General features: G+C 50.0%; 115 protein-coding genes, 8 long non-coding RNA genes and 1 other non-coding gene across 243 annotated transcripts in view; 55 read left to right on the top strand and 69 right to left on the bottom strand.

Annotated features, from left to right (window-relative positions):
• Positions 1 to 146, bottom strand: part of LOC127592019 (uncharacterized) — a 659-nt gene extending 513 nt beyond the window's left edge. The window contains exon 1 of the long non-coding RNA XR_007960044.1: positions 83 to 146. This is a non-coding gene — a long non-coding RNA (uncharacterized LOC127592019). The remainder of the gene's footprint in view (positions 1 to 82) is intronic.
• The window catches only part of tdrd6 (tudor domain containing 6), an 8415-nt gene extending 7 nt beyond the window's left edge, over positions 1 to 8408 (bottom strand). Inside the window, exons 1-8 of the mRNA XM_052053595.1 lie at positions 8084 to 8408; positions 2192 to 7597; positions 1396 to 1469; positions 1263 to 1308; positions 965 to 1038; positions 297 to 348; positions 83 to 153; positions 1 to 14 (exon numbers count right to left, since the gene is read on the bottom strand). The exon at positions 1 to 14 is cut by the window's left edge and continues 7 nt beyond it. Of these exons, the coding sequence (XP_051909555.1) occupies positions 1 to 14; positions 83 to 153; positions 297 to 348; positions 965 to 1038; positions 1263 to 1308; positions 1396 to 1469; positions 2192 to 7532 (5672 nt within the window). The 5' untranslated portion in view covers positions 7533 to 7597; positions 8084 to 8408. The remainder of the gene's footprint in view (positions 15 to 82; positions 154 to 296; positions 349 to 964; positions 1039 to 1262; positions 1309 to 1395; positions 1470 to 2191; positions 7598 to 8083) is intronic.
• Positions 8409 to 8702: 294 nt separating this feature from the next.
• On the top strand, positions 8703 to 11747 carry sf3b6 (splicing factor 3b, subunit 6). Its single transcript, XM_052052390.1, has 4 exons — positions 8703 to 8870; positions 9381 to 9499; positions 9696 to 9834; positions 9945 to 11747. The coding sequence occupies exons 1-4, from the start codon at positions 8841 to 8843 to the stop codon at positions 10032 to 10034; spliced, it is 378 nt and encodes a 125-aa protein (XP_051908350.1). The 5' UTR covers positions 8703 to 8840; the 3' UTR covers positions 10035 to 11747.
• Positions 11748 to 12228: 481 nt separating this feature from the next.
• Positions 12229 to 22788, bottom strand: vsnl1a (visinin-like 1a). Its single transcript, XM_052052387.1, has 4 exons — positions 22611 to 22788; positions 19781 to 19947; positions 14534 to 14749; positions 12229 to 12786 (listed from the first exon to the last, which is right to left on the bottom strand). The coding sequence occupies exons 2-4, from the start codon at positions 19940 to 19942 to the stop codon at positions 12589 to 12591; spliced, it is 576 nt and encodes a 191-aa protein (XP_051908347.1). The 5' UTR covers positions 19943 to 19947; positions 22611 to 22788; the 3' UTR covers positions 12229 to 12588.
• Positions 22789 to 22899: 111 nt separating this feature from the next.
• Positions 22900 to 26729, top strand: LOC127592655 (uncharacterized). Its single transcript, XM_052053594.1, has 4 exons — positions 22900 to 23213; positions 23833 to 25010; positions 25743 to 26048; positions 26670 to 26729. The coding sequence occupies exons 2-4, from the start codon at positions 23850 to 23852 to the stop codon at positions 26727 to 26729; spliced, it is 1527 nt and encodes a 508-aa protein (XP_051909554.1). The 5' UTR covers positions 22900 to 23213; positions 23833 to 23849.
• Positions 26670 to 57341, top strand: fam49a (family with sequence similarity 49 member A). 8 transcript variants are annotated; one of them, XM_052052348.1, is made up of 14 exons: positions 26670 to 26813; positions 27149 to 27229; positions 27577 to 27770; positions 43308 to 43430; positions 50032 to 50085; positions 53022 to 53143; positions 53228 to 53333; positions 53411 to 53547; positions 53627 to 53704; positions 53835 to 53951; positions 54118 to 54197; positions 54903 to 55029; positions 55113 to 55183; positions 55409 to 57341. In XM_052052348.1, the coding sequence occupies exons 3-14, from the start codon at positions 27584 to 27586 to the stop codon at positions 55470 to 55472; spliced, it is 1266 nt and encodes a 421-aa protein (XP_051908308.1). In that variant the 5' UTR covers positions 26670 to 26813; positions 27149 to 27229; positions 27577 to 27583; the 3' UTR covers positions 55473 to 57341. The 8 variants fall into 8 exon arrangements, with proteins under 8 accessions (XP_051908308.1, XP_051908310.1, XP_051908309.1 ...); XM_052052350.1 differs by lacking the exon at positions 43308 to 43430; XM_052052349.1 differs by lacking the exon at positions 26670 to 26813 and having other exon boundaries at positions 27095 to 27229.
• A 234-nt stretch (positions 57342 to 57575) lies between these two features.
• Positions 57576 to 60628, bottom strand: fbxo16 (F-box protein 16). The gene is made up of 9 exons (XM_052052359.1): positions 60316 to 60628; positions 60036 to 60143; positions 59907 to 59942; positions 59609 to 59815; positions 59341 to 59511; positions 58894 to 59150; positions 58716 to 58827; positions 58351 to 58600; positions 57576 to 57711 (listed from the first exon to the last, which is right to left on the bottom strand). The coding sequence occupies exons 1-9, from the start codon at positions 60346 to 60348 to the stop codon at positions 57647 to 57649; spliced, it is 1239 nt and encodes a 412-aa protein (XP_051908319.1). The 5' UTR covers positions 60349 to 60628; the 3' UTR covers positions 57576 to 57646.
• Positions 60629 to 61267: 639 nt separating this feature from the next.
• hnrnpub (heterogeneous nuclear ribonucleoprotein Ub) lies at positions 61268 to 70626 on the top strand. Its single transcript, XM_052052309.1, has 14 exons — positions 61268 to 61949; positions 63032 to 63146; positions 65353 to 65432; positions 66136 to 66275; positions 66357 to 66456; positions 66812 to 66924; positions 67052 to 67315; positions 67407 to 67526; positions 67730 to 67858; positions 67958 to 68126; positions 68295 to 68582; positions 68665 to 68942; positions 69013 to 69141; positions 69220 to 70626. The coding sequence occupies exons 1-14, from the start codon at positions 61424 to 61426 to the stop codon at positions 69268 to 69270; spliced, it is 2502 nt and encodes an 833-aa protein (XP_051908269.1). The 5' UTR covers positions 61268 to 61423; the 3' UTR covers positions 69271 to 70626.
• A 1636-nt stretch (positions 70627 to 72262) lies between these two features.
• Positions 72263 to 75182, bottom strand: lft1 (lefty1). Its single transcript, XM_052052367.1, has 4 exons — positions 74559 to 75182; positions 73747 to 73993; positions 73388 to 73630; positions 72263 to 72828 (listed from the first exon to the last, which is right to left on the bottom strand). Exons 1-4 carry the CDS (start codon positions 74821 to 74823, stop codon positions 72504 to 72506), a joined length of 1080 nt encoding a protein of 359 aa, XP_051908327.1. The 5' UTR covers positions 74824 to 75182; the 3' UTR covers positions 72263 to 72503.
• Positions 75183 to 80379: 5197 nt separating this feature from the next.
• On the top strand, positions 80380 to 123663 carry cdc42bpab (CDC42 binding protein kinase alpha (DMPK-like) b). 3 transcript variants are annotated; one of them, XM_052053473.1, is made up of 43 exons: positions 80380 to 81742; positions 95499 to 95590; positions 97944 to 98027; positions 98570 to 98665; positions 99136 to 99284; positions 103274 to 103367; positions 103761 to 103961; positions 104091 to 104232; positions 104307 to 104416; positions 104641 to 104720; positions 105417 to 105595; positions 106331 to 106453; positions 106576 to 106709; positions 106833 to 106954; positions 107184 to 107304; positions 107524 to 107634; positions 108099 to 108343; positions 109504 to 109609; positions 110625 to 110749; positions 112148 to 112253; positions 112330 to 112478; positions 112575 to 112666; positions 113088 to 113164; positions 113998 to 114030; positions 114535 to 114654; positions 115258 to 115341; positions 115442 to 115547; positions 115823 to 115959; positions 116040 to 116179; positions 116321 to 116402; positions 116649 to 116868; positions 117019 to 117081; positions 117183 to 117436; positions 117527 to 117651; positions 117743 to 117957; positions 118041 to 118138; positions 118836 to 118920; positions 119184 to 119307; positions 119483 to 119600; positions 120341 to 120458; positions 120529 to 120686; positions 121301 to 121375; positions 121614 to 123663. In XM_052053473.1, exons 1-43 carry the CDS (start codon positions 81565 to 81567, stop codon positions 121743 to 121745), a joined length of 5403 nt encoding a protein of 1800 aa, XP_051909433.1. In that variant the 5' UTR covers positions 80380 to 81564; the 3' UTR covers positions 121746 to 123663. The 3 variants fall into 3 exon arrangements, with proteins under 3 accessions (XP_051909433.1, XP_051909435.1, XP_051909434.1); XM_052053475.1 differs by lacking the exon at positions 121301 to 121375 and having other exon boundaries at positions 80384 to 81742; XM_052053474.1 differs by lacking the exons at positions 113998 to 114030; positions 121301 to 121375 and having other exon boundaries at positions 80386 to 81742.
• On the bottom strand, positions 123432 to 133895 carry fzd3a (frizzled class receptor 3a). The gene is made up of 9 exons (XM_052053476.1): positions 133732 to 133895; positions 132548 to 133027; positions 128328 to 128524; positions 127609 to 128071; positions 127229 to 127528; positions 126887 to 127138; positions 125585 to 125733; positions 124978 to 125232; positions 123432 to 124849 (listed from the first exon to the last, which is right to left on the bottom strand). Exons 2-9 carry the CDS (start codon positions 132746 to 132748, stop codon positions 124597 to 124599), a joined length of 2070 nt encoding a protein of 689 aa, XP_051909436.1. The 5' UTR covers positions 132749 to 133027; positions 133732 to 133895; the 3' UTR covers positions 123432 to 124596.
• A 960-nt stretch (positions 133896 to 134855) lies between these two features.
• Positions 134856 to 148310, top strand: kif26bb (kinesin family member 26Bb). The gene is given in 16 exon segments (XM_052053472.1): positions 134856 to 135281; positions 135494 to 135508; positions 135510 to 135848; positions 136588 to 136983; positions 138219 to 138334; positions 138436 to 138607; positions 139770 to 139964; positions 140214 to 140307; positions 141222 to 141493; positions 141600 to 141780; positions 142299 to 142446; positions 142573 to 142732; positions 142799 to 145736; positions 146685 to 146837; positions 147751 to 147901; positions 147977 to 148310. Coding segments are annotated over 16 exon segments (5445 nt in total). The 5' UTR covers positions 134856 to 135221; the 3' UTR covers positions 148032 to 148310.
• Positions 148311 to 148815: 505 nt separating this feature from the next.
• Positions 148816 to 157202, top strand: cnstb (consortin, connexin sorting protein b). 3 transcript variants are annotated; one of them, XM_052053479.1, is made up of 12 exons: positions 148816 to 149067; positions 150956 to 151055; positions 151209 to 151418; positions 152822 to 152931; positions 153668 to 153698; positions 154211 to 154297; positions 154369 to 154477; positions 154685 to 154761; positions 154992 to 155030; positions 155309 to 155529; positions 156240 to 156384; positions 156549 to 157202. In XM_052053479.1, the coding sequence occupies exons 3-12, from the start codon at positions 151349 to 151351 to the stop codon at positions 156755 to 156757; spliced, it is 1098 nt and encodes a 365-aa protein (XP_051909439.1). In that variant the 5' UTR covers positions 148816 to 149067; positions 150956 to 151055; positions 151209 to 151348; the 3' UTR covers positions 156758 to 157202. The 3 variants fall into 3 exon arrangements, with proteins under 3 accessions (XP_051909439.1, XP_051909438.1, XP_051909440.1); XM_052053478.1 differs by lacking the exon at positions 150956 to 151055; XM_052053480.1 differs by lacking the exons at positions 150956 to 151055; positions 154992 to 155030 and having other exon boundaries at positions 148817 to 149067.
• Positions 157203 to 157763: 561 nt separating this feature from the next.
• Positions 157764 to 162139, top strand: sccpdhb (saccharopine dehydrogenase b). Its single transcript, XM_052053477.1, has 12 exons — positions 157764 to 158044; positions 158178 to 158290; positions 158361 to 158441; positions 158529 to 158658; positions 158912 to 158961; positions 159270 to 159400; positions 159504 to 159621; positions 160566 to 160685; positions 160776 to 160832; positions 161055 to 161166; positions 161441 to 161522; positions 161601 to 162139. The coding sequence occupies exons 1-12, from the start codon at positions 157816 to 157818 to the stop codon at positions 161713 to 161715; spliced, it is 1338 nt and encodes a 445-aa protein (XP_051909437.1). The 5' UTR covers positions 157764 to 157815; the 3' UTR covers positions 161716 to 162139.
• Positions 162140 to 163290: 1151 nt separating this feature from the next.
• On the bottom strand, positions 163291 to 179101 carry snap25a (synaptosome associated protein 25a). 2 transcript variants are annotated; one of them, XM_052053482.1, is made up of 8 exons: positions 178926 to 179101; positions 172851 to 173001; positions 171512 to 171553; positions 170660 to 170708; positions 168773 to 168890; positions 166326 to 166445; positions 166012 to 166156; positions 163291 to 164910 (listed from the first exon to the last, which is right to left on the bottom strand). In XM_052053482.1, the coding sequence occupies exons 2-8, from the start codon at positions 172920 to 172922 to the stop codon at positions 164842 to 164844; spliced, it is 615 nt and encodes a 204-aa protein (XP_051909442.1). In that variant the 5' UTR covers positions 172923 to 173001; positions 178926 to 179101; the 3' UTR covers positions 163291 to 164841. The 2 variants fall into 2 exon arrangements, with proteins under 2 accessions (XP_051909442.1, XP_051909441.1); XM_052053481.1 differs by lacking the exon at positions 168773 to 168890 and adding an exon at positions 168421 to 168538 and having other exon boundaries at positions 178926 to 179099.
• Positions 179102 to 186181: 7080 nt separating this feature from the next.
• Positions 186182 to 194556, bottom strand: ankef1a (ankyrin repeat and EF-hand domain containing 1a). 2 transcript variants are annotated; one of them, XM_052053070.1, is made up of 10 exons: positions 193402 to 194556; positions 191834 to 192084; positions 191568 to 191729; positions 190641 to 190840; positions 189869 to 190018; positions 189654 to 189777; positions 187785 to 188592; positions 187486 to 187712; positions 186424 to 186539; positions 186182 to 186324 (listed from the first exon to the last, which is right to left on the bottom strand). In XM_052053070.1, exons 2-10 carry the CDS (start codon positions 192021 to 192023, stop codon positions 186319 to 186321), a joined length of 1983 nt encoding a protein of 660 aa, XP_051909030.1. In that variant the 5' UTR covers positions 192024 to 192084; positions 193402 to 194556; the 3' UTR covers positions 186182 to 186318. The 2 variants fall into 2 exon arrangements, with proteins under 2 accessions (XP_051909030.1, XP_051909029.1); XM_052053069.1 differs by having other exon boundaries at positions 186182 to 186539.
• Positions 194557 to 194901: 345 nt separating this feature from the next.
• Positions 194902 to 207375, bottom strand: emilin1a (elastin microfibril interfacer 1a). Of its 2 annotated transcripts, XM_052053066.1 has the most exons (12): positions 207009 to 207375; positions 203408 to 203524; positions 201184 to 201359; positions 200375 to 200474; positions 200191 to 200299; positions 199912 to 200073; positions 197991 to 199268; positions 196859 to 197273; positions 196123 to 196248; positions 196001 to 196018; positions 195783 to 195917; positions 194902 to 195565 (listed from the first exon to the last, which is right to left on the bottom strand). In XM_052053066.1, exons 1-12 carry the CDS (start codon positions 207116 to 207118, stop codon positions 195246 to 195248), a joined length of 3066 nt encoding a protein of 1021 aa, XP_051909026.1. In that variant the 5' UTR covers positions 207119 to 207375; the 3' UTR covers positions 194902 to 195245. The 2 variants fall into 2 exon arrangements, with proteins under 2 accessions (XP_051909026.1, XP_051909027.1); XM_052053067.1 differs by lacking the exons at positions 203408 to 203524; positions 207009 to 207375 and adding an exon at positions 202373 to 202504.
• Positions 207376 to 216943: 9568 nt separating this feature from the next.
• Positions 216944 to 221305, top strand: stmn4 (stathmin-like 4). The gene is made up of 6 exons (XM_052053081.1): positions 216944 to 217097; positions 218826 to 218882; positions 218971 to 219066; positions 219155 to 219360; positions 219754 to 219945; positions 220072 to 221305. Exons 2-6 carry the CDS (start codon positions 218870 to 218872, stop codon positions 220129 to 220131), a joined length of 567 nt encoding a protein of 188 aa, XP_051909041.1. The 5' UTR covers positions 216944 to 217097; positions 218826 to 218869; the 3' UTR covers positions 220132 to 221305.
• An 876-nt stretch (positions 221306 to 222181) lies between these two features.
• On the bottom strand, positions 222182 to 227403 carry mcm3 (minichromosome maintenance complex component 3). Its single transcript, XM_052053068.1, has 17 exons — positions 226993 to 227403; positions 226391 to 226503; positions 226032 to 226240; positions 225821 to 225951; positions 225496 to 225734; positions 225256 to 225364; positions 224988 to 225141; positions 224638 to 224769; positions 224354 to 224562; positions 224104 to 224278; positions 223893 to 224019; positions 223582 to 223732; positions 223313 to 223453; positions 223123 to 223235; positions 222982 to 223055; positions 222745 to 222838; positions 222182 to 222651 (listed from the first exon to the last, which is right to left on the bottom strand). The coding sequence occupies exons 1-17, from the start codon at positions 227065 to 227067 to the stop codon at positions 222453 to 222455; spliced, it is 2445 nt and encodes an 814-aa protein (XP_051909028.1). The 5' UTR covers positions 227068 to 227403; the 3' UTR covers positions 222182 to 222452.
• paqr8 (progestin and adipoQ receptor family member VIII) lies at positions 226189 to 237247 on the top strand. Of its 3 annotated transcripts, none has more exons than XM_052053078.1 (6): positions 226200 to 226339; positions 227786 to 227937; positions 228831 to 232206; positions 232320 to 232459; positions 234495 to 234537; positions 235990 to 237247. In XM_052053078.1, exon 3 carries the CDS (start codon positions 228859 to 228861, stop codon positions 229933 to 229935), a length of 1077 nt encoding a protein of 358 aa, XP_051909038.1. In that variant the 5' UTR covers positions 226200 to 226339; positions 227786 to 227937; positions 228831 to 228858; the 3' UTR covers positions 229936 to 232206; positions 232320 to 232459; positions 234495 to 234537; positions 235990 to 237247. The 3 variants fall into 3 exon arrangements, with proteins under 3 accessions (XP_051909039.1, XP_051909038.1, XP_051909036.1); XM_052053076.1 differs by having other exon boundaries at positions 227786 to 228275; XM_052053079.1 differs by lacking the exon at positions 227786 to 227937 and having other exon boundaries at positions 226189 to 226339.
• Positions 232347 to 232962, bottom strand: LOC127592377 (uncharacterized). Its single transcript, XR_007960119.1, has 2 exons — positions 232583 to 232962; positions 232347 to 232450 (listed from the first exon to the last, which is right to left on the bottom strand). It is a non-coding gene; the product is annotated as an uncharacterized LOC127592377 (long non-coding RNA).
• Positions 237248 to 244182: 6935 nt separating the features above from the next.
• On the top strand, positions 244183 to 249317 carry znf395b (zinc finger protein 395b). The gene is made up of 9 exons (XM_052053072.1): positions 244183 to 244380; positions 244931 to 245106; positions 245196 to 245308; positions 246335 to 246519; positions 246675 to 246775; positions 246956 to 247242; positions 247353 to 247450; positions 247654 to 247760; positions 248306 to 249317. Exons 1-9 carry the CDS (start codon positions 244264 to 244266, stop codon positions 248415 to 248417), a joined length of 1296 nt encoding a protein of 431 aa, XP_051909032.1. The 5' UTR covers positions 244183 to 244263; the 3' UTR covers positions 248418 to 249317.
• A 37-nt stretch (positions 249318 to 249354) lies between these two features.
• On the bottom strand, positions 249355 to 254716 carry pnocb (prepronociceptin b). Its single transcript, XM_052053080.1, has 2 exons — positions 254573 to 254716; positions 249355 to 251515 (listed from the first exon to the last, which is right to left on the bottom strand). The coding sequence occupies exons 1-2, from the start codon at positions 254708 to 254710 to the stop codon at positions 250880 to 250882; spliced, it is 774 nt and encodes a 257-aa protein (XP_051909040.1). The 5' UTR covers positions 254711 to 254716; the 3' UTR covers positions 249355 to 250879.
• A 3608-nt stretch (positions 254717 to 258324) lies between these two features.
• Positions 258325 to 273088, top strand: si:ch211-63o20.7 (Serine/threonine-protein kinase pdik1l-B-like). 3 transcript variants are annotated; one of them, XM_052053073.1, is made up of 4 exons: positions 258325 to 258467; positions 271409 to 272112; positions 272227 to 272452; positions 272522 to 273077. In XM_052053073.1, the coding sequence occupies exons 2-4, from the start codon at positions 271420 to 271422 to the stop codon at positions 272758 to 272760; spliced, it is 1158 nt and encodes a 385-aa protein (XP_051909033.1). In that variant the 5' UTR covers positions 258325 to 258467; positions 271409 to 271419; the 3' UTR covers positions 272761 to 273077. The 3 variants fall into 3 exon arrangements, with proteins under 3 accessions (XP_051909033.1, XP_051909034.1, XP_051909035.1); XM_052053074.1 differs by lacking the exon at positions 258325 to 258467 and adding an exon at positions 270799 to 270908 and having other exon boundaries at positions 272522 to 273088; XM_052053075.1 differs by lacking the exon at positions 258325 to 258467 and adding an exon at positions 270915 to 271063 and having other exon boundaries at positions 272522 to 273088.
• Positions 273089 to 276549: 3461 nt separating this feature from the next.
• Positions 276550 to 287483, bottom strand: elp3 (elongator acetyltransferase complex subunit 3). The gene is made up of 15 exons (XM_052053071.1): positions 287325 to 287483; positions 287098 to 287197; positions 286463 to 286601; positions 286259 to 286329; positions 285950 to 286013; positions 285605 to 285673; positions 285227 to 285381; positions 282373 to 282534; positions 282163 to 282289; positions 278931 to 279124; positions 278629 to 278719; positions 277948 to 278013; positions 277655 to 277882; positions 277489 to 277570; positions 276550 to 277182 (listed from the first exon to the last, which is right to left on the bottom strand). The coding sequence occupies exons 1-15, from the start codon at positions 287344 to 287346 to the stop codon at positions 277091 to 277093; spliced, it is 1662 nt and encodes a 553-aa protein (XP_051909031.1). The 5' UTR covers positions 287347 to 287483; the 3' UTR covers positions 276550 to 277090.
• LOC127592378 (uncharacterized) lies at positions 283790 to 287428 on the top strand. The gene is made up of 2 exons (XR_007960120.1): positions 283790 to 285106; positions 285151 to 287428. It is a non-coding gene; the product is annotated as an uncharacterized LOC127592378 (long non-coding RNA).
• Positions 287484 to 288189: 706 nt separating the features above from the next.
• LOC127592364 (kinesin-like protein KIF13B) lies at positions 288190 to 317986 on the top strand. 2 transcript variants are annotated; one of them, XM_052053059.1, is made up of 42 exons: positions 288190 to 288452; positions 288556 to 288627; positions 288838 to 288915; positions 289449 to 289542; positions 292434 to 292446; positions 292600 to 292660; positions 293044 to 293136; positions 294141 to 294321; positions 295235 to 295322; positions 295404 to 295538; positions 295606 to 295718; positions 295876 to 295987; positions 296629 to 296841; positions 297126 to 297236; positions 297365 to 297499; positions 297608 to 297738; positions 298467 to 298553; positions 298689 to 298879; positions 299118 to 299352; positions 299464 to 299626; positions 299712 to 299858; positions 300076 to 300225; positions 300478 to 300591; positions 300675 to 300848; positions 300920 to 301077; positions 301336 to 301468; positions 301610 to 301732; positions 301893 to 301922; positions 302042 to 302141; positions 302224 to 302350; positions 302458 to 302513; positions 302598 to 302716; positions 303333 to 303509; positions 303763 to 303855; positions 304342 to 304494; positions 304567 to 304647; positions 304779 to 304835; positions 305658 to 305751; positions 305822 to 305904; positions 315652 to 315717; positions 315873 to 317043; positions 317279 to 317986. In XM_052053059.1, exons 3-42 carry the CDS (start codon positions 288846 to 288848, stop codon positions 317548 to 317550), a joined length of 5904 nt encoding a protein of 1967 aa, XP_051909019.1. In that variant the 5' UTR covers positions 288190 to 288452; positions 288556 to 288627; positions 288838 to 288845; the 3' UTR covers positions 317551 to 317986. The 2 variants fall into 2 exon arrangements, with proteins under 2 accessions (XP_051909019.1, XP_051909018.1); XM_052053058.1 differs by lacking the exons at positions 288190 to 288452; positions 288556 to 288627; positions 288838 to 288915; ... (1 more) ...; positions 292434 to 292446; positions 304779 to 304835.
• A 572-nt stretch (positions 317987 to 318558) lies between these two features.
• On the bottom strand, positions 318559 to 330291 carry hmbox1b (homeobox containing 1 b). Of its 5 annotated transcripts, none has more exons than XM_052053060.1 (11): positions 330041 to 330291; positions 329413 to 329544; positions 327072 to 327724; positions 325237 to 325322; positions 324561 to 324671; positions 323485 to 323638; positions 323170 to 323252; positions 322832 to 322927; positions 322369 to 322463; positions 322088 to 322171; positions 318559 to 320830 (listed from the first exon to the last, which is right to left on the bottom strand). In XM_052053060.1, exons 2-11 carry the CDS (start codon positions 329542 to 329544, stop codon positions 320582 to 320584), a joined length of 1743 nt encoding a protein of 580 aa, XP_051909020.1. In that variant the 5' UTR covers positions 330041 to 330291; the 3' UTR covers positions 318559 to 320581. The 5 variants fall into 5 exon arrangements, with proteins under 5 accessions (XP_051909020.1, XP_051909021.1, XP_051909023.1 ...); XM_052053061.1 differs by having other exon boundaries at positions 322369 to 322460; positions 330041 to 330290; XM_052053062.1 differs by having other exon boundaries at positions 320677 to 321629; positions 330041 to 330284.
• A 2804-nt stretch (positions 330292 to 333095) lies between these two features.
• On the top strand, positions 333096 to 334816 carry LOC127591846 (uncharacterized). Its single transcript, XR_007960005.1, has 4 exons — positions 333096 to 333246; positions 334010 to 334119; positions 334491 to 334542; positions 334658 to 334816. It is a non-coding gene; the product is annotated as an uncharacterized LOC127591846 (long non-coding RNA).
• An 8607-nt stretch (positions 334817 to 343423) lies between these two features.
• LOC127592522 (adhesion G-protein coupled receptor F1-like) lies at positions 343424 to 390865 on the top strand. 14 transcript variants are annotated; one of them, XM_052053338.1, is made up of 17 exons: positions 343424 to 343567; positions 382693 to 382860; positions 383224 to 383502; positions 383727 to 383756; positions 383836 to 383924; positions 384031 to 384092; positions 384314 to 384438; positions 384611 to 384826; positions 385577 to 385777; positions 386444 to 386578; positions 386664 to 386848; positions 387335 to 387514; positions 387608 to 388978; positions 389711 to 389752; positions 390136 to 390192; positions 390278 to 390338; positions 390633 to 390865. In XM_052053338.1, exons 1-17 carry the CDS (start codon positions 343459 to 343461, stop codon positions 390686 to 390688), a joined length of 3366 nt encoding a protein of 1121 aa, XP_051909298.1. In that variant the 5' UTR covers positions 343424 to 343458; the 3' UTR covers positions 390689 to 390865. The 14 variants fall into 14 exon arrangements, with proteins under 14 accessions (XP_051909298.1, XP_051909302.1, XP_051909304.1 ...); XM_052053342.1 differs by lacking the exon at positions 343424 to 343567 and adding an exon at positions 344072 to 344215; XM_052053344.1 differs by lacking the exon at positions 343424 to 343567 and adding an exon at positions 345420 to 345563.
• Positions 390866 to 393106: 2241 nt separating this feature from the next.
• LOC127592521 (adhesion G protein-coupled receptor F5-like) lies at positions 393107 to 403723 on the top strand. Its single transcript, XM_052053330.1, has 24 exons — positions 393107 to 393228; positions 393459 to 393563; positions 394039 to 394090; positions 394944 to 394973; positions 395219 to 395353; positions 395461 to 395637; positions 395995 to 396048; positions 396826 to 396966; positions 397049 to 397210; positions 397315 to 397341; positions 397731 to 397760; positions 397841 to 397929; positions 398027 to 398088; positions 398336 to 398460; positions 398592 to 398813; positions 398922 to 399122; positions 399793 to 399927; positions 400003 to 400187; positions 400415 to 400591; positions 400669 to 402045; positions 402220 to 402261; positions 402846 to 402911; positions 403006 to 403066; positions 403306 to 403723. Exons 2-24 carry the CDS (start codon positions 393465 to 393467, stop codon positions 403362 to 403364), a joined length of 3708 nt encoding a protein of 1235 aa, XP_051909290.1. The 5' UTR covers positions 393107 to 393228; positions 393459 to 393464; the 3' UTR covers positions 403365 to 403723.
• Positions 403724 to 406893: 3170 nt separating this feature from the next.
• LOC127592654 (adhesion G protein-coupled receptor F4-like) lies at positions 406894 to 414203 on the top strand. Its single transcript, XM_052053593.1, has 13 exons — positions 406894 to 406947; positions 407613 to 407808; positions 408234 to 408415; positions 408494 to 408779; positions 408877 to 409107; positions 409526 to 409666; positions 409778 to 410026; positions 410137 to 410159; positions 411368 to 411547; positions 411639 to 412949; positions 413844 to 413885; positions 413966 to 413995; positions 414076 to 414203. The coding sequence occupies exons 1-13, from the start codon at positions 406894 to 406896 to the stop codon at positions 414136 to 414138; spliced, it is 2988 nt and encodes a 995-aa protein (XP_051909553.1). The 3' UTR covers positions 414139 to 414203.
• Positions 414204 to 415660: 1457 nt separating this feature from the next.
• Positions 415661 to 415742, top strand: trnas-gcu (transfer RNA serine (anticodon GCU)). Its single transcript has one exon. It is a non-coding gene; the product is annotated as a tRNA-Ser (tRNA).
• A 331-nt stretch (positions 415743 to 416073) lies between these two features.
• brox (BRO1 domain and CAAX motif containing) lies at positions 416074 to 421037 on the bottom strand. The gene is made up of 13 exons (XM_052053351.1): positions 420882 to 421037; positions 420341 to 420469; positions 420018 to 420124; positions 419789 to 419885; positions 419597 to 419692; positions 419434 to 419506; positions 419242 to 419347; positions 418982 to 419071; positions 418747 to 418832; positions 418573 to 418654; positions 418049 to 418199; positions 417784 to 417943; positions 416074 to 417677 (listed from the first exon to the last, which is right to left on the bottom strand). Exons 2-13 carry the CDS (start codon positions 420439 to 420441, stop codon positions 417594 to 417596), a joined length of 1233 nt encoding a protein of 410 aa, XP_051909311.1. The 5' UTR covers positions 420442 to 420469; positions 420882 to 421037; the 3' UTR covers positions 416074 to 417593.
• Positions 421038 to 421494: 457 nt separating this feature from the next.
• On the bottom strand, positions 421495 to 424234 carry LOC127592528 (alpha-1,6-mannosyl-glycoprotein 2-beta-N-acetylglucosaminyltransferase). Its single transcript, XM_052053350.1, has 2 exons — positions 424135 to 424234; positions 421495 to 424055 (listed from the first exon to the last, which is right to left on the bottom strand). The coding sequence occupies exon 2, from the start codon at positions 423908 to 423910 to the stop codon at positions 422654 to 422656; it is 1257 nt and encodes a 418-aa protein (XP_051909310.1). The 5' UTR covers positions 423911 to 424055; positions 424135 to 424234; the 3' UTR covers positions 421495 to 422653.
• Positions 424235 to 432786: 8552 nt separating this feature from the next.
• LOC127592527 (thrombomodulin-like) lies at positions 432787 to 435566 on the top strand. The gene has a single exon (XM_052053349.1). It carries the CDS (start codon positions 433056 to 433058, stop codon positions 434610 to 434612), a length of 1557 nt encoding a protein of 518 aa, XP_051909309.1. The 5' UTR covers positions 432787 to 433055; the 3' UTR covers positions 434613 to 435566.
• A 699-nt stretch (positions 435567 to 436265) lies between these two features.
• Positions 436266 to 438601, top strand: thbd (thrombomodulin). Its single transcript, XM_052053348.1, has one exon. The coding sequence runs from the start codon at positions 436474 to 436476 to the stop codon at positions 438139 to 438141; it is 1668 nt and encodes a 555-aa protein (XP_051909308.1). The 5' UTR covers positions 436266 to 436473; the 3' UTR covers positions 438142 to 438601.
• A 610-nt stretch (positions 438602 to 439211) lies between these two features.
• LOC127592525 (toll-like receptor 5) lies at positions 439212 to 442881 on the top strand. The gene is made up of 4 exons (XM_052053346.1): positions 439212 to 439516; positions 439596 to 441882; positions 441971 to 442059; positions 442397 to 442881. Exons 1-4 carry the CDS (start codon positions 439469 to 439471, stop codon positions 442622 to 442624), a joined length of 2652 nt encoding a protein of 883 aa, XP_051909306.1. The 5' UTR covers positions 439212 to 439468; the 3' UTR covers positions 442625 to 442881.
• Positions 442882 to 444812: 1931 nt separating this feature from the next.
• On the bottom strand, positions 444813 to 463846 carry disp1 (dispatched homolog 1 (Drosophila)). The gene is made up of 11 exons (XM_052053329.1): positions 463682 to 463846; positions 462549 to 462618; positions 453144 to 453858; positions 449964 to 449993; positions 449534 to 449657; positions 449218 to 449345; positions 449036 to 449130; positions 448834 to 448931; positions 447177 to 448766; positions 446840 to 447103; positions 444813 to 446737 (listed from the first exon to the last, which is right to left on the bottom strand). Exons 3-11 carry the CDS (start codon positions 453812 to 453814, stop codon positions 445082 to 445084), a joined length of 4656 nt encoding a protein of 1551 aa, XP_051909289.1. The 5' UTR covers positions 453815 to 453858; positions 462549 to 462618; positions 463682 to 463846; the 3' UTR covers positions 444813 to 445081.
• Positions 463847 to 464187: 341 nt separating this feature from the next.
• Positions 464188 to 476052, bottom strand: LOC127592519 (adhesion G protein-coupled receptor F5-like). Its single transcript, XM_052053328.1, has 27 exons — positions 475917 to 476052; positions 474306 to 474400; positions 474060 to 474108; positions 473782 to 473934; positions 472648 to 472812; positions 472478 to 472540; positions 472365 to 472409; positions 472225 to 472287; positions 472075 to 472140; positions 471881 to 471949; positions 471581 to 471739; positions 471318 to 471488; positions 471180 to 471224; positions 470250 to 470960; positions 469906 to 470012; positions 469747 to 469805; positions 469533 to 469672; positions 469246 to 469461; positions 468951 to 469154; positions 468725 to 468877; positions 467956 to 468134; positions 467545 to 467709; positions 466068 to 467468; positions 465789 to 465830; positions 465283 to 465348; positions 465098 to 465164; positions 464188 to 465007 (listed from the first exon to the last, which is right to left on the bottom strand). Exons 2-27 carry the CDS (start codon positions 474396 to 474398, stop codon positions 464937 to 464939), a joined length of 4722 nt encoding a protein of 1573 aa, XP_051909288.1. The 5' UTR covers positions 474399 to 474400; positions 475917 to 476052; the 3' UTR covers positions 464188 to 464936.
• A 2055-nt stretch (positions 476053 to 478107) lies between these two features.
• tnfrsf21 (tumor necrosis factor receptor superfamily, member 21) lies at positions 478108 to 486627 on the bottom strand. Its single transcript, XM_052052991.1, has 6 exons — positions 486216 to 486627; positions 483513 to 484161; positions 482764 to 483333; positions 480106 to 480371; positions 479653 to 479887; positions 478108 to 479175 (listed from the first exon to the last, which is right to left on the bottom strand). The coding sequence occupies exons 1-6, from the start codon at positions 486240 to 486242 to the stop codon at positions 478946 to 478948; spliced, it is 1977 nt and encodes a 658-aa protein (XP_051908951.1). The 5' UTR covers positions 486243 to 486627; the 3' UTR covers positions 478108 to 478945.
• Positions 486628 to 488186: 1559 nt separating this feature from the next.
• cd2ap (CD2-associated protein) lies at positions 488187 to 645753 on the top strand. Its single transcript, XM_052052992.1, has 20 exons — positions 488187 to 488614; positions 492188 to 492345; positions 493667 to 493835; positions 494729 to 494829; positions 495147 to 495273; positions 495365 to 495546; positions 496462 to 496549; positions 496652 to 496746; positions 497383 to 497481; positions 497631 to 497684; positions 497832 to 497868; positions 498015 to 498077; positions 498260 to 498407; positions 498515 to 498624; positions 499245 to 499360; positions 499787 to 499870; positions 500532 to 500722; positions 500836 to 500899; positions 501101 to 501187; positions 645744 to 645753. The coding sequence occupies exons 1-19, from the start codon at positions 488611 to 488613 to the stop codon at positions 501140 to 501142; spliced, it is 1932 nt and encodes a 643-aa protein (XP_051908952.1). The 5' UTR covers positions 488187 to 488610; the 3' UTR covers positions 501143 to 501187; positions 645744 to 645753.
• LOC127592341 (uncharacterized) lies at positions 497315 to 515307 on the bottom strand. 2 transcript variants are annotated; one of them, XR_007960113.1, is made up of 3 exons: positions 515107 to 515276; positions 513475 to 513540; positions 497315 to 497460 (listed from the first exon to the last, which is right to left on the bottom strand). It is a non-coding gene; the product is annotated as an uncharacterized LOC127592341 (long non-coding RNA). The 2 variants fall into 2 exon arrangements; XR_007960112.1 differs by lacking the exon at positions 497315 to 497460 and adding an exon at positions 509462 to 509864 and having other exon boundaries at positions 515107 to 515307.
• opn5 (opsin 5) lies at positions 508380 to 514617 on the top strand. 3 transcript variants are annotated; one of them, XM_052053003.1, is made up of 7 exons: positions 508380 to 508649; positions 510965 to 511111; positions 511497 to 511616; positions 512359 to 512529; positions 512640 to 512974; positions 513079 to 513320; positions 513695 to 514617. In XM_052053003.1, the coding sequence occupies exons 2-7, from the start codon at positions 510979 to 510981 to the stop codon at positions 513762 to 513764; spliced, it is 1071 nt and encodes a 356-aa protein (XP_051908963.1). In that variant the 5' UTR covers positions 508380 to 508649; positions 510965 to 510978; the 3' UTR covers positions 513765 to 514617. The 3 variants fall into 3 exon arrangements, with proteins under 3 accessions (XP_051908963.1, XP_051908965.1, XP_051908964.1); XM_052053005.1 differs by lacking the exon at positions 513695 to 514617 and having other exon boundaries at positions 513079 to 513369; XM_052053004.1 differs by lacking the exon at positions 508380 to 508649 and having other exon boundaries at positions 510832 to 511111.
• Positions 517536 to 523743, bottom strand: ptchd4 (patched domain containing 4). The gene is made up of 3 exons (XM_052052972.1): positions 522707 to 523743; positions 521265 to 521760; positions 517536 to 519519 (listed from the first exon to the last, which is right to left on the bottom strand). Exons 1-3 carry the CDS (start codon positions 523253 to 523255, stop codon positions 517850 to 517852), a joined length of 2715 nt encoding a protein of 904 aa, XP_051908932.1. The 5' UTR covers positions 523256 to 523743; the 3' UTR covers positions 517536 to 517849.
• LOC127592337 (intraflagellar transport protein 20 homolog) lies at positions 524220 to 524838 on the bottom strand. The gene has a single exon (XM_052053013.1). It carries the CDS (start codon positions 524658 to 524660, stop codon positions 524262 to 524264), a length of 399 nt encoding a protein of 132 aa, XP_051908973.1. The 5' UTR covers positions 524661 to 524838; the 3' UTR covers positions 524220 to 524261.
• Positions 528785 to 539109, top strand: cnih3 (cornichon family AMPA receptor auxiliary protein 3). 3 transcript variants are annotated; one of them, XM_052053007.1, is made up of 7 exons: positions 528785 to 529072; positions 532317 to 532385; positions 533464 to 533511; positions 535602 to 535714; positions 536727 to 536873; positions 537164 to 537208; positions 537967 to 539109. In XM_052053007.1, exons 1-6 carry the CDS (start codon positions 528995 to 528997, stop codon positions 537192 to 537194), a joined length of 486 nt encoding a protein of 161 aa, XP_051908967.1. In that variant the 5' UTR covers positions 528785 to 528994; the 3' UTR covers positions 537195 to 537208; positions 537967 to 539109. The 3 variants fall into 3 exon arrangements, with proteins under 3 accessions (XP_051908967.1, XP_051908969.1, XP_051908968.1); XM_052053009.1 differs by lacking the exon at positions 537164 to 537208; XM_052053008.1 differs by lacking the exon at positions 537967 to 539109 and having other exon boundaries at positions 537164 to 537334.
• myb (v-myb avian myeloblastosis viral oncogene homolog) lies at positions 531975 to 591299 on the top strand. 3 transcript variants are annotated; one of them, XM_052052994.1, is made up of 16 exons: positions 531975 to 531984; positions 582372 to 582447; positions 583994 to 584105; positions 584194 to 584265; positions 585050 to 585142; positions 585872 to 586092; positions 586214 to 586445; positions 587142 to 587210; positions 587284 to 587388; positions 588394 to 588594; positions 588675 to 588769; positions 588844 to 588970; positions 589076 to 589171; positions 589328 to 589426; positions 589531 to 589614; positions 590123 to 591299. In XM_052052994.1, exons 2-16 carry the CDS (start codon positions 582425 to 582427, stop codon positions 590240 to 590242), a joined length of 1749 nt encoding a protein of 582 aa, XP_051908954.1. In that variant the 5' UTR covers positions 531975 to 531984; positions 582372 to 582424; the 3' UTR covers positions 590243 to 591299. The 3 variants fall into 3 exon arrangements, with proteins under 3 accessions (XP_051908954.1, XP_051908955.1, XP_051908953.1); XM_052052995.1 differs by lacking the exon at positions 531975 to 531984 and adding an exon at positions 558928 to 558938 and having other exon boundaries at positions 582354 to 582447; positions 588844 to 588961; XM_052052993.1 differs by lacking the exon at positions 531975 to 531984 and adding an exon at positions 558928 to 558938 and having other exon boundaries at positions 582354 to 582447.
• Positions 544813 to 551304, bottom strand: sgk1 (serum/glucocorticoid regulated kinase 1). Of its 3 annotated transcripts, none has more exons than XM_052052999.1 (10): positions 549906 to 551304; positions 548470 to 548549; positions 548200 to 548275; positions 547856 to 548044; positions 547606 to 547737; positions 547083 to 547319; positions 546582 to 546677; positions 546337 to 546492; positions 546159 to 546248; positions 544813 to 546053 (listed from the first exon to the last, which is right to left on the bottom strand). In XM_052052999.1, the coding sequence occupies exons 3-10, from the start codon at positions 548221 to 548223 to the stop codon at positions 545886 to 545888; spliced, it is 1092 nt and encodes a 363-aa protein (XP_051908959.1). In that variant the 5' UTR covers positions 548224 to 548275; positions 548470 to 548549; positions 549906 to 551304; the 3' UTR covers positions 544813 to 545885. The 3 variants fall into 3 exon arrangements, with proteins under 3 accessions (XP_051908959.1, XP_051908958.1, XP_051908957.1); XM_052052998.1 differs by having other exon boundaries at positions 548474 to 548549; positions 549906 to 550682; XM_052052997.1 differs by lacking the exon at positions 549906 to 551304 and adding an exon at positions 548643 to 549878 and having other exon boundaries at positions 548474 to 548549.
• Positions 553350 to 555482, bottom strand: LOC127592342 (uncharacterized). The gene is made up of 3 exons (XR_007960114.1): positions 555317 to 555482; positions 554792 to 554984; positions 553350 to 553671 (listed from the first exon to the last, which is right to left on the bottom strand). It is a non-coding gene; the product is annotated as an uncharacterized LOC127592342 (long non-coding RNA).
• Positions 562533 to 567208, bottom strand: aldh8a1 (aldehyde dehydrogenase 8 family, member A1). Its single transcript, XM_052052996.1, has 7 exons — positions 565825 to 567208; positions 565092 to 565239; positions 564668 to 564823; positions 564046 to 564195; positions 563713 to 563969; positions 563384 to 563545; positions 562533 to 563268 (listed from the first exon to the last, which is right to left on the bottom strand). The coding sequence occupies exons 1-7, from the start codon at positions 565969 to 565971 to the stop codon at positions 562816 to 562818; spliced, it is 1473 nt and encodes a 490-aa protein (XP_051908956.1). The 5' UTR covers positions 565972 to 567208; the 3' UTR covers positions 562533 to 562815.
• Positions 567317 to 593739, bottom strand: hbs1l (HBS1-like translational GTPase). Of its 6 annotated transcripts, none has more exons than XM_052052987.1 (18): positions 593660 to 593739; positions 578355 to 578420; positions 578041 to 578172; positions 577677 to 577904; positions 571485 to 571593; positions 571135 to 571391; positions 570488 to 570653; positions 570307 to 570424; positions 569934 to 570080; positions 569749 to 569823; positions 569556 to 569673; positions 569167 to 569235; positions 568927 to 569031; positions 568724 to 568814; positions 568531 to 568639; positions 568264 to 568364; positions 568011 to 568155; positions 567317 to 567881 (listed from the first exon to the last, which is right to left on the bottom strand). In XM_052052987.1, the coding sequence occupies exons 2-18, from the start codon at positions 578401 to 578403 to the stop codon at positions 567870 to 567872; spliced, it is 2031 nt and encodes a 676-aa protein (XP_051908947.1). In that variant the 5' UTR covers positions 578404 to 578420; positions 593660 to 593739; the 3' UTR covers positions 567317 to 567869. The 6 variants fall into 6 exon arrangements, with proteins under 6 accessions (XP_051908947.1, XP_051908946.1, XP_051908944.1 ...); XM_052052986.1 differs by lacking the exon at positions 593660 to 593739 and adding an exon at positions 593363 to 593445; XM_052052984.1 differs by lacking the exon at positions 593660 to 593739 and adding an exon at positions 578905 to 579100.
• On the bottom strand, positions 598751 to 600382 carry LOC127592343 (uncharacterized). Its single transcript, XR_007960115.1, has 2 exons — positions 599020 to 600382; positions 598751 to 598893 (listed from the first exon to the last, which is right to left on the bottom strand). It is a non-coding gene; the product is annotated as an uncharacterized LOC127592343 (long non-coding RNA).
• On the bottom strand, positions 606470 to 608852 carry mtfr2 (mitochondrial fission regulator 2). The gene is made up of 8 exons (XM_052053015.1): positions 608694 to 608852; positions 608314 to 608448; positions 608110 to 608214; positions 607879 to 607994; positions 607689 to 607819; positions 607302 to 607587; positions 607018 to 607201; positions 606470 to 606930 (listed from the first exon to the last, which is right to left on the bottom strand). Exons 2-8 carry the CDS (start codon positions 608383 to 608385, stop codon positions 606865 to 606867), a joined length of 960 nt encoding a protein of 319 aa, XP_051908975.1. The 5' UTR covers positions 608386 to 608448; positions 608694 to 608852; the 3' UTR covers positions 606470 to 606864.
• Positions 608947 to 611517, top strand: armc1l (armadillo repeat containing 1, like). Its single transcript, XM_052053006.1, has 7 exons — positions 608947 to 609106; positions 609259 to 609421; positions 609507 to 609598; positions 609702 to 609885; positions 610230 to 610346; positions 610442 to 610516; positions 610679 to 611517. Exons 2-7 carry the CDS (start codon positions 609272 to 609274, stop codon positions 610871 to 610873), a joined length of 813 nt encoding a protein of 270 aa, XP_051908966.1. The 5' UTR covers positions 608947 to 609106; positions 609259 to 609271; the 3' UTR covers positions 610874 to 611517.
• Positions 611171 to 623703, bottom strand: map7b (microtubule-associated protein 7b). 9 transcript variants are annotated; one of them, XM_052052977.1, is made up of 20 exons: positions 623437 to 623703; positions 619405 to 619545; positions 619033 to 619110; positions 618333 to 618496; positions 617994 to 618111; positions 617656 to 617757; positions 616839 to 616949; positions 616500 to 616595; positions 615567 to 615686; positions 614727 to 614893; positions 614208 to 614353; positions 613834 to 614054; positions 613617 to 613752; positions 613354 to 613522; positions 613177 to 613281; positions 613042 to 613092; positions 612857 to 612890; positions 612644 to 612758; positions 612266 to 612435; positions 611171 to 612122 (listed from the first exon to the last, which is right to left on the bottom strand). In XM_052052977.1, the coding sequence occupies exons 1-20, from the start codon at positions 623480 to 623482 to the stop codon at positions 612112 to 612114; spliced, it is 2301 nt and encodes a 766-aa protein (XP_051908937.1). In that variant the 5' UTR covers positions 623483 to 623703; the 3' UTR covers positions 611171 to 612111. The 9 variants fall into 9 exon arrangements, with proteins under 9 accessions (XP_051908937.1, XP_051908933.1, XP_051908934.1 ...); XM_052052973.1 differs by lacking the exon at positions 623437 to 623703 and adding an exon at positions 621343 to 621707; XM_052052974.1 differs by lacking the exon at positions 623437 to 623703 and adding an exon at positions 621343 to 621705 and having other exon boundaries at positions 614727 to 614869.
• On the bottom strand, positions 627313 to 633639 carry ppp1r14c (protein phosphatase 1, regulatory (inhibitor) subunit 14C). Its single transcript, XM_052053012.1, has 4 exons — positions 633056 to 633639; positions 629389 to 629472; positions 628617 to 628649; positions 627313 to 628180 (listed from the first exon to the last, which is right to left on the bottom strand). Exons 1-4 carry the CDS (start codon positions 633326 to 633328, stop codon positions 628106 to 628108), a joined length of 465 nt encoding a protein of 154 aa, XP_051908972.1. The 5' UTR covers positions 633329 to 633639; the 3' UTR covers positions 627313 to 628105.
• Positions 633997 to 636264, top strand: iyd (iodotyrosine deiodinase). The gene is made up of 5 exons (XM_052053016.1): positions 633997 to 634244; positions 634336 to 634533; positions 634808 to 634967; positions 635040 to 635196; positions 636040 to 636264. The coding sequence occupies exons 1-5, from the start codon at positions 634067 to 634069 to the stop codon at positions 636220 to 636222; spliced, it is 876 nt and encodes a 291-aa protein (XP_051908976.1). The 5' UTR covers positions 633997 to 634066; the 3' UTR covers positions 636223 to 636264.
• On the bottom strand, positions 636458 to 643393 carry sec63 (SEC63 homolog, protein translocation regulator). The gene is made up of 19 exons (XM_052052983.1): positions 643084 to 643393; positions 642045 to 642144; positions 641274 to 641388; positions 641008 to 641120; positions 640873 to 640934; positions 640690 to 640748; positions 640482 to 640532; positions 640293 to 640401; positions 640040 to 640134; positions 639763 to 639895; positions 639583 to 639675; positions 639208 to 639498; positions 639056 to 639138; positions 638672 to 638740; positions 638385 to 638540; positions 638141 to 638305; positions 637854 to 638054; positions 637670 to 637774; positions 636458 to 637355 (listed from the first exon to the last, which is right to left on the bottom strand). Exons 1-19 carry the CDS (start codon positions 643205 to 643207, stop codon positions 637215 to 637217), a joined length of 2265 nt encoding a protein of 754 aa, XP_051908943.1. The 5' UTR covers positions 643208 to 643393; the 3' UTR covers positions 636458 to 637214.
• On the bottom strand, positions 645262 to 648216 carry LOC127592332 (putative E3 ubiquitin-protein ligase UBR7). Of its 2 annotated transcripts, none has more exons than XM_052053000.1 (11): positions 648065 to 648216; positions 647585 to 647716; positions 647093 to 647226; positions 646950 to 647010; positions 646774 to 646869; positions 646650 to 646703; positions 646415 to 646520; positions 646052 to 646329; positions 645821 to 645986; positions 645686 to 645747; positions 645262 to 645466 (listed from the first exon to the last, which is right to left on the bottom strand). In XM_052053000.1, exons 2-11 carry the CDS (start codon positions 647699 to 647701, stop codon positions 645377 to 645379), a joined length of 1164 nt encoding a protein of 387 aa, XP_051908960.1. In that variant the 5' UTR covers positions 647702 to 647716; positions 648065 to 648216; the 3' UTR covers positions 645262 to 645376. The 2 variants fall into 2 exon arrangements, with proteins under 2 accessions (XP_051908960.1, XP_051908962.1); XM_052053002.1 differs by having other exon boundaries at positions 647585 to 647722; positions 648065 to 648211.
• A 144-nt stretch (positions 648217 to 648360) lies between these two features.
• On the top strand, positions 648361 to 649305 carry si:dkeyp-55f12.3 (uncharacterized protein LOC568418 homolog). Its single transcript, XM_052053014.1, has 3 exons — positions 648361 to 648491; positions 648593 to 648813; positions 649104 to 649305. Exons 2-3 carry the CDS (start codon positions 648615 to 648617, stop codon positions 649202 to 649204), a joined length of 300 nt encoding a protein of 99 aa, XP_051908974.1. The 5' UTR covers positions 648361 to 648491; positions 648593 to 648614; the 3' UTR covers positions 649205 to 649305.
• A 1191-nt stretch (positions 649306 to 650496) lies between these two features.
• Positions 650497 to 652127, top strand: LOC127592695 (claudin-20-like). The gene is made up of 2 exons (XM_052053647.1): positions 650497 to 650785; positions 650966 to 652127. The coding sequence occupies exon 2, from the start codon at positions 651001 to 651003 to the stop codon at positions 651769 to 651771; it is 771 nt and encodes a 256-aa protein (XP_051909607.1). The 5' UTR covers positions 650497 to 650785; positions 650966 to 651000; the 3' UTR covers positions 651772 to 652127.
• Positions 652128 to 652707: 580 nt separating this feature from the next.
• LOC127592691 (ribonucleoside-diphosphate reductase subunit M2-like) lies at positions 652708 to 655344 on the top strand. Its single transcript, XM_052053644.1, has 10 exons — positions 652708 to 652860; positions 652937 to 653005; positions 653199 to 653345; positions 653405 to 653521; positions 653607 to 653740; positions 653805 to 653899; positions 653983 to 654116; positions 654194 to 654298; positions 654372 to 654485; positions 654712 to 655344. The coding sequence occupies exons 1-10, from the start codon at positions 652771 to 652773 to the stop codon at positions 654862 to 654864; spliced, it is 1158 nt and encodes a 385-aa protein (XP_051909604.1). The 5' UTR covers positions 652708 to 652770; the 3' UTR covers positions 654865 to 655344.
• Positions 655111 to 657566, bottom strand: LOC127592693 (galectin-8-like). The gene is made up of 8 exons (XM_052053646.1): positions 657392 to 657566; positions 656715 to 656803; positions 656227 to 656434; positions 655998 to 656117; positions 655837 to 655929; positions 655589 to 655677; positions 655344 to 655509; positions 655111 to 655266 (listed from the first exon to the last, which is right to left on the bottom strand). The coding sequence occupies exons 1-8, from the start codon at positions 657428 to 657430 to the stop codon at positions 655117 to 655119; spliced, it is 954 nt and encodes a 317-aa protein (XP_051909606.1). The 5' UTR covers positions 657431 to 657566; the 3' UTR covers positions 655111 to 655116.
• A 35-nt stretch (positions 657567 to 657601) lies between these two features.
• On the bottom strand, positions 657602 to 660076 carry LOC127592692 (ribonucleoside-diphosphate reductase subunit M2). The gene is made up of 10 exons (XM_052053645.1): positions 659841 to 660076; positions 659696 to 659764; positions 659357 to 659503; positions 659181 to 659297; positions 658960 to 659093; positions 658801 to 658895; positions 658592 to 658725; positions 658395 to 658499; positions 658208 to 658321; positions 657602 to 657957 (listed from the first exon to the last, which is right to left on the bottom strand). Exons 1-10 carry the CDS (start codon positions 659928 to 659930, stop codon positions 657805 to 657807), a joined length of 1158 nt encoding a protein of 385 aa, XP_051909605.1. The 5' UTR covers positions 659931 to 660076; the 3' UTR covers positions 657602 to 657804.
• An 801-nt stretch (positions 660077 to 660877) lies between these two features.
• Positions 660878 to 663620, bottom strand: LOC127592690 (Krueppel-like factor 13). Its single transcript, XM_052053643.1, has 4 exons — positions 663055 to 663620; positions 662265 to 662426; positions 661521 to 662091; positions 660878 to 661427 (listed from the first exon to the last, which is right to left on the bottom strand). Exons 1-4 carry the CDS (start codon positions 663334 to 663336, stop codon positions 661162 to 661164), a joined length of 1281 nt encoding a protein of 426 aa, XP_051909603.1. The 5' UTR covers positions 663337 to 663620; the 3' UTR covers positions 660878 to 661161.
• A 380-nt stretch (positions 663621 to 664000) lies between these two features.
• taf1b (TATA box binding protein (Tbp)-associated factor, RNA polymerase I, B) lies at positions 664001 to 668223 on the bottom strand. Of its 2 annotated transcripts, XM_052053641.1 has the most exons (14): positions 668089 to 668223; positions 667572 to 667670; positions 667248 to 667335; positions 666914 to 667011; positions 666743 to 666835; positions 666395 to 666500; positions 666135 to 666297; positions 665941 to 666040; positions 665715 to 665862; positions 665433 to 665607; positions 665222 to 665371; positions 665081 to 665148; positions 664757 to 664988; positions 664001 to 664487 (listed from the first exon to the last, which is right to left on the bottom strand). In XM_052053641.1, the coding sequence occupies exons 1-14, from the start codon at positions 668104 to 668106 to the stop codon at positions 664298 to 664300; spliced, it is 1728 nt and encodes a 575-aa protein (XP_051909601.1). In that variant the 5' UTR covers positions 668107 to 668223; the 3' UTR covers positions 664001 to 664297. The 2 variants fall into 2 exon arrangements, with proteins under 2 accessions (XP_051909601.1, XP_051909602.1); XM_052053642.1 differs by lacking the exon at positions 668089 to 668223 and having other exon boundaries at positions 666914 to 667129; positions 667572 to 667628.
• Positions 668224 to 668664: 441 nt separating this feature from the next.
• On the top strand, positions 668665 to 673663 carry LOC127592238 (disintegrin and metalloproteinase domain-containing protein 17-like). Of its 3 annotated transcripts, none has more exons than XM_052052803.1 (17): positions 668665 to 668943; positions 669847 to 669976; positions 670063 to 670193; positions 670260 to 670348; positions 670440 to 670620; positions 670744 to 670874; positions 670958 to 671044; positions 671117 to 671227; positions 671388 to 671567; positions 671657 to 671809; positions 671882 to 672081; positions 672277 to 672380; positions 672460 to 672594; positions 672653 to 672783; positions 672859 to 673026; positions 673104 to 673160; positions 673229 to 673663. In XM_052052803.1, the coding sequence occupies exons 1-17, from the start codon at positions 668871 to 668873 to the stop codon at positions 673517 to 673519; spliced, it is 2352 nt and encodes a 783-aa protein (XP_051908763.1). In that variant the 5' UTR covers positions 668665 to 668870; the 3' UTR covers positions 673520 to 673663. The 3 variants fall into 3 exon arrangements, with proteins under 3 accessions (XP_051908763.1, XP_051908762.1, XP_051908761.1); XM_052052802.1 differs by having other exon boundaries at positions 671325 to 671567; XM_052052801.1 differs by having other exon boundaries at positions 671322 to 671567.
• Positions 673653 to 678005, bottom strand: LOC127592239 (cleavage and polyadenylation specificity factor subunit 3-like). The gene is made up of 18 exons (XM_052052804.1): positions 677800 to 678005; positions 677169 to 677232; positions 676988 to 677085; positions 676752 to 676880; positions 676433 to 676610; positions 676251 to 676340; positions 676007 to 676157; positions 675753 to 675928; positions 675465 to 675623; positions 675221 to 675367; positions 674998 to 675150; positions 674814 to 674922; positions 674634 to 674732; positions 674454 to 674548; positions 674297 to 674384; positions 674154 to 674220; positions 673889 to 673985; positions 673653 to 673811 (listed from the first exon to the last, which is right to left on the bottom strand). Exons 1-18 carry the CDS (start codon positions 677868 to 677870, stop codon positions 673722 to 673724), a joined length of 2061 nt encoding a protein of 686 aa, XP_051908764.1. The 5' UTR covers positions 677871 to 678005; the 3' UTR covers positions 673653 to 673721.
• Positions 678006 to 678163: 158 nt separating this feature from the next.
• On the bottom strand, positions 678164 to 685773 carry asap2b (ArfGAP with SH3 domain, ankyrin repeat and PH domain 2b). Of its 2 annotated transcripts, XM_052052798.1 has the most exons (28): positions 685383 to 685773; positions 684953 to 685025; positions 684467 to 684612; positions 684310 to 684384; positions 684108 to 684157; positions 683905 to 684034; positions 683754 to 683839; positions 683571 to 683646; positions 683377 to 683463; positions 683197 to 683300; positions 683064 to 683133; positions 682845 to 682958; positions 682559 to 682646; positions 682169 to 682217; positions 681928 to 682091; positions 681699 to 681832; positions 681530 to 681624; positions 681239 to 681428; positions 681050 to 681135; positions 680873 to 680988; positions 680682 to 680749; positions 680395 to 680502; positions 680017 to 680302; positions 679739 to 679940; positions 679457 to 679515; positions 679331 to 679395; positions 678899 to 679018; positions 678164 to 678817 (listed from the first exon to the last, which is right to left on the bottom strand). In XM_052052798.1, exons 1-28 carry the CDS (start codon positions 685506 to 685508, stop codon positions 678743 to 678745), a joined length of 3042 nt encoding a protein of 1013 aa, XP_051908758.1. In that variant the 5' UTR covers positions 685509 to 685773; the 3' UTR covers positions 678164 to 678742. The 2 variants fall into 2 exon arrangements, with proteins under 2 accessions (XP_051908758.1, XP_051908759.1); XM_052052799.1 differs by lacking the exon at positions 682845 to 682958 and having other exon boundaries at positions 685383 to 685772.
• Positions 685774 to 687105: 1332 nt separating this feature from the next.
• sox11b (SRY-box transcription factor 11b) lies at positions 687106 to 688531 on the top strand. Its single transcript, XM_052052835.1, has one exon. The coding sequence runs from the start codon at positions 687603 to 687605 to the stop codon at positions 688293 to 688295; it is 693 nt and encodes a 230-aa protein (XP_051908795.1). The 5' UTR covers positions 687106 to 687602; the 3' UTR covers positions 688296 to 688531.
• A 761-nt stretch (positions 688532 to 689292) lies between these two features.
• On the bottom strand, positions 689293 to 698285 carry kidins220b (kinase D-interacting substrate 220b). 5 transcript variants are annotated; one of them, XM_052052792.1, is made up of 28 exons: positions 698081 to 698285; positions 697251 to 697415; positions 697015 to 697113; positions 696811 to 696909; positions 696626 to 696724; positions 696431 to 696532; positions 696249 to 696347; positions 695963 to 696160; positions 695750 to 695848; positions 695529 to 695627; positions 695365 to 695463; positions 695105 to 695282; positions 694865 to 695029; positions 694608 to 694787; positions 694378 to 694543; positions 694082 to 694233; positions 693725 to 694014; positions 693482 to 693622; positions 692927 to 693274; positions 692710 to 692854; positions 692478 to 692640; positions 692236 to 692414; positions 691904 to 692142; positions 691473 to 691604; positions 691066 to 691203; positions 690882 to 690980; positions 690568 to 690792; positions 689293 to 690460 (listed from the first exon to the last, which is right to left on the bottom strand). In XM_052052792.1, the coding sequence occupies exons 2-28, from the start codon at positions 697380 to 697382 to the stop codon at positions 689381 to 689383; spliced, it is 5145 nt and encodes a 1714-aa protein (XP_051908752.1). In that variant the 5' UTR covers positions 697383 to 697415; positions 698081 to 698285; the 3' UTR covers positions 689293 to 689380. The 5 variants fall into 5 exon arrangements, with proteins under 5 accessions (XP_051908752.1, XP_051908751.1, XP_051908753.1 ...); XM_052052791.1 differs by having other exon boundaries at positions 697251 to 697412; XM_052052793.1 differs by having other exon boundaries at positions 696431 to 696529; positions 697251 to 697412.
• A 1345-nt stretch (positions 698286 to 699630) lies between these two features.
• cep43 (centrosomal protein 43) lies at positions 699631 to 704936 on the top strand. Of its 4 annotated transcripts, XR_007960094.1 has the most exons (14): positions 699631 to 699797; positions 700221 to 700274; positions 700362 to 700416; positions 700490 to 700578; positions 700784 to 700924; positions 701021 to 701056; positions 701140 to 701300; positions 701676 to 701782; positions 701949 to 702056; positions 702230 to 702266; positions 702374 to 702461; positions 702576 to 702699; positions 704460 to 704525; positions 704647 to 704936. XR_007960094.1 is itself a non-coding variant. In XM_052052820.1 (13 exons), exons 1-12 carry the CDS (start codon positions 699714 to 699716, stop codon positions 702651 to 702653), a joined length of 1032 nt encoding a protein of 343 aa, XP_051908780.1. In that variant the 5' UTR covers positions 699631 to 699713; the 3' UTR covers positions 702654 to 702699; positions 704460 to 704936. The 4 variants fall into 4 exon arrangements, 3 of the variants coding, with proteins under 3 accessions (XP_051908780.1, XP_051908778.1, XP_051908779.1); XM_052052820.1 differs by having other exon boundaries at positions 700790 to 700924; positions 704460 to 704936; XM_052052818.1 differs by having other exon boundaries at positions 704460 to 704936.
• A 472-nt stretch (positions 704937 to 705408) lies between these two features.
• Positions 705409 to 707914, top strand: LOC127592249 (C-1-tetrahydrofolate synthase, cytoplasmic-like). The gene is made up of 10 exons (XM_052052821.1): positions 705409 to 705502; positions 705581 to 705659; positions 705742 to 705801; positions 706083 to 706136; positions 706299 to 706435; positions 706516 to 706616; positions 706758 to 706894; positions 707176 to 707287; positions 707538 to 707665; positions 707750 to 707914. The coding sequence occupies exons 1-10, from the start codon at positions 705411 to 705413 to the stop codon at positions 707804 to 707806; spliced, it is 957 nt and encodes a 318-aa protein (XP_051908781.1). The 5' UTR covers positions 705409 to 705410; the 3' UTR covers positions 707807 to 707914.
• Positions 707915 to 707927: 13 nt separating this feature from the next.
• zbtb25 (zinc finger and BTB domain containing 25) lies at positions 707928 to 710407 on the bottom strand. The gene is made up of 3 exons (XM_052052817.1): positions 710140 to 710407; positions 709846 to 710061; positions 707928 to 709108 (listed from the first exon to the last, which is right to left on the bottom strand). Exons 2-3 carry the CDS (start codon positions 710052 to 710054, stop codon positions 708028 to 708030), a joined length of 1290 nt encoding a protein of 429 aa, XP_051908777.1. The 5' UTR covers positions 710055 to 710061; positions 710140 to 710407; the 3' UTR covers positions 707928 to 708027.
• A 286-nt stretch (positions 710408 to 710693) lies between these two features.
• On the top strand, positions 710694 to 714146 carry zbtb1 (zinc finger and BTB domain containing 1). Its single transcript, XM_052052805.1, has 3 exons — positions 710694 to 710898; positions 711732 to 712259; positions 712390 to 714146. Exons 2-3 carry the CDS (start codon positions 711736 to 711738, stop codon positions 713765 to 713767), a joined length of 1902 nt encoding a protein of 633 aa, XP_051908765.1. The 5' UTR covers positions 710694 to 710898; positions 711732 to 711735; the 3' UTR covers positions 713768 to 714146.
• A 436-nt stretch (positions 714147 to 714582) lies between these two features.
• Positions 714583 to 715412, top strand: LOC127592255 (complement C1q tumor necrosis factor-related protein 3-like). Its single transcript, XM_052052838.1, has 3 exons — positions 714583 to 714797; positions 714877 to 715014; positions 715114 to 715412. The coding sequence occupies exons 1-3, from the start codon at positions 714629 to 714631 to the stop codon at positions 715383 to 715385; spliced, it is 579 nt and encodes a 192-aa protein (XP_051908798.1). The 5' UTR covers positions 714583 to 714628; the 3' UTR covers positions 715386 to 715412.
• A 393-nt stretch (positions 715413 to 715805) lies between these two features.
• myh6 (myosin, heavy chain 6, cardiac muscle, alpha) lies at positions 715806 to 722020 on the bottom strand. The gene is made up of 2 exons (XM_052052790.1): positions 716201 to 722020; positions 715806 to 716031 (listed from the first exon to the last, which is right to left on the bottom strand). The coding sequence occupies exon 1, from the start codon at positions 722010 to 722012 to the stop codon at positions 716208 to 716210; it is 5805 nt and encodes a 1934-aa protein (XP_051908750.1). The 5' UTR covers positions 722013 to 722020; the 3' UTR covers positions 715806 to 716031; positions 716201 to 716207.
• Positions 722021 to 722635: 615 nt separating this feature from the next.
• On the top strand, positions 722636 to 725241 carry LOC127592256 (cytochrome c oxidase subunit 7A2, mitochondrial-like). The gene is made up of 4 exons (XM_052052839.1): positions 722636 to 722750; positions 723589 to 723678; positions 724842 to 724926; positions 725065 to 725241. Exons 1-4 carry the CDS (start codon positions 722733 to 722735, stop codon positions 725121 to 725123), a joined length of 252 nt encoding a protein of 83 aa, XP_051908799.1. The 5' UTR covers positions 722636 to 722732; the 3' UTR covers positions 725124 to 725241.
• A 616-nt stretch (positions 725242 to 725857) lies between these two features.
• LOC127592232 (collagen alpha-1(XII) chain-like) lies at positions 725858 to 772405 on the top strand. Of its 4 annotated transcripts, none has more exons than XM_052052787.1 (75): positions 725858 to 726012; positions 726843 to 726959; positions 729966 to 730082; positions 730949 to 731092; positions 731211 to 731258; positions 731626 to 731889; positions 732842 to 733009; positions 733994 to 734167; positions 734255 to 734545; positions 734918 to 735520; positions 736375 to 736653; positions 736728 to 737003; positions 740479 to 740745; positions 741443 to 741709; positions 742844 to 743036; positions 743627 to 743751; positions 745796 to 745945; positions 746021 to 746140; positions 746476 to 746640; positions 746720 to 746866; positions 747564 to 747709; positions 749025 to 749154; positions 749778 to 749923; positions 750001 to 750130; positions 751135 to 751271; positions 751558 to 751687; positions 751777 to 751916; positions 752172 to 752304; positions 753865 to 754004; positions 754088 to 754217; positions 754299 to 754438; positions 754721 to 754850; positions 754937 to 755076; positions 755152 to 755281; positions 755363 to 755502; positions 755577 to 755706; positions 755799 to 755938; positions 756063 to 756192; positions 756284 to 756423; positions 756500 to 756629; positions 756898 to 757037; positions 757152 to 757281; positions 757431 to 757570; positions 757692 to 757821; positions 759949 to 760091; positions 760216 to 760345; positions 760486 to 760628; positions 761157 to 761286; positions 761373 to 761492; positions 761579 to 761725; positions 762129 to 762245; positions 762324 to 762476; positions 762570 to 762644; positions 763224 to 763363; positions 763456 to 763579; positions 763645 to 763788; positions 763865 to 764029; positions 764119 to 764157; positions 764329 to 764467; positions 764953 to 765095; positions 765170 to 765279; positions 766642 to 766800; positions 766947 to 767024; positions 767117 to 767203; positions 768103 to 768156; positions 768245 to 768340; positions 768845 to 768898; positions 769084 to 769137; positions 769213 to 769266; positions 769356 to 769427; positions 769512 to 769547; positions 769616 to 769682; positions 769748 to 770002; positions 770111 to 770281; positions 771907 to 772405. In XM_052052787.1, exons 2-75 carry the CDS (start codon positions 726887 to 726889, stop codon positions 772017 to 772019), a joined length of 10635 nt encoding a protein of 3544 aa, XP_051908747.1. In that variant the 5' UTR covers positions 725858 to 726012; positions 726843 to 726886; the 3' UTR covers positions 772020 to 772405. The 4 variants fall into 4 exon arrangements, with proteins under 4 accessions (XP_051908747.1, XP_051908745.1, XP_051908748.1 ...); XM_052052785.1 differs by having other exon boundaries at positions 740476 to 740745; XM_052052788.1 differs by having other exon boundaries at positions 740476 to 740745; positions 770770 to 772405.
• Positions 772406 to 772886: 481 nt separating this feature from the next.
• On the top strand, positions 772887 to 776422 carry baalcb (BAALC binder of MAP3K1 and KLF4 b). Of its 7 annotated transcripts, none has more exons than XM_052052827.1 (6): positions 772887 to 773447; positions 773563 to 773643; positions 774466 to 774576; positions 774742 to 774940; positions 775242 to 775438; positions 775576 to 776422. In XM_052052827.1, the coding sequence occupies exons 2-6, from the start codon at positions 773638 to 773640 to the stop codon at positions 775756 to 775758; spliced, it is 696 nt and encodes a 231-aa protein (XP_051908787.1). In that variant the 5' UTR covers positions 772887 to 773447; positions 773563 to 773637; the 3' UTR covers positions 775759 to 776422. The 7 variants fall into 7 exon arrangements, with proteins under 7 accessions (XP_051908787.1, XP_051908792.1, XP_051908790.1 ...); XM_052052832.1 differs by having other exon boundaries at positions 772894 to 773447; positions 773563 to 773874; XM_052052830.1 differs by having other exon boundaries at positions 772894 to 773447; positions 773563 to 773874; positions 773976 to 774576.
• nme6 (NME/NM23 nucleoside diphosphate kinase 6) lies at positions 776317 to 778132 on the bottom strand. 2 transcript variants are annotated; one of them, XM_052052837.1, is made up of 6 exons: positions 778021 to 778132; positions 777464 to 777561; positions 777203 to 777305; positions 777055 to 777094; positions 776736 to 776896; positions 776317 to 776608 (listed from the first exon to the last, which is right to left on the bottom strand). In XM_052052837.1, exons 2-6 carry the CDS (start codon positions 777554 to 777556, stop codon positions 776457 to 776459), a joined length of 549 nt encoding a protein of 182 aa, XP_051908797.1. In that variant the 5' UTR covers positions 777557 to 777561; positions 778021 to 778132; the 3' UTR covers positions 776317 to 776456. The 2 variants fall into 2 exon arrangements, with proteins under 2 accessions (XP_051908797.1, XP_051908796.1); XM_052052836.1 differs by lacking the exon at positions 778021 to 778132 and adding an exon at positions 777711 to 777932.
• A 2871-nt stretch (positions 778133 to 781003) lies between these two features.
• Positions 781004 to 787048, top strand: eif2b4 (eukaryotic translation initiation factor 2B, subunit 4 delta). 2 transcript variants are annotated; one of them, XM_052052815.1, is made up of 15 exons: positions 781004 to 781319; positions 781631 to 781632; positions 783175 to 783264; positions 783880 to 783917; positions 784003 to 784135; positions 784205 to 784408; positions 784477 to 784559; positions 784707 to 784798; positions 784973 to 785087; positions 785174 to 785250; positions 785318 to 785420; positions 785667 to 785794; positions 785884 to 786061; positions 786330 to 786510; positions 786714 to 787048. In XM_052052815.1, exons 1-15 carry the CDS (start codon positions 781255 to 781257, stop codon positions 786911 to 786913), a joined length of 1689 nt encoding a protein of 562 aa, XP_051908775.1. In that variant the 5' UTR covers positions 781004 to 781254; the 3' UTR covers positions 786914 to 787048. The 2 variants fall into 2 exon arrangements, with proteins under 2 accessions (XP_051908775.1, XP_051908774.1); XM_052052814.1 differs by lacking the exons at positions 781004 to 781319; positions 781631 to 781632 and having other exon boundaries at positions 783172 to 783264.
• A 54-nt stretch (positions 787049 to 787102) lies between these two features.
• atraid (all-trans retinoic acid-induced differentiation factor) lies at positions 787103 to 789408 on the bottom strand. Its single transcript, XM_052052826.1, has 7 exons — positions 789255 to 789408; positions 788927 to 789057; positions 788301 to 788369; positions 788124 to 788195; positions 787882 to 788003; positions 787711 to 787811; positions 787103 to 787621 (listed from the first exon to the last, which is right to left on the bottom strand). Exons 1-7 carry the CDS (start codon positions 789363 to 789365, stop codon positions 787517 to 787519), a joined length of 711 nt encoding a protein of 236 aa, XP_051908786.1. The 5' UTR covers positions 789366 to 789408; the 3' UTR covers positions 787103 to 787516.
• Positions 789409 to 789956: 548 nt separating this feature from the next.
• snx17 (sorting nexin 17) lies at positions 789957 to 799433 on the top strand. Its single transcript, XM_052052816.1, has 15 exons — positions 789957 to 790521; positions 792512 to 792586; positions 792938 to 793055; positions 794144 to 794208; positions 794473 to 794583; positions 794691 to 794781; positions 795072 to 795159; positions 795406 to 795475; positions 795558 to 795650; positions 795751 to 795954; positions 796502 to 796630; positions 796716 to 796793; positions 797092 to 797166; positions 797279 to 797320; positions 797715 to 799433. The coding sequence occupies exons 1-15, from the start codon at positions 790462 to 790464 to the stop codon at positions 797832 to 797834; spliced, it is 1419 nt and encodes a 472-aa protein (XP_051908776.1). The 5' UTR covers positions 789957 to 790461; the 3' UTR covers positions 797835 to 799433.
• A 933-nt stretch (positions 799434 to 800366) lies between these two features.
• On the bottom strand, positions 800367 to 806363 carry znf513a (zinc finger protein 513a). 3 transcript variants are annotated; one of them, XM_052052806.1, is made up of 5 exons: positions 806083 to 806363; positions 804994 to 805127; positions 804769 to 804903; positions 802439 to 803146; positions 800367 to 802304 (listed from the first exon to the last, which is right to left on the bottom strand). In XM_052052806.1, exons 2-5 carry the CDS (start codon positions 805031 to 805033, stop codon positions 801376 to 801378), a joined length of 1812 nt encoding a protein of 603 aa, XP_051908766.1. In that variant the 5' UTR covers positions 805034 to 805127; positions 806083 to 806363; the 3' UTR covers positions 800367 to 801375. The 3 variants fall into 3 exon arrangements, with proteins under 3 accessions (XP_051908766.1, XP_051908768.1, XP_051908767.1); XM_052052808.1 differs by lacking the exons at positions 804769 to 804903; positions 804994 to 805127; positions 806083 to 806363 and adding exons at positions 803267 to 803375; positions 803494 to 803626; XM_052052807.1 differs by lacking the exons at positions 804769 to 804903; positions 804994 to 805127; positions 806083 to 806363 and adding an exon at positions 803267 to 803627.
• si:ch211-278j3.3 (E3 ubiquitin-protein ligase RNF19B) lies at positions 804814 to 813544 on the top strand. Of its 3 annotated transcripts, none has more exons than XM_052052811.1 (12): positions 804814 to 804944; positions 807237 to 807564; positions 808912 to 809051; positions 809135 to 809314; positions 809789 to 810246; positions 810393 to 810598; positions 810789 to 810936; positions 810999 to 811161; positions 811285 to 811399; positions 811487 to 811606; positions 811684 to 811888; positions 812033 to 813544. In XM_052052811.1, the coding sequence occupies exons 4-12, from the start codon at positions 809156 to 809158 to the stop codon at positions 812190 to 812192; spliced, it is 1734 nt and encodes a 577-aa protein (XP_051908771.1). In that variant the 5' UTR covers positions 804814 to 804944; positions 807237 to 807564; positions 808912 to 809051; positions 809135 to 809155; the 3' UTR covers positions 812193 to 813544. The 3 variants fall into 3 exon arrangements, with proteins under 3 accessions (XP_051908771.1, XP_051908769.1, XP_051908770.1); XM_052052809.1 differs by having other exon boundaries at positions 811684 to 811906; XM_052052810.1 differs by lacking the exon at positions 804814 to 804944 and adding an exon at positions 806590 to 806742 and having other exon boundaries at positions 811684 to 811906.
• Positions 813545 to 813666: 122 nt separating this feature from the next.
• Positions 813667 to 819490, top strand: si:dkey-71h2.2 (low density lipoprotein receptor adapter protein 1). 3 transcript variants are annotated; one of them, XM_052052824.1, is made up of 10 exons: positions 813667 to 814401; positions 816272 to 816414; positions 816601 to 816713; positions 817188 to 817302; positions 817516 to 817588; positions 817682 to 817750; positions 817942 to 818072; positions 818390 to 818424; positions 818588 to 818616; positions 818863 to 819490. In XM_052052824.1, exons 1-10 carry the CDS (start codon positions 814317 to 814319, stop codon positions 818907 to 818909), a joined length of 840 nt encoding a protein of 279 aa, XP_051908784.1. In that variant the 5' UTR covers positions 813667 to 814316; the 3' UTR covers positions 818910 to 819490. The 3 variants fall into 3 exon arrangements, with proteins under 3 accessions (XP_051908784.1, XP_051908783.1, XP_051908785.1); XM_052052823.1 differs by having other exon boundaries at positions 818585 to 818616; XM_052052825.1 differs by lacking the exon at positions 818588 to 818616.
• Positions 819491 to 820877: 1387 nt separating this feature from the next.
• Positions 820878 to 826586, bottom strand: hsf2 (heat shock transcription factor 2). Its single transcript, XM_052052812.1, has 12 exons — positions 826304 to 826586; positions 825831 to 825939; positions 825440 to 825567; positions 824292 to 824416; positions 824114 to 824189; positions 823969 to 824030; positions 823754 to 823832; positions 823520 to 823653; positions 823108 to 823383; positions 822789 to 822888; positions 822075 to 822141; positions 820878 to 821989 (listed from the first exon to the last, which is right to left on the bottom strand). Exons 1-12 carry the CDS (start codon positions 826424 to 826426, stop codon positions 821688 to 821690), a joined length of 1581 nt encoding a protein of 526 aa, XP_051908772.1. The 5' UTR covers positions 826427 to 826586; the 3' UTR covers positions 820878 to 821687.
• Positions 826587 to 826589: 3 nt separating this feature from the next.
• Positions 826590 to 832585, top strand: mcm9 (minichromosome maintenance 9 homologous recombination repair factor). The gene is made up of 14 exons (XM_052052797.1): positions 826590 to 827548; positions 827833 to 827998; positions 828106 to 828212; positions 828370 to 828576; positions 828649 to 828730; positions 828825 to 829025; positions 829106 to 829231; positions 829313 to 829432; positions 829556 to 829730; positions 830018 to 830220; positions 830310 to 830513; positions 830612 to 830694; positions 830823 to 830968; positions 831212 to 832585. Exons 1-14 carry the CDS (start codon positions 827312 to 827314, stop codon positions 832560 to 832562), a joined length of 3408 nt encoding a protein of 1135 aa, XP_051908757.1. The 5' UTR covers positions 826590 to 827311; the 3' UTR covers positions 832563 to 832585.
• Positions 832586 to 855065: 22480 nt separating this feature from the next.
• gja1b (gap junction protein alpha 1b) lies at positions 855066 to 858526 on the bottom strand. Its single transcript, XM_052052092.1, has 2 exons — positions 858358 to 858526; positions 855066 to 856758 (listed from the first exon to the last, which is right to left on the bottom strand). Exon 2 carries the CDS (start codon positions 856740 to 856742, stop codon positions 855537 to 855539), a length of 1206 nt encoding a protein of 401 aa, XP_051908052.1. The 5' UTR covers positions 856743 to 856758; positions 858358 to 858526; the 3' UTR covers positions 855066 to 855536.
• Positions 858527 to 859274: 748 nt separating this feature from the next.
• LOC127591870 (gap junction Cx32.2 protein-like) lies at positions 859275 to 860498 on the bottom strand. The gene has a single exon (XM_052052108.1). The coding sequence runs from the start codon at positions 860465 to 860467 to the stop codon at positions 859616 to 859618; it is 852 nt and encodes a 283-aa protein (XP_051908068.1). The 5' UTR covers positions 860468 to 860498; the 3' UTR covers positions 859275 to 859615.
• Positions 860499 to 862635: 2137 nt separating this feature from the next.
• Positions 862636 to 863816, top strand: LOC127591871 (gap junction Cx32.2 protein-like). Its single transcript, XM_052052109.1, has one exon. It carries the CDS (start codon positions 862749 to 862751, stop codon positions 863457 to 863459), a length of 711 nt encoding a protein of 236 aa, XP_051908069.1. The 5' UTR covers positions 862636 to 862748; the 3' UTR covers positions 863460 to 863816.
• Positions 863817 to 864107: 291 nt separating this feature from the next.
• cep85l (centrosomal protein 85, like) lies at positions 864108 to 869531 on the top strand. The gene is made up of 13 exons (XM_052052097.1): positions 864108 to 864413; positions 865108 to 865269; positions 865376 to 866208; positions 866380 to 866465; positions 866573 to 866687; positions 866793 to 866948; positions 867041 to 867193; positions 867390 to 867544; positions 867736 to 867844; positions 867938 to 867988; positions 868067 to 868168; positions 868237 to 868408; positions 868640 to 869531. The coding sequence occupies exons 1-13, from the start codon at positions 864365 to 864367 to the stop codon at positions 868786 to 868788; spliced, it is 2292 nt and encodes a 763-aa protein (XP_051908057.1). The 5' UTR covers positions 864108 to 864364; the 3' UTR covers positions 868789 to 869531.
• A 438-nt stretch (positions 869532 to 869969) lies between these two features.
• On the bottom strand, positions 869970 to 872068 carry LOC127592701 (insulinoma-associated protein 1a-like). Its single transcript, XM_052053654.1, has one exon. It carries the CDS (start codon positions 872041 to 872043, stop codon positions 871138 to 871140), a length of 906 nt encoding a protein of 301 aa, XP_051909614.1. The 5' UTR covers positions 872044 to 872068; the 3' UTR covers positions 869970 to 871137.
• Positions 872069 to 872355: 287 nt separating this feature from the next.
• On the bottom strand, positions 872356 to 881645 carry cfap61 (cilia and flagella associated protein 61). The gene is made up of 22 exons (XM_052053254.1): positions 881284 to 881645; positions 881072 to 881222; positions 880905 to 880981; positions 880565 to 880632; positions 880243 to 880411; positions 879902 to 880034; positions 879589 to 879831; positions 879407 to 879510; positions 879149 to 879188; positions 878915 to 879051; positions 878579 to 878831; positions 878143 to 878349; positions 877934 to 878062; positions 876902 to 877029; positions 876229 to 876321; positions 875895 to 876063; positions 875647 to 875824; positions 874317 to 875479; positions 873753 to 874163; positions 873467 to 873672; positions 872757 to 872841; positions 872356 to 872677 (listed from the first exon to the last, which is right to left on the bottom strand). Exons 1-22 carry the CDS (start codon positions 881427 to 881429, stop codon positions 872531 to 872533), a joined length of 4437 nt encoding a protein of 1478 aa, XP_051909214.1. The 5' UTR covers positions 881430 to 881645; the 3' UTR covers positions 872356 to 872530.
• A 260-nt stretch (positions 881646 to 881905) lies between these two features.
• crnkl1 (crooked neck pre-mRNA splicing factor 1) lies at positions 881906 to 886399 on the top strand. The gene is made up of 14 exons (XM_052053242.1): positions 881906 to 882095; positions 882209 to 882361; positions 882445 to 882536; positions 882850 to 883008; positions 883099 to 883265; positions 883528 to 883706; positions 883999 to 884169; positions 884241 to 884432; positions 884539 to 884598; positions 884668 to 884748; positions 884866 to 885105; positions 885259 to 885360; positions 885439 to 885687; positions 885940 to 886399. Exons 1-14 carry the CDS (start codon positions 882048 to 882050, stop codon positions 886291 to 886293), a joined length of 2247 nt encoding a protein of 748 aa, XP_051909202.1. The 5' UTR covers positions 881906 to 882047; the 3' UTR covers positions 886294 to 886399.
• A 188-nt stretch (positions 886400 to 886587) lies between these two features.
• On the bottom strand, positions 886588 to 888508 carry naa20 (N-alpha-acetyltransferase 20, NatB catalytic subunit). The gene is made up of 6 exons (XM_052053252.1): positions 888421 to 888508; positions 887882 to 887906; positions 887357 to 887447; positions 887048 to 887183; positions 886828 to 886973; positions 886588 to 886745 (listed from the first exon to the last, which is right to left on the bottom strand). Exons 1-6 carry the CDS (start codon positions 888471 to 888473, stop codon positions 886660 to 886662), a joined length of 537 nt encoding a protein of 178 aa, XP_051909212.1. The 5' UTR covers positions 888474 to 888508; the 3' UTR covers positions 886588 to 886659.
• Positions 888509 to 891136: 2628 nt separating this feature from the next.
• On the bottom strand, positions 891137 to 895503 carry serinc1 (serine incorporator 1). The gene is made up of 10 exons (XM_052053247.1): positions 895334 to 895503; positions 894538 to 894699; positions 894177 to 894370; positions 893930 to 894009; positions 893676 to 893813; positions 893427 to 893596; positions 893246 to 893336; positions 892403 to 892544; positions 892052 to 892276; positions 891137 to 891884 (listed from the first exon to the last, which is right to left on the bottom strand). Exons 1-10 carry the CDS (start codon positions 895370 to 895372, stop codon positions 891746 to 891748), a joined length of 1380 nt encoding a protein of 459 aa, XP_051909207.1. The 5' UTR covers positions 895373 to 895503; the 3' UTR covers positions 891137 to 891745.
• A 415-nt stretch (positions 895504 to 895918) lies between these two features.
• On the bottom strand, positions 895919 to 900955 carry gopc (golgi-associated PDZ and coiled-coil motif containing). 3 transcript variants are annotated; one of them, XR_007960137.1, is made up of 10 exons: positions 900314 to 900955; positions 899913 to 900077; positions 899442 to 899465; positions 899014 to 899189; positions 898484 to 898649; positions 898318 to 898413; positions 898068 to 898232; positions 897835 to 898003; positions 897149 to 897452; positions 895919 to 896926 (listed from the first exon to the last, which is right to left on the bottom strand). XR_007960137.1 is itself a non-coding variant. In XM_052053248.1 (9 exons), the coding sequence occupies exons 1-9, from the start codon at positions 900572 to 900574 to the stop codon at positions 897334 to 897336; spliced, it is 1341 nt and encodes a 446-aa protein (XP_051909208.1). In that variant the 5' UTR covers positions 900575 to 900955; the 3' UTR covers positions 895919 to 897333. The 3 variants fall into 3 exon arrangements, 2 of the variants coding, with proteins under 2 accessions (XP_051909208.1, XP_051909209.1); XM_052053248.1 differs by having other exon boundaries at positions 895919 to 897452; XM_052053249.1 differs by lacking the exon at positions 899442 to 899465 and having other exon boundaries at positions 895919 to 897452; positions 900314 to 900953.
• A 149-nt stretch (positions 900956 to 901104) lies between these two features.
• Positions 901105 to 903359, bottom strand: alkbh1 (alkB homolog 1, histone H2A dioxygenase). Its single transcript, XM_052053250.1, has 6 exons — positions 903191 to 903359; positions 902784 to 902892; positions 902505 to 902667; positions 902122 to 902212; positions 901803 to 901996; positions 901105 to 901690 (listed from the first exon to the last, which is right to left on the bottom strand). Exons 1-6 carry the CDS (start codon positions 903326 to 903328, stop codon positions 901276 to 901278), a joined length of 1110 nt encoding a protein of 369 aa, XP_051909210.1. The 5' UTR covers positions 903329 to 903359; the 3' UTR covers positions 901105 to 901275.
• A 134-nt stretch (positions 903360 to 903493) lies between these two features.
• slirp (SRA stem-loop interacting RNA binding protein) lies at positions 903494 to 904629 on the top strand. Its single transcript, XM_052053253.1, has 4 exons — positions 903494 to 903648; positions 903824 to 903882; positions 903979 to 904086; positions 904389 to 904629. The coding sequence occupies exons 1-4, from the start codon at positions 903582 to 903584 to the stop codon at positions 904452 to 904454; spliced, it is 300 nt and encodes a 99-aa protein (XP_051909213.1). The 5' UTR covers positions 903494 to 903581; the 3' UTR covers positions 904455 to 904629.
• A 287-nt stretch (positions 904630 to 904916) lies between these two features.
• lbr (lamin B receptor) lies at positions 904917 to 913195 on the bottom strand. Of its 2 annotated transcripts, none has more exons than XM_052053243.1 (14): positions 913038 to 913195; positions 910306 to 910476; positions 909734 to 909949; positions 909483 to 909569; positions 909017 to 909176; positions 908397 to 908593; positions 908215 to 908269; positions 907831 to 908025; positions 907647 to 907750; positions 907177 to 907302; positions 906886 to 907054; positions 906713 to 906793; positions 906519 to 906641; positions 904917 to 906090 (listed from the first exon to the last, which is right to left on the bottom strand). In XM_052053243.1, exons 2-14 carry the CDS (start codon positions 910468 to 910470, stop codon positions 905930 to 905932), a joined length of 1839 nt encoding a protein of 612 aa, XP_051909203.1. In that variant the 5' UTR covers positions 910471 to 910476; positions 913038 to 913195; the 3' UTR covers positions 904917 to 905929. The 2 variants fall into 2 exon arrangements, with proteins under 2 accessions (XP_051909203.1, XP_051909204.1); XM_052053244.1 differs by having other exon boundaries at positions 909483 to 909566.
• Positions 913196 to 913689: 494 nt separating this feature from the next.
• Positions 913690 to 935746, bottom strand: enah (ENAH actin regulator). Of its 7 annotated transcripts, none has more exons than XM_052053240.1 (15): positions 935362 to 935746; positions 927308 to 927473; positions 926386 to 926563; positions 925426 to 925498; positions 921397 to 921725; positions 919433 to 920185; positions 918877 to 919238; positions 918595 to 918737; positions 918399 to 918447; positions 918230 to 918281; positions 918063 to 918135; positions 917451 to 917498; positions 916516 to 916600; positions 916347 to 916404; positions 913690 to 916229 (listed from the first exon to the last, which is right to left on the bottom strand). In XM_052053240.1, the coding sequence occupies exons 1-15, from the start codon at positions 935364 to 935366 to the stop codon at positions 916192 to 916194; spliced, it is 2412 nt and encodes an 803-aa protein (XP_051909200.1). In that variant the 5' UTR covers positions 935367 to 935746; the 3' UTR covers positions 913690 to 916191. The 7 variants fall into 7 exon arrangements, with proteins under 7 accessions (XP_051909200.1, XP_051909198.1, XP_051909197.1 ...); XM_052053238.1 differs by lacking the exon at positions 935362 to 935746 and adding an exon at positions 930313 to 930373; XM_052053237.1 differs by lacking the exon at positions 935362 to 935746 and adding an exon at positions 929231 to 929465.
• A 1575-nt stretch (positions 935747 to 937321) lies between these two features.
• On the bottom strand, positions 937322 to 944885 carry LOC127592466 (centrosomal protein of 170 kDa protein B-like). 2 transcript variants are annotated; one of them, XM_052053231.1, is made up of 18 exons: positions 944365 to 944885; positions 944036 to 944160; positions 943868 to 943957; positions 943718 to 943796; positions 943101 to 943159; positions 942849 to 942948; positions 942607 to 942738; positions 942036 to 942521; positions 941068 to 941852; positions 940850 to 940999; positions 940700 to 940775; positions 939017 to 940438; positions 938689 to 938896; positions 938461 to 938605; positions 938216 to 938295; positions 937996 to 938110; positions 937877 to 937928; positions 937322 to 937775 (listed from the first exon to the last, which is right to left on the bottom strand). In XM_052053231.1, exons 2-18 carry the CDS (start codon positions 944138 to 944140, stop codon positions 937654 to 937656), a joined length of 4206 nt encoding a protein of 1401 aa, XP_051909191.1. In that variant the 5' UTR covers positions 944141 to 944160; positions 944365 to 944885; the 3' UTR covers positions 937322 to 937653. The 2 variants fall into 2 exon arrangements, with proteins under 2 accessions (XP_051909191.1, XP_051909192.1); XM_052053232.1 differs by having other exon boundaries at positions 937996 to 938089.
• Positions 944886 to 945032: 147 nt separating this feature from the next.
• LOC127592467 (pleckstrin homology domain-containing family G member 3-like) lies at positions 945033 to 951977 on the bottom strand. Its single transcript, XM_052053233.1, has 19 exons — positions 951644 to 951977; positions 951080 to 951147; positions 950875 to 951024; positions 950318 to 950502; positions 950149 to 950249; positions 950013 to 950082; positions 949899 to 949945; positions 949682 to 949832; positions 949271 to 949402; positions 948910 to 949092; positions 948698 to 948790; positions 948526 to 948612; positions 948417 to 948444; positions 948255 to 948335; positions 948146 to 948178; positions 948049 to 948071; positions 947578 to 947667; positions 946317 to 947433; positions 945033 to 946205 (listed from the first exon to the last, which is right to left on the bottom strand). The coding sequence occupies exons 4-19, from the start codon at positions 950465 to 950467 to the stop codon at positions 945463 to 945465; spliced, it is 3129 nt and encodes a 1042-aa protein (XP_051909193.1). The 5' UTR covers positions 950468 to 950502; positions 950875 to 951024; positions 951080 to 951147; positions 951644 to 951977; the 3' UTR covers positions 945033 to 945462.
• Positions 951978 to 952283: 306 nt separating this feature from the next.
• LOC127592472 (kunitz-type protease inhibitor 1-like) lies at positions 952284 to 955370 on the bottom strand. Of its 2 annotated transcripts, none has more exons than XM_052053246.1 (10): positions 954947 to 955370; positions 954293 to 954453; positions 953951 to 954089; positions 953706 to 953876; positions 953588 to 953629; positions 953396 to 953524; positions 953271 to 953321; positions 953022 to 953192; positions 952879 to 952947; positions 952284 to 952806 (listed from the first exon to the last, which is right to left on the bottom strand). In XM_052053246.1, exons 1-10 carry the CDS (start codon positions 955329 to 955331, stop codon positions 952586 to 952588), a joined length of 1539 nt encoding a protein of 512 aa, XP_051909206.1. In that variant the 5' UTR covers positions 955332 to 955370; the 3' UTR covers positions 952284 to 952585. The 2 variants fall into 2 exon arrangements, with proteins under 2 accessions (XP_051909206.1, XP_051909205.1); XM_052053245.1 differs by having other exon boundaries at positions 953951 to 954092; positions 954947 to 955369.
• Positions 955371 to 956478: 1108 nt separating this feature from the next.
• On the top strand, positions 956479 to 968270 carry LOC127591828 (disheveled-associated activator of morphogenesis 1-like). 3 transcript variants are annotated; one of them, XM_052052053.1, is made up of 26 exons: positions 956479 to 956648; positions 960479 to 960711; positions 961653 to 961742; positions 962160 to 962231; positions 962360 to 962454; positions 962528 to 962861; positions 962932 to 963042; positions 963120 to 963223; positions 963392 to 963458; positions 963533 to 963650; positions 963733 to 963871; positions 963952 to 964010; positions 964074 to 964261; positions 964384 to 964662; positions 964726 to 964833; positions 965079 to 965108; positions 965350 to 965447; positions 965541 to 965625; positions 965697 to 965803; positions 965908 to 965996; positions 966073 to 966241; positions 966498 to 966605; positions 966681 to 966741; positions 966820 to 966951; positions 967201 to 967371; positions 967530 to 968270. In XM_052052053.1, exons 2-26 carry the CDS (start codon positions 960523 to 960525, stop codon positions 967746 to 967748), a joined length of 3222 nt encoding a protein of 1073 aa, XP_051908013.1. In that variant the 5' UTR covers positions 956479 to 956648; positions 960479 to 960522; the 3' UTR covers positions 967749 to 968270. The 3 variants fall into 3 exon arrangements, with proteins under 3 accessions (XP_051908013.1, XP_051908012.1, XP_051908014.1); XM_052052052.1 differs by lacking the exon at positions 956479 to 956648 and adding an exon at positions 958895 to 959132; XM_052052054.1 differs by lacking the exons at positions 956479 to 956648; positions 965079 to 965108 and adding an exon at positions 958895 to 959132.
• LOC127591830 (trans-L-3-hydroxyproline dehydratase) lies at positions 968183 to 970929 on the bottom strand. Of its 3 annotated transcripts, none has more exons than XM_052052060.1 (6): positions 970787 to 970929; positions 969475 to 969959; positions 969220 to 969389; positions 968948 to 969073; positions 968725 to 968851; positions 968183 to 968562 (listed from the first exon to the last, which is right to left on the bottom strand). In XM_052052060.1, the coding sequence occupies exons 1-6, from the start codon at positions 970912 to 970914 to the stop codon at positions 968399 to 968401; spliced, it is 1200 nt and encodes a 399-aa protein (XP_051908020.1). In that variant the 5' UTR covers positions 970915 to 970929; the 3' UTR covers positions 968183 to 968398. The 3 variants fall into 3 exon arrangements, with proteins under 3 accessions (XP_051908020.1, XP_051908022.1, XP_051908021.1); XM_052052062.1 differs by having other exon boundaries at positions 970781 to 970804; XM_052052061.1 differs by having other exon boundaries at positions 968410 to 968562; positions 968725 to 968862.
• A 635-nt stretch (positions 970930 to 971564) lies between these two features.
• LOC127591829 (potassium voltage-gated channel subfamily H member 5-like) lies at positions 971565 to 978128 on the bottom strand. 4 transcript variants are annotated; one of them, XM_052052056.1, is made up of 12 exons: positions 977928 to 978127; positions 977068 to 977191; positions 976652 to 976758; positions 976437 to 976565; positions 976243 to 976358; positions 975685 to 976077; positions 975544 to 975627; positions 975027 to 975456; positions 973881 to 974080; positions 973551 to 973803; positions 973261 to 973457; positions 971565 to 972880 (listed from the first exon to the last, which is right to left on the bottom strand). In XM_052052056.1, exons 1-12 carry the CDS (start codon positions 977998 to 978000, stop codon positions 972047 to 972049), a joined length of 2940 nt encoding a protein of 979 aa, XP_051908016.1. In that variant the 5' UTR covers positions 978001 to 978127; the 3' UTR covers positions 971565 to 972046. The 4 variants fall into 4 exon arrangements, with proteins under 4 accessions (XP_051908016.1, XP_051908015.1, XP_051908019.1 ...); XM_052052055.1 differs by having other exon boundaries at positions 975685 to 976358; positions 977928 to 978128; XM_052052059.1 differs by lacking the exons at positions 977068 to 977191; positions 977928 to 978127 and having other exon boundaries at positions 975685 to 976358; positions 976437 to 976539; positions 976652 to 976868.
• Positions 978129 to 978590: 462 nt separating this feature from the next.
• LOC127592353 (sphingosine-1-phosphate phosphatase 1-like) lies at positions 978591 to 981596 on the top strand. The gene is made up of 3 exons (XM_052053046.1): positions 978591 to 979738; positions 980283 to 980372; positions 980634 to 981596. The coding sequence occupies exons 1-3, from the start codon at positions 979103 to 979105 to the stop codon at positions 981183 to 981185; spliced, it is 1278 nt and encodes a 425-aa protein (XP_051909006.1). The 5' UTR covers positions 978591 to 979102; the 3' UTR covers positions 981186 to 981596.
• Positions 981597 to 982231: 635 nt separating this feature from the next.
• Positions 982232 to 987112, top strand: abcd4 (ATP-binding cassette, sub-family D (ALD), member 4). 3 transcript variants are annotated; one of them, XM_052053033.1, is made up of 19 exons: positions 982232 to 982567; positions 982649 to 982760; positions 983030 to 983157; positions 983385 to 983524; positions 983590 to 983706; positions 983790 to 983915; positions 984016 to 984066; positions 984137 to 984231; positions 984301 to 984422; positions 984644 to 984735; positions 984807 to 984896; positions 985105 to 985310; positions 985380 to 985471; positions 985545 to 985581; positions 985651 to 985700; positions 985971 to 986023; positions 986122 to 986198; positions 986278 to 986393; positions 986682 to 987112. In XM_052053033.1, exons 1-19 carry the CDS (start codon positions 982517 to 982519, stop codon positions 986766 to 986768), a joined length of 1842 nt encoding a protein of 613 aa, XP_051908993.1. In that variant the 5' UTR covers positions 982232 to 982516; the 3' UTR covers positions 986769 to 987112. The 3 variants fall into 3 exon arrangements, with proteins under 3 accessions (XP_051908993.1, XP_051908992.1, XP_051908994.1); XM_052053034.1 differs by lacking the exon at positions 982232 to 982567 and having other exon boundaries at positions 982576 to 982760; XM_052053032.1 differs by lacking the exon at positions 982232 to 982567 and having other exon boundaries at positions 982575 to 982760; positions 985545 to 985700.
• acss1 (acyl-CoA synthetase short chain family member 1) lies at positions 986772 to 992567 on the bottom strand. 2 transcript variants are annotated; one of them, XM_052053029.1, is made up of 15 exons: positions 992185 to 992564; positions 991810 to 991906; positions 991486 to 991685; positions 990185 to 990360; positions 989964 to 990116; positions 989488 to 989635; positions 989162 to 989299; positions 988919 to 989011; positions 988558 to 988670; positions 987993 to 988119; positions 987803 to 987930; positions 987474 to 987537; positions 987288 to 987403; positions 987023 to 987199; positions 986772 to 986927 (listed from the first exon to the last, which is right to left on the bottom strand). In XM_052053029.1, exons 1-14 carry the CDS (start codon positions 992462 to 992464, stop codon positions 987038 to 987040), a joined length of 1995 nt encoding a protein of 664 aa, XP_051908989.1. In that variant the 5' UTR covers positions 992465 to 992564; the 3' UTR covers positions 986772 to 986927; positions 987023 to 987037. The 2 variants fall into 2 exon arrangements, with proteins under 2 accessions (XP_051908989.1, XP_051908990.1); XM_052053030.1 differs by lacking the exon at positions 986772 to 986927 and having other exon boundaries at positions 987043 to 987199; positions 987288 to 987374; positions 992185 to 992567.
• A 4898-nt stretch (positions 992568 to 997465) lies between these two features.
• LOC127592358 (adenosine 5'-monophosphoramidase HINT3-like) lies at positions 997466 to 999176 on the bottom strand. 2 transcript variants are annotated; one of them, XR_007960117.1, is made up of 4 exons: positions 998865 to 999174; positions 998681 to 998798; positions 997949 to 998220; positions 997721 to 997866 (listed from the first exon to the last, which is right to left on the bottom strand). XR_007960117.1 is itself a non-coding variant. In XM_052053050.1 (3 exons), exons 1-3 carry the CDS (start codon positions 998937 to 998939, stop codon positions 997721 to 997723), a joined length of 684 nt encoding a protein of 227 aa, XP_051909010.1. In that variant the 5' UTR covers positions 998940 to 999176; the 3' UTR covers positions 997466 to 997720. The 2 variants fall into 2 exon arrangements, 1 of the variants encoding a protein (XP_051909010.1); XM_052053050.1 differs by having other exon boundaries at positions 997466 to 998075; positions 998151 to 998220; positions 998681 to 999176.
• Positions 999177 to 999905: 729 nt separating this feature from the next.
• Positions 999906 to 1001894, top strand: psmb6 (proteasome 20S subunit beta 6). Its single transcript, XM_052053049.1, has 7 exons — positions 999906 to 1000070; positions 1000523 to 1000590; positions 1000681 to 1000746; positions 1000836 to 1000901; positions 1001071 to 1001200; positions 1001493 to 1001637; positions 1001728 to 1001894. The coding sequence occupies exons 1-7, from the start codon at positions 999972 to 999974 to the stop codon at positions 1001853 to 1001855; spliced, it is 702 nt and encodes a 233-aa protein (XP_051909009.1). The 5' UTR covers positions 999906 to 999971; the 3' UTR covers positions 1001856 to 1001894.
• A 4836-nt stretch (positions 1001895 to 1006730) lies between these two features.
• On the bottom strand, positions 1006731 to 1015235 carry ppp1r13bb (protein phosphatase 1, regulatory subunit 13Bb). Of its 3 annotated transcripts, none has more exons than XM_052053026.1 (18): positions 1014632 to 1015235; positions 1014340 to 1014436; positions 1013300 to 1013447; positions 1012582 to 1012701; positions 1012185 to 1012261; positions 1011763 to 1011864; positions 1011487 to 1011661; positions 1011190 to 1011392; positions 1010865 to 1011029; positions 1010556 to 1010751; positions 1010333 to 1010442; positions 1009815 to 1010256; positions 1008852 to 1009600; positions 1008515 to 1008646; positions 1008320 to 1008453; positions 1008075 to 1008241; positions 1007730 to 1007929; positions 1006731 to 1007553 (listed from the first exon to the last, which is right to left on the bottom strand). In XM_052053026.1, the coding sequence occupies exons 2-18, from the start codon at positions 1014346 to 1014348 to the stop codon at positions 1007512 to 1007514; spliced, it is 3171 nt and encodes a 1056-aa protein (XP_051908986.1). In that variant the 5' UTR covers positions 1014349 to 1014436; positions 1014632 to 1015235; the 3' UTR covers positions 1006731 to 1007511. The 3 variants fall into 3 exon arrangements, with proteins under 3 accessions (XP_051908986.1, XP_051908987.1, XP_051908988.1); XM_052053027.1 differs by having other exon boundaries at positions 1011487 to 1011655; XM_052053028.1 differs by lacking the exon at positions 1014340 to 1014436.
• Positions 1015236 to 1015754: 519 nt separating this feature from the next.
• eif2b2 (eukaryotic translation initiation factor 2B, subunit 2 beta) lies at positions 1015755 to 1018068 on the bottom strand. Its single transcript, XM_052053047.1, has 8 exons — positions 1017510 to 1018068; positions 1017163 to 1017283; positions 1016909 to 1017060; positions 1016639 to 1016802; positions 1016408 to 1016503; positions 1016191 to 1016328; positions 1016053 to 1016119; positions 1015755 to 1015935 (listed from the first exon to the last, which is right to left on the bottom strand). Exons 1-8 carry the CDS (start codon positions 1017679 to 1017681, stop codon positions 1015778 to 1015780), a joined length of 1068 nt encoding a protein of 355 aa, XP_051909007.1. The 5' UTR covers positions 1017682 to 1018068; the 3' UTR covers positions 1015755 to 1015777.
• A 144-nt stretch (positions 1018069 to 1018212) lies between these two features.
• On the bottom strand, positions 1018213 to 1021561 carry tmed10 (transmembrane p24 trafficking protein 10). Its single transcript, XM_052053051.1, has 5 exons — positions 1021316 to 1021561; positions 1020480 to 1020600; positions 1020326 to 1020399; positions 1019588 to 1019714; positions 1018213 to 1019316 (listed from the first exon to the last, which is right to left on the bottom strand). Exons 1-5 carry the CDS (start codon positions 1021490 to 1021492, stop codon positions 1019195 to 1019197), a joined length of 621 nt encoding a protein of 206 aa, XP_051909011.1. The 5' UTR covers positions 1021493 to 1021561; the 3' UTR covers positions 1018213 to 1019194.
• Positions 1021562 to 1024802: 3241 nt separating this feature from the next.
• On the bottom strand, positions 1024803 to 1028197 carry fosab (v-fos FBJ murine osteosarcoma viral oncogene homolog Ab). The gene is made up of 4 exons (XM_052053048.1): positions 1027212 to 1028197; positions 1026387 to 1026605; positions 1026186 to 1026293; positions 1024803 to 1025890 (listed from the first exon to the last, which is right to left on the bottom strand). The coding sequence occupies exons 1-4, from the start codon at positions 1027356 to 1027358 to the stop codon at positions 1025321 to 1025323; spliced, it is 1044 nt and encodes a 347-aa protein (XP_051909008.1). The 5' UTR covers positions 1027359 to 1028197; the 3' UTR covers positions 1024803 to 1025320.
• Positions 1028198 to 1034152: 5955 nt separating this feature from the next.
• LOC127592363 (uncharacterized) lies at positions 1034153 to 1041994 on the bottom strand. Its single transcript, XR_007960118.1, has 3 exons — positions 1041870 to 1041994; positions 1040655 to 1040811; positions 1034153 to 1034507 (listed from the first exon to the last, which is right to left on the bottom strand). It is a non-coding gene; the product is annotated as an uncharacterized LOC127592363 (long non-coding RNA).
• On the top strand, positions 1035425 to 1040054 carry jdp2b (Jun dimerization protein 2b). The gene is made up of 5 exons (XM_052053055.1): positions 1035425 to 1035650; positions 1036349 to 1036393; positions 1039136 to 1039364; positions 1039617 to 1039721; positions 1039807 to 1040054. The coding sequence occupies exons 3-5, from the start codon at positions 1039170 to 1039172 to the stop codon at positions 1039996 to 1039998; spliced, it is 492 nt and encodes a 163-aa protein (XP_051909015.1). The 5' UTR covers positions 1035425 to 1035650; positions 1036349 to 1036393; positions 1039136 to 1039169; the 3' UTR covers positions 1039999 to 1040054.
• Positions 1041995 to 1042529: 535 nt separating the features above from the next.
• Positions 1042530 to 1046123, top strand: LOC127592352 (prospero homeobox protein 2-like). Its single transcript, XM_052053045.1, has 5 exons — positions 1042530 to 1043050; positions 1043240 to 1043710; positions 1044408 to 1044509; positions 1044636 to 1044830; positions 1045381 to 1046123. Exons 1-5 carry the CDS (start codon positions 1042619 to 1042621, stop codon positions 1045609 to 1045611), a joined length of 1431 nt encoding a protein of 476 aa, XP_051909005.1. The 5' UTR covers positions 1042530 to 1042618; the 3' UTR covers positions 1045612 to 1046123.
• A 982-nt stretch (positions 1046124 to 1047105) lies between these two features.
• ylpm1 (YLP motif containing 1) lies at positions 1047106 to 1058482 on the bottom strand. 8 transcript variants are annotated; one of them, XM_052053018.1, is made up of 24 exons: positions 1057613 to 1058481; positions 1056911 to 1057111; positions 1056647 to 1056835; positions 1055801 to 1056432; positions 1054402 to 1055690; positions 1054276 to 1054359; positions 1053099 to 1054212; positions 1052883 to 1053003; positions 1052703 to 1052802; positions 1052423 to 1052503; positions 1052065 to 1052239; positions 1051946 to 1051969; positions 1051687 to 1051865; positions 1051435 to 1051586; positions 1051298 to 1051360; positions 1051105 to 1051224; positions 1050854 to 1051030; positions 1050702 to 1050785; positions 1050545 to 1050628; positions 1050399 to 1050473; positions 1048723 to 1048774; positions 1047984 to 1048111; positions 1047600 to 1047781; positions 1047106 to 1047327 (listed from the first exon to the last, which is right to left on the bottom strand). In XM_052053018.1, the coding sequence occupies exons 1-23, from the start codon at positions 1058141 to 1058143 to the stop codon at positions 1047635 to 1047637; spliced, it is 5802 nt and encodes a 1933-aa protein (XP_051908978.1). In that variant the 5' UTR covers positions 1058144 to 1058481; the 3' UTR covers positions 1047106 to 1047327; positions 1047600 to 1047634. The 8 variants fall into 8 exon arrangements, with proteins under 8 accessions (XP_051908978.1, XP_051908980.1, XP_051908982.1 ...); XM_052053020.1 differs by having other exon boundaries at positions 1053099 to 1054191; positions 1054318 to 1054359; XM_052053022.1 differs by having other exon boundaries at positions 1053099 to 1054170; positions 1054318 to 1054359.
• Positions 1058483 to 1061516: 3034 nt separating this feature from the next.
• Positions 1061517 to 1069082, bottom strand: LOC127592351 (steroid hormone receptor ERR2-like). 2 transcript variants are annotated; one of them, XM_052053044.1, is made up of 7 exons: positions 1068648 to 1069082; positions 1066203 to 1066630; positions 1065415 to 1065531; positions 1064811 to 1064921; positions 1064544 to 1064705; positions 1063066 to 1063335; positions 1061517 to 1061917 (listed from the first exon to the last, which is right to left on the bottom strand). In XM_052053044.1, exons 1-7 carry the CDS (start codon positions 1068695 to 1068697, stop codon positions 1061673 to 1061675), a joined length of 1383 nt encoding a protein of 460 aa, XP_051909004.1. In that variant the 5' UTR covers positions 1068698 to 1069082; the 3' UTR covers positions 1061517 to 1061672. The 2 variants fall into 2 exon arrangements, with proteins under 2 accessions (XP_051909004.1, XP_051909003.1); XM_052053043.1 differs by having other exon boundaries at positions 1064544 to 1064921.
• Positions 1069083 to 1070774: the final 1692 nt, after the last annotated feature.

Raw genomic sequence — 1070774 nt, 5'->3', positions numbered from 1 at the left:
GCCATCGGGTTACTCTGCAAGCACAACGCATCCTTGACCGTTTGGAAACTGCTCAACTAGGTTACGGTGGATTCCGTGTTACCTCGTCCTGTGTTGATCTCTCTTTCTCTTCTGGAATTGGCAATGACTCTTCTGATGATGATGATGATGATTCTGATGATGATGATGATGATAAAATACATAAAACCTCTCCATCAAACATTGATATTAATTTATAACTGTTCATAAAGAGCTGTCAGGTCATGTCCAGACAACATTTATAATATGTTGTGCCAATAACATCGCGCGTAACTTACCAATTACTTGCCATACAGGAGGCTCAAAAGGATGCAGTAGTTTAGTCAAGACCTATAATAAATAGGACTTAGATATGCATCTGCTTATGTACAGAACGCGCCAAGAAAAAGCATGCAAAAGTACTGCAACATTGAACAGTTGATCGCGTGCATTCAAAAGTTGAGAGTAATTGACACACGATGTATCAATATTTAATCAACATTTAAAAAAGAAGAAGAAAAATGTCGACCACGTGCATTTATTTTGACAACTTTAATGGATTCTCACATTATCAGCAGCAAATGCTAACTCATATTATCCCTCCATATTTGGGACACGCAAATCGTTATCGGGCCAAATGTTTCACTTCCTTCCCCTAATGTCCCCAAGAGGTGCACATACACAAACACACGATGCAACACTCTGGTTAGTCCCTGAAGCATCGCGTTCTAAACAAAAGCACCGTGCTAATTTAACATTTTATTCTGACGCCAAAAAAAAAATCCTACAAAGACCATGGACTGTGAATGGAGAAGATGTGGTGACCCCACAGGCCATATCATGCTCAGGTCAGCCCATGGGTGCAGCACATGTTACAATAACAACTTATCCAGACGCATTCGGTCAAGTCTGGGCAAAGTACAGCCTGCCCACAGCCTCTGTGGAAATTTTGTGTGATGCAAATTACCATTTCCTCTCCCGACACGCTGATGTGACATTGGTTTCTTGCGGCCATTGCGACATCACTCTGCTCATTTGGATCTGTAAGCAGCAGAAACGTTATTCACATATTTATCGATTTTGAAGCGTTTCCGGTTTGCGTTTTGAAGAAGTTTGTCAAGAGTCGTAGCAGTGGTGGAAATACTGCTCTCTACTGGATGACAATCTCAGGGCATGTCGACCAGCGTCATGAAGAGTTCCATGGACAACAAACAAAGTCAATAAGTCATCAGTGTATTCCTGCATTGAAGACCTGATGGTGATACCTGTCAGCGACTTAACAGAATGGATCACCTCCTCAGCCACGGCACCCTAAAAAGCAAAAATACCTTAATTTCACTTCTGGAACAAGCAAAACAACAGATGTGATTGCTCAAAGTCAGATAAAAGCATATTTACCACTTTCACACTTGTCCAATTCGTAACTGGATTTGAATTGGCAACGTTGCCGTCATCAGGGAAACCATTTGGTTCTGCAAATAAAAAACGCACAATTACATCAGACACTTTTTTATAGTCATGACATCCAGCCAGGGCTTGACATCAACTTTGCAGGCACTGTGGCTCAAAGTTTCCCAGAGTCACGAGCCAATCGGCAGTTTCACCGGTAACCATTTTGTGACCATTTTGTGACTATTGATATTGTGGGTCTGAATATAGAACACAACCCAACAAAGTGGCCAGCAAGTGTGACTTCATCACCCGCCGCAGGTTAAATTGACACGCGTTTGGCGGGTTGGTGGATGTTGATATCAAGCCCTGTACAAGCGGACAGTTAGGACGGCGTTGGCACCGCCCTACCCACTATTGAGGACTTGCACACTGCAAGAATAAAGACAAGGGCACGGAAAATCCTCCTGGATCCCCCGCACCCTGCCCACCACCTTTTTCAGCCACTCCCCTCAGACAGACGCTACAGATCCATGCGCACCAAATCCAGTAGACACTTAAACAGCTTCTTCCCTCGAGCCATTAACTCCTTAAACAGTCACTGACATAGTCACTCTTCTTGCACCACAAAATGGTACTACAAAACTACCGGTTACTCTAAAATGGTTCAATGATTTTGTTGTTTACGATGATACTAGTGCAGCGTGTTATACCGGAGACAAATTCCTTGTGTGTTCTACATACTTGGCCAATAAAGATGATTCTGATTCTATACACATTAGACAAAATCACAAAATGGACTCACCATCAGAATTGGTCCTGGCATTCGAGCGGTCGCTCGTGTTGTGGCGATCCACCATTTCAAATGGAGACAAGGACTCAACCGTGGCCTCCCGAATGTTCTTGGTTGGTGGAGAATCCATCTCATCTGACAAAGGTGCGTCAATCGCAGAGGCAGCTTCCTCATCAAAATCTTGGCCACTCCCCACGGCGCTCTTTGACATATTTTGCAGGGACGCCACATTGTGTTCTATTCCACTATCAATCTGTGAAATGGGTTCAAGGTGAGGAATCGTCATTCCCCATTGACTTGTTTCATTAAGGCTCCGGCTTTCAGACAAACAGTTCTCTTCTGGCGGGCGCTCGGTGGAAAGGACTGAAGTGTGAGGGCCCCGAATGTCCTTTGGAGTACTTGTTACTGCACAGTGCAAGTCAGCATCATGATGATCTGTCCCATTGTGAGCAAGCCTTGTGTTTTCACCCTCAAGGGCTTCGTTTTCCGTTTTCTTCACAGACGCATCACTTGGGCCCAGCTTTTCATCCTGCACGTGCTGCGCGAGGTGCGGTTTATTTTCCAGCATGGAAGTCATCCACCAGCGTTTCATAGTCTCATTCAACCTCTGACCTTCACACTCCAACTGCACGAGGTACACGCTCGTTCCGTCTTCTCTCGAAGGCTTGGTGACGGTCATTTGCAACAATTTGTTTTCTGCAATTGAAGCCAGTTCGTCGAAAGCCCCATCACGCCAAGAGCCGCGAGACTCGTCAAAACCGTCAAGCTGACACAAAAATGCCTGCAAATGAGTTTGCAACAGCTCAGGGGGAATTTCCATCACATCTGCGCCGGTAACTTTAGCTGCGTTTCCGTAGTCCACAAACAAAACTGACAGCTCATCTCCATCCTTACTCAGTACTTCGGCGCGACACCAAACTTGATCCTCGGCGAAAAATGCGATGCACGGTGTGCCGGGTGACAGCGCGCTCACGCCGACACTTGTATTATAAGCTGCATTTCCGATTTGCGAGAGACTTTCAGTTATCCTATCAAGTGCCACCGAGTTCGCAGGCTGACACCAAAATGTATGAGCATCGCGGAAAGCTGAGATGTAAACATCCAGCTGTTGTCCCTCTGCAAATTCTAAATGGCGGTAGCAGAGGGAATAGAAATTCAGTGATGTTTCCGAGCCCCGCGCACATTCTCCCGTTTGATGTTCCATGGCAGGTGGGGTTTCAGGACATGCTTTACACGTGACCTGCACGCCATTATCCTCAAGAGTGACTTGCCACATTATCCCCGACCGCCGCACAAATCGACACTTGAGCATTTTCTCCGCATTTGAGCCAATCTCTCTTTTCAGAGTGGACGCCACTTCCGAATCGAGCGCCGCCAGAGATCCCGCTTCACTGAGCATGCAGTGGGTGCTGTACCTTGGCAACTGCGCAAAAGCCTGATTGAGTTGGGCTAGTTTGGAAAATGGTAACCGCGCTGTGTTACCAAAATCGACAAACTCTACAAGAGCCAACGAGCCAGAGAGCACTTCCGTGACACCTGCCCGGTACCATAAGGAATCATCGGGAAACTCCGCTTCAACAAGGTCGCCTGGATCTACCCGAGTGATGGTGCGCTTGGGAGTGGACAGTGGCTCATTAAGCTTGTCAACAAGGGAGAAGATTTCATCCTCTTCTCTGACAAGCTGCACATAGAAACTCGATGGGCTGTTGTAATGCGAAACATAAACGTCCGCTTCCATATCCGCCGTGATCACATTTTTGGGTAAGTCTTGAAGTTTAGCGACTTTTGGATATTTGGCTTGGGGGAGCACAATGCCAAATTCTTGAACGGGTGATTCGGGATCCAATTTTTCTTTTCTTTCGGTCCGACTACTTTGATTGCTGGGATGATGCCGTTGATGTGGCGGATGATACAGTTCTTGCGAGGAGGTTTTACCTTTCTGCTCATTCCGCAAATTCCATCTTGGAGGTCGTGTCGCTTGATGTGCTGGTTTTATGTAATGGCCTGTGTTTTTTTGGCGGACCTGAGCAGACACAAACATTGCTTCTTTTTCCCCGTTGGCATCCTCAAGAGCTTTCCGATGCTGGGATATAACTTGACGTTCAGTCGGCACCTGTAGCTGAAATTTTTTATTCAGCTTTGAATTGATTTGAGTGTTTTTGTCGTATAGTTCAACCAGGAGACTCCCACTGGGTTCCTTGGCTACAACTATTGCTCGGAACTTACATTCTGTCGCAGACGTTTGAAACCAGTTATTCACCTCAGCGGGAACATCGATCGGGACATCAGAGAGACGGCACAGCACCGCCTGCATTGGGACAGACATGATGTCATTGGCCTCTTTGGGCACTGGAAGCACGTCTGAATGGGCCACTTCAGCCGTATCGCCATAATCAACAAAGTAGACCAGAATCGATGGCCGCGTGACCTTAATTTGTGCCCTGTACCACAGCCCATCGGTGTACTTTGCAAAGCACAGTTTTTGAAATAATGTCGGTGGATTCACATGGCCAAGCTGATGGCAGAGATGGTTAACCTTCTTATTGAGGTCCTTAAGCACATCAGCATTCCTTTCAAGTTGGCAGTAGAAGTGACCGACACTGTTTACGCACGTGACTGTGACTTGCTCTTCAGTTCCAATTTTGATGCTGTGTGTCGAGTAGTTGTACGTGTCCAGGCGGTAAGATGGTTCGGGTACTGCCTTGCCAGGGGTAAGTTTGGCCATACTGGTGCAGATGCTCTCAAAGGGAGTTTCCAGATCGACAATGTTGAGAACTAGTTTCTCTTCATTGTACGTGACCGCGTATACGGTGCACTTTAACGTAATACGGTTGGAGGCAGCGGTTTTCACAAAGTGGAGAAATGCGTCTTTTCCCTTTTCGTTCCACTCATTTGCAACGGATATGACCTTGAGAGGGTTGTACAGACTGCACCGGAACGCTTGACCGTGCAGCTCAAGAAATTCGCGGCTGATCTTCCTCAAGTCGTGGAGAGAGACCGTCTTTGTGTGACCGTAGTCAATAAAAAGAACGGCCACACGAGTTGATTCGTGTTTGCGAATTACGAGTCCTCTGTACCACAATCCATTGTCAGGGTGTCGAACGACACATGCCGCTTCTGTAAGAGGCTCGTAAACGCTGCCGGCATAGTGCGCCTGGATGGCGTGCATTAGCATTTTCAGCTTCTCCGAGCTTGGAGCGAGCTGACACCAAAAATTATTTGGGCTCTCAATGTAACTTACAGTGACATCGAGGATACTGCCAACGGGAAACATATTTTCCCGGAACGTTCCAATTTGTAACGCTTTGCTTGAGAGATCAACACTATTCTGGGTCCGAGAAGAACCCTTGCTCTTTCCGTGAACACCCAAAGCTTCTGAATTTTGAGATCGGGATTTCTTTTCCATCTCACTGCAGTTCCCGTGGCCGGAAGAACATAGCATCTTGCCAATGTGGCTTTCTCCTTGTGACTGGGGATCGACCAGTGTTATGGCAGAGGTATCATTGCGGTTTTCCATCACATGTACATTCAGCAGTTTGTCGGTGATCATTTTAATGAAAAACTCAACGGCAGAGCGACTCCAGCTGAGATCCTTTGGCCCAAGGTCTGCCAACGAACATTTCACTGCAAGCTGTGGCGCTTTTTGTAACCCACAAAGAAGAGTTCTGATGTGACTCTCATCCACCTCCTTTGTGCCTCCGTAATCCACCAAGAACACCTTGATTTTTGTTCCTCCAACTTCTGACACAATAGCTCTGTTGAAATCACCATCAGCTGCTTTGGATGCACAGCAGGCATCTACGGCAGGCGTTTCCATCAAATGTTTACTGTCTGAGAATTTGTACAAATGGAAAACGGGACCCACCAATTCATCAAGCTCGCTTGCACGTTTTTGTCTTGGGATCCGAAACTCGGCGGGGTTGGACACGTGAGACACGCATGCCACATGTGAGACGTTATCCGCCAAAAACGCGTTATTTCTCTCCACCTTTGCTTCAGCCACCATGGTAGGTGACATTATTCCTTCATTAATTGGAAACCGGGGTGGATCATGAGTGCCTTTTGCTGTGTTTTCGGTTGCGTAGTCACAAAGTGTCTCTTCATTCTCTAAGAGAATTTTGGAAAAATATACTTGGTTGAGGTCTGTATTCTCATCGCCATAAAGCGTCACATAGTAAACACCCTCGGAGATACTGTGGTAATGGAATTTGGCGATGAAAGTGTTGTACAAGAGTAGGGACTTGAGATAGTTGATCTGTGTGCTTGTCCATCCAACCCCCTTGTCAAAAAGTCCATGGAGTGAGCATACATAGGTCACGACAGGCATTTTGAAGAACTCTGGAGCCAGTGGTCGTACATTTTCCATTTGAACCAATCGTTTGACGCCATAGTCAACATTCAAGACTTCCACCAGTTGGCTGACTGGGAATACCTGTTGCAGAACGGAGCGGTACCAATTGCCATCGTTTCCTCTTGCGGCACAAGGAAATCCGATCATTTCAGGCTTGACACTACAACTGACCGTTCTGCCCCTGCACCGCCGTCTGATTTCCTCTGAGAGCTCCTTCAACTCTTGAGTAAAAACCTTCAGCTGACAGAAAATACGCTGCGGATTGGTCACCTCTGTGACTACAACAGTCTCCACGGCTCCGGTGGACAGCTTTGGAACCGTGTACAGATCCTTCTGGTGTAGTTGCTCGACTTCGCCCATGGAGGTTTGATGAAAGTGTTCAGCTTTAATTTTGGACTCTGGTGAGAGAACAAAATCCAAGAACATGTTCGGTTCCACTTTCTTTGCGAACCCCATTTCAAACATTTGCCTGGTTATGCATGGGATGTCCAGAAGAAGCTTCCTTTGATTTACCAGTGCATCTTGCACATGTGCTTTTACCATCTTTCCTCGAAAAGTCTGCAGGAATTCAAGTGCAAATGGGGACCATCTATTTTCTAGAGAGTGCGGCCATACATTGGCAAGTACACAAAGCTCCACTTGAGGTGGTAGGTGGAAGTGCTCTCTCTTACCCCAAGCCAATAACTTTGTGGTAGTGCTACATGTGATCCCTTTGTCAATGAGCAAGACTTGGCAGTTGGATCCATTTCTCGTGACTATGCGGGATCTGTACCATGTACCATCGATTTGAACTAAACACAAGTCCCCGGAATTTCCTTCAAACTCCTGAAATAAATTTACAGGGGACTGAATATTTTTGACAAGGGATTGATAATCTCTGGCCTGAGCCAGCCCAAAGTTGCCCCAGAATTCTATGAGCGCACAAAGGGTATTCGAGTCAACTTTGGTAATCAGGACTGTTACGTTAGAGCCTTGTGTCGGAAGTCCGGGGATGTCTGACATTGCAGCAGTTTCACTCACTCATACTCTCAGTTTGTCACTTTCAATGGCTGTGAGCAATGGATGATCTGGAAAATAGAAATGAACACTGTAAAATATTACATCCGACTTTTAGGTGAGGCAGCATGACATGACTTTAAAATAAAACCTCAGCTTTGTTTTCACAAAAAGCTGATTTTCGATTCCAAATCCGTTTCCCCCACGCAATAGAAAGACAAGGCAACTGACAATCAAATAATGTTTTGCTTTTTGAAGTTTTATGAGGCTATATGACAATAAATAGTGTTTCACCCTTGCAGCGTGCCAGAAGATGACCCCCCTCCTCCCCCACCCCACCCCACGGTTCACCTCAGCCGTTTTGGGCGCCATTGCTCAGTCGGCTTGGTGCTAGCAAAAATACTTTAGCATCCCCTCTGTCACAAAACAAGAACAAACGTGACAATTTAAGTCTGGAAGCGTACTTAGACATTTCAAAAATGTCTAAATGCGCTCAAAAATGTCTTCAAAGTTTCGAAAATGTTATATTGATGTACGCACATTGCAGAATATCTCACCTTTTGTTGGTCTTTTAGCGATGTGACGGATTTTTGTGCAGACAATGGCGTCGGGTGTTTCAACCAATTAGCTTCGGACCAATTCCAGCCAAATGGTAATTCGCTGCTTAATGAGCAGCCTGCCAAATGTCGCGGAATATAACCCGTTAAATGTTATTCTAACAAATGTTTTGTACTGCACTGCACTGCACTGCTGCGGTAAAGTAAGTCCAAATCAACTTTAGCAAATCTAAAACTAGCAAATGTCGCTGACTCCCATAGTTTACCCGAGTAGCCTATAGATTTAAAAGACCCGCCTACTTTTTTTTTCCAGTACCGGAAATTACTTTTTCCTTCCTTAATTCGTTCGTTCGTTCGTTCATTCATTCATCCAGTCGAATCGTCACAGATCTTATTCCCTATAAATTGCCATAAACAAATTAAATTACAGGTACTTTAGCAAGAATTCAAAGTACAACAGAAGTGTCTGAAGTCCTAGTACCTAGTATGTCTAAATGTCGGTTTTATCTGTTTTATTTATATATACATATAAAAGAAAACTGAGCAATGCCCAAGATTGTTTTAAGAAGTAAAATAATAATTCGTAAGTGACGATGGAGAAACGCTTCGAGAAAGGGCGGGCAAACCCAAATCCAATACCGGATGTGCATCATCGACGAGCGACGGGGCCATCTTGACGCAGTCGACACGCTAGTGTTGTTAGCTTGTGCATGTCGCTTTTGAGTTTCACCCAGTAATACAACAATAATTATTCATCATGGCTATGCAAGCAGCGAAACGCGCGAACGTAAGTGTTTCCTTACTTAATGCTGTTTTCGTTGAGTTCATTATGGGAATACATTTAACCCGCTGTGTTGTACAGCAGTGTAGTACATAGTCCATCGACGCAATTTAACCGTAGTGGGGCCTATGAAGCGGTAGTTTTATTTTACAATACGTATCACAACATTCAAAATACTCTTGTTTCCTGTTCACAGAATTATCTTATAAATAATGCGAGGTTAAGACTGGCATCTTCGTATTGGTATTGGCTAACAATATGTACTGAGTCGATAGCTATCAGTGGTTTAACCCCGAGTTTTCCGGGATATCTTTGGATCATGTACGTTAACTTAATGGCACTACTGTGACCCAGTGGTTCGTTAGCCTGTAAAAATTTGCCCGTGACTGGCGACCAGTGGAGGGTGCATCACACCCAAAGTCAGCTGGGACACCGATGAGGACCAGCGCAGGAGAAAGGGGTTTGGATCTTCTTCCTAATGTTGTTATTTTGTGAATGTCTTGGCAATCTATGCAGATACGACTTCCTCCAGAGGTCAACAGAATTCTTTACATCAGGAACCTTCCCTATAAGATCACAGCGGAGGAAATGTACGATATCTTTGGAAAATATGGGCCGATACGTCAAATCAGAACGTAAGTGGTGAACATTAGCCTGATTTCCTGGGGTTCAAATCTCAGTAACCACACTTTGTTTCAAGTAACTGCGTGATTCGGCATCCACTAAGCGTTAACAATGCATCATGTGTATTGTATTTTACAATTATACTGAGGGAAAAAAACTGAAGCACTATAGATCACCTTTAATTCATTGAGGATTTATTCTTTACAGCGGTAACACACCAGAAACAAGAGGAACAGCCTATGTTGTTTATGAAGACATTTTTGATGCCAAGAATGCTTGCGATCACCTGTCAGGCTTCAACGTCTGCAACCGCTACCTCGTGGTTCTCTATTACAACGCAAACAGGGTATGTGCACGGCTTTGACTTTTTCCATTTTGTAAAGCAGCATCATTTTTCTTATTGAATTTTAAAATTCTGACGTCACTGTTTTTGTTCTGACTTGTGTGTTTTTACAGGCATTCCAGAAAATGGACACAAAAAAGAAAGAGGAACAGTTGAAGCTCTTAAAAGAGAAATATGGCATCAACACAGATCCCCCAAAGTAGAATTATGAAAACATCTCTTCCTCTTTTTTTGTTCTGTTGTCTTCACGAGCAATGTTTTGTTTTTTTTGGGGGGGGGGGTGGTAAGTACTTCTACGTCCTTGCAAATGGACATCTATTTTAAAAACATATATTCTGTTAATTTGATTTCACTTACAATTAAACATGCAAGTGTCAAGGTTGGAGTTGTTGGAATGGAAATAATGTGTGGGCATGATATTTTGCTTCATGTGACTTGTTTTTATTTGTATTTAGATTTTCTTTTTTGCAGCATTACAACCTGAATGTTTCCTCTCTTTTTTTCAGCAATATTTGACTTTAAATTAGATTTCCTAAAAATAATGTTGCGCTGTTTGTAAAATAAATGTTTTTTTTTTCAGTCTTAATGCTGTTGTTTACTTCCCCATGTACACATTCTAGGTACTAAAGACCGACTTTTTTATGAACCACCCACATCGGTGTTTGATTTGATGCCAAGTCTAACGACCATGCATCCGTTTTCCCAATTGATACTAGAATAGAACAGTGGGTGGAATTATTTTCTGAAATGTCATAGCTGTAAATTACAACATATTTTTTTCAAGCTTCTGAAGGTCAAACTACATCACAAAAGAATGACAATATATATTTTAAACGATGTTCTCGAACAAAATTAAACCATTTTTAAAATCGGCATCCATACATTTGGAGGCACTCTGATGAGAATTCTTCCCGGCATGTCAATGAGTCTGCCCCGTTGTCTGTCGTCGTGTTGAAGCAAAGAGAGGCGAAAGAGCCCATCAAGTTCCTTTTTATTAGATTAAATCACAACACAGGGTGTAGTGCAGCCATGTCGTCAGGAACACAATACATGCTACAAAAGAATCCTTGTACACACACTTGCCCGTTGCTTATATTTGGCATCTTGATGAACAGACATGGAGTTAGAAACATTCTTCCACCCCAACAACAAAAAAACTTGGGGGGAGGGGGGGAAGAAGACTGCTGCTGAGAAACACTGCTGTGCGGGACACGTTTTGCTGATGAAACCCTCGGCTGCGTGAAGTTAAAGCGGGCGGTGAAGTGGGCAGGGTGGACTTATTCACTGAGAGGTCACTGACCTTTGCGACACGGGTTACTTTGCATTCACAAAATGAAAGCGGCATAGGGGTATTAAAAAAGTACAAAACGGTTGACTTTTGACAGTGTCTAAATTGTTTAACGCGGCTCTACTTTAAGGGCTGACCTTTTCCGACTGTTTCAATGAAACTCACTTGTTAGCACTCCGACTCAGGGGGGGGGGAAAACTAGGAGTGGAAATGCAGACCTAATTCTCTTCTACTTATTTGTAGTGATATGCAACCTGCAAGGTCTTGATGCTAATGAAGTTGGAACTAATGCTTGGAACGACTGATGGGCAAAATAAGCAATTAATGGATTATTAAAATGGGGAAGAACACAGTGATGCGGGATTGAATGTTAGTTTTGGCCATCTTGTGATGTTAATATTGAAAATTGAATCAATTAACTGATTGATCCTTGATTAAGGAAGTTTTGGGGTGAACTCACACTTGGCCGTGTCATTCATTTCTCCCTTCAAGTCTCCTCAAATCAATGGCATGCAATTTTCTAATGGTTTGTTTTGATGCTCAAGGTCAGGTTCTTGGCGACATCTACTCCAGCTACCCTACAAGGACGCATGCACCCATGGTTGAAAGTAGTCGGGGGGGCTGGGGGGGATCAAACACAAAAGGACATCCCACAATAATGCGGTTGCCCACACTTTGGGGTAAAAAATGCTTTCCTCACCGGTATCAACTTTTATAAGGCTTTCTTGTCTCCGATCCCAGGACGCAAAATGACGATAATTTTAAGGCAGAACCTAAAGGCATGCAAATGAACTACAGTTACTTTTTTCCCTTTTTTTTTTTTGTTTTGTTTTGTAGTCGTATATTTCTTTTTCACGGACAGTACAAGCATGTCTGAGAAGGAAACGCCGAAGAAAACGGCCTCTCTTGTTTTATTATCTAGAGCTAATATTTGAAGGATAGAGGCAGATGCATTACCAGAAAGAATTTGGTTTGGTTGACTTGAGCAAACACGCACAGCTAGCATCAGTTGAACAACAAAGAGAGTATAAGCGGCAAATCCAGTGCAGCACATCATTGACGCTCCAATATAATGAAACTGGAGAGAATAAAACATTGCACACTTCACATTTTGGCATCTGATCTTTAAATAATTTAAATATATATTTATATATCTTTATTACTTGTGCGTGGTATTCATATACAGTGGCATATTGTGTGTTGCGTGTGTGTGTGTCATTGCATTGTGTGTGTGTGTGTGATTGCATTGTGTGTTTATTTTTTGTTGAAGCAAATGACATTCTCATGCACACGAGTGTTTCAAACACAAGAAGCGAGATCCATTGAAAGATAGTCCAAGCAAATTTTTTTTTCTGTTGTTGTTCAGTGGAAATAGCTGCAAACTGAATGGAACATGAAATTCTTTCTGTGCAGTCCGTGGCGGCGGTGGCGTCGTGTCGGGGGTTGGTTTGCTCCGCTCGCCGTTCACCTTATTTCTGGAGGTCGCACTGCAGGAGTAATACGATGGACGGGTCGCTCTTGGCCGCCTCTTTGAACTCCTCCAGCGAGATCTGGTCGTCGTTGTTCTTATCCATCTTGGAAAAGATCCTATCCACCCGCTGCTGGGGCGTCAGCCCGTCCTCGTTCATTTTCATCATGATCACCGTGCCCACCATCTTGTAGATTGCCTGCAAGGAGGGAGATGTAAGGAGGCCGACTCCACGTTCAGTGCTGCTCTCTGTAATTAATAATTCAGTTAATGGAGACATGATGGAAACTGTTCTTTATGAATTGCTCGTCTACAAATAGGCCTACTTGCGTTTCTGCACAGTTGTGTAGCAAGTGTTGAATAGCGAATACTTTGTTTGTACTTACTTTGTCTTTCAGGTATAAGTAATTCAAATGGTGTTCGGACTTTGATTGATTGAGATCTTGAAAGGCGGGCAAAAAAAAAAAGGCACCTCAGCGAAACGGAGGGCGTGACTGATGATGTCATCAAATTCGGAGAGGTAAGATATTCCACATTTGTGGAGAATTGTTTGATGTGAAGCTACAAGAATGTGTTGAGAAGAATATGTTCCAATCGAAAAAGTGCCATCTTTTGGCATTCAAAATACCCCTGATGAAAACCGTGTCTGCCCCTCCATTGCTTCAATTGCCCAACCTTGGTGAAGGTTGTCCCTCTGATGCCATTTTTTGATGAACACCAGCTGTTACGCCTCCATTCTCTAGGGGGCGGTACAGGCCAATGAAAACTCCCAGTGAACGGTTCACACCTTCCCTTATTTTGCTCTTGCTTGTTTTTGGAGCTCACAGACACAAAAAAAAAAAAAAAAAAAAGCCTCAGGCTGGAAGGAAATGTGTGAATTGGCCAGCAAGATCCAAGATACCCAACGGGCGAATATGATGACTCATACCGACGGGCTCCCTTTGTTTAAGCATTCGCGTCTCATTGTCCGTGACTCCGTCGTTGCACACAATGTCTCCATGGCAAAGAACAAAACTGAGGGAAGATGAGGTGATTTCAGTATTTTAGTGGAGGCAAGCACACTCGGTAACTGAGCGTGTCTTCTCGTGCCACTGCACAATTTAGTTTATTATGCTCCGCTTGTAACCTTGCTGTACGGTGCCCAACCAGTCGATTGCGCGGGGTGTCGAGGTCAATGAGGGAAAAAAAAAGGTTTGTGTATCTGTGTGCGTGTGTTATTGATTTATATATATTGTGCTAGTACACACTGCACCCTAAGCATCCGATTAGGTTCATTTTCACACACACACAAAAAAAAAAAAAGAATACGTTTAACCTACGGCGGCGCATGATCTGCACCACCGGAAGTTGTTAGCAGTCTGCGTTTGCTGCTTGCGATCAGAGCTGTTGCCATATATTGTCTTTTTTTTAAAAATTATTATTACTTATTATTTATATTGGGCGGCCCGGTAGTCCAGTGGTTAGCAGGTTGGCTTCACAGTGCAGAGGTACCGGGTTCGATTCCAGCTCCGGCCTCCCTGTGTGGAGTTTGCATGTTCTCCCCGGGCCTGCGTGGCTTTTCTTCGGGTGCTCCGGTTTCCTCCCACATTCCAAAAACATTGCGTGGCAGGCTGATTGAACACTCTAAATTGTCCCTGGGTGTGAGTGTGAGTGCGAATGGTTGTTTGTTTCTGTGTGCCCTGCGATTGGCTGGCAACCGATTCAGGGTGTCCCCCGCCTACTGCCCGAAGACAGCTGGGATAGGCTCCAGCACCCCCCGCGACCCTAGTGAGGATCAAGCGGCTCGGAAGATGAATGAATGAATTATTTATATTATTTATATACTTATTATTATTACATTATTCTCATTCCAAGTTTGTTTCATGCACAATTCATCGATGACACAGTCAAAGAATGGGAGTACAAAGATAGCTTCTGCACGCAAAAGTGTGAAGGAGACTTTCTACCTCGATGATCTCCAGCATCTCCACCCGTGTTATCTTGCCATCTCCATCCAGGTCATACATGTTGAAGGCCCAGTTAAGCTTCTGCTCAAAACTGCCCCGCGATGTAATGGACAACGCGCAGATGAACTCTCTGAAGTCGATGGTGCCATCGCCGTTCTTGTCGAAGGTCCGAAAGGCGTGCTGGGCAAACTTGGATGCGTCGCCGTAAGGGAAGAACTAGAAGGCAAAAAAGAGGCGGAGGTGTGTATTACTGTTACGATCGAAGAAGGCCATGTATCGTTGGTGTGGATAAATAAATGTCGGGCTTACAAGTCAAATGCCAGAGTTTGTGAGGACACGGCTGTCTTCGATGAGAGCTAACAGCAGTGGAGAGTACGAGCCTGGCGCGGGGCCGCTCTTGACAACACATACGCGCGCTGTTGTTAAGCAGAACATTAAAGCCTCTCTAATCAGGCCGCAAGCTGGCACTGGTGCTCATCCAAACACTCTGATTGGCAGAGGGAGGCAAAGGAGGCGACACTTGACGAGTGGCGCTTCACCGAAAGCCATTTCTCACAGACCGGATGCGACGTCGAGAAAAAAAAAACAAAACGGATGCATGATTCAATCCGCGATGAGCTCATCGGGAAGTGAGAAAAGGATTTAAGCAAGTTTGGGTTGAAAATAACACCCCCTCAGCAGCCACCACCCCCCCCCCCCCCCGATCTACATTTCTGTTTGCTTGCCGCTTCTCAGATAACAGCTAAGCTGGACAGACATCTTGCAGCTTAAAAGCTTCCAGTGATGAGCTCGCAAGGGTCAGGATTTCAAAGGGGGGGCGATTTAGTTATTCTATGCGCATTCTGTTGCAGTTTGGGGAGTTGCAGATTGCATGTAACTGGATTATATTCCACGGCGGTTATCTGGGAACTAAAAAGGATCGAATGGAGCCAGATTGTCAAATAAATAAATAGATTTTTTTTGGTTTAAATCCCCTCACAAATGAAAACTATCTCCAATTTCAGCGTGCTCGTCTTGCAGAAATGAATGCATTGTCTTTGATCTTCCCCCGCTTGCTTGAATGTGGTCATTAAATTAAGGACGCTTTTGAAATCCGTTATTAAAAGTGGAAAGGAACATGTGACGACCTTGGTTCTTGAACCCGCTTTACATGGATGATGATTGAAACAAAATTGAATTTCAGGTGCGGCAGCAAGGCTACCCCCCCCCCCCATCCTCTTCACAAATAGTTGGGCAAATTTACCGATGAAACGCCCTCCATGAGATGATGGAGAAAACGGGGCGAATATCCAGAGCCCCTTTCAAGTAACTGTCCAGAAATACTACCTGCTATCCTGTCAAAGCCGAAAGGTAAGCAACAAAAGTTAAACGTCAGAGGTATGTACTTTGGGCGGCCCGGTAGTCCAGTGGTTAGCACGTGGGCTTCACAGTGCAGAGGTACCGGGTTCGATTCCAGCTCCGGCCTCCCTGTCCCTGTGTGGAGTTTGCATGTTCTCCCCGGGCCTGCGTGGGTTTTCTCCGGGTGCTCCGGTTTCCTCCCACATTCCAAAAACACACCACAGATGCAAGTAAACATTTAGCGATCTTTTTTTTGGGTGCCGTTTCCAAATCTGATAATAATAATAATACTGTAATAATCATAATGGGCGGCCCGGTAGTCCAGTGGTTAGCACGTCGGCTTCACAGTGCAGAGGTACCGGGTTCGATTCCAGCTCCGGCCTCCCTGTGTGGAGTTTGCATGTTCTCCCCGGGCCCGCGTGGGTTTTCTCCGGGTGCTCCGGTTTCCTCCCACATTCCAAAAACATGCATGGCAGGGTGATTGAACACTCTAAATTGTCCCTAGGTGTGAGTCTGAGTGCAAATGGTTGTTTGTTTCTGTGTGCCCTGCGATTGGCTGGCAACCGATTCAGGGTGTCCCCCGCCTACTGCCCGAAGACAGCTAGGATAGGCTCCAGCACCCCCCGCGACCCTAGTGAGGATCAAGCGGCTCGGAAGATGAATGAATGAATGAAAAGGTATGTACTTTGTCTTTGTTGCTCTGCAATATAAACCACAGTCCAACTCTCGGTTGTTTCCTCTGCTCCTTGTCAGTCTTGTGTTTGGCCAGAGGGCTGCGTAACAAAAAAAAAAAAAATCCCTTTGTCTCATGCCTCCTTTTGCTAAGATTGTCGGGTGCAGTGAAGCCCGCGTTTGGTGTATAGCCAGCAGCACCGCAGGCCGACCGCGCTCACGGTTGAGATCGCTTTATTTTCTTTTCGCGCGGGAGGGACAGAGCACGGGAAGGAAGACAGAATATGCATCATCCACGGCGGGGGATATTTACACTGTGTGATTGTGTGTGTGTTCGAGTGAGTCCGCGTGAGAGGGAACGGAGCCTGCGTTGCCTCTTACGTAAAACCCTCGGTGACATGCAAGGCTGAGGCTAAAAAATGCTATTGTTGCCACCGCTTCCAAGGCTCCGTACGCCAACGTCGACACAAACCGACGCTGGTGCAAACGCACAATTCCACTCCGGTGCGCTCGGATTCTGCAGACACGACACGCCCGACGTTTTTTTTTTTGCATTTATTAAGATAACAACCAGACAAAGGTGCGCAATATTGACACCGTCACAGTTTCCTGCCTCCGAATGTGATGACTGCGTTCTATAAACGAGCAGAGCGTGACTCACGGCTCGGCTGCCAGCTTTGGCAGGTGAACCCGGGGGGTTTTACTCTCCGTTCGTTGTGACGCAGTCTGCTCGGCAGCATACGCGACCGCGAGGGAGGTGAGACCGCCTTTTTTCCCATCAGCCCGCAACCTTCTCGCGCATATTCCGGCACAAAAGGCGGCAACGCCAAGAGAGGAGAGAAAAGCGAGAGAGGGGCCGACTGAGAATTCATGCGTAAGCGTGTGATGTGATGCAACAGTGACACGCAACCTCGTATCCTGCTTTTGCTGGATGGCCATGATGTGGCTGCATTATTTACTCACTGGAAGTGAGTTGCAGCTAGATTGTAACGATAAAAACATTCATTACAGTTTGAGGTTGAGCTAAGCTACCGTATGCGAGGTTAATTGGAGAACTTGAGTCTTCTGTTGGACATCCAAAAAGGAGCCGCACACCAGCTCGGGCCATAGAGGTGACAAAGGTCACGAGCCACACAAACGCCTCCGCCATGATGTGACATGTGAGTGAGTGAGGAGAGAAAAAAATGGAGGAGGATATCAATGGAAAGTACATTTGGGCAATCTGAGGTTCTCGGTTGGGCATGTCATCGAAACAAAATGTGTGTCTGGGATGTGAAATTTCACACGCTGACGTGGAAGCGCCTCAGTTGAATTAATTGCCACCCCAAGCCGCCCATCCATTTTTGGCTGCGCCGGTGCCACTGCGTAAGTCCTTCAAAGTTTTTCCATTCTGTGCCATCGACCGGCACGTTATCACATCATTTCATGCGCAAATCATTTTGTGGCATGCAGCCATTCAACCGTTTGTAAGAACACTTCTCCTTCCTCATCGCAGAGAACCTATGCTAATTTCCGCGCTACGGAATTAGAACATTACTAATATCATTGACTCTTTCCTTTCAGTTGTTCAGAACTGCCTTTATCGAAACAAAATGTGTGTCTGGGATGTGAAATTTCACACATTTATTCATTCATTCATCTTCCGAGCCGCTTGATCCTCACTAGGGTCGCGGGGGGTGCTGGAGCCTATCCCAGCAGTCTTCGGGCAGTAGGCGGGGGACACCCTGAATCGGTTGCCAGCCAATCGCAGGGCACACAGAAACGAACAACCATTCGCACTCACACTCACACCAAGGGACAATTTATAGTGTTCAATCAGCCTGCCACGCATGTTTTTGGAATGTGGGAGGAAACCGGAGCACCCGGAGAAAACCCACGCAGGCCCGGGGAGAACATGTAAACTCCACACAGGGAGGCCGGAGCTGGAATCGAACCCGGTACCTCTGCACTGTGAAGCCGACGTGCTAACCACTGTACTACTGGGCCGCCCACTGCCTTTATTATTATATTAATAGTTTAAACCCCTAATGATGATCCCGAACCACTTCATCCCCCCGCCCCCCTAACCACACACACACACACATGCAGTCACTCTTCACAGGAACAATGAGTCCTGTTTATGTGAGGTCAATGCAGACCGTTTTTCCACTTATCGACTTGCTGGATTGAAATAAAGTCCTATCGAGGATTCACTGTTGCCTAGAAACACAATAGAGTGCGTCAATTATGGGATTTTCCCTCTAACGTACAGGACCGCTCAAGTCCGCGTCAGAGTTTTCGTGGGGATGTCGCCAATCGTTTCTTCTATTTAGTATCGATTTTGGGTGTTTTTTTTTTTTTTTAGATCGATGGAGCAAAGTGGAAATTTCAGGTGGTGTCTGATACTGTGCTGGGACTTTTTCAATTGAAAGCTCGAAGGCCTTGCAGCAAAAGTTGTCTCTTTCTTTTCTGGTTGGGAGCTGATGCGTGAGCTCTATTGGCATTTAAAGGAAGCGCACTTGTGACCTCAGTGCCCCCGTGCAGGAGGCTCTTATGTAACTGCAGCACCCTCTGGCATTTCCTGGCACCGGCTATAAAAGATTAATGCTTATTCTTGCTCTCCACACAATGCAGGCTGACATCTGAACTCCGAAGAATTGTACATCATGCGATTCAAGGCAAACGTCATCTCACTCTGCATTTGCACGCCATTCTTTTTCTCGTGCTTGAATTCACTTGTGAAAATTGTAACTTGACATTTCTTACTCCATACAAATGAGTTTCCTCAGCAAAGCCCCCCCGCTAGTGAACAAATAGCATTCGTTTTTTTTCTCGAAGGAACTTGTGAGTTGTTATTTTCTCATGTTGCCAAAAGGAAATTAAGTCATTGAATAATTCACACCCGCTGCTTGATGAGATACGGTAGGCTCCATATTAACGTGAGCGGAAGCCTATGTGATGTCTGCCTCATCACTGGTTGGTTTTCTGCCCGGATACAGCGGCGGCGAATGGGACCAGGCTTATCTAATATCCCCAATTTATAATTAACAGAATGATCATTCTTCCCGTATTGTGTCCTTTGTGCTGAGCAGGAGTGGTGGCGAAATGAGCGTAAGGATAAATGGCATGCATTTTTGGACGGGGGATGTCCCAAACCGATCATGTGATCAGTCAGGGTCAATGACGTGATTTTTAGTTGATCACGTGATGACGGTGGAAACCTGGATGAGCAATATGACCTCGATCTGTGTGAGTCACCTTGACATAGAGCTGCTGGAATTCCTCGAGGTTAAGACGGCCGGTGGGGCAGTCCTTCAGGAAACCCTTGTACCACTGCTTCAGCTCATGTTCATTGAATTCCGTGTTCTTCACCAGATCTTCCATCACCTCGGGGGTCAGCTTGCTGTTCTGTTTCCCCATTTTGCCTGCGCGTGCACACGCACACACAAAACATCATCTCTGATCACCAAAATAGAAAGAGTGACTCATCCGTTGTGAAAAATGATTTCTGGAAAACTCTGTTCGTGTCACCAAAGTTAAAAAAAAAAAAACTGTGTTTGTTCTCAGAGGAGGCAGAAACACGTTTGAATATAGTCCCCGGCTGAGTTTGTGTTTATTAATAGTGAGGTCAGCGGTGAGACGTCCAGCTTTTCTCGCTTTTCTTTGATCGTTTTATTTGATAGTTTGTTTCATTTTTAGAAGACGGCACTCAGAAATCCGTTCAGTCAGAAGTGCAATTTCAACTCGGATTTTCGGTCCAATCCTTGACAGCTTGGTTTTCAAGTTAGGATAATTAAATTAAAAAAAAAAAAAGAAATACAACAAATGATGGCAAGACATGATCTGAAGACACTAATATGAAGAAATATGGTTTGAGGACTTTAATGTCAATGTAATTTATCAGCAGCAGTAATCCGAATCATCAACGTCATGGTGTACCTCAGTGATGGACCCAATTCCAGTTGCATAAAATTGCAGCCCAGTAGTAACTTCTTGAATATTGTCAATGTTGTGTGCACAAAGCGGAACCATTTCACATAAATTTCACAAATAGTCTGTATGGATTTGTGTTCTTTTGTGTCTCGTTGCGACTGAATCCACGTCGCCTGTGTTGGCCGTGCGATCGATTGTGCCACAGTAGTTGCAAGACTATCAACAATCAATTCCATGCAAGTGATATAATATCATTCTAAATTGATCGATGAAAGAGGGAGCCGCGGGTGCACACAACGTCGGGGCACCAAACGTTGCCTCGTGCTGACCTCTTATGACCCGAGAAAAGCCCCTGATTTGGAAACTGTCGCACTAAATGCTATCTGTTGAAAGTTTTATTTTCCCAGGAGGCCTCTGGGTTGTGGCTGCGGGCGAACAACAAATGACTGACACCTCGTAAGCCACGATTGTTTTTCTCCAATTAGCGACTGCAGATTCCCCCCCCCCCCCACAGATCATATTCATCTTGTACTACCGTCAAGTCATATTAATGTTTTTGATTTTGCAACAGATCATTCCAAACAAGGTCCTGAGAGGTTCTACTGTTTACTGGGGGGGGGGGGGGTGTCAGTCATCTCGGTTCATTGTTTCGATGCCTCTAACACATGATTCCTCGTCTTGTCGGTGTTCATATTAAAACAACCCTCGGCAAGATGTGACGAACTGCGCCAGCAAATACACTTTTTTTTTTTCAGGCGCCGCGCAAACGCATACGCACACTTATACGCGCACACTCACTTTCCTCTTCATTCACAACGCAGGCGTCAGAGCTGAATCACGGCTGCTGTTTGCCGTTTAACCGGATAAGTTCTTAATTGGTTTGTACGTCGTGTGGGAAACAAAAAGCAGACAATTGAAATGCCTCCTAACGAGTGATGAGCTGCTCACTGCTAGTGCGTTCGGATTATGGAGGTATTCAAGCAACGTCTTGAATGCACAATAGGGATTAAGGTTGCAAACGAGGAACATTTCTCGTGAATTTCCAGACACTTTCCTCATTTCATTTCGATGATGAATTTTACATTTTAAAAATCTAAAACTCGTTCATGACCAAGACTACAAGACTAATCATCCCATACTGGAGTTGAGTCATGTGGTGTCCATTTTAACTCGTCAAAGTGACCAAAAATGATTCCTGAGAGGCGTATTCGGTCATTTACGACTGTCCATAATGTTCACAATTCTCTATTTATTTGAGCTATGAAAATGGGCTTTTGAGTCCAAGTCAATGAGAAATGCAGAAGAGCCGACGACAATGACTCAGGACTAAATAACCTTTTGTGTTCCTAACCCTTGAGAATAGACAAAAAGACGATGACGTACTGTCGTCAGCATGTATGCGGATACGAAGACATAAGGTTGCTCTAACATCCCTCGTGAACAACGTGCAGCAGACCGGCCCCACAGTCGGGCGGTGGGATGGCTATTACATAACACCGTCTCCCTTACCATCATTCGCTTCCAGGGGATGACCTTGAGAAGGAGCCCCGGCAGGAGAGGAAACTCAGCTTGGACAATGTGGGCTGACGGTGCATTTGAAACATATGTTTCATGCACTTGTGCGTGGGCGTGAGTGCTGTGCGGATCTTTATGTCTTGTCAGCATGCAGGCTGAGCAAGAGTGCCATCATTATGAAAGAAGATGAGGAGGTGTGGTCAACAAAAAAAAAAGTGGCAGATGGAGTGATGTAGGTTCTGGAAAACAATTGGTCTCCATCTTCATCCCAGTGTCGCACGCGCACGAACGTAACCACACAGAGTTGCAACTTGCAGATTATGGCTATCATGACGGGATACGATTTCTAATCCTTTAGAGCGCTAGTCGAGCATTCTCGTCACTTTTGTGGTTGAATCCAGAACACCGCGGGACGTGTGAAAAGAATTGCTGGCAATTTTTGTGAGCAAAACTCCTGCATTAACTAAACATGGTCAGGGGACGCGTTCTGTTATTTTGATGTCAATGTGGGGCAATCATCATCCAACCGTTACTCCGATGGAAAGAGGGGATGACGCATTCGGTCGCATCGTGCAGGTGAACATGAAATAATAGCATGTCAATAATTAATTGTGCAAATAAAGAATGAATGACATCCTACCTGAAAAGTCGCTGAGGGAAGTCCGAGCTCACGTCTGGAGAGGTTCAAAACTGCGAGGGCGATTTATTAAAAAAAAAAAAAGAACAAGAAGAAGCGTCCTTCGTCGAGCCAAAAGCTTGTCTTTTCTTGGTTTCTATCGTTCTTTTTCTCCGTCTTTTCTTTTGTGTGTGTTGTATTGTACTCGAGCCTAATCGGGAGCGGTGCAGGTGCTTAGGATGATGCTGCTAAACGCACACTGCCGTGATGCACTGAGCAAGAGACACGCAGAGAGAGAGAGGGAGAGATGCGCCTATCTCCTCGATGTGTGTGCGTGTGTGTACGCCGTTAATGTTTCGTGATGCTGCGCCTGACATGAAATGGCACGAAGCAGCCTTTTCGCCAACAAATCTTCGTAAATAATTGCCAATTGGACACCAGATATCGACTATGACACCAGCTTCCTTTAAAAAACTGCTTTTACACTGACATCACGTTTCCTCAGCACCAGTTTGGCGCCACTCAATTGGTTCTCGACCGAGAAGCGATTTCAAGCTAGCTGCTAACTCGTCGTAAAGTAGCCTTCTTCTTGTGGGCTTCTAATAAAACTATCAGGTTGGTTTAAGGGTGAGTTACGATTATTAGATATATATTATTATGTATATTTTTGGGATACTGTAAATGTCAATGAATAAAGAAATACAGTATTACTATTTTGAATGGAACAATGTGCATACACAAGTATCTTGGGCTCGCTAGCGATACTCTTTTTTTAATGCAGTAGAAGCATTCTCTTATGAGCTCATTTTCATATCATTTCGCCGAACTCTATGTAGCACGTAAGAAATGATTCAATGAGCTAAACAGAAACCCAATTTTGAACAAATGTTAAGGTCAACACTTTCCAAAATTAGGGAAGAGGATTAGGGTCAGAATTCTGAGATTAAAGTCAGAATTCTCACTTTAAATTAGAATTCTGAGATAAAAGTGAGAATCTTGCCAACCTTTTTTTCTTCATTGGCCCTAATCCTCTTCCGTACATTTGAAATGTTGACACCTGTGAAAAGAAAATGCAGTTTGGTTGCTAACACCTTTTTACTCTAAGGATTGTTTGAATGTAAAACTTAAACTATTTGTTCTTTCAACAGCATTGTTGCTGCTAACCATCAGTGGATGCCAGATTGTTGTCTCTTGACTTTGTCTTGGGTATGCAACACATATTCTGTATTATAATTTTTTCAAACAGGTTTCCTTACAGACAAAATGGATTCCATCGTGCATGGAAGCACGAGCCTTGAAACAGAGACTAAATGCTTCCACCTCTCCCCCAAAAGAGCGAAAAGAGACGATACAAGCACGTGTGACCTCCCAGATTTTTTGACATTACAAACCCTTGGAGCCACACCTTTGGCCTCAAGCCGGGATTCAGACCGTACACGCTTAGAACAAAATGGACATATTCTGGACAAAAAACCTTGTGCACAAATTCAAAACACTCGAGTATCTGTCGGGCCTCAGGCTGAAGGCACAATCTCAAACGCACCTGAAATCGGTGTCATCTGTGAAGAGAGGCCCTTTCTTCATCTAAAAATTTATGATCAGATCGACAAGCTCAGCCCAAGCCCATTATCGGGGTCATGCAATTTGAAAGACGCCACTGTTGACATGTCCACGCATCCCCAGCATCAACTCCTGGATAAATCACTTGAAGACAAGCCTACTGATTGTACCTTACCTTGTGAAAATGAATCGTCCAATGATGGGGAAGTCAGAGATCAGTCTTATTTCTCATCCCACTCCAATCGACATGACACTGTTCCAAGGACATGTAGCCAATCTGTTGCATTTGATGAGAGTAATCAAAAGGAGGAGGGTTTCACCGATACTATCTTCCAACAGGGGGTGAGACGAGATGAGGGAGAGAAATCTCCCAGTCTTATTAAGAAGTTTCAATTATTTGTCCCTCCACCTGATAACGGTATTCCCATAATGTTGGAACAGGATAAAAGCAAAGTGGAGATGTGTGACAGTCATGCTGTGTGCGGCAGGGAAACAAATGACCAAGCTAACGATAATGGAACAAGCAACACCGTCTCTCCGGTTGAATGTACTGAGGTATTACTTATCTCTTACCACGCTCCACAGGCCATGTACATTTCAGCTGAAACAGAAAGCATTGATAACTTCGGACGGGCAAATGGAGAGCATGATGAGATGGCGGCCGAAAAACAGAGGGAAAGAGTTCATCACACGCCAGAGACTCACATGTCTGCGGGAATCAGCATAGAGCCTGCTGAAGAAGAAGATAATAATGCAGACCTTCGCCGAGTAATGGAGCCTGCACTCTGGAGCAAAACTGTCAAGGCGGCTGAAGAGAATAGCTTTAACTCTGAGAGCGTCGCAGGTGAAGAATTACCTCCATCAGTAATAGACTGTGAGCTGGAAATATCTCTTGCTCCCGCATCTGATGCCAGACCATCGCAGCCCACTTTGGATGGGTCCGTTCCATCTCCTAACCGGAGCAGAGCACAACAGCATGAAGACAAAAAAGAGAAATTGAGTGAGTCATTTTCCGTTCCCTCCTTTGGAATGCACAACACATCTGGCTTCGAAGGCAGCTGTCACCTGACATCAAGTCCCAGGATTAGTCCACAAAGGACCGCAAAACCTCCCGCAGCTGGGGATGGAAGACAGCAAAGCGGTGTTATTGGGGGCCATCATTTGGAAGAGCGCTCCAGCTGTTTGCCTGTCAGCCGTGACGACCTGAAGGCCCGCCATGTTCAACATTCACTGCCTGGAGCCGGCACACGGGACGAGCCAAAGGAAATCAAAATAATGACAGGTGAAATAAAATCAGATGAGCTGGCTCTGCAACAAGATAGCCCAAGCATTGTGGACATAAGCGAGCAAACACTCGAGGGGGGCTTCACAGAGGGCAGCCAATTGACACCAGGAGAGGCCGCGCTACATGACATCACACAATGTCAACAAACAGTGAAGATGCTGGAGCGCGGAGTTGAGCTTTTGACTTCATCCAGCGATGCCATTAAATCAGAGCCTCGTGAATTAAGCCACAGACTCCTCCCACAAAACACAGATCGCGTTATGGCTCAAAAGTGGCAGGACAGATTCTCCGCTTTCGCGATGTGCACCCAGGTGCCAGCGGGCTTTGACAACTTCCACAAGGTCCGACTGTCAACAGATGATGATGATGATGATGCTGTCCAAGGGAACGGCTGTCCGCACGCCAGCTTGGCCCTGCGGCTCATGAAATCCCCAGTTAAGTGTCACGTTGAGGACTTCGCCAATGGAGATTTCAACACGGATACCAACTGTACTCAAGGTTTATCAGGGGAGGACATGATTGCTTCAGAGTTTTCTACTGATGCCGGGAACAAGAGGCCGCCAACCAACGACCCGATCCAGTGCCTGGAGTTCAAGATGAAAAATGAATTTGACTTGGTCTTAAAGGAACTCAACGTGTATTTTGATATCTGTAAACGTGAAATCGCATGTGACAACGGGACGTCTCCTGAGCAGTGCGGGGACATTCTGTGCAGTGAAGTCTCCGAGAGCAAATGTCACAAATGTCACAATTGTTCAGAACTGGCTCTCCGCAGAGATTCAACTTTAGGTAACTACATCTCATTTCAATTGAGCTTTTCTGTCTCAGTGGCCCGAGACTATTAAGAGCATTCCCTTTGAGTCAGTTGCTCAAGGACCATTGTTGATATAAGAACTGTTTTTAGTGTTCCAATTAACCGGCCACACATTTCTCATTCAAAGTTATTTTGTATGTTGGCCGAAGTCACAAACGTCATCAACCTCACTTCACATAAAAAAATAAAATAAAATTTAAAAAATGCAAGTTGGAAGGATTTGTCTTAATTGGGACCCTAGTTTTAGTTCTTTGGGTGAAATTTGAAGTTAAAATGTTCATCTTTATTCAATGCCATGGTATACTGTATACACAAACAGTAACTTTGGATCGTCCTTGTCACATTGTGACATTGTGTCACCTTTACAAAAGATACATTGAGACCATTTTTTAAAATTGTGTTTTCATGGACTGTATTTTTTTAGATCCGGATGAAGGCCACAGCATCGAAATACGTGTTCGAGATCCAGAGGCTTGTTGTATAACCCGCCGTGGAGGTGAACAGGAAGTGCCAGTTGCATACCACGTGTCCAAAGAAGCATCAAGTCAAGCCACAGAGAATCACAAAGGTTAATTTTTCCTTTGTCTTGTAGAGAAACACAAAAACAGATTTTCATTACTTTTTTTTTTTTTTTAATCCTACTCCCAAAAAATCCAAAATGAACTCAGTCTCACTTGTTTCAAAGATAAATCTTTTTAAAAGGTTTATTCAGGGTGGCAAAAAAAAAAAATCGGAACCCCTTGTCAGCATTCAGAGGTTCATTCCCCTTCCTCGATTACCTGCAGGGAAACGATAACGCCGGTGTGAATGGAGGCGCATTGTATGAGGAGGAAGAGATAACAAATAAAATAGGATTAGCCACTCATCCCTGGCTGTGTCTCACTTTCAATACGTGGCTTCCAGAGACTCATCAGACAGAACTGAAAAGGACAGCGTGGACCCCGTCCTTCATGGGTCTGCCTCTCACGCAGCAACAAAGCCACGGTGAGTCGGTGATCACAATCTTTCGTTCAAAGGTGCTGATAGTTGTTCCCCATCACAATGATGGTTTTCCCCTTTTGAAAGTTGGCTCCGTTCACTCACTGCTTTGGCAAAACAATTTGGAAAAATTGAATAAGTGCACGTGTTCAATTCCTATATGGTGTATTGCCGGGGAAGCTGGAATATACACGATACAAAGCTTTGCTCCGCAATATTTGTTCCATTCGGCAGGAGAGCCTTGGAAGAATGTGAAAATATCCTCAAGCGACCCTTACAATACACACCATCCAACAAATGCAAACCTTGAAGAGCCGAGTCGTCCGTCTACATTATGCTTTTTTTTTGCGCAGCACGATCATGGGAGGCCAAGAGACCGGAGCCCCTGAGGACGTGCACCCGCCCAATCCGACTCGGACTGTCCAAGAGAGCCAAGCCCAAATCCCTGCACCGTTTCCACCCGTGCAAATGAGCCCAAAAAAATGTTCACAGGGAGCATTTCTCAGCCGCAGTCCGTTCCATGTTGTGTCATTGTGTGAGTGTTGCGGTAAGTTTGTTTTTTCACACAATTGCATTTACACTGATCGAGAATTATGATCCGGCTCCTACTGCCTGTTTTTAATATCGTTGCAGATATTTATTCTTCTTTAGTAGTCCTGTTGAACCACCGTTGTAGTTTCAAAACTCTCTCTTGTTGACCTCCTGAATATTCATGTTGTTCATTAAATAAGTCCATATTTAAAAAAAAAAAAATTCATTTGTAGTTCATGAAATCCAAAAGATGCAACAACTGCATTTGGCTATGATGATTTTTTTCCCGTAGGTGTTTTTTAAACAATCTGCAATTTGCTGCACTTGTGTGTGGGCGTACAGTCAAGCTAAGTGCGATATTCTCTGTCCTCGTGTGTTTTTTTTTTTTTTTCCATTATAAGAGTCCTGCAATATAGCCTTGAGGAATTCTTTAGCTGGAGTTGAGTTTTGGTCTCGGGGAATTAGATATTTGCATAGATGGCATCTTAGAGGAGCACCAGCCAGTTGTCACAACAGGAAAACAGTATTAAGCTAATTCAAAACTTTCTGTCTCATTCGTGTTTTTTTAAACAAAATTACACTTCCTAGTTTGAACAGCATAATGGCAATGTTTCTTCTATTTCAGGTGAAAATTAATGAGCAAAAAAAAATGTCTCTGGAGCAAGAAATGGATTTGCTCGCACCTTTGAAGAGAAAACATGCTATGCGTGTTTCTGCTCGGTGCTCCTTTTGTTGTCGCGGTGTGTATACATTGCCGGCAGTTCTCCGCACATCCAGTGTGTACAAAGTATCAAAGTTGCCGCATCAAGCTGCCAGACTGCAGCATCTTTGCACAGCTAACCTAGCGGGGCTGAAGCACGCATGACAGCACTGTACCGTATGTGCACCCAACCAGTCATGTATTTGTTGACCCCCCATGCTGATCAATAGTAATCACAGGACCGCAGAAGCAGTGATATGACCCACTTGGAGACTAAAAATACAACCCGGAATATCCGTGGCTGTTGCCGGGTGGAGCATGAACTCAAATTAACATAGAAATAGGACACTATATGTGAGCGCTTTGATACGTAGCGCATTGATTGGAAGCCTCGGACATAAAAGAGCACTTCATTTTTATCGCAGTCATGTAGAACTCAAGTGAGTTTTTAAATGAGCAATTTCTGAACAAAGTGGCCTAGAAAATGGGATACTTCAGAACACTAGAAAAATACCACAGCGGAACCTTTATTAACTGTTCAAACTGAAAAAAATCTCCCAACGCAACCCGTAAATTGGGAGCATAAAATATGATGCCAGCCGGTCAGTAAGAAACAAAATGGCGCTCGTTGAATTGGCAGTGTCCCGATGAAGAGAGGCAGCCTGCGAATGGTCGCCACATGGTCAGCAACACCAGCATGAGAACGTGATTGCTGGTCTATTACCGTATCTAAAAAAAAAAAAAAAAAAAATGCCACACGGTAAATCATTCTTAAAGGCCCATAATATCGGGAGCCTCTGCGAGATGAGCGACGAGGTGCATGAGGACGAGTTTCGTGAGGTGATGCTCAGATGAGCGAATGCGTGGGGCCGGAGCCTATCAGGCAAAACAAAGTAGGTGGGCGCCCGTTATGGCTTGAATTGACACGTGCCAAAATCTCTCATCCTGCCATGATGGTACTTGATTATATACTCTGCGCGCTACAACACCCTTTTAATCCACCCACGCATTGAGCACTGCTCGTTTCCAAGATCACATTTGAAGCAGCGGCCAATTATGGTTCAAATCATTAAAATTGTACATAATCCTGCGGAGATGCAGTCGAATTTATGAAGTACCAAAGACGAAATCAAGGCTTGCGATGTGTTCACACGGTTGATTAAGCAAAATGGTTTTCAAAGTGCCTGCCAGCGAGCTGATGTGAAAATGACGGGCTGTCATCAATTCGCCGCAACCAATGCGTAATCGGCAACCGCCTTTCCGCCAACCCCACGGCAACGATAGAGGGTTTTGATTTGCATCGGACAAGCCGGGGAATTTATTCCCTGGCTTTCCGACCAGTTGCCTCGTTTGCAGGAGGCAAAGAAGAAGAAGAACGATTTTTAATTGAGTGGATAATTTAACAAGCGCTTGCATTTCTGCTTTTATGTGACACACGCAGCAGAAACCAACAGAGTGGAGATGATGAGAATGTCATAAAAATCCCTCAGGTCGAGCCGCTCTCATGTAGTTTTTGCTCATCTCTCTCTTGAGTGAGTCGAATCACCATGACACACAAATAGTGTTCTGGGTGCAGGTTGTTATACTCCAGACTGTATGTCATCAATTTTGCACCTTGCTTCGGGTTTAATTGCCAACACACGTTCCACCAGAACGCCGCCAGATCCGGAACCCGCACCTCGTATCATGATCGCCAACACAAAAGGCTCGGCGGGGCGAGCGGCGGCTTATTTGCATGCGAGGAGAGAGGCGGCTTCAACAAATGTCTCATCTCAATATTGTCTCGGTGGTAGACTAGAGCAAACTGCAGCTTCTTGAAATATTATGCCACGGAAGCAAAGTTTGGGGATGACAAAGTTGAGGAGGTAAAGAGCCAATGGAGCGGAATGTTTATGTGCAGCCATGAAAAAAAAAAAATCAAAATCATTTATCTTCTGCGGGTGGATTGCCATGGCAACAGGGCACACCGCCTCCCCTCCTGCCCCTGTTTATCCTGCTCCCTCTTTCTTTTTACAACCATCGCTCGTATGAAACGGCCGAGCGTGGGTTAAGGGGACCCAAATGGTCAGGGGCTGGGGGGGGGGGGGGGGGGTGTTGTTTGTTTGTAAATCAGAAAATTACAAAATTATCCGCCGGATAATGACGCGCTGTCTCAAGAGCTGTGCAGAGAGCAAGTGGCTGGAGCATGTCTGCAGGTAGATTCTGCAACTTTTCAACGACCTGCTGCATAAGTTACACCACTTTTTTTTTTTTTTTTTTTTTTTTCTGGGCCGGCCAGAACCTGAGGAGAGATGTCATTGTCAGATTTGTGCCCTTTCTGGTTCAAGTGATGGGCTTGTCAGTTCTCGCCTGGATGAATAATTTAGTAAGGGAAGAAAGAGAAGGGCAGTTGTTGACCTCTGCATGCTACAGAGCACCTGCAGCGAGTGAGCTGCACGCTTCGCCATAAACAAGATACGTAGAAGAACAAGAAGGGAAGAAAACTGAGCAGACTTGTTTTTTTTTAAGTTACGGTACATGTTCTCCAATAAGTCTTAGCATTCTTGGTCTTTGAGGGAACCGCTCAGTTATAGCTGTGCTTTTATTTCGCGTGTGTGTGTTTCATTGAATTGTTTTGGATTCGTGGCCTAGGAGTGCTTTTCATCTCAATATTTACATAAGGCGGCCCGGTAGTCCAGTGGTTAGCACGTCGGCTTCACAGTGCAGAGGTGCCGGGTTCGATTCCAGCTCCGGCCTCCCTGTGTGGAGTTTGCATGTTCTCCCCGGGCCTGCGTGGGTTTTCTCCGGGTGCTCCGGTTTCCTCCCACATTCCAAAAACATGCGTGGCAGGCTGATTGAACACTCTAAATTGTCCCTAGGTGTGAGTGTGAGTGCGGATGGTTGTTCGTTTCTGTGTGCCCTGCGATTGGCTGGCAACCGATTCAGGGTGTCCCCCGCCTACTGCCCGAAGACGGCTGGGATAGGCTCCAGCACCCCCCGCGACCCTAGTGAGGATCAAGCGGCTCGGAAGATGAATGAATGAATATTTACATAATTAGGACATAGGTTAGTGCCAGATGTTGGGCTCCGCCTCCAGCTGAGGATGATGATAACTGCAATTAGTCCAACGAGATGCTTAGCGAGACGCGGTCTTGATAAGCGCCGACTGCCGCAGGTGTTGCCGATGACGGTGGCAGGTGGCCACCGCCGGTCCGATTTCCCGTTGCTGTTCGCGTCCGTTTTCTTGGAAGCTGTTGGTTCTGGTCATCTCAAATGTCAGGGCTCTTTGATCATTCAGCCGTAAAATCAAGTCAGATTTATTTCGATAGCCATTCATCACAAAGAGTCTCTGCTTGACGACACACCTTGCCACCCCGTGATCTTTTGTCCCCAGATTATGATGATTATTATTAGCCAAGTCTTCAACCCTTTTCCAATTTCTTTGTTCAAAGAGCGGAAATTTTTGAACAAATCTCTCCCCCAGATCATAGCCAAGACGTTAAAGTGATTCGAAGCGGTCGGGTTAAACTCGAGCAGCGCCACGAAAATTACCGTCACCACGTGTGAAGATCGTTCGTTTTTATTTGATTTTATGGTTGTATTTCATCCCATTAAGTTTTCGTTCTGCCGTCGCTGTGTGGCATACCCGTTTCCATTCCCCGTATTTGACATCCTAGTAAATCAGGTCCTAAAATTCCTATTAAAGGTCCCACTGGTGCATTTTAAAATCTTTTAGCAGCAGCCGCAACTGAGCAGCATTTGATCACAATAAATCAATGCGGTTGCGCCGTAGGTGGGAGGCTGCAGACTTAACAAGGCCCCTCATTTACAGTCCAGAAAACATCACTCTTTTTATCTTTGTCCCTCAACATCTATCAAGTCAGCCGTACATTTCTCCCTTCTACTTCTCCCCGCCATTACCATGTGGCAGCCCGAAAGACAGATTGGCGTTCTCGCGTCCAAACGACTCGGAATCATTTCTCCCGACGCAAAGCACAGTAAGCAAAGCCTGGGATGCCTTGATGCATGTTCCCTGGGAGTGTTAGAAATAAATGTGAGCTCAGCTCGCAAAACAAGCCCTGATTCTTTATCACATCTGTAAATTACGGCAGTACTATCTCCTGGGATCATTAAAAAAAAAGCACTAATGGTAGTCGATGGAGATCTGTGTGAAAATCGATTCATCATCCAAGCAGCCACAAAGTACTATTTCCAACAATGGCTAAAACATGCATTCGATGTTAAGTCTGAACTCATTGGCCACACGCATTAGCTGTTAGCTCCCCGCACACATGACAAATTCTGATGAGCTTTTGGAATGATCAGTAATTGCACTGGAAATTGGCTCCGCCGCAGCATGATCATTACGAAAACTCACACCAATGCTTCCTCAGAACAAAACACTTGTGAGTATCGTTAGAATCGTGTACGTGCTTATTGGCAACATTTCATGTTTTCATTTTTAAGATCAATTGTAGCCGCCAAATCTTACCACTAATTCCCACAGTATGCCTATTCTGGCCGTCAATGGGGCAATAGGTGGGGCGCGCCCTGAACCGGTTGCCAGCCAAGTCCGCACAGGAAAACCTGAGCCGAGCTCTAAACCCCATCCGACCGCGAGGCAGCTATGCGCTACGCTGTCCAACCGTGTACAAGCAACAAATAGGACTCGGTCACCGTGGGCACACTTTTATTGTATTTTCTGGGCAGACAGACAGGAGACAATAAATATTTTAACTCGAGCATTATTGTTTGCTCAATAAGGTATTATCGTTTCTTTTTCCCGTGAGCAAAATGACATTTTTTTTCTCTCTCTCTCAAAGATGAATATGGGCTTTCGCAGCTAGATGCGTCCGCAGTGGGCTCAGCAGGCGGCGACTTGCAGTGGGCCGGCATTAGAATTCAACCGGCGTGACCTATTGGTCGCCCACTGTTTTTAACTCATCCACTTTTTCATTCACTTCTGTTTTGAAACACTTCTGATACTCAATTTGAATGAATATCAAGTTTTATAAAGGATCGTCGGAGATAGGCACTCAGAAATAACGACATGACACTTCTGGCTACCAACAATAGGCACTTTATTGGTCCCACAAAGAAATGATAACTCAGTTCAAACAAGTTGTATGAAGCTAAAGAACTCTTACCGTATGCCATTAGGGTGGAGAGCCAACACCCTCAGCAGAGTGAGCTTCAATACGAGCTGGGCGTTCGTACGTTAACCCGCAGCGGACTCTGCTGAGGAGCATCGCTCCCCTCCTTTTATCCTCTAAAGCAGTCATGTCCAAAGTCCGGCCCGCGGGCCAAATCCGGCCCGCGGTCGAATTTCATCCGGCCCTCGGCCCCTGTCATAAAATCAGTGCCGCCTGGCCCGCAGGTTGGGCGCAATGGAACACGTGTTGCATTGACTGAGGTCTCGTAGACTGGGGAGTGATGTTTCATAGATTACTGCTTCCCTCTAGTGGCTAAATGAGTAATAGCATTCACTAAATGAGTAATAGCATTTAGACACTAGAGGGCATCACTCACGAGTTAACAAGACATCACTCCGTGTTTAGATTGACTGATATGTCATATTTCAAATTCCTGTTTCAAATGAACCAAAAGAAATTCTTAAGATTGTTGAAATTAAAATAAAAATGGAAATGTGAAACAGACTGGCTTACTAAAATTTGTTGAACAATATTGTTGTTCAATGTAAAGAATGTCAGCCAAGGTCGGCCCCCCGACATTTTACCACATCAAATCTGGCCCCCTTGGCAAAAAGTTTGGACACCCCTGCTCTAAAGTGTGTGCATCGGGAGGGGTGAGTGGCCATTCTCATCCCTCCCTACGCCACACTGTTTGTTGTGTAATCAAGTGGCATTGATCACAATCAAGTTTTTACAATTCAAGCAAAGCAGACTATGAAGTCGTCAAAGCAGGCTAAATAGTTTATCTCTGAAGTCGTCAAAGCAGGCTCCAGAGTCCATCTCTGAAATTGCTTAGGCAAGCAAGTCACCAAGTCATGCAATCATCTCAAAGCAGTTTTTCACTGAGAAGATAAACATTGATTAAAGAAAACATCACAAAATATCTTAATATACCAACTTCCTGCACCGTTCCATTCTGAATGCCTCCCGATCCATTTGTCTGCCTTTACTTTCCCGGAACATCATGATCATGCACTACACTTAATTAGTTCCTAACCGTCTCCTCATTCATTTTTCTAATTGCTTCTTCACAGTCTTCATTCAAATGGAATTAGAGCAGAAGTAAGTCACATTTTTAGCGCAAATGAACAGCTTCGACGTTGTTTGGATGGTCCACTGGCTTGTAATGAGTTGAAGAGGGCGGCTGTTATCGTCATGGCGACCCCAATTAGCTGCTATAGAGGTCCATCTGTCCTTCCATCCATTTTCGATGCCACTTCTCCTTATGTGATGGCCCACAAACTTTGACGCGACCAGTCAGTGGTACATAGTGGAATGGTCGCCAGCCAATCGCGCAGAGCAGTGGCGATACAGGAAATGGATGGATGGTCGTGGTAGAAAAGGTGCAACAAAGTAGCAGCAGAAAAAAACTGAGCATTTATTCACTCCCCTAGATCTGAAGGTCCAGCATCGTAGTAACTATTCCTTTTTATTCCAGTGGAAAATTTCCAGCTTCCTCTTATGTTGACGTGCAACTTCTTGATTCGATTTGTGACAGCGCGATGACAAACTGCCGCACCAACAAACATATTTGCAAGGATAAATAGGACATGTGTAACGAGATCTAGCGGGGAGATCAATACCGGTTCTATTTTAGTATTCACCAAACTCGGCTATGACTTGAAAGCAGGCCACTGTAGCTGAGGCTAGCGGGATTACAAATAAAAAAAAAAAACAAACAAACAGAATACTAATCATAGCTCTAAATGTGTGTGATTTATGAAGCGTTGGTTAATTTTCTCGGTGCATGTCTTCGACAATGTTGGCACAGCCTGCTCTTATCGTTTTCTGTAGCCCAGCCAGCAGCTCTCATCTGGGGGGGACTGAGTGGCCTCGTGCAGGCCTTGTTAGCCCGGGAAGTGGGGCCCTGAGCCAGCTGTGCTGGAAGAAATAGAGCTGCAAATTCACCAGAACATGTTGTCCTGGAGGATTAAGATTTTGCCTGTGTGAGTGCGCGTGTCTCTTTTTTTTTTTTTTTTTTTATAAATGGAGAATGTCTCCTTAGTCCTCCAGGCTTGCATTTGTGTTGTGTCTTGCACAGCAGCATTCCCTTGACGCATATTTTCACCATGGCAACGCAGACCTTTTTTTGGGGCGGGGCGGTGGGGGGGTATGTGCATCGGCGATAATTCTCTGTCATGTCAGGAGTGAGCGATCACTTGGAATGCAGATCAGGCTATTTGGAACGGATGTCTGCTGCCTGTGTGTTCTGTTGCGATAAATTACCTTAAAAGGTTGAAGCAATCACATTGGGAAAGAGATTATTCACCGACGACACCTGCATTGCTTTGCGCTTAAAGTGCACATTGTGGATCAAGCTCCCAAAACAAGCAGATCATTGTGATGAACGATGAGGACAATAACACACGCGGCGCTCATTTTGAGAGCTTCTGCATTGCTCTTGATTTAACATGAATCCAAACAAATGTGAATGACGACACATGTTTCGGAGTATTCATCATTATTATTTTTTTTTTTTTTTCGCCCCACAAGCAGTTACATGGGGTGTGGATTTAGTTGTGGCGCAAAATATCCTCTTTACCCCACTCAGCAGAGTAACTTTGATGCTTGCGTTGGAATGGAGAGGCTTGGAGCACACTGCAGATCCTCTATTGAAGAAAATCCCCCCCCCCCCTTGTGTGTAACGAACTCCATTAATTCCGAGTGGGCGGCGATGCCATTTGGAGTTCTCTCACAACAGAGGCCGGCCGGGATGGAGATCCACTTTACCGCAGTTGGCTTTGAGTGCCGCGGCAACTGCGTGTCTTATATAAATGCAGCCTTTGCCGATGGATGGATGACAGAACGGGAGAAAGAGGAGGATGCAGGAGGGATCACTTTGTTGTACAATTAAGTGATTGAATTCATCTCATCATAACCATGAAACGAGATGTGCGGTGCATATAGAAAGTCTGCGCACTCCAGGTTTTTGTCATACAAAAATAGGAGACCAAAATCTAATTTTGTGGCCGATGAGAGCATAACCGTCCTATGGAGGATCGCAAAATCTGCCTCTGGGTCGTCATCATTCTCTTTGATTAGGCCGTAAGAGCAGCAGTGAGTCAGACTGTGACTCATTTTAAGACCGTCCCAACGGCTATATGACTAAATGTCATAAAACACAATGTGCCGACTCTCTGGTGTGTTTGTCGGGCGGCCGCGGGAGAGCCGAAGCTCTACCCGTGTTCTTCTGTGTGATTCCAGCGCACCGTTCCCGGTCTCTGCGGAGAAGATCCCCAATGAGGGACACCGTCAGATAAGCTAAGATAGGATCACATAATTTTAGTTTCTTTTGTATCCTGCTGTAGCATACAGATGCGGATGACATGAAGATTGTACATTTGTATTCTTTCTTTATTCAACTCTTGTGATCTCCTTAAAAATGACCCGATTGCTGTTTAAAACAAAACTAAGGTACTTCCAAGTCAAAGCGTTTCCTTTCAGTGAACCCCAGACTGTGTCGTCAACGGAACGAATGAAATCACATTTTGTTATGGTGGCTTTGGGAAGTTCTCTGTGGTTCCAATCCAACCCTGTTCTTGTCTTGACTTGAGTGGAGAGCAGATTAAGGACAGCCAGGTCACTTTGAGAACGCGGTTTGTTTGATCGTGGGCCAACCGAGATGGTTGCCTTATCGGGCTTTATTATTCAGAAACAGAGCTTTTCATGAGCAGGCTCCGGCAAAATAAAAGGCTGCTTCCCTTCAAGTCGTTCTTCACATCTCAGCTTGAAAACATTCACATCTCACAAATGAGAGCAGGTTCGCGTCCCTATAGAGTGGCATTTCATGATTCATCTCCGAGCGCGGTTTATGCATGTGCCCAGAACACGGATAGGGATGAAAAGAAACTCGCTCACTTTTCTAATGGATGCCCATCGTGTTGATGGGCACGTCAGGAAAATAGACAAAAATGCAGACAAACGCCGGCGCAGGCCCACCGTGAGGCAAATTTGCACCAACGCTACAATGACACACACACGCGGACAGCCCAGCAGAGGAGAAAAAAAGGCAACGCGGGCTTTGAATCATTGAGCCAGTTGTTAAAAATAGGCAACAGAGACTTAATTAAATTTTAAAAGCCACATCCAAAAGAGTCTGCGGTTGAAGGTTGAGAGTTGCTAGATGCCATTTTCAGACCCGCGGGAGGAATCTCATTCGCATTAGAAGGATGTTTATGTTCGGCGCGTTTCACAGGTGCGGGCTGACCATTCTGAAGCAAACGAATGGCGTCCACGTTCATGCAGTTTTGAAAGAATTTTCACTCTGGACTTCAAGAATTTTTCTTTTTCAGAATATATAATACACGCTAATGGTTATAAAGCGAGACATATCATGCGCAATCATGATTAAGGAAACAAACAAGGAAGGGAAAGCTCTGTGGGCGTGTTGGAGTGGAAAAGGAGTGTCGAAGCCCTCCAGATCTTATCTAGAGGGGAAATTGCATTGCTAAGGATTTATTGCTTCAAGTGTAATTGGGCTCAAGCAGCGCCGGGAGAGAAAATCCACTGAGGTCTCCGCACCGGTGCAGTGAAAAGCTTGGCCGCTTTCGCTTTCCAACGTTACTGTCCAGAGGAAGCAAACCTGGCTGTCATCTTCCACCTTAATACCAGCAGCATGCTAATCGAGACGTTAAGTGTCTTCCGCGATGCTTAGCCACCGCGTTTTGCTTGATTTACAGCTTATGAGTCCTCTAAAGTGGATTATGGGCTGTAATATTAAACTCTGATGCCCTGTAGCCTATTGTACGTAGAAATAGATTGCATGACAGCGTCACTCTGTAGCAAACAACACGAGGAAACCAACCCTTTTATTATCTCATTTATACTTACTATACATATCTTAATGAGGTGGTTCTCCGGGTTTTCTCCGGGTAATCCGGTTTCCTGCCGCGTCACAATAACCTGCGTGGCACATTCATGGAACACTCGAAATTGTCCCTTGGTGTGATCGGCAGCGTGAATGGGTCCGTGTGTGCCCTGCGATTGGCTGGCAACCAGTTCAGGGTGTCCTCCGCCTACTGCCCGAGTCAAAGTATTACACCTCAAAAAAAAAAAAAGAGCAGAATGTTAATAAAATCACTCTCTGAGGCTGTAAATCTAAAACAAGGAAGCATTTGTATTGAATCAGATTAGACCGTGCGAGTGGTTTGTATGCCATACTACAGTATATTGCTCCTCGGATGATTATTCCAAAACGGCTTTCCTGGCGCATGGGAGAAGGAGGTTTCTCTTCTGTAGGTGCGCAAGCATGTTGGCGAGCCCCACCCGCCACTGCAGTACGATTCCCCTCTCTCGCTGACACGCAGCGGCAGATCCACACTGCAGAACAGAGCGGGCCTGGCCCTGCATACCAATCAGTGAGTGAGGGCGACACTCCATGACTGAGCAAGAGAGGATGCATGCAGTGCAGAATCGGAGAAGCGAGAAGGAGGAGGAGGAGGGAAGATGGGGAGAAGGGGAAAATCTCCTCCACTTCTCGTGTTTTCCTTTGGAGTCAGCTTGTCATCCCGGGATTCTCCCTGGCAGGCTTTCCCTGTGTTGGGGGGGGCGCAAGAGGAAGTGGGGGAGGAGGGTGGCGAGAGTGAGCTCCTGGCTGCACACGCCTGCCTGGTAGTCAGGCGTCGGCTGCTTTGTCTCGATAACGGGGGTGGCTGCTTCTAAAAATGAAAGAGCCATTGATTGAAGTCTTGCGAGTGTGTCTGATGTGAGGAGCTCGGGGAACGAACGGCAAGGCTCATCAGGAGCCGAGCAGGAATAACAATTTGCCTAATTCGTTTTTCTTGGCTATTTGCGGACAGAAAAATGGAGAGAGCAGTGTGAGTGGAGAGAAAGATGTCTAGTCATAAATGAGACAATGTATACTGTGTATACTGTTTAAGAGTGGTCCCCGACCTTTTTTGAGTCATGCACTAGTTGAGACAAGTACATGCGGTTCACGGACCGGCAACCATTTTTTTCCCCTTGTTTTTAATTTCCCAGTTTGAAAGTGCTGCTACTGACAACAAAGAGTCATTAAGCATTTGATCAATTCATTCATTCATCTTCCGAGCCGCTTGATCCTCACTAGGGTCGCGGGGGGGTGCTGGAGCCTATCGCAGCTGACTTCGGGCAGTAGGCGGGGGGGACACCCTGAATCGGTTGGCAGCCAATCGCAGGGCACACAGAGACGAACAACCATTCACACTCACACCTAGGGACAATTTAGAGTGTTCAATCAGCCTGCCACGCATGTTTTTGGAATGTGGGAGGAAACCGGAGCACCCGGAGAAAACCCACGCAGGCCCGGGGAGAACATGCAAACTCCACACAGGGACAGGGAGGCCGGAGCTGGAATCGAACCCGGTACCTCTGCACTGTGAAGCCCACGTGCTAACCACTGGACTACCAGGCTGCCATTGATCAATTTAGATTTTTTTTTTTTTTTAATCTCCAACAGTGTTATTCTACTGCATGACAAATGTATGATAGACGCATACTGACATTTGATCGCCGGCAGTTTTTCATGCTCGGAAAGCCAAGCAGAGGAATCAGTCATGGGGAACCTGTCTGGATGGCAGCAGATATTCATCTTCATCAGCTGTGAGGAGGAAAAAAGTGGACTCGCCTCCGTCATGCTTAGCCAGAAGCCCGTTTCCACCATTTATGTATGGATAGTAGGAAGAAGCATCGTAAGTCAAAATCATTGAAAAGCTTTTTTTTTTTTTTTTCATCACCAGCAATTCACAGCTGCCTCTTTTCACAAGACCTTGATTTACTTTCATCTCCTGCCTCATTTTTATTCATGCCTCGCAGCGCCTCAGCATGGCCATTTTTCTGCTTTTAACCTTGAGAGCAAGTGGAGACATTTCAAAACACAGGCTTTTTTTTTTTTTTTTCGCAGTGGAAAACATACAGAAGATCAGCCACTGACGCTGCCCTGCGTTTTGTCGACTTTCACTTGATGGAATGTGGGGGCGTTTTGCTTGAGGCCATTGTCAAATGAAAATGCCATTAGTGGACCTGTTGAATGTAATCCATTGTTGATAGGATTCTAAAAAAAAAAATGTGAACAAACAACAATTGCCTGATGTTCTGATCGACTGATAGGCTGCAGTTTATTCAGGAAATTTATTTTGCATATGACTCGGATGCAAGGGGCTAAATCTAACACGGAATCTTCATCATTGTGTGTGTTTTTTTGTTGCTGTTTTTTTTTGAGCGAGTGTCAGAGTGCCCATTTCTGAACTCTCCGCAATTTACAAATGCAGACAAAGAAAATCCAACAGCGTCAGCTTTGTTTATTTTAATGAGCGTTTTGCACACACAGAAGACTCCTTATTTTATCTGCCACAGTAGTTTGCTGTCCCCGGTCACATAATGGCCAAGCAGAAATTAATTTTTGCCCACTTATGTTTTTCTTCTGTTTTTCAGTATTATGCAAGAAAACTTGATTCTCTGGTGTGATGGGGGGACGCTTCATCCAGCAGGGGCTGCATTACGTAATTCAAGCGCGGAGTGAAATAGTTCATGTAGATTTCAGGGCTAATACATTATTCACTCGACGCAGGGTGCCGTTTCTTTCTCCCTTTCTATCACTTTGTCTTTTTAGAGTTAAATTCAGCGGTCTACGAAGAACAGGCGGAAACAGACTCGCTGGAGTCCATGCAGAATATGTGCAAAGCTCTTTTATTAGGACCTTTCCTTCCACCCCCGTCTGTGTGTGTTCCACCCAACCACACAACTCTGATTCCACTGTAATCAGTTTCTCAGAATTGCAACACTTCCAAACCTAGCAATGGCGCCACGAATAAATAGCCACATTTAATCAGGGTTTGTGTGACCCAAATAATGATTTTCCATCACTTCATCGACTCGTTCAATCTTCCCTTCGTTGTACTTCCAGATGGATGGACGAATCTCGATTCTTTTGATGTAACAGTGTGACGCAGTGCAGTTCTCATATGCAAAACGATTCACTCGGGGGTTGCATGACATTAGCGAAGGAAGCTCTCTCTCGTTCATGCAATGCAGTCTTGCCATAGGTTTAAGCATCATCTAATTCACAAAGACCGTTGATGTAGTTTTATCTTTTTAAAGCCGTATGACAGATGCTCTTCTTTCAAAACCTCCACCAAGGAAGGATGGAGCAGGGGTTGTGACCAAGATAATCAGATGAGACTGTCAACCAACATCCAACAACTGCTGCAAAGTCTGCAGGGCCTGGTAGATCTGAGAAAGGCTGTTTACTGTCAAGATGCGGGCGCGCCAGTGTGTGTGCGCGTGTGTGTGTGTGTGAGCAAGAGAAAGGAAAAAAGCGAGAGGTGACCACTTTGAGACAGCACGAAAACAATGCTGGCGCTTAATTGCGGTCACACTTCAACTGGCTGTTTACTTCAACGCCCCAAATCGCTCCAATTTCATATAATTGGGCATGTGTTGTGACATTTTTAGCACTTTTCTTCAACATTTCAGCAGCCTGCAGTGGGGTCTGAGTTGGTCTGTGAACCAACGTACCGAACGCACGACAACAGATGAAATCAATTCAAATGCATCTGGTCCAACGGAATAAAAAGTGTTTTAATTGCAGATTAGTTGGGACCTCCGCATGCAAACCCAGCGAACCAGGTCGTGAGTAAACACTGAAATGCGCTACTGCCACCTAAAGGCTCAAATATATTAATTCAACACTATCGCTTAGTTCAGTTTAATCCACTTTAATTTTTTCCAATGAATGCAGACCCATGAGGATTATATGGATGAATTTATACCGTTTTTTTAAATCACACAATTTAAAAGATGCATGCACATGGTCTCTCTGTAATGTGTTTTCCTCATTATTTTAACAAGGTTAATATTTTATATACCGGTATATAATATATTAATAGTGGGGCTTTTGCACCCCTTTTGGCAACAATACAAAATTACGCCACTAGATGTCAGTATTGGATTAAAAATACCGGTACTTTTTTTTCAGCCCCCATATTACTTGGACTTAGAAACGTCTGTTATCATCATAATGAAACAAAATATCAGTGAAACGGCATGCATAAAATTACATACATGCATACACACATATCATACATATACAGTACTGCGTAAATGTGGTGCGTGGACATGTCAGCAAAGGCAATTACCCCGATCGTCAGTGTGGGGGGTTATTGTGTTAATCAGCCCCGCTGTTTTGTAAAAAAAAAAAAGGGATGTACAGAACGGCATGCTCTCAGACAGGCTTTCAGAAAAGATTTATGTTGCTGTTTGCTTTCACACATGATGAGTGGGCAGGCACGCCACAAGCTATTTGTAAACAAGCCATTAAAAAGTATTTTTTGCCCGGCATGTTGCTGTCAATAGGAATCTTTATGCATTGCGTCTCTCAGGGCAAAGTATGCGCACAATGTCCAAACATGTTCACAACTGTAAGTGGGGGGGGGGGGGGGTTGTCCATATATATATATATATATATATATATATATATATATATATAGTATATATATATATATATATATATATATATATATATATATATATATATATATGTATGTATGTACTGTGTGTGTGTATAAAAACACAAACACTTGTACAGAGGCGACTGAGTGAAATTTAATTGGCTAATTTTGCACTGTCCCTAATATGGACCAATCACAGCTTGAATGGGTGGGATTTATCTGCTGGACCGTTTTTTTCTGTGTTTTTCTGAGACCAGAGGGCGTGGTCAGCGCTGTGACTGAAAGCTGGACGGACCGAGTTACCAAGGTCGCCGAAAAGGGCTACTCACGTACTTTTTCATTTATTACCTGCTTCAACAACTCCGTAAAGACACAAAAGGGTGAGTTTGCTCCCAACTTTTATGTCACTTTTTTCCCCGCTTAGATTGCTGTGCTTTAACGCGCTGGTTACTTTGCCAAATGGCGTGCATCCCCCTCGCTGTCAAATGAGCTCACATGGGAAACGATGCCGGCGAGGCTAACCCGCTAGCTGCCATTAGCCTCCCCAAGCTCTGCAAACATCCAATCGCTCTGTTGAATCATAAAAGATTTTTCCCAGTGCTTCTAATGCCCTTTGGCCACTTGTGTTTCAACACGCTTGGTTGACGAGGTATCCTGAGATTTAGCTCATATATTTAATTATTTTATTTATTTATTTTTACTCCCCTATTTTGTTTAATTCTTAATGCTTCGAATTGCTACTAGCAAGTTGTCAACATTTGATCTGCAACCACTGCTCCTGCCAGCTATGTTGAGGACGTCCCAAGAGGATTGGCTGGAACGCGCAGATGACTTGTTGCTGTGCGGTGAAAGGGGCTCAAAGTCGTCCAAAACTAGTGAAAAGCCTCCAGTGTGCTTGTCGGTGGCGATATATGACTGCAACAGCTGTCTCTCTTGGCGTAGGCTGGTTCTCAAATCTGACCCGTGGGATATTAGTCAAAGAAGCGCGCTTGTACTACATTCACGATTCATCATTTTCAATCCATCTCTGCTCTAATTAAAAAAAGGCGTTGTGCATTTTCACAATAGCGTCAAAATACCCCAATAATAATAATAATAATGCTTGTAAACTCGACCCGCCCAATTTGTGGTATTGCTGAAATCAACCGGTTTGCCTGGTGCAAGTGCACCAGCCCTCATCTCGCCTCCCATACTGCAGGGCCAATGTTGAGTACAGATTTCTTTACCATGATGACTCAGCGGAAGCAATACATCGAGACAGCGTGGATTCCGTTTGCTTCATGGAGCCAGCAAGGGCCGCCGAATTACACGTGTCAATTTGAATCTTCTCCCCATGTACTCTGAGTCCTCTGGCTTCTCTCCACAGTCCAAAAGCACGCCTGTGGGGTAAATTGAGGCTAAGTTGTCCAGGCGTGCATGTGAGTGTAACATGTTTGTCTATATGTGCCACGCGATTGACTGCCTGTCAAATAAACTCAAACAATCCAATCTCTGCCCCAAATCTTCACGCCGATTTTTCTACGCTGGCCAATGTAACTGCAGACTGGCGCATCACGCCGTTTAGAAATAAGTGGCCGCCATGCCAGCGAGCCAGGAAGAAATATTGCGTAACGGACCTGTGAACTTCCTAAATTTGGAATCGTTTCACATGTAAAAATGAAGATAAAGTGTAAAGCAGAACTAGCACAACAGCACATCCCTGACTGCAGACTCGCGGTATCATTGTTTGCTAATTTAATATAGCCCCCTACGCACTACAATGTATTGTCACGACTACATTAGTGACCCTAGAATACACGTAGCCGCCGGGTGCGCTTTCTTAAACAAACGATAACATAACGAATGTGGAATTTTAATAATAATAATTTTTTTTAAAGTTATTTCAAGCCTTGCCTGTGATGTCTATTTTATGTCACGATTCGACCGTTGCAAAGTACTGAAATGTGCCAACAAATCAAATGTGGCTTCTTTTGTGTACATTCTCGACTGAAATGCTGCGCTCTATAAATCATGCTTTTCATGGTTCTCCATTTACCAGAATGGCAGCCTTCGGTTGGTGGGAGAGCAACAGCTGCGGTTAGCAAGCAAGCGTGTGTGCGCGCAAGATCGCTTTCTTTCACCAATTTCACTTTGTCTCCAATTGCAGCATTTACGCAACGCTGATCAAATGTGACTGGACAGAAGCTCCGTCTTTCTTGGATATGTTGGAGCCACTTTTTGCCACACGCGCACATTTTGAGACCAAACGCGAAAGCGATGACGTTCAATTTTGTCACCGGGATGGAAAGGTGATCAACTTGTTTCAAAACACGTTTTGGGGTAGAGCTAGACGAAGATAATCGTCTTGGTTTGATGTGAGGTCGGCAAATAGCTCAGGTGTCGTTGCCTTTTTATCATAGCAAACCAGTTGCAATTTGGGCAAAGAGTGTGCGTACAATTGTCAGCCTGGCGGATGTTTTTGTTGTCGTTTTTCTTTTCGATTCATTGTGAATTCTCGTTCAGTTTCCTCACAGCCTAATGTGAGACTTTGACCGAAACAAAAAAAAACAGGATATAGCATTTTCACACCTCCACACAGAAGTGACAGTTTTGCCGTTTTGTTGCTGCGTCAAAGATTGCCTGAGGAAGGCACAAGGGGGGGGGGGGGTACCTTTTGTACAGCAGGCTTTGTGACATGAAGGCTTTTTTTCTTCAATATTTAAAAACTGTTCCATCAAATTCGTGCCGAGACATTTCGTCTATCGAATTTGCAATTACAATATGAAGCTGGGCTGGTTGTTATTTTTTTTCAAGAGTTTCTTGATGTTACTTAATAGATGAAATTCATCAATGCCTAGCTGAGAGTTAGTTTGGATTAGCATCTCATTGCCCATGCTAACGAGGATGCGAAGCACTTTCTTAGTTATTTTTATTCCCGTACTTTTATTTTATCGGCAATCACCTCCTGTTTCCGTTACCCTCTGAGGAAATGACTCGTGTACCTGTACTCTATAGTAAACCGTAAATGTGTCTCAGTGTGACCGTGACAACCAAAACCGGCTGTGGCAAGTTCCCCCCCCAGCGTAGTTGCACTCTGTGTGCAACTACGCTGCCTCCTGACCCTGCACACTTCCTGCTCATGTTTCACTTTTATGCACCTTCTTGTCAAGCGAGACAACAGCTCTCTGTGAGTTTTTTTCAGCCTTCTTTATGCTCTCGTTGCCCACCCGTGTACAGGTGAAGTGCATGTAGTGTGCTGGATTTATGTAGCTTTTTTTAGGGGGGGTTGTTTTTTATTTTGTTCCAGTGACTGGAATATGAAAGTGCATATTTGGTGCAGGACCGTTTGGCAAGCCACGTTTTGGGAGCGCGTCAATATTTACAGTGGTGATCTGTTTGGACCAGGTGCCTTGAAGATGCTGGAATTTTGGCGTGTTTGTTTTTCTCAACCAGAATTAGTCGGCTGCATTTCGTTTAATGTTGCTGTAGCGTAAGAGTTTCTCAACCGGGTCGTGAGCATATTGAGTAGCCTGAACCTTTTCAGCTACATGGCAGGCGAAGCACTCTGTGGTCTCTTAAGTCCCGATGTCATCTCAGTCCATTTTCAAGTGATTAGCACTGAGGCTCTTACATCATGACCACCGTTTACCAGAAGCTATAAACAAGTTTGTTTTGGTAGGCAACACCCTTGAGTCTGCCCTGGCATTGCCTGCCTTGTTTTTATTGAAAAGTTCCCAAAAGTTCTTTGTACGTGTATGTGTGTGTGAACAACAATAATAATGGGAGCTGTGTGATAACGTTTGTTTGGTCTGTGATAGGAATTCCAATGGGAACGCAAAGGCAGCATTTATTTCTTGGCGCCCATCACTAAGCACCACCCATCAGAGGATTCTTTCACACTTGCTTCATGTTCTCATATTCACGCGAGCATACGTCGGCATGGTTCCCTTTGAATCTGCGGTCCTGTGCGCGGCTTGGGAGAACAGAAGTGGCATTGAGCAGAGGAGTCGGAGGAATTTTTACGCTGCGATGGTTGCTCGTGGTCAGACGGCCACTCTGCCTCCTCCTCTTCAAATACCAAACGGCCTCCTTTACTTTCCCTCTTGCCCCGGCTTGTTTCCCCTCTCCCTATTGTTCATTGTAACGCATCTCGCCAGGGTCTCCACACTCACTTTCTCCTCGTGACACAGTCCGGTGTTCACAAAAGCCTTACCGAGATGTTTAAAATGTAGTAGGAAGTAGAATGCAGTGTACGAACCCAGGGCATGGGTGTACAAAAACTATTTGTTAACTGAGTGGTGGCAGTGTGATGGTCTGGGGCTGCTTTGCTAGCTCAGGACAACTCGCTGTGATTGATGGGACAATTCATTCTGCTGTCTATCAGAAAATCCTTAAGGAAAAATTCTGAACACAGCAGCAGGTCCACCATAAGCTTTTGGAGTGGCCGAGTCAATGTCTGGATCTGAATCCAATCCAGCTACTGTTGTGTGACCTTAAATATGCAGTTCATGCTAGAAAGCCCCCCTGAGAGGAGGAAAGTAGTGAGTTTGTAATGAGTCAGTTGAAGATTAGGCATCCTGTTGTCACTGACTCAAGTGTGTGGTTATATAATGGCTGGGCTGTGCTTTATACGGACAAAACGAAGTACATGTATTCAGGAAAAAGCTTTGCTGGGTGTATTTGAGAGACACCCCCCCCCCCCCCCGCCCCCAACTCCCTCTGTAAAGGGACCTCCCTAAAGTGTGTGGCTATTAGAGCAAAACAGTTGAATCCCGTTCCGGTGTTTGAAATGGATTATAGGAGGAAATGATAACGTGTGAGCGATACGGCGCAGAGAAGTAAAGCTGCCATTGTGATGTTGCAAGGCAGGTCCCCCCCCCCCTCCCCCCCCCCCCTTGTTGCTCTTTCACTACAACGCAGCTTCCACCAACCCACCCAACCCGTGCCCATATTAGGGCAAAATGTAAGCAACCTCCTGGCAAACGTGCTCAACCCCCAACACGCTACGCTGTCACATTTGCTCCAGTGAAGAGAACCCATGAGAGGCCACTGCTCCCCTAACCCAATTTGAAGGCCCATTTCTGCTGCCACTAAAAAAAAAAAAAAAACAGATTGAAAAAAATAATTGCTAATGTTTTTGGTTAGTGTGTTTGTTTATTTAAATAAGATGAACTTAAGCAGCGCTCAATCAAATCCTGCTTGAGGGTTTTAATAAAAAGCTGGTCTTGTAATTTGTGTTGTTTTATGAGCCGGAGTTCCCACGAAGGCAGCCAACAATGGTCACGGCGGCCCCTAAATAACGATGCCGCCCAGTCACTAGTTTTACACCATATTATGCGATATATGTTCATTTCCTGCATCGGTTTTGTGGTCATTTTGGCGGGTCATCACCTTGTCATGCAGCATTTTCACGTTTGAACGTGAATGCTTTTTGAAGTCGCTAGCTAGTTTTCTCTCAGCCCCCCTGAGCTGTAACCAATCCGTCAGCCAATCGTAAACTGTCGTCATGCAGAATTGCAGACGTGACTCGTTCCAGTTGCAACAGCCTTCCAGCCTATTGAACTTGAACTCAACCGACCCTTTTGTGACCGCTCGCGTTTGACGACTACAACTCCTAATGAGCCACATGGGTCCCCTTCTCGAATCGACTCGCATCTCCTATATGGCTACTGTACGTCTTGCTGCAGAAAGAAGGCGGTGGGCCGGGGGGGGGGGGGGGGGGGGGGTTGTTATCCCACATAGTAGGACTGGCACTGACCGTGTTATTTGTGCACAAACGATCCCCTTGCGTGACCTGGAGCTGACCTGATGTTCTTCTGCTGGATTTGATGCTCAATCATGTAAATAATTGATTTCCGTGTTCAAAGCTGAACATCTGCAAACTGAACAGCTGTCACGCTATGTGTCAGCAGGAGCAAAGTATGGACGATCAAGGCAGCCGCTTAAAAAAAATATACATATACCGGTAAATATTATAAATGCTATGGCCCAGTAGTCCAGTGGTTAGCACGTCGGCTTCACAGTGCAGATGTACCGGGTTCGATTCCAGCTCCGGCCTCCCTGTGTGGAGTTTGCATGTTCTCCCCGGGCCTGCGTGGGTTTTCTCCGGGTGCTCCGGTTTCCTCCCACATTCCAAAAAAAAAACATGCATGGCAGGCTTATTGGACGCTCTAAATTGTCCCTAGGTGTGAATGAGAGCGTGGATGGTTGTTCGTCTCTGTGTGCCTTGCGATTGGCTGGCAACTGATCCAGGGTGTCCCCCCGCCTACTGCCCGAAGACGGCTGGGATAGGCTCCAGCACCCCCCGCGACCCTAGTGAGTGGCGGGTTAAGGAGGCAAATGTTTGACGATGCAGCATCTGTTCCCTTCGATGCCCCCCGAGCCAGGCTCTCCACTTGGCATTTTGGCAATGCTGCAATTGTAAGAAGTTATGCTTGAATGTGTGCGTGCCTAGCGTGGCGTGCGGGTGACGTGTGTGAGACGCTAAAAAGCAGCAACACACTATCGTCGCCTTGAAAGGAGAGATGGCTTCATGCGATCGGGGCTTTTGGGGTCGATCGGCGATCCTCGGCCTGATCCACTCGATCGGTTCGGTGTCAAGTCTAAAAGAGAGCATCCCCCGTGTGCACCACCGATTTATCTTGCACACGTTAGCTTACAATTCGTCTGGTTTCTCTTCCCACCCCTGAGGAGTTGCATTGCATCGCAGTGACCATTACTAGCCCGGCCATTGATATTTGATACTTCAGTGGACAAGAAGCAGACGGAGGCTTAATCAGCTCTATTTTGGATACAATGGAGTCAATTTCAGTTTTGAATAATTCAGTGAGCGCTCTGTCTGAATGCGTGCATGAGTCAGGAGCAAAAAAAAAAAAAAAGTTGATAGCGGGCGGCAGATGCACATACTTGTTAAACGGCCCTGTGTGATTTGTTTTGCTTTCCAGTGTCGTTTGCCCTCGGACCGTGTCGTTTCAAGCCGATTGTTTTTCTCTCTTGTTTCAGAGAAGGACAACACGGATGATATTGACGGCAACCTGAGGTCCTGCACCAGAGAAGGTAAAACACACCGACGAGTCATGCGGCCCAATGACGGTACAGTTAACTTCAAGTCAGTTGATGAACAACCCACAGGAAATGTGGAAGGGCTGTAATCAACCGCGCAGTAAATCACGCTGACCTGTAATCACATCATTTGATTAAGCAAGATGGCACAATAAGCGAGGGTGACCTGGCACTCCTTTATTCCAGACACAGAGACAAACAGACAGACGGTGGGAGGGGAGGGGGGGGACTTTCGTTTTCATCCTCATCATTAACTTTCCTCGAGACATTTTCAACATTAAATCCTTATTGCGATTGGTTGGAAGTTTTTTTTTGTTTGTTTTGTTGCGCTGAGGTGTCATGAGCATGAGTTGAAAGTGACTCGTAACGGAACTGCAGTTTTCATCAGGTGTCGAACTTGAACCTAACGTTTCACTTTCCTTTTAGTCGTGACATGTTGCAACCACGTCAAGACTGCCTCAACTGAAAGCACTGGAACGCCCCCCGCCCCCTCGCCCCCTACATTAATGCACAAACATGCAGTGACATTCTTTTTGTTCCCCAAGGGGTTCACTTTAATTCTGATGTTTAGGAAGTGACACAATTGCATTCCAACAGACTGGAAAGACTTGCACTCCTTTTGAGATCTTTCTGAAGATGAATTTGGTTTAGTTTGGGTTTTCTTGGGGGGGGGGGGGCTTCAGATCTGGTATTAAAATAATGAAACTAATAATATGTTAATTGTTATAATATGTTCATAACACTAATAATATGTTATGAAACTATAATATGTTTGTTTGACTACCGGCTCAGCCAGAAGTGGGCCAAGACCAGTTGGTACCCGAGGTTAGTTAAAATCCTGCCGGACTCAAAAAGAAGTGAAGTGAAGCAGTGGGAGGAGCATGTTTGAAGCCGCAGGTGGTAGACCACATCCACGCCATTTCATCCCCCCCAAGAACCTCCAAATTGAATCGAATCAGCACTGCCCCCTTCTGGTGTGATCACGCATTTAATCAGCTGTTTTTGTTTTTTTAAAGCGTGTCTTGAATTTGCATCGTAATCCAATCCAAGACTCGCCGGGAATCAAAGCTATATCTGTGGCAGTCTGTGATGATGATTTGTCTGCGGGAATGTATGGAGAGCTCAGCGTGAGGAATGAATAGCAGGACTGAATTTAGTCGTGGCTTGCTGAGGGGGGGGGGGGGGGGGGGGGGGTCACAGAGAAATGCAGTGTGATCATCATGTGCACCCTTGGAAGCACACTGTGACTTTTGTTGTGACTTCACACTGTCATTTGATTCTGGCAAGTTGCATCTTTGTGGAGGCGAAGAAAGACTCTGTCTCTCTCTCTCGAAAGCTGCTCCATGTGCCGTTTCATCGACCTCCCCCGCTTTATTCCCTTCTCGTTTCTCAGTTGACATTTTGATGACGACTCAAGCCGCTCGCCACGGATTGCCGTTCAAACTCAATGACGCCGTTCCCATTTTTAGCCACGTGACGTCCGACGTGACGCGTCCTCTTTTCCATGGCCTGAGCTAGTGCCGGTGACAGTCCAATGAAATTGCTCCCCTGCTTCGCGGACCTTTGCTTCCAATAAAATATTTATAGAGAAAGTGCCATTTAGGTCTCCGCCTCGCGGCTTTGTTTAAAAAGACCCTCATCCAGAAGGGGATCCGTGCAATTTAGTCGAGAAGCGCTACACGGTAGACTGTCAAAATAGTTTGGGTGTGAAACCTATTTTCAGCAATTAAAAAAAGTCAGTATGTATAAATTTTTTAAAAGGCTTTTTAAGGTTTTTTTTTTTTTTTTTTGTGGTCACAAAATCCGATTGCTTATCTTGGTAAATCCACCATGAAAAGTTTTCATGTACTGCCTGCATTCATTGGTTTTGTGTGTTTTACGACTATTTTGCCCATCAGGTTTGCTGGGATGGGTAACCTGCTAAAAGTCCTTACAAGGGAAATAGAGAACTATCCCCACTTTTTCCTGGACTTTGAAAGTAAGTCTGGCAGAGGAGTGGTGGAAAAACGGGTGGAAAGAGGAGAAGATTGTTTCCTTTCTGCTTTGCAGGTTTCCTTCGTGCTTTTGTCCTCAGCACAGACGCGAAAGTCGACTCTCAACTCCAATCCGCCGTTTCTGTTTCTGTTTAGAAAAACCTTTTAACATCACTTCCGCTTGTCTTCCTTTTTCCTCCTCTCCCTGTGTGTCTGTTCTCTCTATCTTGTACTTTCTCTCTCTCTCTCGCAGAAGCCAAATGGGGAATCTGTTAAAAGTGCTCACTTGCACCGAGCTTGAACAGGGGCCAAACTTTTTCCTTGACTTTGAAAGTGAGCATAGCCTGTCTTTCTGTGAGGCCAAAGTCATTTCCCCCCCCCCCCCCCCCCCCCCCCCCCGCTCGCAAGAGCTCAAGGGTCAACTTATTCCCCTTATCAACTTTTTTTTTTTTTTTTTTAGTCCGAAGCAGATTAAAATCCAGCCTTTGTTGTCATAATTGATTTTGGTATGCTTTCCAAATTATTTTCCCTCCATCCTAAATTGACTGAAAATTAAATTTGACCCTTGACCTCAGCAGTCTGCTTTCGCTCTCTTGTGCATGTGTGCTCGACTAGTTTGGGAAACAAGCATTGGTCCAATCCGGTGATCTGTTATTAATTATTATTATTGCAATTGGGTTTTTTTAAGGTATTTTTATATTTTAGCTTTTTTTTTTTCTTTTTTTTCCTGTTCTGCAGTATGTTTTCACACGTCATTGGACAGTTCGCCAAATTATTTAATACTTTCCCCTTTCGCCCTTTCGTGATCATATCGTTGTCTTTTAAATCTGTCTCAATACTCAGTTCTCAACTTGAGTATAAATGTGTACAGATTCCCACTGAACTGCGATGCTAATCGCCTGTCAGCGTCGGTTCATATATATCCGCGTGTTTGCTCTGTGTATGTCTCCACTTTAGATGCGCAGCCCACAGAAGGAGAGTGTGAAGTTTGGAACCAGGTGAACGCCGTCCTTCAGGACTCCGAAAGCATCCTGTCGGGTCTGCAGGCGTACAAAGGAGCCGGACAGGAGATCAGAGATGTGAGGAGACCTGCGACCATCTTCGTGGTTATGAACATTACAATGTATAGCAATGAAGACCCCCATGCTCATATGGTTCTTTAGGCAATCCAAAACCCAAGTGACTTCATGCTTCAGGAACGAGCCTGGAACTCGGTGTGCCCTCTGGTCATCAAACTCAAGAAGTTCTACAGTTTCTCTCTGCGACTAGGTGTGTGGCAGGCAGCACCGGGACCGTTTTCACTTTTCGGCAGAGCCCAACAGTCGTGATTTTATGTTTGAGTGCAGAGGAGGCTCTAGGGAGTTTGTTGGAGTCCCTGACATGTCCACCCTGCACCCCCACCCAGCACCTCGAAAAGGAACAGGCGCTGGCCAAACAGTTTGCAGAAATCCTCCACTTCACGCTGCGCTTCGATGAGCTCAAGGTGCGAAACGATGCGCTCTCACATCGTGATGCGCCATTTTGTCCTCGGCCGCTTGACTCGTTGCTTGTTTTGACCTCAGATGAGGATTCCCGCCATCCAGAATGACTTCAGCTACTACAGAAGAACCATCAGTCGAAACCGGATCAACAACATGAATGTAAGCCGTTCCCACACACGAGCTGCATGACCTCGCTCGGTGGTTTCTCGATAGTCTCCCCGATCCAAAAAACAAAGATGAGTTTGCGTTTTGTTTTTTGAAGCATTTTTCTTCCATTGTGATTGTGCAGCTGGATATTGAAAACGAAGTGAATAACGAGATGGCCAATAGGATGTCTCTGTTTTACGCCGAGGCCACGCCGATGCTAAAAACGCTCAGCAATGCAACCACAAACTTTGTGACCGAGGTAAGCTAGCTTCATTTCAGTCGTTCCCGCGTTGCAAGCCAGGTCGAAAATCTTCACCGATGCATTCATAGTTTGCATTCTTCATCACCGGCATCACACTTTTTTGGTTGTTTTGCAAAGTAGACGTCAAGTGATCATATTTTCTATGATCGGTTTTGATTTGCAGAACAAAACTCTTCCGTTGGAGAACACGACGGACTGCCTGAGCACCATGGCCAGCGTCTGTAAAGTCATGTTGGAGACACCGTGAGTTCATATATGGATGGCCCCATTTGAGTCCATCCATCCATCCATCCATCATCTACCGCTTATCCAGGGCCGGGTCGCGGGGGCAACAGCTTTAGCAGGGAAGCCCAGACTTCCCTCTCCCTAGCTACTTCTTCCAGCTCTCCCCGGGGGATCCCGAGTCGTTCCCAGGCAAGCTGGGTGACATAGTCTCTCCAGCGTGTCCTGGGTCTTCCTCTGGGTCTCCTCCCAGTGGGACATGCCCGGAACACCTCACCAGGGAGGTGGCTCAGGAGGCATCCGAATCAGATGCCCAAGCCACCTCATCTGGCTCCTCTCGATGTGGAGGAGAAGCGGCTCGACTCTGAGCCCCTCCCGGATGACCGAGCTTCTCACTAAGGGATAGCCCGGACACCCTGCGGAGAAAACTCATTTCGGCCGCTTGTATCCGGGATCTCGTTCTTTCGGTCACGACCCATATAGATGGCCCATTTGAGTCATTTGGCCCAAAGCAAAAACATTTCGGAAAAAAAATGAAATCAAGGTTAAAGGTTGATATATTTTGAGGAAATACAGAAAATAGGAACAAAGTAGCATATTTCCATAGCACTACAAACGGGTGAGAAATAAAGGAGAGAGCGTGTGTATTTTAGAGGCCATTGGCGCCATCCGACACGCTTGAAAGACATTTTAACGGAAACGTACACGTCGCCTTCTGTCGCACAGGGAATATTCAAGTCGTTTCAGCAGCGAGGACACTCTCCTATTCTGCATGAGGGTCATGGTCGGCGTGATCATTCTCTATGACCACGTCCACCCCAACGGTGCCTTCAACAAGTCCTCCAAGATCGACGTAAGTCCAACCCGCGGGACCGCGCGCGCTCCACGCGTCGCCGCGCCGCGACTCAGCCCTCACGTGTTGATTTGTCTCACCAGATGAAAGGCTGCATAAAAGTGCTGAAGGACCAGCCCGCAGACAACGTCGAAGGCCTGCTCAATGCCCTCAAGTAGGCCGCTGCCTTTTTGCACACACACTTTGGCATGTTCAATTCAGGGGTGGAGGTAGAAACGTAGTTGAATTGAATACTCACTCATTCATGCACGTTAAAATGCTCAAGAATAACAATTAAAACCACAAAACAATTTGTTTAGGCTGCGGCACGCCCGCGACCATCCTGAGGATTAAATAACGCACGTGTGTTTCTTCTCTTTTTTTTTTTTTTCCTCTCCAGATTCACCACAAAACACCTGAACGACGAGTCCACTCCCAAAAACATCCGGTCGATGCTCCAGTAATTTGAAAATGTTTCAAAATGAAGAGGATGGATGCTCTGACCTCAAATAAGATGTACTGTACATGTTTACATTATTTAAAAACACTTTGCATATGGTCCTTCTCTCCGGGTTAAAGGTGCACACTCGACGACAGGAACATTTCCCGCTTCGATCATTAACAGCTGAGAAAGCTTTTCTCACTCCTGTCAGCCTCACGTAATCGGGGTTTCGTCTTAAAATCTCCCACTTTTTTTTCCACGCGCTTCCTTAAACGCGCACAAAACGGTCAAATATTTGACTTGCCATCCAATCAATTTGTGGACGGAATGAGATCAATCAAAGACTTGGCGAGCTGCGGAGGGAGGTGAGGGGACCGGCGGCTTGTATGAATCGGCACAAGGATTCTCACGTTCACGTTTTTTTTTTTTCTTTTTTTTTTGCCCCATTCTGGAGTACATGTTGATGATATTTGAGAGGATACGATAGCGTGTACTCCACACAATCAATAATGCGTGGCGCTTTACCCGATTTGCTTCTTTTGTTTGCGTAAAAAAGAAAGTCAGGCCAAAAATGTGTTTAAATTATGCTCGATGTATTTTTTTACCGAAACACCCCCTCCCCCCCTGCCCCCCTTCCCCCAAGATTTGTGTTCTTATTTCACTCTGGTTAATATATTGATCACTTTAGAAAGATTTTTTTATGCCTTGTCTGTGTGTGAGGGAAAGGAATTAATGTATTTGTAAATTATTACCAAGATTTTTTTTTTTTTTTTTTTTACGTTTTTAATTTTTATTCCGCTCCCGTCCCCCAACTGTCTTTTTATTGCCTTAAAAAAAAACATTTCGAGCTACTGTAACTGTCTTAAAACGGATCTGCTGCGTCCAACGTCGTGTTGATGGCAACTGTCATTGATCATGGGGTCATGACACCAACGCGTTCTTGGCATTATTTGCTGATGGAGTGACTCGGAATCAGCTCGGTTATCAAGCCTTCTTTTATCGCCCATCCCAGCTGGTTCCGCTAACATTGCATCAGGGTGCTTCCTCAAACGAGACTGGACAATCACGTCATTGGTGATTCATTTAAATTCTGTGATTTTTGTAACGATCTGACTCGATTGCCATTTCAAAAGCCGAAGTCAATTGAATCGCGGTGTTTGTAATAATATGTTCTGTGCGAGCGTCATGCCGCCGAAGCCAGAAAACGGGTGAGCCGCGACGTTCGCAATCTGAGCCCGTGGGCACTGTGACTTCAATTTCGGTCGACAGCAGGGGGCAGTAGGGAGACAAATAGCAGCCCTAAAGGTGGATGGAAACGGCTGCATTTCTCTGCTTAGTTTCTCCAAACGGATGCCATGTTTGAACTGGTGGCGGCATGTCGAACATATTATTGCAAAGATTTCTTTTTTTTTTTTTTTTTACTTCCGCCTTCAGCCTTAAAGAGCAAGCATCACGAAACACCCAAAAATGGGAATTACATTTGACTGAAGCTACACTGTACCCGTTTATGATTCAATTCTAAGTCACTGAACATTCGGATGTCTCGTTCATTTTGGACGCCGTCTTGCGCGATGTCATTTGGATGCGGACATATGAGCCATACTTTTTGGATTTGATGTATCGTGTTCATCTGCGTCGTGACAAAGGTGTAGCTTTTGTCGTCACGATCGCGAGACTTACCAAAATATCTCCTGTGGGCCCTTGATGTGCTGCTGTGTTGAATGCAGGACTGGGTCAAAACATGTTTGTTGGGTTTTTTTTTTCCTTTGGGCGGGAGGGGGGGGGGGGGTAAAGCGTTTGTGGATTTGTTTATGAAGTCAATTGAGTCGGCTTTGTATTGTTTTGCTGAATGGGTTGTGTGAATTGGATAATAAAGGTGGTACATTTCATACTCCCCTCGCTTTATTCAAAGATATGAACATAGCTTGCATCTTCATCTTTTGGCACAGCTTATCCAGAGGTGGCAACATCCACATCCTGAAAGGCCACATTTTTGGCTCAGTTGCTTCTTGCTCAAGTGCTGGTTGACCTGCCGGTTGAGGAGGAAGCAGCCAAACTGTGGCCGGGTTGCCTATCTGTGCAAGGATCCAAATCAGCTCGGCCGTTCGGTCTTCCAAAATGAGCTCTGGCAGCAATCCTTATGCCTCTACGTTTAACGGTGCTTTCCATTAGTCTCCCTGCAGGTCGCCAGGCGTGTCAGTCCACGAAGTGCGTGAGCGACAGAGGGAGAGTCCAGGGCTGGAACTCAAACAGCGGTGCACCTGCAAGAAGGAAGTCATGTTGGACAGAGTGAGTTTTCTCAATCTTATATATTGGAAGTTGTCACGTCCCGTGTCTACCTGCAGGGGGCGGGCTTTCTCCCCGCCGACTGCACACCTGTACGCCGTGCCATATTGCTCTCGTGCTCTATTTCGCTATTTGTTATTTGACTCGTTGCCTTTTTGCCTTACGGCCGATACTCTTGTGATTCGCGTTTTGCCTCTAAGATTTTGTATTTATCGTATTTCCGCCAATTCAGGCCCTCCTCGCGTTTTTTTTGTTTTCCGCGAGCGTTTTCTGTTGTTACCTTATTTTTCCCCTGGTCCTTATTTGACCAGCGCTTTTTGTTATTCTTCCTGTCGGGTATTTTGTGTTTCGTATTAAAGACTCTTTTTGTTCTTTGACAAGATCTCGTTTTCTGTCTGCTATCTCGGGGATCCACTTCCTTATTTTTGTTGTGCACGAAGCGATCTGTCTATCGCTTCGGGCACAACGTGACAGAAGTAACACAAATGAAGGTCAAACGCGGGATGTAGTAGAAAGTAACACAAACGCGCACTACTTTTGAACATGTTGCTGCCTCTTTGTTTATTTGGGCCATTTATTCCTTGCTCGGCGTTGACACGACGACGACGACTTACTGGGAAGACTCCTGTTGGAGCGCTGGGAAGCCCTGAGCGCTTCCACGCTCAGCCTGGGTACCGTCGTCCTCACTGGACCCGGACGCTTTCCGGCGTTGCACCGGGCCTGGCGCAGCAGGATCTCTCCTGCCTCCTCGGTGACGGGGTAGTTGTGAGTGTGAGATGCCCACTGGGGCCGAGACTCGGTCTGAAGAGGAGGAGGAGGGGGAGGAAAAGGAGGCTGGGGTCTGCTGCTTGAAGTGAGGAACATCTATGGGGAACAAAGGAGACAATATGTTTTTGGCCGCTTCTTATCTTCGCCATGTCGGAGTCACGGTCACATGGGGGGCGGTTATTGTCGTAGTGCCAAATGAAGCGTGCTTTACCAGTGATTTGACTTTCCGCAGTTTGTAAGAGGTCTCCGACAGCATTTTCCGTCTCCCGTCGTCTGGCTCCTCCGTTTTAAGGCCACGTGTGTTTGCTCTGCTTTTTGTCTTCCTGGAGACACACAAGAGTCTTGATCGACATACGTCCAAGTCCCAGAAAGCTGCCTTGCTGCCTTACGCTGCGCTAGTTTGTCCGACAGGGTCCGAGTTGTCCAGGTAGTTGAAGCGGACGATGTCTTTGGGACATCTGTCCGAGTCTCTCCAAGGTGGAAGCACGGTTTCAGGCTTGTCCTTTTTTAATCTGCTCCTGGACGTCATTCCGACGTCCTGGTTGGTGGATCCCTGAAGCCCCTCACTCAGGGAAACCCCTTGTGACACGTCGTCGGGCCTCCCGCTGACTCTAGCTGCATCTTCAAGTGCCCAGGCGGCCTGCAGCTGGGTGACATGTTTTCGACCGCAATGTTCGTGCTCAAGGGCGACCATTGATGGACACGTGAGCCGGGCATTTGAATAATAAAATCAAGTATCCTAGGTTATCATCCATCGATAATTGATTTGTTATTATTTGGTGAAGCAAATACACAATTTTTTTTCCTAAGAAAATAATCCTGATTTCTTGGGAGACCTTGTTGGTCGGCGCAGTGAGCAGAATCTCTTGCACACTGTTGATGTAGTGCCTCTTCCACACACCCTGCTCAAACACCGTAGGGGAGAAGCTGATGAACCAGCCGAGTCTCAGACACTTGGGCATCCACAGCTGGTCCAGTTCCACGATGCTTTTCCAGTGCCAGCTCACCTGTACTCACGGGAACAAACCCTACGTCAAGCATTGCATTGGGGCATGTTTGTCACTTCCCTTTTTTGTGTGTGTGTGTGTTTTGCTTCCTCCCTACCCGCGCACAGCGACAGAGGCTACGTGGGTCCAAGAAGGAGAAGACGTAGAGGCAGATGGCTCTCGGCAGCATGCACGTGAAGTCAGCGGCCAGCAGGGGGAGCTCTCGACTCACGCAGCGCTCGACAAAGCGGAGCTGCTCTTTGGAGCAGCCCTCGACGAAGTCACGCAGTACCAACCTCCTCTGCCTGTCAGACCACCTGGCAAACTGACGAGCCACGTGAAAGGTCATCAAATCGAGACGCTCCACCGGAGTCTGAGCACAAACGCACAAGCTTGACGCTTTTGGATTCACGTACCCACTTTGCTAGAAGGCTTCGCCTCTCCTCAAAAACCTTAAAGAGAGAAAGTTATTTGCCATCTTTTTCCTGCGCTTCATCCACCCAAAATGCCATCTTCTAGTAACGATTCTTTCTTCGTTTTATGACCTTGCTGTTGGACAGAGAGTGGTTCAGAGGTGTCCAGGCGCTCATCTTGGTCTGCATTCTAGCAGGACTTGCAGAGGGCCTTGCCGTATGCAGCATCTTCTTGCTCATCTGGAGACTCGGCAGTGATAACGTGTTCAAACAAACACATTTTTCAAATGGAAAATTCAAATTCCTTGCACACGCACACACACATGCCCATGTGTTGGGTGGATTTTGTTGCGACGGACTCTCTCACATACACATAACTACCTACGCATACACGCTCTGTAATTAAACTCACCAACATTTCAGGCAGTATGAATAAATCCAACATCCAAACACATTGTTACGTCTCTTAACTTCGCTCCATGGCTTGAGGATCCATCTAACAATAACCCGACTTCCCAATTCTCCTGTGCATGGTTTACATGTTCCCATAGTAACCGTGACTGTGCTTTCCGTACACAGGCTGGCTGCCAGAGCATGTCACGCACGCTCCCAGGGGGTGCTGGGGTGTGTGCACCATAAGGGCGTCAGTGGCTCAAATGTTGTCCAAGAAGCTCTGATGCTGCAGCTGCACACGGCTGGCAAGATTCTCACTTTATTCTCAGAATTCTGACCTAACCCTAACGCCTAACCTAACCGTAAAGCCCAACCCTAATCCTAGCCCTCACCATAAACCGAAACCTTAATCCTAACCTCAATAGCCCTAACCCAGGCAATTGTTTTCCCTGGGGGCCAAATGAGAAGCAGAAATATTGTGGAGGGATAGGGCAAAAGTTTGAAATTGCAAAGTTGAGGGGCAGGGGGGTTGGTTTGGTTTCGTTGTTGCAAGGGTAATTTTTTTTAATGCGCTTTATCTACTTCCGGGTCATTTTCAGGGTAACTGACACCAACACGAGTTTGATGGAATTTTACTATGAAATTGGACTGCAATACAAAGCCATTAAATCTGCTCTTGATCTGACATACAATGTCCAAGTCCTCCCCCATGATTCTCTCCTTCCCCGAAGTAGTATCATCGCTCAATATGCTGCGCATGAGTTGACATGAACCAAGCTAACCCAGAAGTACATAAATGCACTTAAAAAAAAGAACGCCTTCTTGCAAAAAAAAAAGCGTTGTCTCGCAAACTTTGCGAGGGAATGTAAAGTTGTTTTTTCTTCCATCTCCCCTTAGGGGCTCCGTAGTGGGGTATTACGTGAAGGCGACAAAAATAAAGCTGAGCCTCGCTTTTGCCAATACGGTAATGACGTAACACCACCCCGCCCCCTCATCTCAACCGCTAGGCGCTACTTGTTGGCCAGCATTTTGGCGCAGTTTCGCTTCAAGCTAAACAAAGGGCATCCGGTTATTTATTTCAAATTTATTTTAATTGCGATATATTTTCGTCGTCTAAAGCGTTCACGATGAGTTCGATCAACGTCAAAAAGCTGAAAGTAAACGAACTGAAGGACGAGCTAAAAAGGCGTCGTCTCTCCGACAGGGGACTGAAGGCCGAGCTGATGGACCGCCTACAGGCCGCCTTGGACGAGGAGGCCGCGGAGGCCGCGGCCTGCGAAGAAGCGGCTGCCGAGGAGGAGGAGAATGAGGAGTTGGAACAGGCCGCCGAACCGGAGTGCATGGGGGAAGAAGAAGAGGGAGATGGAGAGGGTCCGGTCGTTGAAAGTATGGAGGCTAACGAGCAGGAACCCGAAGTAGAACAGAACGGGGCAAACGCCGACGGCAACGTCGCTGATGCTGTTGCAACTACTACTACTACTACTACTACTGCTGCTGCTGCCGTTGTTCCTGCTGCTCCTGCTTCTGGCGAGGACGAGGAGATGGGAGACGGGGAAGATGACGACGAGATGGATCCCATGCTCAAGCCCGACGTGGACGATATGGAGAAAATAGACGAAGACGACGGTGAGCCAGAGGAGCAGGTAGCTGAGGGTGAGTCGCCTGAATTGATCTCGTGGAGAGGGTTTTTGCCCCCCCCCCCCTGCTGTAACCCACCGCGGCGGAGAGCTGATTCGGATAGAACGCTCCGAGCGCCCATGTTGAGCACGACGGCGTGACCTTAAATACGCTAAGCGTTAGCTTCAAAGTGACGCAGTTTTTTTGCTAATACAGACGTTAGCACAATGGGGTAAACAATAACATTTCAAACTGTTAAATTCTCGTTTTGAGTATAACGTACAGTCGAGCTGCGTAAAACATAAACACGAAATCGATGAAGAGGTGACCTGGTACGTGACTTGGCGTGTTTGCTCGCTAGCGTCATTTTCTTTGTCTGGGAGCGCTGATTAAACTGCGGGTGGCATAATTGGTTTCTGCTTTGGGAGTTGCGAATTTGACCCCATGCTCTACATTTCTCAGTGACAATTTTACGCTATTTTAGGCAGTAGCGTGTTAGCATTCGCACCTTGATATTTGCCGTCGTGATCGCAATATATTTGCGCAAAAGTCTTGAGCCGTTAAGACTTCGTGTGTAAATTGTATGAAAGACGAAAACGCGCTGTAAAATGTCTTTATTTGGCGCGTGTTTACGTTATCCGTGGTTCGACGAATTAGGACGTTAAAATTGGCACTTTACAACTCTAAGCCGCCATTTTAATTCTGCCTAAGCTATGGAAGGACCGGGGGGTGTCAGGGCAGTTAGCAGGCTCACATTTCCTTGCATGATGCATTACCTTCAAAGTACAGTGTACTTGTCCCACACTAGCTTTAATTTATACCATCTGTAGGGACATTGTTCTCATTTTAATACACGAAATTGTTTTCCCAGCCCCACCACCTCTGCTCTTAAATGTGCATTTTCGGACCAGCTTGCATTGTAACTAGACTCTGGTCATCACAGTTGTATATTATCATGATTGTACTCTTGTGTCATAACATGAGGTGTTTCCACATCTTTATCTTATGATGGTCGACTATGTAACTGACTGAACGGGCTTTGTGGGCCAGAACCCCACTGCCAGTCCGACCTCTCTCAAAGGAGCACCTCATTATATATCTTTGTTCTATTTTCAAAGGGGATGCGGACAAAGACACGAATGCTGATCAGAAGAATAAGAAGGGTGTTAAGAGACGCCGGGAGGAACATGGAAGGGGCTACTTTGAATTTATTGAAGAGAACAAATACAGCTGGTAAGGATGGGACAGAGCAAAATGGCCTTCAGCATCCCTGAAGTGCCATCCTAGCTTTGTTTTGTATTGGCTTTAAGTGCCGATGCACATATATTTTAGCTAGCCTTTCAAGAACATTTTATCAAGAAAATAACCACTTTCTCACCTGTTTTGGGGACTACCCCTGACTGCTCAGAGAACCTTACCATTTATTAATATTTGATTACACTGTTTTAAAATGCTCTGCAATTCTGTAGCAGGAGTGACTCTCTAAAGTCAGCTTTAAATCTGCTCCTCTGAACACTTAATGTTTTGCCAAGCCAGTTGTGTCCCCAAGGTGATTCAAGGCTGCTCACCAAGAACCCAGAGGAATGTAGCAGATGTACACAGTTCACTCAATGGAGGGGGGGGGGGGGTCTGGCTGGGTGGGGTAGCTGAGAAATGTGGGAGGAGGGCAGGCACACTGTAAAAGTCTATAAACGTCCACGAAGGAACTCGCTCATGATCGTCCAATCGATTGCCTCGCAATTGTAAATAATTTTCATTGTCCCCCCACTCTTTGTATGATGTCGAGATGATATTTCTGTGTTTTTCTCTCATTGATCACGTTGCGCGTGTATGTGTGTGCGCGCGCTTGAGATTTCATGGTGTGTTACAAGGTTTACTTTTTTAATCCCCCCCCCCCTGTGCTGATGACATCATGCATGGTCTGTACACATATACTTTCTTCTTGATCACTGTTCTCATTGTGTCAACCTTTTAGCGGCACAAAATCAATCTTGAGTTCGAAATCGAATCATCGCACCATTGGCCTTCGACAGACCGAAACATTTTAGAGCCGTCGTTTTTTTTTTTTCACCCGAATGACCGATATCCACCGCCGCGCCAGTATGATGATCGGATCTGAGATTATCGAGTGGCTGTTATTGTTTGACATTAATGATGAGCTCAAAAAATATTTCCCTGGCTCAAATGAAGTTTTCGCAGGATAGCGTCGTCTTTTAAGGGGCAATACTTGAGTCCACATGACCATGCTTCTTAGAACCCTCCTGTGATTTAGGGTGGGCTCATCTTGTTACAGATTTGGTAAGTTACTGTAGCTCGTATTACTTTACATACTTTATTCAGTTAGAGTGGAACCTCCAAATGATTATTTTGAGGTAGCTTAAGCATTCAAAGTTTGTAGTGGATCTCATGTATGTTACACATACAGCACATTGGACAATAAAGAAAAGTCAGATGGTATAACCGTCTCCACTGTCCAGATGTTCCAAGCAAGCGACGCGTCGGCTTACTGGAAAAAAAAAGAACCAGCTTGTGATTAAATATGTGATAACCTGGAGCTCTGTTAGTTCGACTCAATTGTTCGCTTTTAGCGCTTTTCAAGGTCCAAACGATATTGCAAGTTTTTACCTGCGGCCATGACTGCGGTTTTCCCATGTTGTCACTCACGCGTTTACATGCCGACTGGGAGATCACATGCCGCTCGCTTGACACCAGAGTGCCGTGAGCATGGAGTCCATTCGATAAACGCTACCAAGTATGAAGGAGTGAAAACTACCCATTTGCCCTTGGTGATGGCGTGTTTAACACTGCACGCTAGGTAAAGATGTTTATGAATTGATTAATTGAAGCTCTCGTATTTTACAATGGCCAACCCTATTCCTATATCAGATGCTCACGTCTGATATTTTCACTTCTGTTTATCGTCAATGCTTTTCTTTTTGTCGTCAACCAAAACAGCTGCGGACATAATCCCTACAGATACTCGCTGAGTGACAGTCTCATGTGTTGACACGCTCCGTGTGACTGATGGTTGACGCAGAAGACTTTGGTCAAATAAGGGCTAGTTCTGCGTCATTCGGCATTGGAGGTTCCACTGTGCCAACGGGTAATTCGGATTACCGAGCCACGTCCTACAGAATGCAACAAAGCGGGAAATAGACGCCATTCAAGTCCTTGCGTCGCTCCGTGATAGCAGCCATTTTCTTGTGAGGCTTATGGTGGTGCTGTTGTCTTTCTTACATTTAGATTTCACTGGATGCTATAAGGTAAGTAGACGTCTGTCCAGGATCACAATATGCACCACTGCCCATGATGGGTTTGGAGGCTTGCTCATGTCAAATATTCCCCCGCCCGCACTTCTTTTCAGCAAGTGGTGCCCGTGCATTTCAAATGACCTTCATCATCCGACTGAATGTGTTTGGTCTTTTTCTCCCCCTTCCAGGGCCTCATTTAAGTCACCCGTGCCCCCCTTGGAGGAGGAGGATGAAGAGCTTGATGACACCAAAGTCTGCCTGGACAACTGTGAGTCATGGAATAGCAAAAATAACCGCAACTCTGGAATTAGTCTTTGTAGAGGGGTGTCCAAACTTTTTGCCAAGGGGGCCAGATTTTATGTGGTAAAATGTCGGGGGGCCGACCTTGGCTGACATTCTTTACATTGAACAACAATATTGTTCAAGAAATTTTAGTAAGCCAGGCTGTTTCACATTTCCATTTTTATTTTAATTTCAACAATCTTAAGAATTTCTTTTGGTTCATTTGAAACCGGTATATCACATGCAACTGCTTATTATGTATCACCATGACTTTTCAATAGTCACAAAACCTTTGACTCGAACTACAGGGAAATGAACAAGCAATACACATATCCACAACTACAAGGATCATTTGAAATATGACATATCAGTCAATATAAACACGGAGTGATGTCTTGTTAACTCGTGAGTGATGCCCTCTAGTGTCTAAATGCTATTACTCATTTAGTGAATGCTATTACTCATTTAGCCACTAGAGGGAAGCAGTACTCTATGAAACATCACTCACCAGTCTACGAGACCTCAGTCAATGCAACACATGTTCCATTGCGCCCAACCTGCGGGCCAGACGGCACTGATTTTATGACAGGGGCCGAGGGCCGGATGAAATTCGACCGCGGGCCGGATTTGGCCCCCGGGCCGGACTTTGGACATGCCAGCCCTTAATGTGTTTTGTCTTTTTCCTTTAGACAACTGCGACCTGCATTTTAAGGTGTCGCGCGACCGCTTTAGTGCCTCGTCGCTCACAATGGAGAGTTTTGCTTACCTGTGGTCTGGGGGCAAGGCCACCTATGGCGTGAACCAAGGCAAAGTCTGCTTTGAAGTGAAGGTGCCGTGAGGAGGAGAATAACAACTTTGCCGCGACCGCTGAGAAATATTCACAAATGTAATCGACTTGTTTGTCTGGCAGATCACGGAAAAGATTCCAGTCAAGCACATTTCCAGTAAGAACATGGAAATCCATGACGTGCAGGTCGGCTGGTCGTCGTCCGCATCGTCACTGCTGCTCGGTGGGTTTCCTTGTCCGGGCTTAGCCGACGCTGTTGTGTCAGACTTGTACCGCGGGCCGGCCATTTTGTAATCCGCCGAGGCTAACGGGCCTCTTTCTGACCGGGTTGTGATGAACGCTGGGTGACCTGTAAAATCGGTTTCGATCAGCGCACGCTTGCTGACATCATTCCGAGAAGATCCTTTTAACAATAGCTTTTCGTTCTAATGGAATGGCCGAGCTATTCTGAAAACGCTCAAGTGCGAAATACATTTTTTTCGCAGTTAGGTATCGACAGCCCTAGCTGCATAAAATCGCAACTTCCACTGACTTGATCTTTGACCTTTTGAGGTGTGCGCTCTCCTGTGACGATTTAGGTGAAGGCATCCACTCGTATGCTTACTCGGGCAAGGGGAAGAAGACGACAAACTCTGTGATGGAGGACTTTGGTGAAACCTTCGATGAGAATGACGTCATCTGCTGTCTCGCTGTAAAACATTTTTTCCCCCCCCTTACATTTTGTATTTGTGTAGTTAAATGGTCATATTTGATCAGAGTGCCTTTAAAATGGTCGAGCCGTTCATAACACGCGTTTTTTTTTTTTTTTTTTTTTGCAGGATTTTGACGCCGACGAGGTAGTTCTGTCCTTCTCCAAGAATGGCGGGGAGCCAGCCGAAGCTTTCCGGGTGACCAAAGAGGAGCTGAGCGGCCAGCATCTTTACCCTCACGTCATGTGTCACAACTGCGCCGTGGAGTTCAACTTTGGTCAGATGGAGACCCCGTACTTCCCCGCGCCCCCCGAGTACACCTTCATGCAGCAGGTTCCCGTCGAGGACCGCGTCCGCGGGCCCCGCGCGCCAGAGACGAAGGCCGACTGTGAGGTAGGCTGCCGAACGTGCGTACGGGCGGGGGGGGGGGGGCTTGACGTTGCCGTTTGTGCTCACCTCTGCTCTCCACCGTTGCGTGCTGTAGATCATAGTGATGGTTGGCCTGCCAGGTGCCGGCAAGACCACGTGGGTGAAGAACCACGTCCAGGAGAATCCTGGGAAATACTACATCCTGGGAAGTGACACGATCGTGGAAAAGATGATGGTCAGTTGTGGCGCGCGTATCCTCTTTCATAATTGTGAAATTATCCAAAAGATGCGTCATATCTTTGCACCCGTGACATCTGCCAGCTGCAACGCTGACCTTGCCTCAAAAGTGCATGTCTCCCAAACCATCACAAGAATAACATTTTTAAAAGTTTTCAGTCGACTTATTTTTTTTTCTTCTTCTTGAATCTTGTCAAGCAGATCAACACCCCGAATCGGCAACCAAAAGAATACAACAAACTCCTCGCCATTTCCCAGCGTGCACCTCTCTTTTTGGGAAAGTTCATTGAAATAGCCGCCCGCAAGAAAAGGAACTACATCCTGGATCACGTACGTCGCCTTCACGTCGCCGCGCGTGCTGTGCGGAACGCAAACGTCAACTCTTGGCTTGCCCCCCCCCCCCCCCCCCCCCCCCCCACTCCACTCCAGACGAACCTGTCTGCCCCAGGCCAGAAGAGAAAGATGTGCTTGTTTGCCGGGTTCCAGCGCAAAGCTGTGGTGGTCTTCCCCTCCGAGGAGGATTACAAGGAGAGGGTTCAGAAGAAGGTCATGAGTGACGGCAAAGAAGTCCCCGAACACGCGCTTCTCAAAATGAAAGGTGAAAGAAGCCGCGAGGAATTGGGTCGGGGGGGGGGGGGCTAGTTTCTGTACTTGGACTTGAGTATAGCGTGTGAATACTTGACCCCCCTCCCCCTCCCCTCTGGAATTGTGGCTGAGTTAATTGCTGCGCTATCGCTAAGCATGTCGCTGGGTTCCTCTGTCACAGGCTTCTATTCTCTCCCCGTGGAGGGCGAGAGCTTCAGCGAGGTGCTCTTTGCCGAGCTGCCGAGGGACGACGCCGCCAAAGTTTTAGAAACGTACAAGGAAGAAAGCAAGAGCGCCCTGCCCGCGGAGAAGAAGCCCAACCAGGGCGGCGGCACACCCAAGCGCGGCGGTGGGTCCCGCGGCGGCGGTCGCGGAGGCAAGAACCAGTTTGGCCGCAGCGGCGGGCCCGCGCAGAGGGGGGGCGGCGGCAATCGTGTGGCCTACCAGAACCGAGGCAACTTCCGAGGAGGTGGGAGGAGGCGTGTTTTTGACGCCCGAGGTTGTTGACGGTGTCACGCGTGCCTCCGGCTGACCCTTTTCTCTCCGGGCAGCCCCCAACCCCCGCGGTGGCTTCGCCCGTCCCCCTCGCGGCTACATGCCACCCCCGGCTTACAGAGGCGGCTACCCCAGCCGGGGCAACTACAACCGCAGCGGCGGTCATATTCCCAGCATGGGCGGATCCCCCAGAGGCGGACCCATGAGGGACAACCTGGGCGCCAGAGGCGGGCACATGAGTCGAGGCGGTCCAATGAGCAGAGGGAACATGAGCAGAGGAGGCGGCGGCGGCGGCGGCATGAGTCGTGGCGGAAATCGAGGACATCACAACCAGGTGGGTGGCTGCCCGTCGGCGAGCCTTTTGAACGTCAACGCTTGTTGACGTGGCACGCGGCGCTTTGCAGTTTCAGCAGAGAGGCGGCGGCCGAGGCAACTATGGCAACAAGAACGGCAACTTCAGGAATAGTGGCGGCTTTGGAAACAGGAACGGCATGGACAAGGCCCAGGCCTTCAACCAGAGCTGGCAACAAGGGGTCAGTGTTTCTTGGCTTACTCCTCAGCCGTTGAAGCGTCGCTGGCGCTCGCGTCTAAACGAGTCTCTCTTTGTGCAGTTCTGGAATCAGAAGCCGTGGAATCAACAGTATCAGCCCAGCTATTACTAAGACACTTGTTCTAATGGACTGGTGGCCACACTGAAAACCACTCTAGCCACAGAATCATCATCCCGTCCTCCATCGAGAAGGCCGGAATCTGCGGGCTACAGACAAGCAAACGTGGTCAACATTCCACTCCAGAGAGAGACCAGCCGCCGTGAAATAAATGATGTTCTCTGAAGATTGAGAGACACGTGTACAACATTTTGTTTTCCTATCTTTTGTTGTATATTTCTTTTGCTTTCCACCACTTTTAAGATATGCTTTTTAAAATGGAAAAAAAAGTTTGTAATATCAGGAACCAGAAACTTTTTTCCCCAGTGATGTGCATTCCCCCCCTCCATTTCTTTTGTTTTATTCTGAACTGTAAATATTTTTGAGTAGTTGAGAAATTCATTCTCATTGTGGCTTCTGAAAAATATTCGTGTCCACTGTGCAGTTAACTCAAAGCCTGAGATGATGAATCCCTGTTTCAGTCTCTTGTTCCCACTTCCAAAACTGTAAACCATCTTGGTAGAGCTCCAATAAACACAATTTTGCTTGTTTTCTCCTGGCTTATAATTGATGTTCAAAGGTGTAAACGGACCTTTGACCGGCCCATTTTGGAGAGATTTACTCCGACCCTCGTTGCCGTTCTATGATTTCGCCCGTTGAAATATGCACTGAATGGTGAAGCTATTTGAATCTCTCGGAATGAACAATGTTGTTTTTTGCTGTGCCTTTTACGACCCCGCCCCCCCCCCCCCTGTACATTTCTTTGATTATTTAAGACTCTCACTGCAGGCCGCTGTTTTCTGCGTTCCTGAGCAAATGTGACCGCCCGAGAAGGACGCTTGTGATTTGGCAAACAGGCTGATTGAACTGCAACGGAAACGTAGCCGACACTTTCAAATTAAAAGTAGTACTTCACCCCAATAATTTTGCTTGCGCTGGTATTTGCACGTTGGCAGGGTCGCTGCGGTGAGTGCAGATCCGCGAGCACATTTTTCACCAGCAAATAAGGGCTACGCAGTGTGTGCATTTCAAATTTTACACGAGCAAGTCATTTTGGTCGCAGATCTCATTTCGGCCTTTCTCCATGGCTTGACAATAACAGCCTGCTTCCCTCCTCGTAATTTCAGATTTCCTGACTAAATCTCATTTTGTTTGATCCCAAGGGATCTTAGCCCTCCTGTTTTGTGATGTATTCGTGTTAGTTTGCCCAAGTACTGCCGTGCTTTTTTTAAAACATTTCTTTTGTTGTCAGTTGTAAATCAGGTCCTGTATTAAACCAACCATGCTGCAGCTTGTCTTTTGTATCCTAACAGATTTTTCTTTTTTTTTAATGTCTCAACTCTATTAAAGTCAAATATGGTTGTGAAATTTGATGTTTGTCACTGCCTAATTCATAATCCTTTGATGGTCATTATTCCAATTTGAAACATTATCACAAAAAGCCGCAACTTCACCCAGCAATCAACCTGTTCATCCACTAGATATCAATACAGCTTCGCTTCCCTTTTGGCTTTGACATAATAGCGGGTTCATCACACCTGTTGGGGACGCGTTAGATTTCATATTTGAACCGAATGATATTAGAATTACCAGTACTCTATTTCCTACTGGACAAAGGGAAAGGCGGTGATGTCATCGTTTTCGTCACACACGAAGCGCCTACCTTTCATAGCCACAAGAGGGCGTACTCAGTAGAGAAAACCAATCTGTAAATCTGAACAGATTTCATAATGCTTGACGGTCTCGTTGTTGACAGATACATTTGTTAGACGTTGCGCATTTTAAAAAAGAAAATGGCTGTAATAATTCATTTTGAGTGCTGCCCTTTACTGATGCGATGGACTTACTCCCAGGGGTAGGGAACGATCAGCTGATCAGCAAACGCTGTAGAAGCCTGACACGAACATCATCAATTGAATCAGGTGTGTTGGAGTAAGAAGGGATCTAAAACAGGCAGGATACGGCTCTCGAGGTACCGGAGTTCCCTAACCCTGGACAACTCCCTCTTCACACTCCTGCACGCAATGATTTGAGTGAGTAAGAGGGCCACAAAACAAACTTGTCGAATTGTCATCATGCATTTTAAATACACTGATGGCTTTGCACTTATATTTTGGTCGAGGAAAAATACCCCCCCCCCCCCTCCCCAGCAGACTGAAAAATAGCTAAAAGGAATTAGAAACGATGCAGAAGTAGCAACACTCCTGCTAGCTAGCTATTTTGATCTCGCCTTTTGGATTTTTCCCCCCTTTTTTCATTAATTGTGCGTTCCCAAAAATGAAACTTGAAACGAATAAATACAAAACTCATGTTAGCATAGTGTACGTGAGTAGCGTTGGTATTTTGTAGAAGCTCACATGTCTGGGTTTGCCCTGGGCCTTCAACTAACTAAATAGACCACCGAATCCTGTTCTACACCCCCCGCGAACTTCAACCACACTCTGAAAGGGGAAACAGATGGAGCTTTTTTTTTTTCATGGGGTCTCATTATGAGATCCCGTTGAGTATATTCATATTTATGAAATGTTCCAGTGACTTTCATAGCACCAGCTGCTTTCCTCCTTTTGACCTCCCGCCGTTGCGGGAGGGGAGAATCCACTTCCCTTGCAGACAGACAGTTCCTCCTCATTGGTAGGTGGCCTCTTGGCTTCGTTTACCTCCGCCGGCAGCATATTAGGGAATGACAACCCCCCCCCCCCTACTCAGACAGAAAACAAATGTTTTCGGTATGTTTGACCCTGACATCAACTCATGACTCCCTATGTGGCCAGGTCGCTCGTCCCCACTGCAAATAAGGCGTGACAAGAAATGTTGTCCAGGCGACTGTCTGGAATTGCCCGTGAATGTGAATGCTTAAGCTAAGTAGCGGAGTGCACGAGTGCTCCGTTGCGCTCCCCCACCCACCGGGAAAAAAAAAAATTCTTAGGTCCATGAATTGAAGACTCAAGACATTTTAGTGAAAGAAAATAGTTTATTTTACCAAACATAAATTCATTCATATTTTATGTACAACACGTGGGCCAGAATTTGAATGGCTGCATGCAAATTCAAAATAAAAAAATGATTTCAACCTGTACAAAATATATATATCCAAAAAAAAGTGCTCTCTAAAGGAGTGTGTGGTGACTCCGGGGTGATTGTCCGTTTTAAATAGGAAGTACTTGTTCGAACCCTTTAAATATGTGATGAGACAGCGTTCCATTAGACCCACATGTGAGACTAGTATCGCTGCTTCCGTTTGGTTGACTTTACACGATGGAGACATGGTCCATGGTGCACGCGCACCTCTCCACGATCATGTTGGGAAACTCTGCCACTTCGATCTCGGTGTAGTCGCCCTTCTTGACCAGGTACATGATGGGCAAGGGGGCGCTCTCCGACACCGTGCACCTCCTCTCGCCGTAGCCGTAGTTCCGCTTGGGCTGCCTGCAGCCTCCGGTGCACCTGAAGGCCTGGTACCCCGCCGGCTCGATGATCCAGTATTGCGTCCACGTGAGGGCGCGGAAGTCAACAAAGTGCTGCTCCCTGCAACAGGTGCCCTTACTCTGGTTCGCATCGCAGTCGCCGCGAGAGCTGCAATGCAAAGATGAGAGGGCAGGTTAGATGACCGCTGTTCGTCTTGATTGACGTGTTTTTGAATTTTGATCGTCGGGCGCCTCAAATGAGTCACGTGGGTTGCTCGCTACGCCATGTTGGGTTGGGTTTTTTGTTGGGGTGCTCCCCCCCCAAAAAAACAAACAGGTCTAAGTGATTGGGGGAGCGGGGGGGGGGGGGGGCGGTGGTTGCTGGATTTAATTTCCTTTCCTATGTCAGTCACGTGACCGCAAATTGTCTCTAACTGCTACTGATGCTAAAACAGGTAGCAAACGTGTGTTCAAAATATTTCAAATCCATGAATTAAGCGATTACCACAGGGGGAAAAAAAATATTAGAATAGCAAATATTAAGTATCGTGCTGATTTATTCAAATTGACACCTTGAGTTCCCATGCAAGGGGCGCAAAAGGTGACAGGTAAACACCCCTCCCAATACCAAAAAAAAAAAAAAAAGTTGGGGGGCGGGGGGGGGGTTGTCCGTGGGCTAATTGTCACATCGCCACAATATCCTGTATATCAAAAGCCGGCGCCCTTACCCGTACTCTTCGAGGTTGAGTGTGTAGAGGGCGAGCTCGGGTTTGCCCAAGGTGTTGTCCGTCTGCTCCTGGGTGGTAAAGCGCACACTTTTGGCCACCTCCGCCGCGTAGCTGCCAGGTCTCTCGCCCTCGATCCACACCTCCAGGTGCATGGGCGTCTTCTGCTCTTGAGTCTTCGACCAATAATGCACGGCCTGGGTCACATCAAAGCTCTTCCAGCCCGTTTCGTGAATGGGGATCAACCTGTGAACGCCGAGCGATGTGCTTAATTCGATTTCCTGATCCCATTCGACATGTAATTAGGGCTGTGGAGATAAGCAACAAAAAAAAGGGGGATCGATTTGGATTGAACGTCTCACCGCGAGTCGACGAGCGAGCTGCGGTTGGATCCGTTGGGCAGCTCCTCGACCCAGTAGATGCTGACTCGGGCGTTGCTGACGGGTCGGTGGTTTCTCCTGTCCGCCGCCAGTCGCTTGGCGTGCGACGCCCTCTGGTAGAGTTTCAGCTCGGCCATGGTCACCTCGCTGTTATCCGGGATCATTGACTCCAAATCGAAAACCATTCGATGCCGAGTGGTGTCGGAGTAGACATATTCGCCAGAAATGTCTACCGGGGTGAAAAAAAACCCATCAAGAATCGAGGAATCGCCGCATTTGAGATCCGTGCGTAAATTACGCACCCAAAATGAACTCATTTTTTTTTTAGGGGTCTAAAGTCTTTTTATTCTAAACGTGTCGAATTATGAATTTGCAACTTTCTTACATCGAGTGGTGTCGGAGTAGACATATTCGCCAGAAATGTCTACCGGCGTGAAAAAAAAAACAAAAAAAACATCAAGAATCGAGGAATCGCCGCATTTGAGATCCGTGCGTAAATTACGCACCCAAAATGAACGGATGTTTTTTTTAGGGGTCTAAAGTCTTTTTATTCTAAACGTGTCGAATTATGAATTTGCAAATTTCTTACATCGAGTGGTGTCGGAGTAGACATATTCGCCAGAAATGTCTACCGGTGTGAAAAAAAACAAAAAAAAAACATCAAGAATCGAGGAATCGCCGCATTTGAGATCCGTGCGTAAATTACGCACCCAAAATGAACGGATTTTTTTTTTTAGGGGTCTAAAGTCTTTTTATTCTAAACGTGTCGAATTATGAATTTGCAAATGTCTTACCAGCATTGCCGGGAATTCCTCTCAAAATGCCGGCCAGGCTCGGCGCAGATCGGCGTCTCCTGCTGTGGTGCATCTTCAGCATCGACAAGTATTTGTTTCTGACGTGAGCTGGGACCACCAAATTCTGCAAATCCCTCTTGTGGATCTTTGGAACCTCGTCCAGGCCCAGTTTGCGCAAAAGCGCCTCTTTCATATCCTGCTGCGTAAAAGCCTTGGTCAAGCCGAGGAAGACGCTGCACAGCACACACGCGCGGAGGAAATCCATGAGGAAGGTCTTCGGGGGTGGTAGGGGGGGAGGAAAAAAAAAGGGGGGGTGATAAGCAGCCGCACAGTAGCACGGAGTCAAGCCAGAGATGGACAGTGGCCCCTTTTTATATGTAGCGGCCCTCCCAGTTGTTCACACTATGGGGGCAGGGAGCCTTATCAGAACAAAGGTGCGACAATGCAATGCCCCCCCCCCCCCCCCCCCCGTCATCCGAAACAGGATAGCTAAGTGGCCGTACTTCAAACAGCAACAATTAGACTCCAGTGCCATCATGAGTGAGTGTAATTTCTCTCCTCCGTTGCATTTGATGTCTACAAGGAATTTCGGATTCACCTCAAAATCAGCGACATTCATATCTATAGATGTCGATTGTTGAAACGTATCTCACAGCATGAAGTTTTTTTAAAAATAGAAAGCAGAACTTACTGGTGTGATAGCACGGGCGCAAGCATAGTGCCTTTTAAACATGGATTCGGCCACGCTTGTGTTTGTTTGCTTTTATTTTCGTCGTTTTTGCACGGTGATGCTTTGGCGGCTAACTCACTTCAACTGTATGTTGCGGGCGACACGAGTTAAATTCCGACTCGATTACAGCGTGAACATGAATGCGGTACGTGCCCTGTAATTGACTGGCGTCGCTGTCGCCCAAGCCTTTCGCCCAAACTCGACTAGAATCTCGACTTAGCGCCGCTAAACGGATGGATGGATTCTTCTTATTACGTCTCTTCCAGCTGTGTCCCAGACAGACATGTCTTGACCCCGTGAACCCGGCGTGCCCCCTCTTCACCATAGCACCCTTGTCTGTACACCCCCCCCCCCCCACCCCCACCCCCAAACTCCGATGTGTACATTCCACCAGACGATGTCAGGCTCGGGACAGTCTGGCAACAGTCTGTTACGCGGCGGTTTTTATTTCTGGCTGTCTAAGGAGCTGTTGTTTTGTCCAACGTGAGCGAAAAGCGGGTCATCCGGTCCGTGGCCCGGCACGCGGCATTCAAAATGAGGTTTTCCCCAGAGGAGGAAATGCAAGGCAGCGCGGGAGGGAAGAGCTTTAGGATTCGATGTATATTCCGAACCCCGTCACCCATTCTTGGTCCTCTCCCTGGCAGATTAAAATTATTAGCCAAACAGACAGTTAATCCAAGAGCCGAGGGGGGGCGGCGAGGGCGAGGGATGTGGATTGGGGCAGGCTCTTCACAGGTTGGTGATTATCTGATTCCATTGCGAGGATTTGCCTTGCCTTTTTTGTCACACAAACATTACAAGAGGGCCGCTCTCACTGGCTGCCCGCAAGGAGCTGCCCGCGATTGTGTATTGGCCTCTGTTTGCTTAGAGATGTCAGACAGACTGAAGAAGCACACACAGGAAGAGCAAATGACAGATGACCGCCAGGCCTGCGGCTTCCGAGCGGGTGCGTGTCGGGTCCACTGAGCACAGGGCATTAAATATTTGGCAGTAGGGCTTGGAGAAAACATGAAAACTAGCGTAGTGGCGTTCAGTCTTTGTAAATACTGCACAGGAATATCTGGAGACACAGTAGCGTTCAATTGCGCAATGGATACTACTGAATAGGTTAGGGGTGCCCATTCGGTAGATCCTGATCTACCGGTAGATCTAAGACAGGTCCCAAGTAGATCCGAGGAGTGTCGAGAAGAAAAAAAACAAACAACCATTTGTGTGTCTTTATACATTCATTCATTCATTCATCTTCCGAGCCGCTTCATCCTCACTAGGGTCGTGGGGGGTGCTGGAGCCTATCCCAGCTGTCTTCGGGCAGGACCTGAATCGGTTGCCAGCCAATTGCAGGGCACACAGAAACGAACAACCATTCGCACTCACACTCACACCTAGGGACAATTTAGAGTGTTCAATCAGCCTGCCATGCATATTTTTTTGGAATGTGGGAGGAAACCGGAGCACCCGGAGAAAACCCACGCAGGCCCGGGGAGAACATGCAAACTCCACACAGGGAGGCCGGAGCTGGAATCGAACTCCGTACCACTGCACTGTGAAGCCGACGTGCTAACCACTTGACTACCGGGCCGCCGTCTTTATACATGTTAGTAATATATTTTTTGTGTTAATATACACTGCACAAAAAAATATATTTAAAACAATCAAATAAAGCAGGTAAATCTTAAATTTGCGTGTGTGTGTGCGTGCGCGCGCCGGTAAGGGTAGATCCCGTGAGGTTAGTTGATCAAAAAGTAGATCCAAAAAGTTTGGGCACCCCTGGAATTGGTATTCCTAACTGATTTGAGACGGCTCATTATTGACCTATTGTAAGCCATGTATAAATACAATGTAAATACTTCAAAAAAAAAATCTTGATGTTTGCGCAGGCACCTGTTTGGCAAGTTGGCATACTGCTGTGCAGCACACTGGGTGTTCTGGCATCCAGTCTGCATTTTAGATCGAATGTGAATGAATGGGGGCCATTCATCGCAGTGTACGAAAATGCGAATGCGTGAGAGAGAAATAAAATTCTAAGCAAAGCAAAGATTTCATCGTGAGGGTAGCAAATACAAACTGTATCCGCTCTTCACTCCCTTCTCTGGGCCAAAATGCTTAATGGGGTTGTCTGTGACGTTCCATTGTTGAGTGCAGTCAAGAGGCAGTCTAAGTGCCTATACACTAAAATACATTTGTCCTCTCTTATCATTACAAGCCCTAATTCGACAAATGAAGACGTCCTTCCTTTTTTTTCCACCCCCCCCCCCTCTTCCTTCCTTCCCATGTCAATCAGAGACAAGTTGCTTTTAGTTCAAAGCCACATCTCAATGCTGCTAGGTGCCATTTCTTTTCAATCAAAGGCCACTGAACTCCCACAATCAACATTGGAGGTGTTAATTAACATGCAACATTTGCATTCAAAAGACATCCAATTTATAGGTCGTTCCCTTCCATTTGTGCCATCCCAGAAAGAAGATCCCTTTTGCAGGCCCCGCAAAAAAATGCCGACTACGGAAGAATGGAGTTTTTTTTTTAATTGGGAGAACTATCGGAGAGAAGGGGCTTGACTTTTGCAAATGATATGTAAGGACTCTCATTGAAAAACATGCCCCTCGGAGCGAAGGCGGAGCAGCACCGCAGAGTCAATATTGAACTTGTTGGTGGTCAGTGCAAATTCGTCATTATTATTCACGTGTTCCTTGCGCCATCTGAACGTCAAATATTGGACGAATCGCTCCTTTGCACCATAATAGGCCCCCGAGGGACAGCAGACGCCCAACCAAGACGATCGACCGGCGCAGTCTGCTATCCAACTAATTGCTCAATAATCATCGATCAGTCTATCACAGGTGGAAAGCGCCAGACCAGACTTGACTCATGAACAATTATTGCTCAACGACCCAGTCAAGTACACGAGCGTCTAATTGCATTTCGGCATGGCTCGACTCGAACTAATCCTACGCGGCGCAGTAGATTTAGACAAATAGGATCAGACATGATTAGATAGGACTGAGCATTAATATTTGCATTAACTTTTAATTTAATTGAACGCCTCGGTCGGCAAGATTTTAAAAATACTGCGAGAAAATTACCGATAAAATACACACTGGATTTAAAAGTACGTTTTCAGTAATGTGCGCCAGGGGGCACTGTTGTCGCACAACTCGTATTCTAATCTATCTATCTATCTATCTATCTATCTATCTATCTATCTATCTATCTATCTATCTATCTATCTATCTATCTATCTATCTATCTATCTATCTATCTATCTATCTATCTATCTATCTATCCATCTATCTATCGCATCTATTACAGTATAAACACGTCAATTGCGTGTACTGTATAAAGTAAAGTATGAAGAAAAAAATATTTATTAGACACAAAACAAGCTAGCGTTTCTACTCTCTCACTCTAGAGAGAAAGAGAGTAATGTGCGTTTTTCTTTGGCGTGGTCTTTGATCATCCAAATGCATTTTAAGTATATGGTATATTGTCTACTGTGACTTAGCGATATCGTATGTCATGATAGAGGTACTTAGAGCCATCTAGTGGCATCAATTGTTATTGTTTTTCTAAGGTGAAACTACGTCGGCGCTTTGTTTTCTTTATTTGTAGGGCCCTATTTTTTTCAGACAGGCGCACACAGACGTGCAATCGCAGCGGCCAACTTTCTATATTCCACAAATGGAGATCTTCTTGCAGGACCTGTTTAAACGTCCCATGGCATGTGTTCTGTTTTGTTTTTGTGATTTCAGGTTAAATGTTCTGCAAAGCGTTTTGCGGCTGTTTTGAAAGGACCGTTAGCTGTGAATGTGAATTGGTTAATTTTGAACACAGCCATATTAGCATTTGTCAGAGTCAATGTTGGGATGTGATAACTGACAACACATGTGTTTATTCCTACTTCCCCCTGGACAAAAGTTTTTTTTTCCCCAATTGATTTTTACAGATGATATGTCACGTTAATGGAAGGAAAAGTTTTCAAATGATTTACCTTTTGTCTAATTTTTTGTGTGATAAAAACGAAGTATAGATTTTGTCACTGTACTGTTCCTCCATATTGCAACCACGCTGAAATAGAATGCTTCCAACTACACCTGATCGCTATGTACTGTGGATCTACCCTACAAATCTTGCGTGCTAAATTGACTCGTGTAATGTGTCTTGAGATTGCATAACAACTTTCCTCTTTGTGCCCCTTATGCTCGTCCAAAGTAGGGAAAGCCAGAATGTGTGGAATATGAGTGCATTTTGGACCTGTGCACACTGACAAACACAAGGCCTCATTCTTGATCTCACTGCACCGCCGGCCCCCATCATTGAGCACGCTCTGGTGACAATCTTGTCTGTTAAACATTAATCGATGTACTTTGAGCTGTGATAAGTGCCTGACTTCAAAAGCATGCGCTGTGATAAATCAGAGTAATGAAGAATAAAATGTCACATGTTGAACTCCATTTGTGTTCAAAATGATGAGCAAATATTCCCTTTGGCTTCCCTCTGCTCATAAAGATTGTGACCCTAGGTTTTGTGAATAAACAATTACGTTTATCCGGGGTCATAGAAAGGGTGCACATGCATTGTGCCAATCTCTTGAAGATAGGCATGGGATTAATCCACAGTACTGATGATCATGCACCTAAAAATATATTTACTACGTGTGACTGCAATGCAACAGAATCAGAAAAAAATGTAATCTCCCATATTGTTGTATAGTATTGCAGTTTTATAAAGAGCCACTTGTAAAAACAAACGAAAAAAAAAACAATGTATCCTTTGCTATGCACCACGCCACCAGCAGCCTGACAGACAGCCCGCAGTTTCCATTCACATTTTTTGACAGCCCTCAGCATCCTCCCCCCTCATTCCCTCCCCCTTTTCCGCACAGCAGATGCTGCGATGGGCGCCATGACAGTGATCTGAGATTTTGCCTGCAGAAGGAACGAAAGATGCTTTAAGACGAGGAAAGAGTGGCTCTAAACCAACGCCAAGATGGCGGGGCCCACCCGTTCTACGCATGCGCGGAAGCTTCAACGGTTTTGTTCATAAACGCCTCCTCTTGCCATGGTTGTTTTTGTAGCGCTTTAAATTGAAATCTGTAACGCCCTTGTATTTATTATTTGGGGTAGAAACGTTTTTGTTTTCATCCCTTGTTCATATTTTACGGAGAAAGCGTTGGTTCCCATAATGCAACGCGAGGCTACGACCAGGTCGGTTTAGATATTCATCTCCACGGTTGAATGTCTCTGGTAGCGGGTCGCTCCGCTGTGTGAAGGCAGCTAAGAGGCGACGGAGCAGCGGGGGAGGTAGCAGGCGAACCAAAGGCGAAGAGGACAAGAGGGACTTTCGGCTGCGCCCCGTGTTTGGAGGCAGCGACACTAGACCTCTGGGTTTCACTTGACGGCAGACGGGCTCTTCTCCCCCCCAAAAAGAGGACGCGAGAGACGAGGCCATCCGCATAATTTGACGACCAACTTACTTCTTTCGAACTCTTCAAAAACAACCGTCGTGTCGAATTGGGTTGGAACTAAGGAGACGTTTTCGTTTGAGGACGGACACTGGGATTTAAAGAACATATCTGATAGCATCGCGCTGCGACAACAAGAGGATATTTTTTGGGGTGTAAATTACGAATACGATTTGAAAGGCCCCGATTTGGCTTACGTTTGACAGGCACGGTGAGCACATGACAAGGGGATCCTTTGAAGAAAATTGTAATGATGACATTTGGCAGTAAAGCGAAGTAACGTTCACAACGCTAGCTTGCAAGCTACTCGGCTAAGGTAGCAGACTGCTAACTAAGCCTGTGTCGCCCTTTGCATTCCCGGAGTAGAGGAGGGGCAGCGGGGCTTTGTAGCATTGCGGCTGGAATGGAGAATCCCAAATGTGTGCCACATCGACTCGGGGGAAAGCGTTAAACCGCGGCGAGAGGACCCTTTTCCATTTTTGTTCAATCAAAGAGCAGCGTCCAAACCAACCGGCTTGGGGCAGCTAGGCCATGTTATTGGGACGACTACACTTTTCTCTTGTGCCCTGCGGCGATCGGGAATGTTAACATGGGGAGCTGCTGCACCCCATATACGCCCCAAATGTGGATCTGGAAGCAAAGATTATGAGTAAATCGGCAATACAGCGACTTCCCCGCAGCTGAAAGTTTGTGATTCCTCATTTTTTCAAACCTATTCAAGGTGAGATAACTTTTTTTTTTGACTGGCTTGTTCGAGCCCAGCCTTTTTCGTCGTATTTTCACTCACTCATCATTAAACCCAACTGGACTGCATAACCATGTCGGGAGAGGTGCGTTTGAAGAAGCTGGAAAAGCTGATTTTGGACGGGCCTGCTGATTCCAATGGCCAGTGTCTTAGCGTGGAAGCCCTTCTGGACGTCCTGGTGTGTCTCTACGATGAGTGCAACAATTCTCCACTCCGAAGAGAGAAGAATATTCTGGAGTTTTTGGATTGGGGTAAGGCAGTCGGTACCATCTTTTACTACTATAATATTTATTCTCCATTTCCCCCCTGTTTGGGGCCCTGTGCAGACAGCCTCTCATTGTTGTTCTTTTTTGGTAAGACGATAGGCTAAGAACGTTGGTTGTGCACCGGCCCTCCCTTCCACATCACATTCCTTTTATAGTAGTGGCTGGGCTCACTCTGCCTGCTCTTTTCCTCAACACTAACACTTCCTCAATAACAAAAAAAAAAAACAAACTACACACAAACATACTCTGAATTTCAGCTCGTCATCAATTAATATTTTCAGATTTGTGTTGAATCAAGTGAAGACCATTTGTGCCGCAACTGACGGCGAGTCATTTAACCTGCAAACTGCCTACTGGGTCAGCCAACTCGACGCTCTTTATTATTCAGCCATGCGTATGGTATTCACTATCCAAGCTCTCCCTTTTAAAGCCATACACACTCACCGTCATAGATACCCCAGTAGAATGTGAGGGTGCTGACCCCAAGAAGACCGTAACTGCCTCCTTACGCATAACTTGCCTCACATGTAACTTTGACTCCCTTTTTCTGACCATAGGAGTAAACTTGTTAGTCATTCCAAGCTGTTTTGTTTCCATGGTTTCACACTAATCACAGTTGCGTGGCCTCTCCTTTCCACGTTCTTGCGAGTTTATAACCAGCGAAGGTGTTTTCACTTGTACAGCTTACACATATTTAACTTTTCCACTCCTCTTGTACGAAGATTGGGGGAGGAGGGGACATCACATGAAGCTTGGGGGATGCACACACACACACATGCGCGCATGCACGCTCATTGGGTAGTGTAGAGGATCTAAATGTGCGTGCGCACCAGTATGACATGGGGAGTTTGGTTTGTGCATGAAGCAGGAATGTGAACAACTCACCTTTTTTAGCTTGCTGCCGCAGCATGCCTGCCCTGCCCTGCATGTCTGGGAAAGCCCTGGAAGCAGCAGCAACAACTATGTGCCCTCACAGGAGGGAATGTGGATTCATGATACGCCCGACAGTGGAAGTAAAAAAATCTAATGCAAGAAAAACGGTTCATTTAGGTGACAACCATTGTGCCCCAATTCATTAGCAACCCGCTCTTAAAAGACAGACACTAGTTGCGATAATTACCCTCGACAGGATGCTAGTTAAGCGGTCAGATGGCAGTTTGTTGTGGTTGTTCACTTTTGACTACCCCACCCATCGGCATCCGTACAACCTGTTGTCGACCTGTTCCAAAAACTGATTTCTGTGGGCTTGTAAAACACCGGTCGCGGTTGCTCGCTTAGCAGTGAGAATGCAACGGTTGTTTGCTGTCTTTATCATATCAATGATTATTAGCCGCATCGCCTGAAGCCGAGTGGTGCGAAGCGGGTCGCTTGGCTGGTAAAAGCGTTGAAATCGCTGTTGTTATCCACACCTCGAGTGTCTCCACATGGCTGTGTCTCTACCCAGATGACGGGCTGGTAAAGGGGTCTCACCGTCATAGTATTGGAGCATGTTTAATATCGTCGAGATGTACCAAATAATTGATTTTCCATAGATTTCTATATTATATTTGATATTGTGAACAAAATCTATAATGATTAATGTTTTTTTTCTCCTCGAGTGTCTTGCTCGATCACCCGGTCAGAAGAGCGGCACACCTGTAATAAAAATTACGCGCACTCTATTAGTTTGACAGCCTCCAATTTCTGCTTTCCCACTACAAAAGAAACGTCCCAGTGGCGGCCTATTAAAAGCAGGCTCCATCTGATAGATGGCATAAACACAGTTCAATCCTACATGCTGTAAAACGGTTCAAGATGCTCTGCGTGAAACCCAATCACACTTCCAGCTTTAGTCCGAGCCGCCTTTTTCAGCAGACTTAAAAAAACGTACAGCCCAAGTCGGGCTCCGGCCTTAAAGGTCCCACGTTCGAACCACGGTCATCGGGGCAGTGTGCCTTTTTGTGAGACGTCAATAAGGCGCTGAATCGGGCACAGAAGAAGGCCAGCATTTCGATTGGGAGGTGCTTTTCTTCTTGTTTGGTGACCTCCTTGCACCTGAAACGGAGACCCCTGCATGACCCAGATCCACAGGGGAAACCCACATGGGAAAAGTACGCCGCGTCCCCATTCCGTGTGTTCACATCTGCCGTTAGTGTGCAGAGCAGACTTCTCTCGTTTGGGCTCGTGCTGCTTCTCCTTCAAGCTAAGTGCGGTTTGTGAACTCCCAACGTCATCTTTTATCACAATGCGATGATAACCGACAAATTATCGACAGCCATAACCCCTAAACGGGTTGACGTAGCACCTCCTCGAAGCACCCAAGAACGTAGCGTTGCCTCCTGCGACATTCACAGGAGGGAAATGGCAGCATTAGTCACATCGACGAAACAACATCAGAACCTGCCGGGGCATGCTTATGTTGTGAAGAGGGGTGTAGAGTTTTTAATTTTTATTTTAATTGCGATAAATCTGCAACATAATGCATGCCAGCACAACGTGCGAAAGGCAATAATGAGTCAGGCTGTACCTGTGTGCAAATTGAGCGCCGCCCTACAAAAAGAAACTTGTTTTCTGCGCCGAGGAACCTACTACCCCTTTAAAAAAAAAAATTGTAATAAACCAGCAATTCTAACTCGGCCTTTGAGTCTATGAGTCAATTGGACTTGTTTACTACTGTGCTCTGCTCCTGCTGAGTTAGTGTGAGAGCCGTCCTATTTATGCGGAGGAAAAACATCTCTTGATGTCATCTTTTTTTTTTTCTTCTCGTTGTTATTTGCAGTTTCTATTTGTTAAGGTTCACATGATTCATTTACGACCTGACCTTTTCCCAATCCGGCATCTGTGATCCCCGCAATGGCCAGCTGTTCAACTAATATATGTGTGTGTTCCGCTTTGCAGGGCTCTTATTGGCAGCATCCCCCAGACACACACACACATACACACACCTTAGTGTGTATGTGCACTCACTTATACAGAGACACACTTGTTGTTTTGACTCGTTGCTCCGAGTGTCCTCGCTAGAGCTCTTCGAATGACATTGTGATTCCAGGGAGTAGGTGTCGCTCTACACGCTTTAAATTCGACGTCAAGCCCCTTTGGTTCCACCTCATCCAGAACAAAAAGCCTTGTATCCCAGCCCCCTTGGCATCTTGTACTTTTCTGCCTATTGCTCTTCCAGCAGCTAACATGTGATTCGACCACTTTGAAGCGAATTCAGTCGTCGCGGATGGAAAAGAGGGTTCATCACATATTCAGGGGCTCGATGAATAGTTTTTTCGCCGCTGAACTGAAGGATGAAGAGTACTGGGTCCCCGCATTACAATGATCTCGCCCCCCGGGCCCGACCATTTTATAGAAGCCGTCTCCGAACAGGACATCCTCACGCCCCTCTCGGGCTGTTCTGACGTTTCCTGTCTGTCTGTCCGGTGGTGACGGTGGGCGCAGTGAACAGGAAGAAAAGCACAAGAGCTCCAATGAGCTCGTTGGGACTAAACGTCGACATGATGTCATTGAAGGAAGTGAGGCAGCTGCACCGCATTGTATCATTGCGCGCTCGCTTGTGTCCAGCATTGTGGTGGTGTTGACAAGCGCTTCAAGTCATTAACGCGGGTCATTTCCTCGCCGCCGAATCCCGCTTGCAGAGAAGCTCATGTCTCATTTGTGTTGCCCGGGTCTAAGTAGGACACAAAATGGCCGATGAGTCCCAGTCTGCGTCGATGTTCCGTTGCCATTTTAGCAATATGGCGTGCGCAATCGCCAAGAACAGGGTAGAAGCGCCGATGGAAATTGAACGGCCGCCCGCATCGTGTTCAAATTTAGATTTTAAAATAAAATACCCCCCCCAACCCCCCGTTACATTTTATTTAGTACTTGCCCTGGACTGATACGGACATAACCGTTACTCGCAAATCAATGACGGCTCAGCTTGCAAATTTCACATGGCCCAACTCAAGTAACGGGATGAACAAGATTTGGAATTTTATGAAGGCAGCCATGAGCGATTATTTTGTTGACAATATCAATATTTTGTTGGGCCAAGACGGGCGTACTGATATGGAGCGACGGCTCATTAAAAGGCGGCTTCTGCCGTTTTGACTTCTTTTGCGCGACTCTCAAAGGATACACCGCGGCACACGGGTCATTAGGCAGGCCCACAGGACCCCCAGGACCTGACCGCTAATGACGTCGACCCCTCCGCGCTTCCCCTTTCCTCTTCCCCTGTCCTTCCGCTCCCCCCCCCTTCCACCCCTATCTTGCTTTTCATCTTCCTCTCCTTTTCAACCTCATTCTCTTCCTTGTGGATTTGGCTGACCCCCGCTCAACAGGCCACCAACACTGTCATGAAGCTTCTTTTGTGGGTTATTTCAGTCTTTGTTTTTCTCAGGGGAGGTTAGGTTGGCGCATTCACACCCGCTGTCAACACAGCCCAGTTGGAAAAAAACTAGTCTTGTGTGTTAAACCCAACACCACTGTTGCGGCATCGGGACATTCCCTTCACCGCGGAGCCATCCAGCCCCGACCGAGGTTATCCTCGTTAAAATCAGCGGGGCAGAGGAGTCAATCCAGGCCAACCAGACTTGCGTTTAATTGCTTCTATTGTTTGCTTGTGTTTTGTTGCTGCTCAGCGTTGACGCTCGCTTACGGTTCGGCGTGCCGTTGCATGCGTACGGCGCCGGCAGACACGGTGCTATTGGATCACTTGAAAAGAACATGCGAGCTGACATTTCGGCATTTCATTGACATGGAACGCTGTGAGCGGGCAATGAAACTCCAGCCTTGAATTTCTTTCTCTTTCCTCCCGCAGCCTTTTCAAAACACATTTGAAGTGGACTTCCGCAGTAGAACATAAAACACACGCCTCATACCTCCGTAACCACAAGTTTGGTTCTGATGACTGGATTTGCAGGTTTTAGCTTGAGTTTAGTTGTCGTAGCACCACGCTCCCAAAGTGTCGACGTTAACGTCACGAGGCGGTGTTTCTGCAGGACAGGAAAGGATTGAATCCTGGGAAATTACGCCAAACTTTAATTGTGCTTTCAATGCCATGCAAACACTGAGGAAAAGTGTCTGCTCAAAATGACTTGACACCAATTAGCAAGTCCTTTTTTTGGTCGGGGGGGAGGAAGAGCTTTTGCCTATAGCTGACTCTTCAAATAAGGGGTGTTGGGAACGTCACTTTAAACTATTACAAACGTTTCAATCTAGAATTACAGTCCATTCGTACAACAGACTACACTCGGTACGTTTGTATTCTATGTTGAGACAGCGCCCTGGGGCGAGGTCGCAGTTTGTTAGCACCGCGCTGTGCTTTTCAGTTCATTCAATTTGGTTGACATTTTCTGAACACATTCATCATGTCGCATTACACTCGCACACGTCCACCGCTCAGCGCTTGGCGATGAGGCACAGGCAGCACTTTTGTGCTAAGCTAGGTTAGCTGGAGAGGCTTTAACAGCCGCTAGGCGGTCATGAGAAATCAGTGATGTGCTTTTAAAATTCTTACTTATTTTTGCATCGACCCATTTTTGTGGTCGACTTAAGCGAGTGAGGAGACCTCCCCCCCCCCGCCCGATTTCAGTAGTATGCTAATGTCGGTAGCCTTCCTGCCCTGAAGTGAAAAAACTGCGGTAAACTGAAATGTGTGGTTGGTTAGTTGGCAATGTGGCTTTCAACTCAGTTGACTCTAAACAATGTGCGCCCCCTTTTGCAAAAAAAAAATAAAATTAAAAATTGTCATAGTTTTTCAGTTCTTTCAATTCCGGGGGAGTGGACTTGTCCGCCCAGTGTACTTAGCAATTGCACTAAAAGCGTATGCCCATGGTCAAATTGATCCAGAAAGAGGATGAAAATAATGTACTACATTCCAAAGTTTTAGCGCAAGCTTCCTCCAGCCGTTGTTAAATGTCAGGATGAGAGAATCCCCGACTTCTTGGGATTCAGCCACAGAGGCAATTTGGCTTCCACAGTAGATCCATTTGAAACCATGTGTGCACATTATTGTATCTCCAAACTAATCTTTTTTTTTTTTTCAAGTCATGATAATCCTTTAATATAGGAGATGGCTTTCGAGAGATGCCATAAAAATTTAAATTGCAATACGTTCTCTGTGTTTTTGCGGCTATAAAACGATCAGTATGGGAGTTTGACTGCTGGCCGACCCTCCGCCGTCTCGACCCCAGGACGAAGCCTATTTGAGGCTCTTAAAACCAGAGCCCTCCGCAGCTTTGTCACAGAACAGGTTCATAAATAATGTGATTTTCTCTGGCCTTTGCTTTCTCCTCCTCCAGCTTGGCTTCTCTTTCCTGTTGCAGGATGTTTATCTGTCAGCAGAGAATCAGGCACAAAAGCCCAGCTATGGTTGGATGGGGGGCGGGGGGGGGGGGGGGGGTGGATGCCAAGGAATCCAATCAAGATCGTCTTGCCTCTGTTTCGCAGCTGTGAGCATGTACTTACTTGTGGAGAAATACTTTTTTTTTTTTTTTACACTTTAGAAGCCTTCTGACTTGCAGTTGTTGTGGTTATTTACAATCTTATGTCCGCTTTCGAATCACAGTTCAAAGTTTAACTGGTCGCCCTGTGAAATTGCGTAGATGGTATATTTTGCTAAGTTTGGGCAAAAAGTGTATTTGTGAGATGGGTCTTGCGCTGACATTTTTCGGGAAACCCTTTTCAGGATGAACATTTGCACACGTAGCATCATATATGTAAATTTCCCCAGTGTGGGACGAATAAAGGATATCTTATATGCTTGGACCACCTACATTTTTGGAGTCTTCAGTTGTAGATTGAACTACCTTTGGGAAAATAATCATCACGCATTCAAGTGGGTTTGCTTCAGTCCTGAGCTACTGCTTATGCTGCCAGACAACTCCCAACTGTGTCGACAACAGATTCCCTATCGTGATGTGCAGGACAGGAATTGAACTGAGACCCCGACACTGCGAGGCAAAAGTCCTCGCAAACGCTAGCTGCAAGTGTGAGTTGGCATCAGTCTGTGACGGCAACTCGGCCCCGCGGCATTGCTGCGATCAGCTCGCTCAGACAATGCCTTCTTGAGGATGACCGCTTTGAAGAGTTCTTTCTGCAAGAGGAAATGGCCCCAAACCGCTGTATCGGGCTGTTTCGTTTCTTTCTACGTTTGCTGCACAGCTCCCGGTTGCTTTGAGCATTGGACTCGGTTGTGTGTGTGTAAAAAGCGCTGACTCAGTCTCAGTCCCGCAGCCCCCATTGCTGGGCTGCTTGTGGAATTTGGAGCTGAGGTGCAATGTACGGGAGCACAGCAGCTGTTTGGAAGGGGCCAGATCGACCTCTTTGTCCAGCAGTTCCCCACGCGCCCCTCCCTTTGCATTTCTGCGTGTCCTTTTCTGTCTGCCTGCTTCTGGCCTCATTGTGCATTTCTTTGTGATGGTCAGTGACGGTCTGTCGGCTTCCGTTCTTTAACTCATTCAGCACCAGCCGATTCTGGACCAAGTCTGAAAAGACGTTTAAAAACGTCTTTGGGAGTGAATGAGTTAAATGCTGCTCCCCCAGCGATTCCTGATTTGTGATAATCGAGCATCTCCGCTCGCCCTCCTGTTTTTCGATGCATTCTCTTGTCTATTTCCTGTTTGTCATCTCCTCGCGGCGGCGCCTCCTCCTCCTCCCCCCACTTGGCCGGTGCTCCCACCCCTCCCTCCCGCACCGCCGTATCAACTTTGCCTAGTGACTGACAAGCGCGTCGCCGGGTCTGTCTGCGTGCCATGCGCCGGTTGGACAGCACATGCTCTCAATTAGCATGCGAAAGACTTGTGCGTGAGTTCTACTCAATTTAGCCCGCAGTGTCCTATAAGTGCAGAAATGATCTGCAGGATTCATAGAGGCCTATTTCTAAATATTTTCTTCCAGAGACGTAACAGCAGCCTGCTTGTTTCATCTCTTCACGAGAGGCACGCAGTCGCATGATAAAATGAGAAGACGCGGGGTGTGGCAGTCGAGCCTGTTGGGTGAAAGTTGGCGTGCTTTCTTGGTATGTCGTCGCCGGCTCTGAGGGAGTCCAGTGAGTAGTTTATGAGTCTGTTGAGCGAGGCCATGGCGACTCATTCACCTCGACGGCGACAGCGGTCACACCCTTGTCCTCTCCCGCAAACCCAATCTACTTATCTATGAGCTCACTTTTCTAACTACCCGTTATCGAGACTGTCCCAGAGGCTTGTTTGTTGTCACCGTTTTTACAGTCGTGAATCCAATCCTAAATGGATCAGGCTTGTTTTGCTCACGCTGGTCAGTCAGCCCTCGAATGTCTGAGCGACTCGTCCTCGGAATTTGGCGGAGGTGGTCGCATCCCAATTTTATGCACAGGAGAAACTGAGGTTTGGTGCATCAAGATCCTTTCTTCTCCGTCTCCCCCCTTTTTTTAATGAATGACTACCTGGTAATCTTATCCCAGCAACTCCTTCCGTCTTACTCAAAGGTCATAACAAAAGCCTGGTGGATGCTCCAACACAAATGGGTGAATCCATTTATAGTAACGGGTGGACCCGATGGGACTCAAACCCTTAAATGGTGCACAGTCCTCGCTGGGCTGCACCACTTGAGGCACAGAGTACCCCCCCCCCCCCCCCACCTCCCAACACACACACACCACTACCATCAGCTGGGGAATAACGGTGATGTGCCCAGAAAAGGCTTTTGGAAACTTGTGACGCAATATCTTATCAGGATGTTGTTACATGTTGCCGTTAGATCATGGATGAGATGTATACTGCTGATTGGTGCCTTGAACTTGCGCGGTGTTCTCGTGTATTAAGTGCTTCTTTCTGGAAGTTAACAAGGTGCCACAGTATTTTGACATTCTTGTACGCCTAATGGAACATCTTATTTATTTTTCTTAAACCACAGGGCTTTGGAAAATGCTGTCCCAGTTACAGAACATCGGTCCTGCGTGGTATTCGGGGGCTCTCAGGTTTAGATGCTGCCATAAACTCACTAGTTCCCCGGAATGCAGGAGAAAATGTTTCGACTGCAGACAGACCAGTCATCCAGCTGTCGGTTTCTGTTTCGCCAGAGTCACGGGCAAAAAAGATAATTCTCCAAGTTCCCTTTGTGTCCAAAAAAAAAAAAAGGTTCACTTGAGGAGAATCATTTTTGAATGCTGCGGGCTATGACATTTTGAGTTGCACTTCAGGAAAAAAAAGAGGCTGTGAACATTTGCCATGCTTCCAGCCACACAGAAGATGCCTTTTGTGGGGACGGAACACACACAATAGTGGGAATCAAAGTGGCGCATTCTTGGTTTCAATTCAAAATGATCATTTGTACTATTGTCCGGAGTACAAGTATTGATTTAAAGAAAAAAATCCCAACACATCGTCACCATCACCACCTTTGCAGGTATTTTGTGTTATTAACCATCAGACTACAGTATACAGAAAAGCAAGCGTAGCTTGGTAACATATCCTGAAACGCTGCTGCCGTTCTCACCTTATCTCCACATATTGGGAGGGGGCAGGTTGACACAGAATTGCATAAATCCACTTGTTTGCACTGCGGGTCAAACGCGTTGATTTGAAAGCTCGCACTCTGTGTTCCAAGAATACTCGCGTGCGCTCGCACATTGGATTGTATTTCCCCGCTGCAGAGCAGAATTGTGTGCCGTTGGAGCGCCTTCCCATTTTGCCCTTCACTTATTTCCGGCGGTTCTCTGTGATTTAGTCACAAATATTTTGCATTGCAAACTGGGAGTTGGGCTGCTGTCAGCACGCCTGTGGCGATCTCGCAGCTATCATTTACGAGAAAGCCAGACACCTTTCATTTTGGGTCGGTGGTGCCCCGTACACACACACCTGTTGGGAGAGCCCCGGGCGTTGACAAAGTGGCCTGTTTCTATTTTCGGCTATATTTGGGGCAATTTACTGAATGCGTTTGTTCGGGCTCCTTGCATTTGTGTGACTAAAGAGAGCGGGTGGGGTACGGAATCACTTCTTCCCCCTTGAAGAAAGGCATGATGTTTTGATCCCGGTGACGTTGAAATGCGGCATTCAGCTATCTGTCACTCAAGAACTCACTTCCGAAACAGCTGGGATTTCTCTCTCCGAATTTTCAGCGGGGGGGTAGGAGACTGGTTCAATTGTGATTTCCATATGCATTCTTGGAAATGAAGAGGAGGATAATGAGGTGAGCAAGTGAGTGAAATCCATCCCCGCAGACATTTGAGGATTGCATTTGCTCATTTTTCTGATTGATTCATAGCTCTTTCTCAACAAGGTTACACGACGGACGATGAAAAGTAGCTTACGAGCTCTCTTCCTTCCAGCAAAAGGGAAGGCCATCAACAGGTTTCTTCCTCTGCTCGTCTAATCCTGAAAAGTCACCCTCTCTTTCCACCCCCCCCCCCCCCCCAACTCTCTTGAAAACAGCATTTTTGTGTCGTTACCTCACTCTGGTTGTAAATAATATCTGTGATGGCTTCCAGATGTGCCTCCATCCCATTGTGGAAGTGGGAATAGGGTTGGAGTGTGGCGCGGTTGTAAGGCTTGGACACTTACTGTAACCGGCCGGCTCAACTGCTGACTGCTCTCACTGGCTCGTTCGTCACTCTGCACCGTCCGGTTTGGCTTTCTGTTCCCGAGTTGAACCGGACTGATTTTCCAGTCCTACGCTCTTCTTAGGCTCTCCTTCTGCTGGATGTTGTTATCCCGCAATCATGTTCGGTTGTAGTTTGAGAGTTCCTTAACCGCAGACGAAGAGCAGACATCATCATCATGTTAGTTCTTCCAGTGGACTTCGTGAGGCCACTAATTCCTACCATCTTCTGAGTGAGACAAACCTGAAATTTTTAGGGTACGCGAAGAACATTTTGAGGCACACACTGTAATTCAACTTGTAACTATTCACTCCACTCATGTTCACAATTACTTACACTGAAGTGTGGGGTAGAAATTGGTTCTCAAAAAAATAAAATAAAATTATAGAATCCATCAGCAACTTGACTGACCGCACAGGCCTTTCATTTAATTGAACTTAATTTAATTTCAATTTACTTCCATTGACTGAAATGCAAAGTACCTTTGACTCGTGGCTATAGAAGTTTTGTGCATGTTTGCTTTCTTAAATATTGACCGAAATGGCGTGTGACTTGCCTTACAACACAAAGTCCACGAAGCACAAGGTTTGCACTCATGCCACGGTGCAGCTTAAGGCGGCGCTGTGAGTATTTACATCTAAAACATACAGCGTTGCCCCGAGGGTTCATTTCAGATCCCCATTGAGCTCCGGTTTGTTTGGATAGATTTGCTCCAGGGTCAACTCCCACGTCCGCATTAGCCGTCAACCCATCATTAACCAGTCAAATGAGAAATACCCGAAACAATTTCTCATTTGATGTTGTGAAAGCGCTCTATAAATACAGCTGTATTGTATCATGAGGCGGGACAACAAATGCTTATATGGCTCACGAGTATAAATTGACATCAACTATGACTGTCATCTTTGTGTCACATTTGACACGCATCACCGCCTATTGATCACAATTGCCAAGCATATGGCATCAGGCCAGTTAGCACCTAGCTAGGAGCTGAATGATGGTGTACTTACTTGCTGTACATTTGTCTTTTCATATTCCTCTTTTCTTACAACAAGTGTTTTTCTCCCAGAAAATGTGTCCGTCAAGCTATGTATTGGCATTCTAATAGTTCCATGTTCAGCATACGCATGAGACTTCGAGGCGTATTTTCCCTAAAACGTAGCATGTACGTAAAGCACTACGCAGTGGAGGTACTTTGATGCCAGCACAAACCCAGCAATTACACGAAAAGCATGTATCAACCGAATGGAGTACTTTCAGCATGAAAAATGTGCTGGGATATGTCTATACATGCAATCATTTTGACTGCGCCGCTCTGAGCTGCCTGCTGAGCGAATGAAACATCAGTCACGCTTACATGCCTACTCCAACGAAATCCAAGCCCGCAAAATGTACTGAAATGTTTCGTAAGTGTGCCATTTGCGCTAAATAAACACACTGGCCTGAAACTGCACCAAAATGGCCCTTGCTGTGATACGGATCGATGGTCTAGACCAGCGGTGCCCAAACTTTTTTGGCCAAAGGTCTACTTTTTGATCAACCAAGGTTAAAGGTGACCTGCTTTTAATGCTTTTTGTGAAAGTAAGACTGATAGGAGGCTAATGGTGCAGTGTGCGCTAATACAAAAATATCATATTAATAACACACACACACAGTCACACAAATGCCCCCCCGAACCCCCTCAATTTTCCTTGCGATGGACTTGGGACCAGTCCGCGGGGTACCGGTCAATCTCGATCGACGATGCGCTAGACAAATGGTCGCTATTTTTAGTGTACAGCACTCCTAGTCGGCTACATGGAGAAGTTTGGCGTCACTCATGTTTTTCCTGTTTCACTGGCTCCTGAGGCCCAACATGCCTGTGTCTTTTTCACGGTGTGGATTGTAAATAGCCCCGCACATGCGGCGCGCTCATTACATGGAGCTGTCTCTCCCATGTCGACTGAAAAGCATGAAACTACTTGTGACTGACATGTCATCTTTTTCCAATCTTGACTCACCAGCTGTGTCGTCATTGCTAAAGCTCTCGCAAACAAAGAGCTTCAGTCCCGCTCAGAGCGAGCTTTGGATTGACACCTTCCCAATCATTGCGAGCGTTGCTTGCCACACCTTGTCTGAGCAACCGTTGCTATGTTTGGGACTACCTGTGTATTTTGCCAGCGAGTTAAGATGGATGACAAAACTGGATGGTATTTGCTTCTCTTGTGGTTTAAAAAAAAAAAAAAAAAAGAGCACCGCATATTCAATTCAGTGGTTGGAAAGCAGACGCATTGATTGGCACGCAAATGTGGGTTAGTTCATTGCTTATTGAATGCAGGCAGCGAGTGTGTATGACCTTACCGACTCGCTCACACCCATAAGACGAATTCCAATAATAAACTGCACGCCGGTAAAACAGGTTGTTTTTGGCCCGCGCGTTACCATCAACCACTCTCTGTTCAAATGATGTATTTATTTTTACTTTTAAGTCTCAAGCAATTTGAAATTGGTCTGGCTATGAAAATCGGAGCAACAACACCTCGGCTCTCCATTGGTTTTCCTGCGAGAAAGGAGATCGACGTCCTTTGGTGGATGTGCACGTTTATGCATACGTGCTTTGTTGTGGTCTCGACCTGCTGTGGGCTCAGAGATGAAAGCTCTCTCTTATGGTGGGAGAACCTGACGCAGCAGGCGGCGACTAATCACGTCTTCCTCTGTGCCCCAACGTGCATTTGTCTTCATGACCTTCCCGATGATGGGAATGAGGCAATAAACATGAATAACCTGCGTGCTCGGTGCTGAATAATTGATGTGGTCTTTTAGCATTTATTGATACGGCTGTCTGTCCCCAATGACCCCTGCCAATATAGGTTACCTCGAGGGCCCGAAAATGGTGTGCTTTATTTCCACTTTGCAAGGGTCGTATTACGTTTGCTACTGGAATGAATAAAATGACACAGGTTGGAGAAATGAAGAGAAATAATTCTGCAAAGTCATCCAGGAATTATTCGAAATGCAGTCGCATGAAATGCTGACTCCGATGTCAGACATGTAATTGCTGGATGACTTTCTGCTGTATAAACGCAAATACAATATCCACCAAGCCAATGAATGGCGCATCTTCTGTTACAACTCTGAACTTGCGATTTTTGCTGCACGTGAGAGTCAAAAGAACTAAAATGACATGAAGTTTTGACCTCTGTTCTCTTTCCTCCCTTAAAGCAAAACCCTTCACATCCAAAGTGAAGCAGATGCGGCTGCACAAAGAAGACTTTGAAATCCTCAAAGTGATTGGCCGAGGAGCATTTGGAGAGGTAACGTTCCTTCTGTTTTGCTGCACTCAATGCTAGCTCGCAACAGTCTCCCACCCGACACTTTCACACCCTGCAACCCCCCCCCCTTCCCTTTTGTTGAAGAAACAGGTGTCACGGGTGAGTTCGAAGCAGCTCTTTCCTTTTAGCGCACGCCAGCCGATAAATAGCAATGTTAGATAAGTCAAGAGGAATCCCACATTCTATGGTTATGCTTATGTAGGCCATTCAGCCAAATTGTTAACATTCGCTTCCCCGGTTAATTACCAGAAATAATATTTTTATAAAGCGCTCTGCACGTTGATTGATATTGTGTTTGAACGTAACATTCAATTAGCATAAATGTAATGCTTATAGTATTATAGTATTTGCTAACCGTATCCTAAAAAGTACAAAAAAACCCCACCCCAAACATGATAAAACATGTCTGAGATGGGCCAATGCATATGGAAATGTGCATCATCAAATTTAGAACATCCTGAGAAATGTCACATTCGCCACTTGTCAAGATTAAAGTACCAGTGAAACTAAGCGCTAAATACCGCTTGGTTCGTTTTGTTCTGCCCTGCGCGTCTGCATATCAGGAGGTTGGAAGATACTTGATAATGGGTTTCAGGTGACTGTCAAAGCAGGGGAATGCTGAAAGGACAGGTAGCGCAGCCCTCAGCCAAATAATAAATACTCTAGCAGCAAAACAATTTTCAGCCAAAGACGGCTCCAAACTGATTGACACTTACGCACATTGAGAATTTATTTTATTGATGCATAAAATAAAATGCATTTTTTATTGACCTGGTATTTCAGTTCAATAAAAAAAGATTGACCTGGTATTTCCCTCCATTTTATCCTCGGAATGATTTCTTTCAACACATCTGCGCAGCCAAGTCAGCGAGTTCCTTCCAAGCACAGTTTCCAACATCTTTTCAGCCCAAGACAATTAGGAATTTGTTCAGTACCGCAAACTGTAAATAACAGATGATAAGGCGGAACAGCAGAGGGCATTCAGTCAGTCTGACAAACAAGTAAGTGTGCCAATGAATTGTGAGCCGGCGTGAAAAACCAGCTTACAGCATTTGAGTGTTGACCATTGCCCGGTCACCCATATTCTTAAGCGAGCCTGCTTGGAAAATAAACAAATAGCTTTACATAAAAAATAGCAAATAAAGCTTTGGATTGATGGATGGCGACACATCGATCAGTTCGTAGCTACAATTCCAATGCCATTCACTAATGTCTTTGCTTAAGCCTCTGCAGCCAGTGCTGGAATGTGCACGCATGAGTCATGTGTTTCCCGTGTGTGTATTTTTCAGCATTGTGTTGAGGTTTAGAATGGGACTTGTGACAAGGTGCGACCTTGTGATAACATCCTTGTCAGCAGTGCTAGGGCCGACTTACTTTTAAGAAACCATGCGATTATGCCAACCATTGCACCATTTAATCATCCGATCGAAAACTTTTTTCCCCCCCTCCATGACAACCCAAAGGAGTACACCACCGACAGACCCCCGAGGACATTTTCATTCATGTACAGTACATCAACCCAAACACGCATTTGATTACATTTGCCCGACTCCCTGCGTATCACTCGGCTCGTTCAGTCAACAAACCGCTCTCAAGTTTAAGGAATGATTACGGAAAAGGCTCGGCCCGGATAATGGGTGCCAGGGGGGTGGAGAACAAGAAGCAAGTAAAGTGACAAGAGAAGACAAAAACACCAAGGCGTTGCCAAGAACAGTGCGCTCTCCCCCTGGCCCGCTCTCTTCTTCCTCCCTTCCTCTGCGGGGGGATCCAAACACTGCAGGAATGTTATCGTCGTATTGCATTAGCAACATTCCCCGGCTCATTTAATAGACTGCAGACCCTGTTGCATGGGCTACTGTTTGTGTCTGTGTGAGTGTATGTCACAAATTCTTCTCTGCTTACTCTTGGGTTCCTTTCTGCCATACACGGTGAGAGGCGCTTATGTATATATAAATATATATAATATTTCTACCCCCCAGTTATTTTTTTTCCCCATTGTGTGCATGTCAACTGTGGTTAGTCCAAATATTGCATCTGTGCAAAATGTTCCCATTCCCAAAACTTGGTTTGCAGTTTCACGTCCATAGACGAGGCTTTCCTTGGAATTATGAATCACATTTAAAGTATCCAGCTGTGTTTCCCGCCCACAATTCTCGAGCTTTGCCAGCCTTTCCCCACGATGTTGCGTCGACTCTCATTTCTCCCACTTTGTCCAATTTCGGACTATTACATCGAGTTTGTGGAAAAAAGAGACGTACTTCCTTATCGGTTGTCTGTCTGAATTTCCAGTTCTGAGAAACTTTGTATTCACCATCACTTTTCCTCCCATGTACAGGTCGCAGTCGTGAAGGTGAGAAATACAGACAAAGTATTCGCCATGAAGATTCTGAACAAATGGGAGATGCTGAAGCGAGCTGAGGTAAAGTGTCAAGTCGCCAGTTGCCACAGGAGCAACAGCGGGTTTGTTCATAATGAGGGAACACGGATTCTTTCCCCCCTACGATGAGATCAGGCACTCGCGCATGAGACGCTGGCACGTTTCCGCGACACTACAACCTGCGTGGTTTTCTCATTAACTTCTCCCATACATCTAGCTTTCATCCGTGTCCTGTTAAGTCATCACGGCTCACGCGTCACATACTACAAACGGAAATATGTTACCAGTGCGCGAACAATGACACGCGGGAGTCGTATAATGCTAATGTACAAAAGTTCGTCCACAGCACTCACGGTGCCGTTGTACCGCGGTATATAAATCACAAGGCTATGGTGGTGATATTTAATTGTGGTCAACTTGTTTTATACCTACACCCATTGTGAGGCGTAACGGTCAAATCACCTTTTCAGGTTAAGTTAAGACTGTTTTATTGTTAGACTAGTTGACCGGCAAATGGTGTTTAACGTTTTGGTATTTTGTGTGACACTTTTATAAATGGCCAAATCTATTTCGTGTTTCTTCAGACGGCATGCTTTCGAGAGGAGCGAGACGTGTTGGTCAACGGGGACTCCCAGTGGATTACCACGCTCCACTACGCCTTCCAGGATGATAACAATTTGGTAGGCCACATCAGAGCTTCTATCCTGACACGTTTCAAGCTCCAACTCATCCTTACAGTCTTCACTCTTTTTCTTCTGACCGTCTGTCTTCTCTCTTTGACCCAGAATTCAAATGCCGGGACTGCTTGTCATTCCTTTTCCCACACTCTCGCAACAAATACTTTACCCGAGATACTCCACAGATTCTTAAGACTAGACATTACTGTGCTTCCAGTGATCTAATTATAGGGAGGAAAAAATGGGATGCCTATTTTACAGCCCTCACATCCTCTGGTCAGTAATAGGTGAGAAGGGAGGGAGTTTTCTCACTTGAGTGGCTTTATGCTTGGGCTTCTGCAAAAAATACTGTCCCCCATAATGTTTGGATTTTATGCTTTTCCCCCCACCACCACACTGCACACGCCTTTTTTTTCCCCCCATCCAATCCCGCTGTCACTGCAATTAAGACAAACCTCTAATTGTTGTTTTAGTACCTGGTCATGGACTACTACGTGGGAGGTGACCTGCTTACATTGCTCAGTAAATTCGAGGACCGACTGCCCGAGGATATGGCTAGATTCTACCTGGCTGAAATGGTGCTTGCTATCGACTCAATTCACCAGCTTCACTACGTTCACAGGTGAGGAGCCAAGTGCATTGCGTCTCACTCGGATGAAACCCTGTGTGCCTCCAATTAATATACAAGTTGGCAAGTTTGGTGCCCTGTCAGCAAGCAATGAGAAATTAGACCCGGCAACATGGAAGGTTTTTCATGCCTACACTGAAAAGAACATGACGCAATTATCTTGTCTTTAAAAATACTCAGGAAAATCTCTTATTACTGAGTCGAGACTTGACGTGGGGGATCACGAGCCTCGTTTGGGCCTCTTCTGCCCTTTAGTGAGTGACAGCTGCATGGGACATTTGATAGGAGACAACTTCAAGTGTTTCACCGAGCTATTCACGCAATGCTTGTTCCCCAGGAACAGCAAGTGGAATGCTCCAGTCCAAACACCCGCTTCCAAATCTGTGCCCACACGTCAGGAATTTGACACGCTTCTCATCTGACAGATTTGAAACCTACGTGAGAAGCTGATTGTATTATCCTGTTGTTTGGGTTGCCATCATTTGTTATTCCGGAAAATGGCACAGACATGTCATTTTACAAAAATTCTAAAACACTCCATTTCGGAGGCAAATTGGGTATGTTCTGTTCTACATTTTTTTACTGGTCTTTCTGAAAGCTTCACTTGTCACGTCCGCTCCCTTTACTGGATAAAAGTTAGTTAAATTTGTTTCACCACACTCGTAACTTATATTGCTACTATCTCAAATTCTTTTTCATAATTGAAATGAATGGCAATGCCATTCATTAGCTCCAGTACCCTTAAAAAAAAGCTAATTATCTGGAAAAAAAACTCAATTGAGAAACAAGTGTAGTTCCACAGTACTGTTAAATGGGTGTCAAGAAAATCAACTGCGGATGTAAGTTCAAGGTTGATGTCATCATGTTTCGGCTCGGGCTGAACCAGACATTTCATGGAAAGATGCCAACATTAAAATGTAGACGCAAATGTGAGGATAAAGAAAGTGAACGGGGAGCCGCTAATTGTATGTTGTAATCTCTCGGCTGCTGTGGTAGCTGTTAGGAGTGGCAGACACGGAAAGGGGGCATGAAGGGGGTGGGGGGGGGGGGGGGGGTGGGATGACACCGTTTCCATTGAAGTCCCCTTGTGGACTGCTTGGGACGGTAATCATGGGGAATGAGAGGTGTGTGGGTGCGGCGTTGATACGGCGCCCTATGGACTCGCCCTCAGCCCCTCCCCTCCTCTTTGTATTTTATGTATATGCGTTCATGCGAGAAAGACACCGTTTTTAAGTTTCTTTCTTTTTTGCCGAGTGTGGAGTCAGCAAAAACATCTCTTGCGGAGGGTGTGTTTTGCTGGCTGATCCCTTTTGAGAAAGTGTGTACATGTGTGCGTGGGTGCATGCATGGGAGCTAGCCTGTGTGTGTGTGTGGGGGGGGGGGCTGGGTGTGTTTGGCAGCACGAATGTGAGGGTGTGTCTACATCTGAATGTTTCTGAAGCGCATGACTAGAAGAAAAGGACAACCCACTTACCCTATAAATTAGAAGCCCTCGATCGTCATTAATTAGTAAACCATTCCTTCTCTTCATCCACCAAACAGACTTGACTAAGTTTCTATTTGCACATGTGAAGGTTGTGTTACCGTGGTCGATCAATGATATTCTGACGGTGTTCCCCTGGGTAATCACAAATGAAGTGGATGATTTCACAGTCTCCTGGGGGCCATTAATGGTCCCGTTCTTTGGTTTGCAGGGAACCGTCTTGAAGCCTTATTTAAGACCTAAAATACTTTTCGTGTGGGCTTAAAATGATTCATAGATAGAAGGAAGGTCAATAATGCAATGACACGTCGTGATAATATATGTACACCAAATGAGTTTTTTGTTTTTAGCATAAAAACATTAGAGAGACAAAATAAAGCTCGGATGGAAGAACACCACACCGCCATTTGGGCGCGTGTGTGTATTCAGTGATCAGTGACCCGCTTGGCCTCACGAAGGGGCCTGACAAATGTCGCAATAGCTGAACTCAGCGTGGCTTAGTGCCTCCTAGCACCACATCTGTCTCGTGTGGTTTTGTGCGGCCTATTCTGCCAGAGTGAGAAGAGATGTGGGGGGGGGGGGGCGCTGCTACTGAGGAGGGGCTTCCTTGTGTGGATAGATAGAGGGCGGTCTGTGCCGATGACAATGATGGCTACCTTTCCAGTCCGTCACTCGCGAAATGCGCCATGTCCTGGGTCATTGTAATCCTTTGTCAGTGGAATCTGACCACTGTGGAGGTTTGCATGCGTGTGTAAAATGATAGATTGTTTTATTATTGATCGGGACCATGTGTCCCTTCGTGGCTCGCTGAAGTACAAGAGAATGACTTTATTTCTCTCTGATTGGTCTTGTTAATATTTTAAAGGCACTATTTTATTTTAATTTTTTTTGCCATTGATCCTAATTGATTCCCTGCTTTTTTTCTCTCTCTTAGGAAAAAGCAAACAGTCTTATTAAAATGATGCACAACCACTAACAACTCGACTCCAAAGCAGGATTGCATTTGCTCTCAATTTCACGGTTCTGCTTTTTAATATTTTATTACTATTTGAAAATAATATTTGGGGCATCTGAATGTGCGTAGCAACCTGAATATGTTAACCAGCCTTTGGGTAACATGCATTTGCCTCCGAGCGTTATGTTCGATAGAACACTAACTGTTTAAAATAAATATTCAGAATCATTGTCAACACGATGCTACAGAAAGATTGGGTCCTGTCAAATGAAATGCTGGTTTCAGTGTTCCTCTCTTTGTGTCAAGCGGTACCAGAGGTCACACAGTCAGAACAATTGCTTGTCTAGATCCATGTGAACATCCTTGTCTGTGCAGCTTCCTGTGTGTGTGTGTGTGTGTGTGTGTGTGGAGGGGGTGGGGTGGGGGGGATGTGTGTGCTCACGCGCAGGCGCGCATGTTTATTGTCAGGCTGCAACCAGACGGCCCTCCCAGATGGATGGTGTGTATTAGAAGAGCTTACCTCCCTCTATTCTAGTCTCAATGCTGCTCTTTAAGACCACGGGAGTCTTGTGACACACTTGCCCAATTAACTGGACTAACTAGCCTCGCATTAGCTTCGCCTCCTCCGCTGCGGGCCTTACAATGTGTCGAAGCGAGGGTGCGCTGTGTGCATCTGCATGTGCGTGCATGCATCGCTGGCGGCGTTTGTGCTGGTGAGCTCCTAACAGCAGACAGGTTAAGTCTGATGAAGAAAAGATGAAGCGGAGGAGTAAAAAATGACAATGAGCATTTGAACCACTGTAGTGCTCAGCACCTCCAATCACATGATGATGACAGAAGTGGACAAAAGAGCATTTTTTTTGTTGACTTGTGACTTAGGCAACATGTTAATTAATGCTTGTCAAAAAACATTTATATTTGTGCAGAACCTCTCGCTTTTCCTCCAGACCATGTGTATTGGGCTTGGTCACAGTTCAGCATATTAATAGGGGGGCGCGCACGCACAAACACGCCCACACACAAGACTGCCACAACCCTCTGAGGAAATCTGTGGAATGGTCAGACATTGACGAGGCCTATATTTAACTAGGCACTATTCAAAGCAGTGCGTTCCGGGAGCTGGATAATATAGATTTTTGCGGCACAGTATAATACGGAGCTTGACTGGAGGGCGCCCCATCATGGAAAAGGGCTAAATGACTAATTGTACCCGGACCCTCCTAAGTAACACTCGCTGCGAGTCATGCGTTGTAGTTGTCGGCACTGGACTAAAATTGAACCAGCTGTGCATCCGGATGGATGACTCCTTGATTTGTCATGTGCATAGAAACAATGACTAAAGTAGTACAATCTTGCAAACCTGTCATTGGTTGTCGGTTTGCAAAAAAGGTGCATGTTGTTAAAACTGAGCGACTGGTGTGGAACTTTTTTACAACAGAATTCTTGGAGCTTGCGTTATTCTATCAAAGTTCAATTTTGAAAAAGCCATTTCCCACTCTTAATTTCCTCATTATTTGACCGTTTGCTCTCCCAATCTTCCTTCAGGGATATAAAGCCCGACAACATCCTGTTGGATAGGAACGGCCATATCCGTTTGGCTGACTTCGGCTCCTGCCTCAAACTCATGGAGGATGGCACGGTATGCATTTAGCCTGCTTGCTGCAGCTGTTGTTCTTATTGAAATCATGGAATGTCCTCCAAACGTTTCCAACTGGAAGACCAGCTCGCACGCACACACACACACACACACACACACACAGCTCTAATCAACTGTGGACGGACAAGTAAATATTACGGTAATTCCGTTTCATGGGAAAGCAAAATATTCACGCCTTTTTAAAAAAGTTTTTGTCATCAATGTTTGGCTTTTTAGGCGAAACGCTGACAATGAAATCAATCACTGTCGTGGAAGTAATGGAAATGAATCATTTTTAACTTTTTGTCATCTTTTTCAAGAGACAAACTGCTGTTGTTGTGATTAGTGTTAACAGTGTGTGAAGCTTCTGGTTCCTATTTGTGTTGCTCATTCCAGGTCCAGTCCTCCGTGGCCGTGGGAACACCGGACTATATCTCTCCAGAAATCCTCCAAGCCATGGAGGATGGGAAGGGCAAGTATGGACCCGAGTGCGATTGGTGGTCCCTGGGCGTCTGTATGTATGAAATGCTTTATGGAGAGACCCCCTTCTATGCCGAGTCCCTCGTGGAAACGTACGGCAAAATCATGAACCACAAGGTGAGCTGTCTTAACAAAACGCCACTTTGTGATTTGAATGTGAACATAAAGCCTTCAATTCATCTCGACTGTGCTGCTTTTGCCACAAACTCTCCACGTATGTATTTGTTGTTGTTTTTTCTCCCCCAGGAGCGATTCCAATTCCCACAACAGATAACAGATTTAGTTTCAGAGGAGGCAAAGGATCTCATACGTCGGCTCATTTGCTGTCGAGGGTACCGAATAGGACAGAATGGGATTGAGGATTTCAAGCAGCATCCATTTTTCACCGGTACAATCCAGTTGCCACATGTCTCTCCACGCTGCCCAAGTTTCTTGCTTACCTGTCATCTCCTTAATATGCAGGCATTGACTGGGACAATATCCGCTTGTGTGAGGCCCCTTACATCCCTGAGGTCAGCAGTCCCACCGATACCTCCAACTTTGATGTGGATGACGACTCTCTCAAGAACTCCGTAAGTGTGCGCGTGTGGTCAAAAGGCAAAGAAATTGTCAATTGACGACCCCAGGAGCCTTCTCGAATGCATTGTAGAGCTGATGAAGATGAACCGACGAGTCCCGATTAAAATGGCTAGATATCAGTTCTTAAATTTAACCATGATCTATTTTTTTTGACTCGTCAACTATCTTTTGTGGCAGCCCGATGAAGTCATTGTTTTGTTTTGTTTTTTTAACACAGGAGACCATGCCTCCTCCCTCTCACACTGCCTTTTCTGGTCACCACTTGCCCTTTGTTGGATTCACCTACACCAGTAAATGGTAAGTCAACTAATAAAATTGTTTTATTGAAAACGCAAAAAGTGTCAGAAGTGGCGGAAGAATACTTTCTACTCTCACAAAGTGATGTCCACAGTCTCTACTTTCAATTCTCCCGTCACTCTTTTAATTGCTCTTTCCATGCTAACAGTTTTGCATAATGTCACTTTTACCAGCTCGCCATTCCACTTTCATCTCGTCACATAACTCTGACTTTACTCGAAAGGATGAAGGCGTCTGTCTTAATCTCCCCCATGCAAAAAATCCAGTTGACCATTTATCGTTTCACCAACTCAAGGCAGAGACTATTTGTCATTCTCACCGAAGGTGGAAGGGCGCCAACCAAAGTGCTTTAATCCCACATCTTAAAAAAATAACCACACCCTCTGACTATCTTGAGAAAGTCAGACTGGTGAGTCACAGAGAATTCTTTTAGTGCCTGCGATTTCCTTGTTCCCGATAACTTGGATGGCTGTACACAACTTTACTGTGAAACGAGATTTGTATTTTCGGTAGCCAGTATTTGAAGAGTCTTATGTTAAAGTGATGGCCAAAGATCTGCCACTTTTCACACATAGTCAGAAAAAAAAAGAAATATTTAAAAGGCATCACACACATACATTCTGTTGTGTGTTTGACCGTGCTGCACCAAAAAAAACGCTTATTTGTCCCATTCTTCACCATTTTCCTCCTCTTTAGCACAATCTCTGATCGGGGTTGCCTGCGGCAGCTGTCGGGTGCAGCAGGCAATGCGGGTCCGGACAAACTTGACACGGATGTCCAGCGCAGCTTGGAGGACAGCCTAGCCGTAGAGGCCTACGAAAGGAGGATCCACCGCCTAGAACAGGAGAAACTGGAGCTGAACCGCAAAGTTCAAGGTGAGGGTGGAGGTCATACTACGACTAAAACATGTTAAAAAAAAGGAGCTGAGTGTTAATTAGTGTTCACTTGTTACAGACATGAGCAAAAGGATCCAGGCTTGGCGCTGGGTCATGAAAACCTTCAGCCCATGTAGCTAAAAAGGTGTAGCCGTATTTGAGCGCAACGCCATATCTCAGCAATTCAGTCCTAAATTGATCTTTCTTCGCACATTTTCAACACTTACCTTACCACTAACGTTGATGATGCTGCCTTGGTGGAGGTACTTGTAGAATGATGCCTCATTGTTTCAAATCCAGGGAACTTCCCAACATTTGTGTTTTCATCCACTCAAGGATCGCGACAGAAGTGCGAACTCGCTAAGGCTTGCGTGCTCGCCGCCGCTAGTCGATGTGAAAAATGCGTCATTGGCTTGGAGCGATGTTGCGATTATACTGTCGCCAATTATGTGCATCACTGACCGCGTGGAGGATTGTGGATGACTGTTTGCAATTTGCCAACGGACATGTTTTTAAATTTTTTTATTTTATTTTTTGCACACGGGTATTTAGGATTCGTAGACACGCTCCCCCGTTCCAAATTTGACAGGCAAATCGGCCATTCGCCACAGCGGCGTGTGGGTGGAAATATCGAAGTCGCCCACTCTCCATTTCACCTCGTCGGTGGTGAGGCGGTGGAGTGGGAAGCACGCACCCCAAGAACTTCTCTGTTGAAGGATGACATTGACATTGCAGATCTGACCCAGACGGTTCAAGCACATCAGCGCCCAACTGGTGAAGGCCTTTTGAGTGCCAACAAGGAGGTGGAGATCAGGAGTCTAAAGACCGAGATTGACATTCTCAAGAAACAAATCGCTGGTAGGACTTAACGATTTAAATCTTGCCAATGTCAATTGTACAGAAAGTTAATCCTCCAATACAGCCAGTCGGGTGTTGAATGAGTTTCCAGTATTAGCTTCACGACTCTGCGTTTATGACAGACTCGGGCCAACTTGAAAAACAGCTTGAAGATGTGACAATGGCTCGTCGAGAACTGGAGGACTCATCCAAACATGTGAAGATGTTAGAGAAACAAATAAAAAGTCTCACAAGGGACAACGATGACCTAATGAAGGTATTACGCGAGTTGAATGGTGCTTTTCCATGATACGTAAGCCTTATTGTTCAAACAAACCGCACGATACTTTCTTGCCATAAATTGCATGATATATTGTTGACCTTTCTTGTTTGTGGCTAGGACCTTGTGGAAGCCAGCGAGAAGGTCAAGTCACAGTCAAAGGATCTGAAAGAAGCTTACGGTCAGAGAAAACTGGCCATGCACGAATTTTCGGAACTCAACAAGGACCTCTCAGACCTCAGGTATAGCCTCAGGTTACTTTGACGTGACACCATTTTTAATTCAAACCACCGAATGGAAAATGACACAACTCTTGAAGTGGAAATTACGCTACTGCCGTCCATATTGTCAAGTGTCAACATACAGCAGGGCCGTGTGAAAATAGAAAATGGAAAAATCTGTTTCAGTTCTTCTGTACATGGCATGCTACCTAGGTATGTTACTGACTACATAATCTGACCAAACCCACAGATCGGAAAAGCAGCAACTGTCTCGACAGCTGCGTGACAAGGTGGAGGAAATGGAGAGTCAAAATCAGAAATTTGAGGCTCTGCGCCTTGAGCTGCGAAAGACGGAGAAGGCCAGGAAAGAGGTAGAGGAGACTTTGTGTGCTTGATGGCACCTCCACATCTTCCCTTTACCCTGATTGGTGCACAATTCCCTCATAATTCATTTGAGTCAATTTAAGAATCGTTGTAAATTCCGAAAAGATAGAAGTAGATTTTGTGTCCTAATATTTGTGTAGATTGTGTCAGAAATATCGTACTTTTTAAAACCATTGACAGAAATTCATGTTGAACCATATCAACAGATGGAGACTCAGATGGACGAGCGCATAGCCGAGGCGCTGAAAGAGAGGAAGCTGAAAGAACGTAATGAGCAGTACACCCGGCAGCTGGAGGGGGAGCTGGAAAGGCTGAAGGTAATGGCGATAAAAATCATCTATCACACATCTGCGCGTCCATATGCTCACAAGACCATCATTGTGCATTGTGTTCCATCATTCCTTAAAATCCCAGCCCCCTTCCGGTCATGTTTTCTATTTTCCATTGCATGATACAAGCGGTAAGCAGCCTGTCCTCACAAGTTTATTTGGCTATTATTTGCAAAGTAAGGCATAATGCATCATGATGTAGGCGACATTGAAAAAAGCTTGATTCCTTTGAAAACAATAACCCACCCAATCGCTGAAATCTTTCGTATGGAATGCAAATGGGTAAAGCTCACAATAGCGCTTTGAAAGCTTGAAGTCGTTCCGAGAATGCTTCACCACACGTGAACATGTCATTGACGAGTTAGTTAGCTGCCGTGTCACGGTCACAGTTTCCCAACTCATCTCAGATTGTTTGTACTCCATTGTCTTATTCGTTGCTCCGTCTTTTCCAGGTAAAACAAGTTGGGTCGTTTGCTCTCGCCACCCCGTCCGACCAATCCCAGGAGATGGGGCGTCTGCGGGGTGACCTGCAGAAGACCCACCTCCACGAGGAGGAACTGTCACGTCGAGACGAACAACACGGCACAGAGTTGAAGACTTTGCGCAAGGACCTGCGTGACGCCGAAAGCCAGCATCTCAGCCTGCAAAAGGAGATCCTCGTGCTCAAAGACAAGCTCGAGAAGACTCGCAGAGAGAGGTGTTTCATCTTTTTATTTTTCGTAGTTACTCTCTTTGCCTTCGTTCATTACCTCTCGATTTAAGTGACATTGTAACATGTTATGGCCGCATTTTGAATGCTGTGAAGGTGTATTGGTTTTTCAGCGCTGTATATGTTGTCTCTCGGTGATCTTTCCAAATACTTACTTACATCCTGTGTCTAGTAAATGCATTGATTTAATTTCAATGTGTTATACTTTTCGAATCACAGAGTCATGGAGTACATCACACAAACGACTCGCACACATGCAAGGGAGAGTGAAATCTGTGGAGATTGATTTGAAATGTCCAGCGATTACGTCATGTGTCTTATAATAGACGTTCTCATTTGGTTTGTTGCGAACCATTTGTCAGGATGAGGATCATACCAAGTTGTAGGGGTCTCATTCTTCACCTCTATGAACATGTTGCATGCTTGTGAACTTTGCACTGATAAGTCCAAGTGGTCCTTTGAATCCAGAGGACACGACATCCATCCTTCGTCGTGGGTTCATTATGTCAGTGAAAGTGGGTCAAAAACTGTCCTCCATGAATGTAAAATGTTCGACTTCACCTGCCATGTTTAATTTAACATGTCAATGTCCGGATGTGGCAGTTGCTCAATTATTTCTAGGCTTTTCATCACTAGTTTTGCCACTTTTAGCCCCTCAAAAAGGCTTCCCAATATTTTAAGAATCAGGTTACGGTCACTGGAAAAAAAGTCATCCTTAAATTAGAGACACAAAAGAGAAAGTTTATTATGATGCCAAAGGCTTTCTTCGACAGGATGGGGGATATAGCTATTCTCACCACTTTAAATTGGTTAATATTGCGTGCCAAGTAAATGACGCACACAGTTTTAGTGTTCTACAGTGAAGAAATGTTTGGACCACTACAGAGGATCTTTCAAGCCTTCCCACGGGTCAAAATGTGTAACACATGCTCATTTAAATGTTTTAATTGAAATTGTGAAAAACATTTTAATATCGCTACACTCGAGTATAAGAGAGATCTCCGCCTTTGCGCATTTTCAATTATTATCTTGAAATCTTCAAAGAATGTGCTTCGAAGCAAATTTCTGAATTCCCTTCACACGATCAGGATATTCTTCAAGGTTTGTCCAGTTGTCACGAGTTGATCACTGTTTATTCTGCTCAACAGTCAATGTGAGCGGGAGGAGTTTGAGACGGATTACAAGCAAAAGTGTGAAAGGGAAAGAGTTCTGCTTACTGAAGAAAATAAAAAGCTGTCCAGCGAATTGGATAAGGTAAGGTCTATTTCAGAAATGCAACCGATTGCGGGGGGGGGGTCTTGTATAATAATAATAATAAATTGAAGTCTATCTTGCGCTTTAGCCATTTCCTCTCAGTGTCTGGCACAAATAAATTAGTCCCTAACCTCAGGTGACCTTTCTGTTTTCATCACATTCTTTCACCTCACTCCCTATGCCAAAGACATCTCTGGTCAGTAGCCCACATAAAAGCATCCCTTCGCCTCCCACGCTGTGCAGTGGAATGGCACTCTGGATTCTGCCGATTTCGAAAAAGGTTCTCCAGAGTTCAAAAATGCTCCACTTTCAACACCTTCCATGCGGGAGGATTTTTGACATCTGGACGGAAATCTGATGAGACTGGCTAAGGTTACAATTGGCAATAAAAATGATGACTGTAGTTCAAAACAAAGTTGAAATTTATAAGCGTCAAAATACCAGATAGTCAGGACAACCTGGTCTTCGCAACCATTTTTGCACACTTTTATCTTCATGGGGATGTTGCAGCCAAGCTGTAAAATCACATTTACTGCGCAAAACCGGAAATGTGTTCACCTTTATGGCTGAGAGCTCTTTCCAAACCTTGACATGGCTTCGTTACCTCGACTGTCCTCAGACGGTGCCGCTCCCTAGCCTGGAAAGCCTCTGCCAAACTGTATGACATTAAACTGTATTAGATTGAACATTACCTCACAGACTTTGACGGCAATAAAACGTGCTCTTAGGTGAGGCATTGGATGAAACAATAGAAGAGTTTGCGATTTGTTGTGTCTCTATGGTTACATCCTCTTGCACAAGACACATGAAAGGAAGCGGGATCGTTCTTCAACAATATACCACGGTGTTAAATCACTTGTGTTTTGTGCATTGTTTGAAGTTTGATTTGTCATATGTGAATATGATCTTCAAGTAGGCTTGGTCGTCCTTTGTGCCTGTTGGGATTTTCTTGCTTTGAAACAAATTGGGAGGTTGGAAATGATGCATCTGACTTCACGTGCTTTTATGTCCTCAGCTAACAAGCATGTTTGAAAAGGTGAGCGTCTCCAATCGGCAGCTTGAGGAAGAGTTGAGAGAGCTGGCTGACAAAAAGGAGAGCGTTGCTCACTGGGAGGCCCAGATCACGGAAATCATCCAGTGGTGAGAGAAACACACTTTGTTGTACCTAGGAAATGATTCTTGTTCTCAGCTAACAGGTTCAGCGGACCCCCAAAAAACTTCCTAAGCTTTGTCAAGTCTCCATTTCAACACGTTATAGTTCTAATTGGCTACCTCTTACACACAATAGTTTCCTTAAAACAACACAAGACAAGTGACTTGGTGCCATTTGTTCCAGTGAGGGACAACTTTCATTGAGCACCAAAGGCCCCTTTTTTTGGACCACGTCACTCACAATAAAAGCAAACAGAAAATAGTTTGTGGACTCATTTGTGGGTGCCGTCGTCCCCCACACCCCAGCCAAAGTTGAGCGGGAATTCACTTTTCCGATTGCTCAACACCTGGCAGTAGTATCTGTGGTTGTCTGAGATCGCCAAACCAAAGAGACCAGTCAGCTCCGCTCTACTCAACTCAATTCATGGCGCACTCTAAAACGACCACCGCTGGAGACATGGAGCAAAAAGACAGTAGAAAGCACAAAAACAGTCAAACTAAAAATCAAGTCCCATGCTGAGTTAAAAGCCAAAGAATAAAAATCAGTTTTAAGATGAGCTTTAAAGATGGGCTGGGGGTGGGGAGCTTGCCAAACAGTCGGTACATTTCGTGAAGAACAACAATTGGTGAGATAAAGCGATATTTGAATTTGTTTTAAATTAAAAATATCTCAAATCCTCATGTGCTAGGGAAAAAATGACTTATTTTTCCCATCATCTACAAAAATGCGTTCGGGAAACACAAAACCGTCTCTAATTTGCTGTTGACCAATATGATCCTTAAATTGCCAGAGTGGGGAAATTTCCCAAAGCACTTTTGAACTTTGTACTGATGAAGTGCACGGTGCCTCGCAGCGTATCGTTTTCCACCTCACTGTGTTAATGCAGCATTTTTTGCATACCTCTGAGGATCCTGAGCTGTTTGACCCTCCCTCCTGCTCAGATCGCTTCCCTTTGCAGCTGACACCTCGCCAGCTGCTTGGCCTCCCCCTGTTGGACGAGCCTCAAGTCCTAGCATAGTGCTCACACACACACACACACACGCATGCACACGCTCGCACATTTGAAGGGCAAGTTTGGAATTTACATTGCAAATCCGGTAGTTTTTATGGCCCTCCGGTGGATGTATTGTCATTGTTATGCTTTCTTGGTGTTCCCAGTGAGTTTTAGTCGACATGCCTAACTGAAAAATGGACAAAAATATGACTTGAACAAAAGAGCTGTGCAATAACAAAGAACGGGGCTGCCGCCTGTGTTTTTACAAGCCCGAACGGCAACTTGAGTGAAGTCATTTTGCAGTGAAGTCGGACTATTTTCAAGCTAAATTATGAAAAATGTCTCTCTTTATTTTGCTTATCGCTTGGCTAATGAAACATGGTTTCCGCAGGGTGAGCGATGAGAAAGATGCACGCGGCTATCTGCAGGCTTTGGCCACAAAGATGACGGAAGAGCTGGAGGGCCTGAGAAATACCAGTCTGGGAGCGAGAGCGACGGTAAAGCACTCGCACTCAGTTGTCACATTGTCATATCACGTCCAAAGGTTTTTACCCCCCTTCTCTGGTGCGGCAGGACATGCCTTGGAAGATGCGTCGCTTTGCCAAGTTGGACATGTCGGCCCGCTTAGAGTTGCAGTCCGCCTTAGACGCTGAGATCCGGGCCAAACAGAGCATTCAGGATGAGCTGAATAAGGTCAAGGCGAACAACATCTCCACAGAATGGTATAGCCTTTTTTTGTTTTTTGTTTCCGTGAAGTATTTATCATTAGAAATACACAACTTGTGAAATTATGCCCTGTCTTTCCACACTCTCACCAGTAAACTGCAGGACGTCGAGAGCAGAAATCAGGAGCTCCTGGCCGAGATCGACAGGCTGAAGAAAGAGACCGAGGAGCTGCGCTTACGTCGAGGTGCCCGTAGACGTCGTCACGCATTTGCTTCTTCAATGGCTTACTAGGGCTACGAAAAAGAGCAACCTGACTTTGATGTCATGATGACAAAGGCATTTATCAATATGATGCAGATGATGATGATGTTTTCAGCTAAACAAGTCAATAAAACCCAAAAATAGATACTGTATGTTGCTATGAAGTGCAGTTAAAGCTTATCCGCCCCAAGGGAGAAAAAAACACACTTTTTGCAGTGTCCCTTTAGTTTTTGTGCCAGGAATTAAAGGCACACAACATTGATCAAATTGTATTGTTGGATCAGATTCAAGCAGTCCTGTGCCTCAACAGAACTCTGCTAGTTTCCGAACCAACATGGCATTATTTGCTCTGTGTCTTTATTAGTTTCCCAACCAACATTGTATTCTTTGCTGTGTGTCCCTAGGTGTCAAGCACCAGGATTCCCAGAATTCTTTCTTAGCTTTTCTCAATGCCCCCACCTCAACACTTGACCAGTTCGATGTGAGTGTTTGTCGCCTCACACGTGGAACATAATTACAGCTTGCGACAATGTCTGTGACCGTTACTCAATGTTTGTTGAAGATTTCATTTTAAAATATCCAGTAGCGAGTCAACAACGGCCACCATTTCGTTCTTAATTTGCTTCATTTAGTTTTTTAACAGTCTTGCCTTTTTCTTTTTTTTCCATCTCTTTGTATTGTTACATCGTTTGTCCTTGCTTTTGTTTTTACATACATCAGGACTCTTATTCCTCTTCTTCATCTTCTTTAATTGAGTTTTGGGAAGACGTAAGTTTCCTTAATTAGATGGAAGTTGTTTTTGTTTGTGTCATCAGTGCAACCCTAACGAGTGAAAAGGGCGGTGTAGATGTGTATATAAATCCATGCTTGTTTGAAAGTGTATCTCGCAGTAGAAGACATGCAACTCCACCCAGAAATCCTCGTAGTCATTGATGACATTTGCAGTACGAGTCAGTTCTCTATGTGAATGAGCTCTGTGAGTGGCCCCACTCTGACTTTCTGATTGCGATTGGTTTGAACTGTACCACCGAGAGTTCACTGCAATTTTTGACAAATGTCAACCGCCTCATTTTCCCGTCATAGATATTTTTAGTCATTATTCGCTGTGGTGCAAACTGACTTTCCCCGCTTTTCCCTTCACCGGTCTGTGTATGTTCTCTTTCTGAACTGTTCCTCAGTTCCAACCCCAGTGCACGAAACAAAACGTTTAGATGTGTTTGCTTCTCACCTAGATGACCTTAAGTTTCTGACATTCACTCACTTCTCTGTCTCTGCCACACACGCCGCGCCGCGCCTCCCCTTCTGCCGCTGAAGCGCTCGCCATCCGTTGGCCCAGCTAGCAGACGTGTAAGCACCATCACCACACTGTGTGAACCGCTCTCGTTAATTCGCCTGCGTAATTCATTCCAATTGTTGTGCCGTCTGTGTATGTTTGCTATCACCGTTGCATGGCAAAGGCGGGGGATGGGATGCTTTTTTTGGGGGGGTGGTGTCAAAAGGCATGTTGGAGTTGTTGGATTTTCATGATATGGGCCTTTGTTTGCTTTGGCAATTGCAATGCAGTTAACGGGTGTATGGTGGCAATCAGCATGGGCTTTCATTTTTTTCTCCTCTTGATAGATCATTGCAATATACATTGAAGGCGGCGTTTATCACGTTTTTAACAAAATCTTACTCATCGGTGACTGGAGTGGCATTTTTGTTGTTGTTTTTCTTTTCCTTTAAATGATCTGACACCTTGACTTTTTACCCCAGAAATGTAGAGGGCACATTTTGGTGAACTTCCAGTGATCTGCAAGTTTTATATTTCTGTCGTTCTACTTCATCATTTCGTTGAATCCCTCTCAACAGGTGGACTCAATGGATAATTTCACAACGTCCAACACTCCATCCCGGGAAGATGACCAGAAGTCCCACCTCAAGTCCCGCTCGCGTTCACCCTCAATGGCCAGCGATATGGAGCCCATCGAGGTGAGACGGCTCCTTATCCCACTCGGCGTGAGCCATCGTGACTCTTTGTGCTCGTATCAGCGGACACATATTCACATGGACATATTTCATGATTACTTGCAAGCGTGACTGGTTCGTTCTGTCACGTTGTGCCTCGAATTCGAATGCGTCGACATTCTTGTCATACCATCTCAGTGTGGGAAAGTGTTCCGCTCACGCTGGCGACACTGTCTGACAGGTTTGCCCATGCCAGTTGTCACAAACACAATTATTGAGAAATGTAAGATACAACGCTCACCCAAAAAAACGTCATTTGGCACAGTCGCAAAAATGCTCCCGTGTGGCTTTTGAAGACATATACCAGTAGTTTGGATGTGTACGGATGAGCATTTGTTCATACCGCAGACACATCGGATGCATATTCAATTTATATCCACATACAAAAGAGGCCCGGGCTAGATTTGGAGAGAATCTGAATCATACGGTTCACTTTGCAGTGACAAAATTCTCATCCATATTGCATATGGACAAAAAAAATAAAATGAATTTGCCTGCATCTTGAACTTAGTCTTCAATAACATCTCTCTGACTTTTCACATTGCTTTCTTTTGGTGCCCCCCTCAGTTGATAGATCATTCTCCTCGAGCAGTCCAGACCTCCACGATGCGCTCAGGAGGATATGGCAGCATCGGTCGCTCCTCCCCAAAGGTTAGCAAGTTTTCTCGATGTTGGTTGCAGATTATATGATCAAGTTCAAGACTAGATTTCGTCTCATCTTTCTCTACACCCCCCTCCCACCTCCCTTCAGCCAAAAGCACATCAATTTGTAGTCAAGTCATTCAGCACACCCACGAAATGTAACCAGTGCACTTCCCTCATGGTGGGACTCATACGCCAAGGTTGCACCTGTGAAGGTAAGAGCTTTGCAAATTCAAGTTGCTAACTCAGCCAAAACCTCACCCACCACAATCGAGCGACATCTTATGAGATCCAACACAGGATCAGTGTTCTACTGCTGCATAGAGGAATCATTATATAGGGGGCAATACGAAGGCTCCGTTTTTAAGCCGTCGTGTAACAGTCGCATGATTGCGTTTGTCGTTTAGTCGAACTGCACTGCATCGTGCTCAGATGTGGATTTGGAAAGTCTCCAAATCTCTAACCCGATTCCTGCTCTCTCCTCATCTAGTTTGCAACTTCTCCTGCCACGTAACATGTGCGGACAAGGCTCCGGCAGTATGTCCCGTCCCGCAGGATCAGACCAAAGGACCGCTCGGCATCGATCCTCAGAGGGGTATTGGTACGGCGTATGAAGGCCACGTGAGGGTAAGCGAGCTGGAAAATGACGATTTCTAGTCCAAGTTACCTGACGCCAAGATGACAATAAGATGCTTTGTGGGTAATAGGTGCCCAAACCAACCGGGGTGAAGAAGGGCTGGCAGAGGGCCATGGCAGTGGTGTGCGACTTCAAACTTTTTCTCTACGAGTTAGGCGAAGGAAAGACAACACAGCCGAGTGTCATTGTGAGCCAAGTCATTGACATGAGGTAAGAAAGTGCACCGCTGGCCGGGTACTACGACGCAGCAGAAGCCGACGACTTGCAAACGATTCTGCCACAGTCGTAGGATTGGCATTGCATGTGCTCCCGCAGGTTTGACCTCGTCTATCCTTGTTTTGTTTCATCCAGGGACGAAGAGTTTTCCGTCAGCCCTGTTCTGGCCTCTGACGTCATTCACGCCAGCCGCAAAGACATCCCCTGCATATTCCGAGTGGGTTTTTCTCACCTGTCGTCATCTGTTCACTGCTTATATTGCAACAAATCTACACTCATCCACATTAGGTTCAATGATCATTTCTTTGGATGTCTAAGGAGACCGGAGCCAACCTCAATGATGATTGATAGAATTTGTCGTTTGCCTTTTTCACCGTGGGGATTTTTGGCCGCGACGGTAAAAGAACCAGAGACGCCTTACTTATTTGCCCATGTTCACCAGACGTCACTGTCCTCTCGACAGGTAACGGCGTCCCAGCTCTCCCCCTCCAGCAACCACAAGCCATCCATCTTGATTCTAGCTGACAGTGACCAGGAGAGGAACAAGTGGGTGGGTCTTCTCAATGAGCTCCACCGCATCCTCAAGAAGAACAAGCTCAAGGAACGCTTCGTCTACGTCCCCAAGGAGGCCTACGACAGCACACTGCCGCTCATCAAGACCACACAGTCTGCTGCTATCATAGGTGAGAATTCGATACACAAATTAATTTGCCTCAGTGGCGTCGCACCGCACACGGATCAACTCTGGCCCCACGCTGGATTCATAGGCAAGACCAATGCTACAATTCCCAACAATGTGCTCTCAAAAAGCCATTTTTCTGCTTTTCCCTCAGATCACGAGCGCGTCGCCCTGGGCAACGAAGAAGGCCTCTTTGTCATCCACGTCACCAAAGATGGTGAGAGCCACTCCTTGTCAAACTATTTGACAAAATAGAATGTCAAAGAGCTTCCCGCGTCATTCTCGGTGACCCATCTCACACTGCATCCTTCCTTTCAGAAATCATTCGGGTGGGCGACAATAAGAAGGTGCACCACATCGACCTGATCCCCCAAGAGCAGCTGCTGGCCGTCATCTCTGGAAGGAACCGCCACGTCCGACTCTTCCCCTCGCAGGCCCTGGATGGCCGCGAGATCGAGTCCTACAAGCTCGGCGAGACAAAGGGCTGTCAGACCATTGTCTCCGGGCCCGTCCGAAACGGCTCCCTCACGTGTCTCTGTGTGGCCATGAAGAGGCAAATCATGTGTTACGAGGTTTGTGCCGGCCTCACGCGACCCCTCCTCGCTTTTTGGCGTCAGCTCATGCCAATTTAGTTTTTCCAATCTGTGCTCCTTCCACTTCAGGTGAACAAGAGCAAAGCCCGCCACCGTCGGCTGCGGGAGCTGCAGGCTCCAGGGCTTGTCCAATGGATGGGTCTGCTCAATGAGCGGCTATATGTGGGCTACCAGTCCGGCTTCACTCGCTACAGGTACTCGATCAGCTGACCGTGCGAGCGTTTGGCCTCCTCATTTTTATGGATTGTGACTGAAAAAAAAACCCTCCTCTGATCGCCTCCACAGTGTCCACGGTGACGTGAATCCAGTTAGCCTGCTTCATTCCGAGGATCACACCCTGGCATTTATCCCTCAGCAGAACCTGGATGCCCTTTGTGCCGTGGAGATCTCGAGCAAGGAATTGTTGCTGTGCTTCAGTGCCATCGGCGTGTACGTGGACTCTCAAGGTCGCAGGTCACGCCAGCAGGAGCTCATGTGGCCCGCTGTGCCAAACAGCGCCTGTAAGCTTTCTTAGCGTGAAACTGGACATCAATGTGGCCTTAATAGAAGTGTGTAACCAATACCCTCTCCCTCCCCCCTTCAGGCTACAATGCCCCTTACCTGTCGGTGTACAGTGAGAATGCAGTTGATGTGTTTGATGTCAACACCATGGAGTGGATTCAGACCATCCCGCTGAAGAAGGTCTGTGGCTAACTCTTTAACTGTGTCAAGACCTGAAGCGACTGTGTTGGATTTGTGCCACATGGTTCAAGTACATAAGTCAGTTTATTCTGCTCCTGTAACACAATTCGCATGTGCATCTTGGCAGAGTAAAGATGGAGAAAATATCATCTGATGAGCATCAGGCCTCTTCCGAATGTGAATGTGGATCAGATATCTGTGAATGCAAATTGAAGCGCAAATGGACAAATTGGGCACAAACCACATTTTTAAAAAAAAATAGTCGTTGTACATTTAAACGACAGTAACAGCACAGACCATTTGATGTGGTCTAAATATGTTACATTCGAGGAGTGCCGGTTCATGAATTGGAAAAATACAGCAATTGCGGGCCGCACTCACTGCAGTAACCTTTGAAACAATGGCGTCAATTCAGGCCACCTGTGTCGTAAAAACGTTGTTGCTGCTCGATGTTGACATCCTTTTAGTTGTGCACCTACGGATGGTTTTATACGTTTAATGTCCATGTAAATCAACTGATCACGGAATACGATTGTCCGGTAAATTGGAAGCGGTACACTTGGACCTGCAGTGAAAGTCTAGCCTCTGTCTCCCTCTTGTGGACAACATTTGAAGTTGTAGGGGGAATCGCTTGCCTGGGCTTGATCCAATGATTGAATGATGGCCCATCAACGGTTGTACACGTGTCTGAATACAGGTGCGACCTTTGAATGTCGATGGCTCCCTGAACCTGCTGGGCTTGGAAACAGTGCGGCTCATCTACTTTAGAAACAAAACAGCCGGTGAGTTGTCCTCCACACAATGTGGCGATAAACGACCAACTACAATCCCCCAAAACGACTTCTCTCCATAGCATTCGTCTCACACATTGAACGCTAACTGTTGACCGGGTGTCGTAACAGCCTTGTAAAAGCCCGCGTGCTCTTCTGCCACCAGATGCGTCTGTGGCAACGTTGATCACGTTTGTTAGCTAACTTGCGTGTGTGAGAAGTGCTTTGTAGTCACCGATGTAAACATGCCCGTGGCTTTTGTTGTGATCTTTCAGAAGGCGACGAGCTGGTCGTCCCGGAGACGTCAGACAACAGCAGGAAGCAGATGGTACGCAGCATGAACAATAAGAGACGCTTCTCCTTCAGGGTGCCGGAGGAAGAGCGACTTCAGCAGAGGAGGTACTTAAACAGGCATGCCGAGGAGGAGGATTCTGTGCCCAGAGTTATTTCATTGACCACCATATGGATTTAGAGGATGTGAATCACAAGTCTGCCTTATTGATTTGAAATTAGTTTGATGCTACCAACTAAACATTGAACTGCGCATGAGGTAAAAACGTTTTTGTGACTGCAGAGAGATGCTGCGGGATCCAGAGATGAGGAACAAGCTGATCTCCAACCCCACAAACTTCAACCACGTTGCCCACATGGGACCGGGGGACGGGATCCAGATTCTCAAAGACCTGCCCATGGTATTCAAACACACCGCTGCAAAACGCCCAATTGACATGCACAGACACCGTCCACAATATCAAAGAATCATTCTTGCGATCGACCACTACACAGATCAGATTCGTGCAAGGTGGGAAAGCCTTTAAAAAGCATATTTAAGACTCCTACGCATTGGTAGGTATGTTGCTTGAGCTTATATTTGGGACGCATCAGCACTTTATCAGGAGAAGCTCCAAACTATCAGATGATGGGGACAAAAAGTTGGGATGTCGTGGCACAACCGCCTTTGTCCACAGTTTAACTCAAAGAGTTGTGATGGCAGAAACTGGATTGAACAAGGAAAAAGGCCCGCGCTTCCAAAATGACACCTTCCGGCCTGACAGGAATTTGCGACTGCCCACCTGGACAAGCCAAATGCCTTCTGGACAAAAGTATTTCTCATCAGACGAGCCAAAGATGGAGCTTTTTAGCCATGTGGAGTATGATGAGGACTCAAGGGGAGACTTTCAACCGTCAAGCATGGTGGTGAAGGACGACCACGTATGCAATTTCGTCCTTCGGCAAACATCCGAGCTCCTTTTGGAATGGATAAAGCAAGCCTCTGGAACGGCCTTCCCAAAGCCCCGCCCTCGACGCTTTCCAAAACAAATCTGTTCACGCATTCAAACGTCACACGACCTTCAGTGTCTTGGACATTTGTCGAGTTTCCCGGGCTTTTGCCGGTGCCTCACCGCTTTTTCTGTGCGTGTGCTCAATTTAGAATGTCCGCCTCCAAGAGAGCCGCGCGGGCTTCAGCGGTTCGGTCAGCATCCCTTCCATCACCAAGAACAAGGCCGAGCCGGGCCGCTCCATGAGTGCCAGCAGTGGACTGGGCATACGTGAGTGGGCCACGCCGCCGCCGCCGCCGCCTGGTGGGCCCGAATTCCTTCTGACTTGATGTCGCCACAGGCTCGTCTTCCCAGAACGGCAGCGCCCTGCGCCGGGAACTGTCGGGCGGGAGCTACAGCTCCAAGCGGCAAGCCATGACGTCGCCCTCGGAAAGCTCTCTGTCCTCGGGCGGAGGCGTGGACTGCGGGGAAGCTCCCCTCTCTCAGTTTGACCGAGAGGTCAGTGCCTAGCCCTTCATGTGGAGCAAAGGTCAAGGGGGAAATAGTCCCGGATAGTCGAGCCAACAACACCATTGTGTCTTTGCATGTGATCATAGTTGTTGCACACCCCCACCCCCTCCTTCTCCCATCCGCCACAAACATCCTCATCCTCCTCTTCCGACTTGCTGACTGGTGGGCACCCCGCAATGTCACATTTCTGCAGCAGCCCCCACCTGAGCGGCTCTTTCCGATCTTGACTGTTGCTGTTTCATCGGCTGGGTTTCATGATTACTTCCTGTTCTGTGAAAGGAAAGTCTTGTCATGTCACGTCGCATGACCGCATAGCATTGAACAGGAAGCGCTGTCGTTGTTTGGTTACGGGTGACGTGTGCCACCCGACTAAACAAGCCCACCCCATTCCTCCGCCCCCCCCCCCCCCCCCCCCCCCCCCCGCCCGCCTCGATCAAACGCCGCGTCACCACCCTCATGGCCACTGAGCGCCGGAAGCCGCCCGATCCCATTTTGCCCCATTTCTCTCCTTTCGCGCACCTTCAACCCCAACCGCCCCCCACCCACCCCACCCCAGCATGCTGTCTGTGGGTGCGGCCCTGAGTCTCAACTCTCCTCTGCAGTGGCAGGCGGTTTCGCCGTCGGAGAAGACCCCCGATCTGAAAAGGGCTTTAAGGACCTTGCTTAGTAAGATGAAGGTAATGTCAACGACTTGTGTGTTCTCGTTGCCAAACGTTACCCGCGCGCCACATTTGGACATTCTGGGGGAAATTGTCGCAGTGTTCACCGAAGCGTTTCAGCTCGACACCTGGGTCACTCGGGTCTCCTCCATGTCCTGCCATCACGCGTCATTGTGATGACCAATCCTCGGTTACCACGGCAACAGAAGGAATCGCAAAGTAAATCGAAACGCTTTCTTTCTCTTTTCTTTTGCAGGACTCGGATTCCCCACGTCACTCGACGGCCTCCAACAGTTCCACCTTCAGCAGCCCCCCCAGTCCGGCCTCGCCTCACAAGACCAAGTCGCTGTCCTTGGAGAGCACTGACCGAATGGGCTGGGACACATGAGCCGGCCCGGCCCGGCCCGGCCCGGCCCGCACCCCCACCAGCCCGCCAGTCCAGTGACAGCACACGACTCCCCCCGCCCTACCAATGCCAACACAACTTTACCTCCCTCGCGACCCCCCCACCCAACCCACCCAACCCACCCGCCCCCTTTAACGGTTGTTTATTGGGGTTGAAGTGGCGTCTGAGTCAAATGCTGACACCCCCTTCCCTGCCTCATTCAGATGCAAAGACAGGAAAGAAAAAAAAGATTTGTATTTGTACATAGGAGCTTTTTGGGTAATAGGGGACAATATTTTAATTTATTTATCAATATTAGACTAGAAGCCTTTGTTTTGCCGGCGGCCCCCAAAAAGCCCCCCCCCCTTGCGCCCTCCTCCCCAACCAAGCTGCCGACTTTGCTAACACTAAACTTCCCACTAAGTGCAGTCACTTTATAATCCGTTTTCCTTCCAAAATACAGCCGGCGACCTCATCGCTCATCCTCAAAGGGGGGTCCACTTGCCCCCCTCCCCCCGGCCCAACCACTACAATAATGTACATAGGTTCCAAGTAGAGAGTAATATATGATAAGGAAATACTATAGAGAACTACATGGGGAAATAATCCTATTATTTTTCCCATTTTATTCTCGAGTGATTTGGGCTTTTATTCATACGGAATCCATTTTAAAACTTTTGTTTTATCGATTTGCGTTTAGATTTTCTTATTTTATGACGTCTTGTCCCCCCCCCCTCCCATAAATATGGATTGGAATTTGAGCGAAAATCAGAATGAACACGCGTAGGCACCGAAGGGAAGTGTGCACGTGATCTTTTATTTGGTTACCCCAAAAAAATGGGGGAGGAAAAAAAAAAAGAGGGCAACATCCAGACTTTCAGTCGAGCCATCGCTCGCGTTTGTTGGGATCAGCCGCTCATTCCCGATGAGAAAAGGAAAAAGAAAAAAAAAAGCAAAGAATGTCGACACTGTTGGGAGCTTTATGTTGAAAAGTTCGCAGCTCCTTTTTGGCCTCCCACTCACAAGCCAATCTGCTTCCCATAGCGCCGACTGTTATTTTATTTTCGTTTGCTTCTTCTACTGGCGGATGCGAGGTGTCCTCACTCATGACACCACCTTGTGGCGATTCACTACACGACGCTGCGCTTCTAATGTGCTAATCTGTCACTTTGTAAGTGTGGTTGTCAGGGAAGCAAAAATACATGACGTGGTCATTCCTCTCCATTTTTTTTTTTTTTTTTGGGGAAACACTATTCCACTGTGTGCGTTTTTCTTTTGGTTGACTTACTAACCAAGCCGATTTGATTCTGATTGAAAGCACCTCCTGAGCGCCCGGCACGTGGAATGTATTATCTCAGAAGCGAGGAGGACCTTTTTTATTGGCCGTTGTTGTACACTGTGCAGGTGAAATAAAACGATCCAGACGACAAGAAAGACTAACTCAGGAAAAGGTTAGAAGCAATATGATTTTTATGGCAGGAGTGGATTCAAAAGAAAAATGTTTTCGGGCTGCTGTGGAGAGAAAAACGTAAGGAAAAAAAAATCTATTGCCTTTGCATTTCAGTGAGGTCTTATCTAAAATACCTTCTATATTTTGCTTTCATATCATAATACACTTTGGTTGTTTTTTTTTTTTTTAGGATTGCTTTGTAATAATTTGTACAGTTTTGCATGTTATAGATGTAATCATTTGTTTTTTGGTTTTGTTTTCTTTTGGATTTTCTTTTGTTTTTTTTTTAACGGTTTGGGCGTTTTACTGAGGATAACCCACTACAGGTGATGTAGATTCTTTTTGCACAAAAATATTTAAGGTGTAAGGTCAAAACAAAATGTATGGAACTGGCTGCCACACTTCTGTGGACAACTCATATTAACCTGACTCCGATGTATTTCAATAAAGCGGAGGGCTGTTACAAATGCACCGCGTGTGTGTGTGTGTGTGTGTGTGTGTGTGCGTGGGTGTTTTTTAGCAAAACATGTTCTTTCTTTTCCATTTATTGGAAAAAAAAATCAAAAACGAGAATTTTGTACATTTATGCAGTTTTGAACCACCAGGACAAATAATGCTCTGGTCAACAAGGGTGGGGAAACTTTAGTGCTCAGGGGCCTATTTAGTCTTTTATTTGTAGATGGGTAAATGTGTGTGTGTGTGGGGGGGGGGGTCGTAAAATATGTGGTAGTTTTCAATAGTTTTATTTTCATAATTCAAATTCTTTTAATGTAATCAATTCCATAAAGGTAAGTGACATGTCTAGTTTTCAGTATTGTTTATTTTGTTTTATTTTTTATTCATCAAACTTGAAAAAAGATCTCTTGCTACCGACTACTTTTTTGATAAGGGTCATTCCACAAGTGGAACTAATTTGATGTCCCACCCATCCAATTATAAATGATGCACAAAATACTAACATACAGCAGTTTCTGTGTTATACTTGTACCTGAAACATCTTTTTTCCCCCCCTATTTTGGAAGATACACATGGTTGAAGAATTCTTTCCCAAGCACATTCACCGAGCATGAAAACATTCTGAACGGAGGGATTTCAGCAAGCCAACGTACCAGAATGTGCAGCCGGCGAGCAAATAGCTTTCAGTCCATCCTGCTGATAAACACACCCAAAAAAAAGGCCAACGAGTGGACAAGGGCGAGCTAAAAGACCGTCAGGACCTTAAAAAGGTGCAATAAAAGCATCCAAAAAGTAGCCAGTGAGCCATTGGACATTGTGTTGAGACCAAAAATCCTTTTCTAGTCCGTTCTTAATTTTGGCTAATAGGTCTGGCACCTGGAAGGCGTTGCTCCGCCCCCAAGCATTAAAAAAAAAAAAAAGGATTGAGCACATTGTAAGTAAAATGTCTCATGCTGCGTCTTCCTCCAGCACCCTGTGAATGCCGTTTGCGGGGAACACCAGCGAAGCTTGGGGGACGCAGCTGAGGTCCCTGACGCTGCCGTGCCGCGAGTGGATGTCCAGCAAGTGAGCGGAACCGTGTCGTGACAGGCCGTCCAGCTGATCCGCGCTCAAGTGTCTCGTTCGGGAAGGATCGTCCAGCTGGGGCATGCTGCCGTAAGGGGCGCGGTCGTCGGACGCTCGGAAGCCGGAGGCCGAGTATCTGAAGGACGCCGCGACGATGGCAGATGACGGAAGACATGAAGAAGAAGAGTACGGAAAGCCGTTAGAGTGCCGGCTGACAAGGTGGAATCAACACTCGGGCGAAGACCGGGTGGGCGAGGAGCTCACCCGCCATCTCGGGAGCGGCGCAGGCTGCCGTGGTAGCTGCTCAACTTGGAGCGGCCGCTGCGCAGCGAGCCCGCCCGGCTGGTGCTACCGCTGGGGGGCTCGTCCAGCATGGCTAAGTGGGTGGAGGAGGCGTGCGTGGACGTGCCCTGCGTGGACGTGCCGCGTGACTTCCTGGCCACGGGCTCCTGGGGGTCCCTCAGGAGCAATCGGGCGAAGTCGGGCTCCCGGGGGACCTGCCGACTGTCAACCATGGCGCTGAGGAGAGACGAGGGGCCCGGGGAGGGGAAGAGGGGGGAGATGGGCAGGGACAGCGGGAAGGTGGACGGGTGGGGGGCGAGGTGGGAGAGGAAAGACGGGTGAGTGGATGAGTCGCTGGGAGACGGGCTGAACACTCTTGAGTTGGGGGGGTGCGGGGGGGCAAGTGAGGACAAAGACCCGCTTTGACAATCAAGCTGCCTCAAAAACACGTCAATTCAGAAGACCGACACGTCACAATCAAAGGTTCCCATTGAAATGAACTACAATTCCATTCATCGTTTGCCCCCCCCCCCCTCCCCTTAAATGTCGGTGCGCGTGTGCCACGTGTCTCATTGCAGTGTCGTCGTACTCTTTGCGTCGCTTGCCGTGGAAGAAGCTGGCCCACTCGAAGCAGGTCTTCTTGCTGCCCACCCAGAACACAGACGGGATCCCCACGATCAGCATCATCACGTACTTGATCAGGAAGAGGGACAGGTCAGGACGACTGCTCTGCTCCACCTGCACACGACACACACACACATGGGGAAAAAAAGGGGGTGGGGTGGGGGTGAGGCATTGATCCAAAGTTGGATTATTTCACGTAACAATACATTCAGATTGATTTCAGTGTATGACAATTCAATTTATGCTTTTAATTGAATCATTCATTCATTCATTCATCTCCCTAACCGCTTGATCCTCACTAGGGTCGCGGGGGGTGCTGGAGCCTATCCCAGCTGTCTCCGGGCAGTAGGCGGGGGACACCCTGAATCGGTTGCCGGCCAATCGCAGGGCACACAGAGACGAACAACCATTCGCACTCACACTCACACCTAGGGACAATTTAGAGCGTCCAATCAGCCTGCCATGCATATTTTTGGAATGTGGGAGGAAACCGGAGCACCCGGAGAAAACCCACGCACTCCACACAGGGAGGCCGGAGCTGGAATCGAACCCGGTACCTCTGCACTGTGAAGCCGACGTGCTAACCACTGCCCTTAATTGAATCATTCAAACCAATATCATTCTAATGATTCAATTTGAATTGTCATTTTGTCCCTCGAACCCAAATTAGGAGCAAACGAGGCCCGAGAGGCCAAAGTTTCGCCAGGTGCCGCCAGGTGCCGCATTGAGCCGAAAGCACCTTCAACTGCTTCATACATCGTATTTCAAAATGTGTGTGCGTGCGTGTGTATGCGTGTTTGTGTGTGTGTGTGTGTGTGTGTGTGTGTGTGTGCCATCACGCAGGCCAACTGATGTCATAGCCCCGGAGCAAGTTTAGATAAAAGATAAATATAGAAAGGCGCTGAGAGTCCGAGACGTCAACCGTGCACATGTGCGTCATTTCATAAAGACGACAAAGTGGGGGTTGGGTGTGCAACTGCAACGATGAGAGCTGACTTGAACCCAACAACCCCCACCCCACCCCGCCCCACCCCCACCCACTAGACAAACAAACACTCTGGATTACAGTGCTGCTCTTTTGAACAAAATTCCCAGATTACACATCAGATTACAGTCGAGTCCACCATGTCGCCGCATGGACCTTGTGAGCGACAGTTCTCAACATTTTATGTTCCAGCTTCATTCCAAAATCACAATACATTTCTTATTGTCATTTAGCCCCCCAGCCCCTTCCCAACAGAAAGTGTTGACGGTGTTGCGGCGTTACCTGGTAGGGGCAGGGAATATGGTAGTCGCGACACTTCTCCCGGACCCACGTCGTCTCCCAGGCGGTCCTGTGGCTGTTCTCGTAGAGGTAGCAGGCCAGAACGCTCAGCAGAGGCACCAGGTAGAGCACGGAGAACACGCCGATGCGAATCATGAACTTGACCAGTTTCTCCCGGTTCTCCTTCTCCAGGGGGATCTCCACGCGGACGCGGTTGAGAGCCGCGATCCCGGCGAGCAGGAGCGCCACGCCCACCTTGCCAGAATAGGGACGAGGCGGGCGAGATTCGTCAGTCCTCGTCAGTCGGCCGCCGGCGCGGGCCACGTCGGCTCGTCGTTTGCTCACCACCACGTCCAGCCCCAGCGGAGCCAGCAAGAACCAGCGCAGCGCCGGCAGGTCGTAGAGGCCCACGAAGCAAACGCCGCCAACGCCGTCTCCCTCGATCTTGTTCATGGCGAGCAGGCTGACGGTGAGCGCGCCGGGGACGCCCCAGGCGCAGGCGTGGAAGAGGAGGGCCTTCTTCTCGATGGCCTCGCTGCCCCACTTGGGAACGGCGGCCAGGAACCACGTGACGGTGAGGATGACCCACCAGACGCTGCCCGCCAGCGTGAAGAAATACAGCACCATGAAGAGGAGCGTGCAGGCCTGAAACGGAGCGACAACAACGTCGGTGGAAAGACGACCGGAAAGTTTGCCGGAGACGCGGCGGGTGCGGCCTCCCTCACCTTATTGTGGGAGCCTTGAGTCACCGTGGAGGCCCGAAACCTCCCGGGAACGGCGGCGTTACACGCCACCCGGTCCTCCAACAGGAAACCGAGGAAGAACACCAGCGACACCATCATGTAACACACCGCGTAGAAGATGATGGGTCGCTCCGGGTAGCGGAAGCGCGACACGTCGATGAGGAAAGTCAGGAAGGTGAAGACGGTGGCGGAGAGGCACACGATGGACACCACGCCGATGAAGTAGCGTGCGAAGGTCAGTTCCTCGCGAGTGAAGTACATGTTGGGACAAGGGGGCGAGCAGTCGCGCACCCCCATGAAGGAGTAGCCCAGCTCCGGGTCGATTTTCAGCTCTCGGGGGCACCAGAATCCGTAGTCTCGCTGAACGGGAACGGTGGGCTCGGTCGTGCCTTCGCCAAAGAGGAGGTCGACGGGGCGGGGGTAGGGCTCGTCGCAGTCCGGAAACCTGACGGGTGACAGGATGGACGTAGCCAATGAAATGTCTTGCCGCTCAAACGCGCTGTTGCATCCTTTGGAGCAGAGGTGGGCAAACTACGGCCCGCGGGCCAAATTCGGCCCGTTGGTCTATTTAATCCGGCCCGCCAAAGGTTGATACACAATTATGGTTCGATGTCAACGACTGCATTCGTTTCATTTGGACTTGTAATGACAGGCATTTCAACGCCAGGTGGCGCAGTTACTTGAAGTGGTCGGGCACCAACCTGTTGCAGTCCATCTCCTCGGGCCAGCCGACGCCAAACATGTCCATGAGTTTGTAGCAGTCGCTTTTGGCCCGCAAACACAGCCGGCGGCAGGGCTGGGTCACGCGGCCGTACTCGCTGCAGACGGGCGCGTACAGAGCGCACAGAAACATCCTGAGCTCGGGGGAGCACTGCAAGTTGACCATGGGGTGGAAGGGCTGCAGGAGGATGGAGGGGGGAGGGGGGAGGGTACAAAAGATACAGGAAGTGTGTTGTTAAGTGTTGATGCTGTTCTGAAATGTGGGCCAAAGAGGCACAAAGGAAGCAACGGAGCATGTCGGCTGACGGTTGAACTTGATGAGTGTGTAAAAAACAACACTGGCCCTGTCTCAATAATCCGCTATTACCCCCCCACCGCACCCCCGATGGCGATGCTGGCCCCACGACTGGGCAAAAAAAAAATGCATGTTGATCTTTGGGATGGTTTTGTTGACCATCCCAAATATCGGAATTGAAATCCTCCGCAGCGCTCGAACGCACAAAAGGCGCCATGACGCGCGTGCATCCAAAGAGCTTGCGTTGTATTCTTTTTCCTATTCACCTTCTTTGTCTATTTTTAAGCCCCCATCGCCCCCCCCCCCACCCCCCCCACATCTTCACGACGCCGACGGCCATTTTATGAAAAGAATCAACAGCAGCCACCATGCGGGGCTGGTTGGGAGGCGGCCCGCGTCGTGGATGAGACATCTGGCCTATAGGGCTCCAAGGGAGGTGGGGGTGCGGGGGGGTTGCCGTGGGGATTGAATGTTAATGGCTACACGGGTAACAGCTGTCCAACCGCTGGTCCAATTATCAAAGCACTTAAGGAGCAATGGCCGTGTCAACTTGCACAGGTGATGGCCATTTTTTTTAATCCTCATTTATAATAATTAGAAATGTAGAGGAAAAAAAAAAATCCCCAAAACGTTTTTACCATCGAGCTTAGACTTGTGCGGACTGAAAAGAAACGTCTTTGACCTTCCATTCACCCCCCCGAGCACTCGACTGATGACGCAGCGTATTTGAATATGATTAAGATCAATTATTAATACTGCCTAATCCCATAAAGTGCATTCAAATGCGGGTAGCGTATGTCTTTGTGAATGCTCAAGCAATTTGGTTTTTAACGAAGACTGATGGTCGTGGCGGCTTGGCCTGATTTGAGCTTTTACCAAAGGCGGGGGGGGGGGGGGGGGGGGGGGCGGAATGGCAGTCATTTCTCTTCCCGTCAATGCTGCCCCCCCATCACCCCATTGTCCCTCCTTTGCTGCCATTCCATTCTTGAAATTTCAAACTTTGGCGTCATGGTAACGATTGATGCATCACTAAGGCAGGTGGGGGGGGGTGGGGGTAAAGCAAGGTTCGAGGAGGTCAGGGTGTGGGCCCGGAGGGGACCGCCTCCCGGGAGGCAAGAAAAGCCTCCGCTCCCTTTGTTAATAAGCACAATCGGGACCGTTTCCCGGGCAACGGGTGAGCCCTGCGTAGGGGGAGGGGACAGACAAAAGAGATCGACGTGGGGTGGGGGTGGGGGGGGGCAAATGCGGGTTGAGAGAGCACAGCGATGGGTCCACAGAGTCGTTCTTGTCATTCACCGCCAAGAAAGTGTTTCCAAACGTGGCCTCGCCGTGTAAAGCGGCGCCTCGCTCGCTCGATGAGCTTCTCATTCAGTCGGCAGCCAATAAAGAGCCTGTTGGACATTAAATAAAACAAGGGGGTCTTTTTAAGCCGAGGTCACGCCGGGTTGGATTTACCAGACGGCGTTGTGTCCTTTTTCAGATCGGGGGGGGATACGTCTTTACTAGCCAGGCGCTGCACGGGCGGAGCATCTGTTCAAAGCGATCCCTTCCCGGCAACACTTGTAACATGACGCGGGTCCGACCGAGTGTGCTGGAAACACGAGCGGGGGCGGCTTCGCTCGAGCCTCGGCAAGAACAAGAAGCAGTTGAAAAACGGCGACGCGAATCGGCCCCCTTCGCAGACCCTGCACTTGATTTCAAAGGGGCCGCTTCCTGTCTTGGTGCGGGCAAATGCTACATCAAGCTAGCAAGCGGCCGTCCTTCCGTCTATCACGTGAAATGATGAGGAAGACCCCCACAAACTCCCCGTAGTTGCGCCGATGTTCACGCGTGAAAAAGTGCAAACACTCATTTCAACCGCGCAGGGTGCGTAGAGCCCCCCCGAAGAGGGCCGAGTCCAAGCAGGAAGAGGAACGGAGCGTAGCGGCCAAAATAAAGACAAAATATGCTCACGGAGCAAACCGGGAAGGCATTGTTACAGTAAGAGCATCTGTTCTGCATGTCCAGGACGCTCGAGTGTGACGAAGCCACGCCGGTCCTCATGCATCCTTCTCCCCCCCCAAAAAAAGAGATTTGACCCCCTTTTCTTTTCTCTTTTTTCCAACATGCCAGTCAAATCCGCCACGCCGCCGCTTATCTTGGGAGACGGCATCATTGTGGCCCAGAAATAACCCTTTCCCAGCCCCGGGGGCCGCTGGCCCACTTTGGCTGCGAGGTCATTCGCCGGTCAACGGTGACGGGCTCCGGCGAAAAGGAATCCCCCCCAAAAAATGGAAAACGGAGACAGATAGAGGAACCAGTACGGTGCCGTCCCCGAACCAATTCAAAAATCTAATTCTTCATCTGAGGAAGTGCATGATTGTAACCTGGAATGTATTCAATTGACAGTCAGAAAGGGATTTTAAAAATCAAGATCATCAACAATTCCGAAGAAAATACACCAGCGCCACAACAGTTTCAGGGGTTGACAGAAAAGCCGCAAGAACGCCAGGCGTTGGTTGGTTCCGGTCCAACTGCCGCTTTCTTTGCGGCGCGCGGCATTCATGGCCATTGTCTCGGCTATCCGAGGAACTTCCCTCCCATTGCAAATCATCCGTCAATTCTCATTTGCCTGCCCCGAACATCTTAAAGGCTTTGAATTCTCCCAGGAACTGGATCTGGAGCCAAACAGTCCTCACGATTTGGAACCCGTTTGGTCTCCGTGTAATCCCCCCCCCCCCCATGCCCCCCTCCAAACGCATTTCTGGCTTCTAACAGAGACTTAATTGTGGATCCGTGACCAATCAAAGTGAACGCCGTCAAAGCCCACATGCAATCGGTACTGAAACAACAAACATTTGTTAAAAAAAATATCATAGGCCGCAAAAATAAAAAAAACATAGGGTATACGTTGGGGCGGGGGTGGGGGGGGTGGGGTTGCCGTGCATTTCAATGATGCGCGAGCATGCCGGGGTTCTCCTCGTTTCCAGTGGCGAACGCAAATATGAGCATGCGGGTTACATAACGCTGGATTTGACTTCCCGAAGCGGCCAAAGCGAGCACAGATGGCCGGCGGAGCGCTACGCTTCAACGCCGCGGCCGCGGTGCTCCGGGGGGAGGCGGGGTCAAGGCCCGACGTTGGGGAAAGGGAGGCCGAGAAGGGGTCGCGATGCGCCCGAGTGATCAACCGAAATAAACGCTTACGTCGTCGTTCGGGGCTCACGAGTTGCTCAAAAAATATCGGAGCAGCGATCTTGAAATATGGGATTTAGTTCATGAGGGAATGCATCTGCTCCTTGATTGCGCTATGGCTGTGAAATGGAGGGATTATCCCGAGGAGAGAGAAAACAACAAATTGTGGATTATCATCTTTAATCCATTGATGGAAACAAATTGAAAGCCAGCGCGCACGCCGGCGCCGTTCGCGCCGCAGTCAAACGGAGCGAACGGCTTCAAACGTGGAGTTCAAAAATGTCGCCGGAGCACCTTTTCGGATGGCGAAAAACAACGCCGACGACTATTTTAGGACTAACGCGGCCGTGTGATTCACTGCCGTTTAATAATGCACTCTTCTCGCTTTCCCGGGGCGCGAATTCGTTTTCTTCTTCATGTTTTTGGGAATGCACTCCAGGCTCCGGAAGAAAGTAGGCGAGCACTTTGAGAGCGGCTTGCCTACTATCGGCAAGATACTAGTCATTAAAAAAAAACCAAACAAACCCTAATTTCGCAGTGAAAATTATGAATTTCAGACATATGAAAGTTATCTATTTTTATCAATTACAATCGGAGGGCTGCACGCTTGAATTTTGTCCTTAATAGCGATTAGCATTCAAACAAATTGTTCCACAATGTCATTTTCAAACGCTAATTATTTTTCCCCCCTTCCTTGTTCCGCCCTTTTCGTGAAAACGACTTTCTTTGGCGTACCTCCATGGCCAGGGCGGCCGTTTGCTGATCGTAGTGGTTGAACGCGTTGGGCATGAAGGTGGCGTTGTAGGGCAGCTCCTGGCACATCCGCAGCGTGATGGGCTCGCAGGTAAACAGGCTGTGGCTCCCCGCCGCCGCGTCCATGGGAATGGCGACGCACGCCGTCAACATGGACACCCACGGCACCCATAGGAGACCCATGACCGCTCGGGCCGCAGGGGTCGCCGAGAAGCTCGGACCACACACGAGGAAGAGGCGGCGATCTCGGGACCGTCCGTTGAAACAATCCCCTTTTCGCTCCGGATCAGCAGAAGTCGGCGAGGCTCCGGCGGCGCGCTCGGCCGTGATTCAAGCCCTCCGCGTCCATTGCGGGTGAGTCACAGCGACGGCGTCGGCTCGGAGATGCCGCCGTCCTTTAAGATGCTGCGCTTTGACCGAATGACTCGTGTGACTCTGCGTCCTCCAGCTGGCATGGACGCTCTGGAAAAAGATGAATGATGACTGAAGCTTATCTGCAATAAGCGACATTGTGATTTTATTTTAGACTCAAAATACATCGTAACAGCCAGAAGGGCGGTTAAAACGGAATGTTCATCGTATTTCAATCTCGTACATTGTTGGTTTCATTCCGTGCGGTTTTCGACATCTGTAACGAATGACCATCGGATTCTATTATGACCTGACGATTGAATACATTTTTCGTATGATGTCATTTATTGCATGTTAGCTACGTGACTGTACTCACACACAGATCGCATATTTACAGCTTTACGTTTATGCGCCTAAATACTCCTTTTGTACAAAAAAAAAAAACATGCAACGTGGATTGTTACCCACTAAAAACCACATGACCTGCCTGGGCAACAATAAGGTTATCGGATTTTAAAATGATGACGTGAGGGCGTTTACGAACAAGTTCGTCGTCACGCTTCTCGTCCACAATTCGCGTCATCTAACAGATAACTCAAGACAAATTTATCAATCCAATCCGTGATGCAAATGATGCCAGATTTTTTTTTCTGTAATCCGAGTAATCCACGGTGAACCTTTTGCAGCCACCTCCATACCGGTGGTGTGTATTAATTGAATGTAATTTGGCCGCAATAAACCATCGCGGGCCACGAGCAGGAGCGGACGCGAGAAACCGCGCAGATGCACGCAACATTGAAATGGTTCAATCTTACCGGGCAACTGGAATGAAAATTCACGTGGAACGATCTCGTCGCTCCTCGATTCGGCAACAATGTGCCGAGGCCCCCTAACCCGCACCCTCCTGTCCTCCTGTCCTCCCCCCACCCCGCGACTGTCCTCACCCACACTGCCGTCTTCCCCCTCCTCCTCCTCCTCCTTTGTGGTCCCTGCCTAGCATCAAGCGACGATGAATACCAACATAACTTCCGGTTATTACTGAGAAATTAAAAGCATTGGCGGAATACCGGAATGCATTTTGAAGCTTCGGGAGCAATTTACTGTCAACTTTCAGATTTGATAAAGGATATATGAAATCAAGCAAAATATAATATAAATGAAAAAAAGAACGTGAAAAATACTTTCAAAATCACACATAGCCTATATTATTTTGATAGAAGGTGGGCAGAGTTTCCGCTTAGCTACAGTGTCTCTGCTGACTTGACACAGCCGCGTCCTTCTTCCCAGCAGGTTGGATGTCTTTTTGGCGTGCGCCCACTCAATCGTACGGGCCCCCTAAGGTGACATGGGGGGGACCTTTTGCATCCCATTGCAAAGATTGTGAGATAAAACTTTTTTTTAGCCAGGGGTCTCTCTAACTGAAAACAAGAAACATGGAGCATTTTCACCCGTTGGCGAGTTTAATGTCATTTTACTTTGAAATTGCCTTGAAATACAAAGACATTAAATCTGTTTGAATTTAGATACAGTTTCCAAGTCCTCCTTCGTGATTCTCTCCTTCCCACAAGTGTTGTCGTCTTCTTCTTTCTTCTGTCACATTCGGCGCTCCGTAGCAGGATGTAACAGAGAATCCGGTATTTTTTCAAAATAAAACATCTTTCAGATTCCGAAATAAATTCCTTTGAAATATTGACCATCCATCCCCCCAAAATAGATGGATGGATTCTGTAGTATACACTTTGACCACACGGGGCACTACAATACAAACACAAAATTATACATGAGTTAACCCTTTAACTGCCACGCCCCCCAGATACTATGGTTTGTTTTATTATATTGATTGTCTTAATTTATTATTTCTGTACATCAATTATGTATCTCGTTCAATACTCTCAAACAATACTAACCAGTCATCAACGATTACGCTTACCCCCCCCCCCCCCCCCCCCCAGATGTTAGCCATGCAAATGAGTTACTCGTGATGCAAAGTCATCAGCGCTGTTGCTTGGCCTTGGAGGGCTTAAAACGTGGCTCTTTGGCGCCGTCTTGAGGACTTATTCAATAGTGACACGTCAAGGAAATCCACGAGTGTTTCGCGGGGCGCTCTTTCCATCTCCGACACCGTCCCCGTCACCTATCCGACTCCGACAGTGTCCTCCTCACTTTTTCTCCGTCCGTCTTCATTCCCTTTCAAAACCACCATGGGAGCAAGATTGTCGCGTTTCACCAAACGAGCTGTGGAGAAATCACGCGAAAGTGCATCCAGTCTTTGTTCGGATCTCTTTTTAAATATTAACAAGTTGACATGTCATTTCTGACAGCAGGGAGAGAACGATTTACCGGCTCCACGAGAGGAACGCGTTTGGTAAGTCCAATTTTCTGACGAAACAAATTATTTGATGCCTTTCCCTCCGCTTCAATAATATATCTCGGTTTGTAGTTGAAACACGCGGCCGCAATTGTTCCGCTGTTAGAAAACATTTGGGTGTGGTTGCAGTTGTCCACATCAATTGCTGTCTAATTTGCCGCCCGCTCGAGCCCACGTACATCCTTCTCATAATTGTTTTTATTTCTCAGGACCTTAAAGTGCATGCAGCATCACTGCGAGTCCTCCCGAGTTTGCGCAACTATTAAAGGAGACCATTGCGTCTCTCGTACGGACGAGCGCCCCGCTCCAGAGTGCACGAAGGGATTCGGGAGCGACCCGCATCGGAACATGTACCACCCGAGAGCAGAGGCGGTCCCGTCCTATAGGACTCTCCCTGGTTCCGTGGGAGAGCGCATCGTGTCCTTGAGCGACACCTTGCGCAAAAATCGCGGTCTCGGGAGGTCCGAGAGCAAAGATGCGTGCTGTGAAAGATGCTCGGCCACCCTTGTCGCTCTCAAGAAACAAGCGCTCAGTCTTTCTGTGCACCATCACTTCTCCTGTCAGGTCAGTATGATTGTCCGGACTTCGGTCTGCAGTCAGTCAAGTACGCTTGAAGTAATCACAGTATGATAGATTGGAGATGTCTTTGCATACTGGCAAAACAACTACAGTCCACATTGATTCAGGGGCAAGTGGGGCCAAGAAAAATGCCGTACTACAGATGGCGCTGTGTTTTGTATTCAGTGGCGGCCGCAGCATTCTCGGCTCCCTCAATTTTTCAAATATATTTCGAACAAAATGGAATGAATCAGTTCAAGGATAAACTGCATGAACATGATAAAGCCTTTCATAACAATGCAGGCCCTCTTTATTATTATTTTTATATAATTTTATATATATTTATATTATTATTATTATTTGAGTATATTTTTTTTTATCATTCTTAGCTTGTATGCGCCACCGATGGTGTAAATACGGTATTGTGATTCATGTTGCTTTGAGGAAATATGAATTTTTATCCATCTCAGTGCCACTTGCCGTCCACCGAAAATGACATCATAGTGCCTAAGGGTTCAAGAAGCGACCAATCACGGTCGACCTATTTTTTTTTGGGGGGGGGGGGGGAGTTGGAGACCTTCAGCAACGTGATGTCATTTTCAGTCGCCGGCAGGCGGCAAAATAGCCAGCTTCCGAAATGGTTATAAAGGGGACAGACTTTGCTCCTGAATTCATATTCCGCCAACTACTGCGAAAACTAAGACCGTGAAGGAATAACGGTTTCCCGTTTTGTCAAACTCCAAAGGACACGAGTGACCTGTGCGCATTCCTCCAAGACAACCTCCGTGTCCACAGCCGGTCCAGCCCAGAGTCCAGAGACCGGGGCAGGGAGCTGGGTAAATGCGCCACCTGTGGCACAATGCTGAGCCAGCTCAAACGCGAGGCAGCGCACTTGGCTCTCAACGGAGGTCATGAGTTACCCGGCGCCAGGACTGCCGCGCCGCTCGGCGACCGATCCGCCTCCCAACCGCATGGCCTGAATCAAAGTCCCAGGACACCTCGGAGCCCCAGAACGCCTCAGAGAACCCCGCAGACCCTCAGGCGGAGGCTCGCCAAGCCCCCCAATCAGGATACGGAGCGTGCGGTCGAGGAGCAGCGCCGCGCGTCTCCTGATGGGGTTGCTTTTTATCCCCATCATCAGGTGAGCATAAAAGCCTTTTTCTTGAACACTTAATCAGTATCCAGCCTCTCGCGTGAGCCCCCTTTTAATGAGCTCGGGGGGATAAATGTACATCTGGATGAGCGAAAGTCGGCAAAGCAACGATTTATTGGTCCTGCTCGCGTCCTTTATAGATGGAGACGTTATCATAAGTACTTCTGCTAATGGAATGGAATTGGGTCATGATTTAACCTGCTCATAAAATGCAGCCGGTCAAAAAGCTCTCGTGATCAGTAGCGGAGGCGCTCCTATTAAAAGGGTCAACACGTGTGCATTAGCTTGATAGAAGTCACGCTTGACGCAAGGCCCCCGACGGTCCCGTCAAAGAAATTCGGCAGCGACACGCTAACGGTGTGCGCATTTCCTGAAAAAATAAAAGAGAGTCCAAAAAGCTGTTGAGTAGAAGGAAGAGATCAATAGAATATATTATGAAGCGATGTGATGGAATAATGTGAAAGGAGAGAACGCTCCGGAGTGTCGAGATGAGATGGCAGCGAGGAAATGGCACTGCGGAGAGGAAATAAGAATGGAAAATATAGCAATCAAGGGCGGCCCGGTAGTCCAGTGGTTAGCACGTCGGCTTCACAGTGCAGAGGTACCGGGTTCGATTCCAGCTCCGGCCTCCCTGTGTGGAGTTTGCATGTTCTCCCCGGGCCTGCGTGGGTTTTCTCCGGGTGCTCCGGTTTCCTCCCACATTCCAAAAACATGCGTGGCAGGCTGATTGAACACTCTAAATTGTCCCTAGGTGTGAGTGTGAGTGCGAATGGTTGTTCGTTTCTGTGTGCCCTGCGATTGGCTGGCAATCGATTCAGGGTGTCCCCCGCCTACTGCCCGAAGACAGCTGGGATAGGCTCCAGCACCCCTCGCCACCCTAGTGAGGATCAAGCGGTTAGTAAGATGAATGAATATAGCAATCAAGAGACCACGTGAGAGCTAACCCTGATGAAAAACCAAAAAAAAAGTGAAACGAATGGATTTGTTTGACCTATTGACCTATTGACCGACGCGCTTTGCTCAATGTACGGCGTCATTTTATCTGGCGAGCTCCGCTTTCAGTCCGACGGCGCACATTTGTAGCCGTTACAAATGATTCGTCGCACACTCGGCAGCCGTCATGTGACTAATGGCGTCCGTTGAACCCGCCGCGCCCCACTCGGACGCGATTAGTGGGGGGGGGGGGGGCGCTTGAGTGCAATGATGCTCTCTCTCTCCGGCAGGCCTCAGACAATGCCGTGTTAAGATGTAGCGACGTGGTCCACGCCGCCTCCAAGCTTCCTCACCTCTCCAAAGTGGTGAGCATCGCAAACTCCGCCGCCATGTCCTTCTTGGCCAGGTAAACGTCCCCCCCCCCGAAGCACCCTCATTGCAAACAGTGCTCTCCGGAGCGTCGCCGCCGGCCGCCGCCGCCATGACACTTCCGACTTTTCCCTACAGGGCGGCGGAGAAGCTCAACCTGACGTCGAGGAGAAAAGGCCAGCTTTCCCACGCCGCTTCCGCTCGTCTCTCCGACAGCTACAGGGACCTGATCCAGAAAACCCCTCCTGCCGTCCCCCCCTGCCTGCTCCAAGCTGCTATCAGAACCAAAGACTCGCCCAACGTTGGCAAGGTAATAATAATAATAATAAGCACACGGACCGGCAGATGGATGGATCGCTTGCCGTGTTTTGGCGGTTGACAGTCACTTTTTATCGTATTTTTTGGCAGCGTGAACGGTTGTCGGTCTTTCTATGTGGCAACCGGGTTCGGGATGGAGTCCGCGTTTACGTTCGCGGCCGTTGCCGTGGTTTCCAAGCGCAACGACTGGCGCGTGAAGACGAATGGCAATGTCGGTGCATTTGCTCCGGCGCCGTTCCGAATCACCAAGGGCATATCGTGTTCGCGGGTTATCAGCGACCGGATTGGATTTTTAAAGACATTGCGGTCAATTTGGAGGGGGTCCTGTATCACGCCGCCTCTTCGTCATGATGCCTCCATCTTACTTTTCTCCTTCACCATCCTTCATGCGGGCGAGATCAATAAGAACGGCCCGCTCGCCCTTGACTCTCGGGGCCCCGGGTCTAGAATTACACAGATTTGCTCGCATCGAGCCTGATGAGCACTCAGCTCAGATGTGGTTCTTTCTGCGTGCGTGCGAGAGCGAAAAACATATCTGAGTTGTTAAAGTGTCTCTTGAATAATTGAACTCTACATAAATTTGCAGATTCAATACGCTCCGCTGGACACTTAACTGCATACATTATCGAAATTACGAGGAAGAAAGAAATATCATGCGGCAAAATAGTCAATGATTGATGATGTCATCCGGGCACGATGCCGAGCGGCGCGCTCGACTGAATGCGCCCCCCGCCCCCCCCCGCCCCCCCCCCCCCCCCGCCCCTCATCAGTTGAGCATCCCTCAACCTTCGTTCTCCGTATTGTCCTTTGTGTGCGACGCCTTCTGTTGCCTGATCTTGCGAATCATCGTAAATGGCCGCCGCTCAGGATCAGACCCAATTTAAGACCCGCCTGCACGATTAAAGTGATTAAAGTCGGGACGTGCGGAGAAACTTGCGCCGCCACGTTAGAGATGAGTGATTGAACGCTTCGATCCTCAGTCTGCGCGAACGAAATCACACGCTCGCTTTTTATTTGTCACTCTTTGGTTGACGTACGACCGAAAAGTGACACATTAGCCAAAAATTGGCTTTGTAAGTTAAAACGGCACAACGACTGTCATCTCCAAAAAATGTTTGTTCTCCTTCCTATCGGCCGTCTCTCTTTGTTTCCAGGTCAAAGTGGTGTTGCGAGTGAACCCGGCGACGAGCGAAGGTCAACCTCAGGTTCTGCACATCGACCCGACCAAGAAAAGAGCCATTTTATTAGAACCCATGCGCCAAAGTCCACCGCGCGCTAAGAAGACCTCCAGCAGGGACCTTCTCAAGGCCTTCCATTATGACGCCGTCTATCCTCAAGACTCCAGTCAGGTTTGGAGCTTCTTCCTCATCACCAAATATCACTTCAAGTGTCATTTGGACTATTTCCGCCAAAGCGTCATATTTTTCCCCCGCACGAAACTCTCGATTTTCTGTCCATCTGGCGACTCGGACAATGATAGCGTCAAGGTTGTCTGAGCTCTGCTTCCCCCGATTCGACCCCGAGGGAGAATCGACGGAGCAGCCGGCGTGCGCCGCCAGAGTCCTAAAATGCCGCTTGTCTTCTGTCCGCGCGAGCAGACCGAGGTGTGCGCAGGCGTTTTGACGGACGCCATCCGCTGCGTGCTGAGCGGCAGCGACGGATGCGTGCTGGGTATGGGCTGCGCCGATGTGGGTGAGTCATCACGGGTTCAAATTTTAAACAGGAGTCGGGATGCTTTTATCCGCGCTCGAGGACCATTCCCACCACTCCCCTTGTCATCCATCCCTTCCTTTATCACTCCATTTTTGCCTGCGCCCTCTTTGCAAATCCACAAAAAACAATTTTTTGTGGATTTGTCTTTTTTCCACTATAACGACAGCCGAGCGTTGCTGCTTAACGCCCCTCTTCAACAAAACCATTCATCTTTCAGGAATGACGTTGCGCCGAAAAATCCACCGGTCGATCGCATGGATGTTTTTTTTTTTTTTTTTTTTTTTAAAATCCCCATTCAAGCGTGCAGCCCCCATAAACGCACCCTTTTAGTGTATTTTGGGGATTGTAAAGAAAACGGTCTGTAAAATGTTGCTATTAAAGATATGGACCCCCTTGCACTTAGCCTCACTGAGTGCGTGCATTAGATATTGTTGAACACACACACACACACACACACACACACACACACACACACACACACACACACACACACAGGGTAAGGGCAGGGTCTCCTTGGAGCTGCTTTTTCACATGAAGCCACTCTCCATAAATGAATTAGTTGGCCGGCGCAGACTACACGCGGCCCGCAGCCGGCGGTTATCAATCTCCTCCACGGAATAGCAGGCAAAAAAAAAAAAAAAAAACAACACAATTGTCTTCTACTCATTCAATTAATGTCTGGATGAGAGGAACGAGCCAAACGAGCCGGATGCCGGGCAAAAGTGCACGCTGAGGTACAGTAGGGGACGAGTCCAGGGGAAAAAAAATGGCAAATGGTTCCTCACGTACTGTCCGTTACTTTGAGACAACAAGTACTCCCATCATGCATTGCCCTCATAGTAGCATGTTGTAAAGGTGTTGTGATGCCTGCGCGATCCCGTCGTCCGCCGCAGGCTCCTGGTCCAGCATGCTCGGCAATGCCGAGAGCGTCCATAAGCTCGGGCTGATTCCGTGCGCCATCTCCTGGCTGTACGGCGCCATCGAGAAGCGGCGGGAGAAGACCTGGACGGATCTGACCGTGTCCGTATCTGCGGTGGAACTCTGCTGCGGGGAGGAGGACACGCTGAGAGATCTCCTGGGGGAGGTCGTCCCTCCTTTAGGCGGCGTGCAGGACAGCCCGAGGGCTCACATTCGGCTGCAGGAGGACCCCGTCCACGGCATACAGGTAGAAAGAGACGACGTTGGACAACTCTTCTTTTCACAAATGAAGCGTTGGATCGAGAACTTGTCATCATTTCTGGTGCTTTTCTTTGCCCCGACTTGCTTTCCAGCTGCGGAACCACAATCGGGTGAAAGCTCCGAGCGCCGAGCGCGCCGCCTCCCTCCTGGATGTGGCCATAGCGGCGCGCCGGCACAATGACTTCACCACCTTCTTGTCGCACAGCTCCATCATGTTCTTCACTCTGCACGTGCAACCCCCTCGCACGCAAGAAAGCGGCGCCGTTGGGAAAGGTTCGGAATCAAATATTCATCCTCATCGCGGCAACGTGTGGCGGGCAAACGAAATATGCTCCGTTTGCATTATTATTTATTTCACTTGAACATTTAATATAGCGCGGCGGCCCGGTAGTCCAGTGGTTAGCACGTCGGCTTCACAGTGCAGAGGTACCGGGTTCGATTCCAGCTCCGGCCTCCCTGTGTGGAGTTTGCATGTTCTCCCTGGGCCTGCGTGGGTTTTCTCCGGGTGCTCCGGTTTCCTCCCGCATTCCAAAAACATGCGTGGCAGGCTGATTGAACACTCTAAATTGTCCCTAAGTGTGAGTGTGAGTGCGGATGGTTGTTCGTCTCTGTGTGCCCTGCGATTGGCTGGCAACCGATTCAGGGTGTCCCCCGCCTACTGCCCGGAGACAGCTGGGATAGGCTCCAGCACCCCCCGCCACCCTAGTGAGGATCAAGCGGCTCGGAAGATGAATGAAGGAATTTAATATAGCGCTCGTGTTTTCCAAGTTGACGTCGGGTTTCTGTTTTAGGTGCACGGGGCCCAACCAAGTTGACCCTGATTGACGTCTGCGGCGGCATGAGGGGCGGGGTCGGATACATCCGAAATAAACTTCCGCATTCAGACCTGGGCCCCGTTGTTTTGTCGCTACTGAGCGGACATAAAACCATCCCCAAAAAGTAAGCAAGTGAAACAGTTTTTGTTACAGTCGAGATGATCCACTGCGTTACAGATCCACGTGGGCAAGGAATCGCTGAGGAAATGCGTCCGACGTGATATTTTGTTGCGCGTGTGTGTCTGCGCAGGGGCAGTAAATTAACCATGCTCCTCCGCGAGTCCTTGAGTCACGCCAACTGCCACACCGCAGTGGTTGCTCAGGTTGCCAATTCGCTGGCGCAGCTCCACGAAACCACCTCCGTCATCCAGCTGGCCTCTCGCATCCGCAGGACGCAGAAGAGGACCAAGGTAGCGCACGGAAACGATTAACGAGTCATTCCTCAGCTGCCGTACAAATGTATCTTTATTCCGCAGCAATCCGGCTCTTGCTCACCCGGTGGCAGGAGTTTGACTCGACAAAAAAGAGGCCCCCCGTCTTTTTCCCTGCGAGCGTTCCACTCCACGGACGAGGTCGACGTCGACGTGCAACGTTTTCGGCTCCGCGGGGAGCTGGATGAAGGCTCCGGTAGCGAGCGGTCCTGCGATACCGTCATCCAGATAGACTCCGATGGATCCATCCGGCCGAGAGCTCCCCCCAAATTAGCAAAACCGGAGTTCGTGCCCATCATACCCTCCTTACATCCGTACAAGGCCGACACGGACGACCCGGAGTTCACCGCTTTACTCCAAGAGCTGCTGAAAATTCCCAAACTCCGCGGGGAGAACGAGAAAGACGAGGCTCAAGGGCAGACCGAAATGCCGAAAGCTGAAATGAAGAAGCCGGAGAGGGACTGTCTGAAATGCGACACGTTTGCCGAGCTTCAGGAGCGCTTGGGCTGCATCGACGGAGAGGAAACGACGGATTTGTTGAAGGCGTTCTCCCGAGGCCCTCCCGCGAACAACGCCGCGCAAAAGTCACCTTCCAACAAAGAGACGGGCAAGCAGGCTACCGCAGAAACGCCGCCGCCGCAGACGTTGAAGCCAGGGCTCGGCTTCGGTCAGACGTCGGGTCGGGAAAAACAAACGGATGGTGCCTTTGGCGCGGAGCATTTCCAGAGAGAGGACTCTGGTCTTTACGATTGCGAGGAGTGCAGCGCAACCAGTTCCAGCGAGGAACCGCCCAATCAAACTCTCAATCGGACCGCGGCTCGTCGCTATCAGTTCCCCAAAACCGGAGCGATTCAGTCCGCCGACACGCTCCGTGGTGCTACCGACGCTTGCATTCAGCCCACGGGGAGGCGGGACAGTCAAGAAGCCGCAGACTGGTTCAAAGCGGACAATAGGACTTCGCCGGTCGGAAAGAGTTTACCCGCATCTCCGCCTTCTCCTCCCCGCAGCCCTTCAAAACATTTACAGAGCGGTTCCCCGTTTACGGACGTGGCGGCGAAGGACCTCCAAAAGGATGCGAAGGAAATGACGGCGACCATCACCGTTACCGTACAACAGCCGCTGGATTTCAGAGGTCAGGATGAACTCGTCTTCTCGATGGTGGAGGAGGTGACCATCGGCGCGCTCGACGGCGGCAGGACGGGAGGCAACGTCATTTGTATCAAAGACACCACCCGGTCAACAGCGCGCCCGCAAGGTTCTGCCGGAGCGCAACCCATCCGGATCATCGGCAATATAACGGAGGAGGACCCTGCGGCAGCAAGTCACGCCGATGCCGCCCACGGCGCTTTTGTTCGACCGGGAGGTGCGGCGACTGGAAAAGGAACCTATCCTTCAAGAAGGGAAAGATCGCTTCCTTCGTTTATAAACCCCATGCCGGTAAATGCGGATGAACGGTGCCGTTCGGATGACACGGAAGAAAGACGAACAACGGGGACGGCAGCCAAATGCCCGCCGTCCGCCTCAGGCAAGATCTGTAACCCGAGCGGCGGTCGCATTTCCCGGGACGCGGCAGTCTTGGAACGTGGATCTTTCCGTCAAGACAGTGCAGAAAGCAAAACGTCTGACGAGGGGATCCGAAATATAGACAAAAGCCACCACGGAGACTGGGAGCGAGTTTACTCCGCCGACCCTCCAAAGGCCCTGCTGGGGGATGACTCGGCTCGCCCGCGTGTTGGGAAGAGTCGGGTCGCCGGCGCTACTTTGGGTTGCCTGGAAACAAGCGCCGAGTCCTTGAATACGGGTAGTCTACCTCGAAGCTGGCTAAACGCCAACCGTCACGTGGCAGCCGACGGATGGAGGGACCCGAGGGGGTTGACATCATCCACTCCGTGCAGCCCCGGGGCAACCCTAGAGAGGAGGCGGGGCGAGCCGTCTTCCCCGGCGGGCCGCAACCTCCGCTATAGCCCTCCGCTGAAATATGAAACGGACTACAAGCGGGAGGCCGGGAGACCGCTGGGAAGGGGTGTCGGATTATCGTTTGAGAGCTCAAAGGTCGGGATGAAACACGATCACACCGCCGGGAGGGTGATGTCACCCTTGGAGGAGAGCGGCAGTCTTTTTCCAGCCGAAAGGGATCCGTTGACCGGCAAATCCCTCGGGAGGAACGCGTGCAACTTGCCATCTTTTGACAGGGGGGGGAGCTACAAGAAAGGTTCCGACTGCTCCGGCAAAGGTGCTCGCAAAGGCGATTGTACAATACCGAGAGCCAGCAAAACCTCCAGGAAGACTCGCCAGGCGAGCCACGGTCACAGTCGCGTCCCTTCCGAAACGGAAACTCACCCCAGGCCCGCGCATTCAAAGCTGTCTGCTGTAGGGAAACTCAAGCTAGCCTGTCCCAAAGTGCGGCGCCTGTCCGCCCCCAGCATCAAGAACCTGAGTCTCCCCCGTAAAGGCCCGCAGCAGGCCATCAACCGCAGCGCCAGCCTTTCCCCGGACGGCAAAACCGTCAACTTTGAGAGGACTTCCTCATGGGTCTCCTCTTCCCCTCCGGCCTCCTTCCGCTCCATCAGCCGGACGCCCAGTCAAAGCTCGGCGCGCTCATCCGCAAAATCCGCCATTCAGGGATTCGCCAACGGCCGCGTTTCAGACTTCCTGAAAGAAAGACCCGAGCGGGCGGACCCGACGGGGTGCTTCCCTTCTCCCTACAGCCAAGTCACCTCGCCGCGGACGCCGCCTCACATGAGCGGACACGCGAGCGACACCACCAGTGTGCTCAGTGGCGATTTGCCGCCGGCCATGGGGAAAACGTCGCTGTATTTCTCAAACAGGCGCAGTACGATGAGCAGCGGCTACGATAGCTTGGTGAGGGACGGCGAAGCCGCAGCCAGCTGCGCATCCAACGGAGATTCCGTAAGCGACGGGAGCGGCTCCCTTCTCAGAGAGGCTCACGGGGGCAGATCATCTCAGCGGAGAGGCCACGCAGGTAGGACACGGGACGAACAACCGATTGAGTCTTCCGTTAGCCCGCCGAGTTAACTACCCGGAGCAAACCCACTCGTGCCAGAGCCGGAATAGAACAACCGATTGAGTCTTCCGTTAACCCGCCGAGTTAACTACCCGGAGCAAACCCACTCGTGCCAGAGCCGGAATCGAACAACCGATTGAGTCTTCCATTAGCCCGCCAAGTTAACTACCCGGAGCAAACCCACTCGTGCCAGAGCCGGAATCAAACAACCGATTGAGTCTTCCGTTAGCCCGCCGAGTTAACTACCCGGAGCAAACCCACTCGTGCCAGAGCCGGAATCGAACAACCGATTGAGTCTTCCGTTAGCCCGCCAAGTTAACTACCCGGAGCAAACCCACTCGTGCCAGAGCCGGAATCGAACAACTGATTGAGTCTTCCGTTAGCCCGCCAAGTTAACTACTCGGAGCAAACCCACTCGTGCCAGAGCCGGAATCCAACGGCGCACCTTCGCACTGCCAGGCCGACGTGCTAACCGTTTTGCTAACCGCCCGCGTTTGATACGAATTCAAAGAAAAGCCTTTCCGCCCTTCCGTGCGGTGACATGAATCGGAGATGACATGTCTGCGGAATGCGGTCACATGATGTACACTTAGCGGCACGGGAAGCGCCGCCGTGCCAGGAGGCGTATCATTAATACATGACCTGAACGCTTCACTCGGCAACGGAAGTTCAAATGCAAAATCGGGGTCGGACTTGGTTGAGAGAGAAGAAACAGTGCGAAGATCGCTTAAAAAAGTGATTCGTGAAAAATCAAAGAGAAAACAAAAGCTTCTGGACATTGCATTGGGTTATGGGTGAGGGCGGGGTTCCAAAATGATTTTGTGCATTGACAGGTTTCAAAAATTGGCAGAGAAGAATGAAAAGAGTGCAGCGTATTTCTGACACGGGATGACTTTCTGTTTTCAGGCGCTCACCCGCGTCATGTTTCCAGCGACGCCCCCCTGGCCGCAAGACAATCGTCTAGCGGTCTGCAATCTGGCCGGGCGGATCAAGGGATCCCAGAGGACTACGACGTCAAAGTATACCGCATTGACAACGCGCAAGCGGTGCAGAAAAAAGGTAACCAGGAATCGCCTCGCACAACAAATCGATGAATATTTTTGAATCGCCCCCACTCCCCACCGATATTTTGTAGCCGAGTCTTATTTTGGACACAAAGGCCAACCAAAACATTCGTATTAAAGCCCCCACCCGGGGAAACAAACTACTTCGAAAGGAAACACGGAATAGGCGGTATTTTGACAGATCATTTCAACATCACAAAATCCCATTTTGCAGTGCCCCCCCCCCAAAAAATAAATCCAAGTGGGACTTGCATGCGTAAATATTCAATAAAAGATGGCCACCTTGCATTGAGAGTCAACATGTGCTCCGAAGCACAATCTGCTGCAAAGGGTGACGTTATGTCCCCATGACGAGCCGTCTGCCCCCCCTTGAGAACCGTTCCCTGCCTCCACCGCACAAACGTTGCTTCTTGATGCAATTTTAATGAGCACATGTGGGATGGGGAGGAGGCTGGGGTGGGGCAGCAAAGGACAAAGAATTGAACTAGCTCAACACGTTGTGGGCAAAGGAGTGAGATGTCATTGTGGACATTATGTGAAAAAATAAGAGCCACCTTGGACAAGAATCAGCTTGATTAGTTTAGTTGAGTGACTCAGAGACATTAGAGAGATGGTTTCAGTCCCCAGTGGGCCACGTCTGCTGTCTTTATTGGAGAGGGAGAGTGTAAAGGGGCGGGAGGGGGGGCGGGGGTGCTGTTCTCAAGTGTAAAGTGTGTGTGTGTGTTGGAGTGGGTCAGACTTCCTGACCTACTTACATACTCAAACACACACACATGGTTCTTAAGTGCCAATGATGGAGTCAAAGAGGGGGGGGGGGCAATAATTGTTTTCATAAAGCTACCAGAAAAGATGAAAATGAAAGCCGTCTTCAAAGAGTTGATGTGTGCAACTGGAAATTGTATCTTCAGCGACTCGCCCGCTTCAGCGGCAGCAAGCGACGCTGTTTGGAGCTCAGGCGGGCGATCAGAGACGTCACAGTCCAGTCCCGCAAATTGAGCAAAGATCTGGAGCAGGTCGGATAGAATCTCGCGCAGGTGCACAACGCGCAGAGTTCAAACGGTGAGTTGAGAGCATTTTCTCCAGGGAGGTCACAATTGAGATTTGCCGTTGTCACTCGCTTACGCCGTCCCGCAGGCAAGCTTTGGCGGAGTTTCGCGGCGAGTTCTCTGGAGCTCCTGGGGGACCTTGAGGAGAGGTGATCGGAAGATTGCGTGGCGATGAGAAGCCAGCGGCTCCTTTGGTGGATGCCCCCCCACCCCCTCACAGGAAAGTCTCACAATGGAACTGCGCTTCATTTAACACCCAGAGAACACGGTGGTTAAACTCGTGTACACACTACATGTAAGTTAACTACACAAATCACCAATGGATGAAATACATGCCACCTTAATGTTTGTTTTTATTGTCAGATACTATCATGTCGAATTTGCCTGTAAAAAAAAAAAAAAAAAAAAAACCCAAAAGGATCTTTTAATGCACTTACTTCTAATTTCAGCACATTTGGGAATTAGTTGTTGTTTTTTTTAATGATATAACTTATTATCGTCAGTGGAGGCCTTATTTAGAGAGAGAAAAAAACACTTCAACACACTCGCTTGAGCCGAAATGAATTTCTGTCCCTATGTGATGGGGAGGGGGGTGGGGGGGGGGGATGGATGAGCTTGATACAACGTTTTTCATTGAATGGACAACAGTGTCAAGGAAAATCCTTCATGACTACGTACTGTATTTGCATTTTGGTGCTGAACCACATCGAAATAAAATTGTTACTCTTTTGAATCTTATGCCTAGAAAAGTACTCCATCGTCAACGTTTGATGCCGAGCTCTTGGATTTAGAGAATTTTCAGATTCCTGCTTGCAATAAATGATTTTTTTTTATTTACGTAACCTCTGACACGCGCTGCGAGTCCGCGTCTCTTCCAGCAGATGGCAGCATCGGACACACGTGCGACTAAAAATAAAACGAATAAATAAATTAATAAAGCAAAAAAAAAACCAATGGCGTGAAGGGAAGACCGGCGCGTGGTCATGAGACGAGGGAGCAGAGTCCCCGGATGGAGGAATAAACAAGACGAGCGTGTCAGGAGACTCGGAGGCGCGTGACGACAAGCCTGATGTGCACCTGCATCCAAAAAAAAAAAAAAACAAGCGAAGACGCCCGTGTCGTCGTGTGCTTCCTTTCCCGGAGAATATGCGCACGCGCTCCTTCCCACTTCTTGCAGCGGTGAGTAGTCTTCATCTTGCCCAGATGTGTCATTAAGTTATATAAGATAGAACGCGTTTTGGGATTCAGTGGAGGGATGTCACGCTACAGAAGGGGAACGATGGAGAACAGAAGAGTCTTATCTTTGCAGCGATTTGACTGCAGTCGGCTGAATGATCTCCTTTTAACCACAATTAAAAACGATTTCGACTTGAAAGTTGCACAATTTATATGTGTAGTGCAAACTTTGGATGCATCAAAATTGCAAAAATGATGTCAATAGGCATATTTAGACCTTTACAACTTGAAGGCAGCGGTGCGTAAAGTGTGGCCCGCGGGCTGCACGGGGCCCTCACAGTTCTTTAATCCGGCCCGTGCTGCCTTGATTCCCTCAAATCTGATATCTTTGGAATCTTTTCCTCTTAAATTGGTTAATTTAGGTTATTCATTCATTCATTCATTTTCCGTACCGCTTGATCCTCACGAGGGTCGCGGGGGGTGCTGGAGCCTATCCCAGCTGTCTCCGGGCAGTAGGCGGGGGACATCCGCGCTCACACTCACACCGAGGGACAATTTAGTGTGTTCAATCAGCCTGCCATGCATATTTTTGGAATGTGGGAGGAAACCGGAGCACCCGGAGAAAACCCACGCAGGCCCGGGGAGAACATGCAAATTCCACACAGGGAGGCCGGAGCTGGAATCGAACCCGGTACCTCTGCACTGTGAAGCCGACGTGCTAACCACTGGTCTACCGGGCCGCCCTTAATTTAGGTTATTATATTCCTATTTTTTCAAATTTGACTAATAAGGCAACGTGGAAGGAATGCGCACAGGATTTTTGTCTCGCTCCTGAATTTGTCGTTCGTCGCTCCCGGCGTTCCCTTTTGCAACATTCCCTTTTGCAACATTTACAGTGCTCCAATGTCAACTAAATCCTGTTCCAGCGCAGGCTGGAAACGTCACAATATCATTCATCTGCTCCACGTCAGCTCCGACCCATCCGTTGTCCGCTAATGCTAAGAGACAGGAAGTGGAAACGGTGGTGTTGACAAGCTTTTAGCGTGCAAGGTGGCAGCAGGCCTTGCGATTTGCTTCCCATGGGGCGGAGGCCCCGACAGATGGGCGCAGGTGATTAGGCAACGGACGCTCCCTGGTTGTTAAGGCAAGGGGGGGTTGAAAAGATGCCCTCTTGGAAAATGACGGTTTAAATTTCAAAATAACTGCTCGCCACCATCATTATCCCGATCATCTTAGTGAATGTTAATCTTTGTAACGTCAAAAAAAGGCCTTTAATATGAAAGGCAAGGAATCCCCTTTCCTTTTCTGGTCTATTGGATCAAACATTTAAATTGGAAACGTGCATCTTCCCGAAAATATTATTTTGCTATTACGTACATGCAGATACTGTATGAATGTCACCTGAGGCGAGATGTTTCCATGAGCATTTCGAGCTATAAAGCAATTCAGCTCGTCGCTCGAGAGTTAATTTCAGGTGCACGAAACCAGCCCCCCCCCCAAAAAAAACCGAAGCAGAAGAAGTGGGTGTGAAGTGTTACGCAAGCAGTTATCCTTTGTGTATTTTGATGTAATGATGTCAGAGACCTTTAACACTATGACTTTGGAGAAACTTTTATAACGTCTCCTTTCAAGGTCCTATGACTGCTTTACGCGTATCAGAGGTCAAAATAAATCGCTGACATCTCGACCCATCTACGGCTTCGATTTGACATCGACGTGGTGTGTTGATTATATGCGATTGTAAAATCTCGCAGATTATGACTGGAAAGCAGCTGATGGAAAGATAAATCGCCGTCCATGTTTTCCAAGTTAAAAAAAAAAAAAAGTGACGACATATTGTCATTACGAAAGCCTTCGTCATTCCTATTCACGGTGTCGTTCTTTAATCCAGGTCAGAGAAAGTCGGCGAGTGATTCATGTGTAGCATCGAACGCGCGCTCGACAATTTAATTCCCGGGAGCCATTCAAGAAAGGGGACTCTCTCCGCCTCAGTGAGCAGCCCCGCTTTGGTTTTGGGACACAAAATTTGAGTCTGTGCCGTCGGTGGCATTTCACAATGTCAATTGCAAAGATGCAATCTTCAATTTCTCGATGTGCCAAAGGCAAACGTTCTTCATTTGAGTTTTTTTAATGTCTCTCGACAGCTGGCTGGGAACAACGGCTTCTTCCTCCAAGCTCTTGAGTAAAGCCTAGAAGAAAGGACCAACGCCGATAGCTTCTCACACGTCACTCGGAACCGACGACGACGACGAGCGAAGAAAAGCTGGCCGGAGCGACCGAGGCCATGGGTAACAAGAACACCGGGCCGCCGAAAGGTCCCGACGATACCGCAACTCACCAGGAGGATGACATAGGTAACAATACGCACATACAAATAGTCCCACGCGCAGGGCGCCGAGAAAGACTTTCTCATTCACGCACGACTCAAACGAAGCATCGGATAGACGCGATGCAAAGACCTTCCCGCGAGAAGCGTCGTCATCATCACGCTGCCCTCGTTGAGGGCGCAGCGGGCAACCGAAGCATTAAGTTGAGCGGGATGAGCCGCGGAAAAAGACTCTTTGGGCGTCTGCCTATAATGTACCAAACAGCTGGAGGTGCTAAGCTACGGTGTGTTACGTAAGCGCTGTGTCATACAATTTGGCTTTCAAAGTCATTGCTCTCTCTCTAAATATGTATATATGTCGTCAATATATCTATCTATCTATATCTATATATATATATAGATCTATATGTAGATATCGCGGCCCGGTAGGCCAGTGGTTAGCACGTTGGCTTCACAGTGCAGAGGTACCGGGTTCGATTCCAGCTCCGGCCTCCCTGTGTGGAGTTTGCATGTTCTCCCCGGCCCTGCGTGGGTTTTCTCCGGGTGCTCCGGTTTCCTCCCACATTCCAAAAACATGCGTGGCAGGCTGATTGGATGCTCTAAATTGTCCCTAGGTGTGAGTGTGAGTGCGAATGGTTGTTCATTTCTGTGTGCCCTGCGATTGGCTGGCAACCGATTCAGGGTGTCCCCCGCCTACTGCCCGAAGTCAGCTGGGATAGGCTCCAGCACCCCCCGCGACCCTAGTGAGGATCAAGCGGCTCGGAAGATCTTCGGAAGATGAATATGTAGATATCATTCATTCATTCATTCATTCATCTTCCTAACCGCTTGATCTCACCCATGCTCACACTCACACCTCGGAACAATTTAGAGTTTTCAATCAGCCTGCCATGCATATTTTTGGAATGTGGGAGGAAACCGGAGCACCCGGAGAAAACCCACGCAGGCCAGGGGAGAACATGCAAACTCCACACAGGGAGGCCGGAGCTGGAATCGAACCCGGTACCTCTGCACTGTGAAGCCGACGTGCTAACCACTGGACTACCGGGCCGCCCTTATGTAGATATCGATACGTCTATATGTACTAGACATGCTAATCTGGCCTCACAACTCAAGTTCAGCATTCATCATTGTGCCTCATTGCGCATCGTCACTTTGTGACACTTTTCACGAGGGGCGCGTTTGGCTCAGACACAACCGTCGTGCGCGGCCGCGCACTCTCTGACATCACGGATGACGTCGCCGCGTCATCGCCGCAGTTTCTTTTCCCGGCAGTTGCCAAAAGCTTCCGAAGGGAAAAAACATGCAAGGATTCGCGTAATTAATCGGACATGAGTAAGAACAGGTGAGTCTCATAGGTGTTTTTGTTTCTTTTTTTTTTGTTTGTTTCTTTTTTTTTTTTTTTTTTCCCCCCCTCTGGCATGTTTCCAGGAAGTATCTCCAGATATGGAGCGTCGAGCCTCAGCCCAGAGCTACTGGCCTCTCTACGGTCTCTTGGAGAAAACACTGACTACACACTACTGCCACACTCGCTCCACCAGGTGGGTGTTTGTGTGGAAAGAGGCCAAGTTTCCCCCCCGCCCCCCTTCTCTAATCATTTGGGAGCAAATGCTTTTACAAAGAGAGACCAAACAAGCTGCTGGTGACATGGCGTACAGTACACTGGTGTTTCAGGTGGAGTTGAATGGCGAAATGTGTTTTTGTTGAGCAAAACAATCGCGACCTGGCAGTAAATCAGCCAATAGATCAGATATGGAAAATAACTGTTTACAAAAAAAATGCTTTGCTTAATTTGCTAAATGTACTTCAATCCCTATCAGAATGAATTCCCCATCTGTGACAGCCCAATACAAAAATCCAAGAAGAGGACCATCATAAAACTCTAAAAAAAACAAGACGACAGTAATCGCAGCTTGGAGTGAAAATGGCCGTTTTAATTGAGGTTTGCTGTCAGGGGGGGCTGCTTTTTGAAAGGTTACACCTCGTTAAACATATCATCGCTTTTGAGCAACACTTGTGGTATTCAAATATTTGAATATCTGTCGATGCCACTTTCACATGTCAGCGTGTCAGCGTCATCTCTTTGAAGGACTGCCGTGCATTTCATATCCAATCGTCTTGCGGCCGGGCAGCTTAATTTGACAAGATCCGCTGTGCTCAGTCATGAAGGCTAAATGTCGTCGTTGTTGTTTTTTTTAGAATATCTCAAGGGTAAAACGTCATTTTAAAAAAAAAAATGGTTGTCTTGCTGCACGTTCAACATGTTTTTCTTTGCAGATCGCAGAAGCCTGCTCACTCCAAGAGGACTGTATCCTTTCTAGAGAATACACAGCAGTGTGCAACGACTTTGAAAGGCGGGGAAAAAATTTACATTCTTGGTTATAGTTAGGCCACGCCTCTGGTTTCTTGCAACCATATGAGAAGGTCCTTTTTTTTTTTGTTTCTGTTCTTTAAACGGATTTTAAGTTCATGCTTGATCGAGTCTCAGCCCTGCAAAGCAAAGTCAGTAAAGTCACGCTCGGATTAGTACATTCCACATCCAAGCTATTCCAGCTCGGCTCATCTGTCCGGGCGAGTGGGCGTTTCCCCATATCTTGTCTCATACCTCACACCAGGGGTGTCCAAATGTTTTCGTTTGAGGGGCCGCATACAGAAAAAAAAAAAAAACTTTTTGAAATGCGCTTAAAAGCCAGTCAAGCAAGCCGTCTCTCTCCCCACAATAGATCCGGCTCTGCATTTAACAGCAGCCCAATCCCATCTCCACATCCGGAGTCAAAACAAGAAGAAAAAAAAACAAACTTTAACCGCTGATGTCACCAGACCAGTTAGCCATCCAGCTTCTCCAGCTAGAGAAGCTCTACCATGAACGTGTGCTCTTCAACCTCACTGTCCTGCAGGAGAACTGGGGTACTGCAAGCACTCGCTTTCCCACTGGCGACTTTGTGCGAAAGGGTACAAATGTTTGTCTGTGCTGGCAGAGAGCCGCTCCAAGGAGAAGGACGCCGAGAAGGGCTTGCCTGCTGAAACCGACAACATCGGTCGGAAACACATCGAGACGCTGAGGCACATCTGCGGGACACACCTCAAGTGAGTCATTGCACGGCCTGTATTGCGGCACCACCTAAACGCAGCACCGGCTCGGATTTTGTTTCAATATCAAATCTCCCCGATGCCATTTACGTATCTTTCAAGTGCCGAGTCACAATGCCATTGCTACAATTCACATTTCTGGGACGTCAGCCCGCGTTGATTCACCTTTTCTGTTTCTGGGTTTTCCCCTCTTTGGACCGAAAGGCCATCCCTTGGTGAGAATATAACACGAATAGACGTAGGAAGACAAAGCAAGAAAGAGACGCCCCATCGGGGAAAAGGTAAATCCAAATCTGTCGCCGTTGGCAAAAGAACTACGTCACTGTCATGAAAATGCCATCAGCTATCTACGATTGGAAAGCATTACAGAGCAAATAACACGTCAGACCTTCGACAATTTTTGAAAAACGATTGCAAAGTATTATTATGATCCACGTGAGAAATTTGAGAATTTCTTCACGATCGATACGTTTCCTTTGAGGCCGAGTGAACGTTTGTCGATTCACGGCAGATCATGAAGAGATGGAATTGGGCTATCGTGCGTCTAAAGGTGAGATATGAAAAGCACAAACAATCACTATTTGTCGGAATAGCCATTTTCCTTGTCAGAATGGCCTCGTTCTTATGCGTGCCACCGACTCAAGTTTTGTTTACGTCTTACTCCGAATCTGCAATTTTTCTTTGTAAATAATGATACACATACCTTTGACATGCTTTCTTTGTTTATTATTGGTTTGCTTGCAAATGGATCCCTAACGTGCATTCAACAATAGGCCCGGTTGTCGCTCTAATGTTGATTTTTTTGTTTGTTATTTTCTGCATTGGCAGCATGCAACCCTGAACCAGCAAAGGAAGATGTAGAAGAAGCGGGAAGAATGAAGTCCAAGTCGGGTCCTCCTAAGCAGCCTGAACATGCGACCGGATGCGACGAGGCCAACGAGGAAGTGAAGCAGGAAGAGGAGGAAGAGGATGAGGTGAAGGTGGAGTGGCCAGCAGGAGTCCCGCAGGCGTCAGACACGGACCTGGCCAAACTTTGCCATGTCGACGGGGTAGGGAAACCAGCTCACCTTCCTGTTCTCCTCACTGTTCCTTGACTCGCGCGTGCAATTAGATGTCATTTTGGCAAACCACGTGGCACTTGTTGCGACACTCCCAGCGTTTGCTCCCTGAATGACATCATCCTCAATTTCTTTTCACGAGACGCATGCATGGGGAGTGTGCCGTGTTCCTGAGCTGGGGCCAAGACATCATGTCTTGTCTGCAGGGCAGGGAGGAAATCGACTGTTTCTAATGAGCCCTTCGGGCTGAACGCGGTGTTGTTATGCGGTGGAGATTTTTGGCCGGGCGGGGCCGGGGGAAGAACACAAGGTCCTCATACAAAGAGCAACCTTTCAAAACGGGAGTATGCTGCAGGCTGCATCAGCAACGGGGTTTTTGTTGTTGTTGATGTTGATTGTCAAAGGCCTGCTAAAAGTCACCGCTACTGCCCTCTGCTGGCTAAAAGTTTGTAAGTCACTGTTACTGCCCTCTGCTGGCTAAAAGTTTGTAAGTCACTGTTACTGCCCTCTGCTGGCTAAAAGTTTGTAACCACACGTAATACACAATTTGGGGATGACGAATGAATCAAATGTTAACAGTAACAATTATTTAGACAATTGCCCTTTTCCAACTGCCGTGAGTTTGTCTGCTGGCGGGCAAACGCGTCCGGTTATGTTGCAATGCAAGATCCATTATTTTGCTTGTGCTTCCAAATTTATAGAGTCTGTCCCCTGATGGTCTGGTCTCCATTCTGAAGAGGAGGAGAGCATCCCTGGATGGACTGCCGCCCCCGAGCAACACAGACAACAAGATGAACGCCAAACGCAAAGTCCGCTTCAGTGAACCGGAAGACGGCATCGATCCAGGTTGGATTCTGAACCGTTTCATTCCAAGAGCTGTGTTTTGAGTGATTGAATTGCAGCGGAACGTAACCAAGCCGTTTTTCCATACTCAATCAATACTGGACTTGATATCACAAATAAAAGCAGAGGAAAAAGCAAAACAAACTTGTCACGTGTCTCCAATGCAGACGAGGTGGGCGGAGACTCCTGCTTGATCCTGGTCCTGCTGTGTCTGATTACCGTGGTGATCAGCATAGGCGGGACCGCGCTCTACTGCTCCTTGGTGGACACGTCGTCCAACATTTGCACCGACTTCACTCGCAACGTCGACTTCTACGTGACGAACGTGCAGAGTTTCTTCCGAGGTTTTGGACATTGGCTGCCTCAGGGGACATAAGAGCCATCATGTGAAGTCCGAAGCAGTTTGGCTTTCAAGTCACAGGCAGAGGAACATTTTGAGCTTGTAACGACTGGGAATATTGAGTTTCAATCTTCAGAGAAATGGCAAGTTGGGAAATGTTTCGAGAGTAGTCTTTTGCTTGTGTGGATCGTGTATCCTAGACCAAATCTTTACCTCAGAAGGGTTCTTGCAACTTTCACTTGAACGTCATTATTTCCCTCATTTGTATCAGTTTAGTCCTTTGTTCCAGTCACTCGTGTCTGTGTTTGTTCCATGATTGCAGCTATATTTTTTGGATTGATGTTTTGTGTTTTTTAAGAAATTGCTCATGCTTATTTTAAATCCATTTTATTGTTCTGTTTTTATTCTTGAACACAGGGCTGCATATCTGCATCAGGCATATTAGACAAACTTTCTCAGGAAGAAAGTGTTGTGAAAAATACATCGCAATGTATGGAACTTTTAATGTGATAATTTTTTAGGTGTTTTTTCTTGAGAAAAGAAGGTTTCTATAATAATATGTTTAGTAATCTGCCCGGTGGTCGAGTCGTAAGAGCGTCAACCTCACAGTGCAGAGGTACTGAGGTTCGATTGCAGCTCCGGCCTCCCTGTGGAGTTTGCATGTTCTCCCTGTGCCTGCGTGGGTTTTCTCCGGGTACTCCGGCTTCCTCTCACATTCCAAAAACGTGCATATAAATGATCCCAAAGTGATAGTGTTTCCCAGGTTAATCAGCGTTTAACAGCTGACAACACTAACTGTCCACTTATTAGGTTGCTGCTTGATGAAATTTAGTCCATTGACTTGCATTACTTATATGGACGATCTGACACATCCAACATGGCGCAGTGTTCAGACGTGCTCACGTATTCAAGTCGTCTGCACCTCGAAGGTGCGGTCCTTAAAGCGTCACGAATATGTTTAAATGGCAGCGCAAATTCGTCAGTGACGAAAACAACAGATAAAGACAACCACTACCCTCTGTGGTTCAAAACAAAACAAAAAAATGATTTTTAAATTGTAAGTAAAGAGCCGACCGGAGTGAGAACCGGAAGTAATGGTACCCGGAGAGACTTTGCACGAGCACACAATGGAGGCAGTGACATCCAGCAGACCTTACCACATCGTAGTTTTTGGTGCTTCGGGCTTTACCGGCAAGTTCGTTGTTGAAGAAGTAGCCCGTTACGCCGCAGAAAGTACTCGAGACAACCGTCTAACATGGGCCGTGGCCGGGAGAAGCGGACAGCGTCTGAAGGGGATGCTAAAGCAAGCCGCAGACAGGCTAGGTGGGTATGCATTTAGTCAGAGGTGTTTCGCCAAAATACTGTTACTTTAGTGTCATCCATCCATTCATTTTCCGATCCGTTGTTTTGTCATGGGTGTTCACGCCACGCTAATGAAATTGTCTTTATTTTTCAGCAATGCCCGAGTTGAGCACAGACATTGACATCATTGCAGCAGATGTATCCAGCAAAGAATCTCTGGCCAAAATGTGCCAACAGGCTGTAGTTATCCTCAACTGTGTTGGTCCAGTAAGTATTGAATGCTGCTGTCATTCATGATTGAATCAAAACGAACCATGTTGTCTACTCATTGTTCCAGTACAGGTTTTATGGCGAGCCGGTGGTCGCCGCATGCGTGGAAAATGGAGCTCACTACATTGACATCTGCGGAGAGCCACAGGTCTAGTTTTGTCTCATTATGTGAATGCTGAGAAGCAAACCACAAAATGCTACTGTGCCTTAAAAAAAACGTTTTTTGTCTCGGCAGTTCCTGGAGCACATCCAGCTTGAGTACCACACAAAGGCCATGGACAGAGGAGTGTACGTAATTGGCAGCTGCGGTTTTGACTCCATACCTGCAGACCTGGGAATTCTCTATACTCAGAGCCACTTTAAAGGTTAGACTTGTTTTAATGACCAGATTGGTACAGTGGATCCTTGGAAGTCTTGTGAGTGCAAAAAGAAGTAAGGCAAACAACTTGGGAAGAATATACAAGTCGCAGGACCAGCCAAACCGTGAAAACAAGCGTGACTTATAGTCGGAAAAATACAGCAGTTGGGATCATGGATGCAAATGTATTAATCCGATGATATGAAACAGACCCTTATAGTCAATATAATATAAATCATTGTGTCCTCTCATGATTTTAGGGACGCTGACCGCAGTGGAGAGCTTCCTAACCATAAGCAGTGGGCCTGAGGTAACCGACGTCACATTCTTGCTCGTTTTCAAGCATTTATTTTATCATTGTTTTCAGTGCCATATGTGATTACAAAGCCAAGTTTGGTTTACACGCTTGTCTAATAATACATCCGACCGCACAACAAGATACGACCATTTTGGGGAGCTAAAAGCGCTAATAGACATAGATGCAGGACTATGTGCGTTAAAGGGGTTTCAACAATTTTGAATTTTGCCGTCCGCGCTGGTGGAAGGGGCGCTCCTACCAAGGCTGCGATGTAACGCGCGAAAGCTGAATAGCTCTGATGAGCGTCGTAACCCTTGCAGGGGTCCTGCGGACACGACGCCACATGGCGCTCGGCCGTGCACGGCTTCGCCGACAGTGGCGCCCTTCGCCAGCTGAGGAGAAAGTTTGGCCACAAGCCGCTACCTGTGGTAGGAACTAAAGTTCGCCCGAGGTAAGGTAATAAAGGACCACTGGATTTAGAGCTTAAGACACGATAGCGCCATGTTGATGTAAATGAGTGGTCTGATCTGGCGCGCGTGTGTGTGCGCGTCCAGAGGTTTTGTGTTTTTTAGCAGAGAGATCATGCAGTACGCCATTCCTTTTATGGGTTCGGACCCCTCGGTGGTCAAGAGAACGCAGCGTTTCCTTTACCAGGAGGAATCTCGCTCACCCGTAAGTATTGGCGTCAATTCTAATCCGACCATTTGGGGGCTGTAACGTGCAGCCATTTTGAATGCTATTTATGTTTATATGATGGAGTTTTGTCTGTGTTGGTGTATATCGAACTGTGTGTGTGTGGGGGGGGGGGGGGTGAATCTTTCCCGTCATTTTGTTCTTGATGCCTGCTGTTTTGAAACACTTCTGATCCTCAATTTGAATGAATATCAAGTTTTATAAAGGATCGTCGGAGATAGGCACTCAGAAATAACGACAAGACACTTCTGGCTACCAACAATAGGCACTTTATTGGTCCCACACAGAAATGATAACACAGTTCAAACAAGTTGTATGAAGCTAAAGAACTCTTACCGTATGCCATTAGGGTGGAGAGCCAACACCCTCAGCAGAGTGAGCTTCAATACGAGCTGGGCGTTCGTACGTTAACCCGCAGCGGACTCTGCTGAGGCGCATCGCTCCCCTCCTTTTATCCTCTAAAGTGTGTGCATCGGGAGGGGTGAGTGGCCATTCTCATCCCTCCCTACGCCACACTGTTTGTTTTGTAACCAGGTGGCATTGATCACAATCAAGTTTTGACAATTCAAACAAAGCAGACTATGAAGTCGTCAAAGCAGGCTCAATAGTTTATCTCTGAAGTCGTCAAGGCAGGCTCCAGAGTCCATCTCTGAAATTGCTTAGGCAAGCAAGTCACCAAGTCATGCAATCATCTCAAAGCAGTTTTTCACAGAGAAGATATACACTGATTAAAGAAAACATCACAAAATATCTTAATATACCACCTGCTGAGCCAGAAGGACGGAAACTACAAAATTTCCTTCTTATCAATAATTTGGCGCAAATAAGGAGCACATATTGATAAATGGAAACGTTTTAGAGGACACTATCTGTCCAGCATCAGCCTATTTGACTTTCTTCCAATCCCCCCCCCACCCCCCCAGATCCAGTATTATGCATACGTTGGGGTCGGAGGTCTCTGCTCAGTTGCCAAGCTCTTTTGTGGTGGACTGCTCTTCGGGATCATGGTCAGATTCAGCCTGGGCAGAAAACTTCTCACCATGGTACACGCACATCATTCCTTCAAGGCCTTTCCACTCAACATTTGCGAACGTTACTTTATGTTGACGTTTGCTGTCTTGTCTTTTCCAAAGTTCCCAAGGTTTTTTTCCTTTGGCTTGTTCAGTAAAGCTGGTCCAACAATTAAACAGGTAAGAATTGAATATATCCATATGTCGATTATATCAAAGTTTATCGGAGTGGCGATACTGATCTGTGTGCTTCCACCATCGAGGTCTGTTAAAAAAAATGAAAGCTAGCAAAGAAAAATCGGTCGCTATTCAGAAAAAGCCCAAAGTTTGAAGGCGGCTTCTAAAACCGATCGAGTTGAGTTGCTTTGAGTCCATCTCTCATGCTGAGCTCTCACTGACCAGATTGAAGACACGTGCTTCAACATGACATTTTTCGGCGAGGGCTACGCCGAGGCTGCAGACCCCTCCAAGGGGCCGCCCAATGCCAAGATCTGCACCGAGGTCATGGGAGCAGGTAAGGCGTTTGGTACTCTACTCTTGTGGCCTTCCGTTGCCGCCGCTTGTCAACGATAGAAACGATTTTTTAACGAAAAAGAGTGAGAGAAATGAATGTGTCTTGAGTTGACTTGACTAAAATAGCGCATAACCCACCCAGTATGCCTACATTGAATTTTGACTTTGTAGCTATTTCAAACTCAAACTAAAGCTGATTGGATACACGTCTGATTTTTCAACAGTCACTGTTGTTTTAATAATATATATATATTTTTTAAATTCTTTTAAATTAGAGCCTGGTTACGTGGCCACGGTGATTGCAATGGTACAGGCAGCAGTAACATTGCTGAAAGAAAAGCACTCCCTACCCAGGAGGTCAGTAATGTCTCCGTCACATAAAAAAACGAAAAAAAAAATGTTCTTTCCAATCTTTGGCACCTCTCCACTCAACAGGGGAGGAGTGTACACACCAGGAAGCGCCTTCTACAATACCAGTCTCATTGACCGCCTTCATAATCGCGGCTTCAAGTTCTCGGTGAGAACCTACCAAGAAGCAACTAAAGCCTAAGCCCTCGATTGTTTCATCCACTGTGCCGCCTCTTGATTTTTTTTTAAATTAAAAAACAAAAAACAAACACAAAAAAAAAACAATCCTCATTGTCTGTTATTGTACTTCACCTTTTTGCCACGAGGTGTCAGTATTTCCCAATGTTCCCCCTTGATGAACAATGACCCTCCGCATCCTGGCTTGACAGTAGAGGTGATTTCATGCCCCTGAGGATGCGCAGGCCGTATGCGGAGTGACAGCGGGTCACCGTGGAAGCTCTCTGGAGCTTTTCGCTTTTTTTTTTATTTTATTTTTTTACAAGCGCTCGACTGAAGCCGCAGTCATAAGAAGGAATTATTTGGCAGCCCCCGCCTCCTCCTCCGTTCTCTTTCTCAGGTTGTGAGTCATCATGTGAGCCATCGCACTTCACATCTGCTTCCCCCCACACCCCCCGCCCCCCCCTCCCAGGCTGTCATCACCACACCAATGAACAACTGTCCAAACAGTGGTTGTGAGAACGTAACGTGTCAGTAGTGTAGTTCCTGCGTCACGGCGCTCGTGTGATTAGGAGCTGCTGTGTTGGTGCGAGGCTGAGAGAGAGAGAGTGCGCGCCGGTTCCCCAGGGTGGAGCAGTGAGCAGCCCCCGCCTCTCACCGCCTGCCCACGGTCCGCCATTGAGCCCCCATGCTACTATTCTTGCAATTTTCCTCCTCTCTCTTTAGATTAGCTCGCTATCCTCCCTCATCAGCCAGCGCTCTCGCAGTCGCATCTCACTTATTGCCCTCAATCCCATTAAGTGCAGTGTGTTGCAGAATATGAAACCCCGACACCCCCTGATAAGGAACTTAGCGGAATGGCAAGGAGGTCATCACTTGATAATCAAGTTGCCTCCCCCATCCTGTAAAATACGGAATGGACTTTTTAAATGGGAATTAAATGTCGCATCCCGTATCTGGGGCGGCCCGGTAGTCCAGTAGTAAGCACGTCGGCTTCACAGTGCAGAGGTACCGGGTTCGATTCCAGCTCCGGCCTCCCTGTCCCTGTGTGGAGTTTGCATGTTCTCCCCGGGCCTGCGTGGGTTTTCTCCGGGTGCTCCGGTTTCCTCCCACATTCCAAAAACATGCGTGGCAGGCTGATTGAACACTCTAAATTGTCCCTTGGTGTGAGTGTGAGTGCGAATGGTTGTTCGTCTCTGTGTGCCCTGCGATTGGCTGGCAAGAGATTCAGGGTGTCCCCCGCCTACTGCCCGGAGACGGCTGGGATGGGCTCCAGCACCCCCCGCGACCCTAGCGAGTATCAAGCGGTCTACATATTCATCTTCCGAGCCGCTAGGGACAATTTAGAGTTTTCAATCAGCCTGCCACGCATGTTTTTGGAATGTGGGAGGATACCGGAGCACCCGGAGAAAACCCACGCAAGCCCGGGGAGTGGTACGGAAGATGAATGAATGAATGAATGAATCCCGTATCTGTTCAATACGATATCCATTCTCCACAATGAGCACAGCGTACTCGTTCCCAATGTCGATTTTGGGATAGCGCCGTTTGTCCATCGAGGGTACGGATGAGAGCAATCAAGACAAAGGCAGGCGCAAACCAGGGTTTGATTTACTTTTAATCAATTCAGCTAGCTACAAAATGTCCACCACTTTTACACACTGACAAGATACAGAGGAGGGGAGCCTTTGAATAGAACATGCGTTGAGGACATCAATCTCACAGTTGACTCTTATTGTGTCATTCAGGTTTTGGGTGGTTCATCACCTTACTCTAACGAAAGGGACTTTTTGGAGATTTGGTATGCATAGCTCTAAAGTACAGAAGCAACAAAAACCCTCGATGTTATTGTAATTTTTTTTTCAGTGTATAGTTATCGTCAACATAGTGTTTTAGTTATTTTTTTTTGGTACCAATAACAAACCACACGGGGGAGAATAAACTTACAGATACAGTCGTCTTATAAAAGTAAGGTCTCTCAGAAAGATGCGCCTTTGCTTTACATTGCAAACGTTTATTTATTTACTCAGAGCATCCAAAACCTATGTTACAGTACACAACCAGTCCTCCTCGTTCGGCACGGAATCAACATCCTCATCACGGAACTGCATAATCGTTTAGAAAACGGGTCATTTTTTTTTTTTTTTTTTTTTTTGCAATACGACCACAGATCTTTGTTTCATCATCTCCATCTCACTTTTTTGTTGTTGTTGTAATTCCTTTTGCATTATTTTACAACAAGATGGTCACAGTCAGTAAATATATCAAGACGGAAAGAGTGGCACTATTGCAAACTCGCAGGGGAAGAATGGAACCATCAACTGTGTCCTAATAATACTTGAGCATGCGTTTTGTCAAGTCGCTACTGCTGTGTTTTTTTTCTTGTTTTTTTTTTCATTTTATTTTATTTTTTTTTTATACATACTTTTTCAGACAGCTTTTATTTTGAAGTCTAAACCCTACCATTGGTCATGCAGAGAACGCACAATTCACATCACTCGGAATGCAAATGCCGAATACAGTTACAGAGAATCGAGTTGCACATTGTCGAAACAGGCAAAACTCAGTATGATCGCAACGGTGGAAAACGGGACTCGCTTTTCGGATTTGGAAGTGCTTGTTTGCGATTTTTCTTCAACTCGGCGGATCGTGACTTGCTATCCGTCCGTCTTCCCCATTTTTTTTTTTTTGCTGTGGCAAAACAGTAAAACGAGTGTGACGGGAGCGTTTTACCAAAGCCAATGCCGAGATACTGAAAAAGAAGGAAGAATCAAAACAAACGGCTCGTATCGCAATCCGGGTATACGCTTTCCGTCCATAGCCGTGTCTACTTATATCCGCTTGGGTGGGGGTGTGCGTCTTGAACAAGAGAATAAAAAAAACGGCGCGCCGTCGCCATGAACTCTGCGATTTCTAGAACCTTTGGAGAGAAAGATGCACGGCGTATCAGAAATCATTTTTTTACGAGGACCATCATCTTGAAAAAGCTCGACAGACGACACGCAGAACGACATATACAATGGGGGGGGGGGGGTGATATGTGCATGTGTGCAAACCTAAGAAGGTCAAGATCATGATGAAAGCACGTCGGCGACTGACGACGTGCGGCGCCGCGCACCGGCCGGGCGGGTTGGGTGGCCGGGGGGGCTGTTTAGCCACTGCCCAGCATCTTTGTGGCCCTCTGGTTGGCCTCATCGATCCTGGTCTTGTTGGAATCGGCCTGCGAATCACAAAAACCAGGTCAAATTCAGTATCGGGCCAGTTGTTGGATGTCTTTTGAAGATGATCCTGTTCCGGGGCAAGAATGATTGCTCCGCGTGTGGTCAGAGGTAAGCAGTTGTTCCGATTGTTTACCGATGCATATCCTGAGAATAATTTCTCTTGACGAGAATTTGCAGCCACAATCAAGCTAGCAGAGCAGCTAACGCCGTAGCTTCTGCTCTTTCTTTTCCCCCTCAAGGTGAGATGTTCCAGATGGGGATGCGTCTGTGCCCTCCGCTGCCTTCCTGACCTTCACCTTCCAAAGGTATTTTGAAGCATTTGAGGATTGCAACTCTTTGTCGGAAGGTGTTTTTTTTTTCCCAACGTGACCGTGGCACCCAGTGCACAAATCCAAATCCGTAAAGGGAGCTTCCTTTGGGTCAAGCTAAATCCAACGCCTTCAGGTAAGACACGTTCACTTCATCTCGGTGTACTTTTGTCCGTGGTAGGGAATTTTTAGTGTTTATTGAATCTAAGGTAGCTTTAAAAAAAATTGTTTGTTTATGTCCATATAGTCTGATAGTGGGCGGCCCGGTAACCAAGTGGTTAGCACGTGGGCTTCACAGTGCAGAGGTACCGGGTTCGATTCCAGCTCCGGCCTCCCTGTGTGGAGTTTGCATGTTCTCCCCGGGCCTGCGTGGGTTTTCTCCGGGTGCTCCGGTTTCCTCCCACATTCCAAAAACTTGCATGGCAGGCTGATTGAACACTCTAAATTGTCCCTAGGTGTGAGTGTGAGTGCGAATGGTTGTTCGTTTCTGTGTGCCCTGCGATTGGCTGGCAACCGATTCAGGGTGTCCCCCCGCCTACTGCCCGAAGACAGCTGGGATAGGCTCCAGCACCCCCCCCCCCCCCCCCCCGCGACCCTAGTGAGGATCAAGCGGCTCGGAAGATGAATGAATGAATGAATGAATGAATGAAAGCGTTTGTTTATGTCCATATAATCTGATAGCGTTTTGAAAGAAATCTTTCCAGGGCAAAGCGTGCCCCCCCCCCCCCCCCATTTTCATTTGCCGAGATTATTCTGGCTAACCCTGATGACGTACTCAAACGTCTTCTTTACCTTGTCCATGATCCTGTCGATCTGGCGATTCTGAGTGTCGATCTCGTTGCCCATGTCCACGGCCATGTGGCGCAGGTTTCCGATAATCCCTCCCACCTGCTCCAGGTTCTCGTCCATCTCGTTTTCCCGGGCGTCGTCCGTTACCCTGAGCACAAAAAAAAAAGGCCAAGTTCCCAAATCGCACACCCGCGTGAATATCCTTATGCTGCGACGAGCTTCGTCGGCCAGTCCCCCCCCCCCCTTGTGATCTAGAACAGTGTTTAACGTAACGGGGAAAAAGTCTGGATCCCCCCTTTTGGACGACTTGCCCTCACCTGCGAATGAAGCCTCCACTGATGGCCATCTGTTCACGCTCGTCCACAACGCGGGCCGGCTGACTGGCGACCACCCCGTCCTGGTTGTTCCCCCAAGCCTTGCTGGCCCCGCTCTTCATCCTGGTCGGCGAAGGCGACGGAGAAGAAACACTTAAGGCGACGTTCCAAGGTTAGCGGCGCCATCATTTCCCCCCTCAGCCAAGGCCGGCTCGCGGGTCAAAATGGATCGACGCGTGGATGTAAATCGAAATTGTTTCATGCATGTAGCGCGTTACACGGGGGGGGGGGGAGGGGGGTCGTAGTGGACGACTCGACTAAGTCAAGCAAAGCATAGCAAGACGTGGGACCCACTCGGGTTTGGAAGGTGAACGTTTTCCCGCTTGCAGCGACGGCAATGTGAGTGGACGCTATGGCTTCCGAGTGCTTCACGCGTCGCGCTACGTGGCGTGCGTTTTAACGGCAATGTAACCCGTCGCCGCTCCCCCCCCCCCGCTGGCATCCGCCATGTTCGTGCAAATAAAAAAAACAATCACACTCCCACAAGTCCCCACAGTTGATTGTCCAAATGTGACAGTTAACAGAGAGAAGACGAGCTCCTGGGAGACAAACGACAGAGAGACTGTCACATCATTAGAGGGGGGGGGGGGTGGCGGGGCTCGGGGGGGGTTATACGACAGCAATGTGGAGGACAAGCTTGGAAAAACGACAAAATGGAAGAAAAAAAATAAATGAAGGAGGGTGACAGAGTATCACACGACGTCCTATTCCTGGAGCTCACATCCCAATACCCCCCCCCCGCCCCCCCTCGGCTCAGTCACCTCCATCCCGGATGACCAGCGAGGCGTGATAACGATATCAACGCTCAGCCCAGCGTCTGTCTGAACAGGAAGGGCGGCCTGACAAATAGAAGCTGTGCTAACAAGATGCGCCATGCGAGTGTTTTGGCCGCACCGCATTTGAAAAATCGCACTCCCGATTTTGGACGCCTCTGCGTGTAGCGCATCACTTCTGCATATTCATTGTTTTGTTTGGGGGGGGGGGTTGCAAAAGTCTCGTTTCAGTACGCGCGACGATGGCAAACGCTATTTGCGTTTTATTAATAGAACTGGGCGGCCCGGTAGTCCAGTGGTTGGCACGTCGGCTTCACAGTGCAGAGGTACCGGGTTCGATTCCAGCTCCGGCCTCCCTGTGTGGAGTTTGCATGTTCTCCCCGGGCCTGCGTGGGTTTTCTCCGGGTACTCTGATTTTCTCCCGCATTGCAAAAACAAATGCGTGGCAGGTTCATGGCTCACTCTAAATTTGTCCCTAGGTGCCATCGTGAGCACTGATGGTCGTCCGTCTACATGTGCCCCGCGATTGGCCGGCGACCAGTCCAGGGTGTGCCCGAAGACGGCTGGGATAGGCTCCGGCATGCCTGTGACCTTTGTGAGGATGTTTCGGTAAGTGTAATAATCAGGTATGACGATCTTTTTTTTTTTTTTTTTTTGCCGTGTCCCTTTTCAAAGCAATTACTTCCCATAAATGTCCATCATCATCATCATCGTCATCATCATCATACTGTACACGAATGTCATGATGGGCATCATAACCTTCGCATGGTCACGTGCAGCAACGCACGTATGAGTTGCATTGCCATGCATGCATGAGCATTCCAAGGATCGTGCTCGCAAGTCATTCCATGTTGTTGCAGTCGCGGGGGGGCGGGGGGGGGGGTGTCACCTGCAAAAAGGTGATCAGCTCGTGAATGCTGGAGTGCTGTGGCAGTGGTAAATAATCATGCACCCCACCGCCCCCGATGATGACGGCGCTTCTTATAAGATTGCACTTTGGTGGCGCTTCAGGTGTCCAAAATGTATTGGCCGATACGGACGCATTCATACGAGCGTGTCTGGGACGTTTTTTTTTAGAAAGCGCGTCACGGCCTCCCTGCGGCGTGGGCACGGAGGGCGTTTTGCAGCCGGAGCGCAGCAGACTATTCGCCGAAGGCCGTAATCATGCCAGTGTTTCCTACTGGAGCGATTGAAATTTTGGTGCAGGCAGGCGGGCGGGCGGGCGTGCGGGCGGGCGGGCGAGCAGGCAGGCAAGCGGCACCTACTTGTTACATGGACAGGAGCAAAGACCACAGAATTTGCCTAGATCGTTCAAATTCTTTTCTGCATCCTTCATGTCCTTATTGATTTGGTCCATTCCCTCCTCGATGCGCTCCAGTTGTTCTGATTAAACGCAAGTCATTTATCCCCCACAGAACGTAGCACGAGAGAAAGAGAGAGAAAGAGGACAAAGGAGAGAAGACAATCACTTCAGACACTCACTGTGACGAAAGAAAGTAGGAACGAAATAAATTAAGGAACAAATAAAAATTTTAAAAAAAGAGAGAAAAAAAAAAAGGAAAAAACTGGACGCCACCACATATGTGACAACCTTTGAGGCACGTTGTCAGTACCTACTTGTTACATGGACATATGAAAAGCCCACAGCATTTCCCTAAATCTTTTAAATTTTTCTCGGCTTCCTTCATGTCTTGGTTGATATGGTTCATGCCATCTTCGACGCGATCGAGTTGCTCTGGTCAGGACAAAAGGGATGACAGTGGTGGGAATGAATGTCATTGGCTGATTTGAGAACAAATAGGATTTATGATGAGCAGCAACCGAGACGGCCGAGTTGATGTGTGCGGACGCTGTGAGCGACTTTCAAAAAAAAAAAGTGGACGAATTTTAAAGTGGCCCTTTTTTTTGTCTGCAGAACCTCCAACGAAAAAATTTGGACACCCCTGGTCGAGATAGAGGTTTTGTCGGAGTAGCGCCTAAGCTAACCGTCAAGGCTAAGTAATCGAGGATAAAAATCCTTGGTGTGGATTAACTAACCCATCCGGAGCAAAATGCTGGCGTGGACGGGACCGTGCAGAGAAGGAAAAACATTTCATCGGAGCAATCGATCCAAGCAAAATGCGCAGATCCGCAACAAAAAAAAACTCATCCTTATGGTGAGTCCACGTCGTTAGTTTGGAATGCGTTTTACTTCATGTTGCTGTTAGCTCGCGGTCACGGAAGGGAGAACCTTCACGAAAAACGTTGATGTTGTCAATGGCGACCTTGCAGAGAGCCTTTCTGGATTTCAAGGCCTCGCCCACGCTGATGCGGATGACGCTTTGGCGACTGCGTCGTAGCAAAGACCTTTTCGGAGCACGCTCGTCGATTAATTGTTAACTTACAGTTAATTAACTTAATTAACTTACAAATCTCAAGATTTGTAAAAATCCCCGGTGCAGCGCGATCGTTTTCTTTCCTGCTTGTCCTCGATCGGGTCACGGGTGTGCCGGAGCCTCCCCTCCCCGTTGACGTTTGATGATTCGGCGTTTTGATGCCACGTTGCGCTCGTCAAGGAATGTTAACGGCCGGCGTCAATGAAAGCCGTCCATTTCGGCTGCCGTAAAAGCTTTTGGTGTCTTGTGGGTGCATGCTGACACTAAAGGACCAATCGGAGCATTTAAACGCTCCGTCGCCGGACGCACAAAATGTTTGACGAGCCTTTCAGGGTAGCGCCGGAGCTCCTTTGACTTGCTACCAAAGGGAATCGGCAGAGGTTGCTTTCTAAAACGACGCTCCGTGCCCCGAAGCAAGCGGCATATATTGTGACCAGGGGCATTTGACCAATCGGTGAATGGATTGACAGAAAAGTGGCGGAACATTTTGTCATTACCAGCTAAATCGATCGTTTCGCTTTGACCGGCCCTTCTTCAATTTCGGAATGTCAATTGATCCAAAAAGCACACAGAATTTTGTATTTGTGTTGGATTGGAAAGCAAATTTATCGGCGATCCTGTTTAAAGTCATCCTTCCACCAAATCATTTCATTTTAGCCAAGAAAGGGGTCATATCGGGTTGTTGTTGTTGTTGTTTTTTTTGTCACTGTGGTGGTTGGCTCAAATGAACGTGTTTAAGATGTCCAGCTGCTGTCTACGTCGGCTAATGGAAAGAAATAAAAAGCTCCCGGCAAATAGCAAAAACAAAAACAAAACAAAACAAAAAAACACGAAAAGAAAATTGCTCAAAAGAAAAGAAGCCGGTTATTACAATTCCCTCGTGCAAACAAAGGTCAAAGAAACTTATCAAAAACAAACAAGCTCCTTTGCAAAAAATAACAAAGAGAAATTGGATTAGTTTCAATTTACATTTCAAGACATCAGGCAAGTATTTATGAAACAAGAGTTAACTGCCGAGGAATAACAATTTCATTTGTATGTATCGTACGTGACGACGGCGACACAATTTTTGGCCGTTTTTATTTCTAACGTAACATTTCATCGCCATCAGCCCGTTTTGCGCACTTACCTCCTTGTTCATCCAACATGACCAAAGTCCGAATGCCGGCATCTTTGCTCTACTCCCCAAGGGCAAGCAGGTGACAAGGTAGTGTAAGAAAAAAAACAAAAAAACAAAAGAAAGAAGTCAGTAATGAGGCGATATCGCCCCCCAGGAGAGTGAGTAGCACCTGAAAGATATTTGCTGCCATAAGCTCCTCCCACATTCCATTTTCACCTCGCTGCTTCTCGCCATTTTTCTTTGCTAGCTTTTCGCCCGCGCCAAACACAACTGTCCGTTTTTGTCGTTATTTTGAATTTTTACGGGTGTACGCCTTTCAGACATCCCGTGAACGCAAAAATCTAAAAAGCGAGATTGTGAGTTCAAATCTTGCTCATTTAAAGATCCAGCGCTGAAATCACTGCGTGTTGATATTGCATTTCACTAAATTCGAATGGTGTTGCACCGCAACATAATGACCCCGAATGCGACTAATTGTAATAATCGCGCGAACGATGGTTCCGAAATTATTTTCAGGGTTCATAGGTCAGAGGCCGGGAAGAAATAAACAATCTCGATGCCTCCCGTTTAATCCTTTCACTAGATTCATCCTCCCTGAGTTGTAACTCGCCGTCCTCATTTGTCACAGTGTCACTGACAGGCCATGAATGCTGCATGAGCAAATAAATGTATGCGCATCTGCTTATTTTTCCATAATGAGCAAACAATTAAAAGACAATTTGAGGATTTGCCGCCCCGAGCTTGCCGGGACGGCTCGCTCAAGCGTAGACGCTTTTTGTTGTGGGGAAAAAAAAAATAATCAACCTGCTGCGTACGACTGTGGAATCCAAACAAAACAAAATTCAATGAAGCGAGTTTTACCTCTTCCACCAGCTGCAGCATGCGACGGGTGCTCTCCAGCGACTGTGGGAGGGGGGGGGGGGGGGGGGGAAATCACATGACGGTTAGTGTCAAATGGGAGAATGCGGGACATGTGACGCGTCGTAGAGGCGGATCCTGATTTCGCAAGACTGTTTGGGAATATTTAATGAGGGTGCAACTTCCGTTATCGCTTGCTATACCGGCAAAGAGCGACGACAATCCTCTGCTCACGCACGAATCACTTCTAGCGCCACCTCACAGAGATGTCTCCATGCCGGATGGAGGTGCCCCACAACGGCGCAAACTTCCCTTTTTTTTTAAAAATACACTGGCTTGTGTGTTTGCGAAATTCCCAGCCCCGGCACCCGGTCTAGCAAACCTCCGCGCGGATTTAAAAGTGCCAAATCATGCCGGAATCGCACCGGTCGTGAAAATTCAACCATCTGTACAGTAATTAAGATTTTGGTTACTTCTTTATCTCTGGAAGTGAAGCAAAATATGAATTCATCTTTCGCTATGATGACAATACAGTCCAGCGAGTACAAACGCACACAATAACCCGATTGGTGTTTTTGATCTTATTTTTGAAGCGCAGCTAATCTACGGGACGCCACGTGCTCGAGTTCCCAAGACGCGTGTGAAGCAGCGCGGCCTCTCAGCGGGGAGCCTCGGTGACATCTTACAAAGACGCAGCGTCAACCCCGCCGTGCTCACGGTTCATCCTGTCGATCTCGGCAGTGGCAACGTCAAGAAATAAAGGGAATGACAAAGTAAGTTCCCCCCCCCCCCCCCCCCCCCGAAATGTGAACTTGCCGTTTCCTCTATTGTGCGCGAAAGCAACTGAAGCCGAAAGCGGTCATGGTAACGATCGCACCGTTTTGCGCGCGCCCTGTTCTTGGGAATGTTCGGCGTTGTGCCCATGTTTGTCAGCGTGCGTCATATGTGAAAGTGGGGTGGGGGGGGGGAGTGGTGACCTGCCCACCGGGCCTTCACTGAGGCTTTTCTTGCCGTGATGAAACAAACACCCACATTTAGACACCGGCAAGGTCAAGCGCATATGTGGGGAGGATCGGATTCACGGACAGGAAAACGATCCGTCGTCTCGGTCTTGCATGGCAAAAAGGAACGATACGTTTTGTGTTCCGTTTTGATGCTACGCCGTTTTTTGGTGAGGAAGATATGACATGGCATCGCCATGGCAATGCCGGATGACCTACTTTCAAGGTTAGCGACTTTGGAGGACCCTCGCTTGTGTTTTGATCTTTATTACGGCGACCAATCCCAACCCAACGCCCCCGTTTTTGTTTCGAACGGTAAAATGCCAGCGCCTCGGTCTCACCTCATCGGCCAGTTGGTCGGCACGTTGCTGCATGTCCGACAGCTCGTTGCGCATGTCCGCATCATCTGCCATGGCTGTTGGGTGCGGGGTGGGGGGGTGGAGAGCGTCTCCAACGGGGAAGAAAAGATCCTAAAGGGGAATCCGAGAAGAGCTGAAAGACAGACAAAATGACATGGCGAGCGAGTGACAGATTACGCCTTTTTTCCCAAAAATGTACGTCTCATGGGGGGGCGAGGGGGGGGACTCTGCCCAGATCTGTCCAATCGTGCATTTTGATGGCACCGATCCCAGCTGACTGGGTGTAAAGCGGACGACAGCCGAGACAGACATCCAACTTTTCCTATACAGCGCAGAGCCATTCCGAAAGCCGGCGGATGGCTTGCACGTTGGAGGTAAAACAATTGAAAATGTAATTTCAGCCCCCCCCCTCCCACCCCCCCACCCAGTGCCCTCATTTCTTTGCCTCGCTCTCGCTTTTTTCCTCTCGCACTGCTGCATCGCTCGCCAACAGCAGCCATGTTGGCTTACATAAACCTCAAAAAGTGGACGGCCGCGCCGCGGCGCTCGGCATCGAAATCAAGGACGATTTACAGCAGACTTTTGCAGCCACTTGCCGAGGGGGGGGCAGACGGATTATCGCCTCCCTTCCTGCTTTATGTAACCACATTCGAGCAATTAATTTTTTGACGGGCCGCGTTGACCTTTTTACTTTATGGCTCAGCTAATAGCGTCGCATTTTTGCACCCTCGACTTCCCTTTCCTGGCACTGGAACTTCTCTGGGGGAGGGGGGGGGGGGTGTTCACGTATTTATTGGCGTTATTTGTACCTTTTGAATTTTAAAAATGAGAATCATACTCTCCATTTGTTGCAGCAGCACCACCCTTTTGTTTTTATGAGGCTCGTTTGTTCATCATTCACAGACATGATGGGACAAGAGGAGGGAGCCATCTAAAAAAAGTCTGGTCAGTGGGGGGGGGGGGGGGTGCGCGGTGTGCTCAAACAAAAGGTGACGCACAGTTCTTCTGTTTGAGTCATCGCCCTCCTTCACGCGCTACAAATTACGCAAATCTAATGGCAGTGAATGGTAACCAAGGTGACTCCGAATCAACAGCGAGGCAATAAAGTGCGAGACACTTAAAAAAAAGGAAAGAACCAGGCTCATTTTTATTAAAATACATAACCGAGCTGTAAACACACATAACGTGTCTGTTGACGCACGCGCATCACTGTCGCCTCAAGGAGGATGTCATGGTGTGGTTTGCAAATTAGCGACGGGATTGAATCTGAATCTACGGCAGCGAAGAAGGGCCAATAAAAGTGATTTATGGCATGTGCGGTGGAGACCTCTCGCTTTAAGGCAATTATTGGATTAAGGCTGAGCACTCCGCCTGTCCCAACGTAGAGTTTGAAATAATGATTTAAGAAACACGGGAATCCCTCAACATGGTTCTTCTTTCACGGTTTCTCTGTTTGACTGATTTTATTTTTCGTGCCAAGACTCATCTTTTCCAGTTTGACACATTTTTCAATATTAAAACCCACAATGTTGACGAAATGTTCTCGTCGTTGTTTGAAAAGGCTTATGTTTATATTTTTTAATGATTGGGCCTGAAAAAATGTCATCTTTGGTTTCTTTCAATACAAGATTGTCAGAAAACCCACATTGTTTTACTTCTAGGAGTTGTTGGTGTTGTGACTGATGGAGGCTTTTTTTTCCGAATGTTTTTCAGATGTCCGACACTGAGCGGGCCGTGAATGCACCTCGAGTCTGCAGAGTGCAGTTTGGTTAGCGGTGCGAGTCTGCAGATTGACGGATTGCCTGCATTCCCACACGTTTGTTGTCGTTCGCAAAGGCCAAGGGGTGAGTTGAATCGTTTCTAATGTTCGTGTCAAGTGATTACCGTGAACGTATGCTCGTGTAGAATGTCGCGTCTATCAACGCTAGTTAGCACATTCGGGTAGTATGCCAACGAACGCGATAAAACGTGCGAATGTAAATTGTTTGATTACTTCATGTAGCGGAATGCAAGGTCTACACTGTCAACTAATGCCTGTATGCTAGATGCTGTTTGCGATATTATTCTTTATCTGTGTTGATCGCAATAAATCAACATGTCAAATGAAATATTAGCCTGTGTTCTCTAACCGGAACGCCCACATCCGTACCGTGCCACTCTAAAATAGAATCAGCTGGAGACCTCGTACTTACTCCCTGGACAACCCTCTCCGTTGTAAGTATTGTATGCGTAACAATTGTAAAAAAATAAAAAATAAAAATACAATAAAGATGACTACTTCACGGATTTCACTTAGAACGGGTTCTTTTTGGAGCGTAACCCCCACGATTAACGAGGGGTTACTTCTACTACCTACAACCATCAAAAAGGGGCTTGGGGGGGGAGAGTAGGACAAAATAATATCTATCAGGATTATAAAAACATTTATTTTTCTAATCCGGTGTTGCAAGCCTAATTGATAGCCCCCCCACCCCCCCCAGTTTGATTCAGTTTTGCATCAAGATTAAATTATATACTTTATATAATTATATACTTTATATATTCATATATAAATTCATACTTTATATATATATATATATATCTGTTGAAAGCATTTGTTACTGCAAATGATGTCAACTGTGAATATTGAGCCAACGCTATATTTACAAGTCAGACTCATAACGGCGCCGTAACATGACACGATATACCTCAGTGTCACTTCAGGTAGCGCTCTCTCTCTCCAGAGACATGACGTTAAGTGCTGCAAGCGGCATCCCGGCGGGCCGCTCGACAGACACTGCCATGCATAATTGACCCGGGAACCCCCTGAACCCCATCCCTTAGTCATCTCTCTCTCACAAACACACACACACACACGCTAACATGCACAGTTTACGACTGCGACATGAAGGTAAGGTGATGTATTTTGCAAAAAATGTTAAATTACAACTCGACTGCCTTTTTTAATGCCTCCGTGCAAGTGAATACTGTAAATACTGTGAATTCGATCAAGCATTGATTTTTTTGGGGGGGGTTGGGTTGTCCGTGCTTGACATTGGCAGGTAAACTGCACGATCTACCCTCGCCGGCTTCTTTCTAAGAATCCGAGACAAGTTAGAATGTTGTCTGCTGAGTGTTTCCTTTCTTCACACGACTGCAACTCCAGCGCCTCGGGAGCAGCCATTTTGTTTCTCTGTTTTTTTGTTTACATGCTGAGCGTGTCTGCAAGAGAGTGAGAGGCTGTCCTCGGAGGGCTGACTGGACATGGGGGGGGGAAAAATAGCTCAAACTGACTTTCATCCCGACAACGTTTTTGCGGCAACTCAGCGTTTCGGCTCACAGAAACTTTACAGAGAAATGGAAAAGATTGTCACAAAAGTAAGAAAAATGATTGATGCCACGTTACCGTGTACTGTACAGTACCACTGATAAAGGAAAAATAAAATACAAGTTCCCAATATATTATTATTGCCGGCTGCTCGACTTATTTTCTTTTGATAGCTGACGATGCGGAAACAAAAATAGACTGGCTGGGGTCTGTGCTTGACATTGGCAGGTGCAAGATCTACCCTTGCGGATGATAGTTAGTAGTTAGTAGGAATTCATTAGCCTGATCATGTCTGCCATGCATCCAAAAATGGAACTGCTGCAGTTAGTAGCTGCCAAGCTCAACTGCAGCACTTTAAAAAAGTGGCCAGTGGTCAAGTTCTTTGCACAAGGGCACTTAAAACGCCCTTGTTTGCTCTTCACCTCAAGCATCAATAATGCCAGACACCCAAATGCTGCGCTCCATGCGGCAAGAGTTACAAAAAAAAATAAAAAAGACGCTCATTCTTGAATAGTGTATCCATTATGTAAAAAGAAAAACACAATCTTGGTGCTGCCTGTGGGATGCAACAAAAGAATCAATGACGAGTCACATTTATTATTCATAATTTACTTATATTGCACATCTAAAGCAATATAATAGCAGAATCAAAACTGCTTTTTCAGCAATAAATTGGACTGGCCGCCGATGAAATGCAGACGTCTGCTAAGATATGAAAGCCGTCAAATTGGAGAATATCATTTCCTATGTGTCTGCACCTTCATTCGGACTGTCATAAAAAAAAACTTGATGGGTTCTTTCTTACACCAGCCACCCAACTTTCATAAAAAAAAGCCGCAGAATAGTTTGAAGTAAATCAACTAACACCCAAACCAGCGATCGAAAAACAACTGACCCGGGAGGAGGTAGCAGTAAACATCCATCCGAAGCCTTTGTATTGCATTTCGTTCTTTTGTATCTAATGTTGTGGAACAAACATTCTCGCATCGGCGCTAACTGTTAGCATTTTGAAGGGTAATATCTTGTTTTTACGATTTTTAAAAAAAGATCGATTATTCCTTTTTTAAGGCGCATAATTCTTGCAAAAATACTTTTTTTTGTGGGGGGGGGGGGGCAATCCATCCACCTACCCATCCATCCACCCACAACAGGAAACAATATTGTATTGCATGTCATAAAATATTCACCAGCCTGCACCAAAAAGGCAATGCGGCTACACAGTCGGCTCCTATTGACCGGCATCCATCACACGGCTGATACAGGCTGCATTACAGTAAAGCGTGTCACAGTCGCAGGGTGTTTCGGAGTCGTGAACCCGCAATGATCATATCAGTGAGTCACCATTCATCCGGCGAGCAGCCCCCTTTTTCAATGTGCTCAATAGGCCCACACTCGTCCCATCATCCCTCCCACCGTCCTCTCTCTCTCTTTTGCTCTCCCTGCAGTTCAAACGGTGCAAGCTGCATATAGCGGTCATGACAACCACAGCGTCCTACGCCCTAACACCCCCCCCCCCCCTCTCCGGAGGGTTAGGGCGTCCTCTCCGCAGCTTTAATCTGTATTTGGCGTGAATATGGAGCCATACGAACACGTTTCAAGGCGATAGGCTGCTTTGCAAGTGCGACATAAACGTGCTGTTTTTACACTAGAGCCCCAGACCACATGAACCACTACAGTGTCAAGCACTCAATTAGCCGGTGACGACGTCTGCTCGCGCTCAGTGGACAACGCAACCTGTCAGTTACAATCAATACAGTACAGGAGCTGGACTGTAAAGGCTCTGGCTGCAAAGGCAATATAATGAACTTTTTTTAAAAAATGGCCTAACCAATTTCTATTTGTTTTTATGTCAAATGTTTATCTATCTATCCATCCAACCTGCAAGGGCGCACCCCGATCACCACCTAATGTGGCCCAGCGGTGACCCATAACTTAGAGATGTGACGCACATGCAGCTAGTTCTTTTTTTCCTTCGTGCCGGACGCACCCCAAACCGCGGAGCGTTAATTGGCCCAACGTGTGCTGATTGACGGAAGACGCGTGGCGGGCGGCGGTCTCACCGAAGCGTCGAGGGGGGGGGGGGGGGGGTGTCACGGCGGCACACGCAGTCGGAGCTCGTCCACCCAACCTTGCCCCTCCTTTCTGTTTATACGGGCTCTCCCCCCCACCCCGCTCCCCATCAACTTCCCCATGGCGCACTTTGCTATTGCACATCCGCCGCCAATCACCTTGTCGGAAAACAAAAAACCTCAACGTTGAAATGATTGCGACGGGTAGCTCGCAATTCACAATTTTTTTTGATGCGGCGTCAGTCTACCCTGCTGCGGGGGTACCCGTGTCGGCAACCGGCGGAATGATGCGTAGCCCACTGACAACATATGCACTCCTGAAATCATTTTTTCGCATGTTTTGACAACCTTGCGGCTTTTTCTCCCCCCCCCCCCCCCCCCCCCCACCCTTCCTCGCGTTTCAACGTTGCGTCGCTATCCGAGGTGCTGAAAGAGCGAAAACGCCCACATGGCATCGACGCATTATTGCGCACCGCATCCATCGAACAACCCCGCGCGTTGGCGCTCGGGAAGTCACGCACCGTTCCTTCCTCACGTGCTAAAATAAGACGAATTAGCCATAAATTGGTTTGAGAACCGCCGTCGATCGCTGCCGTTCGTTCACGGGCGGATAAGAACCAACCGCTGTTCAATGCGCAAATTGTGGTGAGAAGACGAGAGGAAAAGGGGGAGCGGACTTACCCGAGCTTGTCGTCGGCCCGCAGTCAGCGCAGGAGGAAACGCGTCCGCTTTTTTTTTTTTTTTTGGACCAGCAGCCTCCCTCCGTGCGTGTGTGCGTGTGCGTGCGTGTGTGCGTTCACGCTGTGACGGCGATGCTGCAAAGGCACTGCGCCGAGTCTTCCTCACTTCTTCAATGAGAGGAAGCGGTGCGGTTGGCGTCAAAGATGGCGGAGCCTCTGACGTCAGTAGAAGCAGCGTTTAATAGGAAAAAAAAAGAAGAGGCGTTTTTGTTGTTGTTGTTGTTTTCTTCAAATATACTTTTAGGGAATAATGATGTAGTGGTAAGAAGGGAATGAAAATATTTGGTTGATGTTCAGCTTTTCTAATCAAGTTTCCGATCCAATACCGAAGGATTCATTGTAAAAGTTGACTGGAAATAAAATGAGATCTTCAGTCCATATTAAGTAGAGATGTTTTGGTACAGGGCGGCCCAGTGGTTAGCACGTCGGCTTCAATGTGCAGAGGTACCGGGTTCGATTCCAGCTCCGGCCTCCCTGTGTGGAGTTTGCATGTTCTCCTCGGGCCTGCGTGGGTTTTCTCCGGGTGTGAGTGTGAGTGCGAATGGTTGTTTGTTTTTGTGTGCCCTGTGATTGGCTGGCAACCGATTCAGGTCCCGCCCGAAGACAGCTGGGATAGGATCCAGCACCCCCCGCGACCCTAGTGAGGATCAAGCGGCTCGGAAGATGAATGAATGAATGTTTTGGTACAATATTCCTGCTAGCAATTTAGACTCTTCTGTGTATCATTTCTGGGGCTTCTTTACACCTTGGGGGGGTCTTGTTTGATGATCTTGTGTTAAGGGGGGGGCGCGGGGGGGTCGAATCCACGCTGTCTTCCAGTCCAGCTTTCAATCCCCCCCGGTGTGTTTTCTCAATGCTAACCACTTCAATGTGTTGCCGGTAGATGCCATGCAGGGTCTTGACTTTCCACGACGGGTCCATCTGGCTCCTTCTCCTAACTGGCCTTCACTTACCTGAGGCATTACCAAAGCAAATCAAATCTTCGTGATACATTCTTGGCCGCCTGTCATTTCCTTCTGGATAAGTGCCCATGATGCTCAGTTGTCCACCCCCCTCCCCCACCACCCCCTTCTTTCAGCTTTGTGTACAGCCTCAGGATGCTTGTCTTGAGGTGGAAAACCTCCATGCATTACAAGGAGCCTTCTTGTCTAAATATCAGTGCCTTACGTATCTTTGCGCTAGCTAGTTAAGAAAAACAACATCCGAGAATGAATAATAAAAGCGGGCCGAACTTGCACCGGCGGATTTTTGCCCGGTTCATCAGCATGATATTGATCTTTAAATGCGGACTCGGCAGCGAGACGCTGTCCCCGCTCTCCTCTTCTTTTCTCCGGCGGCTGTCGCTGCTTGGCACCGTAACAAACGTGTCTTCAATTGCGCCGAGGTGAGGCCGTCTTCTTAAATGAATGCTTATGATAACACGGCATGTAAAATCAATTGGAACTGGGGTAGGAGGGACGGGTTGGGCTCTGTGTGAGCAGCATGTCTGAGTGTATATGTGCACCGAGGTGTGCGTGAGAGAGAGAGTGAGAGAGTGAGGTGTCAGGGGGAAGTGTGAGGATGGGCCTGAGCGGCGCTCGGGCTCGTGCTCAAAGAGCCAAACGCGAGCAAGCGGCGGAGAAGCTTAGCGGCGGCATTATCAGGCCTGCAGCAAATGCGGTTCTCTCTCTCTCTTTTGCTGACTTACTGTATTTCACTCTTAATTAGACTTCACGGGGAAGGTGGGACGCCGCAGGAGAACGCAAAATAGGGCTGCGCTGTGAACGAGTGACTGAGCAAAATTAAAGAGCCGTCACAATAAGTATGGCCGTCACTGCCATTTTTTAAAAATTGTCTGATAAGGTCGTACTCGATACTATTTATTACAGTATTGAGAATGATCAGTGGAGTTTAGTTGGGGGTCTTTTCTGCCTCTTCTTCTTAATGGAGCCTGGCGCTGGCCCACATGTTGCTGCACAATGTGCTAGCGCACTCACGCCCGTGCACCTCTAAAATTGGACTTGCTTGCATGCTGTTAAAATCCCATTAAAAAAAAAAAGAAAAAAAAGTCGCTTCCAAATCTGAGCTACGCGCAGGGGCCCGAACAATGAACCGCAATGCACTTTTACATGTTGCTATTTAAGAGTAATGACCACTTAGAACTAACAAAGCGGTTAAGTGGCGGGGGGGATAAATCCATGCTCGTTATTCACCAAAGAGTCGGACACTCTCGAAAAATGTGTTTAGCGGGATTTACGGTAGAAGGTGTGTACAATAGCAGTCAAAATTCATTCTTAAAGCGACCATCCACCCACCCACAAAAAAAAAAAAGCACGCGTCGAGGCTTAAGAATGCGCACATGGATGTAAAAATAGAAAAAAAAATGGAGAGATGGAGCCAAGCCGCATGAGTTCATGTGCTGCAGAAGTGCTGTGACTCAGCACTAAAATCTGCCCCCCCCCCTCTCTAAATAGTAATTTTTTTGAATGGGCGGCCCGGTGGTCCAGTGGTTAGCACGTCGGCTTCACAGCGCAGAGGTACCGGGTTCGATTCCAGCTCCGGCCTCCCTGTGTGGAGTTTGCATGTTCTCCCCGGGCCTGCGTGGGTTTTCTCCGGGTGCTCCGGTTTCCTCCCACATTACAAAAAACATGGGTGGCAGGCTGGACCTCACAGTGCTGAGGTGCCAGGTTCAATTCCAGCTCCAGACTTCCTGTGTGGAGTTTGCATGTTCTCCCCGGGCCTGCGTGGGTTTTCTCCGGGTGCTCCGGTTTCCTCCCATGTTCCAAAAACATGCGTGGCAGGCTGATTGAACACTCTAAATTGTCCCTAGGTGTGAGTGTGAGCGTGGATGGTTGTTCGTCTATTTGTGCCCTGTGATTGGCTGGCAACCGATTCAGGGTGTCCCCCGCCTACTGCCCGAAGACAGCTGGGATAGGCTCCAGCACCCCCCCCGCGCCCCCGCGACCCTAGTGAGGATCAAGCGGCGAGTTACCTTGTGTAGCTTCCCTAGCCAAAAATGAGAGCGACGTAACTCCGGTAACGCGCAGGTAACGCCGAATGTAGTTCGTAACGGCGAGTGGGGGTGGGGGGGGGGGGGGGCACGGGGCAAACTGACGAGAAGTTGCGGCGGCGGCGGTGGTGCACTGGCCCAGAATCTAACATCCCTCCCGGCCGCCGCGCATTACTGCTGACTGAACTCCAAATGTGCATACTCTCCAGCTCCCACAAGTGCACGCACGCGTGGATAAAATTGTCCGTAAACATGTGTCCGTTTCAGGCTTTGAGCAGCTGAGAGTTGCCTCTCCCGCGTGGCTAGGATAAAAAAAAAAAAGCGTCCTCCTAATTTGTAAACCCGAAGAAATTGAGTGGAGGTTATTTTCATGCCCAGGAGCAAGGCAGTAGAAGTCGCCGGGCAAACTCGTTGACCAGTTTGATTCTGAACCGTTGTCGAAATGTTAAGAACAGCCTTGGTCAGAGCCGTCAATATTCGGTGTACTCGGTTACCCGAAAAACGGCTCCGGTGAAGGTTGAAGGTCATTTTTTTATATATATATATATTTTTTATCTCCCCCCCCCCCCCAAAAAGAGCGTTGTCTGGCTGGGGGGGGGGAAAAAAGAAACCTTCAACCGAATGTAGACGAGAGGAACGTCGTCGTGCAAAGAAACCTTTAGTTTCCATTTTTTCTTGTCCACCCCCCCGCCCCCCCCCCCCCCCCCCGTCTCCTCCTCTCTGACCCTTTCATCTCCTCCATCATGGATCACGCGCCCCAGGTTATGGATCAACGCTCCTGTCCTCCGACTCCCCTTCCCCACTGCTGCTCCCATTTTCACGTCTCCTGCCCCCCCCCTTTTGATACCCCTTTTGCCCACTCCCTTGAATCAGCAGCCTTTTTCTCTTCCCACCATCCCTTGGTTTCATCAGCTTTCCGGCCTTCCCGCCCTTTGCGTACGCGAGCGCAGCTGCGCGACGCGCATGTCAATGTTTCACCTCGGCAGATGGAAAAAGCTCCGAGCGAGTCCCCGATGTCTTCCCACCTGCCTGTTGCTATGGAAACTGGGGATCCTCCGCGCGTCACCTGTGCCCATGTTTGGTATGGTTTCCGTCTGTGTCCGCCTCACGCCTACCCGTGCTCCCCCAGCTCGCCGCGCACGCAGCCACTTTGTCTAATCCCAGCCCCCCCCACCCCTCCCGGCGACGAATGGTGAGTTAATGAGCGCTTCCAATATGTGAACAGTCAAACGGCATCACACCCGCGCATTTTCAGGAACATGAATCATCAGACCGACCTCATTCTGAACAAACCCCGATTTGTCATGACGGCATTTTACATGAGCTCATTCATTCATTCATTCATCTTCCGAGCCGCTTGATCCTCACTAGGGTCGCGGGGGGCGCTGGAGCCTATCCCAGCTGTCTTCGGGCAGTAGGCGGGGGACACCCTGAATCGGTTGCCAGCCAATCACAGGGCACACAGAGACGAACAACCATTCGCACTCACACTCACACCTAGGGACAATTTAGAGCGTCCAATCAGCCTGCCATGAATGTTTTTGGAATGTGGGAGGAAACCGGAGCACCCGGAGAAAACCCACGCAGGCCCGGGGAGAACATGCAAACTCCACACAGGGAGGCCGGAGCTGGAATCGAACCCGGTACCTCTGCACTGTGAAGCCGACGTGCTAACCACTGGACTACCGGGCCGCCCTACATGAGCTCATGTAAAACGCAAATCATGATACTGCTTGAATCACCCCCCCCTCCCCCTCCCCCGCCCCCATTCCCAGTTTTGCCCGTTCAGTGTCACGTGATAGAACCCCTGACGAGATTCTGATTCGGGGTTTTCTGCGAGACAACTTTCAAGGTTGCCAGGATCGCTTTGGTGCCAAGCAGCTGGACCGCCCGGGGGGGAGGGGGGAGGGGGGGCAGCGCGAGAGAGACATTTGGTGGACATCTGCGATCATATCAGTGAACAAAGCCCTGGCTCCAAAGACATCTCGTATATTAAAAAGCAGGAAGCAATGCATTCTTAATTGCGTTTGCGACGATGATTCGTCAAACGTTACCGACGTAAATATGAGATGTGAATACACGGAGACGAAATGCATTCGACCCGAAAATGTCTCAAATCCAGTATTTACGAAGCGAGCGCTGGCAGCTGGCGGCTGTAACGTATCCCGTGAAATATTTATTGCATCCCCGTTTTCGGACGCAGGAATCGGTACTGCTCATCCCGAGCCAAGAAGCCGTCCGGCCGCCCGCGTTTGCCAACCGGCGTTATTGGTCTCGCGATGAAATTCCAAATCGATATCCCCTCATCGTAAAAGTCTCGGACCCGCGGCAAATTGCAATCTCGGGCATGGAAAGCTAAAGAAATGTATGGAGGTGACAAGGCCGCTCGAATAAATAAACACACACACACACACACACGCACAGAGTGTAATTGCGCACAAGATCCAGTGAGTGGTTTTAGGGATGGAGTGCTGAGTAAGCGGCGCAGGGGCGAGTGCTGGGAGACTGCGGTGCTTTTTAGCAGCAACACACACACACACACACACACACCGTGTTGGGCGCTCACACTGACACTCGGCACAGGGAGGGGAGGTGAAGACGAGAAGAGAGGAAGATGCGCTCTCGTTTTATAACACAACATGAGTGCCCACTCGTCCAGATAAACTTCACAGTCACGTCGTCTTAGGATAGACGGACATTCCTCCATTGTGAGACTAATAAAGGTTTTCTTATCTTATCTTATGTAGACGTGCCTCGACACACACACACGCACGCACACACACTCTTATGATCACAGTGGTCCTCACAAGAATAGTCATACAAACACACATACACACACACACACAGCATGACTGTGTTAGTCCAAGGCCGCGCCCTGACAGACACACTGCGTCACAGGCGGCCACGGGTCCGGGGGTCTCAACGCTGACCTGCGCGCTACAAAAGCCGTCACGCTCTCCATCCACCCACTTTCTCCATCCCCACCATTTCCTCTGAGTCACCCTCCGCTGCTTCGTCATCGCCACTCCCCCTCTCGCCCCCCCACATCCATCTCCTCTGGTGCCCTCTCCACTTCTTGTCGTTTCTCACCCACCAAATCTCCGTACCTATCATTAATGATATTGTGAGGTTGCCCTTTTTTTTTTTTTTTTTAGAAAAAGCCAAGGGCCTTGTATCACCAACCCCCCCCCCCCCCCCATTCTCGATTCGATTATGTAACTGCGTCCCCGTGGACCTCGAGGACACTGCGATCTAATTTTATCTGCCGATAGTGATGACGGGAGCGTGCGTGTGGATGCTGCGTTTAACAAAAGAAACATCGCAGATTAGCTCCGATGTTTTCCGAGACATAAATCAAGTAACAAAGCAATATTCACAATGAAGATCATTTCATGGCTTCTTTTGACATGCAAGCTCAAAGCTCTCAGCTGTGTTATTATTATTAATATTATTATTATAATATAATTAATTAATTATTAATTATAATTAAGATTATAATATTAATTATAATTAATATTATAATATTAATTATAATTATTTTTAATTAATTATAATTATTATTAATTATATTATATTATATATTATATTATAATTATATTATAATATTAAGACACGCTGAACCGGTTCCCGGCCAATCGCCTTTTTTTTTTTTTTTTGGAATGTGGAGAAAACCAGAGTACCCGGTGAAAACCCACGCAGGCACGGGGGAGAAGGTGCAAACTCCATACAGGAATCGAACCCTGCTTATGTACTGTGAGGCGGACGTGCTAACCACTGACCCACCATGCCGCCCCATTACATGTCAAGTGCGTGTACGGTAATTTGATTAAAGGCTGAAAGGTAAGATTATTTATACTCGCATACCTTTGCTGTCTCGATTGATAACGCACTTTTGTTTTTCCCACGTCACGTGAGCATGACGAATCATATTTTTCACTTCCCAGAAATGTATTCGGAGAATATTTGTGCTCAGACACCGTCACCCGCAGATGGCCAATTCGGGAGTGCTGTCTTGACTAAGTGCCTACAGTGCCCCCTACCGGCAACGCTCGAGAGGAATCAACTGATGAGAACACACACAATCGGGATGACCTCCGAGCAAAACTTCAAAGGTCATCGAACGAGAACTCTACCATATCGATTTGCAAACTATTTTACGCAATATGGATTTTGTGCTTATTCCGGATAACTTTGCTGATAAAAGTCTCGTTTATTTTGTTCACTGACACATTTTGCTGAAGTGAAGAACACGGTATTGTGTAACACACAGTTGGCACTGGACCAAGATGAAGAAAGAGATCAGTCAGGGGGGGCGGGATGAGTTCCAAGAGTGGCAGATGGACACTTATTTCTGTCACACAAATGGAGAAAAGAAAAACATTTCACGTTTTGAACGCTGCGGCTCCAGACGTAAGGTCAAGGGGTGGGGGGGGGGCGGTTATTTGCGTACCTTTCCTTTCCCCTTTCCTTTGTTTTTGGGCTTGGGCATGGATTCAAACTTGTCTTTGACTAACTGATAGATCGCGGCGTCACCAAATGCAGTGGCGATGTCAAGGCAGGTTTGTTCTAAAAGGGGAAAAAGAAAAAAAAAGTAAACTTTTTTGGTGAACAGACATATTTCGCCCATTAAAGGTTGTCAAATTCTATTTTTGGGCCATATGTACCTTCAACCAGGAAAAAAAAAAATCATTAATTATGACAAGAATTCTTGACCTTTGACCTCTTGGCATATATTAGTCATTCATTCATTCATTCATCTTCCGAGCCGCTTGATCCTCACTAGGGTCGCGGGGGGGTGCTGGAGCCTATTCCAGCCGTCTCCGGGCAGTAGGCGGGGGACACCCTGAATCGGTTGCCAGCCAATCGCAGGGCACACAGAAACGAACAACCATTTGCACTCACACTCACACCTAGGGACAATTTCGAGTGTTCAATCAGCCTGCCACGCATGTTTTTGGAATGTGGGAGGAAACCGGAGCACCCGGAGAAAACCCACGCAGGCCCGGGGAGAACATGCAAACTCCATTTAGAGTGTTCAATCAGCCTGCCACGCATGTTTTTGGAATGTGGGAGGAAACCGGAGCACCCGGAGAAAACCCACGCAAGCCCGGGGAGAACATGCAAACTCCACACAGGGAGGCCGCAGCTGGAATCGAACCCGGTACCTCTGCACTGTGAAGCCGACGTGCTAACCACTGGACTACCGGGCTGCCCGCATATATTAGTTTAATGCTTAAATGTGAATTTTTTTTTTTTTTTTTTGCTGTATTGAACTGAAATGGCACGTTCAACATTTCACGCACAATAATTAATGAGCGGAACAGATTAATTATATTTCTGTTGTATCTCAGTGGACAAACGAGTTAAAAAATATGAACGCGGAAGCGATCGGTTTGACTTGCGAGCGTCCGTCGCTGTTGAATTTGTTCAATTTGTAAAAATCATCAAAATGAACACAAAACTTTTCTCACTCCGTCGACGATCACTCGATTTGCGCCCGCGCGAGTCGTACCTTTTTTATTCTCCATCAAGACATTGGCGCCGGCCGTGAAGAAGAATTCAACGCAGGAGAGGTGAAGGCTCTGGATGGCCACCATGGCGGGCGTGGTCCCCGTGATGGTCTGAGCGTCCACCTCGGCTCCGGCCTCCAGCAGAAGTTCCAATATTTCCACTTTGCCGGCTTGGGCGGCGTGGTGAAGCGGCGTCCAGCAGAATTGGTCACAGATATCCACCATGGCCCTGTTGGGAAGACGCGGCAGGATTTTGGTGAGCTTTTCCGAGTTTAAAGCTTAGAGTTTTTCTTCTCCTCACCTCTTTTCGAGCAGGTACTTGGCCACCTCGTAGTTTCCGATGGAGCAGGCCACCATCAGCGGAGTCTTGTAATACGGATCTTGAATGTCCACGGGAATCCTTTGACTGAAAGCCTGTTCCAGAGCCTGGATGTCGCCGTTCTTCACCAGGTAGTTGATGTTGAGGTAGATCTTGTCCGGTTTCTCCGTGTACCAGGCAGCGTCGTCGACGACGGGGTGTTCTGACGGAGGTTCTTTCTCCAGTTGTCGGATGTCCGCCGTATTGTAGGTTTCCATCATGTATTCCGGCGGGCCTCCGTCCTCTCGCCGCGGCTTGAACTCCGGCGGCAGGGTACAAATAGGCATAGGGAGGACAAATTTGGGCTTTTTCTTCTTCCCCTTCCCCCCTTTGCCCCCCTTTTTCTTCTTGGGGGCGTAGGAGAGGAGAAGGTACGGTTTCTTGATGTAGCTGGCCCCTTTGATGAAGTCATTAATGTTGACGGTCGGATCTCTTCCGATCCCGTGGAAGGAGATGACCAACTCCAGCTGTTCTTGGGTGACCGGAGCACCCAAAGCCGTTAAAACGGAGGCAAATTTTTCCGAGGGGGCTTTTTCGCTATCGAAGGCTTGCAGCAGATCGCTCTCGTATTCGTTGGACCAGTCGTGGAGGGTCAGAGCCCACAAGTCTGTCAGGGCCGTCTCGTCGGTGTTCTCTTTGCCCCTCTGCTGCTCCGCTTTCCTCAGCTCCTTCATGGCCGCTTTGTGACCGGCATCTTTGGCAATCTGACGTGGAAGAAAACCGTCCGAGTTCTTCACTTTGGCGTTGCTACCTGAGCGGAAAGCAAAGCATGATGGGACCTTTTCCTGGAAGTCATTCATTCATTCATCTTCCGAGCCGCTTGATCCTCACTAGGGTCGCGGGGGGTGGTGGAGCCTATCCCAGCTGTCTCCGGGCAGTAGGCGGGGGACACCCTGAATCGGTTGCCAGCCAATCGCAGGGCACACAGAAACGAACGACCATTCGCACTCACACTCACACCTAGGGACAATTTAGAGTGTTCAATCAGCCTGCCACGCATGTTTTTGGAATGTGGGAGGAAACCGGAGCACCCGGAGAAAACCCACGCAAGCCTGGGGAGAACATGCAAACTCCACACAGGGAGGCCGGAGCTGGAATCGAACCCGGTACCTCTGCACTGTGAAGCCGACGTGCTAACCACTGGACGACCGGGCCACCCTCATATCGATATGTTATTTTAAAAAAAAATGGTTGGACGGTAGACTGTGTCTTGTGTATACTGTGTGTGTGCAATACACACATCTATCTCTCTAAAATATGTGTATTGTGACGTGTTGTCTCCGAGCCACTTCCTTCTGTCAATTTATTATCGCTCGCCGTCTTATTTTGGTGAGTCCACTTCCGGGGACCTTCCTGTTTGTCTCTTACTTTGAATTATCAGGCTGGGCGGGGTGTCCCCCACACCTGCATTTGATTAGTAATCACTTCCTGTGTCTTAAGACTTGTGCTGAGGCGCAAGCGGGTGCCAGATGATTTCTGCATTAGGAGTGATTTTCCGGCCGTTACTAGTGCGGACTTGGCTGCGGAACATTTTGATTGTATCTCTGCCAGTGCTGCCGGACCCCGGCCTTCCTGTTTGCGAGCCGCCATCGTGTCCCGAGCCGCCTCATCAAATGCTCAATGTAATTCAACTCTCCCTTTAACCTCTGCCAATTGCCTCTCATTCGCTTTTGGATCCACCGCTGCCTTTACTTTGGTTATCTATCTCGCTCGAAGGTGGCATCTCGGCCTTGACGGCGCAGGTTAGCTTCCGGCTCCAGAAAACAAAAACAAAAAAAAAAAGTATCAAACACGTGACAGATGTCTCGATACCTCTCTGAGCCAGGAACTTGCAGCAGTTGATGTCTCCCGTTGCGGCGGCAAAGTGGAGGGCCGTGCACTCGTCCACATTAATGACGCTCATATCTGCTGAGAAGGCAGACAGCAGCACGATCACCTGGTGGATGACGCAAAACGCCATATAGAGCAAAAAAAGTTAGCAAAAAAAAAAAAAAATTCTTCAGTGTTAAACCAAAATGGAATGTCACCTCAAAAAAGCCTCCCATGGCAGCATAGTGCACCACTGACATGCGCTTCTGGTCCAGGGCGTTGGGGTCTCCCCCTCTTTTTAGAATGTCTCGGACAAGATCCACGGAACCTGCTTTGGCGGCCTCCATCAACGCCGTCACGCCCGTTTTCTACAGACGGGGAGACCAATTAATGGCAATGTCGTCGGTCCCGTCGGTCAAGCTTATGGCGCCGATTGTCTTTTTGGGTGTTTTGTGCGGTACGCGCGGCCGCGTCTGAATTGAGTTTCGACACCTTCTGTGATGAAAGAAATGTTCCGATTTCACGCCATGAAACGGGTGCCTTGGCTCAATAAAGGTTGGCAAAAACTGGTTTCAAAGTTGACATTTTTTTTTTAACTCTGCGATGTTGTTTTTCATGATATTAGCATTAAGCTCGATTAGCATTTAGCTCGCAGACTTTTTGTTATATGACATTAGATGCTTTGTTTGAACAGACTGTTTGATTTCACTTTTTCTTGCATGTCCATTATATCATAAATGGAAGTGACAAACAGGTGCTGATGAGGATGAGGGGGTGGGGGGTGGGGGGGGGGGTTACTGTCATACTTTAAAGTGTATTTTAACTGAGTGCGTTGAAAGCAAGTGGAAATGGGGAAAACGATTACAATTTGTTTTGATGTTTTTCAGGTCTCACGGGATGGACGCGTATTATCCGCCAACAGGAGTACAAGGAACCAACAACGATTAAAAGGTGAGCGCACGAAACGCGCGGCAAATTGTAAACGTCCACCTGGTCTGTTGCGTTGGGGTCGGCCCCTTTGGCTAGCATCATGTGACACATGGGAGCGCAGTCTTTGGCGTGTTGACACATCAGCTGAAAGACGTGAGTCCCGTGCGAGGACACATTGTTGACATCCGCCCGGTACTCCAGCGCCGTCTGCAGGCAACGCGTGTGCCGCCTCGTCGGGTAGATGCAGTAGAACAGAACTCCTAAAGCGTTGGGAGAAACGGCAATTGCATTTTTTTTTGCTAAACAGAATAGAATAACTGGAGCGCCGGAAATGCTAAGCCTCTAGCAACTGCGCTGTGATACAAATTATTGATTGATTGATTGATTGATTGATTAGAGTAAAAATTAGGGCTGGCGAGTTCCAATACCGGGCGGCCCGGTAGTCCAGTGGTTAGCATGTCGGCTTCACAGTGCAGAGGTACCGGGTTCGATTCCAGCTCCGGCCTCCCTGTGTGGAGTTTGCATGTTCTCCCCGGGCCTGCGTGGGTTTTCTCCGGGTGCTCCGGTTTCCTCCCACATTCCAAAAACATGCGTGGCAGGCTGATTGAACACTCTAAATTGTCCCTAGTTGTGAGTGTGAGTGCGGATGGTTGTTCGTTTCTGTGCGCCCTGCGATTGGCTGGCAACCGATTCAGGGTGTCCCCCGCCTACTGCCCGAAGACACCTGGGATTGTCTCCAGCACCCCCCGCGACCCTAGTGAGGATCAAGCGGTTAGGAAGATGAATGAATGAATGAGTTCCAATACCAGGTATGGTACTGGGCCAATACCGGTCTCATTTGAAGTATCGCGTACTGGCGGAGTGTGTCGATAGCAGTTTTGCTAGCCAACTCTTAAGCTAACAGACATTGAAAGCGACAATACAAAGCAGTGGACTAGACTATTTATTTGCCCGTTAAATCGAGGTTCCGCCATTGACGCGACTCACCTTGGCCTTCGTTGTCTTGGATGCTCATGTCTGCGTCGTGGTCTGCCAACATTTTCACAATGCCGTCATTACCCAGTTCGGTCGCCAACATGACCGGCGTGTGGCCCCTCTTATTCTGGATGTCAGGGTGGGCTCTCAGTGAGAGAAGAAACCTGGTCAGGTCTAGAGGAGATGTTTGAGATACAAGTCATTGATTGATTACAATGAGCGGCGGGGGGTAAAAATCAATTTGCATTGCTCTCAAATGGGATGGTGGAAGTCGTCACCTTGATTGTTGGCCGCAACCGCCATGTGAAGTGCCCCCTTTCCATTCTGTGGCTCTGTGAGATTAATGAGGTTCTCCACCCCGAGGTTGACCATTTCCTCAATCTGCGCCTCATTGTTTTCATGGATGTACTGCAGCAAACGGTAGATCTGCAGCACCTGCAGGCGGTTGTCCACCTCCCTTCCGGTCATGCTTGCGATGAACACAGGCGACCGGAAATGACGAGAGGTTCAAAACCTGTCGGCGAGGTGCCTGTTTGAAAAAACAATGAGATGTTACCAAGCCATCATCTTCAAACTAGGTAGACAAAAGGTATTGTGCCGCGTTGTTGGGTTTCTATAGGTTCCGCTTTGTGTGTATTAAGCAGGACACACACTACTTCTACAATGACTAGTATTTCTTTGTACAGTCCAGCAGTTTGGATGCCCTGTAGCACAATGGTGCCTCTAACAGGGCAGTCGTGGTACTACAACAGACATCTGCTTTGGGGAAGATTAGTGATTACCTTTTTTTTTTTTCCTTCAAAATTTGGGTATTAGTACCACTAAGGCACCTGTAGTGCTACACAAAATAATAAAATGTTCAACCTGGGCATAGTTATAGTGGCATAAACCTTTTTTTTTTTAAATCTGGTAGTTTACTCTTAAGTACACATTTAATATTTGATTACTGTTGGTTTTTAAACCTTTACCCAGGCACAATTTTGCGGGATTATAATAGAAAATATACTTTTAAGAATGGCTATTGTATATGTTAGCCATTACAGTTGTTGTTTCTTTATTTTTATTTATTTTGGGTGTTACTTGGTTTTAAAAAAGTTTGAGAACTACTGCAATAGGCTCTGTGTGTTCACAAAATTCATCTTTGTGTGGGGTGTCTCTCATTTTAATAATCATTTATGCTCATACCCCGCTTTTGTGTGATGTGATCGTGTCTCGGTAAAACAGCTGTGCAAATGTTGTTTTGCACCATCATATAGTCAACATGAAAAAGTATGCCTGACTTCTCCGCTGCTGTTAAGTATGCACAATAGAGGCTCAGTTCACATCAACGCATTCCACACATCTACTTTAATAGAGCAGAACTTAACCTCGACCAGCTGAAGTGGCACTGATCCACTTGTATAGAAGTGAAAAGGTCATTTCATCTTATTTTGCTGCGTAATGTGTATTTTCATTGTGTTGGTTACGGGGATCAACTGATGGACGGATGGATTGAACGCTTGAATGCAAATGTTTGCTGGCTGAGCAGACATTTCTGCACGGCTGTTGTACGGGAGACTAAGGCCCAAGGCCATGATACATTAGAAGGTGAGGTCAGTATTCGGAACCTCTATGACGCAAATGTATTGAGCTGTAATTAACAGCGACGTGACGTCACCACCACCGCGAGACGAAGAAAATCCGGAGCGGTACTTTCCCCGTAAATACTAATTAACCACCCATACCAAATGCGTGTCTGCTTGAGGCACAAGCATGTCTTCAAATCAACAAATAAACAAATAAATATATTCCAGGCGTGCAATTTTAACGATAACAAAAGGTAAGCTCCAGTCACGACTCCACTGACCTGCACTACGAACGCGCTCGTCCACTGAGAACAACTGCCCGCTGTCGGCATTCAGACATTTGCTCCAAAACCTCCGCTTGTATAGCCATCGTGAAAATGTCGTCTTCCATAATTACAGGCAGGCGGCGATCCTTACAATTCAAACCGTCGTCTCTTTGGTTTCCACGGGTGGGGAGGCGTAACTCGGCTCCATGGCAACGGAACGCGCTCAATCCCAGCAGTGCAATGTGGGACATACTTTCGGGTGGTGGTCAAGTGGCCATTTTACTTTAGAGGGGGGGAAACACTCATTTTATGTATTTAGGCACTTGTGTAAAAAAAAAAACATTGGTAAAACGAAAAGTTTTGGTTCAACTCTTGTATTGAAGTCAAAAGTAAATATGGCCATGATCAATTTTACCTGATCAATTTACCTGCTCAAGCTGTGACGGAGCTGCCATTAATTATTGAAAGCGTCAAGCAAAGTAGCCGTTTACCTCATTGCAACACATTGATCCGAAAGGGCCTCAACCGATCACTATTCAGTACATACCGAGTATGTAGATTGATTCACTTTAGCCAAGATTTAGCTGTACTTCCGCCGCCGGCCAAAAGAGGGCAGTGTAGTGCAGAACATAAAACCCTCGTTGTAACTCGCTGCAGCGACACCTCGGGAAGACAAACCTAAAGTCACTACAATTTACTTACTTTAGTGCCCCTCCTGGGCCATAATAAACAGGAAACGAGAAAGTGCAAATGACTCGAGTAATTATACAAAAAAAAAGTGACAGTCCAAATAAACGGACTCTGCCAGAGCCCCTGGTTGAAGTGTGTACAGTATGTTGTATTTGGCACACATGATAAAACATACAAAAACACGGGACCTTCCAAGGTGAATTGGTAGCGTGTAAAAAATATTACATGATTTTAAAATATTTACAATCCTTCAAGAGTGTACAATTGTTTAAAAAAATAAACTGGAAACCTCATTCTCAACAATGAGTGACAAGGAGATTTTCTATTTAGGAATTGGTAATAGAATAATACATGGATTGAAATGAATGTTCTGCTCATACAATAGCTTACCCGGAATGGCAACTTATTCATGCAAAAAAACCCCCAAAAAATAAGTGATGTGATGTTACACCAACTCGAGACGGTCCTCAGTGAAAACGAATCCCATCTTCCCCCCCCCCCTCCTGTCTGCCCCGTTCTTTCCTCTGCGGTCTCCAGCACATGAACTGTGGACGACTTCACTTTTGCCCTTCCGGCAAAGAATCGTGATTCAAACTGTGTCACACTCCCACTTATTTCCCTCTGCATATTTCTCGGACATTTGGCTTCCCGCACCGTGCTTCTCGGAATCGACTTGTGGTTATATCGAAGTTGGCAGCACTAAACAATTGCCATCATGAGAGAAAAATGTCTGTGAACATGGCAAGAACCCGCATCTTTTATTCCTGGGTGCGGGATGCTAAACACAAACTCAGAACCTCCATGAGCTTTATCTTTTAACCCCCCCACTCTCCCCACCCCCTTTTATTTCATTGAAACGGCAGCTGAAGTCCACTATATCATAAACTAATATTCAAGTTTTGGCAAGGAATATGTACTTTTGTACTTGATATCAAGTCCTTAAAGCGGTGGAGCGCAAATGATTGCTTTCAAAGCGTAAGCGTGTTTTATTTACATATGATGACTAAAGTTCAGAATATGCAAGTCCCTGATAGAACGCTCTCAAAAGAGACCCTCTTGGATCATTTCAGTCTCCGTGACCGCCCGGTTGCTTCATCTTCAAACAAACAACCCCCCCCCCCCAAAAAAAAAGAGTCCACGCTCTGAAAATGTCACCAGTGTCCAGCCAATCAGATGGTCTCATAGAGTAACATCCCACTGAAGATGGTCAAGGGTTCCGAGGAGTACGCCAGCTTGCCGCTGACCAGGTCGATACAGATGGTCTCCCCCGCCTCCATGGGCAGGATGATGTTAAAGACCGCCAGAGCTCCGGGGATGTGTTTGGCTTCCGCCATGGGCTTTTCCAAGCCTTCGGGCTGATATCCCGCCGAGTCAACTCGAGCAACACCGGTGTTGGATTTGGACAGCACCGCTTCGATCTTGACATTCTTATGGCCGGTCAGGATTCCACTGAAAAAGTAGTTCCCTCTCACTGGAGCTGTGAAGTAACCTGCGGGACAAAGCACCAAATCCATAAACCATAACGCGTCATTGCTGCAACTTTCCTGACCCGGTGACTTATTTCGAGTTGTTGGACCGTTTGAACAAATCCCAGTGCGCGTATGTAAATGCACCATGACGACTACTGGTTCACTGGTAGTATTGATAGGTGCGTGTCGGGAGCTCAGGAACCCCCCCCCCCCCCCAAAAAAGATGGAAATTCAAACCTGTTCCGGGGTTGTAGACATTTTTCTCATTGACAAAAACTTTGTTGAATGCAATGGTCCCGACGCCCCTCATTGGCCTGGTGAGCGCGGCCGAGAAGGAAAGTCGTGGCACGTGGGCGTCGGACCCCGCGAGACCTGATGGCAGGGACACAGAGAGCTTAAACGTGAAACGGGGAACGCTCAAGCCGTCATGTGATGTTTCGTTAGTCGGCACGAACCCTGTTCGCCTCGGAGACCTGCAAAATGAGAGGTGAAAGATAAAAACGGTGAGTCGCCATGTCGGATTCCTCTTGGGACAAACGATTGAACTTGCTGATCGGCTGATCATTGAGTTCTCTACCTGGGGGTCCGGCTGGACCTTGTTTGCCCGGTTCACCCTGAGGTCCCTCCTTTCCTTGGGGTCCCGTAACTCCCTGTGGTCCAGAGTGCCCTCGCTCACCTTTGGGGCCAGGTAGACCCGGTGGACCTACAGCAGAGGAACAAATTGGGCTGGATTCACGCAACCCGGTTCAAGTGACACATTTCAGTTTAGCCCGACCGATATCCTGTTACAGTTGTAGATGCTAGCTTAGTATTCCTAGCGCTGATATTTATGATTTTTTTTTTTTAAAGCTGGATGTGTTGGCCAGGCCCTTATCACAAATATGCGCTTTTACAATCGCATAACTTTTATGAATAGCCTGTTAGTGACAGGCGCCCCCCTTTGGTGAGAGACTCGAGTGGGGTCGCATTCAAATCCTGCTCAAAGTTGTCAGAATACAAACTCCCCCTCCCTCAAAGTGAAAGAAGACAAACCCTCTTCGGAGCTTCTTTACTGATAAGCGAAGTGTCAAGGGAGATTCCTGAAACTTCTGCCGTTGGTGAGCTTTAACCTGATGTGTATTTCGCCCACATGTTACTCCTTTTTCCACACACTGCAGACTTTATAGGCTCTTAAGTAAAACGCTTGACAGGCCGGATTCTTTCTTTGGTCTATTTTTTTTACCCTCTCCGACTGCCTCCCATTAAGCAGGCTTTATATCTTGTCCAAAAGTCAGATCCCATGGCCTGCCTGCCTCGTCGGACGGAAGTCTTACCCATGAAATCCTGTCGTATGAAATCATGGAACTCCTTCGCCAAGTCGAGCAGAGTTGAATTCAGTCGGTGTATTCCAGAGTGGACTTTCTCAAGCTGGACGTTGTGAATATTATCGATGAGCTGCCCTTGAGATGCGACCGTTTCGTTGAGTCCGTTGACACAAGTCCACAGACCAGTCACATGCTTGTCCAGGCCCTCCTTGATCCTCCGCAAACTGTCAGAAAAAGAGTCGAAACGTCCACACAGTCCTTCCACCTTGTCGAGACGACGTCGGAGGCCGTCGCTCGCCCGCCGACACTCGCCGACTTCCGTCACGTGGTTACTCCTGATCACTTCCACGTCTTTGCCGAGGCTGGCGAATCGAGCGGCTGAGTCATCGACGTGCTCGGCCAGATCGTCCTTCAAATTGTCCACCTTTAACAGAGACCAGATGCGCTAAGTGTGTGGGTTCTGGATAATGCATCGGCTCTTATTCTACGGTTCCAGTGAGACGCATCTAGCCGGAGCAACTGTTACATTCCAAAAAGATTTGAGTCTATCACTCGAATGAAACGACACATAAAACATCCTTGCGGCAATGACACCGTTGCCATAAATGGTCGTCGAGTGTTCCGTTCTCAATGGCCGTTTGTACAAGTGCTGCGCGCAGCTTGAAATAGCAGCTATGCTAGTGCTAACAAAACAAGCTTTTCGGTTCCAACTTTCACGGCTGGAAAGTTCCCTTCCGAGACTAAAGCATTCGAGTAAACATGAACTTAGACCAACACGATTGTACAGTTCTAAGGTTGCAATGGCACCGGATCGATTAAGTCCTGGACTACCGATAGTCCTGCTAGGCGCTAACTGCAACATATGGCATCTATCTGTCAGAGAGTCGCCAGTGTGCTACCCGATTCCTGTCATGGCGCCCGGACGCTTACGGGTTTGTTTCCGCTCCGACTCCTTTCCTGGCATATCTGCGCGTTTACGACCTGGTTCTCTGTGCGGCGTGCAATACAAATATACGGAGCAGTTTCATTTCCTTTGGGAGGATTATGATGAGTATCATCAATTCGGGATAACAATTAGGGTAATAATGTACCGCTGGTTGATCTCGGGGGACGCAGCAAAATAATTTCCGATTCCTTTTACCTCCGAACGGATCCTGTCCTCGGAGTCGGTCAGATCGTCCAGCGTGTAGCCGTGTGTCCGTATCCTTGTATCCACGCTCTTCAGAGTGTCATTAATGGAGCGGAATGTGAGCATGACCTGAGATAGCTCTCCTCGGATGGACTTCAGATCCCCTCCTAATCTTCCGTTGTGGTCACCGTGACCGTCTAAGCGATCGCTCAAATCCCGGATGTTGATTTCGCACCGTTGGCCCCTCTTCTCCGTCTCCTCTCGGAGTCGTCCCACCTCTTCTCGGAGGTCTGAACACACCCGAGAGCACGCCGTTTCTCCCGAGTCCACCTTTCTGCGGACGTCGGCGAGCTCCGTCCGACACTTTTCCAAGCCCGTGGCGGTGGTGTTGGCGAGCGAACGCAAGTCTTCCTCCACGCTGCCGCAAACGGAGCAGTCTTCCCGCTCCCGGTTTAGCGTTTCGACTTGCTCCGCAATCCGATTGAAGTTCTCGCCGCCCTCGCCCGTCACGGCGATGATCTTTTTGACGTCGTCCGTCAGGTTAATGATCCTGTCGGCCAGCGAGTCACCTGACACAGACAAATCATTTAAGCGCGTGTTGAATTTCTGGATTTCCCCTCGGTTAGCCACAACCCTCCATTCCAAGGTTTTTACTGTGTCTGCGGCTTGATGGTCTTTTCCGATGCGGGCGCAAGTGTTGTTGCACATTCCGGTGGTGGCTGTTAAAGTTCTGTCCAGGAAAGTCGTGACGTTCTCCAGCTGGCCTAAACGTCGACTGTGGTCCGTTACGGTGTCTCCGAGGACGGCGACGTCGAGCTCCAGCTTTCCGATTTTGAAGCGATGATCATCCAGCTGACTCAGGAGCGTGTTTCGTAGCTGCGTGACGTCTCTTTGGACGCCGTCCTTCAGATTGTTGCCCGTGTTGGTGCACCTTTGCTCCGTTTTTCTCACCGTGTTGTTCACTCTCTTCTCCAAGTCTCTCAGTTTGACGTTCATCCGGTCCTCCGTCACCCGTCCCTTTCCTCCCCCGCTTCCGGCCAGCTCCTTATCCAGTCGCCCTTTTATGGTGTCGCACTTGCCGGAAGTGGCGGTGACTCGGACATCCAGATCCGACAATCTCTTCTCCAGCTCGGCGACCGTGTTGCAGCAGGCGCGGGACTGTTCGGTCTCACCGCGAATGATTTGCAGGCTGCGCCTAAAATGTTGGTCCATGGAGCTGATCAACTTCTCCAGGGACCTCACCCGTTCTCTGTCCTCCTCTTGCTGCCGCCTCAGATTCTCGACACCGGCCTGAATGCAAGAAAACGGACACTCCGTTAATAAACGATAACCCCCCCCGTCGAGAAGCTTTTGTCACTTTTAGAATATAGCCGGGGGTTAGAGCTGAGTTATGGTGATGCTAACGTTAAGACATTGCGGTTTCCTTGGAATTCTGTAGGCGTGATCGGGGCAATACGCTCATACTGAGTCGTACCGCGCAAAGATGAACCCGGTGCACTGCACCGGCATGATGGATTGACTCCATTTTTTTTTAAATTGAGGGTCAAAATGATTTTATCCCCTCTAATAGTCAAACTGATGCAACGCTGCTTGTGAGGGGCACTCGAGGGGGAAAAACCAGGCACGGGCTTTTCTGTGAGGAACCATGAAAGGTGAATGAGGTCAGAAGTGACTCAATGTTTACGGAGAGTAAAGTTATGGCTTTAAATGGCTTTGTGCAGTCATCCTCACCCTCGGGGGGTGAAAATGATAGCAGATCTTAGCTCCACCTCTCTTATTACTTGGCACTACCTGATACCAGAACCAGTATTGAGATTGCAGCGGAGAGGCACCTGGGTCAATAAGCAGCTTTTTTTAAACAAAAAAGACAAAAAAAACCCGATGTGAATCTAATCCTGGGATGTATTTATGTATTTAGTAGATCAGGCTTGACCTGGCAGGCAGAGCACGACAGAGTGACCCTTCTCTCCAGCTCCGTCAGTATTTGCTCTTTGAGCGCGTTCGGCTGGTGTCCTGCGACGGCCGCTCCATCCAGGTCGTTCCCCGCTCCGTTCTCTAAATGGTTATTAATGTGGAGCAGGGTCTGATCGTGGACCTGAAGAAAAATACCAAATCGCAAAGTTTTCGCTCCGTTCCCCCACCGAATTGCAGGATGAAGACAATCAAGTAGTGTCTGGAAAATTGAACTTCAATACAGTTTTGTTTTTTTTACCTGTGTCCTATTATACAGATGGTCCAGCTTTGTGTGGATGTCGTTGATCGTTTCCTTCATGTGCGGTTGGGCTGAATCAGCTGGTACAATCGCTCCGTTTAGTACCGAACTGTACGCGACAAGAGTGGACGTTACTTTCCTGAGCAGAGGCACCGAGTGAGTGACTTATAAGACGTTGGCATACAACTTCTGGTTTAGATCGCGAACGGAGGTCTGAATGTTGCGGAGGTCTTTGGCGAGGCCGTTGATGGTTTCCTCCAGTTTTCGGACCTTTTCACTGTCGCCTGCGTACAAAGAAAAAGGAAAACGGGAATTCGTACATGATCGACTGCAAACGGTAGACGACGAGTGCGTTCGGAGGCGGCAATGCGCGAGGCCCAAAAGTGTCTGGACCCGAAGAAGGGTCATCCGATGGCAAAGTGATTTGGGCAGACAATTGACAAACTTATTTTGGTTATGGATAAGAAACACTTCGAAAGACTTCCTCCTGAATTTTGTGCGTCTGACTTTTCAACCAGCTGAACCCTGATTTGTATATCCCAGATTTGTTTGGTTCAGTCTTGTTCTAAAGAAAAAAAATGATGTGTCACATTGTTTGGAAGCAAGATCACGATAGACCACAAAATTTAGTTTGGACCTTAGTGGAGAGTCTGCGGTTTCGTGTACAAATGCCGTCTGGCTCCGTGAGACTGTTTCCACTGGTTTTGCTCCGCGGCCGCAGATAATGGAAATCGTGGCGTCACAAAAGGGCGACGTCATAAACCGCAGAATTTACAATTCCACTGTTTGATGACGGAGTCTTCTCTGAAAGGCCACTGGACTCTTGATATGCAACATATGCCGGAGGAAAGACGATTTCCCTTTCAGGTGGAACTTGAGTAACTAAAAACCATGTACCAGTAGTATTTTTTTGTGTGTGGCTTGTATTATTTTAAAAATTATTAACATACATGCTTAGATGACCGATTCTTTCGCCAGCACGCAGCTCCTTACCATTTCCACTCAGTCCGCCGTCTTGCGTGTGTCCCGTCTGTGTGACGAGCGGTCGCCCGCTGTTGACCGGCCCCTGGAGACAGTCCTCCCCGGAGTATCCGTGGCAACATTTCCACTCCATTTCTGTCACCATCTTATAAGCCACCTTGTACCTCGGCCTCCTGTACGTCCGGTATCTGAGAAGTCAGGGTAACGTGGTCGATGATGAACAAGAAAAATATTTTTTGCACGTGGAAGCTTGCAAATATCGTCTCCGATTGTGCTTCAAACTCAAGGAAAAAAAAAATCAAATCTTTGCAATACTGTAATATACTCGGTGACCAATACCTAAAAACAGTACCGCACGGGACCGATATTGCGTTTCATTAAATTGAGAGACGACTGCCGTTACGCATCATTAAAACGGTCTGGATCATAAAAAATGGGCGAGGTTTTTTGGTTTTTTTGGGGGGCGTGGAACAGCACAAGTGTCTTGTGTTCTCTGGATATAAACGTTTGATGGCAGGTGGAACCGTTCAGAGTTGAGAGTTGTAGACATCGCCTGCTATTTCTGCTCCATTCTCCAAAACATCAGCTATATTTAGCCACGACTAAAAGTCCATGTTTTACTGGCAGGCTTATCTTGGCCAGTTCTTATCCCCCCCCCCCGTCATTAATGTGCCGTTCCGATTTAAGATCGAGGGCCGCGCTCGTCCGAATAATGAGCGCGCAATTGGACGGAAGTCACAATGAATGAGGCTTTTATGGCAGCAAGTCCAGGCACATTAACGAGCCTCGACTGTAATTATCTTTATTTTTGGGGGGGGGGGGTCGGTTACTCCCTTCGTACGCGACCCTCCAAAAGTATCGCTTGCGCAGCCTTTGCTACGCCCATGGAAAAGACCTTCTTCTTCCAGCTCTCTGCACTGAGAGCGTGAGAAAAAGCAATACAAAGTGCTCTCGGAGGGAATATTAAAAAAAAAAGAGCTAGAAAGAGATGGTGGATGGAAGAACAATTATTAAAAAAATAAAATAAAATGGAACAAGAGCTCAAGCGCCTGTCTGCTCCATTCTTGTCGGGTTTAGGCAGATGATTGAGGCGGGCGCAAGTATGGAGGAGTGAAGCTCAAGCCGGCGTCCACATGGACATACTTCTAACTTTGAGAGAACAAAAAAAAACATCAGGAGAGTTTGCTGAATCTTTTCTCACCGCCTAACATCCGTATTTGGAGAGTCTCATCAAATCCATCCCATCTCGAGTCCATTTGTTCCCCGAACCGAGGACACCGGATATTCCCCGCTCGACACAGCGATACACGTATTGGGTTTGAACACAGCCCCTCATCGCTGAAATCAAACCCTTGCGGTACGAGCGTGCGCGGGGCGACATTCGGGCGGCGCGCCAGCAGAACCGCTAGCGATCACCTCGCTGACCGGACTCTCTTGAAAGACGGCTTGAAAATAAAACGGCGCCGAGTGAAATGAGTATCCGCAGACAGGAAGAGGAGGCGAGATGGAGCCCCTGGACGGAATACAAGGCGGCGCAATAAAAGCCAGGAAGTTAATGAGGAGACAGATATTTGTTTTCAGTGTTTCAGAGAACCTGAGCTCGTACGAGTTGGAATTTTCAGGGAAAAATGAAACTCTCCAACATACGCGGCCTTCACGTCAGTCGTCTCATATTCACAATGTCTCTGATTTGATTGCCTTCTCTACCGCCGCGGTGCAAATTGCTTTCTATATTCTATATCCTAAATACCAACGAGGGTCGCCCGGTAGTCCAGTGGTTAGCACGTCGGCTTCACAGTACAGAGGTACCGGGTTCGATTCCAGCTCCGACCTCCCTATGTGGAGTTTGCATGTTCTCCCCGGGCCTGCGTGGGTTTTCTCCGGGTGCTCCGGTTTCCTCCCACATTCCAAAAACATGCATGGCAGGCTGATTGGACGCTCTAAATTGTCCCTAGGTGTGAATGTGAGCGTGGATGCTTGTTCGTCTCTGTGTGCCCTGCGATTGGCTGGCAACTGATCCAGGGTGTCCCCCGCCTAATGCCCGAAGACGGCTGGGATAGGCTCCAGCACCCCCCGCGACCCTAGTGAGGATTAAGCGGTTCAGAAAATGGATGGATGGATGGTTGGAAATACCAACGAGGAGAAGAAGAAAAAAAAATACTCGCGTAAGGAACGGCTTGTTTGACCTCCGAGGTTCCACTTTTTGTGTGCGTGTCGATGAGTGATAGGTACTCACGCCACTCGAGGACACTGGCCCCAGGTACAGCGCTGGTAGTCCGGTTTGATATACGTCTCCACGCCGTCCTCCATCACGCAGCTAACGGTGCGCGTCACCACGTAAGCGCACCAGTTCCTATGATTTCAAAAAAAAAAAGGAAAGACAAACCACACATAGGCTAAAGGAAATGACCAACGATGAGAGGCCGTATTAATCGTAAACAGTCGGGCCTGACGACAAGAATTTTTAGAAGAAAAGAAAAATGGAGATCAAATCTCAACCCATACTTATTTTGGGAAAATGTCAGATCGTATCAAGAAAACGACAAATTCAACAGCATTGTAAGCTTTCGCCAACACACACACACACACAGTGAGAGGGTCACAATATGGCTCCCCCGCCGTACTGTTGAATCAACACGTCCCACATTTAACCCTTCCGCTTGATAAGATTCGTTCCCGTCAGGAGTTGAAATGGAACACAGACGAACGGAATCGGCAGGATCGAAAAAAGGAGACGGCTTGCTTGGAGTTTTTTGGGTCTCGTTGATTCGGTCAGCTGCCTCCGCGACGTATTATCCCGTTTTCGGCGCACCCCTGCGTGCGTGCGTGCGTGTTTGCTGTTTAGCAGGCGGCACCTTTGACCTTTGACCTTATTCTCACTCTCGGCACAGTGAGGTCAAGCATTCCGTACCGTAAATCCGGTAAAGCAACATTCGTGCCAAAAGCTGGCAAGAAGAAGTGTTTTGTGATAACAGATCCGGAGAGGGCAAGCGGGAGCGTCAACCAAATGGGGGTGGGAGGGGGGATGCGGCTTGATACTTGAAGAAAGAAATGGCTAAGCGCTCCCTTTTGTTTGCGAGTCCTTTCATTTGCCCTCAAGGGACGCCTTTGACGGCGTACTTCAATGAGCTCATTGGGACCCTTTGCGAGGAGGTGCGCCTCTATGTTTGAACTCTGACCCCCGGCTCAAGCGGCCCTCCGGTGTCGCGCTTGAGCAATTGCACGCGGGCAAACATAATGGCACAGCGCACATTCTTCTGAATGTGCGTGCGCCGTTCTCTGTTTGGACACGTTTCAAAATGTGGGGACAGCAGCACTGTGTAAACTTCTCTTTGATTGTTTAGCCTGGCAGTCAGTAAGATATACAGAGACGAGGCATTTGTTTTAGCACAGGCGACACGCGCGTTGGGACATCTCTGGGTGGGGGGTGGGGGGGTTGGGTGGTGGGGCTTCAACTTTTGGCCATTTATGGAAAAACTTGTTGATAAATTCTAACCTGGGTTGGGCCTTAACATAAATATCGGCGATTGTATCACTCGCGCAGTTGAAAAGTGACGCGTTTCCATGCAGAGACCGTGGGGGGTGGGGGGGGACTCGAGTCACATGACTTGGACTCCGGTCAACTCGCTGAATTAATGACTTGCGACTTGCTTGGCAAGAACTTCTGAAGGGCCGAAATGGACTTGGCCTTCATGAGACTTGGACTGGACAAGACCTTCTGTGTACATTTACAAAAATATTTCGATATTCATTATATTAATACACTGATCTTGAGTGTGTGTGTGTGTGTGTGTGTGTGTGTGTGTGTGTGTGTGTGTGTGTGTGTGTGTCTCTTGCACACCGCGCACCGGGCAACCTCGACCACTGGTCGGTTCCACTCCAAGGTTTGCAAATCCACATCTATGATGTTTACCTTCATCTATCGCAGTGGTGTCCAAACTATGGCCAAGGGGGCCATATGCGGCCCGCCACCTACGTTTCAGCGGCCCGCCACACGACAAGAAAAAGAAAGAAATAAATAATGCCATTTGTCACGTGCCGGAAGGTTAGTTAAGAGAACCCGAGTAGAAGCCCCTATTGCGGGAGCTCAACCTCCAGGCGATTTGCTTGTACAGACGCACACCCGCGTATACGCACGCTAAAGTGCAAACATATGGTAAGCATGACCGCAGCTGTGGAGCACGTGTAATTCTGTAAACTGTCAGTCATTTTCCCGTGGCGCGTGCAAGTTTTATGATCAACAACGCACACGTGCATGTACTTAAGAGTACAGCATCATCCTTGGCTGCCTCAACTAAAAACCCGATGAAGCCATTAACTCATATTTACCGGTGCAAAGAGACACACAACATCCACACGTCAGTTCTAAAACTGCTCAACCTCACACAGAGCCTTGGTGAAATAAGATCCTAAACTCGTTATTAACTTACTACTGGTTGGCAACGGCAGCACAAAAAGCAGACGTGTGAGCTTAATGACATTGCAGCGAATGAAGTAGCCATGACGAAATTGTAATTGCGCCGCCATGAATCAGGCGCGATATATGACCCCCCAAAAAATAATAATCTGAAGTGCTGTGTCAGAGCGAGTGTTGTTCATTCGTCGGGATGCGTCAGTCGTATTAAAAAAAAGGGGCGATTTGCGCCGCCGTGGGTGTGAACACGCCGACTCCATTCACCTGCACATGTGGCACACCCGCATTTCATTCATTAAATTAGCCGGTGATAACCGCTGTTGATTGAAATATGTCCCGGGGACCTCATATATCCATCCATACCCGCGATTTGTTTTTGTCGGCCTGGGAATGAGCGACATTATGGTCTGTTCCGCTTTTCACCTTAAGTCAGCAGGGTTAGACTCCAGCTTGCCCATCGTCCTGAACAGGATAAGCAGTATTCACAACGGACGGATAATACGTCCTGACAAACGAAGGATTGAGGCCATAATTCGTTCTACGCGACCCACTCTGGTGGCTTTTTAAGACTACGAACGTATTTCATCCCATCAACTCAACTTTATTTCTAGATCATTTAAACAACCAATGCTGTAGCCAACGACAAAATGTATGGAAAAAAAAAATTAATGAAAATAATGACAATCGGTGTGGCTGACTGGTTAGCACGGAGTGTACCGAGTTGTCATCCTCGTCTTCCTGCTTCCGAACCTTGATGTGTTTTGCTTGCTGTTGTTGTTACGGCACGTGAATGTGCTATGTGTGAGCCTCGGATTATTTTTTTTTTCCTTGACTCCACATTATGTCTTTTTGTTCAAATATCTATGGGGGTGACGTATAGTGACAGGCAGAATAATTCAATGCTCTTCCACAAGATGGCAGAAGAAGGTGCGATTAGTCTGCGTAATCCACCTGTTGCCATTCATACAACATAAGAGCTACGCGACGGGCTCCGAATTTGGGAGTAAATTCAAATGGGATCAATCAGCATTACTTTCGTGGATCTGTTCATAATTTTTTTTATTTTTATTTTTTTTTGTGGTGACATTTTCGTTTGGTACTGTGGTGTGAGATTCAGCCTTATGTGAGGGACAATAAATCTAAATAGTGTGATGAAGAGATAAGGAACACATCTAAAATCAGTACATTTGCGCCAAGACATAATTACGTGAACATATTGTTGAATTCATATTTTTTTCTGACAATGTCCCTGATGATGATGATGATGATGGCGATGATACGTGAACTAACCGTTTCCGCACCATGTTACAGGTTGCAAAACCGCTCTTAAAATTTCACACGCATCTTCATTCATTCCAAAGTACAACGCGTTTTTTTTTGGGGGGGGGGGGGAGATACGAACACAGCACGAGCACAATCCTACCGGTGTCTGCTCGCCGCCCTCTGCCCACTTAGGACCGCGGGCTCCGCGTATCCGAGCCCCCAAGACAGCCGGGCCGAAGCGAGGACGAGCAGATAAAACAGCGTCTCCATCCTCGGCTCCGGTGAAACAAACCTGACAGTCTAAAATTAATCCAAGAAAGAAAGAAAGAAAAAAAAAACCTCTCCGTCGTTATCGACAGCTGAAAAACGGTGGCGTCATATGATGAGAAGCTCCTCGGAGGACAGTCACGTGCATTTTTCTTTTTTTTTTTTTTAAACTTCGAACCGGCGCTCAACAGATGGAACTGTGTTCGTGTGGCAACTACTCATTCAGACGCCGAGAAAGAACCAAGTGGAAACTTTCATGCGTCACCTCTCTCTCTCCCTCTCTCTCTCTCCCCCCCCCCTCTCTCTCTCTCTCGCTCGCCCTCTCTCCGTCATCACTTTTTTCTTAAATGTGACTCAAAGTACAGCTGAGTCTAAAATAAAGTTCCCCACCATAAACAGAAAAATAATGCATTGATGTTCAACACTGTGTGCCAAGTGATTTATTCTTTTTTTATTTTTATTTTTATTTTTTAAACTGTGGAAAAAATTACCTGTAGTTCATGGCCGACTTGTCCGTACATTTCAGATTTTGCATGCTAGCTATATTCACTATAGTGACTAATAAAACGAAAATAAGCCAGGGAATGATAAGAAAGATACTGTATATATTTTTATTATTGCAATAAAATTCATGGCAGATTATTTCACCCAAACAATAAATTCAAACAAATTTTTTTCCTAAAAACGCGCTCCCATTTCTGCTACTCACGCCACTCGGTAGTTTAAAAACAATTTTGCACATTAAGTTGTGCAGTGTGTTGGATGCTGGTGGCGCCAACAAAATCTATTTGAACTCACGAAAAAAAAAAGAACTTGGATAAGGGCAGACATAACACCCCCCCCCCCCCCAAAAAAAGAAACTGAGACTCAGAAGGTGTCAGGCATGTTTGAAGATGAAGAGAACGAAAATAGATGATCCAAGACGATGTTCCTCTTGATACACACACGGGCGGCTTTTACTTAAGACAAATGATACCCCCCCCACCCCCCCACACCACCCCCCACCCAAAAAAACGGCACAAGGGTGCTTTTGGAACCCAACTGTCAACCACATAGCATTCGCTGGCTGTGTTCCTGGACCCTTGACCAAAGGCCCTTGGGAAGATTAACATTCCTCTGGGAGGGGGGGGGGCGCTGTATCTGCGCGCTTATAAATAGGTGGATGATGCCATGCACAACAAAACAAACGGAAGTGTTGCAAGTCAGGATTGTCTTCTTTTTTTTTTTCTTCTTAGGATTTGTATTTTATCTTAAGACTATTGTTCCCATTGTGCCCCCCCCCGTTCCTCCCCCCCCCCCCCCATCTACTCCCACTGCTTTCCGCTCGCCAGCCTTTATCTCGACCTTTTGTGTGCGAGCGTCGTTGTTTGACCGGCGCGCGTTTCCGATGCTTTGCATCTGCCATGTTGACATTCTTTTAAGGCCCGGCCCGCATTTCACATTCGCGCAGGTCAGGCTGTTTTGTTTGCGTTAACTATTATGGGACACCCCCCCCCCCCCCACCCAGTTGTTATTTCACACTTTGGAGGAACTTTCAAAATGCTGATGCTGGTGTGGCGGTATGCTCTGTTGGTCCCCCCCCCCCCCCCCCAAAAAGTTTAAAAAACTGGAGGCTCAAGGGAGGTATCATTGGAGTGTAGTTAAGCCAAGCTTCTGTCAAGCTTTTGGACTCATTTGGTGGGTTCTTCTGAAGCTCTGCATACTTAGAAGACAAACGTGAATTCATTAGTCTGAGCACAATGTGCGTCTGGTAAACACACAGTAGTGTTAAAAAAAAAACCAAAACCCGCACCTCTCATGTTTTCCGAGACTTAACACGCGCAGGAGGAGTCACTCACTGTGAAATGTATCTTGACTCAAGAAACCAAAAAAAAGAAATCTGACATGGAAGGAGCAAAAAGTCAAATTGCAAGCATCTTATCCCAGCCAGTGTTGTTCACAGCAAGCAGGGCTCATAAAATGCTCGCATTATCAAATGGGGGGGGGGTCGGGGGGGACTCAACATTCCCGAAAGGGTCGTGTAAAAACATTCAATCTTGCCGTGAACCTCCTCCCACCTCTTCAATATCTTGTTAAGGGGGAGGGCGGGTGGGGGGTGGGGGGGGGGGGGGGTCATCCGATGTGTATGTAAACCGAGACAGATTTAGACATTTCGCTGCTTCTAAATCATTTTAGGGGAGGCTCCGCACACTCCCGTTTTGGAGCCACTTTTCTGTTCAAAAAAAACAAAGTCCGTGGCTTCATGTGTCAAAGTAAGCAGTGGCGGCGTTAACAACTTTTTGTGTCTCCCGAGTCGCCTGGTAGGTTAGCACAACATGATGAGCAGCCCTTCGGGTTGCAAAAGTTCCGACGCGAACATGCTATTGTCACTCCCTCGTGGTTCTCGTCATGCAATCGGGGTTTTCTTTTTATGCACCATTGGAAAATGGACTCGTTGAATGTGAACGCTCCGCAAGCAACGGCTACTCCGAGCTAAACTTCCATTGCTGTGTTTTTTTTTTTTTTGAAAGCATCCCTGACCCGACGGCCTCCAACTTGTGTTTATTCCCCCAAGATAATGCGCCCTCCCTATCACACGTGGAAATAAATAGACAGACTCTTTCTATCTCTTCTGCTGCGTTGAAGCCGATGTGGCGGCGATGCCGGGTGCGGCACCGGGGAAACAATTTCTCTCTCATTATCCTCATTATCCTTATCACCGTACATTTTTTCCCCAAGAAATCCTCCATGAGTGCGCTCCATTTTGCCTGGTTGGATTCTTTTTGTGCGGCCCGGTAGTCCAGTGGTTAGCACGTCGGCTTCACAGTGCAGAGGTACCGGGTTCGATTCCAGCTCCGGCCTTACTGTCAGCATTTTTTTTTCCTTTATTGTTGCGCTTGGTGGCACGTCGCTTACAGTGAATGATGCAAAAACTGCCATCGTTAGATGACCCGCCGCTTGTGTGGCCTTTGTTTTAAAGAGACCGCGGCCATAAAGAAACCACGCGGGCCTTGCGGCAAGTTTATGGGGCAAGCCCACACCGTTGTGCGGTTCAAGCGAAACCATGCCATGCCAATCAAGACCGGCGGCACCGCTCATACGCCGACCAAAACACTTTGATTTTACTGCCCGCTATGTTATGACCTTGCTTGAGGAAGATGGAAAGAGTGTGCCACCAGTTGCTGTTGGTTACTCCCCCCCACCACCCCCACCCTGCGAGATTTGTACGATATGAAGCAGAATGTACAGTTACAGTACCCAGTAAGCGAAAGCGGTACAGAAAATGGAAGGATGAACAACATTTCGAAAGTTGCTTATCCCAGCTGTCAGTGGGCAGTAGGAGGGGTACACCCAAACGTGTTGTGTAGTATTAGTATTATTATTCATTCATTCATTCATCTTCCGAGCCGCTTGATCCTCACTAGGGTCGCGGGGGGTGCTGGAGCCCATCCCAGCTGTCTTCGGGCAGTAGGCGGGGGACACCCTGAATCGGTTGCCAGCCAATCGCAGGGCACACAGAAACGAACAACCATTCACACTCACACTCACACCTAGGGACAATTTAGAGCGTCCAATCAGCCTGCCATGCATGTTTTTGGAATGTGGGAGGAAACCGGAGCACCCGGAGAAAACCCACGCAGGCCCGGGGAGAACATGCAAACTCCACACAGGGAGGCCGGAGCTGGAATCGAACCCGGTACCTCTGCACTGTGAAGCCGACGTGCTAACCACTGGACTACCGGGCCGCCCAGTATTAATAATAATAATAATAATAATATTATCTGGAACTGACTTTGGACGAGAGGCGAGGCAACAGATTTGCTCAATTCTGCCTTTTGTAAGCGCCACCCTGCAAGTTAATGTTTACCCCGTGTCTGCCGCAAACCACACACATATTGCAGCGGCTGCTTTGCCACTTTGGTGCTCTCTCGTGGGGCTGGCTGGGGCAGGGAAAGGGGGGGGGGGGTGTTTGGACCCAAATGGCCTTTATCGCGATCTCTGCTTTTTGTCAGTTTTTTTGCCGCAAGGTCATTTGCACTCTTCTGGGTATGTTTCGCTCTGACACGAGATGACGCAATATTGTGTTTTCCACGCATTGCTGACATTTTTCTAGATTCTGGTGGTGGTGGTTCGGACTCTTGTTTTAACTCTGATCAATAACTTAATAAAAAGCGACACTGTTTTGATTCTTTTCTGCTGCTCGGGTGTGCCGTTGCCTGATAATACACATCCGCGATTCCGCCGCTATCCATTTTAGAACAACATTGACACAGTTGTTATCCAAACGTAGTATCAGGTGGGTCCATCTCCGCACAAATCCCCGCAGGAAGTCAGATGGTTCGCGTTTCCAGCAGCAACAGCAGCAGTAGCCCGGACCGGATTACTGATTTTATTATGGCTACCGCCGCCGACCAAAGTTACAAAAAAAAGAGAGAAAGAAAAGAAGAAATGAAAAGATTGCAAATCATTGTCCCCAAAATAAATTTCAAATCTTCTCGCGCTTGAGTGCAATCGGCTCCACCTTGCCAATCGCTCGCCTCCCTCATGCTGCCGTATAATCCCGGCAGGAGGGGAGCGGCTTTAATGAGAGTTTAAAAAAAAAAGCAACAGGCTCAAGGGAAGAAAGACCTCCTTTGTGCGGGTGTTCTGCTTCTAATAAAAAATAAAAAATAAAAATAAAAAAAACGGGGAAAGACACTGAAGTATATTTGAATGCGCTGGGCTGAACAGCGTTTACAGGGAGGAGCCGCCCGGCTCAGCTCAACAGTCGCGCCATAATAGTGTGAAGGTGCTTCCAGAGCTAACGGCGCATTACCCGCGTTTCCCTTTACATTTTTGGCTCCTCGGAATTTTCCTTTTCCAAAAGAGCCTCTCTTTGTGCTTTGCAGATGTGCGTGCTTCTCGCAGGGCGCGCCCCCCCCCCCCCTCCCTGCTTCAGAGCGGCTCACCTTTTGCACATTTCCATCAAAAAGAAGCTAGCGTACATCCAGCGCGTCATATGCCGTGTTGACATTTCCAAATTCCTCCAGATTTTTTGGATGCCAGCGCGACCAAACTTTTTTTTTCAGTCTCAACGACAAAGTTCGCAATTCCTCGTGTTTTTTTTTTTTTTTTTGCAGCACGTTTCCTTTCCTTCTGCCGCTAAGACCCGAAGTGATGGCGCCCCCGCAAACGCTAGCGCACAAAGCCCGGCATTCATCCTTCAACGGCCGCCGCGTGGCGAGCAAGCGGCCAACATGACGGAGCGCGACATACGACTGATATTTCGTGGAAAGGAAACGCAAGTCCTGAATGAACAGTGCTCCCAACACACCTGGATTGCCCCCCCCCCCCACCAACCCACCCCCCCAGCATATGAAATGTTGGTATTTGCAGACAGCATGCAAGTGTTCTCAACTTGCCCCTGCTGAATGGATCCAAAGAAGTGCAAACTAGACCCATTGGGCACCCCTGCTGCACATTTTTTTTTGGGGGGGCGGGGGGGGTTTCTTGTTTTGCTCCTCATGATATTTTGCCGGCGGTCTGTCATTGTGTTGTGCGCGCTCAAATACCTCCAAGACGAGCCAGACATCACTTTGATCACCACGTGCTCGTTCTCCACGACCCCCCCCCCCCTCTACCCCCCCCCCCCCCCCCCCGCTTTCTCGCTCCACTGTTTTGTCTTCGCCTTGCCTTCTAATAAATGCAGCCGCAAAGATCTTCCGATTCCGCCTTGCCTTTCCTTGGTATCAATCTTCATTGCGTTCATCCGTGCCTTTTCTTTTCAGATTGCGTTTGATAACGCCCGCTTTGTTGCATCGTCTGCGTGGCGCCGTTGTGACTCCAACGTTATGCTCCTAAAATTCCTTTCAATTGGTGGCATCGCTTGAAATTTTTGAAAAACCGATCGATACATTTAAATGCGTTGAGAATGGCGCGAGAGCAAAGTCGAGTTTTTGTTGACACTTCATGTCACATCTCCAAGTTCTCTTTGACTTCTGAAGCACATTTTATTCTTTTTTTTTGTTGTTTTGTTTTTCTCCACTTGGATCTGAGGGGCCCTCGTTCGGCACTGCAATGACCTTTTGGTTATCCCATTAAAAAAAAAAAAAAAAACCGACACTCACCCCAAAAACAATTTAAATGCCTCCATCTGTTGATGGATTTTTTTTTTTAATGTGTGGACCATTTGGCATGAATTGATAGAAAAAAAAAATGTTGATGGCCGTAGATGTCGTAATCGCATACACGAAATGGACTCATTGGACTCTTCGTTGTTATCTCATCCGCGATGTGACCTTTTTGCCCGCAAAAACAGCAGACAGACGTCTGGAAAATATATTTGGTGGAACACGTTTGGAAAGTGTGCAGGCCTCACTTTTGCCCCCCCCCCCTCTATCCCCCCCGCACGTGAGAGAGTCCATGGAAGTAGACGTCGTGCATCAATCAATTTGTCCGTGCGCATCTGTCACTGCCGCAATATTTCATCTCCCGTGCTGCCCCCCCCCCCCCGCAGATCCGGCCGCTCTGATGTAGAGCCAGAGGAGGAGCCAGGACCAAGGCCTCGGTGTCCTTCCTGCCTTCAAATGGGCACCGCTGGGAAACCGCCAGGGAGCTGGAGAGGTAAGACACAAAAAGGGAAAAAACACATAGGACTTTTTTTTTCTTCTTTTTTTTGGGGGGGGGGGGCTTTCACCGTTCATGGTCAAGGTTCTTCCTTAAATCATTTCGTTTATTCATACATAGGACTTTTTTTTCTTCTTTTTTTTTTTTTGGCTTTCACCGTTCATGGTCAAGGTTCTTCCTTAAATCATTTCGTTTATTCATATGAGCATCTTTGAAGGTGCACTGGAGTGACTATTTCGATATCAACAGTGGGGGGGGGGGGGGGCGGTGCGCTGGGTCAATTTGAAGTGGCCGACTGACAAAAGTGATCCCCAAAAGTCGTCATTCTTGCTGCTGGAGGCTGTAAATTTCCCCAGTGTGGGACGAATAAAGGATATCTTATCTTATCTTATCTTAGTCGTTCTCAGCTCAGTGGCGCGTTTCGCGGCGTTTTAACACCTTGTTTCGGTTTTGGCCTCTTTGTCGTTCTACCGTCTGTGTTTAGAGATGTTGCGGGTGGCTGTTTTAGCTCAAAGCCATAAAAAAACAACGACGACGCATCACCTGCTGAGCTTCAAACTGCAGAAGGACAAATTTAGCAATTTGTTGAACAAAGCGTGGAGAATTTTTGTGGTCGCGGGACTGAATAGATTGGCCTTTTGCCGTTCCGCAACTGAACATATTTCAAGTTTTCTGTCACCTTCACAATTTGATCCTGTGAGGTGGTTTTTAGTCCATTTGGGAAAAAATCCAGACTGGGATTAAAAACCATTAGCATCAGTAAGCGCTGAGCAAATCATTCTCGCAATTGTCCAACTTTGATCCAAGCGTTCCACTCTTGATGTGTCCCCGCTTGATGTTGCGCGTCGCTCCGTCGCCGAGTCTCTTCAAAGCGGTGATTCACGGGAAGCACTTTTTCAAGGTGCAAGCTGGATCAAAGGTGTGCTCGAGGTCTGGTTTCACTTTATGAGTGTGTGCGTGCGTGTGCGCGTGGTGGAATACGATTTTCCACCAGCCCACATCTGTGTTTGTTCAGGGCCCAAACTCATGCAAAATCGTCTCTTCGCAATGTTTTACCCATTAAATGTGCAGCAGAGCGAATAATAGCGGTATCGGTGACACGAGTCATTCAATGCCATAAATAGTCCCAAAATATTAAATGTACCCGGCGCTTTGCCCGGGGCGGGAAGTAGATTCTTATTTTAGAAGCTCGGCTACGCGACAGTTGAACTTGGAAAGCTTCCGTTTGGCATTTTTCCATTTTTTTTTTCTTAAATAAAAGCGCATGTTTCGGGATTAAAGGATGTGAAGACAACCCAAAATGTTCATGGGTTACCCATAGGGGTCATGACCGGGGTGGGGGGGTCCCATTATGTCAGGGGGGTGTCCAACAAATCATCCCCTTCGAACTTTGTTCATTGGCTTCAATTTTCAAGTCGGGAGTTACGCTGTAAAAGTCGCTTTAAATTGATTTTTTTTTTTCTCTAAAATTTAGACCACTGGAGCAGAGGTCACTGGAAGCCTGAATAGCGAAAGATACGTTTGGTTAAATGGAGCGTGACGCTTCCGCCAAACAAATGTTGAACCGGGAACAAATAAATAAATAAATAAATGGGAAGCTCTTATCCGCCCCCCCGGGGAAAATATTCCCCTTTTTTCAGTTGGCTGTTACCTCGGCTCCTGTTTGTTGAGTGGGTCACCACCTGGATCCGTTTTGAATGCTGAAGGGCTTTTGAATGCGTTTGGCTTCTCAAGGCTTCAAATTTCATTTTCTTGCATTTACTGTCAAGTGTGTGATTTCTTTCTTTCTTTTTTTTTCATTCTGCAACTCCTGCCCCCCCCCCCCCCCCCTTCTAGCATCTTTTGTCTCCTGGGTGTTCCCTAACTGGCTTTCGTGCTCCACCGGATTTCTCCTCCTTTCTCTTTCATCTCAGCTCACCGGGAATCTCAGAGACAATCGTGATCTTCTTTCCTCCCTCCCTCCCTCCCTCCCTCCCTCCCTCCTCTCACTCAGTCTTCCCTCTCATCGGTAAGTGAGCTCATTTCCAGGACTTGCACACTGGCCAATGTCACACATTGGCTTCCCATCAGTGACGGCGACTCGCGAGGGGAGGGGAGGGGGGGGGGGCGCGGGGGGCAGGACACACCCTAATGTGACCCGCCGCCTCTCTCGGCGCTCTCTTCCGGCTTCTTTCTCTCTGGCTCTCTTGCATGCAGCGCGTGTGTTTCCGTGCGCGCCGAGGTGACATCATGTAGCTTGTGAGCTGAATGCAGCATCAAAGGGCGTGACAGCCCCCCCCCACCTCCCTGCTTTCCTTCCCTACCCCCGCAGTAGTGATTTTATTTGTTTGCATTTATTTATTTCCCCCCCCCCCCCCCACGAATGCCGTCCTGATGCCTTTTCGCCAATCATTCATTTTCGACTTGTTCTCTATCGATTAGTCTATCTATCTATATCTTCTATCTTCTATCTTTATCTATATATATTGCGCGTCGTCCCGCACGCGGTCTGTCCTTCCGTCTGTCCCTTTTCAAAACGTACCTACTTCACCGCGCCGCCGCGCGCCGCCACTGCGCCGCCACTGCGCCGCTCAGGTAGTGGCTCACAGTTGAACAGCTCAAAAAGTTGAACCAAGCAACAACACTTTTGTGGGCCAAAGGCCCACCTTACCAGCCTTCCGCAGGAACTAGCTGATGAGCCGCACGGAGGGCGGCGAACCAGCTAGTATTGTTCTAAAGTACATTGCTTGTCCGGTACAGTATCATATTTTTCCGTCAATAATCTCTCATCATTTAAAGCAGATTTTTAAAAAAATGTTATATTCTTTTTAGAAGTGGAGGCAGGCCAGCAAAGAATGTCATTGCTCAGTGCTCATGTTGCGTTTTTACAGTGCATATAGCAAATGCTTCTCTGCATCGTTTCAAAACTGTAACTTGAAAGCTGGACTCGTCTATAATTGATGCTTGAGTAAGGAAGTAAGTTGTCGATTGTTGCAACTTGCTTCTGTGTTTATGAGTTCATTCCTTGAGCATCCTTTGCTGTGCTCCTCACCGACGCACATCCACGCTTCCACATTTTCCGACAGGCCGCCACCCGACCCCAGCATCCACTTGGCCTAAAAGCGCACACACCCCTGCGCGAGGCGATAAATCACCCATTGTGCCACCCACCCTGCATGACGACACAAAGAGCGGAGGGCCCTCCCCCACGCCTTCTTGTTCTCTGCTCCTATTGGCCGCGAGCCCTGGATGCTGGCAGAGCCTCCGACCAATGAGACGTCTCCAAAGTGATGTCATGGAGGCAGCGGTGATGCTGTTGCCGATGCTGTTGCCCGGTGCCTGGATCTGCACTGCCAGACCGTGGGGGGGAAACCAAAGTCGCCAGTCGAGCGTTGGCAAGACGTGTCGGCCAGAGGGGGTGAGTCTCTTATCATGAATGATCGCATCCCTATTTTCATTGAGGTCGTTGATGAAGAGTTTTGATATATTGACTCCAATATGTGATTTCATCAGGGGGGGATTGAATCGGGGGTGTAGGTGGGGAGAACTCGGCGTACCCACAACGTGGGTGTCATTCCATATGAATAATCCATATGTGGAAATGTGGCTTTGTGTCTGATTTGGGGGAGTAAAGGAAGTGTGAGGCTGCATGTCATGCAAGTGTATGCAGCAAAAAGGCTGTGGGGGGGCGGGGGGGGGGTTCTGTGCTCATGGTGGTTAAAAGATAAAAAATGGAATCGTCGCTGGTGGGTGTATATTTAATTAGCAAGGGATGTTTTGTACAATTTTTAAAAAATGGCTGCACTGACTTGAAATTGTCCCGCTTTATGAGTGTTATGGGCTGTATTTCAATAAGTGTTCATAATGATTGGACGACGCGCACTTGAGAAAGTCGGTATGTTGTCTTGAAAACATTGGGAGAATTATTGTTTACAATAAGAAACTCTTAAACTTTTTTTGGAAAAGATAGACGAGATCCTTACAAGGGTCGCGGGGCGTGCCGGCGCGCCTTCTTGGGGCTGTAGGCGGGGGACACCCTGAACTGGTTGCCAACCAATCGCACGGCACGAACAACCATTTGTGCTCACGCTCACACCTTGGGACAGGTTAGAGTGTTCCATCAACCTGCCATGCATGTTTTTGGAATGTGGGACGAAAGCGGAGTACCCGGAGAAAACCCACGCAGGCACAGGCAGAAAATGCAAACTCAACACAGGGAGGCCCAAGCCAGAGTCCAACTCTTGTTACCCGTGCACACTGTGAGGCGGACGTGGACACTCCTTCCACATTCGAAGACTAAAACTGCTCCCTATCTAACCTTTCTACACCTCTTGTCCTCACAAGAGAGGCCAGTAAGCTGGAGCCTATCCCGGCTGACTTTTGGGTGCTAAGCAGGGTACATCCTGGCGTGGTTGCGAGTTGATCGCCAGCCACTTGTAAGGAAACAACCATGCTCACGGTCATTGACATCTGTGGACAAGTAACATGCATGAGTTTTTTTTTTTTCGTTTTTTCACATGGGAAGTCAAAATCTGGGGTGGGTGACACACACACACACACACACACACACACACACACACACATGCACACACAGGTACAGGAAAACAGACACAGGAAGCCTAACACTTTCCTTCCACTTTTATCGCAGTTGCTGATTGCATAAAAGTTTAAATCACTTCTCAAGATTTAAAGTCGACTTCCCTGCAAAAAAAAAAAAAGAAGAAAAAAGCATCGAGCAGTTACGGTACTAAAACACAACAAAACCCTGTTGAATTTTTAGCAGTTTTTAGCATGTGGTGGGTTGCTTTATTTTGGGGGGGGAATGGCCAAATGATGATTATTCAACATTTCCCCTAAAAAAAAAACACACCAATATTTAGGAGCTAGCGCACATGTGTGCGTGTAATTCATTATTCATTGTCACTTCCTCGGTTGGCTTCTCTCCGTCTTTAATTAAAACGTCAGGAGCTCCCTGGCCGGAGAACTGATTTATCTCCCTGGGGTTTTATCTTTCGCTTTCTCCCATTGTTCAGATGAAACCTGGATGCATTTGCATCTTTTTTTCTTTTTTTTTTTTAATTGAGTTATTTAATCTGGTTCATCGTGTGACCTTTGACCTGCTTCATTGATGCCCGTTTCCCTGCAGACTGAAAAGGAACATCTTTGAAAAGCAACGTAAGCACCGAGAAGATGACTCTCGCAGGTAAGACTGTCATTTTGATGATGCGAACGAACTCGTCCGGTTGGTCTGACTGTAAAAAAAAAAAAAGAACTTGTTTCTCTGTATCCAGCCTACAAAGAGAAGGTGAAAGAGCTCCCCCTGGTGTCTCTGTTCTGCGCCTGCTTCAGGCCACAGAATGTGGAGAAGGCCACGTACAAGGCCGAGGGTAAAAAAAAAATAAAATAAAATAAAATACCGCTTCAACTTACATGAACGATAGCATAAAGTGACAATCATGAATCGCGACCTTTCAGACGCAGTGGATCTGGGATGGAGCGCCATCAAGGACGTGGAGGTCAAAGAGTTAAACAAGAGGGCGTCGGGTCAGGCTTTCGAGGTCATCCTGAAGCCGCCCTCGTTTGACGGCTTACCGGAGCTCAACGCGACCATGCCTCAGCGCAGGGACCCGTCCCTGGAGGAGATCCAGAAGAAGCTGGAGGCCGCCGAGGAAAGACGAAAGGTGGCCAAAGGGAAAATCGTGCTTGATTAATTTCTAAATAGGTACAGGACAACTCCGAAAAGATTTTCTTAAGGATTGTCAAATATAAGTTAGCGTTAATAAATTGCAAAAGAAATCTCCAGCTATATGGCGTGTCGGTGACAAAGCCAGATGGGCAAACCCAAAGACTAAAGTGTAACCTTGGCATTCATCTGGCCTTTGTGTGTCGGCTGATTTATAAAGGGAAGCGGTCGCTTTGCTGATAAGAGCATTGAGGGGGGGGGCGTGATGGGACGGGGGGGAATAAAGGGAGGAAATGGGAGACGGGAACGATGAAAAGACGGGCATAAAAAGACCAATCGCACGCACACACAGGCGCACATCGTCACTCATTCATTGTTCCTGTGCCGGCAGTGTCAGGAGGCGGAGCTACTGAAGCACCTGGCCGAGAAGAGGGAGCACGAGCGAGGGGTGATCCAGAAGGCCTTTGAGGAGAACAACAATTTCATCAAGAATGCCAAGGAGAAGCTGGAGCAGAAGATGGAGGCAAACAAGGAGAACAGGGAGGCCTTGTTGGCCGCCATGTTGGAGAGGCTGCAGGAGAAGGTACCCGATGACACCTTTCCAGCTCGCTAGTTCTCGGAGGCTTTTGCTGCGGAACTGGCTTCTCCCTCATTGACGTGAAGGTTTTCAGTCAATTGAGCCGCCGTTGTCGCTCCGTTTTCTCGGCAGGACAAACATGCGGAGGAGGTGAGGAAGAACAAGGAGCTGAAGGAGGAGGCCTGCCGATAGATGCCCGTAGAGAGAGTCCCATTGAGAGCAGACTAGAGATGGTTTGTGTTGGATTTTTTTTTTTTCTAATTCAGGAATACGAAAGAGATCCAGGAGAAAAGAAAGGAAGAACTCATAAAGCAATTCAAAAGATGGGAGAACTTTCATATTGATGCGTGTCAGAACCAGCTGTACAAAAAAAGCTTTACAAAAAAAAAAAACGCTTGGTGTGGAACAAATTTCATGTATCGAATAGAGAGGATGGATGTGTTTGCAATTTTTTTTTTTTTCCCAGAAGCCTTAGTGATACTTCCTCATGATTGTGTCACTGCGTGTGACTCATTTCAGGCATTCAAGCTTTTTTGTAACGGAGTCAAAAAAAAGGAAAAGGAAAAACAACAAATGAGTAGAGGAAGGTGCAGTTGGAGTCGTTTTCCGCGGAAACTTCCAGAACCTAAAAATATCGAGCAAATAATTGAATAAGAGTAAAAGGATCAAAATTAAGTTTTTTTTAAGATCTAAATTGCTCCGCTTGGTTCTTTTTTTTTATAGCTTGATGCTAGCTGCCTATTTAGTGAGTAGCAGGGTCAACGAAATTAGCGAGCACACACATTCAGCTTTTGCGCTTTCTGTATATAAATTTGAAGGCATTCTTACCAGGGAGTCAAATATGAAAATGATGAATTTCATGTTAGATTTTGTCACCATTTGGGATTTATCACACTGTTTAGGGATATCGAGAGAAGAAATTGGGTCGGGGGAGTTCAAACTGCTGTATGTTGCAATTTTCAGGGTCTTTTAGGTCATTCCATGTTGTGTAGTTGTTAATCCGTCGATGACATTTATAGCACGAATTGCACTCTTACTTTATCAAGCACAACTCGGAAGCACACGTTCATACACGACAGCCAAAATAAGCATGCGGTGTATAACGATTTGTCAGCCAAGTTTTGGGGTTCCACTGACAGGTTTGTTGGAATTCATCTTTGGCATGTGTCACTGTGCTCTGTCAGTTTGTGAAAGATACAAAGAAAAAGATCAGAAAAGATCAATGTTATTTGCTTGAGTTGTTGAGTCATACGGCTTTTTTTTAAACGCTGAAAATGTTTGCACAGTAATTTGGAAACGTGTGACGATTTGAGTGTATCCATTTGGCATGGTCATTGGTCAGTATAAAAAAAACTGCTTGAATGAACGCTCATGTGACTGTGGTTGTCATTATTTCTATTGATGTATTATCTGTATTCATATTCAAAGTCGTGAAATGGTGAACGGGTAAGAAAGAAAACGAACTTAAAAGAGGAAAGTCCTTAAATGTGAAGAGAATAAAGTCATATATGCACAAGAAAAGAAAAACGGTCACAGGAATAACCCTGTGGGGTGGGATCCAAGAATTAAGTTCGATTTTTACAACATTCATTCATTACAAGAATATTGTCTGTGATATAAACTGGTCCCACGATCTCTGGGTGTGCGAAAACAACTCTTGCCAAAATGCCTTTGCGATCTCCTGTACAGTAGGTGGCGATATACACCAAGGAGACGTAATACGCCAAAACGTGGAACAAGACAAGAAGAAGCCACACATCCGTTCAATGGGCGGGACTTCCGGCGACTACCGGCTGTGTTTTCAGTGAGTAAATTCAATATTTGTAAACTTGGTTTGCCATTTATATATAAATGTATTTAGCCGGTTAGCCGCACGATTATATGACACGGTTGTCCATTGTTGCGTGCTTAGTCACTCGCTCTGTTCAAACAATATCGAAGGTGGCTCGTGAGATTGTTCGCCCACAAGGTACACTCGGCTGTCAATCAAAAGTCAAGCAAGGAAAGCCTTTGACTGAAATATGCTACACATATTTCATAGATATAAATAATAATACATTTTATTTATAAGCGCCTATACTACATCAAAGTTTGTTGGGGTTGAAAAGCTGTGTCTATCTCCGTTGAAGCGAGGTTTGACTTTTTAAACCTACACACAACGCCTTATGTAAAAGAAATGAAAACACTGTTGACAAGTTGAAATGGCATTTCACTGAAAAAAAAGAATAGTGTACCATTTTATTGTTCACGTTTTTTTTATTGCTTCCACTCTATTTACAAAATATGAAGGGGGAAAATGGTATATTGAATGGCAGATGAAATATGACAGTTTACTCAAAGTAATCATAAACCAAACAGCTGAGCAGATGCACTCCAATGTAGAAACACTGTCACAATTTCAAACGGCTGCGCTGTTATGAAAAGTATGAATAGAAAAGGCCGGAGAAACCACAGAAACGCATCTCCTTTCGAAGTCCATTGAACACAACCGACTGGCAGTCTTTCGCCTGCTCTCAGATGAGGAAGATGATGTCATCAGCCACCATGACCTGATTGTCGTCCTGCATGCGAGTCAAAGCGGCGCGGACCTCCGCTTCCGTGAAGCGCACCTGACGTTCTTTGTTGACACCCTCCATCAGCGCTTGCATCTTTACCGACTGAGCGTGAGCTGACTGGAACACGGCAAACAGGGAGGACTTGAACTCCTTCAGCCTAGCGGGAGAAAGCCAAAAGTCATATCATGTCCTCTTCACCTGGAGTTCATCTTTTTTTTTTTTTTTTGACATGTCGAAAAGAAGCGCTCACTTTTCAGAAGAGAGCTCAGAGCCATCAGCCGTTAAGGAGGTATCCATTTGTTCCTCTTCCACCTGCTTGGCCTTTTTCACGGCGGCGACCTGAACTGAACGGCGCAATTGACAACGTGAGACTTCCAAGGAAAAAAAAAAATCATAAAACGCTGAGATTTAAAAAAAAAAAAAAAAAAAACAGCCAATGTGCCTGAGGTGGGGGATCAAAAGCATCCAAGTGTGAAGAAAGTCTTACTGTCAGGAACATCCTGCTCTTCAGTGAAGTCGTATGGACTGTACGGCTCGCTGCCCTGTGACCCGCGGCGCACCCTTCAGGACGCATAAGTAATTGTTAGACCGTCTAAGCTGTGTGCGAAGATACTCGAATTTGATCTACCTCTTTCTCTGAGATCTCTGCGACTGCTGAGTAGATGCGACCTCTTCGTCTTCCTCCTCGTCCGAGCCAGAAGCATGCTCCTTTCTGGAGCGCTTCTTTTCTTTCTCGAGAACCTGCATCAAAGCACACGTTTGCCGCTCAAACGTCCCCGACTTGCGCTAGGCGACGCGCTCGCTTGATCAGCACGCACCTTCTTGAAGTAGGCGAACTGGACGAGCTCAACCGCAACCTCGGAGTCCTCCATCTCCACGACTTTGCTCATGCGGGCCTTGGCGTGAGCCGTGGACAGGCGGATCAGAGTCTCCAGTGTTCGGGCCGTCACCGGGGATGTCTGAGGCAGAGACGTACGGGACACTGAACGCGGCGGACGAGCTCCGCACCAAAAAGACAATTCACTCGGCAAGCCCCCCTCCCCCACACATCTTTAAAAGATGATTATTTTTCAGCTGGACTGCTCACCCTGGCAATATCGGCGCCCAGCTGCTCCTGGCTCCTCAGCCTCGAGTACTCTTCCGCGATGTGATTGGCCGCCTCTTCCGTCAGCACCGGCGTCACCCCTTTGGCGATGTGGATGTACTTCCTCATGAATTCCTTGCTCACAATCCTCTCTCTGAAACGGAGAGAAGGAGAAAACAACTTCACGACTTATTGCTGCGCCTGTCAACGCAACGCTGGGGTTCAAATAAGGTCAACTGAAAGGTCACGGCTTATTAAATAATCAAGGTCATGCTGAATTTGTTTGGTGTCAAGCTCATAGCGGATGAGGCCACCTCTTTTTTTTGTTTCCATGCAGCAGGTTGTTGTGCTTCTCGTAGACCTGCAGCTCTTCATGCTCCTGCGCCGCAGCATCAGGATCCTCGGTGGCCAGGACGTCGACTGAGCCGCCCAGAGCCATCGCTAAAAAATCAGCAGGTATAAATAAAAAGGAAGCGGCACGTCGCAATGTTTTTCACGACTGGCAGAAGCTGAGCCCCGCGGTACCTGCACCCTCCTGCTCACGAGGGTCACGATAGCGGTGCATCCTCAGGACGTGGTCCGAGATTTCACGGTCCTGTTCCGGGTCCATCTGATCCAGTACGATGAAGAGAAGGTCGAAACGTGACAGTAAAGAGTCCTGCAGTCCGATGTTCTCCATGGGGGTTTTATACTGGTCGTACTGGGAGGACCCGAGAGGCGTACGGTGAGCGGGATCCCGATCAGGAGGCATCACGAGGTTCTTCCTGCAACTCACCCTGCCGTAGACGGGGTTGGCGGCCGCCAGAACGGAGCAGCGGGCGTTCAGGCGGGCGTGGATGCCGGCTTTGGCGATGGTGACTCGACCCTGCTCCATGACCTCATGGATGGCGGTGCGGTCCATGTCGGACATCTTGTCGAACTCGTCGATGCACACCACGCCGCGGTCGGCCAGCACCATGGCGCCGGCCTCCAGGCGCCGCTCCCCTTGAGGCGGACGGAAAGATCAATCAATCAATCTGATCGGATGGAAAGGAAATTGGCGGGTGTGCCATTTCCTACCGGTTTCCTGGTCAGTGGTGACGGCGGCGGTCAAGCCCACCCCTGAGGAACCCCGTCCAGTGGTTGGGATGGCTCTTGGTGCGGTGTGGAGAACGTAACGCAGAAGCTGAGACTTGGCAACGGAAGGGTCGCCTGAAAGAGATCAATGCATTACTTTAAGGTAAGGGGGAGTTCAAGTTGGGAGGGGGGGCATTTTGTCCGGTACCCGCCCCTGATCTTGACCTCAAAGTTCCCCTGGGCTTGCATTGCCCAAAGGCATTTGGATGGCAATTTCCAGGCAGCGATGGATAAAATGACCACCCCCCCCCCCCCGCACCCCTGGAAAAAGCTTGCTTTATTTTTCTTTGTACCGATGAGCAGGATATTGATGTCTCCTCTGATTCGCGAGCCGTTTTCCAGGACCTTCTCCACACCACCGAGCAGCATGCAGAGAATGGCCTTCTTGATGTACTCGTGACCGTGGATGCTGGGGGCCAGCGAGCGAGACAGCTGATCAAAAACGTTCTAGGTAAGCACAAAGAACGAGCGTGTTAATCAAAGGATCTAGATCGGACAACTCTAAACGAGTTAGAAATGGTTTGGCTTCCCCACGCCGGGAAACGTATGGGAATGACTTACCACAGACCGACTGCAACAGAAGTTTCGAATTTTGCTGATGTCGTCGGCTTTGAAGGACGGGGACGCTTCCTTGCTCATCTGTTTGATATGACAGGCGATCATGATGGTCCTGGGAGGAACCAAAGAGTCCATGAATACAAATTCGGGAATTTACATAAATGCCATGGTTTCGCAAATGTATCAAAACAAGAAAATGGGTTTTCGTGAGTGATAGCAAAAGAACATGAGAACGTGGTTCACCTGAACGTCCCGGAAGTGAAGCCTCCCTTCTTTCCGGGCAGGCAGCGGTACGTCCCGATGACCTGCACCCTGTCTCCCGGTTTGACCACATCCACGAGGTCGTTGTCCAGAATGATGTCCACAGAGCGAGGCAACTGGCCCGCTGGGGCTTTCTCTGGCATCTCCTGCACCGTGATGGTCTGGTGGTCCTTGTAGACGGACAGACCGAACTCCGTTTCGAGAGGGTTGTTCTCCTCGTCCTGTCAGAGGGAACCTCGATGATCGATACGTGTGTGCGCGCCCCCTACTGAGAGATGAGAGCAACAGCGAGCGTGCGTTTCGATACCTTTGTGGGGTAGATGGAACTAGAAGGGAAAGCATCCAAGGAGGTCAAATCGGTGTACTTCCGCTCCATGGTCTTGTTGGTGGCAGGGCAGTAGTGGACACTGCGCACCACTTTGGGGCGCACAAGAGAACCTGAGGAAAATCAAAGCACAATTATAATTGAAAGAAATTTGCACAATGTGCGTCAAACATGATATCCGAAAGAAACTCACACTTGGTGATGATGCCCTCCACACAGACCATACTGCCCAGCAGCCTCGACGTCAACGTCCTGGGGGTGACGTGCTTGGAGCCGAAGCTTCCCTCCAGGCCGATGTTGAACTCCTCGTACTGTTTGGCGTAGGTGGCATCCACCGAGGCCACCAAGTCCTTCAGGGCCAGCTGGAAGGCCATAAGCTCTTCAAAAGCATTGTTCATCAACCTGGAAAGACGGAGCGAGACATCTGAGCAAGCTGTCGTTTTGAGCTTCAACACAAGTCGATGAGGAAAAAGGACCGGGACAAAGTCAAATCCTTTGAAGGTAGGTGAAGAATTGTTGTTCATTGTATTCTAATAACACTTTTTTGCTCACTTGGCAGCCCGCACGTCGTTGCGTCTCCTCAGGTCGTTAATGTTGACGATGAGACGCGACTTGTTCTCGCTGATCATGTCACGGACTTTGCTCTGGTAAATGCCCTGGTCTTGCTGAAATATGAAGAACGTTCACATTTAGTTTCATCATAAATTACAGCCCCCCCCACCCCGAAAAAAAACAATCAAGAAAAATATGGAAAATCAAACCTCACCAAAATTCTTGCGCCCACTTCAACCTCTGAAAAGATCAACGATTGCCTGGACTTTTATGGACGTTAGACGCTCTTGCTACATGAGTGTATTGCCACAGAATGAGAAGATCGCTTCACGTCCAATCATCCATTAGCGGACGATCGTTCTGATATTTGCAGTGGTTGAAGCGGGTAAAAATGTGCAAGTAAATGTTGATGACGATAGATCGCGGTTTTCTGACACTAAGCAACATTATACGTTTTCACGCTCACGCAAAGCGTTGTAGATTGTTCCGCACCATTTGTGGTGTGATAATGGGAGATGTGCGAAAAGAGAGTCACTTCTTTTGGTTGGCACCGCATGCTTTCATTTGTGCAGACAATAACTTCATAATATAATGAAACTTACATCATCGTCCAGGAAGTCCAGATAATCCCTCTGCGCCTCCCTCATCACTCGATCATCTCCACCATCTGTAGCCATAACGAAAGAGTTTGTTTAAATTTGGGTGGAAAAACGACGTAATAAACGCTAAACAACTCGAATGCAGCCTTCTGTCCGTCGGTCCGCACAATGAAGCCTTTTCGCGCCAAGGCGTCCTGACGTAATGACAACGTACAACGCGATTGGTATTTCAGGTTCCGGGTTCAACGCGTGTTAAAACAGATATCCAATGAGAGTCCTATGTGTGTCCACGTGACCCAGCCCCACGAAGAACTCCCGCGAAAATATTGCAGGCAGATCCTCCCTACGAGCAAAGTTGAAGGAAAATGCAAACAACTTCAATGTTGTCCAGTAGATGGCGACATTAAATATTTCCATTTTCATCCAATGACGTTGTGGTGGAAGTGTTGGTGTACACTGGTCACCGCAGTTTAAGAACTGCGAAGATAATAATGCTCGCACTTTTGCGTCATAAATCCCTTTTCCATAACAGCGTGAGAGATTGTTTAATTAAATGTCACACCATCGTAATTAGGGGTGACATTTTTTTAATGGGCAGTTGCCGGTTATTTATTTTTTGTTTGATTAAGAGAAAAGTGGAAAATCCGAAAAGTGGGCTGTGTCTCACTGGAGGTCGCCATCGAGTGACGTCAGATCGAAGCAACTCGGTGAAATCGGTTTCCTTTTTTTTTCTCCCCGAATTGCGACTTGAACCGCCCAGTTGGAGTGGCGTTCCGGCGCACTTTTCTTGTCCCAGTTTCATGGAATGCATAAAACCATCCACACGGCGTGACATTCTCGAGCTGTGGAACTTCTGTGGGGGGGGGGCGACTCTACATGAAACGTGTTTCTCCTCTTCTTGCAAAGACGGACAACTGCCGGGAGGACGGTTGCCATCCACATATTCAGGTGCGCTGAGCTCATCTGATTTGGTTTATCGTAGCAAAATCGACTGTTTTGAACAGCTTCCTATTTACTACCGGTACATGTTGCGCATAGTTTTTTAGTCACTTAACCTGTGCATGTCAAATGTTTGAATAGCCATCAAGTGTAGAAAGCAGGAATTAGACTTGCCCCCTGATATGGCTGTGGCTCCTTTCTTTCTACGCTGTATATTTACCCTACTGACGCAGTAGATGACATTGTTTTGTGCATATCTGTTCGTGATAGTTACTGGTTTAACTGCATATTTCCTTTCCCGAAGAGACTTGGGAAGGAATGTCACTGCAATCGTCGTCACCTTCAATGTGTCTCTATTCGTTGTTAATTGGTGGATTGAGAAAACATGTTTTTGTTCATCTGCGTTAGGAATTATTATGTGCTGTGGATTTGCTGACCATTTTTTCTTTGCTCTTTAATCCCATGAATACATTCTTTGTGAATCCAAAAAAAACAGGATCTTAGTTCATTTGTTTTGGGCGTAACTGAAAGCAAATGCGAGAGTCATTTTAACCTTATGAATATGAAAATTGCCATCATTTATTATCCTTGTTCCACTTCCCGTCCCAAGCTAGTGAGCTCTGTTGTCACTATTGTCATTTTAGCTTTTTAGCTGTGTATCCTCAATACGGACACAACGACTAATCTGCTTGACCACTGGGCATTTATGTCGTACTTCCGAATCCAACAGGCCAGGTACTAGATACTAGGTACTTTCTAGTACTTTTGCTTTAGAAAATCATCAATAGCTAGTAAAGCTAGGCTGATTTGAACAGGTCTTGCGCAGTGGGAATGTAGCATTCAGGAAGTGATCACCATTCATTCACAATTGATTTCTTCCGATTGTTTTTTTTTCCTTCCAGTGTTGTCTTTCATCTGCAAGATCCAGCGATGTCGGGAGAGTTTCTTCAGCGAATCGGCACCTTCATCTCAAGCGCAAAGCAGATCGGCCGGCTCCCCCGACTTTGTGACCTCGTATCTTCCTCCTTGCCGGTGCCGAGCCCCACTGTCCTTTCCGGTCAAGTCCCCAGCTTGTTTCGGGAACCTTACATCTTGTCGGGATACCGCCCGGTCCATCAGAAGTGGCACTGTTACCTCTTCAGCCTCTTCCAGAGACACAACGAATCCCTTAATGTTTGGACCCACTTGCTGGCGGCTGTTGTGCTCCTGCAACGCTGGTGGGCTAAAATCGGAGCCATGGGGTACACCTTTACGGCAGCCTCTCTGCCTTTAGGCCTCTTTGTTGTGTCTTCCCTGACCTATTTGTTCTTCAGTGCAGCAGCTCATCTCTTTCAGTCTCACTCTGAGCATGCGCACTATTTTTTGTTCTTCATGGACTACGTGGGTGTGGCTGTTTATCAGTACGGATGTTCCCTCGGACATTATTTTTATGTATCTGAGCCGGCATGGAGAGACAGCTGCTTTGGCTCCCTGTTCCTGCCCGGCGCTGCTTTCTTGGGCTGGCTTTCCTGCGCCGGCTGCTGTTTCGCCAAGTCCAGATATCGGCGGCCGTATCCTATCGGTCGTAAAATTTGTCAGCTGATCCCCGCCACCCTGGCCTATCTACTGGACATCAGTCCTGTGGTTCACCGGCTTTCAACGGCGTCCTGGCTGGAGGAGCCCTCACTGCCCTTCCACGCCCTCCAGATCGCGTTTTTACTTTTGAGCGTTGTCTTCTTCTCCTGCCCCATACCCGAACGCTTCTTCCCAGGCCGCTGTGATTTTCTCGGCCAAGGTCACCAAATCTTTCATCTGCTTCTGTCCCTGTGCACCCTGTTTCAGCTGGAGGCTCTCTTCTGGGACTATGTCGGGCGGAGGGATACGTTGGTGGAGACATTTGGAGAAAGCCAGCTGTGGTGTGCAAGTATATCCTTCCCCGCCCTGTTCCTGTTTTGCATTTTGACAGCACTTGTAACAATGAGGCACAAACAGAAACAACTACGGGGTCAAAAACGGAGAGAGAATTAAGAGAACGGTGTGTATAAATAGTCATATAATCTTAAAAAACAGCAATGAAATGTAAAATAAATGTGATTTATTACAAAAGACGAGTCAAGGTTATTTTTTCAATATGCAAAAAAGGTGACATCTTATTCAAGCAAGAAATATTTGGCACAGTTGCGGAACACTCGCCAAAATTTTCCTCAATGAATCATTGCTGTCACTGCTGCTGCTGAAGGAATCTGAGCTGAGCGAGTTGCTGAGTGACTTTGCTGCTCTATAAAAGGCATACATTTTTTTGACATTTAAAAGAATTCATCAGCTTATCCTGTTTACATTTTTTTTGCTTGTTCGCGTGCGGAAAAAATAGCGTAATTTTATTGCGACTTGTATGTTGACTTGATATTATTTCGGAAATTGATGAAAGGCATCATGTTCAACACAATGGGAAAGTAAAGGGGGAGTGCGCTGCAGTGGGTGTGAGATGATACCTTGTGGATGGTGTGTGAGGAAAAGTATGAAACTGAGGATTCAGCGGGAGTCTTATGTGAACTCCTTCAGCTTCTGCTTGAAGACAGTCTGCGAGCTAACGGCTGTAGGTTTGAAATGGAAAGCACTGCGCTATTTTGACATGCTTTCATAACAACCTCCCCGAGGCTTATCGGAGACTGTGGACCGGCCGAATGAGGCTCGTCAGCCAAAATGCCGCAGGTCTGTTTTTGACCCAGCCTCTCTATTAAGCGGTGCGGACAAGCTGGCTTCTCTGTCTCCTTATTAGAGTCATTCACAGAACAATACTGCTATACGTTAGAAAAAAAACGACAACAACATGACTAAAGCAAAAATTTTTCAATGCCTTACTTCTCGTATTGGGTTTGTTTCTTTCAATGAAAGTCAAATTGTGTCAAAGTCAAAGTGTTTGATTTGCACACGCAATGTTCTTAGCTATGGCAAAATGTCAACTCTCGGTGGGATTTTGTAAATAGCCGACGTTATAACCCCCCAGTGAGAGTACAATGCAGTTCACTGTTGACTTAAGTCTTCTTGCTTTAGCTTGGCGCACCTCAAACACGCAAGGGCGTGTCTGTCTGTACCAGCAAGAGGCTCATTATCCTATCCTATGACTCCACCAATGAACAATGCTGAAGGTTCTGCTTCGGAGTCAAATCATACTTCACTCAAGGAAGGGTATGCCTTCCTGATGGAAGTATCCCTCGGTTGTTTTGAGTGAGCGCGAGGCCTGAGTGTGACATTGATCTAGCAGGGGCTCCACCGAGCAGCATAGGTGTCCATTTCGAGGCCAGATCTGACCCATGACATCATGGTCCTATATGCCAAAGCATATTATGAGGGTAACCATAGCAACAATGTGGCCCGTGACAAAAAATGAGCGAGGTCCAGCACGCTATGCGCCCCAAGAATGTGCCCAATTATCACTACATAGCTGAGCAGGTGTTGGGAGTGATGATAAGATTCATTCATTCATTCATTCGTTTCCGAGCCGCCTGATCCTCACTAGGGTCGCGGGGGGTGCTGGAGCCTATCCCAGCTGTCTTCGGGCAACCTGAACTGGTTGCCAGCCAATCGCAGGGCACACAGAAACGAACAACCATCCACGCTCAGAATCACACCTAGGGACAATTTAGAGTGTTCAATCAGCCTGCCACGCATGTTTTTGGAATGTGGGAGGAAACCGGAGCACCCGGAGAAAACCCACGCCGGCCCGAGGAGAACATGCAAACTCCACACAGGGAGGCCGGAGCTGGAATCGAACCCGGTACCTCTGCACTGTGAAGCCGACGTGCTAACCACTGGACTACCGGGCCGCCCTGATAATAAGATAAGATAAGATAAGATATCTTTTATTCGTCCCACAATGGGGAAATTTAATTATGCTGCCTGTAATCAACCAACGATTTCCTGGGTTGCTGGGAATTTAATTGCAATTGTGTACAAAAGTAACATAGAGTGTCGTACAGTCCCATATGGATTGAATAATTCTGTATCATATATTTAATGATATGCAATATCGCACCATTTAAATGCCAGGGTGAACCGCAGTGCTTGGAATGCGCGCGCAAGCTGGTATGTTGCAGGTGCAGAGGCGTTGCTCTCCGCTGGCGTACGAGCACAATGGGCTGGTTATCAGCTCCCCGAGCACCTCCTTGAAGACAGGCAGGACACCAATGAAAAGGAATCCCTCCTCCAAGGACCTGCCCGTCGCGGCGCGCAAGATTGTGACAAGAGCTGAATGACTTAGCAGCAGTTGGTGACACGCAAGTCAAGCAGCACACACAGGTGAGTGACATTTCTTCTCCAGGCGGGACACTTGATCGATGTGACAAAAAAATGATCTTGTCGGATCGTTTTTCTCAACGGCAGTCGATTATTTGTGCGTGGCTTCCTCGCAGAGCGCCTCCTCCGCCATGGCTCCGATCGCATTGGTCGATATGATGTCTTCTTTTTCGTCTGCCGAAGTGGGCATCATCGGCCTCGTCATCTTCCTCATCCTCAGCATTAGTTTGGTCGCCCTCTGCAATGACTGCCAGAAGTAAGTCAAATCATCAATGCTGATCCGCTCATACACTGATACGCATTTGAAGGCGTGCCGATTGCTTCGTGGATGAACAATCTCGACCCCCCCCAGCCCCCCCAAAATTATAAAAACTACTACCTTTGACCAGATTCATTCTTTCCATTCGAAAATGTGAGGCCTGCAATGCGAGTCAACTCCTTCCAACGACAAAACTGAGACTTGTCAGACTTGATCGGTGAATTTTGAGGGTAGGTGTCGCCCGTCCAAAAAGGAGGAAGCACGTGCGATTGGGGCTTTAAACGTATTTCAAGTATTAAAAAAAAATAATAATAATAAAAAAGCCAAATGACATAACGTGGATCACGATAGTAACGTGTTTGCCAGTGGAGAAATGGCCCGAATTGTATGCACATATTTTGGAACACACCTATCTCTTTCCACACCTACCACTGCCAAACATACCAGTGACGGAGGCTCGGTCGGACTGAGGCGATGTAAAATGCGCTCTTATCTGCCTCTTAGTGCATTCCTCGAGTTGTTTGTCATTCAAACGAAGGAAATTGCTTTGGGACTTAGAGAGATGGCGATCGTTTTGAGTTGCATTCAGCGAAACGACTGATCGCAAATATTTCACAACACCGAAGGAAGAGTCATTAGGATCTATTTTGAAGAATGAGCGATTCAGCAAACTGGTTACAAAGACGATTGACATTGGTGAGGATATACTCGGCAGTCATTCACAGGACAAAGATTTAAACAAATGCCGTACTACATTTGGTCGCGAATTCTTTTGTGGCCATTTGCTCCAAAGCTCACACTAAATAGTACAGCCAGGCGGTTTCAAACAGCCGTTTAGCAAAGAAAGGTATCGAAGAAAACCATTCAGTCACCAAAACAAACCAAAAAAATTTTTTTGTTGATCCATTAACATGGATTCGTTAAAGAGAGCAAGCCATTTCCAACATTTTTAGACTACCCGACTAATAGTATTGATTTGTGAAAAAAATATGAAATTGACCAAATTTGGGTTTCTACCCGGGCGGCCCGGTAGTCCAGTGGTTAGCACGTCGGCTTCACAGTGCAGAGGTACCGGGTTCGATTCCAGCTCCGGCCTCCCTGTGTGGAGTTTGCATGTTCTCCCCGGGCCTGCGTGGGTTTTCTCCGGGTGCTCCGGTTTCCTCCCACATTCCAAAAACATGCGTGGCAGGCTGATTGGACACTCTAAATTGTCCCTAGGTGTGAGTGTGAGTGCGAATGATTGTTCGTTTCGGTGTGCCCTGCGATTGGCTGGCAACCGATTCAGGGTGTCCCCCGCCTACTGCCCGAAGACGGCTGGGATAGGCTCCAGCACCCCCCGCGACCCTAGTAAGGATTAAGCGGTTAAGAAAATGGATGGATGGAAGGTTTCTACCCCACAAAGAGCAGATATTTCTCCTCGTTATATTTTTGCCGCTTCATTTAAAAAAAAAACATTTGCAATCTATGTTTTGGTTAATTATGGCGATTCAGCGTGCACAAATTCTACGGCACTGGCCAAGTTACGGTAATTATTGCAGGGGCCGGGGGGCCGGATCATTTTATGTGGCCCGCAAAAGTGAATCATGTGTTTTACCAACTTTGATAATTCTTGCTAAAATCTGTCACATAATGTCCCATTTTCATATGGAATAAATAACGTTGAGATTTGGCACTTTTGTTCCCCTGCTTATACTCATTTGAACAATAATTGCACGAGTGATTTCAAAATTAATAATCCATCAATTTGTTGTGTACCAGTAATAATCCTGATGAGTACCGGTAAATATTTATTCGATTTCACAGTTTGACACCCCTGCAGTAGTAGTAGCAAAAAATGAATGGTCGAGTAAAAGAACACATCAGGTATTTTTTTCACAGATTCCGTGTAAGTCTAATGCAGTACAGTCAGCATTTCCCGTTTAAATTTTTTTTTTTTTTAAAGTGGCCCTGTGACACGCATACACTCAAATGACACACACTGTCACCCCCCTCGGAACAACAAGCCCCTAACTTTGTTTGTTGTCATCTTCAGGGGCTCCGGCAACGCGTACAACGTGAACAACGGAGCCACGACGGTACGAACCCACTCGCTCTTCCTCCTCCTCTCACGTGTCACTCCGAATTCCATTCATAAATCGGCACCCGTTCGACGAGCAAGATACACTCGGGATTCGCTACACATGCTACGATAAACTGGACAATAAATCGGAACTGGATGTGGTATTCTACAGATGGAAACCTCTTTTTTTTTAAGTTTGATTCAGTATCTCAAACCTGGTGCTCGGAAAAAAAATATTTCCACACAGCGGTAGATAAAGAGTTGTTTTTGAAACTTGATTTGCTCTTACTTCCCGCTTCGTCACGTTCTATGGACAGTTATGGTCGCCAATGATTTTTAGGTGGCATTGTTGATGAAAAAAATAGACAACATGAAGTAGGAACGCTAAAATCATTTTTGTCTTCATACCGTGTCCCCGTAATGAACATCTTTACACTGTATTACGTGTTTTCACATCTCTAAACGTTCATACCGCATTATACGTCGTAGCTGGCGGCCATTTTATTGGAAACGGTTACAGCGAACTAACCGTTATTAACATACGGATTGGCAACGTCCCTCGAGGTACGTCGTCAAGAGGTTCGACGCTAGCCAAGAGGAAATGCTGAAGGCCGAGGCGCCACACAATATTTGCTCCACGTAGCACCCTCGTGAGCACAAGGGGACTTTCCACGGTGAAATGAAAAGACAGCACGCGGGGTCGGCATTCTTTGTTCTGATTCGTTTAAAAAAATTTTTTTTAAAAAGCATCTGATAGACTTCATGCTCAGCGAACACACACAGGGTGATATGCATTCCATTTGAACTTAGTGTGTGTTAGATCCGATCACTACCAGACCAGCCAGTTTCAAATCGGAAGTTGCTTCAGAAATCGACGTGAAAAAAAAAGTCACAATACAGTTTTGGTACACTGGCACCAAATATGGATATTGTTGCTGTGCGATAATGGGGGGGAAAAAAAAATAGGCAAACCTATGTGATCTCCCCCATGCGTGCCATGTCGACACCGATCAATGCAAAACAGGTTTGGGTGGTCTTTGTCCCCCCCCACCCCCCCCTACCCCGCCCCTTGCTCCTGAGAAAAGAAAAAAATGTGTGTTATTCTGACAGCACTTTTATTGTCAAATTCCGAGAGAACAATGTTGACAATGAGATCTTTTATTTTACGACGTTTTGGTTGCTTGATATCCAAGACCGACCCGCTTTCCTTCAGTCGCGTACTTGCGGCGATTGTGATCGTTGAGATCATGACAAAAGTTTGAATTCCGCGTTCCACTTTGGAGCCGTATTTGTGAGGAGGTAGAATCCGGTTCGGATTCCAGGCGGTACAACTTGATATGTGTTTGACTTTTGAGGTAGGACTGCAATTAAAAGTGGACAAACAAAGCTGTCGCCAGTCAGGACAAGGTGGGGTCTCACGTGCGTGTTAACCTTCAATAATTTCATTTGTTCTTTATCTTTATGACAGGATGGCAGAGGTAAGTTATCTCATGCAATCCAACTTTTTCCTCAATGAGATCAACTTTTTAACTTGCTCACATTCTCTTGCCAATTTCCAGACTCAAACTATCCAACATGGAGGAACCATAAAAACATGCCTAAAAGTACTCTGGAACGATCGGCCAACGCAGCCCACTAAAGCCCCCGCTTTTGCGATGCTCCGCCATGTTGTTGAAAGCGGCACCGGTTTTTAAGGGACAGAAATGAGGACAAATTAACCGTGAATGTTCCTTCGAAATGAAATCCAGTTTTCCCACTGTTGGCTCGGTCCCAAATGGACAAATGGAGACGGGGAAGGGGGTGGGAGGCAGGTCACGGGGCGGCTTCAACTTACTGTCAGGCCTTTCATTTTATGGCACAAAACACTCTCAAATCGAATGTCGCATCAAATAATATCCAAATTGTGGACAGATTTAGATCGTAACCTGACCCAAAGTAGGTCAATGTTCCTGTTGTTGACTACTCAGTTGGTTATGAGTTAAAATAATAATAATAATAATAAAAGCGCAAATTGAAACAACACTTTTGGATGTGTGCTGCATTGTGAATTAGGAAACGAAAAATGCATCACAGAAAGACATTTGAGTTAAGTGCAGTCACGCTTCATCAGTTTGCCAGGTGGCACACCATTTTTAATTGAGACGCTCACCTGAGGGTGAAATGGATTTTACAGTGACCTACCAAAAGAAATATTTTTTAAACAAGATTAAAATTAACATTTATAGCAGTGGTTAATCCACGAGATAATCTCCCAGGAAACTCATTTGTCGCCATTTTTTTTTTTTTTTGTCAGGAAGCTTTTTTGTTGTTTTTTTTTGTTTCACATTTTCTGTACCTTTTATTATTTTTTTTATTTTTGTGTGTATGTGTGTGTGGAAAAACAACAACCAATTACTTGTAATGTGAGGAAACAAATCAAATAGCGTTTCTAAAACGGTGCCTCAAAATTGATGACTAAAAAGATTTGCGCTATAGGGGATCTGGTCGTGCATTTAAAACAATCCTGCAAAAAAAAATTTTGTTTGTTATTGTTCTGCTAACCATAGAGTAAGTTGTTTTTGGATATGTTATACATGTGTTCCTTTGTCTTCAGAGGGAGGTCGTTTAAATCTTCGGTGCTGCTTTGCTTTCTTTTGATGGATATACAGCCGTTTGCATTTGTAATCTTTTTTTTTTTTTTTAATCTTTTCTCAAATATTATAATAAATCCTAATTTGATATTCCTACGTGTCTGTTGATGAATATGACCAAATAATGGTGCTTACTTGATGCGTGTCTTTCCAGGCTCTGAGAAGACGAGCACTCGAGAAAGTGTTGTCGATGGCCTCGTTTTAATTGGAAAAAACTTGGGAGTGGCGACTTGCCTTGATGAGAATTCACGGCGAGGGTGGGGTTGCTATTCTTGCAATGCCACTTTTCATACCGTGTGGGGTAGAACTACTACTCGGCTCGAGTGTTGAAATACAACACACCCAAGTGACAACAATCCTCCAGGCCATTGGTATGCGGAGCAATGCGGCAATATTGTTTTCGGCCACAGGGGGCAGCAGAAACACGTATCACAAAAAGTGGCTAGACCGACACACAGGGCGTTTTTCTGGTGGGCCCCCACCGGTTTGTAGTGGAGCGCATACTATGCGTCCCACTTGGGAACATGCCAGCGCCCTCAAGTTACTGTGTCATACGCAATTGTTATCATGAATGAACAACGAGGTGGAACAACTGGACGCCATGATTAGTACCCCTTGGCTTCTGAAAACAAGTACCTACTCCAATGTAAGTAGCCACTCACTCCATTACAACCACTTTTTCTTTTTATTATTATTGTTTTTATGGCATGGGAACAAAAATGATGTATGGGTTGGAAAGTGTGGAGTCACACCTCATCCTTGTGGCATTTTTTTATATCAATTGAATACCGCGGAAATATTCGGGTCAAATGATTTTTTTGGGGGGTCAGGGGGTGCACTGGTGGATCTCAGAGATTTCAAAACAATACCACAGGAATTAATAGAAATAGGAATAACATGCCACTGTTTTGCATGACTTTTACGATCTCTTTTTTTTTTTTTTTCCTGTTGCCGGTTGTTATGAAGTGCCGAATGGGTTGGGTTGTATCTGAGCCGTAACAGGCGGAGCGGCGTCTGCCACGCGTAAAAGGGAATGACAGAAAGGCGGAACTTGGGTGTCATTTTTTTTTTTTTTTTTTGGCACTTGAGACGGTGTGTTTATAGCAATTGTCACGGTCCAACAAATATTCTCGACATTACTCTTGACACTGACGTACGCCCATATCCAATGATCTCATTGCGAGATCAAAAACAGTACCGTATATCCTGCTCTTTCTGGTCGGTAAACACACAGTTAGTGGAACAATCCGGGAGCAGTCTTGGCGCCTGGGTTTAAGTTATCAGACTTAAACCCAGACCAAAAAAAAAAAAGTTGCCTCTGGGTTTGAGGCAAAGCAAAACCTTCGTAAATCTGCTGGAGCTAGCGATAAATTGATCCTACTAGAGTCTTCTGATCCGTAGTTGGGTGTTATCCATTGCACCACTCACCTTACAAATTTTTCAATTAGTAAGTTTTCTGGAGTGCTGGAGTGTAATTTTGAACTCATGTTTAGTCCCTCATACTGTAAGACGCCCGGCAAACTGAGTTTTTCCTTCCTTGAAATCGCAGCAAGGCTGAGGGAAGGTCATCATGTGAACGCTAACAGGAGAGCAGATTAGCATTAGCAATAGGGCCTTCCAATCCTGATTTCCAAGTCTGGGCCCACAAATATGCAAGTGCACAGAGGACCAACTCAATGTAGTTGAGCCCATCCAGACTTGGGGTCAGCTGGCCGCACCTCTTGACCCCAAGCCTTGACCTCTGGCTCCATCCAAGAGACAACTTGGGTCCCCACTTTGCATAAACCCACCACCTATAGCAAGGGCCAAAAAGGTGGTTATGCATGATGAGGTGGGGGGCGGGGGGGGGGGGGCGACCCGAGGCGGTGACCTCGTAGGTCAATCCCAGCTACAGAAGCCGGCTCTCGGTACATGAAAACTCACGCTCACACAAGTTGAGAGCTTATGACACGATGCCGTCGAGCTGAACTTGCCACGCGGCGTGCATGCTGGTTCCCATTCTGTTGAGAGGCGTTGGACTCCGCCTCGAATAACCAGCAACGTAGCCAGTGTGCGGGTGAGGGAGAAACTTGACTAAATGTCACTCTCGATTTGTTTACTGCGAAACGATGACGTGCGCTGTATTACTCAGTGAATGACCACAAACCACTCCCTCCGCGCTGAGTGATTAGCACGCTGCAAAGAATGACATGTCGCACAGAAAATGAGTCTGCTTCGAGTGATTCATGGGCTGCAAAAATGGGACGTGTCATTCTGTCACCGAATTTGCCCTGAGTGATTCGAGGCGGTTCGTACTTGTTTGGAATCTGCTTTCGTCTGCATCTGTTCTCTGAGCTAAGGGCTAACGTTGAGTCGAGCCAGAAGAAAATAAACTCCGGTGTGGCCGTCGCCATTGGGTTGTGCGCCCCCCCATTATTTTGACAGACTGCATATACGGTTGGAACGAGAGGAGATGTGGATGAGAATAAATGGGAGTTTATAGGCGGAACACAAGTGTGTGAGGCTCTGTTTCTATCCATCCATCCATTATCTGGACCGCTTATCCTCACGAGGGCCGTGGGCATGCCGGAGTCTATCCCGGGCTGTCTTCGGGCAGCAGGCGGGGTACACCCCGAACTGGGTGGCTGTTTTCAGTGGATTTAAAATAATAATTGCAAATGTTGAAGTATATTTGGATGAATAAATATTGTCTCTGCCCCCCCCCACTACCCTACCCTTACTCTGTGCCTCCATTGCAGGGTCCTCAAACTCATTTTTGCTGCGGAACAGATCCTTGACTTCTTATAAAAGGAACTCGGACTGCAATGACTGCGATTTGCTTCGTATCATAACTAAGGTATATTTTTTGAAAAATAATTTCTTGTTGAATCCATGTATAGCAACTTTTATTTGCATATACTGTACGTCGCCGTGTTTTTTGCATTGTATTCGGGATGATGAGGTTCCTGAGCATATGTTTCAGCTCACACTCCCCAGTCTCTCTGGTGAAGTTCTGGAGAGAGACTTCCAGAGTCCGTGAGCTGAAATCCAGAGAACCTTGCCTTCATCACGTTTTTTTGTGGTGTTGAGGCCTTGATGGGATCAGGGTTGGTGGCCTCTGTATTATTACTCTGCTCTGTTGGTTTTGTTGGTTTAGTCAAGTCGCAATCTTCACCTCTCGCTGAAACTGGTTTGCACCCGAATTAGAAAGCGGTTTAAAATGAAAACGATGGCCTCCTAACAAAACCTTGATAACAACATTGTCAAAGAATTCCAATGTTAGCGGGTGTCATTATGGTGTCACTGAACCAACGAAACTGTGTCTGGTTCAGGGATGAGATTGGGACTAGGATTGGTTTCCTCTCCTTCTTTGTGGGTGCAGTGCTCAGACCAGAAAATCCCTGCTGACTGCATGTCTGGCAGAGAGGTGCAGACAGTCGACACTAATCTGCCGGCTCGCTCCCCCCCCCCCACACCCCCCCCCCCCTCTCTCACTCACACACTCAGGTCAGTCGCATTTGATCTCCCTGTGGGCAACTCATCCCGCTTTATGGGGGTGAATAATAAAATAGACAAAATCCTCTATGCTCATTGACAGTATATGTAATTGTATCCACATATTTGGCCATCCAATCTGAAATATTTTTCGATGAGCATTGATCTTCAGAACACAAATAATCAATCAGAGTATAGCTTGGCTCTCTCGGCCAAAGTCAGCCGCCCCCTGAGTTGGCTAAAAAAACCCTCTGGATTTTGCCGCTTAACACATATTCCACAAAGGCAGTTAATCAAATTGCTGTGTTAAGTGGCGGGTGCGTAGAAGATATTACTGTCAAGACAATTTTGGGGGTTGACCTCCCGTTGAACTCTGTAGAACCTTTTCATTTCACTTTTTTTTCCCAATTCAAGAAATGTAAAAAGTGTGATTACTTGTAGCATTCAACTTTTCTTATATTTTTTTAATTAAATGTATTTGATGGATAAAATATGCAAGGACAAAAACGAAAAAAAAAACAAACGTGCGTCTGACTGCAAATGGCCTCCTGGCCACACTGTGGAATCATCACACTTACTACTACGACTTCGACTATTAATAACAATAATAATAATAATCGGTACTCTTTGAATGGTTCGCGGGTCGTGAATCCAAAGCATGTCGGATCAGCAATGATTCCGAGCTAAGCCTTCCCGGCCGCACTTCGTATGTTGCTATGAGGTCTGCGTGGCCAGCTGTCAGCCCGGCATTGCTCCAGCAAACAGACACACGTAGACTCACGTAGCACAGACCAACCCCCCCCCCCCCCCCTTCTTCCTTTCCTTCCCCCGGCACTCTTCTCTGACGGCCGGTGAGCGGCGGGATAGGCAACGGCCGCCGCACACAGCAACAAAGGGGGACGATTCGACCGTCTCGAATTGACGAGTAAGTGCAAGAATGTTCGTTTTTTTCCGCCGTCCGAGGAACACAGTGCATGCAAATAAACAGTATTGTTTTGCTCGAGCTGCGTGGTTGAAGGGGAGGGGGGGTGGGGTTGCGTGGCCGGCTCGAGACCAGTGATGTCGGTGCAACTTTGCCCACTCAAATGCGAAATATTGTATTTAGTCATCCATTAGGCGTCGACTCATGAAAACAACCGGTGTAGTAAACAAGGGGTTGGGGAGGGGTGCATGTTTTCAACTTGTGTTCGACATTAAGATTCCAATTTTCTCGCAACTGCGTCGAATTTGCCGCAGAATGTCAACAAACGCGCGCGCTGTATGATAAGAACGTTAGTGCATTCGTTTTCAATTCTTCCATTTTTAATTCCAGTCGCATTTCATCAGCCTAACGGGGCTTTGGGGTGATGACGTTATTGTTTTTTCACCCCGTTCTAGTCACAATATTGACACGCGCGCGCTTGCTTCGCTGTTTTTATCGACGTGTGATTTGCCACGCTGGTGATCTGATGTATATTTTATGCGAATGAGCGTGAAAAGACGGTTATTTTCGGCACTATCCCAACGTCCAGGACAGCGCCTCCCGGCGAAACTCGTGTCGAAACACGTTGTCAAAAAGGGGGTGTGTGCCTTGAAATGAAGAACTAGCCAATCGGCGGAGGCGTCCGCCCATGTTTATAGCGCTTGTTTATTTCGCATACTCGAATGTGATTGGTCGAACGCCCTGGCACTCTCGGCCATTACGCTGCATTCAGAGGCACACAAGCAGGTGGGAAATTTGTATAAAAGCCAAATGGCTTCATAGTTGAGCAAACGAAGAAGGAGAATAGTGTCTCCCAAATGCTATTGCGCCGAGTTCGAATCGAAATTCAGCACTCTACTGTGACCGAATTAAACATTTTCTCATAGGATTCCTTTGAGACGAGTTGCTTGCGATGCAAAATGTAACCGACCGGCGGATTCCAGCCACTTTATCGAATCTCACGTTGAGTTTAGCTCAATAAGAACACCCGAAGAAAATAGCTGAAACTTGGTCAGAAATCAATTAAAAATAATGTTGTTTATTCTTGAGCACCGCAACAGCAAATCTGTGTAGGGATGAAGCTGGAGAAAGATGTACTATACTTTGTAAATACAACCAGACCTTTGAATAGTTGCGCTAACTCTTGGGTTGCCGAATGTGTAGTAGTTTGCACTTCCATTTCACCCTTGCTTCTGACAGGTCATAATGAATCATAAAATGACATCTAGCCAACCTGTTGTCTGTCACGTATTTGGAGAGAACAACTCAAAGCTGTTGCATTTGGCCATGATATCTGAATATCGGTTGTCTTCAGATTCCTGCAACAAAGTTCAAATTGTGATTGAATGACTGCTTTGGGGAATCCCGCAAGACCCGAAGCAGCCAATCGTTTAGGTCAATAAACCTTCCGCAGACCAAACTTAATAGAGTATTTATTAGCTCATTCCAATAAAATCCGATTCATCACAGAGGTTTTTTTTTTGTGGGAGAGGGAGGGCCTGTGTTTCCACTCATGTTCTATTACAGAATGTTACATAAACTCAGTGAAAAGGAGCGCACCATAAATCTTAAAGCGTTGAACTTTAGAACTTAATCACAAATATCGTCGTTTGCAACCGAAGATCAATTAAAAGTCAAGGGAGAACGTAGAATGACTTTGGTGAAGCAGAAACAAATTTTAATATGACTCGGGGAGTTGCATTGTGGGGAATTTAAGCGTGCCCACACCCCCGCTCATACCCAAAAACCTCTGAGGTTCAACAAGATCCGTTCCCGGATGCTGGACACCTACTGAATCGTGAAATATTTCACAACATAAAGCGCATTTTCCCGCAGCAATAATATAAAGTTACTGAAGCCGTTTCAAGTTCAGCTGTGACCCATGATAAAAATCTTTAATAAGTAACCAAGACAATGTTTTGGACAAAATAGTGATCTGCTCCGAATCAAAAAGCGCACCGGTGCGGGGGTTGGCCATGCGTGCGGCTTTGTTGAATGATTTACGCGTCTCACTTTGTAGTGTACATTCCGTTCTTCTTTTAATATTGATGTGCGGTTATTGTTGCATCAGCCGTTTTGTCGTAATCGGCAACCCCCCCCCCCCCCGAAAGAGAATCATTTTTGCTCCGTTGATTCATGAAGGTACTTTCCATGCCTTGTATTGCACGTTTGTAAATATTTTGAGGCGGCCCGGTGAGCCAGTGGTTAGCGCGTTGACCTCACAGTGCAGAGGTACCGGGTTCGATTCCGGCTCCGGCCTCCCTGTGTGGAGTTTGCATGTTCTCCCCGGACCTGAGTGGGTTTTCTCCGGGTGCTCCGGTTTCCTCCCACATTCCAAAAACATGCATGGCAGGCTGTTTGAACACTCTAAATTGTCCCGAGGTGTGAGTGTGAGCGCGAATGGTTGTTCGTCTCTGTGTGCCCTGCGATTGGCTGGCAACCAGTTCAGGGTGTCCCCCGCCTACTGCCCGGAGACAGCTGGGATAGGCTCCAGCACCCCCCGCGATCCCAGTGAGGATAAAAGCGGTTCGGAAAATGAATGAATGAATAAATATTTTGCTCGCTTCATATGTCATCCGCTTTCTGCGGCGTGTCCACCCTGCAGGGGCGTTTGGACACTGCGCTTGACTGCTGAGTCCCCACACCGCACGGCAGCAGCAGCAGCAGCAGCAGCACCATGGCAGCTACGAGATCCGAAAACGGAGTCGAGTCCGAGCCAGGCGGACTGGCGGCGGGACTGCGGGCGCGCGTCTCGTACGTCGACGATCCTGACACGCGGCACGACGACAATGCGGTGAGGAGACAGATTGAGATGAGTTTGCCATGATTAGAATGAACATTTGGGGCTCAATCGGAGTTCTGTTTTTTTTTTTTTGGAGCTCTTTTGTTGTATTGGGGGAGCGTTTCACTGCACTTTTGAGAAGCAGGAGAGAAAAAAAAAACGGGTCTTGCGTCGGATTAAATTAGACGGCGCAGGTGCTTATACTTATCGTTTTCTCCATTTATTGCCTTCACGTCCCGCCGCTAGTTAGTAGAGAACGGAAGCGACGCCATGCTAATGGAATCATCCTTTCTTGGGGTCCCTCTGTTACTGCCTCGTCAGAGGTTGGCACTCGCCGCCTTTTCGTACCGCCTCCATCGTAAGCCATATTGTCCGCAGGCAGGACACCGCAGATGGGCAGGAAATATCTTCTCGGCGGCGTTCTTTGGGGCCCGTAGCGCAAAAGTCCCGATTCGGAGGTTTACGTCATCGGCTTAACTGAAATGACCGGCGAAAAGACACATATAAGTGTCGACACTGAAAAAAAACGACTCATTTGCAATCTTTGAACCTTCCCGTGAAGATCTACCCGCAGAACTGCATCCGAGATCCGTTTATGGACAGAAACGTTCATAAGGACAACACGGTCTACCCGCAAAGTGAGCTGGAACCAGGCTGGAGCATCGGGCCCGCTCGCCTGCAAACGAGGGCCCCTGCAACGGATCCACTCGTGGTATCCGCCGGAGAGCCGGCATACAGGTGAGAGATCGATCTGTGGCGCTGTGAGAATTAGTGAGAGTGGGCCCCGAAGAGTCCCACCGCAACCTTATAAGCTCCGTTGTCTCCAGTTTCCGTAGCCCGGAGTCGGTGGAGATGGATGAGATCATGGCGGCGATGGTGCTCACCAGTCTGTCCTGTAACCCCGTGGTCCAGAGTCCCCCGCAGACAGAAACCGGAACAGGTCTGCCTGCCTTCAATTTGGGAGTTGAACGATTCCATCCGTCCATTTTTCGATAGCTCTTGTTCTCAGGGGGGGCTGGAGTCAATCGCGACAATTAGTTTCCCACGCAAGCAAGCGTACAGGACGCGCAAAGTGGAAATGGTCATGACGTTACCTTCAATAGCCGACGTTAAAAATTCTGGAGTGGAACAATAGCTCGTTTGCGTAGCTCGATAAAGGTCAAGGGTCGAAGGAGCTCACTCTGCGCGGGGTTTATTACCCGATTTGAATGAAATTGCTCTGATCTGATCCTCCCTTTTCCAATATTTAAGCAAAGTAAAAATATTCATTCATTCATTCATTCATCTTCCGAGCCGCTTGATCCTCGCTAGGGTGGCGGGGGGTGCTGGAGCCTATCCCAGGTGTCTTCGGGCAGTAGGCGGGGGACACCCTGAATCGGTTGCCAGCCAATCGCAGGGCACACAGAAACAAACAACCATTCGCACTCACACCTAGGGACAATTTAGAGTGTTCAATCAGCCTGCCACGCATGTTTTTGGAATGTGGGTCGGAAACCGGAGCACCCGGAGAAACCCCACGCAGGAGAACACGCAAACTCCACACAGGGAGGCCGGAGCTGGAATCGGACCCGGTACCTCTGCACTGTGAAGCCGACGCGCTAACCACTGGACTACCGGGCCGCCCGCAAAGTAAAAATAGATGTTGGCAAATCAAAATTAAATAATGAAGGTTTGGAACAAAGGGAGGGAAATAGGATAGCAAATCTGTTTGGAGAAAGAGAAGAACATCACAACCTTGGCACCCGTTGCGGGACACCTGCTGTTCTCTGTAGGATGGGCAGAGTAGAAAGCAAGAGAGCATTTCCACAAGCGCGCTCTCTAAATTTAACGGTGAATTTCAATAACCCCCCCACCCCCGTTTCTTCTGGATTCCAATTCGGACTTGCCCCGTATATTTTACGAACCCATAACTTGCGTTCGGCGCGGTGCGGGAAGCTAAACGGCGATTCTTTCCCCTCATCATCAGCCGACATGGAGTGCGGCGGCGGCGAGCTCTCCGACAGCGGCAGCAGCGGCTACTGGAGCTGGGATCACGGCAACGTCAGCCCGGCCCCCTCGCCGTCCGTCCCGGAGATGGACGGCAGCCCCGATGAAGGCCTGAACATGGAGCTGGAGCAGGGCGACGGCGGCCTTCATGCCAAAAAGCCAAAGGTAACCACTTGTGGGCCACGTGTGGGCCACTTGCGCGTAGGTGTCCCCCCCCCCCAGCGCCTACCGTAGCTGTTTGGTATCACAATTGCGCCCGAGACGGCACAGGACCGCCATCTTGTGCCTTCGCTTAGCATTTTCCACGCTGTCTGTCACAGAGCTCTTTCAAAGGCTTGTACAAGTGTCTTTGGCCCAGTTGCGGCAAGGTGCTCACATCCTCCGTCGGAATCAAAAGACACATCCGAGTGCTGCATTTGGGGTGAGTTTAATGTCTCTTTTCCAGTTCAAAGCCTTTTGTATCCAAATCGGTGACAACCGTTGTTTCAAAATGGCATTTAAAAAAAATCCAGAGGGGATGGTGGAGGATTTAGGAATTGAGATTTGACATTTGGGCCACAACGTCTTTTGTTTGTTTTTGTTTTTCTCTTCCACCCGACAGCAGTGGTTCAGATCAGTCACAGAGAGAAGAGGACTTTTATTTCACAAAGATATCCTGCGAGGCCGCGGACACCGGCGTCACACTCGTTCCCGCCCAGCAGGCTTTGGGCCAAGCGTCGGCTCTCGGCTGGGCCACGTGCAGCTCGCCGACCGCTTTGGCTGTTCAGATCCCGCCCGCGCACAGGCCGAGGTCCAACTCCAGCTCCGGCCTGGGCGCGAGCAGGCCCACTCCGCTCAGTCAGTCAGCCCCCAGCAGTTTCTGGCAGATCCACACCGAGCATCTCTATCCAGGTCAGTTTGGAGGACCAACGTTGAGCTTTCAGCCATGAACGGTCTGTAAACCACAACCGTGATGCGGCCATTCCATCTCAACGACTTGAATGCGGCGTCTTCTTTACAGGCCTGTAACCCCGCCCAGGCACCTTCGGTCCCCCGAAGTCCAGCGTGCCACACTTTGACCACGCCCGCCGCCGCCCATGGCCACAGTAACCCTCAGGTGGGTCTCGGCAGCCCGGATCTGCGGTGCGCTCGTGGAGCCAAAAACGCTTTGCCGGTTGAAAGTTGCTTGATGGAGTTGATGTTGTCCGGGCTGTGCTCCGTTTGTGACCAACAGGTGTCATGGGGGGAGGGCTTCTCCCCCGGCGTCGTTTCTCATGTTGGTTTCTTGTTACACAGTTTCTTGTCCTCGGTCCCCTCTAGATGGTGAAACCTCGCTGCCGCTCCGTCAGCGTCGGGGAGCAATGGCTGCAACAGAACAGGCTCCAGACGATGAGCGCGTCACCCTCGCGCACTCACTGCTCCTTCAGGTGAGACCCCCCCGCAAATGTCCGCCCGGCGTCTGCCGCCGCTCCATCGACGCATCCTGCCCCCGTCGTTAAAATTTTCCACGGCGCCGAAGCGCGCCGGTGTCCAAACGCGTCTCGCGCCGGATGACAATGTAAGCCGTACGGAAAAACCGTAAAAGTTGAAGCCACGCCACTTAAATTGATAGTCGGTGTCCAAGTCGTGAAGGACAAAAAGTGAAAAAGCTACATTTACATTCAAAAACGCTTCCCGTGCTCTGTTGCCGGGTAAATAAATCTGCTTATATGTATATGTACATATAAAAATATGCTCATCCTGATTGGAGCCGAGACTGCTTGCAAATAATTACGGTACTTTAGTCAGCACCCCCCGCCCCCGAATCGATTCCTCTGAAATGGTTTGAACTTAATCCGATCAACTGCGCAATAGCAACCACGTCTTGCTTTCCGATTGGATCTTTCATTTTCAAACTACTTCTCATTCTTCATTAGACGCGCGCGAAAATCGATAACACATATATATATGAGGGTCCCCGTTTCATTGACAGGAAAGGTCGCGGGGAGGCCAAGAAATGTCGCAAGGTCTACGGAGTGGAGCGAAAGGACCAGTGGTGCACTGCCTGCCGCTGGAAAAAAGCCTGCCAGCGCTTCCCCGACTAAACAGCACAATGGATGGTTGCACGGATGGATGGATGGATGGATGATAAAACTCACATTTTATCATAAAAGACGTTATAGTGTATAGAACGGCCATTGCGAAAATGTTTTTTTTTTTTTTAAATACATATAATGTCTTTCATAAGCCGCCTCCAGACGATTTGTGATAAGAATTTCAGAAATCACTACGAGGAAAATCCAGGATAGGAGCTGCTTGCAAACAAAAAGCGCTTTGACGATGGCTGCATCCGTTCTTCATCTCTTTGGGGGTCGCGTTTCGCGATTCCGATTCGTCCGGCCATTTATGAACCGTCTGTTTATTGTTCCCGTGGGTAATGAAGGTTTGTGTATGTTTGCCCCCCCCCTCGTCGGTCTGCCACGGTGCTAACTGTTGACTGACGTTGATCACGTGACGTACTCGACCTACAATACTCTCCAAAGGTCATCGAACTACAGCCCTTTGTGACCCCGTCGTACAGTATTAGACGGCTTAGATTGCTTCTTTGTTTGTTTAATCCAATCCTCTTCCAGTGGTTTCCGGTATCTTGTGCGCTTTGAGCTACGGTACGTGCGAGTGTTTTGTACCTTTTTTAATGTCTCGTTAAGCCTACATTTGTTGCGATTCTTTTTTTTTTTTCCCTCCCATGTTTACGGCACTTTGGTGGAATATAAAAAATCACAGGAATAAGCTACGGTTAATTTGGTTTCATTTAACCAGATTGATTCCAATAAAAACGGATTCTCTTCCTGCCCATGTTGGCAAACAACCAATGTTGGTGGTTGTTTGGAGTGTTTACGGCAATAAGAGTTTGCAAAAGCAATAACAAAACAAAAAAAAAGGAAATGCAGTATATTGTCACACACACAAAAAAAAAAAAATCAATAAAAGCACTCATAATTTGAGACATCGTTTTCTCTTCTGCATGACAGTCCACAAAAGAAATAGCAAACTATTTTATTCTTGATTTTCTTTTTTTTTTCTATACACATTTGATGACGTCTTACAACAATGATTTAATGTTAAAAATTCTTTAAATTTTTACATTGTTATCCACAAATGTCATTTTTGAGATGCGGGTGTTAGAGAAGCATGCACACATGCAGGTGCAACATTTCTCAAACACACTCCACGCGCGCACGCAAATACACACACTGTACAGACATCATTACATCGCAAAATACACTATTAAGATGTTAAACGGTGGCTGTGAAGGAAAATAAATGTTAGTTTTTTTTTTTTGGTACAATGATGACCGTGGCTGACATGCACTGTTAATTCCTCCCCTCTGCTCTTTAACAATACATTAGAATGGCGTCATTTTGCACGGTGTGCCACCCACCCAATGATTTCCAGCTCCATTGACTTCAGTACAAACGAGGCTCTCCTTTCTTCTTTCATTCCACACAACAAACTTGCTTTTGTGTGTGTGTGTGTGAAAGAGAGCAGTGTGGGTGTTTTGCAATTACGACAGTCGGGCCAAATCTGCAAACTTTGTTAAAATATATATATATTATTTTCTTACCGAGCGAATTCAATAGCTGAAAACCCTAGCAGGTCATTTGGTAAAACTTTCTGAGGCGGAAGAAAAAGTTCCAGGAGATAACTATGTAATTTGCGCCTAATTACACAGACAAGAGAGTTCCGAGCCAATGGGTTGTTGTTCTTTGTAATCTCGTCGTGATTGCAGCGCCAAAGAAAAACATCCACATGATTGCATGCGGTTCATAGCGTGCGCATCCTTTTCGGCCACTAGAGGGCAGTGTTATTTCACCCGTAAATCATGTCTTGGACCATAAAGCGGCATATTTTTTTTTTGTGGGGGCGGGTGGGGGGGGGGGGGTCTGAATTTGAAATGAGATGCAGTGGATGCTTTAAAAACAAACAACCCTATTTGATTCGTTGCCTTTTAACTGAAAGCGACGATTCAATATTGTGGTTTCATTGATCCAAACTGGCGCACTGAGGGCAATTTTAACTACAACTAAAAAAAAAAAAAAGGTTTGGAGACTCTGAATTGCAGACCGCACCACTTGTCTGAGTTTGGCAATCGCGAGACGTACACCAGAATGTTAAAGTTCCAAGTCTAGACATTTCAATCAATTCAACACAACTAATGAGAGCTCGCCGGGCTGTCGGGTTTCCCAAAATGGAGCGCAAATGACTTTTAAGTACCATTCATGAGAGTGCAGTCAAACGTCACACCTTGTTTTTCCGTTTTTCCAATCTCATTTGGCCCGTCTTGCTGGTTGCACCGACACACACAAATCTATTCAATTGCACTTCTCTAAATTCTTTTATTTCACAGGACGGCATGATAAATACTGATCACGGTCAAAGCATTCCTCGTGAGTTTTACTGGTTGGACACAAAGAGCCGACGACGACGGTGGAAGTCACAGTTCAGACTGTTGAAAAGATGAGTGGTTGAGGTACAAGTATGCGTAGCGGGTTTGTGGGCAAGGTGTTTACAGTTTGTTTTGCCTCCAGGCTCTTGTTACCGGGGAGAAGTTGAAGCGGCCGCTACGGCTGCTCCTCATGCCGAGGTACTGCCGGAGCAGCTGGTTGACCCGTTTCTGACTGTTCCATTTTCGGGCAGATTTGCGAACGCCGATGAAGCCTCCGTAGCGCTTCTGGAGGTGTCTCGCCGGGGAGCCAATCAACTTCCTGTAACCGTGGCGCCCCCGCTGAAAGCCGCCGAAGCGTTTGGATAAGCTAACGGCCTCCGAGCTTTCATCCCGCTCGCTGACATTCCCACCTTCCCTCTGCTCGCCGTCTCCATCGTCCAGATGGAGAGCCAGGCTCTGCACGTCCTCCCCCGCCTCCGAGGATTCCAGCAGCGATGAATCGTAATGGACGCGGCGCTGCTCAAAGGGGTCCTCGACCAGGTCCCCATCCTCCTCTTGGTAAGGCTGCGCGGCCGCTGATTGCAGTTCGCCATCAGCGTTCAGATCCAGGGAGGTCATCCGCAGCTCTCCCGCCGTGCTTTTCAGAAGGCCGCCTTCCTCGGCAAGCGGAGGATAGATGGCGAGCTTCAGGGCGCGCTCGCACGACTCCCAGGTGCGCGAGGAGGAGATCTGACCTTTGCACTCTAAAATGCACATCTGGAGGCAGAAGGAAGCCGGCATGTAAATGCACGTACTTGACATGTAGGTGGGTAAAAAGGTGCACATCATCCATTAATCCGTCACTTTGCTTTAGCTAGCATCTCACTCGGGTCACGCGCACCAATGCAACACTTGCAAAATGCTAGACAATTACAAGAAATTATCTTCGTTTCGCTTTCGTTTGCTGTCTGAATGGCAACGGTACCATAGCAACAGCCGCTAAGCAGATCTTTTTGGGGTTAGCATTAGCATCCGCGCTAACATAACCCGTCGGGTGGATGATTGGGCGAAGTTCCGCATTGTTTGCACAGCGCTTTTCATTCATTCTTTCATTTATTCATTCATTCATTCATCTTCTGTACCGCTTGATCCTCACTAGGGTCGCGGGGGGTGCTGGAGCCCATTCCAGCCGTCTCTGGGCAGTAGGCGGGGGACACCTTGAATCGGTTGCCAGCCAATCGCAGGGCACACATAGACGAACAACCATCCACGCTCACACTCACACCTAGGGACAATTTAGAGCGTTCAATCAGCCTGCCATGCATGTTTTTTTTTTGGAATGTGGAAGGAAACCGGAGCACCCGGAGAAAACCCACGCAGGCCCGGGGAGAACATGCAAACTCCACACAGGGAGGCCGGAGCTGGAATCGAACCCGGTACCTCTGCACTGTGAAGCCGACGTGCTAACCACTGGACTATCGGGCCGCCCGCTTTTATTTATTGTCGGTTTAAGAGAGGAAGTGCATCCGGAAATTCAGCGCCATTAGTAAAGCGATTCATCACTCATGTTGTAAAACTTCACCGAGTGAATGCTTCCCTGTATCCCGAGCTGAGAGAGACTCGGGTCTGGGTGGCCGACTTGTCAGGAAATTAATGGGGCTTCTCCCTCAAGCGGCGTTCACAGCGCGGGAAAAGTCACGGACTAATGGAAGACGTCCATCATGCCGTAAATGCGACATCTACATCGGCATAATGATTGACAGAAGAAAATTAGCAAAAATAGCAATTATTTTGACGTCATGTTTTTTTTTTTTCAGACGGGGCTCTTCAACCTGAAGAAATATTTGAGGAATGATATATGATCAAAAAGTTTCGGAGAGACCTTTTGTGCACTTTTAATGGCCTCTGCGACAGGATCGTAATCTGCATGCCTCAAATCTCTCCATTGATTTAAAAGACGAGGACGGGCCCTATACGGACAAAGTCGAGAGTGAGGCCGTTACCCGTTCTTTTCACGTCGGTACGATAGTGCCCCCGTACATCTTCCTGAAATGTGTGCAGCGCATCTACCCCCCCCCCCACCCCCCTTGACTTGAAATGCTCAGTTTGACGCGAGCAGCAAAGCCCATTTACTTATCACATCTCGCTTAAATGAGATGAATTGTTCTCGGAAACCCGCCGACATCAAAGGGGATGGGCGCGGAGGGAGTTCTGCTGTGACTCTATCAACAGAAATTAATTATCCGTCCTAAATGAAATGAGCGCGCCAGGGGAGTCTTCCGCGTCAGATCAACGAAACAATCGAAAAGGAGTTTATGACTGAGAGGCCGCGTGTGTACGTGTCACGTTTTCATCACCTTGTGGGGACCGGAGGACACAAAACGGCAGAAACAAGAAGAGGTTCAAAGAACGCCTCACTCATTTGATTTTAAAAGTGTGCTTTGCTCTCTATCGGTGACCATTTTCATTTTCTGCACTCCTGGTATGATCCTGGCTGGCATTGCTTAACTTACTCTCTGTATTTACGTTACGCCCCCCCCAAAAAAAAAACCCTCAAAGGGATTTTTCACTCCGCTCTAGTCTGCATGTTGGCCACATCACAAATCACAGATGCTCCCTATCAGCCGCGAAACACGTTCGCCGTGCAAGTCGGTATGTCCGCCATATTGGAACCCGATGGTGTTAGCTAGCGCTACATTTTCGGCGCGTTTGTAGGTGCAGAAGCGTGGATCTGCCCATGCGGAGTCCACATTTTTCACCGGCGAATACGTTGAAACGTCCTGACGGTTTACTCCGTTTTGGCACTCCTTGCGGCAGCTGCAAAGGGTGTCTGTGGAAAGATCATCAAAGCGCGTCCCGGTGAGCGCGCGCAGCCTCTTAAGAGGCTTTCCAACGACGTGCCATTAGAGCGTCATTACGTTTCGTTATTATCGTCGTGCGCGGCTGATTGAGAGGATCACATCACCGCGGCCTCACGTGGTGACGTGCTGGGCGCATTTTCAACATCCACCGAGGCCATCGAATACGCTGCAATGAAAGCTTAAAAATACATAACCCCACTAGATGGGGGGCGGAGGGGGGGAAGAAATACGTAATGGTCTCATGAAATCGCTGTGAGACTTCACGCATGCTAATAATCCAGACTTTTTAATAGCAAAGCAATTTTTGTTGCATTATCACAAATCCTTTCTGGAGTCCAGAGTCGACGCCGAGAGCGTCTTTGGGGCACAGCTGCGCCTCACGCAGACTGAATGCAATTCCACCCTGAACTCACCCAGGAGTAGCCCTGCCCGCGATCTCATTTCCAAAGAGCCGAGAGAGGGAGGGAGAAACGCCACTGAGTGAAAAACAGCCGGCGGGCAACCTTGAATTGTGGTTGGATGGCTAATTTAGCCAATAATGATGTCGAGGAAGACAGCTGGGACCTTTATGGAAGATGTAATAGAACAATGTAATTGACTGCTGCTTAGACTCATCGGGTGGGGCTTTTCACCGCTGACTGACACATTTGATCAGCTCTGTATTGTGTTGGTCGCCTTCGCGTCGAGCCAAAGATGGAAATCCCCCCCGAGCCTTTCATTGTTCCCCGCTCCAGACGCGAGCGAGGCCGGCGGCAACCTTTGCGATATCGGCATACGCAGATTCACCGGAGCATACGCTCCATTAACTAATCGTCCAGCCGTATCAGTGCGGAGCGATCGCCGTCCACGGCAAATCCGTATCCGCTCTAGCAGTCGAGCGGAATTGCAAATTGCAACGTGTAAAAGTCCTAAAGACGAATGTGACGAAGCTGAAACACAAACGCACACCCACTCACACGGAGCGCCCACATACCATCGTGTCAAAGGCTTGATGCAGTTGCTGCTTCTGTAGGACGAGGCCGCAGGCCAGGCACTCCCCCTGGCAGTCGCTGCGTCCAGGGGTGACGAAACACGAAAGCAGAACCAGCAGGCACCACAGAGGGATCTTCATGGCTCCGCACACCCGCACAGGCAGGAAAAAAAAACAAAAAAAAAAACGGGAGCCCGATGAGCAGGGGTGCCAAGAGAAGACGCAGCTGGGTAAGGGTCAAGTTCGGGAAGTCCAGCCTGGGGGAGAGGGGGTGAAGAAAGCGGTTACACAGGATTGCATCAGGGCCAGTTTCAAGGAATTATTTGCTTATTTTGATGTATTTCTTTATTTGTTAAGGGCCGAGCGTCGCTGGCGGGAGATTGTCCAGCCACCACCACCAGGAATTGGATCGTGTTGGTGTGATGAATGGTGAGCGCAACCGGATGCAATGATTGAAACAAAATTGCAACATGATTCAAAGTCGGGCAAGAATTCTTAAAGTGGGTTTGTGCAGCAAAAAAAAAACAGCAACTCAACAAACTGGCAACTCCGTAGTCAAGGTGTCGTTGTTTTTCGAGAACTTTTGTGATATCGTAAAGAAATTGGAGGACAACGTATAGCCGGGGCCGTGTCTAAAATGGTCCTGATGAACTGTCATTTAGCGCCGACGGCAAGCCAGGTTAAATTCAAGCTCGTGGACGATGCCGATGGATGAGGACGTGATTGTATGTCTCCATTTTCATGTTTTTCTCCACAGACGGGAGAAATCACATGGGTTCGTCGCGCCTCGGAGCGAGGTAGGCGGCGTCCGTTCGGAAACGTGAACTCCCACGCGAGGAAACCAAAATGGGTCCTTGATGACTTCCTAAAAAGGTGCGCTGCTGAAAAATTTGAAAGGATGCTAACACAAGCGCTGTCGATGCCATGCCAGCTCCATCCATCATGTGCCCCCCCATATTCCCAAAGTTACAAAGGGCGGTGGAGGGGGGGGGGGGGTGAACAGCCACTCAGATCATTGTAAATTGCTTTCGCTCATACACAGCTGCCTGGCCTGGCTTGTTGGTTTATGGATCACAAACGAGATAAACCGCATGCGCTCGCTATGCTCGGTTAATGTTGAGCTTTTGGGTGCTTTTGTGTGTAAAAAGGGCCGTACTTTGTCACTTGATGATGCCTACCGGCACCTTTTAAGCAAAACAGATGCTAAATGTGAGCAAAAGTGACATGTTTAGCTGCGTAGCTCTTAACTATGTTTTGCCTTTTCACAATGTTTTTGTCGGCTGTTCCCAGCGGGTGCGTGAAATGACGCTTGTAGGGAATTCATAATTGCCTGTCTTCTGCGTCAATCGCTGATTTTTTTTTTTTTTGTGTGTGCAAAAAAGACAGCTACCAGTATTTATTTGAATTTCATTGCTTTGTATGAGGGCGGCCCGGTAGTCCAGTGGTTAGCACGTGAGCTTCACAGTGCAGAGGTACCGGGTTCGATTCCAGCTCCGGCCTCCCTGTGTGGAGTTTGCATGTTCTCCCCGGGCCTGCGTGGGTTTTCTCCGGGTACTCCGGTTTCCTCCCACATTCCAAAAATATGCATGGCAGGCTGATTGAACACTCTAAATTGTCCCTAGGTGTGAGTGTGAGTGCGAATGGTTGTTCGTCTATGTGTGCCCTGCGATTGGCTGGCAACCGATTCAGGGTGTCCCCCGCCTACTGCCCGGAGACAGCTGTGGTAGGCTCCAGCACCCCCCGCGACCCTAGTGAGGATCAAGCGGTTAGGAAGATGAATGAATGAATGCTTTGTATGAAATCTCATTCTGTATCGCTTTCTTTCATTTTTATGAACTTGTCTCAATTCCCTTTAAAAAAAAAAACAATAACAATACAATAATTCATTTGTATTGTCATCAATCAGTCAACTTTGAACGGTCGCGTTTCTGGAAGAAACCTAATTTACAACACGGGCCGCAGTGTACTCAAGTTCCCACTTGTCAATGTCGTCTTGTCACGACAGAGATGTGAGCTCCTGATGACTCAATAATATCGCTTTGGGGGGGACATATTGAGAGTGAGGGAAAATCTTTGACCAGCAACTGAGTGGGTGGAATATTTACGGGTTCAGTGGCGGGCGCATATTGAAAGAAAAAAAAAAGAAGCGGAGAATAGCTCACCGTGACCATTCCCGTGTAGGAACATAACACATCGTCAATAGCATGTGAAAGGGGCTGTGCGCCGTGCTCTCCCCTGAAGTGCCCCCCCCCCCCTCTCCGATCGAGTTAATGAACAAATTGGTGACCCAACGGAGCGTTCGCATGCCGGTGCCGACGCTTCGACGCGTTTGAGCGATACAAAGAACGGCTTCAATGCAACCAGGCCGCATTGTCAAGAAACAAAGCCGCGCGCCGCGTTTTTTTACCTCGGTTCTGCCTCACAATCGAAAGTTCTGGATTTCAATCTCGGCTCCGCCGCGGACTTTACGGCATCATCTCGTCTCGCGTTGGCTTTCTGCCGTCGAGGATACATGGTTCCCCGTTTTCCACGCAAATCGAGACCGTTGATTACATGTTTTGGTAGCATCGTTCTTGTTTTTTTTTTCCTGCGGGATTGTGTCTTGTGCGCAATTACAACCAATTTGACCCCTTGACCCCGCTTAGGTTACCAAATGTAATTATTTTCACCTCACAAGACAAGAAAAATGATCATGCTCTGTCATTTCCAGGACACAACTTTAGACAAGCCCAATTACACGAACGGCAACGAATAGATCATAATAAATGTTCTGACAAGTTTGCACATTTTCTAAAAAGCAGATATGACAGCAAAAAACAGCATTCCTCTCGATGTAACCTTGGGTCTTGGTGCTTATCAGCAAACTCTTTTCCATTTTTATTGTGCTGAGGGCTCTGTGACAACTGTGACAGCTTTGCCATATCTTGGAACATTTCCTATGGCTGAACAGTATTTCAAATTGATTTCTTTGCCCATTCTTTGGCTGACACCGTGGGCCATCAACCCACAACAATTTTCTGCTCTATCGCCAGGGTGTGTGTGTGCGCGTGTGCGTATTCATTAAATTCTCCTTTGGCGTTGAAGTGAGTGTGAGCGGTTGTTGGTCGATATGTGCACGCTCGTGGCGAGCTGGCGACCACTCCGGGGTGTGCATCGACTCTCATGAATGTACTGCTTGTCACTATGCATCGCTGGCATAGATAGATGAACAAAGCGCTCACACGCACGCCGAGGAACAATTCCGAGTGTTCCATTAACCCGCCGTGCATGTTTTTAGAATGTGGGAGGAAATCGACGCAGGCACGGGGAGAACGCGCAAAACTTCACATCGGGAGGCCGGATCGGGAATTGAACCCTGCGCCACTGCACTGTGAGCCTAATGTGCTAACCAGTCAACATGTGGGTACGTTCATCAATCTATTTTCAACTGCACTTATCCTGAACAGGGTCGCAGGAACTTGCTGGAGCCTGTTCCAGCTGACATTGGGCGGAAGGTAGACAACACCCTGAACTGGTCGCGAATCCGTTGCTGGGCACATAAAGAGACAAACAACCGCTCACATCCACACCGTCACGGGGGAGGCACGGGGAGAACGCGCAAAACTTCACATCGGGAGGCCGGATCGGGAATTGAACCCTGCGCCACTGCACCGTGAGGCTGATGTGCTAACCAGTCAACATGTATGTATGTTCATCAATCTATTTTCAACAGCGCTTATCCTGAACAGGGTCGCAGGAACTTGCTGGAGCCTGTTCCAGCTGACTTTGGGCGGAAGGCAGACAACAGCCCTGAACTGGTCGCGAATCAGTTGCTGGGCACATAAAGAGACGAACAACCGCTCACATCCACACCGTCACCGAGTGGGAACCCATCACACACTGCTTGCACACAAGTCAGGTGAGTGTACCACTACACACACACACACACACACACACACACACATACACACACACATATATAGATATATAGATAGATCGGGTTTTTTTTAGGTCTTTGGACCCTCACTGGCTACCAGCGGATAGTGTCCACTTTCCTCTCTAGGCACTAAGACCTCCTGCCAAGAGTCTAGGAGCTCATTACGGGCATAGTTACATTTTGGAGAGGGGAAAAAAAAAAAAAAGAAAGATCAATAGTCAGTCATAAAGCAAGCTTTTCCCTCTAAATGAAGCAAAGCACAAAAATGAAAATGAACCGGAGCAAAGAGGCGCACGTCCTTCTGCTCTTCAAAATAGTCCTTCCCATCATCCCCTTCATGCTTTTACCCAGACTCAAAACTGCACACGACAACAACCACGCTTGTTTTGCGCTTCCATTAGTGTTAACGAAGACCCTGAATTTTTTTTTTTTTTTTGTACCTTTGAAAACAGGAATCAATCAGAGCATTCATACAAGAGCCACTAGTGCGGTGCTTTTACGCTGATTTCCCCCCCCCGAGTACATCCCTGATGGGGGGCCTAAAAATATACAAGAACAAAGTCTGTTGTGACCACTTCTTCAAAAGGGACTCTAATTTTCAAATGTCACGTCTGAGACGAGTTATTAATAAAGCAACTAGTGATTGAAATTTGCATCGGCAGGTGTGAGGAAGGGCGCGAATGGTTGGAGGGTGACATGAATTGGGGGGAGGGGGGGCAGAGAAGAAAAAGCTCGGCGCTGTGACTCACTCTATCTCGTCCATTAGTTGGCGACATGCGACTGAAAGGCACAAAGCAAGCCCGCTAATGCACGGATAACCCGGAGGTCCGTCTGCGTGGCTTTCTTTGTTACCTTCTCGCTCTCTCGTTTGCATCCACTCCGACGCTGCGCCTTGCACCATTTCGACCTGCTCCTTTCTCCCCCTCCATGCCTGCGCGCCCATCAATCCGTGGCCAGAATCGCTCATCCCTATTGACATATTTGCCAAGGTTGCCCGGCCATTTCGAGACACGAGGTGGTTACTTTTTAGGCTGGGAAATGATTAAAATTTCCCCGTCTGCATATAAGATCCCACGGGTCATAAACGGTACTCGATTAATTCCTTATAACCCGAGGGAGATTCATTAGTGTTTTTATCACCGTACGTTCTGTTGGCCGCTTGATCAAAATGTGTTGATCTAAGCTAGCATGGCCGTAAAGATTGATTTGATGTGTGAAAGGAGAGAAAGTGGGACCCCCTTTACCCCCCTTTTCTGTTTCAGTTCCGTTTAATATGACAAGTTAATTTCTGAAGCCTGTTTAGTTTAGAAACATTCATTCATTCATTCATCTTCCGTACCGCTTGATCCTCACTAGGGTCGCGGGGGGTGCTGGAGCCCATCCCAGCTGTCTTCGGGCCGTAGGCGGGGGACACCCTGAATCGGTTGCCAGCCAATCACAGGGCACACAGAAACGAACAACCATTCGCACCCACACTCACACCTAGGGACAATTTAGAGTGTTCAATCAGCCTGCCACGCATGTTTTTTGGAATGTGGGAGGAAAGTGGAGCACCCGGAGAAAACCCACGCAGGCCTGGGGAGAACATGCAAACTTCAAACAGGGAGGCCGGAGCTGGAATCGAACCCGGTACCTCTGCACTGTGAAGCCCACGTGCTAACCACTGGACTTACCGGGCCGCCAGTTTAGAAACAAAGTTTTTACATAATGTAAATAACAGATTAGGGCTTCCTCCCAAATATTTTCAAATAGCATGCCTGTCAGTGCTCATTGAAGAGTCGGAATTATCCAAAAAGGGAGTGGAAATTTGTTGGCAAAGCACACGAGAGCTGTCCCGCGGTGCCAAATGGCTCCATTATCTCTGCGGGGTACAAAACAGAATGTCCTCAAAGGAAAAATAGTTCTCACCAGTTTACCATCGTATCACTCCTTATCCATTTGAGCAGCTGTAACATTTTCTGTAAAACATCCAGAGACGGTTTTGACACCTTTAGTTCGATGAGATTCGAGTGTTCGTGACAGGGGCCATGGTGGACTCTCAAAATCCCTTTTCCCCAAAAATGTGTTTGTGAGCGAGCCGTTCTGCCCTTCACTGTATGCGACCGTGGGAAACTTTGAAACAGTCGTTCGCGCCTTCGTCACATCTCGGCTGGATTGACCGTAATGCACTTGACTTTGGAATCGGACGGTCCTCCATTACGCGTCTCCAGTTGGTCCAGAATGCTGCTGCTCGCCTCTTGACTGGTACTCGTAAGAGGGAGCACATCACTCTGGCATCCCTTCACTGATCCCGCCCCTTGGAATGACCTCCCCTTGCTGATCGTCTTTAAAACTCATTTTTAGTCTTTGGCTTTTGACTCGGACGGTCCTCCATTACGCGTCTCCAGTTGGTCCACAATGCTGCTGCTCGCCTCTTGACTGGTACTCGTAAGAGGGAGCACATCACGACTATTCTGGCATCCCTTCCCTGATCCCGCCCCTTGGAATGACCTCCCCTTGCGGATCATCTTTAAAACTCATTTTTAGTCTTTGGCTTTTGACTCGGCATGAGACTGGATTTTTAGTTTGAAGACGCTGGACATACAGTAGAGTTGATTAGAGTTTCCGTTCAGGAAAACTCGAACTCTTGAATTATTCACTTCAAAAACAAATGTGAGGCAATTTTTTTGGGAGCTCTGCTAAATTATTCGGGTTTAACAACATATCACGAGCTGTACAAGTATTGCCGTTTTGACTTTCACCGAGTTCCTAAACCAAAAGGTAGAATTGTCAAATAAATTGCCGCGGTGCTTTGTGACCTTCAAAGTCCTCAATGCACCTGTGAAAGTAGCGATAGCGCTTAATGCCGCATTGACAGACGCCCGAACCGAAAAAGCGACATTTTTTTGTCAAAGGCATATTTCTTATTAAAATGATTCTGTTGTTTCAGACGTATAACAACGAGCATCATGCAGTAAACACACCGTGTGGTCCTGTAAAAACGCAGATAAAAAGACACACACACACACACCAAATCACAGGATGACCTCGCAGGACGGCGTAATCCAGCCTGTGCAACCGCAGATAAACGGCACGCCGTAGCGGGAAAGGTGAATTTGTAACTGACCTTCCTCTCGGGAAGGATGCTTAATCTGAGAGAATGCCCTTAATCCAATTTGGATGAGCCCGGCACAATTATTTGCACTTATTACCTGGCCCGTTGCGGTGCTCGAGTCAGTTTTCTCGTCACTCAGCGGCAGAACCGACAAATGATGAGGACCATGACGTCGAGTAAATGAAGACTTAAGGCGCTGGCGTTCAGGATCAAACTATTAATAGCCACCCATTAAGTAATGTGTGATAATGTGCAACGCGATGCAATGGAGACGCTATCTTCTCACTTCCCTTTTGTCGTATTTTAATTTATGTGACTCCATATCGGCAGGAAGGATCACAGTACTGGTTGCCACGGCGCTGCTTTGTCTTGCACCATCTTTCGGTCTTATCTGTCTTATCTTCTGTTTTAATCACGGGTGCAACAAATTGAGCTGGAATACAATCAACCGCAGGTTTTCACTCTCCTCCCATCCCAAGTAGGCTAAAGCAACCGTCCCACAACCATCGGTCCCCAACCAGTGGTCCCCAACCTGCGGTCCGCGAACCAGAACTGGGCTGCACAGGGACAGAGCTGTGAGCAAATTTAGTCCATCCGATGTGGCGGAAAAGTGCGCGACTCTGGACCCCTTCTAACATTAGTTTGCGAGTAAAAATAAACAGAATCTGACAAATTGACTAGAGGTATGTGCATCCATGACTTTCGAAAATGAAGCTATTTGCAACGCGGAGGAGGAAGCTGTTGTGCGTGCTATGTCGTCAAAAGCCCAGGCAACGCAAGAAACCTGTTGAATGAATCATTTGAACAACCGACACCGAAAATATATGAAAGCATGAAAAGTGCAAGCAGAGTTCGCACAGCCTGCCCATGTAAACATGAGCGGATTAGTTGCGAATAACGACTCGGCAACCACCGGATGTCACGTTTGAAAGTAGCAATGATGCTAACGGCGCGTGTAACTTCAAAATGATGATGTTGACATTATAAGGCGTGTTTATTATTCCTAATCGTTCGTAGTTCATTCATTCATTCATTCATTCATCTTCCGTACCGCTTGATCCTCACTAGGGTCGCGGGGGGGTGCTGGAGCCCATCCCAGCCGTCTCCGGGCAGTAGGCGGGGGACACCCTGAATCGGTTGCCAGCCAATCGCAGGGCACACAGAGACGAACAACCATCCGCGCTCACATTCACACCTAGGGGCAATTTAGAGCGTTCAATCAGCCTGCCATGCATGTTTTTGGAATGTGGGAGGAAACCGGAGCACCCGGAGAAAACCCACGTAGGCCCGGGGAGAACATGCAAACTCCACACAGGGAGGCCGGAGCTGGAATCGAACCCGGTACCTCTGCACTGTGAAGCCGACGCGCTAACCACTGGACTACCGGGCCGCCTCGTTCGTAGTTCACTATGTTAATTTATTGTATACCACATTTATTATACAGTAGAATAACACACAATTGGGGGGTTGGGGGGGTTGCCGGTCCGCAAACAGCATGTCAAGGAAAGGCCATTCCTGACTTCACGCATGGCGCTCCCATTAGATCAAGTGAGCCTATCATTAGTAGCGTTTCCCTCAGTTGTACTCCGAAATTAGAATATAGCTTCATCGCACCCATTAACTGGTTGATATCTCGATCGCAGCAGCAGCAGATGTGCCCTTTCTAGTTGGGGACACACTGGAAGTCACACACACACACACACACGAAGATCACACTTCTCCTTTTAGCCCCCCGCGGCGCCGCGTTAATGGCCTCAAAATAAGATGCTACGACCAGGAGAGAACAAAGAGCAGACGCGGTGATGTCGTATTGCCGCTCGACGTGTGGTGGAAGATGCTGCAAGCTTGCGCGTGATGGGGGGGGGGGTGCGAGTTGGAGGATGTCGTGCGGTCAAAATTCCATTTCGCTTCTCAGTGGCATTCCGCCGGCAGTAAGCTACGATCGACCCGTTCCCGTTGAAATTTCATGTCCGACTCGCGAAGCTATGACACGAGGCAAAAGCGGCTTTTCAGATATGCCACGACGCGCGCTGACGTTGCTCCGATGTCTCCGGCGCGACTTTCCAGCAGAGACCGTATTGGCCGCAGACACGGTTTCGCCATTGATTCGTTTGCCGTTAAGCTGCCTTGACACTTGCACAAAATCCATCGGACACGCAGCCAGAGGAAAGCAATCGACCACTTCCGATTTTTACATTGGTGAGGCTGAAAAAGATGGACTGCCAAATGGTCCGGCAAACGCGTAGGAATGAGGGAGGCACACTGAAATTAAAAAAAAAAAACATCTTTCCAAGAGGCTAATGGACCTTGGATTTGTTTGAAATTTCAAGTTACCCATCACTAAAGCATCAAAAGATGTTTAAATGATCTGTTTTGCGGAGTCTCCATCATAATTTCAAGCCAAAGCGAGTGAAAATTCGCGCGTCTAAAAAAAAAAATAGGTCACCGTTGTTGTAAAGACTTGGAAAAAAAAAAAAATTATAATACCTGACGATGTAGTGACAAATGTGCAAGTGGGCGATTGTAGCATGTGCTCCAGGAAGTGAGTCTTAAAATATGACTACTACGATCCGGTATGCATCATTATTTTCACAGCACGAGCTCGCCGACGGCACTCCATGCAACACGGCGACATCTCGCATTGTCCAAAAGGCGGCTTCGTATAAATCATGTCCTGTAAACATGCTTCTTCATCCCTCATGCAACAATTCCTCGCTACGGAGTCATTTATCCGTCAATGGCACATGAAGCGGCCATTTTATCACTCGCCCTCTGCGCGACAAACGTCTTCGCCGATAATGGCCCAAGATTATGCACATTCATTACCATTATCATTAAAATCATCATTGCCCTGCGCTTAGCATAATAACAGCATTTGACTGATTTCCCCTCCTCGTGCGCCTTGCCTATATGTTGGACGCAGATAAGTCGCCTGCATCGTTCTTTCAAGGTTCCCTTTGTCTTATGATGTCTAATATTGCGACGCCTCGCCGCCAGTCAAAAAAAAAGCAAAGCCGCTTAAAAAGCGCCAGTGTTCGCTATTGATCTTCTCTAGCCCCCCCCCCAAAAAAAAAATGCATTGTGGAGAAATGTTTCCAAATGTAGTTGAGGATGTTGATCATAATTGCAATTTCTCCATGACTTTCAGTGTGCCACCACTCAAGTTTGTTATGAAAAAAGTGAAGGATTGTTGCTAGTGTGGGACGAATAAAGGATATCTTATCTTATCTTAAGCTATACAGCACAAAAGGACCCAAACTGGGAAATCTGCATTAATCCCGATGTTCCATTTCATATACCTCTCGGTGGATTTAATAAGGAAGACGCAGCTTTCTGGAATGTGTTTTTATTTCGCGGTCATTAGCAATTCTTTATGACAGTTGCATATTGCAAACGCGGTGCTCTCCAGATGAAATAATTCCAAAGTGTAATTTTAAATGACCAAGCAAGTCATCATTCTTTTGTTTTTTTATCACACATACTCCTTATTTGGGATGAGCAAAATAATCAATGTGTGGATTAATTGCTCGTTAAGAATACTGTTGATATTGCGCGCTATCTCACTGTGAATCCAGGAGGCAGTATAGAGTGCAGTATTCGTCTGTAACCAGCAGAGGCGCTGTTGATTTTCTCAATGGAAAAATACTGTACTTGCCTTGGGTGCAATCTTAAATGTCCAATTTTTTTTTCCTACAATTGCTCAAGCAAATTTTCTTGACCCCTGCCCTGACCGCATGCAGATTTTAGAAAACGTCATCTTTAATTTCTTTGTCTAGCAGCCACTACAGTCGGATTTAAGTCCGCTCCGGCTCAACCCTTTACAAAGTGCTGCTAAGTGCCATCTCAGCACAGCGTGGGGCTATCTTGTTAATTAAGTAGTAATCATTTGTCGTGTGGGCGCTGCAGAGGGTGAAGATGGTAACCCATCGGAGCAACAGGGAGACAAATAAAGTCGTGGGGGGGAATACATCACTCCCCAGCAAAGAATGATATGATTCCAGCTGCGGGTGGATGTTTTACAAATTCACAAAAGCTTTACACGGGAGGAGCAGAAAGCAAGAAAAAAAAACGTGCAAGCGCAGGAGAAAATGTTAAAGCTGATGATCCGGTGGCAACATTATCCCTCTTGGATCGATTATCCACAACAATTACATCCAGAAGAAACCAATCTTGTAAAAGTTTTTTTTTGCCTTCATCTCCAAGTGCATTTTCTCCCCCTTTTTGACAAACACCATCTTGACACACAATTGGGTCGCCATGATAGAAATTCAACCCCCCCTCCTCCAAAAAACTTCCCTACCTTTATCTGTGACGTAGCGATTTTCTTCAAGAGCTTCTTCTTCTGTGGCTTTGAGGGAGTTTGTAATCTCCGCTTGTATCCTTAGGCTAAGGATTTCGACAACTGAACACATACCTCCTCTGAGGCTTCTTATAAAGGCACACCCCTTCCCTCCTGGCTCAGCACCAAACCTCCTCCCCCTCAAACATCATCATAGTGAGAGTGGGGTGATTCCCCCAATCTGTTATGTATGAACCGGGTGGATACAGACACACCCACGCACACACACACACACCCACACACCCACACACACACATACGGCATGGCCCGCGCTGACGTAGTGAACAGTGCCTACGCCATCGGTTTCGTCTTCATTGAGCAACTAATGGAACTCTAAAAATACGCAAAGGTGTCCATAAAACTCACAACCTTAGACACCAGCCCCCGTTGTATCAAGGTTGAGGCTAAACAATGCCACCTCGTAGTCACAACATTATGACAAAAAGATGTAAACTATTACGAGATGGGACAGGACATAGAAACCAATGTATCGGCGGTAGCGATTGTGTGTCTGGTTTATGAATGGCGGTTAATAGAGCGCAATCAATTGGTAGGGCAGATGCAGCTTGCTTGGTTTTGGAGATGGCAGCTGACTCATGAAGGGCATTTATAGGAAGCAGTGCCCGTAGAACTTTTGGCGGAGGCTATTAAGAATCATTACATGAGTACATGAGTTACGGCCCGGTAAGTCCAGTGGTTAGCACGTGGGCTTCACAGTGCAGAGGTACCGGGTTCGATTCCAGCTCCGGGCTCCCTGTGTGGAGTTTGCATGTTCTCCCCGGGCTTGCGTGGGTTTTCTCCGGGTGCTCCGGTTTCCTCCCACATTCCAAAAACATGCATGGCAGGCTGATTGAACACTCTAAATAGTCCCTAGGTGTGAGTGTGAGCGTGGATGGTTGTTCGTCTCTGTGTGCCCTGCGATTGGCTGGCAGACGATTCAGGGTGTCCCCCGCCTACTGCCCGGAGACAGCTGGGATAGGCTCCAGCACCCCCCCCCCCCCCCCCCCCCCGCGACCCTAGTGAGGATCAAGCGGTTAGGAAGATGAATGAATGAATGAATGACGAGGAAGAGGAGCGAAACCTTTCCACTGCCACCTGCTGGCGACAAAACAAAACAGAACCATGACAATTGGCCTGCACAAAATTAATGGCGTCTTCAAATCGACATTTTGTTCACCGCATTCAAATGATTTCGGTAACGCTCATTGACACTTTTTCACTAGTCAAGAAGTATTATGGCTGACCGGGATTTTAAAGGGTTGCCTCTACCGACTGCTGTCAGGCTGATGAATAAAAAATAACAATCATAATAATAATAATAATAATTAAATGATGTGAAGGAAAATTGTAAATAGTACTGCGATTTATCCATTTTGTGTTCATATTGCATTTAATTGAAAGATGTTTGTTGTTTTTTTCTCTTTCTTCTTTCTACATACATTCTTGCTGCTGGAGGCTGTAAATTTCCCCAGTGTGGGATGAATAAAGGATATCTTATCTTATCTTATCCAAAAGTTCAATGGGATTTTAGGCGAGGTTATGTTTTTAATACTCCAGGAGGTGAGAGGTGACCTGCATTGGAGAACAAGCTTTTTGATAGTCTTAAGATTGCATTGTACGGATTGCACAGATTCAAGACACATGTGTAGCGCATATGGCAAAATAGCTCCAGATCAGAACCGCGCATTGTCGCTGTTTTAAAAATAGATGCCTCCAATTTGCCGTACAGTAAAGGAAAGGGAAATGGTTACCGCATTCCCATCTTCATCAAACCATCCCAGCAGAAACAACAATTATGACTTCAGTTGTGTCACCAGAGCACCAAACGTCAAGTCCATTTTTAACTTGAGCTGACGTTAGTGTCCTGTAAGCGCGTGAATGCTCCTTGTGTACCTGCTGGAGGTTGATAGTGATGGCCGAATCGCTTATAGACAAGAGCCCCTCACTGCAGCTCAGATAAGGCGCACAGAGGAGCCAGCGGCCGTTTGTAGGTCTGCCTGTCATTGATACGGCCGCTGTCCGCGGCCCGGCCACTCAATGCTTCCTTTGGTGGCCGAGACGGTGATGAGCTTGACAATGGTGAGAGTGAAGCCGCACTTGGCCGCGTGCCGCACTAAGACCCTCTCGGTCTCGCCTCGTGGCGATATCACAAGCGCGGCGGCAGGAATGATCTTGTAAAATGTTGGCTTTTTTTTTTTTTTTTCCTCGACGCATAAATGTGCGGGAGGTTTCATAACAGATGGCTGTTTCGTTGCCACTGTTGAGGGCTTGTTGTTTGTCTCAACTCCACCATGGTAACTAATGCGTTTTTTTTTTTTTTTTGGAGAGGATCATATTATTTACATCATCAGAATGATTAATAAAGAGATATCTATTTGCGCTTGCAGCCCGACCAGTTCCCAAACAAGTTGCTTACAACCCAGAGCTGCCATGCTATGGTAATTAGCTACGCGGATTACAAATATTAACATCCTTGAATAGAAATGTGTAATTGCTTTACAGCCTGGCATGTATGTGCGTACGTAGCCCGAGTTGTAAGCGTGGGCTGCCACGGTTCTTTATTCTTAGAAATTGTCTATCTTTATCGGAATTGGTGGTCTGTCTCGATGTGTCACCCCCCCTCCGTAATGGACCGGTGATCAATTTCCCTGTAGCCCAGAGGGGGTTAAGCCATAGACAAAACAGATTGTATGGATAAAAGTATTTGAATACTGGATACTTTTCTGATTACTATTACTCACCCAGGGCGGCCCGGTAGTCCAGTGGTTAGCGCGTTGGCTTCACAGTGCAGAGGTACCGGGTTCGATTCCAGCTCCGGCCTCCCTGTGTGGAGTTTGCATGTTCTCCCCGGGCCTGCGTGGGTTTTCTCCGGGTGCTCCGGTTTCCTCCCACATTCCAAAAATATGCATGGCAGGCTGATTGAACACTCTAAATTGTCCCTAGGTGTGAGTGTGAGTGCGGATGGTTGTTCGTCTATGTGTGCCCTGCGATTGGCTGGCAACCGCCTACTGCCCGGAGACAGCTGGGATAGGCTCCAGCACCCCCCGCGACCCTAGTGAGGATCAAGCGGTACGGAAGATGAATGAATGAATTAATTAATTACTCACCCATACTGTATGTTTACCTTTTTGCTGTTTAAACTGGATGAGGATGCGACAATTGTGTCCCACCAGAAGAGCGATGGTTGATGCGCCCAGATAGCATGCGATCTTCGGCTCTCTATTCATATGCATGGAAGCACACGGCAGTGTTTGGTATGTTTGCATTCAAGATCATTTCTTTTCATCGCCAGCTCATACTGGCCAAGGGGCATCTGAACCAGGAGGAACGTTTTACTTGTTGCTATTTGGAAATATTCAAAGTGGGAATTCATCGCAGCAGCGAAACACATCAGGATTGTAATAGCAAGAAACGAGGATGCCAATTGACACAGGCAACCCCGGGTCCTATTGAGGGCAATTTTCATGTTAATATGGTGACTGTTGTGAAATGTATGACAGCATAGTAGGAGGTTGTTTATTGATGTTCACTCTGTGTTGGAGGGGGCTCAGGATAGACCTTTGTGGGATTAAACGGGAGGGCGTTGACCTCAATCAAGGAAATAATTACTGCTGCCCCTCTTATTGCCAGACACTTTAATTAGCCAACAAAGCTCCCATAGAAACGCAGCGAGTCAGAAACCGATTGCAGCTTAAATTCCGATTGAATCCATCAGGATCTTTTCAGAAAGCTTCCAATGTCATATTGAGTATTTTAATGGAAAGTCAATTCCTGCATCGTGGTTTGTTTCCCCCAAAACTAGCTCCCCGCTAAATTCCCCAAGTGGAAGGTGCGATCTGTATCCAGCCACCGTCTGCGTCTTGTCAGTAGGTGACATATGATAATAGAATAAAGGGCATTTGCTTCAAGATAAAAACTAGTCGAGTGTGACGGACTTCACCCTGAACCAAGTAATGAGAACTAGCCAAGATTAGCATCGCTGATAGAGGCAATGGATCACAAATGCACACACGCATGCACTTTTGTCTATCAGAGCTTCAGTTTCCTAATATATTCTCTCAGAATTACAAACACGCACAAACATACGATATCCACCAACCCACCCAATCTGTGGTCAGTGTTCTGCTCGTTCACCGACAATCTTCAAAAATAATGCGGTGCCCACATTGTGTCTGATTAACTGTGACTGTGGGAATGAAAGTAACGTTACACCGTGCATATTTTTGTTAAATTGCTTGAAGGAAACCGTTGTGGCACTCATGTTGATCCATGTCCTAAATATAGCTATTATTAATGAATTCTTCATTGTGTTTGTGCTGTCTCCGGCTACTCAGGCTTCCTCCCCCATTCTAAAACATGCATTTTCGAATCATTACATTGTCCTTAGGTGTTGAAGCGAGTCTGATTGGTTGTTGGTCTAAATGTGCATGCAAGTGGCTGGCTGGTGACCAATCCAGGGTGTATTGACTCTCGTCAATATAGTGCTTGTCAGTATACATCGCTGGTACAGATACAGAAACAAAGCTATATTTCCATCCATCCATTTTTTGACCCGCTTATCCATATGACGGTTACGGGCATCTTGGGGCAGTAGGCAGAGTAGCGCCAACCGCATGGCACACGTAGACTAACAACCATTTGCACCTCTGTACTACTACTTAATATTTTTTAAAACAATTTCCAAGTTCGAGTCACACGAACTTGAGACTTTAGCCATTGTGATTGGACGAATGCAATTCAAATTTCACACGCCCATCACACGAACCACAGACTTTAGCCATTGTGATTGGACGAATGCAATTCAAATTTTAATACGCCCACCTCTCCGAAATGGCCAATCAAAACAAAGTGCTGAACGTCGGCGGCCATTCACAATTCTCGCACAGTCAGAGCGGGACGGCCTGAATACGGAAGTACACATACGTCGTTTTGTTTGTTGGCGTTTTTTCCTTTTAGAACTTTATCGATTTAAATTGCAGCACTTTTGAGGGTAAGTTTGTGAATAATGAAGGTGTATTGACGAATAGTGCAGTGTCTTTGTCTTCACTTGAGTGTCGTGTATTAAAAGACGACGTCATACATTGTGTCGAGTTGAACTTGTACGCGTTCGGAGACCCCATTTAGCTGCATAATAACCATGCTTGTGTAAGTGCTGAGATGCTTTACCGTTCATTTAATGTTGTCAAAGTGAAACCGTATTTCATTTTGCTACTGCGTTTGCGGACGTTTAGTCATAGACTAAGGAGTCACCTGATTTATGTACAAGTTTGGCTTTGTCGCTGTACACATACGCTGACATATCCCCATAATAGTGTCTGGGAATTTCTATAATGTTATCGATAAACCATCCTTTCAGCTTTAGCGTCCCTCAGCATTCTCTTTGAATTTATGAAGCGCAATTTGTACATAGAGCCCCTTAAAAAGAACGCATAAAAAATCTCTCATTATAATGTTTACATGGTATGTATTTGCGCTGTCCTTGTACAACAGGCCCGTGAAACATGGAGGACCTGTACACTTTAGAGAAGGAGGTCGGACGAGGCAGCTATGGCGTGGTCTTTGAGGGTCTCATATCCAAAACGGGACAAAAGGTGGCTATCAAGCATCTACCCTGCAAGGACCCAGAAAGCATTGAACTCTACTTGCAAGAACTGTGGGCCATGAGAACCACAGCCAAGAACCACATCAACGTTATTGCACTGCACAGTTGCCTCCTGCAGACAGGACGAAGGAGTTTGAAGCCCCTCAGGAAGGGGAAACTGCCTTTACATCTTGTCGAAAGTGTGCTAAAAGGAAGTGTTGGTCATTATAGAGGTTCACAGTCCAACACTCGGAGGAGGACGAACTCTGTGTCCAGACTTCAAGACAGGACCAACATTTTCCCATCAAACGCTTCTTACCCTCCAACTCCAAAAAGGCCCTCAAATAGATCCAGGAAGCGGTTACCCGAGAGAGAGGATGAGCAGGCGAGATCTCTGTGCTGCTCTGCCCTATGGCTCGTGATGGAGTACTGCGATGGGGGGGACTTGAATCATTACCTGCTCTCCAGGCCACCGGACACCCAGAGGAACCATAGTGTGGTGCAGCAGCTGAGCAGTGCCGTGGCCTTTCTGCATCATCTTGGGATAATCCATCGAGACCTAAAGCCTGACAACGTGCTCGTCAGTGTTACACGCAACGGTCCTATTTTTAAGGTGGGTCCGACTACTTTCCTGTAATTGGATAAATATCTACCCATCTCCTCCCTAATTTTCACTTTTATGTTCAGCTTGTTCATGCTTGAATTGGCCATTGATGTCTACCTCCAGGTGGCTGACTTTGGTCTGAGCAAGATAAGTGAGGGTCTGGTGCGTGGAAACCTGAGCAGGAAGTACTTTTCTTCCACCTGTGGCTCAGACTTTTACATGGCTCCAGAGGTTTGGGGTGGCCTCGCCTACACCGCTCAGGCAGACATCTTCTCGCTCGGCGTGATGTTTTGGGCTGTCCTGGAAAGAATCACCTTCCTGGAGGAAGGAAGCACACACGAACAACTTGGTGAGTCAACAAGGAAAAATGAATGAGTTGATCTCGCGATGACATCTTTTCTTCTGTTTGCCCTTTGAGGTGCTTACGTGTGTAAGGGTCGCTGGTTGACCCCACTGGGCGAAGCTTTGTGGGAGAACGCTGACCTCCAGCTGTGTATTCCCACAAAGTGGAAAAGAGCAGCCCCGCCGCCCAGCCCTCCCGGCCCGGCCATGTGTGTCCTGCTTCTCGACATGCTCGCCTCAAACCCGGATTCTCGGCCCGTAGCGGACCAGCTGGAGTCCAGAGTGCGCGGCGCTCTGAAAGAGGACTCCCACTGAGACAAAGCGCTCCCTAATGGCCGCACAGCCACCGTGGAAAACGTTGCCTGGGTAGCCAAGTGACTGCAGCGTTTACTCTGTGAGTAAATAATAGCGGAGATGAGCGCGGAAAGCAAGGCCGCCTCAAACGATTCAAGGTGATTGTGGCTGCCGAGCATTCCGCTAAGAGTGCTGCAGCTGTTGTTCAGCTTGGGGGGAGTTGTCAACCGCCGCTTGTCATGTGAGTCCGTCTCTCCTTTGTCACCACAAGGGTTGAAAAAGAGGGAAAATGTTTGCATTCAATTTCCGGAGGGATTTCAACTGGGCAACGTAAATACAAATATTTTTTGTCTTTTTAATTATTTATTGTTTATCATCCGGGCGGCCCGGTAGTCTAGTGGTTAGCACGTGGGCTTCACAGTGCAGAGGTACCAGGTTCGATTCCAGCTCCGGCCTCCCTGTGTGGAGTTTGCATGTTCTCCCCGGGTCTGCGTGGGTTTTCTCCGGGTGCTCCGGTTTCCTCCCACATTCCAAAAACATGCGTGGCAGGCTGATTGAACACTCTAAATTGTCCCTAGGTGTGAGTGTGGGCGTGGATGGTTGTTCGTCTCTGTGTGCCCTGCGATTGGCTGGCAACCGATTCAGGGTGTCCCCCGCCTACTGCCCGGAGACAGCTGGGATGGGCTCCAGCACCCCCCGCGACACTAATGAGGATCAAGCGGTTAGGAAGATGAATGAATGAATGAATGAATGAATGTTTATCATCCCCTTTTTTCACTTGAGCAGCCAGTGAAATCGGGTTTCGGCTAAGCTAGCCATATCTAACTTCACCAATAAGAGCCCCCAACCTTCAGTTTTGTAAAAGCGTCATTTTTTTTTCTCCCATTAAAGCCTTTCAAAAGTTTCCAATTTGACTACTTAGTTTTTGACTACCTAGTCAGCACCTGTCGGTTGTCATCCAAATGCACAAATGTGATGATGACTCGATTATCCATCACGCCGGTTGCATCATGCACCTTTCCAAAGATAATTCGGCTCCGTTTGGAATGACCGTCATTGGACAGGACAGTTGATTAAAAAATACAGTGTGTCATTCTGACCCATCGATTGGCTGTTCATATGATTTTAATCTCCATTACCGTGCCTACTGCTTGTTCTCAATAGGAGAGCGGCTGAGACACCCTCACACTTCGGGCCAATTTAGAGTCTTCAGTTAACCTAATGTGCATGTTTTGAGGATTTGGAAGGACGCTTGTAGTCCCCGGAGAAAACAAACAAGCGAGCGGTGGGCAAACAGGCAAACTGAGAAAACCAGACCCCAGCGATCTGAACCTTAAACCTCAGAGCCGTGTGGAACACATTGTAGCCGATGTATCATCTTCTAAAAGCGGCTATAAAGCGACAAATAAAAATCATGAATGGAAGGTTGTATCAAAATTGGCGAATCAAATTAGGCTGGACTTTGACATTTTAAATGGAACTCGTACCCCGACTGAGCTGTTGCCCGTACTTCCATGTCCTTATACATTTATGCAGCATACAAGTACGCACTGAGCTCTTCTGGGATTTACTCAAGTTGTGTTCGATGAAAGCGTCATGCTATTCGTTAAAAGGAGGTATGTTGGAGCTGAAAGTGGTTTCGCATTGGAAATGACTAATAATGTAACCCGAGAGATTACCGCTGTTGCTTCATGTAAATAGATTCCGATGTTGATTGCATTTAAAAAAAAAATCAATCAGATTAAATTTGTCTTTATTTTAATTGCCCCCAATGTGATTGTTGTGTTTAGTACACATTCAGAGAAAAGAAGTTTGTGTTTCATCCCCTACATACATTTCCCAGCTTTCATTAAAGCCAAGTCAAATATTTGACATTTGAAGTAACTCATGGCACACCACCAAAGAAAAATATCACAAAAAGCGTACGCTTGCCGTTTGTTGGGGATATGGAGCAAGCCCTGTTAGTACAGTGGGTGAATTTTGCGCAAACACTTTACCAAAATGCCAATCTCAAATTTCCTCACAAACCAAAACCGTGGTCCCAAACCCGATAGAACAAAGCATCGAAATTCATCGACGTGGTGGTGGGTGTTTGCGTTTGGTCCGTGCGCTGCATTCTACACAATGAACTGCTGCCTGCGCAACTGCAAATGCAGGATTTTATATAGGGCACCGATTCAGTTGCAAAATTAATAGGTATAAATAAACGCGTCACAATCCCTCCCAGTAAATTCCTTAATGTGCGTCTGAGTCAGCCCATTGTTTGCCTTTCTAACAGCGGCGTGGGTGCGACTGACTCTGTGAATGTCACCCGTTTCATTGGGCAAAAAAAATAGTTTTGTCCGCTTGCTCTATGGCTGATTTATGAAGACGCGTCGCCTTAATGACCTTTGAGTAAATGAAAATGATCACCTTACTGCAGTTTATTCCTTTTTGGTGCTGAATGTGAAGATTAGCGGTAGGCTGATGTTAAGTGCAGAGCCGGATCTATTTTGTGGGATAGAGGGCTGGTTTCAAGGGGCCTTAATCGATTTCTTTTTGGGGGGGTGGGGCATAAATATCGTAAAAGCTCCATATAACAAAGGCAGATTGATTATTGTTTTTATTTAGTATTTCTTTATTTAGGCGGCCCGGTAGTCCAGTGGTTAGCACGTCGGCTTCACAGTGCAGAGGTACCGGGTTCGATTCCAGCTCCGGCCTCCCTGTGTGGAGTTTGCATGTTCTCCCCGGGCCTGCGTGGGTTTTCTCCGGGTGCTCCGGTTTCCTCCCACATTCCAAAAAAAACATGCGTGGCAGGCTGATTGAACACTCTAAATTGTCCCGAGGTGTGAGTGTGAGTGCGAATGGTTGTTCGTTTCTGTGTGCCCTGAGATTGGCTGGCAAGCGATTCAGGGTGTCCCCCGCCTACTGCCCAAAGACAGCTGGGATAGGCTCCAGCACCCCCCGCGACCCTAGTGAGGATCAAGCGGCTCGGAAGATGAATGAATGAATGAATTTCTTTATTTAATACTTAATTTACTTTCAAGACAATGCTTATTTTAAAGAAAAAAAAGAAGATTAAGGAGATGAACTAACTCCCTACTCATGGAGAACCCTCAGCTCGTAGAAGTGAGATGCAATGATAAAAAAAAAGGTTCGGGGTTACGGCACATAAATAAGGTTGGGTAGCACCGGAATTGGCAGTACCTGCTCACTGTCTGTGAGTGTTGCAGAGAAGATTAAAACAAAGTGGCTCCTGTACAAGAAAAAAAAAAAAACACTCAGCGAGACTGAGACGGGTGGGAGGGAAAGTCCTTTGCCATTTCACAGTTGATAAGCACTGAGCGAGGGCAGAGAGAAAGTGTGAATGTGGCCCAAAGCTCAATGCGTCAGGACTGCAACGCCAGTCACGACGTGAGCACCGCATGCAGGAAATTACGCAGGGCTGTTCCAACCCCCCCCCCCCCCCCCCGCCTTCAATCGGGTCCTATATGAGACATATACTGTAGGTCGACGCGTGAGGAATTAGTGCTTTATTGCTCATATGACAAAGGCCTTCCAAGAAATGTGGCTCCACACAGCCAATCGCTCAATTTTCGACAGACAGAAAACGGATGGAGTTGTAATTGCGGAGGGCTTGTGTCAAATGAGCCACTAAAACACTCTTATGGCGCAATCATTGACAATGTCCTGAAGGGGGGTTGGCATCGTCGTCGTCGTCGTCATTGGGGGGAGGAAATCACCTCGGAGGTTGAATGACCTTTTTAGGGGCCAGTGTGGGTGTTTTGACATTCACAACTAATAACGTCTGCAAACTCACAATTCATGACGTCGGTGATATTTTGTACTTTATTCTTAAAAAAACAAAAAAAAACCAACAACAACAAAGGTTTACATTTCCGTTTTGCAAAACCATTTGGGATAGATCCATGAAAAGAGATTAAAGAGACGACAGGAATCAATTGATGTTGCCTAAACGATAGCATATAAATCAAAATGGCATAATTACACAACAGCCAGCGGGTCAGGACCTTCTTTGCATCTAATATTAATAGCCACTTGGCTCATAATGGGCTCTCTACAGTGTGATGTTTAACCGCGCTGCCCGTACTGGCCAAATGAATTCTAATTACGTGCCTGCCTTATTGACTGAAACATAATCGAGGCGGCTATCCGATAAGGAAGAATGCCACTTGAGCCGTGTCGTGTGAATGCAACCATAATGTCATTCAAGATAAACCAACTCAGTCCTGGCATTAACCTGGACATACCTTGATGAAATAAAATTAAAAAGTGGGGAAGGCGATCATCGATGGCACAAACGTGATGCAACGGGGGCTGTCTTATGCCGATTTAAAAACAACGTCCAAATTCAGTTCAATCTGGGTTGGGAGAGAAGCTTAACCATATAAGGTCCTTCCAGCTCGTAGCCCATCTTCCTGTAGTAGTTCCTTGTTCCTACACCTGGAAAGGAAAAGACAAACAACTCTGTTGAAGAGGCGTGCGCTGCGACGAGTGAAACTTTGCGAGTAACTTACGCCAACTAAAAGGATTTCGATAATTGCTACAAGATTGCAGCGAATGATTAAGCAAATACAATTGTCTCTTTTGGCAATTTAATACAATGCTATATATATAGCATTGTATGCTATATGCTATAGCTTTAGCCAGCGCCCTATAGGTGAGGTTTTTGAACGCAGAGCCACAAATATCCCCGAAATATCAAGTGACGGCATATTAAAGAAGTCATCCGATATTTCTAAATCGAACCTGAGATGACTGCTAATTTGTAGGAGCCGTGTTCATCCGTCGCAATTCTCTCCGCTTCTTCCATCAACATCATCCCGAATCCCTAATGAACCAAAGTAAACAAGGGTCAGCTTACACTCCATCTAAACCACAAGAGCGCGTGCCATCAGTTTTTTGACTTGCGCACCTGATGTTGGAACTTGCCGGGGTCCCGGCTACTTATGGGGACCACGCTGCCGTACACGTGCAGCTCGCGGACGATGGACACGCCCCCTTTCAGTTCCGCTCGGAACGACTGCGGGGAGCAGCGGCGTAGACGCAGCAGTCCTATCAGAATGTCCTGCTCGGGATCCTCATAGGAGAGGAAGGTCTCCCAGCTACCGTTGGCCACATAGTCCCTCCGCACGAGCTCCACCTGAACACAGCGGCTAGCGCTGTCGCAATCTTTCTTGGACCATCTCCGGGGATGCTTTCGCCTACCTGGTACGGTCGAACTTTGTGGTGAATCTCCTGAATGCCGACTTCTCTGGTTCTAACATCTCGACACTGCACAGGAGGAAGGGGAAAAAAATAACCCACCACGTACCGTTAGTTGGCTTGAGTATGAGCATTTGAGGGTGTGTGCACTTTTGCAACCTGCATACTGGACATTGTAGTCTCACTTTAATAACAACGCACCCTTTTGGGAAAAAAAAAAAAGGATATGTTGTCTCTTGAGATGCACTGTATATCTTTCCTTTGGTAGCGGTAGTAACTAATGATGCACCCGCATTCTTGCTTACTGCATTCCGGTGAGACTCCCTCACAAGGAAAGGAGTCATTTTCATGGATCATGCTCTGTCGTGCGGAAGGGAATTAAAGGTAAAGTTGGCCGATGAATGTTGGAGGTTGCCAGCAGGTCCTAAAGGGGGAGTCTGATGGTTGCAGGCGTTATCAATTGCCAATGAACTCGGGGAAGGTACTTGGCTTCCATTCTTTGCTCCATTGGTTCTGATCTATTCTCGGCGGGTTTATAAATCTGTCCTCTTCTCCTACCACGGGAGCTCAGGCAAATTCCGCAGTTAGCATCAATTTGATCTATGCTCTGTGAGGTCTTTGGGTGATCCCTGATGAGTGTTTGCACTCCTTTTTTGTCTTTTAAGTTTAATAAGGGCGTCTCACCTCAGTGCCCATATCCTTCATCCTGGCTATTGCCAATTCTCGCAGGTTTCCGTGCTCCACTCCGGAGCTCACCAATGGCATTGGGATGTCCCTAATGGGTGGAGACGGGGAAAAAATGATTTCAGGAAGGTAAGACCCTGACCAGATGCTATAGAAGAAATGCAATATAAAATCAAGCTAATTAATGTAACTAAACTGAACGAATGCCGATGTTCAACTAGATATGTTGCTCCATCTTCTGATCAAACCAGTGCTCGAGTCCCCGCCCCTTTTTTTTCCCTTCCAATCCCGTCAACACTTACCTCTGCACACGATAAACCCTCGTCCAGGGCGGCACCAGCGCCAGGATTCGCGCCACCAGGTCGACCAGAGTGCTAGGCGTGTAGCTCTTATAGCGGCCCGTCTTCCACAGCTCATACAGGCCCGTACCCCGAATCACCAAAGTCGGGTACAGCTTTAAACCATCGGGCCTGAATGCCGGATTCTCAAAAAACTCCTGTGACAACACACAAGAATGTTGTTGGTTGGTGTTCCCGGCCTAAAATCGTACCGCGACGAACCAGAATCTTTTTTTCAATCAATCCCGTAGGTAGACACTCGGAAATTTGTGTGGCGATATTGATGGCTGCCCGCGTCACATCGTCGATACAATCAAATAATTGACTGTTACAAACTGGATATACAGTGAAACCCCGCTATGCGACCACCTCATTTAAACGACCACCTTAAAAATACGACCGGTTTTGTACAGTCCCAAATAGAACGTCTATGTATTGTATTGTATTGAAACCCTAGAAATGAGACCACCCCGGAATTCAGAATTGCTACCGCGATATCCGGTCCCAGGAAGCTATCGCCTCATAATTGCGACCAGGTGTGAAAATGGGAGCAAGCAAGAAGAGAATTGATTTGACCCTACAACAGAAAATTGAAGTTATTCGAGCCAGTGAGCAGCTAGGATCGAGCCAGCGAACATTGGCTGAGCGGTTTGGAGTTGGAAAAACTCAAATCCAAACCATTTTGAAGAAGAAACGGGAGCTCCTAGACGCATACCAAGCAAACGCTAGCTCTTCTAGAAAACGCCTGTGCTACCGAAGTGACTACGACGACGTGGACGAGCTAACTTGGCGATGGTTTCAGAAAGCGCGCAGCCAGAATATCCCTATCAGCGGACAGATGATCCAGGAACAGGCACGAGAATACGCGAAGGAGCTTAAAAAGGACAAAGTCTTTAAAGCGTCCAACGGTTGGCTGGATCGTTTCAAAACAAGGCACAACATTGGAGGCGCTAAGCTGTCAGGAGAGCGAGCCAGCGGTGATATGTAGTTTTTTTTCTCTTGCCTTATACATACATAGACTATTCAAATGCTTAAATTTCTTTTGTGTACAATACAGTTGCATGTACAATCCATCATTTATTACTCATTGTGTGTACATGACGCTACAGTATATTGTTGCATGTGAGCCACATTACTTCTGCATTATCATTACTGCATGCCACTTCAGAAATCAGACCACCCCGAAAATAAGACCACCTTGAGCAGTAACATAGGTGGTCTTATTTCTGAGGTTACACTGTATAAAATTAAACCTAAACTGTTTTTGTGTATAAATCTGTCCGTGCTCTTGCTCAAAACAGTTTCTTACGCGTCTCTCTGCTGACTGAAAGTTTGAAAAGTGTCTCGAAACTAGGTTGTTGTCACTCAACTACTCTTCCACGTTGCTGGGCACTAAACCTAATCCGGAGTAGGAATGAAACCAGACCGCAATAATATTATAGTCCTACCTATAAAAATGTCTGACGATTATTTTGGGTGTGTTTTAACTCGATACATTATTATTTAGTACTCATATCACAGCTCTGGCTGCGTAAAGGAGAGGAACGCTGTTAAGGACGTCTGTGTCTGGACAGAGAGCATCTGTAAACGAGAGATAAGTGAGAGAGTTTCGCAGGCTAGAGGGGAATTGTAATCGAATTTCACTATCAGGACAACCACGGGAGAGGCAAGGACCATGCAGAGTTTTGCGACAGACGCTCTCTGCCTGCAGTGACTGTCATCCGGTCTGACGGCTGCCTCTCCGAGATCCCGTTCAAAACAAATAGAATACATTTGATTATTATTATGAGACAAAAATCTTATCCGGGCTTCGTCTGGCTCATCACGACTGGAGCCTGCGCCAATGAGGCTAGAATTCAATTTTCAAGGAGGCTCTATTGATCCAAAATCTTTCCGCAGAAATCTCATCTGATGCTTGCGTCATTAACACAAAACATTTGATTTGCTCTCGCCAACGAGATGATAAAAATAAATACGAGATTTCAAGACGACAGCAGCACCGCGGCATGTTGTTAAGCATTAATCTTCTGCTTTGCGTTGATGGTCTGGCGTTTGGTTTCGCGGAAGATGGTAACATGTGACATTCACTACGCCGTCATCAATGCCCTGCCTCGTCGAGCTTATAAACCGAATCATTACAGGCCACTCTCTAACTAAAATTCTGGGCTGTGTGTTAACTAGTGTTAGTTATAGACTGTTTCTATTTCTTGACGACAAACCCGGACAAATAAACTGTTCTTTGTCTAATTGAACTAAATTGTGGATTCAAAACCCGGCGCGTCATGTCGTTCGACACAATTTACAGGTCATCCCAGTACTATAAGTAAATACTTCTAAAAACCTGTTTGGCGTCCCCCGGGATCCAAAATTTGTTCACTTACAGCAGGGGTGTTCAAGGGTTTTTCCTTTGGGGGGGGGGGGGGCGCATACAGAAAAATGGAAGGGGGAAAGGGCTTTGAACTCCAAATCGCAAACTATAAATAAATATTTTTTTTTTTTTAAAGTTCACTTCTTCTCAGGTTCTCAAAATATTCCGTTAGGTTCGCCCATTGTACCTGCGTTTTTATTATCTGTAGAGGAAATCCAGGCTTTGAACTTTTTCACAATGCAGTGAGTCACACCTTTGCAGGTATAACACGTTAGACAGAGATAAAAAAAAAATTTAAAGTTCAAGAGACACTAAAAACTGAGAAAGTGTTGCAAGCGCCCGGCGCTGAGACACCGACTGACACATTTTCATAAGAGCCGCAAGGGGCGTGTCATAATCTCACTCAGCGATTAGTTACACGTCTCTGTTTTGCATCATTGCGTTTTTTAATGACTTAATTTTTTTTTTTGTTCAAGAGAGCAAAAACCAACCAAATAAGCAGAAATTGTTCAAAGTATCAAACCGAGTTGCAGATCTCCTACAGTCACGCTCTGTTTGGATTCGTCACGTTCGCATTAAGGCTGCATTTCCAATCAGAGCAGCAGAGCGAGCCTGCCGCTGAGAGACATCTGACAGCCTCTTCTTTTGAGTCACCTCACAGTCGCGACTGACAGCGGTTGCTATTTTGGATTCGCACATGAAGGACTTCTTTGACACCGCACCACTGTGCGCGAAGTAGTAATGACGCATGGTGAGCACAGAGAGCCAAACGAGACGTGACGATGGCGTGAACAACAAAGCTAATGAGTTAGCAATATAGACACTTACAATAAACTGCTCCACATCTCTCTCAATGCCAACATTGGGCAGGTCCGGCATCATGTGGGCCACCACCTTGAAGCCGGCATCTTTTGCAAGGTGGAAAGACTCGCACACGGCTCGAACTGTGTGGCCCCTGTAGGAACATGTCCACACACACAACAAAAACCCCACAGAAGTCAGGCCAGTCTTTTAGACTCTTGCAGCCAGCCCACTGACCTGTTGGTATCTCTGGCCACATCTTCGTACACACTCTGGACGCCGATCTCCAGTCTTGTGCAGCCGTATCCCAGCATGTCACTCAAGTGTCGCTTGAGGCAGTAGTCGGGCCGCGTCTCGATAGTGATTCCAACACACTTGGTGTTACTGCGCTCAGAGTACCTGTGGTGTTGTGTATATGTGTGTGTGTGTGTGTGTGTATATACATATTTAAATCAACATGACTTACCATAGTTTGACAGAGACAACATTATTGGGGTAATTTAGCAACATCAATTTACATGGTGGCAAGGCTCATTACTCGCAGTTGACATTAACCTCGCATTAAGGACATGCAGATGCAATAACATTTATATGATATGAAAAAAATGCGATTGCAAAGCAAATATTTAACGAGATATTAATGAGTATTTGCGTTTTGTCAAATGCACTCTAAATACACGATTTAGAAAGTTTTGATTGTAAACGGATGCATGCTATCAGTATCGCTACTTTGATTTGGCTCGTATGGATGACGGTATATGTACTGTGAAAGGTGCCCCTCGTAGTTAAAACATGAAGCCAAGAAAAAAGCATCATCAGCTAACTCAACATTTTTCAGCACATTGTTTTGGTTTAACTGCCCTTGACTTGAGCGGTTATGATGGTTGTAATTGCTCTCATTCCAGGCCACAGTAGGAGGGAGAGGAAAAAAAAGCTTGAATAAAGCCAATAATGCTGTTTAAGTCACTTGTATTGAATTCATTATTAACAAATACTGAAGATAAATTCTCCTTGTATGTGGTTGCTATCCAGCCCTTGCGTCATTTAAAATGAGAACAGGATTGAACTAATATTTTTGCTGGACACTTCATAAATATGGACATTTTTAATATTTTTTTTTTTGTAATCCTACAAAGCTCTTGTAAAAGGGGGAGGTTGTGGTGGCTCGTCAATTCACAGCACCGAAACCCAAAGTTCCAATTGTAGTTCTTTGCTGCCTCTCATCCCATAATTTGCTGAAATTTAAAGTTACACAAACTGTTCTGACCTTTTTTTTTCCGAATCAAAGTTGACAGTAGGCAAGTTGTCAGGTCGACAAATGCCTGCTAGTTTTTTAGCAGTTGTGCAACTTCAGCTTCCTTTCAAGTAAGTGAACCGAAATATCTCGTTGCTTTCATTTTGCAATGACCCTACGCCCCCTTCATGCCAGCTCACATTTCTTCTGATTCTGCAGGCGCCAGTCGTAAACACTCATCTTTTACAGTCTGCTGGTTGATCTACACCAATTATGGGAGTTTGTGCTGGCGAGAGGACAATCGGACTGTGCGAAATGAATCAATAAAAAAAAAAAAGTCTATTATCTTGGGTGATGATCTCAACGCATCTCACTGATGTGAAAAGATTTGGAACAGCATGGCCGTGGTGAGAGGTGAGTGTCGCATGGGCACACACACTAAAAACACAAACATACAGCACGCCACCACCTTGCCATTGAAACGCCATAGCAATTACTGCAATCAAAGCATCTTAACAAGTCCTGTTGATAGCTGATAAGCGTTTTTGTTTTTTTTTTTAAACACACACACACTGCAGACACATACTTATTCTGGGAAAATGACGCACAACCAAACTGCTCTCCTTGGTCTTATCAGTCTTTAGGGAAGTAAACAAACATAGTCCTGTGAAAAAGCTATTATTTGGTCCAAATCATCTGATGTCGTCAGCTCCCGAACAAATTGGTAATTCGACTTTTGACTTTGAATCTTCTCCAAGTCATCTGAAAAGTTGCTCCTCATCCATTCTGAGCAGGCGTGGGCACAATTTCATTCATAGCTCAGCACCTCAGTAAGCGAGAAATCAATGGAAGCGGACCCGAAACATTCCCAGAGATGGCCCTTTTTCTCTTGGATTTGGGATCAGACGTCTCGTGGACACTGCTGGCACGGGTGTGCATTAAAGCTTCATCGAATGGAATGGGTTCTGTTATGGTGAGTTAGTGTCAAAGACCAAGGGGTCAGTTTGTTCAAGAACAACAATAGCTAACAAGCTAGTCCTCAAAAGCCCCATTTGCATCGATAGACTTTGCCCCATCCCGCCACCCCAGCAGAGGTCGTGGGTTAGATCCCAGCTCCGGCCTTCCTGTGTGGAGTTTGAATGTTCTCCTCGGGCCTGCGTGGGTTTTCTCCGGGTGCTTCAGTTTCCTCCCACATTCGAAAAAACATACATGGCAGGCTGATTGAACGCTCACAATTGTCCCTAGGTGTGAGTGTGAGCGCGGATGGTTGTTTGTCTCTATGTGCCCTGCGATTGGCTGGCAACCGTTTCAGGGTGTCCCCCGCCTATTGCCCGACGACGACTGGGATAGGCTCCAGCACCCCCCCCCCCCCCCCCGAATATGGATGGATGGATGGATGGACATTTCGCCCCCTTCTTTGGATTATATTTTTGCCTCTGCTATGTGAAGAAGTGATCAGATAGTGAAACAGCTCCCTCTAGTGTACATTCACTCGCTGCTGTATTATTCTTAACTTTTGTGAAAGAGTTTAGGGGGTAACTATCACATTGCTCAGAAGAAATAAAATCACTACATTGTCTAATCGTGAGATTGATAAGCCACCAGTCCAGGGAGTAGTAGACACAAGTCAGTGACAAGCAGAAAATGTATGTATGTATGGATGGGATTGTTGATTTACCAATGGTGATGTGGTGAATATGCATCGGGAAAATTATTGCACCTGTCTGGTAACATTCAGTGTTAAAGAGACTCACTACGTCTCTAACACTGAATGCTGAAAGCTTTACGATTTACATTCTTATCTCTTACAAAGTCAATTTATTGTCACGTCAGTTCAATTGATAATCTTTTGGATACCTTACAGCCTCGGCCACATCGTTTGAAGTGTGTCCAGACAAAGCGTCGTGCAGATTCCGAATGAAGTAATCCCTGTACTCTTCAGACAGAGCCATGAAGGTCCCGCCCATCACAATGAACTCCACCTTATCCACACTGTGGCCCAGCTGCTTGAGCTGCAGATCACACCAAATACACAGATGTTGATGCCAATGGTTGTGTTTGGTGAATTGGAAACGGATCAATAAGCTTAATTAGAAGGAAAATTGCCAGGCATGTTGATGTAGTTGTGTGCTGATGCTGTGCATAGTGCGAAAATAAAGTTATGGCACGCGTGTTTATTGACATGCTCTCATTGGCCAGTGGTATCAACCGCCATGCTGAAAGGATTCGACTGACCTGCTCCACGCGATGTCTGGTCTGTAGGTAGGGATCATATCGCGCTCGAATGGCTCTCATTGAGGTGGGCTATGACAAAAAAAAAAACAACAACAGGTGGAAGGGCTTTTAATGACTTTTTTCCCCATTTATTATTATTTTTAATCCCTTCCCTTTCAGAAAGAGCAAATGGCAAAGTGACACCCCCCCCAGAATCCTGCCGACTGCTGTCAGGCACTTCTGTGCATACGCACAAATGATAAATGAGTCACATGGTCTTCAGCAGTTTACGTACCGATACATAAAATATAAATGGTTGAGGCCATTGCTGTAGAAGAGGAAATATGCGAGTCTGAAAAACGTTACCTCATAACCGGTGTAAGACTGTGTGGAGTATTCAAAGTCTGAGTCCGGCCCACCAGGGCAGTATCTACAAACATGAGCATGACAGAACATGATGTACCTACGCCTGTGTTCTTAGAAAAACATCATGGGTATTTTGAAGTAAATACAACCGATTCTGTACACAATAGTATCATTGACAGCAAAAAAAGTGATTGGCCCTTTTCTGCTTATTTTTCTTGATATTTGTGTTAAGACACAAAAAATTGCACAGACAATTCAACTTGTTTGTGGACGTAAGAATAATTACATTTGAGGGCAGCTGTCACTTACACACAAATATTGCCTGTGAAGCTGATGTGTGGACATCTATGTGGTTTACACATCACAGCGACAACTGCAATCTGTAACAAGAGACGGGGGGGGGGGGGGGCACCACTTTTCTACATATCATGAGGAATCAAATTTTACACATGATATAATAGTAATGTGAGGGCACTGTCAACAATGTTTGTTACATTTCAGAGAGCTACTTACCCCACTGGCAGTGCGGATTGGTTTGGCCTTTAGTTTGGGTACCAAAGCACGGCGGTATTGTGGAGGAACAGCGGCTATAATATCCACCAAGCGAGGCTGAGCCTCCAGGCCATATTTAGCGGAGGTCTTTGTTTTCAGTCTATTAGAAAATAATTGAGAAGTGTGAATACAGTAGCTGCAATAGGGAACAACTGGGGTTATTTGTTGGAAGTGTATTTTAACATTATATTAGTTGAGAATTCATGATCATGGGCTACCTGGCATTTTTCCAATACTAATGTCCACTGACATGGAGACTTGCTCTACTTGGCCATTTTAATTCAGTCGTTACAAAGGTAATAAAGCTTTGATTAACTCTCTCAGAGAAGTATCAATCTAACAAAGGGTTTGTTATTGTCGTTGTAGTTTGCAGTGGCATAGAACCATCCTATATTTCTCTGAAGAGCCTTTTCTCATGCTTTGATGACCTGATTTTTTCCAATAGAAAACACAATCGGAACTCTTCTCTGCACTGTGTGAGCCGTACTTCCATTTGTTATTACAGCGTAAGGATTGTTTAATATAGTTTACTGCTTAACCTCTTTGCCCAGACATCAAAATACAATATGTGAAGTGTCTCAGTGCTTGTTCCATACTTGTTGAGGTTGATGTCTTTTCCCTCTTCGTGTGCTTCAACCAGCTGTTTGATGACATCGGCGATTGTCATCATCATCAGTTCAGCTCGACTGAGGTCACCTGTCATAAAGAAATATGAAAATGTACAAACTACTTACAAATTGAGAGGAACAACTACACAAGAGAAATGACTTTCGTTAGCATTAGCAATGAGCTCCGGGAGCCTGTCACTTTGACGAAAACTTACTCTTTTTCTTTGGCTTCCCCATTCCTCTGTATCTGTTATCCGCCTAAATTCAACTGTGATAAAGAACTTTACAGACGCACAGTGACCAAACTTGTCGGCAAAAATAGTAAACAACGTCACGTTGTATCAGAACACGTCTTATCGTTAAACAGTTAGGTGTGTCGTAAAACGGCGTAAAAGGAATTGGCGCATTAAAACCAATATGCGCATTTTGCACAACAAGCTAAACAGGTTTACTACATGTGATTACGATTAAAAAAATGCCTCTGATGGCAGTGTGAGTTGTTTTTCATAGTGTATTTATGGGAAAATTAAAAAAAAGGTTCTTTTAGAAAAGCTGCGTGTGAGTCATTTTTCATCGTATTCCTGCAAAAAGTAAAATAAAAACATTTTGTGGATCATCTTTAAGCTGCAAAAGCTATCCACGCATTCATTTCTGCTGTACATTCACACAAGCGCGCACACTGAGGAGCAAATTATGGCAAATTAAAAGCAAATGCAAATATATGCAGATGTACAATGTGGTATGATTACATATTTGCATACAGATAAATACAGTATGTCATGTGTATGTCATTTAAAGTAGAGTAAATCTAAAAGTAAATTTCACAAACATGCACGCAATGAAACACTCATATTTTGGAAAATACTTTATTGAATGGTCGAAGAAATAAAACCACGGGGTGGCCACATTCAATTACAATCTTTAAAAAGGAAGACCAGAACAGGACGCGGATACAGTACATATCAATCATTGCACTTGAATAGTGGGAATATAAATGACATAACATTTCCCGACATGGTGACGACGAATATCTTTTTCTTTTCTTTTTCTTTTTACGACGACGAGTGTCTTTTTCTCACAGTCTGTGAGTCAACGTCGTTGAGAAGGTAAATAAAAGACTTGTATAGCATATGGAGCCACCTAGCTGCGGTGAAGTCGTCCACGCGCGACTGAACAGGTGGCTTACAGATCAGATGCCGACTGGCAACTTGTTCGTGGGCGAAATCTCACCCTAGTAAATCCTTGAGCAGTGAGGTGACATGGCTTGACGGATCTCTACGGCAACTTTCAGGAAATACAACAAAACAGGTGGATGAACCCACGCAATGCCCCCCGGACCACCTGTAAGTAACTCTTGTAAAACCTGCAAGTATAAACCGAGGATTGATTGAATAAGTCAGTTTCTTTCAACTGAACTATGTTTAAAAATAGTTTCCTTTCTGTCAGTCAGCTCTCGTTAGCGTCATTGGCTAACTGAAAGGGGACGTCGGTGACTGTTGAACCTCGCACTTTCACACGGTAAGTCTTTAGTTGTACATTGAATTTTAATGTCTTCAGCTTTTATTTGATTACTTTGTCTGTCGTGGGGTGTGATTTGTCGTTTTTTTAAAACTGCGTATCTGTTGCCTTCCAAGTCTTCAAAAAATTCCATTGTGGTTCCGATGGTGTTTTATAATTTGTCCTGTACGGAATAATCAAATTAACTTTTTTTTTTGTCCCATTCGTCAGACAGCACAATGGATGACAACAAGCTCAATGACTCCAACGTTAAGGTCGCAGTTCGTGTGCGGCCAATGAGCAGAAGAGGTGAGAGAAAAGGTCACACAGCTAGTCACCATGTATTCATGGTTTTAGGTTGCCCATTAGGCACAGGCTTTTAATAATTCTGTCCAGCTCCGGTGGGCATTCCAGACTATTATCCTTGTTCGTTTATATAGAGAGATTTGCTTTTGGGGGAAAAAAAAGGTGTGTCAGGGTGACTGAATGGAGAAGGCGTGATACACTACATCCTGTGTAATAATAATAATAATAATAATAATACATGTTATTTATAAGCGCCTTTCAAGACACCCAAGGACACTTTACAAGAACAAAAACACAAAACAATATATAAGGTGGTCTGGAGAAAGATATCTTGAAGGCACACTTTTAAGAATAAATTTGATTCTTGTTGTTGTTTACTCTTGTTGTTGAAATCTCAGTTGTGCTCATGACAGCTGTGGAAATTTATGATGACCTTTGACCTCATGCAAAACGGGCAGCTGATGTAAGCAGCGTTATTGTCCATAGACGATCATATTTTGTCCCCGTTTTAAAATGTTCAATATTCATCTCTCCAGAAAAAGACCTCACGGCAAAATGTGTGGTAGAAATGGAAGGAAACCAGACAATATTGAATCCTGCCATTGGAACTTTGAGCAAAGGAGACCCCCGGTAAGTGAAACCCAATTTAATTTAAAATAATTTGTTTTAATGCAAGATTTAATATTGACCAAGTGGACACGGAACAATAATTTGTAATTGTTTCATCGCCAAAGATTTTTTTTGAAATGTGAACCTGCGTCACATTTTTATTTGGATCAAATATCTCTTCAATTTTGTGACTTTTTTTTTTGAGGATTTGTTTTCTTAGTGTATTCCATTCATTACTTTCCTTTTGAGTACAAACCTCGCTATTCAAACACTTATTTGCCATATTTGTATGGTCTACTTTACATGTTTGTATTATGAACAATTTGATTCGACTTGGCGCCATACATTTGTACTTTTTGACTTTTGACTAGACATTTTATTTTGACAAGAAGCCCACAGGAAGTGTCTTTTTTTTTATGAATAGCACCAAGCAATGTGCAACATTTCTTGAAGGTGTTTCTATGACATCAGAGAACTATTTGTTTAGTTGTTCCTTATACTCAACAGAGGTTTTAATGCAAGATTGTAACTTGTCACCTAAATTTGGAGGCAACCACATAGGCTTCATTTTGGCATGGATAATGTCACATAATTTGAATTGATAAGCTTCTTATCTTGTTCAACTGCCATTCTTAAAAAAAAAGGGCTGGGGTGCGGTAAATGAATGCAAGTTATGTATATTGTTTTCATTTTAAGTTATGCAGCTGTTGGTTAGTTGTGTGCACATATTATTAATACCAAAGGAATTCATCTTGTTCTCTGTACTGGTAGCAGTGCATATACTGGACAGGCTGTAACGAGCTTGTCTGGTTAGCAGCCAATGTTTGGTAGAGGAGACACCTATCCCCCCCACCTACACATCCTTCCTAAATCATGCATCTCTTTACAAAGGGTGTGTCACTTACTGCCCAGTCTTGTTTGAAAAGAAAGCCCTTTTTTTTTTTGAGATGCTCCGTGCGTACCTAGCCATGCTAAACATTTTTTTTGTGTGTCAGTGTGTCGCTTCTGCCCTGACATGCTTCAGCCACGTGTATTCCCCTTTAGGCATAATCCGAACAGGTTTTACCAGCTCTCTTCAACGCAGGCACAGACTTCCACAAAGGATAAGATAAGATAAGATAAGATAAGATAAGATACGGAAAGAGAAAAGCGAGATTTTCATCAAAACATTGAATTGAGCTAATTAGCATATCATTTTTTGTCATTGTGAGCAAAATGTATGTCCAGCAGATGGCTTGGTTGTAAGGCAAGTCACTGACTCGCCGCATTTCCAAGGTTTGTGCTTTGTCAGCTTGTCGCCTGACAGCTTGAGCCGAGTTGCTGCGTAAGCCTCGGGGGATGGATGTTAATATATCGCAGCACCCGAAGGTATCCACGGCAAGGCACCAATATAGCAAGTTCCGTCAGACCCTCGAGACGGGAGAGATTAGTGAACCCTTGTTACTGCTTTCATAACTTGGGAGACCACCTACTGTAATGCAGGTGACCATACATTTGCATTCTTTCACAGATGGATTTTTTTTTGGCGGGGGGGGGGGGGGGGGAATGAGTGTGCCGGATTCTGAAAGCTCCCCTTGAAGTTTGGTTATGTTCATCATCCCCTGAGGACAAGTGTACTCGAAATGGAAGTGTAATTATTCTCTCTTATCTCTGTTTGCTTTTGATAATAACTCCTTGGCTGTTGATTTTATCACATTTTTTTTTATCATTTCCCAACTTGAAAGTTGTTGTGCGTCGTATGTATGCTGTCATCCTACAGAGAGCGTGCCTACGCTTGGGTTTAGTCAGCCTTACCTTCCTCCTCCCCTCCATTTTAGTGACTCCTTGGAGCTGGGATTCGCTGCCAGTTATCTTAGGAATGTCCTTGCCAGGCCGGGAGAGGACAGGACTTAATGTTGCTCTTTCACGGGCCAGCAAATCTCCCACAGTGAGGCCTTGTTTCAGCCCATGTGTGGCCATGACTACTTCAGCGGTCTTTTTTTTTTTTTTTTTTTTCAAAAGCCTAATTGATATGTCTGCTTGCTTGAAGACACTCCCCCCCCCAACCCCTGTCGTGCATACAATGTATCTAATGTACACCACTCCCTGCCCAATTTATCAGGTGCTCTTGCAAAGTCAAATGGAATCTGCTGTTGGAGATCGTGCTTTTAAGTTTTAAATAGTAATGTTATAAAAATAGGGCGGCCCGGTAGTCCAGTGGTTAGCACGTCGGCTTCACAGTGCAGAGGTACCGGGTTCGATTCCAGCTCCGGCCTCCCTGTGTGGAGTTGGCATGTTCTCCCCAGGCCTGCGTGGGTTTTCTCCGGGTGCTCCGGTTTCCTCCCACATTCCAAAAACATGCGTGGCAGGCTGATTGGACACTCTAAATTGTCCCTAGGTGTGAGTGTGAGTGCGTATGGTTGTTCGTTTCTGTGTGCCCTGCGATTGGCTGGCAACCGATTCAGGGTGTCCCCCGCCTACTGCCCGGAGACGGCTGGGATGGGCTCCAGCACCCCCCGCGACCCTAGGGAGGATCAAGCGGCTTGGAAGATGAATGAATGAATGAATGTTATAAAAATAATTGATGCAATCTTCTTCCAACAGAACTGCTAATGTCAAACAAACATGTCCCAAACAGTATCACATGTACAAGACGATATTTTGAAATTTCTTGACAAGTTTGTACAACATACAAACTTTAAAAAGAGCACACAGCACTATGTTCACTAGTCATAATAATAATAATAATAATGAAAATACATGCAAATGTAACTAACATCGTAATAGCATCTGCCTGGATAACAATCATGTTTGTACCGTAATTTAAACGTGATCTTGCTCTCACCTAGGCACTGTACATTTTATGACATTTTGTTTGATAGTTAATTTAAATAAATATGAGTGCTAATTTTTTCCAATCTCTTTTCCCTTAGGAATCAGGCGAAGGTTAGTCTTGAATTAAAATATGTCGCATCATCTTTTGTTTTCAAATACACTAAGTCGGGGGTGTCCAAACTTGGCCCCGGGGCCATAGCTTGGACACCCCTGCATTAAGTAGCTCTGGAAATAATAATCCCTTCTTCCTCTGTTCTTCCTCAGGTGTTTGCTTATGATCACTGTTTCTGGTCCATGGATGAATCCCAGAAAGACAAGTTCGCAGGTTTGCTTTTTTTGTCCGACTCGGTGCCGTTTTTAGCCGTGCTTGATGACTCGGTTCGAATACCGACCTCATCACAGAATGTTGGCTGAGCTCTGAACTATTTATGGAGCGAGGGAAATAAATGGACTCTCTTACTGCTAGGATGTAGTCACGCGTGAACGCCAAAAACAATCAAGAATAAAAGTTAGAAAAATAGAACATGACTATTTTCACCCATCTTTGCATCATTAGATAACAAATTAAGAATTCAGCCACATTCCCCGCGAAAAATAATTGCTCAACATTAATTGTAGTGAGTCCCCCGTTGCCTTTGAGATTAACTTGAAGGTGAAGGACAATTTGCATCAATTTTCCACTTTATTTGTTCTTTTATGTGTTTACAGGTCAAGAAGTAGTGTTCCAGTGCCTTGGGGAGAGTTTACTAGACAACGCCTTCATGGGTTACAATGCCTGCATCTTTGCTTACGGGCAAACGGGTAAGTAAAGGTACTTTATGACCCATGAGCGAACGTTATGAGTCCTATTATTTTTCTTCTTGCAAAATTAGAAGAGAAAAATGCAATTAAAGTGTTTACATTTCTTCCAAAATGTAAAGGAGAGTCTATAAAATGTGGCCATTTTACAAAATCACCTCACACATTCATTCATTCATTCATCTTCCGTACCGCTTGATCCTCACTAGGGTTGCGGGGGGTGCTGGAGCCTATCCCAGCCGTCTCCGGGCAGTAGGCGGGGGACACCCTGAATCGGTGTGCCAGCCAATCGCAGGGCACACATAGACGAACAACCATTCCCACTCACACTCACACCTAGGGACAATTTAGAGTGTCCAATCAGCCTGCCACGCATGTTTTTGGAATGTGGGAGGAAACCGGAGCACCCGGAGAAAACCCACGCAGGAGAACATGCAAACTCCACACAGGGAGGCCGGAGCTGGAATCGAACCCGGTACCTCTGCACTGTGAAGCCGACGCGCTAACCACTGGACTACCGGGACTAACTCACCTCACACAGTCGATTTCTATTAGAATTGATTCAGGGACGATTATTATGTGAGGAAAAGCAATGACTCACGTCCAGTATGGCTTTCCTGGAGTATAAAATGTCTCCTGTAGTTATTTTAGGAGCACTTCTGGACTTTAATGCATGATGTGGAAAGGGTGCAGTCAGACTGGACCGGTTGTTTCGTGCCTCAGGCCCCCGATAGCTAAATTCCGCGTTTACTCCAACGATTGCACGTGTACTCCTGACAAGTGGTGGTGGCAATTTAAAATTGTGCTTTAGTGCCGGTGCTTTTCACAATATAACATTTCGGAGACCATTGCGCGAAATAAACAAAATACCCGTCGCGGGCACGAGGTAAATTTTCACAAACATCAAAACAAAATGTCACAAAATACCGTTTGACACGGAGGTTGATTGGTGGTGTGCCTCGTGCCTCAAATGTGAACTGTGACACTCACCACCCGCCCATTTTCAGGCTCCGGGAAGTCTTACACCATGATGGGCTCGGCAGAGCAGCCTGGTTTGATCCCTCGCCTCTGCAGCTCCTTGTTCTCCAGGACCACGCGGGAAGCTGGGGAGGGAGAGAGCTTCACTGTGGAAGTCTCCTATATGGAGATTTACAATGAGAAAGTCCGAGACCTGCTGGACCCTAAAGGGTGAGGAAAACCAATGACCGGTGTCCAGTACGCGCGCACCAAATCTTTTCAGATGGACTATTCATTCATTCATTCATCTTCCGAGCCGCTTGATCCTCACTAGGGTCGCGGGGGGGTGCTGGAGCCTATCCCAGCCGTCTCCGGGCAGTAGGCGGGGGACACCCTGAATCGGTTGCCAGCCAATCACAGGGCACACAGAGACGAACAACCATCCACGCTCACACTCACACCTAGGGACAATTTAGAGCGTCCAATCAGCCTGCCACGCATGTTTTTGGAATGTGGGAGGAAACCAGAGCACCCGGAGAAAACCCACGCAGGCCCGGGGAGAACATGCAAACTCCACACAGGGAGGCCGGAGCTGGAATCGAACCCGGTACCTCTGCACTGTGAAGCCCACGTGCTAACCACTGGACTGGACAATGGACTTTTGATTGAACATTGCGCATAGTGCAGAAGTGCAAGGTTCAATTCCGGCTCCGGCCTTTCTGTGTGGAGTTTGCATGATGCCTGCATAGGTTTTCTCCGGGTACTCCGGTTTCCTGCCGCGTTTCAAAAACTTACATGGCAGGTTTCGTGGAGCACTCTAAATTGTCGCTAGGTGTGATTGGCAGCGTGAATGGTCGATTGTCTGTGTGGGCCTTGTGATCGACTGGCAACCAGTCCAGGGTGTATCCCGCCTACTGCCCCAAGACATTTTAGGATAGGCTCTGGCACACCCGCGTCCCTTCCTGAGGATAACCGGATTAGAAAATGGATGGATGTATATTTTTTTGCATTAGTGTGTGTGCGTGTGACACACGGACCAAGCCAATCAAGGCGATGTTGCTTCTATATATTTATGTATGTGATTTCGATGGTTTGCATTTGGAAAGCAGGAGCTCTTAATGATACCATCCGTTTGTATTTGCAGAAGCCGTCAAACGCTGAGAGTAAGGGAGCACAACGTTTTGGGACCTTACGTTGACGGCCTATCACGTCTGGCTGTGGCTAGCTACAAGGTATAGCGGCGGTTAGCATGGTTGGTTTTCCGAAGACACGCAAACAAAAAAAGTGACCATTGTTCCTTCCGGTTCTGGCAGGACGTTGAATCTCTGATGTCGGAGGGAAATAAATCTCGTACGGTGGCCTCCACAAACATGAATGAAGAGAGCAGCCGATCTCACGCCGTGTTTAACATCATCCTCACCCACACTCTCGTGGACCTGCAGTCGGGGGTGAGACTGTAAGTTAGCTTGCTAGCACTTCCTCCATCTCGCTTTGCTGTTGTTGTCTTCACTTTAGACAAGTGGAGAGAAGGTAAGCAAGCTTAGTCTGGTGGACCTGGCGGGCAGCGAGCGCGCAGCCAAGACCGGGGCAGCTGGCGAAAGACTGAAAGAAGGCAGCAACATCAACAAGTGAGAGAACCGATATAACAGTGCCGCGCATAATCGCAGCGTGGATGATCTCGTCCGCATTGAGTTCAAACTCTGTAGTATTCGGAAGTTTCGTTCCTCAAGGTCAGTTTAACTCGGTTGGAAAATTGTTCACGTGGTACTTCTCTTCTCACTCCAGATCTCTCAGCACATTGGGTTTGGTGATCTCAGCCTTGGCGGATCAGGGGGCAGGGAAGAACAGGAGCAAATTTGTTCCCTACAGGGACTCGGTGCTCACATGGCTGCTCAAGGTACTCGTTTACTTCCTTTCAAAGTCTGATGTTTAGAATTTCCTTCAAAATGTTTATCCCATTTTCAGTTGATGCATTTTATGCGAGGGCGGCCCGGTAGTCCAGTGGTTAGCACGTCGGCTTCACAGTGCAGAGGTTACCGGGTTCAATTCCAGCTCCGGCCTCCCTGTGTGGAGTTTGCATGTTCTCCCCGGGCCTGCGTGGGTTTTCTCCGGGTGCTCCGGTTTCCTCCCGCATTCCAAAAACATGCGTGGCAGGCTGATTGAACACTCTAAATTGTCCCTAGGTGTGAGCGTGAGTGCGAATGGTTGTTCGTTTCTGTGTGCCCTGCGATTGGCTGGCAACCGATTCTTGGGTGTCCCCCGCCTACTGCCCGAAGTCAGCTGGGATAGGCTCCAGCACCACCCCCCCTCCCCCCGCGACCCTAGTGAGGATCAAGCGGCTTGGAAGATGAACAGCATTTTATGCGTTGATTTAAGTATTTAAGTGTCACTGCTTGGTTTAATTGTTGTTGTGTGTGTGTTTTTTTTTTTTGCTATCAGTTTGAAAAATTAGTTCTTTGCTGTTTAAGATATTAATTTGACATATTTGATTCATAAATGTTGCCAGCGATGTTGCTGACGTGACGTCTGTAACCGCAGGACAGTTTGGGAGGGAACAGCCGCACAGCCATGGTGGCCACCATCAGCCCAGCGGCGGACAATTACGACGAGACTCTGTCCACCCTGCGTTACGCCGACCGGGCCAAAAGCATCGTCAACCACGCTGTGGTCAACGAAGACCCCAACGCCAGAATTATCAGAGAACTGCGAGAGGAAGTCGAGAAACTGAGGGAGCAGCTCACGGAGGCTGAGGTCTTCGAAGTTGTAGTGAAAAACATTTTTGCAACTCAAATGTTTTGATATTGACACGGCGATATTCAAAATTCGTGGCAAATTACAGAATTAGTGTTAACGCCCTCAAATGTTATGCAACAAAATGAGGCAGACATGTTGATGCCTTTCAGATTTTTTAAAATGTATTTTCCGTGTCATTAATTTTGTCCATGCGCAGTATATATCCAGCATCATGATTTCCCCCTGACGGCTTATAATCCATAAAAATATCTCCAAGTGAAATCAAATGGTCTTGCTTTCAGTCTATGAAGGCCCCGGAACTGAAGGAGCGACTGGAAGAGTCCGAGAAACTAATCCAAGAGATGACCGTGACTTGGGAGGAGAAACTCCGGAAAACCGAGTCTATTGCGCAAGTAATCAACCCTCGGCCACTAATTGGCCAGAAATGTTCACCCCGATAAAACCCTCATCCAATTGAAATGCATTTCAGTCAGCATCATTTGTCTGGATAATAATTCTTCAGAATTCTTTTCTTCCGCAGGAGCGTCAGAGGCAGCTGGAGAGTTTGGGCATTTCCCTGCAGTCGTCTGGCATCAGGGTAGTGGATGACAAGTGCTTCCTGGTGAACTTGAATGCTGACCCCGCCCTCAACGAGCTGCTCGTCTACTACCTAAAGGTGCCGGGGGTGAGGGGGGGCATGCAGGCACAGCCAAACTATAACCATGAATCATAACCTGTGTTTCCTGATGTCGCTCCCCCCACCCCCCGTTTGCTTCATATGCAGGAGCACACGCGCGTGGGCTCGTCCAAATCACAGGACATCCAGCTGTGCGGGATGGCCATCCAAGCCGAGCACTGCATCATTGACGTCACGCAAAACGACGGCGTGGTGCTCACCCCTCACCGCAATGCTCGGTACGTTATTCTGCGCCGGGTGTTATCGATTGAAATTTCAAGTGCCGGTTTCTGCCAGCGCGATCTCCTTTGAGCAGGGGTGCCCATTAGGTAGATCCTGATCTACCGGTAGATCTAAGACAGGTCCCAAGGAGATCCGAGGAGTGTCGAGAAGAAAAAAAAACAAACAACCATTTGTGTGTCTTTGTACATGTTAGTAATATATTTTTTGTGTTAATATACACTGCACACTAATCATCTTATCAGTCTCATTTTCACTAAAAAAAATATTTAAAAAATAAAATAAAGCAGATAAATCTCAAATTTGTGTGTGTGTGTGTATGATTTCAGTTTCAAGTCTACTTTTTATTGCTCTGTTTTTTAAAGAAGTTGAAGTGGGGAAAGTAGTTGGGGTGACATCTAGTGTACAAATCTAAGACTAGTTCCTCTCTAAACCTATCAGAAAGGGTGGTCCTCACTCCTTATCTGGAGTTGCCCGGACCTCACAAATACAGTCTTACAGGAATGTGTGTGTGTGTGTTTGTGTGTGTGCGCGCGCGCCGGTAAGGGTAGATCCCGGGATGTTAGTTGATCGAAAAGTAGATCTTCAATCCAAAAAGTTTGGGCACCCCTGCCTTTGAGGATGCAGCAATTGACTCCCAGATTTTGTTTGGAGGCGTACCCGCGGTCCACCCTCGAGATGCTTCCTTTTTTAACTAACGTGTTAGTCGGTCATGTTCTCAATGAAGGACGTGGGTGAATGGCACCGCGGTCGCCGGACCTGTGCACCTTCATCATGGAGATCGAATCTTGTGGGGAAACAACCATTTCTTCAGGTTTGACTGACCTACTATTGTGTGTGTGTGTATAGTTAAAAGCATGTTTAAATGTAATTTATATCCTGCGCACTAAGCATTAGCATGACATTTTCTGCTTTATCTTTTTTTTTTTTGAACTTTGCGTTCCAACAGGATCAATTTGCCCAAGCATCTGGTCCATACGGTGGGTGAGGAGGAGCCGGAGGAGAGCAGAGCTCATTTGAAGCCCCGCTTCGATACGCAGCAGCTGGAGATGGACGCCGATGCATCCAGTGACGCTTCCAGTGAAGTGGGCTTCGAGTTTGCTCAGGCTGAAGTCATGATGAAAGGAATGGCCAGCAATGGTGAGTGGTGACACTGCCGGGCTTGTTCATCCAATATGACCTTTTTATTTGTTTGATTTAAAAAAAAAAAATCGTTTCCGTTTCACTTAACATGGACAGCCAATGGTAACTTATTCAATTCGAGATGCTTAAAGCCTTTGAGGTAGCGCAACGCGCTGTGGTCCAAGTTAAGCAATTGTCGGACCATGACATGGTCCATGAAGTGATTGGTCATCTCCCCGTCTTTGCGCCTCTTCAGACCCCTTGCAGTCGGTGTTACAGACCCTCGAGAGGCAGCATGAGGAGGAGAAACGCTGCGCCCTGGAGCGCCAGAGGCAAATGTACGAGCAGGAGCTGCAGCAGCTCCGTCAGCGGCTCAACCCCGAGAGAGCTGCTCCGCATCTCCTCGACGTGACGGGTTTGCCGAATAGTGCCGCTGTCATTGGAACGTCTCCGGTCTCCCACAAACGTATGCGGCGCTGGAGTGAGGATAGGTGAAGACCTCCTTTTTTTTTACGCATGCCGTGTTCAGTTTATCAATGGATTTGCGATTTTTATTGTTTTTGAAATCAAATCCATGTGCGTGCTATGCGCTTGTCATCAAGAGAGGCGATGATCACGCGAAGCCTTCGACGTCTGAAAGAACAGATCGTTCGCGCCAACCTTTTGGCTCAGGAGGCCTCCTTCATTGCGGAGGAACTCGGCAAAAGGACCGAGTACCTGGTCACTCTGCAGATACCGGCTGCCAATCTGGATGCCAACAGGAAGGTATGATAATGATTGTTGAAATAAATGCCTCAGAGGAGCAATGTCATGTCTCCCCCCCCCGTCCCCGTCCCCCCCTCTTAAATAGCGTGACGTGGTGCTGAGCGAGCCGGCCATTCAGGTTCGCCGTAAAGGGAGAGGCAAGCAGATTTGGGCAATGGAGAAGATGGAGAACAGGCTGGTGGACATGAGGGATCTCTACCAAGAATGGAAAGACTTTGATGAAGACAACCCTGTGAGTCGGAGCAGTGAATCGCCTTTGCAAAACCTCCGGAGGGGACCCCGTGTCATTTGGAATTCAAAATTGAAAGTGACCACAACCGTGGCGTTCTGTAAATTCTTAGCAAGCTAGCTAACAGCACGCTGTCGTGGTTCTCGGTCTTCAAACTGAATTCACTTGACGTGCCCAGTTTGAGTCACGTCGTTTTGTTCTTCGGTCTTTTTTAACACAGGTGATGCGCTCATATTTCAAACGGGCCGACCCCTTTTTTGATGAGCAGGAGAACCACAGTCTGATTGGGGTGGCCAATGTTTTCCTGGCATGTCTGTTCTATGACATAAAACTACAATACGCAGTTCCCATAATCAACCAGAAGGGGGAGGTAGGACATTGCTTCCTGTCTGTGTGTGTGTGTGTGTGTGCCTGTGTGTGCGATGAACTAAAAAGTGGTCCCCACAAAACACATAAACCGGTCTGTGTGTGTGTGCGTGTGTGATGAACTAAAAAGTGGTCCCCGCAAAACACATAAACCGGTCTGTGTGTGTGTGTGTTCTTCAAAGTCTTAGTTTCCAGGCAGACATATTAAAACAGGTTGCCGTAACAAAAGCTACCGTACGTCACGTTTGTTTTTCAGGTGGCGGGCCGGCTTCATGTGGAGGTCTGGCGAGGGACGGAAAGCTCAGAGGAATCGGGCTCACTCCAAAGTCATTCCGATGGAGACGCGCCGGAGCGTCAACTGAACTGCGTGGTGAGAACTTGAGAGCTTGTCTTGATGCGTTGGTTGGAAAGGACCAAAAAATGGAAAACGGGCTCTTTTGCTGTCCGCCTCAGGTGAAAATCCTCCAGGCTACCGGACTTCCTCGTCACTTGTCGAACTTCGTCTTCTGCCAGTATCACTTTTGTGGCCAGACGGAGTCTGTGTTCATCCCTCCAGAAATGGCGCGGGCCCCTTCGCCATCTGCTTCCAAAGATCCTCAGTGCACTGTTATTTTTGACAGCTCCGAGGTGGTTTCTTCGGTGCTTCACAATGACGAATGTAATTGGAGCTTCTTGATGACATTTTTTTTTTTTTGAAGGTGCTGTCAGTGCCCATGTCGGAGGACTTTTTGGAATATTTATCTGAGGGCGCGGTGGCTATCGAAGTGTACGGCCACAAACAGCACAATCATCGGCGGAACCTGGCACTGTGGGACCTCGGAGTCATTCAAGCCAAAACACGTTCACTCAGAGAAAGGTTTACACTCACACAAATATGACGTTTATAAAGAAATTGTTTTGAGAGGCCCCCCAGTATTACACCGGAGGGTCGTTCCCGTATTCTAAAAAACATGCATGTCAGGTTAATTGAAGGATACAAATCTAGATTGTACGGGCCCCCCCTAGCCCTCACATTACCCCCGTTAGGTCAGACAGTAGAAAATGACTGTGTAGAGGATTACCTTTGTTGAGAGTGCCGCATATTCTTTTACTCCCCACCCCCCAATCTTGGCAGGTGGAGCGAGGTGACTCGACGGGTGGAGCTGTGGGTTCAGCTAATGGAGCTAAATGATGCAGGGCAATTCACACCTGTAGAAATTCTTCCTGCGAAGGACGTACGCACTGGAGGGATCTTTCAGCTCAGACAGGTGTGGGGTTTTTTTTTTTGTTGTTTTGTTTTGTTTTTGCAGGTTTGCCTGCAAGAACTTGATGTCCAAAAACTCAAGTCAGACATGTTTTTCCATGCTCATTATCCAAAGACAACCGTTTTGGAAACGTTCCTTTCACAGGGTCAGTCTCGTCGAGTCCAGGTGGAGTTGCACCCCGTGCCAGACTCTGGCACAATGCCGCTGATCTGCATGTCGATCCTCTCCGTGTCCTTTGGAGATGTCAAGGTCCAAAATACACCAAAAGTAAGGCGAGATGACAATATTCATAGTGTAGTATTAACATTTTTTTTTCTCCGAGTGTGTTTATCTTGAGTTAAGATGCCAACAGATTTCCCTTTCATCTGCCCTTCCACCATTGATTATTTATTATTATCAAATTATTGATCTAAAAATGTTTTTCCAGGCTCGAGATGAAGATATGGACAGCTACCAGGTAAGTGCTCAATGTTTGCGCTCACAGATTAGCTCAAGTATTTGGCCAACATCTGAAAGTATTTTTTTTCTTGGTGGAGCAGCCCATCCAAAGGTGACTTTTGGTGTGTTTATGCAAAGGAATTGGATTTGGAGAGAATGAGGGAACAGTGGCTGGCCACGCTCACTCAGCGCCAGGAGTACCTGGACCAGCAGTTACAGAAAATAGTCTCCAAACCAGGTACACGTGTATCAAAACTGTCCACCATTTCACCATGAGCAAACGGTGATTTCATCTGTTACACCTGAGCATGTGAACACAGATAAGTCGGAGGACGATTTGGAGCGGGAGTCACAGCTGCTTGAATGCCGCCTGACGCTCACCGAAGAACGCAACGCCGTTTTGGTGCCGTCAGCTGGCAGTGGCATTCCTGGAGCACCGGTTGAAAAGTGCGTGTGCCACTGCGGGTTTGTGTCCAGTCCCACTGAATCATCTGGTGGGGGTTTTTTTTTTGTTTTTCAAGTCAACCAAACAATGAGGCTTTTTTTTCTTCCAGAGTTCCTGTGCCTGGAATGGAAACGCACATTCCTGTCCTGTTTCTGGATCTCAGTGGTATTTGGTCTGCAATTCTTGTAACGCTTCTCATGGCTCACTCGATGGTGAATTCTCGTCCTTGATGTTTCCGTCCGTCTGTAGCTGATGATTTCCAGTCGACCCTCTCAGCGCCTCTCGCCGGGGGGATCGATGCGTATCTCGCTGGGGAAGATGAGGATGACTTCTTTGACCTTCACATTGTCAAACATGACGATTCTCAAGTAAGGCCACGTGCACCGGGTGTCTGTTGTGCAAAACGATGAAACTTTTTCTCCGATATGTTTGAAGAGTAGGAGTAAGGGGCAAAGTCAGGGGTGTCCAAACATTTTGCCAAGGGGGCCAGATTTTATGTGGTAAAATGTCGGGGGGCCGACCTTGGCTGACATTCTTTACATTGAACAACAATATTGTTCAACAAATTTTAGTAAGCCAGTCTGTTTCACATTTCCATTTTTATTTTAATTTCAACAATCTTAAGAATTTCTTTTGGTTCATTTGAAACAGGAATTTGAAATATGATATATCAGTCAATATAAACTCGTGAGTGATGCCATCTAGTGTCTAAATGCTATTACTCATTTAGTGAATGCTATTACTCATTTAGCCACTAGAGGGAAGCAGTACTCTATGAAACATCACTCACCAGTCTACACGTGTTCCATTGCGCCCAACCTGCGGGCCAGACGGCACTGATTTTATGACAGGGGCCGAGGGCCGGATGAAATTCGACCGCGGGCCCGATTTGGCCCCCGCGCCGGACTTTGGACATGCCCGGGCTAAGTTGATATTTGAATGAAAAGATTTCATGTGCTGTAAATGTTCTCTTTTGTGGTGTAGGTCAAAGTGGAGGCGTCCTGGGACTCAACAGTACACGAGTGTCCTGAGCTCAGCCGCGTGGCATCGGGTGAGCAGAGGGTCTACCTGACTATCCGTGTCGTGGTCCAGTTGAGCCACCCCGCCCACATGCAGCTGGTCCTGAGGAAACGCATCTGTGTTAATGTCACTGGGAAAAAGGTGATCTTTGTTCTGTGTTCACATCAATCCCAAATGGGGCTTGGATGTAACGGGAACTGTGCTCTGAAATGAATGTCTCTCGAGTCGAACGGAAGGAGCGTACCACCATCTAGTGGATGCATTGTAGATTGCGGTTCATAATCCAGTGCGTCCAATATATGAAAATAAATGACAAAATAGGCCATTTGTTGAAAGTGCGCCTCATAGTCCGCCTTTTAGTGCGGAAAATACAGTATTTGTGTTTCTGATGTAGGGTTTTGCCCAGAGTCTTCTGAAGAGGATGTCCCAGCGCAGCACCGTCCCACGATGTGGCGTCACCTTTGAAATCGTCTCAAACATACCAGGAGTAAGTGTCTGGATTATACCATTTTATATATATCGACACAGAATATCCGTCACCGCAAATCTACAAACGACTACAGTGCTGTCGTGGAAACACCATTTTTACTTTGCCGACCCAAGTGGCATCTATTTTATTTTAATTTTATTTTTTTTGCTGCTCTGAATAACAAAACTGAGCAAATCAAAATGCATATTGCTCGTTCCTAAAATGTGCGCCAGGTGAGGGAGGGCTGCCAAACAACTTGAGCTATTTTTTTTTTCCCAGTCAGCACACTCATCGATAAGTTAAGATTGATGGTACCGTGATTATGCAATCGGCACGGTTTTAGTGGAAATCAATGCAGTATGTCGTTTGTTCCGAAACATTGACACCGTATTCAATAATGACGGCCGATCTTTTTTTTTTACTGTCACAAATCAAAACGAAAGTGGTGATAATTCACTTAAATATTAGTTTTCATTGAACTGATTGGCATCCTTGCTCCCTCAGGATTTTCACGGGCCAGAAGACCGAGAGATGCTGGCCCGATTGGCCGCCAGCGCGGACGATGACCAGTCGGGCAACAGTGAGGCAGCTATCGAGAAATACCTGCGCAGTGTCCTGGCTGTGGAGAACATCCTCACCCTTGACAGACTACGACAGGTTGGTCCATTCATTGAATAGACGCCATAGAAATGTGCTGTCCTTCGCCCCCAACTTAAGATCTATGTCTAGGAGGTAACAGTGAGGGAGCAACTAGCGGTCCGAGGTAAAGCAGCTCCCAGACGCTGCCTCAGCTCCCCAAACGTACACCGGGTAAGTGAACGATAGTCTTCCCCCGGGTGACAAACATCTTAGCGGCCCCCCATGTTGTTCTCTCCACCTTTTGCCCTCACTGCTCTCGCTAACACTCTAACACATGCTGCTTCTGATCATTCTCCGCCCAGCTCTCAGCCGGCAATCTGGATGTGTTCTCTTCAACTCATAAACTGGGTGACTTCAAGGTGGGAGGCAAACTACGTGTGCTTCATCATGTACAGTGCAGTGAAAAAAAAGGCTCCCAATCCCTCTGCCGAACCCCCCCCCCCCCCCCCCCCCCCCCCCCCCCCCGCCCTCACCTATGGATCACACAGGTTTCCAACCATCAAACCAATATTACCACTCGGACAACCCAAGGCAATACGAACTGCTGTTTTCCAATGACAATTCAAGGCACAAAAAAAAATAAAAATAAAATCCAAACCTTTCTGATGAGTTGAAACCTGTGTGTGTCTGATAGAGATGCAAAAAATATCAAACGCAAATCAAGAAGAGGGCAAATACTTTTTTACAGCGTTGTATCTTTGTTGTGAATTTGTGCATGATCATAAACATTTATTCATTCATTCATCTTCCGAGCCGCTTGATCCTCACTCGGGTCGCGGGGGGTGCTGGAGCCTATCCCAGCTGTCTTCGGGCAGTAGGCGGGGGACACCCTGAATCGGTTGCCAGCCAATCGCAGGGCACACAGAGACGAACAACCATTCGCACTCACACCTAGGGACAATTCAGAGTGTTCAATCAGCCTGCCACGCATGTTTTTGGAATGTGGGAGGAAACCGGAGCACCCGGAGAAAACCCACGCAGGCCCGGGGAGAACATGCAAACTCCACACAGGGAGGCCGGAGCTGGAATCGAACCCCGTACCTCTGCACTGTGAAGCCGACGTGCTAACCACTGGACTACCGGGCCGCCATAAACATTTAATACATGTAAAATGGGGTGGTAGTGTCATGGGAATTTTGACATTTTTAACAGCGCTAAATGGAATGCGTATAACTGTGCAGGGTTGGGAGAGTCACCAGAACCTCTCGGCTGCTTCTCCTGAGTCCAGGCGCACGATGCCCAGCGCCGTATCGCACAGTCTGAATGCAGAAACGGGTGCGACCAAAATTGTACTTCATTGTTTCTTCTTGTTTTGAAGGCTAAGCTCTGCTTTCTCTTCCTTCAGGGAAATCTGTGCCTGATTTCATGAAGTCATTACTTTCTGGTGGGAACAATGACAGTGGAGAGGAGATGACTGTCCATCAGCAGGTCTATCCATCCTGGGATTTATTTGATTTATTTCAAGTTTGTTATCAGATTCTAGATTTAAAAGGGGCAAATGAAAGATGGAAAAAAGAAAGAAAGATGTACAATAAGTGATCCTTGTTCTTTAGACAAAAAGACATCCCAGATACAGATGAAAGGCAGTCACGTCAAACTTTGGTTTTGTAATGTGGGACGAGCTGTTTAGAAATACAAAGTCGCACCACTTAAAGTGTAACCGATTCAGTTGCATTACGTGTTTTACAATGTGCCGACTGCGACGAAAGCTCCCGCTGAGATGGGAACATGCTGTGTAAAAGGAGAGGTAATTAGGAGCAAGCGAACCGTGTCATGCTTGCGTCGTCGAGACGCGTGAGATGGAGTGCTTCATTGCTGTAAAAATAGGACAGCGCTCCTGTTATTTGATGAGCAGCTAAAGCCACAGTTTGTGGCTTCCCTCAGTGGGCCACCCAGGGGGAATCTAATCAAGGAAATCAGGCAGTGGAAACTCCCCGGGCTGCTGACGAGTTGCAACAGTTGGAAGGAAACCACAGTACCAGGAGAAACCCTATGTTGTTGTTATGTTATGTAGTAAGGCGTTTTTAAGCCCAAAAAAACGACCATGTATAGTAAGGCGTTTTTAGCCCGAAAAAACCGACATAGTATAGTAAGGCGTTTTTAAGCTGGAAAAAAAAAACGACATAGTATAGTAAGGCGTTTCTAGCCCGAAAAAAAGGACATAGTATAGTAAGGTATTTTTAAGCTGAAAAAAACGACATAGTATAGTAAGGCGTTTTTAGCCCGAAAAAAACGACCATGTATAGTAAGGCATTTCTAGCCCGAACAAAACGACCATGTATAGTAAGGCGTTTTTAGGCCGAAAAAAACGACATAGTATAGTAAGGCGTTTCTAGCCCGAACAAAACGACCATGTATAGTAAGGCGTTTTTGGCCCGAAAAAAAACGACATAGTATACTATGTCGTTTCTAGCCCGAAAAAAACGACATAGTATAGTAAGGCGTTTTTAAGCTGAAAAAAACGACATAGTATAGTAAGGCGTTTCTAGCCCGAACAAAACGACCATGTACAGTAAGGCGTTTTTAGGCCGAAAAAAACGACATAGTATAGTAAGGCGTTTTTAGGCCGAAAAAAAAAAACGACATAGTATAGTAAGGCGTTTCTAGCCCGAACAAAACGACCATGTATAGTAAGGCGTTTTTAGGCCGAAAAAAACGACATAGTATAGTAAGGCGTTTCTAGCCCGAACAAAACGACCATGTATAGTAAGGCGTTTTTAGGCCGAAAAAAACGACCATGTATAGTAAGGCGTTTTTAGCCCGAAAAAAACGACCATGTATAGTAAGGCGTTTTTGGCCCGGAAAAAACGACATACAATAGTAAGGCGTTTTTAGGCCGAAAAAAACGACAGTATAGTAAGGCGTTTTTAAGCTGAAAAAAACGACATAGTATAGTAAGGCGTTTCTAGCCCGAAAAAAACGACATAGCATACTAAGGCATTTTTGGCCCGAAAAAAAGGACATAGTAGATATAGTAAGGCGTTTTTAGGCCGAAAAAAACGACCGTGTATAGTAAGGCGTTTTTGGCCCGAAAAAAAGGACATAGTATAGTATGTTGCTTCTCGCCCGAAAAAAACGACATAGTATAGTAAGGCGTTTTTAAGCTGAAAAAAACGACATAGTATAGTAAGGCGTTTTTAGGCCGAAAAAAACAACATAGTATAGTAAGGCATTTTTAATAATAAATAAAATACACCAAACGCTTTGCTTTTTTTTAACTGTAAACCATCCCTAGTGCATGCCAAATACGCCTATAGTGCAGTGCCAGTCACAGTCATTTGTGGCGTAGGGGTACAGATGCAGGTCTTTGGTCCAGGCAACCCCGGTTCGAACCCTGCTCAGTGGTGTATGAAAATACAACACCAAACACAAGGTTACTTTTTCCTGCAAACTTTCCAGAGTGCATGTCAAATACGCCTTTAGTGCAGTGCAAATCATAGTGACTGGTGGTGTAGGGGTACAGATGCACGTGTTCTGTCCAGGCAACCCCGGTTCGAACCCCGCTCGGTGGTGTCTGAAAATACAACACCAAACACGAGGTTACTCTACGAGTATAGTAACGCATTTTTAGGCCGAAAAAAAACGACATAGTATATTATGCCGTTTTAAGCCGAAAAAAACGACATAGTATAGTAAGCCGTTTTTAAGCCAAAAAAACGACCATGTATAGTAAGGCGTTTTTGGCATGAAAAAAACGACATAGTATAGTAAGGCATTTTTGGCCCAAAAAAACGACCATGTATAGTAAGGCGTTTTTGGCCCGAAAAAAACAACCATGGATAGTAAGGCGTTTTTGGCCCGAAAAAAACGCCCATGTATAGTAAGGCGTTTTTAAGCCGAAAAAACGACCATGTATAGTAAGGCGTTTTTAGGCCGAAAAAAACGACCATGTATAGTACGGCGTTTTTGGCCCGAAAAAAACGACTATACTAAGGCGTTTTTAAGCCGAAAAAACGACCATGTATAGTAAGGCGTTTTTTAGGCCGAAAAAAAGACATAGTATAGTAAGGCGTTTTTAAGCCGAAAAAACGACCATGTATAGTAAGGCGTTTTTAGGCCGAAAAAAACGACCATGTATAGTAAGGCGTTTTTAGGCCGAAAAAAACGACATAGTATAGTAAGGCGTTTCTAGGCCGAAAAAAACGACATAGTATAGTATGCCGTTTTTAAGCCGAAAAAACGACCATGTATAGTAAGGCGTTTTTAGGCCGAAAAAAACGACCATGTATAGTAAGGCGTTTTTGGCCCGAAAAAAACGACCATGTATAGTAAGGCGTTTTTGAGCCGAAAAAAACGACATAGTATAGTAAGGCGTTTTTAAGCCGAAAAAACGACCATGTATAGTAAGGCGTTTTTAGGCCGAAAAAAACGACATAGTATAGTAAGGCGTTTCTAGCCCGAAAAAAACGACATAGTATAGTATGGCGTTTTTAAGCCGAAAAAACGACCATGTATAGTAAGGCGTTTTTAGGCCGAAAAAAACGACCATGTATAGTAAGGCGTTTTTGGCATGAAAAAAACGACATAGTATAGTAAGGCATTTTTGGCCCAAAAAAACGACCATGTATAGTAAGGCGTTTTTGGCCCGAAAAAAACAACCATGGATAGTAAGGCGTTTTTGGCCCGAAAAAAACAACCATGGATAGTAAGGCGTTTTTGAGCCGAAAAAACGACATAGTATAGTAAGGCGTTTTTAAGCCGAAAAAACGACCATGTATAGTAAGGCGTTTTTAGGCCGAAAAAAACGACCATGTATAGTAAGGCGTTTTTGGCCCGAAAAAAACGACATAGTATCGTAAGGCGTTTCTAGGCCGAAAAAAACGACATAGTATAGTATGCCGTTTTTAAGCCGAAAAAACGACCATGTATAGTAAGGCGTTTTTAGGCCGAAAAAAACGACCATGTATAGTAAGGCGTTTTTGGCCCGAAAAAAACGACCATGTATAGTAAGGCGTTTTTGAGCCGAAAAAAACGACATAGTATAGTAAGGCGTTTTTAAGCCGAAAAAACGACCATGTATAGTAAGGCGTTTTTAGGCCGAAAAAAACGACATAGTATAGTAAGGCCATTTTTAATAATAAATAAAATACACCAAACGCTTTGCTTTTTTTTAACTGTAAACCATCCCTAGTGCATGCCAAATACGCCTATAGTGCAGTGCCAGTCACAGTCATTGGTGGCGTAGGGGTACAGATGCAGGTCTTTGGTCCAGGCAACCCCGGTTCGAACCCTGCTCAGTGGTGTATGAAAATACAACACCAAACACAAGGTTACTTTTTCCTGCAAACTTTCCAGAGTGCATGTCAAATACGCCTTTAGTGCAGTGCAAATCATAGTGACTGGTGGTGTAGGGGTACAGATGCACGTGTTCTGTCCAGGCAACCCCGGTTCGAACCCCGCTCGGTGGTGTCTGAAAATACAACACCAAACACGAGGTTACTCTACGAGTATAGTAACGCATTTTTAGGCCGAAAAAAAACGACATAGTATATTATGCCGTTTTAAGCCGAAAAAAACGACATAGTATAGTAAGCCGTTTTTAAGCCAAAAAAACGACCATGTATAGTAAGGCGTTTTTGGCATGAAAAAAACGACATAGTATAGTAAGGCATTTTTGGCCCAAAAAAACGACCATGTATAGTAAGGCGTTTTTGGCCCGAAAAAAACAACCATGGATAGTAAGGCGTTTTTGGCCCGAAAAAAACGCCCATGTATAGTAAGGCGTTTTTAAGCCGAAAAAACGACCATGTATAGTAAGGCGTTTTTGGCCCGAAAAAAACAACCATGGATAGTAAGGCGTTTTTGGCCCGAAAAAAACGCCCATGTATAGTAAGGCGTTTTTAAGCCGAAAAAACGACCATGTATAGTAAGGCGTTTTTAGGCCGAAAAAAACGACCATGTATAGTACGGCGTTTTTGGCCCGAAAAAAACGACTATACTAAGGCGTTTTTAAGCCGAAAAAACGACCATGTATAGTAAGGCGTTTTTTAGGCCGAAAAAAAGACATAGTATAGTAAGGCGTTTTTAAGCCGAAAAAACGACCATGTATAGTAAGGCGTTTTTAGGCCGAAAAAAACGACCATGTATAGTAAGGCGTTTTTAGGCCGAAAAAAACGACATAGTATAGTAAGGCGTTTCTAGGCCGAAAAAAACGACATAGTATAGTATGCCGTTTTTAAGCCAGAAAAAACGACCATGTATAGTAAGGCGTTTTTAGGCCGAAAAAAACGACCATGTATAGTAAGGCGTTTTTGGCCCGAAAAAAACGACCATGTATAGTAAGGCGTTTTTGAGCCGAAAAAAACGACATAGTATAGTAAGGCGTTTTTAAGCCGAAAAAACGACCATGTATAGTAAGGCGTTTTTAGGCCGAAAAAAACGACATAGTATAGTAAGGCGTTTCTAGCCCGAAAAAAACGACATAGTATAGTATGGCGTTTTTAAGCCGAAAAAACGACCATGTATAGTAAGGCGTTTTTAGGCCGAAAAAAACGACCATGTATAGTAAGGCGTTTTTGGCATGAAAAAAACGACATAGTATAGTAAGGCATTTTTGGCCCAAAAAAACGACCATGTATAGTAAGGCGTTTTTGGCCCGAAAAAAACAACCATGGATAGTAAGGCGTTTTTGGCCCGAAAAAAACAACCATGGATAGTAAGGCGTTTTTGAGCCGAAAAAACGACATAGTATAGTAAGGCGTTTTTAAGCCGAAAAAACGACCATGTATAGTAAGGCGTTTTTAGGCCGAAAAAAACGACCATGTATAGTAAGGCGTTTTTGGCCCGAAAAAAACGACATAGTATAGTAAGGCGTTTCTAGGCCGAAAAAAACGACATAGTATAGTATGCCGTTTTTAAGCCGAAAAAACGACCATGTATAGTAAGGCGTTTTTAGGCCGAAAAAAACGACCATGTATAGTAAGGCGTTTTTGGCCCGAAAAAAACGACCATGTATAGTAAGGCGTTTTTGAGCCGAAAAAAACGACATAGTATAGTAAGGCGTTTTTAAGCCGAAAAAACGACCATGTATAGTAAGGCGTTTTTAGGCCGAAAAAAACGACATAGTATAGTAAGGCGTTTCTAGCCCGAAAAAAACGACATAGTATAGTATGGCGTTTTTAAGCCGAAAAAACGACCATGTATAGTAAGGCGTTTTTAGGCCGAAAAAAACGACCATGTATAGTAAGGCGTTTTTGGCATGAAAAAAACGACATAGTATAGTAAGGCATTTTTGGCCCAAAAAAACGACCATGTATAGTAAGGCGTTTTTGGCCCGAAAAAAACAACCATGGATAGTAAGGCGTTTTTGGCCCGAAAAAAACAACCATGGATAGTAAGGCGTTTTTGAGCCGAAAAAAACGACATAGTATAGTAAGGCGTTTTTAAGCCGAAAAAACGACCATGTATAGTAAGGCGTTTTTAGGCCGAAAAAAACGACCATGTATAGTAAGGCGTTTTTGGCCCGAAAAAAACGACCATGTATAGTAAGGCGTTTTTGAGCCGAAAAAAACGACATAGTATAGTAAGGCGTTTTTAGGCCGAAAAAAACGACCATGTATAGTAAGGCGTTTTTGGCCCGAAAAAAACGACCATGTATAGTAAGGCGTTTTTGAGCCGAAAAAAACGACATAGTATAGTAAGGCGTTTTTAGGCCGAAAAAAACGACCATGTATAGTAAGGCGTTTTTGGCCCGAAAAAAACGACCATGTATAGTAAGGCGTTTTTGAGCCGAAAAAAACGACATAGTATAGTAAGGCGTTTTTAGGCCGAAAAAAACGACATAGTATAGTAAGGCGTTTCTAGCCCGAAAAAAACGACATAGTATAGTATGGCGTTTTTAAGCCGAAAAAAAGACCATGTATAGTAAGGCGTTTTTGGCATGAAAAAACGACATAGTATAGTAAGGCATTTTTGGCCAAAAAAACGACCATGTATAGTAAGGCGTTTTTAGGCCGAAAAAAAAACGACCATGTATAGTAAGGCGTTTTTTGGCCCGAAAAAAACAACCATGGATAGTAAGGCGTTTTTGGCCCGAAAAAAAACGACCATGTATAGTAAGGCGTTTTTGAGCCGAAAAAAATGACATAGTATAGTAAGGAGGCGTTTTTAGGCCGAAAAAAACGACATAGTATAGTAAGGCGTTTCTAGCCCGAAAAAACGACATAGTATAGTAAGGCGTTTTTAAGCCGAAAAAAACGACCATGTATAGTAAGGCGTTTTTAAGCCGAAAAACGACCATGTATAGTAAGCATTTTTAAGCCGAAAAAAACGACATATATAGTAAGGCGTTTCTAGCCCGAAAAAAAACGACATAGTATAGTAAGGCGTTTTTAAGCCGAAAAAAAACGACCATGTATAGTAAGGGCGTTTTTGGCCTGAAAAAAACAACCATGGATAGTAAGGCGTTTTTGAGCCGAAAAAAACGACATAGTATAGTAAGGCGTTTTTAAGCCGAAAAAAACGACCATGGTATAGTAAGTCGTTTTTGGCCCGAAAAAAACAACCATGGATAGTAAGGCGTTTTTGAGCCGAAAAAAACGACATAGTATAGTAAGGCGTTTTTGGCCCGAAAAAAACGACAGTATAGTAAGGCGTTTCTAGCCCGAAAAAAACGACATAGTATAGTATGGCGTTTTTAAGCCGAAAAAAACGACCATGTATAGTAAGGCTTTTTCAGGCCGGAAAAAAAACGACCATGTATAGTAAGGCGTTTGTAGCCCGAAAAAAACGACCATGTATAGTAAGTGTTTGTAGGCCGAAAAAAACGACCAATGTATAGTAAGGCGTTTTTAGGCCGAAAAAAATGACCATGTATATATAGTAGAGCGTTTTTGGCCCGAAAAAAACATACAATAGTAAGACGTTTTTAGGTCGAAAAAAAACGACCAGTATAGTAAGGCGTTTTTGGCCCGAAAAAAAAACGACATACAATAGTAAGGCGTTTTTAGGCCGAAAAAACGACCATGTATAGTAAGGCGTTTTTGGCCCTGAAAAAAAACGACATACAATAGTAAGGCGTTTTTAAGCTGAAAAAAACGACATAGTATAGTAAAATGCGTTACTATATTCGTAGAGTAACCTCGTGTTTGGTGTTGTATTTTCAGACACCACCGAGCGGGGTTCGAACCGGGGTTGCCTGGACAGAACACGTGCATCTGTACCCCTACACCACCAGTCACTATGATTTGCACTGCACTAAAGGCGTATTTGACATGCACTCTGGAAAGTTTGCAGGAAAAAGTAACCATGTGTTTGGTGTTGTATTTTCATACACCACTGAGCAGGGTTCGAACCAGGGTTGCCTGGACCAAACACCTGCATCTGTACCCCTACGCCACCAATGACTGTGAATGGCACTGCACTATAGGCGTATTTGGCATGCACTAGGGAGGGTTTACAGTTAAAAAAAAAGCAAAGCGTTTGGTGTATTTTATTTATTATAAAAATGCCTTACTATACTATGTCGTTTTTTTCGGCCTAAAAACGCCTTACTATACTATGTCGTTTTTTTTCAGCTTAAAAACGCCTTACTATACATGGTCGTTTTTTTCAGCCTGAAAACGCCTTCCTATACATGGTCGTTTTTTTCGGCTTAAAAACGCCATACTATACATGGTCGTTTTTTTCGGCTCAAAAACGCCTTACTATACATGGTCGTTTTTTTCGGCTTAAAAACGCCATACTATACATGGTCGTTTTTTTCGGCTTAAAAACGCCTTACTATATACTATGTCGTTTTTTTCGGGCCAAAAACGCCTTACTATTACATGGTCGTTTTTTTCGGCCAAAAATGCCTTACTATACTATGTCGTTTTTTTCATGCCAAAAACGCCTTAATTCTATGTCGTTTTTTTCGGCTCAAAAACGCCTTACTATACATGGTCGTTTTTTTCGGCTTAAAAACGCCTTACTATATACTATGTCGTTTTTTTCGGGCCAAAAACGCCTTACTATACATGGTCGTTTTTTTCGGCCTAAAAACGCCTTACTATTACATGGTCGTTTTTTTCGGCCAAAAATGCCTTACTATACTATGTCGTTTTTTTCATGCCAAAAACGCCTTAATTCTATGTCGTTTTTTTCGGCTCAAAAACGCCTTACTATACATGGTCGTTTTTTTCGGGCCAAAAACGCCTTACTATCCATGGTTGTTTTTTTCGGCCTAAAAACGCCTTACTATACATGGTCGTTTTTTTTCGGCTTAAAACGCCATACTATACCATGTCGTTTTTTTCTGCCTAAAAAACGCCTTACTATACATGGTCGATTTTTTGGGGCCAAAAACGCCTTACTATACATGGTCGTTTTTTTCGGCCTAAAAACGCCTTACTATACATGGTCGTTATTTTCGGCTTAAAAACGCCTTACTATACTATGTCGTTTTTTCCGGCCTAAAAACGCCTTACTATACATGGTCGTTTTTTTCGGCCTACAAACACCTTACTATACATGGTCGTTTTTTTTCGGCCTAAAAACGCCTTACTATACATGGTGGTTGTTTTCGGCCTAAAAACGCCTTACTATTGTATGTCTTTTTTTCGGGCCAAAAACGCCTTACTATACATGGTCGTTTTTTCGGCTTAAAAACGCCTTACTATACTATGTTGTTTTTTTCGGGCCAAAAACGCCTTACTATACTATGTCGTTTTTTTCGGCCTAAAAACGCCTTACTATACATGGTCGTTTTTTTTCGGCCTAAAAACGCCTTACTATACATGGTGGTTTTTTTCGGCCTAAAAACACCTTACTATTGTATGTCGTTTTTTTCGGGCCAAAAACGCCTTACTATACATGGTCGTTTTTTCGGCTTAAAAACGCCTTACTATACTATGTCGTTCTTTTCGGCTTAAAACGGCATAATATACTATGTTGTTTTTTTATGGCTAAAAACGCCTTACTATACATGGTCGTTTTTTTCGGGTTAGAAATGCCTACTATACTGTCGTTTTTTTTCGGCCTAAAAACGCCATACTATACTGTCGTTTTTTTCGGCCTAAAAACGCCTTACTATACTATGTCATTTTTTTCGGCCAAAAACGCCTTTTTAGCCGAAAGAAAATGACCATGATTAGTAAGGCGTTTTTTGCCGAAAAAAACCCGACCATGTCAAGTAAGGCGTTTTTAGCCCAAAAACAATATATGTTCCAGAAAAATAAAATAAAAATTCTGTTCCAGAACATACCTCGTATCCTGGTGCAGTCCGCCAGTATGGAAGAGGGAATGAATGACACACGCCTGCAAGTAAGTTTGAGGATACAGACTTCCTCCTTTGCTGCAGGGCTAAAGCAATTCAACTCACACTCTGCCACGCACGCGGACCAAACTGTTAACAAGTCAACCATTAACTTACGAAAACCCCAAAGTAATCACACAAGTCGTCGTGGTTGTGCCTTCAGGTTGCGACTGAGCAAAGCAGCCCCGCTCTCATGTCCCAGGAGAGCCCCAGATCGGTGCCTCTCCCTACGCCAATCAGCCCAGAGACACAAGACTCCACCCAGAATTTGCTGAGCGAAGCGTCCGGCGGTTACATGTCGACGATACCGCTTTCAGACGTCTTCACGCTGAGCTGGGACCTTCCTCCGTCGTCAGGTCAACGGGCTGCCAGTTTTGCGGCCGTGACAAACGAAGAAGACGAGGAAGTGATGCAGAGACTCTCCTTTGGCTCCGGGTCTGAACCTCAGGAGGCTTTCCAAGCAGCTGCGGAGAACACCGACCTGTCGCAGTCCAAAGCAAAGGATAGTTCATTAGTTCATTTAAATCGGAGTCTCCGGGACCCAAATGCATCTCATGCAGCGCAGGAAGTCAAAGCCTCTTCTGCATGCGCAGTGTCCGATCGCCCGACAACACCGGTGCATTTAGAACGTGACCCGATGACACCAAAGCAAGTCGACAGTGTGCCGACACCGTCAAATTCATTTATTGTAGAAGAGCAACAACCAAAGACTTTTTCGACTGAAAGTGTTCAAACGAATGTGAAAGAAGCAAGTAAAGCAATTCAAAAAGTGTGTGAGAAGAACCAACCATCCAACCCAGACCAGACTGAGACTGGTCCTGAAGCTCCTCCGTCTGTCTTCACCCACACGTTATCCCAACCGCCTCCGGTTCCACCGAAGAATTGCGATCCACCATCTTGTTCCCGGGAAAAATCCCCTTTCAAGGACTCCAGCGGTTCTGCCATCCTAGTTCCCTCCAGCGAGGACGTCCACCTGGCCGCAACATCCGCCGCCTCGGCAAAATCCTCCAAATCGCCTGCTGCAGCAGTCAAACCTTTCAAGATACAGAAAGTCCAGTCATCAGATCTCAAGTCCTTCCGGCGTATACTCGGGGAGCCCGTTCAAACCGAGACCGGCAGCTCTTCACCATTGCACAGCAATCTCGCCGAGTCCCTGGAGCTCATCTTAGACTGCGGGGAAGGAGGGGGAACTGCTGCCGTCTCTCTGCCCGACTGGCTGAAAGAAGGCGAATTCGTCACTGTCGGGACCAATAAAAGCGGCGTCGTGCGCTACGTGGGACCCACAGACTTTGCCCAAGGCGTGTGGGTGGGCGTGGAACTGGAGGTACCTGCAGGTGAGTGGAAAAGATCCTTTTTGTTTTAAAACCTTGGCAAAGTCAAATAATAAAAATGCCCAACAGAATACTGTGATCCACTGGATCAGTTCTAGCCAATAAAACCAGACATACACGGTCTAAAAATACATTGCAATCCCCAAAAAGATGTTCATTTGAGGGCAGGGTGTGGGGGTTCGGGGTGTGACAAGAGCACAAATCATTACTTTGGAGCATCACATCTGTCATTTACCAGGAAAGAATGACGGCTCTGTGGGTGGGAAGCACTACTTCCACTGCAATCCAGGTTACGGAGTCCTGGTCCGGCCGGACAGGGTGAGCCGCAGTGGCGCCAAACGCCGTCGACAGCAGCAGAAGCGTCGCAGTGCCAACCTGTCGGGATCCACTCCGAACCTGGAGGCGCTCACGGCGCTGGCCAAAGGTGATGCCGCCTTTGCATCATCATCCTCATCGTCGTCCTCGTCATTACCTTCTCGCGATGGTGCAGAGGACCTGAAAAATTCTTGAGAGAGGAGGCTCAGCCGTGCAAATGTTGGGTTGAGGCTGTACATACTTGATGCCGTAAACATGATTCAATATGTTTGCACATCTAACCCATTTCTCCCTGAGGTTTCCATTCAATGCTGCGTGTGTGTCGCTCACTTCCACACTTCCACGCCAAGAAGTGTAGGTTTTGTTTTACTTTTGCATGAACAACGATCATATCGTATTTAGAAGATGAGGATGCTTTCACAAAAGCGTTTTACTGCTTGAGGATTATGTTTCGATAAAATGATTCGAGTTTTGTGTGCCTTATTGATTGTTGAGAATATGTCATGAATTGTGCAAAGAGCTTTTTTTTTCCTTTCATGAATTAAATGCAGCAAAACATTTGGGGGTCTTATTTTTTTTAACAATGTTTTGTGACTTTACGTGAATAAATCAAGTCATTTTTGGACACAAACATGTTTTTTGTTTTGTTTTAAACATGTGCTCAGTGAGGCTTTAGCATATCAGGGCTAGCTGGTGCTAGCTGGTCCACCCCTTCATTCACAGAACTTGAAACAGCAAATCTGTTTGCAGTCTCAAAGAGAGTACCAATTTCATGAGGATATTTCTCAGGAATTGGATTCCAAGTACCAAAGATTTGTCTCCATTGAGTGGTTTAGCACTTAACGTTGGCGTCAATTATTTGCTTTTGAAAATATGACGGCGAGGTTCTCCGGAAAGTTTCGAAATGTCGATATTTGGGCATTTGAACTGACTCATGTCCCGCCCGGAACAGCTCACCAGGAGGCATCCTAATCCGGTTCCTCTCGACATGGAGAAGCGGCTCGACTCTTGAGCCCTTCCAGGATGACGGGAGGAGCCCGGTCACCCCGTGCAGGAAAGTGATTTCGGCCTCTTGTAACCGGGATCTTGTTGTTTCGGTCAAGGTCATCTTTATTGTCAAATATGCTTTACGTATAACATAAACATGACCTTGACAAAACACGTGACAAGGCAACACATAAGTAGTAAACGCAAATATCAAAGTACTTTTCAGTGATATAGCTTTATTCTCGTGTACATTATTTTTATATATATATATATACATATCATACTAAAATAAACACAAGTTTAAAAAAAAATGAACAAAGAAACTGTACAAAAATGCATATATATACTACATCTTAATTACAGAACAGTCTACTGTCCAAAAAAGGCACTAAATTTCAAATTGAACATAAGATAGCTTTTGAAATCGACACAACAGTATTCAGTCCTCTTTTTCTGAGCTATATTCGGATGAGGTGTTTTACGTGCAGGGGGGACACGGAGGAGGGACTCATAACATGGAAACCCTGACGTACCACCACAGGGACATCCCTGGACTGCAACTGGAGCACGTGTTACCGCTGGGGAGGGGAAGCTTTGGACCGGTGTCGGGCTTGCGGCCTCCCGTTTCAACGGAGTCACCTTACTGGATATTTAAAAATATCCCATTCACTACAGGAGCACCCAAAGGCGTAACGGCCTCTGCCGAGCTTCAACATTGCCCGATAAGAAATTTGGACTGCGGTTTCATCTCTGAAACAATACGGACAATTCTTTTGAAAGCAGCTTCAAGTGAGAATCTCCAAGTGCACTCTTGTGTGCGCGGCAAAGACAAAGTGAACTTTTCCACACTATTCGTGATGTGCGGCAAGATCCTCACACACGTTTTCCAAAATTTTGTACCAACTAAAATTCAGTACGATATAGTTCTCCACTAGTGCTCGTTTTCAGAACATCAGATTCACTTTACAGGGTCTTTAAGTCTAGACTTCAATCGCATCTTTTATTTTATTTTTCAAATCCATTGTGGTCTATCAAGGCAAAATGGGGGGGGGGGGGGAGTCCATTCTGGACCTCACTACATCTAATTGATTTTCTTTTTCTGCGCCAAAATAGGAAACACCAAAGCGCTCCCATTTGCAAGGAGTCTGGGACAAAATGGCATCGGGTCCAAGTCGTGTTCGGCTTTGTAAGGTGCATCGTCATTTGTCTTTTCACAAAAATACCTCCAACACAAACAGGAAGACTGCCGTTCAGTCGAAAAATGAATGACAAAATACATGTTTTAAAAAATAAAAAAAAAATCTGGTGAACATTAAAAAAAAAAAAGCTTGATTCATTTAACAATAGGCATGTTTCTTTTCAAAACACTTTGTACATTATTAGCCTTAAAAATGAGTATAAATACTTTATTTTATAACCTAAAATCCTTTTTTTAAATCCTTTTTGAAATGCATGAAAATGTTACGTTGCAGGAGAGCTTTGATACACATGACATATTCTTTTCCAAAATCATCACATAAGGGCCTCTTCAAAAGATTCGGGTTACACTTTGGAAAGCCGGAAATAAAAGCCATTCGTCAATTATTTGTTTCTCGGAGGCTAGTCGCATACATACTATTTTTTTTTTCTGGGGGGGGGTTCATTGTGGTAATGGTTCACCTTCGACAGTGGCTCAAAGAGCATTAAAAGCAAATACATTTCACTTTTTTAAATTGATTTGGGGGGGGGGGGGGTGAAAATGGCTTTTTTCCAAAGTGTCGAAAACTATTGGATTTTTTTTCTCCTTTTCTCCAGTTTTGAAATCGGTCAAGATTTTCAAACGGTTTAATGCTTGGCAAAGCGCTTAAGTTTGGGTGCACGTGATCACGATACAAATCTGCTCCGGTGACATTCTTTTGGCCATTATAGAGGCGGATCGGCCACGATTATACTTCCCGCCTCTGTATGCGAGCGTTACGGCTTGCGCCCTCGTCAGGGTCAAACTGGCCCAAGAGGAAAAACTACATCACTTTTGCCAAATCTTTTCCAAGAAGTGGCGAAGACCGCGGCGAGACCGGTCCGCGAGGCCGAGGGGCCGACTTTGAGCCGGCATTTTTTTCCTTTGGCATGGATGGCGTTCAAAACAAAAAACGCAGATTCCTACTCGTGGCTAGCTTAACTTTGTTTTGATTATCACATGAACCCATAAATTGATTCTTCATACACTCAAGCACTTAAGTCATCCACGAGCTAAGCGTCGCTATCGGCGTGAAGACTTTCTGCTGTTGAATGTCGACTCGTTCTTTTCTACACTGAAACCATCATCATCATCATCACATACTTGGCATGCTGTGGCGAGAGTCGACGTGAGGTTATTCATCTCCAGGTTTGCATTCGACAACAGAAAACCCGAATGATTCCGTCGGGAGGCTAAGAAGAGTCCGAGCGTCGGACTTTCCGTTCGTTGCCCCCCCCCCCCCCCCCAAAAGACATGGTCCAGAGGCTTCTCCTGCCGTTAATTGCGCAATAGCAAGGGTGAGTCGCCAGAGTAGGTAGGTAGCGCGCCGTTACGTTCGGGTGACTGAGAACTAGAAGAACCATATATCTTATGTACAGTACACATTTGTGGAGTTTGTCTCTGAGGTTGAGTGAGACCGAGTGAGGATTGGCTCAGACGTCCAGGCTGCAGAGGTAAGCGGGGAATGGGGGGGGGGTCAGGGGGGAACAGAGGTTTTGGTTGTGGAGGGGCGGGGGAAAAAAAGCCATCACTTCGAGTTCATCTTTTTTTTATGCCATAGATCGTTTTTAGGGATGGTAGGCTGTATCCTTTGTCTTGAGTTGTACGATTAGTTAATACATCAGAAAGTCGAGACGATCAGTCATGATGGCTCGCTCTGGGAAGGGAGGGAATAAAGTCTCAGAAGAAAATGAGGAAGGACCCGGCGTTATGAACTCTGGGACTCAACACGGTGCGCTTGGACCCAATAGTTCCTGCAAAGTGCATTGCGAGAACCGGACACGGGTAACTTGCAACACAGAACTGAATTTGGAGATACTTCTTGGGGTTCAAACACACAATGGTCCTCCCAAAGTTGCCGCGCTTGAAAGGGAGGACCCTTTCCCTTTGGCCTCTTGCCGCTTACCCCCCCCCCCCCTTTGGCCCTTCAGTCGTCTTCCAGGACCTCCGTCTTGATGTCGCCGGGGACCCCTCCACTTCTCGACAGGGCCAGGATGGTGTGATTCACGGCGGCCATCTCCACAGCCAGGGAGATGGGATCCTGGTGCTCGCTGTGAGCGGCGCCGTCATCCTGAGATAAGGAGGGAGCGTGAGGGGGGCGGTGGGGGAGGGGGAGGGGGGTATCCGAGGAGCTTTGTGAACATGCAATTTCGAGAGCGTTTGCTGAGGGGTCAAGTGCAATTTGGGGGGTGGGGGGGGGGGGGGGTTCTCTTGGAACCTGATGCGCAACGGCTTTGACTACACAGCAGCTCCATTATTTACATTTCATCACCCAGGAAGTGACAATCACGTCTAATCAGGTTGTGGCTTGATGTAAAATGCTTTTTTTTGTTTGTTTTTAACAGCGCGACTGTTTGGCCGATAGTCATAAAACAGATTGTTTATTTTAATACTCCCAGACACAAGAGTGGATCCCACTGCGAAAGATGAGCAAGGTGCTGCTGTATGCGGCGTGGGGACCTCACAAATAATATGGCCCGAACTGAGGGAACCTGGTCACGACTAAGATGACTAAAAGTGAAGACTTACCTGTATCGGGGAACTGGGCTCCAAGCGGTAAAGGCCAAATGGTCGGCTGAGAGGTCTCTTGTCAAAATATGGCAAATCACACGCCTGCAGAGAGGAAAGACTGAGCTATCATTTCCGCCCCAAATTTGTGGCCGCGGAGCAGTTAAGAATCAGGAACGAATGCTACTTTATCATCCGGTTGGCCAGACATAAAAGTGAAAAGACGAGCGATTCGATGACTAATATCAAGAATATGTCCTCAATTGTGAGGCGTATTGATTCCCGCGCTTGTTGGCGGTTACCTGGTCTGTGAAATCATTCCCATCAATGTCGTCACTGTTGGAGTGTCCTCCTGGACTCTGCACGTCTATCCCGTGACTCTCCAGGATTGTGGCTTCTTGGAGGAAAAGGAACACAGTGTGACACTGATCGTATTTTCCGCACTAAAAGGCGCACTGGATTATGAGGCGCACCTTCAATGAAGACTGAAAACTATTCATAAAGTGTGCGTTTAAAACAACCAACAACACCACAGCTGCCTTCCTATTCCCGTCACAAAAAAAATAAAAAAGCCACATGGATAAAAGAGACATTTGTGTTGATACAGCTCAAAGTTGAGAGAGTCATGAAACAACCTGCCCAGCCCATTTTGGCAGAACCGGCGGCAATGTGCGTCGCAAGCCACTCTTCGGCTCAACAAAGGTCAGAGGAGTTACGAACAACAAACATACGGAGCGCTTGAAACCAACTTTGTTGATACATTACCAATGTTAGCTCGTCTCTTGATCTCCTTGCGGCGGTTGGCAAACCAGTTGTAAACTTTGAGGGAAGTGACCCTCTCCAAATCAGACAGCTTCTTCCCTGGAAAAAGACGACCGCGGTGTCATTCCACCCACGTATCTCGTCTACCTCGCCTTTGCTTTCATCATCGTTTTAAAGGAGATAGCATTGTTAGCTCTCTTAGCTTGGCTGGATTCTACTCGCTCACCGATTGTTTTTTTTTTTTTTTTTAATTTTAGAATTTTTGTTTCATTGTGCAACCAAATCAAACCGTACCATCAATGTGATGCACAGGCGACATTTACCCGAGGCTTTGGTTTTACCTGGTTTCTGAATAACAGCATTGCAGGCGTTGGCGATTTCCTCCCTTTTGGCCTCATCGGGGTACTGGTTGTCGTTGAAGTAACTGTCAATCACACAGGAACCAGGACAAATGAATTATGTTACACCAAGGCAGCCAGGTAGACCGTTTTGCACTTTCTACGACCAAGCCGCTGTTGTTTGGGGGTCGGGGGGAGATCAGTGGGACAGTGCCATACAGCCTCTGCTCTTAACTCCTTCACTCCCAAAGATGTTTTTAAATGTCTTTTCAGACTTGGTCCAGAATGAGTTAAAAGTCGCAACTCTCGTCTTCTCACCTCTCCATCACAGCCAGACACTCCTTCCTCCAGGTGAAGCGGCTTCCCCGCCGAAGTCGGAAAGTACCCGGGGCGGTGGCCAGCGGAGGAGGGGTTTGCCTCCACTCCATCTCCTCCAAAGCCAACGGAGCCGGCCGCATGTTCAGCGTGGCACCTGGGTGGGGAGAAAGATTGATGCTGGTCTCGTTCCCGTCTGCATAAACTGGGTACTGTATGTAGAATTATTGATCAATGTTTAAGTTAGCACATAGACGAGCCCTATCATCTTCTATCGGGTGAATATTTTGTAAGGAACATTTGGACTTTGTCTGCAAAAATTGGGTCTCGTCCTCGCCACCAGGCACACGAAACTGAAAATGACTATTTTTAACATGAATGATGAACTGAAATGATATTTGCATGACAATCAAACTTCCAGCGCCATTTTAGTCATGCCCATTTTAGGGCCTCCTTTTCCCTCTGCAGCAGTGATGGAAATGTGCGCGGCGCTCAACCGGGCTCTCACTGTGACCATAAATATCACAAGGAAAGAGCAGTTTGCAGCGCTGATGGCGTTTGGCAGACCTCCACCAAAAAGGAACATGCCGCAGAGGACAAGGCGTGGGATGTCTGCCGCCCGTCTATACGTCGAGACAGCACATTTACAGCGGAGATGCAAAGTCAGCATGCGGCTCCTTTAAAGCATCCACATTCAAGAGTGTCCTAAAAAGGGTGCGCGGAACACACTTTTAGCATTGACTGCATTGTCCCATCCCATGCGACAATATTTTCAGATTACAATGCGGGCAGTTGACTTGTGACGACAACGTGAGCCGGGCGCGGTTGGGTGTGGACTGATGTACAGCCGGCCATTGCCGCATGCATGTGGGCCCTCCTCGCATTTTGTCATCCCTTCACAATAATGTCACAAATGTGGATGCATCTGCTGTCCGAGTGCATCTCAATTTCTTGAATACTTTGGAGTATCTCATTGCTTTTCTTTTTTTCCCCCTGATAAGTCTTGCGCTTCACGTGAAAGCTAGAAATTCACCAGATTGCCAGGATTTGCTTAAGAAGAGTCAAACGTAGAGCTGTACCTGGAGTGGTTTTCTCCAGCGTGTACCAGCGGTAGAAGGCCCTCTTCTTCTGCTCACTCAGGTCGGAGCCATGCTGCAGCAGCCAATGGGAGATTCTGCTCTGGCTGATGCCTGGAAGGCAGCCAGACATCAAATGAGTCAATGTTTTACATCAAGCCCTGGCACAGTTAGCGGAGAAAATGCTCTGAAATAACTTCAGCGACAAAAAAGGCAGATGAGAGAAGAATGCAGCGATCCATGTAAATGAGCTCCGTGCATCATTAGTGTGCCGTTACGTGATTTGAAAGAACCCGTCTGCACTTCAAAGTGGTTCAAGGAGCGAGTGTTGGTTGGTTTTGTCACACCCTTTTACTCCTAAGAGACACACACCTAAATGCACTGATTTTGAATTTTTGTTCAACAGCCAAGTTGGCAGTTAAAAAATAAAATAAAAATAAAATGACTTTTAACTGGGATGGCATCGTGTATTTCTAAATCCAGTATTGCAGAGCAGAGGAATTGTCAATAGCCATTTTGGGAGGGAGAGTCCCTTCTGTTTATCAGCCATTTTGTTGCACCATATACAATATATTCCGGCCTGCTGCATTTTCACGTACGCGTGTCTGGAGAGAACATCAAGGAGTAACAATGGCGTCGTCTGTTCAAAATGGGCTTTGTATGTGTGATCGCTACTTACCGGTGACTTGTGCCACCACCGCTTGAGAGATCCGACGGTTCCCGAGGAACGCTTTAATCTCCTCTTTCACCATGCTGCTATCCCTCCTGCAGAAACATAAACAGCATTAATAACTGCACAAATACATCGTTTAGAAAACAGTCAGCACCATTCGGCCGGTTAGATTTTCTTTAACCAACAGCAGCAATGCATTGTAAAAAAAAAAAAAAAAAAGATCCAATTGCAGTTTATAGTGTTCAGTTGAGGTATGCAGGAGAGGCGGCGTAGGTACAAGCAAACCATGGCATGATGTGCTCCATGCACCAGTTTTTCGCCTACCACGGGATATTCTGGCTCAGGTTCTTCCAGTTTGTTTATATACATGCAAACCGCATTCTTCACAAGGTCACTCAAGACATATCATATCTTTAAGGAAAGCAAACTACATCAGCACACTCCCCCCCCCCCCCCCCTTTCGTGGAGACTTTAAGGCGTATCCCTAAGCGAGGGCCGATTGGCCAAGCCGTTCCAAATGTTGTCTTCTCTTACCAGTAATTTCCTGAGCTTTTCTCCATCATGCGGGATTGGCCTAACTCGCATTTAATTGGCCTGTTCATTTCCGTACTACCGTAAAGCTGCGCCGCTTAAGAGTCTAAAGGAAACCTGGCACTCAATCGAAAGAAAACAAACAGTTGAAAGATGCCAGAATGTACACATTCACAAGGCTACACATTCTTCTTGGAAAAAAAAAAAAAAACATGAAACACAGGCTCAGTCCAATTCTGGGCTGCATTATCAGCATCAGTGCGTGTTTTTATTATGGGTCATACACCAGCACTGAAGCTCTATCACTCCTTACAATACCATAGACGGCATAGAAAGACACCACAAATAATGGCGGCATTTACACTTTAGGCACCATCAACATGAAAGGCACACCGAAGCCCAAAGCACTTTTTTTAAATAGTATTTTTGCACAATATTCTTCTAAAAAAAAAAAAAAAAAGAAACGTCTGGGCTCTAGACCTCCAGTTTCAATATGCTTCACGCTGTGGTCTTGCAGCACAGCTAAAATTAGATTTGTAAACAAGAAGAAAAAAAAAGAGCTACTTATATTCACACCAGTGAATCGATGTAGCACAAGCATCTGCACAAGATGAAGGAAGCGTGGAAAGACGGAGGTGATGTGATTGACTCAAAAAAATAAATAAAAATAAAAAATTCACAAGGGCAACGTGGGATCATTGAAGAGCTTCACCCCCCTCCCCCTCCCCCGCAGCCCCGTGGAACAAAACGCTGGAAGACCCTTGCACGTGGAATGGAGCTCGAACGCCACTTAACTTCCTCAGGCTTTCCATGGCGCACATAGAAGACGTCGGGGGAGCGGTTAATGCGCTGAGAAAACGTCCAGACTGCTCATATGGGGCAATAGGACAACATCAGAGGTTTAGAGTAGTGGGACGGGGCTGATGCGCCAAAGTGCTTCGAGGGCGAGGCAAAAGGTGGCTAACGGGAGAATACTAATGGATTCTAATGGCTCCAAGTAACTACCGCGGCTGCTATTTTGAGCATGTGACTTTGAGCCCTAATGTGATTTGACATTTGGCAAATTCAATCCAATAAAATTGCCCGAGGTGGAACAGAAAAGCTTTTCTGCTCCCCAAACACAAATCCTGTGTTTGTCTTGGGAACAAATTATTCCGACTGCGGGTACATTCAAAATAATTTAGTTTCTAATCCACGCTCTTTTGAAGAATCGCGGAATTTGTAGCGCTGCAAGACGACTGGTTTTCAGGAAAATGTAACGCATTATTTTGATTACAAATGAGAAAGTCTCAAGTCTGAATACGACTGACCTCATCATCTCCTCCACTTTATCGTCAACGTCGAGGTCCTCTTCGATAGCCTCGAAGCCAAAGGTTCTAGCCGCCGCCGCGCTGTTCACGGGATAGCGAGGAGGAGACAGCTTTCCGTTGGGCGTGGCGGCGAGACTGTCGCGCCCATTCTGGGACAGCGCCACCAGTGAGACGGGCGAGGGCAGGATGGCGGAGGAGGGCGGCGGGGGCGCCGGAGGCGGCGAGGTGTCGTAGTTGTTACTAAGCGAGGGCGAGAGCCCCCCGTTGCTGCCAAACTGCGTCTGCGTGGCCGTTGATATCTTGGAGGTGGTCGAGGAGGCAGTGGTTGCGGAGTGCTCGCCGTCGTCGCCATTGTTGATGGCGCCGTTGCACGTCACGGCAGAGGTGGTGGTTGCGGAGGCAGTGTTGTTGGAGGCAGAGTTGTTGGTGCAGCTGTTTGTCCCGCCTACCGTGTAGGTGGAAGAGGAAGAGGAGGAGGATGAGGTGCGGCGACCGAACTTGTCGCCGTGCTCCCGGTCCAGCCGGTCCAGAGTTTCGAGCGCGTGGAGGATCTCCCGCTTGGACATGCCGGAGCGACGCAGTCGCTGCAGCAGATCTATCTGCTCGATAGTGAAGCGAGGCTCCTCGCTGAAGTCAGACATCCTGATGCTGAACTGGAGACAAATCAGAACGGCGATGAGACGGAGGACGACGGGGGAAGTCAAGGGACATACAAAGGGATATCTGAGGCAAAGAATGGCAAGAAGACCGAAATAGACGGCATGAAGGGCTTGTCAAGAGGGAAATGAGAGGATTACGAAGGAAAGGCTGAAAAGGAACACTGCTGCAGATGGGCAGAGAAAATGAGAAGGGTAAGGCAGGGAGAGGAAGCGGCGTGGCGAGACGGAAAGGAAAGTCGAGAGAAAACTGTTGGGAAAGTGAGAGAACAAAAACTGCCGAGATGAAAATAAAGCAGCAGCAGATAAGAAAATGAAGAGTGAGAGATAGATGTGTGAAAAGAAAAAGGAAGGGAGGGGCGAGGCATTTATTAAAAAAAAAAAAAAAATCTGCTATTTTTGGGACCCAGCAAGCAACACACACGGAGTGCCAGAGTCACCTTGACAGCTGATTCGATCTTAACATTCTTTAACGGCTCCCGTATATGCGCACCACCCACACGCAATGCTTTTTATAAGCAATTTGCTACGCCAAAAATCAATGCGTCTAGAATAAGACCGCAGTACATTTTGTGCCAGCATCACCTCGAACGACGGGGATGAGAACGTGGTCAGGTTTAGGTTGGCTCGATAACAATTATTCATCCGCTCAGAAATTTTAGAGGAAACGCAATAGGAAACTTTACATTGTGCTGGACAGAGGGTGGAAAGAGTTGACTTTTACGGAATGCGGGAATTGTGATTACCAACTTGTCAGCACAAGACCCTCTCAAACGGCGAACGACAATTAGCATCGGTATTGTAGAGTCACTTCCTCGGCCTCTAATCCAATAAATTGGTTTTATGATATTATAGCTGAACATTGAACACACATTTGCGACATTACCGTTATGATTTCACAAAATGCAGTAAACCTGTCAATGATTATCAACCAAAGTTAAAGACGAAAGCTGGCACACTGCTATGATATCAGCGAAATCTAAATGGAAGCATTAAACATACACATCAACACCGGATAACCGATTGGATTTCCTGCAGACACTTTCTTACTCTCGAAACAGACAAGCAGTGATCATTAGCCATCCTGTTCAAGCATTTACAGTTAACTATTCACAGACTGCAACTCATTTCAATAATTTCATTGAAAACATGCAAGGCAACACCAATAACTATCCTGCACACAAAACACAAAGTTAGGCCGCGCAACAAGTGGTTAGAAAAAGTCTACACACCCCCGTTCAAAAGACAGGTTTTTGTGTTACAGTGTTTAAAAACAGCACTGTCGGAAAAAAAAGTAAATAACTGCGAATGTGGTTGTTGAAAGTGTGCAGAATTATTCTGTACACAGCCACAAAAGGCTGGTTCTGTCAGAATGAACCAATCACAATCAAACTAAATGAGTAGAACAAGACAAAGACTGCAGAGAGCTTCAGAGGGATCTCATTGTTCAGAGGCGATGAAAGTAAGGTTGACAAGGTGGCCCGGAGCCAATGCGCTGCTGTTTCGGTTACCTACCGCCAGACCCAGGCCCAACCGGGCCACTGAGGGCTAATCTCAGTTGTACTCCTTAATAAATCACTGTCATGTCCTGCGAGAGCTGTACTGTTAAATGCCTGCCCGTGTTCTGAGAGGTAGATTTAATTAGGTGACACCTGCAGTTCTACATTCATGCAGCCATCGTGTACCTCCAGTTTCTTGCCATTGGCTCTCGTTGTTTGTGACTTGGAAAAGCATTGCTTTTTTTCTTTCAAAATACAATTCTCAAGAGAATGACAATCATTCCAACTTCTGACTTTCTTTTGCAGCTTGTTCGCCATCTGTTGATTTATGTAAAGACACAAACACACACTTAAGAACCAGCACGGGTTTTAGTTGTAATGTCGTAGAGTTATGACCGCAAATTTGTCTTGGATTTTAATAATTAAGGGCAAAAGCAGAGCAAGGGGTGATGCATGCCAGTTTTCACGCCCTTTGCCTAAACAGCTAATGTTAGCAAATGTTGCCGTGGTAGACGGATACTACCTGATATAACGTTGAATAAGGCAGCGTTTAACCACCCAACACTAAACGAAACAATTCCAACCACAATTTTGATAACCGCATCGGCCCACGGTCACCATAAACAAGTAAAAACTGCATATTGACGGTTTCGGAAACAACTATACGGTGTGTGCTAGTTAGCATGAGATGCTAGCACTGCCGACGAGATGACTAGCTAGATGACATTAGACGCGCGGGCGGCCGCAGCTGCGATGGTTTGATATTAATATAACAACCTTTTCAGTGTATTGTGCGCCAAACTACAACTCCTACCTCGGTTTAATATGTCCACTTCACCATCTAACTTGAACAAACGACCAAAAGCCCACCGGGATTGAAACTGAGGCCCAGTATTAACGCAGCTTGATGTCAGTGCCCCGTTCGCCTCTTTTTTCCAAGGATTTCTAATCAGAGGCGAAATTATTTGCCTCTCCGCTTTGTCTGTCTGACAACAGCCATATTGACAAGTAGCACTTTCGAGGAGCTCGCCGGGAATTGTAGTTTTGTCTTTGAAAAGTTCTCCAACATTCGACGGAGTGCTTGAGAATACAAACTACAAATCCCGAAAAGGAGCCGGAGGGAGTGTGCTGTGGCTCAATTCTACAGTTGGCACTGAAAGCGGTGCAATTACGTTCCCTCTCAGTTTATTTAATGAATTATATTTTGTAATAGATTACAAACCTAGTTTTGAACTGTAAACAAAGAAGAATGATTTGCTGATTCACATTTGCTTTTCAATAATAATTATTAATTCCCTAAGTACTCGGGTGATCAATTTCTAAATTGTGAGTAAAAACAGACACTAATTGCAACTTTTTTTTATGTGACGAACACGTTGGATGTGATGTCAACTCCCCCCCAGAAAATAGTGGAATTGCGGTGGACTCTTCTGTCAAGTTTTGTCTTTTCAACTCATCACTGTTATTTTTGTGTGCACTGTATTTCGAGTGTTGCATTTTGTGTGGCCCTGCAACCAATTCCGTTTTACCTCCGCACTCTAAATAAAAATAGACGTTGCACGACATTCTCAGTCTCAAACAGCTTTTCGTGCATACCGTTTTGTTATTGTAAAGTGTCCTTGGGTGTCTTGAAAGGCGCTTATAAATAAAATGTATTATTATTATTATTACAGTACACGTATTTGCATGTTGTCGCGAAAAACGTAGGCTGTTGGGTTGCCAACAGAGGGCAGCAGCATCTAGCATACTTGCAAATGCATACACAAGCATTACTAGCATACACAAATGACATGAACGAACACACTTAGCATTTCCCACTGACCTGCATCATGCATGACAAGGATGTCCAGCATTTGTCCCCTACTTCTGGTTCAATAGTTTCAATAAAAATGTCTTGGTCAACTCCCCTTAAATACTGAACTATGTTTAAACTAAAATGATGCCTAAGGTAAAAACTGGGGAAAGTCCAAAATGTACGATGGACTCGGCCATGGTTGCAAACACACTGCCAACATGACGATGACGGCTAAGCTGCAAAAAAAGACTCGAAGAATCACTCTTAATTACATGGGTGACGCGCAGGTAAAATATAGGGTAGGTTAAGAAGTCACTAAAAGGGGCGGGTAGTGGCGATGACAACAGCAAACAGACACAAGGAAGACGCGGTGTAACAGGTTTGACTTGGAGAGACACCAGAGGAATTGGCGGCAGACAGCAAGCAGCTATAGGAACGCGCTTCAAAAAATAAAAAAAACAAAAGCAATCAAAAGGCACATGCCCTTCACTCGCTTGGTACATTTTGACAAAGATTGGAGTTATAAATCAGCATAATAGATGTTGGAAAAAGGCATGGCACGTCTGCATAGCATGTAGGTTTTGTGGTGAGTTGACCTCCACTGAACCCGAGATGGGAAAAAAATTCAAAGATGGCGGGACATTTATGTTTTTGTTTGTTTCTCAGTAGACAACTTGCTTGGTGGAGAGAGGCTGATAAAAACATGGGGGGTGTTGTTATGAATTTGGAACCAGATAGTTCCATGGCTCGGGACTATTCTTAAATAGCTACGTTGATTTACATCCTGAATAGATGTGAATGTGCCCCCCTTAATGGAAATCTTGGAATGATGTACTACCCCAAGTAACAATTAGTTCCCTGGAAGTATTTAAAAACAAAGTCAGGGAGGGCTGATCTATGGCGGCTCACCTGGATGTGATTCAGCAAAGGCAAAAAAAAAAAAAAAAAAACCACCCCAAATTAATTACTTGAGCTAAATTTAAACACCGCATTGGCTTTATGGCATTAAACCGCATGCAGTGAAGCGTGTTTTTGCGATTTCTCCGGGTTTGTTCTGTTTATCAGCATGATTTATTATTGTGCTTTAAATCAAAGCAATCTCAATTGTCATTTTTCACTAAACATCAAATTCAATTGTCGTGAATGCCAATATACTCATGTCTCCTGTTTGGTGTGAAAAAAAAAACCCAACTTCCAATTAAAAGTGTGAATCGTGTGTGTGTGTGGTGTGCAGTTTTTCCCTCGGCTGGCTTTGTTATGAAAACATGAACATACACACACTTGCACATGCGCTAGCTTGAACAGATAATCACTTCCTCATCCAGGCATCTTACATCTTCAACTAGGGGCATCATTGTATTTTTTTTTTGGGGGGGGAGGGGTGTTCAACAGAACTAATACAGCGGAATATGAACACAATTTAATGATCCAAACACCGCCTCACACTTCAGTAAATTTGTAACAAATATCTGTGATCTGTAAGGAGCGCTGTGAACCAGCAGGGACGTATGTACCGTTTAGTATCAGGGTCGGTCACCTGCAAAGTAAAGTCTCGAAACAAAACAAGTGACTGAAAAGTATAGCGATGCGAATTCTCATCCGTACGGACTTGACGTGCAACTGGCAGAAAAAGCTGCAGCTATGGGTTCACTCAGAAGAGCGTATTGACCGCAGAGCCACACAAAAATGTCTCATTGGCGTACGACATACAGGTACACACAACAAATTGGCGAACGGCTCGTTTTCGTTTCACAAGTCAAGGAAAATAGTTGTCTAAGTAACTGGAAAAAAAAACGGTTGGGTAACAAATAAAATGAGGACATTTCTGAAGATGTATATTCTCTCTCACTCTCTGCGTCACAACTATAATTATTCATAATGAGGCTATTCGGAAATTCTTAATGAGGCATTGGAACTAGGAGTTATCTTTGCGACTTTGTAGCCTGTGTGAGTTTACACCATCAATAAACTAGAAAGCCCCTGAGTTGAATTCAAATGATTATGACACGAACTCGTAATGATTCTAATTGTTCTATCTCTGTGAAGCCACTGAACCCGTCAGACTGGTGTGTGACTTAAACTCTCATTCCAGGAAACAAAGTGGATTGATGGCCACCTCACACACACGAACACACACACACACAAATGCACGCATACACACACACAGCCGTTCCTCTTGTTTTTGGTTAATTAGGTGGGATTTATCAATGAAAAGAAGACACAAGGTAAATTAAGACTTTTTTTCCTCTTTTGTTGTAAATCGTACGTTATTCTTGAGACCTGTAGAAAAGAAACAGCATATTTTAGTTATTTAAAGTTCTATTATGAAGAACAATGCTTGAAAAAAAAAGACACTAAACGGTACAAGATGTAAACAAATACACTGACGGCCTTGACTTAATTTTTGTGTGTATCGAGTATTGAGACATGATATAATATCACCTCATTTATTCAAGTGAAAAGATTTGAAAATACACTGCCACTCAAGAAGCGTGAACAAAGTAACGAAATGTTATCTCTGCGAATCTCATGCTAAGATTACAAATTAACAAGCAAATTCTCAGAGAGTAGTGTCGTGAAATGAGCTTGTCTGCGCTTCTCCTGTGGCATTTGCATGTTGCCCCGATGCTGCGTGGGCTTTGTCTGATGACTCAGGTTTCTTCCCCCGCAGTAAAAAAAAAAAAAAGAAAAAATCCACGCATATTAGAGGAACCTTAGAGTGTAGATCCTGAATTGTCCATGGGTGTGCATGTGGATATTTTAATGTAAACTCTAAATGTTTTAAAGCATTACACAGCACTTTGAGTTGCATTTTTATGTATGAAAAGTGTGAATAAATTAAAGTTTGATTGACTGACTGATTGATTGTGTGGGCGAAATTTACTAAAGGTTTGCAGGTGCAAAAATGGGAGCAAATTTGAATCCACACGCGAAGTTGATTGACGAATACAGCCAAACCACGATCTTGATTTGAAATTTTGTCGACAGCTGAGATGATCCTACCAAAGGCAGCCAGATTCATCATTCTCCTCCTTCTGGCTGCAAACATCTATTGGGAGACTAAGGGTGACGCTCAACCTCCGGAATTGTTTACACAAGTAAGAATTTACAGCAATAGAGCCATTTAGAAATGATTCATCAATGATAAAAGGCTACATTGATAGAATGAGGGTTTCCAAGTGACAGAGAGAACCCCTGAATTATTATTATTATTATTATTTTTTTTTTAACTTCGGTGAATAGCAAGGCAGTAGCCATGAATGCGTTGGAACGGTAATTGCTGTGCCTGTATTATTGGAAGTCAGATTACAGTATTTTATGAGGAGTGTTTTTTTTTTAAACAGTTCAGATGCGATCGAGCAGTGCCGTGAAAATTTAAATGACCTGGATGAATGGCATTCTTTTTCAACATCTATATGGCGACTAATTCACGCTTTATGTGAGTCAACTGTGTTTTCATGTTTTCCAGGATGGAAATTACAGACATCAATCCCAGAAACATGTCAGGGAGAAAAGAATTGGTGAGACAGGTTTTATAGGCATTAGGAGGCACCTAATGTGGTTAATTAAGCATGCACTGAAATAATCTGATGTCTTATCGTAACTGGACGTATAATAATTGGATGTCTGTTCCAGCCACGAGTGAAACAATATCACTGGACATTGTCCTCACGGTGGACACACCAACCAACATGGAGCCATCAGAGATCATTAATCGGTTGAGGGACGCCGTGGCTAACGTCTCATCGGCTTTAGAGATAACTGATGATTTAACACTGTCAAGCTGGACCTTGTCCACAGGTGAGGCTTTCTTTCGGGTGGTTGGGCTCCTCAACAAACTTCAGGAGTCATTCTAAATTTGTTTTGAAATGGGTCACCAATAAATACTGTGGCGCAAATATCTTTTTCAGCCTGCCCCCTAAACTCTGCCGGAGGAACCGAGTGTCAATGTGAAGATTCCTTCACTTGGTCATGTGACATCTGCGACACGTATGGTGCATGCAGCAATGCCAGTCCATTCACCTGTGACTGCATCAACGGAATCCCTCCATTTGGGACGTTCTGTAAGCCAATCTCAAGTAAGTGCAGCTCTTATGACCGTGACGATCAGGACATTGGTTTTTCCCGTCACAGAGTAATATATTTTTTACAACATTTGCTCCACAGCCATCGGCCCATGTCCACCACAGACCGAAGGTACTGTACAAAGATACGGGATAATTCAGCCTAAGAGATGTCTGGAACTGTTTTGAAGTATTGAGGGAATAGGTTTGGATGACTGCATTTGGAGTAACATTTTCTCCTGTCTCCTGCGACGCTACTCTGCTTCAGTGGACATTGTCCTCACGGTGGACACACCAACCAACATGGAGCCATCAGAGATCATTAATCGGTTGAGGGACGCCGTGGCTAACGTCTCATCGGCTTTAGAGATAACTGATGATTTAACACTGTCAAGCTGGAACTTGTCCACAGGTGAGGCTTTCGGCCGGGTGATTGGGCTCCTCGACAAATGTCAAGAGTTGTTCTAATTTTGTTTTGAAATGGGTCACCAATAAATACTGTGGCACAAATATCTTTTTCAGCCTGCCCCCTAAACTCTGCCGGAGGAACCGAGTGTCAATGTGAAGATTCCTTCACTTGGTCATGTGACATCTGCGACACGTATGGTGCATGCAGCAATGCCAGTCCATTCACCTGTGACTGCATCAATGGAATCCCTCCATTTGGGACGTTCTGTAAGCCAATCTCAAGTAAGTGCAGGTCTTATGACCGTGACGATCAGGACATTGGTTTTTCCCGTCACAGAGTAATATATTTTTTACATTTGCTCCACAGCCATCGGCCCATGTCCACCACAGACTGAAGGTACTGTACAAAGATACGGGATAACTCAGCATAAGAGATGTCTGGAACTGTTTTGAAGTATTGAGGGAATAGGTTTGGATGACTGCATTTGGAGTAACATTTTCTCCTGTCTCCTGCGACGCTACTCTGCTTCAGTGGACATTGTCCTCACGGTGGACACTCCTACCAACATGGAGCCATCAGAGATCATTAATCGGTTGAGGGACGCCGTGGCTAACGTCTCATCGGCTTTAGAGATAACTGATGATTTAACACTGTCAAGCTGGACCTTGTCCACAGGTGAGGCTTTCTGTCGGGTGGTTGGGCTCCTCGACAAACTTCAGGAGTCATTCTAAATTTGTTTTGAAATGGGTCACCAAGAAATACTGTGGCGCAAATATCTTTTTCAGCCTGCCCCCTAAACTCTGCCGGAGGAACCGAGTGTCAATGTGAAGATTCCTTCACTTGGTCATGTGACATCTGCGACACGTATGGTGCATGCAGCAATGCCAGTCCATTCACCTGTGACTGCATCAACGGAATCCCTCCATTTGGGACGTTCTGTAAGCCAATCTCAAGTAAGTGCAGGTCTTATGACCGTGACGATCAGGACATTGGTTTTTCCCGTCACAGAGTAATATATTTTTTACAACATTTGCTCCACAGCCATCGGCCCATGTCCACCACAGACCGAAGGTACTGTACAAAGATACGGGATAATTCAGCCTAAGAGATGTCTGGAACTGTTTTGAAGTATTGAGGGAATAGGTTTGGATGACTGCATTTGGAGTAACATTTTCTCCTGTCTCCTGCGACGCTACTCTGCTTCAGTGGACATTGTCCTCACGGTGGACACACCAACCAACATGGAGCCATCAGAGATCATTAATCGGTTGAGGGACGCCGTGGCTAACGTCTCATCGGCTTTAGAGATAACTGATGATTTAACACTGTCAAGCTGGAACTTGTCCACAGGTGAGGCTTTCGGCCGGGTGATTGGGCTCCTCGACAAATGTCAAGAGTTGTTCTAATTTTGTTTTGAAATGGGTCACCAATAAATACTGTGGCACAAATATCTTTTTCAGCCTGCCCCCTAAACTCTGCCGGAGGAACCGAGTGTCAATGTGAAGATTCCTTCACTTGGTCATGTGACATCTGCGACACGTATGGTGCATGCAGCAATGCCAGTCCATTCACCTGTGACTGCATCAACGGAATCCCTCCATTTGGGACGTTCTGTAAGCCAATCTCAAGTAAGTGCAGGTCTTATGACCGTGACGATCAGGACATTGGTTTTTCCCTTTACAGAGTAATATATTTTTTACAACATTTGCTCCACAGCCATCGGCCCATGTCCACCACAGACCGAAGGTACTGTACAAAGATACGGGATAATTCAGCATAAGAGATGTCTGGAACTGTTTTGAAGTATTGAGGGAATAGGTTTGGATGACTGCATTTGGAGTAACATTTTCTCCTGTCTCCTGCGACGCTACTCTGCTTCAGTGGACATTGTCCTCACGGTGGACACTCCTACCAACATGGAGCCATCAGAGATCATTAATCGGTTGAGGGACGCCGTGGCTAACGTCTCATCGGCTTTAGAGATAACTGATGATTTAACACTGTCAAGCTGGACCTTGTCCACAGGTGAGGCTTTCTGTCGGGTGGTTGGGCTCCTCGACAAACTTTAGGAGTCATTCTAAATTTGTTTTGAAATGGGTCACCAATAAATACTGTGGCGCAAATATCTTTTTAGCCTGCCCCCTAAACTCTGCCGGAGGAACCGAGTGTCAATGTGAAGATTCCTTCACTTGGTCATGTGACATCTGCGACACGTATGGTGCATGCAGCAATGCCAGTCCATTCACCTGTGACTGCATCAACGGAATCCCTCCATTTGGGACGTTCTGTAAGCCAATCTCAAGTAAGTGCAGGTCTTATGACCGTGACGATCAGGACATTGGTTTTTCCCGTCACAGAGTAATATATTTTTTACATTTGCTCCACAGCCATCGGCCCATGTCCACCACAGACCGAAGGTACTGTACAAAGATACGGGATAATTCAGCCTAAGAGATGTCTGGAACTGTTTTGAAGTATTGAGGGAATAGGTTTGGATGACTGCATTTGGAGTAACATTTTCTCCTGTCTCCTGCGACGCTACTCTGCTTCAGTGGACATTGTCCTCACGGTGGACACTCCTACCAACATGGAGCCATCAGAGATCATTAATCAGTTGAGGGACGCCGTGGCTAACGTCTCATCGGCTTTAGAGATAACTGATGATTTAACACTGTCAAGCTGGACCTTGTCCACAGGTGAGTCGGTCGGGTGATTGGGCTCCTCTACAAATGTCAGGAATTGTTCTAATTTTGTTTTGAAATGGGTCACCAATAAATACTGTGGCGCAAATATCTTTTTCAGCCTGCCCCCTAAACTCTGCCGGAGGAACCGAGTGTCAATGTGAAGATTCCTTCACTTGGTCATGTGACATCTGCGACACGTATGGTGCATGCAGCAATGCCAGTCCATTCACCTGTGACTGCATCAACGGAATCCCTCCATTTGGGACGTTCTGTAAGCCAATCTCAAGTAAGTGCAGGTCTTATGACCATGACGATCAGGACATTGGTTTTTCCCGTCACAGAGTAATATATTTTTTACATTTGCTCCACAGCCATCGGCCCATGTCCACCACAGACCGAAGGTACTGTACAAAGATACGGGATAATTCAGCCTAAGAGATGTCTGGAACTGTTTTGAAGTATTGAGGGAATAGGTTTGGATGACTGCATTTGGAGTAACATTTTCTCCTGTCTCCTGCGACGCTACTCTGCTTCAGTGGACATTGTCCTCACGGTGGACACTCCTACCAACATGGAGCCATCAGAGATCATTAATCGGTTGAGGGACGCCGTGGCTAACGTCTCATCGGCTTTAGAGATAACTGATGATTTAACACTGTCAAGCTGGACCTTGTCCACAGGTGAGGCTTTCTGTCGGGTGATTGGGCTCCTCTACAAATGTCAGGAATCGTTCTAATTTTGTTTTGAAATGGGTTACCAATAAATACTGTGGCACAAATATCTTTTTCAGCCTGCCCCCTAAACTCTGCCGGAGGAACCGAGTGTCAATGTGAAGATTCCTTCACTTGGTCATGTGACATCTGTGACACGTATGGTGCATGCAGCAATGCCAGTCCATTCACCTGTGACTGCATCAATGGAATCCCTCCATTTGGGACGTTCTGTAAGCCAATCTCAAGTAAGTGCAGGTCTTATGACCGTGACGATCAGGACATTGGTTTTTCCCGTCACAGAGTAATATATTTTTTACATTTGCTCCACAGCCATCGGCCCATGTCCACCACAGACTGAAGGTACTGTACAAAGATACGGGATAATTCAGCATAAGAGATGTCTGGAACTGTTTTGAAGTATTGAGGGAATAGGTTTGGATGACTGCATTTGGAGTAACATTTTCTCCTGTCTCCTGCGACGCTACTCTGCTTCAGTGGACATTGTCCTCACGGTGGACACACCAACCAACATGGAGCCATCAGAGATCATTAATCGGTTGAGGGACGCCGTGGCTAACGTCTCATCGGCTCTAGAGATAACTGATGATTTAACACTGTCAAGCTGGACCTTGTCCACAGGTGAGGCTTTCTTTCGGGTGGTTGGGCTCCTCGACAAACTTCAGGAGTCATTCTAAATTTGTTTTGAAATGGGTCACCAATAAATACTGTGGCGCAAATATCTTTTTAGCCTGCCCCCTAAACTCTGCCGGAGGAACCGAGTGTCAATGTGAAGATTCCTTCACTTGGTCATGTGACATCTGTGACACGTATGGTGCATGCAGCAATGCCAGTCCATTCACCTGTGACTGCATCAATGGAATCCCTCCATTTGGGACGTTCTGTAAGCCAATCTCAAGTAAGTGCAGGTCTTATGACCGTGACGATCAGGACATTGGTTTTTCCCGTCACAGAGTAATATATTTTTTACAACATTTGCTCCACAGCCATCGGCCCATGTCCACCACAGACCGAAGGTACTGTACAAAGATACGGGATAATTCAGCCTAAGAGATGTCTGGAACTGTTTTGAAGTATTGAGGGAATAGGTTTGGATGACTGCATTTGGAGTAACATTCTCTCCTGTCTCCTGCGATGCTACTCTGCTTCAGTGGACATTGTCCTCACGGTGGACACTCCTACCAACATGGAGCCATCAGAGATCATTAATCGGTTGAGGGACGCCGTGGCTAACGTCTCATCGGCTCTAGAGATAACTGATGATTTAACACTGTCAAGCTGGACCTTGTCCACAGGTGAGGCTTTCTGTCGGGTGGTTGGGCTCCTCGACAAACTTCAGGAGTCATTCTAAATTTGTTTTGAAATGGGTCACCAATAAATACTGTGGCGCAAATATCTTTTTCAGCCTGCCCCCTAAACTCTGCCGGAGGAACCGAGTGTCAATGTGAAGATTCCTTCACTTGGTCATGTGACATCTGCGACACGTATGGTGCATGCAGCAATGCCAGTCCATTCACCTGTGACTGCATCAATGGAATCCCTCCATTTGGGACGTTCTGTAAGCCAATCTCAAGTAAGTGCAGGTCTTATGACCGTGACGATCAGGACATTGGTTTTTCCCGTCACAGAGTAATATATTTTTTACATTTGCTCCACAGCCATCGGCCCATGTCCACCACAGACCGAAGGTACTGTACAAAGATACGGGATAATTCAGCATAAGAGATGTCTGGAACTGTTTTGAAGTATTGAGGGAATAGGTTTGGATGACTGCATTTGGAGTAACATTCTCTCCTGTCTCCTGCGATGCTACTCTGCTTCAGTGGACATTGTCCTCACGGTGGACACTCCTACCAACATGGAGCCATCAGAGATCATTAATCGGTTGAGGGACGCCGTGGCTAACGTCTCATCGGCTCTAGAGATAACTGATGATTTAACACTGTCAAGCTGGACCTTGTCCACAGGTGAGGCTTTCTGTCGGGTGGTTGGGCTCCTCGACAAACTTCAGGAGTCATTCTAAATTTGTTTTGAAATGGGTCACCAATAAATACTGTGGCGCAAATATCTTTTTAGCCTGCCCCCTAAACTCTGCCGGAGGAACCGAGTGTCAATGTGAAGATTCCTTCACTTGGTCATGTGACATCTGTGACACGTATGGTGCATGCAGCAATGCCAGTCCATTCACCTGTGACTGCATCAATGGAATCCCTCCATTTGGGACGTTCTGTAAGCCAATCTCAAGTAAGTGCAGGTCTTATGACCGTGCCGATCAGGACATTGGTTTTTCCCGTCACAGAGTAATATATTTTTTACATTTGCTCCACAGCCATCGGCCCATGTCCACCACAGACTGAAGGTACTGTACAAAGATACGGGATAATTCAGCATAAGAGATGTCTGGAACTGTTTTGAAGTATTGAGGGAATAGGTTTGGATGACTGCATTTGGAGTAACATTTTCTCCTGTCTCCTGCGACGCTACTCTGCTTCAGTGGACATTGTCCTCACGGTGGACACACCAACCAACATGGAGCCATCAGAGATCATTAATCGGTTGAGGGACGCCGTGGCTAACGTCTCATCGGCTCTAGAGATAACTGATGATTTAACACTGTCAAGCTGGACCTTGTCCACAGGTGAGGCTTTCTTTCGGGTGGTTGGGCTCCTCGACAAACTTCAGGAGTCATTCTAAATTTGTTTTGAAATGGGTCACCAATAAATACTGTGGCGCAAATATCTTTTTAGCCTGCCCCCTAAACTCTGCCGGAGGAACCGAGTGTCAATGTGAAGATTCCTTCACTTGGTCATGTGACATCTGTGACACGTATGGTGCATGCAGCAATGCCAGTCCATTCACCTGTGACTGCATCAATGGAATCCCTCCATTTGGGACGTTCTGTAAGCCAATCTCAAGTAAGTGCAGGTCTTATGACCGTGACGATCAGGACATTGGTTTTTCCCGTCACAGAGTAATATATTTTTTACAACATTTGCTCCACAGCCATCGGCCCATGTCCACCACAGACCGAAGGTACTGTACAAAGATACGGGATAATTCAGCCTAAGAGATGTCTGGAACTGTTTTGAAGTATTGAGGGAATAGGTTTGGATGACTGCATTTGGAGTAACATTCTCTCCTGTCTCCTGCGATGCTACTCTGCTTCAGTGGACATTGTCCTCACGGTGGACACTCCTACCAACATGGAGCCATCAGAGATCATTAATCGGTTGAGGGACGCCGTGGCTAACGTCTCATCGGCTCTAGAGATAACTGATGATTTAACACTGTCAAGCTGGACCTTGTCCACAGGTGAGGCTTTCTGTCGGGTGGTTGGGCTCCTCGACAAACTTCAGGAGTCATTCTAAATTTGTTTTGAAATGGGTCACCAATAAATACTGTGGCGCAAATATCTTTTTCAGCCTGCCCCCTAAACTCTGCCGGAGGAACCGAGTGTCAATGTGAAGATTCCTTCACTTGGTCATGTGACATCTGCGACACGTATGGTGCATGCAGCAATGCCAGTCCATTCACCTGTGACTGCATCAATGGAATCCCTCCATTTGGGACGTTCTGTAAGCCAATCTCAAGTAAGTGCAGGTCTTATGACCGTGACGATCAGGACATTGGTTTTTCCCGTCACAGAGTAATATATTTTTTACATTTGCTCCACAGCCATAGGCCCATGTCCACCACAGACCGAAGGTACTGTACAAAGATACGGGATAATTCAGCATAAGAGATGTCTGGAACTGTTTTGAAGTATTGAGGGAATAGGTTTGGATGACTGCATTTGGAGTAACATTCTCTCCTGTCTCCTGCGATGCTACTCTGCTTCAGTGGACATTGTCCTCACGGTGGACACTCCTACCAACATGGAGCCATCAGAGATCATTAATCGGTTGAGGGACGCCGTGGCTAACGTCTCATCGGCTCTAGAGATAACTGATGATTTAACACTGTCAAGCTGGACCTTGTCCACAGGTGAGGCTTTCTGTCGGGTGGTTGGGCTCCTCGACAAACTTCAGGAGTCATTCTAAATTTGTTTTGAAATGGGTCACCAATAAATACTGTGGCGCAAATATCTTTTTAGCCTGCCCCCTAAACTCTGCCGGAGGAACCGAGTGTCAATGTGAAGATTCCTTCACTTGGTCATGTGACATCTGTGACACGTATGGTGCATGCAGCAATGCCAGTCCATTCACCTGTGACTGCATCAATGGAATCCCTCCATTTGGGACGTTCTGTAAGCCAATCTCAAGTAAGTGCAGGTCTTATGACCGTGACGATCAGGACATTGGTTTTTCCCGTCACAGAGTAATATATTTTTTACAACATTTGCTCCACAGCCATCGGCCCATGTCCACCACAGACCGAAGGTACTGTACAAAGATACGGGATAATTCAGCCTAAGAGATGTCTGGAACTGTTTTGAAGTATTGAGGGAATAGGTTTGGATGACTGCATTTGGAGTAACATTTTCTCCTGTCTCCTGCGACGCTACTCTGCTTCAGTGGACATTGTCCTCACGGTGGACACACCAACCAACATGGAGCCATCAGAGATCATTAATCGGTTGAGGGACGCCGTGGCTAACGTCTCATCGGCTTTAGAGATAACTGATGATTTAACACTGTCAAGCTGGACCTTGTCCACAGGTGAGGCTTTCTGTCGGGTGGTTGTTCTAATTTTGTTTTGAAATGGGTCACCAATAAATACTGTGGCACAAATATCTTTTTCAGCCTGCCCCCTAAACTCTGCCGGAGGAACCGAGTGTCAATGTGAAGATTCCTTCACTTGGTCATGTGACATCTGCGACACGTATGGTGCATGCAGCAATGCCAGTCCATTCACCTGTGACTGCATCAACGGAATCCCTCCATTTGGGACGTTCTGTAAGCCAATCTCAAGTAAGTGCAGGTCTTATGACCGTGACGATCAGGACATTGGTTTTTCCCGTCACAGAGTAATATATTTTTCCAACATTTAATCCACAGCCATCGGGCCATGTCCACCACAGACCGAAGGTACTTTACAAAGATACGGGATAATTCAGCATAAGAGATGTCTGGAACTGTTTTGAAGTATTGAGGGAATAGGTTTGGATGACTGCATTTGGAGTAACATTTTCTCCTGTCTCCTGCGACGCTACTCTGCTTCAGTGGACATTGTCCTCACGGTGGACACACCAACCAACATGGAGCCATCAGAGATCATTAATCGGTTGAGGGACGCCGTGGCTAACGTCTCATCGGCTTTAGAGATAACTGATGATTTAACACTGTCAAGCTGGACCTTGTCCACAGGTGAGGCTTTCTTTCGGGTGGTTGGGCTCCTCGACAAACTTCAGGAGTCATTCTAAATTTGTTTTGAAATGGGTCACCAATAAATACTGTGGCGCAAATATCTTTTTCAGCCTGCCCCCTAAACTCTGCCGGAGGAACCGAGTGTCAATGTGAAGATTCCTTCACTTGGTCATGTGACATCTGCGACACGTATGGTGCATGCAGCAATGCCAGTCCATTCACCTGTGACTGCATCAACGGAATCCCTCCATTTGGGACGTTCTGTAAGCCAATCTCAAGTAAGTGCAGGTCTTATGACCGTGACGATCAGGACATTGGTTTTTCCCGTCACAGAGTAATATATTTTTCCAACATTTAATCCACAGCCATCGGCCCATGTCCACCACAGACCGAAGGTACAGTACAAAGATACGGGATAATTCAGCATAAGAGATGTCTGGAACTGTTTTGAAGTATTGAGGGAATAGGTTTGGATGACTGCATTTGGAGTAACATTTTCTCCTGACTCCTGCGATGCTACTCTGCTTCAGTGGACATTGTCCTCACGGTGGACACTCCTACCAACATGGAGCCATCAGAGATCATTAATCGGTTGAGGGACGCCGTGGCTAACGTCTCATCGGCTTTAGAGATAACTGATGATTTAACACTGTCAAGCTGGACCTTGTCCACAGGTGAGGCTTTCTGTCGGGTGGTTGGGCTCCTCGACAAACTTCAGGAGTCATTCTAAATTTGTTTTGAAATGGGTCACCAATAAATACTGTGGCGCAAATATCTTTTTAGCCTGCCCCCTAAACTCTGCCGGAGGAACCGAGTGTCAATGTGAAGATTCCTTCACTTGGTCATGTGACATCTGTGACACGTATGGTGCATGCAGCAATGCCAGTCCATTCACCTGTGACTGCATCAACGGAATCCCTCCATTTGGGACGTTCTGTAAGCCAATCTCAAGTAAGTGCAGGTCTTATGACCGTGACGATCAGGACATTGGTTTTTCCCGTCACAGAGTAATATATTTTTTACAACATTTGCTCCACAGCCATCGGCCCATGTCCACCACAGACCGAAGGTACTGTACAAAGATACGGGATAATTCAGCCTAAGAGATGTCTGGAACTGTTTTGAAGTATTGAGGGAATAGGTTTGGATGACTGCATTTGGAGTAACATTTTCTCCTGTCTCCTGCGACGCTACTCTGCTTCAGTGGACATTGTCCTCACGGTGGACACACCAACCAACATGGAGCCATCAGAGATCATTAATCGGTTGAGGGACGCCGTGGCTAACGTCTCATCGGCTTTAGAGATAACTGATGATTTAACACTGTCAAGCTGGACCTTGTCCACAGGTGAGGCTTTCTGTCGGGTGGTTGGGCTCCTCGACAAACTTCAGGAGTCATTCTAAATTTGTTTTGAAATGGGTCACCAATAAATACTGTGGCGCAAATATCTTTTTAGCCTGCCCCCTAAACTCTGCCGGAGGAACCGAGTGTCAATGTGAAGATTCCTTCACTTGGTCATGTGACATCTGTGACACGTATGGTGCATGCAGCAATGCCAGTCCATTCACCTGTGACTGCATCAACGGAATCCCTCCATTTGGGACGTTCTGTAAGCCAATCTCAAGTAAGTGCAGGTCTTATGACCGTGACGATCAGGACATTGGTTTTTCCCGTCACAGAGTAATATATTTTTTACAACATTTGCTCCACAGCCATCGGCCCATGTCCACCACAGACCGAAGGTACTGTACAAAGATACGGGATAATTCAGCCTAAGAGATGTCTGGAACTGTTTTGAAGTATTGAGGGAATAGGTTTGGATGACTGCATTTGGAGTAACATTTTCTCCTGTCTCCTGCGACGCTACTCTGCTTCAGTGGACATTGTCCTCACGGTGGACACACCAACCAACATGGAGCCATCAGAGATCATTAATCGGTTGAGGGACGCCGTGGCTAACGTCTCATCGGCTTTAGAGATAACTGATGATTTAACACTGTCAAGCTGGACCTTGTCCACAGGTGAGGCTTTCTGTCGGGTGGTTGGGCTCCTCGACAAACTTCAGGAGTCATTCTAAATTTGTTTTGAAATGGGTCACCAATAAATACTGTGGCGCAAATATCTTTTTAGCCTGCCCCCTAAACTCTGCCGGAGGAACCGAGTGTCAATGTGAAGATTCCTTCACTTGGTCATGTGACATCTGTGACACGTATGGTGCATGCAGCAATGCCAGTCCATTCACCTGTGACTGCATCAATGGAATCCCTCCATTTGGGACGTTCTGTAAGCCAATCTCAAGTAAGTGCAGGTCTTATGACCGTGACGATCAGGACATTGGTTTTTCCCGTCACAGAGTAATATATTTTTTACATTTGCTCCACAGCCATCGGCCCATGTCCACCACAGACTGAAGGTACTGTACAAAGATACGGGATAATTCAGCCTCAGAGATGTCTGGAACTGTTTTGAAGTATTGAGGGAATAGGTTTGGATGACTGCATTTGGAGTAACATTTTCTCCTGTCTCCTGCGACGCTACTCTGCTTCAGTGGACATTGTCCTCACGGTGGACACACCAACCAACATGGAGCCATCAGAGATCATTAATCGGTTGAGGGACGCCGTGGCTAACGTCTCATCGGCTTTAGAGATAACTGATGATTTAACACTGTCAAGCTGGACCTTGTCCACAGGTGAGTCTTTCGGTCGGGTGATTGGGCTCCTCTACAAAAGTCAGGAATTGTTCTAATTTTGTTTTGAAATGGGTCACCAATAAATACTGTGGCGCAAATATCTTTTTCAGCCTGCCCCCTAAACTCTGCCGGAGGAACCGAGTGTCAATGTGAAGATTCCTTCACTTGGTCATGTGACATCTGCGACACGTATGGTGCATGCAGCAATGCCAGTCCATTCACCTGTGACTGCATCAACGGAATCCCTCCATTTGGGACGTTCTGTAAGCCAATCTCAAGTAAGTGCAGGTCTTATGACCGTGACGATCAGGACATTGGTTTTTCCCGTCACAGAGTAATATATTTTTTACAACATTTGCTCCACAGCCATCGGCCCATGTCCACCACAGACCGAAGGTACTGTACAAAGATACGGGATAATTCAGCCTAAGAGATGTCTGGAACTGTTTTGAAGTATTGAGGGAATAGGTTTGGATGACTGCATTTGGAGTAACATTTTCTCCTGTCTCCTGCGACGCTACTCTGCTTCAGTGGACATTGTCCTCACGGTGGACACACCAACCAACATGGAGCCATCAGAGATCATTAATCGGTTGAGGGACGCCGTGGCTAACGTCTCATCGGCTTTAGAGATAACTGATGATTTAACACTGTCAAGCTGGACCTTGTCCACAGGTGAGGCTTTCTTTCGGGTGGTTGGGCTCCTCGACAAACTTCAGGAGTCATTCTAAATTTGTTTTGAAATGGGTCACCAATAAATACTGTGGCGCAAATATCTTTTTAGCCTGCCCCCTAAACTCTGCCGGAGGAACCGAGTGTCAATGTGAAGATTCCTTCACTTGGTCATGTGACATCTGCGACACGTATGGTGCATGCAGCAATGCCAGTCCATTCACCTGTGACTGCATCAACGGAATCCCTCCATTTGGGACGTTCTGTAAGCCAATCTCAAGTAAGTGCAGGTCTTATTACCGTGACGATCAGGACATTGGTTTTTCCCGTCACAGAGTAATATATTTTTCCAACATTTAATCCACAGCCATCGGCCCATGTCCACCACAGACCGAAGGTACAGTACAAAGATACGGGATAATTCAGCATAAGAGATGTCTGGAACTGTTTTGAAGTATTGAGGGAATAGGTTTGGATGACTGCATTTGGAGTAACATTTTCTCCTGTCTCCTGCGATGCTACTCTGCTTCAGTGGACATTGTCCTCACGGTGGACACTCCTACCAACATGGAGCCATCAGAGATCATTAATCGGTTGAGGGACGCCGTGGCTAACGTCTCATCGGCTTTAGAGATAACTGATGATTTAACACTGTCAAGCTGGACCTTGTCCACAGGTGAGGCTTTCTTTCGGGTGGTTGGGCTCCTCGACAAACTTCAGGAGTCATTCTAAATTTGTTTTGAAATGGGTCACCAAGAAATACTGTGGCGCAAATATCTTTTTCAGCCTGCCCCCTAAACTCTGCCGGAGGAACCGAGTGTCAATGTGAAGATTCCTTCACTTGGTCATGTGACATCTGCGACACGTATGGTGCATGCAGCAATGCCAGTCCATTCACCTGTGACTGCATCAACGGAATCCCTCCATTTGGGACGTTCTGTAAGCCAATCTCAAGTAAGTGCAGGTCTTATGACCGTGACGATCAGGACATTGGTTTTTCCCGTCACAGAGTAATATATTTTTTACAACATTTGCTCCACAGCCATCGGCCCATGTCCACCACAGACCGAAGGTACTGTACAAAGATACGGGATGATTCAGCCTAAGAGATGTCTGGAACTGTTTTGAAGTATTGAGGGAATAGGTTTGGATGACTGCATTTGGAGTAACATTTTCTCCTGTCTCCTGCGACGCTACTCTGCTTCAGTGGACATTGTCCTCACGGTGGACACTCCTACCAACATGGAGCCATCAGAGATCATTAATCGGTTGAGGGACGCCGTGGCTAACGTCTCATCGGCTCTAGAGATAACTGATGATTTAACACTGTCAAGCTGGACCTTGTCCACAGGTGAGGCTTTCGGTCGGGTGATTGGGCTCCTCTACAAATGTCAGGAATTGTTCTAAATTTGTTTTGAAATGGGTCACCAATAAATACTGTGGCGCAAATATCTTTTTCAGCCTGCCCCCTAAACTCTGCCGGAGGAACCGAGTGTCAATGTGAAGATTCCTTCACTTGGTCATGTGACATCTGCGACACGTATGGTGCATGCAGCAATGCCAGTCCATTCACCTGTGACTGCATCAACGGAATCCCTCCATTTGGGACGTTCTGTAAGCCAATCTCAAGTAAGTGCAGGTCTTATGACCGTGACGATCAGGACATTGGTTTTTCCCTTTACAGAGTAATATATTTTTCCAACATTTAATCCACAGCCATCGGCCCATGTCCACCACAGACCGAAGGTACTGTACAAAGATACGGGATAATTCAGCCTAAGAGATGTCTGGAACTGTTTTGAAGTATTGAGGGAATAGGTTTGGATGACTGCATTTGGAGTAACATTTTCTCCTGTCTCCTGCGACGCTACTCTGCTTCAGTGGACATTGTCCTCACGGTGGACACACCAACCAACATGGAGCCATCAGAGATCATTAATCGGTTGAGGGACGCCGTGGCTAACGTCTCATCGGCTTTAGAGATAACTGATGATTTAACACTGTCAAGCTGGACCTTGTCCACAGGTGAGTCGGTCGGGTGATTGGGCTCCTCTACAAATGTCAGGAATTGTTCTAATTTTGTTTTGAAATGGGTCACCAATAAATACTGTGGCGCAAATATCTTTTTCAGCCTGCCCCCTAAACTCTGCCGGAGGAACCGAGTGTCAATGTGAAGATTCCTTCACTTGGTCATGTGACATCTGCGACACGTATGGTGCATGCAGCAATGCCAGTCCATTCACCTGTGACTGCATCAACGGAATCCCTCCATTTGGGACGTTCTGTAAGCCAATCTCAAGTAAGTGCAGGTCTTATGACCGTGACGATCAGGACATTGGTTTTTCCCGTCACAGAGTAATATATTTTTCACATTTGCTCCACAGCCATCGGCCCATGTCCACCACAGACTGAAGGTACTGTACAAAGATACGGGATAATTCAGCATAAGAGATGTCTGGAACTGTTTTGAAGTATTGAGGGAATAGGTTTGGATGACTGCATTTGGAGTAACATTTTCTCCTGTCTCCTGCGACGCTACTCTGCTTCAGTGGACATTGTCCTCACGGTGGACACTCCTACCAACATGGAGCCATCAGAGATCATTAATCGGTTGAGGGACGCCGTGGCTAACGTCTCATCGGCTTTAGAGATAACTGATGATTTAACACTGTCAAGCTGGATCTTGTCCACAGGTGAGGCTTTCTGTCGGGTGATTGGGCTCCTCTACAAATGTCAGGAATCGTTCTAATTTTGTTTTGAAATGGGTTACCAATAAATACTGTGGCACAAATATCTTTTTCAGCCTGCCCCCTAAACTCTGCCGGAGGAACCGAGTGTCAATGTGAAGATTCCTTCACTTGGTCATGTGACATCTGCGACACGTATGGTGCATGCAGCAATGCCAGTCCATTCACCTGTGACTGCATCAACGGAATCCCTCCATTTGGGACGTTCTGTAAGCCAATCTCAAGTAAGTCCAGGTCTTATGACCGTGACGATCAGGACATTGGTTTTTCCCTTTGCAGAGTAATATATTTTTCCAACATTTAATCCACAGCCATCGGCCCATGTCCACCACAGACCGAAGGTACTTTACAAAGATACGGGATAATTCAGCATAAGAGATGTCTGGAACTGTTTTGAAGTATTGAGGGAATAGGTTTGGATGACTGCATTTGGAGTAACATTTTCTCCTGTCTCCTGCGACGCTACTCTGCTTCAGTGGACATTGTCCTCACGGTGGACACTCCTACCAACATGGAGCCATCAGAGATCATTAATCGGTTGAGGGACGCCGTGGCTAACGTCTCATCGGCTTTAGAGATAACTGATGATTTAACACTGTCAAGCTGGATCTTGTCCACAGGTGAGGCTTTCTGTCGGGTGATTGGGCTCCTCTACAAATGTCAGGAATCGTTCTAATTTTGTTTTGAAATGGGTTACCAATAAATACTGTGGCACAAATATCTTTTTCAGCCTGCCCCCTAAACTCTGCCGGAGGAACCGAGTGTCAATGTGAAGATTCCTTCACTTGGTCATGTGACATCTGCGACACGTATGGTGCATGCAGCAATGCCAGTCCATTCACCTGTGACTGCATCAACGGAATCCCTCCATTTGGGACGTTCTGTAAGCCAATCTCAAGTAAGTCCAGGTCTTATGACCGTGACGATCAGGACATTGGTTTTTCCCTTTGCAGAGTAATATATTTTTCCAACATTTAATCCACAGCCATCGGCCCATGTCCACCACAGACCGAAGGTACAGTACAAAGATACGGGATAATTCAGCATAAGAGATGTCTGGAACTGTTTTGAAGTATTGAGGGAATAGGTTTGGATGACTGCATTTGGAGTAACATTTTCTCCTGTCTCCTGCGACGCTACTCTGCTTCAGTGGACATTGTCCTCACGGTGGACACACCAACCAACATGGAGCCATCAGAGATCATTAATCGGTTGAGGGACGCCGTGGCTAACGTCTCATCGGCTTTAGAGATAACTGATGATTTAACACTGTCAAGCTGGACCTTGTCCACAGGTGAGTCGGTCGGGTGATTGGGCTCCTCGACAAACTTCATGAGTCATTCTAAATTTGTTTTGAAATGGGTCACCAATAAATACTGTGGCGCAAATATCTTTTTCAGCCTGCCCCCTAAACTCTGCCGGAGGAACCGAGTGTCAATGTGAAGATTCCTTCACTTGGTCATGTGACATCTGCGACACGTATGGTGCATGCAGCAATGCCAGTCCATTCACCTGTGACTGCATCAATGGAATCCCTCCATTTGGGACGTTCTGTAAGCCAATCTCAAGTAAGTGCAGGTCTTATGACCGTGACGATCAGGACATTGTTTTTTCCCTTTACAGAGTAATATATTTTTTACAACATTTGCTCCACAGCCATCGGCCCATGTCCACCACAGACCGAAGGTACTGTACAAAGATACGGGATAATTCAGCCTAAGAGATGTCTGGAACTGTTTTGAAGTATTGAGGGAATAGGTTTGGATGACTGCATTTGGAGTAACATTTTCTCCTGTCTCCTGCGACGCTACTCTGCTTCAGTGGACATTGTCCTCACGGTGGACACTCCGACCAACATGGAGCCATCAGAGATCATTAATCGGTTGAGGGACGCCGTGGCTAACGTCTCATCGGCTCTAAAGATAACTGATGATTTAACACTGTCAAGCTGGACCTTGTCCACAGGTGAGGCTTTCTGTCGGGTGGTTGGGCTCCTCGACAAACTTCAGGAGTCATTCTAAATTTGTTTTGAAATGGGTCACCAATAAATACTGTGGCGCAAATATCTTTTTAGCCTGCCCCCTAAACTCTGCCGGAGGAACCGAGTGTCAATGTGAAGATTCCTTCACTTGGTCATGTGACATCTGCGACACGTATGGTGCATGCAGCAATGCCAGTCCATTCACCTGTGACTGCATCAACGGAATCCCTCCATTTGGGACGTTCTGTAAGCCAATCTCAAGTAAGTGCAGGTCTTATGACCGTGACGATCAGGACATTGGTTTTTCCCGTCACAGAGTAATATATTTTTCCAACATTTAATCCACAGCCATCGGCCCATGTCCACCACAGACCGAAGGTACTTTACAAAGATACGGGATAATTCAGCATAAGAGATGTCTGGAACTGTTTTGAAGTATTGAGGGAATAGGTTTGGATGACTGCATTTGGAGTAACATTTTCTCCTGTCTCCTGCGACGCTACTCTGCTTCAGTGGACATTGTCCTCACGGTGGACACTCCTACCAACATGGAGCCATCAGAGATCATTAATCGGTTGAGGGACGCCGTGGCTAACGTCTCATCGGCTTTAGAGATAACTGATGATTTAACACTGTCAAGCTGGACCTTGTCCACAGGTGAGGCTTTCTTTCGGGTGGTTGGGCTCCTCGACAAACTTCAGGAGTCATTCTAAATTTGTTTTGAAATGGGTCACCAATAAATACTGTGGCGCAAATATCTTTTTCAGCCTGCCCCCTAAACTCTGCCGGAGGAACCGAGTGTCAATGTGAAGATTCCTTCACTTGGTCATGTGACATCTGCGACACGTATGGTGCATGCAGCAATGCCAGTCCATTCACCTGTGACTGCATCAACGGAATCCCTCCATTTGGGACGTTCTGTAAGCCAATCTCAAGTAAGTGCAGGTCTTATGACCGTGACGATCAGGACATTGGTTTTTCCCGTCACAGAGTAATATATTTTTCCAACATTTAATCCACAGCCATCGGCCCATGTCCACCACAGACCGAAGGTACAGTACAAAGATACGGGATAATTCAGCATAAGAGATGTCTGGAACTGTTTTGAAGTATTGAGGGAATAGGTTTGGATGACTGCATTTGGAGTAACATTTTCTCCTGACTCCTGCGATGCTACTCTGCTTCAGTGGACATTGTCCTCACGGTGGACACTCCTACCAACATGGAGCCATCAGAGATCATTAATCGGTTGAGGGACGCCGTGGCTAACGTCTCGTCGGCTTTAGAGATAACTGATGATTTAACACTGTCAAGCTGGACCTTGTCCACAGGTGAGGCTTTCTGTCGGGTGGTTGGGCTCCTCGACAAACTTCAGGAGTCATTCTAAATTTGTTTTGAAATGGGTCACCAAGAAATACTGTGGCGCAAATATCTTTTTCAGCCTGCCCCCTAAACTCTGCCGGAGGAACCGAGTGTCAATGTGAAGATTCCTTCACTTGGTCATGTGACATCTGCGACACGTATGGTGCATGCAGCAATGCCAGTCCATTCACCTGTGACTGCATCAACGGAATCCCTCCATTTGGGACGTTCTGTAAGCCAATCTCAAGTAAGTGCAGGTCTTATGACCGTGACGATCAGGACATTGGTTTTTCCCGTCACAGAGTAATATATTTTTTACAACATTTGCTCCACAGCCATCGGCCCATGTCCACCACAGACCGAAGGTACTGTACAAAGATACGGGATGATTCAGCCTAAGAGATGTCTGGAACTGTTTTGAAGTATTGAGGGAATAGGTTTGGATGACTGCATTTGGAGTAACATTTTCTCCTGTCTCCTGCGACGCTACTCTGCTTCAGTGGACATTGTCCTCACGGTGGACACTCCTACCAACATGGAGCCATCAGAGATCATTAATCGGTTGAGGGACGCCGTGGCTAACGTCTCATCGGCTTTAGAGATAACTGATGATTTAACACTGTCAAGCTGGACCTTGTCCACAGGTGAGGCTTTCTGTCGGGTGATTGGGCTCCTCTACAAATGTCAGGAATCGTTCTAATTTTGTTTTGAAATGGGTTACCAATAAATACTGTGGCACAAATATCTTTTTCAGCCTGCCCCCTAAACTCTGCCGGAGGAACCGAGTGTCAATGTGAAGATTCCTTCACTTGGTCATGTGAAATCTGCGACACGTATGGTGCATGCAGCAATGCCAGTCCATTCACCTGTGACTGCATCAACGGAATCCCTCCATTTGGGACGTTCTGTAAGCCAATCTCAAGTAAGTGCAGGTCTTATGACCGTGACGATCAGGACATTGGTTTTTCCCTTTACAGAGTAATATATTTTTCCAACATTTAATCCACAGCCATCGGCCCATGTCCACCACAGACCGAAGGTACTTTACAAAGATACGGGATAATTCAGCATAAGAGATGTCTGGAACTGTTTTGAAGTATTGAGGGAATAGGTTTGGATGACTGCATTTGGAGTAACATTTTCTCCTGTCTCCTGCGATGCTACTCTGCTTCAGTGGACATTGTCCTCACGGTGGACACTCCTACCAACATGGAGCCATCAGAGATCATTAATCGGTTGAGGGACGCCGTGGCTAACGTCTCATCGGCTTTAGAGATAACTGATGATTTAACACTGTCAAGCTGGACCTTGTCCACAGGTGAGGCTTTCTGTCGGGTGATTGGGCTCCTCTACAAATGTCAGGAATTGTTCTAAATTTGTTTTGAAATGGGTCACCAATAAATACTGTGGCGCAAATATCTTTTTAGCCTGCCCCCTAAACTCTGCCGGAGGAACCGAGTGTCAATGTGAAGATTCCTTCACTTGGTCATGTGACATCTGCGACACGTATGGTGCATGCAGCAATGCCAGTCCATTCACCTGTGACTGCATCAATGGAATCCCTCCATTTGGGACGTTCTGTAAGCCAATCTCAAGTAAGTCCAGGTCTTATGACCGTGACGATCAGGACATTGGTTTTTCCCTTTGCAGAGTAATATATTTTTCCAACATTTAATCCACAGCCATCGGCCCATGTCCACCACAGACGGAAGGTACTTTACAAAGATACGGGATAATTCAGCATAAGAGATGTCTGGAACTGTTTTGAAGTATTGACGGAATAGGTTTGGATGACTGCATTTGGAGTAACATTTTCTCCTGTCTCCTGCGACGCTACTCTGCTTCAGTGGACATTGTCCTCACGGTGGACACACCAACCAACATGGAGCCATCAGAGATCATTAATCGGTTGAGGGACGCCGTGGCTAACGTCTCATCGGCTTTAGAGATAACTGATGATTTAACACTGTCAAGCTGGACCTTGTCCACAGGTGAGTCTTTCGGTCGGGTGATTGGGCTCCTCTACAAAAGTCAGGAATTGTTCTAATTTTGTTTTGAAATGGGTCACCAATAAATACTGTGGCGCAAATATCTTTTTCAGCCTGCCCCCTAAACTCTGCCGGAGGAACCGAGTGTCAATGTGAAGATTCCTTCACTTGGTCATGTGACATCTGCGACACGTATGGTGCATGCAGCAATGCCAGCCCATTCACCTGTGACTGCATCAATGGAATCCCTCCATTTGGGACGTTCTGTAAGCCAATCTCAAGTAAGTGCAGGTCTTATGACCATGACGATCAGGACATTGGTTTTTCCCTTTACAGAGTAATATATTTTTTCCAACATTTGCTCCACAGCCATCGGCCCATGTCCACCACAGACCGAAGGTACTGTACAAAGATACGGGATAATTCAGCATAAGAGATGTCTGGAACTGTTTTGAAGTATTGAGGGAATAGGTTTGGATGACTGCATTTGGAGTAACATTTTCTCCTGTCTCATGCGATGCTACTCTGCTTCAGTGGACATTGTCCTCACGGTGGACACACCAACCAAGATGGAGCCATCAGAGATCATTAATCGGTTGAGGGACGCCGTGGCTAACGTCTCATCGGCTTTAGAGATAACTGATGATTTAACACTGTCAAGCTGGACCTTGTCCACAGGTGAGGCTTTCTTTCGGGTGGTTGGGCTCCTCAACAAACTTCAGGAGTCATTCTAAATTTGTTTTGAAATGGGTCACCAATAAATACTGTGGCGCAAATATCTTTTTCAGCCTGCCCCCTAAACTCTGCCGGAGGAACCGAGTGTCAATGTGAAGATTCCTTCACTTGGTCATGTGACATCTGCGACACGTATGGTGCATGCAGCAATGCCAGTCCATTCACCTGTGACTGCATCAACGGAATCCCTCCATTTGGGACGTTCTGTAAGCCAATCTCAAGTAAGTGCAGGTCTTATGACCGTGACGATCAGGACATTGGTTTTTCCCGTCACAGAGTAATATATTTTTTACAACATTTGCTCCACAGCCATCGGCCCATGTCCACCACAGACCGAAGGTACTGTACAAAGATACGGGATAATTCAGCCTAAGAGATGTCTGGAACTGTTTTGAAGTATTGAGGGAATAGGTTTGGATGACTGCATTTGGAGTAACATTTTCTCCTGTCTCCTGCGACGCTACTCTGCTTCAGTGGACATTGTCCTCACGGTGGACACTCCTACCAACATGGAGCCATCAGAGATCATTAATCGGTTGAGGGACGCCGTGGCTAACGTCTCATCGGCTCTAGAGATAACTGATGATTTAACACTGTCAAGCTGGACCTTGTCCACAGGTGAGGCTTTCTGTCGGGTGGTTGGGCTCCTCGACAAACTTCAGGAGTCATTCTAAATTTGTTTTGAAATGGGTCACCAATAAATACTGTGGCGCAAATATCTTTTTAGCCTGCCCCCTAAACTCTGCCGGAGGAACCGAGTGTCAATGTGAAGATTCCTTCACTTGGTCATGTGACACCTGCGACACGTATGGTGCATGCAGCAATGCCAGTCCATTCACCTGTGACTGCATCAATGGAATCCCTCCATTTGGGACGTTCTGTAAGCCAATCTCAAGTAAGTGCAGGTCTTATGACCGTGACGATCAGGACATTGTTTTTTCCCTTTACAGAGTAATATATTTTTTACAACATTTGCTCCACAGCCATCGGCCCATGTCCACCACAGACCGAAGGTACTGTACAAAGATACGGGATAATTCAGCCTAAGAGATGTCTGGAACTGTTTTGAAGTATTGAGGGAATAGGTTTGGATGACTGCATTTGGAGTAACATTTTCTCCTGTCTCCTGCGACGCTACTCTGCTTCAGTGGACATTGTCCTCACGGTGGACACACCAACCAACATGGAGCCATCAGAGATCATTAATCGGTTGAGGGACGCCGTGGCTAACGTCTCATCGGCTTTAGAGATAACTGATGATTTAACACTGTCAAGCTGGACCTTGTCCACAGGTGAGTCGGTCGGGTGATTGGGCTCCTCTACAAATGTCAGGAATTGTTCTAAATTTGTTTTGAAATGGGTCACCAATAAATACTGTGGCGCAAATATCTTTTTCAGCCTGCCCCCTAAACTCTGCCGGAGGAACCGAGTGTCAATGTGAAGATTCCTTCACTTGGTCATGTGACATCTGCGACACGTATGGTGCATGCAGCAATGCCAGTCCATTCACCTGTGACTGCATCAACGGAATCCCTCCATTTGGGACGTTCTGTAAGCCAATCTCAAGTAAGTGCAGGTCTTATGACCGTGACGATCAGGACATTGGTTTTTCCCTTTACAGAGTAATATATTTTTTACAACATTTGCTCCACAGCCATCGGCCCATGTCCACCACAGACCGAAGGTACTGTACAAAGATATGGGATAATTCAGCATAAGAGATGTCTGGAACTGTTTTGAAGTATTGGGGGAAGAGGTTTGGATGACTGCATTTGGAGTAACATTTTCTCCTGTCTCCTGCGACGCTACTCTGCTTCAGTGGACATTGTCCTCACGGTGGACACTCCTACCAACATGGAGCCATCAGAGATCATTAATCGGTTGAGGGACGCCGTGGCTAACGTCTCATCGGCTTTAGAGATAACTGATGATTTAACACTGTCAAGCTGGACCTTGTCCACAGGTGAGTCGGTCGGGTGATTTGGCTCCTCTACAAATGTCAGGAATTGTTCTAATTTTGTTTTGAAATGGGTCACCAATAAATTCTGTGGCACAAATACCTTTTTCAGCCTGCCCCCTAAACTCTGCCGGAGGAACCGAGTGTCAATGTGAAGATTCCTTCACTTGGTCATGTGACATCTGCGACACGTATGGTGCATGCAGCAATGCCAGTCCATTCACCTGTGACTGCATCAACGGAATCCCTCCATTTGGGACGTTCTGTAAGCCAATCTCAAGTAAGTGCAGGTCTTATGACCGTGACGATCAGGACATTGGTTTTTCCCGTCACAGAGTAATATATTTTTCACATTTGCTCCACAGCCATCGGCCCATGTCCACCACAGACCGAAGGTACTGTACAAAGATACGGGATAATTCAGCCTAAGAGATGTCTGGAACTGTTTTGAAGTATTGAGGGAATAGGTTTGGATGACTGCATTTGGAGTAACATTTTCTCCTGTCTCCTGCGACGCTACTCTGCTTCAGTGGACATTGTCCTCACGGTGGACACTCCTACCAACATGGAGCCATCAGAGATCATTAATCGGTTGAGGGACGCCGTGGCTAACGTCTCATCGGCTTTAGAGATAACTGATGATTTAACACTGTCAAGCTGGACCTTGTCCACAGGTGAGGCTTTCGGCCGGGTGATTGGGCTCCTCGACAAATGTCAAGAGTTGTTCTAATTTTGTTTTGAAATGGGTCACCAATAAATTCTGTGGCACAAATATCTTTTTCAGCCTGCCCCCTAAACTCTGCCGGAGGAACCGAGTGTCAATGTGAAGATTCCTTCACTTGGTCATGTGACATCTGTGACACGTATGGTGCATGCAGCAATGCCAGTCCATTCACCTGTGACTGCATCAACGGAATCCCTCCATTTGGGACGTTCTGTAAGCCAATCTCAAGTAAGTGCAGGTCTTATGACCGTGACGATCAGGACATTGGTTTTTCCCGTCACAGAGTAATATATTTTTCACATTTGCTCCACAGCCATCGGCCCATGTCCACCACAGACCGAAGGTACTGTACAAAGATACGGGATAATTCAGCCTAAGAGATGTCTGGAACTGTTTTGAAGTATTGAGGGAATAGGTTTGGATGACTGCATTTGGAGTAACATTTTCTCCTGTCTCCTGCGACGCTACTCTGCTTCAGTGGACATTGTCCTCACGGTGGACACTCCTACCAACATGGAGCCATCAGAGATCATTAATCGGTTGAGGGACGCCGTGGCTAACGTCTCATCGGCTTTAGAGATAACTGATGATTTAACACTGTCAAGCTGGACCTTGTCCACAGGTGAGGCTTTCTGTCGGGTGGTTGGGCTCCTCGACAAACTTCAGGAGTCATTCTAAATTTGTTTTGAAATGGGTCACCAAGAAATACTGTGGCGCAAATATCTTTTTAGCCTGCCCCCTAAACTCTGCCGGAGGAACCGAGTGTCAATGTGAAGATTCCTTCACTTGGTCATGTGACATCTGTGACACGTATGGTGCATGCAGCAATGCCAGTCCATTCACCTGTGACTGCATCAACGGAATCCCTCCATTTGGGACGTTCTGTAAGCCAATCTCAAGTAAGTGCAGGTCTTATGACCGTGACGATCAGGACATTGGTTTTTCCCGTCACAGAGTAATATATTTTTCACATTTGCTCCACAGCCATCGGCCCATGTCCACCACAGACCGAAGGTACTGTACAAAGATACGGGATAATTCAGCCTAAGAGATGTCTGGAACTGTTTTGAAGTATTGAGGGAATAGGTTTGGATGACTGCATTTGGAGTAACATTTTCTCCTGTCTCCTGCGACGCTACTCTGCTTCAGTGGACATTGTCCTCACGGTGGACACTCCTACCAACATGGAGCCATCAGAGATCATTAATCGGTTGAGGGACGCCGTGGCTAACGTCTCATCGGCTTTAGAGATAACTGATGATTTAACACTGTCAAGCTGGAACTTGTCCACAGGTGAGGCTTTCGGCCGGGTGATTGGGCTCCTCGACAAATGTCAAGAGTTGTTCTAATTTTGTTTTGAAATGGGTCACCAATAAATTCTGTGGCACAAATATCTTTTTCAGCCTGCCCCCTAAACTCTGCCGGAGGAACCGAGTGTCAATGTGAAGATTCCTTCACTTGGTCATGTGACATCTGCGACACGTATGGTGCATGCAGCAATGCCAGTCCATTCACCTGTGACTGCATCAACGGAATCCCTCCATTTGGGACGTTCTGTAAGCCAATCTCAAGTAAGTGCAGGTCTTATGACCGTGACGATCAGGACTTTGGTTTTTCCCGTCACAGAGTAATATATTTTTTACAACATTTGCTCCACAGCCATCGGCCCATGTCCACCACAGACTGAAGGTACTGTACAAAGATACGGGATAATTCAGCCTAAGAGATGTCTGGAACTGTTTTGAAGTATTGAGGGAATAGGTTTGGATGACTGCATTTGGAGTAACATTTTCTCCTGTCTCCTGCGACGCTACTCTGCTTCAGTGGACATTGTCCTCACGGTGGACACTCCTACCAACATGGAGCCATCAGAGATCATTAATCGGTTGAGGGACGCCGTGGCTAACGTCTCATCGGCTTTAGAGATAACTGATGATTTAACACTGTCAAGCTGGACCTTGTCCATAGGTGAGGCTTTCTGTCGGGTGGTTGGGCTCCTCGACAAACTTCAGGAGTCATTCTAAATTTGTTTTGAAATGGGTCACCAATAAATACTGTGGCGCAAATATCTTTTTAGCCTGCCCCCTAAACTCTGCCGGAGGAACCGAGTGTCAATGTGAAGATTCCTTCACTTGGTCATGTGACATCTGCGACACGTATGGTGCATGCAGCAATGCCAGTCCATTCACCTGTGACTGCATCAACGGAATCCCTCCATTTGGGACGTTCTGTAAGCCAATCTCAAGTAAGTGCAGGTCTTATGACCGTGACGATCAGGACATTGGTTTTTCCCTTCACAGAGTAATATATATTTTACAACATTTGCTCCACAGCCATCGGCCCATGTCCACCACAGACCGAAGGTACTGTACAAAGATACGGGATAATTCAGCCTAAGAGATGTCTGGAACTGTTTTGAAGTATTGAGGGAATAGGTTTGGATGACTGCATTTGGAGTAACATTTTCTCCTGTCTCCTGCGACGCTACTCTGCTTCAGTGGACATTGTCCTCACGGTGGACACACCAACCAACATGGAGCCATCAGAGATCATTAATCGGTTGAGGGACGCCGTGGCTAACGTCTCATCGGCTTTAGAGATAACTGATGATTTAACACTGTCAAGCTGGACCTTGTCCACAGGTGAGGCTTTCTGTCGGGTGGTTGGGCTCCTCGACAAACTTCAGGAGTCATTCTAAATTTGTTTTGAAATGGGTCACCAATAAATACTGTGGCGCAAATATCTTTTTAGCCTGCCCCCTAAACTCTGCCGGAGGAACCGAGTGTCAATGTGAAGATTCCTTCACTTGGTCATGTGACATCTGCGACACGTATGGTGCATGCAGCAATGCCAGTCCATTCACCTGTGACTGCATCAACGGAATCCCTCCATTTGGGACGTTCTGTAAGCCAATCTCAAGTAAGTGCAGGTCTTATGACCGTGACGATCAGGACATTGGTTTTTCCCTTCACAGAGTAATATATATTTTACAACATTTGCTCCACAGCCATCGGCCCATGTCCACCACAGACCGAAGGTACTGTACAAAGATACGGGATAATTCAGACTAAGAGATGTCTGGAACTGTTTTGAAGTATTGAGGGAATAGGTTTGGATGACTGCATTTGGAGTAACATTTTCTCCTGTCTCCTGCGACGCTACTCTGCTTCAGTGGATATTGTCCTCACGGTGGACACACCAACCAACATGGAGCCATCAGAGATCATTAATCGGTTGAGGGACGCCGTGGCTAACGTCTCATCGGCTTTAGAGATAACTGATGATTTAACACTGTCAAGCTGGACCTTGTCCACAGGTGAGTCTTTCGGTCGGGTGATTGGGCTCCTCTACAAATGTCAGGAATTGTTCTAATTTTGTTTTGAAATGGGTCACTAATAAATACTGTGGCACAAATATCTTTTTCAGCCTGCCCCCTAAACTCTGCCGGAGGAACCGAGTGTCAATGTGAAGATTCCTTCACTTGGTCATGTGACATCTGCGACACGTATGGTGCATGCAGCAATGCCAGTCCATTCACCTGTGACTGCATCAACGGAATCCCTCCATTTGGGACGTTCTGTAAGCCAATCTCAAGTAAGTGCAGGTCTTATGACCGTGACGATCAGGACATTGGTTTTTCCCTTTGCAGAGTAATATATTTTTCCAACATTTAATCCACAGCCATCGGCCCATGTCCACCACAGACCGAAGGTACAGTACAAAGATACGGGATAATTCAGCATAAGAGATGTCTGGAACTGTTTTGAAGTATTGAGGGAATAGGTTTGGATGACTGCATTTGGAGTAACATTTTCTCCTGTCTCCTGCGATGCTACTCTGCTTCAGTGGACATTGTCCTCACGGTGGACACACCAAACACCATGGAGCCATCAGAGATCATTAATCGGTTGAGGGACGCCGTGGCTAACGTCTCATCGGCTTTAGAGATAACTGATGATTTAACACTGTCAAGCTGGACCTTGTCCACAGGTGAGTCGGTCGGGTGATTGGGCTCCTCTACAAATGTCAGGAATTGTTCTAATTTTGTTTTGAAATGGGTCACCAATAAATACTGTGGCGCAAATATCTTTTTCAGCCTGCCCCCTAAACTCTGCCGGAGGAACCGAGTGTCAATGTGAAGATTCCTTCACTTGGTCATGTGACATCTGCGACACGTATGGTGCATGCAGCAATGCCAGTCCATTCACCTGTGACTGCATCAACGGAATCCCTCCATTTGGGACGTTCTGTAAGCCAATCTCAAGTAAGTGCAGGTCTTATGACCGTGACGATCAGGACATTGGTTTTTCCCGTCACAGAGTAATATATTTTTTACAACATTTGCTCCACAGCCATCGGCCCATGTCCACCACAGACCGAAGGTACTGTACAAAGATACGGGATAATTCAGCCTAAGAGATGTCTGGAACTGTTTTGAAGTATTGAGGGAATAGGTTTGGATGACTGCATTTGGAGTAACATTTTCTCCTGTCTCCTGCGACGCTACTCTGCTTCAGTGGACATTGTCCTCACGGTGGACACACCAACCAACATGGAGCCATCAGAGATCATTAATCGGTTGAGGGACGCCGTGGCTAACGTCTCATCGGCTTTAGAGATAACTGATGATTTAACACTGTCAAGCTGGACCTTGTCCACAGGTGAGCCTTTCTGTAGGGTGATTGGGCTCCTCTACAAATGTCAGGAATCGTTCTAATTTTGTTTTGAAATGGGTTACCAATAAATACTGTGGCACAAATATCTTTTTCAGCCTGCCCCCTAAACTCTGCCGGAGGAACCGAGTGTCAATGTGAAGATTCCTTCACTTGGTCATGTGACATCTGTGACACGTATGGTGCATGCAGCAATGCCAGTCCATTCACCTGTGACTGCATCAACGGAATCCCTCCATTTGGGACGTTCTGTAAGCCAATCTCAAGTAAGTGCAGGTCTTATGACCGTGACGATCAGGACATTGGTTTTTCCCGTCACAGAGTAATATATTTTTTACAACATTTGCTCCACAGCCATCGGCCCATGTCCACCACAGACCGAAGGTACTGTACAAAGATACGGGATAATTCAGCCTAAGAGATGTCTGGAACTGTTTTGAAGTATTGAGGTAATAGGTTTGGATGACTGCATTTGGAGTAACATTTTCTCCTGTCTCCTGCGACGCTACTCTGCTTCAGTGGACATTGTCCTCACGGTGGACACTCCTACCAACATGGAGCCATCAGAGATCATTAATCGGTTGAGGGACGCCGTGGCTAACGTCTCATCGGCTTTAGAGATAACTGATGATTTAACACTGTCAAGCTGGACCTTGTCCACAGGTGAGGCTTTCTGTCGGGTGATTGGGCTCCTCTACAAATGTCAGGAATCGTTCTAATTTTGTTTTGAAATGGGTTACCAATAAATACTGTGGCGCAAATATCTTTTTAGCCTGCCCCCTAAACTCTGCCGGAGGAACCGAGTGTCAATGTGAAGATTCCTTCACTTGGTCATGTGACATCTGTGACACGTATGGTGCATGCAGCAATGCCAGTCCATTCACCTGTGACTGCATCAACGGAATCCCTCCATTTGGGACGTTCTGTAAGCCAATCTCAAGTAAGTGCAGGTCTTATGACCGTGACGATCAGGACATTGGTTTTTCCCGTCACAGAGTAATATATTTTTCACATTTGCTCCACAGCCATCGGCCCATGTCCACCACAGACCGAAGGTACTGTACAAAGATACGGGATAATTCAGCCTAAGAGATGTCTGGAACTGTTTTGAAGTATTGAGGGAATAGGTTTGGATGACTGCATTTGGAGTAACATTTTCTCCTGTCTCCTGCGACGCTACTCTGCTTCAGTGGACATTGTCCTCACGGTGGACACTCCTACCAACATGGAGCCATCAGAGATCATTAATCGGTTGAGGGACGCCGTGGCTAACGTCTCATCGGCTTTAGAGATAACTGATGATTTAACACTGTCAAGCTGGACCTTGTCCACAGGTGAGTCGGTCGGGTGATTGGGCTCCTCTACAAATGTCAGGAATTGTTCTAATTTTGTTTTGAAATGGGTCACCAATAAATACTGTGGCGCAAATATCTTTTTCAGCCTGCCCCCTAAACTCTGCCGGAGGAACCGAGTGTCAATGTGAAGATTCCTTCACTTGGTCATGTGACATCTGCGACACGTATGGTGCATGCAGCAATGCCAGTCCATTCACCTGTGACTGCATCAACGGAATCCCTCCATTTGGGACGTTCTGTAAGCCAATCTCAAGTAAGTGCAGGTCTTATGACCGTGACGATCAGGACATTGGTTTTTCCCGTCACAGAGTAATATATTTTTTACAACATTTGCTCCACAGCCATCGGCCCATGTCCACCACAGACCGAAGGTACTGTACAAAGATACGGGATAATTCAGCCTAAGAGATGTCTGGAACTGTTTTGAAGTATTGAGGGAATAGGTTTGGATGACTGCATTTGGAGTAACATTTTCTCCTGTCTCCTGCGACGCTACTCTGCTTCAGTGGACATTGTCCTCACGGTGGACACTCCTACCAACATGGAGCCATCAGAGATCATTAATGGGTTGAGGGACGCCGTGGCTAACGTCTCATCGGCTTTAGAGATAACTGATGATTTAACACTGTCAAGCTGGACCTTGTCCACAGGTGAGGCTTTCTGTCGGGTGGTTGGGCTCCTCGACAAACTTCAGGAGTCATTCTAAATTTGTTTTGAAATGGGTCACCAAGAAATACTGTGGCGCAAATATCTTTTTAGCCTGCCCCCTAAACTCTGCCGGAGGAACCGAGTGTCAATGTGAAGATTCCTTCACTTGGTCATGTGACATCTGCGACACGTATGGTGCATGCAGCAATGCCAGTCCATTCACCTGTGACTGCATCAACGGAATCCCTCCATTTGGGACGTTCTGTAAGCCAATCTCAAGTAAGTGCAGGTCTTATGACCGTGACGATCAGGACATTGGTTTTTCCCTTCACAGAGTAATATATATTTTACAACATTTGCTCCACAGCCATCGGCCCATGTCCACCACAGACCGAAGGTACTGTACAAAGATACGGGATAATTCAGCCTAAGAGATGTCTGGAACTGTTTTGAAGTATTGAGGGAATAGGTTTGGATGACTGCATTTGGAGTAACATTTTCTCCTGTCTCCTGCGACGCTACTCTGCTTCAGTGGACATGGTCCTCACGGTGGACACACCAAACACCATGGAGCCATCAGAGATCATTAATCGGTTGAGGGACGCCGTGGCTAACGTCTCATCGGCGTTAGAGATAACTGATGATTTAACACTGTCAAGCTGGACCTTGTCCACAGGTGAGGCTTTCTGTTGGGTGGTTGGGCTCCTCGACAAACTTCAGGAGTCATTCTAAATTTGTTTTGAAATGGGTCACCAATAAATACTGTGGCGCAAATATCTTTTTCAGCCTGCCCCCTAAACTCTGCCGGAGGAACCGAGTGTCAATGTGAAGATTCCTTCACTTGGTCATGTGACATCTGCGACACGTATGGTGCATGCAGCAATGCCAGTCCATTCACCTGTGACTGCATCAACGGAATCCCTCCATTTGGGACGTTCTGTAAGCCAATCTCAAGTAAGTGCAGGTCTTATGACCGTGACGATCAGGACATTGGTTTTTCCCTTTGCAGAGTAATATATTTTTCCAACATTTAATCCACAGCCATCGGCCCATGTCCACCACAGACCGAAGGTACTGTACAAAGATATGGGATAATTCAGCCTAAGAGATGTCTGGAACTGTTTTGAAGTATTGAGGGAATAGGTTTGGATGACTGCATTTGGAGTAACATTTTCTCCTGTCTCCTGCGACGCTACTCTGCTTCAGTGGACATTGTCCTCACGGTGGACACACCAAACACCATGGAGCCATCAGAGATCATTAATCGGTTGAGGGACGCCGTGGCTAACGTCTCATCGGCGTTAGAGATAACTGATGATTTAACACTGTCAAGCTGGACCTTGTCCACAGGTGAGGCTTTCTGTTGGGTGGTTGGGCTCCTCGACAAACTTCAGGAGTCATTCTAAATTTGTTTTGAAATGGGTCACCAATAAATACTGTGGCGCAAATATCTTTTTCAGCCTGCCCCCTAAACTCTGCCGGAGGAACCGAGTGTCAATGTGAAGATTCCTTCACTTGGTCATGTGACATCTGCGACACGTATGGTGCATGTAGCAATGCCAGTCCATTCACCTGTGACTGCATCAATGGAATCCCTCCATTTGGGACGTTCTGTAAGCCAATCTCAAGTAAGTGCAGGTCTTATGACCGTGACGATCAGGACATTGGTTTTTCCCTTCACAGAGTAATATATATTTTACAACATTTGCTCCACAGCCATCGGCCCATGTCCAACACAGACTGAAGGTACTGTACAAAGATACGGGATAATTCAGCATAAGAGATGTCTGGAACTGTTTTGAAGTATTGAGGGAATAGGTTTGGATGACTGCATTTGGAGTAACATTTTCTCCTGTCTCCTGCGACGCTACTCTGCTTCAGTGGACATTGTCCTCACGGTGGACACTACAGCCAACATGGAGCCATCAGAGATCATTAATCGGTTGAGGGACGCCGTGGCTAACGTCTCATCGGCTTTAGAGATAACTGATGATTTAACACTGTCAAGCTGGACCTTGTCCACAGGTGAGGCTTTCTGTCGGGTGGTTGGGCTCCTCGACAAACTTCAGGAGTCATTCTAAATTTGTTTTGAAATGGGTCACCAAGAAATACTGTGGCGCAAATATCTTTTTCAGCCTGCCCCCTAAACTCTGCCGGAGGAACCGAGTGTCAATGTGAAGATTCCTTCACTTGGTCATGTGACATCTGCGACACGTATGGTGCATGCAGCAATGCCAGTCCATTCACCTGTGACTGCATCAATGGAATCCCTCCATTTGGGACGTTCTGTAAGCCAATCTCAAGTAAGTGCAGGTCTTATGACCGTGACGATCAGGACATTGGTTTTTCCCGTCACAGAGTAATATATATTTTTCCAACATTTGCTCCACAGCCATCGGCCCATGTCCACCACAGACCGAAGGTACTTTACAAAGATACGGGATAATTCAGCATAAGAGATGTCTGGAACTGTTTTGAAGTATTGAGGGAATAGGTTTGGATGACTGCATTTGGAGTAACATTTTCTCCTGTCTCCTGCGACGCTACTCTGCTTCAGTGGACATTGTCCTCACGGTGGACACACCAACCAACATGGAGCCATCAGAGATCATTAATCGGTTGAGGGACGCCGTGGCTAACGTCTCATCGGCTGTAGAGATAACTGATGATTTAACACTGTCAAGCTGGACCTTGTCCACAGGTGAGTCTTTCGGTTGAGTGATTGGGCTCCTCTACAAATGTCAGGAATTGTTCTAATTTTGTTTTGAAATGGGTCACTAATAAATACTGTGGCACAAATATCTTTTTCAGCCTGCCCCCTAAACTCTGCCGGAGGAACCGAGTGTCAATGTGAAGATTCCTTCACTTGGTCATGTGACATCTGCGACACGTATGGTGCATGCAGCAATGCCAGTCCATTCACCTGTGACTGCATCAATGGAATCCCTCCATTTGGGACGTTCTGTAAGCCAATCTCAAGTAAGTGCAGCTCTTGTGAATGTGACGATCAGGACATTGGTTTTTCCCGTCACAGAGTAATATATTTTTTACAACATTTGCTCCACAGCCATCGGCCCATGTCCACCACAGACCGAAGGTACTGTACAAAGATACGGGATAATTCAACATAAGAGATGTCTGGAACTGTTTTGAAGTATTGAGGGAATAGGTTTGGATGACTGCATTTGGAGTAACATTTTCTTCTGTCTCCTGCGACGCTACTCTGCTTCAGTGGACATTGTCCTCACGGTGGACACTCCTACCAACATGGAGCCATCAGAGATCATTAATCGGTTGAGGGACGCCGTGGCTAACGTCTCATCGGCTTTAGAGATAACTGATGATTTAACACTGTCAAGCTGGACCTTGTCCACAGGTGAGGCTTTCTTTCGGGTGGTTGGGCTCCTCGACAAACTTCAGGAGTCATTCTAAATTTGTTTTGAAATGGGTCACCAATAAATACTGTGGCGCAAATATCTTTTTAGCCTGCCCCCTAAACTCTGCCGGAGGAACCGAGTGTCAATGTGAAGATTCCTTCACTTGGTCATGTGACATCTGCGACACGTATGGTGCATGCAGCAATGCCAGTCCATTCACCTGTGACTGCATCAACGGAATCCCTCCATTTGGGACGTTCTGTAAGCCAATCTCAAGTAAGTGCAGGTCTTATGACCGTGACGATCAGGACATTGGTTTTTCCCGTCACAGAGTAATATATTTTTCCAACATTTAATCCACAGCCATCGGCCCATGTCCACCACAGACCGAAGGTACTGTACAAAGATACGGGATAATTCAGCATAAGAGATGTCTGGAACTGTTTTGAAGTATTGAGGGAATAGGTTTGGATGACTGCATTTGGAGTAACATTTTCTCCTGTCTCCTGCGACGCTACTCTGCTTCAGTGGACATTGTCCTCACGGTGGACACACCAACCAACATGGAGCCATCAGAGATCATTAATCGGTTGAGGGACGCCGTGGCTAACGTCTCATCGGCTTTAGAGATAACTGATGATTTAACACTGTCAAGCTGGACCTTGTCCACAGGTGAGGCTTTCTGTCGGGTGGTTGGGCTCCTCGACAAACTTCAGGAGTCATTCTAAATTTGTTTTGAAATGGGTCACCAATAAATACTGTGGCGCAAATATCTTTTTCAGCCTGCCCCCTAAAGTCTGCCGGAGGAACCGAGTGTCAATGTGAAGATTCCTTCACTTGGTCATGTGACATCTGCGACACGTATGGTGCATGCAGCAATGCCAGTCCATTCACCTGTGACTGCATCAATGGAATCCCTCCATTTGGGACGTTCTGTCAGCCAATCTCAAGTAAGTGCAGGTCTTATGACCGTGACGATCAGGACATTGGTTTTTCCCTTTGCAGAGTAATATATTTTTCCAACATTTAATCCACAGCCATCGGCCCATGTCCACCACAGACCGAAGGTACAGTACAAAGATACGGGATAATTCAGCATAAGAGATGTCTGGAACTGTTTTGAAGTATTGAGGGAATAGGTTTGGATGACTGCATTTGGAGTAACATTTTCTCCTGTCTCCTGCGATGCTACTCTGCTTCAGTGGACATTGTCCTCACGGTGGACACTCCTACCAACATGGAGCCATCAGAGATCATTAATCGGTTGAGGGACGCCGTGGCTAACGTCTCATCGGCTTTAGAGATAACTGATGATTTAACACTGTCAAGCTGGACCTTGTCCACAGGTGAGTCTTTCGGTCGGGTGATTGGGCTCCTCTACAAATGTCAGGAATTGTTCTAATTTTGTTTTGAAATGGGTCACCAATAAATACTGTGGCGCAAATATCTTTTTCAGCCTGCCCCCTAAACTCTGCCGGAGGAACCGAGTGTCAATGTGAAGATTCCTTCACTTGGTCATGTGACATCTGCGACACGTATGGTGCATGCAGCAATGCCAGTCCATTCACCTGTGACTGCATCAACGGAATCCCTCCATTTGGGACGTTCTGTAAGCCAATCTCAAGTAAGTGCAGGTCTTATGACCGTGACGATCAGGACATTGGTTTTTCCCGTCACAGAGTAATATATTTTTTACAACATTTAATCCACAGCCATCGGCCCATGTCCACCACAGACCGAAGGTACTGTACAAAGATTCGGGATAATTCAGCATCGGACATGTCTGGAACTGTTTTGAAGTATTGAGGGAATAGGTTTGGATGACTGCATTTGGAGTAACATTTTCTCCTGTCTCCTGCGATGCTACTCTGCTTCAGTGGACATTGTCCTCACGGTGGACACTCCTACCAACATGGAGCCATCAGAGATCATTAATCGGTTGAGGGACGCCGTGGCTAACGTCTCATCGGCTTTAGAGATAACTGATGATTTAACACTGTCAAGCTGGACCTTGTCCACAGGTGAGGCTTTCTGTCGGGTGGTTGGGCTCCTCGACAAACTTCAGGAGTCATTCTAAATTTGTTTTGAAATGGGTCACCAATAAATACTGTGGCGCAAATATCTTTTTCAGCCTGCCCCCTAAACTCTGCCGGAGGAACCGAGTGTCAATGTGAAGATTCCTTCACTTGGTCATGTGACATCTGCGACACATATGGTGCATGCAGCAATGCCAGTCCATTCACCTGTGACTGCATCAATGGAATCCCTCCATTTGGGACGTTCTGTAAGCCAATCTCAAGTAAGTGCAGGTCTTATTACCGTGACGATCAGGACATTGGTTTTTCCCTTTACAGAATAATATATTTTTCCAACATTTAATCCACAGCCATCGGCCCATGTCCACCACAGACCGAAGGTACTGTACAAAGATACGGGATAATTCAGCATAAGAGATGTCTGGAACGGTTTTGAACTATTGAGGGAATAGGTTTGGATGACTGCATTTGGAGTAACATTTTCTCCTGTCTCCTGCGACGCTACTCTGCTTCAGTGGACATTGTCCTCACGGTGGACACTCCTACCAACATGGAGCCATCAGAGATCATTAATCGGTTGAGGGACGCCGTGGCTAACGTCTCATCGGCTTTAGAGATAACTGATGATTTAACACTGTCAAGCTGGACCTTGTCCACAGGTGAGTCTTTCGGTCGGGTGATTGGGCTCCTCTACAAATGTCAGGAATTGTTCTAATTTTGTTTTGAAATGGGTCACCAAGAAATACTGTGGCGCAAATATCTTTTTCAGCCTGCCCCCTAAACTCTGCCGGAGGAACCGAGTGTCAATGTGAAGATTCCTTCACTTGGTCATGTGACATCTGCGACACGTATGGTGCATGCAGCAATGCCAGTCCATTCACCTGTGACTGCATCAACGGAATCCCTCCATTTGGGACGTTCTGTCAGCCAATCTCAAGTAAGTGCAGCTCTTGTGAATGTGACGATCAGGACATTGGTTTTTCCCGTCACAGAGTAATATATTTTTTTCCAACATTTAATCCACAGCCATCGGCCCATGTCCACCACAGACCGAAGGTACTTTAGAAAGATACGGGATAATTCAGCATAAGAGATGTCTGGAACTGTTTTGAGGGAATAGGTTTGGATGACTGCATTTGGAGTAACATTTTCTCCTGTCTCCTGCGACGCTACTCTGCTTCAGTGGATATTGTCCTCACGGTGGACACACCAACCAACATGGAGCCATCAGAGATCATTAATCGGTTGAGGGACGCCGTGGCTAACGTCTCATCGGCTTTAGAGATAACTGATGATTTAACACTGTCAAGCTGGACCTTGTCCACAGGTGAGGCTTTCTTTCGGGTGGTTGGGCTCCTCGACAAACTTCAGGAGTCATTCTAAATTTGTTTTGAAATGGGTCACCAATAAATACTGTGGCGCAAATATCTTTTTAGCCTGCCCCCTAAACTCTGCCGGAGGAACCGAGTGTCAATGTGAAGATTCCTTCACTTGGTCATGTGACATCTGCGACACGTATGGTGCATGCAGCAATGCCAGTCCATTCACCTGTGACTGCATCAACGGAATCCCTCCATTTGGGACGTTCTGTAAGCCAATCTCAAGTAAGTGCAGGTCTTATGACCGTGACGATCAGGACATTGGTTTTTCCCTTTGCAGAGTAATATATTTTTCCAACATTTAATCCACAGCCATCGGCCCATGTCCACCACAGACCGAAGGTACTTTACAAAGATACGGGATAATTCAGCATAAGAGATGTCTGGAACTGTTTTGAAGTATTGAGGGAATAGGTTTGGATGACTGCATTTGGAGTAACATTTTCTCCTGTCTCCTGCGACGCTACTCTGCTTCAGTGGACATTGTCCTCACGGTGGACACTCCTACCAACATGGAGCCATCAGAGATCATTAATCGGTTGAGGGACGCCGTGGCTAACGTCTCATCGGCTTTAGAGATAACTGATGATTTAACACTGTCAAGCTGGACCTTGTCCACAGGTGAGGCTTTCTGTCGGGTGGTTGGGCTCCTCGACAAACTTCAGGAGTCATTCTAAATTTGTTTTGAAATGGGTCACCAAGAAATACTGTGGCGCAAATATCTTTTTAGCCTGCCCCCTAAACTCTGCCGGAGGAACCGAGTGTCAATGTGAAGATTCCTTCACTTGGTCATGTGACATCTGCGACACGTATGGTGCATGCAGCAATGCCAGTCCATTCACCTGTGACTGCATCAACGGAATCCCTCCATTTGGGACGTTCTGTAAGCCAATCTCAAGTAAGTGCAGGTCTTATGACCGTGACGATCAGGACATTGGTTTTTCCCTTTGCAGAGTAATATATTTTTCCAACATTTAATCCACAGCCATCGGCCCATGTCCACCACAGACCGAAGGTACTTTACAAAGATACGGGATAATTCAGCATAAGAGATGTCTGGAACTGTTTTGAAGTATTGAGGGAATAGGTTTGGATGACTGCATTTGGAGTAACATTTTCTCCTGTCTCCTGCGACGCTACTCTGCTTCAGTGGACATTGTCCTCACGGTGGACACTCCTACCAACATGGAGCCATCAGAGATCATTAATCGGTTGAGGGACGCCGTGGCTAACGTCTCATCGGCTTTAGAGATAACTGATGATTTAACACTGTCAAGCTGGACCTTGTCCACAGGTGAGGCTTTCTTTCGGGTGGTTGGGCTCCTCGACAAACTTCAGGAGTCATTCTAAATTTGTTTTGAAATGGGTCACCAATAAATACTGTGGCGCAAATATCTTTTTAGCCTGCCCCCTAAACTCTGCCGGAGGAACCAAGTGTCAATGTGAAGATTCCTTCACTTGGTCATGTGACATCTGCGACACGTATGGTGCATGCAGCAATGCCAGTCCATTCACCTGTGACTGCATCAACGGAATCCCTCCATTTGGGACGTTCTGTAAGCCAATCTCAAGTAAGTGCAGGTCTTATGACCGTGACGATCAGGACATTGGTTTTTCCCGTCACAGAGTAATATATTTTTTACAACATTTGCTCCACAGCCATCGGCCCATGTCCACCACAGACCGAAGGTACTGTACAAAGATACGGGATAATTCAGCCTAAGAGATGTCTGGAACTGTTTTGAAGTATTGAGGGAATAGGTTTGGATGACTGCATTTGGAGTAACATTTTCTCCTGTCTCCTGCGACGCTACTCTGCTTCAGTGGACATTGTCCTCACGGTGGACACACCAACCAACATGGAGCCATCAGAGATCATTAATCGGTTGAGGGACGCCGTGGCTAACGTCTCATCGGCTTTAGAGATAACTGATGATTTAACACTGTCAAGCTGGAACTTGTCCACAGGTGAGGCTTTCGGCCGGGTGATTGGGCTCCTCGACAAATGTCAAGAGTTGTTCTAATTTTGTTTTGAAATGGGTCACCAATAAATACTGTGGCACAAATATCTTTTTCAGCCTGCCCCCTAAACTCTGCCGGAGGAACCGAGTGTCAATGTGAAGATTCCTTCACTTGGTCATGTGACATCTGCGACACGTATGGTGCATGCAGCAATGCCAGTCCATTCACCTGTGACTGCATCAATGGAATCCCTCCATTTGGGACGTTCTGTAAGCCAATCTCAAGTAAGTGCAGGTCTTATGACCGTGACGATCAGGACATTGGTTTTTCCCTTTGCAGAGTAATATATTTTTCCAACATTTAATCCACAGCCATCGGCCCATGTCCACCACAGACCGAAGGTACAGTACAAAGATACGGGATAATTCAGCATAAGAGATGTCTGGAACTGTTTTGAAGTATTGAGGGAATAGGTTTGGATGACTGCATTTGGAGTAACATTTTCTCCTGTCTCCTGCGATGCTACTCTGCTTCAGTGGACATTGTCCTCACGGTGGACACTCCTACCAACATGGAGCCATCAGAGATCATTAATCGGTTGAGGGACGCCGTGGCTAACGTCTCATCGGCTTTAGAGATAACTGATGATTTAACACTGTCAAGCTGGACCTTGTCCACAGGTGAGGCTTTCTGTCGGGTGGTTGGGCTCCTCGACAAACTTCAGGAGTCAACTTAAATTTGTTTTGAAATGGGTCACCAATAAATACTGTGGCGCAAATATCTTTTTCAGCCTGCCCCCTAAACTCTGCCGGAGGAACCGAGTGTCAATGTGAAGATTCCTTCACTTGGTCATGTGACATCTGCGACACGTATGGTGCATGCAGCAATGCCAGTCCATTCACCTGTGACTGCATCAACGGAATCCCTCCATTTGGGACGTTCTGTAAGCCAATCTCAAGTAAGTGCAGGTCTTATGACCGTGACGATCAGGACATTGGTTTTTCCCTTTGCAGAGTAATATATTTTTCCAACATTTAATCCACAGCCATCGGCCCATGTCCACCACAGACCGAAGGTACAGTACAAAGATACGGGATAATTCAGCATAAGAGATGTCTGGAACTGTTTTGAAGTATTGAGGGAATAGGTTTGGATGACTGCATTTGGAGTAACATTTTCTCCTGTCTCCTGCGACGCTACTCTGCTTCAGTGGACATTGTCCTCACGGTGGACACTCCTACCAACATGGAGCCATCAGAGATCATTAATCGGTTGAGGGACGCCGTGGCTAACGTCTCATCGGCTTTAGAGATAACTGATGATTTAACACTGTCAAGCTGGACCTTGTCCACAGGTGAGGCTTTCTGTCGGGTGATTGGGCTCCTCTACAAATGTCAGGAATCGTTCTAATTTTGTTTTGAAATGGGTTACCAATAAATACTGTGGCACAAATATCTTTTTCAGCCTGCCCCCTAAACTCTGCCGGAGGAACCGAGTGTCAATGTGAAGATTCCTTCACTTGGTCATGTGACATCTGCGACACGTATGGTTCATGCAGCAATGCCAGTCCATTCACCTGTGACTGCATCAACGGAATCCCTCCATTTGGGACGTTCTGTAAGCCAATCTCAAGTAAGTGCAGGTCTTATGACCGTGACGATCAGGACATTGGTTTTTCCCTTTGCAGAGTAATATATTTTTCCAACATTTAATCCACAGCCATCGGCCCATGTCCACCACAGACCGAAGGTACAGTACAAAGATACGGGATAATTCAGCATAAGAGATGTCTGGAACTGTTTTGAAGTATTGAGGGAATAGGTTTGGATGACTGCATTTGGAGTAACATTTTCTCCTGTCTCCTGCGACGCTACTCTGCTTCAGTGGACATTGTCCTCACGGTGGACACTCCTACCAGCATGGAGCCATCAGAGATCATTAATCGGTTGAGGGACGCCGTGGCTAACGTCTCATCGGCTTTAGAGATAACTGATGATTTAACACTGTCAAGCTGGACCTTGTCCACAGGTGAGGCTTTCTGTCGGGTGATTGGGCTCCTCTACAAATGTCAGGAATCGTTCTAATTTTGTTTTGAAATGGGTTACCAATAAATACTGTGGCACAAATATCTTTTTCAGCCTGCCCCCTAAACTCTGCCGGAGGAACCGAGTGTCAATGTGAAGATTCCTTCACTTGGTCATGTGACATCTGCGACACGTATGGTTCATGCAGCAATGCCAGTCCATTCACCTGTGACTGCATCAACGGAATCCCTCCATTTGGGACGTTCTGTAAGCCAATCTCAAGTAAGTGCAGGTCTTATGACCGTGACGATCAGGACATTGGTTTTTCCCTTTGCAGAGTAATATATTTTTCCAACATTTAATCCACAGCCATCGGCCCATGTCCACCACAGACCGAAGGTACAATACAAAGATACGGGATAATTCAGCATAAGAGATGTCTGGAACTGTTTTGAAGTATTGAGGGAATAGGTTTGGATGACTGCATTTGGAGTAACATTTTCTCCTGTCTCCTGCGATGCTACTCTGCTTCAGTGGACATTGTCCTCACGGTGGACACTCCTACCAACATGGAGCCATCAGAGATCATTAATCGGTTGAGGGACGCCGTGGCTAACGTCTCATCGGCTTTAGAGATAACTGATGATTTAACACTGTCAAGCTGGACCTTGTCCACAGGTGAGTCTTTCGGTCGGGTGATTGGGCTCCTCTACAAATGTCAGGAATTGTTCTAATTTTGTTTTGAAATGGGTCACCAATAAATACTGTGGCGCAAATATCTTTTTCAGCCTGCCCCCTAAACTCTGCCGGAGGAACCGAGTGTCAATGTGAAGATTCCTTCACTTGGTCATGTGACATCTGCGACACGTATGGTGCATGCAGCAATGCCAGTCCATTCACCTGTGACTGCATCAACGGAATCCCTCCATTTGGGACGTTCTGTAAGCCAATCTCAAGTAAGTGCAGGTCTTATGACCGTGACGATCAGGACATTGGTTTTTCCCGTCAGAGAGTAATATATTTTTCCAACATTTAATCCACAGCCATCGGCCCATGTCCACCACAGACCGAAGGTACTGTACAAAGATACGGGATAATTCAGCATAAGAGATGTCTGGAACTGTTTTGAAGTATTGAGGGAATAGGTTTGGATGACTGCATTTGGAGTAACATTCTCTCGTGTCTCCTGCGATGCTACTCTGCTTCAGTGGACATTGTCCTCACGGTGGACACTCCTACCAACATTGAGCCATCAGAGATCATTAATCGGTTGAGGGACGCCGTGGCTAACGTCTCATCGGCTCTAGAGATAACTGATGATTTAACACTGTCAAGCTGGACCTTGTCCACAGGTGAGTCGGTCGGGTGATTGGGCTCCTCGACAAATGTCAGGAATTGTTCTAATTTTGTTTTGAAATGGGTCACCAATAAATACTGTGGCGCAAATATCTTTTTCAGCCTGCCCCCTAAACTCTGCCGGAGGAACCGAGTGTCAATGTGAAGATTCCTTCACTTGGTCATGTGACATCTGCGACACATATGGTGCATGCAGCAATGCCAGTCCATTCACCTGTGACTGCATCAATGGAATCCCTCCATTTGGGACGTTCTGTAAGCCAATCTCAAGTAAGTGCAGGTCTTATTACCGTGACGATCAGGACATTGGTTTTTCCCTTTACAGAATAATATATTTTTCCAACATTTAATCCACAGCCATCGGCCCATGTCCACCACAGACCGAAGGTACTGTACAAAGATACGGGATAATTCAGCATAAGAGATGTCTGGAACGGTTTTGAACTATTGAGGGAATAGGTTTGGATGACTGCATTTGGAGTAACATTTTCTCCTGTCTCCTGCGACGCTACTCTGCTTCAGTGGACATTGTCCTCACGGTGGACACTCCTACCAACATGGAGCCATCAGAGATCATTAATCGGTTGAGGGACGCCGTGGCTAACGTCTCATCGGCTTTAGAGATAACTGATGATTTAACACTGTCAAGCTGGACCTTGTCCACAGGTGAGTCTTTCGGTCGGGTGATTGGGCTCCTCTACAAATGTCAGGAATTGTTCTAATTTTGTTTTGAAATGGGTCACCAAGAAATACTGTGGCGCAAATATCTTTTTCAGCCTGCCCCCTAAACTCTGCCGGAGGAACCGAGTGTCAATGTGAAGATTCCTTCACTTGGTCATGTGACATCTGCGACACGTATGGTGCATGCAGCAATGCCAGTCCATTCACCTGTGACTGCATCAACGGAATCCCTCCATTTGGGACGTTCTGTCAGCCAATCTCAAGTAAGTGCAGCTCTTGTGAATGTGACGATCAGGACATTGGTTTTTCCCGTCACAGAGTAATATATTTTTTTCCAACATTTAATCCACAGCCATCGGCCCATGTCCACCACAGACCGAAGGTACTTTAGAAAGATACGGGATAATTCAGCATAAGAGATGTCTGGAACTGTTTTGAGGGAATAGGTTTGGATGACTGCATTTGGAGTAACATTTTCTCCTGTCTCCTGCGACGCTACTCTGCTTCAGTGGACATTGTCCTCACGGTGGACACTCCTACCAACATGGAGCCATCAGAGATCATTAATCGGTTGAGGGACGCCGTGGCTAACGTCTCATCGGCTTTAGAGATAACTGATGATTTAACACTGTCAAGCTGGACCTTGTCCACAGGTGAGGCTTTCTGTCGGGTGGTTGGGCTCCTCGACAAAATTCAGGAGTCATTCTAAATTTGTTTTGAAATGGGTCACCAAGAAATACTGTGGCGCAAATATCTTTTTCAGCCTGCCCCCTAAACTCTGCCGGAGGAACCGAGTGTCAATGTGAAGATTCCTTCACTTGGTCATGTGACATCTGTGACACGTATGGTGCATGCAGCAATGCCAGTCCATTCACCTGTGACTGCATCAACGGAATCCCTCCATTTGGGACGTTCTGTAAGCCAATCTCAAGTAAGTGCAGGTCTTATGACCGTGACGATCAGGACATTGGTTTTTCCCGTCACAGAGTAATATATTTTTCCAACATTTAATCCACAGCCATCGGCCCATGTCCACCACAGACCGAAGGTACTTTACAAAGATACGGGATAATTCAGCATAAGAGATGTCTGGAACTGTTTTGAAGTATTGAGGGAATAGGTTTGGATGACTGCATTTGGAGTAACATTTTCTCCTGTCTCCTGCGATGCTACTCTGCTTCAGTGGACATTGTCCTCACGGTGGACACTCCTACCAACATGGAGCCATCAGAGATCATTAATCGGTTGAGGGACGCCGTGGCTAACGTCTCATCGGCTTTAGAGATAACTGATGATTTAACACTGTCAAGCTGGACCTTGTCCACAGGTGAGTCTTTCGGTCGGGTGATTGGGCTCCTCTACAAATGTCAGGAATTGTTCTAATTTTGTTTTGAAATGGGTCACCAATAAATACTGTGGCACAAATATCTTTTTCAGCCTGCCCCCTAAACTCTGCCGGAGGAACCGAGTGTCAATGTGAAGATTCCTTCACTTGGTCATGTGACATCTGCGACACGTATGGTGCATGCAGCAATGCCAGTCCATTCACCTGTGACTGCATCAATGGAATCCCTCCATTTGGGACGTTCTGTAAGCCAATCTCAAGTAAGTGCAGGTCTTATGACCGTGACGATCAGGAAATTGGTTTTTCCCGTCACAGAGTAATATACTTTTCCAACATTTAATCCACAGCCATCGGCCCATGTCCACCACAGACCGAAGGTACTGTACAAAGATACGGGATAATTTAGCATAAGAGATGTCTGGAACTGTTTTGAAGTATTGAGGGAATAGGTTTGGATGACTGCATTTGGAGTAACATTTTCTCCTGTCTCCTGCGACGCTACTCTGCTTCAGTGGACATTGTCCTCACGGTGGACACACCAACCAACATGGAGCCATCAGAGATCATTAATCGGTTGAGGGACGCCGTGGCTAACGTCTCATCGGCTTTAGAGATAACTGATGATTTAACACTGTCAAGCTGGAACTTGTCCACAGGTGAGGCTTTCTGTCGGGTGGTTGGAGATCCTCGACAAACTTCAGGAGTCATTCTAAATTTGTTTTGAAATGGGTCACCAATAAATACTGTGGGGCAAATATCTTTTTCAGCCTGCCCCCTAAACTCTGCCGGAGGAACCGAGTGTCAATGTGAAGATTCCTTCACTTGGTCATGTGACATCTGCGACACGTATGGTGCATGCAGCAATGCCAGTCCATTCACCTGTGACTGCATCAATGGAATCCCTCCATTTGGGACGTTCTGTAAGCCAATCTCAAGTAAGTGCAGGTCTTATGACCGTGACGATCAGGACATTGGTTTTTCCCGTCACAGAGTAATATATTTTTCCAACATTTAATCCACAGCCATCGGCCCATGTCCACCACAGACCGAAGGTACTTTAGAAAGATACGGGATAATTCAGCATAAGAGATGTCTGGAACTGTTTTGAGGGAATAGGTTTGGATGACTGCATTTGGAGTAACATTTTCTCCTGTCTCCTGCGACGCTACTCTGCTTCAGTGGACATTGTCCTCACGGTGGATACACCAACCAACATGGAGCCATCAGAGATCATTAATCGGTTGAGGGACGCCGTGGCTAACGTCTCATCGGCTTTAGAGATAACTGATGATTTAACACTGTCAAGCTGGACCTTGTCCACAGGTGAGGCTTTATGTCGGGTGGTTGGGCTCCTCGACAAACTTCAGGAGTCATTCTAAATTTGTTCTGAAATGGGTCACCAAGAAATACTGTGGCACAAACATCTTTTTCAGCCTGCCCCCTAAACTCTGCCGGAGGAACCGAGTGTCAATGTGAAGATTCCTTCACTTGGTCATGTGACATCTGCGACACGTATGGTGCATGCAGCAATGCCAGTCCATTCACCTGTGACTGCATCAATGGAATCCCTCCATTTGGGACGTTCTGTAAGCCAATCTCAAGTAAGTGCAGCTCTTATGACCGTAACGATCAGGACATTGGTTTTTCCCGTCACAGAGTAATATATTTTTTCCAACATTTAATCCACAGCCATCGGCCCATGTCCACCAGAGACCGAAGGTACTTTAGAAAGATACGGGATAATTCAGCATAAGAGATGTCTGGAACTGTTTTGAAGTATTGAGGGAATAGGTTTGGATGACTGCATTTGGAGTAACATTTTCTCCTGTCTCCTGCGACGCGACTCTGCTTCAGTGGACATTGTCCTCACGGTGGACACTCCTACCAACATGGAGCCATCAGAGATCATTAATCGGTTGAGGGACGCCGTGGCTAACGTCTCATCGGCTTTAGAGATAACTGATGATTTAACACTGTCAAGCTGGACCTTGTCCACAGGTGAGGCTTTCGGTCGGGTGGTTGGGCTCCTCGACAAACTTCAGGAGTCATTCTAAATTTGTTTTGAAATGGGTCACCAATAAATACTGTGGCGCAAATATCTTTTCAGCCTGCCCCCTAAACTCTGCCGGAGGAACCGAGTGTCAATGTGAAGATTCCTTCACTTGGTCATGTGACATCTGCGACACGTATGGTGCATGCAGCAATGCCAGTCCATTCACCTGTGACTGCATCAACGGAATCCCTCCATTTGGGACGTTCTGTAAGCCAATCTCAAGTAAGTGCAGGTCTTATGACCGTGACGATCAGGAAATTGGTTTTTCCCGTCACAGAGTAATATACTTTTCCAACATTTAATCCACAGCCATCGGCCCATGTCCACCACAGACCGAAGGTACTGTACAAAGATACGGGATAATTTAGCATAAGAGATGTCTGGAACTGTTTTGAAGTATTGAGGGAATAGGTTTGGATGACTGCATTTGGAGTAACATTTTCTCCTGTCTCCTGCGACGCTACTCTGCTTCAGTGGACATTGTCCTCACGGTGGACACACCAACCAACATGGAGCCATCAGAGATCATTAATCGGTTGAGGGACGCCGTGGCTAACGTCTCATCGGCTTTAGAGATAACTGATGATTTAACACTGTCAAGCTGGAACTTGTCCACAGGTGAGGCTTTCTGTCGGGTGGTTGGAGATCCTCGACAAACTTCAGGAGTCATTCTAAATTTGTTTTGAAATGGGTCACCAATAAATACTGTGGGGCAAATATCTTTTTCAGCCTGCCCCCTAAACTCTGCCGGAGGAACCGAGTGTCAATGTGAAGATTCCTTCACTTGGTCATGTGACATCTGCGACACGTATGGTGCATGCAGCAATGCCAGTACATTCATCTGTGACTGCATCAACGGAATCCCTCCATTTGGGAAGTTCTGTCAGCCAATCACAAGTAAGTGCAGCTCTTGTGAACGTCATGAAACGTCATTCAAAGACGGAAAGCATTGCTGGTCTCCATCCATCCATTTTCTCAAGCTCATGCGTGTAGATGTATTTCCGTCTCTTGATTGTGAAATGCTCATCCATCAATACTTGACCCAGTTAGGGATGAAAACCCATTTTCCATTCTTACCTTGTACCTTTTGAAAGAGACTTTTAAGCCCCCAACCCCAAATATCCGTCCCTCCGAACTGTTCCATACCAGGAACGGAATGCCTACCAATGACTCTTAATTACATTTGCAAGCAAACATGTAATGATCATTTCAGTCATTTTTACTTGTGAATAAGAAACATATTCCAACTGTGCCCCACAGATCTCACCACCGCTTGTCCATCAAAAACACCAACACCAACTCCAACTCCAACCACAACACCGACGACAGCAGCAACAACAACAACAATAGCGACAACAGGGACAACAGCGACCAACGCAACGACAACAACAATAGGGACAACAGGGACAACAGCGACCAACGCAACGACAACAACAATAGCGACAACAGGGACAACAGCGACCAACGCAACGACAACAACAATAGCGACAACAGGGACAACAGCGACCAACGCAACAACCACCTCACCATCAACAGAAAGTAAAGTATCTGAGACATACACTCCAGTACAGTTTCCAACACTTCCATTCATTCGCCTCAAATCTTAACTCACAAGTACAAATACATGAACTCCATCAAAGGTAAAGTAAAACGACACATTTCAGAATCGCCCTGGTTTCACAATCTTAAAACAAATTCACGTGAGAGAACTTTCCTTGGACTGTTTGAGAACTTCTTCTCATTCAACTTTCCTCTCCAATTAGGTTTGTCTACGCCGGCCAGGACAATAGACGGTACTTAAGTTTTACATAAGGACTCTTCAAAATGAAGTCCTTAAATAATTTGTACTGACCAGCTACTTCTGCATTTTAGAGAGGTCATTATCGGTCACTTTGGAGATTGACTTTGATGAATCATACAATGATGAAAGTAACAGTGTTCACCAGAGATGTTCACAAGCTGTGAGTTCTTTTTTTTTCTTGTGGTCATTTCAAAGATCGCTTGCAATTGTTGTCACTGGTATCATTGTCGAACTCACACATTGGATGTTCTCATACTTGCAAATAGATTGAAACGAATTCTCAGATCCATATCCCCGGTCTACTTTCAGCGGACCTCTTGGCCTTCAGGTAGATTGAATTATTATAATTTTTTAAAAACAATGATTTACCTTACCTTGCCGTTACGACAGTTCAATGCAAGACTTTTGGCTTTTGTTTCATAATTCAGGACAAAGCTACCTTTTCGGTTCATGAGTGATCAAATAAGAAAGAAATCTCCCTCATTTTTCAAGTTGCTCTGATGAAGTTCACGCACTGTAATCGAATCTGATTTTAAATGTTTTCTACAGGACTGGTAGCACCATTTTTGACTTTGAAATTACTGCAAATACGGCAATTCAAGACGCGGCTGTTGATGCACTTCTGGTGGCACTATTCAATGATCTGAGGAATAGCTTCCCGGTGAGGTTTGAGAGTAAGTAACTCATAATTTTGGAGACATTTGTCATGGCATCGCATCATTTGGGGCTTATCCATTTTCTCATCTGCTTGTCCTCACAAGGGTCGTGGGGCATTTGGCTGATTTGTCTGGAAAATCTTCCGCTGAATAATAATTGTAACACCCTCTGTGTTGTTTTTCATCTCAGGCAGCAGAAACTTAACGTTTCAACCAACTGCCGTATTCTTCAACGACAGATTAAATGTGACATGTGGCCCACCACCACAGACGCTCCAGTTTCGTATCACCTCGAGCGAATGGACAGTTGATGGTGCTTTAATAATCGAAGATGACCTGCACAGGTTTTCACGGGCTAATCGAATGGAAACGCTTGTGATCACCAATTTCTTTTTTACTGACAACGGTAAGAAACACTTGAAGCACCATCTATCAACTTAAAATCAACAAAATGTATCCATTCGAACCTCGTTCCAGAAAATATCTTTCAATCTGCCATGATTTTGTGACCTGGGAGACTCCCTTTTGAAAGTGCGGGACAATTTCCGCCTTGTCAAACAGAAAGATTTGCTTCCCTTTACCGGACGTGTTTTCAGACCATGTGCTTTTCATGGTCCTGCTCTTGTGTTTCTCCAGCAGGTGGCAGAAGAGGGCTCTATTTTGCACATCTGCTGCCCAAATAATCAGTCGACTATTTAAGGACGCGAGTGTCATTTTTTTTTTGGATTGTACGTGTTTGGGTTTCTTCTTCTCCATTTATTGACAAGCAATTTTCATTCGTTTTTTTTAATCTTTCACCCTTTTTGCAAGTGTTTTACCGGGGTCGTACCAGTGTTCTTTGTCGAGCTTTGTTTTTGTTCATTAAGCTTTTTTGTCAATTTTTTCCGAGGTTACTGTACGTTTCGTTGTCAGCAAAATCGGTAGATGGAGAATGAATGACGTGAAATCGGGACTTTGAAATGAACGTTATAGGGGGTGAAAAGGGGTTCCAGTGTACTCAACTATTGCACACTTGTCATCTTTTCTGGGGGAGATTGTGGAAAAGCAACTCAATCTTAACCCTTACACCAGTTGGAATCATTTTCCTTTTACTGTTATCTCCCCACCTTGGTAATTCGCAGTCAAGTCTTACGTAATTGGCATGATATTATTTCAGGGCGCTATCAATGTCGGCTGTTTGATGGGAATTCAAGTTTCCTGCAAGACTCCAATGAAAGATTCAGTCTTTTGGAAACACCCACCATTCGGATTGTTCCGCTGAAAAACAGGATTGTGTGCCAGGTTGGGCAGGAATTGTCACTCCAGTGCTCTGTCCAGGAACCTTACAGTGTCAAGTTTAAAGACTTCCCAAATACAGGTAAGACTTGAAACGGAAAGGCATCTACATTTGGTATTTTGCAGTTTATTCCCAAATGATTGCTCGAACCGTCAAAAGTGTGAGTTAGCTGTAATTAAAACTGAGAACAGCGGCCTGGTAGTCCAGTGGTTAGCACGTCGGCTTCACAGTGCAGAGGTACCGGGTTCGATTCCAGCTCCGGCCTCCCTGTGTGGAGTTTGCATGTTCTCCCCGGGCCTGCGTGGGTTTTCTCCGGGTGCTCCGGTTTCCTCCCACATTCCAAAAACATGCGTGGCAGGCTGATTGAACACTCTAAATTGTCCCTAGGTGTGAGTGTGAGTACGAATGGTTGTTCGTCTCTGTGTGCCCTGCGATTGGCTGGCAACCGATTCAGGGTGTCCCCCGCCTACTGCCCGAAGACAGCTGGGATAGGCTCCAGCACCCCCTGCGACCCTAGTGAGGATGAATGAATGAATGAATGAATGAATACTGAGAACAATGGAAAAAACTACATGACCTAATCGACACAACATTTAACTGGGGGGTTCATGTGTGGATTTTTACTGAATGTGGGATTTTCAAAATTTTACATTCAGTTTACAGAATTTTCTTTTACTTTTGTTTTTATTTTTACTTTTTGTGAAGACTGTCACAGTGTTGGTTTTTTTTTTTCTTGCACTTGTTTAGAAACGGGCAATCCAATCCAACTTCTGAAAACAATCTCACAGGAAGACTGCGATAACCAAGAAATAAGCATTGTTTGCCAAGTGATTGAATTTCCTCAATTCACACGGAATATCACGTTGCTGTTTGTCAGCGAAGGTAACCATCGAGCCGGCAACGGCCACACATTTCAGACCATTTCCCCCTTGGCCTAACATAAAGGTAAACATGCACATCTTTCCAGATGGATTCACGTGTGTAGGTGACCCAGAATATGGAAATGGATTTTTAAACGAAGAGGGTCGAGCTTCATGTGCAACAAATTATGTCGGAAACAGGACTGCCATTTGCAGGGAAAGCGGAGAATGGGAAGATCGCGAAGACAACTGCAACATCCAGAAATTTGTGCAATTATTGATCGAATCTGAGGTGAGATGGTTGACTTTGGTTCGGCACACCATCCATCCATCCATTATCTACCGCTTATCCGGGGCCGGGTCGCGGGGGCAACAGCTTTAGCAGGGAAGCCCAGACTTCCCTCTCCCTAGCTACTTCTTCCAGCTCTCCCCGGGGGATCCCGAGTCGTTCCCAGGCAAGCTGGGTGACATAGTCTCTCCAGCGTGTCCTGGGTCTTCCTCGGGGTCTCCTCCCGGTGGGACATGACCGGAACACCTCACCGGGGAGGCGTTCAGGAGGCATCCGAATCAGATGCCCAAGCCACCTCATCTGGCTCCTCTCGATGTGGAGGAGAAGCGGCTCGACTTGGAGCCCACACACAATTAATGTCATTGGCCAACTCACGGGAGCGATTTCTCGAGCAGGGGTTGTCCGGACATTGCACTTGGTATTCTAATTTTCTGCGCGGAAACCTCGAGGCGCCGATTGATGTTAACACCGTTTTTCCCGTTTTTCCAGTTTTTGAATGAACGGATAGTGCCGGATTTCCTGGAGGAACTCAGCAATGCTACTTTTATTCTAAGCGAGGAAGTGACTCAATCTCCCAACGACATTGAGTTAATTGTGAGAATTCTCAACAATGTAGCCTCCTTGGTCACAGCATCTCCAACTATCCGGATCAGTCGGGACTCGATTGAGGTGTGTTTGTGTTGTCACGTCAAACAATACACCAACGGTGGATGTTAAGATATGGACTGACTCGAATTATTTTCCCCCTTTTTTTAACTTCAGGATGTCCTTATCGTGACGGACGTCCTTAGTCGAGATCAGGCAAGGGAATCGTGGGACAATCTTAACCTTCAAGCTCTCCGTGAGGACACGAGACCGATCACTCCCAGAAATGAGAGTTTCAGCTCATTATTGTTGTTTTCCCTTGAGGGTATCACGAGCAGGCTCGTCAACGGCTCTTTCAGCATTGAAACGCCGTTGATAGTCTTGAACAAAACGACTTTTACCGACAGCTTCAACGGGGATTTCAATTCCACCGTGGAGATCGACGTCCCGCAGTCTAACGGAGAGACCGACCTCACCGTGATCACCTTTGAATCTTTCGATAACATACTCCCCCCGAGAGATGAAAACAACGCCTCGGGCAGGGTCATCAACGGGAGAGTCGTCCTGGTTCAGTCCGACACGACCGTCGACGACATCACGTTCACCTTTGACATCGTAAACGACGGCCTGGGGAACCCTCAGTGCGTGTTCTGGAACTTTTCCCTCTTCGACGGACTCGGAGGATGGGACGGCGAAGGTTGCGCGTTGGTTCGACGAAGGGACGACACGGTCGTGTGTCGGTGTGACCACCTGACCTCCTTTTCGATACTCATGTCGCCCGGCGTTCCCAACAGCCGCGTGCTGGATTTCATAACCTACATTGGCGTCGGTATTTCCATGGCGTGCTTGGTGATATGCCTGATTATCGAGGCGCTCATATGGAAAAAAGTTCGAAAGAGCAACACGTCACACTTGCGCCACGTTTCCATCATCAACATCGCAATGTCTCTTCTGATCGCAGACATTTGGTTCATCATTGGCGCAAGTATCTCCGAGGGAGATAAGAAGAATCCAGATGCCTGCACCGCCGCGACCTTTTTCATCCATTTCTTTTACTTAGCCCTCTTTTTCTGGATGCTGGCATCTGCCCTACTGCTGTTCTACCGCTCGGTCAGAGTCTTTGATGGAGGACTTTCCAAAAACACAATGCTAGCTATTGGATTCTCGCTTGGCTACGGGGCCCCGCTAATTATCACGGTCATTACCATCGCCGTGACTGCACCCAACGACGCATACATTCGAGAAAATGTCATCTGCTGGCTCAATTGGGACAAGTCGAGAGCACTGCTGGCGTTTGTGGTCCCGGCACTGCTCATCGTGTTTGTCAACATTATCATCCTAATTGTGGTGATAGTTAAAATATTGCAGAGTCGGGGGATGACGCGCGGTGCCCATGAAGATGAGAAGTACGTCCTGGTCGTCATTATTCGGAGCTTGGCCATCCTCACGCCCTTTTTTGGAATAACGTGGGGTCTTGGAGTTGGAATCTTAGTCGACCCAACGAATCTCGGAATCCACATCACCTTTGCCTTCTTCAATTCTCTGCAGGTGAGCTTCGGATGTTGTTCTGTACGTTTTGCGTTGATATTTCATTCAGATATTTGGAAGTGGGCAGCCTGGTAGTCCAGTGGTTAGCACGTCGGCTTCACAGTGCAGAGGTACCGGGTTCGATTCCAGCTCCGGCCTCCCTGTGTGGAGTTTGCAAGTTCTCCCCGGGCCTGCGTGGGTTTTCTCCGGGTGCTCCGGTTTCCTCCCACGTTCCAAAAACATGCGTGGCAGGCTGATTGAACACTCTAAATTGTCCCTAGGTGTGAGTGTGAGCGTGGATGGTTGTTCGTCTCTGTGTGCCCTGTGATTGGCTGGCAACCGATTCAGGGTGTCCCCCGCCTACTGCCCGGAGACGGCTGGGATGGGCTCCAGCACCCCCCGCGACCCTAGTGAGGATCAAGCGGTACAGAAGATGAATATTTGGAAGTGATCTTTCAATCTCGTGATGATTTAGTCAACCGAATCACGCTACGCTGAACATTCTCGCCCAAATTTTCAACTTTAACCCCATTTTCGGGAGCCGTAAGTGACTGAAAGCCTCGTTGATCCAAAAGGAACGAGCATTACGACAGTCATCACTGTTTAGTCCTAATTCAGAACTGCCATAACCATGTCATATTCATGTTGAGTCATCATACGCTGATGTGGCTCTGGTTCGATGTTTCGCAAGCCGCTGCATTTCGTCTTGAAACGGCACTGTTGTCTCAAGCTTCTCTTCCTGTCTTTATGTAGGGATTCTTCATATTAGTTTTTGGAACGCTCTTGGACAAAAAGGTATGTAACGTAATTGTTTTTAAAAAAAACGATGTTTGGCTTCGCACGTGTGGGTTTTCTCCGGGTACTCCGGTTTCCTCCCACATTCCAAAAACATGCATGGCAGGCTGCTTGAACGTTCTTAAATTTTCCCGAGTGTGAACGGTTTTCTGTCATCCTCCACAGTTAATTTGAGCCTCGTAATCGCAATCATTACATCCGAGCAGCCCCATAATTGTTCACAGACGTTTTGATGTTAGCCTTGCTTCGCTTTCCTTTAATGTGCTATTGGTAACACTCTTTGAAAAAAAATTATGATCGAAATCAGAAATCTTGTCATAACTCCTGGCAAGATTTATTAGAGTTGGACAGTCGAATGCTGATTTGTCTCCATTTTTTTTCAGGTTCGGTCAGAAATATCGATGTTCACACAGTCTCAGGCTTCGGGAAGTGGGACAAAGGTTAGAACGCGATTCATTCACACTTTGTTGGCAGATCATCAATCATGTACTGATTTGTGTGGGTTTTTTTCTTCAATTCTTTTAGAGCTCGAGTGCTGAAAATTCATCAAGCGGATGGCATATCTGGAGGAACTTTGGAAGAAGAGGTATGGTGTCATTTGAAAAGTGGACTATTTTAGCCGGCGCGAGCTTTGCGTTTTGGAATCTAGCAGACGACCTTGCGCCATTACGGGCGCTCCCTTGGGCCACCCCAAGGGTGTTTTCTCTGACAGGGCCCTGCTGTACCTGACAATTTGATGGGCTGTACTATGCAGTGTGGCCACATCATGCAACAGCAATTCAGATTTTGAACCGCGGCAAAAAAAGTGGCGGAAACTCCCGTAGATAAATTGGATTTATTTATTTGTTGAATTAAGTGTGTTTTTTTGGGTTTTTTTCAGGTGTTAGTAACCCATCATCGGAGGCCTCCTCATCATCCCGGGCGATCAACACTTGATACCCACTGCAAAATTCGCAGCTCAGCCGATTTTTCCGAACTTTTTGTGCATAAGCTATGTATTCTAATCACAGAAGTGGTTACTGGAGATGCTGACAGCATTAGATCAAGGCATCCGTCGCATAGTTGTAAATGTCTCCAGTGTGAGAAAAATAAAGGTTTTCTTATCTTATAACACTTCCTTGTATGTTTGTGTATTATATTGCGTTATTTAACATTCCGATACTTGCGTTCTAGCACTATGTTCCATGGTTAAGAGCTTCATTACTTCAAGACATTATGAACAGTATAGATAATTAAGTATTATTAGTAATATTTGACTAGTGGGGAGGCAGAATTCAGTCTGCCTCACTTTATGATCTATCTGCAGTTTTATGCAATCAATTGAATATGCAACTCAGAAATATTAAACACATCAGCCTCACTGGAAAAATCTGAAAATGACAAATGTTTGAAAACTTTCAATTGGCAAGCATGCACTTAGGTAGGATTCTGAAGAAGAAAAAAAATAGGTCAAGTCACAACTTTCAAAGTGCAAATTAAAGTCATCTGTAGACGGACATTCCTTACACACACGCACACACACCCAATGGGCACACCCTGACACATACTTCCTCAAAGCATCGCATTTTTATCCAACCAGCGGCCTTTTGTCTGCAATAATTTTCTTTCATTTCAAGCAATTATTAAACCAGGGGAAAACTGTACAACACAATTTATGATCAAAACAATGACGACGCTGGCTTCAGTAAACTTAGAACAAACGATACATCTGCGAGGAGCCAAATGGACATCCCGAGGAATACAGCATATACTCCAGTCGCTTAGTATCAGGGTGGGGAACTGTTACTATCAAGACATGAAAAACCCGATTTAGGTATTCATCCATCCATCCATTTTCCGATCCTCACGGGCATGCTGGAGCCTATCCCAGCTGTCTTCAGGCAGTAGGCGGGGGACACCCTGAACCGATTGTCAAGTCAAGTCAAGAGTATTTCTCGAGCGCTTTCAAACAGCCATCGCTGCATACAAAGTGCTGTACATGGAGCGATTTAACATGCACGATAAACAGTAAGACAAATCGGTAATAAAGGCGGTAGAAAGCACCAAACAGTAAAATCAAGAACAAATCCCAAGTCAGCCAAATTAGCCATTTAAAATGGTAATTCGTGGAAGGGACCATGAAAAGCTATTGCAATACTCAACCGCTTCAGTATTAGGGGGGTAATCGGGTCAAAAAGCAATGCGTGTAACTTGCATAAAAAGCAGCTGAAAGTCAAGTGAAAGTGAAAGTCAGTCAACTGCTGTCAACACGCCAGTAAAGTTGTGTGAGAAAAGACAGACATTTTTCTTCCTGCTGGCACGAGAGAATAACAAAGAACGCCACCCGAGAGAGTGACAAGAAGGCGTATAATGATGTGCTTCGTGTGGTATGCAGTCCTGGCACTGGTTTCCCAGCGATGTGCAGGGTTAGATTCCGTCGGTGGCCTTCCCGTGTGATGTCTGCATGTTCTCCCCCCAGTGCTTGTGTGGCTTTTCTCCGGGTACTCCGGTTTCCTCCCACATTCCATGGAAGACTCTAAAATTCAGAGTCTAAATTGAGCTTCCAAATGTAGCCGGGGGAGACGGAAGGCCGGGCTGATGCACCGGCGACTCCCCCAGTGCTTGTGTGGCTTTTCTCCGGGTACTCCGGTTTCCTCCCACATTCCAAAGGCAGCTGAATGGAAGACTCTAAAATTCAGAGTCTAAATTGAGCTTCCAAATGCAGCTGGGGGAGACGGAAGGCCGGGCTGATGCACCGGCGACTCCCCCAGTGCTTGTGTGGGTTTTCTCCGGGTACTCTGGTTTCCTCCCACATTTCAAAGGCAACTGAATGGAAGACTCTAAAATTCAGAGTCTAAATTGAGCTTCCAAATGTAGCTGGGGGAGACGGAAGGCCGGGCTGATGCACCGGCGACTCCCCCAGTGCTTGTGTGGGTTTTCTCCGGGTACTCCGGTTTCCTCCCACATTCCAAAGGCAGCTGAATGGAAGATTCTAAAATTCAGAGTCTAAATTGAGCTTCCAAATGCAGCTGGGGGAGACGGAAGGCCGGGCTGATGCACCGGCGACTCCCCCAGTGCTTGTGTGGGTTTTCTCCGGGTACTCTGGTTTCCTCCCACATTTCAAAGGCAGCTGAATGGAAGACTCTAAAATTCAGAGTCTAAATTGAGCTTCCAAATGTAGCTGGGGGAGACGGAAGGCTGGGCTGATGCACCGGCGGACTCCAACCCAGAGAAGCGCAAGAAGACACAGCCAAACAGCAGCGGCGTTCGAGCAGCAGCCCGAACATCAAGGAAGAAGGAACCTAATTCCTTAATTCGAATGCTCAAAAGGGCTTAATGAATGTGTTTGTTGCATCTCCGCGTAGCAACTGAACCTGTCAGACTGGTGCGTAAACGCGGACACGAGCCCTATAAAGTAGATGGTTGGCAACTGACACAGACTTTTCAGAAGCCGTTCGGCAAAATAGCTGCGTTCAGCAATAACAGGAAGACCAAAGGTAAACACAAACTTTGGAAAAAACTTTGGAAAACGACTTAGGAAAACGACTTTGGAAACGACTTCTTTCGTACATTCTTTGACTTGATATGTCTAGGCAGGCGCAATAACGTGTTTGGCATGATTATTATCATTATTTTTTTCAAGGACTCTCGAAAACGTGGTGGACGGCTTTCTGTCTTAAGAGAATTTGAATTTCTTGTGATTGCGATTCCGTTTGCTCCCTTACAGGTCGGGATGACATTACAGAAGGTACTAAAATTCATCGTTGTTCTCCTTCTGGGCGCCTACGTCTGGAATAAGGACCCCGCAAAGACTTCAAACATGTTTTTCAAAGTAAGCCTTTAATGCAATTTGGAAACGCATTGCTAATGATTCTTCAACTACAAATATTTGGTGTTTTGTTCTTTTTGTTTCCACTGCCGTCGATGCTTTTTTTTTTTTTTTTTAGCTATCGTGCGGCGAACGGAAAATCCATGCGATTATAATTGCGGTGACGTGCAGGGTGATTGAAAGACAAATGAACACCTTGGATTTATTTGACAATCTCTTGAACGCGTGTAGCCAATTATTTTCGCCATGTTTACCTTATGCACATATTATTCAGCTATTGCAAGAGCGAAAGAAATCGAGACGTGGATGCCGGCGGGCAGATTGAGACAGACACGCGGAAACATTTGTCAAAAAAAAGTGTTTGTGAGGTGAACAAAATGGAACAAACTGAACATTTATTGACAACAACAAAATAGCTGCCCAAAAATCCAATTTGGTATTTTCTTGTGACTCAAGTGTGCTTTCGATATGTTTCCAGGAGAAAAGAGACATAAAAGTAACCCACAGGCATGGCAGAGAAAAAAGGAATGGTGAGTAACGTTTGAGAGGACTCGATTAGGGTGGAGCGTTAATCAATCAATGCACGGCTGCAATTCAAAGTTTGATAAGATAAGATATCCTTTATTCGTCCCACACTGGGGAAATTTACAGCCTCCAGCAGCAAGAATGTAGGTAGAAAGAAGAAAGAAAGAGAAAAAAACAGCAAACATCTTTCAATTAAATCCAATTCATTCATTCATTCATCTTCCGAGCTGCTTGATCCTCACTAGGGTCGTGGGGGGGGTGCTGGAGCCTATCCCAGCTGTCTTCGGGCAGTAGGCGGGGGACACCCTGAATCAGTTGCCAGCCAATCGCAGGGCACACAGAAACGAACACCCATTCGCACTCACACTCACACCTAGGGACAATTTAGAGTGTTCAATCAGCCTGCCACGCATGTTTTTGGAATGTGGGAGGAAACCGGAGCACCCGGAGAAAACCCATGCAGGCCCGGGGAGAACATGCAAACTCCACACAGGGAGGCCGGAGCTGGAATCGAACCCGGTACCTCTGCACTGTGAAGCCCACGTGCTAACCACTGGACTACCGGGTCGCCTATTAAATGCAATATGAACACAAAATGGATAAATCGTAGTACTATTTACAATTTTCCTTCACATCATTTAACTATTATTATTATTATGATTGTTATTTTTTATTCATTTAAATTAAATCATTATTTTGCAATCGACTTTTTTTGTCGCGGTTGTGATTGACGTTATGACAATCATGATATGTATTATTCCAGCGATAAGAAATGTGCCCGAATTGTCACGCCGTGCTTAGTTTAGCAGGAAGTTGACTGTGTGTGTGTGGGTGTGTGTGTGTGTGTGTGATTGGCAGGTATCGCACCTCCGACCCAACTAATCACAGGTAGCGTTTCTTTTTACTTCCAAAGACTTATTTAATTTAAATATAGTTCCATGTCTAAATATTTTAGCCGTGTGACGTTAAGCACGCGCGGGCTTGACTATTTTGTCAAGTTCTTGTTTGGATGAAAACTAAGTTTGCATCATCACTCATCGTACGAGTTAAGGCCGGCAGGCCACGCAGAAAACTCGCCGCAAAATGCAAAATGTCAACTCATTCCTGTCGTCACGTCTCCTGTGCCCCATCAGTGGACTTGGTCCTCACCGTGAACACGTCAAAGCCATTTGCGTTCATCGATTCGCTGAGGGTTGCCGTGGAGGATGCTCCCTCCATCTTGGAGTCTGGGAGAAATGATTTAAGACTGGACTGGAATCTTACCACGGGTAAGAATTTTGCTTCATTTTTTTGTCTCCTCAATAAATGTGACTGACTGGCTCATCCAATTCAGAAATTTAACCATTCCGGCATCTGTTTTTTTTTTTTTTCTTAGTTTGCTCGTCAAATTCAAGCTCCGCTACTGAATATGAATGTCAGTGCGAGGAGTCGTTCGGATGGCCGTGTGACATCTGCGAAACTCATCCTACGTGCAACAACGCCAGTACAATACCGACGTGTGACTGCATACGTGGCGTCCCTCCATTCGGGGGGTTCTGTGAATCAATTTCAAGTACGTGGATAGCTTCTATTACATCTTTTGAAATCACAGTCGGCTCGTAAAAAGTCAAGCACGACCAATTTCCGCGCTTCCATTTCCTTATCCTCACCCGGGTTGCGGCAGGAACAGTCGTGAGTCGGACTGCCTCTGGAAACTTCGAGCTTGTGAGACGTAGCTTCTCTAGCATGACCGAGATGTGATTTCAGGAGGATAGTTTTTGAAATATTCCGACCCAAGGGTGGAAAAGATCTACACTGAATGTCGAATGTGAAGTTCTTATTCAAAGCTGCTTATTGATTATTAGAATTTGATGAGGTTCGACACCGACCGGTTGCCCCTTTCTATTAAACGATGATTTTTGCTCCACAGTTATCCCACCATGTCCAACACCGATCCCACCAGTCATGCAGCCAACGATACGAGGTACACTTTTCAACGTAACCCGTTTAATGTTTCCAACCCGATAAAATGCATATTTCAAAGTCCCGATTTTGCGTCTTTCATTTTCCATCGAGGGCGGCCCGGTAGTCCAGTGGTTAGCACGTCGGCTTCACAGTGCAGAGGTACCGGGTTCGATTCCAGCTCCGGCCTCCCTGTGTGGAGTTTGCATGTTCTCCCCGGGCCTGCGTGGGTTTTCTCCGGGTGCTCCGGTTTCCTCCCACATTCCAAAAACATGCGTGGCAGGCTGATTGGATGCTCTAAATTGTCCCTAGGTGTGAGTGTGAGCGCGGATGGTTGTTCGTCTATGTGTGCCCTGCGATTGGCTGGCAACCGATTCAGGGTGTCCCCCGCCTACTGCCCGAAGACGGCTGGGATAGGCTCCAGCACCCCCCCGCGACCCTAGTGAGGATCAAGCGGCTCGGAAGATGAATGAAAGGATGAATGAATTTTCCATCGAACGATTTTGCGTCGCAATCGACGTTATCGGGCGCGCCTGCTTTAAGTGATGAGAAAATTCAATGCAAAGGGATGTGCCTAATCAAGAAGTTGGTGCAGTCCATAGTCCTTAGTCTGACCCTTGGCTTGACATTTGTAAGACTCTTCTCATTTAGATTCATTTTTCCATCACATTTGTCTGGAAGGGATTCAGCGTTCCCAACACATATTTTCCGCTGTCGATTGTTTTATTGAGGCGGCTACATCATACCGCATGCGTTTTAAAATGCTGTCCTGTTCCTGTTCCTGTACCTCTCTGGTCAGCTTCAATAGACACCGTTCTCGACATCAGGACACTCAGGACGGAGCCAACAGACGTTATTCAACGACTCCGAGAAGCAGTGGAGAGTTTACCGTTACACGTCACCGTCGATTTCATCATGACAGAATTTAATCTGACCACGGGTGAGAATGTGTTTCGTGCTTCTTGGTCTTTTGTTTCTCAAAATGTTTTGACTCAACGCTGCGGCGTCCATTTTTTTTTCAGTCTGCCAGTCAAATTTCAATCTGGAAGAGAAGTGCGAGTGCGGGGAAGGGTACCTATGGCCTTGCGGGGTCTGTGAAACTTTTGGTGCCTGCAACAATGACAGCGTGGAAAATTGCGACTGCATCAATACGATTCCCCCAAACGGAATATTCTGCCTGCCAAGTAAGCGCGACCGCACTCAAGATGTTTCGGAACGTATTTATTTATTCGTCATAACGCGAGTGACAGCGTGATGTTTACGAGGAACATTTTTTTTTTCTCCGCAGGCGACTCCTCTACATGTCCAACAGAAAGTAATGTATCTGGAATGCATATAACGCCAACATTAATTAACCTAAAATGCCGCAAATAAATTCAAAAGATATATTTATGAATGAACTCTGTGCTGATAGACTTTGAATGAAGCTAGTCTGCAACATTTCAGAATCGCAAACTTAAAACGATCATTCCGTTCTTAAGTCTCAAGTCGGATTTCGCCCAACTACAATCAGATGAGTTTCGGTTAATAAGATGTTTTTTTTTTGGTTTGGTTGAGTTTTTTTTATCTCTATGGTTGATCTCGTCAAAACCAGAGTATCCTGAAAGTTGTTTTGGGAACATGAGTTCGATTTGTGAAAAAATAGTGGGATGTTTGAGAACTGTTTTTCGTTTTTTTAACTCAACTTTACTATTAACTCCTCAGGTCCACCGACAACGACCCCGGCGATAGACGGTAAACGAGTTACTCGCAATGACTATTTTTCTCGATTTAAAAAAAAAAAATTGCACTGACAAGCTCCGTTTGTATTTTAGAGAGGTTCTTATCATTCACCTTAGACCTGGACTTTGACGACTCATTCAACGACGAAAATAATAACGTTTTCCTGACATGTTCAAATTCCGTAAGTTATCATTTGTCATCATCTCTTCAATGAGTGCCTTGTGTTGATATCGACATGTTTCAATTCACCCGTTGGTCACGCTCAATGTCTCAAACAGATTGAAACGCAATCACCGATCCACATTCCAGGTCTGCAATCGGCGGATCTTTTACTCATCAGGTACATTTAATCCTTTCATCGGATATTCTGCGAGCTTTCCGCGAGTGGTGTGCCGATCGATCAAAATATCGGGAATATTGCTAAGCGTCATTGATGCTAGCGATCCGAGAGCCAAACAGTACTTTCAGTTTCACTCTCGGAAGGAGTTTTGTCACACAGGCCACAGCAATGTCGTCGGACTTGCTGCATCTGTCTCGGCGCCAAGCAGTCACTTTTGTTTTTCCCCCCTACGCCTGTTTTCACAAAGGTCTGGTAGCACCATTATCGACTTTGCCATTTCGGCAAATACTCCAATTCAAGACTCGGCTGTTGAAGCACTTCTAGTAGGAATATTCAATGACGTGAGGAACTCGTTTCCTGTGGTGTTTGAGAGTAAGTAACTCCGGTTCTCATTGGAATACATTTCGAGACCTGCTCATGTCGTCTCTCTTCATTGTCCGGGGGGGGGGGAATGTATCTGCAGTCGAATAATTGTCCACTCTTTGCATCGTTTCCCGTCAAAGGCCGCAGGAGCTTAGAAGCTGTACCATCCGAGGTATTTTTCGGAGAAACCGTGACTCTGGCATGTGGCCCACCACCGCAGAACCTCGACTTCCGCATCACTTCGACGGAGTGGACGCGTGATGGAATTGTAATCAATGAAGATATAGATGATCGCCACAACTTTTCACGAGATGAAAGATCGGAAACGCTTACGATCACAAATTTCCTCGTCACCGACGATGGTAAGAAATCTCTGGAGGATTTGAAATTGTTTTTCCTCTATTGTCAGCACCCGCTTGCTAGATTAGTTCAAGGTGGAGTCTTTCATTCCCAATACGATTTAATTTCAGGACAATATCAATGTCGGCTGTTCGATGGGGAGTCAAGTTTCCTACAAGAGTCGAATCAAAGAGTCAGGCTTGGGATCACACCCGCAATCCGGGTTGTCCCGCGCCGAAACACAATCGTGTGCGAGGTTGGACAGGAAGTGACACTCCAGTGCTCTGTCCAGGAACCCTATCGGGTGGTGTTTAGCGACATCTCGGATTCAGGTACTACAACAACAACAGAAAAGCAGCAAAACAAGATTTTGCAGTCGCAAAACTCCGCAAGTTCGGAAGTATTCTAAAAATATTTTGGAAAGGGAGCACAGAAAAATGAGGAAAAGTGACCGGTCCATCACGCTGTAACTGACCAACGAAATGTCAAAATTTCAGAATCAGAATCAGAATCAGAATCATCTTTATTGGCCAAGTATGTACAACACACAAGGAATTTGTCTCCGGTATAACATGCTGCACTAGTATCATCGTAAACAACAAAATCATTGAACCATTTTAGAGTAACCAGTATTTCGACCTCGATGTGACAAGACGAAGCGAAGCGAAACTCCTGAATTGGCTCGTTGTTATTGCACTGCGAGACACCCAATTTATCTGGCTCAGTAAAGTTCAGGGGTGCCCAAAACATTTTCATTTGAGGACTTGCATGCAGAAAAACGGAAGGGCCACTTGAAAATTCTGCAAACACGCTAAAGTCAGTCAAGAAAGTTCTCGATTGTCCGTCTTGCGTAGATCAGTTCATTAGCTTTTTATTGAAGATGCGAAGGCACGCAGTCGAGCTTTTCTCCCTAGTTTAGAAAGACTTGGCGTTCGAATCTAAACGGGTGTCAATAATCTGTCTCACTTTACACACGTCTTGTCTATTTTTGCGCACATTTAGATACTGGAACCGATATCCAAGAAGTCATTATAATCACACAGGAAGACTGCGACAACCGAGAAATCAACATCCCTTGTCAAGAGATTCAATTTACTCAGTTCAGACAGAACATCTCATTGGTGTTGGTCGGCGAAGGTAACCATCGAGCCGGGAAATGACGACGCGCGGAATACGATGGGGCCCTTTTGCGGAAATGTCTCGTATCTCCAGGTGAACTCATATGCGTCGGTGATCCGGACTTTGGAAATGGAGTTTTAAACGAAATGGCCAGTGTCCCTTGTGATATTGGCGAGGTGGGAGAGATGACCGCCGTTTGCAGGGAAAGTGGCGAATGGGAAGATCGAGAAGATACCTGCGTCTTGGAGAGGATTGCGCAACTACTCTTTGAATCTCGGGTGAGTGGCTTGACTTGTTTATTTTAAAATCAAATAACATTCTAACAACGGGGATTTGCGTTATCTGGGACCCGCTTTTGTCCCACGTTAAGGCGGTACAATGACAAATGACCTAAAAGGGCCTTTTAGTCCTGTTTAAGGACTAGAAATCTGCAAAGACTAGATGGGTTTGCTTGAGTCCAGCCAAGGCACTGAGGGCAACGGGCATTTTTCTTCTGACATTTCAGTTTTTGACTGAAACGACTTTGCCAGAGTTCTTGGACGAACTCAGCAATGCCACGGTCGAACTGAGCGAGCCAGTGACTGAAAATCCGAACAACATCGAGGCCATCGTGACCATTCTGAACAATGTGGCGTCCTTTGTGACGGCGGTTTTGTTCCAGATAAGTCAGGAGTCTATGGAGGTATCGGCGCCCGTCTCATCTCGCAGCAAATGACGTGAAAACAACAGTTGACCCCGCCCGCTTTTTGTTTCTTTTAGGATGTCCTGTTAACTACCGGCGTCCTTACCCAAGATCAGGCAATTGACGCGTGGGACACTCTTAACACCGAAGCTGTCATCGAGGTTCTAGGAAGGAGAACCGTCACTCCCAGAAATGAGAGCACCAGCTCCCTACTGTTGTTTTCTCTCGAGGGCATCACGAGCCGACTCGTCAACGATTCCTTCGGCATCGAAACCCCTTTGATTCTCCTGAACAAAACGGCATTCAACGGCAGCTTCAACGGGGACTTTAATTCCACCGTGGAGATCGACATCCCGCAGTCTAACGGAGAGACCAACCTCACCGTGATCACCTTTGAGTCCCTGGATAACGTACTCGTCCCGAGAGACGAGAACAACGCCTCGGGCAGGGTCATCAACGGGAGAGTCGTCCTGGTTCAATCCGACACGACCGTCAGCAACATCACGTTCACCTTTGACATCGTAAACGACGGCCTGGGGAACCCTCAGTGCGTGTTCTGGAACTTTTCCCTCTTCGACGGTCTCGGGGGATGGGACGGCGACGGCTGCGAGCTCGTCGAACAAGCGGACGACACGGTCACGTGCCTGTGCGACCACCTGACCTCTTTTTCGATGCTCATGTCGCCCAACTTTCCCAACAGCCGCATCTTGAGTTACATCACCTTCATCGGCGTGGGCATCTCCATGGGGTCTTTAGTTTTATGCCTCATTATCGAGGCCTTTATATGGACCAGAGTTCGAAAGGACGAGCTATCCCACTTGCGCAACATCGCCATTGTCAACATCGCTCTCTCTCTCCTGATCGCAAACATTTGGTTCATTATCGGCGCCAGCATCTCCGAGGGAGACAAAACAAATACGCCCGCCTGCACCGCCGCCACCTTTTTCATCCATTTCTTCTACTTGGCCCTCTTTTTCTGGATGTTGAATTTTGCCCTGTTCCTGTTCTATCACACGGTCAACATTTTGGGCAGAGGACCCTCGAAAACGGCCATGTTGATCATGGGATTCACATTCGGCTACGGGATACCGCTGCTGATCGCGACCCTGACGATAGCGATCACCGCTTCGAAGAGGACTTACGTTCAAGAAAATCAGGTCTGCTGGCTCAATTGGAATCAGTCGAAAGCACTGCTGGCCTTTGTCATCCCGGCACTCCTCATTGTGTTTATAAACATCCTCATCTTAATCGTGGTGTTGGTGAAAGTACTGCAGAGTCGACGAAAACAAAGCAGCGTGAAAGAGAGCGATAAGCACGTATTGGAGGCCGTTTGTCGGACCTTAGCTATCCTCACGCCGTTTTTCGGAATAACTTGGAGTCTTGGAGTGGGAACCCTAGTCGCCCCGAGAAATTTGGGAATCCACATTGCCTTTGCCTTCTTCAACTCCCTGCAGGTGAGTTTCCGTTGACCATTTCTCGATGTTTCTCGAGAAATGGATTTCTTCCGTGTCGCAGATTGTGTTGTGCTACACTCGCCTGACTTGCGCGAATGTGGTCGTCCGTCTCTATATGTACCCTGCACCTGACTGCCGACCAGTTTTCCGATTCTTTTCTCTGTCTTGACATAGGGCTTCTTCGTATTGGTTTTTGGAACGCTCTTGGTCAAAAGGGTAGGTACCTCCAACACGAGAATTACTTTTTAGTTACTTTTAATCTACTGAAAAGGCATGTAGCACTGCAACCATGTTGGGGAAACAAAATACTTTGCTAAACCAAGGGAGCATGAGACCGTGAGCCAAAAAAAGTACTACATCAGCACCGGGTGAGTGCGGAAAAAAAAGTAAACAAGTGGACGGGAGAAGCACAAATGGAAGCCGGGACGGCAAAATAAGAAAGACAAAATACGAACAAGACGAATTGCGCAATAAACGGCTCACAAAAGAAATGGCAGGACGACAACAATCAGCCATCAAGACATGACAGAAAGTGATGACAAAAGTCTGATAATTGTTTGTGCTCTAATGGTGCACGATTGTAGTCACTGAAAAACGGGGGGTGGGGGTGTAGCATGTCCGTAACAATCACAATTTAGCAGTCCCGCAACTTAACTAGCTTCTAAGGTGGGTGTTCATCTTCACGGCACTATTTGCAAGAATCATTTGCAATGTGCCATGAAAAGTCATATTTCCAGCTCAAGTCATCTGACCGAGGTTGCACAATCAATCGCTCATATTTTGTACCCCAACCTTTTCAGGTGCGGACAGAAATCGCAAGGCCATTTATCAGATTCTCCCAAGCTACTTCTGGAAGTGGGACAAAGGTAATAACGCCATTCACGCAAATGATTTGGCTAAGCAGCTCACATATCCTTTCTCCAATAAAGTACTCATGTGGGGTTCTGTCAATACTTTTAGATCACCAGTACTGGAAATTCATCAAGTATCTTGCAAGCTTTTAAGAACATTGGACGAGGAGGTATAACTACTATTTTTTTATTTTTTTAAATAACTGTGCAATACTTCCCCGAGTCCAAAACTGGACTTAAAAACGACAACATGAACATCTTGCCACTACTGAAAACGGAAGCCAAAGTCAAAGTGCATTCGATACCAGCAAGTCACGGCACACTTCACAAAGTCAAAACACCAACGACTGGTTACCTTTTTTTGTCTGGTCTACTTTGTTGACGCGTTTTTGTTTTTTTTTCTTTACAGGCGGTAACAACGTGTCTTCTGATGTCAGTGCATCATCTCACGCCGGTTGGTCTCGATGACCGCTGCACCTGCATCTCTGCTCCAGTTGACCTAGCGACAAACGGTCGCCAAATCTTGTTTGCAAGATTGTTATTCTACTTCTCAAGTACTTTCATACTGCTGTCCTATTGTCCTCTTTCAAATTTGCCTTCCGATAATACGTTCTACGCGGCCCACACGAGTCACGATATTCTGCTACAGTGTGCCGGCGGATCTAGTCTCCATATTTGCTCCTTTCAAGACACCCAAGGACACTTTACAATAACCAAAAACACAAAACAATAGCATTACTTACTCATGATGGAGTATTGCCAGATATGAAAAGCTACCAGTTTGATGTTTGTTTGGAATACACAATTCAGTAAAACATAAAAGAGGTCATCGACTTACCCGATGGTCCGATGCGAACGGTGACAGAGCGCCGGACGTCGCGCGACTGTTCCACGCAGGACAGTTGGCGAAAGATGGAGCGCTGTAATCAAATGAAGGTTTCCAAGTCAACATTCCGTCAGGACAGATCAATGTCTGTCAACATTCTGCAAGCTCCAAAAGTTGGACATGACAGATCGCCGTCAGGCACCGCGAGTGCTTTTTACGACGATGGCCACGGCAGATGCGAAGAACTACAACGGTGACTCCATCCGATCGTACAAAAAGGCTTGGGAGATTTTTATGTTTAGATGACGTGCTGTGAAAAAGGGCGGCGCTGGGCCGGAAGGCCCCGTCGCAATTCCTCCTTTGCTTAACCTCTCTCGCTCGCCATGGTTAAATACTGTAAGCGGCCAAGAAACTGTAATTGTCTCCTTTGCAACAGCGAGCCTCCGTGAGCAGCTGTGCAATGCGAGCAAAAGACTGAAGCAAATCTTGGTGACGCCTTTTGTCTCTCGAGTCGTCCGATTGGCTAGTTTTGACCAGGTACGAATTAATACTTTGAAATAAAATCAGAGGCATTCAGATGGGGACAGAGAGGAAGATTTTCGATTTTTCGTTGAATAATACTGTCGACAGAGTCTCGAGACTCCTGAATGTTGATGATCGTGTTGTATGATGTTTTCTAATGTCAATGAATGTGTACGATTGAGTGATCATTTATACGGCCTTATTGATACGAAATGTCTTTTATTGCGTGCCACACTCTGTCATTGTGTTCTCATAAATGTCAATGAACAAAGACCAAATGATGCGGTCATCCATTTCTTTTGCTGCGTATGTGGCTAAAAAAGCGGAAGTCTCGAGAGTGAGAAAAACAAAAACTATGTTTTTGAGCATTTTTTGGCCACGACATTCATCAAGGGGGAGACGCTGTGCTTGGTGGTTGCACCTTCTCGGCATCAAGGCTATACCAGCACTGTTTTTGACTGTCGTTGTTGGACAGTCCCAGGGCGCTTGTGTCTTGCGCCTGTAATGGGCAGCATTTTTCACAGCCCCGCTTTGTTCAGCGGAGAGATCGGTGCTGTTGAACGGTCTGCGGCTGGATGGATGTAAGGCTTGAGGAGCCGACGATGAGAAGAAAGGAGCGTTAGCGCGGAGCGCCGATGCGGATTTGGAGCTGGGAGTCGCGACTTGGAGTTTGAAGCGGATTACGTGGGACAGGAAAAGTGAACTAATCTCTTTTCGTCAATGGATGCTACAGCTTCGTGTTTGCTTTCAAAACTTAGCTTGTAGCAGACGTGTGCACATTTTCACCTCTGATCCACTGGTGAAAGGACACTTTGATCCTCTCCTCTTTCATCCATAACTGCTTCAGACAACAAAGTGTATGCAGAAAATTGGTGAAGATCGCACGACTGTCTGTGTCCTATGTGTTGTGTTGTGTTTTTTTGGGTTATTTTGACTTCAAAATGGCGCCGCGAGAGTGGCTGCCTTTCCAGCAGCTCCTATATTTTGTTGTTCTACTTCTTCCTTTCATAACTTTGCTGCTGTGAATTGGGAATTTCTCCATTGCGAGACTAATAAAGGGTTTCTTATCTTATCTTATCTTATCTTATATTTGGCAGCTTCTGTGTGAGATCCCGAAGGTGAAAATTGGATTTTGGTAGTCAAATATTAAGCCCGTTGTAAATAATGAAAAGACCGTACGAGCGATTCTGTCATGAAACATGCAAATTGTGACGGGTGATTCGGTACAAAGGCCACAAGAGCATCTCCACCGCCGTCATGAATTTGGATCAAAACTTGGACGGACGGCGCATTCGAGGTATGCTTCTCGACACCAGTTGCTGCTGAAAGGTGAGCATCGTTTCTTTCCGTGGATAACGTTCATGCAACTTAGCTTGCCCTGAAAGTTAAAGAAGTTCTATTCATCTGTAGCAACGATGCTGTGGCGGAAATTTGCAGGGGAAGGGACGATCTGCGCAAAGCGATCCCTCGGGTATGACTTGATAGACGTTCACGGAGGAAATTAGGATTTGACTTAACACCGGCACCAATTTGCCGGTTCAATTTTAAATTGCTGTCCAAGTTTAAGAGCCAAATTCGAGACACGTGGCTTCAATTACGAGGGCCAGGGAGCCCGAGTCAGCACGATGGGATGTACCAATACACGCAAATCAATAGTTTATTAGTATACCCGTCTACTCAAGTATCCCGTTTTTGTCGCTAATATCTATCCATAATTATTTAGTGGTCCTGCACATGATTGTATTTCTCCGTAGGTGAGATTTTGTCCGCGTCCCACAGTGCGGTTATAAACTGACGTAAATGCACAGAATAGGATGCGTGTCTATTTGAATAAAAGTACTGTCACACACAAAACACGTAACCATGTTGTGAGGCAACAAGCTATGAGGTGAGTGTGGCCTGCTCAATTCAAACTTTGTGGCATCGCAGCTGGGGAGAAGAGTGAATGCAGCACTGTTTCGAGAAGCAGGAAAACAAATTCAGCCTCACCCTTCTGTTTAATGATTAGACCAGATCGACATTATACTTGGAGTGCACTTTTGGGGTAAAGTAGGACTGTCTTCGTTTTAAGTCGGTAAAATGATTCGTCTTAGGGTACAAAAGGTTCCTAAAGCATGATGGGGTAGATACATTCATCTTCCGAGCCGCTTGATCCTCACTAGGGTGCTGGATCCTATCCCAGCTGTCTTCGGGCAGTAGGCTGGGGACACCCTGAATCGGTTGCCAGCCAATCGCAGGGCACACAGAAACGAACAACCATTTTGCACTCACACTCACACCTAGGGACAATTTAGAGTGTTCAATCAGCCTGCCATGCATGTTTTTGGAATGTGGGAGGAAACCGGAGCACCCGGAGAAAACCCACGCAGGCCCGGGGAGAACATGCAAACTCCACACAGGGAGGCCGGAGCTGGAATCGAACCCGGTACCTCTGCACTGTGAAGCCGACGTGGTAACCACTGGACTACCGGGTAGATACAATAAATTCAATTGTTGTCGGCTGCGCTCGGTGTCGGTTCAACAATGGACAATTGCGCCCTCTGGCGGTGAAGATGCTTGCAGCGTGACAACAAGCCTCAGTGTGCAGCCTTCTCCTCTAATTGTGATGCGTTGCTGATTGAATTGTGATATTTCTCCATTAGGAACACAATGTCGTCAACCGTGTTAGTGTATCTGCTGGGATTTTTAGCCACGTGCTATCAGGTAATGATGCTTCTTCACATTGATTGTTTCTATCCTTTATTTGTCCCACACTGGGGAAATTTTCCACCGGAAGAGAGCCAAGTAGGAGCGACGTCATGACGTCATCGTCAAGCGTCAAAATAAGAATTTTAATCATGCACTGGAAGCAACTGCTAGGCAACTTAGCATAGCAGTCAGGGACTTGCACGATTACAAGTGCAGTGGAAAAGGGCCAACAACAGAGTCACCTTTTAAAAAAGTCCCAATTTTTTGTTTATTTTCTTGTTTTAAACAAATAGTGGAATAGTGGATATGTAGTAAGTCATTTCTAAATATATTGTTTGTTTGATTTGCAGGCTTGTGCCGATGGTATGTATTACAAACACTTCAGTTTTCATGTCCTTCATATGAACTGCTCATACGTTCCACCAATATTTTTTTTTAGAAAAGCGGATTCACATTTCCGGTCCAACGGCCAAGTTTCACTTCAAAAGATTTTCCAACCCCCAGCTGACCGATGCCAGTGGAAGACGGACGCTTGTTGGCAGTAAAATAGTTGCAGGTACATCCTCCAAATTACAGATGAACTTGTTTTGTCCTACGGCAAGGGACGACGGAGAGTCGAAATCTACTGCCACTAGGATGGAAAATATTTTTGGGTTGGGTTTTGGGGGGTTTTTTTTCAGTTCAGTACCGTATGTCAAAAAACAACCCGTGTTCCTGTTCCAGAGTGCGTAGCTGTGGAAGGTGAGCACACTTGCAACTGTGCCAATGGCTACATTTGGAGCAGCGAGGTGTGCGACAAGCTCAACTGCTGCAGTGACGCTCCGTGCAAACGCAACGTCTTGGCAATCGCATCGGTTTGCATTGCCAAGGTCCAAGGTATAACGGAGGACCGCTGAGCCAACCTCCGGACGGACTTTACGGGAATCCTCTCGGATGATGAGGATGGCGAGGTTTGAACTGAACAAAATCTCCCTTTGTCATCTCGACAGTACAACTCACTGGAACAGGAACACTGACAGGAACCACGTGGGATTCAAACAAAACTCAACAGGTACACAATATGATATATACTTGATATATATATAAACTTAAAATGCAATTCTTCCTGATTTTCTTTTGAAAGCTTCATACGGCCTTTCAAGAACTTCACGGTTTTCAGCGCCTGAACATTATCGGCCTGAGGTACGGTACTTGAACAACATCGATCATATTTCATGACATATCACTGGTGTGACATATCGAAACGCAACACAGTATCGGTGGACTAGTATCAAGTCTTTTTTATTGATCTTTGCTGTTGGGGTTTTTGAGCATTTCTCCATCTTCAAGGCTGTCCAACTGTTCCGTGGACTTTGAGGTGGATCTTAGCGTCAAATGTGACCTGGCGAAACTCCGAGGCGTCGTGTCGACTTTGGAAGGCAACCTCGGGGCCGTTTTCAGGATCAAATCTGTAGGCAAGTCAAAGTTCTTCTGGGGCGCGGGGGTATCCGCTCTTTCGGGCGCAGCGGACTTTTTCTTGGTCTTAATCGTGTCAACCGAGGTTTGAAGTGCGCCGGAAAAGGCTTTGCTTCGAGGAGACGCCCGTCAACTCCACTTTCGGGACTTTCCTTCTCTCGTAGGGTTGGTGACCATCGAGCCGAAGGAAGCTTTCCTACCACACCGGTCTGAGTCGACACTGAAATGCACTTTTGAGGAGGCGTCGAACAGCTCGGGTTGGAGAATCAAGCGCAACGAGCCCTTTGAGCTTCACAACGGCAGCGTGGTCAAGCTGCATTCAAACTGCGCCACGGAAGAACACAAGTCTTGCACTGCCGTCACACTTCGAAGCGTAACAAGTCTCTGGGCAGGTCAATGTTCTGCGACGCACATCCATACAACTGTTGAAGGAAAAGCTGTTTTTTTTTTGTATGACGAGTGACCATTTGTGTCTGCTCATCACCGCAGGCGTGTATGAATGCGAATTCACCAGCGGGACGTTCAGTCACACGGCGACGACAGTACTAAGAGTGGCACCTCTGCCCGAAGAGATCTACATGACAGCCAAACCGGTGACTGTGGACTGCTCGAAAAGACCAAGCAGTGAAAATGTGACGGTGGATCTCACGGCCACCGTCCGCGACGACAACGAGACCTATCAAGTCTCCTGGAGCTACAGAGGCGGAGATGAAATGCAATGTAAGATCCACATCAAACATCTGGACGGCTGATTTATTGCAGTCCTTTTGGGTGTCATAGTCGAGGACTGTACTGAACTGAATCCATGAACAAAAACACTTAGAGGAAAACTGGGAAAAGTACATCGAGAACAGTCCTGAAAACCGCAACAAGAAACTAAAAGCCACGACGCTCCTTTTCACAGAAAAGCGAATGACGCCATGACCAACAGGTGCGACTCTGGAGGAGGAGGAGGAGCCCTCCAATGCCAACTGCTGGTCACAAACTGAGCAGAAGCGTGACATTTTAGCTGTAACCCCAAAATATCGCAAATGATCACAATACCAATGACTTCTGGACTGTCTTGTCGTTGCAAATTTCAGGGTCTGAAGCGCACACCCTTTCCACGATCCTGAAACTGACGTGTTTTTTTTTACAGCCACTGCCGATTCTTTGGGCTACCATTTCAAAGTTGCAATCAGCTGCCAAGAAGAGAGGGACGCCCATTCCGTGAATGTCACGTTTAAAAACGTCATGGATCAACCCAAAAGCGCAAGACTGGAAATTCCGGTCATTTATGGTACACGACATTTAGCTTGACAGCGTTTCTATCTTTTGTTTTTTTCCAAATCGTCACAATATCCGAACGTTACTTTGTCATCAAGAATTATTCTTTATCTTTCCTCGCCAGGGGGTGACACATTTTGCGAAGAAGAGGGGGATTTGTGGCCAAAGACCCCCGACGGAGAAACGGTGATTAAGCGCACATGTCCGGAAGGCAGAGTCGGCTACGAGTCGCGCACGTGTCAAGGAAAAGATTGGCAGCCGGTGTTCTCCAACTGTGTCAGCCACCATTTGGTCAACCTTACGAAAGCCGCCGAGGTAACGCACGCGTCGCACTTTGACAAGAAGTACTTGCATCCAGATGATCCAATACGCCGTGCGACCACTTGAGCCGAGAAAATTCAGTCAATTCCATTTCGAGTGAACTCCAGCCGTAGTCACAGTCCGCAAATGACGACTGAATTTTTTTTTTAATCCCCTCCTTAGGCCGCAATCGTGGCATTTTGCATGTACAATACAATACAATACATACATGCTGATTTATGTAGCGCTTTCACAACAGCGGCAGCTGTAACAAAGCGCTATAATAAACACAACACAAAACATAAAACACAGACAGTCGTGCAGTCCTAACCACTTTTCCGTCACACGCTCTGTTGTTTGAAGCGGTTTGAGATGAAAGAGGAGAGAATCAAAGTGTCCTTTAACTAGTGGATCAGAGACGTCATGCTCAAAATGTGCACACGTCGGCTACAAGCTAAGTTTCAAAGTCAACAAGAAGCTGTAGCATCCACTTCTCCTGTCCCATGTAAAATCCATTTCAATTCCAAGCTGCGACTCACGGTTCCAAATACGCATCGGCGCTCTGCGCCAACGCTCCTCTCTCCTCATCCTCAACTTCAGCGGCCATCCATCCAGCCGCACCAACGCCAACTGTCCAACAGCGCCGACATCTCCGCTGAACAAAACGGGGTTGTGAAAAATGCTGCCCATTACAGGCGCAAAAAACACAAGCGCCCCGGGTCTGTCCAGCACCGACAGTCAATGGCGCCGACATTCCTCCCAATCAAAATCTGTGCTGGTACAGGCGTGCTGCCGAGAAGGCGCAACCACCAAGCACAGATATGAAGAGCACTTGCCGAAGGCTGCCTACTCGGGCGCCATCTTGGAAAAAAAAACCAGCTTCCATTTTTCCTGTTTCCAGTTCGAGCGGCGAGAGCCGGCGAGTGCTCTGGCACTCCTATTTTGTGGTGCTCTGAATAACCGAGCGGTACATTCCGGCGACACTCCCGAGTTTCCAAATGGTTAGCGTAGCATGTAGCGCTCTGGGAGTCTATTTCGGGAAAAATTGCGGAGCTGAACAACTGTTCTAGACACGCGAGCCAAGCGCTTAATCGGGTATCCAGAATTCAACGATCAGGCACACAGGAACACGACAAGAGCCGGCGAGTGCTCTGGTACTCCTATTTTGTGGCACTCTGAATAACCGAGCGGTACATTCCGGCGACACTCCCGAGTTTCCAAATGGTTAGCGTAGCATGTAGCGCTCTGGGAGTCTATTTCGGGAAAAATTGCGGAGCTGAACAACTGTTCTAGACACGGGCGAGCCAAGCGCATCATCGGGTATCCAGAATTCAACGATCAGGCACACAGGAACACGACAAACATCTCCGATAGCTGACTGACATTTTTTTTGGGGGGGGGGGCACGTTTCTAGAGGTTCGTGGAAGGACAGGGGGCAACTGCGGAGGCGTCGATTGCTATTTTTGCCGGACTTCTGAACAGTTCCGAGTCAAATTCAAACGGCAACAGCGCCGACCTGACGGCGTCGGTCCGCATTCTTGAGTTGATGGCCGAGGCATCGGAGCGCGTTCCCCTGAAGAACGCAGTCTTGCACGTACGTTTTTGGTCACTCGCCGACGGGACAAAAGCCTCCGTCCGTCCCAAGACCGCTTTCAAAGCCGACCGCGTTTTGTTTTGCATTTCAGGACTTTACGCACGCAGCAAGTAATCTGTTGGCCCCAACCTGGGAGGGAGTCAACGACTCCGTCGTTCACAAGCTGTCCTCGAGTTACCTCGGGGCGGTGGAACGCTTAGTGAAAAACATCCAAATCGACAGAGACGAAAACAATTTGACCACTTGCAATTTAGTCCTCAACTTCTGCCCCGCCCGCAACTGCAGCGTGACTTTGTTCGGCAGCGCGGTGGTCGTGACAAGAAACGGGTCCTCGGGATTGGTAAAACTACTCGGCGTGAGGAACCTGACGGATAAATTACAAAACCACTTCGGCCACACGGAGCCGTCGCCGCTCTTAGTCGCCGCCACGCTGGAAGACGAGGACGAGCCGTCGCTAACCATCACTTTGGACTTCTTCGGCGAGCGAGCCCAGCCCAGAAACACTTTCTGCGTGTACTGGGAGCCCGCGGGGAGATGGTCCGAAGAAGGCTGCGCGGTGGCGAACGGCGCCGGGAATCGCACCCGCTGCGTGTGCAACCACTTGTCCGCGTTCTCCGCCCTGTGGGGCTTCGGCGAGCGGGCGCCGCGAAACCTCGTGGTCCTCACCACGGTCGGTTTGATGGTGTCCATTTTCTCCCTGGTTCTCTTTCTCCTCAGTCAGTTCCTGGTGTGGTCGGCGGTGGTCAAAACGGACCTTTCGCATTTCTATCACACCGTCATGGTGAACGTGGCCCTTTTTCTCTTGCTGGCCCACTGCGCCTTCTTGGTTTCCTCCTTCACGGATCTTTCCCAGCGTCCCGCCTGGTGCAGATTCGCGGCCGTTTGCAAGCATTTCTTTTTCTTGGCGGCGTTCTGTTGGATGCTCTGCATGAGCGTGACGCTGGTCCACCATTTGGTTTTTGTGTTCAAGCCGCTGAGCAAGCGGGTTTTCATGTTCCTCTCCGGCACTTTGGGCTACGTCTGCCCCATGCTCATGGTGGGCTCCACCTACATATACTGTCAAAACAGCGACACGCCTTACCACGACGAAAGTTGTTGGCTGGTTCCCGGGAAAGCCTTCCAGAGCTCCTTGTCCTCTTTTCTCTTCCCGGTGGGAAGCATTATTGTGACAAATCTGGGTTGCGTGGCGGTGGTCATCGCCAGGCTGACCAAGACGCCGCCCCTCGATGGCGTCGAGACAGACCGCCGGGAAACTGCCAAACGCATCGTCAAAGCCGTGGTCTTTTTGACGCCCGTCTTGGGACTGACGTGGATTGTCGGATACTTTTTGTACATCACGGACCGCAAAGATCCCTTTTATACTGTCGTGAACTACAGTTTTTGCATCCTCAATTCCTTTCAGGTACTTTCAACACACACACACACACACACACAAAATGTTCAATCAATACACCGTGACTGTGATCAAAATTCCTGAGGAAATAAATTGGCCTCGTGCTATTCCTGTTCTCATTTTCAATTTAATAAGATAAGATAAGATAAGATAAGATAAGATAAGATAAGATAAGATAAGATAAGATAATATAAGGGGCGGCCCGGTAGGCCAATGGTTAGCACGTGGGCTTCACAGTGCAGAGGTACCGGGTTCGATTCCAGCTCCGGCCTCCCTGTGTGGAGTTTGCATGTTCTCCCCGGGCCTGCGTGGGTTTTCTCCGGGTGCTCCGGTTTCCTCCCACATTCCAAAAACATGCATGGCAAGGCTGATTGAACACTCTAAATTGTCCCTAGGTGTGAATGTGAGCGTGGATGGTTGTTTGTCTCTGTGTGCCCTGCGATTGGCTGGCAACCAGTTCAGGGTGTCCCCCGCCTACTGCCCGAAGACAGCTGGGATGGGCTCCAGCACCCCCCGCCACCCTAGTGAGGATCGAGCGGCTCGGAAGATGAATGAATGAATGAAAAAGATAAGATAAGATAAGATATCCTTTATTTGTCCCACACTGGGGAAATTTACAGCCTCCAGTAAAGACTAAATTGTCTCCCTACAGGTGACAAAAAAAAATGAATAACGGTATTTGGGATCTCAAATGGGCCCAAAATGCTCTCTCCGGGATCACTTTGTATTCGATTCGCGTCAAAGGGGAAGCGCAACATCGACATCTCATAAGCCGTTCTCCATATTTTCCAAAAAAACTCAAGAAACCGCTTGAACGCAACTCAAAGCAACATGAAAAGAAACGTGAAAATCATCTCTCTGCCATTGTGGTGATTTCACGTTTATTTTGCGCTCGTCCTGCAGGGACTTTCGATTTTGCTGTCGGGCTGTTTGGCAGAGCAGAAGGTTGGTGTGCTTCATTAAAACGGCAAGTCAACCTGTGGAATGTGTACGGCGAGTCGAGTTATGTGTGTGACTCATTGCAGGTTCGAGATGAACTACTGAAGCTCATCAAGGTAGGCTTGCGACAACTCTGCCAAATGATGCGATGGGATTTGAATGTCGACGGTTGATCTTTTCTGCTTACCTTTCTCAGGGGGATTCGACAAAACAAAATGAGGAACAGAAAACATCAACCATATGCATGAAAGGCAAATGAATCTTGACACCGGCCACCTCCTGCTCTTTGCTTTTTTTTTTTTTAAAGAATCTGGAATATTTTGACAGTCATGCAAATGCCTGCTTTCTGCTCCTTATTCTTCAACATGTCGTGGATTTTAAAAAAAATGCATGTCTCAGGGAAGGCGCTGTGATTTTCTTTAATTGGCATTCTGTCATTCCTTTCATCGGCAAACGGGGTACTGCGATTTCAGGCTATGTGCCGAATGTGCCACAGGTTTCTGATAAACTCATAATAAATTCTATATGTCGCTTCGACATAACATCAGTATCGTTTTCCTTCATTATCTCTGCATCACACCAAGGCTACCCAAACCTTTCTTAACCGAAGATCTACTTTTCAAGCAAACAACCTCCCGCGATCAAACACGTTACTGCAATTGCACGCATACGCACGCACTCACGGCATGCCACGATGAGCAAAAAGCCATAAACAGATTATAAAAATGAATAAGACTGAAAAGTAGAGATAATGGTTTGTGAGTTTGCGAAAAGGAAATCGCTGCCTACCTGAGTTGGAGTCCTGACGCGGCGGCACGGGACGCCCTCCTGCAGCGTCTTCGGGTGCAACAACGTCATTATCGTCGCTCACGCGTATCGTTTGAACATTTTTCTTCTGGCACTTCAGATTCCCATTGCCGGTGCCAGCGGTCAATTGCAGGTTAAACAAACTTTGCATGAGGACAAACAAACAAAACAAACAAACAAAAGTGAGACGCCGACGCTTGTAATCCCATGATTCAAGTGCAGACTGCCGATTGCTTACGACTTCCGGTGATGCGGGTCACCTGTTTTTTTTTTCATTTTAATTTTATTTTTAGAAACTTTTTTTTGTAAAAGTGGGACTGATAGGATGATTAGGGTGCAGTGTGCATTAACATAAAAATGTAGAATATTAATAACACGCACGCTGATATAAAAATATTTTTCCCATGACCCTCCAAATACCTCGCGATCGATTTAGGACCACTCTCCATAATGGTGCTGAACAAAATTATTTTTATGATCCTATCCACATGTTTCCAACACAGATCAATAACGTGTCTTTATTTCAAGAGAGCATCAATGAATGAATGAATGTCAAATTCAGTTGTCATCTGGCCCATCAGATGTATTGTACTTTGACACTTAAAAGTTGTAGTGTTCTTGTGGTACCACGAGAGGACGCGCGAGAGTCTTAACGTTTGCAAAACTGGAAGATGGTATAATATCGGGCTATGATGATGTTATTGTCGATTTGTCTCTGTGTCTTTTAACAATAATTGGTGATAAGACGCAAATGTAATCGATTGCTTATGCATCTACGGTTTTTTTGTGGAACTGAACTTAAATGCGTTCAATGTAAACGTCACAGTAAATGCTCTGAAAAATATGTTAGCACTGACGTGTTGTCATATTTTGAATTGTTTTTCGTTAAAAAATGGCAGAAGTTGGTTCGATATCGAAACGCTTTGTATGAGGCTATCTATAGTTACAAATAAATGTTTAGAGGTGTCTCACAAGACGAGGTGGCCGAGTGGTTAAGGCGATGGACTGCTAATCCATTGTGCTCTGCACGCGTGGGTTCGAATCCCATCCTCGTCGGAATTTTTTTTTAAGAGTCAGCCTCGTCGGATAATTTTGGAATTTTTAACCTCTTGTAATTTTTATCACCATTTATAAGCCATTTTGCATGGATCACAAATGTTTAGGGAATAGCTAATATATTTAACACTGCTACAGTGATAAATATTGAGATAGTACAAAATGTTTGCTAAGTAACTAGCAAACTAGCAAGAAACAGTAATTCCTCTGGGGCACGTCTGTTACATAAATTAAATTAATTAATTAGCTTTTACATCTTGCAACAAAAAAAAACTTGTGTGTACAGGATGCTATAATACAATGAAATAAATCCCAAAACACATACAAGGAATTAGTTATAATTGTGATTTAATATTGATTGTGATACAGTTTACATAAATTACAACAGGTAGTTTACAATGATTTTCAATTGTGAGCGCGAACCACGTGATGTCTACCTTTACTGATGAACAAAGTGTCTTGATGAAAATACAAAACAACCATCGATCGGTTCCAAAGAGAAGAAAATTGTTTCTCGCATCGCATTCATGTTTTGTAGAATTTTGCCAGCATTCCCATTTTTTCCCATGTGACCGTCGCCATCGAGCCTGGAGACAAAAATGTTGTGAGTAGCATACAACACAATGATAGCATACAACAATGTACACAATTTGACTGGCTGTGCTTCAGCTCACTTCGATTGAAATCCAACTGGGGAGTCTGGGAGGATATGATAATTGTCTGTCAAGCGGAGCCCTTCCTTTAATCGTCTTTTTGCATTTGCACTCAAGTCTCGGGGGAACGCCATCAAATAGCATACAGTGAGTAAAAATATAAATCAGCAGTTTATACAAGGCAATTGTTACATATAAAGAATATTACCAAAAAAAAATAAGTTGGACAATATTTTTAGAATCACACTGAATTTGATACTGTTGGTTTTAAGTTCATTCATTCATTCATTCATTCATTCATTCATCTTCCAAGCCGCTCGATCCTCACTAGGGTGGCGGGGGGTGCTGGAGCCCATCCCAGCCGTCTCCGGGCAGTAGGCGGGGGACACCCTGAATCGGTTGCCAGCCAATCGCAGGGCACACAGAAACGAACAAGCATCCACGCTCACACTCACACCTAAGGACAATTTAGAGTGTTCAATCAGCCTGCCACGCATGTTTTTGGAATGTGGGAGGAAACCGGAGCACCCGGAGAAAACCCACACAGGCCCGGGGAGAACATGCAAACTCCACACAGGGAGGCCGGAGCTGGAATCGAACCCGGTACCTCTGCACTGTGAAGCCGATGTGCTAACCACTGGACTGCCGGGCCGCCTGGTTTTAAGTTGTACCCTAAAATATCCAGAAAATGAAGAAATAAAGAACTCTGATGATGAAATCCCAAGAATAAGCTATCTTGTTTTTTTGTTTTATTCTTGATTAGTAAACTGACAGATCCATGGTAGGTCCAACAAAAAAAATGCCTACGCTTGTGAACTAACATTATTGGCAACCGCTTCACCTACAATACGCTAAATTAGGTCATCAGTCTGATTTATTTTGTTTATCCATTATGGATTTATATTCATGTAAAATGATATGACTTTTAGTCATAAGAGTGAATTTGAAGAAGAATAAACCCAGCCAAGCTACGTCAAGCTGAATGACAAAGTCTGAGCCGAGTACACGTTACAGGTTTACATGATGGGGGTTACAGTTTCAATCAAATGCCACAAATAATACGAGCTCTAAAAAAAACCATAACTGCCAATGGTGGTTACATCGGAATACGCAAAACATTCCAGCATACGTGTAAGAGGATATAACTTGTGTGGATACTGGATGCTACTGCATCATGAGAGGAATGACTCAAATGAATTTAGGAAATGGCGCAGCCTGTGTCCTTCTGGGGCTTTAAATCGGGTTCCTTCATTGGTTTCACATCTTCCTCTTTAAGCTTTGCCTGGAGGGGGGGGGAAAAAAGGCACAATAAACATGATTACTAGGAATAATTTGAATTGTGGTTCTGAAAACAAACAAACAAAATAATTGAAGGCGAGTTTTCTGACCTTGTCATTTTTGGCTCCCTTGGTCAGGTCAAAGGTGGCATAAACTTCGGGGGTGCACTGCTCACTGGGGGACGGCAGTTCAAAGGGGACTGGCTCGACCAGGCCATAGTTTGCCTTCAACTCTAACTGGGGAGGTTCAGCTGGGACCTTGTGGAAGTATCTGGGAGGAAAATAATGCGCACAAATAAATGCACAAGAACCAAAACGTTTTTTTTTTTGGGGGGGGGCAGTTGCTCTGTCGCACGTCACCGCTTATGTTACTCACATGAAGCCGTTCTCTCTCTGGCACTTTTCCAGCGTGTTCTTAATGAAGCCGCCCAGTTTGAGGAAGAAAAGCTGCTCAGATGGTTTGGCCGTGGTGCCCGGACCTTTGGTGTGACGATAGTCTTTGCACAGTTCTTCAGCACGGGAATACGCTAACCCCAAAAAAATAATAATAATAATTTTAAAAGTCCTTTATTTCAATGAGGAAGGCAGCCAGTCAAGCGTGCAAAAGTGAGAATTTGGGCCTGTACAGACCAATCTTAGAACATCCAGGCCTGTGTGCTGATGCACTGTTCTCAAGGTTCAACAGCAAATATCGTTTTGCAGCCACGTTTCAATTTTCAACTTGTACAGTGCATCATTTCTGGGCTTTTTTTTCATTTTTTTTTTGAGGCTCAACAGGGGTGACGACTCGAGACGACACGAGTTGCACAACCTGCTTGACTTGACGTCAAAGACTGAGCTACCGTTCCAAAAATTCCAAGCTTATTTTAGCCGAGACGTCATTCAAACGGAGACAAATACCCTTTTCGGCTTCTTGGAGAGATCGGATCGCCTCGCCGCATTTATCATTCGCCAGCAGCGTCTGTCCGTGATAGCAATACGCCTGCAAACGCAAAGTGTTGCCCACCACCACGCTGCTGAGAACATGACATCACATAGTACACATCGAACCCTCAGGCGAGCAAACAGACTTACATAAGCCATGTAGAAGAAGAACTTCAGCTGGAGATACTTCCTCCACTTGCCGCTGTACTCGGGCTCCAAAGTGTTCAGAGTGTGGTCTGGAGACAAAATCGGCAGGTTTTCATCGTAACTAAGCGTCGCTTCAGAAGCTAACTGCCCCCGCGACAAGAATCGTTATGTCCCCGGCGGACTTGAAACAACTTGACAAATGACGCTAATGAAACGAATGCGGTCCGGAAACGCTCACCAGCTTTCTGATAAAAGTTTGCCGTCTCCGATGCCAACGCGGCGACAATTGAGGCGTTGTGCTTCAGTTCAATGGCTCTGGCGATGGTCACTGCGGAGGAACAACAATGTTTGCATACTCAAATATACTCGTCGAGACTGGGAGCAAATTCTCTTTATGAGTTTGTTGCCTCAAGAACTTCGGAGGAGACGATAATCCGACGAGGAACGATGACACGGTGCCAAATTTGAGGCAAGCGCCCGTTTTCCGGCAGAACAAACCTTCTTGAGCTTCTGCCTGCGATTGGATCATGTAGGCGTCAATCACTCTGGGATCCAGGTCCCTCCCTTTTTCGGCAGGGGTGATGAGACGAGGGATGTGGGCCTCCTGTCGGAAAATCACAGCCATTTTGTTTTCGTATCAAGTCATCATTGCGGCACGTGAAAGACATTTTGTGACGACGTCTCCGTTACCCGAAGATTTTTGAATATTCCGGCAGCGACTTTCAGGCTGCGGTGAACAACTTTTGCTTCGTCCTCTGACACACTGTCAAAAACGAAAAATGTTTTTTTTAAAAAAACAGTTTAAAGCAGGTCACCTGTAGTAATGTTTCAAGACAATGAAACAAACACATACTTTTCTTTTCCGGCAAGTCTGGAGGCGAACTTGGTGTACCAGAGCGCGACGTTGAAGGCCATGGAGACCAGCTCGAAAACCGCATCCTGTTGGGCACTACGACCGCAGCGCGGAACAAGGGCAACGTTAAAACAAAAGTCATCAACCGTTGCTAGATTGGGAGCGGAAAGGCTTCCGACAATTGACGCGTACCTTGGTGCGTTCCCTTGCAAAGTATCAGTCCATTTGAAGTTCTGAATGTATCTCATCTTGTTGTCCTGTGTAGTTCCATCCAAGGAGACAATGAAGCCTGTTGGGGCAGGAAGCACACTTTAACAAGGTTTGGTTTGTCCCCAAATGATTCATTTAGCAAGACAACTGACTTCTGTGGCACACACTATACTTGACAAATTCTTTTGGGGGATTTTTTGTGACAACTAACATTGCAGGAGGGAGAAGTATGCATCTGTGGCACTTTTCATCATCTCTGCGTTGCAGGTGACATCCGTGAACATTTCCAGCAGCCTCGCCCTGGTTGTCCTTAGGTCACTGCATTTGTGAACGACATGTCAATCGTTAGGTGGCGTTTCTCGATCGGACAGGAAAGTATGTTATGCAGAGCATTGGGCTGGCTGAAAGATCTTAATCAGGAGACCGCACATGTTTAAGATCAACATAGCAACCAATGTTTCATCACCATCATAAATACCCAAGTGCAAGTGTGATGACACTATCATTATTATATCAACACATCATCAGACATACTTGCAGATTTTATTGGCTGCGGGGCTCCCTGCTACACCATAAAAATTAAAGGAGACGGGCGCTGTCGCCTTCAGAGGGTTTCGGTGAAACCAGTGTGCCATCTCCTGGGTGAGGGCACGCCAATAATGGCTGCAACAGTCAACAGGAAAAAGGTTAATACTTGAGTCATGCATTGACATTCGATTGAGAAATGTTTGACATGCATGAGTTTCGACGACTTCATCCCAGGGAAGATAGCTTGCGCTAGCTAATAGCTAACTCGCCGTTCCTCTACTAAGACGACACAAAAACAACACAACACAACACGCGAATCCCTTTACTATTCCAAATGTTTCACTGGGCCTCAATTAATTATTTGCACATAGTGTCGTTGTCTCAAAAAGAAACGATTACGTTCGGATTATATAAATGACGGAGATTGGAGAACAGCTATCGGCTAACATTAACGCTGGTTTTATCTAAAACGATAATAATACATCGACCTATTCTTTATATCACCAACATGTAATACAACGTGTAAAATATTGTGTTAAATACTTACCAATCTTCGTGACTTTTGTTTTTGGTAAAGTGGCGAAAAGTGACAAGTTACTTCCGGAAATAAACTGGGACAGAAGTCGTCATGGTACCTCCGCTTGCAACTCGATAGCCGACCAATAGCGAAGCAGTGGGCGGGACCTTGCTTCAGTGACGTCACCAATGACGTTACAACCACTTCCTACTTCACTGAGCAATCGACTGTATATTTCTTATCAGAAGCTAAATGTGTGAATGCTAATCTGAATGTAACTCAATTCGTCATTTTGGCATTGAGGAGTGTTACAATGTCATAGGGGCCATGGCTTGTGGGTGTCTGGATCTTTGCCCAGCATGGCTACAAATTTTTAGCCGGAGAAATTCAGTGTGCCGCACTGTCCGCAGCGGGGCAAAGCTCAGAATAGCGAGCTTGACTTGGTGTTTGCCAGTTGGTCTGTGGGCAGGCTTTGAGGAGAACCATCGATTTGTGAAGAGGAACAAGCAACAGAAAGCCAATTCCCTGTGAATTGTCCCCTTTTCACACTTTTTAAAAATCTAACAAAGACTCAACTAACACTCCAATCAGTACTGTACTTGTTAAATCCCCGGAAGCAGGAAGTACTTTTACCACAGATGAATAGGGAAAATATATATTTATTTATTTTTTTCCACTGTGAAAAAAAAAGATTGATCATCAATAAAGAGGTATTACAATTTTCCCGAAATTAGTCAAGACAAGAATTTATATCTGTGCCACGTCACCGACTTGAGAATCATGAACTCTGTCTGCACATTAATTAATATCAGAGGCTGTTATTTATAGGATAACGCATGTTCAGTATATTCTGCACCGAGAATGACTAAATAGAGTCGAGTTGTCTAACAAACAAAATGTCACTGTTCATTTCAAATAATACACATCTGCAAAATAATTACATTAATCCGCGACTCCTTTGATAAAATTTCAAACAAATCCTAAATGTTTTCTTGACACTCAGCTGAGGTATGAAGGAACAATCAAAAGGCACTACTGGTCAGATGAAGCAAAATTACATCATGAATAAAGACCGTGTTAAACTTCAGCTTTACACTGCCAAAACAATTCACATTAAGGCATTTTTCACTTTTGTTTGCATCGCAAATGCAGTTTGGGATCCGTTGGGACAAAGTTCCTAAAGGACACTTTTCTGCCGCTTCAAGAGCAAACACGAAGGTGGGGGGGGGTCAATAAATCAAGCCGTCACTGTTGACTTTGCAGTATTCAGTAACTTGCATTATGTGCAACATTTTCATCCCTTCCATGTTTTAACTGCACTTGAAATTGTACCATTGAAACTATAAACAAAGCAAGTGAATTTCACAGATGCAGTGCAAGACATGACACACTTGTGTCAAACATACTGTCAAATCATGGAAAAACGAAATGGAATAAAATGCTCAAAAAATGGATTTGGAATCCATTTTATACCGCTTATCCTAATAAGGATTCCCGGGGTAAGTGGTAGAGCTAACTTTGGACAAAAGGCGGGTTTCACCCTGGTCTAGATGCGCGCCATTCACAGACCATTAGCATGATAGACTAACATTATTAACAAAGAATATTCACATTATGAACAGTCTTTGGCAATGACACATCTGCTGAATGCCCAACACGCTTGGACTTGATTTGCTTGTCAAGACCCGTCAAGCGTTAAAAACACACAGTAAAGACTCTTGAACCCTCACTCGGAAATGTGTTGGAAAAATGTGCAGAATGGACTTTTTTTTTTTTAAATACACATCACAGTAAGGCAGACTTTAAAGTCGTTTGGCATAGTTATTGCATAGAATATGGTCTCGGACATCTCCCCACCCTCCGTTCTTCACGTGGTCCTTGTGCTGAGCTGCTTCAGAAGACGTAAGGACAAGAGAAGGAGGGAAAAGGGCACCTTGAGCCATCTTCAGCGTCTCCTCAACCTTTTGCGAGGCCCACTCTGGCTTGCAGTTCTGCTTCTGGTGCAGCCCACAATCTCCGGTGTGAAGAACCCGAGAGCCCTGCGCCACCAGCACTTTTATAGGCTTTGCGATGCAGGTACCCGAAAGGTGCTGCAGCGTCCAGTCCCAGTTGTAATCGTCGTAGGTGCAGAATTGGTCGCTACAGCCCATCAGCTTGTAGTACATCTCTCTGGAGACGGCCATGCCGATGTTGTGTTTCGTGGACAACCACCCGGCGGTCAAGACCTTGTTCGACAGCGCGGGGAAGCCGGTGAAGTCATTATGGTTTCCCAAAGCCAGCAAATCACAATCCCGGCAACTGCTCTTCCCGAACTCGAGCATTAATTTATAGAAGTGGAAAAAGTCTGGTAAAATGTAGTTGTCCTCTTCCAGAAATACGACCGGTCCGCCGTAGCCCCGCATCGCTCGCACTCGCTCCCACACAAAATGCAACTTCCACCACCAGTGATGTTTGGTTTGAGTGACGGAGGCTTCTCTGTAGTGGCCGTAAGAGTCCGGGTGCTCCGCGTTGAGGCATCCCGTTTTGATGGCATCGTCTTTGGATAAGTTCCGCTGGCAGTCCCGTGGATCCTGCCCAGGAAATTCAGTGGGATACAGCTGAGCGCTGAACGGGAAATAAATTTGCAGGACCTTGCAGAATGTGATCCCTTTCACAATGGCGTTGATTTCCGCTGAAAAATAGTCATGGCTGAAGATGAGGAGGAAGCTGCGGACCTCTGCGGCTTTCTCCAGGGAGTTGATGAGAAGCTGCAGGTATTCCGGTCGGTTGTGGACCTGGACGACCAGCACCAGTTGGGGCTCCCCTGGAAACCGCTCGGCGTTTAAAATATGTTGTTTGTGATTTGCGCTGTAGACGGATCGCGTCAGGTCTGACGGTGACCCGGAAAAGTCGAACTTAATGGTGTTACTTGAGCGTGAGCCTCGACGAGCTGGATTAATCTCGCCACTGGCGTCGTTCTCTGAAATTGACAGCACACGCGTGGAAACCAAAAGGGTCCCGACGAAAAAGGAAACGACCAAAAACACCAGCAGATTCTTTTTAGCCGGTCGCAACCTCATTTTGGAAAGCTCAGTAAAACAAGCTTTGATCACCGGGGGCACACATTATCGGGAAAGTTGCCCTTTGGCGTCGCGTGTGTTGAAATATTCAACTAACTTTTCACAGCGTGCCAGCGGCCACGCGCTTCCTGCTTTCTTTGAACGCCTGTGAGGAGAAAGGAGCCGAATTAAGGCTTCACACGAGTACAAATGTCGTGTGAAAAGTTAGCTTGTCTCAAACTTACCCCGGCTGCGATGTAGCTTGACAGCGAGCGCTGCTCGGAACGGGAAGTCTGACGGGTGTGTTGCATCTTCACCAACTCCACACCTCATTCAATGCTGACGTGTACAAAGTGACAAGGCGTACGGGAGTTGACGCCCCTAAGACAAGCCACGCCCCTAAGACAAGCTCCGCCCCTGCCTCGCAGGCCGCAAGAAGGGGAGGAGCTCCAAAATGAGTCGTTTTTTGTGCTGGTTACCTATTTTTGAAGCACCTGCGGCATTCATCTGCCGAAAAAATGTGATTGTGTCTGACAATAAATACTTTAAACATCCATAAGGGGGAGATTCGAAAAATCTCCCAAGGGGAAAGAGCTTTGACTGTTGTGTTCGTGTAAGGAAAGAAAAAGAAGCACGCTTTGAAACAACATGGCGTCAGATGAGCCTAAAAAAAATAATGTTACCTGCCGCTTGGTGGCAGCAGAGCGCAATTGTGCAAAGCCACCACCATCGTTCAGTCAATGTCTTGAAATATTTCCCGTCATTTTTCACTGTACGACTGAGAAATCTTCGGGCAATTCATGTACATATACATACATAATATATTTATCTAAAAACATTGGACTCGACACAAGCAAAATTTGTTGCGATAGCTTTCTGTTTCAAAGCATGCCGAATTAAAAAAAAATGTCACCTTTGACATTTTTCTCAATTTTTTTTTCCCCCCAGCCAGCAAGACCCCAAAAGTAGAAATTCATGACAAAGAAACGCATTGGTAATAGGGTGAAACAGTGGCCAACTGGTGAGCACATCCGCCTCACAGTGCAAGGGTGCAAGGGTTCGATTCCAGCTGGGGCCTTCCGGTGTGTTTTCTCACCCTGGTGGGGGTTTTCCAGGCACTCCGGTTTCCTCCCACATTCCATTAACATGCATGGCAAGTTAATGGAACACTCGAAACTGTCCCGAGATGTGATTGTGAGCGCGAATGGTTGTTCGTCTCTATGTGCCCTGCGATTGGCTGGCAACCGATTCAAAATGTCCCCCAACTACTGCCCGAAGACTGCTAGGATCAATTCCAACCAGTCAAAACAAGACAGTGGTTCGATGTGTTGTTTAAAAGGGGCAACTAAGGCAGAATTGGATGCAAAGGCTCTTTCCAAATGAACCCCGCGTGGACCTCAAACACGTGACATGAGATAAGTAACCAAATTAACATTGCTGAGGCGCACAAGGAGGTCATCGTACTGCCGGTAAAAACATGACGCGAAGGACTCAAGCTCAGTTTTCTCCCTGTGCCGTGCACCCGCACGGCCGTCAATCATCACCCACATGAACACGAAGTCATCGGAAACTCATTGGAATAAGCCAACCGTGTGCGTCATTGTCGTGACATTTTTCTGGGGAAAAGTCTTACGCCGAAGGAACTGCTCGTCATCCCAAACATCCACGTCAAAATGTTTGCCTAATCTCGAAAATCGATGTCTTTTCTTTCTGAGCCACAGCGGAGCAGTTCAGCCCTTCTCTGATCAACAACAGCTGGGTGTTCAACTATGAGCTAAGCCCCGGGGGCCATTTGTGGCCTGCCCATGACATGAGCAAAAAAAAAAAAAAAAACCTAACAACAAAAACATATGTTCATTCATTCATCTTCCGAGCCGTTTGATCCTCACTAGGGTCGCGGGGGGGCCGGGGGGGGGGGTGCTGGAGCCTATCCCAGCCGTCTCCGGGCAGTATGCGGGGGACACCCTGAATCGGTTGCCAGCCAATCGCAGGGCACACAGAAACGAACAACCATTCGCACTCACACTCACACCAAGGGACAATTTAGAGTGTTCAATCAGCCTTGCCATGCATGTTTTTGGAATGTGGGAGGAAACCGGAGCACCCGGAGAAAACCCACGCGGGCCCGGGGAGAACATGCAAACTCCACACAGGGAGGCCGGAGCTGGAATCGAACCCGGTACCTCTGCACTGTGAAGCCCACGTGCTAACCACTGGACTACCGGGCCGCCCGCCAGCAAAATATACAATAACAAAAATAAAACATACCTGTGTGCGTTAAAAATGACATACGAGGGCCGATGTCCAACTCGGATGGTCTCGCGGGCTCTCCTGGAGATCACAAAAAAAATTTCTTAAATAAGACAATTGTTTTGCACCCTTTTTTTTTCTTTTTTACCCAAAACATTTTTTAAAAACGGACGTTCTGTTCTCTCGCCCGTGAATGTTGCCAATAAAAGATCATTTTCCATGCTTGTCTGTGTTGAAAAGACTCGGCGGTTTAAATCATTTTTAGGCGCAGGCAAAAATGTTTTGTGCGGGTCTTTGCAGAATTTCCAAAGGGCAAATCTGTTCATCATAGAGGTCACGCATCTCTATGACGTAACGAAATCATGATGGCGAGCTTTGCAGTGGGAAATGGTCTTCAATTATCCTTTCATTTGTGAAGCGGCGCGGATGCAAAACACCCCAAGGTGGATCTGCTTAGCTTCAGATCACGCGGCCTCGTTTTTATTCACTGCCAGAAAGGCCTTCGCGTGCAGGAGACGCTTTCAAATTTGGTTAAGCAGAGGAAGCCTGCAGTAAACAAAGTCTTAGGGCGGGTTTTTGGCGTTTGTCTGATCCCAAGATTTTGTAACGCAAGCTCGCCTCCGCTTTCTCACCACCGGGGACGCTGACGCGGCCATTAATGGACCCACACAGCTGGCGGGCGGGGTTGTTGAACTGTATTCGGGTTCTCTTTAGCCGCAGAGGAAAGGAATGTTTGAAACAAAATGGAGTGTGATTGATGACGGCGGTGGAGGATAGTCCAGGAAGCGCGCAAGGCGGGGGGTGTGGGGGCGGGGTGGGGGGTTGTAGGAGAAACCCAATAAAAGAGTTGCTGTTGTTTTGTTTGTAGTCACGGTTACCATGGCGTTTAAGAACACATGACGCACGCCGTCGTGAGGAATAACCGGTCTTCATTTGAGTTCTGGTTTTGAAGCTACGACCGTCGTTCCGTAATTGGAACACGGCGGCATGAAAACATTGAACAGTCGGAAGATAATCGTGCTTTGGAGCAGAACCCGTGAGGGCGAACTGCTGAATGTTTGTGTCGGGTGCGCGGGAAATTTGCACGTAGCAATGATGCTAACGGCGTCGGTATTCTCTTTTCATTTACCACCCGTTGAATAACAAGGTTTGAATTCAGGACCTGCGTGGGCGTATTGAATCTAACGACAGAATGAATTGCGGCTTACGCACGTCAGAGTGAACTCAACTCGGCCGAACGCTCCGCCAACGATGCCGCGCAGTCGCGGTCAGAAATGTCAACCGCGTTCGCTTTGTTATTTCACAATGTCCTATTGTAGACGATACGCTAAGCTAAATTTGTTGAGACTGCTTGAACAATTGGTTAGAATAGAACCTCATAAGAAACTTCCAAATAATAATAATAATAATAACCATGACCTCCAGCAGAAATTAGGTCGGTTGAAGACAAACTCGACTTTCATGTAAAAGGCATCTTGACCCGTCTTACGTGGCTTTCAATTGCACCTGGTTGTCAGCAGACCAAGGAAATTAAAAATCGGCCCTTCAGGGGCAACGTGTATTTGTCAGCGCCGGTGTTCTTTTGAATAGGAGCGCCTGCTTTTCTTCGTAAGACCTCATTTGCCGGCGCAGTTGGGATTTGTGGACAAAAGGTGCGTATCCCTTTCAAATCATCAGCTAATAAAGACAGAAATAAATACCTCAATCGAGTCTGGCGCGATTTAATGCGGCGCAGCCAGGAAATGGCACTTTTCCCAAGACGGCCCCATTTGTTGGCGACGGGCGGTAAAAAAAAAAAAATATGAGCGTCGCTTTTTGTTTCAAAGTTGGCACGAGAAAAGTGATAAAAGGTCAAGGCTTCTTGGGGGGGTCGGGGGGCGGGGGGCTTTCCACACAAGCGAGTTACAGGAAGTGTACTGTTGGTTTTGAGAGGCCCTTTGGGGTCCAAAATTGATTTTCTTTCCACAGGGCTCCAAATTCCCAGAGCTGCCCCGACTTACAGAGCTCAACTTGAATTTGTATTTTTAGCGAGGGGGGGACGATTGGATGGGGAATCCATTTTTCTTCCCAGCCAATAGTAAAATCCTTTTTTGTTTTTTTCCTTTGATTCGCTGACAGAGTTCAATATTTTTGCATTCTCATGCTCTACTAAAAAAAAAAAGTTTGCTTTTTTTTTTTGATGGCCACATGCATAAAAACGGAAGGATGAAAGGGCCCCCGGGCCGTAGTTTGGACACCACCACCGGTGCGAATGTATTGCCACGCAAATATTGCGCACGCAAGGAATAATTAAAAACAGCGCAGGCGTAATGACAGAAATCAACCCAAAAAAAAAACGTCAAAGGAACGCAAATGTTGACGTAATTGACTTGCAGTCATCATGAGCGCGTTATTTGTCTGCCCCGTGGCCTTTGTTGCCGCGGTAACATGAGGGATTTATTTCCAGTGTTTGGCTTTTGTAGAAAACAGTCGTGCGATCGTACAGGTTTCCTCGCTGACCCCGGTGTTCAAGTGTGCAGAACAAAAGTTGCGTAAAGAGCCGGGGGGGGGGGGGGGTGTATGTGTGTATGTGTGTGTGTGTGTGTGTGTGTGCATGAGAATCAAGGCAGGTTTTTCCATGGCTGCACGTTATGGAAAAAGCAAAACCCGGAAACCTGAAACAATCAAGACGATGGATTTGAGGCGGGTATTTATAAGCATCTTACCGAAAGGTCCGAGGGGTTTATTCGAGGGCCTCACTGGAAGTTGTAATATTGCTGTCAGCACGCCAAGACATTTTCCTCGAGGGATGAACTCTGTTTACCGCAGAAGCAGGAAGAACAGAAAGGGGTAGTTCCCGTCCACGGCGCCATCCGTCAGTCAGCCGTCGACCTGCGTGCGGGACGGGAAAGTCAAAAAGGAAAATAATATTGCCCGTTCTCGGGATTTGCGAGGCACGCTAAAGGAAAGCTGCTTTTTATGGTACGGCTGACACAATGAAATGGGCGGATTTGCACCGACCCGGCTGGACGAGACCACTCTGAGCCGCTTCATTGACCAACTGGGGCAAGGAATGGGGGGATGGGGGGTTGGGGGGGGGTGACCCACCTCTCCGAAGACGTCTCCCTGCAGCGCTTCCATCTTGTCAAGGCTGCCGGAGTGCTCCTCCCGTCGTGCGACCAATCTTCAGGCTGCTTCCTGATGGGCCCCCGCGCTCCGCGTTACAATCCCGGTTTCCGGGCCTCAATCACCTTTGTGATGTTTCCTAAAACTGTGTCTCAAAAGTTCATTATTATTATTATTATTTTTTTTTCAACGCCACACAGTTCATTACCTGCTTACTTTTCCGCTTTCGGACACAAAACACAATTGCAGGAAACGGAGTGATTGTTGGCATGTGCCAAGGAATGGCGATCGTATTCTTTTTGTCTGCCCAACCGCTTCACCCTTTTACCAACGGTGAATAGGAGGAACGCAGCGTAAACGCTCCGGTCTCGCTCTTGTTTCTTATCCTAAGGGGCTTGAAGAGAGATGAGTTGGAGGAAAACATCATCCATGCACCCCCCCCCCCCACACCCCCTCTTTGACTCGCAGAGCCAAAACACACAATCTGAATAAGCTGCTTTTATGGGGAGACATGCACGCTTCAATCCGGCAGATTCCTGCAATTAGTCGAGGCATGAAGAGAGCATTTGTAAAATTCCAGCAGAGGATATTCAAGTTTCGAAAATCCCACGGCAGCTAAACGTTAACCGTGACCGCCCAAATTCAGAGATTCGTCCAAAGCGTCAATCCGCGAGGTGTTACGGCTTTACAACTTGATGCGTTTTCTCCTCAATGTGTCCTGAGCCCCCGGCGTACTTGGCAGGAGGATATTTGCCTTCAACATCTGGGAGCCTCAGATAAATATTCACAGTGTAAATCATGTCCTGTTCTGTTTTGTTTTGAGGCGCAGGGGCGAGAAAGGTAGATACGGGTAACGGTATGCGGCGCTCAATGGCAGGAAGTGGCCCTTCGCGACTGCCGAGTGGTATCACGAGGCGTCAGGTTAAACAAGCGCAACATCCCAATCCTCTCATTTTGGGACAAAATAACGATTTTTCTTAAAGACGGGCCAAATGACAGGTCGTCGGACATCTTTGCCGTCTATTTGGACATTTCGATTGGCGCACTCGGTTGTGGTGGCTGGACCAGTTACGGTGCGACCGGGTAGCCCGTCACATGTAAAGTGCGTACAAACTGTGTGTCATGCCTATTTGGACATGTTTCTCGAGGTGTGTGTGTGAGGGGGGGGGTTACATGCACCCTTTGATCCTCAATCAGGACAGGGACAACGCCTTCCGTTTCCTCTCTTGTAACATGTCAAACGCACGTTGCAACGCCTCCACCGCTTTGGGAGTGACCACAGACAATGACGGCGGTTGAAGGTTAAGGCAACATTGCGTTCGTGCCACGTGCGTCAGATAGGCCCACTTTTGTTTTTGTTGGATGCCGTCTGGTAGAAGGAACCCGAAGCCTGCAACCTTTGAATTGTCAAATAATAAGGACATGGCTGAAAGTGTTCAATTTGAAGGTATTCTATGTCTCATGAACATGATTAGCATTTTTTTTTTTTGAAACACGATCAGAGGTGCAATTGGCCATGTCACATGCACGACCAATGACATCATCCGCAAGGGGAGATCTTGCGGTTTACCTGCCAATCTCGTGCAAATGAGTCTCTTTCTGTTACCGCAACGTGGAGCGAGTTCTACCGATTTTGATAGCAATGCGGGTTCAGATTAGCATTAGCCTAGCGCGTAATCAGTGCTCGCCCGACATAACGAGTTGCCATGATAGTGACCAGATCAGCGGTCATTCCTCAGAACAGTGTTTCATTCTCTTTCAACGTGTAACTTAATACCTTATTGGATCTATCTTTCCTTTTTTGAACCTACACTGTCTGCACAGAGCTTAGACGAGCCAACGGTCCGTTCAAATCGTTGCCACGGAAACGGCTCACACCAAACTCAACCAAAAGGGCACACGAATCACTGCAAAACAAAGTTAAAGTGACCATTTTTGGTGCGGGCGAAACAATCTCCAGACACGCCTGGAACTGGCTTAACTCAGCGCGGGCATCGCCCATCAAAATATTTACGAAGAACGAGCCGGCCTGGCTTTCGTGTCGCCAGGCTGGGTTCCGACAGAGATTACCCGGCAGCCGTCGGGCCACCTAGCAACGCTCTCTATCTGGCGCTCCCAGTTCAAATGAAAACATTCAAGTGGGTATTTTGCTCGCGCCCATTGAACAAAGAAATCTCTTCCCTCGCATGGCTGGCTCACATCCCCTCCACCCTATTGCATGCCACCACACCCACTTGAATTAGAATCGAAGGCCAGTTGGTGAATACGTCCGTGTGTCATATCCAGATGAGAGTCATTATTCAGTGACAAGGGGTGGAGGGGCGCTCGCTCGCATTCCAAGCCTCTAAACTGACCACACATCACATCAACGAAAAAGGAACAAACGCAAAACCGGTTGACATAATTCGCTTCTCATCCGCATTGTCCCTCTATAACCTCTTAAGTGGAGGAAGTGAGTCTATTTGGCGTGCCGTACTTCCCACTTCTGGTTCCACTCACGTGAGAAAGGCGACACCGAGAGATATCGGAAGACCCCCGAAGAGGTGAAAACAATGTTGACAAATTTAGACCGACAATGCAAAAAAAAAAAATGAGTGCCCACTTCCCCGTAACTATTACTGTTACCGAAAGGGATATGAGTGTACAATTTTCCATCGTATTCCTGCAGGATACCAAACTTTGGATCCCAAGTGCCACCTAGAGAAATACTTTTGGCATCCATCACAACGTCAAACAAAGTCGCATACCAGACCCGAGTGCCAATACCCAATATTCATTCATTCATTCATTCATTCATTCATTCATTCATTCATTCATTCATTCATCTTCCGAGCCGCTTGATCCTCACTAGGGTCGCGGGGGGTGCTGGAGCCTATCCCAGCTGTCCTCGGGCAGTAGGCGGGGGACACCCTGAATCGGTTGCCAGCCAATCGCAGGGCACACAGAAACGAACAACCATTCGCACTCACACTCACACCGAGGGACAATTTCGAGTGTTCAATCAGCCTGCCACGCATGTTTTTGGAATGTGGGAGGAAACCGGAGCACCCGGAGAAAACCCACGCAGGCCCGGGGAGAACATGCAAACTCCACACAGGGAGGCCGGAGCTGGCATCGAACCCGGTACCTCTGCACTGTGAAGCCGACGTGCTAACCACTGGACTACCGGGCCGCCCCAATACCCAATAAATACCCAAAAAGTGCAAAATACCCAATATTTCAGCATGTGCAGCATTAGGAACAATTTGAACCATTAACACTGTACTAAAAGATGGGGGGTGGGGCGGGGGGGGGTGCACCAATCAAATGTATTGCAGATCAAATTTGAATATTGATTGACGGAATCCCATCTTTCAAAAGGTGATGTGAAAACTAGTTGCGACGACACTTTGAGAATGGCTGAGAAGAGACAATTGTGTGTGTGCGTGCGTGCGTGTGCGCGCGCGCGCGTGCACAGTGTGTTATGCCACCTCTGAGTAAATAGGAGATGCGACCAGACAAGTCGCTGTCCTCTCATGAAACGATCATCACTCATGGTGAAAGTATGCGTGTGTGTGTGTGTTAATGAGCCAGTATGTTCGTGATAAGGCAGGGGGAGAGAAGGGGGGGGGGGGTTGAGCAAGCGGACCCACCAGAACTGAACTTCCTTCCTGTGCTGCTGGAACCGGAGAGCGACGAGCTTTTATAAATGGACGCTGCACAATGAGGGGCTTCCAGTCTCGGGGGGAACTTCGCATCGTCCAACGCGGCCGGCCGTCGTCGTCGTCGTCGTCTCCGTAATCTCCTTCCGGCATCGGGGCACAACAGCGTGATGGCTTTCGTGACGCCGCGCGCGTTGCTTCTTCTCCTCTGCGGGCTCCGGGCAACGGTGGTGTCTCTGCGCGGACATTGCACAGAAACGCAGTGTTACGCCATTTTCGTGGAGCAAAAAGACTTTCTGGGAGCGCAGAAAAGCTGCCGAGATTCCGGTGGTGATTTGTTGTTATTCATCTACGCGCAAGCGCAGAGAGGCTTGCTCGCCGCCGGCTTCAGCGGGAGTTTTTGGTTCGGGACGGCCAGAGACGCCCCGAACTGCACTTCGTGCGCGGTGAGGACGGGAGGCCAGCTGACGATCGAGACGAGGTCGTGCGACGACGAACTCGGCGGTTACATCTGCCAGTACCCCAACGCGGACCCCTGCGGCGCCATCCATCCCGTCTCGGGAGACGCCGAGGTGACGTACTCGGCGCCGATGAACTTCGAGGTGGACGCCGCTTCCCTTCGCTTCCCTCGCGGAACGGTGGCGGAGGAGGCCGAGCCGGGCACCTTCTACCCGCTCGCCAAGTATTTGTGCTTCGAGTCGAGTTGGCTACAAGCTCCGTGGAACTGCGAGGTGATGGCAGGCGGCTGCGAGGAGCGCTGCAACGCCACCACCGGCTCCTGCGAGTGTTCGGAGAGAGCCGTCCTCCGCGCCAACCTCATCACCTGCAGCGAGAACCCGTGCGACCGTTGCGCGCACAGATGCGACGCCGCCACCCGGAAGTGCGCGTGCCGCGCCGGCTACGCGCTGGAGCCGGACGGGAAAACCTGCGCGGACGTGGACGAGTGCGTCCGGCCGGACGTTTGTACATCGGAGGGAAAGGAATGCGTGAACACGCTCGGGGGCTACGAGTGCAGGTGCAAAGACGGTTTCGAGGAGGAGGACGGGGACGGGGGCGATGGCGCGTGCGTGGACGTGAGTATCTGTGACAAATGTGAGCACATGAAGTGCGTCAAGTCCGACGGCGCGTACGCGTGCGCGTGTCGCGAAGGCTTCAGAGTGTCCCCGCTCGACCCCGCCAAGTGCGAGATGTCCTGCGATCGGCGGGACTGTCTGGCCAACTGCATCCCGAATCCCGATCTAGAGAAGAAAGACATGCATCAGTGCTTCTGCCCCGACGGTTACGTCCAAGACATCCGCAACAACACCGCCTACTGCACCGACATCGACGAGTGCAAGAATCGGAAGCTGTGCGAACACAAGTGCGAAAACCTCTTTGGCAGTTTTGCGTGTTCTTGCGACGAGGGCTACGACTTGTTCGACGACTACATGTGCGTGATCCCGGACGATGAGGGATGGCGCCCGGCGGAGGCTCCCACGCCGGCCCCGCCGCGTCCGGCCTCGATGCCGACTTACGTGAAAGCGGGCAGCGCGCTCGGCATCGCCGTGTTCGTCTCGCTTTGCCTGCTGCTGCTCTACTTGCTGGTGAGGAACTTGGCCAAACGTTGCGGCAGTCTTGAGCTCTCCTCTCTCAAAGGGCCCGACGTGGATATCTTCTACCTGCAGCAAGTCACCACGGAGACGTACAAGCGGTTATCTTTTGACAAATGGGACTCGCAGAGACTTTAACCGCGATGGCGAAGACCGGGCAATGCACGGAGAGACGAATAACGAACGGCGCTTGGGCAGCCGCCATTTTGCCCCCCGGCCACCGAGCGAATCCGCTCGTATGCTGACATCAGCTTCAGTCATCGACATTTCAAAACCAAACACTGTATTCGTCATTCTCTGTCATCGATCGACCACAAAAGTGTTTTGATATGACGACGACGATATTTATGAAATCGCTTTATCGGCTATGTTGATCGATCGTGTTAACGAAATTACTACTCAGTTGAATACTTCTGATAATCCCTCAAGTTTTATTTTTATTTTTTTAATTTTGTGACCAATTTTAGCAGCGGTGTATTTTTAATTTTTTTTCTTTTTTTTTGCTTGAGCACCGTCGCCTGTTACGTCCGCGCGCATGCCTGCGACAACGGGAACATGCTACCATAGCAACAGATGACGTAACAGATGTAAACAGCCATTGGCGCTCACGAAACGAAAACACTATTTTGTTGTTCTTTTAAATGGAAAACGGGAGTTTTGTTTGCCGTGTGGTTGACTGAGTTTCCCTTGAATGGTCTCGTCTTGGAGTGAGAAAGTCTCTCGATTGTATCTTTTAATCCTGAATAGTTCAAATTGATCAAATATTAAAGGTACTAAAATCGATCTACACTCGGCACAACGGCAGTCAGTCGAGTTAAGTTCTCCACCGAGGCATCCGAACCGGTCAAGAATTTGCCGTCGCTTGTCCAACTCAAAATTTGGAGATCCAATGCGAGCTTGTCATTAGACAATGTTTGGGCTGCATTGAGAAATTCAGGAAGAAATCTTACATTCAATCCGCAGCACAATATCAAGGTCATAGAAATGAAACAACTTCCTCTTTAAAAAAATAAATTATCATCTCATGCAACCCAATTCGACATCTTTGTTGTCGGCTAAGGCACAAATTTTGAAGAAGCTATTTTTGGATGATTGAGTTGGTGAAAAGGTTGTTGTTGTTTTTTTGCGGTTTCAAAGCAGGAACTCGAGTATGATCAACAACAATACAATAGTCTGTTTTCAAAAACACTAAGCAATTTTTTTTCATGCTGTTCTCTGTGTAAACTACGACTTACCGGCTACTTAACAACACTGAAACCGACACTTGTAATAACAAAGTGTGAAAAGAATGATTACCTCTTTGAAAATGTCATTTGGATTCTGAAAGTGTAACCCCATCGATGGAGCAGCTGATGAGTGTTGCAATTTGATAGACGTTCCACTTTTGTATTCTCGGTGGAACTCTGCATTTTATTCAGACACATGGCTGTCCAAAAGACTTTGAATGTAGAAACTGTGCTGCTATGAGCTACATAAAGGCTGATGTAAAACAAACAACGGCACCTCATCGTTATTTGCCCGCAGTCATTACAAGGAAGGCGATTTTCCTGAAAAAGAACAGGGGGTCGGGGGGTCACATGGATGTGAACATGAACATGAAAACGCAGAACTTTTCTGATACTTTTTTTGTCGCTTTTTACTAGTGAGGAGAAAGCCACGATATGCCTCAGTCTGAAAATGAAGGCTCTCGAATAAATAGCTCACATGACGGCTCCTCATATTACGGCTTTCCATATAACGGTGCAGACTCCGCTCACTGGGCGGGGCAACTCCGACAAAAAAAGGGGGTGGAGGGGGAGTGTGTAATTTACGGCCGTGGTCTTCGAGGGCGTTTGAGAGGAGAAAGTTTCTTGGGAAGAGCAGAGAGCGTGCTCGAAAGCCTCTTAAGAGCCACTTCCTTCCTCTGCTCGGTCGCCAACATGGAACGGGGAGATTATAAAGGCGAGCCGAGCGCTTTTTCCAACAAACGGGCGTCGTGGCTGCAGGGACGCGCGGCCCAATGAACGCGAGGTCGTGTTCGAATATGAAGGATGCCGCGGGATTGTTCGTTGCCGCGCTGGCCGTCCTGGTGGGGATACTCGGCGGGACGGAGCCGGACGGCGGGCTCTGCGTTGACGGAAGCTGTTTCGCCGTCTTCCGTCACCCGGGCGACTTTGCGAGCGCGCAGAGGCATTGCGAAGAACGAAACGGGCACTTAATGGCCGCGGGTTCGTCCGGATCACGCGATGTACTCGCTCAACTTTTGAGGAACTCTTCGGGTCGTTTCTGGATCGGTTTGCATCGTTCGACCGGCTGCCCGAACGCGACGTCTCCCCTTAAGGGCTACGAGTGGACGGCCGAAGACGCACAAGGCGATTCGGCCGACTGGGCTCCCTCGTTCGACGGCAGCTGCTCCTCACCGCGCTGCGTCGCCGTTTCCGAAGCGGACCGGCTCCGGTGGGTTCAGGAGCCGTGCGACGCGCCGGTCACCGGCTTCTTGTGCGAGTACCACTTCGCGTACTCGTGCGAGAGCATCGCGATCGACGGGGAAGCCCCGACGTACGACACCCCCTTAGGCTTCGGGGGAGGGGGTCTGCACTCCCTGCCGCCCGGAAGCATCGCCGCGCTGACGCCGAGCAAGCGCAAGTTCGTGTGCTCCGAGTCGTGGGTGGAGGCGCCGTGGAGCTGCGAGATCCTCGAGGGGGGCTGCGAGCACCAATGCGCCACGAATGACGAGCACGAGCCGTCGTGCTCGTGCCCGCCCGGCCTCTCCGTCAACCCCGCGAACGGAATCACGTGCGAGGTGGACGCGCTGGACCCGTGCGCGCGTTTACGGTGCGAGTTCGCCTGCTTGGAAGGGGACGACGGCGCGCACGCCTGCGCGTGCGACCGCGGCTTCACTCTGGCACCCGACGGTCGCTCTTGCGTGGACTTCGACGACTGCTCGGACGAGCGGCAGTGTCCCGGGGACAACAGCCGCTGCGTCAACACCGTGGGCGGCTTCCGATGCGAATGCCAGGGCGGGTTCAAACTGACGGACGGATCGTGCGTGGATCGCGACGAGTGCGCGTCCGCCCCGTGCGAGCACATGTGCGACAACACGCCCGGCAGTTACAAATGTTCCTGCTCCGGCGGATATCGTGTGGACCCGTTGGACGCCAACAAGTGCGAGCTGCACTGTGGCAAGAAGGAGTGCGTCGCGGAATGCGACCCCAACGACAGGCGCCAGTGCTACTGCCCCGACGGCTACATCTCGGATGAGAGAAAGGACCACACCTGGTGCGTCGACCTGGACGAGTGCGGCGACTCGTACTGCGAACACGGCTGTCGGAACACTTACGGCGGCTACGTTTGCTCTTGTCGGAAAGGATTCACCTTGGTCAATGAGGTGTTTTGCGTCAGAAACGAAGACGAGGATGAAGAGCGGGAGGGTTCCGGGGAGGCTGCGACCATTCCGAACGCTCCCGCGGTGACGCCGCACGAGGTCGCTCCAACTCGGCAGCCGTCGGCGGTGACGGTCGGCGGGCTGGTGGCCATCATCGTGTGCTGCGTCCTCGTGGTGGTGGTGGTGGTCTTTTTGTCTCAGCACATCCTGAACAAAAAGGGCAAAGTGGAGCGAGGGGCCGCGTCGAAAGCCGCGGACGGAGGGGAGACGCACAGTTTACACGGGATGGGGAGCGAAGCGTAATTAAAAAGAAGGACATTGAAGAACGCATGACATGTGAATGTAGAACCAAGGACCACCCCCCCTCGCCCAAATCTTCAAGAAAACCCACTTTAGGACTCTTAATTTTGGCAACGACCGGCCGCAAGCACTGATGGGACTAAAATGCCACGGCCAAGAAAACAAAGAGGAACAGTATTTACCCACAAGACGTGCACAGAGACGCATTTTTTTTGAACATGAAGTTTGTCTTCATCCGCAGCGGAAGCAATGCAACAGAAAAAATATACACTTGAACTGTTTTCGTGCTGAAACACTAATAAAATACACATCGTCAATTACGTTTGCCGTCCCGCTAAAAACGTCCTCGGGCTGATTGTGCCGCCACCTGGTGAAAAGAGTGTACTGCAACTGAAACGCAAACTGCGGGTGTGGCGTTTCCAAACTGTATGTTCGAGAAGAAGGACAATAAAAACGCACGGAAGGCCTTCAAACAAAACATATGACAATGATGACCTCACATTAAAATACTTATGATACCCACACGATCCAGTGGAATAATGTTGCTTTTTTTTTTTAAAGCCTGAAATGAAAAGTCTTAAACAAACAGCTGTATGCAGGAAGTTAGACAAAAAAATGAAAAGACTCAAGAAGAAAAACCTTTTCTCCGGGATCTTGTCGGTGCATGTACAGCAGCATTGTGGCGCGAGAGGCAGCTGGAGTGTCTAGATGGGGGGGGGCGGGGGGGGGGGGGGGCAAATGGATAGCATGCAATGGCACCGCGAGTGTACTCTTTTTTTTGTTGCTTTTAACAATGTGGACAGTTGGAAAATTGCAAAATGCGTCTTTTGACAGAGTGACACAATGAACAGAAGCTCCTTCCGGTTTTTCAAACTAAAGTGCAAGTTCAACACTTTTACTGACACGAGTGACACACACACACATGACAGAAATCCATTCACAAATCCCATTGAACGGGCTCGTTTAATTTCGTTAAATTCACCGTTTTAGGAGAAAATAGAAACGTGATCGCCGTGACCTTTTTGGGGGGAACGGGATTAATTACGCCGAGGCCTTTTGTTTCTTATCAGACAAATACAGGAACCGTTTCTACAAAGCTTTACGAGAGTGTGGCAAGCTGCGCCGGCGAGCTAGGAACCAATCAAAGTAAAGCAAACAGTCTTACACAATTTCCTCCCGTCTAACGCGGGTCAGCTCGGGCGCTGCGCTCGACGGGAGGCACTTCAGCGTCCAGGCCCAACCCCCGCCCCACCCCCCGTGACCACATCATCTTGAAAAGCTCGCTTGCAACCCGTGCGCCAGCGGGAGATTGAAGAGCGGAAAGCGCAACATGTGGACGCCGGCCCTTCAGCTGCTCATCATTGGCGTGACTACGCGGGTACGTGTCGCCCCCACTTCGCTCCGTGAAGCGTAATACGGATGGATGAATGATTTGATTGCTCGTTTTCTTCCGCCAGGTCGTAACGTGTGACCCGGCTTGTAAAATCTACGGCCTGCGAGCCGCTTGTCACGGACAGAACCGCCGATGGGTGCCCGCCCTGCCGCCAAACATCACCGGCCTCTACTTGGAGATGAACAGAATCCCCGAGATCAACAGCACGTCGCTCCGAAATCTGGAGCAGCTGCTGGAGTTGGATCTGGGCAAGCAGTACGTGACGCTGGTGATTCGGAACGACGCCTTCCTCGGACAGAGGCGCTTGCTCCGCTTGGTCCTGGGCGACAACGCCGGCCTCCGACTGGAGCCGCGAGCGTTTACGGGGCTGGTGGCTTTGAGGTACCTCTTAATGGACCACTGCGCTTTGACGGAGGCCGTACTGGCGCGCGACTACCTGGAGCCGCTCGTCTCCTTGGAAGGCCTTAATCTCTTTGGGAACAGACTACGAAAACTCAAACCGGGCCTTTTCTTTGGAAACCTCTCCAAGTTGACGGAGATCAACCTCAAGTTGAATGGCATCGAGCGACTGTGCGAGGAAGATCTCGTGGCTTTCCGAGGCAAGTACTTCACATACTTCAATTTGGACTCCAATCACCTGTACAAAATGGCCGCCCCGGATTTCGACTGGGAAAGATGCGGAAACCCGTTCCGAGGACTGGCCTTCGAGATCCTCGACTTAACGAGCAACGGCTTCAACGCCAGCGCGACGGAGCGATTTCTCAAAGCCATCCGGGGGACTCCCATCGCTCATCTCATCTACTCCGGACACTTGGGCAAAGGTTTCTCGCACGACAACCTCCCGGATCCCGACGGGCACACGTTCGAAGGCCTCGCCGACAGCGCGCTAAGAATTTTTGACGCGTCGAGAAACCGAATATTCGCCTTGGCGCGAGACGTCTTCGGACCTCTGAGCGGAGCGATCATCATCGACGTCTCGCGGAACAAAATCAATCAAATCGACGAGCGGGCCTTCGGTGGCGCGCAGCTCAATCTCAGATTGCTCAACCTGTCGTTCAATATTCTGGGCGAAATCTATTCACGGACGTTTAGCAATCTGACTGAGCTTCGGGTTTTGGATTTGTCTTTCAATAACATCGGAGCGCTGGGATACGGAGCGTTCCGAGGTCTTCCCAAATTGCGAGCGTTATATATGACGGGCAACTCCCTGCGCAGGCTGGGCTTTCCCGCGCCGCTGCCTAACCTGCAATTTCTCCTGCTGGGTGACAATCGCCTGACGGACGTCTACAACATCGGCCGGCTGGCCGTGGACCCGCTTCATGTGGACGTGACGAATAACCGATTGAGCAACCTGGAGGACGTTTACATGATTTTAGCGCGGTTCAAGCGGCTGCAAAATTTCTTCTTTGGCGGTAATTTCATCAAGTGGTGCGCACTCGGCCGCGACGTCTCGATTCCCGTCAACCACAGCGTGCAAGTGCTGGATCTCCACGATAGCTCTCTGGGGTTGATTTGGGCCGAGGGGACGTGCCTGGATGTGTTTAATCATCTGGAAAATCTGCTGGCTCTCAATTTGAGCTTCAACGCCCTCAAGAGTCTCCCGCGGGGCATTTTCGACGCTCTCGGCTCCGTCGTGGAGATCGACCTGTCATCCAACGCCCTGACCCATCTGCGGCCCGATGTGTTTCCCGACAGTGTTCGGAACCTGCGCCTTTCCAACAACTTCTTGGCCAACCCGGATCCGAGCGCCTTTGATTCCCTCTTCTTCCTCAGCCTTGTGGGAAATCGCTTTTACTGCGACTGTCATCTGGAGAGCTTCCTGACGTGGATGAACGCGACCAACGTGACCTTAACGGGCCCCGAGGATTACCGATGCGAGCTTCCGCTCGTTCGATACGACCTTCCTCTCCTCAACTACTCCCGGATCGTCGAACCGTGTCAGGTCGACGATGAGCTGGCGGTCCGAGAGCTTCAATTCGCGTTGTTCGTCTGCTCCGCCCTCCTCGTCGTCACCGTCACACTTTGCGGGATCGCTTACGCTCGTCTCCGCGGACGCATTTATATTCTTTACAAAAAAGTTGTCGGTCGAGTTCTGGAGGGTGCCGGAGCCCCGCCCCCTTTGCGGGAGGCGCGATATGACGTCTACCTGTGCTTCAGCAACACCGACTACGTGTGGGTGGAAGGGGCTTTACTGAAAAAACTGGACAACGAGTTCTCGGAGGAGAACATCCTGCGCTGTTGTTTCGAAGCCAGAGACTTCCTGCCCGGTCAGGACCACCTCTCCAACATTCGAGACGCCATCTGGAGCAGCAGGAAGACGCTGTGCGTGGTCTCCAAGGAGTTTCTTCGAGGTACAATTTCGCGTCTGGGGTTGAAATGCAAAACGCTTTCCACATCTAACTGCCTTGTCCCCCCGCCCCCCCCCACCCACGTCTTCAGATGGTTGGTGCTTAGAGGCGTTCGCCTTGGCTCAGGGCCGCATGCTGAACGAGCTCCGGAATGTTCTGATCATGTTGGTGGTCGGCAAGGTCAGTGCTTCTCCACCGACATTCTCCGCTGCCGTTTTGTCCTGTGCGCCTCTGCTGCCACCTGGTGGCCATTTGGAGGGCGTCAAAGCGCTACGCTTGGTGAAATACTTTTCGTGGTTCACGTAAAGTTTTGTGCGGCCCATTTTTTTTTCAACTAAACGCTGTCCAGGTTACAGCAAGCAGATGGATGTTTGATATTTCATCAAATTGAAGGGCCATCGGCCACGCGGAATTGACTGCGCTTCACCTCATCTATCTCGCCATTTGCCGTCTATGCAAAACTTTCCCGGCGTCATCCGAAAACGTGATTCGATATCCTGATGTCACCCAACTCAAGGTGGCTCACTACCAGCTGATGAAGTACAACGCAATCCGAGCGTTCGTGCAGAGGAGAGAGTACCTTAGCTGGCCGGAGGATCCTCAGGACCTGGAGTGGTTTTATGAGCGTCTGGTCTCGAAGATACTCAAAGACGGCGAGGCGAAGACGTTGGACAAGGGCGCGCCAAAGCCGGACGTTCCACCTGGAAAGGACATTCGGCTTGAGAACATCGAAGCGCAGCGGTGACCTGTTAACAAGAGCATCGGAATGGAAAAGCGCGACCAATCAATACTACAATGATTTATTTTTTTCTCCAGATAAATCAAAGATGCCGTTATTGAGTTTGGTCAGGCCATGTGATCATTTTGTAAAATTCAGAAACCATTTTTGGAGCCAACCGATCCTCCATTAAGCGTCTCCAGTTGGTCCCGAACACTGCCGCTCGCTTCTTGACTGGTACTCACTCGTAAGAGGCCCATCTTTAAAATTGCTCTTCAAACATATTTTTATTCTTTGGCTTTTGAGACTTGACATTTAGTTTGACTGTTTTTGTGCTTTCCACTCTTGCCGATATTTAATGTTTTATTGTATGAATTATTGTTACTTTAGTGTAGTACTTCCGGATGGGGGTCATCTGGGCTGAAAGGGAGGTGTATAGTTTTAAAATTTCCCCACCAGATGGGGGCAGCAAACTTGTTTTTACTTTATTTGAGCACTCTAATATCTTGACTACTCACGAGTGATTTTTGACCATCCCCGTACTTCCGTCTGATTTGCACTCCAACTACATTCCTTTTGAATCGCGTTTCGCCCAGCGCGCAAATTGGTTGAAGAGCAGTACTGTCATGCTGGGGTCATTTGGGCTTCGTTGAATGGCCGAGTTAGTGAAAACAGGAAGCTACTGGAAAGGGGAACGCTTCCGTCCCGTTTCCACCGCTGCCTGCATCCTGTGGGCCTTTATCAGCCGGCTTTCGAAAACATGACACGGCAAATTGGTCCGGCGCGCCATTTCAAAAAGGGCCTTCATGTGAAAACATATGGAATCCGATTTGTGCCCCAAAAGAATCGAGGGAAAAGGAAAAAAAACAAGAAATAAGTCCAAACAAACTATTTTTGGCATCTTAAAGTGACAAATGCAAATATTTAAAGAAAAAAAAAAAGCTCAATGACAAAGCCAAATGCATCCCAATGATTTCTTTGAGATTTTGTTTGATTTTGATTTGGTATCAAAGGCCAAAAGATGACGTTGAAAAAGGACATCTGCCCCCCCGACTGAACAAGCATCTCGTTTCATCTCGTCTCCACCGAGATCTAATTTGAAAAGGTGAAGCAAATGTTTGCCGTGTCAACAAACACGCAATCGCCGAGACCTCTTCGCAGTTATTTCAAGCTTGCTGGAGTATACAACATGCTTGAATAACCCCCCCCCCCCAAATCCCGCATATCACAGGGAAAATGTAATAAACGGCGCCCCTCCCCTCTGCACAGCTAATATTTGACCTCTGTTTAAATCAATATCACTACAGAGAAATGCAGTCACGGCCGAGATGGAGGTCAACGAAACACGTGATCCTCCAACGTGGGGCGGGGGGGGGGGGGTGTTCAAGCCGAGACCGGGTCGAATTCAGCCCGTTTGCTGCAGTCTGTGTACATATGGCCGGGGGGGGGGGGGGGGGGGGGCGACCCGAGGAAAAGAAATTTCCATAGCAAGCGGTGACTAGGCCACTCGTCTCAGGTTCACTCGTTCACAACGTTCATTTTTGTCTACTTGGGAGTGAAATAAGGTGCAAGTTTTCATTTTTTTTGGGGGGGGTGAAGAGGAAAACTCTTACCTGGCTGAGGGTTTCGGCTGTTGCTTGAACCTTCGTCAATACTTCCTGGTGACTGAAGTCTTGAAAACAGCTGAGCGGGGGTTGAGAAGCCTTCCAAATCGGGCCCCCCCTCCCCAACTTGGGCGAAGCTGAGAGAAAGAACATTAAACGGAATGCAAAGAACAAACAACATCGAACACAAAAACAAAAAAGCAGAACAAGAAAATGACAAATCAGCCATGAACGGATCACTGACGAAGAAACAATCGCATCATACGAACGGGACAACGGTAAATATACAATTGCCTCCGCGTGCTTTTTTTGGGCGGGGGGCATTTATGAGATAAATGAAAAAGTGGGGCCTGTAAAGTGAAATGGCTTTGAGTCAACGGAAGCTATTTGCCGGACTGGATTGACTTTATGAGCCGTAATAATGTTGGGATAATCTTGCGAGTGGCCGTGATAAAAATCCGATCTTGCGTAAATCAAAATGAAACTCAATCGGGACGACAGCGATTAAGGGAGACGTTTTAATTGGACGGACCACGATCGACTGGAGACGTTCATTGCACACACACAAAAAAAAGTTGAAAAGCAATGTGTGCGAGTTCCTTTTTTTAAAAAAATGTGACATGACACGTATGTCACGGGTCATGTGATCAGCAAATCTGTGCGTTTTAATCTGCCTGTGCAAATGCCTGCGGTATATTGGCACATTGTTAAAAATAAAATAAAATGAAAGAAGTGATAAGACCGTTTTAAAAAGAACAACGTTTAGCCAATTGGCAGAAATTGAAACAATCGAGTGGGTCAGCGCGAGTGGATAGAATCACAACGAGGCGCTTCGCATTACAAGACGACGAGTATTCGGTTGCCGCTGTGGATTTTTGTCCTAACATAAGCTTTCAGAGGAGCGGCTGCCGTTGATGATGACGGCCGGCACGCTCGTGTCACTTTTTGGAACGTCGAACTCGGAGGCCGAGTTGCGCTTCGCCTTCGAGGCCCTGTTAAAACAATAGCGTTTCGTCGGCGAGGCAGAAGTCCGCTCCAGTTTTTTCTGGGGGAGGGCGGCGCTCTCCTGCCGCTCAGGGATCTTACGCCAAACATCGTCCGGCGTTGCGGTTTCCGCGGTGGCGCCGCACGGAGGGTGACGCGTCCCGTCTCGCGGATTCGGTCCTTCATGTCTGCCCGTTGGGCTCGAGTCCCGCGTGGCGGGAGAAGGCGGAGTTTGTGTCGCGGCCGGCGTGCCGAGAATTAGGCTCGGCGCTTGCGGCTCGGCGCCTTGAAAGGAGCCGTCGTTTTGGGCCGCGCGCCGGCCGGGGGCCGTCTGGTCTGAAATGGCCTGCGGGGTGGCGGCGTGGATGCAATGCTTGTGAAGATGGCAGCAGGGCGCGGGCGCCTGTCGGGGGTACACCACCCTTCCCGGGCTGCAGCGGTGCAAGTGGGGAGGCGGACAGGGGACGCAGCGCTTGCAGCGATTCCCGCGTGCGCACGCCGGGTCCGGTTTACTCCGCCGGTTTCCCGCGAGAGGGACGAGATGGGGCGGGGGGTGCGAGTCCTGGGGAGGCTGAGGACAGCAAAGGGGCGTCCACAGCGGAGGCGGTTCCCCGCACGAGCAGTCCGTGTTCTGCGCGTACTGGCAGCGAGTGGGCGTGTCCAGCGCATCGACCAGGCCGTTTTTAGGACTGCGTTTGCCGGCCTCCGCGTGAGCGTCGTAGCGAGTGTGCGGATACTGGGAAGCGCGGTGGTGCGCGCGGACGCCGTTGGGACGCTGCGGGCAAAGCTCTCGATCCTCTTGCGGTTTGTCTTCAGCTTTGCGACCCGAAGCCAGCGGCTCCAATTCGTAACGTTCCGCCTCCGCGTCCCTGGAGTCCAGCTGGTACTTGCCCGAACTGGAGCTCCGCCCTTTGGACGGGTCCCGAGACAAATCCCGACACAGCAGATTTTTAGGCGGCGGGATCTGGCCGCAGGTGCCCTGAGGGCCCAGACAGCGGCACATGCACTGAAAAAAGAAGGTGGCGAAGGCCCAGCTGATGCACATGATCAGCATCATGAAGGTGCCCAGCTGGGTGTAGGCCAACACCGTCGAGGGCATCATCATGGCCCCCGCGACAAAGGTGGTCAAGGCGGCCATGGCGATGGCGGACCCCATGCGGCCCAGGGAGAAAATCACCTTCCCCTCGCGGTCCGGCTCCGGCGCCAGCCTGTACGCCACGCCGTAGTGAACGGCAAAGTCCACGGACAGCCCGACCGCCACGGAAATGGTGACCGACTCCAAGATGTTCAGCTCCCAACCGAGGAGCACCAGGGAGCCCACGGTGACGGAAATGGTCCCGGCGATGGACAGGATGGCGTAGAGGCTGATGATGATGTTCCACGTGGTGAGCAGCATGACGCCGAAGGCCACGGCCACCGACAGCGCCATGGCGACCAGAGTGCCGTCCGACAGGCTGTCCTGAAGATCGAAGAACTCCAGGTTGCTGACCAGCCAGCCGTGGCTGAGGCCTGCGGGGGCGTGGCGCAGCTCCTCCGTTATCCAGGCGTCCACCTGGATGACCGACAGACAACCGTGACATTCATGTCAATTTTGACGGAGGTGGCCCTCAAATAAAGTTTGGACCCCCCCCCACCCGCGTTCGCATGCTCTGACCTCACAATAGAACTGGTGCATCTTCTCATAGGCCAGCGTGAAAAGGAAGGTGCTCTTAAACTCCAAAACGATGGCCTTGATGGTGTCGTTGATGTCGAATCGAGGTCCGGGGGTCTTGCTGTCCAGGTGGTAGTTGGTACTGCGATCCAGCTCCATGATGGCCCTCTTGATGCACAGCTCAAAGACTTCCTGCTTGTAAGGGAAGGTGGATTGACTGCAGCACGGGTAGACGGACGCCTCCTCGCAGTCTTGGTTCTCCATCCACTGTTCAAAAGAAGGTACACGTTTAAAAAAAAAAATGGAGATAGACATTGTCATTTACGGGAGTCCAACTGACCTGCTTGAAGGTCTCGATGAAGCAGCTGGTGAAGTCCTGCTCGTCCGACTGAAAGACAAAACTCTGGTTTCGAAGCTTCTGGCAGAAGTTGAGGATCCACAGCTGAGAGGCCGGACTGGCGATGTTGAAGCTGCCGTCCAGCATCAGCTTCCCCTTGTTTTTGGGGTTGAGGGGGTCACCGTTATCCACCGGCGTGACACCCCAGATGATGGTGATGGGCATGTGGAGGTCCTCTCCGTGATGCGCTCTCTCAAACATGAAGAGCTTCTTGTACTCGGCGTCGTAGCGCTCGAAAGGGTGAGAGGAACGGAAGACCTGAAACTCGGCCAGCTCCAGCGAGGGAAGCTTCATCTTCGGGTTGACGCAAACCACGTAGGCCCCGCCCACCGTCAGCGCCAGGAACCAGAAGAGCCAGAGGTAGCGTAGCTTGATGACCACGCAGGGCAGGACCTTCTCAAAGAAGATCCTGGAGGCTTCGGAGACGCCAAACAGGCATTTGTGAGCCTTGCGGCAGAGAGCCGCCGCCATCGCCCGCGGGCCGCGGGCGCTTTGTTGTCGCCGGGGCTTGGAACAGGGCAAGGCGCTCGGGAGGTAGCGCTCGTGCAACACCACCACCGCCGGCAGCCACGTCACCATGAGGACGTAGTTGACCAAGATGGCCGTCCCGGCGTAGACGCCGAAGCAGCGTATGGCCGTGATGTTGCTGACGTAGTTGGCGTAGAACGCGGCGGCGGTGGTGAAGCTGGTGACGAACATGGACAAGGCGGCGTGCCGCAGCGTCACGCCGACCGCTTCCGCCAGCTCGGCGCGGGGCTTGTCAAACTTGGTGTAGTTCCAGACGTCGCAAAGCACAAAGGCGTCGTCGGCGCCGATTCCCACCAGGATGATGAGGGCCGTCAGGTTCATGAAGGGGAAAAACTCAAAGTTGAAGACCAGGCGGTAGAGAAAATACGAGACGATGAGCGAGCTGATGATGGCGATGATGGTCATGAGGGTGATGAAAACGGAGCGCGTGTACACGCACATGACCAGCAGGACGATGGCGATGGCGATGGCCGGGTACACCGTGTCCGTCAGGAGGTAGTCCTGAAAGAGGTCGTGCTTGATGCCAAACTCGATCCCGGTGACGGTGGTCACGCCGTCCGAGGAGTTCCACTTCTCAAAATTATCCAAGTAGATGTTCATCATGGACTCTCCCTTTTCCGTGGGCGAGAAGAGCATGCTGTGCATGAGCACGGGCGGCGGGAACTCCAGGCTCTTGGGGCTGAGGAAGTCCTTGTCAACCAGGAAGTGCATCATCTGGTAGACGGCGTTGTACTTGGTGCACTTGCGGGGCACGTTGCCGCACTTGAGCTGATCCTTGCGCTTGAGGGCCACGTCCCAGCAATCGGGCCCCAGCGTGCCGTTGTGGTAATACTTGGCGCACGAGCGCAAAATCTTCAGCGTGTGCGCCACGTCGCGCTCGGTGATCGTTTGGCAGGACGACCTGTTGGTGAGCGCCGCCACGTAGTTCCCCAGCGTCCAGCTGGGGCAACACGAGGCGTCGTTGGTGCGCTGGCACAGGCTCCAGTAGTCGCGGTGAGAGCGCACCTGCGGACAGAGCCATTCGAAATTTGAAGCTCGGCGAAAGGGGTCTGGTGCCGCTCCTCGTTCCTACCCGAGTGTTGTCCAGATTGCACATGGATTTGATGGCCTGAATACTCCACAAATTCTTCCCCTCGGCAGATGAGAAAACCAGCCTGGAATAGCTGGAGCCTGCACCACGTATCAAGGAGGAGGACATCGCATTCATCAAAGTGAGGCGTAACAGAACCTTTTTTTTTTGCATCTCCGGATGAGAATTGCTCCGGCACATTTACCCGGCACATCGCAGAAGAACTCCTTCCTGAAGTCCCACTCTGCGCGCCGTTTTTCTCGATCAAAGTGGTCTTCGGGCCGCTTGGGTTCCTGGTGACTTGAGAGCCAACAGAAAATCCAGACGATGAGATCGTTACATCGCGAATAGATCGGATCAGGACCCAGCCAGAAAGTTCTCGCTTACTTTTTAGCCTGCTCGTCAGCGTATTTGAAGGGATAGTTGGCCAGCGTTGCTTTGTAGCCCGTGTTCTTCACCATGTTGTTCCAGGTGACCAGGCGTTGACCAATGGCAGTTCCTCGAGGCTCGAAACCCTTTGACGGACATGCAAAACGACCGATTTTGGGCGGCGACTGCTAACCTGCTAACTGCTAACCGGCGACTGTAGTAACCATTTGCACAAAATGACAACTTTGGATAAAACGGTCGCCGTATTATTTGCCAGCGGATAGCGTCCACGTCTCGTATTTACCTAAACATGTTAAAAAAATGAATTACTCACCAAAAGTGGGTCAGAGAAATCGGGGAGGTCAGGAACCAGAACGCCCACCAGGGCGCACACGACGATGAGCACCGTGCACACCCCAAGCACCACCACCGGCCAATCCGCTATCAGCTCAGAATAGCTGAAAACGCAAGAAGGAGACTCGAAATGGCTACGAGGTTCGTCGCCGTCCAACCCCCTCCGACAAAAAAAAAAAAAAAACATGGACGCGTACTGTATTGAATTAGCGCTAGCATGCAACCGAGAAATGATGAGATGCAGTCTGCTGGTTTACTCAGGCCAGGTACACACAAACGTTTTGCAACTCCCACAAGATCACTCATGACTCACTGCTGAGGTATGACAGCGGTGACGGATGGAGGATGGGAATAATGAGAGGGGGGTGGGGGGCGGGGGGGGTGTAAGGCTTGGTTTTGGCAGTCCTTACCTTTTGGGGAATCGAAAGGCCCATGCGGGGCTGAAAAAGAAAATGAGACAGATAAATAACGTTTACATTTTGATGTCAAAGCAGCGGCCAATCCCCAAATATATTTTGCAAGGCTTTGGAGGAGAACGATTAATTTACGACGCCACGAGAGACCTTTGGCTCCCAGTGTGAGCAACAGCACGTACGGCGCGGCGGTACGCAGTGTGCGGCGCAAAACCATAAAAAACGATCGGTTCTGACAGCAGAGTTTGAAAATCCCTTTGAAATGTTAAAAAAAAAAAAAAAAAACGCTTTCTCCTCCACATGAAGCTCTATAGAAACACTGTTTGCATTTATTTTCAGGAGCCATAATGTTGCTTCACTTTTGGAATGTTCCCATGGCTACTCGTCGGGAACTTCACAAAGCAAAAAAGGAACTCATTTGCGTCAATGTTTGGGAAAAAAAAAAAAACACACACACACACACGATCCACATTTTAAATGTCAAATGCATTAGTGGCTATGTTAAGATGATAACGGCAAGCCTGAGGGGCTTCGATTTTAAGCTTTGTGCAAATGTCAGGCGGGCCAGCAGCCAAAAACTGGCATTTCGAGGCCATTCACTGCAGATACATTCCTTTTTTGAAAGGGGGGCGGGGGGGGAGATTTACTCTTGCGTCTGTCTTTTTTTTTCTTCTTCTTTTGTCTGTGTAACATTCCCTGTTTTTCTATTTACCTGTGGGAGTCTTTCTGGATCACGGGGCTAATTAATAAGGTAAACACAGACCACTGGCCACTCAGTCAACGCTGTGCTGACAGAGCAAAGGAAAAAAAGAAAAAAATGCCGGGGGGGTGGGGGGGGGGTTGTCAAGCATGTGTGAGAGGATGGCGATGTGTGTTCGCCTTCCTGCATCACATGTGGGTTTCAATTAGTGTCAGCAGTAAGGCTTCCCGTAGCCCTGATGTGCGTCTTGCTGGAACGCGTCACATGATTAGCTTTTGAGCAAGCCAGCAAATGGGCGACGTGCGGCCGTTTCAAAATGTCGTTACAAGAGCAGGCGGAAAAAACATGGCCCACTGCCGCCGGGCAAGTAATACGACCGTGCCAACGGTTTGAAAGCCGGTCGAGAAATTATTTCCTGACTCAACGGCGACAATTTCATATTTGTCCATCCATCCATCCATCTTCTACCGCTTATCCGGGGCCGGGTCGCGGGGGCAACAGCTTTAGCAGGGAAGCCCAGACTTCCCTCTCCCTAGCTACTTCGTCCAGCTCTTCCCGGGGGATCCCGAGTCGTTCCCAGGCAAGCTGGGTGACAGTCTCTCCAGCGTGTCCTGGGTCTTCCTCGGGGTCTCCTCCCGGTGGGACATGCCCGGAACACCTCACCAGGGAGGCGTTCAGGAGGCATCCGAATCAGATGCCCAAGCCACCTCATCTGGCTCCTCTCGATGTGGAGGAGAAGCGGCTCATATTTCATTTTCATTCATTCATTCATTTCATTCATATTTGTTTTTGCAGCAAAATGTTTTGGAGAGCACTTTTTGGGGGGGTTTCGGAGGCACCTTAAGCGGGGGGGAGTGACACAATTGCACGAGCCCGCGGCTGCTAGAGGGGCCCCATGAAAATATTGTTGACAATTTGCGGCTCTGTCATGTTCGGCGTTATCGTGCTCACCCCTATCACTTACGTTGCTGCACCTTTTCCTTCAAGCCCCCCCCCTGACAGACAGCAGATGGGACAAAACGCGTAAAGATAGTCATCGCGGAGTAAACACCTGTCCATGAAGGCAGGATCAAAGAGGGACGTACTGTCAACATTCTTGAGAAATGACAATACTTTGATTAGATTTAAGATAAAATATTTGAATGTTTACTATGAGACATTTTTTTAGACACTTTTTTTTTTTTACTTGTACCTGTACGAAAAAAAAAATGCAGGAGACTGAAGGAAAAGAAAGACACCTGTTTAGGTAAGTAAGCAATCCGTTCGATATGAAAGAGTCCAAAGACCACATCTGCTCCCCATTTACAAGAGGAATGAGAAATGGGGCTGGGGGGTGGGAGGGGGGGGGGGGGGTAGCGGTGCGTTTAAGGAGGTCAAAGGAGTATATGAAAGGGGAGAAAAAAAAAAAGAGGAAAACATGGAATAAAATCTATGGAGGGATGAGCCACGGATGCCTTCAAGTTGAATGCGTGCGCTAGCGACGACGCGCATCCCATCGTTCGACAGTACCGAAAAAAGTTGTTGTTTTCCAGAGTTGTACGTAGGTGGAGGACATCCTATTAAACTCGAGTGAAGAAAATTCCATGTTAAGAAGTGGGAGGGGGGCAGGGGGAGGGAATCATGATAAATAAATAAAAGCTACGATTAAAAACAAGCACACATGTCAATAATTACTTGTACAAAATTTCCTCAAACCCCCCCCCCCCCCCCATGTTTGCAGCATCGGTAAATATACTGTAGGATGATGCAAATAATGATGCACGCCATTAAATGGGCCCCCAGTTCCAGATGCGGTGATGGGCTGCGGTTTTAGAGGGGAAAGTCAACTCCCTTCTCACTAAATATGGATCACTCGGAAAAAGCAGAAGGCTTTGCCAACAAATGGCTTTCATACTAGCGGGGGCCGCTTTGACAGGCAAACGCTCTGTCGCGAGGGACCTCGGGAGCGTTCAAATGGTTCCGAGTTAAAAGTTGTTGGGTGCTCGACTCGGCTGTGCAGGGGGCCCGGTAGTCCAGTGGTTAGCACGTCGGCTTCACAGTGCAGAGGTACCGGGTTCGATTCCAGCTCCGGCCTCCCTGTGTGGAGTTTGCATGTTCTCCCTGGGCCTGCGTGGGTTTTCTCCGGGTGCTCCGGTTTCCTCCCACATTCCAAAAAACATGCGTGGCAGGCTGATTGAACACTCTAAATTGTCCCTAGGTGTGAGTGTGAGTGCGAATGGTTGTTCGTCTCTGTGTGCCCTGCGATTGGCTGGCAACCGATTCAGGGTGTGCCCCGCCTACTGCCCGAAGACAGCTGGGATAGGCTCCAGTACCCCCCGCGACCCTAGGGAGGATCAAGCGGCTCGGAAGATAAATGAATGAATGAATGATAGAATTGTTGCAAGCGACGGCGTTTCCTGTCATGTCCAGTTAAAAGACTGCTATATTAACCCCCCCGGCCCCCACACACACAAACACAGACACACCACGACACATACCTAAGCCCAGTCGGACGCGTTGAACTCTGGAGGTGCTCCTGCCAGGGCTGGTGGTGACCGTGTAGACGAAGCGGGGCGGTCGGGTGCGTAAGATGGGGCCGTGGGTGGGAGTACGAGCAGGTCAGAGGGCTCCTGGAATGAGGAGCCGAGTTGAGCCCGTGGCCCGTGCCAGCAATCTGGAGGGGGGGGCACTCCCGCTGAGCACACGGGCAGCAAAAGGAGTGGAAGTGACACTGCTGGCAGCAGGGCGCCCCCGGCTGCAGACAAGGGGAGGGCGGCGATGGAGCGGATGAAAGCTGGCGTTTGGCTAGCGTTTGCGAGTCCGTGACGGCGGGGGAAGGTGGTGCGGTAGTGGCGGTGGGGGTGGTCGGTTGGGGGAGCGTCCGAAAGCTTCCGTTCTGTTTGACAACTCCGCCGTTTTGGCTCGGTCTGTTTGTCCTCTGGACGTGCGATCTCGGCTTCTTTTGCGGCTGTCTGCGTGCCGCATTCCTAAGTGAGGTTTCTTCCCGTGCCTCTGCCGAAAGGTCAGCGCCGTTCGAGGCGGCCGCGCGAGGCTCCGGGAAACTGCCGTCCTGCGCGTCGCTGTTTGAAGGCGCGTTCCCGCCGGCGTCAAGGGGATGGCCTTCACCGCCGGCCGCCGGATGGTTATCGAACGCGTCGCTTAGGGCCATCGTCCTCTCCGCAGTGGCCTGGTGGCCGCTATCCTGTCGCTCCTCTGGGGTGAATTAAAAAAAAACAAACAGAAGACATCATAAATTGGGTTGCCAAATATGAACATGTTTTAACCTTCTCTAATCCATAAAATAATGAATGGCAATGTGTAAACTCTCCACTGGTTTTTAACGGTGAGTCATTTTCCAGGACACAAGGCGCGCGTTCGCCGAGTCTTCCTTCGGAATGACAACATGGCCAACAAATGAGCTCATTTTCAGGACTGTACAATTTAGCAGGGCCGGAAGAAAAGAAATCTTGGCGGCAATTTTAGCATGTGGGCTAGCCGGTGCCTGGAGGGGGGAGACGGGCATGCCTGTGGTTTTTTGGGGCGGTATGGCCGATACAGTTCAAAGAGGGTTGCATTTAAAAAGTGGCCCAGGCTAGCGGAACTAAGCGCAACATACAAACTAAAACTACGAGCGCAACGTGACACATCTTGCCTTTGACCACAATGTTCTCCACAAATGTTTTCATGCGAGGGCCAAATAACCAAATTCTCGGACGTCATTTGAGATATTTGTAACGCCTTCAGTATCACCTACAGCGATGGGGATGAGGCAAAGATGTGTTCTTTCTTTCCCCCCCGCCCCCCTCCCCCCGACGCAAGAGAAAGGCAGGCCAAGACACATGGCCCGATTCCCATAAGTAAGCGGTTAGGAATGACGCAGCAGATGACGAAGAATCTTTTGGACAACGTCTCATGAGAGGGGTTCTGAGGAGTGTGTGTGGGGGGGGGGGGGGGGGGGGAGTGATTGAGACACCTCGGGCGACAGCGAGCTGCAGTTGAGGCACCTGGCATCCCTTTCATTTAGCCTAATGTGCCGTAATTACGAGGCCTCAGTCAGGAGACGGTTAACCCCCCCACGCCCCCCCCTCGCCCAGTTACCTACAGCTTGACTTACTATTCCTTGACATGTTTCTAGTTGTCAGGACAGACTCGGCGTATACTTGACCCCGCAAGGGTCGGTTTTTTTTGTGTGTGTGTTTTTTTTTTACAAGCTGGGCTGTTTAAAATCTGGGCAACAGCACTGACAGTTTTGGCTGGTCCCATCAGAGGGAAAAGAGGCAAACACACCCTGGCAAAATGCTCTTGATTTTCCAACACAAGTCGGCTACTGCCAAAAAAAAAAAGACTCAAATTGCTGCCCTGCCACAAAGACGGACACACAAACACCACGTATCAACTTTTTTGTTGTTGTTGTAATGAACAAGGTTAAATCACTAGGTTGCTCCCCAAAAACTAGTACTTGCACAAAAAGCCGAGTGCGCACTTCTGGATTTGTGACGTCTGGGTGACAATTATTTTGAATGTCTCCAGAAAAGAAAGTTTCGCGACCACTTAATCGCTACAAATTAATCAAATGAAAGCTTCCAAGCGACTTTCTAAAAAAAAAACACTTGAAGCGGTCGGCCTGGCTCACGCTTACTTCCGGTTTCCACAATGCAAAACAGATCCTTCACTGGAAAGCCACACGTTGTACGCGCTTCTTTTTATGGAGGAAAAGAGACAACACTTGAGCAACCTCGCGATGAAGCAACGCTGCAATCCGCAAAGTGCCACTCACACACACACACACGCGCGCGAGACCGCAACAGCGAAGGGCATCATCGACGTCATCGTGCCTGCGCAGCTTCGGCGCACGTTCGCGGTTCCTTTGGGAAATCGCTTCGGCGCAAGACGCGCAAATGAAACGCAAGCCACTGAAGCTTCACAACCTACCGTGTGCGGGTGTGGGGGGGGGGGGGGGGGTTGTCTCAAACGCTTCGTCCTCGCAACACGCGGCGCCTAATTGGAGACGCCCCCCCCCTCACCCCACAAAAACAACAAAAAGTCTTCCCGTGCAGCGCAAGAGCGAAGAAACAACGAAGGCCGGGGAAGACAGAAGCATGTCAGAGCAGCGAAGGGCGGCGTGTCCGCACACAGCACCTTTTTTTTCCTTTTCTCGGGAGAAGAGTGAGGCAGGCTGGCAGGAGGCGGTGGGCTGGGACTGCCTGGAGCGCAACTCACTGATAGGACCACCGCCGTCTCGCCTTTTAACCCGCTCACTGCCACGCAAGTCATTCCCGAATAATCGGGGGGGTCATCTTTTGCACACCGACAGCCAGAAAAAGATAAATCCATCATCTTCTTAGATCAGGGGTGGGCAATTCATTTTGCAAAGGGGCCACATGAGAAACTGGGACCGCTTGCCGAGAGCCAAGCTAAGATGCCATCTTCCAACTTTGTTCGATATTATTTTTCATGTACTCCAAACAAACGCATCGTCTTGGTTTCAACAAATCGCTACGCGTGTAGACACGGCATGGAGTGTTACAATACAAAATTGAAATGTCATTCAAAAGGCTGATGAATAAAAAATAACAATCATAATAATAATAATAATAATTAAATGATGTGAAGGAAAATCGTAAATAGTACTGCGATTTATCCATTTGTGTTCATATTGTATTTAATTGAAAGATGTTTGTTGTTTTTTTTCTCTTTCTCCTTCTTTCTACATACATTCTTGCTGCTGGAGGCTGTAAATTTCCCCAGTGTGGGACGAATAAAAGATATCTTATCTCATCTTAAAAGGGGCCATTAAAATTTTCATCTGTAAAAAAAATAAAAATAAAATTACATCGATTTATCTGGGGGGGGGCATGCATAACTTCAGACATCAAATAAAACAAAATCCTTATATTTCACCTGCACCAGTCATGCACTTATCTTATCTTAGTATCTTATCTTATCTTAGCTAAAAGAAACCTCATAGACCACGTCAAGAAATGTTGTTGGCAAAAATATCTCCTCGGCAGGGGACGAGTTTTATCACCGAGTATGCTCAGTACCTGGCTTGGATTGCAGCCGTCCGCCAGGATTAACGCACCGTTCATATAGCGAAGCGTAATCATCCGCGGTCTTGCGGCACGCTTACGCATCTGGCCCGCAGGCCAGTCAAAGCCCAACAAGTCATTTTGTGCTTTGTGATCATCTCTAATCATCACACTGATACCGAATGCACTGATGCATGCTGACTGACGCCTTTACCTTTTCCCCTTGCCTTGAGTGTTGCATGTGGCTGGGGGGGGTGGGGTGGGATGGGGGGTTGGCCTGCATGGAGCCAAAAACTGCAAACCACATCAAAGTGCTTGGGGAAGGACAGAGGCCCCAACAGGAAAAGCCACAAGCCCTTGAGACGACAACAACTGCGCACAACTCGTCTAAGCGACGGTTGGCGTCATGCATGGAGGCAGAAAAGCGCCGCGGCACTTGGAGTCAACATTCTTCTCTGATGTGTTGACTGGCACCTCAAAGGTGACGATGACGTCGCACGTACGCGTTCACTCATCATGGGCGAGATGAACCCCCCCCCCACCCCATTTGCAATGATTTCAAGAGCGACGGCATTGCAAATCAAAGCGACACGAACTTAATACCGACATGAAGCGACTTGTACAGTGGGTATAAAAAGTCTACACACCCCCCGTTCAAAAATCCATGGATTTCTTATTCTATAAAATTATACTTACAATAGTACAGAGCGGCCATTCTATGTCATTGTCATTTCTCAAAAATCAATACTCCTGAAGCGCTCGCTCGTCTGGGAAAGGACACGGTTCAATCAGAAATCCTCCGTTGTCTTCGAGAGGCAGACGACTGTGGGCGGGACCGAGCCAAAAGCAGACGGGCGAAAGAGAAGAGAGGCGGTATGCAAACAGACGGTCCTTATCAAGTGGAAGAAAGGAAGCAGCATTGCAAATGAGGGGGGGGGCAGGGGGGGGGTGTCCACGCAAATCAAAGAGCAAAGCATGGAACGGCTGACCGGCAACTCGGCATTCTGGCCGGAGATTTATTTTCATTTTCCATCATATTTTGGTTCCACTTCTACTCATAGCGATAATGGAAATGTTTTATCGTACATACAAAACTTCATGACCAAGATCGAATCAAGCCAAAATAAAAAAAAAACACAAACTGAAGCACAAACGCATCCGTTTGAGAGTAAATAAGGCATTCAAAAACCGTCAAGTGTTTCATTTCCAAAGCGCATGATGTCCCCCCCCAAAAAAAAAACATTTCAAAGTCGATTTTGACTCCCTTTCCTCTGCAGGCAAAACGGTGCGAAAACCTGAAAGATCACATCCGCGTGTCAAATTTCTCCGAAGGCCTCTGAGGGCGGGTGACTGGGATGGGACAATTTTTGGGTGGTTGAAAACCTTGGGGAGGTATGAGATCACATCCTGCTGTCATAAAACGGTCAGATGTCTGACACACTCCAGCATACGTGGAAATACGGAGGAAAGAAATGAGCGCAAAGTGAGTATCCTTCGTACTCACATTGTGCTCATTTTCTTAGATATCTTTAAAATCATAATGCGCGAAAACAAAGTGGAAAACTCGCACAGAAGAGAGAGCAAGGCAATGTAAGAAAGGTAAGACTTTTCTTTCTGGGCGCACTTGTTCAAAACACAAGAGTGACCAAGCGCAAAACGGCGGCAGGTTAGCAGACAAGATTGGAAACATGACACCGAATGAATTCGAATCACACAAAGCGGCCAAGAAAAAGAGCTCAACAGAAAAGGCTTGACGATACGCAGTCGCGGATTGTGTGGAAAAAAAAGAGTCCGACGGGTCTGCTGCTCCTCGGAATGTAAATGCACGCTCACTGATTTACCGTTTGTGTGTGTGTGTGTGGGGGGGGGGGGAGGCGGCCCGGTAGTCCAGTGGTTAGCACGTGGGCTTCACAGTGCAGAGGTACCGGGTTCGATTCCAGCTCCGGCCTCCCTGTGTGGAGTTTGCATGTTCTCCCCGGGCCTGCGTGGCTTTTCTCCGGGTGCTCCGGTTTCCTCCCACATTCCAAAAACATGCGTGGCAGGCTGATTGAACACTCTAAATTGTCCCTAGGTGTGAGTGTGAGTGCGAATGGTTGTTCGTCTATGTGTGCCCTGCGATTGTCTGGCACCCCCCCGCGACCCTAGTGAGGATCAAGCGGTACGGAAGATGAATGAATGAATAAAATTGGTGACGTCATTTCAATGTGGATCGTAAAAGAAGTTGAGGTTGTGTGGGGGGGGGGGTGTCTGTACAAATAAGAGGGAAATTCATCGTGACAGCCTTACGGAATGACATCATGATTTGGGTCTTCGAACTTCCCGTGAAAGGAATAATAACGGGAAGGAGCGGCGCTTGCACAGCAAGATCTGCCGTTTTGAGCTTGGTGCTGTTCCAATTTGGAATTGAAAAGCTGGCAGTCGAGCGCAGCTGAGGTGCTAACACAACGCAGCATTGTGTGCGGCTGCTTTCAATTTGCGGGTTTTTGGTTGTTTTTTTAAAAATCACAAGACGTTGTGGTTTTGAAATCAAAGATTTGTTGGACATCTCAAGGGCACCTGAGCTGCTGTCATGGCCGCCGTTATTAAGTCAGCGCCAAGAAAGTTTCGCCTTGATGGATTTCGTGGTGCAAATGTTTCTCGACGCCGCTACCTCCTCATGCAAAAAAAAAAATGCAAAGTTTTAGGGGGGGGGCACGATGGAGATGAAGAGCCCGGCCCGTCTTTCGGCCCCCCCCCGACCCGACAGCAGCTTTTGCAAGTGCTCTGGTCAAACCCTCCGAGATGGTCATTGTTGTGGGGACCGATAAATATTTACTCTTCCCAGCTTGGCAGGGAAATGAGAAGGGAGGGGCAAGGCAGCTATTGTGCCAAAAAGGGGGTCAGAGATGCCGACGAGCCGGCGGGGTCTTTCCTTCCCCGCTGGCATTTAAAAGTCCAATACGCTCCTGGTCCAATACAAGAACATACGGCAACGTCCTCCCGCGCCACTTTGCGCTATGAGGGAGGAACGAGCAGACGGACCAGAAAAAAGAGGGGGGAAATTGTGGGTGTGGAGGGGGTGCGGGGGGGGGGGGGGGGGCAAGCCTTGCAAAAGGAGAAAAGAGACTGTTCCCTTTTGAGAGTTGTTTGCTCGACAGACCACCAGCGGAAATCAGAAGACAATAGCTCAAAAGGACTCCCCCCCAAACGAGACAATGCAGACTAAAATGAAAAAAAAAAGGACAAGTCTTCTGATTATGACTGAACTTCGAGGAGAAGCGACAAGTGAAGAAGAGTGTTTGGAGGGGGGGCGGGGGGGGGAGCACAATGCGGCCTTTCAGTGTCTTGAGCTTCGGGACGCAAGCGAGATAACATCAAGCAGCGCATTGAAGACGAAAATGCTTCCTGCTCCCAAAGCGTCACCGCAAGAAGCAGAACGTCAACGGCAGATCGACTTAAAAGTCGCCGACGTCGTCATCGAGCCACGGCGGCCGCAAATGTTTCATGAAGCAAACGCGGGAGATTGTCAACGTTGCCGGCGGCAATTCCGGACAGAAAAAAAAAAAGAGTTGCGTAAACATCCCTCGACACATTCATTAGGCGAATAAAGCCTGGTGGAGACCCTCGAGGCCTGATAAATCAACGTCCTAAAATGTATCCGATTTTTTTTTTTTTTTTAAATTCTGCCATAGTTTGCTCTTCATTGTCAAAACAGGTGCAAACGCTTTGAACCTTCAAAGCCATTGCGGAGAGCCCGGATACAATTCTTTGGCTCTCCTCCCAAACTTCAGTCGCTTCGTTTAACGATACTTGCCAAATTCCTCGCTTTCCACAATTTGCATCGAGCTTCTGGAGACGCAAACAATCTGTTGATTCAGTGGCGGAATTCTGTCCCCTTAAGCCCGTTATTTGCTTGAGCACTAATGACACAAGGAGAGGAATTTGAGAAATGTCTCCACCGGGGTAGCGCACTCATTTCCTTCAGACAGACGAGATGGCAACAAAGTCGACTTCTGAATGGCGCATTTCCCCAGCGAATAGATCGACGTAACACTCGACGTGTCGAGTTCTAAAATAAGGCAATCTGACTTTTGAATTTCCCAAAGGAGGGAGGGAGCTTTTCCTGACAAAATGGAAGAGGCACAGTGGAAGAAAACAAACGAATGCGCGTCGGGCGGACCGACTTCCCAAGACGGAGCAGAATCATCGGAATGTCTTTGAAAGCTGACCTTTCACATCCTTGCTGTCTCTTCTGGCGATTGCTTTGAGTTTGTTCTCGCAAAGTTGGCTTTGACATTTAGGTTTTATTGGTGTGTTTTTTTTTGTTTTTTTTTTGGGGGGGTGGTCAGGGATGGATATCATTCCAAACTCTGCGCTTGCCTTTGAACCGAATACAGTCGAAACTCGTTACAACGTACCTCGAGGGGGCATAAGGAATCCGGACGCCATTACGGCAATTCGTCGTAACCATTTCCAATTAAAATGGCCGACGTAGAATACGATATGAACGTTTGTCAATGTAAAAAAATGAACAATTTGGGACAATTGTTAGCCCTCAACTCATCATTAGTATTTGTCATGAATTTCATATGAACATTCAGATCAGTCCTTCTACTTCCTCGAGCAAAGTCTACTTTTTAGAACAACGCAGTGTGTTCTCACCTTTGAGCCCTTGCGGTGGCTTGCCTCGCCTCGCCTGGCCTCGTCAGTTGTGATTTCCGTTTGTGAGAGCGAAGGAGAGTGGAAGTGAGCAGGTTGATTCACTTAATCTTTCTTTGCTTGTTTAGCTCTTCAGATAAATCCCCAAAGACATGGCCCGTTACACCCCCCCCCCCACCACCTACGCCCCCCCCCCCCCCCCCCCCCCCCACAGAGAGCAGCCTCATTAGGATGTGTTGTACAAACACAGGAATGTTGACTGGCTGAGGGTGCAATAAGGGCCTTTCCACATGTTTCTGGCTGCGGACTGACCCTGACGTTCTGGACCTTTGTCAAATTGCATTTGGCTCATTTGCCGCCACACTCGATCGTTCTGCACTCCGGAATCAAACCAAATGTACTCCGTCTGTGGCATGTTTGACTAAACTTTGAATTGTTTTCAAGGCATGTTGGCTTCTCGAAAAGTTGATCTTCGGTCAAAAAAGGTTGGGCATCCCCCTGCCTAAGAGGATCGCCAAGGCGATTACGCAACGCTAAAATGTTGAAATCTGAGTTCTGGATAAGTTTCATCACTGCGGAAAGTAAAATGTTTATCTCGGACACATCTAAAACAACATCCCCGACAACCTGACAACCTGCCCGCACCGAAACAGTCATACGGCGTCCAAGTTTCAAGTCTCAATGGAAATTAGGCGCGCTGGTGTCACGCGGCCCTCGCCTCAGTTTTTCTTTTTTTTTTTTAGGATAACATCAAAGCACAGTACAGTTTGAATTCTAGAAAGCAGCTGGGAGGATCAGTTTCACCATCGCGCCATAATGAGCAGGACAAGGCCAAAGTAGTGCGAGATTCACAAAGAAAACAAATACAGCCACTTTTTGCTGAATTTTGATTACCAGACAGTGCACGATAATTATGGTGGACGAAAAAAAAAAAAGTTTGTAGCGTCACTGAATTGGAGGTACTCACAATATTACTTGACCATTGCAGTTGCACGAAATGATCAGCGAGTATTACTCATCCAAGTTTTCAAACTGGTTTGATGATGATATAAATAAACAGTACCGCTATTGTGGCACAACACCGCCCCCAAGTGGCTATCTTGTCAAATATTGTCAGCATCTGGTTAAATGCGTTCACATCAAAAATACGAACATAGTGCGATGCCGGCTGCGGCTAGACGAGTTGTACATGTGTGACACCGTAGAAGGGAGAATAATTATTTTGGATATACTTACAGCGGGCACACTGGATGAACTTTCCGTCCCAGTCTTTTCTTCTTGACCGCAAGCTCATGGACACCGGTCGCTTTCAAAAGATGGAGCGAAAAGAAAAATCAGATCGTTAAATGCAGGTTGACACTTCTTCCGGTCGTTACCGGGGTCTGTCATATTTAATTCGGGAAAAAAAAATCGAATGAAAACTGACAAGCGAGCGTTAATGCGGTGTTTTCAAAGCTGGACATGATTCCCAAGCCAACTGCGACCCGTTCAAACTGAGCTTTGCATTTTGCAATTGTGTTTCTTAAAAGATTATCGGAGGTTCAGAAGGCGCTGGTCACGTTCATATGATGTTGAGAAGCTCGAAGAAGAGGATTAGCACGCTAATGCTTGTGAGAAAACAACCGAACAATATGACGCCCGTCACGGATTTCAATCGTCAATCGAATTATCGATCGGTTGACGATGATTTTAATATCGAACTCAATTAATTGTATCCGTTCAAAATGAACAACATTTGCCTCCCAGTTTTGATATCTTCCCTCTCTCATATGAGTGGTAAGAAGTTATTTAAAACAGTCAGTGTGAATCGGTGTTATTCGGCACCGCTGTAAACAACACTCTGGGACAGGGTCGATTAAAACATAGTTCTCATGTCCGAATTCGATTATGGATAAAAGTTCGAATATCGCGTTTGCTCTAGTTTGTTGGGTTACCTAATGCTCTAGCAACTTATTAAACAATGCTCATCACTCACACAATCGCCGATGTTTGCCAAAAAAGAACTTCTACTCATGTCACATTTTTAGGACGACGCTGTTATGTACATACAGAGGCTAATATACACTTTTGGGGACTGTTGCAGGACGGTGGCCACGGATGACGTCTCGATTTCACGTTACGGGCTTGATTCTTAAATCACAGCTTGTTCCAATGCTGCGTTTAAAACGCTGGTTCTTCGGGCTAATCGGGACCACCGTGCGATCCACTTCATTCGTCATTAAATGGTCCGAAGCAGTCGTGAAAGCTTTCGCTCATTATGCTAGCTTTTGAGCAGCATTAGCTTCGTGAAGCGAACAGCGTTGACCGAACAGCTGGCTGAACCGTCCGGTCATATGTGCTTTAACAGCCAAGGGGTGTACTGTACTCACATTCATGAAGGCAAATCACGCCGGGCTCCTGAGAGTGATGGGCAAACAGGACCCCGTCCTCCAGGAAAGTTGTTGCCGGATGGAACCACGGAGGTACAGCGTTCCAGTCTCCAGGCATCACACCACGCTGGGGTGGGCTGGCAGCTGCGGACTCTTTGATTGCACCATAGATGTTTTTTTACAATAGAAAACACGTTGAGTGTCTTATCGTACGTCATCGGCGCTGCCATATTGGATGAGGCAAAATGCCTCATTCAGATGCATTTTCGCAGCAAAGCCTGATTTCCTGGCATTCTCTTTCATATGACTTTTGGTCATTGTAACATCCTTTTCTTCCAAACAAAGTCTTCACAATACCTTTGTGTACATTTCCCCCGGTGAAGGTTCAGAATGGGAGAATTAACAATTTTTCCCCTGTGTACAGTGTGTACTGTTGCATACACACGGTTCGGCAACCACCGATTCGCTGACATGACGAGTACTGTATTATTGTTTAGTAAGCGTTATTTATTTTTACATACATTTTGTTCTTCAAAGTAACTCCACATAACCCTACGTGATTTGTACTGAAAACGTGAAGAGATGCCATTATTTCCCCCGCATGAGGTTAGGAATTAAATGAATGTAATGCAATCAAGATGTTTTCACTTGTCAGTCATGCAGAAAGTTGATGCTTGGTCAAGTATGAAACATTCCAAAACTGTCACTCAAGATGCATCAGTATCATGTTTGTGGAATGCGATGCAAGGTAGCCCAAGGTTAAAGTGGATTACAAAAGGCAGGCATTTTTTGTGTTGACACCCATTAATAACCACAAAACCTCAGAATGACCAATCTTTGCTGAAGTCAGGGTGCTTAATTGTGCATGAATTAAGTACTTTTTTTGGGCTACATTTTAGAAAATAAGACAATTAATTCGTTTTTCCATTTGTTTTATTTTTTTACAACAAAGTAGGATGTTTAGAGTGTGCAGGTGAGCATCAGCATCACCAAATGCATTGTCACTAGTGGTCAAGCTTAAGGCGATTTAACAGACCCGTAACCGCGCGTAACTTCAAAATCGTGCATTCCACACAGTGCTGGCACAAATCAGTCCAAGAATACATGCCGGGTATATATGCCACTGCAGTGTTTTGAAACGACGATTGTTGATGACTCGGCGCAGTTAAAATATAACATTGTACTAAATCGTACAGAGCGACAGATTTCTTAAATCTGAAGTAAAGCCCATTTTATGAGTGATTATTCATCTGATTCAGATATTGGAGAATGGCTCAGAGCCACTGGCGCTGTTTGAATTTGTAGCCTCCCACACATGGTAGACATCTGGAGGACAGACAACAAAGTCTTGATTAGAAATTTGAATATGCGGGTCTGGCGGGATGGAGGGGGGTGAGGGGGGGGTCAATAACTCACATTTTTTCCCACGTAGTTTTCGCAACCATTTGAGACCACTTGAAGAAGAAACACCAGCACTTGTACTCTGATAGAAATAAAGTCAAGAACACGATGACACATCAAACTAGCCAAAAGAGACAACATGACAAGTTTGTAAGGATACATTTTATGTCATATGCATAAATGATCGGCAAATCACTTACTGCAGTTTGATTGGAGCCGGAGCCTGACCTCGATACAGGTAGTTTTTTGGAGAGAACGGCTCGGATCTATCATTGGAATCAAATTGAAAATCAATCATTTCACTTGATGGCTGTGCTTTGGAAACAATGTAGTAATTTGTAGTCCATTTGTAGTAATGGACTCCGGCGCCGCGGGTGCGCCGGAGTCCATCCTAGCTGGCTTTGGGCACACCCCGGGTACACCCCGGACTGCTCGCCAGCCGATTGCAGGGCACACATTGAAAAACAACCAATCACACGAGGGACAATTTAGCGTCTTCCATTAGCCTGGCATGCATGGCTTGGGAATGTGGGAGGAAACCAAGTACCCGGAGAAAACCCACGCAGGCACGCGGAGAATATACAAACGCTAGACGGGAAGGCCCGAGCCGGAATCGAACCCCGCGCCACTCTGCGCTGTGAGGACGATGTGCTAACCGGTGCCGCCCACATTCAATTCCTATCAACTTTTTTTCACCAGAAATTACCTTTGAATCCAGCAGTGTCCCAAACACTAAAATAAAGAAACCCTAAAAAAAAAAAGGAAAAAGAGAGAAATTAAAAACAACAAAGTTACAGCATACTAATTGTTAAAAAAAAACCATATGGCAGCGGTGTCAAACTCCAGGCCCGTGGCCCTCTTGTGGTCCTCGGAAAGAAAATCAACGAGCGTCAACTTGCACGATGCGTGCGAAAATGTCCATTTGTCATGTCACGTGCGAGTTTGACACCCCTGCCATTTTGGCGACGGCGTGAAGCAAACTTACCTGCAGTGAATTGAAGAAGGCAAACGCAATGTGGATCCCCTCATTGGTGGACGAAACCATGGTCCCCACTCCCAAAGCCCACGTTAGTCCAAACAAAGGCGTCAAAATGATCACGCATCTGGCGATGACCACCAGCGTGTGCTTTTCGTCAGGAGGAGCCGCCTCCCCGACGCCTCTTCTTAGCATTTTGAACACGACCGCGATGACGATCAAGATGTTGATAAAAACCACAACCAAGGCCGGTATCACCAAGGCCAGCAGGGCTTTGGTCTTGCTCCAGTTCAGCCAGCAGGCGTCGTTTTCCCTGATGTAGCCTTTGCCCGGGGCCGTGGCGGCGACGGTGACGACGGCGATGATGAGGGGGCAAACGTAGCCGAAAAGAAAGCCCATGGCCATCATGGCCGCCTTGGACATCTGCGAGAAAACCATGACGGTTCGGTAGAACAGAAGAAGACCCGACGCCAGCATCCAGAAGAAGAGGGCCAGGTAGAACAAGTGCATGAAAAATGTAGCGGCGGTACACGGTGCCAGAGGAACCGCGTGGTCCTCTCCCGGGTTCTCGAGGGGGTTCTTGGCGTAAGAGGCGGCGATGATGAAACAGATGTCGGCGATCAGCAGAGACAGGGCCGTGTTGACGATGCACACGTGGCGCATGAACGCCGTGCCGTTCCTCGTCAAGGCTTTCCACACGAGCGCCTCGATGAGGAGACAAACGAGCAGGCTCGCCATGGAAACGCCCACGCCGATATACGTGATGAGATCTAAAGCCACTCGAATCGACTCGGGGATGCCCGTCGCCATCAGAATGGAGAAGGAGGTGAGGTGGTCGCAGCTGCAGGTCACGATGTCATTCGTGTCGGAAACGAACTCGCAACCCTGGTCGTCCCAAGCGCCCAAGCCGTCAAAAAGGCTGAAGTTCCAAAAGACGCACTGCGGATTCCGAGTCAGCGAGTCGTTGCGCTTCTTGAAACTCAGAGTGACGTTGCGGATGTCCCTTTTGACTTTGACCAGCGCCACCGCCGCATTCAGGCTGTCGTTAAAGGAAGCCGCCGTGCCGTTGGCGTTTGCCGACGGGCCGTCGTAGCTGGCGTTGCGAGGCGCCAGGACGTTGTCCAGGGTGGAGAAAACCATGACGGTGATATCGACATCGTCGCCGTCCACGTTTGGAAGATCGATGGCGACGCTGGAGTTGAATTCCGCCGCGAAGGAGTCGTTGAACTTGGTCCTGTTGAGCTGAACGAACGCGGTTCGGATGGCGAACTCCCCGACGAGCTCGTCGGCCAGCGTCTCCATCGAGCTGAGCAATTTGGAGCTGTCGTTGCGAGTGACGTTCTCTCTCAGAACCTGCCAGGATTCTCTGGCGTCGTCGCCGATGAGGACATCCACCGTCGCCAGCACGTTCTGTAACGAAAGACGTCTTGGGGATTGGCCGGCGGCGCCGCGCGGGGGGGCGCCGCTCGCCAACGGCCGATCGTACCTCCATGACGGTTTCGTTCACTCGGGTGGAAACGTTGGCAATGACGCTCAGGATGCTGACGATCGCCGAGATGGTGGCGGAGGAAGCTGCGATTTCTTGTTTTTGCTCCTGGACCACTTCGCTAAGATTTGCGGCTAATTGCGGAGCTTCCTCTTCGACCAAATCCTACAAATCCAAGGTCAAGATACATTTTTTGGAATGAAGTACATTTCTTCATTGATCGCTCAACAGGTCATTCGCTGGAGAGCTGAAAAACGAAATATTTTTTCACCCAAGATCGACTTTTCAAGCCACGGACGGCCTCCCGCGACCCGTTACCGCGCGTTAAAAAGGCTTTTGCTAACTGTGACTATCCTAAACGGGCATCGCCGATCGATCGTTTTCACCTATCCGAAAAATGTGATCACTGACCTCAGAAACGACCAGCAAGTCCTTGATTGCGGTCACGATGCAAGTATCTTCCAAAAGGATCCATTCTCCCGTCTCCCTGCATACGGCGGTCCTGCTGCCCTCTTGACCCGGATCGCACGCCACGGTCGACACGTCGTTTGGTCGTCCGCTCCCGTACAGCGGATCATTACACGCGACGTCTTTTGCGAGGAAAACAAAAAAAATGCCGACGTCATCGTGAGACTAATCCAGGCATGTCCAAAGTCCGGCCCGGGGGCCAAATCCGGCCCGCGGTCGAATTTCATCCGGCCCTCGGCCCCTGTCATAAAATCAGTGCCGTCTGGCCCGCAGGTTGGGCGCAATGGAACACGTGTTGCATGGACTGAGGTCTCGTAGACTGGTGAGTGATGTTTCATAGAGTACTGCTTCCCTCTAGTGGCTAAATGAGTAATAGCATTCACTAAATGAGTAATAGCATTTAGACACTAGAGGGCAGTAGCACTCTACGAGACATCACTTCGTGTTTATATTGACTGATATGTCATATTTCAAATTCCTGTTTCAAATGAACCAAAAGAAATTCTTAAGATTGTTGAAATTAAAATAAAAATGGAAATGTGAAACAGACTGGCTTACTAAAATTTCTTGAACAATATTGTTGTTCAATGTAAAGAATGTCAGCCAAGGTCGGCCCCCCCCCGACATTTTACCACATAAAATCTGGCCCCCTTGGCAAAAAGTTTGGACACCCCTGGACTCATCAATCAAAAAAAAAAAAAGGTGCTCTTACTTTCGTTAAAAAGGCTCATTGTTGTCGTCTCTTCAAAGCCTTGCGGATCGTCGACTCTGCACGTAAAACGGAATTCTCGGGTCGGCGAATCTCTGCAGTCGCTCAGACTGTATCGGTGCAGAATGCAGTAGCTTTTCTCGTCCGTCTTTTCCTCTGCGAAAATGTGAAAATGTCGCTCGGACAAAACGGCGGGGGGGGCAGGGTGAACTTTTCACGGCTGGCTTACCGGAGTCTAAAACGCCGGCGTCCAGAAACCACCTGACGACGTAGTCGGACTGCACGCAACATTGAAGCGGCTGCGTGGCCCCGTCTGAACACTTCACGTTGACTTTGCCCGGCACTCGGACGTTGGGCGCTTGTCTGATTTTCGTCGCGTGTCCCACTTGCACAAAAGTCACGGCGTCGCCTATTAGGTGACATTCATAAAGCCCTGGCAAAAAAAGACAAACGAGTTGCAGAAGAAGAATTCAGATGACATGATTGTAAATTTTGCATCAAAGTGCGAGTGTCGGTCGACTTACCGGCATCTGCCAGAATCACGTTGCTAACCGTTAGCTCGGACGCGCCGGCGGATGAAGCGACTCGGATGCGTCCGCCCGCTTTGATTTCCTTTCCATTTAATTTCCATCGAGCTCGAGGGGCGGGTCCTAACTGAATGCTTTCGGGAGCGGGGCCGCACCCCAAGGTCATTGACCTTCCGGTATAGGTCACAGGCGGAAATGTGATTTGAGTGGGACCTGAGGAAAAGGTCAAAGGAGCGGTTAGCGGTGGGGGGTAAAGTTCCCCCCTGCGGGATGGTGAAACTTACTATTATAAAGCGCAGTAACAGAACCGATGACGCTAGCGATCGGCTGCACTGCGACAGAGAATCCCCGATTCGCCCCGGCGAGTTCCTGAGCGTCCACTCGCGACGTTTCAACGGTAAAGTCCGTAATCACGCTTCCCGGCCTGGAAGAAGAAACGGAAGCAAACCAACGGGGGCGGAGGGGGGACTTTCAAGACCAAGTTCCGAACGTGTTTACCTGAAAGCCGTCACAGAGGCGCTGACGAATCCTGTAAGCTTTCCGTACTGGTCGAATAACTGCAAGTCAAAGTCACCGTTAGGCTTGAACGAGTCGAAATATTTAATTTAAAAAAAAGAAATCAAATCAAATAAAAAGGGATTCTCAATCGGCACCTACCACAGGCCTGATCTGAGACTCAAAGTCCTTGTAAACAGAGCTGCTTTTATCGCTTAGTTCCGGAGTGTACTCTTTGTCCAATCGGATGGACATCTCTAATTGGAAGACTTTTGAGAGAGAAAACGCAAAGCACAAAAACAAAAAAAAGTAGCTGAGTGGACATCGAGATGAGCACAGCTTCATTTGTGGCAAAAAACGAGTTGAGTCAGGCGATCTTTCAGGCAGCACCGTTTGCCGGAAAGCGTAGCGACGACGAAGACGTTTTGACTGTAGCTCTTTTCATAACATTCCTTTGTCTGTGATGAACATCGCTTCACAACATCATGAGAAAAATGGATTCTTACTTGTCGGTGCTTGAGTTGATGGCGTATTTGTGGCAGCAGTTGGCGCTTGAGTAGTCGTGGACTTTGTGGCAGACGTTAGCGCTTGCGTTGTCGTGTTTACGACGGTTGTCGGTGCTTGCGTTGTCGTATTTGTGACAGTTGTCGGTGCTTGAGGGGTCGTAATTGTTATTGTCGTATTTGCGACGGTTGTCTGCGCTTGAGTTGTCGTATTTGTGACGGTTGTCTGCGCTTGAGTTGTCGTATTTGTGACGGTTGTCTGCGCTTGAGTTGTCGTATTTGTGACAGTTGTTGGTGCTTGAGTTGTCGTATTTGCGACGGTTGTCTGCGCTTGAGTTGTCGTATTAGCGACGGTTGTCTGCGCTTGCGTTGTCGTATTTGTGACAGTTGTCTGCGCTTGAGTTGTTGTATTTGCGACAGTTGTCGGCGCTTGAGTTGTCGTATTTGTTATTGTCGTATTTGCGACGGTTGTCTGCGCTTGAGTTGTCGTATTTGCGACGGTTGTCTGCGCTTGAGTTGTCGTATTTGCTATTGTCGTATTTGCGACAGTTGTCGGCGCTTGAGTTGTCGTATTTGTTATTGTCGTATTTGCGACAGTTGTTGGTGCTTGAGTTGTCATATTTGTTATTGTCGTATTTGCGACGGTTGTCGGCGCTTGAAATGTCGTAGCATCCGTTCCAGGAGTTGTTGCAGTTGTCGACTCCAATGTTGTAACTGAAAAAAAAAAGATGAAACATTTTTTTAAATCATAATTTGAGCGAAGAAACCTTTGAAGTTATGTGGGTTACGTATGAGCAATAAGTCAATCAAATCTAAATCAAAAACCCAAAACGTCGCCTTGTCTCATGCTGGAGGATTTTGTGTGTGTGTGTACAGAAAGATTTGGTGAACATTGATGTGGTTTAATCAATCAAAAAAACAAATCTCACTTACATGATGTTGTCGGAAAGACGCTCGTGGTGGGACAGACGGAAGTGACTTCAAAGAAACAAAAAAAGGGGAAGCGTCGTCGATACGTCCTCGTCATCAAAAGACATTTTGGCATCTATGAAACGATTCTTTCTGGCTTACCGTTTTCATCGATAGATTGGCAATAGAGTCCATCCAGAGGAATCCCCTCGATGCATCCGCACGTGTCGTCTGTGACCTTGTCACATGATCCATGCAGGAAACACTGGTCACATGACCAACGATAGCGATCCTCGCATCTGCACTGGACACCGTTACTGCTTGGACTGCAAACTAGAAATAAGAACACCAAAATCCTCCATGTCCTCTGTCCCGATCATTTCTTTTCAAATGATGCAAATGACTTTAAAAAAATTTTTTTTTACCTGTAGTCATGTTGATTTCAGAGACTGCGGGGTGGCCGCCGACGTCTAAGGCGATGGGATAAGTCCCGTTTCTCAGAATGCTCCTCAGTCGATCTATCGTGCTTTCGTTCGTGGTGCTCAGCTCAATGGAGATGACGTATTCAAAAACAAACGGAGGTGCTGCCGGAGGGGATAGAGATTCGATGGGAACACGGCACGAGACAAGACCGATTCATCCTCATATGTGCTGTCAACCAATCTCGTCTGTTGAACGATGGCAGCAAACATGATCCGGTTTTAACAAAGAGATTTTGGACACACTTGCTGCCGACGTCGTCGAGACCGCGGTGGGAGTGCTTGAAACCGTTGTCGTCGAAAGCGGCGTCGTGCCTGTTAAGAGATGTCAGGATAATAAGCACGTGAATTCCAATTGGACGACGGATCTCTCAAATTCTCTTTTGAGACTCCTTCTGAAGACGCTGCAACGTGTCGTACGTGGGAGGTCGTGCGCTTACTCGTCACTGTTGTGGCTACTCCGCTTGTTTTGGTTTTGAAGGTGCTTGTAGAACTTGGTGCTGTGTCTGCAAAAAAATTTTAAAAAAGGGAACAAGTTGAACTTTATAATGTCCAATTTCACAATGGGCGGAATTGAGATGAGCTCTTACTCGTTGGTGTTGTTGGTTCAAGAGTCGCCGCCCTGGTGGTGACTGTTGTCGTTAATGTTGTGGCTGCAAAACACATCCATCATGCAGCGACGCATTTGAACAAAGAGTCTGTTTTCATCACAAAATTCAGAAACTCTTACCTATTGGTGTCGTTGGCACTCCAGTCGTCGTGTCCAATAATGTGTCTGTAGGAAAAAAAAGAGTTAAACAACTCTACAATGTCACAATGGGTGGAATTGAGATGAGCTCTTACTCGTCGGTGTTGTTGCTTCAAGAGTCGCCGCCGTGTTTCTGACCGTTGTGGCGAACCGTGGGCCTGCAAAAGAAATCCAGAATTTCGAGAAAAAAGCGTTCATATATTCCTTTCACATTCCTCGAAAAAGCGAATTTCTATCAAACAAGCCAGCTAGAGTGATGTTTCACCTGTCTTTGGTTGGCAGTGGTGCCCATCGGGGGGGATACGGCGGATACATGTGCAGGCGTCATTAACAATCTCATCACAGGCTTGGTACGTCACGCAGGTGTCACTTGGCCAGAAAAAATCTTCCTGGCATCGGCACTGGAAGTTGCTCCCATTGAGATAGCAAACTAGAAATAACAAGGATGATGAAATGATTGACGACTACGGGTTATTTGCACATGCCACATGCTGCACTCGATTTGATATGTGGGTCTGCGGAAGCGCTTGGGAACGCCGGCCTTCCTCTAATACCGCTCAATCATTGACAAGCCTGCCGTGTCAAAGTGGAGAAAGAATATCAAATGTCCACACTTCCTTGTTGAAGTGAAATCCCTTTCAGCAGCCCCCCCCCCCCCCAAGCTGCCAGAACAGCCGCCTTGTACAATAGAAATGACCGGAAAAACTTGAATCCAGACAAATGAGCTGCATTAATCTGTTCATCTGACACCATTGTCTCGGGCATTCCAAAGAACAAAGTGAACAGATTTCAAGGGGGGGGCGGGGGGGGGGGGCGCAGATTCATTGCTCGTGCCAAAGGTGGCATCGAATTTCTTGAATTCCAATGAAAAGAAGACTAGAGTGAGGCCTTTGGTCCCGGTGGCCCCTTGTTCGTCCCATTCTGCGATTTTAAAATTGGACCGACAAATTGGTGTTGTTGTCAAATCCACCGTCGTTCATCTCAGGCAGCTGGCTAAAGTCAAAGCTCTCCTTTCTCAAAGGCATTTTCAAACAGTCAATGACGCCGTTGTCACATCTCGGCCGGTTTACACCTTCATGCAAAGGAATCCTCTATGAAGCGTCTCCAGTTGCTCCAAAATGCTGCCGCTCGCCTCCTTGAAAGGTACTCGTAAGAGGGAGCGGAACATTTTCAAACAGTCATTGACGCCTTTGTCACATCTCGGCGGGTTTACACCGTCATGCAAAAGAATCCTCCATGAAGCGTCTCCAGTTGCTCCAAAATGCTGCTGCTCGCCTCCTTGAAAGGTACTCGTAAGAGGGAGCGGAGAACTCAGACTCTGGCATGACCCCTTGCTTTTTTTTGTTTCCAAGATACAAAAACATTGCTAAACATGACGCGGTGCCATCGGAGAGCCTACCTTGGGTGATGTTAATGTGTGTCAAATTTGCACTGGGACCCAGAGGGAGGGAAGAGCTGCTATTGCGCAGCAGGCCACGAAGGTAATCCACCGTCTCAACACTCGTCACATTTAGCTCAACGGACACTTCATATTGATACCGGCCGAGCGGCTCTGTGGGAGGGGGTGGGGGGGGTGGGGGGGAAACACACACGATCTCAACTAGCGCTTTCCACAAATCACACGTAGTCAGAGAAGTTCTGTCCGGATATGGATAGGTTGAAATTATTCTCACTCACCTTGCCTTTTCTCCCTAATGATGTGTTGTTCTCCAAAGCGGAGCTGTTCCTTAAAAAGTGGAGAGAAAAAAAAAAAAAACAAGACATTTTAATTGGATTGTCCATGTCAGTGGACAAACCTTTAACACCAAGTATCACCTAAAATACATTTTTGGCTCTTCATGTGCCGGCATAATGTTGGTCGTACAACATTCAATACGATAGCGTGGTAGGAAATGCGAAAAGGCTTTGACGCGGAGAGCCTACCGGACTTGACGACTTGAAGATGTTTCCGGTTTCCAAAATGCAGAGCGTGACGATGAGGAGCACAACGATCAAGCCATTCTTACTTATTGCCATTCCTAAATAGAGAACAAACAAACAAACAAACAAGAATTCAATGAATTCCTTTTTAAAAAAATAATAATAATAAAACACCTGGCAAGGCATATGAGCACTTTGTAAAACTACTAATTATCGTGATTCATTGTTCAGACGTGTAGTACTTACGAGGAACATGATATGATCTCCTGGAATTCATGTTCAATCCGCACTAACGAGCGCTAACAAAGCGTCAACAAAACAAAACAAGTGAAACCCGAGTACTTGTTGAATACCCGTTGAAGTGGAATACTTTGAATACTTTGATTTCTTATAGCTGCTAAAAAAAAACTAAAGCTAAAGTGCTCAAAGGAAGGCGGCCGTCGCCTTCTTGGAGAACGGCCAAATTTGACGGCGCCTGCCGCGATTCACCTCAAATTGAGTGTGGTGCCATCACGATCAACAACCTCTCACGCCGTGCGCCCGCCAGACCGGAGCCGATCTCACGTAGGCGGCATGTCGTGCGTGATTCAGCATTGGAGCTCAGTACGCTTTGGCTCCATTTTGTTCCTTCTTCGGAGACTTTTGGAATACAACACGTCGGAGGGATTAGTGCGGCGCGCTAACTTGTCATTAGGGCGACGCGATGGTCAGGTTTTCAAAGTGAACAAAGAACAGTAAAACGTCGAATCGGGCTCACTTATACAACTTGAGGCCATATCAGTCCAGCAAGGAAAATTCCTCGCGGCAATGCCGAGAAGCAGGTACTCACACAAACGCTTGTTGTTCAAATACACAGTAAAAAACAAAAACAATAAAATGTGCCTGCCAAGTATTTCGCTTGACACACCGCGTGGACAATTTACCCACGCTGCCAAAACAGCAGAAACGTTTGTCACTGGGCAAAGCGCTTCTAGCGTCCGAGTCGGGGACCAGCTCGCGATGTGAACACGCGGCCGCTGACCCTGCAGGCCAACCTTTGACCCGGGCCCGGCAAGGTCACCGAGCTATCACCGGCTCCTCGAAATAAAATGGGGTGTGTGGGCGATGACGTGAAGAGCGGCAATCTATAGAATGCGGATGGATGGGTGAAGATCTGTCAATCTATAGAATCAAAGGGTGACGGATGGACGGATGAAGATCTGGAGAGTAAATAAATCCTTTTTTTTGGTTTCTTGCTTTTAACTAAGCCAAGCTATATATCAATAACACCCCAAGTTGCGTGAGAAAATCGGTCATTCATTTCATCTATTCAACAAATTACTGGACCAAAAAAACAACAAAAAAAAAACTTTGGATACTTTGGCGTTCGACTCAGCATGACTTAGATTTGTTCTTGATTTTACTGCTTGGTGCTTTCTACCGCCTTTATTACCGATTCGTCTTACTGTTTATGTGTATGTTAAATCGCTCCATGTACAGCACTTTGTATGCAGCGATGGCTGTTTGAAAGTGCTCCAGAAATACTCTTGACAAAAAAAAAAAAAAAGATGAAACAAAACCAAAAACAAAACAACCCACATGGACATAAGAGGTAGCGGTAATGCGTTTTCTTACCTCAGTTCACATTTCCTTCCGTCTCCTGCTGAGATTGGCGCTTGTGTGAGCGCAGTTCATGACACAAGCTTCCACCTTGTCAAAGCCTGCCCAACCCGTATACTCAACTATGGGAAAAACGCCGCTTCAAATACTTCCTGAAATTTGGTAAGACACACACACACACACACGCGCACACACACACATATGCAGAAATCCAACACAGTATTTTTCACTCTTTGGTTTCCTTGTGCATCTTTTGTGCTGACAGAGAACGTTTGCGCAATTCTGCACTGATAATCCCTGACGGGGAAGAAAAGATAAAATGAAATCCAAACGATGACACCCCAAACAACGGTTCTTAAATGACCTCTCGGGAATGAATAACCTGCGGCAAAATAGTGATGCTGAGGAAGCGTTAAAATGCCCCGGAGGGCAAATATTTGATATGTAAACATATAATCGCGGTATTATAATGAGTATGGCGGCAATACGGGACCGGCTCTTCTTGTTGAACAATGAAGAATGTCACATTTGTTGCTCCTTCGTGGTGCGAGAAGCCCTTTTATGGATAGGCCGATTTCATTTGGATTGATTTGATGATTCCGAGACTGCCCAGACAGGCTTGGCGGGTCTGCGTTGGAATTTGCGATGGAGATAACAGGATGTCTGTTGCCATTTGATGTGGCTAGAAAAATGTCGATGCGACTGGGAGGAGCGCAAATATGACTCTGAATATTAAAATCAATTCCCTATTTTGGGTCAATTGAGAGGAGCCAGATGAGGTGGCTTGGGCATCTGATTCGGATGCCTGCTGAGCGCCTCCCCGGTGAGGTGTTCCGGTCATGCCCCACCGGGAGGATACCCCGAGGAAGACCCAGGACACGCTGGAGAGACTGTCACCCAGCTTGCCTGGGAACGACTCGGGATCCCCCGGGAAGAGCTGGACGAAGTAGCTAGGGAGAGGGAAGTCTGGGCTTCCCTGCTAAAGCTGTTGCCCCCGCGACCCGGCCCCGGATAAGCGGTAGATGATGGATGGATGGATGGGTCAATTGATGAATATGAAGTCCAGAAAAAATGTCTGTCTATGCAGCATTTGGTCGAGGGTGTCCTCCCCTTGGCCAAAGCCAACCGGGAGGGGGCTTCAAGCTCAACAATGAGCTGAATGACGACGAGCACCCATCGCAAACATCGATTTTTTGCTTTTTGTTAAGCACTTTCATAGGTTGCGGCGCGCCTGTGAGAATATGCGCATTCGAAATTATGAATGGGTGAAATTAGACTATCGGTAATAAGACTTAATTTCGCCATTGGGATGGCGTAAGTGTTTATCTTCCGGCACGAGTGAGCTTGCAAGCACCGGAAATCCCAATTGTTGAAATAAAGTCAATAAATTCAAGGACGGAAATTCTGCGCCACTACCACCCCCTTATGCAAGCTTAACGCAGACGCATTTTATTTTTCCAACATGGCCGCCACGTCACGGCTTACGAAAGGCCGCTCCCTCCTCTCAATACTTTTCTGTTCTGCGGCTTTAGAAATGTCTTTTGTGTGGAGGTGGGGGATCGCAGATACCTTTGTGGCGGCGATGGTGTGCGTGTCCTTATTGTTGGGTTGTTCACGAGTGAAACCGGAGCTTTTCTGTTCACCGGGGGGGGGGGGGGGCCTTTGAGACGAGAAGAAAAACAAGTTGGCATCATGCAGGGCAAGGACAGAACAAGCTTGAAGATTGTGCGTCAAACGTCGATGGCGAGACGGAAATTGGATAAAAAAAGATTTGTGTGTGTTAAAAAAAAAAAAAGAAAAAGCAGGTCACCTTTCAGATGCGGTTCTTCTCATTCAAAGGTTTGTTTCATCTGCAATTCACCATCGTGGTCGCTTGAAAACCGTCGTTATCGATGAATTTGGGTCTTCAAAGTCTTCTGGCTTCGTTACAACACGCGCAAAGTGGAAGAAAAAAATCAGCATTTCCTTCAGGACTGCCACATGAGTAACCACCACTCCCGACGTTGTGACAAATATTGAGCTTTTATTGTTTGGGGGCGGGGGGCACGCACCACGAAGTCTGAGTCAAGGCATCCTCACTCTCCTCTTTGTCCCTCGGTCAAGTTCACAGCAACAGATCTTGAAATCTTTGCTACCGGGAAGGGGGCGGGGGGGTCACGCCGAGGACCAACGTTGCTGCTGCTGTCGCTGTTTACCCCCCCCCCCCCCACCGTTTACTTTTCAGTTCATTTTAGAGTACATGGAACAAAAACCAGAGTCCGTTCTGTCTTTCTTTGGAATCAAAAGTCCTACGTAGACATATTTCAAGTAGACTGTGGCGTATGCATATCTTGTATTGCAGCATGTAATTGCGTCATGCCGAGCAAGGGGGGGGACACACACAGTGGGTGGGGGGAAAAAAAAAAAACAATGAAGATGGAGATCAGCGCAAGTTCAGGCACATATGCTGAGGCCTAAAGCCACATCTTGGATAATATGTCGATTAATGGATGTAATATTTGTTTCATGATTGAAGAGTCTCTAAAAAAAAAAAAAAAAAAAAAAAAAAAAAAAGAACAATATCGGTGTACTGACTTGTTTAAAGTTCAAGCAAATGTCGTTTTTTTTTTTCCAGTTTATGGCATTTTGTCGTCAGACCAGTAGCCAGGGAATCCGGTCTGATCCACGACGTGTGCACATTTTAAATTGCCCCCGTTACAGTGAAAAACATGGCGCCCCAAATGACAAAACCGATATGGAATCAATCACCGAAGCATACATTTGAAACAAAACTTTTCAAGTTTCATTTCGTGATAAAACTCAGACCTTATCAAATGCATTTGCTTGGGAGACACCAAGGAGGGACTTTGAGCGCCCCCCCCCCCCCCCCCCGCCCTCCCGTGTCAGGGTGAATGAAGGAATGAGAGAAAAGACGCAATAGAGAATAGGAGCAAGAGGAAAAGTGAAAACGACCGAGTGCATAAAGTCAACCATTTTGAACGGTACCGGATTTTCTCGGGCGACACGTCTCGTCTTCTCGTCTCCTCCCCGGGCGTCTTCTTTTCCTACAAAAGGTCGGGGAGGTGGCCGTAGACCGAGTCCAACAGCGTCTGGCTGGCCTCCTGACTTTTGACTCCGGCGATCTCAAAAATCCGGTCCAACTTGTCCTCGGCGGCGGGGATCTCCTCGATGACGCGCAGCTCCTCGGGGTTCAGGATGTGCAGCATGTCGTCAAAGATGGGCTGCAGGTCACACGGGTCCAGGCGGACTTGCCGCAGCACCGTGTCCTTCTTCTCTGCGGGGATGACGGCCAAGGGGGAAACAAAATGGAAAACGGGGACTTCTCACTGGATGCTCCTCGCAACCGCAAAATAAAGCGAGAAGCCATCACAACACGGAGAAAACGCGGGGGCGAGCAACACCCGAGTGTTTACCAGCGAGCAGTTGGCAAAGTGCAAAACTAATGGCGACCACAAGAGGGCGTCATCATCCACCTTGTTGAGGGCCACAGCCAGGAAAACAGGAGCCATTTCAAGCACTCATTTCTAGATAACCAGAAATGTCGTCAAAGCGCTTTTCGTATGGATGCAAATATTTTACATTACTGATTTTTTTTCATTTATAATTGTCAATAAATGGATCCACCAACGATTTAAAAAGTTAAAATGCAGAACAAATGAACAACGTTGGATGGAAGAACTGTAAAAAAAATGGAAGAACTATCCCCCGCTCGGTGGAGCATGGTTGAAGACGAGAGCCGCTGCCCACTCACCTTTCGTGATGAACGAGCCGTTTCTACTCAGAGCCGAGTCTTTGCTGGAGGTGGAGTCGCAACGGAGCAGCGGTTCCGACTCATCGTGGAAGAAGCTCTTGGTCCGGTCCACCGGTGACCGCTCGGCACCCGCAGCGCTGCCGCCGCCGTTGCTGCCGGGAGACTCCGGAGGCTTGTAAATGGGACTGAGGCTTTGGCTTACATTCACCGACGTCATCAGCTGGTTGATGTCAAACTGGGGGAAGGCACATCGTTTGGAGTCAAAAGCCAAAGAATCAAAAGGCGTTCGAAGGGGTCTTGCCCAACGTTCTTTGCAAAGAGAGGGAGCGGCCTTCGGGAAAGGCTCCATCCTCTCCTTCTTACGAATAGCAGCATTTTGGACCAACTGGAGACGCTGAATGGAGGATTGTCTGACTCCAAACTCCAGGAAGTTTGCGGCCTTTTTCTCCTTACCTGCGGGTCGTCCTCCATGACCAGTCTGATGTTCTCCACCACGTCGATGCGGCGCCGACGGTGCAAGGCGTTGATCAGCTTGGCCAGATTGGCGTCGCGGTCCCGAATGGTCCAGTGCTGCAGCGCGGCGTACGCCCGCTCGCGATCCGACGAGTAGCCGCTGCAGAAGGCCGCCACTTCCCGCTCGGTGGCGTTGGCCAGCGACTGATAAAGCTCAACCCATTGGGGGCCCACCTGAGCCGCAACCGCTTTGAGAATGTCCACTCCTAAGACAAAGGGAAAGGCGTTGATTTGCCGTCTGGCAAAGACGTTGGCGTAGATCCACTCCAACATCGTTTTCCCATCAATCGATGAAATGAAGACTTCAAAGACTTCACGCGTGAAATTGCTCATCCACTTCGATAAGCTGCGGGTTGATCCCTAATTGACGTCCGCGGTGGCAAACACGCAAAATGCGCAAATCCGGGATGACTGCGAGAGATTAAATGGATAAACTGTCGTCGGGGGGGATATATGTCACACGCACACGCGGACACAAAAAACGGAGTTGGAATCCATCAACGTTGCAGAGGGCAAGACGATGAGACATGTGAGGCGAGCACACGCGTGTCCCCGCGGCGACATGTTGCGTGTGGCTTCTAACATGAACATTGCTGCTGTTACAGTCGTTTTACCCTCAAATGCTCACCAGCCAAAACTTTTTGACCTTGTTTTGGATCCGGCCAGACACGCGCATCCAAACACGCAAATGTTCGGGGGGGGGGGGGGGGTGAATAAACTGGAGCGTAGCCACGGGCCTTGTGGGTCAAATGCCTGCCGCCCGTTTGGCGATAAGCGACAGTGACAGCAGAGAAATCCCCTGGCTCCGAATGCCGCGCTGTCCCCGTTGGCCTAGAAAAGTCTCGTGATGATTCGGCGCGCCGGCCGGCAGATGTGCCCTCCATCAATTTGCAGATGGCGAACGGCGCATTTTCTTAGCATTTTTCGCCATGACGAGCAATTCTGGCGGCCAACGGGCGAGCCGACAAACTCATTGTGAGTCGGCTCGCGTTCCCGCTTTCAGCCATTATTTCCGGTTTGCGCTGTCGAGTTCGTCAGCTTTCCGAGCCCGACTCGAGCATGAGAGCCGAGAAACGCCAATTTGTCGTCTGATTATACGACGCGCTGCGTGATGTCCGGCGGGGAGCCGCGCACGTCAGGAGCATTCCCTCGAAATAACGCCCGCCCTCGACGATCAAACGCGGGGCCGATCTGAGAACAGGCTCCCTAAGCCCGCCGAGCCAGAATGTGCAACTTGGCCTGATATTTAACAAGGGAGGACGCCGGGCGGGTCTCATCTTGTTTTCCTTCATATTTTTTTCCACAACATTCTCCCAACTTGCTTTGGAAATAGATCTGGCAAATTAAATGACTTCCCACGGAGCGCGGACCCCCACTTGTGAGGTTCTTTCCTAGCATCGCAATGTTTTTTTTGTTTGTTTGTTTTTAATGGCCCTCGTTTTTTTCCGACGCGCATTGATGACATCACGGGCATGAATTATTGAACGGCGACAACGTACCAGAGCGCATTCTGAGAATACTCGACCTCGTGACTCACGTTTCCGGTTGCCTCTCAACAAAATGGCAAACTGAGTTCATGGGAGGGAGCTCTCGCACCTTTCCTTTTCATTCTCTAGTTTATTGTCTCACCGTTTTAAAGACTCTCGTTAAATACATACATAACACATGGGCTGCAGATGAGTCACGGCATCACAAACGACTAGCGTGCGCGCAACGGACCACCGCGGGAAAAAAAAAAAATCACCCCCCCCCCCCCCAAAGCATTTGGCTCTTAATTGGGAGGCGCGTTGAACAATGCTTCAACAGTTCTCGGTGAGTTTACCAGCGAACGTCATCGCCGGATGAGTTCCAGGAGCGCCCTTTTGCCTTCCTGGAAGAATCTTTCCAGGAAGGCATGACGGGAGGGCCGAGAATGTTGGCAGAGTGCTTTTCGACTCCTGGGGGGAGAGGACTGCAAAGTGTCAAACGGTTGATTTTCCCCTCAACTCTTTTGAATCAAGCAAACACCAAATGAGGAGGTGACCCCACCCCCAACCCCCCACACCCCCTGAGTCTTAACGTTTGTCTTTTTATCTTACTCCTATCAAGGCTGCGCATGGCTTTGTCTCTCCGTCGAAGGAACGCTCTGACCTGCGCGCGTACAAAAAAAAAACAGCCAAACTCGATGCAGCTGAAACCAGATTTTTCCAGTCGGTTGCTGAGCACAGCCAAGGGAGGGTGGCGGCTCTTTCCTCATCGAGTGCGCGCAACCCTTTTTTTAAAAAAAAAGTTGGGTGTCTCTTTCCTTCTCTCCGCGTGAAACGGCGCTCTCCACCTGTTGCGGCCTGCCGTCGTGTCAACAGATAATGCGCCGCGGAGACGGAGAAAAAAAAATAGAAGCCTAGAGTGCGAGTCATCGGGCACGGCGGCAAATGCAAAGCGCGATACGGATGTCATGCTGAGAAGAAAACCTTTCGACAGTACAACGGGAAGATTGTTCGCTTCCAGACTATCGGGTGTTCGGTGTGGAAAAAAACAAGGGGGGGGGGGGATAATGGTATTCATCCTTCGGGCGGGAGTCATGAAAGACAATTGGAGTCATGGTAGCGGCGGTCTCACCTTGTCCGTTGGAGTAATAGATCCACTTCTCTTTGACGTGGGCAGGGGGGGGCGGCGGCGCTTTCTTCTGAATGGCCCTTTCCACGATACTGCTCGGGTCCCGCGCGGGGCCTTTCTTCAGTACGCGGGAACTGCGTTTCACGCTGCACATCACGATCACCACCAGCGCGAGCAGCAGCAGCAGGACGATCATCCAGGGGAGGTGCTCGTTGATATCGAAGTGATCGGCGGCGCTGGGCCGCGGGGATCCTCTTCGGGTGCCGCGGTTGGGATCGGGAACTCGGTCTCGGTTCGGCTGCGCGGGGATCTTCCCCATTCCCGTCCCGACGTTGACCTCCGACCCCTCGAGTGCCTCCGTCGTCCGCTTATTAGGGACACGCGGAGGGTAAGAATTGGGTTCATCAAACGATTGCTGGCGGCGTGGCAGCTGTCGGGTGAGCGGGGGCGCCGAGGCCCGAGCGCGCTCACGGACGGCCGCGTTGGCGCTTGGCGCACCGCTGCGAATTTCAGGCCCGAGTTTCCCGTCTTGAGTTTCTCTCAGTCGAATCGCACCCGAACGTACGTCGATGCCTGGGTGGAGACGATTCGGGGGGGGTGAGTGAGAACAAATGGCACAAGTCAAGAAAAAAACAAGATCGGCAATGCAGTTGACATTGACCTCCTCAACGGCTCTTGCGCACCCCAAAAAAATCCGCAATTTTGGTTGAATGGGGCTTTGTAAACGCCGCCGACGATCGACGAGCTCTCACCTTGACGATCTAACGGCGATGAGGAAGATTCCGACGTCGCCGAGTCGCGTCTTCGCGAGGGGCCCGTCGGCGGCGCTCCGCACAGATTATCGGTCTCCCTGGTCCCCGCCGCGAGCAGCGTCAACCCCCGAGCTCGGCAGTCGGCGTGGGCTCGGCACTTGAGCGCGTTGGACTCGGCGTCGGAGAAAGTTCCTTTGGTGCACGGCTTGCAAATCACATCTTCCGTTTCGCCACCCCGCTTTTTCACCCTGGTCCCGGGGGGGCACAGAGAATGGGGCCGACACTCGGCGCCGCCTTCCGCCGACAGGAAGCTGTCGGGAGGGCAGGCGCAGACGCGGTCCCGGGAGCTGGCGCAGGCGACTTTCTCCAGCAGGCCGGCGGGACACGGCGCTCGGCAGCGATGGCATTGCGCCACGCCGTTTTCGCCTCGCGTGAAAGTACCTTCGGGGCAGGGGCTGCACTCCCGAACGGCGGTTAAGGTACAGTGGGCCGACACGTAGGTGCCGGCCGGGCACTTGTCGCAGACCAACCGGGTGCCGGAATGGGGGTCTTTGTATTGATAATGGCGGGGGGAGAGGAAGGGCGGCTCGGCCGGGTGAGTGGCGTTCAAAACCCGCGCCGAGATTTCCACCGCCAACGTCCACAGGACCTGAGGAAGACACGGCAAGATTGTTGAAAACAAAAAAAAAAGTTTGGCGGCCCGGTAGCCAAGTGGTTAGCACGTCGGCTTCACAGTGCAGAGGTACCGGGTTCGATTCCAGCTCCGGCCTCCCTGTGTGGAGTTTGCATGTTCTCCCTGGGCCTGCGTGGGTTTTCTCCGGGTGCTCCGGTTTCCTCCCACATTCCAAAAATATGCATGGCAGGCTGATTGAACACTCTTTTTGTTCAGATTATTATCGAAACAGCATTCCTAGCCTGCCTTTAACGTTCCTATGCGGCCGGAGAACAGAAGATTATGCGGGTATCTAACGGGAAATCTCTTTCAGCCACACCGCAGACACGCCGGTTGCTTTACAGGAATGGAGCACAGCATGCATGAATCCACTCAGGGCGCGCTCCCCCCTCTCGGGCTCGTCCGACATGGTCGCCGGCCAGAAGGCACACGCGCCAGCTCGGCCCACCCACCCAGAAAGCCACATATTAGTCCGCCATCCAAGTCGCTTCTCCTCGGCCAAAACCAAACGCTTTCGCTTGACGCAAACATGTTTGCGTGCGAGTGTCACAACAACATTGGGCGCCGATCGCTATCTAATTAAGGGAAGGGCTTAATGTGCACACATGTTCAGGATAGGGCCATGCACGTGCCCCCCCCCCCCCACCCCCTTCGCTGACTAAACCCCTTCCCCCTCATGTTCACCCTAAGAAGCACCTGTTGTTTTGTGGCGCCGCATGCCTTCCTCGCACCGTGGTCGCGAAGGGAACTGTTTGGATTGGCTCGCTGTGAATTTATCGCTGACAAAGGCTAAAAGAAGATTTATTTGAATTTTTTTCTTTTTTTTGGGGGGGGGGGGGTTGCGTCACACTACTAAGTGCTCATCCATCGTGACAATGACTTGACACAAGCTTGTGGTTTGAACACATCCTCTTTGCCGCGCATCGCTAGGCTGACTGTTTTCGAACTTGTGGGAGGACGCAGTCGGGATAAAGAAAAGCGACTTATGTTTACAATTTACAAGAAATGCTAATTACTTTATTTCCCAACACCTTGACAATCTCTGGTGCTGGCCTCTGCATTAGCATCTCTAGTGGGTACGATAGGATTTATTTAAAATTTCTATGTTGATAAATATTAGTCGTCAACTGCTATTTTGTAGGAGCCCGTAAAGATAAATGTAGCCGTTATTTGCTTTACCAATAATGGTATTCATCCGATTTTTGCTCGTGGTTGTGAAGCGCTTTGAATCAGTGAGTAAAAATAGAATATCTTGATACTTACGAACTTAACTTTACTTACTGACCGAGCGAACGACCTACTCACTGACTGACTCGGTATCGCCCCCCGGTGTCCAAGGCCGGCGTAACAGAAGGATCAACGCACTGAATTGAATTACAGCATTAATTCATGACGCGCAACCTGTTTCGGGCTTTACATTCTATTTTATGGCAATTGGCTGTTTTGATCAAGTACGGGATTATTGAATGTTATTTTTCCTTATTAAAAAACAACAACATTCATGTTTTTTTGCGGGGAGATTCAAGTCAATTCAATTCATTTCAATGGGGGTCAACCAACAGTGGTGCAAAAAACAAAACAAAAACAAGTTGCGGGTCTTAAGTGACTTTAGGCTCTACAAAAAGTACTCGGCCCATGTCTTTGTGGTGACAAGCGATGAGTTGAGAAAGACTTGACTGATATTTCCAGTAATTTGGTCAACACAAGCGCAATGTGGCAAACAAGCGCAGCACTGTTACAGCCTTTGTATGGCTTCGCCCACAGGGGAATAACTGGATACTGATGAGATGTTAATAATGTGTGTGTGTGGGGGGGGGGGGGGTACGGGGAGGGAGGGGCCGTCGGATAAATGGTCATTGTGATTGAAAATGGTGAACATGTAGGAACAGTGCCCCTGAAGCTCGGTCTGGAATCGACTGGAAACGGATGTGGGAAGAGAAAATAGGCACTGGCCCTTTAAAATGAGAATCTGTTGAAGGAATCCTGAGAATATGCAACGAGACGGTAAAGATTCGAATGAAAGCACTCACCACTGCAGAAATGTACATGGCGGACATGGTGTCGATGTGCGGGACTCAGATGAGGCTCACGCAAACGTCCGTGCCTAAGCTGACAAGATCAACACTTCTCATCTCTGGGTGTCTCCGCTCGTCATCCTTCTCCTCAAGTGGAGGAGTAGAGCCGCTCAACTGCGGTGTTTTCTAGTCCGGGTCCCCAGATGGAGCGGCTGAAGGGAGTCGGGGGTGAGGGCTCGTCTCACGAAGAACGCGGTGCTCGGTCCCATCGCGGTGACGACGGATGAGGGCCACACGGTCATCGCCGCCTCGCCCCGTCGCGCGCTCGTTGAGTGAGCAAGTGCGGCGCGGTCCTCTCGCCGCAGAGCACCGCGGAGACTCGGGAGCCGTGACGTCACCGGCGGGGCGTGGTTAAGGACGCACGTGCGCTCGGGTTCTCTTTCAGTTTCCTGTCGGGGAGAAGAGATCATAATAATAATAAAACATTTTATTTATAAGCGCCTTTCAAGACAGCCAAGGACACTTTACAATAACAAAAAAACACAAAACAATACGGGTTGAGCAGCGGCAGCCAAACGCGCCAGCGTTCACTCAACCCGGAAGTCAGAACGACTGCTTCTCATTCGTGCTATTTACTGTGCATTTCAATATACTGGACGTAAACATCTTTTTTTTTTGTTTCACGGTTGCATCAGCCGGAAAATTGTACGCTCTCGGGACCAAATACCACTCGGGTTAATTTGACCCAACGTTTCTGGATTACTAAATTTTCAAAGAGCATTTTACATTCAATCAACAAAGGCGTTCTTTTGCATTCAAGCAGGTGCTAATTATCAGAAAGTGCCGAACCCCTGCGCTCGTCTGATATGTGTCAGTGGGGCAAAACATGGTTGTTTGAGCAAGCCACTCGGTCATCTGTTCTGTGCAGTCTGCCATCCAGTTAGCATCCTTCTGCCCAGACATGACGTGTTCACTGTTTTGGCCCATCTAGCGGCGGTCAGCATTACACACAAGCTGTCACGCTTACAGCCTCGGGCATGGCCGCAAATAGCAGCAGCTGAGAAGCAAGTCCAGCGCCATCTGCCTCGCACGTGCAACGAAGAGGAGTGGACGTGAAAGCACAGGATGGATGGAGATGAAGGGATGACGTGTAATTGTTTGCCATTGCACAAGACGGAAAATCCGGATGAGAAGTAGGTCAAATTCAGCAGATGTAGGGAATCCGAGCGATGCAATGCCACTTGAAATCGGGGAGGCAGCCGGCGCCAAGAGAAATCAAGAATGTTCTGACAGTGCGTGACAGGGGGAGATAAGGATCGAGTCACATCCTGACCGGCACACTTCTGCTTCCTCATCCTGCAGAGAGGAGCGGTGACATTCAAGCTGGACAAACTACTGGAATGGTCGCGGGGCAACCACATTTTCTCAGGCTGTAGTTACCAGGCGATGTAGAATGTGGCTTTGCAGAGCACGATTGGGGGGCGTGGGGGGGGGGGGGTGGTGTTGGGGTTAGACCAAGTTGGACCACTCGGTCTCAATCTTTCGAGGGACATGCGTTCCAAAGTGCATGGGCGGCCTCTGCCGCAGATGCTGCCATTCTCCTTTTCGCCACAGCGTGGCGCCCCAACATCATTCTTGAATGGTCCGCCATTCTCGCGTCAGTTATTGACACGGTTACTACACTTCTGGTTCGGTCCGCCTGCCTGAGGACCATCGGATCAATCAATAAATAATCATTTATATACCATAACAGGCATGGCCCATAAGTCATTGTTTCTCATACCATCCAGTCATAGTTTCATGAAATAAAATGCACACATACACTCGCCCGCCCCCCACACCCCCGCTCAATGATGAGTGCGATGGCCATTTTTTTGTGGATATGTTGGGACTGATTGTGGATGGTATGATAAAGAATGACAGACGAACAACCCCCCCCCCCCCATACCCGGAAGCGTTGTGCCATCCAGTTGTAAACGATCTGGCTACGCCCCTGGTGGAGCACTTGTGTAGCAGGGATCAAAATTCCACCATTCATCTGGCCGAACTTTTCCCCCCGGCTTTGAAAGGTCGCGAAGTTACGCGCAGTTTTGTCGTATTTTTTATTTTTTTGGTGGCAGTCGCTCCGCTGCGATGGAGGCATGTCCAAGGAAGGTGGAGACTCCTGCTCAACTTCCTGCACAATACTCTTGAAGCACCGCCAGGAGACAAGAAGGGAGTCTTCTGCTTCAGGCAAAGGGCGAATGGATCTACGGGCTCTCTTGTTTTTCCCCCTAATTACAACCGCATCGTAGCTGTTAACCGTTTATACGCCCCCATCTTCTCGGCGTGTAGCTCTCGAGTTAGCCGCAAACCTGCCGAATAATCGATTGGCAACGTTTGGTAGCCGAGGCGGCGCAAAAGGAAAGGAATGGGTGAGTTTTCCATGATGTGGCGCTTGTGTGTCGTTTGCGTGTGCTTTCAAAAAAAAAAATAAAAAAAATTGCCAAACGTTGCTTTTGGCCTCATCGTGCACAAGTCAAGCCCCCGCGAAGCATTCGAGCCTCACGTCGATGCCCTTAAGTCACTCCGTGAGCGTTTGAAGAACGGTGGTTTAATAAAGTAAGCAATCCACTTAGGTTAGCTTAGCCTGTGGAGGAATAGCGAGCTAGCAAACTCAAGCGAATAAACGCCTCCTCTTTTGCCTGCATTAACTCGCTATGTGGACGTAAACAATCTTAAAAAAAACAACAACAATAACTGCTGCTGTCTAAATCGCGATCTACAGTTAAACCACCGATCAACAAAACATATTTTTTAATGTCTGAACTAAATTGTGTGAAGTTGGCTGCGGACGTGAGTTTCCACCCACTTTTATGATCAGACGAGGCAAGCAACTCTGCTTCTCAAACTGATTTCTTGGGTCGTTTTGTGTGAATGGCAGCGTTTCATCTTGAAATTAGGCTTCGCGTGTAGTTGTGTGGTTACGGTATTACAACGTAGTCGTAAACGATCAGTGTTGTCACTCCGAGAGTTGGGACAACAGAAAATATGGACTGATCATATCTATGGATCACCATTGTATCGAAATCTACACCAAACTATTTTGCTTCCAGTTCAGACTCTTGCCGTTTTGTCCTGATGTTTTAGTCAGTAACGCGTTTTCTTAGTTTGTTCAATTGGTTTGGTGGCAGGTTGGGGTTTTCTGAGCTGCTTCACACCTAACGCGACCCCCCCCCCCCCCCTTCTGCCCCGAATTATGCAACCTTCCTACCGCATCTCTTGAGGCGGGGAAGTGTGCGTTTGGAAAGACGCGCATGTGGTTGTGCGCAGTTCAGCTTTGCTATGTTGCAAAACAGGTTTGAAACCTGACGTGCTTGGCAAAGGGTATTTTCGAAAGATTTACTGGTCTTCGTGTGTATTCTTGTCCGACTGGTATAAAAATAATAATACACATTTCTTTCCTCAAAAGTGAAAGAAAATTTAAAAAATGGCTGACTTTGGCTTTCTTCAGGAGACCATTTTGCTTCTCTTTCTAAAATGATTTGCAATAACTTGTAAACTAACCACAAAAATGTCGATATTTCACAGTAGCATGTTTGTTACTCGTGTAGTAAGCAGAACAGTGCGACCATTTTCCATTTCAAGCTGTCAGAAACAGATTTTGCTGGATTCACACACCTCTAATTCACACCAAAAGTCTGGAGTAGCTCATTTGTTTTGTTTTCAGGAGACATGTCCCGTCTGACTTGAGCTCATGTTTACATTTGAAACAACGCACATGCAAACCACCAAAACAAAAGTGACAACATGGCTCAACAACAACACAGAGGCAAACGGATGTTGAATGTCTGGCGCGAATGTGGATCGTTTTGACAGTCGTGTTTGACGACGCGCACAAAAACGTCACCGTACTTTGGAATAATGGTGTTCATTTACGCTCTAGTTTTTCCCAATTGGATTGGAGAAATTGGACTTGTCACTCAGGTATGCTTTTTCTCAGTTGGCAACTGGCTGAGGGGGATTTTGGGCTGTGTTTGAACATGTCCGTGTGTGACTCTATTAGCCTCGCTCGCTCTCTCTCTAGCTTTGATAGCCGCACACTAATGACTAATAAACTAAATATATAAAATTGCGGTTGGAGGATGAAAATACAATCGGCGTAAACAATGTTAGCGGTTCAATTCTTTTTTTTTTTTGTTTCCTTATCACAGACGTTGTTGTCGCCGCTCGTGTTTGATTGGCTCTCCAAACAAATTGATTGTGGATTCAAGTCAAGAAAAGTCACCTTGAGTCGGTCTTAAATTTAAGCCGCGAGGTTTGTGAAACGTCCACATCCTGACAGACGGCGACACGAATGCGAGGCGGGGAGACTTCCGGCAGAGAAGCAGCTGCGCGTGTTCTTGCGGCCTGCGATCTCGCCCCCGCGCATCGACGACGACGACTTGACAAGATCGCAAATGATTTCCGTGGTGTGTGGCTTTGATATCCGCGCTTGCGCCATCTCGCGTATATTCACTGCTCGTCTTTTGATGGCACAATAATGCGTGCTGCTAGCCGTCTGCATTACACTGACAGGAAGGCTTCCGATTCATTTTTTTTTGTGTCCGTATTTTGAAAGGCGTTTCCTCTGAGGAACAAACCAAGATGCTGACACTTTGTGGATTTGAAGGTCAACCGTGAGGGTCAATTTGGCATCCGCTAGCGATCATACGACGTTGTTGGTTTTGATTTGTCATGAACCAATCAAATTTGTTTGTTTTAAACCAACGCGCGCAGAGATCTTATCGCGGTTCGTGAAACCCACAGCTAGTTTGAAATGACTGCGTACCGATTGGGCTCAAACACGGTGCAGCCGAGATAATTTGACAATGGCTTTTTGCTACAGGCGCTAGGACTAGTTTTTCAGGTAGCTACAAGAACATTTCCATCGCCAGGAATGTTGTGTTTTCACCGACATTTTTTTGTTATTATTATGATGATAATAGACAAAGTGGAACATAGAGTGCGGTGAATATACAAAGTAGAAAAATGGATGCCATGATACTTCGGCGTCAATCAAAGCGTGACATTAAAGCGGCGGTGCTACTTGATCGCGCCGTTAACTTACTTGGCTTTAGCCGCCGTTGCCGCAACCGCGCCGCCGCGCCGGCTCCTGCGCCGCAGCCTCTCGATGTGAGCACGGCCGGCTTGGCTGGAGTCAAGAAGGCCGGAGCGGAGCGGGCAGCAAGGCTTGCGGACACGACCAGCTGCTAAAAAAATAAAAAGGCAGACGGGATTCATCGGTTGGACCCATGTCATGATATTGTCTTCAGTTCCAAAAAAAAAGACATCATTCTCCATCTCTGCCTTCATAATGTTGAATATTCATTCATTCAATTATCTTCCGAGCCGCTTCATCCTCACTAGGGTGGCGGGGGGTGCTGGAGCCTATCCCAGCTGTCTCCAGGCAGTAGGCGGGGGACACCCTGAACCGGTTGCCAGCCAATCGCAGGGCACACAGAAACGAACAACCATTCGCACTCACACTCACACCTAGGGACAATTTAGAGTGTTCAATCAGGCTGCCACGCATGTTTTTGCAATGTGGGAGGAAACCGGAGCACCCGGAGAAAACCCACGCAGGCCCGGGGAGAACATGCAAACTCCACACAGGGAGGCCGGGGCTGGAATCGAACCCGGTACCTCTGCACTGTGAAGCCGACGTGCTAACCACTGGACTACCGGGCCGCCCAATGTTGAATATTTCCTGGAAATATTACATTTATTCGAGTTATTCGATTAGTACTTCATCAATCTTCGTTCATTACTAATGTCTATTTTATATTGTGTGACGTTTTTATTTTTGTGTGTGTGTGTGTGTGTGTGTGTGTGTGTGTGTGTGTGTGAACCCTCCATGTCGCACGAGTTAACTTCCTCCGTTTTCACTTGGACCCCCCCCCCCCCCCCTTTTTTTTTTAAAATTGTTTTCCTCTCTCTGACCTCCTTCCTGTTGTTCTCCGGAGCAGAGGTGGTGGTGGAGTTTGACTACGAGGCGCTCCATGAGGATGAGCTGACCTTGCGAAAGGGGGACCTCATCAAGAACGTGCGCTGCATCCAAGAGGACGGCTGGATGGAGGGAGACCTCAACGGCAAAAGGGGACTCTTTCCCGACAACTTTGTGAAGGTAAGAGCGGGGCGAAAAGACGGTTTGCCTCGACATCTAGTTGACGGGGGTGGTATTTGAGTTCAAAGTTCAAGTAGCGACCGATCCCTTCCCTGCAACATTTCTAACGTGTCCAATTGATTTACTGTAGGCAGGGACATTTTATGACTTTACTGTTTTATGACTTGTCCGTCACCGCGCTTGGATAGATAATCCGCTAAGACCTGGGGGGGGGGGGGGGGGGGGGGGTTTGGAACTTTTCTTGAGGCTAGCGCTATCCACAGAAGCCGTTTGTCACGCCCCCCCGACTCCCTTTTTCATTGCTATGACTGCCGAACGGCACGGGGGCAGGAGACTTGTGCCTCAGGGACAAAATTGGCAAGAGATTAAACGTCGCTCTGCCAGGACACGCGGGATTAGTTGCCAGCCATCTTCTTAAAGTCTCCTCGGGTCACGTGAGCGCGGTTCTTTTTGCCAGGATCTCGGTCTTGCTTTGTCACTTTGGACAGCTGAGAAGGCCGGTCAACTGAGGAACCCCGATTATTCACGCGCGCACATAGAATCTGTGGCCGAATCATCTCTCGGGTTATGTTTGCATAGCGGGAGCGACATTGGGACACACACACCTGCAGCTGCACGCACACACACACACTTCCTATTTCGTGGAAGTGCCGAGTCAGCGTGAGCCAGGAAGCGGCCATTGTTTAGCGAAATGCAACGTTCCCGCACCGACGCCGCGGTTGTCTCGGTCTGTCACTCACCTCAAATTCAAACCACGTCAGCCGGTTCAATATTTGATTTTTAGCAATGACCGTTGACGAGGCTCATTTTGTTTTCCTGACAAAATGGACTTTTGAAGGAAAAGCCGTTCAGAGAACGCGTGGATGGAGGAAGAGAACTTTTAAGGAATACGGGGCAGGGGCCCGGGAAAAGGCCTCGACATCGCTTTTCATCATCGATGAATCGCCGTTGTCGTTGTCTGTTGTGTCGAATGATGTCACTGACATGCTTTAAAGAGTGACCGCAAGGACAAAACAACCCGGTAACAGAGGCAAGAAAAAAAAACTCACCAACCGTAAAAAAAAAAACACTGGGGGGCGGGGGGCATCTGCCTCGGCTAGTCGGGTTGAGTTCAACAGGTCACTTAGCGGGGCAGAGGGTAGCTAGAGAGAGAGAGAGAGAAAAAAAAAACAGGATAAAGGGGTCAGCGGTGGGATGATTCCTAAACCCGACGTGTATTTTGGTGTCGTTTTAGCTCCGCCCTTTGGGGAAACGGGGATATACCTCGATGACAGCAATTTCTCCAAACGTTCAATGTTCAATCATGTTCGTGTTCCCCAAGGAAATCAAACAGGAGGCCAAGGAAGTGAAAGCGGAATCCAAAGAGCAATCGGCTCAGCCTCTGAAGAGAGAGAAGTCCATCGGCAACGTCGCCAACTTGGTGCAGAGGATGAGCACCATCGGGATCCCCACCGGGGGGTTCCAGCCGCGGCCGGCGGCTGCCACGAAGAGTAAGGAATACCTTCGCAGATGAAAAAAACAAAACAAAATACAGATCAATTTTGATGTTTTTTTTTTTACTTTTATGTTGCCTAACATGGCTTAAGATAAGATAAGATAAGATAAGATATCCTTTATTCGTCCCACACTGGGGAAACTTACAAGGGTCGAGCAAAAAAAAAAAAAAAAATCCATCAAATTTGTTTATAGATTTTTTTTCTTTTTTAATAAATGTAAAGTTTCCAACAATTCTGTCATTTTAAGGTCAGTGTTGAATTATGGAATTGATAAAACACAAGTTTAAAATCATTTTAGCCCAAGGCTGAGAGAGAAAAACAAAAATCTAATTTTGCAAGACCTAAAAAATGCTCTTCCAGAATTCTGTCGTGATGACACCGCAAGAAAATTCGAATGCATCTCATTTGATTCGCATACAAAATAATTTTGTTTTCTAAATTTGGGAGCTGCGAGTCATTTAGGCTGAAAGTGAAAAGTCATTTGCGATTGGACAAAATCGATCCGCTTGGCGGCGCAGTTTCGGACCACTTGGATCGCTTTGGCGGTTTAACACATTCACTGCAACGAAATGCCAAATATGCAGCGGAACTGGGGGTGTGGGGGGGGGCAAGTGATTAAACAAAGTCCTCACTTTTTTTTGTCAACCATTTCCTTGGCTGCTGTGCTTGAACATCTCCAAATAGTTATCTCCCATTTTCTTCATGGTGCTGCCACCGCCGACATTTTACATGTTGACACTGCTCATACCGCCCCCCCCCCCCTTTTTTCTAATCCTCGAGGCCCTGCACGTATGAACATGTTCAAAAAAAAAAAAAAAGGGCGCAGAGCTGAAGTCACATAGCCGGTTTTGGTTTGACGTCCGTCCCTGCCTCCCTTCTTTTCACAGAGTTGAAGAAGAGGCAGTGCAAAGTGTTGTTTGAGTATCAGCCGCAGAACGAAGACGAACTGGAATTAAAAGTGGGGGAGATTTTAGACATCACCGAAGAGGTATTGTCTCCATCGTTTGTTTTTTTTTTTTTTTAAGATGCCAGCGGGTTGCATCAAATGGACTTCTTTATCGTCTGCTTTATCCGACAATGCCGGAAGACGTTTTGTTTGACGTTTTGTTTGTCATGTAACAGGTTCCGAAAGCTAATTGCTAAGCTAACCTTCCGGCGTGACGGCGAAAACAATGCAGAGCGCAAAAAGTAGTGTCGTGTTTCACTTACCGAAAAGCAGCTTTTGGCACAGTTTGTAATTCCAGCAATATTGAGGACTTGATACCAGCTTAGCCGTGGCCCCCAATGGGCTCTTCTTGCGCGCAGGTGGAAGAGGGTTGGTGGAGCGGCGTCAACAACGGCAAGTCAGGACTCTTCCCTTCCAACTTTGTCAAAGAAGTGGACGTCGCCAAAGAAGACGGAGACTCCAACGGCACCATCCCAGAAGAGGCCGGTATGAGGCCGAGAGCCAGCCGAGAGACCTTTTTTTGCCCGCTCGTCCCCCCCCCCCCCCCCCTTGCCCTCACACCGCATCTCCTCCGCAGATGGACACGGTGCAGAAAACATAATGACGACCCCGTCGTCGCCCCCGCCGGCTTCGGGCAACGGAGCCATCGTCCAGCCCAAAAAAATCCAGGGGATCGGTTTTGGAGACATTTTCAAAGAAGGCTCGGTCAAATCAAAGGTCCGAATTCCCCACCTGGATACGGAAGACAAAAAGGAAAATGTGAGTTTTTGACGACGGTCGCGACGCACGTCACGTTTGGAAAGTATAGGACGGCCGTTTTTGACTTGCAACACAGCTAGCTTGCAATTTTGGAGGTGCTCAACTATCTACATCTCCAAATAATAACCCCCCCCCCCCCCCCTTCTTCTCTCCTTATCTCTTCACAACAGTCATTGCACATATGGCTTGGTCTTGAACCTCTCGCTCCCTTTTTTTTTTTAAACTGAGTTTGCTATTTCCATTTGACATTGAATAGACGACATGGCACATGTATGAGCGCTGATGCTCACCTGGCTTTTCACACGCACCGGCAGTTGCAATCGGAGGTTTCCTTTTGGTGATGCGGAAAGGAAACTTTGCATCGGTTGTCAACTTGGTGTCAGCCATCCATTTTCTCAAACGCTCTCTTGGGTGATTGACGCCTCTTACCAGCGCGCGGAGGTTGGTTAGCTACAAGCCGGACAGTTCACGACTGTTCCTCTGACCAGTTCTCGATAATCATGGCCACCTTACGTATTGTAGGCGAACTCAAAATAACCAGCATGAAAGTGACTCCATATTTTTTTTTTTGGGGGGGGGCTTATTCAACAATTTACTGCACGTCTGAACCGATATGAATCATTAGCATTTTTTTACCCCCCCTCATCTTGCTGTCAACGTTGATGAGATGATGTCATAAACTCCGACCTTTTTCCGGGTGCTCCCCGTCACACCGACGTATCATTGATATCACCCGAATCCTCAAGAACTTAAGCACCCCGCAACGGTGCCCCCCCATTTCTGAAAACCACGTTTCCATTTTCCTTTGAGTACTTTCTTGCAATTAACGCCGTAACGAGCTTTTCCATATGAAGTCCCTTTGTCCATTTACGTGCCATCAATCATTTCCATCTTTCACGTTTGCTGCATTTTCAGCCACCGCCTTCATTACCATCAGCCGCAAAGCCCCCCTTTGCCAATGTGACAGAAATGCAGAGGGGCGACGGAGAGAGCAACTCCAAAGGTAAAATACCTGCCGGCCTTTTGTGCGTGTCGTGTTTTTTATTTCTATTTTTTCCGATCCTACACTTCCTCTTCTGAATCTCCACATTCCCGACATCCAAAGCTAAAGACTTCTGTCGGGTCACCTTCGCTTTGGAAGCCACAAATCAGGATGAGCTGACTTTGCGCGAGGATGACATCATCTCGATCATCAGCAAGGTAAGATGTTGCTCGGTGTCTGAATGTACAAGAATACCAATGACTTTAGGAAGTTTATCATTTCAACCAGCGTCGCCTGCGCGTTTTCAGACCCTCAAAACCACAAAATGGTCTAACCACCATCGGTGAACTCAAAAGATAAGTTTTTTAAAAAAAAACAACAATATAGACATGTACAGTACCCGCAGTTGCCAAGAGAATACGACAGGAGGGAATTCTGCCCTCTGGTGGTGAACGGTGGGATTACAATTTACACTTGGTTAGATCACCTCGGTCGATTCTGACTTTTTAGTTGTTTTTTTTTTCTTCTGTGCAGATTTGGTTGTGTTCTTGGCCTAAAGGCAAAAGCTAAGAGTTAGCGTGGGACGTTGCTGCCACCAAGTGGAGTTATTTGGACATACACTCTGACCTTGTTATTTATTTTTTATCATTGCATCATTAATATGGGGGAAGTGTCTTCTGGCTTCAAATATTCTTCAGACATATATTTTGACTTTGCACCTTTTAATTGACTTTTTTTTATTCACACACATGATTGCGTGTTTGTGCGTTTACCTTCTTAACTGGAACCGTACGAGTTTCCCGTCATGGAATCCATGGGCGCCTTTTAACATTTCCATCCCTTCTCCGCGACAGGACACAGGAGAGCCCGGCTGGTGGCGAGGAGAAGTGGGAGGCAAGGAAGGCGTCTTTCCGGACAACTTTGTCGTCATGCTTTCAGAGAGCGAAAAAGAGGTCAGAGGTCACACAACAAGCAAGTTAGTTCAATCAAAATCTTTCTTTAAAGGCCTTCCGAAAAAAAAAGATTCCATGAAACCAGGGCAACTCCCAAAAGTATGTTTGTTGCAAACCAATAAAGAGATCAATGCCCAATCTGTTTTCAGGCTTATTTATCTCGAGGGTCGCGCAAGTCCTCACTGAAGCAAGACCTCGAAGAGGTAGGACGTCCGCCGCGTCTGTCACCCAAAAAAAAAAAAAAAAAAAAAAAACGTGCTCTTGAAGGGATGCGCAGGGGACTCCGATTGAGTCGCCGGAGACTTGACTTCCTGCCGCCGACTTTTCATTGCTTCCATTTCTTCTTTCAGAAACCAAAGAAGCCCCCGCCGCCGTCAAAGCACATTGGTAAGCACCTCCGACACATCGTCCATTCCGAAGGAACTTGATCAAGAGTTGAACAAGCTATTAGCCCGGATTCCACAACTGGTTGGTTGCGGTACCTTCCGACATTTTTTTTTTTTTTTTGGGGGGGGGTCCATGCTCCTCAACAGCTCTCAAACCAGATGTTCCCAGCGCTGACAAGAAGCCTCACGCCCTCAGGCCAGAGGACAAAGGTACCACCACAAAAATGTCCGCCATGCAATCAGAACGATAACGTCTCGAATGTTACACATTTGGCGTTTTTGTTTTCCTTTACCGTCGAGTATTTTGAGGAAACGCCGATGCCGTCACAAAAAAGCGTGTTGCTATCATTGACATAAAACACATTTTTCTGTTTTTTTGCTCCATTTTTCAGTTGACAAGCCGTTGCCAGACCCAAAACCACACAAGCCGGCGGCCCCGCTCCCACCCAAAAAGCCCGTCCCGCCTCCTGGCAAAGGCAAAGCGGGTATCCTGCCACCCAAGCGGCCAGACAAGCCTCTTACTCCGTCACCAAATCTGAGGTGGGTGCGATGTCTTCTTTTCTCCCAGGATTGTGCTATTTCAAACGATCTCTGGAGTGATTTGCTTTCTTGTTTTTTTTTTTTGGTCTCACCCGCACCTCCCCCAGACATAATGGGGAAGTGCCAACATCTCGTCCAAAGCCAGACTTGGACCTATTGCTTCCCCCCAAGCCCAAAACACCCACAATGGACACGGGGGACAAATCCTTGGAATTATGTACGTGTTTGATTTGATTTTTCTTTTCGCAATTGCCATTTTCACATTTTGGGCCACGTGTGGGGGACTTGAGCCATGCGTGGCCCACAAGCGGCAAAGGTTTAATTTTAAGGATTTAAGTGGAGATGGATGAAAGAATCTGAAATCCGCCGTTCGCACTCTACTGCGGAGTTTAGCGTTGGTGACAGATGGTGGAAAAACAAAACAAAACAAAAAAAAACTTCTCCGCTCATCACCAGCGCGTCTGACAAGTTGTCATGATACAAGAAAATGCAATCTTTTCCTCAGTCGTCGTCCCCGTTTTCTTGCGCGAGCAGCCGAGTGTGACGCAGGTGCAAAGACCCGCTCAACAAAGTGGCTCGATTTTACTCGGGTTGTCATTTGGATTCGAGACTACGCCGCTCAAACTCGCCGATCGACCGTCATGTCATTTTCAGCCATGACCGCCATTGATCGGATGCGCAAAAATGTGCATTTTTTGCGCTCCTTTTTACATCCAATCGTGCGACACCGTCAAAATATTCCCGCGCCGACTCGACTTCTCCTCCAACTGTCCAATGTTAGCGTCTAATAATCCTCGATCAATATTTCATCTCTGACCTTCTTTACTTTCTCAACAGCTCTGATGAGTTTCGATGAGGTTTCCCCAAACTCTGACAAGCTGTCTCATCCCACCGCTAACAGACCAAAGATCACCGGCCGCAGGTTGCCCGCTCAATTCGGCAGAGGGCATTCGGTGAGCGCTCACCCGAACAATTTGCTTAATCATGTGCTCAAAAAAAAATGTCCCAACGGCATCGATGTACCGAACTTTTGTTTGTTTCGGCGGCTCCCGTTGCAAATGAGCGCATCTTCTCAAGGACACGAGTCCCCAATCACCGCATTGATTTTCAATCGTGCCCACGCGTGGTGAAACGCACATTTAACGGTCGGCCATCTTTCATGCTGAGGTGGCCCGCTGCTTCGCTCGCCTCCAGTAATTGTTCCGACGGCTTGCGTCACGACATTTGAAGTATCTGACGAAATCCGCATGTCATTCATACGTGTTGAAATATGGATCATTTCACATTATTTATTTTGTTTTTTTTAGCAGTACTAGGAGTAGTCGTATTGTTGTTGTCCTTCCTAAATGGTAAAAAAAAGAACAACCTCCCCCTTGTAGCCCAGCAAGGAGGACGCCGTGGAGAAATCCCTCAAGTTCGACGAAGAGGATGCCGGCAAACTAAAGCTTCTGGAACCCAGAAAGGTCGTTTGGATTTCTTATTTACCCGCGTTTTTTTGTTATTGTTTTTTTTAATCATACTGATTGATATGTGCAGATGGTCGCTAGCTAACACGCTACTTTTCTTATCAGAGACCTCATTGAATTGGCTGCTTTCACAGACATTAATTGTGACCGCTCTGCGCTTGGGGGGGGGCACCGCGCGGCTTTGCAATTATTATTCGGGATTGATTTTCACCCTCTGATTTGCAAAGGAGCAATTTTCCTGACATCGCTGATGACACAGTGTTAGGAGCAACTCGGGGATTTGGAACTCGCTCAGGAGTTTTTGACTTCATTCATCCTAATTTCGATGTCTAATCTCTTTTTTTTTATCTAATCGTCCACAAACGGCAAAATACAAACTCTAATGCGAACGCGAAAATCTCCCGTTGGGGTCATGAGAGCTTCTGGGAGAATGAACTTCACTTTTTGCATCGGTGACGGATGAGCATTGAACGCATATCATTTTTAGAATGAATGATTTTTTAAAAAATGTTTTTTTTTACTTCAAAAGAGTTCATTTCTCCCTCTCATGTCGTTTTAGCTCGAGTTCTCCATTTTCACATCTCTCATAGTCAATTCCAAAGTACTAAAATTAAATATCATCCACCCCCCACCCCCCACCCCAATCCTCCCTCCGCAGCTTTCCGCACACAACCTGTCGCCGTCGTCGCATAAACACGGCGTGGAGGCCAAACCCGGCCCGGCGGCCGCAGCCCCCGGCTCAGAAAGCGTTTTCCAGGGAAGGGAGGATCCCAAATCGCAGATGGAAGCGCTCAGAAGTCAGATGAAGGATCTTCTGCTGTCAGTGGAGCTGTTCAAGGCCCAGCAAATGTAATTCTTTTGATAGCGTCTGGACACCGCAAACAAAGGACGATCAAATCCACAAACGACATCTTTTGGGTGCACTCGTTTGCTCATTAAAATATGTTTGTGTCTATTTCCAGGAAAGAAATAACAGAGCTTCGTGGAGAGCTGGATGAGGAAAGGCAAAAGCGTGTCGCTCTGCAGGTACTAATCGATCCCCCCCCTGAACCACATTGGCCGCCTTCTCCGCATGGAGCGCGCCTCTTAAGATCAAGCCGCGTATCGACGGCCTCGCCGACAGACACAAACAACATTCGCAATCCGAAATCCCGAAGCGAGACGACGGCTCGGAGCGTCGGTCTCAACCTCGCTTCTGAGCGCTTTGCATTCCGTGTCTCCTCTCAGATGGAGCTCGATAAGCTAAAGATGGCCGTCCACTCAACGTGAAGCTGAGCTCGGGGGGGGGCGCGGGGAGCTCAAGGTCCAGCTTTCGGAGCCTGACGACCGACGAGAGAGATTTGCGGGGGGTGGGGGACGACGACGACCAAGAGACGGTTGAATGGGCGGAGAGACGGTGCAATCATGTTCACATCTACAAATTCACCTCCCCGTATTTGTAAGATTTTAAGAATTTTTTGCACATATTTTGTTTTTCAAGCTCGATGTAATTAAATTACAAATGTATATGATTTTTTTTTTTGCCAACACACACAAAAAAAAAACGAGGCCTTACTTTAAACTACTGTGTCTTTTCCACCCCCCCCCCCCCCGCGCTTGTCAAACGGCCTCACGACGGAGGGTCGCTCTCAGTACTACTGACTGGATACAAAGCAGAGCATCCTAATTTTCAAAGCGTTCTTTTTTTCATTTGGTCCTCAGGACAGATCATTTCCCCCCCCCTCTCCTCTTAACATGGCGCCCGCTGTTGCTGGAATTGAATTTTGCAGCGTCCCAGAGGAAGCCGACTTCTCTTCTATATTTATCCGCTCTTTTTGGATGCATTTTCTAGCATTCCTAACCAGGGAAACACTACTGTGCCTGTCCAAAAAAAAAAAAAAACCAAAAAAAAATGGACGTGTCGTTCTGGAGCTTAAACGGAGTTTGAAAATATCCCATCTCGATATTGTGTATGTATACATTTTTTTTAAAGTCGACCGACATGCTCTCGTCTTCTCGAGTTAAGTTTCACAGGATTGTTCTCTTGAAATTTAGCTGCAACCAGCATGAAAAACCGAAGAAGGAAGAAAGGAGTTTTTTCTGGCTTGTGCCTACGGATGTTTATACACAAAAGCCAGAGTCTCGTTTTCATCATCATCTCTGCGGCTTGCTTACTTGTGCTACTCAGGCCACCGTCCATCAACTCCCAGGTGGTCCGGTCTACCTCTTCCTCTCGTCTGTCCCCCCCCCCCTTTTTTTTTTTCAAAGTGAACAAAATAACTTGTCTCACTGTTTTTGTGGCGATTTGTCAAAAGCCTGTTCATTGCTCATCAGTTGTGTTTTTGTAAAAGAGCTATTGGGGCCACATGGGGGCGGGCGGGGTGCTATGATTTTCACGAGCTTATGAGAAAATGCCAAAATGTTAACAGCGGCCACCGTCTTTTGCCCAAAAATGTTGCTTCAAAGCCCTCCCGGTGAAAAATGATTTTGGTCTTGTTTTTCATGGTGGCATTGAGGTACCAAAACAAGAACTATTTTGTTGTATTTGGGGAAACTTGAACTAAAATTGAACTTGACAATATCCTGACAGCCACAAGAGGTATGACGACACATAATATTTCATTTTTATTTTCTTACGCTTAAGACTCCACCAAATGTGACTTCCCATTTCTTTAGTGTTGATAAATTCTTGTTTTCAGGCTGGCTCGAATATTTCTCTGTATTTTGGGTCAGGCTTCACATTCCAAATAGTGAAAAGAAAACTGGAAGAATACGGACAAAAATCTTACTTTTGTTGTAAAAAAAAGAAATTTCTCTTATGCCCGTTGTACTACTTTGTTCAAGACAATCTTCCCAAACCATCTCTAGAAATTTATTTTTGGTTGTTTGCTGTTGAAATGGGTGTCAAAAATGATTCCGTTGATACACGTGGCATATCCAGGTTCTGACCCCCCCCCCCTCCCCCAAAAAAGCTAACAAAATCGCTTTGTACAGTTCCCCAAATTTAAATTATGAACACTTGGTGGCGATGTCCGTCTCAGACCGCTCTGCGCAATATTTTCTTCAGCTAAAGCAATTTGCGAACACGTTAGCAGGCTGCCTTTTAAGCAATAAGATCATCTAGCATTAGCTAGATGCTAATGATGCCGGGCACAAAGACGAGAGAAAAAAAAAAAGCTCTTGAAACACCCCTTTGGGCCTCCTGCTCATGTGTGCCACACGACCAAGTTTGAATTATCATCATTGTTGTTGTGAACAGTTTTGAAAAAAATATATATATAAACATCACCATTGTCTTAAGGGCGCGACTTCCAAATGGCCCGAGAGCTTTTTTTTGTTTTTGTCTTGCGCATCAACTTGCACAACTTTAAAAGGGCGTCAGTGGTCTTTCAATTGTGTTTTCATACGAATGCTTGTCGCCTCCGTGCCTGACATGTCGGATGCTGTCTCCCTTTTCGCCTTTTTGACGACACGGCTGCTCGATTTGATAATCAACATTGTGGGCAAGGAGGGATCGGGGGGAGTCGTTGGATGTCGCCCGCCTATGTACTGCGCTTTACTTTTCTATCCTGTACATTCCGGAGATTGACACCAAGAAAACACCGAAATCTGCACATTTACGAGTTGAATTTCGAAATAATTTTGTTTACATGAATTGTATCCTTGCATGAGCTGATACCCCCCCCTCCCCAAGAAATATAAATAAATATCTATTTACTATCAAAATTGACATGCATATTGCCTCTATTTCTACACCATGAAACTTGACGGAGTGTTTGTTTTGTGCGCTTGCTTGGTGCTTTTTCCGGATTCTCCGCATCGTTTTTTTGGGGGGGGCTTCTTCCCGCATTGCAGAGATTTGAAAGTCATCTCGATGACTAATTTTACATGCAGTCAATAACACTTTCAAAACTCAAATAATTGGAATAAAGTTCCGGTTTTGAAAGGCCACCTAAAAGTGTCAAAACATGAAGATGCTCATATTTGTTGTTTTTTTTTTAATAAGTTCAGAGAAAAATCAAGTCGGAAGACCTAAGTCATGTGGTCTGTGATCCGATTGCCCACGATGATGACAGTGTCCCCTGAGCAACAAGAAAAAAAATTGCAGGCCCCACTTCAAGATATGAATGACTTCCATTGTGGTGATTCTTGAAGGAAAAAAAAAGATATCTCATCACAATTTTCTTCATCTTGTACCGAGAACCTCAAATCGCAATCATGTCAGCGCGGCCAAATGACTTGTTTGTGTTATTGCTATGGGGGGGGCCGGGGGGGGGCATCATTATGGCCCGCAGAAATGCAGCAAAACTGAAAATAATTGGACTTTAAGAGTAGTCGTCGTCATAACAAAGTCAGAACTCATTTGCATCTCGATTCGCATGCTTGATCCATTGCAATTGTTGACAAAAATATTTGGCACATTTTGTTCCCATCAGTGCGAGTTTGATCTCGGTATCGACCGGCGTTTGTTATCTTTTTCCAGACTTGAGTTCCGACCTCTTTAACGGTGAACATTCCTGGCACCTACTTTTCCATCCCTCTGGCCTTTAATAACATGGCATCCCTTCTCATAATGAACAACAACATGTCACAAGATAGCGAGCGCTAAATTGCCCTTTCCAGCTGCACCAAGTCACAAGAATGCGGCATTCCAAGTTACCTTTGTGCAGTGAAACGGCTCTTTCTATTCATCCGACTCGCGCTTCCGCCCGTTTCCTGACCGAAGGGGTCAAATGAGATGTTTGTTGACGCTCATTTTCAGAACACAAGGCAAGCCGCGAGAACGCGTCTCAGGTGTCGGCAACAAAGAGCGGCACCTTCGCAGACGCGAATCCCAGCAACCGTCGCTAGCGAGAACTCGGGAATGATTCATTTCCTTCCCCGAGTGACAATTTCAAGAGTCCTCATAAGCAGAAGATTCACTTCTCTTCAAAGATGAGAACCGTCTGGCACATTTCTTGACACCACTAAGATTTCGTCACACTTTTGCCACTGGCCTCCGTGAGCCAAGACTCCAGGGATGGAGTGTAAATGGCTTTTTCGGATCTTCAATCTTTTAGTTGATTGACACGACGTCCCCCTTCAGTCAATGTCATCCTTTGATGGCAAGAACTTCGGTTCAACTGGGTAAAAAGTCAGCGGGAAGGACGTCACACTGACACAAATCCCGAAATCAACAAAAGGTATCGGGCCAGTCCTCCCAAAAAAAAAAAAAAAAAAAAAAAATGGCCGTCATGCTCACAACTACATCTCTGTGACATCACCTGTTGATGTCGAAAGCGCCGTGCCCCCGGACACATGTTCGATATTCGGGGTCGGAAACCCGAAGTACTCCAAGAGCCGTATTGAGCGTCTCCACAAAAAAAAAAAAAAAAAACTTTTGACCTGTCAAGTGAGGCTAACGGCGCATATAAATTGCTTCGTTATGTGGATGGACAGATAAACAACAAAAAAAAAAGCAACGCTGTGCAATTTCCGAGAACGGAGAGGTGAATTGCCGCAGACAATGATTTGATTGTATGACCGCTAAGAAGTTACGTTTAATTTTTTTTTTTTTTTTTAAAGTGCATCACGCCTTTTTTCAAGTTCTGCCCTTTAAGTTTTCAAGTCACAGATGTCGTGGTTAGTCAGCTGCAAGCAACACTTCGGAGGTGTCACCATAAGCGGCTCTCGCTTTCGTCATTGAAGTGTCGGAAGCTGCCTTTTTTTTTTTTTTTTTTTTAAATAATGAACATGAACACCATTTCACATCTATGCGCAATTTCAATTGGTACTCACTGACTCTGACGGATACGGCTGATTAATCGCGGCTGATTAATCGCGCGGACGTGATTTTACTCCATAGATGGAGACCTTGTCAACATCCAGGAAGCCCCTCCCCCTTAGCTGCCGCAACATGTATTTTGCCACCAGATGATGACCTAGACTGGTACAAAACAACAGCACACAAGCCAGTCGCGGAAAATTGAATTCGGGGAACATAATAGAAGCGCAACGAGTACAATGCAAGAAGAAGAAAATGCACTTTCGATTTTTGATGACCTTCCTCCCGTCAAGTTATTTGCTGTCGTGCGGCTGGAAGGCTGAAATTGTCAACGCTACGTTGAGAGGGAAAGGAAATGAAGGCCGCGCGATTGAAAAAGGGTCCGCGCGCTGTAAATCTCGATTGCCAAGCGCGGCTAAAACACGCTTAAGAGTCAATATGAGTGGAATCTGCTCGTCTTTGAGGGCAAGAAGGGGAAAAATTCAACCGGGACGCTCCCTTAAATTGCAAATGGAAAATAATCTGCTCCACTGGTCAACATCATAAAATCTCGGGTCAAATATTTGGAAACAAACTGCAGCTGGGAATGACAATTCATAGTTTGTTTTGGTTTTTTTTTTTTACCTTGCAGTTTTTGTGCAATTGCCAAAGCATCCAATCAGGACTAAAATTTGTCTCACAAGATCTTCAAACAAGCACTGTTCATTTATAGTCCCGGATGTGGAGGGGGGGTGGGGGGGGGGGGACATCTGCTGCTCTTGAGGCGACCTTAAGAGAGACTTCAGAAGTTTCCATTCATCACAAACACACACACACACACAAAAAAAAAGTAGTGGTTGCTTTTTAATTTATTTTTTAATAACGGCCGCTAAAAGGGTCTGACGGGTTGTCATGGCGAGAGACGAGACAGAACGAGTCCCTGAAAACCAACACTATGAATCACAATCAATAATAATTTGTCGTTCTTCATTGAACGTGTCACGGCTAAAAGGAAGACGTTGACATGTGGCGTCGATATCGTGTTGTTTTATGCGAGTGAGGATTTGACTTTCATCACACCGCATCAAATTCATCCATTTTCTTCGCGTCGAAATTTTACGGTCAAGGTGACGGCCAAAGACGAGCCGTATTCAAATTGGAAATGAGCAGCGCCTTCGCAGAGGAGCGAATTAATCGTTCGAATCATTCGATCACAAGGACGGATTAATAAAATAAAAGCGCACGCTCTCGGGTCATCTGGCAGGATTTTGGCCTTTTTTCCGTCAAATTGTGACCGAAGAGGTTCTCGGGTGGCCCTTGACTGAACCTTTTGCAGATTTCCATTTAAGGTGCGAAAGGGAGTCGGAGCAGAAAAAAAGGGGGAGCTTGACAGTCCAACGCCTCCATCCGCAAAGTGTCAGAGGAGAAGTGTGGGGGGGGGGGCAAGAAATGTCAAGCGCGGTGTTCAGGAAACGCTTTAGTGATGTAACACCTTGGAGGCATCACACTTCACTTGGGCCAGTGTGAGCAGCCGCCAACACTTAGCGCTGCGGGGGCCATCATCGGTTGAAGGCTCTTGAACATTCGTTGGGAGTCCTCAAGCACCTCCCAACGCAATCAGTTTCATTTTTTCCTTTAGAATTTGCATGTTCATTTTCGTTGGGTTAAGGGGGGGCTGAAGAGAAAAAAACGCTCACCAGGCTAAGAGGTTCGGCCGTGGCTTCAGCCTTAATTGGAAATTGCACTATTTCCAATTAAGGTGACCTTTAAACGGACTTGAGCTTGGCTTAATTGGCAATTATGCTGATTAGGAGTCGATTTATATTAATAATCATACAAAAAAATCGTGTTAAACGTGTGAACGTGCACTTCAAGTAATTGTACAGGACCATTGATTATTTTTCATTGACGGGGAAAAAGATGAAAAACAACAACCGTGTCATCGGTTAGCCTAAAAATGTCCTCATTTCAGCCCGCAAAAACATCCCTGGGGATCAGAGTTGGTCTGCGTTTTACAAAATGGAATGGAATAAATCAAGCGGGTCAAGCACAGCATGTGAATGATAATTGCAGATTTCACATTCAAACAGGGAGGGGGGGGGGGGGGGAAGCATTCACAATGCCTGCACAGTACTGATAAAGATTAAATTGGCAGAGCTCAAATTGTTTTTGAGTAACGAAACATGTCGGCGTTGCTAATAAACGTAGGTGAAGTCACCAGTCCTTTTTTTAAAAATCAAGTTCTTTTAATTTAACACTTATCATCCGTCTGTTGAGCCCGTGTGTAAATAATCATCCAACAATCCATTTCATGTACGCCTTTTCCAGAAATTACGCTCGCACCGAATTGTATGTCTATGAAGAAGATTAAGGGGGACCATGGATGTGAAAAAAATGTGAAGATCTTTTTTGTCGGCTATTGTTTACTGAAATTAAATCCGCACCGAACTTACTCAAAATAAAATATGTTTCAAACAATTCAAGAATGTCATTGCTCATACAAAAGATCATTATACTGAACTTGCTAATGTACAGTAGATAGATAGATAATGACTAATAAAAGAAAGTAAACCACAACATGCATTGGGGGGTGGCCTATTAATTCCAGGGTGAGCTATTAAGCCCCCCCCCCCAGCCCCTCCCACACACACAAACCTCCCCCCCCGAAGTGCCATTCGACAGGACTGGGGTGGATGAATTGGAAGTGACGTGCATCTCCACATTTCCGCCCTCACTTTTACATTGGAAGCGTTAACCGGAAGTAGCTTAGTTTCCACACAGTAACTTGGCGGCTGCTATGCCAAAGCGCCCCGAGATTCCGCGAAGAGTTGATGCTGCGGGCGCGACTGAGAAGACGGAACATTTCGGAGAAGAGCAGTAGCCGCATCACAGGACTATTTGACTATTTTCTTTTTTTGCTCAAGACGATTGTCACTTTTTAATCCAAGCATTTTGCCCAGTGATAAACACTTTGATTTCGCTATCCAGCTTTGTTTTTTTTTCTTTTAGAGATTTAACTCCCGCCCGGATTGACTGATGACCGATCACCAAAAGGTGAGTATATGGCAGTGGAAACTCGAATCTTCATTTGCCAACGTCTCAATTTATTTATTCTATCTGGGGTCTACACAACGTGTTGCCAACAGTACTTTTTTTTTTGGTCTGTTAACGTGCAATTCAGATTTTTAAACTACAAAATTCCCCCCTTGCCTTTTTTTATCGTCAAGTGTGTATTTATACATACATTTACATATTTCCACGCAAATCTCATCATCCACTCGGTAGAATTAAGATTTTTACCCAGATGCAAAAGGTTATGATCATGTAAACATGCCTATTTATTCTTGATCACCCTTTCTGGAATTCAAAATCAATAACAAATAACACAACATACCGTCACGGGCTACAAAGCACTTTTGCACGCTAATTACATCCGCGAATGACATGCAAACTTAGTAGACAAAAATAACGTGCTTGGTCTAGGCCAGGGGTGGGCAATTGTTTTTTTTTTTCCCACCGGTGGCCAAATGAGAAGCAGCAAATATTGTGAAGGGCTGGGTGGCAAAGGGTCAAAATCTACTCCGGTTATGCATTTTATTTCTATGTTGAAACAAGTCAATGACATTCCGTGTTTCCAACAATGTCTTTGTAATGCCGGTAATAATATAACAACTTGCAACATTTCCGTCCCAACTACCAAATAATGCAGAATTTTTTTAAAACCCGTTACAGTATGTTGTCTTTTCTTGTTCAGTGAGTTCAAGCTGGCAGGTTGGATGTTGGAGGTAGTGGGAAGCAAACATGACAGATGCTCGTCAGTAAGAAGGGAGAGTGTCTGTACCTGGATTTGTTGAACTTGTTTTGTTGTTTGTCGAGGTCCCCCCCCCCCTCCGAAAATGACTCGGCGTTCTTCGCGATATCACACAGCCGGTCCTGGTTGCTGCTTGGTGAAAAATAGCCATGTTGTTTTTCGAGCTGCGCCCTCCCAGCCTCAGTCAATTGTCTGCATTTTCCCGCACGCTGCGTCTCGTCACGTCCACTCGCGTTATCGTCCTTCGAGACGGCGGACGACTCGCCGCAAACTAAACACGCCGGTTTGACTCCAGTCAATCAATATTGAACAGTCCGTATTTTTCTTGAAGCAACGGTCTTCGGCGTTGTTTTGGGGGTGGCATTGGCGACCATTTGGAAGGGGTTTGCCATTAGCGTCACTTGCTGCTAATCACGCGGGTTCGGCCGGACCACCTGGACGTAAACGACGCACGCACACTGTAAACAGGTTTCAAAGTAAAAGTTCTGCTCTTGAGTCCACGCACTTTACAAAAAAAAAAACTTCAGCAAATTTTATTTTCTTGATTCTAAGAAACTTTTCACAGGTCAAGAATAGCCGGACCGAGGCCCAGCACGCATTATCCCAAAATTTGAAAGTATCGTAGTTTTTATTTTCTTGATTCCAAGCAACTCATCCGCACGATTCCATCAGTAATGTTGCTAAGCAACCTCAGGGAATAATAATAATACATTTGATTTATAAGCGCCTTTCAAGACACCCAAGGACACTTCCGGCACTGTGTTGGATAAAAACTGAGTGTGATTGACTTGTCATTCACAATTAATCTGTAAGTTAGCATTTAGGCTAGTCGTTTTGGAGATTCACAAAACGTACAAACAGATTCAGTGAGCCATTTACCGGTACCGTCAAGTGTGAACTGAAAAAGAAGTCATGCAAGTGAACCACTACATTGTCCGTGACATGAAAATCCACATTTGACATCTTTTTTAAATGGTTTTATTACACTTGCTTTGTTTGAGGGAATGTTTTCACTGAGCCGACTCATCCCCCATTCAGTCCACGCGCATTTTTTCCATTTCTTTTCCTCCTATTGTAATTTCCTGTTGAATTATGTGAATTTTGAAGCCATCATTTTGTTCCGAGCAAGGCATAAGTGTCTTCGGAGGTGATTTTTATTCAAATGAGGCTGTTTTTGCATGTAAGGTTTGCAGAAACGTCCGATATTTACATAGCGTTAATGCATAAATAATTTGTCAAATAAATGTCATTGCAGTTGATATGTTATTATATCGAATGCATTACGGGATAACCCTCATTAGCATTTGAAGGATTACTGGAATATTATGTCAATGGAAATGTCCTTGTTAATATTCACCAAAACACTAAAACTACTGTTGCAGACATTTTATTTTTGCTTAATGCTCACTGTTGATTCATGGGGGGGGGGGGGGGGGGGGGCTGTTATTAAAGTGAAATGAAAATTATTATAATTGATTGAGGAGCTGCAACTTGACATGTCAACCTTGTGTACACGATGTTTTTTTTTAGAATTTCATCCTTTTCCTCCTCTTTCCAGAAATTCCCCCACTGATGGCAGGGATGACGAATGAGACGTGGACACACTCGTCATACGTGCCCCATTATCTCCTGCGTGGCGATCCTTTCGCCTCAAGACTCTCCAAAGAGGCAGACATCGTGGCCGCTTTTTATATCTGCATTATAGGTCCGTTTTCTTCAATTGGAATAGTGAATCAATACGTTGAAAATCAGGAAAGACTGAGATTGTTGAATTGTATTTTGATATAGAGTCTTTTGTTTTTTAACCTTCTCGGTGATCCAGATTTTTTGGGGGGGGGCATGACAGGGGGATGAGCTGAAGTCAGTCCCACATGACTTAATCATGGGTGACATATTGACAAACAGCCATTGTGACATTTCACATTCTGCAGTTGACCCGAGATGATTTTTTTCAGAATGTGTGAAGAAGAAATGCTATGAAAGCACCACAAAGCGAGGCCAGATTGGACAATGAAATGTGAACGGCTGCATGAAGAGCGCCCGAAATCATCCGTTCATCATCCGCTGAACACGTTTCCTTTCTCTTGCAGGTATTATGTCCGCAACGGGGAACGGATACGTCTTGTACATGACTATCAAACGCAAAACAAAGTTGAAGCCACCGGAGCTGATGACGTTGAATTTGGCCATCTTCGACTTTGGCATATCAGGTATTTTCCATCTTTGTTGGAGCGTCAGAAAAGCGACAACACCGTTTAAGAATCAACCAAATAAATTTGGGGCGGGGCTTAATGGTGCCCGGCGATGTATTTGACGAACCCCACGCACAGAAGTGAACACAAATTGCGAGGCGCTGACTCCACGAGGAAAAATGTGGGCCGTATGACCAGGGAGGGGTGCGCGCCCCAGTGCTCATGAGCACCGTGAATCGAATATTGCGTTCCGGTTCAAGTCGAGTGCCACGTGGTTCATGGGGGGGGGGGGAAATCAACAGGCAAGTCATTGAGTTGGCAGATTCGATTCGCAAATCGAGGCTTGCGCTCGTCTTTTGGGGTCTTTGAAGACATTTTTCTGAAATTCAAATGCCGTCGCGTGGACGGCATCTCGACCAATTCCGCGTATGGCCCAATGGAATTTCTGTTTTGCGGCTGTCGGGGGGGAAGCTCAACCAATTGCTAATGATTCCGCTAGCATCGCGTCAATCCAAATGTATTGCGTAAATCCGACTCGTTAAAAACCAAAGCCAAACTAATCTTGTTTTCCATACTTTTTACTCTTTACCCTTCTTCTGCTTCTTTTTTTCATCCTGCCACCATCGTCCTTTGTCCACACGTTCTCACGCCTCTCTCCGTTGGCGATCCTCATGACTCCTTGACGTTTGTGTGTCGCCCCCCCCCCCCCTCTGGTTTTCCTTTGACATTTCCTTATATTCCACTACCCCTGTCCTTTTAGTGACAGGAAAGCCCTTTTTTATTGTTTCTAGTTTCTCCCACCGTTGGTTGTTCGGTTGGGACGGCTGTCAGTTCTACGGCTGGGCGGGCTTTTTCTTTGGCTGCGGGAGCCTCACCACCATGACCATGGTCAGCTTGGACCGATACTTCAAGATCTGCCATCTGCGATACGGTACGGTGAAAGCCGAGGTTTTTTTTTTGTTTGCTTTCACCGACGGGGTGGCTTCAAGCGGGGGAAAGCGCTCACTCGCCGCCGGGCCTTCCCATTTCTTTGCCGCGCAGGGACGTGGTTGAAACGGCATCACGCTTTCCTCTGCTTGGTCTTCGTGTGGCTGTACGCCGGTTTTTGGGCCACCATGCCCCTGATCGGCTGGGGAAGCTACGCCCCGGAGCCATTCGGGACCTCCTGCACGCTCAACTGGTGGCTGGCGCAATCCTCCGTGTCGGGCCAAAGCTTCGTCATGTCCATCCTCTTCTTCTGTCTCGTCCTTCCGACCGGCATCATGGTCTTCTCCTACGTGAGGATCATCTGTAAAGTCAAGTCTTCCGCAAAGGAAATCTCACACTTTGACGCCCGGATCAATCACAGTCCAAACCTGGAGATCAAACTGACAAAGGTAAGCCAAAAGAAGCGGATTTTTTTTTACCCCCCCCCCCCCCCCCCCCCCCAAAAAGGTGAGTTACGAGAGGTGGAAATAACTTGGATGCCTTTCCAACCGAGGTGGCCATGCTGATCTGCGCGGGATTCCTGATCGCTTGGATCCCATACGCGGTCGTGTCCGTGGTGTCGGCGTTCGGGGAGCCGGACTCGGTGCCGATACCCGTGTCTGTCATTCCCACTCTCCTCGCCAAGTCCTCCGCTATGTACAATCCAATCATCTACCAGTTGGTGGACCTGAAGAACTCCTGCTCGCCCTCCTGTTTCAAGGTCCTTGGGAAACGCCGACATTTTCCAAAGTCCAGGTAAGGGAGTGTATGAGTGATAAGACTACAACAGGCTGAGGTTTTTAAATTGGATCATTCTCCCGTTCGCCTTGTTTTCTTATTAGTTTAAAGGGGTTGAAGGTTTTCTTTCTTTCTTTTTGCTTTTTTTTTTGCGAAGAAAAAAAACTCTTACCGAGCTAACAGTTTCGACGGTCACTTCAGCCTTCGTCTGAGCTGTCGCTACTTCCTTGTGACGTGCCTAAAAAAGAAAAAAACAGAAGACGGGGTCAGGAAACCTTCAAAAAAAAGTCTCTGTCACTCTTCTTGGAATATTTTATGTGTGATTCGAGCATGGGATGTTTTTTGGCGGGTTTTCCGTAAAGATTATGGACACCTGCTTCTTGTCCTTGCAGGCTCTACACAATTTCCGGCTCACTGAAGGATACACCGGCTTCCCCGAAAGAAGCTCAGGTTGAAATGTGAGTCGGACGGAACGTGTGGCCAGCTTTGGGACGCTTTGCCTCCTTCCCCGCCGTCTTCTGCGCCCTTCACCTTGCCCCATTGAAATGCTGCCCATTATCTCCAGTGACAAGTGCAAGCTCTTTGCATTCTCCCTAAAATCGGGATCACGCCAGGCTGGTTCACACCTACACTGAACTTTGGCATCCTTCCGGCAGCTGGCCGCCACCTCCTCCCCCTTCCTCCTTCAAAAAGCACTTTCCAGAGAGGGCGCGGTCATGTCTTGCCGTGTCATGAAATGTCTTGACTCACCAATTCAATTCAATTAAGTGCAATATAAATACAAAATGGATGAATCGCAGTGCTATTCACAATTGTCCTTCACATCATTTAAGTATTATTATTATTTTGGGAGGTGTTGTGTATATACTCACTCTCGACATGATTCATGTTCAATTTCAGCATAGATCACTGATGTTTTTTTTGTGGTATCTATGGCAGAGTGACGTTGCGCCCTTCCGTGGCGTGGCATCGTGTCACGATGGAAGATGAATTACAAAACAGTCGTAGTATTTACTAGCCGTCAAAATGTGGTTCGTTTCGTCGTGCTGTGTTGAAGTTTCAGTTGACACCGTCTGAATCTTTCACCAAGTATGCAAAATCTCCTTTTCTAAAATGGTTTTAGTGTCATATTGAACCGGCATGAACTGATGGCTATAATCTCGCTCTAACAAACAAAGCAGCCTCTGACTATTCTGATGTCACCGTAGCTCATCAACGTCCTGTAACTCGTTTTGAATTTTCAACGTTTCTGCTGCAAAATATGTTGTCCAAATGTTCTATGTTTCTACTGAAGAAAGAAATTATTTACCAACTACTTGAGTTGTCTCCGTTATTTCTCAAAGGTGGGAAACCATGCGCGAGAGAATCCAAATCTTTGAGCAAAAACAGAAATCACCCACAAATGCTCACATTCCTAAAAAAATAAATGACATCATTTCACACGTGAAACTCTATTCATTTTTCAGAAAAAAGTAAAGAACACCCCCGCCCCCATAACAAATCTAATCTGGCGGCAGTCAATCTGTTCTGAATCATCGCATGCAGTGCCCCACCTGATCCAGTAGATGTCGTTGCTTATCTTTGATTCAGCAAGTAACTTTCGACTCAACTCAACTATATTTCTTGAGCACTTTAAAACAACCACCGCGGTGTACAAAATGCTGCGCATGGAGCAAAGATCATATATTCAACAACAAAACAATAAAACAACGGCTTTACAATAGTGTTTGCAGTGGTGTAAAACTGAACGGCATCGTCGAAGTGTGTCTGATGTGGTTGTTTTTCGGTGATGAGCAAGGCTTACCTTTGGGAAATATGGCCTCGGTGTTATCCGCTGTTGTTCTCTCTCTCTCTCGCTCTCACTCAATAAATTAGGCGTTTAAATGTCAGCTCTTCTCCTTGTCTTCAGCACCCAGGCCGGCTCTCTGGAGTTTGAATTCTCGTGAAGACTTTCAGGTTTCAACTTCCGCGTCGTGTCTGCTTCCGGGTCATACCTTTGCTCCTCACGTGACAATTTTTTAAATAAAAAAAAATTAAAAAATCTCGTAGGGGCTCAGCGTCAACACGTTCAAGTGAATTCTCGGTTGAACTATTGAATGGAGTATTTTCAACCAGACGTGTATTCAACTAATAGATGTGCCAAGAAACCCAGTGTGGGGCTTGTTCTGACATGAATCTGCCCGACTGTTTTGTAAAAGTGGGACACGTCTCACAGTTCAGTTTCAGAAATACAAAACCATATTTACAGCCTCTCAGCTAATGATAATCTTCCTAATGCCTGTCTTGGCCGGATAATCGATCAGGGCATCGCCGATCAATAGACCTCTCTTGGTCATTGGAGCCGGAACATTTCATCTTCATGATGTTATTTTGCGACTAACGGTGTGCCCATGCTGCTTGGACATGTCAGTAAAATAAAAACATTTCTGCACTATTAAAAGGGGTATGGGTGAATAAAATTTTATTTGCGGATAAAATAATACAAAAGGAACATTGTAACGTCAGCTATGAAGATAACGGAATTTGAAGACTCTCTGCTTCAACGTGAAGTTCATTTGAATAAATTTCAAGAAGAGAAGAAAAGCCTTCACGGCGAAAGTGCGAGAAGAGAGGAAACGCATCCGAGTGTGATGAAGTCCGCCGAGACCGCCATCTTGCTCGGATGCGTTCAATGTCGCCTGCTCATTTTGAAATAAGAAAAAGGGGAGCTCTGATTAGGGCTATATACTCACGCTGGGATCACGTCTCGGTTGCAGACGTCATCAATGTGAAACCGCGGTCAAAAGGAACAATAGTGAGAAAGGGGAAGAGGAAGTAGGTGGCAGAAGAGTTTGAGAAAAGGAAGCAGGAATAATCCATTGCGGAGACGTGACATGATTAGCATCAGGAGACCAAAATATCCCAGGCCGAGGCATCTCGGCTCAATAACAGCGTGACAGCGGCACTACTCCTGCTGTCACTCTTGTCCGCGAAGAAGTGCAATGTGGGAGGCAGATAATAAAAAAAAAAACAGATACAGCACAGAACTTGATTTTTTTTTAAAAACAAACAAAATTGATGACAGGTTTCCTTATTAGTTACTGACGCTGACTCTTAACATACATTTCTCAGAAAAACAACAACTATCGGTGCCAATACTTTATTGGAAGTGCATTTTTCACAGTCATGTCAGGATAATGTTTTGATATATAATTGTGTGTGTGTGTGTGTGTTTCGAGAGAGAAAGGCGGGGCATGATGGTTGACTGGTTAGCTGGTCTGTCTCACAGTGCAGAGGTCCAGGGTTTGGAGAAGGCTGCTCCGGCCTTCCTGCATAGACTTTGCATGTTCTCCCCGTGTCACTTGAGTGGGTTTTCTCCGGGTACTCGGGTTTCCTCCCACGTTCCAAAAACATGCGCGGTAGGAACACTCTATGAGGGGGGTGTCATACTCATGTTTGTCACGGGCCACATCATAATTAGGCTTTTCTTTTTGTCGGGCCGTTAGGACATGAAATCCAACATGAAACTCGATGGGCCATGAAAACTGTTGAAATAGGATTCAATTCATATCGAAAGGGGGGTAACAAAACAACGTCTGCGATATCTCAATGATTTTAAACGTGAAGACAATTTGGACTTTTTTTCTGTTTAAAAAGAGATATGAAGCCATGAGTGTGTATGCCCCCCACCCCACCCACGTCCCGCAATCCACTTAGCTGTGAAAATGAGGCAAGATAGAAGACAAACGGAGTCAAGACACAAAAACAAAATGGCGGCCGGCATGTCCCACTTCAGCGTGAATGCATAACATTGAGCGTGCACTGTGCAAGGAATGACATCTAGTATACTGGTAACATTCCACTGTTTATTACTGGTCTACTGTGTTCCATCCGCCCCCCCACCCCACCCCCACCACCCATTTTCATTCTTTTTTTTTTCTTTTTTACGAAAATCATGTCAAAAATCTTTCTGTAGGATATATTTTCTTAGAAAACATACAAAACGGTATAATACATTTATTTTACATTTGGAATATCCTCTGGCTTTTGTTTAGGATCAGACGAGACTCATTTTTCTTATTTCCGCATCTTAACCGTTTTCCGCAAAAAAATGCATCGAAAGAGCAAACATACGCCCGGAGGAGATTTTTGCAAAGAATATCAAACAAGTTTCCATACATGCAAACGTACAATGCGGTGCCATGCAGACGCAGTCCATTTTGTCACCTCCCCCCCCTTGATCCCTCATGAGCAGTGCAATTGTTCTCCAAGACACACACACACGCACATACACACTGAGGAAAATAGAACATTTAATGATGCCTGGGCAGATTCATTTGAAGCTACTTTCCACGATGGCTAATTTGAGGTGAAAAACTGGCCAAAGGTCAAATGTGGAAAGACATTTCCAAAATAGGGACCAAAAAAAAAATTTTTTTAAGCTGTTTTGGAGGAAAAATCAATTGAAGCGGGTCAAGCCTGCAAATTCAACCACCTATGCGGCGGCGTCGTTTCCGCGGAAACCGTGTCGAATGGCGTCGTCGGGCTAGCCGAGAGGAGCGACGGGCTCAGACGTTGGTCACGTGATCGGGATTCTCCCGGACGTCGATGCACTCGATCTCCTCGCGTTCCCTTTCCCTCTCACGTTCGCGCTCGCGTTCTTTGCGCTTGGCCCGCTTCTTTTTCTTGCGTCTCTTCTTGGAGGGCGGGAAGAAGGTGAGGAAGACGGGCAGGATGACGAAGCAGTGGAGCACGGTGCAGCCGGCGGTGAGGAGCGAGCACTTGAACAGCGTGTAGGTCAGGTTGGAAGGCACGAAGACCAACGGGACGATGGCGATGACGAAGCAGGACGCGTTCTGCAAGATGGCCGCCCCGTGCTCCTCCAGCGCCGACTTGATGCACTGCGTGCGCGTGTGCTCGCTGGCCAGCACAAACGTGTAGAGGTGCGGCGCGCAGTGATCCACGGCGAAGTTCAGCGTGTAAATAAGGCACAGGATGGAGACGCTGTCCATGGCCACGCTCCACAGAGTCATCAGACCCAAGACGCCCAGCTCCACCGACGTGACGGTGAGGATGAGCCAGAAGTTGCCCAAGGGCTTGACCACCAGGAAGAAGGTCAGGATCAGGACGGCCAGGACGCTGAAGCCCGAGGTCAGGACGGGCGAGACCACGGAGGAGCCGTAGCGGTCCATGAAGACAAAGGTGGGATTGAAGGCGATGAATTTGATGCTCTCGATCAGCATGAGCGGCCGCAGCTTCTCCAGCAGCTCCACCACCTCCCAGCGCTTCTTCTCGGTGGTGCGCGCCACCAGGTACAGGCGCGAGGCGATGATGTCGTACTCCTTGCCGTCGCGGTTCCTGGAGAAGATGATGTCCTCCGTGAAATGCCGGTACTCGGGGCTGCGCAGAAAGGAGCCCCGGAGCAGGCGCACAAAGTCGCTCTTGCCCGAGGCGCTCACGTTGAGCGCGCGCAGGTAGCCGAAAAAGTTGTCCATCCAGGAGATCTTGTTGAAGCCGTGGCCCAGGGTCTTCAGGTGCTCCTGCACCGTGGCGTTCCAATACTCCACCGGCTCGTAGATGTAGAAGCCGATGACGGGGCTGTAGTTGCTGAAGTATTTCTGCTGAGTCAGCGCGTAGGAAACGCTGGGCGAGTCGCTGGCCAGGAGGTTGACGATGTTGGAGCCGTCGCTGATTTGGAGGCATCCCATGAACGAGAAGGAGGCGTAGATGAGATAGAGGATCACCACGAAGGGCTTGACGTAGGTGTTGGTGATCCACTCCGTGTAGTGCTCGCGCAGGAAGTGCTGGATGAAGTGGTTCTGGTAGGGGACGCTGTCGTGGTGCGCCGACGGTTCCTGGCCGTCGCTCATCATGCTTTTGAACCAAGTGGGCTGGCGCTCCAAATAATCCGCCGAGGGAATCTTGCAGCAGAAGACGCTGTGGTAGCGGTTCTGCTCCAGCTGCCCGGCGAACACCAAGCAGGAGCCGTAGAAGGAGAAAACGTACAAGTAGTTGACCAGGATGGCCACGCACATGCTCTGGCAGAAGATCTTCACCGACTCGATGTTGGTGAAGGGGCTGGCCCCCATGCCGAAGGTGATGATGTACAGCGAGCTGGTCATGGTGTAGCACACCATCACGTCGGCAAAAGCGTCCGCCACGCGCTCCTTGAAGGGAAGGTTCTCCCTCGTTCTCCTCCAGCCCGCCAGCAGCTCGAACACCCCTTTGGTCCCGTGACCTACGGGAGGTTTGGGGGGGGGCACACGGAAAACCAGAGACACACTTTTCAAACCTCTCCCGGCTGGCACGGCCGGATGAGCGCCATGCACGTTCTTTTGGAGCCGCTCGCCCCCCCCCCCCAACTCCCCTCCCTCGAGCGTCCTCAAATGAGCTTGCTGGGAACCGTCGGTCGGTTTAAAAAAAAAAAGTCTGAAGTCAGTGCGAAATGACCCCCCCACCCCCCCAAAGAAGCCGAAGCAAAACGAGGGAAGGAATATGTGCGCCACTCGATGCTAATCCGCTTTGGAGCTGGCTGTCAGAAAAGAAACCAGATTGCAAAGGGGCGTGTCCGACTGCGGACGAGATCGAAACTCAATCGAAATACGTGAGGGAGGTGAACAAAATCAACCCAAGATATCAATTCGCATTTTCGATTTCAAAATCATCTTGGGGCCGTTTCTAAATCCAGAGTGTCGCAAAGCCTTTGAGCGTTATTTATGCCCCGTGCGTTTGATTGCGTGTGAATATTCTATATCGGGAATGAACGCTGCAGCACGATCACCCATGGGAGTCGACACAAAAAAAAAAAAAAAAAAAATAGGTGTGGCGGCGGATCATCTCTTTTTCATGGGAGGTGCTGCAGGAAGCGCGCTCTCAAAAGAATTGAAGACGGGCTAAAAATAGCAGCTCCGAGCGACAAAGTCTTGCATTTTTCAAGGGCTTGTTGCCAATCAAACTCGGTAGAAAGAAGTCGTCAGTTGCGCTATTTGGAGATTCGGGCTATTTGGAGATGATTTTTGACGGGATTTTCTTGTGAAGTCAGATGAAGAGGAGAACAGGACGGGCGATATTTGCCGTTTTCCATCGCGGTCAGCGTCGCGCCGCCGCGGGCTAACTCGTTAGCAGAAACGGCTTTTCAGGGGGGGCCAGATTCAAGACGGGTCTGCGTAGCTGGGCCCTTGTAACCATTCATTCATTCATCTTCCAAGCCGCTTGATCCTGACTAGGGTCGCGGGGGGTGCTGGAGCCTATCCCAGCTGTCTCCGGGCAGTAGGCGGGGGACACCCTGAATCGGTTGCCAGCCAATCGCAGGGCACACAGAGACGAACAACCATCCACGCTCACACTCACACCTAGGGACAATTTAGAGCGTCCAATCAGCCTGCCACGCATATTTTTGGAATGTGGGAGGAAACCGGAGCACCCGGAGAAAACCCACGCAGGCCCCGGGGAGAACATGCAAACTCCACACAGGGAGGCCGGAGCTGGAATCGAACCCGGTACCTCTGCACTGTGAAGCCGACGTGCTAACCACTGGACTACCGGGCCGCCCTGGCCCTTGTAACCAACAAAAAAAAAAGAAACGTACGTGTCGTGAATTCTCAACAGGAGGTGCCACAGGAGGAGATTGGGGGAGGGGGGGGGGCGGCTGGGGGGGGGGGGGGGTGTCAGTATCCATTTCAGACGGCAACCCCGATGCGACGTTGATGCAGTGCTAGGAGGCGTACGCGTCAGTCGGGGCCTCAAGGGGGGGGGGGGGGTGGACATCTGCTGTCTCTAAGGTCCTGTCGCATCAAATTATAGACTCCATCAAGTCGTCTCCATCTTGCTGCAACGCCTCCTCTCTCCTTTTCTGGCGCTCAACTTCCTTTTCATCCCGCCTCCCGTACGTCACGCATCTCTTAATTAACGGGATCGTTTTATATTTGTAGGTCAAGAAAAAAAAGAAAAAAAACCCAGAAAGACAATCGAAACCGTACTCACCCATGGCGAAGAAGGGAATCCCCAGGAGGGTGGAATTGAATTTCCCATCGGATATGAAAAAGATCCCGGCGGCCGTCACGTTGGCGATGCAGATGGTCAAGACCCCCAGCAGGCCCAGGAAGGGCTTCCCCCTCAAACAGTCCCGCATGGAGCTGGAGATGGTGGCGGCCAGGAGCACCAGCACCAGGCTCACCAACACCTCCCCCTTGGCCAGCACCCCCGTCTGGTGGAAGTCTCGCCACAAGCTGAAGGAGGTGAGCGAGTGCACGTGCAGCCGCTCGGCTCCGCGCGGAGCTTCGCCGCTCGACAGCCGACTGACCAGGGCGCAGAATTCATTCTCCCAGCGTTCCGAGATGGCGTCCTGCACCACGGGGCCGTTGTCGCGCAGGTAGTAGGTGATCTGGACGGCGCGGGCGAACTTCACTTGTTGGTCGCGGCTGTTGGGGGAGAAGGACACGCCTCCTAGCTGATGACCGATGAAGGACACTCGGCCGTCCTGCAAAGGGGTTGAGAGGACGTAGCCGTTAGCGTTAGCCCGTGGCGATGTTCTATTTCGCATGGCGCGTGCTCGGTAGCGCCGCAAGTTGTTAGCGGGCCGCGATGCTAGCTTGCGATCGGAGCAGCCGCGGTATTTCTGCGGTATTTTTTCAAAATTTGAATTAGAAAGATCGTTGAGCGTATGAAATCGGGTCCCGATGTCATGAAAAACGGAGCGCTCCTCATGACACCGGCCACTTTGATTGGAAGTCATCTTTGTTCACGCCCACAACGGCGCAAACAGCCCTTTCGAACATGTGCCATGATACGCTGGCTCGCGCAGATTTTACACCGCGCCTCACGCCGTGCACAAAAATAAGACATTGCGCACGTATTCCGCCCTTCTCTCGGAACGCATCGCATGTGGAAATAAATCACTTTCCGAAAATGCAGCTGCATTACAAAGGGGAGTGGGGGGGGGGGGGAGGCTTTTGATCGGTCATGAGCAATTGTTGCAAATGGTGTATTCCGGAGACTGCGAGAAGAAGGTTGAGGTGACGAGAGAAGGTGGAAAATGAATTCCGATGGAGTCTATTCGTGTCATGCCGCATGTGGTGGCAAGAGGGAACCACTGCATTAAAAAAAAAAAAAAAAAAAAAAAAAGAGGGCATCCCCGCGCGTGTGCGGAGAGCCGAACACGCAACGTAGCCCATCGATTCACCTTTTCGGGAGGGTGAAACGTCGGAAAGCTATTGCAGATGTCTGCCTTACGGAGAGGGTGCCCCCCCCTCCCCCGTCGGCCGTCACATGTTCCGTGATGTGCCGCGCACGGCGCTAACGCGCGAATGCAACATCCATTCAGAAATCGCGACACGTCAATTTGCATCCTGCGCCATCGCTTTCCGTTTCAGGGGGGGGGGGGGCAAAGAAGCGAAGAACGGGGCCCGCGTCGAAGGCTGGCTCACCTTTAAGGTGGTGTTGGGGTAGCCGACGGGCACCTTGTGGAAAGTGCTGTTGGCAAGCACGGCCCGTCGGATGTCTTCGAAGACGCCGATGATATCATCCAGCAAGCAGCGCTCGTCTCGGTGGCTGAGCACGCAGAGGTGCGCGAAGGTGTAGTTGAATCCTTTGTACTGGACTCGCAAATCCAGCACCCGCTCGTGAACCCGCAGCACCTGGTCGGCCAGTTCCAGGATGTTGCCGCCCGACTTGGCCAGCAGGATCAGCCTGCCGTACCTGCCCGGGGTGTGTAAATCCGAGTAGAGTTTGTGCTTGGAGCGGTCGATGTGAAACAAGCTGTTGGCCAGACTTCGCTCGATCTTGGCCAGGCTGTGCGTCGGGGCCACCAGCGACTCCAGATCCGTCTCCGGCTTGAAGCGGCTCAGCACCGTCGACCCGAAAATGATGGTGAGGACGGCGGGCACGGTGAGGAAGAAAACCGGGTGTCTGCTGACGAACAAGCCGAGCCAGTAGAAGGAAGCCTTGAGCCCTCTGTGTATCGCTTGCCGCAGCATCCTCCACAAAAAATCCAGCCGGCGGACGCCCCGTCTCCTCCGATCGAGCCGACGTGTGACATCAGACCCTCGTTTCCCGGCTCGGTGCGATTCGGAAGACGAACGGCGCCGGCGCTGCCGCGCGCGCGCACGCGCGCACCTGCAAACGCAGCATTGCAGCAATTCGACGCAAAGACGCGCGGGAGACTCGCGGCGACGCTCGGACGGTCACTTTGTCGTCGAGCCCCTCCGAAAGAATCCGTCTCGTCTTCCTTTCAAGCCATTCCGCCCGTGCGTGTGCTGGGGGCGGGGGGCTGGGGGGCGGGGGCTGGGGGGCGGGGGCTGGGCAGCCGCGCGAGTGAGCGTGCGTGGCTCCCGTCTGCCTCCGCGCACGATTCGCCAGCGGTGGCGGCGGATGCTTAATTGTTGCCGTGTGACAAAAGGGCGACGCTGGTGGCGGCAACAGGCAAGGCGGCGACCCCCCCACCCGACCCCCCACCCCCCTCCTCCGCCCCTATTGTGTGGAGATTCGTGCCGGGTGGGTTGCACTAACACAGGCCGTGTGACATGAGCGGGAAAATTTCTTTTCGCATTTCTTTTTTGTATGAATTGACTTAACTATTCTGTGGCCTGAGAAATTGAATGTACGTAGCCCCCCCCCCCACCCCCCCAAAACAATAGACAGCATCCATTTATCTTTTGCTCTCCCCAGAGGCCACCGATTGACGCTCCCCTTTATAGATCGTAATGGAGCAACCTGATTGGCTAGAGGCTTGTGACATCATCGGCTTTCACAATCAATTCTTTTGACAAAAAAATGTTGTCAAAAGAATTGATTTTTTTGAAAAAAATTGTCATAACCAATGCGATCCAAACGAGCGTCACCTAATTCAGATGTTTTGGGGATGCTATGAAAATCCTCCGCGCGGACTAGGCGGCCCATCCCAACAGTTTTAATGTATTGCGTAATCAAGCATCAAAAATCTCCATCCGAACGACCGTCCCAATTTTTAATCCGATCTGACGGTCACTTGTGCAAAATGTACTGGTTAATAAACTCATTTTGTTCGGCTTCAACTTTGGACAGGGTCTCGTATTCGATACGATAGCGCTTCAGTTGCATCATCTTCTCGGCGATCAGGGCGGAAAGTTGCTGCCGTTGGGCCTCCCGCTGCTTGGCCACAAACTTGAGCAGGTTTCTCGTCCCGAGCGCCTTCAACTTTTCTCTCTCCGTCTCGTCGGCCAAGGCGTCCACCAGGTCCATCAGACCTCCGATGATCTTCAGAAACTGCACGATTTTGTCCAAAAAATCTTTGCAGTCTTCTTTCAGCTCCGCCGTCTTTTGGCTGACGTCGGGCTCGAGCGCTCGGAGCTTGTTGAGTTCGTCGAAATAGCAGCCCGCCTCTGCCAACGCGTCTTTGGCCATAGTTCTGGCGCGCACCTGTGGCGAAACCTCATCCTCAGGGACCAAAATTCTACGCCTTTTAACAATCACCACTCAAAGACATGCGAGCATTCTCGACGGAAGGGAGAACGAGAGTATTTCTGGAGCACTTTCAAACAGCCATCGCTGCATACAAAGTGCTGTACATGGAGCGATTTAACATACACAATAAAGAGTAAGACGAAATGGTAATCAAGGCGGTAGAAAGCACCAAGCAGTAAAATCAAGAACAAAAGAGCTCACCCTGCTGTACAAGATGGATGCCGGTCAGTATAATGGAAACATACGTTCATGTACCGTTTGAGGTCTGGTTTATCTTGGCGGTGGGGGGGGGGGGTTCCAAACATTCTTTTTGTCCCACTTGAGGGAGACGCGTTTGTGACGCAAAAGGATCAAAGCTTCAACATGACATCGTAACGTTGATGTCGAAAGGGCCCGCTGACTTGACGCTTTCATCGGCAAACATCATTCGGCGACAAACGACTTCAAAAGGCTTTTCCGTACGCTTGCTTGAGATATCAGCAACTGATTGCCAACACTCAAGACTGCCTTAAACTAACGAGTCAGCCCCCCCACCCGCCCGCCCCCACAAAAAAGGGGAATACCATCGTTCTTTGTTTGTGGGTGTAACGTTTAACTTTCAATTGTTGCTAGTCGTCTCAGTCTCGAGGAGGGGACGAATTGGCTGACCCCATGCCACGGTCAGTCTTGTGTAACGGGACAATGAAGGATGACCCCCCCCCCCCCCCCCGCCCTCCGCCACCCCGCCCATCCCCATCCCTCCTTCAGACAGACAAAAGCCTCAAAGTGACACAGCGCCGCTACTTCAACTCTAATGTATTTCATCTGTGCGCCGAGGACAGACCAGACCCAAGGGAGGGGGGCGGGGGGGGAAAGAGGATCCGCCGCCTCCTCAAAATAGCTTCATCGATATACGTCTAATGAGGAGCGGTCATGCGGAGGCATGACGAGCATATTACAAAGCGGCGGCAAGGATGACCTTTTCTCCTTCAGATGGCCCGGCCATTATTTTGAAAAGGTCCTTGGCGAGGATGTCCTTGGCCTCGGCGCCGCCCACTTGACACGCTCGCCGTCTTCCAGTGACACGCTTCAAATGTGACACTTAAGTAAATGAGTGAAGTGATTGTTTCCACTTTGGGGCTGAACAAGAAGCGCTTGTACCCGAGAGCCACTGAGAGGTGGGGGGGGGGGGGGCTTCATGAAGTGAAGCTTCGAGTGTTTCTGTTTCCATGGGGAAGCGTCAGCGAGTGAGGCGTTGCATCAAATCGGAGCGGAAGGCCGTCCGGGCCGAATTGGAGGGAATTTTCTTTCCCGCAACAGACGCGGCTTGGAAAAGAACATTGTTCTCCTCGGGGGGGGGGGGGGGGGGGGTCATTCATTTTAAATCCTCACCACTTCACTCTCCGCCCCCAACTCCCCTTCAGAAAAAGCACAGGGAGAGACCCAAATAAATAAATAAAATACATACATAAATAAAACAAGAGGGGTGGAGTGGCGGTGGGGGGGGGGGGGCGACAGCTGGAGGCAGCCATCTTGGACTTGGTTAAAAGCATCATTCCGGTCACGCTGCATCAGCAGCAAAAAGAGAGAACGGGAAACCCCTGTCGCAGAGGGTGCGCGCGCGTGCGTGCTCACTGCAGATATGGTTGAGGCGTGGGGGGGGGGGGGGTCATGGCGAGAGAATCTGTGCACTCCGGTTCGAAGGAAGGAAGGAAAGGCTTCAATGTACATAATCTATCTGCACATAAGCAGCAAAGCGGATTTGCTTTGGGATGCGGCATCTGCCGCCCTCGCTTCGCCATGACAACTGCCCCCCCCCCCTGTAAGAGCTTGGAGAAATCAGAGCAAAGGGTACAGCAAACAAGCGAAGGCCGCTTGACGGAATTGCGAGTCGCCTCGAAACCGCAGGCAAAGATGTGACAAGGAGCCTCTCTGATCGTTCCCTCTTTGCTCTCTTTCTATTCCGGGGATTTGAGACGCGTCTCTCGTCATCCATTTTTATCCATCTAACTGTCATCTTCCCACAGCTATTTTTACGTCCTCTCACCGTTGTGCAAGTCTGCAAGCACAGTTTGACAGGAAAACGATAACTCGTTTTAAAATCAGAAGTCAAGAATAATGACTGTTATTGTGCTTATTATTGCTTATAGATGACAATTTGAAATTTTGGGTCAGACTTTAGCAAGCATCATGGAACTTGACATCCCTGATTTGCTTTCACTGGGCCACATAAAAAAAAATAAACAACAATGCCTCCATGTGCTCCATCTCTGTGGTGGAGAAGGACACTGTGACTTTGCAAAAAAACGATTTCTCAGCAGGCAGCTCACAGTTGTCTCTCTCTCCCAGGAAGCTAATGGAGTTCTCTATCGTCTGTCACCTTGCGTACAACGCCAGTGCGGCGGGGAACCGCACAGAGGTTACAAAGATGCACTGGTGCAACTGCATTTTTTTTTTGTCTAATGGTACCCAAATGCAGCATAAATTCGGTGGGATATTATAGCTTTATTTTTAATTATTTCTTTGCGTTGTTATGATTGTCAGATAGCAAACAATGAACAGGAAAGTAGCATCGTTTCACTTTTTGAGGCGGGGAGTCGCCGTACATAAAGGCTTCAAGGCATAATGCGTCGGAGTGCGTCGAGAATGACATCTGCCGGTACTTTCTTGATATTGTCGTGTCGTCAGTTTCTCGTGTTACGTGACGCGTCGTGAACGTGCGCATGCGTAGTTCAGTCCGGAAAAGGGCATGTTCGCGACTACATATACTGTATTCATTACTCCCTCAGCGTTATTACCTCTTAATTTATCATAAATTGGCTGCATGAGCAAGTTTTACACAAATCACAGAGGTTGGCAAAATTTGTCCGCGCTTCAGGGAACGCTTCAGAAAACGGAGGTGGGCGATTTTGGACCGCGAGAGGAAATCCCAGAGAAAACCCACGCAAGCGCGAGGAAAGCATGCGAAAAGCATACGGGAGCCAAAATTCAAACCCTGAAGAGCACGACTGCGGTGCACACATCCCGACGACTCGTCCACCCGTGTACATGCAATGTGCAGTACAAGTTTATTTGTTGAGACTCATTCATTTCAGGTCCAAGAGCAGAGTGAGGAAATGAAGATTGCGACGTATTACAGCAAACAAATGCCGCCATCTAGTGGCCAGAGAATTAAAATACATCAGGCCGTCGCCTCTATTACGGCGAGAAGCGAATACAACAAACCCCTGTAAATAAAAATAACGAAAGAACAAACTCACCCTGGCTCGGCGCAGTAAAATATTCATTTTACGAAGGACCATTTTAGGATAAAGATCGAATGCGATTCCCAATTTTGTTGTTCTGCAACGTGGTAAACACCGACGGTGCTGAAACTTGATGATTTAAAACCACTGGAATGGATCGAGCCATGTTCTATGCACAAAAATGACCAGGAGAGGTCGCTAGTCGCCCAGACAAATATCTCGTGTCGACACAAGCTTGGTCACGTTGGGCAGCATTTCAACAGTATTGAACTGAACGTGTCATTTTCGTCTTAACCAAATGACATCATCATGCAACGAATATTTTGCAATGCGTGATCCTGTTTCCCTTCGTAATCATTGATGTTGTTGAATCGAAAACATAAATCACGATCAATAAAATCAGGCCGTCTGTCAAATCTGAATGGAAATCAATCACGTCCTCCAATCAATCTGCGATAGAAATGCTGCTGCGAGAGAAAAAAAGGCGAACCACCCAGCAAAATCAAAACAAAACGGTGAAATGAAATCGATTTGCTCCGCGCGTGCACCAGACGCGTGCGCGCGCCCCGGCTTGCGGGCTGTTATCAATCCACCTGTTCGCGCGCTTGCATATCACGTGCTCGCGTCCCTCTCCTCTCGAACGAATGGAGCATCCGTCGGCTCACCTCCCCCATCACGCGTCTGCATTTTTATTTGGATTGTTTTCTCGCAGCCAAGACGGCGACCGCTGCCTCTCGCCGAGCGTGCCGATCGGAGCCATCTCCAAGCGGTTTGGAATTCCGAGTCACAACAACCCCGCCGCGTGAGAAACGCAGCGAACGCGCCACCGCGAGCTTTTTTCTTTTCTTTTCTTTTTTTTCCTGTGTTGTGTTCTTTGACATGGGCGAAGAAGTCACGGTACCGGCAACACCTCGCCTTCTCGTGGCAGAGTGACAACTTTATTGATCACCACAGCCCCCGTTTTTTTTTTTTTTTTTTTTTTTTTGGCGCCCTCTCAATGGGAGCGCGCTTTTTTTCTGGGGAATTACCCGTCGTTTTGCTTCGCCAATTATGTTCACTTTTGCTGCCTTCTGCTATATGCTGTCTCTGGTTCTCTGCGTGTCGCTCATCTTCTTCGCAATATGGCACGTAAGTACTTTGGATGCGGTTTTATTTTTTTCGATGTCATTGGTATCGGCGGACCATTTATCCTAATTTGTGTGGAATCCATTTCCGTCAATGAGCGGCGCGCACCTGTGTCATTGATCTCCCTGTCGCATGAACCCCCCCTCTACCCCCACCCCCTTTTGTCACAATTGCTGCAATCTCGATCCGGCTTCATCAAACCCGCAACAATCTCCCTAAATCAATAAATCGAATTTCTTCCCCTGGTCTGCTCGCGAGTCCTGCAGCTGTCCACATCCACGCGTCATCAGATCCATCCTCAGCGCTCTGTGTAGGAATGACTGACTGCCTCATTTGAATATGATGAGATGGAACTTTTAGGACCTACGGTTGAGGTGGCCGATGCAGCTTTGCAAAAAAAAAACAAAAAAAAATCATCACCATCACAATTATTGGCGCCGTGATGAATCGAAGCCGATCATCAGCGACGTTTTCATTCCAAATGTGAGCTCCGCTGCATCTCTTATCAAGCTTCTTCTTAACCAGTCGTCGCCCACCATAAGGTAGCGTGTGAGGTTCCATTGAGCAAGACGAAATACTGAGCAAAGGCGGCCCCACGGCGGAAGCTTCAAGGCAGTGAACTGATGACACAAGAAAGTCCACCAAAAAATTGGAGATGCCGAGCATGGTGAGGAGCCAGCGCATCACAAGGCCTCCAACAACACAGCACAATCGGCATTGATTGCCAGATAAGCAAAAGTTACGATTTTGTTGGCTACAGTTGCAGAATATGTTGTGACTTATAAATGATATATTTACAGTCAATTCGAGAAACATTATGCATAATGTTATTGTTGAAGAAAATTATGCTCGCTCGTACGAGTACCCGTCAAGAGGCAAGCGGCGGCATTCTGGACCAACTGGAGACGCTGAATGGAGGAGCGGCTGACTCCAAAGTCAAGTGCATTCCAGCCATTCGGCTGAAATGCGATCAAGGCGTGAATTATTGATTACATTCTAATTGGGGGCACGGGTCCTCCAAAATGATGCCGCTAATTTCACATTTCTTTGAAAAATAAGGGACAGAAAACGCACGTGCTAGCTATTTTCTTTCCTAGCTAATTTTATGATTTGGACGCTCCAACAATGGTCTGCGTTGCGAGGCGCTCGATTGTGTTTTTTTTTTTGCTTAAGACAGCAGAAAGAGTGGCGCCGCCTTCTCACACCGACATGTCGACACGCAGCAGAATAAGATCAGGCCGCACGCGGAGAGGAAACAAAATTAGGGGAGCGTCTGCGTGTTGGGAATACGACGGCGGGGCTGTGGAAGCGCGTTGCTGAGCCGAGCACCTGCCGAAAGCCTCATTTACGCACTCATCATGATAACTCAGTTTTTTTTGGGGGGGGGGGGTGCTTTTAACGCAGAGTCTGAAATGGTGTTTACGCGGCGAGCGACGTCGGCCATTTTGCGGCCCGCCGTCCATTTTTCAGCGGCCCGCGACAACATTACTCTCATTTGACTTTCAAAGTCATTCCAACGCGCACCTTTGAGATTTTAAACACTGATATGGCTGAAACTGAGCCGAACAATCTTGTGCCATCTGCCTTGTCCTGTTTTTGGGGGGTTTTTGCGTTGTTTCTATTTTATTTTATTTTTTGTAGACAGAGGAGTACGGCTAGCATGACAACACGATCGGGAACGGTGACGGATGGCAAGTTTCACCCCAAGTAGATCTGCTATCATACTGCTAAAAGAGTCCTAGCCCGAGAAGAGAAGATCATTCTTCATTGAACCCCCCCCCCAGATCGTTCCCAAAAAAATCAAAATCAAAAATAGGATCCAAGACAGAACACTGTAATTGGAAGACGGCGTGTTCGTTGCGCGCGAAACAAAAGCACTTGCCCAAAAGGCGAGTTCACCGAAGCGATGATGTAGCCGTTGTAATTAACATAGCGGGTGACCCCCCCCCCCCCCCCCCGCAAGCTCCCTCGAGCCGGAACACACGCTCAACGCTTTTCACCAGGCCGACGGCGCTCGAGTCATTCCCTTCCCCGTGTAACGGGAGCCCTCCAACGTCCTCCGTGTGTCATTCAAGTTGCAAGTGACCCCCCCCCCCCCCCGCCCAACCCCCCGGTGTACCTCTGAGAGACGGGGGAAGTCTCTCAAAAGAGATCGAGGAGCAAAAACCGGAATTCAAGGTGCTTTGTCATTGTCATGAGATCCTGCGATTTCCAAAGTCACGCAGTTAACGTCTCGAATACGGAAATGGGGAAGAAATTCCACGGCTGAGCCGATTGATTGGAATCTCAATGAAGCACAAGAGGCGAGAGAGTTTTTGGCAGCGGCAAAGGCGTGTAGGGGGGTGGGGGGGTTGGGGGGGTTAATGGAGGTGGCGCTCGCTCCCCAACTGGCTCGGCTCAGCGTTGATCCACGTGTTCATTAACCCCCGCCGGCTCCTCATCCATCATCCCGACTGCGCGCGCTCGATTGTTTCATTGCACATTGCGCATGCTGGGGGGGGGGGGATTACGGGGGTGATCTTCATCCTTCCTTCGTCATTCATGTCATCTCGATACTACTCTGGTCTGCTCTGGATTTCTTTTTTTGGCCAAAAGCTCTTCATTAAATCCAACGCGCGTCGTATCGATCCGTCCTTCGTGCCTCCCAACGTTTGGTCGGCCAGGAAACGGATGAGCTTCATTTGATTTCCTGCGAGTTAAGTAAAAAAAAAAGGGTTAACGGCGCCAAGATGATTTATCAACATCGGGGAAACTGCCTTTTTCGGCTGTCTGCCTCCGCCAAGGTGTTGCGCACAGATACGACCCCCCCCCCCTTCCAGCGATTAAAGCGGAAGCCGACTGCCGGCTTACGGGCTGCCGTTGACCTCTGCGAAGCCTGCGGCACCGATTTCAAGACCTCTTGCTAAGCCAAAGGAAGGGATTCGCTCGATCTTGTCAAATGCACCTCAACAAAAACGGCAAAAAAACAAAATGTTTTGGTTCGTCTTTTCGAGCCGTTTTGCCAACACTCACCACAAGCGGCACGGCAAGCTTTGTCGGCCCACAAACTGGCTCAGAAGTAAGGCGATAAACCCCGAGCACGCTCGCCATCCGCTGGGTAATAACATGGAAACAAGATGGCCGCCGGTTACGCAGTCGAGGGAAATCATTTTTGCGGTCACGTCAAAATAAAAAAAAAAACTCACGTAAAAAATGTTTTTATAATTCAGCGGTCCGCTTGATTCCAAATTTCTGTTCCCATTTGCAGATCACAGCGTTTGATGAGCTCCAGGCTGACTTCAAGGTGCCAATCGATCAAGGCAATCCACTCCATGCGGTTGGTGCTTTTTGTCCCCCCCCCCCAAAAATATTTTGTTCTTCTTCATGTAACCGACTTGCAGAATAGTCATCAATGTTTGGGGTGGGCGAGGTCATCCTCAGGACAGAGGAAGTCATACTAAAAGGAGCCCCCCCCATCCCTTTTTTTTTTTTAATTCTTAGCCCAAAGTTGTGCCAGCACTGCATTAGACACCAGAGGCAAACTTTCTTCCCTTGAAATGACTTCTCCTTGTCCTTTGAAACGCTTAAAATAATGAAAAAGTGGCAAGAGGCCTTTTAGGCTCTTTTTTTTTCCTCACTCACGTTTTTTTATTTTTTATTTTACGAACTCTGAAATGAGGTCGATTCCCAGATGCGACGTTTGGGATGAATCGGAGACGGAAGCGCTTGACGACGCGATTGCCTTGTCGGCGTTAAACGATCTCCGGTTGATTTCTTTAAACGAGGTCAGCCCGAAAATTCGGCAATCGGAAAATGTGCCCCAACGCGGCCAGGAATGCGCCGCCGTCATTAAACTCCATTTCCGGGTCGCTCGCGAGAAGCGCAAGAACGATTCTTGACGCTCGACTTGAACCGCACAACTTCCACACGCTCCGATCTTACGAAGCGGCACCGCTGCCGGGGAAAACCCGGAACGCGGGGCCGCGGGAATTGCCTTGAATCTTTGATGAGGACGTTAAAAGCTAAAGTGAAGCGGCGGGCCGCTCCAGTCAGCACTTTGCCGAGTGCTGATTTGCGCCCGGGAAGCTTTCGACGCCTTATTGTACAAGCGCGAAATGGCGACGCATTATTCATACGCTGGCGGAACTATTTGGGAGCTTGTTGATGTCGCGACGTCAACTTCGTGCCAAGCGATGAGCTCTCCCGCCGCTCCACGGACAGTAAAGCCCCCCCCCCCCCCCCCCGACATTCAACCTCCTAAAATCAAAACCACCTCGAGCAGAAAAGCCGACACAAAACACCGCTCGAAAAGTCGATGGCCTCATCGCAGATCGTACGAGACGGACACCGACCGGGTGCCGTGAACGCACCTCGCCGACTTGCTTTGCTTTTGCTTTTGCTTTGTCGTCTCGCAGAGGGAGAGACTGCGAAACATCGAGAGGATCTGCAACCTTCTGAGGAAGGTGAGCCCGCCTCGTCGCTTTCGAGCCGCTTGTCTTGTTTTTCTTCTCATGACGATTTATTAGTTGGCGGTTTTGAGTCCAGCGCTTTGATTTTACAGATGGGAGTAGCAGCGAGAGTTTGGAGATTTTCAAAATAAAAGAGATGAGTGACGAGCCCCGAAGTGACTATTTCCCCTCTTTGAAATGCAGCGTTCAAAGAGAAGCTTCTCGTTGGGTTTTGTGGTCGCCTGAGGTTGTGAAACGGGAGGATCTGCGCCATGATGACTGTCTCCCCCCCCCACCCCCCCCCCGGCGCCCCCATTGAACTAGTCTTATTAATTTGGGTGAAAAACTCGGCTAATGTTTTGGAGTTTTTTTAGTTTTTTAATGCTGGCAAAGCCACAGTTGCGTTTCAAAACGAGCAGAAAAGACAGGGCGCCATTTTGGGGCCTCGCGGTGATGAGTTGAGTTGGCTTCAATTTTTATTTTTTGTTGTTTTTTTGAAAAAAAAAATCGGATTTTTGCTCTACTTGCTTTTCTGCACTTTTGTGTACTCTCTGAAACCGGCGACTTTCATCACTAAGAGATGGACGCCGGCTTATCCCGATTAAACCGTCCTCGATGTTTTGAGTTTGTTTGTTTATTTGGGGGTACTTTTCTGTGGCCTTCCCCCTAATTTTGTCAATCTCCCGCTTTCCTCGCTTCGGATTGTGGCTGGCGTCTTTCGAGGGCACGGCGATGAGCGCTTTTTCAAGGGCGGTTTTAAATGTCGGAAGAGGGATAACTGCCAGTTTCTGAACAACGCCGAGCCAAGCGATTGAAGAGATTTGACTCGAGCGGCAGCAGCCGCGGTGTCAGAAAAGCCAAAAGCAAAGAAAAGCTTTGCTTCGGAATTGAGCCGCAAGATCACCGCAACCTTCATTCGCAGTCTTGGGCGAGCTCATATCAAACGCGCGTCAGCCGACTACCTCCGAAATCGGTCGGGGTGGCCAAGATGAGCGACGTCATCGGCTTGGAACAAAAGACAAGTGGGCCGGGGACGGATCCGGAGAGGTGCGCCGCGGGAGATGCGCTAGCGAGCGTGCGCGCGGCATGGCGGGTGGGCCTCGCTAATTGGAGTTGGAGGCTGAGGATGAGGCGACCACCGCCAGCATCCATTGGCAACAATTTGCGAACTTTATATTTAGACTTTGATGATACGAAAAAGCATTTGGACTCGTAACGTCGGAGCGTTTTGGATTACACCGTCTGACGTACGACATCGACCGTTTCTGACCTTTGACACCGCATCTTAGCTTCAGAAGGCGCGGGTGGCTAATGCTGCGTTTTAGAAGTCGATATCGTTTGCGGACAATGTTAATATTTGAGCAGAAAGACGCTGGCAAAGTTAACGGGCCGGCGCCATCTACTGCCGAGAATGTTTGATGACGCTAGAAATGTTCATCTTGCCACCCGAACTCTCAGGATGGCGCGTCATTTATGGGTGACGGCTGCGCTAACGTTGCAAAGTCCAGCGAGGCGTCCCAGGAGTCAAATGACATTTCAGTGGTGGATCAGATGGACGTGAGGACGCCCCCCCCCCCCCCCACACACACACCCCCGGGGGACGCGGCGCTCCGTTCCCAGATGGCCGCCTCTGTCAACACGCGCATGAGTCGCCGAGCAATTCCATGACATCGTTGAGTGTTAGCTTGGCGCGAGGGGCTGTCCTAACTTTTCCATTGGGGGGGGGGGGCGTGCAGAAAAACGGAAGGATGAAAGAGCCGCTTTAAAAGGCGTCAACTTTTCAGAGCGCGGCGTGCTTGTTTTTCAGACGGGGATGGGCCGAGAGTTTTTGCCCCCCCCCCCCCCCCCCCGCATATGGAGGGGCTTTTCTGAGGGTGTCGGCGCGCTTTTAGAAAGGTGTGCGGCCGTTTGAATTATGCACGCGCAACACAAGCACTTTGTGTCAAACTGTATTTTTAGAAAGACTTCAGAAATAAATCCATAATGCATCAATGGCCATAAAACATGTTTGCGCCTCTGACGCTTTTTGCAAAGCCTCAACCGGCTGACTCATTCTCTCTTTTTCTGCCCCCCCCCCCCCGCCCCCAACCCCCCCGATCTTCCAGTTGGTGCTCCCGGAGTACTCGATCCACGTGCTCTTCTGCATCATGTTCCTCTGTGCCCAAGAATGGCTGACGGTGGGCCTCAACATCCCCCTGCTCTTCTACAACACGTGGAGGTGAACGCCGCGCTCGCAAATCCCGAGTCGCCGATTTTTTACATCGCGGACTACACGATCGCGGGAGAAAGGGGGGGGGGGGGGACACGTAGGACGTATTTTACGCCGCGTCGTGGTTCCCGTGGAGGCGTAGGAAATATAGACGTGACAAGATAGGGAAACGCGGAGCAGGAAAGGACTGTGGAGAAGACTACAAGGCTGTCGAGATACGCTCCACCGGCGGCCATCTTGCTCGCAGTATTCTTTCTGTATCAGTATGTGAAATATACATACAAATACTGCATCGATCCAAATATGACATCGGCGGAGGCCCCTGAAGGCATCGAGTGGAAATTAGGCCAGCATTAATTCTTCTCTCTCCGTCTCTTGCCGTCGGTGGCAACCCGACGGCTTCCAGTTCGCCCCCCCCCACCCCCCTTCTCCTTTCAAAGGAGACGAGAGGCAGGGAGAGAAAAAGGCGTCTTGCCGTTTTCATGAATCGGAGACTGCGCCTGATGCCTTCTGGCTACAGATGCCGCTTACCCCCCCCCCCCGCAGCCGAGAGATGAAAACGGGGGGGCGTGGAAGAGAAAGCAAATGCAAGCGATAGCTCATCCGCAGAGTCAAAGTCACATGCGCGTCTCCCCGCGAGAGCGTCTTCTCGTGACAGCCGTGCCCCCCCCACCCCCCCGGGGTGACGGCCGGCGTCATCTAACCTGACGGCCATTTCATTGGAGCTCCTCAAATGCCACCCGTCACATCAGCACATTCTTCCAGAGCGGGCGCGCCTGATGAGGGAACGTGTCAGTGAGGTACACCGAGCTCTTCTGACACACATGCCCCCCCCACCCCCTGCCCCCCCACCACCAAAACAATTCTTCCCTATCACTTCAAATCCAAACCGACACTCCGACTCTGCACTCACCATGACCCGAACGGCGCCTTATTCCTTTTTGCCGGCAAAGTGATTCGACACAATCAATGCCCCCCCCCCCACCCCCCACCCCCGCGTTGTGTTCTTTGCCCTCCGCAGTCGGTACTTCCATTCCCCAACGGATAGCAAGGAGTTGAGCTACGACCCGGCTTCGGTCATGAACGGCGACACGCTCAAGTTCTGCCTGAAGGAGGCCTGGTGCAAGCTGTCCTTCTTCGTGCTCTCCTTCTTCTATTATCTCTACTGGTGAGTACAACCGGGGGGGGGGACAGGGGGGGGGGGGCGTCAGACCGACCAACCAACCTCGCCGTGGCTAATGCATGTCAAGCGGAGCCTGTCGCATTCTTTGCTTCATTGACGAGCGCCTGAAGAATTTCCACGCGAGCGTCGCCGTCGTCGTTTGTGATGACCAAAGAGGAAAAAAAAATAAAATGTCTTGCTCTTGTCAATTTGTCGTTCCTGTCCTGCGCCGCCGCGGCTGATCGTCATCCCTACGGATCTTGTTCCATGCGTCACGCTGGGGGGGGGGGCCGCAGTGTGTGGAACCTGGAGATATCCCTCTCATAGCTCGTACAAAAAAGGTACCATCCTTCCATTTTCAACTTTCTTGGCTTGGTGTGCTTCTTGATTCTTTTCGTCCATGCCCCCCCCCCCCCCCCCACACGTGCTTCTTTGGCCAACCGCCAATTCCAACATCCACAGCATGAAGGTACACCGGCCATCTGATGAGAACGACTCCAAAATGCAAATTGAAAAACATTTTGCGTGTTCAGTCAGTCGCCAAATTGGCCGGAAACGATTCTTCCATGAACAATTTTCGATGCTACGCATGCCATTTGTTTGTTTGCCTTTTTTTAATGTGAACATTTATAGAATGAATGAATGATTTATTTTTTTTACACATTTGTTTCTTCCCCCCTCCACCCTCCAAAAAAATCTCGTGGCAGGCGCTCAAATCAACCGGGGCTCATTTGCTTGGCAGCTGCGTAAAAGCTAACGGGACATGAAATTGAGCGACATCTGTCGCTTGATCCCGCAGCGGCCAGAAAATCAGCTCACGTGACACACTTGCACCTTGATCAACTTTATTATCGACGATTGAGGAGATCGATCTCGAACGGCGTGCGACATAAAAACATCATACGAATGCCATCTGGAACCAATCCTCCATTTTGGACGGAGCAGTTTAACTCGCCCGAAAAAGTTAGCGGACATTTTGTTTTTCTTTTTGGAAATTCATTTTTGGCATGAAAAAAAAAAACAAAAACACGATACCCCGTAACCACCCCCCAAAAAAAGTGTCTCCTCACCCCCCCCCCTTCTTTTTCTTGTGTTTCAGTCTGGTCTACTCGCTGGTTACCTCATAAGCGACACATCGACACCCAAAGAGCCTCTGGACACGCCAACTGCCCTATTTTACGAATGCTTTTTGCCAGACATGTAAACGGACGCTTCCTTTGCCGCTTCCCTTTCCGCCCCAAGGCGAAGGGACGTATCCGTGCTCGACGACCCCCCGCCCCCGACCCCCCCTCGCGGTTTGACCGATCACCTCCAGTTGACGGCAACTCGTTCTCACGTCTTGTAGCAGCGACGGTGGCGCGCGGGACGACAAGCACAGTAGCATTTGCACAGTTTGTCTCAGGCACAGCAGTACTGCCCCCCCCCCACACCCCACACCCCCAATCCGGCACAGCTCGGACGCCGTCGGAAACGGGGAACGTGCGCACGAACCGGATCACGTTTCTAAAAGGAAAATTTTCAAAACTTTTTTTTTTGGGGGGGGGGGCGGCACGGACGTACATTAGGACTTTTTGGACGCACTCTTTGTCCCACGGACACGTATGTATGCGGCGAATGCCTTGTTCACGTGGTTTTAGTGTGGCTCCATGAGAATTTTTTGCGCACGCAAAAAATTTGCGCACGCGCACAATTGCACAAGTCGTGAATTTATTAATCTTGCACAGCGTTTGCGATATTTAGCCGAGTGTCGGCGATGGCGTCTGGCGCGCCGCCGAAGGTCTTCCAGTCCGTCCAATTGAAAACTTTTCGACTTTGATTTCACCGAGGGACCAAAACGCTCTTTTGGTTAATCGTGTCAGTCAAGTGTGAGATTTGAATTGCATCCCAGTTGAGTTGAATGATTTTTTTTTTTTCTGTCGTTAAAAAAAAAAAAAAAAAAAGAAGAAGCGCACGTGGACTTTGGCCAATATTGGCGCTCGCACGAAATACAGCGCCTATGCTTGCGCCGACATTACGTGGCAAATTCGTCAACGCAAGAGTCGGCATTTCCCAAACCTCGTCCGCATCCTTTTTGTGTCCGAGTCCAAATCGTCTCCCGTGGCCGACATCGACGTGCAGTAGATTGGAAGCCCCGCCTTTATTTCCCCGCCCCCCCCCCTTCTGTATTTTTGTCATTTTCTATCCTGACCGTGGATGTGAATTGAGATATTGTTTATGAAATAAACTTCTTTTAAAATCAAAAGCGCACCTTGTTTCGATATCAAAACGGCGCCGGATGGTTTCGACATTTCCACGTGAACGGTTCGCATCAAGCGTCAAGCTTTCATCTTCAAGCCGCCGAGTCACACTGAGCCCTTGGCTCAGCTTTCCCCCCCAACCTGGGGGGGTCTTTCTGTACAACTCGTCTCTTTCCTGAGCTTTTCGCAGCACGGGAGCCAATTTTAATCCCCGCCCGCATAGAACTGAAGATGCAGAATCCAATAAAATGCAATTAAATACAAGAGCCCGTCCGTCTCAGAAATGGTGAGAGATGATTCCGTTTTGGTCAACGCTGGCAGACAACCACAGTACAAAAAATGAATAAATGGAGAAAATGAGACATGAATCTTGAAATCAACGACGCCGGCTGTTGATATTCCGTTCAACTTATGAACCTCAACCGTACTTGGAGAAACTAAAGAAATCTGTCGCATTTCACGCTCCGTCACTGTATCCATTTCCAATAAAATGGCCGCCAACTGCGATGTTTCGTACACTCTGAACATTTCCAGATGTAAAAACATGTTTTGTCGCCGTTACGGACGATCGTCAAAATGGTCGATCGTCAAATGGCCATTTCGCAGTCTCGGTCGGCCGAGCTTCGCCCGGGAGACTCGCTTTCGGAAGCAAGACGCCATTTCAGCGAGATTCGCTTCCGTTGACCGGACGTGTTTTTCAAAGCACGTGCTCAGGAAGTCCGACGACAGAAGGGGGGGCGATCGCCAGTGTTGCTAGGCAACGCAAAGGAATCCCCCCCCTCTCTCTCTCTCTCTGCGGGAGAGCTAATTAGCCGAGCCACATTGGTCTCCTCAGCGCCGAGCTGACCTTCAACACTGCTCTCTTAAACAAGCCCCCCCCCCCCCCCCCCATGCTGCACAAAACAACCACACAGCTTTTGCTCCAGGCTGAAAGCTGACGAGCGCGGCGCAATCGCCATTTTTCGGTCGGGCTGCGCAGCTCACCAAGCCAAATAATACTTGAGTAGAGGAAGAGCAATTCGTCGACCTGGTGTAGGAGCTTTGTCGTCTTGCACACACACCAACACACACACGCGGATTGGTGGGATGATGCTAAAGCGGAATTCCCGCAGTGTCTAAAAATAGAATGTCTCTCAACAACAACAACAATAAAAACTCCTACTCTGGCATCCCTTCACTGTCTCGTTTTAGAGTTATTCGGAAGACGCTTTGAAATCTTGAAACGGCTCCTTACCTCGGAGCCGGGTCTTCGGGTCCTCGGGTCTCCGGACGGGACACGATGAGTGGTTCGGTGGCGTAAGCGGAGGCCGAGCGGGGACTGAGTCTTCTGCCAAGGCCGCTCGCTGGTCCAGCTTTCAATCTCAATTTCCTTCTTTGGCTTTGGACTCGGCACGAGACTTGATTTGGAGTTGGGACTCTTTTTGTGCTTTCGACTGTCGTCGCGATTCCTTTCGTGTTGTTAGTCACCATCGTCCGTCCCTTTTCCTTTTTGTGGTGTTCCGTGGCCTTTTGTGCGGGCTTTGCGGCTCCCCCATCAGCGCACCTGCCGCGGCGTCACAGCTGCCGGTCTTCACCGGTCAGTCGAGCCACCCGATGCCAGGTCGGGCGGCTTTCTTGCCGGCCCGCCAAGCCGCTGACGTTTGAGGCTTCCTGTGCAACTCGTTTCGGTTGCTCGGACTGCTTTTGCTTTCTGTCCCTCTTGATGAAAATAAACCAGATCTGAGTTCTGTGGTCCTTTTGCGCATCTCAAGCGAGCCCAACAACAGTTTGCTGTTGTGTGGACGATTTTGGCTCCCGTGTACATACAGCGATGGCCGAGTCGCTCCTAAAAGTTCACCACTACGCGGAATGTGTTTTGTTTTAATCGTGCCTTTGTAAATGGATGGCTCTACGTTAGGAATGGGCAAAAAAAAGGAGAGCTTGGCTTCGTTTATTTTTCTTTGCAACTCCCGAACGAACGCAGTCAATTCACGGAAGCAAAAAACACTTCCGGCTTTTCTTAGCCAATCAGATGCAAGCACCAGAAGAACGTTTCGGCAATTATTCAACTGAGTATCATTTAGGTAACTGTAACATAAAATAATATAATTCTCAAATGATAATAATGAACAATTTAACAAAAGCTTTCACTATATTCATTTTTTTTCAACATTTCTCCGGGATCGACTTTGTGTCCATTCTGCTACTCGACGCTGCCCGGCCTTCCTGCAATCTCTCGCTTCCTCTTTCCTCCATCGACGCCACTGACACGTTCAATTAAACAGGACGTATTGACAGATGGACTGTTTTTTTCAGCTTTCTTTTAACACCAGACGCGACGTAGCGCGTGAGCACCTTTGCTTTGTTCGTTGGAGTGTGCTCTTTGTGTTCCAGCTCAGCGTGGTCTCCATTTCGCTCCCAGCGCGCACATCCTGGGTTCTGTTTTTTTTTTTCCCCCCAACCCGCGCCGCGTGGATCCGGGCCATCGATATTAACAGCTGGCGGGAGCATATGAATACGCTTACAATCAAAGTCAAAAGAAAATGAATTTACCATCAGAAAATGTGAACCTCGTAACACCCAAGAGCAATTGCCTTTCATAAATTGAACGGCGACAGGCCATCCGTCTCTCCACTTTCTCCGTCTATGCTCATCAGCGTTCCGGCCAGAAAAAAGTAGAAAGGAGAAGCAGGGTCATCAAAAAACACAAAGAAAGTCTTGAAACCCCCTCTTGATGAAAGCGTGAAGTGACAGTCCTTTGAACTGAAAAGAAACGATGACCAACAGGTGCGACGCTGGAGGAGTAGCCCTCTGATGCCACCTGTTGGTCACCAACAGAAACGTCTCAAGCCTTCAGTGCACCTCACGAACAGTTTGGGAAGTGCAAGAAGAAGCCATTCAAGTTCAAAGGCGCTCTTTGCACTTGTCATAGCAACAGACTAGCAAGAAACGGAACGTCTAGATTTATTGAGGTGAATTAAAAACAACAACAACTCATGAAGATAAAAGCGCCTTTTCCTTCCTTCGGCACACGAATACAAATGCAGATGGCTCGGAACGCGAACCCCAGCTGGTAACGGGAACACAGAGGGACGACAAACGAGCCGCAAACGATTTTCATCACGCGTGACGCATCCATTAGACGGATCACTGAGAAAGGGGGGGGGGGGAGTGTCGAAGGCATTCGCACAGGAAACCGCTCGATCAGTTCGTGCTATCGTGGGCGTGCAAATTCTTCTGCTGGACGCGGTTCAAGTTTGAAGGGGGATGTGTGCGCTTTTCTCCGGGTAATGCCCTTTTCTCCCACGCTCCAAAAACCTTCCCGCAAGGTTCACGGAACACTCGAAATCGTCCCGAAGAGAGACAGTGTGAGCGCCCACGGTCGTGTGGGGGGGGGGGGGGGTGACCTTAAGCAGATAAAAGGGAAAAGCAGCATGTTTTTTTTTCCCCAAGCGTGACCTGAATGAGTGGTGGTTGCAACATCCCAAAATAACATGACCCACCACACTTTCAAGGACGAAACTGATTTTGAGAAAAATACCCGCACGGGGCAAAATGGCCTTTTAGCAACAACACTATCAAAGATTAATTAGCGCCGACCGAGTAGCCGCTTCGTTAGGGCCGCTAATGACTCGTCGAGGCGGTCGTCCGACCAACGGCTGCAATTTCACAAACATGCGCTTTGATCCGCCGTTTCTGGCCAAAATAAAAACAACATCCTATAGATTTTTTTTTTTTTTTTTTACTGCTAGGGAAGGAATGTGCTCCCAGAATAACAAGCTGCGCCTGTACGTGACGGGTCAGTATGTAGGGAGCCATATCGGGAAGCGGGAGCGGGCGCTTGCGCATAAACAGCGAGAACAAGAAGAGGCAGTCCCGGGCATCCCTTTGATGCGTTTGATGTTGGGTGCGCTCAAAGGAAGCGCCGTGGGGGCTGAGCCAGACATGCGGCAGGAAGAAAAGCACCGAGCGATGGAGACTGAAGGAACGCACGGCAAATGAGAAGAAGAACAATTCGATTCGGGCGGCCCGGTAGTCCAGTGGTTAGCACGTGGGCTTCACAGTGCAGAGGTACCGGGTTCGATTCCAGCTCCGGCCTCCCTGTGTGGAGTTTGCATGTTCTCCCCGGGCCTACGTGGGTTTTCTCCGGGTGCTCCGGTTTCCTCCCACATTCCAAAAACATGCGTGGCAGGCTGATTGAACACTCTAAATTATCCCTAGGTGTGAGTGTGAGCGTGGATGGTTGTTCGTCTATGTGTGCCCTGCGATTGGCTGGCAACCGATTCAGGGTGTCCCCCGCCTTCTGCCCGGAGACGGCTGGGATGGGCTCCAGCACCCCCCGCGACCCTAGTGAGGATCAAGCGGTACGGAAGATGAATGAATGAATGAATGAACAATTTGATTCATTTTTTTTTTTTTAACGTGGGGGGGAGGGGGTGCTTAATTGTGTTTGAATGCCATAAGAGAAAATATCATCGTGGTATTGGGACAGACCACCTCAAGATGGACCAATGATCCGCCAAAAACGAGGGATGACTGCACTGCGGGCTTCGTCAAAGGCCCGAATGATGACAAGCAGCACAGAAAACGGACGGACAGACGGATGGATGGCGACAATGACACCCCCCCGAAGGTTGTTTTGCTGGCTTTCCTGCTCTGCGCCATCCGCCTTCTCTCTTGATCCCTTCTTGGCCGCCGACGCGATATCAATGACTTCAGCGAATCCTCGTTCCATCCTGATCATTCGTTTCCAATTTTGAACCGGCGTCCCGACATTTGTCCCTTTTGTCCATTTTGCCTGTTGGATTTGATTTTGGTCTTTGTGTCGATACGAACGTAGATCGGTTCTTACCCCCCCTTTTTTTTTCCCAGTGTTATTTAAAACGATTACAGCCAGCGCTCTTCTTGAAATTGGATTAATGTAATCCCTTCCGCAACTAATCTGTCATATTCCAAAACGGCGGCGCTACCGTATGTGACAAGCAACGTAAGATTAGAATAATAATCAAGAGTATAACCTGAACGAGAAACATCTTCGTCACCTCGGAAAAGAATACGCCGACTTCTTGAAATACCCGAAAGAAGCCGCGTTTCAAAATGACTGACGCGAATTTGACTCAAAAGGAATCGAGGCCGCATGGAGCGATGGTTGAACCATAAGGTTCACATTCCAACGTTCCCCTCTCGACAGACTAGAGCCCCCCCACCACATCCCCCCTCCAATCAAATTGATCCATGCGCCCCAATGGTTAAGATTCCGGCAGACGTAAAGTTAAGGAAACACATTGTCGTCGAGAACTCTGGGGAAAGATGTCAAACCTCGAGAGCAAGCGTTTTCAGTCAGGTCCGGCTCCTCCGGCAGGTTCTTCATTCCGACAAACATTCGGCTCGAGTGTGCCAATCCGGTTGGTCCCAACATGAGGAAGCGAAGGTTTAAGAGATCCTAAAAAAAAAAAAAAAAAAACTAATGTTAAAATCATCATAATACTGCTTGCCCCGCCCCCCCGACCACCCAAGAAATTGGTAAAAATGTCAAATTGTACCTTGAATCCCAGTTTGCTGTCCAGATTTTTGCAGCGCCAGAAAGCGCCACGCTTTCCATTTCCGCTCTTCTGGCGAGCGGGCGAGACTCCAAGCGCACGCGACAACAATCTCAATTGCAACGATCAACAACGGAATCCCTTTTTAATGTCAGTTAGGCGTTGTCAAAGGAAATCTTGGAGAACACGACATAGACGCATTTACCTTTATTGGGGTCACGTCATTTGATCATTTTCTGTTCTATATCCAGTACAACTCACTCACAACCCCCCCCCCCCCCAAAAAAAAAAAAACTTAAATAGTGTTCAACAACATGACAACGGAATGTCGGCTGACACGACGTGGAAGGCAACAACGACGCGGGGGAGAAAATGACACATTCAATAAGGACAAAGTGTGTGTACTACTGTAGTACAGTTCCATGTACGAGTACACTTCATCGTCACAATTGCAATGACCGTCTTACGAGTCACTTTTGTGACCGGATTATATTCCTGCACACGTTATACTAGTGAGGCAAAACCACAAGTGGGCATTTTGGTGCTACTCGAATGCCCGCCAGGCTACACATGGCGGACGCACTGCGACCGGTGAGCGCGCACCTTCACGGCTAACGTTTACTGGCGTTATGAGGAGGTCACCGCTTGCATAGAAGGGTTACTTGGAAGACGAGACATTCTACTAGTGCTTGGCAACTTAATGCACATCCGTCATATCCAGCAAAAAAACAAAAAAAATTCACACATAAAATGGAATTTGATTCCTTGTGAGGACAAATTGGACTAAAACAATCAGGGGGATGTTAAATAATTGCAGCGTAAGGGTTTGTTCACCCCCCACCCCTTCAAAAAATAAAAAAGCCGACAGAAAATAACACGTAGGGGGCGCTGTGCTCACACCATTTCAATGATCAGTTGCCAGACGGCCATTTTGAAGGTGCCACAGCGCCCTCTAGTGTTCCGTGCAACGCGGGCATGGGAGCAGAGCCCCGCCCACCACCCCAAAAAGGCACCTTTGACGACGAACGGCCGCTCTTGTAACATTCAACTAGCTCCCAGTTTCATCCCGTGACGAACACGAAACAAATTAAAATAAAATAAAATAAGGAATGTGGAGAAACGGCGCAGGAGGGAGACGGCGATGTCCACGTGGACGAACAAATGTGTGCCTGGCGACTCAGTCGCAAACCATTTGCGGGTCCGTTGGTGCGATATTTACATACAGCAGTTTTGTTGCAAGGTGACAACGAGCGGTTTGCTTGCTAAAGGTACGAGTCCATGGAGGGGGCGTAGGAGAAGCCCACGAAGGCCTCGGACGCCTCCTTGATGCTGGCCGTCACCAGCGCGCTGTCGGGCGAGCAGCCGATGGAGTTGGGCACCGGTTCGTCCGTGAACTCGGGGTCAAAGTGCCGCAGGTCGTTGGGCCCCGTCTGGATTTTTAAAAAATTACAATCAAACTAGTACAAACGCACGTAACAAACTTGCTCCAAAAAAAAAAAAAAAAAAAGCACGGACGACGACGACCTTTTTCTTACCACGTTGGGGTTGAAGGGCGGCGTAATCTTCTTGCCGTTGAGCTCGTCCCAGTTGATGGGCGAGAAGAACACGTGGTTCTTAATTTCTATCTGTATAGACAAAAATGGACCACCAATCAGCAAACAAAAGCAAAAAAAAAATCAATAATTAAATGGTGCGGGGCCGAGCAGAACACACAAAGTCGTCGGCGCAGCCCAGCCGCTTGGTCCTGTCCTTCTGCAGGAGGCCCTCCAGGAGGTGGCGGGCGGCGTTGGAGATGTTGGGCTTGAGCTGCACGGGCTTGTTCAGGATGTTGTCGTACATCTCGGCCGTGTTGCGGCTGTAGAAGGGAGGCTGCAAAGGACACGCGGAACAGAGGCGCTTAGTGTCCCCGCCGCATGCTAACGCGCGAGAGCAACGGCGAGCGCAACGGCGAGCCTCACCAGGCCGTAGAGCATCTCGTACAAGACGGCCCCTAAGCACCACCAGTCCACCGTGCGGTCGTACGGTTCTTTGTGGAGAACCTCGGGAGCCAAATACTGCCAAAGACAAAACAAACGACGCGGTTTAGCTAGGACTGAGAAACAAAAACAAGGGATGTTGCGGGCTGGGGCCATCTTGTGGCTCGAATTTCAGATACAAGTTATTATCCCCTTTGTCCTTTTCCAAAGCACCGATTTCATAATTGGACATGCAGGTTTTGTTTTGAGGCCATTTAAAAAACGTATTCCAAATGGCGCCACTGTGGGGCGCTGTCGCGCCAAATAAGCAAAAGAAAACTGGTCAACCTTGCACTGCGGCTGGGTTAGCTCTTTTTTTTAGATGCTCACTGGATTTGAACTCCAACTTCAGTTTGGCTTGAGCAAGTTTTTGGTTGAACCATTTTTGTGGTATTACAGCGACACCCAAAAAAGCCAAAGAATTTCAGATTTTGCGGTTGTTACCTCGGGCGTGCCGCAGAAGGTGGAGGTGGTGCCGTTGGGCTCGATGTTCTCCTTGCAGAGTCCGAAGTCGGTGAGGACGACGTGGCCCTGCGAGTCCAGCAGGATGTTCTCGGGCTTGAGGTCGCGATAGACGATGTTGAGCGAGTGCAGGTAACCCAGCGCGCTGGCGATTTCGGCGGCGTAGAAGCGCGCCCGCGGCTCCAGGAAGCAGCGCTCGCGCTGCAGGTGGTAGAAGAGCTGCGCACAAACGCCAAGCTTTTTTTTAGATTCACGGCTGTGTCGTGCATTTGCTTGTTTTCAATTTTTTTTTCACGCCATTTTCTATGTAGCTTTTTAAACGAATACAATTTGAAACGCATAACATTTCATCGACTCCGATTATCCGACAATCGCGGGAAATTAACTCCGTTTGGCACGTGCGGCTAGCAGACGTGCTAATTCCTTCCACACTTCCCCTTTTGAGATGCTAGGCGAGGCGGCGTCTGGCGGGCGGGCGCTCCTTTTGGGGCGGCACGCGACTCACCTCTCCCCCGTTGATGTAGTCGAGGACGAAGTAGAGCTTGCCGGCCGTCTGGAAGGAGTAATGCAGGCCCACCAGGAAAGGATGTTTGACGTTCTTCAGCAGCACGTTCCTCTCCGACATGATGTGCTTCTCCTGAGGGGCCAAACGTGAGACGACTCAACGCTTTGTTGACGTTCGCCGTGCGTGCGCCGTCTTGCGCTTAAACGGAGATCACTTAGGATGATGATGATGATTATATTTGTCTTCTTACCTCCTTCTTCTTGAGGATGGCCTTCTTCTGTAGCACCTTGACGGCGTAGAAGCGGTCGTCGTGGCGGTGGCGGGCTAGCAGCACCTTGCCAAAGCTGCCTTTGCCGATCACCTTGAGGAAGTGGAAGTCATCGGGCTTGGCCGACGGGTTGGACGACGGGCCCAAGTTGATCTGCTGCGTCGGGCTGGGCTGTGTCAAAAAACGCGCGCCACGTTAGCTTTGCGAGACATCGCCATGGTGCTTCAACCATGCTGATGAGTGGAAATACCATCATCTGTTCTAGCCCTTGGCCAGTGTTAAGGTCAATCAGTGTAGAGAATTTTTGATGACTAAAAGAGACTCACAGGAGGGGAGGGGTTGGCATTCATCAGCTCAGCATCTTGCGGAGGACTCAGGTTCAGGATGGACTGCACCTCCACACTAAAACAAAAGCAGTTACTAAATATGTAGCCCCGCCCCCAAGAAATAAATATATATACATTTGTACTTTATATCATCCAAACTAAGCATTTATTTTAAAACATTATTTTCGTCAAATTAAAAAGATTCAAATCAAACCAAACAATGCATGAAATCAAACTGGGGAGGGAATCAAAGTGAGCCGAGAGGCGTACTGACTGCTTGCAGGTGTAGGCGTTGGTGGCGAGCCTCTGAATGAAGTCGTTCAGTCCCATCCTCCGCTGTTTCATGAAAGCTGAAAGAAAATTCAAAAGTCACGCTTGCGTTCATCCGTCGGGGGACACAAAAAAAACAACAACGATGCAGCCATCACGACGTAGCTCCGTACCGCACACAGAGGCCACAAGGCCTTTAAATCTGGAATAAGTCAAGTCGGGCTGTCCTGTCGCGCTTTTGATCGTCATGTCGGGGGGGAGCCCAAGGCACGAAGGAACTCAACAAGGACAGGTACGGAAGACGTAACTACTCCAGCTTTCAAGTTTGCCTCTGTTTATATGACGAAGCGAGAGGGAGGCGTTTCCGGGTGGGAGTGACTGAAAGCGGCGATGTCCTGGCTCCTATTGGACGAGCCTATGCCGGCATGAGCCAATCAGAGGCCTCAAAGTATGACGAGGGCGGTCACTTGGCCGCGCGCCCGCTCCGCCGTGTGATTGCGTCAAACAAAAAGAAAGCATCCCGAACGATCTATTTACACACGTTTCCCCGCAAATAATCACGTCGGAATTTCAAGAACAACGACCTCATGTGACGTAAAGAGTCTGACTGGCTGTGAAATGACCATCGAGACGACCCTAAAATGCTACAAAATGCTGACAGGTTATTGCGCCCCCGATGTGTCCGCAAATAACACGGAGCTCCCCTCGACCAATTACTGCTCAATTATAAGGGTACCGAGTGACGCAGGTTCACCCAAAATAAGAAAGAAAAGTGAGAAAGTGAGAGAGAGCGAGAGAGGGGAGGGAGGGGGTTAGAAGCAAAAAAAAAAAAAAGCGGCCGGTAGTGGAAAAGTACAGAGCCGGGGGATACACACTCGAGGGGTCTGAACTTACATGTGTTTAATGCAAAAACAACAACACACGAGTTTCATGCACCCCGCCCCCCCCCCTCAAACTGCAGCGATCATTAGGTAAGACAACTTTAGCTCTCTCTCGAGTGGATGGACCCACCGGCAGATATTGTGCGAAAGGCCACGTCGACTTTTCCTAACAATAAAAGTGAGAATTGGTGAAAATTAAGGAAAAGCAAACAAAAGAGTAATATACAGAATATAATGTCTACAGTACAGTAGAATGTCTGCACTAAAGTGCCTGTAGTTGAGAAAGTTGACATGAAGCAAAACACATTTTGCACTTAAATCGCTCCAAGATTTGGGGGCACGTTTTAAACGCTTTACTTTGTATTTAAAGCCTGCTTGGGGGGGTTCTTTACCCAAAGTAGGTTATAGCTGTACGCTTACGTAATGCCCCCCCAACCCACGTCACATTTGTACGTCTATACATCCTCCCCAAAGTTAATGATTGCTTTTTTTCCTTCGTTTTTTTGAAGCGAGACGTCGTCACGGATGTTGCGTTCAAAGGCCGTTCGTACTCACACGTCCAAGCGGTCGTTGTGTCTTTCATCGAGTCGCGGCGGTGTCGCGGGTTGCCAGTCAAGGTGGGCTCCGAGAGGTAAGCACACTAGGGGCGCATTCCTCAGCCGGGAGGATTTTCATCTGGACGCGTTTCGGTTTTTTCCCCTCCTCCCCCCTCCTCGCTTCTTTCACGTCTCGAAGGCGGAGACGGTCCGCCTTCTCTGAGACGTGCTGCGTTCAGACGCTCAGCGAAATAGTCGTAATTTGGACATGTGACGTCGCTCGGCGCAAAAGCAGGGGCTCTCCCACGCAACTTTGGGGCCAAACTTAACGGAAAGCGGTACCTTGTAGTCGCGTACAAACCGAAAATGGCCACGGTAACCGATGGGGTGGGGGGAAGTAATTTGAATAACTAATTTGAAGCCGTAGTCCTAATTGTAAAGCCCTTGTTTGAAACCCTAACCCCAGTTTTACAACTCTCATTTCAACTCCTCATTTTGTACCTTGATACTGGTTTAAAACCTTACTTTGAAACCCTAATCATAGTTAAAACCCACATTTTAAAACTCTGATTGAAACCCTAACTCTGGTTTCAAACCATTCTTGAACCCCTAATCCCTAATTGAAACCCCTACCTTGAACCCTTAACCCTAGTTTACACATTCATTGACAAAACGGGACCATGGAAAATGTGGTCGACTGGAGTTGGGGGGGGCGTGCAGCGGAAGTGTCCACATTTTAGTTGTAAATGTAGGTCAGCGCGTGTGGTGCTGTTTCAGGCTAGATATAAAAATATCTGTTTTCAAACTGTGCCAGTTTCTCATTGTGAAATTTCGAGCCTCCTCACTAGCTACAGCGTCGGCCACGCCTCCTTGCTCAAACAGCACACTGGCACGCTGAAGAGCGAGCGAGCGAGCAAAGGCTCCTGCCGGCCGGCTGACCGGGAATGAAACAACGAGCTGGTTTGAAAAAGAACAGAGCCAGTGTTTGTTAAACTGAGTGTCCAGTGGAACAACTTGTGTCATTGTGACAACGCTAACTGAGCCCCTTGTTGTCTCACAAAGACAGCGACTTAGCGAGCGAGCCACTGGAAGAGGCCCTAGCTCATCGACGCGCCACCCAAAGCAAAAACAAGAAGCCGATTGCGATTTAATGCGGTCCCCCATGAGACATGGCCCAAGGTCAAAGGTTGAATAAGCGCAGTGTCACAAGTTGGGAATTTTTTTTTTCCCTTTTGACATTTTTTTCTATGCTGCAGCAGAACATTGTCCACCTGTGTGGACGTGCCCTGACTGCCAAATCAAACACGCACACCCACGCCACACAATCAACGACATCAACAACGGGCGTTCCCATTTGCATGTCTCAACATGTTTTTTGCCCAATGCACGCACGTCCATACAAACACACACACAAACACACAATGGAATATGGACCTCCGCTTGGTGCAAATAAAAGTCACAATTAAGCTTCAATACAAAACAAGACCACTTGCGCCCAGATGTTCACACAGCCAGATAGAATCCAGCTTGTCATGTGGCTCCAAAGGCCACGCCCCTTAAAGCCATCCAAACAATTTCATGTCTGATGGCCAGTCTAAAGGGACCAATTTGGCGAGAGTCACAGATGGCGTCCAAGCTACTTTTTATTTTCTCACTCACTCTCTTTCTTTCTCTCCCTCTCTCTCTCTCACACACACACAAGGCTTTTATGTGTGTGTGTGTGTGTGTGTATTGAGCTGTCTAACTATTCCATCCTCATTCACATTCATCGCCCGACAGTTGCCATTAAACGCCGCCCCCTCCAGTCCCCGCTGGGCCAAATGACACAACAGCCACCAAAGAAATGGATGAAAATGTTCATATGAAAAGCAGTTGGGGCTGGGGGCCGACGATGATGTTTACACTGCAGTGCTAATATCCGCCGATTGGCATCGCCTCGCCGCCCTTCCTGCGCGCTCACAAACGGACCTCCCAACGTGTGTGTGAGTCACACAGGCCTGGCATCCCGAAAATTGCCGCGAGTGCTTACATAATTCGCACGCACACAAACATAGTCGCCAAGCAGAGACTGAGGAAAACATGGGAGTGGAGCTTTTGTACACTCGAAGCCTTTAAGGCGTTGGGCTGGATTGCATCATATGTGAGTGAAGAGTTCGCCATTTTTTAAAAAAATCATTCCACTGGGGAGCACAGCTCTTGGGAGGCGGGCACGCACACACATGACCATGCGTGTCAAGACTAGCAGGCCACATTGAAATGAAATGAAAGAGCTTGTTTTGATTGTTAGCTTGATTGTTGTATCTTGCTGAATCATTTGCAAACCAAACAAGCGGGAGAGGTCAACATGCTCAGATGAAACAGCCAACACTCATACTACTACAAGCACTGTCTGATTACGTTGCGGATCAAACGGAGTCTTTTTTTGGGGGGGGGGGGCGCGGGTATGAAACGTTTGCTTGTGTGAAGACCTGAACTGCAAACTCCAAAGATGACACAGCAGCAGGAATGGTGAAAGGAGACAACAGCCGTCTTATTAGCAGTGGACTTACGTTGTCGCCGGGGCAACAGTAGCTGTCTGGCTCCGACTCGTTGTGGTAGTAAAGGTCCACGGCCTGCTGGGAAACATTTGGTTTCAACTCAATGCAAGACACATGACAGAGAACCTCTGCTGCCTTTGCTCCTCTTGCAGTATCTCCAAACTATTTAGCTAACTAGCTAGCTAGCTAACATATATATAAATATATATATATACATATACACACACACATATAAATGTGTGAAGGCCCTTTTATCGAAATCGGCAACCATGTCCAAGACTTTTAGGGGCGGGGTTAAAATTGCCCCCAGATGTAAGGATTCCTGAGAGGGTGGCTTGCTTTTGTATCACCCCCAAACTTTGCAAATCAAAAAAACAGCACGCCTCAAGAAAGATGGACTTCTTTCTTGTGCTTGCGGTATGAGGTTATTAAAAATCAAGTCGTCCAGTGGCTTTCTCACGGGTTGAGGGTGACAACTTCTTGGCTCCTCACCAACGTGAAGCCCCCCCCCTTTGCAAACGACGCCGCACCCTAAACCGGCACTTGGCAAAAGACCCCCCCAGACGCCTCACTGCCCCACTTTTTCCCCCCGTTACCGATGTGCTTTAATTAAGCTGCGTTGCCAGGACGATACCGCCAGCAGCGACCCCACGACGCCCCCCCCGGACCCCATGCCGGTGCCATGTAATCTGATGAGCACAACATCTGTTTCTGTGAGCGTTTCTCTGGCGCTGCACTTGATCCGGATTTATTTGGAGAAGGTGAGTCATCGCAACCACAAAACGGACACCTTTTCATGTGAAATGGTGTCAGGAACGAAGGTGACTTGATTCAGATTAAGATGTCCTTTATTTTGTCCCGCAATGGCGAAATCAGAATTCAGAAAGGAAACGCTGGGTAGGGAGAGGGGAAAAAAATCCCACGCTCGAACTATCCTCTCCATGAAGAGAATCATTTCATATTAAGTTGAAATCCAATCAAGCGAAAATATTTGAATTATTGTGACTCTTCCTCTCATATGCTGACTTTCCAAACGGTAACAAAGTGGAACAACTCCTGCGTGCGTTGTCGCAGATGCCAGCATCGTCCAGCACGTAGCCGATGTAGGGCCCGCTGCACGCGGCGCACTCCAGCATGATAGGGCTGGCCACAAAGGGGGGCGTGGCCTGGACGCCGGCCCCCCAAGACCCGTCGCCGCCGTCCTTCGACTTGCCGTGGCGGGCCCGAGAGCGTCTTCCACTTCCTCACCTGCAAAACGACATCCGTGTTGGTGCGTTGACACGTGAATACGGACGGACTCATTTTCCACATTGAAATGAATAATGAAAATACGTTGCATCATCACCGCTCTCGCTTCAAGGTGAAAAGAAAAAGAGAGTTTCCGATGTTTGAAATCGCGCTCGACGCCGTTTGCGTGTCCGTCGCGCTCCTTTTCAGCTGGTTTTCGGTTCCGCGGAACCTCGCAACGCGCCGTCGTCTCCTCCCGTTGCGCAAAAGTGCATAAACAGAGAGAAGGATCGACATGACACAGATCCTATTTATCCTCTGCGGGGAGGCCGAGCGGGACGTCTCGCTTGGCCCGGCGTCGCCACGGCAACCCGCTTGCGCGCTCTGTACATCATGGGAAGATTTGGGGGTGACTCAAATATGAGGACATCTTTGTTTCGATGAGCTCTTTCCCCGAGCCGAGCGAGCATAAAACGCCACATCAGGCTATTGTTCATTCATTCATCTTCCGAGCCGCTTGATCCTCACTAGGGTCGCGGGGGTGCGGGAGCCTATCCCAGCTGTCTTCGGGCAGTAGGCGGGGACACCCTGAATCGGTTGCCAGCCAATCACAGGGCACCAACCATTCGCACTCACACTCACACCTAGGGACAATTTAGAGTGTTCAATCAGCCTGCCACGCATGTTTTTGGAATGTGGGAGGAAACCGGAGCACCCGGAGAAAACCCACGCAGGCCGGGGAGAACATGCAAACTCCACACAGGGAGGCCGGAGCTGGAATCGAACCTGGTACCTCTGCACTGTGAAGCCCACGTGCTAACCACTGGACTACCGGGCCGCCTGGCTATTGTTTAGGGCGGAAATAAAGTGCGCGCGTGCGCTTGGGTGTTATTGCCTACTTGAGTGTGTGTTGGCACAGAATGTCTCGTTCTGACATAACGCGGCCACGAAATATGTTGGGTAAGACTGCGCAGGTCCACACAAGTACAATTTTAGTCGACTAAAATAAAGACGCACGCGACCCACATTCAGACAGCTTTCTCATCGTATGAAACAACAAGAGGGAACGTCCGCCGTTGTTGCCGTGCCCACGCCAACTCATTCCGAGACGCGTTGTACTCACGGTGCCGAGGCGGCTCACCTTGCAGCTTTGGCTCTTACGGCAACTTTCCGCGTAAGGCGTGCCGCCGTCGCCGTACAGCGAGCGGCACGAAGGCCGAGCGGGGGTAGCGCGCCCCCCCCTCGGCCGGCGGGCACCTGGCGCATGGGTACGGCGGACATTTGCCCTGCGCCTTCTCCGCGCTCACTTTGGGGTTACGCATCCATCGACGCACCTTGGTGGTGGACGGAAGGGATGCAAATGTGTTGGCAAGTCAAGCGCCCCAGAGCCCAAATTGACCTACTTTTTGTGTTTTATGCAATATGTGGACCACTTCAAATTGTTTTTTTTTTTGGGGGGGGGGCTTATGTCTTTGTCTCACGCTGCAGCGCAAAAGAGCCATCCTTCCAAAAACCGATGATGTCATTGGCGGTTGATTTATTCAGCCAACAGACACTTGTGGTGCGCAGTAAAACACAGACGGGGAGGGCGGGGGGCGGGGGGGGGGGCACTCTTCTAAGGCAGCGACATCATCTTTGTGGCGCGTGTGCGTCATTCCAACCTCACCTTCCTCTTGACAAACTGAAAGGCTGAGCACTTCTTGAAGGAGAACGCCGCCTTCTCTCCCCCTCCCGCTCCTCGTCGTCCGCCGTTCACCAGCTTCATGGCCGACACCGGCACCCCGCTTGCCTCCGTAGAGCCCAGTGTGACGGATGGGGGGTGCGGGGGGGGGGGGGGGGGTGTCAAGGGCAGCGGGGGGGGGTGGGCTGCTGCTGGCAAGCAAAAGAAAAGGCGCAGGCTTGTTAGACTTGGGGATGTCGACAGGGCAGGATGCGAAGGAGCGAGGAGGATGAGGAGATGAAAAGCGAGAGAGAGTGCGCGAGGAGCGAGGGAGGCGGGACGCGTGTGTACCTCCAAAAATATTTCACAAGACCACGTTTGCAAGCTTTCTCCTCGACTGGAAGACGTTTGACATTTGCGATGCGCGAACTCAGAAACGTTCACTTCTTGCTTTTTCCGTTTTTGTTGTTGTGGTTTTTTTTGTCCCGATCAGCATAGTTTTTTAGTAGAAGATAAAGATTGGGCTCATCGCCATGGAAAGAAAAGATTTCCGGGAGTGAATGGCAAACGACACAAAATAAAGATGTTCAACCCCGGCCACGTTTCTTAGTTGCACATTTGAAATAATTTTGCTGCCCAAAGGATTTTCTCAGTCTAGTTTTTGTTGTCTTTGAGTTTGAGGCATCACAAAAGCAAAAAAAAAAGCCCCCGTGTCAGAATCACGGTTCTTCTTTTGCACAGAAACCAAACAAACCAACCAAACTAAACTTGAACTGTTCACCAACTCTGCTTGGACAAAAAACAAAAACAAAACAAAAAAAATGGCGGACAGGAACATGAGCTTCGCAATCACCCCAACACCCGTCGTAATGACAACGCTAGCGATGCGAGATTTCGTAATGTAGCGCCTCCGTCTGGGTTGCCTTTCTTACCCTTGACGGCAAACGGGGCTGTGGCCGAGATGCGTTTACATCCGAGGGCTTGCCTCCGGGTCACGGGTGGCGTTCCCCAAATGCGTCCAACCGAGCTGAGGCCGTTCGGTTTTGGCCGCGGGGTTTCGAGTGGACACAAACGAAGCGCGAGCGCATGACGACGCCGAGTGCGCGTCCTGCCGCGGCCGCGCCACTTTATCAATGGATGCGCTCCGCAGTGACGCCCGTTTTCTTCCTCGCTCTCTCTCCCTCTCATCAGCATCTTGCGAGGCCCCCCTCCCGCACCCCTTCCATTATCACCACGCCCCCCACCCCCACCCACCCCCCCTCTGTCCTTCCTTGTCTCAGTCCCCATTTCTGTCAATGGAGGCTCCGGTGCGGTGGGAAATCACCTTCCTTGGCCACTATGCAAATCCTGGATTTTGGCCTCTTTTAGTGTCGCTTCTCCTACCGTCTTCTTGGGCCAAACAAACAAAATAAAGAAATACAAATAAAAAAGAGAGGCCAATTTAGCCGTTAGCATTCACATTAGCCCCAATGATGGAGTGCTTTGAGAGGAGCGACATCATCCTCTTCTCGCTGGAGCTGAAAGCACATCTCAATCTAACCGAGAGCATCAATTATTCTGTGATCTGGAGCTAAAAGACGCTCCGCTGCGCCTCGGAATTCCAAATGAAGGGGGGCCATAAATAATTTATGGCATTGTTTCTTAAAGGCTTCGCGGCGCCCGCTGATAAATCTCTTCCTATACAGACGCAGTCAAAGTTTCACGGGCGCCCAGTCCCTTTCTAAACAAACCTCGAAGCACGCAAAAGGGGGGGGGGGTGGATGCATCGCAAGCGTTTTAAGAAATTTTAATGAGGAAAGCCAAGAGGGGCTTCCTTTCTGGCAGCGGTGTGATGGTCCACGAGTGATTTACGCCGTACTCTTATTTTTATGCGTGTTGGAAATAACGTCTTGGGTTTTCGTGCCAGGGCTGGCTGGCTAGCTCGCTAAAGTCGCGCAATTTGAGTCAAATGTTGCAGAAAACTGAAATGTGTGGAAAACTGTCAGTTGTCCGTTTTTGCAGTTTCCGTCAGCAGTATTCTGGATGGATCTACTGCAAATGAATCTGTGAATTCGCTTTGGAGGCTTTTTAGTTCACGATTGCCATCGATTGGCGATCCCAATCAGCAACACAGAGCGGCAGCTGCCATTTTTTGGTGTTTGTTTTGTTTTTTTAACCAACGCACCCAATGACGTAACACCCTGGCGCCTTGTTAATCAGCAAGTCGCACTTACATAACGCGACTTGCTTGGCATTTCCACCAGGGCTCAACGCTCCCCCCCCCCCCCCCCCCCCCCCCCCCCCCCCCCCCCCCCCCCCCCCCCCCCCCACTTCGCGTGACTCCCTCATGTCTTGGGCGGCAGTACGGGCCCTTTCCTGTCAATCACCTGACCAGCGCGTGGCGTTCGTTCCGGCACATAGCTGCTCTCTCGCGATTGCGCAATATTTGCTCCAAATCTTTCAACATCTTTTAAAATGGCGTCACGCCGTCACGTACGGAACTTTCGGTCATTTTTTCATTCCGTCTTGCTTGAGCGAGTTCGGCGCAGTTCCTTGTCAGCGGCTCGGCCGCTTGCCCTTCTCGGTCAATCTGATTTGGAAATGAACCGCTGTACAAAACGGAGCCGTTGCGTTCGCCGCCACCGTATCTCGTCCTATCAGCGACGATGACCGTAAAGACGTCTCGGGCGACTGGACTCTCACCGCCTTGTGACTTGTCGGTTTGTTTGTTTAACGGATGGGGCAACGCAATGGGCCATACGAAGGAAGCGGGCCGACTCGTGACATACCTGGCCGGGCTCGGAATGCGGTGACGCCAAGTTCTCATTGTCAAGACACGCATTCCGCAAGCCAAGAATGCGGGGTGGTGACTTCATCGCGCGGGAGAAGGAAGACGGAAGACCCCCCACCGCCCTCCCGCACCCCCCTCCACTTTGGGTTGACCTTTTCAGGAATACACTCTTTCTTGAACAGCTGACTGACGGGGACCGGCTTGGGACTTTACCTCACACAAAAGAAGAAGAGAATGCGGATGTGGCGTGAAGGCCATTCGGTCTTATCGTCTCGTCATCTCGTCAGGGAGCTCAGGCGAATTCTCGTAGAGGGGCACTGCCATTGGATGCGTCTCCCTTTCATTAAAAACCAAACAAAAGGTTCAAACGGCGGTCATGGAGGCAAAAAACGTGAACATTGAGATTTGCTCTGCCATTGAATTCAACTTCAATTGATAATGGCATTTCATTGTTTGATGCAATGAAATCGCCATCCCCACTCGGGAGTTGCCTTTGTTGTCGAGGCTTGCGAGTTTGCTAGCGCGATCCCGTGCGGACACGGATCATCTTCAAATCTCGATTGTTGCAAACGGACATTTTGCCATCCAAAAATGCACAAATGTGTTTGCTTGGTCCACAAGTATCAGAGGGAATCGCTCATCCCCCCCCCACCCCCCCCGCCCGGACCCCTCCCGCGGCATGCGCTCCAAGTGGAAAATCCACCCGAGCTGTCGCCCCCCCCCCATTGGAGCAGCTCGGCGAATCTCCGCTGCGCGCGGGAACAATGGGAAGCGGAGACTTCTGAGAAGCCAGTGTTGGCGATGCCGCGCCGATAAGAAAGTCTGCGGGAGCCGCACTATTTACAGACGAGCCGGCACGGGCGCTTTGTCCCCCCCCCCCAACCGCCCCGCGGATGTCAATCGTTTCCCTTTTCTTTGTGGCACAAAACTCTTTGTTTGGTTGGACCCTTACGGCTCTGCTGGGACACTAAACGTGCCGCGATGACATCTACACAGTGGTACAGTCCAGTCGAGAATTCTTCCAAAAGAAGGCCCCTTGACCTTTGCTGTCAAACCTAACATCAAACAAAAAGCAATTACATGTTGCTTATTTCAAGCAACCTAACAAATGTGCCTTAGAAATGCCCCCCCGCTAGCTTCACGCGAGCACATAGCGGAACGCGCCATTGACAGGTCAACGTATAGCATCGCTTTGGCTAACACATTTTTGAAGTTCGGGGATATTTGAACACCAACGGTGCCCCCCCCCCCCCCCCCCCCCCCCGCATTATGTACATTTTGAAGAGTCACCGTCAACAAACGTAGCGTGGCAACTTAGATGCGGAGCACCACTTTTGTGGCTAGCCAGCTACACAGGGACAAGCTAAAGAGCGGCAAGATAATAATAATAATAATAATAATAATACATTTTATTTATAAGCGCTCGTGACACATTGTGGGCACCGACCTGCCAGATGTTCATTGTCTGGTGGTGGACACCCAAAGCCTACTTGTGTCCTTTCTTGTCCACTTCCTGCACAGGGAGGGCAGCTGCTTCCTGGCGCCACGGCGATGAACAGACCGTCGCCTGCCCGGGGGGGGGGGGGGGGGGGGGGTGCTGACGCCGCAACTAAGAGGAGACACAACAGATGAACTTGGAATAAGAATTGGAGTCCCCCAAAAAAATCCAAAAAATAGAAAAAACAGAGATCATATGGTTGCGGAAGTGTGCACACCCTCTCACAAGTAGGGATCTCCGCGATCGGAATGAACCAAACACTTTCGACGTCATACCGAAGGACACAACAGTGCTCTCTAACCTGCCATGTGATTTGTGCGTTTTTAAGAGCATGTAACACCACCATCGACTTTCTTTTTTTTTCTCCTCCACTCGCGGCAAGAATTGTGATGACCTCACGGATGCAGGAGGAAAGCCGGCAGAGAGCGCAAGAGGAAGCACATCAAAGACTCTGGGAGAAAAGAGGAGAAAAAAAAAAGATGAAGCGAGATGGAAGATGAAGGGAGTAAGCGTGTCTCCAAAAGAGCATTGCTGATGAGCTCGACTGGGGCGCCGCGGGGAGCTTGGCCTGCTTTCGCTTATAATCCACACACACACACACATTCGGAAGGTCTGCTGTGTGCTTCCATCCTCCATGACTATCAAATGACTAAAATCTGAGCATGTGGATACTTTGACTCCGTATTTCCACGAAACAAACAAATAAAAAAAGGACATTTCTGAAACTTTGATATCTAAAGAACATGCAAGAGAGATTTCATGAAAAGTTTTGTCACGTGATCCACAAGGTCAAATGGGAGGTCAAAAGGTGCAGTGACTAAAAAATTCACCAATCTTGGAAAGGATCACCGATTTGGAAATCCTTGTGGAATTCCCTTTGCGATAAGAGCGTTTTCGAGGAAACTGACCGAGTAGTTCCTGAGATATTGAGGGTACAAAAAAAATGGAAGACAGCCACGGGCCTTTTTGCCGAGCTTATTAAAATTTGGTGGGTCATAGCAAAAGCAAAAGTGCACCGCCGTCAAGTCGCCAAAAAGAGCAAAGGGAAGAAGATGGCTGCTGCGGCAAACTGGACACTGTGGACTGAGTTTTGCATTTTTATTTCCACTTCAAATTTTCGATACAACGCAAGGGAAACATTGTGTTAAAAAAAGGGGGGGGGCTGCGAATGTTGCGCTGCCGGGTCCCCTCCTTTCATGCCGTATTGTACAAGGAGAACAATGGGCGAGATGGTCGCGATCCACTCGCGCGCTTCCCGTGCGGTGCCTCGTTGTCTGCGGCCACGACTGTCCAGCGAGTGCCGCTGCGGCGGGGCGGGGCGGGACGGGGCGGGACGCACGGGATCAGGAAGGAAAGGCCGCGGCGTGCACGCACACGCTTACATTTTGCTATTTGCAGAAGCTCCCTGCACCTTTGGCCTGAGGCCAAATGTGGCACACAGCGCCCGAGTCATTAGCGGGAGGATGAACTTAGGCTGGACATCCCCGACGTCTTCCCGGATGCTAACTCGGCATCCCTGACATCCGGCCGGCGCCAAATTTATAATAAGCGGAATCATTCTGAGACGTTTGATGGAGTTCTCCTGAATTGTGAGCAATTGTGGGCCGCATTCCAAGTATGACGGGTAGTCGTAACACGAAACACACTAAACACGTTTCAATTGATCCACGAAAACGGCCAAATACCACAAAAACGCTAACAGGCTAACGATGAAGGTTTTTGTTTGTTTCCCCCCCACCCTTGCCGTCACATGATGTGGCAGGCAGGTCAGTGACTTTCGTGCGTAGAGAGCCACGTTGTTTGCAGGGGGGGCTCGCAAGAAACCGGCCAATAGGATGTGGAGGCGTGGTGGCCTAGCTGACATCAATGGATGGTGGTCGTCATACATTTTTCTTGAAAGAGCAAGAATTTTCCTTTCAAAAAAATGTTATTTTCAAATGCTAAATTTTGTCACCACAGATTTCACTACGTAGTGGTCCTAAAATGTTCATAAAATGATACATTTGGACTCAAACTTACTTCTGTTTTAAATGTTGCCCTAAAAAACGCCATTGTGGGCATTTTGCCCTGCAGGTGAAGGGGCTCAGTGAACATATGCTGTTATTAGGACACGTGTGAATTCCTTGTTGGACCTCAGAAAAGGTTTCAAGAGAACAATCTCAACAAGTCTGCACCCGAGTGGGGGGGGGGGGGGGGAAGTCACGTGTTGTGTATTTTTCCTTTTTTTTTGTTGCACGTGTGTTTCATTCAGTGTTCAGACTTGTTGAGCTTCTTGTCAACAAAACGTTCAGTATGTGGGCCACAGCAAAAGCGGGTAACTCCAGGTTACTTCCCTTCATGCGCACGCAGTTACGATTTTCTGGGATGACCTCGGGGAAACGCTGCCGTCATATTTGAGCAAATTGCTCTCATTTGGGTCAAACGTGAGGTTGGGTCAACCCCGGCTGACTTTGGGCTGGAGGTGGCTGCCAGTGGCTTCATGCTCACATATAATGGAAAAAAATGATTGACAGGCAAGGGAATCCACGGAGCAGCGTTGGAACACTTTGCGATATAGATATTCACTTGACTGTACGCAAAAAGCAGAAGGGGAACACGGTGACGTGGGAAAAGGGAGCAAAGTCTTCCTGCCCGCTCGCCTGTAATTATCATAAATTCGTTACCTGGCAGCCAACAGGCCTTTTTTTTTTTTTGGCTCCCAGCAGTAGAATTAATCTCATTCATGTTGACATCACGTCTGATTACAGAATGACATAACCTCCCAATCAGATATGGTTTATTGAATGAATTGACCGGCCCTAATATTAGGTACAGCTAGACAAACACATGGTCATCGTGCCACCTAGTGGTGTACAAGTGTACAGCGCATTGACAAATCTTTTTCAAGTGGGCTTACTTGGATAATACGATGGCCATTCTAATACCGTGACAGAAAATAATTCTCATATTTGGACTTTGTTTTCATCAAAAGTCTTTATTTTGTTTACTATCATTTGACTTCCTTCCTGTAAAATTGTGTGCTTTGTTTTTCTCAAATTTTAGCTTTGTGTCAAACTGGAATGCTTGCTCTCATCGTAGAATGAGCCTAATGCTTCATGGTAATTTGTTGGGATCTGGGGGGTGGGGGGGCAAACATTGGAAGCAAAACCTCACGAACTCTCTGGGAATACGGAAAGGAGCTGAACAAAGACAAAGAAAAATGCGGTCGCCACACCTGATCTCCTTCCGCAAGGCCTTTCAGTATTGGACGGCGACGGTCTTGACCTCTGTGAAGAAGTGGTAGGAATCCTTTCCACCTTCCCTGCCCACGCCCGAGCTCTTCATGCCTCCGAACGGCAGCTTGAGATCGCGGACCAGCCAGCAGTTGGCCCACACCAAGCCCGCCTGAAGCCCGGCCGCCACACGGTGCACCTTGGCCACGTCGCGGGACCACACGGTGGCCGCCAGGCCGTAGCGCACGCCGTTGGCCAGGGCCAGCGCCTGGTCCTCGCCGTCAAAGGGGAGGACGCAGGTGACCGGCCCGAAGAGCTCCTCCTGCATGACGCGGGAGTCCTGCGGGACGCCTGAGATGACGGTGGGGCCCATGAAGTAGCCGCCGACGTTGCTCTCCGGAAGCTCCAGCGTGTCCACGCCTTCGCCGCAGTGCACCGTGGCGCCCTGCGACTTGGCCAGCGCCACAAAGCCACGCACCTGAATGAGGAAGACACGTAGGCGGACATGCAAGGGCCCAAAATCCTGATCGGTTACTAATTTGATAGGAAAAACAAAAAAATGTTTTTTAATATCCTCAGAGTGTATTTTGCACCTTTTCCAAGTGCTCCTTGCTGATAAGTGCGCCATTGCTGTTGGCAGGGTCCAAAGGTACCCCCGTCTTCCACTTCCTGGCGGCGGCCACAAACCTCTCCAAGAACGTCTCATAAACACCACTTTCCACATAAATCCGACTGGTGCACAAGCAGATCTCCCCCTAGACATACAATTGATTTGATAAACGGGTCACTTGATTCCTCACACAAGTAAAATGACAGCAGATCATTATTTAGGTTTTTTTTTTGTATGTGACCTTGCTCTAAATACAGTTGAGTTAAGACTTGTGATGTGATTTTTGCCAGTTCCAAAATGTATTTTCCTCACCTGGTTGGAGAAGCTGGAGCGGACGGTGGTCTCGATGCAGCGCTCCAGATCGGCGTCGGCGAATATCACAGCGGGGTTCTTGCCGCCGAGCTCCAACGACAGCTTCTTACAGTAAGGGGCGCTGCGCTCGGTGATAACGCGGGCTGTGGCCGTAGAGCCCGTGAAGGAGATCAGGGGGACGTCGGGGTGGCCCACCAGGGCGTCTCCCGCCCGGGCGCCCGTGCCGAATACGATGTTGACCACGCCTGGGGGAACGCCTGGATGACCAAGCGGAATGTTCAAATTCACATCAAGTAACAAGCCCCCCCTCTCTCCATCGCGATGCGGCCCTACCAGCCTGCTGCATGAGCTTGCACATCATCCAGGCTGTCACTGAGGTCATCTCGCTAGGTTTGGCGACCACCGTGTTGCCCGTGGCGATGGCGGGTGCGATCTTCCACGTCAGCAGATACAACGGAAGATTCCAGGGGCTGATCAGACCGGCTACAGAAACAATCACCACAATGGGGTGCTCAAACAACAAGCTTTTGTGTTATTTTTAAAAAATAGCACTTTATGAGTCATGTGGTAAACGACATAAAATGTATGCAGACAAAAATGAAGACCAGCTTCCAACTTCTCAGTAAGCTGCTGTTCGTTGTGGTGGCAGCAAAGTACCACTTTCCTGACGAAAGAAAAATCCTGCCTCGTATATTTACTTGGCACCAAGCTGCCACAAGATGGCGACAAAGCGATGCTTTAATATACATAATTTTTTTAATGACAGAATATGCAGAAAATGCAATAAAAAAAGGAAATAAATCAGTTAATAGGTCGATTTGCAGGAAACACTGCACTGTAAATGTTCCAAAATTTTGGCTCAAACCCCCCCCCCCCGCCATCCCAAAAATCAGCTTATCCAACACAAACATCCTGAAAGTTCCGAGCCCAGCGAGTCCCCTCAGGTGTATCTTACCAACCCCCACGGGGCAGCGCACGGTGTAGTTGAGGCAGCCCATGTGGTCCATCTGGCTGCAGTCGGTGGTGTGGTGGAGCACCGACGAGGCGAAGAAGCGGAAGTTGTACGCAGATCGGGGAATGTCCACGGTCCGCGCAAACGTCAGCGTCTTACCTGGGAAATGTTGCAGCAGGACAGGACAAAATGGAGAGCACAAGGAAAAATGGATTCAAATGTACTCCAATCTCACTCCACATCAACCGAGGCGTACTACAAGATTGCGTGCTTGGCAACTTCCTCGTCTGTCGTCATTTGAAGTCACATTTTTTTTTTCTTTGACATTGTTTGGCGACATTCTTGTTCTAACTCATTCTAGTTTGGCATATCAAGAAAACAATGTACCTTTCAGAACCACCCTCAAATCTGCCGGCGCTCCCCTCACCTTGGTCTTTGGACTCAGCCAGCGCCAAGTCCTCCAGATGGGTATCGATCAGGTCGGCCATCTTGTTGAGGACTTGAGCCCTCTGCTCTGGACTTCGAGCGGCCCAGCCTGGGAAGGCCTCCTTGGCCGCAGCCACCGCCGCCTCCACCTGCAGAACATCATAAAACGACACAATTTTGGTTTTAATTCATGAATGAAGACCTTTGGGAATGGGCCACTAATCTGTATCTTCTACTCTAAACCTGTGCTTATCTCAAATTCAAAGTGATGCAATGCCACCATGTTGGGATGATTTCAAGTCATCAATGAACCTGGCATGTACGTTTTGGGGAATTTAGGAGGAAGTCGGTGCACCTAATCTTGCAAATTTGGTTTCGGGGCATTCTACTTTGACATCTCCATTGAAATTTTTGAGCCCGTGCTGCTGAATTGAGGGCAGGCGAGTACGTCCGATAGAGTGGCGATTTTAAGCTCGAAATATGAAGCCAAGAGTCTTTTAAGTCTTGCGCGTGGATGCTTTTAATGATTTACTCGCCGCTGGACTCTGCAAAGAGCAAAGGTTCTTGTCGATTTGGTGTCAGTCCCATATGAGATTATTCGATGAATGTGATTCATCAGACTTTGGCAGTTCTGTTCAAGTCGGCATCAAGGCCGAACTCCAATGCGCCAATTTGAAAAGCAGAAAATGATGCAGACTGTAATCGGTTCAAAGGATAACGGATCAACATTGTACCTCTCGCTCGCCGCTGTCGGGCACTTTGCAGTACACTTGCCCCGTGGACGGGTCATACGAGTCAATGTAACTCTGGCACGTGACAAACTTCCCTCCGATGAAGTTCTCCAGGACCAAAAAGGTGCTTGCCTCCATGCTGCTTTGCATTCCTGACGGGAAGTACAAAGAGAAGCTGAAATTGAGAATTAAACCTGCCAGCGTGCAAACCGATGCTAGTCGGGACGACACGGCACTCCCCACTGCTCAACTTCGGCTCTCACACACACACGACAGGAAAACACAGATGTGCACAGGAAGCGTGCGCATGTTTGGGGGGGGGGGGGTGCCCACGCGCATGGCCTTTTTATACTTTTGGTACCAAAATAAAGAAAACGCTGAGAATGATGTAAGGTACACCCCCCCACACACCACCACAATAATTATTGTGGCAAAGACAGACATTTTAAATAAGCATTAGGATTATGGGACACTTCACAATGAAATTGAATGTGGAAAAAAAGACGAGGACAAACCAGGAAGTTGGAAAACTAAAGAAATTTCTTTCAGAAGATTAGGAAGTTGAAATGAGACAAAAAAGGCATGACATTGAAAGACATGTTTTGTAAGAGACCTATTTTCAAATTTTATAAATATTTTCCAGTCTCTCTCTCTCTATATATATATAAATCAGCATGTATTGTATTGTATATATATATAAATACATTATTTTTTCCTCTTCTTTTCTCAGTGTCTGCCCCCTCCATGGGTATAAACGGGTGGATGGGAATGCCGCGTTTCGACTCGTTGGGCCACCGAGAAGATATTATTCTAAACAAACATTTGAAGTTGACTTAACACATCTCAATGTTAACAGCATGACTTCTGAACCTTTGTCTTATCTTTTGATCGGAAAGACAAATGTCTCCAATATACAGTTAAAAAAAAAAAAGGGGTGGGGGGGGGGGGATTAATGAACTATTGGGTCATCCAAACCCCTCCGCTATGCTAAGGCGGGAGTTTGCAAAGTCTATTTTCTTTTGCTCTCAAGGGAACACACCATGACTAATCTCGACACACACACACACACACACAGGCAGGCATAATTAAGAGGCCAGATCATCGCTGGCGGTATTTGTGTCGCCCGGCTCTCTCCAAATGAGGCCCCGAGCTACAAGTGTCGCAAAGCAAAATATTTGCTGACGGATTCGTAAGACAACACAGTAGTATCAACATTAACATTCAAAGGAACAACTCTGGCACGACCTGAAAGATATTATGAATCCATTGGATTGAGACTGTTGTACATGTTGGCGCATTATCAGTGCACCGTAGTAAATTTGACTCACTGTTTTGTTGACTTGCTTGCTCCCGTGTTCACTTTTCCAACAAATTAGTTACCTTTTCCTAGCAAAGTTCCAAAAAGTATTTGACATTTCTACTTATTGCTATCAATTTAACAATGACCGTCTATAGAACCAATGTTCAAGATTTTTTTTGGGGGGGGTTGGGGGGGGGGGGGGTTGAATATGATGCAAAACCCTTTTTCAAACAAAACAAGTAAAAGCGATTTGGTGAGCATTTTTGTTTTTATCTTCATCCCATCAAACTTCTTGAAAAGTAGTCTGTGGATCCAACTGAAGACGCGCGTGCTGGACAACACGACCAAACATTTCCTCCAAAATCCAATTATTTCAATCCCGCTGACTCAAATTAAAGCTTGCCAATTCAGCTCAAGAAACAAACAAACAAAACGATATAAATAATCAGCCGCGACATTGGTTTGTTGCGTTGCGGCTCCGCCAGCGTACGTTGTTCCATTATCAACATTTGAACAAAGCACCAATCAGAGGAGAACGCAGTGCCATTAACCACCGCGCATCTGACGGCAGTCTTTTGGGTGTGAGGTCGGACGTCGCGGGGCGCCCGCCGACTTGTTTAGGCCCGCAACCGTGCGATTGATTGACGAGATTTGATCGGGCCGGTACGGATGAGGCCGGAGGGATGGAGGGAGGGGCCGCCACACCCGCACGTGGTCTCTCCAAGGATGAGGCCGATGGAAGCGGCCTTCACTCCTTTATCTGGAGAGAAAAAGAAAAGAGTGATAAGCATAGACAGCATAGAAATGGTTCCGTAGCAAGAAAATACATTGAGTCACGCAACGGTTAAAAACAAACACACACAAAAATATCTAAACGAACTGCGTCTACCTCGGTGACCACGCCCGCAGCGATGGTGGAGCCCACGTAGCGCAGCATGAAGCGACCCAGCTCTTTGAAGTCTTTGTAGAGCTCCAACGCCACCGGCCTCTGCGTCTGGATCTCCACGATGGCGTTCATGCCTTTCCCCAAGCACCTCCGCGGGGGGCCAGCCACACGCACTCAAGTTAAACACCAGCGAGCCTCCGCGTTCGTTCGTTAGCCTTATGAGGCCTCGGTTGGGTTGGCGCTCACAAACACTCACTTTGGTTTCTTCTTGAGGACCTCGCCGCTGCTCTTGTGCAAAACACTTACGAGTTTCGTAATGGTGGCCGGCTCACTCACGGTCCCGTAATGCAACAAGACCTGCGGGCACGCAAGTACAAATGCAATCACGTAACACGCCGATGACAAAGCCGGAAATCTGGTTTGGGGCTGCTGACACGGACGAGCGAGCTTCTGAGGTCTGTGAACACCCCGAAGTGATCGCCAGCCTAGTTTTAGAACCCCCGTATGAAAATGGCGTGCTTACCGGGAAGCCTTTTGTGATGGGAACCTCAAAAGTGAAGAGTAATAGTCGCGCCCTGAATCTGGTGCAAACTCGGATGGGCTCTTTGGGATCACAGAACACGCAGCCCACACTGAAAGGAGGCAAAGACGTGATCAATCGCGACGTCTAACTGATTTAAAAAAAAAAAAAAAAAAGAAAATGGCAGTCCGTTTACTTGATCTTAATGATGTCCATGCCAGTTACCGTCAGGCTGACATGATCCCCGGCTGCGGCCCAGTCCAAAGGGGCGTCGTGCAGAGTGATTCCTGGCAGATGTTAGTCAGGCAGGCGGTGAGCCCCCAAACGACCAGAGTCATTCATTGCACTTGGAGCAACAAAAACTTTTTTTTTTTTCCGCTCAGCAAATGGACCAAATACCTTTGACGAGACACGTCTCATTGGGGGGCATGGCCAGCAGTTTCTCCCCAGTCTGAATATAACCGGACTCGATCTTGCCTGTGATGCAGAAGCCCGAGCCCTGGTCTGGGACCCAGAATATGAACAGTGACGTGTCATCAGAAAAGGCTTGGAGGGAGCGAGGGAGCGCGCAATCCCGCGTTCATATACACACACAGCCCCCCCCACACACACACACACACACAGTACGAGTAACTTTACCTTTAAAAACATCAGAGACGCACATTCGGAAAGGTTTGTCCACAGAGCGTTGAGGAGGCCTGAGGGCATCTTTGGTTAGGAAAGGGAGACAAATTAGCTTGGCGGCTTGTAAAAAGTTACAATTTGATACGTGTCGCAATTTCAGATCCACGTCTCCATGAGCATCTTACACCATTTTTTTAAAAATAAAGGTCATACATGAGATTTTTTTTATTTTTTATCATGGGATGGTAACCCCCCCCCAAAAAAAAGTTTAGCTAGTCTGGCAGGACGCCAGATTTGCATATGTACTCGTCTAGCTGAAAGTGAAAGAGCACGACCGCCGCTGGGGGGGGGGGGACACTTTACAGGCTTTCACTTGGACTTTCATTCCTGTTCTGGTGCATTACCGATCTGCTCGAGCAGGCTGAGACCGGAATACCAAGCGGTGAGCTCAGGCACCAAACTCCGAGTGCTGAGGTTCTCTCCCGACAGGCCGCTGGTGGGGATGTAGAAAACGTCAGAGTCCTGGGGGGGGGGTGACGCAAATTCAATGAAACCCCTCTCATACGCTTATTTCTTCAAACGCGCCGTTCGACCGACCTTGAAGCCCGCCTGCTTGAGGAAGTGGCCCAGTTTGGAGGTGATTTCCTGGAAGCGCTCCGGTTGCCAATTAACCTGCCAACATGCGACATTGTGAGCGCTCAGCCGGGTGCCGTTAAGAGTCGTCGTCTCATGAAAGCGCATCGACTTCTTTCATTCGCGGCGTTTGGCGACGGCACTCTCACCTGGTCCATCTTGTTGACCGCCACCACCAGCTGAGTGACGCCCAGCGAACGCACCAGCAGGCCGTGTTCCCTGGTCTGGCCGCCCGCCTCGAAGCCCGCCTCGAAGCCCCCTCGACTGGCGTCCACCACCAGCACGGCCACGTCCGCCTGAGGAGAGGCGGCGCACGCGCGCAGGAAGAGGCGCGCGGGGGAGAGTGAGCCGACTTTTTGAGGCTTGTGCAGAAAGGACAGTCATACGGTAACAAGAGAAATGACATCAGGTGCCGTCGAGCGCAACACCCAAAACCACAGCGTCAGGCTCGCCAGTACGCGGGTAGAAAGGCGCGTGAAGGCGAGGGAGATATTTGAGTCGTACGCCGCGAGTTTCGGTTACCTGCGCCGCTCCGGTGATCATGTTGGGGATGAAGTCTTTGTGCCCGGGCGCGTCCATCAGCGTCACCACCTTTGACTCGGTCTCAAATTTGGTCATGCCGACATCCATCGTCACACCCCTGCCGTCAAAGAGACGTCAATTCAAACCCAATTCAAGGGGGGGAAAAAAAATTGGAGCGTACCTGTCGCGCTCCTCGCCAGTTTCATCCAGCACCCAGGCGTAGGCGAACGAAGCCTTGCCCGCCTTCTTGGACTCGGTTTCGTACTTGTGCATGGTGCGCTTGTTGACGTTGCCCAGCAGATAGAGCAGGTGGCCCATCAGCGTGCTCTTCCCTGCATCGACGTGACCTGAATACGCGGGATAAGAAAGACATGAGTCTCTGTGTGTGTGTGTGTGTGTGTGTGTGTTGGGGGGGGGGGGGGGAACACTGAAGCGAAACTTGACAAAAGATGGGAGAGGAAGACTGCGACGAGAGTGATAAAGCAGGTAGGGTGCCGCAAGGGGGTGATAAGGGATGGGCGAAAAGGAAGCTGGAGATACTAAGATGCTTGCAGGCTTCACACTGCGGGAAACTCAACTTGTGATAGAAAGCCTCGGGGGTGGGGGGGGGGGGTTTCCTTTTGTTTATAAATTGCATTTTCATCATTTGGCGAGCACGTTTGTTTAAGCATTTGTGTCTCCGTCAACTACAATGCCCAAATGGCTGCTGTTTAAATCGACCCCCGCGCATGATATGAACTGACAAAGATGACAACGGGGGGGGGGCGAGTCCCAAAATCGGGCCATGTCCCATGACACTCAAAAGAAAAATCCCCAATTTGCGCTCACCGATCACCACTAAATTCAGCAGAGATTTGCCCCCTTGTCTCTTCTCCAGTTCAGCCTTCACGTCCACGGCCTGCCGGGCCTTTCCGGCAGAGCGCCCGGGAGTGGCGACGCCGGCCGGCTCGTCCTCGTTCAAACCTCGGGAAGGTGTCTCGGGTCGTTTGGGCGCGGCCTCGCCGGCGGCGGGTGTCGCCGTGGTGATTTCGGGGCTGTTGCCCCGCCGCCCAGCAGCGGCGGCGATGACGCCGTTGTCGCCGCTGCTGAGGAGAGGGAAAAACAAGTCGCGGTGAAGCGAGCGGCAAACCCAGCAGCTGTGCGCCGATTGTTGACGCGAGTGTGCGCGTTTGGCCCACCTGGGAACGTCAAAGCCCATGGTCTGCTTCTTGCCCGAGACGGTCATGCGGGCCACTTTGGGTACGACTTCACAGTCCAGTTTATTGTTTGAGACGTCTCTGCTTTTAGCTAGGAGGAAGACAACAAGGGTTCAAACGTCGACACTCGTGCGAGTTTTCTCATGTCTAAAATAGGATCCATTTGCACCGAAATGCAAAAGAAATGTTGGCCTCAGTGATCATCTGTGTACTCTGTTGTGAGAAAAAAAACGTGACTAGTTCATTGACTTGAAGTTTTGTTGCGCCCCCCCCCCCCAAAAAAAACGCTTTGTCATCCCAGCCCCGAAAGGCAACCGGCGCTAGTCATACTGAGCCGCTACTGATTCATTTAAGAGCGTCAGGCTGCACGCTGTCAGTGTTACTTCCTGGCTCAGCAGGGGTTAATGTCGGAAGAGGCTCGTGTCCTGTTTCGAGCACAAGCGCCACGAGACAATCGGCAGATTCCAATCTTAACAACCTCGCCGCATTGTTGACACGTTGGAGAATTTTATTTTACACATAGGGAGAAAAAAAAGCACATTTTGAAGACGAACTTCGCTGACAGTTTGTCAGCGCCAGGGCAGTCGTGTACGCGATTCACGCAGTGGACCGTTAGTGCTACTTTTAATGCTTGAAGAAACAAACATTTCCTTAAGCAAACGGACATTTTGTGCTTTGCCACTAAAATAAAAGGAGACTTGCCAGGTAGTTGTAGGCTCCAACAAACCAACCAAAGGATGAGGTTATGTTTACATGACGATTTTTATTTTATTAGTTTGAGTGAGAATTTCTTGGTTTGTTGAAGTTTCGGATTACGCTACAACTGCCGAACGTATTTTGACCCCCCCCTGCCCCCAAAAAATGGCAGAGTGTGGCATGGCCCAGGGAACAGACCATTAAAAGCTGGTATGCGTCCACTTGTATTTCGTAAACGCCCATCCAACAAAAATGGTATCACTTATTTCTCCAGTTGGTATCGCTTTATTTAAAAACTGTTTTAGTCACAACATTTTGGTACCGGTTAACAATTCGCAGTTGAAAGAGTGCATTTCTTTTGCTGGAAAATGACGAGCATGCATTTGGGGACTAACCTAATCTAAGTCACGAGAGGTGTCGTATTTTGCCCCGAAACATATTGATCCCATAAAAATGTAGCGCCAAAATGAGACTCTTTTGGTTGTAGCAAAATAATTATTTATAGCTTAACAATGTGGCCGACCTTTTCCAAACTGTTTACACTTGTGTGTGTGTGTGTGGGGGGGGGGGTTATCATTTTGGTGTCAGGACTGCAGTGTGGTCTTGTTCTGGGTCTCGCCCAGCTTGTCGACAAAATTCAGCTTTGTCGACCACTGTATTGACAAACAGATCCCTGTAGATGGCGATATTGCACTGCTTTGGATTAGATCTCAGCACAGCTTCTGAGTCGAAAATAAAGATTCAATGTCAATTCAATTATGTGAGAAACGGCAACGCCTTGCAAGTCGGAAAGTTTAGGCACCCGACACTCGAACGGGGTATATGCATGGTACACAAAGAGAGCAGCAGAGAATGCGTCACGGTAGGTCACAGAAAGTGCATGTCGCCATCGTGGGAAATGATGACGTAATTCATTGAGCCAATGGCCAAGACTATGTAAATCAGTAACATTTCATAGTTGAAAAGATGCAAAAAAAAGCCAACCCTCCAGGAGAGGGATGCCAGGTTTTACGCTCGGTTGCGTTGCAAATATTTGTTGTTCTACGTTTTACAACATGGAATCACAAATGCCAGGAATTCATGTGGGCTTTTTTTTTTTTGTTGAGCTCATCTGCAGCTGATTTTCAAAAACATCCTTGCCGATTGATTTTTTTTTTCTCCCCTTTTCTTCCATCCGGTAAGTAGTATACATCAGCCACTACTACCTTGAATTGTTGTTTGGTCTTGGTGTAGGTCTGGCGCTCTCGGGCTAGTCTTGTTTCTTCTGTGTGTGGGCCCAAGGGCAGCCCCGACATCAGGGCGGCCTGAGCTTAACTACAAACAACAAATCGGGTTCCGAGGCCTCGGAGCAGGATCTCGCAGTGAGAGCCAGTCATCCTCACAACTTGGGGCCCCCGGGGCCTAACTGAGCACAGGATACGAGGAGCGCGCCCAGGATATGCAAATATCACCCCCGCCCCGCACCCCCCAGTCAGAACACACAGGGCTCAAGCTAAAAAAGAAGCGCTGGCAATGGCCGACGGGAGTGATTGACAGCCGCGTGGATGGAAAGGGCTTACGCAAGTCAGCCGTGTCAAGAGATGGAAAATTTAATGACCCACATCAATCCTGAACACACACGAAAAGCTAACTCGCGTCAACTGCTTTTATTCTAATCGCTACGTCGTAGCCAAAGAAATGAACGTCGGCGTCAATGAAGCTCATGACTATTCAACTGCGTTCACAACCGCATTCAAATGTCATATCTCACTGAACTCCGAAGGTTTGCAAGTGTGTGTTGTTTTTGTCGGGGATCAAGGTCGCAAAAGGTCACAAAGGCAACAATTTGAACGGTCTTTGGGACGCGTTATTCAAGGACTGAACATTTGCGCAAAGTGCAAATTGATCGGAGCCGTTCAAAGTGGCTGCCGGAGGCCGCGAACCCCGAGTGACATGACGAGATTTTCCGACGTAGGTGGTGAAGTCGCAGAGACGCGGCGGGGCGAGATGGTCGGGCAGCTGTGCGCAGCGAGCCCATGTGCGCCCCTGCGGTGACATTTTCTCCTGAAGCGTGGCATGCTGCTGAAAAAAACCCACACAGTCAGCCGCCCGTCTACGGACAAGAGTGTTCGCTAAGCATCTGCGAATACGAGCGACCTGATCAGTCACTACATTTGGATTCTATTTTGAAAACTGCGAACTCCGTCATTTGAAAAAATAATAACTGCAACGCCGTGCAACTGCAATCATTTTATGTCGAGGCATTTGCAAACTCCTCCAAAAGGTTAAGAGGGAGAAACCAGTCAGACGGGTCCTTGTCACAATCTGCCCTAATCATCAATCCTTTTCCCGGGGGAGTCTGGTCCATGTTTGATGGCCCTGGGGGTCCTGCACACCTGCGTGGGAGGTTGACACCCATCAATCCAAACACTGGCCCATCGTCACGTTAGAGGATCTCAACCGCATTTAAACAAGACAACGAAAATGACTCAACTGCTATCTTGAACCTCAGCCCGTATTTTCTCAAAAGTGGAGTACAACAGTCCATTGTCGTCATGCCGTCGGAGTTGATTCAAAGCAAAACCTCATCATGACTCATGCTACAAACGAGGGGGGGGGGGTGGCTTCCAATAGTCGATGCATACATGATTAGAACAATGTGAACCGCTCTGCTTTTTCCAAACTGTGACCTGAGAATGTCATCGGTATGGCAACCAACATTTGTTTTGTCATGACTTTGGCAAAAGTTTTTTTTTTTTACCTTTCACCCAAATGGGCAGAGAAGCTCACACGTTACACATATTGAAATTCATCTTTATTTCAAATTTCGCAGGTCAACCTCAGGCAGCATGTGCTGACGCACCAATTTTAAGATTATTTTTTATTATTATCATTACTTTGGATCAATTCTACAACTGCATTTCGAATTCTGTTTTTGTGTATTATTCGTAGTTAAAAAGTGTATGCGGAAAAACTCCAGGTGTCACTTTAACGGGAGTGCGCACGCGCGCGCACACACACACAAAAAGGCTGCCTCTCGCTCCCATGATGTCAAAGCCATGGTTAGCTGATCCAGATCCAATAGCTGCACCTGCGCCCAACATCAACCTCTTTCTTTTTGGTTTCTGGGCGGGGTTTGCCAAACTCAAAACAAGAAAATAGGGCAGTCTTTTCAAGACTGCAAATTCACTTTCTCTAAAGTCGAACGACATTCCTGCCGAGCACGGTTAAAAATGCCAAAGGCGTAGCAAGTGCAGTGAAATCAACACACTGTTCTTTAAAAAGTCCAGAAAACATCATTGTTGAGAAAATTAAGAAAATGAAATTCCATTAAAACTTGGTAAGACTTTCTTTGAGCTGCCCGAAAAAGGAAGCAACTCATAATGACAACGAGAAGCTGCATCAAGTAGCATCAGACAAAATAAAACCTCTCGAAACGCTACGGTCCAAATCTGTCACCCCGTGAGAGATCGGTTGGTCCAAAAAGGTGCCGTGACTCCAGGCCAAGTTTCCGTCAGTCTTGCGTGAGGAGACCTTTGGTCTACCTGGTGAAGGCTTTTCTCTGATTGGCCCTCACAATGTCATCCGGCGAAGGCGTGTCAAACGCAAAAGGGACGATGGGCTCAAGTCGCCCACCACAAGGCTCTCTGGCTGCGCGGCCGCCTGCCTTCGGCCCGACTTCACCGAGCATTTTGTCTCTTCTGTGACGCCGGCAGCCGCGGCAGGTCAATGTGACGGCAAAGACGGACGGTCGCGCAAAGACCGAAGAGTTCACACCCAAGGCAAGCGGCCCGGGAGAGGGCGGTGAGGGGAAATCCTCAATGATGGCCATTAGCGTGCTCAAATTCACGCTCAAAAGATTCGACCTCGGGATGTCGACCTTGCGGCCGTGCGGGTTTTCGGCCTCGCCTTTCCGAGCGCTTTCCGTCAGCGCGGGTGAGCTGAGGAAGTAGTGCGACCCGTTTGAGGCCGCTGAGGTCAAAGGTGTGGCAGCGAGCAGTTCCGGGAGGCCCGGCGGTCGCTCGGGCACACCTGCAGCCCGAGGGGCCTCCGCCACAGGGCTGGTGGCGCGGTGCAGCAGCGCTAGCTCGGAGAGCGACACGATCCCGCCCACCTTTAAGTCGGCGTTTTGCCAAACCTGGTGGACTCTGCTTTGGTGCTGCGAGGCGAGCTCGGACAACGTGAGAGTCGGCGTTGGCCCACGTAATCCCCCCGACGCGTTGGCACAAGAGTCCCCGAAAATCGGGCTTCGCTGGGAATGCTCCTGGATTAAATCGGCCAACGACGGGCTGCCCTGAGGATGGCAAATTGAGAGCTCGCTTCCCCCTGATTGTCGATTGTGCACGACAGGAGCCAAGCACCCGAATCCAGGAGGAGGAGTTGGAGTTTTTACGCCGGGTGGCGTTATGGAGAGGCAACTTAGAGAAGCCGACAAAGATGCTAACGTGCCCAAAGATGTGGGATTACAAATAACAGACGTAGCATTCAGGGACGGAGCGGCCAAACCAGATCCGTGGTCGCCCACTGCCATCCGTTCACTTTTGCACTCATGCTCAGAAATGAGCTGCGCCAGGCTCGCGTCGCTAGCGCCAAGCCCGCTAGCGCCAAGCCCGCTAGCGCCAAGCCCGCTAGCATTCGTTTTTTGGCGACCGCCAAGCGTCGTAAGCGGGGACGAAATGTCGAGCGGCCGAGGGAGCGCGAGCGCGTCAGGCTTGGCCGGCGCGGCCGCAACGTCTGATAGTGAAGCAAACGAGTCGGCTCCTTACCTTACAGAAGCCGATTGCAGTTGGCGAGGAGGAGGGAGATGCGCACAGACCAGCGAGGAATCACACCAGCAATCCAGGAGAAGGCAAGGAGGGAGAAAACAAGAGGCACTCTGTTAAAAATGTGCCTTAAATGTGTACATCCTTATTTTAAACGCACATTTTTTTTTCCTCAACAAAGTTGTTGTTACAGTTAGAACCTTGAAAGAACGCCCATGTGTATTTCCTGATTTTTGGCCGATTCTTTCACTGCAAGCAATCATCGTCTTCATCTCACCGACAGACATCATTGCAAATATGATATTCATGGAAATTGAGTTTAATTCAGTCAAGTTTCCAAGGTCCAGGGCTGTCTAGATCTCTACATTTCACAGTGGTTAAGCCGTTTGTTAAAATCGATGAATCTTCATTATCATATAGAAATAAAAACAAATAAACAACTACACGCCGGTGCAGTTCATGAAGGTTTTTAAATTATGTCGTGTAGTAAGTTCATTAAAAATAAGACGGGTATTTTTTCCCCCCCTAAAAAGGCACATATAATTTTATTATAAGCCGCTCATGATGCAGTTTGAACATGAACGCTGCACTTAAATATATGAGGAAAACAAAAACTGTACATTCACACGTCGACAAAAAAAAAAAAAAAAACGGGCAAAAGCAAATTCATTGCCCTGCAAAAATGAGTCTTTTGATCACAATTTCCCAGTGTTCAAATTGAAAACAACTACAATACCTTTCTCAATCACGGCTGCCTGCCTGCTCCTTTGCGGCAACGGCGCTTTCTCGACGTCGGCAACGGTTCTGTTGGGGACGGGGACCCTTTTGGGGTCTTCGGACAGGACCGCATCCAGCGCCTTTTGTGGATCAAAGCCGCATCTTATGGCTGCCTGGTTCAAAAGGGAGTCGGGCATCGAGTCGCCCAGCACAGCCCTCATGTAGTCCAGGCAGGAGTAGAGCTTGGCTGTGGGGGCATAACACACACACGTGAGATGCCAAGTAGTGTGCGCACAAAACACACACCCGGCATGCACAGTCAACAACAATCAAAAATAATGTCGGATCACAGCGAACCAATTCAGTGAGTTAAGGATGTCAACCTTGATCCAGCGGGTCAAGGTTGTGGCTGATGGTGGGGGACATGGGTACATCCTCTTTTTCGTATTCTTCCTCCTCAAGGGGCTCCTCCTTCGGCACTTGCTTCTCTCGTCGAGAGTAGATGAACTGATTAGCTGTGCAAAGACACAAAAAAAACAATAAAAACAAAACATGGCTATAACAGCTTGCAATCTGTGATGATTAAAAGCCACGAAAACGAGGTGTAGGTGCCACTGCGGCAGGAGGCGTTTGGGGGTCTGCCAGCAGAAAATTACGTTACATTTTTCTGGTACAAACGCTCCTATAGGCAACCTACCTGTTGCTGGTGATATACAGTAGTCGTCCTCCACAGACTGTCCGTACATGTCATCATCTTCAAAATCTTGAGGGGGGGGGGAAAAAGCACCAGTTAAGGAGGCATTCTACCTGCCACCAGTCTCGTTCTCAGTTATTTTTACGAAGTGAATGACACAATAAACGGGACAGTTAAGTTACTCCGTGGAAATCTGACAGATTATTTCCATCATTTGAATGTCATGTCACGAAAGGGAATCGGAAGATACATTCGTTTGTCCAAAAACACAGAGTTTGCAAACTTGTTTCGCAGGCTTTCATTAAACGTGAGGCCGTTGTTACATTTTTTAGCTTGTAACACATTGTGTCACGTCCAAACGTAACAGCGTATGGACACAGTTAATGAACCAAATGATGCAGCATTGGACACGACAGCAAAACAACCTCGCGAGACAACGTTAGGCACATGCGCTCCATTGAACAACCCGGCTTAGCTTAGCTTCGCGTCTAACTAGCTTAGCATATTGCGGCCTAGCCATGAGGTTTCGCACTCGCCCTCCGAGTTAAGGTACCTTCGTCGTAGTTGTAGCCGCGGACGTTTCTATGTCGAGACATTTTGGCTCGTGTGTGCTTGGCCGTACCAGCTGGGGGCGAGGGGGGAAAGCGTTGTTGGCTTTTGTTTCTGTTTGTTGTCCAATTTTGTGACGTGTGTCAGAGTGCCGGAGCCATTGCGTCGCTTCTGCGCATGCGCAAAAGTCAACACAACAGGCCAGCGCAGAGCACGCGGGATACAAGTCACTCAAACGCAAAACGTATTGCATTTTATTCATTCACTATATTTTGATGGTTCGCTGTCATTTTTTTTAAAAGATGAGCAGATTCAAAGGGTGAAAGAAGTTTAATTGCTGCGATAAACATAAATAAAGCCAGCTGACGTCATACTACATGGTTGTCAATTTTCCATCATTGAATTGAATTGAGTACAACTTTGTCATGGAATCCAATTACACACGCACGCACGCACACACAACGCACGCACACACACAGTGCTGTGTTTTCGTTTTTTTTCCATCCCAAAAGGTTTCTCTACCATTGGAACAGCTCAGTGAGGCTACATGGCCTTATTTTGGTGTTTGATCTCATTAGTCTGCAATGAGAATTTTGGTGAGGGTAGTTCTCTGCGTGCGTTTTACCTCTTCTTCTTGCGAATGAGGCGTTAGCATGTACTCGTGTAAGCTCTGTACTTTTTCAAGTTCATGACTTTCACTCCTGACCGCTGCAGGTTGTTGCTCTTTGAAGCTTTTTCATTGCACAGTTGAAAACGCTTCATATTGTGCGTGGGCATCGGCAGTGGCCTGCCTAGATGAAAAAGGAGGAGGATGGAAACGTCAAAGAATCTGATAAAGACAGGTGCAAAACGCACACTTCTCGCGTGCATTATCTCAATGCTGGAATGGGCAATGAGGTTTGTGGGGAAACTGGAGCAAAAAAAAAAAACTGAAAAAAAAAGACATCTGCTGAGGTTTCTCAGAATGTGTCGGGCAGGAATAATACGAGGATGCTAAAATAAAACGTAGGCTGCGTTGATCATCAAGCGCATCGCACTCTAAATGTTTCTAGGACGTCTCCAAGCCAAAGCAGCTGAAACGCAACACCAAAGCCACACAATGGAGATGGAAACTATCGCAAGAAGTTGTGATTGTATCGCGCAAAGCAAACCTTCCGCAAGCCACCAAACATTCTAAAAATCTATTTCTGCCTGTGTGCGGGCTTCCCTGATCCCAACAGAATTGTTTGTGAAAAACCGCAATGTTGTTTCCTGCCTGCCGAAAAGGCTTTTGGAGGAAAAAGTAACGGATTGCGTGGATTCAACAGATGGGGGAGGACAGATTGCGACACGAACGGGCGGATTATCACATTTGGGCTTTGCTTAATTTGTGCACCAAAAAAAAAAAAAATTCAATTGAATACAATTCGTGGCACTCACAGTTAGTTAATTTCTATATGGTGGGATGACACTTGCCGGTAGCTTTGCTTTTTAAACTAAAGCGTTCATTTTTTTGCCCATTATGGCAAAGTAGTCCATTTCCCAGCTCAAACGGGCATCGGGGGTGTCACCGGTTCGGAGAATCTGGCGAGGACGCGATCTGGGAGCCCAGCGGCCATCATGAAAAACAACAGTCAAATGAGTTAACCTGTGCACACAATGCTTTGCAAAGTGGTGGGGGGGGGGGGGGGGGGGGGGCGCAAGTCGGAATGGCCGCGCTCAACATGCCCAATCGCGCCCATGCAAATGTTTGGGTGGCTGTCACGCAGGCTTCCTGCTCCCTTCCCGACTTCTACGACTCAGCTGGTTTGCATAACCCGGTTCAGGCTCACCCCCCCCCCCCGCCCCCCCCCCCACCACCACCTCGATTTGGTTTCGGATAACAAGATGCAGTTTTTTAATAATACCCTGGAGGCGCAGGCGACAGTCAGAGGAGTGCTCGAGTCGGCTCTTTCACAAGTAACAAATCGAGGCGGCGGCGGCGGCTTCATTTGCAAAGGCGCAAATCCAATTGAAATCGACAATGAACATGTCATATTTGACATTCTTGACCAAAGAGCTCAATATCAATTAAGTTTGAGCGGAATAGATGACAAGAGCCACAATGCGTGGGTGCACAGGTGTGGGGATTGGAAACCTGCGGCGCTTTTGGCAAATAACCCCCCGAGCTTAATAAATTGCGACAGCGGAAACGTGCACGGATCTTTTCGGTCATTACCGGTGGAAGCAGAGTCCGGGTGAATGTTTCTTGACAGCGCGGCCCACCGCCGCCAGTGTAGAGAGCCACTTTCGCAGGCCGCTAATTTTGATGACCGCTCGGGGACAAAAGGCTCATCAGGCCTGATCGTAATTACAAGTGACCAGGACAATATGGTCGTGTATGGAGGAACTCACACAATGCGAAGACACATTTGTACAAATAAAGCATTGACCCCCCCCCCCCCCCCCCATGCACACCCATCCTTTCTCGCCCAGTGAAAAGAGCCCATACAGCGACATGTTGGTTTGGGGGGGTACCAAAACAAATGGCTAATCAGAATACACACACCGCACCCGAGCAGAGAGCCCTGCTGCGCATAGATATAATTTTTTTTTTTTAAAAAGAAGAGACTATAAATCATCTTTTAAAAAAAAAAAGTTGCTAAACTTGATGAACTGGATCATCATAAGTACTTTGGATGGCATAAACACAAGACTGCACGTTGAGATAACTGTTCAAACACAGAGGCGATGCATAGCATAATTGCACTTGCTGCGTTCTTTGTTCTCGAGGCTCTTAACGAAAGTGCCGGCAAACATCTTGAAGCTCGTGTCGCGCGCGCGTGCACGCGCGCACCAAAAAAAACTTCACTTTCCTTGCTCGCATGCCAAAAAGTTCATTCCGCAATTGTTTACTTGGGCTCCCTCGCTACGCTAACTTCCTTCTGCCTTGCACAAGCCAAGAACGAGAAGTAACGCTTGAAATGAGTTGCAGTAGAAAAAATAAAAAAGAGAGAAAATCGAGCGCGCGCAGCAGCCGGCGAAAGGCGGCTCTCTGTGTGCTGCTGCTTCGCAACTTGTGGCTTCATTTTTTTCATTTCATTACGAATAAGCGCGTCTTTGGACTTGACTCCATCAAGCGCGCGAGCTTTTTCGCCCCTCTTAAGTTCTTGTTGGGAACATATTACGCGTTGGGATCGAAGTCGAAGCAAAGTCGTACGCGCGATAAGTTACACCCGCGCCAAAAGACAAACGCAGCCACACCGGCCGCTCGGTTCCGAGTTCGCATCCGAGTGCAAAGTTCCCCGCGCGGTCGCTGCCACTTGCGCATAGCGAAAATGCGCCAATCGCAGAAACGGAGCGCGACTTGAAGAAGATTAAGAAAAAAAAAAAGCGGGGGGGGGGGGGGGGTCAGGAGGAGGAGCCGTCGGCGAAGCTAGCGCAGTTTAAATGAATGTCAACCTGTGAGCTCGCCGGGAGAAGCGAGCCGGCCGCCGAGAGCCAAAGGACGCACGCAGCGCGAGTAAGCAGCCCCAGCTTGTGATCCGCACACCCGGACGACTGACATGACTCGGCGCCCGAGAAACAGGTTCAAACTTTACTCGCATCTACTTCTTGAAAAACAAACACCCGAGCACGCGTTTCCTACCCTTTCAAATCATGTTCGACCCCCCCCCCCCCTAAAAAAAAAGAAGCATGTTTCGTTTTACTTGCGCGGGGTGCTTCGGTCGCGCGCGCGTAACAGGTGGCGGTCATCTGGCGCTGCTGTCATCGTACATGTGTGCGTAACCCCCCCCCCCCCCCGCCCCCGTCCCCCCATTACGGCGCTGGCCACGCTTTGACCGAACAGGACTCACGTGGGAATTTAGTTTTTTTTGGAACGACTTCACCTATAAAAAGGCAATTTGCATGGCTTTCGTTTCCTTAGGTGTGCCGGCATTTTATGGCACATCAAAGCCGAGCCGAGCCCGTTTTCACTTTCACGCAGCAATTGTTTGAATGAGCGGGAAAGATAAGTCATTCCCACGCAAAACCGAAAGAAAATTTGATTGATCCCGGATGCCGATTTCCATCCCGCTGTGAAAGAAGCAGGACCTCATTTCAAATTGCAGAGAATGCGCAAAAATATATTGAATTGAGAATGAGTCTGTGTTGTTGGGAAAACTCGGCAAAATCTTGGTCGTTCTCCTCCAAAGTAAGAGTGCTTGTTTTCAAACATCTCGTTTGGATGAAACGCATGGCAGAATGTTTCCAAGTTTGAGAGGATTTGGGTGCTTTTAAGTTCACGTCTCCATCTGTGATCAAAATCAATTTGTTCAAAAATCCATTATAGTCGTCGATTGTTTGCTTGGTTGTTGCACCTCTGCAATTAACTCACAATGTGCCTGGTCAGTGTGAAAAGTTGGACTCGGAGCTGATATTGTGAATTTTTCCATTGCGAGACTAATAGAGGTTTTCTTATCTTATCTTATCTTATCTCCTTGCAAGAGTGAGAGGTCATGTTTGTCTCACGAAAAGTGAAATTGGACCACTTTGAGGATCAGTGGCTGGGCCTTGAAGCAGGCGCACGGGGTGCCCCCCCGGATGCTTTTTCCTTGGCCATTGACGGACAAGCATCGTCAGTCAACTTTACGCATCGGATCCATTTCATGATCTTACTGAGAATTTGTGAGCTCGAGTGGTCCAAGTTCCTCTAAGTTGCGTAGCCGCCGGTTCTCCAATTGACGGCAGTGAACGGGGAAGTTGCGGAACGCATTATCCTGCACCTGAGAGCAGTTCCTGTTCACCTGTCGCTGTCGAACAGCGCCTTGCCCCCCCCCCCCCCCCGCGCTGACGTTCCGATTGGCTACAGGCCGCGCGAGTGCGCGTGTTAAGTGGGCGACAATGCGGCCGCAGGTCTGAACACGCCGGCCTCGTCAAATTACCCGCGCGTGTGCCGATCCCAGTATCTGTAGAAACTAAAAACATAAGAACCTGTTCATCCATAAAGTGCCCCCCCCACACATCTCCTCTCCCTCCCATCTTCACTCGAGCATCTTTTGGGTGTCTTGGCAAAACGCCCGCACCCAAACCTTCAAGAATGACCGGTTCTTTACGATGAAGATGAATCAAGTTTCCACATCCTCCATCCGCAGTGTTTACAGCAGCGAGGAGGACGAGGAGGAGACCTACGACCACGATTACGACGGCTCCTTGGCCAAGCCCGGGAAGCGGCACCTCGGGAAAACCCGCTGGACGCGAGAGGAGGTACACGCGTGCGCACCCTTTGCGAAGAAGCCGTCTCGACAAAACTCCGGAACCTTCTCCAACCTTGACTCCATGTTTTGTTCACCAGGATGAGAAGTTAAAGAAACTCGTCGAGCTTCACGGATCCGATGACTGGAAAGTCATCGCGAGTTTACTATCCGTAAGTCCGTGCGAGGCCATAAACGGGACCGTGCAACATGAACAATAGAACAAATGGCAGCGCTCATCGATATCGTAGCCCTTTCCAAAAATCGCAATTGGACAGTTTTTTGCAGGTTGTGGACACAGTCTTAATTTGTCATTGAAACAGTCGAGGCTGCGCAGAATTAAGTCATTGTGCCATCTGCCCACTAGATGGAGCTCTGACTCCAATCAATCGTCAAACACCACCAACATTTACACCGACAACAAGAACGGCCGATTACCGCCCTACAATTGTAGCGTCGAAGCTTCACAGCGTGATCTTGCTCTTTCGGCAAAATGTTCTGCTCGTCAACGTTAGCAACCGGCGCAGAAAGAGAACAGGATTTTCTCACACGCGCTTAACAATCACAAGGGCAAGGCAGAGAAAGTTGACTTTCAATGTTTTCGTGTTTTGTACTTGAAAGTTGATCCCTCGTCGAGAGTTAAAACAAACAAAAAAAGGACAAAATCCGGACACCGGAAACTTGTTCTGCCTGTATTGCATCTCTTAAACATGAAGGGATCAAAGAAGATTCCGGAATATGTTTTTAATTTTTTTTAAACAAGCTACCAATTAATCAGCTATGGGATTACGGTTTTGGCATGTACAACCATTCTGTCTGCTAATCTCAGTTAGCCAATAAGGGATGGATATTTCACAATAGTTTCAGCAAAGCTCCTGCAGTCCGTGGTAAACGATCAGCGCGATGCTGTCTGAGCAGTTGTGAGGAAAATGTCTTCTCTGTTTCTTGATGCACCAGAACCGTACAGATGTGCAGTGCCAGCACAGGTGGCAGAAGGTTCTCAACCCAGAACTCATTAAAGGACCTTGGACCAAAGAGGAAGACCAGCGGGTAAGATTAAATTTTTTTTATTTTTTTTTAAAGCCGAACCAAAGCACCTTGACACTGAAGAGGTTGTCTCCACAATTAGAAATCTGGATTTGCACGCCTTCATTCACATGAAAGGGGATTTTTTTTCTTCTTCAATTTCAAAGGCGACAGTTTTCGTAAATCTACTTTTGTAAAATTTGGTTTGACATGTTTTTTTTTTTTAAACCTAATTGCTAGCCTAATTTTTGTACATCTGCTCCCACCCTCCCCTGACACACACAAAAACGACTAAGCAGGGGGTCTGGTTAAAAAAAAAAAAAAAATTAAATGTGGCAAAAGTGCTTGACAAAGTTTCTTTTTCAAAGCTTCTGCGGCTTGAGAGAAATAACTACACTTTTTTTAAAGCTGCTTTCAGTCATGAAAGCAAAATACAATCGGCTCCTTTGAAAGCAAAAATGGTGCATGACTTTTCTGAACGCCCCCCCCCCCAACTCACAGGGGAAAAAAAAAGTTACACAACACCCCACGTGCATCATCCCCACTGCCCTCCGAGGGCGTTTATTGGACGCGTCCGAGGGGTTTCCGGCCAGGTGTGGCTGTAATGATTAGCGGGGCGGCTAACGTTCCACTGGAAACTCCCTGGGCGCTCGGCAGGTGTTGGCAGACACCGACGGCAAGATAACGATAGGAAGGGGGGGGGAAGAAATCCTGACGGAAGCCCCTTTTCTTTCATTGGCCTCCGCCCGGCAGGTGATCGAGCTGGTGCAGAAGTACGGCGCCAAGCGCTGGTCGGTCATCGCCAAGCACCTGAAGGGCCGCATCGGCAAGCAGTGCCGCGAGCGCTGGCACAACCACCTCAACCCGGAGGTGAAGAAGACCTCGTGGACCGAGGAGGAGGACCGCATCATCTACCAGGCGCACGAGAAGCTGGGCAACCGCTGGGCCGAGATCGCCAAGCAGCTCCCCGGCAGGTGAGAATCGCCATTCGAGATTGCTCCGCTAATTATTTCGGAGGGTGGGGGGGGGTTGAAATCACATCAAGAGAGACACACGACTTTGTCCCCGAATCTGAAAGTCCTTTGACGCCGGCAGGACGGACAACGCCATCAAGAACCACTGGAACTCCACCATGCGGCGCAGGGTGGAGCAGGAGGGCTACCTGCAGAGCGCCGGCGCCAAGGGCGCGGCCGGCTCGCCGCTGGGTCACGGCTACGTCAAGCCGGCCGCCGCTCACGTTTTAGCCTTCCCGCACCACTCGCCCGGTCACGCGCAGCTAGCCCCCGTCTCGCAGCTCAACTACGCGTACATGGCCGATCCGCAACGGGTGAGTTTGCCTCGCCCGGATTGTCAGATCGGGAAGCCTTCTTCCGCCCAATTGTTTCCGAATAAATTGTGAGCTCTGCCATGTTGCTCGAGAGGCAACGATAAATTGATCATCGCTGGCGGTCTGCCGTTTTAATGAATGTCTCTCACAAATTATTATTATTATTTTTTTTTAGCTTAGATTAATTTTGATTGGGGCGGCCCGGTAAGCCAGTGGTTAGCACGTCGGCTTCACAGTGCAGAGGTACCGGGTTCGATTCCAGCTCCGGCCTCCCTGTGTGGAGTTTGCATGTTCTCCCCGGGCCCGCGTGGGTTTTCTCCGGGTGCTCCGGTTTCCTCCCACATTCCAAAAACATGCGTGGCAGGCTGATTGAACACTCTAAATTGTCCCTAGGTGTGAGTGGGAGTGCGAATGGTTCGTTTCTGTGTGCCCTGCGATTGGCTGGCAACCGATTCAGGGTGTCCCCCCCGCCTACTGCCCGAAGACAGCTGGGATAGGCTCCAGCACCCCCCGCGACCCGAGTGAGGATCAAGCGGCTCGGAGGATGAATGAATAATGAATGAATAATTTTGATTGGTTTTTTTTCTGCTTAAAAAAAAACACGCTTATGTTTTTGCATTTTGGCTTAGCTACCAGTCAAACTTTTTGGCACGCCCCAAATGATTCAATTTTTCTTCCTTGTGACGTGTTCACCAGGTGCCCTTCCCCATGGCCTTGCATCTCAACATCCTGAGCATCCCCCAGCACGGAACGGCCGCAATACAGGTACAAAAAAAAGCTTGAATGCGTTTTGATTAAAAATATCAACAGCCAATCATTTTTCCTCGTCATGCGGCAGAGACACTGTAGCGAGGAGGACCCCGAGAAGGAGCAGAGGGTGAAAGAGATCGAACTGCTGCTCATGTCGACCGAGAACGAGCTGCGAGGCCAGCCGTCGCTACCGGTGAGTCCTCGTGAACCAGCCCGACTGTGGCATGGCTACGCGCTTTTGTGAACGCCCTTTTTTTCTTCCCGGTCGCCGGCGGTTTGCCACGCCTCAGCTCACGAGCAAGGCGCTCGGCTGGAACCGTTTGCATATGAAGCATAGAGGAGAATTCCGAGCGTTTACGTGTTCGTTTTTGGTAGGCCGAGCGAGGACGAGGGGAAGGCGGGATAGGCAAACAACAATTTGAGTACAAATTAGCCGCGGCAACCTGAATACTTGTAAAACTTGACCTACGAGTTGATTTAGGATTGCGGGCATTTTCATCAAGGCAAGAAAGTCGACGCAATCTGTTATGCCAGCGGGACGACGTTAGCCGCAAGCGCCCGGCTAGCGACAAAATCCGTGTAGCCTTCCATTTCTATTCTTGAGGTGAAAGAATGGCCGCAGACGCTACCGGCGGCAGTATTTGTGGGTCGGCCATCTTATGTGCCGAGATCGATTCGGAGGCTTGCTGTTCGATTGGTCGAGATCGGCCAAGATTGGAAAGCGCATCTGTATTAGCGATCATGCAATTTAAACGAGTTTTTAAATTTTTTTTTGTTCATTTGAAAACGACCCAAAGTCCCGAGTTTGCCCGTGTTGAACGAAGGCGCGTGTGCGCATGTGCGCAAAGAGACAACAGGATTTATGTGCACATAGGCTGACCCGGGGGCATTCGCCGACAGCGGTTAGCGTTGTGCGAATACGATGGAGGAAACATCTGGGGGGCTGTTGCTGCAAAGAAGTGATGAAACAGGACCTCGTCTTGCTCCGTGTGTGTGTGTGTGTGTGTGTTTTTGTGTGTGTGTCCACGACCCCTTGTGCAACACAATACTACCGTCACCCTCCTGCCAACTTCAGTTCCCTTTCTGGTGTTCTTCCATTCCGACTCCCCCTTCACTTATTGTCACCCTTGCACTGTGAGCTTCTTGCTACCATCTTAACACTTTTGATTTTCTGCCCCCCCCCTCCCCCCCCGCTCAGATCAACTTGCCTTATCCGAGCTGGGCCGGCCAGAGCCCGTTCGGCCACACCGTGGAGGGCGTGGCCATGTCATTACCTCAACACCAGGCGGCCGCGCCCGCCCTGCCGCTGGATCAGAGCTGCCTGCCCGAGGAGAGCGTCTCGGCATCGCGGGCGCACGGCGCCACCCTGCCCGAGTTCATGGAGTCCGTCATTGATTCAGTAAGCGCCTACGTCTCCATCGCCAAATGCGCCGGACGCCGGCCTAACCCGACTACACCGCCACTCGTTTTGTCTGGCAGTTGCTCAACCAATCAATGAGTCCCGAGCGCTCGGACGGCGAGCGTCTTGCGTTGAGCTCGCCCGCGGCCGCCAAGGCCCGCGAGGAGAACGACATGTGAGTGAGCGTCCGCCTCGTGCTTCCAACCAGACATTTCTGCCCACTGACGCGCGGGTGGCTCTCCACGGCAGGTTCAATACTCCCAACATACGTCGCTCCGTCCTGGAATCGTCTCCCTGCGCGCCCGCGACTTTCAGATCCACCTTGGCCCTGCAGGAGGCCGCCAAGTATGGGCCGCTCAAGCTGCCGGTGAGCAAGGCATGCTACCTTTTTTTTTGAACTGAAAAGAAATTGAATGATCCCAAATGAATGTTGTCTCTTCCTTCTGGGGTTAACCCCGAGTTTTGTTTGTGTCGTCTCCAGCCCGCTCCTTTGGATCAGCAGATGGTGGAATCCATCAAGCAGGAGCCTATCGAGTGCGCCATTGAGCACCCGCCTCTGAAGAAGATCAAACAAGAGGTGAGCAAACGCCTGTGGACAACCAATGCCATGCAGTGGGAAATCCCAACAGATTAAAAAAAATAAATAAAAATCGGCATTTGGTGGCCGGCGATATAGCAGGAAAACACTACCCCCCACCCCCCCCAACCGTGTCTGCTGTGTTTTGGCCCCAAGGTGGAGTCTCCGTGTGAAAGGAGTCCATACATGCAGTGGGACGGCCAAGAACTGAACACACAGCTCTTCTCACCAAATGGCCCTGCGCAGGAAGTACCGGTAAGTCCAACCCTCAAGGTCATCAATGAACGCAATCACAAATTGGAAGGCTTATCTCCCCCCCACACCCCCCCACTCCCGCTTTTCACCCCGCAATCAATCAGGACTTGGTCACAAGTTCGTTGCTAAGCGAAGACGGACACAAAGCCTACCATCTTCCTCACAGGACCTCACACAGCCAACTGCCGGTATGTCAGCAATATTTCAATGGTGAAAAAATAATTTTTTTGGTGTAACACATCATTTTACAGAATGCATTTAAAATTTTTAATTTGATGAAATGAAGCAGTGGTTGATTCATTTTTTTCTCTATTTTCCCCTATTTTATTATTATTTATAATAATAAATAATACCAGAAATAAGTGTTTTCAATTTTGTGAATTAGTAAATGATCAAATTAGAAATATTCAAATAAAAAAGTGGTAGAAAGTTAGTTGTTGTCTTCTCATTTGATAATTTATAGCTTAATTCTTAATCAAACAATTTCACATTACATCTTTTGTGATTAAAATAAGCAATTTGCCATGCATTCTTCAACGTCATCTACAGAGCTGACGATTTTAAACATCAAATGTGCCCCCCCCCCCCCCCCCCGAGTTGCATAAGTTTGCTCACCCCTTGGTCAAAATGTAAATGCCGGCGCCCATTAAAATGAAGCGTGACGCAGGCTACGCTAATCATTTGTTCTGCCGACAGCCGCTGAGCTTGTGGGAGCAAACGACGTGCGGCAAAAGCGAGGAGAGCGCAATGGCGGCCGAGGCCAGCCACATCAAGTACGTCAACGCGGCATTCCCAACGCGGACGCTGGTGGCGTAGACGCCAGCGCCAAGTCGATTGGCTGTTTTCGGGATTTGTATTTGTTGTGGTACTTTGGTATTTTTTTTATATATATATAGACAATTGCTTTGGGGTTTTTTTTTGTTGTTTTTTTTTTGGTTGTCTCTTTTGGTCATATGTTTCTTTTTTTTTTATTATCACTGTATTGAAAATGCGGGGATGTATCACGAGCATTGGGTTGTATTTTTAATTCTGAATTTTGATATTAATATAAAGAACAAGTTGGTTAATTTATTTTCTCTGTTTAGATGATTTGTTTTGGTTTCTATTCTTACACAATTGGCCAAAAGAGCAGTGTTGGACGAATTTAGTATTTAAGCCCTTTTCGCATTATTGCATATCCAGTGGCATCTTAATGGATTGAAAACTGACCTATTTGTTGAGTTTTATGATTTCATCTTTTTTTTTTCTTTTTTTTTTTTTACGGCTAGAATGGGTCTACTGATAATTTCAAGTGTTTGGTGCGCGCGTCACCTCTTGTTAAACACAAACCTACTGAACAAGCTGTATTAATGTCAGTCGTGTTTTATGCCGCGGAAAGGGACAACCCGACAAGTATTAAGCGTTTACCACATTGTCACCTTTTAATTTCATTCATATTTTCTTTTTTTTGAGGGGGGGAAGCATTCAATGAACAAACATTTTATGTGGAAAAAAAGGATTTATGTCTACAGTATATTGAGACACGCATGGGTGTGTGAAACCACAAGTTTCACGCAGCAGGAGTGACATCAAGATGCACTTGGGGGGGTATTAACTACTTCTATGAAAATTCAGACTGTGCTTGTTTTTTTTTATTTTAAAGACATGTATTTGAATAGTTTGGGGAGGGGGGGTGAGTTGTAACTCAATCAGCGTCATGAGGGAGCCCATTTCAAACACTTTCTTGCCTTTTTGATACCTTTTTTTTATATTCCTTGTTTAATATTAGCTGTGCAGAAATCATTTTATTGAAATGTTTATACAAGCCAAGTTTTCACATTTTTGATACTTTTCTATACTGCTGAGTCAATAAAGAGTGCTGTTTTTACTACAATCTTGTGTTCGGAATTGTTTGTATAGGTGAAGCAGGACTCCAAAGTGTGACTCACAAATGCTCCCGTCGTTTCAGTATGTGCTCGTAAAAATATAGAGGGCAATCACGCCACAATGTCCCATCACTGGTGATCGACTTCAAGTTTGGGCCGTAGGCTTCTCATGTGGTCCTTGATCAACACAATACTTGCTGTCACAATCGAAAAACTGGACACAAGGTTCACTATTCAGTCCACAGAATTGCCCGGCAGTACAGCGGAACACTGGTGTTCCACAAGGCTCGATACTACGACCACTCAACAAACGGGACATTGCTTGGCATCCATGTAGGGATGAGACGGATGGTGTTCCACAAGGCTCAATACAATGTCGACAGATGTTTACAAAATGAATGCTAAAATGGCGGCGGGTTAGCTCCTCCGCGTGAAACAATTGACATTCCACACAAAGTCTTCAAAACGACTCAATGCCCATGCAGTTAAGTGAGGTTTACGGATTCATACGGACACAGGCCTTCAACTGCCGTGATTATTTCTGCCTAGTGTCCAAGTGAAGATCACCTGAAAGCAAAATATTCATCTTGCCACTTTGAACTTCATGTTTCCATGTTGCTCCTGAACGCTCCCCCCAAAATTCAAACGAAAGGCTTCGGATTCAGTCTTTGGAGGGTTCTTGTTGTGCCACGGGGGCCCCCCCAGAATGAGAAGCAGAGCTATATTTACAACCGAGCCCCCTATTTGGGCTTCCGTCCAACGGCCCAACAACCACCATCAAATGCAAACCACCCCCCCCCCCCCCCCGCAAAGTCTCAGAGGGAATACAGTCACAGGAACCTGATGATATTAATGCAGTGTTTTTTGCAATGGGTTTCTATATGGATGAGCGCAATGGGGAAGGGGGCAGGTGGGTGACAGAGGCTATGATATTGCATAGGGAGGCCCAAGTGACAAGCAGTCTTTCACATTTGGAATTTTAGCGCAGCAAAAGCCCCCCCCCCCCTTCCTCCACAAAACCCTAAAGCCCACGAGACACACAGACACCTGCTTTCACTGAGCAAGAAGGCAGCTGTGTGTGTGTGTGTGTGTGTGTGTGTGCGTGGTGGTTGACAAAAACACCACTCAGATGGATACTGAGAGAAAACAACGTACTGTTGTCTCGTACCAGCCTGGAGATTAAAAAGATGGCTGGTGCGCGTCTCGAGGGCGTACCCCCCTTCTCGGCCAAAGTCAGCCGGGATAGGCTTTGGCCCATCTGCGATGCTAGTGACCATAAGCGCTACTGAAAATTGATGGCTGGACAGAGGGGTTCACATGAGAAGGAATTCCAAGCCTTGTTGTATACAAACCACCCAAACGCTGCTTGGCATCCCACATGGTTCAACAGTAGGTCCCCAAAATTTTTCAGCAGAGCTGCAAATAAGTGCATGAACTACTTTTCTGATGCATGCCGTCAAGAAATGGTACATATGAGACCACAAAGCCTGAAATTCAACTAAATCATTCCTTGTTCTTTTTTTTTTTTAATCGCCACACATTTATTTTTGTAAAAATCCTCGAAAAACAGGCCAAACCACTTTGAGTACTTTATGCCCGACTGTCAAACGCAAACCGCAACAACAAAACGAGCCCTCGCCAAGCTGGCCGTCCTTTTATCACAATTTCGCAGCACACGGGGAATGTTATCATTCACAGTGCAGCACATTCATCTTGAAGTGGGAGAGGAGCATGCGATATTCTGATAATGTCAACTTTTGTCCACACGATGCGATATAAATGATACAGCCTTGCACACACACAAACTATATTTTAAATGATAAAAGCAGAAGTTGGAATACTTCAACTTTTTTTTTTTATCCATCCTCCTTTCCCTTTTCAAATCAAACATGTCTGTCGTAAGCAGGTTGGCTCATAAATTCAGTTTAACATGTCGCAATGGATTTATAGCCGGATGTTGCAGACGTGGCGGGCTCCCGAGACTTTACAGTACACACACACACACACACCCGCGCGCGCTCACACACACGCGGACACACACACACACACACACACACCTCGTGCAACTTACAGTACAACGCTGTCTGGTGGCCCGCATAGATTAGTCAGGCCTGATTTCCTCATTCCCTGACCACTATTGTGGTTGGAGATACGTCGACGTGGAGGCCGCTCCCTCCTGCCATCCATGAATGGTACCAAGATGAGAAGACAACGAGGTGACGAAACGAGACATGAAAAAGAAAATTGTGATAATTGTCTTGAAGTATTTCTATTATGGCAAATATTTTGGGGAAATACTCAAGTCTGGTTAAGGTATTGTTTTGGTGTCATAAGCGGAAAGGTAGAGTATCGACCAATCACAGCTTACCTCTTTGGTCATGCGAGTTCGCACGATGAGCTCGCCCGGTGCCCTGATGTCATTTTCGGTCATCAACAAGTGGCAAATCGTCCGGCCTAAAATGACAACAACAAAAAAATTTAAAATTTTGCTGCTTAATTCATATTTCACATGTTCATCAGAACGCCATGTTTAGACTTGTGTGCATGCATAAAACATCCCCTTTAAGTACAGATACCTTTGAAATATACTTAAAGGCAAGTATTTTTACTTTGTTGGGTACCAAGTTACCCAACTGTTTTTTGTTTTTACTTTTGAGCTGAAGGGATTCGCCAACTGTTGGCGCCGTTTAGTTTCCTTCGGAAAAAGGACTTGAATCACGACTTTTGCCAGTCACTTTTTTTGTTTCGGTACTTCTGCTTCAATTCAAAGCATGAGTACTTTTGCCACACGTGGCACCTATTGTACTCGGCCGTGACTTACAAACACACACACACACACACACGAGGAATACACAGATTGAGCAGATAGAGGCGGCGAGATGGCGACTGTTGGCGAGGTGATTAGGCTCCTCGCTAACAGTTCGCGAGCGCCAGGCCCAGATTTGGCCGACATTCGTTGGCGGACCGTTTGTTTGTTGTTTTACCAAGGGGGCCACAGAGAAAAAAAACAAGAAAAAAAACACAGTAGAGTGGACATGTGCCTGCTGAAGATAGGCCACAAACAATAACTGTACTTTTTTGTGGGGCCGACATGCTGCCAACCAGGTGAAAGTGCAAAACAGGATCGACAACAAAAAAGAAAGCGTTGCTGATTTTTGAGGTGCAGGTTGCTCATGCATGTGTTAGCCTAGCAACCATTAGCACCTCATATTTCTCGTGCTATCGTTCCAGACCAACGGGTAATGGTGTAAAAACTACTTTTGTGCTTTTTGGATTGAGGTTGCTTTCCTATCATATGTCAGCATAGTAATTGTTAGCATGCTAGCGTTTGGGCAGCTGCCGTTAGAAAGCGTCAGCGACCATAGGACATTGTGTCAAATTTCCTGCGGACCCGTCGTCATGCTTTCTGCACTCGGGTTGCTAACTTGTCACATGCTAACAGAGCAACTCTTTGCATTCTGTTCATCGTGTGTGTGTGTGTGTGTGTGTGTTCCGACATCTCAGACATTTAGATGAAGAACTCATGCGGTTTTCTTCCACGGTGTAAGCTTGCTTCATTAGAGGCACAGCAACACGGAGACGGTGATGCGGGGGTCAATCATCATGACACTGGGGGGAGTGATGCACGCGCGCGCACGCACATACACACAGCAAATAACACGCTTTCCCGCGCAGGCTTGGTCCAACTTTTCTATTCACCTGGGTAAATAGAGCAGAAGGAAGGGCTTTTCAATGGAGACCACCAAGCACACGCGCACACATTAATCTAAGTTGATGCCCAGCCACACGACCCTGAAAAACAATTAAGTCACAAAGTAACGAAAAATTGTTCAACTCGTCATGATGTTATTTTAAGTTCTGTCCACACAGCTGAGTCGAGCGGCTCATTTTGGGGAATTCTTTTATTTCCTGCTGGGACCTTTTTGTTTGTTCATTTTTCCCCAAATATATGAAAGTACGCTCCCATTTGGGGCTAGAAAGCTAGGATGAGTGCCAAATCAGTATTCTTGTACTGTAATGCGCAAACTAAAATAGACACCGCCTCCTCCTCTTGGTCGCCCTGGTGGTGGTGGTGTGCTTGCGCTCCATTGTTGCCCTTTAAGTGATGCTGACAAGCGGATTCACATGGCCGCATCATGCTCCACTTGACTGATGCACAACACTTCAGCCTGCACACGCGGGGCTCCCCTCATCGTCAAAAGGGCCACCCCCCCTTCCCCCTCCGAGCTTGAACTCCTCGCGTTTGTGTGAGTGTGTGTGTGTCTGAGCGAGCAGGATGGATCATCACTGCAGCAATGAGACAACAATGCGCTCCCACCTGAGGGAGGGCTCTTGTTTTGTGGTCCCAAAACATCATTGAGCAGGATGGATCATCACTGCAGCAATGAGACAACAATGCGCTCCCACCTGAGGGAGGGCTCTTGTTTTGTGGTCCCAAAACATCATTTCAAATGGAAAGGCGCACATTCACATGCGCGCAGACGCTTTGTGTACGCATGACACCTGCTACGAAAAACAAACTGGCTAAGGCGTGTGTGACGACTGTTGTGACATTGTCGCTTCCAAGATGGACAGCTGATGCGTGCGTGTGCGCATCGCAAGTGTTGATGAAGGGCCATATGGAGGGAAAGGGGTTGATGAGGAACAAAAAAAAAGAAATTAAATAACCACGACCGCTTAATCAACCTCATTATTATTCCTGTTAGTTCCAAAAATAAAAATTGTAATTCTTAAAAAAAAAAAAAAAAACACCACCAAATGTTTAATTATTTTGAAGTGTTTTTATTGCTTTTAACATTTTCGTTTTGGCTGCAAAAAATATAATCGGGGTGTCAGTCGATTAAAAGCATGATTTCCAAAGTTAACTCGCAATTAATCGCACGTTCCTAAAAGTACACTAAAGATTCCTGTCAACATATGAGTGGGCAAACACAAATACATTTCTTATTTCCACATTTCACATTCAAGCCCAACAAGTGATGGGCACGTACTGTACAACTGTACTGTACTTTGCACTTGACCGTCACAGTCAACAAAAACAATGACACAATACAATACATATGACCTGCTACAAAATTTGTCATATCTTATCCTTAGCCTAATACCTCAACACCAAGAATAACTTCAAAATTCCTCTTCAGAATCGCCTTTATTGTCATTGTATAGAATACAACGAAATTTGGGTGCCACTCCTTCGCCTTGCAAACCTCTTTTGCTTTCCCTAGCTTAGCATCGCGAGTTGTGATTTTTGGTTCTTGAGCAACCTTTTCCTTCGGAGTAGCAACACAGCTCGGCTTCCTTACCTGCCAATTCCTTCATAGCTTGACTTGGTGTCTCATCTTTCACTGCTTTTTTTAACGTGTTGCTTTATTTGTGTGTTTTAACATTCGTCCACAATGCCGGTAACTCTTTCCAAGGTCGCCATCTTGCCAGCCATCCTAATTGCACTCCGACTGGCACAGGTTCGGCTCTTTCTTCTTCGTTGGTGTCTCAGACCGCGACTTTCTTCTCCTTGTCTTTGGCTGTGTTATCTGCCATTTATGCACTACACTGCCCCCATCAGGGCAATATATGCAATCCAGGCAAGCAACCGTAAACAAAGCACACGCAACAATGGGCAATACAAAGCTAATGAAGAAAACAATTCGTGGTGAGGAGACGTTGACGCATTTATTAAATTCATACGATGTTGGATCGATTTTTAAATTCCTGTTAATATTGATAAAAGATTAAACACCTGTGCAGTATTAATATCTGTAATATCTTTTGTATTTTTGCTGACTAAATAAATAAATACCTGTCGAACGCTGTTTCGCGTACATCAACTTTCGAAACATTCTTCGTGTCTGCGTGTGCGTGCGCGAATCCGTCGTCCGTGCGTGCGAGCGCGTGTGCGTGAGCGTGCGCGCACGCGCACGCTTAAGTGTTTCCTGCTAATAGTGGGCTCCTGCTAGCAAAATGCACAAAAGCCCGTGGGCTCAACAGTCGGCATGTCAGAAAAAAGAGCAAATGCAAATATGAAGGAGGAGGTTAAAGGAGGGAAAGAAAAAGAGAGGGAATGTTCTCAGACAAACAAACACGTTCTCCTCCTTGAAGAAATAAGAAATATAATACAAATATATACAAGCGGATCAAAGCACTTGTGGTGTGACGAGCAGTCAGACGGCAACTTTTTTTTTCCCATTTGAGTGCATGTCCTTAATCTTTTGTCCCTCCCCGTTTTGATGGATGAACAAAATATGAGGCGTTCGGCATTTATTGCAGGGCAATTGTACTGCTGGAGGAGGGGAGAATTTTCTGGTGGGAAATCCTAAGCAAACATGTTGTGTTTGAATTTGTGTGCGTGGGCGCACCTATTTCACCCGAAGATGCCGTGGGCGAGTTTTCAGGCACCTGTCCGGTCCAGAGATGAGGGCGGCAGATACCACAGGATATGATCCATTATCATTTGGGGAACTTTTACCGCAGCTGCCTCGGCAACTTTTGTTGATACCAACCAATCTGAGGACACAAAATGTTTAAAATCCGTCCCGTTGCTTGTGAGGGCCCGTAAAGTTGAAGCAACATGGTGTCATGTCGACCCAGGGCAAACCTGGGGGGGTGAAGGGGCTCCTGCATTTGGACTTAAGAGTACAAAACAAGAATGTTGTCACCCCCCCCCCCCCCCCCACCACCATTTCACCCCCAACATGAGCATAAACACAAAACCACAGACTTCACAGTCAACTTATCAGAGTTCAACACTCGGCCTGTGTGATGCTTTGGCTCGTCTGCAGAGTGGTTGGGGGGGGGGGGGGGTTGCGGGTGCGCGTGCACGAGCGAGCGGGTTTACGAGGAGGTGGCAGGGACAGGCCTGTTTGTGGTGTGTGTGTGCGCGCGCGTGTGTGTGTGTGTGTAAGGTGCGCAGCCGTGCTGAAGCGAGATAAGAAGTTGCAGGATTGTAAAAGAAGACAGAAAAACAGATGGATGCCAACAGACCGCAAGTCGAGTGCAGCCGGGCCATTGTTTGGTCGCGCGTTGTTTTTTTTCTTATTTATGAGGCATCACGTGAACGAAACGCTGTTGCTTTCCGAAACAGCGTCGCTGTGTTGACAGTCAACAGGTGGAAATTGTTGCGTAAACTCGGCGGGCCGTTAGCGCCGACTCGGCTCAGTCTCGCAGGCCGCCAAACAATTGGGGTGAAAAAGAGGGCCAGTGACGTTGACAACCGGAAATATCCAAAAGGTGGCCCTTCAAATGGAAAACATTCAGTGTCTTTTCCGGCATGTTTTTTTTTTCTTTTTTGTGGGTCTACTCATGATTGGCACAGCAAGCAAATGTCATGCTTTGCTTGCTTGAAATATCCACAATGACCCTAAAACGGGTGAAAGTGGCTTTGGGGGTCGGAATTTTCTTTGCGGGGCCCCTGGAAATGCGCCCAAGTGACCCGAAAAAGGTCGCAAAGGTCAACTTCAATGTGTTGGGTTTTTTTTTTTTTTTTTTTTTTTTTTTTTTTGTTAGTGGACTCATGATAGGCACGTCCACCAAATGCGATGTTGCTACGTGAAACTGGTTTCGGCAGGTGAATTCTCTTTGAAGGACCCCGAAATGTTCGGAGCGTGCCTGCAATCAAAGCAAACGTGTGAAACAAAGTTGAGGCTTTTATGTTCGGGGGAATCCCTACAAATGGCGACTCATTTGGTCCGGGTCTTAAACGTATCTCGGCTGGTCGCGTACCATCTGCCATACCTGCGCCTTTATCAGGGAGTCCGTTAGCCGCGGAATTCCCACTTCCTCACACCTTCGATTGGAAGTGGTGAGCCGCTGAAAAGAAGTCTGAGGAGAAAAAAAAAACAAGACAAGAAATCTGTTCCGGAAAGCAAGCGAGTCATCGTTTTATTTTTGTCTGGCAGACACACGACTCACCCTTGGCCTCTTCGCTAGCCTCAAAGGTTGTCGAAGGCTTTTCGGACGTTTCCCTCCATTCAGACGCACGGGTGTCCGTCGGCGTTGTTCGGCGGCGGACGAGAGCGCGCGGCGGAAAAGAGAAGCGGCTGTTATGCAAAAATCATCACGTGACGCGAATTGACATCACGGAGACGGCTTCAGAACGAGGCGGGCGGGCGGGCGGGCGGGCGGGCGAGAGAGCCGACGCGCCGCCATGTCAACTTGTTGGCTGTTTTCAGGATGCGCATCACCAGCTTGGAAGGCCCACATCACATGACCACTGCAAACACACGCGCACTCTACACGATACACACACACACACACACGCCCTAGCGGTTCTGCGGTAGGAAGTGAAAATGCCTCCATCATCGCAATAACAACAAAAGCAAAAACAATCTCAGCTGCTAACAGAGCTTCAAGTCGAAAAGAAGCGTTTTCAAATTCAACACTCGACAACCCTCCGCATGCTTTTTCCGCGCCGCAACAACGAGGCGCTCTAAAGCAACCGTGCCAGCCACACGCTTGCTGTCAAGTCGCCGGTGAAATTTTCTCTCTCCCGTTCACGTATTTTCGCCTGTCACGTGCGGGGTGGGGAACGCCGTTTTGCCTCGGAGGAGATTTTTATAAAACGGCATCGGAGGAATGTCTTTGACTCGGCGCTATTGTCGCCGGGACGGCAGACAGACGGACAGACAGACACTATTGTTCTGCTGCTTTGACCCACATCTCTTTAATTTCTCGCTAAATGGGCCACATTCTTCAGAAGAAAACTCCACCCATCCTGGGCACAAACCACACACACACACACACCCGAGTGGCATCCTTTGACCGCAATTGCCTCAATCAGAGCACAACAAAAGGTCACGCCTAAGAAGGCTCGCTCCCGGATTGACATATCGTCCGTGGCCGCATCGGTTCTTATACGGTGGCTTTTCTCAGCGATGGATAAAGGGAGGAAACCCCGCCGGCGGTCGACGCGCACCCGCCACATTCGTCGTGACGCGAATGCGAACGCGCGCGCGTATATAAACAGAGAAAGGTCAAAGTTGAAGAGCCGCCAAGTGGTGCGAACGCGGCGCTACACGTCAATCATGTGGAGACACCGCATTAAAAATTGCTTTTGTCTTCTCGAAACAGTAAACATCGACGTGTATATACACACACACACACACACACGCACACACATACACAGCCACACCCCCTCCCACACCCAGCGCACCGCCACCTTTTCAAAACAACTGCTCCTGAATCATCTTGTGGCAGATGTTTCTGGGAGGGCAGATTTGGGATTGCAAAACAGGAAACGCAGGTCTTGATAACACACGCGCACGCGCTCACTCATACACACACACACACACACACACACGCAAATGCATGTGCGCATACATAAAAAAGAGCGTAGGCACACTTGTCACATTTAGAGTGAAAAGTGTGCTTTCGTCAGACCAGTCAGGCCTCTTTGAAATACAGTGTGTGCGCGTGAGTGTGTGTGTCCTAGTCACTCCTCCAGACAAACAGGTACCAGAGGCAAAACAGAAGAAAGGTGAGCGATGGTGCGAAGCGGCGTGTCCGACGAACTAGTACAGGTGGCAAAAGTACTCACACTCACTACTTGAGTACAAAGTACGAAATCCGCGGAGCGACGCCCTGAGATACAAGCTTCCATCGTCGCGTCGTTTGCTCCAAAGTCAAAACACTCGGTCCAATCTTACAGCCTCAAAAACCGAATACGGTGTGTGCGTCGTGTGCGCTCAAATAAGCCAAGAGGCACTCTGCAAGGTTGTACTTTGTAAAAAAAAACAAACAGTCACAACAACGAGAAGTAGAATGGATAGAACCAAACGATCGCTCCACCGTGCTGATTATTTGGGTTTCGGCTCCTTCTGGTGTTCCGCGCGCCATGGCCACCGGGGGCAGTAGAAAACAGCTCACCGGACACAAACAAAGAAGACTTTCGCAGCACCTGCAAGTGACTCAGTAGAATGAAAAAAATATATTTTCACGGGAGGATAAAGAATATATGACAGGAGACAATTGTTACATTGTACATCTTTTTGTTCAAATATGCCACAAAAGTTTACAACGCCACCTATTCGTTAGCCCGTCAATAGCTGGTTGCTCGAGCGGCACTCTGTTGATAAATGGACCAGGTAAAAGTCGGAGGCCGTTGGACAAATAAATGCTTGGGTAGAAATGTACTTTACAGGAAAAAAAGCGTACTTACTTCTCACTACTCCATCTTATACACACACACGCGCACGCACGAACATTGTTCCACGAGCTGCAGGCAAGTGTGAACACGCATGGCGTCCTGCGAGCCACGCGCGCACGCGCACAAACTGGTCAGGCAGGAACAAAGTCGTAGTCGCGTCAAGTGTTTGTGTTGTTTTTTTTGTTGTCGTGCAGCAACAAAAGGGCCGACCATCAAGTTCAAGCGGAATCGTTTGCGTCTGCCCAAAAATCTTGACAAAATGGCGTCTAATGAAGACCGGTGGATGGCAAGGATCGTTGGGCGCCGCCAACAATGTCATGTCGTGTCTGCGGACGTGCACCCCCGTGGCTTGAAGAGGGGGGGCGGCATTTGGCTTTGGCGAGTCTGCCAGTGGGGGGGGGGGGGGGGGGGGAAGAAAAAAAAAGCATTTCGTGATATTAGGCAAGTGTGAATTGGGCCTTTTTTCTTTCGGATATTTGTGGGTGCGATTTGCAGAGGTGTGAAGCTGTGGGGTGGGGGGGGGGCGCTTTGGAGAGCCTTAAAAGACTCAATCAAGGTGTGTGTGTGTGTGTTTGTGTGTGTGTGTGTGGAAGCGGATGTATCCGCCGCGCAAACAATCATGCTTCTATAGTGTATGTTTGCTCAAGAGATGAAGCAACAAAGGGGAGGGGGGGGGGGGGAATTGGAGGCGAAAGTCACATCTGATAAACATCTCAACACTTGGCTGCAGCTTGGGGCAGGTTTTCTTCTTTGACAACTTTTTTTTTTAACAAATAGAAAGATAAATGGCCACGTCAAATGCAAAACTACGCAAATCAGATGCAAAGTGTGAGTCAGCGTTTTGGCAAAAAAAAAAAAAAAAATTCCCACCCGGCTCGGGGGCAGATTTCAGTCGAGTCGCGAAAAGATGACGTGGCGGCGGCGGACCCGCTCTTCACGCACGTGCGGCGGACCGGCACGTCCATCGTGACCCCAAAAGCCGATCTATCGTGGACCAAAACGATCATCAGGCCGTAGAATGAAGTGAGACCCCCTGCGGAGTTCGGAACATAACAGGTCAAAGCATGTTAACGAGTGGACCCGAGGAGCGTTCACAATGCCCCCCCCCCCAACCCACGGGCCCGAAGAACTGTACGCTCGGCTCACACCAAACGCTAGTTTATGATGAAAACAAGAATCAGACGGCTATACGCCGGAGCCGATCATCTCGTGTTTGTTTTCAAGCCTTAATCCCACGCGCGGGCCCTCATCGGGTTCTCGCGCGCCATCCGTCAAAAGAAAAGAAGAATCAAAACACGAATGCTCCTCCGTTTTTTTTTTTCTCGTGGGAACCTCTCATCGGCAGGTATGCGGCCCCGTGAGCCGAGACCATCGGAATCCCGTTTTTCCGGGTCTGGACGCGCTCGCCTGGATGGGCGCAACAAACAGCGAGGACGGCGCGGAGGCGCCCGTCGTGTCAGGACTTGCGCCCGCCTTGGGAGAGTCTTCCTGCTCAGCCGGATCTTTTTGGGCTTTGGCCCACATCGGTCGCTTTCCAAATTGCGTGCGGCGGATCGGCACTGTGGAAGGATTGATTCGCCGCCGTCTTTCAAGGGCCGCGTTTTGAGTTGAAAGCACGCAAACGCGGGGCCGCAAGTGTGAAACGTTCAAGGAAAAGTCCCGCTCGAGTGGGAGAGAGCGCCGGCGGCACATTTTTTTTTTTTTTTTTACACTTGATGCAAAGGTGACGGGAATGGACATCGAATTTATTTGCACTTCGAAACGTGAGGGGAAGTCTTTTAGTTCCCCATCGCCGTTTCATGCACCAGGAAGACGGCCGGACCCGTTTTGACATCGCACGCACATTTTCACGTTTAAAAAAAAAAAAAGGGATATTCCCTTTCAATGAGGTTTACTATTCTTTTTTCTTTTTTTTTTACTCCACACTTCCCCTCCGGGCGACGACGCCCTCGGTGTTTTTATTTGCGGCTACTACGAGCGCGAGAGTTGTTTTGCAATCCGAAAGAGGAAGGGAAATGTGTCATTCATTCTGTTGTGATGCAACGACAAGGGGTGCAGGCGCGCACGCGCACGCGCCGATAAGATTTCTACTTCCCGACTGGGCTTTGGATTTGACTTTGTAGTCACGAGTAACAAAAGGCAATTGGGGGTTCTTGGACCCAAAACCGTTTGCATTTTCAACAGCGCTTATCCCGAAGAGGGTCCAACAGGAGTTGCCGTGACCTCTCCCAGCTGACTTTGGGAAGACAAACGACACCCTGAACTGGTCGCCAGCCGGTCGCGGGGCACAAACGACCCTTCACGAGTGGGAAGCCATCCCCTGCTGTGCACCGCTACACCGTCAAAGTGCAGATCTGGGTTCAAGTCAAAGGTGCAAAACCGCAAAACTTGACCTTGAAGTCTCAACAGACCCTTCACACACACACACACACCATAAAATGTCATTCGTCTTCAATTCATTTCAAGCATGAGCTTTAGCAGTTTCTTTGAAATGTCTTTTGTTTCATCTTTCACTCCACATAGACAAACAAAACGTCATCTCCTCAAACTAAGACTAAAGCGAATCAAACCGAGCACCGACGACAAATACGGAAGTGTCGTCTACAACAAGGCCGCTCTCCAAACAAAGGCAAAATAGGTGACATGAAAAATGGGAAGGCTGGCCCCCCTTTTTGGGGCCCAATCCAAATGGCGGACGGTTCGGGGGTCCCGGGTAACAGGAGCCGGCCGGCACTTTGGAGGAGGGCCGTGCGGCGCCTGGCTGCAATTTGCATAGGGAACATTTGCCAGTCAAAGTTCCCGTGGGCCGTGCCAGAGGAGAGAAAAGAAAAGAAGCTCAATCGCGTCTGCACAAAAATACTCGAAGACGCCAAAGCATTTTTTTGGTGACTGGAAAAGCCAACGGCACTCATTGATTTTCTTCCCGGTTTTATTTTTGAACGTAGCATGTGCCCAGAAAAAAAAAAATAAAAGTTGAATTTATGGAAACAAAAATGTTATTTTGTTCCGAGCTAATTCATTGAATCATTTGACGTAAAAATCGGAAGACTTTGTTTTTTCTTGCCAAAATGTCCCATTTGCGGAATGACGACAAAGAAAACAAAGCTTTCGGTTGTCTAATGAAATGTGTGACGATGTGACGAATAAACTTCCTTCTCCTTAATCTGGCCGATGCGCCGATGATAAAATTCCGCACATGCATCGTGATTTCTCACACCGCTTAGCATTGATGTCACGCTGATGCATCGCTCATTTTTGTGTCACCTGCTGGCATCGCATTTTGATAAGACAACATGCACATCTTTGCTGTTCAGTGAAAAAAAACAAAAAAACGCGGACAACAAAATCAAGCCGCAATGAGCCCAAACGCTCGTGACCGCCAGAGGGTCAGCGAGCGGAAGCAACACGTCGTCAACATTTTGCTGCCGAAATATATATACAGCGTCAAATTCTCTGTACTTTTGTGTGCGAGGTTCACGGTGAACTAACTTGGGAGTGACAAATAGCTTGAAGCAAGCACGCTTGACTTCTTTTTTGGAGAAGTGCGGAGTGTTCAGTATGAAAGAAATCAAGCTCTTTGATGATTTTGAGATTTTACGGATTGTCAGCATATTTTTCTTCCACTGGTAGCCCCATCTTGTCTTTTTTATTGGGATTTTTTTTTTTGGCAGGGGGGTGGGGGTGGCAGGGTGTTTGCGGGTAGGTAGTAAATGCAAGTGCAGCACTTTTCAGGTTCATGCGGGAGATAATTATCAGTCCGCTTTGTTGTTCCAGAGGGAGTGGTGCTTTCGCTGTCATTTTGGGGGCTGCAAAGCCAGAAAGGGGTGGGGGGGGGGGTCTGTTTGGAGTGTCAATATTTACAGTGTGCGCGAGTGTGTGCGTGTAATGATGAGCATGAATGCAAGACAAACGTCACACTTGATGAGCACAACTTGAATGCTGGAAAAATAACGTGTTAGCTTCAGCTAGCAGCGCCGGATTGTCTTTGGCCCAGCTGAGAAGTAAACTTAGAAATTATTTCATCGCTTTCCGAGTCTATAATGGATACATTATTTTGACCAACAGCATAACATGCTAAAAATGGGTATCATGTGGAAATGAGCCACCTCTTCTATCCGGGGGGCAAACTGACCCACTGGCTTGAAATGGTAATCAAAAATAAAATTTAAAAAGGAGGTCAATCCGACAAAATAAGTTTTTTATTCTACACGCCAACTCAACTACCCAATGGAAGTTTGGTCCATTTCAGTTGGTGGAAAGAAAAACAACTTTCGACTTTTCTTGGGATCGATTTGAGGCACAAGAAGAAGAGTGCGAGGTCAAGAGTTCGCGTTGAACCCCTTTTATTGCTTTCAGATTTTAATTGGCTTCTTTTTGCGGAGCACGACACAGGCGGCTTTTCCGCGCTACTCTGCTGCCGCCTAACGGCCACTCGCTCTAAGACACAATCGTTTAAAAAAAAGGGGTGGGGGGATTTTTAAATCGTTGACAAATATTTATGGAGACCAGTAAATTTGAGGCCCCCACCTTAATGAAGTCCGTGCCTGGGACCCTCTGCTGTCAATAAAAAAATAATCGCAAACATTTTAAGACCATTTTTAAGGCACAGCGAAAACTATTTCACACAACATAGTGTAATGATGCTTTTCAACTCGTAGAAAATAGTATAAAAATAAATGAGATATTTAGAACTAAAAAAAAGGGTCGTTTTTCAACTGGATTGTTTTATAGGCCCCAGAAACAAACAATCTATCCAGTTTACCTTTATTATAATTTTCTTAAAACCTTCGTCGTGCCAAGTTGCAAGAGAAATGGACGGCAGTGTACCGCTAGAGGGAGCCCTCACACTCGACTCCTTTCAACTAGCGCATTGACCCAATTGAGTTTCTTGAAATGGCGCATTCATGAAGTCGTCGTCAACGTTCCAACAACTAAAAGGAGCTTGACTTTTTGGAACGGAATTGGCGTCGCCGGTGACATTTGGTGACAAAAAAAAAAGGCAAACATATTTCCCTCCCTCCTACACACAAACACAAACAAATCCAAGACAACAGCTGCACAGAACATCCCATAAATACGTGCTTTGGGCCCCCAGGCGTGAACAAGAGTGAAAATACTTTATCCAGGCCGGTCAATAAACACACAACATGGCGGTTGAGCACAAAAAGAAACAAAGCATCGACTTGAACAGAAAGCGAAGCAATCTTTGGAGACTTTTCGTCATTCGTAGCAACCGTCAAAGGAAATATTTCATGCGTTTCATCCCCCGTGCAGCCACATTCACCGTCCCGTACAACAAATTGCACAAGTCTTGACATACGATGTAAGATGAAGTTCCCCGTGAAGCCACCGCTCTTATGAGCGGCATCCAAAGTGATAAAATAAAACGATAAAAACAAAAACCTGAACCAGTGGGAGGCTGCCAGGCAAGATTTTCAAGGCTTCGGCGGACCCGATGACAAATGCAGAAGCGCCCGGCTGCGTCCGGCGTGGCGGAACATCTGCAAGGTCAAATGTCAAAGGTCAAACGTTTCATTTCATGCAGTCGCCACTGTCGACCAAGGAGTATCGTCGCAAGACAAAAAAACCTTGGGTGCGTCGGGACTTCCGAACGGTGAGCTTTCCAGGGAATTCTCTTTGTCCGAGGAATTGTTGTGGCGATGCTGCGCGAACTTCCTCTTGAGAGCCTCGGCGATCAGAGCCGCCGGGTCCTTTGCGATTGCCCCGCCTCCTATACTAGGCCTCTTCTGGACTGGCGTGCCACCCGGCGATCTACAACGAGGAGGGAAATGTCTGACAGTGAAGAATTCTGAATTCTGAAATGAATTCTGTGGGTATGCGGGTGTGTGTGTGTGTGTGTGTGTCGTCTAACCTCTCAACAGAACGCAACTTGACTTGATTCAAGTCTTTCAGCACATCCAACATGGACGGCAAACTTTGAACATCTCGGAGCCGTTTCTTGTCCGCGTCCTTCCTGTGACACTTGCGCCGTCGGAACAGTTCGGTGCCGCACGACGGGCTGGAATGGGACGACGGAGGAGGAGGAGGCGGCGGGGGAAGAAGAGGTGGTGGCGGCGACGCACAGCGAGGTGTGGACGTGAGCGCTGCCGCCGGCATGGGTGACGCCAGTGGTGTTCCGGCAGCATTGCGAGGGACATCTAAACGACGGGTGAAAAGAATCTTCCAGATTCAGTGTAGCTCATCTTGCCCCGATGTGATGGGTGACGGAGGTCCCACGCGTGCAGTCGATTTGGCGTACCAGCGGCGGTAACGATGGCGGCGATCTGAGCCCGCAGCCTGACCAGCTCTCTCTCCAGGGCCGAGATCTTCTGCAGGGCTTCGGGCTGCGGCGCCGGGGGTCGGACGGGCGTCTTCGCGGGTAGGTGGTGCCTAACAACACGCAAGAGGTCAAAGGATAGCAAGTGTCCGCTGATTGTCTGCGGTCATACCTGGTCTTGGCAAAAGTATCCCCTTCATCCTCAAGTACCCGCAGGACATCAGCGAACGATGGGATGGCGGGATATTCTGTGGAGTATGCGCACTGCCTAGAGGTGTGGAGCGGGATCTGATGCGGAAGGATATGCGAGGCAACGCGTACAAAAGTCAGAGAAGGTAACGGGTACAAGACTTTAGACAAGTGGATGGATGAGCTCCCAGACACGTACCTGACAGGAACGTACCTGAAAGTAGACCCGTGGTGTGGGGGGCAGAGGCAGGTAGGAGCCGATCATTCTCACTACGCTGCGATACTGCCCACACAGCCGACTGTCCCACACTGGGACCAGCTACATGAAACGCACGCCACGAGATCATTGAAAGAACAAGAAAACCAAAAAAAAAAAACAGACAGCATCCATTTGAAAGCAAGAACAACCGAAGCTCACCATTTCTGGAGGCACTCCAAAATAGTCCAGCACTAAGTACAGCACGTCCAGCGCATCCTCAAGCAAAGACATTGCCGTTCCCCTTTTCTGTTGACTGACACGGTGCGAGAACGTCCCAAGTCACAGTCGTCACACCTGATCTCACACACACACACATACAAAATACTGTCAACTTGTGCCTCGAGGTACAAGCGATCCAAATCAAAACATTTATAACGGATGAATATTCAAATTCCATGCTTAAATTTAAGCGGCTTTACAACGGTTGTTATTTGAAATGACATCCGTTGAATATCCGGAAACTTTTGGACGTAATAGAAAGCCGCATTTCGCAAACCCACGCAAAGAACAGGATAAATAGACGAAAATGTAAAACTCACCGTGCGTTCTTTCTCTCGAGACAACGCTCCCCGTTAACCGTCGTTCGAGAGCTTCATGTTGATCAAATTTATACGCATTAAATGTAACTAAAAATCGAATCGAACTTTGGGTCACGCTCACTCGATTCAATACGGAAGTCTTCCTCAAGTCAAATTAAACGCTCGTCCCGTCAAAGTGTCTGATTGGTCAAAAGTGTGGCAGCCAATAGAAGGAGCTGATGTTGCGGCACGTTACCTCGGTGGACCAATCGCCTTTCACAACTGTGATCGTCCCTCCTACCCCGTTTTTTTTGTGTGTGTGTGTTTGCGGACACGAGTCTCGTTTTGACCTATGCAAGAAAACAGGACAAAAGCCAACTTGAAGTGTTCTTTCGGTACTCATTACACCACTAGTATTCGCTTTAAGGTTTGGCGTAAGTATCACGAAGATCTCAAACCCGCCTTTGTAATTGTTGAAAGGAATTAGCTCGTTCTGTTAGCCGCACCGCTCGCGCTTCGCTTTTGGATTGCGGTTCATCGACAAACGTGCCCACGATTATGACGTATGATTGACGTGTCCCGAAAGGTGTTTCAAGGGGATGGACGCGTTGTCGGTGGTGAGTCAGCTGCGGGATTTGGCCTCGGAACCCCAGAACCGAGAGGCCATTGTGCAGGACCAAGGATGCCTACCCGGGCTGGTCCTCTTTCTGGACCACCAGAGCCCCGATGTTCTGCTTGCCACTCTCCAGGTGGGCGACCTTGGGAAATACGACTTCCCCAACAGCCGATGTTCGTTCAAAGTAATGACACTCGCTCCGACTTGGGTCCTTGCAGACCCTCCGCTACTTGGCAGAGTTGTCCCCAAACATTCCTACCATGAAGAACGAGCTGGGGATGATGGTGAGCCTGGAGAACCTTGTGACGAGGTGACGACCTGTATTGATTTTCCTTATTTTTATCATCGAGACGCATGTGTGGTACTAGTTGGGAATTTTTAACATGCGAAATAAAGATTCGTTCCTCACGTAGGGACGAGCTGTGTGTGGACATCACGAATTTGGCGAAGGAGGTCTATGGAATTCTCGTGGCGCCTCCTCTTCCTGTCCATCGCACACCTGAGAGGCAGAGGACAAAAAAGTCACAGTTCTTCCTCAACTCATCAAACAAGAAGGCCAAGTGTGTCACCTTGCATATCCAGGGCCTGGACAGCGTTGTGAGTCCACATCGTCTGACCCTCGACGGGGCCCTTCGCGTGCAGATTTTTTTTTTTTTTTAGGGGTACCGTTTCAACAATGCAAAATAAAGTTTCAATCGATGAGTCAAATAATTGATGGCTTAACTGATAGAAGAACCATTCTATCAAGTATTCAAGAGCTAGCCACAAGTCCCATGCAGACAAACATGTTACTCACAAGGCCACGCCCCTTAGTCACACATTCAACACAGGAATGCATATAGTCAATACACTGGATCAGCAGTTTTAAAAATAATATTTATACATTCTACAAAACTGCTATTTTTCTTCATAAAAAAACGTGTGTTGCGTTTGTGCTGTAGGACCAGCGGGGCTTGTGCGAGGAGGCTCTGCTCAAAGTGCGAGGAGTGATCAGCTTCACTTTCCAAATGGCTTCCAAAAGATGCACCGTCCGCATTCGCTCCGATTTGCCCACCGAGGTGACGCTTCGGGACTTTGCCTTTGACGGGTTCGCTCGGGGTGCTTTCAGTGGAAGTCTTACTCATGTCTTTTTTTTTTTTTTGTACGTCGGCAGAGTCTGGCCTCAGCCATCGCCGCAACCAAAGTGCTGTCTGCCCAACAGGTGGTGAAGAACGAGGCAGGAGATGAGGTCACTCACATTTTTTTTTCATTGCCAATCAGGCAAAAGCGCTCAGTTATTGTACTGTGGGTTACTGAGCACAAGTTTCTGAATCGACTCAGCGGGGAGAAAAAAAATAATAAATAATCGGCTCACCCAAGCTCCAATGGGTTCTCACTCCTCCTCCTTCAGGTCTTCATCCCACTGAGCGCCTCGGGAGCGGTGGCGCCGCGCGACTCGGCTCTCCCGGACTACCTCCCCGAGGATGAGAAGCCGGAGGAGGCGGCGGCGGACCGTGCCGTATCGCGCACCGCCGCCAAGGACGACGCCAGCGGCAGCTGGCTCAACGCCGCCGCCGGTTTCCTCACCCGGACCTTCTACTGGTGACGGGGGGGGGGGGGGGGACTCGACCTCGCCCATTCCCTGTGAACAGCTCCAAACGTGTGCGCACGTTAGTTGACATTTTCATTTTTTCCAAGGGTGTGAAAACCGTGCACTTGGTTCATGTAAATATTTTGTTTTCATATTTGACATTTTTTAATCATTCAAGCTTCTCGGTGGGTGTATCAATCCACTTGAGTCATAGATGCCGGATTTACTGCAGTTGAGTAAATGCGCCTTTTGCTAATGTGTGAAGAAATGAGGTAACAAAAAAGTTATAAAACAAGCAGCAACCAGATAAGGTAACATGTCAAGGAAATTTATTTTCAAACAACAATACAGCTCTTTTCTTTACTCAGGTAATTCGTAGGAAAATATAGTGACTGTTCTGTATACAATGGCTATTCTGCAATAATTTAGTCTGTGCGGGTTTCTGTTAAAGACATTTGTGAGCTCCAATCATCATCGGCGTCCTCGTTAGCAGTCCTGCATGAGACGCAAGTCTGAGTGCAAAGGTTATTTCCCGACCATCTTCTTACTTTTAAACACGGTAAGGCGTCCGAAAACAACGATCAGCACGTATTCCAAAAGATTCCCTCCGGATCAAAGGAATGAGATTTACTGCAAAATTAAACATCCCGCGAGCTCGGCGGAAGTTGAACTACAACAGATGTACAGCAATTAAACTTCAAAATAAATCAGTAGTTGTTGTAACCCAGCGCCTCACCCCACAATAATCTCTATTAAATAGGAGAGCCTCTTAAATATGGTACCTGACACAAACCTCTTCAGACGCCTTTAGCTCCAACCAAACAAGTTGTGCTTTCGCCCCGCGTTGCTGACGCTACCTGTCAAACAAGCGGGGGAAAACAAAACAAAACAAACAAAAAAAACACACCTCAAGTTTCACAATTAAAGATTTTACAACTCATCTCAGTTTGCCGTTGTTGTTGGAGTGAATCTCATATTTCCCCTTTGGTGGTTGATTCTGAGAGGGCTGTGTCCACCCGCCCCCCACCCCAGCCCGCCAAAAAAACACTGCCTCAATAAGAGCACCCCATTTTGAAGGGTGCTCTTTGGAGTTACCGTCGTAGGGGAAACATGGATGTTGTCGTCTCTTTGCAGGCAGTTCAAGAGGACGGCTACGATGCTTTAAGAGCCTTTTGTTGGGTTTCGCGTAATCTTCTGCATCCAAGCGTCTTCTTTCCTGGTTCTTTGTGGGCGTGCGTATCATCCTGTCCCAATCAGGCGACGTCTAAACCAAGGAAAAGAAGAAAATGAGACCAAAGTCAGAGCCTGAACCTTCCATCCATTTTCTAGATGACATTATTTTCTTTCACGGTGATCGCATTTACGCTTTTCCACAGCCAAAACGGCTTTGCGCAAACATTGAATGACCTGCTCCCTGCTGGACTGTTATATCGTCCACTCCAGCGCTGAGGGGCTTTGGGAAGCCGTTCTCCCTGAAGACCATGACATCAACTCTCTCGTCCTCCTGCCGCTGCTCGTCTTCCTTCAACCTGGAATGCGAAGGTGGCTCAAGCGCCTCCTCGAACGCTCCGTTCTCCCTGGAAAACAAAGAAGGAAATAAGCACAAATGCATGTATTGGTGGAAATCCATCCGTTAGCACCTGTTTTCCCCCCCCAAATGGAGTGAGTTTGAGGTCAGGTGGTCATTTGTGTCAAGTGAGACCGAGTATCTTTATTTGAAGAAATACGGTCTAGCTAAGGATGTTACGTTGAAGGTCTGGAGTAGAAGGTTGCATCTCAGTCTACCTCTGAATCAGAGGGTTGTGCGTCGAAGTGTCGGCGTTCAAGTTGCTGTCTGCCTGGCAACCGTTGCTATGCGGGGCGGGATTCCCACGGGATGGGCCTGGAGAGGCGGCGTCCACTGGCGGATACCAAACAAGCAAATATGCTGGTGTTTGCGGTCTTGCGATTCGGGTGGATTTCAGCGCGAATGCATTAACCAAACCGGGTTGAAGTTACCTGGGCCGTCCGTGTTCTTGCTGGGGGATTCTTTCTAGGAATGGAAAAGAACATGTGAGCAGACAGAGTTGCATCTCGGTGGAGAGCCAGTAGTTAGAAAAGTCCGCGTTTCAATTCATCAAGCGAGTTTGAGCGACATGTTTGGGACTTTTGGTCCGCTGTGGCCCGTTTTGTCATTGGCTTGCCTTGTCTGCGGTGTCAGACCGCCTGGTCCTCTTCATGATCTCCTCCAGCCGCTTAGGAAAAGAACAAGAAGCCATCTTTGAGGTGCACATCAGGATCCCGTTTGAAAGATGTTTGAAGGCGCGCACGCGCTTCACCTTCTTGCGTTCCAACCGCTCTGCCTCCTCTTTCTGGAAGTGCTTCTCCCTCTCCTGCCTCAGTCTCTCCGTCTCCTCCTTCTGCCGAGATTCTTCCTCCTCCCGCTGATGACGGACGGAGAGGACGGCTTTTAGGTCCCGAGCGCTTTCTTCATTGTCACGGCTCGTATGTCTGACCTGTTTCTGGACTCTCTCCGCCTCCTCTCTCTCTTGCTGGAGTCGCTCCTCCGCCATCCTGGTCTCCTCCTCTTCCTTCAGCCTCCTCTCGTCCGCTTGCCGCTGGGCCTCCTCCTCTCGCCTCGCTCGCTCCTCGGCCTTGCGACGGGCCATCTCCTCCTTGGCTAACCTGAAGAGAGATAGGTCCAGTGGAAAGAAAAAGTATGTCAACCCTTGGGGAAAAGAGAAGAAACAGAGTCTCCTTAAACGGAGATCATGGTTACCTGGCCTGCTCCTCCTGCTGCCTTTGCTCCTCTTCCTCCCGTTCTCTCTGTTCGCGGACCAGCCGCCGGTTCTCAGCTAGGATGCGGCTGGCCTCCTCTCGATCCGTGGTCCCGGCAGAAGGCTTCGGGGCTGCGTCTAAAGTAAAGTAAACCCCGGCTTCAAAAAAAATCACCTCGTGTCAGTCAAATCAACCTTTCCTTGTCACCAAGAACTCACCGCTGGGTGCCGTCCTTGTCGTTTGTGCCGTCTTGCTTTGTTCCGCTGGCGGCGGAGGACTGAGAACCGGCTCGTCCTCCGCTTCTTGGGTCTTGCCGGGCGCCGGCGGCTGCGGAATCTCGGGCGAGACTTGGATAGGGCGCAGGTTTCCGGGGTCCTCTGCCGCAGGAGACTTAAGCATCTTGGGGGTCGGAGGGCGTCCTGTGACCCTCTGAGGGGGCCTGTTTGCAGAATACAACCATTTTTTGTGAAAGAGTTGGGGTGTGCAAGGCTTCCTCCACTGGCCTACCACCTGTATATTCGTTCCTTGAAACTGTGGACAATTTTCTCCCTTTAAACCGCATTGACCCCCAAAAACCTCATGTCTGTACTACCTTCCAGGAGAGAGCACCGCAACTTTTGCGTTCCTTTTGACCGGCGATGAGGATCGCAATTTAAGGGGCAAGGTAAGCGAGGGACCCAGAGGCAGCGACAAGTTGCTCCAGGACTTCCTGACTGAGTCGCGGTTCTTCTGCGGCGTCTGCATAGGAATATCAAACATTGTCAAGAGTCGCGGTGTGCGAGACCCATCGCAGATGACTACTCAGCAGTAAAATACTTGAAGACCCCCTGATGACGTCGCCATAAGGGTGAAAGGTTTCCCCAAACGCACACCAGTCAAGACATTTTTACCAAAAGGTTTTAATCGGAAATGCAAGTAAACTTTGCCTGATGATCTTTTTTTTTTCCAACATTCTGAAATTGTATCTCAAGGAACTGGTGAGTCATGTCAATGGTATCTCAAGATCACGGACAAGTGTGGGTGTTGCCGAATGTCACACCATCGCTTCTTTTGTGCCGAAGTGAGAGAGTCCAGAGAAGAATGACAAATATGGCGACGGTGTCCCACCCACCGTTAACGTCCCGGTGGTCCTCCTGCGAGCGGCCACGGACGAGGCCGTCTCCCTGGAGAGGCTGCGGTCGTGGCTGCGGCTGTGAGAGAGCGGGCGGGCCTGAAGGGTCTTGAATGACATGGAGCCCATGGGGTGGCACGACACTGAGCGAGGACACACAGGCATGGCTAAGGTGACGGACCGGGTGGCGGAGCAGGGGAGGGGGGGGTTACACGGTGGTATGAACAAACGGGAGCAGGGAGAAATGAATGGAAACATTTGAAGGAAGTGGCCAAAGGAGCGGGAATGAGTAAAGGAGGCAGAAAAGTTTGAAGGAAATGAAAAGTGTAAGTGCCACAGTCAGTTCAAGATGCAGTCACGGTAAACAAAAGAAACACTGTGATCTGAATACGGACATGAAAGCTCGCTAAGTCATTAATGGACAAGGAAACCCCCCCCCCCAAAAGAAAAAATATGACTCATCACAGCTCATGTTGTATAGTTCAACTCAACTAGAAGTTCCGGTGAGTTGTTTAATCAACTGAACGGTAAGGTCCAAGAGTGAACTTTTCACTTGAAATTCATGCTTTACGGGGAAAGGAGGAAATCGAACAGTCGGGAACAACTTACGGATTAAGTGTGTGTGGGTGTGTATGCGCTTTGTGTGCCTGATACAGGCTGGTGAAGGAAGTTTCAGACAGTGTTAATGCTTTAAATCACACCTAATCTGATTAACACAGAAAAGCGTGCGGGTCAAAAGAGCAAACATGTCAACAATAATGACGGCGCTTGCTGCGGTCGATGAGGATCGGACGGCTCCCATTGGCCGGTGACGGGAGGGGCGTGGCTTTCGTGGCTTACCTGCGTGCTCTCCAGAGAGACTCATGGCACTGCGACTTCGTGCCAGGTAGGAGTGCGTGGGCTGCTGCAGCCGGTTCACCATGTTGCTCTCCCACAGCGTCAGGGGAAGGCGGCGAGGACCTGCGTCCGCACAAGCAGAGTTGTTGTTTTGATCACGAGTGGCCGCCACACACAAATTTAGTTTTGCATCCAGGCAAAGCAGATCAAATATAGTCGAGGCCCAGTTCAGCCAGAGTGCTCCTGATTGTCATGTGCCAGCTATACCTGCGCCCGCCAGCAGAGGGCCCGGACAAAGTCAAGCGCAAACCCAAAAGCAAACAAAGGAAGTGCATTCAGAAAAGGGAGGGCAGAAACACCAAATGCAAATCGACAAAGAGTGTGGAGATGACTTCAAGGCAGGAAGGACCAATTGTGAGGCTCATTCCGGAAACGTGCACGCAATTAGCTCGATAAGCCGCATGCGTTGGACATCAGCTTGCATTTGTAATGAAGGCTGCAGACTTGAAGCGTGGAGGCAAAGATTAAATTGGGCTGGAAACTGCAGAAATTGGTGACAAATTTTACCGGTGCAAAAATGTCGTCCGTCCGGATAAAACAAACGGTGTCGAGTGTTTCCACAAAAACAAAAAGATTATCCTACAGAGGATTAGAGAAAGGGGTCAGGCGGCGGGTGGGTGGACGCTTTGATGCATACTGTACATACAGTGCATTTGAAACGTGAGCCCATCTGTAGTTCTGTACACAATTCAAAATGTACTCCAGAAATACATGACGGTTAAAGATATTCTGCAAAGCTTCCAATAACTGCTCAGCTCAGATATCCAAACAAATCGTACCACCCTCAATTAGGAATCTCCCTTTCTTTTAATAGGTATGATTTCAACAGTTTCCAGCCCGTGTTCTTTTTTTTTTTCCCCAATGGCCATTAAACACCTGTGTTTCTGTGGTAGGAAGTGGTCCCCTGGTACAGACGGGTTTTGGACTGAGCTTTGTTTATGACAGGGGTGGAGGTTGTTCTTGCCCGTAACCCTGTATCAGTTGCATATGGACGTTCAAAAAAGGAAAGAAAAAAAAAAAAGGACAAAATGGCGTCAAATCAGTCTCAGGTGATTGCAAACAAAATATCTCAGGCCCACCATAGAAACAAAAGGGCTAAATGTGGATGATTTTTTGAAGACAAAAAAAAGGAGATTGTCACCTGTCCCAGGGGGTAAAAATACATCACCGAGTTAATAGTGTCACTGAAAATCCCCTTTTTACCATTGGATTTACCTCGGTCGGGCGAGTGGAGGAGTGTGGCGGAGGACGAGGACAGCCGCTTGCTAATGACGGCGTCGTGCTGTTTGGATAAATTCACTGTGGACACCGACCTTCTGTCAGCATCTGGAAGCAGCCAAAATAGTCAAGACTCTTCAAAGACAAAAAGAAGGCGAAAGAGATGCTTTTCCTTGGGGAACTAGACTAAAATTCAAGCAAGGAATGTTTGGAAAAGGCAAAAAAGTAGAGTGAACGTGACTGCCGCATCACCTAACGGATAAGGGATCATCTCTGGATGCAAAGTCACAAACACCAATTGCGCCATTAAAACTGGCCAACATGTACGCTAATGCCTGGCTGCTAAAACGAGGTACACACACACCGACGATCATTTTCACTTCCTTGAGATGAGAGAAATGAGTACAGAATATAAGAAAGCATAAATACATGTTCGTTAACCAATTTCAGGAAAAATACGGGCTACATTAAAATCCACAACTTTAAAAAAATAAATTAATATAAAAGTTTGCAACCGTAATCTCGTTAGCCAGCAGCTAGCCTGGCTTCTTCCATTTTTTTCACTGCATTTTACAGCATTGTAGATACCGTGCAGCATCATGTTGCCTTCCGCAGGTCAGTGTTGGTATTACAAATGTCATCTGGTTTGTGGGAGGAGACTGGCAATGACGATTTTTCTTTTTTTCTTTTTTTAAGAAGTCACGTGCGCGTCGCTCACATTTAAAAATCGATATGCGTGTACCCCACTTATGCACGCCAGTGATGAAAGTCCATGCACCCGGGCCACTAGCTGATGTGACACTAGAATATTCACATTGGGATCTCATACGGTGTCCACTGTGGACACTGAAAGCACTCGGCACGTGCTCCAGTCCAGCAAGGTCGAACGGAAAGAGGCGAGCGGACTCGACAAAACCTGGACCAGGAGAGCGGAGGACAACGCATTGCAGAAGAACAAGGAAAGAGAGAGACAGACGGGTGGGGAGACAGAAAGACAGCGGAAATGTCAAGTTCAAATGTAAACATGGTAGGAAAATACTGGCACAAAGGGGATATTGTGCTTTCAAACTAAAACGCCCTGAACGCAGGAAAAGTGGAGGAACATCCCGATCGCTGAAATGATTTGTGAACGCGTGACGCCAAGTAGCGTACCGGTCGGCGTGATGGGGCTGGTGGGATGCAGCGGGCCACCCCAGGACCAGCGGTTGTGCTTGGGTCTGCTCGCCTGAGCACGCTCCATCGTCCGCCGCATCACCGCCTCATGACGAACCTTCACAAGCGCAATGGAGATTTATTTCGCAACCTTTTAATGCAGTCTCACACATCGAGCCATTTGCAATTCAACAAAACCTTTTGCTTGACGATAACGGTAAAAATATATGTCGAAATGGCGTAGTCCAATGCAGTCAATATAAAGTGCACGATGAGCTCAGAGGTCACCATTTGAGGAAATGTAGCAATTAGTGGCAACGTCTTGGTGCTCATGACCACCTTGTCTTCCTCCAGCTTCTGCCGTCGCTTCTCCTCCACAGCCAAGCGTCTCTGCTCCTCCTTTATCCGCTGCTCCTCCAGTTTCCTCCTCCTCTCCTCCAGGTGCTTCTCGTAGTGCTGCCTGGCGCGCTCCTCTCGCGCCTGCCACTGAGCCTCCTTGGCGGCTAGCATGTGGCGCAACAACAACAACAACAAAAGATAAAAATCACGCGAGGGCACGAAAAGCAGACATGCATTCCGCACGGGCTTTAAAGCGGCCGTGTCATGGGTCAGCTGCCGATCATGTGACTTGGCTTTAGCGCGCAGCAAATCCCTTCGGCCCCCTCGGCGAGCGCACCCGCCGTCCAATATTTACGGCAACCAAACAAGTGACTTCAACACGGTCATGCCACACGCGTGTCACATTATGTCCTGTGTCCGCGAGCATGAAACGTGTTAAAGCATCGCAGCAGGCATGCTAGTGTCCAACACGTGATGTCATGTGGCTGCCATGGCAATGGGGCGCCTGGCTGCATTTTCATACTACAATCCGAAAACTGTCAGTTCCCTCTGTAATTGTCTTGTGAGCTCTGACTCAGTCCACATTGTTTTCAACTCCATAAATAATAATGTTCACTTGTACAAATATACCTCCGCTGGCCGCTGCAGTCGAATAATACAAAATAATAATAATAATTTAACACCAAAGAACAATACACACCATTCTGCTTTTCACGTTCCTCTCGACGTTCTCGGGCCAGCCTCAGCCTCTCATCGGTTTTGTTGAAGAGAGAAGAGTCTGGAACGCAAACAAGAATGCACTGAAAAATATTCTGGTTCAATTTGAATGGACGACTCACAGACTTGAGTGCTTTAACTGGGGGGGGGAGTAAGCATCATGCAATGGATACTTTTCTGTTCCATAAAATGGTGGACGGCCACTTTACACCGGACTGATTCGCTGTATGGTGGCAAAATTAGAATCTACGCTTTTCCTCAAGACCCAAACGTGGGTATGGCGTTTGCCTCATTTTAATCTCACCAACCTATTTGTGAGTCATGTCTGTGTATGCATTGGATGTTAGCATCTTACCTATTCTGGGTGCTACTCTGTTGTTATTGATGCTGCTGCCGGTGGCCGACGGGGTGGGAGAGTAGACCTGTCCGGAGAGCGACGAGCTCGGCCGGGTGGGGGAAGAAGACACTCTGCCGTCGTCCGCTTTATAGAAGGAGGCTGCAACAAGAGACGCAGACCGGCAACAAACAGTCAACAAATATCTGGGAAAGCAGAACAAAGTGTGAGGGGGGAATTCGTCATTCATTCAAATCACAGAATTAAAAAAAAAAAAAAAACAAGCGACATGGTAAAAATAAAAGTCCTGCGTGTTTGTATCAAAGCGGGAGGGAGGCAGGCTGCCAGAGAAAAATAAATCTGACCTACAAAGTTCAAGTACAAAGTGCATTCTAACCTTTTTTCCCCCCTAAAGGACGTGGTGAACAAAAAATGCAAAGGCATATCGAATGCCGGCATCTGCGGAACTCGCAGCGAGGTGAGTAGTAACACGTCGACACCGCCTCGGGTGCTTGTTCCAACACTGGAACCGGTTTCGTGTTGGCTTTTGGTAAAACAGGAAAGGTTGGGCTGGGCCCAGTTACAAGGATGATGTCTCGTCGTCCTATTCTTTCCGGCGACATCGTTTTCTTCAAACAAAAGATTCGCTCGTCGGGTCAGGAGGACAATGTGTGCCGGGGGGGGGGGGGGGGGCAGACGCCTCAGCGGACACAAATGAGTGAATGGCAAAGTGTTGAATGTCGACAAATTGCCACAACGCAGCACAATGACAGTGAGGCGACATGAGAAACGTTAGCCATTGCATGGCTAACAATGCTCCGTTTTGATGGACATGCAAAACAATCCACAGTGAAGCTTAAGAAGTCGGAGAAGGATTGTCTCAAAACGCAAGAATATTGACGACATCTTAAAGCAACATATAAGGCGCTGCCCCACCTTGCGACATTTGGCCCCAGGATCTTGGCTGACACCAACCCCCAGTCCAACGCACATCCTCACTGAACCCAAATATGTCTTTACCTGGATTCTGCATCCCGATTCCAAAAGGTACGATGTTTGATTAGACCCGATGAAGCTGGTACGAGTCAAAGTGGGCGGGGTTAATGTCAACATCCGCGCGTGTGGCAGGCATCCTCAACAGGACAAGATAATCGTGCGGCCAGAAATCATGGCGCGACGAGGGCCACGTTGGCCAAGAGGCAGAAATCCCAAGAAGGGGTGGACGGGCGGGCGGGGTGGGAGGGGGGGGCAGGAGCCACCGGAGCGCCAAGAGAAAAGAAGTCGGCTGGGATCACTGTCGCTGTCCTTGGGAGTTGAGAGGTTGCGGCAACTCTCCGAAGCCCTTGTCCACCGCTGTGCCTTTTCTACCAATGACACACAGAGTGAATCACATCGGGAGAGTTTAATCTGGCTCTCCCTCCCCTCATCATGTGTGAGTGCATCTCCCCCCCTCGCCCCCTTCATATCTCATCATTCACCGGCAGTCAGATTAAACGGTAAGAGCGAGCGATTAACGCCGCGCCGCGCAGGCCGGTGGCTGGCGAGCAAAGGCGCCGCGTGGCTCCTGCCGTCCCCCGTAGCCTGAAGGGATTAGCCCGAGCTAATGCTAAGGTAAGTCTTCCACCAGCAGGAAGACGGGGAATGAGAGAGTCTTCCGCTCCAGACCCAAGACTGCCATCCAGAGTGACACAGATTTGTTCTTCCGTTTCTTTCCGCGTTTCTCATGCGGTCAGTTTTTAAATGATTAGCAGCTTTCGCTTCCGTCTCAGGGGTACTGAATCAATTGCAGCTGGACTGTCAGTATATATCTGTCAGAACAAAAAGTACACGCAAAAAGATTGATGTAATAAAATAGTTGGACTGAGCCTCCTTTCCAATGGTGGGCCTCCCTCGACTGACCCTGACCCAGATATCGGTGCCTTCTCTCCGTCACGTAGGAATCTTCATTTCCAGTCATACCTTTGGCCTTGCTCCCGGTACCATTTCTCCATCTCTGACCCTCATCATCTTCTTCGGCGATGGTGAAGAGTGCGGGGGCAGCCGAGCGGCTTCCTCCCTTCCTCGGCCTCGGTTTGGAGCCCTCGCCTCTTCCCGCTCTTCTCCCTTTACGCCGTGGCATCTCAGTCTTCAAGCCACGTCAGGCCAGCGGTGCGCCGGTGGGTGCCGGACGACGACGACGACGACGCCGCCACGGGCCCTTTCTCCGGGCGGAACGTTGCTGCACTTTGGCCGAGGCAGCAGGAAGCGCGAGAAACGCCATCCCGAATAAACACATTGAGAGGACGGACAAAGGAGCAAAGTACAGCGTGTGACGAGAGACAAACTACTGTGCTGTGTCCTCGCTCGGGCAAGAAGAGAGCGAGAGAGAGAGAGAGCCTGGCCTGGCCCAGTCTCGTCCAAGGATGAGCTCTCTCAGGCTTAGAAAGAACAAGTTAATCCACAAGCCAAAGAAAAGTGTTTCTTGTTTGGTTCTTCACTTCTCGCGTGATGTCCCACCAGTCCCGTTTGCCTCCATGACTCTCTGTCCCAAATACACGCACCCTTAAAAGTGCATCCAGACAGAAAATGTCAAAAAGGAAGATAAAATTTCCCGGGCAATGTGCTTCACACAACATCTACGAGCATTGACAAACAGGACAGCCCGAGACATTCTCAATGTAGCTTACAAAAATCACTAAAAGCACGTTTACTGTATTGACAACATTTACAAGAAAAATCTCAGCGCATTACATCCACAATAACCATTTGGAATAAATAAATAAGTCGGCATACGTGCCCTCAAGCTCAACGCTGCTCATTTCCAACGGGCGGTCCACCAATCAAGCTAACCGTTTGACGGCAACTGAAAAGCAGTGTGGTGCACGTCCGTCCGCATTCAATATTTATCAACGAGGAGCAGCAAGGTTGTTGCGGTAGCTCAACCTGTGTGCGCTATTTGCACGTTATGTCACGCACACTCTGTGTGCACACTTCACCGGAGTGGAGGGAGGTGAGCACAAGGGAGCTTCTAAAGCCGAACGTGGCAAATGCAACAGGATCGGAACCAAAAGGTCGCCAAGCTATCGCCACATGTGTATTATTAGCGGCCTGACCGACGATGCCGCAAACATTGGGACTATTTGTACCGGCGTGTGCATGCGAGAGGAGAAAAGAAAACAAACATTAAGATTCATCAGCCAGCGCTGCATCTTCATAGAAGAAGGGGTAGAAGGGGTGATTATGTTCAAACACATATGGCGCCGTGGACGTTTCTAGTCGTCAACTGCAATCCAAACATTTACTGCCACCGGCAAATATATTTTATCAGGTATATTTTCCAATTGGGTAAGCAAGGAAGAAGGTCTCGCGCAGCAAGAGGTGGTCATAGCCAATGGAAGGCAGCTGGTTGCCAATTTAAGTCAAATAGTTAAAAAAAAAAAACGAAACGAAACAAAACAAACTGTAAAACACACTTGAAAAGCCAAGTGTCTCGACGTTGATAAAAATACTCAACCTTGACAGACGCGCCTGTGGATAAAAAATATATATAATTTCCCTCAGACATAAACTCACTCACATAGAGTATCGGGGTTTAAAGGACATTCTGCAATTTAAAACAGCCACAAAATGGCGACTAGCAAGTTTTAAAGCAGTTTTCGCGGGTTGAATAAATGAAAACTGCTTGCGACTCCACCTGTCACTTTAAGCCGAGTGCAGTCGAACTGTCAGCGGCAGGTGTGCGCCAGCACCTCCGGGTTAGCTTAAAATATCAACAACGGCGGTCACAAAGCAAAGCGAACACATTTATAACGTTTAAAACCACAATTGTTCTTTTTTCAACATAAAGGCAGGATTGTGTTTGGTTTTTTTCCTTCTTCTTCTTAATCCTTCTCTCGTGACCGGCCACACAGTGGTGGACTCTTCCTGTACTTTGGATCTTCAAATTAGTTCCGTCCGCGTTCAAACGCAACAAAACAACCCGATATACATATTTCATCAATTTATATTCATTTTGAAGACGACCGTCGATGCTCTTTCGGGGAGTTTGTCAAGTTTAAGGCGCGCGAGACTCACCTTGGGACGCCGGAGGGGATGCGTCGCTGCCATCCTGGTCCGCCATTTCTCCTGACGTCACTCGGCCCGGGACTCTGCCCGGAACACCGCAAGGATTCCCCGCCTCCCTCACCTTCTCATAGGCGCAGGTAGAAGGGGATACACTGCGTGTTGAAAGATTTTGAGACACCCTGGAACACTTGTCGCACCTAACCTCTCATTAAAAATGGTCGTTTTGTTCGCTTGACATTCGGGAAAGGTGTTGAGGCCAAACTACCTGTTGTGTTTGCTATTGTGATGCTGCCATCTACAGGCATACAGCTGGTAATGCAGCTCTGGGCTCGCTGTTTTGCTGGCGTTGAAGGGGCGTGATAAATGCAGGCTGTGCTGTGATTGGCTGTTTTGTTGTTGCCTTAAATTACATTTCGTTCAGCGTCAACTTATTATATTTATATACATCAGTAACGCTGGATGTAATGAGGCCATCAAAGGGTGGGGTAAAAATGTTTTGTCATTCTTATTACTATGTCTTTCAGAATTGATTTAAACTTAAAAAATAGGAAGAAACAACATGTGCAACAAGCGCATCCAACTGTGTCCACTTCAAATAAACTGTCAACAAATATAAACTGTCACGTCTTAACTCGTTTATTTGCTCCTTTGTTGTCGATTTAGTGTTACACTGTGCAGCGAACATCAAATTGCCGACGTGGCGATGGCGGGTGTCGGTGTTTGGCAATACCATGCACCACACCTCTACGTTAATTGATAAGTGTAATTAGGTGGCTTGCAGATGAAATGCTGCCTCCAGGATGCAGTCAAATCTTTACGAGCACTACCTTTATGCGGTTGTGGGGGTTGGTAGACTGGGTTGTTAAACGAGCCAGTGGTGGCTTTGCGCAAAGGCCAATCATTTGCATTCTGGGCGTGGAAGATAAAAAAAAAACACATCAAAGCCAAAAAGGTAAGCAGACCTGTATTGAGTTGTGTTGGATGCACAGAATAGTGTTGACCAAACACTGTTAGATTCTGATATGCAGCCCTTCATTTTTACAAACTGGAGCTGTGTTCGGCAACGCGTCTGCTGCCGAAAACACGCTAAGTAGTCAATACAGAATATAAAGTGCTGAGGTTACTACAGTAGACAGCGTACCAGGTTATCAGCTTACAAGGTGCATGAAAGGGTTAAATTGGATATATTTTGTCACCTTTAGCTACAATGACTAGCAACGATTGTTGAAATCTCATTGGAGTCATTTTTCTTTCCAGCAAGGGGCGCTCTAAACTTTGGTTTGAACTCAGTTCTCCTGCTCATCAGTTGATGAACTATTGCACCCCAAATTACACGATGTTAATTCATTCGAGTCGCGTTTACGTGCATAGTTATGAAAATTAAAACCTCTTTTAGAAGGGTACATTTCGACTAAACTATGTTTCCTATTTTGCCACAATATAGCTGGCACCAATACACCAACCTCTCTCTGTCAATCAGGGGGGGGGGGGAACATCCAATTTCAATCGTAATTCCTTCTGCGGTGTCGGAATTTAAATTGAGTTCATTAAAAGCGAGTAGCCGAGCATAACCGAGTAAGGCTTAAGCGTTCCTGCCTGCCTGGCTGAATGCTAATCTCTCATATCGATGCTCGACTGTGTCGGTTTAGCCTCCTGTGAACCCGCCTGTGAGACAGCCACCGATTGGCCGCGGACAGACGGAAACCATGGCAACCAGCTGTTTGGACAATTCCAGCCGTCGAGCGAGAGGCGGACGCGTGGAAGAGAAATTGGCCCCCAGGTCCCGATGTGCGGGCCTTGCGTAGCCCAGAGAATGAACAACGGGGTCAGATGAACAGAAATGCCATTAAATCCGTTTACCACTCAGCTGACAACAAGCGGCACTTTGGCAGATGGTAATAAAGCCCCCTCCAACCCCCAAAGTGGCGCCTCAAATTGTTTATCGTGGCTGCCGCGTGAAGTTTACTGTCACACTAAACAGGAAAGACAAAGACTGATATGTTTTGTATCGAAGAAAGCCACGTAACTTTGTCTGAAAAATTAGCTTAATGCTAGCATACAATGCAAACCACCTATACACGAGCTGACTTCTATTTGTACACAAACGGTGCAGCAACCCACATAGACAGACAATCCGCTTACCCTGACAGGCACATGTTCTTTGTCCTCTACGAAAATGGACTCATCTTATAAAATCCCTAATGATAGTTGGGGAAAACATTTTTCCTCGTCGACGTGACTGGATTTTACTTTGTTTTGTTTTTTTGACAAGTCACGCACACCAGAAGGAGTCACAATGAATTCCGATGCGCAGACTGTTTAACATTTTACGTTGGCATGATGCAGCTCATGTTTTTCGTCGGCACACGCGGTCTCGCCTTCCTCCCTGCGAGGGGTGATGGATCGCTGAATCCAGCAGGAGGAATGGGTTGGTATGGAGGGGGGTGGGGGGGGGGGCGAGAGACAGAAGATTTCCCAGGAAATGACTGGAGGACTCTGCTAGTGTCGAGCCAGCTGACTGGAAAAAACATGCTGAAGCAAGTGCTAGGGGGGTGGTGGGGGGGGTCTCCCATCCTTAGCTATTCTGCTCACATTCACCTTGCAGTCGCAATTATTCAAGGCCAGCCAGCCCCAGCTGTGAAAAGTGGGTCACAGAATTTAAAGGCGCACGCTCGGCTTCCGGCGTCCCCCCGCTGCAGCCCCCCCTCTTAACTCGCAGCATCCGCATGTCTGTTTGGGAACGTGTGTCTCAATCCGAAGACATTCACTGCGGCGTCCGGTTCTTTCGCGTGACTTGGGGCACAAATTCTACCCAGCAACAGCGTACAGTAGGCCACTAGGCGAGTCATATGGGGGGGGGGGGGGGGGGGGGGGGGAAGACCGGCAGCAGAGAAAGGTTACTCATGCGCGCAGTGAGCAATGAAATCATCCTCTGCTGAACTCGACACACAATCAGACGGGGGGGCTGGCCTACTAAACTTCCACGGCGCATCACCGAGCACCCTCGACAGCACCTTCTGAACCACAAAACACAACATACGGTTTGTTAAAACAGCACAGAGTTGAGCATTTTTATTATCCGCAAGAAAAAAAAAACAGCACACGCCTCTTACACATTTTTTTTTTTTTAAACAACATTGCTTATCGTGGATGTACCGAAGAACAGCAACTGGGGTAAAAAAAAAAGCAAACCAAAAAAAAAAAATCAATTGTAGTCTTCATAAAAAGTATCAAAAAGGAAGGCGTTTTATGAAAGAAAAACCTCTGGGCCAACAGACGCCCCCCCTGTAGGCCTCCCCCCGCCCCCTCCCACACGCTACTGTACTTAAAAAAGATTCCTATATGGACACTTTTAAAATACTTTCTCATAAATTATCAAATATTAGCCTAATTTAGCTAAAACGTTTTTTTTTTGTACAACCACGACCTGGAAAGGACATTAAAAACAGCACCTTTTTTTTTCTCCACAAGTTCTCCTGGATTCTTCCCGACGTACGAAGTCAATTCTAAATAAAAGTCCTATCAAGTTAAGCTAAGTTCAAAGTTTCTTGATTATAAGTTGCTTGTCTCGTTTACGCGCTCAGCCTTTATTTACCGTAGTAAGCATGCAAGACGGTTTACTTTTGTGTTCGGAAGAAAGAAAAAATAAATAAATAAATACATACATTTACCCTCACCCTGCTTGTGTCTTTGGGCAGCCAAAGGGGGGGGAGATTTTGTCACATTTTGTCCATTGCCATTCATTCATGGCTCAATGCGCGAGTGGGTCTCGTTTGGAACAAACGCAGGTGCAAGTCAAGAATCGGCAAGCCGCCACAATTGATGCAACATGTCATCTTTCATACTTTTTCTAAAAGTACCGCGCCCGCCTGATGGCGCTTGACCTTTGACATTTCTTATTTCCATTTGGCGAGTGTCAAGCTTTCGACAGACTTACAGTCGTCGCCTCTCGGTCGTCCGTATGGTGAAGGTTCGACGCTGAGTCAATTGACATCAGCTGAGATGTGTTGGGGGAAAAACACCCCCCTCCCCTTCCCCCCCCCCCCCACCATCAAAATGGCTGCGACGTGAGCGAAAGGCCACCAATCATCAGGCTTGTCGTCAGGAACTACAATGCCCATCATGCCTCGCTGCAGTTGAAGAGCACATCCTCACATATATTAAAACGCCCCCCCACCCCCACAAAAAAAATCCCCTCATGCGAAATATGTAATGAATTTAAAAACTCCTTTGCATGATGCAAGCAAGAAAAGTGAGAGTGGAAGGATTATGAGCAAAAAAATGACACCTTCACATGAACAATAATGGCGGTAACAGCAGAAAATACCTCCGTTAAAAAAAAAAAAACATTAAAATGGTGAAGCACTGTCGTGCCACAACGAATTTCACAGCAGTTGCAAGTGCACACTTTGCTCCTCCCTTTTTTTGTTGTTTTTGAGATTTCCCATCTCATTGGCTGTCGGGGGGGGGGCTTGAAAACGAGCAAATGTGAAAAAGTCATCGATGCGCCGTTTGCTACGTAGCCCCTTTTCACAGTCCGGTAATGTACAGACTAGATTTGACATTGCGTGCGGAGCGAGTTGGTTGCGGAAGTGACGCGGGCATATGTACGGGATGAGTGTCGCGGCGGGGCAGGCAGAAGGCGCGCGTCGATGAGGCCACGTCGAGGCGCCCGACATTATAGAGCCTTCTTCGTTGGAGCGCTGAGCTTCCTCATTCCTCTTATCCTGCCCAGCAACTCGCGGACAAAATCCTATGAGGGCAGAATCGAAAAAGACCGGCAGTGAAAATTCTGTCAACAAGGCAGCGCGGGCGACGGGCGACCTCGTGACGGTTACCGGCCGACCTCAGCCACATGCTTTCAAAAAAAAAATGTTTTTTTAATTCCACTTATGAGCAGGTTGCAGATGGGAATTCCCGGCTGATATGATTGGCCGGCTGGCCCTGTTAATTGCTCTCGTGGATTAACCCAACTTTACGTACACACCTTCACATTCAAGTAGTCAATTTGCACACATTAAGTCATCAGTGCGCGCGTGTGTGCGTGCATGCGGCTTGGCACAGACTTCCTGTTGCACACGTGGGTCACGCGAGGGTGAATAACGTCACGCCAACACCATTTGCAGTCGCTCACTGAGAATCATCGTTCTCCCGTACGTACGTACGTACGAAAGGGCAGACTCACTCACCTCTGTCGGTTTGTAACAGCCTGTTAGCGACTCCTGTGTGTGGGAAAAGAAGAACGTTGTTAAGGGATGGACTCAGAACACATAAAAGACACCTTGAAGGGGAGGTCGGGGGTGGGGGGGGGGTCTTGGTATTTTCAATGCGGAGGCTTCAACAATGATATTCGGTTAACTCTGATGGGTGGGGAAGGCCCGACCTCTGCAAGATGGCCATTCATTCATTTCATTCATTCATCTTCCGAGCCGCTTGATCCTCACTAGGGTGGCGGGGGGTGCTGGAGCCTATCCCAGCCGTCTTCGGGCAGTAGGCGGGGGACACCCTGAATCGGTTGCCAGCCAATCGCAGGGCACACACAGACGAACAACCATTCACGCCACACTCACACCTAGCGACAATTTAGAGCGTCCAATCAGCCTGCCACGCATGTTTTTTTGGAATGTGGGAGGAAACCGGAGCACCCGGAGAAAACCCACACAGGCCCGGGGAGAACATGCAAACTCCACACAGGGAGGCCGGAGCTGGAATCGAACCCGGGACCTCTGCACTGTGAAGCCCACGTGCTAACCACTGGACTACTGGGCCGCCTAAGATGGCCATTGTTTCAAAATAAATTGCAAACAAAAGCTTCCCCCAACTTTGCACACACACACACACACACACACATCGGGCCTGTGTCATATACGGCGGGGGGAAAAATGTGTCCGTAGCAAAGAAAGAGAGCTTGAATTTTTTTAGCACGAATTGAAGGGCTTTTACAACGGTCCTGCAGCGTACCTGCAGCTTGACGGCTCGCTCGTCATCGCCGTTGACCTCCAAAAGGTCGTCGATGTCTATTTCCACCTCAGGCATCTCTTCCTCCTGCGGCAAGCGGTCACAAAATAGTGCAAATCAGACCAATTTCTTGCAGGCGGCAAGCGTCAAGATGAAGGCGAGAAGCAGAAACGGGGTTGTAAACAAAAAGAATGGGGTTCAAGGGGGGGTTGCTGTTGAAAGAAAGGCTTGATTGCAGCCACCTTTGGCTAATCCCTCCCCCACTTTAAGTCAGCCAACCAAAGCCGCGACCCCCGCTGACATGCAATTCGTGGCCGCCTGTAACGGAGCGGAGAAACGGACGAGTGTCAGAAGGTAACTCAGACGTAGGGGTGCCTTGACTCCATTTTTTTTCTCCTCTCATGGTGCTAAGAGCCAAAATGGCCTCAACTGGATTTAAATTGAAAAAAAAAAATCTACATGATTCAAATATGTTAAACTAAGGCATCTCATTTGCCTATTTTAAGTCAATTCAGAGAGTGATTTTTCATTTTATTTCATTTTTTTAATCGAATGATTTTTTTTTTTCAGTGTAGGCGCTTTGACGCCCTGGCTTGTGGGCAAGGAGAGCCACGATCGCCGTCGCACTTTGAGCCAAACGGCTCAAGTAGTCCAAAACACACAAAAGGCAAAATGAGAAACGGCGGCCGGCGCTCGCTTCACATCCAGTCGAACCGGATAACCTTTCTCCAGCTCCGGCTGTCACTCATTGGCCACGCCCCCTGACGGGCACACATCCGACAGTCCTTACAATCATCACGCAACACGGGAAGTCGTTTCAGACAACACGGCGCTATTTTGCTCGATCAAAACCCATCACAATGGAAGCGCTCGCTTGCCGATCAAAACCACAAAAGGAGAATGAGGAGGAACAAAAAACATGGAGGTCGACTCGTGTTTCGCGCTCCGACAACTTCTCCTCCTCCGTAGACAAATCCGATGCCACCTTCACCCGCGACTCTGCTTTAGCCGTTCATATTTGAGGCTTCGGTGACGTGCTTGGAACGGTTTCAATAGCCGTCGGCTCTCGTCTCCTCGCCAGCGCCTCTTGAATTTGTTTCAAGCACGCGTCGGCAGGCGCCGCGTCGACACGCGCCGACACGCGTGCTTTCCAATGCGATGGCACGCCGGCAATTCCAACGACAGGCCAAGAGAGAGATTTACCCGGGCGGTCACAAACGCTAACCTTTCCCCCCCCCCCCGTGTCCGATCCATAAACGGATCGAGGTCGTCGTCTGTCGGCCTCGCTCGGCCATTTGAAGTTTGGCTCCGGCGATGGCCGAAAGCGGATCTCAAGGCGGCCATTTTCTCGAGACTCCAAAAAGGAATTTAATTAATCAAAGTGCCCTCGGGCTGGCATCCTAAATGTCAGCGCTCACCTGTTTTGTGGCTTCGCCCACGTGATGCGAGCCGGAGGGCACTCTGACGTCATTTTCAGTCAACAGCAGAGGGCGGTGCGGGACAAAATGCCAGCGCCCGCCCTGCTGGAATAAAAAAGATCCATGGGGGGGCACCTACAATAAATGATCGCAAAGACAAAAACAAAAAAAATTGGGATCCTCTTCCACACGGATGAAGCACGTGTCTCTAGGCGCTACTCTCGCACCCCCCCCCACCATGTATTTTTCCACTCTCGATATCATGATCCATCTCCTGTAGCAGCCCCGCCCCCCCTCCCACCCTCATCCCCCGCTTCTCTTGTGACCTTGTCGATAGTTCCCCGTGGTCGCCCTTCCCGGTTTTTCTTTCCTTCACCCGAGGAAACCACCGACAACGCCGTGTTATGTGAACCCGATGTGGCGGCAGCGAGAAGACGCTGCAATTGAAGCCAATTCGTTACTAAACGCTCGATAACTCAAGGGGGGGCGATACCTCCCGAGGTGGTTCTGGATCCATTTTGACACGACATCCAATCTGCTCGCCATCTCCCCAAAAAGAAGCACAGATTTTTGTTAACGTCTCTTTTGTTTTTGTCAAATCCATTCAAGAGCCGCCGGGCTGCTCCTCGTGGTGTGCCCACCTTGGCCACCTGGGGGCAGCACAGGGCAGACCGACGGGTAACCAATTCTTTGAGGCGTCTACACTCCTCTCGGCTCATCGGTACGGCACATATATTCGTCATTCTTCGCAGAGGATCAAGAATAAGGGCTGCTAATTTTCTGACATTCCCACAACACTCGCATGAATCCGATCACCTGATTGGAATCAGTCCCAAATGCCATGGCTGATTTTTTTTTTTGGTCATTAAGAGTCATGAGTTAATCAGCAAGAAACGAGGGAAAACGTCAGCGAGGAGGCACCAAAGTCTACGCGGGAAGTCGAGCAAAGCGAGGCCACTTTCATCCCACGCTTAATCAGCCATCGTGAAATCAAAGACTGGAGAGGCTAAAGATAGACGCGAGGAATTCATATCCCAGGTGAAATCCAAGCCGCCACGGCAGACGGATGCCGCGTGACCGCCAAACGCCCGTCCGACGGCAACACTTTTTGCCCCGGCAAACTTCGGATGCTGAAACGCCGGCGAGAGTCACGCTCGGCCGGCGGCTCGGCCGGGCTTTGAAACGGGAGGCCGGTCAAACGCTCACATGACCCCATCGTAGCCAACAAGCGATGCGGCTCCGTTTGGCATCCCTCAAAGCTTCACAGTTGGCCATCTGAACTCACAACAGCCAAGTCCCCCTCCCCTCGTTTCCCCCAAACACACACACACTTAAAACAGTCCAAGTAAATCATCTGCGTGACTCGCCCGCTGCATCGACCCAGCTTTGTGTGTGTGCGCATATGCGTGTCAGCGTGTTGAGTGGCAGCAGTGGCCATTGGCTGGCGAGGAGACGAGTCACAGCATCAGCGCATCCTTAACCCACTGCCCTTCTTTTCCGAGTCTCAAGCAGCACCCACCCCCCTCCACCCGCCCCCCCGTGTTTACCCCCTCCCCCTACCATCTCCCTCTTTGCTCAGCTCTGGTGGCAGGTGTCATCTCACACACACACATCCATAAAGGATGAGCTACTCGGTCCCTATCCTCTGCTAAAGCCCCCTCGTGGCCAAGGTTCCCACACTTGAAGGAGCAGCACAATGTCCATGGAACTGAAGCAACACAAATGTTGCAAACGCCGTCTTTATCTTCTCCACTGGGAGAAAAAAAAATGGTGGCTTGAATGGAGTCCATTCGAGGTCACCAAGTGATTGCACGAAATAAAAAGCATCCCGTTCCAAAAAGGTAGAGCGGCAACCTCTACTCAAATGGATCTGGATCCAGAGTACCCCGTGCAAGCATTTGACGAAATCCAATTGACGTACACTCAATACACTATTTTTGTTTTCAGTGGATTGAACGATGTATCTTAGTGTACAGATGTATTCTTCATATTATGTATTTTCTCCAACGTAATATTTTGGGCGACTCCAGACATTTAAATCACCGCCGTCTGAATAATATATACACATGTATTATTTTTTTCTACCATGTCGGCGTGACTCCTGGGGGACTTTATCCAACTCAAAACAGACAAGTTGTCTACAATTAAATGATGGCACGAATGAGTCAAATGCAGGAAGGAAGCTCTCGGAATTCCGATTTTACACGTAAAACAAAGAGAGAGAGAAACAAAAGGGTTGTCGGTATGCTGACCTCGCAGTCGTACAGTTCGCTGAGCTGCTCGATGATCCACTCCTCGAGCACGAGCCGCTTCCTGAGCTCCTTGCGGTCGTACTTGACGGTCACTTTGCCCTGCCGCTTCTGCACCGGGTCGTCCGAGGAGCCGCCGCCGCCGCCGCCGACGCCCAGCGGGGCCGAGCCGGCGCAGCCCACGCCGGGCGCGGCTTGGAAGAAGACCCGGCCGGCGGCGGCGGCGGCGGCGACGGGCAGCGCCGCGGCGCTGGTCTCGGTGCTGGCGGCCGACATGGCTCCGTTTCGTTTCGTCTCGACTTGGCAGCTTATCGCGGGGTGGGCGACGTGTCGAGCGGAGACGAGGCAGACTGTGGAGTGCTTGGAAGTGGGCTCTTCGAACAGCTGCTATTTCCAGCGCAGACGGTCCGAAGGGGGCGGGGCTTATGCCGCCTCCAATTGAGATTCAAATCAAATGCAGGCAAGCCGCACCTCAGTTGCTGCCCATGACAACTTGCCGTCTTTGCGTTTGTCATCGGAATTGTCCGTTTGACGATTGCAGTTGGTTTTTATTGGCCATTTGCAGTTTGGATTGTTCTTGGCAGATTTTTGGAGGGGATCCATCATTCACGCACGACTATTGAACTCCTGTCCTACTGTACATGGATCCATGCGGTGAATCGGTGACGCCCCCTTGTGGCCGATTCTAAGAATGCAATAAAAAGATAGGTGTTTGCCGAGGTGAGCTCCGCGATTGGTCGGCAACCAGTTCAGGGTTCAGCCTCAAGAATTACAGCTTGATCAAATGTGGTTCACAACAACACAACGATAAACTGCCATACGGCTTGGTTAAAGAATAACTTGCGCGATCTTTAGACTGGATGGTCGATCATTTTCCGGCGAGGAGCCAAATGACTTTTTGCTGACATTCCCGAGCGTGGGTGCGAGCTGACCGGACGTTTTTGACGTTCAGGTGACGTCAATTGCGGAGAAGCGTCTTTGTGAGCAGCCCGGCCTCCTCTCCTCTGTCCAGTCATGCTCGACATACCCGTGCTCACGGCGGCCCTGGCGCTGGTGCTGTGCCTGGCGATGGGCTTCCTGGTAGCGAGGGGCCATCTGACCAAGACCGCCGCCGACCGTCGTGGGGGACCAACCCGACCGTGGGTGGACCAGGACCTGCAGGATGACAGTGAGGCCGCGTCAAAAGAGCACGGCAAGAGACACGCGCGGGGTTTTGAAGTATTCAAGTCGGAAGTGAAGGGCGTCGTTTTCACAGTATGCGAATGAGGATTTTCACCTTCCAGAATACGACGAGTGGGGTGACTCCGACATGGGTGAAAATGTCACTTTCGTGCCTTACTCGCTTGAGCGCCTGCCCGAGGAGCAGATGGTGCGCACATCTCAGCGCTTCTACGAGTCGATGAACCGGCGCAGGTCGGTCCGCTTCATCAGCCCCGAGCCCGTGCCGTGGGAAGTCATCGAAAATGTCGTACGCACCGCAGGTAAGTGGTCGTGCGGCGCAGTTCGAGTGCTCCGAACGGAACCGAAGATGGCCGGTGAGCACGTCCGCCTCGCAGTGCGGAGGTGGCGGGTTCGAATCCGGCCCCCGGCCTTCCTATGTGGAGTTTGCGTGTTCTCCCCGTGCCCGCCTGGCTTTCTCCTCCCACATCCCAAAAACATGCGCGGCAGGTTAATGGTGGGACTGTGAGCGTGAATGGTTGTTCTGCGAAAAAAAGAAGGAACGATCCGCGTATTGCTTTCAACTGACCCGGGCAGGTACTGCACCAAGCGGCGCGCACACCGAACCCTGGACCTTCGTGGCGGTCTCCGACCCGGACATAAAGCACCGCATCCGACTGATCGTGGAGGAAGAAGAGGAGGTCAACTACCGGCAGCGCATGGGCGCCAAGTGGGTCGAAGATTTGGCCGCATTCAGGTGAGCGTTGACGCCAATCCGTCCGACGACCGCGGTGGTCCCGGCCAGCCGACTTGTGTTTGTCCGCCGCAGGACCAACTGGATCAAGGAGTACTTGGACGTCGCCCCGTACCTCATCCTCATCTTTAAACAGACGTACGGAACCCTAGCGGACAACAAGAAAAGGACACACTACTACAACGAGATCAGCGTGTCCATCGCCTGCGGCATCCTTCTGGCCGCACTGCAGGTGACGTGAACGCCGAGCCAAAGGTTTTACCCTTTTTTTACTTTGCACAAGTCTCCCAGCACACCAAGAAAACTCTCGAAAGCATGACTGAAAGGATTTCATCTCAAGTTACTCAGAACCGCAGCTCCTGGTTCATCCGTTCCAACTTGAACAAGCAGCAACTGGCCAACGACCAAAAAATAAAATCCGATGACAAAGTGATCATATTACAAAAATATGAGGACTAAAGCTGATGCGAAAAAAAAAAAAACATTTTCTAGAAAAATGAATCTTAAAATGGGCGGCCCGGTAGTCCAGTGGTTAGCACGTCGGCTTCACAGTGCAAAGGTACCGGGTTCGATTCCAGCTCCGGCCTCCCTGTGTGGAGTTTGCATGTTCTCCCCGGGCCTGCGTGGGTTTTCTCCGGGTGCTCCGGTTTCCTCCCACATTCCAAAAAACATGCGTGGCAGGCTGATTGAACACTCTAAATTGTCCCTAGGTGTGAGTGTGAGCGCGAATGGTTGTTCGTCTCTGTGTGCCCTGCGATTGGCTGGCAACCAGTTCAGGGTGTCCCCCGCCTACTGCCCGAAGACAGCTGGGATAGGCTCCAGCACCCCCCGCGACCCGAGTGAGGATCAAGCGGCTCGGAAGATGAATGAATGAATGAATGAATCTTAAAATGTATTGCCGTTTTGGACAAAATATTTGGTTGTTTAGTGCGTTGGAACAAATGCGTCAAATGCCTCACTTGAAGATAATGTGCTCATTTCAATGGCAATTTGGTGCCCGGCCTTTTAGCACAAACCAACCTTTGCTTTGAACCGACGCGAAGACGACTCTCTCCCGTCATCTGTGCGTTGTCAGAACGTGGGTCTGGTCACCGTGACGTCGACGCCGCTCAACTGCGGCCCAAAGCTCAGGAAGCTGCTCGAGCGTCCGGCCAATGAGAAGCTGCTCCTGCTCCTTCCCGTCGGCTACCCTGCCAAAGACGCCACCGTGCCCGACCTCAAACGCAAACCGCTGCATGACATCCTGCTGCGCATCTAAGCGGCGACATCCCAAGAGCAAATTAAAGATTTATGAACAACATGGGGGCTGGAGGCGTCTTTTTTTTCCCCATACCTGCAGTCCCACCTATGGAAAGTTTGGGATTCATGTAATCTATCATGCATTTTCTTCTTTTTTTTGGGGGGGGGGGGGGGGGGGTAACTTGGTTTGTCGGTCGGTTCGCCCGTTCAAAGCAAAACTTTCAAAAGACATCGACGGAAACACCAGTCGTCCGTTCCAGCCTGCGGCCAATATACAAAAATGTTCATAAGCTTTAATGAGGAAAAAAAACAGCCCTCCAGAAGATTGTACTTGAAGCGCGCGCAGCCCCGACGCACGATTCCATTCGAGAGCTGCTATCGGCCACACATTTGAACACTCGAGTCACTTTTGCACGCCTTATGCGTCCATCTTACCCTTTTCATCGGAGATGCTCCCACCCCCCCGCACTCCCATCTCGAACATGACCAAACAAATAAACACACTCCCAGTGTGCGGCATCGCCATCTCTACAATATGCGGTGCACTGGAATTGATCCACATTTTCAAGAGACTATTTGGAGACGTAAACTGATGATGAGACGCTTCGGACATAGCGGAGCTCCAACGCCGACGCGGGAAGTCCCGTTACAAAGTCCATTTGGTGGGAACGCGTTTGTCCGGCGATTGTTACAACTTGAGGCCAAAGGAAAACAACTTTATCATGTTTCTTCGCGGCGGCGCGGTACACGCGCAGGCCTCTCGCAAGATGGCCGCCGCCGTCCCCCCGCTCATTTGCACCTGTACACATTCTCGCCGGGTTAGAAACATAACGCGGGCGCGCACATACAAAGATAGAAAAGGGGCCAGCTGGCGTGTCGGGGGGGGGGGGGGGGGGGGTAGTGTACAAAAATGTCCCGGCTGAGTCTTGTGTGTTGAGGAAAAGGGTGGGGGGTGGAGGCTGGGTGGGGGGTTGCCGTGATGTGCGGGAGGGATGCCGAGGGAGTACGCGTTCAGTCGTCGTCCTCGTCGTCGCCGTCTTCGCTCTCCTCGATGCCGTCGCTGTCCTCTTGCTCCTCGTCCTCCTCCTCCGTGTCGGGAATGTCCCACTGCGGGTGGTTGTCCAGCATGGCCTTGGCCTCGTGCACCTCCAGCTGCGCACACGCATGACCACACCGTCTAAGCCCAAATGACTCCCCGACCGCCTCGCTCGACCTCTGGCAATCATGCATTTCGCCCCCCCACCGGGTCACACTTTCACTCATTAAACCACGAAGTAGAAGCTCGTCACACTCGGTTGCCTATTTCAAATTCGCTCACTTGGCCTGCCGCAATCATCCACTCACTCGAGTCGCTGCCTCCTCACATCGTCACACTCAGACCGGCGCGTATTCATTCACTCATTCCAGAAGTCCGCCGCTCGCCCCGTACCAAAGACTGACCCGTCAGTCGCGTTTGCCGCACTCACCTTGAGCGGTTTGATCTGGTCCAGTCCCAAGTAGGAATCCGAACGCAGGATGACCGAATATTGGTAGTTGCCCGTTTTGGATGGCGCCGGAAACTTCAGCTCCACCTGGACAAACGTTTGCTTCAAGTCAAGAGCCGTCCACCGTTTGAAGATTCGGGTGGGGGGATTTGGGGGGGGGACCCACCTCCTCCGTGTCCTTCAGCGTGCAGACGTGGTAGGGCATGGACACGAGGGTCTGGTCCCGCCGGTCGGCGATGTAGAGCCACCACCACTCCTGCTTCTCCTCGGGGTAGTAAAGGCTGTAGGCCGTGTGCGTCACCTTGGACTTGGTCTCCAGCAGGGCGCGCTCTCGCCGCTGGATGCTCTGCTGCAGCGCCTTCCACTCCTGGGAAGGCGTCACCACAACATCGGTTCAGACATTCTAGGATGTAGATGTTTTCGCGGGCATAAGATCAGCGCTTTTCCCCCCACCTCCTCGTCGTCTCCGGCCATCTCGTCCATTTCGGTGTCGCTCTGCTTGTCGCTGTCTTCGTCTCTCTCGCGGGCAGAGTATTTGTTGGTCTCGCCCTCGTCCGACTCGCTGCCTTTGTCCGAGACCTCCTCCTCGTCCTCCTCCTTGGCCGCCGACGGCGCCTCCTGCCGCGTACAAGAGCATTTGGCCGCCACGCTGCAGGGGGGTGTAGTGGTGGTGGTGATGGGGGTGGGGGCAACTTACGCTTCCCGCCACGCTTCCGTTGGCCTGCTTGGCTTTGGCCAGCGCCGGCGTGGTCTTCTTCTTGGTCAGCTTTTTCTTCTTGGACTTTGCCGTCTTCTTGGTGCCTTTGCTCTTGTTCTGCCACACTTGCTTCGCTTTCGCTTTACTGGCGTCTCCCTGCCAAACACGGAAATGAGCCCCCACACATACTTTAGGCACAGTTAAAGCCCCAAAAAGGTGCCTTCAAGCAGTTAGTTCATTTTCTTTGGCAGTACCATGGACCTCAAAGAGATTTTCATAGTCCTTACCACTTCCTCTGCGGGGGCCGTCTCCTCTCCGGGACACGGTAAGGCTTCCTGCTCCTTTTCAAACACCTCCTAAACAAGGAGGAAGCCAGCGTTGGTGCAGTTTTGAAAGGCAATAAGGCAACAGCTCCCTCTGGCGGTCATCTGGAGATGTGTCTCTCTGGTATCAATATGGTTGACAACAATAACGTTTCGGAGTTCATCCGTTTTGCATTTGTGGGTTAGACAGGACTTGGGGACATGACAAACAGATTTTTTTTTTAAACCTTCACTTGAGCACCTCATTTTTCTCCAATTTGGTATGGCGAGAGAGAGAGCCGCTATTTGACTTTTGGGCTTAAGGTGCCTCGTGTCAACTTCCGTTGCGAGCCACCATTCCACGCTTACCACCATTCGTTTTCTGGTCAAGGTGACCGTAACGGTGACGATGGAGCCGGCCGTGATGTTGCTGCTGTCTTCGTCGTCGAGGACTGCGCGGACATCATCGGGCGTCACTCCCAGAACAAGGCAGGACAACGTGTGCACGTTTTAAGACCGACCTTGCAGTTTGGTGTCCATGGTGATGTGAGGGAAGCTGCCCAGCACGGCCATGACCTCGTCGTACTTCTCGCCCAGAAAGTGCAGCATGCTACGTCGGTCCGAGTCTTTGAGTCTCGCCAGGTCCTGCAGACTGCGGACTTTGTACTTCTTGGAGATGCAGTAGCGGAGGTGCTCCTCCTCGAAGTAGGGCAGCTGCAGCAGGGGCGACTTGGACTCCTGCAGGCCCTGCACGATCATCTGGGTCAGCTTCATGCAGTTCTCGATGGTGACCAGGCGAGGAGCGTGGAAACCTGGTTAGAGAGAAGAAGAAGTCATTCTCGACCGCGCCAGAGTCCTCGTCGGCTGCGATTTGTGGCGCCTTGGTGTGCGCTGACCTCCTCTGCTGTTGGCCATCATGGTGAGCTGACAGCCCACGTTGATCATCTCCTGGAGCAGAGCCGGACTCTTCCTCACCACAAATCTCTGATCTGCAGCGGAACACACACACAAGCCTCGTCCGGGTTAAGCGCCGGTCTCCGAGGCCATCTGGCTCGCGCGTAGCGGGATGGCCTGACCTTCCTTCAGCTCCTCGGACACATCCATGCGCGCCAGGTGAGAGAGGACCAAGACTCGGGCCTTCAGGCTGTACGGGTAGCAGAAGGGAGGCTCCTTCTTCTTCACGTTGATGTTTCCCAGCTTACAAATCAACTGCGAGACGTGCAAAAAAAAAAAAAAGGAAGAACACGACGACCCGCGTGCTATTCACTTCCATTCGATATATTTTTCTAGTGCCACACTGAAAAGATGACGAATTGGCCAAATGCGAGAGAAAAGACGGAAGAAGGTTCCAACCAGGGGCACTTTGACGTTGTCGGCGGGTCGGATGGTGGCTTCTTTGTTGCTGCGAGGGTCAAATTCAAAAGCCGCGGTCAGCACCATGCCCAAACCTGGAAAGCCAAGCGCAAAACCAGAAACTCCTTCATCGGGATGCAAAATGGCCGCCGGGGTATTGCGACTTGGAAATTGCCCCGGTAAATCTAACGAGCCAAACATTTCTACTGGCGCGAGAACATTGTCGGCGGATGAATGGCACGAAGGCACGTACGCTTCATGTTCATGTTGGGGGTCTTGTACATGAAGTGCATGAAGAGCTGAGTGGTGTTGATGAGGATCTGGTCTCCGCTGTATCGGATGGAGCGGTACCACCACATGCCCTGCCGTGCGCAAAACCCGGCGCTAGGAATTCATGTCGAAAACACATCGGACGACGGGAACGTGCAAGAGGACCACTTACCACCACAACAGGAAGGATAACCATGAAGGCCAGACCGTAGACCAACAACACCTACAAGAGAGCACAATAGGCTTAGAGGTCTTGGCACCGCCCCCGTAAGACTTTGCCGCACCCAATTCATCATTGCGCATCAACTGTTCTATTCAAGTCGGGGGTCCCCTAAACTTTTTCCTGTGAGGCCCAAAACGAAAAAAATAAAAATAAATACCAGCATGGAGTTCTTCTGGTCCACGATCCAGGCGGGCAGGGCGATGCCAAAACTGGTTGCTGCAAAGGAGAAAAAAGAGGTTCGGAAACAAGGCCGAGCTTCCGTTCCATTCGCTCCAAAGGTCAACTCATCTGCCTGAAGGGGGGCGGGGCTTGCAAGCACGTAGAAAGAGCAGCAACTCACCGCTTGGACCATCCGGGTTGCCGTACATTTCCCAGTTCTTTCGGGACTGCTCATTGGTGAGACTGCGGGCAAAGCAAGGGCATTAAAACGGAGCAAAGCGCGCAGGCCGAGGGAGCCGCCGCCGGCGACACGTACGCGGCGTAAGCTTTGGCGATCCTCATGAACGTGGCCTCGTCGCCGCCTCGGTCCGGGTGGAATTTCAGCGACAGCACGCGGTACTGCTTCTTGATTTCCGAGAGCGACGAGCCCTGGAGAACAAACGCACGCAATCACGCTCCGGCGAAGCATAAAAAATGTCACAAAATATCGTGATGTCAGAGAAAAGCGGCGAGACGGGGCGGGTCAACTTTCTCAAGTCATTCAAGGGCACTTTTGGAAAGCGTTTTGGTTGTCCAATTTACCGGGTCCAAGTTGAGAACTTCATAGGGATTATACTCCTGGTACTCCCGGTCCAGCTTGGACACCTTGTAGGCAAGCAGCAGGAAGATGAGCCAGCCAAACAAGAAGCCCGCTTTCCTGAAAACACACACAAAGCGGAGTCGGGTTCCCGGGTCAACGTGGCGCCGAAGAGGGCGACTCGTCAACGTGAAAATCTTGGTAAAAGCTCCGATCATAAAGTAAAACTAAAAGGACGGCACTTCCCGTTCCGAATCGAAACGATCACGTTTGACTTGTTGGCGGCGGATGAAAAACCAGCGTTAGCGTCTTGCAAAATCGAATCGCGCGCGGTTGTGCCATCTTCCAGCTTCCGATGTTTGGCATCCCGTGCGTGGAAGTTCAACCCGTTTCCATGACAATAGCAAAGCCGGCAGGCTTGCGCTGCATCAGCACCTGTTGCCATGACAACACCCTCCCCTCCTCCTCTGGCCAGTTAGAAATCATTGGCGAGCGTAAAGGGGTGGGGGGGAAAGGGCATGGAGGGCATGACACCGTTGTCGGCTGCCTCATGAAAAATAATTTGTACAAAAAAGTTCTAATTTTACAAGATTGGGGGTGGGAGGGGTCGTGAATAAAATCTTGAAGTTATAAGACTAACATCAGAAATGTAGGAGGAAAAAGTCAAATGGCATAAAGATAAAATGTTACAAAAATCAAGTTGCATTAAAAAAAAACTGGGCGAGAGAAAGCTCTTGTGAAGGCTCCGCGATTCCCCGGCGAAAACGTGGACTCACTTGAGTCTGGGGACGATGCTCTTCTGGGACTTGAGCAGTCGCAGACGATACCACAGGCACCTGCCGTGCACCCGACGCAGGCTCTTCAGACGCAATTGCTCTACAAAAAAAAAACAACAACAACAACACGTCACCATCATTTCAGTGAGATAGCTTCTTAATAAGGAATTAGGAATTTTATATTTAGTGGCCCGAGAATGATTCGGGAGTCGGGAATGAGTGGAGTCAATAGTTATTGGTCCCTCTTGTGCTTTTCATGATTGCTGTAAACGCCTTGGCCACCTGGGGGCAGTATAAGAGACACAGAGCATTTGGATGTGGTTTTCCTTTTCTTCTTCGTTGGATTGGAGAGGCATTGGCTCGATAAACAGACTCGGCAGAGACTTGAAATGAGGTGGCTTGGAGTCGGGTGCAAAAAAAATAAAATGTCGATAAAAACCAAGTGGCTGACGACTATAATTTCCCGTTGCACTCGTGAGACGACTGATGTCTGACTGCACTAGATGTATACTTGTACTATATGTCAATTGGGCGTAGTGCCCACGACGGGCACTACACGGGTGTCCTACGAGTGAAGCGCTCCATGCTCACGATTTCATGTATCATGTCAGCAGTAGGGACGAGTATCACGCAGTTGTCAACTCGTGTCCGGTTTTGCCTCACTAGCAACATGTACTCGTCCTCATGGAGTGAACCTCGAGAACATGGAACAAATGCTTCGTCGGAAAAAAGACACGACGAGTAAACACAAAGCACTTCACGAAGACGGCTAGTAGCGCGCAGATGTCAACTAGTACGCAGTTGTGCCTCACTTGTAACATGTTCTGCCAGTGCGCAAACCTGTCATACGACAGCTTCGGCGACAACCAGATTGACGCAAACAAAGAGTAACGGGGCACGGAGAGTTTCAGCTCAGGGGGAGCGAAAAAACCCACAAAGCGCTTCTTTCCGTGAGCCACCGGCTTCGGGACGGGACGCTGGTCGAAGCCGTCCTTTTAGCTCAAGGCTAGCAAAGGAGCCCGACGCATCGGGGCCTTACCAGCATTCTGATCCCGGGGCCACAGGTAATAAGTGGCCGGGATCAAGATGAGTCCCACGAACGACGTAAGGAAGTAGAAGAACGTGTTGCCGCTGTCATCGTACTGGAACTGCTGGCCGGGCATTTCGTCAGTCGCGGCGACGTCCGAGCGTCTTTCGCCGCTGCGGCACCTCCGTTCGTCCGCCCGCTACTCTGCTACTGCTACTGCTGCTGGAAGCCCGCTTGAGTGGCGTTGACTCGCCAGCTAGTCCGCTTTAGCATCGAGCCAGATCAGGGAGAAGCATACGTGGTGTACGCAGGCGCAATCGGATCCTTCTTCTTCGTTGATGAGCGCCCGCCCAGCTTCTTGTTATTGTCTTTACCGCCCCCAACAGGTTTCAATGCGCGCACGACGTAACGTAAAACCGACTCTTTCCCAACACGTATTGGCACAAAGCCCGGTCATGTGGTCGAGGTAAAATCAATCGCAATACTATACATCATTAAAAAACAGCAGTGTTTTTACAGCTTATTAACACCACTGACCAGATTCAAAACTGACAAAAACGCTTTAATTCTTTTAATTCTGTCAAATGATTTCATCGCTGTGTTTTTTTTTATGAATTACATCATTGCAAATGATGTTTTTCTCATTAAAAAAAACAAACTTGCATTGCTTTTCAGTGGAGAAAGACGTGGCCACCAAACAAATTTACTTGTCGATTTCTTTCATTTGACAGCTTGGTTGATGATGATGATGATCACATCCTTCCTCTCAACACTCTGTTGGAGGTCTCTGTAACAGGAAGTGATGTCATCACAATTATCCACATTCCTCTTCAAACACAAACGTCCTGTTTAGGGAACTTGATGTTCTTTTTTTTTTTTTTTTCCATCGGTTTCATTTCCGGCCTTCTTTCTTAAATATACAAATCGTGGCGCTTTTTTTGCTGTGTTTGCTTCGCTTTTTCTCTTGGTGGAAGAAACAGAAGAAACAGAAGAAGAAGAAGAAGAGGAGCAAGAAGCAAAAGGTGTCCGATTCCATGTCGCAATTGGGCGTTTGATTTTGAAGAGGCGCGGGCAGGCGGTCGGCGCTCATCTGGCGGCCTTGTGGCGGGACCTGCGGCGATACTCGGGGAGATGGTGGAGGATCCAGGCCGCCGGTGCCAACATGGCCACCGCAAACACCGACATGACCAAAAAGGTTTGCTAGCAGACACAGAAAACAAACAAACACGCATCCACCGTGTTGATTTGAAACGCACACTCATTTTCTTGCCCATTGGCCGCTGCCGTTTTGTGCCAGGGAGGCGTGGCCACAACAACAACAACAACAACAAACGTGCTCTCAAGCGCTTTGAAGCAATCTATTGAGAAAGCGAAAGAGCATCGAGAGTTCTTAGTTCTTACCCCAGCCCCGATGCGCTGCCTGGGGGGTTTGCTGAAGATCGAGGCCGCGCCCGCCGTCGTCCAAAGCGCCTTGGGAGCGCGCAGAAGACCCGCCGCCTCCTTCTTCAGCGCCATTCTGATGCCGGCGCCGCTCACCCTCGCATCAGATCGTCTTTTGCTTGCTCGCATACACTGGTGGGTGGGGGATTTAAAGATAAGTGGGGGAAACGAGGGGGGGCGGGGGTGGGTGGGGGGACGCCAGAGTCAACAGAACAGTTGATTACATTTTGTCCACAGAAGAAAAGACCTGACGTGATGGAAACGTGTTTGAAGAAACACATGGCCCCGGTACATGGTAGTACTGTACTTTGGGGGTGTGGGGGGGGGGGGGTGACTTAGGTTTTGCTTTTGCATTGACTAACCTTTGAAAAGACCAATTTTAAGATGTTTCACTAACAACCTGAAATTAAGCTTCATCATCTTAAATGAGGTGACGCATTTGTCATTTGGACCCAAATAAGTGGAATGCAAAAATTGGGAGAGCCCAACAACAAGAACGAGTTACGATCTTTGGATGAGTTTGATTGACAGCGGCAAGAAATGCGACAGCGGCCTTCCGCGTGTGCTCGGGCGCAAAAGTGGAAGCGGCGCTTTGGTCGGGGATCCCACCAAAGTTTGACTCGGGGCTTCCTTCTGAATGCAGCCGCGATGAGGTCAAAGGTCAAACCTGCTGTCACGTATCATTTACTGGTGCGATGAGTTTGAAGTCAAAAAAAAAAAAAAAAAAAGAAGAAGCCCAATCCCCAAAACTTCCAGCGTGGACGGTTTTTATTTGCTTGCAAAAGGGAAGGCGAGAAAACCGCTTGGAATGAGGAAAAAAAAAGCAAGAGCAGGGAAAAGGTGGGCGGTCGAAAGCGGGCGGGCGTCAGACGCAGTTGAAGTGGCCGTCCGCTTGTCTTCTTTTGCGACTTTGCTGCCGCTCAAAGAACTGACGGATGTCGTCGGAGGTCACGACCTAGGACGAGGGAAAGGTCGCATCAATGTCTGCATACAGCGGGCGTCAAATCGGTGCATTGCACCGACTCGTAATTGCCGCCAGATGGCGCCAAAGCACGTTGTTCCTTGAGGGCAGGATGACGCGACAGCACGACCGGGAGCTAACTCGACCCCTTCAACTCACTTCCTCAGTTCCTTAGCGCGAAAGCACGACGTTTGTCTCGGTGAAGCCGCTCACCTTCCCTTCAGTGGCAAACGTCTGCAGGAAGTCCTTCAGCTCGCTCTTCATGTCGTTGTAGCCTGACAGGAAGCGCAACGGCGTCAGCGCGGTGCCAGGGCGGCGGCCGGACGGCGGCCGGAAGGCGGGCTTTACCGTGGATGATCTCCAGCTGCTGGACGCGGTTGAGGCTGTCCAGCGCCGACATGAGCGGGTCGTGAGCCGGCGCGCCGCCTTCCTCGCGCTTGCCTTTGGTCTCGTAGGCCAAGACCGTGTCCGACTCGTCCGGCAGGAAGGAGAGCCCCGCCTCCGCCAGCCTCCCCTGAACACACGCCGAGACGGGTGAGCGCCCGCGGCCGGCAGGAAGCGGGCCCGGCTGGCTCGCACCTGACAGCCCCGGCAGCGGCACAGCTCGGAGCGCCACCCCGAAGGCCAAAAGACGGCTCCGCGCCGGAGCCGCTCGACGCCGGCGGCTTCCAGCTCCTTCAGTCTGCAAGCAGGCTCGTCGGCAGCCTCCGGACGAGCTCGTTTACAGCGCGGCTCGGCGGCCTCGTCCGCCTTCAACGGGGCGGGGCGCCGCGATAACGAGGACGTCACCTGGTCGGCCGCAACGGCGTCGGCGCACGCCTCCCGCCCCGTCTCCGACTCCACCGCGTGACCTGGAACTGCATCGGAGGCGGGTCAGCCGGCCCGGGGAGGCGTTTCCTCGCGATCCGCGAGGTCATCGCGGGGGACGGACCAGCCGCTCACCTGCCAGCCGAGCGGCGTAGCTCCACAAGAACTCGTTTGCGTTCATACACGACTCGCAGATCATCTCCTGCAGCTCGGCGCCATCTGGAACTTGGCAGCCCAGGTGCTGAACAGGCACACGCCCAAAACGCTTAGTACGGGGACGCTACGAGCCACCCATCCAGCGGGATGCATTTTGCAAAGCGACAAATGGGGCTTTTAACAGATGTGTGCGAGCGGGTCCGCGAGATCTCACCCGGCCGTGCAGCCAGTCCTCACACAAGACGCACTGGATCATTTCGTCCTCAACCTGACGAGAGACGTAATGGGAAAGTCAGCAGAAGTCTCTTTAGCGGGCGCAGGCGCATCGAGAGGGTCACCTGGTCTTCTGGGTCAGGGTACGGCCGGCGGCAAGTGCAGTACTCGCCAAAGAAGTTGTGGCCGTATTTATTCAGGCTGTTGACGTCATCCTTGTCCTGCCGCAAAAAAAAAAAAAAATCTCAGGATGTCTGAGGACGAGTGTTCGTAGGGGGATGCGGGCTGTCCCGTGACTCACATGAAAGAGTTTACATGGCGCGTCTGCAAACTTGCCGTTTCCGCAGTCACAGCGGAAGTTCCTGAAGAGAACATCGACATGGACTTGATCGTTCGTCCATCACCGAGTGCGTTTAGGGCGGGTGAAGGTGAAAATGTGGTCACCTCTTGGTGTAGAGCTCAAACAGGTGGTGGCCTTCGTGACACTTGTAGGAACACGCCAAGCACACGCCGGCTGCTTGACCTCCTTTCGGGGTGCACGTGTTGCACGCGTACAGGGCCTGACGCTTCACGTAGCCCTGCGCAAGCGCACACCCACGCACCAAGAGACAAACATTTATTTAATTTGTACTACAGGTCCAACGATTACTCGATTCATTGACTCTCAAATGAATCGACAACTATTTTGATAATCAATTAATGGTTGTTGAACTTCATATTGTCCACATTTCAGTCTGTCAAGAGTCATTCTCTGATTTCTGTCATGCTCTGCAGAAGCAGACTCGCTAACTCGGCGTTTTGTAAGTGTAAACCGCAGCCTTGGAAAGAGCCGCTTTGACTTGGGGAAACCCAAATTGATTTGTTTGTTGACCAATCTTGGAAATAACATCCCATTTCAGGGAGTTGCTTCCTTGATGGGAAGTTTCCGGCGCTTACCCGAGGATAGGAGCAGTGGTCCGAGTCGCTTCCGGCCAACACGGCAGACGCTTCTTCTTCCAGCTCCTCGTCCTCCTGCAGGACGTCCACCAAAGACACAGTCTGCTCCTCGGACATCTTGGCCAGGCGCACCTTTTTCTCGGGAGGACAAGTAGACCAAAAGCTGACATTAAGAATCTGGCATGCGTCGCAGTAGAACAAGAAGACTAAAAAATCAGCATCTACCCGTACATCTCCTGAACAAGGATCACAACCTGTCACCCAAACCGCAATATTTTCCATCATCCTGAATACAACATCAAGTTGCACTCCCACTGAAGAGGATCGAAAAAAATCAGTCCAGCCGTATTTACAACTGGATGCAACAAGCACGCTAATCTGGACGTAACGCTAGTTAGTTAGCCTCCTGGTGAATAACCAAACTACCTGTGCAGAATGCCAAATACAGACCAGGACTGGCCAGAATAAAAATGGTCTTACCGGTGGAAGTCTTGTGTTCGAAAGCTCAGTGGGGCAACAGTGCAAATTAATGGCTCATTATTTGTCTAGCTACATTCACGCACGCTACGACTGTGCTCTCTCACGCTCTAACTACCGCCATAGACTGTCAGAAATAGATACGCTTCGATGGCGACCGCCATATTAGATGTGTCAACGTTGCGTTTATACGCGGACTGTGCAACACGTTTGTATTTATATACATGTTTTACTAACATGATTGATGTAAGAACATTAACTTGGTATTCGGAATGAATATCAAGCATTTTCTGCTTAATAGCCGTTCAGGGTGGAATCTATGAAAGTCTTATGTCTATGACTGGCCAATTTCCGACGACAACATCCGGTTTACTTCCGCAATTTAATTTGGCGCTACACAGAGGTTAAAGTTAAACCGCTGGTGAGGAGAGTAATAAACTGAAAAACATAAACATTTGATTTGTAACGAGTGACAACCCAAGACAGATGTTTGCTATTTTATATACTTAATATTTTTTTTTTCGCAGGCAGTCTGTGCGTGAGCGCAGTAAACATGGCGGCGTCAACACTTACTCTTTCAGCGGAGTTGAAATTCAGAGACGGTAGAGCTCACAAAGTGGACAAAATCAACGTTGCAGTGGAGAACACGCTCACGTCCTTGATCGCGGGGATTCACAAAATGGGTGAGAACGTCTCGCAGCTTCTCAACGAGCTCGTGGACAAGGAAAGACTCGCTGGGGACTTCGCAGCAGGTGAGCACTGATACTAATAATAATAATCTCGGCCACTTCTCGTTTTCACAGGCATTGTCTTTTAATGGTGTTGCCTTCCATCCCTATTTCTGGTCCGTGTTGTGCTAAAAGAGCAGCCTTTATTCTGTCAATTAGTTAGGACACCAGCCCCACCTAGTGTACAAGGCGGCAACAACAAGTGACAAGAAGCTTAAAGCCATTGTACATTTAGGGAATGTTGGGACAGATTGAATGCTAAAACTGCAAATAATGCTGATTATACATGTTGCCAAATTGTCGCTCTGCTGCAGATGACGAAGACGACTGTGAAGACGAGGACAGCGACGATGACGAGGCAGAAAATCAGTCCAAATCGGAGCTTCAACCACCTGCGAAAAGACACAAAACGTGAAAGTCCAGCCGTAAACCTATAACAATTTTGAACAATATTTTCCTATATTCTACATTGTATATTTCAAACACTGGCCGAATAAATACATTTGATACCCTTGGGAGACTCTTATGTGGAAATATCTTTTAAATTCAAGTGCAATACACTGTTTCACCTTTGTGGGGCGTTTGACTTCTTGAGGAAGAAAAGCGAGCTGAGAAGAAGCACGTGACCCACTGAACATTGTCATTCGTCCACACGCACTAAAGCATGACCCGCACAGATGAGGAGTGTGCGAGTGAAGGGGGGGTTGGGGTGGCGCTGGAGGCTTGTTGGGTTGGGTGGGGGGAGCGGGGGAGGGGGTTATCATTTGTGCCAGATGGTAAAGCAATTACAGGCATGATCATGGGGTGAAAGGTCAAACACAGGCTTCAAATGAAGTTAATGGATATGGTAAAGACATGATGGTGAAATGGAATGACCTCGGTTTCTCATTTTGAGGGTGGGGGGGAATCCTTGGCACTATATGATCAGTGATGTCGGGTCGATTTAAGTGGATACAACTCAAAAAGCTTCAATATTAAAAAATCTGCTCCTATTTATTAATGAAATTTGCACTGGCCCGTTTGGGCCGGCATCTGTAAACCTCAGTGGTAGGGGGGGGGGGTCCCGTTGTGGTACCATGTAGAATCTAGCAAAAATATTTTGATTTGTATAGACCAAAATTTCCATCAATGCAATTATGGGTTTCATTTGGTTGCAGATTTTCCCTCTTCCCTTGCCAGACGGTCTCTCGGGATCATGAACAGCAGGGCTCGACTCTCATGGATGCTCACAATGGTTGCAGAGTTGGTGATTAATGGATGACGTGTGTCGGCTCTCCAACGGAATTCTCCTCGAAGCGCCTTGCTGGACTTTTGCATTGGAAGCCTCGCGAAATGAGTTGAAACGGGAAAGCCAAAAGATTTCCCGTTTCATAATGGAGCTCCTGATGGGGACGCTAACAACCCGTGACGTGAGGACATCGGCGGGGTTGGTACCTCAGCAGCACCGTTTCGCGCTCCAACGCCGACTGGCCGACGGCGCTGAAGTGGCTCCGCCTCCAGAGGTGCGGCGTCTTGCCTGCATGACATCACTGCGGCGAGCCCGTCACCTCATCAAAGCTGAAGGTGGTCTGTTGTTTGGCGCCGCCAATGCGCTCGGGCAGTTTTTGGTGACTACCGGGGCGCAGCGCCTTATTTTGGTGATAAGGGCGTAATAAGACGATAATAACGGGCTGGGGGCGGGGAACGGTTGGCTACCGCGGGGTCCCGTCACTGGCGATCGGGTGGGTGCGGGGGGGTGACTGGGATCTTATCAGCGTTTTGCAGAGGGTTGCGTGACTGCCTGACTTTGATTGCAAAAAGACGACGCTTTTATCAGCGAAAGCCACTCGTCACTTTTCTTCACCTGACCGGAGCATCCCTGCCACCAATGTCCCTTCCAATGGTCTTCTGCATGGTGCCAAAACCAGGACAGGGACCGGAGTGGGAAATAGACAGCCTACGTCCCGTCACGAGGAGCCAGCAGATCGGATACCGTTCGGCCGGCAGTGACCTTCAGGTGAGACGGGAAGCGCTTCCATCAAGTCCACTGCTCTCGTTGTGCGCGCTTGCGTGGTTGCCGGGGCGACGGCCGGGAATCGGCCCTCGCGAAGCACGGCGGTCGTGCGCAGGTGAGGGCGATGCAGCTTTCTGTTGCTCTGTTGTCGCGCTCATGTCCGCCCCCCCCCCCTCTTTTCAGGAATCGCCCGTCACGGGGCCTTGGAGGTCGGAGCGATGCCGTCGGCCACCGCGCAGATCCTGGCGTTCGTCCTGGCGCTGCTGGGCACGGTCGGCGCCACGGTGGCAACGCTGCTGCCCAACTGGCAGGTGAGCATCAGGGTGTGGTCCAGCATGGTGGCCCCCATGTGGCAAACGCGGGGCCTGTGGATGGACTGCGTGTGGTACGGGACCGGCGTCTTCAGCTGCACCACCACCAACTCCTCGCTGGTGCCGCCCCCCTACGTGCAGACCACCCGGGCCGCTATGGTCCTGTCGTGCGCGCTGGCTGTCTTCGGGTTGGGCCTGGCCACTGTCGGGCTGCGGTGCACCCGTTGGGGGGGCGGCCACCGAGCCAAGGGTCGCACGTCTGTCGCGGCGGGGGGTTGCTTTGTCCTGGCCGGTGCCCTGTGCCTGGGTCCCGCTTCCTGGTTCACCTCAGAGGTGCTGGCCACCTTCATGAGTGCCCAACAACCCGACGGTAGCAAATACCAGCCCGGGGGGGCACTCTGCGTTACCTTCATCTCTGCCGGCTTCCTCTTGGTAGGAGGCGTCATCTTTTGTCTGTCCTGTCCGGGTTCGGCTTTGCCGGACTACCCGACGCCCACGGAGCTCGATGGGCTCGCCCTGGCCCGGCTGCAGCGGTGCCTCCCGCAGGCGCGACGCGATGGCCGGGAAAAAACTTTGGTTGGCGTTGATACCCCCGAGGTGGAGAAGACACATGCGTCGCCCTCCAGGCGGCCCCCTAAAGAGGTGAAGGATAATTACAGGCGGCAGGAATACGTCTGAGCCCACCGGCTTGATGTGAATGACAAAGTGGCCTTTTAAGTCCAAAGTGGTCCCGATCCGGAAAGCGTGCATGCTAACTCCGCTCCGTCTTTTCCTGCCGGCACAGAAGGACACAGGCGAGGCAGCGCGGCGTGGAGGACAATAATCATGCTCTTTGCTTTCCATTATCTTCACAACACGCCTCGGTGCACACACAGCTGTATGACGTCACCGAATGTAATGAAGGATCTCTTTTGACCTTCAGTCAGCCTCAATCAAATTGTCTCTCGACCAGCAAAAGGATCTCTTGACATTTATATTTGAAAGGGCCTGTCGCTTTACTTCCTTGTTGAATGAAATAAATTTCTAGCTTGGCGTCATCTGTGTTTCTTATTTTCGATGGATCGTATGCTGGCCACACAAGACAACTGCATCAAACAAGTCCATGATATTCAATACGAGGTGCAACAAAGAAATTCACGTCTGCATGTTTCAAAGATAAGTTTGACGATCTGTCACTTGTGCCAATCATGTGTATGAGCTTCGTTTTTACCTCGAGTACTATACAAATGCCGATAACAGCGAGTGGAGGGCGGCTATCATTCCTGTTTGGGACAGCGACGATTTAATTCTGACGAGGAATTCCACTTAAAAATATCGACAAGCTTGTTTCATTGGAAGGTTCAAATGAGTCTGTTAGACTGGAAATCGCAGTTGAATGTTTTGTAACAAGATGTTGGCGCACTTTTGTAAGACTAATTTCAATTTTGCCGCGGAATGGGGGTTGCGTGACGTAACAGGGGAGTGTACATTCTGATTGGTCGTTCGGCCGCGTACCTTTTAAAGAGATAGCACAAGCTGCCCTCCTATTGGTCCGAAGCGTGCCGCGCGCCAAGGTTTCAAGAAAAGGCTCAGCCACCGCCTGACAATAGTCACTCAGCCGTCCGCTCGCTTCGGTTTTCTTTGCGTCTTCTCTTCGTGACTCTTCTTTCAGTTCAACTCCTTTGCGGTCGTGCGAAAATGCAGTCTGTTCGAGCGCCCCTTTCCGCCTCCAAGGAGAACAAGCTGAGGGCGGAAGTCGGCAGGATGTCGCTGGACAAAGAAAACACGGTGAGCGAGCGATATGCGAAGAAGTGGCAAAATATTCCGAGTTGGGTTTGCTCAAGTCTCGTTTTGTGTCTGGCAGCCCCCGAGCCTGAACACGGCGCGCATCTTGGCGTCGAAAACTGCGCGCAAAATCTTCGCTGAGACGCCGGTAAGTGACGTCACAGGTCAGCCAACTCGGCTTTCCGCGGTTTCGTTTTCGGTTACTGTCGTCAACGTTGTTGTCGTTTAGCGGCAACTCATCCCGCAAGCCAACAAAACTCCGCGTTGGCTTTTTTCTTTTCCCCGCCATGCTTCTGCATGAATGAAATGGCGACCGTGAGCGATTTGCGTTTGTGTTCCAGCTCAAAGACGCGAAGAAGAACGGGAGCAGGGAGGTGGAGCCTCTGTTGAAGGACAACCCGCGCCGCTTTGTCATCTTCCCCATCCAGTATCACGACATCTGGCGCATGTACAAGAAGGCCGAGGCGTCTTTCTGGACCGCCGAGGAGGTTCGCCCGCACCCGCGCTCTCGCCTGTCCGCACGGTGTGCTAACGTGTGCTCGCGCAGGTGGATCTGTCCAAGGACACGCAACACTGGGAAGTTCTGAAAGAAGACGAGAAGTTTTTCATCTCTCACGTGTTGGCCTTCTTCGCGGCCAGCGACGGCATCGTCAACGAAAACCTGGTGAGACGCGCGGCCCAATTGTTTGCTCAACTGCCGGCGGAGCGGGCGGAAATGCTCACGCGCGGTGCTGCGGTGCGTCCACTAGGTGGAGCGCTTCACGCAGGAAGTTCAGGTGACGGAGGCGCGCTGCTTCTACGGCTTCCAAATCGCCATGGAGAACATCCACTCGGAGATGTACAGCCTCCTCATCGACACGTACATCAAAGACCCCAAAGAGAGGTCAGCCGACGATGATGCGTTGGCTTGCGGCGCGGCGCTCTGACGCCGTGTTTGAACCTTTTAGAGAATACCTGTTCAACGCCATCGAAACGATGCCGTGTGTCAAGAAGAAGGCCGACTGGGCGCTCAACTGGATCGGCAACAAGAACGCCCCCTACGGTAAAGAGCCGGGAGCTCCCCGTGTCGTCTGCCGACCGCTCGTGCGGTGATTGATGGACGAGTTGCACCTGTCCCGCCTCCAGGGGAGCGCGTGGTGGCGTTCGCCGCCGTGGAGGGCATCTTCTTCTCCGGCTCCTTCGCCGCCATCTTCTGGCTGAAGAAACGCGGCCTGATGCCCGGACTCACCTTCTCCAACGAGCTCATCAGCAGAGACGAGGTCGGGGCCCGTCGTCATCGGCGTGTCTTCCACGTTCGCGCCTGGAGCCCGCCATTGACGCGCTGCTGTGCTTTCAGGGTCTCCACTGCGACTTTGCCTGTCTGATGTTCAAGCACCTGGTCAACAAGCCGTCCGTGGACACGGTGACGTCCATCATCAGGAACGCCGTGGAGATCGAGCAGGTGAGCGCCCGCCGCCGCTCGGCCGCCTTCCGTCCCTCTCCGCGTCTCTGACGGGCGGATCCCGCCGTTTCAGGAGTTCCTGACGCAGGCGCTGCCCGTCAAGCTGATCGGGATGAACTGCGAGCTGATGAAGCGCTACATCGAGTTTGTGGCCGACCGCCTCATGATGGAGCTCGGCTTCTCCAAGGTAAGCCGGCGGGCGGGCGAGGGGACCGGGGAGGGATCGGGGGCGACCGTCGTGATGAGAAGCGCAGGGGTCCAGACCTCAGCCGACAATGGGGGCTGAGCGCCGTCGCCGGCCGCCCGCCGCCGGGCCACGCGACACAGACGCCCGACTGACCGGTCGCCGGGCCTTCGCAAACGCTTCTGCCGTCCCGTCCGTCCGTCTCACGGCCGTTTGTGGCTCTGCGTAGCTGTTCTGCGTGGAGAACCCCTTTGACTTCATGGAGAACATCTCGCTGGAGGGCAAGACCAACTTCTTCGAGAAGCGCGTCGGCGAGTACCAGAGGATGGGCGTCATGGCCACCAACAGCGACAACACCTTCACGCTGGACGCCGACTTCTGAGTCCCGGCGGCATCAGTGGAAACCTCATCCAATCAATGACTTGTCCCGGTGCATGCTGGGATTTTTTATTATAAATTGTTTTTAATTTATATACGGAAGGCTAATGCTGTTTACGTCTTTGTTATATCATTTAAGTTGCACATAAGGCAGCAGTGGCGAGTGGTCATTTGGAGAAGGTTTGATTTTAGGCCAGTGCAGTTAGCAAGAAGACATCCTGACAGGAAGTAGCGGTTTTTCCACCTTGCAATGATATCACATCATCCTGGCGTCCATCAGCGACAGGTCGCCCGTCACTTGCAGCCGTGTGATGGTGAGCAGGTGCTGAACTCGGTATTTGTAATCCAGCTGGTGGACGCCGTTGACGGCCACGCGGAACGAGTCCGCGTCACACCGGATGATCATCTGAATGACAACATGGCGGGTGTGAACAAAATGGCGGGTAGGAGCTTGTCAATCAGTCACTCTCGTGTTTTTGTGACCTCAAAGTAGGCTCCCGGCGCAAAGGGGAAGGTGTCCGCTCGCCGCTCCTCGGCCCCCCAGGAACCGCTCAGGAAAGAGTTCAGCACAATCGTTTTGTGTTTGAAGCGAGGGTTGATGTGCAGCGCCGTGTCGTCGCCGTCGCCCACGCGCAGGTTGACGGTGAACCTGGGGAATGAAGCGACCACACACGTTGTCATGGTCGCCTTTGTGGGGTAGGGGTGGGGGGGGGGTGGGGGGCAAGTACCTCTCTGCCCCTTGATTGACTTGTCCCCGAATGGCGATGCTGCTACCCACGCGGAGTCCGCCGGACAGCTCGCCTCGGAAGCCGCCGCGCTGCACAAGGACCCGCGTAAACGCACGTTTTCATAATTACAACAATAAAAACATTTGAAAATATCCGTCATTGTGTTCACTGAAATTTAATCGGCGAGCACTTTGATGCAAAATGTTATTCAAGGCTGAACAATGCAAAAAAATAAAGTTTCTTTTCACCGGGTCAGCTGACATGATGAGCATTCGCGAGCTTGCGTCGTCATCAGCCGAACGCGGCCGCTCGGCATCCCCGCCGGCCGACAGCGAAGGCGCCTGCAAAACCGGACGAGTTGAGCGGCGTGGCGTGACTTTTGCTCACCGACTCGTTGGCGGGCGCTCACAGATTGCTGCAGAACAGCCACCACGTCAACTTGGACCTTTCCCGAGACGGCCAGCGTGTCGACCCGCTCCAGCGCCAGTCGATGTTTGTAGTCCAACACGTGAGCGCCGTTGACCGCCACCTGGAAGCCGCGGCGGTCGCGCCCATTAGCTTAGCATCGGTTAAACGTCCGCCGAGTTGACTCCAGTCCAGTTCGGCCTCGGCGGACTTGCGGGAAGCGGAGCGGTCACCTTGAATCGGTCGCTGAGGGCGAGCAGCAGCAGCTCGAAAGGGGCGCCTCTGGCGAAGGGCATGCGCTGAAGAATCTCCTCGCGCCCCCACTCACCCGCCTGCAGCGTGTTACACACCACCTGACCTTTCTTCACGCGCGGGTTCAAGTGGAAGATCACGTCGGCGCGCGGCCGCACGCTGCTGCCGCACGTCAGGTCCACCTGGAACCTGCCGAGAGGAGACGGCGCCACCATTTTGTGACCATTTCCCTCTCCTTGTCTTTGCGCTGCTTAGACTAACATCACGGCCGCAAAAGGAGACAAGTCGGTTGACTTCCTTTGTTGTTCAACCGCGCGAGAACCCAACGACCTGAAATCAGCAAGCTGATGACGACAAGCGATTTCGAAAACATTGACATTGATCGTGGCTACCTTGTGCAGCCCTCTGTGGAGTCAGGAATAGGAAGATGAGGAAGAAGAGCTTAGCGAGTGAGGAAGAGGCAGCCGACCTGTCTGAATCAGAAGGTACCGCTCCCTGGATGAGGATCATCTCGCCGGGAAGGAGGCCACCTCGGATGGTCCACGAGAACGGAAGCGCCTGTACGGAAGGCCCGAGAATCGTCAGCGTGTAAAGAGCGGCAAAGACACAGACGAGAGATTCACTCTGGTAACGGTGCAGGATTTTTTATTTTATTTTTCAAATTGAGAATGACTGTCGTGTTATCAAGTCAGGCACACGTGAGTCCAGCTGTCGTGTTAACGTGGGTAACTTTATTGAGCTTTTCCGAAACGCGTATCCTCTCTCTAATCACTCTCTCGTCTCCCGCTCTCGGCGCACACTCATGACGTAGTCGCCCAGCGACTCTATCGTCATGCTGTACACAATTACACCACAATGACGACGCCCCAAAACAAAAAGTCAGTGAATCCGATGTCGGAAACTTGAGCGTCTTCTTTCCGTTTTTTGCCATTTTTTATTCTTAACCAATAATGTGACCGAAAACTACCAATTGTAGTTTCAAGCGAACAAATTAAATAGAAAGCTTTTTCTGTGTGGTTGCGCAAAAAGGGTTCAAACCGTAGCGTCAAGTTAGTTGGGCGTTACCAGACCTCAAAATGTCAAAAAACGAAATTAGCAACGTCGTAGTCTCGGTTGAAGCTAAGCACGAAACAAAGCAAAACTCACCGGCTTGACAAACGTTTGCCTGCTTTGACTAATCGACATTTTGCTTCTTCAAAGTCGTCGTTTTGTTTACTGAGAATTGTATCCGGACTTGCTCAATAGCGTACTTCCGCCTGACGTCACACTGTCACGTGATTTCAACTCGTCGATCACGTGACTTGTGTTCTTGCTGTTCGAAAAGACGGCGGTTTTTTTCCGTCTTTGTCACTACAGTTCTGCTTCCTCGTGTTTTTATTTTCATACTTTATCCAGATACAAATAAAACGTGTAAACACAATGTACAAGCACAAAATCTGCATAAAAATTCATAAAAACAAATTGACATCAACTGTACAGATAATTTATCTCCGGCCTGATTGGCAGAAGATGGAAAAACTGCATGGGGTTTCTGCGCCGCCGCCGGGGAGCGTTGGGGCTCAGAAGTCGGCGTCCAGCGTGAAGGTGTTGTCGCTGTTGGTGGCCATGACGCCCATCCTCTGGTACTCGCCGACGCGCTTCTCGAAGAAGTTGGTCTTGCCCTCCAGCGAGATGTTCTCCATGAAGTCAAAGGGGTTCTCCACGCAGAACAGCTACGCAAAGCCACAAACGGCCGTGAGACGGACGGACGGGACGCCAGAAGCGTTTGCGAAGGCCCGGCGACCGGTCAGTCAGGCGTCTGTGTCGCGTCGCCGCCCAGGCGCCCGCCGCCGGGCCACGTGCCCCGCGGCGGGACGCCGGCGACGGCGCTCAGCCCCCATTGTCGGCTGAGGTCTGGACCCCTGCGCTTCTCATCACGACGGCCGCCCCCGATCCCTCCCCGGTCTCCTGCCGTGGGCTTACCTTGGAGAAGCCGAGCTCCATCATGAGGCGGTCGGCCACAAACTCGATGTAGCGCTTCATCAGCTCGCAGTTCATCCCGATCAGCTTGACGGGCAGCGCCTGCGTCAGGAACTCCTGAAACGGCGGGATCCGCCCGTCAGAGGCGGGGAGAGGGACGGAAGGCGGCCGAGCGGCGGCCGGCACTCACCTGCTCGATCTCCACTGCGTTCCTGATGATGGACGTTACCGTGTCCACGGATGGCTTGTTGACCAGGTGCTTGAACATCAGACAGGCAAAGTCGCAGTGGAGACCCTGAAAGCACAGCAGCGCGTCAATGGCGGGCTCGAGGCGCGAACGTGGAAGACACGCCGGCGGCGGCGGCGACCATGACGACGGGCCCTGACCTCGTCTCTGCTGATGAGCTCGTTGGAGAAGGTGAGTCCGGGCATCAGGCCGCGTTTCTTCAACCAGAAGATGGCGGCGAAGGAGCCGGAGAAGAAGATGCCCTCCACGGCGGCGAACGCCACCACGCGCTCCCCTGGAGGCGGGACAGGTGCAACTCGTCCATCAATCATCGGACGAGCGGTCGGCAGACGAGACGACGGCTCTTTACCGTAGGGGGCGTTCTTGTTGCCGATCCAGTTGAGCGCCCAGTCGGCCTTCTTCTTGACACACGGCATCGTTTCGATGGCGTTGAACAGGTATTCTCTAAAAGGTTCAAACACGGCGTCAGAGCGCCGCGCCGCACGCCGACGCATCATCGTCAGCTGACCTCTCTTTGGGGTCTTTGATGTACGTGTCGATGAGGAGGCTGTACATCTCCGAGTGGATGTTCTCCATGGCGATTTGGAAGCCGTAGAAGCAGCGCGCCTCCGTCACCTGAACTTCCTGCGTGAAGCGCTCCACCTAGTGGACGCACCGCAGCACCGCGCGTGAGCATTTTCGCCCGCTCCCCGCCGGCAGCTGAGCAAACAATTGGGCCGCGCGTCTCACCAGGTTTTCGTTGACGATGCCGTCGCTGGCCGCGAAGAAGGCCAACACGTGAGAGATGAAAAACTTCTCGTCTTCTTTCAGAACTTCCCAGTGTTGCGTGTCCTTGGACAGATCCACCTGCACGAGCACACGTTAGCACACCGTGCGGACAGGTGAGAGCGCGGGTGCGGGCGAACCTCCTCGGCGGTCCAGAAAGACGCCTCGGCCTTCTTGTACATGCGCCAGATGTCGTGATACTGGATGGGGAAGATGACAAAGCGGCGCGGGTTGTCCTTCAACAGAGGCTCCACCTCCCTGCTCCCGTTCTTCTTCGCGTCTTTGAGCTGGAACACAAACGCAAATCGCTCACGGTCGCCATTTCATTCATGCAGAAGCATGGCGGGGAAAAGAAGCAAGCCAACGCGGAGTTCGTTGGCTTGCGGGATGAGTTGCCGGTAAACGACAACAACGTTGACGACAGTAACCGAAAACCAAACCGCGGAAAGCCGAGTTGGCTGGCCTGTGACGTCACTTACCGGCGTCTCGGCGAAGATTTTGCGCGCAGTTTTCGACGCCAAGATGCGCGCCGTGTTCAGGCTCGGGGGCTGCCGGACACAAAACGAGACTTGAGCAAACCCAACTCGGAAAATTTGGCCACTTCTTCGCATATCGCTCGCTCACCGTGTTTTCTTTGTCCAGCGACATCCTGCCGACTTCCGCCCTCAGCTTGTTCTCCTTGGAGGCGGAAAGGGGCGCTCGAACAGACTGCATTTTCGCACGACCGCAAAGGAGTTGAACTGAAAGAAGAGTCACGAAGAGAAGACGCAAAGCAAACCGAAGCGAGCGGCCGGCGGAGTGACTATTGTCAGGCGGTTGCTGAGCCTTTTCTTGAAACCTTGGCGCGCGGCACGCTGCGGACCAATAGGAGGGCAGCTTGTGCTATCTCTTTAAAAGATACGCGGCCGAACGACCAATCAGAATGTACACTCCCCTCTTACGTCACGCAACCCCCATTCCGCGGCAAAATTGAAGTTAGTCTTACAAAAGTGCGCCAACATCTCTTTACAAAACACTCAACTGCGATTGTCAGTCTAAAAGTAGTATTTTTGAACCTTCGAACAGCAACTCAGTCCAGACTTTTCCATTGTAAATTTGATCTGAAGCCTATCCCAGCTGTTCAATAAATACTATAGTATGAAATCCAGCTTTGAGATGGTTTTGCAAAAAAATGTTTGCGAGGTCAAAGAAACAAAAGGAGTTTTGATTGTAAACCATGCTAACAATATTCTGTCTTTACCATCAAGGCAAAGCGACATCATGTCTTGTGGTACAATTTATTATTTAAAAAAACAACTTTTTTTCCTACACAAGCAATAACATGAGGTATTTTCTTTCCAGGCTACATCATCAAAATATTTATGCAATCATAACTAGTAGGTAGTATCACAGTGAGAACATCAACAGTTTATGGTGGAGATACTCAACAGATAACATTATATACAGAAGGTCACGTATGCATGTCATTAAGAAACAATCATGACATTTTTGCTTTGGTACACAAATGCAACAGGAAAGTAAACATCTTGTATACAAACATGACAGGAAAGAGTACAAAAACAAGCTTTACACGTTTAAAAAAAATGTAGTGCAATGTCACATTATCGTTTGTGTCCGTGAACAAGCAGCTGGCCGCCATCTTGTTGTCGTCGATAAGTTGGAAAAAAAAAAAGATCCTGAGTGAGGTGTTTTTTGCGTCACATGTTTTAGTCCGAACACGATACGCGCTTGTTTTTATGACCTGCGCCAGAAGACATGAGCTGACGTTAACTTCTTCAACATTATTTTTTTTTTCCCCGCGCAAAAGGTCACCAGTGTGTGACACTAATGTTCGTCAGCAGCTACCAGACGGTCCGAGGTCAAAGTTGAAAAGTTGTGATGACGATTCGGAATACAAAATAGGCGGAGCTACATACAACTCAAGCATCTGTGAGGCTCCTCCCCCTCAACCCACCCTGAAGTGACCTTGAGGAAGTGCGCCCGAGTCTTGAGTGGCGGTCCAGGAGGCGGCGGCAGCAGCGACGGGCCTCTTAGCACTGGCGTGTCTACGCGTGTGTTTGGTCAGGTGGTCGCTGCGCATGAAGCGACGTGCGCACACGGCGCACGCAAATTTCTTCTCACCCGTGTGTGTGCGGCGGTGTCGGGAAAGTTCGTCGGATCGGGCAAACTTTTTGTCGCAACCTTCCCAGCGGCAGCTGAACGGCTTCTCGCCTGTCGAAACAAGGAATCCGTTTTTGTCATCTCACTATTCAGTCGCAATGAGTCTGTAGATAAAGCAAGAATGGAGAAGCGGATGTGGCCTACCCGTGTGCGTGCGCAGGTGCGCTTTGAGGTGTGAGCTCTTGAAGTATGTCTTGCGGCATCCTGGGAAGTCGCACACGTAGTTGCGTCGTCGCGTCAAGTCCTGGCCGACGCTGCCGCCGGCACCCGGCGCCGAGTAGACCGGTGTCGGCGCAAGTGGGAGGAGCTTGGCGCCGCCTGGCATCATTGGCGTTCGGGCGTGCGGAACCACCAGCACGACGGCACCCTGCGGCATGGCCGAACCCAGCAGGGAGACGCCCCGCGTCGGCACCAAAGTGGAGACCAGCGCTGGACGCCCACCCAGTGGGAAAAGCTGGCACAGGAGTGGCGACACGAGGGGTGGCGGAGAGGAAGACGGTGATGAAAGCTGGCGAGACGCTGGAGGATTCTTTGCGGGGACGGGTGGCGCGCCGAGTCTGTCGGCGGTGTGACGCCGTATCACGTCGGTCGCCGTAGCGGTGCCGTCCTCCGGCGGCAATGCCGAAGTTGCAGCAGAGTCATCGGGAGGGCGGCGTGGGACGGATGCGGTGCCCTCGGCCTCACCTGAGCCGGGACTGCGAGGCGGAGTCATGCACTGCAAGTACGGATCGTGTCATCAGCATGCCAGATTGTGTGAGGCATTGGGGGTGGGGGCGTGATCCAAAACGGTTTACCACCGTTGGAGCCAGGAAAAACACGTATAAGTACCTGACCCCCCCACCCCCCCCCCCCCAAATGTTTTGTCAGAGTGTGTCATCGCGCTCTCACCAGTGATGACAACGCCACCATCTCGTTGGCTGAGGCCGCGCCATGCGAGTGTGTGGGGGCAGAGTCACACGAGTCGGGGGTGGGAGTCAGCGGGCGGGGCTCCGGCAAACTTTGACCCCAGAAGCTCATGCTGATCAGCGCCTCAGCCGCCTCCAAGTCCACCTGGGGGTCAAAGGTTACTTAGAGAAACAGCACGGGACCCCATCGTGTCACTGCCTTCCTGTGTGCTGATTGACCAACAAACAAATGGGGGAGAGGGCGGGGCCACAGAGATGAACGTGGGTCTGTATTCGCACATGTCGACAACTGGTCGGCAGCTCGCATAATAATTGACTTGTTGCTCATCGACGTTTGGGGCACGTGGAGACAAAAGAGCAGATTGGTCCCTGGCCAATGGCAGGGCTCTTGAAGATGAACAATGGATTGAGAGCCAGCCGCCTATGTAAGGCACAGAAATTGGACTGGCCACCAGTCAATGTCAGGCTACATCGAGACAAAGAGCAGAGTGGTCGCCAGCCAACGTCTGGGGCTATTTGTCGGTTTTGGAAGACATTTCGAGAAAGTGCCACAAGCGTAAACACGCCAGCTGCAAGTTGTTGCGACTGCAGCCTGCGAACTCTTTGTCAACATGTTATTATCATCACGTCGACCAGGAGGATGAACGTCATGTGAGGACGACTGGAGTGCGGGTGACCCGAGATGACCGGAAGAGATGACTCGCCCGAGACAACCGGAAGAGAAGCACCGAGAGGCGGAGCGGCCCGCTCGGACCGGGATGCTTGTGTCTCACCTGGCGGGAGAGCAGCATGGCTGGGCGAGCGAGAGTCGCCGGGAGGATCCGCGGGGCAAGCACTGCTCGGGAGGATACGCCGGCCGGCCGCGCGGGCGGGCTCTCGCTCTTCAGCTGCCGCGCCAAAGACAAAAACAACTCCAAGCGAGGGAGAAAAGGGGAGGGGGGGGAGAGGAGGAAAAACAAAAAAACAAAAAGAAGGTGAGCGGCGACCAATGGGCAGCAAAGGTGTAACATGCCTCGGCCAATAGGCGGCGGGGCGGGGCGTGGCCGCGGCGCCATTGGCCCGAGGCGAAGGAAGGCGGCTGTCGGGGGGCGGGCCCAAGGAGTCAGCGGTGTCACGCTGAACTCGATGAACCCCCGTGAACCGGCGCGCGCCGCGCACACGCCGCCGTCGCCACGTGCCCGCGCATTCACAAGACAGGAAAAGGAAAACAACCGCACGCTCCCGAAATCTCAAAGAAAATGCGGTAGCTCCAACACACACACAAACTACACGCACGAAAGATACGCACGCACACTACGTTCGTCAATAAAACGTTAGCATGTTCCTCATATTCACGGACATCATAAACATGTTGAACACAATATACCACAAAGTTTGGGGCCCAAACACACAAAGCATACACACTAAAAGTACTGATGAATATACAGTAAATGTTCAAAAGTTACTCCATCATACACCCTCATTAAATAAATATGAATACTACAAACTCCCACATGCATAAGTCAACAAAATACCAATTATGAATGAAGAGATACTGTCAACAACATACATTACTAATACTGTGTGTGTGTATTTATAAACTAAAACATACACACACTAAGCATCTTTGAGTCAAAGAGACACACATTGACATGATACACGCAGACGAAATGAAAATAAATTTGTCAGCCGAATATCATAATAGCCTAGTTCATTCCAGAAAGAAGGGGGCGCTGTTGCTACGCTCAACCCTTTCCAGTTTTAATCAAAAATTTCACAACCCATTGAAAATGTCTTTCAATATGTTTAAAGTGTCGTTTTAAGGCCCAACACACACACACACACACAAAACAAGTTCTTTTTGAGCTTCCCGTTTTGTGACTTTTCATCTTTGGTCTTGAACAGATGTGAAACGAGCTCTTCCCGTTGAGCAAGTCGCGAGCGTGTTACGCTGTCTGGCCACAAGAGGGCGGTAGAGGTGTCCATCAGAAAAGGAAACTAGGCTTTTGCTTCTTTTGCATCCATGAAATGGGGGGGTCAAATGAGCTCGGTCCTGTTGGCTTGAGCCGCCTTGGTGGCGAAGACACGCCTCTCTATGTTCATCACTTCCTGGTGCAGGTGGGTGGGGCTGACTTGCAACAAGAAGGAGAAGAACTGGAGCAGCCACAGGAAGGATCGCGGCAGTGTGGCCTCTACTGCCGCTGCTGCACAGAGACTGCCGCACTTCCTGTACACAGAAGATGGAGACATCTGGGACAGCAGCAACGACGACGCATCAACTGCCGCAATAAAAATGATCATTGGTGGTCACAAAATTCTTTTTGTGGACATATGTTAGGTGTGCATGAAAACATTCACCTCACAAACATGCCAATTTTATTCCTTGAAGATACGAGCAAAAAACTGAGATACGAGCGCACTGTCGAGGAGACTATACCGCCCACCCCAGCAGGAGAGTGCCCCATCGTCAGCACGGACATCTGCAGCAGGCTTTACCGTGAGTTGCAAGTCGCTAGCTGCGGGTGCCAGTAAACCGTGTTGACGGGGGTCAGGACTTGGCCTTTTTGGGTGACGGCGGCGTCCAGGTTGCTATCGCGCAGACTTGGGCCGTCAGCGCCGTCCGCCGTCCCCCAGCAGAACGTCAAAGAGGACGGGGCCGCGGGGGGAGCGCGGGGTGCGCCGCCTCGTGAGAATTTCTCCAAACACAACGCCAGCTGCTCCGCCACCCCTTAAAACGCGCCCGGACACACACACACACACACACACACGCTTTGAGCTTGTTGACATTGCTGTTTGTGTTTGCAGTGTCCTTGGTCTTACTTCTCTTTTTCAAGACGACAGATTTGAGCTTCCTGCTTGGGTAAAGAGGCGTGGCCTTCCACTGCTTCCTGTAGACCCCGCACAAATGAACACGTTAAAAGGAACCGGCACGGGTGCGAGGCCCTTTGCATGGCGTCTCACCGGGCGGTGGCGGAATCTCGCGCCCGCTGCTTTCGGAGCTTGGCGGCGTGCAGCAGCCGGTACCACCGCCTTAGGCTGAAGACCGTTCCAGGGTGCCCCCGTGCCGCCTGTTTCCCGGTCACCAGATCGCTCGCGGCGTTCGATAAATCCCTGAGGGTCAAAACCGAGGTCAAGGACGCCAACGGGCCGAGGAGACAGGAAGTGACATCACCATTCAGTGTGGTCGTCCAGTCCAAAGAGGAGTTTGAGGGTGACAACGGCGAGGGCGGCGGTCCGGACGTCGTACTGGGGCAAAACGGGGCGGCTCGAGGCTTCCGACGGGCCGCACGTCACATCCGCCATGCCGCTGCGCTCCATCAGCTCGTACAGCCACGGGTGGAGCTCGTCTGGCGGGGATGGAGGGAGCGGGCAGCATGAGTGTTGCCATGGTTACATCTCCTTCCCTTTAGCAGGCGCCATCTAGTGGTCGGTTAGCAAGCGAGCATTCGCGCACCGGGCAGGTTGGCGTCGGCCAGATAGCGCAGGCCGAGCATGGCCGGGTGCAGCGGGTCCTGGCGGCGGATCCGAGGAAAAGCAGGAAGTTGCAGGAAGCCGACGAGCGTCTGGGCCTCCCGGTGCAGCGCTCGGTAGGTGGGGATGCTCTGCCAACACAATCGGCGCCGTCAAGACCCGAGTGACGGCCGTGTGTGGGGATGCAAAAGCTGCGGAGGGGGCCTGACCTGCACGGTGAAGATCAGGGCCTCGGCGCCATCCAGCTTCATCTCCTCGGGCAGATCCCGGTAAGCGTGGACGTACGGGACGGCGCCGTCGTTCGCCAGCCTGAGGGCGACAGAGGGGGCGGTGACGCAAAGTTCCACAAGGCACAAGTCCAAAAGGTCGCTCAACTGAAAGGAAGGCGAGACACGCAGCTCACCTGAGCAGGTCGCTGAGCGTCAGCGCCTGGCGACTCCACACCAGCGCCACGTGGATCAGCGCCAGCGTCTTGGCCATGCTCATGGCGCCGCGCTGCCACTTGCGGCGCGGCCGAGGGGAGGCGCAGCTGCCCTGGGAGCCGGTCGACCAATCGCTGTGGCTGCCTGCGGGTTGGAAGGACGTGATCCGAGACATGCCACCGTGTCACTTGAGCCACTTTGCAGTCGCTCCCAACCGACTTCAGCTCAGTGGCGTGCTGACCCGCTTGCGATGGGGACCTGTCGCTCGGCCACATCTCGCCGTCCGTCTCGCTGGCGGATAGGCAGGACGATTCAGCGGCGCTTCCCGGTTCCGAGTCCACAGCTTGCTGAAGACAAAATCAATCAATCAATCAATGCAAGAGTGGAACACGGGCTCTTGGAACTAGAATATTGTCTCCACGGGCAAGGATTTAAGACTAGAACCACGTCAATCTCGATATGGTCTTCTCTCAGGACTAATATCTTCACAAAGCTCCAAAAAACATTTTTAAAAAAAGGTTCACTCCATTTGTTTCTATCCAGCAGAGAATACGCACAACGGGGGCAAGTGGCGTGTCTTTGGCCTCACCACTTTGAACTTGGCGCTCCTGACGGGGTTGTTCGTGTACGCCTGCCTGCTCATCTGTAGGAAGCGGCGCCACAGCGGCCACAACACGTCGTCCTAAAAAGCACAGCGCCATTACAGCGCGACCAATCAGGCCACACTCGCCCCCCCCCCCCCCCCGCGCCATCGTACCACCTTAAAGCTCGGGGCGACGCCCAGGTCAATCAGGGCGGCCGCTTGCCTCATCAGGATGAACTGGAAGCCTTCGCACGCCACCCATCGACACACTCGCTCTGAATGCACACACACACACACACACACACACACACACACAAGAATACTGCAGCAGAAAGGCTCATGATTAATAATACCGGTAATCAGGTAGAAGAGGAAAGAGCTCAAGGCCAACGTCTGGGATTTAAAAAAACAACAAAAAAAGAAAAGGAAGAAATAGAAATCTAAAGAAGAGAAACGTAGTGGAGAAGCTAAAGAGGACAAGTGGCTGGAGGAAGGCGAGTGACAAGCACACCTGGCCTCTTCGCTCGGCTCCCTTGGCTGATGGTGGAGATTTGCGATGATCCCGGGGCGCATGTCAGCACCTCCACCTGGTGGGTTCTCTGAACACACAAAGTCAGCGATTGCAATCAATCAAGACTCTTCTTCAAACAATACAATATTTATTTTAATGCATGTGTGTTTTTTTAATATGGAAGGTAAAGCAGTCGATGTTGATCAGTGTCACGTGACAGCAGTGACATGCCTGGAGAAGTGTTACCAAACTATTTTTTATTTGATTCATGGCTGAAGTGTGGAGTGATGATGGGAAATGGGTGTGCGATTTGTTGCGGCCCACCTCGATGACGTTGTGACACAACCGGCAGAAGAAGCGACCCTCGTCCGACACGGCCCAGGCCACGCAGCCGCACTGCCCACACGGCTCCCGGTAGCCGCCCTGCACGCGCAAAAACAACTTCAGTTCAAGCATCGCTCCAGCATACTTCCATCTTAGTACAGCAGCGAGACGCCGGGAATCTCTCAACGTTACTCTGACGGGTCATGATGGCTCATAATTTCACGTCCGTCGCTTCCAACGCTAATCTCATCCCTCAATTTGTTCAACTACTAGCAAGTTGTTGCCCTATCTTCAACTGTGCCAATATTTGTGTGGTCTGCCTTGTATTTCTCAAAACTCGTAATGTGTCGTTTTCCAGGCACGTTTGTGTACCAAAAGCAAGCACAAATCACCGAAGCGCCTTCTGCAAACTAATGTGTCGAATCATAACGGCCACTCATTCGCGGCAGTTTAGCACATTCGCTTGTTTGGACGTTTATCGGATTTCATTACGATAAAATAGAAGGGTGCTACAGACCGTCAACTCTTCGTCCATGTGACCACAATTAAGTCTTTAAAACGATAAACGAGACACTTTTGGGAAACGAGCAGGTCCACACACGTTGCTCCGCTTGTTTGGGCAGCAAGTTCTTCTGTTGTTGCTCTTCTTCTTTCCAGTTTGTTTCTTCTTTCTTTCCACTCTACTGCCTCTCGCAGGAGGCAATGAGAACTGCAACTGATTTGTTCGTAAATTGCTCACTTTTTTTCTCAGTTGATATTTAAAAATACGATTTGAAGTAATAACGGAAAAATAATTCAAGACCAAAAATGAACACTTTGTTGTTGGAATTGAACAACTCTGACAGGAAAGTTTGGAGAAAAAGTTAGAGAGGCCAGACTGAGATGGTTTGGTCATGTACAAAAGCTTAAGACCGACCCAAATTACAACAGGAATCAAAACCAAACTCATTAGTAACTTATAACATCTCAAAATTATTATTTAAAAAGAAAATTCACCAACGAATTGATTTCATTGGAATAAAAGTCAATTACTGTATTGTTACGGTAAATACTTTTGTTGTGAAGTGGCACACAACAGCTTCCACTTTGAATGACCCTGCTTCTCCCTACCTTGACTAGCTGCGCGTCTTCCTGGTTTTGTCAACTTCACAGTTTTTTTTCCGCTTTTCTTTTCTCTTACAAGAGTCCAACTGAATCGGAACACTAAAGACTTGAAATGTAGACTCACGTCTCCCGTTGAGCACGCCAAAAGTGAACAGACGCTCTGAGAGTTGCGGTGACGTCACCAACAAAATCAACATGTTGCTGCTGCTTTTTTTCTTGCTTTTCACGCAAAGTGAAGCCTCCACGCACTCACAAGACCCGCAATTCTGTAAGTCTCGTTTACACGCAAACCTACCGAACGTATACGGTACCTGCTTAGATCTATTGAGTCGGACGCGTTCAAACTTTGACTGTCAAGATACCGATTGTCTCCAGCCGTGGATGTCCAAAACACATGAATATAATGGTTAGTGTACAACCAGTGTGCTGAGATTTCATCTCTTCCGCATACAAGTCCCCCAAATCTTGGCTCTCTGCTCACCGTGCATACCACGACCCACTCCGGTCACTGTACCAGCAGCTTTATTGTCCCGTCACTTTCCAAAGGTCGCACTAGCGCTTTTCGACACCGCAACAATTCATCAAACTCGCTTCATTCGTTCCAATCATCCATCATGAGCAAGGGATGCTGAGCACGATGTTATGAAGCGCTTTATTCATCAGGTATTATGGTGTCATGCAAAGTATGATGTAAATATGCCACTTAGTTGATTTGTTTTCTATCAAAATGTTCAGTAAGTCAATATCAAAGGCCTTCAAAGAGAGAAAGTGTGTGTAGAAGGCCTTGGAATTCCACAGCTTTCTTCCCAAATGCCTCTGATCTCTGTCACGGTTACTCCAAGTCTTTGTCGGCTCAAACCACAAAACGACGTGAGAGCGCAACAATTGAAAACTTGAAATATGAGCCAAATTCGTTCTTTGAGCGCGCTTGTCAATCAAAACTATCATATCTCAAATACAAATGAACGGAATTAGCCATTAGCATGGTTAGCATGGTTTCAGGTTCTTCGGAACGAAAAGTTTTTGCGTTGGGGTGTTTTCCTTCCATTTCCAAAAGCAAAAGAGCTTCCAAGCAAATTGGAAGGAAATCTGGGGGGGCCGAGGGAAAGTCCCGCTTACCTTTCTGTGGCATGAGCCTTGCCGCTAAAGAATCCCTTCGCGCGCTCCTCAGCATCTCTGAGCGCCATGTTGGAAGACTTTGACGTGCTGTCGCCGTCCAGCGTGCACGCTCACTCCGTCCGCCGCAGAGACCTGCTCGCCACTCGCGTGGAGAAAGAGATCAGCTTCCGCGCGCTGCACAGGTGAGCAAACGCATCGTTCGGACCGCACCCGATGGATTTTCCTCGCATGACGGTGGACTGTCAACATGTTGACGGAACGGCGACAGAAACTTCCGTCTGTACCTGAGGACCAACGAGCACATATTCACCGAAGACTTTTCGGCGTGGGCGGTGGACGATGACGGCGAGCAAAACCTGCGCGTGGACCGCCACGCCTTCTTCACCGGACACGTCATCGGTGACCCCTGACCTCCTGCTCTTCGCCGCCGCCGCTCCACATTTCTGATACTTTTTTTCTCGGCAGGGGAGGAAAACTCGCGCGTTCAAGCTCACATGGACGATGGCAATTTCTCGGCCCGCATCGTCACGCAGGAGGCGGAATTTAACATCGAGGTGAGAGCCCGTCATTGGATTCATCGCCCCCTAGGGGTGACGAGAGCATCTACGCTGCGGATCTAAGTTGTCGTGGCGGTTGTGGCTTCAGCCTCTGTGGAGGTTCACGTGGCCCTCCGACAGCCGTCTGCTGGTCTACCGCTCGGACCACATCCGAAACCTCAGCCGAGCGCAGCGGCCGTCCGTCTGCGGCTACGTGGACTCTCACTCCAGCCACCTCCTCCCCGATGGCGTTCGGCACGCCGCCCAGGAAGCCGATGACGACCAAGAAGGTATGACCGCCACAGTGTCGCCCGATTTATTATTATTTTTGGACAAACGATGCGATGCCATGCAATGCTGCGCATGACGTCACTTCCTGTTAGCACACGCGTGACGTTTGCGTTGTTCGCCAGAGTGCGCGTGGCGTGCGCGTCGCGACGCGCACCCTCACAGTAAGAACACGTGTCCTCTGCTGCTGGTGGCCGACCATCGCTTCTTCACGCACATGGGACGCCGCGACGAGAGCACCACGCTCAACTACCTGGTGAGACGCGCGTCATACGTGCGCTTTTTACACGCGCGTGTGTGTGTACGTGCTAGCTTACGAAGGCCGTCGCGCTCTTGCAGATCGAGCTGATGGACCGCGTGGACGACATCTACAGGAACACATCGTGGGACGACGACTTCTCGGGTTACGGGGTCCAAATCCAGCAGGTGTTTAGTCGTCCGCAACCGCGTGAGCCGCCGCCCCCAGAGCCTGAACGTGGAGTTTTGCGTGCGCTCCAGATCATCATCGAGAAGACGCCGACCGCCGTGAAGCCGGGAGGCGTTCACTTCAACATGGCCGGAAGTCCCGTGGCCGGGCGAGTCGTGTGGGACGTCAAAAGGCTCCTGGAGGTAGAAGGACCAAGCGATAGCTCCGCCTAGGACGCAAACGCATCATAGAAGTCCGTCCGTTAGCCGACTTCCCGTCCGCGCGTCTTTCTCACAGCAGTTCAGCGTGGACGTGTCGGAGAAGGCGGCCAACGTGTGCCTGGCGCACTTGTTCACTTACCAGGACTTTGACGAGGGCACGCTGGGCCTGGCGTACGTGGCGCCGGTCAAGGCCGACATTCCCGGCGGGCTTTGCTCCAAAGGCTGCCCGTCGACCGCCACTGATGCGGACCCGCGGCGCCTCGTCTATCTCAACACGGGACTCACCAGCACCAAAAACTACGGCAAGACCATCCTCACCAAGGTCGCCCCCGCCACACCTGCGCACACACACACACCCACACACCCACACACGCATACGCCATGTCGCGCATGACCTTGGCATCTCCGCAGGAAGCAGACTTGGTGACCACTCACGAGCTGGGTCACAACTTCGGGGCGGAGCACGACCCCGACAACATCCCCTACTGTGCCCCCCGAGAGGACCAGGGAGGCAAGTACGTCATGTACCCCATTGCCGTCAGCGGAGACCACTTCAACAACAAGGTCGGTCCGAGGTCGGCTCGACCGCAAGGTCGCCCGACGTCCGTGATTTGAATTATCTTCTGCGGCGCGCAGGTGTTCTCCAAATGCTCCAAACGTTCCATCGTAAAGCGTCTCCGCTCTAAGGCGTCGTCGTGTTTCAAGGAACGTACGGTCAACGTTTGCGGGAATTCACGCGTGGAACCCGGAGAGGAGTGCGATCCGGGGCTGCTGCACATCAACTCGGACCCCTGCTGCACCCCCGAGTGCCGCCTCAGGCCGGGAGCACGATGCAGGTCAGGGGCACTTTTCGCATGTTGTGAATGTTAGCATGATGCTAATATTAGCGTGTAACTCACGTTGCCGCGCCGACGACATTATTTTGCAAGTGACGGCCGGACTCGACGGGCACAGCTCAAGCGCATTGCTACGCGTGTGTGAAGAACACCAGCGTGTTTCTCATGTTCGCACGTGTTGCTACGGGCGTGCAGTGACAGGAACAGCCCGTGCTGCAGGAAGTGCCAGCTGGAGGCCGCGGGTGAGGTTTGCCAGGAGCCCATCGACGCCACGTGCAAAGGACGGTCCTACTGCACAGGTCAGGACCCGAGACCTGATTTCCTCCCTCCATTTGCGGGGCTCCTTTGTGCCACGTACCTGCGTCGGTGTGTTCTCAGGCTCCGGCGCAGATTGCCCGCCTCCGGAGAACGCTCCGGATCAAACGCCGTGTCTGGACAGCGGCGAGTGTCAGGACGGCTCGTGCGTCCCCTTCTGTCTCGCCGTCCTCAAACTGGAGCCGTGCGCCTGCAACGGTAAGCCGAGCCCTCCAAGCTCGCTCCTTCTGCCATCTTCCCGTTGCCGCCGTTCCAGAAACCGGCACGTCCTGCAAGGTGTGCTGTCGAGGCGGCGGCGGCGTATGCGCACCCTATCGAGATGCGGAGGGCCAGTTCTTGTTCCTGCGCAAAGGCAAACCCTGCACGGTGGGCTTCTGCGACGGCGCGGTAAGATGGTCGCCAGGAAGACGGCGTGGCTTGCGCGCGTGGCGCCGACGCGTACGTGATGCGTGGCGTCTGCAGGGGAAGTGCATGAAGCAGGTGCAGGATGTGGTGGAGAGACTTTGGGACTTCATTGACAAACTGGACATCGACACCTTCGCCACCTTCCTGGCCGACAACATGGTTGGTTCCGTGGTGGCCTTCTCGCTGCTCTTCTGGATCCCCTTCAGCGTACTGGTGCACTGCGTGGTGCGTGGACCCAAACGCACGCCACCTTTCTCCATGAAGACCACACCGCCGATGACTCGTGTCGTTTTGTGGCTCAGGACAAGAAGGTGGACCGGCAGTACGAGCAGAACGCCAAGTCGCTCTTCTTTCCCAGCGTGAGTAAGCGCCGCTTCCGTGACTCGTCCACTTTGCGCAGCCTCAACCGCGACATGCTTTTCTGCAGAACGCGGAGCTCCTGAGCAGCCTGGAGTCCGCTTCCGTGCGGATCCTCAAACCCTTGAACGCACGCTTCCAGGCATCCAGCCCCGGGCCCCCGGACAGCCCCAGAATGGCCACCATCGCCGAGGACGCCAGCGTGGACGAGGCGGCCCTGCAGGAGGCGTTCGGGCGGCCGCGGGGATCCACGGCGCGTTCCTTCGAGGATCTGACGCAGCAAAACTTGGCGGCCGGCGTGGCGCCGCCCGCCAAACTGCGGCATCAGCGCCACGCCGGTGCCAAAGAGACGCCGTGCTGACCCGCTCTTTTGCCTAAAACTTGGAACTCTGTCCGCCAATCGGAGACCAGAATAGAACGCGGTGTTAGCATGTCGCGTCCTGATAATGCGGGTCTGCTTCGAGGGCAGCCTCAATATACAGGACAGCGTCTCGTGACAGAATGTTCACATTTATTTTACAAAATAAAAGAAGGCAAACGATCGGGCAAGCGCGGCTTCCCTCTCAGGCGACGGGGCTGAGGGCGTCGTACAGTCGATGGACGGCCACCTCCAACATGTCCTTCAGAGTCTCGTCATCGGCGCACGTCACCTCCTGCGGCCAACGCACCTCATTTAAATCCCTCCCTGAATGTGTCATGTGCGTTTTTTTTGTTTTTTTTAAATACTTACGCGGGTCTCGGGGTCCACGTGAGCCAAAGCGCCGTCGACGTTGACTGTCACTTTGTCGCCATCTTTGAAATCGACACAGTCCTCACCAAACATGTCACTACACACACACACACACACACACACACACACACACACACACACACACACACACACACACAGGTTAGCACATCAGGCTAACTGCTAATTGTAATCATTTTATGTGTGACAACCACAGTGTATGTAAGTCAAGTCAGTACTGGCTACAAACTAGCAAGACTAGACTCACTGGAGCATGAGTTCCAGTCTTTCGACAAAGACTTCCTGGTCAAAAGTTTCCCGGCGAGCTTCCAGTACTGAAAAGAAAAAGAAAGCCAGGTGTCAAAGAGGTCAAGCGGGTCACGGGTTTCACCGGGCGCCGCCTTGACTGACTCTTCTGGGCGTTGGGGTTGGACTGGACCTCCAGAATCACGGTGGTCACCACGTCGGCGTACATGTCGTTGAGCGGGTTGGCCAGCCACTGAGAAGATGACACGCATTTGATTGACAGCCGACGTCATGGATAAACATTCTTGTGTGGCCCTCCCACCTCCAGCAGAACCATGCCGGCCTCATGGACCAAAGTGATGCTCTTGAAGATCCGTATGGTGATCTTCTCTGCAGACTCCACCTGCTCCACATCACCTTAACGCAAACACACGCAATCGATTTGCACAAAGCGGGCGGGCGGGCAGGTTGGGGGGGGGGGGGGGGGGCGCGGACGCCTTACCGGTGAGGCATCGGAGCTGGCTGACCAGCAGCGAGATGGGTCCCGTGTATGGGATGGCCTGCGTCTGCGTGACTGTGCCCACGTTCAGATCTGTGTACTCTGGACCGCGCACAACCGCCACGTTAGATGATATCATCGGTCACATTATTTTTTTTTTTGGAAGTTGTTTTGGACGTGCACCAGAGAGATCGGAAGGCGTCAGGATGTGATAGTTGAAGTTTCTTTTGACGAGGATGCCGGACACCCTCTGCCCTTGAGTGCAGGACTTGTCAGCCAGCGAGCCCATCACCTGCAACGAAGCACGGCGGCCATTCTTCACCACGTCCGTCGCGTTTCGAGGGGACGCCGGCGCCCGTCAACGCACCTTGGCCAGTTTCTCCCCGCGGAAGTTGAGCGTGACGGCCTCCGTGTTTCTGGGGTTGTGGACCTCGATGTGGACCTGGTCGTTGTCCTCGTACTCGCGGATGAGCGCCGCCTTCAGCCGGGCCATCTCGTTTTGCTCGCCGTGGACCAGGATCTGCAAGCGGCGGGAAGGAGGCGTCGGCACGGGGGGGGGGGGGGGGGGGTTGCTAGCGCCGGACGCTTACCACGTGCGGCGGTTTGAGGGCTCGGATGAACTCGCTGGTCTGCTGGTAGTCGGTGTGCGCTGAGAAGGAGATGTAGTCCACCGACATCTTCAGCGGAAGCTTTTGCCCCGACATGGTGCAGATCTCTTCCGGCTCCGTCATGATGTGCTGCAACGTTGCGAGCGGATGTGAAAATCGAACGTGAATTCGCATAACTCAGACTAACATTCACAATTATTTTTTTTTTTTGGGATGGGTCCCGCACCTTGGCAAGCGTGCCCTCCACGCAGTATCCGGCGATGATGACGCCGTTCCTCTTGTCGGTGCACCAGCTCTCAAACAGTTCTCGGGACAAACCGCTCTGCATCATGCCGGGAGACGCCATCACCACGCTGGGCCCGATGTCATCAAAGTGGTCCATGCTCTGCCACGCGCACACACACACAGTGACTGCGATGCTTCACAACACAAAAAAGACCAAAAGCCTGGAAAGTTCCTCGGAGAAGAGCTTCTGGAGGAAGCAGGAGCAGGCGCATGGGGGGCGTTTATTGACCTTGAGGTTGCTGATGTGCTTGAAGACAAAGGGGTTGTTGACGTTGATGGCCTTGCGGATCTTGTCGTTCATGGCGTTGATGTACGTCTGGTAGACCGCCATGCACTTCCTGGCCAGCGACGACGCGTAGTAGATGGGAATGTCGTGCAGCTCCGGGTGGTTCTGCCAGTACTCGTCTGAGTGCACATCGCCACGTCACGCATACACCCCCCCCGCAACCAGACGCGCGGGCCCGCAAGCCAACAGGCGATTACCGAGGATGAGCAGAAGCTCCTGCGCTCGTCCCAGCGCAAAGACGGGAATCAAGCAGCGCCCCTCCCGGTTGACGATGTCGTGTACCGTGTTGCAGAAACGCGCCTCGCGCTCTTCGCGTTTCTCATGGATGTGCGTCCCGTACGTGGACTCCTGATGCACACGCGCACAAATGTAGACTTCAGGTGAAGACGGCAATCGGCACGCGAAGGTCACAAACGCGCCTGGCGCATCGTCGCGGCTGACCGTGATGAGGATGTCCGGCTTGACGCTGGGGATCTCCGCCGCCATCAAGTGTCTGTCCTCCTGACGCGAGAAGTCCCCTGTGTACAACAGCTTCGCGCGCACGCGTTTAGGGACATTTGGAGTGCCACAACAGTCCACATTTTTTTTGGGGGGGCGGGATCTTCCGGTTGGTCATTTGGTACCTTGACGCCGGCGATCTCGATCATGAACATGGCGGCGCCCAGGACGTGTCCGGCATGGTAGCACCAGAACTTGATGCCGGCCACTTCCTTGACCTCGTGAAAGTTGATGGTCTCGATTTTTTCCATGCTCTCCTCCAGGTCCGTCTCCGTGTACAGCATGTCGTCGGCCGAGATGTTGCTGCGAGCGCCGGGTGGCAAGGTCAAATTCATTGGCAACTACTTTGATCATCCAAGAGGTGCTTCGAGACCTAATCATCAGATTTCCAGCCACGCAAAAAGAGAAAAAAAATTGCCCCAAGTGCCCCCGGATGGAACCCACCTGACTTTGACGTAGTCGGACAGCAGCCAGCGGTAGATGGCCTTGGTGGCGTGCGTCATGAAAGTGCGCCCCCTGAAGCTAGTCTTCTGCAGGAACCAGGGCAGAGCACCGCAGTGGTCCAGATGGAAGCTGAAGCCCCACGCAAAGAACGACAACACGTCACCACCGCGCTCATCCATCTTCATCCATTTGATTAACGCCTGGGCAACGATCGTGCGTAACGGCGAGCGACTGACTGGCTGATGAGCAGCAGGTCGATCTCGGCCGGGTCGATGAGGTCGATGTACGGCAGCGCGTCCATGCCCTCCAGGCCCGGATGGATGCCGCAGTCCAGCTGCCAGACGACAACGAGAAGGCCTTCATGATGTCATCGCACGACCGCCAACAAAATAATAAGGAGCCGGAGTTGGTGCCTACCATGATTTTGCGCCCTTTAAACTCCAGGATGATGCATGACCGTCCCACCTCTTGGCCTGCTCCGCTGCACACACACACACGCACACACAGTATACATGAAATATATTGAAAGTCAGTCCTGTCGTTAATATTTATGTGAAGCCCTTTGAGACTTTTCTGTGATGAAGGGCAATGCAAATGAATTTGACTTGAGATAATCGGTGTACAACATTGCATCTCCATTCGTCATTTTCAAAACCGAAAATGAGAGGAACGATGTGGTTAGAACCGGCATTATTATTATAATGAGAAAGTCGAGTGATAAGTGTTTAGCATTACGGTCGAGAGAGGTTCAGGGTTCAGACATTCGAACCTTGAAGTGCCTTCCTGTGTGGGGAAGTACTAAATTCATCGCTTAGTTATAGAAATACCACCCCCCCAACCCCACCAAAAGTAAAATAAAAAACTGAACTGCATATATGGCAATAACAAAAAAAAAAGATTTTTTTCGCCCATACAAGCACATGACAATGTTTTGGGATCCCAAACCACATTGGATGTATTGAAGTAACAAGTGACGCTGTATTTGAGAAGAGTTTGGCGGGAGGCCCGTCGTAAGAAGTCAACAAAAGTTAAGCTTCCAAGCACTCACAGTGGACGAATAAGCAGCTGGTCGCTTTCCTCGGCGGGAACTGCTGCTTCAATTTTGCGTTTGCTTGCCATCTTCCACTCGCGAAAAGCCGGCAAATGCTAAATTAAACGATATTCATGCCACAAGGTTGACAATGGGCGCTTATTTCCACTTAAGTTTATTCGGCAATCACGTCCGGTTGTTCTCTTCTTCGGCAACGCTCAACGGCGCCACCCTTGCCTTACCGCCACCTGTCGGTCGCACCTGCTTCCTACTCCCTTTTTTTCCTCGATGCAATTTTTCAGTCGAATAACAGCGAGAAAATAGGTAAAGAATGAATACATTATATTAAAACATTAAAATAAATAGACAAAATTTGTGAATCAAAATTGTTCGAAAAGAGGCTTCAAGCGGTTTATTGCCACTCCCAGAGTTTCAAACTAAAGAGAAAACAAAGAAAATTAAGACATTGTGTATTCTTGCTAATTTGCTAATGCTCGTGCAGAATGGGGATTGCATATCAAACCTTTTCAGCAACATTGTTGAACACCAACAGTCCAGGAGCAGATTTAGACATTCAATATAAAAGTTTGCACAATCATATACTGTATTCTTTATCCTGTGCGAGGAGCTGTGATGTTTGGCTTGTACATCGATCGGGCTGTCTTGAAAGGCCCCCAGGTGGACAAGTCGGGCAGGAGCACAATGGCCCTTCATGCTAAATGTGACTAAAAATGATTCCTTCTCTTTAATTGTCATTACTGGACGTTTTCAAGAATCAACAAGATTATCGAATGGAATTGTTTTGACTTCCGAGTCATATCTCTTGGCACACGCCTTGGCTTAACAAAGCCTGTCAATCACTGGCTTGGAAAACCGGTCGCAGACGACTTGAAGACTGGTGCATTGTGATTTCCAATCACTTGGGTCGATTTCTTGCAATTCCACTTGAAAAAGCCAGAAGTCACTCTGTGATGAAATGCACGAAGGTGACAGGAAAGACCCCGCGGCGTGCAGGTTCCCCCTCCACATGGCCCACCTAAAGCAGAGCACAGCGAGCCGTCAGATGGCACCGCTTCCTGCCCCAAACGTCCGTCCGTCCGTCCGTCCGCTCACTCACCCACCACTCGCTGTCCTCCTCACCCTCCACCACGATCACCTCACCCTCCTCGAAAGTCAGCTCGTCAGGGTTGTCGGCGGAGCACCTGTAGATGGCTCGCACCCTTTGGGGTCTGGACGCCTGAGCGCACCCGACACGCACAAAGCAAAATTCCAAGAATAAGAACAGCAATATCACATTCACCCACAATTTTTTTTTCTAATTTCCTTTTGACAGGACTGTTTAGCACGTCTGTCTCAGAGGGCAGAGGTGCAGGGTTCGATTCCGTCTGGGGCCTTCCGGTGTGGAGTTTGCATGTTCGGATGTTTAGCTGTGGCTTTTCAAATGCGGGTTGGGGTCAAACCTTTTGACTTTTTTATATCTTCTTTGCACAATGCTAACAAGAAGAATCATCATCATCATCATCATCAATCACCATCCATGAGGACTTACGCTGAAGGTGGTTCTCGGTTGAGGAGTTGGTGGGGAGGAGCCTTGGGAGGACGGAACCTGAGAAGCTGCATGGAGACGTCCCATTAGTCGCGCATAACGTGCGAGGGAGCGGACGCGTCTGGCTACCTCGCTTGTCGGTTGGAGTCCTTCGCAGAGACGACCTCAGCGGAGCTGCTTTGCCTGATCTGAAAGCAGTGAGCAGAAGAGTCACCCTTCCAACACTGCAGGACCGTGCGGACCACTTCAGAGGATCAACAGAGGCAAACTCTGAACTCACACTTGACCCCTGACCTCCGGAAGCGTTCTATTCAGACCTTGTGCGATCACTCTTTACCAGCTTAGAGTTGTGTGTACCAGTTGAGAAGAGTACATCCAGACCATTTCCAGTCAGAACGGACAAGGGCTTACCTGCCGGGTGATTTGTCGACGGGTGGGGGCGGGGGTGGCGCTTTGTGATGAGGAGGCGGAGCCAGAGGCAGAGGCGGCGGGGAGGAGGAGGGGGCGGGTGCTGTGGCAGGTGGGCCCGAGGACGGAAGGGGTGTGCTCCAGGCCCCGCGGTTGGCTGGGGGAGGTGGAGGAGGGGGGCCAGGGGGAGGGGCCACTGGCAAAACTGGAGGACGGAAGGATCAGGGGTTGTGTGATGTTTGGCTCAAAAGTCACACGCACGCACGGGAAGCGGCACTCACCGTACATGGAGACGTTTCTCTCGGGGGTGAGGTTTAGGGCCGGGGGGTCGGATGAAGACCTCTGCCGTCCTATGGTTTCCATAGGCTGCCCTCTGGCGGGGACTCTGGGTGGCAACGGGGGGTTGGGCCCGGGCGGCAGGTGGCGCTCCATGGCAGCGCCGTACGTCTCGTTGCTGATCATCATGCTAGGAATCTGAGCGCGGTGTCGGCTGGGCTGCGCGGGGACCCCGGCGCCCGCGTAGCAGCTGACGGGACGATCCCGCTCGTCACGGCGGGACGGGTTGGGCTTGGGGGGGGGGGGGGGGGGGGGGTTAGGAGCATTCACGTCGACCGGGTTAGGCCAGCTGCTTTTGGGCAGCTCGCGTCGACGATGCTCACCTTCTCGTCCAACTCGTCCTCGCTCTCGTCCATGTCATCGTTATGGAGACGCCACTCGTACTCCACGTGCACGTGAACGTTGAACTTTCCAGAATTGGCTTGAGTCAGCTGAGGCACGCAAGCATAGCTCAAAGTTAGCTTCATTAGGAGTGCGGGAAATCGGCTAGATACTTATTGATCATGTAGGCAATTCTGATTTCACATTTTCTTTTTAGCTTAGCATAGCGCTCAGACGGGTTTCGCGAAATCTCAACAAATGAGGCAAACAAAGCCAACTGGACTCTCACCAGGTCTTCACATCGAGTGTGTCCGAGTCGTCTGGCCATGTCCAGCGGCGTTTCTCCGGACTCATTGGCTGCCCACGCACGAGTGACGGCAAAGACATGCGGTCAACTCTTTCAAGATGGCGTCGTCATGACGACTCCTTCACGACTACACAATCGCTACAAAACGCTTTATAGCGAGGAACTCGCCTCACCGATGGCAACGGACGCTTTGCCACGGAGCAGAAGTTTCAGGCACTCGATGTTGTCCGTCAAGCAGCAGTAATGCAGCGCCGTACTTCCTCGTTCCGTCCGCTTGTCCAGGTCGCCGCTGCGCGCGAGCAGTTATGAGCAGACGTACACGAGTGAGGACTCGCGTTTGCAGACGTTACCTGTTCTGCGCCAGGAAGTCCACGATGTGCAGAGAGTTCCTGTCCACCATACGCACGGCCAGATGGAGGACCGTTTCGCCTGGCTCCTGAACGGGGGATTTACACATCACCACCATCATCATCACCATCATCATCCTCACCACAACGAGCGAATGATGGCGAACGCAGTCGCCGCCTCGAAGGTCGTACGTGCTGCTGAGGCTGCGGGAAGGCCTCGGTCAGGTCGACGCCCTCGCCGTAGACCTGGATGAGTGCCAGGATGTCGCGGTTGCGCGCCGCCTGGTAGAGCGCGCGTAGGCGCTCGCTGTTGTCGGCGCACCGGCGGCGGACCAGCGCCTTGTCCACGTACTTGGACGTGATGAAGTCTTTCCGTCCCTGCCTGCGCACGCACCCGGCGTTTTTATTAGTTCGACTCTTTGTGTCATTCGTCAGTCTGACCTGGTCAGATCGATTAACCATCGATCTGTTTTTTTCACTCACATGTCGCTGGTGGGTTGCGGCTTGGCCACACCCGAGGCAGAAAGCTCCGCCTCCATGATGTCGTTGAAGGCGGCGTTTCCGACGTTCTTGGCTAGCTGAAAGGGCAGGACGGCAAGTTTGCCGCGGCCGTTTGCCGTCGGCGGCCGAGCGAGCGAGCGAGCGGACTCACCAGCAGCTCAGACGTTCCCAGCACGTCCAGGTCCAGACTCTGGATCCTGGAGAAGTGCACCCCGATCTCTCTGTGGATCCCCGAGCACTCGATGCAGATCAGAACGCCAAGGTTGGTGGACAACCACGAAGGACCTGCGCCATCACCACATGTCTCAAACATTCTGCATCCAAGTTCGCTGGACTAGCGTTAGCGTTAGCCCGCATGCACGCAGGCGGGCGCTAGTCACCTGGAGCGCCGCAGTCGCAGCAGACGCGGTTGCCGTCCATTTTCTTGACGTCGGCGACGATGGCCTTGCTGAGCTCCTGCACGATGTTGTCGCCTTCGTCCTGGTCACCTTTGAAGGCTTTGTTCAGCGCTTCTTCTTTGCTGTTCTGGAGGACCGACACCCATCTGCACACCAAGGACGTCACGCATCAAATCACCGCAAAGGGCGGCGAAGGTCAGACGCCACGCCCCCCGCGACTCACATCTGGCACTCGGCCTCGTCCTCTGCCTGGAAGTGATACGTCCGGTCGTCTAAGGGGGACAGACAAACACGGCTTACGAGCAGCCGGCCGAAGTCACATTCGACAACGGCGATCGTGTGGTTGCAAAAGTGGACACGCCCACTTACAACAGGCGGTTGGGGGCGTGGCCAGAATGAAGTCAGGACACACCTGACACGACTGCAAACTCGACTGCTAATCAAGTTCAGCTGTTCCAGGAGGCTTTCTCTGACATTTTTGTCATCACAAGCCACCCTCAAGCTTCCTGTTCTAGTCACGTTTTTTCGTCACACGTGTTCTCGTCACACGGTGCATTTATGAGATTCTGGTAACGAGTTTGGAATGGACGGGTCGTGTTGTGGTGCACCTTACGTGAAAAGAGGTCAAAGTTCCTCTTGTCGTCTGCGTTCTTCTTCACCTGGCACGTCAGTAGGTTGAGTTTGGCTGGTGGCCGATTAGCCTGAAACACACACAAAACCAGTTATCCAAAAAAATAAAAAAGCCCAAGTTAAACTCCGCCCCGATCTATGATGTCACTGCGGCTGACAGAGCGCCTCATTGCGCATGCACCCATGCACTCTTGCATCTCGTGACTATTTCATATTCAAAACAACACCTCAAAAGATGTTTATGAATGTTTGATGTGCAAAATGAAAACCCTTCGGTCTGTCAGTCTTTTCCTTAAGCTCCTCCTCCTCCTCCTCCTCTTCCTCATTTTCTTGCTCTTCTGCTTGCTTTGTCCTGATTGGCCGTTTGACTCTTCGTGTAAAAACTTAAAATAAAAACGACACAAAAAAAGCCCCCCCCCCCAAAAAAAAACGCCCGAATTAAAACAAAAGCGTTTGTGTGTGTGTGGTGGCCGGTGGGCGGGGCTTACCGTGGCGTGGCAGATGGTCAGGAAGCCGTTTTTCACCGAGCACTTCCTCTTCTGCCAAACCTTCCTGAGCCTGCGCGACACCACGACGATGAGGCCGCGTGGGCGTTGGCGCGTCGCGGGGAAGCCGACTCACCCTTCGCTCCTCTTGGACAAAACCCCGGAGCGCTCCGTGCCGTGGGCCTTGTTGCCTTGCAGCTGGTGCAGGCTGTATCCTTGCTTCTGCTTGGCCGCGGCCTCCTGTCAATCAGTCACACACGGCCACTTAGGCCCCGCCCACAGGCCCCCCTCGACCCCCGACAGTCGACAATCGAACCTCTTTGCTCTCTGACTGCAACGACGCCTTCAGGACGTCTCGGAGCTGAGTCAGCTGTTTCCTCTCGCCGTCCTGCGTCTGTTTGATCTGTGCGACCGCAGGCACGCACGCACGCACACGCACGCACGCGCACCTCCCTCAGACTTCTTCAAATGTTCAAAGTTGAACGACGTGTGTGACGTTGGCATCCTCACCGCCGTCAGTTCTGTGGCCATTTTCTCCACGGAGGGTTTTAGGCTCTCGACGGCCGTCAGTCCATCCTGGAAGAAGCTGAGTGCACGTGCGTGTGAGTGTGCGTGTGTGCCTGCGCGCGCCTGTGCAGGTGCAAGTTGAGCCTGCGGTGGAGCTCGCACGCGCGTATCCGTCGACGGTCTTACTTGCACTGTGCGTGGAAATACTTGATGAGGTTCTGCAGGAGGTCGACGCCCTTCTTGACCTTGATGTCGTTGACCTTGAGAAGGTACTGCGAGCAAAGACGTCCGATGTCACTTCCTGTCCGTGCGGAGGAGAGCGCGAGCCGCGACCCACCTCGCACATGTTCAACTGGAAGACGCGACGTTCCTTCTCCATCTCCTCGGCAATCTCGCCGCCGCTGAACTCGGTGCGAATCATCCCGTGCTGCTTGGCGTGCTCGCGCTTCTCCTTCTCAAGCTTGGAGCTGTCGGCGGCAAACGATACCGTCAACGCAAAAGCAAAGCCGGCGGACGTCCGGCGCGAGCGCTCCTCCTCACAGTTTGTTCTCGTACTCCTTCCAAGCCTTGTCGAACGGCTTCTTCAGGTCCTGAGGGGATGATGACACGCAACGTGACATGTTACGTGATACATGTCATCCCATGTTTGATGACGCGTTACATGAGCTGTTACATGGCAACATGTCGGGTAACATGGTTAGATAGTAGCGCGTCATGGCACCACCCCAGCGGCGCGACGCACCCCCTTAACGCCGCGCAGATCGCCCTTGAGCAGACTATCCAGCGGGAAGGAGATGATGTTGTTCATGTTCTGGACCTGAAGTGAGATCGCCGGTGAGGCGGGAGCATGGCCGTGGCAACGGACAGACGAGGGGGGGGTCTGGGGGGGGGGGGGGTACCAGGTTCTTGAAGAGCGCCGTCAGCTCTTTGCTGAAAACGGCAAACTTGAGGAAAGCGGCGCCCACGGCGGCGTCCTCCCCGCTCATGCAGTTGTCGCCCAGCTTCTCTAGGGCCGATACGTACTGGTCCTCGTGCTCCACGTGGACTGTAACGCGTCCACACACACACACACACACACACACATTTTTTAAACGCTCATTGTGAAAAGTCCAGTCTTGGGCCCGACCGATTGACGCCTGGCCAATTACATCCTTCGCCAAAAATAAGATTCGTTTCCTGACAGAGTGCTGCGCTCCCTTTGGCATGCTGGGACACGGGCAGGAATGGCGGGAATGTTGTACACGAGGCCACACGTCTGCAAGCAACTCAGTCCGTGTGTGTGTGTGTGTGTGTGAAGTCTGTCTGAGCACCACAGAGCCATCGATGTGCCTCGTCTTGGCTTCACGACAACCAGAGGACAATTCAAGACACGGCGAGCGCCTCACCGAGTCCCGACGTGTATACGGACTTCACCGCCTTCTTCAGCTTGGAAAGAACCGAGCGCTCCACATCCAGAACCTGAACGAACGGACACAAGCACCAAATATGACTCCACAAGACGCAAGACAAGAAATAAGAAGTGGCATCCTCCCTTTCAATCGACAAAAGGGAGAAGTTGTACTTCCTGTTGTGATGTAACACATTGGTCTTCCTGTCAACGTTACATGAAGACCACTTTTGTGCCTTGCTCAAGGGCTGTGCAACGGTCAAGTGTCATCCTGAACAACCCAATAACTTGGTCAAACACACAAAAGTACACAAACACAGACGCAAGACCTCCACGAGCTTGGCTTAATACACTCACGCGCGCGCACGTACTAACACACACACACACACTCACTCTCTCACACACACACATCCATGCGCGTGATTGACCTCTTCGAGGGCGTTGACGCTGTTCCTGCAGTCCGTCATGCGCGTGGAGAAGCTGGACGTGGTGGGCGCCTTGTAGTCGTCGTTACATTCACCGACGAACTCGGTGACGCTCAGTACGTCCGTCATGGCTGCGGTCCACAATCCCCCACCCGGAAGAAGAGCCGCCGCACGTCCTTGACGTCACGCAGCCTCAGGTGGGGCCAGGCAAGGAGCGCCACACCTGTCTCACTCACACTAACGCGCGCAGGCGCGCAGCAAAGACTATTGGAAGTCTTTCAATTTTTTTTTCTTGGCGTGGGCTTCCTTCCCGCGCGTCTCGATCCGTCGCACTTTTCACCAACTTCTTTCTGCTTCTGCTTCTGCCCCGGGCTTCCTCGGCGGTTGTCAAAGCAGCTGAACAGCTTGTCAGCGCCGCCAAGTGGAACGCCCACGTCACAGAATGACTTTCGCGAAAACCAACCTGCTGCCCGGGGGCCCCGCCAAAGACCAAATGAGTAGCCTAAACGGGCCCATTGTAAAACGATAAAAATGAAAATGTCAACGTTGGCAGAGATTTATCGAAACAAACTGTCGCATATCGGTTTGTATCTGCTTCCCAGTTATTCTGAGAATGTCCTCACATAAATAAATATCATTAATTATTCATAAAAACATATGATCAAAGGTCATACAGGCAACAACGAGGCGCTCTAAAGTGGGCGCGCCAGTGCAAAACACCAGCTGGCTGCCACATGGAACTTTTTTTCCTCCCCCTCATTCTTCCGCCTTCTCTCCCTGATGAGCATGCATTCACGGACGACGATGCCGCTCTAAAGCGACACTGCCAGCGGACTCCCAAGTGTGTCACTGGGCCATGTTTTGGCCCCACCCTAAAAAAAAAAAAAGAAAAGCAGTTGCACGCTAGATCGCCAGTCTTCTGCTCATCCCATTCAGCATCTGTGACAAGCTAGTGTTTTTCACTCACTTGACCCAGTTTTCATTGTCAGGATACATCAGACCCCCCTCGGCGCCGCCCCCCCCCCCGTCGCTCCGCCCTCACCCACCATGTTAGGGGTTTGCCCCTCAACGGGCATGCGCTTCCTTCTCTTGATGAGCCTGAAGACCCAAAGCATGGCACGGGCAACCACATGTGGCCCGCGGGCCGTAGTTTGATCCCCCCTGCACCCGATTAGTTGTGAAAAGTTGACTTTTCGACTCAAATGACGTGACAGTAACTCACCGAATCATCATTTTCTTGTTGATCAATGAACATACAGAATGCAAGAGATGCACAATGGTCACGGCGGCGGCCCCGTCCCCAACCCCCGCTGAGCAAGACGAGGGGCGTCGGGACGCCTCATTTGCGTCCCACAATCCAAACACAACAATGGAAGCTCTTCAGGAGCGACGCAATCTGTCTGTCCTCTCACAGCAGTGCACCACGTCCACATTTTTGCACATTTGAAAGATGATGCACAAGAGATCGAATCCCCCAAAGCATGTCCATTTATGACATTTTGGGTTTGAATCTCTTGGAATGTTTTTCCCCGTGCTCACATTTTTTCATACTCATGAATCAGTTAATCAACAACGAGCCAATGGTGAAATTAATCAACAAGTAATGTGATAATCGATGAATCATTTCGAGGCCTTGTTGACCTTGAAAGTTAATCAAATGTCAATAAAAATAGTCCTGAAAAAAATGAATGAAACATAAATATTGAAAGATTTTGGGCAGAGGCAATGTACATGAGAACTGAGTTCAAAAATGTTCTTCTACTAGTCGCATCGGATTTCAGATAATCAAAGAGAAAGCGCCAGAAATCAAGAGCTAGCATTTGGTCATGCTGAAACGCAATATTCGTGGTGCACATTTTCTTTCCATGAATTCTTTATGATTTGGAAGCTGAAAGATGAAAAGCAGCGAATAAACTATCTGAGCTTTGATTGGCTGCCAAAGCGACAAAAGGCGCGAAAACGAAAACCGACACAAAGCTGAGCTACGATTGGCCGAGACGGGTAAAAGGCGGGCTGCCGTCCAGAAAGCCGGCCTGCGATTGGCTGACGCTCACGCTAGCTACCGGTGTATTCGGAAGACGCCGGCTGGTTCGTGTGCGGCTGCCAGCGACCCACAAGCTCCTCGCACGCTCGCGCTGTCTGATCGCGCGTCCAAACGGAACCGGGCCGGCGGGCTGCTGTAAAAGCGAGAAAGTTGGAGGTGACGGACGGCGGACGGCCACCATGGTTCCGCAGCGGCACAGCGGCAAGGCGGCGGCGACACACATCAAGCGGCCCATGAACGCCTTCATGGTTTGGTCCAAAATGGAGCGCAGGAAAATCATGCAGCAGTCGCCCGAAGTGCACAATGCCGAGATCTCCAAGCGGCTCGGGAAGCGATGGAAGTCTTTGGACAAGTCGGAGAAGGTTCCATTCATCCGCGAGGCCGAGCGGCTCCGCCTGCAGCACATGGCCGACCACCCGGGCTACAAGTACCGGCCCAAGAAGAAGAGCAAGACTGGACCCTCGGCAGCCGGGAAGCAACCGAACTCGAACCGACAAAGCCGCTTCGTGTTCAAGTGGGACTTCAGCGACTCAGACGACGACGACGAAACTGCCGCGGAACCGGTTGAAGATACCGCTCGGCTGTTGTGCACGCGCCGGGCGAGCGGAACCTACACTCCGGACTCTTCGTCCTCGTCCCAATCCAGTTCCTCGTGCTCCGGGGACGACCTGGACCGCGACCTGTTTTCCCTCAGCCCCGCCCCCTCGGAACCGGCAAACCTGAGCCTCTCTCTGGTGGACAAGGATTTGGACAAGGACCCGAGCGGAACCGAGCGGGCGTGCGGGTCCCACTTCGAGTTCCCGGACCACTGCACCCCCGAACTGAGCCGGATGATAACCGGAGACTTCTCGGACCTTCTCTTCACTTTCTGAACGGGGACGGGACGGGAAAAAAGTGACGTTTTTTTCCCCCACTTTTTCCCTTTTCGCTCACACTTGTACTTTTATTTGCCCCATTTTCTCAAACCCCAACAAAATATGTTGGTGTTATTTTCATACAATGGTTACAGTTTGACTTTAAAATGATGGACGGTTTTGTGTTTTGATTTCTGCTCCTCTTTTGTGAAATTTGCAAGGAAACGCGTGACAATAAATGGGGATGCAACTTCTGCTTTTTATTCTTGGAATACGTCATTATCTGCATGCACATTACTTAAATCCACATCATCACGTGCACATTCAACGTCGGTCATCATCATGTGATGTAATTTTCGACCTTTTTAGTTAAGACATCAAAAGTCACAAGTAGGGGGCGGGGCCAGGGTGAAAGAAACAACACTGAGGTGTCAATCACAAATGATTTCGAGTTCTCTAGTTTCGAGACACGTTGACTTTTTTTTTTTTTTTACCCCAAACATCATATTGGATGAAACATCTAAATCAGCGGTCCCCAACGTTTTGCGTACTATATTTTTTTTAAGTCAAGAATAAAATAATTGAAGTCGGAACGAGCCCAGATGACTTTTCACAAAACTTTTGAGAGTGTACGTTCAATTGAGTGTTTTCGCCAAACCGTGTGTGTGTGTGTGTGTGTGGCACGGTACCAAATACACGACGGAGGGACGGGCGGGGCGGGGCGGGGCCTGGCGATCAGGGACCGCTGAGCTCAACAACATCGAGATTTGGCATCACGAGCTGGACGACATCTACAAACACAAACGGCAATCACAAAGTTCAGCTGGGAAAGTTCAAAGTGGAAACTCGCCATGAAAAGAGTTGAGCGTAATCGAATGGAACGCTTTGCGTTCAAGTATCGCTTGCTCAAACAACAAATTCTCCTGGCAAGGATTCGATTCGAGGTCACGATTCGAGGTCAGGCCCAGTTCATCATCGCCTTATTGTGAGCCAACCAACATTTCCCCCCCCCCACCCCCCAAATTCTTGCTTTCCTCCCATGGTAAGTTTCCAACTTTGCAAAATGAATGACGAGTGACGTGATGCGGCGGGCTTGCGACGAGTCACAGGATGCTTTCGCGCTCCTCCCCGAAGGCGACGGCGTCGGCCGTCGCGGTGCAGACCTCGGGAGGGTCTCCCGGCTTCAGGCTCCTCTTCAGGTGGACCACTCGCACGTTTTCGTTGTCGGGGCCGGGCCGGGCGACTCCGGCGGTGGACGCGGGTGGGATGATGGTGTCGGCAGCGGGGGCGCTGCGGGGCGTCTGGCCGGGCTGTTCGCCCTGCCGGGCGTTGGCGGCGTTGTTGTTGTTGAGCGTGACGCTGCCGGACGTGCGGTTCAGGTTCCAGGTCTGCGAGGCGGGCCAGGTCTCCTCGGGACTGCAGATGGACATGCGGTTCTCGGCGGCGGGGGCGCCTCGCTTGCCTCCTTCGTTCAGCTGGATCAAGTCGGCGCGCTCCGCCTGCGACAGCTCGGCCTCCTCGTCCTGCAGCGAGTGGTTGGGCGAGCTCTCGTTGGAGCGCACACCCGAGTCGGAGGAGTCCTTCTTGTCCAAGGTGGCGTCCGACAGGTAGTCCTTCCCCTTCAGGGCCAGGGAGCAGCCCCCCGCTTTGGCCTCCGCCACCGCCGCTTTCAGCAGCAGGGAGTCGGACTCTTCAGACTCGTCGTCGTCGCTGGTTAGCTTCTGGTAGCGCAGGTTGCCGCCGCCGCCGCCGCCGCCCGCCTTGGAGCCAGGGAACAGGCCACCGCGCTCCGCCGAGGTCTTGCGAGCCAGCAGGGACTTGGACGAGCCGTGGTCTCCCTTCTCGTCTTCTTCGGTGATAGGATCCAGTGCTTCGCCGCCATCGCCGTTGTCAGACACCGCTTTGCCGCCGCCTCCGCCGCCCCTCTTGCTCACCGAGGCCTTGCGTCCGTCTTGCTCGGCGCCATCCTTGGCGCCCTGGTCCGGAGGCGCCGTCATAAAAAGCGCCGGCTGAAGCAGGCCCGGTCTATCGCCGGAGGCGCCTTCCAACTGGGCCATCTGCGCGATGTACTCCTGGTAAGCGCATCGGTACTCGGCCTGCTGCTTATCCGTCAGCTTGGCGATGTCATTGCTGCATTCCTGCGAGTTGAGGCTGGTGACGCTGCCGCTCCGCTGCGGGGGGCCCTGGAGCAAAACCAGCACAAACCGGCACGGTCACGTGACAGGAAGACTCCCCTCAAAAAAAATCCCCATCGGGCCAGGCCCAAGAAATGAGAGCGTTGTTTCCTGACCATCCATTGCGGGCCACCGTGTCTGGGGGGCTGCTGCTCGTCCAGGCCGATGGCGCTGAGATCGTCGAAGCTCAGAGTGAAGCTGTACATGGGGGAGACGTCGCTGGGGGCGTGGCCGGTCCGAAACGCCGCCGCGGACCGCCGGCCCGTCTCCGGGTGGTCACCCGCCAGGCCGCCTTGCTCACTGGCGGCGTCCTCGTACTCCAGCTGTCGCAGTTCCAGCACCTGCGCGGGGGGGGGGGGGGGGGGCAGGAAGTGAGGTCGGCGCGCAACACGACCAGCGAGCGCGCCGAAGGTTGGGCCGTGGCGCTCACGCTGGCTCGGAAGAGCTGCCAGTCTCCGAAATTCATGTTCATCTCCTTCTTCAGTTCGTCCACGTTGCACTGCGACAGGACTCGTCCGTTCACGTTGGCCTGGAAGAGCCGCAACGCGACAAAAATCATCAGCGGCGTCAACGGCGCCCCCCGCGGTCAGCACGAAGAACGTCAGACCGCACACCTTCCGGATGGTGGCGGTGTAGGCGGCCAACATGGCCTGGTCGATGCCCCGGATCTGTGTGACGTGCTCGCACACGCCATCCGTCGTCATGGCGCTCAGGAGGGTGGGCGGGATCCCCGAAGCCGCGGAGGCGGAGCTCTGAGACACAAAGTAGACAGCGGCCATGTGCGCTTTCCGACTGACGGGGGGGGCGGCGAGGAGAGCTAGGGCTCAAATGGGACTCGACTCAACACATCATCATCATCATCATCATCATCATCATCATCATCATCATCATCATCATCATCATCATCATCATCATCCTTTTCCTCCGCACGCAATCGGGTGTCTACGTGTCTGTCGGAGGCAGACCAAATGTTGCCGATGTAGGGGGGGCCACTCGGCGTGGCTGGCGTGGCGGTACTTACACTTGCGGGGGCCTCGCGGCGGGCCGTGCTCTTAACGAGCACGCGGGGAAGGAAGTGTGATGGGTAGGCCGCCGGCGGCGGACGCGGCGGATGGTGAAGATGGTGGTGGTGGTGGTGGTGAGGGAAATATGGCTGAGGCAGAAAGAAAATCAACACCACGCAAATCAAACGTGAACGTGATTGATGGATGGGAAACGGGAGCCTGGAGTTTTGCTGATGGTTGACGTGGAGGGGGGGGGGCGGTTTAGATGGTGGACTTGGATCGTCCCTAAAACACCCATTGAGGATCCCTTCCGTTCAGGAGTAGGGAAGGAGTGAATATATATCGCGGGGGAGGGGCAACCAAAACCAGACTCTCAAGTGCGTCACGATGGCCACGCCCCCTCGCAAACATGAGTAAAACGACAAATGACTTGGCGCGTGAGGCTGACCCTGTTGTAGAAGGGGTGCTGGGGCCCGGCCATGCCGCTGTAGAAGCTGCTGTGAGGCGGCGGCGGCACCACGGCCCCCCCCGCCGGTGGGATGAACGGCCCGCTGAAGGAGGCGGACGGCGAGCACGCCGACGACACCTGACTGTACATCGAGATGGGCCGGGGCTGGACCTCCTGCAGGGTCGGGTAGCCCACGGCGACGGCGCCCAGGTTCATCTGCTCGCGCGCCGCACGCACGTCTGGCCGGACGAGAAGGAAAAATGCAGAAAATGCAGAACAGGTTGAGAAGGGCGGGCGGGTGGGGGGGCGGGGGGGGGGGGGCGCCAAGGTACCGGCGATGATTTCGCGCAGTTTGGGGTCCAGGTTGACGGTGCAGGGCAGGAAGGTGCGAATGTCCCTGGCGGTCAGCACGGGCGTCCGCGAGGACACAAAGACTTCGAAGGCGCGAACGTCTCCGTCGATCTCCAGCAGCGGTTCCACGTCTTTGGTGGTGGGGATGTTCCTCAGCACCCTGAGCCAGACAAAGGTCAACCGCGGGGCGCTCGCCGCGGGGCGCTCGCCGCCAAGCGCTCACCTCTCGTAAATGTTCTTGAGGGTAGCCTGGTCGGGGACGCCCTCGCTCTCCTCCAGGAAGAGGATGAGCCAGGACGTCCTGTAGGGCCAGCGCTCGGTCAGGTTGATCCACGAGGCCAGGCGGTCCCAGTTGAACGCGATCTGATTGGCTCGCAGCAGACGACCTGCGCGCAGGCCAAGCGGACGTGAGCGGCGACGACGGCGGCGGGCGCGGCGGCGACGTCGCTACTGACCGGTGACGGAGACGATGTTGAGGAGTCTCCTCATGCTCTGAGGGCTGATGTCTGTGAACCAGTCTTCGGCCACCATCAGCTTGGTCAAGTCGAACGACATCTGGCGAGTCACCGAGCGCTGGGCGTGGCGTCGCCGGTACGTGTCCTGCGCGCATGACGACGCTCGGCATCACCAAGGATTTCCCCGCTTTTTAGTCCTAAGCCGGCGTGAGCTTACCCGGCGGCTGAGGTTGGCCTTGCTGCCAAACTTGGTGGATTCTCCCAAGCTGTGCTGCGACAACTTCCTGTCCAGCTCCTCGTGCCATCCTCCACAATCGGCGTTGGCGGCATCCCCGTTGGCGGGCGCGCCGGCGTTGGCCGCACCGCCGCCGCCCATCTTCCTGGCGCAGGAAAGGCCTCTGCTGTTGAGGAAGACGGGCAGGTGGACGATGTTCCTCATGTAGTCGTGTCCGTTGACAAAGTCCCGCAGGACGCTGTTGAGGTTCTGGTTGATGGCCTTGATGATGATGTGCGGGTCGCTGGCAAAGATGGAGATGAAGGGACCCTTGGAGAACAGGACTCGCACCTGCGGGATGAATCTTTAGTGAGATTCATGAAAAGCGGCGGCTGGGGAGATGACGGGATTCCGTCCGACGCCAAATGGTGGCGCTATATTCCTTGATTGAACATGTGCCCGTGACTCTAGCAAAGCGAAGCGCGGAGAGTCACAGAGCACGGACTCTCAAAGATTCTCAAAGAGTCTCGGTGAGGCGGCATCCTCCAAAAATCTCACCGTGTCGAGCATCTGCAGAACTTTGTCCTGCTCGCACGAGTCCAGGCTGTCAATGACCACCGCCAACCTGGTCTGGTGCTGAGTGAAAGCGTCGATGGTCTTGGCCATCTTGGCCATCAGCTCCACTTCGGTCTTCAGAACCTGAAAGAAAACGCCCGCGCTTCAGCCGCAACACCGGCTTTTGGTTTTGAACGGCGGCAAAGTTCCGGGCTTCGGGGGCCAACGTGCCCGAAAGCTCCTGACCTTCATGAAGCCTTCGCTCTTGAGTTGGTTCATCTTGTTGGCGGCGCGGTGCAGCCGCTTCCTCTGCGAGTTGAGCACCGAGTCGGAGACCCGCCACCACGTGCGGCAGTTGAGCAGGACGGCCACGCCCACCGCGCTGCCCAGCGCCATCAGGACGCCGTTGAGCGTCCGCTTGTCGCCGCCCGCCCGGAAGACGCCCATCAGCGCCACGCCGCTCACCAGGCAGCCCATCACCAGCGCGAAGAGCACGAAGGACGGCACGCAACAGGTTTTCTTCCACTTGCTCTTTCCTGCGAGCGCACAAACTTGCCGTGGGCGTGTGCGCATCGAAGGGCGCGAGCGCGAGCGTCCGCCTACCTTGCTTTTCGTCCGTCTTGAACACCCTGAAGAGGCGAGTGGCCAGGAATCCAAACTCCCTCTCGCACGCGTCACACAGCGTGGCGATCATTTCGGCCATCGACGTCTCGCCGCCGACGCTCGACAGACGGTTGTAATCGGTGAACAGGAACCTGTGGGACGTCACGATGACATCACCGCAAAGTGATGTCGACATCGATCGCCACGGCGCGACCGCGACGCCACTTTGACATCTCGATGACGGCGTCGCTCGGGCGTGGCCGTGACCCGGATGGGCGACGGCGTACGGTCGTTACCTGACGGGCAGCGCTCGGACGCTCTGCTCCGGGAGCTCCGGCGGGTTGACGAACATCAGCTTGAGGAGGAGCTCCAAGTATCCCATGTGGCGGGCCAGGCGGTTGCTGAGGAGCCACGCCCAGTTCCAGTTGTCCCCCTCGCGCCGGCCCCCAAAGTACACCACCACTGTGGAGGGCAGAGAAGAAGAATGTCAACACGGGGTGCGGGGGGGGGCGACGCGGCAGCTCACCGAAGAAAATGTAGAGCAGCGCCAGCAGGCTGAGCGAGACGGCCACGGCCAGCTTGGGGTCCAAGGTGAAGCCCAGCCCCAGCGCCACCCCCCCGCACAGGAGGAGCGACAGGACGGCCGCCAGCCACGAGGGGCCCAACAGCGGCTCCATCTGCTGCCCCGCGAAGGTCTTCATCTCATCTGGCGGCATCGCGCAACGGACACGCGCGTCGTTATTCGGCCCCCGTGCGGGTGCGCGTGCGGGTGCGCGCGCTCACCTTCCAGCTTCTTGAGCAGGAAGGACTTTCCGCTGCCCCACTGCGCGTAGAGCCCCACGCAGATGGGGGGCTGCATGGTGGGCTCGCTCAGGATGTCGGCGAGGGCCGAGCTGTACAGGTCGTAGCCGAGCATGTCGCCGTCCGACTCGGTGGGCGACAGGTGACCTGCGGGAGGGAGCGGCGGCCGGTGAGTGGCGAGCGTGCGGGTAGGTGGGCGGGTGCATCCGTCCGGGCACGTACGGGCGCCGAAGATCTGCGTGAGGATGCTCTTCTGGTGGCCGCAGTCGATGTTGTACGGCGTCTCGCCGGCCTTGTTGGGCCGGTAGAGCAGGCGGCCATCTTTGGGGTTCCGCAGGAGCAGCTCGGCCAGGCGGCGGCTGCGCCCCCGGATGGCGATGTGCAGGGGCGTGTCTCCTCGCTGGGGGAAATTCAAAAGGAGTGAGAGATCCGTCGCAAAGGGACGTTCGCAATCACCGAAGGAAGGATGACGTTTGCCCCACCTTGTCGACGGCGGACACCTTGGCCCCTTTATCCAGCAGCAGCTCGACGATCTCGATGCTCCTCATCTTGGTGGCTTTGATCAGAGGCGTCTCGCCATCCTGAAACGGGAAGCGCAGGTGTGGCCGCCGCGCCCCTGTTGGCGTGCGGCGCCGGCGCTTCTCACCTTGGTGCACGTCTCCGTGTCGGGGTTGCACTGCAGGATGTCGCGCACCATCGAGGCGTTGCCTTTCTCCACCGCCCAGTACAGTGCCGTCTTACTCTCCTGGACGCATCATCATCATCATCATCATCATCATCGCCGCCATCTTTGTTGTTGGCATCATCGCGATTGCCAATCTCGCCAACATCGTTAGTGTCATCCTCGCCAGCATCAAGGCCACGCACCTGCCCTCGAATGTCGATATCGGCGTACTTGTGCAGCAGAGCTCTGACAATCTCCACGTGGCCCCCCCTCACCGCTCCAATCAGCACCGTATCGCCGCTCTGGACAAATACACACACACACACACACAAATTCAGCTGGTATCTCAAGGCAGCTGCATGAGTGGCGGAGGGTGGGTGGGGGAGGGGGGGTCGCGGCTGCGGGGAGGGCCTCACCCGGTCGGGAATGTTGACGTAGGTGCCGGCGTCGAGGAGGTCCTGCACGATCTCGGTGTAGCCTTCCTTGGCGGCGATCATCAGCGCCGTGTTGCCATCTTTGTCCGTCATGTTGACGTTGGGGTTGCGCTTCAGCAGTTCCTTCACCACGTCTGTGAAGCCGCCCTTCACCGCCACGATCAGCGCCGTCATGGAGTTCTGCCAGGGGTGGGGGGGGGGGGGGGCGGCCGTCAGTCAGTCGGGCGCCGCGCTGCGCCGCGCGACGCTAGCAAAGGGCGACGCTCACCGCTCCGTCCTGGTCGACGTCGGCGCCGTTCTCCAGCAAGTGCGTGACGCACTGGAAATGGCCTTTCCTCGCCGCCCAGATGAGAGACGTCGTCCCGTACTAACGATTCAAACGGTGGCACGTTGACGCTCAAAGAGTGAAAAACACATCGGATTGTGGCTCCTCCGCAGCCGCGTCGTCACCTTATCCGAACAGTTGACTTTGGCTCCGCTCTCCAACAAGAGTTTAACGACGTCGGCGTGACCTCGCCCGGACGCCCAGATGATGGGGTACACGCTGTACTGCTGGGGGCAGGCGAATACCAGATCTTTACATCAGCCCACACACAGGTGGCGCTCTCAACTGCGCCCACCCCATTGGCATGCGGTGCGTGCTACCTGTCCGGTGGTGTTGGGGTTGGCGCCGTGCTCCAGCAGCTCCTTGGTGACCTCCACGCGACCTTTATACGAGGCCCACATGAGCGCCGTCCATCCTCCCTGCCGACACAAATGCCAGACTGGAATGATGTCACGCTGCCGCGGGTGGCCGCCGGCGCCCCTGGTGGCTGACGAGGGAAGCGCACCACGTCGCGATGCTCGATGTAGGCGCTGTTCTCCAGGAGCTCCTTCACCACCTCCACGTGACCTTCCTTGGCAGCTGAGATCAGTGCCGACCAGCAGTCCTGACCACACACGCCCGCGCGTTACACAGATGCATACAAGCGACGCAGCCACGTAGACATGTACAGTAGCACTGCTCCCTTGCCCCCATCTGTTTTTTTGCTCACCACGTCATCCAAGTTGACGTTGGCTCCTCGCCGGATGAGCTCCTGCACAATTTCCAGGCTCCCCTGCTCGGCGGCCAGCATCAGTGGCGTCTGCCCATTCTGCCCACCACAAACAGACGCTTTTTATAAATAAGGGACCTCGATAGCTCCTCGAGGAGCTACACGAAATTCAACGCTGACCGATTCCAAACGCAGTCATTCATTATCCCCCTAAGCTAGAGAGCATGAGCACGTACGTCGCTGCGTCCGTCCACTTCCTTAAAGCGGTCCAGATGGTCACGCAGCGCCGTCAGGTTCTCCTCCTCCACGTGGCCGAACAGCTTCTGAATGGCCAGCGTGGTCATCTTGATGGAAGTGGTGGTGTCCATCTTGGCGGTTTCTCACAGCGCGCGCAGCCCCTGCTGCAAGCAGACGCGCACGCGCACCCACACGACGAAACGAGCTGTTATTGCGCCCGCTGCAGGCACGTCCCTCACCCACGCACGAGGCGGCCTGCAGGGGGCGCCTTGGCGATAATGTCGTCATGCACCTGTCGCTGCGGCATCTTTATCTCTCGACTAATAAATATATCAACGGGTTAAGACAACCGAATGTAGAATGAAACATATGTGGTTGAAATGAAACATATTTTGAAGCGTCCAATGAATGCCACAAGTCGAATTTGAAATCATGACTGACGTATTGACACCATGGCAACGCGCGGCCGCGAGCCATCACGCAAACGTTTTGTGACACCAAATGAGAACATTACTATTAATAATAAAAAAATGATTATGAAGTTTTGACTAATATTCAATCCATTATTTATTTGCAACTCGAAACCAAATTGAATTTTTGCATTTTTTCTGGTGAGATCAACGTCGTCGTAATAACCATCGAGCTCTTCGTGACATTGAAAAGGAGTGACATTGTGCTTGAACGTAGCAGGAAACAAAAGGGTGAAGCTAATTCAAAATCTTGTCATCAAATCGCATTCTCGACTCCGTAAAGCAGCTTTAACGGGAGGCCAAATGTCAATCAAACGTTTCAAGGATGCTCGATGTCCCGTTGCGAGGTGACTACAAACCTTTATCGGGAGAATCGTGTCGTTTCGGTCCGGGTGGTCTTGGTGGTGGCTCTGGTGGGTGGTTCTGCAGATTAGTATCGGAGTACTTTTGCGGGGTTGTATCGGACGTCAACCGAGGGTCATCTCATTCTTCATCCGAAACAACGGCCGCAGCAGCCATCTTGATCAGGACGAGCCAGGCACACGTCAAATTCCGGTAATGATACGCACGTTTCCGTGTAAATGTGACAAAATAAGAGCACGACACTCATCGTCGTTCATTAAGGTTCAACAACTAACCAATTTCCTTATTATTCCCACTCTCTCAGCCATTTATCAGTGATCACTTTACTAACTTTAATTAGTCTTCTTCATTTATTTTGGTCTTTTATGGTGCGAGTTGTGTATTTTGAAAGACTGTTATGTTGCTATTTCATGGTATCGTGACGCACTTGACAAAAGAATGGGATGATGGAATGCAGATGCAGAAAAACAGCAACGTAACTATACCATATTTCAAAATAACCGTGCTGACCCCCACATTAGTCTATCTATTTATTCAGCGGAAAGCCCGAGCTGGCAAAATGAGCAGCGCTGCTCTCACGCAGCCGTTGGCGTTCGGGTCTCTGGGGAACCTTTATCAAGCTCAAAAAATGAACTTGGAACAGCGTTTACGATCTTGACGCGTGTCTGAGACGTGACTGCTTCGGCCTGAGCACAAATGACACGCAAAGGCTTGCGCATGCTCGTCATGTGCGACAAATATTGTTCACAGAGAAAGCGTGACGTCACATGAGACTTCGACAACAAAAATGCACACACACACACGGTGTGGAAGAAACCAGGAATCTCGATACAGGCAAACTGTTGAGAGTACTGTGAGGCACACCTGAACAAGACACAAGTTGCCTGGATGGAGCTGGTCAGTGAAAACAAGGCTGACGAGAACAGTTGGAAAAGAAAATCAAACAAAACACAAACATGCGGGACAGAGCAAAACAAGACACATGAAACAGAAAGCAGAAAATGGATGAATATCAAGATGCAACTCTTGATTTCTATGAATGATCACTTCTCCAAGGCTCCCAGTAAATCGCAATGTCCTATCACTGTTACGCTAGTTTCCTAACAGGGCGTGGCTGCAATCAGTGCCATGTCGTGACCTCTGGGTTAATTGTACTTTCTGCTCTTTAGTGGGAAAGCATTTCATTGCTCTGCCTGTTACTATATGACACTGGCATTTGTTGTAGTTACTGCATATTCATTTTTGTTATGTGCATCACTTTTTGAAAGTGCTCTACAAATTACTCTCTTGAGTTGTCAATTATGTTGTAATATAATAATATTATCTATTATTAGCAATCCATTGCTAACCTAAACGAGCGTTTCGAACCAGTTTGTTTTGCTTGCCCCATAAAAGGAAATCAAAGTCACACGAAGTCTTCTACATCCCAAGAAACCATCGAGTGTTGCATGTCCCAAATCGATTTTTCATTTGAACGCTTGCGAACCTAACCCCGGATTTGTCTTCTTGTCGCCGACAGGCGGCGGAAGTGAGCAATCATCACTATTTTGTCGCGTCGAAGTAGACTTTGCATTTCCGCACTAGCGCTCGCGGCTAATCACGAGCAGGTGGGCTGGATGACAGCACAAGATGTCTGCCACAGACGACGACACCGAGCTGAGGGATCTTCTCATCCAGAATTTGGAGAACAACGGAGTTCTAAACAAGCTCAAGGTCAGCAAACTTTCCTTCCCTTCTCATTTCATCGTCGCCCTCGCGCCGCTTCTTAGCCGACCCCCCAGGCTAAAGTGGAAAACCGCCTCCAAGGACAGTCCACAGCCCAAAGTAGTGGCAAGTTCAATCATTCGAGCACATTTTTATTTCTATCTCTATTTTTTGGGAGATGTTTTTGTCTTCGAAAAACCTCTCGTTGACTTAGGTGTAAAGTTGTTCATCGGTTGACGTCTCATTCGGCAGAATCACACACACAAAAAAGATTATATTGGGCATTTGAACACGTGACTTTTTGATGGTCGTTGGTCAACTGTGAATGTAGCGGCTTGATTCCGATTTTTTTCCCTAAAATTATCCATCCAGACAGCACAAAACGAAAAATACAAAGATGAATGATTGAGTGTGTTGTTTGATTTGCTGCAGGCAGAGATGAGGGCGGCCGTGTTCCTGGCCTTAGAGGAGCAGGACCGACTGGAGGTGATGGCTGACTTGCATCTTGCTGCGTAAGGCAGCCATTTTGTGCTCCTCGCCTTTATTCGTGCTCTGCTTCTCTTGCGCCCTCAGAACAAGACGCCACTGGTCAATGAAAACCTGAAGAAATGTCTCGACACCAAAGACGGTCGGTCAGCTTCCCCCTGGACTCCATGAAATGCATGAGTTCTGATGACGCCGGTGCGTGTGTGTGCTTGCAGGTCGTCTCGTGGCCAGTCTCATTGCGGACTTCATGCGTGTGTTTCACCTGGACTTCAGCCTAGCTGTGTTCCAGCCAGAGATAAACATGGTAAAATGGCGTCGCATCACTGCTTTAATTCCGCTTCCATGTCCCAGTGCCACCTTTACGTAAATCCGCTGACCTGATATAACGGGATGTGGTGTCCCGTGATGCTGCTGATGTGACACCACTGAGATGACGTGGCGCCGCCAAGGCGCAACTCCCCAAAGTCGGTGGAAACTCACCAACATGTCGTTTTTGTCTTTATTGTTAGCATCCGAGTGCCCTGGACAGTCGGAAGCTGCTGTGCGCGGAGCTTGGCTTTTCAGAGCCGGAGCTTAACGCAAACTCGCCAGTGCTGCTGGAGCTCATTCGAAGAGGGGAACGCAATTCTAAATCCGTCCCGGCCGCTGAGGTCTTTTTCGCACATTAGCACACGAGTAGTTGTGCTTTTTTTTTTTTTTTTTTGTGAGCGGTGCGAGCGTGGAATGAACCGACTTTGTCCTTTTAGGTGGCGTCGCAGGAGAACAGCGTCACGGTCGACAAGGTCGGTGCCCTTCATGTCACACCATCACCTCCATTCCGAAGCCTCAAGCACGGCTCACTAACGTGGGGCGTGCCCTTGAGCAGGATGCTGCGGCGGACGTGTTTGGGCACGAGAAGCTCCTTCAGCAGGCGCGCGTTCCGCAAAAGGACTCGGCGCGGGAGCGACCCGCGGACCGGGAACAGCCGGACGATGACGACTCCTTTTTTGATGACCCCTTGCCTCAGCCTCAAAAGACATACGGATTGTAAGGATCCAGCAGCATATTTTTACATTTGGATTTTTTTGTGGACCTTTAAATTGAATATTTAGTCCACTGTGTTTTTCCCGATAGACAAAAAAAGTGTGACATAGCATCATGGTATTTGTTTCATTATTTGTAGTTTCATGCATCATATCAACACAAAACGGGCGTCCTCCTCACATTGCTTCTCTACTGACAATTTGTCAATTCAAGATGCATTGTGGGATATGTTGAGGTCACTTTTAAATAGGGCTAACCTCTAATCATTACACATGAACTGGAAAACAAAATAGACGCGTCACAGATGTAGGGGGGGGGGGATGCATTCCCAACACAGACGGCGAGATGTTGACTTTTACCGGTGTTTGAATGTTGTAGGCACCCGGTGGCTCGCGACAGCCAACATAGTCCAGTGGGCTTTTTGTCGGAGACGGCCCCGACACGAGGAGGAGGAAGTGCGTCAGAAAAGTGCCGCAGTCAGACGGGTGGGTCACTTTTTGGTTTCCATGGAGAATTTGCTTTCCTAGGGGGATGAAACCCCCTCATTGATAAGTGACTTTGTGTGTGTTTTCGTGAGTTTTAATAACCTCTGTGTGTGTGTGTGTGTGTCTCTGCGTTTGTATTTTTGTCTCTATGCACGTGTGTTCATAGGCGCACGCGCCGCAATTCTTCCCCTATCAGAGTCAACGTCGAGAGAGAAAGCATCTCAAGGGGCCAAGCTCCCCAGCAGAGGGGACGAGAGCGCATCGCTCCATTTAGGTACGTTACAAATCCAGACGGTCATGCCGGGGGGGACTCTTCCTGGGTTTTCCGCGCCTTTTTATGGAGCGCGAATCACGATGTGAGTCAGTCACGTGACAACTAACTTTGTGGGGAGCATGACTCGCGACTCCTGTTCCACTTGTAACGTGACTAGTTTTGTGTTCCCACAGAGGAAGACAACGACGTTGAGTACGACGACTTCAACAGGTAGGCCAGAGCGTCTTCCGTCCGGGAGTTCTTGCATGTACGACTTGTATGAGATGATGGACTAACCTTTGGAGCTAACCTATGATGATGATGCTGCGTCCTTTCAGCCACCGCTCCGACTTGTACAAGAATGAGCTGATCAGCAGCGAAGAGATCGAGGAAGTCTCCATCGAGGGGCCCGACCAAAGTGACAAGGTCTGCGCCGCTGGGCGGAGCCAGGCTATCTCTTTGAGAGTCTACGTAATGTGCGCATGTGTGTGTGCTAATACGCGTGTGTGTGTGTGTGTTTGCGTGGGCGCGCGCATGTAGCTGGAGGACACGGTGGACGTGAGCGTCTCCCAGCCGAGCGCGAGCTTGGGGGTGGACTACATGGAGGAAGTGGCCTGACGTTGCTGCCGTACGCCACTTCCTGTTCTTCTCATCTGCACTTTGAGTAAGACGGCTTTCTTTTTTTTTTTTGTCTGTCCTCTTCCATGCTCCCTCCTCTTTTGTCACATCACTTGACCGCTGCACTCAACCACAACTGGTCTGCAAGGAAAACGATTAGCATTTCAAAAATCTGTTTTATTTTGGAATGTGTGCGATTGACATTGATGCTAAGTTTGTTAGCAAAACATGGCCTCTTGGACTTCCTTGCTTGAGACTGCGCCATGTCCTTTGTGGTCCTATAGCGCCACCCTCGGGACAAAGCAATGACCTTCCCAAACGGGTCAGAATCAGATGTCCCGCTTGATTGGCAAATGGGACTGAAGGGGAGGAGACTCCTAGCTCGGCTTGACTTCCTGTCTGCGGAAGGAACGGATTCCAGATAACCTTGTTGCCATTAAATTATAAGACCCATGAGTGAGTGCTGAAAGCAAACTTTTATTATAGGGAACATTTTTTCACAACAAAACGGTGATCAGGCATGAATCCAAAAACAAGAGTTGTCCACAAATTGAAAGAAAAAAAAGTGTGGGGGGGGGGGGGGGCACAATTTCATTTCTTGCTAGAAAGTCTCTAAATCAGTTGAAGTTGAAACTAAAGTCGCAAAACTACTTCCTGTCCCATCACAATAAAAGGCCACAACCCAATGCTTCAAATGTATTTTTACTGTTAATTGAATCAAAAAGTGCACATTAGTTACAAGGAAACGGTTGTATGACACTCTGACCAACATCACAACACCATTTTTGTCTTTGTATTGACCATTCCAAACACTAAAAACACAATGAATACTCGTCAGGTCATTTTAGTGCTGTCAAATATTTTGCGTTCGAATAAACGCCCCGGAAAACACAAACTTGCAACAAAAAAACAAACAAACAACAAAATTTGAGGCAACAACAATCCGTTTCTATTCTGGTCTACTCACGACGAAAGTTCCCATCTGGCTCAAGTGGTCCTAAACATTTCACAAAAGCGCCTGACCACTGTTGAAGTGTCGAGAACCACTGGAGCCGGCTGGGTGGCACCGAAGCAGGCGGGTGGGGGGGCCCAAGCGGTATGGATGGCCTAGCCTGGCAAGCGACCGCTCCTCTCACTCACTTGCTGCCTGCCTCTCATCTGGCCTCTCCTTTTATATGCTGTCGGCAGCAAGCGAGCCGGTGCGACCGGTCGTGCCGGGCGGTCGGGCGCCGCCACTGCTGTGAACCGGACCGTCCTGCTTCGCTTGTTACTCGCAAATTCTTCTTGCCATGATCGCCCAACCGGAAGAAGGAATTTGTTGCGACGACTGCCTTTGCTGTTTGACCGTGTGGACAAGCGGCGAGCAGGCCTGCCTCTGGTGACCAGTCGATTTGCATGCGAATGGTCGCCGTGCCGTGACTGGCGAGCAATATTCTAACTGCCTTGGCGATGCTTCCTAACTGGGCAACCCCAACTCAAGGTTTTGGAGTGGACATTTTGGGAACTACCCAAGCCGCCCGAGTTCACGTGGCCAATCCCGAGCAGGATTGGTCTCTGGGTAGTTTGTCCTGGCGGCAGAAATGTTGGCACTAGCGTCCGTGCTTCGGGAGCTGTCAACTTGACCGCACTCGCCGCTCGGTCCATGCCACCGACTGGCGGCCGGCGACCATTCCCCTGTTTGTTTTTCCATCCCCCACTTTTTGGCCCAAGTCAGCTGGATTCGCCTCCAGCGCACGCTAATGCACATCACAGTTTTTCTTCTTGTCGTGCCTTTAAGCCTCGCTTTTGTCTTCTTTTTGTTGAAAGGACTCGACTTGCAAGTGACGGGAAGCGTCTTGCCCGTCGCATTCCGGCCAGCTGCTCTTTATCGGGGTAACCATGGCGACCACCTTTGAACACGCCACTGAAGCCGCGTGTGTGTCACGCTGACTCTTGCGTTTTAAGAATGTTGCCTGACCTCATTCTGGTGCTGGGTGTGTGTGTGTGACGGTAGGTCAAAGGTCAATGTGCAAGCAAGTGGTGGAGGGGCGGGACATCCCATGGCACTCTTATCCAATCAGAGGAGGCGCAAGTGGGCGACTGGGTTCTTATTTTTTTGTTGTTTTGTTTTGTGCATCTTTTCGACAGTTTTTGTTTTTCCTTTGACATTTTCAAGTGAAATGTAAATTTTGCTCATGTGTGTCGTGTCTGCGGAGACGACTTGAAGTCTGTAAATGAAACCATTGATTGGTTTAAAGTTGTGACATGTATGTTACACACAAATAAACATTTACTTGTTTTTAATTTGTTTATTCACTACTTTTATTTCAAAGTACAATTCTTTTCGGTCCAACTTTTTTTTTTTTTTTTTAAACTCGCTCACCCTTTGGAAACAAACACACACACACAAAATTGGTCAATGATTACACAGCGGTGGTGCAGTGGTCTCGGGTAAGACGCCACGTTTTTGTCGTCTTTGCGTGCATTTTGCTATGATTGCTTGTTCAGCAAGGGCTCGGAATGGATTGATTGTGATGAAATGGATCGCTTGTGTGGAATTAACGGCATCTTGGGGCACCGCGGTCCGAGGGGTGTGCACTTCGCGGCTGCCAACAGTAGGCGCGCTGTCGATTTGCTCTCGGGAAGTAACTTTGGCAAATAGACGCTGGAAAACAGTTCAGAACATTCATGGAGATGATATCGCATTTGTGGAGGCAGAGTGATGTGTGGTCATAAGATGCTGTCGTCTCCCCCCCCCCCCCCCCCCCCCCTTCAGCCATGTTGAGCCTTTGGCGTCACTCGACCGCATCTTGTTGCTTTGGAGGTCGACGCTCCATAGCAACCATCATCTCCGGAAACCAAACTTCCAAGTAGGTTGTCGGCACGTTTGGCCAAAGTGTCACTCGGGTTTCTCTCCGTGTCAGCGCCGTGTGCGACGTGTTCCTCAGGTTGGTGAGGGAGCGGCTGAAGAAGGAGGTGGACGAGATGAAGGTGACCAAGGTCGTCCCCAGTCTGCTGGTTTTACAGGTGGCTCTCAAACCCCGCCCAGCATCATGTGACATCATCGCGTCGCCTCTTCACTTGCGTGCGTGCGTGTTTGTACTTCCAGGTGGGGAACCGAGAAGATTCCAACCTGTACATCAGCAGTAAGATGAAAGCTGCAGCTGAGGTGAATTTGCGAGCGAAAATGGAGTCTTTGCTCCCTGCATGTTCTTTTTTTTTTTTTCTCACCTCCACGTTGATCTAATCTGCCTTCACATTCAGTCATTCAACTCTGACTAAATTAGAACGGGACCGATACAGATAACCACTTTTTAATTTCGCCAGCTCTCAATTAATGACGTCAGCCTTTGTCTGTCATCCAATTGGTTGGTTGCAGCACCAGTGGTGGTCCTGGTCTACTCGTGTGTTGGGGTGTGTTATTTCTATTTTTTTTTTTTTTAATTCCAGGTGGGGATCGAGGCAAAGCACGTGAGGTTGCCCAACACGGTGACGCAAGATGAGGTAGGCGGGTCAACGTCGATCCAAATCATGACTCTCACAACCTAGCAAGCATATAACATTGGCAAAAAGTCGGCGTTTATCAAACTACCCACAGTCACGGTGTCATGAAATCAAAAGTGTTTGAGGACGCATGGTTTGCGCCGTCCCCCCCCGCCCCCTCAGGTGCTGCGGGCCATCGCGGCCGTCAACGAGGACGCATCCGTGCACGGCCTCATCGTGCAGCTTCCTCTGGATTCCGTCAACCGCATGGATGTGGAGATGGTCACCAACGCCGTCTCGCCGCTCAAAGACGTGGACGGGTCCGAAGTGGGGCGTGGGGAATTTGCCGTCATCGTTGTGGTCGTGACCTTTTGACCTGTGTGTGTGTGCGCGGCTCTAGTCTGAGTTGCATCAACGCAGGGAAGCTGTCTCGCGGGGACTTGAACAGCTGCTTCATTCCCTGCACCCCCAACGGATGCATGGAGCTCATCGGACAGACAGGTCTCACACACACACACACACACACAGCTGTCAATCACGGGGCAACTGGACAAGGATGTCTTTTATTGCTGCATCATTTGAGGAATCTCATCAATTTGATTAGCTGAGACGCCATTGCCGCTGATTTGTGTGGGTGCGCAGGTGTGAGCGTGGCCGGGAAGCACGCAGTGGTGATCGGCCGCAGCAAGATTGTGGGCGCCCCCATGCACGACCTGCTCTTGTGGAATCACGCCACCGTCACCACCTGCCACTCAAAGACGCGTGACATTGCCACGCAGGTGCGCTCCTCCGCCAGGCTGAGCGTGATAATGTCACGTCAAGGTTGCCTATGATCATCCGGATGATGTCGTGGGCATGATTGTGACGTTGGGGATGCATTTTGATTGACAATCATCTCTCATTGATTGAATACAAATTTAAAAGTATTGGCAGTATCGGTGAGTACTCGAGAGCTGAGACTACTAGAACGTCTTGAAGGTTCCAAGCGGTGAAGATGAAAATGACGATGATGATGATGATGATGATGATGTCACGCCGATGATGCGTTTGCCGTTTTCAGGTGGGCAGGGCGGACATTGTGGTGGTGGGGGCGGGGCGAGCAGAGATGGTGCGAGGCGATTGGCTGAAGGAGGGCTGCGTGCTCATCGACTGCGGCATCAATTACGTGTCAGGCGAGTGCTCGCTGATGTGATCATGTGACCGCCAGGGGGCGTCATTGGTCCGCTACATATCACGATTTAAAAAAAAGATTTGTTCCCCCGGCTCATTTGTTGATGGTCACGTTTCTGTTTTTTGAATTGACAATAGTTACACTTTTAAAGCATATTTTCAAAGCACATTTCCATAACTATGAATTGTGTCTTTTGAAAACCAACTCTGTTTGATTTGTGATTTTTGTCTTTCCTCGGGTGACGGCATCAGACGCGAGCAAGCCGAGCGGCAAGCGTGTGGTGGGCGACGTGCACTTCGCCTCAGCCTATCAACGAGCCGGCTTCATCACGCCCGTGCCAGGAGGGGTGGGGCCCATGACGGTGGCCATGCTGATGCAGGTAGGTCGTGACCTGCGCAGACGCAGGCGGGCGCCGGACGGCACGCGCAAACGCTCATGTAGCTTTTGTTTGCGTTGACTGCAGAACACGGTGGTCAGCGCCCGGCGTGCTCTCGCCAACGCTGCCGGACACTGCCTCTGAAGCCGCATGTTACCAATAACGAGGGTAACCGAAGAAAAAAAGACACGCTAACCCCACACGGAGGCAGGCGGTTACCCACAAAATAATCCTCGCATTTCAAAATAAAAGTAGAACCACAGAGCGTGTTTGATCAGAGCTTTTACTTTGAAAACCACACAGAGGACAAAACGAAGCGCGCGTCCATCAACGAAAGTCACAAGACCAAACGGGAAACCACAACGTCACTCGCAGCGCCCGCCGTCGCCACTCTCCTGCGAGATTTCCGAGTCGAGCGAGTAGGCGGAGCTTCCGTTGTCATGAGCGTCCCTGCCCACGTCCAGGAGGGCGTCGTTAGCCAAAGCCCCGCCCCCTTCATGGCAGAAGTGGGCGGAGCTGTGGAAGAGCTGGCTGTGGCGGTGCAGTCTGGGCGGCTTGGCGGTGTGCGCGTACATGTGCTCCTGAAGCTGACTCTTGTGCGAGAAGCGCACGCCGCACACGGCGCACGCCATCTTGCGCTTGCGTGAGTGGGCGGCGGCAGGGGCGGCGCTCAGTCCCGCCCCCTCGCGGCTCCTTCGGAGCTCCGCCGCCAGCTGAGCGGCGAGCGCCCGGCTCTGCCGCAGCGCCTCTTCCAGGCGGCCGGCGTCCATGCGCTGGCCGTCCACTTCGTCTTCATCATCCAGACCGCCGCCGCCGCCGCCCTCGTGCGCCAGCCCCTCCGTGAAGAGGGCGGGGTGGAGGGCGTGGCTGAACAGGTGCTGGCGTAGCCGCTCGGGCGAGGAGCAGCAATGGCCACAGCGGGGACATGCGAGCGGCGGCGGCGGCCGCCGACGCTCTTCAGACCCCGCACCGTCCTGGGGCGACGACCCCATCTCGACTCCCTCGTCCTCCGGACGCTCCTGCTTTATGGCGGCCGAGATGTCAAAGTCATCCTGCGGCGAAGAGGCCTGGCCATCCGATCGCTCGCCTTCCGAGCCCACGGCCAGCGACGGATGCGAGTGGCTGCGTCCCCCCCGCGACGGCCCCGAGTGGACGACGGTGGCGGGCGCCTCCTTGCCGGCGAGCTGGGACGAGATCTGGATGCCGTAGAGGTTGGACATGCGCACGGCGTCGGCGGCGGAGGGCGCGGCGGGGTCTTGCCCGGTGCCGCCGGCGAGCCCGTCGCCACTCTTGCGACACAGCTGATGGGCGTGGAGGAACTTGATGCCGTCCTCCAGGCGGGCGGGCTCCACGGCCTGCTTGGGGCACGCCCCTGTGTACATCACGTGCAGCAGGTAGCTGAACACGTCGGGCTGGATGTCGGTCGGCTGGATCTTGATGCACTCGCTGGAGCAGGCGCACACACAAATACACACGTGACTCGTCAAAAAAAAAGTTCATTCTCAACTTTCAATCAGAACTGATGCTAGCACAAAAGCTAACCTTTGTTGCTTCAACCGTTTGTATAGCGACAAGTTTAGCTACATGCTAATGATGCTAGCATGCTTCCGATGTTGCAATGCCGAGAGTTATGTTGGAAGTCACTCCCTGCTCTCGTATTGCGATGTAGCAACATCCATGATGCAGTGGTGTCTTGAGATACGGAGGAGCCAATTTGTGAATTTTCTGCGATACAACGTGCCACAGCACACTGGTTGAGGATCACGGCTGTATGCAACAAATATTTTGACAGGCCTATCTTCTTTGTCCTCTGCAAAGAACAACTTCTCAGGCTATGTTCACTCATACTGCAAGCCAATTCTGTTTTTATTTTTTATCACCCTCTTAAAACAAGGGCTCACGTTTGAAAATATTTTGTTTTGCCTTCAGCATCACTTTATGATGCTGGTCACCTCTGCTCAAATATATCCTTGAATTATTTACAAATATAATCAGTTCGTATTTGGTTCCGTTTATCATGTTTTCTGAACAACCCGAGAAAATGTTGGCATTTCCATTCATTTCAGTGAGAAAAGATTTCAGGGACGAGCGTGGCAATTTCAACTCGTATCTCAAGGCACCGTTGCTTCGTCACAGGGGAGGAACGGTCACGGTGCAGGTGCGGGTGCGCGCGTGCGTGTGACCTGGTCTGGTGAATGAAGATCATCTTGAAGTAGTTGGAGAAGGCGGCGAGGACGGCGCGGTGAGCTTTGAAGTAGACGTTGCCGATGGCGACAGTGCAGTCGCACAAGAAGCCGAACTCGCGCTGCACGTTGAGCTGCTGCAGCAGCAGCAGACTGTGAGCGGACGTCGCCGACACGCACGCAGACGCACACGCCGACGTCGCCTCCATCGCGGACCTGCTTTAAGCACACAGTTGCGGACCGCACACACCTTTTGTCAAGGCGCCGCGCGTGCACGTGCGCGCCCCGACGCACCAGCTGCGACGATCTGTCGTGCGCGTGCGTCAGTACGCGCGCTCCTTCCCGCGGACGTCGATTGATTGATGCCTTGACCGCCGAAAAGATCCGAGCGAGCGAGGATGAAGACGAAGGTGAAGATGATTGTTTGTGCGCCAAACTGCGTCACGTCTCGCGAGAGGACGCGAACCGTCACGTGAGCGACACCCCCCACCCCAACGCCCCCAGACACAAAAGAAAGAAAATACAGCACCTTGAAATGCAATTGGGAAATACGCACAGAAGCAAAGTCCATTTGAATGGGTTGCACGTGATTAAAATCCCTGCAATATTATTGCATTAGATCCTACTGTGATCATATAAAAATCCTGATACTTAGATACTGTATGTGACTGCATGTATCGAATAAAATGAATACACATCAACTATTACACATGCTATACTGCATATTGATAATTAGCTTGACAGTTTGCTGACTGTGCGTTGCCAGAAGCTCGGCTTTTAAACTTTATTTTGAAGGCGCCCCCTTCAACTGGAAGTCTTATTTTGTTCCTCGCGAACCACGGGCAGCTTGTGCGGAAGTTGAACCCAGCACTAGTTGAAGGAGGACGAAACGCTTCTTCTTCGTCTTGTTCGTTGTTTTTTTTCCCCCCTTCCTTCTTCTTCGGCCCTAAACCGCAACTTTCCCCCCTCCCGCAGAGGAACCGCCTTTTCCCGCGGAGCCTCCGCCCATCTTCAGCCGACCTCCGAGCTCCTCCGTCGGCCTCGGGACTTGCGGTGAGTCGGTGTTGCGTTGCCGGGAGTGCGGGGTGGGGGGTGGGCTCCTTTGCGTGTTTGTTGCGGGGGTTGCGGAGGTGGCGGGGCTGCTTGCGGGAGACGTTCTCGTCTGCGTCCCAAGCCGACGCACCGCCAAACTCTTGTTCCTGTTTGCCTTTCAAAGTCAAATGTTTTTTAACGGTTCAAGTGACTTCGTCTGTATTTTCGCACCCGTTAGGTGGTGCCAAAGAGTTACTAAGTGCTCTAAATATCCTGTTTGATATTGTCGATCTTCCCACGCCGGCCTTCATCTATTATTTTTCTTCATGTGCTTTTAGTTTGAAGGCGTAGTCTCAGAAACTTCCGTTGATGTAATGCCTATTGGCTTATTAGCTTCTAGCTCCCTGTTAGCTGGGCCATGAGAGGGGTATTCCGCCCTCCACCCCCTTTCCCACGGCAGCCTCTCCCTTCTCCAGTTGGCTACGGTCGAGTCTCTGACCCCCCCAAAAGTACAACAGCAACAACAAAAAGCAATGTCTACACCCCTCATCTTGTTTGATGTGCCACTTGTTTGCTTGAAAGCGAATTAGAGCTAACAAGTTCCTCGTAGTGTTTTTCTTCCGGTGTCAGGAAGCATCACATATTCAAAATGCGTCAGAAAGGAGCTGCGAGTAGTTTGGATACTTTTTGCGGCACTTTTTAATTACGTAAAGGGGACATCTATTTGAATGTTTACTTCTTCGTGTTTATTTTCAGAAAGAGTTGAGTTGTAGTTTGTAGGATCCACGAATGTTTGAAGTCATTCATAGTCTTTGAAAGCTGAGCACGCGTGTGCCTGCGCGGTTCCCCCGCAGGGCGATGGCTCGGCCGAGCCACGGCGATCACGTCCTCCGGCAACTGAACAACCAGCGCGAGTGGGGCTTCCTGTGCGACTGCCTCATCGCCATCGGCGACATCTACTTCCGGGCGCACAAGGCCGTGCTGGCGGCCTGCAGCTCCTACTTCCGTATGATGTTCATCCGCGACCAGCAGGGGGCGGCGCGCCTGGACCTCAGCAACATGCAGATCAGTGCAGAGTGCTTCGATCTGATCCTGCAGCTCATGTATCTGGGACGCGTCGCGGCGGGGAGCTTTAACTTCGACGACCTCAAAGCGTCCATGATCTACCTGCAAATGTACTACATCCCCGACTCGCTGGACGACCTGCGCGACATCCGGGGCGCGTCCAACCTGACGCCGTCCTCGTCCGAGTGCTCGACGGCGACGGCGGCCGCCTGCGGGAAGATGTTGTTCGGCGTTCGGATGTACGAGCGGCAGAGGCCCGCCGCCGCCGCCGCTCAGGACGCTGCCGACGGCGGCAAAAAAGTCAGCAGCTCTGCCAGGTGCTACCCGCGCTCGAGTCGGTTGGCCGTCGATAATCTGTCTATTATTATTATTTCAATGAAGCAAAAAATGCTAATTTCGCTAATGCTAATTTTCCCCCCATTCGTTTTCATGAAACAACCTGGGCAGGTACCTGGGCGTGCCACCCGCGACCGAGGAAGCACCCGGCGCCGCCGCCGCCCTCCCGAGCGCGGCGGACGGCGGGCATACGGCGGAGCAACCGTGCGACCTGAGGAAGCGCAGCGCAGGAAGGAGCTCGGCCTTGAGGGAACGCCCTCGATTCGGCCGCACCTTCACCTGCGACGACTGCGGCTTCGTCTTCAGCTGCGAAAAGCTTCTGATCGAGCATATCCTCACCTGCACCAACCGCAAGACCTTCGCGGCCGCCCGCAGCCCAGACGGCGACGACGACTGCGCCAAGGCCGAGAGCTCCGCTTCGGACAGCGCCGAAGAGCGGCGGATGGTCGCCGATCTGCGCTCGGTGGCGGCGGGGCCCGGCGGCGGCGACGCGGGATCCGCCCGCCGCGTTTCCATCAAGACGGAACCCGGGGACGACCTCCGCCCGGAGGAGCGGGAGGCGGGCGCGGCACCGTGCGGGCTCGGGGTGTCGGACGACGAGGACCGCGAGGCGCTGCCCGGCGTCTCGGGCGTGGAGAAGGCGGGCGAGCCTTGCTTCGGCGCCACGTCGGGAAGCGACTCGTCCGCCACGTCGCCCGATGTTTTTGCGGTGAAAGAGGAGAGCGCGGACGGCGACCCGTGCGAGCTGTGCGGGGCTCCGCTGAGCGAGGACGACAGGTCGGCGCACTACCTGTCCAGCCACCTGGGCCACATCTGCGCCTGCGGCCGCTGCGGCCAAGTGCTGATCAAGGGCCGGCAGCTGCAGGAGCACGCCGAGCGCTGCGGCGAGTCGGACGAGGCCGACGAGCCGCCCGGCGCCGAGCTGGCCTGCCCTCACTGCGGCCTGCCCTTCCAGAGCGAGAGCCTGGCGCTGGAGCACGCCCTGGCCTGCCCCCATGAGGCCGAGGCCTTCCGGCCGGCCGGCGGGGGCGGGGGTGGCGACGACCCCCCCGGCGGCGGCCCCGATCACCGACGCAAGCATTTCTGCGCCATCTGCGGCAAAGGCTTCTTCCAGCGCTGCCACCTGCGCGAGCACTACACGGTGCACACCAAGGAGAAGCAGTTCACCTGCCAGACGTGCGGCAAGCGCTTCCTGCGCGAGCGGCAGCTGCGCCTGCACACGGACATGCACCGCGGCGTGGCGCGCTACGTGTGCCCCGTGTGCGAGCAGGGCACCTTCCTCAAGCACGACCACGTGCGCCACATGATCTCGCACCTGACGGCCGGCGAGACCATCTGCCAGGTCTGCTTCCAGATCTTCCCGGGCGGCGAGCAGCTGGAGGAGCACATGGACGTGCACCTCTACGTGTGCGGCGTGTGCGGCGACAAGTTCCGCCTGCGCAAGGACATGCGCACGCACTACAACCTCCAGCACACCAGGAGGCTGTAGAGCGCCTGGAAGCGGCGCTACGTTGCCGTCGCTGCGTGCAAAGTGCCGTACGCGGAGCAATTTCAGGGTTGGATTTGTCACGTGCACGGATTCTGGCGCTGCAATGACATTTTTTTTTTTTGAAATCTGCACTTTGAACCCCCACGCTCCTAATCGGTAGACGTGTTGTGGGGGCGGGGCCGAGACATCGGACGAAACGGGATTCCTGGTGAACTTGAAAGCGTCGCCTTGCCTTGCCGATAATGGCGGTTGTCGACGACGGCTCATCAACTGAACTGACCTGACCTGTGCTCGGAGGCGGTCCCGTTGTGCTTCCGGACCCTAACGGACCGTGGAGAGTGTTCACTTTGGCCTTTTTGCGACACTTGGAATAAACAACCGCACACCTTTGCAAAACGTCTTCTTTTGTTTTCTCAGTTGTGATGTGATTTAAGATTTGGTTCTTCACTTTTGATCCCGTTGGGTCACATGACGGACGGCAAAACCTTGTGATTGGTTCCCATCCTGTTGCGGAAGATTCGACGGGTCTCGGCGACAGGGCCCCGTGAGAGCGCGCGTCTAAAAACGCTTCGGCGCGGCCTTTTGTAACTTGAGGATCGGATGTCGGTGATTGGCTGACAGCGATCTGGCTCAGGGTTGAACAAACTTCATCGAATATTTGCAAACAAAGTTCAGAATTGAACCAAATGATGAAAGAACGACGTGCCGGGTTGCCTTTACAGGATTTGTGAACAAATGTTTGTGAACAAAGTCCCCGTTCCGAAGGTCAACACATTTTGCAAGGACGTCGGCCAGGGTGATGTTTCAGGTTAAATAGCGCACGTCTGACGGCCAGACGCCACCCCGCTGGTCATTTTAGCAATGGCGTCCTCATCCTTGACCACGTTGCTCATTCTGTGCGCTGTCGGGAGCCTCCGAGCGCAGCCGTTTTTCGGAGGCGAGAGCCCCAAGCCTGAAACGAACTGCAACGCCCTCCTGTACCAGCTGGCGGCGCGCGTGGACAAACTGGAGAAGGACGCAGCCGAAGCAGGTCGATCAATGAAACGACACCTTCGGAAACGGTGAGGCTCATCTTTACGGTGTGTGTGTGTGTGTGTGTGTGTGGGCAGCCAAAGCGCCGGTGTCCTTCGCGGCGGCGCTGGTCACCACGCCGGAGTTGACCCACATCGGCCCCTTCGACACCGAAACCACCCTGCTGTTCAAGAACGTGATCACCAACGTGGGCAACGGTTATGACTCCAACACAGGTAGGGGGCGCCATCACCTCTCGCACCGAGCGACATCTCATCCGTGTCCCATTGCAGTACTACTAACCCCCCACCCCCACCTCACCCTGACCCCCCCAGGCATCTTCACAGCCCCTGTGAGGGGTCTCTACTTCATCGTCTTCAACGGCAACGTGGGCACATCGGGGGCCTTGAACGCAGCCGTGATGAAGAACGGCATCAACATGTTCGCCATCTACGACACGCAGGGCACATTCAGCAGCGCCACCAACGGCATGCCGCTGGTACTGGAGGAGGGAGACAAGGTGTGGGTCACATTGTGGGCCCAAAAGAGCATCTTTGACCAGAGCCGACTCAGCACCTTCAGCGGCTTCCTCCTCAAAAGCATGTGATGGCAGAAACGCACATGAATTAAAAAAAAAACGGTATCTTGAGTGTGTGTGTGTGTGTGTGTGTGTGCGCGCGTGCGTGCGGCCGTGCGTGCGTGTTTTTTTCCAAATCTTTATTGAACAGGTCAGAATACAATTCTCAGCAAATGGAAAACAAAACGAACGTGCAACCAATACACACACATTACAAACGTGTAAAAAAAAAGGAAGCCAGGGGATTTTTAAACAAAAAAATTCAAATGAGTATATATATTTTTGAAATATGTAATAGAGCTCAGGTACTGCTTTGTTTCTGCTTCAAAAATTAAGCGTGCTTGTGTGTTGGATCACACTGGCGGCATGGAAGTGACGTCATCAGTAACCAACGCGTTGCGAAGTACTCTTATTTTGAAGAGATCAGGAAGAAAGCTGCGCAAACACACGTGCATTTATTGAACTTTATAGACTTTTATTATCCGATGTGACGTGAATTTGTCGTGTTGCGAATCAACAATTAAGGAAGCCACGCGATGTAGCTGCTCTCGTCGCCACCTGTCGGCTTGGAGGGGAACCAATCAAATTACCACGAATCATGTCGCAGCCGGTGTTTTTCTTCGTCGTTGTAAAGTCACGTGACATATGTGAGCTCGTTGGTCGCCCAGAAACAAACCTGTGAGAAGAAAAACACAAAAAGGGGCCTTAAATGCAAGAAATAAGATGTAAACATGTAGACTTTTTTTTCTTTTTTTTTTAAGTTTGGGGCTATTAATGTGAGGCCGGTAACAACGTTTTTGAGCATGCCAACTTTAGTATCCAGTTTTGATTGACAGGGGCCTTACTTGTGAATCAGTCATCCAGGTTCTTCTTGGTGCCCCCGTCTCTGGTTTTGGCCCTCAGCTTGTTGACTTGGGTCTCTGCCACGTCGGCTCTCTCCTGCGCTTCTTCCAGCTCGTGTTGCAGCTTGCGCACTTTGGCCATGTTGCCGTTGGCCGCCTCCTCCGCCTCCTCTGCGGCGCGTTTGTAGGATTTGACTTTCACCTGCAGCTTGTCCACCAAGTCCTGGAGTCGAGCCACGTTCTTGCGGTCTTCCTCGGTCTGATAGGTGAGTTCTTTGATGCGGCGTTCGTACTTGCGGACGCCTTTGACGGACTCACTTCCTCGACGCTGCTCCGCCTCCAACTCGTTCTCCAAGTCTTTGATGCGAACTTCCAGTTTCTGGAGTTGTTTTTTGCCACCTTTCATGGCGATCTGCTCGGCCTCGTCCAGGCGGTGCTGGAGGTCTTTGATGGTCTGTTCCATGTTCTTCTTCATGCGCTCCAGATGCGCGCTGGTGTCCTGCTCCTTCTTCAGCTCTTCAGCCATCATGGCGGCATCAGTGATGGCCTTCTTTGCCTTTTCCTCGGCGTTGCGATTCTCCTGGACCGCCTCCTCCATTTCATTTTGGAGGTGGAGGAGGTCCGCCTCGTGCTTCTTCTTCTGGTTGATCAGGCTGGTGTTCTGAGAGTGCAGGAGCTGCATGCGCTCCGTGGAGTCGGTCAGTTCCTGCTCGGCCAGCTTGCGGCTTCTGTCTGTTTGCTCCAGCGCGGCCCTGACCTCTTCCAGCTCAGCCTGGATCAAATTGTTTCGACGTTCCAGGACGGCGATGTTCTCCCGCAGGTCATCGTTCCCGCGCTGCACGTCATCCAGTGTCAACTGGGTGTCCTTCAGGAAAACCTGGAGGCTTTTGAGTTGTTTCTGGGCGTCGAGCGCTTGCCGGTTTGCTTGGCTGAGCTGGATCTCCATCTCGTTGAGGTCACCCTCCATCTTCTTCCTCACTCTCAGCGCTTCATTGCGGCTCCTGGTCTCAGACTCCAGGGAGGACTGGAGCGAGTCCACGGCGCGTTGGTAGTTTCTCTTGGCCTGCTCCATTTCCTCGTCCTTCTCGGCCATTTTCCGCTCCATGTCAGCCTTTGCTTGGTTGAACTCCAGTTGGGCTCGTAGGATTTTGCTCTCTTCGTGCTCCAGTGAGCCTTCGGCTTCCTCGAGAGCTCCCTGTAACTCCGCCTTATCTTGCTCGAGCTGTTTCCTCATCTTCTCAAGTTCACAAGCACTTCTGCCACCCTCCCCGAGCTGGTCATTCAGGTCCGAGATCTCCTCTTGCAGGTTCTTGTTCTCTCTCCTCGTGGTTTCCAGGTGATCCAGGCACTCCTCGTAGGCATTTTTCAGTTTAAAGAGTTCGGTGCTGAGAGTTCGGGCCTCCTTCTGGGAGGCTTCCAGCTCACATTGGGACTCCTCGAACTTCTGCTTCCACTCTGCCAGGACTTTGTCAAAAGCGCGTTGTTTTTTATCCAGCCCCGCGGAAGCTGCGTTGGACCTCTCCAGGTCCAGCATCAGGTCCTCAATCTCATTTTGGAGCCGGTGCTTGGTCTTCTCGAGCGACGAACATTTGGCATTGGCCGCTTCAATGGCCTCCTCAGCCTCCTGCAGTCTCTGAACCAGCTTCTTTTTTGCTTCCTCCAGCTCCTCGGTTTTCTGGATGGCGTCGGTTTCGTACTTGTTCCTCCACGCCGAGACTTCGTTGTTGGATTTGGACAGGGCCCTCTGCAGCTCAGCCTTGGCTTCCTGTTCCTCTTCGAACTGTTCTCGCAGCAGGTCGCAGTCGTGGCGGGCCGACTGCACGGCGTGCGCCAGTGCGTTCTTGGCCTTGACTTCCTCTTCCAGTTGTCTGCGAAGGTCTTCTAGCTGCTGGTTGTACGAATTCTTCCCTCTGGTGAGCTGTGAGATCAAGCAATCCTTCTCCTCCAGCTGCCGTCCGAACTCGCCGTTCTCAGCGAGCAGCTTGGCCCTCTGGGTGGTCAAGTCATTGACGGATCGTTGAGCCTCCTCGTATTTGCTCTTGTACTCTGTCGTGGTGTCCTCCATCGTTCGGCACATCTTTTCAACGTTGGACTTGTTCCTGGCCATGCTCTCCATGCTCGAAGCGAAGTCGTCCAGCTCGAGCTTCAGCTCACTTTTTTCCTTCTCCAGTTTCTGCTTGACCCGCTGGAGGTTGTCAATTTGCTCGCCCAGTTCGGCCACGCTGTCGGCATGCTTTTTCCGTAGCGCGGCAGCGGTGGCCTCGTGTTGGAGGGTGGACTCCTCCAGCTCTCGGCGCAGCTTCTGGAATTCGGCGTCTCTTCTCTTGTTTAGCTCCACCTGTGCCGACGAGGCTCCGCCCGCCTCCTCCAGACGCTCACTGATGTCCTCCAGCTCCCGGGAAAGGTCGGAGCGCTGCTTCTCCACCTTGGCCCGTGCCGCTCGCTCGGCGTCCAGCTCCTCCTCCAACTCCTCGATCCTGGCCTGGTTTTCCTTCAGCTTCTTCTGGAGCTGTCCCGAAGCGACCTGCTCGTCCTCCAGCCTCGAAGTGATCTGGGCCGACTCAAAGTCTTTTTTCTTGAGTTTCTCCTCCAGTTGCTGCTTGTCATTTTCCAAATCCATCAAGTTCTCTTGGGCTAGCTTCACATCCCCCTCGAGCTTCCTCTTGGAGCGCTCCAGCTCCATCCGCATCTTCTTCTCCTGTTCCAAGGAGCCCTCCAGGTCATCCACCTGCTGCTCCAGCTTCGCTCTGGATTTAGTCAGGGCGTTGGCTTTGTCCTCCTCGCTCTGAAGATCATCCAGGACCTGCTGGTGAGCCTCCTGCAGCGCTTTCTTCTCTTTGGTCAGCTTCAGGATGCTTTCGTCCTGGGATGCCATCTCCTCACTCAGGTTCCTCACCTTATTCTCCGTGGCATGTTTCTCTTTCTCAACTTTGGCCAGAGTCAGCTCAAGGTTATCGATATCTTTTTTTAACTCGGAGCACTCATCTTCCAACTTCCGTTTCTTGGCCGCGATGTCCGCATTCAGTTCTTCTTCGTCCTCGAGTCTCTCGTTGGCCTCCTTGAGCTTTGCCTCCAGTTGTATCTTACTCTTGATGAGCTGCTCGCATCGTTCTTCGGCATCCGTGAGCGTGTCTTGCTCTGACTGAATTTGCAGAGTCAAATCGTTCTTCTCCTGGAGGAGAGTCACTATCTTCTCCTCCAGTTCCTTCCGACGGATTTCTGACTTCTCGAGGGCTTCTTTCAGCTTGTTGAACTCGTCCTTCATGTTGGCCATCTCCTTCTCGGATTCCGCACTCTTCAGCAGGGGCTTGATCTTAAAGAAGAGTTTCATCCACGGCCAGTTCTTTACGCTAAGAAAAGAACGGAGGTTCCACTGGATGACCATGAGGGCATCTCTGCGCTCGACCAACTTAGCAAACTGGGCCCTCATGAGTAGCGCGCGAGCGTTGGCCTGGATTCTGGTGATGATTCGCGAGAGCTGTTCATCTCGCATCTCCTCCAGGGTGCCGAGTAGGCCGGCTTTAAAAAAGACTTTGGTGTGGCCAAACTTGTACTGCGTGTGGTCGATCTCCAGCGACGAGAGCAGCTTCTCAGCACTCTTCTTGCAGTCCATAAACTGACCCTCGGGGATGGCGGAGGCATTGAGAATGCGGTACCTCTGTTTGAAGTCTCCGTAAAGGACGCGGTTTGGAAAGCCCTTCCTGCAAATTCGAATGCCTTCCAGAACGCCGTTGCAACGGAGCTGGTGCATGACCAGACAGTTGTCCATGACTCCGGGAGTCTTCCGTTCGTTTGGAATCAGGCAGCGTACAAAGTGGGGATGGGTCGTCTTCAGGTTGGTCATCAGCTTGTTGAGGTTCTCTCTGTGAAGGGCCGACACCGTCTGGAAGGACGAGCCCTTCTTCTTGGCTCCTTTGCCGCCTTTGTCGCCACCGTCGGCGGTGCCCGAGTAACTGGAAAATAACAGACTAAGGAGCTTAAGCGAGGACTTCTGGTAGAGACCGACGACTGTTTCGTTGAGGGGATCTTTGTTTTTCACCAGCCAATTTGTAATGTTGTAGTCCACGGTGCCGGCATAATGGACAAGGGCAAAATGGGCCTCCGCTTTTCCCTTGGCAGCCCGGGGCTTCTCAAACATTTTGTTCTTGCCGAGGTGATTGTCGTAGAGCTTGGACTTGAAGGTCTGGTCGCTGGCTTTGGGGAACATGCATTCTTCCTCCAGAATGGACATGATCCCCAGCGGCTTCTCGATGAGATCGATGCAAGCCTGCAGGTCCATGCCAAAGTCGATGAACTCCCAGTCGATCCCCTCCTTCTTGTACTCTTCTTGCTCCAGGACAAACATGTGGTGGTTGAAAAACTGTTGCAGTTTCTCGTTGGTGAAGTTGATGCACAATTGCTCAAAGGTGTTGAAATCAAAGATCTCAAAGCCAGCGATGTCCAGCACGCCTATGAAGTACTGCCGATGCTGCTTGGTGTCCAGGGACTGGTTGATCCTGACCACCATCCAGTTGAACATCTTCTCATACACAGACTTGGCCAAGGCACCGACGGCGTAGTAGACCTGGTCCACGCTCTGGCCTTTGGTCACAAACTCGTTTCCTACCTTGACTCTGGGGTGGCACAACCCTTTGATGAGGTCGGCGGAGTTGAGACCCATCAGGTAAGCAGACTTGTCCGCCGCCTCGGTGCCGTCGGGCTCGGCCTGCTCCTCCCGCTGCTTCTGCTTGAACTTCAGGTTCCCATAGTGCATGATGGCGCCCGTCAGCTTGTAGACGCCCATCTTCTCCTCGGCGGTGAAGCCCAGCACGTCGAAAGCGCTGTCTGTGGCCATCAGCTCCTCCGAGTCGTTGATGGAGGCCACCGTGACTTCTCCCTGGGAGATGTAAGAGTAGTCGTATGGGTTGTTGGTGATCAGCAGCATGTCGAGCAGCTCTGGCTTCTGATTGGACAGAATCTGGTAGAAGATGTGGTAGTTCCTTTCGGCTTTGAGCTGAAAGGTAACGCGGGACTTCTCCAGGAGGTACGTCTCGATGTCGGCGGACGACAGCTTCCCGCTGTTCCCAAAGTGGATCCTGATGAACTTCCCAAAGCGAGACGAGTTGTCGTTCCTCAGGGTTTTGGCGTTGCCAAAGGCTTCCAGAGCTGGATTAGCCTGGATGATCTGATCCTCCAGCGTCCCCTTGCTGGGGTCCTTTTTGCCCCCGCCGCCGACCGCTGCAATGCTGGCAAAGTACTGGATAACCCTCTTGGTGTTGACGGTCTTGCCGGCGCCGGATTCTCCGGTGATGAGGACCGACTGGTTTTCCCGATCCGTCAGCATGTACTGGTAAGCGTTGTCGGAAATGGAGAAGATATGAGGAGGAGCTTCAGTCCTCTTCTTTCCCCTGTAGGCCGCCACCACCTCGGCATCGTAGACGGGAAGCCACTTGTATGGGTTGACGGTGACGCAGAAGAGGCCGGAGTAGGTGTAGATCATCCAGGCGGCGTAGCGCTCCTTCAGGTTGAACAGCACCGCCGGCTCGTGGAGGAACGTGAACATCGCCATGTCTTCGATCTTGTCAAATTTGGGAGGATTCTGCGGGTGGACGTCGGCCTCCTTCGCGCTCACCGTGGTCCCGTCCTCCTTCTTCACCTTGACCACGCCGCCCTCTTTGCTCTGGATTTGTCCCTTCATGTACTCGACCTTGTCGTCCACCACAAAACATTCCGTCTTGATGTCAAACGGTCTGGTCTGAGCTTCCAGACGCTCTTTCTCCGACTTCCTGAGGTACGGAGCCGCCTTGCCGAACTCGCCCATCGCTACGTCGGACATTGTGAATACGAAGATCGTGAAGCTGAACTGTGTCGCCGGGAGAGACGGAGCCGCTTTTTAAAGGCGCCCGTGACACCAAACTAGGAGATGAGGCAGGAAAACCGAAAAGATGGATGCTAAATGTGTCTGAGGAGATGCGACGAGGTCACACCCGTGACCTTGGACTGTCAGGAGGCCATATTAGGAAGAGCACAAACGCTGCTTATCAAAGTCACTTTTCAGTCCTCACGCTGCTTCTTTTAGAACATGTGGGGCTCAGTGAACCTCCCCAGCCCATCACACATACGCACTCTGGTTCTGGTTGTCACAAAAGAAGCAACCAAAAAATAACTAAAATGTTTTTATCACAATTTCCAAGACTAATTTGCGTGTGTGTGTGTGTGCGCGTGTAGGTGTGTGTTAAACTGAGATGTCAATGTGTTATCAATGTTCCTCTGTGTCTGTTTTTATCTAAGAGGCACTTTAAAAGTGTTTGTGCCGCTGTACTCTATGTCGTGACAATGGAAAGACGACGAGTTAAATGAAGTCGCTTTTTTTCTTCGCTCCGAGGGGCGGCCAAGGTGACTCATGCGCTTCCAATAAAGGCCTCACGAGGGCAGTACAGAAAACTGTGTGGCATGTAAGCACGCGCGGTAGAAAGCCAAGAAGAAGACGAAGACGGAAATAGAACGACGCGCGGAAGTCGTTTTCGTCCTTGTGAGAGAAAGGCAAGCCAACAAGATGAATCGCGGCGTTTTTGTAAGTCCTTCTCGTCCCTCACAGCTCGTTGGCCTTTTTGAGCGTTTGCTTGTTTCGCTGTGCAGGGAGCAAGTTGGCACGACGCCTCCATTGGGCTCCGCTTGGCCTCAAAGTGTCGGCTAGGGGTCAAAGGCAGCTAATGTCGTCGCGCTCACACGCGTGAAACTTTTAATTTCCGTCGTCAAGCTTTTGCAACGGCAAACGCGAGGATAGACTACGAAATAAACTCTTTGTAATAACCTTTTTTTTTTAACCGCAAAAATAAGATTTTCAGTTTTAATGGATATCATTTTATGTTTCCAAAAATCAATCGTTATCCCCTTCGCATATAGAAAACAAAGCAAATAAACTGCCTTGGAACAAGTTCATCTTTGTTCCCCTCAATTTTCGTAGGAAGAATTAATGCTTCCTCTTTGGCAAATCTTTAATCAATACATTGATGCAAATACAGCGATACTATTTGCAATATTCAAGCATTAAGCACGATAAAAGGAACCGATAAACTGCAACGTGGCTGTGCTGTCCGAATATTATTCAACTGATGTGAGGGAAAACGAATTCGGAATTTTTGAAACTGCTCAAAAAGCACCAAAGTCCGTCCAATACTCGGCAGTAGAAACGCATTGCTGTTGGCCGTGTAAAGCCACTAGATGGCAGCACTGCCAAAGGTCTGGCGCGCCAGAGGAAAGGCCACTCGGGCAAGCCCATCCAGGAGTTCGATCATGAGTCTTCCCGAGGATGCTCCAGAGCACAAGCCGTGCGCCGAGCTCAAACCTTCTCCTCGGTTGACGTTGCCAATGTGTCCAGACCTGACCGCGTGTCGTTCTGTCGTACCCAGGCGCTCCAGCAGGTGGCGCGGCGGACCTTTTGCGGCTCCGCTCGGAGACCGGTGGAGAACCAAGTCCCCAAGAACCAGAAGCTCTTCCAGGTACCCGTTGTGCCTCGCACCCGCGCTTTTCGGCCTCACGTTCAGCCACCGCTTCTCATTTTCTTGCAAACGCTCTGGCCTTAATTGTAACAAGATGTACACAAGCAGCGGCTGGCTGAAAGCAGACGGCGTCATGCTTCATCGGATTCCATTCAATGAATGTGGAACATACTTGAGGTTAGCATGTTGGCGTCGCTCCCTCGGCCACCGTACCGCTTGCTCACGTGGCCACTTTGGAAAAATCATCACCCGACTGTACGTTTTCTGCTCGTTCGCTCTCCCTCGCTTGCCCGGTTTTACCCGTAAGAGGCACGGCGTGCTTGCTTCGAGCTTTTTGTCATCCCCGGGTGAAGGTAACTGGAAAACCAAAAAGAATTCCATCTGTTCTACCAAATGATAGTGGCGTGCTGAGCGGCTCAGAGAGGGATTGAGACGTTACTGAATCCCACCGGAGCTCAAGGCAGGGCATGCCCTGCTGCAATATGGCTGCCTCAAGTCGGATTGGAGGGGGGGTTGCCCGGATCAGATGAATGTATCGATTGTGTGGATTGATTTCGATGGAGACGATGATGTGGGATGGAAGCGCGTTTGAATTTGCCCCCTCAGGCTTATCGCCTCGCGTTTGATTGCGACTTGAAAACTGGAAGCCGACGACTTTCCGCCCGCAAAACGAAAGTTGACGACGGCGAGGGACGCCAAGCCGCGGCCGTCAATCAACGTGACGAGCGTCCCCGTGATGGATGGAAAAACGAGAAAGCAAACATCTGACGCTTGTCTTTTTTTTTTTTTTTTTTCCCTGGCGTGAAATTCCTCGGCGACCGCTTTACCTTCCACCGTTCCCTCTGCTGTCAATGAATAATCGCTCGTCCCTTATTTATGGCTCGGCCCAGACGAGCTAACTGCGCCACGCGTTGGAGTGGCAAGCAAACTTGTATTTAAAAAATTATTTTTTTTTTTTTGGAACAGTGCCGTGAAGACTATTTTTTAAAAATCCACTCTAATCACAAATCACCCAAGTGAGTGTCTTACTGACTGTACATCATATAAAAAAATGACACGTTTGAGCACGTCAACGTTCCCGCTTGCAGAATCCATTTTGGAAGCTTTTATTTGACTGGATGTTGACATTCATCTTGTTTCACCCGTTTTGTGGCGCTTGTCAGGAGGACAACGGCATCCCCGTGCATCTGAAAGGCGGCACCACCGACGCTCTGCTCTACCGAGCCACCATGACGCTCACCGTGCTGGGTGAGTGAGCGAAGGAGCCGTCGCCATCCGCAAAACGCCACTTCCGAAAGTGCTTTGGACTTTGTCAAAATAGATTGCTTGCTTTTTTTTATTTTTTTTTCCATCTTTGTCAGATGTGTGTTGTGTTGGCATTCACAGGTGCGGCCTACGTGGTGTACGAGCTGCTAAAGGCGGCCAGCCCCCAGAAGAAAGCGTGACTCCGCCTCCACGTGGCGTTGCGTGTAATGAGGAAGATGACAATGGTCGTGTTTCCTGTCGTGTTCATGGGATCAGTATTTATTTCCCCGCGAGATCAATTAAACTTGTCATGACCAAGCTGCCGCCCCTTGTCCTCTTGGAACGCACGCGTGGCCCTCAAAGCCGCATGAAGTACAATTTCAAGCCTTTTCGGTTTCATTTCAGCTTTCAATTCTGTTCACGGAGTCATCCAAATAATTCCTTTAAAAAAAAAGTGACTAATTGGAAGTTGTTCAAAAGGTCAGAGCAAAATTCTAGCTTCAAATATTTTAGTAAAAAAACGTTGTTTTTTTTTTAAACCGACAAGTTTCCCAAATAAAGTTTGATTTAAAGACGCCCAGTGCTTTATTTTTTTTCCTAATTGTGAAAAGTTGAGCAAGTGCGGCGCTTTTGGGCGGTGGCCGCCAGAGGGCGCCCGAGCGGCGCATGCTAAGAGAAGCTTCTGGTGCTTCCGTCGAACCTGCGTCCGCCACGTGAAGACACTCGAAAGGTGATCGCCGACTGAACCTTCTCGCAACGGGCCTTCGCGAGGAGAGAAAGTCACTCGCTTGTGCTGCGTCGACACAAAAAAAAGCAATGAGCGCATGTGAGAAGTCTCAAAGTTTCCTAGAGTGCCTTTGGTGTTTGTGGTCCGCGGGGTGGGCACCCCCACCGGGCCCGCTCCCCCTCCCCCTTTTAAATGGGGCGCGGAGGGGAGGCTCAGCCCACTTGGAGGAAAAATCGACGACGCCCGCCGAGCTACGGCCACAAGCTCGCAACACCTCCGAGAAGCTCACGAGTTCCTCCTCCTCCATCATCGTCCTCTTGTTCCTCTTCTCGGTGGCGGAACACTTGCTGACCAAGCTTCAGGTTGGTTACGCGTTATCGATATCAAGTTATCGATTGATGACGTTGGTTTTACCGTCTGCGTGTGATGACGTCAGCTAATTGCGCGTCCGCGGCGTGCTGTGCTCTTCTCTTCTTCGTCGTTTTCATTTCGTCGTAGTTGGCGCAGGGCACTCGAATCGTAAAGTTACTCAATTTGTCCCTTTGACTTGGCGCGAAGGTACCACAGAATCTGTCTGCTCCTCATTTTTTGACCTTCTCCTTTCTTCCGGCTGCTCTCTTTGAGCCTAGCAGCTCCTGGCGCTCCTCTGGTTTGCCTTCATCCTCGCGCTCCTCTTTCCCATCTCGGCTGCCTCCTCCTGGTTGCCATCTCTCCTTCTTGTCCTCCTCTGGCTTCCTTCCTTACCACTTTGACTTCTCTCCCCCCCCCCACCCCCCCCTGCCAGTAGCTTCTCATATTTCCCCTTCCTCATCCTCCTCACGTTTTGATCTTGCTCCTCAAGTTAGTCCTTCGGCCAGCCTGCCCTGTTTCCTCCTCCTTTCTCAAAATTTCTCCTCCACCTCTGGTTACCAGCTACCTTCTGAACCCATTCCTCCTCCTTGCTTCCCTTTTCTCAAGACTCCCCCCCCCCTCCTTTTTCTTCTTGGTCCTTGTGATCTCCTTCCTCCCGTTACCTCCGCAGCTCTCCGTCAAGTTTCCTGTCCCTCCTGGTGCTCCTCTTTCCCCTTCTCTCCCATTGCCCAGCCTCCCCCCAAGCAGCCTCCTCTTGCGGCGGCATCTCCCGCGTTCTCACATGTCGCCCTCCTCCTCCTCACATGTTGTCGTCGTCATCACGGCGCTGTCGGCGGCGCAGTTGGCAGACGTCGTCCGCGCTGTGGTGAGCCACAGGAAGCCAAAATGAAGAGTGGGCTGACTCTGGTCGCCGCCGCGCTTCTGGCGCTGGCGCTCTCCTCTTCAGCCCAGGCCCAAGGTACGACCTCCACCGCCTCCCCCCCGTTCCCTTCTCCTTCCTCCCTTGACCTTTCACCTCTGACTTTCCTGGCGTGCATCTCGTTGTAGTTGTTGAAAGCGGTTATTTGTATATGTGTGTGTGTGTGTGTGTGTATTTGAAAGTTTTGTTACCGATTTCTTCTCATTGTTTGTTGATATTAAAAGAAAAAAATTGATATATGCTGTCCATATTCCAAATGTCATTGTGGAATTGCCTCCGAAGAATGTTCACGTGTTGCTCTTTCTCTTTGTATTTGATGCTGCTTGGAGGTTTGAATCCCTTTATTCCTCTCAACCAATCAGTAACGCACATTAAGTAAGCAAATCTCAAATGTTTTTTTTTTATCCTGACATGTGTTGTTATTGTACAAGTCAAATGAAAGTGTGTGTGTGTGTGTGTGTGTGTGTGTGGTATTGTAACCTACACGGACGGATAAGATCAAGATAGAAATTTTTCGGAGACGTAAAATGAAAAACGCTTAAGTAATCCGACCCTCTTGCAGTGTGCAATTTCTAGCGTGGCCACCAAGAGGCGGCCTTGCTATAAAGTCTCCATGTGGTCTGTGCGAAAAGAAAGCGAAGAAAAAAAAAAAAAGGGGGAAAGCGGCCATTAGGCCGGCGGCCAACTTTCCTGCCGGGTGATTTCTCCGCATGGAACGTGGAGACTAAATATGACTTCAACTCATCTTTTTCCACAAGTTGAACACCAAAGGAGGGGAGGGGGGGGTGCAATCAGTCTGCTTATTTTCTCCCAAATGACACAAATTGAGCACGCTCAAAGAAAAAAAAAGAAAGTCAGACAAAGAAAAAGCATCTGTTCTGTCTGACCTCCTGTCACTTTTGCTAAAATACTGCTTCCATACGGTCTTAATCATCCTGCAGCGCTTCTTCAACTTTTTACTCTCCAAACGTGACCATAATCAACCAATATGCACATTCAGTAGCACAGTGGGCCTACGTGTTCAACCACAAGCGGGGGGAGGTGATTATTGTAAGCCGCTGCAACATTGGCCAAGGTTTGACAATTAACACTGCATGTGATTTTGTAAAATAAAAAATGAGCAGGTGCTCTTAAATAATGACCTGAATCAAATGTATGGCACAGAAACGTCAATCACGATACAAATGGAAAGCAAAGCATCTTTAAAGATGAACTGTAAATGTAAAAAGTGAAATAACACTGCGTTGGTCTTCACAGACGTAAAAAAAAAAAAAAAAAGACGTCCTCAGTCACAGTCTGCACACGTCGAACATTTAATTGAGCTATGCCTTTGCTTACCAGTAGAGGGAGCCAGCATACCATTAATGGCACTTTTACCACCCAAAAAAAAAAAATCATAGTGCGAGAAAAGATGAAGATTGAAGAAAAAAAGCCTAATTGCTAAATCAGGATGAGCGTTTGTAAAGGCAGATTACATTGACATGACCACACAAAGAGGCTGAAATGTGGACTGGACAAACGCATCAAAACGGACTCGGACGGGGAAGCGAGGCAAGTCGACAGAAACGCAAAGACTTGCTCTAAAATGAAGCGATGGAATCTGGCTTGTAAAATTGCCGGCGAGTGCCTGCGCTGGTGCGACTGAAGTCCACCGGCCCCAATGCATCGTCAAACGGAGGAAGTGGAGCCATTTAATGAGACAATAAGAGGGCCTTTTGACAGCGGTGTGGACAAGCCACCGGCGTCTCCTGGACACGTTTGCGCTTTTTTTCTGGGAAGCGGAAGCGACGTCTCACCGGTCAGGTTGGTGCTTCCTCCGCATCGTCCCGTGCCGTCGTGTCACCTTCCCGGTCAAGTCCGCACCTCCTTCCGGACTTCACGACAATATTTTGCTGGGATATTCTTCACCTGCTGCTGCGGTTGGCACCGGAGAACGAAAGCAAAAGAAAGCGAGCCTTTGCCGTTTCGTTGTCGTCTTTTTTCCGCAGATCACGACCCCGTTGACCTTGTTGTAGTTGAAGGTTGCATTTTCCGTCAAGAAGTTACTTCGAGAATAGTTTATTGACTCGCCCAAAGCTAAGACGTGACTTATTTGTTCATTGGTGTGCTAGCATGTTGCTAATGCTAAATGTAAAGTTGTCAGAAGTCTGGAACGTTCTGTTTGCGTCCGGTTCATTAGCTGCTAATTAGTGAGCTAGCAAGCTCACATTCTAGACTCGTCGTTGTGTGTCTTTGTTTCAGTCGACTTTTAAAAAGAAAAAAAAGCGAAGTAGCCAGCCAGTCTTGTGTGTGTTCCACGCCAACCCGAAGAATATCCCCTGAAAATATTCCACAAAGAACACAGGGTCTTTGTGTACATGAGCCTTTTTGTCCCCAAGTTGTAGCCTGCAACTTGTCATGTACACTTGTCATGTTGTCATCATGTACATGTGTGTGTGTGTGTTTGCTCACCCCCCCCACACCCCACCCAAAAAAAAGACACTCCCCCCCCTGCCCTCTCACCAAAAGCAGAAAAGTTCTCCTTGTGGTGGCCACCATGGCCGAAGGCGTCTGGGCGGATGTGGACCAACGTGCGTGTTGGTCAATTCAATCAAAGTGTTGGATTGACGTCCGCTCTGAAAACATGAAAACATCTTTGCGACCATTTTCATGTGCGACGGCAAAGAAAAGCTTCAACGCAATTGGCAATCTTTTGTGATCCATTTTTATTTCACGTGGCTTTCACGTTGGTTTGAACGAGAAGCTAGCCACAAAGTGCTTTATAATGACGTATACGGTCGGGGCATTTTACGAAGCCAGAAGTAAACTGCTAAATGGGCCCGCTTGTCTGCCGGCGGGCCACCGATGGCCCACGGGCCGTTGGTTGGACACCCGTTCTTTAGCCAAAAGTCCAAATTGTTTGCGTTGACGTTGGCCTTTCTTTGCTCTTGCCGCCCGTCACCTTGCGGAATGTCGTGTGCTCCAACTAACAACACAAAGTACACCAAGTGTGCGCGCGGCGCCCTCAACGCGGTTCTTTTTTTTTTTTCTTTTTTGTGTGCGCAGTGGAGCCGCCGTCCGATTTGACCTTTCACATCGCCGACGAGCGGACGGTACGGATGTCGTGGAAAAGGCCGAGCTCGCGCCTCGACGGCTACAGGATCCACGTGACTTCTGATGCAGGTGGGCCTGTCCCGTCCCGTCCTGGCCCCGCCCCGTCCACGCCGCGCAAACGAGCACAGACGCACCCTGCAATTAGGTCGCGTACGCGCACTCGGGAAAAGTATTATTTCACACGCCCCGAGGGGGAAAAATAATTTCACTGCCCATCCCTTCCCACCCCCGATAACGCCTTTCGGCCGCGGGCGACACAACAAAGTCAGGATAAATCATCTTAATATCACGCCATGAAAACATAGCAGAGGTGAAATCACGATTGCTTGTCATCAGCGTCAAAGCGAAGGCCTCGATTAGCTTGACGTCAATGCGCAATATTAGTTGCGCACGTCATCTTCATTTGAACTGTCAAGAAAGGCCGCGGGCCAAAAAAAAAAAAAATCTTATTTCGATTCTTAATAAAAACATTTGCAGCGAGATGATCTGCTAACTTGAGTCCAAATCTCAATTTTTTTGTTGTCATAAACGACAAAATCGACTTCATTTGACTGCCAAAGACGCTGGCTACCAAAAAAATACAAATCTTAATTTCAATCTCGCAAAAATTGTCAGAGGCAAAAATCCTCAGATTTCCACTGTCACCGAAAACAACCATGAAGTGGTTTTTATTGTCAATAAAAGGATTTTTGGATTTAAAGCGATTCACCAAACGACCGTTCGTAGTGCATCACACCAAATATGATAAACATGAAAGGTCTTAAGGACAGCATATAGGGAAAAAAAAAACTAAAACTAAAACTCCCACCTCGGTTTGGAGTCGTCTTCATTGCGCTTGGCCTCAACGCTCGCTTGCGTTCTTCTTGAATTCTGGTGCGATGACGTCGCCTGTTGACCGCCAACGCTGACCATCTACGTGGCGGATGCTTTTCTAGGAGAATTCGTACGAGAATTTGCTCTGGCGCCGTCGGCCACGTCCACGTCCATCTCGGAGCTCAGTCAAGACGTGGACTACACCGTTAGCGTCTTTGCCTACGCCGGAGCCCAAGAGAGTCTTCCCGTCTCGGGACTGATTACCAGTAAGTTTGACGACCGAGACGTGTTACTGGAGAGGCAAAACTCTTCGTAGCGTTTTTTTCCACAACTCTGTGGGAAGAAATTGTTTCATTGCGCAACTCTTCCAAATCAATCTTTCAGTCGAGTCTGGAGGAGAAGCTTCCAGAAGACTGGACGCAGATGCCGCAAGTAAGTGGAATTCGCTCCCTGCATGGACGATCGCGAGTTTCCGAATTTACCGATTCAGCTGGCGGTGCAAAAACAAGGCGCTCGAAAGTAGCCGCGCGAGCCCACAGGGCAGCTGTCAAGTTGGAATAGACCCCCCCCCCCCAAAAAACAGTTTTTGTACTTGCTCACTTGCCACCGATGCATTTTGTGTGAACGTCACGTAGTGACGCAAAGTAAGGATGGGACCAGATTCAAAACAAAGTCATTGGCTGCCATCGACGGCTACAGACGCCAAAAATGCGTTTCTACGCGGGGCCTCCCTCTCTTTTTCTTCACGCCGGAAGTTTCCGCAGGCGCCGTGACATCCGGTGTCCGTCTTTCCCTGCAGAATGTCCCGCGAGCGCCGTGGCGGACGTGGCCTTCCTGCTGGTCGGGTCCTGGGCCTCGGACGGCGCCGCCTTCAAAAACGTGCGCGGCCTGACGGCGGCCGTGGCCGGAGCCTTCCAGATCGGCCCGGAGAAAACCCGCGTGGCCGTGCTCCAGTACGGTGGCGCCGCGCCCGCCGGCTTCCCGCTGGACCGGCACTTGAGCCGACCCGCCCTCATGCGTGCCATCGCGGCGCTGGACATCCACCACGGCAACGGCAGGACAGGTGCGGCGACTTCTTTCATGCTAGCGAGGGCTAGCAAAGCACGACATGGCGTCATCGGATGTTTGTCGATGTGCCGAACGCGGCGGCCAGTCGGCGGACGCATTTGCCTTCTCTCGAGTGTCGCGAATGAGCCGTCTTCAAAGGCGAAGAAGAAGTAGGTCAGCAAGATGTTCGGCATCTGTTTTTGCGCACACTTGTTGGCACAGCCTCCATTTTGAATCGCCAGTAAATCGAAAGCAGCGCTTCCTTCCTCAACGGGAGAAAAGGCGCAAATGTCACGAGTGGCCGCCGAATTGTTCCGCCCGTCGCTGGCAGCGAAGGATCGACAAAGATGGATCGACACGACGAAAACAAGCTTGATGACGTCTTTTCGCTCTGAAATGTGGCGACTTTTGCTCAAGTGACCCTCAAAATACAACCCAATGGAAAGATTTCAAAATGGCAGAAGAACATGTCGTGCTTTTACCGATAACTCGGCTTTCCCACCAGAGATCGCAGAAACACTGAACGAGAGGCTCTTATGAACTAAAACAGGAAGACTTTGGTTGATCCATCACGTGAACGGCGTCGTCTTTTCTCACCGTGGCGACGCACGCTTTCTCGGACCCGCCGCGACTTGTACCTCGGCGTCCTCTGTTTGGAGTGCGGCGTGCCGAAACTTGTCTGACTTGCGCCTCATCTCAATCTTCTTTTCAAAAGCCGTGCTGAGCGCAAATCCAAAACGACACAATGGCGCCATCTACGCTCATCTGTTAGCCATCACGAAACGCTAGCTCGTTAGCACGGAAGCTAACCGCGGACGTTAGCCATGACGGCGATGTGCTCCGCCGCTCGTAACCGTTAAACGAACGACTTGACGAGTATTAGCAAATGTTTGGAAGTCACAAACTGGTTGTCAGGCTGGTTGGTGTTTTTTTTTTTTCTTGCATTTGACGTCGTTTGTCTGATTCAGGCGAGGCGCTGGACTACCTGCTGAGCAACACCTTGAGCGAGGCGGCGGGCTCGCGGACGTCCTTCCCCAAAGTGGCGCTCATCCTCACCGACGACGGCGACTGGGACCATTCCGCCGAACGTTCGGCCAGACGTCTGAAGAGCCAGGGCGTGGAGATCTTTGTCGTCGGTACGACGCCGCCGCCGCACGCCGTCCCCCCCCCCCCCCCCCTTCTCTGCGATGGCGCAACCGCGCTCGGATTCCTTCGGCATTATCGAGCCGTCGCAGGAATGCGAGCGGCGTCACACTTTCCACACGCCGAGCGGACGCAGACGCGCAACGGGGCCGTGTTGCCATGGCGACCGGCCGGAGATCAACACTCGGCTCATCTTCAGCTGGAAGAGATAAAACAACAACCTGAAGCGCCCCCCCACCCCCCCCTTCCACACATGAAAACAATCAGGAAGGCATTTGCAGTCCACGGAGGCTCGTTGTAGGAGCCCGCCTGAATTTTTGCACCTTTTTTTGCCAGTAGCTGACAAAAGCGAGCGCAGCTCTCGCTTTTCTTCAAATATTTGATTCTGTCAACACTCGAGCGATGATGCATTGCGACGGCGTCAAGTAATCCGGGTGCGTTTCCGGTCCTTTCCGAGGAAGCCAACGCGTGCGAACCACCGGCAACAAAAAGTGAATGCATCGCGGGGGGGAGGGGGGGGGGCGCAAATTGCTGTCATGTGTCTTTTCACTGTTGCAAGGTGTGGATAGGGAGCAGGTGTGTTAAATGTGCTGTTTATTGCTCACACGCTGGTCAGGGAAAGTTTCATTTGGACAAACCGTGAAGCCCCAAGCCCCGCCCCCCAAAAAATCTAACAAAAGTTTTAGGACACAGCTCTAGGTCAAAAGAGTTTGCCAGATGATAAAGATTCAAATATGCCGGACACAAATAACTCAAATCTGTATCCAGCCGTTCAAATGATTCTGTCGATATATTTGTGAGATGTGACTGGCACAACAGAAGACTTTGAAGGTGGTCTGAGCAACTCGCTGCTTGAAAGCAAATCTCCCCAGATGACTCCTCATTTCCTGGAGGGGGGGGGGGGGTCGCCGTGCTTTTGTTGAATTTGTAATTGAAGACGTACGCACACGTGGTGACGGCGCGTGTCGTCTCGGCAGGCATCGGGCAGGCCGATGAGGGTAAAATGAGGGCGCTGGCGTCCACTCCCTACTGGAGTCACGTTTTCAACATGGCCGCCTCGGACGACATCCGCAATCTTCAGAGGGACGTTGTCAGTCTGGTGTGCGCCGGGGTCGAAGAGCAGCTCAGCTCGCTCGTTAGCGGAGAAGAAGGTCAGTTTTGCTTTTAAACAACGCTAACAATCTTCAACGCTTCACGATTGCTATGATTGCCACCCCCCCCCCCCCCCCCCCCGGCAGCAGTGGAGCCCGCCTCCAGGCTTGAGGTGGAGGAGGTGTCGTCCAAGACGATGAAGCTGAGCTGGAGCGCCTCGCCCGACGACGTTTCCGGCTACAAGGTGCAGATGATCCCCTTGACGGTGGGAGGCAAGCGTCACGAGCTGTACGTGGGGAGCTCGCAGACCGCCGTGGCGGTCCGAGATCTCAGCCCGGACACGGAGTACCAGATCAACCTGTTTGCGCTGAAAGGCCTCACGCCCAGCGAGCCCGCCGTGCTCCTGCAGAGGACTCAGCCGGTCAAAGTGTCCGTGGGTGAGTCCGTCTCGACGGTCACAAAGTTTTAAGGTACCACATGTGGGTGGAAACCTAGCAAAAAAAAAAATCTGATAAGCAGCGAGAGTGCCGATTTTCCAGCCCCCCCAAACAGTCAGTCATTTATTTATTTTGCTCTGTGTTGTGAGCGAAAATCCGAGGTCCAAGATACTCTGCTCAAGTGGAAAAAACAAGCCCCAAAATGGAAGAATGTCGGGTTTATTGAGGGCCGGAACGGATTAACGGCATCTCCATCCATTTCAATGGGAAACGCGATTTGAGATTTGAACAATGCAACTAAAATGTTGACAACAAATGACTGGCGCTTCATTGACGAATGGCCTTCGCCGTCGCGGCGTTTCCCCGTTGCAGAGTGTTCCCTGGGCGTGGACGTCCAAGCCGACGTGGTTCTCCTGGTGGACGGTTCCTACAGTATCGGTCTGGCCAACTTTGCCAAAGTGCGGGCCTTCCTGGAGGTGCTGGTGAACACCTTCGACATCGGGCCCAACAAGGTCCAGATCAGCTTGGTCCAGTACAGCCGCGACCCGCACACCGAGTTCCTGCTCAACACTTACTCGGACCTGAGCGGGGTGCTGAAGGGCGTGCGCTCGTTCCCGTACCGAGGCGGCTCCACCAACACGGGCAAGGCCATGACGTACGTGAGGGACAGGATCTTCCAGCTCTCCAAAGGCGCCCGGCCCCACGTGCCGCGCGTCGCCATCCTCATCACGGACGGCAAGTCGTCGGACGCCTTCCAGCGGCCCGCCACCGAGCTGCGGGACGCCGACGTGGAGATCTTTGCCGTGGGCGTGAAGGACGCCGTGCGCTCCGAGCTGGAGGCCATCGCCAACTCGCCGGCCCAGACGCACGTGTACACCGTGGAGGACTTTGACGCCTTCCAGAGAATCTCCAAGGAGCTCACGCAGTCCATCTGCCTGAGGATCGAGCAAGAGCTTCGCAACATCCAGAAGAAACGTGAGTCATCTGACCTGCTGTCTTCTTGTCCCCCCCCCCACCCCCCCATGCCCATCTCTGCACTCGCTGAGTCATTTTTATTATAATTTTTTTTTAATGACTGCCAGCCATTAAGCCCTTCCCACTCAGTGAATACAAAGCGCACGAGCGCGCGCGGCCGTCGCGCTTAATGTCTTGCCCACGTGTTGACCCGCGAGCGCGTGGAAAGGTCGCTCAAAGGTCAAGCGGCGCCGGCGGCCCCTTTTCTCGGGCTCGAGCTGTCCGTCAGGTGCGCGGGGTGAACGTGGAGGCAATAAACAAAAACGGAGCGTGACGAGCATTCCTCCGGGCCGCCATCTGCTCGTCAAGTTCCGACAAGCAACGTCTGCACTTTTTCCAGGGGGAAGGAGAAGTTTTCTTTTCTGCGAGCCGCACATTCCTCGCGACGGCCGACGTGATGTCATTTTTCTATCATGATAATCCGCCAACGATGACTTCTTGACAGTCGCGTGCCGCCAATGTAAATCGATCCCATCGACGCGGTCTTTGGTCTTATTTTTTTTCCCCCCCTCCCGGTTGGTCTGTTGTTCTTTTCGGGCGTGTTTGTCCGCCTAGCAACGCTGCGTTGGCACGCTGTGCGCCGAGGTCCGGGAGGCCAATAAAAGTCCCTTTGATGCTTGATGGCTCGCAGACGCATTTACAAAATGTCTGGCATTACTTTTGGCTTCCTGGCACGGGGAGTCCATCTTGATTACGAGTGGCCGCCGAGCTGCTGAAAATCACCAGCGAAAGTGACAGACGGTGACGTCCGCCGTGTGGCTTTCGCGGGGCTTTGCTTGTCTGACGCTTTGTACGTTCCCCGCTGCGGTCTCTAGGTCTGGTCCAGCCCAGAGACCTGTCCTTTTCCGAGGTGACTTCCAGAAGCTTCCGGACCTCGTGGCAGATGGACGCCACCGACGTGGAGTCCTTCCTGCTCCAGTTTCGACCCGCCGAGGTTCCCGACGGCCATTTGGTGTCCATGTCCATCCCCGGGGACACGCTGACTACCGTCCTGCCTTACCTCACCCCGCTGACCCGCTACCAAGTCAACGTTTCGGCGCAGTACGACCGAGGCGACAGTTTGCCCCTGGTCGGCTACGAGACCACCTTGGAGGGTTCGTCCATGCCCCGCTTCGGGAGCCTCACGCGTTGATAGAAAAAAAAATCAATACAATCCTGTCTTTGGCAGAACAAAGTACGGTTCGCAACGTGAGAGTGTCCCAAGAGACCACGGACAGCTTCCGGGTGTCCTGGCAGCCGGCGCGAGGAGCCGTGCTCCGCTACCGCTTGACCTTCCTACCGCTCGGCCAAGAAGGCGCCGCGCAGGAGGCCAGCACGGTCGGCGACGAGCCCACCCTCGTGCTGCGGGGGCTTCGGCCGAAGACCACCTACCTGGTCGAGGTCAACGCCGAGTACCGATCCGGTTCCGGACCGGCACTGCAGACGCAAGGAACCACCAAAGAAGGTGAGATGGCGGCCACGTGAGATGTCACTCAATAGGCCACGCCCCTAGGCGTATCCGAATTTTTCCCACGGCACACTTGATCGGTTCTCACCCAAATCGCGTACCGGCCGGAACGCCTTCGCTGCTGTTAGCGTGGTTGCTAGCATTTCGCTTGTCGGTTTGGTGTTCGCTCCGATGTCACGCACATCCGCTCCCTTGTTCAACTTTCAGGTTGCGTTTCGGCCGCTTCCAAGTCGTTTTATGTTCATCGGCAGCGGCAAAGAGCCGCGTTTTGTTGTTGTTTTGTCGTCCCCGCGGGTGTGTGTCTCACGTCTCGGATGCGGGTTGTGCAAACGTGCAGCCGCAATCGGGACGGAGCGTCTTGGAATGTTGTGCTCACAACAACGTGACCTTGTTTTCGAGGTCTGGAGATGTTTCTCGTTTCGAGTCATCGGCGGTGTAGGAGTCAGAATTGCCAGAATCCTGCTTCTTCGGCCTCCAGTTCTCATTCCAGACATCGTCAGTCTCGTGCTGCTTCTGCTTGTGATGAATTTTTGGTTCGACCTGGTGCTTTCCCAGGTCACTTTCTGGATCTAGTTCTAGTCCGGTCCTCTTTTGACATCTAGTTTGAGTTGTATTCAGAGTTTACTTTTCATTGTGGTTCTAGTTTTTTTTTTTTTTTGGTTCAAGTTCTCCATTTCTAGCTGTCTCGATGAGACACCGCATAGTGGCGGGAACATCGGATTGGAATCGAGGTCTGGCGACGCGCCGGTCGGTGCTTCGGCTTTTCTGTAGCTGTTCAGATCCGCGATGATCTCACGCAATCGCCAGTAGCGCCTTTCCTCACTCTTGAGTGACATAGATCCATTGCCCCCCCCCCACACACACACACACAAACACTTGGGCCACCCACAAGAAAAGCGCAGCGTCATCTCGGGTTGGTCAAGGTTCTTGAAAGGTCTGCTGGGAGATGGAACAAGTGTGCCGGCCAAGTTTACACAACGCAGGAGGCCGGCGATCTTTCCACTGCGAGCCGACGGGCGGGCCCTCGTCCATTTTTCACTCGGTGCGCTGCCACCGTCACGCACCGCGCAAAACTCCACCGTCGTTGATTGAGGATTTTTTTTTTTTTGGTCAGGATTCGGATCAGGATGAGGAATTATGACGTTCTGCTGTTTTGGACTGAAACGCAATGTGAAAAACCAATTCAGATGAAATTGCGCTGCCTAAACATGCGAGACAAAGTTGCTCCACGACAACGCTCGCAAAGGGAAAACCATCGAGCCCCCATCGAAAGGAACGGAAATATCATCCCTCCGCAAAAACCACCCCAAAAATGTTGCCATCTGTTTTTTTATTCATGAGAAAAAGAAGTATCCTCGTAACAGTCGACTTGATCCAAAGCTACCGTAAAGACGGCAGTCGACAGAGTTCAAAAGAATCTCTCGTCCAAGTCATGGCATGTAGTGCTGCTCCTTCTGCCCACCTGGGGGCAGTATAAAGGCCAATTTTGATTGGTTGATCTTCGCAGAGGATAAAGAATCCACTTTATTCACTCAACTTAATTCACAGTATTGAGTACATAGAAAGCAACCATCCGATGCGCTGCACTCGGAGTAAAAATTTGACGTACAAAACCAAAGACGGTTAAAACACTCCGGAAAGTCTGCTCGCCTAAAATGCGAAACACCCCAGACGGGCAAACATAAATGAGCATCGACGTTATGACCTTTTCTCTGAGCGTTTACATGGGAGCCCTGTTGAGTTTTATTATTAGAATGTCCAGGAGGCCAATAAAAATGTGCAGCAGGCCGCAAATGGGCCCCGGGATTTTATATGCGATGTTCTCGTCTGGTTATTTGGACAGTGCGCCCCCATTTTTCGCAGGGGGGAAGCATTCCAGACCCGCCCGGACTATGTGAAAGTCCGCAACATCAAATAAGTAAATAAATAGTCGCGGCCTCAAATTTCAAATCCTCAATAACTGATTGGGGGGAAAAAAAACCCCTGCAAGACGAGAAAAAAAATATTAATATAATAATAATAATATTCCAGTAAAGCTCAGTGCCCTGGGGCACCACTTCAAAGTGTGACTTGTCAGTGGTATGCCAATACAAACAACCCCCCCCCACCCCCTCCAAAATAAAACGGGTACTATGAAACATTTCTGATTCTGAGGCGGACATATTTTGAGTCTGTCTGTTGCTCCACAAAAAAAAAAAATTCTACTCAGGGAGAGTAGCTCGCCGCTTGAGCTTGTTCGCCATCGACGGGGAGTAGTTAGCGAACACTTAGCGGGCACTTAACAGCCTTATCACATCCAGAGGTTACGCAACATGACTGTTGGTGTCGATTTTTTTATTTTTATTTTTTAATCCAATCAAATTTCCCCACAAAAAGATACAAAATCTCTCCCGCTGTGAGGAAAACATCTGATGTGATTTAGCTGCTGAATGTTCTCCCCTCCGCTACTGGCTAACTGTGCTTCGTGGCTAATAGACTGTTTGAAATCTTGCTCCACCGGAGCCAAAAACCGCACCCGTTAAAGCAAAACAACCGCAGTCATTTTTTACATTTTTTTTTTTTTAATGGTCTTTGTTGTCTGGGAATCTGCGTTTTGTGTGAGACCAAACAAGTCATGTGCGAACAAGGCAAACGATAGTCATTGAGCTGTAGTACAAAAACACAAACACATGTGCGTGTACACACACACATACTATACTGTAAATAATCCAACATTTCCATCTTTGAATTTCTCCCTTTTTCACCCCTCAAATGGTCAAAAACTTTTCCCGGTTCCCATTCTGAAGCTGATTTGGAATTTTTTTTTTTTTTTTTTTACATGAAGAAAACGCTGTGAAAATGTTGCAACAGGAGAGCGCAGCGTTCCGCCTTAATGGCATTTAAAGATGTCTCGAATCAGATGCTGGAAAAATGTCCACGGGGGCGGCGGCAGTAGCGCCACGTCTTCCGTGCGATGTTGAGTCCATGCGGCTCCCGACGCCATTTGAAGCCGATTAAAAAAAAAAAAATGGCAGAAGCAGTGGCCAAGGCCTCGCGGCGGCATCTGTCTGTCAAAATAAAAGCCCGCCACCCGATTGAATACGGGAAAGTCGGCATGTTTTATTTCCTTTAGATTTACGACTCGAGCGTCTCTTCTGGGCCAGACATCTTTCATGTGTTATTTGCTCGTTTTTTGCGCCTTGTCCCGTTTGAGCATTTTCATCCCGTTGGAACGCCACCCAGCGCGACGACTCGTCCCCCGAGATGTGTTTCACTTGGCGCGTCGGGGGAAAAACAAAATCATTTCACGGCCGGTGATGATCATAAGCAAGCAAGACGGAAACGTGTCACCATTTCAACCACATGTACAAATCCTATGCCATAATTATTTATGCCCCCCCCCCCCCCCACACCTCCCGACCCCAAATGTGCGAGAACGCAAAGGCTGAGCTGCGTTTGGCTGTTAACCGCCATGACTTTGTGTTTGCAGAAGCGGGCCCTCCTCAAAACCTGATCACCCGAGACGTGACCGAGCGCAGTTTCACGGCGCGCTGGACGGCGTCCCCCGGCAACGTCAGGATGTACCGCGTCAAGTGGCAGTCGGCGTATTCCCAAGAGTCCGGAGAGAAAATGCTCCCAGGGGACCAAACGGACACGCTCTTGGACGGCCTGAGCCCCGAGACGCTCTACCAGGTCTCGGTGGTCGCCGTTTACGACCGCACGGAAAGCGAGCAGCTCACCGGATATGAAACCACCGACGGTAAAAAACGCCGCCGCGCATTTTCTACACCCGGGGTTTCGAACTCCGCTCCCCGGAGGCCACTTTCCTCCATCTTTACCTGCAACACACCCCATTCAAATGATCAAGACGGTTTTCAGGTTTCTGAAGAGCGTGCAGATGAGCTGAGCATTTGACTGGGGGTGTGGGGCGGGAGGGACAACACGCAGGGACGCGGCCCCCATGGACGGCATTTTGAGACCCCCGTCTTGCATGTTAAAGGCAACGTATTGCGTTGCAAAATCTGTATTTTTTTAATTTTATTTTTTTTGCACTTACTCTGCATGTTCACCTCCATGCCAAAGACGCTTTTGTTAGTCAAATGCTGCAAAGGACCCCGACGTCCCTCACTGATTCATTTCTTTCTATAAATGGATGATGATTCAGTTCCCGCTTTAGTTTGCGACGTGTCGGCAAATCGGCAAACATGGGGTGGGGGGGGGTTGTTTCCCAAAGTACAAGCAGATGTTTCCCGAATGCCGTATTTTGAAAAACCACCGAGCTCATCAGTCTGCTTTCACGGAGGACCGCAGAGAAAAACTGACTGAGGCTGAAATCGGATGATTTGGAAGAACGTAGCAACAATTCGTTCCGTCACAATTGATGAAAAGCGGGAATTCTGTCAGACGGGGTTCCATCTTTTCGGCTTCAAGCCTTTTGTGGCCCGTTTGTTCGGCAGTGTCGGCGGAGGCGCGGCGGCTGCGCGTGAGTGACGAGACCGAGCGCACCATGAAAGTGACGTGGGAGGCGGCGCCGGGCAAAGTTCTGCACTACCGGCTGAAATACGTCCCCGCCGGCGGCGGCCGGGAGGTGGCCCTCAAGGTCCCCGCGGGGGTCACCTCCAGCGTCCTGAAGAGGCTGCAACCTCTCACCTCCTACCGCGTCTCCGTCCATCCCATCTACAAACGCGGGGAAGGAAAAGCAAGGCAAGGCGTAGGAAGCACATGTACGTTGGTCCTTCCCACCCTCAGGCGGGCGTCACCGCGCGCACGCAAACGGCACTTTTGCGTCAGTTGAAAATTTGCGCGCAAAAACCCAGGAGGCGCCATTCGCTGAATTTTCAGGCCGGCTCTAAATCTTTTCCCGAGACTCAAAAATGTCATTGAAATCCATCGGGGGGGGGGGGGACAAAACACGTGTTAAATATGAAAATGATCCGCATTGGCTAGCATGCTAACAGTAAAAAACACAAACAAACCAAAAAACATCCGGAACAGGTACGCGGCGCTTGTGACCGAATGCGCCTTTCCAGCTGCAACAATTGACAAATGCAAGAGTTGGAACGTTTTGCACATTTGGCATTTCCGTTTGTTGCCAGCGCATTTGTTTGGAGTTGCCTTTGTTTTGTCTTGTTTGACTGCGCCGTCTGCTGCCAGAGGTCGTCATCGCAAAGCGCAGTCTGTTCTCAATTTTGTCTTACCTGGCCGCAGCACTAAAGGTTCCATCAAAAAAAAAAAGAAAGAAGGAAATGAGGAATCCAAGCGATGACATTTTAAAGTGATGTGCACAATGTGGACGTTTACAAGTTTGTCAAATGCTCCCCCCCCACCCCCCCGCCCCCCCGTTCCTTCCCCTTCCCGCATTGAATTGTGCTGGCAGAAGTTGTTGACTCCACCACTTCTACAGACTCGTGAGAAAAATGGAACAATTCCCGTCCCCGGGCGTCCTCGGATTACCTTCAAGGTTGCTAACGAGGTCGCCGCGAACATTTGTGACTCATCTCATCGAGTTTGTCAATGGGGGGGGGGGGGGTCGAGCACAGCCGACGCCGTTTCGACACGCCGCCGACGTAGCGAGGAAGCGTCTCGTACTGACTTGTTCTCACTCAGTCCTTTAAAAAAGGCAACGGTGGACTCGCTCGCTCTTTGAAGACGCCGCTAGCTTGACGTCTGCCGCACGCTCTCAATGAATCAAAACACGTCCTGTAAATGTAAAATCACGTGTTGGCCGACTCGCCACTTGACACGTATGTCAAAACAAACATTTTGTCGAACGATCAAGCGTGACACACTTCCTCGCCGACCGCCAATTGGACATCAAGTGTCCTGATGCGGCTTCCAAACGCGTTCTTGTGTTCCAGTGTCGCCTTACAAGGCTCCGAGGAACCTCCAGACCTCAGAGCCCACCAGGACCAGTTTCAGGGTGTCGTGGGATCCGGCGCCCGGGGAGGTTCGGGGCTACAAGGTGACCTTCCACCCCGCGGGGGACGATATCAACCTGGACGAGCTGCGGGTGGGCCCCTTCGACAACACGGTGGTTCTGGAGGAGCTCAGGTGAGCCCGTCGAAGCGTTGGCGTTCGCAAGCCGACCGCTCGGAGCGGTACGGGAGACAAACACGCCAGTTCCCAGGCTGGCCGCTTTGACAAAAGCCCGCAAAAGCAGTCTGTCCGCCATCTGGGGCGTGCGCTCGAAGCCATGGCAACCGTCGTAAACACCTTCGCAACCACTTGAACACCAAAGCAACCACTTTGGAAAACATAGCAACCGCTGCGGCAATCTTCCCGACCACTTCAAACGTCTAATCCACTTTAAACAATGAGGCGACTGTTTCGAAGGGCATAACAATCGAGTCAAAAGTCCAAACTTGTATCTGCCACGTTGAAGCGCCTCATGAGAGCGCAAGTTCACAAAAAAAAATACAGCAATGTGCGTGTGTGTGTGTGTGTGTTTGTGTGTCGTCAATACGTGTCGTCAACACCGTAAGCAAAGGAGAGAACAAGCGAGACCAAAAAGGCCCCGAGTAGGTCCTTATTGGACCGTTCCGTGAAGACGCTTGTCCCACATCCAGGAAATGTTTGTCGAAAACTCTTTTTTAGCATTAGCATTAGCATGTGACAGGAATCGCCGATGTGTTTGGTGTCAGGGCCGGAACCAAATATTCCGTGGCCGTCTTTGGGATGTTCGACGGAGGCGAGAGCTCGCCCCTGGCGGGCGAGGAGAAGACCACGCTGTCCGACGCTCCCGAGCCGCCTCCGTTGGGTCCCTCTGGTAAAGATCACCTTTCCTGCACGCTTCACACTACCGACGTGAACGCCTTTGCGACATTCGGACATAGCGAGCGAAATTTGCTGTTCGATGCTCGTGTTAGCTCTTCGTCTGTTTTCCGTGACATTTTTTTTGCCATTGAGATCCTTTCCCGAGCCACCTCACCTTGTTTTGTGCGTGACAAGCAAGGAGGCCGCTGGAAGGCGCCACAGACACCGTGCACATTTCTTTCCATTAATAATGCACTCGTAAACGGTCAGCTTTTTAAAAAATGGTTTTGTTTTCGTCGCACGGCCTTGTTTTTATGTTTATTTGTCTCGCATCTTTTGCTCGGGCCGCGTAAAGCGCGGCAAAATAAGGAGCTGCGAGCGGCCTTCTGGAAGGTAACTTGTTGGTAATTAATGCAGCGGCTGTCGACCGTGTTAAGTTTCTTCCCAGCGGCACACACAGCGGCCTTGACTTCTCCCAGATCGGTGCCAGAACTTGGCGTTGTCGGAGTCAATTAGCGTCACGGAGGGAGCGCACATGATCGCGATTACCGCTAATTACCGAGAGCTGTTTGGCGCACCTCGCGGCTTTTCTCCGTCAGCCTTCGCGGACGAGCAGATGTGCGCCAGGGTCCACACAAATGTCGTTTGGGAAGCGTGACCCCGCGGCCTCCGCCGCCGCACATGTTCCGTATTTGGAGCGTCTTCCTCTTGTTCCTTGTGGAGAAATGTCACTCTGCTCGCCCCGACCAAGAGCGTAGCCAGGAGGCCGAAAATGTTAGCTGGCACTTAGCCTAGCAAAGGACCAAAAAAAAAAAACTTGTGCGACATCAAAATGGCATTCAAAGCATGTCAAAGAGCAGGACGATGAAATCGCCTCAAGCGAACTCGGCACATGTTCCATATTTGCCGCGCTGAAATGTCCCCGTGTCGCCGTCGCGTTTTCCGACACTGGAAAAAGTCTCCCCGCTCAAAATGACGCAGCCTCTCTTAATGATGCGGAATGCGGGCTACCCCCGAGGATTCGTACGTGCGCGGCGCTTGGAAAATCTTACGTCGCTGTCGGGGCCCCCCCGAGTACACGCTTGACCCCGGGATAGAATTTGCGCCCTAATGGGGAGCAGACGCGGGGCCGACCTGCTCCCAGAGCAACCCGACCCAGTCTGGGGACCCCTCTGGTGGGAACGCCGCTACCGAGAGTCTCGTGCTCTCAAACTTTTTCATCGCACGGCCATTTAGCGATTTGACTAACCTCGCAACTCACTCGACTCTCATATCAAAAAAATGTTTAACCCCGCCCCCTTTTTAAAAAAAACGTTTTACTAAAATCGCTCCTACTACAAAACGATAAAAAGACGTAAATGGTGAACGTCTGCGTTTACAAGCACGGTCACAGAATGAGTTGAACTGGTCCAGCACATCAGTGCGTAGAAAGATGAAGAAAACGTCCACGAGTTGGAGTAAACCACTTCAGTTTGAGAGTAAACAAGCAAGCGGCCTTTTTCTCACGGAGCAAAGTTCATCCTTTGGGAAGAAACACTCCTTCGGAAAGATTTGTTCCACTCTGTGCCAAGTGGTGGTCTCGCTCGCATCGCCTCGTCATACAAGAAAAATGAGTTCCGATGAGCAAATTCAGTTCTCGAGTCTCGAGGCACCACCTGGACTCGCGCCGCGTCATCGGCGAAAGGCTCCGGCGCCTGCTCGACGTCCACGTTTGCATCTGCTGCCCCTCTAACTTGTCTCCGCTTGCACCCTGCAGATGTTAAAAGGCTCGCCGCGCGGCCGCCATTTCTCAGCCCAACAGGTTATCAACAGAGAGCCACCAAATGAGGACGATCGCTCGGCCAGGCGGATCAGCGGAACGTCGCCGGATGTGCGGGGGGGGGGAGCAAAAGTGTTGGCGGTGTGAATGATGACGTTGAGTTCTCTCTGTCTGCCGTCTGTGGTGTTTTCTTCCGCTTTTCCCACCTTGCGGCACCCGCGGCGCTTTGACGAGCGTCCGGCTTTGCCGGGCCGGCGCTCAGCCGTCTCTTTTGCCCTTGTCGCCGCCGCCGCCGCAGACGCCCAGTGCAAGACCTCCGCCAAGGCCGACATCGTGCTGCTGGTGGACGGCTCCTGGAGCATCGGCCGCATGAACTTCAAAACCATTCGCAACTTCATCAGCCGCATGGTCGGCGTCTTCGACATCGGCCCGGATAAAATCCAGATCGGTAATTCCCGGTTCCGACTCCCCGCACGCTTGGCGAAGGGTGCCGAGTTCAACGCCGCTCACTGATTGGCTGCAGGTCTGGCTCAGTACAGCGGCGACCCCAAGACCGAGTGGCACCTGAACGCCCACGCCACCAAAGCCTCCCTGCTGAACGCCATCGCCAACCTGCCCTACAAAGGAGGCAACACCATGACAGGTGACCGACGCGGCACCTGGCCGGTCCGAGCTTCTGGGTCTTGGGCCTCCTTGCCCTCGTTTCTCCAGCCAAGAAATGTTGGCAAGGGGCAACAGCTGAACTTTATCTGTGGTTCATCAGAGACGCCAGTTTGGTTCAAGCCGAAAACCCCAGTTCGAGGAGGGGGGTGCGCACTTATGCAACTACCTTGTTTCACTGTTCCGAATGCTCCTAAGGACAGCCTATTCAGTACCTGAGAGCATTTCAGACTTGAGAAGGAGGATTTTAGTCCTTGATAGCGAGTGTGTGGCAAACTCGAGTATCGGCTAATCCGGTGTCGCCGTGTGTCGCCGCAGGCATGGCGCTGAGTTACATCCTGCAGAACAATTTCAAAGCCAACGTGGGGATGCGAGATGAGGCGCGCAAGATCGGCATCCTCATCACCGACGGAAAGTCTCAGGACGAAATCGTATTCAACTCGCAGAACCTGAGGGACAGCGGCATCGAGCTGTTCGCCATCGGTCGGTTGTGAGGAGATTTTGTGCGCGTGCGACCGTCGAAAAGGAAGCATCAAGCAACGTCGTCGCGGCGCTTTTGCAGGTGTGAAGAACGCGGACGAGAACGAGCTGCGCTCCATCGCCTCCGACCCGGACGAGATTCACATGTACAACGTCAACGACTTCAAGTTCCTGCTGGACATTGTGGACGACCTCAGCGTCAACCTGTGCAACAGCGTCAAGGGCTCAGGTGGGAAAAACAAATGGCAACTTTTGCTCACAAATAGGATTCAAAATCGATCACTCGTGATTTTGCGAGTCCGATTTACAAATTACGAGTCCTGCAGCTCAGGTGGAAACTTTTCCTCTTTATGGAATTTTCAAGACTGACTGTCCCAACTGCGAAAAGTCAAAGTACGGATTCCGTTTGGGGTGGGACAATTAATCGATCGATTGATTGTCAATTTGAAATCATGTCCTATTTTGGAATGAGACGAAACGTCCCTCAGACAAATCGTCAGCAAAAATTTTGACGGTTGCAAAATAAAAGCAGATGTTTGCAAATGTCCCGTTTTGAAATCGGTTTGGAGGACGATTTGCTGTCAAGAGGCTGAAATTCACTTTGGTTTCAAAACGAGGTCTGCAAACGATCAATGGAAAATAGCCGTCAACTCATTTGATGATCGATTTGATTTTGCTACTCGCCCCCCCACTGATGACAACAAAAGCAATTTGTCGAATGGCGTCTGCCGCACGTGCAGCTGCAAAAAACAGAATTGCGATTCTCGCAATGGAACATTCCACCCAAGCCCACTAAATCACTTTGAGGAGCGCAAAAGATCCAAGTGCCGGTGGCGCTGTTAGATTTGTGGACATCCGGACCAGTCTTGTCATGTTGCGTTGACCCCGCCCCCCCCCATCACTGACCCCGCCCTTTCCCTGCCTAGGCGAACCGCTGCAGGCGCCCAGCGACCTGACCACCTCCGAGGTCACCCACCGCTCCTTCCGGGCTAGCTGGACCGCGCCGCAAACGCCCGTGGAGAGGTTCCGCCTGGTCTACGTCCGGGCGGACGGCGAAGGACCCGCCCGCGAGGTACGCAGACGGCGCGCCAAACATCACACCCGCGTGATTGTTATTTTCATTTTCCCGTCAGTGGGGGTGTGGGGGGGATGTCTCCTCGCCAGCAGCTTCTCCAAATCCCCCACACTGTCCTCCTTCGCTCCTTCCTTGACAGTTGCGCCATGTTTTTATGGTTGGGCTGCCTCCGCCAAAGTATTTTGTGTGTACGTTGAGCCGCAAAGCACACTCTCTACCTCTAGCGTTTTGACGTGCCGCCTGCTTTTTGTGAACTTTTTCTCTCCTGAGATTTACAAGTGACCGCGGCAGAGTCGATTTGCAAACGGCGGCGGCGACGAGAGATTTATTCCGCCGACTTCTGGCTGCGATGCGTTTTGCGAGATGCGTCCAACTTGGGGCTGACAGAATGCTCCGTTCGAACGCGTTTCACCCGTCAGACAGCCGGAGCAATAAAAAGCCTCATTCTTCGGTCGGAGAGGAGTCTTTTTTTTTTTTTTCTTCTTCTGGCTTTTAGCGCCTCGTGCGGCATGACTCAATGGCTGGAAAATGGAAGCTTCATTTCAAGTCTGCTGCACGTGAGACACGGGTGGCCGCTCGCTCTCAAGATGCTCACTTGATTCTCTCTCACTTTCGCATGCCATGCAGTCCCATCCGGAGCAGTATCGTCATGGCTGAAACAGAAGTTTTTACGTTTTTAATTTTTTTTTTCATTCTGAATGGTTTTCTTCTGGTTTCACGTGGCGCGTTTTGTTTTTTTTTTTCCTTTCTGAAAACAAGCTGTAGCATTTTGGGACGGGAATTCCAATCTGTCCGCGAACCAATTATTTCATGAGACCTAAGCGATTAAAAATCCATTTTGTTTCATCCATTTTTGTCAAAACAAAAGCAACCCCCCCCCAAAAAGATGATGTCATTGTTGGGTGGGGTGCCCGCCTGCGGAAAACAAAGGCAACGACGTGTCTCATTAAGAGCAATTCCTTTGCGCGTGCTGATGCTTGACAGTTGCGAGTGTTTGTTTGCGTCCAGCAATCAGCACACGGGGGGGTTGGCGGGGGGATATCCCATCACAGATGTTTTGATCGTTGGATCATTTCCTGTGCGCGGCGTCGGCTGTCAAATGCTGCGACGAGGCAGGAAGTTCTTATTTGGACAACAAACGCATGCCGCTGACCGCGGGTGGTCAAATGACTCACGCATGCACACGAGTCTGGATCCAACCCCGAAAAAGTGACCTCAACGTTGGCTCCGGGGGGGGCCCTTTTAATGACAACGTTGGCTGTTGGGAGTGGAGTCAAGTCGCTGACAGGGGTTGTGCTTTTCCTCGTGACAGATGCTGCTGGACGGCTCGGTGACGTCGACGGTGTTGGACGATCTGAGCCCGCTGACGCAATACGCGCTGAGCGTCTACTCGCTGCTGGGCGACGAGGCCAGCGAGCCGCTCGTGGGCCGCGAGACCACCTGTAAGAAGCGGCCGTCTCTTTTCCCCGCTGTGAAAGTTGAGCTTGAAAGAATGTTTTTTTTTTTTTTTTTAACGAGGTTTCTGCCATTTTCTCCGCCGCTGTCGACTTGATGGACTCGTTGCCTCGGCCCGCCAAACATTCTTGCTTTTAGCGCGTCCAGCTAGCGTCTGATCTCAGGCGCTCCACTGTCACGTAAAGCCGACTTTCATGGAAAGATGCGCAAAGTGCTTTTAGGGCTTTCGGGGTTTTGCGCTGGCTTCAATTTAGACGCGGGGGTGGAAGCGTGCCCATCGTGCACTCACGCTGGCTTGGACCGGCACTACTCCATGCGGAGCGTTTACACGCATTTAGCCGTGCTAACGTGCTCCGTATGCAACTGCGCTCGATTGACGTTACTCAAATTGGTTGGGAGTTTTCAATCAAATTTTTTTTTTTTTAAATTGGTGGACTCATTGATAAAAGAAACAATTCTAAAAGCGTGCTCGATTCTCATGCGCTCCTTGGGAAAAGCCCGGAGCCGTCGTGGTCTCTAACGGCGCTCGGAGCGACTTTGGACCGGGGCCTTCCGGTCACACTTGACACCCCGGGGGGCCTTCTTGACGGTCTTTGCTCTGCGGTTTCAGTGCCGCTGCCGGCCGTCTCGTCCATCAACGTCTACGACGAGACCCTGAGCTCCATGAGGGTCCGCTGGCGGCCGGTCGACGGAGCCAGCGGCTACATCGTGCTCTACCGATCCATCAACGGCAGCGAGCCTCAGCTGGACAAAGAGGTAAACGCGGCGCGCGCGAAAGGCGGCGGCGGGGCTCGGACGAAGGCGGCGCCGTGAAAAGACTCGTCTGTCGGCAGGTGCGCGTGCGAGCCGACGTGAGCGACATTCAGTTGGCGCGGCTGCTCCCCAACACGGCGTATTCCATCTCCGTCTTGGCTCAGTACGGGGAAGCCATCAGCCAGCCCATGAAGTCCGTGGGAGTCACGTGTAAGTGCGCGCACTCGTCACTCGGGAACTAAATTGGTTGCAGGCGGCATGTGCGCGTCACAAGGAACTTACTCTGGCAGTGAACTTAACACTGGCCTGGTCTGAACCGAGTCCTGACCCGAAACCCGCGACAACACCCTCGGGGAGGAATTGCGAGCCAGGTCTTTGTGGAATTTTCTCCGAGACCTTCAAAGGGCTCTCAAGTCCTCCCTGACAAATCAAGAAGTGACTTTGGGTCACCACCGCCAGTCAACTCGCCCCCCCCTGGTCTTGTCCGGGCTCGGGACCAAAGCCTCCCCAACGGATCAGTTCAAGAACTGAAGTCCTTCTGCCCACACTGATCTTCCCACCCAAAATGTGCTATTTAAGTCCAGGTTTTTGGACTAGTGAAACAGGAAGTGAGAAAACCCCTCCAGATTTTGGCCCGCGGCACTTGATTGGTGGATATTTTGAACCAAAACCCCGTCACCCAGTCAGAGCGGGGCTTTCCTCGAGGGTGGAAGAACCGAAAGCCGAGCTGCGAAGCAGCCGCAATCGCACGAATGGCTTGCCGCTTGAATTCGCATGTAAAGGAAGTGCCGCATTTGATAAGGAGGTGGAGAGAAAAAAAAAAAAAAGCTTCCAAAAAATGTCAACTCCATCTGCCAGGAAACATTTCTGGGGGTGTTTCAGTGGAAAATCGTGTTTCTCTATTTCAAAGCAAGAACAAAAAATGTATATTTTTGGCAGTTTGCTGGTGCTTTCTTGCAAGAATGTTCCGCATGTTCCAAATTGTGCCACGGTGTGTCAACTCCTGGGCGGAGTCCTCCCACCTCTGCTCTTGATTTGCAAATCAAGCCCAGATGACGTTTGCGCCGTCACCTCGGCAGTGGGCGCGGCAGGGTTAGGGCTCGCTCGCAAAATGAATTCGCGGAGCCTTCGTGACATTCCGCTCGGCTGTGATGTGACCAAAAAAAAAAAAATCGTCATCCTGACGCCGTGACGCCTGCTCGGGTTCCCCCTAGTGGCCATGCCGCCCGCCGGCGCCCTGAGAATCAGCGGCGTGACTCACAGCAGGATGAGGCTCAACTGGGACGCGGCGCCCGGCCTGGTGCGCAAGTACATCATCACCTACAAGCCCGAGGGCGCCGAGGCCAAAGAGGTGAGAGCGCCGTTTCCTCCTCTTCCCGCTCGGCGTACTTTTCTCGCTCTCGCCCGTTTTACCTCCTGCGCCGTCGTTGCAAAAAGACGACGCACGGCCACGGCGGTGGTGCCTTAGCCGCGCTGCGCCGTTTCCAACCGGGCTCGGTGCTGCCACTCGGCTTGTTGTGGCCCAAGGTGGTACTACACCAAAGCCGGCCAACTCGAAATTCCGACTTGGCCGCGTGACTCGTCGCTATTAGCGCGTCATTGTCATGACTGCGTGTTTGAAAACGTTCCGACAACAGATGGAAGTCCTCGGCGATGTCACCAGTCTGGACGTGCCGGGGCTCACCTCCCAGACGGAATACGACGTGGCCGTGACCCCCGTGTACGACGAGGGTCCCGGGAACCCCATGCTCGGGATGGCGGTCACAGGTCCATTCACTGACGAATATTCAACGAGGAACGTTCCTTTTTCCAGCGGCTTTAACGACACGTGCGCTCCTCCTGCTTTCTGTCAACAGATGTAGTTCCCGCTCCCAAAAATCTCAGGTTCTCCAACGTAGACCTGACCTCCTTCAGGGCCACGTGGGAGCACGCGGCGCCCGATGTGTTGCTCTACCGCATCGGCTGGGCCAAGAAAGGAGACGGCGACTTCCAGTCTGTAAGCTGCCAACGCTCCCCCTCTCGCACACACACGACAGACGTAGCGCTATGGGGACAGTGATCCCCCATTTACGGAGGGGTGATACGTTCCAGACTCATCCGCAATTGGTGAAAATCTGCCATCGCGAGAGAGGCCACATCAAATCGAGGGCCCGACACATGCTTCAAAATTTGCGTGATTATGGTGGGGGGGCAGGGGGTGGTCAGCATACGTGACGACTTTCCCCATCTGTTTGCGTCCGTCGCCTTGCAGTCCATCTTGGGCAACGATCAGACATCGCATCTTCTGGAGGGCTTGGACCCGGACACCGAGTACACGGTCACCGTCACGGCCATCTACCCGGATGAGTCCGAAAGCGAAGACCTGATGGGAAACCAGCGCACGTGTGAGTCCTCAACTCCTTTGCCATACACACTCGTTGGACTTGCGTCAGAAGAACCGAACTTGTCACCTCGCGATTTGGGCTGAAATTTCAGGATGAACCAAAACTGCAAAACTGGTAACTGAACTGTCGCTTCGAAGGCGCTTTAGTATCTTGCTCAAGCACACTTTGTGTCTTCGTCACATCTCCGCTGAGTTGCACCGTTGTGCAGTTGACTTTGGAGTCGGCCAATCCTCCATGAAACGTCTCCAGTTGGTCCACAATGCCGCTGCTCGCCTTTTGACCGCCTGGCCCCACCTAACCTCTCGGAGCTCCTCCTCCTCCGCCCGGTACCTCAGCTCTGCGAGCCCATTTTTGAAACTCGTCTCCAAACTCATTTTTAGTCTTTGGCTTTTGTCTCCGCATGAGACTTGATTTGGAGTTGGACTCTTTTTGATTCCCCATCTACTGATCTTTATTCATTCTTTTGTGCTCGTATGAATTCTTTCCGCTCCAACATGTAAACAGCGACGGTTGTTTAAAAGCGCTCTAGAAAAGACACTTGACTCGAGTTGAGGGATCATGTCCCGCTTGGACTCGACTGAGTATTTGAGCAGTCGTCTTCGCGTTGACATCTTGAGAGCAAGAAGACGGCCAACAGCTGCTCATCGGCGCTTCGCCATCAGGCGGGAAGGCTCACAGTAAGGCAGAAAAGTGGACGTCCTTGAATATTTTTATGGCTCAGAACACCTGTCGTGAATTTTATCGTCCACTTTTGGTTCGTCCGGAAATTTCACCCCGATTTCTTGATTCGGAGCGTCATGGACTGTAATTTATGTCGAGTGTTACGCTGTAATGAGCTTGTTTTCTCTTTGTAGTGTTGAAGGCTGCGGACGGTATGTCAATGAAATGCTCCTTGATTGTTTGTTTCTTCTCTTCACAAGTGCATGTGTGTGTCAAGGGACACTTGAATGCGATTGGGGGGAAAAAAAACAAAAAACATCCACCAAACATGTACATGTACTTGAAACCATGCAGCAAAGAACTTAATTCATTCTCATGTAACATCATTGCATCATCACACAAGCTGTGACGTCATCATCATCATCATCATCATCATCGTCACCAATCGTGTTGCATGAGCTGCTGTCGGTTTGGTTGTCAAGGAGCGATCATGTGAACGCCTGAAGTCATTTTGCTCCTTTCTCGCGCTTCGCATCATCAATGTGAAGAAGCGGCAAACATACTCTCACTCTGCACTGAAGTACAAGTACAAATATTCCGTGTAATATAACGTGGAAGTACTGCTCCATCAAATATATTGCACTGTATCGTTTTATATGGAACCACAAAAACATGGCGCGATTTGTCAAGAATGAGCGGATAGCCGCACCTGAGACGCAACCTTTTGTGACACCAAACCGGCGTATCGCTTCTTCCGTTAGCCTCGGAAGCGTCACCATCTCACCTTCATCATCATCATCATCATCATCATCATCTTCATCACCCTCATGCCATCCGCGCCAGCGTCCTCGCCAGCGTGCGGCCTTGACTTTTGTTTTGGTGTGTTTGTGGTGGGCGCAGTGCGACCGGAGCCTCCTCGCAACATGAGAGTTTACAACGCCACCGTCAGCACGCTGGCCGTCAAGTGGGACCCGGCCCCGGGACCCGTGCAGAACTACAAGATTCGTTACGCGCCGCTGGCCGGGGGCGAGCCGATCGTGGTACGTCAACGCTCACGTCGCCGCCGCCGCTGCCGTCGCCGTCTTGCGGCGCCGGTGACTTGTATTATCTTGAACACGAGCAGACGCAGGTGGGAGGCAAGAAGACCAGCACGGTCCTGCAGAAGCTGACTCCCGACACGCCGTACCGGGTCACCATGACCGCCGTCTACGCCACCGGCCCCAGCAGAGACGTTTCGGCCGATGGAAGAACCAGTGAGCAACAGCAGCTGCCCCTTCCGATGCTGTCAAATTGGCGATGGCGCTAACCGCTGGCGCCCCCCCCCCCTCCCGCAGAGCCTCTGGGCGGCGTGAGGAACCTTCAGGTGCTCAACCCCACCATGACCACGCTGAACGTGCGCTGGGAGCCCGCCGAGGGCCGCGTCAAGGAGTACAAGCTGGTCTACGCTCCTGCCGCCGGAGGGGCCGAGAGCATGGTAGGACTGGTAGGACCCCCCCCCCGCCGCCACCTTCTTGTGGGCGGGGCCAAGCATATCTGGTGCTCTCGCTTTGAATTGGAATTTCCAAAGGAGATTAAAAAAAAGAATCGAAATGTAAGTTTAGTTCAACATTTCGGGGGTGGGGGGGGGGTTGTCCGGAAGGACGGGTAGCCTTGGAAAAAAAAAAATTCCGACTCAGGAAGTCCAATTGAGACTCCGATGGCCCTTTCGTGGGCCGACTGGCTCGGCGATGAGATTGCGTTTTGCGGTGGCTTTTAGGAGCAAGTGTCAGCCGGCACCAGCAGCACCACCCTGAGGGGCCTGCAGCCCGACACCGTCTACACCGTCTCCCTGCTGCCCGTCTACGCCGAGGGCGACGGCAAGACCATTTCACAAAACGGACGGACGAGTAAGCACCGTGCCAGCGTCGCCATCCGGCCCCCTTTGCCGGCGTCGTCCACAATGCGCAACTCGATGCCGCTCCGTGACCTTCAGGGCCCCTGGGCGGCGTGAAGAACCTGCGTGTGACCGACCCCACCATGACCTCGCTCAACGTCAAGTGGGACCCGGCCGACGGAGCCGTGCGCTTGTACAAAGTGTTCTTCTCGCCCGTCGCCGGCGGGCGAGAGGAGATGGTGAGGACGCGGCACGGCGCGATTTCGGCAAAGTGCGAGCGGAATCGGGCTTTTTATGACGCGGGCGTCCCACAGGAGCAAGTTCCCGCCACCACCACCGACATCATCCTCAGGAACCTCGCGCCCGACACCGCCTACTCCGTGTCCGTGTTGCCCGTGTACCCGGCCAGGGAGGGAAAGCGACAGACCGAGAGCGGAAAGACTCGTGAGTCAAGGCGATGACGTCCTCAACCGGAGAATTCGCTCCGCTCTTGCGGTGACGCCATCTTGAATTGTTTTCCCGCAGTCCCTTTGGGCGGCGTGGGCACCATGCAGGTGACCAACCCGACCATCACCACGCTGAAGGTCTCCTGGAACCCCGCCGATGGGAACGTTCAGGGCTACAAAGTCATCTACGTGCCGGAAGATGGCGGCCTGGAGATTGTGGTGAGCGGCGGCCCGCGCGTCGGCGCCCGCTCGTCAGGACGTCCCTCCGACGTAGCGCCCATGTGGTTTTGCAGGAGCAGGTATCTGAGAGCACCACCGGCACCGTCCTGGAGAAGCTCCTCCCCGACACCCGCTACACCGTCACCGTGGTGCCCGTCTACGCCGAGGGCGACGGGCCCAGTCTGACCAACAGTGGAAAGACCAGTGAGTCCCCGCCCCCCCCAACCCCCAAAAGTGCAAAAACGTGTCACCTGGTTGGATCGTTTGGAACGGGTCGCCGGTGTGCGTGTCGTCAGAGCCGCTGGGCAAGGTGAGGAACCTTCAGGTGTCCGATCCCACCAGCAGCAGCCTCAACGTGCGCTGGGAGCCGGCAGAGGGCAACGTGCGCGAGTACATCGTCATCTGGGTGCCGACTGCGGGCGGAGACCAGGATGTGGTGAGGCCCTGCTCCGCATTTTCACTTTGTTAAGGTCCACCGGGAAATACGCTCCGTCGGCAGTGTGGGGTCTTTGCATCTTCCCCATACGAGTGTCACATGTGCGTCTGCCTCCCAAAACCAGGACCAGGTGTCGGGATCCACCACCTCGACGGTGCTGAAGAACCTGCAGTCGGACACCGAGTACAGTGTGACCGTGGTGCCCGTCTACCACGAGATGGAGGGATTGCCGCAGACCGAAAACGGGAAGACCAGTGAGTGGGCCGCGAGAGCGCAGCCGCATAAATGTCGCTCCATCTCCACGCGGTGTCCGTTTACGCCTCGGCCCGGCCTTGTCGCCGTCAGATCCGGTGGGTGGGGTGAAGAACTTGCGGGTGGTGGACCCGACCGTCAACACGTTGACGGTGCGCTGGGACCCGGCGGTGGGCAACGTGCGCAGCTACAGGGTCACGTACTCGGCGGAAAACGACGGAGAACGGCGCACGGTAGGGTGCCGCCGCGCCATCCTCACCTTACTTGAGCGAGTGGTCGTGCGCGGTTCTCACGTGGCCGCTTCTGCAGGAGGACGTGTCGGGCGGCACCACCAGCCTGGTCCTGAGAAACCTGGACACGGACACGGTGTACAACGTGGCCGTGGTGCCCGTCTACCCCGACGTGGAAGGCGTCGTGCAGGCCGACAAGGGCAAGACCAGTGAGTGCGAGCGTCCCAGGAGGCCTTCGGGAACAAACATTGCGCTTTTGGCATTTTAGATAATCGAATCTTGCACTCGGACATGGACGCCATTGTCAGACGAAGTGCCGGAATGCGCTAGCCTAGCGACACTCGCGGCTTCTTGCGCCGCCGAGGAGCTATTTGGAGTTTGGACGGCCATAGAAACAAATACAAAGAATTCAAAGTCACCTTGCCATGAAGTTGAATGTACTAGCATACCACGTCTCGCCTTTCTTTCTTTTTAAAGAACCTCTGGGTGGCGTGAAGAACCTCCGCGTGAGCGACCCCACCACCAACTCGCTGCGAGTGCGCTGGGACGCGGCCGAGGGCGACGTGCGCCACTACAGGATCAGCTACCAGCCCGTCGCCGGAGGAGACCAGCTCATGGTGCGCTACGTCCTTTCCCAACGCGATGTAGCTAATCTTGGAGGAAGTTAGCATATTTTTTTAGTCCACCTCGCTTTTCTCTGTGTCACGGAGCTCTCGTGTGTGTTTGTCCAGACTCAGGAATCGGGCATGGCGACCAATACGATGCTGAGGGATCTGCAGCCCGACACGGAGTACGCGGTGACGGTGGTGCCCGTCTACGCCGACGTGGAGGGAAAAAGCATGTCGGACAACGGCAAGACCAGTAAGTTGATATTTGGAAATCCGCCCAGCAACTTCGGGGCTGCAGTCAATTATTATTTTTTTTAAGTGGCTTTCACAGTCCAAAAATGTTGCGTCTTTGGAATAAGAATGAAGCCGAGCAATTCATCAGTCTCCCTCTGTGTCGGACAGAGGCGCTGGGCGGAGTCAAGAACCTGCAGGTGACCGAGCCCACCACCAGCTCACTCAAGGTCACCTGGGAGCCGGCCGAGGGAAACGTGCGGCAGTATCGACTCTTCTACGTGCCCGCAGCCGGCGGCGCGGAGGACATGGTTCGTGCTTGTGCTTGATGCATGTCGATTTAAGGCTACCGTTTCCGCAAAGATGTCCAAGGCTTGGAAATGTGAGTGCTCGCATCCTGATTACCTGCCGTGTGCATTTGTGTGGCATCAGGAGCAGGTATCGGGGGGAACCACCAACACCGTCCTGAGGAACCTCCTCTCGGACACGCCCTACACCGTCACTGTGGTGCCCGTGTACCCGGAGGGCGAGGGTCTGCGCCAGTCTGAGTTTGGAAAAACCCGTAAGTCCACCTCCGTTCGCTCTTTTCACGCGAGCGCTCCGAGGAAGCTCCCAGATGAACTGGAAAGCTCTCAGTGAAGAAGTAAAGGGACTCGATATTGATCCCTGTGGGATGCCGCTGTCACATTCAAATGTGAACCTGGAAAACTTATTTCGAGCCCCAAAACAGAGTTGGGAGACGATAGTCGCGTGGCTTCCTGCCTCCTCTGCTCGACCCCTACAGAAAATGCTGAATGAGAAGCAAAAAGTTGCTTATTAGCACAACTGAGTACAAATAATTTTGCATACCGAGCTCCACTTGCTGGATTCTTGACACTTTCCCCCCAAACATCACCGCCTGTGTGTGTGTTCGCGTGTGTGTGTTGTGTTGGACAGGCTGGCGTGCAGACGGCGCGTCGCGCTCACTCAGCAAAGTCCCATCTTATTTGGAGCGCCGCGCAAAGATTCCACACAGACTTCCAGTGGCAAACATCAAGTTGAATTTTTTTTCTTGAAGTCTGTGTGATGTACTGCTCAACACTTGGCAAGTGGCAAAAGTCAAAGTAGAAATACTGTAGTTTAAAAAAAAAAAAAGAGAGTACATAAGTCCAAATTGTACTTGAATACTCGTTCAAAACAAACTCTTCTTAAAGAGTACGTGCAGATAGTTCAAACAATGGAGGTGTATTTAGGCAGTGATTCTTTCATGTGCCACAAGAGGGAGCCCACATTCCGCATTTCGTTTGCAAGTGGCAAAAGTCAAAGTAGAAATACTGTAGTTTAAAAAAAAAAAAAAAGAGAGTACATAAGTCCAAATTGTACTTAAATACTCGTTCAAAACAAACGCTTCTTAAAGAGTACGTGCAGATAGTTCAAACAACGGAGGCGTATTTAGGCAGTGATTCTTTCACGTGCCACAAGAGGGAGCCCACATTCCGCATTTCGACAACTCCCGAGCTAAGGAAAACAGCCTGTAAGAACCCAGGTTAATTGCAGATTTTTTTATTTTATTTTTTCAATTAGACTGACGATTTTTAAACGACAGAAGCTTTTAGGCCGTCACGGCCTCCAAACAATGATCTGTAATGATGGGAAATGAATTTAGGGAGTCAAGTAAAAATGAATCCAAACTCAAATTAAGCTAGTTGAACAATCCGTGGAGTTAAGGGCGTGTGTTTGTAATTGGTGAGTGTCCAGCCGGCACGACTTGCGGAGGTGATGGTTGCGATTGACAAGGATGAAGTCACGAGCTGGAATGCGAGCAAAGACCGAAGTGGAGGCAGCAGACCGACCGATGGAAATCTGGTGAGGTCTGCTTGTGCTTACACAAGAGCAGTTGTGTAACTGCTGAGCACGTCGTCTGCAGGCTGTCTCACTACCTACTGCGTCCTTTTTTTTTTTTTTTCGCTCTTCTTGGAACTCAAGTGTCTCCGAGTGCCATGTATACACTTGCGCACATCTGCTTTGCTTTAGCCAGCTGAGCTTTTCCTTCAGGACACTTTAGCTGTTTTTCCTTCATTTGCAGCCCCACGCTTTCCATCAATGAGCCCCCATGACGAACCCATTTCTCACGCGTAAATGTTTCACATCAGCGGGCCGGTTCCAAAGTCTCGCAAAGACAAACCGAGTCAAACGTAAAAAGGCAGTTGGAAAGTGACGGCTCGATTTGTTGTGCGAAAAGGGGGATAGTCTCCTGAACTGAAAAAGTGCTCGGCAGCAAGAATCGCAGCTAAATGTTTGTGATGACTACCCACGAGTCATTTGCATTGCAGTAGAGGAATTTTTAGCCCCCTCCTCTTGACAGAATTGTTGGAATGCTGTCGTATTTTGTGACAATGGGCTGTGTCATAAGGACGCATACCGCGGCATCATCTCATTTGCCAAAAGTTGAAACTGTGACTCGGCTGCTCCCAGACCTTCATGTACTTTAGTTTTTAACCACTTGGAGCTGGACTTTGGGGTTGTAGGCGTGCTGCATAAGCGCCGATCGCTTGAGGGAACCGACTGGCGGCCTGACGTTCGTCTGCAGGACGTCCTGGTAGACAGCAAAAATCAGGGTTCCATTCGCCAAAGCACTTCGTCCAGGTCCTGAAGTCACAAAGTCACCCCAAATTGAGGTTGAAACCATTTGGCCCTGTGCTCCTTGCAGTTCCTCGCACGCCCCCGCGCGACCTTCGGGTGTTCAACCCCACCCCCAGCAGCCTCAACGTGCGCTGGGAGCCGGCCACGGGCCAGGTGCAGCAGTACCGGGTGGAGTACGTCCCCTGGAACTCCGCCTCGCCGCCCCAGTCGGTGAGTCTCTTCATTTCAGTTCTTTCTTGATGATGATGATGATGTGCGCTGGTGGCGTTTCGCCGCAAGCTGCCAGCGATGACGGCGCCATGACATCAGCGTGTTGTTTGACTTTTTTGCGAAGGTGCTGGTTCCCGGCAATGTCAACAACGCCTTCCTGGACGGCTTGATCCAGGACACGCCCTACCGGGTCACCGTGGTCGCCATGTACCCCGACGGAGAGGGACTGTCGCTCAAGAGCAACGGCAAAACATGTGAGGACAACGATGGCAGGCTAACGTCACGCACGCCGATGTTGGAAATTGATGCGGTCCAGCTGTTTAAAGAGGGGGGCGCCCGATCTGTTTCGAGGCGGGATGAGATTGACAGAATGATAAATTTGTCGCCCTCACAGTGCCGCGCGCCGGACCTCGCAACATGCGAGTGTTTGAAGCCACCACCAACTCTCTCACCGTCGGGTGGGACCACGCCGAGGGTCCCGTGAGGCAGTACCGCATCGCCTACGCCCCCATGACGGGGGACCCCATCACCCAATATGTGAGTACGCTCCAGCCCCGTTTGCCGCGCCGGAGGCAAATAAAGACGGCAAACGTATTCACCTTCATACAGATATGTCTTGTGTGAAATGCCATAGATGGGCAAACGAGACCGGCCATACATGTTCATAACTAAAGTAAATGCAAGATGTAAAAAAAAAGATGTCTTTGGGGGGGTCATTTTGAAGTCAATGCACTGTTTGGGTCAACCGGAGCTGCCCTCGCCGCGCGCGGCTTTGATTGGGCGTCCAACCTAAGCGATGAAGTCACATGGTGTCATCCGGCGCGCCGTCAGCTGATAAATCACCTGCCGCTGATCGGTGGGAGTCATTACAAGGCGGCCTTAAACTAACACCGTCGCTGCAGCCGTTCCGATGGAATTCATGAGGAGCTGAGATACCGATGGCAGCTGCCAGCCTCCAAATTTGTAGACCGTGGAACGCCATTGTTGACTAAAAACCAGATGCGCTGGTGGGGGAGGAGTCAATGCGTGATTTTTTTTTTTTCTTTGTTGACGTTCTATCATCAGGCGATGGTTTCGGGCAACAGAAACAACGCCCGTCTGCAGAACCTGCGAGCCGACACCCCTTACAACATCACGGTGGAGGCCATCTACGCCGAAGGCCCCGGGGGACTCCTCAACGGCAACGGACGCACAAGTGATGCCTTGCGGACGTCCGCGCCCGAACCGACTGATCGGGTCCGCCTAATCTTTGGCTCGCCATTTCCTCTTTGCCCTCCGCAGTCGGCCTGCTGAGCCCGAGGAACCTGCGCGTGTCCGACGAGTGGTACACGCGATTCCGAGTGGCCTGGGACCCCGTGGCGGCGCCGGTGGAAGGATACAGAGTCATATACTCGCCCAGAGGTGGCCGCCATCACTTTGCCGCATGCGCGCGGTACACGCGCCCGTATCTCGGTCCCGCCTTTGACTCGCTGTATTTCCTCCGGCAGGCTCCGACCAGGTCACCGACGTTTTTGTGGGCGACGTGACGGCCTACACGCCGCACAACCTCAAGCCCGGAACCACCTACGACGTGCAAGTCTTGGCGCAATACACCGGCGGCCCCAGCGCACCTCTGGCCGGCCCGGGAACCACGCGTACGAGCCCACTCTCTTGCTAGGCTATGTTAGCTTCGCAAGCTAGCTCGTGCGACTTGACACCGAACACGTCCAAAGCCGTTTTCATCAAAGCGGAGTCCCTTTTTTATCCAAATTGAGACATTTAACGCCATACTTGGATCCGATTTGACCTTTCTTAGCCCACGTCGATAAAATACCGTACAAGCATATTTCAGGCCACTTTGTTCAAATATAAGACCGGTTGTTATGTCACAGTTGCATCACACGTTTGAAATGTTTTGCAATTTCTCAATATAGTCATGAAGAAGAAAAAAATCGATCTATAACGAGTGATGTCAACAGTTTTGCATCGAGAGAACTTTTCAGATTTATGAATGGATGAAGTGGTGAAATCAAAAGTATGAAAGGCGTCTTTTTGCAGTGTTCCTGAACGTGAGCAACATCCAAACGTACGACATCGCTCACGACAAGTTCTGCATCAAGTGGACACCTCACCGAGCGGCCACGTCCTACCGCATCCGCCTCAACCCGTTGGACCGTGAGTGGACTCTCCCCCCCCCCCCCCCCCCCCCGAGCACAGATGGTCGCTGCAATACCTCGCCTTCTTGACCCGCAGCGTCGAGCAGAGGTCAGCAGGAGGTCACCATCCCCGCCGGTCTGCCGCAGTACTGCTTCGACGGACTTTCCCCCGACGCCCCTTACGTCGCCGCCGTCTACGTCCAGACGCCCAACCTGGAGGGACCCGGCGTCAGCGCCAAGGAGCGAACCCGTGAGCGAGCCGTCCCCGAAGCGCCGCCGCCGTGCCCCGCCCCTTGCGAAGGCGTTGCTCTAACACACCCCCCGCGCGCTTGCTTTGTCGCAGTGGTCAAGCCGACTCCCGCGCCCACGCTCCCGCCCACTCCCAGTCCGCCGCCCACCATCCCCCCGTCCTGGGCAGGTAGGCTGTTTGCTTATCGTGGATTGGTTAGCGTAGCGGATTTTTTAAATGTTTTTTTTTAATACGGTACACTTGTATACGGTCTTTCTCGAGTGGCTTTTCACGCGCTCAATGGATGCGCCGTCCGTTCATTCAGGGCGGGTGGGCGGGCCCGGTCTGGCCTGCCGCCAAGGAGGCGCTGTGGCGGCGGCCAGACTCGGAGCTAGCGAGCACCAACCAAAGTCCTTCTGTAGCGAGCCTGTGCCAGCGCGTTAATGGCCGCCACATGTGGTGCTGCTTCATGAGGGGAACGGGACCATTCAAAACGCCAGTGGGCTCGTTAAAACCAAATCCAAGTCGTCGTACACGAACGCGGCTGCACTTTCAGCTCGGACGTTCTTGTCCCGTCACTTGTCCTCTGGGGAAAGTTCGCTGCTTCCTGAAAGCTTCCTGGCTGCGTAAAGTGCCAGAGGCGGGCGATTACAGTCACGCGACTTGGACTCCAGTCAGCTTTAAGTCGTTAATACTTGGACTTGTAGCATTAGCTTTGCTAAAATTGTGATTGGACTCTGCTGGCTTCGTTTTTGCCTCTCCTCCCAGTTTGCAAAGGGGCCAAAGCGGACGTTCTGTTTCTCATCGACGGCTCGTGGAGCATCGGCGAGGAGAGCTTCGTCAAAGTGGCGCATTTCGTCTCCGACATGATCGCCGCCTTTGACGTCGTCGGGCCCGCCGGGATGCAGGTTTGTCCGCTCGTCCTCGGGAAGCTCGCTGGCCGTCAAACGCACCGCAAAGACGACAACGACGACGGCCGCCGTGCCGTCTTTGCGCGCAGGTGTCCTTCGTGCAGTACAGCGACGACGCCAAGACCGAGTTCAAGTTCAACTCGTATCAAGACAAAGGCGTCGCCATGGCGGCGCCGCATCACATCCGCTACAAAGGCGGAAATACCAAAACGGGTCAGTCTCGCGCGTGCGCCGTCGCTAGACGTTAGCGTCGCTAACGCCGGCCACGCCCCCGACAGGCGTGGCGCTGAAGCACACCTACGAGAGAGCCTTCACGGTGGAGAACGGCATGAGAAGGAACGTCCCCAAGGTGGTGGTGGTCATCACGGACGGACGCTCGCAGGACGAAGTGAGGAAGAACGCGGCCAGGTTGCAACACGCAGGTAAGCGCCGCGCGCCAGCGTGCACCACGCGCCGCGCTTTTTCCTTTTGCTAACATGTCTCCGGCGCCGCCCTCAGGCTACACGGTCTTCGCCGTGGGCGTGGCCGACGTGGACTTTGTGGAGCTGCAGGAGATCAGCAGCAAGCCCAGCGAGAGGCACGTCTTCGTGGTGGACGACTTCGACCACTTTGACACCATCAAGGAGAACCTGATCAGCTTCATCTGCGAAACGGCCACGTCCAGTAAGTAGCCGTAGCCGCCGCCGCGCCGTGGCCAAACCGCGCGCGCCTGTTCACGTTGCGCCTGTTCACGTTGCTCTGTTGCGCCGCAGGCTGCCCGCTCATCTTTGTCAACGGCTTCACGTCTCCCGGTGAGTAGATGTCCCTCGCAGTCGACACGTTAAAAAAAACCCCGAATGGATCCATTCCCAAACCCCCCCCCAAAAAAAAGCCGGACTGAAGGTTGGCGCCCCGGCAATCTCGCCAGGCCGTCCCGTTGTCTTGATCGCGGCCTCGCTGCCGCTGTTGTTGCTCGGCGACAGGCTTCAGGATGCTGGAAGCCTTCAACCTGACGGAGAAGTCGTACGCTCGGGTGAGGGGCGTGTCCATGGAGCCGGGCTCCTTCAACAGCTTCACCGCCTACCGACTGCACCCCAACGCCTTCCTCACCGCACCCAGCGCGTGAGTCAACAACCCCCCCCCCCCCGCCTTGCTCGCAACCACTTGCCCGTTGTTTGATTGGCCGCTTATTCAGAATAGGCGAGACCAGACCCCTGCCCCCCCATATCAGAGGTGGTTTCAACCATTTCACATCTGGCGAGATGCAAAATGGTTGAATTACAGATGTTTTGCACCATTGACTCCGTAGCTGGAAGGTGTTTTTGTCGCCTGGCAACAAGGCGGCTGGACAAACAGGGAGCCCGAGCGGGAAAAGGCAGCTCGTCATTGTTTATCGTGCGAAGAAGCGTCCCGGCGCCAGCTTCTCTCGCTTGAAATGATTGCGCCGTGACGCTCTCTCGCGCACGCAGGAAGTTTTCCGAGTGGCCGCGCACTTTGGCTTCGCTTTGGCTCCTTCCTACGAGCGCCAGCGCCATCCGCGGCCGCCATTGTTGCGCGATTGAGGATTTGAGCGTAGCCTGACTTGAACTCGCGTCTCCCCGGGGCAGCGAGGTGCACCCGGAGGGTCTCCCTTCGGCCTACACCATCATCCTCATGCTGCGCCTCCTGCCCGACACGCCGGCCGACGCCTTCGACGTGTGGCGGGTGTCCTCCGCCGACCACCAGCCCGAGACCGGCGTCACCGTTGACCGTGAGTAGGCGGGGGGGAGGGGCGCCCTTCGGTCCCGTCGTTGAGATCCTGACGCGGTTGTCGTCGCCTCTCAGCCTCCCGGCAGAGCGTCTCCTTCTACAACAAGGACGAGCGCGGGCAGATCCAGCGGGTGACCTTTGACGAGCCCGAAGTCAAGCGGCTCTTCCACGGAAGCTTCCACAAGGTGAGCGCGTGAGCGTGATCCCACTCGCACGGCGAAAAAAAATAGCACCCAGCACGAATAGTGACAATTCACGGAGAATTGACGCTCATTTTGCAATAAATGAATCGTGAAGCGGCTGGGGAATCGCTTCGAAATTTCCAGCGGGGGAAAGGTTTCAAAAAACCAAAAAATTGCGAGCGTTTAGCTTATTCCCGACAACGCAGCCATTTTTCGTGGACTTCACAGGCCGCCGTATGAAAATGCGTCCGCTATAGCGTGACGAGGGAGCTGGCAAGGAGCCGACGATTCCCAAGCCGGTCCTCGGACTCCAAACTGCCTTGATTGTCAACAATAGTCAAGACGTCCCAGAACCGCACGGCGTGGCCTCAGCCCGCCTCGCTGGCGTCCCGGCCTGGAAAGTGTTGGGTCAGCGCACTCAAACAATGACATCAGGGGAAGGCGGGGAGGGGGGATGGGGATGGAGGAGGAGGGGCGGGGGGGCTCGTAGGCGCTCGCTCTCGCTTCTGGGAGCTCACTCGGGACTTGTTGCGGTCGCGCTTGCTCAAGTAGCAATTTGGAATCACCAGAGCCGCCGAGAATGATTTAGATGGTCAGCCGCCCACTGCCCCCCCCCCTCACCCCAAAGTAGTAGCGAATCGCTTGCGCGCGCGTGTGAATGATGAGGAGCCGATTTGTTCACGCGGCCACCTGGAAAAGGTCCTGCGCTTTTCCGCAGCGGCAAATGAGGTGACGGGGTGGGGGGGGGCAGTGCGATGAGAGCGCAAAAGCAAAGCGTTCATCACTTTGACACTCATCGCGCTTCACGAGGACGTTTTTCAACGCCGTGCTTCATCCTGCGCTTGGCTTTTCCCTGGCAGCAGTTACGCTGCATCCGGCACCGATTGGCCGCACGTCACTTTCTCCGCAATTTGTGGTCGTCCAAAATGCTCCATCTTCATTTGCTTCCCGCAAATTGCTACAGATAACACCCCCCCCCCCACGCTCCCCCCCCCCCTTTTTTTCGATGCCTCTAAAAGACAGGCTTCAAGATGTTGGAGGCTTTCTCCCACGGCGCGTCTTCTTTATGGCGCGTTGATGTGTCGAATTTGGAGGGAAAAGACGAATGCTTTCCAATTTTTGGAACAAGAACAACTTCTTCCAACTGCGAACGCTAAGCAGCTTGTTGCGCTTCTTGGGAAACGTGCGTTTGCGCTGGAAGCGCTTGGCCCCTTGTTGAGTTCCAGCTGAATTCTTGGGGGGCTGAGGGGAATGGCGGGGGAGGGGGGGGGGGGTCAAATATGCAACAACACTCCAAAATGGAGTCAGACGCTTCCGAAGGATTGCGCCAATCCAGCATTTGTGTGTGTGTGCCTCGTCGTCCAGCTGCACATCCTGGTGTCGTCCACTGGCGTCCAACTCAACGTGGACTGCCAACACGTAGCCCAGAAGAGCATCAAAGCGGCCGGGAACACGTCCAGAGACGGATACCAAGTCCTGGGGAAAATGGCCAAGTCCGTCGGCTACGGGGGGGACTCGGCAACCGTAAGTCATCTCCAGACATTCTTCCGATCGCTCTCACTCGCGCTTGCGATCAAATATGAAGGCCCCTTTGAGCTTCTGTCTCGGGATCGGCGGCGGCGCTTTTTCGGGCTTCCGGTTTGACGCCGGGCATCTTTGTCTTGTTTCAGTTCCAGCTCCAGATGTTCGACATTGTCTGCAGCGTGGCCTGGACCAGCCGAGACCGCTGCTGCGACCTGCCCGCTCTGGTCCGTGGAAACGCAAGCGCACTTCTTTATCGACTGCAACACTCGAAAATGACTTTATGCTTCTCCTCTTTTTCTCTTCCGCTGTCGCTCAGAGAGACGAGAGCAAATGTCCTTCGCTGCCCAACGCCTGCAAGTGCACCACTTCGGCCACCGGAGCGCAGGGACCGCAGGGACCGGTGGTGAGCATGCAAGAAAGGAAAAAAAAAAAACTTCCATATTGTCGGACGGGCTCTTTGTAACAATGTCATGCTAATTGTAAATTCGATATCGATAATTCGATATCGATCAGAAACTTGGGTGGAGTTTCCCTTTCATGACTCTTTTCCGGCGGACCTCAGTGCTGCCACCCAGCATGTGGTGGCATGAAGCGGTACTGCGCCAAAGGCAGGCGAAATTCAGCCCGGAAGAAATGATACGCCCCCCCACCCCTCAAAAAAAAAAACCCTGATGAGCTGCAATGTAGCAAGCATTTTAATATATGAAAGGCATACCGAAAATGACGGGTCAGCGGTATGATCAAATTCTATTTTCAAATGTTTATTTTGAAGTCAGGGTAGGAAATTATAGAGGGAGATGATTTCACGGCAGACGGAAGGAAGGAACATTTGATGTGGAAGCGAAGTGACGCCTCGCAGCTGCAGATGGCGGCGATGTCATGCTGCCGCTGAAAATCAGCTTGCCTTGATCGCCGTTCTTCATCTTTTGTTAGTCCGACTCGGTGCGCTGCAACCTCACTCACTCCTTTGCGAGTTGAGAGCTTTGCGGCTCACTCTGCCAAACCAAAGACGATAAGATTCCTCCTGGTTCCGAATTCAAAACGCGTCAGGCGCACGTCCGGGTGACAACTAGTTTTAGTCGAACGTTTGAATCGTTGCGGCTGCCCAGGACGTCCGTCACGCAAATGAAATGCAAACAAACAAGGGCCAAAGGTGGCCGGCCGGTTGCCACGGCGACACAAACGACTTTCAGCAACCACGCGAGCCACTCACGGATCTTTCCTGCACATCAACTGAATTAAAAGCAAAAAACCCCAAACAAGATTTCTCCTGATCTTTCTCCTGATCTTGTTCCCCCTCAGGGTGCCCCCGGCAAAAAAGGACCACGAGGTGAAAGAGGAGAGCTCGGTGCGCCTGTAAGTTTCTTTCAACTCAAAAATGCACACCATGACGACAACAACAACAACAACAGCAGCACCTTAAGAGACTTCTCTGGTCTGGCAGGGGCCAGTGGGCCCTCGGGGCGACCCGGGAGCGTCTGGACCCATGGGCCTGCCCGGTCCGCAAGGACCCAGCGGACGCTCCATCCCGGGAGAGGTTGTGAGTAGACGCTCGCGGGCCCCGCACATAAATCTGAGGATGAGCGGGGATTACTCCGGAGATGTGAAGAAAAGGTTCCTTGACGTCAGGGGCCCATTCCGCAAAGCCTCGCGGCTCGTAAATCAAATTGGAGTCGTGTCCTGGCCGCAACCATTTTCCCACCGCCTCCCGAAACAAATTGAGCTGCGTTTATTTTCGAAAAAACGGCAAGTTTGACTGGATGCCTTGCAAGTAACCGGCAGCTCGAAGCGTCGTGACTTTCCGCAGATGCGCCGCGCAAGCTCGCTGTCGGCGTTGCATCGAGAGGCGCGACAATGACATTTGCAACTCGGCGCTCATCAATTTTTTTTGAACGATTTTCATTGAAAAGGAAACATCTGCTTTGGAAAACGATCATCGACAAAGCAGGCACTGAAGCGTCATATGATCGGTGTCCACTTTTGGAACAAACCGGCACCACCTTGATACCGTTTGCTGTGTTTGGGGGGGTTTTTTTGCCTTCAGGGTCGGCCCGGACCTAAGGGAGAACCCGGAGACTCTGGTCTACCCGGACTCAAAGTAAGTTTTGGCTCCTGCCTGTTTTTTTTTTCGTGTTTCTGCTCGTGGAGGCGGGCAGCGTCTCGTGATTCGCTCATTAGTTTTTTCGTGGCCCCAAAAGGCAATTGCGAAACTTCTTTTGGAGGCCTGTCATTTATTGACGACCAAATCAAGGGTCTCCTGTTGATATTTGTGTGCGCGCGCAGGGCTCACCGGGACCCCGCGGCCCCAGCGGCCCCATCGGACCCGCCGGAGTGAGGGTGAGTTGCGAGCCGGACCGACTTTGCGCGTCGGGGGACCCGGCTGACCTTTGGTCTCGTCTGTCTGGTGTTCAGGGCCCTCAAGGAAAGGACGGCATGTCGGGACCGCGAGGACCCGCCGGGCCCATGGTGAGCCGGGAGCAAAATGCAGCCCCGTGGACCCTTTGTGGTCGTGCGTTTGAGGCGTTGATCTCGCTTTCATTGGCTTCTCCCCTCAGGGACCCGCGGGGTCACCCGGAGCGCCCGGTCCTGAAGGAAAACCCGGCAACACGGGTCCCAATGGAGCTCCTGTGAGTCATGACACCCTGTGGCCCGGTTGCGGGCGAGCGTTCTTTGGACTGACCCATTTGTGTATGCGGATTTGTGTATTTCAGGGTTCGGTGGGACCAAAAGGAGACAAGGGCGAGCGCGTGAGTACAACTGGATGTCAGTGGCCGCCGTTGGGAAGACTAACTTTGCCCGACTTTGTGGTCCCCAGGGAGACTTTGCTCCGCAGAACATGATGCGCTCCATCGCCAGGCAGGTGTGCGAGCAGCTGGTCAACGGTGAGTCGGACGTCTTCATCTTGTCCAAAAAAAGCCGGAGCTTGACGTCGCCGTCCTCCTCGCAGCCCAGATGAACCGCGTCAACGGCCTGCTGAACCAGATCCCCAGCGGCATTCAACGCGGCAACAACCCGGGGCCCCCGGGACCCGCCGGACCCCCCGGCATGCCGGGACCGCGCGGCGAGCTGGGCCCCACCGGAAGGAATGGCTTCCCCGGGAACCCGGGACTGCCCGGACAGGCCGGCGAGACGGGTCCGCCCGGACAGAAGGGCGAGCAAGGCGTGGCGGGAGTCGGACAGAAGGGCGTTCGAGGACCGCCGGGTACGCTCCGCCCAATTTAATTTAAGACACGGGAGGGGACAGACACGGTGTTCGCTTCGGTTTTGGAAACGTCCGCGTCATCATCGATAACGGCGTCGCTCCCACCAGGTCCACCGGGAGAGAGCAGAACGGGGCCCCCCGGGCCGACGGGTTCCACGGGACCTCGCGGCCCTCCCGGGCGTCCCGGTCACGCCGGTGCGCGCGGCTCGCCCGGGGCGGCCGGCTACTGCGATTCGTCCCAGTGCGCCGGTATTCCTTACAACGGTCACGGATACCCAGGTCAGTAGGCCGCCGACGTCTCACGGCCGGGACGCCGTTCGCCGCTGTCATAGGACTTCCTGTTAGCGCGTCAAGCTAACGCTTTGGAACGCTCACCATCTTTCTCCACTCGCGTGACAAACGGGTGACCCGAGTGGCTCCGGTCATGCTCGAAAGTGGCTGTGAAAAGCTCACAAACGATCGCGTTACCGGCACACCTACGATGCATCGACACACTGGTGTGCTGCTCAACAAACTACGTTCTACTGCACAAATACGCTAACAGGAAGCCGCGATCCTCCAAACGTGCTGCGATCGTGCGACAAATGTCTTTTGTTTGACAATCAAGCGTCCGCTTGATTCAAACCGCCGAGTGTGCCGCAGCCGCGCTATCAGTGATACGAGCGCACGCGTCGGATGTCGTTTGGCTACGTGCGCTACGTACGTAGCGTAGCAGGAAGTGTGCATGCGTGTTTCCTGACCCCCGTGTGCTGTGCTGCTCCTTGCAGGTTCCGCGTAGTTTTTCTTTGCCGCCTGCGCCGCTTTCATGACTTCCCGAAACGCTCGAGACGTTTGAGGGAAGCGCTAACAAACTTTGCTGCACCGACGACAACATCAACAACAACAACAACAACGAACAGGAACTAACCAACAGCAAACATGGGTGGCGGCCATTTTGTGGCCCCTTTGCATCGTGCCGGCAAACGACCACGAGGAGCATGACGACGACAGCGACAACCAGAACATACTAACAACATGGAGATGAACTCTTGATGCTTTGTTGCCCAGCAACCCTCAACCTGCTGCTTGCCGATGCCAACAACAAACCTCGTCTTTATTTCTAATTGGTCATACAGTGAAGCCGCGCCGTCACCTTCGTGGATTACAATTCCGATCTTGACCGTTCAAGACCTCTCGTCAGAGATGAGCCTCAGCCACAAACTGCATGCGCGGAAATCAATCGATGAATCGGTCATCGCGTTTGATTCATTGTTTAGAGGTCTCGTTGAAATCCTCCAAATTTCGGACTCTCGCGTGTACATTTAAGAGCAGACTAATTACTACTTTCCTACTCGCCTTCAGGCCTCAAAGTTACACGGATAGGCAAACCGACACGCAAAGTGTAAACGACTTTTCGCTCATCTGCAAGCAGCCGATCAACCGTTCATGTCCACGCCGCCACTTTTCCCCGCGTCATCTTGAGAGGTTTACCACCTTGCTTTTATCCGGCGGAATCTCGCCCTGTCCGACCTCCACGTGACCTCTTCACGTGAAGCCGTTCGCTGTCAACACGGCTATCGGCTGGCTTCACTGTATTGGATAACATGATAACGATGACGCATGTGTGACATGCTGCAAGAGTTGACCCAAGTTCCTCAAGGTTCCCGCCAGAGGTTCGCGTACGCGTTTGTGTCGCGCTTTTCACTAGCAGAAAACCAACGAAAAAAGCTGCCGCGGTGCAAAGTGCTGAACCAACGTAAGAACGAATGAATGTTGACTAACGCTTTACATGCAAACCAGCTGCCCTTGCCCCGCCCACCCCCTTTAGCCCCACCTCCCCCCACCTACTAACGCTAGCCTCAAACCAGAAGTCGTGCGCCTTGTTGCCATGACGACAACTACAACAGGAAATGCTCTGTGAGCAGGCCGCTCCCCATCGACGTCCGACAGCGAGCCGGTGGCCCTGCCGCTCGATGAAGACCAACCGGCCGAGAGGCGACGCCGGAAGCGCTCGCTAGCTGCCAACGTCGCATCCTAGACGTCCGCCATCTTCTTCGTCGTTTGTTGTGATGACGAAACACCTTGACAACTTTAGCGTGTGTGTGTCTGTGTGTGTGTGTGTGTGTGTGTGTGCGCGCGTGTGCTTGCGTGTGTCAACATTTGTAACATACTTGCTATGTTTTTTTGTATCATCCGCCGTGCGCAGCAGCAGCAGCAAAAGGCCTTTTGCTAACTTACGCTAACTCACTATTTATCAGCGCTCCTTATTAGCCACTTCCTGTAAATCTTATGTAGCCACGCCCTTCATTTGCATGTCTGATGTTTATTTTGTTTCAGATTGTCAATCAAAAGGACAACTTTTTTATTTATTTCTCACACAAAGGGAAAAAAAGCTTTTTTTTTCAATAAAACCACTGAAAACAACCGCGACTCGACCTGTTTTGTGTGTGTGTGTGGGGGGGTGCGTACTTTGAAACCTTAACCCGAGTTTAAAACCCTGCTTTGAAACCATAGCCCCACTTAAAAGCCCTAATTTGATAATTAATTGTTGAAAAAATAAGTACATTTCCAACCCTGGTTTAAAACCCTACTTTGAGACCATAACTCAAATTTAAAACCTTAATTTGAAACTAGCCCAAGTATAAAACCCTACTTTGTAACCCTCAAGCCTCCACCTGGAAAGTCGGCGACTGCAATCGCCTTCATCTCCTTTCTTTTCTTTCGTCCATCCATCCATCAATTTTCTGAACCGCTTGATCCTCACTAGGGTCGCGGGGGGGGGGGGGGGGGTGTGCTGGAGCCTATCCCAGCTGTCTTCGGGCAGTAGGCGGGGGACACCCTGAATCGGTTGCCAGCCAATCGCAGGCAACAAAAATCGTTGCTTCCGAATGAGACTCAATCAAAGTGAAATGTTGAACAAGCCTGACATCTACGGGGTGCTCGGAGAACTGCAGCGTCTGCGGATTGTTGAAACTCGGTGAAAAAATAAACCGGATGGGGAGAGATTTATTCATAGACGGTCTGACAAAGGCCCGTTTTCCGTTTATGAATGACCAATTTCTAAACGAGAAACTGGGACATGTGAAACGTAACCAACAATTTCTACGACAAGCCAAAGCGCTCATCGTGAACGGTGACCAGGTGACGCCCGTGTGCAAAGCACCGTGAAGGAAGCAGCAAAGGTAGCTTTGGATAGGCGTACGTGACGTCAGCCCTGCCAGTGACGTGGAGACAGCTGCCCAAGAGAGGATTCAAGTGCACTGCACAGGTGCGGCAAGAAAGCGATCGAGCGCGTGGCCTTTTCTCAGCTCAGCGAGCACGCGAGCAAATGTTTGTTGTTTGTTGTTTGATGACCCGGACTCGTCGAAATAGGAGGGACACCCCCCCCCCTGCCCCTCCAATCGCAGAAAGGAGACACCCTAAACATCCAGTCGATCCGGAACCACTCGGAAAAGCTTATAATTTGGTACATTAACGTTTCAGTTTACTGAAACATAACATTTTTACATCGACTCTATCGTGATTTGAATGTTTAAACTCTGCATAATGTAACTAACATAAAATGCGCTTTTTTTTAACAGCATTTTAATTTCCGTCATTATGGTCGGACTGGAAGAATCGCAGATACGGCTGCGGGGATCGTTTGAGGTGACAACATGACGGTGGGTGCAGTGGTGTGTGTGTGTGTGTGAGAGAGGGAGAGAGAGATTGGGTGAGGGGGGCGGTGGGTGCCAGGCTTGCAGCTGAGGAGGGACCACAAGAAAGCTTCATCTTCCTCCGTCAAGCAGGAAGCTTCCATCAGCTCACCAGCTCGACGGACACCATCAACCAGCAATCCGTCGCCGATTTCCTTCGCCTCGGTCGGCCTGCACACAACAACAGTTTGGCACTTCGTACGTGTATTGAACGTGCGGATGCGTTTCTTGCTCCGCGTGGACCGCAGCGCAACGTACGTATGCGCGTGTGTGGTGTGCGCGTGTGTGTGTGTGCGCAGTGGAGGGCCATCCATTGGCAAAATGGTTTTGACGGAGGCGCTCAGTTCAGCAAATTGTGGTCGGAAGAAGTGTTCAAAGACCGTTCCGAATATTGTCACCCGCTAATGTGTCGGCCTCAAAGAGAGTTGCTCAAATTGTGTTATTTAGCCTGAAAGCAGGGTGTTGTTGTTTTTTTTTCATCTTTTGCTTTAAAAGCTGCAGTAGGAGGAAATTCGGTTCATTTGTATTTATGCGTAACTTTCAAGCCAGCGTCATTAACGATTGCCAGGTTTCCTTTTCTCACTCCAACGCTCTTAAGTCTGGAGTTCTCTTTGCAGAGGATCAAGAATATATGCCTGCAAGTACTGTTATATTGTTGGATTGTTCTGCTTCAATTAGACTGGTTGGATATCCGTCACGAAGTGTCCTGTGAGTGAGGATAGAATGCAGCGTGCTGATTGACCATCATCATCATCATCATCATCGCCACGCTGGGTCTTGTCGCCACAGACGCATGGAGCACGGCTGGAATTACCATGGCCACCAGACAAGAGTGATGAGAAGCCCTCCAGCCACATTCGAGACGGGCCTTGTCGTATGAGGACCGTTAGGGCCCGTGGCGTAAGTACATTGCAGCAATTTCCAGCTGCCAGAGCCCGGCAATGCTTTTGTGGGGCTTTGATTTGCCTTTCAAACAGCGCTAAGGAATAGTTGGCGGTTTACAAATCGATGCTGGGACTGAACACGACGGTGTATCCAAGGTTGGATGTCACGTCGGTGTGGAAGGGAGCACGCGTGAGCGCCATGGGCTGCGGCGGGAGCAGGACGGACGCTCTGGAGCCTCGCTACCTGGAGAGCTGGACCAAAGAGACCGAGTCCACCTGGTTGACCGGCACCGAGGCCGACATACCGCTCTCGTCCATCCACAGCATCCCGTCTGACGGCTCCGAGGCCTCCTTCGCTTCCGAGAAAAACGCCGGTCCAGGTAAGGATGTTGTTGCACTAAAAAGCAACGGCAACGGCAACTGAAATGGTAAATTGTTGCTTTTTACTTGATCTTGCTTGTTTGATGACAACGCGTTGTGGAGCGCAAACCGTCTTTGCGAGGGGATATTCTGCTGAGGCCTGGAGGACACGAATGGCCAAACCGGGCACAATAGGCAACATGAAAAGAGCGCACTTGGCTCTCATGACAACGTTGAAGCAACACAACCTTACGTAACCAGGCTGCCGCATTCATTAGCGATTCATCACGCGGCTTTAGTGTCTTCTCTTCTGCCTTCCAGGTGCCGAATTCTTGGAGGACGGCCTCCCGCCTCCTGCTCAAGCGTACCTCAAAGTGTGCTCGACCGCATCGGAAGCCAGCCTCGGCGGCGGTGGCAAGAGCCCTCCTGACGTGCCCGCCTCTCCAGCGCAGGATGCGGCACTGGCGTCTTCGGGCACCACGGTGCAGCGCACAAGTGTCCTGCACACTGAAGAGATTGTGAGTGACGCCCATGCTAGTGCTAACGCAACACGAGAGGCGCTGGGGGGGGGGGGGGGGGGCGTCCGGGTGCTGTCCGGTCATCTTGCTCGAGCAAAGTTTTGAGATGACGTGCTGTGTGGTGTCCTCCCCGACAGACAAAATGGCAGGACAACCGCATGTCCACCAAGCAGGTGACCATCACGGTGACGCAGAGCATCCACCAGGTGGACAAGAACGGCAAGGTGAAGAAGTCACTGACCACCTACGAGGTAATGAAGCCCGCCGAGGCCGTCAAAGAAGTGGCGGCGCTCAACACCTGCACAGCGCGAGGGCAATGAGGTTTAATGGAGCTTTATTTTCATCTTTCGGCCCCGCCCCCAGAATGGAGATCCATGTTTTTCATTGGATGGTACTAAATGTATATTTGAACCCTTTCGACATTACTTGTAAAATTAAAATGTAAACGGTAGAGGTGTGCAGAATCTCCGTAATGTTGACATTTCTTCAAAAATATTTCAGATAATAAATCGTTTTTCATTTTCATGTTTAAAATGAGGCGTCCATTTTGGCTCAAGTTAGCCAAACGTGGTTTCTTACACCCCTCAAGGGCTAGCGTAGCCGTAGCATGAAATCATTGTTTTGGGGTGACCGTGCAGGACGGGTGAAAGCCAAACTTTTTCACGACGTGACCAATGACGACACAAAGCTTGTGTACATGGGCGGACTTTAATCAAGTGGCACGACCGCGCATCTTTTTGGGGGGGAAGCAAGGGTCAAAACTCACAAATAAATACTTTCTAGTGATGCTAAAGGGCAAATAAGTCGTTTCTGCTGTGGCTCAGGAAGCTGAAGTTGAAGATTGCACTTTACAGTGATGCCTCTGGGGGGGGGGGCTTTGGGGGTAGTATATGTTTTGTTTGAACCGCTATGTGTCTTGAGCACTGTCTGGATTTGTGCTTTGTAATGACAATAAAAATGGCGGCAGTGATGCCACTGTAAGAAGGACAATTCGTTTTCCACAACAGCAGCTCTGGGGTCAGCTCTGAGCAGAGTGTGTGTGGATGCGTTGCTGAGGATCATAAAGCATGCGTCCCGACCGGAACGAGGGCTCCTCTCTCTCCATCCACTCCTCAGGCCGAAAGTCCGGGAAGAAGAACGTCATTTCTCTGCGGGCCGACTCGACAGAATCTGGAGGAAAGTAGAGTGGAATTTGAGCAAGAAAAGAAAGTGGCGCTCGTCTCTAAAAGACTCGCGGTCAACAATCGCCATCGGAGATGCTTATGTGTATGTTGACTGCGGTTCAGGTTGAGCACACCTGATCCGTGAGTGGTGTTGCGCGTGTCCGTGAGACCAAACTGAGCCCGCAGAGAGGTGGGGGAGGTGTATCTGGCTCGGAACACTTTGGTGGGACCCATCAGTTCCCGCCAGTGGCTAATGGCATCCTCTCGGGCTAAAATGTATGCCCGCATCGGGCCGCTGTGTGCAGGACAAAACGAGCAAAACTGTGAGTACTCTCCAAATTCCGTTGACATTTTTTTTACGTGTTTTGCCTTGCGAGCAAAAATATAATTCAATAAAAACATGTAGCGTATCAAACCATTTTTATAGACAAGCGATCGCAGGTCCTTGCTTACCTTGACATGTACTCAACGAGTCTTTGGTAGAAGAATCGCCCTGAAAATTGGCATGACAAAGAAGCTTAAAGGGCAAGTCCACCCAAACTTTTTCTTGACAATACTATAAACATGGCATTTTGTTCATACAAACAAATGCGCCCTGCACCTGAATGCTCAGCGTAAAACCTCTCAGAGTCTTGTCGTCTCCACACCACATCTTTGCGTCGAACGATGACAAACTGGTTATCCAGGATAATTTGGTGAAGTGCCTGCAAGACAGATTTGGAAAACATGACTTTGTGTCTAACAGGAATATAAATCTTGTTTTTTTTTTTGTGTGATCACTTTTTGTTGCTTTTTACAATGCACAGTGGTTGAGTACAGAGTACAGCCAAGTATTTTTGAGGGGGTGCTTGAATCAAGGTACCTCCAGCATGAGAGGATGAGCCACCGCGTCTGGTTTGATGACCGCCAGGGTGAGCTGCAGCGCTTTGGACAGGCGACACGCCGTCAGCAACATTGTCTCTACAAATTAAGAACAACTACAACATGAGCAAACTATGACTTAGAAATGCCAAGCAAACAACTGTTCGCTTTGCATTCGATTTTTTTTAAACGAGCTAATTTCTAGCATGACTACTAAAACAACCGTTTTCAGAACGAGCCTTATTTACCGGAAGTCGACTTTTGAGGGCTCACAAATGCTCGTAGACTTTCAAAGAACATCGAGAATTTCCGCCATCATGTCTGTCATATTTAATCTTTTTGATATTTGTTTTGGCGAGTTATGTATAACCGTCAGTGGTACGATGAATATGTATAGATTATAGGCGAGTGTGAGAGCGAGGACCAGTCCATCAGTCAAATCTGTCACCGAAAATGGTCCGTTTGTATTAAGTTCCTCTTGGGGAAAATCCGTCAGCGTGAGGTGGTTTGGCTTTTTAGAATTTTAAACTCTAGCTTCAACAAAAAGAAAAATCTTACAATAATCTAATGTGCCCAGCGATTGTCCGGCAACCAGTCCAGGGTGTACCCACGGACGTATGAAAGGACAAACAATGCTGCTTCCCTGCCGTCGGGAGTAGTGACGCCCCCGGTGGCCATTTTACGTTGCCACACGCTAAGCCTATTAATTTAGGGCTCGTTCGAAAATTCACGCTGACAACACTGCACTTTGTATACAGAGGTGGTTGTTTTAAAGTCCTCTATAAACACAGTTGAAATGTATGTGTGTGTGTGATTTAGTAATTTCCTAATTCAATTTATGTTCTTAATCAATCAGCAGTTCATGCTTGAAATGGCTCCAACTTTGCTACTTGATTCGCTAGCGTGGTGTCCCCACTCGGAGCACCTCGTGCGTGCACTGGCACCCGGTTTTTGGCACTCCCAAAGTCAGCTGAGCAGGACTTCCGCTCCCATGCAGCCCTAATGAGGACAAGCGTTTGAGACCATGCCGTGGATGGACTGCGTGTCTGTGGTATGACATCAATGTGGCACATATGAAAACAGAAATATGTCAAGTGCATGCCAACTGTGCCAAAAGGGCCACACCCTGCGTGAGGCGGGATGCCAAAGAACAAGATGGAGGAATGGGAGTGGGTGAAAGTACCACAAATACTCTCGTCTTGTCCACCTGTCCTGGTCATGTGACCCAGGGCTGCCGAAGCCACAGCTGTCAGGACGACGTTGATCTTAACTGTTCTTAGTTTGGATAGATGGATAGCTAACTCGATGGATAGATTATGTAGTCAGACAGACTTTTTGAGAGGGTGAGTGAAAATAATGGAAATAATAATGAATAATTGCACAAGTCTGCAGACGTTCCTCACCGGGGATGCGGCTGTGTTCGGAATCAAGCAGTCTAATTCCAACTCTCTCTCATCCCCGCGTGCAGTTGTCGCCGCTCCCTTTTGGTCAGGCAGCTGAGCCGCAACCCCCACAAGGCACCAACACACTTGTTAAACTTGGAGTTATGTTCTGAAAGCGTGCTAGTTCGAGGAGAATTCAAGTCTTGGGAGAGAACACTGATTTCATTGAAATGTCCTCCAGTGGATCACTGCCCCCCCCACCCCAATCCTCCATTATTGTAACAGTGAGATCAGGCTTTCCTGTGGCGACACCTTTCGGGTGTGGCGGTAACACGTAGGCACCTCATTCGGACGCCCCACAAAAGACGAGAGGCTCCAAAGCGGCCTTGATGCCACCCCGTGAGCGTCTCATGGATGCATTTGAGGCCACCCGGAAAAGACAAACGCATTCAGAGTCAACTCGCTTTGCTCGCAACTCTAATGACCTCGGAGGATCCATACCAAATCCTCACCTGTTCTCTCTTTGAGTCTAAACGCCGGCAACCTTTGAACTCTCTCCCTGCGGCAGCTGCGTCAACCTCAGTGTCGGGCAACTGGCGCGCCCGGGGAAGGACAGAGACTGGCATTAATCCCGTATCAGCGGCTAATGAGTCAGCAACGTGATACAAAACGTCCGTCCGTGTCTGTCCTGCCTTTTTGGGTCGTTGTCTACTCTAAATATTTGGGGGAATGGTTGAATTTGAGTTTTAAAGTGCTAGCTCACTATTTCTCACATAGGAGGGCCACTTTAAAGAGGCATTCAACTTCAACATGCCGGGCATCCTCATGAAAGGCTTATCATGGTTTTATAGGGAGGCCTCAGAGCGTCGCTGACATGAGTGGAAATGATGCATTTGAGGTCAGCGGCTTGCACCCTGGCCGGTGGCCATGGGAAATATTGAACAATTTGGACGACATCCTTTCAAAGAGACCCCCCCCCCTCATCCCCTCACACACACACACACATATAAATAAATAACTGCGTTACTATTTGTGGACGGCGCGTCGGGTTTCAATATAAGCTCCCCGCTCTGAGCTGGAGCTTTCTGTGAACGAGGGCCCCGGGTTCCGATCACGCCCCGACCCCGGATGCTGATTTTAGAACACAGGTGTTGACCTTAGCGCAATGGCTTGTGCTTGCGGCAGAGGAAAATGAACCAGAGGGCTGCTGACGACCCGATGTTCCCCCAAGATTCCTTTTGTGTGGTCAAATACAGGCCGGCATTGGCCGAGGTTTCAACCGCAAGCCTGAAGAAAGACGTGTTCGTGGAAATGCTTGTGCAACCAAAACTATAATCGCTCAATACGTGTACAAAAAGGCATTGTGACGCACACTAATACCAGCGCATAAGCTTCTCCCCCCAAAAATCCCTTCGCTCTTCCATCTTACGCTCTGCACGCACTCAGGAGCAACAACGAGGCACTCTAAAAAAGTCACGGCAGCAAACTATCCAAGGGTGGAGATGTATTTTCATGTGTCGGCATAGCTAGCTACTCTAAATGGTGCCATTGTGTTGAAAAACTGCTGACGCGAACCAAATTCGACCGGGCGATTAAAGCTGGACTCCAGAATTGGCCATTTTGTCCCCATTATTCATTGAGGAAAGCAAGAACATCAGACCTGATTCTAACATACCTAAGAATTGTCCAAAATCCAAACCGTTCCATTAGTGGTTTGAAAATGTCCTTTTTTTTTGCCGAACTTTGCTCACCAGCTCACAATTAAATTCTCACGCAGCGTCCTTGGCCAAGGTAACGTTTCATTCACCGCAACGAAACCAATCAGCTGCTAAACACATGTCTGCCCCACAGGCTTTGCATTGTACTGGCCTTTTCTCAAAAAAAAAAAAAAAAAGAAGCCATTGACGTTCAGTGTAAAAGGGATGGCGGGGGGGGGGGGCGCTCGGTGCTATAGCGCGAGGCTCAAGGCATCGGGTGTAGGGTGTCTGGAGGCCAGTGTGAACAGCTGAGAGGTGTGATTTCACAGGCCAGCTCCCCACTGTCGCGGGGCCCCGATTGGGCCGGACAGCGGGCGCAAAGGAGAGCCCCCCCCCCAACCACCCCCCCGCCGCGCCTAAAGGACACCGACAGGTGGGAGGCCGCTCCGGAGTTAGGGCGGGGGCAGCTCGCCTCGCCCGGGTGGCATAGAAAAGGCCGAGCGGCCGGGCCGCAGCAGCACGTTTGGACGGACGGGAGCAAAGGGGCCCAGTTGTGCTTGTCACGAAATGTTTTGACAGAGATGCTCGATTTCACCTTGGCGTAGGCTGAAAACCAGGCCTTCCTTTCTTTCTTTTTTTTTTTTCTCTTGTTGTTGTTCTTGTTGTTTTACGATTCCTGATGCTTGAGAGGAAAGGCATCCACACAGGCAAAAATGAGGTTACACTTCTGTAAAGACCAGCTACTGTTAACTCAGCTTCAAAGTGAAACCAGAGAGAGGTTAGTATTTTTTTTTTTGGTGGTGGTGGGGGGGGGGGGTGCGCATTAGGACGTTTTTCTGCAATAACCGGAATCAAAGTCGGAATCATCTTAAAGTCGGAATGTTGCCTTCTTATGTTCAACTGGGGCAAATTTAGTGAGACCCGTGTCAAAAAAATGGAAAAACATGCCCGGGTCCTCGCAGACACATTTAGTGTCATGCAGTCCCCGACCACCCCTCTCAGTTTTTACAATTTTGCTTGATTTTTTGGGGGGGTTCTTGTACCGTGTGATGCGTTCAAAGGTCCCCTTGTGTTTCACGCAGGATCCAGTTGTCATTGCCCCTTGGGAGGACATGCTTCCTTATATCCCCATATTCATACAGCCACTTATGGAATGTAAGGAAGTGTGTGGTTCCGAGGGGACTCCAGCGCCGGGCAATGGGGGGGGGGGGGTCATCTGCGTCCAGCTTTTAGAAGCATTTCAGGCACAAATGGTCAGAATATACAGTCAAATAAAACATTTGTTAAGCCTTTGTCTCTATGGTAGTGCGTGTGTGTGTGTGGGGGGGGTGTAATGTCAGGTCCGTGTGTGTGTGTGTGTGTGTTATGTGTGTGCACGTGTGTCAGGACGACAGGTGAAAGGAAGGCTGCTGATTTTAGCCTGGCCCAACAGTCAATGAGGATTGACAGAGCACAGCTGTTGGCCCCTTTATAGACGCATGTATGGGGGGGGGGGGGGGTTCACCCGAGGATGCAAAGCTGTCAATGGTGGCTGTATTTGGACAAGAAGGAGGTCTAAAAATAAGGATTTTTCTACCCTGCAAACGTTGAAGAAAGAAGTAAGCGTCTGTGTATGTTGTGTATGTTTCTTTAGGTAAGCGTGACGAGGACGCGTGGGCCTTCTCGCACACTTGCGCACCTTCTTCTTCGTCTCTCTCTCTTTGCTCAGCTGAAGCAACACCTTGCCGTGGCTGGTCAAACGGAACCAAGTCAGGTGTTTACTGTGAGGTTTGGTCCCCTTCAACCAGCTACTGCGTCGTGCATTCAGTCAGCGGACGTGGTCGTCATAGCAACGATGATAGCCGGATAGTTGACGTGCCCAACGTGGAGTAATTCGCCGTTTCCTGTGTGTGGCTGTGCATGCGAAAAGTCAATAAATTAATAAAAGAACGGAAGCACTGGTGATTTTGTTGCACAACACTTTGCATGAGGTACACGTGTCACACTTACGACTACGAAAGGTGACTGAAAGAACAGCTGCAGCTGTAATAAAGCGCTACTTTGAATCCATTTAAGAAACTGTTGGATAACATGAGTATTTTTTGCACAACTTTTACACGCCAATCCACACGTCCTAATTGCTATACGTATGATTTGAATATGCAGTACAGTATTATTTAAAATACGTTGTAATAATAATAATGATTATTATTGTGCTACTATAGATGGTTTAAATCATACAACAATTAATCCTGGAATACAAATGCATTATGCTACTATACCATATACGTATTGACTTGGCAATCATCACCTTAGCATCATTGATAGAATTATAATTCTATCAATATCATAAAATAAAAAGTGTGTAGATTTTTTTTACCAACCTTAGCTGTACTGTAATTAAACTCGTTAGGATTTTTATGCACAACACAACATACAACAGGCCAGAACGCTTGTACTTTTCTTCAGATTGTAATGAAGATGAAATTAATGTGACTGGAAGTTTCAATCACTTTTTCTGTTTTAAAAATTCCCTTGTTTAGACCACAGTTTCTATCAATATTGAGTTCTTTATGGCTTCCAATAATACAAAGGCACGCTCACTTGAAAATCAAAATGTCGTTCTTTCTTTCTTGTTCAATGCGCGGGCACAGCCAGTAGGGGGCGAAACACATTTTGCGTCCCTCTTGCCCGAACCGGAAGTGAGGCAGCATCCGGAATGATGGCCGACAAGGTAGAGACAGGTGAGTGTGCGGTCCGTGTAAGCGCTGCTTTTAGTGACACTTCTCGCGTGCTGTTGATGTTTTGTGGCGAGAGATCGGACAGAAATGACCCGCGCTTACACAGCCACACTTGAAATATTTGACCTCCGAGTCTCAGCGAAGGTAATGTATTTTCCCCGAAGCAATCGCGGAAGCTAACGCACAGTTTTGGTGATCTTTAGACGTAAATACTCGTAGTTAGCAAAAAAAAAAAACTCATTGGAGATAAGAAGGTAGAGTTCACTTACTGTGCTAAAATGTTTAAAAAAAAAGAGCCACAAAAACGTAAATTGCTCTCACGGTGGAAATAATCGATGGCAGTCAGATGAGTCAATCTATTCGTACGCAGATTTGTCTTACAAAAGTGCGGACAGAGCGTACTAGTTAGTTACTAGTTACCTCGACCTCACGCCGGAAAGAAATTACATACACACACGAGTAGAATGGCTAAATTAATGTCTTATTTGTAAGGACAAAGCACGCTAGGGTTCATGCCCTAGATCATATTGAATAAATGCTCAAATGGCTTTACATAGAGCTGCGATGATTATCACTGAAGTGTAAAGTGATATTTTCAAACTGTATCTCAACCTGCAGATGAAAGCGACAAGAAATCAGAAATTGAGCGCTCCAAGGCGAGTGGGTTTCCATCTTTTTTTGTTTGTTGAAATGTGTGCCACAAATCGAGTTTATATTCTGCCCTGCATTTGGACGACACAGAGTGAAGGCAAAGAGCTGACCAAAGAGGAGAAGCAGCGGTTGAGGAAAGAGAAGAAGCAGCAGAAGAAAAACAGAGAAAAGAAAGATGACGCCACAAAGCCTGATGCTTCGTCTGTGCCGCCGTCACAAAAAGGTGGACAACTTTTTCCTCTCTGCCTTTTTCATTTCACTTGAGCCGACATAATTTTTTTTTTTTTTCAAGCACCTTCCTCAGTGCCTGCCGCCGGTGCCGATGCTGCCGCGACATCTGACAAAGCGGTCAAGAGCAAAGTGGAGCTGAAAGCGGAGAGGAGACCTCGACACGACTCCGATAGGTCCTCCAAACAGGGCAAAAAGCGCGAAAGCAGCCAGCAGCAGGCCGCATCCGCCGCCAAACCCAAAGTGCCGCCGAGCGAGCTGCAGCCTGGTAACGCCACATTGGGGAAATAACGTCGCGTAGTCCGGAGAGACTCATTGGTATGTCGTGTGTGGTAGTGGTGAAGAGGCTGCCCGAACACGTCCAGGTAGATGACCCTGATGTGGTCAAGAAGCTGGCCAAGAAGCTGGAAAGACAACAGGTAGCTTATTCTAGAAAAGCCCAAAAAGTACAAATAAATATATTTTTTTTAATGTTAGAGAGCACATAAAAGTTGTCCAAAAGGGCCCCAGTTTATTGTGTGGTGTTACATTCCATACGTGAAAATCCTGCTGTGCTTTGGTTTCAGATCCCGCTGCGGTCAGACTACGGCTACAAGGTCAGCCTCTTTTCACACCTGCACCAGTACAGCCGCAAAGCCCCTCTGACGCAGCAAGTCGGGTAAGCTCGTTCATCGATCCGACCAATCGAATGCATCGACCGGGTCTGGGAAGATGTTACCCGTGATGGGGGGGTCCTCCATGTGTTGTAGCTTTGGTGTGTTTGACTTTGGATGATCGACCGGATCATCAAATAAATAAAAACGCATGTCACGTCTTCCCTGTCCCTTGCCAGCATCCCCTCGTCGGTCATCCATCCCGCGATCGTTCGACTGGGCCTCCAGTACTCGCAAGGCATTGTGGCGGGATCCAACGCTCGTTCCGTGGCACTGCTCCACGCCTTCAAACAGGTGTGACGCCACCCAGTCCCGTATGAAATTGGGCTATTGTGTCGATAACGGAAGTACAAGTGAAAGCACACGATGTGTCCCACCAGGTCATAAGGGACTACACCACACCGCCCAATGAAGAGCTAGCAAGAGACTTGGTCAACAGATTGAAACCTTACATAAGGTAAGAACGATTACTTATTACAGTTTAAAAAAACAAAAAATAATTGTATATCTGCCTTTTTCTGCAGCTTCTTGAACCAATGTCGCCCTCTGTCGGCCAGCATGGGAAATGCAATCAAATATATCAAGAAGGAGATCTCCAACATTCCAAATCACTGCAAGGAAGACGAGGTTTATTTATTTTTTTGTCCCCTCTAGATGGCAGGGTTTGAAACTGACGTATGAAAACGAAAGACACTCAAACCTTGTGCATTTAAACACCAAACCATATATTTTCATCTCATGAAAACCACTCGGCTAATTAATGCCCACATCGAATGTGAGATGCCATTGACAAGCTCGTTAGTGCAAATGTTGACCCGTCATTCCAAGTAAGTGCTTTGTGTGACCCAAGCATCCCCCCGGTCTTCCTCACAGGCAAAGAGCAAGCTGCTGAACTGCATCGACTGCTACATTGACGAAAAGATTGTCCTGGCGGCCAAAGCCGTCGCGGAGATTGCCATTGAAAAGATCAGTGACGGCGACGTCATCCTCGTCTACGGATGGTCAGCTCAAATCAGATCGGATGTTCTGGACGCTTTGTGAGATCGCTTAAATTTATTATTATTATTTTTTGGGGGGGCCGTGCGCACAGCTCGTCGCTGGTCAACCACATCCTTTACGAAGCCTTCAACATGGGCCGCAAGTTCCGGGTGATCGTGGTGGACAGCAGGCCGCGGCTGGAGGGCCGTGAGGCCCTGCGGCGCCTGGTCCAGCACGGCATCAGCTGCACCTACATCCTCATCTCGGTTGTCTCTTACATCCTCCCAGAGGTGAACCACACCCACACGCTAGGTTTCAACGCCGACAGTTTTTGGGAGTTGACGCGATTGTGATGCTAGCTAGTCAAGTCGACTTTGGATCATCGGAGACGTCATTGATATTTTGTTCAGCTCTCAACGAGTAAATATCTGAAGGACATGATTTTTGGGGTGATGGTGTGTCGATGATAGCATTTTACGGATCATCAGAGCTGGAGATCATTGGAGCTGGAGACACACACACACACACAGACTTAGCTGTGACCTTTTGGCCGCCTAGGTGTCAAAGGTGCTCGTGGGGGCCCATGCACTGCTCGCCAACGGTTACATGATGTCCCGCGTGGGCACGTCCCAAATCGCTCTGGTGGCCAAAGCCTTCAACGTGCCTGTGCTGGTGTGCTGCGAGACGTACAAGTTCTGTGAAAGGGTGCAGACAGACTCCTTTGTTTCAAACGAGCTCGGTAAGTAAAACGATCCCACTAGCATAGCATAGCATAGCATAGCTAACAAGCTGAGGAGATTTTCATCGGTGCTTGCAACTTACTGTTCAGATTTTTAGGATGGGAGTCCGAATGAAGTATGCTAGCGTTTGAAATGGGAATTCCAAGTCAACTGCATGATGGCCCACCCTGCGATGTCATTTTTTTTTTTTTCTTTTCTCCAGACGATCCCGACAACCTGATCGTTACGCGGAAGGGCAAGACGCAGCTGGCGCACTGGCAGGAGGTCCACTCGTTGGGTCTGCTCAACCTGGTGTATGACGTGACGCCGCCCGACTTTGTGGACGCCGTCATCACGGAGCTGGGCATGATCCCATGCACGTCGGTGCCCGTGGTGCTGCGCGTCAAAAGCGTCGACCAGTGAGCCACGTCGCATGTGACCTAACGCGCTTTGGCATCCAATAAATATACAGATATGTACACACACACACACAGATACAGACATTATTGGAATGGCTTGAATTGATGCAATAAAATAACTGTTCTTTGGAAGACTTTATGGTAGCGCCCCCCTGGAAATTTTGAAGAAAAAAAAATCAGCACCGACCATCAGTTCCATCCATCAACATCAAGTCATGTACAACTTTATTGTCAAATGAAACATGAAACTGTATGAAACGTTCATGGCTGTTAGCGGCTTAACTTAAAACACTGTTCGTTGGACTATGCACTTGTACCCCCCAAAAGCCTCCAGAATGTAGTTCTCGTCTTATACATGGTGACACAGAAAAATGTGCAGCCTTTGTAAAATCACACATATATATATAAAGCTATATACATTATGTGAAGCGCTTTATCCTATGCTCCAAAAATAAAATACTATTTACACAAAGTAGGTAACAGTGACCCTAAAAACCAGCTAAGAATCTCTTGCAGTACTATGTACTTCCCTTTCAGCTCACTCAGAAGATGAATGCACATAGAACAAAACAACCCCCCCCCCCAAAAAAAAAAAATCTGAGCTAGCCTAGAGCGACTTGGCCTTTCGCCTCTGAGTGAACCACAGCAGGAGGGAAAGGGCAAGCGTGGAAGCTCCCAGAAGCCCAAACACCCACAGAGCTGGAAACTCCCCCTGTTGGGGACAATGTGGACCAATGCCGGATGTCAAAAACCAATCGACGAATACGTGTACAATATACGAGCGTTGAGAAAGAAACTGACCTCTCGCAGGCACTTGTATCCGTGGTAGTCGTCGGCGCAGCTGCACTCGAAGAAGCCGGGCCCGTACGCGGTGCAATGGGAGTACTCCGGACAGTGAACAGCTGCGGATCGAGATAGTGTCACTTTGCCAATTTGATTTGGTCGATACATGTTTGCATTGTTTCAACTTACGCATCTTCCCAGACTGATTGCACATGTTTCTCTGGCCTTCGCAAAGGCGTATTCCTTCATCTGTCTTCACTTTGTCCCAGGAAGAATTCCCACCTGGACAAGTGATGTCTGCTGGCAAAAATCTTGAAATGGAGAGTACGGTCTTTATTTATTCATTTACTTAACAAAAAACTATATAGCCGAATATTTTTTTTTCTAAAAAAAAGGATTAGTAAAAAAAAAAATGACACTACTATACTTACAATTGACGTAACTGGCTGAATCCTTGAAATGCTGAGTCACTCATGTTGATGATGGCGTTTGAGGACAGATCTCTGCAAAAATCAAAATTAAAAAAAAAAAAGGCGACTTTTAGAACGAACACATTCAATGCATCCACGATGGGTCTAGTGGGAAGAGTGTGTGTGAATCGTGCATACATTATTAAAGCGTCTGATGCTTCCTGGAGATTGTCCAGATGCGTTAAAGAACAATTGGACAAATCCAGCCTAAAACCAAACACAAAAGCAACACATTTAAGTAGGTCAGAGTTGAAATATGGCCTATATGTTAATAAACTGGAAACTATTCAGCCGAATGTAGCGGTACCTAAACGGGGAAAATTGTAATTGTCCTAATTCCCACAAGCTCCAGTGCGTCATTCTCAATCCTAACCAATGACGGCTTCACCGTGGCTCGAGGAATGCTTAGAAATCCGAGTTAAATTCATTCCGTAACCAAGCTCGTACCTCAAAATACTCTCACTTCAAAGCACATCGACAGCTCTTATCTCGAAATGCCGGGTTGGTTAATCATACCTCCAGGCATTACTGTCATTTGTAAAGTAAATACAGCCTACTCTCACTATCATATTTCGCATCATGTAGAACGCACGTTTACGAACGAAACGGTCCAAACCAAAACGTGTTTACAATGGAAAAAAATAATTGGGAGTGTTTTCCACAGTATGTGTATCATTTCCACTCTGCCTACCGCAAGGTGGTTCGACTCCAGCTGATGGAGCGGTAAATAACATCGTAACAACATTATAAATACACAATCGTACCCGATGATGCGTTCATGGTTACTCGTTTCGTTCGCCAGGCAGCAACGTCCGACGACCCGACCGTTGGACGAGGAGCAAAATTTGCCCACCTCGGAGCCTTGCGGCACAGTCCCGCTACATTGTTTGCACACCTGTGAACGGACACCAGAATCACAACGTGATATAGTCATGGGTTGCGTCTACTCTGTTATTGATGCACAGCAAAAACACAAGCTTGACAGTCAAGCGCATATCGAATGAGCCTCCTACTGGTTTGTAGTCTCTTTTTCTTTGTTTTGACGTCTATTAATGATAGCGTAATAAACAAAATTGCGATTTTGGGTGATACCTGCGGCTCGACCAGTTGCTGGCTGCGGTAAATACACAAAGAAAGGATGAAAACAAGCCAGGTAGGCGTCAGAAGATCCTGCCCAGTTTTCATTTTTACAACTGAAGTCATGTGACCAACTGTAGTGGACACGTGACCAGAAGCACTTCTCAAACCATTAATTCCATTTGTTTTTACCCATTTAAGCGCAGTGTAAGAGTCTATCTTTAAAATACAACGTACATGACAATAAATACTACTGCTCAAATGTTTTTATGAATCAGGTTTTGTTTTGGTTTTGTTTTTACAGTACATATATATGCCCCGCCCTCTAATGGTTGACACTTTGGATCGCACCAAACAGAGGTCGGGCGGGCGTTTTCAGCACATGTTAAAGACATTCATCCATTCGCAATTATTATTAATCACCCAATTATTAAATTTTACATTTAACATAATGGCTTAACAAAAAAAAACGCAGTTTTCACAATGTTATTTTAATACTTGTTGGTTCAACCACCCCCCAACTAGGAAAATGCTATCTGCCAGGACTGTTTCAAGTGACCGATACAAGATGTTTTAAAATGTACATTTCAGCCATTTCATGTTTCTATACGACTTTATTAGAGTTTGAGCGATTTTATTTTTTTCATTCGTTGATTGGAGGAGCTGAGGGTCTCTTCGTGAACCAAAAGGTACAACCGTTTCCACCCCTCTTGTATCGCGGTTGGTTCTTCCCATCGAGTCGGGAGAAACCAGCTGCATCGCCCATCTCGTTAGCTACGTCTGCTAGCGAATGTGAGCACTTATAAGTTTTTAAACTTAAAACTCGTTTTAACGGAATAGCCACTTGGAAAAAAAAGTTTTAAATGACGAGATAAATTAACGGCGCTGCTTGGAGGAGTGGAATTCCTCCAGACTTGTAACATGTTTACTGTGGCAGTTTGAAAAGTTTACGACTGACGTGAGACGAGTTTTTCCTTTACTTTTTTTCATGACGAAGCTAGCTCGTACGGAGGTGGATGCTAACTCGCCTCCCCTGCCGCCCGACACGGCCTCACTGGACCGAGCCGAACCGTGTGCATGCTTCCCTCGCCTCTCAAGTCACCAGCGACTCTCACCGCAGCGGAATTTATCTGTTTTATTTGATTCCAATTCCGGACAACTGTGGCGTCTTGAGCATCGTTAGCCGAGTTGGCGTTCAGGTACCGCTGGCTGGGAGCTAAACATGCATTTTTCCATACCCGAAACGGAGGTTCGTTCTGGAGAAAATGGATCTACCTATGTGGTGAGCATGAAGACACCTGTATTGTTGAGTATTTTCAATGTGTTTGAACGCGAAATGCAGCACGAGCTCATTGCGGGATTGCTTCTTAGAATGGATAACAGCTCTAGCAGGGACATATGATAACAGACAGATTTTGTTGAATATGTGTTGTGGTATGTACTAGAACGTTTGTGATCTGAGGAAAGATGATGGAGTGAATGTCGAACACCATGTTATAACCCTCCACTGACGATCAAAAATGTCAGCATGGACTTAACTGGTCTGCTTCGACATGTTTCGTTTCCCCACCAAGCCCATTTTCTCCACTTTTTGATCAGAAACCAGTGTTTGTGCAGAACCAAACCCAGATTATGAAAGAATCAATCAAACCATAAATATATTTGTGTTAAAAAAAAAGTCTACTCTTGCTTTGGAGTGCAAATGCTCCGAAACGGCTGTCAACATGGGCACCTCTACTTAAAAAAATGGCTGAATTAAGACAATAGAGCGAAATGTTGAACCACTGAGGACTTCAGCTTTACAGACGCCACCTTGCTTTCCTGACGACTTGCGTTGTGTATGTGATTGGACTCCCTAAAAATGTCAGGAAGCCAATTCATAGGGCAAATTTTGTTGCTCGGGAATTGCTTGGCCCTCTGCTGTTTTGTCAGCTACGTGGATAAAAAGGGCATCTCTGGAATGAATAATCTCGCCGCACTTGGATTGTTGACACTTTTTCCAGCCCGCTCTCCAAACAGCGTTTGGAGTAAGCTGGTAGTACGCGCGCGAGTCTAAGCGAGGACAACAAACCAGCCGAAAGGTGCCTTTGAGCCATTCCAAAACCCATGTCACGGTGACAGTCATAGGTTTAGTCACTCTAGCTTCCTGTCTTCATGCACCCCCACCACCCACGTTTGCTCTCCTCGACACTCTTTAACCTTCCTTCCTCTCTCTCTCTCTCCCCCCCTTGTTGAAAAGGCCAGGTTGTTTTATTTATTTATTTTGGGTGTCGTGGCAGAATTGGCCCTCCCTCGGCGTTTGTTTGGACAGATGACTCAGGATGTTGTTGAATATAAATATTAAATGGACACAGGCAAGCGAGAAGATTCAAAGCACCCGTGGTCTCTCGACACCCGCATGGGAAACGGCCTCTTACTGCAAGCATACAGAATGCACTTCCTGCCACAGAGGAGGACACACATTAAAAAGAAAAAAAAAAAATATATATATATATATATATTTATATATATATATATATATATATATATATACACACGCGACACACACACACACACAGTTGTTCCCTTCACAAAATTCTGCCAACCAAGTGTGGTGGCAGCAAGTCGGATGCAGAGTACAACAGAGTAACCCGTTGCCGTATGTCCCGATTTATTTTGCACTTTTGGCTCGGTGATGTTTGGGTCGCTGCATCCAAGTGGTGATTTCACAGAGGAGCTATGCAGTCCCCGTTGCACAACCCGACAGCAGCGACGACGACGGATCTTGATTGGATTCGCTTTGGCAAGTGGTGCCTTAGGATAAGAGTGAGCCAAGCTCTTCGAGAGACTGGCCGTTGGACCGGTTCTTTTTTCAAGCATGCCCCCACTAGCTTAATCCCAACACATCAAAGGAAAATGCAGTAGGGTCAACAGTTAGCATCGATCGATAGGTGGAATAGACATTTGACGCAAATGGTGGAATATTATAGAGATCTGTTTTCATGATTTAATTTTTTTTTGGGTGGGGTTGGTGGCGCGGGGTGATCGCATTCATGACACTTGGGTTTATTTCACGGGGGAAAGATGATTTACCATTTTCGTGTTCCAAACTTGTATCTCAAGGCAAATGATGCCAAACGAAAACCGTGGATCAGGTAACACCTCGGAAGACGGGCAAAAAATGTCCACACCAAAGTAAAAAAAAAAAAAAGTCGACCAGAATCCGCCGAATAAATAAATAAATAAACACACGTAAACGTGGGGGGGGGGGGGTGCTTGTGTTCCTCCCGCAGGCTTACAACATCCACGTCAACGGCGTTCTGCACTGTCGGGTGCGCTACAGTCAACTGCTGGGCCTCCACGAGCAGGTAGGACCGAACCGGCCGCGTGGCGCTTTTTCGCACGCTTTCATTGTCACGTTAGTGACTTCTCAATGTGTTTTCTGTCTTTGCGCTGTCGAAATGTGTTGTGAGCGCAACGTATCGGCTAATGACATCTCGACAAGTAGTCGGCAAGCGAGAAAAGCACATTTAAGCCGCGCCTTTAGCAACACGACGTCACGTCTGGCCGCAGGGAACTCGGCTCACATCAAAAAATGAAAATTGGCAGCTGTTTGAATGAATGTGCAACCGTTGATGAATCACGTACGGATGGAAGGCGGCAAAATGTCGTCAGCCTTGACGAGAACCGCTTTATTATTTTTTTTTTTGCGCCGACAGATCAAGAAGGAATATGGCAGCAACGTGGTGCCTTCCTTCCCCCCAAAGAAGATCTTCACGCTGACTCTCGCTGAAGTGGAGCAGAGGAGGGAGCAGCTCGAGAAGTACATGCAGGCCGGTCAGTTGTTTATGAAACGCGCACACACACACACACACACACAATTTAGAGGGTGTCAAAGTGAGGACTGGCCAAAATGTCCTCACTCTGTTGGTTAAAAACTCATGCCGGTCCTCACAATGTCATGAGTACAAGAACACACACACACACACAACACACAAGGAATTTGTCTCGGGTAGTTCAGGCTACACTCGTATTATCAATCACAAGCAACTACGATAACCAAGGACATGACATCCAAGTAGCTAATGGTACCGTTGCGTCGAAGGAGCACATATTTTGGGTTTTATTTGTTTATTTATTTAAAGAAAATTTTCTTATCGCCACTTTGTTGACATTTTTGGAGTCATTTTGGACATGTACAGGGTCCCCCACCAAGAAAGTTCTGCTCTCAAAACACCGTTTGATTGAAAAGCCATCTCCAAGAAAACAGGACTTGCTATTTTCCTTTGATGTGGAAAGTCATTTTCAGGTCACTTGAGCTTTTTTTTCCCCCAGCCTGCCCTAAAAAGCAAATGAATATTTTGAATGGCAGCTACAACGTTTTCAGCACATTCTCTAGACAAACAAAAAGTGTTTTCCTTGATTACGTCTGCCTGTGGCTCGAATTCCGTTTGGGTTTCCGTCTGCTTTTCACGTCGCGCTCCGGCGCCCGACCGCGGACTTTGATCTGCACTTTTAAAGCATGTTACCCTGAAGGTGAACCGCGCGCGTGTACACAAGCCAGTTTGCGGAGCTAGCCGTGCTAGCCAAGCGGGTCTGTTTTAATCCTCTCAGCGCCGGCCGCCGCCACCGCACAACAAGGAGGCTTTGTCGGAGCGCCCGTTTGCTCAAGAGTCCGCGAGTGTGCGCCGCTCTTGGCCAAAGGCGAGGCTTAGATGTGGAAAAATGAGCGCGGCCTCCGAGCTCGCCTCCGTTTTGAATAAAAGGCCTCAGTCTACATGTTCGCGCGCCTCCTCTTATCATCGTAGATAACGACCGTCCTCATTTCCGGTTGAACCTGCTGCGGCTATTTAACAGGAGTCACTTTTCACCTCGTTTGGCTTTTTTTTGACTCCTTGTCGCGTTTCTTCTTTTCGTCTCGACAGTACGCCAGGACCCGCAGCTCGGAGCCAGCGAGCTGTTCAACAGCTTCCTGAGAAAAGCACAGCAGGTTCGGCGCAAAGCTCTCATCGTGAACTCGGACCTCCCTCCAGATATACACTCTGGTGGGGTTCCACTAGTCTCCATGCGAGGTCCAAAGATTTTTGACATGAACCGCGACATAAATGTCACAATGACTTGTGGTGGTGTTCCGCAAGGCTCGTGACAGATTTTTGCTGCTCGCTCCACACGGATGTCAACATTCTCCAGCATTATCGTAGAAAACAAAAGCTTTTCCAGATGCGACACTTTTTTTTTTTTGTGACTCTCGCAGGAGACTCAGCAGATTCCGACAGAGGAAGTTGCTCTGGACATCTGCCTGGCTAACGGTCAGAAGGTGACGATCAACATTCTAAGCTCCGACCAGACCGAAGACGTGCTGGATGTAAGCGCCTTTTTTTTTTTCCTTTGTAATTTAATCGTTTTTGGGGTGACCTTCAGGGTGTTCTCTGAAGTGATTAAATGTCGAGTGACTGCCTGTTCTGTCTGTAGGTCGTCGCCACCAAACTGGATCTCCCCGAAGACCTTGTGGCCTACTTCAGTCTTTTCCTCGTCCGGGAAGGAGAAGAGGGAGGCCTTACATGTACGTTACGCAACACCACCACCAATATCCAAACAACAAGACCCGCTTACACAATCAGCGCCGTGCTCGGTTGCACGTTGCTCATCGAGCTAACTGCAATGTGCTGTGCAAGACGTGACTACCCCCCCCGGGAATAATTTTTACACATGGCGCAAAATCCACATTTCCTCTAATTTCACATGGTGCCCCCATGAATGTGACATTTTTAAATGATTTCAAATGTCATTCCGTGGCGTGCTGACTCTGGTCATCCAAGCGTCTTGAGCGTGTCCTTTGCCCCCCCCTTGTAGTTGTGCGGAAGCTTCAGGAGTTCGAGCTGCCCTATGTGTCCATCACCAGCCTCCGCAGCTCAGAATTTCACATCCTCCTACGGAAAAGGTAGTGTCCATGTTTCGAATTAGTACTTTTTGCTGCGCATGTGGAACAGCGGGGGGGAAGCTGGAATGTGAAACCCGACAAAAGTTGCAAGGCCGATGCCGAGCAGACCAACACACGCACACACACCGCCAGTGTACAAGAGCCAGAGAGAACAAAATACAGAAAGCTGTTCAGAGACATGCTGAAATTAAAAAGTGACACCATTGAGTGAAGTGTGTTGTAATGGCTGTGCCTGGTTCTCTGTAGTTACTGGGACATGGTGTACGACGCCGATGTCATGGACAACAGAGTTGGCCTCAACCTGCTGTATGCCCAGGTAAGAAAATCATTTTTTGGGGGGGGGGGGGGGCGTTTACGTTCAGAGGAGTCCATTGGCTGTGCTTTGTGTCTCCAACCAGACGGTGTCCGACATCGAGCGAGGCTGGATGCTCGTCAACAAAGACCAGCACAGGCAGCTCAAGTCCCTGCAGGAGAAAGGCTCCAAGAAGGAAGTAGGAGCAACACGCGCCGCCCGTTTGCCCAACGGCCTACTTTGAACACACGAGAGCTAAATTGAAGTGAAACCACCCCCCCCCCCCCCCCACTCCCCAGTTCATCCACCTGGGCCAGACGCTGAAATATTACGGCTACATCAAGTTTGACCCGTGCGCCACCGACTTCCCCGAGAAGGGCTGCCAAGTCATCGTGGGCGCCGGCAACAACGAGCTCAACTTCCACGTCAAGCTGCCCAACGAGCAGATGAAGGAGGGCAGCTTCAAGGTCACACGCATGCGCTGTTGGAGAGTCACGTCGTCCGTAAGTGCACGCCCGCTCCTTCTCTCTCTCTTCAAGCGCGCCGATGTCCTCGGCGTTTGTTCTCATTCGCATCATGATTATTGATGACTTAAAATTTGAACTACAGGATAGCCGTTTATTTCTTCATGACTTTTAATAGTCCCAATTTGAAGAAACACTAACGGGGGTCATATCATTTACATGCCCAAATATGGCTACGTTACACTCCGGACGCACACCGTCTATTTTATTCGTATTTATTTATTTTGCATAATTCTGCTCACCGCCAAGCACATCGACAAAGGCTGAGTTCACTTAACATGCGCCGCAGCTTGGCTCATTACAGACCCCCGCCCCCGTCCATTTTGCAAGTCAATGAATTTCTAAGCTCATTTTCTGCCGCCATTAGACCCCCCCATCTTGCTCATTAGGTGCAGCACTGATGCTCATCAAATTGCATTTGCCGGAATATGCCTCAACATCGGGCACACCCCCAGCCCTAAAAAAAAAAAAAGGTCCCCCAACCTCCACCCGTGTCTTTGATGTACGATGATTATTTTTTTTGCAGCAAGTGCCAATCGCGAACGGCACCAACAACCCGTGCGGGTCGGCCAAGTGCGACGTGAAACTGGAGCTGGCCTTCGAGTATCTGATGAGCAAAGACCGCCTGCGCTGGGTTACCATCACCAGCCAGCAGGTGAGCGCTCGTCACCTCTTCAGTCTCGGTCGTGGAACCTTAAATTGCGCTTGAAAAATAACGAGAGTTGTGCCTTTGCTCTCAGGCCATCATGATGAGCATCTGCCTTCAGTCAATGGTGGACGAGTTGATGATCAAGAAGTCTGGCGGCAGCATCAAGAAGGTTCGTTCATATTTTGTGACCCGTGCGATACAATACTTTTGATGCTTTTTTTTTTTGGATGATGATTCATTCTGAACACAAATGAAATAAAATATCTTTTTGATGCGGGATGAATGAATACATGCCGATTGGCTGGGGTCAAGGTCAAATGGTTATGTTCAACCCAATCAAGCCATCATATTTTATTCTTTGCATTCACGGTTCATTTAAAAAAAAGATGAAATTCCAAAACGCAGGTCCCCGCAGTGTCAAATTGGTTTTACGGCTCTGCAAACGACGCGCTTTGTGTCTTGCTTAGATGTTAAGGAAACGACACGACGGCTCCGTGCAGCGGCCCGACTGTCAGCCAGGTGTGAAATCGCCCCCGCTGCTGGTGAGAAATGATGCAAAAAACATGAACACACACACACTCCTCCCTCACATCCATTTGCTTATTAAATTAGAATTGTATGTATTGATTTATTTTACTCCCCCCCCCCATGCAGGACTCTCCTGACCAGAGCCGCGAGCAGATCATCAAACTATCGGTGAGGACGATAAAATAATAACCGGAGAACATGATATCTGTAGAAATTACTCCTAAATGTCTATGCGCTGATGAACTGAAACACAGAATTGTAATCGATCGACTGGATGTGTCGGAAATTGAACCAGCAGGCCGCAATGGCGCAATTTGTAGCTTGAGATCGATGAAATCGTCTATTGTAACGAAGCCACGCCCACTCACACAAGGTCTGAGAGGCCACGATGGCACCTGACTGTGATTGGATGAACGGCTGGCAGCTAAGTGACAGCTGGGGGGGGGGGGGGTGAAAAAAAACAAACCAAGCCAAAAAAACGATCACGTGGACACCCAAAAGGTGCGCCGCCATTCTGCCACTTTCCCTCAATAACGAATGTTTCCCGCCACGGACTCCACAGACCAAGCTGAGCTCGGTGTCCTTGCGTGGGATCAGCGCCTCCAACTCGGCCGGCGACATCAGCGGCGGCGATTTCCACGGCAACTACGCTTTCGAGGGCATCGGCGACGACGACCTGTAACGTCTCGCTAGCCCGCCCTCCCCTCCTTCCTCCTCCTTGCCATGATACGCCCCCCACAAAGGTCACAAGCTTTTAGGTCCCATGTGCGTCCCCGTTGTGCCTCTGCGGGGTTCGTAGCAACCGGGCCGAGAAACAAATGGCCGCCGTCGCGTTCGCTTCAAGTCCATTTCTTGGTCACAGCGCGGGCGATGTTACACAGTCAATCGGTAGACGCGCAAAGCGTTCATGTGACGGCGAAACGCGGAATTCTCCGGAAAATTGGAACGTGCCCCAAAGAGTTTTACCCCTCGCTCACGCTTTAAGCACATTTGAATTGGTCAAAAGTGGCTTGCAAATTCAAGTACGACCTTGACATACAAGTGAGCCTACTTCTGAGTTTTTTGGAGCTACAGTACAAGCAGCTGATTTCTCACTTTGACTTTGGAACGCAAATGTTATGATACAAGCGCCGATAGGCGGGAGTCAACTCATCTTGGCAATAGGCAGCAGTTTGGCAGAGAGCGAGAGACGCATCATGCTAACGCTTCATGGGGACACTCCCATCCACGTGGCAGTTGCTTCAAGTCATAGACAGTTGAACACAAACGGTGCGGCATGTAGAGCGGCAATCTAACACTACATTGCCCGAAAAACCTAAGCTCCCAAATTCGTAAAAGATCAGCATGCCCTTTGGCCATTTTTGTTCAGGCGCTACTTAGCCAGCAATGCATTCGATGTCGTGTGAATGGATGCGCCCCAAAATGGGCCTCGTGCGCAGGTGTCCGGTGTCGTTCAGTCTTGAAGCCTTACCTTCTCGTGGTTGCCTGTCAATCATTTCTTCCAGTCATCATGAAATTGCCTCCTCTGGCCCAGCTGCTTGCACTTTGCACACTAGCCACAATTAGGGTGGGGGCGAAAAGCCCTTTGAGCACTTGGTCTCATCCAACGCGTGCTGGCCGAGTGGGAGTCGATGCTCAAAGGGCTTTCTCGGAGTCGGTGTGTGTGGCTGGCTGGAAGGTTGGAAATTCATTTGCTTTTTTTCCTTTTAAACATTTTTTTTTTTGGTAAAAGGATTGTTCATAAATGCCAAATTGTAGTTTACTAAAGCATTTTGCACAAAAATAAACATGTACGTCACCTTTTTTTAAAAATTCGCTGTATGTGCGATTAAGTATTCCAAACATTTCCTGCTAATGTCTTGTTCCATAGAGCGCGTGTAATCTCCAGCAGAAATAAACTAACAGGATGATGATTGGTTCTTGTTTTTAGTTGACAGATTTTCACGTGATTTTTATTATTTTTTTTCTTTCTTGCTCGTGCCAATCATCTCAAAGGCGCACCTCATCTTCATCAATGTTCATGCGTTGTCGGCAAACAAAGTCAACTCAGTAAAGCATTCTTCTGTCGAGAAGGTTCCCGAAAGTGCTGCTTTTTTTGTTTGTATTTTGTGGTGTTCTGCCAACAGCTTAAAAGATCGATTTCGTGGCTTTGAACTGCAAATAAAAACATGGCCGGAAAACGCCGCCGATGGCAAGCGAAAACAAGACGTCTCAATTGTAAGCAATAGTCGATGATGCTTGGACAAACAAGAATAATAAATGCTCTCATCTGTTCAGGTCATTGTTTTGGACGACTCGTTTTTCCATCGGCTCGTTCATGTTTGCATGTGCTGCCTCACGGTCAGGACGACGGGTGCAAAAGTCTGGGAATTTTCAACGTTGGAGGCTTTCCAAGTGAATGTATGGAATGAAGCCAAACTGAAGGTTGGTTCCAATCGGGCAAAATAGAGTTCACCACAAGAGGGCAGTGTTTTGTATGACAGACTGAGTTCTCGTCTGTCGTACAAAAATGCTTTGTCGAGCAATTGTGGCACATGAGTGAGCTAAATCTTCATTTCAAAGAACTAGTTTTGTTGTTTTTGAGCTTGAGAGGTAGGTCATCATGATCTCTCATGCAGTCAATACAATTTGTGTCGAACCCCCCCCCCCCCCCCCACTCCCATATGCTAAGAACAATTAAACACCATCCCAAATTGTAGGATCAAAATACCCTTTGGAAGATGACACCGTTGCTAAATGTAAAGTAGCCCAAACTAAGCAGCAACGGAGCAGATGAACTCTTCGGTCTTTTCCAAATCTTGAAATAAGCATTGGGTGAAAATAAACCAGACCACATTCTGAGGAAATAGTGTTTTTTTTTTTTTATTGTACGGGGACAAGTCATCAGACATTTAATAAGTGTTAAATTATTTGTGTGCTGCTTGTTAAGGCATTGATGAGACGGATGCTGCATAAAAGGACGCAGGCGATCACCATAACTTTGGCGGGCGGGCGTTGGGGAAACGACAGTTTGGATAGCGCCAACTCGGACCCGACCGCATTTCTTCCCTTGCATACATCAAAGCAAAAATTAGTTCCTCGCCGCTTCCTTGGGGCAAAACTACAAAGACAACCACCATCCTATCCCATATCCGTGTGTCTGTGTGTGTATGTATATATATTTATTAATGTATTTAGAGTAACGGCATTAGAAAAATAAAAATGGACACATGCGGACGTTCTAATAATGCCATCTTTTTGTTTTCCAGTAAACCACGGCTATTTTCACAGTGAGAAAATAAACGCACAACACGCGCACAAATACACGTAAGAGCTACACACCGATGACCAAAATAGGAAAAAAAAACTCGACACGAGCCGTCCTTCACATTTGGGAAGGCTCGTAGTTCATTTTAGAGCCATCGACGATATAAGAAGCACTTGGCTTGGGAGTTTGTCACTTTCAAGGCACGCACCTTCACCAGTGCCCATCCAAATTGCTTGGAAAAGATGCCATTTTTGTTTTGACGCCGTTCGCTCCTGCTCACGCCACTTTTGCGCTTTTTAAGCCGTCGCGTCAAGGTCAGTCTTGTGTGTGGAGATTCCACAGAAGCCCCCCCCCCCCCCCCCCCGCCCCAAAAGGCATCACTTTTTTTTCCTTATCCACGGCACTGATGCAGAATAGGGGCTAGACTTAATTTTACGGCTTTTGGGTTAGTATGAAAACTGAGATGGGTAAAGAATTCCCCAATACTGGAAAAGGGGCGGGGGGCTGGCTGGCGTTTGTCTTCCTTATTCATCGAAGCACTAATTTAGATTCAATGCTGTGAAGCACTCCATTTTCTGGCTTTAGGTAGTGGCAGACTTTGAAAAAAGTGTGGCCTGTGGGGGAAAAAAATTTCCATTTGTGCCCCTCATGTGAAACTGACCTGGCGTTTCCTTTTTTTTTAGCAGACGAAAAAATGGGTACTTTACACCTTTTTGTTTTACGGTAAGAGACTCCTTGGTCTCCAGAAAAAAAAGTGTAAATCTGCTCAATTATGCAAACATCTTTGAGCAGATGCATTTGCCTTTTGGACGAAACTTCCATTTGGGAGCACAAAGTTGACCCAACCTGTAGCGGCACAACTGTGACCATCCTTGTCCTCTGGCAGGCTGGCATTGAAGGAGTCGGGGGCAGAAGGGTGACACACGACGACAGAAGGCAAAGGGCAGGCATCATAGAGTTGACCAAAACGCCGTCTTTAGACCATTTCCAATTTCCAGTTGGGGTGCTGCATAGTCTGAGCGCCCTCCCTGGCCATGTAGGCCACTTCCGGCGCAGCGGCGGCGGCGGCGGCCGCCTCTTTCCGGTGGCCGCCCCGGGCCCCGCCCTTGTCGTCCTGGTTCCTCCCGAGGGCGGCGGGCGGCATCTTGACCCAGCCGTCGGTGGCGTGTCCGTGCTTCTTCTGGTGCCTCTTATAGTTGTCCCAGTGGCCGGTGGTGTAGCCGCACTCCTGGCACTTGTAGGGCTTCTCGCCCGTGTGCCGCAGCATGTGGCGCTTGAGGTTCATGCTCTGGTTGCAGCTGTAGTTGCAGACGGCGCACGCGAAGGGCTTGGCGCCGGAGTGCACGCGCTGGTGCCGCTTGAGGTTGGCCAGGTTGCCGCAGGCGTAGTCGCACAGGTGGCACTTGTAGGGCTTCTCGCCCGTGTGCACGCGGTGGTGCCGCTTGAGGTTGTCGAAGTGCGCCGAGGCGTAGTCGCACTGCGGGCACTTGTAGGGCTTCTCGCCGCTGTGCGTCTTCATGTGGCGCGCCAGGTGGTTGGGGTAATGCGTGAGGAAGGGGCAGGCGGCGCACGTGTACACCTTGTCGCCGCGCTCGCCGGGGCTGCCGGGCGACGACGACGAGTCCTTGGTCAGCATCTCCAGCGTGCACTTGGCGCAGATCTGCGCCGACGAGCCGTCCTCGTCCTCCAGCACCGCGCCGCACAGGCGGCACGTGAAGGGGAACAGCGACGAGGACGGCGGCGTCCGGCTCGCCCCGGCGCCCGGGCCGTTGCTCGGCGGGTGGCAGGGGGCGGCGCCGGGGGCCGGCGCGGACTGCGGCGACGCCCCTTTCAGACTCTCAAAGGCCGAGAGGTAGTCGGCGTTCTGAGCCGCCAGAGTCAGGTGGGCCGAGGCCGCCGCCACCTCTGAAATGACACGGCGCGCGGATTAGGAATGCAGAAGATAATGCTGCAAGAGATGCTATTTAGCTTTAGCGTTTTGGCGAGTGGCCCAAAAGGAGAAAAAAAAAAGCTATACGCGGTGGTTTTCACAAACGTACCCTTGGCAGCTTCGTCGTCGTCTTCGCTGGCCCTGCGGCCGCCTCTCTTGAGGCCGGCGTGCCCGGCGGCGGGCTGCTGCAGCGGCTCGGGCCCGGCGCCCACGGGCATGTGCATGCGCTGATGCCGCTTGAGGTTGCCCAGGGAGCTGCAGGCGAAGGCGCAGCTCTCGCACTTGTAGGGCTTCTCGCCGGTGTGGATGCGCAGGTGGCGCTGCAGGTTGACCAGCTGCGCCGAGGCGTAGGCGCACACGGGGCAGTTGAAGGGCTTCTCGCCGTTGTGCGTCTTCATGTGCCGCTTGACGTGGTTGGCGTAGCGCGACGAGAAGCCGCACAGGTGGCACGAGTGCAGCTTGTTCTTGTCCTCGCCGTCGGCCACGTTGTCCAGCGGCGAGTGCGCCTGCATCCCGAAGGCAAAGTCGCCGCTCTTGTGCTCCCGCGACGCCTTGCAGCAGCGCAGGCAGTAAGGAGCCGCCGCCAGGTCCACCGAGTGGTCGTCGCGCAGCTGGCCGCAGCCCCGGCACGACAGGTAGGGCGGGAAGGGGGCCTCCGAGCGGCCCGCCCTGCCATCGTCCTCCCGCCCGTGGTCGGGGGTGCTGCCGTGGGAGGTTTCCGTCTCGCTATCCATGCTGCTGCTGCTGCTGCTGCTGCAGTCGGAGCTATCCTCATCACACGGAGGATACACGGAGAAACCGATCTCAGCGGCTACCTCTGCGGAGGGGGGGGGGGGAGACGGCAGCGTCAATACTGTCAACTACTTGATCGGCGGACTCGACCGTCAGCGAAACGGGTAACGGGGTGGCAACGTTTCCGGCAAGTGATAAAACTTACCGTGGGAACAAACGGGAATAATCCAGCTTGTTTTGCCGTCTGCGTGCTCAGGCAAAAGCAAGAAAAGTAGCGCTTTGACACCTTTCTGTGGCATGTTGCTTCCACACAACTATGTCGGAGTGAGTTTGGAGACAAAAGGAAAAATGGTTGCGCTTTGCTGCCATCTCGTGGTAACGTCAGGCAACTGCGAGGCCCCCCTTTTATTTGATTGGGCTGCCGTCACTTACTTGCGGATTTTCGCTATTTCCTGGCTAGGGATTGGTCTCTCTCTCCTCTGCCAATCGCAGCCTTTTTACAACAAGACAAAAGCCAATCACATTATTGTTGACCGTCGCTATCCATGCCCAACCGCAACTAGTGAAAATCCACACAAATTTTGAACACGAAATTAATGTTTATTACATCCCCCCCACCCAATATTTCAATATACGAAACCCCCTGGTAAGGTTTCGTACTGGAAAACGCAACTCAACTGTAAAGTTCCCCTGTTGCCAGACCATTGTAACTCCCCGACACCCTTCATACCAACCTCCCTTGCCACTTGCCGTTCAGATCGCAAAAAAGCATCGCCACACCGAAACCAAACCTCAGCACTTTTGAGCTCAGAGCATGGAAAGAAGCGCGCTCATCATCATCACCATCACCATCATCATCAAGGCGCGCACGCGCGACACGGCCTTGTGACTCCAGTTTCACGACGTCCACCGTCACTCTTTGATACTCACGGATTGCAAGGATCCACGGCCAAAATGCTCGGCTCGGAAAACGCGGCTTTACCTCACAAGACGTCGAGAGCGATATGTGAGCGGAGCCAAAGAGTTTGGGTCGCCCCTTTTTTTGGGGCGTTAGACAGCCCCACCCTCTCTTAGTGGATGATTACAGAGCTTCATGATGATGATGATGATGATGATGATGACCATGCTTGTGAGGGTGGCTGATGGTAATGATGATGATGATGATGGGGTTATGATATTGGCAGCGGCAGAGGTAACAGCACATGATGATGATGATGATGATGATGAATGCACCGTCTTCTCATGATGGTCTCCTTGATGGTAATGGTCAGAGATCTATTTTTTTTTCCTATACTTGATATAATAATGGCGTCACATATCCTTTGTAGGTTTTGCAGTCTTCCGCCCGTTATTTTGTCGCGCAGCAACAGGACACGGAGGCAGTTTGCATGCGGCTTCTTAAAGGTAAGGTGTTTTTGTTCCAAAGGGAAGTACGCCAACGGATATTTCGGTTTGTATCGCTCAGAGTTTCATTGGGGCATGAGACAGGAAAGTAAATGGGTGTTTTTGTTTGGTTGTTTTGAAGGAAAGACAATTTTATGGAAAAAAAAAGATCACAGGACAAAACGTGAAAATGCACAAATTTCCAAGACAAAGCGGCACTTTACAAAAGCCTAAAGTCACATCTACTGCAAGGCAATTCCAAAACGCATTTCGCCACATGCAGAGAGGTCGGACTGTCGTAACAAGTACAGTACGATGACCAACCTGAGAATTTTTCCAGGCCAAGAATCTTGCCGGTATGATAAGGATCAGCAAATTGAAGGTCGTGGTCCAGGAGGAAGTCTGTATCGAAGGCGAGGTTTCCTGCACTCGCGGCAACTACAACAGCTTTTGAATCCACTACCGTGGGGAGGGGGAGAAGAAGAATTCACACGTCACCGGTAAGGTGTCTGAACTCTCGTGTACATACTCCTTGTTTGGAGTACTTACACTTGACTGGCTGTGGATGCTGTTGTTTTTTCCTTGGCATCTTCCAGTCAGCCTCTCATTTACTGACGACGTCTCCCCACGGACTGCCGCAACCATCGGCCCGTTGTGCATCTGACAGTGATTTTTAGAGAAGTCTGTAGACGGAAGGGGAAAAAATGGCTTATTTTTTTGGGTATATTCTTTTGAGAAAACGGGTTTCATTCACATTTGTAAACCACTGTAAAGACCTGATGCCTCCCTGTGGATGGCAGCGTTTCATGGCTTTTGTGATTTGAGATCAGTAAGATAAGATAAGATATCCTTTATTCGTAGGAAGTGCTATTTTTCTTATTGGCAGCAGGTCACCTAAATTTGGTTGGCATTTTGGGGAAGGCTGTAACTCCTTGCCTTCCGTTTCACAGGAGACGTATGACTTGAGAGTGTGTTTTAAGTTGTGAGCGCAGGCAACATAATCAACTTGTATCTCAAGGCAAGAACAGATCCCAAATTGCAAAGCACAACACAAATGAACAGATCGCGTTTTATTTGTATTCATTTTGTACAATACACATCTCAAAATCATGAATGACCACAATGATGGGAGCCCCTCCCCGCTGACGCAGAAATTATGCGACAGCAATGACTAATTTACGACGCGCCCGAGTGTTTGAAAACTCTTTTTCGGTTGACCGATAAGGTAACTAAATACTGGAACACTATAAAAAAAATCCTTATCGTGGTCGGGGAATAAATGAATAATGCATCTCGTAACACGCACATCGGGACAATATTCGCAGCCGTTTAGAAAAGCGGAGGCGAGGGGTGGGGGTGACGACTTAATGACAACATGTCCACAAAAGAAGAGCATGCGGCTAGCAGCTTCTAAGCGACGAAGCGACAGAAAACACCGCACGACGCGGCATTTTAAGACACCCATTGATTCACACGTCGGTAGACATAAAAGCCCTTCGTAGACGTGGCAAGTCCTTAAATGTATTAGTGGGCGGTCACGTCAAAGCTCCCTCGTCGTTGTTTTTTTTTTTTTGGAAACCCAGCCGGGGGTGAAAGCTAACGTCAACTTGACCAAATGAGTCCGTCATGCTAGCTCACCTAAGCGCAGAAAGTAGTCCTCGCCGCAGCGCACCCTTTTAGAGGAGACATGTGGCTCCGCGAGCCCGCCACTCACGCACGTCCGCCATTTCTTCGCGAGCCGCGGCGACGAAGAAAGGCAATTAATGTTATTTTTCATAACTTAATTGATTTTCTGATTCGCCTGTGTGAGCTCCCAGCGAGGAACAACAAGGACACTTCCGGCGCGGGGGGAGGGCGTTACTTCGCAGTAAAGGGCACATCGCTCTTGCGGTTGTTTGTGCCATTCTTTCAAGCGTTCGTTTTTACAACAACTGGAGCTTTTCGTCATCTCATGACGTCATTATTGAGATAGATTTTTTTGGGGGGGGGTGGGGGGCATAACATTCGGCATGAATGCGCTGGCTAAATACTGCGTTTTTAATGACCGGCATAACAATCACATCTCAATTGTTGTCTTGTATAGACATAATTTATAACATAATTTATAACAATTCTACGTTTCACTGGATTGGTTTCTTCAGACTCCTTTCGTAGTTATTTGGCAAATAACAAACTTTTATTTTGAAACGATCGAAATCTGTACGGGACATTACGTCGTGGTAGAGGAGGGGGTAATTTAACGAGGAAGCCGTCGTTCGAACATGTCGAAAATAATAATCGTTTTATGACAAAACTAAGGTCAGAGAATGCAGTGTTTAATTGGCGCATTAAAATTGAAAAAGAACAGGATCTAATTTGAATGGCCAGATGAAGCCAACAAGTAACAAAAGTCGGGCTTTTTTCGTGTGTGTGTGTGTGCGTGTTTTTCCGGCTTTATCTTCACAAACCACCGTTGGCCAAAACCTTGATTGTCCTTTGAACTTTCTGTAATGGTGTTTTTGTCAAGTAATTTATTTAAATAGCCTTTAGTCAGAAAACCGTCTCGAAGGGCTGCACAGGTCAGGTCCACAGTTGACAAATATTAATCACAACAGCTGATCTGATCCACACAGGAGTGCGAGGAAAAACAAAACGTTTTGGGTACAAATAAGAAACCTTAGCTGAATCCCATATTTGTTTTATAACAAACAAAAAGAATCATATAGAGGAACAATGTGCGTGTTGTTGACGAACGGTGCTTGCATGAGCGCGGCCGCCCTCTATTTGATCTTATTTGTATTGTTTATGAATAGGAGAACCCTCAGCTTCCTGCGTCATCCCATTGGTCCATGTCACCGCAGTGTGCCCCCCCCCCCCACCCCCCTTCCGGGCCCGTCGTCAGCAAGTGCACGCCGGGCCGAGGCACACCATCTCCTCGCCGCGCCTCGCGGTTCGCGTCGCCTCCTGCCCGGCCGTCGACCCCTTGCACCCTGTTAGCGGGCTGCACCTGCCGGCTTCAAGGCGCGTCCAGCCGTTGGGGGAGAGAGACAGAGAGAGCGGGCAAGAGGAGGACACCGCCTGAGGATTTTCCATGCTGCTTTAGGGGAGGAGCCATTTGTGTAATGCGCCGCGCACAGCGAGGTAGGAAGCCGTTTACGTAATGCATCTTGCTCTCCATGTTTTGGTGGCATCTTGTTGCGTTGCGGGGCTCTTTTCCGTGCCAAGCTATTGCAAAGCGCCACTCCCTCGCTTGCCATCGCGACACCCCGCTCGGACTTGCACGTGAAGTCCGCTTGCGTTTTTGCTAATTAACGCGCCGCAACCGTTCGGAAATTCAACACCAGGCAGGCAAAACGGCGTTTCGCGACTTCCGACAACAGAACTCGTCATCTCATCAATTTGCTGTGTAAATTGGAAAGGAAGCTCCGTGTCGCACGCAGGTCCCGAGCCTTGCCTTGACATTCGGCCACCACCACTTCGTACTGGTTTCCCTGCAGTGCCAAGACAGTCTCAGGTGGTGGCGCCGATGCACAGTCAAGCTGCTTTGTCATCCGCCAAATAAACCCCACAGAAGAAGAAGCAAGGCCACGTTGAGTGCACTTGCGTTTTGTGCACACATTTTATATCTTGACAGGTTATGTGAATAGCAGATGTTTTTACTTTTTATTTTCTTTTTACTGTTTCTATCTTGCAATTTTATTGCGGAACTAAACACACATTTGGGTGTTTTGCGGGGGAGGGAGTAACTCTAATAGATGAATTCTATTTTCATTCATTTCATTGCCGATTGTGAACTTGAGATCGTAGATACGTCTTGTCAGAAACTGCTCCTTTGGCTCTTATTTCTTCTTTGTCTCCGATCGTCGTCGCTCCTTTGTCATTGCACCCCCTAGTGTTCAGACTGTGTGAAAAACCCCCAAATCATATTCATCAGAATGGCACGACTGACTGGCATGATAAAGTACTATGACACGACTCACGCGTACTTCTACTCGGTGTTAAAACAAACGGCAAAAGAAAGAAGGAAAAAAGTGGTCCTGACAGATTTTTAATGAGGGCTTCCGCAGCCGTGTGCGAGAGGATGCCGCTGACCGCGCGCGGGCGGGCGGGCAGGCTGGGGTCACCCTTCGCGAAAAGCTGCATTGCTGCTGCGCGCTGCCGTCCGGCCAGGGTTGCGCGGGGAAGGCGTCGCGGCACTTCAAAGTGTCTGCCACTAGATGGCAGACATAACTTCAGTAATGCTCTAATATGCTTCTAAATCATTTTTACATGTTCATTTGATTTCAAATGTGTTCATGAATCAAAGGTAATTCATTCATGAAAAATGGTTGTTCATTTATCGTGGTTGTATTTGGCAGAGTTTCAAACCTTGGGGTGTTTATACTGAGAGCTCTTTCGAACATTTTGACCCTCTCACCCTAAATAAGGTAGCCCAAAAATTAGGAACCACCTCCTTTGAATAACTTTTACTTTTTTTTTTGCTTGCAGTTGCTGTGAAAAGGAGGCCTAAAAGTACTCGAGTACAATCCAGCGGAAGAAGAAAGCTGTCCATGTATCAGTTTCGGTGATGTTCCCTTAGTGACGGAGGTCACCTCCTTTTGCTCATCACCATCGCTCCCTTTCTTACTGTGAGAATGCACACACACTCACACACACACACACACACACACTGCGCTGGCGCTAATGGTCGCAGACCCGCGCTCGTCCTCAGTTGCCGCTCCAGCCGCCGAGCATGAAGAGGCCCAAGCAGCAGACGGGGGGGCCGCTCAGCTTCCTCAACTTCTTCAGTCGAAAGCCCAAATCGGAAGCGCGGCCCGAAAAGCCAGCTGAGGCTCGGCCCAAAGAGGAGGTGGCCATCACGCTCACCCTTAGCCAACAGCTGCCGCACCAGGTAAGGGCGGATCCTTCGAAATTTGGGACCTGGAATTTGGATTGGAACTGCAACGTGTTTTTTTTTTGTCATTAAAATACTTGCGCTCACTAAAACGGCAGAGACCTTGTCAAACTTTGACAAAGGTCAACTAACGTGTCGTGCTCTCGTGTTAATGCTCCTTTGTTTCGACGGCACCTTTCAAAGCATTCGTCCTGGAACAGAAACGCCGACAGGACGCTACGAGGGGAGCATAAGATGAGAGCGAGGCTGTCGATGATTAACTTTGGGTGGCTCAGCTGCTGCCTGCGCCCGTTACAGCCCAAATCCATTAGTGTGTTGATTTAATGAATTGCTAATTTGCCTCAATGAGGTTGCCTAGCAACCGTTAGACCAACATCCATCTGCAGTCGTGACTTAAGTCGGTTTACTCACTGGTTCATTGCAAAAAAAAAAAACGTCGAAGAACGTGAGCGCGTGTTTTCGTCTGCCTAGGATCAGACGACCAAAGACTCTGACGATCGGAGACTCTCGGGAGCAGAAAGCAGCAACGGCGGTGCCGCGCAGGCGGAGGACTGCGCCGCGGCGGCGTCGACAGCGTCCGGCCTGCCCGCGGGCACGGGCCCCGCCGGCGGCGCCGACGTCCCGGCGGCGGACGAGCACCTGGAGGAGTGCCCGCTGTGCCTGCTGAGCCAGCCGCGGCGCCGCTTCCCCACACTGCTCAGTTGCCCGCATCGCACCTGCGCCGACTGCCTGCGCCAGTACCTGCGCATCGAAATCTCCGAGAGCCGCGTGGGCATCGCTTGCCCGCAGTGTCCCGAGGCCCTGGCGCCCCTGGATGTGCGCACCATCCTGGATGACCCGGCGCTGCTGGAAAGGTTTGAGGAGTACCACCTGCGGCGCTTCCTGGCCGCTGACCCGGACACGCGCTGGTGTCCCGCACCGGACTGCAGGTATGCAAGAATGCCTGAAGAATGTCTGCCTAGTAACAAGTTCATTTTCACAATGAATACAGAACCGTTGTAAGATCTTTGATGCGCATAAGAATTGATTGTAAGCCACGGATTCAGCCTAGCAACTCATAGTCCTCGGTCCACAGCTACGCGGTGATGGCCTACGGCTGCGCCGAGTGTCCCAAGCTGAAGTGCGGGCGCGACGGCTGCCACACCGAGTTCTGCTACCACTGTCGCCAGCTCTGGCACCCCAACCAGACCTGCGACCAGGCGCGGCGCCAGCGCGCGCACCAAGGGCCGGGCGGCGAGGACGCTTCTGCGCTCTACGTCTTTAGCGAAGAACCCGGAGGAGGTGCGCACGTCCTATCACGCCAATCGTGAACGATCCCGTCGCAACAATGGTCCGCACCGAGGGTGGTGCCTCTAATCTACCTAGCAACAAGCAGGCAAATAGCCCGTGTTGTTGCTGTGACCGCATTGACGGCGCTAGCTCAACAACCGGCGCGCCAGCTTTGACTTTGGACGCCGTTTTTTCGACGCAGATGCAGAGGAGATCAAGCCGTGCCCTCGCTGCGGCGCTTACATCATGAAGACCAACGACGGCAGCTGTAACCGCATGAACTGTACGGTGTGCGCTTGTCAGTTCTGCTGGCTGTGCATGCAAGAGATCACCGACGTGCACTACCTCAGGTAAACGCCCGTGTTTAGCTCCCGAAATTGAACAAAAAGTCTCATGACTGCTCGCGCTTCAGTCCCTCAGGGTGTACTTTCTGGGGCAAGAAGCCGTGGTCTCAGACGCGCAAAGTTCTGTGGCAGGTGGGCATGTTGCTGGGCGCCCCCGTGGTCATCTCGCTCATCGCCGGCCTCGCCATCCCCGTCGTCATCGTGGGCATCCCCATCTACATGGGCCGAAAGGTACGCGCCGCCTGCGATGAAAACGACTTCCTTCCTTGTCGAGAACGGCAAACGGGTTTTTCACATGACGCGGCGCAATCCCGGCGCTCGCCACCAGGTTGACGGCCTTTGCCCGTTTTGCAGGTCCACGGCCGTTGTAAGAAAAACAACATCTCAGGAAGTAAACACTACTTGACGGTGGCCAGCGGCGTCATGATGTCGGTGTTTGTGTCGCCCGTCATCGCCGCCGTCGCCGTAGGTGAGAAAAAGGGCGTTTTCGGCGCGTCCGTTCGACGTGATCCCTCGCGGCAACGCAGTCAAAAGGCAACGTGGTGAATGTGCGCAGGCGTGGGCGTGCCGCTCATGTTGACGTACGTGTACGGGGTGGTGCCCATGTCGCTGTGCAGGAACGGTTGGTGTCGACCGCCCGCCGACGCGCCCGACACGCTGGAGGACCTCGCCGGCTGTGAGTCACGCTTGCGTTCCATCTTACAGGTGGTTGGCGACCGCTCGTTTAACGCCTTTGCGTTGTTTTCCTCGCAGATCTACTTCTCTCTCACATGGTGAGTGACCACTGGCGGGCTCAGAGCAGCCCGACGCTGGCTGACACCAGCGTGCAGGAGGTCAGCGCGCAGGAAGCGGGCCCCGCACTTCCCGCGCCCCCCGGCGCCACACCCGGATCCGACGCGGCCGAGGAGTCCCCCAAACGCCACGGCGGGTACCCCACCCGAGAGGCCGGACGATCGGGGTGCGACGGCGCTTCGAGGTAAATGGTGTCACGCCCCCATGCCCCCCCACCCCCAAGCTACCTAAATTTGTCATTTTGAAGAAAATTGCTCAGCCGAGACCACCGCAATGTCTTGACTTGATTGGATTTGTTCTGCGGCCGCAGGGACGGAACCAACATCGAAGTGCGCGTGGAGATCGAGAGGCAGCCCAGAGGCGCTCGCCAGTCCAGCCTCAGCAGCGTCCTCTCCAGCCGCAGTTTGTCGACGGAGTCCCTGGGGCGCTCGGCGAACGCTTTCCCCGTCTTTGAGTCGGAAGACGTATGACTCCCGCCACGGGAACGACGGACCCCCGATGGCTGACTTCTGCTTCCTTCCCACCAGATGCCTTTAAGTGTGAGGAAGACACTAATGAATGACGTGTGTGTGTGTGCGTGTGTGTGTGTGCGCACAAGTGCTGAATTAGTGTGTCTGTCATTTCAAAGCAGGGGTGGGCAAAGTGTGGCCCGGGGTCCCATATGGCCCTCTGGGTCCTTTAATCATGTTTTTAATCCCGTACATTTATCTAATTCAATCTTTTGTTCACTGATTGATTGTGAAGAATAAAATAACAGACGCAGGCAGACTTGGAAAAAAAATGGCCCCCTCCTCACATTTCCGTCTTTCACTTGTTAGCACTTCTTCAGGTCAACGACGATGACATGATGTTATGTCAGATTTTTTTTTTTTCTCCAGCCCTGAAATTTTGTGCATTTGTATCTCATTGAAGGACTTTAATTGAGTCGTTTTTAATTGCTAAATAATTGAATTGAAAATGAGAACAAAATGTTATTTGGTTGCTCGGACTTTTTGCAGGTGAACGCCGCCAATATTTTCATGATCCAAAACGGCGACCCTCGAGTGCAAAACTTTGCCCACCCCTGTTGTCAGCAATCCGGAGAGCCTCCGTTTTGTGGTGACATTTAAGCATGTTCGTCTTCTCTGTTGGGCTAATTCTTTCATTCAGCACCCTTTTAACAAGAAAACCGCCCCCCTCGCAAGATTTTATAGCCACCCGCCCCCAACTAGACAAGGTATAACATCGATCAGGATATAATGCTGAGCATGCACAGGTAGGCCGGGCCGCTCAAGCGTGAAACGGCCGGCGAAGGTGACTTTGTGGCGCTTAGGAATGCGGCAAAGTCACAAGTCATGTGGACAAAAGTTGTGGGGCACGTGGCGAGTACAAGTGCAAGAAAAACGTTCCCCGTCCTCCGAATGATTTTATTAACGTAACGGACTAAGAACAATCAAGCCCATGTCTCCCGGTGAGACGTGTTGCATTAACCAAGAGGACCCGGCCCAAGACTTTTGTCCACGACTTTTGTCTGTTCATCTTCCACGTTAAAACACACACGCGTTACACTTAGCGGAGTGTGTGTCGCGTATATCTGACAGGCAGGATTGAGATGCTTGGAAATGATCACAGGACACCACCAATATAGCAGCAGCAGCATGATGATAACGATGATGCCACGACCTCTGGCCAACACTCCACGAATAAAACGAGCAGAATAATAAGGTGACTGGTCAGGAACCGCTTTGCTTCATGAGTGTGACGAAATGATGATGGGTTAATAAATATCTCACTATGTCAGACACTGTTACAGGGCATGTTTGTGCATCTGTTGACTTGGGGGGGGGGGGGGGGGGGACATGTACATGTCAACATATATGTACATACAGTGCATTAAAAGACCTAAACAATTACTACAAAAATATAATATGTCGAATTTAAAATATATATGAAATGATTACAATATAGTCATGATTTTAATACATGCGTTTGAAATGTTATGAGTACGATGGACTGCAATGACTCGCTAAAAACGCCAGAGGGCGCTAAAAGGCAGACGGTGCTAAATGCTCCCTCCATTGGAATGTATTTGAATGTGATTTATTTTTCAGTCATCATTATTATTATTATTATTTGTATTTTGAAAAAGAAAGCTATAGCACTCGCGACCTTGTTCTAAATCAATTCAAATAAACGTATTTAATGTAGTATTTTCCTATAATGACTATTAGAAAAAAAAATTATGTCATCAACACTATTGCATTTAATCTACAAATAATTTCAGATACGCCCAAAAAAAAAGAATAGAAAATAAAAAAGACAACATGAACAAATAGGGATGAAGTTTGGGCGCCCGCCTACCGATCCTGGAGAGACACGCCCTCAACACCGGAGACGAGCCGGATAGTGTGACGCGCTGCTTAGCATCAGTCGTCGTTGCTCGCCGGCACCAGGGAGGAAGCGGGACACCTCGAGAGTGCCAAACCGGGACACGAGGCGAGGAGGCGCTCTCTCTCTTTCTCCCTCCCTCGCACTCACCGCCTGCCTGGCGAGCGGAGCCTCCACCTTGGAGGGGGGAACGTCCACCTGACGGAAGTTGAGCGGCCACGTCTTCGATGGACGCCTTGAAAAACGCCGGGAGGGCGATTATCAAGAGCCCCGGCGTCCCGCGGCATACGTGGGGAACTTCCAAGCACCAAAGTAAGTCAGACTGTGCGTGTGAGAGAGAGAGTGAAATAATTCAACAATGTATATGTAAACGTCACCCCCCCCCCCCCCCCCGCGTCATCACCACGGCAACCTCACTCCGTTATCTGCAAAATCACTGTCTCTTTGTTTTGGCTGCAGACTGAGAAGATAGTTGTGTGAGGAGCACACGGAGCAAACGCACCGATTAAATGCTGACATTGTCGGCGTCCGGAGGCTCCACTGAAAGCCAATTAGGGAGAAAAAAATCGCGGCAGCTGCTTGCCGGCATGTGGCCGGCCGCGCGTCTAAATTCTAATGAGGACAAGTCAGTGTCACACATGCTTTAGTGGCGATTAAAAGTGACTCTGGAGGAGCTGGCAGATGAGATTCCACGGCGAATGGTGCAAACAGCTAAATAGTGTGTGTGTGTGTGGGGGGGGGGGGTTGGTTGATTTTTGCATCCAAGCATGTTGTGTTTGTTAAAATAAAAGTTTCCTTGGGGTCAAAGTTGATATGGCAGGGGAAAAAATCAGCTGTTTTTTCTTAAATAACCGCTGAGTCCAGGTCAAACGGAGCAGAGAAATTAACATTAAAAAACTGTTGGCTTGAGTTCAGGTTACTAGCTAAATATTCCAAGTTCTTTGAAATACATGTATCTTTGTATACATGTATACATGTAACTTGAAACTTTGAGCAGAATCCTGTTTGCCGTGTCAAGGAAAACATCAAGTACACTCGCGCAAAAACTGCAACTACGTTGTCAATTTGACTCCTTGAGTGGCTCCCATTTAAGTGGCATCACAAAATAATGTCACCCAAGCCTCATTTGCATAAGTCACGCTGCAAATACCGATGGCAGCGTTTGTCTTTCCCCGGGTGGATGAATGTCACAATCCGAGTGCGTCGTTGTCGTGGTCGGTTCTTCAGCTGGCGTTACGTGGCACTCCTTAGCTACTTGGGCCGCTCGCCGCTCTGGTGATGCTCATGCCAAGACGTTCAACGATGTGCTTTGCAAACTCCGCCTTCATCTGTTCGCTTGTTGAGGATGCGGTTGCCCGGCAACGTGCGCCGTTTGCTCCTGTGACTCCCCCCCACATTGTTATTGTTGTCAATATTTGAGGAGCAGCTGCTCGGCTGCGTCTCCCGAGGTTCCCGGTGCTCTTTAATACAGTCGCGGCGCTTTAGTTGGTCAGCGGCGTATTGGGGGGGGGGGGGGTCCTTGGTTTTGCCAATGAATTCTTCAACGCGTGGCCTATTTTCCACCATCAAGGCGGTGTCCCAGATTCAAAGTCCCCTCCGATGAATAAAAATGTCAACGCAAAGAGAATATCATCATCTTCTGTGGCGAGGGCGGGGGATGTGCATGCGGGCGGCGGCTCGTCAGTCAAGGGGGGGGCCTCGAGACTCCTAACAAGTGGCCGACGGCACCGTGTGGACAATTCCTGACCCTGCGGCACCGTATTTGTTGTGGTGGATCTGCCGACTACTTCCTGCTTCAAGGCGGAGGATCTTGTTTTTGGGGATTGCAGCATTTGTATGCTTTTCAATCGGGGGGCCAAATTGGCATCTCAAAATTTGACCCATATCGCACGGCATGTTCTAGACGTTCCCGAGCAAATATTGATTCAGAGCAGACTTGCGGAGGAGCGGCGCTCGACGTGCCGCATTTGTCAAGCAGGCGTGAGCTCACACGGGCTAACATCAAAGGCATGCGAGCGCTCGGCCAGGCGCCATTGAAGTCGAGTTAATAATTCAGAGTTATTGGAAGGCGCCGGCGCAAGCTAGCGGGAGGCCGCGCGTGTGTGCTAGTGAGACATTGCTCCGTCCTTCTACGCCACGCGCGCGGGATCTCTTTGTCCTAATCTGTTGATTGCGTCTGCAGAGCTCCCGGAGAACTGGACGGACACCAAAGAGACTTTGCTGGAGGGCATGGCATTCAACGTGAAGTACCTGGGAATGACCCTGGTGGGCCAGCCCAAAGGGGAGGACATGGCCGCCGCCGCCATCCGCAGGATTGTCACCACCGTGCGTGAGAAAAAGCTTTTCATGGCCACACAATCACTAATTCAGGGTTGCAAATGAGACGGCCACCCCCCCATCCCCGACCTCTCCCTCCTTTTGCTCTCACTTGTCAGTGTTGATCAATTCACACATGGTGCAGTTTTGGCGCTTCTGACTGAGAATTTCTTTCTTTTTTTGGGGAATCCGCAGGCCAGAGCCGGCGCGAAGAAGTTCCGCAAAGTAACGTTGACGGTCTCCCCGAAAGGCATCGTCATTACGGACACGGACACGGCCGACCTGGTTGAAAACGTCTCCATCTACAGGTGATTGGTGTTTGGGAAATAATCAATTGGCAATGGATGCCTGGAGGTACGCGTTGAAATGTTTTTATTTTAGAAAAGAACGACAAATTGAGCCATTGTGCCGGATACAAATGCAGCCTTGGCAACAAATAAGCGCCGCCGAGAAGGCTGCTTCATGCAAATTTGTTTGGGGCTCCGGCACAATACTGCGCATGATTAGGGAAAGAAATATGAGCGTCGGACTCTTTGAAGTCGGGCTATAAATGAGTGGTGGCTCCGCCCCCAACATGCTGCCTTGTGGGAATCGAACGCACGCTAGTGCAGTCCACCCGTTATGTGATTATCCAAATGATATGCCTCCTTTTTTTTTTTTTTTTTTTGCCGGCATAATGAGACCACGAGCTTATAGATGCTTATAGATGCGGGCGTGTTTAAATATAGACAACATATATTCCCCACCCCCCACCCCCCCCCCCCCCCCTCGTTTCTGTCCAGAATCTCCTACTGCACAGCAGATAAAAGCCAAGACAAGGTGTTTGCATACGTGTCTCAGAGTGCCTTCAACGAGACGCTGGAGTGTCACGCCTTCCTCTGCCAAAAGAAGAAGATTGTAGGTTTGACTGGGGGGGGGGGGGGGGGGACTACAAAACACTACAACAGGTACATACAGTGACCTAAAGTGCGTGGCAACTTCAGAGCTTTGGCTGAACACATTTTACACATGCGTGTTTTATCTCATTCTACACCTGCATATTTATTTATCCGACTTAAAATATTGATCATGCAACGAATGAATATTTATACTGTATTAATTTTTTTGCAGGCTCAAGCCGTGACGCTGACGGTCGCGCAGGCCTTCAAAGTAGCTCTGGATCTTTGGGAGATTGCGCAACAAGGTCATTTGAATATCGACAAAATGAACCGTCATAATAAAACCATCGTCTTCACATTTAGGGTTTTTTTTGGGGGGGGGGGTCTTCTATTTGTAGATAAAAGCAGAAAGGCAAGAAACGCAAGTTGTACCTGCGCAGCAACAGACGCTCACCGTCTTCCTGCAGGTAAGATGATGGAAAGAAACAATTAGGAGCCACGCTCATGATTTTTCTCATTCCGATAACTCATTAGCATATTTTTCCGACGATACGTCTCACGGTTTTTCATAGCTTGGCTCATCCCAACCAGTTTCTCGTAAGTCCAGGTCCACCGTCCACCCATGATCTTTTTTTAAGCCACGCGTCTGCATCTTCAGGCGGCCCGGATGCGTGCGCGTCCGCCGGCGTGGACGAGAAGCCGCGTCGGCCGTTCCTGTCCACGTCCGTCGGCTCGCCGTCGCCTCGCGTCAACCCTGCTCGGGGGCGACCCATCAGACACGACTCGTGGGTAGGTCGGCGCACTTCATTCACTTTCCGAATGAAATGAATGCGCGGCCTTTCATACTTTATATGAAGTGAGCAGCGAGCAGATGCAACTACGAGTGTTCCTCGCTAGATGGCACCAAAATCACAAGTGCCTTTTTAATGCCGCTGCTAATTCATGAGACAGCATTTTGATGTATTTAAAACGGTTTGTGTGTGTGTTTATTAAATAAACAAAATAAAATAAAAATGTGTGTGTGACAAGCTCGAGGGGATGAACGTCAAAAGCTGGGAATAATGCAAGCAATGCATGGATTTACTTCCTGTTTTCTTTGTCTCCAGGACGCGGACGACGGCGTGGAGGACCATCTGTCAAGGTAACATTCAAGCAGGACGCAGCATATTTTTCATTTTGGGTGGAAATTGAAATGAGTTCTTTGGTCGAGGAAAATTTCGGAGCGCTGGGATTGAACGTTTGTGTGCGTTTGTGGACCCGCATAATGGGGGCTGTTCGCTTTGTCTTGTTTCCATTGCAAGCAGCAGCATGGACGTCGAGGACGCGTGTCGTGGTAAGTCTCCCTGATGGATGCAAAGTGTTGGCGCATGTTGGAACTACGTTCCCAAAGTCGATTTTGCTTTGCAGTCGACTCTGGCACGTGTTCGCTCCGCCATGTTGTGTGTGACCCGGTTGTAGGCCTCCCTTGGTTCTTTCGCTTTTCCTCGCATTTCTCCACAGTGGCCCTTTTGATTTCACCTGACCGTCGTTGTCATCATCATTTGAGATCTGTGACGTAGCCTTTGATTGTTTCCGTCAGAACGGTCAAGCCCGGCTCCTGATCCGTCTATGACGATGCAGCTTTGAGTCGCCAAGTCGGACTCTCGCACTGCACGGGGCCAAGAATCCAGAAAGGAACCAGATGTGGAGAAGAATGCTCCGTTAGCCTTACGAGCTCGGGCTTTTCCGATTTCACACACGGGACTGGCGGAGCGAAGTCAAGCCGGATCTTCATTCGGACGGACGCCAAGTCTAATTTGTGGGAGGGAAGCAGGAGCGGCCTTAAATGGTCCACCTCGGACATGATGAGCCATTGAGGAGCGGCAGATGCCAACCAAGGCATGCGAAGCCCTAAGAGTGAATGCAGGACTTTTCAGACTAGTCCATTGCGTGTTGTGTTCTGCATTGGAGACTTCACCGACACGCTCCGAGTGAAATCAGAAAACAACCTCTGACGAGTGGAAATGACTTTTTTCTTTTCTTTTTAAATCATTTGTGCTGCAAATCTTGAACCGATCTTTAAATGACGACATCTCGGTCATGTTGATTTTGACGTGGTGTGTATGATTTTTTTTTCATGTTAATTAATTCCTCTACCGATTACTCAAGGAAGAATTCACCTTTTTCCTTCCCTTATTTATAGACATATTAAATAAATAGAAATCTTGGGGTCACAATGATTGGAGACTGGCCGCTAGAGCCAATCGAGAGCTTTGATTGACAGATGAACACGCTTGCGCGCCTCCCTTGCCCAAGTTTAATACCCGATTGGAAAGTCGGCGACTGCAGTCGCATTCGTCTCCTTTCCTTTCTTCTCGCGCATCGTTTCTCCTTGGAGACATTCATTGCAAAAAGACACAGAAATCGTTGCTTCCCAATGAGACGTGATGAAAGTGAAACGTTGAACAAGCCTGCCATCTATGGGGTGCGCAGAGAACTGCAGCGTCTCCGGAAGTTGAAAGTGGCTATTGGCTGTCCTACAAGTCGCTCAATTGTGTCGTTGTCATCGTCCGATTTGCATAATTGACCAGGTGCATGTTGGAATGGACGCTCGAGGAGAGGAAGAACTTCACGGGAGAGACAAATGGTGAGTAACCACCCACCCCCCTAAATATGTTTAGAATTACAACTTTCTTCTGTCGATTATTGTTTTTTGTTGTTGTCCTCCCCGCTCCTCATTCCAATCCTTTTTCTTTATTGGTTTGGCCCTGCAAAAGTGACCCAGTAGACAACTCAGGCAGAGGCAGGCACCGGCTGCATGTTGAAAACGGTAAGAATGATACACGAACGAAAAGTGCCGAGAGGTTCTGAAAACTAGCTCAATACGGTATCATGATTAAAATCGCTAAATTGGCAACACCTGACTGCAAAAACGGAGTACTCGAGTAGACTTTTAGTTTCACCAGACTTTAATTTGACTGCAAAGGTTTTGTAACAACAAAGAGCCATCTGATGGAACAGATGCTTAGGAGGGAAAAGCAGGCACTTTTAAATCAGTGATGAGACATTTTGGATCCCGTGTTGAAAAGTGTGGACACCAAAGAGCTTAACAAACAGCTGATCCACTTGGGAGGCCAAATACAAGCGGTCAGTTCCCAACATTCTCCCAAAACGCTCTGAAAACAAACAAGCTTCCCATTTCTTTCTTGACAACTCGGACAACATGTAGTCCCAAAAAAAAACAACTCCTGAGGTCATGAGGTCACACACATAAGCGCATTGGACTTGGGTACTGAGATCCTATAGACGAGCTTTATATTGAAATTTGGCCTCAAGGACTCGCGCTCATTTTTAAACATTGAAACGGCAAAAACTTATTTAAATATGTTGACTCACCGCTGGAGTGTTAATTTTTTTTAAAGCCGAAAATAAATTAAATGACCGGTAAAGGCATCCGATGCCATCATCATGCTGCTCGCGCGCACTGCTCTATTTAACCGGCCCATCGTTTCTTCATCTGGTGGATTTGACAGCATTCACTTGGAATACTGTCACAAAAAAAATAATCCATAAATGTGAAATTCAAGATCTATTGTATCTCAGCTCTCTCATTTGGTACAAGCCGCCATTGTTTTTCTAATCAGAATCACACAGGGAAACCGACCGCTTGTTTTGTCGTTAACATCCCAAGCGCTCATTCAATTAGCTTTGTTCCAGTTGTCAAGAATTTGGGGGGACAAAATAACAAATCCAAGGGAACTCAAAGGGAAGCGTGCCAACTGTGACGCTAACATCAGGAATGTTGCTTTATGACAGCTGTTGTGGAAAAGACCGAAAATGACAAGAACTAAACAAAAAAACAAACGAGAATAAATAGAGATATTTTATACAGCCTACGTGCTCAGGAAAGCATATTATCGGTGTTCGAGACGCTGGTGCGCATTTACACCGGTCGCAGTCTGTGCTTCAACTCGACATAAGCTGAAAACAATTCAGATCAAAAACAAACCCGTTGAACGTTTCGACACACGCGCGACAGAAAAGGCTTCCCTTCCGCAGAACGCAAGACGAGCCCCCCAGCTTCTAAAAGCAAGAAACGCCCCCGTTTGTGGACCGCGAGCTAGTTGCTTCGCGGTGGCAGCCAAAAGCGCGCGGAGGCTCAACGTCCGGTGACGGCAGGGAAAACGGTGACATTGAACTCGACAGATATCGCTGTTGTGTGCCGGTAGTAGAAGTGCAAATTTTGACACGGCAACAGAGTTTCACGAAACACGCGACAGTAATTAGATTTTGAAAACGAAAAAAAAAAAACAAACAAATATCAGCTTATTCATTTCTGTCCGTAAACCGGTTCAGTGTGAAAGCCTTGCCGGTGAAGTCGCACAACCGCAGCGAGAGGGGGAGGCCACAAGGTGGCCTCGGCGCTCACACTTGGTCCATTTCGGGGCAGATGGCATCCGGGCCGCCGGGACTCAGTTCGCACAAGTAGAAAAGCGTTTCTTCGCTGGCTTGGGCCTCCGTGAGGGGCTCCAGGCGGACGAGGGAGCTGCGCCCGGGCGGCCTCGACTCCACGCCCACGTCCATCAGCTCCGACGGGGGCTCCGAGCCCACGTAAGCGGCGGAGGCCGAGGCGCCGCTCCCACCGCCCAGCTCCGATTCCGCGGGGGCGGCGCAGCCATCCAGGAAGGCCAGCAGGGGACAGGAAGTGTACTGGATCAGCTGCTTGTCTGAACACAAAGGCGGCGAGGACGACGGTCAACCGAGAGGACGAGCGCCCGCCCGGCGCGGATTTTCTTTGCGGCCCCCGCTCACCTGTGTGGTTTTCCACCTGCTTGCCTCTGTCGACTTGCGTCGGGATTTGTTTGGAGGACGCGCTCTCCTGGAAAATCAAAGCGTTAGCAACTTGTAAAGCCAATCGCGTGTTCCAGAGGATAAGGAAAAGAAAACGCGAGTGAAGTGTCTGGTCCCGGTGGCCCTTGGACATCCATCTTGGGGCCCCTTGACTCCTTCTCCTAAGCCAACAGTCCAGAACTTGGCTCTTCAACTGGACAGCGATTTGAAATTGGACCGGCAAATTGGTGCCGTTGTCCCGTCCGGCGTCTTTCACCTTTGGCAGCTGGCGAAATTTGTTATGCCTTCATGACATCCTGGCTGGATGACTTTGGAGTCAGCCAATCCTCCATGAAGCGTCTCCAGTTGCTCCAGAATACCGCTGCTCGCCTCTTGACTGGTACTAGTACTGGTACTGGCGAATCAGACACGATTTGGAGGCTCGAAGGGGACGGAGCCTTTTCCGCTTTGGGCGGGCCCCCTCGCTGGCCATCTTTCAAACTCATTTTTTTTTGTCTTTGACCTTTGACCCAGCACGAGACTCTATTTACAGTTTTTCCGCTTTTCACCGTCTTTGTTATTCATTGAGTGCCGTACGAATTCTTTTGGCTCCGTGTCCAGCCATGATTGTAGGAAAGGGCTCTGGAAATGTCGTTTGAGTGCTGTCATTTGATTTGATTTTATTTATTTTTTTACCTCAAAGGGATCGACGTCGATGCCCGGTTTGCCATAAAGCATGGCCTGAAAGTCCTCCAGACTGCAGTCGATGCTGTCCAAGTAGTCCATGAGCTCAAGCCTGACAACGGGGGGGTCACAACATCGCCACAAGAGGATTAGCTGCACGGTAGGCACAATGTCACCATTTCTAAAGTCCTATTCAACAGTTTGATTGTATGAGACGAGAAGAAAACGGCGAAGGACTCAGAACGGACCAATCACGCCTCATAATTCCGCTTTATCAACGTCATTTTGTCAGATCCGACTTTTGATGATCTCGTCATGGGCAGACACTTACTTGCCCAGGAGGTTGATATTCTGCGAGATGGCTCCGTTTTCCTTGAGTATGGAGTCCATCATCTTGAAGTGGTCTTCCAGACTGGGACCGCACGCTTTATTGAGCTGAAGAGCGCCGCCGCCGCCGGTCGCTCCGTTGGCATCCGCCGCGCCGCTCCTCGCCTGTCCCGCCGCTTCGGCCTCTTTGACGTCTTCCACGCAGGCGGCGTCGGAAGCCTCGGCCTCGGCTTCCAGCACCGGGCAGGCTTCCAAATCGACTTCCACTATTTCAACGTCGCTGAGGGCGTTTGAAAGACGGACGTCAGCGCCGCCAATCGCTACGAGGCCATTTTGACGGCTCGCTTCCGAGTCCACTTTTATTTCGATTTCTGTTCAATGCCGATTTTTCGTGCGCCGTCGATGCGGAGACTCACCACAGCTCGTTGTTTCTGGGCGAGCCGTCTGTGATGTCGGTGGCCCGCTCGACGTTGTTCTCGGTGAAGTCGCAGATGATGACGTCATCCAACGCCTCGGAAGCCTTCACGCTATTCCGACTGCTGACGGGCGACTAACGGGGTCGGGACAAAAACAAACGGCCTCGTAAAAGGTTCGACTGAATCCATCCGCCTATTTGAAAAAAAAGAAATATTCAAGTGGCCGGCACCGACCTGCTCCACGCACACTTTGTCATCGTAGAGCTCGTGGAAATATTTGGCCTTCTTTCCGTTGCCGTTCATGAGAATCGGCCTGCCAAAAAAAGAGACGTCAGATGTCAATTGCTGGCGCTCGAAATGAATTCAGTATTTTGTATTTTTCCTCCGATCGTCTGCGCGACATTGCAATCGGCTCGACGGGGCTTTTTGACTTTTTTGCCGGCACTCGCCTTTTGCGCTTTAGATTCAACAGGTGGTTGTTCTGTACCAGCGTGACGATGAAATGTACCAACTGGAAGAAAACGACAACAAAAAAGCAGTCGTCAGTCGTCGGCGGGGAGAAAAGACGCCCGCTTCGGTCCGAGTAACGTTTACCTTCTTGATGAGCTGTTGCTGGTGGGCGTGCTTCTGTCTCAAATCCGAGATCTCGGTCCACAGAGTTTCGTTCTCCCTATGGGACAAAAAGCAGTGCCGGGCGGGCGGGTCCGCTTAGCCGTTGGGACAGCAGCAAGTTGTGGCAAACATGGGAGGCGAGACGCTACAGTGGACTGACCTCTTCAGGGTTGCGAGCCTGATCTCGACGTTTTCTTGCTTGCTGTGAACGCTCTGAACGCTGGCCAAGATGGTGGACAGGTCTTCTTGTCGAATCTTGGTTTCCTCGGGACGCGTGTTTGAGACCTTTGGTTGCCAGAATTGAGAGCCCCCAAGAAAAGGCAGAAATTTAAACAATGGTGTACACGGGGTCATCTTTTTTAGCAGTTTCTCATGCCATAGACCGCCTGGTGTCGAACCCAAGGCGCCGGGGCCAGATCTGACCCGCCGCGTCATTTTACGTGGCCCGCAAAAGCAGAGCAAACGTGTCAACTGGCGGAATGCTTTCCAAAATGTCGAATAATGTAAATTTATTTGTGACTTCTTTGTATGGTTTCAGTCATAACGGCCCCCCCCAAGGGAAACGCTAACTCAAATGTGGCCCGCGACAAAAATGAGTTTGACACCCCTGCCATAGAGCAATTTGGGAAGGGAAAAAACAAATGTCACGTGCATCCGATTGTGCTGAATTTTCCAGACATGATGTTGAAATGACAGGAAGTGAAATGGAACTTGGATTTCCCGAAGGATCGGAAGAGGTACAGCGTGCTTCAGCCAGATGACTGATGATGACGGATGCCAGACTCCGCCAAAACGCAGATTCCCGCATATTCCGGTCACTGGGGTCGCGTCTCTCCATTCCAGAGCCGCTGTTCAGAGTCCAGATGTGAACCCGAGTTATTCAGTCAACGTTTATGTCAGGGGTGGCCAAACTTTTTCCATTTGAGGGCCGCGTATAGACGAATGGAAGGCCACCTTAAAATTCCAAGCACGTCAAAGTCGGTCACAAAAACAATGATAACTTGGTTTGTATGGTCGAGTTCATCTCATGGGTTTTCTGTTGATGTCCTTTTTGGTATTATACGTAGATTTTATTGGGTCATGTTGTGGGCTGCAAATGGCCCCCGTGCCGTATTTTGGATACCACTGCCGTGACATGTCAAAAGTAACTGCACCAAACCTAAAATGTGTGGCAGTCGTGTAAACGCATGCAAACTCCATGCGGGCAGGCCGGATTGACCATCGCGGACGCGCTAACCAGTCGAGCGCCGCGCCACCTGCAAACTATGGAAGAAAATTCAAGAAGATTCAAATATTGCGAGACTTTACCTTTCTCTTGATGTTCTCCAGCAGGTCATCCTGTCCTTGTTTGAAGCAAGCATGCTGAAACTCCACAGGGCCGTCTCTCTCCTGCTTGACGATGCCTTGGTCAAGGTGCATCACTTTACGGAAGCCATCTGAATGAAAGTTGAATTTTTGCACAATCAACCGGGATGTGTCGCATTGCTAAGATTTTCGAATCGGTCGATGAAAACATCCGTGAGAGACCCCTGCTTTACAGTATTTCCACGTTGTGTCAAGTGTACAGTATTTCAAAGTCTTTCCTGAATTCTGCCAACGTTTGGAATCGCTAATTTATGCGAATGAAAAAAAAAGCAGTCAAACTTCATTGACTAAAAAAAACAAAACAACACTCGCATCACAAGGAAATGTGTCTTACACATATTGAGCTGCCTGATGAAGCTGGCCATGTTGTTGTGCTTGAAGAACTTGGGGAGAATCTCCTTGGCGAACCGCTGCTCATCCAGCACTAGGAAGCTATTGCCCTCCTTCAAAAGAGCCAACACCATAATGAGATATATTTTGGATGTGTGAAAATGTAAGAATGAAAGGGATTGTTGGCTGAGGTACATTTAGCAGCAAGCTTGCAAACACTAAAGGCTCTTGCTAGCTGCGATTAACCGGTCGCGCACAGGGTTGTCTGGTCAAAAAATGAAAAGCAAACGCGTTCTATTTACATCACGTTGGCATTTCACAACCCCGTGGCAAGTCGTGAATTTGTTAATGTTCAAATCAGTGCGAGACGACGGTCGGTGCTCTGCGTTTTCGCGACGGTAAACGGCTTCGCTGGCCACTTGTTTCGTGTTAGCTTCTCCCACGAGCGAGCTGATGGCGCACCAGTGGCAGCTTTACCTGACTCCAGCAAATAAGTTCATTGGTGTCCGCATCCTCGACCAGCGTCCACAGCTTGGTGAGGAAAGCCGGGACGTTCGAGTTGTGTTTCATCTCGAAACCTGAATGATTTTCACAAAGCATCCGCGATTTTGGCGAAGGGGATGCGATTGTTTACCGTTTTTGTGGACGAGGCTCATACAACTTCCGTTTCAAGTGCTTTGGTGCTGATTGGTCAAAAAGGAGTTTTACGTAATGACCCTCACGTGGGACACCACGCGTGCAAACAAGGTGCGAACCGCGAGATGGCGTCCGTTTATTTTCTTTTCGTTTTATTTTGACTTCGGTGAGACACTTTAAAAACCTGTTTTGTTCTGTGTTCTCATGCCCGTTTTAATCTTCTAATCCCATTTGTGAATGCGTTCGCTCAGGATTGTGGTTTCCGTTTCCGGTTTACGGGGGGATGTTTCTCGGTTAAAAATGGGTACCGAACTGTAATAAATATACGTATCATTTAATAGTGTCATTGTCGTATATAAATAACCAACGATTGTAAACAATAATTCAGTAATGCTCATTTGCGACAGCACTTCCTGCCTTCAAAACAAAATCCGGAGGGGGCGGGGCGAGATTCACCCGGAGCGCGAAACTCAAGCGGGGAATATGACGAGTTTCCGCCGACATGTTGTTTGTCGTCGGCCGTTGAGGCGTGCTTCTTGTTTCTGCTTTTAATTTTAAGTGTACTTGCAGACTTTAGCATTATAACCAGCTGCGCAGTTTGAAGTTGGACCCAAAATGGATGACTAACCAAACGGATAAAGTTCGTACACCGCGACAATGTCGGAAGAATGTCGTTTTGGTTTCACATAGCCGAAAACTACCTCAATGAATCAAATACATCGTGTACAACGCGGCAGATTTCACCAGGAATTCGTTTTTCAGAAGAAGGGGTGCGTTTCATAGTAAATAATTTGCACTGACTTTTGGTCATGAGACGCTTCCGCAAACGGTGACGTTGTATACACAGTAATGCTCATGATCATAACATTTGCCGTCGTCTGTCTTTGCAGGTGGGGGGGGGGGGGGGGGGGGTTCTCCAAGATGGCTCTAAATGCAGAGCAGGAGACTGTGATCAGCCAGATGTTCGAAGCCTACATTTCAGAGTATCATCAAGATGACATGGCGAAGCTCCTTGCAGCCTCCAGCGATGACGTCCATCGGCCTGTTGTTATCAACGCTATGACGTTGTTTGAAGCCAACATGGAGGTACTTGAACCAGGAATAGAAGATGTTCACAAATGATTACTTGTCTAATAATCAATAGTCTGCAGCCGTTGTTCAAATTGTCCACGCGCTGCGATTTCAGATGATTGGCCCTGATTTCTGTAGTGGTTCACAAAGTCTATTTGCGTCTGATTTTAACCTACAAAACAACAATCACAATTTTTTCTCTTCATATTTTCTGACATGTCACGCATGCCCATTGCGTCGTTGTATTTTTATTGGAATGTGCATACTTCTTTACGAATTTACCCGTTACTCGTCCTCAGATTGGTGACTATTTCAACGCCTATCCCAATGAGGTCCTGACAATATTTGATAAGGTTTTGCACAAAACAGCCACGGCGTTGTCAGGCAACGCTTCTGCTAAGCGTTTGGATGGACTGCGCCCAAGACAACCGCAAATGAATCGCACCCTGCACGCACGTATCACAGGTCAGATATCCAAATCTTCTTTCGCTTATCGCTTTGTTTAGCATTTCAAGGGAAGCGTGCATGTGTGTGTGTGTGTGTGTGTGAGACCATCCTTCTTGTGTATTCAGGTCTACCGGTTTGTCCAGAGCTCACAAGGGATACCATTCCGCGGTCGAGAGACGTTGGGCATTTCTTGTCCGTTACCGGGACTGTCATACGCACGAGCGTTGCCAAGGTAACCGGGCCGTCGTTTGGACACTACGTGCACGTTTATTGGAGCGTCGGAGGGAAATCCGGGGAAGGGAGTGACGGACTGTGACCCATTAGCGGGCCCGTGAAAGGGGGACAAGATCGTGGCGTTGACTAGTTGTCTACTCCTGTCGCCTCCGTAGGTTCTGGAGTACGGGCGCGACTACATGTGCGCCAAGTGCAGCCATGTTTTCGTGCTGCGGGCTGACTTTGAGCAGTTCTATGCCTTCGTCCCCCCGGCGGCCTGCCCCAATCCCGACGGCTGTCACTCGTGCAAGTTCAGCTGTCTGTCCGGAGGGTCGGAGCCTGCCGCCTGCAGGGATTACCAGGAGATCAAAATACAAGAGCAAGTGAGGTCAACCGTGTATTTTTGTAGCATCTCATCGCTGAACGAATTATTTCAATCGGCATCCAAATGACAGGTGCAGAGGTTGTCGGTGGGCAGCATTCCTCGTTCTATGGTTGTGGTTCTGGAGGATGACCTCGTGGACTGCTGCAAGTCAGGTAGGAAGCCAACAGATTTTTTTTTTTTCTAAACTGCCAAAACGTAAAAACGAGCATTCGGCGTGTGGACTGATGATGAAATGGGCTTCCCAAGGAGACGACGTGACCGTTTATGGAGTGATGCGCCAACGCTGGAAAGCCTTTCAGGAGGGCGCTCGCTGCGACGTGGAGCTGGTTCTCAAAGCCAACAACGTGGAAGTCAACAACCAGCAGGGCGCCGCTTCTTTGCTGATAGAAGATGTTCAGAAGGAATTCAAAGACTTCTGGGAGCACCACAAATGTGATCCCATAGCTGGTAAAGCCGTTCTCCCCGCTCCCAATCTTGGATTTTGATTGAAGATTAAAAAAAAAAAATTCTCTCTTCATCGTCTGCAGGTCGGAACCAGATATTGCTGAGTCTGTGCCCTCAAGTGTTCGGCATGTATGTGATCAAACTGGCCGTTGCCATGGTGCTAGCTGGAGGGGTGCAGAGAATAGATTCTTCTGGAACCAAGACCAGGGGTATTAGACATTAGACATTAGAAATGAGAAATTAGAACGCCGACGCGACGGTTGCTTGCCGTCTTATCTTTTGCTCTTCAGGCGAATGTCACCTGTTGCTGGTGGGGGACCCCGGGACGGGCAAGTCTCAGTTTTTGAAATACGCGGCCAAGATGATGCCTCGCTCGGTGCTCACCGCCGGAATCGGTTCGACAAGTGCGGGTGAGGCGACGGCGGCGCGCCCCTTCGACGGGCTTTTCGCATCCTCGCACTGATGCGCAGTGGACTCGCTCGTTCGGGAATGATGGCATCCCGTCGCCGTGCGCGTTGTCCCGATCGCCGCAGGGCTGACGGTGGCGGCGGTGAAGGACGGAGGTGATTGGCATCTGGAGGCGGGGGCCCTGGTCCTCTCGGACGGCGGTTTGTGCTGCATCGATGAATTCAACAGCATCAAGGAACACGACCGCATCAGCATCCATGAAGCCATGGAGCAGCAGTCCATTAGCGTGGCCAAGGCTGGGTAGGAGATTCATTGCAAGGTTATTCGATAGGGGGCGGGGGGGCGATCTGACCAAAATGTGATTTTTTTACCCCTTTGTGTAGAGAGCACTCAAAGATTCTGTCCTCGGCATTGTTGTTGTTTCTCCCCCCCCGCCCCCCCCCCCCCCCTCGGGGGTGGGTGTGTGTGTGGGGGGGGTGGTCTGACCAAAATGTGAATTTTTACCCCTTTGTGTAGAGAGCACTCAAAGATTCTGTCCTCGGCATTGTTGTTGTTGTTGTCCCCCCCCCCCGACCCCCCCTCCATAGTATGGTCTGTAAGCTGAACACTCGAACGACCATTCTGGCAGCGACCAACCCAAAGAGCCAGTATGACCCAAAGGAAGCCCTGTCAGTCAACATAGCGCTAGCAAGCCCTTTGCTAAGTCGCTTTGACCTGGTTCTGGTTCTGCTGGACAACAGAAATTCGGACTGGGACCGCATCATCTCATCCTTCGTTCTGGAGGATCGAGGTAAGGGAGAAGATGGTTAAATTCGCATTCTAAAAATAAAATGAATGGATGAAAAGCGTTCCCGTTCAACCCTGGTTCTTCGTTCTCAGGGTTACCGTGTGAGGGCTCCACCTTGTGGCCGATGGAGAAAATGAAGGCCTATTTCTGCGTCATCAAGCGTCTGCAGCCGCAGGTTTCGGCGGAGGCCAACTCCATCTTATCCAGGTACTATCAGCTGCAAAGGCGCAGCGAAGGCCGCAACGCCGCGCGCACGACCATCCGCATGTTGGAGAGCTTGAGCAGACTGGCTGAAGGTGAGGACCTCGTTTGGACTCCAAATTCTCGTCCGATAACGCGAGTCGAAGAACCGCGATTGCCGTCCTCACGGCCGAACCGTTTTCAACCCGCGCAGCCCACGCCCGACTCATGTACAGGGAGACCGTCACCATCGAGGATGCCGTCGTGGCCGTCTCCGTCATGGAGTGCTCCATGCAGGTATTTGAGACGGGGAGGGGGGGGCAACCGTGACGCAGCTTAACTGACCAGCTGCACATTGTTGTTTTATTATGAAATGAAAATTGTAAAAAAAATAAAAAAAAAAAAACACGCATGCGCTCTTTTAGGGTGGCGGTTTGCTGGGGAGTGTGAACGCAGTGCTGACCTCGTTCCCCGACGACCCCCGTCAGGAGTATCGGACGCAGTGTCAGGTCCTGTTAGGAGGCCTGGAACTGCCCGACTTACTTCAGAAGGAGATGGACAGATTGGACGGGTGGGTCCATGTTGTGGGCGTGGCTCTCTCATTTCGCCACTTACTTCCCCATGAGAGCCGTTTTGGTTTTTTGTTTTTTCCCCCCAACCATATTTGGGGTTTCCTGGTCTATTTTTATTGTTCGTTGATCAAGAAGTCGAATGTCAAATGCCCCAAAAGAACAATCGTGGCAAAAGTGAAAAGAAAATCCGCAAGCCAAACTCTCGTCCTCATCAAAGTTCCGTTGTTTTTGTTTTTTTTTAGGCTTGGCAGCAGCACCGTCGAGGCTTCAAGCTCTGAGCAGCCAACGGACGGCCGCCTTCCTCATCCTGGAGAACCTGACGCCATGACCGCCGCGCCATCCGACGTGCTGGACGTCTCTGCGAGCGGTGCCGAGCTGGAGAGCGGCTTGGATTGGTTTTACTCCATGGCGCCTTCTCCAACGTCAGATGAAATCTCCTCTGCGGTATTCACTTCGACTCAACTTGACGCCGATCGAAAAACGGACTCCGCTGTGGGCGCAAATACTGAGCCCGCAGTCACCGTTACGGCGGAGGAAGGTGCTCAAGAGAATCTACGCGCACCTGACGGGCAAGGCGCAGAGCCTCCTGGGAGTGCAATTCAGAAAATCTCTCCAAAGCGACCAGAGAGAAGCGTCCAGGAGGACCCGATTCGGAGTAAGCCGCAATTTGGCACGGCGACGAAACCCACCGGCGCTCTGCTAGCGGACACGACGGCGGCGGCTCCGGATGAAAATATTCCTTTCAGGTTTTCAGACTTTGTATTCAAACCCAAGAAGATGACATCCAAGCTGAACGGCGGAAACGGTCCAAACGTTCAACAGAAGGTTGGCGGCAACGATGAGGCCAAGGGTGCGCTTCCGCGGAACGACGGCGGAAAAAATAAAAGGCGCGAAAAGCAGCCGAGTTTCCAAGGTGCAAGCGTGAAAAAGCAAGTGAGCCGCGTCAGCGATAAAACCACGTCGTCTTTCCCGCCAGAAGAGCTGCAAAAGGACCAATCGCCACGAGCGCAGACCGCCGGCGCCATCGGCCAAAAACCTGACATGGGGAGCCAAGAAACTTTGACACCTTTAAGAGCGACTTGCGGCACCGCAAAGTTCGCAGTCACCCCCTCAACTATCGCTAAGCTTTCAAGATTCTCTTTCGGCGGCGCAGCCGAACCCCGACGACCCGCGTTTCAGGCACACCTGGAAAAGAATCAGCAAATGGAAAAAGTTTCACGTGAAAAAGAATGCGCAGAATTATCCAGGAGCGCTTCCGACAGAACGACGGAGCAAAGACCCAAAAGAACGCCAGAGGTCAAAGCTGCCTCGCGGCATCCGCCTCCTTTGCAACGTGGCCCAGCGGCGTGCGCGAGCGTAAAACTAACGCAAGCGAGTCCTTCTGGAACACGCGGGGTCAAAATGGGTCAAGGTCGAGCCGCGGCGTTTCCTAATTGCGTCAAGATGAAGAGGAAGCGTTTGGAATCGGCCACTCCAGCAAGCGTCTCGAAAGGCGTGCTTGTCAAAACTTCTCTTTTTGGCTCTGGTGACTTAAATGATGACATTCTCGACACTGACTGGGACAAAGAGGTCGCAAAGAAAGCCAAAGTGTGAAATTACAGGTAGCAGCCCCCCCGCCCCCCCGAAAAAGAAAAAAAAAAAGGAAAAGAAAGGAAGTTGTGGTGTAATGCCATTGTTGGCCACTAGAGGGAAACCTTGATCCGCTGTCAATCCCGACAGTTGCAATCTTGGTGTAAAATTAATTCACGCATTAGCGGTATCTTGAGGTAGCTCTTTATTTCTCCTTGAAAATGCGCAACATCAGTCTTGGCATGTCTTTTTTTGTCTTTTTTCTAACAAAGAATTGACTTTTGGCGCTTTTCACCGTCGGCAGTCGACGAGCCGTGGGCGAATTTGAAGGCAATGCGCGCACCGTCACGGCAAAGCAATGTTGACAGTGTTGCGCTAATTGGATTTGGACAGTAACGTTACATCAAAAGACGTCTCCTGCTCTTGTCAAATGGCACTAATTAGAGCTTTCTTTAACACCGAGGGAGATTAGGGAGTGGAGATTAAGAGTAGAGTATATTGCAAACGCCAATGTGACATAGGGAAACGTCTTGCGCCCCGAAAGCACTTCATTATTATTATTATTATTTTGTTTTAAATATACAGTAAAGCTTGTCTTTGTTTTGTTTTGTTTTTAACGGACTCCTATCCCATTTCATAAACCGGGTTTCCTGGAGCACAGTTTGCGCTTGATTTAATTGCCAGCCATCTGGGTTTACGTTCCATTGACAATTTATTTTTAAAAGAATAGATGGATACAAAAAAAAAGGTCCACTGTATTATCCTGACCTTTAATTCAAACAATCATTTGAAAACAATGTAGCCTTTTTCGATACACTTTGTGCTAAGAAGATGGGGGGGGGGGGGGTCAGGGCGGAGTCGAAGTGGCCTGACCCTGGCTGCAACTTCCACTTCATTTCACATTGTTGGCAACGTAAAGTTCAATCAGTTCGATTTCAACATTGTCTCACAACTGAGCACTGACCAACTCACTTTGAAGTTCACCATGATGGCTTCTCCCAAAAAGCACTCGTATGATGGCGCTGACTGGTAGTAGCCGTCACTTTGTTTCAATAAAAAGAACGCCTCAACATTTGTGTTGCTGAAATAGTCATCTCGGGTGCACTTTGCAACAAAACAACAAATTGTATCATGTGACCTTGACACGGCATAGCGCAGGTCACCTCGGGTTCACTTGGAATGCGCTGCAACAAACAGCCAGCAGTGAGCGGATGCGCGCGACCTCGCTCTGACCCCGCCGCCATCGTGTTCCGACACATCATGTCGTAGGCTTTGGTTCACCGGCTGTTGCTTTCCTTCTCCGTGTGCCTCGTTCGAGTTCAAGTTTGGTTTCACCTTGCCCAAAGTAACTCCTTTTAAATGTTTTTTTTTTTAAAGAGTTTTTCTGGCATGGTCTACGCTGGTTTTCCTCAAATTAAATTGGCCCCCGGTTTGGAGTTAGTTGTAACAGGCCAACTTTTGGGGGTTATTATTGTCACACTCCTCATGTACACAAACGTCATATAAAGCTGACTTTCTTTTTTTTTTTTTTTCATTTAAAGCTAATGCTAATCTAAACATATTCAAACATTCAGCCATTGCGCACTCAACAAGTACCTTTTTCATTTGGATTTTACAACTCTGGTCTTTTTCCAAATGCCCGTATTTACCATTTCACAACCACAATCCGAAAATGAATTTGCTGTCTTAAGGCAATGGTGACAAAATAACACATGTGCGTGTGTGTGCGCAACTCTGTTCCCGCATGTGTGTTTTCATCGCAGGTTTGAAGCTTCATACTGGACTGTGCTGTGACGCACCAAATTGTTGGAAAGAACTTGAATTTTCCACTGGATTTAAAACGTTGGACATTCGTTTTATAGTTGTTGTTCTCCCCCATTACTTGATTCATATTGAGGTCTTGCAGGACCCAAAAAAAAAAAAGCCCCAAAAAACAAAAGACGCCATAACTGCTGACACCAGCAGATTTTTTTTTTTTCAAGCGAGCGATTAAAGATGCCGCCAGTCCGCCAAGAGGTATTAAACACTGACAAGTGCCAATGCATAAAATTTACGGCACCGTCAAACGACGTCTGATTACGTGTAATCCAATCGGTATGCCGTTTTGTTCCTTTTTTCAGGGCTCCCTGCAAACACCCAAATGTGATGAGGTGATCTCACCAAAAAAAGTTGTTGCGTCCCAGACGCGCAGGAAGTCGTTTTCCCCGAGAATTTGAAGTCGCTACATGGAGTCTTTGAAGAGCTGGAAAAAATAGAGCAACGTTGGTGCCAGAGCGAATCGAGCTACTAATGCGTTTCATTTCACACAGGTTGAAACAATCATCCGCCAGAGGTTGGATGCTGATGGCGACGACTCAAGAGAACAGTGGGCTGGGGCGGGGGGGGGGGGGGGGGTTCTTTAACATGCATGTGTCAGTCAGTTTCCTGCTTATTTATCAAATTAGCGTTATGCTATTATACAATCGAGCTTGCTTTGGCCCGCGTTCAAAAAGTCAAATGGCAAGAAGTGTCAAATCTGGGCAAAAGTTCAAGAAATAAAGTTTTATTAAGATGACAATAAAAGGTCATCCATCATAGAGGGAAGGGCGGGCCTTGATTTGAGAGAGAAAAGGTCTTCAAAATGGCCGTCCAAACGCGGCATTCGTAACCGCGTGCCGTCATCCGTTTTCAGTTTAAGCGAGGTCGGGTCACGGCGTCAAAGAGTTGAAGCAGGGAAGGCCGCACTTCCATCACCCGGGCAACTTGGTCCAAAGTTTTCCGAGGCATTCCGAGAGTGTTCCCGGGCCAACCGGCCAACGTGGGCTCCTCAGTGCCTGGAAAACGTCACCGGAGAAGCCTCCCAACAAGATGCCCGAGCCACATCTTCTTGAGGCTTTTTTGCCCAAATGTGCATGACGTCACACACGTTCGCCACAAGCTAAGATGAAAACAAACAAACAAAACATTTGTGTGTCTGCATTTTATAAATATTTTTTTTTGTGTTCATGCACAGTGCACCCTATCAGTCTCACTTTCTTAAAAATCCTCAAAATAATAATAAAATAAAATCAAGCAGGTCACCTTTAACCGATGGCGGCGCGTGACCTTCATCACCGGAAGTTGTTGGCACTCGGCAGTGTGCACTTGCAGCTTGCGATCGGAGCCCCTGCCGTGGATCTTTTTGGGTTTTTTTTTCAATTCTCATGCAAAGTTTGTTTCATCTGCAATTCGCCGACGGAACCGGCAAACGATGGCAATCAGGAGAAGCGTTTTCCAAACGGGACGCGTGAGCCGCGCGATGCTCGCATACCTCCGCGTCAGGTCTCCCAGCCAAGGTAGGCAACCATTTGCTTTTCCTCAACTCTTTGTGACGACTTTATTTGTCTGCTTCGCTTTGGCGCGCGCGTGTCAGTGCCACGCCAGTTTTTGGAATGCATTTTTCGACTTGATTCTCGCAAACTAGTTGTATCTTTTCTGTGCGCGCAGCCCGTCGGGCTTAATTGACAGCATATGGGCACGATTGAGGGGGGCAAGTCGTAGCAAAGCCAATGCGTCTATCTTTTTTTATTTTAAATTGTGTCTTGGTTGGGTAGGGAGTGCGTGCAAGGTTGCCACACAGCAAAAGAACAAATCGAATGAAGAAGCATGCGCCCCCCCCCCCCCCCAGCACGGAAGGAACTGCACCGTGGGCGGAGAGCACAGATCTGCTTTGTGAAGTGGCTACCTAGAACACTCCCTTTGATTGATTGATTGATCGATCGATTGTGTGCGTATATGCAAAAAAAAAAAACGAGTCTCACGCCGAGTGTCGGTGGTCAGATGAAGGCGAGCCAAGCGGTTCATCGGACGCCAGGGGGGGTACAAACGTGAAGTCGCATTTCGTGTCCCGTGCTGGCGAGACCAATCGTTGTTGAGCTCGGCGATCGTCACCGGATTCGCTTTCAAGTTGAGCAAACGTCAGCACGAGACAAATGATGTGATTTGAACGCGGCTCGTTGATGCCCCCCCAAGAGACTTTGTCCTGCCACGTAAGGTTCAAAGTCTTCGATTACAGTAAGCCTCCTCCCTCACCCCCCCCCCACCCCCCATGGGTGCAATTTTTGAAGACTCTTTGTCTTTCCTCAGCTCTGGCCTCAACTCGTCCACTCGTGGAACAACTTGGACTTTGCGGTTATGCCTGTAACAACCCCCCCCCCCCCCCCCCCACCGCCACTCACGCACTGAGAGTAATGTTTGTAACGGTTTTTGTTTTTCTTCCTGGAGCATGTCGCAACGTAGAACTCGGCTCAAGGGGTTCAAATTCGAAATCTATAACAATGTTGGTTGTGCTGCTCTGCCCCCCCCCCCCCCGGCGAGGGCCCCCCTTTTACTACCATTGTGACTTTTAATGAAGCATCTTTGAGTTAGTGAGGCTATAAATACTCAGCTTGTCGCTGCACTAACATTTGTTGAGTGGATAAGAGAGCCTCTGTTTGCTGCCTTGTGTGTGTGGGTGTGTGTGTGGGGGGGGGGGCAGCCTTGGGTCCGCCTCATTTGTTGCTTTGTTAATCCGCATTGAGCGTTGAGAGGAAATATGGGGATGAACAAGTTGGATGTGCAAAGCAAATTCTTGCGGCACACAGGCGAACCCTTAGAAAAGATTTTTTTTGTGGCAGACTGTAGTTGGGAGGGGCAGGGAGGAGGGGGGGTCGTTTATTGCCGTCACAAACACTTGCTAATATCACGCAATCATGTTGCATCGCTAATTGAGGGCCGCTAAAAGAACAACTTGATATTTTGACAGCGTATCGTACGGCACCTTAGCCGCGCTTGCCGTCGCCTCTGTTGACTTTTTTTCCAAGCGTGTTGTTTTCGCTGACAAAAAATTGCGAACGCGCTTCTGACGGCACTTTGCCTCATCGACTCTCGATGAATGACTCGCAATTCCACTTGTGACCGGCGGAAGGAATTGGGTTAAGAGGGAGCAGCGGAGCGCGTACGCGGGGAGGATGCGCGTCCGTTCAAACACCAGCCGGGCTCGTGTTTTCTTTGACCGCACGCCGACTCTCCCTCCGCCGATGACCTTTGACCTCCTCTCCGCACTTTTGCCGTGAGATTCGCAGAGGGCTCGGGAAGGCCGCTCGCTGGACATTTCATTCGGCACACCTGCACAATCCCAAAACAACCCTCCCTCGCACATATGGTGACAATTAAAATGAAAGCTTAATTAAGGGGGGGGTGATTAAATTCACTTATTCATAGAAAAGTTGATTGTGTGAAACTGGACCGTGATTCATTTCACTAGTTCCAGTGAAATTCTTTCCCCGTTTATTGATGCAAGTTTAGCCGCATTACACGCGTTGAGCGAGCTGGCGAGTCGAAGTGCCAAACCTGTAAATTTCCATTTATTTGCGTCGGAGAATGGGACGTTTGTTGTTGTTCACAAAGAGGAATTTCCGGAGCGATCGGATGATTTGGGTTTTTTTTCAGGATGAGTGAGCGGCACTTGAAAGAAGGTACTCTCTTTAAAGCAAATCATGGCGTCGGCGACGCTAATGAGCAAAAAAGAAAAGCCCCCCCCCCGTGTTGAATAATTGTCTGTAAGCGCTCGGGGAATGTTCACGAAGCCTCTTGGGCAACGGAGCAGATTCAGCATGTCATGTTTTGTACACGAGGATCGGGTCAAAGGTCATGCTGCTGTGCGCGCAAAGGGACACAAGTTGTCCAAAAAAATGGATCTGCGTTTCAACGCCGATTCCGCGAATGAAGGATTTTATCGACATGTTTTGAAAAAGCAAATCACACACATGTAGGCAAGCAACGAGAGATGCACAACGACGTCGGCCCTTCTCGTCTGGCCGTGTTTGAGTCCAGCAGAGGGCCTTCTCGAATCCTCTTTCGCAGCCTGCCAGTTAGCGCCGAGGTCAAGGTAGACGGAGCAAATTGGGCACTGCCGCTTTAAGTGTAAAAAAACAAACAAAAAAAAAACAAACGTATAGCTGGTTGAGGGCTACAGGATCAAAATCCAATAACTCAGTTGAGCGCTATATTACCTTGAGCTGGATTGTGGATTTCGGAGGCTGATTCTGAAAGGCCGGGAGGCCCCGCCCCCCCCCTCGGATTCCAAACAAGTGTTTGGGCTCAGTCGTGGCCTTTATAACTGCACCTTCATTTCCTGCGGCCGTCACGCAACAAAAGGCCCAGACGTGCCCCCCCCCCCAAGAGAGCAGCACGCATCCAAGCGGCAACAGACCCGAATGCCAACATTCATGACTTGAACCCGAGAAACGATCAGACACTGAAAAGCTCTCAAGGGAGAGGTCCGGAACAAGTTGCGCTACAAAAACAAAGACGCCGTCCTCTAGACCGACCGCTTGCGTGCAAGTGTCAATCCTTGAGAAGCGGCAAACTTGCGGGAAAAATGCGGGAAAGTTCATTTTCGACGTGAACGAGTCCAAAGTTCCTAGTCGCTAACCGAGTGAAAACGGCAGCGCGCTTTATTTGTCAAACGCGAGCAGGTTGCCGGCTTTCTCCGGCAACGTTCGGAAAGGGGCCGCCGCAGGTTGACCTGGGCGGCTTGTCCCCCCCCCCCCCCCGACCGTCGCGTCGGCGGAAGGGAAGCGAGCGCCAGAGTTGATGGTTTTCTCTTCTTCTAGTTTGCCCCTGGTTGTTTACGAAACGCGCTGAATGGGGAAGACTGCGGCCAGCGAGTGTGTTCCTGCGCGTTTGTTCCCGCGGCTGTTGGAGTTGAGCCGGACAAAGCTGTTGCTAAGCGGGATTTCTTGCCGCTGAAGAAATGCGGCGTTTGTCCTCATTTGTTGGGGGTGCCCCCTCCCGGCTGAGACTTTGAACGCTGGAGCTCCTCGGCTAGATGTCGCTTGGACCCGAGTTCCGATGCCGGGCTTTGCCGCGGCTTGCCTTTCACTTTAGAAAAATCTCTTTTTTTGGCGAGCGTGCGTGCGGGCGGACGGACGGACTGACGGACGGACGGACGGACGGGCCTCCGCAGCACAAAGCTGGGGAGGCTGCAAATGAGGTTGGGAGGCCCTCTCCACAGATACTTGACAAAGGGGGTGTTCATTGGCACATGTACTCGCAATCTCACACACACACACACACACACGCAAATGAACTTGTACATTGTTGGGCTGACGTTGCATAATCTGATTGAAATGACGAGGACGGCTGGTGACGTCATTGGAATGACGGGACATTTTTTTCAGTCGGTGAAGATGAGAAAGTTGAAGCAACCGAGCGTCCTCCCCAACTCTTTGAGTCCGTCCGTCCGTCCGTCCGTCCGTCCGTCCGTCCGTCCGTCCGTCCGTCCGCCTTACTAGTCTTACGAGCTCAACGATGTCCGCTTCCCACGAATGTGGATCGCAAGATTTCAACGCGTCTTCTTCTGAATGGGGCGCATCCCCTTGTGAGGAAAAAGCCGTTCAAATCATGGCCGGATGGAAATTTCACTCATTCAGCACCCCCCCCCCCTCACTCCCCCCCCCCCCCCTCACACACACACACACACACACACACATTTTGTTCCTTTTCTTCTGTTGTTACACAAGGGTGTGACTTCAGAAGTTGCTGTGTTTAAATGTCTTGTATTCCCGTGGACTGTCGGCACCTAAAGACCCCCCCCCCCCGCCCCCCACCAGATTTTTTGATCATTCTGCTTTGGGATGAGTGTGGCTTTGGAGCTTGTGAAAAAAACCAACAACAATGTTCAAGTGAATGCCCTTCAGCTGTTAATGCTTTTTGCCTTGTGTTTTTCTTTTTTTTTTTGGGTGGGGGGGGGGTCCAAATGAGAAAACCAAAATACCTGTTTTACATTTTCTGGCAATGCGATGGTGTGCACTGCAGTGAATGGTCTAATAAAAAAAAATAAAATTAAATTAAAAAACGGTCAATGTCGGAGCAATCGGCGCCGTCGTGAATTCCTGAATTGATTGGACTCCAGCCGGCAGTTTTCTGAAAAGAAAGTTCAGCCGAGTAATTCTTGTCCCATTGAGTGTTTGAAAATGACCGAAGATTAATTTGAAGGCCAATTCACACCATCCGGGCCAGATGCAAATGGTTTTGGTTGGGGGCGGGGAGGGGGGGTGGGGGGGCCCGACCTCTGGATAGCAGATGCTCATATGTTTCAATTGGCGGGTCACCACGAGATGCGCTTTGATCAACGGCTTTGTCACAAAGACTGACGAGCGCCTCGCTTTGTCTGCCCCCGCCAAGAGAAAAAAAGGGGGGGGGGGCCCGCTTCCAGATATGCGGCTTCCTTCTTATTCGGCCGCCCGAACCATCTTCCCTAAGATGCGGCTCATCCCGTTCGGGGGTCATTCGTGGCTGACTCGGACTTGCCTTCCGGTGTTGTCGAGACACCCAAAAGCCACTTTGCAAAGGTTAAGGTTGCTTTTGGTGACCCCCGACCCCCCCTCCCAAAAAAAAATCCCAGAGAAACTCTTTCCAAACTTCTTCTTGTTGCCCGGTCCGCCTTCTGCAGATGCGGCGGCTTGCTTTCTGCTTTCTTGCGCATTGAACCGAAAAGCCTCGCGGGCGCGTCTCTTGTCATCTGTTTTGTCATTTGTGCCTGGAAAGTCTTGAAAGCGGAATGCGCTCTTCATTCCCCGAGGTGTTGCGCCAGCTTTGGAGCGAAGTCACAAATTGTTCCCCCGCTCATAAATTGTGTCGCCACGGCGTCCAGCTTGTGAGCTTTGCCTCTTTGATTGATGACTGCGGGCTCGGAAAGAGCCGCGCTCACCTTGCCATCGTGGTCCCATGAGCCCGAGCGGCGTCTGCTATGTGCTCTTCCGCCATCTTGAATTAGCAGCGGCGGAGGCCTTCCCAATTATGGCGCCGCTCTTCTTCGGGTGTGATCCGCCAAGCTTCTTGAACTTCTGATGCGCCGGAGGTCAGTTTCCATTTGAGGTCAAGGCGCTCTTTGGCATGCGGGTGTTTTCTGTTAAAGAGTCGAAAGATCATCAAAGCAAAGCCGCGGTAGGCCAATTCCACTTTCCAATAATTGCACATTCCTTCTTTTTTAAAAATTTTTTTATGCAAATTGATCCAAACAATGAACAGCCTGTGTCATTGTGGGGAGTCCTCATCTTTTGCCACCACTGCAGCATCGCGTGTGTCTGGAAGAAAAATGTCTGTGGCAGACATTTTGTTGACATATTTGGTCGTGTCTTTGGTTCTGTGGTTGAACAAACCTCCCCGGATGAAGACGCTCGGCTCGCAAATTGCTTTCACGTAACAGCGCCTACAGAGTTTTTTTTTTTGGTTTTTCCTTTTTTGTGGTTCCCGCCATAAAGATAGCCGCTACTCGTTGGGTGTTTCATGTTGACTTTTGATCATTTCAAGCAAGCAGTCTTATCGGTTTTTGTGAGCAACTTTTGGTCGCGAGACCCCTTTCATGTCCGATGGAATTTGATGTCGCACTGCCAACAATTAGGGTGGAAATTGGAAACAAGATGCCACCAATGCACTTGGCCTGCTTTTCATGTGACGGCATCACATGGCGTCGTGCGTGCGCAGCGTGAGGCGGACGCGCTAAGCAGTTGTTAGCGGTGCCGCCAGTCGAGAAGTTCTTTTTTTTTTTTAAATGAGAGAAACCACAAAGGTGACAGATCCATAAAATAGCTTCAAATAAGTCCAGGCGGGCTGCGGCAGAAATCCAGGCTGGCGTTGAGAGCGTTGAAGATGTCGTTGGCCGCTCATGTCAAGTAGCCGACATTTGCTTTTCTTTGTTTTCACACTTAACACCAAAACGGGCTGTTCTCGATATCCGCATTGGAGTAACGTCTGCGTAGCGAGATCAGAAGCGTTTGGTGGCTTCCCGACGTTGCCGCCATAGCGAGCGTTGAGCCCGCTAAGGGCATCGGCAACAATTGGCAGCGTCAAGGTTGGCACAGAGAGCCAGTGCGGTGGCATTTGGCACCCGAGAAGTGGATCTGAACCGCTGCCAGCTTTTGATGTGAGAACCGACAGCGGCGGCGTGGGGGGCTGGGGGGGGGGGGCGCTCAGTGGTCCGGACCATTAAAACAGCAAAGTAGTGTTTTTCTGCGCTTTGGGTTTGAGTGTGTCCATGTGTGTGTGTGTGTGTGTGTGTGTGTCTTTTATTTCCTTTTTAACGCGGCCTTCAGTAAATGTACCCGTCTTGTCAGCGCTCACAAAAGAACTCGGCAACACAGCGGCGGAAGCTCTTTCCGACTGCAACTTTACGGCTCGGAATACAGATACGCTCGCGTTACGTCACCTCCAAAGTTTGAGCAACTCTGAAATGCCGCCAGAGGCCGCAGCACCTCGCACGCCTGCGCGCGGGATACGTCAGGAGTAAAAAACAAAAAATTAAAAATCAAATCACGGAGCATGGAGACACTGGCGCCGTAGAAGCAAACGTCTTTGAAGACGCCTACTCGCTTCGTTTCTGCGGTTCTGTTCCAAAGCGCCAAATATGTAAATGTTTGCATGACATTGAGGGTAAAAAAAAAAAAAAAGTGCAGCTGTTCGGATCAAACTCTATTTACCGCAAGACTTTTTTTTTTTAGGTAGGGGTGGGCGAAATGAGGCAAAATCGAGCGTCGCTGGTTTCACTTGCTCCGTCTAAATATTTTGCAATCCGCGCGTTTCGCCGACACGAAAAACAAAGCGGCTGAAAAATCTGATGAGGATTCTTGGTCATGACATTGAGGCCAGATGCTCGGCAGTCGTTGCACGACAAGACTCGCCTCAGGCCTCCCGCATGCTGGCGCCGCTCGCATCCGGAGCAACCTGTTGTGTTGCTCGCACAAATGCGGAGCAAAAACTTGTCGGAAGATCAACTCTGCGTGGAGCCTTGAATTGACGACGGCGCGGAACGTACGATCGCTCAGCAACTGACTGACTGACTGACTGACAGACGGCGGCGCGCGCATGTGCGGGCGGGCGGACACGTTGGGGGCGGGGGGGGGGGGGGGTGAAGAAGCGTGTTTCTCTTCAGCTAGCGGCTTTGCATCATTTGACGTTTGTTTATGATCCAGTTAATTGGCTGCTACGGTGTTTATGAACCGCAAGCGTTCGCTTTCGCCCGTCCCATATGTGCGAGACGTCGGCTGCAGTCAATCAAAGGCTGAAATCTCGCACTCTGTCATGAGCCGATGCGTGCGGCGCCGGTGCCGGCGTCGTGCGCACCCCCGCGCGCGCTCGCGTGATTCCAATTTGATGGACTTGTGAGCAAAGTCTCGGGAGGGCTGCTCGAAAAAAAACGTCCTTCAAGTTGCACTTTTGGATTACTCCATAGCATGAAAGTTTCAAAACTTTCAAACTCCCCCCCCCCCCCCCCCCCCTTTCCCCACACACTGCGGTCAACTTGCGGTGTGCCAGTCGAGCGCGATCAATTGGTTGGGGCAGTCCTGACTTGAGTGATTGTGTAGCTCCAGAATGTTTCTTTTGCACATTTCTTCTTCAAACAGCAGAGGGAGTTTGTGAGTCAAGTTTCAGGAAGAACCCCCCCCCCGCCCCCCCACCACCGTTTTGTTTTGTTTTTTTTTTGTTTTTTGCTTTGCGCAATCTTTGCCACCTTGAACAAAGTGGCGGTGCGTGCGCAAGGGAGTAAGGACACTTCCTACTTCGCACTGCTATCGGGAATCGTGACGGAAAATGCACCGATAATTTGGGGACAGGCGCTTTTTGCAGCTAAACGTTCCAAAATGTCTTGAATTCACCCCCCCCCCCACCCCCCAGCCCCACTTCCTCCTCTCACGCACTTAGTCGGGACAACAGGAACTTCTCGCCATGGGAATTGACAGGAAGAACCGGACACGCATGCACACAAGCAGCTAGGATTCGACAGATTGACACTGGTGGGCGGGGCCTATTTTTTATTTTTTTTTGTCTTCTGTGTAGCCATCTGCTGATGTTCGAGAGGTTCGAGGGTGTAGTTGAGATGAACTCGTAGGCCACCGAAACACGATTTTCCGTACCAAGCGGAAAGTCTCAACATGACGTGCAGTTTGAGTTCCGGCCGAGTCTCGGCGCGCACGGCGAGAGACTCGTCGGGAAGCCAAACGGCAACATTTTGATCGGCTTCCGACGACTCACCGCGGCCACGTAACTCGCTCGGCGCAGGCCGCGGAGGAACTTTTCCCCCGAAGAACAACTCGATCCATATCGGCAAAGTCAAATAAAATCCCGTGCGGTGTTACCTTTTCATAAAAGTGAGCGGTGAGATTTGGAAGGGGCTTTGTCAGCCGTGCGCTCTTTCCAGCGAGAGGCAATTGGAGCTTTTCGTTGCGACTTTGTCCGGCGAGGGGCCCAAAGAGGTTCTCTGTGTGCTCTTTTCACCTTTTCCAAAATCAAAAGTTCCACGGCGCTTTTGTTGCCGGGGGGGTTGCGTAACATCGGCCGGACGATTTCGCCGCTTGGTGGCGGAGGTCCGCGCGGCCGCTGGGAAACATGACAAGCCAAACGACAGCCTTGCTCTCTCTCTCTCTCTCTCCCCCCCCCCTTTTCTTCAACCGACTGGACTTGCGGGTGCGAATGGTTGCTTCTCTCTTTTTTCTGCCCTGCGACTGACCGGTGAGCGGTTCAGGCTGGAGTGCATCCCACCAGAAGCCCCCACCCCCACCCTCACCCCCCCAAATGAAACCGTCTCCCAGCATCTTGATTGCAGTGCGCGTCACAATTTAGGCAACTTGGTCAAACGCGCGAGCATTGAGTCATGAGTTGGTTTGCCCATTGCGGATGTCAAAGTGCGGAAAAGCACCGCAAAGCGGCGCTCGGGGGCGCTCGGGGGGGGCCCTGACAGGCTGTCCCGGGGCGGCTCTCTCTAATAGGTGCTAATTGCATTCCATTCCTCGCTGCTCAGTGGCCGAGAGGAATGCGACTGTTATTACGACGGCTCATCGGCGCATTCTTCTGCACTCCGTCGGCCGCTTCATCCAGTGAGGAACGCTGTCCGTCACCCGAATGATTCCGCTAAATGGTGCGAGTGTGTTTTCGTGCTGCCCCCCCCACCCCCACCCTGCGCATAAGAAAACACGATGAAGCCGGTCGGTGTCAGGCCCTCGTTCTGGGGCTCTTTCCATACGAAGGCGGCGGGATGATGGGAGAGGAAGCATGCTAACTCTTCTGCTTCCTGCCGTCCGTTAGCTTGCGCGCCGTCTCTGCTTCCCGCTATTGTTCGCCGCGACGCGGATGACACATCTGGAAACTCAAAGTGCCCCGTGACGTAGAACTACAAAAAGTCAAAAGCCGACGATTGACAGCTGTCGATATTGAAAAAGAAATTGCTCTAGCGGGCCCCGACATTATTTTTCTTGTTTATTTTATGTTTAAAATTCAAAATGGCTCCATTTTGTTTTGGGGGAAGGGGGAGGGGTGTGAATAGTATGAGCTTTTGATAGCAACATTTGTTTTCATGTTTCGTCAGAGTTCAAAAACAAATTAAAGTCGATGGCGAATGAGTTGAAAAAGATTTTCATTTGGTCTTCGGTTATGACCGGAGGCAAAGACGGATCGTGGCAAAGCACATGATGAGTTTTAGGAGAAGTTGGACTCAAAGGTGAAAGGGCAGCTTAGCTAGGCCGTGGGATTTTGCGGCCGCTCTTGACCCCCCCACCCCCCCCCACCCCCCTCACATGAAGATACGTGACTTGACGACGGACTCGTTTGCCCTTCTTCTCCGTGGCGCCTTTGCGCCTTGCCGGACGGCTTCTTTTGAGTTTCTCGGCCCCCGCCCTGCCCCAGCGGGTGCGAGCGGCGCGGGGCACCGGCTCAACGTTCGCCGCGTTGTTTTTCCAAGTGAAAGGGGAGTCACCTTACTGTTGCTCTTGTCAAATCGGAGCCCCGCCCCCCCCCCCCCCCCGCTCATCCGAGAGCCGCTCGCAGGTAGAACAACAACAAACAAGGCGTGATCTTTCTGGAACGGAGCTCTTGGGCAGATGTGTGAAGTCAAATAAATAAAGAGGGGAGGGGACATCAATCCCGCATCTCCGTCGGGGGGCCGGAGCAGCTGCAAAAAATAGGAAAAGGATCCAACGCCGCTCGCTTGGACGTGAGCGTGTCAGGGAGGACATCGCTTCTCGAGACGTGCGCAAAAAAACAAACCAAGCTGTTTTTTTTGGGGGGGGGGGGGTGTTTGTGTGGCTTAATCAATGAAATTGGCATTTTCATATTCGCTCCGGTGGTGTCTGTGCGATATTCAAATGGCTCTGATGGCTCACAGGGCTTGCGTTCGTCCACCTGCGCTCGCTTGACGGAATATGATGAGAAGTGCCCGACGCTCGCTTTTGGGCAAAGCTGGGGGGGGGGGGGGGGGCGGGTCTTGGGAACCGGCGCCGGGTTGTGTTCTCTGCCATTGTTCGTCTTCAGGATGTCCTTGACGAATGTTTCGCAGGAGGTCAGAGGAGAAGCGCTCCGCGACTGTCTGGAGGGAAGCCAGCGGCTCCGTGACTCCTCTGATCTCGCTCGAGCGCTTGACGCTCGCTTTGTTCCACGCCAATGAGCAACACTCGGCGTGTGTGTGTGTGTCTCACATCGACAGGGAGCACATTTCATTTGATTTTCAAGATCACAAACCACTTTCGGACGCTTCTCTTAAGCCGTCGGTTAACAAAAAGTTGCAAAAAACGCTTCCTGAGGAGCTTTGAGCGCCACCTTTGGGCGGCGTCCATACTCAAAAGGTCGCGAGGGTCAAGGTGTGTCCGTCCAGAGAGCACATTCCAAGTTTTTGAACGGCGGTGTCAGGGGTGGGGGGTCATCTCCTCCGTTGAGTGAAACGCATTTGATTTGGATGGCGCGTGGTCATTTGACGTCCTCCTCCGTCAGAAACGAAGATCCTGATCCATCAAAGTCCTCATCTTCTGTCTCCAAAATGTGAAGTTGGCCCCTGCTTGAGTGAGTCTCGACCTCACATCGACGTCTCTGTCGCAATGACTTTTGTGACAGAAGCCAATCTGGGATTGTGTGTTTTTGTTTTTTGTTGGGGGGGGGGGGGGGGGGGGGGACTGGATTTCCTGAGAGACAATAGGCTTCCCACGGACTTTCAGGTCTGCTTGGAAACATGCGTCCTCGCTGCCGTTTCATCTGCGTTCCCAGTTAATGAAGCCTGTCGGCACCAAAGCCCGCGATGGCCGAGAACGCAGGCCGCCACGTGATGGCGTGCGTATTTGCGGGTGTGTTTGTGTCAAGGCAGTTGGAGGTGGCGTTTAGCGGCCATTAGCGAGCCGCGACGGCGTTTATTTGTCTAGTGGGCCACGACGGGCAATTTGAAGAACGCTAACAGATGCGCCACCGAGGGCAAAGCTAGAACTTGCCGTTTGGGTCTTGGAGTCGTTCAGATTTCAGATTTCAGAGTCGTTCGCTCCGAAGCGGCGAAACAATAATCCGAGGCTCTTATTTTGCTCCGCCGGCACGCTCTGCGCTCACCTGGCCCCAAATAACAAGCGAAACGTCTCCGCTCCCAAGGCGCGGCGGACCTTCTCCGCTCGCATTCCAGGAAGCCATTTGTCAAATGAACGTCATCCCCTTTTATAATCGTCCCTTTTCCTTTCCAAGTGACGGCGCCGCCGCGAACGTTCATTCGTTGTTTTTTTGTCTCTTGTTTTCATTTCTACGCATGGGCTCGCATTTTAACTGAACTCCAAACGCTTTCCCGGAAACAATCGACAAAGACGAGAACAACTCTGAGGTCGAATACAGCCCCTACCAAGATGGCCGTCGACCTTAGTTTTGCTCCTATCGGAATATTCCGATGATTTGTCCCCCGTGGGAGTAATGAAAATGGCAATTGTCCATTCCTGCTTGAAAATGGAACTATCACCCCCCCCCCCCCCGCCACCCCCCCCCCCCCCCCAAAAAATCGGGACTTGATGCTCTCTCGGGAGACTTGTGTCAAAAAATGAGGTCATTCGATTGTTTTGCAGCGGACTTTAACTCGATTTAACATTTCCAAGATGTCATCTTTTTTTTTAATGACTTTTAATGACTAATTGAAATGGTCAAGACACGTTGAGTCATTGCTCTTTACGGCCAAGCCGGGTCGGGCCGGGCCCCTCTTTTGAGTGGGTCGGCCTGTACAAATGGATTTTGTCTAACATTTATTCGCCGATACTCGCCATCGATGTGTTAAGTCACTCCACGTGCAAGTAGGAGGTCAGTTGTCACTCCGTGTGTGTGTGTGTGTGTGAGTGTGTGTGTGTGTGTGTGCGCTCTCTCAGTGCTTTTGTAAACACAAAGTATGGATGGCTTACTGCTCGTATGTCCATTTCCTGTCAGTGTTCTCTGGGAATACTTCCTATGTTGACATTGTGTGTGTGTGTGTGTGTGTGTACAATGTCGCTCATTTGACATTAAGGGACTGGATGTCACATCCCGCCATTGGAATTTCCAGCGTTTTTTGTTCTTTTTTTTTTCCCCCTCCTAATTAACTCGGACTATGAGCAGGATTGGGAATGTCTCGTCTACTGTTTTGTGTGTGGCGACTTGACCGCTATTAACGGCGACAAAACTTTTGCCATCCTGCAAGAGTTCTTTCCTTATTTCCAGCTTACTCTCCATTGTTGAATTTATACTTGCGTGATGACGCCGCAGCTGAACTAGAGAGCACGGTGGTCTAAAGCCACATACACTTTTGTCTTAGTGTATCTTAACAGATTGACAGGAAAAAAAAAATAGTCCTAACGTCTTGCGTTGTATACAGTTATTTAAAAACAAAAATCCAGATGTGTTATCTAGGTGTAAGATGCGTTGGTTGAGTTGTGGAGACGCTTATTCACGAGGATGCCGGAGCGACAGGATTGCTTCCCAGAATGTTTCATGAGACGAAGGTCGACGGCGGGGCGTGTGCGTGCGTCACCGCGGCACGTTGCTGAGATCCCTTTGCACTCGGGTGACAATCTCTTCACCCGTTAGCTGCGCGTTTCTCGCCACGCTCCTCGGCGACGGCCTTCCTTTTCGTTTGACCGGATTCTGGCCCCTTTTGGGACCCGGAAATCGCCTTCAAGGAATATTTGCATTTACGCTGTAAATTCACTCCAATTGGATGTGATTTTGTGGTACTGTTAGCAAACGCTTTAGCCAACCGGCGATTCTATTAAAAGGAACTGCCCGGGAATTCGTCCACCTGCCGGGTGATTGACAAAGTAGACTTTTTGGCGTCAATAGCAAACAATTGCTAAGTGTTTAGCGGGTGAAAGCGGTTCTGGCGCTTTTTGATTTTTTCATTCGGCCTCCGGTAGTGGTGAATAGCGAGCTCCTCATTTTTCAAACTCTGCCAGCGCAAGGCTTTGGACTTTGTGCCAATGATGCTTTGTTTCGTTTCGTTTAGTTGAGTTTCTTTGTGTTCAAGCTGGGAAACTCGTGCTCATTAACAAACACTCCAACTCGGTTCCAGGTAAACAGGAAGACCTTTTTGTGCGGTGGCCCGGAGTCTGATTTTTCTTTTGGGCAACACACGGAAACATTTTGTGTCAGGTTTTAAAATATGTTTGGATTGTTATGCTCGGAAGAATAGCGCCAATGCGGTTGCCGCGGTACTTTCTCCTTGGGTGGCGCTGAAGCGGCCCGGACCCCCTTCCTCATTGTTGGTAGCTAATACTCACACAGACTGTCTGCATGAATGAGCCATCGTTTGTGTAAGAAAGTGTAAAATGTCCTAGAATAACTTTGGAACGGCATCTCAAAATCGTTACGGTAACGCCGGCCCGGGTGCCACACGAGACCTATTTGCTATTTGCCGATAACGCTAACGGCTACTTCTCGGAACCGCAGCCTTTCAGATCTCGACGGCGTTTTGGAGCTGAATGATGGGATTTTTCATCAGAAATTTGGAATGTAGCGGAAGGTTCATTCATTTTTAGCGTTAGCTTTATTTTTGCGGTCATGTCGCGGGCCCTGAAACATGAGCGGCGGGCCGCCAATGTGCCCCCGAGCCATAGTCTGGACACCCGCCGCCGGCGTCGTTGAACACGGCCGCATTGAGGCGTACGCGGTCAATAATTGAAACGACGTTGAGGCCGCCGGGCAATTGAGTTTTTCCCGAGTTCTGGCACTTCTCGGTCTTGCGTGAACTTCTTTGGGGCTTTCGCAGTTCATGCGCTCGAGCGTGAAGCAGAAACGAGCCAGACGTTATCGCGGATCCTAGTTAGCGGCAAGCGTTTTTGGCTGCGGACCGTGAGTCCCGATGCTACGGAGGGTCTTCGAGAACAAAAATGTCCGTCCCGAGCTTACGAGCCTGCGCTTCACATGGTTCCACTTTACTGGCTCGACGAGAAACAAACAAATTGCAGCTCGTTTGGGAGAGCGCGTGGGTATTTTTAACTGCTTTTGGCCGGCAAAGCCGCAGCGCAAACAGTTGCGCGCTCGGCAACGCCACTGACTCGGCAAGAAAGAGCCTCGCGCCGCATCCGATGAAAGAAAGCCGCACCTCCTCTGTTCGGCCTCGCTTTTTCGCAAGACTGAGTCAGCGAGATGCTCCGCCGTTGTAAAGCGTAAGACTGCGCATGGGCTGGATAATCCACATGCCGACTTGTTTGAACTCACACACACACGCGCGCACACCAAAAAAAAAAAAAAAAAGAAAGAGAGAGAGAAAGGAATGTCTTGCAGCTGCAGCCGCAACTTTCACAATATCCCTTGTTTGTGCTCAGGAACCTCAAAAGCAACTTTGAATTCCACTTCTAAGAGAAATGTGGGCTTTCAAAGAACCGCCGCATTTCTTTGGAGTGTTTTTTCTCAGAATGCGAACCTCTTTGCTCAGCCGCCTAATGCAATTATTTCAAGCAAATGAAATCACCAGCGTCGAGCTGAGGCCAAGACACTCGTTTCGACGGTTCTCTTCGTTTCGATCGGAGGGAAGCAAATCAAAACTCCTGCCATACAAAACTCCTGCCATACGTTTTTTTTTTTCTAAACAATGTCCACAGAGAGCAAACGAGCTGGCCAAGTGCGAGTTGAATTGCCTTCCCTCGGTCAGTCTGCCGTGTTTGGAGATGGTTACTGAGGAGACAGTATGCAGGAGGCCTCCCGCGCCTCCCGCTGAAAGCTTTTCTTTCTTTCCCTGATGGATGTCGCAGCCTCTTGCTCAGTCCAGATTTGTAATCTGCGGAGCAAACGCTTCTCGCATTGTTTTAGTTTTAGTTTTTGTTGTTGTTGTTGTTTTTTTGCAATAAAGGGCGGCCCGGTAGTCCAGTGGTTAGCACGTCGGCTTCACAGTGCAGAGGTACCGGGTTCGATTCCAGCTCCGGCCTCCCTGTGTGGAGTTTGCATGTTCTCCCCGGGCCCGCGTGGGTTTTCTCCGGGTGCTGCGGTTTCCTCCCACGTTCCAAAAATATGCATGGCAGGCTGATTGAACGCTCTAAATTGTCCCTAGGTGTGAGTGTGAGTGCCAATGGTTGTTCGTCTCTGTGTGCCCTGCGATTGGCTGGCAACCGATTCAGGGTGTCCCCCGCCTACTGCCCGGAGACACCTGGGATAGGCTCCAGCACCCCCCGCGACCCTAGTGAGGATCAAGCGGTTAGGAAGATGAATGAAATTCAAAGTCGCGTCAACCTGTCAGCTGAGCCTCAATGAAGTTTGTCTCATGTTGACGAAATGAACGTTACGGTGCATTCGTAACTCCGCCTCCCACCCCGTTGCCCCCTGAGGTGTTTTCGGATGCCAAGTTATCCCACTTTGCAAAAACTCACCAAGTAACTCAGACGAAACGAAATAGAAATAAGGAAAAAAATAAAAAAGACTCCCTGCAAGTGCATTCGTAAAACTAACTCGAGTGATGGACCTGGACCTGGGGGGCCCCGTCTGGCATTTTTTTCCCACTTGCTCGCCACTTCCTGTCTGCGCAGCACCTGTGGCCGTTCCCGAGCCAGACGGCCTACGTTGTCATTTGAAACATTCAAATGCCGTCCGTCCGTGCGCGTATCGGCGTAAAATAAACATCGCTCGTCGACTATCGTGTGTGTCGGTGTTTGTCAAACATGCAGAAATGCCGAAATCTGAGTGGGTGAAAATGATAACGACGTTCAGATAGCTTGTCGCCTTTCAGGCCGAGGCGCTAAAGCGCACTGATATGGACGTGTGACCTTTGCCCAAGATGAGACGCGGCGTACGTTTGGCACGGGATTAGCGGATCCGCTTTATCCTCGCAGGGGCGGGTAGTAGGCGGGGGCGCACCCTGAACCGCTTGGATCCTGATGTCCCCCACTTCAGTGGCCTTTTGGAGCACATGCTTGAAGAAATCTCGGGGAGCTTATTAATACATTTATATTCTCTAATCCTTATTTGTCGAGTTGCGGCGTCCGGGTGTAAAATTCACTGGAGAAGTTTCCAATTCCCATTTGCCCCGACCTACCTTTTGTTTGTTTTTTTGGTTTAAACTCTGACACATGTGGTCTTGGTGCCGTTGCAGCAGTGCCGCGCAACATGTGGTTTGATTTAGTGCTATGGAAAGATTCAAGGGGAGAAATGAAAACGAGCGCTGTCCTTTTCTTGTAACGGAATTTAACGACATCTCTCGGAAGCTTTTAGCAAAGCTCCAGTTCAAGCTCCCGAGCCCAATACCTGCGGGGCCTTATTGCGGATGGGGATCGGGTTTATGTGGTGTGTTGGCCAAGCGCGCCAGCAGGAGTTGGCCGCTTCTCTCTTCATGTTCGGTGGTGAGCAAGAAAGAAAATGGAATCGCCGAGAGATGTGCTGAGCGACGGCAGGATGAAAATGATGTTTGGTGCCTATTCCGGTGGCACAGCGTCATGTTGGTCACGGAGGAGGAATGTCAACGTGAAGGAAAGCGGGCATGTTTCATTCAATGCGGGCATGTGAAATTTCACATGATTGGAGCGAGGACTTAACCGCCCTTGACAAGAAGTTGGACTCTTGACGCGCCACTTGGAGGAAACGACTCAAGTCAATGACGTCAAATTGAACCGCTAATGCGTTATTTCACTTGAAAAGGCCTACCTGGCCCTCACTGCGTCATGTTCCTGCCTTCCCAAAACCACGTTTTGACCTAGAAAATTTCAAATTGCTGATATGCTTTAAAAAAAAATGGTACATCAAAGGCAACATGAGTTCCAAGCTGAAAGGCGAGTCTTGAGCCCGCTGTGAAAACCAAAAAAAAGCCCTGAAATTCTCCGGCGGACTGTTCCGTAGAACTGAAAACGCTGCCCTTACCATGAGTATGTGTACGAACTTAGAATTAGCTTTCCTATGACCCTTTTTGTGTTGTCTTGTCTTATTTGGACTTCAAAATGGCGCCGCGAGAGTGGCTGCCTTTCCAGCAGCTCCTAGATTTTGTTCTTCTACTTCTTCCTTTCATAACTTTGCTGCTGTGAATTGGGAATTTTGTCCATTGTCAGACTAATAAAGGTTTTCGTATTATTATTATTATATTTTTTGAAGAGAATAACTCTTGCCTGGCTGATTTTGGCTGTCAGCCCTCATCTGCGCTCTCACTACTTCCTGGTCACGTCTGACCTTCAAAATAAAGCTCCTGACTGGTTCGAGGAGCCTTATTTTGAAGGGCAAGGCGGCGCTCTAACCCTCTGCTGCCACGTGTGTGTGTATATAATATAAGGTGCACCTTTAAAAAAAAAAACAGTCCATAAAATGTTTTTTTTTTTTCCCAAACGACGTCTGCTTAGCCTCACGGTGGCCGAGCCGCTTTGAGGAGCACCCCGCGTCACGTAGAAGAGGGCTTTGGCGGCAAAATCCAAAGCCATGAAGCACTCCATCCCGTCGTGAAGAATGAAGAAAACATTTATTGGTTAAAATGGTTCTGACAGATACAATGACTGAGATTTTGCTTTGCCGTCATGCACGCGCGGATGGGCGCCGTCTGAACTGCGCTAACAAATGACGCTAACAAATGACGCTAACAAATGACGCTAACAAATTCTCCCGCGTTGTCAGTGGAATATGAACATCTGGTAGACCAGCGGTGGAATCGCTCGTGTTACCGCACTGTCGTGATTTCTCCGCTCTAGAATAAATTAGCAACATGTAATATCGGAAAAGTCTCCTCGCGTGGTGGGCGCATCATTGGAACATCTCAGTGCAAATGCCATTGTAGCCAAAAGTAGCCAAAAGTGACACATCCGCGTACCGACGGAACGACGCACCGACGCCTTCCCAAAAGCGCAAACGGAGATTGATTGGAACTCTTTTGGCGTTGTGTTGCTACGCTGGCATGTATTTACATACAAGTGACTAAATATTAGTCCGGACCTACCGAGAAGTCTTCTAAAAAACTCACATTTTCATTGTGGCAGTTAGCTTGATTTACAGTACTAACTATTTCTCAAGTAGCAACGCTGACATTGAGTCTTCGACAAAACAAACAAAAAAAAAACGCTAAAGAGATCATTCACACAAATATTTTTTAAAAAAAAAAGAATAAAATCTTTCTACTGTCTCCCAACAAAAAAAAAATCCCGCCACTCGCGCGCTCCTTTAAGAAGAAAAAAAATAAAAATAAAATAGTAAAATTCAAAGTTTATCAGGAAAAGCACATCCAGACCGAGTGCCGAGTTACGACTGTCGAAATGGCCAATCGACGCTTTGTGGGAAGTTGAAATACGATGACTAGTGGTCAATTGTTGATGGGAGCGGTTTCTTTCCAAAGCAAGCTCCCCCGAAACCTCGTTTTGGAAAGACCCGGCGGCCCATTGGCGGCGGCGGTGGGATTTTTTTTTTTTTTTAAATGTCCATATTTGAACTTTTAACGGCCTCGGCGTGCGCCGTTGGCAAACGAGGCCTGAAGTCAAGCAAACGGTCTCGCTTGAACTTTGTGACACGCCGCTAGCCCGGCGAGCGAGTTCCAACCAAGGCAGGAACCAGAACCCGTCCTGCTGGATCTGGTGAGCGCGGCCGCCTTTGGGCCCACTTCTACGGGGCGGGCTCGGGTCGGTGGAAGGAAGCTAAATGGAGAGTCGTCAAAACCGAGGAGAAATGTGTACCTTTTGACAGTGTCAACGGAGTTATCACAAGTTATCACGTCTCTCGCTGAACTAAGAGTCTGGAAGACCCCCCCCCAAAAAAAAACAGCGAGCGCGTTTTCCCCGATGGTCGGGTTTACACGTCCAGGTCGTCCGGCCTGGCCCTGCTGCTCATGCGGCTGCTGGCCCGACTGCAGGGCCTGGCGTCCATCAGCGGCAGAGGTTGCATCTCGTGCCCGGCGTGAGAGGACAGTTTCTTGTGCTCGTGGGGGGGGTCGTCGGGGAAGTCGAAGGCTTGCGCGTGGGAGTTTGAGATGGTGCTGCCCCCGCCGCCGCCGCCGCCTCCCCCCGTTCCCGTTCCCGTTCCGAGCTGGCCGAGGCGGCTGTGCTCCGTCGAGTAGTTGGCCCAGTTCTGCTCGTGGGCCTGTTTGTTGAAATTGCGACAGGAGCCGGTGCCCCTGTCTCCCGTGGCCAACTTGTAACCCGGGGGGGACATGGGCGAGAGCGGGGCGCTGGGCGAAGAGCAGCCGTTGTAGTACGCGTACTTGGTGGTGGAGAGTTCCTTGGGGGTGGGGCTCAAAGTGCCCCCGCTGGCGTAGAGCGTGGGCCGCTGCTGGCCCTTGACCCGATCTTTGATCCTCTTGAAGAAGACGTAGAAGAGCTCGATGACGTTGAGCAGCAGCGACACCAGGGAGACCACCAGCATGAAGATGATGAAGACGGTCTTCTCGGTGGGGCGGGACAGGAAACAGTCCACCCTGTGCGGGCACGGGACCCTCTCGCAGGTGTAGACCGCCGCCAGGCTGAAGCCGTACATGTACCACTGGATCACCAGGAAGCCCACTTCGAACATGGACTTGAAAAAAATGCTGACCACGTAGGTGCGCAGCAGCGCCCCCTTCATCTTGACTTTGCCGTGCTCGTCGATGCCGTGCTTGAGCTTTTTCATTTCGATTTTCTTCAGCGGCAGGTCGACGTCGCCGCCGTCGTTTTGCACCACCTTCAGCGCTTCCTCCTTGCGGTTCAGTTTCTGCTCCTTGCGGTTCAGGTAGAAGACGTGAGCCAGGTACAGCAGCGTCGGGGTGGACACGAAGATAATCTGCAGGACCCAGAATCGCACGTGGGAGATGGGGAAGGACTTGTCGTAGCAGACGTTCTCGCAACCCGGTTGTTGGGTGTTGCATTTGAAGGCCGACTGCTCGTCCCCCCAGGCCGACTCCACCGCCGTGCCCAGGACCAGGATTCGGAAGATGAAGAGGACGGAGAGCCAGACCTTCCCCCCGGCGGTGGAATAAGCCTGGACCTTGTCCAGCAAACGACCCAGAGCGCTCCAGTCGCCCATCGTCCGGGTAACTCGGCTGCAACGACAAAGCAAACCCGCGCGCGGGTGAGAATTGCGGGTGTTCCAAACGTCTTTGAACAGTGCCGGCCGTTGAATGTCCGCGCCGTTCAAAGACGTCCAAATCCGTCTTTGGGATCGAGTTTTGCGCTTGAAGGGACAATTTGACCCGAGATGCCATCCAAGGGTCATTTCTGCCCGTTTGGCTGTCCTTTGGCTTTGTCTCGCATAAAAGCAGCCAAATAGAAAAGCTGCAGGCTTTTTACAAAAGGACTATTTGGAAAACCTTTTCGGAAGGAAGGTGTTGACTTTGCCTCCCCATTCCAGATCAAACCGGTGGCAGCTCCCGAGTCGAAACATTTCATTCAGTCGGTCACATGAGGGGATTTGAGCTTAAGTACTTTCCCCGCTGCTCTCATTTTCTGCAGTCCCTTGAGCTCGGGCTCGTCCCCAAACTGGTTTGGGTCCTTTCGCAAAGCGACCACCCGCGCCTTTCGGTTTTTGCCCTTTCCCCCCTGCGCTCATTGTGCTTATCGTGCAGTGTTTCAAGTACACTTTGGCAGTTGTGCTCCTGCTGTGAGCTTCTTTGCGCCGAGCGTTGTGACGCAACGCGTTCGGAAGGCTAATGCCCTCCGTCCGTGCGCTTTATTTTGACGAGCAAAACGGGGTCACGTGGAATTTGGATTGCCAATTTGACATTGGATTTTTTTATTGTCTGTACAGTGTCCTTGGGTGGCATGAAAGGCGCTTTTACAATATTTGGGGGGGGGGGGCAACTGCCCTCGCTCTCTCTCAACCTTGATCCGGCTCTGCACTGCCATCTCCACATTCAGAACCCCCAAAAAAGAAACAAACTGTCATAAAGTGACCGAAGTTTTTGCGACCGTTACTTGAGGATCCTTCACGCGATGTCTTCATCAATCAGCCTTTGAGTACAAAGTGGGGGGGGGATCTTTTAAACTAAACTGGCAGCCCATTGCAAATGTCATTTGATTGTTTTTTGTTTTGTTTTGTTTTTTTTGTCACGTCGCAGGCCACTGAAAAATGGATAGCGGGCCGCCAATGGCCCCCCGGCCGTAGTTTGGACACCTCTCTTCTACATCTCCAGTGTTGCACAGCGTATTCAAAGTTTTAAGACGGCCGCTTTTAGTTCTGTTTTTCGATTGCCCCCATTTGGAGGCTGCTAATCTGAAACCTGCAAACGAGAAGCACGTGAACCCGAGCGGATTTTAGTCCCGAGTTCTTTTAAAGGTTAGTCAGCCACTCAAGGTTCATTCCCGCCACTTTCTACATGAGCGGTTTTGGTGGTAAATGATTGAGACAGCACCCGCGGCACCGACATGTCGAACACAAAGGCCCGCCCGCACGAAGCACAACACACAGAGGATGAATGGAAAAACCAAGTCCCGCTTTGGAGGTTGTAAACCGACTGCGGAGTAAAATCACATCTTTCGCTCCAAAGGTTCAAGGAACAGGATCGGCGGTCCGTCGGTCCACACATCTTAAAAGTTGCCTCCCACATCAATTAAATGACAGTGTGGGGCCATATTTCAATCACTTTTGTAAACAATCGCACCAAATGCGACTTGAAATGTACCATTTGAAGCTTCAAACTCACCTGGAAAGTTACAAAGAGGAAAAGAGGGAGCCCGCTGGGGCTCTTTCCGTGATGTCAACTGGAAATCTCTCTCCAGAGAGGTCCACATCCAAGTTTGAGAACGGACGGGAAACTGAGCCCAACTTATCAAACTTCCCTTATAAGTGTCCCGTCAGAAGAGGGGGAGTCACCTGACCTTGACGTCAAGACCGAGACCCTCTCGCGCTCCGTGAGAATGAAAAAAAAAAAAAAGAAAAGGCACGCCAACAGAAAAAGCGCCACGGAAAGTTAGTTATTCGAATTTACCAACAAGTGGGTGACTTATTAAATAATTGTCGGGAAAGTGTAAAAAAAATAATAATAAACGCCGATGCTTGAGCTGTTCCACACGAAAACATTTGCCATCGAGCCTGCCGCTTGTTTGCTTTTAAAAAGCCCCATCACGTGTGACTTATACATATCGCGTCAAAAGTGTGATTTTAATGTATTGATAAAACGTGCTCATAAGACAAACTTTGTAAGGAAATGATTTTATTCTCTGTGAACTTTTCTTGTTTCGATTTGCCCGTATATGCTGCCATCTGGCGGCTGAATTATACACTACAAGTAAAGGGGCTCTGGACTGGAGCGCAAATTGTTGCCGATCGGTTTTATGTTTTTTTGTCCGTCTATCGGCTTCACCAACGTAAATTGCCTTTGCGCAACTCACCAGTCAATCGATCTTCAAGTGAATTTTATAGATGCAGACACGTACGCTTAAAAGTGTCCCATAAAACATACCCAGTTCTGACAACATGGCCAAGGTAACTGAGGTCATTTGGGCGGATATTTTCTGCGTATCTGTGCTTTTTTTTTTTTTTTTAAAGAAACCTACAGTGGAATTCAAACTGACATTGAATTTGTCGTGTTATCAAGTCAGGCACACATGAGTCCAGCTGTCGTGTTAACGTGGGTAACTTTATTGAGCTTTTTCGAAACGTGTATCCTCTCTCTAATCACTCTCTCGTCTCCCGCTCTCGGCGCACACTCATGACGTATCGCCCCGCGACTCTATCGTCATGCTGTACACAATTACACCACAGAATTGACACGCATTTTAATTCAATTTGAAGTTTCAGAGTCAAATACAAGAGGAATATAAAAAAAATGTCAATTTTGGGAACTGACCACAAGAGTTCACATAAAAGCTTATATATACACACGCAGGTTTAATGACACCTCTCGGAAGAACAGCAAGTAGGAAATAACGCTCCGTTTGATGCTCGAGTTGTCCTGGTTGTCACTCCGAGTGGATGTGAGCGTCATCGCCGCTTAAGCGCGAGGTGACCTGAGGATGTAGAGGCAGCAGGGGGTAGCCCCTGTATTGGTTTGTTCCCCACGTGGGCTTGGCCGGCGCACACGGCGCGGCCATGAGCACGTGAGTCGCGGCCGCCATCTTTTTCTTTGCGCTTCGCCTCTTGTTGCACAGCAGGTAGGCGATCTCCACCACATTGAGGAGCGCCGAAAGGCCCGAAACCGCCAGCATGAAGTAGATGAAGATGGTCTTCTCGGTGGGGCGAGAAACATAACACCTGGAACCGCTCCCCAGCGCGCAGGGCGGCGAATTCTTACAGTGGAAATCCGAGACCACCTTGAGAGGGCCGAAGACGTAGAACTGTCCGGCGGTGAAGCCCACCTCCAGGAGGATCTTGAACACCAGCTGGGTCAGGTAGGTGTAAAACAAGATGCCTTTAATTTTCACCTTGCCTCTTTCGTCCGTGTACTTGGATGTCTTTGCTGGCTTCCCGTTCATCTTGCTCTGCTCCAGCCGCATGGTTTTCTTCTCCTTGTGGATGATGAAGACGGCGTGGCCCAGGTAGACCAGCGTGGGGGTCGACACGAAGGTGATTTGCAGCACCCAGTAGTGCACGTAGGACATGGGGAACAACCAGTTATAGCAGGAGTTTTTGCATCCCGGTTCTTTCGAGTCGCAGTAGAACTCGGACAATTCGTCATCCCACACGTTGTCCGCGGCGGCGCCCAGGACGAAGATCCTGAACACGAAGAGGACGCTCATCCAGATCTTTCCCACCACCGTGGAATGAGCTTGGACCTTGTGGAGAAGATTGGACAGGTACGACCAGTCGCTCATGGCGAAGGACTAACATCTGCGGGAGAGGAAGGCATCCAAAGGTAAGGAAACGGCATTTCCCGCCATCATAAAGAGCTGGGGCGGGGGGGGGGGGGGGGCTGGGGGGTTCCCGAAAATGTGACTTAGTAACTTAGCCAAGTTTCAAAGTCAACAAGAAGCTGGAGCATCCATTGACGGAAAAAAGATTGGTTGTCTTCTCCTGTCCCATGTAAGTCCATTTCAATTTCAAGCGGCGACTCTGTTTTTTTTTAAATACGTACAACACATTTGACAATAAAGTTGTATTCAATTCAATTCAATTCCAAATACGCAAAACAAAGAACTTGGTTTCTTTCCCCCCTCCCACCCCTTTTAAGAGGTCAAGCGGACCAAAAGCAGTCTGAAATGAAGCAACCAACACAAACCGCAGGCATCGTTGATGACTACAGCGTATATGTAGGCCGAGCTGGGGAAGCGTGATACTTACTCGCCCGGTACTTCATTTGAACAAAATCGGTATTATTTCAACATCCAAAAAGAAATACTTGCCTGACACACTTGCAGTTGCCAGGAAGTTCTCAAAAAGGATCGTTTTGACCACTGGCAACCAGACTTAAATACGTCCGAGTGAAATGGGCGTGGCCTAAATGACTCACAATTGCGCAACGGCTCCCTTGTTTCGCTGTGTCCAACTCGTGATTATTTTGAAACATTTCATCCGTTCAATTTCCTGGTACTGAGGCGGCGCGCTAAGTCACGCTGCGTAACCCACATTTGTTCCCTCCGTAAACTTTACCTCCCACTGTGGAGGGACGTAGCCCACGCCCAGGCGGCGCGTAACTGCCGTCACTCCCTTCGGACGTGAACTTTGAGTGCATTACTTTGGAAAACCTGCAAAGAAAGGCTTTTTTTGGGGGGGGGGGGGGTTTTGGTGCAGCCGAGTGAAACTTTTCTTGCCAGACTTTTCAAAATATGGCAGAATTTTTCAGCGGCCCTTTTCATCCTTGCGTTTTTCTGTCGACGGCCCTCAAACGAAAAGCTTTGGGCGGCCTTTTCTTCAAAGCGGCACAGCAAAAAAAATTTGGTGACAGACTAAATGTTATGCTCACTCTATTTTGCAGCACCGGGTGGTCTAACGCGGATTTGGTCCTGATGAGCATGTCTTGACTGTGAACTGACACCTGTTGAGGGGGGGGGGGGGGGAGTGGCCTTCTTTGCTCCGCGTGTTTGTTGAATTTGGGACCAGGAGAATGTTTGTAATCCAAATATAGGCTGGAGCCCATGAACGGTTTTCCTCACAGCTTTTAATAACGGAATATTCCGGGCACCGGCGAATTAACGACGATGGCTGCGTGTCACGAGAAATCGTTGACTTTGGTTTCATACTCGGGAGCGACTGAACGCCGTTTCATTGCAATGCAAAAGGAGTGCCGGTTATTCACTGAGGTGTCGCCCGCTGCCTGTAAACAAGGCCGTTACTCCTCAGCGTGAGTCGTCATCACCGCGTGAGAGTGCGAGTGGGTCGGCGTATAAAAAAAAAAAAAAAAAAAACTCTGATGATGCGGCAAAATCAAGCGACGCTATAAGAGAAGTGAAATCGTTCTGCGGCGCGCGCCAGGACTGAAGAAAGCGGGAACCCTTTGCTTTCGGTAGGTCCCGTCGTTGTCATTTCTGAAACGTTCGTGTTTCAATAGAATAGAATTGAACGGGTCAACCCGGGGTAAAGGTCACGTTAGATGACGACGGAGCCGTCGGAGCGGTTTGACCCGATTTGGCGTTAGCGATGTGTTGATATCGAGCCGGCTGAAAGAAACGAGAACGAGTGAGATCGGGTCACTTCATTCAAGTTGCGCGATGGACGGAATTCATCATTTTTTTTTCCAAGGGTGTGAATATGAAATGTGGGTTGTCGTCCACTTTAAACCCAATTATTGAAGCGCGTCAATTGTATGAACGCGGAGCAATGTGCTATCGTCATAGATGGCGAGTGCCGTTGCAATCTAAACCGTGCAGACCCAATTAAAATGAGTTTAAAAATCTTTTACAAAAATAATTTTGTAAAGCAGGGACCACAAAAAAAAGGAAATGAGGAACCCAAGTGTGAGATTTCATGAATAGCGACAACTTTGGATGTCAATGACGATAGACAGGAAACGTAGTCACTCGTGTGAAAATGAAGCGTCGGTTCGCTCGCCGTCCGCCCGAATGAGTTCTCACGGCGCTTTTGCAGGTCATTTGGGCTCAGCGCGTGTGGCTGTGGTGTCATCCCCCCCCCCAGACCCGCCGGAGATCCGCCGCCACCATGGGGGAGTGGTCCTTCCTGTCGGAGATGTTGGACAAGGTGGAATCGCACTCGACGATCTTTGGCAAGGTCTGGATGAGCGTTCTTTTCGTCTTCAGGATCTTCATCCTGGCGGCCGGCGTGGACCGAATATGGGGAGACGAACAAGCAAACATGGACTGCAACACCAAAAGCCCCGGCTGCAAGAACGCTTGCTACGACGCCTCCTTCCCCATATCTCACACGCGCTTCTGGGTGCTCCAGATCCTCACCGTCTCCACGCCCACGTTCATCTATTTGGGTCACGTCCTGCTCGTCATCCGCAGAGAGAATAAGCTTCGGCGACACCACCCGGAGCAAAAACGGCACCTGATCAAGACGCCCAAATATTCCGACGAACACGGCAAGGTGAAGCTCAAAGGCTTCCTTTTGTTCAGCTACCTGATGCAGCTCCTGTTGAAGATCTTGCTGGAAGCGGCCTTCGTCGCCGGCCAGTACTTCATCTACGGCTCCATTCTCATGCCGGAAAAGATTACGTTCCGAGGCGGAAGCTGCATGACCCACACCGACTGCTTCATCAGCCGTCCCACCGAGAAAAACGTCTTCATCGTCTTTATGTTGGCCATGGCGGTCTTTTCGGTCATGCTCAACATTACTGAAATATTCCATCTGATGATCTTAAAGTTGAGGCATCGCAAAAGGAGGGGCGCCGGCTCGTTTCTTGCCGAGTGAATGGGCCACTCGGACAAGAAAGCTGGGCACGCGTTTTCACCTGCGAACTTCCGGAAATACCTTCCATGTAGACCAGGGGGTGTCCAAACCTTCTCGTTTGAGGGCTGCCGACAAGAAAACGCAAAGGCCCACTTGAAAATTCGTCCACTTTTTAAAAACCTCATAAATTGTTTGAAACGTCTCGGGTGGCCGACAGCCCCCGATCTCGCAAGTTAGATCTGGTTCTTTGACCTTCTCTACGTATGCAAATGAACTGCAAATAAACTAAACTACAATATAAATGGCACGTTGTATTTTTCTATGACCAAGTGAAGACCTTTTTGCAATCATTGTCAAAAATATGTTGAGGGGAACTGAAAACCATTTGGGCAATCTCATTTATTAAATTATTAGAAGGCATTTTTGAGAGGGGGGGGGGTGCAAGTCAGGCTCCAGCCTTCCACATAAGTCTATAATCTCAGCTATTCTTTGCATGATATATTGTTAGATTTTGTGTTGTATTTGGGCAATTGTATTGTACACAATACAAAAAATACATTGCCCAAATAAATTGTGTGTGTGTGTGTGTATTTAAATATATATAATGTGTACGTGTGTATGTGTAAATATGTGTTTTAAGCTGTTTTTAAGGCGTCGTGGAGGGAGGGAGTGACGTCACTTCCACTCCGGAAGTCATCACGTGGAAGTTAGCGAAAGGAGACCGTTACTTGAAAATGTCTCGAGACAAAAGATATTCAGTCAGGGCCCCGCAGCTGTCGTATCGTGCTCAAATGTCGCAAAGTGGATAATAATCGCGTCTAAATCCCTCACTGCCCTCCTTTTTCCCCACTGAGGTTTTTTTTTTCTTCCCTTTCCGACCGCAAAGCTGTTTTCCGGCTGTTACGTAAAACGTCTTCCCGCTGCCAATGTGGAACAGAGGTGATCTTGACGATGGATACGATTCTAATAAAACAGGTGAGATTTTGTTATCGTTCTGTAAATGAACGTGCCATAAGATTGTGACTTGTTTGTCGATGCGTGCGTGGAAGCAGATTAATGACGTTGGTCGATTTAAAAGGCCGAACTGCGACGACTTGAATTTACGTCACCGCGTTGGCGGCAATACCGCACGAAAGCGTCGCGTGGTGGAGGGAAGCTTCTATCGATCGATCGATCTATCTATCGTCGATATAAAAGTGTACATAACCTGAACAACTCCAATGGAGGGAGGGAGGGGGGGTTTGTCAGGCCAAGTAAAATCAACAGAGTATATTGTACTTGCGCAAGTATGGACACACTCGAGCCTCTTCTTTCTCTGGCGAGCACTTTGAAACAGTTATTCATCCCTTCGTCACATCACCCAGCTGGTTTACTGTAATGCACTTGACTTTGGAGTCGGCCAATCCTCCATGAAGCATCTCCAGTTGGTCCAAAATGCTGCTGCTCGCCTCTTGACTGGCATGTAACTCCTACTCTGGCTTTCCTTCACTGGCTCCCTGTCCATTTTGGAGTTCTTTGTAAGAACCTTTTATTTGTTTTCAAACCTTTTAAATGGCCTCACACCACTTTAAGGAGGGCAAACATTCAAGAAAACACTTGTTTTCCTTCATCAAGGTTCTCACTAACGAATATGGACCCCTGACTCCTGTACAATGTTTATTTTTTTAAGGTTCAAGTCGTGGCGGCTCTCCTGGCTGGATCCCAAGCCATGAATCATCGTGGCACAGCAAACAGCCTGGACCTGGAAACGGCATATTTGGACGTCGCCACAGCGCCGTGTCAGACAGCGGCGACACCGGCATTGGTACCTACTGCTCTGATAGCGTGGAAGGTACGGCGAAGTGTTTCTATGGCAAATGGAACGTTGAATGACATGCTTGATGAGTTGTATTGTGTACCGTGTGTCCTCATGTGTGGTATTTATTTATACCCTTCAGATGACTCCTGTTCAAGCACCACGCCTTCATCTCTCCGACCGCTGTCCCGTCGTCACTCCAGTCAGGAAGATGGCTTTGGCGGCGGTGTCCCGGTTGTCCACGTCAAGCCATCCTGCGGCAGTGTGAGAGCCGCAAGCTCACCCGCTGGCACGGCTCGTTGGGCCAACTCTTGCCCACTGAGCCCCGCAAGCACGTCGCGGACCCTTGCTGCACAAACCGGCGTTGACATGCAGGACCAGCAGCCCATCCGAAGGTGGTCCTCCCTCACCAAGTTGTCTTCCGGTGTTGAAAAGAACTCCAGGAAGGCATCGGTCCAGCATCACAGTCCAGGTTCACACGGCTCCCTGGACAGGGGTCTGCTCTTGGGCTTCAGGAAAGAACCCCGCGCTTTAAATCGGGACCTGTATTTACCGCTATCTTCCTCCTTGCTCTCTCATAGCTTATTGCAACGCTCTCCCGGTGCCCGTCCTTGCGACTGGAGCAAACCTAGCAGTAAATCCGGTTTGGAAACGGACCTCTCGCTGTCCTCGACCCTCTCCTCGCCCGTTAAACGCGGCGGCTTGGGCACGAGCTGTAGTAGCTTGACCGAAGCTAAACTGCCATTGGGAGGCGCTCAAGTTTACGGCCTCGGTTTGTCCAAGCTAGCGGACTCGCCGCTCGGCCACCCGGTTGACTCCCCGATTCAGCCGGCCGTCCGCACGCAAATGTGGCTGACAGAGCAGATGGAGTACAGCTCGAAAGCGGAGCGCGCAGGAGAACTTGGCCAGGGCGGTGGCGGCGAGGCAAAGGTCTGCGGCGGAGAGGGAGCGGCACTTGAGCAAGGCATCAACCAGGTAAAAGCAATCAATCTGAGCTCCATTGATAAATCCCACTCACTTGCGCGCGCACACACACACACACTTAATTTTTCGATGCTATTTCCCCGACCGCCTCAAGGGGGCACCGCAAATGTCTGTGGCATTTTTTTATTGGGGGAAAACGAGACTTGCTCGTGCATTTGTCAGATGCTGCAGGGGACGACCCATTTTGTCAACACTCTGGTGAAGGTGAAAGAAGGAATGCTGAGACAAAAAGAACTGGAGATCGATCGGTGAGTTGGTGGCCACCTTCCGCGCTCTCCTACCGCTTCGCCTTCAAGGCGTCATCGGCAATGCTGTCGGTTGTCGAGCTTTCCCTGGTTGTTTTGTTTTGTTGTAGACAGAAGCAACAGATCCTGCAGCTCCACGCCCGCATTCGAGAAAACGAGTTGAGAGCCCAGCAGGTGCTGCACAGTCACAGGTGGTTTGAAGACCCTCAAATCCTCACGATGAAGGTGATTCTTCCCAAGCCGCCCGGAAATACTGTGCGGGTGGAATCTGGAGACGCTCTTTGTGGTCACACATATTATTATTATTTTTATTTGTTTTTTGCCCAACAGAAGTCCGTGAAGGAAGGACCACCCGATCGACGGCGTTGCGATGAAGACCTCAGCAGGAAGCTGGCAGTGTCCGAACTGGAAGTTCTTCATCTCAATGAGCTTTACAAGCAAGCCACTCACAAATACACCGAAGACCTCAAGAAACTGGAGGAAAAGGTAGCGGGCGGGCGGCACACATTGGCAACCGCGGGAGAGCAAACTTCCACTGCCTCTTTTCCTAAATCAACCCACCATGTTTGGGCCACCAGATCAAGACAAGGGATCGCTACATCAGCAGCCTGAAAAAGAAATACCAGCGGGAGAGCGAGCAGAACCATGAAAAGCAGCAACGCATCGAGACTCTGGAGAAGTACCTCGCTGACCTGCCAACTCTGGGCGAGGTGCAAGTTCAGGCCCTGCAGGTACGCACAAGCGACTTCAACTTGGAGAAGGACATCAATTCAATTGTTTTTAAATCTGTGAGGGAAAAAAAAAACAAAAGCACAAAAAAAAACTTTTTGTAAAACAGTTTCCTGATGCAAATTTTTCACAATTGATTCGCTAATTTGCGCGTCGTGCTTTGTTTTGTTTTGTTTGTGTGTGTGGGTGCGCGCTCAGCTGGAAACGGTGCAGCTGAGAGCTCGGGATCTGGAGCGAACGGTGTCGCGCCTGCAGAAAAAACTGGACGGCAGCTGCGCTCTGCTGAAGGAGAAAGACGCCACGATTGAGACGCAAGCCAGGAGGGAGGAGGAACTCGTCGCAACCGTGCACAGGTCACATTCTGATTTAGCGAGTTGGCATCTCTTTGCTACGACTTTACTTTCGGGTGTCTTCAAGGCCCCTGTCATGCTTAGAATTTTTTGTGGATGAGCAGCAAAAAGCTTATCGACACCTTTTTAGATTTAGGAACAGGAATGGTCTCGGATGTTCTTTTTATGGCTTGCTCCTGTGCTATCGTGTCAAGGTTGCAGCAGAAGGTGCAGAAGTGTTTGGAGGATGGCGTGAGGCTGGACCTGAAGCATCTCCAGGTGGAAAACTCTCAACTCCTGGAGAGACGAGAGCGCAGCGGCAAGGTGGGTGCGCACGCTTTGCAAGCGCTTACGGTAGCCGTCGCGAAGGCGGTCCTTGAGCGGTCGCTAACGCCTTCGCCGCGCTCTCCCCTGCAGCTCATGGAGCATCAGAAAGAACAGATTGAGAGGCTCAACTCACAGCTGAAGGTCGGCTCCCGGTCTGGTCTTTTATCGGCGAGATGATGGGACTCCAACAATTACTCACTGCCTACCGCATGTCAATAGGTGACCGGTACAAGACGACAGAAGGGAAGAAAGCTTGCGCAACACCCGAGTCCTCCTGACAACCAAGAGCTTCGATCCGGTGACTCCGCAACCTTGTCACAGGTACCCCTTAAACAGCCGCCGGCTCCAAGACTCCAGCTGCCCTCAACGTGTCGGCTTTGCCTGGACAGGTGGATGAGTGGCTGCGGGAGCGCAGCGGATCCAACGCAGAGCCGCCGCAAGCGGGGGCGCTCCTGAAGGAGTTGTCGCTGTGTCTGCTGGACCTTCAGGCTCTCCGCAGCATCCTGGTGCAGCGAGCGCAAGGGAAGGAGCTCAACTTGTCTCTGCTGCTGGGCATGACGTGTACGTGGACCAACACGGCCGCCTTCAAAATGTCACACAAATGTCGATTTGAGTTGCTGTGTTGAGTTGCACGCCGACACCGCTACAGAAGTCAAATTTCCCGCAGGCCTTCACAAACAGTCCAAAATGGCTGCCAATTTTCCAAACCGGGCCGGCGTGAAATGAGTTCAGGAAGTCTGATTGTCCTCCATGGTGTCCGTCCGTCCGCGGTAACTTCATGTTTCCGCGCAGCTTTGAACGCGTCTGCGGAGGAGAGCGAGCGCAGGGACGAACAAGAAGAAGTCGTGCCGTTGAAGCCGCTCCAGGTCGGCCAGCTGAGGCGAGGCGTCGACGAGCTGAGGAAGAACATCGCCGAGTGGTACGGCCACTTCCGCGCTTGACGGCCGAGTCCCCGCCCACCTTTCACGCCGGCCCACCGGGATGGATGGCGTTCCCCCCACCGCTCCGTATGTATACTGACGTGGGATGGCAAGGTTGAAGTGGAGCCCCGGGATTCGGATGCTCGCGGAGCGACTTGCGTGGCCTGTGCGAAGGCGCTCTTCGGACACATCAATGACCCGCTCGGGTGAGTTTTGGAACAAAAGGCGTTTTGGCACTTTGGTCCGCCAAGTACGTCGACGTGATTGGCGATATATGAGCCGTTTGATCTTTTTCGGGGCTGCGACGGCGTTGGCGCGACCTCACAATAAGACTTGATTCTTCTTCAATGAATATTCTGACTTTGCTCTCGAACAAGTACGACTTTTGTTTCTTGGACGCTGCCGCGTTGCTGCCATGCCAGTGTGGCATTTTTTTTCCACCTGGCTCAGAATGGCGGCAGCTTGATTGGACAGAAGTCGTTTGATAGATTCCTTCCTTTATGGTCCAAAAACGGATGTGACAATGTAAGAATCAACTATTTTTGTATCGCGTATTTATATTCGCTGGAAAATACTCAATTGGACTCCAATGTCCTGACGCGCATGGCTCAGCACGAAGCTTCCGCTTTCATCATTTTTCCACATTTGCCTCCGTCCAGACATGAAGATGAACAATTAGCCGTGAGGCGGACGTGCTAAACCAGCCGCTGTATTGGACAGAAAAGTTCAGTCAAAATGTTACCAAAATAAAATCCCTACAGCACAGTTTGTACTTAGTCCAGTTTGTGGGATGCATTTGGAAGTGAAAAAATACTGTCGGGACTCTGCAGCTCCACAACGTGTTGATTCCCTCTTTTAACGCTGTCCATGATTTCTAAAATGTTTTCTTTAATGTTTAAGATCTTCAAACAAATTTGAAGGTCTGATAAACCTAACCTCAACAAACGTCAAATGCAGTGTTTAAATGATTCTTTTGAAGGTGTGGGGGGGGGGGGGGTGACTACCTGACATCCGACATCAGTTTGTATAAAGTTACAGGTAATTCCGAAAGTTTGAGGACCCCTTGGGGGGTACGTACGCGTCTCCGGCCGGGGCGCACCACCGGCCCGCCGCTTTGGGGAGGTGGAGTCAGAGCGTGCGCAATAACACCCAAAAAATGGTGAACGATGCCTGCGCAGAAAAAAAACTCTGGTGAAGGGCAGATGGGGGGCGGTGGGCAGGATGAGGCCAGTGTTTGTTCCAGAAGCAGAGTGAATGTTCATCACTTGTCATTGGTTGCTATGGCAACTGTCTGATGCTCTGCTGACAAGTGGCTCAGGTGGCCCCTGGAATAGGAGCCCCCCCCCTCACTCCAACCCTCCTTTGCAGAGGCCACTTCTGGTGATTGGACACGCCTCAAACGGATTGGGGTTGGGGGGTGGGATTTGGGGAAGGGCGTTGCCCTGGCAACTGCTGTCAGTTGTTACCTCCAATGTTTGCTTCAACATTAGCGTGAATACTTGCAAAATTCTTGCTCATCTCAGCTCCCAACGCTACATTTGTAGCCTTTTCATCTCGTTCTCGTCATCAATGATTAAAAGAGAGATGAGACGGCGACAGAAGTGGCGATTAAAAAGAGGCCAGAAAGGAGGAGCCGCTCCTCTTTAATTCGCTCGACACGGAGAAGGTGATTAAACCTTCCCTAAGCTGAGCTATGATCCGGCAAGGCAGCCTGATCATCTGCGCTCACCTGCGCCGCGCCGTAATCATATTTTCCGCCAAAGAAACGTCAATCTTGTCACAAGCGTCTCACCGCTGCTAACTGCGTGTGTTTGTGTTTCCATGACGACACTTGTTAGTTTTTATTCTTTTTGGACATTTGTCAAAAGAGTCCAGAAACATCCAAAACAATGAGCAAGCTCTCAAAACACGCCCACACAAAGAAAAGCAAAACAGAACACACATAAACCTTAATTGCAGAGTTGATTGCTAATTGCTAAAAAGTCACAGCAAGCACAATCTTCTCGCGCTCCATTTGATATTTTAGAGGTAATAATTTATCTGAATAAATACACGCACATGAATAAATACATAAATAAGAGCAAAATGGTGGTAAAGGAGTTGAACCTTCAAATATTTTTTTTTTGACCTAAGGCATTGGTGGTGACGCTAGTCGCTTTGTTTTTTGCTCCGGTACGATCTGACGAGCCAAAAGTTGATAAGCAAGCGTCACTGTGCCAGTCGCACACGTGGAGGGATGACGACAGGGAAGCAACGGGACATCAAATGTACTGCCGGGTCGCCGGCAAGCACGTATTCGCATTTGCAGATGTCGATTCTCCAGTGAAGCCGAGATGACGCAGGAATGAACCCAGATCGCAACCCGGAACCTCAGAACCGCGAGGCAGACGCGCCGACCACTTGCCGGCCGCGCAACCCGTCGGCGTCCTCGGACGCAGCTGCGCTCAGGTCGATGGGGGTGTGCCGCACGGCCGCGTGGTTCCACAGGCAGGATTGACGGTTGAACCTTTCGGTGCCCCGAGCGCGCCGGCCCGGCTCCTCCCCTTCCGAAGCGGACTCGGACGGGCCGGGCCCCGCCGCGGGGAGGCTCTTAGCCTGCGCCTTGGGCTTGTGCCAGCGGCGGTGTGACGCCAGGTTGGCGGGGCAGCTGAATCCCTTGTCGCACTCGGGGCAGCGGTACTCCACTCGGACGATTCTGGAGCAGCGGTGCTGGGCCAGGCCGAGCGGGTCGGCGTACGCCTCCCCGCACAGCTGGCACACAAACCGGCCGTCCGTGCCGCCCGGAGAGCGGCGCTCGGCGGCCGGAACGGCCCGGATCTTTAGCCCCAGAACGGGCGAGGTGGTGACGTGGTCCTCAAAGTGCAGCTTCCGCATGTTCTTGACCCTTTTGCTGGCGGCTTTGACTTTGCACTCGGGGTCAGCGGCGCCGGAGCCCATGTCGAAGAGGTGCCCCAGGGCGGCGAGCGCGGCGGGGAAGGCCTCGGCCGACGCCGGCGAAGCCAAACCCGAAGCCGGGTGCCTCTCGGCTTCCCGCTCTGCGCTCGCCGGCCAGGTTGGGCTACAGAGGGCTCGGTACACCCCCTCCGGTATGCCGAAGCGAGCGGCTCCGCACTGGCGCTCCGGTGCCGCCGTCCAGCGGGAGCGCGTGGACGCGCTCGTGAGCTCTTGCGATGAAGCCCCCAAAGGTTTCCGCTCCTCCGCCTCATCCTGGCACCGCCGGCGGTACGACAGCGGGTTGAGCCTCTTGCTCCTCTTGACCAGGAAGCCTCTCGGCATCTTGAGCAGCTCAAGGCACTTTTGGGGGATCCCAGCGGGTCTCTGCTGCTCCTCAACAAGTGCACCCTTTTTTAAGGCCGCATTGACTCCCTCCCGACTCCCAGTCGCTTCATCTGCCACCAATCAGAGGGAGGTTCCCGCCCCCCTCCCTCGTTTTCCCTCTTGAATTTGGACACACACACACAGTGCCCTCCCCTGAGAAACCCCTCCCTCCGCATGTCGTCGACCCGGGCACACGCCACAGCAGCTTTTACGCTTGGATGACTTTGATTTATTGCTTTGGAGGAAGAAATGTCAGAAGATAATAAGTGTGCCTATTTTCAGGCCGTACTTGGAGCAAACGTGGCCCCTGAGCTTGATTGAGCTTTGCCACTTTGGAGAGCATCTGCGGTTGGACTCGACCGCAGGATGTGCCTACTGTCGCCACCTGCGGCCAAATGGGATGATGATGATGATGACAATGACGAAGGAGTCACCGGCGATGATGTCACAAGTCCTCGGGGCAAGTGAACATGGGCAGCAGGTTGCGGTTAAAGGACAAATATTTGGCGGCGTTGATCCTCAGCGGCGCCCTGCTGCTGGGGTTCTTCATCAAGTCCCGAGGGGCGGCGCCCTGAGGCTCCTCGCAGTCAACCTGCGGGGGCGATCGGGCCAGTCGGCGCGGGTGTTGGCAAAAGGCTTTGCTTGACGGTCAAAGTTTGAGCGTGACCAACCTTGGCGTCGCCCTGGAGGAGCTCCTCCTCAAAGTCGGAGAATCGGTCATGAAAGATGGCCAAACACCAACTCTGCCTGAAGAAGCTGAAAAAAGAGAATAACAATTTGAAAGACAATGGCACTTTGTGTATTTAAAACAAGCGCATGGCCTCTGGTCCTCCGCGTTAATGCTAACGGCAACACGCGCTGAAGGAACATGCTAACGGCTAGCGTGATTTGACTTGAGAGAGCGAGTGCTCAAAATGGATTCAATTAAACTGACGGATTACTTTTGGGATGTCTTCAGACGCACATCTCGCATGTCCGCAGCATGTGAGCTCCTGATATTTCAACACAAACAACCCCCCCCCCCTCTCCCACGCAGACATGTACGCTTATTGTCCCCCACCTCCTAATCTGTTTATGCATCCCCCCTAATGTGTCTTTGTGGCTGAGACCAGCAGGACAAAACAAAAGCCTCCCCTTCCTCAAATCTACCCACTGCCACTTGTCACTCCCCCAACCACACATCAGCGAACTCCACCCCCCCAACCCCCTCCCCCAAAGAAGAGGATGGCTGGGCTGACTCGTAAAGTCATTGTGGGCCTGACAGGTCATCAGCAGGTAAAAACATTGATTGACCACTCAGGCTGGGCTGGTGTGTGTGTGTGTGTGTACATTTTGCACTTCCGTTTTAAAAAATGGAGCTTTTGCGGCTGTGGCGTTCCACCTGTAGAGGTCGTGGATCTGCCGCAGCTGCAATCTGACCAGCAGCTGTCCAAGGAGTTGCTGGTGTTTGCCGTACAAACACATCAGGTTGTGGACGGGGAGCGGCTGGAGGGACAAACAGGTGATGGTCTCCACCACCTGGTTGCGGTCCAGATGCAGGCAGAAGTAGTCGCCGCTCTCCGGGCGGCCCGTGGCGATGCGCCGGCCCTGTCGACGCAGCAAAAAAAAAAAAGTCTTCTCCCTTCTTCCGTGGGAGAAGACAAATGTGGTAAAAGCGGCGGACATACGCATGCCACGGAAGGTCCTCGCGGGCCGCTGGCGACCGGTTTAGTCACGCAAAGATAGTTTAGTCGTCCCGGCAACGTGCCACCTTGGATCTTGGGCCGCTTGTAAACGGGAACCAGGCGGTCGGCGGCGCCGGGGATCTCGCGGTGGGCCTCCAGCGTCGGGTCAAAGTGCCTCAGCAACATGGTCGCCAGCTCCTGACCCACCTCCTTGGAGTTGAAGTTGGCGTGCGACCACTCGTCGCTGTAGTACGAGCGAGAGAACTTGGTGAGCGGGCCGGCCCCCCAGATGGCGGCGTCGTTGGTTCGGAAGGCGCCGTCGATGACCAGCCGGCCGTCGAACACCAGGAAGGAGCTGTTGATGCTGCCAAAGGCGTCGTAGTCCACGCCTCGGCTGGACAGGTTGATGAACACCTGACGGGAAGACGACACGCTGACCGCTTAGAAAGCTCCGGAATCACAGGACGAGCCGGAGACGGGCCGAGAGTTGCTCCGTAACGCCGCCATTGCACGACGACGTCATTGCGCAATCGCTAACGGTAATGCCGGATTTGACTCTGCACTTACGCCGCAGGACAGTTGGAGGGCTTCCGAGCCGGTGCTGAAGGAAACGGACGTGAGAGGATCGGGATGCTCGCCGTTGTTCATCTGCATCAGAAGGCAATCGCGGTGGATGTGGACCTGAGCCGCCTCCAGAGCCGCCATCACTGCGCTCTCCACGCCCGCGTCGGAAAAGTAGACGCCCCTCGGCTCGGGGGGCGGCTCGTTGGAGATCATTTTGGGAGGTGAGTCGGTGGCCACGCGGGGTTCGGGGGGTGGGTCATCGGCGACGCCGCTATCGGGGGGCGGGTCCCCGGAAGTGCCGTTTTCCAGAGCCGGACTGCCAGCGACACCAATCCGATGAGCCGACTCGTCTGCGACGTCACTCGCAGGAGGCGAACTTTGGGTGACGTCACTCCCGGGCGGCGACTCGTTGGTGACATCGCTTTCGGAAAGCGACTCACTAGTGTCATCAATCGCACGAGGGGAATCATTGCTGTCGTCGATTTCAGGAGGCGAATCACTAGTGACGTCAATCTCAGGAGGAGGGTCGTTGGTCCCGTCGGTCTCGAGAGGTGAATCGCTGGTGACATCACTTTCAAAAGGTAAATCGTCGGCGACGTCAATCTCGGCAAGCGGGTCAGTGGTTGCGTCGGTTTCGGGAGGCGGGTCGTTGGTGATGTCATTTTCACCAGGTGAATCGTTGTCACTCTCGCCAGGCGACTCATCGGTGATATCGCTTTCACGAGGTGAATCGTTGGCGACGTCGCTCTCCCGGGGCGAATCGTGAGTGACATCACTCTCAAGAGGCGGGTCATTGGTGACATCACTTTCACAAGGCGAATCATTGGCGACGGTCGTCGTACGAGGCGAGTCGTCGGTCTCGTCACTCTGGCGGGGCGAATCGGAAGTGACGTCACTCTGGCGAGGCGAATAGTTGGTGACGTCGCTCTCAGGGGGCGGGTCATTGGTGACATCACTTTCAGGCGGCGAATCACTGGTGACGGTTGTCTCACGAGGTGAGTCTTTGGTGTCGTCGGTGGCATCGCTCGGAGGAGGGTTGTCATTTGCGACGTGACCTGCAGGGGGTGTCAGCACCAGATGGATGCAGGACCCCCGCACTCCCATGCGGAGTAACATCTCCACGGTGGTGAAGACGTCAAGGCCCTTCCCGTAGACGACGGCGTTATCTGCGGGGTGGCAAGAGCGTCACTCAGGTGGATGGTCAGAACTCACCGGGGCTTTTGCTGGGTGTTATCGCGAGGGAGGAAAATCCCTCTTCAACCCCCCCCCCCCCCCCCCCCACAGGATAATCACTCATCATCTTTAGGACCACCGAAAAGGTGCGTTTGCGTACCTGACTTCCTCACAAAGTTTTCGAGCAGCCAGTCTCGAGCTGTGTTGCAGTCGTGCGGGTCGTTGAGGGTGAAGAAATTGGAGGGCACGGTGCCGGTGTATCTGGGGGGGAAGGACGCTTCCTTCCGCTGCTCATTTGTCTCGGCCTGGTCCTGATCCACTCGCGTTGGACAAGGCACCTGCACAAACGAGTGCTAACTAGTCAGGTTTTGACCGGTTTTCCCTCCCCCCTCTTAAAACTAACTCCACCTGGTACTGCAGGCCGGTACAGAGGACGAGGTAATCGTAGGGAATCTTGGCACCGCCGGACACCACCACGTGTTTAGACTTCCTGTTGATGGCGACCATCTTCGCGGCAACCTCGGCCACGCAGGAACGCAGCGGCAGCTGCGCCATTTCTCTACTGTTGTAGGCGTGGCTAAAGGGGGCGGAACCGCGTCATGGAAAACGCTTTCTAAGTGACAGCCGAGTTACCATGCAAATTTGTTTGTTTTGTGTTTTTGCAGTTTTCTGCGACCCGGAAGGACCCCGGGTACATCTACTGTATTGTTTCCAAACATTTTGTCAAGGCGAGTGCACTTGCCTGGTGGAGAGGAACTTGATGCCGGCCGGGCCATAGTCGGCGGGGAAACCGTGCGTGGAGATGAGGGTGAGGTTGTTGAATCTCAGGTGAGGGCTGCACAGATGACACTTCAGTCCTTTCTCGGTATCAAGAACCATTAGACAAGATCCGAGTATTGCGTGCACTCTTGATTTCTGCGTACTTTCACTTGGAGCACGACGGATGACCTTTCACGAGGTCACGGGCGCGTAAAAATGGACAAGAGCGCCAATCGAGAAATGGCTTTTGAATCCAAAGAGACATGCGGTCACCTTGACTGACGAGTTCAATTTGAGCGACTCACTTCACTAGATGGTGTCACCATCCAAGATGTTTGAGTTACAAAGCGCAACCGGTTGCTAGACAACGCTGCTAATCCCATCATGTAGTGACAACGAGCAACAAAGACTCGAATTTAGGTTGTAAATGTAGGTCATTGCTTTTAATCCGTTCTGGTTTCTAATAGGACGGGGGACCAATTGATAGTTGACTGGCTGAGTTGTTGACATTGACAGACGGTGTCTCATCGACGGTGTCTGTGTGTGTGGGGTGGGGGGGGGGGGTGGCCAGCAGCAATAAATCTTTGCCTGGGGCGTCCAATCAGAACAGTCTGGTGGAGGAGCAGAAAGTAAACGTGCTTTGTAGGCCCACGCACCAGAAACAAAGCACCTCGAGGAAGGACAGGCCTGTGTCCGACGCCCCCACCAGGACGATCCTGGCGTTGACTGTGACCTTTGGTTCCATGGTCAGCTTGCGGCTGATGAGGTTGAGAGCAAACGGAGCCTGTAGGACCAAAAAAATAAATAAAAACATGCAACAATGTCAGACAAGGCATGTATGAGAGCAGCAGAACAGTTTGCTGTGGGAGTGACAGAGGACTTGAAGCTGAAGGTGGGAGTGCACCAGGGATCAACTCTAAGCCTCTTTAGATTTCCAAAAGTGATGACAAAGGTCAAAGATGAGTTTACTTGGTTACACAGTAAACTGCAGGCGGAGGAACATTTAGAAAGGTGGCAGCTTTCATCGGGTTTTGCGTAAATAAATCCACAACCGAGCGAGGGACCAATTCTGGCTCAGCCCTTAGCAAGACTTTATGCAAAGACTTTAAAGGCCAGCATGCACGCGACAAGCGCTTAGGAACGGTTTCGATCGCCTATTGGTGTGCAACGGTGTCCATTGTGTTGTAGCGTTGTGACAAGCCAGCGCCGGCGCTTTGACTTTCAACGATTCGGCGACACGAGCTCTTAGTACCTCTTATCTGCGCACCAGCAGGGCAGGCGGGCACTCTGGATTCCAATAAAACACGTGCGCGTGTAAATATCGACTTGACATGAAAGTAATCACACAACACAAACGGATGAGACTCGTGTCTTTATTCCTGTGTCTTCATCCCCAGAGGTGGCAAAACTAATCACCCGGCACTTGTGTAAAAATTAATCAATTACATCATGTTTTCATTGGCAGCCCAAATGAATATTTAGCTGTTTGATCAATAGTAGGTATCTCGAATGCTAAAGGCCATCCCCACGAGGAGCAAAAGCGCCGTCATTCATCCCGTGCAAAATTGCCGACTCTTCAAACTGAAATCATGCGTAGTCAGGAAGACCTCATCGGTATCCGCAATCTTCATCCCCAAAAGACAAACTCGCTCCGGAAAGGTTCCTCCCGACGGTGTGTTTGAGCCCACCTGTTCTTCAGTGATGCTCCTGGCAGGCGCGTTGAATCCGAGCTCCTCGAGAGGGTAGATGATCTGACGGCGGGGACGCACGGGCACGGCGCAGTCCAGGACAAAGTCCAGATGATCCACGCAGCCGTCCTGAGAGCACAAGGGGGAAAAGCCGTTCAGCCTGAGCTCCCAATCCCAAGCCGCTCTCCAGGGGACGTCGTCCGGCGCACCTCCCGGCCCGAGCCCAGCGGGTACACGCGGTGGTACAGGCTGGACTTGCGGGCCAACCGCAGGGTCTCCTTGAACAAATGTCGGCTGAAGTGTTGGAAGCAGCGACGGAGCACAAAGTGGCGCAGCTGAGCGTGCTCCTGGACGCCGTGATGGCTGAAGTAGATGAAGTTCTCGATATTGTAGCGGGCCCGGATGTACTCCATGTTCTGCCGGGGCAACAGCAGACGCCGTCACCAACTACCGGAGGAGAGGATTTACGCACGCGACAGATTTCGCGGCTGCGATCGGCGGTCCTCACAGAGATCCGACACCTTGACATAAGGCGGGAACTGGCCCGAAACCGTTTTTGGGGAAGAAAACCTCACCCTAACCCAAATTGTCAATTGCAACGTGGGACATCATGTTGAATTGGCAAACAAACTTGCGGAAGCGTACCGTCTCATCTCTGATGATCAGCAACCCCACCAGGATGCCGTCCACGTCTGCCACAAAGGCCTGCAGAGGACACTCGGCCTGCGTCGGGGTCAGGCTGCCGTCAACGTGTGCGCGTGTACCAAGCGCAGGGGCTTGGTTGTCCAAGAGGAGATCCAGATCCCGCAGCAGGGCAACTCTCCCCCTCCTCACGCGCCGCACCAGGTCGGCAAGGCCGTCCCGGTCGGACTCCAGCGCCGGTCGCACGTCGACGCTCCTGCAAGCGCACTGGCGGCACGTTTAGGACGCTCCGGCGCGGATGGCGGGAGGTCTCGCCCGCCTCGTCGCGGCGGAGCCCACCTCAGCCCGTCGCGGTGCAGAATGTAAAGGTCGGAGGGCAACAGGCTGCCGGGTCGCGGAGGAACTCTCAGGAAATTCTGCAGGAGCGGGAAGTCCAGAGATATCGTAGGGACCGTGATGATGCAGAAGTCCAGATCCTGGTGGAACGTTCCCACGCCGAGCGTTAGATTAGTCTCACGTCTCTTATCTTTGTGTCCAATTTGAAATGTGTGTTGCTGCTCTATGCACACTCACTGGGAAGAGTTGGAATATGTATGGAATCAAGTCCAGTGATCTGGAAGAACAGGAGGAGGAGGAGTGAAACCAATCTGCCGGTCGCCATGGCAACGCAACGGCCTTCCATCAGCTCAGAGCCAGCCGGTGAACGCAACGGTCACGTGACCTATAGTCGGAGGACGATCATCTAACTGCGCATGTTTACTCCGATTTCAGCTTGGGACTTGCGACATTCTAGTCCAAAGGAATGCCAGAAAAAAAAAGTCTGGTCCTCACCTTATCTCGTAGTTCCTCTCAGAGAAGAAGAACTGGATACAGAAGGCGTTGGGTTCCCCTGAGGTTTCGTCAGATGTTGCAGACAGAACCTCCTCGTCCTCCTCCTGAGGACGACAATCAGTTCTTCCGCTCCCGCTCTCATAGACGCTGTCAACCATAATTATGACTTGTTGTTTGAATACCTGGCATTCTTGTTGTCCTTCTGATTCGGGTTCTTCTCGAGGTTCTGGTTGCGGTTCTTGCGGCGGTTCCTCCGCTTCATGAGGATGATGAGGCTCAGCATGGCTTGCAGAGTCGTCCGCGTCGCCGGCGTCATGCTCGGCTTTGCACAAGCCGCCAAAATGCTTCAGGTCGAAATGTTCCTGCAGTCGCCTCACGTCCACCTTTGCGGTGACGCTGATGAAACCGGTGATGGTGCCGTCGCACTTGCCCGCACAACCACAACAACAGCGTCATCGTCAACATCAACAACAAGACTCATCTCCAACGACACACCTCGCACACGGCGGCGTGGTTGTTCTCATCCTGGGCCTCGATGAGCTCCGACAGGAAGTAGGGCCGCTTCAGGACCGACAAGATCTTCGTCTGCTGAGCCACGATGTGCATGACGTCATCGTGGTCTTCAACCCTGACGCGGACGTTGCCCGATTTAACACGTGACGCCGTGAACTCGTGAGATAGCCAATTAGTTGAACGGGAAGACAGCCTCCGCCTAAATTCAATCTATTCTGCTCCACGCAGTGACCGAAATCATCACAGCAGCAACACGATTTTAAAAAAAAACGGCAACAACATTTTTTTTGTGTGTGTTCGTGTGTGTACTCATGTGATAGGACCTTGCAGGCCGGACATGAAGTCTCGGACAAAGTCGTCGTCGGTGACACACGAATGCCATCAACTCAGCTGCTGCTTTGTCTTTTTCGTCCTCTTCTTCTTCTTCTTCTTCTTCTTTTTCTTCTTCAGTCAGACGTTGCAGAGGCTCCAACAACTCATCCAATGCCGCATCTGTACATTCACGCAAACACACTGAGTTGATAGAATGGATGGATGAGATAAATCAAGACTTTTTTTCTTCTCCTGGAGCGGAAATACGATACTGGAGGAGGTTAACAGATTTCTACTGTAGCCCCTCTTCGTTGAATAAGATGGCCGATTTACCTAAGCGGACCGACGTTGAGCTCAACAGGCACACAAAGTCCAGCTCGGCGGTGGTGTTGAACACGGCACTGTGGGGCACCGACAACACACAAAAAACACACTCGTTATCGGCGAGTCCTGAAAATGAATCTCGTTTTTCAACAAATAATCCATCACGACGGTTTATCGTGATGGGCAGAACACCAGATACAATACATCGTTGCTGCCATTTGCTCCGCTTGGACTATTGATGGGTTGTATAATAACATTGATGTGTTTGTGCTGATTAAAAAGGATGCATGAAGTTCCCACTGGAGGCCAAATGCGCAAGCCACCATCGATGTGATTGCAGTGGAGGCACCTCATGATATGCTGAAAGCTTGCAGCGGAGAAGGCGGTCTGGGACACAAACAGATGAATGAAGAGCGTGTTCCACGGCTGAAGGATGACAACAATAACGTCACAAATCACACGCACACAGCGCACGGTGTGTATTTTTCACCTATGTACACACATAAACACACACACCGTCAAGGCATCGGCTTTGAAGTGCTTGCAGAAGAAAGATTCCCAGTGAGGTGGATCAACCAGTGAAGCGACGGGATGGTCAAAGAATGAGGCGTGGGCCATCACGTCACCTTCCTCGCTGGCCAAGGTCACCGCCAGGTTGGCCTTCTCCCTATGAAGAAGAGCAAAGTCATCACGGCCATTTGGACTGCCATTCTATGGTTTGCGCTCACAGGAGTTGAAGGACATTGATGGGACCAAAAAGCTCCAAGGCTTCAGGGCTGAGGAGGTTTTCAATGGCTTCAGCATCTGAACATTCACTCCTTCTCACTGTCACTTTTGCCACCTGACCGCTGCTTGATGTGATTGTATTATTCATCTTGTCTTCAAACGGCTACTACATTCACAAATAAAACACCGCCATTTTCGAGCATCCGAGACAATAACGCCACACAAGACCAAAAATGTAACCAAGAGGCTACGCTTCCCCTACTTTTTTTTAAAGGAACTGACTCAACTCATTGTCTCGTCTGAGGAGTTAAATTTAAAGATAAATGAGTGAGAAAACAACATAAAAGAAGAACATATTCTAATGATTTTTCTAACACTGCTTTCACGCTTCTCGCTCCTTCGACGCAAACGTCGTTGTTGTGGCAACCGAAGGTCGGAACGCCTTCTGGGGTCTGGTATGGCGAGTTCGTGGCGTGTCATGTGACGTCAGGGATAAAAATTGAAAGTAAAGTAACGGAAAACAAAATTTAAAATTCAATCTAACGCCTCACATCTAAATGGGGTCCAAGCGTTCACTTTTTAAATTTACTATTATTTTAAGAAAGTAAATATCGTAAACGGAAGTCGCAAAGCATTCTGGGAACTGTCATGGTGGCTCGCTTGTACACGACGAAACGTTTGGGCACCTGTCTGACTTGTGGTTGATTTTTCCGCGGGTAATTTTAAAAATTGAATTGACTACTTTCTTAAATATTTTGTTGGCAAAATGGCCTCGACGGCGGCTGGCAAGCAGCGAATACCCAAGGTGGCGAAGGTAAGATATAACGCAAGCAAGAGAAGGACCGCGGGTGCTGGCTAAGCTAATGCTAACGCTAACGAGCGGCTCTTGGACTTTCGTGGTAAAAGTAAACGAGGTTTGTGTTTCAGGTGAAGAACAAAGCTCCGGCGGAGGTGCAGATCACCGCCGAGCAGCTCCTCAGGGAAGCGAAAGAACGAGAATTGGAACTTCTGCCGCCGCCACCGAAACAAAAGATCACCGACAAGGAAGAACTCAACGACTACAAGCTGAGGAAGAGGAAGGTGAGCATCCATACGGACGGATCGCCTCCAAAATCTCCTCTTAGTTTCCCCCAACAGCGCCTGAGAGTTTGCTTACTTTGCAGGCGTTTGAGGACAACATCCGAAAGAACCGCACAATAATCAGCAACTGGATTAAATACGCACAATGGGAGGAAAGCCTGACGGAGATCCAGAGGTAGTTTATACAAACGTTCAAAATGGGGTTTTTATTTTAGGTTTCAATGTCGGGGTGGTCTGGGCCAGCGAGGCCTTCTCGGTTGGCTAAAAACGACCAGAAGCACTAATCTACGTTTCATTTGCATTAGTCATTTGGAATGTTATTTTTATTTATTTATTTTTTAACAAAATGAGTGTGTTTTTTTTTTCTTTGTGAGATAATTGTTGACTTGCTGTCATATTGCTATGTGTCCGTTGTGTGTGTGTGTGTTTGATACCAAATATGTAGCCCGGCTCAACATTGGCTGTCTCCATCCTGTGTGCCACTTTAGGGCTCGCTCCATTTACGAGCGTGCGCTGGATGTGGATCACCGCAACGTGACCCTGTGGCTGAAGTACGCCGAGATGGAGATGAAAAATCGGCAGGTGAACCATGCGCGCAACATCTGGGACCGAGCCATCACCATCCTGCCCCGTGTCAACCAGTTCTGGTAAACAAAAAGCAAGGGCGTGGTGACCCACCCCCCACCGCTCTCCCCCATGGGGGGACATTTTCTCACAGCGACTTTGCTTGGCTGCAGGTACAAGTACACATACATGGAGGAGATGCTGGGCAACGTGGCGGGCTGCAGGCAGGCCTTTGAGCGCTGGATGGAGTGGGAGCCCGAGGAGCAGGCCTGGCATTCCTACATCAACTTTGAGCTGCGTTATAAGGAGGTGGACAAAGGCCGCAGCATCTACGAGCGATATATCCTTCTCACGCTGCCCGCTGGCTACCGTGCCCCGTCCTACTCCAAAATGGCTGCTGGCAACATGGGGAACTCTGCTTTTGAAAACGTCTGCCAGTCAATAAGTGAAAATAGGCTGTTTATTTTAACAATCGATGTAGGGAGAGTATGAGGGTGCCATTGTGTTTTATAGGATTTTCATGCGTCTGATCTAGCCGCCGATAACTATGATCTCAACCGCCTATGGGAAGGAGAAAAAAAAAGTCTTTAACTGGTGCGCACTCGTCATGGTCCACCCCGAGGTGAAGAATTGGATCAAGTACGCTCGCTTCGAGGAGAAGCACGGCTACATCGCTCACAGCAGGAAGGTGTTTGAGCGCGCAGTGGAGTTCTTCGGTGAGGAGCACGTGGACGAGAACCTCTTTGTTGCCTTTGCCAAATTTGAGGAGACCCAGAAGGAGGTCAGTTGTTGCTTTTGGACACTAATGGTTATTAGTATTAGATATCACGCGGCATTTTGGTGTTGATGAATTTTATTGAGGCAAAACGAGAGCTTTGACACTCTTGATTGGGGTTCAACGTTTTGGGGGGGGGGCGTCAAATTTAATGATGGTCACTTTCCCCATGACGAGCGAAAATCTGAGTAATTGCCACCCCTGGGGGAAAAAAAGATGGATAACTTTCTATTGATGCCACAAGATGGCAGCAGAGCAATCCTTTTGACTTGAGTGTTTCGATGTTTGCCCCCGTCAGTTTGAGCGCGTGCGCGTGATCTACAAGTACGCTTTGGACCGGATCCCCAAGCAGCAGGCCCAGGAGCTGTTCAAGAACTACACCGTGTTTGAGAAGAAATTTGGAGACCGACGGGGCATCGAGGACGTCATCGTCAGCAAGAGGCGGTTCCAGTACGAGGAGGAAGTCAAGGTAGGCGCGCCGACCGAGTCCCATCGCGGCCCGGGCTTCCCTCTCTCACTTTGGCCGGTGTGTCCGCGAAGGCCAACCCGCACAACTACGACGCCTGGTTCGATTATCTGCGGCTGGTGGAGAGCGACGCCGATGCCGACACGGTGCGAGAGGTGTACGAGCGCGCCATCGCCAACGTGCCGCCCATCCAGGAAAAGCGCCACTGGAGGCGCTACATCTACTTGTGGATCAACTACGCCCTCTATGAAGAGCTGGAGGTCACGGTGAGTTCGGAGCAGACGGCGCGTCGTTCGGTACGCGCTTCGCTGGACAACCCGGAGATGAAATATTGAAATAGATTGAAAACGCCGCCTTTGCATTTGTGGGCAGGACGTGGACAGGACAAGGCAAGTCTATCAGGCCTGTCTGGATCTGATCCCACACAAAAAGGTAATGGCTCTTGAATGACGACAACGGCGGATTTTGTTGACTTGACGGCTTGTCTTCTCCGTGACTCAGTTCACCTTTGCAAAGATCTGGCTGCTGTACGGCCAGTTTGAGATCAGACAGAAGAACTTGCAGGGTGCCAGAAAGATCATGGTAAGACTCGCGTATGTCTTCCGAACATGGTTGACACTTGAAAATGAAATGGCTGAGCGCTAGCAACCAAGAACGGCTGCTCGATGTAGTCAACACGCTCACTTTTGGACTCTCCAGGGCACGGCCATCGGCAAATGTCCAAAGAACAAACTGCTGAAGGGCTACATTGAGCTGGAGCTTCAGCTGCGCGAGTTCGACCGCTGCCGGAAGCTCTACGAGAAATACTTGGAGTTCACGCCGGAAAACTGCGCCACCTGGATCAAGTTTGCCGAGCTGGAGACCATCCTGGGCGACGTGGATCGGGCGCGCGCCATCTTTGAGCTCGCCATCGGACAGCCGCGGCTGGACATGCCCGAGGTGTAGCGCCCCTCGCCCAACCCAACCCGAGCCATAGCATAACAAAAATCGTTTATCGTAATGCTAACCTACGTTGCCGAACGCCATTGATGGGCCGACGAACTTGAGCGTCCGCGTGGTGGTCATTTTCAAAAGCGGCCTGATGTGCTTCAGGTTTTGTGGAAGTCCTACATCGACTTTGAGATTGAGCAGGAGGAGTTTGGGAACACCAGGAACCTTTACAAGAGGCTGCTGCAGCGCACCCAGCACGTCAAGGTGAGTTCCCGTGGCCCCTTCGCGCCGCCTCGGACGCACAAGCGACGCCCGTCCACCGACCGGCTTTCCCGGCGGCAGGTTTGGATCAGCTACGCCAAGTTCGAGTTGTCGCTGGAAGGCGGCGAGCGGCAGCGCAGGTGCCGGCAGATCTTCGAGGAGGCCAACAAGAGCCTGAGGAGCTGCGAGGAGAAGGAGGAGCGGCTCATGTTGCTCGAGGCCTGGAAGGACTTCGAGGCCGAGTTCGGCTCGGACGGCGACGGGGAGCGCGTCGCCAAGCTGCTGCCCGAGAAGGTCAAGAAGAGGAGGAAGATCACGGCCGAAGACGGGGTACGCCGACCGGCGCTCTTAATTGACAAAGTGTGTCGGATGTTGTGTTCTAGATCTATAGAATGTATATATTCCTTTTTTGAGAGAGGTGGGGGGGTGTTAAAAAAAGTTACAATTCTTGTTTAGCATCAGTGGAGTTAAAGTTAGTCCCGTAAGAGGAAGTGTTTCTGAATAGTGTAGATGCCATTTTCTTTTTGAGGAGGAACTCAAATGACGTCCTTTTTGTATTTGTATTTCCTTTTGCGGCGGCAGTCGGACGCGGGCTGGGAGGAGTACTACGACTACATTTTCCCAGAAGATGCCGCCAACCAGCCCAACCTCAAGCTGCTCGCCATGGCCAAGATGTGGAAGAAGCAGCAGCAGCAGGTGGCCCACGAAGACGACGACCAGAACCAGGACCTTCGAGAAAAAGCTCAGAGGAACGAGGAGATGGCCAGCGCCACTGAAGACGTCCCGCACAACTGTGAGGCAAGCCAAGTTACGCAAGACGAGAACACCTTTGATGACCGAGACGACAGCAGCAGCAGCAGTGAGGAGGAGAAACGGGACGGGGACAAGAAGGTTGTGGACAAAAAGGACAACAGAGGTGATGAGGATCAAGATTAGAGCTCCCCCACACCCCCCACCACCTTTGCGATGACTCCAACACCGTTTTTTTTACAACGATAGTTTATTTCAGAATGTACAGCAATTAAAGAGCATTTGAAGCTTTTTTTTCTTTTTTGCTCTGTGACTCTCCGGCATACCACAAAAGCAGTTTGAGCATTTGCTCCTCCTCCTCGCTGTCCAGCTTGCGGTCCATCTACCGCGTCCTTCCAAGTAAGACATACGAGGCCAGCAAGTACGATTTTCAAGTAGACGCGCAACCATTGATCGATCGTTTACCGTTGTCTAAATCCTCAAAATGGCGGCCTCGCCGCGACGCTCAAAGGCCTTTCAATTGTGGCGTCTACCGGTGAGCCACAAGCGTGGTTATTCAATGTCCTCAGGCCTGACGGGATGCGGCAGTGGGATGATGGACTTCTTCTCGGTGTCTCGGGACAACGCTTTCCTCATGTCTGCGCGGGGAGAGGCACACACATTGTCACAGGACTACAATCGCCATGACGATAATGATGACGACAACCATCTTAAACGGACCGTAGGCATCCTCGTCCGGCTCGCCGTTGCTGGCCGAGTAGTATTCGATGACGGTCCTGTAGACGCTGTAGCCCAGACGCTTGTACATGCTGACCGCCACCTGGTTGGACACGCGCACGAACAGGTCCACGAAGAAGCCGCCCTTCCTGAGGGACCACATCCACGTCACGGCTTGGAAATGGGCAGATGCCATTTGACTCTCGGCTTAGTGAAGCGGAACCTTTCTGAGATCTCCTCCAGCATGTCCATGAGTTTTGCGGCCAGTCCCAAGCGGCGAAACTCCGGCGCCACGGACAGCGCGGTGACGTGGCCGTGCCACTCCTCTCGGGCCACCGAGCCCTCCGCCTTTCCCATGACTGTGTGCACATGGCGGCAACGAGCACCAGACTTGCGTGTTGCGCATCATTGACACGTTCCCGAAACACTACCAAGAGGGCTTGGAGGCGGGCCCTTGATTGAACTACGTCAGGCCACTACGTAAGCATTCCAAAATGGTGACCGGGGCGTCGGCCAATGATGAGCAACTTACTGTATCCCATGAGTTCGCCTCCGGGAGCCTCGGCAACAATGAAGTACTCGGGCCAGTGAGCCAAATACTGCAGGTAGAACGGGATCCCATACTGATGTCAAAGCTCAAGGGGAAAACAAATCCATTTCATCACATCACCAGTTGATAACACAAACTTTCATCAAGTCCAAGCTCTCGGTTCAATTGAACATTAAGTCCAAAAAGCTCATGGCAACCTGCGCAGGCCTCCGGGGTTCAGGCTCCTCAATACAAGGGGCTTGACTTGTCTTTGATTTATTTCTCCTTTAGACAAGATTAGCTGAGGGGGGGCCTGATTCAAACTAAAAGCTGCCTCTCGCAACTCTGCATATTTAGTGTTTCAAAACATCTCCGCAGGTAGGCATTCATTTTAATTCTCATTTTTTTCTGTGTTCACGACCATGTTTGTGGTTTTTGTATTTGAACCACGTCAACCACTTGCTGAAGACCTAACACCGACTTCCTAACCTTGTCACAGTCGTCAATTGACAGGAGCTCAAAGGATACAGTTTCTGTCAAAGGGTCCAAGTTTCTGTGGAATCAAAGGTACAATTTAGTGTCGTGGACCACTATCATGCATGCTTAAACCTTGTTCGAGGTACCGAACCCAACCAGTTTATATGCGGAACCACCGAACCCTTAGTGAAAAATAAAAATATGATTCGAGAAGTGTTCCTTTAGTGTCTTGCAGTAACAACAAAAGTCACGTAAGTTACAGTATGTACCCGCTACCGAGTAGAAGTGGCTCGTTTTTATTTACTGCCCGATAAACGAGGAAAATTCAAAATATTTGCAAAATGCAGTTAATGACCGACTGAGTCAGGAAGCCAATAAATCAATAAAACATGACTTATTGAGTGTCATGGTAGGTTTGTCGCGCGGCGAACATAAAATGAGCCTTTGTGTGAACGGAGTTTAGTGCTGTCGAACGTCTCAGGGACACACGCGGATTAGCCTGCGAGCGTTTACACGCATTGAACGTACAAGGTCGCGAAACTGCAACATGAAGAAACTCATGAATCTCTCGAAACAAGGTTTGCGCTTACATATTGTTGAATTTAAACAAATCGTCGCAGTTGAACGGCCGTAACGTCGTCATGTCGGCGTCCGTGAAAGGCAGCAGCAATTTCGGCAGCGCCCTCTGTCGGTGGGAGGACAGCAGTGCAAACTGCAGTTAATTTTCTTAAAGTGCGACATGCAAGTAAGTAAAGAAGTGTTTAATTTATTCTATTTTTAGAACTGTGAAAGCTTTATACAGCACTTTTATTTACTTAGGAATCTGGAAGATGTTGGATTTTGAAAGATGACCGGATCCTCTGTTAAGATATCCTAAGATAACCTTTATTTGTCCCGCAATGGGGAAATTACAATCAGACTTCAGAAAGGAAAACGCTGGGTAGGGAGAGGGGGAAAAAACCACGCTCGAACTATCCTCTTCTGAGGATAATTTAAGTCCAGGATAAAAAAAACGACATAGTATAGTAAGGCGTTTTTGAGCCGAAAAAAAACACATAGTATAGTAAGGCGTTTTTAGCTGAAAAAAAACGACCATGTATAGTAAGGCGTTTTTAGCCCGAAAAAAACGACCATGTATAGTAAGGCGTTTTTAGCCGAAAAAAAGACATAGTATAGTAAGGCGTTTTTAGGCCGAAAAAAACGACATAGTATAGTAAGGCGTTTTTGAGCCAAAAAAACCCGACATAGTATAGTAAGGCGTTTTTAGCTTGGAAAAAACGACCATGTATAGTAAGGCGTTTTTAGCCGAAAAAAACGACATAGTATAGTAAGGCGTTTTTAGCTTGGAAAAAAAACGACCATGTATAGTAAGGCGTTTTTAGCCGAAAAAAACGACATAGTATAGTAAGGCGTTTTTAGCTTGGAAAAAAAAGACCATGTATAGTAAGGCGTTTTTAGCCGAAAAAAACGACATAGTATAGTAAGGCGTTTTTGAGCCGAAAAAAACGACATAGTATAGTAAGGCGTTTTTAGCTTGGAAAAAAACGACCATGTATAGTAAGGCGTTTTTAGCCGAAAAAAACGACATAGTATAGTAAGGCGTTTTTGGCATGAAAAAAACGCCTTTCTATACTATGTCGTTTTTTTCATGCCAAAAACGCCTTACTATACTATGTCGTTTTTTTCCGGCTCAAAAACGCCTTACTATACTATGTCTTTTTTTTTCGGCTCAAAAACGCCTTACTATACTGTCGTTTTTTTTCGGGTCAAAAAACGCCTTACTATACTATGTCATTTTTTTCATGCCCAAAACGCCTTACTATAGTATGTCGTTTTTTTCGGCTCAAAAACGCCTTACTATACTATGTCGTTTTTTTCGGCTAAAAACGCCTTACTATACATGGTCGTTTTTTTCGGGCTAAAAACGCTTTACTATACTATGTCGGTTTTTTCGGCTAAAAACGCCTTACTATACATGGTCGTTTTTTTCGGGCTAAAAACGCCTTACTATACTATGTCGTTTTTTTCGGCTCAAAAACGCCTTACTATACTATGTGGTTTTTTTCGGCTCAAAAACGCCTTACTATACTATGTGGTTTTTTTCATGCCCAAAACGCCTTACTATAGTATGTCGTTTTTTTCGGCTCAAAAACGCCTTACTATACTATGTGGTTTTTTTCATGCCCAAAACGCCTTACTATAGTATGTCGTTTTTTTCGGCTAAAAACGCCTTACTATACATGGTCGTTTTTTTCGGGCTAAAAACGCCTTACTATACTGTCGTTTTTTTCGGCTAAAAACGCCTTACTATACATGGTCGTTTTTTTCGGGCTAAAAACGCCTTACTATACTATGTGGTTTTTTTCGGCTCAAAAACGCCTTACTATACTATGTCATTTTTTTCATGCCCAAAACGCCTTACTATACTATGTGTTTTTTTTCGGCTCAAAAACGCCTTACTATACTATGTGGTTTTTTTCGGCTCAAAAACGCCTTACTATACTATGTGGTTTTTTTCATGCCCAAAACGCCTTACTATACTATGTCGTTTTTCTCGCTAAAAACGCCTTACTATACATGGTCGTTTTTTTCGGGCTAAAAACGCCTTACTATACTATGTCGTTTTTTTCGGCTCAAAAACGCCTTACTATACTATGTGGTTTTTTTCGGCTCAAAAACGCCTTACTATACTATGTGGTTTTTTTCATGCCCAAAACGCCTTACTATAGTATGTCGTTTTTTTCGGCTCAAAAACGCCTTACTATACTATGTGGTTTTTTTCATGCCCAAAACGCCTTACTATAGTATGTCGTTTTTTTCGGCTAAAAACGCCTTACTATACATGGTCGTTTTTTTCGGGCTAAAAACGCCTTACTATACTGTCGTTTTTTTCGGCTAAAAACGCCTTACTATACATGGTCGTTTTTTTCGGGCTAAAAACGCCTTACTATACTATGTGGTTTTTTTCGGCTCAAAAACGCCTTACTATACTATGTCATTTTTTTCATGCCCAAAACGCCTTACTATACTATGTGTTTTTTTTCGGCTCAAAAACGCCTTACTATACTATGTGGTTTTTTTCGGCTCAAAAACGCCTTACTATACTATGTGGTTTTTTTCATGCCCAAAACGCCTTACTATACTATGTCGTTTTTCTCGCTAAAAACGCCTTACGTTTTTTTCGCCTTTGTAAGTTGTTTTTTAACCCCCAAAAAATGACCATGTAGTCAGACCTTTTTTAACTGAAAAAAAAATACAGCTTCATCTCAAAAGGAGATTCCCACGCACCAGACACCAGACAGGACGTTCTTCGTGTCATGAATCATGTTTATTATTCTGTTTGGAAAACACCAGTTTTCGTGCAGGTCACATTATATTATTTGTTGTTTTTATCTGTCACACACACCTTAAAGGCTGTTGTCTAAACAGGTCCGTGGGGCAAAAAAGGTTGGGGACAACTCAGTTACAATACACTTAACATTTTAAAAGTCATATTTGGATAAGAGCAGAGCTTATAGCCATAATACAATACAAGTGCTGAGTGCGGAAACTAGTGTGAACAGCAAAAACTTAAAAAAGTTGCAAGTCACAAACAGACCTATTCCTCCAACAGAATCAGGAATGCATTGCGTGTGTAAATGTGTGTGTGTGTGTAAAAAGCATGCACGAATTTGAATAGAACACACCGGGGAAACATCCAGGTCACGTATTTACAACAGGAACCACAAGAACACGCTGCTTAAGAGTCACACGGGAACACGCAAAATGGGATTCGGCTGCAGCTCAGGGTTAGGAAAACAAAAACTTTTCAAACCGCTGAATCGCAGCGAGACGATTTTGACGCAGCCAGCGACAAAACACGGGCGAAGCTGACATTTGCATAAGTATGCACAAGCGATGGGGACAATGAGTGTTTCAGTCAAAGTCCCTGTTGACCAGGACCAGCGGAGCCACCAGAGTCCACACGTAGAGAGCGATGCAGATCCAGCTGGAGGAGACCTTGACCCAAACGGAGGGCCACTTGCTCGTCATGGTTTCATAGTTGGAGTCGGGGCTGCAACGGAAAACACAATCAAGAAGTCAATACTGCAGTTTGGCAGGTTTTTTTTCCATTTCCACTTCTTTTTTAAATGACCCCCCCCCCCACACCACCACTATTTTAGTTGATTTCATGAATCCGAATCTGCGTGTGTGAGCGGCTCGCCATTCCTTGCTGCTCACCTGTACCAATTGGTCAGCGTCATCATGATGTAGAGCGAAGCCAGGAAGAGCATGAAATGAAAGAAGGAATAGGAATAGGTGACTCCTTCCTTCTCGTTATCCACGGCGCGGTTGGCCCCGCCGCTCTCCTCGAGACTCTCGGCCCGAGGCCCGTCGTCGATCAGGGCCGACTCGTCACTCGTCAGGGTCAGCTTGTTCACCTGAGCGTTGGACGAGTTACGGATACTGCGGGACGAGAGAGAGCGAGAGACGGTGGCAGTCTGCATGAGAGACGCGGGGGTCGAGGTGGTGGACGGGGGTTGGATGTGGGGGGGGGGGGCAATTTGAAAAGCGCGGCTGCTTCCTGGTTACCTGGAGTATAGGACGCACAGGAGGAACAGGATCAAACCCACAAGGCCCTGGGCGTCCCACCATTGGACCGCATGGTCCTCACGTGCAGGGGTGGTGGAGTTCAGCCCGATGATACCCAGAAGGCTTGGGTTGCACTTCCTGTCTGCGGAAGCACAAGTGGAAATTGGTTCGACCACAAGCGAAAACATCTGAAAGTACAGCTGGAAATCATCGGAAGTACACCGTGTGGATTCAGGATAGAATGAGCCAGATGAGGTGGCTTGGGCATCTGATTCGGATGCCTCCTGAACGGCTCCCTGGTGAGGTGTTCCGGGCATGTCCCACCGGGAGGAGACCCCGAGGAAGACCCAGGACACGCTGGAGAGACTATGTCACCCAGCTGGCCTGGGAACGACTCGGGATCTCCCGGGGAGAGCTGGAAGAAGTAGCTAGGGAGAGGGAAGTCTGGGCTTCCCTGCTAAAGCTGTTGCCCCCGCGACCCGGCCCCCGGATAAGCGGTAGAAGATGGATGGATGGATGGATGGATGTTTTTCTGGTGACGTATTTGGACAGCGGAGCTGGACTCAAAGCTATCGGGTCTTGAAAACGGATGCATTTCAAGGTTCTAAAGGGCTCTCCATTACACGGCAAACAAAATGAATTGGAGGAAGAAGAAATTTCTAAACTTGAAAATGTCAATGGGAGACAGATTTTCCATATAAATGGCCTAATTTGTTCCAATACCCCCCCAAAATACAGACAAAAATGTTTCCTCAAGAATAAAAATGCATCAAAATATGTAACAAATACATGTTACGATGTTGAGCATCATGTAAAAAAAACAAAGAATGAAAAAGCTCTTACCGGGCTCGTTTGTCATTGCGGACCAGGTCAAGTACATGGTGTACAGGGTGACCAGGGAGGACTGCAGTAGGCCGGACCTGGGCTGGGACTCCTTCGGCCACGCGCGCAAAAGAGGCATCGGTCAGAAAAAACTCACTCGATAGCGACACGGCGTCAAAGTGGCGGCTTGGAGATGCCTCACCTGGATCTGAGGCAGGACGGAAATGACGGACGCTCCGAGGCTGAGCAACATGTTGATGCTGATGAAGACCTTGTTCTCGGTGCATCCGTCAGAGTGGGTGTAGTAGACGTAGAACAAGACCACGGCCGCCAGAGACAACACGTAGTTGAGCGCCGTGACCGACAGCAGGGCTGCGAACGTGCCACCGAGTCATCGCGGGCATTCCGATCTGGAAGCGTTTCTGGAGCGCGCCGTTGGCGAGGTCCATACCTGCGTACCAGCAGCGTGAATTGCCCTCCTCCATCTTCTCCACCCAGGACTCGTTCCAGGAATGCGCAAAGTCAATCAGCAAAACCAACTGGATGAGGATGAAGCAGAACGCACCCGCCATTCCGATGTAGAACCACACTGCAAAAGAACAGGATCGCAGAAGCAGATCTTCGGTCAAAAGAAGGTCGGCCAGCCACGTTTGATACCGGCAGACGTAAGAGACGCGCTAAGCTGCGGAAAGGTCATTTCATTACCGGTCGTAAAGGGACCCTCTGCGATGAAAAAAGACCCAACGGTGATGGCGACAGCCGCTGCAAACTTGAAGAACCAAAACCTGCAAAAGAAAGCGAATGAAAAGCTTCCCCCGGACTCGTCTCAAATGTCGCAAATGCCCCACAAGTGTTTTTCCAATTCACTTGAGGCGAAATCCGCTTCATCGTCACAGTCCACCGCAGGACGTACAAACTAGCACATTGACATCTTTCTGGGTCTGGTATTCACCCGTTATGAAGCGCAGCTCGGGGGTCTCTGCTGCTCTTGACTTTGATCATGAGCAGAGAAAAGAGAAGGAAAAAGATGGCCATGCCGAAGCAAACGCGGTACACCGCCTTGTAGCCGACCAGCACGTCGCAGTTCACGTGGCCCTCCACGCCGGGAATGGACGAGCCCATGCCGCCCTCGCAGAATCCCGGAATCTGAAGGAAGACAGAAACGGAGAGAGCCGTCAGCAATTTAGTCCTTGACGAAGTGCACGAGACAAACTCGATGCACACATTTACAATACTGGCATTTTTTTTTGGACAGGTAAACAGGAAGGGTCTCGGCATACATTTTAAACGTAAGCCTCCCAACGCGGCGTTACCTTCTTCAAATGCTCCTCCATGCCCGGCATCAGCATGATGCAGGCGACTCCCACTCCCAGCAGAAGGAAGAAGGCGTAAATGAGGCGCGTCACCGTCGAGTTATTTCCACTGGGGCAGCAGCGACAAAGCAGACAGGGGGCGCTGCCGCACAGACACGGGATCTGCCCAGAAAAAAGGGGAAAATAGGTTAGCCAAACTCATATCCCTGCAAGTAAAGGAGGGGCAGGATTCGGCCCCAATGTCATTGCATATCGGTGCGGAAATCGAATGATTAAAGAATCGTAATACGATCATACCGGACTCTTGTTTACATGGTGGCTGTGTCGCAATGGCTAACCTCCTAGCAGCCTCTTTTGTTGACATCATCGCCAAAGCGTCTTTACCGTTCACGACACAGGACACAATTAACTAAAAATTCGGGGAATAAAGCAACCGGGTTGTCCTGTCCTAACACGAACACTACTCAATGCTCCAGGTTGTCGTTATGACAGAGTTTCTATTATAAAGTAAATCAACGAGACTTGTTTTGGCCTTGAATTCCACGAACGTTGAACATCAGACGATTAAGGTATAACATTAGTCTCAACTATGAGTGACCTTTTCATCCTGTAACATAACATTTACTCCATTGTAGAAGTGTCGATCTGCGTCACCGTAAAATCACCCGGCCTTCAGTTTTGTTATTGCGCAGTCATGCCACCAAACGAGCAGGTGAAAAAAAAACAACAACAAACGCTACTCACGCGCATATTTATATAATGTCCATTTCTTATCGACGACAAACGTGCTACGTACCCAGCTCGCCATGGAGCACAAGCCCAGAACAGCTCCCATGATGATATTTTCTCTTTTCCACTCGGATTCAGAGATGGCCGCGGGTCTCTAAACAGAAAATGGATGTTTCTACTGAACTGTAGGCTGACTACTCTTCTTCTCTGCCCGTGTCTTTTCACAATTGTACACAGAAATGGGCTACTGCCCCCTAGAGGACCGTTTGAGTACTCCACGTCGTCTTTCTCAACTGTATTTATAGAGCACTTTCAAAGTGCCGTGATTTAGATATTATTTGAAAATTAAACTCAGCCGTCGTATACCAATCGCATCGCATGGCTTGGAATAAAAAGACTTCTGTTCTTGATAAACTGGATAAAAGGCAAATATATACATATCCAATGATAATCTTAGAGACATTTTGTGGATTTTTTTTAACGTGACCACGACAACTGTGGGCGGGGGTACAATGGCGGAACTTGGTTGCCAACTTCTACACTTTTTCTGACCTCTCGTGACTATTTTTCAACATAGCGACTGTTATTGGAGAACCCAACAAGGGAAGGGAGAGCTCCTTGCCCCTCCCCGTTTGTCTAACCTGCAAATTAATCGTGCCGCCATTGAAGCTTTATTTAAAGGTTGAATAAACTGCTCGGAATACATTGAGCAATACAGATGCACACAAGTGAAAGCTTCCGTACAAACAAGAGGAAGCAGATTCATAAAAGCAAAACAGCACATCATGTGAACGCGTTAAGGTCAGAGAGTTTTGGTTCACCGGGTGCCAACACCATCTTCCAGGGATCCCCTGTGTTGGTGACAATGAGTGAGTTCAAATCTCCTTCAAGAGAAAATTTGCATTTTTGACATACAGTGGAAATAAAAGTCTACACACCCGTTCAAAACAAGTTTGGGGGTATTAAAAAAAACACACACACACTCCAAAACTCCTTCCATCCAATGTAAACCTGATTAAAAAAAACAACAAAAACCGCAGATCTTTTTCTGGATAAGTAAAAATAGACAACTGTGACAACTTGGTTGCACAAATGTGCACACCCTCCTAAAAATCAAGTTCATCACATTCAAACTCATGGCCAGCGGGAGTCAGCAAAACCCTGCCGTGATTGAGAAATGCATTTGATGAACCTCCAATAGCTTCAAGTGATCCAGTCGGCTTTTGCTGTTATTTCTACAGTTACATCTTGCAGCACGTCATGGTCTCGCGCACAGCTTCCACATCGCATCGATCACATTACTCAAAGTCATTAGAAGCATATGAGTAAATACGAAAATTCCCCAAGCATTGAATGTACCACCAAACGCAGCAAAAGACTGTCACCAACATATACCCAGGTTGTAGGAAGGCTTATTATTTGAACGACATTGCATCACCAAAGTTCAGGAGGCCGTCAGAATAGAGTCGAGTAGTGTCATGGTCAAGACCTGAAGGAATTTAAACCACAGTCACCGGCATATAAATAGGATGATGACAGGCACGACGGCACTGTCGGGGTTGGCAAAGGGAGGCATTCCAAGCTGTAACAAAATACTCGGCGGTTCCGTCATGAAAGGGCTTTGTGGAAAGAAGGTGATGTGGATAACAACAATGGAAAGCTGAAAAGAAAAACACACACAAATCTGTCCATCAACAGTAGTGCGGTTTCGGTCTTGCGAATGTGACAACACACAGCATGAGGGCCTTTGATGTTTGTTTCGTCGTCTGCTGAGTTGACCGAGTCCTTTTTTGGACGCTTGCATCACCTTCACTCAGCATCGCTCCCCCCGGCCCCCCCCGTTTAATTGCTGCAAAATTGGTGAGACAACCTGCAGACTAACCCAGTTGGCGTATGCGACCGTTCAACGAGCCCACTCGCAAGCAAATCCAAACACTGGAAGATCTACAGAAAAGAATGGTGAGACAAACTTACTCTGGTTGTCACAGACTCGATTCAGTACTCAAGAAGAAAAAAAATAATAAAGGATTTGCACGATAAAACTTTGATGAGTGCGGCTGAGCGATCTTAAGAGGAGCCGTGAGTGTCGGGAGGCTTGGAGGGAGTTTCCTCTGATGTTGCGTCACCGGTGATTGTGGCGTCTCCATTTTCTGTCCTGTTGTTCAGCGACATTCTCTCCAGACCCGCTGGAAGGTACAACGCGGTATTACTATTTTATTTTATTTTTTTGTAAATACTGAACAATAGTGCCTTTAGATATGAGTAATGGGACTCATAAGTTTTTCAAGATACAAGCCGTCGTGAGGACATTTTTTTTTTTTAACTTTGACTTGTGAGTTGAAGTTTAGGAAATCCGAGTGCTGTATTGGTTGAGGTAACTTAGAAAAAGCAGCCAAAAAGTGAAAAAGAGGCTGCAATCTATTTTATGGATTGGATTAAATTAAACTTTGTCAAATAAAGTACATTATGCCACTCCCACTTGAAGTTTGCTGGCAAACTACACATACAACAATCGCATTTTGTGTCTTTTAAAAAGCCAACAAACAACTGCGATGATTGCCAACGTACCCTGTAATGACGCGGCTGCCGAGTTGCCACTAGGTGGGGCTGTATTGTTCTCCAGCTCATCCAGGTAGAGTCTGTAGCGATGTCCGTTGTCGTCTTCATACTCCACATTCTCATCGTCGCTGTCCACCTCCGGAGCCACGTACACCACTTCAAACTCGATCTGTCCTGACTGGGATGAGCGACCAACCACACTCAGAGCTTTGAAGGAACAGATGTGTGTGCGCACGCAGTACCTGTTGGGAGAGAATGGTGACGGCCTCCTTGTGTTTGGCATCGCGCAGATTGATGCTGTTGACCGCCAAAATGGCGTCTCCGACGTGTAAGCCTCCGCATCGGTCGGCGGGCTGGCTCGGGTGGATCTCTGAGATGAGAATCGGAACGCCGTGCTCCTTTCCTCCCTGAGAACACGGCGCACGCATAGACACGCTGTCGACGTGAACATAACAATACAAAAAGTCCAACGTTCTGGCTTTGAGCGCTCACCGTGATGGAGATACCCAGACCTTCATGGTCCTCTTTGACTAGCGACACCTTCCTGATAGGACCCACTCCTTGCGTTTTCTTCAGCAAGTCTGGATCCTACCACGATAGCCAAGAAATGAGCTCCGGAAACACGTCTCGGGCTAGACGGTGGCATTTTCACACTCACGTGCCCAACAGGCGAGGGAAGCCGTTTCTTGGGATCATTGCGGCCCTTGCATGCTCTGATGACGGTTTTGTGGCGGTGAAGGTGGATCTCGGCCTCCAGTTGGTTCCACAGCTTGTCGTGTGCCGGCCCTTTCATGTCACGGCCCAGTAATTGGATTTGCTGCACCCTGGGATGAAAACAACCCTTCCGTTTCGTCCAAGTACAGGTTCGCTCGCTCACGTTTGGCGAGACAAGCGCTTAAGATCTTCACCTGCTGCCGTGGGGACCTCGGTTGGCGCGTCAAGGTTTGCGTCTCACAAATGGGTTGATACAGAGAACGCATTTGGCAGTACAAACGTACTTGGCCGAGTACTGAAACGTCTTATCCCGCAATTGAAGGTGACCGTAAAAACCCTTCTGAGAACCGCAATAAGGTAAAGCAAAGTGAGGCGGGTCCGCCCCAACTTCAATGATCAACGTTAGTTAAAACGCCAGACTCGCTGCGGCACACTTGGAAGACACGGCAACACGATTCAAGCCAAATGGCTCACCTGCCAGCGAGTTCCTTATCCAGGTATTTGGCAGCCAGTCGAGCGCCGTACACCTCAGCCTGCAGTACTGCCATGTGCCGACGGAGGGCCTCGTTTTCCTTCTTAAAAAGTCTCACGTCGGCCTCGAGCCTCGCCTCTGCCAATTTCTCCTTTTTACTGTCCTCCAGCGCTTGTTGCTGCAACGCAGGACATCCCGCGTAAGCACCACACACGCGCACGTATTACGTTTCGTGAATGCCTTTTAATGCTTTCTCATGACTGGCGGAATCCATTTGAAACGTTGTGCTTGTGTCAAAGAGGCACGCGTGTGCATTGAAAGCGCAATCTATCTTCCGTGACACCTGTTTGACAAAAGAGCTGCTGGTGCTGCCGCGAGGACTACGAGCACCATCAATACTACGACTACAAAGACACGCACACTAACTTACCATGTGTTCCAATGTTGGGGCAGGCTTTAGCGGAAAAAGAGGCAGAAGAAGAGAAAGAAGTCACAGATTAATAAGTGATTCAAGCATGAAACGGAGTTAATACAACTGGGCAGAGCAGGTACGAATTTGGATCGAATCAGGATTGAAAGAAGGGCTCGGAAGTCATGATGGCGATGCAGAAGACGCAGAAAAGTCAGACAAGTGAAAAGGATGCTAGAAGCCCAATTAAGAGGGAGTCAAGTGCAACAAGATCCCACGGTAGGGAAAGAACCTGTTCACCACCCATCTTTAAAGCTTCACTCCTCATGAGACTGTATTTTTTGTTTGACTGCTTCCGTGCTTTCTATTGTCTTTGTTATTCATTTGTTGTATGAATTATTTTGGCTCCAGGTACAGCGCTATGCATGCGGAGGCGCTCTCGATAGTCAACTTAAAAGTCGGGCAACCCAAAGTTGTCCACCGGCTACGTACGAGTCTGTCTTTGATGGAATCGGAGTCTGGAGCTTGGCCTTCCTTGGCGTGGAGCTGCAACTGGAGAGCGTGAAGCTGCAGTAACTGGTCATGGACTTCTCTCTCCACGACTGCCCGCTCGGCTTTGACCTCACTTAGCTCAGAACGGAGATCTACAAGCTGGGCCTGGAAGGAAGGAGGTGGTGAGGGACAGCTCAAGGAGCACACACACCATTGAAATCGCTGGGTTTTCTTTTAGCAATCAGATTGTACTTTTTTTGTTTTACGATGGACGATATCAGACCATGATTGAAAATTCACTTTTATGGCGTACTTGGAGAAAAAAAAAACGTATGAGGCCGTTTCAACAAAGTCCCGAAAACATTGGCGAGAGCGTGCATAGCGAATCGTCAGCTACTCACCTCGAGTTTGTGGTTAAGTTGGAAAACGGTCTGGGATTTGTGGCACAACTGAGCAAAGCAGGAGCTGAGGCTGGTCATCTTCTGCCGCCCCTCGTACGTAATGTCCACTTGATCGGGGTCTATTTCCCCGAGCAGCAGATCCACGTCCACGAAGGCTTTGTCAAACTCCTTCTCGAGCACTTCGAGCCAGCGAAACATTGACATACTCGAGCCGAGGGCCGAGTTGTGGCCCGCCGGAGAGCATCCAGCAGAGGCGGACATGGCGAACACACAGCAAACGTTGACGCTAGGTCACTAGCCGCACAACGTTAAGCTTGCTTTGAAGATGACAAATCTTTGTGAAAGCCGCCTTGTTTTTGAAGCATTAAATAGTCTTAAAATCACAATGACGCAACGATACGACAATTAAAGACGGCAAATATCTGAGGTTATTTGTTTTCGATGACAGTCACTGCCGACCAGGAAGTCCCTCATCATCAGATCGTTCGTGCCAAGCGACTACTTCGGTCTGGGCCGTCTGGCTGAGCTCAAGGCAAAAGCAACGGATTGTCGAGCGATCACGTACGATCCAAGTCACATAAAAGGATCTGAAAGAGTCTGGCGAGAGGGCAAACCATCAAGTAGATCATCTATGAAGACTATGGATTGTCAACCGTGATTATTTTGGAAATTACCGTAATAGCTCCTCTGCAGTAAGAGAACAACCACAATAATAAATGAAGCGTCACATTTGACTTGTCATTTTCAAACACTAATTCATTGTCATAAAAGAACGGAGGGGTATTTTTGTCACCAAGCTCTAAAATCATCTTATTTTGACCAAAAGGTAAAAATGACAATTCAGAATTGTGTGCCATGCCTATGTTTTGACAGCCCCAGAATAAATATACATATACATATATGTAGAGGAGATATCTCTAAGATATATTGCGAACAGCATAACTGTCCTTGACTGGTCTTTATCATGTCTCTTCAGTATTAGGTGAGTCACTACAACGTCTCCTCTTCATATGCTTTCCATCTTCTGCTTGGTGTTGCTCTGCATGTCCTGGAAGAGGAGGTGTCACTGGGAAGCTCTGCCCAGGCCCCAGAACCTGTCTGACAGTCATGTTGATCCTGGAGCTGTGAATGTACCTGGAGCATACAACCCAGTCCTCCTCGGACACCTGCTCCACAATAGCGCCACCCTGCCAGCTGCATCGTTCGGTGTCGAGAGCCGCCACTTCCTGGTGGGCCGGAACAATGCGAGGCACGGCGTGGTAAAGGAGGCGGCTCAGCCCTGACATGACCATAACATCTCCGCTGTGCATGTACATGGCGGTGGGACTATCCTGTCTGTGAGTGCCACCCAGGAGAAAGATCGCTGACTGGCCAAAACTGATCAAAGAAACACATTATGCACGTGTTTGCAGTTGAATCGGTTTCTTTACTGTACAGGCACAACAACAAACAAAATGCTACATGCTTTCATTGAACTCTACTGACATACCTGAAAGACAGCAGTGGGCGGCTGTGATCCAATTCGGATTCATCCACGTGGATTCCTAAAGACGAATCCGACCTGTAGTAGTTGAGGATTCCAGCCTCGGCATTGAAGCCTGTAAAGCCGCAGGCAGTTGCTATTTGGTGAGACAGGAGGTGGAGCTCAGTTGGGAATGGAGTGCAGTGATCTGCAGAGTAAGTCTACAAAAAAGAATGAAACATGACGTTGGCTTCAGTTGAATATGCACAAGAAATTGGAAGAAAAATAAAGTGCTTCCTTTATGGATGTCATGAACAAAAGATTTCACCAGAACAAATTGGATTACCTTGCTATTCCAGTTGTAATGATAACCCAAGGTGACCCAGCGCAGCCTCTCCAGAAGAGTTCTGGGCTCCCTCTTTCCAACAGAAGGGCAACTGGCGGAACGTTTGAGCACAGTCCTCACTTTATAAACAAGCCGAGATGCATTGAAAAAAAATTTAAGGTTTGCAAAAACTACATAAATAATTTTTTTTTTTACCTAACTTGAAAGAAATGCATAACTAATTTCTGTATCTTAAATTTGTCGTTATTTGGGTCTTAAGTAGGAGCACATAAAACATCAAATCTCAGCTGAAAGGTTCTTGTCTTTTAAGACAAGTTCTATTTGCTGACATGTCTGGTTTTAGTATTGGGATGCAGAAATACAGTCTGGTACACTTGCCTCACCTGAGGTTGGATACACTCTTGGCCCAGATGTCCTGGGTGTCAGTGGGAGACATGTGCATGTCTAGGTTGCAGATATTTGGCTTCTGAGGGTAAGTCTTCAAACACTGTCGAACCCAGAAGGGCTGGGAGCCGCGAAGGAATGGATTGGTGATAAAGATGAACCCTAAAAAACACAATACCAAATAAAGTCAAAAGAAAGGCCCTTTAAGTTAAAAGCATACTACGGTTTTAGTTGTCCATTCAATATCGTCATGGTCTTAACATTGTAGATTAATTTACCCGGATAGCCTTGCAAGGTGAAGGCTCTCCAGTCTTTGACATGATGTAATCCAACGTTGGCAGCGTCACCGTCACTAACGGCAGCTGGATCTAGTTTCACTGGACGTATCTGCCACATATACACACAGAATTCAGTCTAATTTTCAACGTTTTCCAACACATTTTTTTGTATGCGAAGAATATAACAAGTACTCGTCACAGTTCAATTTACAGGAGACAGGTTGCTGCCAAGCAAATGTCCAGAATTACTTTCACCTTATTACGACGATGGTTTAAAATAATGTCCGAAAAAGAACATTTAGATGAATACATAACTATTTTGAGTAGTAAGTCATTAAAGTAAACCATTGTTTTACATGCGCACGGGAGTGTGTGTGTTTTTCTTGATGTATTTATATTCGCGTCACCTTGTCATTCGTCACACATTTGGAAAAATCAATAACATCGCTGAAATCCGGTGGAGGGTTTCTGCGCTTATACAACTTAAACATTTGTCGAAAAGCATCCTCTCCAGTTTCCACGACGGACGCCGCCATCTTCGCCATGTTTTACTTCTACGGCTCGTGTCGGTGTTGCGACTGCCACCAACTGGTAGGAGGGAGTTGCTGTGAGTCAGGACTCACACGCATCTGTGACAGTTTATTACCAGTCGAGAACAACGATAAAATAGTAAATAGTCTTGATGCTTGAGTTAATTAAATAGGTACAGTTGTAAAAAACGAAAATAAAATCTAGGCAAAATAGGAACCGGAAGTTTCACATTGCTTCCGAGGTCAAAGTTTCAATTCAGGTCGGAACATGGCGACGTCGTCGAGAAAAGTGTTTGAGGTGTTTGTGTCAAAAGTTCCATGGACAGTTGCTGGCAGTGAGTTGTTTTTAATTTTCATTTTAAATACAGCGTTCATTTTATGTGCCAGTTACAAGCGTATGTCCGTTCACCGAATGTTTCACGCGTTTACGCCCTTTGTCTATTAAGCAGTCACCTCTACTAGCTACCATTGCTCATCGTTCTGTACTGGATGCGTTGACTTGTCTTTCAGAGGAGATGAGGGAGTACTTTGGACAATTTGGACAAGTTAAAAGGTGTCTTATACCATTTGTAAGTAACCCCATAGACGAGTCAACCGTGGAACATCTCTTCTTCGGCCGATCTTATTCATTTCTTTGTTCGACATGATCTCCTGCTTCGTAACAGGATAAAGAAACTGGCTTCCACAGAGGATTCTGTTGGGTGGGTTTCACGGAGGAGGAGGGACTGAACAATGCACTGCAAAAAGAGCAACACTTACTGGAGGGAGTTAAGGTTAGTCCTGATGGCTTGGATCTACATTGTCTGCCGTTTATGCCGACGAATATAAAGATATCTTTTAATCAAGAGGATCTGTATAGTTTGCATCCCAATATGAAACCCAAATGGTTTTAATATTCATAATATCCGAGCTTGAACAAAATCCAGAATGCTCCAAAATCTGCACATTTGATTTCACAAACGGCAGAAAACAGACTGTTTATTATCGAAAGGGTCCATATGACTTCAAACTTATGTATAAAAAATGTTGTCTTCAAAAGATATTTTAAAGGTGTCATGGACTTTTATGTTTTCAGCTTCAGGTTCAGAAGAACCAGCGGCCATTTTCTGGACGGAAATCAAACAAAAATGAAAATGAGTGAAGCACCTTTCGTGTCCCCGTCCGTGATCGTCTGGAAAAGTTGTTTTGTGTGTGTGTTTTACTGATTCTTTGTGGGCCTGAGTATCTCTGAATAGTTTTTAGTTCTTTCTGTCATGTCAATACAATTTACTGCATGTTTCCAATGTATGTCAATTTAAAAAAGTAATTCAAGCCCAGTTTGGTGACTGTCATTTTATGTTCATTCCTTATGTTCAAATGATTTTTTTAAAATGCTTATGCCTAGTGGAGGGTGGGAAAATACTGTGAAGTGCGTCACGAAGAAGTCACCATTGAAAAGCAAATGCAAGCTTAAGGGTGTTCATCATGAATATCAGAACTAAAAGGAAGAAAGTAAAGCCAAATTCTGTCTTTTTTTTTTTATTTGGGCTGAAACATGTATACAGAATTTAACCAGTTTACTGGGTTGCGGAGGTACTTGTATTTTTTTTTAACTTCCAAACATAAATGCATTTGTTTTAAATACGCGTATAAAATGTGGCGGATCTATCTGTAAACAAAATTACAATCGCCCATATCACATTACAAAAACAACCCAAAAAACATTGAATAGCGCTAAAGAAAAATGACTCACGTTTTGTCTCCTCCATGAAGAATAAAATATTTACAAGTCCTTCGAGTTCAAACATTGCTACTTCTGTCATGATCAAATGCTGCAAATACCGAGTGTGCAAACACGGGCGATGCAATCCATGCCGACAAGTGATCACAGTATAAAGGTGTCATGAATGACATGGCGTTAAAGCTGAAATAGCAGAAACAGATGTTGAGCGGTTATCTTCCAAAGCACTAAGCTGATAGCCACAAAAAGAGAAAAAAGTGACGGAATATATTAAATTAAGTCAGCATGATAATCATCTTTTTGGTTGTCCCCCTGCACTTCAACAACACTGAGCAAATCAACACGAGGTTTTATAGCCTATTAAATCCACTGTGGAATCCATTTTGTAATTAAAAACACAACTCTCAAGGCAAACACGTCTATACAAAATTCGAGACGGTACAGGAAAGCTACTTGTGGGTCCTGAGAAAAATACAAATTGATCTTCCTTAATACATCCTATTTCGATCCCTTCCGTCGAAGAGAATTCGTGACAAAAAACACACCAAAAAAAATCTCAATTGGAGCTAAAAATCTAACAACATGAGTGGTTTTGTCTTACCTCAAGTATAAAAACAAATGTGTATATATACAAAAATATACATCCTACCAAGACTTTCTTTGCAGAGGCATCATTTTTGCATCACATTGCAAAAGATGACATTTTCTTCCTCATTCTTTTGCAAATAGTTGAGGTCAATAAAAGTCCGTGTTGTAAAAGCTTTCTTGAAACGGACTGAACGGAGGGGGAAAAAAAGTTTCAATCTTTTCTTTTGAAATGCTAACTCGGGTCATGACCCCAAAAAACAAAGTCACCCGTGTAATACTGGCTCAAAAAGCATCCGGCATCAGTCCACTCAGTAGACACGGGGGATTATCCGGTAGCGGACCGTTCGGCAGTATTCGTCCCAGGCAGAGCCGTACTTCCTCCTACAATCGCTCATGTCCCGAGAGTTTCGGTGCACCAGCAGGATGATGAAGTAGATCATGTAGTACCATGGCAGCAAGTGACTAAAGCCTACACAACAAAATGTCATCTTACAATCACTGAGTGTGGTCTCGGCATTATAGATTTGAAAAGTCGGATATTTTAACAAGGGGGTATCCAGAGCATATCGATTGTATAGTCCCCGGTAACAGTTGCTGGCGAATGAAACATGACTTTTATTTATTTATTTTGATTACAGAATAGGATCGATAGTCATGATGATGATAATTATACATCCTTACTTGTAATTGGAGCTGGAATTCAGGAATTTGTTTTGTCAAAAGTTTGGTTTTGCGAGCTTGCTACTCTGGTGCTTTGACTAGTATTGTTAATTCACTTTGACAATCAAGAAAAACGCACAAAAATATAAGGGAAGAAATATATATATATATAGTTTTGGGGCAGGAAATAAACAAATACAATTTGGAAATCAGCAGCATCTGTGAAAAGTGACTTACCGCAGGGTATTGACCAGGCCAGAGCCATGATGAGGTCTCCTAAGTAGTTAGGGTGACGGACGACACCCCACCAACCAGACACTAGCAGACTCTTTCCTGTTGCTGTGGGAATAGTCCTCAGATCTGTTTTTTAAAAAAAAAAAGGAAAATAGCACATCGTAATAACAATGAATGTTAGAAGATCCAACACTTACATGACAGTTTGGGGTCTGATGGGTTTCTCCTGAAGGCATTTTTCTCAGAGTTGGACGTTCTGAAGATGTAGAAGCCGATCACTGAACGGGAGACGGGCAATGGAGGAAATGCGATTACTGGGATGCGTGCAACACCAAACTGACGAACTTAGCGAGTTGCGCTCTCTTCTCACATTTGAGCAAGACGATGGCAGCGACGGCCGCGAGGCTCAGCTCATTTGGGTGGCTAACCAAATAATAGGCCTGCAGGGTATAGGTAAAAGGCACCCACACCAGGTCTCCAAAGGCCAACATGAAGCCAAAGCCATCATGCATCAAGTCCATGGTGGTCAAGATGGCTTCCTGAAATAAAATATGCATTCAGCTAACGTGATCAATGTCCGAACATGATGAGGTCTTTTCGGTTTCTAAAAGGTATAGGAAAATCAAATCATTGAGGTTCCGCCAACAAGTTTTCTGTGTACCTCATTCCAGAGGCCGTCGACTACATAGAGCAGCTGGAAGGCATTCACGAGAATCATGGCATAGGACGGCGTGTCCAAACCTTGCTGCTCCATCTCTGCCAGCGCAAACGCAAAGTTGATCAAGCACTGAAAAACAGATTGTCAGGGATGGACTCAATCGTGCTATCATCGTCACCGTAATCCAAAGACGATGAACGTTAGACCCGAAAATCCAGTTCATTAAAATCTGCCTTCAAACATCCAAATAATTCCACATCAATTCAGCATACGGCATTTTGTATGGAGCGGTGGATGTGTTAAAAGTGCTCCATGAATACACTTCAGAGTTGAATTTAAAGTAGCGCCAACGGAAACAATGACAAAATAATGAAAAGTATACTACATGCAAATTTCACATGAGACTATTTCATTTGTTGCACGTGCACCAAACCTACTGAATTGGCTTGGGCTTGCCTTTCATGTCCACTCACCCAGCCGATTAGTCCCGGACGCATCTCACAGAAGAATTTCAAATCAAAACTTTTAATGCGGGGATTGAGCTCATGTCCCTTGAAGAAGTCATACGCCACGTTGCCTGGAAATAGATGAAGAAAATGAATTCGTAAGGCCGACGGGGCGTAACGACATGTACGTTTTTCTTCATCTCGGCGTTACCGGAGCTTCCCCCAAGCGCATGCTGGTCCGGCGGAGCGTAGCGGGAACGTATGTACAGGTAGACACTGAGCAGAACAGAGGTGAGGAAGGAAGCTACGGCAAGTTGTAAGAAGTGGCTGTGGATGTACGTGAGGTCAATCCCCTGGTGGACGGCTGCGGCTACAACCGCGGCACTCATCGCAATGGCAAAGAAACCTGATCAAAAGAAAGCGGCCATTAGGGATGACGCAGGACCTTACCATGCACTCCTTTCGCCACAAATACTTTGAGATGGCACGCTAGCTTGCATTAGGCTAAATCAGTGCTCCTCAACTGAAAAGGCCACTTTGTCCACTTTTTTGAGAGTTCAAAGCTACCACAAGACCCCCAACCCCCGAAGCTTACCATTGGTTCTGTACGTCAGCCTCTCCCCGGACCTCAGTGGCATGCCCTCGCTCAGCTGCAAAGAGGGGGAAGAATTAATAGCTTCGCTCACGGCCGAAGCGAGAATCATTTAAGGCGCACAACATACAACGGCTTAATGGACAGATTTGGTGATTGTATGTAGTTCACAACTGTTTCCTAACCTTTCCCACAGGCAGGATGTAGAGGAGGACCTGAAATAAGATCCACAGGATGACCAAGCCCAGGGCCCGAGCGTCCCAAAAAGTCTCCAGGGGCGGTAAAGGGGGTGGGAAGTTGACTAAGCTGGGGTCCGGCAAGTTGACTTGAAGAATCACAAAAAGAACCCAGGATGGCAGGAAGAGCAACCAGAAGTACGCCCCTGAAAGATGAGAGGAGCAAACACGTTCAGAAAAGCTCAAAGTTGGATGTGATGTCGGCATGTCTACAAATGCCAATTGTGAACAAGGATTTGGAAATCATTTTTCAAATTCCATTTGATGCAACATGCTCTTATTGAAACGGATCAAGTTGTGTTGATTTACACATTTATTTCAGTGAGTCTTTTGGGTACTCTTGGTACTTGTGCTGCACTTGAAGAATCACTGGTTTAAAGGACATTGAGGTCCAGCATGGACGAGAGTGGAGGCTACAATTTGCGGAAACCCCATGACCACAATACAACTAGAAATTGTAACTTAACCTGACGAAAGCAGTAGCTGCCTCGTTCCGTTTGTTTTTGTGAGTATATTAAAAAAATAAGCAAAATGTAAACAAAAACCTCAGCTGCATCCAAGGAACCTACCAAGCTTGCCCCCAAAGTCAAGCGGGGTGGAAACCGTTGCAGCAGAACTCGTGACCTCGTTGGTATCCTCCAGGCGGTGTGGTTTGGTCTCGCCATCGTGCTTCCTGCGGCGCAGATTATAGCGACTCTGGTTCTTCTCCGTCTCCATCTTTGCCTCAGACTTGTCAAGACAAAAGCCAGGTTTTATTTTATCAGGAATAATTGGAACGTTGCTTTACTTTCAAATAGAATACTTTCTTGGAAGAGGATATATGCTGCAAAGAGGAGAAACTTCTCGCTCTAACCCAAGTGCATCGTAAAAATGTGAATATTTATATTAGGTATTGAACCTAATGCCCAGGTTGAACCTAATTCACGGCTCACAGAGCATCAGGTAAGAGAACGGCAACCAAACGCAACAAAGCACAACATGATCATCATCATTAAAGTGTCAAAAACACTGCTTCCGTGATCAAATTCAACTCACCTCATTGACTTTGTTTGCAGTGTTATTTTCTTCTTTGTTTTCGTGCTTACTGTTGCGATTGCTCTCGGCAGCCATTATGGGCTGCTGCTGTCAAACAACGGATGAAGCGTATTGGGAGATGGACAGGCACCCAAAAAAAAACAACCAAAAAAAAAAAAATACAGACAAATGGACAAAAAAGACAAATGTGGACGAATGGAAGCGTGACTCCTTTGGTCAAAGGATATTCCTTAGGCAGGTAGGCCTCTTACCAGAGGACTGAGTCGGACTTCAACCATTTCCTGCAACTTTGCATCCTCGTGTGACGATGGCACGCTCTCCGTTACTGCTGCAGCGGCGGCCGCCGCCGCCACGCGTGAGGTAGAACGGTGCACGGATCTCCCAGGGGACCGGGAGCGGCTGCGACGGCGGCCCGGTGATCGGGAACGAGAGCGAGAGTGGGACCGCGGCTGGAAATTATAAGAATTCTGGAAGCGATAGTTGAAAATGTGTTGAAATGAAGTAACGATTTTTTTTTGTTGTTGTTGATGAAACAAATGAAACGAGAAACACACACAAATGCAAAAACACAAGCAAGCACTGTACGTACAAACTGAATTAAATGCGTGGTAACTGGTCCATTCAACTGACCCAAGCACCAGATGTCACTCACTGGGCCACACCCCTTAAAGGCATCCATTTTGACAGTAGCTGTTGTGAAGAGAGTCTATTTTATTCTGTTTAAATATTATGTTACAGGACAGTGCGATTTTTCTTCATTAAAAACACTTGGGCCTCTATATGTGTGTCGATATTTTAAATCCACTGTAAGCGCTACTGCTACCTTGATGTCCTGCTCCTTCAGCTCAAGCTCAGTTCCATCCTTGTAGATGACCGTGTAGAGTTGACTTTTGGCTTCGAAACCCAAAACCTTCACTTCGTAGTACAGGTTGCTGCCAGGCCAGCGGCCCATCACCATGTCCCCTTTGTGGTACTTCACGCTCGGCATTGTCTTCTACTCCAAGAAGAAATATAAAAGACAAAGGATGGGAGAATACCAGAAGAGTAAGAAAGGGGGCAATGCTTGAAAAATAAAAATACAAATGCGGGAAGCAGTCATTTGTATTTCAAGCAAGCGCAAAGTAAAAGTCATGGTCTTCATAGAACCAGAAGCACAACAATGTACGTAGCGGGTCAATCGGTAACATTTCTCATTGACGGAAAGGAATCCCGCGCTATACATTTGGTTCGTCAGCAGGGTGCCAGCGGCAATTACCTCCCCACGGTTCGTTGTAACGAAGGCATTTTCACTATTTTGTGGGAAATATCTGGTCGCTATAATGAAGTTTGCATGATGACGGTGTTCGTTGTAAGCAAAAGGAAAATGAATGACAGTGAAATGTGAACGTTATAGGATTGGTCGAGTTGTAAACGGGGTACTTTGAAACGAGACAGTATCTATTGGTGGTTTACGGTATTGTCAGACCAATTCTTCAACAGTGGGGTGTTTGTTTTTCCATCAGATTGTGTGACAAAATTCCTCGGATTATTAGACCTCGTATACCAAACTGTAAACAAGGGAACTGCACCTGCTCAGCGTATCGCCGGGACTCCTAATCTCCAACGGCAACCAATTTAGAATGGTAGAATCCCGCTGTAGTACATGCCATGGGTTACAATAAGGTTGGCCCAGCAAGGTCAGCATTATCCATCATCAGTGACCAGAGAGGCTCAGTGTGTCGAAAAACAACACCACGGCTGAACTGCTGACAGGTCAGTCCGTGCTCGGTTTAACGAGAGCCATGCGTCATTTGAGGAAGGACCACCATCCACTTTGTCAAACAAACACTTTCACTGCCACTGTCCATTATGCCAGCGAGTGTGAAGACAATAGAGTTTTAGCTCGGGCCACCAAATGTGTTTCACAAATGACTCTTTTCCTAATGAATCATCGCTAATGAAAAGTTTGACTTGAAACGTATGACTTTTGTTTCAAATATTTTCAGAGGAAAACAAACAATGTGTTTTATCGTTTAAAGTAACCCATGTAGAGGTCAAAGCAATAAGGATGAAAAATCTTCCCCAAAAGGTTTCACCAAATAATGAAAGCTAAAATCAAATGGGTCGCAGTTATAAACCACTTTCACCACCAAAAAGCAAAGCTGACTTCTTACTCACTGGCAAGTTGGCGCACCGGGATGACTGCAGTCAGGCAGGCAAAAACAAATTAATTTAATTAAAAAACTTAAAATTCAGAGAATGACAGGACATGCGCAAAATTAGTTCCTGCGACGTGGCCTGGTGCATATGGGAAGTTAGTTTCCCATCAAATGGCTCAGAGGCCAGCGTGTGCGTGTGTGTTAGTAGGGGTTCTGGGGGGGTGCAACATGTGAATCAGACTGGAAAAAAGTCTCACCACAGATCTGACCATAGCACCCGTACCAAGAACAACTCCTTTTGTCTTTTAAGTGCTTGAGCTCTTTTTGTAATATCTATTTGATTCCCCCGTGTGAGAATAAGCGAATTAGAAAATGGATGGGCATCTATTTGATTTGCTAATATATATCATTACCGTGTTAAATGATTCGTTTAATCATGACTTCATTTTGGGAAATGTAACTTTTACCAACCGTCAAACATCTTGTATGTAATGAATCCCATCACATCTAACAAAATAATCACTATGGGATACTCATGTTTTATTTCTGTAGAGATGAGGTGATAATTTGGTGACTATTTGTTATAGATAGATATACATACATATGTGTGTTTATATAGATATATATATATACGTATATGTTGTGTATACACGCACACATAAGTCTCTATATATTCCTCCTGAAGGTCAAAAAGACAAAATGAGTAAAAACATGACAAGTCTTACAGGGGATAAAATTCCAAAGAGTTGTAATAAATGGTAAAAAATGTACGTGACATAAATAATGGGGCGTGTGAAAGTTTAATTCGTGATAAGTACACACACACACACACGCGCGCGATAACTGCTTCTTTTACGTTAGGTTGAACGTCGTCCCGCTCCACTGACAGAAGGGAGGGAAAACGTCATGGATTCAAATTGTGTTGACGAAACGCACACCCTCGCACACGAAACATTCGGCCAAGAACCCACCGCAGTGGGGAACAAAAATACACCTCACAGCGCGTGGAGCAAAACAAAACAAATACGACATGTAGTCATCTGAATTAGCACGTCTTACTTCTCGTAAATTCATAGTCGGTATCTAATTCCTGAACTTCAACCATGAACGTTACCCCTAGTCGTTTGTGACGTTAAAAAGTTGCAACAACGCAACGATAATCGTGAACAGAACCTAATAGCGCCATGAAATATATCAAACAGAAGTGTGAATTTGGGGTAGATATATATAAACATATACCGTAAGCTATGATTGTGTTCCCCGCATCGGTGAAACAAGTAGGGCTAAGTCAGGAATTAGTCGGAGTCACGATATCTCAGATCTAGCCTTAGTTCCGAGCTAGCTACAGCTAATGCCAATCAAGTCCCTGAGAAGAGAAACGGGAAGCAAAACGCGTGCGAGAGAGGGATGTACTTACCACTCGCTTCGATGAATCCTAATAAGGAAAAATATTTTTAAAAACTTCCCGCAACAAAATTACGACCTAAAAAAAAATCAATCTTAATATTTGAAATTGCAAGTCCACGAACGTCTGACGTAGGCGTGTATCTCCCTCCCTCTCGACAAAAGCCACTGGTGACCGGGGAAGCGCGAAGGCGGCTGATTGGCCAGCTCCGCAACATTTCAAACTGTTCTGCGTGATCTCATTGGTTGTCACGAGATTTTTAACTGCGTCCCAACGAACTGCAAATGCACAGCCAGGCCTCGGTATGTCACGCCCTCAAGCAGAAACGCATTTTACAACCAATAAACTGCATAAAGCTTCCTTTCATACTTGCAGTTACTTTAATCACTGCAGAAGGTAGAAGGCAACAATATGCAATTTCACCTTTTAATCCCGTATCATTTTAAAATCCACAATTTGCGTTACAATGTTGACATTGAGTAATTTTGTCTGTCTCACGTAGTTCTGTCGATCAAGCTGTGATACATGACGACCGACCGCAATTGGCCCCCGGGCTACAGCTTGGACAAGAGTTGTTCAAGCGTTTCCACCACATTTTGATCAACCTTACAAACGGCGACATAAGTGCGACCGCATTAACAACAGATGGACCAAGTCATGACTGTTATGTCTTGTATTGCAATTTTATTTAACTCAGCTCAAACAAAACAAAAATGTTAAGCATGTAAGAAAAGACTCGTTAACATGAACACAGTATAGTACACCACGCGGATGTTAAAAGAACACGTCTGCAAAGCCACCCTTTCCAAAACGTGCTGTGCCTTCAAGCTCCGCACCCCTCCACAACTTCTTGCAAAATCCCAATTCCTTTTCCCCGCCATACAAGCCAACACAAACGAGTGTTTCCATCACTGAACAGAACATGTGGACAGAGACACTCCTTATCCTAATTCCAAATTACCCCCCCCAAGTAGTACTTTTTTAAACACACTTTACTGGGGTGAGGGACTCGCATGTCTTTCAAACTAAGTGTGAAGATCTCCCCTTAACCCTTGTAGGTCAACATCTGATTGTACTTCATAGTAAAAAAAAAAAAAAAAAAGACTCAACTTGGTGGAAAACAACCAAGCAGATCTTCCTGGAGAGGAACAGTACCAAGGTCATTGAGCTCCCTTCTTCACAGGAACATCTACGCTCTAGCAATACACAAATATTATTACTGGTCATCTATTAAAATGCAACTTCGGAACAAGGCACAAACCACATGGATTCGACGGAGATTGCGACATTTCACCTGTCCGATAAGCGGGTGCGCAGCGCATGTAACATATGCCCGCCTCTACGATGAAATCCCTCGGCAGCGACGAGTGAAAAACCGAAGCAAGGCGACTTTGTTGAGGATGATTGTTGGTTCGAGTCCTTTGGTGAGAAACGGTCACATTGCGGCCGTGACCTTTCTGAGCGCGTCTCGTGGTTTCGTACTAAAGTGCAATAGCCTCTTGGTTGGGTGTTGAAAAATCAAGTGGTGGATTTTGAGATGAAGTATTAAAAAAGTGAATTCAAAGCGGGTATGTCTTTGCTGCTTTGGCTCCAATATGTTCGAAAGGAATGGGTGCATTAAAAAAAAAATACAAATTAAAAATCACATGTTGATCGATTTCAATGTTCCCGGACACCGCCTATGTCGCTTCTGTCTATCTGTTCCCACAACAATTTTGTCACTTAGCGGCAAAAAGATACCAATCGAACAAACGTAACTTCAAATATATTGATACTTTAGCCACGCGTCGGAGCATGTGTGCTCCATCGCCTCCTAATTTAGGTGGTGCACTGAAGATCGGTTTGAAGTTTTGCAACACCCGCTGTGCTATTTGTTTTTGCGTGTTCTTTTTTACAGACTTGTGCGGGGGTCCGTGAACAGCTCGTTCAATGAGATTAGTATCAAATTGTTTACAAGGTGTAAAATAAAAAAATGTTGATCTTAATTGTCTGGAAACGTTTTTGTTACTTTAAGGCAAAAAAAAAAGAAAGTAAGCACACGTGAAAGACTGAATGGCACGTTGACATCCTTGAGGACACCCAGCGCGAGTTTCGCGGGGAAATTGAAAAATCTGACGGCACGTGTCGCTGAGGATGCAGTACGATTTTGGATATAACAGTCGGCAAACAAGCCACGCCACATCATTGCACAAGAGTAATTTTCCTTCCACAGAATTCTGGTAGGCCAAACGGAAACACGGCTGGAGGGGGCTTTTTACAGCAGATGCTACACTTATTGCTTGGAACAAACATGAGAAAGAGGATGAATTTTCTTGGCAGACTTTTTTTTTTTTTAAACCCTCTGCTTCATACAAGAGAAGAGAAATGAAAATATTGAAGAATGATTTTGTTTTTTCTAGCCAAGAGAGCTACCACGGCTGCTGTCGGACTTCCCTCGCCGAAAGACAGACACAAAGAAGATGAAACGATGATGACAATGATGGAGCTACTGCACGTGATATGGCCCGAATGGAATCATTTCTTCTCTCTTTTGTACATATTTAAGTTCAAATAGCATCGGAGGAAGACGAGCTTTGCAGCGTCCAGCAGTGGCGGTGCCGCCCCCCCCCCCCCCTTTGGCATTCATTCACCCTTGTTCATTCGCTCGCACGCACGCTACTATGGCATTACAGGAGGAGGGGTGTGGGGGGGATTTTCCCGTCCCCGTTTTTTCATAAAACATGCTTTTGGATAAAAAAAAAAAATTGCTTCTGCACCAATGAAGCTTACAGTATCTTTGAAGAGTTCTTCTTTTTGTTGCATTTGTCCTCATTTTAAGGAACAAAACAGAAAATGTTTTTTTGTTTTGTTTTGTTTTTGCATAAAGACATGCGCTTTTCTTTCAGACTGCTGAGTCCTCCAGGATGCGGCAGCGGGAGGGTTGAGGAAATTGTGAGGAGGAGGAGGAGTCGCATCAATGCAAGTTATACAAACGTCACGAAGGATGATGGCGCGCCGCGCCGCCCCGGACACCCTCTCAGGTATTCGTAATTGCCGTCTTCATTGTCATGGCCGCTGCTGGGTTTGCTATCTGGTTCTGGGCGGCTGTATCGTCTCGTTTTAGAGTGAGTGACCCAAATGGGGTTACACGCAAGCTTGGATTTGTAGAAGCGGGAATCGGGATCCTCTATGCTGTACTGGACCTGCCCAGTTCCTCCCTGATTGCTGAGGACACACAAGAGCAATACAAAAATGAGCTCAGTGCTAGTCAGGCGCTTTGTTATGCCGCATTTCCGCGACGCGGCTGCATTTTGAAACAAATGATTTTTGTCCAGATTTTACCTTCAATGAGCTCCTCTTTTAGCTTGGACAGCTCCTTCCTCATCTCATCCATAATGTCCTACAAGAGGACAAAAGAGAAGACCCTTGCATTTCCTTTTGCTCCAAATGTCACGATTGTGACGTTAATGCTGGCTGATGGCCTGACAAGTGTATACGACGTTGGGCCAACCTGTTTCAATCTGTCATAGTCAACAGCTTCTGTTGGCACGCCGTTGGCACTTAAGGATGCAGTCGGTGTCGGAGTAGATTTGGGTCTGAAAGAGGAGAGTGGGAGAGGTCAACTATGTGGGTGGGGGGACGGGGGGGGGGGGGCTCATGAACTCTGACAGAAACAGGGAGGTCAGAAATCAGCACAGTATTTGGATGCAAATCTAATCAGCAGTATGTGACGACATCCGCTAATACGCCATTTAGTCAATCGGAGCGTCGCCTTATTTAGGACTTGAGGTTCCACTGCACTGTAATGCTAAAGAGACAGGAAGTGAGACAGGAAAGAGACGTGCAGCAAAAGGAAACCAGCTCGCTGGTGCGTCAGTCGTGTTCGCTTCGTTGCTGAAGGTCCTTCAACAATGACAGGAGCAAGTTAGGAAATTCACAGCAATTAATCATCACGAATTAATGACTCTTAACATGGTGAGCTCCTCCTATTTTGCCCAAATTTCACTCTGACGCTGGGGCACTCATAGTATAAATATGACCCCCCCCCCCCCCAAAAAAAAAGATGTGTTAAATTGAAGTGGTTCCAAAACACTGAACTTGAGGGCGGGTGTACATAAGTATGTGGCACACGTATGGATTTCCCTGGTTTCAGTTTTGAGGAAAGCAGGCAGAGCAGCATGCAAAAAGAAAAAAAAAAAAAAAGTCTCACACTGGCGATGGATTAAGCGAGAACGCACACAATGTCATTTTTGGAACCACAGATGAGCAGAGCCGGACTGCGAGTTGGTCACGTAAGGTAGTGCAACTGCAATGGAATGCGTGAATGAAAGCATTTGAAATTCACTACCTTCCATTAATACCAACTCCATGACAAAACGGGAGGGGGGGGGGGGACTTTTTAAGAAAAGGAGGGTTGTCAAAAGGCTCACAGGTCCCCAAGTCTACCTGTTGGAGGAGTCTGTTGCCATGGGATTTCTCCACGCAGAATCTCGTCTGTGTGAGCAGCAGAAAGAGCGCCTTAGCAAAGAACCCCCAAGCGTCTGCCTGCATGTCCGCAGCCAAGTCTGGAGAATGGCACCGAAAACTCACTGCCGTTTAAGAGATCCCAAGTATGAAAGCCCGCTGGCGTGAAAACGGGAAATCAAGGTCGGATTTGTCATTTCATTTCAACTTTTATTGACTCTGACAATGACGTGTGGGAACTTGTGAATTTGCCAGGCTGTTCCTTTTGGATACTTTGATGATTTGTGGATGAGAATCTCCCCCAAAATGAAAATGCTTTTAAAAAAAAAAAGAAAAAAAAGAAGAAAGCCAGATGAGCGCTTTCAACAAACATAAGCTTTCGTGATGTTAGCAAGCGCTGAGCAACGGTGCAGCATGCTGAACCTGCCCAAAGCTGCTTCAGCAATACCGGAAGGGGACTTCTTTTTTCCGAAGCATTTTTGACCATATCTTCTTAAATCAAACAATGCATATCATTAAAAAGAAATTAGCTAGAAAAAAAAAGAGACCCCCCCCCCATCCCCCCCCCCCAGTGCCGGGGTCAAGATACAGTACCTTCCTATAACTGGTGACTTGCTACCATTCATAGTATTGTTGTTTGTTCTTTCCCATGGCTTCCTCGGCATGTCTGGAGGAAAAGTAAGAAACAATGAACACATTATTTCGCTATTTTAATTGATATATATATGTATGTACGGTATATATTTCTTGATTTGACTCACCTGGTGTGCTACATGCTGACACTTTGGGGGTCGTTGTTATCTCATTCTCCTCCTTTTGGATAAAAAAAAAAAAAAGAGACTCAAATGTTTCACCCAAAGTCTGAATTTAGAGAATGTTTTCAATGGCGTCATGGCAGACATGGAAACGAACAGATCTGATTGGACGTACTGATTTCTGATCGGGTTCGGGTGAAGAGCCCTTCTCAGCAATTCTTCTTCTATTAAGGGCAAGAGTAAGAAAGTGGCATCGCTATCATTTTCTTTCATTTGCTATTTCCGATACAATGCGACAGACGCACAACTGAACACAAGCGTACAAAACTTCAAATTGATTTAAAAAAAAAAAAAACCCTCTGTGGTGGTACCTTCTTGCCAATAAGGCGCTCATCTCCTCCATGAGCCCGCCTCCTCCGGGTAGAGGCCCGTTGCCTCTGGTGTCCGATTTGGCCCCCGCAGCCCCAGTTGACCCCAACAAGGCCGCTGCCAGAGCCACCCCTGCATCGTCACCCTAGAAACATTTTCCAAATTAATTCCTCTTTTTATAGTTTTGGACACTAACAACATAAAAATCAAGGTGAGTATTCTTTGACGACAGGCAAAAGTGTCAAAAGGTGTCACATATTTCTACAAATGTCAATCGTGCCTACCCTTGGCACTTTGCGCAGTTTCGCTCCAGCGAGGGCGGCGGCCAGGCCCGAGACGGGGCGCTCGTCCGCAGGAGAGAGAAGGCCGGCGGGAAGAGGAGGTGCCGGGGGAGGTGTCGGGGCCCCCGGAAGAGGAGGAGGAGGAGGCCCGGGCGGGGACGTAGGGGTCCCACTCGGGGTCAACGTAGGAGGCAGAGGTGGAGGCGGCGGTGGGGGAGGGTGTCCGGACGGCGTTGTGGGCGTGGCGGCCGGGGTGGTGGCGGCCGCCGCAGATGTCGCGGTAGAGCCGGGTGGCAGGGGTGGGGGTGGGGGAGGGGTGGGCGTGGTCGACCCCACTGGCTGCACAACGTCTGTTGGTGGGTGAGTTGGGGGCGGAGAAACAAAGACACAACATTTGACCTTTAGTTGACAATGCAAAATTACATACTTGCGCCAAAAAAAAAAATAATTTAGTTCTCGCAATCGAATAGGCGAATCGACATGCCAGGTGAGTGTTTCAAGACAGCGGGGGTGGGGGGGGTGGGGGGGAATGGAGTAGAAAGTGAACTGAAAGCCTTACCCGGGGGCTGAGGCTGGGGCTGCTCAGAGCACCCCGAATGCAGCCGCTGGCTTTCCGCACTCGCCGCCGCGTCCGAATCGTTGGGCCTCGGCGGGCCCTGGCCCAGAGGGAGGGCCAGGTGCTCGCTGGAAGCAACTGCAGCAACGGGGGGCGCTGTGGAAGGAGAGGGCAAACCGGGAGCATGGGATGAGGCGGGGGGAGACGAGACGCACGGAGAGGAATGGGCCAACGGCGGCGGGGTGGGCGGAGGGGGCGGGGTCGGGCAGGCTACGCCCACAGGGTGGCCGTGTGGCGCGGCGGTGACCGGGGAGGGCGCGGGAAACATCGGTGGGCCGTTGGGAGACGGCGAGGGCGGCTTCTGGGTGAGCGGCGATGGGCCAGCGACGGGCAGGAGGGGCCGCGGCCCGGCGGCCTTCCCCGGCGGACTGCTGATCATGACCGGGGGCGACGGCGGCAAGGGAGTGAAACCGTAGGCGGCGGCGGGGTCGGGGGCCGGGGCGGGAGGCGGGGCTCGGGCAAAGGCCTGCTGTCTCCTCGGGACGGTGGCGTACTGGGGAAGGACCGGGTGGAAGGCGGAGCCAAGCGAAGTGGCGAACCGGGAGGCCGAGTGCCTCAGAGGCGGCGTGGGCGCTGCGGTGGGTGAGGACGGGAGGGCCCCCGCCGCCGGGTGGGACGGTGTGGAGGGAGACGCCGGCGTGGACGAGGTCCTGCTCCGCTCGGCGGGACCGGGGCTGCACAGAGTGCTTTCGAATGCTAGTTGCAACGGACGGACGACAACGCGGGACGGAAGGGAGGAGGCGCCCGCCGTGCAAGGACGACGGGTCGGGAGAGAGAGATGGAAGGAGGGCGGGAGAGAGAGAGGGGGAAAAAGAGAATGGAGCAGATGAAGCAAGAAAGAAAGAAAGAAAGAAAAAAAAAGCACAGCTCAACCACATTTTGATTCTAGGTTATCGAATGCGTCTCAGCTAGCCGAGGTGACGCGCTTTGGTTAGCGGACAGATGCTGCACCAAATAGCTGAAAGAGCAAAGTCGATCGCGGAATGGGAACAAATCCCGATGGAGCGTCCAATCAGCATTAAGTGTCGCAAGTAAGCGTCAACAATGAAAGTTAAAAGCTGATCAAGAAGTGTTAGTAGCAAAGTACACGCGAGCACCTCCAAAAAGAGCAGCCTCTTTTGGCATCTTCACTCCACCCCCCTGATCCCAAGGACTTTGCAAGCATTCATGCTAACGCGGGGAACAAGTCCCCCCCCACCCCCCCGAGCGTCCTGCCAGCATTTTTCCCTGATGTATTTTTAGCTTGTGAGTAACACCGCTGAACCGTGTCGGCCTTGGCGTGTGGTCACGCGTGCATATGCTAATAGGGCCAAGCTAGCAACCAAGCGCGCCGCGACGCTGGCATCCTTTCTGACCCGGCGGTCAATCGCGATTCATTTCTTCTTCTGACAAATCGGACGCTAGGCAATTTCATCATCAGTTGATGGCGGATTACGGCAACAGCGCCGCTCAAATCCGCTGGAGGCGCCTTTGATGAACCGTTGACTCAGAATCAGCCCCCAGCTATGTGGTGACATCACAAACTACAGAAGCCAGGCAGTAGCAAATTCATGCGGTGGTGGTCGCACGACGGTCCCTCACTAGAACGTTAGTAAGTGAGAAACTAAAACATAGCTTGCGCCGTATTATAGCAAACTCTTTTCAACGTTTCACAGCAAACAGCGGATGGCATGATGGAGTGTCCGCATCTGTCGATGCAACACTTCACCCGACACAATTACACTTGCATCCATACACACACACACACGCACACCCTGCAAAAAGGTTAATCAATCGCAATGTCATTTCCCGTAAAGCCACTCATTCAATCAATACAATTCGAAAAAGATTGGGGAAAATATTCATGGAATTGCAAGAAAGACGTAAAAAAACATCATCGAGCGCGGGGAGCCGAGCGCGTGGCTCACCAGCATTGGAGATGCGTCTCCCTCGTTCCCAGTCTTGCTGCTCTCTGTCCAACTGCTCCCGCCGCTCTGGCTCTGGCTCCGCCTTCTCCCTCTCCGTCCGCTCGCGCTCGTCGCGTTCCTGCCGCTCCTGACGTTCACGCTCCAGTCGCTCCCTCTCGGCCTGCGCCTCCTTTTCCCGGAGCTCCCTTTCCTTACGCTCTCGTTCTTGACGTTCGCGCTCTTGCGTCTCTCGCTCCAGGCCCTCCCGTTCCTGACGTTCCCGTTCCTGACATTCCCGTTCCAGGCGCTCTCTTTCCACCTCCTTCTGCCTCTGCTGCTCCTGGAGCTGCCTGGATTGACAAACGCACGTGGACTTTAAATCTAATCAATCACACCGACTCTCAAATTGACAGAATGCGCCGTACGCATATCCGCGTTTTAATGTCTCAAAACAAACAAACGCGCGTTGAAAATGTCAGGTGGAACAAAATGAGCGAAAAGACGTTCATGGCATGGGCGCGGGCCAGCTCGTGACCCTTGTGACCCGCGAGCAACTACTGGTGACATTACATAACATGATTATGATGTAACATTTGCAACCAGGCATAACAGCCACGTTATGCAAGATAAACATTTTGGTGCACAGGAAAGTTGGAAGTCTGCAATTGGCACAACGATACCCTCAAAAGAAAAGTCCTCAATTATTTCATATCGATATGGAGAGAAAGAGAGAGAGAGAGAGAGAGAGAGAGAGATGGTAAATAATAACATTTTGCGCATGATGCAAGCCCATCGGGATTGGTTGATGTGTGGCTGAGCGTATTTGTTGTGTGAGGTTCACGATTTGGCCGGCAGGTGTCAGCAGAATGCAGCGCGAGGCAAGCGTGTGACGTGTCGGTACAGGCTTGAGGCCAAAACAGAGGCTTCAGGCTTGCGACTGGCTCGGCGTCTCGTTGGGTCAAAGTGCAATCTTGCTCGTCGCTGCAGCACGAACAGACGAGCAGTTTACGCGAAAAACTATTTGCGATATTCAAACATTGCGCCTTTCTGCACGGGGATCAACAGATTAAATGGGCGTCCGTTCATACAAAAACTTCCTACAAAGTTCAAAATATAGAATTGTCTTGCTTTGTTATGGTGAGACCAAGAGTTCTTGATACTTTTGGCCTTGTGGGAAAATGTGGAAAAGAGAAAAATGAGCAAAGCGCTCCCCCTCTGCAACTTGGTGGGAAACATCGGAGGGTTCAACGCGGCGAAAAGCCCTCCGCTCTGTTTAACCGGCGTCTTACTCGCCCCCCTGACAAGAGTTGCCGAGGAAACCAACCTTGCCAATGGAGCGTGGGTGGCGGGGAGCTCGCAATTGCTACGGATGCATACATGCAACCGGCAGACGCGTTTCTTTCCGCTTGGCAACAGCTTTCGCCCGAAAGTGGGCACACTGCATCTTGTTTTTTTTTTGGGGGGGGGGGGGGTGGTTTCGGGGCCACCTACAAGTGCTCTGGGGGCCGACGGAAGCGCCCGCTGCATGTCGAGAACAATAAGGACAAGACATACTTTCACATGGGAGTCTCCAATAACACCAGAAAAAGATTTGTCGCTTGTTGCTTTTTGGAAAAAGAGTCGCTGGTGGGGTCTGAAAGCGAGAAAGTCGCTAAATTGCTCTCAAGAGACTTGTATTTGTCGAGAAGAATCAACTCTAATGGAACGGATCCTGATATCGCTTGTTGGGAAGGAAATCCTTAGTTAAGCCATTGTCGATTGCTACAAACCTGTTGTTAGCAAATGAGGCAACCTGAGGCAAAATGGATTGCTGGTTCTAATTAAGGTCATCCAGAGCATGATCAGAAAACTTCCGGGGATCTAGACTGGAGTGGTGCTTTTTTTGAAAAAATGTCAGTCCAACATGAGCTACAGCGCAGGTGGAAATGCTCATTTGACACGCGGGCTCCAGCGGAGTCTGACATGGGAGAGTGTGACGTCATCTTGTTTTGCCACTGTGGCGACAACGGTGCTAAATCTTCCACGACACTCAAGTCTGGCAGAATCTGTTGGCCAGCTGGACTCGCTGGGGCCTGCCCGCTTGTCTCGGAGCAGCACGAAAAGTCAACCGAGTGGATACCAGCGCAGATGGACCATATGGAGCCACTTCGGTTCCAAGGATCTCGTTAGCATCCGATACGCAAACGCTCTCTCTGTGTGGTGTGCGCGCCCTACAAACAAAACACCCCGAATGTTATCCGAGCCAAAAGCAAACACACGGCAGTTAGCGGAAGCGATAGCGGAAGCTAACTACGACTGGAAATACGAGATGGATTCGACATCCGACACATTTTGTTTTGCTACGTCTTCATCTTCCACTTTCATTCAACACATTGACGCGCCCCCTCGCCAATAGGCTTTTGCTCACCCCTCCAACACTCCCACGTGCCGCGTAGCTATTTATACCGCAGCCCATTATTTGCAGCTCGTGTCTTTTTAATCTGAGGGTAGGCGCCGCGGAATTCTCCACCGGCGGTTTATCTTTCCACTCTTGGCCTTTCATTTATGTGCTCATACGTGAGATAAATATGTCAGGCTGACATTCGCTCGCCCTTGGAGGGTCAGCATCTCCGGCCTCGAAAAGGAGGATTAGAGCCCAGTGTGGTGGGAAAGACGGTGGAAGGCACAAAAGCAGACAAACAAAAAACCAAGTCTCATGCGTAGGGATGCCAGAGTAGGAGTCATGCCATCCCTCTTTTGATTTTTCAGTCAAGAGGCGAGCAGCAGCAGTATTCTGGACCAGCTGGAGACACTTCATGGAGGATTCAAGTCTCCATGAAAGTAAAGGTCATTAGCTAATTTCATATAGCCTAGCAAGGCCAGTTAGAATGAAAGGTCATCCCCGGCCAAAAGTACCAACTCATGTGTCTCCTTTCACCTTTTTAGGGCATCCGCGCATTTGGAGAAATGGAACTGCTGGTAAAGAGCGACCCCTAGTGGCCCAAAGGATCTCGGCTGCATACAGCGTATGCGTTGATGGCGGGGAAGAGAAAGGATGAAACTTTAAAAATTAGGGTCACTACTTGGCGCATTTTGTCCATTGCGGGCAGGGGTGATCAACCAAACAAAGCACTGTACACGGAGCTAAAAGGGGGGCTGGGGTGGGGGCGGGGCTGGGGGGGTCATATCAAAAGTTGGACCAGCGACTTGCAGTTCCCTCCAATGAATCTAGCGATCTACTTTGTCTTAACTGCTAAAACTAGGTTGTAATTTGTCATACAAATGACGGCTATTTTGCCAAAAGGGGCGGAAAAAAAATATTGCTCGGAACTGTAATTTGTCACAGATGTTCTTTGTGAGTCAGAAAATACAAACAACATGCTGTTAACTAGCTCCAAGCCTCCTGCCGTTGAAAATGTCGATCGCTTCCAACTTCTTCTCATTTCGGGGGAAAGAAAAGGGCCGACTGGCAACATTTGAGCGTTTCTTCCCTTGGCACTTTTTCTGCCGTCGCGGCCGATTGTCCGAGCGTCCTTTGGCGGACGGCGGAAGACGTCAGAAACTGATGGATTGGATGCGAGCGTGTACACGTGCGAGAAAAAAGACGGAATGGAAAGCAGACCGTACTATGAGACGCGCATACTGTACTGTAACCTCTGAGCAGTTGACCTAAAAAATAAAAAAGCCAATCCACTGAGTCACACTTGAAGAATGCATTACTAGCGAGGCATGTCATTGTATTAGTTATGATTAGGTTTGCATGGGGATGGGGGCGGGGGCGGTGGGGGGGACCAGGCCGCTTACACTTGTGGAGTTAATAATAGCATCATTGTAGCAGGGCTGTGACATCATTCAACGACTAATTAACAGGCCAATATTGGGCCAGAGTCCATATGGCGGGGGGGGGGGGGGGTCACGCTCGGTCTCATTTGAAATCTGAACAATGAGAATCCTGGATTTGAAGAGTCCGCTCGATTGCGTGGAACCGATCGTGAGAGGGTGAATTTCAGAAAGAAGGAAAAGGAGTGGGGGCGACAAAAAGGACAATATCTGAGGGGGGGGGCGCTTTACCTTCTTCGAACGTCGATTTCCTCTGGCGTGGGGCCATTCTGAACATGAGGTGACTGCCTGGGCAACGTGGCACCTGTCGAGAGCAAAACACAGATGAATAAAAGCTAAGCCCCGCCCGAGCTGTCGCTACGTCTCCGCGCAAATTCCATCCCGCCGCTGCTAGCGGCGCTCGCTAGGCCGGAAGCTCCGGCGCATTCCTGAGAGCTGGCGTACAAAACCCGCAGCTGAGCCCTCAATTTCCCGTGTGACCTCAGGTTGCCTGCCACTAAAATATTAGCTCCAACCCCCTAAAAAAAAAAAATCTCTTCACAGAGGATCAAGCGGATGCGGGTGCGCACACCGTGCGGTCCGACGGCTCTGCGTTCTCTCTTTGCGGACCATTAAAGATGACGCACAAGCGCCGGGTGCGGGCTCACGGAGCAAAGCGAGATTTGAAATGATTCAACAAATTCATCTTCAGGAGAGCCAAGTATTTATAAATAAAAAAATGGATGAGTTGGGCAGCGGATGCGATACCGATGGCGTCAGTGAACACTTTTAGCCGGGCAACAGCCAGCCAATTGGAGCCGCTTAGCTCAACGGGCCTTTTAAATATCATGACCCAAACTCTAAAAATGTCGACTCCGTGCTCTCAAGCACATGACCTGTAAAATAAAACGAGGGGGCTGTTTCTATGGGCTCGAGGAGGTTTCTCTGCCTCGGGTTTCGACCCCCAATCCCCCCCCCTCCCCTCCCCTTGCTAAATGGAGTAGCGCTGTCAGAGACCGCGAGGCTACGCGACGACTGCGCCAGTCATAAACCGCCACTAGGGGGGAATATTTGTCACACCTTTCCGTTGAGCTCCGAATAGCACAATGCTTCAAACGTTCCTTCTGCTAGCTTTCAAGAAGTCCAAAACACAAGCGTCGCGGGCCGTGACAAACTCCGAGCCGATGGAGTCGAAAAGCTTTGGGACGCTACCTGTCTCCTGGGAGTTGAGCACCTCCAGAGCGTGCGTCATGGCGCTAGCAAAGACGTTGGCGTCCTCCTTGCTGCCAAAGTTCAGGCCGTAGACCTGCCGAGCATCTCGCCACTGGTGGAAGGTCTGCGTGGCCTGGTTGTACTTCAGTCCCTTGGGAATGGCGCAGTTGATCACCACCTGCACATGGAAGGAGATCAAAGAGATTGATTGATTGATTGATTTCCTGGCGTCACTGTCCGCTGTTAATTTCTTCACGTCGAGATTGGGTGGGAACGTTGCGCGCATAGTGCCGACAATAACCCAGAAAAGATGCCGAGCGCGCCGCAATCCCTTCATCTCTGCGGCATCTTGTGTTCTGACTAATCAGAGGGGGGGGGAATTCCCCAACAGCGGTGAGAATCATTTGACAGCCCCCCCCCTAAGGTTGGTTTTAGAAAACTCATGGAAAAAAGAAAGCAGCAGCAGCACAAGGCTTGGAAAGAAAAAAAAAATCGGAATTGTCGGATTCAACCTTTGCGTTTTGTGCTCATCTCTCGTTCAACAGAGGAAACGGCATCGGCGTGCTGGAAACATACGACTTGAAATGTTTCCCCACAGCCTTTTTTTTTAATTGGGGAAAATATCAAATGCAACTCATCTCGGAGGAGGTGGGGGGGGGGGGGGGGGTAATGCAGCAGAGAAGCACGAGCTTACCACAGAATTCCCAAGCTGTGAAGTCATCCTGTAGCAAACTCTCGGCCGCAGTACATTTCGATACACCATATTTGGTAAGGCGATTTTTATTTTTTTATTTTTGGGGTGGCCAAATGTGTCGCAACCCTCAAATAGACACAGATCCTATTTTTGGCAAAGGGGGGGCTTTGTTCAATGTCGTTCAAACGACCCGCAGCGCGTTTCTCGGGTTGGCGGATGCGCACTGACCTGATGATCTTGGATCTTGCGGCCCACCACGCGGAAGGCGTTGTTTCCCGTGTGGTGGTAAATGTGGACTCTGCTGAAGCCGGTGGAGCCGCCCGCCGGCACCCACTTCTTGTTGCCGTCGTCGTACACCATCACGGCAGCTCGCGCCTGGCAGATACTCTGTTCGCTGCGGGGAAGAGAGAGACGCAAAACACTAAATGATTTCCAGCCGCCATCTTGGGCCGCGTTCCGAGAGCGCCGTCTCCAAACGACGACAACAGAATGAAGAACGAAGACAGTGGAAAGCCCAAAACGAGTCCGACTGCAAACCGAGTCTCCTGCCGGGTGGTCCAAAGCCAAAAAATTTGAGAAGATTTCTGTTCGAGGGCTTACGGCAAATCGATTTTGGGGGTGGCCGACAGCCCCCTCGCTGACAGAATAGATCCGGCCCTGCATTTTTCCATTGATGGCAATGGGGAGAAAGCGGTGGGGAGTCTGTGCTGCGACGGTCGCCCGTTTCCCACCGTGGAAAGCGAAAGGAAGCAAAGTGAGGGTGACGATTGGAGCAGCGGTGCGAAGAGGAAGCACTGGAAGAGCAGAAGAGCTCAGGGGAGGCTCCCCGAGACGTTCGCATCCTTCCTCTTTTTGCGGCCTCCACCTTTTCCGGTTGACTCCCTGCGGCTCTTGGCGTTCTGACGCTACGCCCGGATCGCAAGGCAGCTGCGCCGTCGCAGCTAAAATACGAAAGATCAATCGCACGGACATTTTTCAGAGCGCTTCAAAGATGAGATGTTCAGAAGTCAAAAGGAAGACGTTTATTTCTTGCTCGTGCGGCCGCCGCCTCATAATTTTCAACAAAGGACGCCACGGTTGCTACTTTTTTTTTTTTTTTCATCCATTGAGATGTTTGCCGAGGAGCCACGAGAAAATACCCTCCAACCATCACTATGAGTCATCTCAACCAGATGGTGGGAGGAAAAAAAAAAAAAAGAAAGAAAGAATGAAGCAGGAGAGAAGCGACGACGCGGCGCGATCGTGGGAAAAACACTTTGTCACAAGTGGCCAAATAGAGTGGCCAAGATGCACAGCCATGGCGCAAGTCTTCCAGTCTTCCAGTGACTGGGGGCAGGGGCAAGGGGGGCTGCGGAGGGGGGTATCCACTTCTCAAGCAACCAAATTCCCACGATTGACCCGTCACCGCCGAGAAGACCGAGAAGGAGCGAGTACGTCCACGTGAGGAGACCGCAGGAAACAAAGTTGAGTAGCAAGCACGCAAAGGTGTCGGGGGCACGGTTAATGATGCAATGGCAGCCGGGGCGCGTCGGGGGTGTCGCCGGGGCTCGGGGAAAGCGGCACGTTTAACGAGAGACTTCATCACGCGGGGACAGGGAGCACATTGAGCGCCAAAAGAAAAAATAAAGCACTCCTTGTGCCTCCAAAGCGGCAACTGCAAGTTGGTTGCAGAGCGCAAGGTCAAAGGTCAAACGCCAAAACTCCAACCCGCACAGCCGCCAAGTCAAAAATAAGTATTTACGCAGTGCACAACGCGAAGGCAGAACAACAACAAAGCAAGAGCGAGTCATCTGGCAAGCGGCGTGGCCAACGGCTACCTACCGATGGATTTCCATTTGGGACGCCGGCACGCGTCTTTCACTGAGGACGAAAATGGAGGATGTGCAACGTGGACCAGGAGACTGGACCTGCATGACTCGGCACGCGGCTTCCCTCACCGGCAACCTTCCGCCAGCCCCGCTTCCCTTTCAAGGAGCCTAGAACCCCCCCCCCCCGACCCCCTCAATCGTCTCCCCGTCTTATCAAGGAGCAAATTTCCTTCCCTCCCCGGAGCAAACGGTTGTCCTCTTCGCCGTATCTTAGTGCCGGCGGAGCCCGTCTCGCAGGGATCGAGCAAAAGCCACGGACGACGCTATCAAGGGGATTCCTTACTCATTCATACGCGCCATGTCAGCAAGTGAGAAAGCCAGCGAGCCGTCGGAATAGTCGGCGGTGCTTTTCCCATGGCGGCGGCGGCAACGGCGGCGGCCGCCGACAAGCAGAGTTCATTCAGTTCTGGCTTCCTGGCTGCAGCCGCAAGACGGGTCAGGTATCCAGGCAACAGGCTCTTGCGCTCTCGGGGCTCCGTGACAGAGGCTGTGGGAAAGCTGCCCCCCCTCCCCCCAGCCGGCACAACCATATAGCCGTGGCTGTGGAAGGTTGGCCGTTGGCGCGGAGGGGGTGGGGGGAGGCGGATGTCCCTCTCTTGTGCCGAGGCCAACTCACACGGCTTGCACGTGATGCCTTTCATCTGTCGGCGGCGGCGGCTCCCTCCCTTTTGCTCTCTTCGCTTCTCAGCGCGACTCTCCGCATGCGCTATTTGGAGCCCGCCAGACGCCCACCTCACTCTGCCGCCTCTCTCGCTCTCGCTCTCGCTCGCAGGGAGAGATAAACGTGCGTTCGGTAAGTTGGGAAGAGCATCGAGAATGTTTGACGACAGCAGAAGAAACCACACGGGATGCGAAACGCGCCCTGCGGACTTCCTCTGGCTACGTCATCAACTCGGTGGAGCCTTTTTCCGACTTGGCATCCAGTGCACCTCCCAAATGGTTCTTGAAGATGTCGCAAGTCTTCTACTGGTTGCTATGCCGACATTTGCGCTTGCTTGGGAAATTGCTCTCCGGCGCAAGTCGAAAGAAACTGCTGGCGGCGGCAGATTTTAGCCCCGAGCCGCTTTGGGCTTTTCTAAAAATTGCATTCTTACGCTTATATGCTTTAAACAAAAAAAAGACTTTCTAAAATGGCGCCATTTGTATTTCTTTTCACAGCTGAATGAGATGTTTTCGGGGGGGGGGGGGGCGCCCATGCGGACGTCTCAGGAACAAGTAGGTTCCCGTCTCAAGTGGCAAACGGCTGCCCCCCCCCTCCCCCCGAAAGCAGAAGGCGACGACATGAGGCGGCAAAAGCGATTGTCCTGTTGTCAGATTTGATCCCGACATGCGATCCGAAATCCGCCGGAGCAGCCGGAAACTTACGAGTCACGAGTCATCTTGGCAACGACGACGGCTGAATCCGCCACCTGCGATCCCACAAGAAAATTTGTTCCGACGGGTCTCGCCTCCACTTTCCCCACAGAACTGCTTGCGAGGTTGGAGGACTGACGACTGACTGGCGGGGGGGAGGGGGGGTGACCGAGGTTTAGACTGACTGACTGTGCAGGGGGAGGGGGGGTCACACACACACCCAGCCAGGCTGCCAGCTGGAGCCTACACGCACCCACATTCGCTCACCTCACTGAAGCACGGGCTAAAATTGGAATGGGGGAGGTGGCAAGGGGGTGGGGGGGGGGGGATCAGCGAGCAGCCGCAACTGGTGTACTGCTAGGGGCTGTGAAATTCTTCTGTCGAACGGATGGCTCCTCTTCACCCAAAATAGATATTGCGACCTGCAGGATTATCTGGGGGGGGGGGGGGGGGGGGGATTTGGAGGGAGCCACCAGTCCAAATTCTGCCCATTCCAACCAGATGATGGCGTCTTTTAGAACCGAATGAATAAGTGATGACGCCAGCGACCTGCAAAGTGGTTTCGGTGAAGCCCCCCCCCCCCCCGCCCTCCCAACACTCCATCAACCTGGAACAAGGTTTCAAACTACCTTAACACTCTTCAGTCAAGCGCTCAATCAAGTCCCCTTTATTTCTCTAGCACCTGATCGCAAACAGACTCAAAAGGCTTCACATGGCCACACGACATCCCCTCACCTTAACACCCCCCCCTCCCCCAGGAGGGCAACAAAAAAGCTCCTAAAACCCCAATCCCATTTTTTGATGGAAAAAAAATGGGAAAAACCTTGAGAAGGGGCCGCAGATGGGACAATCCCTCATTCGGGAAGACCAGCCTGCATTGGATGCTGAAAAGAGAAGAAAGCCCCCCCCCCCGTGCACGAATCTCCGCAGAGAGTCTCGGAGAGAATTGAAAGTGCAATCAAGCAGCTCGAACCCGCTTGTGTAGTCCGCAGGCGAAGAGCGACGGCAGCTGAACACAACAAGCTACACTTTATCTCATAAGTGCGGCGTGACTCAGGCGCGTTAAATCTCTGTCGTTTGATAGGAATACTAATGTGCGGGGCGGGGGGCGGAGGGGCGGGGGGGCTGAAGGGAGGGAACAAAAGAGAGAAGATGGACAGCCCGAGTGAAATTGTCTTCATCTTTAGCGGACTTGAAGAAGAAGCGACGTCGCCGTTGACCAACGGTGGACAATCGTTAGCATAGCGCTGCGCAATATATCGCTAGCACAAAAGTAGCGCATCACCTCGCCGTCCAAAATTTTCAATTACTTTCACGCCATTGCCGCCTCAGCCTCTCACGAGGTAGGGGCAAATGGTTGATGGGAGGGGGGGGCAGAGCGATGGCGGAAGGTAATTTGGGAGTCTCGACCCGTGTCAAAAGAACAGCCGCGCGCAACGCAGCTGCCGGCGACGAGAGCAGACATATGGACAGACGGAGCAGCCGCCTGTTTTGGTGCTGGCGCATCCAAGTGCCGAACGGCCATTCAGAGATTTGACGCGTCCGGAAGATTCGCTCGCAAATGGCAACCGTGTTGAAGCCAGAAGAGATACAAACCTCATCTCGTCATTATCCCGAAAGCCGTCCCACGTCATCCCCAAAACAAACCACGGCCAACTGTAATTCAAAGAGTGGATTCAGACGGGCTTAGGTAGGCCCAGTTGCGTTTATTAAAAAAAAAAAAAAAAAAGGCAACATGCTTTTCATTTGTTGGCAGTCATTCCTGGACCGAGAGGACGGCAGTGAATGTAAAAGGAAGCGCCGAGCATCTGGTTTGGACCGGATTAGCGCGCAGCTCCACGGCGCAGAGAGAGACGGAGCGCCGCGCAAAGCCCGGTTGGTGACCTTTGGCCCCGTCGGGATGCCCAAAGGCGGGACCATTGCCGACGTCCTCTGCAGCGCAGACTCGGACAAGAGGCTGATCCCTCGTTGCTTTGCGGCAAGAGGTTGTTGTGAGGTGCCCATATTTTTTTTGGGGGGGGGGGGGCGGTAGGAACTGGACGCACCCTTGCCAAACAGTCAAGGGTGCGTGTGCGCACGCCCACCTTCTCGGGTGTCAAAGTCGAGAGCCGAGACCTCTTGAAAGTTTCATGAGGGGGCTCGTTTTCTTGAATGGAGCGAGTTCCAACAACGAGTTTGACTCCAATCGAACGGAAAATAGAAAAAAGGACGACGGGACGTGATCGCTCATCCGTACGGCAAATTTGCTTTCCTCTTGTTTGATTCTCGAGGAGCAAATCGCATCTGCTGGCCAAAGAAAGAAAGAAAGAAAGAAAAAGGCCTTTTCCATGGGGAAACGGATTCCTTCCGCAAGCCGGCGATGAAAAGCCAAATAGATGCGGACAATTCTCGCCACGCCGGAGCTGCCGTGAGCCGGCTGCAAAACGCTCAAATGAATTATTCAGCACACGCGCGGCGGCGGCGGCGGCGGCGCTTGTCGACGCAGCGACGGGGGCGGCGCCGCCGTGCCTTGCATGGAAGGGAAACAATTAGAAAAAAACTTTTGCTCAATCGCTCCCGTCGTCAACCGGCATGCCTCTTGAGAGAACTTTTTCAGACACTTTTGACTTTTTGGGGGATTTAAGGGGAGGCTCGACCGATACATGGGGGGATGGGGGGGCAACATGGGTCTGAAGGGACAGGTCGCATCTCTCCGTACGCCGTCGGCCGGCGTCAGTTGAGTCGTTTAAGGACACGCAAGTGGTTGAACCTTGCTTGCGTCATCTCCCGCGAGCCAACGATGGATTTCGGGAAGGCGCCACTAGAGGGAGCCGAGGTGTCGACGGCGACGAGCGAAAGCCGCGCCGCTCCGTCTCGGGTTCCGTTTTCGGGCGACTTTTCTGTTTGCGAGCTGCGCCTGGCCTTCGTCTAGACGCTCCGCTGCAAGTTCGCGGCATTCCATCCTTTCATTCCCACGACGTGATGTCAGCGGCGGGAACTTAGCAAAGCGGCGGCGCGGCGAGGACGCCCGCTCGCAGGGTCAACAAACAAGCCTTTCGTCAGTCACACGTGAACTGAGGCACATATTTCGAGCCGGGGCAAACATCACTTTCCGTCAGCGCTGCAGTCACACTGGTGCTCTTGTTACCGCGTGGAAGGGGAGGGGACGTCAGGGAGGGGGGTCGTTATGTTGTGGGCCGCTGAAAATGGACAGCGTGCCGCTAATGTGCCCCCGACCCGCAGATTGGACGCATTTCAGTTCAAGGCAACTTTCCGGCCCTGAAACGAAGGCATGGAATGAATTTGATTGGCATTCCCGAAATGGCCTGACAAACGACTGGTCGCAGGCCAACTCAAAGTGGCGAGTTGCGACGCGGCACGTTAAGGGGTCTCGGCTTCTGTCCTTTGTCGTGACTCTTTGCACTCGGTGGCTTATCTCCCTCGCCTGGACAAGCCCGCATCAGCGCGACGTGCGCCTTGACACATTGCAGGCAAATCAACTGACAGCCGCCATTTTTTTTTTCCCCGCTCATTATTTCGGCCCGGGCTCGGCCAAACGTTGCGTACGGCTTGAAGGTCAGTGCGGGAATTTGCCGTTTTCTGTCTGCGGATTCGTCACGAGCCACATCCAAATCGCTCGGCCGCATGTCTGTTCAATTCTTCAATCAATGAACCTTTGAAGAGGCGCCGCCGTATCTGTCCTGGCCGCTGGAAACGAAACGTTAAGCGTGGCTGCGCGGCCCATCTGCCGCTCGGCGTCCCGCATGAGTCAGCTGTGGGCAGCTGAGTCTGCCATTCATACGGACACGTTACGCACTGAAATACCGCCGCCGCCGCCACCATCTGGATGCAGATCCGCCCCCTTTCAAACACAGCAAAAAAAAAAAAAAAAAAGCAAGGCGAAAAGCTTGTTTACAAAGCAAATCTTCTCTGCCGTCATGGTTTTTTTTTTTCAGTGATGTCAGCAGATGCACTTCCAGTAGGCAGACATTTCCAAAGCTCATCTATCAGAAAGAATAGCAAGAAGATGGCAACAAGCGTGAAGACACTTCAGTTGTTTTCATGCCGCAATGTGCACTGCGAGCTGCTCCTCAGCAACAACTCAAGCTTTTGTTCACTTCGGCTTGGCCTACAGCTGGATTCACTTACTGCCTTTCTTTAAAAAAAAAAAAAAAAAGGGGAAAAATCTGAAGAAGAAGCCTTTATCCACTCTGCATGTCTCCTTGTTTAAGACAAATCCACAATGGGTTTTCTCACAGGTTTAAAAATCAATCAATCAATCAATCAAAATTGCACGCTTGTCCTGAAGTTGTTCGGGAACGAAATGAAATGACGGGCGGATGGGTTCTTGCGCTTTGGGATTATTATTGCTCTTCCAAAAGACGGCCAGCTTCAGGGTTTTGGTGTTCACAGACAAGCAGCGCATCTCAGTTTGCCACAAAAACGATCAGCTGATCGCATGTGAAGTGGAGAATCCCATTTGCACTTCGCTCAGTGAGCTTCTCTCATCCGGGTCAGAATGTTGCCGACGTTATGCACATGTTTGTCTCCTCTGACAATCCTTCCTTCTTGCAGTGGACATTTCGGCTGTGCACACACACACACACACACACACACACACACACGAAACGCTCGGATGCACCCATTTCACTGGGTTTGGCCGTGTCTCTGTGCGACTCGTGTGTGTCCGCCTAACGTTGCATGAAATACACCGCACCCCATCATAATCCCCCCCGTGCTGTGTGGGAGCAGGAGCAGAAAACGGCCACCACACGCGCCATTCCAAAACACAAAATGCTGCACAAGCAAGTTAGCGTCGGACGAGGCAGTCGGCGGTCACAAAGCTGACACCGCGACATGAGCCGATCTTAAAAAACAGCCTCGCGGGGACGGCCCTCGGTGGGGGTTCTGGGATCTCATTGACGTTCAGACTAACTTTAGGGAGCTGTTGTTTGAGAAATCCGCACGCCGAGCTCGTTTGCATCGACCGTGGGTCGAACGCTGCTCCCAACTTCCATCACGTTGTCGCACGGCACCGAAAGATTCGTCTGCATGGTGTCTTGAACACAAACTGGCGCTTACCTCATGGTCAAAGTGTTGTCCCGTCGACTAGTTCACACACAGGCTGGGATTTCGATGACGCGTTGAATTGTTTGGTAGTTTTCAGCAAAGTTCACGGTTCGAGGGTGCAAGGCGAAGAGGTGAATGGGACGGGGCGGCGGGTCGGGGAGATTTTCAATTTGTCCAAGAGCCGATAAAAGTAAAAAAGAAAGAAAGAAAAGAAAAAAAACAAATCGAAGTCCGCGGCGGTCAAATCCTACATGGTCTTTTGTTGCTCCGCTTCTGGTGACGGCTCAGTGAAAGTGGGAAAGAAGGAAATCGGCAGTTTGTCGGGGTTTCGTGACGTACTTGGAGACGTGATACGGCGCTTCGCCGCCCGGATGGGCTCAGCTCAGCTCAGCTCAGCGGGTTCCCTGGAACGAGTGATGCGTTCAGAGACATGCCGTAAACTTTACCATCAATTCTGCCTTTCACTTCGGCCAAACCGCTTTAAATTCCCTTCAAAAGCATGTTGATAACATACATCCAAGATAACTGGGCCAAAGTAACTTACTATACATATTTTTTGTTGTTTTGTCTTTCAGCGGCTTTCAATTGTATCGCACTTTGCCACCTACAAGCCACTCGGCCCGCTTCTATACTGACACTGCCTTCGAGAACAACTGGGGGTTCAGTATTTTTCTCAAGGACACTTTAAACATGGTCACAAGGTCCAGGGATTGAAGCCACAATATGTGTTGGGAGAGGACCGTTCTACCACTGAGCCATGCTGCGTGTGTGCGTTCGTGGGCTGGTGTTCGGAATTTTCCTACATTTCCCATTGCACTTGAAGGCAGCATGTGACGCATTGGCTCGACGTAGCACGTTCGCGTAGCCACTGACAACCAAACGGAGGAGCAATTTAAAATGATTTAAAAGAAACCAATATTAAGTGTGTTAAACTCACAAACGTGCTGACGGAGAGGTATTTTTCAGGATTTCCTCAAAATAAAATGAAATCGTTTTTCCTCACAGAGGCGAGTCATGCGAGGGCTCCCTCTGGCGGACAGTTTTAAATTGCAAATATTCATTCATTCATTCATCTTCCGAGCCGCTTGATCCTCACTAGGGTCGCGGGGGGTGCTGGAGCCTATCCCAGCTGTCTCCGGGCAGTAGGCGGGGGACACCCTGAATCGGTTGCCAGCCAATCGCAGGGCACACAAAGACGAACAACCATTTGCACTCACACTCACACCTAGGGACAATTTAGAGTGTTCAATTAGCCTGCCATGCATATTTTTGGAATGTGGGAGGAAACCGGAGCGCCCGGAGAAAACCCACGCAGGCCCGGGGAGAACATGCAAACTCCACACAGGGAGGCCGGAGCTGGAATCGAACCCGGTACCTCTGCACTGTGAAGCCCACGTGCTAACCACTGGACTACCGGGCCGCCCAAATTGCAAATTTTTGGAATGTGGGAGGAAACCGGAGCGCCCGGAGAAAACCCACGCAGGCCCGGGGAGAACATGCAAACTCCACACAGGGAGGCCGGAGCTGGAATCGAACCCGGTACCTCTGCACTGTGAAGCCCACGTGCTAACCACTGGACTACCGGGCCGCCCAAATTGCAAATATGCATTTGGAACAATTCAATGACTGTTAACAATGTTCCTCAAAACAGCGATTCGAAATGTATTTACATCTTGCATGAATTGTATTCTTTGTGTAAAAACGGCGCGTTTTAAAAGATGGGCAGCGAGGGGGCTTGCCCAACGTTCCAAAGAGAGGCGACCGCCAACCGAAAAGGCTTAAAGGCCTCCGGGCCTAGTGTCCGGTCTGCAGACCGAAGGCCTCCTGCAGGGGCGGAGGAGCTAAGGTGGAGGCGAGGCCAACCACGGACGCCCAAAAAGACAGTTGGAGTCGCACAAAAGTTTTTGTTTGTTATTTATTTATACATTTTCGTTTCCTCAAGTTGACTGGTCCGAGAGCGGTAACGGCCACGGCGTCTTTTATTTCTCATTCGAAGAAATAACACGGAAGAACATTTTCATGTCATTCTGACGTCATAACATTCATCACGCGGGCCGAGCGGTGGGCAGGTGGGGGCGCGGCTCGGCGACCACATCGACACAAAATGACAGGGGGGGGGGGGGTGCGTAACGAAAGCGTACGGTCCCGCTTGGGCAACTTGAAAGAAACGGCCAGGGCGACAGACACAGTCGGCGCACTTCCACAAGGGGGCGCCCAAGCACGGAGGATGCTGATCGCAGGCTTCCTGTCGCTACTTTGGCGTGAACGACGACCGCGCAAGACGAGGAAGGCGGCGGTGGCTTTTCACAGCACGTGACGCCGCGTTTTCTGAGCGCCGCCGGCGCCTTTCTTTTCCGCGGAGATGGTCGGGGCACTTTGGGCGGCGGCCTGAAGACTCCCGGCGGGATCCACCGCCCAGTTGATGACTGCGGGGACACACACGCAGAGCGAAAATACAGTCACCACCCCCACGTGTCGGGCGGCGGATGGTTTCATCATCATTTGATTTGGGCTTTTTTTTTTTTACCTTGCAGCTGCCTTTGGACTCTCGCGAGTTCCGCCACGATGGACGAGATCTCCTGCAAAAGCAAGGGACGCCAATATGAGCGCCCGACTCGCAAATCGATTCGATCGTTGGCTCGGGACCTGATCGGACGTCGTCGGGAGCGAAAGTTCTGCGTCCGCCTTGGTCTGCTTGTCGATCTGCTCCCACGCGTCCTCTCTGTTGCGGAACATCAGCCTGAACGCAAACGGCGGCGCACTTTTCAAACTCGCCACTCGCGCCCCGATCGCCCCCCCCCCCCCCCCCCCCCCATAAACAAAGAGCGGCACACGCCCGGTCGGGCGAGCAGAGGAAGCGTCTCACTTGAGTTTGGTGGCCAGCTGCTCCGTGTTGTCCCGGATGGCCCGCGACAGATGGCGCAGCGGACTCAGCGGCCGCGCGTCCTGCAAGGCGCTCGTCGCCGACGCACGGAAGCAAAGGAAGGAAAAAGAAAAAAAAGGCATTTAAAGCCAAATGAATTCCAGGAGGGAAAAGAAAGTTGCAACGAAAGCAAGCAGGCCGGCGGGCGATTCAAAAGTGACATGCGTTTGTTGTTGTTTTGGGCCCACCTCCCGCCTGGCGAACGCCGCCGAGGCCGACGTGTCCGGCGCGGCGGCGGCGGCGGGGGGGCCGGCGGCGCAGTCGCCGTCGCCGGCCGCCTCGTGGATCTCCTTGGCCAGGATGGCCAAGTCTTTGGCCAAGTCGTGACTGAGCCTGCGCGAGAGCAAAAGCCGCTCAGACGCGCGGCCGCGGCTCCATTTTCAAACGGGCGCAAGTAGCGATGAGCGCGGGCGTACTTGGCAATCTCGGCGCTGTGCGTGGACCAGTTCTGGTAGGGGTCCTCCTCCGTCTCCAGGGAAAGCGACTGGGAGCGGGCGCCGGGCGTCTGGCGGCCCCGGGGACTCTGGGCGCAGCGTTTGGCTTTGGCGGCGTTGGTGGCGACGCTTTTGTAGTCTTCGTCGGATGAAGAAGACAAGTCAGAGTTTTTGCGGCGGGGACGGACACCTGCCCAAAACAAATCAACAAGTCAACCTTGTCGACGGAACGCCGCGTCGAGCTATTTGAGCACGCCTCTGGCCATTCAAACTTGGCAGACTTTGCTTGGGGAACCGACATGCCACTCACCGCTCTTGGGGTGCTTGGCTCCAGTGGAGCGGGTGCGGCTCGGCGGATTTTTCCCCGCCGCTCTGCCGGCGGCCGGTCGGGCGTCGCTCGCCGCCGACTTCCTGGCGGCCGAGGGCGGGTCGGCGTTCCGAGCGGAGAAAGCCGGGCGGCCGGCGGCGGGCGAGGTCTCGCCGTCGCCGGCCGCCGTAAAAGAAGCCGTCCTCTTCCGCGGCAGCGCCAAGATGTCCAGCCTGGACAGTTTCTTGGCTTCCGGCGCCGGCGCGGCCTGGTCGGAACTTTGGGAGGCCCGGTCGGTGTCGGCGCCTTCGTTGTCCGAAGCTTCTCCCAGCCGTGCTCGACGCAACATGGACGCTCGAGTGGGACGCGGCGCCGACAAGCTGTTGGAGCGAGTCAGAGGCTGCGCCTGCGCCGCCTTGGCGCCGTCCTCCTTCTTGGCGCGGCCGGGTGCTCGGGAGGCTTCGTGATCCGACGTCAAAGAGCCGCGGGCGCCGGCGCCGCGGCGCATCTGAAGGCGCTTGGCGGCCTCCGCCTTGTCGGCGGGCGTCGCGGGCGGCTGGCTTCGCCGTTTCTCCGAAAGTCGCTCTCGAGCCGAGGGCTGGCGGCCCTCGCGCCGAGCGGAGGGGGTCTCGTCCTCGCCGTCGGCCGAAGCCGCGGGCGTCCTTTTGCCGCTCACCTGGCTCACGCCGCTCGCCGTGTCCAAGTCGGACTCTCCCGAAAGCGAATCGTCGTTGCGGGAGCCAGGAGACGGGAAGCCGCCGGCCTCCCGGAGGAAGGACTCGGCGTCCGTCCTCCCTTCCGAGTCTCCGATGGACGGCCGACTGCCGACGCGGGGCGGCTTCTCCACCGGGACATTTTCGACGGGCCCCACTTTGGTGAAACTCTCCCGGTGGACGAGGGGCGGGGCGTCTCTCATCGGGACGCCATCCGAGTTCCGCGTGGGAGGCTCCGGCGCCGAGCCGTTTGCTTTCACGCCTCCCCGTCGCGGTTGCTGACCGCCGAGGTGGCGGATCAGGACGGCGGTCGGGGGAGTTTCCGCCGAGAATCCGGCCGGGTCAGGCCGGACCGCGTTTTGGTCCGAGCCGATGTAGAAGAGGGCGCGCTTGGCGGAGGAGGACGAGGAGACGGCGTTGTGTGCCTGACGGCTCTTTGCCGGCCTTGAAACGGGCCCGTCCTCGGAGCGGCCGGCGTCACTCAGACCGTCCGGATCCGCTTGGCGCCGGGCGGAGTCCCGCCGGCCTCCGGGAGACGGGGGAGCCGGGTCGGCGCGGTGCCGCTCTTGGGAAGAGTCGCGGCATCCCGGGAGGCCGCCGTCGCCCTTTTCGGAGGGAACCCGAGGCAGAAGCCTTCTGGTCCTGCGGCCGGACTCGGACTCCCAGGCCTCGTCGCCGTCACCTTCGCTCGGCCGCACCGGCGCCGGCGAGCCTGGCGCAAAGACGTCAAAGATGAACGTGTTTGCCAAACTGAGTCGGGGCGCCTAGCGGGCCGCTAACACTGACGCGACGCGACCGACTGGGCTGGCGGGCGCTTCCGTGGCCGTGCCAATCAAAAGGCCAAAATCTTTGGCCACAAAAAGACCACGTCCCGCCCGCGACTACGACGAAGGCGGCAATGTCGAGGGTGGGGCCTCGCTCTACAAAGGAGAAGCCAACGCGCACACAACAAGGACCAAAGAAAGAAAAGCACCTTCTCCAGGCGCAGCGCAGCCGTCCGCTAGACCGGCCCAACGAGAAAGCCACTTTGGGCCTCCTGGAGCCGGAGCCTGAAGGGAGAAAACAACGTTTTTGTACCCCCCCCGCCATGGTGATCCATCCGCACGCGACGCGGCTTCTTTACCTGCAAGGGGCTGGTGGCCAGGCCAAAGTCCGGCGGAATCACGCCGCGGCTCGCACCGTTCTCACGCTCAGCCCGGCTTTCATCGATGACGGGCCTCGGCGTTCCCGGGCTGGGCCCGGCGTACTCCGGAGAGTCCAGGACCCCGAACACCTGCGCAAGACGTCGACGGGTTGGGAGGAACGTCGGCGGCCGCTTCGGACGAGAGACGACGAGGTCACCTGGTCGATCATGTTGCGAGCATCTTCCACTTCCTGGTTGTGGGCGTCGCTGTCGATGGTGTAGGTGCCGGCCTCGCTCACGCTGTCGTCCTCCTCGTTCCTCGGCGGCCTCTGGCACCCTCTGCCGTCCGCTCCGGGAAAATGCAGGGGCGGCAACGGCGGCGGCCGAGCGGCTCCGACGGATGGGGGCGCGTCCGTCGCGGGCGGGGCCGAAGCCTCCGCCGGCGAAGGGGCCGACACCATCACCGGCGGCGCCGACAAGGGCGGTGGCGTCATCGGCTCCCCGCCGGACGAGGAGTCCGGACGAGAATCCTTCTGCGATTCCGCGGCAAACCCCCGAGCCGAGTCTTGAGCCAGTTTGGACTTCTTGCCCACGCTGCCGAAAGGACGAACAAAGATGGCCGAGGACGAGCGAGAGGTCTCGGCGTCCGCCTGCTCCCGCTTCACCGTCACCTGCTGGGCGGGGCCCGCGTGGCCGTGAACGGACGCCGGACGCTCGCCGCCTTTGCGCCGCTCCGGCTTGGCCTTGAGTCCGGGGTCCGGCTCGGGGTTGTGAGTGAAGGACTGCGAGCGCTTCTTGCGCGGGTTGTCGTCAAAGAACTCGATGACGAAGGCCCGCTGGCTCGGGCGCTCGCACGGCTCGGCGACGGAGGACCGGGTACCGGGGGGCTCCGGGGACGCGGGCCGGGGCCGAACCTGGGTCTGGGAAAGCTGGGATCCGCTCCTCTGTCCTTGGAGCGCCGGGTCCTCCGAGTCGCTCTGCGTTCCGTCGTCGTGGTGATGACCTGCAAACGGGAAGCGGCGTTGGCAAACCAAGCGGGGGAATGGCATCGGAACGGAACGGCTACGCTTTGAACTCGTATTCTCTGTATTGGCCGCGATACACGGAGGTTCGCCACTGGCGAATTTGCCAATGCGGAACCTCCGACGAGCGAGCAATCGGCAATCGGCGATCGCGTCCTGGTCACCTTTCAGCGATTTGATGTTGACGGCGAGGTCGCTCTTGGTGCTGTAAACGTCGTCGCAGGCGGGTCGCGTCCTCATGGCCCCGGCGTGGCTGCCAACCAGCCAATCGGCCACTTTGCTCCGCGATGACAACGCCTCGGCGGGGGCCATCTTGGCCGAACGCGGAGTCTTCCCGAGGCGGGAGGAGAACTTGGTCACGTGGTCTTTGATTTTGATCTTTCCCGGCGTGAGGTCATCAAACTCGATGGTGAAGGAGGCGTGGCTCTGGATAGCCAGCGGAGTCTCGTCAGGGCCGAGGCCGCCGGCGGTGTCCTTGGTCGGGATCTCTTGGAGCTCCGCCTCCGCGGCTTTGGGGAGCGACGAGTCCTTGGTGGGAATCTCGAAGTAGCCGGCCTCGCGCCGGTACGACGGCGATATGCTCTTCCTACGGGGAGTGGAGAGGCATTCGGGCGAGTCCGGATCCGCGGGCCGAACGTCCCTCGCCGCCTCTGAGCAAAACCGCAAAGCAGACCTCAGACCTTCGATGACCGCCGCGGTCCGAGTCACCCGGCCGGCGCTCGGCCGGGATCGTACCTGGACGAGGGGCGTCTTTGTCGGGCTCTTCTTTCTGAGGTTGGTCCCCAGCAACCGCCCGACTCCCGCAGTCGTCCTCTCCCCACCAGGAAGGCTGCCCGTACAGCGGCGTGGGCCGCGGGGCCGGAAGCTCTGGGGGCAACCGCGAGCGCCGACGTGAGCCGACGCGACGCCCAGCCGTCCTCCACGTACGATACGTAGGTCCAGTCGCCCCGCGGCGCCCGATGGCGTCGGCTACGTACCTTGCGCGGAGCTCTTGCCGGCGGCGTTCTTCTCCAGCTCCGCCTTCTCGCCCCGAGACGCCTTCAGGCTAATCTGCAGTTGGCTGGTGTACTTCTCGTGCTGCGACGACAGAGGGCGCCGAGACTCAGCGCCGACCTTCAAGGAGCCTCTTTGGCACCGAGGCCGGCCGGAAGGCGCTCGCGACTCCCTCCGCGTCTTTCGAGTCCCGGACGCGCTTCCATGACAAAGCGAGGCGACGGCGGCGCACTGACCTTCAGAGCCTCTTCGGGGACTTGGTGTTGACTCTTCTCCAGAACGTAGACATGGGAATGTGCCAGCGGGTTAAGGAAGTAGCCAGTGACCAACGTGGAGGTGTGACGTGTCCGACACATACGGAGTCGTGAACGGCGAGCGCCGGCTTTGCGTGCGTATTTGAAACGCACACTGCTACTCGAAGCGAAAAGGACGCGGTCTTTCCGTGACTGGAACGTCTCGGACGACGTTAGCACCAGCGGGTTTAGAGGTCAAGACTTTGCCTTGATCAGCGGCAACGTATCGACCAGAGGGGCAACCAACGATGAAGGCATCGGAGTCCCCGGAGGAATTTGACGATCGTGGATTCGATGAGTCGGCCGACTCCCCAACGGCAAATACCGTCTGTCCGGCGGATTCTCTTTGTGTCGTTTGAAAATAACACCTTTGCTAAGGTCCGCGACCACGGATCGACTTTTGGGGCCTCTTTTCTGACACGCCGCGGACCAAAGCGCCAAGCCATTCCGAATCTACGTCCGTGTACTTTTTGGGCGGCGGCAACGTAAACGCTCGCGACACAGCGCGACTAAGGGAAGGGTCGGCGAGCGCACAGACGCGCGACCGCGGTCAAGGCTATCGTATCCGAAGCGGAGGATGTCGGACACTTTCAGCGTGACATAGGTCTGGTCGGGGATCCTCAGGTCGTTGACAAACGTCTGCGGAAAAACAATCCAAGCAGAAGTGAGCCGCGCGATGGGGCGCCGCGAGAACGAAAGCGCCGCCTCACCCCGTTCAAGCTGCCCAGGTCCTTGACCAGGTGCTGGTCGGCGGCGGCGTTGTAGTTGATCACGGCGTGCTGTTTGTCCACGCTGCGAGACTACGCGGCGGCGCCGTCGCGGGAAAAGCGTCACCGCGGTCGGGGAGAAAGCAAGGGCGGCGGGACGGCCCGACTCACCTGCAGCATGAGCTCGCAGTCCTCCCGCCCCACAAAGATCATCTCCTTGGGAAGGCGGTGGCGCGCGCCGGAGCCGCTCACTAGGAACCACGACGTCACGCTCATCTTGTCAGGCACAACGCATTCTGGGAGGGACGGCATCAGCATCAGCAACAGCCCCACCCGCAGCCCCACCCCCACCGCACGTGTGCTTCCCGAGACGACGCCTAACTGACAGCGTCCACCACGCCGAAGTGACGAACCGTTGCTGCGAGCCTGGCTGGCAGGCAGGCAGGCCGCGCCCCCCCCCTCTCCCTGCTTCCTCCACGCCGCAGCCCGGCCGCTCTCACCTCGGATCGACGGGATGCTGAGCGAGGACCGTCGTCTCCTCTACCGGTCGGGGACGCGAATGTGTCGGGCGCGAACGACGACGCCCCCCCCCCAGAGGCATCCGCGTAAGACCGGCACCGGCACCAGAACCGAAGCAGACGCCGCCCGTACCGCCGTGTCAAGTCGCAGCGTGGAAGTCACACGGAGGAAACGCACACCCCGCGGCCTTCACAATGGCGAAGGGGGGGGGGGCCTTTTCGTCTCGAGGTGACGGACGCCGCGTGTCGAAAACGACGTGCGTGCACGCTAACCGCAAACACACCTGCTGTGAAATCAACGGGCACTTTCCGCTTTCCCGTGTGACGGATTTGAGCGACGGAGCTTTTATTTTGAAGGCTCCTCGTTTTCCGGCGCATCTTCAACCTGCCGCAGGACGCGCGCTTGCGCAACAGAGTCGAGCTCTTCGCTCCGAAGCGCCGAGCCAACGCTCACGTGACCTTTATTTTGACAGACGAGCCGAGGACGAGGTGCGGTGACGTCATTCGAGCGACGGAGTACAGTTTTGTTGTTTTATTGGTTAAAGAAAGATTTGGTGCTGCACCGTCAACATAAATAACCACGTGGTGTTGTGTCCTCACGTGGTTATGACCTTTGGAGATTACACAGAACGTGGGGCCAATCTTATCGGTATAAAAATACTCCTTTGCACGAGAAAATAAAAGTCACAGCGCTACGTACAGCACTTTGTGTGCGGCGATGGACGTTTAAAAGGGCTTGAGAAATGGGGAGATAGCCTTGAAGTGGTTGTTTGCCGTTGCCCCGGTAACGGGGCACCGTTGGCCAACGACGTTCAAGTGGCCCGTCATTGGGCCACGTGACTTCACCGTGACGCAATTCGAGCCACGGATGAATTTATCCAACAGATTGACAGATGGATCTCACGCGTGCGCCAAATTGTTCGTGTAGAGGCACGCTCGCGCTCGCTGCTCATTTAGAAGGAGACTATGCTCGAGCCGCGCCTCCTCGTTGAGCCTCGTGGCGTTGCCGGTCGGGGTTAATTGTGCACTCGTCAGCCAAAAGATTCAGCGTCTGAATTCTCGTTTCCCGCCGGAGTGGCTTCAGGAGTTGAGCTTCTGGAACTTCTCTCGGAGATTTTTCACCGAGTTGCGCTGTTCGGAGGTGGAGCTTTCCGAGCGGTCGCCGGCGCCGCGGACGCGGTCTCCGGAGGACGAGACGGACCGGGAGCCGTCTCGAGACTCGGCGCTTTGGCTTCTCTGCTTGTATTCGTCCGACTCCTGGTAAGCCCGGCAGCGGTCGATGACGGCCAAGATGGAGATCTTCTCCCTGCTCGTCGGCGATCGGATCTCGACGTAAGCGTCGCGGTCGACGTCCAAGGTCTCGGCCGGTTCCGGTTCTCGCAAAGGCTCCCCCGTGAGCGAGGGCCGCCGCCGTGGGAGCGTCTCTGGCGGCGTCTGGGCCGCCGCCGCGCGGTCACCGCCGCCGTCGGCCCGCCGGCGCTCTCGGCTTTCGCGCATGGCGGCCAAGCTTAGCCGAGGGTCCAGGGTATGAGCTCTGCGGAGCCCCTTGCGGGATTTCGGGCGGCCGGGGGTCGGGGTGGCGTAGGCCCGGCCCGGCGAGGCTTCGCTCAAGGAACGCCGCCTCCACCTGACGTCAAACATCTGCTCCGCGGCGTCGGCCGCGCTGCGCTCCGCGTACTTGGACCTCAGCGCTCGCACGTTGGGCCAGTCGAAGCTTTGGGCGCACCGAGGAACGCCAACGGGACAGTCAGAGCCGATCCGAGCCGGAGGGAAGACGGGGTCGGGCCTCTGCGCCGGCACCTGATCCGGAGTTGGACCGGCACCTGACAATGAGAGCGCGCCTTCGGTCAATGATGCTCAGAAACACGATAAATCGGACAAGAAACGGAACCCTTGAGTGGACTCGTACAGGAGCCGAGCGGAGCTTTTCTTACCGTCGTGCGGGCTTTCCTCCAGCACGCAGGCCAAAGTCTTCTCGCCCGTCGGGTTTGCGCAACTTCGCTGTCCGCCGAGCGCTTTGCCGCTTTTGATGCGGCGGCTGTACTGACGAGCCAGATGGCGGACCCTGGAGTCCGCTTGCTCGTCGGGCAGATTTGCGTCCTCATCTGCAGTTCGAAGCCGATCTCTGCGGACGGGGGCGGGAACGGCCGGAGTGGCCGCGCGGACCGCGTCGCCGGGCGTTTGTCCGACGGGCGAGGCCGGCCGGGTCTCCTCCGAAACGGTGTTGGGCTCCGCCCGAGGTTTTGCGCCGCGCGCGACATCGGAAAGGCGGCAGGTCTCGCCGAGTCGCTGCTCCATCAGTCGCCAGACTTTGAGCATTTCGCCGGACGGTCGGAACTCCTCGTCCTCCGCACTCTGTTGTCTCGGCGCTCCGGAACGGGACGAGCCTCCTTTGGAGTCGAGCGGCGGCGAACCGGACTCCTCGGTCGCGGGCCTGGACTCCGCCCGGTCGGGGATGCTGTTCAGGCGGCTGATGGAGGTTTTCACCAGGCCCGCCGGGATGTACGTCAGACTCTCCCTGCGCCGCAGGCCGAAGGATGCGTCCCGGTTCTCGGCCGTCTCGTAGTAAGTCTTGATCTTCCCGATGAGAAGTTGGTCGCGGCCGGAGAGGATGGAGTCTCGTCTTTGCAGGGTGCCCGTTTCCTCGTCAAAGCGAGCGTCGCCCCGGGGGGACCAGAGCGCCCGCTCTGCGTCGGCGCCGCGGAGCGGCGAGGACGGCCCGGCGTGTCTGTCGCCGAAACCGAGTAAACGCGGCGAAAGCCCCGGGGAGCGGGCGTCGTCCGGGGCGACGGCGCCTCGCTTCACGCTGCCAAAGTGCTGCGCGATGGCACCCGCTTTGTCCAACACGGACGGAGGAAGGATGCTGCCGTTTCCGTCCGCTTCCTTCTCGCCGTCCTCATCTTCGGAGGACTCGCCGCTGCTTCCGGGTTTGGAGCGCGACTCGGAAGCGCCGGACGGCGGGTCCGCGGGGCGGAGGGCGGGTCGGGGTTCCTCCGAGGCGCCCGGCTCGGTGGCGAGGAGGGAAGCCAACGCCGCTTCTTCGGTGGACATCTGCAAAGACGGGATGCGAGTGAGGAGGGCGTTCCTTGACGTGTGCGACCGGAGGAGAAGCGGCTGGGGGAAGACAACCCCGAGGATGCCCCAACGCCAGAGGCGGGGTGACTTTGGGACGTCCAAAGGCGGACTTCAACCGACCTGCTCGCAAGCTCCGACGGCTCCTGCCTCCTCCTCCTCCTCTTCGCCGAGGCCACCTTGGTCCTTGGAATCGCCGCTTCTCTCCGTCTCCTTCAACAACTCGCACATTAGTCGGTTGGCCGCCGCGAGCGGCCAAGAGCAGCGACGCCGCAACCCCAAAAGTGTCAGCGTCGCCGCCGCCGTCAAGTGCAACCCGAACAGAGATTTAGCGTAGCAAGCGGCAACTCCGAAGACCGCCCGACTGGGAGTCAAATCACGTGACGCGAGTCTCCCACCTCCCCCCACGATCAGCGACCCGAACAAAAACGGGTCAAGTCGCCTGCCCCCGCCGTGCGGAGCGCGCAGGTCAGAGAAGCAGAGAAAGTGGCAAAAGTCCTTTGTGTGCTCTCTCCATCCGTGACTCGCGTCTCCTCAACACTCCTAAATTTGCCCTTTTCCGTCATCTCCGTCACCGATTCACACGCTCGTTACCTTGGAGGCCACGCCCACTTGTCCTGCAAACAAGAGGAGCGTGATGAAGACCCGTAAGATCAAGAAGCTCCGATGCATAAACGAGGCGAGAGTTTACCTTGGCACTTGAGCTCCGTGTCCTCGTTCACATCTGAAACAGAAACATCAAGATTTCCCAAAGTCATGCTCGTGCGCATCCCCCGCGCTGCGGCGCGTGCGGCCTTCACCTTCCGGGCGCGGAACGTCGTCTGCCGAACGGGATGGAACTTTCTTGAGCCTGTCGGGGCCGTAGCGATGCCTGTGGGGATCTACAGGGGGGGGGCGCGTGCGCCACGTTAGCTCCACGTGCGATCCTGGCGCAGCCGAGACCCGTTTCCAGCCCAACTCACATCTGGAACTCAAGAGCGTGTCTTTGGCCTGCAACGGGCAACGGGACAAGTCGGTCGACGCTCCGCTTTCGCGTCATGGACGCAAAAGGCGGCGCGAGGCGGCGCTGACCTTCTGCGGGATGATATCGTGGTGGTTTTCCAGAATGATGCGCTTGATGTGCTGGGCCCACGTCTTCTTCTCTTCCACAGACTTGGCCTAGGAAATCGGGTGGTCATGTGATGCAGGTGAGCCCCCCCCTGTCCACCCCCCCCTTTTTTTTTTTTACGGCGGGCCCCCCGACCTGCATGGTGTGCGGCTGCTTGGGTTGTTTGTAGTGCGTCACGCTGAAGCTCAAACTGTCTTTGGTGCTCTCGATCAGCATCAACGCCGAGCACTGACACCACAACGACAACGACGGGGCCGATTCAAGCGGTTTCGTTCGCCGACGAGCGAGGGCTCGAGCGGGGGCCCTCGAGCCTCCATTCGGCGGCCCTTGAACATTTCACATCTCACCGAGATGTGCGACTTGTAGACGTAGTGCTGGCCGCGTCGCTTGCTGATGAGCAGCACGCGCTCCAGCAGGAAGAGCGTCCGCTCAGTTTTGGCCCGGCGGACCTTGAAGGTTCCCTCCAGGACCAGCTCGCCGTACGTGGTCAGGTCGGGACCTTTCCAGTTCAGCAGCAGCGACTGCACCTCCTGTGAGAGTCCCAGCGTTACGGCGGCCCCTTCCGTACAGGCGCCGGCGCTACAAAAGTAACGGGAGGCCGCGGGGGAGAACCCCCGGCCTTCCTTCTGGAGGCGTGCGAAGCTAAAGCCGCGCCACCAGAGGGAGCCAAAGCGCGCGTTTCCCGCAGAGAAGGCGTGAAAAGGCAACCTGCAGTCTGACGGCGTGCTCGTGTTTGCGCTTCATGTCGTTGATGTACCAGGCCACCCCCGTCATGGTGACGATGGCCTCCTCCACCACCTCATAGCCTTCCTCCTCGGGGTCAAAGTGCTTGGCGATTTCCTACCCCCCCCCCAAAAAAAAACAAACAAACAAAAAGACAAGCAAGCAAAAATGTTGACGTTGTGTCGCGTTTGGCGGGGAGGCGGCTTCTGGAAGGAAACAAAATGCCTGCCTGTCAACAAAAAGAGTTGAGCTCCCCCCCCTCAAGCCGAACGGCGGCCGCCCCGCAGCAAGTCTCGGAGCTGCTTCGGCTTCCGAGTTGTTCCTTTTGCCGGTGCCCCGACACAAAGTGTTACTCGGCGCTCGAGGGGCCACCGAGTATTTGTCGCGTGCGCTCACCTGCAGCAGCAGGTGGTACTTGAGGATCCTCTGGACGGGTTTGAGCAGGTAGGTCCCCAAAGGCAGCGGCCGCTGCAAAGCGCTCTGGCGTTCGCGGAAGAAAACGGCCAGACTTTTGTCCTGCATGCAGTCCGTCAGGGCCGCCACCGAGCTGCGAGGAGCCGGCGCGGTCAGCGGGGGGGCCGAGGTCGGGCCGAGGCGCGCACGGTGGCCTTACTTTGGGTAGTTGGTGCAGTACTGCGTGTAGATGTCAAAGTAGGCGCTCTGAAAGCAAAGACACGCGGGTCAATGCCGGGCGCCGGGCGCGGTGAAAGGCACCGGCGCTCCTCACCTTGAGCACGAAGCACCTGGCCACCTCCACGGCATCACGCCGGCACAGGTCCAGATCCTGAAGCAGCTCGCTGCCCGAGCGCAAGGACAAACACGTTGCAGCGTCGCCGGATGACATAACTCGCTTGGCCGCTCACCTGTTGAACTCGTAAATGTCCTCGATGTTCCCGAAGAGGAAGCAGACCTGCTCCGGGCGGATGCTCAGGTCCGCCTGGTCGATGATGTGCGCCAGGTAGTCCTAACCCAGCGGGACACGCTCGCGTTGTGGGAAACGGCCTTGAAACTTTACCCCCCCCCGTCTCTCACCTCCACGATCATCCGCAAGTCTCTCACGTACATCCTCTCGGTCTCAATGATCTCCGAGACCACGCGGTCCAGGTACGTGGGCGCCATGATGGCGGCAAGCTGGCGCGGCGTCCGCTGGCTCCGCCCCTTCCAGTCACTTTCTTCCTGCATGCATTGTTGTCCCTCCAGCAGGATCAAAAGAGTGTCTATGGCGTTCCAGACAGATAGCATCGGTTTGACTCAAAGCAAAAACCGCACGGACATTTTGCGACAAGCAAATGGGCCATTTTTCTTTTTTTAAACACACGCAGACGTCGTTTGCGAGCAGGTTGGACTTCACGCCGCTGGCGAGCGCGGCTGTAAAAGGAGCTCGGCGAGATGTAAGCTCCTTAAGCGGCGGCGGGTTTCCGTGGCGATTAAGAGTCTGCCCCACCCGATGCCGAGCGATCGACGGACAAAAGTCACCACGCACCCGTCGAGCTCCGGACGCGATGCGGCTGCAGGCGGGAACGACGCACGGCGCGCGCACGTGGAGTGAGGAAAACGAGCGGGACGGCAACATTTGTCGCTTTTCTTACCTGGAGGGCGGTCGGAAAGACGAGCGGGAAACAGACAAGACGAAGCGACAGCCCGATGCTGATCCAATTGGACGGCGCGCGTCTCGGGACGCCACCCGCCCCCCCGGCCGCTTCCTGGCTAATCCGCTTTGATCCGCCCTTTGCCGCCACCTGGACGTCGACCGATCGCTTGCAAAGTTTCTCTGGCGGAGCGTTTGAAACTCACCTTCAACATGGACGCAAGTCAGCGTGAGCACACGGAAGCATCAGCAGCGGCAGGTGGCCAAGCAGACGCTGCAAGAGTGACAGAAAGGCATCGGACCGGACCTCCTTGGATATTGCCCCCCAGAAATTGCCCTTCAGCTGCAAAATTGATTTTCGGCGGTCAGCCGGATGCGGTTGCCATGGTCGTGGGAGTAGCGTCTGCGTTTCCACGAAGTCGCGGCACACGGATGAACTTTCTCACGCGTCATCAAGTCGACGCTGACGTCATCAGGCACACTTTTTACAAAGGAAGGCCCGATTGGGACATTTTCACTGTCAGACGTGTTCCCAAACGCGCCTCTTTTTCTTCTTCGAGTGCGCGGGGCCACACCTTGTGGAAACAAGTTGCAACTTGAACTTCTGACGAGAGGAAGCGAAATGACACGAACTCAACACTTCCTGACTTCCGTGTTGACTGACGGCAAACTTTGTCGACAACGACAATTACTTTTGGCACATCCCCCGACTTATTTCGATATGCGTTACTACACTCCCTTTGGAGACGAACTGCGGGTTTAAGACTCACCTTAGCGGAGGTCACAAATGAAGCTCAAGTCGGCAAAGTCGCCCCAAACTGCCCGGCTTCGATTTGTTTCACGTCAAAGGACTTCAAGCGGTGGCGCCGCCCCTATGCTTGCGCATGCGCACACTTGGAAAAAAAAATCTTGGCGGGACGATTTCACACCCTTGTCGTTAGGGGGCAGTGCAGGTTTGCAAGAGGAACAGACTTCACCGCAGCCAAAGAACAAGAAGACACGAGCAGCTCCATCAACAGTCGAGCCGTGTTTGACCTCACCAAGATGGCCGCACGCGCGTGTTTGCCAAGACAGTACAGTAATTGAGTTATTCTGTCATCCACCGCTAGAGAGAGCCCTCGCAGCGTAGCGCACCATTGCGTGTCCGGTCCGAAATAAAATCAGATGCCATCCACGTCCAGTGGGTGGATCTTGTCAAGTATCGATTTGCAGTCGACCATTTGGAATGACGAGTGTGATCAATCACTCGTTTCGACCATTTTCTCTTCATCCGTGTCAATCCTCTTCTATGGCCGGTAATAATTTAAGAATCAATACACACATATCTCCCTTTCTCCATACGCACGCGCGTACGCGTGTATCGCGTTGTAGTTTTCCACGGCGGCTGAACAAACCATCAGACCACATCTGGACGAGGAAGTTTATTTCTTGAAAGTGTTGCTGAAGTGGCAGGCTGCCCTTTCATTTCTTTCGCTCCGCTTAGTAATAAAGGAAGCCATTCACTTGACTTGAGTGGAAGCGCTGCGTTTCTTGAAATTCTCTTCAGCCGAGCGCCTTTCTGGAAAAGCGCCGGCGCTGCGCCGCGACGAGCGCAGCGTCTGGGGGCCAAAGCCGCGCGTGGCTATTTACATGACGTGGTTCCTCAGCGTCGCCGCGGGCTCCTTCCTTCCGCCGGCGTCGCAACCCGGAAGGAAATTGGCGCCGACATTTGATCAGGACGTGTCCATGTGGGCCAGCCGCAGCCGCGGGTGTTCTAACGGTTCGGTGGTAGTGTTATAGACGAGTGTGTCCTGCTCCGACGCCGGCCGGCGGGGGGCGCCGGCATCCGCGCGGCCACCCGAGCGTTCCTTGCGCTTCTTCAGGAAGCAGTAGGCCAGGACGGCCAGCAAGGTCAACACGGCCACCGCCAGGATCACCGCCAGCGCCACGGAACCTGCCGACGCAGCGCGGCCCGGTCAGCGCGCAACACTCGCGTCGCGCGCTCCCCGGTTAGCTTCTCACTCACCTGAGCTGCTTTCTTCCTCTTCCTTGTCCTCGAAGCGTTCAAAGGTTCCTCTGGCGAACACGTCGCGCTCTGCAACGGGAGCCGACATCATCAGCATCGCGCCTGCCGGCCTACGCGCGCGCGGGCGGGCGCGCTTGGCGTACCCGTTACGCCGCGGCAGGAGGCGTCGCACTGGGTCTCCTGGGCAAAGTTGTTGTCGTTTCCGTGGCAACCGCCGTAGGTGAAGCGCTGGCAGCGCGTGTTGAGCGGGTTGTAGTACCAGCGCGTGAGGCTGGCGCGGCACGGGCCCGTTTGGGGCGGCTCCGTGCAGCGCGCTGGAGGCGGGGGGCCGCGGTGGCACGCGGCTTATTAGCAGTTCGCACAAAGACGCGGGTAGGGGGGGGGGGTCTCACCTTTTCTTTGGTTGACGTCGATCTCCAGAAGCTGCGTGAACGTCTCATTGACTGAAGAAGCAGAAGAAGAGAATCACCAGAAGCCCGGATCACGGGCTACTCGTACGTACGCGCGCGCGCATTACGTTGGCCGCAGTGCTTCTCGTCGGCGGCGTCGCTGCATTGCGTGACCCCGTCGCACTCCAAAGTGGCGTCCAGGCAGCAGCGGTCGCCGCAACTCAGTTGGCCGGGAACACAGGCGGAGCCGCACACCTCTGAACACACGCGCACTCAACATGGCGTCCGGCTGACGCGAAGAGGAGCATTGTGTGACTGACCGCCGGCGGGCACGGCCATCCGCTGCACTTCTGAAGACGTCACTGCCGAGGAGCGAGCACAACCCCTGAGCCCGTGCCGGCGCCAGCGCGAGCGCCGGCGCGAGTGCGCGGCCGTTACCTGCGACTCCGCCGCAGGCCTTGACGCAGTCGTCGCGGGACAGGAAATTGTTCAGGTTCCCTTTGCATCCTCCGAAGACGAAGGCTTGACATCGCTGCTCGACGGCGTCGTAGCGCCAGCGAGGAAAAGCGGCGCGGCACGGTCCCACCTTGACCTCCGCCAAGCAGTAACCTGCAACGCAAACTTTGCTCTCACTCACTCACTCACTCGTTGAAATCAAACCGAACGTCCCGATGGCTACTCACGAGCGGACATCTCGGCGCTGAGGATGAGCACTTGCACGGTGGCGTCGTGCGAGCGCTCGTTGGAGTCGGTGACGGTGAGACGGAAGCGGTAGCGTCCCGCCACCAGGTTGGACACTCGCACCTGCTCGGCCAGCGCCGTCTTCTGCAACGAGACGCCGCGCCGATGACGTGGCCTGCGCCTGCGCCTGTGCCTGCGCGCGCTCGAAAAGGTGAAAGCCACCACTTTCCGTCGCGCTCAATGACTCTTGATGGGTCGCGACGGACTCGCTGAGATTTCAAGTCTGCGGGGCCCAAAGGCCCTCTTGCATCCGTTGAAAAAGAGCTGCGGAAAAGCGGCCTCACCTCCAGGACGACGTCGGCCTCGCCGCTCTGCAGGCTCCAGTCGTAGCGGACGATGTGGGCGTCACCGAGCGCCAAACTCTGGATGCCGTCCAGCGTGACGGTGGCGCCGGGCTGCGCCACCACGTCCTCGCCTGCGATGGCGATGGGCGGCGCCGGCTCATCTGCGGAAGCGCCCACCCCCCCAACATTAAATAATCATCGATCGGGGGCCCCGGCACGTCGACCCCGACGAGATGTTGCAACCCGCTCCGTCACCGAGAGGTCAGTGCTCGTCATCCTATCCACAGTCGGGGGCTTGATGAAATCAAAGGCGGCACGCGTCGTTTGCTTGCTCTGGTGTGAAAATCAAAGGAGTTGACCACATAAAGCCCCCCCCCCCCCCCCCGCGTTTTGGTCTATTGTTCTCACTCTCTGTCTCTGTCTTTCCTTCTTTTGCACCACCCCAAAAACGCAATAGTGGACCAGAAATTGCAACGTGACTTGGGTGTCGGCAACGCTGCCAAACGCTAGTCGCTGTGAACGGCCACCGTACCCTTGAAGGGGTGGGGGGGGCGCGCGCCCCCAGTTTCGCGTTTAGCGAGGACAATCGCGCAAGCGCGTTCTCGTCGCCGACGCCTTACTTCCGCTCTTTCGGGCGGCCTCGCGCAACCCCACCTGCATCCTGCGGGCCTTGCAGGTACTTCCGGAACTCCGAGTCCCCGATGACGCTTCGGTATCCGGGCCGGCGGACGAAGCGGCACACGAACTTGTTTCTGGGCGCGCAGTCGAAGAGCGCGCAGGTCAGGTTGGCGTCGGCCTGCGCGACGTTGCACCGCCGGAGCCCGCAGCAGGCGGCCCGACACTCGGGCAGGGAGGCCGCGCGCACGACGGCCACGAGAACCGCGCCCTCCTTGACGGCGTCCTCCAAGTCCACGGCGAAGTTTTCCCGGCCGGAGCGGAAGCTGCCCGCGCAGGCCGAGTCCTCCGCGCGGGCGCCGAGAGGGCGAGCCGCGAGCACAAACGACAGCAAGAAGCAGCTCAAGGGAGGCCGGGGCCACATGTTGCGCTTGTCCGGTCCGGTTCTTCTGGCACTTGCCGTGTGAACGAAGGAGGGGGGGGGGGGGGGGGGGTAAACAGACGCCGGCCCCGCCCGTTTCGCCGACGTCACGCAGGTGAATCACCCGCAACCGCAACTTGTTTTTCCTCCGTCCCTTCATGTTGGCGGTTGCCAATGTCGACAAGAGTGTGGCAAAACATTTGCACAGACACTCCAATGATCGCGGCGCCTTCGCCGAGTGTCAGGCTGCTGAATAAAAATAACAAGAATAATAATACTTCAGGGCGGCCCGGTAGTCCAGTGGTTAGCACGTCGGCTTCACAGTGCAGAGGTACCGGGTTCGATTCCAGCTCCGGCCTCCCTGTGTGGAGTTTGCATGTTCTCCCCCGGCCTGCGTGGGTTTTCTCCGGGTGCTCCGGTTTCCTCCCACATTCCAAAAAACATGCATGGCAGGTTCATGGAACACTCTTAAGTTGTCCTGAGGTGTGAGTGTGAGCGCGAATGGTTGTTCGTTTCTGTGTGCCCTGCGATTGGCTGGCAACCGATTCAGGGTGTCCGAAGACGGCTGGGATGGGCTCCAGCACCCCCCACGACCCTAGTGAGGATCAAGCGGCTCGGAAGATGAATGAATGAATGAATAATACTTCAATGACGTGAAGGACAATTGTAAATAGCACTGCGATTGATCCATTTTATATTATATATTGCACTTCATTGAACGGTGTTTGTTGCTTTTTTTTCTTCTTTGTACCTACATTCTGGAATGTCTGTAAAGGCTGCCATTTTTCCCAGTGTGGGACAAATAAAGGATATCTTATCTTATACGATCATGAGTTTTTCCTCTTTTAGGTTGTGACTGCCCCATTTAATGTATTTCACGCTTACCAGTTCCAATATTAAACACACACAAAAAATGTCATTTCTTATCAAAAAACGAGTTTTAGTTCAAAACAAAATACAAAGAAGATGAAAATATGAAAGTGTAGTTTCAACAATGCAATGAAAAAAAAAAAGGAGAAAGCAAATGAAACGAAGAGAACCCAAATAACAAGACGCCTTTTGGACGTGAGCGTTGACTCAACAGTTTCCGTTCCGGTTTAGTGGTGACCCAGCTCGGCGCATGCGCAGCGACGATCCGAGCACATCGATGACATCACGCGATTTGGAGCGACCCGCCGCCGGGTGGACCGAGAGAGCGAGCGGACAAGTGACTTCTTTGGCCCGGCAGTCGCTTTGGGTGAAAGCGTCTCGCCGCCCGCCCCCGGAGCCTTTTGCTAGCCGACCCGGAAGCTCGCGGAAGACAATGTTCAACGGAACGAGGTGAGACGAGCTCTTCTCTCTTCGTTTGTTTTCTGCTTGGCGAGCCAGCAGCAGTCATGAGTGGCCGCTCCGGGCGGCGCTCGCTCGGCGGTCAAATCGTTTGGTTAATGGCGCACTTGGGGCCGAGTTAGCGAAGCGCACACGTGAGTGTCGTGTGAGAAAATGCTCGTTTGCGGTGTCCGCGAGCCAGCGCAAGCTACAAGGCGGTGAGCGCTGCCTCCACATCAAAGTGTCGCCGTCTACTTCCTGGCAGCAGGCTTCCAGATGCGCCCTTTCGCTGCCGTTTTTCCCTCATCGCAGAGGAAGAGTGAGGGGTGGGGGGGGGGGGGTGCACTTGACTGATGGCTTCTGGATCATTGCCCTCGGGACGAAATGCACCTGTTGTTCTTTGGAACACCGGCTCCCAAAGTGCAGGGGCATGTCCCCCCACCACCATGTTTGGCGTCACCAGAAATGGCGCAAAACGGAGCTCGCCGAAAACAAAGTCACAACCTTTGGCTTTTCTTTCTTTCCTTTTTCCCCTCAACAACAAAGTCGTGATTGATCAAAGAAAAAGGCAAACGGGCTCTGTTCTTCAGCGGTCTTAATTAAAACAAAGAGGCAGCAATGGGATGGAGCGTTTGTCGGCCGTGTATTCAAACAAAGTAAGAACCGTGGTGAAAATCAAGCCCATCTGGAGCCTTTCAGAATCCGAATCTTCTTCAACGACGGATCTCCAGATCGACACGAACAGAACAAAGTGAAAAAGACGAGCCAAGTTTGTGACCTGCCGGCAGCAGCCGGCCGTTGACCGGTCATGCGCTCCTTTCCGCCTGGTCGCGTCTCGTCGCCTGATGGATGCGGAGGTCCTTCCGCCGCAACAATCGCCCCCCCCCCCTTTTGTGCTGCGTTTGAGACGGACAACAATGGCTTCATTTAGCATCGCCGCTCCGTCCGAGCGGCCTCCGTCGCCCTGGTGCGAGCGCCCCCGCCCACGGGCCCCCACCCGCAGGCCCCGCCGCTCCACCATCCACGGACCATCACCCCACCCCCCTCCGCGCCACACCCTGCCCCCAACCCGGCCCTCCGGCTTTGGATTCGTCCCCGTTGTTGGAACAGCTGGGCGACCGTCGTTGGTCACGCCCCGACCACCAAGTTGACATTCTGCACATTGCTGGCAAGCTAAAGAGACACCCCTCCCCCCCTCCACCGCCCGGCAATTATGAATGCGTCAACGCCCGTCGAGCCGGTCCAGAAAGCGGCGGGCTCGGACCGGATCGGGCTGCAGAAAGAGAGAGCGGCGGGCGCTCCCGACATGCCGCCGCAGCGCCACGTTTGCAAAGCGCTCGCAAGTTGGGACACGTCGGGAATTTGCTGGAGGCTTCGTCGCCCAGTGTTCAGGCGGTGGACCCCCTCCACTTGCGTGAGTAGAGCCACACCCCCGTTTGGAAAGGAAAGGAAGGAAGGAAGATGAAGCGTCTGCCCCCCGTCCTTCATCGCTGTGTCTTTGGCCTTGGGAGGCGTCCTAATCAAATGCCCGAGCCGCTTCGCCGGGTTGATCCAGCTTACTCGTTAGCGTAGCCAAACGTCCCCGACGCCTTTGGACCGCTGCTCAGCGGCCGGGCGACGCGCTCTGAACCGTTCCGATCATATGATAGTTTGCCGCAGAGCGTCGTGGTGAGTCGGCGCCTACCCCTGCCGACGCTTTTGTCCCCTTATCTGTCCGCCGCCGAGGAAAACGGCCTGGAGTGGCGCGGCGCTTGGCCTACATCGGCGGGGATCAACAAGTTAAGCCTCGGCCTTTCGACCTGCCAACTCTGTCAATCTGTGACGAGGCACGTTAGCGGCGGCCGTCGGGTGGGAAGCGGCCTTCCGCTGGGAGTTGTTGCCCTTCCACGCGTAACTCTTGTCGGGTTAAGCCAGAAGGGACGGCGGAGAAGGAAAGCGGGACCCCTGGCCCACCGCCGAGGAATGTTTGACACGGAGTCGTGCTTCTGGCAACAAGACCCTCCTTTTCCCGCTTCGTCCTTTATTCGTACGATATTCAACGTGCCCCCCCCCCTGGTTTGCCCCCACATGCATGTCACACCTCGCCTTGGTTTGTTGTCCAGAGGCCAGGGGGGGCGTGTGCGCTTCGGTACTGGGCGGCGTCCTCCGCCGGGCTGCATCCTATTAGAGTGAGGGAGTATCGAAGGGGGCGTGGCCCAGAGCCAGGAACATCTGTGCCTGTCGTCCCCCCGCCAACCCCCACACCTCTCCCACCGCATTCTGCGGAGGAGCGAGTCAAGCGAGGGGAGGGGAGATCTCAACGGCAGGCACGGCAAGTTTTTTTTTTTTTTGTTTTGTTTAGTTTCTTTTGAAGACATCATCAGCAGAAATCTGCGCGGCCGAACCGCCGGAAGGGCTTGGGGGGGGTCGAAGGAGCCGCATGGATTCAACGCTGCTGCAGCCGGTTGAGCATTTTGGCTTGAAAAGAGGAGCGGCGCCAGAAGACTCCCGGAGAGGGTAGGACCCGAGCGCCGCTCTCGCCGGCGGGCTATCCGTCGGCCGGAATGCGCGCGGGGCTGCTGTCGGCCCACCTTTCGTCACTCCTCCGCGCTGGAGCCGAATTAGCGGCCGGCGGGCGGGGGAGGGCGGACGACGGCGGGTTCTGACCGACGGCGGGCCCCCGAGGCGTATGCGGGGGGGGGGGGGAAATTGGCATCCATGCTGGCGGAGAGCACGGAGGCGACATTCTTTTGGGATGGAAAGAAAAGTGACCTTGAGCAAAGGGGGGGGGGGGCTGTCGCCATCCTTCTCAGGTTGCGCCTCCCGTCGCGTGATGCCACAAATGCCCTCCGGACTCCGAGACCGAGCCCCTCCCTTCATTTTCATGGAGTGACACCCCCCACCCCCGACACTTGTTTTCTCTACAACAAGAAAAACCGAGATTAAAATGTGAGGGCGACGAACGGGCGGCTGCCGGGGTAGGGGGGGCTTAATGGCCCACCACAGCACGCAAGGGCAACTGCTCTGGTTGCCGTAGCAACCGAGGGGGGGGTGCGTTCGGGGGATTACAACTGGGACGGTGTTATCTTTTGAGATGTTTGTGGCTCAAGTGGACACCAAAGAAAGAAAGCCGTCGTTTGCCACAGCCCGTCCTTTGCCAAACGCGCTCAAAAGTCAGAGAAGCAAAAGTAGAACGTGACGACGGGGGCCCCAAGGCAACAAAAATGGGACGGCGCCCGTCCCGCGCCCGTCCGGCCACCTCAAGAGTTGATGCGGAAGCCGGCGGGAAGGACGCCCGCTTCTGCGGACTAATATGGTCAAAGGCGCGCTTTGGCGCCGCCGAGCGTGACGCCGCCTGCCGAGGCCCCCCACCCGCTCGTCTTTGGAGAAAAGTCACCAAGCGTGCCGCCACGTGTGGGCCCGCGTGGCCTCGCCGCGGTCTGCCCGCCCCGCTGAAGTCGGCACGCTCTCACCCCCGCATGCCCTTTTCCTCGTGATGGCGCCTTGCCTTGTCGGCGCGCCTTAGCCGACCGTCAAATATTTCAAAGGCGCCGGAGAAGCTCGGCTCTCGCTCGTCACGTGAACGAGGTGACCTTGCGGTTGCCAGTTTTTCCTGTTCCGAAAAAGGCTGCGTTCCACCAGTGGCCTACTTGCTCCTTTTGATTCCCCTCCAAGGAGCTGTGCCGCTTCAAGATGGTGGGGGGGGGGGGCCACCGGCCCCTCTGCGCGGCCACGCCTCCTCACCTGGCGGCCGACAACAGTCCGCTCCCGACTGGAGTTGTAGCCCCGCCCCTGCTGAGACGCAGCCAAGAGAGTCGCTAACAAGCTAAAGCTAACGTCTTTGCTGCTTTGTTGTCTTCCAGGGCGCTCTGAGGGGGCGCAGGCGGTGACGCGACCCGAGCGGCCCATGGCTCCCCGGAAGCGCAACGGCGGCGGCGGCGGCGGCGGCCTCTCGTCCTTCTTGTGCTGTTTCAACGGCAGCGAGCAGCCGGAGATCACCTACAGGCTGCGGGAGGACTTTGGCCCCCAGGCCATGGAGCCGGCGCTGCCCATGCCGGCCTACGACGAGCTGGACGGGATCTTCTCCGAGTTGGTGGTAAGAAGCCAGCCTGGTTCCCTTCCCCCGGCGCCGTCCCCAGACGGGAAGAATGGCTCGTTCCTCATCCAGCTGCTCTCATCCTCGCTCCGCCCCCCCCCCCCCCCCCTGGCCATCCCCTCGCCGCGCTCGTGTCAGCGGGACCTTTTTCCGCACGGACGACGGGCCTCATTCCGCTAATTGCTTGTTTTTGTCGTCCCCCCCGCCCCCCCTCGTGTGAGCAGATAATTGCGCGTGAGGAGGCTTTTGTGTCCCCGGGTTGAGCGAAAAAAAAGAAATGGCCGGCTGCTTTTTGCTCTCTTGGCAGCGCGCGGGAGCCTTGTACGCGCCGCGCGTCCAATCCGACGCCGTTTGCGCTTTGCGACGCGCTTGGCCAATCCGGATCCATTGGACCCCGCAGCACGGCGTCCTCCAACTTTCGCGTGGGGCCCGAGTTGGCGTCGACAAAACAAGGCGGGGCATTTCATCCGGAACAGCCAAATGTCTCGTTGGCCACCCTGCCAAATATGGAAGATAAAAAGAGCAAAATGCATCCGTCTTCTCTGCGGTGGACCAACGCGCTCGTCGACTCTTTTTGCTTGGAGACGCTCGGCAGGCTTCAAATGCGCCGCAGTCGACTCCGCGCGACGTATCGAGGGGACCTCGCATCTTGCCTCCAGATGTTTGTTGCCCGACACGCCTCGTATCCCCGGCCCCCCCCCCTTCTTGCATTAGTCGCGTGGCCCCGCCCCCAGAATCAAATCAAACCTGGCCCGACACCACCTGCCCAAATCCCGCCATTTGTTTGATTTTGAAGAAGCCGATGATGCATTGTTTGCGCTCAAACCATGGGGGGGGGGGGGCGCGTCGGGACCGCACGTGGCTGAAAAGAGCCGTCGTTGGTGTGCTGTCATTGTTTTTTGAAGCATTTTATCCGCAGATTTTTTTTTTTCACGGCGCAGGACGAGCTGGACCTGACCGAGAAGCACAGGGAAGCCATGTTCGCCCTGCCCGCCGACAAAAAGTGGCAGATCTACTGCAGCAAAAAGAAGGTAACGCGCCTACGTCGTCCCGGAAAGAAAATGGAGCCCCTAGCAAGACTGCCCCCCCCCCTGTTTGACACGCATTTGAATTCAGTGGGGGGCCTTGGGGGCGCACTCTCCATGGCGACGCGTCTCATCTGGTGGCTCGGCCGCCGCCGTCCCAGATAGTGGCCCGGTTCCGTCCCGAAATAGCGCCGCGTGAAATGGCGTCGGCTGCGGCGGCCCCCTTTCACCTCAAATGCAAATAGTCTCCCGGCCTCTTTTGGCAAAGCGCCGGCGCTCCAAAGCTTCAAACTCAGCAGGAAGCCGTGGCCTCAATCCACAGCCCGAAGGCCGCCGCCGCGCCTCTGCTGGCGCGTCCCGTCCGTATCGCGCTCGAGCGTCGCCGGTGCCGACCCTCAAGCCCCGCCCCTTTGTGTTTTCCAGGAACAAGAGGCGGACAAGGGCGCCACCAGTTGGCCCGAGTACTACATCGATCGGCTCAATTCAATGGCGGCCGTAAGTCGTTCCGTCAACTGGGATGGGGGGGATAAGAATAAATTGGGCGTGAACACGCTGTGGCATTATGGGGGGGGGGGGGGCGTGGCGTGGCAGTGACAAATGCCGCCTCCGTGTTTGCGATGCAGCGCAAGACGCTTGCGGCCCTGGAGGAGGAGGACGAGCAGGAGAGGAACAAAAGCATCGAGAGCTTGAAGACCGCCCTCAGGACTCAGCCCATGAGGTGAGACACCCCCCCCCCCCCCCCTCACCACCTCCCCAGCCGCCATCAGTCGACGAGCGCCCTGCTCCCAAAGGTTCGTGACGCGCTTCATCGACCTGGACGGCCTGACGTGCATCCTCAACTTCCTGAAGAGCATGGACTACGAGACGGCCGAGTCGCAGGTGCACACCTCGCTGATCGGCTGCATCAAGGCGCTGATGAACAACTCGCGGGGGCGCGCCCACGTGCTGGCGCACGGCCAGAGCATCCAGGTCATCGCCCAGAGCCTGGCCGCCGACAACGTGCGCGCCAAGGTGGCGGCGCTGGAGATCCTGGGCGCCGTCTGCCTGGTGCCCGGCGGCCACCGCAAGATCCTGGAGGCCATGCTGCACTACCAGCGCTTCGCCCGCGAGAGGACCCGCTTTCAGGTGCGCGGACGGGACGCGGCCGCCGCCGCCGCCGGCCGGGAAAGCGCCGCCAATGACCTGTCGCCCGCAGACGCTGCTCAACGATCTGGACCGCGGCACGGGCCGCTACCGGGACGAGGTCAACCTGAAAACGGCCATCATGTCCTTTGTCAACGCCGTGCTGAGTCAAGGCGCCGGAGAGGTCGCCGCCGGGCTCCGGACGCTCTTTTGCCGCGCCCCCGCTTGACGCCCCCGCTGACGCCCTTTTGTCCCCCTCAGACCAGTCTGGAGTTCCGCATCCACCTGCGCTATGAGTTTCTCATGCTGGGCATCCAGCCGGTGATCGACAAGCTGCGCTCTCACGAGAACTCCACGTTGGACAGGTGAGGGGGCGAGGGGGGGGCGGTGAGCAGAACGAGGTCAGGCTAAAAAAAGGAAAAGGGCATGGCAGGTGTCCCGAATGCCTTTGGAAAATGTCTCTTGAAGACTCCAGATGGCAAAAAGCGGGCTGAGAAGGCTTTCTGCCTTTGTGCCCTTTGGCCCTCTCGCAGGCATTTGGACTACTTTGAGATCCTGCGCAACGACGACGAGCTGGCTCTGGCCAAGCGCTTCGAGGCGGTGAGGCGGCGGCACGCGGCGGCCTTCGCGCCTTCCCGCGGGACTCGCTGACGGCGCGCCGCTTGCCTTGGCAGGTCCACGTCGACACCAAAAGCGCCAGCCAAGCCTTCGAGCTCCTGCGCAAGAAGATGAGCCACAGCGACGCGTACCCGCACCTGATGTCCGTCCTCCATCACTGCCTCCTCATGCCACGTACGTGTCGGCCGCGCTTCGGCCCGTTCGCCGCCGACTCTTGACCCCCTCCCCTCGGCGCTTTTTCTCCCCGCCCGCGCAGACAAGCGCAGCGGCAACGCGGTGCAGCACTGGCTGCTCCTGGATCGCATCGTCCAGCAGATGGTGCTGCAGAACGACAAGGGCCAGGATCCCGACGTGGCGCCGCTGGAGAATTTCAACGTGAAAAACCTGGTGCGCATGTGAGTGCTCCCAAAAACGTTATTAGTCGAGGCCCTCGGCGATACCCAAAACAAATCCTGAATGATGTCGTCTCGCTCAGGTTGGTCAACGAGAACGAGGTGAAGCAGTGGAAGGAGCAGGCGGAAAAGATGCGAAAAGGTGAGCGCCGGCGCGGCGCCGTCACCGCCGCCGCCGCAGCTCACCGCCGCCTTTCCCAACCAGAGCGCCACGAGCTGCAGCAGAAATTGGAGAAGAAGGAGCGCGAGTGCGACGCCAAGACGCAGGAGAAGGAGGACATGATGGAGACGCTCAACAAGATGAAGGAGAAGCTGGAGAAGGAGAGCGGCGAGCATAAGAACGCCAAGCAGCAAGTGGCCGAGCTTAGCGCGCGCCTGCGCCAGCTCAGCAGCGTACGTCTCGCCTTCGCGTCTACGTTCCCGCGTGAGAAGAAGCGGCGGACGGCTGTCCGACGGCGCCCTTCTCAACTCTCACTTGTCCCCCGCTTTGTGCGATCCCCCCCCCCCCATTGCAGAGTCGAGCCGGCCCGGTTCCCGGCGGCTGCGCCTCCGCCCCTGGCGGGCCCGCGCCTCCCGCCCAGCCTGCGCCGTGCTCTTGGGGCCCGCCCCCGGGCGGCGCGCCGCCGCCCCCGCCGCCTCCTCCGCCCCCGCCCGGCGGGCCCCCGCCCCCTCCGCCCGTGGGAGGCGTCCCCCCGCCGCCCGGCGCCCCGCTCGGGCCCCCGCCGCAGAGGAAGAAGAACATCCCGCAGCCGTGCAACCCGCTGAAATCCTTCAACTGGGCCAAGCTGGCCGAGGTGAGCGAGCCCCCCCCCGGCTCAGCGCCAAACGCCCACCGCCTCTGCTTTTCCCCCCTTCAGAATAAAGTGGAGGGCACCGTTTGGACGGAGGTCGACGATGGCCGGGTTTTCCAAATTCTGGACCTGGAGGACATTGAAAAGACCTTTTCCGCCTACCAGCGACAGCAGGTAGCGCCCCCCCCCCCTCCCGCTCGGTCCGCGCAAAGGCGCCGCGCCATCCGCCATCTTTTGTTGGGGGCGAGTAAATGGAGCGCACGCCTTTCTGCCCTTGAAACGTTTGCGGAATGGCCGCCGCTCCCGCTCAGGCCGTCAGCTTTTGTCTTTGAGCGCCCGCGCTTGCTTTTGCTGTCGCCGGACGGACTGATTCTAACAAAGGCTTCCTCGTCTGGCCCCGCTTCCCGGCTCCACTTTAGGACTCGTTTACGATCGCCGGCGGCAAACAGGTGAGTGCGCGGTCGCCCGCCGAGCCGTCGCTCTTTTCCGCCGCTCGCTCCGCGCTTGCTAGTTTCTTAGCCGCTTCCTTTGAAAAGCAAATGGCCCCTCTTGAGCTGCAGCTAATAGATTGGCAAGGGGTCCTTTAAGTCAGGGGTGGGGAACGGCGCTATCCCGCCCGCTTTCCGCCGACGCCTTCCCGTGTCGAAAGGGAGCGTGTGAAGCCGCTGCGTTTGCCCGCGTGTCTTGCAGAAGGAGGCCGAGGACGACGCGCCGGGCTCCAAAAAGCCCAAGGAGCTGTCGGTGATCGACGGCCGGCGAGCGCAAAACTGCAACATCCTCCTCTCCAGGTAGCGTGTTGACGGCGGGCGTCAAGGGGGGTGGGGGGGGGGGGGCACGCGGACGCCGCCGGCTTCAAATGACGGGCGCGTGTGCCGCCGCAGGCTGAAGCTGTCCAACGAGGAGATGAAGAGGGCCATCCTCGGCATGGACGAGCAGGAGGACCTTCCCAGAGACATGCTGGAGCAGGTGCCGCCGCCGCCACTGCCTTTGGTTTGCCAAACGCCTGGCGGGGGCTCAACCCTTTTGGGCCTTTTCAGTTGCTGAAATTTGTCCCGGAGAAGAGCGACGTGGACCTCCTGGAGGAGCACCGGCACGAGCTGGAGCGCATGGCCAAACCCGAGCGCTTCCTCTACGAGATGAGCAGGTGAGCGCGCCCGAGCTCCGCCTTGAAGTCGGGCTCCTCCCGATGCCGGGCCTCCTTTGATGACGCCGGAGCCTGTTGTCCACCCCCCCCCCCCCCCCCCCCAGAATAAACCACTACCAGCAGAGATTGCAGTCTTTGCACTTCAAGAAGAAGTTTGCCGAGAGGATCGCCGAGATCAAGCCCAAAGTGGCAGGTGAGCCGCCGATGCCGCCGCCGCCGCCGTTGGGCAGGAGGCTCCGAAAGCCGACGTGTGCCCGGGGCGCCCGCAGCTCTCGCCGAGGCGTCCAAAGAGGTGGTGCGCAGCCGCAAGCTGAGGCAGCTCCTGGAGGTGGTGCTGGCCTTCGGCAACTACATGAACAAGGGCCAGCGGGGCAACGCTTACGGCTTCAAGGTGTCCTCGCTCAACAAGATCGCCGACACCAAGTCCAGCGTCGACAAGTAAGGGCCGCCGACCGACTTTTGCAAAATCCCCGGCGCCGCCTACGAGGCCGTCTGGCGCAACGGCTTCAAAATGGCTTCGAGCAAAGTCGCGTTCACGCGGGTGCCGTCCTTTTTTAAGTCTTAGGTCTCGATGTGGGGGGTGGGGGTTGAAGCGGTCTGCGTGGTCATCACGTTTGCGTCATGACAAAAAATTGGGGTCGCGGAGCGCTTTGAAAGTTTTGGTCCGCAAGTGACGGACTTGCCTTCTCGCCAGGAACGTCAACCTTCTGCACTACCTGATCGCCATCCTGGAGAAGAAATACCCCCAAGTGCTGGAGTTTGACGCCGACCTGCCCAGTGTGCCCGAGGCGGCCAAAGTCAAGTAGGTGGAGCCTCACCGAAGCGCCATTTCAGCACTTGCGAGCCTTCATGGCTCAGATGCGCTTGCTTCTTCCAGCCTGACCGAGCTGGAGAAAGACGTCGGCAACCTGCGCAACGGCTTGAAGAGCGTGGAGAGCGTACGTGGCCCGCCGACGCAGGTTTGGCCCCTACTACCGATTTGGCTCACGATGCGCTCTCGCTTTTGTCGTGTCCAGGAGCTGGCCTACCAGAAGACGCGAGCGCAGGAGCCCGGCGACAAGTTTGTGTCGGCGGTGAGCCAGTTCATCACCGTGGCCGGCTTCGGCTTCTCCGACGTGGAGGACTCGATGGCGGAGGCCAAAGACTCGGTGAGATGGGGGGGGGGGGGGCGGGGGGGGGGAGACCAAGAGTCGAGGCGTCCTCTCCTCTGCCCCCTCCAACAGATCCAGGCGGGGGGCCGGATATGGCCTCGGGCTTTGGTTTTAACGAGAGTCGGGCCTCCATTAGGTCTTTACGAGTGGAAACCGGAGCCCGCCGTCCTGTCCTTTGATTTAGCCTCTGCTTCACTGGCGAGGAGCGCTAATGCCCCCCACCCCCCACCCCCATTCTTCCCGCAGTTTGTCAAGGCCGTGAAGCACTTTGGCGAGGATGCCGGCAAGACGCAGCCCGACGACTTCTTCGGTATCTTCGACCAGTTCTTGCAGTCCTTCGGCGAGGCGCGGCAGGAGAACGAGAACATGCGGCGGCGCAAAGAGGAAGAGGAGCGCAGAGCTAAAATGGAAGCTCAGGTAACGGCGCTCGGGGAGCCGCCCGAGTCATTTTCCCGCTTGGCACTGGCGTCCGAGCCTTACGCAATAGCGCGAGCTGGCGACGCGTATCGAGTCGACCGTCTGCGGACGTCGTTTTTTTTTTTTTTCTTGTTTTCTCCCGTGGGATTGCCGTGCAGCTCAAAGAGCAGCGAGAGAAGGAGCGCAAGGCGCGCAAGGCCAAGGCCAACGGCGAGGACGACGGCGGCGGCGGCGAGTTTGACGACCTGGTGTCGGCGCTGCGCTCGGGCGAGGTCTTCGACAAGGACCTGTCCAAGATGAAGCGCAACCGCAAGCGCGTCAACAGCCAGAACTCGGAGGGCGGCCGCGAACGACCCGTCACCAAGCTCAACTTCTAGCATCTTTGCATCCCCCCCCCCCCCCCCCCCCCACCGGAAGACGCCGTTGGACAGGATCTGCTGAGTTCTTTTTTTTTTTTTGTCTGCTTGCAAACAAGACAAGCACTCCCCTCAAAGACGACACAAGTGACTGATGGAGGGAGACACTGGAGCTGGACTTTTTCCCGCATCGGAGCTTTAACCCCATTCTTGTTTTCAAATAGTTTGACGCGTTTGCGGCATTTCTCAGGGTTGAGAATGACAAATAAGAAAGTCGTCGGATGGGAAAGCCGGGTGCGAACGGCCAAACGTATGGGGGGGCGGTTGGGCGTCGTCCTAACGCCAAGCCCCCTGGAAATTTCTCAACAGCTTTGCGCTTCTGTCGAGAGCCATCATTTGAGTGCAAATGCGCCGTTTAAGAGTCGGCCTAAACTGGGGGGGGGGGGGGGGGGGTGTTACGTCAAGTCGGTACTTTTCCAGGCCTGGGCCTAAAATGGCCAATTTCAAGTGTGGCCACTTGTGTATTCAAATAAAAAAGAAAAACCCCCACGTGCACGTACCAAGCTGTGGTTAGCGTGCTAAAACGCCATTAAAAACGGAGCCAACCAAGTTCGGATTTGCCTTTTTATAATAATGCAGCAGAAAGCGTGAAAAACGTGTCCAATTTGGACTCAAAGTGGACTTGAAGAAAAAGCGCCAAGCGAGCGGCTCACTTGAGCGCAAAGCCGTCTTTCAGCCGGTCCTCCGTCTCCTGCACCAAACAAGACACCCCCGTGTAAAAAGCTGCGCCGGCCACTTCCACCACCACCGCCTTGAAGTCGCCGCACGTGGTCTCCTGCGCAGGTAAAAACAAAAACCAGAATGTAGCGGTATGGATGGATTTGATCTTTGCTTCTTGTTTGGAGGCCATCCGTTTGCTCCGTGTGAAATGCCCCCGTGGGCCAGCTAAAAAGCGCCGGCGTGAAACTGCTCCCTTGTGCCACGTGGGCCGGGTTACCTCGACGGCTTTGCCGGTGAACTGCGATCCGGTGGCCCCGCTCCGGAAGGTCCTGGACTGTTTCAACTGGATCTGACCCCTGTGGTACTGGAGGGCCACTCGCGCCGTCACGCCGGATCCCGTCGGGCTGCGGTCCACCTTCAACCAGTCAGAGGAAAGTATCGTTGCGGTGCTGCCGCGACGCCGCCGCGACTTTCATCCGGAGCCCGTGCGAGCGGGTGACCTGCGCTTCTGCGAACACGCAGACGTTGGCGGTGGCGTCCGAGGAGGAGAACTCCTCTTTGCCGTCGGTGAGGATGGTGCCGTACAGGAAGGCCAGGTCGTCGCTCAGCGGGTGGCGCAGCTTCACCTGGGCACGTTCAACACCACCGCAGGGTACCTTTCTTTTCACGCCTCGTTCTACAAGTCAATCGTTAGGCTCACCGTGTCCGACGGAGCTCCACCCCCCCCAATCGAGCAATCGAGGCCAATTGGCGCGGCGCCACCCCGGCCTACCTGCGATTTGACGGCTTTGGTGACGGCCGTGGCGGCGTCCGCCAGATCTCTGGTCCGGGACTCGCTCACGTCCAGACCGAAGCGCCGCGCGTCCACGATGGCGTAAAAAGCTCCTCCGTAGCTGATGTCCACCGTCACGTCGCCGAAGCCTTCCACCGCCACCGTCACATCTGCCGCGAGCGCAGGGAGCGCATTCAATGCATTTCTCCTCCTGCGTGACTCATGGCCCCGCCCCCGCCGCGCTCCATCACGCACCCGTGGCGAAGACAAACGCCGGCACGCTGAGGAACCTGACCGCGCCCGTTTTCCCGTCCGCGTACTCCACAAAGGCCCTGACCAGCCCGCACGGGCAGTGGATGTTGACGGGCGTCTCGGGCGAGCGCGGCTCCTTCACCAGGCCGTAGTCGACGGCGAAGCGTCCCAGGGCCATCACGGCGTGCCCGCACATGGTGCTGTAGCCCTCGTTGTGCATGAAGAGGACGCCCAGGTGGGCGTCGGGCAGCTCGCTGGCCACCGGCAAGGCGCCGTACATGTCGCCGTGGCCCCGCGGCTCCAGCATCAGCGCCCGCCGCAGGTGGTCCAGGTGCTGGCGCGCGTAACGCCGCTTGGACAGCAACGTGTGGCCTTTGACCTCCGGGTAGCCGCTCACGATGATGCGGAGAGGCTCTCCGCCCGCGTGCATGTCCACCACCGACAGCTTGGCGCCCCCGTGTGGCGGGAGCCGCACGTCCATCGCAGCCCTGAGGAGCGAGGTTGCCGTTTAGCCCTTTTATTGGCAGAGTTTTGCTCTGTGCTGTCGGGTCGGGTCGAGGCCCTACTCAGTGGGGGACTCTCCTATCTTTCAGGCAGGGCCGCGCTTGCGTGGCCTCCCGAGTCATTCGGCGTTGCCTGCTCATAGTCTGGGCGTGTGGCCGTGAGTCGTGCCGCGCGGCAGCACCCGGTGAGTGCTCTTGCTTTGTATTTCTCGCAATGTGTTTGTGCCAGGGACGAGAGCTGAACAAGTCATCAAATTGACATCAGCGTCATCGTGTAGGGACAACAAAATAGTTACTCTCGGTCAGGCACTTTTGGGGTCAATCTCAAGCAGTGCCGAATCCGAAACCTGTTTCTAAATAACTCTCTCTCTGTGTGTTCATACTCTACTCTCCTCTCGGTTGTCATTCAAATAAACGAGGGCAGTCGTAAATCAAGGTACCATCTTTTCAGCTTCAAAAGTACTGCTACTCATCCGGGGTATCGAAATGGTTTTTATAATAATAATACATTTTATTTGTGGGCGCCTTTCTAGAAACTCAAGGACACCTTACAACAAGCAGTTAAAATCACGAGTACAAAGTTTTTAGGAAGTTCGGCAACATAACTTGAAGCGACCCGATTTGATTCGAGTCAAACGGAGCCATACAGTATTTTCCTTCGCTCAGATGACAATCGAGCCCAGTTCGCCTCCATCCAAATTAAGGACCGATTTCAGCGATCCTTGCTTGCGCATTCGATGACAAAATTGTACTCGGACCGCAATAAGGTTTTGAGCAACAATTCAAGAATAACGTCAAATATTTACGTTCACCTATTCGACGTCGCTTCCGGCTTGAGTGGCACTTTTTCTTCTTCGTTGGTTTCCGCCGCTGTGACTGTTGCCAAGTCAATTGGGAGGCGCTTTGCTGCGCCCTGGCGGCTTCGAGCGATGTAGGACATGAGAGTTCATCGAAAACGGAAGCAGATATTTCTCACTCGATCGCATTTAGAATTGAATGAAATATAATAAACTGTTTTTTTTTAATTCCATGATAGTGTCCGTACATATGCACGTACCTTTTAAAAGAAGGGGCCCGGGATGTGAGATGGGAATGAAATAAATATACAAGTTTACTGCCGGAAAAAAAATGGTGATGCTTAACAAAGAGCCAAATAGTGGGGACACAAATGATCAACAACAATTATGCTTTATTTTATTCCCCCCCCCAAAAAAAATTAATCATAATAATAATAACGTCACCTTACCCATATTATTGACATAAAGAGGAAAAAAAATACTATGTTCTAGACTTAACTCAAACGTCAATATTTTTAGTGAGTTGAATGACGGAATAGAACAGCAGATGGTGGGCGGGCATCATTGTTGTGTACCCCCCGCCCCCACGTTCTTCACATCAGTGGAGAAAGTGTCCCTGTGTGCATGCAAAGGCCTTTTCGCAACCTTTAGTATGTACAACAATGTAGTGGAGAGATCACATGCTTCCTCGGATTGACTGTGACGCAAAAGCGGTGGTGAGATTCCCCCAGGCGCTCAAATGGCGCTTCGGCTCGCATATTGTTTCAGTCCGTACGTCGCCCTCCGTTCGACCTGAGCGTGACAGTGCATTGAAGCATGTGTAGGAAGGATCAATCAAATGGCATTCGCTCGATGGCGGCTTTGCGTGCGCACGGCATACTCGACAACCTTGGCCTGAACGCGTGCTCGTTTCTTGACGGGGTTAACCAGCAGAGCATCACTGAGCTTTTCCAGCGTAAGGCACCCATTGACTTTCCGTTTCTTTTCGTGCGCCGACCGCCTTTTGCGAATCGGCCTCGAGGCGGCAGGGGAGCGCTTGATATCGGCAGCTGGACGCGACGTCCCAGTCGGCCTGAGTTGCCGGCGCGTGTCAACGAAAGCCTTCGCGAGCTCCTCGCACCCAAGGCCGTCCTAGTTAATCATCGCCGCAAAATCCGTCACGCCGCAGATTGGTCTCGGATAGCGGATCTTATTTTCACGCGGCTAACGCTTCCCACGCGGTCCTTCTGTATGTTTGCACCCGAGCGGCGGACTTAAGTTTGCACGGGGTCCGCCTCAAAAGGGCCCGTCGTCTTTTGCGTCCGGAAGCGAGGCGACGGCAGGGTCGTCGCCTCGCTTCGCGGGCGGAAGCGAGAGTCGTCGTCGGACAGAGAGCAGCCGGAGCACCTCGCCCACCCGAGCCTCCAGCGCGGCCAGCCGGCCGCCCAGCGCCTGGATGTCGGCCTTCAGCTCCGCCTTGGCCTCGTACAGCGCGGCCCGCGGGAGGTCCCGCTCCAAGGGGCTGCGCTCCAAGGGGCTCCTGGATTCTCCGACTCGGTCGATGCGCAGGTCGCTCTTGGTGATGCCGCTGTCGCACGAGTCTGTTTTGTGGAGGGCGCCTTGCGGCCCCGTGTCGGCGCCTTCCCCCGCGCTACCCGCCCGGGCCTGCTTCTCGGTGGCCGCTAGTTGCTCCGAAGACCGAGATCCTTTGCTCCGGCCTTGCGCCTTCTCCGTTGGCTTCTCGCCCTCCCCCGGCGGAGGAGCCGACGGGGGGTTTTTCAACTTGGCCCACCCTCGGCGGGCGGCGGGGCCCCCGGCACCCTCTCCGTCGACCCCCCGGCTCGGCGGCTTCTCGGCGCAAGGCCCCCGTTGAGACGGCGCGGCATCCTCGGGGCGGTTCTGCTCCGACTTATCGGGTCGGCCCGGAGTTGGGGCGGGGCGCGGCGACCCCTCCCGCACGCAGTTGCCCTCCGGGTACGGGAAGGATTCCCCCGCCGCCTGGCCGTCCCTCTGCTGCCGGAACCGCTGGAAGAGCTTCCTGACCGGGTGGTCGTCGGGAATGGAGAGCGCCACCTCGGTCCTCTGGCGCTCCCGCTCCCGCTTCACATCGGCGATCTTCCGAAAGATGACCTGCAAAAAAAAAAGCCAAATGCTTGAAAGGCAGCCCCCCCATCACGGCACCGTTAAAAAAAGAACTGCCAAGCGGCAGTTTGGAAGGACTGAATGGGCAATGTGGCATGTTGCCGCCGCTGTCGTTGTTGTTCAAACGCATTCAAGCTAAGCATTTGCTTGAAATATTCAAAAGCTGAAAGGGAAGGGGGGGGGCCTTAATGGAGCTGTGATGCAATCATGGAGGCAACGCTTGTGCAATGAAAACATTTCCTTTTTTTTTTCATGAAGTCGAGCAAATTGAGCTTCAGTTGGCAGTGTTTGCGTCGTGCATCTAGAAATGATGGAACGCGCCACGTTGAACTTTCATTCCGCACGGAGAAATGCGCTTATTTGGTTACCCGTTTTCGCAGGTTGCAGGTGAGGATGAGGTTGCGCGAGAAGGAGTGGGCAAAGGCCGTGTAGAAGTCCAGCACCCGCGTCAGCGCCTCTCGCCGGATCACGTGCAGGTCGCAGTAAGTCAGCGCGCGCACGTTGGCGCAGGCTCTGGCCATGGTGCTCTCTTTCCAGAAGACATCGCCGAACACGTCGCCTTTACCTGCGCCGCAACGCCGCTAGCGTTATTTGGGGGGGGGGGGGGGTGGCCATCTTGCGCGGAGCTCGCCGCCATCGGTCGCCGCCGCTTTCTTACCCAGGATGGCGACGACCTCGTCATCCTGGATGACTTCAAGGGAGCCGGAGACGACGAAGCAGAGCGTGTCCACGCTCTCGCCGATGTGGAAGATGAGGTCGCCGGGCGCGCAGTGAGTGGTCTGGAACTCCACGGCCAGCGAGCGCAGGCAGCCGTCGCTCGCCAGGCGGAAGGCCGGGTGGTCGTTGAACACCTGACGGTTGAGGTGCACGCAGATGTCCGCTCGCATGTCTTTGGGGCAGATGGACAGCACCTGGGAGGGGAAGGGGTGGGTGGGGGGGCAAATGGCAAGCGTGAGAGCAATGTCATCATGAGAGCAAGCGACGGTACCTTATCCGTGTCGATGCCCTTTGACATCGCCCAGGTGGAGACGATGAAGTCCATGACGCGCTCGCTGAGGCCTTTGGGGACCTGGTAGAGTTTGAGGAAGTCCCGCACGTTGTTCAGCATCTCGTGGTAGCGGTTGGTGTTGGTGTACATCTGCTGGAAGATGGTGGTCACGTTGCCGAAGATGGTGGCGTACAGCAGCGCTGAAAGGTACGCGCACGCGTCACGCGTCACACGCTAGCTTTCAAACAAACAAAAACACATTCCAGCACAAGTCCAAATTCAGCAGTTATTGACTTCATTGCAATGACTCGGCCCATTTCTAGCTAGCTAGCTCGTTAAGCTAACACCCCGAAAAGGCAACTTCCCTGCATGTCGCCATGAAAAATTCGGCACATTCTCCTTGGGAAAGCGCGGCGGCCGCGTGAGCGGTCCTGGCCGCACGCCCGCGGTGACCTCAAAGAGTCGGTCGGCATCTCCGACGGGGCGCGCCGAGCCGGTCGAGGGGAAAGAGGTTCCGAGGCATTGGAGCGCGAGGCGCCGAGGCCTCGGGGCCTCGGGGCGCCGCGCACAGCGGCCCGTATCCGTAGCGGGACGTTTATTGGCGGTAATTGCAGCCGGCCCCGCGCTCGCGCGCAGCATGCGGGGGGGGGGGGGGACTTTTGGCGATTGCGCAACGACGCTTTCGCTACTCCAAAGAGCTCCCGGCGCCTCTGTCACTTTGCGCGGCCCTCACTGTTGTTCTTTGCGCCCGACTTGACAGGATGCCGCGCGGGAGGCGGGCCAAGGTTGGCGCAAAGACGTCGGCCGAACGGCGAGATGAGCTCGCGTCGTGTCGCCACCGTTTTGGGGGGGGGGGGGTGCCCTTTTCAGGTGGGCCTCAAACATTCACCGTGCCTGTCCAAAGCCATCCAAAATAACGAGCGACAATATCATTTGGACTTGAAAGGGTGGGGCGGGGCAGGGGCGGGGCGGGGCGGGGGCCGGCCGTTAACTGGCAAAGCCGCGCGTTTGTTTTTCAGTTTTTCAGGAGGGATGACGACGCGTCGGATTTGCGGACCGGAGCGGCGGCGCCGGCGGGAGTCACTTTTGGGGAGGGCGCCGCAGCCGCAGGCGCAGCCGCAGGCGCAGCCAGGCGCCGGCACTCACATCCCACCATCATCATGGCCACGGAGAAGACCTTCTCGCCGTCGGTGGTGGGCGCGATGTTGCCGAAGCCGATGGTGGTGAGGCTGGTCATGGTGAAGTAGAGCGAGGAAATGTAGAGCGTGTCCTTGCCGGGGCCCCCCTCCCAGCGGCCCGTGCCGCTGGCGTTGTAGCGGTACGGCGTCCCCATGCTCAGCGCCAGCTGGTAGAGCCAGCTGTCCGTCTTGATGCTGTGGGTGCGCTCGTCGATGACCTCGTGGTCGCCGATGCTGTACCAGATGCAGGCCAGCCAGTGGGCCACCAGCCCGAAGACGCACACCAGCAAGACCAGCACGGCCGCGCCGTATTCCAGGTAGTGGTCCAGCTTGCGCGCCACTCGCCCCAAACGCAGCAGGCGGATCACCTTCAGCGAGCTGAACAGGCTGCTCAGGCCCTGCCGGCGAGCGAGCGAGCGAGGGTGGACTCAAAAGCACGAGGCGCCGGAGCGAACAAAACCGGAGACGGAGCAAAAGTCCCTTACGGGCAGCACGGAGTCCTCCGCCCCGGTGCCGTTCCGCCGGAAGCCGGCCGAGTCGCCCGCCGCCGCCGAGGGCGCCGCAAAGTCCTTCCCAGGAAAAAGATGGCGGTGAGCGGCGCCGGGCGCACGCGGGCGGCCACTCACCTCTTCAAAGTGCTCAAAGGCGTTGATGATGTCGTAGGGCAGGCAGGAGAGCAGGTCGATGACGAACCAGGTCTTGACGTAGTTCATGCGGATGAGCCTGGCGTCGGAAACCACCTCGCCGGCGGCGCCCACGAAGGTGGTGTGGAAGTTGAGCACGATGTCCACCAGGAAGATGACGTCCACCACGCTGTCCAGCACCAGCCACGCCAGGTTGTTCTGCCGGGTGCGGAAGGACACGTTGTAGGGCACCATGATGGCCGTGTAGAAGGTCAGGATGAGGATGACCCAGTCCCACGTGGTCTTGAAGGTGCAGTAGTGCAGGATGATGTGCGGCGGCGTCTTGGGGGCTTCCTGCTTGTACTGGGGGAGGATGTCCGAGCCCAGCTGGAGGGCCTGACGTCGGCGGGAACACACACACACAAGCACACAAAAAGAGCGGAAGACGCTTGGCCTTGGCGCACTGGTGGCCATTTTGACATTTTGTCTCCCGATGGCCGAGCGGGCACTCGGGGCCGCGTAACCCTCCGCGGCCCGCCTCGGCTCTCCTTTGACGCTGACCTCTGCCAACCGGGACGGCTTGTGGCTGACCTCCGTCTTGCTCAGCGGCGCCATCTGCTGGACCACGTTGCGATTGTTGGTAAGCGCCCGCGTCAGTCTGGCCAACTTTGTCCATCCTGAACCCAAAGCCCAAAAAAGTCGAGTCGAGTCAAGAGTATTTCTGGACCACTTTCAAAACGAAACGGGCGTCCCACCTCTCGCGCCTTCGTCCTCGATGGGCTGCTTGAAGAGCGTGATGTCCCGGAAGGTGCACAGGAAAAGCACCACCTTGTCGTTCTCGTTGCGGATGGGCGCCACCTGCATGTACAGCCAGATGGGCGTTCCTTCCGCCGCGCACGCAAACACACGCACACAATGAGGAGCGTGCGCGCGCGCGCGTCATGATTGAAGAGCCGGGGGCGAGCCTTACTGTTTTTGGTGTAGAGCAGCACCTCGTAGAAGTTGGGCTCGTAGCTGTCAAAGGTGTGTCGGATGTTGTCGATGGTCGTCTCGTCCGTCAAGTCGCCGTACATGAAGCTGGAGAGAGGAACGGACGCGTGCCGTGACCCGCGGCGCCTTTCGCTCGGATCAACCCATCGTCCGGCCCTCCTTCCTTCCCTCATGCACGCATCCATCGTGCCCCCCCCCACCCACCGCCCCAGCCATCCACCACCCATGCATCTCTCCATCCACTTTTTTCCTTCCTCCCTCGCATGCACGCATCCATCCCTGCGTCCGTCCAAAGCGAGCCAGCGCCCCCCCCACCCCCCACCCTAAAGCCTCGCGGCTCGGCGGACTTGCGCTCTTTGCTGCACAAACTACGGCAAGGATGCGGAGAGGCCTTACTTGCACGTGCTGCTCCTGTGCATGACCTCGGCTCTGTGGTAGCCGGACAGCTTGCAGAATCCATCGTTGCTGTACACCACCGGCCACTCGACGATCTGCGCGTTGCCCAACAGGAAGCTGCTTTCTGTGCGCGCGCACACACACACACACACGCACACAAAGCAAAGGACTTCCAAGTTTAGGACTTGGCCGTCTCCAATCGGGTGGAATTTTGGCCATAGTCAGCATCTCTCATTGAAACAAACTGCACGCGAGCGTGAAAAGGCGTTAAAATGTCAAGCGGCAGTCATAGTTGTTGATCGAATGTTTCTGCTCCGGCCTCGGCCTTGATGAAAAATGCATGAGGAGCCGCAAAAGTTCTCAAGCAAGGAAAGCTGCAGGAGTGCACTCCTCCTAATTACTTTTGACGTTTGGGGGGGGGGGCACTTTCGGCTGGCGTGCGTTTGCTTGAACTGCGCGAGGGAAGTCGACAAAGTTGTTTTGTTCCGAAGAAAAGCTCAAGCCAAAATGCTGTTGCGTTTACTTTGGCGTTCCCTCGCGCAGCTCCCGGCACTCTTGCGCTTCGAGGGCCCTTTTGCGGCAAGGATGGGGGGGGGGGGGCGAGTGCATTCGAGTGGATCCTTCCTTGAAGTGAGCGCCTCATCTCTGCCCGCATCACGAGAAGGCGTTCGAGCCCCCCCCCCCCACCTTGCTGTCAAAAACTCCTCATTTCCAGTCGGAAAATTGCGCTTGGGCATGTTCTCGTCAAACGCGCACTTCGGAGGCATAGTTTGGTGTCAAGCCGCTGTTCGAGGATCGCATGCGTGCACTTGACTTGGCGAACGTTCCTCCCTTCCAAAGACCAAGTGAGTCAAACTCACCAGTGGAGCGTCGGACGATATTCTCCAAAAAGGTGTTTTGCGGGGCCACCAGTCCCCTCTTGCCCCCGTGCATGCTGCAGGCTGCGGGGCGCCGCTGCGGATGGATGCCGAAGTCGGCATCAGCCTGAACGGGCGCTCGGGGGTTGGGGTGGCGCGGGGCGGGGCTGCTGAATGCGAGCGTGCCATCCCGGATTGCCCTTTTCAAAATAAAAGTCTGACTTTTTGCTTCACTTTGGCTTTGACAACAATCAGTCGACGTCGATATCGCTTCGCCGTTTCTTCCGGGTGCTCAGAAGCCCACTGCGTACGCGACCCAAAGTTTCCAACATGGAGTCGAGGGGTTTTCTGCTCTCGTTCCGCCTGTGGACTTGATCCACTGGCGAAATTCTCTCCTTTCATCTCAAATTGCTTTCAACAAAGTGCATGAGGGAAAAGTGGTTGGGATTGCGCGACTGTCCGTGTTTGACGTTTCTTATTTGACTTGACGTTAACAGTTTTGTGAAGCGCTTTGTTACGGCTGCAATTGTTGTGAAAGCGCGATATCACTCAGGATAGATTGTTATTGTGATCGCTGGTTTCAGAGAGAGCGAAAGCCTTCCTTCCTCCTTCTGTCCACTCCCAACCATTCCTCCCTTCTTTCGAGCAGGCAGTCTTTCTTTCTTTCTTTCTTTTTTTCTTTCTTTCTTCCAGCCACCCGCCGTTTCTGCTGGCAAATTTGGCTGGCAATGAACATGTTGTAATACTTGGTCGATTCGGCAGAGGGTGCCAGAGAGCGCACGACGCACCGTGGGTCACAATCGAGGAAGAAGAAAACGACCACCCAACCCCGAAGAAGCCTTTATTGGTGGCACCGCCTGGAAGGGAAACGAAACGAAACGGAACCGCCCGATTTTCGACTTCGACCCGACGCGGTTTGCGGCAGCGGCGGCGGCATCGTCCGTGAACCGGGCTTCGCTCCTTGATGACGTATTACGCGCGACTCCTCGCGAACGGACTTTGATCGCCCCTACGCCAAATCTCCCACGTCGGTCGGCGTTTGCGCATGCGGGCGCCGGCGGAAAGGCGTTAATCCGCCGCCGAGTACCCCCGCCAACCCCCCCCCCCCCCATTCTTCCTCTGGGCAAGGCCTAGCATGAGCTCGCGCGAGTAAAAGCCCCCAAACGCGAGCTGACATCATGGCGACGGGCGTCGTCAAGGCATTTGTCGAGACGTGTAATTATCTCCAGGACCCCCGCCTGGTGGCGAGGTTCCAACGCCTCTGCGGGGTCCGGGGCACGTTTCCGGAGAAGGCGAGCGAGCCGCAAGACGACGGCGGTGACGACCGGCGCCCCGACCTCTGGAAGCGGAGCAACGGGGCGGCCGCGCACGCCAACGGGAAGCCCGGCGAGGCGGAGGACGACGACGACGACGGCGGCCAAGACGACGACGCCTCCGCCCGGGCCAAGCCCCTCCGCAGAAACTCGCTGACCGGCGACGTGGGCCAGGAGTTCCTGATCCACAACAAGTTCCTCTTCTATCTGTTCACCTTCGGCACGGAGCTGGGCAACGAGATGTTCTTCATCGTCTTCTTCCCGTTCCTCTATTGGAACGTGGACGCGCTGGTCAGCCGCCGGCTCATCGTGGTCTGGGCCTGGAACTTGATGGTGGGCCAGTCCACCAAGGACATGGTGCGCTGGTCGCGGCCGGCCTCGCCCCCCGTGGTCAAGGTGGAGGTCTTCTACAACTCCGAGTACAGCATGCCCTCCACGCACGCCATGACGGGCACCGCCATCCCCTTCTGCCTCTTCATGCTCACGTTTGGACGCTGGCAGGTAAGGAAAAAAGCAAAAGCTTCCGACCGCCAACCGGTGCGAGCGAGTCCCCTCGACATCGCTTTAAGGGCTTTGTTGTTCCGGCTCGTAAACGGTTTGAAAGCAACGCCGTACGGAGGCGGGCGTAGAACGGCAACAGCAATCATCACAACAAAGGCTCGTCTCTGTCCGTCCAAAATGAGTACAGTATCGCACCGGTGAACCGGGCAATCGGTCCGTCGGTCAATCGGACGTGGCCTTTTGACCTCTCACAAAGGCCACTGCGAGAGCTCGTCACAGCGGTGACACCATCCTCATCGCAGCACACGACCGCGGACCGATGCCAAGTTCAAAGCGGTCGGACTTCTTTAGTTCTGGCCGAGCCGGGAATTTGGAGCATCAAAATCTGTGGCCCCGTGACCTTTGGGCTGAGCAAGACCGAGACTAGAGAGAATGGCTTTGCCACCCGTTGAGGGGGGAGCAGTGCGGAATCTCGGCTTCGAGGGACGGCCCGGCTAGTCACGCAAAGGCTTCCTGTCCTTTTTCTGTTTTCTTTGTCCCGCAGTACCCGTTCCTGTTGGGGTTGTGCGTGGCGCTGTGCTGGAGCCTGCTGGTGTGCGTGAGCAGAGTCTACATGGGCATGCATTCGGTTCTGGTGAGTGTCGGCCCTCGTTTTCAATGTGCTAGCGTGCGCGCGGGGGCTTTTCTTGACTTTTCGACAGACTTGTTTGTCTGTTTGAATGTCAAAAGAAGCGAAAGGTTCAACCGGCGCTCGGCGTATGTTTCTTTGAAGCCGACGGCCTTTCTCATCACGTGAACTTGACGTCCGCTCTTCTATACAAATCAATACATGCTGATTGATTTTGCGATGATGTTTTTGGATGCTCAAAGCATTTTGCGTGCGCGTGCCCGGCAGGAAGTGATCTGCGGCTTCCTGTACAGCCTCCTGGTCCTGGCCTTCTTCCAGCAAACGCTGGACAAGATCGACGACTTCTACATGAGGCACGCCTACGCGCCGCTGGTCATCGTGGTGTCGCACGTGAGCCTGGGGCTGGCGGCCTTCTCGCTGGACTCGTGGAGCACCTCCCGCGGCGACACGGCCCAGGCGCTGGGAACGGGGGCCGGCGCCGCTCTGGCCACCCACGCCAACTACCGGCTGGGCCTGATGGCCGACCCGCCGGCGTCCTCGCTGCCGCTGGCCGTGCCCCCGCCGGGCGCCGGGCCGGCGGCCCGCGCCCTGCTGCGCTTCGCCCTCGGCGTGGCCGTCCTCCTGCTCACCCGGATGCTCATGAAGGCGGCCGTCATCCCCCCGCTGTGCCGGCTGGCGGGGCTCCCCGCCGACGACGTGCGGCGGGCCAGGCAGCGCGTGGCCGTGGAGCTGCCGTACCGCTACATCGTCTACAGCGCGGTGGGCTTCACGTGCGTGTGCGTGGTCCCGCTTCTCTTCAGGCTGCTGAACCTGGCCTAAACCCGACAGGCCCGCCTGCGCCGTAGAGGGTGAATGCTACGCAAGCGTACTGCTCTTATGCCGGAAGAGAAAAGGGGGGTGTCGCAAAGTGACGTGGTCGACTCACGTGGTGACGCCGCTGTCAATTACAAGTGCCGAAAACGGCTTCAACAATAATCGAAGACGGCAAACTGGAGGCTAGCAAGCACTTGACAACACACCGGAGGAGAAAGGAGACGCCGCAAACGCACCGCTGGGTATTTTTCTGCCATTTGTTGAAAGTGTCCAAAAGATCCCCCCCGCCCCTCCGGTGACATCCAACGTCCACTTTGTTTCATTTGATCCTTCTCTCCAATTGTGTTTATTGTACTTTAAAACCAATGTTTATCGCCATCACTTTGCTCTGAAGAATAAACCAAACGATGAATCGCGTTTCAGTATTCCAAGTGTCATGAATGTCATGTCCTATCTCCAATAAGTTGAACATTGCACTTTTTTTTCTCTTTCTCCTTTCTACATACATTCTTGCTGCTGGAGGCTGTAAATTTCCCCAGTGTGGGACGAATAAAGGATATCTTATCTTTATCTTATCAAGTCTATTATTAAAATGTTGACCTTTTGTCCGGCTTGTTTTAGTCACGGAGGCGGGGCGCTGCTCGCCACGCAAGCCCCTTCTTGGGGTGCAAGCCCGAGCGACAGAATTCAATATTTCGATGAAAAATGCCTCTCGGCGGGGCATCTGGGCACCTCGCACTTACCGCGGCCCTCCGGCAGCTAGATGGCGCTCAAGAGCAATTCACAGCCTGCGCTACGATGCTTTTATGAGTCGGAAGAACGGTACACAAATTTCATTCCATTTTCATTTCTCACTTCCATCGAGAAGTACAAGACCCACCCCCAATCACCCAATCGTAATTTGTATCGGGCCCCGCGGAGACTTTGGCCATCAATATTAAACCAATCCAACCAAAACGCTAAGTCGACTAGGACGTAGCGCCGCCATGGTGCGAAAGCCCCGAGGCTTTTATTTCGGAAGCTGCAAACATCCGGTTTAAGGCGGAAGTTTAAACTTTTATTTTGACGCGTAACCAAAGCGGTCGGCGTGTGGAGTCGCAGCTTCCGTATTCAGTCGGAGGAAACGGCAGCTCGTTTAAAACGCCCGTCGTGTATTTGTTCCTTTTGAATTGGGACAAACTGGAGCTGAGTAGTCCCGACATGTGTTGACGTCAACATTGCGAAGGCGGCCATTTCCCCGCTACATTTGTCGGTTTGTCGCGTCGACGGAAGCTCGGTGAAGCTCGCGCCTTTGGTTCGTCGCGAGGGATCGTTTCCACCTTTCTCCGGCGCAAACGATGCCTCGCTGCCAGAAGTCTGAAGACGGGGGAACCGCGCCGAGGCAAGATGTCCTTTCGGAGCAGCCCTTGGACCGCTTCGCCACAAGTGGCGGCTGACTGCTTTCGCTTTCAATGTGCACTAGACCCAAGTTGGACTGGAGGTTCGTGCAGAGGTTCTGCGGCATCCAGAAGGTTCTGTTCCCGTCATGGAGCAGCCAGAGCGTCCTCATGTTCACCACGCTACTCGCAGTGACTTTAGCAGGTATTTTGAAAACCCGGCTCACGGTGAGGTAAAGGGCGGGGCGGCAAAGCACGTGAACGATCAGGTTGTGAGTGAATCAGTTCGGGGGACACCCCCCAGCGCCCCCGGTCACCTACAATGATAGTGAGTGGGGACGGCCTTTCTCCGTTGCGCAACAGGCGGCGCTCGTCGGGATCTGACCTTTAGCCCCCACCTGACTTTGATGAGCTCTTTAAGATCGAACGAGATGCTCGCTCAGGTCACGCGCGTTCCTCTCCTCCGCAAACCAGAGCAGCTGATCATTTACCAAGTGGGCATCCTTCCCAGTCGCTTCTACAACGTGCTGGCCGACAAGGACGGCGAGAGCTTCAAGAGCCTGCTGCTCACTGCCATGCTGCTCATCGTCCTCAACTCCACCGTAAGTCCTTGCGAGCCATCCGTGCCAAAAAGAAATCCAAATCCTTGTGGCCTCTGTGTGCAATCGCCAACAGAGGCCACAAGATGGCAGAAAAGTAGCACTTGTGTTGAAATGAAACTCCTCACTTCAACGTAGTTCCTCCTTAAATTGTTATTTTTGAATTGAAATGCCAGAGTGCGACCTCGCGGCTGCCCTTCGGAGCCGCTTTTCCCCTCCCGTCCCGACAGCTAAAAAGCCTGGCGCAGTACATCGGCAACCTGATGTACGTGAAGTGGCGCAAGACGCTCACGGAGAGCCTGCACGCGGCCTACTTTCAGGGGCGAGTCTACTACACGCTCAACGTCCTCCGCGAGGACGTGGACAACCCGTGAGCGCCCGGCGACCTCTCGTCGCGCTGCGGCCGGCCGGCTGACGCCGCTTTTTGCCTCCAAGGGACCAGCGCATCAGCCAGGACGCCGAGAGGCTCTGCAAGCAGATGAGCGCCATGGCCGGGCGGCTGGTGGCGTCGCCCTTCACCTTGGCCTATTACACGGCCCACTGCTTCTTCAGGTAGTCTCGTTCTGGACACTCGACACACGCTGCGGTTTCGAGGCCGTTTTCTGACCCGCCGATCGGTCTGGTTGCGCTTTCAGCACCGGCTGGATGGGCCCCGTCAGCATCTTCGCCTACTTTGTGGTGGGCACGCTGGCCAATAAAGTCCTCATGGGGCCCATTGTGTCCACCTTGTTTGAGCAGGAGAAACTGGAGGGCGACTTCAGGTACCTCGCCGTCCGTGTTTGTTCCATCGGAGGACGATCGCCGCGCGCGGTCGCGAATGTCGCGCCGACGCGCCGATGATGGCCTCCTTCCCGAGCGCAGATTCAAGCACATGCAGATCCGAGTCAACGCCGAGTCGGCGGCTTTCTACAGGCGAGCTTCCGCACGTGCGTGACCCCCCACCGCGGCGCGAGTCGGTGTGTGTGACGCGCTGCCTTTGCAGGGCCGGCAAGGTGGAGCGCGCCAGGACCGACGGACGCCTGCAGGCTCTGCTGCAAACGCAGCAAAGGCTGATCAACAAAGAGCTGTGGCTCTCCGGTAAGAGCGCAGCGCAGCGGGCAGGGGGGGGGGGGAGAGTGAAAAGCTCCTGTTTGTCTCCGTTCCTAGTTGGGGTCAACACCTTTGACTACCTGGGCGGCTTCCTCAGCTACGTGGTCATCGCCATTCCCATTTTCGGCGGGCTGTACGACGGCCTGACGCCCGGCGAGCTCAGCGCGCTCATCAGCAGGGTACAAGATTTTTTTTTGGGGGGGGGGGATGTTCCCAATGACTTAAATCAGAAAAGAATGAACTCCCCGCCCCCCAACGTTTCATTTGCTGGGAAGAAGAACTGAAAAACAGCACAAAGATGCAAAAGCGGCCTCTAGGTGGCAGCACCGCCCCTTGGCCGGGGGTGGGCTGTCATTTCTTCTGCAAGACTTTGTCCTGAGCTGAGCTGGTTTCCCCGCAGAACGCCTTCGTGTGCATCTACCTGATCAACGGCTTCACGCAGCTCATCGACTTGTCCGCCGCGCTGTCCGACGTGGCCGGCTACACCCACAGGTAGCGCCCCCCCCCTCCCCCCCGGCGCACCCAAAACTCCCCGGCCTGACTTTGCCCGCGGCTTTGGCCAGGATCGGAGAGCTGAGGGAGGTGATGGAGGACATCATACGCCGCCAGTGCGACTACGACCCCGCTTCGGGGGAAAGCTACGACTTTGACAGGCGAGTGGAGAAAAAACAGTTGTTTTTTGGGGGGGGGGAATGGGCTGGAGGAGCAGGATCAGGTCAGCGTGAGGCTTTGCGCATCAGACTCCATTGGGCGGTTTGGACCGCTGCGGTTGTTGGTTGATTTGCTGCTTTGGGAATCGCTTGTTTGAAAGCGCTCCGCAAAAGACGGGCGCCGGAGTTTCCGTGGCTTTTGCCCGCGCAGTGACTTTGGCGTGCACGGGGGCCCCGTGGACACGGCCTTCACGCTGGAGCACCTGTCCTACAAGTGCCCCTCCTCGGATCAGCGGCTGGTGGAGGACCTGAGCCTGATCGTCGGCGAGGGGACGCACCTGCTGGTGGTGGGCAACACCGGCACGGGCAAGACCTCGCTCCTGAGGGTCCTCAACAGACTGTGGGAGGCCGAGAGCGGTGAGAGACGACGTCGCGCGGCGGCAGTGGCGGCGTTTCTCAATTAAAAGAACTTTCTTTCCTCGTCAGGTTTCGTCCATATGAGCACGTGCTTCGGACCCCGGGGGACCCTCTTCCTGCCCCAAAAAGCCTACCTGACGGACGGCACGCTGCGCCAACAGGTTTGCACGCTCGCTCCGCCCTTTGAAATGCACCCACGCCAACGGCGGCGTTACGCGTGTGCTCTCCTGACAGGTCATCTTCCCACTCAAGGACATTTACCCGCAATCAGGTAACCGCTACACACGTCGCGTTAGCCGGCTTTCATTTTCATCGGGTTTTTTGTTTTTTTTCTTCTCAGGGTCAGTCGACGACGACAGAATCCTGAAGTTCCTGGAGCTGGCGGGGGTGGTGAGTTTTGCAACATGCGCCCAAACCTCCAAAGTCCCGCTCAGCCCGCCGTCGCCTGATTGGAAATCAAAAAAGAATCTGCTCTTTGACGGCGAAAAGTCGCTTTTGGAGAGAGATGGGAACAAAATTGTCAAAAGATGGACGATTGCGACGTGAACTCAAGGACAGACATCGGGGGGCGCTCTCGGCTTTTTGCGTCGTTGTCGTCCGCCGCTTGCCGCCGGCAACTTTGGCCACAATGAATCTTTTTTTTTGCTCTTTTCATTCCAGTCGAGTCTGGTGAAGCGCACCGGCGGCCTGGACCGAGCGGTGGACTGGAACTGGTCAGGCTAGTCTTTGTTTGTTGCTTTTCGCGCTTTTGAAGAGCTCCCTTGTCGCCGTGGCTAACGTCGCCGCTCTTCACTTGGTCCCTCCGGGGCAGGTACGACGTTCTGTCCCCGGGTGAGATGCAGCGACTGTGTTTCGCTCGCCTCTTCTACCTGCAGCCCAAATACGCAGGTACGTTGGCGTCCGCCGTGGGGCGGGGGCGGGGGGGCTGTGAAAAATCTGGTGAGCGAAGGAGCGCTCTCAACGGCAGTGTTGGACGAGGCCACCAGCGCCTTGACGGAGGAGGCGGAGGCTCAGCTGTACCGCACCTGCAAGCAGCTGGGCATGACCATGGTCAGCGTGGGACACCGCAGCAGCTTGGAGAAGGTCAGCTTTGCGTGCCCCCCCCCTCCCCACGCCCCCATTACAATACATTGAAATTGAGCGGCAAACCTACTCTTTCTTGAGAAAAGGAGAACATTGATTTATTCAATCCCATTGATTGGGTTTCAAAATAAGCCCAGCCAATTGGAGCGAAAAGGCCTGGTCGTGTCAGGGGGGGGGGGGGGGCGCTTGAGGGGAGAGCGGGGCCACTTTGCCGTCCCACTTGGTGTTAGCGAGCACGTAGTTGAGCTAGGGCACGCCGGCCGCTCACGCCCGCATCTCGCCCTCCAGCACCACGACGTCCGGCTCAAACTGTGCGGCGGCGGCCGTTGGGAGCTGAGCCGCCTAAGAGGCAGCAACGCGCGGGACGTCTCCTGAGCCCCCGCCGCTCGCCGTCCCGCATCTCGTCTCCGCCCGCATCCGAAGAAGGCGACGTCCCGTTGGCTGCCCGCTGAGGTCCGGGGCGTGATTCGGCTTTGGGTGCCCCCGCCCCCTCTCTCCTCCAAGTTGGGCCTCCCGTCGTCGACCAAGCCCCGCCTCCCCCCAAGCAAATGATCAGCGCAAATGTTTCCTTTGCGACCATTCCGTAAGAGTCATTAAAAACACTTGAAAAGCGCAACTCCTTTCCTCACCCGCAATTTTCCGTCTTAGGCGGCCAGGTCGCGGTGACCTCGGATGACCTCCTGCACGGCGGCGGGGTCGTCCAGCGTGCTGAGGTCGCCCAGGCCGGCCAGGTCGCCCTCCGCCACCTTGCGCAGAACCCGCCGCATGATCTTGCCCGAGCGCGTCTTGGGCAGGCGCCGGACAAACTGCCGCAAGAAGCCGCAAAGCAAAGGCGCATTTTTTTTCTCTCCCGTTGGTCCCGAATGCAAGCGGGGGGGCGCTTTTGCCACCCACCTGGACGTGGTCAGGGCAGGCGTACTTGGCGATCCTGTCGGAGACGCTGCGGTTGATCTGCGCGGTCAGGCCGTCTTCTCGGGCGTCCTGCTTGAGGACCACAAAGGCGTACACGCCTGGCGAGAGCGCGGCGCTCTTGAAAGACCCGCGGCGACATCGGCCGTCTCGCGCCGCGCGCCGGCTCACCTTGGCCCTTGACGTGATGCGCGCAGCCCACCACCGCCGACTCCGCCACCGCCGAGCACCGGTTCTGCCACACACGGAAGCGTCGGCGTGAGCCGCCCGAGCGACCGTCTCGCTTCGGGGATGCGGCCTTGGGGCCCCCGTTTCAAACCTTCGCCACGACCCGAATCCCATCCTCAAACGCAAAACCGACCCAAGACCTAAACCCACTAAAACCTTAGCCCGAAGGCGGTCCCCCCAACGTCAATTTAATCCCACATTTTGGAAAGGAAAAAAAAAAAAAACCTGAACGACCCGGACCCGACGAAACGGACGCGTGACGTCTTTCTTACCACGGCATCTTCGATCTCGGCCGTGCCGATCCTGTGGCCGCTGACGTTGATGACGTCATCGAGGCGCCCCGTGATCTGGTAGTAGCCCTCCTCGGAGCGCCGGGCGCCGTCCCCGGTGAAGAAATAACCTGCGTCGGAGCGGCGCCGTCAATTGCGAGCGCCGCGTCCGCCGGTGGCGCGGTGACCGTACCGGGGTAGGCCTTGAAGTAGGTGTCGACGAAGCGCCGGTGGTCGTTGTGGATGCTGCGGGCCATGCCGGGCCAAGGCTGAGCGAGGCAAAGCGCTCCGGAGCCCTCGGCGGACGTCACCGCGCGGCCCTGCGACCGGACGCAAGCGGCAACTTTCACGCCCGATGGAGGTCCGATTCTGAAAACGCCGCCCGTCTCCGCCAACAAAATTGAACCCGAGGCCGGCGACGCCCCCGCTCACGCCCGTCCGCGCTTTGGATTTGAAAGATGGTTGGAAATGCGACCGGCCTCTGGATCGCCACGAGAAACGTTGCGACGTTGAGCTTGGCGCATTTCAAATTCAAAGGCCTCGGAAATCCGCAATTTTGGCCCAGGGCAATTTTGAGGGCCTGCGGCGTCGCATATTTGCGCAAGGCCGCATGGCGATCACGCGCGTGCGTGCGGCACATACGATAAGATGGCTGGGAACGGCTCGGATGGAAGGTCACATGAGGATTAAAAAACAGTCGGCAGCTGTGTCGCTTTTGATAGCGGCCCCGCCCCCCGGCACCAGACGCCCCGACACACCTCGCCATCCATGAGCGCCGGCTGAATGCCAAAGAAGGGTCTCATGGCCATCCCGGGCACGATCTCCGCGTGCGGCTCCGACGGCCTCGGGGCAATGCAGATGCCGCCCGTCTCTGGGAAGAGCACAGAAACAAAAGCCACTCTCAGCAAATGTTGCCGCGTTTGGGCAAAAATAATCCGCCGGCGCAAAGTAGGACACGACAGACGAGCGGCCGAGCGGACACGTTTATCCGAGTAGAAGGGACCTGGATCAAGAAATCCATTCCTCGGCCCCGATTGCGGGAAAGTGATCCGTCGTCGACCTCGGGTAGGAATGTCCGAATGGGCCGGCTTGTGCCGCCGCCGCCCCCCGGCCAGTTACCTGTTTGCCACCAGGTGTCCACCACGGGACAGCGTCCCTCTCCCACCACGTCGCGGTACCACTCCCACGCCTCCTTGTTGATGGGCTCGCCCACTGCGCAGAGGACATCGGCGCACTTCTTCACCGTTTGCTCAAGCGTTTCATTCGGGCGCTCCGCCGGCCCGCGTTGGCTTTCCGCCGAGGTCAAACTCGAGTGGAGCCGACGGGTCGAGTGGGCTACCGCGCCACTGTTTGGGGTCGTACCGGATCCGAGCGTCCGGAGACTGGAGCGGTCGTACTTGCGCACCCACTGGTCGCCGTACTTGAGCAGCAGGCGGATGGCCGTGGGGGCGCCGTAGAACTGGTTGATTTTCAGCCGCTCCACCATCTCCCAGTACCTCCCTGCCGAGACAAGTGACAAGAGCAGCCCGGTTTTGGAGCCTTTGTAAGCGTGCGGAGGTCCCGCCCGGGCTCATTTGGGGCTGGAAACGGGTCGGTGATCTCGACCCGTTTGTGCCGCTGTTTTTGACTCATGGCCAACATTTGTCGAAGAACAAAGCAGCCGGAAAGTCGGCCACGGGCCTCCGTACCTGGGTCGGGATAAATGGGTGTGCTCTCAAAAAGGACGCTGGTGCCCCCGTTGGCCAGGGGTCCGTACACCACGTAACTGTGCCCCGTGATCCAACCGATGTCGGCCACGCAGCCAAACACGTCTCCGTCGCGGTAGTCGAAGACGTACTGTAGCGCAACACAACGCAGAGTATGCGGTTGAGTGTGCCGGCGCGGTATCCCTACCGGGTCCACCGACTTTGCATAAATGTCCCACTGACAGGAGACAAGGGGCCGCTTCCTGCCAGGACGGCTAATCTGTCTGCAGCGGGGGTCGGCGGACGCCGACCTTAAAAGGGCCACGAGTGCGCGGGACAACTACCGGTGCGAGGAGGCGTTCCGCACGGCTCGACACTCGGTCCACTCGACATCAAGCCGATCCAAATCACGTGGGCGTTCCGACAGAAAATCCGGATAAGATTTGGCGCTGCGCCGGGTGAGCGGACTAAGCGCTTACCTTGTGCGTGAGCGCGGCATACAGCAGGTACCCGGCCTGCGTGTGGACCAGGCCTTTGGGCTTCCCGGTACTGCCCGAGGTGTAGAGCAGGAACAGGACGTCCTCGCTGTCCATGGCGGCCGGCTCGCAGACGACGTCCTCCGACATCATCTCCTGCAAGATTCCGCTCGGTGGGCCCGAGTACCTGGCTCGGGAGGGTGGGGGGGCCGAGGTCCTCTCACCTCTTCCATGGCGACGTCCTTGGACGTCGCGACCACCGGCGCGTCCGTCCTCATGGCCACAAACACCTGCCGCACCGTCGGACAGCCGCGCACCGCCTCGTCCACCGTGTCCTTCGGGCGGGTCACCTTGCCGCCCCTCACGCTCTCGTTGACGGTGATCACCGTGCTGGACTGGGCTAAGAGGGCGACACGCCGAGGCGACGGCGGGAATTGCCTTGGGTCTTCCCATTTTCTCAATCGCTACGTCGTGTACGCAACTTTCCTCGTGGCTGTTAAGCGGTGACCCGTGCTGCAGTTGACCGTCAGAAACGGCGTGTTCAACAATTGCATTTCATGCCCCGCCCATCCCCTCGTGCAAGTATTTGGGCCAATTTCATTTGTGGTGAAACGGTACGCCTTTCGTGACTCGGGTGGGCACTTGACTCCATGTTCTTCCCTTTTGGCGATGGAAGCCTTTCCAAATAAAACGCTTTGAACATCCCAGGCTGAAATACTTGCAGGACTAACTTTCAAAAGCCCGCCGAAGATGCGCGTCACGAGACCCGCGGACCGATTACGGCTGGCGGAGTCCACAAAGCTCGGCCGCGGAGATTTAGAGCGCGGCGACCCGGATCGACCTCTGGACCCGGCAGAGGCGCGCTCGCTGGTGGCCGCGCCCTCATCCCTCTTGTTTGCGACACATGGGCCCGCACGCTCCAAAGGACGCCGCGCAAGGAGAGCCGCGAGAAGGTTGGTTGGTTGGTCGGGGGGGGGGGCACTTTGAACTTTTAACAGAGTCGTTTGCTTTGACCTTTATCCGTACTCAGGCTTCAGAGCAAAGTGTACATCCTTTTGCATTGAGAACGCCAATTCCTTCGGCAGTGGCCGCAATAAAAAAAGATCTTATCTGCGCCTATTATCAAGGTGAGGGAGTAGTCAGCTATTAAGTCCCCCGGGGGCTGTTAAAACGGCAATATTGTCCGCTGAAACTAAAGGACGCGTTCTATGGCCGGCGCGCAGGCGTGACCTTGATGTGAAGCTTTTTTCCAATGACTTTTTCTGTCTCCCGAATGCATAACCACTTGTTGTGCTCTCATCTAGCGGCGTGACCTCCGACGCTCGGCAACCGAGGGGAGACGAATCGACCCGGCGCCAAGTCCGACCAGGCGTGGAGAGGACCAATACGGGAGCCCCGAGCGACCACGCCCGACTGGACCCGTTCTCTGGACGAGGACCTCCTCCACTCACCGGCTCACGCGCGACGGTGAGTCTGGCGTAAAAGTACGCGTGCCGAGCAGCTCTAGGCCACGATGCCGCCTCACCGTCTCGGATTCGCTCGGCGAGGGCCTCGGCGCTGAAGCCCGCGAACACCACGTTGTGCGCGGCGCCGATGCGGGCGCAGGCCAGCATGGATGCCACGGCGAGCGGGCACGGCGGCATGTAGATGGTGACGCAGTCGCCCTTCCGGACGCCGCGCCGCCTCAGCAGGTTGCCCGCGCGGCAGGTCATCTCCAGGAGCTGCCTGTTGACCACCAGAAAAGCCTTCCTCGCACCCAAAACGCCAAAACGGCCCCGAGCCCCGAGGCCGACCCGCTGGACCGGTGGACCGCGAGCGGAAAAACAAGCCGACGAACTTGACCGCTGACCTGTAGGTCACCTCGACTTGGGATCCGGGTTCGTCCTTTTCCCAGATGAGGGCCACCTTCTCCGGGCTGCTGCGCGCATGGCGATCCAGGCAATTCACTGCGGGAGTTACAAAAGTCCAAATTGTCCCGGGCTGGAAACGCCAAAAGTTGACGCTGAGCTGATCCGAAGCAGCAGCGCTTACACAACTCGATGGGCCAGTTCCAGGAAAAAGCGCTGGAGTTTAACGGGCTGCTTGTTGAACGCTATTTGCCCCCCCCCCCCCCAACCCTCCACATGCAGTTTTCCTTCATTGAGCTTGTTTTGGAACACACCAGGATACAAATCGGCGGAGGCTTGCGCGCGCGCGCGCGTCTCCAAGCGGAGCCGACACTCACCGGAGACGTTGAGGCGTCCTCCCCGGAACCAGCTCACCTCGCCCCGCTCCAGGTCGCAGTCGAGGACCCCGCGGAAGGGGCTGATCCAGTCGAGGCGGCGGCGCGCCACGGCCGCCCAGAAGGTCTCCTTGTGGGCCACGGAGAACTCGTGGAGCCCAGCGTGGTCCCGCACGCCCTGGAAGCCCGCGGCCTCGGGCATGAATGCCGCGTGGCTCCGCCGCCTCCGGCCCAGTGACGCCGCGGCCGCGGCCCCGTTGACGCATCGGCGCGACAGCCACATTTTTTCGGCTTGCCGACGGAACGCGGGCTCGGCAGGAATGTGACACCCGAGCCTCCCTTCGCGCCGCGAATGACGAGCTGCGTCCGAGAGGAGGGCCCGCGGCCGAGGCGGAACGGAGGCGGAACCGCGCGTCTCGTCCGCCCTCCGCGACGGCAGCCCTTCCCGCGCAAAGAAAACATCGCCAACCGAGTTGCCAACTTAACCCCGGAGAACCCAACAATCCTTTTCTTCTTCAACCGAGTGAATCTCGAGCAGACTCCGATCAGCTTCGGTCAACTTCTTTCAACGGAGAGAGACATTGACAATGGCGGTCGATTTCGAGCTTTAGGCTCGTTCCCTCCACAGTATTTTCAGGTCGCGTTTGGGAAGCATTGCTCCCTCAGTTTTTTATCTGGGGGCGCCCCCCCGTCCCCCCTGCCCTAATCGAGCTAATTGCCATTTCCCAGCGTCGGCGGCGGGTCAGCAACCAGCCGTTGATGAAAGCAGCCCATTAGGGGCGCGGACACAAAAGCTTGGCCCGACGTGCCGCTGGCGACTCATTAGGGCACTTGATGCTCTTCTTTCCTTTCTCCCTTTTTGGTCGCCCCTTCGCCCCTGTTGCATGCACAGATGGGTTATTGGCGTAATGAGGTGGAGGTTTTCATGGCAGAGAGGGGGCGCCCCCCCCCCTCCAAAAAAAAAAAAAGTTTCTCCACACTCGGGTGTAATCAGAAGTGACATGATGACTCGGACCCATTTGGAGTGTCATTAGCACTTTGGTGCGTGCACAAAGACTCAACGACACAAGACGGAAGCAAATAGCTGCTCCCAAATGTTCAGGTGCGAGTTCTGTCGTTCCAAGAGAACAAAAAAAATCGATCTGGAGATCGTATCTGCGCTCAGCCGCGGGACGAACACCGGCCCTTTTGTAGTCAACGCCGAGACCACCGGCGGGGCCGGGCCGTAGGATGCCACGGGCAAAATTGGGAGTCCCAACTGAAAAACATCTCCGACATCAACTCAATTGCGACGGATGAAGTATTGCCCGTATGAAGGAAAATATTCCGACAGCAACGCTGTCGTCCCTGCTCGCCGCGTGCGCTCGCTCGCATTGCGTTTTGGATCGCGACTCTCCCGTGGGCCTGAAATGATGCAACTGAAAAGTGGGCGTGAATATTTGATGCTTTTTCTTTAATTGACATTTGTTGATATTTTTGCGATTGACTCCAGGGCGCCGCCCGGGCTGGGCGTGGCCCTGCTCACCTGCCCGCCATTGCTCCCTTTTCCCGTTTAATTGTGCAGGGATCGCTGCTCCGAGGCCTCCTCGGCTGCCTCCGCCTCTTCCTCTTCTCTTCCAGGCTGGCCTGAGGTGGCGCTCTCCGCTTCCTCCTCCTCCGGGGATTCAACAATTGCCAAGGTCGAGGCCTCCCCTTCCTGAGGCGGGGCCGCCGTGGTGGCCACTTTGGGTTCGCCGTCGGGCTCCTGTTGCAAAGCCGCCCCGGAGCCCCCGTCATGCCGGGGTTCAAGCGGCTCTTCCGGCAACTTTGAGCGAGAGCTCTCCTTTTGCTCCGAGGCGGCGGCCGTCTCCTCGTCCTGCCGTTCGGCGTCGGCCTCGTCCCGCAAGAGTGACGGCGCGGCCGCGTCGTCCTCGCGGCCTTCGACGAGGGTCTCCTCCCGCACGGCCGACGAGGCGCTCTCCTCTTGGTCCGCGTGACGGAGCAGCGGGGCGGAGGCGGGCTCGCCTAGGCGTCGTCCCGCCGTCTCGGCCTCCCGACGATCGATGTTTGTCTCGTCTCGCGGGTCGAGCGGGGAAACGGCGTCCTCTTGGGGCTCGTCCCGCGGATCTTCTGCGGTCCCGCGAGGTTCTTGGACGGATCTCTGGTCCTGCAAAGCGCGGGGAGAAGTCCGGTCTTCCTCACCCTCCTGCCGTCCAATCGCGCTCTCATCCCGCAGCTCTGACGTCGGCACTGCCGGGGTCCTTCCCGCCGTGGGGGTCCGCGGGGCTAACGGTAACGCCGCCGTCGGGGTCCGGTCTCCCCGAGGCGCGGCGGCCGTCCGGTCTTCCCGGGGAACAAAGGCGCTCCCCTCCCGCGGAGGTTGGCCGAGCGGCGACGTGGCGGTCTGGCGTCCCCGCGCTTCGCGGCTCTCGTCATCCGTCGGAATTGCCTCCGACTCGCCGGGTGGAGCCTTTGCGTCGGGCCCCAGATGGAACTTGACCTTCTTCACCGGCCCGGGTGCCGCGTTTCTTTCGTGCTCTCTGGCTTTGTCTTTGTCGGCGATGTGCGGCGCCGCAGCCGGGGAGCCGTCGGCGGCAGACGTCGCCGAGGGGATTTCCTCGCGGGGCGGCGGAGCCGTCTCGACTCGCTGAGGTTCCGAGGCCGGCGTTGCCGCGTCCTCCTGCCGAGGAGTTTCCCGCGCCTGCTGATCTTGAGCCTTTGCGGCCAAGCGGGTTGGCGGAGCCTGCGCTACCCAAGGTGTGGCGGCGGTGATCTCCGCACTGTGGTCTTTGCCGCTCTCGTCCTCCACGGCCGCGCCGTCTTCAGGAACGGCCGTTGTCGGCTCCTGGGCCAAGGCGGCGATCTCGTGCCGCACGGGGCCGCCGGCGATCTCCCCCGTCTCATCCATCCTGATTTTTGTTTGGCTCTCCCACGGCGCAGCGGCGGCCTCGTCTTCTGGGGGAGGCGGGACGGCTGCGGTCGGCTTCTGCTCCGGCGCGGCGCTCTCCTCAAGTCCCTCGGCCGCGTCATCCCTCGGGAGAGCTGCGCCGCCGTCCTCCTCCTGCCGCGGCGGTTCCGAGCGTACCTCTGCCTGCCGAGGCCGCGCGTTTGTGTCCGCCGTCTGCCGATCGAGAGGCGTCTCGTCCTCCCGAAGAAGCGCACCTCGAACCTCCTGAGATTCAGAGGCGCTCTGGTCCTCTTTGGCTTCCAGAGGTGCTTGGCAAGCCCGGCCGAGCGCGTTTGTGTCCGCCTCGTGTGATTGTGAGGTTGCCTCTTTCCCCAGACAACGTGGCGGCGTGTGATCCTCTGGCGCCGCGGCGCTCGGCTTCTCCCCAGACTGCGCGTCAACCCCGACGGACATCAGAGGCGCCAGCGGGTCATCTCCCTCCCGGCCAAGTGGCGCTCCGTCCGTCTCGAGCTCCGGCGCGGCGTTGTCCAGAAGGGCTTTGGCTACGTCCTCTTCTGGCGTTCCTGTGACAGTATCGGTCCCCGGAGGTAACGGAACCGCGGCGGCGTCGCGACGGAGCATTTCGTGGCTTTGATGGCGTGGATCCGCGACCTCGCCCTTCCCCACCCGCCAGGCTCCTTCCACTTCCTGAGGTGCCGACGCGACAACGCTCTCATCCTCATCCTCGGGAGAAGCTTCGGCCACTTCCTCCTGGATCGTTTCGGTCTCCAGGTCAGTATTACGCCGCCCGAAGGTGACGCCCTCCTCTTCTCGGCGTGCCGCCCGAGTCGTTGCTTCCGCCCCAATCGCTCCGTCTTCCGGCGTGCCCTGCTCCGGAGGCGAGCGGCTGGCGACTTCTGGCGTCATGGTTCTGACCTGTTGCGGCAGTCTCATCTTTTCCCACGCTCTCAGCATGAGCTGCTTCATGTTGAAGGACGTCAGCCCCGCGCTGGCCAGATCCTCCTCCGACCCCACCAGCCTGGCGTCCTTGCGCAGGCGCACTCGATCGCTCGCCGAGTTTGGTTCTGGCGCCGGCGGGGCCGCGCCGGCGTCGTCGTCGTCGTCTTCGAGCGCGGCCTCCGCAGCGAGCTCGCGAGCGGCTCCGTTGGACGTGATGTCGTCTCCCTCCGGAGGATGGAGGTCGGGAGCTTCTCCTCGGGGCCGTGCGGGCGTCTCGTCCTCGAGGGCGCCGTCGCCTTCCGGGTCGACGCCGTTTGTCTCCGGCTCCTCGGGTGAGGGAGGGCTTTCCCGCTCCGCAGCCGCGGCGTACGTCTCGTCCGCATCGGCGTGCGCTCGGCTTTCCCCCTCTGGAGGCGCGCGAGAGGTCTCGGCCGTAGCGGATGCAACGTTTGTCTCGAGCTCATGAGGTGCGGCGTCCCCGGGACAGCCCGGATTCTTCTCGGGGTCCCTTGCCCGCTCCGGCGGCGTCCGTCGAGCTGTACGATCATGAACGGCCAGCACGGGTTGGTCTTCTCGGAGTAATTCGGTGGACTCGTTTGACGCGGGCGTCTCGCCATCCCGGCCTTCCCCTTGCGCGTCGCTCGCTTCCTCCGCCTGCTTCGCTGCGCTTTGGGGCGCGTCTCCCGGCGGCGCGGCGGCGCTCCCCGGGGTCCGCACCTCGAGGAGCGCCGCGATGGTCTCGTCCACTAAGGAAGCGGCGGTCGCGTCAAGATCTGGCGCTCGGGTCTCCCGGGGTGGCGCGGCCGCTTCTGCGTCCTTCTGGTGTTCGGCGTGGCTTTTGACCCGCTGAAGGGACGCCGTGAGACAGCCCGTCTTCTGGACCGTCGCCGCCTGCCCGGGCTCCGCTTCCCGCTCCTCCTTTTCATCGCGCTTGGGCGTCGGCGGTCGCTCGGATCTCTGGTAGGGCGTTCGGTGTTTCTGTATGCTTCGGCGTTTCCTCAGCTTCTGTTTGCTGGGCATTTTGGGAGTCGGCTGGCCGCTGTTCTGAGTGAAAGGATGCTCCTGTCGGCCGGTCGTGCTGTAGATGCGGCGTCCGCCTCCTCCCGCTCCACGCACCCCGAATGACCACCGTGCGGTCATTCTTTGCAAAGCCCCCAGATGCGTTTGTCATCAGGGACATCAGAGCGCCTTACGCTTTGGCGTGCTGATGACGTCACGCCGAGTGCTCGCGACTCACGTGGCGGCGCCCGTTTTCTTTATAACGCCGCTTAATGCGTTCGTAACTCGCGTACTGCGGCGACCGTGATCGGAGCCGGGCCAGTGTTGTCATTTCCTACGGTCCAGGGAGGCCGCGAAGGCAACGGCAGGGTGAAGTGAGTTTATGTAAGTTGAGTTAAGTGAGTTCGTTGTTTTTAGCGGATAGCTCGACTTTACCCGCGGCAAAAGGAGAGACGGAGACCTTTAAATGCAGTTTTATTCAAAGGGAAAAAAAGACGTCTTCACCGCAGCACTTTCGAGAACGCAACTCTCGTAATTCAAATCACTTCCCGCTTCCATCAACATAAACAACGGAATATAATTTGGGGTATTCTGAACATGAAATAATCCAACATAGTCTTACATTTACAGTCGATGGATCCCCCCCAAAGTGCAGCTGTGGGCTGCCACCGGCTAGATAACATCTTAAAAAAACGGCAGCCGTTGAGCACGCATTTATTTGCCAACTTGTCTTTTTCCAGAAATCTTCCCCCGAAAGGAGCTCGGCGCGACGCGTGCATTTTCACTTCGTTGAACGCAGAGGGGGCGGAAGGTCAGCGGATTCTGCCTCGCTTCCTGAGCCGAGTCAGCGCGTCGTCCACCTGCAAAACCAGAGAGGCGCCGTGTGTAGCGGCGAGAGAGCGCCCCCGCTCGTTGGGTCCCCGAACTGCGGCGCTCGCTCACCTTGATGAACCAGTGGGACAGCGAGCCGTATTTCCGCTGCGTTAGTTCGTTCATCTTGCTGGCCGGCGCCAGGGCGTGCAGGTGCAAGTGCGGCACGGAGCAGAACGGAGGCACGTGGAAGCCCAGCCTGAAGAAAGCCGCCCACGCTTTACAACATCATTTCCACTCCGTCGCGAGATTGCGACTTGCGAATGCGCTTTACCTGATGTCCTCCAGGTCGCGCACTTTATTTTTCTCCAACACGCCCCTTCCCATCTCGGCCATTCGCTCCACTGGCAACAAACCACATCACAAACCACATTTGTTCTGAATAGTTTTCGTTTTTAGAAAATTGTAATTGTTGTAAGGATTTTTTAAAAACTTTTCAGGGGGACTTTTTTTTCTTTCTACGATGATTATTAGTCTCATTTTATCGGCGAATTAATTCCTAACAAACCCAAAACGACATAAGACAAAAAATACTCTGAATAGCAGACAAAAAAAACTAAAGCCAAAAATAAAGTTCACAAAAATAAAGTACTCTGTTTTGTCCTGTTTTTTAAGGGGGGGGGGGGGGCTAGTGATGATGAATAGCTTTTCAACTAATTTCCAAACGGTGAAATTGGAAACAATTGAGTTCGTCAAGGAACGATCGGAACGGAGTCAGTCAAAGTAGCCCCGCAAACTCGAATTCTCGGTGGCCAGTCCAGATTGTTTCCGTAGAAAACCCAAAGCGGCTTGACGCCCACCGACCCATGGGAATGTGTTGCGCGCGCAGAGCGTCGCAGTCGTCTATGTGCGTCCTGGGGATGACCAGGTAATGATGGTCAGCAGCCGGTTTGACGTCCCGGAAGCACACCAGCTCCTCGTCCTTCAATACACACAACCGAGTCAAAGCGAACGCAGGCCGAGCCTCGAACGGAGAACGTTGTCTTACACTCTGGAGGATTTCGGTGTCACTTTGGCCATTGGCTATCAGGCAAAAGGGACACGACTCATCGTGGCTGGCCATTCGCGTCGCCTTTGGAAGATTCGGAGGAGCTCGGCGCCGGTGCGGCGTCCGCTGCCAAGACGAACAATCGATGAGCGAGCAGGTCCGGGGAGGCTGCGTTCGCCGGCAACCGGAAATGTTCGACGTGTGGCCGAACCAAACCCTTTACTGGCACTCCCGACACGCGCCGCCCTTCGCCTGATGTTGTCATTGGCGACAATGTACTCAACGGGAACAAACGGGTAAGGATGCGGGGCGGCAGGGCAAATGGCTCGGAAACAGCGGCTCCGGATTCTGGGCGGTACGGGATTAAACGACGGCGGGTGTCGAGCGGTTACGCGTCTCTTCCTTGGGATGTGGAATCAGAAAGGACATTTTACGACATTCAAAATGTAAACACAAATCTTCACTTCCTGGATGGGTCGTGACTCTCCCCCCCCCCCTCCCCCCCGGCATCCGATGCCAACTTTGCCCACCGAAGTCGTTTTCTTGTTCAGGTTCCAAATGAGAGATCACCCCAAAGTTGTTTGTTTTATTGAGAGTAGAAACATAAAGGAAGTTTAATCAGTTAGCCATTCCAAGAGACCTTTTCACACCGTGAGTCTTGTTTCTCCAGAAGAAGTCAAAAAGCATTTTACTGATAAGACCACATTTTCTGATTCACAAACAGATCTTGCTGGATCCGCAAGACGCGACAGTCCTTCCGCCTTTGTTCGCAACGTGTTTTAAAGTTAACTAAACTCAGGTTAAGCCTAACCATTAGGCTTAACACTTAACCTGAGATCGATTCATATTTGGATCCAAGTTCCCTGTAAATTTCATGGCCTCATCTTTCCTTTTTTGTTTAAACTTCTTTAAAAAATCTTTATAGAACAAGTCAGAATACAATTCTCAGTAAACAAGGCCTCGTCTTTCACCGCGGTAATCGCTCGACGACGTCCCTTGTTGATGACGTCAATCGATACGATTGGCTCGAAGACAACATGACGATGCTAGTGGATTGTGGTTGGCTCGTTTTGCGGAAGAAGAAGAAGAAGAAGCGGAGGAGGTAAGATGGCGGCAACAGCGACGATGATGCGGCGTTTCGATCCAACTCTTTTCTCACAAAATCAACAAGTACCAGACTGGACCGGCAAAGAAGTCAGCACCGGGGTCAGTATCTGTCATAGCTGCCGACTGAATCCAAACGCGATCCCGTTCTCGCGGAGGAGGTTTCATAGTGCCCAGCGGCTGGATGAGACGGCAAATGTTGTGCTCCAAGCCCGATGGAGCGAAGAGCAAAACTCCTTTCGATCAACCTTTTCTACTGTTAGGATAGGTCGAGGCGGGGCTGTTTGTCGTTGGCGATTGTCTTGGTCTAAATCGTGACAATCCGAAACTTGCGAACAAAATGTTTGATTGTAATTCGAACGACATTTTAAATCTGTTTTCATTTACACATTGGAACTTGCAGATCTCCCTGGATCTGTTCGGTACGTACTTTTTCGAAAGCAACTCCCATGAAAGTGCAGTTGTAACTCTGTCCCCTTTGTGCTTCGTACTCTTACAGTTTTGTGGCTAAAAAGTTTGTGTTCTTCTCTTCCTGTCCCTGACTTGTGTGACAGACCACCATCATGGCGGTGGAGTATGACGGCGGGGTGGTCATCGGCGCCGACTCCCGTACCACCACCGGGTGACTATCTTCTTCATCTCGTTGTGTATTTTCAGTGTGCTCTGGCTCGCATCCAAAATCTCCAACCGTGTCATGCGTGTTGTCTGTCAGGGCGTACATCGCCAACAGAGTGACGGACAAGCTGACGCCCATCCACGATCGCATCTTCTGCTGCAGGTCAGTCGACGGCGCTTCCTGTTCCGCGGCAAGGCGCCGCCCCTCCTTCTGGCCTTCACTTTCTTCTCGTGTTCCTTCTTCTGTCGCAGATCCGGCTCAGCCGCCGACACGCAGGCCATTGCTGACGTGGTCACCTATCAGCTGGGTTTCCACAGGTGCGAAAGACCGCCGCTCGGTTCAGAGTTTAGCGCAAGGATGGCCGGCCGAGCGCCAGCGTATTGGCCGACCGGAGAGCAAACGGGCGCCCGGTGATGATTGGCTGGTTCTTTGAAGTGAATTCGCTTGAAGAGGTTTTTGTGTGTGTGTGTGTTTTCCGCCTCCCAGCATCGAGTTGGACGAGCCGCCGTTGGTGGAGACGGCCGCCAATCTATTCCGAGGCAGCTGCTACCGCTACAGAGAGGAGCTGACTGCCGGCATCCTGGTGGCCGGCTGGGACCGCAGGAAGGGCGGACAGGTAAGGTTGCGGGACCCCTTTTCGGAAGTTAACCTCTGCCTTGTTTGAAATGACCATGGCGGTCGATGACGTTTGTGTATTTTAATGTTGGTCTTCGTTGTGTTATTTGGAGAGCTCCCCCCCCTCCACTGAGATGCGTCATGGTTGTCAAAAGTTTGAGAACCACTAGATTAATCGATAAAATAATCAAGGGATAAATTGATGATTCAAAGAAAGGTCAGTTGCGGCCTTGCCCCCCCCCCCCACCACCCCCCTCCCGTGACATCCGTGCGTGTGTTTGTGGGCACTTCAGGTGTACTGCGTCCCCATTGGCGGGATGCTGGTGAGGCAGCCCGTGTCGGTGGGCGGCAGTGGGAGCTCGTACATTTACGGCTTCATGGACTCCAACTACAAGGTTGGACTGAACAAAGAGCAATGTTTGGAGCTGACCGCTGCAGGTAACCCCCCCCCCCCCAAAAAAAATACAATGATAAATGGCAAACTCGGCAAGAGTGGCGGCCCACTAACGGGCTGTTTCCCACCGTCAGCCTTGGCGCTGGCCATGGAGCGAGACGGCTCGAGCGGCGGCGTCATCCGTCTGGCCACCATCTCCGAGGAGGGCGTGGACAGACGCGTCATCTTGGGAAACCAGCTGCCCAAGTTCTCCACACACTGAAAAGTTAACTCGCTCACTAAAACTTGGAACATGTTCTCACGCTTGCTTTGTGTCTGCTTTGCCGGTGACGCAGGCGACTTGACATACGAACCGGTTTGACTGCGAGGCCGTTTTCGCTTTCGACCATGTATATTAAGGCATTTTTAGCCGAAAAAAACGACAGTATAGCAAGGCGTTTTTAGCTCGGAAAAAAACGACCATGTATAGTAAGGCGTTTTTAGCCGAAAAAAACGACCATGTATAGTAAGGCGTTTTTAGCCGAAAAAAACGACCATGTACAGTAAGGCGTTTTTAGCTGAAAAAAAACGACCATGTATAGTAAGGCGTTTTTAGCTCGGAAAAAAACGACCATGTATAGTAAGGCGTTTTTAGCCGAAAAAAACGACCATGTACAGTAAGGCGTTTTTAGCTGAAAAAAAACGACCATGTATAGTAAGGCGTTTTTAGCTCGGAAAAAAACGACCATGTATAGTAAGGCATTTTTAGCCGAAAAAAAACGACCATGCCGAAAAAAAAGCCCATGTATAGTAAGGCGTTTTTTAGCCCGCAAAAAAAGTCATAGTATAGCAAGGCGTTTTTAGCTCGGAAAAAAACGACCATGTATAGTAAGGCGTTTTTAGCTGAAAAAAAACGACCATGTATAGTAAGGCGTTTTTAGCCGAAAAAAACGACATAGTATAGTAAGGCGTTTTTAGCCTGAAAAAAAATGACCATGTATAGTAAGGCGTTTTTAGCCCGAAAAAAACGACCATGTATAGTAAGGCGTTTTTTGCTGAAAAAAAACGACCATGTATAGTAAGGCGTTTTTAGCTGAAAAAAAACGACCATGTATAGTAAGGCGTTTTTAGCCGAAAAAAACACCTTGTATAGTAAGGCGTTTTTAGCTTGGAAAAAAACGACCATGTATAGTAAGGCGTTTTTAGCCGAAAAAAACGACCATGTATAGTAAGGCGTTTTTAGCCGAAAAAAACACCATGTATAGCAAGGCGTTTTTAGCTCGGAAAAAAACGACATAGTATAGTAAGGCGTTTTTAGCCTGAAAAAAAACGACCATGTATAGTAAGGCGTTTTTAGCTGAAAAAAACGACATAGTATAGTAAGGCGTTTTTAGCCCGAAAAAAAACGACCATGTATAGTAAGGCGTTTTTAGCCGAAAAAAACGACCATGTATAGTAAGGCGTTTTTAGCTGAAAAAAAACGACCATGTATAGTAAGGCGTTTTTAGCTCGGAAAAAAACGACCATGTATAGTATGGCGTTTTTAGCCCGAAAAAAAACGACCATGTATAGTAAGGCGTTTTTAGCCGAAAAAAACGACCATGTATAGTAAGGCGTTTTTAGCTGAAAAAAAAACGACCATGTATAGTAAGGCGTTTTTAGCCGAAAAAAACGACCATGTATAGTAAGGCGTTTTTAGCCGAAAAAAACACCTTGTATAGTAAGGCGTTTTTAGCTCGGAAAAAAACGACCATGTATAGTAAGGCGTTTTTAGCCGAAAAAAAGACCATGTATAGTAAGGCGTTTTTAGCTGAAAAAAACACCATGTATAGTAAGGCGTTTTTAGCTTGGAAAAAAACGACCATGTATAGTAAGGCGTTTTTAGCCGAAAAAAAACGACCATGTATAGTAAGGCGTTTTTAGCCGAAAAAAAAGACCATGTATAGTAAGGCGTTTTAGCCGAAAAAAACCACCATGTATAGTAAGGCGTTTTTAGCTCGGAAAAAAACGACCATGTATAGTAAGGCGTTTTTAGCCGAAAAAAACGACCATGTATAGTAAGGCGTTTTTAGCTGAAAAAAAACGACCATGTATAGTAAGGCGTTTTTAGCTCGGAAAAAAACGACCATGTATAGTATGGCGTTTTTAGCCCGAAAAAAAACGACCATGTATAGTAAGGCGTTTTTAGCCGAAAAAAACGACCATGTATAGTAAGGCGTTTTTAGCTGAAAAAAAAACGACCATGTATAGTAAGGCGTTTTTAGCCGAAAAAAAACGACCATGTATAGTAAGGCGTTTTTAGCCGAAAAAAACACCTTGTATAGTAAGGCGTTTTTAGCTCGGAAAAAAACGACCATGTATAGTAAGGCGTTTTTAGCCGAAAAAAAGACCATGTATAGTAAGGCGTTTTTAGCCGAAAAAAACGACCATGTATAGTAAGGCGTTTTTAGCCGAAAAAAACACCTTGTATAGTAAGGCGTTTTTAGCTCGGAAAAAAACGACCATGTATAGTAAGGCGTTTTTAGCCGAAAAAAAGACCATGTATAGTAAGGCGTTTTTAGCTGAAAAAAACACCATGTATAGTAAGGCGTTTTTAGCTTGGAAAAAAACGACCATGTATAGTAAGGCGTTTTTAGCCGAAAAAAAACGACCATGTATAGTAAGGCGTTTTTAGCCGAAAAAAAAGACCATGTATAGTAAGGCGTTTTAGCCGAAAAAAACCACCATGTATAGTAAGGCGTTTTTAGCTCGGAAAAAAACGACCATGTATAGTAAGGCGTTTTTAGCCGAAAAAAACGACCATGTATAGTAAGGCGTTTTTAGCTGAAAAAAAACGACCATGTATAGTAAGGCGTTTTTAGCTCGGAAAAAAACGACCATGTATAGTATGGCGTTTTTAGCCCGAAAAAAAACGACCATGTATAGTAAGGCGTTTTTAGCCGAAAAAAACGACCATGTATAGTAAGGCGTTTTTAGCTGAAAAAAAAACGACCATGTATAGTAAGGCGTTTTTAGCCGAAAAAAAACGACCATGTATAGTAAGGCGTTTTTAGCCGAAAAAAACACCTTGTATAGTAAGGCGTTTTTAGCTCGGAAAAAAACGACCATGTATAGTAAGGCGTTTTTAGCCGAAAAAAAGACCATGTATAGTAAGGCGTTTTTAGCTGAAAAAAACACCATGTATAGTAAGGCGTTTTTAGCTTGGAAAAAAACGACCATGTATAGTAAGGCGTTTTTGGCCGAAAAAAAACGACCATGTATAGTAAGGCGTTTTTAGCCGAAAAAAAAGACCATGTATAGTAAGGCGTTTTTAGCTCGGAAAAAAACGACCATGTATAGTAAGGCGTTTTTAGCTGGAAAAAAAACGACCATGTATAGTAAGGCGTTTTTACCCGAAAAAAACCACCATGTATAGTAAGGCGTTTTTAGCTCGGAAAAAAACGACCATGTATAGTAAGGCGTTTTTAGCTGAAAAAAAAACGACCATGTATAGTAAGGCGTTTTTACCCGAAAAAAACACCATGTATAGTAAGGCGTTTTTAGCTCGGAAAAAAACGACCATGTATAGTAAGGCGTTTTTAGCCGGAAAAAAACGACCATGTATAGTAAGGCGTTTTTAGCTGAAAAAAAAACGACCATGTATAGTAAGGCGTTTTTACCCGAAAAAAACACCATGTATAGTAAGGCGTTTTTAGCTCGGAAAAAAACGACCATGTATAGTAAGGCGTTTTTACCCGAAAAAAACACCATGTATAGTAAGGCGTTTTTAGCTCGGAAAAAAACGACCATGTATAGTAAGGCGTTTTTAGCTGAAAAAAAAAACGACCATGTATAGTAAGGCGTTTTTAGCCCGAAAAAAAAGACCATGTATAGTAAGGCGTTTTAGCCGAAAAAAACCACCATGTATAGTAAGGCGTTTTTAGCTCGGAAAAAAACGACCATGTATAGTAAGGCGTTTTTAGCTGAAAAAAAACGACCATGTATAGTAAGGCGTTTTTAGCCCGAAAAAAAAGACCATGTATAGTAAGGCGTTTTAGCCGAAAAAAACCACCATGTATAGTAAGGCGTTTTTAGCTCGGAAAAAAACGACCATGTATAGTAAGGCGTTTTTAGCCGAAAAAAAAGACCATGTATAGTAAGGCGTTTTTAGCCGAAAAAAACACCATGTATAGTAAGGCGTTTTTAGCTTGGAGAAAAAACGACATAGTATAGTAAGGCGTTTTTAGCCGAAAAAAACACCATGTATAGTAAGGCGTTTTTAGCTTGGAAAAAAAACGACATAGTATAGTAAGGCGTTTTTAGCCCGAAAAAAAGACCATGTATAGTAAGGCGTTTTTAGCCGAAAAAAACCACCATGTATAGTAAGGCGTTTTTAGCCCGAAAAAAAAAGACCATGTATAGCAAGGCGTTTTTAGCCGAAAAAAAAGACCATGTATAGTAAGGCGTTTTTAGCCGAAAAAAACCACCATGTATAGTAAGGCGTTTTTAGCCGAAAAAAACACCATGTATAGTAAGGCGTTTTTAGCTCGGAAAAAAACGACCATGTATAGTAAGGCGTTTTTAGCCGAAAAAAACACCATGTATAGTAAGGCGTTTTTAGCTGGAAAAAAACCGACCATGTATAGTAAGGCGTTTTTAGCCGAAAAAAACCACCATGTATAGTAAGGCGTTTTTAGCTCGGAAAAAAACGACCATGTATAGTAAGTAAGGCGTTTTTAGCCGAAAAAAACCACCATGTATAGTAAGGCGTTTTTAGCCCGAAAAAAACGACATAGTATAGTAAGGCGTTTTTATCCCGGAAAAAAAGTCATAGTATAGTAAGGCGTTTTTAGCCCGAAAAAAACGACATACAATAGTAAGGCGTTTTTAGCTAAAAAAAAAAACCGACAGTATAGCAAGGAGTTTTGAGCTTGGAAAAAAAACGACATAGTATAGTAAGGCGTTTTTGGCATGAAAAAAACGACAGTATAGTAAGGCGTTTTTATCCCGGATAAAAAGTCATAGTATAGTAAGGCATTTTTAGCCCGAAAAAAAACGACATAGTATAGCAAGGCGTTTTTAGCTTGGAAAAAAACGACATAGTATAGTAAGACGTTTTTAGCCCGAAAAAAAACGCTCGTGAACTGCGTTCTGTTGGCACCCCAGAAAGACATTTGAGTCATGCCAGAGCTTCACTTTTATTGTTCACATTTACAGATTTTGTATATTGTGTCGAGTACAGCAATGGGAAGAGGAAGTCCACTTCGTCCTTACAGCAAACCCGCAATCATAGGACGCGCGTCCTCGGGTTAAGTACAGTTTTGCAATCCGAGACGAGGTCCTGGGTCACTGGCTCGCTCCACAATTAAAAACACACATGGGGGGTGGGGGGGGGGGGGATGTCACACGCATGTACCACAAGATGCACGGGAAGGTAACGCACGAATAGAGTCTCAAGTCCCGTAAGGTGGGCCTCTCATAAAATAGCCTTTGCGCGGACACGTTTGGTTCGTCGCTCCCGGGAGATTTGGTGAGCATAAAAATAGGAACAAGAGAGTGTCGTCAGCAGCACCGCGTTGGTCCTGAGATTGATCGGGTTGTCACGGCCACACTACAGACTGGCGACGTTACGGAACGGGGGGGGCTTTTAAAAAATGCAATCAAATGTCACATTGTTATCGCTGCTCCGTCGACACATACTGACCACACGACGGGTGAAGAGAAGAAGGAAGTTCCGCGGCAACAAAGGTTACCTTAAAGAGCTGCACTGTGCAAGGGGGGCAACGTAAAGGGGCGGCGGCTTCTATGTGACCGGGACATTTTCCACCTCTTTTGGAGTGCTCGTCTATCACGGGGTGTGTGCTCGCGTGTGTGCAAATGGGGCCGGGGAAGAAAATGGCCACCGGGAGAAGATCGATGAGGCTCAGTTGTTCTCTGCTCTTTGCTTCAGGAGGGTGACGTTACGCCAAGGTGCGCTGGCGAGGTTTGATCCGAGGGTAGAGCTGCAGGGAGGGGGATGGGGGAAAAAAAAAAAAAAAAAGATTTCCAAGTGAGTAATGGCATTCAAAATCCGGGCGGCGTGTGGCACGGCCTTAAAATTGGCTCCGGGGGTGAGACGAGCCGTTGAATCGCAAAGTTGACAACGGTGGAAAAAATGAATTCCCCAGCCCCCGCTTACCCCCAGCAGGTTGCGCGGCACGTAGCCCTCGGTGTCCTCCAGCTGCGCCCACCACCACTCCGTCTCGCTGTCATCCTGCCGCCGCAGGATGGTGACGGCGTCTCCCTCGCCGAAGGACAACTCGTCCTGGTTCTGAGCCTCGTAGGCCCACAGGGCGTACACGGTGCCCTTGTTCATGACGCCCATCTTTTCCTGAACGCCTAGGAACAGAACGAATGAATGAATGCGACGGTGGCTCGAAAAGCCAACGATGCGATGGAAGACTCCGCTTCGGAGTCTTCTGGCGTTTGGCGTTTGGCGGCTTCCCCGGCGTGACATATCGAGCCGGACGCTAATAATGGTTACCGTAGAGGAACTGGGAGCACTGGACGTAGCCCTCCTCCATCTCCTCGCACTTATCCGCGGCCGTCTCCACGTCGCTGATGGTGCTGGCAAAGATGGCGGCCCCCGACTCCACCAACAACTTGCACAGGTGCACGCTGTTGCACGAGGCGGCGCAGTGGAGCGGAGTCCTGCTGGCAAAAAAGGTACATCAAGACATTTTCGGAGGCTAACGGCGCGGTGCGGGCGGGCGGGTCGGCGCGTCTGACCATCCGTCGCTGTCGGCCGCATTGACGTTGACGCCGAAATCCAGCAGGAATTTGACGATGTGGTGGTGTCCGGCGCATACGGCGTTATGCAGCGGGGTGATGCCCTCGTCGTTGGGCGTGCTGGGATTCTCCACCTGACACGGAGGAGGACGCGGTTCAACGGAAGCCGGCCGCGGCGACGCGACGCAAACGCACCTCGTAGATGATCCTCTGGACCAGGTCAAATTCTCCCTCCAACGACGCGTCCAGCAGGAGCGCCAGAGGGTTGAACTTAACCCGGAAGCCGTGGCCGGTGCGCTCCGACTCTGGCTTCTTCAGGTTGGTGCGCTAGGAACAAGAGTTTTCAGTTGTTCATTAAAAAAAAAAAAAGGTACCGAGTAGTGGGCCTGGATGGATGCCGCTCATCTCAATCCACCTTCTGTTCTGTTCCGACATGAGTAGGACGACTAATGAGGCGACTTTGTGAATAACAAAGCGGGAAATATGCGGGAGACGGCTCGATTTGGTTTAGTTGTGCATTTGCGCAACTCACCGACGGGCGGGTCAGCGCCACGCCGCTCTCCTCCGGAGACGTCACCTCCGGCACGGGGCTGGGCAACAGAGCCTCGGCGCTTTCCGCGTCGTCGTCGTCATCGTTGTCTTCGGGTCCTTGCTCTTCAGGAGGGCCCAAAGGTCCTTCGGGAGGCGGCGGCCGGTCGTCGTTCGGGTCAATGGATGACGCCTCCGAGCCCGGCTCCACCGACTCGGGCGGCGGCAAGATGTCCGAGGGAAGGTCGCCGCCGTCGGCGTACGCGGCCGGGTCGCAGCCCGCCGAGTCCGGAGGAGTCGCGGGTTGATAAAACGGCGTCCCGCCGTCCGCGCCGCCCGAGCCGGCGCTTCCCTCCATGCCCCCGGCGAGAGTGTTGAATCTCTGGTAGAGAAGTTTCTGGATGTTGGGTCCGCTGGGGCCCTCGGGTTCCGTGATGGAGCTGCGCTTCTTCAGGGGCCTCGGAGCGTTGGCCAGCTTTTTGCGGAGGACCTCCAGGTCGGCGTCGCTTTGGTAGCGCATGGGCGAGTGGACCATGGGCGTCAGCTTGGTGGGGCTGAGCGGCCGGGGGATGTTCTCCACGCTGGGCGGGGGGGCAGACGGCTCCGTCCGGCGCGGGCCCCGGTGATCTTCCGCGTCGCCGTCCGGCGTGTCCTCCGGGCCGCCGGGCGGCAACGGGAAGGCCCCCCCGGCCGGGACGAAAGGCAGGGGGGAGGGGGGGGTGGAGTTGGGAGGGAGGACGGGCTTCCCGTAGACTACAAACAAACGAAAAAAAAAGAAGGGCTGTCAGCATCCATGTTGGAAAGGTCAACGACACTTTTGTCAGAGGTCACAAGGACTGCTTAGAAAAAGCAACCGGTGGTGCGGGATTCTGCGACGTTTTACAACCGGGTGAGAGAGTGAGAATGGAAACGTGAAATTTCGTAATCGCGCCCCATTCTGCGTTTCCAAGCTGACGGCAAACCTTACCGGCTTTGAGCGCCGGTTTGAGTGGCTGACTCTTTGGCGCCGCCTGCTGGAGGTACATGTGATAGATGGAGCTGGAGTTCATGGTGGCCGGGCCCTTGCGGGGCGACTGGGGCCGCGAGCCTCTGTCCGGAACGAAGGGGCGCACGGCCGCGGCCGGCGGGTGCTCCGGCCTCTCGCCGGCCCCCGTGCCCGTGCCGGCGGGGAAGAGCGGCGCGTGGGGGTGCTGGAAGGTGGGGCTGGGCGGCACCGAGATGCGCTGCTGGATCTGCTGCGAGGAAGAGCCGCCGCCGCCGGTCGGCGCGCGGGGCCAAGCGGCCGGCGGCGGCTTTGCGGGCTGGCGAGGCGCATCCTTGCGGCGCTCCAGAGAGAGGTGCGAACCGTACGGCGGCGGCTGCGCTTTGGCCGCCGTAGGGGACGAGGCCGGCGTTTTGGAGTCCGGCGCCTGCGGCGAAAGGTTTCGGACGCAGCGTTGGCCGCCGCTCATCCTCGTACACCCCGTTCGAAGAAAGCCCACTGACCTTTTCGGCACCGGAAGCGGAGGTCTTAGCCTGCGTATCCGAGTCTCTTCGCTCCGGAGGTTTCAGGGACGCGCCCGTCTTGGCTGCCGGAGGCCAACCGCCGTCAGCGGCTAAAGCGCAACAAGCAAGACGTCAATACCAACAAAAGCCTGCGCTCACCCAAGTCGATGGGCAGTAGCTGATGAGACCGTGGCCCCCTTCAAAGGTGGCTCGCGGGACCAACCTGATTTGCCCCCCCAGCCTTGGTTGGCTTGGTTGTTGACGCCCAGGGCGTGCGGCTTGAGCGGTTCGGGCGGCGAGGCGTAGCCCGCGTCCCGCCGGCTCGGCACGGGAACTTGGATGTAGGGACCCACGGCGGCCACCCGGCCCGGCGTGCCGGCGGCCGGCTGCGGCGAGGGCGGCCTGTTGGCCCTGTTGAGCTGTCGGGGGGGGGGGGGGGGGGGGGACATGAATGAATCACATGGAAAGCCGTCCTCTAACGCGCAGACGCTCCAATCGTGGCCGAGACTTCTTTGCGCTTTTCTGGCCTTACGGGGAGGTTCTCTTTTTGACGTGCCTCGGCTTTTTTCTTGTAGAGGCGCTCCCGCAGCTCGCTGATGCGCTTGTCCATCAGCGTCACCTCCATGTTGCGCTTGTTGAGGAGCTCCTTCTGCTGCTGCAGCTTGCCGTTCTGCTCCAGGTTCAGCTTGTTGCGGATCTGAGAAGACGGCCACAATTCACGTTCGCGCCACGCGAGCCGAAGCCCTCAAGCGACGCGTCGTCCCCTTTTTTTTTCAAAATCCGTTTTAGGGCGGGCGAAGCTAGCCGTGAAAAATGCCTCCGGCCCCCCCTCCCCGCCCGCCTGCGCCGTGCCGTACTTGGAGCTCCTGGTAAAGCTTCCGCAGCTCCAGGGCGGCGGCGGCGCCGGTCACTTGGCCGCCCGGCGCGGCGGGGACGCCGTTGAGCTTGCCCCGCCGCAGCTCCTCCAGCTGCGAGCTGAGCTGCTCCACCCGCAGCGCCGCCGCCTGCAGCTCGGCCTGCTTCTCCTGGAACAGGCCGCTCACCTGCTCGATCTCTGCCGCTGGGGGGGGGGGGGGGGGGGGGGGTAACGGTTCAATTATAATAAAGGGCCCTTTGGCTGGTTTCCCGTGGGCGGTGTGTGAAGCCATACGTACACAGGTTGCCGTTGATGACCTTGCTGTAGTCCACCTGGCCCCGCATGGCCCGGATCTTCTTGAGCTTGGCTTCCTGGCTCTCCACGCGCTCCTTCAGCCGCTGCAGCTTCTCGCTCTCGGTGGCCGTCTGCTGCTGACGCCGCTCCTGCTGCTTGAGGTAGCGCAGACGCTGCTCCTTCGGCGAAAAGAAAAGCCCACACGGGGGCGCCGTCTACCACGACCGGAACGTGCGAGAACGGCGGCCCGCAAAACGAAGCGCCGACGGGACGTGGCTACCTTGGCGACGAGCATCTGCTGCTGGGCCTCGATCTGCTGCTGCTGCCTGCCGGCCATCTCCTGCAGCTCGGAAAGCGTCAGCTCCGCGCGCTGGTTCCCCACCTGCGCGCAAAAGGACCAACGTGGCACTCGAAGAAGCGGGACGACGCGCGCGCAAACCGACAAAGGAGCCGGGATCCCGTTTGGACAGCCGTGAACGAGTTTGCAACGGAATCCATTTTGAAGGCGCTTCCAGCCAATGCCGAGATGGAGGAGGCGCTGAGGCGACAAATCGACAGCGACGGGAGAAGCGCCCCGATGAACCGCGAGGGACGTCATTCCGGCTCTGCAAAACGCTTTTCCTCTTTCCCAATGTCAAACGCACAAGAAAAACCTGCAAAAGTGCGGCGGGGCGGCTTTGTAGGCCATGTGCGGAATCTCACCCCGTTCTCGTCGGGCTTCTCTCCGGCGTTGCCGCTCCTCCGACCGCCGACTTGATCCGGGGGGGACTGCCGACTCCCTGCGCAGGCACAGTCGCACTCAATGGCTGGCTTGTCGGCAAGAAGGCGAGCGTGCGCGCGTGCACTCGCTCGCACGAGCGCTCTCGCTTTGAAGAGAAGCCGACGCGACACGGGAGACGCAAGAACACGGACAAGTCACGCCGACTGAGTGGACGCAAAGGCGCGGCCATTTTCTTCTAAACTGAACGGGCAAACGCGGAACGCTGACGGTCATGAAAAAAAAAAAAAAGACGTCAACGGCAAACATGCGGAATTCCATGACGACGCTCTCATCCAAACCCGGGGTGGGGGGGGGGGGGGGAGTTCTGAATTCACTTACCCTGATCGCCGCTCTCAGTCGGGGATTCTTCGTGCCGCAGGAAGAACTTGACCTCCTGCTTGCGGGGGCCCCATTTCTGCAGATGCTCGTACATCAGGTGCTCAAAGGGGATGGCTCGCTCTGCAGACGCCGAGAGAAAAGTCAAGCTCGGCGAGGCCGAGGAGAGCAAGCGCCAACCCCAATCAATCGAGGCTTTGCGCGCAAGCGGCGGCGGCGCTACCAAATGCTAATCAAAGCGCGCCGGCGCCAGGACCCGATTCGCTCAGCTCAGCTTATCGCGGCAAACGAACAATCGGTGCACGGGAAACGCGTCGACCGGCGGCTGGTTTTCCCCACCGGGAGGTCAAAGGTTAGACGCGCTTTGTCAGGCGCCGACTGATGGAGGCGGTTGGGGGGCAGAGATAAAACGCTGACATCACCCCGACGCGCCCGGCGAAGCGCATTGTTTGCGAGGAATGCGTTGCGACAGCGCTGTGGACCGTTGCAGCACGTAATCCCTTTCAGATGTGGGGTGGGGGGGCGGGGGGGTATGCGACTGGGACTCCCCCTTCTTTGACTTCCCTCCGGCAGCCGCAGCCGGGTGGCCTGACGATAGAGGAGCCAGGAAAGCTCAAGGCCGGGTGAGAGTCAAGTACGCCCGCGCCGGCGCGTTCACCCGTCACCGTCTCAGCTTTTGACGCGCCAGCCAAAAGGGGGGGGGGGGGGGGGTCGCGCTTACCGTTGCCTCTCCAGACCTCAGCCAGGTGGCAGCCGCTTTCGCCCGGCTCCTTGCAGAACTCCACCACGTCGCGGCACGTGGTCTCGGGGGTGACGGGCACCTCCGCCGTGGCCTGCTCCCCGTCGCTGAGGTACACCGTCAAGATCATCTGGGGGGGGGGCATGGATATGAGGTTCATCAATTGTTTTTGGACATCGCAGCTCATCCAAAAGCAGTCCAATGTGGCGGCAATCGTTTTCGAAAAGAGGATTCCTCAAAAGTCCAACAAAAGCCAGAGAGGAAAATCAACTTGAAAGCGCAACTGGACAAGGAGACGAAGATCCCATTTGAGCAGCCAAGATCAGCGCATAGCAATGACGGCGTTCCACACGCAAACACGGCAACGAGACTTGTTGCGGCCCGTTGGCGACTCGTGCCTGTACACGCTCACGACGGCGGCGGCTTCGACATACACAGTTTCAACTGCGACGGCAGCACGCAAGCTTCTGCTTGGAAATTCACGTTTTGGGAACCAAAGTGATGACGAGCACGGCCACACGCGAGCTTTTGTGCCATCAACAGACCCCCGTTTTTTTTGAGGTGTCGCAAGAGCAAAAAATATTTGCGTTTAGACTCTTTGGGCTGCATGGCGCTTATTATTGGAAGACCATTTCAGGGCTGGTTTTCCCCTTTAGCCCAAGTCATAGCTACTGCAAATATTGACCTGAAAATGGAAAGACGCTAAGGTCAAGAGTCAGTAAGCGTGCCTTCTTGTGCCACGTGACCAAGAAATCCACTTCGCAACCTCACAACATTCTCTGCCAGGACTGTCGAGGACATCCTGCACCGACGAAGCAAGCTGGAAAGGAGTGAAAACGATGCTTTTTACAGACAAACGAATCCAAAGCCGGCGGCTACGCTGCACCGCACGGTGCTTCTTTCTCCCGGTGCGCTCGACTAGTGAGGCCAAACGTGGAGCTGGAGCTTCAATTTGTTGTCGAGGTCGGGCTTCAAAGCTCCGACGGCTTTTCATGCATAGGCAGCGATGAGGTCACACCTACCGGCATCATGCTGGCGGCTCCGGATTGGGATCGGCCAAAGTGGCGAGACGGGAATCCGCGATGCCCCCACCTTGCCCGAGAAAACGTGCGGCCCTCTCTGAAACACAACGCGCGGATATGAACGTGACAGCTGCGGCAGCAAGAGGCGATGTCAACAAATGGCTCCGAATGGCCCAGGCGTGGCTCCCGGACAGCTGCCGCCGTCGAGCTCTGCCAGAAAAACGCCTCCAAATATCCAAATACGCGACTGCGACATGACGAGAACATCGAAAGGAGTCTGCAATGTACTCACCGCTCTTCGCTGTCATAGACGAATCATCGCCCGGTGGAGTAGGTGCGTGAGACGCGGTTGCTTAGGCGAGCCGACTGTCATCCATTCGGCCAGCTAGCGTCGCCTGGCCGAGATGCTAACCGCGCTAGCTGCCTCCAGCTGCGGCGAAATGTCGCCGCTTAGGCTCGGCGTCGGTTTTTCGCCGTCGACGGAGAAGCGAAAGCAACCCAAAAAAAAAAAAAGCTGACGGATGGCGAAATCGCTCGAGCCACTCGTTTTCGGTCAACGAATGTAGTTAGCTGCCGCTTGCTTAGCCGACGAAGGAGAAAATCGACTGCGACCGGGCGGGCGGTGCTTACGCCGTGGGAGGGGCGGTGCTTAGCTCGCGCGAGAAGCCAGAGTGTCATCAAGACCGCGCAAAAATAGGAAGAAGACTTGTTGCTCCACCAATTCCTCGAGTTCAGGCTTCCTGCGAGCGAGAAGAAAGGTGGCGACTGTGACGGGTGGAAGTGGTTGTTCTTCGAGAAATGACATCATACTGTTATGGAAGCGGAGAAGTTGTGTGCGTTTTGTTTGGTTGGTTGTTGTTTTTTCATACCCACAACTTCATACGGGTTTTTTTTTACCGCCTGAGCAGCGACGAGCGGTACTCCGGCACCCCTGGTCGACCAGCCCCGCAACATCAACATCAGCCCCCACCCCCCGCCCTCAACTGATTCGTGCATTGGACGTGATTATCTCGATTAGTCAAAATAAAAAAAAATACAATGAAAATGCTGCTCATCCAAGTGAGCGCTTTGGCGTGTGTGTCTGCTAACACTTTTTTTGGTGACTGTATCAAATTTGAAATGGCTCGTTTTTTTTTCCCCCAGAGAAAGCGCGGAAACGCTGTGCAAATGAAACTAGATATTTATTTACACACTTGTCTGAAATGTCATTTAAATTCATTATCAATATCGGTTTCAAAGCGTTTTGCTCTTTTGAAGAAATCAACTTATTTCAATTTTTGCTCTTGGAATAATGGTATCATTTTGAGAGTTTTTCCAATCTATGCCATGAAAGGTTCTTCGATCCAACAGCGATTGAAACGCGCCTCGACAAAAACAACACAAACTGGTCATTTGTTGCATGTCTTCTTTTCCCCCCACCCCACCTTCACTTGAGCGGTTACAATTCGTGATCCTCGGGGTGGTAGAGCTCGCTCATGAGGCGGTAGATGTACGAGGGCGCGTGTCCGCCGAAGTTGGAGATGAAGAGCGTGATGAGCTCCGGCGGAACGTAGTCGAACACGGGACAGTGCACATTCACCCTGGACAGGATCTCGCCTGAGACGCACATTGGTCGCCGTCAACGTCGCTCGCTCAATTGAGCGCTTAGGCGAGCTTCATTTTCCGCCGCGTCACCGAGTGTGGAGCGGTGAGACGTGCGAGAGGCGATTTTACCTTCGGTGAATGGAAGCACCTCGTGGGGCGACACAAACTTATGGAAGGTGTTCTCCTCATTGGGGAACTGCAATAATTGTGACGGTCAGCCGCATTTCAGAAGCCGGAGGGTGCGGTTAAAACGTGCGGCCCGGTCACCTGCGGCGAGAGCTTGAACATGGGCGTGCAGACGATGAGCGGCGTGGAGTGGTGCTTGGCCGCCAGGGCCAGCGTGTGCGTGCCGTTGACGGCCCGCAGGCCCCCGTTGGCGAGGACCGTCTGCGTCCCGACGATCACCTGTCGGGCGCAAAGCAACGCCTTGCCGTGCCGTGCCGCTTCGCGCATCCCTAAAAGTCGCCCGTCGTCTTCCGCTTACCTTATTGACGCGGGAGATGACCGCAAATATGGCGGCATCCGCGATCACCGTCGTTTCGATGCCGGCTTCTGACAGACTGGTGGCCATTTTGTGTCCCTGACGGAAAGGCAAAACGCGGCAGATGGAGTACAATACTTGGCCAAGAGAGATTCTGATGATACCTCGACGGTGTAATTGGAGAAGGGGGCCGGGGGGGTTCCTTTCTCCCCCCATAGCGGCCGTGTCACTTACTTGGCAGAAGGGCGCACACTCGGCGACGATGACGTGGAACTTGCGTTTGCGAGCGGCGTCCTTGAGGAAGGCCTCCACGGTGCGCGAGCGGCCGATGGTCATGATGACCTCGTTGGAGTGGATGTGCTCCAGCGCCTGCATGGAGATGTTGTCCGTCGTCCCGTCTGGAAGAACCAAGTTAGCGAAACACGGCACAATCGTCACTTTGCCTTCGAGCGACGGGAACGAGTGGGGGGGGGGCTGCCAGGCGGAAAACTCGAAGCGACTGACCCAGCTCCGTCATCAGCTCGTTGATGGCCTCGATGACGTTGGCTTTGAGGGGAGCAAAATGCAGCCGGAAGTTCTCTTCGCTGAGCGCTCCCGTCGTCAGCAGCTTGTGCAGCGATTCCTGCTGGTCCAGCTCCTCGCTGCTGCCCCGGGACCTGCACACCCAAACCAGAGTCAAAATGGAATATTTTACTGGCTGGGCCATGCACCCCGGGGGTCCATTTAACTGCAGACAAGCCATTTTCCAAACGACTCACCTGGCATACTCCTCTCTGATAATCTTGAGCACACGTCTGATTATGTTCCCAACGGTGGTCTCTGATGGTTGGGCGGCCGCCATCCGTCTGCCCTCCTTCCGGATGATTTCCATGAGGTCGCCTGAGATGTTCCAAATACAATAAACGCCATCAAGTTATGCTCCTGTCGCGTATACTCGTATGAGAAAAGAAGATTGTAATTTTCCATCTGCCCTCGGTGACAGTGGCTTGTCCTCGTTACACCCGTGTGTCGGACGGCGCAACAAATCAGGTCGAGTCAACGTCATACAAGAAAGCGATGACATGATTGCAGAAGACGGCTGCCTCCCGTATGGGGCGTGCGGCACCTGCGCTGCTCCAGCGAGCCTGCGACGTGATCCTTCGGAGCAAGGAGGTCGTTTCTCGGGCTGTCTCCGCCGAGCCCCGGAGAGGTCCGGTGCCGCTCCCGCCTCGCTTCAAGTCGGACAAAAAGGCTTCGACTCGCTCGGTCAAGTCTGATTCTTTATCCCCGCCCGGCATGGTGGCAATACACACACAGACACAAAGAATAAGTTGTTCGGCGAGTTAGTCGTGCGGTGGTCAGACTGCCATGACAAACCAGGAAGTGCTACCAGAGTACATCCGGGTCGTGGTGACGACGACGCTCTCCGATAGGCTGAGATCTGGCTACAGCCTTCGTCATTTTGGCGAGTACGATGCGTTCAGGGACCGATCAGCTTCTAACCATACGTTAAGTTTCGTCTTATTAAAGGTGATTCTTGACATTTCGGATGGCCTTTTTGACTTCCGAGTTGTGACCCATTCGTAAATGACGTGCAAGCAAAATGTACGATTCTTCCGCCCAAATACACTCAACGGGTAATTGGGGGAAGCTAAATTTGTGATGGATTTTTCACACTTACTGAAACCGATTTGGTGTCATTTCAGTTTCAACAAGCGTTTCAGTAGGAGCGTTTTTCTAGTATTTCCCCAAGTACTCAACTATTTATGATGACGCATTTAATGGTGCCAAGACACGTCAGCTGGTTTGGATGCAGTCTACGCAGCAAATCGAGTCAACCCATCCGATTTTATTGAATAAAAGCCCAAAGCAAAATTACAAAATGCACCACTCAACATAAAAATGCACAATGCACATGGGTCGCTCCTTAAGAAAAAAAAATCCCCATGACAGATGCCTTCATGATTAACTTTCACCTGTTTCAAACCAAACCCTCATAAGCCCATGTAACCGCACCTCTGAAGTATCACTCGAGAGGCAATAATGAAAAATCCATTTGGTGGCTGTGCAGGGACAAGAAAATGGCAAACGTGACTTGTTGATGTCAACTGCTCCATTTAGAGTCAATCCTGGGAGAACAGGTTTGGTGCACAAAGCAGGTGGTTCAACCGACTCCTCCGTGCAGGCTATTTTACAAATGCTGCTCTCTAATGAGAGTTGTTGGCCATTTTAGACAAGGACTGAATCACAAGATGCTATAGTTCAAACATGGAAACCTAATATCTATATAATGAGAACAATGTTACAGTGACAAAAAAGAAATATCCGTATGATTAGGGGGAGCGTTAACAGGATGAAGCCAAACAAACCAAAAACCTCCTGACAAACATGGAAGCAAATGTAGCAAGCTAACACGGAAGAATGACAACATAGAACAAAAGCACACCTTCAAATAGCCTTCACTTGATTTGGAGGGTCTCCTCGGCAGCATTCTCACCGCACATGCTCGAGTGCTTTGTTGGTGGGCAGCCGGAACATTGAAACAGTGCAGACAGACACGTGGCGCATCTCTCCCTAACAGCGCTTATCATGTTACGAACTGCAAAAGAAATCAGGCCTGGTTGTTTAAAACAAAACAAAAAAAAAGTACGCATGTTGACAGACCATTGTTTTTGTCTGGCATCTGTGAAAAAATAGAATTTGAGACCCCCACCCCACCACCACCACCTCCTAAAACTTCCCTTGCCGTCCAAGGAGGATGGATGTTTGGACATTGGCGGCCAAGCCGGACGATGACCAACGCTGGATCTTCTATTCAATCAACTTCTTGGCCTTGAAGAAGCGGCGCAGGTAGAATACTTGCCACGTGGCCAGCCCGATCAGGCAGCACATGGAGAAGACGCTGAAGTACAGAACGCGCGTGTTGGTGGACTCTGTTGGGAGGCAGGCAGTGCAGGCTGGTCAACATCTCATTTACAAGCCGCGCAGCCGCAGGCTTTTCAAACCACGATTGAGCCGAGGGGCGTATTTGACAAAAGCGTCAAGAGAAAGCGCGACAGGCAAATCTCCGATAATGCAAAATGCATTTCTAGCATCTAGATTTTATCCTCTTCATTTCCAGTGCTGCCTTAAAAGAGTCTGCCCTATCGTAGCATTTCTCATGACACCCGGTTGGGAATGACTGCGTTAAAGGGAGGAATTTACCGTTGGTATCCCTCATCTCCTCCTCGCGCTTCTTCATGTAAGCAAAGTCATTCACGATGGACTCCGAGAGGTCCTCCAGTCTCCGCAATTCCACTTCCAGGGGCTTCAGCTTCTCCACCTTGGCAATCTGGACTCACATAGCACACGCTATCACCATAGGCAGTCAAGCCAATGCTATTTATTACACAGTTCAGCCAGGAGGTGTCGCTCTTGGTGGGCCTAATGAAGGCTCGCTCTCAAAATAGGTCCTTCCAATGATTGGATTGCCCAAAGAATTAAGGAGCTCGACAATATATTTCCCCGATAGGAAGAAAATCTGATCCAGACTAAATAGAACACTAGATAGTTTTGGTCACAACTTATCGTATCGTATCGTATTGTTTTTTGTTATTGTAAAATGTCCTTGGGTGTCTTGAAAGGCGCTTATAAATAAAATGTATTATTATTATTATTATTATTATCCCGAGTAATACGTCGGTCTTCCTAAAATGTGTCCTCGTCAAAGCCAATCCCCTTGCGCAACGCGTGAGCCGGGGGACAAGTCCCAGCATTCTCGCTGCTCGCTTTTGATCACGTGCAGCGTGAGAACGCACAGTATGGTGCTTAGGCAAGATGTGTCCTGTCCGCAGTTAAGCTTAGGATCAAGTGGACTGCCAAGAAAGCAGCTACGAGCCGTCATTAGGTGTCCTTTTTATTGATTTCACCCCCCCCCCCCCCACAAAGACGGATCGAGTGTACCTCCTCATAGTTCTTGGCCTCCACGCCGTGCTTCATGTCCAGGTTGACCAACTGGTCTGGCACTCTTCCGGTTCCTTGAAATCAGGGCCACAAATAAATACCAGCGTTCTCACATTCTCAAAGTCAGCGTTTTGTCGAAGCGGATGGAACTTACCCATGGGGGACTTGCTCTCAAAGCACACCTCAAACATTTCATAGTCCTCCGTGGTGAATGCAAACTTTCCTTTGGTGGCGTCATCCTTGCTGTAAAGCAAATGACTGGCAGAATCTGTGATCTGTGACAAGGAGAGAGCATGTTGTCATCTTGAAGCTTTGCTCCAAAATGGATTAAAATTGCCCCTCTCCAAGAAAACAAAAAAAATAAATCACATGTAGGGCTAATCCTGGATATGTCAATGAACCCCGCCTCGTCCTCCAACAAAAAAGTACAACAATTCTGGAGGATGACAGGGGGGGGGGGAGAATTAGAAGGCTTAGAACTCACGGTTTACCGACCTCTCAAAATCGGGAGCTGCTAGTTGGGTACTTAGGAAAGGCCAAACACGCGCGAAGGAATAGAAATCTGCTCAAACGACATGATTTACGACCATCGGCTTTGTGACGACATGTCAATCATTTCTCAGTCTAACAAGACAAGAATGTTGCGAGTTTTTACGGAATGCGTTTTGTTTGCTCGATGGCCGGCATGCCAACGTGAGCAGCTGCCATCCGGGCTTGGAACGCTAAGAGTGACGTGGAAGAGCCAAAACAAACCGTAGTTCCTCCGCGTCGGGAATGTTAGCATGCAAAAAGCGCGTTTCACGAAGTCAGTGTGAAGTCAAAGTGGCGGTTGAAGTCGATTTCAACCAGGAAGGTTGTCGGTCCTTTTGTCTGCCCGCGAGCTAAGTCCGTCCCAAAGGCAGCAAAGCGTTGGTGCGCGCCGCAAGATGACGGAAGAAGCTTCCGTCGACGCGTGGCCTTCGTGTTAGCCGGCTCCTTCGGGGCTCTCACCTTCAGGTTGGTTTTGGTGTTGGCCTGCTCGCTTATCTCGTACTCCCCGGTGACCAAGACGTCCTTGTGGATCTCCTCCCGCAGGCACTTCCTCGAGTTGACCGGCAGGAAGAAGGAGATGGTGGCCGCCAATTCGACGAGAAGCGGTAAGAGCAGGAGCGCCGTAAACCGAGCCATGGCCGAGCGTTTCTGCGAGCGTCCAACCAGCCGCTGCCAGCTCGTCCGCTTCGCAAATTCCTTCTTCGGCCACGGAATTCCAGTTTGCACAATGCTGCAGCGACGCCGTCGGGTCGAAGGGGGAACTGCACGTACACGTCACATTCTGCCACCGGGGAGCAAAGCCCCGTCAGCGACCCTCTGTACACTGCGGCCATGTCGAAAAGTGTTGCTTTTTGTCCGTGTGTGAAATGCAAAATAATAATACAGAACCATTTTAAAATAGCCCCCATTGTCCGGAAATAGATCCCAGACGTCAGCAAAATCCGTGCCGCTGAATAAGCTTCGTTACGGTAGTAGGGATTTTTTTCTTGTTGTGTTTGTGTGTGTTGACACTCAAGGTACAAGTCTGCTAAAAGGCCGAGAATTGCTCCCTTGGTCGGCGGCCAAGAAGTACATTTCCACGTGAATGTTATTACGCAATGTTGAATTGAAAAGGCGGCAGTGACGTGACCTACTTTCCCAAAGCACAAAGATAAGAATTCCTTGAATGTGGCCGGCTGACGCAACGCGGCGACACGCCCCGGCCCCCGATGCCAAAGGCCGTCAATCCTCCAGCGCACGCAACTCACGCAGGGCATGTACGGCAACCGCCATCCGTGTCGAGATGAGTCGAATGAATGGCGACTCTCCGGACCGGGACGGGCGACGGCGTTCCGTCACGCCGCTTTTTCTGACAAATTGGGCCGCTACAATTGGCCAGGGATCACGGTGCTTTCGACTTGTGACTTTTTCAAATTCCACAGCCTGATGACATTCCCACGTTTGTCTCCCAACTTGTGCCGAGGTACAGAACGTACGGCACGATTTTCCCCACCTCTGCCGCTGGTGCGTCTTCAATGTTCTATTCAAAGCGTCTGGGCTTGGCATGCGGGTGAACCTGCCCGTTTTCATCACAACGCTCATCGGCATTCAGTCTACCTCACAACAACATCATCAGCAGCCTCCTCCTCCCTTTCCTCTTGCTCACATCGCCTTGGTTGCCTCCCTCCCCCGGGCTGTGGAGCCGACGCGTTTTGGCGTCACAGTGTTCTAATTTTACCGCCGTTGACGCTGATGTTATGAGGGGGGGAGGACAAAAAATGCTATTTCTGCCGCTATACCCATCCACCCTCACGGGGGGAGGCATTACTCGACGCTTATTAGGCACATAGCAATTTTTGGGTTGCAGACAGCCACAGTGAGGCTCTTACGCAACAGCTAATATGTCGGGGCTACCCGAGTGCATGACTGCCAAGGGTGAACCTGGCTGAATCGGTGTCATATGTGGAAATTTCCACGCCAGTCACGCACGAACAGTAGCTAGGGGTGTGGTGGTGATAACATTCTTTGCGCATGCACAAAAATGAACGCACACACGCCTTATTAGGCTAGCCGCCTTATATTGCCCCCCCCCCACCCTACAAAAAGCTGGAATGAATGAGTGAATAAATGGTAATCACGCAGACAGGAAGGGCGGCGTGCATGACGCCTTGCGTCATTTGCACACGCTATTGCTGTACCAGGTATTAATCTGCATGTTCCCATTCTTGCTGCCACAATTCTCCAAATGAGAGGCCCAGTATGCTTGCCTCAAGCCATTTAGACGTCACTCACGTTAAGTTGACTGGAAACCAAATCTTTAAGTTCTTATAATCACTTTTAAAATCACTTGTTTTTCTTCTAGTGTGTCGAAAATTGTTTTTTTTCCAGATTTCTGTTGTGTTTAAATGTGTACTTTCTCCGTGCTTAAATATTTGACTGTGTATGAAAGAAAATCCTCAATGCTGATGCATGAGCATCAAGTTTAGCCCTTTTAAAGTGTCAACCTCAAGAAAACATATTTAAGAATGGAATTAAATTATGTTTGATATATTTGGGGATAAAAGTGAAAAACAAGATATAAAAAAATGAATCATATGGAGCGGCTCACGTTTAATATTCATCATTTATTAATGACGCTAATTAATTTACAGATCTAATAGCATGACAAAAAAAGACAAATAAACCACCTCATACTCACCAGGGAACGCTAAATCAAGCTGTCGTCTTTCCTGCTGTCCGCCTCCCCCGGCCAGTGGCATCGCGAGCTAACTGCACACCTAAAATGTGACTATTGATGCGAAGAAAAGTTGTCCAGGTGCATCACCAGGCGCTATTTTAGTCAAACGACCCCTCCCCTCTAAAAAACATAAAAATCAGAAACACTAAGATGGCGACTACTACATAATTGTCCACCTTTGCCTGTATAGATGTTGAATCTTTTTAGTTTAAAATGACATGAGCCAGCAACTGGAAAGGCCACGGGCACATGAGATTGACCTGGCAACACACGTGCCATGAAATGTGATTGGACACAATAAAAACTAAATAGGATAATCGTCTGACAGCCAAGATAAATTTGACAAAGGCTGTCGCTCACAAAGCACTTGTGAGAATTTCCGTTGCAAACGCAGGTCAACGCTCGGAACGCCAAAAGTCCCATTTATTTTGAACACGTCTCCCCAGCGGGGTGGACAACGGCGTGCGTTTCTTTGCATTCGCGAGCAACCTTTGGTACACCGCGGGATATTTGGACCGCAAGGGGACGCTTTCGGATCCTCTCTGTTGCATAACCGAGCGCGAACCTACCACGTTCCCCCCTAAACTACGGTCGATTGTTAGCATGAGTTCAATTCCCACTCGAAACGCGATGAAAATGGACCTGATCGGTGAAGCAAAGCTGGAAACCGTCGCGTTGGAAAGCCTTCGGAGGCCGCGGCTGGCGTGTTTTCAAAGCTAGTTCCAACCAGCTCGTTCCAAGTCCCCATTTGGTCACGGAAGGTGACGTCATCACGACGCGCTCAGTGCGCGAGCAGGAAAAAAAATGCCGACGTCAGACTTGTGTGACTTGTGGCACAGTTGACGTCGGTGACAGAAAGAACGTGAAAAAAAGTACTCGAAGATTCCACCAAACCTTTTCATCCGAGCAAGCCATTTCGACTCTGCTTTCCCGCAGCAACAATATTCATTGTATATTATATTTCAGTTTTAGCGAACACTTTTTTTTTTAAACTGATGATATAGCAGACATTTGAACTGTCTTTTTGGAACCCGAAGTAGCACACGCTCACGCCGAGGGACAATTTAGTGTTCAATCAGCCTGCCACGCATGTTTTTGGAATGTGGGAGGAAGCCGAAATGGAAAAAGAATAAAACACCTTTGTGATAATCGTCTTCATCATTGGAGGACACAGCTCATAAACTCCCATGTGAGCAGATTGGAGAGTACAAATGCCACGGGGCCCAAGTGTCAATTTAAACAATGCTTTATTTCCATCTATATAGACACACTCACCTCACAAACATTCACACTGACCCGTTTTGTTCGCTTCTGTTGTAAAAAAATAAAGTCAAATCTTATAAATTAATAAAATTAAAGAAAAAAAAGAAATATGACGTGTGTTGTTTTCACAGAAAACTTTCATACACATGATCAAGTTCAGGACAGACCACCTGGGACAATGGTTAAAGATGTCAGTTTTTTTTTGGGGGGGGGGGGTCCCCCCCTCACATATGGCTCCTCAAAGTGGACAGAAAAAAACCCACTAGGATGATGACGCTCGGTTAAGTAGCACCTTTCAAAACAAAATCAAACTCGTCGTCATAGTTGCAACATGCTACAGGGTAAAAAGGCAGATCGATTCCAAAACAAGCGTCCGTAGCCCTGTCAGCTCCTACGCGGAGATCGATGGTGTGCTCTTTTGGAAGTCAGGTGGGGACGGGCTGGGGGCTTTTCAGTCACCGTCCCGCGAGGGGTCTTGAAGCGTCTTAAAGGGCCAGCAGCGTGGGCGAGTGCAGCGAGTCGGACGACTGCTCGTTGCCGCTGCTCCCCCGCCTGTGGGCCGCGCCGCAGCCGGGGAAGGCGTCGCTCTCGGGGAAGGTGAACACGAAGGACGAGGCGAAGGCCGTGGCCGCGGGGGTGCACGTGACCACCGGCGTGCACAGCGGCGGCTCAAAGTCGCCGCTGGTCACCGACGGGTGCAGCTGCTCCCAGTCCTGAGCGCCGCACAGCGAGGCCGACAGGTCCGCCTCGGGCACCGAGCGCTCCATCTCCGTCTTGCTCAGCAGGTCCAGGGACTCCTCCAGCACGCAGGCGTCCAAGTCGCTCAGTCCGAGCGCGTTGCCGGAGTCGGCGGCGAAGAGCGAGCCGGGGCCGGAGACGGCGGGCTCGGCCGAGGCGCACGAGCGGGCCGGCGAGAAGTCCGAGTCCGGCTCGGCGGGGACTTTGCAAACCGGCCGGTGGGCAGCCAGGATGAACTCCAGACGCTCCTTCTCCTTCAGGAGGTTGGCGATGTCCTTCTGAAGGCTGGACTTCTCATCCTCCAGCTGATCGGTTTCCTGAGAAGACAAAACGAGGGCACCGTTGAATTGAATCCAAGTGCTATACCAAGAAAGTGGGGGGGGGGGGGGGGGGAATAAAACACTTTGATTTTGTCAAACGTTCTTCTTCTCAGTAGCATCATGTGTGTCGGATGTGTTGGCCCAAAACATGCGAGGTAGGTTGATTGGGCAGCCTAAATTGCCCCGAGGCGTCTGTGTGACAGCTGGGATGGCTTCCGGCACACCCGCGACCCTCCCGAGGAAAAGCGGCTTGGAAACTAAAGTCGCTGCAAATGAGGAAGAAGATACTTACAGCTTGGAGAGTGTCGGTCAGCTCCCGCCTCCTGTTGCGGCATTTGGCGGCCGCCTGCTTGTTTCTCTCCCGGCGAATTTTCCTCTTTGCTTCCTCTTCGGCTGAAATCTGACGGAGAGAAAGAAAGAAAGAAAGATGTCGGTTGACTCGGGTCTCCGATGACAAGGAAGAGCCGACGTCTTTAAAGGATGAAAAAGTCACCTGTTCCATCCGGCCTCTCTTGGTGGCGCTGTGCGGGCGCGACGCCGACAGCTTCAGCGAGCCCCTGGGGCAGGCGGGGCTGGGCCTGGAGGCCAAGGGGTGCGCCCGGCGCGAGGGGGCCACCGAGGAGATGAGCGGCTGCACCAGCCACTGCAGGTCGGGGCTGCTGGAGATGGCCGTCACCGTGGGGACGAACGAGGTGCTCAGCTCGGTGAAATCCTGCACATGGAGAGGAGAGGAGGCGCATCAGCACAATTCCAAGAGGAAGAAGGGGGGGGGGGCGCATCAGCACAATTCCAAGAGGATGAATGATGCTCAATGTTGTATTTATTGGGGGGGGGGGGGAAATGTTTTACACCAAAATCATTGAAATCAATTCTTCGCTCTCCACGATTACTGATCTTAAAACACAGGAGTGCAGTATTTGTCAAAAGCAGGACAGGTCTTCTTCCAAGACAGAATATGAACTCAAACCACAGTAACCTGATTGATGCACTTTGGACATGAACAATGCAGTCAATCGCATTACCCACACGACCAGTTGAGGGCGCCCCCCCACCTCGTGCCCGAAAACGCCTGCGATAGGCTCCAGCAAGCCCGCGACCCCCCCGTGAGGTCTATAGTCCGCAAATGTTCAATCAAAGTTGCGTTGCATGAACGACAAAACGCGAATGTTCAAAGTTGAACGGGGCTGGAAGGTACTTGGGCACGCCGTCACACTAAATCATGTTAAGAACGCGGCATTTTTAACATTAGGGACACACGCCGGGTGGGTGCACACAGGCACGGTCTGTTTTGTTGCGGGGAGGGGAAGCCAAAGCGTACCTGAGATTGCGGCGAGCCCACGCTGGAGTAAGATCCGGCCGGGGACGCTTGGTAGTAGCCGACGTTGCTGTTGCTGTCGGCGGCCGGCGACGCGGTGCTGCACCGGGAGGGCGAGTCGCACTCCGGCTTGAATACATTGAACATCATCGCTCCGGCACCGACTTCCAAAAAGGCAAACTCGGGGAAATCCCTGCCGCGAAAGGCTTGCGAAGGTAAGCTTGACGAAGTGAGTAGAAAAGAGTGAAGCTCCAAAAGGCTCGTCCCGCTTTGTCTCGGTTAGAAGCAGATCGCGAGTGAACTGAACTGGCTGCCGAGTCTGCGGGCGGCCCTTTTATAGTGGCAGCGGGCCGCGCGAATGACGTAGGCAGCGGGCGGGGAAGGAGCGCGGCGGGGAGACACCCGGGGGGGAAAACAGAAAGCCGCAAGAAAACGTCAAGTTATCACACCGCACGACGCCGTCCTCCAAAAACGTTTCACATTGGAAAGAGTCGCGCTGAAATGAAATCTCAAGCGCAATCGGGCCCGAAAAAGGACATTTTAGCGCGAATGCGCCTCCCGCTTCCAGGGAATGGAAGATTCCGCTCCGGGATCTCCCAGGACGTCATTTTCCAAATATGGCGCATCCTGTAAAAAGGGGCGGGCTCTGCTGGTAAATCCGAGAGCTCGGCGGCGTGACGTTACGTAAGACAACAAACACTCGGCTTGTTGTTGGGAAAGAAAACTCCACAAGTATTAAAGCAAATGCTCAGCACAAAAGACGAAAAGTACACGACGCCGCGCGCGCACGCGCGTTCAACACAACAAGGCGCACTCTTTTGTTGCCTTTGGAACCACAACTGCGGAGTGACAGAGTTAATTGAAGCGAGTCCTTTGACAATTGTCCTAAAACGGGTAGACAAACATTAGCCACTAGCTAAAGCTACGAGACGTGGGGATATTATTGGTGATTTGCATTCTATTTGTCCTCTTTTGGTCAGTTTTTGCCGAAAACAGTTCTCTTTGCTTTCGAGGCCGGGAATTGAGAATAAAAGATGGTTTTCCTTGTAACGCGATGGAACCAAAGAGTCCATTTCATTTATTTGAAAACCTCATTGGAGCAAGGCTATTGAGAAATATCGTGCTCGGCGACAAATTTGGTAAAATAGCGAACGGCGCTATGATAGCCGTGATTTTCCGCAGAGGATAAACAAGATGTGTCTGGGAATTTTGTTACCGTTGGTGCTCATCTTTAGCTTGCGCGTGGCCTTTTTGCTTTGCCATACCTGAGGCAAAAGGTGTTTGGTCTCGCCAGTCGTACGGATTTCTACGTGTCGGGACTGAACGGACCAAGGCAGACATGCAAAACAGGCCATCCGTTTGCGTGCGTCTGGTGCGCGCTCCGGGGCCCGGGGCGGTGCTGACGCACTTCTTGCAGAACAAGATGGTCGTGTGCGGGCGCGGGCGCGGGCGTGCACATTAGCGGCCCTGCCCCACTTGACAAAAGGTCTTCCCTGAGAAGGGCGAGAGGGAATCCCGTGACCTCTCCCCTTCTCACCTGCGCGGAGGACAGGTTGAAGCCGGGACATTGTGCTTTGGCAACCGACCGCAATCGTTTGACGAGATGCCATTGCGCCACTCGTTCTAGGAACTCCCTCACCAATTGCGCAACGGCGGTGTGATACAACACTTCCAGCGCAAATGTGGAGGTTCGATGAGTGCAGCGATTATTCACTTTTTACGCTCAAGGGCCGGGCTGGACTTGATGGAACTATGCGGATGTCTAGCCAAGTATGGAGTTTATTCATGGTGGTCACACTTGGTGTGCCTGAGCAGGGAGAGCTAAATGGAGATGGCACCAACGCAATGAAAAGATGAATGTCTCAATTCTCTATTTGCTTTGTTTAGAGTCTGGAATGTTCCCTCCGGTGAGCACAATAAAAACATCATTTAAAAGTATTACTACGTGATAGAAAGATTTGCAAATCGTCACGATTAAAACTTTTAAACAAAAGTTGCATTTGAACTAGTTGCATGTCTTGACTACTCATTAGTAGTAGTAGGCTGTGTGTGTGAAGAACATAATCACAATGATTAGGCATTGTAATAAATGTCATCATAACAGTATTACATCAATATAGCAATATTACTACGATAGAATACAAATGATCCCAGTTTTTTTAAGTACGAGGAGCCTCAGTACCAAATAAACAGAAGAGGAGAGGAACGTTGATTGAATATTTTGCGTTGTCATCGCCTGTTCGCAATTTGTAGAGTGTAAAAAAAAAAAAAGAAATTCAGCAACAAGTCGAATCTGCCACGGGCCACAACAAAGAAGCAAACACACGCTTGAAGGCTTTTTGTGTTTTCTTTCCCGCGCTACTTGTTGTTGTTGAATATTCCCGGTCGCCATGGCAACACTCCACCCCTTTCGCGGCAGTGACGTGCTGGCTTCGTGCCTCGGCTGAGATTGTTTATAGTAACAAAGAGGCATCGCTCGATCGGAGCGGAAAAAAACAGCCGAGTAGAGCTTCGCCCGTGGTGACGTCACGGGCGAAGCTTCGAGAAAGACGGCGGAGTGAGAGCTCCGCGCGGATTGTCGCCCGTGAACGCGCTGCGTGAAATGGGACACCTCGGCAAGCGATGCCAGCGTGCCATCGTCTCCGATTTGTTTTTGGGACGTTTGGTTGGCAAGATCTCGCCCGATTGCATCTTTTCCATTGCACACGCCGCGGATTGGCTCTGATTTTCAAATTCGAAAGCAACAAACGCTCTGGTGCCGCCTGGAGCAACGACTGCTTTCTGGGGGTGAATCTTGACACCCCCTCCTCCCCCAAACGGACTACATAATCCCGTGCCAGTAAATACAACACGACCCCCCCCTCCGCCCCTCAACGCCAGAGGAGGGCCTGCCGGGAAGCCTGAGAGGCCCCCCTTTTCGATTCTTTTCGTAATGCCCCCGTTCAGTAAACTTCAATGAGTCCGTGATGTCACCGGCGACCTAAAAATAGCCCGCCGGCATCACACGAATGAAGTCAGGGGGACACTTTCACGTCCAGCCTGGGAACACTTTTCACATTCGCTTTCTGTAGGAAGGCAAAGGGAGGAGGGGGGGAGTCTGGGAGGAAGGATGACGAGGATTGGATGGGAAAAGGAAGGAAGGAAGGAAGGAAGGGAACGTGATAGATGGAGAGAGGACAAGAAACATGAATGAAAGGAAGGAGGAATGGTGGAAGCAAGATGGTCGGAAGGAAAGGAGGAAGGCTGCAGGCTGGCCGGAGAGAAGGAAGCATAGACGGATGACGGAAGGTGTATCTACCCCGGTCAAGGATGACGCCTCGTACTGATGTCCAAAACGTTTAATCATGGAACACCGTGTAAACTAAAACACATTTCGAACAACAATCAAATTTACAATATCTTGAACAGGACATTAAATAAATAACACAAAATGACATACCGTGTGCACCTTGGTAAACCGAAAGTAGATCACACGGTATCGTAGTTCTGTCTCTTACTCTCTCTGTCTCCCGTTGTCTTCTCGATCTTTCTCTCATTCCTCGCTATACACGGCACTTGACCCGGAAGTGATTTTTAACAAACATTCCGAATAACATATTCAGAGGATTTAAGGAAAAAACAAATATGAAAGTTCACATAGAAATATGAAATACTTTTGCAAAACAACAAACCTAAAATAAATTATATTTTTGTTGTCATGGCAACCAACAACTCAGTCTTGGCGCCAGTTACAGAAGGCAACCAAGGACCGTCTGGGTCACGTGGAAGCAGGTGAGGCGGGAGGCTCGCCACGCCAACCCGAAGGCCGTCTGGCATCAATTTGAGTGGCCAGCGGAGGGCGCTAGTGGCCCCAATTGGCAGCCTGCTGCGATCACCCCCACCACCAGACAAGCTTCTTGTGGTTCCATCAGGTGTATTTAAAAAACATTTGAATTGGATTTATTCTGACTGAATTGGTGCATTCACGTGATACGCCGGAAAAAAAGTGTGTGTGGGGGGGGGGGGGGGGCGTGGAGAGCGGCGGCACCATTGCGTTTTTCCCCACCCCACCGAATGGTTCGCTCCCGTACGTTTCATTCATAAAACTGCAGCTGACTCTAAAAGGCGGGTTCCCCTTCGTACCATCCCGCAAAGCTGGCAAGTGGAAGCGTTTTTGGTGCAGGATTCCGAGTCCTCGCTCTGGTTTACACGCAGCTACGTTTGCATTTTGAGAGAGTTGCGGTGAAGGGTGAAAAAAAACCCAATTCCAATCAATCGAGCAATTACGCACCCGGATTATTCCTCGGAGTCGTCGTCGTCGTCGTCCAGCTGCGGCACAGCATCGCCTGGCGGGGGGGGGGGGGGGGCACTCTTGGACACACACACACACAGGCACACATTCGTCACGCTGCCAGTTCAATGTGTCGCCACGCGCCTGTGTGCACCCACCTCGTGCGACTTTGCTTCTTGGGGCTCAGGTTGCGGACAGCGGGGGCGTCTCGCCGGATCGGAGGCGTGCGCCGCAGACGAGCGCGATGGCCCTCGTCTCGCCCCCCAGAGGCGGCAACAAGGCGGCCAAGACGCACGGCTGCAGGAAAGCACGCCGAGACGAGGTCGAGGTCGAGGCCAGGCAGCATCTTTGGTTTCTTTCTTGATGGACGCGGTGCACGCACGCATCATTCCAGTCCCGAGTCCACATCGGCACTCACTGCACGGCCTGCCCGAATGTAGCCGCGGTTGTCATCCCCTTCGCTGGAAATCACGCAAAGGGCCAGAGTGTCGTCCGCTCCAGGTTTGCACGACGGCTTGAATCAAGGCGACCTAATGACCCCCGATGGGGGAACTTGGTTGTGGACGCGAGGCCGATTTGCCGTCGAGTCACGCTCATTTGCTTGCAGTGGGACGACGAGATCAGTCGGTGGCGCTAGTGCGCCATTAAGTCCGCCAGGACGCCACGTCCACTCGCGTTCTGCGTTTGCACTTGCGGCTTAACAGGAGACATTTCAAACCTTTGTTTGAAAAAATACTTTTCATAAAGGGGGGTATCCTGATGCCCCCGCCCATTTAGGCTTTGAAAGAGGCATCATCACAAATAAGTTCCCACCGATTGAGTGAAGAAACACTGTTGAGATTCTTTTGTAAAGTCTGACACACCTGCTGAGCAGTTTGGACATTTTGAAACAAACGTCCTTTTAAATCCTGTTTAAGTCCTGTTAAACGTCCTTTTAACAAACGAGCCTTTTAAAAGTAATTCTTTGCCCCCCACCGCACCCCCCGTTTGCACTCTCTCACTGGCACAGTTGCCCCCAAAGAGGTGACGTGCGCTCGCTTCAAGCGCTTTACTTGTCACAGCCAGTCAAGCCGCGCCACAAAACAAAAGCAATACATTATTCACTTTGTTTGGGGGCGGGGGGGGGGGTATTTGCCCGACGGACAAAAACACACATTCACAAAAAAATTGTTATATGTCAACATGATACGTGTCATAGAATCATAGATGCTTTTGATATTTTGTCTAGTTCTAATGTGTTATTTTATTGTACAATCGGCCAGCTGCGGCTGAGGTTAAAAAAACAACAACAAATGTGCATGTTAACTCGATCAAATAGTTGATTTTCATCCAAAATAAAATGGCCAATTCTCACTTTTTATCGTATCACTTCGAATGAACGTACGCTCATTCGCATTTCTGGGTTAACTATTTACCGTAAGCCAACTCGCGAATGTTTACGGGGGGGGGGGGGGGGGTAAAGGGTGCCAAATAAATTGGATTCCTATTCCGAAGGAGCAATTTCCGCAAATCCGATTCGGAGAAGCAAAGAAACGAGTCGCTGCCGCTCGATTCGCTGACAACCAGCTCGGCGACGCGACGCGTCACTTCCGTTGACCAAATTCGGAGCGGGGAGGGTCACGGAAGGTTGGAGTTGTTTTGTTTCTATGGCGACGGCTGCGTCGTCGTCACCGCCCCCCCCTCCCATTTCTTTTTTTCTCTTCAAGCGAACGACAACAATAAACAACCGCGAGCATTTCAAATGTCATTTCCCGTCACAACTCGTCGCGCTCTATCGCGAGACGTTCGCGAAGAAAGAACGAGCGCCATGAACGAGGCGCCGCCACACGGCAGCAAATGCTGCGTCCGAGGTCACCGCGCCACCGAGGCGGCTCACTCGTTTGTGCGTCGACGCACAGCTGAGGCGAGGAAGGAAGTCAACGCAGTACGTTTGAGACACGTCGGGGGGCGCTACACCAACACAACTCGAGTTTGGAACGTGGAGCCAAACTCAATTCCACTATCGGATGATTTCAAACGAGTTGAACGACATTCAAATTAAATAAAACAAGAAGCGTCCAGAGCGTGAATGTTCTGTTGCCAACGACGAACACGTGTGTGTGTGTGTGGGGGGGGGGGGGGGGGCATTGTGCAGGTGTCCCTAATGTTATGGCCGTTATGGTCGTCTCGTTCTACCATCGACCGGTTCTCGTTAGCCGCGATCGTGTGACTCACTTGTTATCTGCGCTCCATGGACCCGTTTTTTCCTTCTTCCTCCTTTTTTGCAGGCCACTCGTGAGGCGTTTCTCACCCTCCGCTGGCATGGCGGCGGCAAAACATCGCCCGCTTGCTGAAGCCGCCAACCTCATAACCTGGCACAAAAGACACACTGATGATTTGTTTCGATAGTACTCGGGTAGCTAGGTCGGCGTGTAATTGCGGTGAATAGGAAAAGTCTACACACCCCCGCCGATGTCAATGTGCTCATCGGCACGTTTAAAAAGTCATGTGATGAACCGCAGCAAACGCGAGACCTGCGACATAAGCGGACAATTGGGCCAGCCGTCGACGGACACGGGACATGCTCGGTTTGGGCTTTTTTTCCTCAAAAGCATCCCGGCGGTCGAAAGGAGCCGTGCTCTCGGACAGAAACATTTGCGCTCGGCAGCTTCCGGTCGGCACGCACGGCGCAATTGTCTCAGTCCGCGGAGACCGCTCGGCCGACTTCCTATTCGCGGGCTCTTATGAAATATGGAAACATTTGCAAATGTGCAAACGCCAGCGTCAACACGCTCGGTCTGAGATGATTCTGAAAGGAGAACAACAAGAAGGAAGGGAGGAAATTCAAACGCGTCGCTTGCCTTGTTGTGTCTGCAAAAGTCGGCGGCGTGGGGAAGAACGAGGGATGAGTCAGGACGGGACGGGACGGTGTCTGGCCGGCGGGGGATTTCCCACAGAGGTGAGAAGCGACGGGCCCATCTGCAGAAGACGCCTTGCAAATGGCCGTCAGCGGCACGCCGCGCGCTCACCCCGGGACGGGACGCTTCTTTCTGGGAAGGGGAGGAAGCAAACGCCGGCTGGAAAATGCACACAAACGGCTCACGAAATCTGGATCGCCGTCTTCATCAAAGGCCACTGAAATAAGGAGGCTATTGGAGCGCAGCTTTTCTTTCAATCCCCCCCCCCCCCCCCCCCCCCCCCCGGCACCATCCTCACTCTTTGAGGACTTGGCCATCCAGAATACGTTTGATGGATGACAAAAGTTTTCCTTCCGACACATCATCATCGGCCTTGGCCTGAAGATGTGACCGATTTTGAAGGCCGACTTGATAGAACCGCCCCCCCCATCCAAATTTGGCAGCACTCTTTTTGTCATGCATCGCGAGCGCCGTCTGCACGTAGCTGTCACCATCTTGCCCCCCCCCCCTAACGCGCGGCGCCTCTTTTACCATGGCTTCTGCTTTCTTGCCACCTCTGAAATGTGTTCCACGTCTATGTTTGGACCAACTGTGACGCACACAGACGCCCCCCTCCCCCTCAGATGTGAGCCACAAAACACAACAGAGCCAAATTAGAAGCGACAAAAAAGGGAACAGCGTGGAGGATTTTTTTGGAAAGAAAAGAGTGCCTCGTTGTGTAGGTCCTCTTTCCGAGCAGCTTTTGTTTCAGCCACCAAAGACCGCAGCGGAACTTTAGTCGCCAAAGGTCCTCCCGTATCCGACAAACACAAAGGCAAAGGCCGCCGCGCTTCCGGCCGGGCTAAGCATGATGCGCCCCCTGTCGTTTCGTTGCGAACGTGCGCGACGTGTTTGGATGGACCGTCTCCGGTCGACGGCGGCGGGTCGGAGCGCGCACGCGCGCGCGCACCGAGAGGTTTTTCCTCCGGGCTTGTGTATGTTTTGGGTTGCTAGGGGGCGGGGGGCAGGCGGCCCCGCCCCTCCGTCCTCCGGCATGACTGTCGAAGCACGCTGACGTCTGGCTCGGCCACTTCCGCATTCCGGAGCTCTCCCAGACCTGGCCCACTACAGTACTTAAGCGGGCTGATGCAACCGCTCGGGTTAGTCCCCGCGCCCGCCGCCGACTCCTCAAAAAAAAAAAGAAAAAAATGAAGAGAGAGAGACAGCCCGAATCCCGCGTTCCCCTCGTCCTCTTTGGATTGTTTTGGTTTTGATGTTCGTGTAGGCGCACCACAGGTAAGCGCGGGCGACCCGTCGCGAGCCTGTTTTGGGGTTTTTTTGTGATGCGGGGGGGGGGGGCGTCGATTCACCGTGTCGGTTTGTCGAGGGGAGGTACACGACGGACATGATTTTCTGGTGAAGAACAGCCGCTATTCGGCCACGCGCCCTCGTCTCGACCGCATGTTCGACGACTTGGAAACTTTGCAGTCGTTACACGGTCGTTACAAGTGTCACGAGGATACTTTGAAAAATTAACTTTTCATTTTGACCGTACGGAACGGCGTTTCTCTCCGGATGCGCGGGGGCTATCCCGCTCGCGAAGACGCTTATGTAACGGCGACGCGTCGCGGGAGCGCGGCCAGCCGAGTTCCACGCGAAGCCGAGACAAGCGCGAGCTTTCGAGGCAAGTGGAAGCAACCTCGCGTCCACGCGCGTCCGGCCGGGTCGTCCATCCGAGATCCGAGTCGCGTCTCCCTCCACGCCCCCTCCCCTCCCTTCGTAAATCGCTCGTTTGACCCGCAGCGAATGCACGTGGCCCGGCAAGGCTTGCAAGTATTCGTCGAGTCAAAGGCGCATTTTGATTGGGGACGGACGGGATGGACGCGAAGCCCTTCGGCAGCCGCATCGCGAGAGGGGCGCGACACAGAAACTCAAGTGGCGAGGAGCCGCGTGCGATCGCAACGCTAACGAGCCGTCCTATTTCTTCTCCGCAGGGTGCCGACACAAGTTGCACCATTGACGCAAGAAGTTCTCTCTGAGTAAGTCTCCAAAGTTTTCCGCGGTCGTTCACACTCGTCGCCATCACGACAGGCCTCTTGAAAGAATTTGGGGAATGATTTGTTGAAATGGACCCGACGCCGTCGGGGGCCCAAAAGTTGAGCCCGATCACGGGATGGGAAGCGCCATGTGGATGGCGGGCACGCCAGCGCCGAGTCGTTGCCGAGTTTGTCACTGGCGTGACTCTCCGGCCGCCGCGCTTTGATTTCCTGAAAAATGAAATGGAGAAGCCGGACGTGGGCGCCACCACTTTATTTGTAGGAGAAATGCCTTCCGGCGTGTCTGCGGGGAGCCGTGGAATGGCGGGGCCGCGCCGCACTGCGGACGCATTGCGGGCGAGCCGGCCAACTGTGCAACAGCCAGCTCGGTCATATGAGCGGGACTGTTGAGAGAAAAGGGGTGGGGGTGGGCCCCCACAGGCACTGCTGACGGTATGGCGTTATCCCTCTGCCATTGTTGGCCCCGAAAAGCTTTCCACGTGTTCTGTGAAGCCATGCGCAGTTCGGGGGGGGGGGGGGGGGGGTTCTGCATAGCTATACAGTGCGATTGGCACAAGAACAAATGGGCCAAAGGAGGGAGGGGGCCGTCATCAGAACAAGAGTGTGCTGGACGCATGACGAAACACGGCGCAAAGTGAGCAGGATTGCCTCGGCGGGCAGTGACAATGTCCATCTTCCGGTCCTCAAGACAAGTTGCCTGCTTTCCTGCGGGTGTGGCCAAAGGCCGCGAGGCAACGTGCGGGTGGGCCTATTTAGCGCAGATGCTGATGATGACGGCTGAGACCTTGGCCAGAGAATGGGAGTGAGTGTGCCTTGCCCCCCCCTCCCCCCCTCCTGCAGCACATTTCATCCAAGCGAGAGGCTGCTAGACGGCCTTCGCGCCCGTTTTGGGGGCTCGTCTCGCTCCATTTGGCAAGCGGGTTTGGGCGTTCCCGCAAAAGGTAAAAATGCAACGTGGACTTTGGTTGGCATCCGTCCATCGTGGTCCGGATGGTTTCGGGACACTTGGTTTGGCCCACCCCCAAAAAGATGGAAAAGTCACCCCCATCTGGGGTGAGGGCGGCTGCGGGGGGATGCGGACCATAGGGGCCGGGCCGCCGGCGGTCTGGCCGGCTTCTGGGAAGGAATTCCACAGCCTGGCTAATTGTTCCGAGGAAACGGAGCAAGCCCAAAGCCGCCCCGGCTTTGGCGAGCGCCTTTCCAACAGACACGGGGCGCAGTGTGTGCGCCGCGACGCGCGCCAGCTGGCGCCGAGCCACATTGCTTTTGGCTCAGGGCCAGAAACGACACGGAGCGAGCGAGCGGGGCTCCTACATTTCGCCGCATCTCTCGCCTTGTCCTCCGAGTTGGATGGCCCGCCCCCGCCGCAGGCCTGCGTGGCCGTCTTGAAAAGGCGCGCCGCGGGCCCTTTTCTGGGTCGTCAGTGGGACCTCTCCAAAATGACAAAAGGGGCCCGGGGAACTTTTGGGAGCGGTTGGGCAAGAGTCACCCCCGCCCCAACTATCCAAGGACTCGAGCATCTCCCTTTGGACGGTCTGCCGGCGTAGCCGCTCGAGTGCGCCTCGTTGCGTCAGCGGGTGGGCAGGATTTTTGGGTCATTTTTCTTTCAACTCGTCCAACTTGAGAGCATTCGACAAGGAGGAAAGTCGGGGAGACGCGGTCGGTCGGTCGGGTCGGCCTCGGCGCAAAATGCAAAGTCCTCGGCGGCGACCGTTCCGACGTCCCTCGCGGGAGAAACATCTTAACCGCAGCCGTCTTGTTCCTTTCCTCTCCAGCAAAAATAACAGCCGCCTGTCGAGTGCCGTGTCAATGGGAGTTATACACCAAGTGGGCGAGAGGGAGAAGCCCCCCCCGCCCCCACCCAAAAAAAAAAGAGTGGAGGGAGGTATGAAATCATAAAATCATTTGACACTGGCTCCGCCCCCTAATCAGTCCGTCTGTCAGCCAAAAGCGCCGCAAGAAGGTCAGAAGAATTGCGGCCAACAACGCCAAAGCGTTCGTCTTTTTGAATCGATTCCTTCTCTTTTCCAGCCCAACTGTAATAACACTCGAGCGGGCGAAACGCGGGGGTGGAGGACACAAGAATTGAGTTACACAACCTTCCTCTATGCATCAAGCCTTACAGTGCGGCGGGGGAAGAAGGAAAAAAAAACAAAAAAAGCAGCAGAACTTAGCAGCCATCCTCGGCTCGGCGGCACACTCGGCTGTTTCAGAGCGTTGCACAATCGCCATCTTTGTTTCCTCCGCCTCAGAGGGGGGCTTTGTTCGGCTCCCGTCCAACCTGTCCGAGCACGGAAGCCGTTGCCAAAAAAGCAAAGGGGAAGGGGGGGGGGGCAATGGGGAATGTCATTGGCAACGAGGCCTCCTTGGGGAATGCGGCATTGCTGTCGCAATCAAACGCAGGGGTGGCGGGTGGGGGTCTGCGTGCGGCACAAGGGATTCCGCTTCCATTCAGCCTTTTGGTCAGACAATGAAAGTTGACACACTTGACTGGGCACTAGCCCCCCCCCCCCCCCACACACACACAAATAGGACCTTCCAGTCAGGGGTAATGTGAACGCTCATCTCTCAATAGGCAAACTGTGATTGACCAGCCACTGTTCCACCTGGGACAGGATAAGCAGTCGGGGGGGGGGGGGGACACTTAGGTCGCCGGCGATAGCAGAAATGACTTTGCTGGGATACGCACCACCTGAAAACACGTCCTGTCTCTTTTCCCAACAGCGGCGGTGGGGGGGCGGGGGGGTCCGGGTCGGACATGATGCCGGGACAGATACCGGAGCCTTCGCTGGCAGCGGGCTCCCTGCCCTGCCTGGGCCCGCCGGCGCGCATCTCGGCCACCACGCTGACCGACCAGCTGAAGCTGGCCGACCTTCGCCAGCTGGGCGCCATGTTCTCGCCGCTGCATTTCTTCGGCAGGCTGGGAAAGAGGCCGCTGAGCATCAAGACGGAGGTGAGGGGGGAACGCCAAAAGGGGGAAGCCGCACCCACGACGGCGGGCGCCATGACGCCGCTTGCATAAGCCCAGACAGAAAAAGGCGTGCGCTAGCAGAAGCTCACAAAATATGAAAATGGGACAAATGCAGTCAAACTTGATTATGAGAGCACGTCCAGCCCGATGAGGCCGCCGGGGGGGGGGCTTGGGTCAGAAGTGAATGGTGACATGCAGTCAGACGTCCAAAGCTGAAGCTGGGCTTGTTTGCAGCTGGACGAAGACGAAGAGAGGAGGAAACGAAGGCGAGAGAAAAACAAAGTGGCGGCGGCGCGATGCCGAAACAAGAAGAAGGAACGAACGGACTTCCTTCAGAGGGTGAGTTGATGCCGCGGCGCAGCCAAAGATGACGCGGGCGCCCCCCCCCCCCCCCGCCCACCCTCCCTTTGCCTTCCCCCTCAAGGAGTCGGAGCGCCTGGAGATGGTCAACTCGGATCTGAAGGCCCAGATCGAGGAGCTGCGCCTGGAGAGGCAGCAGCTGATGGTGATGCTCAACCTGCACCGGCCCACCTGCATCGTGCGGACCGACAGCGTCAAAAGCCCCGAGGGCGAGGACCACCCGCCGCTGGAGCGGCTGCGCGCCCACGGCGAGTGAAGCCGCCGCCGCCCGCGAGTGCCCCCCCCCCCCCCCAGACGGACCCTTGCGGGCACTGTGCGGCATCCAAAAGGAAAAGACACGGACCCTCGCAAAAAAAGGGAGCGGCGGGCAACGGCCGGCTCGCCGCCGTGCCCGCTCGGCACTTTTCCTTGCCCAATATACAGCTGGCGACTTTTGGCACACTATACTCAGTTGCGAGTACGCCACCACCATGTTTTTTTTTTTTGGAGGGGTGGGAGGGGGTGACTCTCATATGCTGCCCGCGAACGAAGGCGGTTAGCGGTGACGCTGGCGTCATGAACTAGCACACAAGGCTAACATAAATGCCGTTTACAGCCGCCTTTGTCCGTTTGTCGTACTCGTTTTCTGGCGCTTTCTACACATTTCCGGTAAATGGCCGTCGATCGCTTGACGCGATCCTTCTGTCTGTCCGTCGTCACGCTGCGCCGTGAAAACAAAAGTGTTACGTTTGCTTTGCTCCGTCTCGGCTGAGCAGTATTTCAATGGCTGCCACGTAGGACTGTTACCCAGAGTAGATTAAAGTCTATTTTCAAACAACAGGAGCCACGGTGTCTCCCATTTGTTTTGTCCCTCTATGAACTCGTTGGAAAATTGAGAGAAACAATCACGCATTGGTGGGGGGGGAGGCAAACCTGATTCGGGCGACGGAGTCTCCATTGCGAGGGGACTTGGGGCTGCCTCGCTTCCCAATAGTGAGCCGGACGGTGCGTTGCGCCATCTGCCGGACACTTTGCGAACCCTCGTCTTCCTGGCTTTTCCACCCCCGTTTTCTCGCCCCCAAAATCACGTCTAGAAAACAAGTATGGGAAGGGGGGAAAAAGAGACGGCCTTTGTCACAAGTGATATCAGCGCAACGCCGACATTAAGTGCGATTCTGATTTGCAATCGGCCACCGTTGTGAGCCTCGTGGGGAGCACAAGCAACTTCAACAAACTTTTTTTTTTCTCATTTGGAACGTTTTTCGACGGGTCGACAACGAAGAGGGTCTCGTCTAGCTTGTCTGTCAAATTCCGGTTTGGCGGCGGGCGTCGCGTCGCGTCGGATTTGAGATCCGCACGGTTTCCGAGTAAAGACGCCGTTGTTTCAAGGAATCAAAAGACGACGTCTCTGATGTGGATGAATGAAAGCGAAGAGTTTGCAAATTTCAAGAAGCGAGAAAAAACACGACCGAGAGCCCTTCCCATGTCCACGCTGCCAATTAAGAGCATCTCCGCAAGGCTAATGGCACCTCGAGCGCTTCCGCAACTAAACAACTGCATTCAAAGCCATCGTTTTGTGGCTATTCTCATGCTAATGCCATATGCCGCCTCGTTTGCTTTCACCCGAATGGATTCCGTGTTTGGGGACCTTTGGGTCGGCGCTGGCACGCCAACAAAAGACGTCCGTTCCAGTCTCAATGTCAGCGCGCAATCGCCCCCCCGCGATGATGAAAGTAAACGCAAAATACTGGAGAGGCGTTCGCTCGCAGCTGCATGCACTCGAGGCCCGTGTTCGCGCGGTGGCAGAAAGGAACGAGCGCCCCTCAAGACTTGTCAAGCAAGCAAGGCCTAATTATGGGGCTCTTTTCAACAGCCGTCTGGCTCATATCGGCTTTGAAGACTCCGGATGCATTCACGCGGGGGGGGATTTGGCACGAGATGAAATGTGCCGCGACGGCCAACCCACCTGGGGCCGCCGGGCCTTTTACTGCCGCTCGTGCCATTCTCAAAACAAAGCGGAGAGAAAGCGTCGGCCGTGGCCGGTCAACAGCGCATTTCCGGTCTGGGGTGCGCGACTTTTTTTGCCCGTTGACTCAACAAAAGTTTGGAGTGTCAGAGTCCGGAATTGAGCGGTTGAAGTGACCTTACCTGGGGACCGCTTTGTTGATGAGTAGCAGAATAAAACTCCAAAGTCGCATCGCTGCACCCGACCTTCTGGCAGACCAGCCGAATGTGAATCTGAAAAGCACAAATGTCATTTCGCTCTTGAGAACAAGGAGCAGTGGAAAAACAATCCGAGCCCGCGGCCACCAAGGCGACGGCTAAGAGGTCCTTTCATAAAAGGACACGGTGCAGTCGTTGCGTGTTTTGCCCATTTTGTCCGTCTTGTACATGTCGGAGAAATCGTCTAAGAAGGCTTTGTTTTCATTTGGGGAAACGTCGCCGTCCACCTCCAAATGGCGAGCGGCCAAAGCACAAGAAAGGAAGGCGCGCTGGTTTGAAGCCACTTACCGGGTTCAGGTGGGGAGCCCGACGCCGGCTGAGGGGAACGAACCACTGTCGCCGAGAAGGGGGGTCGGGGGGGTCCGAGAGTTTCCCATAGATCGGAGGAAAAACAAACAAACAAAAAGCGCATGAGAAATTTGAAGGGAGCGCAATTTGAAGCGAACAACAATAGGACTTGTTGGCCGCGCTGGGCACAAAAGGGGCCGCTCCAACGTGTCGGGCGCCCCCCCCCCCACCCCTCGCTTCCTTTTTAAAGGAACTCACCCGGGAACTCTTGGGCCGCGCATCCGCCGTCCTCCCAAGACGTCTCCCGCAAAAGCCGCAGGTAGGACGTGAACATTGTCCGAGATGCTTCTCGCATAGCCGACCGGTGTCCTCCAAATTGGCGCGGCATGCATTGCAATTGCGAGGAGGCATCATCCGAAGCTTTCGCGCACGACGGCTGCCCGAAGTCGCGTACGCGTTGCTTCACGCTGCCGCCGGAGAAGAACTTGCGTGTCCCTCCCTCCTTTTCGGCACGATTGACTTTCGACAGTGGCGCGAATGTGAGCCTGTGCGGCAAAGGCGCCCGCCCGGATGGACGCGACGCCGCCGAGCAGCTGCGTCCCACTCGAGCGAAATCCCGAGACGCCTTCTTGGGAAAAGGCAGCCGGACCAACGGGACTGCGTCCGAGAGTCTTTCCCGCGGCGACGGCGGCGGCGGCGGGACGCACGCCGAGTGGAGCGGCCACGGAGCGAAGCGAGCCCGGGTGGAGAAGATCGTCAGAGGCATGAGCGGCTCGCCAGTCGGGGAGACGAACCGAGACCCCGCGTCGGGACCGCAGGTAAGCCACCAGCGGTTTCTCACGGCAACTCTCCCAGAGGAACGACAGCCGACGCGGATCTGCTCATCCGCCGCGACTTGGAGGGACGTCGACGGCCCTTCTTTCGGGGAGTCGGAAAGCATCTCGAGCGGAAGATCCCCGGGGCGCGATACGCGGACACGTCTCTCATTCACGCTTGGTGTTTTCAAGGAGCGAGTGGCCGGAGCTGTGACGAGTACCGCCGTCGAGGCCCTTTTCCAAAGCGTGCCGCTACAACAGGGCTGCCGGCATAAGGCGGGCGCAGAGTGGTCCCAAAACGCTCAGCGGCGGTCCTCGGGTGGCAACGAAGCGCCGGGACCCGCCGTTCAAAGCCAGGCACTTGCTCTGGTGGTACCGAGACGCGGGGCGGACAGATCCCGCCGCTTGCCGTTGGGAGTGGAGTTGGGACCCGTCCGGACTCGGGGTGCCGTCCGCCGCCGCGGCAATTCCCAGTTTGAATCCGCATGGCAAGCCGAGATGGATGCGGCGCAGAAGTCGGCCGCGGTCCCATCCCGGGTCGGGTCCGGATCCCGGAGGAGCCCCGCGACCGCTGCGCAGTCGACGCCTTTGGCCAGCGTTTGCTTCCCTCGTGTCAACACGGAGCCCAGAGGTCTTCTCCACGCTCATCCTTACAGCCTCAATGTATCCTCTCGCTTCGCCGCCGACCTTCTCCTTTGTAGAACTGCGTAAAAACCAAAAAGATTATTCAGGTAATCTGGATAACGATCCGATTCAACCGCATTTTTTTTTTTTGTACCGCGAGACCTAAAATAAAATCCATTTGAGGAATCCCTTGAGGCAAAGCCCAGAATGGAGCCTTTTCTAACTCATGACCAAAGTTCAAAAATTTGCTGCGAGTTCTCTCATCCATTTTTAGCCGTCTTTGGTTATTGGGGGGGTGGCAATAGTCGTTTGTCTTTGCGCCCTGCGATTGGGTGTCAGGATGTATCGCCAGCCCGCTTCGGGTCCAGCTTCGACTCGTCGCGGCGTATTCTGAAACAAAAGACCTTTTCGCTCTCGTCTCTGACCTCAGCTTCTCCGAAGAAGGGGCCAGCCAGACGCGAAGCCGTCGCTCCCGGTCGCTGTCGAGGCGAGGCACAAAACAAGCAAAGGAAGTCCAAAATGTTGAACGACAGCAAAGGTGCCCTTTGTGAGGAGCCACACAAATGGAACGACGAGCTGCAGGCTTTTCAGGCCGTTTGGCTGAAAAGCTTTTTCGCTCGCCCTCCCCCGGAAAAGCCCAAATCTCAATGTGTACATTGTTCAAAAAGAAAACCAATCCAACAAGAAAAGGGCTCACCGTAGCGTGGCGCGTTGTCCTTAGCCGCGTTGCACTTAGGAGGCTCTGACCGCCGAGCACCTGAAAAAAGCCAAGCTGATGTTTTTCTACACGCGCTATCCAAGCTGGCGGCTGCTGAGGCTGTGCTTCCGCGACGTGCAGGTGAGACGGCGGCGGCGGCGGCGGCGCTCACGTGGCCTCTCCTGTTATTGCAGGATGAGCACAGCAAAGGCTTTTGATGATCTCACGTACCTCGCTGTCGCCCCCCCCACCCCTCCCACCTTGCAGTTCACACGCCGCGGCGCCTCCCGGCTCATCAAGTGGTTCAGTAACTTCCGCGAGTTCTACTACATCCAGGTGGAGCGCTTTGCACGGCGCGCCTTGGCGGAGGGGGCGGCCGACGCGAGGGCGCTGTCTGTGGGCAGAGAGTCGCAACTTTTCAGAGTCCTCAAGGTGCACTACGACAAAGGCGGACACTTTCAGGTGAGTTTCAGCCCTTTTCTTTGGCGCCGCCGACAAATGTCCGTTTGCGCGAGGCAAAGATTGCTCCGCATCATCGGGATCTCAAAACAACAGGCGGCCAGGCTGCGCTCCAACGTGCCGCCAAAACCTGACCGGCGGCAACGTAAGATGGCCGCCCTTTCGCTTCAGCTGCAAGGGGCTAATTGATAGTCTGTCCATAAGGAAAACGGTGCTCAATAGGACAGCTTCTGCATTTTTTTTTAGGAGGGGGGGCACGGCAGGAGGGGACCCCTCGGGGGGGTCGTCTCATGTTTGAGTGATCACTGTCAAAGGCAGTCAGAAAAAAAGAGATGTGCTCCGAGAACATGGGCCAACTCGCATGGCTGAAATCCCCGAATTCCACTCGGCGGCTTGACCCGCTTGGGTGTTGGCCAAGCAAAGGCACATGGGTGGGGTTAGGCCCCCACGCAGCAGGCCTTTTGCTTCCTTTTTATCGACTACGCCCGCTCTAGGATCCGGGCGGGCGGCGGCCCGGATGGGCGCGGTCTAATTGACGGGGCTTCCCTAACAGGTCCCCGACGGCTTCCTTGACGTGGCGGAGCTCACGCTGCGACAATTCTACGCCGCCGTTTCCACGGGCAAAGACCGAGATCCATCGTGGAAGAAGGCCATCTACAAGGTGATCTGCAAGATGGACGCCGACCTTCCGGCGCAATTCATGCCTTGCGGACACGGAGAGCCCGCCGAGCGCTGGAGCCGCGGGCCGCCGCAACGGCGCCGTCGGCTTGCGTGGGCCTTTTGAGCCGCTTTCCATCGGGAGCGTCGACGGGCCCCTTTGAGCTTTGGAAAGAGGAACTGAATGCAAAAGCAGTCGTTCGTGAGAGCCCCGGCCGGGCGTGACATTTGGGTGGCGGGGGACAATGATGGGGATTCCCTCCCTCCCCTTGGCTTTAGAATACTCAACAGATTCCAGTTGACAGCAGCCGCTCAAAAGAATGGCACAGAGTTTTAATCCGCTCAAAGTCCAAATCTGGCAGCGGACCGGCTTGGGAATGGCGGTCAACGTTGCGTCGGCAAGGTTGCTTTTTGCGCGATGCAAGTGTCCTCAAACGAAAACATTTTGCGGCTGCCGAGACGCAAAATGTTCTCTGTCGAACATGACAATGCGCGGACGGGCAGGAAAAGTCAACCTCTTGCCTGGATAAATTCAAGAATTGCTGCATTCCATTTTTTTTTTAACCGCCTGAAATAATTTGTGGATCGTTGATGCGTGTCAACAAGCCTCAAGGAAATAAATGAAAACACACCAATGAGTGCTTGTTGAATATTTAATGACAATTGGAAAGAAGTGACAGCTTGAACAATGTTGACTCTCTTCATCTATTTTTTTTTTTTTGTGGGGGAGTGAAGGAGGGGGGAGTCATCCTAGCCCCAATCAAATGGTCGTGACAAACATTCTTGGTAGAAGATCGACATTGTCTTGAGACAACTTGCAGAAAGAATCTTTGGCCAAGAGTGAAAGGTGTTCCGGTCGCTCGCTGAGGTCCGAATCCTTTTCGATGACGGGAGGGAGAGGGGGGGGGGTCGCGTTTCTTTGAAAATAGGGTCCTTGCCAAAGGGCGAGACAACAACAAGTTGGAACGTTGGTCCATCAAAAGGGAATCGGCCTTTCCAAGCGTCAGAAATGTCCGGGAAAGGCGCGTTGCAAACGCGCCACGGCATTTTCGCCGCCAAGCCCCCATCGCACCGCAGCTTCCTCTTGGCAGCTTCCTCTTTGGCGGCTTCCTGTTGGCTTTTCAAGCGGCCGGCTCGCTGGCTTCACTTCAAAATGGCCTTCCGATAAAAGACCGATGGTGGAAAATTCCAACGAGCTCCTCCGGAAACAACGCCAATGTTTTCCTCTTCGTAAAAAAAGTGCGTCTCGGCGACGGCGGAGACTTTGCTTTTCCAACTCCCGAGTACGACTTCAATGTTCAAGCGCGAGGACGACGCGCGCGCCCCTACGATAACACGCCATACGAACACACCACGCACGCGTACATATATCCAGATATAGATCCGATAGATCTATACATGCATACATATATGCGTGCGCGTGCGTACGTCTCGACCGGCACGAGCTGAGGACGCCATTAGAAGACTCGCTCGGGGGCTGACCCGAAACATTTTGCACTTTTAGTAAGTGGCCACTCCGGTGAAGCGGAAGGCCACCGTTTGCATTTCCAGACTCGCCGATGGAACAGAAACGGATGAAAAGAAAGAGCTCCAGCGATGAATGCGACGGCAAATCGGCCCATTTGAGTGTGTGAAATTTTTATTGTTTTCCGACAGTCGACGCGGTTTGACAAAGCGACGGCTTACAGATATAAAACATCAAGAAATCACATCCGAATACACAACAACTACTTGAAGGATGACCTAAACCTATTTAAAAAAAAAAAAAAAAAAGTGGAGCTGTCCTCGTCAAAGAAAAATCAAGAATTGATTGAAGAGTCTCGTGTTTTTACTGTTCCGAGACCTGCAAAACAAAACAAAGATTTTGGAGATTTGGGCGCCAAAAGAAAAGAGCGTCGCAAGTGCAACTGATCGTCGTCTTGATCGGAAAGTCTCATGTGGGCTACGTTGAGACCTATGTCCGGCGTCAATGCTTTGAAAGTGCACGCCCGAGCGCCGGACCCCGTTCCTCCCACTTTCCGACCGAGGGACGCCGCAAAAGCCGAGCGCGAGCGGCCTTCCGGCGTCGATTCGCTGTAGACTACAAGCGACCCGCTAGAAGGGAGGCGCACGTACCTTTGTGGAGAACAAAAGGGCTTCAAGATGATCTTTCAGAAATATTTAGTCCGGTTGAGGGCTTTCTGCGCCAGCCGGCCGCTATCGTCGGTGATTTTCTCCCAGTCGGTTTGTCCCACCACGAAGCCGATGGCCCGCTTGCGATCGGCGTCCTTTTGCTCCTCCAGATCGGCCCATCGCACCTTTCCAAAGAAGCGCAAAAGAGACAAAGTCAGCCCGAGTTGGAGCGGGACGCGCGCGGCTCTCCATTGGAACGCGAAACAAAGCGCCGGCCGCCCCCGCCCGCTTTGGGTCTATTTGGAGCGGGGCATTTCGTGGTACGCGAGGATGAATTAGGTGGAGCCGGGCGGGGAAAGGCCGACAATGCGCAAAGTAAGGCTTTACCCTTTTCTTTCCCGGCTGGGACTTGCGGGTGGCGTAGTCGTCGGGCAGCTGAAGGAAGTCCTCCAGGCCCGCCACGTGATCGCCGTCGCGCTTCCTCTTGCTGCCGCTCCCCAGACCGTCCAGCTTGTCTGAAGAAATGCAGCGCCGCTGTTCAGGGCACGGCCCACAAAAATCCCGCCGCAAATACACCCGCCGCTCTCGTCCGGCTGCTGCTTTCAAGTATTCAAGTATTTCCGTTCACGTCGTTCATTTGCCATTTGCCGTTTCATGACAACGACCGGAAATAGCGAGAAGGCCAAACGGCGGGAAGCCGAGGGCCGCCGCGACCTCGCTAACCAACAAAATGTACAGTGCGGGATTCCCCACCGTCGCTTAGCGACACTTCCGATCGACTCTTAAGTCGTCGTAGTTTCGGCGCTCCGAGAGCACGTCCGGTGAAGGACGTGCAAAGCGAGTCTCCCGGACCAGGCTAAGCCCAGACGATGATTTCGACGGCGGTGCATCATGGCAACAAAATCGCGGCAGCGCGTCGTTTCACGTCTGATGAAATGCTTTTTTTTTCCCTTCGCATTCACGTTTTGGTCATCGCCGCGTTTGTACTGTACTGTAAATCGTATGGCGCGGCGGCCATTCGACGGGCCCCCCGAGGCCCGCCGTTTCAGCTGTACGCCAACGTCACAAATCCGGCCGGGTCGCGTCAGGGGCGCAAAGGCGGAAGTCGTGCGGGTTGTCAACCTACCCAGTTTTGCTTCCGACGTGTCCATCTCCCATTTGCTTTTTGGAATGTAGCCCTAGAGTCATTAAAAGAGACACTGCAGAGGTTAAACATGGCGGCAAAAGAGAGAGAGAAGCAAAAGGACGAGCGCTGGCATTCTGCTTTCGGAGCTCGAGTCCAATCCAAAGTAGAAATGAGAAGACTGGCCCGCCAACAGCAAGAGGGGGGAAAAAAATGGATTTGGTGAGCTTCGCCACCAATCGGCGTGCGCGGCAAAGCCCGCACCGGGAAGCCCCTTTCTGATGGCTTCCCGCTTTGCTCGGCTTTGGAGCCACTTTGAACCCAAAAGGCCAAACGACGCCAACGTTGACGACGCTGGCGGCTACGAGTCGGACCGTGTTCAACACTGACAAGTCAAGTTGCCAGACCCAGAAAGCGTGTGGCCATGAAATCAAAGGCTCGCTTACAAGCGCCACACGCACGCACAGCCCAAAAATAGCCCCGACAAGAGGCTTTTTGAAGGCAGTTCTGCAATATTTGCTGCCATTGTAAATGAGTGAGAAGAAGACGTTTGCAACTTACAAATGAAACATTTCACATGCACGGCAAAGAAAGACGAGCCCTCGTTTTCCTACTAATGGACATTTTGGTCAAAGGAAGAAAAGGACAGTCACCCCCCCCCAATAACTAATAGATCAAAACAAGGAGCATTTGCAGTCTTCATAACACAACAACAACAACACTTTTTTGTCATACATTCTAAAAGGCTTGATATGAGCTGGCAGGAGGAGATAAAAAGGCTCTTTTTTTTTTTTTAAGAGGAACTTTTGCACAGCACAAGCGCCATCCACGGCTTCTTGTGCAGATTGTTGAAGAACTCTGGTTAAGATAAGATAAGATAAGATAAGATATCCTTTATTGGTTAGCAACAAAAGTAAATAAGCAGAAAGCCCTCGGAGCAAAGAAAGGTCGTGGCGATTTTGCCTTTTGTTTTTTATTTTTATGTGAAGAGCGGTCATTGTTTTTATCGGGTGGTCGGCTAAGTTGACCACCCCCCCCCTCTCTCTTTTTTTTAAAGATTGATTGATGGTATATTCCCATCGCCCCCGTCACTTGCGGACAGCGTCAAAAGCACAAGAGAAAGCGGTCCGCTTCACATTTTGGTATTGGCTCACTATTTTGCTTCATGGCTCTCTTGGCATTGAATCATGGCAACGGCAGCCAAGGGGGGGCCCGGGAGGACGCCGCAGGCTGCCACCCATTCAAAAAAAAAAAAAAAAAAAAAAAAAAAAGGCACAAGCCAGTGCTGAGAACAAATACAACTGTTGGGCCCGAGCAGAGCTTTTCATGACGCCAGTTAGCATGGAGGTGTTAGCATGGAAAACAAAGTGTGTGTGTGTGTGTGTGTGTGAAACGTTTGCTTTCAAGTGGCAATTTCATAGTGGCTGTATGAAATTGCGCCTTGAAAGCAAGGCGTTTTGGACCAAGAATGTTTTTTCTGGGCTCGTAAAGCGCTTTCACAAGAGCGGCGGCTGTTGTGGAAGCGCTGGCTAGCTAAATCAGGATAAGCCACAAGCAAAGACAACGTTTGCATTTCGAATCATCGCTTGCAGGCGACCGGTTGGGCTCAACTTGGATTTCCACTTGAAATGAAGGCGAGCACTTTTGGAAAATGAGTGGGCAGAGTGAAAATGTCCTACCAGATCGCCCTCTTCCTCCTCCTCTCTCTTGGCTTCCTCGGGCTCATCCTCGGGGTCAAAGTCTTCCATTTCCACCTGGTAAGGAAGCCACGTTAGCTGAGGCGCCCGAAGCCACCACCCGAGGCGCTCGGTGGCCGACAACTCGCCTCCTCGATGGCGGCGTCCTGCAGCAGGGCTCGCACATCCAAGCGCACCATGTGGCGAGGCGTGGACTCCCAGCCGTTGGACATCTGCGTGAGGAACAAACCGTCGGGACCATTGTCCTCCGACATGGCGCCGGAACGCGGCGTTTGCGCGACAGACCTTGGCGATGTCCTTCAGCGTGCGCGCGTGGGCGTTTCTCTTTGCGCAGGTGTGGGCGTCGGCCGCGATTTCGGCAATGTAGACCTGGACGGAGCGCAGGCGACGGTCAGGCCCAGATCGGGGGAGGGCTGAATTTCGTGCCTCGAGCGTACCTCAAAGCCTTTGGTCTTGGCGGCGCTCCAGAACTGATCAAAGTGGTTGACCCGGTTATTGATGGTGTCCAGGATGATGAAAGGGAAAAATCCGTCGTCCAAAGTCTTCTTGAAGGTCTTCAGCATGCTGCTGCGGTAGGTGTCCTCCATCTCCGGCTCGTACTCGTACTCGAGAACCTGGAGGACGGCGTCGGAAGTGATCCGGACGCGCTCGTTTTTTTTTGGGGGGGGGGGGGGGGGGTGACGCTCACCTTCCTTTTGACCCTTTTGCCCGTATCGGGGTCTTTCTCGATCTTCTCAACCTCGGTCATGAAATAGTCGTCCAAAACCAGAACTCTGGGCGGGGCGCCGCCGCAGTCCACCTCCTTATCCTGAAGGTTGAAAGGGAAGCCCAAAGTGAAGCGGCTCTTCAAAAGGCAAAACAAGAAGCCGGAAAGCACTCACTCGTATGAGCTTTGCAACGTGGCTCTTTCCGCTCCCCGGCAGGCCCCTCATGATGACGACAATCTGCCACGACAACGGCGTCACAACGAGCACACAAACCCCCCCCCCCACCCCCCGAAGCCGGCGGCAACAAATACCCTCTCGGGCCGCGACAGCCTGCCGGGGGGTTTGAGAAGATCGTCCACGTTTTTGATCTCGGGCTTCTTCTCCACGGGCGGCACCGGCTGCGGCGGGGGTGCGAGCGGCAGTGCGGAGGGGGGCCCGCGCTCCTCCGGGTAACCTCTCCGGTCTAGCGGGCAATGTGTGCGCGTCAGGAATATTCAAACGACCCCCATGACTCCCCCCCCCCCGACGACGCACTGGGCACGAGAAGGCCTTGGGAAACTTACCAAACGGGGAGGAGCCGTGGCCGTAGCGCTCGGGGCCGAGCCGCTCGTGTCCCGGGCGCTCGTAGGGGGGCCTTTCGTAGGCGGGCCTGCCGAAGGGATCCTCCCGATCGCGGCTGCCGCTGCGGTCCCTCTCTCGAAGGTCGTGCTCTCTTTCCCGGTAGCCCGGACGATGAGGGGGCCTACGTGGAGGCAAAAGCTGGCGATATATTTCATGCCGTCGTTTTGGGGATCAAAGCAAGACGCGACCGGGACGGAGTACCTTTCGTCAAGCATCATTAGTGCGCTTGGATCCCAAACAAACATACAAACAAAACGGTATTACGCGGAGACAGACGCCCGACAGGTTGACAAGGCAAGAGGAGGGCGGGAAGGCGCTACCTTTCGTCTCGATCCCTCGGAGGGTATCGTTCCCTTCCGAATCGTTCCCTTTCGTATTCCGCCGCAGGTTTTTCTCGGTAGAATTCTCTCTCTCGGCTGTACTCGCGGCGGTCCGGGTAGGGGTCGGCTCGTCTGTCGTAATAGGGATCTCTGCCGTAAGGATCGCGCAGGGGTTCTGGGAGCACCGAGCGACAAATTGTCAATGCAAAAAGCCAAACCAAAAGCTCCCTTGCTCAAAGTCGTCGGCGGTAAAACGTCGCGAATACGACGGCCAGTCTTCGGCACATGCGATCAACACTTTCAAAAAGTCCCTTTGTTCGGCTCGGCTCACTGGCCACGCCAGCAGCGCTCGACCCACCTTTTTCGTATCCCCTGTCCGGGTCGGGCCTCAGCACAATCCTCTCACCGTAAGCGATCTTCTCCACCGTGGTACCGGCTTCTGAAAAGGTTCACCAATAAGCGTCACAAACGGTGTCACTGACGGACGGGGGGTGTCCCGATCGGGCTTTCTTTTTTCTTTTTAGCAAAATAGTAAGGCCCGACACCGAAAACGGCCCGATCTTCGCCGATGTCCGATCACGGGATCGCACGGGGACCCCCCCCGATTTGAAGATGAGCTCCGGTGTGCCCCCACATACCGTGTCCGTGGGCGTAATCCACAGTCTTGGGAACGACGCTAGGCGCAGACGCGGCGGGGCTGGCATCCCAAGACTGCGTTTGAACGGGCGCGCTCATGCCCTGCCACACATTGGAGCGGCTCAATTTGAACGGAGCAATCGCGACGTGACGGCTTGATCGCCCATGAATGGAATGCTGACCTTGAGCGCGTTTCTGACTTCGGGGGGGATCTCCAAACCCAGGAGCCCGGCGGGGAGGTCAGGCAAAGGGTCGGCCAGCGTCGGCCGAGGCGCGCCGTCAGTCTTCACGTCTTGCAGTTCCCTAATAACCGAAGCAAAGGCAGACCGAGAAACAATACGGACGGACGTACGGAGGCGGCGCGGCACCGGAGCCGAGTCGGACGTCACGTCACCTACCGCAGCCGTTTTAATTCCTGGGCGGCCTTTAAGATGATTTCGTGCTGCCGCTGGGAAAGGGCGAGCACATTCCCTCCCCGTTGGTCGGCCGAATTGGCCGGCGGGTTTTCGCCGGGTTCGTTTTGAAGCGGGGGTTCGTCTCTGCGGAAGGGCGTGAAGGTTCGCTCCGTCGGGGGCTCAAATGTAGAAAGGCGATTCCAATCCGGAGCATGCGCCGGATCTTCCGATCGCGATGCCGCTTCATCGCTGTAATCGCAAACTCTTCGACGGTCATACTCCTCCGACGGATGCCTTTCCTCCAGCCAGCCGTCGTCACGGTAACGCTCCGGGGCCGGCGCCGGATCGTCCCTGGCCGGCGGAGAACGCTTCCTTTCCCATTCGGGGTCAAAGAACCTGCCGTCGCGTCGGGGGTCATCGAGGCGAGGCGGCCCCCGCTGATGGTCGTCTTCTCCGCGGCCGTAGTCGTCGAGGAAAGCGCAATCGTATCCATCTTCCTCTTGGCTTTGCGGCGCACCCGGCCGCGCGGCACCTCTTGTCCTTCCCCGACCCATCGGCCCCCCTCTCATTTGACCGGCCCTTTCGATGATCTCGTGCGGCATGGGAGGACGCCTGCCGTAGGGCGGCCGCCAATCCCGCTCGGACTCCATCTCGTCTGGATAAAAGGATTCGTCGCCGGCTTCCGTGTCTTTGTGAGGTGGCGGCCACCTGCCTCTGCCTCTGCCTCTTCCTCTTGCCGAGTGCATCAAGTTGTGAGGATCCTCACCACGGTGCATGTAAGGACCCGACTCGTCCATGTCGCCAGAGTCCATACCGTAGCCAAACGACTCTTCATCCGGTGGCCCGTGCGCAAAGTGCGGCGGGCGTCCTCTCCCCGGCACGAAAGCGGGATGGCCGCGCGGTCGTCGACCACGGCCGGGCGGAAACGGAGGTCTCATCCCTCTCATTGGAGGACCCCCATTGCCCCAACAAGATTCCTCTTCATCGTGGTACTCGGCTGGCTCCGTTTCTTCCCATTCACTGTTCATAGGTTCCCGCATACCCATGGGCGGGCCGCCTCTACCCATGGGCGGTCCTCCCCTGCCCATGGGCGGTCCTCCCCTGCCCATGGGCGGTCCTCCCCTACCCATGGGCGGTCCTCCCCTGCCCATGGGCGGTCCTCCCCTACCCATGGGCGGACCTCCCCTGCCCATGGGCGGTCCTCCCCTACCCATGGGCGGACCTCCCCTGCCCATGGGCGGACCTCCCCTGCCCATGGGCGGTCCTCCCCTACCCATGGACGGTCCTCCCCTACCCATGGGCGGACCTCCCCTGCCCATGGGCGGTCCTCCTCTTCCCATGGGCGGACCTCCCCTGCCCATGGGCGGCCCACCTCTTCCCATGAGCGGTCCTCCTCTTCCCATAGGCGGTCCTTCTAGACCCAGCGGCGCACCTCCTCGGGTCATCGGCCGCCCTCTCATCAGCGGCGCACCTCTCCTCCTAGGAGGTCCTTGCATTGGTTCCTCATAATACTCCTCCTCTTCCTCAAAGTGATGGTCCTCCGGCATCCAAAATTCTTCACCTGCTTCCTCAGGCGCCTCCCCGCCAAACTCCTCGTACGGCGGCCCCTGCCATTCGTAGTCCTCTTGCTCCGGCGCCTCGTAAAATTCTTCTTCCTCGGGAGGCAGAAATTCATGACGCATTTCGTCCGACTCCTTCTCAGGCGGTCCGCTGTTTTGTCCGCTGAAGTCCACGCGTCCCCTCTGCCCGCGTCCTCCGCCGCGACCTCGCATGGGTCCCGGGGGCAGACCTCGTCCTCTTGCCGGGGGAGGACCCACACGTTGCGGCCTCGACTGCAACTGTGCAGGCGCTTGCTTCTCCTCTTGTTTTTGGGAGGCAACGGAGCAAGCGGTGTTGTTTAGGGCAGAGCCTTTGGGTTTGGCATAATCCTGTGAGGTAGCTTGTTTGGATTCCGTCGGAGTAGCGGCGGACTGCGCCGGATTGCCGTCAACTTGTTTGGGCGAGTTACAAATGTCCATGGAATCCTCCTCCTCTGCGCTCGTCAGTTGGGTTTGAGGAATCGGTTCGTTGGGAATAAAAAATCCAACACCGTCCAGCGTGTCATCCGTCATGTCAGCGCTCGCGTGGCCATATTTGGTTTTACTCGTTTGCTCGTCAGTCGGAGGCGGTTCGACCGATTTTAACAAAGACTCCCCACTGACAGCTTGCGCGGGGCCTTGTTTGGCTTGGGGCGGGGGCTCTTCCTGCCTCGTCGGCGGAGCCGCGGGGCCTTCGGCGGGAGGCCGCGGGCCGGCCTGTCTCGGGGGCTGGTCGAATCTAGACCGCTTGTCGAAAGGGGGCGGAGGCGGATGGTCAAATCTGGGCGGACCGTCAAAACGCGAGCCGGGTTGCTTCAAACGGGGCGGTCCGTCGAAGCGCGGCGGGGGTTGATCAAATCGAGCTGTTCCGTCAAAGCGCGTCCCCGGTTGGGTAAACCGAGGCGGAGCGTCAAAGCGGCGCGGAGGTGGCTGGAACAGAGGAGGACGCTCAAAGCGCTGATCGAATCTCGGAGGTCCCTCAAACGGCATGGGCTGGCTGAATCCGGCGTTGCTCGCTCTAACAACATATGTTCATACGGTAAAACAAGGTCGTTATCACCAAGAGCCAAACGCGCGGTTGAATTCTATTCAATCCGCACCCGATCGGCAACAAGTACGGGCACTGACCTCGGGCCCCCAATGCTGTTGAAGTTGGGTGGCGGAATATTGACAGGACACGCGGGTCGCAATCCGGCCGGGGCGACTCCTTTGGGCGGCGGTCCGGCGGCAGTTGGAGAGGGCCGAGGACCCGGCGGCGGACCCGGCGGCGGACCAGGCGGCGGACCTGGCGGCGGACACGGCGGCGGACCTTGCGAGGTGGCACCGACGGCAACTGAAGGAGGCGTCGGTGGCGGTGGCTGATTCATTTGTGGCTGAGTCACAGGTGGCGGCTGACTCAACGGCGGCGGCGGCTGACTCAACGGCGGCGGCGGCTGACCCAACGGCGGCGGCGGCATTCGCATGCCTTGTCCGGGGTAAGCGGCGTACGGCCCCATAGCCGCACTGTTATACTGCATGGCAGCGTACGGCACCATGGCGGTGAGGGTGGCGATGGTCTCCTGAATGTGGGCGTTGGTAGCATTCATCTGATCCTGCCACTGCTTCCACTGGTTCTCATAGTCATGCAGCTGGTCTTTGTGCGGGTAGGTTTGGAACTGCTCGAACCACAGCCTGAAGGTAAGCTCCCACTCTTGGAAAAGAGGGGCGAACTGCTGCTTCTGCATTTCGTAATGCCTCAGCTGCAGCTCGGCTGACATCGCCTGCAAAGAAAACACCAAGGCCTTGATTGATAGCGATCCCAAATAGTGGGGACTACTCCATCACCCCCCATATCACGTGGAGGGCAGACACATGTGGCTGGCTAACAAAAAAAAACAATTGCTTTGCCTCCCGCTTAAAAGGCCACATGCCGTAACCGTGTACAAAACTCAACACAGAGAGGTCGGTCGGCATGGGCTTCCCGTTCCCGCCTACCTGGAGGTTTGCGGGCTGCTGAATGAGCGGCTGATACTTTTCGAGTATCTGCTGAAGCTTTTCATGCTGCCGCATGAGAGCCTGATAGTGCAAGCTGACTCTCTGCTGCTGAACCTGCTGCCACTGAGCCGCCGCGGCCTGGAGCTGCCGGAGTCGGGCCGCCTCCTCCGGGTCCTGCTTGTTGTCCGGCTTCAACGCAGATACGCGGCAAGATTCAGAGCGGTTCCGGCGAGCGGCCCGCGCGAACGTCGTCGGAGAGCTCACCTCGGGTGGTGGAGGCGGAGCCGGTTGCTCTTCCTTGGGCGGGGGCGGAGGAGGCGCGCCTTTGGGGGGCTCGGACGGAAGAGGCGGCTGCGCGGCGTGGCTGTTGGGGGGGTCGGCGTGAGTTGCATTCTGCTTGGCTCTCTCTTGCTTCAGCTTCTGCAGGTTCTCCAGATGCTGCTTGTACCAAAGTTGCTGCTGATCCTGGGCGAACATTCATATTTACTCAACCCAGGAGTTGAGTAAGACGCGTACGCATCAAGCTCGCCGTCGTGAACAATTAGTTCGAACGTGCCGACGGTTGTAGCTCGGTCTAAGGAGCCACGTTAGCCAAGGGGGTAGTTCACCCTGGCTAGCGGCTCATTTTTCAAAACCAAACGCGCAATCGAACGACGGCGAGTGTTTTCGAAGGCCGCCGACGCCGCCTTCCCGTCGGGGTCGCCGCTCGGTGGGATCGGGGCTTTGCTCTTGGAGGCGACGACAGACAGTTCTTTGCGCTTTGCTGTACACAGATGCGCCGACAAAGACCCCGGAACGTTCGAGAGCATTTATATGGACATTGCCGACTGCGAAGGCGAAAATTGCCCATAAACCCGCCAACCGAGACCGCTGCGTGGAGCGCGCTTTCAATTCAAGACTGTTGCTACGGATCACGTGTAGTTGTTTGATCGAAGTGGGAACGGATAGAAATTTGTTGACAATCACCTGCAGATTGGAGCCGTCCTTGTCTTTCACGAGTGAGTCCTTTGCTTTTGGAGCAGCGTTGGCCTCCGGAGGTTTCGCCGACTGCTGCTCGGGCGGAGGAGGGGCCGGTTTGGCGTCGATCTTGTGCGGCTGCGGAGGAAGCGGAGGCTGCGAGTGCTCCGGCGGTATCGCGACGCCGTCTCCCTTGATGTGCGACTGCGTCCCGCCGCTTCGATCCAACGGGGCCGCTTCCGTCGAATGCCACGCCGGCGCAGAGTAGCCACCCGGGGGCCCGCCGGCGCCGTAGGCCGCCGGGGGCCCGCCGTGGTGGAGTACGTTCTGGAGCTGCTTCTGGTGGAGCATCTGGAGCTGCTGCATCTGCTGGCGGTGCTGCTCCTGTAGGCTCGAGAACATGGAGCCGCTCGACGGGGCCTGCAAGGAGCCGAAACTCGTCGGGGACCCCGTGTGGCTTCCGACCTGCAGCTTTCGCGGGCCGGGCGCTCCGTAGTTCTGCGACTGGGGCGCCCCATAGTTCCCCCACGAAGGGTACATGGTTCCGACAGGAGGCGTCCGGGCGTCGCCGCCTTTGTGTTCACATTCAGCCGGGCACCCCGATGCGCGCAATGCTAACGCTCGCTAGCTAGCTCGCGAAAACGTGAGCTACTACATCGTCTGAAACAAACCGACAACGTCGCTTAATGGGCGTTTTACCCGCACCGCTATCGTTTTAAGTTCTCCCTTAGAACCGGAAATATGTGTACTTTTATCTTTAGGACCTAGACATATACGAAGATAAATATAGAGAGATTTTTTTACATCCCTCCAGTCGGTTGGAGCGTCTGTGACTCCGGCGGCCAGTGCGAAGTGACGTCACGTGTTTTGAGTGACGACTTCCGCTCAGTCGAGACCATTCACTCACTCACAAATCGTAACTTTTAAAAAATGGACTAATTTATTCACCTTTGAATGTGAAATTATGCGATGACTGGTGAAATTGCTCTACCGTATCATTAGTTCATTGTTTGGGTCAACGCAAATGGCGGAACAATTCGAAAGCGGTCAGCGAACAAACGCCAGAGCACCCCCCCCTGCCCCCGCCCCCCAAAAATCAAAACAAAACAGCAATACAATAAAACGTGAACGAGAACAAATGTTATGTCAGATTGAACTAAACTGGCTAGCTTTGACTTTCGGGTGTCTTCACCAAACCTCAAGAAATAGGTGTTCGTCGATTATGGCCGCTTGAGGGCGCCATTTACAAGATCATTTCTACCCAGGAAGCAGTGCGAGGCTGTCAATTATTTTTAGATCAGGTGTGACTGAGGGACAATTTAAATCATAATGGCTGTGACGGTAACAACAGAGTCGTAATTGTCTTCAGTGTTACAAGCATGACCCAAGTGCAAAGCCCCCCCCCCCCCAAAAAAAAAAAAAATCCTCGAGGACCCACAGGAGTTAAAATGAGGACCATCCACTTAGGCTTGCCCTTGAGGTCGTCTGCCATTTCTTATCCCTAACTTAAGACCACCCGTAAATGCGTATTCATTTTTGAGCGCGGCCACTTTAAAAAAGAAACGGTGAAAGCGGATTCATCAAGGCCACCCTGTTTAATGCGCCCGTTAATTAGTTTGTCAGCAGTGTTTTAGCATGGCCTAATGACTTCATATTTCACAGATGACATGAGAGGGGTGTTAAAAGACAGGGGAGGGGCCTCTTCAGGATTGGAGCGCTTTGGCTTCAGACACCCTCGGCGAATGAGCCAAGGTCACGCAGGCCTTGGCTGGAGGGAGAGATGAGACGCTGTCTGGAAACGGGCTGCACACTCGCGCCAAAAAAGGAGACGCTGGCGCTGCGGACAGTGCTGGGAGGAAGGCCTTGCGATTAGCGTCCCTTTGTGTCCCATAGAAACGCGTCCTGTTCATTCAGAGGAGCCGGCCTCATCGTTCCGACGCTTTGGGAGGGGACGCGGAGGCTCGGGACTCCGACGCCCCCGAGTTTGATGGGTGGAGCACAGCCCAACGCCGCATGCGAGGTCTAGGGCAAAAATAGGGAGGGCATCCAATCAAAGAGGCTCGCGACAAGAAGCGAATGACAATCAAAGACTAAAAAGGACGCCAAGGAATAAAAGAGTTGGCGCGCCCTGCTCCCGTGAATATTTGCCAAGAGATTGAAAGTGAACCTCCACCCGCAGACGGCAAAATGTCGGTCAGCGCTTTTGGGAACGCTTCCCGAGCAAGAACAAAGACATCAGAAATGGTAGCTAGCGCCCCGGCTCACGCTATTGAGGACACTGCGTTTTCTCTGCGATGAAAATCCCATGTTCAACCGATTGCTCAATGGCGGCTAATGGATCCCCAACATGTCCACGCGCGGCTTCCCAAATGCTTTGTTTGCCAAATCAATTTTCCCATAACCCGGTGAGGAGAAAAGTGATGCGGATCGATCGGCACCTCGGGCCCCGCCCCACCCCAGACTTTGCTTCCGGAATATCGTTTGACGGTACTCTTGTTGGCGGCGTATTTGCGTGCTTTCAACCGCTCCAAGTTGCCTCCGTGGACCACCTCCGACGCTCGTCCGAGAAGAGAGAGCGTTTCCGTCCGATTTGCTGAAGCAAGCGGACCGCACGATGGCCAAAATCCAAAGAAAAAAAACGAAGAAGCCACTTTTCCGAGCGTCTTTGTCTGAAAGACAAAACGGCCCGACTCGACTGCACGCGCTCGGCCGCCGCTGAAAAACAATTTGAACCGAATGGCGTGCTCCCGTGGATTCATCACCCTGATTTGTCCAAATGAGCCTCGATCATCAGATGAATGAACGGAGGCCGTTCTTTCCGAGCGCAACAAAGCAAAGGAACAAGACGAAGATGCTGAACGGGGCCTCGCTGACCTTGCGAAACACTCGTCAGCGCGAGCCCGCCAAGGTGCAACGAGATGCAATCGAGCGATTTGAGCAACTCTGGCCGCGACTCCAAATCCCGGGTCGAGCCCCGGGGCGGCGCCCGCTGACGTCCCACCGACAGGGGAGCCCGCGTATTGGCAGGCGTCAACGTGAGACTCGATCAAATGCCGCCGCGCCGGTCAGAGGCCATCGCCGCTCAAGATATCCGGCGTCTCTATTTACGCACGCCGCCCTCGTTCAAAGGGGCTATCGATCTTGGCATCAACAAGGACGAAAAAAAAAAAGCCCAGCGGGCGGCTTCCCCCTCAGCCGCAAACGAGAGACGTCCGTCGAAGCGGCTCCGGCTACGCTACCCGATTCAAGAAAGGACTTCCTGTCCCGGAGACGCGGCTTTCGACCGCTTCTGCGCACGACTCCAAATCCCCACCGAGCGTTCCGACCGCCGCAATGAGATCGCACGACGGACCGTGCGGATCCTTCCGCACCAGGCCTGTCCATCATCACGCATCTTGGGAAAAGGGACCCCGACCTGCCCTTGAGCTTGGGAGGAGCGCAGAGAAAAAAAAAACAACCCCAAAAAAGTCGATTCAGCATGTCTGCGGAAGCCATAAATCACAAGCTCCCTCAATTTCCAGTGGCGGCGCATCGATGCTGACCCATCGGCCGGCGGTTCGAGTGGTCGGAGCTACGACTGACTGTTCGCAACCTATCCTCGGAGGGGCCCGCTGAAAAATGGCCGGCGCAGACAAAAGGGAGAAGCGCCAGACTCATTTTGACTCAGACTCAATTTGGTTGGTTCGTCTTGAAAGCGCCCCCAAAAAAAGAGAGTCAAAAAGACAGAAAGAGTCAAAGAGTGACAAGGAAAGAGAGCAAGAGAGCCAGAGAGAGAGCACAAATGAATCCCCAAAGCCAAAGAGGAAGGTGGCCACTTTTTGGATTCAAGCAAATTGCAAATTCTAAGTGCAAGTAGAAAAGAAAGGAAAAAAAAAAACAGCAAAAAAAAGCAAAGGAGGGAGAACATTTGACATGTGGTCATAAGACCAGAAGCGTCTTTATTGCACAGCTACCAGGTCAGTCTTCACTCAAAGCTTTTTCAGTGGGCCAAACACGTTGAAGGCCGGCCGGCCGGCCCGGCCGCGCGTCGGAGGCGTAGGCTCCGCCCCCGGCCCCGCCCCACCCGCCGTCAAGCCTTGGCCTCCAGCATTTCCAGGAAGAGTTTGTGCATGGGCACCTTGCCCTGCATCTTGACGCCGTAGAAGTGCTGCAGCGCCTTGCTGGCCGTCTGCCGCAGGAGGGGCAGCGTCATCAGCAGCTTGCCCGCCCGCCGCGGGTCCTCCGGGCGCCGGCAGCCCGCCAAGTCCTGCAGGGCCTCGTGGAGGGAATCCCGCAGCCTCTGCACGGCCTCGACGTTCTCGATGTGCGTGGAGTCTGGAGAGGTGCGGGGGCGGGGGGGGGCAGAGGGACACGGGCTTGACGCATGCCGACTGACATGATACGAGGCGAGCCGTCGGCGGGCGGCGTGTCGGGCGCCCCTGAGCTCGGCGGCAAAATGGCCGTCGGCACGGCCCCTTAAATGAAGGCCTATTCGGCGGCACCGTTGGCTAGCGCGCGCTTCGGCCGAATGACGGCCAAATACGAAGGTGGCCCCCTTTTCGCGCTGCCAAAAACAATGTTTGGGGACCATTTGTAGCATTTGTGCAGTCAACGACAGGGGGTGGGAGGGCCTCGGCGCAACGGATAAGGCTAATTATCTTCCTAACTGACTGATTTAGTCTCTCTTACCAGTTGCCTTCTGCGTAAATTGCGTTTCTATCTTGGGAAATTAACTAGGCTGAGTGGACCGCGCGTGCGTCGCCGCGGAAACCTTCGCGCGAAGACTCACGTGATCCCCGTTCGTTGGCGTGCGTGCGCCCGGAAGGAGGATGGCCTGGCATGCAAAGCTAGCTTGGAAGAAACAATCTCCCGCTAATCTGTCAGTGCTCTTTCGTCGATAAGCCGCTAATGAGCAAATGGATGGCCGTGACGGCCGCCACCCAACTCTGGCTTCCTCTCTGGCGCGTCTCCCGTTCCCAGCGGCTCCCACGCTGCCTTCACAGGACAACTAATAGGAAAGGATCGAATGCTAACGGTGAGCGAGACATGGACGGCGTTCCCGCCCAGCTAAAGACGCTGAGGCAGCTCGTCATCGAATGCTCACCCCACATGCTAATGGTCGTCTCGCCGCGTAGTCAGCGACTACTTCAAATGAGAACAAACGGTCGCACAAAGGGGGCCTCAGCGGAAGCTTTCCCCGCAGAGCCGAAAACCAAGGGAACGCCATCCGATGCTATGCTAACACCGGCATCCTGGCAGGAGGATCACCGTTGCTCAGAGAAAGATGCTAACGGTCGCAGCTGGGAAAACGACGCCAAGTTGGGCGCAGAAAAAGGTCAACCGATGAGGACCCCTCGTGAGGAATTCCGATTGGAGTGCAAAAAAAGCAGCAGACGGGCTTTTGGTTTTGGTTTTTCGGTTTCGGACGGACACCCGCGGAGGCGCGAGCGCAGTCGTCAAGAAGCAAAGAAAAGCGGACTGACCCGAGTTGGCCAAGGCGATGGCCTTGAGGGTGACAAACTCCTCCTTGTCCACGCGCAGCTTCTTGAAGCGCCGCACCAGGGGCAGGATGGCCACGTGCAGGTCCAGCAGACCCGAGCCGCGGGCCCGCTCCTCGTCCACCGCGTAGTCCTCGGCGTAGACGATCTCCTCGTCGCAGGCCAGCGAGCGGAAGGCGATGCTCAGCACCAGGATCTCCATCCAGGCGCTCTGCAGGAGGCTCATCTGGTCGGCCAGCGACAGGCCGGAGAAGCCTGCGGGGGGGGGGGGGGGGGGGGGGGGGGAGACGGCGAGGTGAAAACACTGCCCGCAGTTTCACACCGGTGCTCTACGCACGTAGCGCTTCGGTCATTTGATCGCACGCTTGATTGCGGCTTCAACGCTTCTTTTGTCGCGGCCACTCGCTCGTCATTGAGCGGCGGGCGGATTGTAATCAGGCCGGCGAATGCCAAAGGGCCATCGATCCACAGCCTCTCCTCGGACAAACGGACAGCCGATGGAGGACATCCGCTGCTCGGCTCGCTGAGAGGGAGGGGCTCACGTCAGGGGGAGGGGGGGCTCGCTTCGTGTCAATACTGTCCCGCGGGCCGTAATTGGGAATTTGAACACTCGAGTCCCGAAAGGCCAATTTGAGCGGCGATTGCAAGACCCCGTCAAGTCAATTCAGAGATATCTTCCGAAACGACATGATTTAGAGTGCCTCGTTGTTGAGCCGCGGAAAAGCCGCCGGGGTATATTCCAGGCAGGCACCACTTTTTGGGGGCTAGGTGGGGGTAAAGTGGACAATTAATTGCCTTAGACTGCGACCCAAGTCAAAAAACAAAATCACTGGGAGTGATTGACGCTTTGATGGAAATTACGGAAAGGCCACGAAATTGCGCAAATTGCGCCTCCTGAATCCTGAACGTTGCCGTCCATGAGCTCAACGGGGGGCTTCCGCTGCGGCTCATTTGAGGGCAAAGCTTCGGTCTCAATGGGAGGAACGCCGTCGCACGCGACCGGTCATCCACAAGCGCGGTCGCCCCCCCCCGACCCCGCTCTCCTCGCCGAAGAAATCAATTTGGCCGCGGGCCCCCGGGTAGTCCGCTTAAGGAAGAAAGAGGATTGCTTTCCTTAAGTCTGCCGTCAGAATGGAAGACACTGCGCCGACGAAGCCGCCCCCCCCCCCCCTCCGGCCCAAACCGCCCCCACCGATCAAAAGCCTCAGCTGTTCTGTATTGATTCCATTTTAGAACATGGGGCTGGCTGGCTTTTCCCTGAGGTGCAAATGAGTAGCCGATAAGAATGATCCTGGCGCTCTGTGTGCAATTGTCAGATTGCGTCATTTCAGCGAAACGACCCCCCCCCCACACTCCACCCCCTCTGCTATTTTCTGAGCCCACGGGGCGCCAGTGATATGAATGACCTTTTACTGATATGAATGACCGCACGAGTATGTGGGATGCTTTTGTCAGGGCGCTACCTGGGATGTGTTTGGCCCAACCGATGATGACCACCAGCTCGCGATCGGCCAGGTCGCACAAGGTGGTCAAGGCCTTGACGTCGCCGTCGGGCACGCTGGGGTCGGGCATGGCGTAGATTTTCTCGGGCTCCACCAGCAACAGATGCGACACCATCTTGGTCACTGCGGACGGAGAGGAAGAAAACGTCCGTCCGGGTTCCAAATGCTTGCTGTGGGCTTCGGAGACGGTCTCTGGCGACCTCGACAAGGCGGGAAAAAGAAACGTACGAGGCTTTTTGGCCGGGGGCGGGACGCTCAGGGCCAGGTAGCCGGCGTTCTCCGCCTCCAATCTTCGCTTGTATTTCTGCCGACCTCCTCTCACCCTGTCCAAACGTACGCCTGCAAAAGACGGCAAGCGAGTTGGAGAGATGCCCCCCCCTGCTCAAACGGAATGGCGAGCCGTCTGGATTCCTTTTGGATTCCCCCGCCAGGCAAAAGGAAGGCGATGAGGATGCGCTTTCAATTTCCTGACGGCGACTATCCACTAACCTAATTAGGAGGCGCGCCCGCCAGGGAGCTCCTCGTCCCCGGCAAACACGCCGACATCATTTCAAGCTAAATGCAGACGAGCCGGCGAAGGGGCCCGCTGTCCCGCCTCCAGCCGCCGCTCTCCTGGCGCGCCGTGGCTGTCGCACACCTTGGCGCGATCGATAAAGCCAACCGAATAGACTTGCGGTTCTTTGGAATCCGACAGGCGGCTCAAAAAACAAACGACAGCAAACGCCGGCTTGCCGTTGAAGGGAATTGCGGCGAGGCAAAGGGGATTGCGCAAGAGCCGGTGAGAATTGCCCGACGCAAACGGGGGGGATGGCGCGGTGCGAGTGGCGCTCACCTTCCTTCAACATGCCCACTTTGAGACACTTCATGAAGCGACACGCTTGGCACGACTTGCGTCTCCGTTTGGTGATCTCGCACTCGTTGGCGGCCGGGCAGCTGTACTCGATATTGCCTAAAGGAGAAAAGCAGACGGAAGAGGAGCGGCAATCGGCAAACTCGGGACTCGGCTTCCCGGTTTCATCGCCCCGTGCCAGGTCGTCGCTCGCCACTCTGGAGGTCCTAATTGCCCCCCCGGCCCCTCCCCGCCGAAACACCGTCGACTTAATTGCGCTCACCCGACACCGATTGTTATTGAGCGGCCGTAGGACAAAGGACGGACGCCTTTCGGGGGCGTCCTTCCGCCGCAAAGTCACGCGGCACTCGCTCGGATGCTTGGCCGCCCGCTTCAAATAGAGATTGAAAGTCAACGGGTGCTCAACCTGCATTGTTTGGTCTTTTTTCTTATTGCAAAGTGTCCTTGGGCGTCTCGAAAGGCGCTTCTAAATCAAATGTATGATTATGATTATTATGAAATGCGCTTTTTTCCCAACGCGAGAGGAGCGTCGTCTCCCTAAAGGAGGCGGCTCCCTTTTCACACAAAGCCGCCGCATTTGTTGACTTTGATGATGGCTTTTTGTCTGCTCTCGCTCCGAGCACATTCGGAAGAACATATTTGAGGAACGTGAAACTGGAATAGTCCAAAGGGGGGGGGGGGTCAAAAAGGTGGAATACGGCGACGTCGCACGAAAAGAAATGAATGAAGGCAGAAAGGCGACGAGAAAAAGGCGCGGGAAGGCGGCCTACCTTGTATGGTCCTTTTGAAGAAGGCTTTGCAGGCCTCGCAGGAGGCCACGCCGTAGTGGTAGCCCGAGGCCACGTCGCCGCACACCAGGCACAGCCGCTTGGGGACGGCGCCCAGCACGTACTCGCATTTGATGGCCGACTCGTCCGCCAGGCCCGCCGAGCGGTCGTCGCCGTAGAGCCGCAGGCAGGAGCCGCCGCCGCCGCCGCCGCCGCCCGCCCCGCACAGGCCCGCGTTGTCCAGGGCGTGGCGACGCGCTCCCGCGCCGGCGTGCGCGTAGCCGCCGCCGGCGTCCGAGTTGCCGCCGGAACTGTGGCGGCTGCCCGTGTCCACCAGGGACGACGAGGACGGGCTGGACGGCTCCGTTTTCACGTAGGAAGCGCAGCTGGACGACAGGCGGCGCTCCTCCGAGGGCAGCCCGCTCAGCAGACTGGACGGCCGAGAAAAAAGCAAGAAAAAAAAAAAGCAAAAATGCTACACGTCTCCTACTGTCAAAACCTGCGACGGGCACGCCCCTGCGTACAACGCGGGACCCCGGTCTGGACGAGCTGCCCCCCCCCCCCCCCGAGGTTTAGATTCTCTTGACGCATTCCCATTGTTAGACAACTTTTTTCCACTCTTAACCCTTGACCCCGTGATTTAACAACATGAAAACAACAACAACAAAATGTGTTTGACATTTGCAGTGACCAAGGGGAAAAAGTGCAAACGGGGGGGGGGGGCGGCGGTGGCGCGCACCTCCAGCAAGTCGCTGCTCTCCCCGCAAAGTCAAACACACCCCTCGCTTGCCCACGACGAACCAGGCATGTCGACTTCAGCCGTCATTGGGAAATAAAAGGTGGGGGTGAGGGGGGGGCTCGCGAGGGACAGTTTGCAAATTGATTTCATAAATAAACAGAGATGGCCATCGATCCGCTCTGGTCTTCGTTTGCATTCCAATGAGCGCCCGGAAGCATAACCTTCAAACGTCTTCGTCGCCGTCGTCGTCGGCGACGTTACGAGAAAAAAAAAAATTCCTGATGGGCGAAAGACAAAGTTGCATCATTCACTCGTTGGAGCGCAATGTCCTTTTGAATCGGCCGTTCACACTCGCGAACAAAGTGGCCATTTTGAAAAGAAATTCCTCAGTTAGGGAGCAAAACGTCGCAATGTTACCGGCGAATGCGGTGGTCCCGTCATGCAGAAAATCAAACAAATAGCAAGGCCGCTCGGACTTGTTTTTTTTTTTTTTAGCATGATCTTGTGGATCAACGCAAAGACATTGACCAAGGATGAAATATTTCTCCTTCCTCATATTTTGGCAGCCTAGAAAGTTCCAAAATTCTTCTCTAAGCCTGAAAAAAGTTGGATTTTTGGTTCCCGTCGCTCGCTGTTATTCGGTTCACCGAGCGACGGGACGGGCGTCGAGTCACGCGAGCTCGTTCTTGGCGTTATTTTTCGTGGAGTGCGCACGAGTCAACACGACGATCGCCGATGTGTTTCCTGCAGGAGAGCGATCAAAAAGGGCAAAATCATCGGAGGCGCGGGGGTCCCGTGGTAGGTCAAAGGTCGGAGGACGCGGCGAGGATCGATCACCGCGGATCATTGGGAGGCGGAGTTGGGTCTACGGAGGAAAACTTTTCTGACACGAGGAAGCGCGCGACATCCGGCAAGTCGGCGATAACGCGCGCCGCAGAGAGACGGGAAAGCGGCTCGGCGTGCCGGCCGACGGGCCGGAGCGCCGGACGCGCGCTTGCTCCACGGGAGCCCGGATGAAAACGTCGACTCGGAGCGACTTTGGGCCCCAAAAAGAAGGTGCGCGCGGGCTGCACCACTTGCAATTTAGGCGCAAGTGTGCGGATATCATCAGATGAGAGCTCCTCAACTTTGAGGCGCGCACGCACGCATTCATCCATCTCGTCTCGGCATTCGGCTCTTTTCCTCTTTGGGGAAGGAAAAAAATGGACCCGTTATTTCATTTGACTGCGGCTGCCCGTCCTGCGCTTTGGCCCAATCTGCTTTTTCTTGCCTTGGGACGCGCAATGACAAGCAAGCAAATTCGTTTGAGCCCTTTTTTCACATTGCGGAGCAAATCGACCCCGTTTTAAGTGAAAATGGAATGGGGGGGGGTCACTGTAGAAAAGTGACATCAATGATACGATCACAGTTACATTTTCTATTGATGGATATGGATTGTTAAGAATAACATTTCAGGATTTTTGGGGAGGGAGGGAGGGCTGTGAATTGTTTGGAAATAAACACAGCCCTTCTGAAAAAAAGGAATAATAAGAGGGTTGGGGGGGGGGGGCTCCGACTTGACCTTTTCCGAGTGCGGCGCGGGACATCTGCGGCGGGCCTTTGCCGAGCGTCCCGGGCCACACTTGCTGGGTTGGCAACAGTTTAGGAATGAACTCGTGCTTGGAAAAAAAATGAAAATGAAAATGAAAAAGGAAAAGGCGAGCACTTACTGGCTATGGTAGCAGAGCGGCTCGGGGATGCACACTTCGGAAACGTCCATCAGTCCACGGCAAGCATTCCCGATGATGCAGGATCAGGCAATTAAAAAAAAAAAAAGAAGGCGTCACGTGGTGGAGATCAGTTCCCAAGTCCCGCCATCACGTCAGGATGTCGCCGGGGTCTCGGCCGACACCGCCCTCCCCCCGCCCCTCCGACAAACTCCTCCGAGGCAACCCGGCGGGAAGACGACGAGGGCGACAAGCCGAGGGACGCCGAGACGGCCGCGGGGAGACAATGAGAGCGCAAGTCTCCATTGCAGACGCGGGGGCTGCTTTAAGCGAGGAGGGGCGTGCTCGGCCGCGGATGGAGCGCCCGCTATTGGCTGGCGCCGGAGGAGGCCGACCAATGAGAAAGCAGCGAGGAGGGGGAAGGCCTCGGCTCAGACCCAGCGAGCGTCCTAAAGAAGAAGAAAAACAACAACAAACATTTGCAAGCTGCACTATTGTCGTTTTGGGGCGGCGCCGCATGCGGAGGTCAACGACGCACCCCAGCGCACGCTCGAAGGACTTGGCGTCTCACCTTCCACCGCGCCGGCCTTCTCCGCATCATCCACGCAAAGGCCGCACTTCTTTTGGAAAGGCGCACGCGTGGATGGATGGAGAGTGGCCCGGAGGGGGCCGTTGGGGGTGCGCCAGGCGTTTACGAGAGGCACGTCCGCTGGAAAGCGCACCCACTGTTTATGGCGCTTTGCGGGCTCAGCGCCGGCTTACGCGCGGCTCAAGGCTTTCATCGCATCCGCCTTCTCCTCCGCAAGCCATCGCACCCTTAAGTAGGAAGAGCGAGGGGGGGGGATTTGGAAAGCACTCCACAAAAGAGCAAATATCAACAGACCTACAGAAACACACATTACATATATATTACATACTCACGTATGTTTGGGAGCTGCGTGCCGCAATTCGCACCCCCAATGTCCAGTCTGGGACCGAGACGGCCGCAGGAGGCGAAGCGCCGCCGTCAATTTCGGACTCTGCGGCGGGCCCTGCGAAAAGAAGAATGAAAAGCAAGGCGAGACGGCGGGCGCGACAGCAGAGGGCCACTTGTGGCTCTTGTCCACACGTCTTCTTGTAGTGCGCCGGCCCCCAAAAGGGAACTTTGGGGGCCGATTGATCGCAACGGCAAAGCGGAATGAAAATGAGAAAATCAACACGCTAAGGCCACCTTGTGCTCATATTTGAGCGAGCCCGCGCTCCCCTCAAAGCCACTTCATCAAGCTGCCCCCCTCCCCCACAATCAATACAAAAGCCATCATGCACTCGTTACCAATCGCAGTCCAGAAGCCTCCAGGACAGAAAACGCACACACACGCACGCACACTTTTGAAAATAAATCCCAAATGATCCGTTTTCTTTTGGCTGTCACTTTGGATCAGAGTGACGGGAAACCTACAGAAAGGAAGTAAAAAAAAAAACAGGGGGGGGCTGATTAATAAACGGAGCGGCGCATTCAATTAAATTCCTGATCAATAGTTTGGCACGAACGGACTTTCCGGTGAGCGGAGATTTGGCTGATCTGATTAAGACGCCCAGACGTGATCGATAGCGGCGAGCTGTTGATTTTTCTAATGAGATGCGCAGGAAAGGAGCCGACGTGACAAACGGCGCCGCGCACATTTGGGAATTTGGCTCCTTGCGCTCCTTTGATGGAATCTTTTGGAATCTTTTCTCGGGTCCGGCCGGGACTCGGGCGCCGCCCTCTTCGTGGCGTCCGACAGCAAATCTACCGAGTCCCACCTCCATGCTCGACCGAGTGACCAAGCGCCGTCTGGATTTCACGCAGCAAACGTGTGCGGTGTAGCGAGAGGCTAATCAAGGGCAGCCAAAGTGGGCTGATCGATATGAGGGGGCTGGGGGGGGGGGGCTCGCTCACACCACCCAAGTGTGTGAATTCTTTCAAAAGGGGCCCGCCGGCCGTCAACTGCGGTTTGCCGACGGAGCGAGCGGCCGCACTGTTCCACACCCACCATGACCGGACGGGACGAGGTGGGGGGTGGTGCTACCGGGAGCTCTTCAATGATCAGCTCCATGGGCTGAAGTACTAAACTTTTCTGTCTGTTCATCTGATGGGGAAAACGCGCCGGC

The sequence above is a fragment of the Hippocampus zosterae genome, chromosome 19 (assembly GCF_025434085.1).
Source record: "Hippocampus zosterae strain Florida chromosome 19, ASM2543408v3, whole genome shotgun sequence".
NCBI lineage: Eukaryota > Metazoa > Chordata > Actinopteri > Syngnathiformes > Syngnathidae > Hippocampus > Hippocampus zosterae.
This window is presented reverse-complemented; position numbering and strand designations above follow the sequence as displayed.

What these genes read in the sequence shown, in the direction of transcription:
- sf3b6 (XM_052052390.1), top strand. Translation starts at nt 8,841, where the DNA reads ATGGCTATGCAAGCAGCGAAACGCGCGAAC. An exon ending in AAGCAGCGAAACGCGCGAAC is followed by an intron (nt 8,871 to 9,380) that starts GTAAGTGTTTCC and finishes CAATCTATGCAG; the next exon opens with ATACGACTTCCTCCAGAGGT. An exon ending in TCTATTACAACGCAAACAGG is followed by an intron (nt 9,835 to 9,944) that starts GTATGTGCACGG and finishes GTGTTTTTACAG; the next exon opens with GCATTCCAGAAAATGGACAC.
- vsnl1a (XM_052052387.1), bottom strand. Translation starts at nt 19,942, where the DNA reads ATGGGGAAACAGAACAGCAAGCTGACCCCCGAGGTGATGGAAGATCTG. An exon ending in TCCAGCAGCTCTATGTCAAG is followed by an intron (nt 14,750 to 19,780) that starts GTGACTCACACA and finishes TTTGCCTTCTAG; the next exon opens with TTCTTCCCTTACGGCGACGC. An exon ending in AGATGCTGGAGATCATCGAG is followed by an intron (nt 12,787 to 14,533) that starts GTAGAAAGTCTC and finishes CCCTCCTTGCAG; the next exon opens with GCAATCTACAAGATGGTGGG.
- LOC127592655 (XM_052053594.1), top strand. Translation starts at nt 23,850, where the DNA reads ATGGATTCCATCGTGCATGGAAGCACGAGCCTTGAAACAGAGACTAAA. An exon ending in GTGAAGAATTACCTCCATCA is followed by an intron (nt 25,011 to 25,742) that starts GTAATAGACTGT and finishes ATGTGCACCCAG; the next exon opens with GTGCCAGCGGGCTTTGACAA. An exon ending in TGAAAAATGAATTTGACTTG is followed by an intron (nt 26,049 to 26,669) that starts GTCTTAAAGGAA and finishes GTATTTTTTTAG; the next exon opens with ATCCGGATGAAGGCCACAGC.
- fam49a (XM_052052348.1), top strand. Translation starts at nt 27,584, where the DNA reads ATGGGAGGCCAAGAGACCGGAGCCCCTGAGGACGTGCACCCGCCCAAT. An exon ending in ACCGGATCAACAACATGAAT is followed by an intron (nt 53,705 to 53,834) that starts GTAAGCCGTTCC and finishes GTGATTGTGCAG; the next exon opens with CTGGATATTGAAAACGAAGT. An exon ending in AAAGTCATGTTGGAGACACC is followed by an intron (nt 54,198 to 54,902) that starts GTGAGTTCATAT and finishes TCTGTCGCACAG; the next exon opens with GGAATATTCAAGTCGTTTCA.
- fbxo16 (XM_052052359.1), bottom strand. Translation starts at nt 60,348, where the DNA reads ATGTTGGATTTATTCATACTGCCTGAAATGTTG. An exon ending in ACTCTCTGTCCAACAGCAAG is followed by an intron (nt 59,943 to 60,035) that starts GTCATAAAACGA and finishes TCTCTCTTTAAG; the next exon opens with GTTTTTGAGGAGAGGCGAAG. An exon ending in CTCCAACAGGAGTCTTCCCA is followed by an intron (nt 57,712 to 58,350) that starts GTAAGTCGTCGT and finishes TCCTTCTTGCAG; the next exon opens with GTGCACCGCTGTTTGAGTTC.
- hnrnpub (XM_052052309.1), top strand. Translation starts at nt 61,424, where the DNA reads ATGAGTTCGATCAACGTCAAAAAGCTGAAAGTAAACGAACTGAAGGAC. An exon ending in ACGTCATCTGCTGTCTCGCT is followed by an intron (nt 66,925 to 67,051) that starts GTAAAACATTTT and finishes TTTTTTTTGCAG; the next exon opens with GATTTTGACGCCGACGAGGT. An exon ending in CCGAGGCAACTTCCGAGGAG is followed by an intron (nt 68,583 to 68,664) that starts GTGGGAGGAGGC and finishes CTCTCCGGGCAG; the next exon opens with CCCCCAACCCCCGCGGTGGC.
- lft1 (XM_052052367.1), bottom strand. Translation starts at nt 74,823, where the DNA reads ATGGATTTCCTCCGCGCGTGTGTGCTGTGCAGCGTCTTCCTCGGCTTG. An exon ending in AGCTCGCTCGTCGACTCGCG is followed by an intron (nt 73,631 to 73,746) that starts GTGAGACGTTCA and finishes CGGCGTTCACAG; the next exon opens with GTTGATCCCCATTCACGAAA. An exon ending in CTCAACCTCGAAGAGTACGG is followed by an intron (nt 72,829 to 73,387) that starts GTAAGGGCGCCG and finishes TTTGCATTGCAG; the next exon opens with CTCTCGCGGCGACTGCGATG.
- cdc42bpab (XM_052053473.1), top strand. Translation starts at nt 81,565, where the DNA reads ATGTCGGGAGAGGTGCGTTTGAAGAAGCTGGAAAAGCTGATTTTGGAC. An exon ending in AGCCAAGTCATTGACATGAG is followed by an intron (nt 116,180 to 116,320) that starts GTAAGAAAGTGC and finishes TGTTTCATCCAG; the next exon opens with GGACGAAGAGTTTTCCGTCA. An exon ending in GAGCGACTTCAGCAGAGGAG is followed by an intron (nt 119,308 to 119,482) that starts GTACTTAAACAG and finishes TTGTGACTGCAG; the next exon opens with AGAGATGCTGCGGGATCCAG.
- fzd3a (XM_052053476.1), bottom strand. Translation starts at nt 132,748, where the DNA reads ATGGGTCTCCTATGGGTGCCGTGGGTGTCCATGTTGACGGCGTGCGTC. An exon ending in CACGGCAAGCGACGCAAAGA is followed by an intron (nt 125,233 to 125,584) that starts GTACGACGACAC and finishes GTCTCTCCTCAG; the next exon opens with CGCCATGGTTGACAGTCGGC. An exon ending in CGCCGCTCCCGAGATGGCGG is followed by an intron (nt 124,850 to 124,977) that starts GTGAGCTCCTCG and finishes GGCGTCCTTCAG; the next exon opens with ATACTCGGCCTCCGGCTTCC.
- cnstb (XM_052053478.1), top strand. Translation starts at nt 151,349, where the DNA reads ATGGGTAACAAGAACACCGGGCCGCCGAAAGGTCCCGACGATACCGCA. An exon ending in GGGCTATCGTGCGTCTAAAG is followed by an intron (nt 155,031 to 155,308) that starts GTGAGATATGAA and finishes CTGCATTGGCAG; the next exon opens with CATGCAACCCTGAACCAGCA. An exon ending in AACTTTGCCATGTCGACGGG is followed by an intron (nt 155,530 to 156,239) that starts GTAGGGAAACCA and finishes CCAAATTTATAG; the next exon opens with AGTCTGTCCCCTGATGGTCT.
- sccpdhb (XM_052053477.1), top strand. Translation starts at nt 157,816, where the DNA reads ATGGTACCCGGAGAGACTTTGCACGAGCACACAATGGAGGCAGTGACA. An exon ending in TCCTCAACTGTGTTGGTCCA is followed by an intron (nt 158,291 to 158,360) that starts GTAAGTATTGAA and finishes TCATTGTTCCAG; the next exon opens with TACAGGTTTTATGGCGAGCC. An exon ending in ACATCTGCGGAGAGCCACAG is followed by an intron (nt 158,442 to 158,528) that starts GTCTAGTTTTGT and finishes TTGTCTCGGCAG; the next exon opens with TTCCTGGAGCACATCCAGCT.
- snap25a (XM_052053482.1), bottom strand. Translation starts at nt 172,922, where the DNA reads ATGGCAGATGATGCGGACATGCGCAACGAGCTGTCGGACATGCAGCAA. An exon ending in CCGACCAACTGGCCGATGAG is followed by an intron (nt 171,554 to 172,850) that starts GTGAGACCGAGG and finishes CCCCTCCCACAG; the next exon opens with TCGCTGGAGAGCACCCGTCG. An exon ending in CATGTTGGATGAACAAGGAG is followed by an intron (nt 168,891 to 170,659) that starts GTAAGTGCGCAA and finishes TGTCCTGACCAG; the next exon opens with AGCAACTCGATCGCGTCGAA.
- ankef1a (XM_052053069.1), bottom strand. Translation starts at nt 192,023, where the DNA reads ATGACCGGAAGGGAGGTGGACAACCGCCTGCAGGTGCTGCAGATCTAC. An exon ending in CCATGGGAGGCTTTTTTGAG is followed by an intron (nt 189,778 to 189,868) that starts GTGACATTCCAT and finishes GTCATCCACCAG; the next exon opens with GTGATCGTGCTGCTGTCTGC. An exon ending in CTTGATGGAGAATAAAAAAG is followed by an intron (nt 186,540 to 187,485) that starts GTACGACTCGCG and finishes TTCCCCTTTTAG; the next exon opens with AACAAACCTGCCTTGACATC.
- emilin1a (XM_052053066.1), bottom strand. Translation starts at nt 207,118, where the DNA reads ATGGAGACGCTGTTTTATCTGCTCGTCCTCGCTTCGGCCCGGCTGTCT. An exon ending in GGCCAGTGTCCTCGAGTGGC is followed by an intron (nt 201,360 to 203,407) that starts GTGAGTACCTAT and finishes CTGACTTCTCAG; the next exon opens with ATACCGGACGTACAGGAGGC. An exon ending in ATCTGTATAATAGGACACAG is followed by an intron (nt 200,074 to 200,190) that starts GTAAAAAAAACA and finishes ATTTTTCTTCAG; the next exon opens with GTCCACGATCAGACCCTGCT.
- stmn4 (XM_052053081.1), top strand. An exon ending in CCGCCGAGGAAAGACGAAAG is followed by an intron (nt 219,361 to 219,753) that starts GTGGCCAAAGGG and finishes CTGTGCCGGCAG; the next exon opens with TGTCAGGAGGCGGAGCTACT. An exon ending in TGGAGAGGCTGCAGGAGAAG is followed by an intron (nt 219,946 to 220,071) that starts GTACCCGATGAC and finishes TTTTCTCGGCAG; the next exon opens with GACAAACATGCGGAGGAGGT.
- mcm3 (XM_052053068.1), bottom strand. Translation starts at nt 227,067, where the DNA reads ATGGCTACAGATGGTGGAGATGATCGAGTGATGAGGGAGGCGCAGAGG. An exon ending in AGTTCGCCTACTTCAAGAAG is followed by an intron (nt 223,236 to 223,312) that starts GTGCGTGCTGAT and finishes GCTTTGATGCAG; the next exon opens with GTTCTCGAGAAAGAAAAGAA. An exon ending in CAGAGATCTCAGAGAAAGAG is followed by an intron (nt 223,056 to 223,122) that starts GTAGATCAAATT and finishes TGCGTCCTGAAG; the next exon opens with GGTGCGCCGCGGGTCACAGG.
- paqr8 (XM_052053076.1), top strand. Translation starts at nt 228,247, where the DNA reads ATGTCACTGCAATCGTCGTCACCTTCAAT. An exon ending in CAATCGTCGTCACCTTCAAT is followed by an intron (nt 228,276 to 228,830) that starts GTGTCTCTATTC and finishes TTTTCCTTCCAG; the next exon opens with TGTTGTCTTTCATCTGCAAG.
- znf395b (XM_052053072.1), top strand. Translation starts at nt 244,264, where the DNA reads ATGGCAGCTACGAGATCCGAAAACGGAGTCGAGTCCGAGCCAGGCGGA. An exon ending in TTCATGCCAAAAAGCCAAAG is followed by an intron (nt 246,520 to 246,674) that starts GTAACCACTTGT and finishes TGTCTGTCACAG; the next exon opens with AGCTCTTTCAAAGGCTTGTA. An exon ending in CCACACCGAGCATCTCTATC is followed by an intron (nt 247,243 to 247,352) that starts CAGGTCAGTTTG and finishes CGTCTTCTTTAC; the next exon opens with AGGCCTGTAACCCCGCCCAG.
- pnocb (XM_052053080.1), bottom strand. Translation starts at nt 254,710, where the DNA reads ATGAAGATCCCTCTGTGGTGCCTGCTGGTTCTGCTTTCGTGTTTCGTC. An exon ending in ATCAAGCCTTTGACACGATG is followed by an intron (nt 251,516 to 254,572) that starts GTATGTGGGCGC and finishes TTCTGCCTCCAG; the next exon opens with ATGTGCATTTTAGAGTGCAA.
- si:ch211-63o20.7 (XM_052053074.1), top strand. Translation starts at nt 271,420, where the DNA reads ATGGAGGACCTGTACACTTTAGAGAAGGAGGTCGGACGAGGCAGCTAT. An exon ending in GCAACGGTCCTATTTTTAAG is followed by an intron (nt 272,113 to 272,226) that starts GTGGGTCCGACT and finishes GTCTACCTCCAG; the next exon opens with GTGGCTGACTTTGGTCTGAG. An exon ending in AAGCACACACGAACAACTTG is followed by an intron (nt 272,453 to 272,521) that starts GTGAGTCAACAA and finishes TTGCCCTTTGAG; the next exon opens with GTGCTTACGTGTGTAAGGGT.
- elp3 (XM_052053071.1), bottom strand. Translation starts at nt 287,346, where the DNA reads ATGGGGAAGCCAAAGAAAAAGA. An exon ending in AGTCTTACACCGGTTATGAG is followed by an intron (nt 285,674 to 285,949) that starts GTAACGTTTTTC and finishes TTTTTGTCATAG; the next exon opens with CCCACCTCAATGAGAGCCAT. An exon ending in CCAGACATCGCGTGGAGCAG is followed by an intron (nt 285,382 to 285,604) that starts GTCAGTCGAATC and finishes TGTGATCTGCAG; the next exon opens with CTCAAGCAGCTGGGCCACAG.
- LOC127592364 (XM_052053059.1), top strand. Translation starts at nt 288,846, where the DNA reads ATGGATGACAACAAGCTCAATGACTCCAACGTTAAGGTCGCAGTTCGT. An exon ending in TGCTCGTCTACTACCTAAAG is followed by an intron (nt 297,500 to 297,607) that starts GTGCCGGGGGTG and finishes CTTCATATGCAG; the next exon opens with GAGCACACGCGCGTGGGCTC. An exon ending in TCGTCTCAAACATACCAGGA is followed by an intron (nt 303,856 to 304,341) that starts GTAAGTGTCTGG and finishes TTGCTCCCTCAG; the next exon opens with GATTTTCACGGGCCAGAAGA.
- hmbox1b (XM_052053060.1), bottom strand. Translation starts at nt 329,544, where the DNA reads ATGGCGAACAAGCTGCAAAAGAAAGTCAGAAGTTGGAATGATTGTCAT. An exon ending in CCAATGGCAAGAAACTGGAG is followed by an intron (nt 327,725 to 329,412) that starts GTACACGATGGC and finishes ATTTGTCTCCAG; the next exon opens with TTCAGCATCAGGATGTCTGA. An exon ending in GCTGGAGAAAACCACTCCAG is followed by an intron (nt 323,639 to 324,560) that starts GTACAGCTCTAC and finishes CTCCCCACCCAG; the next exon opens with GTGCCACGCTGAACATGCGG.
- LOC127592522 (XM_052053338.1), top strand. Translation starts at nt 343,459, where the DNA reads ATGGAGCCATCAGAGATCATTAATCGGTTGAGGGACGCCGTGGCTAAC. An exon ending in CTTCCCGGTGAGGTTTGAGA is followed by an intron (nt 384,439 to 384,610) that starts GTAAGTAACTCA and finishes TTTTCATCTCAG; the next exon opens with GCAGCAGAAACTTAACGTTT. An exon ending in GAGGAACTTTGGAAGAAGAG is followed by an intron (nt 390,339 to 390,632) that starts GTATGGTGTCAT and finishes GGTTTTTTTCAG; the next exon opens with GTGTTAGTAACCCATCATCG.
- LOC127592521 (XM_052053330.1), top strand. Translation starts at nt 393,465, where the DNA reads ATGACATTACAGAAGGTACTAAAATTCATCGTTGTTCTCCTTCTGGGC. An exon ending in ATTGGTGTTGGTCGGCGAAG is followed by an intron (nt 399,928 to 400,002) that starts GTAACCATCGAG and finishes TCGTATCTCCAG; the next exon opens with GTGAACTCATATGCGTCGGT. An exon ending in AACTACTCTTTGAATCTCGG is followed by an intron (nt 400,188 to 400,414) that starts GTGAGTGGCTTG and finishes CTGACATTTCAG; the next exon opens with TTTTTGACTGAAACGACTTT.
- LOC127592654 (XM_052053593.1), top strand. Translation starts at nt 406,894, where the DNA reads ATGTCGTCAACCGTGTTAGTGTATCTGCTGGGATTTTTAGCCACGTGC. An exon ending in TCCAGATGATCCAATACGCC is followed by an intron (nt 410,027 to 410,136) that starts GTGCGACCACTT and finishes TCCCCTCCTTAG; the next exon opens with GCCGCAATCGTGGCATTTTG. An exon ending in TGAAGAACGCAGTCTTGCAC is followed by an intron (nt 411,548 to 411,638) that starts GTACGTTTTTGG and finishes TTTGCATTTCAG; the next exon opens with GACTTTACGCACGCAGCAAG.
- brox (XM_052053351.1), bottom strand. Translation starts at nt 420,441, where the DNA reads ATGGCACACTGGTTTCACCGAAACCCTCTGAAGGCGACAGCGCCCGTC. An exon ending in GCAGGCAGAAGCTCAAGAAG is followed by an intron (nt 419,072 to 419,241) that starts GTTTGTTCTGCC and finishes GTTCCTCCGCAG; the next exon opens with TGACCATCGCCAGAGCCATT. An exon ending in AAACTTTTATCAGAAAGCTG is followed by an intron (nt 418,833 to 418,981) that starts GTGAGCGTTTCC and finishes TTTTGTCTCCAG; the next exon opens with ACCACACTCTGAACACTTTG.
- LOC127592528 (XM_052053350.1), bottom strand. Translation starts at nt 423,910, where the DNA reads ATGAGGTTGCGACCGGCTAAAAAGAATCTGCTGGTGTTTTTGGTCGTT.
- LOC127592527 (XM_052053349.1), top strand. Translation starts at nt 433,056, where the DNA reads ATGGCTTTCGTGACGCCGCGCGCGTTGCTTCTTCTCCTCTGCGGGCTC.
- thbd (XM_052053348.1), top strand. Translation starts at nt 436,474, where the DNA reads ATGAACGCGAGGTCGTGTTCGAATATGAAGGATGCCGCGGGATTGTTC.
- LOC127592525 (XM_052053346.1), top strand. Translation starts at nt 439,469, where the DNA reads ATGTGGACGCCGGCCCTTCAGCTGCTCATCATTGGCGTGACTACGCGG. An exon ending in CTCCAAGGAGTTTCTTCGAG is followed by an intron (nt 441,883 to 441,970) that starts GTACAATTTCGC and finishes CCACGTCTTCAG; the next exon opens with ATGGTTGGTGCTTAGAGGCG. An exon ending in TCATGTTGGTGGTCGGCAAG is followed by an intron (nt 442,060 to 442,396) that starts GTCAGTGCTTCT and finishes ACCCAACTCAAG; the next exon opens with GTGGCTCACTACCAGCTGAT.
- disp1 (XM_052053329.1), bottom strand. Translation starts at nt 453,814, where the DNA reads ATGGCCCTAAGCGACGCGTTCGATAACCATCCGGCGGCCGGCGGTGAA. An exon ending in ACGCGTCCGACTGGGCTTAG is followed by an intron (nt 449,994 to 453,143) that starts GTATGTGTCGTG and finishes TTTCTTTTTCAG; the next exon opens with CCCCGCATGGGCCTTTCGAT. An exon ending in TCATCGAGACCTTCAAGCAG is followed by an intron (nt 447,104 to 447,176) that starts GTCAGTTGGACT and finishes TCTTTTGAACAG; the next exon opens with TGGATGGAGAACCAAGACTG.
- LOC127592519 (XM_052053328.1), bottom strand. Translation starts at nt 474,398, where the DNA reads ATGGCAATAAGTAAGAATGGCTTGATCGTTGTGCTCCTCATCGTCACG. An exon ending in CATTAGGGAGAAAAGGCAAG is followed by an intron (nt 473,935 to 474,059) that starts GTGAGTGAGAAT and finishes CCCCTCCCACAG; the next exon opens with AGCCGCTCGGCCGGTATCAA. An exon ending in CCTTCTTCAATTCACTGCAG is followed by an intron (nt 465,831 to 466,067) that starts GTAAGTTTGCTT and finishes TTTTTTTTTTAG; the next exon opens with GGTTTCTTTATTTTAGTGTT.
- tnfrsf21 (XM_052052991.1), bottom strand. Translation starts at nt 486,242, where the DNA reads ATGTCCGCCATGTACATTTCTGCAGTG. An exon ending in CCATGTACATTTCTGCAGTG is followed by an intron (nt 484,162 to 486,215) that starts GTGAGTGCTTTC and finishes TGTCTTCCTCAG; the next exon opens with GTCCTGTGGACGTTGGCGGT. An exon ending in TCATGGAGGACGACCCGCAG is followed by an intron (nt 479,888 to 480,105) that starts GTAAGGAGAAAA and finishes GCCTTCCCCCAG; the next exon opens with TTTGACATCAACCAGCTGAT.
- cd2ap (XM_052052992.1), top strand. An exon ending in TTCCCGACAACTTTGTGAAG is followed by an intron (nt 492,346 to 493,666) that starts GTAAGAGCGGGG and finishes GTGTTCCCCAAG; the next exon opens with GAAATCAAACAGGAGGCCAA. An exon ending in ACTCCGTCACCAAATCTGAG is followed by an intron (nt 498,408 to 498,514) that starts GTGGGTGCGATG and finishes CACCTCCCCCAG; the next exon opens with ACATAATGGGGAAGTGCCAA.
- opn5 (XM_052053003.1), top strand. Translation starts at nt 510,979, where the DNA reads ATGGCAGGGATGACGAATGAGACGTGGACACACTCGTCATACGTGCCC. An exon ending in TTTTTATATCTGCATTATAG is followed by an intron (nt 511,112 to 511,496) that starts GTCCGTTTTCTT and finishes TTTCTCTTGCAG; the next exon opens with GTATTATGTCCGCAACGGGG. An exon ending in GATCTGCCATCTGCGATACG is followed by an intron (nt 512,530 to 512,639) that starts GTACGGTGAAAG and finishes TTTGCCGCGCAG; the next exon opens with GGACGTGGTTGAAACGGCAT.
- ptchd4 (XM_052052972.1), bottom strand. Translation starts at nt 523,255, where the DNA reads ATGCTGCGGCAAGCGATACACAGAGGGCTCAAGGCTTCCTTCTACTGG. An exon ending in ACCCCAACACCACCTTAAAG is followed by an intron (nt 521,761 to 522,706) that starts GTGAGCCAGCCT and finishes ACCCCTTTGCAG; the next exon opens with GACGGCCGAGTGTCCTTCAT. An exon ending in GATTCCCTTCTTCGCCATGG is followed by an intron (nt 519,520 to 521,264) that starts GTGAGTACGGTT and finishes AACCTCCCGTAG; the next exon opens with GTCACGGGACCAAAGGGGTG.
- LOC127592337 (XM_052053013.1), bottom strand. Translation starts at nt 524,660, where the DNA reads ATGGCCAAAGACGCGTTGGCAGAGGCGGGCTGCTATTTCGACGAACTC.
- cnih3 (XM_052053007.1), top strand. Translation starts at nt 528,995, where the DNA reads ATGTTCACTTTTGCTGCCTTCTGCTATATGCTGTCTCTGGTTCTCTGC. An exon ending in TCTTCTTCGCAATATGGCAC is followed by an intron (nt 529,073 to 532,316) that starts GTAAGTACTTTG and finishes TCCCATTTGCAG; the next exon opens with ATCACAGCGTTTGATGAGCT. An exon ending in AAGGCAATCCACTCCATGCG is followed by an intron (nt 532,386 to 533,463) that starts GTTGGTGCTTTT and finishes GTCGTCTCGCAG; the next exon opens with AGGGAGAGACTGCGAAACAT.
- sgk1 (XM_052052997.1), bottom strand. Translation starts at nt 548,718, where the DNA reads ATGACGATCAAAAGCGCGACAGGACAGCCCGACTTGACTTATTCCAGA. An exon ending in CCATCCTCAAGAAGAAGGAG is followed by an intron (nt 547,738 to 547,855) that starts GTAAGAAGACAA and finishes TTGGCCCCTCAG; the next exon opens with GAGAAGCACATCATGTCGGA. An exon ending in ACTACATCAACGGGGGAGAG is followed by an intron (nt 547,320 to 547,605) that starts GTGAGTCGCGTG and finishes GTTTGTGCGCAG; the next exon opens with CTCTTCTACCACCTGCAGCG.
- aldh8a1 (XM_052052996.1), bottom strand. Translation starts at nt 565,971, where the DNA reads ATGCAAAGCAGCATGGAGGCAAGCACCTTTTTGGTCCTGGAGAACTTC. An exon ending in GGCTGAGTCCAAAGACCAAG is followed by an intron (nt 564,824 to 565,091) that starts GTGAGGGGAGCG and finishes AACATTTCCCAG; the next exon opens with GTAAGACGCTGACGTTTGCG. An exon ending in GCTCCAGCTTCTCCAACCAG is followed by an intron (nt 563,546 to 563,712) that starts GTGAGGAAAATA and finishes TTGTATGTCTAG; the next exon opens with GGGGAGATCTGCTTGTGCAC.
- hbs1l (XM_052052984.1), bottom strand. Translation starts at nt 578,947, where the DNA reads ATGTCTCGACATAGAAACGTCCGCGGCTACAACTACGACGAAG. An exon ending in CCTTGACCCGCTGGATCAAG is followed by an intron (nt 577,905 to 578,040) that starts GTTGACATCCTT and finishes ATGCCCCCACAG; the next exon opens with CCAAGCTCTACTCCTGCCTG. An exon ending in CAGCCTGCTCGAGCAGATCG is followed by an intron (nt 569,236 to 569,555) that starts GTAATGCACCAG and finishes TCCTAACCAAAG; the next exon opens with ATGCCCTCAGGCCTCCTCAA.
- myb (XM_052052994.1), top strand. Translation starts at nt 582,425, where the DNA reads ATGACTCGGCGCCCGAGAAACAG. An exon ending in CCAAAGAGGAAGACCAGCGG is followed by an intron (nt 585,143 to 585,871) that starts GTAAGATTAAAT and finishes TCCGCCCGGCAG; the next exon opens with GTGATCGAGCTGGTGCAGAA. An exon ending in GCCAAGCAGCTCCCCGGCAG is followed by an intron (nt 586,093 to 586,213) that starts GTGAGAATCGCC and finishes TGACGCCGGCAG; the next exon opens with GACGGACAACGCCATCAAGA.
- mtfr2 (XM_052053015.1), bottom strand. Translation starts at nt 608,385, where the DNA reads ATGTCTTTGCTTGAGGATGCGCTGGACGTGCTGTACTTAGTGCTGGAC. An exon ending in CACCACGGGTCTACTTTCAG is followed by an intron (nt 607,995 to 608,109) that starts GTACGTTCCTGT and finishes CTTCCGCATCAG; the next exon opens with ATCCCGCTCCACACCTCTAG. An exon ending in AAGTTGCGTTCTGTTGAGAG is followed by an intron (nt 607,202 to 607,301) that starts GTTAGACGACAC and finishes TCCTCGTTGTAG; the next exon opens with ATCGCCGGGTGGCACGCCAG.
- armc1l (XM_052053006.1), top strand. Translation starts at nt 609,272, where the DNA reads ATGGACGCGTTGTCGGTGGTGAGTCAGCTGCGGGATTTGGCCTCGGAA. An exon ending in TTCTGCTTGCCACTCTCCAG is followed by an intron (nt 609,422 to 609,506) that starts GTGGGCGACCTT and finishes GGGTCCTTGCAG; the next exon opens with ACCCTCCGCTACTTGGCAGA. An exon ending in CTGGAGAACCTTGTGACGAG is followed by an intron (nt 609,599 to 609,701) that starts GTGACGACCTGT and finishes TTCCTCACGTAG; the next exon opens with GGACGAGCTGTGTGTGGACA.
- map7b (XM_052052973.1), bottom strand. Translation starts at nt 621,502, where the DNA reads ATGCCACGGCGTAAAGGGAGAAGAGCGGGAAGAGGCGAGGGCTCCAAA. An exon ending in TACCGGGAGCAAGGCCAAAG is followed by an intron (nt 619,546 to 621,342) that starts GTATGACTGGAA and finishes CTCTTGTTGCAG; the next exon opens with CCTCCTTCTATAAAGCGGAC. An exon ending in GACAAGGACGGCACCCAGCG is followed by an intron (nt 613,753 to 613,833) that starts GTGAGTTCTTGG and finishes ACTTTACTTTAG; the next exon opens with ACGCAGCCCCGAAGCCTTCT.
- ppp1r14c (XM_052053012.1), bottom strand. Translation starts at nt 633,328, where the DNA reads ATGTCGGCCGCCAGCACCGAGACCAGCGCCGCGGCGCTGCCCGTCGCC. An exon ending in GCGAACTGTACGACTGCGAG is followed by an intron (nt 629,473 to 633,055) that starts GTCAGCATACCG and finishes CGCTTGCCGCAG; the next exon opens with GAGGAAGAGATGCCTGAGGT. An exon ending in GCTGTTACAAACCGACAGAG is followed by an intron (nt 628,181 to 628,616) that starts GTGAGTGAGTCT and finishes CTGCCCTCATAG; the next exon opens with GATTTTGTCCGCGAGTTGCT.
- iyd (XM_052053016.1), top strand. Translation starts at nt 634,067, where the DNA reads ATGCTCGACATACCCGTGCTCACGGCGGCCCTGGCGCTGGTGCTGTGC. An exon ending in AAATGTCGTACGCACCGCAG is followed by an intron (nt 634,534 to 634,807) that starts GTAAGTGGTCGT and finishes TGACCCGGGCAG; the next exon opens with GTACTGCACCAAGCGGCGCG. An exon ending in TCCTTCTGGCCGCACTGCAG is followed by an intron (nt 635,197 to 636,039) that starts GTGACGTGAACG and finishes GTGCGTTGTCAG; the next exon opens with AACGTGGGTCTGGTCACCGT.
- sec63 (XM_052052983.1), bottom strand. Translation starts at nt 643,207, where the DNA reads ATGCCCGGCCAGCAGTTCCAGTACGATGACAGCGGCAACACGTTCTTC. An exon ending in ATCGCCAAAGCTTACGCCGC is followed by an intron (nt 640,935 to 641,007) that starts GTACGTGTCGCC and finishes CTTTGCCCGCAG; the next exon opens with TCTCACCAATGAGCAGTCCC. An exon ending in TGACCAGAAAACGAATGGTG is followed by an intron (nt 638,741 to 639,055) that starts GTAAGCGTGGAA and finishes CTCCTTGTTTAG; the next exon opens with GAGGTGTTTGAAAAGGAGCA.
- LOC127592332 (XM_052053000.1), bottom strand. Translation starts at nt 647,701, where the DNA reads ATGTCCGAGGAGCAGACTGTGTCTTTGGTGGACGTCCTGCAGGAGGAC. An exon ending in AGGACTGGCTGCACGGCCGG is followed by an intron (nt 646,521 to 646,649) that starts GTGAGATCTCGC and finishes GTGCCTGTTCAG; the next exon opens with CACCTGGGCTGCCAAGTTCC. An exon ending in GCCGCTGCCGGGGCTGTCAG is followed by an intron (nt 645,987 to 646,051) that starts GTGCGAGCCAGC and finishes GCGTGTGTTCAG; the next exon opens with GGGAGGCTGGCGGAGGCGGG.
- si:dkeyp-55f12.3 (XM_052053014.1), top strand. Translation starts at nt 648,615, where the DNA reads ATGGCGGCGTCAACACTTACTCTTTCAGCGGAGTTGAAATTCAGAGAC. An exon ending in CGCTGGGGACTTCGCAGCAG is followed by an intron (nt 648,814 to 649,103) that starts GTGAGCACTGAT and finishes GCTCTGCTGCAG; the next exon opens with ATGACGAAGACGACTGTGAA.
- LOC127592695 (XM_052053647.1), top strand. Translation starts at nt 651,001, where the DNA reads ATGCCGTCGGCCACCGCGCAGATCCTGGCGTTCGTCCTGGCGCTGCTG.
- LOC127592691 (XM_052053644.1), top strand. Translation starts at nt 652,771, where the DNA reads ATGCAGTCTGTTCGAGCGCCCCTTTCCGCCTCCAAGGAGAACAAGCTG. An exon ending in ATCAAAGACCCCAAAGAGAG is followed by an intron (nt 653,741 to 653,804) that starts GTCAGCCGACGA and finishes TGAACCTTTTAG; the next exon opens with AGAATACCTGTTCAACGCCA. An exon ending in TGGAGCTCGGCTTCTCCAAG is followed by an intron (nt 654,486 to 654,711) that starts GTAAGCCGGCGG and finishes GGCTCTGCGTAG; the next exon opens with CTGTTCTGCGTGGAGAACCC.
- LOC127592693 (XM_052053646.1), bottom strand. Translation starts at nt 657,430, where the DNA reads ATGTCGATTAGTCAAAGCAGGCAAACGTTTGTCAAGCCG. An exon ending in TGGCTGTTCTGCAGCAATCT is followed by an intron (nt 655,930 to 655,997) that starts GTGAGCGCCCGC and finishes CCGGTTTTGCAG; the next exon opens with GCGCCTTCGCTGTCGGCCGG. An exon ending in TCATCATGTCAGCTGACCCG is followed by an intron (nt 655,678 to 655,836) that starts GTGAAAAGAAAC and finishes GTCCTTGTGCAG; the next exon opens with CGCGGCGGCTTCCGAGGCGA.
- LOC127592692 (XM_052053645.1), bottom strand. Translation starts at nt 659,930, where the DNA reads ATGCAGTCTGTTCGAGCGCCCCTTTCCGCCTCCAAGGAGAACAAGCTG. An exon ending in CTTTCTGGACCGCCGAGGAG is followed by an intron (nt 659,298 to 659,356) that starts GTTCGCCCGCAC and finishes GTGCTCGTGCAG; the next exon opens with GTGGATCTGTCCAAGGACAC. An exon ending in TGGAGCTCGGCTTCTCCAAG is followed by an intron (nt 657,958 to 658,207) that starts GTAAGCCCACGG and finishes GGCTTTGCGTAG; the next exon opens with CTGTTCTGCGTGGAGAACCC.
- LOC127592690 (XM_052053643.1), bottom strand. Translation starts at nt 663,336, where the DNA reads ATGGCGCCGCGGCCACGCCCCGCCCCGCCGCCTATTGGCCGAGGCATG. An exon ending in TGGTGGCGTTGTCATCACTG is followed by an intron (nt 662,092 to 662,264) that starts GTGAGAGCGCGA and finishes CCGTACTTGCAG; the next exon opens with TGCATGACTCCGCCTCGCAG. An exon ending in GCACCTGCGCACGCACACGG is followed by an intron (nt 661,428 to 661,520) that starts GTAGGCCACATC and finishes TTGTTTCGACAG; the next exon opens with GCGAGAAGCCGTTCAGCTGC.
- taf1b (XM_052053641.1), bottom strand. An exon ending in GGAGCGCCAAGTTCAAAGTG is followed by an intron (nt 666,501 to 666,742) that starts GTGAGGCCAAAG and finishes TTTTGTCTTCAG; the next exon opens with CAAGCTGTGGACTCGGAACC. An exon ending in CCCTGATCTTCACCGTGCAG is followed by an intron (nt 665,863 to 665,940) that starts GTCAGGCCCCCT and finishes TTGTGTTGGCAG; the next exon opens with AGCATCCCCACCTACCGAGC.
- LOC127592238 (XM_052052801.1), top strand. Translation starts at nt 668,871, where the DNA reads ATGTTGCTGCTGCTTTTTTTCTTGCTTTTCACGCAAAGTGAAGCCTCC. An exon ending in AGCTTCCGCGCGCTGCACAG is followed by an intron (nt 669,977 to 670,062) that starts GTGAGCAAACGC and finishes GAACGGCGACAG; the next exon opens with AAACTTCCGTCTGTACCTGA. An exon ending in AGCCGATGACGACCAAGAAG is followed by an intron (nt 670,621 to 670,743) that starts GTATGACCGCCA and finishes GTTGTTCGCCAG; the next exon opens with AGTGCGCGTGGCGTGCGCGT.
- LOC127592239 (XM_052052804.1), bottom strand. Translation starts at nt 677,870, where the DNA reads ATGGCAAGCAAACGCAAAATTGAAGCAGCAGTTCCCGCCGAGGAAAGC. An exon ending in CAGCTGCTTATTCGTCCACT is followed by an intron (nt 677,233 to 677,799) that starts GTGAGTGCTTGG and finishes GTGTGTGTGCAG; the next exon opens with CGGAGCAGGCCAAGAGGTGG. An exon ending in CCCTCAAACCGCCGCACGTG is followed by an intron (nt 675,151 to 675,220) that starts GTAAGCGTCCGG and finishes CGCCGCTTGCAG; the next exon opens with ATCCTGGTCCACGGCGAGCA.
- asap2b (XM_052052798.1), bottom strand. Translation starts at nt 685,508, where the DNA reads ATGACGGACGTACTGAGCGTCACCGAGTTCGTCGGTGAATGTAACGAC. An exon ending in CGGCGCTCTTCAAGAACCTG is followed by an intron (nt 684,385 to 684,466) that starts GTACCCCCCCCC and finishes ATCTCACTTCAG; the next exon opens with GTCCAGAACATGAACAACAT. An exon ending in TTGTCCAAGAGGAGCGAAGG is followed by an intron (nt 683,134 to 683,196) that starts GTGAGTCGGCTT and finishes GGTGTCGCGCAG; the next exon opens with GCTCAGGAAGGTTTGGCAGA.
- sox11b (XM_052052835.1), top strand. Translation starts at nt 687,603, where the DNA reads ATGGTTCCGCAGCGGCACAGCGGCAAGGCGGCGGCGACACACATCAAG.
- kidins220b (XM_052052792.1), bottom strand. Translation starts at nt 697,382, where the DNA reads ATGGACACCACCACTTCCATCAAGATGACCACGCTGGCCATTCAGAAG. An exon ending in TTCTGCAGATGCTCGACACG is followed by an intron (nt 693,275 to 693,481) that starts GTGAGATTTTTG and finishes TTCATCCCGCAG; the next exon opens with GTGCGAGTCCTGTTCTCCAA. An exon ending in CTCAAGAACATTTACGAGAG is followed by an intron (nt 692,415 to 692,477) that starts GTGAGCGCTTGG and finishes TGTCTGGCTCAG; the next exon opens with GGTGCTGAGGAACATCCCCA.
- cep43 (XM_052052818.1), top strand. Translation starts at nt 699,714, where the DNA reads ATGTCTGCCACAGACGACGACACCGAGCTGAGGGATCTTCTCATCCAG. An exon ending in TCCAGCCAGAGATAAACATG is followed by an intron (nt 700,579 to 700,783) that starts GTAAAATGGCGT and finishes CTTTATTGTTAG; the next exon opens with CATCCGAGTGCCCTGGACAG. An exon ending in AATCCGTCCCGGCCGCTGAG is followed by an intron (nt 700,925 to 701,020) that starts GTCTTTTTCGCA and finishes TTGTCCTTTTAG; the next exon opens with GTGGCGTCGCAGGAGAACAG.
- LOC127592249 (XM_052052821.1), top strand. Translation starts at nt 705,411, where the DNA reads ATGTTGAGCCTTTGGCGTCACTCGACCGCATCTTGTTGCTTTGGAGGT. An exon ending in CCAGTCTGCTGGTTTTACAG is followed by an intron (nt 705,660 to 705,741) that starts GTGGCTCTCAAA and finishes TTGTACTTCCAG; the next exon opens with GTGGGGAACCGAGAAGATTC. An exon ending in CGGTGGCCATGCTGATGCAG is followed by an intron (nt 707,666 to 707,749) that starts GTAGGTCGTGAC and finishes CGTTGACTGCAG; the next exon opens with AACACGGTGGTCAGCGCCCG.
- zbtb25 (XM_052052817.1), bottom strand. Translation starts at nt 710,054, where the DNA reads ATGGAGGCGACGTCGGCGTGTGCGTCTGCGTGCGTGTCGGCGACGTCC. An exon ending in ATCTTCATTCACCAGACCAG is followed by an intron (nt 709,109 to 709,845) that starts GTCACACGCACG and finishes CGCCTGCTCCAG; the next exon opens with CGAGTGCATCAAGATCCAGC.
- zbtb1 (XM_052052805.1), top strand. Translation starts at nt 711,736, where the DNA reads ATGGCTCGGCCGAGCCACGGCGATCACGTCCTCCGGCAACTGAACAAC. An exon ending in AAAGTCAGCAGCTCTGCCAG is followed by an intron (nt 712,260 to 712,389) that starts GTGCTACCCGCG and finishes CAACCTGGGCAG; the next exon opens with GTACCTGGGCGTGCCACCCG.
- LOC127592255 (XM_052052838.1), top strand. Translation starts at nt 714,629, where the DNA reads ATGGCGTCCTCATCCTTGACCACGTTGCTCATTCTGTGCGCTGTCGGG. An exon ending in GAAGGACGCAGCCGAAGCAG is followed by an intron (nt 714,798 to 714,876) that starts GTCGATCAATGA and finishes GTGTGTGGGCAG; the next exon opens with CCAAAGCGCCGGTGTCCTTC. An exon ending in CGGTTATGACTCCAACACAG is followed by an intron (nt 715,015 to 715,113) that starts GTAGGGGGCGCC and finishes TGACCCCCCCAG; the next exon opens with GCATCTTCACAGCCCCTGTG.
- myh6 (XM_052052790.1), bottom strand. Translation starts at nt 722,012, where the DNA reads ATGTCCGACGTAGCGATGGGCGAGTTCGGCAAGGCGGCTCCGTACCTC.
- LOC127592256 (XM_052052839.1), top strand. An exon ending in AGAACCAGAAGCTCTTCCAG is followed by an intron (nt 723,679 to 724,841) that starts GTACCCGTTGTG and finishes GGCGCTTGTCAG; the next exon opens with GAGGACAACGGCATCCCCGT. An exon ending in CATGACGCTCACCGTGCTGG is followed by an intron (nt 724,927 to 725,064) that starts GTGAGTGAGCGA and finishes TGGCATTCACAG; the next exon opens with GTGCGGCCTACGTGGTGTAC.
- LOC127592232 (XM_052052785.1), top strand. Translation starts at nt 726,887, where the DNA reads ATGAAGAGTGGGCTGACTCTGGTCGCCGCCGCGCTTCTGGCGCTGGCG. An exon ending in GCAAGGCGTAGGAAGCACAT is followed by an intron (nt 741,710 to 742,843) that starts GTACGTTGGTCC and finishes CTTGTGTTCCAG; the next exon opens with TGTCGCCTTACAAGGCTCCG. An exon ending in TCGGGCCCGCCGGGATGCAG is followed by an intron (nt 763,364 to 763,455) that starts GTTTGTCCGCTC and finishes CTTTGCGCGCAG; the next exon opens with GTGTCCTTCGTGCAGTACAG.
- baalcb (XM_052052827.1), top strand. An exon ending in GGACCGTTAGGGCCCGTGGC is followed by an intron (nt 774,577 to 774,741) that starts GTAAGTACATTG and finishes TCGGTGTGGAAG; the next exon opens with GGAGCACGCGTGAGCGCCAT. An exon ending in CGAGAAAAACGCCGGTCCAG is followed by an intron (nt 774,941 to 775,241) that starts GTAAGGATGTTG and finishes TCTGCCTTCCAG; the next exon opens with GTGCCGAATTCTTGGAGGAC.
- nme6 (XM_052052836.1), bottom strand. Translation starts at nt 777,762, where the DNA reads ATGTTCTTTGAAAGTCTACGAGCATTTGTGAGCCCTCAAAAGTCGACT. An exon ending in CCCTCAAAAGTCGACTTCCG is followed by an intron (nt 777,562 to 777,710) that starts GTAAATAAGGCT and finishes CTTAATTTGTAG; the next exon opens with AGACAATGTTGCTGACGGCG. An exon ending in CAACACCACTCACGGATCAG is followed by an intron (nt 776,609 to 776,735) that starts GTGTGCTCAACC and finishes ACTTTCCTCCAG; the next exon opens with ATTCTGTCGAGTCGGCCCGC.
- eif2b4 (XM_052052815.1), top strand. Translation starts at nt 781,255, where the DNA reads ATGAGGTTACACTTCTGTAAAGACCAGCTACTGTTAACTCAGCTTCAA. An exon ending in CAGAAATTGAGCGCTCCAAG is followed by an intron (nt 783,918 to 784,002) that starts GCGAGTGGGTTT and finishes TGGACGACACAG; the next exon opens with AGTGAAGGCAAAGAGCTGAC. An exon ending in AGATTGAAACCTTACATAAG is followed by an intron (nt 785,251 to 785,317) that starts GTAAGAACGATT and finishes CTTTTTCTGCAG; the next exon opens with CTTCTTGAACCAATGTCGCC.
- atraid (XM_052052826.1), bottom strand. Translation starts at nt 789,365, where the DNA reads ATGACTTCAGTTGTAAAAATGAAAACTGGGCAGGATCTTCTGACGCCT. An exon ending in TTCAGCCAGTTACGTCAATT is followed by an intron (nt 788,004 to 788,123) that starts GTAAGTATAGTA and finishes CTCCATTTCAAG; the next exon opens with ATTTTTGCCAGCAGACATCA. An exon ending in CAATCAGTCTGGGAAGATGC is followed by an intron (nt 787,812 to 787,881) that starts GTAAGTTGAAAC and finishes CTCGATCCGCAG; the next exon opens with CTGTTCACTGTCCGGAGTAC.
- snx17 (XM_052052816.1), top strand. Translation starts at nt 790,462, where the DNA reads ATGCATTTTTCCATACCCGAAACGGAGGTTCGTTCTGGAGAAAATGGA. An exon ending in AAAATGGATCTACCTATGTG is followed by an intron (nt 790,522 to 792,511) that starts GTGAGCATGAAG and finishes TTCCTCCCGCAG; the next exon opens with GCTTACAACATCCACGTCAA. An exon ending in TGCTGGGCCTCCACGAGCAG is followed by an intron (nt 792,587 to 792,937) that starts GTAGGACCGAAC and finishes TTGCGCCGACAG; the next exon opens with ATCAAGAAGGAATATGGCAG.
- znf513a (XM_052052806.1), bottom strand. Translation starts at nt 805,033, where the DNA reads ATGCCAAGGAAAAAACAACAGCATCCACAGCCAGTCAAGT. An exon ending in GCATCCACAGCCAGTCAAGT is followed by an intron (nt 804,904 to 804,993) that starts GTAAGTACTCCA and finishes TCCCCACGGTAG; the next exon opens with TGGATTCAAAAGCTGTTGTA. An exon ending in TGGCCTGGAAAAATTCTCAG is followed by an intron (nt 803,147 to 804,768) that starts GTTGGTCATCGT and finishes CCCCCTCCGCAG; the next exon opens with AGGTAGCCGCTGAGATCGGT.
- si:ch211-278j3.3 (XM_052052809.1), top strand. Translation starts at nt 809,156, where the DNA reads ATGAAGAGGCCCAAGCAGCAGACGGGGGGGCCGCTCAGCTTCCTCAAC. An exon ending in TAGCGAAGAACCCGGAGGAG is followed by an intron (nt 810,599 to 810,788) that starts GTGCGCACGTCC and finishes TTTTCGACGCAG; the next exon opens with ATGCAGAGGAGATCAAGCCG. An exon ending in GGGTGCGACGGCGCTTCGAG is followed by an intron (nt 811,907 to 812,032) that starts GTAAATGGTGTC and finishes CTGCGGCCGCAG; the next exon opens with GGACGGAACCAACATCGAAG.
- si:dkey-71h2.2 (XM_052052823.1), top strand. Translation starts at nt 814,317, where the DNA reads ATGGACGCCTTGAAAAACGCCGGGAGGGCGATTATCAAGAGCCCCGGC. An exon ending in GGGAACTTCCAAGCACCAAA is followed by an intron (nt 814,402 to 816,271) that starts GTAAGTCAGACT and finishes TTGCGTCTGCAG; the next exon opens with AGCTCCCGGAGAACTGGACG. An exon ending in GAAAACGTCTCCATCTACAG is followed by an intron (nt 816,714 to 817,187) that starts GTGATTGGTGTT and finishes GTTTCTGTCCAG; the next exon opens with AATCTCCTACTGCACAGCAG.
- hsf2 (XM_052052812.1), bottom strand. Translation starts at nt 826,426, where the DNA reads ATGCTTTGTGAAAATCATTCAGGTTTCGAGATGAAACACAACTCGAAC. An exon ending in TGGAGAACATCAAGAGAAAG is followed by an intron (nt 824,417 to 825,439) that starts GTAAAGTCTCGC and finishes TGGCAACCAAAG; the next exon opens with GTCTCAAACACGCGTCCCGA. An exon ending in ACAAAGTGTGCGTGGAGCAG is followed by an intron (nt 823,654 to 823,753) that starts GTCGGTGCCGGC and finishes CGACCCCGTTAG; the next exon opens with TCGCCCGTCAGCAGTCGGAA.
- mcm9 (XM_052052797.1), top strand. Translation starts at nt 827,312, where the DNA reads ATGCTCATGATCATAACATTTGCCGTCGTCTGTCTTTGCAGGTGGGGG. An exon ending in TGTTTGAAGCCAACATGGAG is followed by an intron (nt 827,549 to 827,832) that starts GTACTTGAACCA and finishes ACTCGTCCTCAG; the next exon opens with ATTGGTGACTATTTCAACGC. An exon ending in TCATGGAGTGCTCCATGCAG is followed by an intron (nt 830,695 to 830,822) that starts GTATTTGAGACG and finishes GCGCTCTTTTAG; the next exon opens with GGTGGCGGTTTGCTGGGGAG.
- gja1b (XM_052052092.1), bottom strand. Translation starts at nt 856,742, where the DNA reads ATGGGCGACTGGAGCGCTCTGGGTCGTTTGCTGGACAAGGTCCAGGCT.
- LOC127591870 (XM_052052108.1), bottom strand. Translation starts at nt 860,467, where the DNA reads ATGAGCGACTGGTCGTACCTGTCCAATCTTCTCCACAAGGTCCAAGCT.
- LOC127591871 (XM_052052109.1), top strand. Translation starts at nt 862,749, where the DNA reads ATGGGGGAGTGGTCCTTCCTGTCGGAGATGTTGGACAAGGTGGAATCG.
- cep85l (XM_052052097.1), top strand. Translation starts at nt 864,365, where the DNA reads ATGTGGAACAGAGGTGATCTTGACGATGGATACGATTCTAATAAAACA. An exon ending in AAAGAACTGGAGATCGATCG is followed by an intron (nt 866,466 to 866,572) that starts GTGAGTTGGTGG and finishes GTTTTGTTGTAG; the next exon opens with ACAGAAGCAACAGATCCTGC. An exon ending in CTCGTCGCAACCGTGCACAG is followed by an intron (nt 867,545 to 867,735) that starts GTCACATTCTGA and finishes TATCGTGTCAAG; the next exon opens with GTTGCAGCAGAAGGTGCAGA.
- LOC127592701 (XM_052053654.1), bottom strand. Translation starts at nt 872,043, where the DNA reads ATGCCGAGAGGCTTCCTGGTCAAGAGGAGCAAGAGGCTCAACCCGCTG.
- cfap61 (XM_052053254.1), bottom strand. Translation starts at nt 881,429, where the DNA reads ATGAATAATACAATCACATCAAGCAGCGGTCAGGTGGCAAAAGTGACA. An exon ending in GGAGCATCACTGAAGAACAG is followed by an intron (nt 877,030 to 877,933) that starts GTGGGCTCAAAC and finishes TTGGTCCTACAG; the next exon opens with GCTCCGTTTGCTCTCAACCT. An exon ending in GAGGACCTTCCGTGGCATGC is followed by an intron (nt 873,673 to 873,752) that starts GTATGTCCGCCG and finishes CTGCGTCGACAG; the next exon opens with GGCCGGCGCATCGCCACGGG.
- crnkl1 (XM_052053242.1), top strand. Translation starts at nt 882,048, where the DNA reads ATGGCCTCGACGGCGGCTGGCAAGCAGCGAATACCCAAGGTGGCGAAG. An exon ending in AGCCTGACGGAGATCCAGAG is followed by an intron (nt 882,537 to 882,849) that starts GTAGTTTATACA and finishes GTGCCACTTTAG; the next exon opens with GGCTCGCTCCATTTACGAGC. An exon ending in ATCTGATCCCACACAAAAAG is followed by an intron (nt 884,599 to 884,667) that starts GTAATGGCTCTT and finishes TCCGTGACTCAG; the next exon opens with TTCACCTTTGCAAAGATCTG.
- naa20 (XM_052053252.1), bottom strand. Translation starts at nt 888,473, where the DNA reads ATGACGACGTTACGGCCGTTCAACTGCGACGATTTGTTTAAATTCAAC. An exon ending in TTGTTTAAATTCAACAATAT is followed by an intron (nt 887,907 to 888,420) that starts GTAAGCGCAAAC and finishes TTGATTCCACAG; the next exon opens with AAACTTGGACCCTTTGACAG. An exon ending in GCCGGACGAGGATGCCTACG is followed by an intron (nt 886,746 to 886,827) that starts GTCCGTTTAAGA and finishes CTCCCCGCGCAG; the next exon opens with ACATGAGGAAAGCGTTGTCC.
- serinc1 (XM_052053247.1), bottom strand. Translation starts at nt 895,372, where the DNA reads ATGGGAGCTGTTCTGGGCTTGTGCTCCATGGCGAGCTGG. An exon ending in TGTGCTCCATGGCGAGCTGG is followed by an intron (nt 894,700 to 895,333) that starts GTACGTAGCACG and finishes TTTTCTGGGCAG; the next exon opens with ATCCCGTGTCTGTGCGGCAG. An exon ending in TTCACGCTGCTGGTACGCAG is followed by an intron (nt 893,597 to 893,675) that starts GTATGGACCTCG and finishes GCACGTTCGCAG; the next exon opens with CCCTGCTGTCGGTCACGGCG.
- gopc (XM_052053248.1), bottom strand. Translation starts at nt 900,574, where the DNA reads ATGTCCGCCTCTGCTGGATGCTCTCCGGCGGGCCACAACTCGGCCCTC. An exon ending in GATAAGGAACTCGCTGGCAG is followed by an intron (nt 898,650 to 899,013) that starts GTGAGCCATTTG and finishes TTTTCATCCCAG; the next exon opens with GGTGCAGCAAATCCAATTAC. An exon ending in TCACCATTCTCTCCCAACAG is followed by an intron (nt 898,004 to 898,067) that starts GTACTGCGTGCG and finishes CGCTCATCCCAG; the next exon opens with TCAGGACAGATCGAGTTTGA.
- alkbh1 (XM_052053250.1), bottom strand. Translation starts at nt 903,328, where the DNA reads ATGGCGAAGATGGCGGCGTCCGTCGTGGAAACTGGAGAGGATGCTTTT. An exon ending in CACCTTGCAAGGCTATCCGG is followed by an intron (nt 902,668 to 902,783) that starts GTAAATTAATCT and finishes TGTGTTTTTTAG; the next exon opens with GGTTCATCTTTATCACCAAT. An exon ending in ATTACAACTGGAATAGCAAG is followed by an intron (nt 901,997 to 902,121) that starts GTAATCCAATTT and finishes TCTTTTTTGTAG; the next exon opens with ACTTACTCTGCAGATCACTG.
- slirp (XM_052053253.1), top strand. Translation starts at nt 903,582, where the DNA reads ATGGCGACGTCGTCGAGAAAAGTGTTTGAGGTGTTTGTGTCAAAAGTT. An exon ending in AAAGGTGTCTTATACCATTT is followed by an intron (nt 903,883 to 903,978) that starts GTAAGTAACCCC and finishes GCTTCGTAACAG; the next exon opens with GATAAAGAAACTGGCTTCCA. An exon ending in ACTTACTGGAGGGAGTTAAG is followed by an intron (nt 904,087 to 904,388) that starts GTTAGTCCTGAT and finishes TTATGTTTTCAG; the next exon opens with CTTCAGGTTCAGAAGAACCA.
- lbr (XM_052053243.1), bottom strand. Translation starts at nt 910,470, where the DNA reads ATGCCGAGCGTGAAGTACCACAAAGGGGACATGGTGATGGGCCGCTGG. An exon ending in TGACTTTGGGGGCAAGCTTG is followed by an intron (nt 908,594 to 909,016) that starts GTAGGTTCCTTG and finishes CTCATCTTTCAG; the next exon opens with GGGCGTACTTCTGGTTGCTC. An exon ending in GTCCGGGACTAATCGGCTGG is followed by an intron (nt 907,303 to 907,646) that starts GTGAGTGGACAT and finishes TCTGTTTTTCAG; the next exon opens with TGCTTGATCAACTTTGCGTT.
- enah (XM_052053234.1), bottom strand. Translation starts at nt 928,992, where the DNA reads ATGCAGGTCCAGTCTCCTGGTCCACGTTGCACATCCTCCATTTTCGTC. An exon ending in AGCGCCTTATTGGCAAGAAG is followed by an intron (nt 918,448 to 918,594) that starts GTACCACCACAG and finishes TGCCCTTAATAG; the next exon opens with AAGAAGAATTGCTGAGAAGG. An exon ending in ACTATGACAGATTGAAACAG is followed by an intron (nt 916,405 to 916,515) that starts GTTGGCCCAACG and finishes GTCCTCTTGTAG; the next exon opens with GACATTATGGATGAGATGAG.
- LOC127592466 (XM_052053231.1), bottom strand. Translation starts at nt 944,140, where the DNA reads ATGAGCGTGACGTCGTGGTTCCTAGTGAGCGGCTCCGGCGCGCGCCAC. An exon ending in CAACATCAAATCGCTGAAAG is followed by an intron (nt 941,853 to 942,035) that starts GTGACCAGGACG and finishes TCCCGTTTGCAG; the next exon opens with GTCATCACCACGACGACGGA. An exon ending in AGCCAAGCACCCCAAGAGCG is followed by an intron (nt 938,897 to 939,016) that starts GTGAGTGGCATG and finishes TGTTTTGGGCAG; the next exon opens with GTGTCCGTCCCCGCCGCAAA.
- LOC127592467 (XM_052053233.1), bottom strand. Translation starts at nt 950,467, where the DNA reads ATGCAGGAAGAAAGTGACTGGAAGGGGCGGAGCCAGCGGACGCCGCGC. An exon ending in ACTTGCGGATGATCGTGGAG is followed by an intron (nt 950,250 to 950,317) that starts GTGAGAGACGGG and finishes CCGCTGGGTTAG; the next exon opens with GACTACCTGGCGCACATCAT. An exon ending in CCGTCGGAGCTTGCGAGCAG is followed by an intron (nt 947,434 to 947,577) that starts GTCGGTTGAAGT and finishes CCGTCTTTGCAG; the next exon opens with ATGTCCACCGAAGAAGCGGC.
- LOC127592472 (XM_052053245.1), bottom strand. Translation starts at nt 955,331, where the DNA reads ATGTGGCCCCGGCCTCCCTTGAGCTGCTTCTTGCTGTCGTTTGTGCTC. An exon ending in GATGGCCGTGCCCGCCGGCG is followed by an intron (nt 953,525 to 953,587) that starts GTCAGTCACACA and finishes GCGTGTGTTCAG; the next exon opens with AGGTGTGCGGCTCCGCCTGT. An exon ending in CGAGAAGCACTGCGGCCAAC is followed by an intron (nt 953,322 to 953,395) that starts GTAATGCGCGCG and finishes CTGCTTCTTCAG; the next exon opens with TCAATGAGACGTTCACGCAG.
- LOC127591828 (XM_052052053.1), top strand. Translation starts at nt 960,523, where the DNA reads ATGGCTCCCCGGAAGCGCAACGGCGGCGGCGGCGGCGGCGGCCTCTCG. An exon ending in GGATCTTCTCCGAGTTGGTG is followed by an intron (nt 960,712 to 961,652) that starts GTAAGAAGCCAG and finishes TTCACGGCGCAG; the next exon opens with GACGAGCTGGACCTGACCGA. An exon ending in CTCAGGACTCAGCCCATGAG is followed by an intron (nt 962,455 to 962,527) that starts GTGAGACACCCC and finishes CTGCTCCCAAAG; the next exon opens with GTTCGTGACGCGCTTCATCG.
- LOC127591830 (XM_052052060.1), bottom strand. Translation starts at nt 970,914, where the DNA reads ATGTCCTACATCGCTCGAAGCCGCCAGGGCGCAGCAAAGCGCCTCCCA. An exon ending in CCGGAAGCGACGTCGAATAG is followed by an intron (nt 969,960 to 970,786) that starts GTGAACGTAAAT and finishes CTCGCTCCTCAG; the next exon opens with GGCTGCGATGGACGTGCGGC. An exon ending in GCGTGTTCGCAGAAGCGCAG is followed by an intron (nt 968,852 to 968,947) that starts GTCACCCGCTCG and finishes GGTGGACCGCAG; the next exon opens with CCCGACGGGATCCGGCGTGA.
- LOC127591829 (XM_052052055.1), bottom strand. Translation starts at nt 978,000, where the DNA reads ATGCACGGGGGCAAGAGGGGACTGGTGGCCCCGCAAAACACCTTTTTG. An exon ending in CACAGGAGCAGCACGTGCAA is followed by an intron (nt 976,759 to 977,067) that starts GTAAGGCCTCTC and finishes TCCTCTCTCCAG; the next exon opens with CTTCATGTACGGCGACTTGA. An exon ending in CGAGGACGAAGGCGCGAGAG is followed by an intron (nt 976,359 to 976,436) that starts GTGGGACGCCCG and finishes CTTTGGGTTCAG; the next exon opens with GATGGACAAAGTTGGCCAGA.
- LOC127592353 (XM_052053046.1), top strand. Translation starts at nt 979,103, where the DNA reads ATGGCGACGGGCGTCGTCAAGGCATTTGTCGAGACGTGTAATTATCTC. An exon ending in TCACGTTTGGACGCTGGCAG is followed by an intron (nt 979,739 to 980,282) that starts GTAAGGAAAAAA and finishes TTTGTCCCGCAG; the next exon opens with TACCCGTTCCTGTTGGGGTT. An exon ending in TGGGCATGCATTCGGTTCTG is followed by an intron (nt 980,373 to 980,633) that starts GTGAGTGTCGGC and finishes CGTGCCCGGCAG; the next exon opens with GAAGTGATCTGCGGCTTCCT.
- abcd4 (XM_052053032.1), top strand. Translation starts at nt 982,631, where the DNA reads ATGTGCACTAGACCCAAGTTGGACTGGAGGTTCGTGCAGAGGTTCTGC. An exon ending in ACGGCCCACTGCTTCTTCAG is followed by an intron (nt 983,707 to 983,789) that starts GTAGTCTCGTTC and finishes TTGCGCTTTCAG; the next exon opens with CACCGGCTGGATGGGCCCCG. An exon ending in AAACTGGAGGGCGACTTCAG is followed by an intron (nt 983,916 to 984,015) that starts GTACCTCGCCGT and finishes TCCCGAGCGCAG; the next exon opens with ATTCAAGCACATGCAGATCC.
- acss1 (XM_052053029.1), bottom strand. Translation starts at nt 992,464, where the DNA reads ATGTGGCTGTCGCGCCGATGCGTCAACGGGGCCGCGGCCGCGGCGTCA. An exon ending in CCGAGATCGAAGATGCCGTG is followed by an intron (nt 987,538 to 987,802) that starts GTAAGAAAGACG and finishes CGTGTGTGGCAG; the next exon opens with AACCGGTGCTCGGCGGTGGC. An exon ending in CCTGCCCTGACCACGTCCAG is followed by an intron (nt 987,200 to 987,287) that starts GTGGGTGGCAAA and finishes TTCTTGCGGCAG; the next exon opens with TTTGTCCGGCGCCTGCCCAA.
- LOC127592358 (XM_052053050.1), bottom strand. Translation starts at nt 998,939, where the DNA reads ATGGCCAGCCACGATGAGTCGTGTCCCTTTTGCCTGATAGCCAATGGC. An exon ending in CGCGCAACACATTCCCATGG is followed by an intron (nt 998,221 to 998,680) that starts GTCGGTGGGCGT and finishes GTTTGTTGCCAG; the next exon opens with TGGAGCGAATGGCCGAGATG. An exon ending in CGCGACCTGGAGGACATCAG is followed by an intron (nt 998,076 to 998,150) that starts GTAAAGCGCATT and finishes GGCTTTCTTCAG; the next exon opens with GCTGGGCTTCCACGTGCCTC.
- psmb6 (XM_052053049.1), top strand. Translation starts at nt 999,972, where the DNA reads ATGGCGGCAACAGCGACGATGATGCGGCGTTTCGATCCAACTCTTTTC. An exon ending in GATCGCATCTTCTGCTGCAG is followed by an intron (nt 1,000,747 to 1,000,835) that starts GTCAGTCGACGG and finishes CTTCTGTCGCAG; the next exon opens with ATCCGGCTCAGCCGCCGACA. An exon ending in TTTGGAGCTGACCGCTGCAG is followed by an intron (nt 1,001,638 to 1,001,727) that starts GTAACCCCCCCC and finishes TCCCACCGTCAG; the next exon opens with CCTTGGCGCTGGCCATGGAG.
- ppp1r13bb (XM_052053026.1), bottom strand. An exon ending in AGCAGATGCTCGTCGCCAAG is followed by an intron (nt 1,011,662 to 1,011,762) that starts GTAGCCACGTCC and finishes TTTTCGCCGAAG; the next exon opens with GAGCAGCGTCTGCGCTACCT. An exon ending in GGTCATCAACGGCAACCTGT is followed by an intron (nt 1,011,393 to 1,011,486) that starts GTACGTATGGCT and finishes CCCCCCCCCCAG; the next exon opens with CGGCAGAGATCGAGCAGGTG.
- eif2b2 (XM_052053047.1), bottom strand. Translation starts at nt 1,017,681, where the DNA reads ATGCCGGGCGGGGATAAAGAATCAGACTTGACCGAGCGAGTCGAAGCC. An exon ending in CGAGCTGATGACGGAGCTGG is followed by an intron (nt 1,016,803 to 1,016,908) that starts GTCAGTCGCTTC and finishes TGGTTCTTCCAG; the next exon opens with ACGGGACGACGGACAACATC. An exon ending in TCATCTCCCGCGTCAATAAG is followed by an intron (nt 1,016,329 to 1,016,407) that starts GTAAGCGGAAGA and finishes TGCGCCCGACAG; the next exon opens with GTGATCGTCGGGACGCAGAC.
- tmed10 (XM_052053051.1), bottom strand. Translation starts at nt 1,021,492, where the DNA reads ATGGCTCGGTTTACGGCGCTCCTGCTCTTACCGCTTCTCGTCGAATTG. An exon ending in ACACCAAAACCAACCTGAAG is followed by an intron (nt 1,020,601 to 1,021,315) that starts GTGAGAGCCCCG and finishes TCCTTGTCACAG; the next exon opens with ATCACAGATTCTGCCAGTCA. An exon ending in GGAGATGAGGGATACCAACG is followed by an intron (nt 1,019,317 to 1,019,587) that starts GTAAATTCCTCC and finishes GCCTCCCAACAG; the next exon opens with AGTCCACCAACACGCGCGTT.
- fosab (XM_052053048.1), bottom strand. Translation starts at nt 1,027,358, where the DNA reads ATGATGTTCAATGTATTCAAGCCGGAGTGCGACTCGCCCTCCCGGTGC. An exon ending in AGAGAGGCCGGATGGAACAG is followed by an intron (nt 1,026,294 to 1,026,386) that starts GTGACTTTTTCA and finishes TCTCTCCGTCAG; the next exon opens with ATTTCAGCCGAAGAGGAAGC. An exon ending in TGACCGACACTCTCCAAGCT is followed by an intron (nt 1,025,891 to 1,026,185) that starts GTAAGTATCTTC and finishes TTGTCTTCTCAG; the next exon opens with GAAACCGATCAGCTGGAGGA.
- jdp2b (XM_052053055.1), top strand. Translation starts at nt 1,039,170, where the DNA reads ATGATGCCGGGACAGATACCGGAGCCTTCGCTGGCAGCGGGCTCCCTG. An exon ending in CGCTGAGCATCAAGACGGAG is followed by an intron (nt 1,039,365 to 1,039,616) that starts GTGAGGGGGGAA and finishes GCTTGTTTGCAG; the next exon opens with CTGGACGAAGACGAAGAGAG. An exon ending in GAACGGACTTCCTTCAGAGG is followed by an intron (nt 1,039,722 to 1,039,806) that starts GTGAGTTGATGC and finishes TTCCCCCTCAAG; the next exon opens with GAGTCGGAGCGCCTGGAGAT.
- LOC127592352 (XM_052053045.1), top strand. Translation starts at nt 1,042,619, where the DNA reads ATGCATTGCAATTGCGAGGAGGCATCATCCGAAGCTTTCGCGCACGAC. An exon ending in TGTGCTTCCGCGACGTGCAG is followed by an intron (nt 1,044,510 to 1,044,635) that starts GTGAGACGGCGG and finishes CCCACCTTGCAG; the next exon opens with TTCACACGCCGCGGCGCCTC. An exon ending in ACAAAGGCGGACACTTTCAG is followed by an intron (nt 1,044,831 to 1,045,380) that starts GTGAGTTTCAGC and finishes CTTCCCTAACAG; the next exon opens with GTCCCCGACGGCTTCCTTGA.
- ylpm1 (XM_052053017.1), bottom strand. Translation starts at nt 1,058,143, where the DNA reads ATGTACCCTTCGTGGGGGAACTATGGGGCGCCCCAGTCGCAGAACTAC. An exon ending in AAGTCAGAAACGCGCTCAAG is followed by an intron (nt 1,052,803 to 1,052,882) that starts GTCAGCATTCCA and finishes AATGTGTGGCAG; the next exon opens with GGCATGAGCGCGCCCGTTCA. An exon ending in GGATTACGCCCACGGACACG is followed by an intron (nt 1,052,504 to 1,052,702) that starts GTATGTGGGGGC and finishes GAACCTTTTCAG; the next exon opens with AAGCCGGTACCACGGTGGAG.
- LOC127592351 (XM_052053043.1), bottom strand. Translation starts at nt 1,068,697, where the DNA reads ATGGACGTTTCCGAAGTGTGCATCCCCGAGCCGCTCTGCTACCATAGC. An exon ending in TTGGGCCAAACACATCCCAG is followed by an intron (nt 1,063,336 to 1,064,543) that starts GTAGCGCCCTGA and finishes CCCCCCCCGCAG; the next exon opens with GCTTCTCCGGCCTGTCGCTG. An exon ending in CATCGCCTTGGCCAACTCGG is followed by an intron (nt 1,061,918 to 1,063,065) that starts GTCAGTCCGCTT and finishes GCACCTCTCCAG; the next exon opens with ACTCCACGCACATCGAGAAC.